Below are 999,417 nucleotides of genomic sequence, written 5' to 3'. Positions count from 1 at the left end.
TTCCAATCCAAGAATATGGTATATCTGTCCATCTGTTGGTATCATCTTTAATTTCTTTCATCGGTGTCTTATAGTTTTCTGCATATGGGTCTTTTGTCTCCTTAGGTAGATTTATTTCTATGTATTTTATTCTTTTTGTTGCAGTGGTAAATGGGAGTGTTTGCTTAATTTCTCTTTCCGATTTTTCATCATTAGTGTATAGGAATGCAAGAGATTTCTGTGCATTAATTTTGTATCCTGCAACTTTACCAAATTCATTGATCAGCTCCAGTAGTTTTCTGTTGGCATCTTTAGGATTCTTTGTGTATGGTATCATGTCATCTGCAAACGGTGACAGTTTTACTTCTTCTTTTCCAATCTGTATTCCTTTTATTTATTTTTCTTCTCTGATTGCCGTGCCTAGGACTTCCAAAACTATGTTGAATAATAGTGGTGAGAGTGGACATCCTTGTCTTGTTCCTGATCTTAGAGGAAATGCTTTCAGTTTTTCACCATTGAGAATGATGTTTGACATGGGTTTGTCATATATGGCCTTTATTATGTTGAGGTAGTTTCCCTCTATGCCCACTTTCTGGAGAGTTTTTTTTTTTTTTGCGGTACGCGGGCCTCTCACTGTTGTGGCCTCTCCCATTGCGGAGCACAGGCTCCGGACGCGCAGGCTCAGCAGCCATGGCTCACGAGCCCAGTAGCTCCGCGGCATGTGGGATCTTCCCAGACCGGGGCACGAACCCGTATCCCCTGCATCGGCAGGCAGACTCTCAACCACTGCACCACCAGGGAAGGCCTTCTGGAGAGTTTTTATCATAAATATGTGTTGAACTTTGTCCAAAGCTTTTTCTGATTCCTTGAGATGGTCATATGGTTTTTATTCTTCAATTTGTTAATATGGTGTATCACATTGATGGATTTGTGTATATTGAAGAATCCTTGCATCCCTGGGATAAATCCCACTTGATCATGGTGTATGATCCTTTTAATGTGTTGTTGGATTCTCTTTGCTAGTATTTTGTTGAGGATTTTTGCATCTATATTTATCAGTGATATTGGTCTGTAATTTTCTTTTTTTGTAGTATCTTTGTCTGGTTTTGGTATCAGGGTGATGGCGGCCTCGTAGAATGAGTTTGGGAGTGTTCCTTCCTCTGCAGTTTTTTGGAAGTGTTTGAGAAGGTTGGGTGTTAGCTCTTCTCTAAATGTTTGATAGAATTTACCTGTGGAGCCATCTGTTCCTGGACTTTTGTTTGTTGGAAGATTTTTAATCACAGTTTCAATTTTAGTGATTGTGATTGGTCTGTTTATATTTTTTATTTCTCCCTGGTTCAGTCATGGAAGGTTATACCCTTCTAAGAATTTGTCCATTTCTTCCAGGTTGCCATTTTATTGGCATAGACTTGCTTGTAGTAGTCTCTTAGGATGCTTTGTATTTCTGCAGTGTCTGTTGTAACTTCTCCTTTTTCATTTCTAATTTTATTGATTTGAGTCCCCTCCCTCTTTTTCTTGATGAGTCTGGCTAATGGTTTATCAATTTTGTTTATCTTCTCAGAGAACCAGCTTTTAGTTTTATTGATCTTTGTGATTGTTTTCTTTGTTTCTATTTCATTTATTTCTGCTCTGATCTTTATGATTTATTTCCTTCTGCTAACTTTGGGGTTTTTCTGTTCTTCTTTCTCTGATTGCTTTAGGTGTAAGGTTAGATTGTTTATTTGACATTTTTCTTGTTTCTTGAGGTAGGCTTGTATAGCTCTAAATTTCCCTCTTAGAACTGCTTTTGCTGCATCCCATAGGTTTTGGGTCATAGTGTTTTCATTGTCATTTGTCTCTAGATATTTTTTGATTTCCTCTTTGATTTCTTCAGTGATCTCTTGGTTATTTAGTAACGTATTGTTTAGCCTCCGTGTGTTTGTGTTTTTTACGTTTTTTTCACTGTAATTGATTTTTAATCTCATAGCATTGTGGTCAGAAATGATGCTTGATATGATTTCAATTTTTTTAAATTTACTGAGGCTTGATTTGTGACCCAAGGTGTGACCTATCCTGGAGAATGTTCTGTGCACACTTGAGAAGAAAGTGTAATCTGCTGTTTTTGGATGGAATGTCCCATAAATATCAATTAACTCTATCTGATCTATTGTATCATTTAAAGCTTGTGTTTCCTTATTAATTTTCTGTTTGGAAGATCTGTTCATTGGCATAAGTGAGGTGTTAAGGTCCCCTAGTATGATTGTGTTACTGTGGATTTCCTCTTTTATAGCTATTAGCAGTTGCCTTATATATTGAAGTGCTCCTATGTTGGGTGCATATATATTTATAATTGTTATATCTTCTTCTTGGATTGATCCCTTGATCATTATGTAGTGTCCTTCCTTGTCTCTTGTAACATTCTTTATTTTATTTTTTATTTATTTTTATTTTGTGGTACACGGGCCTCTCACTGTTGTGGCCTCTCCTGCTGTGGAGCACAGGCTCCGGACGCGCAGGCTCAGCAGCCATGGCTCACGGGCCCAGCCGCTCCGCGGCACGTGGGATCTTCCTGGACTGGGGCACGAACCCATGTCCCCTGCATCGGCAGGTGGACTCTCAACCACTGCGCCACCAGGGAAGCCCATTCTTTATTTTAAAGTCTATTTTATCTGATATGAGTATTGCTACTCCCGCTTTCTTTTGATTTCCATTTGCATTGAATATCTTTTTCCATCTCCTCACTTTCAGTCTGTATGTGTCTCTAGGTCTGAAGTGGTTCTCTTGGAGACAGCATAAAATGGGTCTTGTTTTTATATCCATTCAGCAAGCCTGTGTCTTTTGGTTGGAGCATTTAATCCATTCACGTTTAAGGTAATTATCGATATGCATGTTCCTATTCCCATTTTCTTAATTGTTATGGTTTTGTTTTTGTAGGTCCTTTTCTTCTCTTGTGTTTCCCACTTAGAGAAGTTCCTTTAGCATTTGTTATAGACCTGGTTTGGTGGTGCTGAATTCTCTTAGCTTTTGCTTGTCTGTAAAGCTTTTGATTTTTCTGTCAAATCTGAATGAGATCCTTGCTGGGTAGAGTAATCTTGGTTGTAGGTTCTTCCATTTCATCACTTTAAATATTTCATGCCACTCCCTTCTGGCTTGTAGCGTTCCTGCTGAGAAATCAGCTGTTAACCTTATGGGGGTTCCCCTGTATGTTATTTGTCATTTTTCCCTTGTTGCTTTCAGTAATTTTTCTTTGCCTTTAATTTTTGGCAGTTTGATTACTATTCGTCTCAGCGTGTTTCTCCTTGGGTTTAGCCTGCCTGGGACTCTGCTTCCTGGACTTGGGTGGCTATTTCCTTTCCCATGTTAGTGAAGTTTTCGAGTATAATCTCTTTAAATATTTTCTCGGGTCCTTGCTCTCTCTCTTCTCTTTCTGGGACCCCTATAATGTGAATGTTTTTGAGTTTAATGTTGTCCCAGAGGTCTCTTAGTCTGTCTTCATTTCTTTTCATTCTTTTTTCTTTATTCTGTTCTGAAGCAGTGAATTCCACCATTCTGTCTTCCTGCCTACTTCTCCATTCTTCTGCCTCAGTTATTCTGCTACTGATACTTTCTACTGTATTTTTCATTTCAGTTATTGTGTTGTTCATCTCTGTTTGTTTGTTCTTTAATTCTTATAGGTCTTTGTTAAACATTCCTTGCATCTTTTCGATGTTTGCCTCCATTCTTTTTCCGAGGTCCTGGATCATCTTCACTATCGTTAATCTGAATTCTTTTTCTGGAAGGTTGCCTATCTCCACTTCATTTAGTTGTTTTTCTGGGGTTTTATCTTGTTCCTTCATCTGGTACATAGCCCTCTGCCTTTTCATCTTGTCTATCTTTCTGTGAATGTGGTTTTTGTTCCACAGGCTGCAGGATTGTATTTCTTCTTCTGCTTTCTGCCCTCTGGTGGATGAGGCTATCTATAAGGCTTGAGCAAGTTTCCTGATGGGAGGGACTGGTGGTGGGTAGTGCTGGGTGTTGCTCTGGTGTGCAGAACTCAGTAAAACTTTAATCCACTCATCTGCTGATGGGTCGGGCTGGGTTCCCTTTCTGTTGGTTGTTTGGCCCGAGACGACCGAACACTGGAGCCTACCTGGGCTCTTTGGTGGGACTAATGGTGGACTCTGGGAGGGTTCAAAACAAGGAGTACTTCCGAGAACTTCTGTTGCCAGTCTCCTTGTCCTCATGGTGAGACACAGCCACACCCTGCCTCTGTAGGAAACCCTCCAACACTAGCAGGTAGGTCTGGTTCAGTCTCCCTTGGGGTCACTGCTCCTTCCTCTGGGTCCCAATGCACACACTACTTTGTGTGTGACCTCCAAGAGCGGAGTCTCTGTTTACCCCAGTTCTGTTGAAGTCCCGCAATCAAGGCCCACTAGCTTTCAAAGTCTGATTCTCTAGGAATTCCTCCTCCCGTTGCTGGACCCCTAGGTTGGGAAGCCTGCCTTGGGGCTCAGAGCCTTCACGCCAGTGGGTGGACTTCTGTGGTATAATTGTTCTCCAGTTTGTGAGTCACCCACCCAGCAGTCATGAGATTTGATTTTATTGTGATTGTGCCCCTCCTACCATCTCATTGTGGCTTCTCCTTTGTCTTTGGATGTGGGGTATCTTTTTTGATGAGTTCCAGTGTCTTCCTGTCGATGATTGTTCAGCAGTTAGTTGTGATTCCGGTGCGTTTGCAAGAGGGAATGAGAGCACGTCCTTCTGCTCTGCCATCTTGAATCAATCTCCTGTTTCATCTTGTTTTGATTTTGATAATTTGTGTCTTTCAAGGAGTTTGTGTATGTCATATAAGTTGTTAAATTATTGACTTAAAGTTTTTCAAAATATTCTTTTTACTGCCCTTAACATTACTAGGATCTAAACAAATATTCCTTATTTCATTCTAGATATTGGTAATTTAAATCTTCTCTCCTTGTTTTTCTTTATGAGCGTCTAGCTTGGAGTTTATCAATAAACTTTTATTGATATTTTCAAAGAACTAGCGTTTTGTTTTATTAATTTTTGTCTATTGTCAGTTTTTTATTTCATTCATTTCTGGTCTAATACTTAGTATTTTCTTCTACTTTGGGTTTGATTTCCTCTTATTTTTCTTCCTTTTATAGCTTCTTAATGTAGTTGATTTTAGCCCTTTCCTTTTTTAAAATACAGACTTATAGCTATGTATTTCTCTTTAAGCTCTGCTTTAAATGCTCCCCTACATTTTAATATGTTCTGTTTTCATTATTATTCAGTCTAATTAGTTTCTACTTTACTTTATGACTGTTTCTCTGACTCATGGGCTGTTTAGAATCATGTTTTTAAATTTCACAAACATCTAGGTGCTTTTTCAAGTATCTTTTTGTTACTAATTTTTAATTTAATTTTGTTAGCAAAGAACATGTTCTGTATACTTTGAATCATTCCAAAATGATTGAGATTTGTTTCATGGGCTGGAGTATAGACTGTCTTGATAGTTGTTCTATATACACTTGAAAATAATATATATTTTGCTTTTGTGGAGTGGAGTGTTGTGTAGCTGTCGATTAGGTGAAGTTAATTTGCTAAGTATTGTTCAACTCCTCTAAATTGTTACTGATTTTTTTTCTACTTGTTCTATGGATTACTGAGAGTGGATTTTCAAAACTCCAAATATGATTGTGGCTTTTTCTATTTATCCTTTCACTGTTGTCAGTTTTTGCTGCCTGTACTTTGAAGCTTTGAAATTAGTGCATAGACATTTAGGATTATATCTTCTTGATAAATTGACCCTCTTATTATTATAAAAGTCTTCTCTTTTTATTCCTGGTAATATTGATTATCTCAAAGCCTACTTTGCCTAATATTAATATAGTCACTCCAGCTTTATTATTATTAGTGCTTTTATAGTATAGTTTTTCACATCCTTTTACTTTTTTTTTTTTTTTTTTTTTTTTTGCTGTACGCGGGCCTCTCACTGCTGTGGCCTCTCCCGTTGCGGAGCACAGGCTCCGGACACACAGGCTCCGCGGCCATGGCTCGCGGGCCCAGCCGCTCCGCGGCATGTGGGATCCTCCGGGATCGGGGCACGAACCCGTGTCCCCTGCATCGGCAGGCGGACTCTCAACCACTGCGCCACCAGGGAGGCCCCACATCCTTTTACTTTTAAGCTATTGGTATCCTTATATTAAAATATACCCATTGTAGATAGAATATAGTTGGATGTTGCTTTTTTCCTTTGAAGTTCAGTATGGAGGGCAATCTTGCCCTTTTACTTGGAGGGATTAGATCAATTACATTTAAATCAGTTATGAATATTGTTTAGTTTAGCTCTGCCGTCTTTCTCTTTGTTTTCTATGTGTCTTATCTGTTCCTCTTTTCCCATATTCCTTTGTAATGAGTTTCTTTTTAGCTTTATTGAGGTATAATTGACAAATTGTAAGATATTTAAAGTGTATGACATGATTATTCCATATACGTATACATTGTGAAAGGATCCCCCCCATTGAGCTAATTAACATATCCATCACCTCACATATTTACCTTTACTTTGTGGAGGAGTGAGAACATTTAAGTTCTATTGTCAGCAAATTTCAATTACATAATACACTGTTATTAACTATAGTCATCATGTTATACTTAACTCCTCAGACCTTATTCCCTTTATAACTGAAAGTTTATACCCTTTTACTAACCTCTCCCTTTGTTGTTGTATTGTTTTCTGGTATATAATATTTCTGATTATGAGTCTGAAAATATTCTTATCTTTGTTCACCTGAATATAATTTGTCTTTTACTTTACAAAATTTGTCTTTAGAACTGATTTGGGGGATTTTATTATGATACTTTGGTGTGATTTTTTTTTTTAATGTTTATCCTGCTTGGGAGTCATTGAGATTTGGGGGTATATAGGCTTATAGTTTCCATAAAATTTGGGAAAAAAATTGACCATTATTATTTCAAAATTTTTTGTGCACTCTCTTTCTGGGATTTCTATTACTTTCATGTTGGACAGTTTGATAGTATCTTACAGGCATTGATTTCTCTATTAATTTTCAGTCTTTTTTTGTTTTGTGATTCTTTGAAATGGAGACTTTGGATAGTTTCTATTGCTATGTCTTAAAGATTCACTAATATTTCCTTGTGCAGTGTTTACTCTGTGGTTAACCCCCATTCAGTAAATTTTTTATTTCAGGTATTGTATTTTTCAGCTTTAGAAGTTTCATTTGGTTACTTTTGTATCTTCCATCTCTCTCCTCTTTATGTTCATGTATTCTTTATGTACATGAGCTGTTTTAGTTTTTACCATAGCTGTTTTGAAATACCTATCTACTAATTACATCATCTCTGTAATTTGTAGCTATTTCTACTGACTGAACGTTCTTCCGGTTTGGGTCACATTTTCCTGCATCTTTGCAAATCTGGTAATTATCTATTGGATGTTAGATATTGTGAGTATCACACTGTTGAGTATCTAGGTTTTGTTGTCTTCCTTTAATGAGTGTGCAGGTTTGTTTTGGTAGATAGTTAAATTCCTTGTGAATTACCTTAGAGTCTTATTCAAAAATTTTTAAAATTTAAACTCATTTTTAGACTTACAGAAAAGGTGCAAGAATAGTACAAAGAGTTCATTGATATGCTTCACCCAGATTAACCAACTGCTATCATTTTACTACATTGGCTTTATTCATTTATCTTTTATTTTCTGAACCCATTTAAGAGTAAATTGTAGGGTTGATGCTTCTTTACTCCTAAATGCTTCAGAGTGTATTTCCTAAAGACAAGGAACCCGGTTACATAACTCTAATAAAATCAACCTCAGAAAATTAGCACTGTATAATAGTATTTTCTAATCAGAGACTTTATTGAGATTTTACACCTTATCCCATTTATGTTCTTTATAGAAAATGAAAAACCAATACCATATCTTACATTCAGTTGTTGTGTATCTTTAGACCCTTTACATCTGGAATGGATCATGAGTCTTTCTTTGTATTTCATGGCATTGAAGGTTATTTTTTAAACTCAATTTGATTTTTTTCAGTGTTTTCTTGTGGTTACATTTAGGTCACAAAATTTTGGCAGAAATATCACAGAGATGATGCTGAGTTCTTCTCACTGCATCATACCAGGAGATAGATGGTCATTCCCCTTCTGATTATAAGTTTAATATTTTGCTTAAGGTGGTATGGCCATGTTTCTCCACTGTAAATTTATTCTCCAACCCACTGAAACTAATAACTACCTAGTAGGTAAATAATTTGAGACTATGTCAAAATTCTTTCCTCCTTAAACTTTACCCACTAGTTTTAGCACTAATGATGATTCTTTCCTGAGTCAACAGCAGTTATTATATTTTGCCAAGTGATGATTTTCTTATTCTATCATTCCTTCTCCATTTATTAACTGGCTTTTTACTGGAAGAAAGAATGTTTCCTCCCTCCCTCCCTCCTATTTTTCTCTCTTTCTTTCTTTTTGATATTTGTACAAACAATATAATTGTAATAAATATAACAATTTTAAAAATGAACAAAAAGCTGCCAGAACCTCAGCTCTTTGACAAAGTGACTATTTTCATTAAGATTTCTTGTTTAATGATACAATGACAATTGAAAGAATATTCAGTCAAAAGTATGTTTTGAGTTTCTACTGTATATAATTTCTTGTGCTAAGCACTTTAGAAAATGTAAAGGTGTCCTTGTAAATTTTAGAATTTTTGCATTTTTCTCCTTTTCACTTTCAAGTTCCTTTACATTTTTTTTTCCTGGCTACCCTTTCCCTCTTTTATTTTATCAAGCAAGGGAGCATGCCTCTACTTTTTCTCTAAGGCTAATTCCTCTACCTTTGCCCACAGTTCTCTTCCCTTTTATGGCTTATGGAATTTTGTAAGTAGACAGGATAGCGTAGTGGTTAAGAGAATACAGTTTTTGGGACCACATAGGCATTTTAATTTGAATCCATGCCCTCTCAGTTATAGCTGTTTGATCTCAGGCTAGTTAAGTAGCCTGTCCAGCCTTTGGACTCTCATTTGTAAATGGGGGAAATAACAGTACCCATCTCATAGAATTGTTATGAAGATTATAGGAGACAATATGTGATATTTGCACAATGCCTGGCACATAGTAAGTGCTCAATCAGTGTCAGCTTTAATTATTATTATCTAAAAATCATCTCCTTGCTCCTAATAATAGCTTGGAAATTTAAAAAATATTGTTCCAAGTGGTCAGTTGAATGGACAATAAACATCATGACAAATGCTTATGTATGAATGGATATAGTCAAGAATCCTCCTTGGACTGTGGAGCTTTCTATTTTGCTCTTTAAATAGGTGTTAGAAGATTGAACAAGCTATGAAAGTATATTGTACCAATTCTGTCTCTTTCACATAAGTGATTAGTTTTTCTTACAATTAATCTGAGACAAAATACCAGGAATTCTTTCCTCTAGTTTCAGAATAACTTTGTTTTTTTCTATTTAAATAAAGACAGTTCCTTTTCCTCCATCTCATTGTGAGGATGCAAGGGAAATTAATAAGTGAAATAATAACAGTAATAGCCATCATCAACAAAGGCTTTTAAAAACCCTAATGCCCAGGCCACACCCCAGAAACTTTGGGAGAGGAATCCACATTCTCAAACCTGGTTTTTATGGGAATCATTTGGGGAACTTTAAAAAATACGGATGTCTGGCCCCTCCCCTAGAGACTCTGATTTTATCTGCCCAGATATGATGTGGGCATTGGGATTTTTTAAAGCTCCCACGTGGTTCTGATGCATGGCCACACTTAAGAATGGCTGCTTTACACACAATACCTCCCCCTTGAGAGAAGCCTGTCTTCAGTCTCACATGGCCTCACTAGTGACAGAGGAGGCAGCCTCCTGGGTCCTGGTCCTGGAGCTTGATTTTCAGAGATAGGGCTTGTACTGATATATGCCTCTTTGTGTAATCCTGTCATGCCCTTCCTCATGACATTGAGGTTTTCCTCCACCTCTGATGCAAGCACAAGCTCCCAGCCATCTTATTCTCATATTATTCAAACTGACCCAACCATCTATCCCTCCTCACCCTCATGTGCCCTCTGAACTCTGACCTATGATCAGCAAACTTCCAATATCCTCAACCTTTTATTCTGAAGTCCCCTTTCTCCTCTCCTTGCCCTAAAGGAGACTTGGCTCACACCCTTGTATGTCTCTTGAGTGGAGACCTTTTTCTTCTTAAATTTCGCATACTCCATACTGCAGGTTGACTATATGGAGGAGGTGTCATCTTTGCTCTGCAGTTCTACTTTAATTTCTATTATTTTCTCCTTCAAACTGTTAGTGTGTTTGAAGTTGGGCCATCCTGCTGTATCTCCCACCAACCCTTTGAATTTCATTCATCTACACACCCACCTCCTAGGCACTCTCCTCATGCTTCTGCACATGCCTTAGCTAATGGCTCATTGTGTCTTTTTTTTTAATTTATTATTTTTTTTTGTGGTACGTGGGCCTCTCACTGTTGTGGCCTCTCCTGTTGTGGAGCACAGGCTCCGGATGCGCAGGCTCAGCGGCCATGGCTCACGGGCCCAGCCACTCCGCGGCATGTGGGATCGTCCTGGACGAACCCGCGTCCCCTGCATCGGCAGGTGGACTCTCAACCACTGCGCCACCAGGGAAGCCCCTCATCGTGTCTTTTGCAAGCCTACCTACTCCTCTCATTGCTTCTCATGATGTCAGCAACTGTGTGGATGACCCACACAATGTGCTGGGCTCTTGTTCCTTGAGATCCTCACTTCCCACAACTTTTTCTCCCTTCCACCAGTCACCATCCAATTATTCCACTTACAATTAATTATTCCAATTATTTATAGTCTTGAAATCTTGATTTTGAATATTCTGCTTCCTATCCTTCCAGATAATATGCTCTAGAGTAACCAATGCCACAGTTTTCCAACATCACTGAGCCCTTCAAAACTTAGACTCCGCTACTTTGTCACTGTTCATTGCTTTTCTTCCTTCCCCACCTTATGTGGCTTAGATTTCATGGCCTACAATTACTACTGTTTCCTTGCAAACACTCTCATCTCCCTTGAACCTTCCCTTTCTACTGTAATGGACTGGCAAGTCTCCTAGTGTGAGTATGCTCTCTTTTTACCAGCCTTTCTCACCCCTTGCCTTCTAATTTTAACTCATGGCTTGTTTCATAAATAGCTGAGAATGTAGAAGCCATAATCTCCCCACCAACAAATTCAGAAATCTACTTGGAGCTTTGCCTATCTTCACTTCCCTCCCATTAAGAGGTGAGAAGTGTCCCCACTTTTATAGAATGTCAGCCTCTCTTCTTGAGTTCTGGATCTCATCTCCTCACTTTCTCAAGGATGTGCTGTTTCAGCAAGTTTTATTAGATCTCTCCTGCATCATTGGTCTGTCCTACTCTATGGGATCGTCCTCATTAACGTATAGATATTTGCTAGTGTGGCCCATTAAAAACCAACAACAATCTTCCTGGATTTCACATCCTCCTTCCACTCATATCCCAGTATCTTTTCTTTCTTTTCCATAAAATTTTCTTGAACCTGTTATCTATCCTTGGTCGCACCCACTCTTCCAACTTCTCCAATCTAGCTTCAGTTTCCAGATGCCCCTCTGGAAACAAGTCGGTAGAAACTTCCCTGTCCTAATCTTATACAGCGTCTCAACAATATTTGACCCAACCAACTACTTCCTCCTCCTTGAAACAGTGTCATTTAGATATGCCTCTAATATGAATTTGTCTAACATTTTTCTCATGATGAGATTGAAGTTATGGATTGAAGTTATTTTGGGGAAGAATACCACAGAGGGGAAGTGCCCTTCTAATCCCTTCATATCAAGAAGAACATGACAGCCATGTAACATCACAGATGACGTTCACCTTTATCATTTTGTTAAGGTAGTGTTTGCTATTTTCTCCACTGTCAAATGAATATTTTTCCCTTTCCATACTCTGTTCTTTGGAAGTGAGTCACTAATTCTAGTCTAGTGCAACCTCAAGCCGTGAAGGGATGGTAGTAATTAAATTCCACCAGGGAAGATATTTTTTGTCCCAGTATTCAGATGTGGAAATTGAGGCTCAGGGAGTTTGAGTGAATTTCCTAAGACCACAGATGGTTGTACAGCTAATGATGTTGGCTAATTACCTAAGTAACTTATAGCCATCCCACTTGTATTAATGCAGGTAGCCTTGCATGAAGGATTAGTTTGGTTGAAATGATTTAAAAAAGAAAACCTCCAGGTAAATGCAAATATATGCTCTCAGCAAGACATTTAACCATTTCTGCAGGCCAGTGTGTAGGGTAATAAGAATACAAAGAGGGCTTCCCTGGTGGCGCAGTGGTTGAGAGTCCGCCTGCCGATGCAGGGGACGTGGGTTCGTGCCCCGGTCCGGGAAGATCCCACATGCCGCGGAGCGGCTGGGCCCGTGAGCCATGGCCGCTGAGCCTGCACGTCCGGAGCCTGTGCTCCGCAACGGGAGAGGCCACAACAGTGAGAGGCCCGCGTACCGCAAAAAAAAAAAAAAAAAAAAAAAAAAAAAAAGAATACAAAGAGAACCTAAACAGTGCTTGCCCTTGTCACCTAAACTACCATACCTCTAGTTCAGAGAAGAGAAGGTTTTAGAGAAGTGAATTACAGCTTGTGTTCTGTGGTTTGGATCTGGCTGGCAGAGGTGTTTCATTTGGCTTACATGATATTTAAAATTATTTTCTGATTTGGTTGTCAACTTTCAAAAACTGGAAAATTTCAAATACAAATCCAGATTTCATGCTTCACTTGGAAATTTGAGAGCTCTGGCAGCATTGGATCTTCATTCATCTATGACAAATTCGCATGGTGCCAAGTCATTGCTTGTCCCCTTGGATGAGCTGCTCTCTGGTTCCCCAGAGTCCCACATAGCCTACCTGCTGTGACTTTTGACAACTGTAGCTGTTTGAGCCTAACACTCTTGCTGGGAGGGATGAAATTGCTCTCTCTAGCTATTTGAGGGGATGCTAAGTTAGAAGGGGATTTGATGTATTCCAGGTTGTAAGGGATAACCTCCAGCAAATGGAAGGCAGAATGATCTACATGTTTGCAGTCTGTCAGTCCAACAGGTTGCCTCAAATATCGTGACTTTCTTTACATCTGAAGTGTTGAAGCAAAGTGGGGAAGATCATGTATTGGGCTATCAGAGAATGTGTGCACTGGAGAAAGCTCAGAGCAGACACATTGGAAGAAGCACTCCCAACTCAAATATTATGAGACCCTGTTTTCCTGAAGAATTAATAAACTTGATGGAATGGTAATTCTACTCAAAGAAGTAATCATACTTTATGGCTGATTACACAGAAAGACACATGAAAGCTCCAAATTAAAAAAAATATGGGAAGCAAAGACTACAGTGCCTGACCTCAAGTATGCAAGCTACTGGGGATGGTGAGAAGTGGACAGAGATGTAGGGAGAAAATTTGGTGATGGCAGAAGGTAACTGGACCACCAGCAGCTTGTGTTTTGTATTAGATGGAGAGAGAGAGGGGTAAGGGCAGTGGGAGAATGATCCAGGGAAAGGAGCAGCATGCTTATTACTAGACAAACGGCATGCCTGGGTTTTGTTTTCTGATTGAACAGCCTTGGCTTGAAATGAAAGCCAGGTGTAGTATAAATCATTTGTATAATCTCATCTAAACACAGCCTGTGAAAGATGGTGTCTCAACTTTTTTGTTGTGGCATCATATGTAGACTGAGGGCAGTGGGGTTTTTAGTTTAGGTGGTTAAATCCTCAAGTGCTAGCTGTCTAGTTTGTTACCATCAGAGATTGTTCCAGCTTTGCCCTGAGTTGCAGGGTCCACTTTGGCCGCCCTCCTGGTGTTACCCATATTTATGTTGTTACAGAAAATTAAGTGGTTTGGTCTAAGGCTGTTTATGATCACAGATGTGAAGATTTGCCTGAGGATGCCTTTGGCCTCTCTGACTCTTTTCATCCATGAGGAGGCCTGGGGAAATCATTCAGAAATTAATTTGGAACATTGTGTTACCAAATCAAGACAGGCAGAGCACACATATCCATAAGGTGGGCTATTACCCTACAGTGATGGAGACATTAATCTCCTTGGCATCAGTGATGTTTGCAATGAGAAAGGAATGCTTGTAGCACCTGATTAATCTCCCTGTATTAATTAACATGTCAAATGACAGTTTTGTTCACACCTTGTTGATTTTGCTAAGGAAGAAGGAAAAGAACAATTTTGTGCAGTTCTCTGAAGATTTGGAACAGGAATCTTGGCTCTTGTCCTTACCAGGTTTTAGGATCAAATAAGAAAAAGAGAGAACTATTCCACTTGTGCTTGGTGGCTTAATAGGAAAAAAAAGTTAATGACTTTTATCTTATTTTGGCTCAGATGCCTACCTGAGATATGATTTGAAATGAGTTTCCTATTCTCACCTCCCCTTGTTGAAGACCTGGAGATTTATCAATATCTCACAACAGCAGAGTACACTGCTCAGTACAATTTGACACCGGCACTGCTTTATTCTCCAAAGAGCCACCACACGTCTTTTTAACTTCTATAGATTTAAACAGGATTTATACTTCATAAACCCAAGCGTGTATCCAAAGCCTCTTGTTATTCTTCAGAACAACAACAAAAAAGCTGTATTCTCAATAAGCCAGTTTTGTTTTCTGTAAATCTCTAAAGAAAGATTTGTACTTTACTCAGTCTGGGCATTAGAAGAAATAAACGCGGTTTGGCCAGCGCCCCTCCCAGAAACAGCATCTGAGAACAGGCCCTGGGGCCCTGTCACTTTCCAAGCACTAACAGGAAGGACTGGCAAAGTAGCGAGAGTCAATTTGTCACTGCTTCTTCTTTTTTTTTTTTTTTTTTTTTTTTTTTTTTTTTTTTTTGCTGTACGCGGGCCTCTCACTGCTGTGGCCTCTCCCGCTGCGGAGCACAGGCTCCGGACACACAGGCCCCGCGGCCATGGCTCGCGGGCCCAGCCGCTCCGCGGCATGTGGGATCCTCCGGGATCGGGGCACGAACCCGCGTCCCCTGCATCGGCAGGCGGACTCTCAACCACTGCGCCACCAGGGAGGCCCATGCTTCTTCTTTTTTAAAGTAGGCAGCAACTTATGTTTATGTTTGTCTTTCTGGAACATTGGTGTGTCATGCTGTTATTTAGTCAAAGACATTTTTACTATTTCCTTATGGGATTTATAACCACAGGGTTTATTTCCCTACTGATGGTTAGGGTTACATTTTAGAATTATGCCTACCTGACGCTTCAGGAAATTTCCTCTGAAGAGGTTGTATTTAAGCCAGAAATGGCCAGGTTTGTCCAGAACCCACTGCTCAGCCACTACTTTCTATGCAGTAGAAGGATTCTTTTTTTTTTTTTTTCAGTAGAAGGATTCTTTAAGTTAAATTGATTTTACACTTTCGGAGGTAACTCTACCTTCTATTTTCCTTTTTCTCACTTGGCATTCCTTTCCATTGCCTGCATATTAATATAGTTGATGCAGAAAATGTGGCACCCGAGCATTGCACAAGCTTATCACACATGTGATGCCTACAAATGGGCATGCTACCTGCAGACATACTTGGGGCATTGCTGAGAAGGAGACGTAGGGGTCACGGAAGGAAGGATGGGATGGAGTCCAGATAGACTTGGGTTAAACTCTGGTTCTTCCAGTTACTAGTTTTATTAATAGATTTCCTACCTTCTAAAATGTGTAGGGTTGTTGTAAAAGGACTACTCGAAATAATATATATAAATCCTAGGCGATGAATAGGAAATGTTAGCTAATTTGTGATTGATAGCTGTTTTTCTTTGGAAATATATCAGATTCAGGGTCCATGTGAATATTATGAAGCTTGGTGTTCAATCATTTAACAGTTTGCCATCTGAGAAACACCAACATCCTCTAGAAATTGTATTCCTTATTTGATCAGTAATCCTACCTCCTCTAACATGAGTCTGGGTATAAAAGTTTAAAATACTTTTGACTAACAAATATGTGTATTTCCATATCTGTGTGACAAAGGACTCGATGAAAAGTACTGTACTATACCCAGGCACTTTGATCCTATTTGAAATATTATGGTCTAAGTTTAAGCTATTTCAAAGGTCTAATAATTTCCATTTTATTCCCAACATAGAAATAACTCTTTATGCAGCCCCCAGCCCCAGCTGGAACATTTCTGCTGCTGTTCCCAGGAAGGACACATCCCTTTCATACTCACTGTGGACAGTCACTGATGGTATCAGGAGACCACTCCCTCATGTGGATGATAGAATATGTACTGGCTTTTACTTAGCTGCTAATGCGTAATGGCCCTGTGGCTGGCACAAATGTGGGCAGCCATGACAGGGCTATCGTGAGAAGGCAGAAACACTTTTATCCTCCAGGGCCTTGGATGCCGCCTTCAGGTTCTGCTAAGAAGAAACTGGGTGTTGGGCCAGCATCTCACGAGCAGCCCAAGACTCAGGAAAGACGTGATAGGCTAGCGTGGTTGAGCAGCATTATTATTATTGAAAGACATAGCTATTGTCTTTCAACAGGATGGTCAACCTGTTCTCTCTTTAGTAGCAAAGTTGACTTGGGAAACCAGTTTAAGTCCCAAAAATGTTGCTTGGTATGTATAGACTCAGAGTAATGAGATTGAGAGGTTTTTATCATGTTTTTTTCCTTTTTAAAATTACACAAGCGATAACATTTTTATTACAGAAAGATTAGAAAACATGATATAAAGAAAAAAAGAGCCACACACACCATTTAGAGATAACCATTGTTAATATTTTGATGCATAACCTTCCATACTTTTTTTTTTTTTTTTGGCCACATTGGCTCTTCGTTGCTGCATTGGCTCTTAGTTGCGGTGAGTGGGGGCTACTCTTTGTTGCAGTGTTCAGGCTTCTCATTGTGGTGGCTTCTCTTGTTGTGGAGCATGGGCTCTAGGTGTGCAGGCTCTAAAGCGCAGGCTCAGTAGTTGTGGCGCACAGGCTTAGTTGCTCAGCGGCATGTGGGATCTTCCCAGACCAGGGCTTGAAACTGTGTCCCCTGCATTGGCAGGCGGATTCTTAACCACTGCACCACCAGGGAAGTCCCTTCCATAAATTTTTTTTTAACATCTTTATTGGAGTATAATTGCTTTACAATGGTGTGTCAGTTTCTGCTTTATAACAAAGTGAATCAGTTATACATATACGTATGTCCCCATATCTCTTACCTCTTGCGTCTCCCTCCCTCCCACCCTCTCTATCCCACCCCTCTAGGTGGTCACAAAGCATCAAGCTGATCTCCCTGTGCTATGCGGCTGCTTCCCACTAGCTATCTATTTTACGTTTGGTAGTGTATATATGTCCATGCCACTCTCTTACTTTGTCCCAGCTTACCCTTCCCCCTCCCCATATCCTCAAGTCAATTCTCTAGTAGGTCTGCATCTTTATTCCCGTCTTGCCCCTAGCTTCTTCATGACCTTTTTTTTTTAATTTTTTAGATTCCATACATATGTGTTAGCATACGGTATTTGTTTTTCTCTTTCTGACTTACTTCACTGTGTGTGACAGACTCTAGGTCCAGCCACCTCACTACAAATAACTCAATTTCATTCCTTTTTATGGCTGAGTAATATTCCATTGTATATATGTACCACATCTTCTTTATCCATTCATCTGCTGATGCCTTCCATACATTTTTATGCCTCCTTATTGAGACTTATAGACTCTAGGGCTTGATGATAATTCTTTTTTTTTTCTTTTTTTTTTATTAGCTTCTGCTTTATAACAAAGTGAATCAGTCATACATATACATCTGTTCCCACATCCCCTCCCTCATGCATCTCCCTCCCTCCCACCCTCCCCATCCCTCCCCTCCAGGCGGTCACAAAGCACCGAGCTGATCTCCCTGTGCTCTGTGGCTGCTTCCCACTATCTATCTACCCTACGTTTGGTAGTGTATATATGTCCATGCCCCTCTTTCGCTTTGTCACAGCTTACCCTTCCCCCTCCCCATATCCTCAAGTCCATTCTCAAGTAGGTCTGTGTCTTTATTCCCGTTTTACCCCTAGGTTCTTCATGACATTTTTTTTCTTATATTCCATATATATGTGTTAGCATACAGTATTTGTCTTTCTCTTTCTGAATTACTTCACTCTGTATGACAGACTCTAGGTCTATCCACCTCATTACAAATAGCTCAGTTTCGTTTCTTTTTATGGCTGAGTAATATTCCATTGTATATATGTGCCACATCTTCTTTATCCATTCATCCGATGATGGACACTTAGGTTGTTTCCAGCTCTGGGCTATTGTGAATAGAGCTGCAATGTACATTTTGGTACATGTCTCTTTTTGAATTATGGTTATCTCAGGGTATATGCCCAGTAGTGGGATTGCTGGGTCATATGGTAGTTCTATTTTTAGTTTTTTAAGGAACCTCCATACTGTTCTCCATAGTGGCTGTACCAATTCACATTCCCACCAGCAGTGCAAGAGTGTTCCCTTTTCTCCACACCCTCTCCAGCATTTATTGTTTCTAGATTTCTTGATGATGGCCATTCTGACTGGTGTGAGATGATATCTCATTGTAGTTTTGATCTGCATTTCTCTAATGATTAATGATGTTGAGCATTCTTTCATGTGTTTGTTGGCAGTCTGTATATCTTCTTTGGAGAAATGCCTATTTAAGTCTTCTGCCCATTTTTGGATTGGGTTGTTTGTTTTTTTGCTATTGAGCTGCATGAGCTGTTTATAAATTTTGGAGATTAATCCTTTGTCAGTTGCTTCATTTGCAAATATTTTCTCCCATTCTGAGGGTTGTCTTTTGGTCTTGTTTATGGTTTCCTTTGCTGTGCAAAAGCTTTGAAGTTTCATTAGGTCCCATTTGTTTATCTTTGTTTTTATTTCCATTTCTCTAGGAGGTGGGTCCAAAAGGATCTTGCTGTGATTTATGTCATAGAGTGTTCTACCTATGTTTTCCTCTAAGAGTTTGATAGTTTCTGGCCTTACATTTAAGTCTTTAATCCATTTTGAGCTTATTTTTGTGTATGGTGTTAGGGAATGATCTAATCTCATACTTTTACATGTCCCTGTCCAGTTTTCCCAGCACCACTTATTGAAGAGACTGTCCTTTCTCCACTGTACATTCCTGCCTCCTTTATCAAAGATAAGTTGGCCATATGTGCGTGGGTTTATCTCTGGGCTTTCTATCCTGATCCACTGATCTATCTTTCTGTTTTTATGCCAGTACCACACTGTCTTAATTACTGTAGCTTTGTAGTATAGTCTGAAGTCAGGGAGCCTGATTCCTCCAGCTCCTTTTTTCGTTCTCAAGATTGCTTTGGCTATTCGGGGTCTTTTGTTTTTCCAAACAAATTTTGAAATTTTTTGTTCTAGTTCTGTGAAAAATGCCAGTGGTAGTTTGATAGGGATTGCATTGAATCTGTAGATTGCTTTGGGTAGTAGAGTCATTTTCACAATATTGATTCTTCCAATCCAGGAGCATGGTATATCTCTCCATCTATTTGTATCATCTTTAATTTCTTTCATCAGTGTCTTATAATTTTCTGCATACAGGTCTTTTGTCTCCTTAGGTAGGTTTATTCCTAGATATTTTATTCTTTTTGTTGCAATGGTAAATGGGAGTGTTTTCTTGATTTCATTTTCAGATTTTTCATCATTAGTGTACAGGAATGCCAGAGATTTCTGTACATTAATTTTGTAACCTGCTACATTACCAAATTCATTGATTAGCTCTAGTAGTTTTTTGGTAGCATCTTTAGGATTCTCTATGTATAGTATCATGTCATCTGCAAACAGTGACAGCTTTACGTCTTCTTTTCCGATTTGGATTCCTTTTATTTCCTTTTCTTCTCTGATTGCTGTGGCTAAAACTTCCAAAACTAGGTTGAATAAGAGTGGTGAGAGTAGGCAGCCTTGTCTTGTTCCTGATCTTAGTGGAAATGGTTTCAGTTTTTCACCATTGAGGACAATGTTGGCTGTGGGTTTGTCATATATGGCCTTTATTATATTGAGGAAAGATCCCTCTATGCCTACTTTCTGCAGGGTTTTTATCATAAATGGGTGTTGAATTTTGTCAAAAGCTTTCTCTGCATCTATTGAGATGATCATATGGTTTTTCTCCTTCAACTTGTTAATATGGTGCATCACATTGATTGATTTGCGTATATTGAAGAATCCTTGCATTCCTGGAATAAACCCCACTTGATCATGGTGTATGATCCTTTTAATGTGCTGTTGGATTCTGTTTGCTAGTATTTTGTTGAGGATTTTTGCATCTATGTTCATCAGTGATATTGGCCTGTAGTTTTCTTTCTTTGTGACATCCTTGCCTGGTTTTGGTATCAAGGTGATGGTGGCCTCGTAGAATGAGTTTGGGAGTGTTCCTTCCTCTGAAATTGTTTGGAAGAGTTTGAGAAGGATGGGTGTTAGCTCTTCTCTAAATGTTTGATAGAATTCGCCTGTGAAGCCATCTGGTCCTGGGCTTTTGTTTGATGGAAGATTTTTAATCACAGTTTCAATTTCAGTGCTTGTGATTGGTCTATTCATATTTTCTATTTCTTCCTGAGTCAGTCTTGGCAGGTTGTGCATTTCTAAGAATTTGTCCATTTCTTCCAGGTTCTCCATTTTATTGGCATAGAGTTGCTTGTAGTAATCTCTCATGATCTTTTGTATTTCTGCAGTGTCAGTTGTTACTTCTCCTTTTTCATTTCTAATTCTGTTGATTTGAGTCTTCTCCCTTCTTTTCTTGATGAGTCTGGCTAATGGTTTGTCAATTTTGTTTATCTTCTCAAAGAACCAGCTTTTAGTTTGGTTGATCTTTGCTATCGTTTCCTTCATTTCTTTTTCATTTATTTCTGATCTGATCTTTATGATTTCTTTCCTTCTGCTAGCTTTGGGGGTTTTTTGTTCTTCTTTCTCTAATTGCTTTAGGTGCAGGGTCAGGTTGTTTACTCGAAATGTTTCCTGTTTCTTAAGGTGGGATTGTATTGCTATAAACTTCCCCCTTAGAACTGCTTTTGCTGCATCCCATAGGTTTTGGGTTGTCGTGTCTCCATTGTCATTTGTTTCTAGGTATTTTTAAATTTCCTCTTTGATTTCTTCAGTGATCACTTCGTTATTGAGTAGTGTATTGTTTAACCTCCATGTGTTTGTATTTTTTACAGATCTTTTCCTGTAATTGATGTCTAGTCTCATAGCATTGTGGTCGGAAAAGATACTTGATACAATTTCAATTTTCTTAAATTTACCAAGGCTTGATTTGTGACCCAAGATATGATCTATCCTGGAGAATGTTCCATGAGCACTTGAGAAAAATGTGTATTCTGTTGTTTTTGGATGAAATGTCCTATAAATATCAACTAAGTCCATCTTGTTTAATGTATCATTTAAAGCTTGTGTTTCCTTATTTATTTTCATTTTGGACGATCTGTCCATTGGTGAAAGTGGGGTGTTAAAGTCCCCTACTATGATTGTGTTACTGTCGATTTCCCCTTTTATGGCTGTTAGTATTTGCCTTATGTATTGAGGTGCTCCTATGTTTGGTGCATAAATATTTACAATTGTTATATCTTCTTCTTGGATCGATCCCTTGATCATTATGTAGTGTCCTTCTTTGTCTCTTCTAATAGTCTTTATTTTAAAGTCTATTTTGTCTGATATAAGAATTGCTACTCCAGCTTTCTTTTGATTTCCATTTGCATGGAATATCTTTTTCCATCCCCTTACTTTCAATCTGTATGTGTCTTTAGGTCTGAAGTGGGTCTCTTGTAGACAACATATATATGGGTCTTGTTTTTGTATCCATTCAGCCACTCTGTGTCTTTTGGTGGGAGCATTTAGTCCATTTACATTTAAGGTAATTATTGATATGTATGTTCCTATTCCCATTTCCTTAATTGCTTTGGGTTCGTTATTGTAGTTCTTTTCCTTCTGTTGTGTTTCTTGCCTAGAGAAGTTCCTTTAGCATTTGTTGTAAAGCTGGTTTGGTGGTGCTGAACTCTCTCAGCTTTTGCTTGTCTGTAAAGTTTTTAATTTCTCCATCAAATCTGAATGAGATCCTTGCTGGGTAGAGTAATCTTGGCTGCAGGTTTCTCTCCTTCATCACTTTAATTATGTCCTGCCACTCCCTTCTGGCTTGTAGAGTTTCTGCTGAGAGATCAGCTGTTATCCTGATGGGGATTCCCTTGGGTGTTATTTGTTGTTTTTGCCTTGCTGCTTTTAATATGATTTCTTTGTGTTTAATTTTTGATAGTTTGATTAATATGTGTCTTGGTGTATTTCTCCTTGGATTTATTCTGTATGGGACTCTCTGTGCCTCCTGGACTTGATTAACTATTTCCTTTCCCATATTGGGGAAGTTTTCAACTATAATCTCTTCAAATATTTTCTCAGTCCCTTTCTTTTTCTCTTCTTCTTCTGGAACCCCTATAATTCAAATGTTGGTGCGTTTAATGTTGTCCCAGAGGTCTCTGAGACTGTCCTCTGTTCTTTTCATTCTTTTTTCTTTATTTTGCTCTGCATCAGTTATTTCCACTATTTTATCTTCCACCTCACTTATCCGTTCTTCTGCCTCAGTTATTCTGCTATTGATCCCATCTAGAGTATTTTTCATTTCATTTATTGTGTTTTTAATCGATGCTTGATTCATCTTTAGTTCTTCTAGTTCCTTGTTAACTGTTTCTTGCATTTTGTCTATTCTATTTCCAAGATTATGGATCTTGGAAATAGAATCTTGGATCAGCTTTACTATCATTATTCTGAATTCTTTTTCAGGTAGACTGCCTATTACCTCTTCATTTGTTAGGTCTGGTAGGTTTTTATCTTGCTCCTTCACCTGCTGTGTGTTTTTCTGTCTTCTCATTTTGCTTATGTTACTGTGTTTGGGGTCTCCTTTTTGCAGGCTGCAGATTCGTAGTTCCCGTTGTTTTTCGTGTCTGACCCCAGTGGCTAAGGTTGTTTCAGTAGGTTGTGTAGGCTTCCTGGTGGGGGGGACTAATGCCTGTGTTCTGGTGGTTGAGGCTCGATCTTGTCTTTCTGGTGGACAGGTCCACGTCTGGTGGTGTGTTTTGGGGTGCCTATGGCCTTATTATGTTTTTAGGTAGCTTCTCTGCTAATGGGTGGGGTTGTGTTCCTGCCTTGCTAGTCGCTTGGCATAGGGTGTCCAGCACTATAGCTTGCTGGTCGTTGACTGAAGCTGGGTGCTGGTGTTGGGATGGAGATCTCTGGGAGATTTTCGCTGCTTGATATTATGTGGAGCTGGGAGGTCTCTTGTGGACCCGTGTCCTGAAGTTGGCTCTCCCACTTCAGAGGCACAGCACTGGCTCCTGGCTGCAGCACCAAGAGCCTTTCATCCACCCGGCTCAGAATAACAGGGAGAAAAAGCAGAAAGAAAGAATTAGTAGAAGAAAGAAAGAGAGAGGGAAAGAAAGGAAGAAGGGAAGAAAGGAAGGAAGGAAGGAAGAAAGAAAGAAAGGGAGGGAGTGAGGAAGGATGGAAAGAAAGAAGGAAAGAAAGGAGGGAGGGAGGGAGCAATGAAAGCAAAAGGAAGAGTGAATGGAAGAAGGGAGGGAGGGAGGGAGGAAGGAAAGAAAGAAAGACAGGAGGGAGGGAGGGAGGAAGGAAAGAAAAAGAAAGTGGAAAGAAGAAGGGTGGGAGGGAGGGAGGAAAGAAAAAGAAAGAAGGAAAGGAAGAGCGGAGGGAGGGAGGGAGGAAGGGAAGGTAGGAAAAAAAGAAAGAGCAGGTAAAGTAAAATAGAATAAAGTATGAAATATAGTAGTGTTATTAAAATTAGAAAGTAATTATTGAAAAAAAAACAAAAAACAAAAACGGACAGATAGAACCCTGGGACATATGGTGGAAGCAAAGCTATACAGAGAGAATCTTACACAGAAGATTACACATACACATTCACAAAAAGAGCAGGGGGAAAAATCAAAAATCTTGCTCTCCAAGTCCACCTCCTCAATTTGGGATAATTCGTTGTAAAAAGAGGAAAAGGGCAAGAAGTCTGAAATCTTGCTCTCTAAGTCCACCTCCTTACTTTGGAATAATTCGTTGTAAAAAGAGGAAAAGGGGGGAAAGTCTTAAATCTTGTCCTCAAAGTCCACTTCCTCAATTTGGGATGATTCGCTGTCCATTCATGCACTCCACAGACGCAGGGCACATCAAATGGACCGTGGAGCTTTAATCCGCTGCCTCCGAGGCTGCACAGAAAGATTTCCCTGACTCTGCTCTCACAGCTCCTGGGTCTCAGCCTTGGACCTGGCCCCGCCTCTGTGCGTAGGTCGCCGGAGGGAGGGCGTCCGTTCTTCGCTCAGACAGGACGGGTTTAAAGGAGCCGCTGATTCGGGGGCTCTGGCTCACTCAGGCAGAGGGGAGGGAGGGGCGCGCAGTGTGGGGCGGGCCTGCGGCGGCAGAGGCCGGCGTGACGTTGCAGCAGCCCGTGGCGCTCCATGCGCTTTCCCGGAAAAGCCGTCCCCGGGTCTCGGGACCCCGGCAGTGGCGGGGTGCACAGGTCCCCCGGAAGGCGGGGCGGACAGTGACCCGCGCTCGCATACAGGCCCCGCGGCTGCGGCGGCGGCGGGTGGCGGCGGGCGGCGGCGGGGGCGGGCCGCGGGGGCGGTGGCGGCGGCGGGCCGCGGCGGCGGATAATTCTTCTAAAGATAATTCTTTTAGAAACTTAAGGTCCTACAAGAGTAATTGTATTCAGATTTTATTTTGAGCAGGGGCAAGAAGGGGAAGATCCTGTTCCTGTAAAACCAACTCTTTGGCCAGATACATGGATGGATAGATAGATGCATGGGTGGATGAAAGGATGGATGTGTTGCAGGAAGGGGGACCCCTCCAGGGCCTGAGAGTGGGCTCTTGCTAGCACTCAGAAGTGAATTGTCCGAGGAGACACACATACTGACGAAGCAAGAGACTTTATTGGGAAGGGGCACTCAGGTGGAGAGCAGCAGGGTGAGGGAGCCCAGGAGAACGGCTCTGCCACGTGGCTCGCAGTCTCAGGTTTTATGGTTATGAGGTTAGTTTCCAGGTTGTCTCTGGTCAATCATCTTGCTTGGCCCGTATTTGGTCTGACTTGGGATCCTTCCTGGTGGCACACACATATCTCAGCCAAGATGGATGCCAGTGAGAAAGATTCTGGGAGGTTGGTAGGACATATGGACTGGCATCTCCTTCCTCCTTCTGGCCTGTCCCGAATTCTCCTGGTTAGTTTTCGGTGGCATCACCGTGTTCCTTATCGGAACCTCTTGTTGCGAGACAGCTTATGCAAGTGGCTATCATCATGCCTGGCCTAGGCGGGCGGTTTCTGTCAACGTTTCCCTAACAGGTGGATGGATGGATGGGTGGAAGAAAGAAGAGATGGTTAGATTAATGGATTATTTGGAATGAAGACACCTTAATTTAACCAACAGAGTGCATTTTGAATTTGGATAACTTTCTTTGGGTGGGCAGGATTTTGTTTGCCAGCATCCTGTCCTTGGGGGAACCCCCTACTCAATGTGATATGGTTAACTGTTAAAGATGCTGTATGTATGCCCTCTCTCTCCAGATATTATAGCCACATATGACCCAGTCTGAGCAAATCATATTCTTGCAACCCCTTAGTTACAGCGATTGGTCCAGGGGTGGGCATGTGATCCAAACTGTGGTAATCAGAGTTATTCCTGGAATTGATATATGAACACTAGGAGAAAACATCTCTTTATACTGAGGTAGCTCAATAGGGAAGATGGACAACAGGGGCAGCCTGATGTCTTCTTGCTGGCCATGTGGCAGAGAGCTTGTCTGAGAGCAGGGACCCACAGCTCAGAGATAGACGTGGGGAGAGAGGAAGAGGGAGGGGGAGAGGTTAAGGGAGAGGGAGAAGGACACAGACACACACACACACAGACACAGACACACACACACAGACACACAGACACACACATACACACAGGCACATACAAAGATAGGTGAGAACATCCTCTCACCAATGAGTTGACACTGTTTGAGCCCTTGGACCCAGACAACTTTAAAATTCCCAGTTGTGTTAGCCAACTAAACTTTTCACTTTTACTTAAGCTAGTTTAAGCTGGTTTTGGTCAAATATAACCAAAAGTCATAACTACTTCTCCAGCTCCTTGGGGACAGGGGCCCTGTCTCACCTAGTCTCTAAACACACAGCCTAACTTACTCTCTTCTTTTTTTATGCTCAGGGTGTAACTTCTCTTCATTTCATTCTGCCTCGAAGAGCTTCCAGCTCTGCATTCTCTGTGGCAAAGGGCCCGTATCCTCCTGGGAAAAGAGGAGTGCAAAGCACCCTTTAGGCAATCAACAGAAGGTGGAGCCAATGGGGTCAGATGCGTGGGGCAGGCCCGGCTTTGATTAATATGCCTATAAAATGGAATTCTGAGACTGACCTCCATTCAACTCAAGCAACACAAAGATAATTGACCTTTGGAAACTGCCTTTGGCAGTCTTTTACTATTTTTATAGGAAAGTCCTGCAAACTAATTACATCTCACAATGGGCCTTCTATGGTGCTATTAGTTTAGTGCAGATTTCAGAGAAATTAGTCCACGGGGAGCCTGAAATTCTAGGGAAAAAAAGCTCCCCATGGACTTATTTGACTTTTGGATTAGCAGGAAAGATGGATTGGTGGCCTGATATTCTCTATAGTAACTTCTGGCATTTTGAGCCGTCTGACCAAGGTACCACATTCCCATTTGGGCCCCTGGTGTCCACCCCAAGCAAAAGGAAAAATATAAATTTTAAAAAGGATAAGCTGGCTCTTTAAAGAATTCTGTCTACAAATCAAAGAGGGTTTATTCCTCCCTCAGTCTGAGGTTAAAGAAGAATGGGGTGAGAAAACTGAAACAGCACTTCTGTTTAAAGGTCTGGGTTTTCCCGAATATGAAATTACAGATGTCTGTCTCAGATTCTCATGTTGGCTTCTGCACCTGTCACCCTGACCATAATTATTTGTAGAGTGACAGTTCTGGGACCACTGTCACAGGGTCAGGCTGTAGGTCTGGGCTGCAAGAGAGGAGGTATCATCTCAGCAAAATCACCCTGCCCCCGAGCCAGGGGTCAAGTGCATGGTTACCCATGCCCTGCGGAGCAGAGTGGGGGAAGGAGAGAAGCTAGATGGTGACAAGGGGACCAAGGCTTGGCAGGGTGCCCTTGCATTTCCTGAGTTCTGGCTCCAGCTTACCCTTAGGACACGGAAGGGGCCACAGAGCAGATCCACGTGGGGCAGAGTGCCTGAGTGACTTGTACACCAGAGCTGCTTCCCCATCAGCCCAACCTGACCCTTGAAGCCCCCAGCCCTGCCTGCGCCTGTGTCAGGTGGTCGTCAGCCAGGCTGAACTGGGAGCTCACAGTGCTCTGTGCCCTTTCTGTCTTGAGGACTTGCACTGTGTCCTTACACGTCTTTCCTTTCAGTTACTGTTTGCTCTGGCTCTGACCTTGTTGGTGCCTGCTCATACGTCCCGGGCATACCTGGCCAGGGCTTTCTTCTGCAAGCACCTGTGACTGTCTGCTTGGGGGCTTCCTCTAGCTGTAGGAGGAGCGTGCTTAGCCTGAGCACGTGGGGTGGGCTGACATGCTTGGAGTTATCTCCTGTGGGACCAACCCTCAACTTTTCATGTGAAGGTGCTGATGGGCTAATACCCCAGTTCCCTCACCCCTAGGGTGGGACAGCTCTGAGGTTTGTTCCGCATTGTCTCCAGGAGTTCCCTGTGCAATTTGGCCCCAATTGCCCCCAGTGGTAAACTTCCTATTAACACGCCCTGGATTCACTTTCTTCCTCTTCTGCCTCAGTTTCCCAGCCCCTACTACTACTTCTGAGTCGCCTCCCAGAGACTTGTCTCAGAGCCTGCTTGGGGGCTGGCCACCTAAGCCAGATCTCTTTCCTGTCTTGGCCTGGAGTCTCTCATTGTAGGTCTAAGATCCGAGGTGGCTTGTCCTGTGCTGTCGTAGGCTCTTCTTGCTCTCTTCCTTACCTTAAACTCATAGGACTTCTCAGGGCGTATCTGTTTCGGGATCCTCTGAGCAATGACTTAGACCCTCCCCAGGCCCATGTGCCTGGTATTCCTCTGGCTTTGGCCCAGTCCTTGAGTGGAAGAAATGGAGTCTCATTTTGAAGGGAGAAGAAAGCAAGCAAGCAAGAAAGAAAGAAAGAAAGGAAGGAAGGAAGGAGGGAGGGAGGGAGAGAAAGCCTCCCCCTTGACGGGGGGCAGGAGAGGGTAGTGAAAGGACCACACCTCAGGCATGATACGTACGGACGTGTGTCTAGAGAAGCAGCAGAGTCCTGAGGAGCTGTGTCCACCACCCACGGGGGCTGCCCTGCGTTCTTTGGATGTTTCTGGTCCTTGAACCCGCCAATGGACCGGCTTTATTAGCAAGTGGGGCAGGGCCTCCTCTCTTCCGCCAATTAACTGCTCCCTTTGGAAACAGTGGCGTCTTGCTTACGAAGCAGAAAGCTCTGGCTGCAAGCACTGCTTGTGTGGCGTGGGCAAGTTGTTTAACCTCTCACCATAGCTCATTGTCTTCGTCTGAAAAACGAGGCTGATCATGGCCACCTCATAGTGTAGCTGGGAGCAGTAAATAAGAGGATGTGACGAAGTGCTTAGTGGAATGCGTGGCCCACAGTAAGAGCTCAGTATCACTAGCTGTTATTATTAACCTGGCATGGACTGCCTGGTTTCGTTCATGGTCTTTTTTTTTTTTTTTTTTTGCGGTACGCGGGCCTCTCACTGCTGTGGCCTCTCCCGTTGCGGAGCACAGGCTCCGGATGCGCAGGCTCAGCGGCCATGGCTCACGGGCCCAGCCGCTCCGCGGCATGTGGGATCCTCCCGGACCTGGGCACGGACCCGCGTCCCCTGCATCGGCAGGCGGGCTCTCAACCACTGCGCCACCGGGGAAGCCCTCGTTCATTGTCTTTTGATGTTTTATCTCCCTGAAGGCAGGAGGCACGTGGTGGCATCTTTCTTCCTCATGGAGTGTACAGTATGCGTGTAAAGGAGGTGTGTAAAAAGATACGTGGGTAGGGATCAGGTAGCTTAACATCCTGGCTGACACTTGCTCTTCTTGACCTTTCAGGCATGGGCACCTGGGGGTCAGGACGCACGTGAAGAGGCAGGTCTAGTTGTGGCTGGGGTTCAGTCTCATCCCTGCATTCCTAGGGATGCAGCCCCGCTATGATGAAGCCGTTTCATTGGTGGCCCTCCTTCGTCATGCTCAAAACCTAAAGACAGTGCGGGGGCTGGTGCCCCAGGAAAGGCCAGGGCAGCACTCTGAGGTGCAAAAATGTTGAAGCTGAACAAGTCACTTAAATAACGGCGTTATCTGCTGCTTCCCCTTGTGTTCCAGACAGATAAAGACAAAATAGCCGAGGTAATCGTGGAGATGGAGTGTCGCTGGCAAACGGTCTGAGCCCAAAGACCATTTCCAGAGACAGATAGAGTGGAGGCTCTGATAATTTTCCTTGAATCATGTTTCAGGTGGCACAAGAGTGCCACCAATTCAGCAGGAGTGCTGCTCGGAGGGTCCAGGGCCACCTGAACTGTGAAAACATGAAAGCCCAGTAAAGCTCATGGGTGACAAAGAAAGGAAACTTCCCCAAATAGCCCGGTGTAGGGGTGGACCGACGAGGGAGCTTGAGGATCACCCCTGGGGAAGTCCACCACACAGCGCTGGGTGCCAAGTGCCGATGGGCAATTACTGGTGAATCTGGCAAAGCTGCCGTCTGGGCTTGGCTTCATTCCAGGGCCTGGGGAAGCGAGTACCGCAGCTACGGGTGCGATCAGATGAGCCTGGGAGGCTTCCTCGCTCATAATTTGTTTTGTTCGGGGGTATCAAGGCACTGGCTTCCAGGAACTGGGCGCTGCGGCGTTTGAATGTGCTGGCAGTGTCCTTGGGCCCAGTGCCAGCTCCATGGTGGAGGAAGCCGTTGGGGGCTTCCCTTCACTCGCTTTCCACCTGCTAATGAAGGAAGTAATGGGCTCTGAAGGTAAAATGACAACAGCTTATGGAACACTTTGCAGCCATTAAAAACCATGTTGTAGAAAACTTTCTAATGACTTGGGGTAAGATTCATGATACATTGCTAAGGGGAAAAAGCAGACTACAAAACAGCATGTAAGTATGCCCCATGTTTGTTTTAAAAAATTACATATACGCACACATACGCCAAAAAAATGAATGAAGAGTCAGCTAAAATATGTCATTTATAAATTTTTTTCACCTTTAAATCTTTCTACAGTTTCCAAATTTTCTACAATGAGTGTGTCTTTCTTTTGCAATGAGCAAAAGAGATATTAAGATCATATCTTACGTTCAAGTAGTATTTATAGTTTTCAATGTTTTTTGTATCCATGCTTTAGTTTGATCCTCATAACAGTTCTGCAAATTAGGTAGAACAGAGATTCCCATTTTACAGATGAGGAAACTGAGGCCCTGAGTAAATCAGGGACTTGAGTAACATGTTGCCTGGCTTGTAAGTCCCTGAGCTGGGGCTAGAATCCAAGACTTGTGTAGTCTGGTTTTAGTGTTCTTTCCACTGTATATTAGGAGTTTGGGGATAAGCCAGTGGACAGTATCTGCCACCTCATAACTGAGATCCTAACTCGTGTCACTTACTTAGGACTCCTACTCTGATCCTGCCAGTGAGACCAGGTTCCTGTGTTATGTGCTTTCTGAACCGAGTCCATTCTTTTCTATGCTGTCCAATGCGGTAGCTACTAGTCACCTGCGGCTATTTAAATTTGCATTTAAGATAACAGAAATTAGATAAAATTAAACATTCGGTTCTCCAGTCACATTAGTCACATTCTAAGTGCATGGCAGCCATACGTGCCTGTGCCATGTGCACCTATATCCATCATCACGGAAAGATCTGGGCAGGCTGTTTCGGATTGCTCATGTCCCTTCATGATGATATGTTGATTTGTTCAGTTATTACTGGATTCATATCTGGTCCCTGCACAAAATTGTAAAGTCCATGAGGGCAAGCATCGCATCTGACTTGCTTCCCTCCATATCCCCAATGTCTCATCCAGTCTTGACACACAGAAGTTGCTTAGTAAATATCTGGGAAATGCTTTCCGCTGCTTTAGGACAAAGTCCACATGCCTTAGTGTGGCTTCAGGCTGCATAATCAGTCTGGCCCCCTCACCAAGCTCTTTGCAAACACTCTCTTCCTTGTCTCCAGCCATCCAGTTCCCCAGATCTCTTTCAATTCCTTGCATATCACATTTCCACTTGCCACTGAACTTTCACAGTGCTGCTCCCTCTGTCTGTAGCACCCTTCCCCTACCTCAGCTTCTCTTGGATGACTTTCTCATCTTTCAAGTCCAAGGGTTAAAGATTAAATGTCTCTTCCTCCAGGCAGCCTTCCCTGGTTCCCTGAGTCTGGTTTAGTGGCTCCTCCTCCATGCTCTCATAGCACCCTGTATTTCCACACCCCCTTGGCATACTGTAACGTAATGGCCTCTTAATATCTGTATCTCTCCAGCTAGATCATAAGCCCCATGGGGCAGAGGCTCTGTCTCTTTTACTCATCATCTTGTCCCCATGTGCCTAGATTAGTGCCTGGCAAAAAGTAGTCAATCAGTCAAGAAATGTTTACTGGGAACTCCCTATGTGTCAGGACCATGTTGGGCACTGGGAGTACATCAGTGGACAAGAGAGACAAGGTTCTGACCTTTAGGGGCTTCCCCAGTCTTTAGAGCTTCGCAGAATGTTTGTTGAATGAATAAAGGACTAAAGCTGTGTCTGATGAGATTGGTCTGTCTCAGGAGGTGGTGAGTTCTCTGACCCTGGAGCTATGGGAGCAAAGTCAGGGAAAATATAGGAGGGGCCTCTGCACTAACTGGACTGCAGTCACTAGGTCAGTGTTTTCCATGACGGCGTAAGGGGGAGACTGGGAGAGGCATCTCCCAGGGGATGTGTACTTAAATAACTTGGAGTCTTTTTGAGATTTTACCCTTACCCCCAGAATTACTGCTAGAGTGTTCCTGGTAATAATAGCATTGCTTATTGCACATTAGTACACATTAGTCGTTTAGAACACCACCTGTTCTAAAGGCTTTATACACATAAACTCATCTCATCTTCTTAAAAACTCTGCAAGGGTAGTAAAATTCGCACCCCCATTTCACAGAAGAGGACACAGAAATGTAAAGCAACTTGTCCAAGGCCACCCAGCTAATGAATGCTGGAGCCAGGATTGGAACCCAGGCAGTGCGTCTTCTGATATGGGCTCTTAATCACTGAGCTAAAGCCTGAAGAAAAAATTGAGAGCCACTCAGGTGGAGAGTTGGCTCTGAACTCAGAGAGTCCCTTCATCTCTGAGGCTCGTGCTGTTAGCTTACATTGGTTCGGAGACCCAATGGCTACCCATGAATCTATTCAAGAATGTTCCAAAGCAGGACACAACCCAGTGCTCCATTTGGTGGCTCAGACTGTGTGAGGCCACGTGGGATGGAGGAGCAAGGAGAGGGGTGGGTGCTCTGGGACAGGCAGGGCGAGGGCACATGAGGACCTGATGTAAAGTTGGTCCAGAGCTTGGGGCTGGACACAAAGTGAGTTTCCCTGAATTTTCTAGAAAGGACTTGAGCCTATCCTTGTTAATTCATCATGGAGTTATTGAGCACCTACTGTGTTCCAGGCACTGTGCTGGCTGCCTAGGGTATACTGTGAGCAGAACACACTCAGTTCTTGCCCTTGTGGAATCTGATGAGGCAAATCGACAGCAATCAGTTTATTAAACAAATGAGCAAATAACCACAAAGGGAGACAGATGATCTAAAGGAAAGAACATGTCTCTTTGGGAACATGTAATGGAAGAATCTCTCCCAGGCTGGCTGTGGGTGGGGGAGGAGGTCAGGGGAAGCCTCTCTTCCAAGTACTGTTTAAGCTGAGATATGGGTGATGAGCTGAAGTTACTCGGTTAAAGGGGATGGCCAAAGGGATTCCAGGTAGAGGGTTCAGCACATGCAAAGGTCCTGTGGTAGGAAAGGGCACGAGGGTTTCCGGGGAGTGAAAGAAGGCCAGCATGGCTAGAATGTAGAGCAAAGCAGGAAGGTAGCTCAGGCTGAGCTGGAGAGAGATTGGGGCCAGAACATGCAGGGCCTGTATGGATGGTGACCATACACCTCAGTTTGCTGGGGACAGTCCTGGTTTGCTTCTGTTTCTGTAGAAAATTAGGAATAGGGTCTCCCTTTCCTCCCAACACTGTCTTGGTTTGGGTGACAGAGTATACAGTCACCCCCTCAGGCCACATTAAGGATTTCATTCTTATTCTGAAATATGGGAAGTCGCTCAAGTGTTTTCAGCAGATAAGGTCCTCCCCTGATAGTATCAGGTTCAAGTTTCCCAGGTGAGAGTATGTGACTGCAGTGAGAACGGACCAGGGATGGGGGCCAAGTGTGCAGGGCAGAAAGCCAGTTAGGAGGCAATTTCTGTAGTGATGGGGGAAGAGTTGTCTTTTATTACCAATGGTGAGGACTACTCCCTTCAACTTCACCCCCACCCCAAGAAAGTTCCAGAATGCAAGTTTAAAGGAGTTAAACCTTTGGCTGGGTTTAGAATGCCCTGGCGTCTCGTCACCAGGTGACCTTGGGTCATGCAGCATCTGAGTGGGTGGGAGGGGCCTTTTGGATTTCCCGAAAGGCCAAGGACTTCATGCCTGTTCAGGAAAAAGCACACATAGGTCTCCCCACATGTCACCCATAGGCCAGGTAGCACAAGGCTGAGGGCTGTTCATCAGAGTCATCCATCTAAGGCGCCAGCTGTAGGGATAGTATCCCATGCCAGGGCTTGCTTGATGGATATTGTTGACAGAGGAGATTCTGGTTGCGGCCACTCATTTTCCTAGAGCCTGCCTTGGATTTCAGGTGAGGTACCAGAGTTTGAGAGGGATGCTCCAAAACCCACTCCTCTGTGGTTGCATTCTCTCACTCTCCATCTCTCTCTCTCTCTCTCTCTCTCTCTCTCTCTGTCATTTTCTCTGTCTCTCTGGAGCTTCTACTTTGTTTAAAATCTGTCTTAAAGTACTCTTATTATTCCTCCTGCCAGCCTATTAAAACTGCCTGGGCTTGACTGCTTTTTCAAAGCATCTCAAGTCTTTTCTCTTGGTCGGTGAAATGAAAACACAATTATTCTAGCGGAACATTTTACGTGAGATGCAATCTAAGAAAACGGCTTACAGAGCTGAGGGCTCATTTGGAAGCAGCCAGGGCTCAGGGGGGTGAGGAGGGGAAGGAGAGCTGGCAGACAGAGCACATTCTTGGAGGGTGGGGCTGCGGGTGGGGGGAAACCAGGGCTATACGTGCCTCAAGGGGCTGGGTGGCTCCAGAAAAGTCTACATGAGTTGATGACCCTCTTTAGCGCTCTCATCCCCCAGGATTTTATTATTTTTTTAGTCCAGAATTATACAGCTCTTTAACAAGGCGCCTCTCTCTCTTCTCCTTTTATTTTTCCCTATCCCTCCTGTTTTTAATGTTTTTTTTTTCTCTGCTTCAAGTTTTTACTGCTTTCCCAGCTCTAGCCAGGAACTCCCCTTTCTCTGACACCCACCCGCGGTGCATCTTTGGTCTGTGAGTGAACCGTGGCAACACGAAACAAAGGTGTCTGGCTCACCTCCCTCTAAGTGCTGGGGCTCCAGCAGCTGGGAGTATTCAGCTCAGCCTGTCTCTAACAGGACACGGAGGGCAGGACTAGCTCTGAACAAGGACTGAGGCCCTGGGGGTCATCATGCTGCGCTTTCCCCTGACAAACCGGATACTTGCTGACTCTGTGTGATGCCGAGTTAGTGCCAAAGGAAGCCTCTGCGTCCCTCTCCTCCGGTCTTCCCACGTCACAGGAGGAGAAACAGGAGTCCGTGGAGGTGACGTGGGGGAGAAGGAATTTACACACCCCTGGTGCCAGACTCCCAACCCAGTGCTCTTTTTCTTTTGGGGGGACAAACAGAGTCTGGAGGGCAAAACTGTCCTGGCCTCTTCTCAGGGCACCATTTTAAGGACTTCATGGAACCCCATGGGACCTATGTTCTTTGTCTTCTTACAGAATAAGGGACTGACGGAGGGTCAGGATTTGACTGGGAAAGTAGCTAAGTCTGTGGCTCTAGATCAGATGTTGCAGATGCCCATGGGCCAGGCAAGCAATGTAAGTGAAGATAAAGAAAAGGGAAAGGTGAGGACTGTGGCAAACTGAAGACTTCTCACCGCAACTGAAAGAGGCAGCTGCTACCGAGTGCCAGCCTGCTGCTGACACAGGCGAAGGAGGGTCCAGTGTGGCCTGATTTCTGGCTCTTCAAGAGGGACCAGAAACCTGAACTTCTTAAAATAGAAAATCTGATTTTTAAATATTGTCTGTATTAAAATATGAAATCCTGAATTGGTCGGACAAAAATTCTTGTGTGACCTGAATTTAGGCTCTTTTTATGCAGACTGAGTATAGCCTCTGCTCTAGCCACATCCACTAATCTGGGATTTGATAGGAGACAGGGCAGTAGAGGCAAAGGATGCTCAGTGCTGAGAGGAGCATCGGCTATTCCCTGGTGCTTCCTTTTCCACCACTCTCCTTGAACAACTTTCTTGTAAGGGAGAAGCAATTATTCCAGAATGCTGTAGCCTTTCTGTTTTAAGAGTGGAGGGCTAACCTACCTTCATCATGGACCATCCTGGATTATTTCACCAGTTTACCTGATGGTAATTTAGGAAACTAAATGTAGGACATTTTTGGTTGTGGACCAATGACCAGGGGACTTAAAAAATTAAAACTGCCTGACATTCTACTCTGTGTTTTTGCCCCCAAATCCATCTTTATCTTTTGCTTCATCTCTCTTCCAGAGTATGGGTCAGCCTTTAATCATCATTTAATAGTTTTGATTGCTTTCTCTAGGTAGAAGAAGGGTTAGTTTTATGTGCTCATAGTTTTCAAACCACTTTTAATATCTTCCTTGAAAATGAACTAGTTAAATCATTGAGTCACAGTGAGTTTTTGTTACTTTCTATTATTTTCAAGTCTATTTCTTCCTTTTTTTAAAAATTTGAAGTATAATTGATTTACAATGTTGTGATAGTTTCAGGTGTATCCAGGTCTGTTTCTTAACCATCTCAGTGTTGGCTTTGAAAATTAAATTTGTCATTGGAAAAGAAAAAGAGTGGAGGGCTAACTGTAATGCTTGTGGAACTTTCTATTCTATCCAGACAGCAAGGGATTAGGAGGGATCTTATTGTATAAGAACTGATAGGACCAAATCCAACCAAACTTAAAAAGAATATTTATTACTAATTGAGTGCTTACTATATACCAGGCATTATATATTAGCTCATTCAATCCTCACAATGACTGTGTGGCGTAGATATTACCTTTTAAAAATTTTATGGATGGGGCTTCCCTGGTGGCACAGTGGTTGAGAGTCTGCCTGCCGATGCAGGGGACACGGATTCATGCCCTGGTCCGGGAAGATCCCACATGCCGCGGAGTGGCTGGGCCCGTGAGCCATGGCTGCTGGGCCTGCGCATCCAGAGCCTGTGCTCTGCAATGGGAGAGCCCACAGCAGTGAGAGGCCCACGTACCACAAAAAAAAAAAAAAAAAAAAAAAAAAAAAAAAAAAATTTATGGATGAAGAAATTGAGGCTCAAAGAGGTTAAATAACTTACTCAAGGACACCCAGGAAGTGGCTTTCTCTGTCACTGTGCTTTTCTTTCCAGTTATTCTCCAAAAGCACATGCACACATGCACACACTCACTCTATATACAGATACATAAAACTTTTATAAGTTTTGATTCCTAAAGAAAAAGCTACTTTCATATCTTGTACAGTTTTTCATTAGTGATAATTTTCCTTGGATGAGCTCATGAACTGCAGTTTATTGGCTTGGCAAATGTGTCAGTGAGTTTGGCTGTAGCTTTATTCTCTTTCCCAGCTCTCAGAGAAGTGCTCAGCCTGGGAGACAACCCAGCCCGTCTTTGTGGCAGCCAGAGAGCTGGCAGCAAAAGGAGCAAACATGGAACAAAAGCCGCTCCATTTCCTTTCTTCTTGTTCCCTTTGGGCATAAGCCAGGCTCCCTGCTTCTCTCTCCTGTCCTCTCACCTCCGTGATGAATAGGATAAGCCTGCCACCCCTTGAGTCCTGTCCCTTCTTCACTCTAAGCCACAAGCTCTGGCACAGGGTCAAATGCATGGTGGGAGCTCCATACCCACCTGCCTGAGTGTTTGATTATAGTCAGTGTATGATCTGAAGCTCAGGAGAGAATATCTATCATATTTTCATGAAGGTGGTACATTTTATTTGTTTAGGCAAAATCAATTTATCTTTGAGGTCGTATATTTGCTAGGAATGGAAGTCCCCTGGAGTTAAGTAAGGGGAAGAATATTCTAAGGCTATGGGCCTGCTGGAATCCAACTAAAATCTGGACAATTAGGTCACAGGAAAGGTGGGAACCGGGCTACCCCCAGGACAAGAGCAGCAGCGGAATTCCCTGACCTTACGTTATTGCTTCGTCATTAGTGTGATTCAGCTAAACTCCACTTCTAATCTGCTCCCATTGGTGGCTGAATCTCAAAGTTTCCATTTCAAATTCCCAGAAGTGGCAGATCACTTGGGCAAGATGGTCATTACTGATTGAATCAGATGTGGACAGTGTGCCTCCAAATGTTTGGTGCCCCCTATGATTTTACTACAATATTATCATTACAGCTAAGATTATAACAGAATGCTCAGAAGGGGTGAAGTCATCCTTTTCAATGCTTGTCCCCAAATGCCTCTGCTCTAAATTTTTAAAATTAAAAAATTTAATTTAATTAAAAATCACAGTGTGTACTTACTAGTGCTGAAGACAAATGATTCCCCCTTCATGGGTCAAAAAGTGAACTTGGGAGGAAATCAGAGTGAAGAAAGCCAGGTTTCTAACTTGCCAAGAATAGGAGACATCAGGGTTTAGATCCCAACTCAGACCTTGGACTGTCCTAATTTCTTTTGGGAAAAACTATGGTAACAACGTAGAATAAGGGATATATTTGCAGCAAATCTCTGAAACTGGAATAGTAATGCCCCTGTCTTGAAGTAGTTAAGAACACCTAGGACAGTGAATGGCACATAATAAATGCTCAGTAATGGTGATTTTGATTATCAGCTCCTCAAGGCAGGGATCACAATGTACCTAGATCTAAGTGCAAAATAAAGTTGTTAACTGAATAACTGATAACCCAGCATGGCCCAATGAGAGCAGAAAGTGGCTTTCATGGAATAGACTTGGTGAAAGAAGAACAGAGAGACAACCTGAATTGGCAGAAAAAAAGTTGGCAAAAAATGACCATTGAAGGTTTTCAAAAACACAAGTGAGTATAACCAATTTGTTAATAAAAAGAGAAAATGGAATCATATAAAATTCTCGGTTCAAAACCACAAAATACAAAAAAAAAGAGCAGAAGACAAAAATAGGATCAAAGAAAAAGGGCAACAAATAGAAAACAGTAACAAATGTGATAGGTATTAATCCAACTATACAATAATCACTTTGAATAACAGTAGTCTAAATAGACCAATTAAAAGGCAGAGGTTGTCAGAGTGGATCAAAAAAACAAGGCAAACTGTATATTGTCTATAAGAAACCTATTTTCAATATAAAGACACATATATATTAAAAATAAATAGATGGAGAAAAATATACCATGCTAACACTAATCTGAAGAAAGCAGGAGTAGTTATTTTAATCTTAGAACAAATTTCAAACTAAGGAAACTTATCAGGGATAAAGGAAGGCATTACATATGATAAATAAATCATTTCTCTAAGAATATACAACACTCCTTAATAATTGCTTCATAACTTAACAGCAGAGCATCAAACCACATGAGGCAAAAACTCATAGCACTGCAAAGAGAAATAGATAAATCCACTATCATAGTTGGAGACTTCAACACTCCTCTATAAGAAATGGACAGATCCAGCAGGCAGAAAATTAGTAAAGACATAGTTGATTTCAACAAGACTTTCAAATCAGCTGGATAGTATATATATACTACTTCATCCAACAATAGCAGAATACAGATTCTTTTCAAACTCATACAGAACATTCACCAAGACAGACCACATTCTGGGCCATAAAACAAAACCTTGACACATTTAAAAGAATAGAAACTATACAATGTCTGCTCTCAGAACACATTGGCATTAAGCTAGAAATCAATAACAGAAAGAGAAACAGAAAATCCCAAAGTACATGGAGATTAAAAGTAACACATGGGTCATAGTAGAAATCTTAAGAGAAACTTAAAAATTTTTGAACCAGATGAAAACAAAAACACAACCTGAACAAAATTTGTGGAATTCAATGAGAGAAGTACTTAGAGGGAAACTTATAGAATTGAGTGCATATATTAGAAAAGAAGAAAGAGCAAAATCTATCATCTATGCTATTCTAGGAAATCTGAATTTCTAGGAAACTGGAAAAAGAAGAGAAAGTTAAATCCAAAGTAAGCAGAAGAAAGAATAAGAGTTAGAGTAGAAATCAATGGAATGGAAAACAGGAAGTCAATGCAGAAAATCAATGAAACCAAAAGCTGGTTCTTTGAAAAGTTCAATAAAATTGATAAGCCTCTAGTTGGGCTAACTAAGAAAAAAAGAGAGAGGGCACAAATTACTAATATCAGAAATGAAAGAGGGAATATCACTACAGATCCCATGGACATTAAAGGGCTAAAAAAGCAATGAACAATCTATGCCCCCAAATTTGATAACTTACATAAAATGGACCAATTCCAAGATAGGCACAATTTGCCAAAATTCACACCAGAAGAAACAGGCAATCTGAATAGGTGTATATCTATTAAAGAATTTGAACCAATAATTAATAACCTTCCAAAATAGAAGCACTGGGCTCAGGTGGGTTCACTAGTGAATTCCACTAAGGAAGGAATTATACCAATTCTCTACAATCTCTCTCAGAGGAGAAGCAGAGGTAATACTTTCCAACCCATTCTGTGAGGCAGGCATTACCCTAATACCAAAACTAGACAAAGACATTACAAGAAAAGAAAACTACAGACCGTTATTTCTCATGAACATAGATGCAAATATCTTCAACAAAATATTAGCCAATAGAATCCAGCAATGTATAAGAAGAATTATACATTGTGACCAAGTGGATTTATCCCAGGTATGCAAGGCTGGTTCAACATTCAAAAATCAATTAATGCAATCCATCATATCAAAAGACTAAAGAAGATCACATGATTATATCAATAGATGCAGAAAAAACATTTGGCAAAATACAATATCTATGTTTGATAAAAATTCTCAGTAAACTAGGAATAGAGGGCAACTTTCCTAACTTGATAAAGATTATCTAGAAGAAATCTACATCATACTTAATGGTGAGAAACTTGAAATGTTCCCACTAAGATCAGGTACAAGGCAAAGAATGTCCCTCCTCAACACTCCTTTTCAACATCATACTGGAAATACTAGCTAATATAGTAAGCTAAGAAAAGGAAATGAAAGTTATACAGATTGGGAAGGAAGAAATAAAACTGTCTTTGTTTGCCGATGACATGATTGTCTATGTAGAAAATCTGACCAAAAACTCCTGAAACTAACAAGTGATTATAGCAAGATCACAGGACATAAAGTTAACATACAAAAGTCAATTGATTTCCTATATGCCACATTGAACAATTGGAACTTGAAATTAAAAGCATGATGTCATTTACATTAGTACCCTGAAAAATGAAATATTTAGGCATAAATCTAATAAAATATGTACAAGATTTATATAAGGAAAACTCTGATGAACAAAATCAAAGAAGAACTAAAGAAATGGAGAACTATTTCACGTTCATGGATAGGAAGAGTCAATATTGTCAAGATGCCAGTTCTCCCCAACTTGATCTATAAATTCAATGCAATACCAGTCAAAATCCCAGCAAGTTATTTTGTGGATATTGACAAACTGATTTAAAGTTTATATGGAGAGGCAACACAATATTGAAGAAGAAGAACAAAGTTGGAGAACTGACACTACCTGACTTCAGTGCTTACTATAATGCTACAATAATCAAGGCAGTTGGTATTGGTGAGAGAATAGACAAATAGATCAGTAGAACAGAATGAAGACCCCAGAAATGGACTCACATATAGTCAATTGATCTTTGACAAAGGAGTAAAGGCAATACAGTGGAGTAAAGATAGTTTTTCAACAAATGGTGTTGAACAACTGGACTCCTATGGGCAAAAAAATGAATCTGATGCTTACCTTTCAGAAAAATTAACTCAAAATGGATTACAGACCTAAATGTAAAATGCAAAACTATAAACTCCTAGAAGATAAAATAGGAGAAAACTTAGATGACCTTGAGTATGCCTTCTTAGATACAACACCAAGGGCGTGATCCATGAAGGAAATAATTAATAAGCTAAATTTCATTAAAATTAAAAGCTTGTGCTCTGTGAAAGACAACGTCAAGAGGATAAGAATACAAGCCACAGGCTGGGAAAAAATATTTGCAAAAGACACATCTGACCAAGGACCTGTATCTAAAATATGCAAAGAACTCTTAAAACTCAACAATAAGAAAATAAACAGACTGATTTCAAAATGATCCAAAGACCTTGACACCTCACCAAAGAAGATATACAGATGGCAAATAAACATACGAAAAGATGTCGCACATTATATGTCATCAGAGGAATACAAAATAAAACAACAAAGAGGGGCTTACCTGGTGGCGCAGTGGGTGAGAGTCTGCCTGCCGATGCAGGGGACATGGGTTCGAGCCCTGGTCTGGCAGGATCCCACGTGCCGTGGAGCAACTGGGCCCGTGAGCCACAATTTCTGAGCCTGCACGTCTGGAGCCTGTGCTCCACAACAAGAGAGGCAACGATGGTGAGGGGCCTGTGCATCACGATGAAGAGCGGCCCCCCTTGCCACAGCTAGAGGAGGCCCTCGCACAGAAACGAAGACACAACACAGCCATAAATAAATAAATTAATTAATTTAAAAAAAAACCAACAAAGAAATACCACTGCATACCTATTAGCATGGCCCAAACCCGCACTGACAATACCAAATGCTGGCAAGGATGTAGAGCAAAAGGAATTCTCACTCATTGACGGTGGGAATGCAAAATGGTATAGCAACTCTGGGTAACAATTTGACAGTTTCTTATAGAAAACTAAACACACTCTTAGCATATTATCTAGCAATTGTTCTCTTTGGTGTTTACCCAAAGGAGTTGAAAACTTATGTCCACACAGAATTCCACACATGGATGTTTATAGCAGCTTTATTCCTAATTGCCAAAACTTAGAAGCAACCAAGATGACCTTCAGTAGGTAAATGGATAAATAAACTGTGGTGCCTCCAGAAATGAGCTATCACGTCATGAAAGGACATGGATGAAACTTGAATGCATATCACTGTGTGAGAGATGCCAGTCTGAAAAGGCTACAGACTGTGTGATTCCAAGTGTATGACATTCTGGAAAAGGCAAAACAGTGGAGACTATAAAAAGATCAGTGGCTGCCAGGAGGGATGGGGGGTGATGCATAGGTGGAGCACAGAGAAGTTTTAAGGCAGCGAAAATACCCTGTATGATATCATAATGCTGGAGACTTGTCATCATACATTTGTCCAAACCCATAGAATATACAACACCAAGAATGAACCATAGTGTAAACTATGGACTTTGGGCGATTATGATGTGTCAATATAGGTTCATCCTTTGTAACAAATGTACCTCTCTAGTGGGAGATGTTGATAATGGGAGGGGCTATGCGTGTGTGGGTTCAGAGGGTACGTGGGGAATCTCTGTACCTTCTCCTCAATTTTGCTGAAAAACTTAAACTGCTCTAAAAAAATTAATGTTTTAATACAAGAAATATTAGTGACACCATCATTGAGTAATTCTTAAGAATCTCAGGGATGAGGCTTGGGAAATTTGTCTTTTTTTTTTAAAATGCTCTTTGAGTGATTTTAAAATACAGTCAGGGATGAGAACCACACTGGTCTTAAAAAATAATCCTGAATTTGCTCTAATTTTCCTTGATTATATTGATTTCCTTGTGTAAATCAATGAACTTCTAGGGGTCTGAGATTTTCCTAAACCTTGAGGTATTGTAAGAAGCCTACCTAAATAGGGATTTACAAGTTGGTACCTTCTAATTGGTTTGTCTTACTGGTCAGAAATATGTTGGGGTTTCTAATTTCCAAGTGAGAAGGGAAAGTGAGATGAATGGTAGGAAGAGCCCTCACCATGGGCCAGTCTCGTGCTGAGTATCCAATGTCTGTGCCCTCAGTTAATTATCACAATAACCCTTTGAAGTGGGTCCTATTGTGCAGATGGAGATTAGTGATAGACAGGAAAACAAGTGGTTAAGTGTGTCTTGAAACATTGGCGGAAGCATCCTAGGAGAGATCTGGTTGGGGGCCAGCCTCCTGTGGTTCAGACAGAGCCTGGAGGGTGGCGAGGGCATCCAGTGGGTGTTTGCTCAGCCCTCCAGATTCCCATCCAGAATCCCATCCAGGTGTGAGGGGAGCACAATCGGCTAATTAAGCTGAAAGCAGCGTTAAGGAGCCCAGGGAGGAAATCAAGACATCTGTTCCCCTCAGCTCATCAACTGGCTCCTTTGTGTTGCTCCTTTGTAAGAATGGGTCCCCCTCCTCTCAGCTGAAGGCCAGCATGGAGGGAGGGTGAGGGCAGTTAGCGGGAGCTGCGGTGAGCACCTCTCTTCTCTTCCCTTCTCTCTGTGCTCTCCAGGGCTGAACCTTTTACTTAATATCCACCTCTGGTGGAGCCAGTCCCATTTCTGTCTGGGGACAGCGTGCAGATCCCCAATCCCCGCCCTTTCTACTTCATTTATTTGTTTAGTTTTATCCTGTAAGGAGAGCTACTTCTACTGCCCCATCCAAGTGGGGGGAATAAAGGCTATGATCTGGTTACTGAGGGTGATAAACAAAATGAAATGCTGATGAAACCCCTGCATTTGGCCTCATGTGCTTGGGGAACTCAGGTGCAAGGCACCATTTAGCTCTTCTCAGGGACAACGGGTACAAAAGCCAAAGGAAGTTCAAAATCATTGGTTTCTTCAGTTTGTAGTGAAGTCAGAGACTGGACGCACACGGTCATTAATATTCAGTGTGTTCTCAGCCCCCTCTGTCACCCGGCTGGGGACCAAGAGAGGAGGCCAGAGGAAAGGTAACTGACGTTCACATATTGAACATTTAGCAAAAACCATTCAGTGAACCATCAGTTCTATATCTTCTTATTTGTATTATTGTTGTTAATAAAAGCTAATATTTACAGAGTGCTTATATATTCCAGGCACTATTCTAAGTACCTTTTAATTCTCACCTATTTAAAAAAATTGAAGTATAGTTGATGTATAGTATTATATGTTACAGGTGTACAATATAGTGATTCCCAATTTTAAAGGTTATACTCCACTTATAGTTATTGTAAAATATTGGCTATATTCCCTGTGCTGTACAATATATCCTTGTAGCTTAGTTTACTCACCCAAGAGTCTGAATTTGCATCAGTTCTCTTACTCCAAACGAGGTTTGACTCTTCTGTTCATGGATGTGTTCCCAGTGCCTAGAACAGTCGCCTGGCATGATAACTGCCTGTTGGATGGGTGAATTCCAAAGCCCCTTACTTTCTGCTCCTCATCTTTTTTTTTTTTTTTTTTTTTTTTTGCGGTACGCGGGCCTCTCACTGCTGTGGCCTTTCCCGTTGCGAGCATAGGCTCCAGACGCGCAGGCTCAGTGGCCATGGCTCACAGGCCCAGCCGCTCCGCGGCATGTGGGATCTTCCCGTACCAGGGCACGAACCCGTATCCCCTGCATCGGCAGGCGGACTCTCAACCACTGCGCCACCAGGGAAGCCCCTGCTCCTCATCTTGACTATAGCCTTCAGAGCTGTCCCAGCAGGAAGGCGCCGGGTCCTCCAGGGAGCCGTCTATCACCCAGGCCTGCCCCAACACCCCTGTGAGACTCTCCCTACAGGCAGTTTCCAGACCTGACTTTCACTGCCTGCAGTATATCTTTCAATTTGGAAGATACGCAAGGAAATAAGTGAAATAAAGGTATGCCAATGAAATAAAAGCTCACCCAAGCTTTATGAATTCTAATCTTCAGAAATACTTGGAAACCACTATAATTTAATGTTTCCACCAAGGTCCAGAAAGTGTGCAAATATATCTGTTAAAACTAAATCAGTTTTTCACAACCGGTAGGCTTCTGTGATGTCCTAAGTCACTGACACATCAAAAGAAAGATATATTAAAGGAGATGAAAAAGAAACATTTTATTCTTTGTATAGCTCAGCGTACATCACACCTGATCACTAGGGGAAGGGACAGTTTTTGTTTGTTTCAGGGTTTCCTTATGCTCTGTTGGTGGCTGTTTAGATGATGGTATATTGTGCACATCCTGCAAAGCCCTGTGACATTTGCCATCAGCTGCCTGTCACCACCACCCACTCCTCTTCCAAAGCCATGGGTGTCTGGGGAAGCATGGGCACAGTGCCTGGTGCTTGGTAAGGCCTCGAAAACTATCTCTGGAATTCAGGTTGAAGAGGTCAGCAGGTAAAGGGCTCTTTGGAGAGCACCCATGTGCCCTTCTCCTGCCCCTGGACCTGCTACCCTTTGCTTTTACGTGAGGCCAGCCTCCCCTCTCCCCCCGCACTTTCCCCCGCCCTCTGGAGCCTAGCACTTGCTGCTTATTGAGTCTGTCAGCATTTCCCCCATGGAGCTCAGACTGACTAATTAGTCTTCGCAGCCTGATTGCTGAAGCCACAGAACACAACCAGGCCAGCATTTTTTCACATGGCATCTGCTGAGGAAAAGCAAGGCCAAGCCCTTAACCCAATCTTGTCAACTCTGCAGGTACAGGTGGGTCTATGTTGTATGGGCACCTATAGACGTGTGTGTAGGTGAATGTGGGTACATACTCCCATTGGCTTGAGGGATATGGGGTGTGAGTTCTTCTCATGGAGCCAGTAGATACTTCCCTGGATGGTCAGGGCTGGTTGGAACCCTTGGAAAAACTTAAGCCGACAATTCTCATCAATATGGAGGATAATTTAGGGTGAAGGTGGCATGGGGTAACTGAAACTATTGCCCTCATTTTGATGCAAATTTTATTAAAATTTTTTTTTGCCATCTAACTTGGCTTTTGGTTTGAAAGAAATCATGGTCAGTCAAAAAAAAAGTCATGACGGACATCAGATGGTTCTTTCTCTCTCTCACATGCATTTAATATATGTTTCCTCAGGCCATTGCAGCATGAGGTTTAAGGCGGGTCATGTCATCAGTAATCTCCTATCTTTCCTAGCTCGCACCCCCTCCTGCTAATGCAGGACCCTGATCCTTGCCAAAAACCCCCCAGGTGTTCCTGGTGTGCGCTGGGGTGTCCCGTGAGAGCTCACAAACGAGCTTGGTCAGCTGCTGCAGGTTTCTGCTGGGCACTGCTGCCCCTGGGCCAACTGTGTGTGTGTCTCTGCTGGACGTTGCCGTGTCCACAGGGCACTGCCCCTGCTTGCCACCTCTACCCCATCTCCCATGGGGCACCGCAGTCTCCCTGCATGAACACATGCCCTCCCACTGAGGCATGACTAATGCCCTGGGGAACTTAGGAGGTGCTCATGCATGGCGGTCTGGGGTACAGTTGGAGGGAATTGCTGTCTCCTCTCTGTGCACCCCCAAAGCCATCCTGTCGGCAGCTGCTGCCTTGAAGTGTAGTCCGGCATTGGGCTTTTCAATGTTTATTTAAGGTCCTCTCTCCCAAGGCGATCAGGGTAGTGTGAGGTTAGAATCTGGGCAATGGGTTCAAACTGACTGGAATTTAAAACCTAACTCTCCCGTTCAGTAGCCGTCTATGCTAGAGAAAGTTCTTTCCTTCTTTGGGCTTCAACACCTTCCTGTGTGAAACAGTAGTAAAACAGTCCCTGACTCAGGATTGTTTAAAGGCTAAATGAGCTAATGCATGCAAAACTCCGTGTATGTAGTAATGCTCTGTAATGTTAGCCGATATAAATTAGCTAATAGGCCCAAATGATACAGCATAAGGGCCAGGCAAGAACAGGGCCAAGTGACAGATTCTATATTATCAGCAGAATTAGGCCTCATCTCTCACCTTGAGGATTTGATATTGGGTCATGTTTCCTTATATCCCTCTTCCCTTAGGAAGTTCGCTGCCAAGAGGCTTTCTCAGTCTTTATAATGACCTCCTAAATTGAACCACCAATTCTTCAAACATTCCAAAATATGTTGAGTTCCAGTGTTGATACAGCCTAGCTTCAAGATGGGACCATGCTCTCTCCTGCTTCCTATTCATCTGATTGTATCTGTTTGTCTGTCTATCTATCTGTGCACCTAAGCAAATACGTATTTATAAGCTATTTGTTGTATACATACGTATGTAGAGCTATTTGCTATATATATATGTATATATACATATATATACACACATTTGTGTGTGTATTCTAGCACACATGTACACACGTACATACGCACACACATATAATTGCAGCTACTGAGGGCTTTGACTTTGTAGCTTAAAAATCTCCCCTGTGAACAGTTATGCAGTACACTCTATGAGAAGATGCTGATGAAGGACTTGGTTCCCCAGGCTCAAGAAGATTTATCTGAATAGGGCATCAGGGAACTTGGAAGATCTAGTCTGAGAACAAATGCATAATCTAGCATATCATGGAGGAGAGAGGTTTTCCAGAACAATCTGTGAGAGCCATTGTAAATACACTGATGTTCCCCGAAAGCAGAAGTCTCCAGCAGACCCAGTTTGCCTCCAACTTTCCTGTCAATGAGCAAGTTTTTATTCCCTTCCATTCCCCAGTTCCTCTGCCACATGATAGAACTTTCTACCATTTAAATGACCTGTGATGCTATTGAAGGAATTAACTGGCTCAGGTTAATAGTGAACCCAGACAGCATAGGACTTTGGTTTTGGGTGTGGGATTTGGGTATCTCCTGGGATTACTGATGTTTTGAAGTCTTCATCAGACTAAGGTATATGATGTAAACATGCCCTAGAATCTCTTCCTACATCTTTTTCTCAATCCTTGCCTGAAGCTCAGGTGCTGTCCTACTTGCAGAGGCTGACAGTTCTGACTGAGGTCTGGTCTGAGTCGAGAATGGTCCAGAGAAGTGACTGTGTCTTCTAAAACATGTTTCCATCCTTTTTCCCACCCCGGATTGACACTGTATGGCTGCTTGACACTCTCCCATTAGCATTCTAGATGAGACAGGCCATGGTATATGCAATTCCTTTGGTACCACATGCAATTCTATTCCTTCTGTCCTCCCCAAGGAAGCATATGGGTAGGTGTTCCGAAGGATCCTTGAGAAAATTCTACAAAGGATTTTAAATCCCTGGCAATGGGCATGTGATAGATTTTTCTTTTCTAAAGGTACTAATAAAGGATTCTAATAAGTTATGCCCATTGTTCTTAAGGTAGCCCGAGGCCACTGCATCCTATAAGTTATGTGCCTAAATGCTTTGAACGAGAGAGGAAAACTTCTACACATCTTGTGCTTGAGTCTCATGTTTAGGCAAAATTTTACATATACACACACATGGGTATGTGCACACATACACACACATCTTCTAATAGATAAAGAAAAAGTAGTCCCTTTGTATTTTTAAAACAAAGTAGAATGCTGTAATATAACTTCACCATGGGGTTTGCTCTCCTTTAGGGGCCCATAATTTTTTTTTAATAGATTTTATTTATTTATTTATTTTTGGCTGCATTAGGTCTTCGTTGCTCTGCGCGGGCTTTCTCTAGTTGTGGTGAGTGGGACTACTCTTCGTATCGGTGCGCAGGCTTCTCACTGCGGTGGCTTCTCTTGTTGCGGAGCACGGGCTCTAGGTGTGCGGGCTTCAGCAGTTGTGGCTCGCGGGCTCTAGAGCGCACGCTCAGTAGTTGTGGTGCACGGGCTTAGTTGCTCCGTGGCATGTGGGATCTTCCCGGACCAGAGCTTGAACCCTTGTCCCCTGCACTGGTAGGCAGATGCCCAAACACTGCACCACCAGGGAAGCCCTAGGGGCCCATAATCTTTTCCTGGGATCCCCAGATTGGATGTCTACAGGAGTTGGGCAGAGGACTGTGGTAAGATATTGGGGAATGGTACACATTCCACATCTAAAGACAGTCAAAGTCAAAACTTAAAAAAACTGCTGGCCAGGCATGGATGGGTTCTTCTGAGCAGGAACGCACCAGGCTCTCGGAACCCCACCTTGCCCTACTGCCGGGCACCTTGGACTCTCCTGCCTCTGATCTCTCCTTCCTCTGCGCCCCCACCCATGCTGGGTGTCTGCAGTATTCTGGTTCTTTCACCACATTATCTTGTACAGTTAGTTTGTTCAATTTGGCTTTGAGCTCTTCACATGCTGGGGCAGGCAGATGTGAACTTAAATTTGAACTCCACCAATTCCTGGCTATATGGCCTGGCTGTTAAAACTTTCCTGGTGTGTAAAACTGGAATCATGATATCTCGTTCATGAGTTGTTTAAGGACACGATAATATATGGCATTTAGCACAGTGCATATTCCATGGGTTTAATAAATGCTAGTTATTATTGTTGTTATTGATATTTACCATTCATTCCTTCATCAGACATTGTCCTCTGTCTGTGCATCCCTGTTCACTGACCCACAGTCAGAGCACAGCATGTGTTAGCTGAATGAATCAAGTCAAAGGGAACAAATTCCTCCTGAGGCCATGGGATACAGCATGAGTCAGCACTCATCTACTTGGGTCAAAAGCAGGATCTAGGCTTGGAGTATCCTAGTGGGAGCTGGGATTTGGGGAGCAGGCATCAGGTAGGGCTAGCTAGCTGGGGACTGGGCCCATCTGTATCCTTGACTTCCTTCTGAGTCCCACCTTGACTACTCTCCAGATCGCAGAGGACCCCTCACATCCATGCATGGTCAGGGTCACCTCTGCACACCTCTGTGCCTGCAGGGTGGACTGTCACATAACCCTGAGCCTAAGTATTGGAAGACAGAGGCCATGGCCATTTAAATGCCCTGAGCATTTCAATCTCTTGTCTATTCTCATGAAACCCTGGGTGGATGCATGGGACCGGACAGCTCTTGGGTCTTTTGTCATGCCTCTCAAATGCCTGCAGTGACCCCCAGAACCTGCTCAAGCAGCAGTGCCCACCTCTTTCAGAGCAGCCTTCTATTGGCAGCCAATACCTCTACCTTCAGCCCTCCCTTTTCTTTCTTTCTCTGCTAATGATTTTTGTAGTTAATGAGATTTTCCCCCCTCTTCTCTAATTACATGACTCAGGTGTCAATTTAGTAACCATCCAGCTCTCTGCTTATACACCACTGGGCTCCTCAGCTCTTCCTCCCAAAGTTCTTCCATGACCCTTTTATTTTTCACTGCTGCAGCAAACGAAGTATGTCTTGGAGAAGATGGTTATTTTCCTAATAAGGGTCTCAGTACTTGAAGAGACACTGCTGTCGAATGTGAATAATTAACAAAGACATTGTTGGGATCCTTGGCCTTAAGACCAAGTGTCTGGCAGCTCAGTTAATGCTCATCTGAAGTTGTCTAATATTCTGTGGGGTTTTTTCACTGTTAAAATGGAAACTAATAGTAATGATGGCTGCAAGGGATAGCCCCTGCTTGTCAGTCATACTGATCACCGAACTCTGCATCTCAGTCGATGTATTAAGTCTTTCCTGATCATTTGTTGAACTCAGTATTGTGCTGTTTGCTCTAGGGAAGTGGCTAGGGGAGCTTTAAAAGAATAGATACTTGCTCCATCCCAGGATCTCTGGGCATGTAAAGCTATGCAACAGACTCCAATATGCAGCCAGGGTTGAGAACCATGGCTTTGGGGGAAAGGGAAGAGACTGTGTTCCTCGCCTTCTGGAAGTGTAGTAGTGTTCAGAGAGTTTCTGTTATGTGCTACACAATGCTGGGCACTCTTGTAGCCATTATCTCACCTTCTTAGTTCTTTACCTGGACTGAGTATCTTAAATTCTAAGCACAGATGCAGATTCTGAGGCTCAGAATCAAAGTTAGACAGCCAGGGACTGGCAGGACTAGCTTCAAACCTAAATCTCTCTGGCTACAAAACCCACACCTTTTGCATCCTATCAAGCTATTTATGCCAGGACAAGACACAGTGCCATGTATAATTAAATGCCACATCCTTTTTTTTTTTTTAATTTTTAAATTTATTTATTTTATTTATTTATTGTTGGCTGTGTTGGGTCTTCGTTGCTGGGCACGGGCTCTCTCTAGTTGCGGCGAGCTGGGGCTACTCTTCATTGTGGTGTGCGTGCTTCTCATTGCTGTGGCTTCTCTTGTTGCGGAGCACGGGCTCTAGGTGCGTGGACTTCAGTAGTTGTGGCTTGTGGGCTCTAGAGCGCAGGCTCAGTAGTTGTGGCACACAGGCTTAGTTGCTCCGTGACATGTGGAATCTTCCCGTACCAGGGCTCGAACCTGTGTCCCCAGCGTTGGTAGGCGGATTCTTAACCATTGCGCCACCAGGGAAATCCCAAATGCCACATCCTTGATTCGGGTTCAGTATTCATTTAGAAGAGAGAGGGGGAGATGAGTAGGGTTTGAAGAATTCAGCCACGATTTTGCTGAGAAGGTGAGTTTAAAGTGGGACTTGACAGATCCCTGTGACAAACTTAGAAAGCATAAGCCGATAGTGCTTCTTTTGTTCCTGGGCAAAATGAGAGCAATTTCCCAGGTTTAGCTTATATTTTCATTATAAACAGGTGTGTGTTGGGGGGAGGACGATGGATGGAGTGGACAACTTACTACCCATTCTGGGCCTCCTGGAATTTGTGATCCTCTAGGGGGTCATTTGCATCCTCAGCTTTGCAGGTTTAGAACTTCACCTTTCTGTATTGGCCAAGCATTGAGGTTTGGGGATATGAATTTGCTGTGGCCAAACAGGACTCTGTTCCCAGGGGACCGAGGCCTGTAGTGGAGTGCTGATGTGGAACTTTACAGCAAAAGGCCTCTCCAGCCTCATGCACCTGCAGGGGACATTGCCTTCTGGGGTGAGTGGGGAGCAGTGCTTGAGAAAGCCCCAATCGTACATCAGAATATTGCCTGGGGACCCCAGAAAAGGAGCAAAGGGGGTTGGATATTCACCAGGAATATTGTCTCCTGTTTATCCTGAAGATACTTTCGCTGCATTCAGAAGTGTCTGTTATTAAAATCAGACCGGCCATTCACTTGGGCAGGGATACCTCAAAACATGATTTCTTTTGTCTTTCTGCTCTCCATCCAATACATTATGACAACTTTGTCAAGGTAATTTGTAATTAAACTTGTCTCATTGATTTTTTAAAATCTCCTTAATAGGTTTTTTTTTATTGTGGTACAATATACATAACAGCAAAACTTACCATTTTAACCATTTTTAAGTGTACAGTGCCGTGGCTTTAAATACATTCACGTTGCTCTGCAACCATTGCCATCACCCATCTCCAGAACTTTTTCATCTTCCCCAACTGAAACTCTGTCCCCATGAAATGCTAACTGCTGGCCTCCCCCTTCCCCCGCCTCTTGCATTTTTGATGGGACTTGAGACACCCTAGGAAATATCTCAAGTGTATATAAATCTGACCTGCGATCGTGTTTAAGTCGAGTCCTAGATCTCCCCTTCACAGATTCTGATTCTGCAGGTCTGGAGTGAGGTCTGGGGGCCTGAGTTTCTGTGATTCTGATGCAGGAGGCCCATGGATCTTAGAGTTTGGGAGGATGTTCTCTCCATCCTGGTCTATCCACCAACACTCCCCGAGCCCTAAGAGGCCACCTCCACCTAACACTCCTCCTTGACTGGTGAGTAATGGAGTGATGCTTCCTGGGCAAAGGATCCAGAGGTGTGATCCCTCTAGAAAAATATGAGCTCCTTGAGTCTATGCGTGTGGATACAGATGTTCATATTTATCTATCCACTCTGTTCAGCCAGTTGTTCTCAGAGTGGGATCCCTGGGCCAGCAGCATGAGTATCACCTGGGAAACTGCTACAAGTGAAAGTTCTTGGGTCTCATACCTGACCTACTGAAACTCTGGGATGAGACCCAGAAATCTGTGTTTGAGCAAGTCCTCCAAATGGTTCTGATGCACAGCAATGGGTGAGCACTGCTGCTTTAAATGCACTAATTTAACCCTCACAAGAGCGCAGAGAGAACCTCCATCAAAGAGAAGACAGGAACCTTAGCAAGGTTTAAAGATAAAGGGGTTGACTAGGTCCCCTCAAAAATCCCGTTGCCAACTGATTTGGGGGCTCTGGGGATCCTGGCAGATAGTACTCTTGTACACTTCTTTGCATTTCTAGCAACCAGCAGCTACATATAGAGAAGGGTCCCCAGGCCTTTGCAAACACAGAGGACAAAGAGGGCAGAGAAGCGTGCAAGTGGGAGTAAAGGGCTTGGTGTCAGGGGGGCTGTCTGCGCAAAAAGCAGCCAGGAAGCCTCTTTGCACACAGCTTCCCTTTGTCCCATATTTAGCCTGCTTGCCCTCCCCAGAGGGGATCCATGGCTTCCTTTGGCATTGGCAGCTGGCTGTGCTCTGCAGGAGGCGGCAGCTGAGGATCTGCTCGGGAAGTGTCCTCACTCGGGGCGGGCATGCTCTGTGTGCAGCGGCATGAGGGGGGCACAGAAGGCCAGCTGTTGGCTCCGGGACCCACAAAGATTGGCACCGGCTCCATTTGGTCTTGGCTGCTGCTTCCCGCAACCTCAGGGAACTGCTGTGCTTGCCGCTTGTACGCCAGCTGTTTAGGGCGCCTCCGAACAAGCATAAAATCCTCACTAGCTGTTTTCTTTTTCCTTTAAAGTTTGCTTTGATTCGTGTGAAGTTTGCTAATGGAAAATCAACTTGTCTTTCTGACTCTGGCTCTGGCAGAGAGGCTGCCGGGCATTGGATTATTGTCTTACATTTTCTCCTGGTCCAGCCTGAGGTTCAGATGAGCAATGGTGAACTCATCCATCAATACTAGGGGCTCCTGCTCTGTGCTGGGCAAGGCTCTAGGTGGTGGGGATACAATATGCAGGCAGACCCTGCCCTCATGGAGCTTACTTTTTTTTTTTTTTTTTTTTTTTTTGTGGTACACGGGCCTCTCACTGCTGTGGCCTCTCCCATTGCTGAGCACAGGCTCCGGACGCACAGGCTCAGCGGCCATGGCTCACGGGCCCAGCCGCTCCGCGGCATGTGGGATCTTCCCGGACCGGGGCACGAACCCATGTCGCCTGCATTGGCAGGCGGACTCTCAACCACTGCGCCACCAGGGAAGCCCGAGCTTACCTTTTAGAGGCAGACTTTCTTGTGTATTTGTGATAGATGGTATGAAGATAGTGAAACAGAGAGATTTGGTATCAGGTGTCTATTGCTGCATGATATGCCATCCTAAAACTCCACGGTTTAGAGCAAACATTATTCAGTTTGCTCACAGTTCTACCATCAGGGCTGAACTCGGCAGGGTGGTTCTTTTGCTAACCTTGCTGATGGTCCCTGTGTGGCTACATTCGTCCGGCAGGTTGGCAGTGTCTGGCATCAGCCAGATCAGATCCCCTCCCTCAACCCGCGTGTGGTCTCAGGGTATCTCCCTCTGCATGTGGCTTCTCCACCTAGGCTTTTAGGAGAAGAGCTGGACTTCTTACACAAGGGCTCCAGCCTTCAACAAGCACAAAAGTGGAAGTTGCCAGGCCTTCTTAAGGTGCAGCATCACCTCTGTCACATTCTTTGGCTGAAACAAGTCACAGGACCAGCCTAGGTTCAAGGGAATTTGACTGTGTAAGGTACAGATCGCTGGAGGCATGATGGATTGGGGACCGCCATTTTAAGGGCTGTCCCAGAGATGCTAGACTAGATGGTGGGTGGTTAGACGGATCAGGCAGGAGTGGGAATGGCAGGTGGGCTGGCAGGGGAAGGCATCTCTGAAGAAGTGACATTTTGGCTGAGGCCTCCCTGACTGTTCAGGTGAAGAACTGAAGGATGAGCATTCCAGTCAGGGCAGAATGACTTTCTCTACCATAAAAGTGCCCTCCTCATAAAGACATAGATGTAGAGAATGGACTTGAGGACCTGGGGAGGGGGAAGGGTAAGCTGGGACGAAGTGAGAGAGTGATATGGACATATATACACTACCAAATGTGAAATAGATAGCTAGTGGGAAGCAGCCACATAGCACAGGGAGATCAGCTCGGTGGTTTGTGACCACCTAGAGGGGTGGGATAGGGAGGGTGGGAGGGAGACGCAAGAGGGAGGAGATATGGGGATATAGGTATATGTATAGCTGATTCACTTTGTTATGCAGCAGAAACTAACACACCATTGTAAACCAATTATACTCCAATAAAGATGTTAAAAAAAAATAAAAGTGATGAAAGGGATGAAATTCATCCATCCATCCAAAGAAGTAAAAGTGCCCTCCTCACTTTCTGCTTCCCTGGCTGGAGCTAGATGAAGATCCCCTTTGTGACAGAGGTGGGAGAAACAGAAGGAAGAAACTGGAGGGAGGAAAACGAGGTGCCTCTGGGTCATAGAGCCAGTCATTAATCAGCGGAGAGGAATGAGGAGAACAGAATGGAAGGAACAGCCTGGGGACACCTTCCCAGCCTGCGTCTTAGGCGCCTCTAGAACAGACGCTGAGCCACTGGCCCTCTGCAGGGAATGAATGGAATATGGGGCTTCAGCTCTAAGGTTCTCTGTGTCCTCTTGGTGGCACCAGTGTTGTGGCAGCAGCTGTTGGTTTGCTTCTTGGGAGGGGACACCTATGTAGAAGTTTTGGGAACTGTTTTCAAATGTCAAGTGTCTGAAAACAGCCCTTTGGAGTTTTTGTTCCCTTTCCTTTTTTTTTTTCTTTTTTTTAAATAAGCTTATTTATTTATTTTTGGCATCGTTGGGTCTTCGTTGAGTTGTGCGGGCTTCTCCTTGCGGTGGCTTCTCTTGTTGTGGAGTACAGGCTCTAGGAGCGCGGGCTTCAGTAGTTGTGGCAGGCGGGCTCAGTAGTTGTGGCTCGTGGGCTCTAGAGCGCAGGCTCAGTAGTTGTGGTGCACGGGCTTAGGTGCTCTGTGGCATATGGGATCTTCCCAGACCAGGGATCGAATCCATGTCCCCTTCATTGGCAGGCGGATTCTTAACCACTGCACCACTAGGGAAGTCCTGCTTCCCTTTCATAATAGTACAGATAGAATCAAAAAGGATTAAACCAGTTCTTTCTTGGAATGTGGTCCATAGACCAACTGCCCCAGAATCCCTGTGAGCTTGTTAAAATGCAGATTCTCCATGCCAGTTTCAGATGGATTGAACAGAATCTGTGGGAGATGGACCCCAGAACTGCACATTTTATAAATACTCCCCAGTGATTCATGTGTTCATAAAAGCACAGAAGCACTGCCTTCAACCTTCTGTGACTGCGGATGGAGTCTCAAGTGAATTGCTTGGAACTGAAGTATAGAACCATTCTTTGAGGTCCAGCTCAAATGTTACCTCTTCCAAGGAGCCTTCCCAGTTTCCTTGAGATGAACCTGCTCACATGTTTACTGGGTTGCTTAGTGCATGTCTTTAAGGTGGTCTGATGACCCATTCTTTACTCTTGGCAAACTGAGAGCTCCTGGTGGTGGGGACAAGTTTTCTTTGGGCTCCTGTCCCTAGTGCTTGGCACAGTGCCTGGCACAGAGGAGGCAGAGTGAATGCTTGTAATGAATGAATAAACGAATGAAGGAATTCTAAAGAACACCTTGTGCAACCCAATCCTTTTTCAAATGAAGACTTGAGTGCCTAAGAGGCAAGGTGACTAACTCAAGGGCTCAAGGCTAGCTTGGACTGGTACCCAGGCTTCTGGACTCCTCGTCCAGTGCTCTTTTCTCTCACCCAGGCTGACTTCTTCCTTCAGGTGACAGACATTTCAGCTTCATTTAGAAATTAAATCCTGACCGTTTTCCTGCTCTCCTCCCATCCTCACTGTGCAGTGTGGAAGGAAGTTCACATCCAAAACAGATCCTCCTTTGCCATCCCCACTCAGGCCGAGCTGGGCACAGAGGCAGGACTTTTGCTGGAAGCGCTCTGAGGAGCACCTGGCCCCCAGCTCGGCAGGGACAGCCTTCCTCTGCTCCCCTCCACCCTCTTTCATTTTTCAGCCTGCAAACCCCATTCAGTGAGTATCCCCTTGGGCTCCTTGGAATGAATGTCAATGGCTGCTGAGGGTGCCTCTCACTTCATTGTGGGCAGCAAAGGGCTCTGGGTGGGATTTGCATATTGCTAATTACAGTTGCTTCCAACTTTGGAGAAAATCATTGATCCATTTATAACTTACAGTAATTTGCAAAGCAATTACCTCTGGCATCTTCTTTCTTGCTAAAAATGTGTTCTTTTTTTTTATGTTCTTTTTGAAAGAAAAATGATCTGGGCATTATCCATGAAGGACCAGCCTCTCTGTGTGCCTGGAAGAGGTACATATGTAAAATCCTGCACGGCTGGAACATAAGAATCTTTAAATCTTATTTGATGCCCACACATAGTAGGTGTGCAATCAGTCTTTGGCTAAAAGGAGAGATTATAGACACTGTGGGGATCTGCTGGATCTCGGACCTTCCTCTCTCCTCTGATGTGCAGTGCAACAGTGGTGGATACAGCCTCTGGAAGCAGGCTGTCCAGGTTGGAATCCTGTATCTTCCCTTTACTGCTTTTGTAACTCTGGGCAGACATACCTTTCTGTACTGGGCATTTCTCATTTGTGAAATGGAGAGGCTAGCAATACCTCCTTCCCCAGATTTGACATAAAGATGGAATGAGATGATGTGGGTAGAGTGCCCGGTCCGTGGTAAATTTCAAATTAATGTTACAGATGACCTTTCCTTGGTTCAAGGAATTGTTTGCTCTGATTCAATAGGTGAATTGCCATTTTTCAGCTGGACACCTAACAGACAAAAGAAAAGCTCTCTGGTGTGGACTGAGGATGTTGGCAGACAGAGGACAGCACAGTTTCCTGCATGCGTGGTGGTCTGGGGGACTGTCATGGGGGAGGCCAGGCTCTGCCAACCTGTTTGAAGGGGGTCACAGGAGGAGTGGGAAAACAGGGGTACCAGAGGGTGTTAATCTGGGGAACTGGGGTTTAGCAGAAAGAGTCATAGATTTGGGAGTCAAAAGTCCTGGGTTTGAGTCCTGGGTCTGCACTTACTGTGTGATCTTGGGCAAATCACTCCACATCTCTGAGCCTCAGATGGAAGATGGGGTTCCTGGCGCCAATCTTGCAAACAGAGCCAGGACTAGAGTAAGGAGAGTCAGGTACAAACCTCGGGTGCAAAATTTAAGCAAGGAGGCACCAAAACCTCAGTAATCAAGACAAATAATATTTTACTGTAATGTTAAAAAAATCCTTAACCAGTGCAAGCCATTCTGCTCATGTAGACACGGCCCTGAGTGGACAGTAGGGAACACGACCCTCGCTTGGGCTGCCCTGTGTGAAGCTTCTCTTTAGAGAAGTGTTTCTCACAGTGTGGCTTCCACCAGCAGCATCGGCAACACCTGAGAACTTATTGAAATGAAATTTCTTGGGCCGCATCCCAAGACCCACTGAATCAGGAGGTAGAGTCCAGGAAATTGCTCGGGAGCCCCACTTCTTGGGGAATGCAGCCTTTTCTCTCCAGGTTAGGACAACATCCCTGTAGCCTTCTGACACTTGTGGTTTGTAATGAAGGTGTCAACTTTCTAAGGGTTAGCAAGTAACCTCCCTCTTTATCCCTCTGGCCCCCTGGACACGTCCCTCCATTCCCACCCCAGTTAGAATGTAGATTTTTTTTTTTTTGGTAGCCAAAGGGGTAATAATTTAGTTTAGAGACACTTATTTATTAATGCGATATAGAAAATTATTTTACAGAGTCTTCTCCTTAATATTATATATATATTTTTTTAACATCTTTATTGGAGTATAATTGCTTTACAATGGTGTGTTAGTTTCTGCTGTATAGCAAAGTGAATCAACTATACATATACATATATCCCCATATCTCCTCCCTCTTGCGTCTCCGTCCCACCCTCCCTATTCCACCCAGAATGTAGATTTTGAATGAGCTGGAAATAGAGCTGTTTCCTTCTAGCTTGGAGCTGCAGCGAGAGAAGGTATAATGCAAAAGAACCATCCCTGTTTCTCCAGGCTTAATGCCATGCTCAATTGTCTTTAATTTTCTTGTCAGAGCAGACAGGTTAAATATCATATTTCCTTCCCTCTCTGCCAGCATTGCCTTCAGAGTCCTGGCCTGCTAAGCTTGTGCTGTAGTTAAATACGATTTGGCTGCTGCTCTTTTGTTTCTTTTCTTTTAAAAGAACGAAGTAAAGAGTAAACATGTTGTTTCTTTTCTTTCCCATTGAAGTAAATATCTTTCTTTCGTTTCTAAAAACTCCTTGCTCTGGTGGGTTTGCATACTTACACGAATCCCGTGAACTCTTATTGCAGGCATCTTTGGAAGAGGCGTTAGAAGATAATCTCTCTGCCTCTTCCGCTCTGCCTGAACCCTCAGCTAGTGTAGCTAAAAGCCATTTCTGCACAAAAGTGCCATCACCCTTGGTCAGACACAGAGCTGGGAGAGAGTTTGGTTGTTAACATGTAATTGGTTAATTTGTATTATGCACGTTCCATTTCTTTCTCTGTTGACAAAGACAGTTTTGTCTACCAACAGTGCTGCCCCATAGATGGAAATGTTCTACATCTGTGCTGTCCAATATGGCAGCCACGGGCCACAAGGTGAGCACTTGAAATACAGGCCTTGTGCAACCGAAGAACCTTTTTAAATTTTATTTAATTTTTATTAATTTAAATGAGAAAAAGCCATATGTGGCTATTGGCCACCATTGTGGACAACGCAGGTCTATGAACAAGATCACTCTTTTTTTTTTTTTTTTTTTTTTTTTTTGCGGTACGCGGACCTCTCACTGTTGTGGCCTCTCCCGTTGCGGAGCACAGGCTCCGGATGCGTAGGCTCAGCGGCCGTGGCTCACGGGCCCAGCCGCTCCGCGGCATGTGGGATCTTCCCGGACCGAGGCACGAACCCGTGTCCCCTGCATCGGCAGGCAGACTCTCAACCACTGCGCCACCAGGGAAGCCCAGATCACTCTTGATTAGAAGGGAATGACCCCGCCCCCCAATGCTGCTCTGCAGAACCCCTGAACACCTGACGAGGGTTTATATGTCTCCACTGCGGGGAGTGGGGAGGGGTGCTTGGCTTCCTGAACTGCTCCAGGCCCCTCTTCCACCAGGGGCACCACTGCTCTCAGGTCCTGGGCAGGTTCTCCTAACTCTCAGTGGTCCCTGAGCACATCTGGCCATTGCAGGGGATGGGTAGGTACCACAGCAGTGGAGAGCCTGAGCCACAGGTGGGGAGCTCTTGGATTGGCAGTTCAAGTCCCTGGGACCACAAGACCCTTGAGCTCCTTCCTTAGCCGCTTGGGGTCTGTAGGCTCCTCCTCTGGAGCACAGGCCCATTGATTAACTGCACAAACGGCAATGGACCAAAGATGCTTTGCCTTCCAGGCCTGAGATGCTGACATAACCAGAGAAGCTGGTGTTCAGGAGATAGGGTCCAACCAGGAAAACAGACAGTGTGAGTTTTTACAATGCTGGACATTTAGTGCAACGTGATGGAAAAGCCTCAAACTAAAAGGGATGATGAGGAAACCCAGAGATTAGCACCACAGGATGTAGTTGTCCCCGCTAGGCTGGGGTTCAAGGGGAAGAGGTGGTATTACCAGAGCCCAGGAGTGGGGGCAGGGTTATCACCTGGTAGAAACTGGAGCCATGGGACAGGGGTTTCTGATGGGAGTAGGAGCCAGTTAGGAAAGCACCTGTTGCCATAGACACTTTCTCCCATAGAGAAGGAAGGGAAGATACTCTGGCTTCTCCCTTCCTCCTGCCCTCCAGTCTCCTACTAATGCTTCTCATTCGGCTAACCCAGCAGGAAGCCAGCTGACACAACAGCCTGGGAAAGGCTCCTCCAAAGTCTTCTGTTACAAAGGACAGAGCAGGGGAGGGGCAAGGACTGGCCCAGAGTCTATGCGAGTGTGTTTAAAATGTGAGCCTCTGGGGAGGGGGAAGGGTAAGCTGGGACGAAATGAGAGAGTGGCATGGACATATATACACTACCAAATGTAAAATAGATAGCTAGTGGGAAGCAGCTGCATAGTACGGGGAGATCAGCTCGGTGCTTGGTGACCACCTAGAGGGGTGGGATAGGGAGGGTGGGAGGGAACCTCAAGAGGGAGGAGATATGGGGATATATGTATATGTATAGCTGATTCACTTTGTTATACAGCAGAAACTAACACAGCATTGTAAAGCAATTATACTCCAATAAAGATGTTAAAAAAAAAACCTGACAAACACATTACAAAAAAAAAAAAAAAAAGTGAGCCTCTACTGTTTCCCCAGCACACAGTTACAGAGGTCAAGAACCGTATCCTGTTTCCCCCCCCGCTTCCTGCCCAGTCTCTCTCTCCCCCAGGGCCCCCTCCCAGTGTACCCAGTTCACAGCACACCTAGGTGGGGTATCAGTGGTGTTTATGGAAAAGACCTTTTGGAAAGTGCTGTAGAGTGGGGTTAAACATTGGTGGTGGTGAGGGTTTGAACTGAATTTTTTTTTAATTGTAAATTATTTTTTAAATTAAAAAAATTTACCACAATTAAAAAAAACCCCACATAACATAAAATTTACCATTTTAGCCTTTTTTGTTTAAGTTCGGAGACATTAAGTTAACCCACATTGTTGTGCAACCAATCTCCAGAATTCTTTTCATCTTGCAAAACCCATCCCCCTCCCCCAGCTCCTGGCAGCCACCATTCTAAATACTTTCCGTCCCTATGAGTTTGACTGCTCTAGACACCGCTGAACTGAATTATTTCTGAAGTGACTGCCAACCTGGAGATTCTGTGATTCCATCTTAAAAGTCTGTGTATTACAATGTCCCTGCGATTTAAAACAAAACAAAAAAGAGCATCTGGGTGGGATTGCCATGGGTGGATTTTTCCCTCAGAAATAGAGGGAAAGAAGTTCAGAAAGGCCTGCTGCTGACAGGGTGGGCTCCTTCTGGGTGGAGGTCTCCTGGTGGGTGTCCCAAGGCTTCATTCCTGTGAGATCCAAGTCTATTAGATTGCTTTAGCCATTAATAATCCATTAACCAGGATTATTAGACGAAAGAGTACCAGAGGTACCTAGTGAGTCCCACTGTGGAGCAGCCACCCAGTTTCCCTTCGGATCAGTCCCCTCCCCAAGTCAATTGCCCCAGCCTGTGCTTGAACCCCCTTTTCTGCCTGTTGGTTCAGCAGCATGAGAAGTGGTTCAGCCCCATTCAGTGCGTCCATGACTGAGGGTTAGGACATGCAAGTGAATCTATCGCAGGTCGACCTGGTTTGGATGTATGTAAAATGATTAGTTTTGTTGTTGTTGTTTGTTTACACAATTTTCATAGCGGCTTTATTTGGAATAGTCAAAAACTCTGTGGTAGGAAGAATTCTAAGATCATCTCAAGATTCCTGGCCCCTAGGATACAGGTACCTTTTCCCAATTATTCAAACACTAATCTAGCTATGCCTGTGAAGTGGCTTTGCAAATGTTAGTAAGGTCTCAAATCAGTTGAGTTTAAGATAGGGAGATGATCGGGGTGCGTTGACCTAATCACACAAGCCCTTTAAATCTGGATCTAGAAGTCAGAGAGTGGGAAGGTCAGAGATATGAAACGTGAGGTCAGAGATTCAAGCATGAGAAGTTTTCTACTAGTGGCTTAAAGATGGAGGGAGCCACCTAGCAGGGAATGAAGTCAGCCTCTAGGAGCTGAGAACAGCCGCTAACTGACAGCCAGCAAGAAAGGAAGTATTTGACAGTGGATTTTTTTCCTCAGAGGCACCCAAAAGGAATGCATTCTGGTTGAAACCTTGATTTCAACCTATGATTCCCGGAGCAGAATTGCCAGGTGTGCCAGGTGTTGCACACCTGGCAACACTATGTTTGGACTTCTGAGCTGCAGTACTAAAAATGAACAAATGGATATTGTTTCCAGCAGCTCAGGTGGCAGCAATTTGTTATGCCTAAAATGCTTAGTTTTCGATGAAAGTAAAAGGCTTTATAGTTCAGGATCTGGCATGAAGTTAAGTTCTCCTTAAATAGAAAAGGCTGTTGTCTATTTTCTAACTGAATTCTTGTATCATCATTATAGGGTAAGCAGTTCAGGTATTAATACAATTAATTATATAATTAATTGTGGGATTAAAAATAATTAAATTTATGAGGAAATTGAGTCCCAGCCAAGATGACTGACAAGCCTAAAGCCCCACAGCTTGTTAGTTCTGAAGCTGGGACTAGAGCCCAGCTCTCTGGAACTCAAGCCTGATGCTCTAATTACATGGCTACATTCCTTTAAAGGTATTTTGAAATTTCAGGAGTACCTGGGAGGGGCAAGGTATGGATATCCCTTCCTGGGCTTCTTCTAGAGGCATTAGATGGAGCCAGAAGGCAAGCAGGGGCCTTGGGCTGTCTGGACGGCGAGCCTGGTTATCTTGACTCTGTTCCTTGCTGAGGAAGCCAACACCAGCTGCAGCTACAGGAGGTTCTGGACAGGTGTCTGCTGGGGTTGTTGAGAAGGGATTGGGGCTGCTCCGGCTGGCACCTGCTACCTGTATTTCTAATTGTAGCCTGACAATCAGTGCGCTCACTGGCGGGAATGGGTGGAGGTGCAAACAAGGGGTACTGGAGGGAGGTTCTTCAAGACATCCGTTCTCATCTGCTGTAATTCCTATACTAGAGGCCAGGACTATCCCTGCTCCAAGTGATTGTGTGGGACCTGAAATCAGCTCCAGGCATTGGTTGAGATCTGGGCCCTGGAGTCTCAGAGATGATGGAACTGGGCCTTTGAGGATTTAAGTTGGGATTATTTGGAGTGAAAAGACAAAAGCAGGGCCCTCTCCCCAGACACCAATCCATATGTACTCCCCCTGCAGGTTCTGACACAGGCAGTGCTGTCCCTTGGGGGCTCCATTTGTGTCTGGGAAGGACCTCCAGCTGGAAAGGACCTCAGAGATCAGCTAGTCCAACCCTCTCCTTGTGTAGGGGGGAAATGAGGGTGCTGTATGGGCTGTGGAGATGGAGCCCAGCCACCAGATGGCAGAGCCAGGACCAAAACCAAGAGCGTCATGGAAGATGGAAGACAGGCCACCTGCTGTGGAGAAGCTGCTCTTCTGGAAGCCTTGGGCAGCCCCTCTCTGTCAGTCTGGAGACAGACTTTTAGACATGCTTGTTTATTTTGACCTACTTATTGAGAATGTGAAGTCATTTGAACGTGGAACCCACAGACCTTGTTGAGAAACAGGTTGAAATGAGTAACACAGATTGGTGGGTAGTTAACACAAGGAGAATGCATTGGCTTAGGGTAAATTCAGAGTCAGACTGCTCTACCTGGATTAAAGTCTAACTCCACCAGTTACTAACATATGACCTTGACCTATAATCTTACTGAGCTCCAGTTTCCTCATCTATAAACTGGGGATTATAACAACTATAACTACCTACTACTTAGAATTGTTCTGGGGATTCAGTGAGATCGTTGAACAGCACCTGGTTTATTAGGAGCACTGCACTAAGTATTAAGTACTACGAATGACTTATTATCTGTGCAGGTCAACTAATTGTGAAGTTGCAGTGATCTACCTCATTTAACTCGTTAGAGTCATTTGATTTCTTTGTGGAAAATATATATTATAGTTAAATGCAAAATTGGGCAGCATTCACCATCCCCTCTCACCTCCCAAGCTTTCTGAGGTAGTGAGGTATTTTAAACAATCACCAGGCATTTATTAAGCACCTACTACATGCCTGGCTCTGGGTTACAAATCTATCCATGCAGTAAGAGAAAGAGAAGACTTGGTCCTTGCCTTTAAGGAACTGGAACTTGCTGGGGCACTGCATGGCAGGGTGAGGCAGTATCTGAACATGTTCTCTCCTGGTGAGTATATATACTATGGGTTCAGGGGGTGAGGTGGGGTTTGGGACCCAAATCTTTCCATTAGCTTTTTAAAAATAAACTTTTAAGTTTAGAACACTTTTAGATGTACATAAAAATCTCAAAGATAATAAGAGACTTCCTGAATACCCCACACCCAGTTTGCCCTATTATTAAAATCTTACATTATTATTGTATGTTTGCCCTATGCAATGAACTGATATTTATACTTGATTATTAACTAAAATCCACACTTTATTCAGATTCCCTTAGTTTTGGCTTACTGTCTTTTTTCTGATCCAGGATCCCATCCAAGATACCTCATTACATTTAGCCCTCATGTCTCCTTTGGCACCTCTTGCTTGTGACAGCTTCTCAGACTTGTGTTGTTTTGATGACCTTGACAGTTTTGAGGAAGATTGGTCAGGTGTTTTGTAGAATGTCCTTTGGGGAGAAACTAGTAAGAGATGCCTTTTTCTGATGGGCTGAGGTTGAAATATGAGGTTGAGGGGAAGAGACAGTTTCACCTTCCCCACAGAGTAAACAGAAGCTTGTAGAAGTCTGAGGAGGGAACCGACCAGTGAGGGCTGAGGAATCAGGGATGGGACTTGGGTGGGGCAGATTTAAGGTTTTGGAAGGAAACTCTAGAAGGACCGTCCTGGTGTTTCCACAAAGACGTAGCCTACTTTCCAACATGACGTTGATAACCATATTTTTGGGAATGTGATGGCACTGAATTGCCTCACACTGAACTTGTCATAAGTGTTTGTGCCTCCGGGTGGGCAAGAGGGGAAGTCACTGGCTGGGGCTCGATGCAGGCTGCACCAGGCCTGGCATGACCTGATGGGGGCTCAGAGTACTCTCAGAGGGCAGGCTGCTGAGGGCCTGCTGGGCAATGGTGTTAATTAGGAGGCTGACAGCATCAGCAGAACTGTTTGGGACCTGACATCGAGCTGTTTTTGTATTATTAACTTACATAATGTAAGCAAGCGAGAAAACTAATCAGTCTGCCCTTTCAGCCTTTGGGTGCAGCCTGGCTGGAATAACTAAGCCTGTGGAGGGGGGAAAAAATCAAAATTCAGAGTTAGTTTGAAGGGACCAAGGGGCCAGAGAAATCTCCTCAGGATTAGGTCATCTTATCCGTGTATTCATCCATCGAATCCATCCATCCATCCATCCATCCAACCCCTGTGTGTGGGGGCAATGCGCGGGCCACATCGTCAGTACACACTGAGCCAGTCTTTACCTGGCCAGTCCAGCAGACCGAGTTTTCTCACCCACAGGCCCTTTCTGCCTCTATGATCAGCTGGTTAAACACCTTTTGTTTGAGTTTCCAGCCTGTGCCTGTCCTGTGCCAGATCCCAGAGGGGATCAACAATAAGTATAAAGACAGTGCCTTCCTTAAACCATCCCTGTAATTGAGAAGAGAGCATGTCCACTCTGAAAATAGTATGTGCAGTCAGTATAGGAAAATATTTGGTGACCAGTCTCTAACACCCATCCTTTTCCAGCAAAGGAGGAAATGGGGGTGGAGTAGGGGTATTGGGGATATTATTATTTCTGTTGCCATCTGAGAATAAGCAGGGTATTTTAAAGTATAAGACTGTCCCTGACTACAGCTGAGTCCACTGTGGACTCCATGAAAGCTCTTCTATATCTGTCATGGCACAGGTGCCCTGGATTCATCGTTAGGTAAATTGAGGCTTCCCAGGATTATTTTACTGGTTGTTGCAAGAGCTCAGACTATCTCTTGATCTGGCACCACCTGGCCAAATCCCTTGTGAACTAGGGTCTCTAAAGGGTTTCTTGTGACCCCAGAGTGCTATAGCGGCCCTGCCAAACAATGCCTCCCTGGGCTTTTTCTGGTTCCCATTGCAGGCCCAGTTTGACCCCTTAAGGGAGCTCATGCTTTTGGCGTGTTTGTGACTTAAAATAATGAGGCAGTTGTTTGAGCAAGAGGAGACAAATAAATCACTACGAGGAGTTTTTCACAGGTCAGCAGGTTTGGGACTCGGATACATTAAGATGGAAAATTGCTTTTCCTTCTGAGAAGGGGACTAGACGTGGATGGGGCACGAGGCCTCGGGCTTCCCTAAATCACATTGTCCCATTTTCCAGAGCCCCTCGTTGGGACAAGTGGGGAGTCAAGGGCTCAGCCCCACCGTCGCTCTTGACCCTGAAGTCTGTCACACGTCAGCTCTGAGACATCCTGCCGCTCTTCACTGCCCACTGCAGGGGCTTCCTCCGGCTCGTCTCCCAGGGGGCCCTACTGGCCTTTCTGCTCTTCCCTCTGCTCCTTCCACACATGTCCCCATCTCTCTGCTTTTGCTTGGGTTGGTTCCCCTCTGCTCTGATGAGTCCCTCCTCTCAGCTCACCTCCTCCCAGAAGCCCTCAGGGATCTCTCGTCTCTAGGCGTCGACACGCTTGCCTCCATCCCTCACCATGGACCTTCTCCCAGTGCTCCCTAGCTGGCTTTGGTAGCTGTCCTGTCCCTCCAATGAGGCTGGACTTCCTTGAGGAGAGGGAATTTGTCTTAATGGCCAAGAGCCATTAGGTCTGGGGTTAGACAGACCTGCCTGGTGCCTTTATGACAGTTCTTTTCACTTTCTGCCTTGAGCGGGGAGCCACTGGGCACAGAGAATAGGATTTGGAGTCTGGATCTGGCCAGCGCTGGGTTCTGTCACTTTCCACTTTGGGAACTTGAAGAGGGCACTTAACCTCTCTGAGGCTCCTTTTCCATCCATACAATGGGAACAACTTCAGTATTTATCTCATCAGGTAGTGGTGAGGACGAAGACATAATGCGTGTAAAGTACTGAGGACAGCTCCTGGCACAGGGAACAGGCAGCTTCCTCCTGCACGCCCTCTGGGCTGGCACAGTGCCGCTTAAACTGATTGGTTAAACCAGCTAATATACCCGCGGGCCTGTGTGAAGGAATGCCCTCTGCTGGAAGAACTAAAGTCTGGGTCTCCCAAGGCTGTCTCTGGTGAAGCATCTCAGCGTGGGAATGGGACTGCTGGCCTCGCACACCCGCAGCTACCTTTCGACTTCCAAATTCTCCTTCTGGGTGTCTTCACAGGTGACGAAGGCTGGATTTCCAAGTAACACCTTTTCAAGTCCTCAGGGATACCAACAAGACAACAGAGAACCGAATGATGAGGAAGACCAGAGGGTTTGGGGTTCGAGGCCCACGGCACTTGTACGCCACCCACAGCTCTTTCCCTACTGGATGGAGAAGCCCGGGCCATCCTGGCCACGTGGAAGCTGTGTGTGCTCAGGCAGGAGGCTGTGACGCCATAGTCTCTTCACCTGCGCAGTGGGGACAGGATAGCGTGTGCCTCAGAGGGCGTGTGGGGCTGCGGTGAGTTCAGGCAGGCTTGGTGCTCGCTGAAGCACAGACAGTGCACTCAGTCCTGAATGAGTCCATTGTCATTCACAAACGCCATCTGGTTTCCTCACCTTCAGCTGTGGCTTCCTCCACTGGGACCTCTCAGCTCCTGCTTTCCCTCTTCAAGGAATCCTCTGCAAGACATCTCTGCCTCCAGAAGCTTGGAGTGAGGAAATCCAGGCTTCCTACCCTCAGATTGCCACCAAGGGATCCTCCCCAGCAACCCCGGGGGCCACTCACACCTCCCACCCCAGCTCAGGTTAAGCCCTTCCGAATGAATGCCACGTAGTAACCCCATATCCACGCGTTCCTTCAGAGGGAGGAGCTGGGGTAAGGAAGAGGGAGGAAGAAAGAGGGGTGCAAAATCATTCTGTTATGGGCTTCCCTGGTGGCGCAGTGGTTGAGAGTCCGCCTGCCGATGCAGGGGACACGGGTTCGTGCCCCGGTCCGGGAAGATCCCACGTGCTGCGGAGCGGCTGGGCCTGTGAGCCACGGCCGCTGAGTCTGCGCGTCCGGAGCCTGTGCTCCGCAACGGGAGAGGCCACAACAATGAGAGGCCCTCGCACCGCAAAAAAAAAAAAAAAAATCATTCTGTTATAATGTCAACAGCCTCTTCTGCCATCTGGCAGCCCGAGCAACACCCCTTATTGCAGAAATGCCTCCGTCTCTGGGCTCTCTGAAAGAAGGGAGGCACTCAGAACAACGTGCTGTGTGATGTAGCCATAGGGATGACAGGGCCCATTGACGGAGCATCCTCATGGCCACACCCACTTCTGAGTGAGGCAGTGTTTATCCTCCTTGTGGTGAGTGCTATCATCATTCCTGTTTTGTAGGTGAGGGAACTGAGGCATGAGAGGACCTGACCCTTAGCAACACTACTCCACTGCTTTACTTTCAGAATGGTTACCTCTCCCCTTGTTTTAAAGGAAGGGAAATCATAGTTCAGAGAGTCAAAGACACCTGCCCAAGGACACACAGTTAATAAGGAACAGAGCTGGATTAGGTTGCTGGTTGCCTCGTTCTAGCCTACGCTGGTTCTATTTCAGAATCAGAATGGTCTACTCAAGTCCCTGAGCCCCCAGGGAGATGGAGTCAGGTTGGTTCGGTAGACTCTGGGCTGGTCCTCCAGAAGGGTCTGCAGGGAGATGGTGATGCTGGTGGCCGAGGCTACTGCAGCTGAAGATGAAGAGGACGAGATGTGGGGCTGGCACTTAGCCCGAGCATCCTGCCAGAGCTGCCGATACTAAGCTGCATTTTGTCATCTCTTCCCTTTGCCTGATTTAATACAACCTTAAATAATAATGCGGCAGGAGGAAGGGGGAATGAGGGAGAAACAACCGAGCCAAGATTCTGTGTAACAATCTCATCAAGGCTGGCGTTTTTCCTTTGCTATTTGAGGAGCAGTTTATCCTCTGATGTAAACATTTTTTTTTTGATGATGATTCCAGGCTGAGCGGCCCCAGGAGCTGCTGCTTGGCACTTTCCTCCAGCTCCCTCGGGTCCTCTGATGGAGGCAGAATGGGGCCTGTAACCATGGCAATTCTCTAATGTTCTTCTTCCATAAGCCAGAGACATAGGAGGAGTCTTCATTATGGCTTCTTCAAGGAGAAAACAGAGCTTTCCCTGACTGGGACAGGGCAGGGTGGCAGGGGAGAGGGGAGGAGAGATCTTTGATTTTTTTTCTTTTTTTTTTTTTTTTGCCAAAGAGATGAATTGCCTCACATTGGTTCAGTCCAATGCATGGTTCCAGAAATTAAAAAAGATACAGCCCCACAGGACAGGAATAAAGACGCAGACGTAGAGAATGGACTTGAGGACACAGGGAGGGGAAAGGGTAAGCTGGGACGAAGTGAGAGAGTGGCATGGACATATATACACCACCAGATGTAAAAGAGATAGCTAGTGGGAAGCAGCCGCATAGCACAGGGAGATCAGCTCGGGGCTTTGTGACCACCTAGAGGGGTGGGATAGGGAGGGTGGGAAGGAGACACAAGAGGGAGGAGATATGGGGATATATGTATATGTATAGCTGATTCACGTTGTTATACAGCAGAAACTAACACAACATATTAAAGCAAGTATATTCCAATAAAGATGTTTAAAAAAAATAAAGTTAATCATCAAAAAAAAAAAAAAAAAGAAAAAGATACAGCCCCAGGGCCAGGCTCAGAGAAGGTGCTCCTTAAATATCTGTGGAAAGCTGGAAGGGAAGGAGACAGGGACGGAGTGGTGGGGGGGAGGGGAGAGTATGCGGGGAATCATGAGGAATAATGTTGGGCGACAAGATGGGCCCATGTTTTGAAAGGGTTTCAAGTTCTGCTGACCTGTCTAATAGGTTTCTTGGAAGAGCAAGATGATATATGGGGCTTCCCTGGTCGCGCAGCGGTTGAGAGTCCACCTGCCAATGCAGGGGACACGGGTTCGTGCCCCGGTCCAGGAGGATCCCACATGCCGTGGAGCGGCTGGGCCCGTGAGCCATGGCCGCTGAGCCTGCGCGTCCGGAGCCTGTGCTCCGCAACGGGAGAGGCCACAACAATGAGAGCTCGTGTAACGCAAAAAAAAAAAAAAGATGATATATGGGTTGTCCTACCTGAAGGCTGGTGTGGCGTCTTATCTTGCTTGTATTCCCAGGGCTGAATACCTGGTCTCTGAATTGTCAGCATCAGTATTTGTTGAATAAGTGAAGGAAGGAGTGGATCAAATATTTTTAACTTTTTGGAAGTGGTCATAGTTGTACTGAGAATATAGATTGATGAAAGCTACGAATTCTTACTCCAAGATTGTAGTCATGAAAACACACATTTTATATGTCATTTCAGGGTGCTTACAGACTTACTCATGATCATCCCTAGACTCCACAGTGAAAATTCCTGCTGCATTAACCTCTAGATGATCTCGAGCATTTGTTAGTTCAGATCATCAGCAAGAGAAGGCTACTAGGCAGCCTTGGTTTCCCCAATGTAACTGAGAACAGATGGGTCTGAAGAGGCAATCTTGTTCCTAATTTCCAAGTTCTGAGAAGATAATCAGAGTTCACCCAGACTCTTTGGAGCCTGGGGGCTTCACAAGAAATTCTACTCCAGATGCCCACAGAGAATTCAGATCCTCTTCCAGGGAAAGGTGCAAAGTGTGGACCTTGACCTGAAGCTTCTCAGCATTTCTGTTGTCCTGGAAGCTTCCACATTAATGCTGTCCTTGTTTCGTGTGGTTTTGGTGTTGCAAACTGGTTCTACTGATTTCCCACAATCATAAGCCACGCACCTGCATGCATGTGCAAACATCTCTCATCTATTCTGAGAGTTTTAAGGACTGCCTGATCTGAAGGCAGGAAACTGTGTCTTGTTCATCTTTGGGTCCCCAGGGCTTAGGAGAGTTTGGGGGTCCTGATACAGGCTTGGATTAGGTGACCTCTCAAATCCTCTTCAGCACTGTCATTCTGGGAACCCAGCCCCCCTGCACCCTTAGTATCCAGTACTACGAAAGCAGTTTACAATATAAAAGAACACAATATTAGGCATCATCTTTGATCTTGGATTTCTTGCTTTTGGCTGGACAGCTAAGGGTCCTTTCCCTTTTTACCCATCAAAATCATTCTTGTACCTAAGATGTTCCCTCTCCTTCAAAGTATTCCTTGACTTTTGCAGACAGGATATGTCGCTTCCTCCCCAGGCTCTTTGCTTCATATTCCAATGTTACCGCTTGTTTCTTTTATTGGGTTGTAAATTCCTGGAGGGCGAAGACCGGATGGAATTCAACTAGATATCCCATGGTGCCTTGCATGTAGTGGAAACTCAGCAAATGTGGGGCTTGGTGAATAGCAGATACTTCGCTTATTATGGGGATGGGGTTACCCCTCTTTATAGCCATGCCCCTTGCCTTATCACTTTGCAGTCCCTCTCAAAAAGATGGATTACACGCCCCTGCTTTTCGATGCTGGGTTTGGCCACTGGACTTGCTTTGGCCAATGGGGTGCTAGGGAACGTGGTGCAAGCAGAGGCTTGGGTTGCGCTGGTGCAGTCGACTTGCCTTCTTTTCCTGTGGCCATCACTTGACTCCCCCCTGACCCCGGGATGAGGATGAGAAACACGTGAAGCAGAGTTGCCCCAGCCAACCTGCTGAGTGAAACGAAAATGCCTATCGTTGGGATTTGTGGGGTGTTCATTCCTTAGCAACAGTTGTTTAATACAACTGTTCATCTAAAATATAGGCTGGGGCCTCCCTGGTGGCGCAAGTGGTTGAGAGTCCGCCTGCCGATGCAGGGGATACGGGTTCGTGCCCCGGTCTGGGAGGATCCCATATGCCGCGGAGCGGCTGGGCCCGTGAGCCATGGCCGCTGGGCCTGCGCGTCCGGAGCCTGTGCGTCCGGAGCCTGTGCTCCGCAACGGGGGAGGCCACAACAGTGAGAGGCCCGCATACCGCAAAAAATAAATAAATAAATAAATAAATAAATAAATAAATAAAATAAAATATAGGCTGAAAAACATAGGAGGCCTTGAGGCGTTAGTTGTTTTTAAGGGATGACATGGGAGTTTTAGAAAGAATGGAACATTGAGAAATGACTTGAAGTGGTTGGTTATCCCCCAAATGGAAGACTGAATGGAGGTGGAGGAGGTGTAAAAGTTTCCCAAACATCTTCTTCTCTGTACTAAGTCTGCTGCCGTTAAGACCTGAATGATGACAGCTTTTGTGGGAGGAAAAAGAAATTGAGCTTTTTTGAAGAGCAGCACATTTCCCCCGTAGTTACACAAGGTGTTGTTTCCACAGCTGAGCCTGCCTTCTGATGAGTGGGAAAACATACTTTACGTTGTCTGATCTGGACGATTAGTTTCTCTTCTTTCCGCCTTGCACAAATTGATATGGGGTAGTATGGGGGCCCTCTCAAAGCATCAAGGTACAGGAGTTGTCAGGTCTGCATGGTTTCCACAGTGATGCTTGCCCACCTGCTCACTGCTCATCTCGCTGGCACTCAAGGTGGAGGGGGGCAGAGACTCGTAGTGTTCTCAGGCTCTGGAGTCCAGTAGAGATCCTGACTGGGCCTTCACTTACTTAGCTCTTCCTACCAGGTGTGCCCTGTGTGTCTGCCATGTTCTCCATCTATGCCCTGCCCCAGCCGGCCATCCCAAGCCTTTGCAATGGGATCATTTCACCCCTGCCTCTGTGGGCCCTGCAGAAGGCCAAGTGATTCTTGACTTGGAGTCTATACCACATGTAAACTGAGAAAGGCTGAAGAAGGTAGCACACAGTGGCTTCCCTCAGTTTGGAAAGGATGAGCTCGCATTCTACAGGGCACCCTGCACAGAGCTCTCCTACCAGAGGCCCAAACACAGACTTACTCTGTGCTTAGCATCACTTTCAAGGTTCATAAGATCGTAAAGTCAAACTTGCAGTGGCCTTTGGACTTGGCTTCCTGCCTCTGATCTCCTCCCTCCTAATTCATGCTCACATTGCTGTTGCTTTCCTTATTAAGACAAAGCTCTGATCATGACACCTCCAGCTCAAAAACACTAAGTGGTTCCTCACCGCCTCCCAAATAAAGCCAAAACTCTTCAACACGGCAACTCATAAGGTTTTCATTCCTGGCCCCAACTTACCCCACCGACTTTGCTTCTTAGTTGATTGCCCTTGCATCGAGGGTGCTGTCTTCCCTGAGCCGCTGCTGGCCCCTAACACACCAGAGGCTTTCACACTGCCATACCTTTTCTCTCACTGTTTCCCTCCCCCGGAGTTCCCTGTCTCAGTGCTGGCTGTAGACATTCTTCTCATCTTTCATGGCTCAACTCAAATACCATCTTTACTGGGAAGACTTCCTTAAGTATCTCTGTGGGAATTAGCATGTTGTTTCTGTGTTATAGCCCATGTCGCTGCATTTATTTTCTTGGCTGTTTTTCTTTCTAGGTTGAAAATCTTGATTTCCTGAGATCTAGGAAAGAATCTTGGTCATCTTTGTTAATGTGCTTGGTGTCTTTCTACCACTGGTCCCCCATAAATACTTATTGCTGCCAAAACCATAAGCAAGAGAAGGTGTGGTCCTTGTACTGGAGGTACTGACCGTCTGGGTGAAGAAACAACATACAGGCACATAAAATGCTGTGAAAAGAATGATGATAAACAAGTCAGCCGTGGTAGAAATGTAAAACGGTAAAACCACAGTGGAAAAACCAGATGGTGGCTCCTCAAAAAATTAAACACAGAATTATTGTATGGCCCAGAATCCCACTTCTGGCTATAAATCCAAAATAATTGAAAGCAGGGAATCAAACAGATATTATACACCCATGTTCATAGCACATTATTCACAATAGCCAAAAGGTGGAAGCATCCCAAATGTCCATCTATGAATGAACACATAAAGAAAATGTGGTTATACATACAATGAAATATGTCTTAAAAAAGAAGGAAATTCTGATACAGGCTATAAGGTGTATGAACCTTGAAGACATTATGCTAAGTGAAATAAGCTAGTCACAAAAGGACAAATATTGAAGGATTCCACTTATGTGAGGTACCTAGAGTCATCAAACTCATGGAGGCAGAAGGTAGAATAGTGGTTGCCAGCTCCTAGAGGGAGGAGTTATTGTTAAATGGGTATAGAGTTTCAGTTAAAATGATGACAGAGTTCTAGAGATGGATAGTGGTGATGGTTGCACAACCTTGTCAACATACTTAATGTCCCTGAACTATGCACTTAAAACTAGTTAAAATGGTAAATTTTATGTAAGCTATATTTTATCACAATGAAAAAAAAGGAAACAACAACAAAAACAAAAAGAAATTAGCAAGTACAAGTAATGGTCTGTATACAAATTGGCTGCAGTCTCAAATGTTTTCGGCTGGGCATGCTGAGGTGGGTTTAAAGGGTGGGAGTTCTGGCAGGAATGTATGAGCTATTTGGATTCTGCCTAAGGGAGAAGTGGGTGCGGGGTCTTCTGGGGTCATGCCTGCCTTGGTTGGAGGTTCCCTACCTGAGCCCCAGAGGCTGACAACTAAGGACCAGTCAGCTCAAGTCCTCTGTCTTCCAGGTGGGTCTGGCCAGTGTGAAGAGCCAGCAGGTGGGAGGAGGGCAAGAGATGACTGAGGTCAGGGACTCTCCTGCTAGTTTGGCAGTAGCTCCGGTCCTTTACTGCCATCACATCTGAGTATGGGCAGAAAATGGGAAGAAGGGAAGGAAAAGGAAGACTTCCTAGGAGTTTCCCACACACTTTGGCTCCATTTCGTGTGGTCAGAACCCACCTGTCTAGGGAGGCCAGGACATGTAGGCTTTATTCCTGGAGACAGTGTGTAGGAATCAGTCTCAGGATTCTGTTTCTAAGGAAGAAAGGGGGATGGATACTGGGAGTCCACTGGTTGGCTCTGCCGTGGAGCTGATCAAAGCCCACTCATGACTGGGATGGACAGAGTCAATGTGCCTTCTTTATTCTCCCACTAGTGGGTGTCTAGGCTTCGTCTATTGGTGGGGCCTTGGCCAACTTGGGTCCCTTCTCCATGCTGAGTGTAGAGCAGGGACCATATGCCCAATCTCACAGGGAAAAGTTAGAGAACCAGAGCAGATCCATGTACAAATAACTTAGATCAGGAAGCTAAAAGTCCTGTTTACAAGCTTGCTCCTTCCATCTCTCCTCTTGGTGATGATGGGACATAAGTTGCTATGGTGATGGGAAGATGAGGGAGGGGATTGTGGGTACTGAGGCTGCTTTCATCTACACATAAAACTTTGTAAAAGTTTCCTCCAAGGAGCTGGAGTCGAGATAAGGCAAAGCCTGCCCCTAGATGCCAGAGGGCTCGAAAATGTTTCCCAGGTTTCTGTCCATCAAACAGATCTTGAAGGAAGCCAATGCTATAAACTGGGGAGTCCAGAAACTCCCCAGGAGGAGGAACAATTCAGTGCAAACCCTAAAGCACTGAAATGAGCTGAAAGAGCTCTCTCCTGCTTCAGAGTTGAGGGTGGGCACGAGGAGAGGAGTGGTCTGGACCTCTGCCTAGCAAGGCCCCACCCCTCTGTGTAGATGGCTGACAGCACTCAGCACTGGAGTGCTGGCAGAGGGCCCAGACTCTGGCATCTCCTGGACTCGAATCCTTCCTCCATCACTTTCTAGTTATATGGCCTTGGGATAATTTCTTTCAATTTCCGAGCTTCTTCTTCCTCATCTGTAAAAAGTAGATAATACAAGATCCTGAGGGAATGACATGAAGGAATGCACACAACATGCTTAGCCCAGTGTTGGGCTCATGGTGCGGGTTCTACATATACTGGCAGTTATTTTAACTGGCATTTCCAGGTGACCAAGTTTCTGGGTACTTCAGTGTGCAGAGAGTCACAGTCTTTTTGGGGGGAATTAAGAAGCACCTGGGAGTGAGGGAGGGGCGGGGGTGGAGGAGGGGTGCTGTGACCAAGCAGGTAAGGAGCCCTAGAGCATTTGCTCCTGAATTATTCATGGAAATAGGCTTTGGATAATTGGAGGCCATTTTTCATTACCATTATTTTCCAGAGAAATTACTCCACTGCTAAAATCTGAGGCGGGGAAGGATACTCGATTCAGCTTAGATCGCTTTCTTAAAAACTGCTTAGGGAGGGCCCCAAACCAGCACCTCGTTTGGGGCGGTGTGACTGCAAGGGCAGAGAGTCCTGCCTTGTTAATTACTTCCCAAAGTGAAAGGGGAGGGGAGAGAGGGAGGAGGATGAGGGGGGTGGGGAGGGGACGAGGGTGCTGAGGAAAGAGGGAGAAGGGCACTTAAAAGGGAGGCAGGGACAATCCTGTGGCTTGACACTCCCGGCAAAGGCCAGTCTGAAGATGCACACGTACGCACACACTCAAGCACATACATGCACATACACTCATGCATGCACACATTTGCCTCATCTGGGTGTCTTATGAAGCCTTCTTGAATCCCCTACCTCCACCCCACCCCTGCTCTAGCCCAGCTGACCCAGGTCAAGGCAGATGCATTCATATCTGGCGGATGAGATGTAAGCAGAGGCGTCACATGTCAGTATCTGGGAACCTTCCTTAAGACCACTGGCACCTGCCCTTGGTTGTAATTTACTTGCCATCTGGGAGGTTTGTGGGGATTGCGTCTGTCTGTCTAATGAGTTAGAAGCTCTCAGGGAAAGGAATCCTTCTTCTATGTCATGCCCCCTCTCTCCCACCCAGAGTCAAGCACAGGGCTCTGGATGTCATCAGCCTGCAATACTCCACAGGCCGTTGATGGAAGGATGGATGGATGGAAGCAGATACCACCCAGTGACATGTTTTGAACCTGGCTGAGAATTCATCCTGGGGACCATCTGAGTGAAGAGAGCCTAGTGCTGAGGTGAAGGAATGGACCAAATGGATCAAATTGGACAAAGGAAGATAAGCAGGCGACCCACCCTCATCCCACTGCCAGAAGGAACCCTATGCCCGGGGGTCAGCTTCCTTGTCTATGTCAATTCTCCCCATTCCACTGTGCGTGATAACTTCATTTCTGGGAAGAAGATGACGAAAGCGCCATATACGTAGTAACACTGGTCTCGATGTTGTTCCCAGAGAACAAAGCCTTAGCCCAGCAGGATGGACGCGAGGGAGGCACTAACCCCCTTAGGTCCTTTCTGGAGCCCCTGCTCTAGAAAATCACACGAGAGCTCCTGTGCTTGTCACTCGTCGGGTGTGGGGACAGAGGGCCAGCTCTGACCTGGCCAAGTGAGCACCAGCCCCGGCATCTGTGAGCTCCAGACCTGCAGTAAAGCTGCTTATTGGGGCAGGGGCATACCACCCACTCCAGTGACGCTCCCAGGTAACCCCGAGGAAGCCCTTGACAAGGCTCACCACTGCTGAGGGGCCCAACCCAGGTGGCCAGCTAAGATTGCTCATCAAACCAAGCAGTCATCTGAGCCTACTGGACCACTCCCCAGCAGGGTGGGCAAAGATCCTTAAGAATCCATTCTTTTCCCCTGCACAGAATTTTCCCCTATGATTTCCTTGCTTGCTTTGACCAGAAATTTCCAGATATGCCTCATTTAGGGACAGAGATAGAGATAGGGATAGAGATGATAGAGATAGAGAGAGGAGATGAGAGATGGAGAGGGAGAGGGAAAAGGAGAGGGAGAGAGGAGATTATGTGAATGTATTTGCTGTGTGGAGTGACTGCAGAAGAGGTCTGGAGAAGGCATGGCGGGGGCTGCTGAGAGCAGCTGAGAGAGAGCATATGAATTCTGTCATTGTAAGTAAAGATTAAACAGTGGAGAGAATGGGGTTTCGCTGCAGCCACTGGATTAACAGCTTGTAAATTTCAATAATCAGTTTAAAGTTCAGTTTATCACGCATGCCAAGAAACGTGGCTCTTTAAGATAAGCTACGCCTTTGTTGCTGGAAATGGTTGAAAGTCAGGGAGGCGATTTGCAGCCTGAAGATGCTGCCCCGCAGAGAAGAATCATCCACCCCTACAGCAGCAGCCTGTTGGGAAGAGAGATCCTGTCAATTCCTTAAAACCATGAATTTGAGTTGAGATGTCCCAAGATAAGGCAGATGCTATTTCTAAGGTGGCGACTAAGACAAACTGGCTCCAGAAGCCACTGCAGTGCCCCACAGCCAAAAGAGTAAAGCTCTAAACCCTTGGCCAGAAGCCTCAGCCTTCCCCCAGGGCCTCTGAACCCATTTATAGCCCCTTCCTAGGTGCCCCCTCTCCCAGACCTGTACTCTACCAGACCTACCACCCTAGCCCCCATCTTCCCGAGCAGCCTTTCTGCCTGAAGTGCTCCTTCTTTTCCACCTGTCTAAACTATTCCCACTCACCAACTCCAAACAGAATACAGACGCCTCCACTGAAAGGTCCTTGAAGCCCTCCTCCTTCCCCAAGTGGGAAGACATCCCCTTGCTCCTATAGGGCCCATCACATTTTCCTTGTTATAACATGTAGGTAGTTGTAACATGACTCCTAGCAGGTTGTAAGCTCCAGAAGGCAGACAACTCATCTGGGCTTCTCCATGTGTCCTGTGGCTTGTAGTCCAGTTGGCGGAGTACCTTGACCATGGCTACCACATCAGATACTATCTGTTCATTCTTGGCTTTCCCATCACATTCTTTCACCCACAGTAGCCAACTCACTGTCCCCCAGGGTACCATGAATTTTCACACCTCTGGGCCATTCATTGATTCATTCATTCATGCCTTCATGCATTCAACGTGGTTTTTGAATGCCTACTATATGCCAGACTACTCCACTTCCAAGACTCAGGGGTGAGCACATGACCTGGACCTGACAAGTCAGAGCATTCCATTCTCCTAGCCACAGGACTGGTTACAGATGGGCAAGGCACACAGGTCATACCACTGAAACTCAAATCTAAGACTCCTTTGGGAACTTGCATATATTGTACCTGCTTAATAACAAGTATCAGCCTGGAGCTGCTGGGGGCCACCCATGAATAATGAGAATCAAGTCTCACCAAGGAAAGCAGATCTGAGAGGCAGAGAGCTAGACATTCCTGGTGACATCCATTGAGCACCTAGATCCAGCCATGCCTGACTCATCCAGGGACTTCAGTTATATGAGTCCATCAGTCCCCTTTTCTGCTTAAGCCAGTTTAAACTTGACTTCTGTAACATTCAATCAGTGTTCTCACTAAACTAAAGGTAGAACATAGGCCTTTATGGATATGAAAACCTGTCCTTTGTTTTCCTGGCTGTTCTATACCTGGGTCTAGAACATCTTTGCTTTCTTGCTGCCAAGAAAGTGGGTGGGTGGGTGGTGGGTGATGGTGGAGGGGTTGTTTGCTTGTCTGTTGTCATCTATGCCTGACCTTCAGGCCCCACTTGGCTTTAACCTCCTGCTTTGTCTAGAAGTGGGCCTGAGATGGGTCCCCCTCACATCTCTTGGAGTTCATGGATTAATAGCACACACAGATTGAATGATGGGCTCTGGATGGTGGAAGGGCGCTGGTACAGAGGCCACAGCTCATCCTTGCTCAGCTTGATTAATAACTAGGTAGGTTAGTGGTAGGTCAAATTAGGATTTGAATATGAAGAGTTATTTTTGGTATCGGATATCTATATTTGTCATTATTGCTGTTGTTTTTATATTGAGTTTTACTTTAGCTGCCATTTCGCTTGTGCCCCTTGAGATCCTGAGGTCCCGTCATTGCCCCAGGCACTAAGAACGTTCCCGCACATTTAATGAAGTCTGCAATGGGTGTATTTTTAGATGGCTTGTTTGCATCTCTCTCCCTGTTCCTTGCCTGATAGACACCAGCTGGGTGAGAGGCCCAGGAGCATGACTTTGCCATGGGAGCTAGCGGACTGCTGCAGCTGACTCCACAGCACCCTCTGGTTGTATCTGGCCTGCGCGGGGACGTGGAGATTTCCATCTCTCTTAATTTGCTGATTCCTCTGTTCAAATGGCCGGCAAGGAGGCGAGCTGCCCTTGTGTACCACCTCTCCATGGCTAGTGGGTGAGAGACCCAGGCTGCACGTCTGTGCCTGTTACAGCTCCCCGGGTTCAGGCTGGACAGCCTGCCTGAGAGAGGTGTTTCCAGGCTGCTCCCATCTCTGGCTTGGAGAGGCTTCTCGCAGCATAGGCAGTGTTTGATACAGCCCTGGCTCTCTGCTGGAGCGCCTCAGAGCCCTTTGCCAGTGGCAGAGCCTGGGGAAGCTGCTCAGGGTCCTGGCAGGAAACAGATGGTACATTCATAGAGGGCATTGAAGAGAGCTTAATAAAGGGACTGTTCCCAAGTGTAGGCATGTTTGAGAGGATCAGGGATGTGAAATACCTCGGGATTAGTCACAATAAGAAACTATTACCACACTGGGCCCCCACCTGAGACGTGAAGCACTTACCACACCCCAAGAAGGCTGTGGAAGGGGTGCCCAGCAGCAACAGTGGTTTTCAGCAGAGGAACACAGCTTTTGCCCGCCTGGGGCTGGGCTGTGAGAGAGCTGGGGGAATGAAGAGCCTGACCTCTCTCTCCTCCCACCCTCTGGTCCCTTGATCCTCCTGTTGGCTGAACCCAACCCAGTAAGGGTATCTTTTTTCTTTCTTTCTTTCTTTTTTTTTTTTTTTTTTTTTTTTTTTTTGCGGTACGCGAGCCTCTCACTGTTATGGCCTCTCCCGTTGTGAAGCACAGGCTCCGGACGCGCAGGCTCAGTGGCCATGGGTCATGGGCCCAGCCGCTCCACGGCATGTGGGATCTTCCCAGACCAGGGCACGAACCTATGTCCCCTGCATCGGCAGGTGGACTCTCAACCACTGTGCCACCAGGGAAGCCTGCAGTAAGGGAATCTTATTGATGCTGTCCATGGATGCCAGCCTCCTAGGGACACTAAGATGGGGGTGGAGAGTGGACCTGGAAGGAGAAACAGACAGTATCTAGTTCTCAAGTGCTATCTGCTGTTTCAGGCAGGGCTCTCTGGGACAGAAGAAACAGAGAGCCACTCACGGTTACTTCAAGGAGAAGCGAGTGATGGGGCTGGAACCTCAGAGGTGAGCAGGCACAGGGGGGTGTGTTTAAGCTCCCTAGGGAGGCTGTGTGTGGATGCCACATGGGATGGCAGGAGGGACAGATGATGTGCCAGGCCCCTTCCTATGCTGAGCTTGGCGGTTAAGCCTCATGGGAAGGAGGTAGTGCAGTCTGAGTTAGAGCAAAGTCTGACATAGCTGGACTTTGCATTATTTGTAATGCTTACTGATCCACCCACCCCCAGAGTGAAAAGTAACGCATGCTTGTTTCAACAAGCCAAATGATATGGAGACCACAAAAGAAAAGCCAACTCCTTCCTCCATTCCCACCTCCATCCCCCCAAACAAACATTAACAGTTTGGGGTATATCTTTCCTTCCTTTTCTCTACATTCACTCAAAATGTATTTAGATATTTATAAAATATTAAAAAATTTTTTTTCTTCAACAACGAGATCACACAATTTGCATAACCCTACAATAATTTTTTTCCACTAACAGTGACATGGATATCTTCCTAGGTCAATCAATATATATGGCTCCAACTTATCCTTTTTAATTGCTTCCTAATATTTCATAGTATCCATATATAAAGATTTTGCTAGAAAATCACACTTCCCTTTCAATTAGCCAGCACAGAGTTCTTGGTGACCTAACAGGTCAAATTGCCATAAAGACTCCCTTTTAGTCTCCTGGCACTTCTGGTCCAGTTAGGGCTGTATGACTCGGGCATGGACAGGAGAACTTATATATCAAGATAACCCATGAGTGGCACCTAGGTGACTTAGACTCTGGATGCTTTAGGGAAAGTTGTTGGACTGAGAAGTCCTAGAAAGCCTCATGCAGGGGCAGGAGAGGGGTGATTTGAGCTGGACCTTGAAAGAAGGGGAGAGTTACTATTGCTATTTTAAGCACAGACAACAACACCTATTAGTGACTGAAGGAAGTGTTATGGGGCAGAGGGTCTGCTGGGCCTCTGTTGCAGGGAGACGGTTATCATTTATTTGGATGCAAAGAGAGAGGCGCTAATGTCTTTCCAAGTTCTTGAAATCAGCTGCTTTTCCCCAAGTAGGTTAATTATCCCTCTTGCCCATAATTCTCTCACACTCTTGATTTGTGGAACAAACTCTTTTCACTGAAAGCTCACCTGTCAGTTCAAGTCTTGTCTGTGTCCACTTGATCACGAATTTGAAATCAGGCATGTTTCTGTTAATGAGGTTTGACACGATACCCATTAGCCAGTGAGCACCATGGGGCCCCACAGGTCTGTGTCAAATCCCAAGGGCATCTCAGCTGCAATCAGTTTCCTGTGGAGGACAAAAAGAATCTTCCATCTCTGGGTAGTGTGAGAGGGCATCTCGGAAGAGCAGGCTTCTCTCCTTCTGGTCCCACAGCAGGGTCGTTTGCCTTTGCACCAGCCTCCCTCAAGTGCTGTTCCCTTATCTTGGCCACCACCTCATTTCTGCCCCTTCACCTGAATCTCTGAAGGCATCTCCTGTGCTTCAAGGTGGCCAAGCATTCTCTCTAGATCCCCAGTTGTACCCGTTTCCCAGGCACCCTGGGAGAGTCTTATCTATACTTTCTCTTAGGTTCCTGGCCATCTCATGGGAACATGGCCCCTGAAGGTCCTTGTCTAGGACAGCAACATTTTGATTCAGCCTCCATTTATTTCCCAGAGCTCACAACTTGAGGACACAAACTTTCTCTTCACACCCCTGCCCCCAGCTCTGAGCTCCTGGAACACTCTGGAATTCCTCATCTCTTTACCTCTTTGTTGCTGTAACTTTGGACTCTTCCAAGGTTTGGGGTACAAACATTCACCACTCATCTCCAGTGCCAAGTTACACCTTAAAACTCTTCATTCAGAAGATTTGAGGAATCATTCCAAACCCCAGTGAGGAATGAAAGAGACACAGAGCTTGATGTAGTCCCCTTTAAATGGGAAAAACTCCCAGTTATGGACCATATGGGGAAGGCAGATTCTCACCTTGAAGAAGTGGTGCTGGGAATTGGTTTTCCTCCATGGCCCCCTCTGAGCTGCTGAAATATCTCCCCTCATTACTGAGAATGTATATAAAATCTAGTAAACTTTTATTGCAGGCATGTTACAGCTTTACTTTAAAACATTCCCCCCACCCTCCCTGCACTTGGCAGCACTGAGGGGTGGATTTCATATGCAATTTGCAGCTGCCATCCAGGCCCTCTATGAGTGGGAAGGGCAGTGGAGGATAACTCTGGGAGCCCCCAAGTCCTCAGATAGCCTCCTCTGCCCCAGGTCCACTCCCCTCAGTGTCCACTTTTGCTGAGCCTTGCCCTGTCCAGGGGACTAATGAAGGTCAAGGGATCACCTGCATGTAAGGGAGAGAGAGGGTCTTCAGGGTGGGAGAGTGGTTCCCAGTCATTCCCAGTTTGGGTAGCTGCAGAGAGAAGCCTCTGGAGAGAGTTGGAGACTGGCCAGCGTGGTCCGGTTGAAATGGGAAGGGGTTGGAGAGGAGAGGTTCCATTCTCTGGACCTGAGCCTCATAGGAACAAACCCTCAGCTTCCCTAAGTGACTCAGGCTTTGGACTCCAAGGCAGACAGAGAGTGGGAGAGGGGAGCATGGGCTCTGATGTTAAATTGTTCTCTATCATCATCTTGGTGTCCCCACTCGTTAGCAGCATGTCCTTGAGCAAGCGACATCATTTCTCTGCCTCTGAGACCGCTCATGCTTTAGTAGAAGTAATAGTCTATTGGAGGGGGATGGTGGGGATGAAACACAGTAACATAGGCAAAACTCCCCGTGCTGGTCCTAGCATAAAGTCAATGCCTAATTGATATGGAGCATCTCCTTGTATTTAGCTAAGCCTGCTTCTGCTGCAATCATGGTTTCCCCCTGTCATTCAGTTCTCAGTGGTCCACTCTTATTCATTTTTATGGAAATATGTCTACCAGTTGAAGGACTATGTCTCTGGCAAGGCCAAGTCTAAGACTCCATATGCCCATAGTTCTCTATTAACCTTTCATAACCGTTAAACTTTTTTTTTTCTTTTTTGACTTTCTTGATCTTTTCTACATTCTCTGCTTGTTAGCTAGGACTACCTGAGCTCTCCCAAAAGGGATATCTGGAATAAAGGCCAAAGTTGAGGTTCAGGGTAATGAAAGGATGATTCACACAGTTTAAATATCTGTTATATACCAGCACATTGGGTGCATATTAGTAAAACATTACCCAGTTCTGCCTAAAATGATTTACAACTGGCCCTCTAGATCAGAGGTCAGTAAACCACAGCCTATGGGACAAATCCATCCCATCATCTTTTTTTGTAAATAAAGTTTTATTAGAACATGGTCATGCTCATTTGTTTAGAAATTGACTATCAATGCTTTTGCATTACAACAACAAAGTTAAGTCATAGCAACAGAAATTGTATGGCCTGCAAAGCCTAAAATATTTACTGTCTGGCTCTTACAGAAGAATTTTGCTGACCTCTGCTCTAGATCATCTTCTCCTGGTGTGTTCCAAGGTTCCTGCCTCAGCTCCAAGGACATTGAGGAATTAACTCTGTGCAATCCACTAGGTAAGCTCCCCAGCCTAGCTACTCATTTACTGGGAAAACATTGCATATATGCTGCATGACACATATGTTGAGTATGCATTTGAGGCAATTTGGGCCTATCCTGACAAATGAATTGTAAGGTTCATTTCAAGGTTAAGTCCCATCCTGGAAGACCTGGGAACTCAAGGAAGACCTGGAAGGCACTTAGCTCCACTGTCATATGTCCTTGATGCTGATCACAAGCACTGATTGGGTCCAATACCTTAATAAGTAGCATCTTATGTTTATGAGACATTTCATTGTTTTCAAAGGACTCTAAAATGTGTTTTTTCACTTGATTCTACTATCACTTCTGAGAGTTATACTCCTTTTTGTATACATTAAAGATAGGACCTGAAAGTATTTGGGGACTCTTTTCATACACCATGCCTTATCTGTATTTTCACAATTACAGCCTTACTTTCAACCTCTCATGAAGCCTCATCCTGCCTTGCCTGAAGATCTTGACAGATAGCCTTTGCTGGAATGACAAGGTCTTTGGCTTTATTCTGGCATTCGTATTGCCCATACCTACACTTGACTCCTTGAACTCCTGAAGTCTGGGGCCAGGCCTCCACCACGCTCTTTCCCTTCTCTGCCCTCTCCTTTAGAATTTGCTTTCTCATGCCTCCTGCTCATTTCTTATCATTCACTCAACATTGGGCAACTTGCCCACTAGGTAATACACTCTCTGGACACTAATTAAAGTCTCCAGGTAATTGGTAAACGTTCATCTTCTTTTATAATAGGTAGTCCTGAGGTGAAGGATATTTTAATAAGAAACAATGTGATCTTTAAGATCCCGTGGACCTCCAGCTCCTGACTTCCCATTTTGGAGGATCCTTCAGGGTCTTTGGACTAAGGTAGATATGTCACTTTTTGCTTCTTTCACCCTCTGGCCAAAGCCACAGCCTCACTCCCAGGACTGTTGGTTTATTCTCAGTTTGATAGTTGTATGTGACATTCTGCCACATGCAGGTGCCCAGGTGTGGAGCAAGGCAACACAGGATGATATTGCTTCATTTAATAGAAGCAGTTGTACCCTAGTGATGGGGATATACCTATCTCATAGAGTACCAACAAATAGTTATTCAGCATAATAGATTGGGGTAGGCATGGGGGAAAGACAGGAAAACCAATAATCAGATCCAGTAACCAGAGTCCTCCTTGAGTCATAGAAGTCAGAGGGTCATTAGTGATTACATACCGCAAGCTCTCCATTTTAACCATGAGAGAGCTGAGACTCAGAGAGCAGCAGTAACTTGTCAAAAGTCTCCCTGACGTAACAGATAGTTATGCCACTGTTACTGGCGTAACAGATAGTAGAATTCAAGTCTTCCAAATCATCCTGTACTGATAGTTTTCTAAGGGTTCAGAGGCAGTGTCTCAGGGGATCCTTCAGGAGAGAAGGGGATGATGGGGCCAATTTAATCTGTTTGATTTATTTTGAAGAGAATATTTTGCTCCCCAAAATTATTTGAAAGTCACTGCAGCAAAACATGTTCACTCTTGGTTGAAGGAGATTGAAAACCCTTAAAAGAAAATGATTGGGATTGACATATAAACACTAACATGCATAAAATAGATAACTAATAAGAACCTGCTGTATAGCACAGGGGACTCCACTTCACTGTACAGTAGAAACTAACACAACATTGTAAGACAACTATACCCCAATTAAAAAAAAAAAAAAGAAAACTGAAAAGTCATTATACAGTTGGCTTCCATTTACTGAGTGTCTGTTGTGTTCCAGGTACTTGACGCTCAGTGGCTCATTTAATCTTAATAATATTCCTAGGAGACAAATGCTGTAATTCTACTTTAAGTGGAAAGACTGAGTACCACACAGTTTAATAACTTTGTCCAAGGATTCATAGCAAGTAAGTGGAGGAACTGGAATTCAAACGTAGGTCTTTCTGATTTTTTGAAAAAAATTTTATTGGAGTCTAGTTGACTTACAATGTTGTGTTAGTTTCTGCTATACAGCAAAGTAAATCAGTTATACATATACATATCTCCACTTTTTTTTAGATTCTTTTCCCATATAGGTCATTACACAGTATTGAGAAGAGTTCCCTGTGCTGTACAGTAGTTACTTATCAGTTATCTATTTCATTTTCTGATTTTAAAATGCATTCTTTCTTTCCAGATTAAATTAGATTATCAAATACTTGAAAGTTTACTGAGAATATACCCTAAGAGTATGGTAGGTATAAAGAGTCAAGTGTCAGAGGGCACTGCTTTCTTTGAAACATGAGATCCTAGCTTAGACCAGGCCTGGGTGATATCCATGGGATAAACTGGGCATCCAGGGGCCACATTCACAGGCCTAGGGGAGACATGTGTAGTGAGATGGACCCTGGAAGGTAAGCTGGGCAGGAGCCAAAGGCAGAAACTAATTGCTAACTTTTACTGAATGTGTAGTATGTACGAAGAACTCACATATGCATTAGCTCTTTTAATCCCAAGAACACCCTTTTGATGTAGGTGTTATTACTATCTCCATTTTACTGATAAGGATCTCTAGATATAGAGAAGTTAAATACCTTGCTTTAGTTATTTAGTTAAATAACGAAAAGTGCCAGAGTCAGGATCCAAACACAGGCAGTGTCACCTCAGAGCCTGCACTCTCTTTTCTTGCAGGGTTCGCAAAGGCAAGACTGTGAAAGAATAAAGGTAGGGAAAATATCCATGACTCCAAGATTCTATTGGAGGTTTTCTCCTCATACAACTATGATAAGACTTTATACTACACATCTCTTTACTCTCTACAAAGTACTTCCACATACATTAACTTTGTGGGGTGGGCTGGAGGTAGACTGGCTGGCCAGGGCCTTTGAAGGCTGCTGTATAAGAGGGAACATCTTGACTAAGGAGAACCGACCCTGCAGAGTGACTGTTATCTCTGCTCCATAAAACTTCAGGCAGGGCTCCCACCCCCTCTCTTCAAGCCTTATTCTCTGCTTCTCTCCCTCTGTGGTTCAGCTTTGAACATTGGGACCACAGAGCCAGGAGAGGTTTTTTTCCAGAATAAAGGGACCCCAACTTATTAGCAGCCAAACCAGGCCTGGGTGAGGGTTGGGATTCTAGATTAAGTTTTCTAAAGTCATAGTTGGATAATTTGGGGCACCAACCTAGGACCCACTGGGTCAATTTGGGGAGGTCAATTTGGGGAGGTCCATCGACAGGGGCAGCATGGAGCTGGGCTCTCTGTTATTACAGACCTGGCTTTGGTCCTTTCTTGTTCGTTCAATCATTTATTCATTCAGAAAGGTTGGAGTGGTCCTTCTGAGCCTGGTCCTGTGTGGATGTGTGCAGGAGGTGGAGCAGGGGAAAGACCCCATCCCTGGCTTCAAGGAGCTCCCAAGCCTGTTGAGAAGGCTCCCACCAGAAACAATTGATCTACATCCGGAGCTATGGAAGGGGAGAAGGCAAGAGACAGAGGGCTCCCAGAGATGAGGGGAATGCTGCCAGAGAGTGACAGGGGCCCTTGCTGCCTATTTAAACTCCACCCATACTGTGTCACTCAACCCTAAGGCTCCCTCCTCTCTGCAGCCTTCTGTGTTTTTGTACTTAACGTGGATCTCTCCTCTTTGTGGGCTCAGCAGCATTTTTGTTCTCTTACAGTAGTTAGCATTGTTCTTTGCTTGACTCTTTTTTTTTTTTTTTGGTATTCTTCATATGGACTGTGGCAGAGCCACTGTTATTCCTTCCCATCTTCTCTCTACTCCCTAGCAGGACTTTTCAAAATTCATTGTGAAACTGAATCCCCAGGGAACTAGTTATAAAATGCAGGTTTGAATCCAGTTAGTCTTGTGTGGAGCCTGAGATTCTGCATTTCTAACCAGCTCCCAGCTTGTTAGACCATCCCAAACCCGATGGTCTACGGACCTTGATTTGAGTAGCAAGGTTCTACAGTATTAGACACAGACAAAACCTTTCAAGCAAACTTGCTGATTTATTGAACTGGTTAATGGGCATGTTACTTCCTTTCTCTGGGTCTCTTTTACCAAAGAGACCAAAGCCAGATAAGGAATTTTTTTTAGGCTTGACAGATGCTAAGGCTTCTGTACCCCCATTTCCCTCTCCTGCTTCCTTGGCTGATATTGATAGTTGAAGGTGGTATTCTTTCCCACTGAGCTTGGACATGTCCTCTTGAGAAGGGTTTTCTCAATATAGTACCCTAAAGATCCACTTCTGGTCCAATAGAGTTGGGTTGAGGTTGAATCCTATCTGCTACCCTGGGTAAGATATGCCTTAAGGTCTCTTCTAATGGAATGATTTTGGGTGTGTGGGGAAGCTGGGTGCTACACAGAGATGCTCCAAAACCTGGTGCCCACCCTGGGAGACAGAGGCATCACTGCCTCCAGAACCTCTCGTGCTAGAGAAGCCCCTCAGTCTGGGTCTGGGATGTGAGAGGAGGGGCAGGAAGATGGAGAACTGGTGATGGATGGGAATGATGAAGTCAGTGGTTCTCCCCTCCTACACTGTTGGTGGGAATATAAATTGCTGCAGCCTCTATGGAAAACAGTATGGAGGTTCCTTAAAAAACTAAAAATAGAGTTACCATATGATCCAGCAATCCTACTCCTGGGCATATATCCAGACAAACTCTGATTTGAAAAGATGCATGCACCCCAATGTTCATAGCAGCTCTATTTGCAATACCCAAGACATGGAAGCAACCTAAGTGTCCATCAACAGGTGAGTGGATAAAGAAGTTGTGGTACATATACACAGTGGGATATTACTTGGCCATAAGAAAGAATGAAATAATGCCATTTGCAGCAACTTGGATGGACCTAGAGATTATCATACTAAGTGAAGTAAGCCAGACAGAGAAAGACAAATATATGATTCCACATATAAGTGGAATCTAAAAAACATTGGTACAAATGAACTTATTTACAAAGCAGAGATAGACTCACAGACATAGAAAATAAATTTATGGTTACCAAAGGGGATGGGAGGGAGGGGAGAGAGACAAATTAGGAGTTTGGAATTAACATAGACACACGTTTGGAATTAATATAGACACACTACTATATATAAAATAGATAACCAACAAGGACCTACTGTATAGCACAGGGAACTATATTCAATATCTTGTAATAACCTATAGTGGGAAAGAATCTGAGAAAGAATATATATTGTATATATAACTGAATCGCTTTGCTATATACCTGAAACTAACACAACATTGTAAATTAACTATACTTCAATTTTAAAAAATAGTTATACAGAACAGACTCACAGACTTAGAGAACGAACTTATGGTTACCAGGGGGGAAGGGTGGGGGGAAGGGATAGAGAGTTTGGGATTGACATGTACACGCTGCTATATTTAAAACGGATAACCAACAAGGACCTACTGTATACCACAGGGAACTCTGCTCAATAATATGTAATGGCCTAGATGGGAAGAGAATTTGAAAAAGAATAGATACATGTATACATGAAACTGAGTCACTCTGCTGTACACCTGAAACTATCACAAGATTGTTAATCAACTCTGCTCTAATATAAAAAAAAGTCTAAAAAAATAAAAGAAAAGAAAAAAGAAATAAATAGTTATTTTAAAAAGTCAGTGGTTCTCAGCCATGACTGCATATTAGAATTATTGGAAATCTTTCACAAACAGTGATGCCTGGAGCCACTCCTTGATATTACATTTAACCAGTCTGGGATATGACTTGGGCATCAACGTTGAAAAATCTCCCAGGTGAATCTAATGTGCAATCAGGGCTGAGAACCACCGATTAAGCCCATGTGCTTGTGCTTAGCAAGGGACAAGGGATTGAGGAGTTGGGCTTACCTTCAGTCCTGGGCTCAGAGAAAAGCAGAGCCCTGACCTTCCTCCCCCAACTGGCCGCTCCAGGGCTGAGATAAGTAAGCTCTTGGAAGCAGCTCCTGTTCGGGGAGCTTTCTGGTTAGAACTGATTCCATCTCTAGAGGCCAAGCCAAAGGTAAAGGATTTGAGGGAAGATAGCAACTCCCAGCCACCTTTTTTTTTGCTTCTATCCTCAGGAAAATGAGGTAAGGTAATGCCTTCTCAATTGTGATACATTTTTGAGGGGATGTTATTGTTATTATTGGCTCTGTTGATCTTGACTGGCTTTTCTCGTTGTCTGAGTTTTGTGGTGGTACCTCTTCTCCTTCCTGGTCGAGGGCTTGGAGGTAGGAGGCAGCCCTACTCATCCTCCTTTTCCCTTGAACCCCACCTTTCAGTGTTGCCCTTCTCATTTTCCTCCCTAACATGCATGCCCCATCTCCTGCAGCTCCCAATCCTGTCGGCTCAACTATTGGTTCAAATGAAAGGACTGAATCGAACGGATAACCCACTAAGGTGTAGATGACTAAGCCCTGCTCTCTTGGATTTGAAAAGAGGCTGATTGCTGTCCTGGAACTTTTTTTTTTTTTTTTTTTGCGGTACGCGGGCCTCTCACTGCTGTGGCCTCTCCCGTTGCGGAGCACAGGCTCCGGACGCGCAGGCTCAGCGGTCATGGCTCACGGGACCAGCCGCTCCGCGGCATGTGGGATCCTCCCGGACTGGGGCACAAACCCGTGTCCCCTGCATCGGCAGGCGGACTCTCAACCACTGCGCCACCAGGGAAGCCCCTGGAATATTTTTAAGTTGTGGAATTCCAGGTCGTGAATGAAGATAATTGAAGCATTTTCACAGCTACTGTTGGGGGAGGTTGGTGGGGCTTTTCAGTGGTGGTGGGCAGGTGGCGTTCCTATATTCTTCTGTGTAGATGTCTCCTTCAATGCTGAGAACTAGGAATTGCTTGAGGACAAGCCAGATACCTGGAAGGGAGCAGTCCATACCTCTTCCCTCTTTAAAAAAAGACAAAGTTGCAGGGGGGTGGTCTGCCTTAGGCAGTTTCAGCATATTTCTAATTATAGTGCCCATTTGTAACCAAGACCTTGGCCTTCCAAGAAGACTTGATTACTATATTCATAATTCATTGGCAGACAGTCTATTCCCGATTCAATGATTTCTCCAGCCAGGGAGAGAATCTTGATCCTTTAAAAACTGATTTTTCACATTAGAATAGCAAAAGCGATTAGTTTTATTTTTAGCTCAGTTAAGCGAGAGCTCTAATGAAGCTGAAAGGAGGATTTTTTCCCTTCTCTCTTTCTCCTATTCTTTCCCCTGAAGTGCTTTGGGAGGATTCAACCTAGAAGTTTGCCCCCTGCTGCCACTGGGTCTTGGTGGGATGCCTCTGGCTGGTTTAGGAAACCTACAGAGTGAGGAGTTTGTGAAGCTGGAGGGTGGTTTTCAGAACTTTGTACTTAGCTGTGTATTTCCCAAGGCCGAGCCTCCTACCTTGACTCTTGTCATGAAGGTGGGGTGGAAGTGTGTGTAGGGTGAGCTTGGCAGCCTTAGCACCTAAACCCCACATTATATCTGGAGGTCTTGGCATGAAAGGCTGAGAAGAATATTACTTGGCATTCACGTCCTTTTGTTCCACATTATGGGCTCAACTTACCATTCCCAGACTAGTCCTCCCACCAGCTCCCCTGCACAGGCCCCCAGTCTGGCCAGAATGACTTACACATGGACACCAAGTAGGACCACACACATGTCTCCCTCCTTTCCTTGACCACCTCCCCTGCCCTTCCCAACATTCTAGAACTCCCTTTCCTCTGAATTCTTGGGGGTCAACTTGTGCCTATAAGTGTAAATTCCTAGGTGGTGCTGGGCTCGTGCTGTCTTGCACCACAGGTTAACCTGCTCAGGCTTATTACCCATTCAGATGCCTGCAGGGTCCAGGGGATGGCTTAAAACAGGAAAGCTGATTGCAGTGAGAACTGTGGTGACCTGCAGAGCACAGGCCCAGTCTAAAGGATGTAGCCATACTTCAACTACAAAAGACTGCTTTCATGCTGAGCTTCTGGTCTGGTGGTGTCAGATTTTCGATTTTTCAAGAGCAGCTGGAAATTCAGAGTTTAAAACGTAAAAACTTCTCCAAATTTTTCAATGTTGGAAACTCCATTTTCTTTAATACCTCATGGGGGCCAAACTGCTACATCTGGGTCCACCATTTTGTTTCCTCAGCTTTAGGCTTTGAGAGCAGAACCCACAGACCCAGCTAAGAGACCCCACATGAAAGCATCTTTGAGCCCCTTCTGCCTTGTATTCTGATAGATCAGGCAGAAGAGCTGGTCCTACATGGACCAGGCTCAGAGTGGTCCAGGGGGTTCCTAGTTACCTTAGGGACCTTCATGGGGACCTTAGGGCAGAGCCAGCATTAACTCGTGGCCTCCAGCCCAGAATTCTTTCTATCAGTATTACACAGAATGCATGGTGAAGGTGCCTGAGTGTGTGGTGTCAATTTTTGTTGTATCTTTACTGTCCAAGCTTAATGGAAAATGAGGAAAACACTCTTCCCCTGCAATGAATTAAATGAGAGAAAAGAATACAAGACTTGGGGCTTCCCTGGTGGCGCAGTGGTTGAGAGTCCACCTGCCGATGCAGGGGATACGGGTTCGTGCCCCGGTCCGAGAGGACCCCACGTGCCATGGAGCGGCTGGGCCCGTGAGCCATGGCTGCTGAGCCTGCGCGTCCGGAGCCTGTGCTCCGCAACGGGAGAGGCCACAACAGTGAGAGGCCTGCGTACTGCAAAAAAAAAAAAAAAAAAAAAAAGAATACAAGACTTTATTCTTGTTGGTTTCTGCATCATTCTTGTGGGGAAAATATTATTGAAATTTAGCCCTGAAGAGGCGCCATTGAGGATCTACTGTGTGTCGGGCACTGTGGAAGCCACAGGGCAGAGTGAGCCACCCCAAGACCTAGCTGCTGTCCTTGGCAGGCTTATACTCAGGGGGTCCAGACTGGGAGCTCCTGGAGCAGAGACTTGGCCACAGCTTTGCCTGTCTCCCAACCCCCAGCCCTCTGCCCAGCACATCATAGGTACTTCACAAATTTACTTAAAGACATGGCAACCCAAGTGAAAGACAAATAAGGCTTCCAACTAAAATAGTCAAACTGCTTCATCTTGATCTGAGGCTGTTACTTCTCGTATGAATCTGATCTTGGCCTGTCATGGCATTGTTTTCTCTTGGTGAGCAGCTGCTTATTGTCACAGACTAGTATCTTGAGCTGATACTGAATAATATACCATTATTCCAAGTGATATTCCCTGGAAAACCTGAGGTAGGGCTGGGGGAGGGAGGGCAGGTGATCTAAGGGTAAAAAGCTGTGGTGAATGCATTCCTTCTGAGTCCTTCTCTCCGTTTCCCCTCTTCTTAGTTTATCCTGACTCCAGCCCCTAAGATATTCCCCGGAAAAATGGACCATTGTTCCGTGTCCCCCCACCTCCCCCCGTTTCCGGGCCCTGAAAGATTGCCTACCATTCTCAGGGAGAGGTTATACAAATTAGACCCCAGTGGAGGCCAGCTCAGGGTGTTAGATGAGCCTCTGACAAAGGATATGAATCTTGGCCCCAGGTCCCGGAGAAGGATGGTGGGGCTGACAAGCCTACATCAAACACGCCTCTGTTCTGGGGGAGCCATCACTCACCCCTCTGTACTCTGGCGGCACATGCTAATGAGGGCCCAGCTCATATACCGACCCTGCTGGAGGCTGGGGGTGGGGGGGGAGGGGGGAGGGGGCTCAGCCTCTTGGCAGATTTTCTAACCAAGGGAGCCCTTGGTGGAATTGCGAAGGAGGCAGTATCTAGCCCTACCCCCTCCCTAGTTTCTAGTGATCCCCATTTGTAGGGGCCTTTCTCTTGTCTGCTCCTGCCTTACTCTCCTAGTCCAGCCTTCCCAGGGCATGGACTCCTTTCTCAAAGCACTAAGGATTGCATGTGTGATTCATTCCTCTTGGTGGCTCTCATGTTTACAGGAAGACCTAGGCATAGGACAGATTCTTAACCTAAGGAACAAACGACTGATTGTCCATTTCAGGCTGGGAAATGGTCTTGAGAGCCCTTGTGAAAACAGAGGTTCCCTTTTTATCAGTGGGTGGTCCCGTCAGCTGAAGGGGAACTGAGCACAGATGATGACAACGATGATGATAAAGATGACACAACGATGATGGCAAATTAACATCTATTAAGTGCTTGCCGTGTTCCAGAACTGTTAAGAGTTTTACAGGTATAAGCTCACTTACTCCTCCCAGGAGCTCTGTGGTGGGCACTATTATTATTCAGAAAATGAAGAAACGGGGGCTCAGAGATGTTACAGAGAACTTACCTATATAGCTAAGAAGCATTCCTGGGACATGCCCCAGAAATCCTGCCTCTCCATAATAAAAAAATGTGGAGGCTTAGTCTGCTCAGATGCTACTTCCTCTGTGAAGCATTCCCCAAATGCCCACCCAGTTCCCCAAAGATGCAGAGTTGAAGAGCAGTGACTTAAGACTTGACTTTGAATCCCATCTTTGACACATAGAAGCTGTGTGATCTAAGGTAAATTATGTAGCTTCTCTGAGATTGCTTCCCATTTTATAAAACGGGTTCGACCTCATTTGGGCAGCTGTGAGGGTCAAGCAGGAGAATGCCCGCCACGCCCTCGGCACAGCCCCCGGCACGTGGCACTACCTCTTACAGGGAGCCCACCTCCTCCAGCCCTCACACGTTTTAAGCATATGTTTGTCTTCCCCATAAGACTGAGTATCTGGGGGCAAATTCCACATTGTATTCATCTTTGAAAATACTTCCCTTGGAACTTTAAATACAGTCCGTTGACTTAGATGACTAGAATCGGAATAATAATAGCAACTAACATTTATGAAGTGCACACTTCATGCTACGCTCAGTTCTCAGTCCTTCCACCCTCCTTGCTGTGTGGGTCCTACTATGATGCTTGTTTTGTAGCTGGGGGAACTGTGGCCCAGATAAGTCAAATCACTGACTTGGGATCCCATTATTGGCAGGTGGTGGAGTCAGACATGGATCCAGGTGGTCTGAATCCCGAGTTGGAGCTCTTAATCACTAGCCCATGGGACCATCCCCTAAAGATCCTTTTCTCCAATTCCCATTCCTTTTTTTTTTTTTTTTTTTTTTTGCGGTGTGCGGGCCTCTCACAGCTGTGGCCTCTCCCGTTGTGGAGCACAGGCTCCGGACATGCAGGCTCAGCGGCCATGGCTCATGGGCCCAGCTGCTCCACGGCATGTGGGATCTTCCCGGACTGGGGCACGAACCCGTGTACCCTGCATCGGCATGCAGCCTCTCAACCACTGCACCACCAGGGAAGCCCCCCATTCCTTTTGAAAAGTTTCAAACAAGTAGGAACTCGAGGCTCCCGGAGGGTGAGCTGCTCACGCGGCTAATTTGGTAGCGGGGCTGGAGCTGGAGCGGGCTCTCCCCACTGCCAGCCCAGTGTTCCTCCTCGGAGGTGTGCCCTGTCATATGGTGCTGTGATTAATTGGGAGAAGCTGTAGGAGGTTGACATTTTCCCAGCCTCATCTGCGTTTCCTGCCCACACGCCAGGCCCTGAATGTCAAAGCCCCCCACGCTGCTTTGCTGGGGGGGGAGGAGGAGGGAAGCCCACTCACTACTATTAAGCAATTAAAAATATGGGCTGAGCAGATGTGGGACAGCCGCCTTTCCTGACGTGTTTCGCAACAAGTTAGTTGCCTGCATCTCACTCACGCTGAGAGACATTTAAGGGACTAAATGAAAAACAGCTACTGTGAACATTCAGGGAAGGCGGCTCTGAGTGTCGCTGACTCATCACCTTTCCATCACAGCTGCATAAACAGCCTGGTGGGGGGGCAGTGAGAGAAGCGGGGACCCAGGGCTGTGGTCAGTGGCCTCTGAAACACCATGGTTATCTCATTATACCTATAAAGAGAGGTGGGGTCTGAAAACTTTCCCTGGGTCCTTGGGTCTGTTCCCAAAGCGGATGTGTTCCTCATTCCATTCCCCTATAGCAGTCTGGAACCTCAGAAGTCAAGTTCATGTCAGGTTGGACCCAAATCATTCCTATTTTTCATTTCCACCTGTAAGGATGAGCCCAGGATTTAATTTACTGGAAGAGGAAATAGGGACTGAGGTTGGTCAGTGCTGTGGTCTGATTTTTCAAAATTCCTGTGTTGAAATCCTAACCCCAGGGTGATGGTATTAGGAGGTGGGGCCTTTAGGAGGTGATTAGGTCATAAGGGCAGAGCCCCAATGAGTGGGATTAGTGCCCTTATAAGAGAGGCCTGAGAAAGCTCCCCACCCCTTCCACCACATGAGGTTACATTGGGAAGTTGGCTGTTTATGGAAGCAGGCTCTCAGCAGACATAGAACCTGACCATGCCAGCACCCTGATGCCAGACTTCCAGCCTCCAAAACTGTGAGAAATACATTTCTGCTGTTTATAAGATACCCAGTCTCTGTTAGTTTTGTTAGAGCAGCCTGAATGGATTAAGACAGTTGGTGAAAAAGGCCTCCTTGACGTAAGACCTAAAGCTCTTGTTAGAATCTGGCCTTGGAACTTAGAAACAGGAACAGCGGATGAACTCCATGATTCCTTTTAGATACGTCCATACCCGATTAATTATCTTTTTCTCATTCCTTTAAAATGTCTCTCACATTGATCCTAACCTTTGCTTTCTGCATGTCCATGGCTGTATACTGTGGGTGGAAACTAAACTAGGCCACCCGATGAGTCATGGGATGGGGTCCAGGCTCATCAAAGAGAGTTCACTTACTCTGTGATGTAAAAGGAGGACTGGAAATGAGTCACTCCCCATCGCTCTGCAGTGCCTGATGCTCAGGTTTCCAATACATATTTACTGAATGAATGAGGTGTAGTAGACGGGGGTTTGTTGGAAGTCCTTTATTTTTTACCACCCACAATTGACAATGACTTGATTTCAACTTCACAAATACTACGGAAATATTGAGTAGGGCTTGATGGTGTGAATGTTATACGGTATAAGTAGAAAATCACTTGTTTTAGAGTGTGTGTGTGTGTGTGTGTGTGTGTATGTGTGCCTTGTATGACCTTGATACTTTCAAAGAGTATTGTGCTGAGGACACAGCTTCATTTCTGTGGAAAAATATCACTTTGGTATTTTTGCCAGAAATGCATAACCTCAGTCTGATCATGGGAAAACACCAGACAAACCCAAATTGAAAGCCATTCAACAAAATTGCCAATCAACCAGTACTTCTTGAAAAAACCTTGAGCCTCTGCTTTTGTACTCTGTTGGTCCCAAAATAGGTTTGGGGGGACATACTTGCTGTGGTAGAAAAATACGACACTGAATTAGGGTTTTTAAACACGACCTCATGAGGGAGAGGGGATGCTTCTTGCTGGCATCGACGACAGTCCTGAGCAGTTGGAGCTGTGGATTCTGACATCAGTTCCCTCACGTCACTCAGAAGCCTCCCAGATGTCTTTCTGTGACAGGGTGATACCTCATTCTCTGTCTCTCCCAAAGGTTGGACTAAAGACCCAGTGAGATTATGTAGAGGGGCTTATCAAGTCTCTTAGGATGATACACAGGGAGGGTCTGTGATCTCTAAACTTCACTGGGGACGCAGAGAGGTGAGAAACTGGTAGCTTTAGGCAAGCTAGAACCTTTTGAATTGGTCAACTTTCCACTCTCCCTTATTTCGCTGTAATCTTCCTGGGGAACCAGGAAGGAGAGGAGAGAAGAGGAAAAATTCCAGGTTTATACCCTTAACTTTTTCTAGAGGGAAGTGACCTTTACAAGAGCTCCTAAAAGGGGAGATCTTGTAGAATTTTTTATATATGAATATTCTTTTATGATATGTTCTTATATGATCACCTGTTATGTGCCAGGCAGTATTCTAGGTGCTGGGCATATGTCAATGAACAGAACAGACCAAAATCTCTGCCCTATAGAGGTAACATGCTAGTGGGGGGAGGGGCAGACAGTAAGCAAAATACGTAAATACAGTTGTCCCTCGATATCCATGGGGATTGGTTCCAGGACCCCAGCAGATACCAAAATCCATGGATGTTCAAATCCCTTGTATAAAGTGGTGTAGTGTTTGCATATAACCTATGCACATCCTCCGGTATACTTTAAACCATCTCTACTATAAGATTACTTATAATACCTAATACAATGTACATAGTTGCCGGCTTATGGAAAATTAAAGTTTGGCTTTTTGGAACTTTCTGGACTTTTTTTTCCCCCAAATACTTTACATCAGTGGTTAGTTGAATCAGCAGTTGCAAAACCTGTGGATAGAGATGGCTGACTGTAAATAAGTAAATATTAGGAGGTGATGGAATGCTACCTGTGAATTGAGAAAAGTCAGAAGAATCCTGGATAAGATCCATGTTGGGAGGCAGACGGTCTCTGCTGATAAGGGGGGATGGTTATAAAACAATGAATAGCATATATTAGGGTTGGGAGAATGGTTGTTGCCAAATGTCTTACCTACTTAAGCTTTCTCATTTAAAGTTTCAAATCAAACTCCCACTTTGCGTAACCAGACAATGCATGGAGCAGTTGAAATGTCATGCCTTTGACCTGAGAAGATGCCTCCTAATCATTTTCTCTTGGGCTGCATCATCTGGGGGAGGAGATGAAGGAATAAAAGCACACAGGAGTAATTCACTCTCTGAATACTAATACCAAGATTATAACTAAAAGATGAGTTGCATGCATCATTCGGGAGATATTTGAATAAGCATGAAGGGGACAGTATAAGATACACACAAGATTGTTTATCTGTTAATACCGGGAACCTGTGTTTGTGAGAGTACAGAGGCTGCAGGATTGGGGTGTGGGGTGAGCAGTTGGTGGAAATTCTTTGTTTACCTCTGTTGTTGGCTTGTAGCAACTAGGGAGTATTGCTTTGGTTGGAAAAAGAAAATCTAAGGAAACATTTAAACAAACAAATTAAAAGGATGGATGAAAGTAAGGAAGGTATTATGGAACTTCTAAGTCTCCAAAGTTTATATATAGCTTTTCTTCAGATTATTTATTCATCCGGGTAAATACCGTTCATTATCTTCACGTGCCAGGTTGTGCTAAAGATCAAGGGGGTGAGGGCACATAAAGATGAGTGAGACTTGATTTCTACCTTCAGGTAGCTTTGTCTTTTGAATAAATTTTAAAATTTTAAGAATTGGTTTATCTGGTTTACTTTTTCTTTTTAATTGAGGTGAAATGCATATAAGATAAAATTAACCATTTTAAAGTGAATAATTCAGTGGAATTTAGTACACTTACAGTGTTGTGCAACCACCATCTCTTTGTAGTTCTAAAATATTTTCATCACCCCCAAAAGAAAGCAGTTAACCTCCATCTCCCTGTCCCTCCCAGCCCCTGGCAACTACCAATCTGCCTTCTGTTTCTATGGATTTACTTATTCTGGATATTTCATATAAATGGAATCATACAAGATGCGATGTTTTGTCTGGCTTCTTTGGCTTCGCATATTGTTTCCTAGGTTCATCCTTGTTGTAGCAGGTGTCAGTACTTCATTCCTCTATATGGCTCAATAATATTTCATTGTCTACATATGTCACAATTTTTTATGCATTCATCCATTGAAGAACATTTGGGGTTCTACATTTTGTGTGTTGTGAACCAGGGCTGTTATGAACATGTGTGTACATATATTTGTTTCAGTATTTGTTTTCAATTATTTTGGATCTATACCAAACATATATATCCAAATTTGTAGTGGAATTGCTTGTTTATATTGTAACTCTAATTAACTTTTTGAGGAGCCACTAAATTGTTTTGGGTTCCAGTTTTTCCACACCTTCACCAACACTGATTTTCTGGGGGTTTTTTCTTTTAATAACCATCCTAGTGGGTGTGAAGTGGTATCTCATTGTGGTTTATATTTCCCTAACGACTAATGATGTTGAGCATCCTTTCATGTGTTTATTGCTGCTCATCTGTATATATTCTCTGGAGAATGTCTATTCAAGTCTATTGCCCACTTTTTAATTGAGTTGTTTGTCTTTTTGTTATTGAGCTCTTAAGAGTTCTTTATCTATTCTGGATACTAGACAGCTATCAGATACATAATTTGCAAGTATTTTTTCCTATTCTGTACGTTGTTTTTTCACTCTCTTGATAATGTACTTTGAGGCATAAAGTTTAAAAATTTTGACGAAGTCCAATCTATTTTTTCTCTTGTTGTTCATACTTTTGTTGTTATATATAGGAAATCATTTCTAAATTCAAGGTCTTTAAGATTTATCCCTAAATTTTCTTCTAAGAGTTTTTGGTTGTTGATACATTTTGAGTAATTTCTGTATATGATATGAGGCAAAGACCCAACTTCATTCTTCTGCATTTGGATATCTAGTTGTCCCAGCAGCATTTAAAAAATAATTTATTGAACTATAGTTGATTTACAATGTTGTGTTAATTTCTTCAGTACAGCAAAGTGATTCAGATATATATATATATATACATACATATATATATATATATTCTTTTCCATTATAGTTTATCACAGGAAGTTGAATATAGTTCCCTGTGCTACACAGTAGGACCTTGTTTATCCATACTATATATAATAGTTTGCATCTGTTAATCCCAAACTCCCAATCCTTCCCTCCCCCACCCCCCTTCCCCTTGGCAACCACAAATCTGTTCTCTATGTCTTTGAGTCTGTTTCATAGATATGTTCATTTGTGTTGTATTTTAGATTCCACATGTAAGTAATATCATATGGTATTTGTCTTTCTCTTTCTGACTTACTTAGCTTAGTATGATAATCTCTAGATCTATCCATGTTGCTACAAATGGCATTATTTCATTCTTTATTTATGGCTGAGTAGTATTCCAATGTGTATGTATGTATATGTGTGTGTGTATATGTGTGTGTGTATATATATGTGTGTGTGTGTGTGTATATATACATATATATACACCACATCTTTTTTCATTCATGTCTTGGCTATTGTAAATAGTGCTGCTATGAACATTGAGGTGCATGCATCTTTTTGAATTAGAGTTTTCCTCTTTTCCAGGTATATGTCCAGGAGTGAGATTGCTGGATCATATGATAACTCCATTTTTAGTTTTTTAAGGAACCTCTATACTGTTTTCCCTAGTGGCTGCACCAATTTACATTCCCAACAACAGTGTAGGAGGGTTCCCTTTTCTCCACACCCCCTCCAGCATTTATTATTTGTAGACTTTTTGATGATGGCCATTCTGACCAGTGTGAGGTGATACCTCATTGTAGTTTTGATTTGCATTTCTCTAGTAATTAGTAATGTTGAGCACCTTTTTATGTGCCTGTTGGTCATCTGTATTTCTTTGGAGAAATGTCTTTTTAGGTCTTCTGCCCATTTTTATGATTGAGTTTTATATATATATAAAAGTTATATATATATACACACACACACACACATATATATAGAGAGAGAAAGAGCTGTATGAGCTGTTTGTATATTTTGGAAATTAAGCTCTTGTTGGTCTAATCGTTTGCAAATATTTTCTCCCATTTTGTAGGTTGTCCTTTGTTTTGTTTATGGTTTCCTTTGCTGTGCAGAAGCTTATAAGTTTGATTAAGCCCCATTTGTTTCTTTTTGATTTCTTTTGCCTTGGGAGACTGACCATTGCTACAATTTATGTCAGAGAATGTTTTGCCTATGCTCTCTTCTAGGAGTTCTATGGTGTCATGTCTTATACTTGAGTCCTTAATCCATTTTGAGTTTATCTTTGTGTATGATATGAGGGTGTGTTCTAACTTCACTGATTTACATGATACTGTCCCCCTTTCCCAGCACCCGTTGCTGAAGAGACTGTCTTTTCTCCATTGGATATTCTTGACTCCTTTGCTGAAGACTGATTGACTGTAGGTGTGTGGGGTTATTTCTGGGCTCTCTAGTCTGTTCCATTGATCCATATATCTGTTATTGTGCCCAAAACATGCTGTTTTGATTGTGTATGTTGTTACACTTGTGTTTTCCACAGATCTGTTAGGCTCTGTTCATTGTTCTTCATTCTTTTTTCCCTACTCCTCAGACTGGAAAATTTCAATTGACGTATCTTCAAGTTCGATGATTTTTTTTTCTTTTGTTTGCTAAAATCTATTATTAAAACCCTCTAGTAAGTTTTTGGTTTCAGTTATATTTTCAGTTCCAGAATTTGCTTAGCACCTTTTAATAATGTCTGTCTCTTTATTGATATATTCTATGTGTTCATACATAATTCTCCTGATTTCCTTTAGCTCTTTGAACATTTTTAAGACAGTTGATTTAAAGTCTTTGTCTAGTAATTCCAATGTCTGTGCTTCCTCAGGAGCAGTTTCCATTATTTTTATTTATTTATTTTTGTGAATGGACCATACTTGCTTATTTCTTTTCATGCTTCCTAATTTTTGTGTTGGAAACTGGAACTTTCAGTATTGTAGGAACTCTGTAATCAAATTCATCCTCTTTTTACTGCTTGCTATAGACTCTAGTTTTTGGTTTAGCAATTTTTCTAAACTATATTTGCAGTCTGTATTTTTTGTTATGTGTGGTCTCTGAAATTTCTGTTCCTTTTGCTTGCATTCAGTTAGTTTTGAGAAAGATTTCCTTGAATACCAGGAGTCAGAGGGAGAGGAAGGAAGAAAGAGAGAGAGAGGGAAAGAGAGAGACAGAGAGAGAAGAAAAAGAAAAAAAACCCAGAAGGATCAAATTTTAAAATCTCTTCCAGTCTTTGGAGATTGGGCTCTCTACTGGAGAACTCCTTCAATTCTTAATCAAGTTGTTTAAATATTTTGCCTTAGCCTTCAACTCCTGCCTACAGGAAACTTAGAGATCATCCAGAGGGCAAAGCTTAGGGTCTTCACAGGTCTTTTCTGATCACACATTCTACCCTGGGCATTTGTGTGGCTTTCTTACATGGGTAAGTGGCCTCTATACATAGGAGCTTTTGACCTGAATTTCTCAAAGAAACTCTCTCCCTAACATTTCTTCCTGGGCTTTAGGCACTCTATTATATGCCTCAGGGATCTACAGGGTTTTCATTTACCTTACAATGTTTTTGAGGAATACCCACTGTGTTTTCTACCCTGAGTGGTTCCAAGATAGGCTAAACAAAGACATACATCTTGCATGAGTTTTCAGGTAGCTCCCAGATAGGTTGGAACCAACATGATTACTTGTGAATAAGGCCTATTCTCTTGCCTCAGAACCAGGGGTCAGGGTCCCATAACAGGAATACAGGTTAATGTCCTCAAGACCACTCACTGCCAAGCTGAAGAGGTCAGGGCAACCAACAAGTCACAAAGCTTTCCTACACTTTTAAAGTCTCCTTTTCTTGATTCAGAATTGACTTGTTTGCTATAAACTTTGGAGTGTTTTTGAGAGTTCTGACAAGTTGATTTAGACACCTTTTCTTAATTGTTTGATGTTTCTGTAGAGGGATGGGCTCTTAGAGCTACTTACTCCACCATTTTTGCTTCTTCACAAACTAATTCATAAGTATAAAGCTGGATGAAGTTTTGCATTTTCACAAGACATACACACCTCCAGATCTTTTGGTTTTAAAATATATTTATATCTCATCTCACTTTAAGAACTGCTTTTGGTGACTTATAAAAGTGCATATAGTGCCAAGGAGAGAAAAATAATTTTAAGTGAGGAAAGAGGGCAGAGGGGACAAGAATGAAAGAAGAAAGAAAACAAAACCAGGAGTAATATTATTATCCCCAATATATGGCTTAATGTCTTACACACTTTAACAGAGGTGGGATAGAAATTTGTCCCAGAGTTCCCTATTTGCAAATGCATAAAGGGAAATACCATTGCTTATATTTTTTTGTAATGCCTGAAGGTAAAAACAGACCTCAGTAGACATGCAGCTATATTAGGTACTAAGGCTGGAAGAAATTTCTCTTGGAGTTATTATTAAAGAAGACATTGTTGGAATTAATAAGAGATGAGACTTTTAGTATCTCCTGTAGTAAATGAATCCCACATCAGGGATCCCAGGCTTTTCTGTGTGTGCACATCAAGGGATGCCAATGCCACAGTGACCCAAGTGAAGACTAATGACAGTAAGTCTATGAGGGGTCCCAACAGTGCTGATTAAATGAGTGGGGAAGACAAATATGAAAATAAGGATGGGTTAATTAACTGCTCTAAAGCTCAGTTACCCTAGCTGTAAAATAAGAATAATAATAGTAAGTACCCAAGAATGTACCATAAAAGGAGAAATTATGTATGTGTCTGGAGTGTAGTAAATGCTTTCTAAATTTAGTGATGATTATTATAGTTCTAAAGACTTGTTTAGAGACTGGTGATGGCCTCTAGTCTGTTGGTTGAGTCACCCCATTTCTTTTCATCTGCCCCTCTATTTCTAAGCCTGGACCATGCCACCAAGACTTTCAAATGGTTAAAATGTACTCAGAGCATTTTGATCCTATGGGCCTAAGGTGGAGTGACAATGTATAAGATTTAGGATATTCCTAGTTCTGGAGTCCCCAGTCCTGAGGTGGATCACTCCCGGAACTCAGTGGAGATAATCTGCACTCCTGCTGGGGAAGAGGAGGAGGTGACTAGGTCTGCCCCACTCCACCCTGCCATCCCAAGACCAGCTTCTTGCAGTGTGCAACCCACCTTGTATACAAATTAGGGCCATTCTGTTCCTTTTGAAACCCATCTGTACTGACTGCTATGGATAGTAAGAATGCATACAGCTCATGGTTGCTTTTGAGTGTTGATAAATGCACATGGCATTTGTACTTTTTCTTGGAGGGTGACTACAGTCCAGATGGGTATGACTGCCATGGCCCTGGTGTGATACAGCCTGAAGGACAACAAGGTGCCCCCCGACCTCTGGTGGGATAAACATGCATCTAAAATTAAAGCCAAGGCTTCATTAGTTTCTTAGAAAGAAGCACCTCTTTATAGCTGGTCATAAGCCTTTAATATATTACCCTTAAATCATTTAAAACTGGACTAGCTTGAGCAGCAGTGAATATGCCAGTGGAGCTGGGGGCAATCTTGAGCAGGCCCAGCGAGATGGCCGAGATGATCTAATAGATCTTTCTTCATCTCCAAAAGTCCATCACCCTGCCTCTCTCCTCCTTGTGAAATGAAAGCTCCCCACTCACAGGAAATAAAACTGCTACCTGATATTTATATATCTTCAGAAAGTAGCGTAATTCAGAAACCAGGGAGAATGGTTTAAAACTTTATTGAAAAGGAGACTGTTTCTTGCATGAAATAATCTTATTGGAAAAGTTACCTTATTTCTTCTACTGCACTCGGAAAATCTAGATCATTTGTAAAGTGAAGGGCAAAAGACAAATTGATTTTTGTTGGCATGAGGTTGGTTTTTGTACTTTGATTAGTGGCTTGAAGCTGGTGAGTCATGTGATGGTTCTGGTATTTGGGAGGAGGGTATTCAGACTGAGATCATAGTAACTCTTTTTGACCTTGACTTTGAGCAGGATATTGCGGGAAGTCTTATGTCACCCACAAGTCTCTAGCTATTTGCAACCCTATGCTATCTTTTTGATTGTTCTCTTGCATTAAGCGGGACTCTCCCCTCCCTTACTGTGCCATTCCTAGACTCTAAAGTTTTGATTGGCTGTACAACATCTACAGGGTAAAGTCCATATTCATTGTTCTAGCGTTCTTGTTCCTCCAAGCTCTGACTTAAGCTGACTTCACTTCCAGCCCGCTAGCTCTCCTCACTCTCCTGCTTCCATGGTGTGAACCCTCTGCCACCTTCAGCCACTCTAGCTGCTCAGCACACATCTGGGCACATCTTGACCACTTCAGGATTCATGCTTCTCTTTGCCCTGTGCCCTCTGTTAAGATGTCTACTCCTTTCCCAGATGTCTGTCCAAAGGTGCTCTCAGAAGCACCCCGCTCCCTTCTTGCCTGCCAGTGGGATGTCTCAGCTCTCCATGAGCTCACTGTCCTCTGAGCTTGACATATTTACTGTACCTGCCATCTACTCAGCATAGATCTTGTGCTGAAACATCCCATGTTGATGGTGTGTGCATTGACCTTATGGAAACTCAACTCTACCTGCTGAAGAGAGAGAGAGAGACAGACAGAGAGACAGAGAGACAGAGAGAAAGAAAGAGAAAGAGGGAGAGGGAAGGGGAAAGGGGGGAAGAAAGATTTTACCTGCCCCCCCCCACCAATTCATATGTTGAAGCCCTAACCACCAGCATCTTAGAATGTGACTATATTTGGAGATAGGGTCTTTAAAGAAGTGATTAAGTTAAAATGATGCTTTTAGGGTGGGCTCTCGTCCAGTCTAACTGGTGTCCTTATAAGAAGAGGAAATTAGGCAGACACCTGCAAGCCAAAGGAGAGAGGCCTCAGGAGAAACCAAACCTGCCAACACCTTGATTTTGGACTTCCAGCCTCCAGAACTTTGAGAAAATAAATTTCTGTTATTTAAATCACTCAATCTGTGTAGCATTTTGTTACAGCAGCCTGAGCAGACTAATACACTCTGCCCTTGAGTGGGTGTGAGGTCAGAGGTGTGGATCTGCCATTCCCTGTTCAGGCTCAGTGTCTGTAGGCTTCCAGGAATGTGGGCATCTCTCCATTCTGGCTGTCAATCCCGTGGTTGAAGATTATCTGCCTGTCTATCTCTCTTTCTTTTTATCATCTATGTCTCTAGCTATTTCTTATCTAATCTACAATATTGTCCCTAAACACAGGTAACTGCATCATCTGGGGTCCCATCAAAGAATTGGTGACATATTCCAATACTGACTGGGTTGGATTTATTGGAAGATGTCACTCTACTGACTTTTAATGGTTAATAAGGGATTTTTGAGGATAATGTTAATTACATGTGATTTTCATCTTTAGTGATGACATAAGATCCCAATTCCCAGCTCTACTCTATGGTTATATAAATGGTTCCTTTGTCTGGGTCAGCCCACATCCTTGTGGCCCTTTCAATCCATTCTTCAAGGAGTATAGTAATCTTTTCTAAAAATAGGTCTGATTATGTCACCTTACCTTCCCACTTCTCCTCAATAAAACCCTAAAGGCCTCCAATTACTCTGAGAATAAAATCCCAAACTGCCTTTACAAGTCCTGCAAGGCCCTTCAGAGTCTGGATCTTGCTGACCTCACATGTCACGACTCGCCTCATCACGCCCCTGGCTCCAGCACTCTGGTCCATCATATGTCTCCTTGCTTCAGAGCATTGGTGCAAGTTGTTTTCACTGCCTGGAACACTGAGTCATCTCTTCATCAGCATCTCCATTCATTCCTCAGATCTTAATTCAACTGCCACGTTGTCTGAACTTCTGCTGACAAACTCACCAGGTTCCACCTCCCTGTTGTAGGAACTTTTTACCAGATACCTCTTATTACTTACCTCAGAAGCAACTTAACATTTGTCCATGTGATGATTTGGTTCTATCTCCCACTAGAGTAAATTTCATGTGGTCAGGGACCATGCCTATTTTTGTGCCTGGCAGACAGTGGACACTTAGTAGGTACTTTATTGAACAAATAAACATTTTTTCCTTTCTAAATTAGTTCTTACACAGCAGAAACCATCTCCTATCCATCTCTGTATCCCTGTTCCCCTGGAAGCTTGCCACATAGAAGCTGTCATTGGCTTCTGTGGTCATTGAGATGTGGTCATCTAGGGAAAGACGAAAGAACCATAAGAGAAGAGGGCTGGAGGAAGACCCTTGGTGGATCCTTGGTTTACGTGGAGGGATGAGGGGAGGAAAGCCCTAGAGGCTGACGAAGAACCAGGAGGAAGGTCTTAGAAACTAAGGAAAGAGTTTCAAGAACAATATGGAGCTCATCAACGCTAAGTGCTGCAAAAGATCAAGCGGGATGAGACATGAGAAAAGGCTCTGGGATGGGTAGTAGGATGGCATGTGGGTGAACCAAGGGAGGCAGTGCTGGACTGGTTACCAGAGATGAACAAGAGGGTGAATGGTGAGAAAATGTAGGAATGGCTATAGACCATGGATTCTCAGTCTTGACACTATTGGTATTTTGGACTGGGCAATTCTTAGTTGTAGAAGGCTGTCCTAGGTATGGTGGGGTGTTTATCCCTGGCTTCAGCTCATTGGATGCCATTAGTAACCCCTCCCCCCCCCACACACCTCCCGTTGTGACAACCCAAAATGTCTGCAGACACTGCTAAACGTTCCTTGGGGGCAACATTGCCCCTGGTTGAGAACCACCACTAGACCCTAGCATTTGCCCAACTAGTTGCCCTTGAGATGCTCCCAGAAAAAAAGGTTGCGTGGTCAAACACGGGTCGAGAATACTGAGTGAAATACATTCCTCTGCTGCAGGAATGCTCAGAGCCTTACGCCACCAAGATGCACTGTACTCTCTTTCACTGTGAAAGACCGGCGTGGAAGAAGCAGGGTTTCCCAGAGCACTTTTACAGGACAGCATTACACGGCCCACAGGGAGTGTTCTAGCGAGCATACTTTGGGAGACACTACTGCAGACTGTGTCTGTGGGAAGAAGTGATCTAACGTATCCACTGTCACACAGGTAGTCAGCACTGGAGGGCGGCGGGGGATAACCCCTGCCCACCCCCTCCAGCAGCCCATTCTTTCACGCCTCACTCAGCCTAGGCCAATCCTGAGATTGTTTCCCTTTGCTTCAATTGCCCAGAGTTGCCTCAGTTCCCCACAGGCAATGTTACATTCAGGTGTCTCCCCAGCTGACCGGAAACATTGCCTCATCAAGCCGGGATGGCACTTAGGAGTGGGCTCCAGTGGAAACCTGTAGGCTCAAAGGACCCAAGCATCTGAGTAGGAAGGCTGCTTCCCTGCAGGGTGCTAATATGGACAGGGCACTGGACGGAGAGCTCTTGGCATGTTCTGTGCAACAGAGCTGTTTGGTTATTCACCGAACCAACATTTATTGAAAGCCTTCTCTGTGTAGGTGTCTCTAATTCTCTGCCTCTCAATTCTCTCTTCTACCAAAGCATGGGATTCGTTTATGACTCTCAGACTCCTTCCAACAGCACCTTCTGTTTTCTTTTCTTCACCCTGGAGGGGGCAGGAAAAGCCCCATCAAGGCAGTGGTGTTTAGGAACAAGCACTTACAATGGACGGAAGAGTTCTGAACAAAAGTTCTGAAAAAAGAGGAGGATCTATCCTGGATTTTGTCCTCTTACCTTACGGGTTAGCTTTTTAATGGAGGCTTTCTTACTTGCTCTTTAGGAATTTCATTATAAATAGTTAGTGAGTGTTCTCTGTGTGGCAAGCCCTTGCTGAGGACAGAGGGGCAAGTGGTGAGGATGAGGGCTGAGGGTGAGGCAAGGGAAAATCAGGGCCTTTTGAATACATGGGCCATTTCGCAGGCAGCAGCTCCCAGGAATGAGCCCTTGGAAAGCCAGGCTTAGCTGCTGTAACTTCCCTTCCATTATGGACGGAAGTTCCTCTGAAGGCCTCCGCCCTGTGTGGGGCACCCCAGGGTGACCAGCTCGGAGCACCTGCTTGGATCTAGGTGATGCAGTCAAGGTGCATGTCACTCTGCCTTCTGTCTCTTTGAGTCGGCACCTCCAGTTTCCTGGCCTGCTGGTCAGAGCTGCCTGCAGGGAGCCCTCAAACATAGCCTTCTCCTCCCTGTTTCCATCAGATGCAGAAGGGCCAGCCTGGCGATGCTCCCATCCATCTGTGACAAGCGATTGGTACCCTGTGCCTGGGGTGGGACTTCTGATCTCAGCGTGGGGCTTACTGATGATCTGATGACTGCTGTTCTCACTGAGAGCCAGCAGAACGTGGTCAGATCACTGTTGGAACACGGCAAAGGGATGAACCGTGCTATGTTTATTCCATGGTTTCAAAGGCGGCCGTCTAATGTTTAAGAGCACAGAGGCATTAAATGAACAAATGGTCTAGTGGAGAACAGAAGAGATGGATACCACCATGATTTGCTACTTAGTAGACAGACTTTATTTTTTTATGGCTCAGGTGCATAGCTTTAAAAGACTCCTAAAGTGTAAGTGAGATTTGGAAAGTCTCAATTGTGCTCCAAATTTGGGAAGTAGTCCCTTAGGCTAAAGACATTTTTGTAAGAAGATGGTCTCCTTTTCATCACCAGGTTGTCCCTTATATTAGTTGAGGCCCAGAGGCCCTAAATAAAAAGCAAGAAATTACAATGCAGCAGATTGAACTGAGGTTCATGTGCTGTGTTTGAAATATGTGACTGGCTGTGGAAAACATGATTTTAAATGACTAGTGGGCTCCTCATGCAGCAACCCCTGAATGATGGGTTATTTGCATTGAAAGCCCAGTTTCCATCCAGTTAGTGCCATAAAAAGGAGACCTCCTCCTCCCCTCACCGTGACCATGGCTCTCTTTGCAGGCTACCCTAAACTGGCAGGGCCACACTGGAGCCTGTGCTGATGCCATCACACCTGCTGGAACCTACTCCTAAATTTCTAAGCTGGACAAAGCAGATCTAGTCCCTTGGGGTCCCATCCCCCTCTTGGCCATCAACAAGATTGGTGCCCGGGGAGGGGTGAGAACTGGACCTCTTCACCAGCCCTAGGCTCGGGTTCCTCCCTTTCTTCCTGGCCTGGGTCTCAGGGCGCTAGGAAGGCAACATTAAAGCCTGCCATTGCATTCTGCATCATTGGTGAGTCTGTGCTCTCTGGGCAAGGGCTGGCTCATTCATTGCAGTGATTCTTAACCCTGGATGCAAGTGGGGAGCTTTGGAAAAATACTGATGCCCAAGCTCTGACCCCTAGAGATTTCAAAATAATTGGTCTAGGATGGGGCCCAGGGATTGGTGTGTGTGTGTACACAAGCTTCTCAGCTTATTCTAATGTTCAGCCAGAGTTAAGAACTATTGGTTTGGAGGAAAAAAGTTATCCATTTTTACTGTTCTAATTAGGCAGATTTTCTTTACTCAAACTAAGACAATGTGACGGGAAGACAGTGCAAAATTAGCTATGCAGAGAGAGGGATTTAAAGACGTCACGCAATCATGACAAAATGAGCCATGCCCTTTTCCCACTTTACTCAAAATAAGAGAGATGAAAAGGCTCAGGCTTACAGGGGACAAGAACAGGGACTTCAGGGGCTCGGGTAGGGCTAGAAAATGAGCTTCAGAGCTAGAGGCTTATAGATGTTGCACACTTCTTAAGTACCTGTTTGGTGTCAAACACTTTAATAGGCTCCAGGGGTGCAAAGATGAATATTTTGAAGGTAGGGACTCTAAACGGGCTGGAAACACAGGAGATTAGTGTTACTTTTCTTAATCAGAGATACTTGGCTTTCCACCTGGGCTCCTGTTCCTTTGCAAATGTCAGAACCCAGCATCTGCCCTTGAATTTCCCCAGGACAACCACAACACACGCCCACCTTTCTGCTTCACCACTTGCAATGCCTTGTTACTGACATTTTCTCCAGGACTTTTTTGTATGACGATGAGTGGCATATGGGCACCTCTTTGTCAGACACACGTTATCTCAAATACATCCTCCACTCCATCCTGCCTGACTCATTTGGTGATTACAGAGAGCTTATATGAATAGGCAAGTGTGCTGGGGCAGGAGAAGCATTTTAGAATGTATCAAGATTGAGTACTGGAATATATAGACGTATCTATACACACACACATATATACACACCCCCTCCAAAAAAAGTGCAGGTGATTGATCTTGTGGTAGCTTCACTGCACACTTACTAGGATGGATGGGCAGGGATTATTACACCTATATTAGCAAACAGGAATCGGAGACTCAGAGAAGTTGGCTGGAAAGCATTTTGATCTGGATTCTTCCCCCTGTGGATGGTAGATGTATATCTCTAGGATTGGCGCCTGGAAATACTTCCCTCTCCAGCCTCAGGCTCTCCTTTGCAGAGTCCCCAAAGCAGCCTTCCCTACCTTCGAAAGCAGCAGAAAAGCCAGCATTCTTCTGGGCACATCTCAGCCGGCTAACTATCAGTGACCACAGGGGGGCACCAAAGAGTTTCCATTACTTCCGCGTGCCTTAACTTTTCTGCGTTTTCTGCTGGGTAGCGAATAGGGACACAATTAGAAAATAGTGTGAACTTAGAAAAAGGGATGATGTTGGAAGGTAAAGCTTAAGCCCCAGGTAGAACACTGTGACTGGACAGCGGAGGTGATGCCCCTAGTTTTTACTTTGTTTGGAGAGGTGGGCAAACGCTGCTGGGTGGCGTAGGTGATAGAACCACAGTGAGGCGCCCTGGGAATGTTTCAATTTTTCCTTAAGAAGCAAAGGAAGATGGGAGAGTAACGTATATGAAGCAGGCATTTGTTCAATCAGTCGTTCACCGAGTGTGTGGTAGGACGTTAAGTCTGAAAGGTGGGCTGAGGGTTAGCGGGACCACGTGGATCATGGGAGGGAGGCTGCCGTTGGAGTCGCGGGGGACATTCCAGCCAGGGAGGGAGTGGTGTGCCCTGTTCCACATCCGGCTGCTCTGCAGGAACAGACGCTGGAGCAGAGCGCGGACACATCAGAGTGGCTGTTGCCGATTTCAGAGACACTAGGGTGGGGAAGAAAGAGCATGTGGACTCAGGACCTCTTTTGGAGTCAGGACCAGGAGGACTCACTGGTGGAGAGTCACCATGGTGGGTGAGCGAGGGCCGGGAGTCGAGGATGACACTCGGGTCTGGGTCTGGACCCTGGGTGGGTGGGGGTAAGATGTATTGAGAAGAAGGGCCATGGGAGGGCTGAGTTGGGCGGGATCAGTGCTGTTTGCCGGCCCTGGGACGTGTGCAGTGATGCCACTGGGCATTTGTGGAGCTGCGCAGCTAGATTGGCTAGTGAGATCTGTGGGCGGGGCACTTGTTGAACAGAGTAATTGGCGCCTTCACAAACCAGGGTGGGAGCTAAATGCCCAGATCCAGGTGGGGATTTTCACCAGTAAGGAGAAAGCAGGGGGCGTATGGCTGGACCCTGGGATTCCAGTGAGGGCTGCCACGCCTCCTGATCAGAGGGTTCTGGGTGGTGGTGCAGGGAATGGGGGCTGGGGTGTTGGTAAAGGCAGGACAGACCTGGTCAGAGGGGCTCATTAGGGGCTACATCTCATCATGAGCTGATGATCAGGAGGCTGAGAGAGGGTTTTTTTTTTTTTTTTTTTTTTTGCGGTACGCGGGCCTCTCACTGTTGTGGCCTCTCCTGTTGCGGAGCACAGGCTCCGGCCGCGCAGACTCAGCGGCCGTGGCTCACGGGCCTAGCCGCTCCGCGGCATGTGGGATCTTCCTGGACCGGGGCACGAACCCGTGTCCCCTGCATCGGCAGGCGGACTCTCAACCACTGAGCCACCAGGGAAGCCCATAAGCGAGGGGTTTTATTAAGAGGAGAGGCCGGGTTGGAGAGAGGAGAGGGCTGCCAGACAGAGGTCTAAGCAGGTAGGTGTAGATTGATAGGGGAGTCCCCCAGGGAAGGAAAGTTTAGACAGAGAAAACTAGGGAAACCTTCCTGGGATCCTTTCTATGGGCAGCGTTAGCAAGGTCCTTTCTCTTCTCAGATTGACCCTTCTGGGGCAGAATAATCTAATGTGTAAGCATTTGATGAGGGGTAAGGAAGCTAAGCTTTGCATCTGCATCTGAGTCATTTTGGACGGCCAACAAAACAGCTTCTGATGGATGAGGGATCCTCTTGTGTGGTGGTGAATTCTAGCTCAGGTAGATGCTAAAAGCACTGGACCTGCATGTGCTTCAAAAGAGCAGGGTGTGAGAAGACCTGAGGCCTGAAAGGAAGAAGCCAGAAGTTCTTTCTGGGCCCTGAGATTTGCAGAGTGGCTTCAGAAAACCAAGGTACAGGATTGTTCTGTTCAGGCAGAAAAACCCTAAAAAGAAAATGGGATGGGAGATTATCTGGATACGGGCATGTTAAGGCATCCTTAAACCAGACCCCACCCAAACCTATCCAGTCAGCAGGTAGGACACATCCGTGGGCTGCTCGGGCTCACCTTCTGTGTCTGCTGTCCTGTCCTTGGTGGATTCTCTGTTGCTCTGCATTCTGCAGACGTCTGCTGGCCTTCGTTCCTTAACGTATGTGGGTAAGAGATAAAATCAAGGTCCCTGTGGGAGGCTGGGCCCTGAATGGCTCTCTGAGCACTTAACTATCTCGATCATCCACATCGATGGTGCTGGCCCAAAGCTGGCCCTACCGCAGCAAGGGTGATTCCAATCTGTCCATCTCAGCTCCTTTTCTGGGTTGTTTTTTTGTTTTTAATTAATTAATTATTTTGGTTTTTGGGTTTTTGTTGCTGCGCACTGGTTCTCTCTAGTTGCGGTGAGTCGGGGCTACTCTTCGTTGCGGTGCGCGGGCTTCTCATTGTGGTGGCTTCTCTTGTTGGGCTGTAGGAGTGCGGGCTTCAGTAGTTGTGGCTTGTGGGCTCTAGAGCGCAGGCTCAGTAGTTGTGGCACACAGGCTTAGTTGCTCCATGGCATGTGAGATCTTCCTGGACCAGGGATCGAACCCGTGTCCCCTGCATTGGCAGGCGGATTCTTAACCACTGCCCTACCAGGGAAGTCCCTCCTGGGGTGTTATGGGCATACTCCTTGTGTTTTTCCTTTGCCTTATGTTAAATCTGTTGGGAAAACCACAGTCAGAAATTGTACTTTGTTTATCCTGAGAACCCTTGGTAGGATGTGAACGAGGAGCAAAGCCCTGGGAAGTGGGAAGTGGAGTCCAAGGTGCAATTTCGTGCAGGGAACAGAGACTGGGGTAGGGGCTCCAGAGGAGAAAGGAGAGCCACTAGTAGCTTCTAAAGGGGTGAAGAAACTGGTCCTCTGCAGGCACCTGGGGGGGGGGCTGTCCTCTCCCTCCTTTTATGGTCATCTCGATGCGGGCTGCATCGTGCCCACCTCAGTGGGACAGAGATGGAGGATGAAGAGGGAGCACAGCGTTTTGCACCTGAAGGATGCCCTGGGGACTCTGAATAGCCATCCTGTAGCCCCGTCCAGAGGTCTGCCGCTCCCGAAATAACAGAGTGCACACATCACCACAAAAGACCTTTTTCAGGAGAATGTCATCTGCGTGAAAGCTGGTTAGGGCCCATTGTGTACCCAGAGAGGAAGCGAGATAGGTAAATATTTGGGGGAATGAGTGTGTAGGAGAGAGGAGCTGTCAGGGTGAGTGAACATTAGGTGGAATGGATTGTGTTTTCTTTCAGCCTTGCCCCAGCTCAGTAACAAGATCGCTCCTGGCTCTGGGTTTCCTGGTAAGCATCTCCCCAGTGCCATTCATATTCAGTGAGTTCCTTCCAATCAGTGTCACCTGGGGAAGGAAAGGTGGGCAGAGAGCCGGGTAGCACATTTCCTCTGGGGGGTGGGGGAGGAGGTGGGACTCCTGCCTCAAGGACTCACCATCAGCTGTCCCAACATTAGGCACAAAGCCGAGGGGTGAAGGGAGAGAAGTGTGCATGTCAGGTGGCCCCCTTTATTTAAAGGGCATGAGGAGTTGAGAATGTTTGAGTCCCATCATAACTCTCAAGATGTATGGGGATTTCAAACCATTTGTTAATCTTTGTCAGCTAACCTTTTGGAAACTTGCTAACTTTCCTGGCCTGGTTGTTTATTTTTTTATTTTTTTATTTTATTATTTTTTTTGCGGTACGCGGGCCTCTCACTGTTGTGGCCTCTCCCGTTGCGGGGCACAGGCTCTGGACGCGCAGGCCCAGCAGCCATGGCTCACGGGCCCAGCCGCTCTGCGGCATGTGGGATCCTCCCGGACCGGGGCACGAACCCGTGTCCCCTGCATTGGCAGGCGAACTCCCAACCACTGCGCCACCAGGGAAGCCCTGGTTGTTTATTTTTATTGACATTTAATTCACTACCATAAAACTCACTCACTGTGCATGTACAATTCAGCGAGTTTTAGTAACTGTAGACTGTTGTACAACCATCCCTGAAATCCCATTTTAGAACACTGGTTGTTTTAATTATCTTGTTTCTCTGAATGATTAGCTTGCAAGGTTATTGAAGGAGGTTGTAAGGTTTGAGACGAGGGTGCACAGCCAGTCTTGGGAGGAGAGTAAATGTAAGAAATGGAGGTGGTGGAGTAGCGTGGGCGGGCAGGTTCTTTTGGGAAGGAACGACGTGTGTGTACAGTGAGAAAGCCCTCTGTGGACCTTGTCACGTGAATCATCACATTTGCTTTTAACACAGTATCTCAATGAGGTGGGCAGCCTTCTTATTCCCATTTTACAGATGGAGAAACTGAAGCTCCTAGAGGTCAAGTCACTTGTATAAGGTTTCACTGCCAGGGAGTGGCTGAGCTGCAATTTGAACCCATACCTCTCTGCCTGCAGAGTTTGCGTGCTCAAACTCTTATCGTAGGGGGCACTTTGGTCTAGAGCATAGACTGTACTGTAAGATGACTTAAAATGCATCGGATACTGACTGCACACTCAAGACTTCTAATTTTGTGACTCTTCACCAAGTTGTGTCTATTAAAAAGGAAAATGAAGGCTTCTCTGGTGGCTCAGTGGTTGAGAGTCTGCCTGCCGATGCAGGGGACATGGGTTCGTGCCCCGGTCCGGGAAGATCCCACATGTCGCGGAGTGGCTGGGCCCGTGAGCCATGCCCGCTGAGCCTGCGTGTCCGGAGCCTGTGCTCTGCAACGGGAGAGGCCACAACAGTGAGAGGCCCGCATACCGCAAAAACAAAAGGAAAATGAGCCTCTGCCCCTCATTGATTCTAATTCTTACCCACCCCCGGGTTCACTGTCATTTTTGCTTTGGCTCCATCTGGAAAGATAAACACTAACCACTGGACTTTGTTTGCTCCTTTGTTTACTCTTTGAGGATCCTGCCCTGACCCTCAGACAGGAGAAAGCACCAAATGTCTGGTGCCTTCACCTGTGCTGAAGAATAAAGGAATCTGAAAATACACTGCCATTTCAAAAAGAGCCTGCCTGCCACAAAAGTAATAGTGTCCGATGATGCCACTGTATTTCCTTCTCCCTTTCAAAAAATCAATCTTTAGATTGTAGTCCTGAAAACCAGGAGCCACTATCTTCTAAAGGTATGCCAGGGGTTAGAAACGGAATGCTATACACCACTTACCATGTGAAATATGAGTTATCTGTGCAAGCCTATATGAAAAGAAAAAGAAAGAAAAACCTAACAACAACACTTCTGTTGAGTTTTGAAATGTAAATGTTTGCTAATGCTTTGCCAAGACAGCTTCACTTGGGCTGAGAGCTATGTGTAAAGAAACATTAAGATGCATCATTTGCTCAGGGCTAAAAGTCATCAGCTTGTGATATTAATGCCCTTTAAAAAATAATTTGTCAGCATGAAATCAGAGCATGCCTTGTGCAAAGGATTGGCTCTTGTCAATTTCCTCATGGATCTACTAAGTTATAATTGCATTTAGATCTTGCCCAGAATGAAAGAGTTCTTTTTTTTCCCCTCCACCTCTTTTTTTTTTTTTTTTTTTTGCTGGAAGAGAGCTAAGGGGGTTAACTTTGATTTCATTTAGGGCAAAGGACCCTTGCCCTACAGGCTGGGAACGTGCTGGTCAGCTACACGGTCGGTCGTGAGTTTTTATTGCTGCTGCTTCTCCATCCTAGGCCCACGGGCTGCCAGCAGGGCTCATGGGGGCGAATGTGAAAGTGTCCACACAGATCGCCTAACTTTATTAAGACTGCTTTGGCTGCAAGTGACAAAAACCTTCCTCAAACTGGCTGAAGCAGCAAAACAGGACACAGGGGTGTGGCTCACAGAGCCCAGGGATGGGAATGAGGTGGAGCTTTATCCCATCTGGAAGCAGGGGCTCAGAGCTGCCAAGACTCTTTTAACTCTCCTGGGCGTGTCCAGGCCGGGTAGTAGCCGATGACTGCTCCTGGGATGGGGGCTACATGGTGGTGGGATGGAGGGGGGCAGTAAAGGGGCAGATGAAGTGGTTGATTCCATGGAGCTCCGCCTCGTCTGAAGCAACCCCACTTCTCCTGTGGTGCATGGTGGAAAATGCCATTTGAAATAACGATTCTGTCATGAAGAAAGAAATTGAAAATGACTGGACTAGATAACTCCTTGGCCTCCTCACAGATGCTATGGTTTTGAGGAATCCGCCTCCAGGAGATGACCGTGAAAAGTGTTACAATGACAGGATATGCACAGCAGACACCTGGCATACCCGAATGTTACCTCTCCACTGTGTGGTCATTTATGCAACTACCCTGAACACCTGTGAGGTGGTGGACTCCTGTGAGGTGCTAGGGAAACACAGATGAGTCACAGAACCGGCCATCTAGGTGCTCCCTGTCTAGCTGTCATTCTGGAAAGCTGAGTGTTCCTAGGGAATGAGGTTTATCAACTAAAGCATCAAGGCTTTTCCGTTTCCTTTCTTCCTTAAAAAGATTTTTTAATAGGTTCCTTGAAATATATACACACATGCACTTATTTTATTCATTCATTCAATGCATATTTATTGAGTGCCTCCTGGGGGTTCTTCCATCTGGGGACAGAGCAGTGAGCAAAGCAGAGTCCACACCTGCCCTCATCGAATGGGGGGTGGTCGCAACTGCCCTGCTTTCAGTCCAACTGGTTTGCTGCCGCCTCTCCCACGCTTCGCACCAATGCCAGAGGGCCATGGTCATTTCCCTCACAAGGTCAAGTGCGGATCCTTAGTCAGCCAATCAATCCCATAAGAGAATCGGAAAGGCTTAGACGAGTGATTCTCAAAGTGTGCCCTGGGAACTCCCATGGGTTTCTGAGCCCCTTTTAGGGGGTATGTGAGCTCACATGTGTTTTTATAGTAACACTGAGGCATTTGTCTTTCTAAATCTCTGTCATGAATGGACAATGGAGTTATCCAAAGTCTACATGACATGCGATATCAAAACAGATTTGGGACTTCCCTGGTGGCGCAGTGGTTGAGAGTTCGCCTGCCGATGCAGGGGACACGGGTTCGAGCCCTGGTCCGGGAAGATCCCACATGCTGCGGAGCAACTAAGCCCGTGCGCCACAACTACTGAGCCTGTGCTTTAGAGCTCACGAGCCACAACTACTGAGCCCACGTGCCACAGCTACTGAAGCCTGTGCATCTGGAGCCTTGCTCCGCAACAAGAGAAGCCACTGCAGCGAGAAGCCCGCCCACCGCTACGAAGAGTAGCCCCAGCTCGCTGCAACTAGAGAAAAGCCCGCACACAGCAACAAAGGCTCAACACAGCCAAAAATAAATAAATGAATAAATAAATTTATAGAAAAAAAAAACAGATTGAAGGGAGAAGCAGATAGATGATTTCTGCTGTCTTCTATGAAGCCGGCCATTAATGAGACCTGCAAACACATGAAACAATGCCATTCATTTCACTAATTTTTTCTGAAAAATATTGTTAGTTTTTATAAAACACCTAATTTATATTAACATGTTATGAATTTATGTTAAGGTGAAATGACTTCATTATTATTTTAAAATAAAGTGATATATTTTTTAAAATGTCTCACTTTTAATTTCTAATACAGTAAATATCAGTAGATGTAACCAGCATACACAAAAGCTCTTGAGGGTCCTTAATTTTTAAAGTGTGAAGGGGTCTTGAGAACAAAAAGTCTGACAACTGCTAGTTTAGAGGCAATGGGTGTTGCACACACACACAGTGTATCAATCATGTAGTAGCAATGGAAGTTACTCCAAGGATATTAAGGGAGGAACTGTAGGAAGACTCCAGAATCAGCCTTGGAAAACCAGCGACTCCAGGAAAACTTGGAGGCCTGTTGTTTCCAGAGTCTTGGCCAGACGGGTGAGGACAGAGCCATCTGTGCTGGACACAAGAGGCCACGGGGTTTACCCTGCTGCTGGACACTGGATGTCCCAGTGCCATCCTGGAGTCCTCGTGGTCCCAGCTCCTGGGTGAGGTCTGGTATGGGTGCATCTCACAGTGGAGCTGGGGTCACCTATGCAAGATCCTGTAGCCCGGAGCTTGGTGGAGTGTGCATGACTGTTTGGGCTCCTGTAGAGGAGGTGACGTGCTCTCTCCAAGAACCCAGTATAGAAAGTGATAGGCAGTCAAAACATCTAGCAAATTCCCTTCAACACAGTGTGTTTCCAAGATTCTTTTCCCTTCCAGAGTGTATTCCTGGGGCTCTGGGCGCACTCTTTAAACCTTGAGCAATCAGGGGAGCAGGGCAGTCGTGTGTTACCAATTCTGGTTCCATCTCCCAGGCACTTCTGTCTCTTAAGCCTTGGAGGCTTAGGGATTTTTTTGTGCCTGGATGGCAAGCCTGGTGCAGAGAATAGAGAAAGAGGTGAGGAGAGTCTGTTACACTCCTGCGGCTGCCTTCTTTCCTAGGTGAGGGTGGGGAGGGAACTTAACAGTATAGTGCAGCAATTAGAAGCTGTTTCTAGAAAGAGCAGACTAGGGTCCCAAGCTTGGGTCTGTGCTCTGCTTCCCTGGAGGTGGCTATTTCTGACCAGGAGCCGGGTGGCCATGTTGGGGAGACCTGAGAAAGGCAGAAGGGAAACAGGCAGTGAGAGAAGAGCTTGCTGGACCAGGGCTCATACACTTAATAGAGTGGGCATGTTCTATGCAGCTCTCTCCACGATGCCCTCTCTTGTCTGCTTTTCCCTGACTCAGTGCAACAGGAAGGCTAATCGAGGGGTAGGAAGAATTTGCATGTGGCTTGAGACGTAGTGAGGTGGAAGACTCTCTCCCTTTACTGCCGTCTGCCAGAACTTTCTGGGGCCAGTGCTAAATTCCTTCTGGTGATCTGTGAGCTTGGGATGACCTGCTGGTTAGAGCTGGGGACCACTCTGTGTGGAAGGTAGGCAGGAATGTGCATCCTCCTCTCCTGCTAGGAAAAGGCAATTAGAAGCCACACAAGAAGGTCCCATGGGCACTGGGACTCAGGGGCAGGCAGCTCTTAACGGAAGTGGCAAGGCTGTGAGCTACTGAAGGGTGGGCACCTTACATGACTGTTTCTCTGGCACGCGGCAGAGTGCCTCACAGGATGAATGACAGATGGATGGATGGATGAATGGCCACAGCATACAGGGAGCCGAGTCAGGCTTCCGGCTCCTGCTTCCCCACTCAGCACCCTCTTCCTCACCCAGTGGACTCATGCTAATACCTGGTCTTCCAATCTGCAGGAAATTGCCTACTCTACCAGGACTCCCACAAAGATGTCCTGCTGAATGTACTTCCTTTTCTTAAGGGGGTTTGAGTTTTTAAAGATGACAATGAAGAGAGGGCAATGCTTTATCCAGATCAGTAATTCTCTAGTGCACTTTTCTCTACCTGTGTCCTCAAGATTTTAACTGGTGTTCTGTAAAACTTTTGATTAAATCTTTTGTCAAGTGAATTTGAAAAACCTTGGATATTTACATCTCTTTCTTGAAGATTTAAAATGCACATCAACACAATAAAAGCTCTGAAAAGTCTTTAAAAAAGACTTTAAAAAAAATTTTTAAAAAAGTTTACAAACAACCTGTTTAATTGAAAAAAATACTCTTCTTGAAGTATGGTTTACGTATAATAAAATTCACTCATTTTAAGAGTGTAGTTCAGTGAGTTTTGACGAATGTATATACTTAGTAACCAACAGTACAATCAAGATATAGGACATTTCCATCAACCCCTGAAGGTCTCTTATGACCCTTTATAGTCAATCTGTTTCCCCAACTCCCAACCCTTGGCAACCAGTGGTCTGTTTTTCTATAACTATAGTTTTGCCTTTTCTAGAAATTCATATACATAGAATCTACAGTAAGTAGTCTTTTGTGTCTTTGGTTTCCTCCCCTTAGCATAATGCTTTTTGAGGTTCAATCATGTTGTGTGCGTTGGCAGTTTGTTTATTGCCAGGTAGTGGTCCATGATATGGATGTATCATTGTTTGTTAATCCACCCACCAGCTGACGGGCATTTGGGTCATTTCCAGTTTTAGGTGGTTAAGAATAAAACTGCTATGGAGATTTGTGTACAAGGACTTCTGTGGACATAAATTTTTATTTCTCTTGGGTAAACACTTGGGGGTTGAATTGTTTCATTTTATTTGATCAAGGGGCACTTAAATTGAACATCTGTTAATGAACCTTCTGAAAAACATAGTTTGGGAAAAACAGCTCAAATGTTGGGCCTGTCAACCCCATGTAGGCTGCTGCCCTCAGGTCCACAGGCAAAGCTGAGGTTCCTCAGCCCTGGCCCTTGCTAGACAGACATTCAGAAAGGTGGATGGGGTGATCCTGGGTTTGTCAGGAAGAGCTCAGCTGGAGAGGGGCTCTTGGGCTGGAGTTGGTGAATTGGCCTCAGAACTGGGGTGTCTTCTCTCATCTGGACCCTCACCATCTCTGTCATCTCTGGTCTCCACGCAGTGGGGAAGCAGCGACTCTGGTCTGGAGCCAGGCTCTGCATCCCTTCTCATTGGTTCTGAGTAAGGAGTGGAAGAAGCCCGTGTGTCGCTGCTGTTGTGAACACCATAGTTCGCATCAGCAGATGGTGGAGGAGAGAGTCTAATTGAGAACCCCTGTAGCATATAAAACAAAAACCAGCCAAAGGAACCCGCAAGGTAAATGATATCATTATAAAGCAAGTAAAGGAAACAGCATCTGTCCCTGCATGGCGGAAACCAGAGCTGGGATGCTGGGGAGGTAGTGGCTTCCTGAGCTGAGCCCTGAGGGGAAGCATTTCTCACCCAGCAGCGGGGGAGCTGACAGCTCGTCACATCACCTGAAGAGAAGAACAGTTTGGCAGGGGCTGGGCCAGGGCTAGATTTTAAATGCTTCATGAGCATCCCGACCTCCTTTTACTTGTTGTTCTTGTCAGACAGTCTTGACAGACTCTCGTGATCAAGTTTGCTGATGGATTAGAGTTGGAAAAGGCACGTTCCTTATCCTGCCTCCTGCCTTTGTGTGCCATGGGACATATACCTGGCACTGCCTGGGATAAGCATATCGGGGTTGCCAGCTTCTCTGATGTGGGGACCTGAGGCTGCAGGAGGCACGTGCCATTTGCAGTCAGGACCAAGAATTTAAAGACTCCTTCCCTCCCATTGAGCGTCACTCAGCTCTCAGGCCAGTGAACACGGAGAACAGGGAAGAGACAGCTGTTTCCTGCAGCCGCATTTCATGGGCGTTCTGTGGTTTTGTGAAAAGAGCACGAGCTTCTGGAATCAGACAGACCCGGGTTCCCATCTTGGCTCTGTCACTGACCAGCTAAGGCCAGGCCCCTCTCCTGTGACTTAGTCTCCTTGTCTGTAAAATGGGAGGTATACCGGCTTCAGCGTTGTTCAGAGGAGTTTGTAAGACACCACGTTTCCTGTAGTGGGCCCGGGGCATAACAGGTGTATAATAAACAGGAGCTCATAACTCCGAGGTCCTGGACCCACCCCCGTACATTCCCCCAGCAACAGTGTGTCCCTGGCCAGGAGGCAGGAGGAGGAGGGCTGGGAGGAGAGTGTTTGGGGAAAAAGACACTGTGGTGAGACCTCCTCTACTGGAACACCACACTCAGAATCCTGGAATCCTAAAACTCCAGGCCCGGAAGTTTCCTCAAAGGCCTTTTATTCTACTGTCCACTCCATGCTGTAAGTGGTTTTTCAAAGTCCGTGCTGAATGGTCATCTGACCTTCCCTGGACCATCTTCAAAATAGCGCAGTGGGTGAGAGCAGGGTTTCCGTCACTTCCTATCCTCAACCTTGGGCTAGTTCCTTGCCCCCTCCCTGTCTTGGTTTCCTCATCTGTAAAACGGGAAAGGTGACAGTACTGACCCAGTGAGACTGTCGTGAGGACAAGGTGGTCCACATAAAGGGCCTAAAGTGGTCCTTGGCAAGAGAAGCCTCTCAATAAACACAACCTTTGAAGACTTCCTTTTCGGGGATGAGGATTTGCTATGGCCAGTGATACTCACACCCTCCCTGGCACCTGAAGGCAGCTTTGGGTCCAGGAAAGGAAGCTCTCCCTGTCTTCCTGAAATTCCCATTTCAGAGTCTACTTATTATCCTCCTTCTCAGACTTGAAAAAAATTTTTTTTCAGCTAGCTATCATCTCTTTTCTGGGTCTTTTCCTTGGTCACAATTAACACTTTTTTTTAGAGAATATTATCAAGTCAAACCAAATGAAATTGCTGTTTTGTACCTCAAGAGCTCCTGAATGTTGGAGATCTCACACAGTTACACGGAACATTAAGTTACACAAACAGCACCATCTGTGGACTGCCACGGTCACTTTGGGCACCTGATTCTGGGGCCCTGTCCCAGATCGGAGGTGGCACCCAGGAATCTGTATTCCTAACAAGGTCTCCACTGACACAGTGGAAAAGATACGGGCCTGGGAAACAGGACACCGAGGTTTGAGGAGCTGTCCTGTGTCTGGCTGGCCACACAACCCTGGGCAAGTCACTTCATGTCTCTTGGTCTCAGCTCTCTTACCTCCATACAGGAGTTTCCAGAAGGTGATCTCTAAGGTCACTTCCAACCCTGAACTTCTCTGGTTTATGAAATATTTATTGGGTGCCCACTAGGATCTGAAGGTCACAAAAAATAGAGTCCAAACCTGCAGGGAGTTTACTCTAGTTGGGGAGATCTAATCCAGGGCCATGGGGCAGAGCAATATCATATGGAAGATGATGCAACGTGGTGATGGAGGTGCTTTCATTCTGGAACGAAGGGTTAGCCATAAATGTAAATTACTGCTGTAGAAGCTCAGAGGATGATAGGGCAGGTTCCTAAGGGAACGGGGGATTTTGGCAAGGGATTAGAGTTGAGAGAAGGAAGATCACCTTACCTTCATTTCTCTTTGGTATTCCCAGCACACTGGCTCCTAAAATTTCAGCAGCCTTAAGGTACTTCATTTGTTCATTTACTCATTCATTCATCCATCTATCCAGTTATCATGTCCACAGATATATATTGGGTGCTTACATTTTTTTTTTTTTTTTTTGGCGGTACGCGGGCCTCTCACTGTTGTGGCCTCTCCCGCTGCGGAGCACAGGCTCCGGACGCGCAGGCTCAGTGGCCATGGCTCACGGGCCCAGCCGCTCCACGGCATGTGGGATCTTCCTTGACCAGGGCACAAACCCGCGTCCCCTGCATCGGCAGGCGGACTCTCAACCACTGCGCCACCAGGGAAGCCCTGGGTGCTTACATTTAGTGAACAAGATAAAATCAGTCCTGGCCCTTATGGAGCCTAACCATATAAAGGAAGGATCAGACAAGAAATGAACATACAACTCAAAACAGGAGATGTGGCATGAATGAAGATAATTAAAATAGGATGAAACAGTAGTGATTGGTTTCTTGGGTTGGGGATGGGGATCCGGAAATGTCTCTCTGAGGACATGACATTTAAGCTGAGACCTGAAAGTCAAGAAGGAGCCAGCCAGCATCTTTCAGTGCACAGAGTGCTCTAGGTAGAGGGAACTGCCAATGCAAAGAATCCGACGTGGGGATTAACCAGAACCAAAGAAAGGCAGGTGGTGCAGGAAGGATGAGGTGAGAGATGGGTGGGAGATACAGATGTATCTGGTGAAGTAGTCAGGGTCAGAATGTAAAGGGTTTTGTAAACCAGGATAAAGATTTTATGCTTGACTCTAAGTGCAACAGGGAACCATGTGAATGGCTTTAAGCAGAGGAACATAATTTGACTTATGTTTTTGAGAGATCTCTCCAGCTACAGAAGGAAGAATGATTGTATGGAGGCCAGAGTGAAAACAGGATGCCGGGTTATAGCAGCAGTCCAGATGAGCGATGGTGATTGTGTAGGCCAGAGCAATAGCTGGGGAGCAGGGCACAGGTGTTTAAATACTCAGGGCAGGGAGGATAGGGTAGAGAGATGCCAGGAGGTAGGGGAAGCTCTCAATATTTAAAGCAGTGCTTCTCAAACGTCTTCTTCCTGCCCTCATGGGGAATGTTGTGTACTTACATCAAGAAAAGGATGTCAGTTCAGCAGTGATTCTCGTGTGGGGTTCCCCTGGAAGGTGGAACAGCACATTGCTCCTGGGGGAATGTGGGGGACATGCCCTCCTCCACCAACAGGCACAGGATTTTGTGTCCTGATTATTCTATAAATCTTGACTGTGAAGGAGGGTGGCTGCTCAAGTGATGGGCACCATTTATAAAGACAGCCTAGTGTGACTGACTGAGAGCTTGTTCTTGCTATTTGGACCCCCTAAGGACATTTTGATTCCATGTTTATAAATAAGATAATTTTGATTGGAATTTAAAAAACATTAATTATTGTCGAAATATGACTTTATGGAGGAAAATCCATTAAATAAATTTAGCTTCTTGATCATCTTTTGCTATCTGATGGCATCTAAAAAATTGTTTGGCTTTCATTTCCATTTTATTGATATTATGAGAAATTCTATTCCATATATATTATATTATACAATAAATAAATATTTGATTTAGCATTCTGGTTTTTTTTTTTTTTTTTTGGACCATTTCAAATTTTGGTTCTCACCATAACAATTTTATTCTTTTCAGGTCCAGTTTTCTCAGGTTCATCTTTTGCAAATCTAAATTTTGTCAGGGAGATAAGATTCTTTAGTTGTATTTTAGTTATAATGAAATTTGTCATGTGCAGTTTTAGCTCCTGTCAGTCTTAGTTTCTGCTAGTTTCTCCCAGTAATAGTCATTATAAACTGAGAAAAGTTGATAGTTGTATTTATATTCTAGCTAGTCTACAAGGACCTTGTACGCTACTGTCTTGGGTATATCAGAATTGTTCTTGTACGTCGGCAGCCCAGGTGGGCCATGAGTATCTGGGCTCTGGAGACAGGCTGTCTGGTTTTGAGTTCTGGTTTCACCACCTTCAAGTTGGGTGGCCCTGGGCCTCAGTTTCTTCACCTAAAAATGAGAGTGATGGGTACTTCCCAGAAGTTCTGCTGACAGTGTCTGAGTCCCTGAGGTGAGCCACAGCCACCCCCCATCTCTACAGGAGACCATCCAGCACTAGCAGTTTGTTCCAGCTCTGGCCATTGGAAGCTCTTTCATGTTGGCTCCTGGGTCCAAGATCAGGAACTGGCTGTGCTAACAGCTCCTGCAGTGTCATTACTTCTAGGCCATCTCTGCCGACAAAGTGAGCGGTGTGGCTAACAGGGCCTTGGTGCTCTGGCCGGGTGTCAGGCCTGAGCCTCTGAGGTGGGAGAGCCAAGTTTAGGACATTGGACAACCAGAGACCTCCTGGCCCCATGTAGTATCAATCGGCGAGAGCTCTCCCAGAGATCTCCATCTCAACACTAAGGCCCAGCTCCACTAAATGACCAGCAAGCTCCAGTGCTGGACAGCCCATGCCAAACAACTAGCAAGACAGGAGCACAACCCCAACCATTAGAGAGGCAGCCTAAAATCATACTAAGTTTACAGACACCCCAAAACACATCACCGGATGTGGTCCTGCGCACAAGAAAGGCAAGATCCAGCCTCATCCACCAGAACACAGGCACCAGTCCCCTCCACCAGGGAGCCTACACAACCCACTGAACAAACCTTACCCACTGGGGGCAGACGCCAAAAACAACGGGAATTACTAACCTGCAGCCTGTGAAAAGGAGACCCCAAACACAGTAAGTTAAGCAAAATGAGAAGACAAAAGAAATACGCAGCAGATGAAGGAGCAAGGTAAAAACCCACCAGGACAAACAAATAAAGATGAAACGGGCAGTCTACCTGAAAAAGAATTCAGAGTAATGATAGTAAAGATGATCCAAAATCTTGGAAATAGAATAGAGAAAATATAAGAAACATTTAACAAGGACCTAGAAGAACTAAAGAGCAAACAATGATGAACAACAAAGTAAATGAAATTAAAAATTCTCTAGAAGGAATCAATAGCAGAATAACTGAGGCAGAAGAACAGATAAGTGACCTAGAAGATAAAAGACTGGAAATAACTACCATAGAGTGGAATAAAGATAAAAGAATGAAAAGAATTGAGGACAGTCTCAGAGACCTCTGGGACAACATTAAATGTACCAACATTTGAATTATAGGGGTCTCAGAAGAAGAAGAGAAAAAGAAAGGGACTGAGAAAATATTTGAAGAGATTATAGTTGAAAACTTCCCTAATATGGGAAAGGAAATAGTCAGTCAGGTCCAGGAAGCACAGAGAATCCCATACAGGATAAATCCAAGGAGAAACATGCCAAGACACATATTAATCAAACTATCAAAAATTAAATACAAATAAAACATATTAAAAGCAGCAAGGGAGGGACTTCCCTGGTTGTGCAGTGGTTAAGAATCAGCCTGCCAATGCAGGGGACACGGGTTTGAACCCTGGTCCAGGAAGATCCCACATGCTGCGGAGCAACTAAGCCCATGCCACACAACTACTGAGCCTACGCTCTAGAGCCTGCGAGCCACAACTACTGAGCCCGTGCCACACAACTACTGAGGCTGCACTCTAGAGCCTGTGAACCACAACTACTGAGCCCATGCACCACAACTACTGAAGCCTGCGGGCCTAGACCCTGTGCTGTGCAACAAGAGAAGCCACTGTGATGAGAAGCTCATGCACAACAGGGAAGAGTAGCCTCCGCTGTCTGCAACTAGAGAAAGCCCACCAGCACAAAGACCCAACACAGCCAAAAAGTAAATAAATTTATTTTAAAAACTGCAGCAAGGGAAAAACAACAAATAACATACAAGGGAATCCCCATAAGGTTAACAGCTGATCTTTCAGCAGAAACTCTGCAAGCCAGAAGGGAGTGACAGGCCATATTTAAAGTGATGAAAGGGAAAAACCTACAACCAAGATTACTCAGCAAGGATCTCATTCAGATTTGACAGAGACATTAAAACCTTTACAGACAAGCAAAAGCTAAGAGAATTCAGCACCACCAAATAATACACTACTAAATAACCAAGAGATCACTGAAGAAATCACTGAGGAAATCACTGAAGAAATCAAAGAGGAAATAAAAAAATACCTAGAAACAAAGGACAATGAAAACACGATGGCCCAAAACCTATGGGATGCAGCAAAAGCAGTTCTAAGAGGGAAGTTTATAGCAATAAAATCCTACCTCTGTTGAGAGTCCACCCGCCTATGCAGGGGACATGGGTTCGTGCCCCAGTCCGGGAGGATCCCACATGTGGCAGAGCAGCTGGGCCCGTGAGCCATGGCCGCTGAACATGTGCGTCCAGAGCCTGTGCTCCACAACGGGAGAGGCCACAACAGTGAGAGGCCTGCGTATCGCAAAAAAAAAAAAAAAAAAAAAAAAAAAAAGTCCTACCTCAAGAAACAAGAAACATCTCAAATAAACAAGCTAACCTTACACCTAAAGCAATTAGAGAAAGAAGAAAAAAAAAACCCAAAGTTAGCAGAAGGAAAGAAATTATAAAGATCAGAGGAGAAATAAATGAAAAAGAAACGAAGGAAACAATAGCAAAGATCAATAAAACTAAAAGCTGGTTCTTTGAGAAGATAACAAAATTGATAAACCATTAGCCAGACTCATCAAGAAAAAAAGGGAGAAGACTCAAATCAACAGAATTAGAAATGAAAAAGAGGAAGTAACAATCGACACAGCAGAAATACAAAGGATCATGAGAGATTACTACAAGCAACTATATGCCAATAAAATGGACAACCTGGAAGAAATGGACAAATTCTTAGAAAAGCACAACCTTCCAAAACTGAACCAGGAAGAAATAGAAAATATAAACAGACCAATCACAAGCACTGAAATTGAAACTGTGATTAAAAATCTTCCAACAGGAAAGCCCCAACAGGGCTTCCCTGGTGGCACAGTGGTAGAGAGTCCGCCTGCTGATGCAGGGGATGTGGGTTCGTGCCCCGGTCTAGGAAGATCCCACATGCCGCGGAGCGGCTGGGCCCGTGAGCCATGGCTGCTGAGCCTGCGCATCCAGAGCCTGTGCTCCGCAACAGGAGAACTCACAACAGTGAAAGGCCCGCGTACCGCAAAAAAAAAAAAAAAATCTTCCAACAAACAAAAGCCCAGCACCAAATGGCTTCACAGGCAAATTCTATCAAACATTTAGAGAAAAGCTAACACCTACACTTCTCAAACTTTTCCAAGATATAGCAGAGGGAGGAACACTCCCAAACTCATTCTACGAGGCCACCATCACCCTGATACCAAAACCAGACAAAGGTGTCACACACAAAAAGAAAACTACAGGCCAATATCACTGATGAACATACATGCAAAAATCCTCAACAAAATACTAGCAAACAGAATCCAGCAGCACATTAAAAGGATCATACACCATGTTCAAGTGGGGTTTATCCCAGGAATGCACGGATTCTTCAATATATGCCAGTCAATCAATGTGATATACCATAGTAACACAATGAAGGAGAAAAACCGTATGATCATCTCAGTAGATGCAGAAAAAGCTTTTGACAAAATTCAACACCCATTTATGATAAAAAACCCCTCCAGAAAGTAGGCATAGAGGGAACCTACCTCAACATAATAAAGTCCAAATATGACACATCCACAGCCAACATCATCCTCAATGGTGAAAAATTGAAACCATTTCCAGTAAGATCAGGAACAAGACAAGGTTGCCCAATCTCACCACTATTATTCAACATTGTTTTGGAAGTTTTAGCCACAGCAATCAGAGAAGAAAAAGAAATAAAAGGAATCCAAATTGGAAAAGAAGTAAAACTGTCACTCTTTGCAGATGACATGATACTATACATAGAGAATCCTAAAGATGCTACCAGAAAACTACTAGGACAAATCGATGAATTTGGTAAAGTAGCAGGATACAAAATTAATGCACAGAAATCTCTTGCATTCCTATAAAATAATGATGAAAAATCTGAAAAAGAAATTAAGGAAACACTCCCATTTACCACTGCAATGAAAAGAATAAAATACCTAGGAATAAACCTACCTAGGGAGACGAAAGACCTGTATGCAGAAAACTATAAGACACTGATGAAAGAAATTAAAGATGATACAAACAGATGAAGAAATATACCATGTTCTTGGATTGGAAGAATCAACATTGTGAAAATGACTCTACTACCCAAAGCAATCTACAGATTCAATGCAATCCCTATCAAACTACCAATGGCATTTTTCACAGAACTAGAACAAAAAATTTCACAATTTGTGCGGAAACACAAAAGACCCCGAATAGCCAAAGCAATCTTGAGAAAGAAAAACGGAGCTGGAGGAATCAGGTTCCATGACTTCAAACTATACTACAAAGCTACAGTAATCAAGACAGTATGGTACTGGCACAAAAACAGAAATATAGATCAATGGAACAGGATAGAAAGCCCAGAGATAAACCCACGCACCTATGGTCACCTTATCTTTGATAAAGGAGGCAAGAATATACAATGGAGAAAAGAGAGTGTCTCCAATAAGTGGTCTTGGGAAAACTGGACAGCTACATGTAAAAGAATGAAATTAGAGCATTTCCTAACACCATACACAAAAATAAACTCAAAATGGATTAGAGACCTAAATGTAAGACCAGACACTATAAAACTCTTAGAGGAAAATATAGAAAGAACATTCTTTGACATAAATCACAGCAAGATCTTTTTTTTTTTTTTTTTTTTTTTTTTTTTTTTTTTTTTTGCGGTATGCGGGCCTCTCACTGTTGTGGCCTCCCCCGTTGCGGAGCACAGGCTCCGGACGCGCAGGCTCAGCGGCCATGGCTCACGGGCCCAGCCGCTCCGCGGCATATGGGATCCTCCCAGACCGGGGCACGAACCCGTATCCCCTGCATCGGCAGGCGGACTCTCAACCACTTGCGCCACCAGGGAGGCCCGCAAGATCTTTTTTGATCCACGTCCTAGACTAGTGGAAATAAAAACAAAAATAAACAAATGGGACCTAATGGAACCTAAAAGCTATTGCACAGCAAAGGAAACCATAAACAAGACGAAAAGACAACCCTCAGAATGGGAGAAAATATTTGCAAAAGAAGGAACTAACAAAGGATTAATCTCCAGAATATACAAGCAGCTCATGCAGCTCAATATCAAAAAAACAAGCAACCAAATTCAAAAATGGGCAGAAGACCTAAAGAAACATTTCTCCAAAGAAGATATACAAATTGCCAACAAACACATGGAAGGATGCTCAACATCACTAATCATCAGAGAAATGCAAATCAAAACTACAGTGAGGGGCTTCCCTGGTTGCACAGTGGTTGAGAGTCCGCCTGCCAATGCAGGGGACACAGGTTCGTGCCCCGGTCCGGGAAGATCCCACATGCCGCGGAGCAGCTGGGCCCGTGAGCCATGGCCGCCGGGCCTGCGCGTCTGGAGCCTGTGCTCCACAGCAGAAGAGGCACAACAGTGAGAGGCCCGCGTACCACAAAAAAAACAAACTACAGTGAGGTATCACCTCACACCAGTCAGAATGGCCATCATCAAAAAATCTACAAACAATAAATGCTGGAGAGGGTGTGGCGAAAAGGGTACCCTCCTGCACTGTTGGTGGGAATATAAATTGATACAGCCACTATGGAGAACCGTATGGAGGTTCCTTAAAAAACTAAGAATACAACTACCAGATGACCCAGCAATCCCACTACTGGGCATATACCCTGAAAAAACCATAATTAAAAATGAGTCAAGGGGCTTCCCTGGTGGCGCAGTGGTTGAGGGTCCGCCTGCCGATGCAGGGGATGCGGGTTTGTGCCCCGGTCTGGGAAGATCCCACATGCCACGGAGCGGCTGGGCCCGTGAGCCATGGCCGCTGAGCCTGCGCGTCCAGAGCCTGTGCTCCGCAATGGGAGAGGCCACAACAGTGAGAGGCCCGCATACCGCAAAAAAAAAAAAAAAAAAAAAAAAAAAAAGTCAAGTACCACAGTGTTAATTGCAGCACTCTTCACAGTAGCCAGGACATGGAAGCAACCTCAGTGTCCATCGACAGATGAATGGATAAAGATGATGTGGCACATATATATAATGGAATACTACTTAGCCATAAAAATAAATGAAATTGAGTTATTTGTAGTGAGGTGGATGGACCTAGAGTGTGTCATACAGAGTGAAGTAACTCAGAAAGAGAAAAACAAATACCCTATGCTAACACATATGTATGGAATCTAAAAAAAAAAAAAAAAGGTTCTGAAGAACCTAGTGGCAAGACAGGAATAAAGACACAGATGTAGAGAATTGACTTGAGGACACAGGGACGGGGAAGGGTAAGCTGGGACAAAGTGAGAGAGTGGCATGGACATATATACACTACCAAATGTAAAATAGCTAGCTAGTGGGAAGCAGCCTCATGGCACAGGGAGATCAGCTCAGTGCTTTGTGACCACCTAGAGAGGTAGGATAGGGAGGGTGGGAGGGAGACACAAGAGGGAGGGGATATGGGGATATATGTATATGTATAGCTGATTCACTTTGTTATACAGCAGGAACTAATACAGGAACTAATACAATTTTAAGCAAGTATAGTCCAATAAAGATATTAAAATAAAATACAAAAAAAAGAAAATGAGAATGATGGTGTGAGTGCCCGCCATCTGGGTGTTAGCTGCCGTGCGTTTTGCAGCAGTGAATGTGCTGCAAGTACTTGTCACACTGCATCAATAAATGAGCCTCATTCATTATTCTGATGAAGGCAGGATCTGGCCACCCATCTGGAAGGCCAGAGTGGGTGGGGTTTATGTCGGCTGCCCCATGTCCCCTTTGCATTGTTTTCGTCCATTTTACTGTTGGTTTCCATCTCCCTCAGGAGGCTCTTGGGCTCTCATTCCCACTGACTAAGGTTTCTCTAAATGTGCTCCACAGCCTGCAACAGAATCAACTGGGAAAGTTGTTAAAATGCAGATCTCTGCTGAGCTAGAAACTTCTGTTTCTGGCCTATGAATCTGCATTTAAATACAGTCCCAGGTGTTTCTGATGCACACTGAGGTATGCAAGAGACTTAGACCCCTGTCCCCAGATGTCCTCCAAGGTTGGAGGGTAATCTGTTCTACCTGCCAGGCCAGGTGTTCCACATGCAACATAACCCTGGGTGGCCTTCTGCCTAAGATTTTTAGCAATAGCTTCCCATTAGGAAGCACCCAAGGAAGGCCAGGAGAACTTGACCACCTTTCCGGGGCTCCTATGGTCTGAAAGTCACCATCTGTGTCAGGCCGATAGTCTTGATCCTACCCATAATTTTAATTGCCACTGAGTAGAAGCAGTTCTATCATTTTTAGCTGTCTAAGGTAAATTCCAGCAAAATTACCAGTGAGTGTTCTGGTTTCACATTAACAGAAGTTTACTGACAATGGAAAACAAATCAATGCACCCACATCCAGTATGAATACATCTGAGGTTCACCCTCTCTGCATCCAGTCAAAATTCACGGTGCCTACAACACAGGAGTTTCTGGTCCCATGACCTACCAAGGACAATGTGGATTCTTTAGAAGGTAAAGTTTGCAGGCAGGGAGAGAAAATGCTTGACAAGCTGCTATGTTCTCCTTTGCCTCCATGTAAGGCTGACACTGCTAATCTATTGCTGCCCAGTTCCCATGAACCCAAGGGACAGCCAGAGCTGATACTCTACATGTAATGAGGTGGTCTAAACATCTTCTGCATCAGTTGGTAAATAGCTGCTGCTGGGATAACTCCCTTGGACCTCCCCACACTGACCCAGCAACTGAAGAGTTACCTTCCAAACCAGCAGGGGGCATGGAAGAGCTGATTGGTGGGTTGTTAAATATTTTGAATATCACCCTGGGGAGCAATTTAAGACTCTTTCTCAGTAGAGTGCCCCAGGCGGTCATTACCAATTGATCCAAGTTGGTAGTTTAGATAAAATTTATCTACCATCCAGGGATTAAGGTCTTATCTCCCCCAAGGGTATTTGGTTTTAAACAGTGTGCTCTGGAAGTTAAAGAACAAGGCTTCCAGGACTGGACCTCTAATGCTGTAACTTCAAGTGCTGGACTTGGATGGAATTGGGGGCTGAAGGCGTCAAGTCTCCTTCTCTGATCTAGACTGGCTCTGACCCTTGACATTAGAAGGGCGACAGAAACGTGCCTCAAACCCTCAGCCCTGTCAAGGCTTCCAGCAGAGCAGAGGCAGCTTGTCCAGGCCTGCATTCAGCCTCAGCATCCTCCAGTGTAGAAGCTTGGGGTGTCCACGGTTTCTCTGCAACACATTTTTATTGTGGAGATTAAGGTACCTGTGCTGCCTATGGATGGCAAATGTAGCTTAGCATCTAGACAGTGTGACTTGTGCTCTTAAAAATCCTAAGTGAAAAAGAATTCTGCCATATTAATATCATTTTCCTTTTCCATAAGTAGCAAAGTGACCCTGATTTTAAAATGAATATGGTCATGTTATCCCCAGTGACAACCTGGGCAAAAGTGGAGCTGCCGTGAAGAAGAGTACTTTTAGGGAAATGAGCAGAGAGAGGAAGCAAGATGGTGCCTTTGGCATAAACAACCATATATGAAGTGGATGGTCCAGAGGGAGAATGTGGCTGCCCCCCACAAGGGCTGTTGGTACTTTTGAAGTGGGATGGGTGGGAATAGTTTCTATCTCCAGGATCTCTTTGTTTGCAATGAAAGACTTAGAGTTCCCACAACTCTCATTTTGTCAGTGAGATGATTGAGGCCCAGAGGGGTTCACTGACTTTTTCAAGATCACACCACTAGCCTAAGACAGATGCAGAAACTATAGAGTTCTGACTGTGCATTCCATTCACTTAGACAGCATGGCAAGGTAATTTATCCATTTCTTAATAACCCAGAGGTATCATTAGGAACACTAATTACCAGGTAACATTGCAAAATAGGGCTGGCTGGAGTGTGTGGGTCTGGTTGCTTCATACTAAGTGGCCTCATTTAGTGCTATTTTGGGGTCTTCTCTTGGTACTTCTTAGGCCTGTCTTCATCATCATCAATCTCTGATAGTGGCTGCTTCAAGCAAATCATCTAAAATCTATTCCCCCACCCCTCACATTGTTGATTGAAAAAGTACAATAGCAATTTAATTTTACATAATAATGCTGCCAGCATGGCTGGTGGAGATCTGCCCAGCGCAGTCACATCTACTCCCTCTTTCTCCTCTGCGTTCTCTAAGCCCTTTGCACCTCTCTCGGGCAATGCACTGTTCTAGGAGGAAGGCTCCTAGCATCATGGAAAGAGCAGGGTCCAATCCTGCAACTAACAATGCAACTGTAGAAAAGTTTCTTAGCTTCTCTGAGCCTTGGATACCCCCTTGGTCTTTCAGGAAGAATGTGAGGCTCAAATGCCTGCACAGAGTTGTCTTTTAACAAAGTCTAGTTTCCTCCTTTCATTAGAGGCATGTTCCACCTTTGCCTTTTATTATGGTTGGTTATGGGCATGTCTGTCCTCTTTGGTAGGATTCAGGCTCTTAGAGGTTGGTGGCTTTGCTTCCTGATTCTGGGTCCCTTTGTGCTAAGCATAGACTTGCCGCAGGCTCACCATTAATGCTGGTAGAGCGGAGGATATTGTAGATCAGTAAGTTCTGGCTTGGAGCAGCTGTGAAATGGCTGTGTTCTCTCCTGCAGGCTCAGGGACATAGGCCCTGGGGAGGCCTTTTCCTCTTCTCTGTGTCCCGGGAGGCATAGCTCCTGGAGCTGTGACCTCCACATATGTGGGGAATCTCTGCAAGTTATTGATGCTGAAAACTTGGCCTCTGTGTACTGGTGCTGAATCAAATCTTAGAGACAGAGTTTTGAGTGAAGTAGAAAAGAATAGCTTTATTGCTTTGCCAGGCAAAGGGGGACACAGTGGGCTCGTGCCTTCAAAACTGTGTGTCCAACCCGGGAGGATTTGTTGAGGAGTTTTATAACAATGGTTCAAGGGTGGGGTTGCTGATAGGGATCAGGGCGTGTGCAGGGTCTGCATTCCTTTAATCTGGCCTCAGGTGGTCTCCTGAAGAGCTTCTGTGATTCTTGAGGTTATCAAACTGTGACCTTCTAACCGGAATGAGGAATGCTTCATCAAGTAGGTAACATCTTCCATTTGTTGGGGGTTTTAGTTCTGCCGAAGAGCTTAAAGATTTTGTTATGTGAATCCCTTGAGGTGGAACCAGGATTCTGTCCCAAGGCTTCACTATTGTCTCTTGACTGCTCCTCCCTTGTTTCTGTGTTCCCTCCCCTCCCTGATTAGAAACTGTTTGAACTTGCCCTTTGGAACACAGGGAAGGTCATGGAGACGGAAGCCTATTTCCTACAATCAAGAAAGGGGGGGGGGGCTTCCCTGGTGGCGCAGTGGTTGCGAGTCCGCCTGCTGATGCAGGGGACACGGGTTCGTGCTCTGGTCTGGGAAGATCCCACATGCCGCGGAGCGGCTGGGCCCGTGAGCCATGGCCGCTGAGCCTGCGCATCTGGAGCCTGTGCTCCGCAACCGGAGAGGCCACAACAGTGAGAGGCCCGCGTACCGCAAAAAAAAAAAAAAAAAAAAAAAAGAAATGGGGGACACAGAAAGGCTTCCATGCCCAGGAGCCCCACAGGGTCCTGCTCGGTTTCATTATGACCTCTCTTTGGAAAGTGGCCTCATTGCAGACAGTCGTTCTCCCAAGAGAGAATCAGATTCAGGGGACCAGCTTCAAAGTCCATGCAAAATAAGCCAGCCTCCTCCTTCCCTGGGGGTATAGCCAGTGGGGCAAGGAGTCCCCAAGGTGGCATGTCCTCCCCTTGGAAGCCATGACTTTGAGTGGCTCTGAGTGTTTCTTAGCCTTTGGGAAGTCTCTTCATTCCTTTGCAGCAGGTTTAGTTGCCTAATCAAGAGCCCTGCCCATTCTATACATGCCTGGCTGTGTGCATACAGAGGGGGCTGGTGGAGAGAGAAAGACGAGGGGAGAGAAGCCTCAAAAAGAGAGATGAGAGAGTGAGACCTGGGGTTCCAGAAAGAAGGAGAGATGGACAGGAGCCCAGCTCTGCTTCCCCAACCTGGGTTCCCCAAGATGCTGTTCTTCTTGACGACAAATCTCCTTTTCCCCTGAGTCATTTCCAGTGGGCTTTCATGTCCCGTTCACAAACAGATCCCAATGAATTTCTGCTTTGAATGATCCATGGGGGGTCACATGGTAAGTTTCTTGATAGCAGGAACCACATTTCCATTCTTATCTCCTGCCAATGCACACTACAGGGCAGGGCAAGGAAGAGATGCTGGAGGGATAGCAGGTGATGTTTAATGACCGAGGAGCCCGGGTGGCCCCAGGGGATAGTGTTTGCACTCAGAAATGTCAACAATTGCTGGGACATTTCGGGCATAAAGGCACAGCCTCTGTTCCCCTATGGTGTATGTGTATATTCATGAGTCTGGCCCTCTAAACGTATCATAAGCCTAATTTATGGTAGGCTTTGCAGTGGTTTGCAAACACAGGAAAATCCATTTGAATCCAATATTCTCAGATTGCCCTGTTCATTTAGTAATTAGGATATTTTACCCTCGTAGATGACTGGAGCCTTACACTTTCTGGGTTTTCAGCCCTCTCTGAACCTGCTCCAGACCACTGCCAGTGAGATGTTTGGGGAAGGTCATAAATGCCTTTGCTGTATCTTTCTACCTAAGTATTTGCAGCAGGTTTTATGGAGCTTGTAAATACGAACTGATTTTCTTTTACATATGTGAGTCAGCCTTATTTGGGTCTAAAGTGGACTTTATGAACCTGCATGGATTAGAATAAACACTGAACCCAGCAATCAGTTCTACATTTAGTTCTCAAGTAGCCAGGCTTTTGTACATGCGTGTATACATATATGTGTGCGTATGAGCACTGCATATTGAGAAAAAAATTAAGTGTGTGAAGCTGATTGATCTGAGGATGGGCCTGAGAGAATTCCTGGCCAGGTGGAGCTAGAGCCAACAGCTAAGGGATCTCTTTCTCTCGTGGAAGTCATTGTTTCTTTACCTATAAAATGAGTAGGATGGGTCCCTATAAAACCCCAGGATGGTTGTGCAGATCAAAGAAAGCAGGGGACACACAAGGACCTAGCACAGTGCTAGTGTTCAGTTAGGATTCGGTAAATACTTACTACTTACGGAATCTCAGCCTGGAATGGACTTGAAGGTTCTGGAGGGCAAAGGCACGTGTCTTCTGCTGTGTCCCTGACAGTTCCTAGGAAGCCCTGAGCCAAATAAATAATAATATAATACAGGTTTTTACATTGATTGAAAGTGTCTGCCTGGGTCTTTATTTTTTATTATTTTTATTATTTATTTATTTATTTATTTTTTTGCCATACGCGGGCCTCTCACTGCCGTGGTCTCTCCCGCCGCGGAGCACAGGCTCCGGACGCACAGGCCCAGCGGCCATGGCCCACGGGCCCAGCCGCTCCGTGGCACGCAGGATCCTCCCGGACCGGGGCATGAACCCGCGCCCCCTGCATCGGCAGGCGGACTCCCAACCACTGCGCCACCAGGGAAGCCCCTCGGTCTTTATTTTATCAAAGTCCTGCCAGAGAGAAGTTCCCACCAAAAATGTTGTCTTGGGTCATGATCAGTAATAGAGTAGCGAGGTGGGGGGACAGTAAGGGTGGTGGAGGACAGGGCCTCTCAAGCTGGACTGCTTGGGTTTGTGTCTCAGCTCAGGTACGTTAAGAGCTGTGTGACCTTGGACATGTCATTTAGCCTCTCTGTGCCTCATTCTCTTCACCTGCAGGATGGGCACAATAATACTAATGTCTAGCAATAATATATGCACATATATATATATATATATATATATATATATATATATATTTTTTTTTTTTTTTTTGGTGGTACGCGGTCCTGTCACTGCTGTGGCCTCTCCCATTGCGGAACACAGGCTCCGGATGCGCAAGCCCAGCGGCCATGGCTCACGGGCCCAGCCGCTCTACGGCATGTGGGATCTTCCCGGACCAGGGCACGAACCCATGTCCCCTGCATCGGCAGGCGGGCTCCCAACCACTGCGCCACCAGGGAAGCCCCACATATATTTTTATAGATGTAAAATGCTTAGTGTGCCTAGCACACAGTGTTTGTTATTATTATCATTATTTTTATTGTTTTTAATAGTGGTTAAAAGAGTGGATTTTGGTGGCAGAAAGACAGATTTGAGTCTTAGCACTGCCACTTACCACCTCGGTGACCTTGGATAATTATTCAACTTTTCTAAGCCTCTATTTCCTCATCTGTTATTGGGGACATCTCTTCTCCTGGGGTTATTAGGAGCATCAAATGAGATCAGATGTGTGAAGCATTTAGCTTTGTGCCTGTCAGAGAGAAAGCACTTAATCAATATTATCTATTTTATTATCTTGAGAACTACTCAAATTTAATACCATTCATCCAACAAATATTGGTGAAGCCTGTGTGGCCTGTGGGCTTGGTATGGAATGAGGTTTCTTCTCTAGGGAAGAAGCATGAACATCTTTTCTGTTTTGGATGAATATTTGCTTCTTCTACTGTAGTCAGAACATTGTATATTGCACGAAAAAATCTGGAGAAGAGACTACGGTGGGGCAACCTGAATTCCAAAGGGGATTTGGCTCTGAGAATTAGCGCTCTCATGGGGAGACCTCCAGCTACAAAGCAGTTGCACATGTGAGACCTGGGATTGAAGCTGGTGGGGACCTCCAGGGTGACCACCCATCCTAGTCTTTGCCCGCCTTCCTGGTGTTATTGGTAACTGTGCCCCCTTTCACTTGAAAACTGTTCTGGGATAGATATTAAATTATATGATTCTGCCATACCTGACCTACTTAAGAAAATATCCCCATGTAGCTCAAAAGGGTGTGCCTGGAAGTACCGTGAGGTCACATCTGGCCTTTGGGAAGTCAGCCTGGTATCTTGTTGGATCGAGGGGGTTAGGCGGCTTCTCTGGTGTGGTCAGGGAGGCCACAGGAGGGGAGACCATGGAGAACACATCTCTTTCCCTCTCCTGGAAACGTATGGATGTTTATTTTTTCCCTCTTTTTCCAGGTCACACACATTACGGGAACTTTGTCATCTTCCTAGATTCTGAAAGTGAGTGGTCACTTGCCAGAGGGAGAGCAGGGCAGAGAGGACAAATTAAAATGACCACCAAGCAACAAAAACTTATGTAAAATAAACAAGCCACCAGCTCCAAAGAAGAAACTTCTGACCTTAATTTGAATCCTGTTCTCTCTTGGTTGTTTGTTGCTGTGGTTGTCATCGAGATAGTGGAAAGTGGTTGGTGGAGGAGTGCTCTCTGGCCCCTGTGTTGGTACCTTTGTGTTCCAGCTCAGTGACTAGGACAGCCTGGACAGAGGGGGATGGGGCCATGGGAGGAGGCACTGGGTGAATATTTTGGAGCAGTGCTCACTAAGACTCTTATTAAAAAATAGTACATATAAATAGCAAGCTAGAGGTCCCCTAAGATTTCTGCAATGCTGATGTGTTACTTTTAGTTGCAGGACAAGAATATATTTTTTGAAGACTAGTAAGACTAAGAATAAAACTTATATAATGATTACAGTATGTCAGGTTTTCTTCAAAGTGCTTCACACGTATTTACTTCTTTCATCTTCACAGAAACCTCTGAGTTGGCGATATCATTATCCTCAGTTTCCAGATGTGGACACTGAGGCCCAGAAAGGTTAAGTAACTTACCCAAGGTCATATGTCTGGCCAGTGGCAGAAATTCTACCTGGGCAGTCAGCCTCCAGAGCTAAGCTCTTAAGCAAACTCCATTTCACCTCCTGGCCTGAAAGCCAGGCTGAGATCAGAAGACTGAGGCACAGAAAAGTTAAGTAACTTGCTGAAGTCACACAGCTAGGAAGTGAGAGAGCAGGATTCAAGCTCAGCTGCGCCGAGCTCCAGGGTGTTAACACTTAGCAGTTATTAATGCTTTTTCTTTTTCCTCATTGGCTTCCTCAAAGTATTGTTGTGATGATCAAGTGAGACGCAGTACGTGGGTGTGTTTAGTCAATTGTAAAGCACCAAACAAGCTGTCATTCAGACAGTAGATCTGAGGACTCGGGGAAACAGGGAGAAACTTACCTTGTGTTCAGGGGCGTCTTAGACAGAGGCTGGAGGAGAGACCCTCATATGTGCAGCAAGGGGGTCAAGCAGAAGAGACATGAGGTGTGAAGGAAAATCAGGTGGGGTCTTAAAACCAGATGGAGTGGGAGAGGGGAGCGTTCCTCCTCTAGTGCTAGATGATTAAGCCAAGAGACCCAGCTCTCTGTCATCTGTGCCCATGGCCTAGAGAGCCCAGGGATAATAAAGCCACATCATCATCAGGGACAATGACAGCAACTTTCTTTTAGCCCAAGACATTCTGTCTCCTTCCTCCCACCAGACTTTCCTTTCTTCAGGCTGCTTCCAAGCATCTTCCCAGGTTACTGGCTCTTCGCTGGCACCGCTGCAGAGGGGTCCTAATTGCATCACCATATGGAAATCTTTATCTTGAGCTATGTGGCTCCTCGGAGGTGTAATCTGCCTACAGAAATGCACTTACTGTTGAGCTGGAAAGTGGCACAGAGACTGAAGGCTCCTTCCCTCCCCCCATCCCCCTCCCCAGTTTTCCCAAATCCTGGCGCCTGTTAAAAGCCCAGTTGTTTCCCCAGGGGCGGGGGGGTGGGGGGCACATATGCCTGTCTGTCTCTTCAAGCTGACTTATTGTACAAGCCTTTCATCTGCTCAGAATCTGATTTTACATATGAATCCATAGAACGCAAACACCCAGCCCTCAGAAGAACTGTAACTTTGTTATATTTTATTTTGCCCAATCACCACAGTTTTCTTATTCTTCTCTGCTTGGTGACATCCTGCTGAAAGAGACTAAATCACAACCTTTGGAAAGACAGCAATATTAATCATGTGAGAGTGGTTTATTTTTAATCCATCATGCTGCTTCTGTCCCCTGTTTATTTGTGAATAAGTATCAAGCCCAAACTTTGAAATTTTGATAATTGGCTTCTTGTAGTTTCATTATTTCTCCTTTTCCTCTGTGTGTGAAAGTTTCCTAAGTATGTATCCAGTAAATGAATGCTAGACTCAAAGATAAGCACAGTAAAATACAGTGCAATACAATAAAGCCTCAGTTATTCATTTATTTAATGAATATTATTTGAATGTCTTCACTGTGTCAGGTACTGGATGAGGTGCTGGTGAAACAGTAATGAGCAAGGTCAGAGTCTCTGGCCTCACAAACTTGCTGCCTAATGGAGGAGAAGTCAGTGGAGGAGCAAATAAAGACATTTTACACATTGTGATAAACTCCTGGAGTGAAACAAGTGGAGATATTATACAAGAAAATCGTGGAAGGAAAAACTAAGGAAGGGAGTGTCCCCTGATTATCCAACCCGAAGACTGCCTTTTGCAGATGAGAAAAGTCAGGGTAAGTAATTTCTGCCAACTCTATACAGATGGTTCCTGGTAGACCTATAGCTAAAGTAGATGCTACCTCTTGGATGATATACTATTAGAGCTAGTGGTGAAATACACCATCATCTTGTGGTGAGTTTTCTGGGAGGATTTGTCTTAGAGATATGTGAGTATATACAGTTAATACATTTCTGGAGAAATGTTAGAAAACATTCTGGTATTCTTTTTTTTTTTTTGTAGTCAAACATCAAAGTTTATTGCTAATCACAAAAAACACATCTCAAGTTAATAATTTTAGTGCTTTTCTATGTATGGGAAAATGCAAGAATCTGGGCTCCTTGACATTATTCCTTTGATATGCATCTTAACTATTTTGGACCAGTATCCTGTCTTTCTCTATCCTGAATTCTCCTCAGGGTGCATGGTTGGGCAGCTGCAGTGGCTGATGGCTTGATGGAGAGCAATATTCATTGTTTACAAAATGGCAGGCAACAATTCTTTGTCCATAACCATGAAGTTTTACCTGTAGAAATAATCCTAGAGATACTGCATCAGCTAATGGTCGCTTGGTATCGCTCTGTGAAATGTTTTTGGTTTTGTTTCATTTTTTAATGAACGAAAAGAAGAAAGTAGAGATGTTATCTTAAGGAATCTTAAAGCATGGACTAACCAAGCTTAGTTTGATTGATTTATTCATAAAAGCTCAATATCAGTCTCAATTTGCTAACCTTTTTTTTAGTTATTTCTGAGATATACATTTTAAAGTAATAACTAGAATTATGACTTATAACATTATATCTGGTATTCTGCTTTTTTTTGGATTGCTAAGTCTGGGATGCTGTGGAGGAATGGATTCTTTTCACCCCTCCCAGGCATGAACTCAGAGTTCTTGTAGTGGAGTTCACTCCATGCATTGAGCAGAGGAGGTCCCTCAACTCTGAATCCGATATCCAGGAGACTCATGCCAAGAGGGAACTGGGGGGAAAAGCAGGGTCCAACAGAGAAGGGGGAAAGAGATGGAGAAAACAGCAACAAAGGTGGTACCAAGAGAAGCAGCAGAAAACCAGGATGGCCAGCTATTGGCAAAGTAGGGAGACGTTCCCCACCACTTTGCTCAGCTTATGCACTACCCAAGGGACTGTAATCTCAACTCACTAGTAAAGACCACCCCCTGCAGTGTTTGCATCCCCTGTTTCTGCTTATGATCCCCTGTCCATGTGGGAATCCCTGAGGATGGAGCCAACTTTTGTTATCGTTCTTGTTTGGTTTTTCCTTACAGGTAGAGTTCTCTAGCAGCTTATTACAAAGCTTTGAGCTGTCATCCTGAACTTGTCTCTGGTACTGCTCTCCCCTCCATCCTACCCTGTCTCATTAGAGTACTTGTCATAAAGGGCAATAATGTCTTCTCTTGCTCAAAACCCCTCCATAGTACCCTACTGAATGTTATATGAAGGTTAAGCTAGATGTAACAAGTGTTCCAATTTTTTATTGTTCTGTAACAAACTATCACCAAACACAGTAACTTAAAATAAAAATTTGTTAAAATTGGGGAGGAAGGAAAACTCCCAAACTCATTCTATGAGGCCACCATCACCCTGATACCAAAACCAGACAAGGATACTGCAAAAAAAGAAAATTACAGACCAATATCACTGATGAATATAGATGCAAAAATCCTCAACAAAATACTAGCAAACAGAATCCAACAACACATTAAAAGGATCATACACCATGATCAAGCTGGATTTATCCCAGGGATGCAAGGATTCTTCAATATATGCAAATCGATCAATGTGATACACCATATTAACAAACGGAAGGAGAAAAACCATATGATCATCTCAATAGATGCAGAAAAAGCTTTCAACAAAGTTCAACACCCACTTATGATAAAAACCCTCCAGAAAGTAGGCATAGAGGGAACCTACCTCAACGTAATAAAGGCCATATATGACAAACCCACAGCAAACATCATTCTCAATGGTGAAAAACTGAAAGCATTTCCTCTAAGATCAGGAACAAGACAAGGATGTCCACTCTTGCCACTCTTATACAACATAGTTTTGGAAGTCCTAGCCACGGGAATCAGAGAAGAAAAAGAAATAAAAGGAGTCCAAATTGGGAAAGAAGAAGTAAAGCTGTCACTGTTTGCAGATGACATGATACTATACACAGAGAATCCTAAAGACGCCACCAGGAAACTACTAGAGCTAATCAATGAATTTGGTAAAGTTGTAGGATACAAAATTAATGCACAGAAATCTCTTGTATTCATGTACTCTAATGATGAAAAATCTGAAGAGAAATTAAGGAAACACTCCCATTTACCACTGCAATGAAAAGAATAAAATACCTAGGAATAAACCTACCTAGGGAGACAAAAGACTTGTATTCAGAAAACTATAAGACACTGATGAAAGAAATTAAAGATGATACCAACAGATGGAGAGATATACCATGTTCTTGGATTGGAAGAATCAATATTGTGAAAATGACTATACTACCCAAAGCAATCTACAGATTCAATGCAATCCCTATCAAATTACCAATGGCATTTTTTTTTACAGAACTAGAACAAAAAATCTTAAAATTTATATGGAAACACAAAAGACCCCAAATAGCCAAAACAATCTTGAGGGAAAAAAACAGAGCTAGAGGAATCCGGCTCCCTGACTTCAGACTCTACTAGAAAGCTACAGTAATCAAGACAATATGGTACTGGCACAAAAGCAGAAACATAGATCAATGGAACAAGATAGAAAGCCCAGAGATAAACCCACGCACCTATGGTCAACTAATCTATGACAAAGGAGGCAAGGATATACAATGGAGAAAAGACAGTCTCTTCAATAAGTGGTGCTGGGAAAACTGGACCGCTACATGTAGAAGAATGAAATTAGAACACTCCCTAACACCATACACAAAAATAAACTCAAAATGGATTAGAGACCTAAATGTAAGACTGGACACTATAAAACGCTTTGAGGAAAGCATAGGAAGAACACTCTTTGACGTAAATCACAGCAAGATCTTTTTTGATCCACCTCCTAGAGTAATGGAAATAAAAACAAAGATAAACAAATGGGACCTAATGAAACTTAAAAGCTTTTGCACAGCAAAGGAAACCATAAACAAGATGAAAAGACAACCCTCAAAATGGGAGAAAATATTTGCAAATGAATCAATGGACAAAGGATTAATCTACAAAATATATAAACAGATCATGCAGCTCAATATTAAAGAAACAAACAACCGAATCCAAAATGGGCAGAAGACTCTAAATAGACATTTCTCCAAAGAAGACATACAGATGGCCAAGAAGCACATGAAAAGCTGCTCAACATCACTAATTATTAGAGAAATACAAATCAAAACTACAGTGAGGTATCACCTCACACCAGTTAGAATGGGCATCACCAGAAAATCTACAAACAATGAAAGCTGGAGAGGGTGTGGAGAAAAGGGAAACCTCTTGCACTGTTGGTGGGAATGTAAATTGATAAGCTGCTATGGAGAACAGTATGGAGGTTCCTTAAAAACTAAAAATAGAATTACCATATGACCCAGCAATCCCACTACTGGGCATATACCCAGAGAAAACCATAATTCAAAAAGACACATGCACCCCAGTGTTCATTGCAGCACTATTTACAATAGCCAAGTCATGGAAGCAACCTAAATGCCCATCGACAGATGAATGGATAAAGAAGTAGTGGTACACATATACAATGGAATATTACTCAGCCATAAAAAGTCATTTGATGAGACGTGGATGAATCTAGAGACTCTCTTACAGAGTGAAGTAAGTCAGAAAGAGAAATATTGTATATTAACACATATATGTGGAACCTAGAAAAATGGTACAGATGAACTGGTTTGCAGGGCAGAAATTGAGACACAGATGTAGAGAACAAATGTATGGACACCAAGGGGGGAAAGCACCGGGAGGCTGAGGGTGGTGGTGTGATGAATTGGGCAATTGGGATTGACATGTATACATTGATGTGCATAAAATTGATGACTAATAAGAACCTGCTGTATAAAAAAATTAAATTAAATTAAAAAATTTTAAAAAGAAACAATTTGTTATTATCTGTCATGATTCTGGGTTTCATGGGCCCGACTGGGCGGTTGCTGCTTGATATCCTGTGTACGGTCATAGCCAAAAGAAGCCCTCTGAAGACTTCTTGATTCACAGGGCTGGTGTCTGTGCTGGGATGAGTGGATCAGCTGGGGATGGGTTAGACATCTCTCTCTGTACATTGCCTCTCACATGGGTAGCTTGGGCTTCCTCACAGCATGGTGATCATGGTGTAGGCATGCTTCTTGCAAGACCACTGACTTCCCTAGAAGACAGGAAGTGGAAGCTGCCAGTCTGTTAAGTCCTGGGCCTGGAAACTGTCATAGTGTCACTTCCTCTATGTTCTGTTGATCAAAGCAGTCACAGAGATTATCCACCTTCAAAGGGAGGGGACATAGACTCCCATGTATCATTGGGATAAGTGTCAAAGTATTTGTGGTCACCTGTAATCCATCACAAATGTACTGTCCCTTCCATATGGGAACACTTAATATATAAAAGAAAACAAATGTGTTTCTATTTTTTTATTTTCAGGCCATAATTATCAATTTCTTTAATCGTCAGATCATGCACATCCTTCCTAACACTGATATACAGTCCAAATTGTCAGAATATCCCTAAGACATGGCACCATTATCCCAGATATGGCTGTCCCAGTACAGAGCATGGTGAATTGATCAGTGTCTCTTTTCTAGAAAATATAATGCTATGAATGCAGCCTAAAACTGCATTTGTGTTGTTTTTATCAGCCATGTCACACTTTTGATCTGTATTGAGATAAAATTAAATTTTTATTATAAAAAGTAATTGCAGCAAATGTGCAAAATAGAAACCACACAAAGAAGAAAATAAGGTTACCTGTATTATCACCACTGAGAGTTAACCACTGCTATCTTTTGAATCTTTTTTCTATTAATAACTGTGTTCACATGTGTGTCTTATAAATTGCTTTTCATCCACTTAAGAAAATGTTCCATGCATTTTCCCCATGTCAGGAAATATCCTTCTACATTATCATCCATAGTGATGACATCATATTTTACTGTGTGGTCAAGTGAAACATCTCAGCTTTTTTGAATGAGATGCAGTTAAGCCAGGTCTTCTCCTTTCTGTACTTGTGTAATTTTTTTTTTCCTAACCTAAATGTAGGACTTTACCTTTTTATTAAAAATCATCTTGTTGCTTTTAAGATAAATTATTATAGCCTGTAATGATCTTTTAAGTCCTGATTTCATCAACCTGTCTCTCCCAGATTTATATGATTTCAAAATCAATAAGTATCAAAATCACTGATAAATAATTTTAAGTAGGATAGATCCTTATAGCATTCCCTTGGAAACCACCCTCCAGGTTTCATTACTCCATTGATCAAACACTCTTTAGCTCTGATCAATTAATCATCTTAGCTGTACTATCCTGTGGCTTGTTTCTCCATTTGAAAATAAGAATTTTCAAAATCAAGAAAAAAGACTGCCAATCACTTTACCATTTGGATACATTCTGTCTGTCACATTCCCTTTTATGCTCACCTTATAATTTTATTAATGAAGGGAGATTGGAGTGGTTTGGTATACCTTGTTCTTTTTGAACTCATGCTGTTGTTCTGGAGGAAAAGAAATTGGTCAAATACTATCCAATTCAAATTCCTTATCATTCCTGAATGTATAGGTTGGACTTAAAGGTCTTAATCTTGACATATCCCTCAATTTGGAGATTAAAAAATTTTTTTTCAGACTAAGTTTTTTGTTATTGTTGTCTCTCTTTGTCATCTACAATTGCTGGGACTAAAAAAAAAAAGGACTAATTAGTTCCTTTAAAGAACATTTAATTTAAAAAATGAAAACATTTTTCTAATGTGTTCAAAAAACAACTGCTTAATTTCCCAAGGATTAAATACAACTCACTGGACTGTAAATAATAAAATACATTAAAAACAATCCAGACTATTTTTGTCTTTTTTTTTTTTTTTTTGTTATGCGGGCCTGTCACTATTGTGGCCTCTCCCCTTGCAGAGCACAGGCTCCGGACGCACAGGCTCAGCGGCCATGGCTCACAGGCCCAGCCGCTCCGCGGCATGTGGGATCCTCCCAGACCGGGGCACGAACCCGTGTCCCCTGCATCGGCAGGCGGACTCTCAACCACTGCGCCACCAGGGAAGCCCCAGACTATTTTTGAATTCCCCACAGTCCTTCAAAGAGTATCCCCTGTGGCTTGGCATTCTCATCTTTAAGTCCTGTAAGTACACTTCAGTGTGGCTCAGTTGGGACAAGCAATTTGGATTCATTCAAGGTAGTGAAGAGCTTTCTTCTTTCTCCTCATTTATGTCAGATTTCCAAGCCCTGAGAAAGCATTTGTTCTACACTCTTCATATGGTGATTATTTTTCCTGAAATGATGGAGGCAAAATAGAAGTAGAGTAGTTGTGCTTTCTCTCTCCTGTTCCCATTATATCATCGGCTTCAAGTAATGGAACCATCTCTTTCCTCTCTCAACTACCTGAGAGCTTGCTCATCTTGAGATCCTCCACAGTGCCCAACATAACGTCTTACTTGTTATAGGTCTATTAGTCAGAACTCTTTTGGTTACAAGGGATAGAAACCCAAAGCAAACCTTCTTAAACCAAACACACACACACACACACACACACACACACACGGGATGTTTTTGGTGAGATCTGAATGTTCTGTGTTTACAGCAATGCTCTATGTTTATGCTCTTGGAATACAGAAATGCTGTCATGGAGGTACTAAACACAGAGAGGAAGGTCTAGGACATGTTGGGAGTTATGAGCAAAAGAAATACTTAACAAAATGCACAAAGCATAAGTTGTAGCCATGTCTAGACACCATGTTGTATCTGAATAATTTTTGTGCCGATAAATGACATCAGAATTTTAAAAACAAAAACAGATTTTATATATATATATATATATATTTCAACAGCAGATGAACTTCAGATAGCTGTATAAAGAGATGTAAATTATGCCATCAGGACCTGAATTCTCTCTCTCCATTTCTCTTCAGTGCATTTCTCTCTGATTTTACTCAGGGGGAGTCTCCCTCCAAGTGGGAACTCCAGGCTTGCATCTTCACAGCTCTAAGCTGTAAGAAAGAGAAAATTCTTCTTTCTTGATTGCTCAAGTAAAAGTCCCAGGGTTAGCTCTGTTTGACCTTATTGGCTTGGATTAGGTCATGTGCCCATTCATGAGCCAATCAATCACCATGCCATGAGCATTGATGCCGATTGGCCTGATCAGTGTTGACTGGTGACTCCCCAAAGTACCTGGGGTATAATCAGCTCTACATAAAGGGCAGTGGGAGTGAGGTGCTGGCACTTCCTCCAGAGAAAGGCCTGAGTATCATTATCAGAAGAATTAGGGAAGGTTGATGGGTAGGTAAAAATAACACATAGTCATGACAAGTTTTTCAATTAGTTGCTTTTTGAAGTAGTTAATTAGTCACATTTTTTTTCTGCCAGTGATTGTATATGACAAAGAGAAATAACAACAAAAACTTAGTCTGAAAAAAAGATTAGTTTTAATCTCCAAGTGGAGGAATATCTCAGGATTAATACCTTTAGGTCAACCTATACATTCATGAATGATAAAGGATTTGAATTACATTTTAGTGTTTGACCAATTTTTTTTTTTTAGTATTTGACCATTTTTTCCCCCAGAATACATGGGTTCATTTTTCATTTTATGACTTTCCTGGAAACAAATGCAACACTTCCTATCACCTGCCATTTAAACAAAAGGAGATTTCTCACTTTTAACTAAAAGGAAATTTGTTACAACAGGACTACTATATACATTAGAAAAGATAGGCTCCCTAGCTTGTGGTGGCCTTGGTAGACAGTTGGGGTCTCATGGACAATATATTAATGCATTGCTGCCCAGTTCTCTGTGGTTTGATACTACCCTCTATGGTGCAACCAAGAATAGGAGTATAAAGTCTGGTGCTCTAATGATGAGGTGATCTGAGACAGCCAGTGCCCAGTTACAGAAACAGAGTACATACTAGGTAGTCCAATAGAAGGAATTTATTATGAAGAATTGATTACAAAGGTGTTGGGAGAGCTGAAGAGTCAAACGGGACCATGAGGCAACCCAGAGATTAACAGGGTTAATCAGGAAAGCAGGAAACCTCTACAAACTCTAAGGCTTAGGGAACAAATGGAGGACATAATGTGACCAGAGCCAGAGAACTGGAGTTAGAACTACTCAGTAGGATCTGAATCTACAGTAGACTGCCTGACATGACTTGGGACCACAGAGGAGATGCCAATCAAAGCAGAATGAAGGGGGAAGAAATACCCTGACTTCTCCCTCTCATCTGCCCACCAATCTCCCAACATTGTCTCTCATTGGCTAAACCAGAAGGCAGCGCACAAGGAAGTCTGGGAAATGTAGTTTTCAGGGCAAAGGAGAGAAATACATCTGAGACCAAAGGGACAAATGAGTGACACATGACCTGGAGCAAGATAGATATGAAGATTGAGGCTGTTTTCACGTGGAAAAGTAACAGCTTTATTCTTGATTCACTTCTTTGCCGTAGTAAGAGGATTTGAAGCCTTTCTGCTCAGAGGAAAGGGAAACTCATACTTTCTGATTCTGGACAGGGGACAACCATGGACAATGAGGACCGAAGAGTAGGAGGAAGTAGGGGTTTTGCAAAGGAAATTGCTAATAGAAAATGAGGTGATTCACCGGTGTAGACAGAATCTTAGAGAAGCAGTGGGGAAGGTGGAGATTCTCCTTCACACTGGAAATGTAGGGGGAGAAAGAGAAGAGAGTGTTGTCAATGGCCCCTGGGTCAGATGGGTCCTGCTTGCTGTTTCCTAGGACTGCTGCCTGCTGTGTGGTGTATCTGGACTGTTGAAATCACAGACTGCCTTACAAAAGGCTCCTGAGCCCCAGGCATGGCCTGAGACCAAAAGAAGACATATTTGGAGGGACCAGGAGTTGTCAACGTTCAGTAAACTCGAGGGCAGATCACAGCAGCTGACCCTTCCATCATTCTGTGGAAGATTTCATCGGTTGGCCCCTCACCTACCTAGGGCTCCCCTATGGGAGAGCTGCTCAATGGTATCACTAGACCCTGCATTCTTTTCCATCCACCGTGTGTGGGCATAGTCACCTTGTCTGTAAGCCCAAGAAAATGAGGCTGCGACTCTGAGTACTTAGTGTGGGTACCAAGTTAGGATAGTGTGAGTTTAGATACTGAGTTCAGATAATGAGGGAGTACTGAATTGTCTAAATCTTTTTGGCTTCTGGGACTCGGATAGCAAGAGTTTAGCCAGTGATAGAATCCTGTATTTCAGTATTTTAACAGCTGGCACAACCAAACTAGTGTGTCCTAACTGAATCTCAGCCCTGCCCATAGTCCTTCCTCCTTCAGGAAGCCTTGGGCCATTATGGCCCCCGTAGACACTCTTCCAGACCCCGGGCTACTCTGTAACACAGTTGTGGCAGGGTTCCTTATTGAGATTTCAGTTTGTGCTTTATATTGTAGTTATAACCCCCAACATAGCTTCCAAGAAACTACCCAAGAACATAAAACATAGACAAAAATCTGAGTTCCTTTGCCTCAGGAGCTTTTGTGCTGCGAGACTGCAGCAGACTTTTCCTTTGTTTTCGAAAGCTCAGGCTTTCTGAGACCAGTTGTGCCTCACACAATTGGCCCAGGGCTGAAGCCAGTGAAGAGGTGTGTCTGTTATGATCTGAGCAGTATCAATACAGAATTTTAAGTCTGTTGTTAAAATTTTTAAATGGAGAGGTTCTATCTACAAACCCAGATTTCAAGCTTTTCCCAGAAAATTGTGTGCCCACTCAATATTGGCTCTGCATTTTTGTGTGTGTGTGTGGTACGCGGGCCTCTCACTGTTGTGGCCTCTCCCGCTGCGGAGCACAGGCTCCGGACGCACAGTCTCAGCGGCCATGGCTCACGGGCCCAGCCACTCCGCGGCATGTGAGATCTTCCCGGACTGGGGCACGAACCTGCGTCCCCTGCATTGGCAGGCGGACTCTCAACCACTGCACCACCAGGGAAGCCCCTGGCTCTGCATTTTAAGGGCCAGCAATGACCCTGTCCCCTTTAGAAGGCAAGGGTTGTCAGCCACAGTCCCTACCACTCCCTCTTGTCTTCCTCACCCAGACTTGACAGTCCGTTGCCATATATCACCTTCCACCTGGCAGGTACCACTCATTTGCATCATCTGCTGGACCTCTTAGGTCTTTAAGTTTCTGACTCAGACTGGATCAGGGCTTCCGGAGAGGAGAGGCAGAGGCAGCTGGAGGGGAAGTAGAGTTGAGATTCTTCAAGCTTATGTGACAACTGGCTTTTGTGGGTCCTGTGAGGGGAGGAGACTAACTCCCCACTTTGGGACTGCCGTGAGGTGGCTTGCAGATGCTTGGGAGTTTGAACACTGTGCCCTTGCTCACTGTGTTGGGAGACTGCTGGGCTCTGCCTTGAATCTGCCACCTCAAATGACCGGACTTAAACCAGGATCACCTAGTTGTAACTGTGAGGATTGAAGACAAGGATTTTCCTTTGAAAGTTTAGGACGCACAAGAACCCTGGGACTTCTGAACAGCACTAAAAGGAAGTCCCATAGGATTACAGAAGTGAACATCCTCTGACGATGTGGGAGAGCGTTCAGAGCAGAGTAATGATTCAGAGACGAGACATCAACCATTTTGTATTAGCTTTGGGGAGGTCTGGCTGCACCCTCATGTGTTCCTGTGTTGAGAGCTGTGATGAATCCCATTCTCCTATCTGCAGGCCTGGATTTGTGTGATTTGCTTCCATGCTATCATCAGGGAGGGCTTTCTCTTTGTTTTGTCATTGTGTGAAGTTGCATGCCTGAAATGATCTGGTGATGATTTTTCAAAGAGCCCCAAGCACAGAGCTCCGTAGTTTTTTCTTTACAGCAGCTGTTCTAATAGTCTGTCTCCTGTTTCACGGAGTATAAAGGAGGTGACGGAGCCACCACATATTTCTGAGTATCGGCTGACATTCCTGTGGGACATTGTAGTAACTTCCTTAGCGCCCTCCTGTATTCTGCTTTCTCTCGTGCATTCCGTACACTAGCTTCAGAGTCCTTTTCCCAGCTCCTGGGGCTAATCTGGCTACCCCCACTCTTTCTCAGTCTATTTCTGCGTCCCTGCACCTTCATTTAATGTCTGGTCTCTTTAATATGGATTTCTAGACACCTCCTGTGTTGCCAGCTTCATCCCTCGATCATCAGCTTCATCCCTCGACCTTCCTGCTGTTCTCCAGGCCCCTTGCTTACCCTGGTCCTTTAGCCTGAGGTGCCTTTTTTTCAACTTTGCTTGTTGAACTCCTGTCAAACTCCTATCTTCAAAGCTCCCCTTAAATGCTGCCCCTTTTAAAAGGCATTTCTGGTATTTCCAGAGGCATCACAACATGTTGGATCTCTGTCCTAGCACAGTACCTACATTACAGTATGCATGACCTCTTCCCCACCTCTCTAATCCAGAACTCCTTAAGGGTGGAAGACCTATACCCTCCAAGAGAACTTGGACAGAAGGAAACTGAGGTAAATCTTCTGAGAGTTAAATTACAAAATCAACTTAACAGGCCAGAAAAGTCATATATAAAGACAACTTAAGTAGTCAGAATGATTCCTGGTACAGAATGTGATTTGATGGAAACTATCTTGAAAACAGCATTCAACAAACTGTGAGCTGGGGGTGGGGGAGATATGTGTGTGGGGGAGAATTCGTTGTCTTATTAGATCTTCCTCTGGGTGGTTTGCATCATGATTTGCAGAGTCAATGTTCTGAGAAGTCCTGTAGTAATGAACCCTTTTAAAATTTGCTGAATCTAGTATTTTTTGAACTTATATGACGATTTTACTTTTCATAGAACATTATGAAATGTAAGTTTTCCATAGAACACTATTAATATCTTCTGGACTAAAGAAATACCATACCAATCACAAGGGGAATTGTCTGTACTGAATATGGAAAAAAGAAAATCAGATGGACGAACGCCATCAGTGTCCATCCAAGGGCCACTTGAAGGAGATGATGTCTTGGCTCAAGGTCTGGGCTGTTGGGTTGTGGCAGCTAGTGGGTCCAGGGAGATGAACACAATGTGCTTCCCTTGACCTGATACCATCAAATCATTTGAGTCAGACTACTTTCCCTTATTCTCACTTTATGCTGGCTAGGCAACCTGATTATACTCTATTTTCCAAAGTAAATTTCTTACATGAAGGAAATAATCTGGTCTGAGGACAGAATGTTTAACCCCCGTGCAGTTCTGTTATGATAGTAAATTGGCATTCTGGGCCGGGTATCAGTCCTCTGTGACCTCGATTAGTGAGAGTCCATCCTTGAGACACTGATTCATTTTCAGTAGAATAAAAGAAAACCACATTTCAGAACCTGCGAGGCTGTGGATGACATCCTAGCAATGTCAAGACCTAGCATTTATGAAGCACCTTTTCAGTTACCTGTTGTAATAAATCACCACTTAGTGGCTTGAATCAAGAACAATCATTTTATGGTTTCCCACTTTTTCTGTGGATCAGGAATTTGGGAAGATTTAGCTGAACAGTTCTGGCTTGGGCTGTATTTGGACAATGACCAGAGCAATTGGGGGTTGACTGGAGCAATTGGGGGTTGACTGGCATCTCTCTCTTTTCATGTCGACTCTGGACCTCTCCACGTGTTCTCTCCTTGTGAGCTGCTCAGGGCTTTCTCACAATATGGCATTCCTAGTACTCCAAAAGCAGGGTTCTCAGTGAACCAGGTGGAAGCTCTATCAACTTTTTGAAAAAATTTATTTTATTTTGTTTACTGAAGAATAGTTGATCTGATCTAGCCTCGGAAGTCATGTCACTTCCAACTGCCTGCTATTTGTTACAAGAGAGTCACAAACTCACCCAGATTCTAAGGGAGAGGAAATAGACTCCCCCTTTGAGGAGAAAATGCCAAAGTTCTAAAGAGCGTGTGTGCAATGGGAAATAATATTGTGGCTTTCTTTGGAAAAATATATCCTGCCATAAGCACTTACTATATTCAGTAGCATTGCCCTCTCTCTCTCTCTCTCTCTCTCTCTTTCTCTCTCTCTCCCTCTCTCTCTCTCTCTCTCTCTCTCTCTCTCTCTCTCTCTCTCCCTCCCTCCCTCCACACACACACACACACACACACACACACACACATTTATTCCTCACAACAAATCCATGAGACAATTCTTATAATTCCCCATTTTACAGATGATGAAACTGAGTCTTACAGATGTTAAGTAATTTGTCCAGGGACTTGTAGTTGGTTAGCTATAGGGTCGGGTTCCAATGTGCATTCTTTTTTGTTGTTGTTGTTGGGGGTAGGAGTTTATTAATTTGTTTATTTATTTTTGCTGTGTTGGGTCTTCGTTTCTGTGTGAAGGCTTTCTCTAGTTGTGGCAAGCGGGGGCCACTCTTCATTGCAGTGCGTGGGCCTCTCACTATCGTGGCCTCTCTTGTTGCGGAGCACAGGCTCCAGATGCGCAGGCTCAGTAGTTGTGGCTCACAGGCCTAGTTGCTCTGCGGCATGTGGGATCCTCCCAGACCAGGGCTCGAACCCATGTCCCCTGCATTAGCAGGCAGATTCTCAACCACTGTGCCACCAGGCAAGCCCCCAATGTGCATTCTTAAATAGTATCCTCCACCATTCCCTGAGGCACCAAGGTAAATGCCACCTGGGGAAGCTTCTGGCAGTCCGTCAGCCAGCCTTCCTCGTGATTCCCACTTTGCTGTGTGTACTAAGTGTGGTGAGAGAATATTTCAAAGTGTTGAACAGGATGACTTCCCCCTTAAACCACCACATTCCTTTATTGTACTCTGAGGGTTTTTTCCCCACGGAAACCTTGTCTACTTCCTACCACCTCTGGTCACCCCTTTATGAAACCAGAAAACAAAGGCCACAGATACTTGTCTGTTAAGTTTCCAAGCTGCTTGTTGACTAGATAAAAATGTCCTAGCATTACTGACAACGTTGGTGCTTTGCTTTGATGGCTTCGATCCCCTTTTACCATTTATGTGCCCCCTTTAGTGTCCTTGAGCTCTTAGTAGTGCCTATGGCTCCTTTTTTAAAAAAATATTTATTTATTTATTTTTGGCTGTGTTGGGTCTTAGATGTGCCACGCGGGGCACTCGGGATCTTTCATGGCAGCTCTCGAGTTGTGGCGCGTGGGCTTAGTTGCCCCGAGGCATGGGGGATTCTAGTTCCCTGACCAGGGATCAAACCCGCATTCCCTGCATTGGAAGGCAGATTCTTAACCACTGGACCACCAGGGAAGTCCCTGTGGCTCCTTTTCAAAGACCTGCCCTTGGGCACCTGGAACTCACTCTGCCCAATCATACGAGAAGAAAGGAGGGCCTGGGAACTTATGTCCCCCCAGGGCGTCCTCAGCCAATGACTGCAGGTTGGGGCTATGAAGGCCCAGCCCCCTGTCCTTGGGTTGGCATAACTCCCAGGGGTGACTTAGACTCCTGAGCATCCCTCCAGGATCAGGGTGAATGTACCCTCTGTCGGATTTTTCATGAACTTGATCCCTTTCTTGGCTTCTTCCCTTTTCTTCTCCTGTTTTTCCCAGTTCTCTGGGATCATCACCTGTAAAAACTACTCAGAGTCTGCTTCTGGGGAACCTGAGCTAAGACATCTAGGGTGGGAAAGGAGAAGCGGGGTGGGGAGCTGGAGAAGCTTCTGCAATAGAAGCCCTGTCTCTTGCCATATCAGAGGGCTACAGGGAAGCTGGGCCAGCTTGGCCTTTCTTATTGTCCTTCAGAGAGTACCCCCCGCCCCCAGCCCAAATGACAGCGGCTGGCTATTCTGTCAGCCACAGCACACGTTCTGGACTGGAGCCTCTCCTTAGCTCTCCACTTAACCTGCCTTCTCCCACCCCATTCAATGGGACAAGCCCCCTGGGATGGAGCGTGAAGGATGGCGGTCTAAGGAAACTTCTCCCTAACACCCTCTCCCTCATACTTGACCAAGGTGATACTTGATCGGAATTCATCCACAACCTGCCACCAATCCAGTGCAGGGTCGGGACCACATTGAAGTACGAGTTAGAATTATTGAACTGTACTCCTAGCTCAGCCCCCAACCAGCTCTGTGACCTGTTTTCTCATCTGCAATATAGTCTCTGAGATCCTTCCAGCCCTAAATGTCTGTTCTTTCAATATGACACATTCGATGCCTCCCAAGAGCTTATAATCTTGTTAGGGAGACACGACACAATTAGAGGGCTGTATATGACAGACTGTGGTACGAAGCTGAAATCAGCCCAATTAAGGAGGAAAATGCCTGGTGCAGAAAACAAGTACAGTGGCTGATTAGAACGGGAGGATTTCTGTGGGACAGAGCGTTCAGGAGACGGCTGAAGGAACAGTTTGAGAAAGGCCTTGGAGGTTGACTGTTACTCGGATGGGGAGGGGGTGGGGGTGGGAGAGGCACCATAGTCTTATGCACGTAATTGTTACCTGGGCGTGAAATGAGGACAGAGGCAAGGGAGGGCAGAGAATTCAATCCTGGTTATCATGTAATTGCTATGCCAACTCTAAGTGACTACAACACACACACTGCTCCAGTTATAATATGCTAGTTATTTATGGGACTATATTTCTGTTCTCCCAGGCTTAACAAACATCACTGGAAATCTGACATTCAGAATTGGCTTTTCCAACCCCCTAAATTTTAATTCAAGTAACTACGTTACTAACAGAAGCTGTAATTTATCTTCTTGTGTTTACAAAGAGGAGAAAGGCAACTTCGGCCAAGCACATGTTCCCTGTATACTATATCTGGTTCGTGCCTTTTGGTGGTGGGGAAGGGAGTGTGTCTTTAGTCTGGGTGGTCTAGAGATTGTGTTGCTCATTGCCGTCTCCTCTCTGCAATGCAGAGGGCCCTGGTCAGGCTGTTTGGAGTAACTGTGCCACTGAGAACCTCAAAATGGGTTGAGCTGTGTCATTCAGAAGCAGCATCTGAGCTAAAGGACACATCTATCTTCTAACAAAACCCTTTTGGCACAGGACTGTGTGTGTGTGTGTGTGTGTGTTTCAGGCATTGTTGGGAGTAAGAAACTCAGTGATTTAGATGAGAACTTTCCATGCAATTAACTTCCTCCAGACTAAAGCAGGTGCTTTGTGTGTGTGTGTGTGTGTGTGTGTGTTTCAGGCATTGTTGGGAGTAAGAAACTCAGTGATTTAGATGAGAACTTTCCATGCAATTAACTTCCTCCAGACTAAAGCAGGTGCATTGTGTGTGTGTGTGTTTCAGGCATTGTTGGGAGTAAGAAACTCAGTGATTTAGATGAGAACTTTCCATGCAATTAACTTCCTCCAGACTAAAGCAGGTGCTGATGGGAACCACTGGGCAAGTCTGCTTAGTAAATACCCATCCACAGATGTAGAACAATTCAGTGGAAATAATTATACCAGGTCAATTAAGCAGAACTCAGACCTCCTCCTGTTAGCCTGTTAGAATTTTTGATTTCTATAAGTCAGGTGTGCTCAGGGTTTAAACTGCTTTCCCTCTGGAAAAGGGGCCCTCTGGGCAAACATCACTGATTTGTGTGGTGGGTGTGATTGCTAAAGAAGGTGGCCCTCACTTCTCAGGAAAGAGCCCCTGGGCTGGGCCTCATACAGGCCTGGGCTGGAATGCTGGCCCCAGCACCTAGGAGCTCTATAACCGTAGGCAAGTTACTTAACTCTCTAAACCTCAGATTTCTCATTTGAAAAGTGGGGGTGGCAAGAGGGCCTATATCTCTGTTCTTTCATGAGGATTAATTGAGAAAATTCTGGTAAAGCACTGAAAAAAAGGGACTGGATATAATAAATGCCCCATAAGCAGCAGCTACTGTTAATATGATGACGATTATCATCAACGGAAAAATGGGTATTATTGTAACTGTGCCACCTATAATGATCCAGTGGAAAAACTCTGTAAAGGGCAGCATGTGAATGTAAGAGCTAATTATGCTCAACTCCAAACATGCAGAATTTAAAGAAACCAATATGTGAGTCTATCAAATGGTACAATTAGGGGTGATGTAAGGGCTGGACAAAAGAAGGAACACCAGAATTCAATGAATTCTAAGGACACTTGGCTGCACTGACCATCAGTCCATTTGTAGATTACCAATGGCTTGTCACAAAGGCTGAGAGGGAGGCTGAGAAACTAAGCTTTGGGGACCACTGTCAGGTTGAAAATAAATCAGAACCAAAATGACATCACCTTTAAAATGATAAGGCACATCAGTGAGAAATGCAATCCAACGGATCCAAATTCAGGTTGTTTTTTGCACAGTAATAGTATTTATTGAGAGCTTATAATTTGACAGAGGCATTTGTTAGTGCTTTATGTGGATTCCTTATTTAATCCTTACCATAACCTGTTAGGTTGGTTCTATGATTATCTCAATTTTACAGATACATAACCCTTCAGGGACGCACTTGGTACAGAAAATGAAAGGGCACCTACTTCTCGGAGGCCCCTTTATAGCCTGGGAAAGTGTAGACCCACCGAAAAGTTCACATGTAGGATGAAGGGCTTACTTAAACACTGGAGAATTTGGATTTGGTTGTATACATGCATTCACTGAAGATATACTACTCTGTGCTAGGAACTGAGTTTGATGTTGAACATATAATGCTGAATAAAACTAGGTATGGTCAGCTTCTGGGAAGATGGAGTAGCTGTACTTTTCTTCCTGCTATGTACAACAAAAAAACCTGACATTGTATGTAAAACAAACGTCATAAGACTCTGAAACGTGGAAAGAAGGCAGATCAGCCAGGGACCTCTGGACCCAAGGAATGACACAGAGGTGAGATCCCTGGTTCTTCTTGCCTTATGAGTCCCAGACCTGGAGATGAAGAAACCAGCAACCTGGAAATGCCAATAGGCAAAGACAATAAAAAATCCTCCTCTTTCTAGCCAAGGGCCCAGGAAAGGGGAAGCCTGGCAAGACAGAGAACTTTTAGACAATGACAAAAAGTCACTGTCTAAAATGACTACTCTAGCCAAACACCACTGAAAAAACTGGCTTCACTTCCACCCAGACTGCAAAGGCTGACTGAGGAGCGTAGACTTGCACCCTCTTGTGGTTGTAACAAGGTACTCCAAGACCCTGCTGCAGCTGTGTTAGAGAAGGCCAAGTAGGAAGCTAAAACTTTCATCTGCTCCAGGTGGTAATGGGGCTCCCCTCATCCCTACCTGTATTGTCAGTAGAAACCACTTCTACCCCTACTCAGCAGGAATAAGGCACCCTTGCCCCTCCCTGCTGGAGTGGTGTCAGAGGAGGGCTAGTGGAAACTCAGGACTTTCACCTCTGGCCAGGAATAATGAAGCCACTTCCCACCTCTACCCTTTTGTGTCAGTGGAGGCCACAGTGCAGCAGGAATGAGTTACAGTCCTACCCCTCCTAGCCAGGGAGGTATCAGTGGAGGTTTGGTGGAGACAGGGAACTCAAAACTTTGCCCAGCCCCACAACCCCCAGATGTCAGTGGAGGCCAAGTAGGGAATGTAGACTCATACCCTCACCTGGCAGTAACAAAATGGCACCCCTTCCCCTTCTCCTGCCAGAGCTGTATTAGAAGAAGCCAGTTAAAACAGAGGTTCAAATAAGATTCAGAGTCTCATAACATAATGTTCATAACATCCAGATTTCAATTAAAAAAACCACTTGTCACACTAAGAACCAGGAAATCTCAAATTGAATGTAAGAAGATAATCAGTAGATGCCATCACCGAGATGACAGAGGTGTTGAAATTATCTGACAGAGATTGTAAAGCAGTCATTGTAAAAGTACTTCAACAAGCCATTGTAAACATGTTCAAAAGAAATAAAATACAGCAAGTTTCAGCAAGGAAACAGAAGACGTAATGAAGAAACAAATGGGAATTTTAGAACTGAAAAACATAATAACTGAAGAAACAAAAACAGAACACCTCAAAGGATAAATTCAACAGCAGAATAGAATGGACTGAGGAAAGAATCATTGAACTTAAAGCTAGAACAATAGAAATTACCCAATCTGAGAGCAGAGAGAAAGCAGACTGAAAGAAAAATGAACAAAGTCTCAGGGGCTTGTGGGACTATAACAAAAGATCTAATATTCATGTCCTGTGACTCACAGAAGGAGAGGAGAAAAAAAGACAGGGGTAGAAAAGTACTCACAGAGATAATGGCTGAAAACTTCTCAAATTTGGCAAAAGAAATACCTACATATTCAAGAAGCTGAGTGAACAATCAGAAATAAACACAAAGAAATCCACAGCAAAACACATATATATGGAATCTAAGAAAAAAAAAAAAGGTCATGAAGAACCTAGAGGCAAGATGGGAATAAAGACACAGACCTACTAGAAAATGGACTTGAGGATGTGGGGAGGGGGAAGGGTAAGCTGTGACAAAGTGAGAGAGTGGCATGGACTTAATATATACTACCAAATGTAAAATAGGTAGCTAGTGGGAAGCAGCCGCATAGCACAGGGAGATCAGCTCAGTGCTTTGTGACCACCTAGAAGGGTGGGATAGGGAGGGTGGGAGGGAGGGAGATGCAAGAGGGAAGAGATATGGGGACATATATATATATATGTATAACTGATTCACTTTGTTATGAAGCAGAAACTAACACACCATTGTAAAGCAATTATACTCCAATAAAGACATTAAAAAAAAAATCCACAGCAAGACACATCACAATCAAACGTCTGAAAATTGGAGACAAAGAAAAATCTTGAAAGCAGCAAATGAGAAATGACACATTACCTATAGGGGAAAAACAATTTAAATGACAATAGATTTCTCATCAGAAACCATGGAAGTCAGAAAGAAGTGACATGGCATTTTTTTTCAAGTGCTGGAAGTGAAGACATGTCAACCTAGAAACCCATAACCAGTGAAACTATCCTTCAAGAATGAAGGGGAAATTAAGTCATTCTCAGATGAAGAAAAACTAACAGCATTTGTTACCAGGAAACCTACTCTAAATGAATAACTATAGGAAGTACTCTAAAAAGAAAGAAAATGATAAAAGAAGGAACTCTGGAACACCAGGAATGAAGAAAGAATATGGTAGGAAAGAAAACTGCTGAAAAAATAGGTTTTCCTTCTCCTCTTGAGTTTTCTAAATTTTGTTTAATGGTTGAAGCAAAAATTATAACACTGGGCTTCCCTGGTGGCGCAGTGGTTGACAGTCCACCTGCCGATGTGGGGGACGCGGGTTCGTGCCCCGGTCCGGAAGGGTCCCGTATGCCACGGAGTGGCTGGGCCCGTGGGCCGTGGCTGCTGGGCCTGCGCGTCCGGAGCCTGTGCTCCGCGGTGGGAGGGGTCACAACAGTGAGAGGCCCGCGTACCGCAAAAAAAAAAAAAAAAAAAAAAAAAAAAAAATTATAACACTGCCTGATATGGTTCTAAATGTAAGTATAGAAAATATTTAAGACAATTTTAAGTGGGGAGGGTAAAGAGACATAAAGAGAAATAAGATTTCTATACCTTACTCAAACTGGTAAAATGAAAAGCTAGCCAGCTGTGATAAGTTATGTACATACCTAGAGCAACCACTAAAAAAGCCATACAGAGATACATTAAAGAATACTATAAATAAAATCAAACTGGAATTTAAAAAATGTTCAAGTAACCCACAGGCAGCAGGAAAAACCAAACAAGTAAATGAAAAACAGAGAGATCAAGCAGAAACAAAAATTAAAATGGCAGGCTTAAATTCTAACATATCACTAATTTCATTAACTGTAAATGGTCTAAATATATAAAATAAAAGACAGAGTTTAGCAGAATGGATTAACAGTCATGAGCCTACTATATGCTATCTACAAGAAACTCACTTCAAATATAACCATTAAAGGATAGAAAAAGATATATCATGAAAATATTAATCAAAAGAATGCAAGACTAGCTGTATTAATTGCAAATAAAGTAGACTTCAGAACAAAGAAAATTACCAGAGACAGGCATTATATAATGACAAAAGGGTCAATCAATCAAGAAGATATTGCAGTCTTAAATGTGTAAGTGTCAAACAACAGAGCTGCAAAATATGTGAAGCAAAACCTGATAGAACTAAAGGGAGAAATAGACAAATCCACAATTAGAGTTAGAGACTTCAGGACCCCTCTCCTGACAATTGATACACCAGCTAGATAGAAAATCAGTAAGGACATGTAATAACTCAACAACACCATCAGCCAACAGGATCTAGTAGTTATAGAACATGGTACAATATACTTTGTTTTCAAAGAACCACAGAATATAGATAAGACAGACAATATCCTGGACCATAAAACAGACCACAACATTTAAAAAAACTTGAAACCATACAGAATGACAGAATGTGTTCTCAGAGCACAATGGAATCACACTAGAAATCAATAATAGGAAATCTCCAGATACTTGATAATGAAGAACAAATAATCCATGGGTCAAAGAGGAAGTTTCAAGAAAAATTTAAAAATATTGAACTGAACAAAAATAAAACATATTTCACAATTTGTGGGATACAGTTAAACTAGTGCTGAGAGGGCAATTTATAGCACTAAATCCATATATTAGAGAAGAGGAAAAGATTCAAGTCAATAATTTAAGCTCCCACCTCAAGAACCTAGAAAAAAGAAGAGCAGGTAAACCCAAAGCAAGCAGAAGGAAGAAAATAATAAAGAAAATAGCAGAAATCAATGAAACTGAAAACAGAAAAAAAAAAATAGAGAAAATCGGTGAAACAAAGACTGGTTCCTTTGAAAAGAGCAATAAAATCGACAAACTTCTAGCAAGACTGACAAGGTGAAAAGAAGTTACCAATATTAGGAATGGGGGATATCACTACTGATTCTGCAGACATCAAAGGATAATATAGGGATACTACTAACAATTCTACCCACACAAATTTGACAATCTAGACAAAATAGACTGATGTTTTGAAAAACACCAACTACCACAACTTACCCAATATGAAATAGATAATTTTAATAGCTCTATAACTATTACAGAAATTAAATTCATAATTTCAAAAACTCCCCCAAAAGAAATTTCCAAGCACAGAAGATTTCACTGGAGAATTCTATCAAGTTTAAAGAAGAATTAAGACCAATTCTACATATTGTCTTCCAGAAAATAGAAGAAGAGGGAACATTTCCCAGTTCATTTTATTAAGTGAGTATTATCCTGATACCAAAACCAGGGAGTACTGGAAAAAAAAATAAATAAAGAAAACCACAGACCAATATCATTCATGATTATAGACACAAAAATCTTTAACAAAATATTAGCAAATATTGCAAAATATCCAATACACCAGCTGTACTTACAATATGTACCCACTAGCTGTAAGGTCATATAAATTAAATAGTTTTCTATTAATGTGTAAAAAAAAAACAAAAAAGCAAATACAATTCAGCAATATACAAAATGAATTATATACTATTACCAAGTGGGGTTTATTGCAGGCTTGTAAGACTGGCTTAATATGAGGATATCAATCGATATCAATAGGTTAAAGAGGAAAAATCAACTGATCGTATCAATGCAGAAAAAGCATTTAATAAAATTTAACACCTATTTGTGATTAAATACTCAGAATAACAGGAATAGAGGAGACCTTTCTCTATTTGATAAAGAGCACTACAAAAAACCAACAGGTAAAATTGTTCTTAATGGTGAAATTCTGAATGCTTTCCCCCTAAGATCAGAAACAAGGCAAGGATGTAAACTCTTACCATTTTTATTTAGCACAGTTCTGGAAGTTCAATCCTGTGCAATAAGGCAAGAAAAGAAAATAAAAGGCATTATGGACTAGAAAGGAAGAAATAAAACTGTCTGTATTTGCATACAACCTGATTACTTACATAGAAAATCCCAAGGTATCTACAAAAATAATCCTGGAATAAGTGAGTTCAGCAAGGACACAGGATTCAAGTAAAGATACAAAAATGAATTGTATTTCTATATGCTAGCAATGAACTTATGGGCACTAAAATGTGAAAATATAATACTGTTGAGGGAGTTCCTTGGCAGTCCAGTGGTTAGGACTTGGTGTCTTCATTGCCATGGCCTGGGCTCAATCCCTGTTCCAGGAACTAAGATCCTGCAAGCTGCATGGCACAGCCAAATACACACACACACACACACACACACACACACACACACACATATATAAAATACTGTTTATAATAACTCAGAAATATTTAGGTATAAGTCTAACAAAACGTACTGGAATTATATGCTAAGAACTACAAAATGCTGATAAAAGAAATCAAAGGAGATATAAATAATTGAAGAGACAAACTGTGTTCATGAACTGGAAGACTCAACATATTAAAGAAGTCAGTTCTCCCCAAACTGAGAACATTTGTATGTTCAATAAAAATTCTATCAAAATCCCAGCAAGATTTTTAAAAAATAAATATAGGTAAGATTATTCTAAAATTTATATCAAAAGACAAAAGTTTATATCAAAAGTATTAAAATAGTTAAAACAAATAGCTACAATAAGGAAGTCTGTGTGGTATTGGCAGAGGGATAGGCACATTTGATTGATCAATTGAATAGAACTGAGAACTCAGACATAGACCCACACAAATATGCCCAACTTATTTTTGATGGAGGTACAAAAGTAATTCAGTGGAGGAAAGGTAGCTTTTCAACAAATGATGCTGGAGCAATTGGATATCTTAGCCATAAAAGTGAACCTCAACTTGTCTCATACCTTATACAAAGATTAAATAAAAATGGATCATGACACTTATATGAGGAATCTAAAATATGACACAAATGAACTTATCTACAAAACAGACACACAGACATAGAGAACAGACTTGCAATTGTCAAGGGGGAGAGGAAGTGGGATAGGGATGGATCGGGAGTTTGGGATTAGCAGATGCAAACTAATATATAGAATGGATAAACAACAAGGTCCTACTGTATAGCACAGGGAACTATATTCAGTATCCTGGGATAAACCATAATGGAAAAGAACATGAAAAAGAATGTATATATACGTATAACTGAATCACTTTGTTGTACAGCAGAAACTAACACAACATTGTAAATCAACTATACTTGAATAAAATACATTTAAAAAATGGATCATGGGTTTAAATGTAAAATGTAAACTATAAAACTTTTAGAAAAAATCATAGGAGAAAATCTTTGAGATCCAAGGCTAGGCAAAAAGTGCTAATGACATCAAAAGTATGATCCATAAAAGAAAAATGGATAAATTGGACTTCTTCACAATTGAAAAATTCTGCTCTGTGAAAGATCTTGTTAAGAGGCTGAGAAGACAAGCCATAGGTTGGAAGAACATATTTTCAAACTACACATCCAACAAGGACTAGTATCTAGAATACATAAAGAACTCTCAAAACTCAACAGAAAAACAAACCAATCTAATTAGAAAATGGGCCAAAGACATGAAGAGACATTTCACCTGAGTGGATATATAGATGACAAATAGGACATGAAAAGATGTTCAACATTACCATTAGGGAAATGCAAATTAAGGCCACAATGTGATTACATTACACACCCACCAGAATGGCTAAAATAAAAACTAGTGAGAACACTAATTGCTGGAGAAGATTCAGAGAAACTGGATCACTCAGACATTGCGGAATGTAAAACAGTACATGTTGGAAAACAACATTTCCAATGTTGGAAAACAATCTGGCAGTTTGTTAAAAAAAACTAAACATGCAACTACCATAGGACTGAGAAATTGTACTTCTAGGCATTTATCCCAGAGAAAAGAAGATTTACATTCACAGAAAAACCTGTACATGAATGTTTACGGCAGCTTGGTCATTATACCTAAAACCTGGAGAAAACTCAGATGTCCCTCAATAGGTTAAACAAATTATGATACATCCATTCCATGGAATATAACTCAGCAATATAAAAGAATAAACTATTGATACAAATAACAACCTGGATGAATATCCACAGAATTAGGCTGAGAAAAGCCAATCCCAATCTGATTGCGTTTATATAACATTCTTGAAATGACAAAGCTATAGTAATCAAGAACAGATTAGTGGTTGCCAGGGGTTAAGGAGAGGTTGGGAGACAGGATGGAAGTGGGTGTGGCTATCAAATGGCGACTTGAGGATCCTTGTGGTGATGGAAATATTCTGCAGCTTGACTGTTTCAGTGTCAATATGCTGGTGATGTTGCATTGTGCTTCTGTAAGATGTTACCACTGGGAGGAACTGGGATCCCTTTGTGTTACTTCTTACAACTGCAAGGGAATCTACAATTATCTCAAAATTAAAAGTGTAACTAAAAAATAGGTCGGATCCCTTTGCTGATGGGGTTTACAGTATTCTGGAGGAGAGAGGCATTAATTGAATCTCTATACAAACACAATATAAATTCAACTGTAATAATGCTTTAAAGAAGAGGCGTATAGTCCTGGGAGAACATATAGTAGGTAGGGTGGGTGACTACATAATTTATTGCTCAAACTGGGACACTTCCGAGAGTGAACAGCGGTGCTATTAGTAATTAGGCTGGGAGAGTGTCCGGAACTGGGACCCATGGTCACCCTAATGATAGGGGAGGGGGCTAGAGATCAGGGGAGGCTCCCTGAAGCAGGTGAAGCTAGACCTAGGATCTGAAGGGGGATGGAGAGTGAATTAGGCAAGCAGGGAAGGGAGGCACAGCACAGGCAAAGATCCTGCGGTGGGAGGGAGCCTGGGCCCTGTGGAAGCAGGAGCAGTGCGGCTTCTCGGCTTCTTGCATTGGCGCCTGAATGCCCTGCGTGGATAACAGCAGGAGGCTCCGGTTCCTGGCTCCTGTGACCTCAGACGCAGTCTCTCTCAGGCCCGTGCTGGGTTGTAAACCACATGTTTGTTTCGAGGGTTGTAAACCACATGTTTGTTTCGAGGCTATATTTAGCTCCAGCTTTGCTCTCTCTGCCACCCTTGAACAATTTCCTAAGAACCGCCAGCTGCGCTGCTCCTGATTCTGACTAGGGGATGAGTGAAAGGGTCATGACCCCTGAGTATGGGGGCGGGAGGGCCACAGGCGCATCCACCATACAGTACCTTCTCTGGCAGCAGCTAAAGTGGCCTTGGGCCATCCTTGAGGGTTTCCCTCCCTTCTCCCAGGTGGGGTGCTTCCTCTGAGCAGCAGCCTCCTCTCTCTCTGGCTCTTCTCTGTTTTCTCTTTCTTCTCTGGTTTCTCCACCCAGACTTCTTAACTTGCTTCTCTTGTATCCAAAGTTGCTCTTAGAAAATCTCCCAACCCAACCCTATTCTTAGCTTTGGAGGGTGCGCTCTCTGAGCATCATTGTGTGGATCTGACCACCTCCCAGGACTCTGAAAAGATTAAGTGAGGGGTTGCATACCATTGTTCAGAGTCACACCACTGAGGTCAGCCACTGAGGCCTTTTCCATGAGATTATTTGCTCTTTAATTCTGCAGTCTCACCATGGGGGATAAAAGCTTTGACTTCTCACGAGGGAAATCCAGGCATCATCATCGGGCAGATGGAATATATGTTTGGGGGGGATGGAGGGAGGAATTAGAGAGAAGAGGTAAAGAGGGTCTAATAGTAATTTATTAAGTGCTTATTATATGTCAGGCACTATTCAGACATTATCTCATTGGATCCTCAAAAAACTCATTGAGATAGGATCTACTGATATCTCATTTTACAGATGGGCAAGCCAAAGCTCAGAGGGGTTGCACACTTTCCCCAAAGTCACACACGTAGTACGGCAGAGCTAGGATTTGAACTCTGCTCTGCTTGGATCCAGAATCATTGTTTGCCCACTGGCCTCTGCAGCCTCCCTGGAAATCATGTCCCATCTCCAGTACTTGAAAGCTTATCTGTCTTGTCTTTTTCTGTCTTCTCCCCAGTGTTCCCACTGCCACCACCCAGGTACCTTTTCTCTCTCTCCTTCTCTAACCCTTCCCTCATCTTCTCTTTGCTTTTCCATTTCCACCCCCCCCCCACACACACTCCTATTTTCTTCTCTGCTATCTGGGCCTTAACCCACCAATGGTACCCCTGGGGGACAGGTCAGCTCTGCTAGGATCTCATTGTCACTGCTGCCTGGAGTTTCCCATGGTTGTCTATTCCCCTTGTTAAACTTGGTAAGCATCTGGTGGTGTCTTTTTAAATGCAAATATTGTACTCCTGGGAAGGGTGCATTAAGACATCAACATTGAAGGATGAATTAGATGCTCCCTCTGTATAAACTTTGTTGGGGAAGCACAGAACTAGGAGTCATGGGAAAAGAAAAGGGAGGCTGGATGTAACAAAGACTCTCTAAGCGTGTCCTGGGTTCTAGAAATCAGAACTGGGGGTTGGCTTGGGTCCAGTCTAAAGAGATGAGATCTGTAATTATATCGATGTCAACTACAACAGCAGGCCATGCCTTTCCTTTTGCATCACCTTGTAAGTTTGCTTGGTGCTTCCTGGCACATTCTCTCCTTTAATCCTCAAACTCAGTGAAGTGGGTTTTCTTTCCTCTGTCATAATCATGAGACTTATTAAAATTTCTCAGTTAACCCTGGGAAAACCAAGACTGCATTTAAAATCCTCTCATGTCCTCATCTCCACCTCTCCTAGAAAATCCCCTGCTTTTCTACCATAAGATATTCTAATTAAATTGCTCAAATCTCCTTTCTGTCTTCCGTTCACTCATTCCATTACTCTTTTATTCATTTGACAAGCATTTAGGAAGGATCTGTTAGGTTCATCAGGCACTAGGTTAAGTTTTACATATATTATTCATTTACCTCTGAAAACCATCCTATGGGGATGATGTTAGAATACCTTTTAAAATGGAAAAACTGAATAGTGCCTAATTGACCAATGCCCCAGCAACGGCACTCTGAAATCCATCACCATGTTAGCACCCAGGCCATGCTTTCCACAGGCTGCTCCCAGCCACAACCAAGTGTGGCAGGGATACCATGGCAGGCCTGCTTCTGGGAGCTAGAGAACTACTTAGGGAGTGACTTTGAGTCAAGGACCCCCCTCTGTCTTGCCAGATTTTCTCAGAATGCACAGTAATCAAAGATTCGTTCACTCAACTTTCCTTCCTCCTTTCCCTCCTTCCTCCACAAGAGTCAGACATACATCTTGGGCTGATGGCTTTCCCAGCCACCACTCCTGGCTCCCTCTCATTCCCCCCTACAGGGCATTTACCTTCATACATTTCTTGTAGGTCTAATCCTGTTGTGGCATCTGCTTCTTGTAAGACCTGGATTAACACACTTGCCTTAAAAAAATACATTTCTGGTTTTTGTGGGTGAGGTCAGCACTTGGGCAAGGAGGCTGATGTGGAAGCAAGTGTCCTCCTCCTTGTCCTCTTGTCTGAGGATGGTATTTGAGATCCAGCAGGATGCAGCCTGTTCTGAGCCTGGGGACTTGTGAGCTGACCCAGGAGCATCTGGCAACACTACCCACTCCTCCTTTGTCAAACACTCATTTCCCTTGCTTCCGTGATGCCACACTCTATGGATTCCCCTCCAACCTCTCAAGCTGCCCTTTCTCAGGCTCATCTGTTTGTTCTCCTGGCTCATCCTCTCACCAAAGTCAAGGGTCTCAGTTGGAAGCTCTCGTTTTCCATGCTGTTTTGAAGAGACCACCTTTTCTTTAAGAAATGCAGCATTGCTTTTAGAGCAATAGGGAGAAGAATAAAACAAAATCCTGTTTTCCTCCAAACCTTATTTTCCAATTGCATTCACCTCATTAGATTTTTTGCCCTGCTTTTCTTTTGGAGACACAAGTTTGAGGAAAATGTTGACAAAGTTGCTGATGACTTTCAGTAGCTTAATGAGTATGTGCTTTCCTGGAGGTTGTTCATTTTCCACTGTTGACTTTACTTCTTCAAGCCTGAATTTGCTACCTGTATGCAGGCCTGGAATTCACTGACCACAGTTTTGTCTTCCTTACTAGGGGGTGCCATTTAAAGACAAGGATGCCACCAACCAAATCACCAATCTCTTCTCAAACTGCTAGGCATGTTGTGGGAGCCAGATGCCCAATGAGTACCGGCTACCAGCGTTAGTCCTCATGGTGTGTGCTCGGGTGGGAAGACACGTGATTCAGCAGAAAGAACACTGGCTTTAGAGCCAGATAGACCTGAATACAAATATTGTCTAGGACATGTTATGTGATCCAGGGCAGGAGGACAGTATAGACCACTGTGTGAGAGCTTAGCTCTAATGTCAGACACATCTGGATTCAAACCCCTGGTTCTGTCACTCACATGCTATGCAACCCAACCTCTCTGAATCAATGTTTCCTCATCTGTAAAATGGGCACAAAGTGCTGGCCTCCACAAGACTGTTAAGGAGAGTGAGAACATTTATAGCCAAACTCACATAGCAATTTATTGGTACCACACTTTGTTCAACTGCTTTATGTACATTAACTCATTTAACCTTCTCTATCACCCTATCAGTAAGGATTTTCACCATCCCTATTTACAGATGAGGAATAGAAGTGCAGAGAGGTTAAGTAATTTGTCCGAGATCACACAGTTGGTGGTTGGTATGGTTGGAATGTGAATATAGAAATTTAGTTCAATCATTCTGCCGGAATGCCAATGGGTCGTTACCACACATCTGGTCCAGAGTTATCGCTCAGTATATGTTAACACTCATCATTATCATCACCATGACCACCTCCTCATCACTGCTTCACCTGTATACATTTCTGCTTCTCAATGTATTGATTGGAACCAAGAAAACCTACTTTGTCAGAATTAAATGAAGCAGTGGGCATAGAAGACTTAGAGCCTGATGTAAAGAAAGCCCTTGCTAAATGTCAGTTTTCAGGTTGTTCTTTCTTGCCTTCTCTCCTCTGCTTTTCTTCTATCTCCCCCACTTTTCCTCATCATAAATTCTTTCGTGCCTTTTTGGGCAAGATTCTTAATGTTACTGCCTACACCTGTGACTGCTGGACAGGTGGTCACCTGTGGTAGGGAATAGCATCAATCAAATATTACAGCTTTTACTTCTTTAGAAAGTGTACGTATGTTAAAAAGAACAGATGATTAGCAGTTGCAGCAGAAGTATTATTATTTACATTCACCTGTTTCATCTTTTATTGCACATTTATTGAGGGTCAGTGCTGTGCCAGAGATTGGGCCAGGTGCTGAGGATACAGCATTCAGCAAATAGACACTTCTTGCTTTCATTAACACACAGTAGTAGGAAGTCCTGATTTCAGCGGTCTTCTAACTGCTTTCGTCTGCATTTCAGGTTTTGTTTTATAATCATTTGCCTCTGTAGAAATTCAGAGAGTTACAATGTGGACTGTTGTTTTGATGTTAATCAATTAATTAATTTCCTATTTAGTTCTAAAAAGGATATGAAGTGGTTTATCAACAATGCACAGACATAGTATGACCAAAGAGTATCAAACAATAAAAACAAACAGTATTTAGTAAAAGGCGAGCAGAGGGTAAAGATCTTCTGAAGACTGTTACAGCAAGTGAATGTGGTACTCAGCTTGACTGTCAAGACAAAGTGAGAAGACACAGCCATTTTAAGAAAGTCTTTAAGATAGGATGTCAGCTTCACAGGAGAAATCCAATTTTTTCCTGGCTCTAAGTTTTATGAGGAATTTGTCTTTAGAGCCTCATACGACTGCTGAGCATGTTATAAAATATGAGAAACAGGCATAATTGGAATGCTTCCCTATATGTGCCGGATATGGGTGCTGATGGCAAGAGATCTATTAGATTATTAACGGCTTGGAAGAGTGTGTGTGCGCACGTGCACACATGTGCGTTTGTGATATCAGGGAGAAAAAGTAAAGTTTCCCCAAGCATTATTTCACTGTGATGATTAAAAAAAAAAAACTGAAAGAAGCCATATTGAGGTGACATTTTTCTCCAGTTGTTTGTAACAGGCATAGAAACCCAGAGGGAAAATGCATTCTCAGTGAGGCCTTCTTTGCTCTCCCCACTGGGACTGGGTGAGGGCTAATCTTAGCTCTCAACCTGCCTTTCCCAGTTGAAGTAGGCATTATGCCAGCAAAGGAAATGGGAGCCCATTCTAACCCTAGCCCTCTCTTTTAAATTCTAAATCAATATTGGACAGCTCCCATCTTAGAGCAGGAAGACAAAGAATTTGGTGATGATGATAATGAAGATGATGATGACCATGGTGGTGATAATAATGGATACGGTGTCAGGTACTATGGGATAGCAGGGGCAGGATTCTTGGAAGAGCTGGCATTTAAATCAGACCAGAATGGAAATTGTGTCAGAGGACAGATTACAGGTTTAAGAAATACAGTAAGCAAGTTCATGGAGGTGAGAGTGCATGGAATCTTGGACACCATTCTAAAAAGTTTGGACTTCATGGACAATAGTTGGTAATGAAGAGTTTTGAGGAGGGCAATCCATGACATAATCTTCCTTGTGTTTAAAAGGCTATTTCTGCCAACAGTGTGGAGCTGTGCTGTCTAAAGTAATAGCCATTAGTCACCTTATTGAGCATTTGAAATATAGCTAGTCTGAATTGAGATGTGCTGTAGGTGTAAAATACACACTGGATTTTGAAGACTTAGTACAAAAATATGTAAAAATACTTCAAAAATTTTTATGTTGATTACAAGTTGAAATGAAAATATTTGGGATATATTCAGTTCTGTAAAGTATATTATGAACATTAATTTCATTAGTTTCTTTTTACTTTTTAAAATGAGGCTACTAGAAAATTTTAAATTACCTATGTGGCTCACATTATATTTCTACTGGACAGCACAGGTGGAAATATAGGGAGGTCGGCTTGGAGAAGCAAAGAACTGAAGATAGGCATCTATAGCAAAGCCTTAGACCAGAGATGATGAGGGTCAGTTGTAAGGCAGTGACGCTGGGAATAGACAGGAGAGGACAGGTAAAAACTTTTTTTAAATAGAACTTGACACTGATTTTCCTGGATGTGGGGGTTAAAAGAGGGAGGACTTAAGGTTGCATGTTAAATGTCTAGTCTGCATAACTGAGGTGTTGGAGGATGGTTTTTAGAACTTGATGCAGATGGCTTTCAACAGGGATATGCAATGGGGAATTCGGATGTGAAGCTCACAAGAGAGGACACAGTGGGGTTGTAGATTCAGGAGTCACCAGAAAGAGGTGATAGTTGAAGAAGCACAGAAACGGGTGAGAACATGGGGTTTACTCATGGAGAGAAGGTAGGATGAGACCCAGGCATAGAGGATTGCACAGAGGTTGGGGCTCCGAATTTAGGATGTGGAAGAAAGAAGAGAGGCTGGTGAACTTGACTAAGGATGGTCAGGGAGAACCCAGGAGACCCTGATGACATGTAGACCAAGGGAGATCTTTCCAAGTGGAACACGTTTACAAATGCAGGAAGCAGAAGCTGTTGGGCCCATTGTCTCAGGGAGCCACTGGCGGTGTTTGTTGGGATAGGCCTTTGATGAGTCACCTGCAGACAGATGTCAGATTGCAGGAAATCCAGCAGAGGGTGGTTGGTGAGGAAGGGGAGAGTTGCAGAGGTCTGGACACTAGAGAAGGTTGGTGGGGAATGGGAGGCTGCGGTGGGGGGGGGAGGGGCAGCACAGGGCTGAAGGCAAGGACTGTTAGGCAAAGGGCGAAGGAGGGCGAGACTGAAGATAGCAGGAGGATGTGCTAATGGATGGAAAAAGCTAAGAGGGGGAACTGGTGCAGGAAACTCTGTGAAAATGTTGCACCTAGAGTCTTTCATCCATTTTTTTCCCCCAGTATTTTAGAGCCACATATCCATAAGTCCATCTCTAGGATCCGACCTTTCCGTGAGCTCTGTCTGGGTAGGGCTTCCTGCAAGTGGGAGAGAGGGGAGACCCCGCCTTGCTCTTGCAGACAACTGCCCTCTGGGGGTCTGCAGGGAGCTTGGACACCGTACCTCCTCTGTGGGCTTGGGGCTTAGGAGGCCGTACCTTCCCGGGCTGTATGAGCCTCCCGTCCGGGAGCCCTGCCTAAGGGTCCAGACACACACCTTATACTCTGGCATCTACCAGCTCTGCTCAGAGCCCAAGCAGAGCGGAGACTTCGCATGCCTCCCCAAGCCCTGAGCTTCGGCTTGGGCTGCAGCGCCGGGCCTTCCCCGGCAGGGGCGCTGGGAACCCGCGGATGGCCGGCTCCCGTCTAGCGTCTGATCCCGCGCCCACCTCAGCCTTCAGCGCTGGAACTTTTCTCCGGGCGGCCAGTCGCCACTGTCTTTGGAAAGCCCCAGACTCCAAGGACCCACCTCATTCTGAGTGGGACGTTGTCACCGGTGTGGTTCTCTGGTCCAGCCTCATCGGTTCTCAATTTTCCATTTTAGCTCCGGGTGGAAAAGCAAGTTCACGAGGGTGGGGCTCCTGGGAACCGCAGGTGGTCTACCTCCTTGGCAGGCTGATTCCCAGGCACCTCCTCTGCTTCCCGCATCCCTCTTGGCCCTCCCCTGGCGCTCGTTTGCCTCTTCTTTGCTCTCCCCTTTCTTTTTGCACCAGTATCTCGCCTTCTCTCCACCACTTCATTATCTCCCGGCTGGTGTCCCGCTCCCTTTTCTCTTTCTCTAGCTCCCCCTTTGTCCCCCCCACCCCCTTAAACCTTCGCTCCACCTTTCTTTTCTTCCCTCTCCTTGCATTTCCCTCCCTCTCACTCTGCTTTAACCATCTCCCACAAGGTAACTCTTCTGTCTAATCCAGAAGAGGAGGCCTTCACTCTCTCCAAGCTCCCTTGCTCCAACCTACTCCTTTCTTAGCAGTCCCTACTCCTGCTCCACGCGTCTAGGCCTTTTCAACCCCTAGAAATCCTGGGAGCTCCGCGGTGGCGGCGGCGGCAGCTGCACTACTTGCCTGTACTCCTTGCCGGGGGGCCTGTAAACGACATCTCGAGGCTGTCTTTGGGTTTAGCTTCCTCTCTCCAGCTCACCCAAAGTTTTCCTTTTCCTGTGGGCACGAACGGTCCCAGCCCAGGCTGAGTTCCACGCACTCTGGCTCCGCTTCTGCAGCAGGGCACAGTGCGAACTGTTCCTCAGGCCTGCGTGGCGCTGGGCGGGGGACCCTCAAATGGCAGCCTGACACTTTGAAAGAATTGAGCCCTTTCAGAAATTAATCTAAGGAGATGAGGGAGCGACCTCAAAATCGCAGGCGGAAAGATGGGGGCTGGATCCTCCTGGTGGGAGAGACCCCTCTCGACTACTCTCTTTCCCCAGCTCCGGGGCCGGCGCCTCCTCGTTCTCTCCTTTAGCCCCTCGGGAGGCTCCGGGAACAATCCGGTTACGTCCGCAAGCGCTAGGGGACTATGGGTGCGCGGGGCGCCAGGGGGAGCGGGCTGTGCAGAACCGCCTGCCTGGCCTCGCTCACAATATTGCCTTTCAGACGACTCGCAGGTTCCTGGAAATGCAAACACAGCCCGTGTGTGCCTGATCCATGCTCGCCCACAGCCCGAGCGCACCCCTCCCTGCCTCACATCCCATCGTTCACACTAACACGCACACATACGCGTGCAAACGCGCACTCACAGAGCCGCGCGCCCCCGCACACCCAGGCACCCTTGGCTCAGCCAGGTACCCCCACCCTGGGCGCCCGCTGGCCCGCCAGCCTCGGGCGCACCCCCCGCCCCCCCTCACGCACGCGCACGCATGCACTCCCCGAGCCCCCGCACCGGGCGGAGGCACGCGGTGGGAGGGGGGTGGCGGAAGGGACAGGCCAGGGACCTGGGAGCGGAGTCCCCCAGTCCATCCCGCGCTCGCCTTCAGCCAACTGCGTTCCTGCGCGAAGGCTCCAGGCTCCCCTTTGGGTCCCCAACCCGAAGAGTTGGCGCTGAAAACACTTTACCCTCCTCCTCCTCCCTCGAGGCCCCCCAACCCTCCCTGCGCGCCATCTCCCACCCCCACAAAAGGCCCGGACGGTAACCCCCTAAACGCGGCCAGAAGCGGCTCCTAACTCTTCGCTGTGAGCAGGCTGGAGGCTGGGTTTTAGAGAGACCCTGGATTGGGGTCCGTCGCCAGCCACTCCTCCTGGATTGGGCTTCATTTTCATATTTTAAAAGAGGATTTTCGTATTCCCTTTGAGTACTCCTTCTGAAAAAATTTCTGGAAGACCTCGGTGGGAAAGATTTTGCGGGAATCTTGTTTTAAGGAAAAAAAAAAAAAAAGCACCGAAGGGGCATTTATTAATTTTTCTCGGGTTTTGGAATCGCCCCGTGGAGGAGAGAGCAAGCCATCAAGAGCCGGGAGGGAAGAGTGGAGAGGACCAGCAAGGCGACCAGGCCGAGCCACCTCCTTCCCGGCCGCCCCCTCCGCTCTCCCCCGACACACACTCGCTCGCTTACCGGCGCCTGCACACCCCCCGCGCCGACCCGCACCTCGGGCGGGCGCCACACGCTCGGCAGCCCGAGCCGCGGCAGCCGCAGCGGGATGGAGGCGGCGCGCACGGAGCGCCCCGCAGGCTGGCCCCGGGCGCCCCTCGCCCGTACCGGGCTCCTGCTCCTGTCGACGTGGGTCCTGGCCGGCGCCGAGATCACTTGGGACGCAACGGGCGGTCCTGGGCGCCTCGCGGCTCTGGCTTCGCGGTCCCCGGCGCTGCCTCCTCTCTCGCTGCGGGCAGTGGCAAGCCAGTGGCCGGAGGAGCTGGCGAGTGTACGGAGAGGCGCCGCACTGGGGCGCCGGCCGGGGCCGGAGCCACTGCCCCAGCCAGGCGGAGGCAGCGGCAGAAAGAAGCAGGGAGAAGCCGGAGGGCTGTTGCCGGCAGGCGCGCAGTGGGGACGGGGCATCTCGGCTCCTGGCAAGCCTGGCGGTACAAGGAGTCGTCGCCGGGCGCAGTCCCCCAGTGCCCTGGAACGCGGAGACACCCAGGCTACTGTCTTAGCCGATGGTTCCAAAGGAAGCCGCTCTCTGGCCAAGGGTCTCCGGGAGGAGGTGAAGGCACCACGGGCTGGGGGGTCGGCGGCCGAAGAGCTCCGGCTACCCAGCACCTCGTTCGCGCTGACCGGGGACTCGGCCCACAACCAAGCCATGGTGCACTGGTCGGGACACAACAGCAGCGTGAGTACCCACCCGGCGGCGGATCTCTCTGCCGACAGCGAGGGAAAATGGGGGGGCGGGAACGATGGGCAGATTAGTTGCTCTGGGTCTAGGTGGAGGCAGGGGCAGGGGGACTCCTCGACTTTCAGACGGACTGGTTCATCCCTCTTTCCCCACACCCCCAACAGGTTAGTGGAGTTTGTTGTAAGACAGCCTGTGCTTTTGTTTACCGGAGACCCTAGGATTGGGGCCGCCCGGAGGGGAGAAGAAGAAGAGGTCCTTAAAGGGATCAGTGACCACTTTCTCTGGTACTTGGCTGGGAGAGTCAGTTTTCCTGTCGTGGGTGTGTGTGATTTCTTGGAGGAGGACACAGATTGATTTGGGGAAAGAACCGCTGGATAGACTGACGGGTTTCTGCGACTGCCCGGGCTTCCCCCCTTTCCCCTCCAATAACGCGAAGGACTCTGGTACTCCTGCCCGCCGGGCTTAGGATGCTGCCTCGGGCTCCAGGCGCACTTTCTCCCAGCCTTAGGGGAGGCTGGGCCTTCAGGCAACACTGATTCCCCCTTCAAAACCCAGGCAGCATACAGCTGATTCACTTTGTTAGTTATACAGCGGAAACTAGCACAACACTGTAAAGCAATTATAGTCCAATAAATATGTTAAAAATAAAATAGAACAAACAACCCAGGCAGCTGCCCCGAAAATCTATAGGAGGGGCAGAAAAAAAAAAGTTTAAAGTGTGAAGTGAAATTCAGCACCCATCTTGCACCCCTCGTTCTCACGCAAGCACAAGCACACGTAAGTCACTGAGCAAAATACTCGCTCCGGCCGCTGAGTCCTGCAACGACAAACCCGCCAAGTGGAGTTGGGTCCCGATGCTTTCTGTGCACCTTTCCACGCCTCTCTCTCCGCTGCCAGGTTAACCTGGAAGCTGCTGTACGAGAGGTGGCGCCCTGGAGTCCACGCCGCGGCTCCGGCGCCCGCGGCCAGGCACCAGGCGCAGAGCTCGGGCCGGAGGAGCTCCCCACCCTACCCACCCCAGCTGGCAGCCAGCGCGTGCAGTCCAGCCCAGGATCCGCGGGGGATGGCCCTCGGGGAAGAGAGGGGATGGCCTCCGACGATTTACTCCACTCCCCTGCCTTCCTCGGCCCCCACTTCAGCCAGTCCTGCAAAAATCCTTTCCTCATCTCTGAGGATCAGATCCGAGCCCGGCACTGGGCAGAGTCTGGAGGATGACAGATGTCTGTACTGGCAGCTTTGGGGAACTCATTTGATGGGAAAGCACAGCCCCCGCTCCCTTTATATTTCTTTTCATGAGTGACATTAAAGATTTCCCTGGGAAATTTTCGCCTGGGGGGTGTCACGGGGGTGAGTTGGTGAATAACAGGAAAGCCAGAAGTCCGCAGAGAGCAGCACATCAGCAATACCGAGCACAGATTTCCTGGTTCTTACTGACGCACAGCACCACGCAGGCAGCCCAGCCTGGGTTGGAAGCATTTGGGCAGTCCAGCTTACCAGCAGCGTGGTGGCTGACTCTACCTGCCTCCAGTGAAGGCCCCCCATAGCTTCGCAGTGGACAGCTCTGGACTTGGGCGGTGGGCAACGTGTGCATTTGGAGGGCTGGGTGATTGAGGACTTACAAGTCCCGGAAGGAGTGAGTGTGTGTGTGTGTGTGTGTGTGTGTGTGTGTGTGTGTGTAGAGAGAGGTAATTCTCTGACCGCAGGGATTGTGACTGTCAACTTCCTTTTAGTCTGATAGTGAGGAATTGTGTGTATGTGTATTATTTTGTTCGTGTTCTTACTCCATGAGGAGATGGACAGGATGTGTGGAAGTAAATGTACCCCTAGGAGAAGGAGGAGGCGATGTCTTCACAGATCTGTGATTTTAACACTGCCACATTTGGACAATATAAATTCACTCTGCCTAAAGAGTTTTTTTATGTTTCTGCTTTTATTTTAAGGATCATTTTCATGTGTTGACAAATTCCCTGAAGATGGGTCGTTAAAGAGGGCTTTCTGCAAGTAGTAATTAAATGTGCATGGCCTTCTCTGCCCATCCTCAAGGCAGTTATACAGCAGAGGAAGTGAGGGGGCCAGTTTAGCCCTATACCCCCCAGGGAAATGGCTCTTCAGTTCAAAGGGGCTGCAGAGGGCCTGAGGAGTGGATCCGTTGGCCTCGGCATCCTTAGGGACAGTGATGCGATTTGGGCCGTTCATTAAAAGCTCCTCAGGGGTTCATTGGTTGTGCTCATGGCCAGTCTTACCGTCCAAGCGAAGGACAAGGCAGCACAGGTGAGTGCAGGGACCCCATGGTGTCTACTCTCTCTGGTCCAGAGAGCTACCGCCTCTTTAGCTCTTGGGCTGGACCTGCCTCTTTTGATGATGCTTCACAGGCAATTCCAGCGAGAAGGGCTTCTTTGAGTGTAGGTCTGTGCTGCTCTGAGGAAGATGAGGAAACAGGTTAACATGGCCCTGCCTTTGAGAGACTTTAAGGAAACAACCCTGGGGGAGGAGCTAGGAAACCAGTTTCTGCAACATTACCCAGTTGGTTTCTTTCTCCCCTCCTCCTTTCCTGAGGACAGCAAAAGAAGGCGCTGTTAAAATAAAGCCAGGGGGCTTACCTGGTGGCGCAGTGGTTGGGAGTCCGCCTGCCGATGCAGGGGACACAGGTTCGTGCCCGTTCCGGGAGGATCCCACATGCTGCGGAGCGGCTGGGCCCGTGAGCCATGGCTGCTGAGCCTGCGCGTCCGGAGCCTGTGCTGTGCAATGGGAGAGGCCACAGCAGTGAGCGGCCCGCATACCACAAAATAAAAAAAAAAAAAAAAAAAAATAAAGCCAGGGTGAGGAGTGATGCAGATGATGTCCCTTCTGGAACTTCCCTTTATCATTGGTTTCAAAGTGGTTGGAGATGTCCCCAAGGCAGAGAACATGGGTCCTTGCACCAAGCTCTTTTGACATGAAAAGAGAATTCCATGTTCCCTTCCGACATAAAGGGTGTTAAACATGTCCTTCTCTGGGAAGGCCACCAGTTTAATTGTTAACACATTGTGAGGCTTCCTGCTCTCCCTCCAAGTGCTTCTGGTAGACCTTATTCCTGGCGTGAGGTCCTTTCTGGGGAGAGTTTCCAGTTACCCCGTATAATGGAAAATTGAACTCCACTCTGGCCGTTTCCGTTCAGGCATAAGGAAGTGGACGTGCAAGGGAAGCACCTCCACCCCGCACTATGTGCCCAGCATGTGCCCAGGGGCTGAGACTCTCATTCTAGGCTTCAGTCACATATTCACTTTGGTCCCCGGAGTGGGGTGGGATAGCTTGGAGGGCAATGGGGGAGGCGCCCAGCAGGCTTGAGCCAGGAGGGGATGGAATCTGGGTCCCCCTCTGACCTTTCTTGCCCTGCCAGGTGTTTTGGGGGAGAGGTGACTGGGCTTGAGTTTGGAGCCTGTACTCTGCCTTATCCATTGGGCCACCAGGGCTGATTGGAGCCTATAGTCTGGAAGAGCGATTTGCCTTTCTCTCTGGTTGTCTCCAGCTGAGATCCTGGTGATTAATGGGCTAGAGAGTGTTTCACAAACACCCAAAGAGAGTCCAGACCCTGTGGCTGACAGGGATACAGAAAAACACATCATTCTGCTCTTCTCCTTCAAAAGAAGAAAGGCGCCTCCTTGCTTGGTCAGTGAGTTGGCAAATGGCTCTGGAGAGTGGAAAGCTGTGAAGACAACAGCCCACTTTCCGGGCTCCCTCGGCATTGTAAGCCTTGATGGGGATCCCCTATTCTGGTGCTGAGGTGAGAATGCTGCACCCTCCTGTAGATTGATCCCCATGCCTTTCCTGCAGCTCACTCCCAGAGAGAGCGATTTGCAGGCTGCTACCCCTGCAGTGTGTCTGGTTGGAAGGGCTTGCCAGATAATATTCAATTCATGTGCCCAACTCTGCACCTTGGTGAAGAGAAACAGGGAGATGCTGATAACCTGGCGTCCTTACCCTGCTAGCAGGGGGAACACACAGACTCTCCCAGGCATGATTTCATACCCTTAACTAATTCAGCTGGACGGTGTTCTAAAATATTTACTCTTAATGTGCAAAATAGTGACAGATTTGATCAGATTAATTGTGTTTCACTCACTGGAGCATCTAATTGTGGCTCCCAAACAGATTTTTCAAATAGCTTTTGGCTGGGTTGTCTAACCTTCTCGTCCCCGCGTCATGATATCTTAATGTATTTTGCCTTCTCAGAGGCTTAATAAAGAAGCTTGCCACAAGCTCAATATCAAAAAAGCAAACAACTGAATCCAAAAATGGGCAGAAGACCTAAATAGACATTTCTCCAAAGAAGATATACAGCTTGCCAACAAACACATGAAAGGATGCTCAACATCACTAATCATCAGAGAAATGCAAATGAAAACTACAATGAGGTATCACGTCACACCAGTCAGAATGGCCATCATCAAAAAACCTACAAATAATAAACGCTGAAGAGGGTGTGGAGAAAAGGGAACACTCTTGCACTGTTGGTGGGAATGTAAATTGATACAGCCACTATGGAGAACAGTATGGAGGTTCCTTTAAAAACTAAAAATAGAATTACCATATGACCCAGCAATCCCACTACTGGATATATACCCAGAAAAAACCATAATTCAAAGAGAGTCATGTACCACAGTGTTCATTGCAGCTCTATTTACAATAGCCAGGACATGGAAGCAACCTAAGTGTACATTGACAGATGAATGGATAAAGAAGATGTGGCATATATATACAATGGAATATTACTCAGCCATAAAAAGAAACGAAATTGAGTTCTTTGTAGTGAGGTGGATGGACCTAGAGTCTGTCATACAGAGTGAAGTAAGTCAGAAAGAGAAAAACAAATACCGTATGCTAACACATATATATGGAATCTAAAAAACAAAAACAAAAAAAACGTTCTGAAGAACCTGGGGCAGGACAGGAATAACAACACAGACGTATAGAATGGACTCGAGGACGCAGGGAGGGGGAAGGGACGAAGCTGGGATGAAGTGAGAGAGTGGCATGGACTTACAGATACTGCCAACTGTAAAATAGAGAGCTAGTGGGAAGCGGCCACTTAGCACAGGAGATTAGCTTGGTGCTTTGTGACCACCTAAAGGGGAGGGATAGGGAGGGTGGGAGGGAGATGAAAGAGGGAGGAAAAATGGGGATATATGTATATGTATAGCTGATTCACTTTGTTATACAGCAGAAACTAACACAACATTGTAAAGCAATTCTACTCCAATAAAGATGTTAAAAAAAAAAAAAAAAGCCTGCCACAGAAGCTGTTCTTCAGGGGTTTGCCAAAAAGAATCTGTTTTTAATTAATATTACAAGGGGAGCCATCTCAGTTGAGATGTAGCTGGGAGATGCTGGGGGACATAACAGCACTTACTGCTCCTGGTCACCGTAGGCCCTGGGGTGGTGAGTGGAGGGGCCGCGCACCGGCTGTTTGCCTGCTCTGCGTTTTCTCTGATGGCCCGGTTACAGGGAATGATTTGCTTCTCAGATCCTGCAGTGATTTCCGAGGTAAGCAGAAGTTGCAAACTCCTTAATTGGGAGGCCCAATTTAATGAGGGCAGAAATGCAGCGGTTGGAACTCGCTTTGTAGTTGGCAGAGAAGGAACGCGGGAAGTGGCTTCTCAGATTGTGTTGGATTTAAGGGAAGGGAGTTGTGTGGCAGGGAGGCTGAGGAGGGAGCGGGGGCAGAAGGGAGAACTGCTCTTTCCTGGGCTGTGTAAATCCTACTGTAACTGGGGGCACTTTGGAACCCGGTGATCATCCTCTAGGGAGCAGAGAGGTGTGACAGAGCTGGATGGCTGAAATAGGAGGGTGTGTCTGGAGGGTTTATCCAAGGCCAGGTACACCAAGGCCTGGGGGCTGGACTCGCCTGTTGATTTCCTGCTTCCTTTGGCCTCTTGGCTGGCTTGAGACACTTCCCTATAAGGAGAAAATGTCAAAGGATGAATTTTCAGCAAGTTTGGGGGAAAAGAGGTCTTGTGAAGTTGGAGGTGGAAAGTGTAGCATGCCAGTGCCTGGTGGGCCACTTTGGGTAAGCAGCAGTGGCACTATGGGATGGATGGCCTTCAGCTAACCACGGTCATCCCCCTGTTGTGGTGGGTTACTGAGAGAAGGGTCTGGATGCTGCTCTGACTTTGTTGGCAGAGAGTGGAGACGAGAGAGCTCTGCTTTACACGCAGTAGAGAAACTCAACTGTGTTTGACCAAGTTGGTGAATGAGTGAGTCCCAAGTCTCATTGAGCAGAGGCTATGAAGGGATTGAAAACCCTTGCCCCTTGGGATAGTGATGATTCCTTTCTCAGGTTGTTCATAACTTGACAGGTCCTATAATCAGGAGCATTTCACCCAGGACGTCTCCATTCTCGCTTGAGAACCTTTAGCCTCTTGAATTAAACTCCAGAGTCCTTTAGCCGGCCATTCAAGGCTCTTCACTGCGTATGTCCTGGATCTGCTTCTGCAACTCTGCATCTGACTGTTCCCTGATGGGCCCCTTCACTCTAGCCAAGGCAGCCCCTTCATTGTCCCAGACCCCTTCTTGACTCAAGCCTTTGCTCTTAAGGTCTCCTCCACTCAGGATACCCCTCTATCTCTATTGAGATGCACCCATTACTCATGGCTCTGTTTAAGATTCAAACATGCTTCTCTATAGAACCTTTCTTAGAAGCATTTATTTTTCTTCCTCCTAACTGTTTATAGAATTTACAGCCTGTACCACACATTTGATTATGTTTAGTTTGCACTTGGTTATTTTATGAGTGTTTTGAAGGTGAGGGATGAGGGATAAAATGCTTACACCAGCACCTCACCCCCACACCTACTGTGAGTTCTGCTTTTCTCGTGTGTGCCTTGTGACCTGTGGCCCGGTGCTTGGCACGTAGCTCAGTACATACTTGCTGAGCTGACCCTGGGAACTGGACAGTGCCCTAGCCGCCCGGGGAGGATGGCTGACACTGTCTCTTCATAGCACTGAGTTTGAACACCTGGCTTATTATTTTGTATACAACTTTTAACATAAGATATAGAGGCATCTCTACCCCACTTAGTAAGAGTATGGAAATAGGGATGAGTCAACAATCCTGGCTTCTTCCTCATGTGCTTCAGAGATCACATGGACTCACATAAGATATTCAGCCATTTGCCAAGTGTTCACTCTGTGTGTGGCAGTGTTTTGGGGACTGTGGGGTTGGTAGGGCTGTGATGGAGGGCGAGACAAAGAAGGATAAGACAGCATTTGCCTCAAGGTCCTTCTAATATGCTTTGGGTATAGGCTGCTCTTCTGTAAAGTTAAATAACACATGACAACAAGACAGATATCATGGGGTGATGTGTGGTTAATTGTCAAGTGGTCGTTTCAGGCTATGAGCTCAGAGGAGAGGAGATCACTATGGGAGATGCTACAGGCATCTTAGACCGACAGAATGTCAAGGCTGGAAGTGCACTTGGGAATTGTTTTCATCACATCATTCAGCATAGAGATGAAGGGTATGAGGCTCAGACAGAAACACAGTACCCTATAGCGTGGACTCTCTCCTGGTCTTTCTCTCTGTAGCCATCCCCTATGCACTCCTGGTTTTCTCCTTTCTCCTTGCTTTTACAGACCATTTTCCTTCTAAGAGGACTCATTTTCATTCAAGTGAGGTAGGGTGCTGCCCATTTTATAGGTAGGATAGAGTGAGGCCTAGGATGAGTATACACAAGGCTAGCCAGAGAGGCTTAGGAATAGATTCCTCCCTCCTGTTTCCTGGCTGTGTCCTATGGCCATCCTGCCTACCTACCCAGTGGCTGCAGACAGTAAGTACCAGCTGCTTATATATACAATCTGTATCTTACTAACTGTTGTTAATGGGGGCCTTTTGTGGGTCACCTTGTTGAGTCAGTGAGTGAACCAAGCCTGGTTGCATCATCAGGAACATTTTCGCTCATTTATTTTGATCAGTGTAGTTTGGCTTTATTTATGGAAATGCTGTTCTTTATAGTATGCTAATAAACATACCATAGTAAATTTCCAAAAAGTAATGGAGTCTAAGAACTTCAGGATTGCACAGGTAGCTTTCTGCTATTAACTCCTTGCTGGAGAGCAGAGGAAACCATTCCTACTGGGTTGGGGTGAGAGGACCCGGAGCTAGCCGTTTAGGGCTGTTGGTGAGCAAATCTGTGCCCATTGCTACGCAGGGGCCTGGTACTTGGCCTGTGCTGGAAGAGAACCTAGTTTAGGGGAAAAGCTGGACATAGTTATATAGGGTCATCAAGGGTCTTGTTAGGTTGTAGGTTACTTACCCTGGGTATGATTGTATGACTTGTGTGAATTCATACTTGTGGAGGGTTTTCATCATGAATGCCATCCTCTTCAGGATATATTAGGATCAGAGGTAGACTGGGAACAAGAAACAAAGCCATATAGTAAACAGGAGCAAGGGTTCTGGAGCTGGATGCCTGGGTTTGAATCCTGCCTCTGTCTCTCTCTCCTCTCTCTCTCTCTTTTTTTTTTTTGATTAAGTTGAATTTAGTCTTTAAAAAATTGAAATATAGTTGCTGTACAGTATTATATAGGTTACAGGTATACAATATTGTGATTCACGGTTTTTAAAGGTTATCCTCCATTAATAGTTATTATAAAATATTGGCTATCTTCCCTGTGTTGTACAGTATATCCTTGTAGCTTATTTTATACCTAATAGTTTATACCTCTTACTCCCCCACCCCTATATTGCCCCTTCCCGCTTCCCTCTACCCACTGGGAGCCACTAGTTTGTTCTCTATATCTGTGAGTCTGCTTCTTTTTTGTCATATTTACTAATTTGTTATATATTTTTAGATTCCACATATAAGTGATGTCATACACCATTTGTCTTTCTCTGACTTACTTCACCTAGCATAATGCCCTCTAAGTCCATCCATGTTGCTGCAAATGGCAACATTTCATTCTTCTTTATGGCTGAGTAGTATTTCATTGTGTATGTATATATGTATATATACCACATCTTCTTTATCCACTCATCTGTTGATAGACACTTAGGTTGCTTCCATGTCTTAGCAATTATAAATAATGCTGCTGTGAACATTGGGGTGCATGTATCTTTTTGAATTAGTGTTTTGGGGTTTTTTTTTTGGATATATACCCAGGAGTGAGATTTCTGGGTCATATGATAGTTCTATTTTTAGTTTTTTGAGGAAGCTCCCTATTGTTTTCCATGGTGGCTGCACTAATTTACATTCCCACCAACAGTGTAGCAGGGTTCCCTTTTCTCCACATCCTTGCCAGCATTTATTTGTTGTCTTTTTGATGACAGCCACTCTGACAGGTGTGAGGTGATACCTCATTGTGGTTTTGATTTGCATTTCCCTAATGATTAATGATGTTGAACACCTTCTCGTGTGCCCATTGGCCATCTGCCTGTCTTCTTTGGAGAAATGTCTATTCAGTTCTCCCGCCCATATTTTTTTCCTGCCCATTTTTAAATTGGGTTGTCTGCCTCTGTCTCTTAATAGCTGTGTGACATTGGGCAAGTTGTCACCCTCTCTTGTCTATTTTTTCATCTGCAAAAGGGAGTGATAATAATAGTACCTCTCACATTGGGCTATTTTAAGGTTTAAATAAGATATTGTACATAGCAAAGTGTTTAAAAGAAATGCCTGGAAGATGGCGGAAGAGTAAGACGCGGAGATCACCTTCCTCCCCACAGATACACCAGAAATACAGCTACACGTGCAACAACTCCTACAGAACAACTACTGAACGCTGGCAGAAGACCCCAGACCTCCCAAAAGGCAAGAAACTCCCCACATACCTGGGTAGGGCAAAGCAGAGAGATTCCCGCAGAGAGGAGCGGTGCCGAGCGGCACTCACCAGCCCGAGAGGCTTGTCTGCTCCCCCGCCGGGGCGGGCGGCGCTGGAGCTGAGGCTCGGGCTTCGGTCAGAGCGCAGGGAGAGGACTGGGACTGGCGGCGAGAACTCAGCCTGAAGGGGGCTAATGTGCCACAGCTAGCCGGGAGGGAGTCCGGGAAAACTCTGGAGCTGCCGAAGAGGCAGGAGACTTTTTCTTCCCTCTTGGTTTCCTGGTGCGCGAGGAGAGGGGATTAAGAGCGCCGCGTAAAGGAGCTCCAGAGACGGGCGCGAGTCGCGGCTGAAAGCGCGGAGCCCAGAGACGGGCGTGGGACGCTGGGGCTGCTGCTGCCGCCGCCAAGAAGCCTGTGTGCGAGCGCAGGACACTGTCCACACCGCCCTTCCGGGAGCCTGTGCAGCCTGCCACTGCCGGGGTCCCGGGATCCAGGGGCGGCTTCCCTGGGAGAACGCACGGCCCGCCCCGGGCTGGTGCAACGTCACGCCGACCTCTGCCGCTGCAGGCACGCCCCGCACTCCGTGCCCCTCCCTCCCGCCCGGCCTGAGTGAGCCAGAGTCCCCGAAGAGGCTGCTCCTTTAACCCTGTCCTGTCTGAGCGAAGAACAGACGCCCTCCGGTGACCTACACGCAGAGGCGGGGCCAAATCCAAAGCTGAGACCCAGGAGCTGTGAGAACAAAGAAGAGAAAGGGAAACCTCTCCCAGCAGCCTCAGAAGCAGCGGATTAAAGCTCCACAATCAACTTGATGTACCCTGCATCTGTGGAATACATGAATAGACAACAAATCATCCCAAATTGAGGAGCCAGGAGTCAGTGCTGTGCCTCTGAGGTGGGAGAGCCAACTTCAGGACACTGGTCCACAAGAGACCTCCCAGCTCCACATAATATCAAACGGCGAAAATCTTCCAGAGATCTCCATCTCAACACCAGCACCCAGCTTCACTCAACGACCAGCAAGCTACAGTGCTGGACACCCTATGCCAAACAACTAGCAAGACAGGAACACAACACCACCCATTAGCAGAGAGGCTGCCTCAAATCATAAAAAGTCCGCAAACACCCCAAAACACACCACCAGACGTGGACCTGCCCACCAGAAAGACAAGATCCAGCCTCATCCACCAGAACACAGGCAGTAGTCCCCTCCACCAAGAAGCCTACACAACCCACTAAACCAACCTTAGCCACTGGGGACAGACACCAAAAACAACGGGAACTACGAACCTGCAGCCTGCAAAGAGGAGACCCCAAACACAGTAACATAAGCAAAATGAGAAGACAGAAAAACACACAGCAGGAGAAGGAGCAAGAAAAAAACCCACCAGACCTAACAAATGAAGAGGTAATAGGCAGTCTATCTGAAAAAGAATTCAGAATAATGATGGTAAAGATGATCCAAAATCTTGGAAATAGAATAGACAAAATGCAAGAAACAGTTAACAAGGACCTAGAAGAACTAAAGACGAATCAAGCATCGATTAAAAACACAATAAATGAAATAAAAAATACTCTAGATGGGATCAATAGCAGAATAACTGAGGCAGAAGAACGGATAAGTGAGGTGGAAGATAAAATAGTGGAAATAACTGCTGCACAGCAAAATAAAGAAAAAAGAATGAAAAGAACAGAGGACAGTCTCAGAGACCTCTGGGACAACATTAAACGCACCAACATTTGAATTATAGGGGTTCCAGAAGAAGAAGAGAAAAAGAAAGGGACTGAGAAAATATTTGAAGAGATTATAGTTGAAAACTTCCCTAATATGGGAAAGGAAATAGTTAATCAAGTCCAGGAGGCACAGAGAGTCCCTTACAGAATAAATCCAAGGAGAAATACACCAAGACACATATTAATCAAACTGTCAAAAATTAAACACAAAGAAATCATATTAAAAGCAGCAAGGCAAAAACAACAAATAACACACAAGGGAATCCCCATCAGGATAACAGCTGATCTCTCAGCAGAAACTCTACAAGCCAGAAGGGAGTGGCAGGACATACTTAAAGTGATGAAGGAGAAAAACCTGCAACCAAGATTACTCTACCCAGCAAGGATCTCATTCAGATTTGATGGAGAAATTAAAACCTTTACAGACAAGCAAAAGCTGAGAGAGTTCAGCACCACCAAACCAGCTTTACAACAAATGCTAAAGGAACTTCTCTAGGCAAGAAACACAACAGAAGGAAAAGAACTACAATAACGAACCCAAAACAATTAAGAAAATGGGAATAGGAACATACATATCAATAATTACCTTAAATGTAAATGGACTAAATGCTCCCACCAAAAGACACAGACTGGCTGAATGGATACAAAAACAAGACCCATATATATGCTGTCTACAAGAGACCCACTTCAGACCTAGAGATACATACAGACTGAAAGTAAGGGGATGGAAAAAGATATTCCATGCAAATGGAAACCAAAAGAAAGCTGGAGTAGCAATTCTCATATCAGACAAAATAGACTTTAAAATAAAGACTACTAGAAGAGACAAAGAAGGACACTACATAATGATCAAGGGATCAATCCAAGAAGAAGATATAACAATTGTAAATATTTATGCACCAAACATAGGAGCACCTCAATACATAAGGGAAATATTAACAGCCATAAAAGGAGAAATCGACAGTAACACAATCATAGTAGGGGACTTTAACACCCCACTTTCACCACTGGACAGGTCATCCAAAATGAAAATAAACAAGGAAACACAAGCTTTAAATGATACATTAAACAAGATGGACTTAATTGATATTTATAGGACATTCCATCCAAAAACAACAGAATACACATTTTTCTCAAGTGCTCATGGAACATTCTCCAGGATAGATCATATCTTGGGTCACAAATCAAGCCTTGGTAAATTTAAGAAAATTGAAATTGTATCAAGTATCTTTTCCGACCACAATGCTATGAGACTAGATATCAATTACAGGAAAAGAGCTGTAAAACATACAAACACATGGAGGCTAAACAATACACTACTTAATAACGAAGTGATCACTGAAGAAATCAAAGAGGAAATTAAAAAATACCTAGAAACAAATGACAATGGAGACACGACGACCCAAAACCTATGGGACGCAGCAAAAGCAGTTCTAAGAGGGAAGTTTATGGCAATACAATCCCACCTTAAGAAACAGGAAATATCTCGAATAAACAACCTAACCTTGCACCTAAAGCAATTAGAGAAAGAAGAACAAAAACATCCCAAAGTTAGCAGAAGGAAAGAAATCATAAAAATCAGATCAGAAATAAATGAAAAAGAAATGAAGGAAACGATAGCAAAGATCAATAAAACTAAAAGCTGGTTCTTTGAGAAGATAAACAAAATTGATAAACCATTAGCCAGACTCATCAAGAAAAAAAGGGAGAAGACTCAAATCAATAGAATTAGAAATGAAAAAGGAGAAGTAACAACTGACACTGCAGAAATACAAAAGATCATGAGAGATTACTACAAGCAACTCTATGCCAATAAAATGGACAACCTGGAAGAAATGGACAAATTCTTAGAAATGCACAACCTGCCAAGACTGACTCAGGAAGAAATAGAAAATATGAATAGACCAATCACAAGCACTGAAATTGAAACTGTGATTAAAAATCTTCCAACAAACAAAAGCCCAGGACCAGATGGCTTCACAGGCGAATTCTATCAAGCATTTAGAGAAGAGCTAACACCTATCCTTCTCAAACTCTTCCAAACAATTTCAGAGGAAGGAACACTCCCAAACTCATTCTACGAGGCCACCATCACCTTGATACCAAAACCAGACAAGGATGTCACAAAGAAAGAAAACTACAGGCCAATATCACTGATGAACATAGATGCAAAAATCCTCAACAAAATACTAGCAAACAGAATCCAACAGCACATTAAAAGGATCATACACCATGATCAAGTGGGGTTTATTCCAGGAATGCAAGGATTCTTCAATATACGCAAATCAATCAATGTGATACACCATATTAACAAGTTGAAGGAGAAAAACCATATGATCATCTCAATAGATGCAGAGAAAGCTTTTGACAAAATTCAACACCCATTTATGATAAAAACCCTGCAGAAAGTAGGCATAGAGGGAACTTTCCTCAACATAATAAAGGCCATATATGACAAACCCACAGCCAGCATCGTCCTCAATGGTGAAAAACTGAAACCATTTCCACTAAGATCAGGAACAAGACAAGGTTGCCCACTCTCACCACTCTTATTCAACCTAGTTTTGGAAGTTTTAGCCACAGCAATCAGAGAAGAAAAGGAAATAAAAGGAATCCAAATGGGAAAAGAAGAAGTAAAGCTGTCACTGTTTGCAGATGACATGATACTATACATAGAGAATCCTAAAGATGCTACCAGAAAACTACTAGAGCTAATCAATGAATTTGGTAAAGTTGCAGGATACAAAATTAATGCACAGAAATCTCTGGCATTCCTATATACTAATGATGAAAAATCTGAAAGTGAAATCAAGGAAACACTCCCATTTACCATTGCAACAAAAAGAATAAAATATCTAGGAATAAACCTACCTAAGGAGACAAAAGACCTGTATGCAGAAAATTATAAGACACTGATGAAAGAAATTAAAGATGATACAAACAGATGGAGAGATGTACCATGTTCTTGGATTGGAAGAATCAACATTGTGAAAATGACTCTACTACCCAAAGCAATCTACAGATTCAATGCAATACCTATCAAACTACCAATGGCATTTTTCACAGAACTAGAACAAAAAATTTCACAATTTGTATGGAAACACAAAAGACCCCGAATAGCCAAAGCAATCTTGAGAACGAAAAATGGAGCTGGAGGAATCAGGCTCCCTGACTTCAGACTATACTACAAAGCTACAGTAATCAAGACAGTATGGTACTGGCACAAAAACAGAAAGATAGATCAATGGAACAGGATAGAAAGCCCAGAGATAAACCCACGGACATATGGTCACCTTATCTTTGATAAAGGAGGCAGGAATGTACAGTGGAGAAAGGACAGTCTCTTCAATAAGTGGTGCTGGGAAAACTGGACAGGGACATGTAAAAGTATGAGATTAGATCACTCCCTAACACCATACACAAAAATTAGCTCAAAATGGATTAAAGACCTAAATGTAAGGCCAGACACTATCAAACTCCTAGAGGAAAACATAGGCAGAACACTCTATGACATAAATCACAGCAAGATCCTTTTTGACCCATCTCCTAGAGAAATGGAAATAAAGACAAAAATAAACACATGGGACCTAATGAAACTTCAAAGCTTTTGCACAGCAAAGGAAACCATAAACAAGACGAAAAGACAACCCTCAGAATGGGAGAAAATATTTGCAAATGAAGCAACTGACAAAGGATTAATCTCCAAAATTTATAAGCAGCTCATGCAGCTCAATAGCAAAAAAACAAACAACCCAATCCAAAAATGGGCAGAAGACCTAAATAGACATTTCTCCACAGAAGATATACAGACAGCCAACAAACACATGAAAGGATGCTCAACATCTTTACTCATTAGAGAAATGCAAATCAAAACTACAATGAGATATCATCTCACACCAGTCAGAATGGCCATCATCAAAAAATCTAGAAACAATAAATGCTGGAGAGGGTGTGGAAAAAAGGGAACACTCTTGCACTGCTGGTGGGAATGTGAATTGGTACAGCCACTATGGAGAACAGTATGGAGGTTCCTTAAAAAACTACAAATAGAACTACCATATGACCCAGCAATCCCACTACTGGGCATATACCCTGAGAAAACCATAATTCAAAAAGAGACATGTACCAAAATGTTCATAGCAGCCCTATTTACAATAGCCCGGAGATGGAAACAACCTAAGTGTCCATCATCGGATGAATGGATAAAGAAGATGTGGCACATATATACAATGGAATATTACTCAGCCATAAAAAGAAATGAAATTGAGCTATTTGTAATGAGGTGGATGGACCTAGAGTCTGTCATACAGAGTGAAGTAAGTCAGAAAGAGAAAGACAAATACTGTATGCTGACACATATATATGGAATTTAAGAAAAAAATGTCATCAAGAACATAGGGGTAAGACAGGAATAAAGACACAGACCTACTAGAGCATGGACTTGAGGATATGGGGAGGGGGAAGGGTAAGCTGTGAAAGAGCGGCATGGACATATATACACTACCAGATGTAAGGTAGAGAGCTAGTGGGAAGCAGCCGCATAGCACAGGGAGATCAGCTCGGTTCTTTGTGACTGCCTGGAGGGGTGGGATAGGGAGGGTGGGAGGGAGATGCAAAAGGGAGGGGATATGGGAACATATGTATATGTATAACTGATTAAATTTGTAAAATAAAAAAAAAAAAAAAAAAAAAAAAAAAAAAAAAGAAATGCCTGACCTGTAGTTAGTCCTCCAGATATTTTAGTTAGTTTAGTTGTTATTCTTTTTTTTTTTTTTTTTTTTCTTTTTGCGGTATGTGGGCCTCTGACTGTTGTGGCCTCTCCCGTTGCGGAGCACAGGCTCCGGATGCGCAGGCCCAGCGGCCATGGCTCACGGGCCCAGCCGCTCCGCGGCATATGGGATCCTCCCAGACCGGGGCACGAACCCGTATCCCCTGCATCGGCAGGCGGACTCTTAACCACTTGCGCCACCAGGGAGGCCCTAGTTGTTATTCTTATATTAGAAGGGGTTTTCTCTTCATTTGCAGATGGAAACACGGAAGCAGAGGAAGGAGGTACTTGCCCCAAGTTTCCCAATGAGCTGATCGCAAAGCCCGTGGCTACAACCCAGTTCTCAGTGAGATGCTCATTTCAGCCGCCTCCCATAGTGCACGTCCTGACTCAGACGAGTCTTTGTGTGTCTGCCTTCTGTGTCACGCTAAGGGAAACAGTGAAAGAGAGAAGTGTGAGTGGCTGGGGACCTGGCTGCTTGAAACTCATACTCAGAATTTGTAATAGAAATGGTTAGAAGCAGGTGCTTATAGTCAGGTTAACGATTATACTAACAGACAGCTAATAAGTGGAACATTTTTTTTAGGGCTTTTATTGAGTTGGAGTTTTGAGAAAGGCATCCAGAAAGATGAAGAGTAGCTTCTCTTGGCTTGGGCACCCATGATTATACCTCACAGCTAATCATGGAAGACTTCTTGAAGGAAGTGAGTGAAATGTGCAGCTTTCATAGAAAATAGGAGAACACAGGGCTGCTGGGACTGGTGGACAAGAAAAGCCTGGAGTGCCAAAGATTCATTTCATCCAAGTCATGGGATGGACCTTGGTGTTCAAGGTTCATTTCTCCTTTCCATCTCCTACCTTTGCTTTGTGCCTAGCATGAAATGGGGATATCCGTGGCTGGAACTCTCTGCATAATATCTACAGCCTCTTTCCCAGAATTATCATATTGGCCAAACCCATGAATATTTTGTAATAATCCACATCCATCGAGGTACAGGTTTGTACCTGCCTGTACCCTTTTTGCCTGCACCCTGTGCACTTCGAGTGGAACCTGAGATCCCTACACAGACACTAGAGGGAGTGTTGCCCTGGGAAAGAAGTGAAAATAAATAGGGTGAAATAATAAAACAAATACCGCATGAGGAATTGTTCCAAGGCAGTGAAGAAGAGCGGTAGTAGCCTGCAGGTTCATTGTGTGAGGGCTGGTCTGGTGACCCATAGATGAACAATTGATTAGCAACTGAGCAGTTGAGTCCTGGGGGACTGATCATTCAGCCCCTTCCCGCAGAAAAAAGGAAATGGATGTTTTGTACAAATACAGCTGTTCTGCTGTCCATTCAACCCATAAATGACTCAACTAAGACTCCAGATGTAAATGCAGCCAGAAGTGATGCTCAGGCTTGGGTGTTCCATCTCTTCTGCATTTTCTGCCTTTGTGCTCCCTCACTTTCTTGGGCATCATGGTCAGTTAATATAAGCTTATTGAGTTGAATGACATAAATACATTCTTAAATACTTAAAACTGCCTGGGTAAAGAATGCGTGTCTTGGGAATGGGGAAAAATCTGGCTGCTTCTTGCTGCCTCCAGGCCTAGGGTCTGCATCCCTGGGACATCACAATGGCCTCTCACCTGTTCCCAGGTCCCGTGTACCAGACTCAGTCATCTCTAAGCCTTTTTGGCATCTATGTGAGGTAAGCAGTTTCTCTTCCAGATGGGTAGAATCAGGTTAAAGAGTACACTGCTGCGTAAGAAATGAACTTTTTCCTTTTAAAATCTGTTCTCAGTGGGAGACGGAGAACAATTACGGAGTCGAACATTTTTTTCAGTTGCTCAAGCTGCCATATCTGAATGTGATTACACGTACTGGGGGAACTTGTTACATTAAGAGTTTTGAGGCCATGGTACTGGAGATGCAGAGAAGCTTGTTTACCAGGGTGGAGGCAGGTAGAGGAAAGAATCTTTAGAGGCAAAAGAGTTGCTCATATAACTGTGTTGCTTTCAGTGTTATCTGTGCTTGAAAGCAAACTTTTCACTGGAAGATTTCTCAAAACTCAGACTTTTTTTTTCTATTATGGGAAGGCCCCCAAGCAACAGTGATTTCAAACAAGTCTCTGAGCCTTAGTTTCACTGGCTGTAAAATGAGACTAATACTGGGATGTTGTGAATCTTATAGATAATACTCTGAAGGGGTTAGCATAGTAGGCTATTACACTGGTAAAAAAATGTTAGTTCTCATTATTGCCTAGGCAGGAAATGGGGTAGGTTGAGTGTCTGTCCTTTTGTAGTGGATATGTTGGTACCCTGCCCATATGACCTCTGCACTTGCCACCTGTCTGCAATCTGGCCTGACTTCTAACCACCAGCACCAGGGACTGTGTGCCCACTGGGGCTTTCTTCGATTACACAGGTGCAGGCTGGAAGCATCAGGGAATTGATTTCCATCAAGGAGTAGGGAGCAACCACTTGACAATGACTGTTGGAAACTGGTGGATAAATACCCCAGCTCCCTTGCCCTTTGGGGTGGGGTAACTCTGAAGCTTGTTTTCTACACCATCTCCCACAGCCACCAGTGGGATTAAGCCCCAGTTGCCTAAGGTGGTAACTTGCTTGCTTTATTGGCTACCTTCCCATCCCTATCTCCTTTCTCCACCCCACAGTCAGTATCACTTGGGATCACCTACCAACTAAACTACACTTGACCCTTCAACAGTGTGGGGTTAGGGACATGGCCCTCCACACAGTCAAAAATCTGTGTATGACTTTACAGTTGGCCCTCCAGTATGTGAAGTTCATGTCCGGGGATTCAACCAACGAACTTAAAGACAGGCAGAGAGAAAGAATAACTTCTTACTCTTCCTTTGTGTTCTATTCAGGCCTTCAGCGGGTTGAAGGAGGCCCACCCACATTGGGAGGACAATCTGCTCTACTTAAGTCTACCAATTCGTATCTTAAACTCATCCAGAAACACCTTCACAGACACACTTAGTATAATGTTTGACCAAATTTCTGGACACTCCGTGGCACAGTCAAGTTAACACATAAAATTATCCATCACACCAAATCAGGAATTTCCCTCATCTCTTTTAAAATTCTGCATCAGGCCTTACCATGGTACATACTGGGTATAGAGAGGGAAATGGAGTCACTGACCCCAGTTGTGAGAGGGTCTTCCTTTTGGCTTGGCACGTTCCAGAAGGAAGGAGCTCAGGTTATACTGAGTGGCAGGAATATGGCATTGGGGCTTTGAGGAGGGGATACACACCCAAATTAGTTTTCACTGTCATTTCTCAGAGCTAAAGAGCTGCTCCCCATCCCAGGGCATGTGCTTGGTCTTCACAATACATCATCTCCCCCAAATTTGGACCTCTACCTGCTGACGCACAGTCTCTCACCTAAGAATAAGGTGTGATTCTTTTTTTCTTAGACTTTGTCAAGATTTTGGCAGGAAGCAGCTGAGCTTACAGTTGGTACCTTCCCTTCTGAGATATCCTTAGTGAGGGGCATCACGAGAGGTTGGAAAGAATATTGGCCTGGGAGTTGGGATGTCTAGATGGCCTCCTGATTTACATTACTCTCATCAGCAAGTCACATGATTCTTAGGTGTAAGAGAAAGAAGACCCTTCCAGGTATAGTCGCTTATTATGTCTGTGAGTAAAAAAATTTTAATGTGCTCATTAGTAAGGAAAGGGTCTAGAACTATGATTAAAAAATACTGGAGAATGCTTTTTTCAAGCACATATAAATTTGGTCTTATCCAATGCAGATGTACTTACTTTCATTCATTCATTCATTCATTTGTTTGCTTAGTGTGATGCTAATTAAGTTATTTGGATTTTCTGGGGTTCTGTTTCCTTAGCTATAAAATGAAAGAGTCACTTATGCAACTCTTGATTCAGGCCCATCTCACCACAAGCTAGATATGGTATTAGGTCAGTCATTTCTTTACGTGTGAAATGGGGACAATTCTATTTGCTCCCCTTATGTCACAGTTAAATAATGAGCTACTGCACCTGTCAGCCTTTTGAAAAGAGTGCTTTTCAAAGCGCTGTGAACAAGAGTGATATAAGCAGGAGGCGATATGAACTCACGGTATTAGTTCACGTTACTTCTCCTTTATTCCTTGAGTAGCTGGAGGTCCTTCCATAGCAGATTTGAGACCACGTGTTTCTTTTGCCTTCTCCCAGCACAAATGAAACACTATCATTAGCACCCAAACCGTGGTGTTAAAAAACTCGAGATTCTTATACCAGGCATGATGTACAATTTATTTCAAGTCACATCTGATATAATAAAAGTCTCAGATGGGAGTGTAATTTGATGTTTAAAAAAAACAACAACATTTGTTCCAGGACTTGACCTGTATTGATTGCTCTGGAGAGCATCTACTATACGCCTAGTGATGCAGAATGTGCAAAAGAGTGCACCATAGCTTTGTTCCTATTGGTGAAGCCTATGATGCCGACTGGATACCCAAAAAGCTCATAGTCTTGTGTGTGGAAATCACATTATTAGACTAATATTGCAAAGAACAATGTGAGATCATGTAAAATATGTGCTAAATTTGAGCATTCTTAGGAAACACATTGAATGTAATCAAGACCACAGTAAATGGAAACTAATAAAATGTTTAAAATATTATGGTTGTTTTATTATCTACAAAAAAATCCAGTAGCATGATTAGAAATAGATGTAATCCTCATGACTGAATCTGTCACTTGATGAGAAGTGTTCTGAGCTTTGAGGTCAAATAGATTATTTTATGCTATGACCGTTGCTCAGAATTCTGCCATATTAGTTTGGACTATTTTTCTTGGTCTGCTTTTGTTTTTCCTTGAGTTTCTAATTATTTTATCTTCCTCACAGGAAGGCAAACATCTGTTTTTTTCATCATAGCACTAAGATAGTCCAGCTTCTTAATTGTATTTTTAGTGGATATTCTAATTTGTACTGATTTCCTTCTAGGCCTGCTTCCCTATTGTCATCTTGATATTTCTATTTATTTTACTCCTGGATTAGTGCCTCTGTTTTGGGGATTCCATTCCTCTCTTTTGAGCTGAGTTTCATCTTTCTGTGGTAGATCCTCAAGTATTCTTTTTCAGAGAGTGCAGGGGAATGTCCTGGCTTATTCCTGTGTCCTGACATAAATATTACTAGGTTCCTTTTAACTCTCAAAAGATCCTGCCTTAGGTGGTACATTATACAGTCACCCAGTGCTTGAGTGATAGTTTTTATTTTCATTGTTGACATGTCTAAAATTTATTTTGGTCTCACACGGGTTTGATGGTTCATGTGGACATAGAAATCTAAGGTCAAAAAAATTACCCTTGGGTCTTTGAAGTTCTTAGAGTACTTGCTGGTTTTGCATCATATGCTGTTTTGGGATGATGTGTATCTTCCCCCTCAGGGGACTGATGAGGGTGGGGAAAGGATATGCCTAGCATGGGACACCGTGGCTTTGTTCCTGTAGGTGAGGCCTAACCCTCTAAGGGAACCTCATTCATTAAAAACAGATTTATACAAAATCAGCAGTACAGTGTGGGAGATTAAATAAATGCTCTCTGGAGCAATTTGCCGTAGACACTTTACCTGAATACCTTTAATATATAACTCAACCAGATGAGGTAGTCTTGGCTACCTTTTTTTTTTTGCGGTATGCAGGCCTCTCACTGTTGTGGCCTCTCCTGTTGTGGAGCACAGGCTCTGGATGCGCAGGCTCAGCAGCCATGGCTCACGGGCCCAACCACTCCGCGACATGTGGGATCTTCCCGGACCGGGGCATGAACCCGTGTCCCCTGCATCAGCAGGTGGACTCTCAACCACTGCGCCACCAGGGAAGCCCTTGGCTACCTTTTATTTAAAAAATTTAAAATAGCTTTTAAAAATGTCATCGGATATTCAACAGGTATTTGTTGGGTGCTGTCTACGTGCCAGGTGCTGCTGGGCTCAGAGCACATAATGGTGTGCTCTGAAGGAGAGGTTCACCATACTATCAGAGGTTACACCAGCGACATTAACTTGGAGAGGGCAGAGAGGCAGAGGCAGATGAGCCAGGTCAACTAGGTGAAGAGGAACGGGCAGAGTGTTCAGGGCACACAGCTTCTGTGGCATGAGGGAGCAAGGCTTCTGAAAGGGACAGAAAGAAGGACAGAGCGGCTGGAGCAGAGGGTTTGCGGCTGGGGGCTGGTGAGAGATGAAGCTAGACAGGCAGGCATGGGTTAGACCAAGCAGGGCCATAGGGGCCCCTGGGAAGGAGTTTATTCTTTGTCCTATGAGCAAAGGGGTAAGCCTCGGGAAAGTTTAAAGTCAGAGAGTCATATAATTCAATTTGACCAGCCTGTGGTCTGGAGGGAGAAAAGGCTGGGTTCTAGGAGACCAGAGTGTCGCCATGGCTAAAGAGGATGGTGGCTTGGGTGGTGGCAGTGTAGGCGGTGAGAAGGAGCCCACTGAAGAGCTATTCAGCGGGCGTGCTTGGTTGTGTTATTGCCTCCTCTGTATAGTCCTTCACTCCCCTCTCTAACTCCCTTATATTGGGCTTTTGTAGTGCCCTTTCTCTCTGGGTGGGGCACTCTTGCCCATCTCCTACCTTGGGTTGGGCCTTGTGACTTGTTTTGCCCAATAGCAGGAGTGCCAGTTCTAAGCTTAGTTATCAGAAGGCATTGTGTATCCACATGCTGGCTTGCAGCTCTGCAGTAGCCACGAGAAAAACACGCCCAGGCTAGCCCACCGGTCCTGGGTAGAGAACTAGAGACAAGTCGTATGTAGCCACTCCCAGCCAAGCCCAGCCTAGATCAGCCCAGCCCAGCCCAGCCATGGACAGCAGAACTGCCCAACCGAACCCAGCTGTGATCAGCCAACCCACAGCTGCCCTGTATACTTATGAGAACAAATGATTGTTGTGACAGTAAATGATTGAGATTCTAGTGGTTTGTTCTGCAGCACTTTTGCAGCAAAAGCTGATACAACAGATAGAAGCAACAGAATTTGATAGACTGGATGTAGCAAATTTGTGGGACCATGACTACAGTGTAAAGGGAGGCTCACTTATATTTCAAGATCATTAACCTCATACATGCTCAGGGCTATACTTAAGTGTCTCTTTTTGGTGGTTTCCTGCCACTCACCTCTCTTTACAATTCATGGCTTCTTTTCCTGGAGCAGAATGAAGTAGGTCAGATTCATGGTCCAAAAGAATTAATCTTCCACTCTTTTTCCTTTTCCCTTCTCCTTCTCTTTCCAACAGCCTGATCAGATTCCAGCAGAGTGTTCGAGCTGAGTGGTCCTCAGATCCTTCCATGAGGGCCTTCAAGCCCTAACACTCAGTGTATTCTTGGTAGAGTTGAAGTCAATTTCTGCTCTAGTGGGGAAGATGGGATTTCAGTTAAAGGGGGGAGAAATGTGGGGTAAGGGATTTTCTTGGTCTTGGCTGAGTATTTAAAATACATTAGTGCTGATAAAATATTTAGCTTTTAAACAACAAATTTAATATAGGGAATTGTGTTTTATTTATTAATGGCAGTTTCAGGGAGGTTGGTAGGAGTTGTGCGAAAGTGCACTGCTGTGATTTTGCAAAGTATAGTAATTACTGTAATGTTTTGTTGAATTATTAATACCTACTATGCCTGCAGGAACATGCTCTTCTGCAGTCGAATAGATTTCAAGATTGCTTTTTCCCTCTTCTGGTTTTGTTTTGTGTTTTCTTTTCTTTTGTGCATACTTATGAATTTTTAAAGAAATGGAGTTAGGAGGCAGAGTTGATAACATTGTGTGAAACACCGTTGTCACACCCTGTAACTGAACATAGGCAGGCAGTAGAGAAGCACTGTAGTTCCTTGACAATCCCCTGCCTTAGCCAAGCCTCTTTGTAATCCAGACTGAGGAATGCTGAAAGAATTGTCTGGGAAAAAAGGACTCATCAGTGGGCCTTTTTCATGAGCTGAGATGAGGAGAGTAAATAGTAGGGTGGTCATGCGTGTGCACACGTGAGTATTATGTGCACACACCTCTAAGCAGAGCTGATTTGACCTGTTGATGGAGTTGGCAGGTTTTCAGGTGTATGTGTTGAAACAGTACTAGCATCCTTTATTAGATATTTCAACAGCTATTACTTAATGTCTATTATGGCCTCAAAAGAAATTATTGGGGATGATGATGATGATAGCTTAGTGGTCGTATGAACGGGCTCATGCTGCAAGAGGACTCTGAATCCAAGAGCGAGGTACACATAGGAGCATCCCTTTTGGTTGTGACTAAACTGAAACTGGAAGGCCAGCCTCCACATCCTCATCTATCAGCTTTATGAAGTGGCCCAAATCAGTCAACATCTGAGATTCATGTTTTCTCATCTGTGTATTAGTTGCAAGGATCAAAATGAAATCATATATTTGAAAGGGCATTATAAACTATACATTTCCAGACATGCGTAAGGGAATGCTATTGTTACCAAATCATAGGAAAAATTGCTCATTCTTGTGCTGTGATTTTGAGGGGCAGCAGAGAGGATTCTGTGCTCAATTTTTTTTTGAGGGGGGGAGGAGAAACTTCACAATTCAAGAGTCATTCCTTTGGGTTAAACATTGTTCTCTCCAAGATCCTCTTAAAATATAAATAATTCAGAGACAGTATTTTTAGAGCTGGAAAGAACACATAATAATCTAACCACATCCTTCTCCAAATTTGAAAAATATCGCCAAGAGAGACTGTGGAAGGTTTAAATTCACCAAGATAGTGGAAGGGCCCACACCAATGTCCATCTCTCTGACTTCTAGTCCAGTGTTCTTTTGTAACACCTTGATGTTCTTTAGTTTTCCATTAAGTTCTTAATGCAGTCTAGAGCTTTTTCTCCTAGTAGGGAGCCTTGGGCAGAATGAATAAATTAGGTGACTTGTGGAGAGATAGAAGCTGGGGTGCTTTAGGTGGTAGGGTAGTGCTTGGGTAGATGGACCAGGCTTCTTAGCTCCACCACTGACCAGCTCTTCCTTGGGCAAGTTACTTTTCTGGAACCCAGTTTTCTCTTTTATAAAACCAGGATTATAATCCTTATTTTGCACAGCTATTGTGAGGATTTGGGGAATTTGAAATGCTTGGCATGGTGTGTGCTTGAAAAATGGGGAATAATTATCAGGTGATAAGAGGTCCTGAAGATTAGCTTGGTCTACCTCCTAGTAGGTCTACTTCCTGAGAGCTGTTTTCCCCACTGCAAAGATGTGTGTTTTAAGGGGAGGAAGAAGCTGCCATTTCCCTTCCCCAGGGTTAGGGGTGGAGGGACTCATGAAACGCTCCAGCAGAGAAAAGCCCTGCACAGTGGGAAAGGATCCTGTAATGGCCAGAGGTGTAAGCTAAGACTTACCAATAGCCTTCCCTTTCTCTTTAATCTCAGATCCAGCCCTATTTAAATTTCCCCTGAAGGGGGTGGAGATGGTGAGAAGGTAAGATGAGCATCTTTAAAGAACAGCAGGTAACTCTGAAGATGGAACAAACGAAAGCACTTGTGTCCATTTGCTGCATGGCTCTGTCTCATGGGGCTCCTCTTCTTGTTTTAAATTACTAAGGTGGTTTCCTAAAAACAGGTTTCAGTTCTCCTAGAGAGAGTTTATCCTGCTTCCAGCAAGTCTATCCTGAATTCCTTGTGAGCTGGGTAAGGTCCATTGTTCCTTGTGAATTTTAGCAATTAAAGCAGGGCCACCCATGGGTTAACACTTGGGTAGAGGATGAAATTTCCAGGGGCCGTAGGAGGCTGTGTCGGCTCTCAGCCATGGGGACTGGGCCAGTGTTTGCTAAAGCGAAATAAGAAAAGGAAGGGATGCAGGGAAGAGCATCCTGGCTCTTATCCTCCCCTCTGCCCAGTGCCCTCCACTTTTCTCACTCTTCCTGGTCTGGGAAAACGTTCTGATAGCAGTCCTTTACTTCTTCAGTTCCTTTTCCTGAGGTCCTTGCATTTCATTTGATTTTTTCCAGCTTCATGGAGGTATAATTGACAAATAAAGTTGGTACATATTTAAGGTACACAGTGTGATATTTTGATATATGTATACATAGTGAAGTGATTTCTACAGTCATGCTAATTAACTTCACATAGTTACTGTTTTTATGAGAACATTTAAGATCTATTCTACTAGCAAATTTCAAGTATACACTGTAGTATTATTAACTGTCCTCACCATGCTGTACATTAGATCTCCAGAGTTTACTCTTCCTACATAACCGAAACTTCGTACCCTTTGGCCAATATCTCCCCATTTCTCCCACCTCCTAGCCCCCAGCAACCACCATTCTACCCTCTGTCTATGAGTTTGACTTTTTAAGTCAACTCACATATAAGTGAGATTCCACATATGAGTGAGAGCATATGGTCTTTCTTTCTGTGCCTGCCTTATTTTACTTAGCATAATGTCCTGCAGGTTGCAAATGACAGGATTTATTTTCTTTAAGGCTGAGTAATATTTCGTTCTATATAAATGCCACATTTTCTTTATCCATTCATCCACTGATAGGCATTTACATTGATTCTGTATCTTAGCTTTTGCAAGTCACGCTGCACTGAACATGCAGATATCTGAGATCCTGATTTTATTTCTTTACGATATATACCCAGAAGTGGGATTGCTGGATCATACCGTAGTTCTATTTTTATGTTTGTGAGGAAATTCCATACTATTTTCCGTAATGGTAGTACCATTTTACATTCCCAGCAATAGTTTGCAAGCCTTCTCTTTTCTTAACATCCTTGCCAACAACCTGTTATTTCTTGTCTTTATATGTCTAATAGGCATTCTAACAGGTGATACCTCATGGTGGTTCTGATTTACATTTCCCTGATGATTAGCCATGTTGAGCATTTCTTCATATATCCGTTTGGCCATTTGTATGTCTTCTTTTGAGAAATGCATTTTATTTTTTATTTTATTTTTTTTAGATGTTGGGGGTAGGAGTTTATTTATTTATTTATTTTTGCTGTGTTGGGTCTTCGTTTCTGTGCGAGGGCTTTCTCTAGTTGTGGCAAGCGGGGGCCACTCTTCATCGCGGTGCGCGGGCCTCTCACTATCGTGGCCTCTCTTGTTGCGGAGCACAGGCTCCAGACGTGCAGGCTCAGTAATTGTGGCTCACGGGCCTAGTTGCTCCGTGGCATGTGGGATCTTCCCAGACCAGGGCTTGAACCCGTGTCCCCTGCATTAGCAGGAAGATTCTCAACCACTGCGCCACCAGGGAAGCCCGAGAAATGCATTTTATTTTTTTTATTTTTATTTTATTTTTTTTGCGGTATGCGGGCCTCTCGCTGTTGTGGCCTCTCCCGTTGCAGAGCACAGGCTCCGGACGCGCAGGCTCAGCGGCCATGGCTCACGGGCCCAGCCGCTCCGCGGCACGTGGGATCTTCCCAGACCGGGGCACGAACCCGTGTCCCCTGCATCGGCAGGCGGACTCTCAACCACTGCGCCACCAGGGAAGCCCTGAGAAATGCATTTTAAATTTGACCTCCTAATGGTGAATGAAAATCTTCCACCTCTATTGGCAATGGTTTGGAAAAGGTGTTTTAGGGATGGAGACCCTGGAAATCATAGCCTGTACTATTCGTCTAACTTTTCCACCTTCAGGGCCGGCATTTGGGGGAGGGAGGCTGGCACCATTCCTGGCCAGAGATGCTTGTTTTCTTTCTCACCCATACCTGAGCCTCAGAAAACTCCTGTGAGGTGAGAGCAAAGGGCTCTTACTGAAGGGTAGCTTATATCTCTGTGTTGGTCAAATGCTTCTCATAGTGGATTTTCCTTGGTTAAGGAGATGGGGAATTGGGGAGAGCTCTATTCTGTTTTTTCACCTTAAATTTTATCTATCTATTTATTTAAAAATATGTATAACAGAGCATTTGCCCTTTAAAACATTTTATTTTTATTTTTATTTTTTTTGCAGTACGCGGGCTTCTCACTGTTGTGTCCTCTCCCGTTGCGGAGCACAGGCTCTGGATGTGCAGGCTCAGCGGCCATGGCTCACGGGCCCAGCCACTCCGCAGCACGTGGGATCTTCCCAGACCGGGGCACGAACCCGTGTCCCCTGCATCGGCAGGTGGACTCTCAACCACTGCACCACCGGGGAAACCCTAAAACATTTTTAAGTGACTTTGGTTACATTCCGTGCTGTTGTGCAACCATCACCACTGTTCCCAAAGATTTTTCTTTGTCCAAGCAGAAATTCTGTAACCATTAAACAACGCATTGCCCTGTTCCTCAGACAGCTGAATTCTCTTCTTCAGTATCTGAGCAAGCGTTGAGACTTGCAGTTTGTTGCTCTCGTCTGTTTTTGCCAACCCCATGCCTAACCGTTTTCTCACCTCTGCTCTCACTGCAGGGGCCCGTGGAGCTGGGGAGGAGGAGAGGGGCTGGTGAATATTCAGGGCTGAGAGATGGGCTCAGGCAGCTGCTGGCTACCCTCCCTTCTTGCCCTGGGTCTGTTCCCTTTCCACCACTGGTGCCTCTCACCCGCGCCCTCCTCTCTACCATGAGCTCTGTGCAGGAGCGGGCCTCTCCATCATTAGAGCAACCAGTGGGGTTCTGCTGTAATTAAAGGAAGCCATCAGGAGGAAGCAAGGCGGAGCAAGGGAAAAAGCAACCCTCAACAAAACATCTCATTTCTCACACAAACTCCCTAACTACTGCATCTATCGGCTTTCATGGGAACCTGCTTCCTTTAAACACAGCAAAGGGAAACCCCACAGGATGGTGTGGGAAAGCAGGTTATTAAGTTACCCTCAGACTGCTAGAGTGGAGATTTACTCCTTTTTTTTCCCCCTCCCTACCCTGCAGAGCAAAACTGATCACATATTAGAGTCGAAAGAGACCTCAAAGGCCATTTAGTTCAACTTCTCTCCCAAGACTGGGGTTCCCTCCATCACTGGCCCCTCTGACACATTGTTACCTGGTTCCCACCCTCCCCAGCTCCCTAAATTTGAAGACTCTTTACTAGCAGAAAACTGGCCACCGAAACCTGTTGTCATTTATGGCACCGACTCTGGAAATGTCTAATTAATTCATTTATCCAATTAGCCCCTTGCTCTTTGAAATACTTTTTCTTGGTTGCTGAGCAACTGGGATAGACTTTCAACACATGCATGCTGCTGGTGAATGAACCACCAGTTTTTTCCTTCACCCTGGCACCCCCAGCTCCTCTTTTCTCCTTTTATTTTTCTGATGCACAGTAATGAAGAACATCTCCACCAGTCTCCAGCTTTCTCACCTTCCTCAGGCCTCTGGATATGCTTGCTGCCTGCCTTAACGCATTTCTGAAGGTAATTTTTATGCCAGACATTTGTCATGGACAAGGAGAGTGACAGAATATACAGGTACACAGGGATGTGTTTGCAAAATAATGGAATTAGCCCCGCTCAGGCAGGACTTGGGGAGAACTTAGCTGGTGCCGGGGGCCTGGCCAAGGTTAGGCTCAGAGGTGTTCAGGAAGTGGGGGGGCGACTCTCTTCCGGTGACGTGGCATTAACAGGGGCAGTGGTTCCATTTGTCTTTATGGTCTGCCCTTCCTGGGGAATTGTCATGGGTCCCCAGCCTGCAGTGCATTGTGAGCACTAACCAGGAGAGAGGACTTTAAGGGAGAGTGAAAAGGACAACATTCACCCAGGAGGGCAGCAAAGTGCCTTGAGGAATCATCCTTGAAATATAACACTCTCCTGTTACAGGATGTGGAAATGCCACACGCTGCTTCAATGAGTTAGAACGTTAGAACTGGACTTTGAGCCCAGGCTTCCATCCTTCTCTGTCTTTATAGATGAGAAGATTGGAGCTCTCAGAGGATAAAACCGTTTGCTCAGTGTCTCACAGCCAGAGTTTAGGGCTCCAGAGTCCCAGGCCTTCTCACTGGACCACACTGCTCCTCTCTGATCTTATTAAGGGAGCTTTGTCCATAAAATTAGTCACTTGAGTCACCAAAACTCAATTTTTAAAATTGACTTTTATTTTGCAACAGTTGAAGTTGGCAGGGAAGATTTGCAGAGTCCAAGGATCTTGGCTTCTTCTTTTTTTTTTGGCTGTGATGCATGGTATGTGGGATCTTAGTTTCCCGACCAGGGATCGAACCCGCGCCCCCTGCATTGGAAGTGCGGAGTCTTAACGGCTGGACCGCCAGGGAAGTCCCCCCACGGATCTTGGCTTCTGTTCCATCATTCACCTTGGCATACGTCTATTGCAGAGGCCGGGGCATGTGCTCCAATCCAGTATTTGGTAATAATAAGGAATGATCCCTGCCCTCAAAGAGCCCACCACTGTAGTGGAGGAGATGGACACTGAAGGAGGGAGGGACTCCTTCTTGGAAGGAAGCATTCAGAGAGGAGGATCTGGGCCATTTGACCAGAACCCAGATCTTATGGTTGAAGGGGATGTGAGGGTAGGAAGGGGGTGGGGGGCATTCTTGGGCAAGAGAACAGCATGGCCAAGCTCAGGAGGCATGAGAGATTATGTTCGGGGACTGGAGAGTGGCCTGGGAATGGGGCCTTCAGGCCGTTTGACTTTCTCTGAGGCAAGGTAGCTGGCTCGGTGCTGCCCATAGTGACATCTGGAAAACATTGCCTGCTGCTCTCCAGAATAATAAGAAAGCACAGTTATATCATCTATATGCATGTGTGGATATAGAAAAACATATGTCAAGTTTCCTGGATGGAAGTGACTGCCCTTTGAAGTTGGTTCATAAATAATGATGAAGGCCGTAAAAGTACATGCACACTGCACACGTATTTAGCTACTGCTGTGGACCAAACTTGCCAGCTGCCTAGACAAAGAAAAACGGACTCTGCAGTGTCTAAAGCACTGGCTCCCAGAGCCTCCTGTGGGACCAAGGGAAACCTTTTATTGAGAAGGACCTGATCCTTGGCACTCACAATTGTGTCAGTCACTCAATCTGCAGTTTTGAGGGACAGACAGGGAAGGAACTGGCCTTGACGGTGAGCACCCTGACCAGGCCTGTCCAGTGCAACAGGTGCTTCTGTACTTCCAAGCATTGCTCATCTGGGTAAAGCTCTCATTTCTCCACCTGTGCAGACAAGGCCGGGCTTAACTTTTTCAGAACCTAGAGATGGCAGACAGCATTATGGGATTCTCCTTAGTGTAAAATATCTGAGAATTTTCTTAACAAGGTGGTTTGAGTTCCTCTAGGAATTAAGCTGGGGGTGGCTGCTATTATTCTGGGAAGACTTGTTTCTATACAATATAACAAGTAACAATGCTGGGCCCACAATCACAGTGGTCTGTCTTTGGAGCAATCAGACGCACATGGCAATCTAAGGCTCTGGTAAGGAAGAGTCTGTGGCTTTTTATTTAATAAATAGTTCGTACATTGGACTTTGGTGGATGAAGCCAATGTCTGCTTGGGTCTTCCTAGACTAGAAGGTGGAATCTCCTGTAGTCACTGCCTCTTGTTCCTTCCTTTGATTTCCTTTGACGAAAAATGATTCTTGTCCTGGTGAGGTCTGTTAAATCCATTCTTTTCCAAATGGGGCTGCTAATGTGTGGAAGGGATTGGAACTTTCTCTCCCTCTGGTCATCCCTTGCCATCCCTTGGGTGATTTGGTTTCCCATTTTCTGAGATTATCCCACAGAGCTTGTCTCCTACCTCCCCTATATAAGGAGGCAGGGTGCATCTGGTGCCAGATTTCATTCAACCCTCTAACAATCGCCCCTTTATGACATCACTGCTCATCACCATGGAAACAGTCCCAGAGTCACAGAGACTGGATTGTGGCATCATAGCATCAGGCAGGACAGGGGGAGAGGAGAGAAGAGAATTGAGACTGCCCGGAGGGATGAAATTCCAATAAAATACCATGTGATGGCAGGATGTGGGATTTTTCTGTCTGGATTCTTGAATGGAGAGTCTGACCATGGGTTGCCAGAATAAACCTCATCTGGGATAAAGAGGAAGAGCTGTTGTGGCATGTGGACTCTGGACTCCGTTCTTGCTTGGTAATAGTTAGGTGAACGTGATTAAATTTAATGAGTGTTCTGCTGTATTTTATATGTATTGCTCACTCGATCCTCACAAAATCTCCGTCAACTATTGGATCAGAGAGGTTCAGTAACATGACTCAGATTACACCGTTGGAAAAGGCAGAGCTGAGAATTAGAGGCAGAAGTTGTAGCCTGTGCTCTCATGAGGCTTACAGTTGTGTGTGTGTGTGTGTGTGTGTGTGTGTGTGTGTGTGTGTTGGAGACAGTTATTAAGTAAATAAAATAGAAATCGTTAAAGCTGTGGTAGGGCTTCCCTGGTGGCGCAGTGGTTGAGAGTCCGCCTGCCGATGCAGGGGACACAGGTTCGTGCCCCGGTCCGGGAAGATCCCACATGCCACGGAGCGGCTAGGTCCGTGAGCCATGGCTGCTGAGCCTGCGCGTCCGGAGCCTGTGCTCTGCAACGGGAGAGGCCACAACAGTGAGAGGCCCGCGTACCGCAAAAGAAAAGAAAAAAAAAAGCTGTGGTAGATGTAAAGTGAATACATGGTGCTTCAGTGAGGAGGTGTTGGAGTGTGAGTGGAAACTGACTTACGTTCGTGTATTAACTTTGGGACATGGCTCTGCATGTAGTAGGTGTGCACTGAAATACACAAGGCCCTGGGCTCCTAAATTCTCCCACCTGCCTCAGCTCACCTGCTGGGCTGCTTTCCTCTGCCGTGTCCCCATCTTCCTGCACCCGCACTTCCGCATTTGTCTGCTCCCTTCTTCTGAGATCTTCCTGCCAGCCCTCCTTCCTTGATCCTGATTCTTCCTACCAAGTCCCCCCTACCCTCTTCTCTGTCTCTAGACAGTAATCTCAAGAGAGAGAAGACATTCTCCTCTGATGTAAAAAAATCCTTGCTTTGCCCAAGGATCAGGCTCAAATATCTGCTGCAAAAATAAAGGAGCAGTGGCCCTTTTTTGAATAGGAAAAACAAATTATGGCTAGATTTTGCACAATGAAAAAATATTCTCTTTTAGACTTCTGTTATTAAACTCTGGCTGATAAATGAATGGACAAGTAACAAATGAACCTTAAAAGGAGACACCCCCAAGGAAGTGGCCAATCATGCTTAGTTCAGCAGCTTGTTTTCTGTTGTGGTTTGCATGGCTCATATTGATTGTGATTGCAAGTTGTAGTCACATGATCTGGCCACATATTCTCAGTAAAATTGGTCCAAGTCTGTAGGACTAATTAGCTTAGTTCTTCGCAGGGTTCCAAGAGCAGTCGGTGCTTTGCTATGGACCAGTTCTGGGTGCTGCTGTCCTGGTGCCCCACCTGGGAGATGGATGGGTCTAAGGAAGCCCACTTCTCTCCATTTGTGCCACCTTGCTGAGCTGTCAGGAGTGTTTGGTGCCTGAGTCAAGGCCCTTTCATTGTACCCCTGGGACTTAGAGTAGACAGCTCTCTATTTGGTCTCCTAAGTTGAGGTTGCCCATCTCGGCTGAGGACCTTATTGGTTGGAGCTCTGCTATTATACTTCTACTGTGACAGGCCTGTGTGTGTGTACGCACGCACATGCACAATGTGTACAGTGTTAGTAAGCCATATGAAGTGCATTTACAATCCAAGCTTGTTCTTTCTAGGACCTACTGTATGTCAATCTAGCTGCTAATGTGGCCCTTCTGGATCTGTGCTATTGATTCTCTCAGAACCATTTATGACCGGCACATACAGAACTCCTAAGTGGCTTTTTTAAAGGTCATGCATGAAGAGTCATGTAATGAATTATTTTATAGTTAAGATCACAGACTTGGGAGCGACATAGACATGGGTTCAGCCTCATCTCAGTTGGGCCTCTTACTAGCTAGGTGATCTTGGGCGATTTACTTATATTCTCTATGTGTAATGTCTTCATTTACAATCTTGGCATGAGACTTAGTACCTACTTCATAGTGTTGGGGTTCGGAGTCAGTGAGATACATCTCGAACATCTTATTATGATGTCATTCTTGTCAAAGTTAACTCTAAGTAAGTGGGCCAAATGTATCTTTATGTTTTTCCCCAATAACTTGTTAAATAAATACTTTTTGAGCTCAGTGCAAAACTTTGGCTGTAACCCAGATCACATCTATAATAGATTTTCTCAAATTTTGAATTTGAAGGATCAGAATAATTGGCATTTTTATTGCTCATCATTTGCAGGTGCCATAGGTGAAGGGGACACAGGAAGTGTAACTCCTGATATGGAACTGCTTTCTGAGAACTTTGTCACAGAACAAAGATATTTTCCCAAGTGTTACCCTGACCTCAGTGCTGTAACAGCAAATTAAACAGGTGTAGCCTTGCCTCCGAGAGCAAACAGTTCTCTTCGCATGGTACTGCCAGAGGGAAAATTCAGCCAGAGGGATGTGTGAGTTGACATGCACACACTGACTGGATGGGAGAGGCTAGCCAGGATTGTCCCTCAGAACTAGCTCTCTGAACGTCAGGAACTCAGTTCATCTTTTTATATCCTCAGATATAGAAAGGGAGAAGATAGGGGCTACTAGGATCTTTTAAACATATTATATATATATATATATATATATATATATATATATATATATATATATATGCACCAGAGTGCACAGATTTGAATAGTATCTCAATGAATTTTTTTACATGTGATTACACTGATGTTATCCCACCACCTAAATGAGATGAAGATACAGAACTTTTTTTTTTTTTTTTGCGGTACGCGGGCCTCTCACTGTTGTGGCCTCTCCTGTTGCGGAGCACAGGCTCCGGACGCACAGGCTCAGCGGCCATGGCTCACGGGCCTAGCCGCTCCGTGGCATGTGGGATCCTTCCGGACTGGGGCACGAACCTGTGTCCCCTGCATCGGCAGGCGGACCCCCAACCACTGCGCCACCAGGGAAGCCCAGATACAGAACATTTATAGCATCCCAGACAGCTCCTTCATTCTCCCTTCTCATCAATAGCCTCTCCCCCGGAAGTAACCGATAATTTTGTTTTCTATCAAGGTATGTCTGTTCTTGAAATTCACATAAGTGGAATAATGTGTGGTAGGCAGCCTGTAAGTCGGCTTCCAATCATCTCTGCCTCCTGATAATCATGCCTTTGTGTAATATCCTCCCCTTGAGTGTGGACTGGACCCTGAAACCTGCTTCTGATGAATAGGATATGGCAGCATTGATGGGATAGCACTTCTAAGATTAGTTTACTCAAGGCTGTGACTTGCATTTAGCTTGCACTCTCTCTGGCTCTTCTTTGCTCTGATGAAGGCAGCTGCCATGTTGTGAGCTGCCCGCTGGGCAACAGCCAGTGAAGAACTGAGGCTCTCTGCCCAACAGCCCATATAAGTGAGCCTGGAAGCAGATATTCTCCCAGCTGAGGCTTGACATCACCATAGTCTGACTGAGAGCTTGATTAGAGTCTTGTGAGCAACCCTGAGCTGGAGGACTCAGCTAAGCTACACCTGGATTCCTGACCCACAGAGCTGAGACAATAAATGTCTGTTATTTTAAGCCACTAGGTTTTAGCATAATCCATTACACAGCAATATATAACTGATATGTATAGTATGTTCTTTTTTTTCACTTAACTTTATGTCTGTGAAATCTATCCCTATTGACATATATAACATTATTATTTAAAAAAAATTGCATGTAGTATTACAATGTAGCAATACACCCACATTATTTATCCATTCTAGAATTGATGGATATCTGGTTGTTTCCATTTTTTGACTATATGAACATTCTTGTACATTTTTTTTTTGGTGGATATGTGCACTCATTTCTCTTGAGCATATACCCAAGACCAGAATAACTGGATCATAGAATAGACTTTAGTAGATATTACTGAACAACTTCCCAAAGTGGTTATACCAGTTATACTCCTTCCAGCAATATTTGATTTGCATTTGTGCCACTTCTTTGCTGAGGCCTATGTAGTGGTATATAGCTCTTGTGGTTTTAAAGTTGATGAGTGACAGATGTTGACCAGTTTTTATATGCTTAATGGCCATTTGGATTTCCTCTTCAGTGAAATGCCTGTTCAAATATTTTGTCCATTTTATGTTAAATTGTCTTTTTAAAATGGGTTTGTAGGAGTTCTTCATATCCTGGATTTAAGTTCTTTGTTGGATATATTTATTTTAGAATATCTTCTAGTTCATGGCATGCTTTGTTATTCTGTTAATGGTATGTTTTTTTATAAAGGGATGCTCTTAATTTTAATGAAGTACAATTTGTCAGTTTTTTTAAGGTTATAAAACCTTTGCCTGTTCCTGTGTCAGGAAGATATTAGCCTATGTTTTCTTTCACAAGTTTTACTGTTTTAACTTTCACCTTTAGGCCCATAATCCATCTGGAATTTCTTTTCTTTTTTTTTTTTTTTAATGTGCTGAGTAATGTAAGAAGGGGGTCAAATTCATTTCCTTATCTCATATAGAACTCCAAGTGACCTAACACCATTTATGGAAAATATATCTTTGTTGCAAATCAGGTGTCTTTATTTGTGTATGTCTGTTTGTCAATTCTCTATTTGGTTCTCTTGGCCTCTTTTTCTATCCTAACACCATTGCCACATTGTCTTAATACTGTAGCTTTATAGTCCATCTTATTATTTGGTAATTTAAGTTTGTCAGTGTTTTTTGTTTTCTTCTTGGCTCTTGGCCCTTTGCATTCCCAAATACATTTTAGAATCAACTTGCCAATTTCCACCAAAAAAGCCTGCTACGGGCTTCCCTGGTGGTGCAGTGGTTGGGAGTCTGCCTGCTGATGCAGGAGACATGGGTTCATGCCCCGGTCCGGGAGGATCCCATGTGCCGCGGGGCGGCTGGGCCTGTGAGCCATGGCCGCTGAGCCTGCACGTCTGGAGCCTGTGCTCCGCGACGGGAGGGGCCGCGGTAGTGAGAGGCCTGTGTACCGCAAAAAAAAAAAAAAAAAGCCTGCTAGGATTTTTGGTTAGGATTACCTTATATCAGTTGGTCATTTGGGGGAAAATTGACATTATTTGGTTTTCCTTAATTTCTTTCAGCAGTGTTCCACAGTTTTCTGGTACTGGAAATCTTGGAAATCTTCAAATAGATTTATTCACAGGAATTTGATGCTTTTTGATGCTATTTTAAGTGGGAATTTTAAAAAATTTCATTTTTTAATTGCTGGTTGCTAGTATTATCTTTAGATTCTTTCAGATTTTTGTTTCATACCATTATATCAACTGTGAATAATGGGAGGGTGTTTTTTTTCTTTTATTTACATCCTCTAATTCACTTTCTTGTCTTATTGCATGAGTTATAACCTCTGCAAAGTGTTGAATAGAAACGGTGATAGCTGACATCTTTCTCTTATTTCTGAGTTTAAGGGGAAAGCATTCAATATTTCATGATGAATCACTGTGTTTGCTGTAGGTAGTTATAGATACCTTTTATCAGATTAGGGATAAAAAAATCTCTTTTTCAAGTCTAACATTTGATGATTGTCTCTGAGTGTATGTAAAAAGTAAAAACTAATATATAGAAGGGAGTAATAATGATGATAACATGAGTAAGAATAAGAGAGACAAGAGAGAAAGACATGAAGAAGGATGCTACAAAGGAGAGTACAAGAATTTCTTGGATGCCTCCTATGTTCCAGGCCCTGTGAGAACTGAGGGAAGTTATGATCAATAGGTCACATGGCTAATGAAGGCTAGAGGCTGGGTGAGAATCCAGGTCTTCTGGGAACCAGGAGGGACAGCAAACAAAAAGGAAGACCTGTAAGGAAGAGAACAGCTATTGCACAGTCTTCCTATGGGCCTGGGGCATTGTGTCTTTCCTGTGTCTCTCCATATCTGATTCTTTCTTTCTGTCTCTTTTATCTCAGTCTTGGACTCCAACTTAATCTCATTCTCTTTCTAGTAGAGAATGGTGGTGTGTACCACCTTTTCTCCTCCATCCAGATCATATGTGGCCCCTTGCTCTGGGCTACCTCTTATTTTAATTCAGCTTTTGAGATGTCCATTACATAATGCCAGTTGACCTGGGTCACTCAGATCACAGTGGCTGGGGCATGAGATGAAGGGACATGGCTGGTGCCTCCTTGGTGTCTTAGTGTCAGCTCTCTGCAAATAATGGCCACTCAACAGTCAGTGGTACACACAGAGTCAGAGGGATGAGCAAGCTTCAGGCTGGAGTGAAGGCTGCAGCCACCCGCCTCACTCCAGACAAGTCCATCTTTTGTGGCCACAAGCCAAGCTCATCTCCTGGGGTCCGAGGTCTCTGTCACGGGCCAGACCTAGGGGTGTTTGCACACCATGCAGCTGCTGTGCTGCCTGAGCACTCTGCAGCTGGCTGGATTCTCCTGTGGGTTTTGCTTTCTCTTTTGCCGAGTCTATCCTGAGGCTATTGTTTGGTTTTCTAGTCCTGACTGAATTAAGATGGTCCCATTTAAGGTGAAAACAACATAAAACAACCACAAAAAAGCACTGAAGAAGAAACAGAATAAAGAAGGGATTTTTTTACTCTTTGAAAGACTAAAGCAAACATGTTTTGCAGTGTTTTTTTTTCTTTTTGCGGTATGCGGGCCTCTCACTGTTGTGGCCTCTCCCGTTGCGGAGCACAGGCTCCGGATGCGCAGGCCCAGCGGCCATGGCTCACGGGCCCAGCCGCTCCGCGGCATATGGGATCCTCCCAGACCGGGGCACGGACCCGTATCCCCTGCATCGGCAGGCGGACTCTTAACCACTGCGCCACCAGGGAGGCCCTGCAGTGTTTTAATATATTCGAGACGTTCCTCTCCTGTTAGCCAACCTGTCACTGCTTCCCCGGGGACCTGGCATGTTTGTTACACGGCAGGAAAGTTTGTTGAGCAAGAGGCTGAGGTTTGGGCTGAGAAGTTGCCTGCGTAAGGGCTCCTGGGCCATCATCACTACTGAAACATGAAATAACCCTGGTCCCCAGGGATGGCCACGATGGGTTGGCACAATGGGTGAATGTGGTGGGAATGAGGCCATTGTCATCATCTTGATTGGTAAAGGCGACCCCAGGGCTACAGCCAGGTTCCTAAGAGCAGCCAGTTGTCTCTGAGTGTGACCTTCTGGAGAAAGTGTGGATGATTCCGCACCATCCACCCCCTGTTCCTAGAAACAAACAATTCAGTGTGTGCGTGTGTGCTCGTGCGTGCTTAGTGAAGAGGACCACTGAAATTACTGATGCTCCTACCATGGAGATTTTCTACATTTTTCTCTCTCATGCAACATTTTCAAGTAAGAGGGATGGTGCACAACCAGACATTTGTTTAAAGCAATAGGCACTCTCACTTCCTAGGAACATTCTAGGAGCAATAGAATTGATGTCAACGGTAGACACACACGTGCATGATCTTAAAATAGAAAATTGTGAAGATGCCAAAATTGAATCTCTTAACTGGGCATAGACCCCTTGAGAATAAGTACTTTGAGAATCAGCAAGGAAGGACCTCAGCATTTCCCGTCTTCCTACATTCTACCCTTAGGTGGTAATGTGTGACTGTGGCATGAAGCTTTAGTAATGGTAAGGCTTGTCAAAGTGAGGTGACTCCCCTTATTTGTGGTTGACTGGCTGGGTGGACTAGACCTAGTGCACACAAGTGACTTCCAGCCGCAGAGTTCAGAGCTGCCAAGGCAGCTAGTGAATGAGCTCATACGAGTAAAGGTCTTGCACGTACCTGGTGCATAGTAAGTACTCTATCAGTGTTAGTGTGTGTGATTGTTATAGCTGGGCCTTGTCTACAGTGCTGCCTTCAGGTCTAGGCAACCAAGATAAATGAGAACATCATTTGCTGAGAGACCAGGACGGGGAAGGGCACTGGAATCTCCTTGTAAAATAAACTCTTAAAAATATTAGGTTTAATGGATAAAGAAGATGTGGCACATATATACAATGGAATATTACTCAGCCATAAAAAGAAACGAAATTGAGCTATTTGTAATGAGATGGATGGACCTAGAGTCTGTGATACAGAGTGAAGTAAGTCAGAAAGAGAAAGACAAATACCATATGCTAACACATATATATGGAATTTAAGAAAAGAAAAAATGTCATGAAGAACCTAGGGGTAAGACAGGAATAAAGACAGAGAACTACTAGAGAATGGACTTGAGGATATGGGGAGGGGGAAGGGTAAGCTGTGACAAAGCAAGAGAATAGCATGGACATATATACACTACCAAATGTAAAATAGATAGCTAGTGGGAAGCGGCCGCATAGCACAGGGAGATCAGCTCAGTGTTTTGTGACCATCTAGAGGGGTGGGATAGGTAGGGTGGGAGGGAGGGAGGGAGATGCAAGAGGGAAGAGATATGGGAACATATGTATATGTATAACTGATTCACTTTGTTATAAAGCAGAAACTAACACACCATTGTAAAGCAATTATACTCCAATAAAGATGTAAAAAAATATATATATATATATATATATATATTAAGTTTGTTTAACCTGGGGAAGAGAAAACTTGGGGGATGGGAGCACTAAATATTTGAAGGCCTTCTATGCAGAAAAGGAAAAAATTGTTCTTAAGAGCCTTAGTGGGTAGAAGTTAGACTGGAGATGAGAAATTGCAAGGAGGCTATTTTCTGGCTCCATAAGGAGGAACTTTGCCTGGGGGAAGAAGTGGGTAGCAGAGTCTTGGGGCTCTTACCGGGCAGCTGTGGAGGGGTGTGTGCAGGACTTTGGACTATATCCTTCAATTTCCTTCTAAGGCAGAAATTAAATGAGATGAGAGCTGCGTTCTCTTGTTTGTGGAGAGGGAAGGGAAAGCTGCTGGGGTGGCCTATTTGGGGCAACTATGGTTGGTGAGTACCTCACCCATCTTGAAAGAGAAAGGAAGGATCTACCATTTATTTAGTACTTACTGTGCATCAGGAGCATTGCCAGCTGCTTTCTTTTTCCTCCCTCCCTCCCTCCCTTCCTCCCTCCCTCCCTTCCTTCCTTCCTTCCTTCCTTTTCCAGATTATGTTCCTTATAGGTTATTGTAAGATACTGGGTACAATTCCCTGTGCTATGCAGTAACTGCTTGTCGCTTATCTATTTTATGTATAGTAGTTTGTATCTGTTAATCCCATACCCCTGATTTGTCCCTCCTCCTCCTTCCTCTCCCGTTTGGTAACCATAAGTTCATTTTCTAGGTCTGTTTCTGTTTTGTATATACATCTATCTGTATTAGTTTTTAGATTCCACTTATAAATGATATAGTATTCGTCTGTCTTTGTCTGTCTTAGTTCACTAAGTATAATATTTTCTAGGTCCATCCACATTGCTGCAAATGGCAATATTTCACTTTTTTATGGCTGAATAATATTCCATTGTGTTTGTGTGTACATATGTATATATATGTGTGTATATATATCACATCTTAATCTAGTCATCTGTTGATGGGCACTTGGGTTACTTTCATGTCTTGGCTATTGTAAATAGCACTGCTGTGAACATTGGGGTGCATGTATTTTTTTGAGTTAGGTTTTTGTTTTTTCCAGATATATACCCAGGAGTGGAATTTCTGGATCATAGGGTAGTTCTGATTTTAGCTTTTAAAGGAATATCCATACTGTTTCCCATAGTGGCTGCACTCATTTACATTCCCATCAACAGTGTAGGAGGGTGCCCTTTTGCCAGGTGCGTTCTTTACATGACTAACTTGTGTCAGAACACCTTCAGATGAATAGTAGAGAAGGAACCATACTCAGGCAGGTAGAGTGGGCCCAGGCTCACATTTTTCTTTCCTAATCATCTCCTGGAACGCTGTGCTGTCAGTTGGATCCTTTCACACCAAGTCCACTCTTTCCTCATCTAAATAAATGACTTATGGGTAGAACAGTCCTGTTTCAAACCCTTCTGGAACTTTCTCTGGGGGCTGGGATGGCCCTCTAAGCGCAGGCTTTTGCCTTGTCAGCTAAGACCTTCTTCCCTTTCCTGCAGAGTCCTCCCCAGGGCTCTCGAGCGCAGCGTCCCATTTCTCCCCCTTCCCTTTGTGGAGAGTTCCAGAAAGCCTTCTGGAAAAGGGAAAATAGCCAACGTTCCTGGAACATCCCAACCTCGGATGGATCCCCCCTCTCTCGAGGGAGGAAGCCGGCTCACATGTGGATGTGACACATGCTGCACCCCGCGGAGTGTGAGGTGGATGGACCTGGAGTCTGTCATACAGAGTGAAGTCAGTCAGAAAGAGAAAAACAAATACCATAGGCTAACACATATATACGGAATCTTAAAAAAAAAAAAAAGGTTCTGAAGAACCTATGGGCAGGACAGGAATAAAGAGGCAGATGTAGAGAATGGACTTGGGGACACGGGGAGGGGGAAGGGTAAGCTGGGACTAAGTGAGAGAGTGGCATGGACATATATACACTACCAAACGTAAAATAGATAGCTAGTGGGAAGCAGCCGCATAGCACAGGGAGATCAGCTTGGTGGTTTGTGACCACCTAGAGGGGTGGAATAGGGAGGCTGGGAGGGAGGGAGACGCAAGAGGGAGGAGATACGGGAACATATGTATATGTATAGCTGATTCACTTTGTTATACGGCAGAAACTAACACACCATTGTAAAGCAATTATACTCCAGTAAAGATGTTAAAAAAAAAAAAAAGAACCACACACAAGTTAAAAAATAAATAAATAAAAATAAAATGAAATAAGATGGGAAACAGGAGTTGGCTCTTTGCAGCACAGGCATGGCAAGAGGCTCCTGAACCAGCGGGTGGATTTTCTCCAACAAACTCCCTTTCTGGAGAAGTGGTTTCTTTTTACAGCCCAAGGAGACAGAAAGCTCACCTCGCCAGAGGGTTCCTATCACCTGGCTCCCTATCCCTTTCCTGTATCTCTGGGGATCCCCCTGCCTGCAGGGTGGGGCTGGTGAGGGAGCCCCAGTTCCCAGCCCTCCCATCAAACACCACCAAGCTTGCCTTTTTGCATCAATTTACTGTAGGTGTTTGAAACCAGAAAGGGATGGGGTTAGCAGGTTGAAGAGGCCGTGGCAGGAGGAGAAGGCCCTGGGGTCTCTGCTCAGTGGGAGGAACCATTAGGGTTGATTTTGTGTCAGGGCCTTGGATTGAGCTCTAGCTCTATGTGGCTTTTAACAAATCACCAGCTTTCTCTGAGCCTAGTTTTCTCGTGCATCATGCAGGGTTCGGTCAGAGACAAGGCCACATGGCTGGTCCTTGTCACAGCCCTCACCTTACGTCTGGTTTACTCTCCCCTGGCTCGCTTGGGAGCTGGGTTCTCTGTTCCCCAACACATCAGCAAAGCTCTTGCCTCAGGGGCCTTTGCACTGACCATTCTGCTCTCTGGAATGCTCTGTCCCCAGCTAGCTACACGGGTCATTCTCTTGCCTCCTTCTGGTTTTTGCTTAAAAGTACTTCTCAGTGAGGCCTGCCCTTGCCACGCAGTCTAAAATTGTGCACCTCTCCCATTCACCTTCCTTCCCTGCTCTAGTTTTCCTCTTGGTAACTGTCTTGCATATTATGTTTTACTAATTTATCTTATGTTTCGTCTCCCTCCTCATGAGAATGCAAGCTCCATGAAAATAGATGTGCCTATTGTGTTTCCAGCCCCCATGAAGTGCAGTGGAGGAGGCTGGTGGAGGCGGGGGGGCTTAGCGGGGCAAGGTGGCAGAAGCACTTTGTGATCGCCAGCTCGCTGCCCCTGTTATCTCCTGAGCTGTGAAAAGAAATGGCCTCTCCAGGAAGCAGTTTATTTACTTGGAAAAAATTCTATTTGGTGCCTAATATGTATTTGCTGAATGAATGAATCCGAGGCCAGGCCCTGGGGCTGTGTGGCCTGGACTCCTCCACGTAGCAGCTCTGTGAACTTGGGCCCATTCCTTAGCCTCCCTGCCTTTGGTTTCCTTTCCCGGAAAAAGGAGCTAACGGTGTAACTACTTTGCAGGGTTGTTGTGAGGTGTCCATGCGAGTCTGAAGAATACCTGAATCTTGTGTGTGTTCAGCAGGCCAGCTGTTATTTGAGAGGTGCTTTCAGGTCTAACATTTTAATTCCAGGCATAGGGACCCCTCCTCCATGGAACTTGGGTCCAGCCCTCAAGAAAGGCTGCCTACGGGGGCTGATACGGTGAATGCATCCTGCCCGCAGGCTGCCCTGGGAAGGAGGGTAAGGGCTCCTGGACAAGTTGCACGAAGGAAACTTTATTTACTCCTTTATGGTTCTTTAGCCTCCTGCCTCCCGTACCCCTGAGCCCTTACAGAAACCTCTACACACCTGGAAATTAGGTGCGGCTCTAAGCAGTATTCTTAAAATAGGGGGCACATTGCCCTTTGGGGTACCAGACTGTGTGCATGGCCAGACTTAGCGTCCCTGCTTCCAGCCCACCAAGTCAATGTCAGTAGTGTTCTCCTCTCCCTCTTCCGCACGTCCTCTAAGAGGTGGCACCGCCCCCCGTGGGACCCACTGGAGTTGAGGTGGGGTTGGTTTTGCTTCTCCTCTGGTGGGTTTCTCTGCTGACTTTTCGGCCTCTTTGGGATTGGCCGACACCCCTCTTGCCTGACCCTTTGCTCCCTATCGCCTGGGGGCAGTGAGGTCCTGCTGCCCTGGGGTAGGGGGAGGAAGTGTCAGGGAGAAGCAAGCTCTGGTGGGAAGGGAATGCCTGTGGGGTGAAAGGAGGGGAGGACAAGCAGGGCAGTAGCACAGGACATCTCCTGAGGGACCCTGGGCTCTGAGTTCTCTTGTAGACCCACTTCGTCCGCTTCTCTGTAGTGAATGGAGTCAGGGAGGGGGCACCACTCTCTCTCTGGAAGGAAAGCTCTGAGCAAGGGTCTGGTTTCCCTGGAGGTGAGCAGGGACTCTGTAGGCATGCTCTCCAGGTCTCAGCTTCTTCAGGGAGCAAGAGTAGCAGTAGTGACTCCCTTGGGGCCGGGAGGGGGCGTGCAGGAGATGGTGAAAGAGCTGCGAACTGCTGCAGACTCAGACGGCGGCGGAGACGCCAGCCTTACCCACCCCCTGCTCCAGGCTCCTGGGTAAATACAGTGACGAATACCCAAGCGTCGTGAGCTCTAGAACACCCACACTCAGTAAATTGCAGAGGTGAAAAGCTGCGGTCCCCACAGGGCCATCTGTACCCTGGTATAATAGCCTGGAAGGTTCAGGAACCTTGGGAAGGAGCCAGATGAATTCAGAATGCCACCCAGCTCTCCCTTCTCCCCTTTGTTTTCATGCCTTGCTTCCTGCCTCCTTACCCCTGCCTAGTTATCCCGTTTTCACCCCTTTCTCCTCTCCCCTTGTGTTTAAACCTTTCACTGTACATGATGGAAAAAACCCAGCCTCCCAGGAGGAGCCCCATGTGGTCAGTGGTCTCTCTGAGAATCACAAACCAACCCCCGTCAGGTTCTCCATCCGTCCAAACATCCATGCATCTACTCATCCATCCACCCACCCATCCACCCACCCATCCATCCATTCATCCATCCATTCTCCATATAGCCACTCACCCATCCACGTGTCCATCCACCTACCCATTCCTCCATTCATCCATTCTCCATCCGTCCTCCGCCTTCCCACCTACCCACTCATTCATCCATCCAGCCCTGCCTAAAATCCTCCCTCCACCAAGATGGTCTCTCCTCCCCAGCTGGACAGTAAGCTCCCTCAATCAGAACACGTGACTTAGCCTTTTCAAAAATCATCCAGCCAGTCTGGGCTGGGGATTGAGGTACTACCTGTGACACTTGGAAGGTCTCTGGGTCCCTTACCTCTTCCTGCTGCCTCCAGATAGGGACTGGCTGGGTGAATGGGAAACCCCTTTCCCGATCCCAAATGCTCACCAGTGACTGAGCTTCCTTTAATGGGGAAGATCTTTATTACTTAGTATGAGACAACTCCAAGTTCAAATGTCTGGTAGAAGTCACACCAAACATAAATACACATTAAGGGGTAAACGACTGATGTGAAGTTCTCCCCTGAGTGTGGCTATGCCCTGCGAGCGAGGGCCAGGAGAGGGCCCTGGGATGGAGTGAGTGGGTACCACACGGGAGTAGGACCTGGGAGGAGAAGCCTCTCGGGATTCTGTGGGCCAGTGGTTTCAAATTGAGACGTAATAATTCGAACATAAGAACTCTTTGGCTCACTGATAGCCCCTGATCCACTGTGTGTCTCGAGAGGGTGGTGGGGAGCTTAGGGCACAGGCTCTGAAGTCTGATTCTGGTGGGTCCAATCTTAGCTCCCACTTCCTAACTGTGTGCCCTCAGACAAGCTCTAAGCCTCAGCTTCTTCACCTGAAAAATGGGGATAATAAAATACTGATCTCATAGGGTTGTTGTGAGGATTTGATGCAATAAGTCACGTGCTTCTTTTGAACAGTGCCTGGTACATAACAGCTCAAAAATGTTAGCTATCATCATCATCATCTTCATCATCTGTAGTCTCGGAGAGGAATTTGGAGCAAAAGCAAGAGGGTTTGCATACCTGAACCGTCAGTCATAGCATTGCCAGATTTAGCAAATAAAAGTACAAATCAATTTGTTGTTTATCTGAAATTCATATTTAACTAGTGTATTTTGTCTGGGAATCTTAACCAATTGAGCCCTTTAGAAGCAGGGTCTGGATCCCCTAGGACAGTCCCAGAAATGGTCAGAGAGGCCTTGGAAGAAATGGGGGCCTATGGAGGCTGGGTCAGGAGGGGCAAGGGGAGCTGCCCAGGCAGAGGCTGTGTGTGTGTGTGTGTGTGTGTGTGTGTGTGTGTGTGTGTGTGTGTGTGTGTGTGTGTGTGTGTGTGTGTGTGTGTGTAGGGGGGAAGTTGGGGGAGGACTTGGCTGTGGCACAGAAGCTGCGTGCTTGGCGGATGCAGAGGGCGTTGTGAATCAGAGCGCGTAGACTCGGGCGCCTGCCAGCAGGCCGTGGGCAGGGAGAGTAGCAGTGTGTGTGGAGAGACCACACCGCAGTTCCCAGTGGCAGGAACACAGCGGTGGGGACCGCTTCTGTTTTCTTCTTGAAAGGATCAGCCAGCAGTGCCTGGAGCTTTCCCAGCCTAGGGCGTGTGTAGGGCAGCCTCAGCTCCAGTCCTCCTGTTCCTGCTCTTCTCTCCTCCTCTCTCCCCTCTTTCCTTCCTCTCTCCTTCCCTCTCCTCTCTTGTTCTCCGTCTCTCTTGAATTCCCCCCCATACCAGCCTTTTTGAGAGAGCTGGTGTGGGTGGGGTTCTGACTCATCCTTGGGGACCTGCTGTTCCACACCCACGGGCTTCTGCCCCTCTGCGTGCTGACCCCCGCCACCTCCCCGGCAAGGCCGGCCCTTGGCAGCAGGGCCCTGGGTCCCCTGCAACGAGGAAACGCACCAGGGCAGGTGCTGTGTGACCCTTGGGAGATGAGCCCCCTCCCCTCCAGGTAGGCAGGCGTGCCGGGGAAGCGAGGACGTGTCCTGCAGAGGGGCCGTGCGTTCTGAGCATAGCTGGGAGTGACCTGTTACCCAGTTAACATTCTGTTGCTCCACCCATTTAGGGACTCAAGTTCTGGTTCCCCTCTTCCTTCTTCTTGCCTTTGCACACAAGGCCCTTCATGATTTGAACCCTTTATCTGTTTCTTGCTTCACCTTCTGTCACTCCTTTCCTCCCACCTGAGGCTCCAGGTAAATGGAACTGCTTGTGGTTCAGGAAAGCTCTGCGTCCCTCACACCTCGAGCCCTTTGTACATTCTGTGTTTCTCCTGCCTTGGCAAAATCCACTCATCCTTCAAGATTCAGCTCAGATACCTCCTCCTCCGAGAAGCCTTCCTGATCAGCCAGCTCCTGGCCAACTTGGCTTTCAGCAACTCTTCCTCTGCTCACTTTGGTTCTGCTCACTTTGTTCTCTGTTACCTTTTGAAATTGTGGCTCTTTGTTTGCATATCTGTCTCTTCATCCAGATTGGAAGTTCCTTGAATTATGTCTTTAACCATTCATGCCTCAGGGCCTTTGCACGTGCTGTTGGTTCTTCATGAACCCTCCCATCTTCTCACTGTTCATGAGACTGGCCCCATATCATTCTTCATATCTCAGCTTAAATGTCACCCCATCAGAGAGACCTGTCCTAACTCTCCTTTCCCCTAGAGAATTATTTTGTTTATCATAACACCCTGTTTCCTCTCACAAGGGTTGATTATGACTTGGAATTTAATTTCTTTCTCTTTTGTTAGTCTTCCCCACTGGATGATAACACCTGTAAGGCAAGGGCCTTGGTAGCTGGTTCACCATTGTACCCACGCTCCCCAGCCCAGTGTCATTTGTGGATGGGCTGCAGCGTGAGGCATGTGCAGTCACTGAAGACCTGGAGAAGAGGAATTCCAGGTCAGGACTCCCTAGATGTGTTGAACAGAGAAGAAAGGATGTGGGGACTGATTCCTCTGCAAACAGTATCTTCCCACCTTGCCTGTGGCTGCATTAGTTAAATTTGGAGCAGATACTTCCACTGTGTGGCATCATCATGTTCTCTCCTTCTGCATGTTTTAGTTTTCAGGTACGTTTCTTTGGACTTCTTCAGTTTGGTTGCTGTCTAGCCAATGGAAAGGATCTTTGGAAAGTCTGTAGGATGTTTGATGAGGAGTAGCTACAGTGCCTGGGTCAGCTCTGAGTTCTGGCACTTCGAGAAGGGGCTGGAGTATCTTTTATCCTTTGCCTGCAGGTGGGAGATTCCCTTATAAATATATCTACTCCCGGGGTGGCAGTACCCACAAGGGCCTGTTCTTGGTGATGAAGCCCCCTTCTCTGGACCCTGGGAGTCCTTGGGGCAGGGCGTGGGGTGTGGATTTGAGGATCCAGTCCTCGGTAGCCTGATTTCTGCTGCTTTGCTCCCCTGAGGAAGGCAGGCTCAGAAGTCCCATCCCCGGAGCCCCCACCAATAGTGAAGTCTGGCTACTTGGGTGTGGCCCGGGGTGATGATCTGCTTAGGGCCCCATGCTTTTTGGATGAGGAGGGAGATTCACGAAGAAGAAATTCTTTACCCAAATCACAGGGTTGAGGCAGGATTAGAACCCAGGTCTCGTGTTACCTTGTCTGGGGTGCTTTGCCCTCATCAGAGCTGGACAGATCCTCATGTAACCCCGGATGTTAATGCAGAGCTGTGTGCGTCTGTGCCACAGGAAGCTTTAGTTATTCTCACTGTACAGAGATAAGCATTTTCTTCTTTCATGTCCCTCCTCTGCCCCTGTTCATCATCCTGAGAACGCTGAGCGAAGGCAAGGTCTTGGGTTCCAGGGTAGTGGGTGGGCAATGGGTGTTTCCCAGTGATCCGTGCTCCAAACAGGTACTGCTGGCCCCTGACTGTGCCTCTCAGGGCCAGGCAAGATTGTGCTAAGGGTACCCCTCTGTTACCAATGACTCCATGGTTCCTTCGTGAAAGACAGCACCACATGTGTTCCGAGCACTTTGTTTTTCAGATACAGATCTTAAAAGGCTGTTTCTACGCAGTTAATCTTTTGAGGGGATCTGCTGAAAAACTCTTCTGCAGACTGCCTTGGTTCAGCTATGTGACTGCAGCTGGCTTTGACCACTGTGTCCTTTAGGACAGTGTCCAGGGGAATGGTCTTGGCCAGCAGCCTGTGGGCAGCTTATCCTGCAGTGCTGTGCCCTCCTGACATGCGGTAAAGGATGGAGAAGGAAGGATTCCATGGTAACAAGGCTGGAGAGTCCTGCTCCATTGTGTCATAGCAACCAAATGGAGGAATTCCATCCACAGTGACAGGGGGACCCCTGGACCCGTCAGACTAGGGCTGACCCACTGTAGTAGCAGCCAGGCTATGATGGAGTGGTAGTGGGAGGAGTGAAAACGACCAGGGTGGGAGGGTTGGAAAAAGTTGTTTTGTGTGGGTTTGGAAAACTCAAAAAAAATATTATTAAAAGAAACAGAAATAGAGAAGGCTCTGCGAGATCAGTACCAATAAAAGAGAAAAAAAGCAGGACTGGCTTTACATCCCATCCTCTAGGAAGTGTTTCCTGATTCATCCCCCTCCCCACTTAGGCCATTTAGTTTTCCTCTTCCTTGTCTGGTCTGGAGCCTTTGACCTTGGTTTTGGGACAACACTCACCCATGGTTTTCCTCCTCTCTTGTAACATCTCTGTTCCTTTCGCTTACTTAAGACACGGAGTAGACGCTACAGTGACAATAGTTGGCTGCTCCAATGTATGTCTGCCCTGCATGGCTTAGGATGTTTCCATGTGTGTCCATTTTGGGGAATTAAATGGTCTATGGTGTGTGTTGAACTTCTGCTTTATACTTGACCTCCCACTTGGGACAAGTGTCTGACTTCTCACCGTGCGGTGTGGACACATGAAGACATTTCTGAATTGATCAGGACTTGATTTAAGGGCAGGTGATTGGGTACTGGCTTTTGCGGCTGGTGTCTTTGAGCAACCTGGCAGTCTTTCTGAGATGGGACCATCTCAACATGGATCTGGAGAAGGAACTGAGCCTTCATCTGCCTTTCTCATCATTTGAGGAAGAGCGGGGGAGTAGAGGGCATGGGAGGCCTTGGGGAGAAAGAACAGAGGGAAAGACGAATGGCAGGGGGTAGGTCTGCATCCATAGCAGCAGAGAAAAGAAACCTGGACATTGGCCTTCAGCCCCAGGTCTGGATTACAGGTGCTTCAGGGGTCAAGGGTAGCTTTTTTTTTTTTTTTTTTTGCGGTACACGGGCCTCTCACTGTTGTGGCCTCTTCCGTTGTGAAGCACAGGCTCCGGACGTGCAGGCTCAGCGGCCATGGCTCACGGGCCTAGCTGCTCTGCGGCACGTGGCATCTTCCCAGACCGGGGCACGAACCCGTGTCCCCTGCATCGGCAGGCGGACTCTCAACCACTGCGCCGCCAGGGAAGACCTCAAGGGTAGCTTTTGATGCAAAGTGTCTCTGAGGCCTTAGGGCACACCATGGATGGATTTTTATGTGTATACACAATGGACTCCTGAAAGGTTGGCCCATGGCTAGACTTTTTTCTACCTTATGGCACCTGTAGAGGGATGGGCACCCATATTTGGATGCCCCATTTTTTTTTTTTGTTTTTTGGATGCCCCATATTTGTTGAATGAGTCATCATTCTTGTTCTTGTCAAGCTTACACTTTACCTGAGAAAATAGAACCTCTCTCCATGGATCAGGAAACCCCAGGGACATTAATAGACTGCACATTTTCAAGTGTAAAATAAGGATTTGCTGACCGCTGAGTAAATATTTGGGACATACAGAGGCAGGGATTAGAGAAGTTAAAAACAATCATGATGACCAAGTATGGTGATGTAGGCTGTAAAGAAAAGCATGACTGTATTCTAGGGGCCTTCAAACTGTAGGTGAATCAGAATCATCTTGAAATCTGTTTAAATATGTAGCTTCCCACCTCCACCCTAAAGATTCTGACTCAGTCCTGGAAATCTGCATTTTAAACAAGCTACCAGGGTGATTTAGATGGAGATCACCTGGGGACCACCCACTTAGAAACACTGGTCTACCCCAGGGTATTCCTCATGCAATGAACCCTCTCTGAGCCACCTAGGCTTCAAGGCTTGCTGTTCTTAGGGGATTCACAAATAGTTTTAACAAGCATAAGCTAGTCTCTGTGGGGCTGGCAGATCCAGGACCCTTGCTTTTTCCATCAGAAGAGAAAACACCAATTCATTCCTGCCTTATCCTTAACTCATGAAGCCAGGAAGTGAAGGCAGGTCGGCTGAGCTCCAGTGCACAGGTGGGGAGTGACTATGCCCTCGCTGAGTGTGTGAGGTTTACGCACAGGCTGTGAGGGTGAGTTTCTGTTGTTTCAGCCGGCCACACCATGAGCTGTGAAACGCAAGAGAGGGTGGAAAATTTTGAGAAGGACTTGCCATTTTGTGGGGGGGGGGGCATCTTTAAAGATAAGAAAGCAAAGTCATTTTAAGGCAACATACTTCCCAGAAAGTTCAGAAACACCGAACTTATATACTGCACTTTGGTTCATTCTGACTTTTCCTGCTACAGTTGGCTATTGGGAGAGTGCTGATGATTATGGTAACAGACCTGACGGTAATAACCAAGAACTGACGCTTAGTAAGTGCTCATGCTGTGTATTCCCAGCGCCAAGCACGGAATGTTCACAATCTCGTTGAATCTTCACACTGACCCCCTGAGGCTTGCGTATCATTGTTCTCCATTTAACAACAGGGGAAACTGAGCCTTTAAGAGTAACTAAATCGATTCATCTGAGATTTGATGCCTTATGCACAGAGGAGAGTCTTTTAGTCACCTTTCTTCTCTCCTCCCTCTTTTTCTTTTCTTCCATGTGCCAAAATGTGCACTCCTCTCTCATCCAATTTATCATATATGGCTTCTAGTTTTGATAGTTTATTATGGGACCTGGAGAGTAGAAATGGAATAGAATAAATGGATTTTTTTTTTTTTTTTTTTGCGGTACGCGGGCCTCTCACTGTTGTGGCCTCTCCCGTTGCGGGGCACAGGCTCCGGACGCGCAGGCTCCGGATGCGCAGGCTCAGCGGCCATGGCTCACGGGCCCAGCTGCTCTGCTGCATGTGGGATCCTCCCGGACCGGGACACGAACCCGTGTCCCCTGCATCGGCAGGCGGACTCTCAACCACTGCGCCACCAGGGAAGCCCGAATAAATGGATTTTTAAGCATCCATTTGAAAGCAAACCTCTTTCAGTAAGACCCACAGTATAAGTAGGATGAGCAGAGTTTCTGTGCCAGGCACAAGATAGCCAAAGTGACTACAAAGCAACAGAGCCTTAGTTACCTGTGTGTTTGTTCTCATAGCCCCTCTCCTGTGTTTGTGACAGATGTCTTCTGCTTGATAGATTCCTTTTACCATCAGATTCAAGAATTCTTTTCTCCCCTTCCTCTTGGTGGGCAAATGGATATGCTTATCAGCCTAAAAGTCCAAATTTGAAGGGTGAGATGTAGACCAGAAACTACCCTTCTCTGAGGCAGATGCCCCAAGTGGGTAGGTACTCCGTTTGAGGTGGCAGTGTGGCATTAGGGAAGGAGTTTGAGAGGAAGGAGTCCTGCCTCTCAGCTTACCTTTGGCTAGTGACTTAATTTCTCTGTTGCTGTGCCCTCATTTCTGGAACATGGATTTTATCATCGCACATGCATTAGGTGCTGTGCTGCATCGTGAAGATCTACCCTTTCAGGATGAGCCTTCATCCCCGCAGCTGCTGGGAGTGTGGGCGGCTGAGTCCTTCTTAGGAATTGCCCTCAGCCTAAGAGAGCTACCTAGCTCAAGGTCATGCCCACTCCCTGGAGGCAGCCTGTGTCCATGTCAAAGGTGTAATGGCCTGGCTATCTTGATGTAAGGCCGGATAATTCCAGAGCTCCCATGGATGGGCTGAGGCCTCTGTTGTGGCTGCATCATCCCTCTGGCTTCATGGAGAGGGAGACTTCATTTCCCTCTGCCTGGTCCTACAGCCTTCACTTCCCCACGAGTGTTTATCTTGAGCCTCCCCCCTACTCCCCCACAAAAATCCTCCTGCATGCAAGTCTCAGTTTTCAGAGACCTAGGTTCGGCACCTAAGACACCTCTGTCTTGTGATAAGTAAATGAGGTCATTGATATAAGTGCCTAGTGTAATGCTTGAAAAACAGTAGGTCCTCTGTAAATGTAGCTTTTGTTTTACTAGCTTTAAAGTTTTATAAAATACATAGCTATAAAAGTTCAAGGAACTTTTCTGTATTTTGGGAAAGTACTGAACATGCAGTCATCATCAGAGCTCAATACATTTCAGTGAAAGTAGGAATGCTTTGAAGCTATGAAGGAAGCCCTCCTGGTGAGTCACGTCAAACTTCGTTATAAGAAGTGGTCTGGGACATTCAGATCAGCTTTGTTTAATGGAATTTTATCATTGTGGTTCTTTTTAAAGTTTTTCTAGAAATCATATGCTCTCTGCAGGACCTTCCCAAAGATATTTTTACTTTTAGGAAGAGCTTGAACAAATTCAATCTTTTAGTGAGGAATTAACGAGGAAAAGAAGTGTTGGAAACCCAGTAGGGGGAAGAGGGAAGGCATTATCATTCACCCCTGCCCTTTCAGTCTTCCAAATGTGTGCTTGTGTGTATTTGTGATTTCTTATTTGCTGGAGCGTTAGGGAGCTTAGGTGATGGTTACCAGTGGGAATGGTTATGATACTAAAGGGAAGAGGGTCTAGTACACCATTTTCAAAAATTGAGATATAATTGACATAACGTTACACTGACCCTTGAACAATGAGGGTTTGAACTTCCCCCGGTCCACTTATCTGCAGATACTGTTCAGTGCTACAGTACTACACAGTCTGTGATTGGTTGAATCCGAGGATGAAGAGGAACCATGGACAGAGAGGACTGACTGAACCCAGATTTAACCCCCTTATTGTTCAAAGGTCAACTGTATATTAGTTTCGGGTGTACAACATAATGCTTTGATATTTGTATATATTGTGAAATGATTACCACAATAAATGTAGTTAATACCCATCACTATACATAGTGATATGTATTTAGGACATGTCGCCCTCAGCTTTCTTCTATACATGTATGATCATATGCATACAGAGTTATAGTGATATGTGTGTCCACATGCATGTATATATGTGTGTGTGTATATATATATATAGAATAAGATCCTATTGTACATTCTACTGTGTACTGCCTTTGTTCACTTCTAATTGAATATCTTTGCAGATCCTTACATACAAATCTACTTCATTCTTTTTTTTTAAAATAAATTTATTTATTTTTGGCTGCGTTGGATCTTCGCTGCTGTGCATGGGCTTTCTCTAGTTGCAGTGGGCGGGGGCTACTCTTCATTGCAGTGCACAGGCTTCTCACTGTGGTGGCTTCTCTTGTTGCAGAGCACAGGCTCTAGGCGCACGGGCTTCAGTAGTTGTGGTGTGTAGGCTCAGTAGTTATGGCTCACCGGCTTAGTTGCTCCGTGGCCTCTGGGATCTTCCTGGATCAGGGCTTGAACCCGTGACCCCTGTATTGGCAGGGGGATTCTTAACCACTGCGCCACCAGGGAAGTCCTATTTCATTCTTTTTTGTTTGTGCATAATACTCCATTGAATGGCTGCACTAAAATTTATTTAAGAAGATATCCATTAGTGGATATCCATGTTTCCAGATTTTAATTACAGTAAACAGAGCTTCAGTGAATATCCTTGTTCAGACACCCGTTATACCATTTAAACACATGACCCTAGACTCACACGGGTTTGACCGCACAATAGGGGCTGAGCCATCAGTTGTTGAATCGAATCGAAGGCGAGGTGCAGCTTGATGAGAGATTACAGGAGCATCCCTCTCCTTAGCACACAACCAAACACTGATTTCTCAGGAGAGATTGACTATCATATATAGATTTGGACAAGGAAAGAGTCTGGTGCACTGATGTCCTTCTTGGTAAAAGTTTGTTTTGGCCAGATTGCCTAGGTCTTATTGGCCATTTGTTTTTATGTCACAGAGAACTTTTCCTGGTGGTGGGCTTTGCCTATGTGCTGATGCCAGGATAAGCCATGTTTTCTTCCTTCGTAGTTTTAGGATATGGGCTTTGATCTGAGCATGTTTGCAGATGATCACAGGGCTGCTACCCAAGTCAGTTAAAATGTTCACAGGTGTTTCAGGCTTTACACGACAAGGGGGCTATTCAAAGAGAACAGGTGCATCGCCGGGTGCTAAGCCGCCAACATGTAAATAAGCATCAAAAAGGATCCTCTATGAATAGTTAATTTTAAAATGCATCCAGAACACTCTCTGTGACATAGTAGTTGATCTATAGCCCCATTAGTGCATCTAAGTGAAGGGTCTAGTTAAATGATGCCATTCAGCATATTCATGATCCTGCCTGTAGTTTAATTCCATCACCCACAATTAAAGCCCAGTACACCTGATGCTGCCTGCTGCCTGCCTCCATTGTGCTTTAATGGAGGGCAACTTTTAAAGGGTTTTGTGCACGGTTACCTCGATTTCGGGGGAGGAGGTTTTCATGAGGACCATTAATTGGAGCATCCCATGACCATGCAAGTCCATTATGTAGCACTTTTGTTTTCTCAAGGCACTTCCTCCTTTCCTTTGCACAACGCTCTTCTGGAGCAGGGCAGGCATTAGTAGCCCCATTTTAAAGATGAAGATCTGAGGGTCAGAGTTTCCTGGCTTATGCAAAGTCATACTGGACCAGTGATCAGACTGGGATCTAAGACCTAGGTTTCCTGCTTTGTAGGAAATTTCCTTTTAGTCTCTTTCTACAAATAACAACGCACAGGACATCTCTAAGTTGTGTCCACACAGCCTATGTATGCTTCCATACATCACTTTGAGCACAAAACAAATTCCGTTTGTGCAAATTCCTGGGTGATAATTTTTAGGGTTTTGTTTTGCTTTTGATAGTCAACAACCTTTCACTGTCACTCCCATGGTTCAGCCTATTGCTGGTCATTCTGTTTAGCACAGGTACACATACACACACCTGTGTATCAGCTCTCACAAATTAAATACAAGCCTTTTAGGAAGAAAGAGGAGTGATTTCACTATAAGGGAATCTAATTAGACTCCTCATCGAACAAATGCCTATTGAATGCTTACCCTGTGTGACTCTGGACTGGACAAAGGGAAGGATACCAAGCTGTGCAAAGAATTGTCCCTGCCCTGGGGAACCTGCAGTCTAGTTGAGGCAATGAGAAGACAGTGAAATAACACAGGGAAGCATGTAATCGGTTATCCATGCTGAGCCGTGAAAGCTTTCCCTTTAGTATGATTTTGGAGAAAGTTGGCTCACTGTGGGATGGAGGGGTCAAGGAAGCAGTGTAGGTCCCTGTATTCTCACAACAGAAGGGTCTAGAGACTAGGTAGCCCTTGGATGAAGGGAATGGGAAAAGGAAGAGTATTCTAGGATGCTATGAACTCCAAGTGTTTGAGGTCCAGTGAGAAAACGTTGGGTCATTGTAAGCAGATGTGATCCATCTTGCTCCTTAGAATCAATTTGCTTCTTGAGTGCCTGAATCACTGGCTCCTGGGACCCCTTTGCATAGAAAAGGCCCAAGGGTATAGGTATAAAAGGATAAAAGCCTGGACCACCAGCTTCTCACAGACTGAATACTTTGGGCTTTAGCTTTAGTCTCTGATTGCCTGGTCATCATCACTATGTCATCACCATCATCATTATCACCACTGGACATGTGTGCAGAGCTCCTGAAGGAAGATCATGGTGGTGTATAGGGAAATCTTTCACTCAGGAGCCTCCTCAAGGCTGTAGAACCAATCCTGAATATGGATCAGTATTCTACCAAGTATATATCAAATAGCAAACAGGTACAAACTCAGAGAGGAGAGAGTTAACCGAGCTAGGATGTCTAGTACTGTTTCAAAGATGAGATGGGACCTGACTGACCGTTGAAGAGAAGCTAGTATTGAGATCTCTAGATGAGTGAATGGAAGATGAGTGGGTCAAGAGAATTGCCTGTTCAGATTCGAAGAAACAGGAATGTGATAGTCTGGGATGAAGTGGACCAGTTTTTCTGGAAGGCAGGTGCTTGTGGATATCGGTAGGAGGAGGAGAAGAGGTCTTTAGTATGGGAGTCTTTCACATCAGTTTAAAGGTTTTAAGAATTTGAGTACAAAGCATTAAAAAGTTATAATCAGGAAAAATAGATAACAAAGATAATCAGGAAATTCTTGATTGTCAGAAAATAATAAGAGCTAATAGATTTAAAAAAATACACATGATTTTAAAGAATGGATGATTTACTGTTACTCATTAGGGTAATTGCTTCTGGATGCAAAGTGAGCTTTATTCTAGAAGTAATATATTCTGAAATACTTATGAATTATTTTCTCACCCAGTTCTAAGTAAAAGTGTATTAGATACCCATTCAAGAGGCTGTTGAAAAATTGCAAACATAACTTGCCACAGAACAGAACAAAGTCAAAGCACTGCTTCAGATGCATTAGTGGTTGGGCAGGTGTTGAGCTGTGATTTCGCGGTGGGATGGTTTGCCCTGAGCCATCTACATTCTATCCCTTGATCACTTTGTGAAGGTAAATGGGATGGCCTGAGATAGGCATTCACTGTACTGGTCAGGAAGCTTTGGGTGCAAGTGACAGAAAGGAAAATCAAATTAGTTTAAGCCAAAACATTTAACCAAACAAAACATTTAACTAAACCTTAACTGAGGGGTCCTGCATAGATGTGGCCTTCAGTTGTGGCTGGATCTAGAGGCTCAGTGTGATTGAATCTGTCTTTTTCTCTCTCCACTTCCAAGTCTGCTTTCCTCATTGTCAGCTTCGTTTTCCAGGAGGCACTCTCCATGTGGTGGTAAAGATGGAAGTTTAGAACTTGCATTGACCAAAGGAGAGTCAGTCTCTTTTCTCCTTCCCCTCTTTGTCCTCCTCTCCTTTCTTATTTTTGTTTATGAAAAAGTTGCCCCTGCTTGGTTCATGTGTCCACCCCACTTCTGGACCAAGTTATCGGTCAGCTTGAGGAGTCAGACTCTCTGATGGACAGCTTTATCAGAATAAAATGGAGTGAAAGGAACAGTTTCCAAAAGGAAGGGGTATTGGCCAGACCAGAGAGAGAGAGAGAGAGAGAGAGAGACACACACACACACACACACACAACACACACACAGACAGCGATGGGGGAGAGAGGGAGAGAGAGGGAGAGGTTCAGATCAAGGTGATACCAGCTAATGCTGGCTGTCTTGAGGTAGGACTCTGTGGTCCTGTGGCCTTAGGAGCTCTCTGTTCCACACTATCAGCCCCATGCCTAGAATAACAGCAGGGACTTCGTCTTATCCTGGACTGCAGCAAAGGATGTGGCTATCAGAGACAAGGACCTATTGGATCTCACAGCCAACCACAACTCAAGCTCTTTAAGGCTGGAGAAAGTGATTTAACTCTTTGACTTTCTATCCCAATTTCCAGAAAAAGTTATTCATCCTAATAGAAAGCAACAGTTGCTTGGCCTTTGGAGGATGAAGATGTTGAAGTTCCTCTCTTAGAATTTACCAGAATTTAATCCACAGAGAGTTTTCATCTTCCGTTGCCATACGTGAATAAGGTGGGAGACGAATTAATAGGTCATTTGCCCTTGAATCCCTGGCTTTTGTTCTACTGTGCCATGCTCATATTTGCTGAGTTCCACGTCCCTTGAAAACAACCTGGGCTTGGAGAGCATACATGTAACAGTGTTTAGGATTTACCTGCAAAGGTCTTTTAAAAAGCTCACAGTGAATGAATGAAAGGACGCTGTCTTATACATCCTTCCAAATCCCTGGTTAGGAGGAGGCAGATAAGGGGTAGGAGATGGACATGATTTTCTCCATTTGGTACTTGTAAGAAAGTAAGACATAGTGAGGGTTAAGAGATTTGCAAGGAAGTATCAGTGTCAAAACCTAAAGATAGAAAATGGCGCTCTTAATTTGAAATCAGTTTTCCTAATAACTGTCTTCATCTTTTCTGATTCCAATATGCTATTTCCTTTCAAAAGAGTAACGTCTTAAACATTCCACTTTCACTGGAGAGTCCATTCAGATCCGTTGGTGAGCCCAAAGGATAATAGCCAAGACATCATTTAATGAGATCTAGACCATTTTACAAGGCATGCTGAGTTCCCATTTATTGTAGCACTGCATTCAGTGTGCACTTTTCTTTTAAAATACAGTCAAAAACGTTTGTTTTCTATAGCTTTTCCACTGATTTCTAATCCTAAATATAGTATGGTATGAAGGGAGTAGGTGTCTCATTCAGAAGTTCAGGGAAGAGTAGATGTTATTGACAAGAGGCTTCTAAGTATCCAGGTATCAAGTGCTGAGGTAAATGGTTTTGTGGATATTTTTTGGTATTGGTTATAAAAAAGATCCTTCCAGCTCTTTGAACATCAGTAGTACTTTATTTCATTTCTGCTGCTGCTCTTGATTCTCATGTTGTCACTTCATGAGTCTACACCAGGAGTTGGCAAACTTTTTCTGTAAAAAGGCAGAGAGTAAAGATTTTTGGTTTTGGAGGCTATAGGGTGAACTACTTGACTTTGCTGTTGTAGTGTGAAAGCCGCCGTATACAATATTTACATGAATGGGTGAGCCTTTGCTCCCATAAAACTTTATTTACAAAAACAGATGAAGGGTCAGATTTGGCCCCTGGACAGTTGTTTGCAGATACTTCGTGTACACAGTCTTCTGGAGTCTACGTGGACTCCTCTTCCTGGGCAGAGCAGAAACACACTGTGTTTTCACAATGTTTCCGCAGCCTCCATCACGCTCCCTTCCCTTTTCCTGCAGAGCTCTGTTACAGGATTCAGTTTTAAGTGGCGTTTCCGTGAACACCACTTTTCCACTGTCTGCATTTCCATCTTAAGAGCAGTGGACCTTGGACTGGACGTGGGGGCCTGATTTTAGCTCTACAGAAGCAAAGCCTTCCTGTCCTATTGCTGCCACATGCTGGTTCATGCTGGTACATGGTCTAGTAAAATGGCACTAGACAAATGTTGATGGAGACCCAAGTGACCCTAAGCAAACTACTTAACCTTAATGAGTCTATCCTCAACTGGAAGAACATCCACCTTGCGCACCCTGCCAGGCTGTTGGGAGGATTACCATTCATCCAGTTTCTCTTTACTGAGCCCCTACTTCTCGCCGTATCTTTTGCTCGGCATTGGGGATGTACTGGTAAACAAAATGCTTACCAAGCTTACCTTCAAGTGATCCAGTTCATTAATGTTAAAGGAGAGAAAACCTCATGTTGATTGATTTTACATGCGTTTAGAGTTTCCTGACCTTTTAAAACAAAGGTCATCCCAAAGACCAAGGGAAATTTTGGTCTCTTTATTTAGAAGCTGAACTCTCGAGAAAGCCAATGGAATAGTAGCTTAGATTAAATAAGGGTTGGGGGCCAGGGCAGGCAGAGAGTGAAAACAAACTGTTTAAGAGTAGCCGGATGGAGCTACTTTCTACCAAAGCTCACTTCTGAAAGAAATTAAAGAGATTTTCAACTCCATCTGGGATCTGAACCTATACCATTAAAGTCAGCTAGTTGAGGGTAAAAATAAGAGTGTAGGAGGATTCATTTTGAAACGTTGTCAGCAACCAGCTGGACAAAATAGCAGCCACTGTGATTACTAGGAAATTTGTTGGAGGGTGTAGAGGTGTATCAGATAATCTAATCTACCACCGATTTCAGTGGCATTTGGGTGGTTGGATAAGCACTTCAGTTTAGAAAGAAATAGCACCAACAGGAAGGAAAATAACATGGTTATTTTCAACTCCGGGTCCTTTTGGCTAGTGTGAATTTGTTGTTGATCAGATCTGATAGCCTGTCCCAGTTCACTTTCATTATACTTCCTGAGAAATAACTTTGTGCCCTGCATTGGGTTGGAAGCTAGAGGTAGGGTAGAGATGGTGGTGGGGATACCAAAGCAGAGGCGGACCCAGTTCCAACCTTCGGAGGATCGGCTTTCTGGAGAGTGTGTATGAAAAAGCTTTGTACAGTGTTATGAACCCACTTCTCCATAGAGCAGCAAGACAGTAAGTATGTCCTATGAGTGCAGATCCTAGTATGGTGCCTGGCAAACAACAAGTGTGCAAATCATCGTGGAAGGAATCACCTTCACTACCATTTTTTTTTTTTTTTGCGGTACGCGGGCCTCTCACTGTTGTGGCCCCTCCCATTGCGGAGCATAGGCTCCTGACGCACAGGCATGGCTCACGGGCCCAGCCACTCCGCGGCATGTGGGATCTTCCCGGACCGGGGCACGAACCCGCGTCCACTGCATCGGCAGGCAGACTCTCAATCATTGCACCACCAGGGAAGCCCTTCACCACCATTTGTTCAGGGTTCCAGCCGTACCAACTCATTTGGAGACCCACAAATGCACCACGTGCCTTTATAGATGCTGCGCTGTGTGCTCGGAATTTCCCTTTGCTCCTACTTTGCCTTCCTACCTCTTTCTTCTTCTTCAAGACTATACACATATATTCCTTCTCCCTGAAGGTTTTTTTCCTTTTCCTCTTTGCCTCCTCCTCACTGCAAGCCTGGCTGAGATGCTCCGCCTTCCCCCTCTCCCTCCCAACTCCTCATGCCTCTATAACAGCCCGTGACTCACTGGATTGTGGTTGTTTGTATCTTACAATGCAGACCAGTTGCCGGTAACTGAAAAATTTGCCTGGCATTTGGGGGAATCACAAAAAATAATGTACATACATATTCTGAATATATTATTTGAACTGAAAACTGAGAGATGTATGTTCATTGACCCATTTTTTGATATAGGTAGGCTCTGTCTTTTCTTTCCATATTCTGCTGATTAGAGCTCTAGATCATCTTTCTCTTTAAAATAATACCTATAATACATTATTTATAATTTCCAGTTTCTGATTTTTGTTTTTCATGAAGTAAGAAGACATTGGGGAAGCCATTCAAAGACTGTAGATTCTTCCTCACACCCAGTATTTTATTCTTTTCCTGCTCACAAGTAATTAAACTGTATATATATATATTTTTTTTTGCGGTACACAGGCCCCACAATGTTGTGGCCTCTCCCATTGCGGAGCACAGGCTCTGGACACGCAGGCTTAGCTGCCATGGCTCACGGGCCCAGCCGCTCCGCGGCATGTGGGATCTTCCCAGACCGGGGCACGAACCCATGTTCCCTGCATCGGCAGGTGGACTCTCAACCACTGCGCCACCAGGGAAGCCCTAAACTGTATTTTTTTTTTTTAGTGATTCATGGTTATCAAGTCTAGCAAAACATTCAGGTAAGTATTTATGGAAACATGGATTTTTTGTACTATTTTCTATTGTTTTACATACTATTTAAATAATATACTTATAATAACAAGTATGACAACTATACATAGGTTTGAGAACAAAACACCTCTTGCGAACACATACCTCGGCTGGTGGGAGAAGCAATGCTTAGGTGGAATAACATGTGACTCAGTTGGTAAGAGTTGCACGAGGTGGGCAGCAGAAACAATGGAGAGCATCAGTTAATCCAGCAGGTTGGTTAAGCTAAACTCTGTTTAGGGAGCGTATAGTTGTTTGAGCTGGTCCAGTGTCTAGTCGAGCAGGTGTTGAATAATTTGTTAAATGGATGCATGAATAATCCAGTAAGTGAAGGAGAGAACTTTTGGGAATATGACTTTTTCAGGACCACTGGTATTTGAACTCATAATTGGCCATCTCCTCTATCTGTAGGGGTGCTGGGCCCAAATCAAAAGGCTGGAACTTTCCCTACCATCTGCAAAATAAGACCATGAAGGCAAATCTCCCTCCAATGAACAGGGCACAGATTTCTGGATGAGACTGCCAGCTGGCTCCCCAAACCCCTGCCCTACCTTCTGACACAGCTGCTGTCTTGCTCATGAGTGAAGTATAAAGTGTCTCCTTCGCTCCCTGGATACCCTCCCTGCCATTACTTCTTGCTTCAGCTTCTTCTGCTTTCGCTCTGAAACTTGTGAAATGTTCAGGGACTAGAATTTCTAGAGAGATAGACCACTGAAGGATGCCACTTGTATTAAAATTCTGTACGTGTAAATCCCTTTAATGATTCTGGTTCCACTGCAGCAATGTGGTATGTCAGCTGGCGAAGAGTATAGCATATACATCAGGGCCCCATTTCTGGGGTAGTCCCATTTCCCTACAGATAATTGTACCTTACCTGTGTGGAGACACTGACAAGAAACTGACACACATACATACGTATATGCATTTTATTTTTATATATACGTATGTGTATATATATATATATATATATATATATATATATATATCTACTATATATCTCTTACATAAAATGATTATTTTCCCTGAACATGAGAGAGATTAGTGTGGGCACATGGAAAATTGCTGTGGATGTAGGGTCAGCTATTGTAAATGAGGAATTATGGAGAGAGAGACTAAAGCTCTGTGTGTGTCTGTATGCGTGCATGTGTGTGTGTGTGCAGCGGTGAAAGTAATGAGTTAATAGAAGGAAGATCTGTCTGAGCCATGGCATAAGGACAGGCCGCTCAGGGGCTTATCCACAAAAAGGAGCAGTGTGAGGTTGGATCTAAGAAGCAGAAAAATTGCATGATGCAGTGGCTAAGAGCATATATCCTAGTCTTAGATAGCTCTGGGTTCAAGTCCTGGCCCTGGTACTTACTTGCTGTGTGTCTAGGCGATGTACCTTATTGCTTCCTGTTTTAGGGTTTAAAAGAAGAGTAATAGGACTGCCTCACGTAGCTGGTGGGATGATTAGATTTTTGTTTGGAAAGTAATTCACACAGTGCCTGCCACATGCTAAAACACTTAAAAATGTGATATTCTTATAAATATTAATTGCATGTGGGGACAGCACAATGACATTCTGCTATAGGGGTGTTTCTTTGGGCTGTTTGGGTTCAGAAGACCTTCACTGAACCAGACTCTCTGATTAACACAGGGCGGTACAAAGTGTAGTGCTGGGTACTTTGGGGGTGGGAGGGTCAAAGAAGTAGATTTCAAGATTGCCACGATGAAGGTTTGTAGTATAATAGGAGAGAGGGGCCTAATAGTCACAGAGGAGGACAGTCACATTAAAAAAAAAGGTATAAATGAGTGTCACTGATGAGCTCCCATCCCGAGCAGGGGTCGAGATGCCTTGGCCAGTTTGTTTCCTCTGCTTTTAATCATTGAGATTCTTAACACCCCCCGGGCTGAGGGCTGGTGAGGATGTATCTGCTTCATGTCTATTTCAGAGACCAGAACAGAATGCCTGTTGCTTCCCCTCCCCCTGCCCAGCGCAATCCAAACCTGTTCTGCTTTATCCCTTATATTAGGAAGGATTCACCTATGACAGTCTTGAGGCCTAACGCCAGATACACTCAGGAGGCTGTTCTTTTATTGCTGAGAAGGTTGAGACTTTCCACGTGAGAGGGGTTGAGATGAATGAGTTTCCATTGTATTTATAGAAACTCGGTGTAATATCTCCCAAGGTATAAATAGAACAATGGGGTGTTGACAAAAGGGCTGGTTTTTCTGTAACTGTGGAAACCCTGCAATTTTTCCTGGAACTATACTCATTGTTTATCTGCATCTAAATTTTAATAAACAGGGCTCTTGCTGCTTATTCATGAATTTTCCAATGGAAATATATTTCCCATTATTATCCCCTTCTTGTGAGTCAGGCCCCATCTTGCAAATTTGCAGCTGAGTACATAGACGGAACATTAGCAGCAATTAGATAATTGGTGCCCTGGATAAACCCGCCCGCAGCTGTGAATGAATATGGACTGTGCCAGTGTCACCTGGTGCAGTCTTCCTGATGGCATTGCGTGCCACCATAGCCTTGCACTTAAGCATAGAAGTTTACCAGCCCACGTCCTGGTCCCCTTCTTCCCAGGAGACTCAAGGTAGCAAAGTAAGGGAGGTTCCCTATTGTCCATGTGAATCACTGTGCAGTGAAAGATGTTAGGCTGAAGAATTTAGTTAAAAAGGAAGAGTAAGTCCATTTATCTTTGCTTGACTGTTTGCTAAATTGCTCATGATAACTTGTTTGGTGCATACAGCCAGCAAAAATTCATGCTTGGATTCTGGGCTAGGGAGAAAGGGGGCTTGATTCTGACTTCTGCTTTTCTGTAAATCCGTCCAAACTTGCTAGCTTTGGACTGACCAGTTGTTTTTAAAACTCCATCATCAATTATTTTGCCTCTGACATGACTTGGGTTTCCTTTAGTAGCCATATTTTGATCTCTCTTTCCTTGGGATTTTATTTCTCCCGGATGGAATAGGATGCCTTTTCCAGCTCATTCTTTACTCTTGTCCCTCAGGCAATCATGAAGCCCTTTAATTGCTAGTGATTCCAGGGAAACAGTAATATTACAGAATGGAAAGTGGCAGGAGGACTTGCCCGTCCCATCGCATCACCATGATGGAGGCTCATTAGAGTGCAGTGGGCTCACCCCACCCATTGTCCTTCTCTGTCCCATCTTGTCTGGCCTGGTTCCTCACTTTCGCTTTGGATTTGAGAGCAATTCTGTCTAGACCTTCAGTCTCTCACTCTTGTCTCCCTGGCTGCTTTCCTAAGTCACTTCCTTCCTTTTTTTTTTTTTTTTTTTTTTTTTTGCGGTACGTGGGCCTCTCACTGCTGTGGCCTCTCCCGTTGCAGAGCACAGGCTCCGGACGCACAGGCTCAGCGGCCATGGCTCACGGGCCCAGCCGCTCTGCGGCATGTGGGATCTTCCCGGACCGGGGCACGAACCCGTGTCCCCTGCATCGGCAGGCGGACTCTCAACCACTGCACCACCAGGGAAGCCCACTTCCTTCCTTTTTTACTTCATACACTTTCTGTGTGTTTGGAGGGAGGTGGATGGAGTGGGAGTTGAGTATAACAGTAGAGGGGAGATTTGGATTGGGTGTTTGGGTCACTGAATGTGTCACATGGAATTCATTCATCTCTTAGGGATCATTCTAGGCCATCTCACTGTGTCCCCTTAGAACAGGAATGTCATACTGGGTCTTGAACGGAAGGGCTCTGAGGAAAGTTCCAGGAGAAGTAGAGGTCCTGATGAGATTTCTTGCCAGACCTACTCTGTGTTTCCCTTTATAAACGCAAGATAATTATCTTTTATGTTTGTTACTGACATTGTTATTTTTAACATTCCTGATATTTAATGGTATTAATATAATAATAAAAGTATATTTCATGTATTGAGCACCTACTCTGCTTTAGGTACAATTATACGTTATTTTAACAATCCAGGAGATTAAGTTTATTATCCCTGCTTAACAGGTGAGGGACTCAAGGGTCAGAGAAGTTAGTATATATCTAGGTCACACAGTTAGTAAGTGGCTTGTCTAATTGCAAAGCCCATAGTCTCAAACACTGTGCTAAATGGCAGAAGTCAAGTCGTTTGGGGATACAATTAAGTCTGAATTCTGGTCTTGAGAATAAGATGTTAACTGGATAGCCTGCATTTTAGTTCCTTAAGTCATAAGCATTTGCCCATTTTGGAGAAGACATTACAAACACAGACTCAGGCAGCAGTGGTTGCTGTTGTTATTGGTGGTAGTGTATTTTTTGTTTTTGTTTTTAAAAATTTTTTTTACCTTTGCTGAATCTTCCCTTCCAGCTAGAAACTAGTTTTCCCAGCACTCTCCTCTTTGTTCTCGCTGCTGCCAACACATCAGATGTATCAACCACCTGAAACTGGGCTGCGGGGGTAGAATTTATTTGCAGACATATTAATTTCCCTGGTGATAAGCAGATTAATTTTGTTGCAACTCTTTAACTTTCTAACTGAATGATGGAATGTCACTGAGTGTGTTTTCCAGATGAAAGGCAGTCAGAGTCTTACCATCCATCAGAAAGAACTGGGTTGGGACCTGGGTTTGCAGGTTCCCTTTGCCCTACAGCCCAGCCCAGCCCAGCCCATCCTCCTGGGCTTGAAAAAAGTCCTTTGGTAGAAGGGTGTCAATTCTGCAATCTGCCCAGCCTGCTGGCGGTCACCTCTGCCAGGGGAGGACCTTTGCTTCATTCACTCACTGATCAAATATTTCTTGGGCACTTCCTATGTATGTGTCAGGCACTGTTCTAGGCTCAGTAGAGAACAAAATAGGCAAGTCTCCCTGCCTTTCCCTTGGGAAGGAGGCAGATGATAAACTAATGAGCAAATGTTGCATAAAATTCTATGAAGAGAAGCAAAGCAGGATAGCGGATGCAGAATGTTAGGGGAGATGTTTCAGAGGGCGTGTTTTGGGAGGTGATAACTGAGAAAATCCTGAATGAAGAGAGGAAGAGCATTGAGCTGGAGCAAACAGCAGATCCATGAGGTTTATGCTCATCTTCAGACCAAGTAACATCACCCACCCCAGTCAGAGCAATGAATTGACGTGAACTGGATCAGCTGTGGCTGCCCTTTCTTGTGCTCATAGCAGCTTCCTCTAGACCACCTCCTTTGGAGAATGCCTATGACAGCTGAGTCTCCCTTTCATAAGAAGTCTATGAAGAAGTCAATGACATCACCACAAAAAGGCAGCATGTGAAGCACAAGGACAAGGTGACGGTGACATGGGTTCATACTTTCTGCCTCTCTTGGCCAAGAAACAGAATTTATGAGTAGATGGAACACAACAATGTGGGGAGATTAGATGGAGGTTTCCAGGATCATTCCCTGAAAATGTTTATTAATTTCCCATTATGTGCTAGAGGTACGGGCTGAGGCAGGACTGCTTTGAGAACGAGATGTTAACTGGATAGCCTGCATTTTCAGGCCCCTTCAGCAGTATTACTATTATTATTATTTACTTTTATTAAACAAATGTTAGCTATCACTATTGGGCACTTACAATATGCTGGGCACTGTTCTAAGCACTTTTCATGGATTAACTGCTTTAATCCTCACAACATGCCTAAAAAATAAGTTCTTTCATCCACATTTGATAATTGAGAAAACAGAAGCACAGAGAAATGGCTAACGTGCCCAGTGTCATATATCCACTAAGTATTCTGTCTGGGTTTTGAACCTGGGCAGCCTGTGAGTGAACGTGCATAGCTTACCATGGGCCAGGCACCATGGGAAGAGCTAAGTGCTCTTTACCATCTTCACAGGGGAAACTGAGGCTCAGAGAGTCAAGCCTGTAACTCAAAGTGACATAGTTGGGTAGCTGTGCAGAGGCCAGAATTTAACACGGGCTTTTCTCACCTGAAGTCTGTGGGGTTGTTTTTTTTTTTTTTTTTTTTTTTGCGGTACGCGGGCCTCTCACTGTTGTGGCCTCTCCTGTTGCGGACCACAGGCTCCAGATGCGCAGGCTCAGCAGCCATGGCTCACGGGCCCAGCCGCTCCGCGGCGTGTGGGATCTTCCCAGACCAGGGCACGAACCTGTGTCCCCTCCATCGGCAGGCGGACTCTCAACCACTGCGCCCCCAGGGAAACCCTAAAGTCTGTTTTTAATGGCTCTGGTAAGCTGCCCCTCACATGGCCGTCCATCTCGGGCCACGCTCACTTTGTAGGGTGCGACATGACCCAGGCTAGTGACAGCCTTGGGCAGTTCCCCAGCACCAAGCTGTACCTCCTGCTCACCCCGGCGTTTTCCAGGAATGGGGATCCAAGGTGAGGACCAGCCCCAGGGATGGTGTGGGTTTTTGGAAGCATCGTGGGCTACTGAGCTCAGAGAATCTCTGTCAAGGCTGGGCCTCCACATCTGGCTCTGGGACACTGGACAGTTCAGAGACTGGGGTGTTTGAGCTCAGGTGCCGCCCTGTGAGTTCTGTGCTTAGAGGAGATGTGAAGGGAATCCTTTTCGGCTTTCCCATGCTTCTCGTGATGGGCCTGTGATGTGGTTCAAATAGCTACGTGGCCATTCATGGTTAGCTTTTTGTTCTCCCTGTACTGCATCTCCAACAACTAAGTTCCCCCTCATTCCTACTCTTGTGGTTCTTTCAATAATAACAATCATAAAATAGTAGAAACAAACAGATTTTGGAAGTACTTCCCACTTCACGAAGCACGTTTCGTATGCATTGTCTCCTTAAAGCCAGATAACAGCCTTGTGAGATACCATTATTTTCCCCTCTATTAAAGACGAGGAAGTGGAGCTTCAGAGAGGTTACTTGTCCTGCCAGACGTCACGCAGCAAGTACTACGTAACTATGCCAGGATCCAGTCCTAGTCGCTTAACTCTCCCCCACTCTGCCGCACCACCTCTGCACATGACTTCCTAATTAGTCTGTTTAACGGCCCTCTGTCAAGCTGGCTTTGGTTGCCCTTGCAAAGATAAGCTTGAGTGGAATCAACTGATTTTGCTGCTGAATGAAAACATTTGCATAGTGCAGTTTTCTAGGCCATCCTCACATATGGTTCTTTTGGCTCAGTAAGCCACTCCAGGTTTGGGGAGCGCTACAGAGGCTGAGGAGAGATGTGATGTCCTCCTTGTCCCAGGTGAGCCAGGTAGCAATCCCAGACCTTGGCGAGTGGGTCTAGGGGTGCAGGAAGCGGAGAAAGCTTCTATGGCATAGTAGTAAGCATTCCTGTCTCTGAGAAGATGCCCACAGCTGAAGGGTGTCTTTTGCCCTGCTGTTCCCAGCCCAACACTTTCGCAGTGTTCTTGGTACCTGAGTAACCTAAAATACCTGAAGGCCCAAACTGGTTCATTCATTTCAATGAAAATAAACAAACACCATATGATGACAATATAGCAGTTATTAAAACAGCAAAAACCCTGGCCCCACGGAGTTTACTTCTGAGTGGATGATAGTCAACTAGAAAGTAAACAAGTTGTACAGCATGTTAGAAAGGGGTAAGTGCTGTGGAGATAAAAACAGAGGAAGGGTGTGGGATGTGTGATGGGAGGGTGTCCAGGGAAGTGTTATGTCACCTTTTCTCATCTTAGCCCCCTCCCAGCACTGTGCGTCAATTGCATGCAGGGTGCTGGTATCCAGGAAGGAGCCCCAACCTCCTCAGCCTCTGCAGGCTTCCCCAAACCTGAGAAAAAACATCCACTTTCACTCTTTGTCCTTTTCCCTGGGATACTTCTCTCTCTGTTTTTTAGCTTGTGTCTCAAGTTAGCTGTAGGTTTTGGGGGTAGATTTTTTTTTCATCAAAAATGGAGGAAAGTCCTCTTGTTTCTAGTTTGCTGAGAGTTTTTATCATGAATGGGTGCTGGATTTTGTGGATTGCTTTTTCTGCATTGATTGACTGATATGGTCATGTGATTTTTCTTCTTTAGTCTGTTCATGCAATGGCTTATACTGATTGCTTTTTTTAAAAAATTATTTTATTTATTTTATTTTTGGCTGCGTTGGGTCTTTGTTGCTGCATGCGGGCTTTCTCTAGTTGCGGCGAGTGAGGGCTACTCTTCGTTGCAGCCCGTGGGCTTCTCGTTGTGGTGGTTTCTCTTGTTGTGGAGCTTGGGCTCTAGACACACGGGATTCAGTAGTTGTGGCACCTGCGTTCAGTAGTTGTGGCTCACGGGCTTCAGTAGTGTGGCTCACAGGCTCTAGAGCACAGGCTCAGTAGCTGTGGCACACAGGCTTAGTTGCTCCACAGCATGTGGGATCTTCCTGGACCAGGGCACAAACCCATGTTCCCTGCACTGGCAGGTGGATTCTTAACCACTGCACCACCAGGGAAGTCCCTTATACTGATTGATTTTTGAATGTTGAACCAGTTGCACATACCTGAAATAAATCGCATTGAATTGTGCTGTATAATTCTTTTTATACATTGTTAGATTTGATTTGCTAATATTTGTTGAGGATTTTATATCTATGTTTAGGAGAGATATTAGTCTGTAGTTTTCCTTTTCTTGTAGTGTCTTTTTCTCATTTTGGTTTTAGGGTAATTCTGGCCTCATAGAATGAGTTAGGAAAGTTCTTTCTGCTTCTGTTTTCTGGAAGGGATTGTAGAGAATTGGTAAACTTGCTTCCTTTAAGTAATCAGTAGTATTCACAAGCAAACCCATCTGAAATTGGTGATTCCTTTTTTTGAAAGATTATTAATTACTGATTCAGTTTCTTTAATAGATGTAGGGCTCTTCAGGTTATCTATTTCTCCTTGTGTAAGTTTTGGTAGTTTGTGCCTTTCAAGGAATTGGTCCATTTTATCTAAAGTATCAAACTTATGGGTATTTATTATCCCTTTAATATCAGTGAGATGAGTAGTGATGACTACTCTTTCATTTCTGACATTGGTAATTTGTGTCTTTTCTCTTTTTTTCTTAGTTATCCTCACTAGAAATTCCTCTATTTTATTACTCTCTTCTAAGAACAAGCATTAGGTTTACTTAATTTTCTCTATTTTCTGTTTTCAAGTTCTTTGATGTCTAATTGTTCTTATATTTTTATGCTTGCTTTAAGCTTAAATTGATCTTTTTTCTCTAATTTCCTAAAGTAGAAGCTAAAGTTATTGATTTTACATCTTCCTTGTTTTCTAACATATGCATTTTAGTGCCATAAATTTACCTCTAAGCACTGCTTTTGCTGCATCTGACAAATTTTGATTGGTTATATTTTCATTTTAATTTGGTTCAAAATATTTAAAACTTTCTCTTGAGACTTCAGTTTTACCCAGTGTTATTTAGAAATGTGTTGTTTAATTTCCAAATAATTGGATATTTTACAGCTATCTTTCTGTTATTGATTTCTAGTCTGTCATATTCTGAGAACATACTTGTGTGATTTCTATTTCTATTATTTTAAGCTTGATAAGGTGTGCTTTATTGCTCAGGATGTGTTCCATCTTAGTGAAATTTCATTCCAGCTTGAGAAGAATGTGTGTTTTGCTATTGCTGGGTGGAGTACAATGTCAATTAAGACTAAGACCCAAACCACAGGATTCCCCTTCTTTTCCTCGCAGCCCAGAAGATGGTGCCTTTCCAGTAGGGAAGCTTTTGGGGTAACTGAGACTTACACTAGTGTAACCTTTCAATCAGGCAAGCGACCAGGTCATAGGCAGCATCAGGAGGGCCAGAGGCAGGAGGACAGTTGGGCAACTAGTCATCAGCAAAGTTACATGGGGTGGGGGGGGTGGGAGGAACCAATATAATTAAGATTGTCCTGTGTTCTCACACCTATATTTGATACTTTTTACACATTATTTGTATAATCTATACCAGTGCTCTCCAAATTGGGGTATATCCAGGGGTGGTGGGGGGACAAAGTATTCTCTTAGGTGGTTGGACCAAAATATTTGACCTTCTGAATTTTTGAATATCATTCTTTTACTATTCCTATTTTGGGGTATATAATTAAGGGTATGTAACGCATTAGGGCAGAATTACAAAACAGATACAGACTTGTTCTTACTACCTCCAGTGCTGAAACACTTGTCTGAGCCACCGTGACAAGTGGCTTCTTGTCTCCCTGCTTCTGCCGTTCTCACTGTGTAATCACACCTGGTGATCCTGTGACACACAGGTCAGGCCATGTCACCCCTTCCTTTGGCTTCTTGTCTTACTCTACACAAAGCCAGCAGTCTTGCCACTTGCCTTCTCTCCTGCTACCCTCATCTCACTAGAAGCACCTGGTTACAAGGCCCCTTGCTGCCCCTGCCTTAGAGCTTTTGCAGTGCTGTGCCCTCTGCCGGAATGCTCTTCCCCAAGTCTCCTTGACTTTCTTCCTTGATTTCTTCAAGTCTTTTAAATTTACAGCCACTGCATTTCCTGTTCCTCCTTCCTGCTTTATTTTTTTCCTCAAAACTTTTCCATATAATTTAGTTATTCACTTTGTTTAAGGATTATCTTCCTTCAACTGGAATATAAGATGCACAAGGAGAAGGTTTTGGTCTTTATTGGTACTGCTCTCTCTCTCTCATCCAACACATACATAGAAAATCCTCAATCCTCTGTTGAATACATGAAAGCATAAATGTTGAAGAGAGTGTTAAATTTTGTTGACTGGTGGGCTGCATAAGGAAAACAGTATTCAGCCTCAGAGAAGGGAGATGAGGTCATGACGCTAGAACGAAACAAAGCTGAGGTTAAAATTCAGGGCTTTCTGATGCCAAAGCCTACACGACCCCGAGCTGCTTCTCAGGAAGAGAGGGAGCGAGAAAGAGAGGGAAGAGGGGAGAGAAGGAAGAATGGAGAGAGGGAGAGAGGAAAGGAGAGAGGGAGAGAGAGGAAGAGAATGAGAATTGAACCGAAACAAGAGAAAGGATCAGGGGACCAGGAAGAGCAAACCATAGCCATGTCCGGGCAGTCCTTTGGGAGACAAGAAATCATCTTCCTTCCTCCTGGGCCTTTGATATTTGGTGACTCTGCAATATTTTGGGAGGCAGAAAGGTTTCCGAATCTCACCTGAGTCCTCTGAGGGTGAGTCTCAGGTCAGTGGAACCAGATTCCCTAGGTCCCCCCTCCATGGTGGACCATTGCCATCTTATTTAGAGGGTCATCCTTATACTTTAGATGTCAGTTGGCCTTGCATTTCTGGTGACTACAGGAAGAGGAAAAGTGCTTGAAGGGTTATCCTGCTATTGGAAGAGGAATCATCATTCTAATCCCCTTCCCCACCAAAAAGGAAGTATGCTCTAGCCTTAAAAGTGGCATCACCCAGTGCAACAAAAGGAAAGAGAGGTTCTGTGTCGACCTTGCTCAGGTTCCTCTCTATTCTCCTGTCCCTTTCCCTTGCCCAGAGCATCTTTCTCCCTTTCCAGTCTGTCACTGACACTGCCTTGTTGCCTGCTCTCTGTGATCTGATCCCCTCCACTGGGTGTTGGTGAAGGAGCTCCAGGTGTCTTTCTCTTCCTGCCTTTCAGTTGCTGCCTTTGCTTATGAGCATCTTCTATCTGATGATCAAATACCAAACCCAGGGACAGTGACAATTAGGAGGCCCTTGTGGACACCACCTGCATATTGTGCTTGTGGGATAGTCACACCATCAGCTGAAAGTGATTTCAGCAGGAAAAAAGGCCAGAGCCGGGCAGTCTGATAAAATTCAAGACTCACAAAGCCTTGGGACATTGAATTTTGTTACCGTGGAAGAAGGAGTTTGGGAAGTGCCTCTGGAGTATAATTAGAGTCTGACACATCTGATTGTGCTCTGCCCCTGCCCCAGTGACTTCTACTCTAGGGAAGAAATACGGAGCACACCAAGGGAGGGGCACTTTATGAATGGACTCCTGCTTTGAGGTATTGCATGTGGCAGTTTCAGCAAAGACCGTGACAAAAGGAAACTCAGATGATTTCTGAGAAGAAGGTCACCATGATGGACAAAGTAGGCCAGAGGAGCTGGGAGAGGTCCAGTAAAGTGGGGACAATGTCAGGAATGTGCCATCGGGAAACATCTGTTTACATGCGCTTAGGAATTGGAAAGGCAGGAAATTCCGGTTTTGTTCCATAAAAATAAAGAAGAAAACTGTCTGCCACAGCACTGTCCAGTAGAAATATAATGTGAGCCACATATATAATTTAAAATTTTCTAATAGCCAGGTTAAAAAAGTAAAAAAAGAAAAACAGGTGAAATTAATTTTAGTTATTAATTTTACCCAACATATCCAAAATAGTATCATTTCAACATATAATCAAAAAAAATATTAATGATTTTTATATTGGTTTTTCCACACTAAATCTTTGAAATCTGGTGTGTTTTGACACCTGCAGCCCATCTCAGTGCTGACTAGACACATTTCTCGTGCTCAGGTATTACACATGGCTAATGGCTACCGTACTTAACAGCTCAGGTCTAGAAGAGTATCTTTCTCTAAATCCCTATTCTTTTATTTCTTCATCATTATAAGTATTCCTTGGTTTTGCGTGCCCTTTGTACCTGAGTGTCTAGTGTATGTGTGCTCACATGTGGGTTGGGTTAATTTAGGTCTTTAGGTTTTGTCAGTGTAACTGAATGTAAGTAATTAGAGGCTGGACTTACATCCCTTTACTTCCTTATTCCTTGGCTCAGGCCCTTTCCACAACGGGGGAGGTTGTGGAGAATGATGGTGGATGCAACACAGGGAAAGACATTATTATGCATCACTGTCTGATCTTAGGCTAAATCGCTTCACCTCTCCGTTTCTCTGTGTCCTTCTCCATTAAATGGAGACAGTGGGATCATTTATACCTGCCTCCAGCATTGCTGTGAGGATAAAGGACACTGGATGTAAAGGGCAGGGGAAAAGGTAAAGACACTACACACAGATAAAACAGGGTGTTTTTATTTAAAGATGATTGAAATCAGTTGGGTCCTCTCCCTGTCTTTGCATGAAGGTAACCTTGTTGGCAACAAGGAACCATGGGAATTATACTCATACTGAGATTGGAGGAGTGTGTTTGTATGTGTGTTGGGCTGAGGGAAACAAATGACACTGGATCTTCATGTTTTAGGGCTGGGGAAGCCATGTCTGACAGAAGATCTCTCTTTCCCCGTCTTGTGTGTAAGACCGTGTCAGAAAGGTAATCAACCAGCTGCGCTCTCTGCTCAGAGAGGTCTTTATTTTATTTTTTATTTTTTATTTTTATTTTATTTTTTTATTAGTTTCTGCTTTATAACAAAGTGAATCAGTCATACATATACATCTGTTCCCACATCCCTTCCCTCATGCATCTCCCTCCCTCCCACCCTCCCCATCCCACCCCTCCAGGCGGTCACAAAGCACCGAGCTGATCTCCCTGTGCTCTGCGGCTGCTTCCCACTATCTATCTACCTTACGTTTGGTAGTGTATATATGTCCATGCCTCTCAGAGAGGTCTTTAAAGTAAACAAGCCTGGCAGTTAAAGCCGGCAGAGGCAAATTTACTTCCCTCGGTGTTCAGTGGCCCCCAGTTCCAAGAACTCCTGCATTGGGTTACTGTCCTGTGCTCAGGAGAGCCACTCCCTCTTGGGGACTGAGGAACACATAGTCTGGTCTTCTCCTGAGCACTTGTGCCTGGTGTTTCTTCATGACTCTGAAGACACTTGCTGGCAGGCGGTGTTTTACTTTGTGAGACAGTCTGTTCTTGCAGGGAATTAAAACCATGCTTACTCACCTGGACTCTTGCTTTTGGCAAGTGTGGTGAGGTGGTGGGTGAGGATGACAGCCTACGTGTGCATTAAGAGTTGTGGAATCTGATGTGAACTTTAGAACTTTAGGAGCAATACGGAGCTTTTCTCCTCTCAACTATTTTGCATGTTTGCATGTAAATGGCATTAGCGCCATCCTGCCACACACTTCCCCCAAGAGGGACTCTCCCTTGGGCACCTCTCTGGGATCTCACCTTGATTCCTTCTCTCCTCTAGTTTGCCAGGTAGATTACTGCCCGATTATTATTCCAAAATTGCTCTTCCTCTAAAATCTTCGATAGCTGTGTGTTGCCACTTGGTTAAATTCCTCCCCTCTGGCTAGACTTTGGAGCCATCCACAGCTTGGTTCCTATTCACATTTCCTCTAGGTGGACTGCCTTCCCTCTGCTGAGCAAGCTTTGCCTGATCCCTTTCTCCTCCAGAGAGCACCCCCCAGTGCGGGTGACCAGTTGTCCCAGTTCACCTGGGGCTCGGGACTCCTGGGATGCGGGACTTTCAGTGCTCAAACTGGTAAAGTCCTGGGTGAACCAGGATGGGTTGGTCATCCCCCTCCCACACCATCTCCACCTATTGAAATTCCACCCATTTTAAGGGTTCTGTTCAATTCCCTGCTGGCCCTCTGAGCTCCAGTACTCATCGTCCACATATTCATGTGGCACCGGCTGTTTATAATCTTTTGTCATAGGTGTTTGTGTTCACTATTGTCTCTCCATCGAAAGTGTAAATAATTCAAGGACGAGGGTCATGTCTCATTCTTTTGATCCTTTGGAGCATGGGGCACAGAGCCTTTCACGTGTAGGTGTTTGGATCTTACTTGCTACATGAATGAATGGAGAATGGATTATATCCTTGAAGTGAGAGGATGTATCATAACTACACTGATTGATTTTTATTAATTTTTATTGATTTCAAAATAAATGTCCATTGTGTTTTTGCAGAAAATGTGGAAAAAATAGAAAAGCACACATATATTGCTTGAAAACCCACTATCAGAAATAACCACCATTAATATCATTTTGTCTATCCCTACAATATCTTCCTTCCCCCCCTTTCCATCTGTCTATCCAATCATCATCTACCTGTCTGTTTCTATATCTTTTTAAAACTACTTGGATCTTATGTACCTATTGTTTTGTAACCTATTATTTCCCTTCACAGTATATCATGAACTTTTTTTCATGCAATTAAATATGCTTTTATCATAATCCTTAGAGCATATGTATATCCTTATATATCATGTATTTATCCTTATCTATCTATTTATCTATCTATCATCTGTCTATCTCATTCCATTTGTGGTTGTACTGGTACTTTTTTCTTTTTTACTTAGTCCCCCATTTTTGGACATTTGTTTCACAAATTTTGTTCATGTGGCTCTATCTTTTCACCATCCTTAATTATTTCCTTAAGATAAAATTCTTAGGGATAGAATTTCTGAGTCAAAGGCTTCTGGGTGATTTTAAAAGTCAGGGTGCAGCTTTTAGTTTTCATTTTACCTCCGAAAGAGGAAGCAAACTCTAGAGTTTAAACCTTGCTTAGATCTCAACTTCGGCCATGACCTTGCACTTGTAGTGCTGTTCTAAGACTTGAGCAGTGAAAGTTTGAGGGCTCTGAGTTCTATGACAGGGCTGAGAAAACCTAGGTGAGGCTGAGAATTCACTCTGTTTATGGTGGATCTGGATTCAGCGAGTCTGTGTATGCCTGAGATGATGATAGGAGGACGGTTGAAGCCAGGAAAGGATTTGGGAACCAGGTTAGAGCAGTATGAGGGGTCAGACTAGGTCAAATCAGGTAAAAGACGCTTGAATTTGGGGATATATTACACTGCACGTGAGGGCCTTCATATGGTGATAAATCCTACCTAAGGCAGGAAGCCTCTTATAACTGTCCTACCAGAAATCAAGGACTGATTTTTGTGGTGGGGCTCTTTTGAGGCCTGTAGTCTCAAAGAACATCTCAGTATAAGCCCTGGAAAATCCTAGCATCTGGCTGATCTTTCCTAGCTCCAGCTTGTCTGAGCTTAGCAAGTAACAGCGGAAGTCCAGCCTTAATGGGAGGTGAGTCCTGCAGGTCACAAGCTGGGGGTAGATCAGGACTGTTAAGAGTGGACCACCAAGCCCTGGTGACCTGGTTAGAATAGAACTCCATCTGCTTTAAATGAGCTCAACTCTCTCGATCTCGAGAGATCCCATCCCAGGTTAGATGTCAAACTTTGGTGTAATATAGTATTGTTGGTGATGTTTGAGGAAATCATTGCAGAGTGCGAGTGTTCCAGAAGGTTGGAGACAAGCAATTATTCCTATTTTCAAAATAGTCTGTATGAGGTAGTTTATAAATTCATGTGCTAGTTTAAACTCCTGGGCAAGACTATAAAATTGAGTATTGAAAAGATGGTTTGTGGGACTTCCCTGGTGGTGCAGTGGTTAAGAATCCGCCTGCCAATGCAGGAGACACAGATTTGAGCCCTGGTCCAGGAAGATCCCACATGCCGCAGAACAACTAAGCCCGTGAGCCGCAACTACTGAGCCCACGTGCTGCAACTACTGTAGCCCGTGCGCCTAGAGCCTGTGCTCCACAAGAAGAGAAGCCACCGCGATGAGAAGCCCACACACCTCAACAAAGAGTAGGCCCCACTCGCCGCAACTAGAGAAAGCCCATGCACAACAACGAAAACCCAATGCAGCCACAAATAAATTAAAAACAAAAAAAAAGCTGGTCTATGTAACCTTGGAAAGCAAATAGTAATCACTAGGAATCACCACGTGCTAAGAAAGGAGCAAGGCTTTTTCCGCTAACTGCTTTCCTTCTTTGCAGTAGGCATGGTGTGTCCTGATTTCAGCAAGGCGTTGGAAAGCTCCTCAGGGTAAACCTGGGCTCAAGGCAGAGGGCTTTGGGCTGGATCAGTTATTCATGGAATGATATGCTCAGAGTACTTTTTTAAAAATTTTATTAGTTTTAATTGAAGTATAGTTGATTTACAATGTTGTGCTAATTTCTGCTGTACAGCTAAGTGACTCAGTTATACACATATATACATTCTTTACATTACGGTTATATGTGGAGTCTAAAATATGGACCAGTTGAACCTATCTACAAAGCAGAAACAGACTCATAGACATAGAGAACAGACTTGTGGTTGCCAAGGGGGAGGGAGAGGGATGGACTGGGAGTTTGGGGTTAGCAGATGCAAACTATTACATTTAGAATAAACAAGAAGGTCCTACTGTATAGCACAAGGAACTATATCCAGTCTCCAGAGTACTTTTTAATGAAGCATTCTTAAGCCAGAGACAGGTTTCTAGAGCCAGAAGGTTCTATTGTTGATCCTGTGTTGTTAACATTTCCTTTAATCAATGACAAAGAAAGATGGGAGAGAAAATGGATATGCTGGATAAAAAGATTCGGATCCAAAATGATTAGTTCATACTTGGAAAATGAACTTATGAACTTAATTTAACTTAAAGTTATGGTTAGTAGGGTCATATGCTGGGTTTTAACCTTTCATTAAAAAAGTGAAACAATTGCACAAGGGCAGGAGGAGGAGGTTTGACTACTCATATTTCAGAAGATATTGTGTCGAGTTCTGTACGTGTTAAGTTGCATGAATGGAACTATAGAGCCTGTGATGAAGCTGGAGAAAGTCCTTCACTGGCGCTGGTTCTGTCATACCTGGAATGAGGTGACTCATTCTGGGCACAGCACTTTGAGAGAGAGAAAACAAAGGCAAAGAACATGGTGACTTCCCAATCCACCAGTGACAGGCTATGTGGACCTTGGGGAATATGTTACACTCACTGAACCTCAGTTTCCTCGTCAGTAAAATGGAGCAATAAATAGCTACTGTGTCACATTTTGTGAAGACTGTATAACTCATGAACATCACTTAAACTGGTCCTTGTTCAGACTTGGTGCTCGGCAAATCTTGGATTTCGTTTTGTTGTCCCTGCTAACAGGAGAGTGAAAAGATTCTAAGAGTTGAAATTCATGTCAGGTGAAGATTGGCAGTCTGGAGAAGACTAGATTTGGAGGCATGTGAGATGGACCTGTCCTATTTGCCAGACGTCGTTCTGAGGGCTTTCCTTGGATTATCTCTTTTGCCCTTCTGGATAGCCCTGTGAAGGAGGTCCTGTTTTTGTTGACATTTTACAGATCGGGAAACTCAGGCTCAGGGAAGATGTGTTTAGGCCAAGGCTCCATAGCTAGGAAGAGACAGAGCTGAGCTAGAACCTGACCTTCTGCGTCCCTTCTAGATGGCCATGTTGCATCTCTTGCATTCTGGAGTATTGACCTTTGGTAGGTTGTCAGGGGGAAGTGTTTTGTGGTAAATGGAGAAATCCAGATGGATTGGGTGCCAGGAGAGTCTGAGTCCAAGACCAGCTGATGACAAGCTGGGTCATAACTCTACAGGTCCCCACACCCCTCTGCCTCCCACTTTACTATGTTTTTCTCTATGTTTACTGTGTTTACTATGTCCAGGCATTTTGCTGGACAGTCGCTAATATCCCTTCCAGACTGAAAAACGTGGTGAGTCCAGGCTTTCCATTCTACCCAGTGGATGACCCCAGGACCAAGGGGCCAAGGTTGAGTTGGACAAGGAGTGCATTTATCATGATTAAGATGGCAGGGACTGGGTGGGGTTTGAGTGAGTGAATGTGTTCCCAAGGCAGCTGGGAGCCATCTGTATCTGGCGTGTCACACCACTTTGTCCCCCTCATCCCCCTGACTCCTGCTCAGCTGACTGCATGGTGAAGAGGCCTGGGGGGGCTTGGGAAAACACCATCACACTCCATATATTCACATCTGCCACAGATAGCATCTCCTCTGGGATGCAGCATAATAAATGGTCCATGGGAGTATCATGGTGACCTTTTCAAAGGGTTTTCTTGGGTCCCAGCTAGAGGCAGAGATGCAAATGGATGTGTCTTCTTAGTCTGCATCTTCATTTGCTGAATCATGGTTTTTTGGGGAGAAAGAGCAGGGCTTGGGGTCTAAATCTTCTCCTTCCCAGGAGTCACTGCTCAGAATTTTTCCAGAAAAGTCTGCCTAATCCCTGACTCTTCTTCCACCCTGATGTTGGGAGCCTCAGTTTTCCTGTCATCTTTCATCCACGTTCCAGGCTCTAGGACTTGGCTCCCTCTGTTTCTCCCACTGTGATCCCTTACACCTTTGTATTTTTCCAAGCCTTACCCTGGAGTCTGCCCCCTTCCACAGGCCTGCCCAGGTCCCTAAGCCCATAAAGATTGGCTGAACTATGAATAACTGAAGGGCAGGGGCACTGATTCCTCTATCTAGAATGTACCTGGCACTCTGAAGATGCTCAGTAGATACTGTAAAAAAGAATGAATGAGAACAAATGAAGGGAAAAACACCAGCCAAAACTATTTAGCCCTTCAGAATTTCCTGGTTGTTTCATGTTGGTTATTTATTGATGCTGAGTTCAGGATATGGGCTCAGAAGTCAGAGGCCTGAATTCAAATCTCAGCCCTTCCACTAACTTGGGCACATGAGTTAAATTCTCTAAAATTGTTTCTTCAACATTGGGGAATATCTCACAGGGTTTTAAGGAGGTTTAAATGAGATTATAAACATAATACTCTTAAGTAGTTACAACAAGTGCTCAAGAAATCCTAGCTTGCCCTAGTGTATGTACCAGGAGGTCAGGACACCGACTTATATTACTCCTGCTGAGTTGGTGTTTAATTGTCCCTCAGTAAACCCATCTTGAGTGCTTATTGGATAAGGACCCCACCATATAAAAAGAGAGCAAAAAGGGACTCCACATAAGGGTCTGACACATTTGTAATAAAACAGGATATTGTTTTGCTTTATCAGAATTGTGCTAGCTCAGAGGCTTAATAGCAGACGTTATGGGTACAAAGAGAGGCACAGAGAAACACGAGGTCAAGTCCATTGTTACATCAGTGTTCTCTGTTGTCTCTGGCCACGATGTTCCTAAACTGTGGCGCTTGTATTTGAAAGGCGAATCAGTCCAGGACGACACCGCTTTTAAAGATGATGATAGATGCCTATGAGACAGGAACACACAGAACCGGGCTCCGCTGCAGGAAGTTAAACATGCCAAGTGCCAAGTGCCTCTGCTGGCCTCCAAAGGGAAGCGGGGGTATCCAATTACTCGAAAGATGAACTCCAATCTCAGTCTCCTTAACTTGGATCAACCTCTGCTTTTACATACATGCTGCTGTTGGCCACTGTTTAGAAGCCTTTATCTTGGGCTAAAATGTGCATATTGTAGAGCAGAGATATCTCACCACTTCCCTGAAAATAAATAGCTATGCTAATGGGCAGGACTGGCAAGGAAGGAGGGTCACAGCAGTCCTCTGACATCCAGAAGGGCTGTCTAGCTGGGGAGCTTTGTGTAGGCATTCTGGGTACAGCCTGGTGTATCCAGAATGGAGGTGGGTACAGGGGTAGGGGTGATGGACCCCATGCAGGCGGAGGCTGCAGGGGAGAAGGAGAGCCTCCTCCAGGCCCTGTTTCTGGCTCTAGTGTCTGAAGGTTGAGGGGCTGAGCAGCAAACAGTGGGGGAGGGAGCCCCAGAGCCAGAGTAAGGGCAAGTCAGGCTACAATCAGCCTGCAGTAAACAGGCTGATTAATCAGGGATGAATTCAATTTCCCTACAAGAACGGCTGCGACTGTCATGGGCATCTGCAAAAGAATAATAACAACCCTTGAACCTGCAGAATGCTTTATGCTTCTGAAAATGCTCTGGAGTCCATGAGCTCCTCTGATGCTCCCAGGAGCCTTAAGAGGTGGGGAGGGCTGGCTCTCCCCTCAGCAGAGATGCAGAGGGCTGTGTGGCCTGTATAAGGCCACCCAGCTCAACACCAAGGAACTGGATCTGATGCCTCCCTAATTTCTATAACTCATTCATTCATTCAGCAAATCTCTTGCACATTTTTTGTGTCAGGCATTAATTTAGGTTTAATAAATATGGAGATCTGAGACTGCCTTCAAATAATCCCAACAGTCTATGCATTTCAATAAAGCAGCTTTGAAGTGTTTCCCTGTCAGTTTCTCTTGGGAAGCACCAGATTTGGTGCTTTGCTGTAAGGTTCAAAGGTTTCAATTTTTTTTCCTCAATCCCCGTTTTGTGGTGGGGGAGGAAGAGGGGAGCCCCCGCTCTTTTTTTTTTTTTTTTTTTTTGCGGTACGTGGGCCTCTCACTGTTGTGGCCTCTCCCATTGCAGAGCATAGGCTCCGGACGCGCAGGCTCAGCGGCCATGGCTCACGGGCCCAGCCGCTCTGCGGCATGTGGGATCTTCCCGGACCGGGGCATGAACCCGTGTCCCCTGCATCGGCCGGCGGACCCTCAACCACTGCGCCACCAGGGAAGCCTGAGCCCCCGCTCTTTTGAGCGAGTTTGCAAACCTAACCTCCTTTACATGGGGCTGCTCTCTCTCTTTCTCTCTCTCTCTCTCTCTTTTTTTTTGTAGCATCTCCTCAAAACCAAAGGACTGGTGCTATGATGTTCCCTCGATTATGTCTTTAGATGCATGTCTGTCCCCAGACAGATTATAAGCTTCTTAAGGGTCCTAGTGTCTTGCTTATCTTGGCGACCTGCTCTTATCATAATGGTAGGCTCTCAGCATATAATAATTGGATTGAGTTGGAGTAGAGACATTACTGTGTTTAATTTCATGTCTCTGCGTGTGTCTGTGCATGTGTGAATATCTGTGTGAATATGTATGTGTTGGGTTGGCTTAATCTGAAGTGTGGAAAAAATATTATTTACTTCTGTGGTTTGTTTTTAGGGATGCTAGAAAGATCTCTTCCCTAGAAATATATCTTATTTCCTAGTCCAGCATGCAAGGATAATTTTTATCATTAGAAATCTACTTGTTTATTGTAAGGATGAACATCTGTAGTTCTGTACACTTAGTATGAATTAGTCAGTGGTCTTTTCTTTTAGCTCTAGGAGCACTTACAGTAGTGAGTGTAGCCTGCAGCCTGTGGAGGTGAAGAGGAGACAAAAGAAGGCAAAGGGTAGAGAAAGCGGAGAAAGCTGAGGCACTAAAGACAAACTGCTCCTTTGTAATTCAGTTGAGAGCTGACACTGGTCCTATCTTACCAAGTAGATTGACAGATCAGGGGCAGAATATGCATTTCTCCCTAAGAAGCAATTATTAAGTAGACAGAACCCAGAAGACCCTGTGCTCTTCTGTGCTCGCCTGCACATAGTACCCCAGGGAGATCCATTGCTGAGTGTGTGGGTTGCAGCCTCATGCAGGCGATGATGGCTTTGGTGACCATCACTGTGAGAATGACACATGAGGGTCCACGTGTGGGCAGAAGGGTTCACCTCTGATATCCCTCTCCATCGCCTCTACTGACACTGCTCGGGACCCCTTGACAGGAGAGACCACATTCTTCAGTGAAAAGTGCATCTGCAGGCTTTGGATGGAGCTAGCTGGGTTTAATTCCAGCTCAGGTACTTTTGAGCTTTATAACCTTGACTAGAATGACTTAACCTCTCCAACCACCAGAGATAAAAAACAACACTGACCTTGTACATGTGATGGGAGTGTTAAATGAGATAACATGTATGCAGGGCCTGTTACTAACTTATTATTAATATGCCTGGCGAGTTAGATTTCTCTTTCTTAAACATATTTTTATAGTTCATAAAGGAATCTCCCCTTTAAAGTAGTCAGTTTAAAAAGTCTTTCCCCAGAAAGTGTAGTGTACAAATTTAAGAGTCAGTGAAGAACATCAGGAAAGAGAAGAGCTCCCAGAGGGGGCCATCCCCCTGCAGCTCGCCTTTCACAGGGCTCTCCTGCCTGGTGAATGTCGGTGGTGGGCAGGGGGCCCGGCTGCTCCATAGAAGCTGTGCCACTGCATTGTTCTTGGCACTTATGCCAGCCATTCAGGACTCTCAAAAAATTGGCTTAGGAGATAGTTTGAAAGTTATTACTTGGGATTCAGGAAACTCCAGGTGGCTTTTGAGAGCTGCCCCCAAATGCAGCCGGAGATGCATCCTCAGCTGTTCACTTTCGGGCCTTTCATTATTTTTCATGTTTATTTCTGGCTGGAGCCGGAGGTGGGGTATTCATGGGCTCTCACCATCTGATTTTTCTTTTTCTTTTTTTTACCAATCCCTTTGTTTTTTTGGGAGAGAAGGAAGCTTGCTCCCCAAGCCGCCCTGCCCCACTGTGGGGTTCAAGGAAACTGGCCCTTGTAATTGAAAATTACCTATGAAAAAGACAAAGCCCTCCGCTCCCTTCCTGGCTAAAGCTTCAAGATCAGAGGTGATGGTGGAAATTAATGAAAGCTGCAGCTGAGCTTCTGGCCTGTTGGTGGCTGCTGAGATGAAAAGGCAGCAATTGAAGTTGGCTTTGGGGATGAGCATCCCGATAAAGGTTTCTGTTTGGGACACAGTTATTACACATGCCACGGACTCCAGCCAGGCCCCGGATTTCTTGAAACCAGTTCTGATTTGTTCACCAATAACTCGTTTTCTTTTCTTTCAAAGTGCAACCTCTTTCCCTCTAATCTGGCCACCCCCTCCCCCAAGGAAAAATACAGTCCTCCAAACACAAAACAGTAGTAGCTCAAAGTGAAGTCAAATGCATGTCTCTCTCTCTCTCTGCTGCTTCTTTGTAGTAGCAGAATGAGGCTTGGTTGAGCTCTTTTTCTTTTTCATCTGGGCTCATCCCCTTGGGCTGGTGTTAAACAGCTGTCATACTTGGGCTGCCCAGGAATCTACTTATGAAACAAACCAGCCAACCTTCTTAATTGTCCTCCTGTGACAGGACTAAATTTGTCAACCTAATTTTTGAATGCTTGGGTTCCTGGGCCTCGGGCCTCTGAGGGTCATTGCTGAATATGGCCAGTCATTTGCCCTCAGCCAGACCCTCTTGTGAATTGATTGGGTGGAGCTCAGGAAGCCTGGTGGTTGGGGTCTGACTTCAAACATAGAAGGAGGAAAAGGAATAAGGCCATGGGAGTGGCATGAACTTGTGAAAAACAAAGCTATCTCTTGTTTGTGTGGAAGAGTTGTTTTCTTCATAATGTGCCAGTGTCTTTCTGAGAGAAGTAAACACCCAGGTGTAAAGAACATGCTCTAAGTGGGGCATGCCTGTACCCGGGCTGGCAGGGATATCCTGGCACACATACATGTACATGTACACACGTGTTTGGTTGCATGTGAGGGCTGTGTTCTAGAGAGTGCAGTGATGCTTTGTTATTCTGTCAAGATTTAGAAATATATTTTAAATTGACATGGATGAATTCAACGTTCATGTTTTTGCATTTTATTGTTGGCATCTCAAAAGAGCTATGCCGTTATAGTAACTTTTTATGACCTTGATGATTTTGCGGTTTATTCAATTAAATAGTTGTGATATTCTCTCTTGAGGAATGAGTCTTTCTGAAGACTATTTTGTACAACAAAAAGTTGTACTCTTTGCAAGTGAACTTTTTCTTTTTCTTTCAAAATGTTCCCACCTCTGAGTCCTCTCTTTTGACTTTTTCAATTGGAAACTTTCTTCATGTATTTGTCATCTTTCTTGCTTGGTGTTCAGGCTTTTAATGTGATGACTTTTTCTTTGTTCACAACTCACCCACACATTTATGACATTTGACACTGATCCAGCCCAGACACTCTCCAGAAACAGGTTCATCAGGAACTGTTCTTGAAGCAGCAGTTCATGGACGTATCCTCTTGTAAATACCTGTTCATATCTGAGAACTTGGGAATATCTGAGGCAGTGGTTTTCTCCCACTTGCTCTTTCTTTCTGGTCAGACTTTACATGTCTTCTTGAGGAGACTGTGCCCAAATTGCAGTATTTGTAGCTTCTTTGTGACAGATCTTCACGGGTTCTGCATTTTCATTGTCTCTTGGGACCCCAGGGCAGAAGAGTGGATGCAAAGGCTCTGAGACAGACACATTTGTGTGTATATAGATGGAAACCATCAGAGGCATTGAAAAGTGAAATGGCTTTCATGTCACAGTCCAGGAAATTTCTTACTTTCTGCAAATTTGGGTTTATATGGAGTAAAGTCCATGGTTCAGCACTGACATTAACTTCACTTCTTTCCCTAAGACTCACAACCCAAAACCCAAGGGCTGAAGATAACAGGGGAAGTTTCTTGACACTATTCATATTCCTGTAGAGACTCACAGCCTATTCAGCTGACTCTCCTATTTCTCCCTCCCAGTGGCGGTGGCCAGAGCAGAGCGAGGGGAACCCAATATACACACCACAGAGATGCGTGTCTCAGAGTTGTCTGGTGGACTCTGCTGGCCATTCACACATCTGACACTCTGCAAGTCATTAGAAATATGAGGAAGCTATTGGCCATGGCTGGATCCAGACTTGTAAACACACAGAATGTCCACATCCAGTAGTTCATGCTCAGTGCAGGCATAAACACTTTAATTTCAGCCACCAGCTGTCATGGGACCATGTTGACTGGGACCCTTTGTATCTGAGAGATATCAAGACACTGGGGATAAGTGAAAAGACCATCTTGATTTTTTTTCTCCAAAGTCCTGATTCAGGTGAAGCAGAAGCTGTGTTTGCAGAGAGTCAGCAGGGAATTTCAAACCAGTTCAGGCAAATGGATTGCATTTTTCTGAGTTTTTCTGCCATGGTCACATAGAAGCTTACCATGCCAGGGCAAATTCTTAGGCCTGTTTGTATTACTGGCTTCAACTCTCTGATGCCTCTGACCAAATTGCTCAGTTCCATGTTTTCCTGTTTGGGAAAACTAGTTTTGGGAGAACTAGAAGCACTCTGGGCAGATGAAAAGCCTTTTATCTGTCTCCATCACCAAAGAGGCGAGACACCTTAGACAGGTGCTGTGTCCATACCTCGTGGAGTAGGGCTCCCAGAGTGATTCCTGCATCAGGGGAAGGACGGTGCTTCCTGGAGTTCAGCCATAGGTGCTCTGCAGTTGAGGCCCTCTCCTCAGGCATCCGATTCTGAAGGCTCCCAGTGCCTCTGGAGGCATCTTGAGTTACTGCTGCCATTTTATTGGGATAAGTGAGATCATACCTTTCCCCCACATTCTGCCACACCCATTTCTCTCCTTTGACTGTATTTCCATTAAAAAGCCAATCAAGGACTTCCCTGGTGGTGCAGTGGTTGAGAGTCCGCCTGCCGATGCAGGGGACACGGGTTTGTGCCCCGGTCCAGGAAGATCCCACATACCGCAGAGCAGCTGGGCCCGTGAGCCATGGCTGCTGGGCCTGCATGTCCGGAGCCTGTGCTCTGCAACAGGAGAGGCCACGGCAGTGAGAGGCCCACATGCCGCAAAAAAAAAAAAAAAAAAAAAAGCCAATCAAAATAAGACAGGGAATTCACCCACCTATACAGGACTCCAGGATTTCTAGATGGTAATTTGCAGGTTCTGTGTTTACTCAGCTATCAAAGAACATTTTACTTGGTACCTCCTTTCTGTAGGAAGTATGTGAGGAGATACAGAGTGTTTAATGGTGAAGAGGAAAGGGTTGGACCAGTAAATAGTAGTCAGTATTGCTTTGTATAAGATGGAAAGTATTTGTTTTAATTTGTGTATAGAATTTCTTTCTTAGCATGATCAAAAAATACAAAAAAGGTATGTCTTTAAAAATTTTGCAACACATAATAACAAAAGCAAATTGGCAATATTTGCATGACATAAAACTGAAAGGGTCAACATTAATTATAACAAATTCCTTCCAAAAATCTGCCTATAGAATGTAGTCCTAGAAATTGGTGGGACTCTTTCTCCTCACTCATATATCACTGAATCAAATAATGAAGGCTTCTTGAGTGGAAATTATCTGGATCAGATGGTGATCAAAATATACTGAAGCCAAGGGAGATGGAGTTTCCAGTGTTTGCTGCCTCTCCTTCTCCCTCTGTATTTCATGGAGGAAAAGTGGAGCCTCAGTCACATTATAGGAGGCCTCTTTATATGGCAAGGTCAGCCTTTGGGATTCCAAAAAGAAGGAGGAGGGAGAGTAAGGGCTAACTGGAAGGGAAGAGATGCCCCTTTACCACATAACTTCTTTTCTTTTTCTTAGAAAATTTGGAATTCCAGGGCTTCCCTGGTGGCGCAGTGGTTGAGAGTCTGCCTGCTGATGCAGGGGACACAGGTTCATGCCCCAGTTCAGGAAGATCCCACATGCCGTGGAGTGGCTGGGCCCGTGAGCCATGTCCGCTGAGCCTGCGCGTCCGGAGCCTGTGCTCTGCAGCAGGAGAGGCCACAACAGTGAGAGGCCCGCGTACCGCAAAAAAAAAAAAAAAAAAATTGGAATTCCATGAAGAGTACAGTTGTTCATGCTGAAAGTGTCCTCTTCATAGTCAGTAAGAAGAAACAGTGGGGGCCAGGATGAAAGCAGCCTATGCCTCAGGGACTGACTTTGTATTGGGGTGTTCAGCAGATAGGGCCAGGAGTATTGTTGGATATAAGGATAGGAAACAAGTAGCTGGATATAGCAATCCCACTCCTGGGCATATATCTGGAGAAAACTATAATTTGAAAAGATACATGCAACCCCTATGTTCATAGCAGCACTATTTACAACAGCCAAGACATAGAAACGACCTAAATGTCCATGGACAGAGGAATGGATAAAGCTGATGTGGTACATATATACAGTGGAATATTACTCAGCCATAAAAAAGAGTGAAATAATGCCATTTGCAACAACATGGATGGACCTAGATATTATCATACTAAGTGAAGTAAGTCAGAAAAAGACAGACAAATACCATACAAATCATATGTCTAATATATGACACAGATGAACTTATCTATGAAATGTAAACAGACTCACAGACATAGAGAACAGACTTTTGGTTGCCAAGGGGGAAGGAGAGTGGGGGAGGGATGGAGTGGGAGGTTGGGATTAGAAGATGCAAGCTATGTTTTATGTATATACACACACACACACACACACACATATTTATATATACACCCACACATATATATGTATAACTGAATTACTTTGCTGTATACCAGAAACTAACACAACACTGTAAATCAAATATACTTCAGTAAAATAAATTTGAAAAAAAAAGAAGTAGCTGGACGTGCTCATCATTTAACAAATTCCTGGAGCCCAGGTGGGCAGGGCGAGAGCATTTTTGGAGCATTTAAAAGATGAGAGTCTGTTGAATGGGGAAAAACAGTGTATTTTGTAGGAATAGAGGAAACAGAAGGGCCACTTGCATTGACAGTCATCCTAGTATGTACTGATTTCATCGTGCATTTCTGGTGTGCAAGCTATGCAGTACCAATGTGATCGCCTTTCTCCTGTGCTCCATTCTGGTGTTCTGTTTTCCTTCCTTATTTTCCAGGGTTCCTTCTTTGATCTTTTTTTTTTTTTTTTTTTTCTGTTTCAAGAGCTTCCTTTAGCCATTCTTTTGGAATAGGTCTGCTGGTAAAAAGATTTTCTTAGTTTTCTTTCATTTGAGAATGTTTTGATTTACCCTTTCATTCCTGAAGGAAATTTTTGTTGGATAGAGAATTTGGGGTTGACAGTGGTTTTTTTTTTTGTTTTTTTTTTTTTCAGTTCTTAGAAAATATCATGCCACTTCTTCCTGGTATCACTCACTTCTCATGAGAAATTCACTGTCTTTCAAATTGTTTTTTCCCTTGTCTGTAAGGTATTGTTTCTCTTTTGCAGCTTGATAGATTTTTTTCTTTGTCTTTAGGTTTCAGAAGTTTGTGATAAGTCTTGGTATGGGTTTCTTTGGGATTATCCTGCTTAGGGTTCACTAAGTTTTTTGAATCTTTAGGTTTGTGTCTTTTGCCAAATTTGGGAAAATTTTAGTCATTATCATTTCTGTGGTTAAAATATATTTTCAATTAAAAATTTAAAGGGTTATAAAGAGAATGTTAATAACCCCCCCCATATATACTCTTTTTTAACATCTTTATTGGAGTATAATTGCTCTACAATGGTGTGTTAGTTTCTGCTTTATAACAAAGTGAATCAGTTATACATATACATATGTTCCCATATCTCTTCCCTCTTGCATCTCCCTCCCTCCCACCTTCCCTATCCCACCCCTCTAGGTGGTCACAAAACACTGAGCTGATCTCCCTGTGCTATGCAACTGCTTCCCACTAGCTATCTATTTTACGTTTGGTAGTGTATATAGGTCCATTCCACTATCTCACTTTGTCCCAGCTTACCCTTCCCCCTGCCTGTAACCTCAAGTCAATTCTCTAGTAGGTCTGCATCTTTATTCCTATCTTGCCCCAAGGTTCTTCATGACCATTTTTTTTTTGTTTTTTTAGATTCCATATATATGTGTTAGCATCGGTATTTGTTTTTCTCTTTCTGGCTTACTTCACTCTGTATGACAGTCTCTAGGTCCATCCACCTCACTACAAATAACTCAGTTTCATTCCTTTTTATGGCTGAGTAATATTCCATTGTATATATGTGCCACATCTTCTTTATCCATTCATCTGTCAATGGACACTTAGGTTGCTTCCATGTACTGACTATTGTAAATAGAGCTGCAATGAATATTTTGGTACATGACTCTTTTTGAATTATGGTTTTCTAAGGGTATATGCCCAGTAGTGGGATTGCTGGGTCGTATGATAGTTCTATTTTTAGTTTTTTAGGAACCTCCATACTGTTCTCCATAGTGGCTGTATCAATTTACATTCCCACCAACAGTGCAAGAGTGTTCCCTTTTCCCCACACCCTCTCCAGCATTTATTATTTGTAGATTTTTTGATTATGGCCATTCTGACTGGTGTGAGATGATATCTCATTGTAGTTTTGATTTGCATTTCTCTAATGATTAATGATGTTGAGCATTCTTTCATGTGTTTGTTGGCAGTCTGTATATCTTCTTTGTAGAAATATCTATTTAGGTCTTCTGCCCATTTTTGGATTGGGTTGTTTGTTTTTTTAACATTGAGCTGCATGAGCTGCTTGTAAATTTTGGAGATTAATCCTTTGTCAGTTGCTTCATTTGCAAATATTTTCTCCCATTCTGAGGGTTGTCTTTTCGTCTTGTTTATGGTTTCCTTTGCTGTGCAAAAGCTTTTAAGTTTCATTAGGTCCCATTTGTTTATTTTTGTTTTTATTTCCCTTTCTCTAGGAGGTGGGTCTAAAAGGATCTTGCTGTGATTTATGTCATAGAGTGTTCTGCCTATGTTTTCCTCTAAGAGTTTGATAGTGTCTGGCCTTACATTTAGGTCTTTGATCCATTTTGAGTTTATTTTTGTGTATGATGTTAGGGAGTGTTCTAATTTCATTCTTTTACACGTAGCTGTCCAGTTTTCCCAACACCACTTATTGAAGAGGCTGTCTTTTCTCCACTGTATATTCTTGCCTCCTTTATCAAGGATAAGGTGACCATATATGCATGGGTTTATCTCTGGGCTTTCGATCCTGTTCCATTGATCTATATTTCTGTTTCTGTGCCAGTACCATACTGTCTTGATTACTATAGCTTTGTAGTATAGTCTGGAGTCAGGGAGCCTGATTCCTCCAGCTCCATTTTTTGTTCTCAAGATTGCTTTGGCTATTCGGGGTCTTTTGTGTTTCCATACAAATTGTGAAATTTTTTGTTCTAGTTCTGTGAAAAATGCCATTGGTAGTTTCATAGGGACTGCACTGAATCTGTAGATTACTTTGGGTAGTAGAGTCATTTTCACAATGTTGATTCTTCTAATCAAAGAACATGATATATCTCTCCATCTATTTGTATCATCTTTAATTTCTTTCATCAGTGTCTTATAGTTTTCTGCATACAGTTCTTTTGTCTCCTTAGGTAGGTGTGTTCCTAGATATTTTATTCTTTTTCTTGCAATGGTAAATGGGAGTGTTTTCTTAATTTCACTTTCAGATTTTTCATCATAGTGTATAGGAATGCCAGAGATTTCTGTGCCTTAATTTTGTATCCTGCTACTTTACCAAATTCATCGATCAATCCTAGGAGTTTTCTGGTAGCCTCTTTAGGATTCTCTATGTATAGTATCATGTCATCTGCAAACAGTGACAGCTTTACTTCTTCTTTTCTGATTTGGATTCCTTTTATTTCTTTTTCTTCTCTTATTTCTGTGCCTAAAACTTCCAAAACTATGTTGAATAATAGTGGTGAGGGTGGGCAGCCTTGTGTTGTTCCTGATCTTAGTGGAAATGGTTTCAGTTTTTCACCACTGTGGATGATTTTGGCTGTGGGTTTGTTATATATGGCCTTTATTATGTTGAGGAAAGTTCCCTCTATGCCTACTTTCTGGAAGGTTTTTATCATAAATGGGTGTTGAATTTTGTTGAAAGCTTTTTCTGCATCTATTGAGATGATTATGTGGTTTTTCTCCTTAAATTTGTTAATATGGTGTATCACGTTGATTGATTTGCGTCTATTGAAGAATCCTTGCATTCCTGGGATAAACCTCACTTGATCATGGTGTATGATCCTTTTAATGTGCTGTTGGATTCTGCTTGCCAGTATTTTGTTGGGGATTTTTGCATCTATGTTCATCAGTGACATTGGCCTGTAGTTTTCTTTCTTTGTGACATGTTTGTCTGGTTTTTGTATCAGAGTGATGGTGGCCTTGTAGAATGAGTTTGGGAGTGTTCCCCCCTCTGCTATATTTTGAAGAGTTTGAGAAGGATAGGTGTTAGCTCTTCTCTAAATGTTTGATGGAATTTGCCTGTGTAGCCATCTGGTCCTGGGCTTTTGTTTGTTGGAAGATTTTTAATCAAAGTTTCAATTTCAGTGCTTGTGATTGGTCTGTTCATATTTTGTATTTCTTCCTGTTTCAGTCTCAGAAGGTTGTGCCTTTCTAAGAATTTGTCCATTTCTTCCAGGTTGTCCATTTTATTGGCATAGAGTTGCTTGTAGTAATCTCTCATGATCCTTTGTATTTCTGCAGTGTCAGTTGTTACTTCTCCTTTTTCATTTCTAATTCTGTTGATTTGAGACTTCTTTTTTTTCTTGATAAGTCTGGCTAATGGTTTATCAATTTTTAATTTTCTTTATTTTCTTTTATTTAGTTTTATTGATCTTTGCTATTGTTTCCTTCATTTCTTTTTCATTTATTTCTGATCTGATCTTTATGATTTCTTTCCTTCTTCTAACTTTGGGTTTTTTTGGTTCTTCTTTCTCTAATTGCTTTAGGTGTAAGGTTAGGTTGTTTATTTGGGACATTTCTTGTTTCTTAAGGTTGGATTGTATTGCTATAAACTTCCCTCTTAGAACTGTTTTTGCTTCATCCCATAGGTTTTGGGCCGTCATGTTTTCATTGTCATTTGTTTCTAGGTATTGTTTGATTTCCTCTTTGATTTCTTCAGTGATCTCTTGGTTATTAAGTAGTGTGTTGTTTAGCCTCCACCACATATATACTCTTATCCAATCCCACCTTCCTTTGGTAACCAATAGTAGCATTTTGGTGTGTTTCTTTTTCCTCCCAGCTTTATTGAGGTATATGTAATTGGTATACAATGTACTGCACATAATTAGTTTATACAATTTGGTGAGTTTGGACATATGTATATGCTCATGGCACACCATGACAATCCAGGAAATAAAGATATTCATCACCTCCAAAGGTTTTCTTGCATCTGTTTGGGGTTTGTTTTGTTTTGTGAGAACACAACATGAGATCTGCTCTCTTACATTTTTCAGTGCAGGGTATCATATTTTTAAGTACAGGTACTATGTTGCACAGCAGAACTCTGGAACTTACTCCTCTTGTGGAACTGTAACTTTAAACTCATTAAAATACAGCTCCCCATATATTCTTCCCCCATCCCCTGGTAACCCCCATTCAATTGTCTACTTCTGTATGTTTGACTGTTTGAGGTGCCTCAGTTAAGAGGAATCATGCAATATTTATCCTCTGTGACTGACTTATTTCACTTAGCCTAATGTCTTCCAGGTCCATTCTAAGGGCCTAATAACATTCCACTATATGTATATACCGCATTGTCTTTATCATTTCATCTGCCATTGGATATTTGGGTGGTTTCCATATCTTGGCTATTGTGAATAATGCTGTAATGAATATGGGAGTGCACATACTGGTTTTTGAGATCCTGATTTTAATTCTTTTGGATATAAACCCAGAAGTGGGATTGCTGAGTCATATGGTAGTTTTATTTTAATTTTTTGAGGAATCTCCTTACTGTTTTCCACATAGGCTGTACAACTTTATTTTATTTTATTTATTATTATTATTATTATTTTTGTACCACTTTACATTCCCGTTAACAGTGTACAGGTGTTACAGATATGGGGATATATGTATATGTATAGCTGATTCACTTTGCTATAAAGCAGAAACTAACACACCATTGTAAAGCAATCATACTCCAATAAACATGTTAAAAAACAACAACAGGGCTTCCCTGGTGGCGCAGTGGTTGAGAGTCTGCCTGCCGATGCAGGGGACACGGGTTTGTGCCCCGGTCCAGGAAGATCCCACGTGCCGCAGAGCGGCTGGGCCCGTGAGCCATGGCCGCTGAGCCTGCGCGTCCGGAGCCTGTGCTCTGCAAAGGGAGAGGCCACAACAGTGAGAGGCCCGTGTACCACAAAAAAAAAAAAAAAAAAAGGAAACAACAACAAAACAACAGTGTACAAGTGTTCCAATTCCTCCACAACCTCGCCAGTCCTTGTTATCTTTTGATTGTTTTTTAATTTTTAAAATTAAATAATCAGGGGCTTCCCTGATGGCACAGTGGTTGGGAGTCCGCTTGCCGATGCAGGGGACATGGGTTCGTGCCCCGGTCTGGGAGAATCCCACATGCCGTGGAGCGGCTGGGCTCATGAGCCATGGCCGCTGAGCCTGCGCATCCGGAGCCTGTGCTCTGCAATGGGAGAGGCCACAACAGTGAGAGGCCCACGTACTGCAAAAAAAAAAAAAAAAAAATTAAATAATCAGTGTTGGGAATGGAAAAGCCTTTTTCTTCAAATGATCTCTCTCCTCAAGGGACTACTGGTCCGGGGGAGGGGAGGTTAAGTTTAATGCTTGAATGATGTAGTAGGAGGACAGGTAGCAGATGTGCTGTGAGAGGCATTCACCTTGTGCTGGGGTTCCTTGACCAGATGCATCACCATGGGGATGGGGGAGGCCAACAGGGGGTGGGTGCCTTATTACTGTGCCCATGACGTTTTTTTCAATAAGTCTGTGTTACTGAGAGTGGGCTCTCAGGACAGCAGTGGATTGAGTTCTACTTCCCTGGGAGGGGATGAGTTTGTTCTGAGCCATCCCCGTGCTGTCCTAAGCCCCTTTGCACACATGAGCATGCTTTGGTGAGGTAGCGGGCTGGGGCTGGGAAACACAGGAAGTCTGCCTGGTCTGTACAGATGCAGATGTGGAGGCTTGGAAGAGAGGTTAGGAACAGGACAATGAAAAGCATCCTTTATTCAGGCCTAAGATTAAAGGCTAGCGCTCCAAGGAAAGGAGTTCAGAATGGGTGTCCCTAAACCTTTGTTCATTCATGGTGATGATGGTAATCAATCATGATGATAATGATGCCAATAATAATAGTTATAAACTCTGATCACGATGCTTTCAGCATGTCCCATTTCATCACCTCATTTGATCCTCACACCACTGTGAGACGGATATTTTCGTCTCCATATTACAAATGAAGAAGTCAACTCTTAGAAGCTTGATGGGCTTGTGCATGGTGACTGGCAAGAGAGTGATGGGGCAGCTTTCTCATGCCAGGGTTCTCCCCTTTACCCATCACCACTCTGCGCTGTAAACTCAAACCTCTAAAACAGTCTTATTAAAAAAAAAATCCAAAACAAAAACTGAATACAAACAGTCATATCTTTGCCTTCCCTCCCCTATCTCACTCTTGGATCCCTGACATGCTGGGCCTGCTTGGGGGATATTTATTTATGCCAGTGCATCCTGTTGAATGAGATTCTTAGCTTGTAATAGCAAATATTCTATTATAATAATGATGATCATTATCAGTTATAATAATGTTATTTTTTAAATTAAAACACAAACCATTTGCCGAGAATTCTGAAATATTTGCTTTTTCTTATTAATCCTCACAACAGTCCTATGAGAAGCATGTTATCTCCACTGCTACAGATGAAGGACCTGAAGGTTAGAGACACTGAGTGACTTGCCTAAAACAATGTACTAGCGAATAAGGGGCAAAGCCAGGATATGAATCCAGATCAGATTCCAAGCCCAGGCTTTAACCCCCAAACTTAATTTTCTCTCACACTAATGTGTTCTAATGCTAGGTTTGCAGAATCTGGACTCTGTTTGCACCCCCAGAATGCATCATGAACATAGAGAAGGGAAAGACCCTCAGAGTCATCTTCCTGCAATGTCCCCCTTGCCTTTTGCCTTCTGTAGGCTGCTGCTTTGGTGTTGCATGCCTGGGACCATTTTTAAGGCTGTGCTGCTCAGGATGTGAGTGGTGTATTAAAACTGAAGACTCGTTGTTCACTTCACAGGCGTTAATCAGTGGTAAATTTGAATGGAATTGGTATATGCATATGACATGCACATTAATTCCAAATGTGTTTATCGTAATTAGTGCTATTACAATGAATACCAAAGGAATCGGGGAATGATTAGCTATACTTAGTATTTGTTATGGTTTGTTTAAAAAAGTTAAACATAAAATTAGTTGTGGTTTGCAGAGTGGTGTTTCATTTGCACAATGAAGATGACTGCAAGCCTTTGATTTTTGTGAGTTGGGAGGTTTCAAGGAGGTTTCCCATGCAAAATGTTACAGCAAACTGAGTTAATGGGTCTCTCATCCTCAATTAATGATGTGGTTTTCCTTTTTTAATCATTTGTGTCTCCCAGCTGGTTCCCTATTGTCACAACTATATGGAAAAGTCTACCAACTCAGAAAGATGAAGATGGAGGAGATAGAAAAGTAGACTGTAAAAATCTAAAAGGATCAGTGTATATTTTTAAAAGACATATGCTGAATTAACAAGGGATGGGCTATTCATATTTATTGATCTCTACTGTGTTCTGGTGCCTTCATTTGTATGATCCCCATTTAATCCTCAAGATGATTCTGTGAGGCAAGTATTAAAGTGAGAAGACCAAGGCTCAGAGAAGTTTGCTTGTTCAAAGTTACCCAACTGCTGGGTGGAGATGCAGGGATTCAACTCTAGGTCTTTGTGGATTCAAATCCATGCTTACTCTACTGAGTGGGGCACTTCCCCCTAAGTGGCTGAAGACCTAAACTAGTGAAGCCAGTGCCATGGGTGTGATTTGCAGGGAATGTTGCTCCATGGTCCTGTGGCTCAGCTGCACCCGTCCTCTGGCTGGCCACCTCCCAGTGGGGAGAGTTGGTCAGAAAGAAGACAGGAGAAAAGAGAACAACTAGTTTAGGACAAACCCAACTCTGCCAATGGATCAGCTGCTCAGTGTTTGTCCTGCCGTGACTTTTGTTTTCAAAGGATGGGCTTCTGAAGAGGTAATAGGTCATACTGAGGAGTCCATTCATACAACAAACATTTGCTGAGCACTTCCGTATGCTGGGAATTCTTCCCAGCCCTAGTGAGGCAGATGAATAGCACAGTCACATATGCAAGTAGGTTATATTATAGGGGTCTAAATAGACACACAGATACTTCCAAAGCACTGTGGGAAGTCTGTGATAGAGACACGAGGTTCTTGGAGAATCAGTGAGGGGTGTTAACCTAACCTGGAGATTGTAAGGGGGTGAGAAATGCTTCCCATATGTGGAGTGTAGGTTGTTTCTTAAAGATTATTGAATGCCTATTCAGTATAGGATACTGTGCTATACCCTGTGCATACATCCTGTAACCCTGGGACCATGTTCTACAAGGGAGTTGCCACTGGGACTGGTTTCAGCACCTACTACAGTGCCTGGCACGTAGGAGGCATCAATAAACATCTGCTGAATGAATGAACAAGTACACATGGAAAATGTCAGACAACTCCTGTGAGCCAGTTTCCTCTCTCCGCCTTCACATTTCCGCACTGAATATGCCGGCACCTGGAGGGACACAGTCAGCTTACATGATGCCCCGCGGTCCATTGTTAAGAGCACTGGGATTGAAGTCTCGATCTGCCACATTTTAGCCATGAAACCTTGGGAACATACTTTGCCTCTCAGTCCCTGAATTTCCTCATCTTTAGTAGCTCCATGTCACAGGGCTGTCATAGGGGCTAAGTAAGTTTATGCATGTAAAATGCCTTAGAGCAGTAGTTAGCACGTAGTAAGCACTGAGCCAGTGTTGGCCCTTATTTTTGCCATGTAATTTTGATTAATCTTCTCAGAAAGTATCTCTCTTGGAAAATTCTGGCTTTTCTCTGATTTTATGTGATCTGATTCTAAAGTCTGTAATCTCTTATGGATCTTGATGGTACATTTTGCTGACGTGATTCCATAATCTCTTTCCTAACAAGCTTTACTGAGTTCCATTCAGTGTGTTCTAGCAAATAGTAAACTATTAGATCTTGTTTTGGTTGTTTGTATCAGTCAAAAGCATGTGTAGCCATAGGCAAGGCCAGGCTGATGATGAAACTGGTATTCTTTCTCTTTATTTTCCTCAGTGTATTCGTTCAGTTTTCGTTTTTAAACTAAAGGCAACAGAAACCATCTGGAATTCACTTAGGCAAGAAAATGAAATTCATTGGAAAGATGCTGTAGTATCGTAGGCATTTCAGGGAATGATCAGACTTGAAGAAAGGGTGGGGATTAAGTAAATCCAAGACCTCAGGGGCAGGAGTTTGTAGACCCTCCTTCCAGATCTCCACCAAGAGTGTAACTAAATTCCTAACAGATGCTCAGGAGAGAAAATCCAGTTTTCCCAGCTGTCCACCAATGGTGCTTAGGTGTCCATCATTAAACCAGTCTGCTGTGACCAAAGGGGCAGGGTCATGAAGCAAAAACATGAGTGCAAGGAGGCCACCACATTATGTGGGCCAGGCAATTCCCAGAAGGGGGACCTGGGTATACAGCGTATCTACTGCAGTTGATTTTTATGTTGCCTGGAGAGTTGTGAATTTACTTCTTGTTTTCCAACTCTGAGGAGATCACTGCTCAGTCAAGCATGGTTATTTAGCACTTACCATGTACTTCACTCTGTGCAAGGTATGGGAGTGCGAGTGTGTGTGTGCACATGTGTGTGTGTGTGTGCGTGCGTGCACTGTGGTCACAAAGAAGTGTATTTCAGGGACCTTGTCCTTTAGGAGGTTACAGTGCAAGGCCAGAACCAGACAGAGATATGGCTTTATCAATTTGAACATGATTGTGACTTCTGTGTCAGCCGTTTTCCTAGTTTCTTTTCTCCTAAGTTATTTATATCTACCTCATATTTCATGCTCCTTAAAAATTGGGGCATCTTTCACCCAAGTATTCAATATTAAAAGTGGATTTTAAATGGGAACATATAAAATACTGTGGGGTTTAGTGAGTTCTTATTGTGTGTCAGTAACTGAACAAATACGTTATTTCCTCTTTTTCATTGAATCCTCTTTGCCCCCTAAGCAGTAGGCACTAGCATTATCCATATCTCACAAATGAGGGAGATGGAGCCTTGGAAAGAAGAGGTAGGTTATCTCAAGATTACACACTTAGTGTGAGCTGAACAAAAGCATTTAAATTCAACTTTGCTAACCCCAAAGCCAGTGCTCTTCAGTACTATGCTATCCTAGCTTTCATTTTAAATAGGATTTAGTAAATTATACATTATTTTGCTTATTTTTACATATTTGATGTTGTCTATTTTCTTTCTTTGATTTCCACATGGAAAGGTTTTTCTTTTTTTTAAAACATAACCTCATGGGTATTTCCTGAGCCTGAAATAATTATAGATCCTTGCAAAGCAATGAGAATGAGCATTGTTCTTTGAAAATCAACACGTGATAAAATTAAATTCTTACATGACTGTATAACTTTATTTTGCCTTGATCAGCATCAGACACAATGTTTTAGCAATATGTTTGAAAAAGTGTTCGAAGTCAAGGTGTGTGTAATATAAACGAGTCGGTGGCGCTGACCTAAAAGAACAGTTTGGAAGGCAAAATTTTAGAATACGGTTAAACAAAAACAAGGGCAAGACTTCCGGGTAAGATGGCGGAAGAGTAAGACGCGGAGATCACCTTCCTCCCCACAGATACACCAGAAATACAGCTACACGTGGAACAACTCCTACAGAACACCTACTGAACGCTGGCAGAAGACCCCAGACCTCCCAAAAAGCAAGAAACTCCCCACATACCTGGGTAGGGCAAAGCGGAGAGATTCCCGCACAGAGGAGCGGTGCCGAGCGGCACTCACCAGCCCGAGAGGCTTGTCTGCTCCCCCGCCGTGGAGGGCGGCGCTGGAGCTGAGGCTCGGGCTTCGGTCAGAGCGCAGGGAGAGGACTGGGGCTGGCGGCGAGAACTCAGCCTGAAGGGGGCTAATGTGCCACAGCTAGCCGGGAGGGAGTCCGGGAAAACTCTGGAGCTGCCGAAGAGGCAGGAGACTTTTTCTTCCCTCTTGGTTTCCTGGTGCGCGAGGAGAGGGGATTAAGAGCGCCGCGTAAAGGAGCTCCAGAGATGGGCGCGAGTCGCGGCTGAAAGCGCCGAGCCCAGAGACGGGCGTGGGACGCTGGGGCTGCTGCTGCCGCCGCCAAGAAGCCTGTGTGCGAGCGCAGGTCACTGTCCACACCGCCCTTCCGGGAGCCTGTGCAGCCTGCCACTGCCGGGGTCCCGGGATCCAGGGGCAGCTTCCCTGAGAAAATGCACGGCGCGCCTCGGGCTGGTGCAACGTCACGCCGACCTCTGCCGCTGCAGGCTCGCCCCGCACTCCGTGCCCCTCCCTCCCGCCCGGCCTGAGTGAGCCAGAGCCCCCGAAGAGGCTGCTCCTTTAACCCTGTCCTGTCTGAACGAAGAACAGACGCCCTCCGGCGACCTACACGCAGAGGCGGGGCCAAATCCAAAGCTGAGACCCAGGAGCTGTGAGAACAAAGAAGAGAAAGGGAAACCTCTCCCAGCAGCCTCAGAAGCAGCGGATTAAAGCTCCACAATCAACTTGATGTACCCTGCATCTGTGGAATACATGAATAGACAACAAATCATCCCAAATTGAGGAGCCAGGAGTCAGTGCTGTGCCTCTGAGGTGGGAGAGCCAACTTCAGGACACTGGTCCACAAGAGACCTCCCAGCTCCACATAATATCAAACGGCAAAAATCTTCCAGAGATCTCCATCTCAACACCAGCACCCAGCTTCACTCAACGACCAGCAAGCTACAGTGCTGGACACCCTATGCCAAACAACTAGCAAGACAGGAACACAACGCCACCCATTAGCAGAGAGGTGGCCTAAAATCATAAAAAGTCCGCAGACACCCCAAAACACACCACCAGACGTGGACCTGCCCACCAGAAAGACAAGATCCAGCCTCATCCACCAGAACACAGGCAGTAGTCCCCTCCACCAAGAAGCCTACACAACCCACTAAACCAACCTTAGCCACTGGGGACAGACACCAAAAACAACGGGAACTACGAACCTGCAGCCTGCACAAAGGAGACCCCAAACACAGTAACATAAGCAAAATGAGAAGACAGAAAAACACACAGCAGGAGAAGGAGCAAGATAAAAACCCACCAGACCTAACAAATGAAGAGGTAATAGGCAGTCTACCTGAAAAAGAATTCAGAATAATGATGGTAAAGATGATCCAAAATCTTGGAAATAGAATAGACAAAATGCAAGAAACAGTTAACAAGGACCTAGAAGAACTAAAGATGAATCAAGCATCGATTAAAAACACAATAAATGAAATGAAAAATACTCTACGTGGGATCAATAGCAGAATAACTGAGGCAGAAGAACGGATAAGTGAGGTGGAAGATAAAATAGTGGAAATAACTGCTGCAGAGCAAAATAAAGAAAAAAGAATGAAAAGAACAGAGGACAGTCTCAGAGACCTCTGGGACAACATTAAACGCACCAACATTTGAATTATAGGGGTTCCAGAAGAAGAAGAGAAAAAGAAAGGGACTGAGAAAATATTTGAAGAGATTATAGTTGAAAACTTCCCTAATATGGGAAAGGAAATAGTTAATCAAGTCCAGGAGGCACAGAGAGTCCCATACAGAATAAATCCAAGGAGAAATACACCAAGACACATATTAATCAAACTGTCAAAACTTAAACACAAAGAAATCATATTAAAAGCAGCAAGGCAAAAACAACAAATAACACACAAGGGAATCCCCATCAGGATAACAGCTGATCTCTCAGCAGAAACTCTACAAGCCAGAAGGGAGTGGCAGGACATAATTAAAGTGATGAAGGAGAAAAACCTGCAACCAAGATTACTCTACCCAGCAAGGATCTCATTCAGATTTGATGGAGAAATTAAAACGTTTACAGACAAGCAAAAGCTGAGAGAGTTCAGCACCACCAAACCAGCTTTACAACAAATGCTAAAGGAACTTCTCTAGGCAAGAAACACAACAGAAGGAAAAGAACTACAATAACGAACCCAAAACAATTAAGAAAATGGGAATAGGAACATACATATCAATAATTACCTTAAATGTAAATGGACTAAATGCTCCCACCAAAAGACACAGACTGGCTGAATGGATACAAAACCAAGACCCATATATATGCTGTCTACAAGAGACCCACTTCAGACCTAGAGACACATACAGACTGAAAGTAAGGGGATGGAAAAAGATATTCCATGCAAATGGAAACCAAAAGAAAGCTGGAGTAGCAATTCTCATATCAGACAAAATAGACTTTAAAATAAAGACTACTAGAAGAGACAAAGAAGGACACTACATAATGATCAAGGGAGCAATCCAAGATGAAGATATAACAATTGTAAATATTTATGCACCAAACATAGGAGCACCCCAATACATAAGGGAAATATTAACAGCCATAAAAGGAGAAATCGACAGTAACACAATCATAGTAGGGGACTTTAACACCCCACTTTCACCAATGGACAGGTCATCCAAAATGAAAATAAATAAGGAAACACAAGCTTTAAATGATACATTAAACAAGATGGGCTTAATTGATATTTATAGGACATTCCATCCAAAAACAACAGAATACACATTTTTCTCAAGTGCTCATGGAACATTCTCCAGGATAGATCGTATCTTGGGTCACAAATCAAGCCTTGGTAAATTTAAGAAAATTGAAATTGTGTCAAGTATCTTTTCCGACCACAATGCTATGAGACTAGATATCAATTACAGGAAGAGAGCTGTAAAACATACAAACACATGGAGGCTAAACAATACACTACTTAATAACGAAGTGATCACTGAAGAAATCAAAGAGGAAATTAAAAAATACCTAGAAACAAATGACAATGGAGACACGACGACCCAAAACCTATGGGATGCAGCAAAAGCAGTTCTAAGAGGGAAGTTTATGGCAATACAATCCCACCTTAAGAAACAGGAAACATCTCGAATAAACAACCTAACCTTGCACCTAAAGCAATTAGAGAAAGAAGAACAAAAACATCCCAAAGTTAGCAGAAGGAAAGAAATCATAAAAATCAGATCAGAAATAAATGAAAAAGAAATGAAGGAAACGATAGCAAAGATCAATAAAACGAAAAGCTGGTTCTTTGAGAAGATAAACAAAATTGATAAACCATTAGCCAGACTCATCAAGAAAAAAAGGTAGAAGACTCAAATCAATAGAATTAGAAATGAAAAAGGAGAAGTAACAACTGACACTGCAGAAATACAAAAGATCATGAGAGATTACTATAAGCAACTCTATGCCAATAAAATGGACAACCTGGAAGAAATGGACAAATTCTTAGAAATGCACAACCTGCCAAGACTGAATCAGGCATAAATAGAAAATATGAACAGACCAATCACAAGCACTGAAATTGAAACTGTGATCAAAAATCTTCCAACAAACAAAAGCCCAGGACCAGATGGCTTCACAGGCGAATTCTATCAAGCATTTAGAGAAGAGCTAACACCTATCCTTCTGAAACTCTTCCAAAATATAGCAGAGGGAGGAACACTCCCAAACTCATTCTATGAGGCCACCTTCACCTTGATACCAAAACCAGACAAGGATGTCACAAAGAAAGAAAACTACAGGCCAATATCACTGATGAACATAGATGCAAAAATCCTCAACAAAATACTAGCAAACAGAATCCAACAGCACATTAAAAGGATCATACACCATGATCAAGTGGGGTTTATTCCAGGAGTGCAAGGATTCTTCAATATACGCAAATCAATCAACGTGATACACCATATTAACAAACTGAAGGAGAAAAACCATATGATCATCTCAATAGATGCAGAGGAAGCTTTTGACAAAATTCAACACCCATTTATGATAAAAACCCTGCAGAAAGTAGGCATAGAGGGAACTTTCCTCAACATAATAAAGGCCATATATGACAAACCCACAGCCAGCATCGTCCTCAATGGTGAAAAACTGAAACCATTTCCACTAAGATCAGGAACAAGACAAGGTTGCCCACTCTCACCACTCTTATTCAACCTAGTTTTGGAAGTTTTAGCCACAGCAATCAGAGAAGAAAAGGAAATAAAAGGAATCCAAATGGGAAAAGAAGAAGTAAAGCTGTCACTGTTTGCAGATGACATGATACTATACATAGAGAATCCTAAAGATGCTACCAGAAAACTACTAGAGCTAATCAATGAATTTGGTAAAGTTGCAGGATACAAAATTAATGCACAGAAATCTCTGGCATTCCTATATACTAATGATGAAAAATCTGAAAGTGAAATCAAGGAAACACTCCCATTTACCATTGCAACAAAAAGAATAAAATATCTAGGAATAAACCTACCTAAGGAGACAAAAGACCTGTATGCAGAAAATTATAAGACACTGATGAAAGAAATTAAAGATGATACAAATAGATGGAGAGATGTACCATGTTCTTGGATTGGAAGAATCAACATTGTGAAAATGACTCTACTACCCAAAGCAATCTACAGATTCAATGCAATACCTATCAAACTACCAATGGCATTTTTCACAGAACTAGAACAAAAAATTTCACAATTTGTATGGAAACACAAAAGACCCCGAATAGCCAAAGCAATATTGAGAACGAAAAATGGAGCTGGAGGAATCAGGCTCCCTGACTTCAGACTATACTACAAAGCTACAGTAATCAAGACAGTATGGTACTGGCACAAAAACAGAAATATAGATCAATGGAACAGGATAGAAAGCCCAGAGATAAACCCACGGACATATGGTCAACTTATCTTTGATAAGGGAGGCAGGAATGTACAGTGGAGAAAGGACAGTCTCTTCAATAAGTGGTGCTGGGAAAACTGGACAGGGACATGTAAAAGTATGAGATTAGATCACTCCCTAACACCATACACAAAAATAAGCTCAAAATGGATTAAAGACCTAAATGTAAGGCCATACACTATCAAACTCCTAGAGGAAAACATAGGCAGAACACTCTATGACATAAATCACAGCAAGATCTTTTTTGACCCACCTCCTAGAGAAATGGAAATAAAGACAAAAATAAACACATGGGACCTAATGAAACTTCAAAGCTTTTGCACAGCAAAGGAAACCATAAACAAGACGAAAAGACAACCCTCAGAATGGGAGAAAATATTTGCAAATGAAGCAACTGACAAAGGATTAATCTCCAAAATTTATAAGCAGCTCGTGCAGCTCAATATCAAAAAAACAAACAACCCAATCCAAAAATGGGCAGAAGACCTAAATAGACATTTCTCCACAGAAGATATACAGACTGCCAACAAATACATGAAAGGATGCTCAACATCTTTACTCATTAGAGAAATGCAAACCAAAACTACAATGAGATATCATCTCACACCAGTCAGAATGGCCATCATCAAAAAATCTAGAAACAATAAATGCTGGAGAGGGTGTGGAAAAAAGGGAACACTCTTGCACTGCTGGTGGGAATGTGAATTGGTACAGCCAGTATGGAGAACGGTATGGAGGTTCCTTAAAAAACTACAAATAGAACTACCATATGACCCAGCAATCCCACTACTGGGTATATACCCTGAGAAAACCATAATTCAAAAAGAGACATGTACCAAAATGTTCATAGCAGCCCTATTTACAATAGCCCGGAGATGGAAACAACCTAAGTGTCCATCATCGGATGAATGGGTAAAGAAGATGTGGCACATATATACAATGGGATATTACTCAGCCATAAAAAGAAATGAAATTGAGCTATTTTTAATGAGGTGGATGGACCTAGAGTCTGTCATACAGAGTGAAGTAAGTCAGAAAGAGAAAGACAAATACTGTATGCTGACACATATATATGGAATTTAAGAAAAAAAAATGTCATGAAGAACATAGGGGTAGGGGATATGGGAACATATGTATATGTATAACTGATTAAATTTGTAAAATTAAAAAAAAAAAAAGAACATAGGGGTAAGACAGGAATAAAGACACAGACCTACTAGAGCATGGACTTGAGGATATGGGGAGGGGGAAGGGTAAGCTGTGACAAAGTGAAAGAGCGGCATGGACATATATACACTACCAAACGTAAGGTAGATAGCTAGTGGGAAGCAGCCGCATAGCACAGGGAGATCAGCTCGGTTCTTTGTGACCGCTTGGAGGGGTGGGATAGGGAGGGTGGGAGGGAGACGCAAAAGGGAGGGGATATGGGAACATATGTATATGTATAACTGATTAAATTTGTAAAATAAAATTTAAAAAAAAAAAAAAACAAGGGCAAGAGCGAGATTTTTGTCAGTATTAAGGCAAAGATATCAAGGAAGTGATGGATGACGGGGAGAAAGCAGAGCACGTCAGTTTCCACTTTACTTTTGCCTTTGGGGTTAAGGTAAACTGGTCTTTGGACTCAATGGCGTAGAAGGAACATGTGTAAATGAACATGCATAAATGAGAAAAGCCAGGTGAGGGGCATGTAGAGACTGATAGAATATGATATTGATCTAAATAAATTTAAGTCTTCTATCACGGAGCAGTTTTATGGTAGGGCTCTGAAAAACATTACCTAGGAGATCACTGTTAAAGACTGGCTAATTTCAAGAATGAGATAGACACATATCAGATGATGGATGTCCCGACTCTGGAGCAGTGAGCTTGAAGATGACCATGGGCAAGATTTTAGAAGGGATATTGAAATGATGAGGAGGTGGTGATGGTCACTAGGGCGCTGTGAGGGTTTGATGCAAGCAATCCATGCTAGCATCAATTTTGCTTCTTTTTTAAGGGTCACTAATCTATTAGGTGAGAAAAAAATAACACAAGCAGAAAAGATCTCAGCAACATATCTGAACAACTTTCTTGTGATATTTTTGTAATTAATATGGATTTATGTTTGTAGGCAAGGGAAAATGGATTAATAACTGGTGAAACAACCATTCTCAAAGGATATTGACCATGGTTGTAAGTTAACCTGGAGATCACCCAGTCATGGGCTGTAAGCTGCTGTCCTTGGCCTTGCCCTCTACTCTGCCTAAGAGAGGCATCATTTCCCTCAGGCTGGAGAAGATATTGATGGGAAATTCATCCAATGTGCACATAATATAAAGACAGGAGAGACTGAATACTAAGACAGAAACAGGATATAAAATAATATTTATAGACCAGAGATCTGGGCCAACTCGAACAGAACAAAATGTAGCAGGGATAAATGTAAAGTTCTACAGATCCCAAAATTAAACTGTACAAAATCAGATGAGGGAGATGTTTCAGAGAATTAGTAGCATGAGTACAATATTATTAAGTGGCTTGAAAAACAAGCCACTATTCACTATGCTCACGGTTCACGGATAGTTGTGTAATCTAGAATGAGAATGGGGGTGATTTCTTTGTATTATGCACATTTAAGTTTGGAATATTGTGTTTGTAATATTTTAATTTAGAATAATTCTCCTGTTTTGGTGGCTACATAGTAGGACATGGACAAATTGGAGGACATGTAGGAGAAGAAGAACCCTATGACCAGACTTCAAACCATGTCATGTAGGAGATGTTTGAAGAAACAGGGGATGATTAATATGGAAAAGAGAAAGAGAAGGCAGAGAAGAGACATGATAGCAGCCTTCAGATGAAGTCAGAGTGTCAAAAAGAAGAAATATTAGGATTGCTTAATATGGTATCAAATCTCAGAACTCATGATAATCTGTGGCAGCCATAGAGAGACAGATGTGGGTTTAAAATAATAAAGTCCTAATAGGAATACCTGGTAATGACATGAGTTTTCTTTGGAGGTTATGAAATTTCTGTTATGGGAAATTAACAATCCTGGCTTGGAAGCCCACACAGGGTGACTCTCAAGAGACATTCCTGTAGATTACTGGTGTCTTCTGCAACGTGGAGACTCTAAACATTTGAGTGACAAGGGCTCTCAACACCCTGTAAGACTTATGCTACCATGCAATCAGGGAGACTAGTTAGGAGGCTATTTCTATTTTCCAGGTGAAACAAAACCTGGCAACTGAATGGATGTAAAGGTTAAGTAGATGCAGAAGTAGGGTGTATCCATTTCTCCAAACCCTTGTAAAGCACAGAGAGTGAATAAGATGTGACTGTAGCTTGCTGTGTGATCTAGGGCAGATCATTAACTGGCTGTGGTCTTTCGCTTCCTCAACTGTGAAATGAGAGGCTAGAATCAGGATCCCTTTCATCCATGATGTCCTGGGGTGAGAACAAGCTCCAAGAATCCCATTTTAGGGAAAGTGCATTTACAGCTATTTGGCTTCCCTCTTAAATAGTGTGATATGAGGACGGATGTGAAGGTGGCTCCTTCCCTAGGATATTCTCACATATTCTCCTGCAGTGACTTTATATAGAGACTGGAATTTCACCTTTCAGATTTTATTCAATTGAATTAAGTCCTCATCCTCTCTCTTAAAAAATGTAAAAATGCTAATGGAAGGACCAAGGGAGTTAGGTTTTTGGTTAGTTTCCTCTAAAAGCTCCAGCTAAACACAGGATTTTAAGAAATTTTCAGTGTTTAGGAAAGATCATGGGAACAGTGTTTGGGTTGCAAAGTTGAGTAAGGTTCAATAGTTGTCAAACTTAGGGAGATGGAGAATCACCACTCAGGGTAAGCCTTGTTTGAAAAAAAGTGGAAGGACCTCCAGGACACATATAAATTATTTCAGTTGAGCTGTGGACTGGGCCTGCTCCCTGGCTGGATCACAGATTCATTTAGCATCCCTTTTCCATTTCTTTGAGAATAAGATCTCAAGGATATGAGGTGTGTTCCATTGTGATTGTTCTTATATCTGCTCAGTGATTGAAATATAACTTCCTTTCACCAGCACTTGATTCCCTTAAATGGAATTAATTACTCTCCTCTGAATATTTCATATTAAAAATAAAAGATCATAGCGTGAAATGGGGCAGTATATAATAATGAAGTTACTCTTGGGTTTCTGTTAGTTACTATGGACTTAAAATAGAGAGGTTATGTATTTTCCATTTATCTTGAATACCTACAGACAGCTGTTTGTCTTTGGGTATTTAACAAGCTTGGAAAGAATTTGCTGGTGGAATTCAGTGAGGATTTTAAGAAAAAAAAAGAAAAAAAAAAACCTTCATGGAAACTGGGAGTTTGGCTCCAAAAATAATTTATTAAACTCTTTGTAGCAATTAACTGATCAAGCAGGAGTATGTCCACTCTATTGACTGACCTTCTTTTAATTAAATGCTGTACCTGGCTAGGTATCTTATAAGAATTTGGCATTGACTGTAGACAACCATGGGGAATCTATCCAAATAAGATTTGCTTGGGTCTCCCTGCAAGAAAAGGTTTAGGGCACCGTCTAATATTTTAAATTAAGAGTGAGGAATCTATTTGATGGATGGAACCAGGGTCACCTTCACTGTTTGAGAAAGGTTAAATGATATTTACCAGTAAATTTTCTTGCCAAGAAATAGAAAAGTGATCTACATTCATGTAGAGTGATTGGGCTGAATTATGTCAAGAGAACTTAAGTGCTGAAGTCCCACATGCCTTTCTGTTAAGGCTAACTTCTCAAAGATACAGTGAATACAGAATGTGTGTAAAAAGCGAGAACAGAAAGAATGCAAGTGTTTGCTGATAGCAACACTTAGCTTTAATCAAGAACCCATTTCCTAATACTATATGAATGATTAACCTTTATAATAAAAGTATAAGAACGATCATAATGTGTAACTTTGTTGATGGCTTTTCGCTCTGTTGCTTCTAAATGTGGCTTTAAAGATACTAACTTTTATTACTATATAGTAGACTTTCCAAAGGACTTCCTTGTCCATCTTATTTTCTAGTATGACATTGTCCTTGGGGTTTATGTTGTAGCACCATGTTATGAATGAGGCAACATTACCATGACATTCTTCAGAGATCAGTGACCTAAAAGTCCAAGGCTGTAGCAATGGAATTCTGTGCTATCATTATGGTAACTATATTTTCAGAAACCGCAAGTACACTTTATTCTAATTGAGAATTTATGTATATGAAATGATTAAATCATACTTATGTCCTGATACAGAGCTTTAATTTGATAGACCTAATATGATTTAGTGAAATTTGAACTGGGCCAGACCGTCTGGCTCTCTTTGTGGGCAGTTTTTATTTATAAAAATTCTGCTGTGTGCCAGGCCCTACACTACTAGTTTTGTGAGTGTTATGTGCTTAAAGCCCTACAACAACTTTCTGAAGAAGCTGCTCTTAACCCAGAGGTTAAATAACCTGCCCTAGTTTGCAGTATATAGTAGAGCTGATATTTCCACCTAGACCTGCCTGACTCAAAAGCATGTTATACAGTGTTTCCATTTGTTTATCAGTCTGTCTTATGGGTTGGTTACATCAGAATCATCTGGGGCTCATGTTAAACATCAGATTGTCAGATTCCACCCAAGACATACTGAGTCAGAATCTCTCCAGCTGTTGTTAGCCAGCTCTCCAGGTGATTTGGATGTGTGGCCAGGTGGCAGGTTTGGGTCCTCTATGCATTATTGCCTGCCTTAGACTGTAACCCTGTAGAGGGAAGGACTTTTGCTGTGTACTTACACCTATGAGTATATTTTAGAGATAGAGTCCAAAATAGTGGATGGCGGGACCATTTCCCCTGGCATTTCTGGTTTTAGGTGCTGTAAAGGGAGAAGTCAAGAGAGACATAGTAAGGTAGATAAGCTTCCCTGGGCTTGGTGGTTGAGATCAGTGTTTGGGCTCATGGCCTTTCTTCCTGTACTAGGACATGGACATTTACCCAGGAAATGGTTCCCATCCAGACTGCTTGTAGCTTGGGATATTCATAGGGGAATGAAAACTGATTACAGAAATCAGTATCTGCTGGGGCCCTACCAGGCTAGGTCCTGACCTCCATGCCCATGTATCGGCATCTTGTTTGTTAACATCAATAAAAATTTATTCCACTCATTAAAGGATGGCAATTTGAACCACGGAATTATACCTCTTTCCTGCCAGCTCATTTATTCATTTTCTCCAAGCACTAAAAAAGTCCAGATGGAGTCAGGGCAGGTTGGAGGGGGATGCCAAAGAAAAAATTAAATTAGAAAAGGTACTATTGAAACAACCTGGCTAATCTTTTTTTTTTTTTTTTTTTGAGAGTTTAACCACTTGAAAACTGTATTTCTGGTTCTTTTTTCTAAATTCATGCTTTTTCTTTTTTTTTGAATTTTATTTTATTTTATTTTTTTATACAGCAGGTTCATATTAGTTATCTATTTTATACATATTGGTATATGTATGTCAATCCCAATCTCCCAGTTCATCCCACCACCACCAGCACCCCCTCCCCTGCTTTCCCCCCTTGGTGTCCATATGCTTGTTCTCTACATCTGTGTCTCTGTTTCTGTCTTGCAAACCAGTTCATCTGTACCATTTTTCTAGATTCCACATATATGCATTAATATACGATATTTGGAAAACTGTATTTCTAATCATATAAACAAATGACAAAGTATTTAGCAAATTCAATTACCTCAGAATTAAAATATAGTTCCCAGATTGAGAAGGTAAGAAACTGATGAAAAATTGGCACCATGCAATTTTTTTTTAACATCTTTATTGGAGTATAATTGCTTTACAATGGTGTGTTAGTTTCTGCTTTATAACAAAGTGAATCAGTTATACATATACATATACCCCCATATCTCTTCCCTCTTGCGTCTCACTCCCTCCCACCCTCCCTATCCCACCCCTCGAGGTGGACACAAAGCATGGAGCTGATCTCCCTGTGCTATGTGGCTGCTTCCCACTAGCTATCTGTTTTACATTTGGTAGTATATATATGTCCATGCCACTCTCTCACTTTGTCCTGGCTTACCTTTCCCCCTCCCCGTATCCTCAAGTTCATTCTCTAGTAGGTCGGCAGCATGCAATTTAAATGGTAAAGATTCTAAAAATACTTTAGGGAATTTTATCTGGAATAGTAAATATTGTTATACAGCTCACACATATAACTAAATAAATGAGTTCATTTTAGTACTAGAAGATAACTGGAAATAACATTTCAGAAATCTAGCAACTCAGAAGTTTGTGGAATTGCCTTAAAGTAAATACATATTTCTAAAAGGTTATAATCAAATAAGGCATGTGTCATGGGAAATAACCTGGCTAATCTTAGCAGAGGTCTGTGGCTAATGCATTCCAGGTGAACTCATTCTGGTTGACCCAAAATAGTATCATGTCTCTCTGTGTTAGTGTGTAATAGGGAAGAGAGAAGATAGCGAGAGGGTCGATTTATTTGGAATTATTGATAAACAATTGAAACCTGACTAGTTATATGACACATTCATTCATTCATTCATTCATGCATTCATTCTGTAAGGAGACATACTGACCACTTGCTGTGTATCTGAGACTTGCCCATATGTGAATTTTCTAGGGGAGAGAACTTGAGACCCACCATTAAGGAATTTAAAATTTAGATCAATAATAAGATTGCATGAGAGTTAAGTAAGGACATAAGAATTGAACCAGAAATAGTATAAGAGACAAAATAAGCGCTGCAGAAAGGAAGTGGTAAGGTAGTTAAGGAGAGCCTGGATGAACTCTAAAGTTTAGGATTCAACCTGAAGCTTGAGTTTCAGAGATGAGTTAGATTTACAGGGGGAAGTGAGGACATTTGGGGTGAGGAGAATGGTGTGGAAGAAGACCTAGAGGCGGAGGTATGCTGCAGGCTTTGGCAAAGAGTCAAGCCCGTCACTTTGTGTTCATGGGGAACATGTTGGGGAGTTGAGAGACATGTGGAGCTTCATTTAACGATCTAGAATGATACTCCTTTGCCTTTTCTGTCATCACACTTGTCGCATGGAGTCATAATGATCTGTGCTCCTGTCTGTCTTCTCCCTTGGATTGAAAGTCAAGAGCAAGGACTGTGTATTTTTTTTCTTTTTTTTTTTTTTGCGGTACGTGGGCCTCTCACTGTTGTGGCCTCTCCCGTTGTGGAGCACAGGCACCGGACGCACAGGCTCAGCGGCCATGGCTCACAGGCCCAGCCGCTCCGCGGCATGCGGGATCTTCCCGGACCGGGACACGAACCCGCGTCCGCTGCATCGGCAGGCAGACTCTCAACCACTGCGCCACCAGGGAAGCCCCCAGGACTATGTATTTTTCGACTTTCAAGTATTGTTACTTACACAAAGCTGGCAAATAACGTGCACCCTGTTAGTATATGTGGACTGGATGGTGATCTCTCTGCATGGAGATTAGGGACCAATCCCTCTTCCCTTCCTTGTTGCCTGCTATGTGTAGGATAACAGCCAAAGTGGTTTGCTCTTCTATAAAGTTATTAGGTTGTTATATGGCTCCTCATCAGTGTGGTTAGAAGAAGTCGAGGTCACTCCGAGCCCCACAATACTATTATTGGAGTTAAGTCATCAGTGGACCACAGAGGAGAGGAACCAGCGATTAGCAGATATTTATGAAGGATCTACTTCCGTGTACTCTTATGTTAAATACTATGCGGTTGGGCTTCCCTGGTGGCGCAGTGGTTGAGGGTCCGCCTGCCGATGCAGGGGACACGGGTTTGTGCCCCGGTCTGGGAAGATCCCACATGCCGCAGAGCAGCTGGGCCCGTGAGCCACGGCCGCTGAGCCTGCGTGTCCGGAGCCTGTGCTCCACAACGGGAGAGGCCACAGCAGTGAGAGGCCCGTGTACCACTAAAAAAAAAAAAAATAATAATAATAATAAATAAATAAAATAAAATAAATAAAATAAAAAATAATAAAATACTATGTGGTTATAGAAAAGACTAACATAAGGAATAATATAAGAGCTTTGTCTTTCAGAAACATAACAAATATTAGACAAATGAGATTCCCATACATGAAACTGAAATTAACAAAGGAATGTCTGGACTATCCAGATAACCTGCTTGGGCTTTGTTTTATTTATTTAGATTTATTTATTTCTTTTTAAAAATTGAGATATAGTTGGTGTACAAGGCTTTGGTCTATTTTTATCTATAAAGCTGGACTGGATGATTTCTAAGTACCCTTTGAGCTTGGAATTGATCGAAGGCTCAACATATTCAGCAGGGGTAAATCACTGTGAAGGGCAGGTGATGCTTATTCAGCACCTTCTTCATAAACAGGGTTTCCTGGTGGATAAGGGTGGAGTAAGGTGGAACTTGGGATGTACCAGGTGGGGTGTGACTGGAACAGGAATAAGCATCCCGAGAGTGGAGAAAGCCAGAGTGAAGAGTTGGAGGCTGGAGTGAGCATACAGAATGGGGGCTTCTGTGAGTCAGAGTGGGCCTCACATGGCACCAGCCCTCTGAGAGCTGGCAGAGTGATACTTTCAAGACAAATCCCTTAGGAGCTTAAGTACCTCACTTCCCAAGCTGCTGGCAGTGCATTGGCTGAGTCTGGATGTTCATGTCCTGTGCTGGTGCCTGGGGAAACCTTCCTGACTTTCAGATTTGTGATTTCTGGGACTCAGTGCTAAGGACTTGACCTCCTTACAGTTCCACCTGCTTTCAGGATCCCCCCCGCTGAGATAGTCCCTTGTCTTCTCCTAAATCAGGAAGGTCTGTATCCATGTTCAGGATCAACTCTTACCTTCAGACCTCTCACTCCAGCACTAAACAGTTCCTGTTATCCAAGTTAAGGTGTTTTAGCCCAATGACCGCTCACAAAAGTTTGTGCCTGCTCTGTCCAGGTGGGTCTGCCAGAGGTCCCCTGACCCAAATGGTTTGTCCCCACATCCTGTGGCAGCACAGCCCAATTACAAGTGACCAGGGGAGCAGCACACTTAGTTTTATGCAGTTAACATCTAACCCTTGGTTTTCTTGGCAAAGCAAGGGCATTGGCCTTTTGGCCTCTGCTGGTCTGGTCAGCAATTACCCAGTTGTTAAAACTAAATAATTGCCATTAGCTCTTGTCCTCCAAGCCTCCTGAGTCCCACTGCAGGCTGCTTTTCATCTCATTGGCCAAGTTCTCCAACGCAGGGCTGGGAATGCTTGTCCTTCAGACACCAGGCAGGTGCAGTGGCAGAGCTGGTTCCCTGGGGCCACTTTCTCTGGCTGCTTTTGCTCTTGAAGTTGGTGCCTCTTTTTTGCCCTTCAGCTCCGGCTCCACTACCCGTGCATCTGGGTTCCTGTGTGTTTGCAAGGCTGCAGTTTATTGTCAGGGTAATAGGTTTTCTTCTTGCTTTTCCTGAGCTGGCTCTTGCTTTGTGGTGGTGGTTTGAAATTCAGTTTGGGGGACGTGAACTTTCTCTCCCCGTTTCTTTCTCTTTCCTTTTGTTTCTCTTGAGTTCTCATTTTTGAAGAGATGTCTCCTCTTAAACTCTGGCAGTAAAAGGGAGACACTTTCATTTGCTGTGGGCAAGGTCTCCCTGCACAGGTGTCCGTGTGATTGCTGCACTGGCAATTGTTTTTCTTCCTGTCGCCTTGATGCTGATGGCGGTTGTCTGAAGTACAAAGGGCAAGTTAAGATTACAGGTTGTCCTTCTCTTTGATTGTATTCTTGGCTGTAGCTTCTCAGTCCTTTGCGGGAACAACTCACATTAGGCTGGGACGTGGAAACTGAATTCTTGGCCCCAGAAATAATTGCTTCTTGGACTGAATTGTTTGGGAGCCTGAACACTAAGGAATGGATTTAGACTGAGCCCCGGCAGCTGATAGGTCCTGATTGGGGAGAAAGGGTCTGAGATCTGTGTTTTGAGGCAAAGAAAATTCTGGCTAGACCTGTGTGCATATGTATTCGGAAGTCTAATTAGGCCCTGGGTGTGTTTGCACTGCTCTGTTTCAGTGGGTACGATATTATTCTATTTTAACTACTTCCAGAGGGCAATGATCTTTACCCCAGATTCATTCCTGGTCTTTTTTTTTTTTTCGATCGGAGTTAACCACAGTGAGGGTTATTCATCTTATCCTTATCCTTACGGCTTTGGATTCATTCATTTATTTGTTCCTTCATTCAGCTATCTGATAAATGTTCATCAAGGGGCTGTCAGGTATAAAGTATGCCACAGCCTGGAACCAGAGACCAGGACAGCAAGAAGGGTCCAACCTTTCACTTTGCAGATGAGGAAACTTAGTTTCCATTTCCTCAGCTGTACAGCCTGTGTCCAAGGTCCAGGCTCTGGGATCTCTTGTTTCCTGAGTGCCCTGGGCCTCATCACTTTAAAATGACAGCTAGGACCTCACGGGGCTTTTGAGCTGTTAAGGTGATCTAGCCGGTACTTGGGGGACTGTGGTTGCTCCATGGGTGAGAATGGGGCTCACATCCCTCTTCCAGACCTTCTTCCAGGATGCCTCTCAAAGCCAAGGGCCTGTTGTTTTTGTGCTCCCCGCTTAGTGGCCTGACAAGGCTAATCTGCCTCTACAGGGCCCCTGGGTGGACCCCAGACACGTCTTTACCCTGTAGAAGCAGACCCTGCTAGGGAAGCTGGTTTCTAATCTCAGGTTCTGCCATGGGTTGAATTGTATCCTAAAATACATATGTTAAAACCCAAACCCCCAGCACCTTAGAATGTGACCTTATTTGGAAATAGGGTCATTGCCGATGTGCTTAGTTAATGTGAGGTTGTACTAGAGTAGGGTGGGCCCCTAGTCCAGTATGACTGGTGTCCTTATTAAAAGGGAACTTTGGACAGAGACAGACAGAGAGGACTCCATGTGAAGTTAAAGGAGAGATCAGAGTGATGAAGCCAAGGAACACCAAAGATTGCCAGCAAACCACCAGAAGCAAGGCATGGAACACATTCCCCCTCACTGCCCTCAGAAGGAATCAATCTTGTCCACACCTTGATCTTGGTCTTCTAACCTCCCGAACTCTGAGACAATACATTTCTGTTGTTTAAGCCACACAGTCTGTGGGACTTTGTTCTGGCAGCCCAAGCTGACTGCTCCAGGCTCCACGTGCAAAGTATTTGTGTGCTTGCTCCACTTTTCAGAGGGAAACTCAACACCTGTGGGGAGATGGCAGCAGAGGGGCTCCATCTTTCCTATTGCCAGTCCAGCAGTGCAGAGGATTCTTGGACGATATTTAAATCACTAGCCTGAGATTTTGTGGAGAGGTTATCTTAAAATATATTTTCGGTATGTTACTTAAATGTGTCTTTTTGTCTGGAATACCCTTGGACCTTTCTTGCTCACGTGCTGAGGCCAACTCCGATCTTCCCTCCTTGAGATCTCTTTCTCCTCCCAGGCTTGGGTAGGTATTCTCCACTCTCCTTTCTCAAAACTTACCCTGGTATTCTAACCATCTGTGCTGCTTTGCTGATTCAGCAGGTGCTCCGTGGAGGGCCTGGTGCTGTCCCGGGGGTGCTGGGCTGCTGGCTGACACCGAGGAGGCCTTTGAGCTCAGGAAGCTTATACAGAAGTGGGACAAGTCGACACAAAGGCTGTTAGTGGACAGGATCATGTCATATCATGGAGCGTTCTATGAAGAAAACAAAACACAGTAATGTACCAGAAGGGGGCAGGAGGCAGCTGGAGGTGGGGCGGCCAGGGATGCGATCACTAAGTGAGACCTGCAAGCACAGAAGGAATCAACCGTGCAAAGATCCTCGGGAAGAGAGTCCCAGGGGAGGAAAGAGCAAAGTGCAAAGGCCCAGAGGAGGGAATGGTCCTGGCGTGCTCAGGCTACAGTGGTTGGTGAACAGCTGCTGAGCAGGAGACTCGGGTGGGTTGACAAGGTAACCCGCCGCAGGGCTACGTAGGCTGCGTCTCCCTGCCAGACTGAGCTCACGGTGGAGAGGATTCTGTACTTTTGTCAACACAGCACTTAGCACACAGTCAGTGCTCAATATATATAAATATGCTGAAGGAAAAACCGCAAACACCTGTATGTACACATGTTAATGAAAAATCACTAAACAATAACACATTTATCTGAGGACTGCTTCTCAGGCAAACCCTACTATCCAGGGTGCCTCAGGAAGGAATAAATACATAAACATGGTTCACAGATGCCAAGGCAAGGTGGCTCAAGGTCATACAATTTATGTAGTCCACACTGCCTTTGGCCCTTGTTCAGAGCCTATTAACTCTCTTTTTACATACTATTATAATGATGTTGGTTATGAAGTTTCCCGATTCCTAGAAAATTTAGAGCAATGAATTATAATTGGGAAGTAAGTGGGGGTGGGGAATTGGCACTAGACGCAAACAAAGCTCATCAGTGTGAGGCTATTAATTTGGGGTCAAGCAGCCCAAAGTGGGAGAATAAGCTGGGACATCATGTATTAGAGCACGCTAAAAATACAGGCTGTTTACAATGAGGATTCTGAAGTACATTTTGCTTCATGTATTTTATCTAAGAAAACAGGGAAATAGGTACCGTACCATTCTGGAATTATTTGCCTTTGAAATGGTTAAAATTCAAAAACAAATCTAATGCTTCAGGATAAGCCTCATTTATCTGAAAAATGTACGTCTGTGGAATTCTGCCAACTTGAATGGTGCCAAATAAATGAAAATGTGATTGTTCAGCCCTTTGATCTTCAAAAACCTCAGTACCAGTGGTAGATGATTTCCTATGACCTCCCAATCAGAGCCAGGAATTATTATTTCTGTTTTTTTCCTCCCTAAGAGCCAGGTAGAAAATGATGAGCAAACAATGACATTATTACAGTGGCACTTTAATGGGTGTTCAGGGAACTAAAAAGTCAGCAGAGGCACTGCATGAAATATTCATGGTTATTTTTCTTTTTCTTGCCTCTTCCTTCTCTAGTCGCAAGAGTGAAAGCATCCAGGACAAAAGTTCTGGGCAGAGGAAGCACGTAGAAATGGCTCCTGTAGGCCTGTCTTTGACCTTTTGGGGGAGGGAGGTATAGACAAGACTCTCTCCCTCCAGTTCCAACTTTCTTTTTCCTCATATGACATCTTGGTTTTCCAGTAAACTAAGATACTGCCGCTTCTTACTGCATCTCCAGGATCTTGGATGGATATTGATGGTGCCATCTCCCCTTGGGAATGAGAGCAGGATTTTGAAGATGCAAATTCTCCCCCTAACCGCTTCTGGGAGAAGCTGGATGAGATCAAACAGATTGGTATCATCCAATGGAAAAATGGGGCCTGATGGGCTTGTCCAGCTTGCCTCTTAGGCACAGTGACTGTGGACTTGTTACAAAGCCAGACAGTCTCTGGGAAGTACTGGTAGGGTTGGGTGGTTATGCTATGGCCAGCTTCTGTCTTTAGGATCCTTACAGAAAGTTTAGCCACTATATGGTCCTATACTGCATGTATGCACTTTTCTATGGGAACCCATCATATGAAATTCTAAACTTCTGAAGTCAAATTTTCAGAGAAACACTCTTCTACAACAATAATTTTTCTCCTGAGCATGTTCAGTCCCCTCACTGTACCCAGAGGTACCTTGCCCTGTCCCATCTCCAAACATCGGCTCCTATTTTTCTCCCAGGCATATGGCTTTCTTTCTATACAGATCCCATCCATCCCTTATGGCCCATCTCGGATACCTCACCAGCTCCATGAAGTCCTCTATGTCCACTCCCGCCCAGTGGGATTTCTTCCTCTTCTCCTCTGCTACTTCTTGTCTGAATGTTTATTTGGTACCTGTCACATCTGCCTTCTATTCAGTGGTTTGCTGGTAGAAGTTTAATAACTGGTTCTCTGGGGATGGGCGGGGGTGCATTGATTTGTAGCACTTGCCAGTTTTTGTGGTGTAAATACTCTTGCAGTGGCTGATTTCAAGCTTGAGGACTGATGGCCCTGAATGCAGTGTTGGGAAGAGATCCTCACATCTGGCTTTCTCCGCCTGGTCCTGGCAGGTTGTGGCACACCACTGCGTGTGCTGCCCTGGAATTCTTCTTTCATATCTGTCTTACCTCTTGCTCCCCAACTTAGCTCTAAGGCTCAGTGGAGCTAAATTCTGACTTCACATTAGAAATACCTGGGGAACGTGCGAAAAATGCCGGTACCCAGCCTCTACCCCAGAGATTCTGATTCAACTGGTCATTGGAGGGAACCAGTCATCAGTATTTTTAAAAGCTTCCCAGGTGACTCAAAAGTACCGCCAAGGTGAGAACCACTGGCCTTAGATGCAGGCAGGATACTGTATGTCAGCTCTTCTCCGTGTGTGATCCCTGGACTGGCTGCATCAACGTCATCCTGGCACTCATTAGAGATGCTAAATTTTGGTCCACACTCCAGACTGACTAGATGAGAAACGTGGGGGGATGAGGGTTAGCCCAGCGATCTGTGGTTTAATAAGCCCTCCAGGTGATTCTGATGCATGTTAAATGTGAGAACCACTGTCTTATGTCTCCTGAATCCTTATTAGACCCATAGACAGTTACAGGCACACAGCTGTACCCAATCAACACTTGTTGATTAAAATCTATCGGAGTACATTTTCATGAAGGAAGCTATTTTTTTCCTCTTTGTGAGAGGATTTAGTGCAGAGTACCTTAAAATAGAGTTTCTTCTTGCACACTGAGTCATGTGGTTCACAAATATTCAAGGATCTAAGACTTACTGTTCATTCAGCTATGCAGAAACACACCTATTATATGAAAGAAAGCACAATGACATTCATTCATTTGTTCATTCAACAAATATGTATTGATGGACAGAACCTCATGCTAGGTGTGGATAATTTGTTATCCGTCCATCTTTCCCTGTGACGGGGGTCAGCACTGGGACAGCACAAGTATGGACTTTTGTGCTTGATCTGTTACTTACAAGCTGGGTCATCTTGTGACAGATACTTCTCTAGGCCTTAATTTTTTCATAGTTATTAATATTTACATAGAGCTTTCTGATGTAACTGATACAGGATATCTATCAAAAACTTCTAATGAGCATCATCATAAGTTATGATGAAAATAGAGACATTCTCATTACAATCAGAGCAAAAATAAGGAGAGCTTTGGGCTTCCCTGGTGGCGGAGTGGTTGAGAGTCCGCCTGCTGATGCAGGGGACACGGGTTCGTGCCCCGGTCCGGGAAGATCCCACATGCTGCGGAGTGGCTGGGCCCGTGAGCCATGGCTGCTGAGCCTGAGCATCCGGAGCCTGCGCGTCTGGAGCCTGTGCTCTGCAACGGCAGAGGCCACAACAGTGAGAGGCCCGCGTACCGCAAAAAAAAAAAAAAAAAAAAAAAAGGAGAGCTTTAAATATTTCTGTTTTTCAGTAGGTAGTAGAGCAATGTTTCTCACATTTTACTGTGCATATGAATCACTTGAGGATCATGTTAAAATGCAGATTTGGAGAAGTTTGAGATGGAGCCTAAGATTCTGCTTTTTAAGCTAGCTTCCAGGGGAGGCCAGTGCTGCTGGTTCATAGACCATACACTGAGTAGCAAGGCTCTGAGGTTCTGGCTGGTGCAATAAAATAGGAAAAAGGAAGGAGGGGCATGAGAACTGTAAAGGACATTACTTGCAGAAATGATTTCCTACTTGAAAATTTTATGAACCACTAAAACTACTAAGAATTTAATGCTTTACACATTTACAAGGTGCCCACCTGTCTGGTGAGGTAGTTTTGAGGGTAAAATGATGATACTTTGTAAATCATAAAGCATCTAGAAATTTAAGCTGAGAAAGCAATGAATTATTAGTTTCTCAAAGCACAGCTAATTGCACTGCATTGCCTGGCCCACTGTAGTGGGGTCATCTTTTTTTTCTTTTTTTTTTCGGTCCAGAATTTTAAACCAGGATTCACCTAGCAGTTTCTAGGAGTATATATTTTCACTTGTTTCCTCTGTCCTAGTCAGTTCTCTAAGTAGATTACCCACACTTTAAAGACAGGGGGCTTCTTAAACTCCTTTTGGCAGCATGGTGAATAGAAGGGATGGCAAATAGATTTTATCTAGTAGTCAACTCTGATTGATTGGCAGGGCTTCCTGGCTGAGACTCTTTCCAGGCCTGAAGGCATGAGTGCTGTGATTGATTATTTACGTCTGCCTTTGACAGAGGACCGGAAAAAGTGGTGGGCTGGTCTCTAGAGCCAGATTGAGTTAGGTTTGAATCTCTACCAAGAATCAGAGACCCTGCCAGAAATTCCTCTCATGAAGCTCTGGGACTTCTTCCTAGGCTTCCTAGCTTCACCTTTATTTCCTTCTGGCCCCATGGCACCTAGTCTTTTCTCTCTACCTCAGTCACACTTCCTCTGTCCCCTGCGATTTCTCTCTTCATAGATCCGAAAAGAGAGGACGGCAGTCTCCCCAGCTCCACTCTTCCTCATAAACCCCATTCTCTTATGGACCCAACTCCTAATCTTTCTGTGTAAATAGAGGAACACCAATATGAAGAAGTTAAGAGGCTTATGGACCCTTCCAAAACTGTATACTCAATGGAGCTAGTCTCTAGTTCCTAAATAGGTCCGAGGAATTTCTGAACCTCTGTCTCCTGATCTGTAAAACTGGGACAATGATTTTGACATCTCAGAGCTGTTGAGAGATTAAGTGATATATAATGTATGTGGGAATACCCACCCCAGTGGCTGGTGCCCAATAGGCCTTCAGTCAGTGCTGGTTCCTTCTTCTAGCTGACCCTCTGCACACACTGTGTACTTCTTCTTTTTTTTTTTTTAAACAACATGGACATGGGGTGGGAGTTGTGACCTGACTTGACATAGAGTCTTGATGACTTTCATACATGCTGTTGTTGGTTGGGGAGAAAGAAGGACCATTATTTTATTTAACAAAAACTTCCGTTCATCTGTCGATGGACATTTAGGTTGCTTCCATGTCCTGGCTATTGTAAGTAGTGCTGCAATGAACATTGGGGGTGCATGTGTTGTCTTTTTGAATTGTGGTTTTCTCAGGGCCTGTCATACAGAGTGAAGTAAGTCAGAAAGAGAAAAACAAATATCGTATATTAACGCATATATGTGGAATCTAGAAAAATGGTACAGGTGAACCTATTTGCAGGACAGGAATAGAGACACAGACGTAGAGAATGGGAGTGTGGACATGGGGAGTGGGGAACGAGGGGTAGGATGAATTGGGAGATTGGGATTGACATATATACACTATCATGTGTAAAACAAATAGCTAGTGGGAACCTGCTGTGTAGCGCAGGGAGCTCAGCTCGGTGCCCTGTGGTGACCTAGATGGGTGGGATTGGGGTGGTGGTGGGAGGGAGATCCAAGAGGGAGGGGATGTATGTATACATATGGCTGATTTACTTCCTTGTACAGCAGAAACTAACACAACATTGTAAAGCAACTATACCCCAATTAAAAAAGAATGTCCAAGACTTTTGCTCTGTGCCAGCTGTAATTCGAAGTGCACTATAGATATCAATTCATTTAATTTTCACAATAACATTGTGAATTAAGTACTGTTTCCACTGAGAAATTAAATATGTTGCTCAAGATCTCCCAGCTAGTGAGTGTCAGAGCTGGGATTCCCGTTTAGGGATTATAGCTGTAGAGTCTGTGCTTTCAGCCACCATGCCATGCTGGTTCATCTAGGCCTGGGGTGGAGGACATCCTGGTATCCACAGCCACTAACTTCCCTTTTGAGGCCAGAGATGTTAGAGATTTGCTTTGTTTCCTGGAGAACTCCTTATCTTCTGGAATTTCTGGAATTATCCTGCTGCTTTCAGGAGAAATGGCCCAGGAAAAAGTCAAGATGGGAGAGAGGGGGGTGAGGCTAAGTCTGGGACAGGACCCCTACAGCTGTAAAATCAAACTGGAGAGAATGAAGAGGGTGAGGCTGTTGTCTGACTGCTGTGGCATCCATGAGAAGAGCTGAGTCTGGGTCAGGAGAGTGCTGGTGGAATGGATGCTTTCACTAGATCTGGTCAACATTTGCCTTCTTGACCCAGTGTTGGAGCCACAGCCTGACTCCCACGTGAGGAGCTGTGAGAGGAGCTTTGTGGGAAGCGAGGAAAATGGCATCCTTACATACCTCTGTCCTAGTACATTGCATTCACTGTGTTTGTTTAGCTGTCTGTGTCCCATCTGAGCTGTGTGGGAGGAGCTGGGGCTGTGTCCTCTTGCCCACTCTTGTATGTCAATCACTAGCACAGGGCTGGGCACGCAGTTGGTAAATGCACCGTGAATGAATGAATGATTATAGGAAGGGCCCTTCATACAGCTGACAGTTGGAGGAGGCTCTCTTCCTTCATGGTGATGAGTTGCACGTTCATCTTAGCTTTCTCTCGCTGTGCTGTAGGGACCATGATGGGACAAGATTTGGGGAGGTCATAGGTAGAGGAAGAGCAGATGCTACACACTGGGCTCAAGAAGATGTGGGGCCATAGTACATAAAGAACATGACTCTCTATTGTAACTTGAATTATTTGCCCGAAAGTGGCTACCTCCTTTATGTACCCACCCCAAAGATCCATCTTGTCTTTCCGTGACATGTTCTCTCATTATGTCATTTACCGTGACTGCCTGTGCATTTTTTTTTTTTTTTTTTTTTTTGGCGGTACGCAGGCCTCTCACTGCTGTGGCCTCTCCCGTTGCGGAGCACAGGCTCCGGATGCGCAGGCTCAGTGGCCATGGCTCACGGGCCCAGCCGCTCCACGGCATGTGGGATCCTCCCGGACCGGGGCACGAACCCGTGTCCCCTGCATCGGCAGGCAGACTCTCAACCACTGCGCCACCAGGGAAGCCCCCCAGTTGATTCTTATGTGCATTAAAGTTTGCGAATCATTTAGGGTAGGCTCTCTTCCTTCTTCTGGGGGAGCTAAGTAGGCACATCCGATTGGAGTTCAGTAGTGAGGAGGTGGAGAACAGTCAGTTTTTGAGAAAATCTGAGAGTGTTATAGTAAAAAGCCCAGAACCCTACTTTTTCTATTTGTAAATCCTATTTTATAATGCAAAGAATATTTAAAGAGGAGTTGTGCTTGAGATGGGGCCAGGGGAGGTGAGAGGAGGAGGGGAGCTCTTGATACACAGGAAGGAAAAAACAATCTTTTTGCTTGTCTAATTTTTTGTTTTCTTCGACAGTGTGGTATCCATGGCCTCCAAACGGAGCACCTACATAATAAGCCATCAGGGCACTTGAAGGTGACGGTGCTTAGTTCTCTTGTGGTGCTTATTATCATTCAGTGCTTGTTGAGCTTCCGCCGATGGGGAATTTGCTATTCAGGAGCTTCACAAGTCAGGGGTCAGCGCTTGCTCCCTCCAATCCAATTTTCCATGCAAGAAGCATCTTCTTCTCTGCCTAATTGGAGGCCCTCCTGTTCCTGAGTGACACTGGAGTGACCTGGCGTGGAGGCAAAATGCGAGTGCACAGAGTGTGTGAACACGTGTGTAAGAACCTGGGCACACAGGAGCTGAGGGCCGAGGGCAGCTCGTGGAGTCCTACTGACTGTGCAGACAGAATCACACGGCCTGAGAGAGTGTCTCAGCCCGAGGACCCTGCAAAACCTTGACACTGGGCTTCACTTTGTCACCTCCTTGCTGCTGCGTCTCCTCCTTCCCTCCCCTCCATCTTCCAAGCCTCCCACCTCTCCTGTTTTCCTGAGTGACAGGAGAGAGGGTCAAAGAAGCGCCAATTTGGGCTTCCCTGGTGGCGCAGTGGTTGAGAGTCCGCCTGCCGATGCAGGGGACACGGGTTCGTGCCCCGGTCCAGGAGGATCCCACATGCCACGGAGCGGCTGGGCCCGTGAGCCTGCACGTCCGGAGCCTGTGCTCCACAATGGGAGAGGCCGCAACAGTGAGAGGCCCGCATACCGCAAAAAAAAAAAAAAAAAAAAAAAGAACCGCCAACTTACTTGCACTTAAGGAAATGGCTCTCTCAGGGTGGTGTGAGAAAAGTTGTGGCTTCACCAGGAATGAGGGAGTCACTGGCTGCGGGCTCTTTACAACGCCGCTGGGGAGAACACAGACAGTGGGAGCAATGACGCCACCCTGGGGCCCTCCACTGCTGCTGGTGCATAGCCAGAGGGAGAGCCGGGGTGAGGCCAGTTCACAGGGCTGGCTCTGAAGGCCGCCCCGGGCACCGTGCCCACAAGGGTGCTGCCGGCTGTTTCTATTTCTGGAAACAGTTTTAGAACATAAGTGTCCGGTGAGATATTTGGAGTGCTCCTGTGGACATTCCTACCCCTAGGAGTGAGGCTAGCTGTGGTCCTTGTGCTGGGGAGTGTGCCCAGGTGTGGTGAGATGCCTGCTGAGGAGCTGGGGCTGGGTGTAAGATTCAGCAACTGATGGAAGAGGCTGGGAGGCATTACCAGGGTTCCAATCTGATGCCTAAAGGAAGTGCGGGGAGTCTCCAAGACACCTTGTTGGAGCTAAGGGAAGTCCACCAGGCATTGGTGCCCAGCCTCCAGAAGGTCTGGGATGTCTGGTCAGAGCCATAGGGGTATTTAGCTGCTGGGGTCTGAGGCAGGGCTGTCAGCAGTGAGCACTGACTTGGAGTCTGATGTCTGCTTCTGCCTGTGTGTGTGACCTAGGATAGGACTTGCCCTTCTGGTGTCTCAGCTCCTTATCTGTAAAATGAAGCATTTCAGCTTGGTGAGCCCTCGGTCCTGTCTTGACCTTAAGAGTTACAAGCTTTGGTCAGATGGCTCTTCTTTTGGGGGCCATTTGCATTCATGATAATGGTGGTAATAATATCACCAAATGTGTAATGATTGTTACAAGAGTATTAGCTGCCCAGTAGTGAAACAGGCTGCCTTATGAGGTGATGAGCTCCTTGTCACTAGGAGCATTCAAGCAGCAGTCAAAGAATACTTTCCGGTGATTCCAATATAATGTCATCAGAATCATCTGATTATTAAAAAAATGATTCCTGGACCCCATTCCCAGAAACTCTAATTTGACAGAGTTGGGATGGGACCTGGGAATTTGTCTGAAAAACAAGTCTGAAGCCATGTGCTTCTATAGAGGGACCAAGTAAGTCTGGGAAACCCTGCACACTATTTGTTGGAAGTTCACAGAGCACAGGAACCAGAAAAAGTTTCTGGGGAATCTGATAGAGAAGGATAGAGTGAATTTTGATTAACTTAGTGTTTCCAGAGTGGAGTGTGGGACTCTATTGGATATGGGAGGAGAGGGGGACTCCTCGGATGAGGTTACAGAAGCAGTTCCATGGGTGCTGCCTTCGTGGGGTTTACTGCGTTCGCTGGGAGGACCTGTGACAGCACCGTCCCATAGAAATTCAGTGTGAGCACCATATGAAATGCACAGTTCTCTGGTAATCACATCAAGAATAGTTAAAACAGGGGCTTCCCTGGTGGCACAGTGGTTGAGAGTCCGCCTGCCGATGCAGGGGACACGGGTTTGTGCCCCGGTCCGGGAAGATCCCACATGCCGCGGAGCGGCTGGGCCCGTGAGCCATGGCCGCTGAGCCTGCGTGTCCGGAGCCTGTGCTCCGCAGCGGGAGAGGCCACAACAGTGAGAGGCCCGCATACTGCAAAAAAAAAAAAAAAAAAAAAGTTAAAACAGGTGGAATTACTTTTAATAATTTGTTTTACTTAACCTAATATATCCAAAATGTTATTTCAACATGTAATCAACATAAAATTATTGAGATATTTTTCATTCTTTTTTTTTCCTGCTAAGTCCTTGAACTCTGGTGCAGATTTTGGGACTGGCCATAGTCCAAGTGTGGCTGGCGGGAACCCTACTGGTCAGTGCAGATCTGTGAGATCTTTGTAACTCCACGTGTGGTCCAAAAATCAGCCGCATCAGTGGCACCTGGGAGCTTGATAAAAACGCAAAATCTCCCACCTTATCTGTGAATTGGGATTTGCATTTAGCACTATCTCAGGGATTTCTGTGCACCTTAAAGCTTGAGAGAGTGTGTTAGATGACTTCCCTTCCAATTCCAAGATTTCCTGTCCCTCCAATTCTGTGTGGGTGCAGTTACCTGATAAGCACCACTGATGTGAGAAACGGGGACCCCCGTGTGCAAAAGTGGATGTGGTTTGGCTCAGGGAGTGACCTCTTGGCCCCTGACCTTGTAAAGGGGTCCTGGGATCCCTGGGCAGAGGACGGACACATCACATTATAATGAACTGTTGTAATTTGAATCTTGGGGCTGTTGGAGGGTTTTACAGGGACACCTAACGTCAGGGAATGCTTTCCTGAAGCAGCGACGTTTAGGATGAGAATTGAAAGGGCAGGTAGCTAAGCAGTAGAACGCTTACAGTAGAAAATAATTACCTAGTACTCTTCAGACTTCACTGGAAGAATGTTGAGGGGAGCATGATGCTAAATAATAGAAGAGAGACATATAAAAAAGAAAAAAATGGGGCTTCCCTGGTGGCGCAGTGGTTGAGAGTCTGCCCGCCGATGCAGGGGACACGGGTTCATGCCCCGGTCCGGGAAGATCCCGCATGCCGCAGAGAGGCTGGGCCCGTGAGCCATGGCCACTGAGCCTGCGCGTCTGGAGCCTGTGCTCCGCAACGGGAGAGGCCACAACAGTGAGAGGCCCGCGTACCGCAAAAAAAAAAAAAAAAAAAAAAAGACAGCATGAATTCTGAGAACAGCAGTGAAGAAAAGTCAGAGGAGCACGTGGATGTGAGGCTAAAGCATTGATTGGCCCATGTTCTCCATACATCAGGTGCTACGGGGATACCTAAGGTTGTCAGAGTCCCTTATGCATGTATAGTGCCAAACATCCAACACTTTCGAGAACTACATGGGCTTCCCTGGTGGCGCAGTGGTTAAGAATCCACCTGCCAACGCAGGGGACACAGGTTTGAGCCCTGGTCCGGGAAGATCCCACATGCCGCGGAGCAACTAAGCCCGTGCGCCATGACTACTGAGCCTGCGCTCTAGAGCCCGCAAGCCACAGCTACTGAGCCTGCGCTCTAGAGCCCACGAGCCACAGCTACTGAGCCTGCGCTCTAGAGCCCACAAGCCAGACAGCTGCTGAAGCCTGCGCGCCTAGAGCCCGTGCTCCACAACAAGAGAAGCCACCGCAATGAGAAGCCCGCGCACCGCTGCAAGGAGTATAAGTGTGAGCCTGGAGGCTTCTGGAAGGAGGTGAGGCTGGAGAGGTGGCAGGGGTCAAGTCCCGCCAGGCCACGGAGGCATAGCTTTTCTTCCCAGCATGCCATTCTCCTGCATAGCATTATGTCTGTGTCTGTCCACATTCTCCTAATCAGGCTGTGGGCTCCTTGAAGCAGGGGCTGCTCCTAGAAACCTCCAGTTGCTCCCCAGCAGCAGTGATGTGCTGCTGCTGAGTGACTGAGAGCTGGTGGTTACATTTTGGGGAATTTTGTAAGCTGGTTAATGCACACGGGTTGTTTGAAGTTGGCCACGATGACAATATTTACGCTATGGAAATTGGTGAATGCTATCAATCAGGGCTCTCATTTTCCTTTCAGTGAGCCTGTGTTTAAACATTTAGCAGCACACCCCTGCCAGCTGACAGAGTGATGGGCATACAGAGCAGGAAGCAGCAGCGGGGAGAAGCAGGGACCCAGAATTGGGAGGCGACACCAGCTGTGTGTTGCTGGTCAAGTAATTTAGCCTCTCTGAGCTCAGTTTCCTCATTTATCAAATGGGCAGATTGAGACAGATTTGAGAGGACGGCTACGGGGAAGAAGTGTCAAGAGAGCTGCCCAACCGAGTCCTCACTTCATGGCAGGCAAACCAAACCGTGCTGGTTTCTGCTGTTTCTCAAGAACTGGAAATATCTATTCTCTGTTCCTTCTGCATTGCTTTTGATTACACTTTAAATTTTTACTTTATAAAATATGATATTGTCTGTGGTGTTTAATTTCACAAACCATCTCCCACCCTTTTGGAAGAAGGTGGGATATATACCTTCCTGTAAAGTGTGAACTCCTACATCACCTCACCCTTCTGCTACCCCCTCTCTCCGCCCTGGCTCTCACTGCGCTCAGTGGGAGACGAGCCTTTGTTTTTGACTAAACAGACTGTCTCAGCCCTTCCCTGTGACAGCAGGACAAGGGCTCTCCTCCCCTCCTCCCCCCCTCCCCCTCCTCCCCTCCTCCCCTCCCCTCCTCCCCCTCCTCCTCCCCTCCCCTCCTCCCCTCCTCCTCCTCCCCTCCCCCCTCCTCCCCCTCCTCCCCTCCTCCTCCCCTCCCCTCCTCCCCCTCCTCCCCCTCCTCCCCTCCCCCTCCTCCCCTCCTCCTCCCCTCCCCTCCTCCTCCCCTCCCCCTCCTCCCCTCCCCCCTCCCTCTCCTCCTCCTCCTCCTCCTCTTCCTCTTCCTGAAATTGATGGCTGGACCCTGTAGGCTGTGCTGTTAACCCCCAGGCTTCCGAGGGGGTGGGGCTGAGCAGCAGCCCCTTCTTTCTCTGCAACCTCTGCTGATATCACTGTATCCCTGGGAAAAGGGAAGACAGTCTTGTCCCTTGAAGGGTGTCTGCTGTGTGTTGATTATTTAAGGATAATATTTCTGGCCATTGAGCTGACGAGGCGGGAAATGGCTTTTGTGGGTGACTAAATGCTGAGATGATGTGGCAGCTTCTCTCTGTGGCCATGCGTCCTGGTCACCCGACAACAAAGAGAGAGCTGACCAAGAGCCATCTGCGAGCCTGGGTTCTGAGGGCCGTGGGCAGTGAGGAATCACACCCAGGATATTTAGAACTGGGATCCCAGAGCACAGAGGGAACCAGGAGGGACTCTTCTGGATTTTGGTCCTGTCATTGCCACATCTTGATGTGCTTATGACCTTGAGCAAGTCATTTTCCATCTGTGCCTCCGTATACCCTTCTGTAAAAGGATGGGCTTGAACTAGGTGATTTCCAAGGTCCCCCCTCAGCCCTGAGATTCTGTGGTTTTATGAACTTCACCAACAAGCAGAGACATTCCTATTTAGGCTTGTTTTATGTTCTAATTCCCAAGGACGTAGTTCTAATGGACTGTACTCCTGAGACTATTTATTTCTTGTTAGCTAAGAATAATTTTAACAAGCAGCAGTAAGTTGTGAGGAGCCTGGTCTGCGTGTGTGTTCCATTTGAGTGTTCTGGGAATTCAGCTGAACTCAGCAAGCATTTATGGAATGTCCACTCTTGGGATGAAGTATGTACACTGGAAGCTACATAGGAATTTGAATTGGAAACCTGGGTTTCAATCTCTGATTTGCTATTTGTAAGCTGTGGCCTTGGGCATGTACTTAAACTCTTTGAGTCTCAGTTTCTCCACCTATAAAATGGGGACAGAGAGAGTCCCTTCCTCTTTGAGGAGTGCATGAGAGAATAGGTCTAGACCACATAGCATATCATGCTTGAGGCATGGAAATGCCGATAAATGTGACTCCTTTCCCTATTAGGCTCCAGGCTTCGATTAGGTGTTAGGAACACAAAGATACATGCAAGTCAGGGGGTTCTTGCTTGCAAGACACCCTCTGAGCTACAGGCGTACAGACACCCAGTCCGTGATGAGGCATCCATCAGCACTTGAGGTAAGTATGCAGTGATCAGGGCCACAGAGAAAAGACGTCCATCTCCTAGAGTCATGAACTAGAAAGCCAGTGGCCAGTGTGCTCCTGGTGACAGTCAGGAAATGCAGACACAATGCAGCTGGGACCAGTTCTGTGAAGGCAGAATGACAGACTTCAGCGCTACATCAGGCTTGGATGTGGCATTTAGACTATCTCCCTCCTGGCAGCACTGTACTTGAGGTCTTCCAAGAGAGAACAGCATCAGTGTTTACGTTTCCAGTGCTGGGCTAGCACCATGGTGGGAGTGGCGTGGTGGGATTCTACAGATGAGAAGAAACAGCCCCTGAAGCCAGGAGTTGCTACTTAGCTGGGAGACAAGGTGTGCTCACTTGAACAGCAAGAAGCTAGAGGCAGAGATGCGTCATGGCTTCTGACCCCGGCAAGTGCATGGTCATGCAGTGCTTTCCCTCCTGGCCATCTTTCTTCCCTTTTCTTTCATTAAGTAAGTAGATATTAAACACTTGCTGGTGTTGTGTGCTAAGGGTTTTGGAGTGACTGAACCTGGTACTTGCCTCTGGAAGATTCTAGTCTGAAGGGGAGGCGGACATATAAGCTACTATGCTTGGCAAATTATTATAGGTGCTAAGGATGCTGAGACAGAGTATGGGAGCCAGGGTGGGCTGTACGAGGTGACAGTTTGCCTGGATGGGAGGGTCATGGGGTTGCACCAAGGCATAGAAAGAAGAGGTTCATGGGAGTCCGAGGTGGTTGGGGGGAGATTTTCTGGAGGAAGTGAGCTCTGTGCTGTTTCCTCAAGTCTTCCTTCAGGACATAGAGTGCCAACATTCCCCAAGGTTGGGGAATACTCCTGTCTATTTTGAATTCTTTCTGCTCAGCCTGCTTGAATGTCACCAGACAATGCAAGGATAGTTGGTGTTGGCATGAAGCCCTCATCTAAAAGTCAATTGCATTAGCCTTTTGAAAATGGGACAAGATATTTATGCTTAATATTTGGGTATTTTTGTTGTTGGCTGCTTTTTTTTTATACCTCTTTATTGGAGTATAATTGCTTCACAATGTTGTGTTAGTTTCTGCCGTACAACAAAGTGAATCAGCTATATGCACACAGATATCCCCATATCCCCTCCCTCTTTAGCATCCCTCCCACCCTCCCTATACCACCCCTCTAGGTGGTCACAAAACACCAAGCTGATCTCCCTGTGCTATGCAGCAGCTTTTTTTCCCCAGGTCATACTCTGCTCGTGAAATAAGATTAATTTGAAATGAAATTGTGTGTTCCATGTAGGACACCCTTGCCAAATAATTACATCAAATATAGTTTGCAAGGAGAGTTGTCTTTTTATCTTTTCTTAAAGGGCAGTCCAGAATCCATATGCCTCTGAGAACCAGCCTGTTCTTGGGTCTCTCTCCAAGATCACTGTCTCAGCTCATCCCTGAGATCCTGGGTCAGGCAAAATTGTAATAATCTTTTATCTCAGGACTCAGAGAACTTTTCTGTACTGTCTTCACTGAAGGTATCAGCTTTAATAAAAATAAAAGTACCTGGGCTTATTCAGCAGGAAGGGAAAAAAATAAGTAAAGCCTCACAAAGCCCTGCATATTTCCCCTTTTTATATGGCAATAGAGACAGAGAGGCAGAGAGAAAGAAAAACCTACAAGGAGGGAGAGAAATGGGGGTGGTGGGGAGTAGGGGCTGTTTCTGGTTCATTGCACATGCCCAGGTCACAGTGGTGCTGTGGCGCTGCAGATATCTGAGGCTGTGCCCTCCTCCTGGGAGCCAGGGTCAAGTTCCCCTCCAGCCCCGCCTTCTCACAGTTAGGAAAATTGGTTGAACATGGGCCCACCTTTGAAGAATTCAGAACTCAAGGTGACCGAAGAAATATTCTTGCTCAACTTGTTCATTTTGAAAATAAGAAACTGAAACCCAGACTAGGAAATTTGACATGGGGTGTGTGAGTCTGTGGCTGCCCTCAAGGATGGCTACATGATGAGTGCTGGGCAGGTCAGTGGGACAAGAACTCTACATTCTTGATTCTCAGGTGCTGCACTTCCCACTGCCCCGTCCTCACTTGCTTTAGCTCAGCGAGGGGTGTGAGCTGACCAGAGACCGCAAGTCTCCACAGGCAATGGCTTTGCTTTCATAAGCATATTTTCTGCCACCCCCCACTCTCCAGGCTCAGTGGTTTCCAACCAGGGGCAATTTTGCCTCCCAGAGGTCTTCCAGAAATGTCTGGAGACATTTGTCATAACTGGGGAGAGAGTGCTACTGCTGTCTAGTGGGTAGAGGCTAAGGATGCTGTTACACACCCTGCAACGCGCAGGACAAGCCCCCAGAACAAAGAATTATCCGGCCCCAAACGTCAGTCACGCTGCTATTGAGAAACTCTGCATATCTGATTTTGTGTGTAAGTGTGTGTGTGTGGCAGGGAGTTGTATCTGAAAGAGATGAGAGGGTACTGATATCATTTTGGGGGTAGATCAGGCTCCCGTTTTACAAGTTTGCCCAAGCATCCACATTATACATCTAGCTTGTTAAAAGGTGTATTCCCAGACCCCACCTCATATATACTGAGCTGGAATCCCCAGGGGTGGGTCCAGGAATCTGTATTGCTACTCTGCTTCAAAGGTGATTCTGACCGAGAGCCTGTTTTGGTACATAATGGATTAGGTAACAGTGTTGGTTGAACATTTATTATTTGCCCATTCAGATAAATCTGGATCTTAACCTCAGCTCTGCCATTTGTCAGCTGTGTGACCTTGGACAAGTCATTTATTTATTCTCTGAGCCTGTATTATCTCATCCTCTGAAGAGGGAGGACCACATACATGTCAGGGTTTGCAGTGAGCATGCAATGAGATAACCTGCGTCAAAGCTCCTGGTGGACAGTAGGTGTTCAGACCTGTTAGATGAGTTGACTGTGTTAGATAATAAGGAGACCTAACAGTCGTCAGCCGCTTACATTCCAAGCACGTGTTAGATACTCTTATAGTATCTTTTCTACTTAGCTTCACAGCATCCTTCTTTTATAGCTGGGACACATTCTAGGTACTCTTGAGTATGGCAAGCTGAATAACAGCCTCCCAAGATGTTCATTTCCACATCTCTGGAACCTCTTAATGTTACCCTACATGGTGAAAGGGATTTTTGTTGGTGTAATTGAGCTAAGAGGGGAGATGGAGAGATGGGGAGATTATTCTGGATTGTCTGGGGAAGCCTGATATCATCACAGGGAGGCAAGAGATCAGAGGAAGTAGGAGATAGGACACTGGAAGCCAGAGTCTGGAGTGATTTGAGGAAGGGGTCACGAGCCAGGTAGTGGTGCTGGCCTCCAGAAGCTGAAATAGGCAGGGAAGTGGCTTCTCCTCTGGAGCCCCCAGGAGGAACCAGCCCCGTAAGACCCACGTCAGACTTCTGGCTTTCAGGACTATAAGGGAATACATCTGTGTGGTTTTTAAACCACAAACTTGTGGTCATTTGTTAGAGCAGCCATGGGAAACTTATACACTTACCATGGTTTCCTATCCAGAAATTCTTAAAAAAAAATTTTTATTAAAATAAATTTTTATTGAATTATAGTTGATTTACAATGTTATATTAGTTTCAGGTGTGCAACATAGTGATTCAACATTTTTATAGATTATACTCCATTTAAAGTTATTACAGATAAGGACTGTATTTCTCTGTGCTCTACAATATATCCTTGTTGCTTATTTATTTATTTATTTATATTTATTTATTTTTTTGCGGTACGCGGGCCTCTCACTGCTGTGGCCTCTCCCGTCGCGGAGCACAGGCTCCGGACGCGCAGGCTCAGCGGCCATGGCTCACGGGCCCAGACGCTCCGCGGCATGTGGGATCCTCCTGGACTGGGGCACGAACCCGTGTCCCCTGCATCGGCAGGCGGACTCTCAACCACTGCGCCACCAGGGAAGCCCTGCTTATTTATTTTATACATAGTAGTTTGCATCTCTTAATCCCATATCCCTGTCTTGCCCCTCCCCCTTCCCTCTCCCTGCTGGTAACCATCAGTTTGTTCTCTCTGTGAGTCTGTTTCTTATATACATTCATTTGTTTTATTTTTTAGATTCCATATGTAAGTGATAACATAGAGTGTTTGTCTTTCTCTGCATGACTTATTTCACTAAGCATTCCTCTCTAGGTCCATCCAACGCCGTTGCAAATGTAGAAATTGAGTGGTAAAGAGGAGTTTAGACATCTGATGTCTAACCAGTTAGAGGAGACACATACACAACCGAAAAAGGGGAGGGGCGGAATTTGCATCAAGGAGCAAATGAAAATATATGAGAGAAATAGTTGAGAATAAGAGGATCCTTCCCATCTGGTACTGTTGATCCAGGGGAACACCCTGGAGGAAGTGGGAAGGTGGCCAGCCCCCGAGGTGTGCATTTGATGCCTTGTAAAGACATTGTGGCATCTTGGAAAAAACTTCTCTCTTACTCAGTGATCCTCTGACCCTTAGATGCTGAGCCTTCCATCTGGTCTCCTGCCCTCTCCTTTCCCAGATGGCACAATGGTTCCTGCTGTTGGCTTAACATGTTTGGAAGCTGCTTCTGTCTCCCCTGTGACTCTGATTAGAGAGGATGGCAGGCGAGGTCCCTCTTCATTTCCCGTCTTTGCCACGTGAGTCTCCACTCTCCCCAGCCTCCGCCTGCACTACCCCGCGTCAATTGATGGGCGGTGTTAAGTGCTGACTAACGTGGTTATTAGAAGTATGAATTATTTAAGGAGACGTGCGCATCATTAACCTGTTGTTCATGGGGGAAGTCTTGACAGGCATATTAACCTTAAGCACGGTGCAGTTTTGCCTGTGGGAGGGAGGACGGAGGTGGGGTGGGGTTGAGGGCTGAGCGGGTGGGCATGGTGCAAAGGATCGGCTGCGTCGCGCAGAATTGGAAAGAGGTGCCCCGAGAAAAGAGGCAGATTAGAAGAAAAGCTGAGCGTCGTTTGATAGGGCAGTATTTTTGGCTGCGGGACACTGTGAACTGGAAATGCAGGAGAATTAGCACCTCACACCTTCAGAGGCATCTGTGAGCGTTATGTACCAATATGATCCCTGTCATTATAATAATAATCAATGCTCTGTCATGGTGTGACTTGTGGAGGTCACCCTGAGATGAGAGGGAGAAGAGGAAGAGGGGTGGAGAGGGACGTTATTAATAAACCTTAGGCCCAACCCTCGGAGTCCTCACCCCTTCCCCTGCACTGAACCCTTCTCTGCGAAGCCTCCTCGTCCAGACTTTGGTGACATAATGAGCCTGCTTGGTCTGGAGGCATGAGACCTGGGTAGCTGCTCTTCTTTCCAAAGGAGCTGTTTTGGGCTTCCCTGGTGGCGCAGTGGTTGAGAGTCCGCCTGCCGATGCAGGGGACGCGGGTTCGTGCCCTGGTCCGGGAGGATCCCACGTGCCGCGGAGCGGCTGGGCCCGTGAGCCATGGCCGCTGGGCCTGCACGTCCGGAGCCTGTGCTCCGCAACGGGAGAGGCCACAACAGTGAGAGGCCCGCGTATCGCAAAACAAACAAACAAACAAACAAACAAAGGAGCTGTTTTGTTAGATGAGGAGCCCACTTCTTGTTCTTGTCCCTGTTTGGATCTGGAGGGGCGTCTGATCCAAAAGCACATTTTCCTTTTTGGGGGGTAATGAGGTTTGCAACTGGATCTCTAGGTGCGATGGGAGATGAGAACGATCTCTGCTAGACTGTGCTGCACTAAGGCTCTGAAACGGTCACGTGTAGAGGGAGGCCAGGCCAGTGGCCAGCTGAGATGGCATCAACCAGGGGTCACCTGCAGCTTTTGTCAATCATCAAACGTTTGCTGAGTGTCTGCTGGGTGATCCTCATCTTATGGGGACACAGAAGTATCACATAAGATCTTAGGAGCTCACTGCCTTCTTAGGGAGAGAAGAGTAACACACTATAGAATATAGAATATTCTAGTTATAGACTAGTATTACTATTACTGGTACCAGTGCTGCTAGGAAATAATATAATTATTAGGAGATACATTATGTTAGCTATGCATACCGCTATTAGTAGCAATAAATGGAGAGCACTGTTGTACCAGTCTAGATGTGTTTTGGACAGAAAATGAGTATCAATGGGGATTACAGAGGGTAGAGAGCTCTGTAGGCAGGTGTAGTGGTAATGCTGATATCTAACATCTGCAGGATGTTTTATATAGCTCGTACCTATCTTTGTATCTCATGTGATCTGCACAACAGTCAATCTGCACAACGATCTGCACAACTCTGCATCCCAGAGAAGTTAAGTAGCTTGCTTATATCACGCAGCTGGTAAGTGGAAGAGCTAGGGTTCGAACCCCTTGTGACGCTGAGGCCAGGACTAGCTCCAGCCCACCACAGCTGCCTGCCCCACAGAATGGTGTGCGTTCCTGTGCGGTATGTGTGTCACAGGGCATAATGCTTCAGAGTCCTTGCACTTCAGTCACCTCCTTTGATCCTCGCAGAGAGGCAGCATATGAGGAGGGGTTGGGCTTCTTCTGGGCCTTTCAGAGGCATGAGATTGTTGGATGACATGGCTTTAAGCCACCTGCCAGCCTTTGTGAGAGGAGGGCACCATGACTCCTGGAGAAAACACAAAAGTCACACGCACGTGCGCGCGCACACACACACACACACACCCAAGGAAAAAAAGAAGAAAAACGCACAGAGCAAACAAAACAATAATAGAAAGCTGCAACCAAGAAGAACTTTTAGCTATGTCACTGTGCCTCACTCACTGCCAAATATCCAATGTCCTTTCCTACTTTCTGGAAAGGCAATAGCAAATGACGCGTGGGGTCCATTGGGTGCCCCCATTTCCTCCTGCTGATCGTCAGGCCCAGTCTGGGCATTTATAGCTGTGTGGGGTTTTGGCATCCATCAGGGCAGATCTTCCTGCCCCTCTTTCCTGGGTTCTCTGGGTCTGTCCCGTTTCTCTGCCATCATTTTTGTAGCAGAGTCTGCTTCAGAAAAAGGAAATGAGATGGAATGAGGATACAGTTGTTGAGTTTTGCAGACACGGTGCCAGTTTTGTTTCTACCTGTAGAGTAGGGTGCGGGTGTATGTGTGCATGGGGACCCACACATGCACTCACAGACATGCCTCCACACTCAGTAATCTGGAGCAGAATCTGCTATCCTGTATGTGGATCATTTGTATTACCAGTTCCGAGACAGCTTTATTAGCTTAAACCTCCCTTATGATATTTCCTGTGACTGACAGTTACTGTCATATTTCTGCCTGATACGCACTGAGCCTGGACTTAGCTTCGGGATGTGTCACCTCGCCGTCTACCGTCGCTCACCCACGCTGAGCCCCACGCTGTTCATTTCAGCTGGCCTGCTTCCATCAAGAGGAGGCAGAAGCTCGGGAACCAGACAGGATGTGCAGTGGCTGTGGTGGCTGTTTGTCTGGGGCTGGGTCACTTCTCTAGAACAGGCTTCCCTTGAGCATCCTGTCGCTAATGACAGGGAGGACGTCTCAGTGCTAGTGAGAGTTTAATAAGAGACTGCAAAGATATCTAGTTTATCTTTCTCATCAGTGCAGTGACCTTACAAATGGTCATCAGCCTATTCTTGGATACCTGCAAAGACGAGGAGATCACGCCATTCCAAGGCAGCTCTCTCTCTTGCAGATTAGCACACACTCAGCACGCGGGGAGATGGGAGGGGCGCCGAGCTAAGAGCCTGGTGTGAGCCTGGGTTCTCCTCCTGACTCTCTTACCCATAAGCTAGGACCTCAGGCAAGTCTGGTCATCTGTCTGCGTCTGTTTCCTCTGCCTATGAAATGGGGGAACTGGGTTTCAGATGGTGCTCTGAGCAGCTTGGGGTTTCTGGAAGGTTCTTCAGGGGCTGCAAAGAAGGTTGAGGTGGGGGTTAAGTGTTGGCAGGGACACCAGTCATACTAAAAGAGAATCCTTATGATTTTGTGTTTTATGTTTTGGGCTTTGAATAAATGACTTTTGTAGATAAACAAGTTTAAAAAACAATAGGAGGAGAGGATTCAAGGTCCTCTCTCGCTCTAATTTTGTACGATCTTTGAAATCTGTGACAATTACCATGAGGTCTATTTAGTAGAATAATACTACTTTAAATCCATTTTACAGAGAACAGTTCTAACCCCTCTTACAAGACAACCTTCTTACTGTCTCCCACCTTTTTAAAGTCCACAAGGGCAGGTTGTGAATGTTACGTCAGAGGCAGCCCTGGCCAGAATAGTGAATTAAGAGAGGTTTGTTTTGATGCCCTGTTTCCTTACTTTCTTTCCTGTGTTGCTCTCTTTTCTACTCCAGGTGCCTCTGTGGTTTCCCATTCTCCCCAGACCATTGGACCCAGCCAGCTGTCACTATGGGGAAATTCTCTGATAACCTTACCCTGGTTATAAAGTATTAGCTGAGGATGTTTTAATAGCTTCCAAAATATTTGGGACTTTGGAAGCCTGAGAATCTAAACCTGTTCTCCAAAAAAAGGAATGTCTAATGATTAAGTCTGGGCTTCTAAGATAAATTGTGTCCCAGGAAGTTGTGGTGTGTGCATAGGCTGCTTCCGGCATCCTCAGCTTCTTCATCCCTTCCTTTGGATGTGTTTGCCTTAGAGGTGTGTTTCCAATTTTGCCTTGCAGAAGTGTTTCTAAAAGTAAATCTCCCGGAATACTAATCCTAAAGGCTCTGAGAAAAGGATTCCTCTGCCAAATGCCTTTGGGAAAATGCTGGGTATTATGGTTCCCTCTTAGAGACTCACAACGCACCCTGATCTATTTCAGACTCTGAGAAAGCCATCAGGGAGAAGTCCTGGTTTATCTTTGTTTAATCCAGTGTTTCCCAAAGTGTTTGACCAGAGTAGCCTATCTTACTCTAAGTAATGGCTGTTAACTCCCTCAGCACTGGTGGTGTTCCCCAGGACACACTGGGAGCATTAGTTCTCACTGGGGGTGGTTTTGCTCTCCAGGGGGCTTTTGATAAAATCTGGAGACATTTTGGGTTGTTACAACTAGCGGGGAGAGTGCTGCTGGCATCCGCTGAATAAATGCCAGGGATGCTGCTACACATCCTAAATGCACAGGACAGCCACCTGCAACAAAGAATTATCCGGACTCAAATGTCAGTAGGGCCGAGGATGAGAAACTGTGTTCTAGAGTTAGGCAGGAACCAGGTCTGTTTAAATGCAGTGCAAAGTCCTGTAAAATCAGGTACTCAGCTGGGCCTTTTATGATGAGGGGTGTTTTCTGGACAATGTGGAAGGACATGCACCAGATGATATTTCCCTAACACTACCGAACGAATCCAGAGCCCAGCTCTCCTTTGTGCTCCGAGAGAGGCAGTGCTCAGCTTCCTCGAGCCCCGGATCCCACTGTGTGGGCAGGGATGAAAGGGGCCTTCTCCCTGCAGAGCTTCTGGGATCAGGGCTGACGGGGCACATCACCTGTTCTTGTCCTCCCTTCCAGAATCAAGTGGTTTAGCATCATTATAGGATGAGCTTGTTTTCCCAGCTTGCAGATTGTGCTTTATTTATTTTTTTGAATCTTGCTGCAAACCTCTTTTCTTTTTCTTGGATCGACAGGGCTTGGCTGCTCCTTCTGGAGATGTTGACTTGGTGGAAAAAATTTTGCTCGCTGTCAAGCACAAGAGCATCCCTGGGACTGAGATTCTTTAAGTCCCAGTGATTTATCTGTTTCCATAAAGCAGATCAATGATGCTTGTTAGTCCGCAGAACTCACACCTGCAGCCTCCCCACACACACCCCCAGCCCCCCGCCCCGCTCTATCCTGTTCCACATCAGGGCAGAAGAGCCTGCTCCAGTTTGCAGGCTTTCTGATTCTCCAAGTCAGTGAACAGTGGGCTCTTTGGGGCTATAGATCCCTTCAAGAATCTGATGGAAGCAAAAGAACTTCTTGCAGAAAATTGCACACAGATGCATATACACGATATTGCATGTGATTCAATGTGGTGCATGGTGGTCTGTGTTTGTGAACTCAGAATTTGACATACCTAATTTTCAGGATACTCCTTGGAGACAGTGGCTGCTTTTGTGGCTCTGCATTGAGCATCCTCATTGGGGCATACAAGGGAAGGACCACCTCAGTTCCTTGCCTCAAAGAACTGTTGTTCTTGGGGAATCATAATTTAACAGAGTGAGTTAGTAGCTCATGCATTCATTCATTCATTTATTCAGCACAAGTTTATTTTGTTCCCGGGGAGCAAAATACCAACTACTGGGGAGTCAAAGATGAAAAACCACTCTTCTTTCTCTCAACAGTAGAGGATATAGGAAAGGGCACTGGTCTAAGGTCCACCTGCTGGGATTGAAGAAGTGTGTAGGGTCCAGCAGGGTCTGCTAGGTGCCTGGCACTTGATCCTGGACTCAAGTTTGACCTGAGAAACACTTTAAGAAATCACCCAGAACCTTCCAGGGTCCCAAGGCAGCACTGTCCATTTCCCCTTTACAGTGCCCTCTGCAGAGCTGAAGCCACTTGGGTGACTTCCCATAGTTGTTATAGGCAAAGAACGGAGGACACAGGGCCCCCACCTTGGGGTTTTAGGAATCGGCTCACCTGTTGTGGTCCACAGCACCTATCAATTAACTTAGTAGGGGATAAGGCTGTCTCTTCTGATCACATAGCCTTATTGATGGAGCTTACCGATGTGGGAGTCTCTGTAGAGGGAGAACTTTGCAGAATGATGAACACCTTTGCAGTGAATCATGTTTATGCCAGTTACATGTTTTCTTCATTGTTTGGGCTCCGTAATGCATGCAATAAAACAACTAGCCTCTTTCTTTGGCTAGTCGTTTGGCTAGTATGGCTAGGACACATACTCTAGACATCCTGGGAGGAAGACGAGCTGGTCTGTTTGTTTGAGCTGGTGAGTACTTTGAGCTCAGCTACAATCCAGCCTAGCCATCTGATGCTCTTACAGGATGGGCAGGTGGGATTTCTTTTTCCAGAAACAATCTTTTCCTGCACATGGTTGTGATGGTCTCACCTGAAGAGGGACAGTGAAGTCCATAGCAGTTGGATTCAAAAGAAGAAATCACTTTTCCATAATTGGTACCTTTTCATTCTCCTTTTCAAAATGCCCAGCACCACTACCACAGCTCTGAATCCCCAGCAAACTGCAGGGTAGGGAAAAAGACCACACAGAAATTACAGTCGTAAGCAGGTAATGAGCACCAGCTACAAGCAGGCAGCTCTCTGTGTGTGAGAATGGGGGTTACAATTACAGATTTATATGGCTCCATTTTCTGCTTTCAGTATAGCTGTCGACATCTCAAACTGAGAAGCCCATCGCTGTGGCCTGGGCAGCCTCCTCCCAGCTCCCGTGTCAAGAGAGATTTATTATTCTTACAGATTCTACTCATAGCAACTCCCTCCAGATGGCCCTAGGGAGGGAGGATTTTATTTTATTTCATTTTGCTGAGAACCACAGCTCCGCAGAGACTGTGTTCTGTCTCTCAGGCTAGGTTCCTGAATCTGGGTGAAGAAGGCCGGGAAATTGAATTGGGCAGTAGCTGTGTTGAAAGAAAATGAAAATGGAGCCAAAAGACCATTTATTGCTGCATTGTGGGAACAGAAGACTGGAACAATAACCATAATGTCCATCAGTTGGGAACTGGTTAATTATGGTCCATCCATAAAATAGAATACTATGCAGCTGTTAAAAGGAGTGAGGAAGATTTATGTACACTGATAAGGACTGATCTCCATGGTATAATTAAAGAAAAAAGTGCAGTGCATTTTATATAGCATGCTTCCATTTGTATAAAAGAAAGAGTGATTTCCAAATATGTACCTTACGTCAACAAGGGTGATTTCTGAGATGACTCACAAGAAATTTGTAGTAATATTTGCCACTAGGGAAGGACTTGATTGAGAGACAGGGGATGCAGGAAAGCTGTTTGTAGAAAATCCTTTTGTGCTTCTGGATTTTTTTCCCCTATATGCTTGTATTACTTTCTCAAAAATGACTTAAGGCTAAAAAAAATGATTTTCAAATCTAATAATGCCTAGCAAGGTTTGCTTTCAGAAGGATGAGCAAATTGTGGTTTGAGTGTGACTAACCAAAGCTACCCAGAAATGAAGAGTCTCAAGGAACTCCCATTATTGTGTGGGATTTATCACTTCTAATGATAAGTAAGAACTAGAACCTGTCAGGTGAGGTACGATATTACCTTCATTTATGCGGATGCGTTGAGTACATTATGGTCCACATAAATTGCATTCATACCACACTAATTTGTTATGTGCCGTTTATTAGAAGCTCAAACATCCCTGCTAATGACATCATTGTTTACACCAGCTGGGCTCACTGCCTCTTCTTTCCTGCTGTTCTTCTGCAGGGGTGGGGTGGATGGTGTGTTTCTTGGGGGCTCTCAGAATTTCTTTCCTGTGAATCAGGGGTCAAAGAAGTAATATAAATGTTTAGAATGGCCAAGTGGGAGGCAGTCAAAGTGGTGAGGCCTTTGGCAACCAGAATGGCATGCCCCTTTTAGATCAAACTCAGCTTGAAAAAAATCTGCAGGTCATATCTTGTTCAAGACCTGGGAAATTCTATAGTCCCTTTCCTAAACCTTTCTCTGATGTCTCAGCTTCCTCTTTCAGGCATGCCTGGCCCTACAGATTCAATAGAAGCCTCTCTAGTCAGAAAGCATCCTCCAGGGTTTTGGTGTTGAGTCGATAGAGGAAGGTTGACCAGATAGCCGGGAAGCAACCTGACTCTGCCTGTCTGTGAATTCTGCCCCAAGTGATTGAAAAGGCATCTTGTCTCTTGTATTGGACACCAGATTCCTGGAGGGCGAGGACTTATTCATCTTTTTTCCTCAGGGCAGAGATGAACACATCTTGCCCTGGGCTGTTCTTCAAAAACCTAGATCATGCGGTATGTTACTGGGTTATAACATCACAACGGGGAGGCTCTCTTCCCAGGGCGTATTTCTCTGATAGGAAAAGTGAAAACTAGAACAGAATGGCTGAGAATATGTAATTAACAAATGCAATCATTCTTAGCACAAGATGTATTCAGAATAAGAACCTGATAAGCATTAAGGGGGTAATGGTTGCCCTTTGAAAGTGTAGCTATAAGTGGAGGTGAGTACTTTAGACTGTCCTGCTCTGAGCCCTCTTCTGCCACCTCCATGTAAAGAACATCTGGCTGCGTGACTCTGGGGACGATGTTTCCTCTGTCTGTCTTCCTCTGGCTAGTAGGAATCTTGGCTGTCCCAGGGGCCAACTTTGTCAGATAATTCAGGACTTTCTCCCTTATACTGTCTCTTCTTAATGGTTTGGCATGACTCAGGGGATTCTGTGCCAACGCCGCCATAACTCTCCTCGGCAACTCACCCGTACAGGAGCTTTTCCCCCAGAATAGGAGTGCGAGAGCCCGTCCAGGTTCCATATAACACTGCTTCTCTCTCCTGCAGAAGACCAGTGTGCAGACTATATCCGAGAACCGTACGCAGTACTAATAACAATGCAGCAGACAGCAGTTCCTATAAATTACTGAAAACAGCACTGAAAAGACAGTGTACGGTGCATAAAGTCAAGTGTTTAGCCAGAAGCCCATTAACTTAAGGTGGACAAAAAGAAAGGAAGGATATTAACAAATGACTTCTCGGTAGGAGTTTGCAGTGGATGGGGAAGTAGGAAATGGTAACAGAAAATAAGCTATACTGGAAAGAAGTCCAGAGAAAAGGAAAAGAAAAAAGAACAGAGATCCTTTCCAAGACGGAGGGAGAGAAAAATCTATGGTCTTGAGTTGTAATCTCCAGGTAGACTGATTACCATTGGAAGATCCACCTTGTTCCCTTGTTGGCACAGCCCTCCCTATCTCTGAAGTCTAATGGTTTACCCATTTAGTGGCTTATAGGCCACTTCCTACCTGAAGCCTTCCCTGATGTTCCAGATGAAAACAACTTTACCTCTTAGGACGTAACTCTGTTTCACTACTTCTCTCTCTCTTAGTGCTGACTTTCTACCTTTTATGGTGGTTATTTGTGTCCATGTTTATATAACATCTCTGAAGGCAGAGATTATGACTTGGTGATCAACACTTTAGCAACTATTTTACTGAATGCTTATTATATTCCACTCCCAGTGCTAATGGGGGAATACTTACACAAGCAAAATGCAGTCTTAGCACTAAGGCATTTAGGAGAATCAAGTATGGTTCTTTGCACAGTCTATGTGCAATCTCTATTGAGTGAATGAGACTCAACCCTCTCTGCCCTGTTTTAAGGATGAGGAAATTGAGGTCCATGACTACTTGACCTTCATAAGATGACATTCCTAGTTTGCATAAAAATGGAAACTCAGGAGACTCTTTTCTTGCTTGATTTTATAGTCTACAAACAGCATCATTCTCTTGGCCAGTCATCTCATAGATGAATAAGTAGGGCTGGGAGAGCCTGGAGGTAGCCCTAACCTTCCAAAGTTGGGAATACAACTCAGGGTGTACGGAGAGCTAAAGAAAGAACATGCATGAGCTATTCAAAGCAAGGCCAGTGGAATGGTAGGTATGTCTGAAAAAGGCTAAGAAAGGATTTTGTGAACCAAGGAGGAAGCTGGTGGTGGAGTGAGAAGGCTGAGCCTTGGGGCAGGTAGATCCTCTTTAACTGGTCACTCTGCATATGTCTGTAGACTCCTGGAAGCAATGTGGACTCAGAGCCTTGCAAACAAACCTATGTCTGTCCAAATGTAGCTTTAATCCGTCCCTTGTCAAACTCCAGCCTTCCCTTTTCCTGGTAGCTATGCAGGTGAGTTGGAACTAGAAGATACCTCAGGAAGCCATCTGATTCAGCCCCTTGCCTTTATGCCAGGAAGATATTGTCTCCATTTAACAGGTGACTTAAAAGAGGCTCAGAGGAGTTTAAGGGTCAAAACCATTCAGGAGAGATCTCCCCCAGTGGTGAGCCACGGTATACAGAGTGGCCATTTTGTGAACATTCTTTTTGATTAAGGCACCTCATTCAGTTGAAACTCAGGCTCCTCAGGGACTGACTCTAAAGCCACCCCTTTGGCCTTCAACTTGGAGCATGAGAGTGTTGGTGTCTAAGACTTTGAACTATGGCTGCTGTGCTTGGGTGACACAGCAAGACTTAGAGGGGTGCCCATGCCGCTCTGAGAGGGTCTGGAGCTGGAGCAGCCACAGGCACACAGGCTCCAGAGCATCTCCTGAGTCCCTCTCTTCATTCATAAACAGATAAGCTCTTCCACTGATACCTAGTGGATCATCTGGAGTTCTCTGAAACTCTGGGAAAACTGAAGATCTTTCCAAATTGGGAGTCTTTTGGTGGCTGTGGTCACAACAGATATTTATATTTTCCACACCTCTTTCCATAACAAAGCCAGTAATTAAAATCTTTTGCTGAGACTAGAGTTGTTATATTTCTGTTTGGGAATCAAATCAGAAAGAAGGTGGGGGGAATAGATTGGAGTGATAAGTGTAGAGAGAAGCCTGGACAAGTGTCTACATTTTCTGCAAAGAGAAGCTCATGTTCTGGGGATGGTTCTGGTCTGAATTAAAAACTCAGGGACCAAGAAAGTCAGAGTTATCCTAAAACATCATGGGTCTATCCTGTTAGGGTTATCTGGGCAATGGAGCTTGGTGGGAAAAAGATGGAGAACATACGATGGGACCTCCAAGCTCACGCTCCTGGGCTGCCTGTTTATCCAGTGCAGCTTGACGCTACCTATAGTCTCATCCTCCTGTGGCATGTGGTTGGTTCCTCTTTTTGACTGCATCCCATTCTGTTTTGCTTCACTAGTTAAGCATGTTAATGACTACCGAAGACCATTTGGTCCTTGAAGGCAATGAGTATTTTATTCCCCTTGGATTGCTCATAGCATTAGTGCTGTTCCTGGCAGTTAGAAGAAATGCAGTGGACGTTTAATGCTATGGTCTTTGCAACATTTCCTGCTTTGGAAAGTGAACTTCTAAATATTCTTGGTTCCAAGATGGCTACAGTTCTTCTTCACACTTATTACTTCCTTCCAAAGAAGATTATTCAGAAGCAGCCTTCTTCATGAAACTTTTAATGACTCTGATTTACATGACCCTACCTTCTCTAAACTCCTACATTTCCGTAGATTGTGCATTATCATTTTTTTTCAATTCTTCTACCTTCAGGTAGACTGTGGGCTCCTTGAGTCTTCCACAATATCTATGTCCCTACTTTGGGACTGAATGATTTTTGGATCATTGATTTCCCAAGTTTTATCTCTTAATAAGGAGTGTCATTGTATCAGTATCATGTTGGGACAAATGAGGAAAGGAGTCCTGGAACTTGTGCTGGAATATATTTATATATAAAATGTATATACATATGTGTATATATGATGTATTTATAAATATATTTATATAGAAATGCATATGTGTATATATGTAACATGTATATATATAAACACGTATTATGTAATATATATGTACATCAACTTATATTTTTTCTCATTTTAATCCTCACAACAAACTTGTGATAAACATTGTTATTATCTCCATTTTTGAGGAAAAAGAGACTCCTATCACTGTAGAAGTGAGCTACCTTGAATGTCAGATACCATAACCCCATCTCATATGGGTGAATTTTTTTTTACCTACAGTGGCTGAATAGGGAGTTGAACTCTATGTACAATAAACACAGACTCTACAATTAAGGTAATTAAAATAATGAGTCTGCACTCTCATTCCTTGCCCAAGATCACAGAGCCAGTAATCTGTGAACCTGTTATTCAGTCTCAGGTCTGCCTTACTCAAGTGCTTCTAGTCCTTGCCGATTGAAAGGGAACAGTAATGGAGGGCTGTATTTAGGAATTTGGATTCTGCACCACAGGTGACCTTTGAATGCGTGATGAGGAGCTAAGTATGAGATTTGACAATAGATTTTATTAGGACATCCTTGTTAGAAGGTTGGGTGATGGGTGGGAGGCTGTGAGAAGGAAGAGGAATCAGTTAAAGGCCATGGTATTACAGTATTCCAGGTAAAAGATGGTAAAAATCTGGTCGGAAATTGTGGGAACACAGAGGATGTGATAGCAAGTTATCATTGCAAAGGTAGCGTTAGGACTTAGCAATGATTGAATGCGTTTAGGGAAGAATTAGATCAGTAATATGGCTTTTAGGTTCCTGCTGACACCATTAACTCAGACAGGAATACAGACAGGAACAGGGATTTTCTTTAGCAGAGGGGAGGGAAGGAGGACGTGTATGATTTTGACATATTAGGATTGAAGTACCAGTAGTTCAAAAGGTTGGAGTTTTCTAGGAGGCAGTTGGATTTACAGGACTGAAGATCAGGAAGGAGTTCTGGATGGGAGAGGGAATTTTTGGATCCATTGGCAGTTAGGTGGTAATGAAGCTGTAAGAGTGGACTAAATTTCCCAGGAATAGAACGTGGAGAGAGAGGGAGGGTTGAAGGTGGAACTCTGGCAGTGACCAAAATTTAAGGGGTGCAGTGAGGCAGGTCAGCGATGACAAAGCTGGAGAAGATGCCCACAGAGTGTTAGAAATGCAAGGACTGGGCCTTTGTCTCGCCTCAGTTTCCAGGCCATAGGAAAGTAATATGCAGCTCCGTCTGGAGACTTCTAAGACCTCCCTATCAGGATCATTCATCCCTGAATTTCTGGAACAGTCACGATTCCAGATACTTTGTTCTGTTGTCAGACTTCATACCCATATTTCTGTCAGATTTTGTGTGCAGGTTTTTGGTTTGGGAAACGCTGTACAGGTATTGCTCATCAGCTCTCTGGAGCGTAGCGTGCGATATTCCCGAGTACGCCGGTTTTCCTCCAAGGGTTGATGGTTGGGACGTTTTCTATCATGAAGCCAAAGTGATAAAGAGCCAAGTGGCTGCTGTAGATGGGAAGATAAATAGTGATAAAGGGAGCTCTGGGGCTCAGAACAGATGCCTGTGGTATGGGGTGGAGAGTCCTTCAGGAGCCCAGAGGAGAAAAAGCTACAGGAATCCAGGGAAAGTTGACCAAAAGAGCCCCCATCAGAAAGATTTAAACAAAAGTTCAAGGAGGGGTGTCAAGGCAGATTGTGTGTGTGTGTGTGTGTGTGTGTGTGTGTGTGTGAGAGAGAGAGAGAGAGAGAGAGATAGAGAGAGAGAGAGAGAGAAAGAGCGAGAGAGAGGAGGCTGTTGGGGGCTGGTCATTGATTATTATCCAGCACAGTTGAAGAGGCAAAGATTTGGAAAGTTACTTCAGCAGACAATACATACCTACGTATCTTATTCAGGTTTTGCTGTCAGGACAAGGAGACTGCTGTGGTAACAGGGCCTTGCTGGAGTTGAATTCCCTGGCAAATCCACTGTCCTTCTGGATGTCATAGCCCAACACCCACAAAAGGCTTAGAGAGGATTAGGAGCCTGCTTTTCTCTACCCTAAGGAAGGCCCTCGATGGACTCAGTGGGGGATATGGAGATGATTATGACACACCACAGTGGGCCTGATGTCTGAGAACAACATTCTCAGGCATATCAGACCTAGTTTCCCCTTTTGTAACAAATATTTTGAAATCCTCACTTTACAGTACTGAAATGAAAATCAGAGAAAATGTAACCTGCCTACAAACACAATTAAAATCAACATAATGCCCTAACTCTAATATAAAGGAGAAATAAATGGAGAGTAATTTATAACAAAACAGCGTGTATTTCACTGAATGCTAAGGTGTGACTATGCTGGAAGGTATAATGAAGTCGTCAGATGCTTACTCCTGTACAGAGAATTACCCTGAGTGAGATAGTTACAAACACAGACTGACACAGGTGTGTGGTATTGGAAATTCAAACACTGTAAATGGTGTTTCCATTTATTATGTGATATTTTTAAAAAAATGGTGAATAATGTAGTAAAGTTCTTTATAAAACAAAAAGCAATCTTCCCTCAACCTATATGGTAGCTGTATACCTAGAAAATTCAGTCTATTAGTACTGTGCAAAAATATTTTCTGCTTATAGATAAAATGAATTTAGGCTCTAGGCTTGGTTAATGACAAACAGGTTCTTCCCCAAAAGAATGTCTGGTGGTGGTTTTTCTACCCAGGGATGTGAGATGATTTTCCATGGTACAACACAGTATGGAATGATTAGCATTCCTGCCTCTGTCCACTAAATCCAGGATTGCCCTGTCCCACCAAATTTTCAAAATGCCCCCTAAGGGCCAGTAGCTCTCCTGTTGGAACCACTATTTTAGACTTGGTGGGAGTCAGAAAAGACCAATTCTACTGGGAACTGAATAACTCCAGTTATCCTGTATTATCAGTGAGGGAGCTGTCCATGGTGCTGCTTAGTCTTTGGTGCAAACTAATTGGATTACTATGGATTTGACTCATTCCAAGTCCTAGCTGCACTGTGACCCCTCCTTGATCATGGCTTCCTGATTCAAGACTCTAGTTATCAACTTTGGTTTTATCTGTAATGAGAATTATGTGCCCAATAGCCAGGCCAACAGCCAGACCTGGCCCTGCTTTGGACTGGGAACCATCCTGAGCAGTGGCATGGTTTTGGCTGAACCTTCTTTGTGGGATCAAAAGGAGGACCAGATCTTCACTTCTAAGATGTTTCATTGAAAAGTCCTTGAAGAGGGATTCCATTAGTTGTCTACCTTTTACCAGGGTGGAACACAGTTGTTTTCTCAGATTTGGATTTAGTAGGGCCTGCGATTTCCATAGTTTGTTGTGTATTTGTGAAAAGCCTGACAGTGCTATACTTTCTGCAGCCAAAGCTCTTAACAGTATTTCCCAAAGTGTGAGACTTGTAAGAGTTCATCTAGTACATGGATGTGGCAGTAAGTAACATTGGTTCATTTGGTGAGATAATTAATCCTTTCTCAGTTTGCTTTTAATCCCTTTAGGATATCAAGAAGAAAATCTCAGTTTGGGGCTAGTGTGTCTTTAACACCTTTCTAACACTTGATAATCTCCTATTTTAACAAAGAAAGAGCAGGCTTCAGGCTCAGAGCCCACAGCAGGGGACGGTATTGACTAGACTTTAATGGACATGTTTTCTCTGCTTTGTAATTATTTTCATGATTACTCTGCATTTATAGCAGGTGATACTGATTTTCCATTTTGGTAGTAATACCAAGTTTTATTTCAAAATCAATTAATTTTAGTAAAAAGAAGAGCCAATCTAAAGAAATACATTTAGCACAGGTGTTACACAGACGTAGCTTGCAAAGAAGGTGGTGCCTGTAGAATTGAAGTTTAGGAAATATTGCCATTTTGTATCATTCAAGGGGCAGGTGCCTGGGTGTAAAACAAATTCAGGGGCAGAGGCAGGCCATCCTCTCAGGGTATTGGCTGGTTGTCAGTTCATTAAATTATTGGTTTCTTGCGCAGATCCACTCCAGACTGTTTACTATTCTTGTTGCTGTCTTTGTCCCTGGATAAGGAAGCAGCATGTTAATGCCTCATATAATCGGTGATGGATGGCCCCAGCCTGTCAGTCTCTGACACTTTGAGTGTTCAGTAATTTCATTATCTGCCCATTTCTCTACTCTTTGCAGCCTAGCACTTATGACAAGGTGGCATCCATCCCTAATGACATGGGCTGGGCTGAGATTCCCAAGAATCATTCTGCTTTTAGAAGAGGTAAAATTCCTTGAAAGGAGGCATTTCCCATTTTTTCTCTCCCCAGTCTAGAACAAAGCAAGAAGCTGGGCCAAGAATATTTGCTGCTGCAAAAAATAGAAAGAGAAGGATAAATAGCCTAGGTAAGAGGTCTATAAAATGAAACCTTTAGTGACTAATGACAATGATTGAGGTAAATGTTTTCTAACTCAAAATGGAGTTAAAAGTGCTTTTTTCCCTCAGTTTTTTTTTAAACAACAAATATTCGTGTAGATTGGATGCCCACCAAATAAATAAGATCAAAGGAGCCACATTTGCCATTGGTTTGATGGAACCGAGTGGTTTGCTAAGCCAACCTTGGCCAATTTTGCTTCTCTGAAAAAGCTCTGAATCAAGCCTTATTTTCTGAAAAAATAGAGAGTCTGTAAATGTGTTGCATATCTACATTATTGGCTGTAATCATTTGACTAATTCCTATGTGCCACATGCATTTATTTCACCTAGTCTTTATATCACACTGTAGCTTCAGAGAGGTTAAAGTTAATTGCCCAAAGTCACACAGCAAGCAAGGTGGGACAAGGATTTGAATTTCATATCTCCAGCTAATGTCTCTACATCCAAGGACCATGCATTTTGGACTTAGTTGCCTTTTTCTAGCCTGGGTGGAACTATGCCCCTCCCCACGTTTTTTTTTACAGTACACGGGCCTCTCACTGTTGTGGCCTCTCCTGCTGCGGAGCACAGGCTCTGGACGCGCAGGCCCAGTGGCCATGGTTCACGGGCCCAGACGCTCTGCGGCATGTGGGATCTTCCCGGACCGGGGCATGAACCCACGTCCCCTGCATCAGCAGGTGGACTCCCAACCACTGTGCCAGCAGGGAAGCCCCCTTCCTACTTTTAATTGTAAAACTCTCCCAAAAGATAAGAATCACCTTGGGAGATTGCAAAAAAGAAATCATCTTGGGTGTTTTTAAGAAAGAAAAACAAAAAACCCACATACACAGGTAGGTTCCTGGGCCTCAACTCAGATCTATTGAATAAGCATTTCTGAGGGCCAGGCCTTATCATCTCTCTAACAAGCTCAGCTGGTATAGTCATCAGGAAAGTTTGGGAAACAGTACGTAATCTCATGGGGCAATCCCATGGTTGATATTCAAAATATTTAATAACCAGGGAAGGACTGGACTCTGCCCAATCAGAAAGGACCCTCGCTGTAGCTGAAGTGGGATCTTAGAGGTCCTCTCATGCCAAACCTTAGTTACTTAGGTATAGGATGTGAGAAAAGCTGGAAGGTCTAAGCAGCATGTCTGGATGGTGGGACAAATGGGAAGCTTGGAGCAATAGCTTTTTAACTAAGGGACCTGAAAGTATATTAGTATTTAACTGGTGTGGCTGTACCAGTGAGTACCAGTTGAGTATCAGCCCTGGTAACCTTCATATAAGAAACTGCAAGCAGATGGTAAGGGTTTCTTTTTCTATAAATTCCATGTTTCTCAAAACCTTGAGCCATCTGCCTGTGAATCACAGGGAAGCTCTTTTTAAAAATGCACCTTTGAGGGCTTCCCTGGTGGCGCAGTGGTTGACAGTCCGCCTGCTGATGCAGGGGACACGGGCTCGTGCCCCAGTCTGGGAGGATCCCACATGCCGCGGAGCGGCTGGTCCCCTGAGCCATGGCCGCTGAGCCTGCACATCCGGAGCCTGTACTCTGCAACGGGAGAGGCCACAACAATGAGAGGCTCGCGTACCGCAAAAAAAAAAAAAAAAAAAAAATGCACCTTTGATACCACTACACACCTATGAGAATGGCGGAAATCCAAAACACTGACAAGACCAAATGCTGGCGAGGATGTGGAGCAACTGGAACTCTCATTCATTGCTGGTGGGGGTGCAAAGTGGTACAGCCACTTCGGAAAACAGTTTGGCAGTTTCTTACAAAACTAAACGTACTCTCACCATACGATCCAGCAATCATGCTTCTTGGTATTTAACCAAATGAGTTCAAAACATATGTCCACACTAAACCCTGCATATGGATGTTTATAGCAGCTTTGTTCGTAATTGCCAAAACTTGGAAGCAACCAAGATGTCCTTTAGGAGGTAAATGGAGAAACAAACTGTGGTACATCCATACAATGGAATATTATTTGGCATTAAGAAGAAATGAACTACCAAGCTATGAAAAGACATAGAGGAAACTAAAATGCATATTACTAAGTGAAAAAAGCCAGTCTGAAAAGACTACATACTGTATGATTCCAACTATATGGCGGTTTGGAAAAGGCAAAACTAGAGACAATAAAAAGATCGGTAGTTGCCCGGAGTTAAAGAGGAGGGAAGAACAAAAGATTTTTAGGGCAGTGAAAGAATTCTGTATGACACTACAATGGCGGATGCAGGTCATTACACATTTGTCTAAACCCAATGAATGTACAAAACCAAGAGGGACTGTAAACTATGGTCTTTGGGGTTAGACCGAGTTACTCACTGAAAGAACTGGAGCATATACATTTCCTTCCTCAGTCCTGGTTTCCCTCATGACTAGGCTAATCATCCCCTTATGCCTGTAGTTTCAAAAAGCACCTTTTCTGTGAAGCATTCCCTGATTCAGCTAGCCAGGACTGATTTCTCCTTCCCCTAATTTTAGAACTTAGTGACTATTTTATTGCCTCTTTCTGCCCCCCCCAACCCCGTTCGTGTCTTTTTCACTTCCTTTAGCATATCAAGGCAGCTTTAATGTAGTGGTGAGGGGCACAGCCAGATGGCCTGGGTTCAAATTCCATTTTGGCCACTTGTTGGTGTCACCTTGGGACGTCCCTTAACCTGTCTTCCCAGACTTCCTCATCTATAACCATGGGGGAATTAAGAGGGCCTATCTCATCTGAAGCTTCAGTTAGGGTGCAGCAAGTTGTGTTATTCTTTTTCCACTTTCCCTACTCCCGTGGAGGGAGACAGTGTAGGGCAGTGGACAAGCTCTGCAACCTGACAGATCTTTGATTTTGACCTTGGAAAAATTAACCTTTTCAAACCATAATTTCCTCATTCGTAAAATGAAAGTAAAAATGCCTACCTTTTAATGTAATTCTGAGGGTGAAAAATATCACCCCTGACTCTGTCGGCACGAATATCCCTTTTATGCTGTCACTCACGCTGCCGTAAACACGAGTGTGTGAATGAATGAATTATGTATTGTCTTGCAGCACAGAGGGAATCTTTGAGGGTAAGATACAAATCTGTTGCGAACCTAATTTTTACATCTTAGAACTTCCATCTGGTCCTGTCTATTTTGAAGCAGAGCCTGAAAGGAGGAACTAAAGCATTGAGGGATTCAGTTCGTTCTAATACCAAAATTGTACATGAATTTACAGATATGTAGAAGCTTACAGAGTCATTGTGGTACATGGCAAGGGTGAGCTTCAGATCCCCTTAAAAAATTCAAAAGTTTTACCACTTCTGATGGTCTTAAGTTTAAACACTGTTAAGAATAGAACTTACAATGATTTTGAAAGATCCTGGCTTCTTTGATGCTAAAATGGGAATTGTATTCCCTGAGATCTACTTCCCATTGCCAGCTCACTAAGCAATTGCTCACATTCTCTCTTTTCACTTTATTATATTTAAAGACATTTTAAATATTTGGGTGAATCATTCTTCTTGGTAATTAGATGTAGTGATTACTCTTATATTCCAAGGTATTACATTTCTTTTATACACCTCAACATCATCATTTTCAGTAATGACCTAGTATTTAACAATGGTTTCACAAAGATTCTGGATCCCTGAAGCCAAGAGATGGTGAGCCTGTCAGGTGATGGGGATGGAGGACCTAAAATCTCCTTATTCTGCCTCTATTTTAAAATTGAATCATCCAAGATGAGAAAATAGAAAAGAAGAAAAACTGAAAAACAGCCTCAACAGAGAGAAAACTGTATAGGGTTTCTCAACATCTTGTAATAGTTCTTTGAATTGAAATAGCAGTTTTCAGTCTGAGCTGATAGATCCTTTGGGATTTAAAGAACTAGATACTAGGCTGTGGTTTCCCCCAGGAGGCAATGGCTCATCCTGGGAATAGCTCGGAAGAAGCAGTGTCAGGAAGTGGAGAGTGAGCAGGACTGTGAAATCCCAGTTCCAGCTCTGAGGCCCTGAGCAAAAGCAAAGAGAGGAAAGGAACTCTGTGCTGTCATAGTCTGGTCTAAGGATCCTGTCGGGATCTACTGAGCATCTACAGAATCCTTTTCCCTGAAAAACGGAGCATAAACAGAATCTGCTACCGTTCAAAGCTGCTGACAACTTCTGAAGGTCAAAGAGGTCACCATTCTGGTGTTAGGGCTGGGAGTCATGTGCTCAGAGAAGATCTTGGAGGGGCTTAGGAGGCACCAAGCTGAATTTTTCCTACTCTTTCTCTTTCCCTCCTGCCGATCTGGTTAGTTAGGTTGTAGGCATCTGTTACTATGATAGCCAGAGTGCTGAGGCTCAAACGAGAGATTTCTGTCTCCCATGTCTAGGTGTTGGTTGTTGGTCCACGGAGGGGAGGTGACTGTGCTCCACAAGATCATCTAGGGACCCAGGATCCTTCCATCTTGTTGCTCTACTGGCTCTCAGTTTGTCATTTCCACGTGGTTGAAGCTAGTTACTGTCATGTCCATATGGTGGTGAGGAAGAGAACAGTCAATTTCTTTTTAAGGAAGTGACCCAGAAATCGCACACATCACTTCCACTCTCGTTCCCTCGGCAAAAAAAAAAAAAAAAAAAAAAAAAAAAAATCTTAGTCTCATGATCACCTCTAGCTGCAAGGCAAGCAGGGAAATGAAGTTTCTAGCAGGATAAAGGCTAAAATGTGGCAGGAGGGGTTCCAGTTCTAAAAGGAAGAAAGGGGAACACGTTGGCAGTCTTAGTTACAGATCTCGTTCCTTATTCAGGCAATGGCCTTCTAATTCTGCTGTCACATCCCTTAGGGGGCCTCCGATTCCTCTCAGAAGCTACATAAAGGGGAACAGAGAAGCTGTGGGGTTGAACATTCAGGCTCCAAACCTCTCCTCAACGACTTCACCTTGAATTTACTTGTTTTATGCAAGTAAAATGCATGTGGATTTTCACATCAATTTCTTTTAAAGAAAGATTTCCTGGGCTACATTATCTTTGAAAACCTCTGCAGTAAGCACTTTTTATAATCCTCTGCATTACCCATTACTGGCACTGTTCTCCCTCTACCTTATCACCTCTCTCCCTTCCTGGGTGTCTCTGGGTCGCTGTGTATAAGGAATGCATTTATGTGCCTGTGTGAGCCCCCAGGCTCATTCACTCACTCAAGCTCTACGGCAGGTGAGCGACCTCATTTTTGCTTCTGGATTTCTTGAAAGGCAGTATTTTTTTTCCTCATCCTCTTCTCCTCCAGCTCTACTTTGGAGGGGCCTCTGCCTCCTCCAGGGCTCAAGGTCTCCCTCCTCGACTAAAATTACTTCTGTCACAGAGATCTTCTCTAACTCCCAGCTAAAGCCTGTTTTAAACTCTACAGAAAGAACCATTATGTCATTGTTTACCATCCAACGCTATGACCCAAATCAATGCCAAGCAATGGCTTTGGGATGTCAGTTCCCAAGTTGGTGGGTATACATCACCCACTTACCTCCAGTTATCTGGTTACCTTGTTAGGGTAAAGGGTTCTGCTATTTTAGTAATGATTCCTTGAAATTGCTTAGTGCTTTACAGTTTCCACGGCTTACCCCCTGCCCCCACATGGAGCATCTCATTTGATTCTAACAAGCACCTGGAAGGTAGGAATTTTCATCGTTCTCAGTTTAAAGATGAGGATACAGGTGATAAAAGGTCAAGGGACCTAGCCCAAGACCACACAACTGCTAAGTGGCAGAATCAGGATTTGAACTCAGTTCTTTCAGAATCGCCCTTCATGTACATAAACTCTTGGTAATATGGACTGTAGAGAGGATGAAACATGCTGTTGAACGTTTCTTTCATGGTCCTCGCTTCATAGGAAGGGCTCAAAGTACATGTTAGTTTTCCTTCCTCCAGTTTCATACCTGATACCTTTGTAAGGTGGCCTCACTTACATCATTTTGTACACTCTTATAGCTCTGGAAGTGGGCAGGGTGGGCATGCTTATGTGCATTATACAGATGTCAATACAGAGGTGAAAACAGAGGAAGTGACTCTACCGTTGTCACATAATTAACAACATAATCTGCAGCTTAGTGTACTCCCTTTCCATGAGCTGCATCATGGAAAGCGGGATAGTAATGCATTTATTTTAAAAGTTGATACTCAATCTTCAGATGTTAACAAAGTCCTGGTAGAGACAGGATAAGATTTGAACAACTGATATCATTTCCTGAAACCAGAATAGTGGCCAAATCATATGAACTGGGCAAACTTACTTGATTTCTACCAGAAATGGACTGACTGGTAGGTGTGAGCTTCTCGTGTCCTTTAGGAAAGGCCTGACTCTAGACACTCTGAAGTTTCATTCATTCATTTGTGCACTGATTTATTCATACACTCAGATAAGCAGTGTTTAGATAAGTAGACAAAGAGGGGGAGACAAATGCTGAGTGTCACCCTTAGCTGGTTCTCAGGTGCTGCGTGGGACTAATTCAGTTTTCCGATAAGCCCACCCAATGAGTACCTCCTCTGTGTGAGTCACCAGGGGGCTACAAACCTTGGTCCCCACACTTCAGTTTCTTACCCTTGATTACAAGGAAAAAGACACGTACACACAGACCTAATACAACCAGAATGTGACTTGATCATAGAAGAGAGAGAAATAAAATTGTCCTGAGAGCACAGAGGACGATGAGAGTAATTCCAATGAGAATATCTGGGGAAAGCTTCATGGAAGAGGAGCCATATTAAGAAGGAACATGAGGGACTCCCCTGGTGGTGCAGTGGTTAAGAATCTGCCTGCCAATGCAGAAGACACGGATTCAAGCCCTGGTCCGGGAAGATCTCACATGCCGCGGAGCAGCTAAGCCCATGCGCCACAACTACTAAGCCTGCTCTCTAGAGCCCGCGAGCCACAACTACTGGGCCCGTGTACCACAACTACTGAAGCCTGAGTGCCTAGAGCCTGTGCTCTGCAACAAGAGAAGCCACTGCAATGAGAAGCCCACACACCGTAGCGAAGCCCCTGCTGGCCGCAACTAGAGAAAGCCCACATGCAGCAACGAAGACCCAAAGCAGCCATAAATTAAAAAAAAAAAAAAAAAAAAAAAAAGGAACACGAGCAAAGGCTCAGAAGGGAAAATGCAAGGCATAGTCAGAAAATCTCAATGTTCCACGTTGTTTCAAAGTATTGGATTGGCCAAAAATTTCGTTTGGATTTTTTGGTAAGATCTTATGAGAGAACCCAAACGACCTTTTTTTTTTTTGCGGTACGTGGGCCTCTCACTGTTGTGGCCTCTCCCGTTGCGGAGCACAGGCTCCGGACGCGCAGGCTCAGCAGCCATGGCTCACGGGCCCAGCTGCTCCGTGGCATGTGGGATCTTCCCAGACCGGGGCACAAACCCGTGTCCCCTGCATCGGCAGGCGGACTCTCAACCACTGCGCCACCAGGGAAGCCCCCGAACAAACTTTTTGACCAACCCCATAGTTTTGGCTAGAGGACATTAATACAGAAGGTGAGTTGTGGTCCATTTCAGGAATTTTGACGTGGGGCTAACAAGTCACCCTAGGGGGATAGGACTTCTCTTGGAGGCAGCAGGGAGTAGGGAGTGATAGGAGCTGAGAAGGCTCTAAGACAGAGACCAGTCACAATCACTTCCTTCCGTAGGGTGGAATCGGGGGCAGGGAGTGACGAGGAGGGACCTGATACAATGAATGAGCACAGCGCCCCTTCTTCCATCCCCTTCCCTGTTTGCTGATGCTCCAATCCCGTCGCTCTCCAACCTCCTCATGGCCTTCATTCTTCGCTCTGCAGCCCTCTTCACACCCTCTACAGCCTTTTGCACGGACTTCTTTCTCTTCCTCCTGGTCCTTCGTCCTTGTCACCATTTATTCTTTCCTTCCTTTTTTCGCTTCTCTCTTTTCCATGAGTACATTTCAGACCTTTTTAAAAAACCTCTATCTCAGATACCCTGCTTGTCTTGCTACAGATGACCTCAGCCTGTATTATAAAGGGCATGGAATGGGAGTGGCGGTTGGGAAAGATGTTGTGAACATTTTTGCCACTTTTAAACTTCCTGTAAAGTAGGTCGAGTTACCCTTAGCTTCCAGATGAGGGAACTGAGGCACAGAGGGGCCAAGTAGCCTTCCTAAGCTAGTCTTTAGCAGCGTCAGGAATCTAAACAAGGTATTTATGACTTAGTCTCATACTAGGTCTTTCTACCATTTTAGACTGTTTCCTCTGAGTTAATTTTCTACGTGCCCAGAAAGTAAGTCTAGGCATAGAGGGGTGGGAAGCTTAGTTACAAGCAAAACAGTAGGATTATGAATAGTAGCCTCAAGTAATAGCTGCATGATGCCTCTAAATGTGGCTAATGGTGCTGCAAGCTCTAGAAGGCTCTTCAGTGGCAGTGAAACTGGAGGAATCTTGCTGGTGGCATTGTAAATCAGAGCAACTATTTTGGAGAGCAGTATGGTAGGATGTACCCAAAGCTACAACATTGATCATGGCTTTTGACTAAGTAATACCACACCTTGGAATTTATCCTAAGGACTTGTCTGAAAATGAAAAGATGCTAAATGCATAAAAAATCACATTTTTAAAAAAGGAAACATAATAAGGTATGTTCCCTGATAACAATAATGATCATTATGAAGATTTTAGGGCAAAGTGGGAATAGATTTACGATAGGTTAGGCGTAAATGAAAAAGTAGCTCACATGTTATATGTACTTGATCACAAGTCTCTACAAAGGTGTACATTTCATCCAATCAGAAAAGAACATAAGGATAGAAATAGTAAGAGGCTAGTGTGCTTATGGATGACTTTTTTTCTTCCCCAAATTGTCTTTGGTGTGCTGTGGTTTTCATAATGAAAGCATATGGAAGAGAACTAAGGGATTAAGGTTTGCTCGGAGCTGTTGAGACCAGCTTAGTTTTCCCTTTCCACATTGGATGTTGACAAACTCTAGAAAATGCCCTAGACCTTGGGAGCTTTTAGGGCAGAGCCAGGTTCCACAGAGCCTATATCCCACACCTTTTATTCTTCTTGTATTCTGAATGCCTCTGGGAAAATCTCCTATGATGTGCATCCACAGGCAGCATTTTCAGACACTCTGGACTGTTGCTTTTAAGAAACTACCTCCCGCTCATAATCTTTTCACTAGGTTTCCTGCACAAAGTGTATGTGTGTGTGTGTGTGAGAGAGAGAGAGAGAGAGAGAGAGATGTGTGTGTGTATGTGTGTTGTGTGTCGCTCTGTTTTGTGTTTGGAGACTTCAACTTACCACTGTTTATTCTTTCAGTCTCAGCTGAGGGATAATGTAGAACAAATTCTTTTTTGGGATTTCTTGGTCCATGGAGAGGCTTCAGGGAATCCATGAATGCCTTACTACTGAGTAGAAAATTTTATGTGAAATATATGTTTCTGTGGAGAAAGTATCTGTCATTTAATAGTTTTCTCTAAGAGCTCTTTGAGCCTTTAAGTTTAAGAGAACGGACCTGGAGTCATCATGGCAAGGACAAAAAGAGCTGCCTAGTCTGGAAGAGGAAGGAGATGGAAGTTTAAGAACCACATATCTGGAGCATCTCTGGTTGCTGGTGGTGGGGAAGCAGCATCTGTGCTCCATGTGCTTTCTCCAACTCTTCTCTCATTTTCTTCTTAAACTTGAGGTTGATTTTTATAGCTGAACTTTCTGAATATGAGGGTGACAGCCCAGAAGTTCAAATCATTCTGTGGCTCCCAACACTTTCTGCTCTCTCAGCTTGTAACAGAATGTAACAGAAGGATTTATAGCTATTACTCCATAGAATATGGTGCATGATGAGGTCATCCTCACATGAGAAAAAAAATCCTTCATAATTTACCTTCAAATCTGGGTTTGAGTAAGTGCTGGGAGGCCTGACTCTGCCATGGTGTGAAATGGATTCCCAGGAAGGGGTATGGCTCAGTTGTCTGACCTTTATGGAATATTTAAATACATATTACGGTGTTCATGGTAGTAAATAATATAGCTAAGGTTATGCACAGAGGAGAGCTGAGGGAAACATTCTCAGCAAAGCTGTGGGCTGCCCTGGCAGGGAGACAGGCACTTGGCTTTGAACTGGAATTTGGAGTCTGGGTGGGAGAGTGACAGCAAATATTTTCCACATGGGTGCCAGTTACTTTGGCACTGAAAAAACTAAGACACCCAAGGCAGAAGAAGTTGGTTCTATTAATTCAGGGTATGTTCTGCTTTTGTGAGGTGGTGGAGGATGTGAGAGTGGATGTTCATTTATTTATTTATCCATTTGTCAAGCATTTACTTAGCACACACTGTGTGCTGGGCACTATTTTAGGTGATGAGGTTGTAAAGATATGGCCTCTGCCTTCAACTAGCTAACAGTAAAGATGGGTGTAAATGAATAATGATAATGATATGATAATGTGCAATTCAGTAGAAGCATGTGTCGAATGCAGAGATAGCATATAAGAGGGACTGATTGGAGGGAGTGACTGACTCTGTACAGGGGGCTCAGGGAGAGCTGGAAAGTATGGAGGTAAAATATGACTTGGTTCGTTTTTTCATTTCAGAAGAAGTTATTCTTAAGAAATGTGTGGAATCTCATGAGATAAATGGGAATTTACATATATTTCACATAAGGTTTTCTTTTTTTATTGGGGTATAGTTGTTTTATACTGTTGTGTTAGTTTATACGGTACAGCGAAGTGGAGCTCCCTGTGCTATACAGTAGGTTCTCATTAGTTATATGTTTTATACACAGTAGTGTATATGTGTCAATCCCAATCTCCCAATTCATCCCACTTCTCCTTTCCACCCTTGGTGTCCATACGTTTGTTCTCTACATCTGTGTCTCTATTTCTGCCTTGCAAACAGGTTCATTTTTCTAGATTCCACATATATGTGGTAATATATTTGTTTTTCTCTTTCTGACTTACTTCACTCTGTATGACAGTCTCTAGGTCCATCCATGTCTCTACAAATAACCCCATTTCATACCTTTTTATGGCTGAGTAATATTCCTTTGTATATATGTACTGCATCTTCTTTATCCATTCGTCCGTCCATGGGCATTTAGGTTTCTTCCATGACCTGGCTATTGTAAATAGTGCCACAGTGAACATTGGGGTGCATGTGTCTTTTTGAGTTATGTTTTTTTCTGGGTATATGTCCAGTAGTGGGATTGCTGGGTAATATGGTAATTCTTTTCAGTTTTTTAAGGAACCTCCATACTGTTCTCCATAGTGGCTGCATCTATTTACATTCCCACCAACAGTGCAAGAGGGTTTCCTTTTCTCCACACCCTTTCCAGCATTTATTGTTTGTAGATTTTTTGATGATGGACATTCTGACTGGTGTGAGGTGATACCTCATTGTAGTTTTGATTTACATTTCTCTAATAATTAGTGATGTTGAGCATCTTTTCATTGTCCTTCTTGGCCATCTGTATGTCTTCTCAGAGAAATGTCTATTTAGGTCTTCTGCCCATTTTTTGATTTTTTTTTATATTGAGCTGCATGAGCTGTTTGTATATTTTGGAGATTGATCCTTTGTCCATTGATTCATTTGCAAATATTTTCTCCCATTCCAAGGGTTGTCTTTTCATCTTGTTTAATGGTTTCCTTTGCTGTGCAAAAACTTTGAAGTTTCATTAGGTCCCATTTGTTTAGTTTTGTTTTTCTATTACTATAGAAGGTGGGTCAAAAAAGATCTTGCTGTGATCTATGTATGACTTGGGTTTTGAAGGATGAATAGGAGTCCACCTGTAATAGATGGTGGGATAGAACATTCCAGTTGGAGGAAAAAGCATTTGTAAGGCCTGGAGGCAAGAGAGAGAATTAGGCATGGGTGAAGATGGTTTGCTGTTGCCTTCATATAAGCAAAATGGTGGGAACACTCAGTAGATGAAAAGACTGAGGCCCAGCATAAATGGGCACCACGTGGTGTATTATTAAAGAAAATAAACATTTACTGAACACTTACTTTACACCAGATCTTCTATTAAGCACCTAGATACATTATCTCATTTAATCTACACAGCAACTCTCTGAAGCAGGTACTAGCATTATCTTCATTTTACAGTCAAGGAAACAGAGGCTCAGAGAAGTAAAGTGACTTGTCAAAGGTCATACAGCAGAAATGGATTGATGGTAACTTGGAAAAGTGTTTGTGATAAAGACTGAGAGAAATAAATGGATTTGAGAAGTATTTAGGTGGCAAAATCAGCAGAACTTAATGGTGCATTGGATATAGAAGAGTGTGGGGAGGGCAAGGAAGGATTTGAGGATGACTTCTAGATTTTTGTCACATGTAATGGGAAGGATAGTCATGACAATCACAGCATCCTAAAGGTTCTGGGAGAGAGAGTGTGAGTTGAGTTTTAAGTGTGCTGAGTTTTCAATATCTTTAAGATATACAAATAGAGATTTAAAAGCTGAAATGAAAGTCCATTTGTCATTCATCTCCCAATACTTAGTGGCTTAAGAGAACATTTAATTGGTTTAGGATTCTGTGAGTTGGCAGGTTGGGCTGGTCAGCTGTTCTGGTCTTGGCTGGGCTTCCTCATGCATCTGCTGTCATGCCTGTGTCAGCTGGGTGGCTCTGCTCCTGGGCAGGTGGCTGGCCACGAGTCTCATGCTGCGACAGGTAACCCAGGGTGTTCTCATGGGGGTTAGCCAAGCTTCTAGAGGAGCAAGTAGAAACATGTGATGCCTCTGGAGGCCTGGGCCCAGGACTGGAGTGCCTTTCTTCTGCCATGTTCTTGTTGGGCAAGACAAGTCACAAGCCACCCCAGATGCAGAGGCTGGAGCAGCGGACCCTGACTCTTGATGGGAGAAGCTGCAAGTTTCAACTGGAAATGAACCTGGGTACAGGGAGGTGTGACATTTGGGGCCATTGCTGCAGGCAGTTGGCCACACGTGTGTTCTCCAAGAAAGCAGGGCTCCTTTACAGTTTCAGAGCACATCCTCACTCCTCCACCTTCTAGCTCTCACTCATGTCTTGCCCATTCTGATGTAATAAGGGTTATCTGGGTATCTGTTGCGGGGCTGCTAGTCTGCTGGCTGCTGGGATACAGAAGTGAATAAAGCACAGTCCCAGCACTTGAGGTTGAGGAAAGTGGTGGTCCCGTTAGTGGTGAAGGCGAAGTTACTCTGTGCGTCCCACAGTCTCCCCGGTGTCCTTTATCTGACGTCCTCCTGATGTAACCACCGTTGAAGCCTCAGCCCTCTGGGACAGGGGCTGCTTCCCGTAGGTGTGCAGGAAATGTGTCACCCACCAGTGGGATGGGCTATTTCTGAACACGCTTCAGACAGAAAGCATGTTCTCCTATAAGCAGAGCCATATGCCACATCTTGAATGTTAAAATTTAGCCACCACTGAATCATCTAGAGATGAAATAAAGGTTTGAGTTTTTTAAAGCAGAAATAAAAGCCTTTCATCTCTATTTTTATAACTGTCTTCTGATTACAAAAGAAATAGGAGTATCTATCATAAGAAATTTGAAAGTCTGAAAACATATGAAGGAAATAAAAATCACCTATCGCACACGGATGATTATATCAACATACATGCGACTGGCAGGACCGCCTAGGTCCGGGGAAGGAATTTGCTGACGTACTCAACGTACTTGTAACTGTTTCCAAGGTTTTCTTGGGCTCGGGTAGTGTCGCGGCTGCTGGTCCTGGGAGCCAAGGCAACGGTGATCTTCCCAGCTCGCGAGAGCGCCCCCTTCTCCCACGGCTTCGGGGACCCAGCAACAGCTATGGCTCCGGTGTCTGGCTCCCGCAGCTCGGAGTGGGAGGCCTCGGGCTCCGGGGTGAAGCGTCGCAGTTCGTCGAAGAGCCATAAGCCCAGCAGATCCTCTCGCTTCCCGCGGAGCCGCGGCTCTCGCTCGCACTCTTGCTCTCGGTCCGGGGACCGGAATGGCCTTAGCCATCAACTGAGTGGCCCCAGCCATGGCTCCCGAAACCAGTCCTACCGCTCCCGCTCGCGGGCACGCTCTCGAGAGCGGCCCTCCGCACCGCGGGGTGCCCCTTTCGCTTCTGCCTCCTCGTCCGCCTATTATGGCGGCTACTCACGCCCCTATGGGAGCGACAAGCCATGGCCTAACCTCCTGGACAAGGAGAGGGAAGAGAGCCTGCGGCAGAAGAGATTAAGTGAGAGACAGAGGATTGGAGAATTGGGAGCTCCTGAAGTATGGGGACTTTCTCCAAAGAATCCAGAACCAGACTCTGATGAACATACACCAGTAGAGAAAGAAGAGCCAAAGAAAAGCACCACTTCAGCTTCTACTTCAGAAGAAGAAAAGAAGAAGAAGAAGTCATCTAGTCATTCAAAAGAAAGGTCCAAGAAAAGGAGGAAGAAAAAATCATCTAAAAGAAAACACAAGAAGTATTCTGATGATAGTGACAGTGACTCTGATTCTGAAACAGACTCCAGTGATGAAGATACAAAAAGGAGAGCAAAGAAAGCCAAGAAAAAGGAAAAGAAGAAGAAACGCAGATCGAAGAAATATAAGAAAAAGAAGTCTAAGAAGAGCAGAAAAGATTCCAGTGATTCAAGTTCTAAAGAGTCCCAAGAAGAGTTTCTGGAGAATCTCTGGAAGGATCAATCAAAGCCTGAAGAACCCTCAGATTTGATTGGCCCAGAGGATCCCAAAACACTTGCCTCTCAAGATGATAAACCTTTGAACTATGGCCATGCTTTGTTACCTGGTGAAGGTGCAGCTATGGCTGAATATGTAAAAGCTGGAAAACGTATCCCACGAAGAGGTGAAATTGGCTTGACAAGTGAAGAAATTGCATCATTTGAATGCTTGGGTTACATAATGAGTGGTAGCAGGCATCGCCGAATGGAGGCTGTGCGACTGCGAAAAGAGAACCAGATCTATAGTGCTGATGAGAAGAGAGCCCTTGCATACTTTAACCAAGAAGAGAGACGAAAGAGAGAAAACAAGATTCTGGCCAGTTTTCGAGAGATGGTATACAGAAAAACGAAAGGGAAAGAAGACAAATAAGGATTTTCGGATTGTTCATCAGACTTTTTTTTTTTTTAATTTTTATTGTTTTGCGGTACACGGGCCTCTCACCCCTGTGGCCTCTCCCGCTGCGGAGCACTGCATTGGCAGGCGGACTCCAAACCACTGCGCCACTAGGGAAGCCCTCATCAGACATTTTTAACAACAAAAAAGAAAGTTTGGGTTCCATATATACACACAAAAAGATTATCATAATCTGAAAAAGCTTTACAGTGCTACTGTGCCTTCTATTTAATTCTTTCAGTCCTGCTATAAAAAGCTGCTTATTGATGTAACTTTAGCAAGCTCTTTGGGTTATTTTGGATTGACCAAAACAACCTTCTGGTTTAAAAATCCAAATTATGAATGAAACTCTACTGTGTTGAGGGAGGTGGCATTGAGAGAAGGTGCTGGTGAGGTGAGAAACTGTGCTCTCACACCACGGGACAGTGCTCCCATTAGCTCTACATGGTGCCCACTCCCCAACCCGTACCAACTGAACTTGGGAGAAATTATCATTCCTCTATGTTGAAGGTGTTATAAATGGACTTGATAGAAACACACAGGAGGCCACTTTTGTTAACAAAATGAAGGGATGGCTGAAAAAAGCAAATCTGGAGTTTGAAGGTTTATTTGTATATTACAGTATTATTGTCAGCTCTGGAAGTAATGTGTTTTGATTTTAGTCCCTACCTCCACCCCAAAACCAACAAACAAACCAAAAAGCAAACTAACCCACAGACTTGTTGAATTGAAAACGTGAACATTAGTTTTAAAATTCTTAATAGGCTAATTAAAAATGGTTATTTCAAATATAAAATATTGGGACGTCTCCTGTTGTGCCAATGTAAGTACATTATTTCCATCTGAGCTGTGTTTAGATCATTATTTGAATACTAGAAATGCATGGGAGTCAACAATGATCAGGAGTTTAATAAGGAAAAATATGAGTCATTGTTTTCATTGTTTTAACTTGGTTGCTTCATTAGGATGAAGCTAAAATGATGTTAAACGTTTTTAAAGTCTGTCCTTTGTAATAAGCGGATTTCATTTTAAGCATTGTTAAACTTTTCAGTTTATTTTTTACATCTGTCATTCAGTTTAATCTGTAACTTCATATAGAACCCCTCACTTTCTCACGTTTTTATGGCTACTGTTGGCTTTTAAGTTTGGGGGAAATGGAAAACTCTGGAACTGTGAGATCATGATCTTTTTCCTTCCCTCCTTTTGTTAAAGTTTAGTTGTTAGGACATACTAGCAAAGGGGGAGGGGATAGTAGAAGTTTTGGCTGTTTTTGTTAAGGTTGTTTTGAGCTGCATTATTATGTGCCTAGGATAAATTTAAATTATCTGAGTGATGGGGAATTTCTGACTTTGCTGTTATAAAATGCCCTCTCTCCTTATAATAAAGCTTTAAAAAAAACATACATGCACATTAATTTTGTAAAATTAGGTAAGTACTTTGTATAAAAATTTTAATTTAACATTGTCATTATGCAGAATATACATATATACATATATATTTTCAAAATGTTTGTTAGTATTACGTATACTGTTTTTTAGATTGTATTTTACACTTGACACTATACAATGACGCATTGTATTCAGTATTATAAAATAAGGATGTGGAGATATGATTTTATCTTATCATATGGAAGTATCACCATTTAATTAACCATTTCTCTATTGTGGGGTATATATGTTGTTTTGGAGGGTTTGCTACTATAAATAATGCTGTTATGTCCTTGCTGGTGCCCAAATCACTGTGGGCATATGATTATTTACTCTGGATATAATCTTAGAAGTGGAAATACTGGGCTGGAGGGTATAAGCATTTTTTTTTAAGATTTCCAGTAGATACTGAGAAATTGCTTTGCAGAAAAATGCTATAGCAGTTATAATCTCATTCTTTGAATTTTCTTTGACTCAAAACCTATCTGGGTGGCTATTGTGGAAACTTTCCCAGCAAGCATTTGTTCATTGTTTCCATCATTCAGTGATTCATTCATTTATTCAGTAAACATTTATAGAGAGATAAAGTACCCAGAGGGAATAAACATGTCTAAGGTATTTACACAACTTTATGCATTTGTCAAAACTCATAGAACTGAATACCAAAATAAGTTAATTGTCCTGTATGTAAATTTAAAAAGTAAATTTATTTATTTATTTTATTTATTTTTTTTTTTTACATCTTTATTGGAGTATAATTGCTTTACAATGGTGTGTTAGTTTCTGCTTTATAACAAAGTGAATCAGTTATACATATACATATATCCCCATATCTCCTCCCTCTTGCGTCTCCCTCCCTCTCACCCTCCCTATCCCACCCCTCTAGGTGGTCACCAAGCACCGAGCTGATCTCCCTGTGCTATGCAGCTGCTTCCCACTAGCTATCTATTTTACGTTTGGTAGTGTATATATGTCCATGCCACTCTCTCACTTTGTCCCAGCTTACCCTTCCCCCTCCCTGTGTCCTCAAGTCCATTCTCTAGTAGGTCTGCGTCTTAAAAAGTAAATTTAAAAGTGACTAAGGGGCCTCCCTGGTGGCGCAGTGGTTGGGAGTCCGCCTGCCGATGCGGGGGATACGGGTTCGTGCCCCGGTCTGGGAGGATCCCATATGCCGCGGAGCGGCTGGGCCCGTGAGCCATGGCCGCTGAGCCTGCGCGTCCGGAGCCTGTGCTCCGCAACGGGAGAGGCCACAGCAGTGAGAGGCCCGCATACCGCAAAAAGAAAAAAAAAAAAAAAAAAAAAAAAAAGTGACTAAGGCATGCCCGTAGCTCCAAGGAACTTAAAATCCAGTGAAAAAGATAAGACATGCATACAATAATTACAACACAAGACAACATATTAAGATACCATATAGGAGGGGAAAATATGCATTGGTATATTTTGTGCCCTAGGAACTTGGCCAGGTGATTTACACATTCATTCATTTGTTCATTTCCTGGGAATACAAAGATGAAGAGCCAGAATGCCTGTTCTCAGAGACCCCAGCAGCACGGGAGTCAGACCTGCAGTTACTACCAACATGATAATCGTAATAATAGATGCATATGTAAGAGGAAAGAGTCTGCCTGGGGGAGTGAGATGTTTTGATATAAGGCATGAAGGAAAAATAGTGCTTTGCCTCATTTACTCCTCACAAGTGCCTGGAAAGGCAGGGGCCTCGTGCTTGGTCTACAGAGGAAGAAACTGAGGCTTACGGGGGTTCAGTAACTGGCCCGAGGTCACCCAGCTCAAAAGCGGAGTCACAGCATCCACCTAGATCTGTGCTTGCTGTCCTAGTCACTGGATCCCTGAAGAGGGACTGCGAGTTAGGCTGAGCCTTATGGAATAGGGAGGAGGGAGACCTGGCATGACCGAAGCGCAGCATCTCCTGGGAAGAGCCTTGGAAGTAGGGAGTTAGGTGGGAGACCAGAGGTTCATTTGGGGAGTGGTGCAGGGAGGTGATGGGGAGCTGGATATCAGAGGGCCTTGCATTCTAAACTAAGGGCTCTGGACCTTAGTTGGTTGGTAGAGAAGCCATTGATATCTTGAGAACAAGGGAGTTGCCCGCCGAGAGGTGTGCATCAGAAAGGATTAATCTGAGAGTGACACCTTCAAGGATTGGGTGAGGGGTAGATGGAGACTCCCAGTTTCCCTTGGAGAGTTATCCTGCTTCCAAAGATACCATTTACCTGTTAAAGAAAGGAAACCGGTGCAGAGAGCCCAGTGCTCAGTTCCTGACTAGTTAGGCCCGTCCATAGTTATTCCAGGATTTCATTTGCTCTAGCAGTTCTTTTACTGATTCAGTCAAAACAGTAGAAAAAGCTCTGACCTAGATTTTGTTATATTATTTCAGTTAAAATAGCAAATAAACAAAACCTCACTGACTCAAATATTATTTCCTTTCTACTTTCTGTCTGCACTCCCAGCTTGCAATTCCAAACATAAAAGCTTTGTTTTCTTAAATAATAACAACATCCAACGTTGAAATACTCCAGTGAATGATGAGGTGGTACTACTACAGTGGGATGGGAACGATGGGCCCCGAGAGACCCAGCCCCCAACAAAGTCTGTTCTGGTTGGAACCACGTTTCTCTCTTTGATGGTCCAGCTGAAGCTCAGGCCAGTGGGTGGTCTGTGGCAGGGGCTGGGTGAGGGGGTAGCAGGCAACGCTGTGGTGCTCCCCGGGAATCAGCTGGAAAAGGGGAGCAGGCAGAGCCTCCGAGGGGATAAGCAGAGTAGTACTTGGAGGAAGTGTGGGCCATTTCCACCTCCATTTCCTTGATGAGGGTGTAATAGGTGGGTGGTGGGTATCTGAATTTTATGTATGTAGGTATCTATCTACAGAAAGAAGAACCCGTCTCTTTCTTTTCTATAGAACCATGGTTTCCTCCACCTCTAACTCCAAGACACCAATCCTTGGTCTTTAGCTCCAAAATCATCCTTGGGATAGTTTTCTTTTTCTGGGTCCTACAAGGCCCCTGCCTGCTTCACCACCTTCCCAACTCCATCTCATTTATCTGCCACCCTCCAGCCTCACTGACTTTCTTTTGGGTTCCTATTCCAAGGTATTTTCAGCCTCAGGGTCTTCACCACTGTTCCCTGTGAGTGCAGTGATTTTCCTTCTTTTCTTCTTCAGATGGCCAGCTACTTCTCATGATTCATTCACCATTTAGAAAGAACATTTCTGATCCCCCAGTGTGAAAGATATCCTCTTTACTGTTCTCTGATTCAGAGAACATCTTTACAATTTGTAGTTATATATTCATTTCTTTGACAGGGACAACGTATTTTATGTACTAATATATATATATATGTATATTTTATATACATATGCTATATATTATATGTGTATATATTGTACACACCTGGCTCAGTGGCTGGAGCATAGAAGAGGCTTCATTAATATTTATCAAATGATTGAACCTGAGGCATCCCATTTCTATGGCCTTATCAGCTCATTTCCAGGATAAATTGGGTGTGAGCACATCACACATCCCAGGAGTATGGAGGCTTTCCTCTCTTTGGGGTTGGGTACATTGGTCCTTTCTGTACCCCTTGGTCTCTCTCCATGGGTGGAGCTGATGGCTGTAAATGAGAATATTCCACTGAAGATGCTCTAGGTTGGGAGAAATTTCATTAAAGATGAATAATTCATCTCTGAAGCAAAATTAGTAACCAGGACAACAGCATTTTGATGGGTTTGTTGAGAAGGTATTTTTCTTCTATCGTTGTCATGAACATTTTGGAAATTCTAAAAGCTGTTTCTTCCAGCAGGAAAACAGTTGTCTCACTATCAAGGTATATTTGGGGGAGTCAGTTTTTTTTTCTTTCTTGGTTTCTGTAAGTAGTTTAGGAAAACTCAAGATGTTTTTTTTCACTCTATTCCAGAGTAACTAACTTTGCAACTTTACCAGGTAGGAATTGGTATGTGTTCTCTGCCATCTTAATCATGTAACACTCCACTAGAATCTCTCTTGTCTGAATAGCTTCCAAGTTGCTGGTTCCTCACTGCAGTGGGAGTGGTGGTGTTTTGAGTTTTGTGGTGTCTTGGGGAAGTGGATTCTGCTTTCCTTTTATGTTGGAGATGGTATTCAGAAAGTTACCTCTCTCCCTAGCTGCAGTGAGATGGGTCACTTGCCCTTGCTGTATTCCTTCCCGCTCATCTTCCTGCCCTCCTTTCTCATTCTAAGGATATACACTACCCAAAATAACCGACTGAGACCCTCCTCAAAAACCAGGCTTTTGGGATGACCCAGCCTCAGCTGCCTCTAACTCAAACCCTGTGTTTGAGATCTATTTGTTCTTGATCATCATGCCTCTGCCTTTGCAGGTATTCTTCCCTTTGCGTGGAATTCTGCCCTCATCCTATTCCTCTGCCAACCCCTCTCTCCATATCTTCCTCTCCTTAATCATCCTCTGAGACTCAACCCAGGTATTACTCCTCCTCCTGGAAGCCTGACCTGACTGTCCTCCTCTGTTCACTGACAGCATCTCCTGCTAAATAACCTCCATCAAAGGCACTCTCTTTCGATTACTGTTGTGTGTTCATGTATGTAACTCACTAAATGTGAAACACTCTGGAGGAGGGCAGGATCGGCTCTAATTTATCTATCACTAGGGCATATACTAGATGCTACTTATTAATTAATGGATATGGAGAACATTTTATTTGCTTCAAGATGTGCCAAAATACAGCACAGCAAGTTGATTATTTGTACTTAGCTCCTAGTTTTAAGTCTCCCAGCATTATTATAGCTGTAAATACAGTTGATAATTATGATCCTTCCTTTTCTCTTTCTCTTCATCATCAAATCCTAATTGAGCTCCAGTCTGTGAATGAAAACTTGTAAGATGCTCTCTGTGGGTATACTTGGAAGAAGAGGGAAGACCCAGTCCTTATTCACAAAAAGCTTGCAGTCTGAAAGAGGAGGCAGGACAGACAAACAGTACTAATAGAAGAAGGATAAGTGTACCTGATTATTGCTAGTGTGTCAGCTAAGCCACAGGGATTAATAATAGCTAACCATAGTAGCAAAGAACAATTGGGAAGTCGGTCACTGGGGATCCTGGAGCATAACATTCTTGGACACACTTAACTATAAATAAATAAAGATTTGAAATTGAGATTCAGAGTAGATTCATCTTGATCCTAATTATCTGTTTAAAAATGTTATTCTGTCTGATTGTCACTTCTGGCCATATATAAAAGAGAATATGTTGGCATTTCCACAATTACATATTAGACACACATTTTTTTAGGTAGGTCTCAGGCTAAGTCAATACATAAGACAAAAATAACTCTTCATTACGCATATACCTTCATAGGATATAATGTCATTAATACCAAACACCAGCTTATCAGTGGATATACATATTTACATATAGCTATAATCATGAACACACTTTTTGGTCTAATTTATAACTTAAGTATGTTTCTACATTTTCCCCCTGTATTAAAATAGACCATGTAGTTTCAGTTTTTTTAAAATTAATTAATTAATTAATTAACTTATTTTTGGCTGCATTAGGTCTCTTTGTTGCTGCGTGCGGGCTTTCTCTAGTTGTGTCGAGCGGGGGCTGCTCTTCGTTGTGGTGCGCGGGCTTCTCATTGCGGTGGCCTCTCTTGTTGCGGAGCACGGGTTCTAGGTGCACTGGCTTCAGTAGTTGTGGCACGCAGGCTCAGTAGTTGTGGCCCGTGGGTTCTAGAGCGTAGGCTCAGTAGCTGTGACGCATGGGCTTCGTTGCTCTGAGGCATGTGGGATCTTCCTGAACCAGGGCTCGAACCCGTGTCCCCTGCATTGGCAGGCGGATTCCCAACCACTGTGCCACCAGGGAAGTCCTCAGTTTTTAATTTGTAGTAACAATGTGGAATCCATCATAGAATATGCTACTTATTGCTTGCATATGTCTGTGCTATTGGGTATTTAGGTTGATTGCTTTTTGTTTTTTGTCTTCCTGTGACGGAGAGCAGTGTTATGAACATTTCCATACAAGTAGCTTTTTTCTTTTTGCTTTTTGAATGAGTTCCTCGGAATATAAGAATATATTACCCGAAGTGGAATTAGCAGGTTTATGGGCATAAATAGCTTTGTCATTTGGCAAGAATGCTCTCTGGCAGGCCTGGGCCAGCGTACAGTATTCCCAGGAGGATATGAGGATATCCATTTCTTTAGAATATTCTTACACTTCATAACTTCAGAATTAATTTTCACTAATTCAGATGGTATCCCAGCATTTCAGAAACGAGTTAATGTGCTTCTCTAGAATTCTGCTGAAGATGGTCTGCTGGGCACTTGATCTTCTTCCCTTATACACCACCTGTTCTTTGCTTTCCGGCATCTCTATTTCTCTCTGGTGCCTGTAAGCACGGCTTCTGGTCTTGGACCACCAGTGGCTATCCTTTGCAATATAAGGAAAAACAACCAAGCTTCATTACTTTGCTAGTAGTTTTTCTTGTTCTTGTATTTGCTCTTTCCCTGACAGCGTGTTTTCACATTACAGAAATGACAGCTACCCCAGGTCCACTCAAGCGCAGGGAGTTTGTGAGCTTAGTGGATTCTCAGCTGTGCCCATGGAGCTAGGCAGGACCTGGCTTCTGTTCAGGTCACCTTCCGGAGCCACCAGAGAATTTTAAACACCACGCTGAGTTGAGGAGAGAGCAACAGCCTTGAGGTCCTGCATGGACTTGAATCTTGGCTCTGCGCTGGGTGAGCTGGGGAGGTTTCTTAGCCTATCTGAGCCTGAGCTTCCTCCGCTGGATGACAGGGAGAACAGCACTGAACTTGGAGGGTTTCTCTGGAATAGCTTCTCTCCTCTGCGTTTTTAGAGAACTGGGGCTTTCTGGAGTTCCTTCTAATGCCAACTAACACCGCCCAACTTCTTTCTATATGGTAGATGCTGGGTTCTGGGTTGAGAGTTTTCTTCTTTGTTCTGCCTGGCAGCCCTATGGGGTCCGCATGCCTTTGTGCAGAGGCAGACAAGGAGGCTCTGGGGACTAAATAACATGCCCAAGGGCATGCAGGAAGTGGTGGTGCTGGGATTGGAACCCAGGACTATTTGCTTTCTGTGATTTAGGCTTTGACTACTGTACATTTAGTCTCTGGGATAATTTGTTCTCCGTTAAATAGAATCTATCCCAGGAGCTCACTAACCACCTGTGGCTTTGCTCCTGCCTTCGTTCAGCCAACACATGTTTGTTGAATGCCTCTTTCGTGCCAGCCTCCGATTTAGGAGCTGGGGTACAGCTATGTGGTGCTGACGGGCTTACCTCCTCCAGACTGGCTGAGGGAGAGCCTAGGACTTAATCCTGAGAACTCCATCCTCCTCAGCATCCAGGGGCGCCTGTGCAGGCATTGGCTGCCTGGTGGAGGTGAGCTCTGCTCAGGGGGGTCCACACTGCAGCACAGGAATGTATTGTCAGTGATGGCTTGTAGACCTCCCGTGGCTGCATCCTGCCATACTGGGTATCTGGTGTGACACATCTGTCCCACCCTTGGGTGGGGCCTTATTTGTGCTGCACCTCACACTGCTCAGAGCTGCATTAATTAGAGGCTACTGGAGAATTTGAGCTCATATGTAAAAAGGGAGGCTCCTGGCTGAACCATAGATCTCAAATGCGTAAAGGCCGTTAAGGTGGGAGATTCATCCTCCTTGTTCTGGGTTGGCTGGGAATAAACGTTGCGAGTCATTACAAGAGGCGGTGTAGCGCCCGTCACCTTGGCCCTACTCTGGTATTTCCCATGGCCCCGACACCCAGTATCTTCTGGAAGGACTGCTCATGTAGTTCTTGATTGTCTTGAGTTACTGGGGTTCTAGGAACAAATCCAGTTTCCCCAGAGGCAGTCGTGCCCTCTGGCCTCCTCTGGAGGCTCCCGCAGATAATTCAGGTCTGTGTGGGAACAGAGCCCTTGTAACAGCCTACAGCTCCCAGGCAGTTGCCCAGGGAAGGCCACCTCTGGGCACAGGTCAACCCTAGAGGGCACCCAGCTGTCAGAGCTGCAGGGCAGCCGTCAGCCCAGGAACCAAGATTTCACATTGCTCAGATTCCGGTGAGCACTTCTGCACCCACCTTTGTGGACCCAGCTCCCTGTCTTCGGGGGCAGTGTATGTCCTTTGCTCCCAAGCCTGGAGGAGGTTTGTTATTTCTGAAAGACTCAGCCCAGTGCGGCCTTGGCCATGGGCATGGCCTGTAAAATGCAGATGGCCAGTCCCAGCTCCCAGAGTTCTCACTCTCAGTGTATAAAGAGTGGGCTCCAGAATCTGTGTTTTTGTAAGTTCTTCAGATGAGTCTGATTCACGTGGTCCGTGCGCCACATTTAGAGAGGTCCTTACGTGTTATATGTTGTACACAGGCACTCACACACACACCTGCATCTGCCTCTCTCTTTCTCTCTGACCCACTCCCATACATTCTCCTGCTCCCAGCCTCCTACTCACTTACCTGTCTCAGTGGACTCCCTCCCCCACATGCCTACAATGCCTGAGAAGCACATGACACATTTTAGATATTGGACACATGCCAGCTGGTTGAATGACCCCTCTGCTATGATTCTGGGTTAACTTCTCCTTGGAGTGGAGCCACATACTCTCCACTTGGACCCTTCAGTGTCCTGGACAGTGATAGCAGGCATGTCCCTTCCCTTTCCCCAGTTCACCTCCTACTCACACAGAACCTACTCTCTTGAGTCAAAGTTCCAATTTTAGAAGAAAAACCAGAGCCTGAGCCCTGCCAGGCAGGTGGCCAGGAATAAGAAACTGAGGGAGGAGTGTGATGCAAAGCGTGGGTGTGGGCCCGGGTTTCAGGGCAGCGGGGGGCGGACAGGGACTGTGGAAGGGGTGTCAGGGCCTCACCCCCAAAGAGCTGAGCTTGCTTGAGCAGCTATGGAACCAGACCTGCCGGTTCCTGTGTCTTCCTTGACCACTGAGCTTGGAACAAAGAGTGGCTTGAGGGGCTTCCCTGGTGGCGCAGTGGTTGAGAGTCCGCCTGCCGATGCAGGGGACACGGGTTCGTGCCCCGGTCTGGGAGGATCCCACGTGCTGCAGAGCGGCTGGGCCCGTGAGCCGTGGCCGCTGGGCCTGCACGTCCCGAGCCTGCGCTCCACAACGGGAGAGGCCACGGCAGGGAGAGGCCCGCGGACCGCACAAAAAATAAAGAGTGGCTTGAGGTTGACTCTGTGGTTCTCTCTTGAGGATTTTGTTGGGTTTACTTTTAATTTAGCCTTGAGGAGATTCCAGCAGAGGTTCTGGTACATGCCAAGCTGCCTTGGGAACTTGAGTGATGTTGATACTGCTGAGTTAATTGACACCCTTAATCGGGAAGGAGGTGGAATATAAAACTTGGGGAGGGATAGCCAAATTTTTCAGAGGAAGGAATATACCGGGCGCTGCCATTTATGTGTTGTGGGACTTTGATTAGTGATTTAATCTTGGTAAGACTCTGGTTCATCCCTGTAAGAAGTGACAATCATGGCAGTTACATTTCATAGGATTGTTGTGAGGATGAGCGGCGTTAATGGATGTGAATGTTGAGTAATGTTCCTCCTGCCGTTATTATTAACTGAAAGTTATCAATAGACCTCTATTTATCCCATAAATATTGACTTATTAACAGATATTTTAAGCATCTATTATGTATCAGATAGGGTTATGTTAGGGTTTAATCAACTAGTTATTTTAGTTAGTTTGTTTATTTATGACACAGATCAAGAGGCTCAAAACTTGCTTTCAAATATTTCATAGTGTAGAAAGAAGACAAAATATCAGTATTACAATTCAGTAAAACACTGATGTAATGTTAGGGTGCATGGAGGGACATATAAAAGAAGGAGTGATAGAGTCTGTCTGGAAGAGTCTTGGTAGGCCTTATGGAGGAGATAACTTTGATGTGAGGCTTACAAGATGGGAGTAGTATTTCAAGTTTAACAGTTAAGCACAGGTATGGGCTGAAACAAAAGGATGTATTGGCTGATCTAATGTAAAAGGTTAATAGCCTCATCAGATCAGGCTTGATCCAGCCGCTCAAATGATATTATCCAGGACTTAGGTTCCCTTAGTATTTCTACTGGCTTGTGCGATGTTGGCTGCATCCTCGGTCCCACTTTGTCTTCCTTCAGCAACTTCAGGAACTCCCTTCAAGATAGCAAAATGGCTATAGCCATTCTATAACTCATCTCTTTATTCTATACTATTAAAAGAACTGGGTTTGTTATGACGTTTCCTGAGGGAGGAAGAGGTCCTCTTTCCCAGAAGCCCTAGCAAGACTCATGTTGGATTTCATTGGCTCCAGTTAGGTAACATGTTTTTTTTCCCTTAACCAGTCACTGTGCCATAGGGGTGGGATGGAGGATTGGCTTAGGCCAAATAGAGCCTACTCCTTAAACTAAGAGGATGGGTCAATGCATGGTCCATGCCACCTGAACCACATGGCTCATTATGGGGAGAACTGCTTCCCCAAAGGGACATTGTTCCCAGGGGGAGAGGGCATGGATTCTGGGAAGCATGGAGAATCTGGCTCTCCACCATACCAGTAATTTGGGTGAGGAAAAAGCAGGGGGCAAGTGAGAACAGAGTACGTTTGAAGAACAACTCTTAGCTGAGAATCTCTAGACCAGCACTGTTTACTAGAACTATGGGCAATGATGGAGGTGTTATATAATCTACTCTTTGCAGTATGGTAGCCACTGGCCACCTGTGACTGTTGAGTGCTTGAAATGTGGCTAGCATGACTGAAGAACTGAACTATTTTTTTTTTTTTTTTTTTTTGCGGTATGCGGGCCTCTCACTGTTGTGACCTCTCCCATTGCAGAGCACAGGCTCTGGACACGCAGGCTCAGTGGCCATGGCTCACGGGCCCAGCCGCTCCGCGGCATGTGGGATCTTCCCAGACCGGGGCACGAACCCGTGTCCCCTGCATCGGCAGGCGGACTCTCAACCACTGCGCCACCAGGGAAGCCCGAACTGAACTATTAATACTAATTGTACTTAATTTTTATTTTTTAAATTTAAGTAATCCTGCATAGCTAAGGCTATAGTGGTAATTGGGAAGCACAGGTCTAGACCCTAGACAGGGTTCTGAAAGAGGACTGAGAGAAAGAGGGAGAGAGAGAGAAATTAAGCCAGAATGCCCTGGTTATGTATCATTTGGGGAGAGAATTGAAAAAAGTCCCTGAAATCATTGTCTCGGTTCTGGGGTTCATATGAATCGTACAGAAAGTAGAGCACAAAGTGAAGAGCTAGTGACAGGAGATGAGGATAGAGACCTAGAGACTTAGGCTGGGGCCAGGTTGAAAGCCCCTGTGCTTTGCCACTCACTTCAGATTCTACCCTGGAGGCAATAGGGGGTCACTGAGGATTTGGAGGAATGACATGATCGTATGTGCGTGTGAGGAAGGCAACCTGGCCCCTTGTGGAAGATGGACTTGTGAGACTAGAGGCAGGGAGACCAGTAAGGAGGTAGATGCAATAGAGCTCATGAGAAAGGATGAGAATTTGAACTTGGGAAGGAGTGGTAGCCATGCATGGAAGGGTGAGATACGGACATTAGGGGCAGAGTAACGGGGTGGGTTTGCATGTGGTGTGGGGAGGAATATAGCAGCATATAGTAGGTTGGCTTGGACAGCCGAATGGATGATCGTGCCCTCTTTGAGATGTGGCGTTCCAAAAGGAGGGGGGCAGGTCTGAGTGGTTTCTTGATAAACACTCTTTAGGGCAGGTGGTATTTAGTCTACCTGTAGGAAGATGTCTGATAGGTTCTTAATCTCTTCTCTCAAGGAGTTTACAATCATCTGTCTATGGAAATTAGATCTACATAAATTAAGTCATTAGAAAAATAATTCCACGTGCATAAAGACTGTAAGCCTTAAATGCTGCACGTGCTTTATGAGTGGTGTCCTGGGTGCTTTTTCTGCATAACAAACCACCCCAAAATTTAGCAGTGCAAAAGGAAAACATTTTATTATGTTCATGATTCTGTGTGTTGAGGATTTTGGCTGGGCACTATATATACCATGTCTGAAACCTCAGCTGGAAAGATTCAGAGCTGAGGCTGACTCAACAACTGGGGCTGCAAGGCATCTGAAGCTGTCTTCCCTCGTAGCTGGTGACCGATGCTCACTCTTCACTGGGTCCTCAATTGGGCTGTGAGCTGAAACACTATGGCCCCTGCATGTGGTCTTCCCTACTGTGGTCCAGTTTGGGCATCCTCACACATGGCACTGGCACCTAGAGAGCAACTATCCTAAGAGTGCACAGCTAACCATGGAGGTCACTTGGCACTACTTCCCCTATGCACTGTTGGTCAATATAACAAAGATAAGCCTGCTTTCAAAGGGAGGGACATGAACTCCATCTACCACTCAATAGGAGGAGTGTCAAGGTCAAACTGTAAGATAAGCATGTGGGATGGGAGATACTGGGAAATAAGTTGGCCATAAATGGAGAGATGAGTTTGGACTGGGGTAAGGAGTGATGACTCTCTGCTGGGGATGGGGCTTGAGCTGGTGCTTGAAGGGTGGGTCGGTGGATGCTGGGAGGAAGAAAGGGACACATGCATGTTGTTGGGGACGAAGGGTAGGATTTGTGTTTCTTTTGGGCTATCTAGTCAACCTCATTGATGCTGAGGACAACTAAATAGGCTAAGGAAGGAATCCTACAAAGGGATACAGCAATTTAAAGCAAATGGCTTCCTTCTAGGCATCCATTCAACACATTCAACATCAAGTTTAAAGTTCCTTGTCAGGCTTCCCTGGTGGCACAGTGGTTGAGAGTCCGCCTGCCGATGCAGGGGACACGGGTTCGTGCCCCGGTCCGGGAAGATCCCACATGCCGCGGAGCAGCTGGGCCCGTGAGCCATGGCCGCTGAGCCTGCGCGTCCAGAGCCTGTGCTCCACAATGGGAGAGGCCACAACAGTGAGAGGCCTGCGTACGGCAAAAAAAAAAAAAAAAAAAAAAAAAAAAATTTCCTTGTGCCCACCCAAGTTGATCAGCCTTGTTAAAATGGAAAGCCATTTCTCTTTATTTTTCCTATGATTTTCTGCTTTATTCTGGAGTGAGAGGAGCTACTACACCATGGAATTATGAGTCACAAAATTTTTGAGTTAGTGCAGTAAGTACACTAGAAATCACATTAAATAAAATACTTGCTTACTTGCCTTTTCCCCCTTCCATTAGACTGAGAGTCTCTGGAGAAAAAAATCTATGTGTAACCTTTTCCAGCTTCTCCAGCAGAACCAGATACATAGTAGATGCTCAGCACAAGGTTATTTGGATGAATAACCTTCATTCAAGGTTAAGTGAAAGCAGTGCTGACACCTGGGCACTTTTATGCTGTGTGTCTGCTCCTTATTTTGTACTCCTTCTCTTTGTCTCAGAATCCAACCAGCTCCTCTGTGCTCCTTATTCCTCTAGCACAAGAATCCGATCTGTCCCTAATTTCTGTTTCTGTATCTGACAGTCCCTGTCCCAGAACTGAAGCTTTAATGTCCAAGCACACCTTGTCTGTGGGAGGGAGATTGTTTAGACCAGGGTCAGCACACGAGGAGGCTGCAGACTCCCTTTCCCCTTTTCCTTGGCAAGTCTCCCTGACCTGACTCTTTTGCAGAAGCTAAGATACGTGAGGAACTTATTTTTTACGGAGATATTTTGTGAAAGATAAATTTCTCAGGGCCATGGCCATGGATTCTTAGCCAAAGGAAGGACAAGTAGATATGATCAAATGTGTGCTAGTGAATCAATACAAATAAATTATGTGTTCTTTGTTATTATATCCTAAGCTACACGAGAGAGGGCTCTTAAATCATCCACCATCAGCCACTGGAGATTCTCCTTTCCAAGGAGTTACGTGGAGACAAAGTCCAGGCTTACGTTAATTTAGGCAATCTAGATACCTTTCTAGTGGGGATATTGGTTTGGCTGCTAGAGTAATGCTAGCGACTGCAAAAGACCAGAGGGGAGCCATTCTTCTCTGGGTGTGGCATGGCCCTGAACATACCCTAAATATTTTCTACCTCTAATGTCTGGGATTTATGAGTACTCTCTTGCTTGAGTAGATGATCCTTTTACTCTATGATTCAGAACTCTGGGTTTTGATCAAGTGCTTGTCCATGAGCTTGTGCTTGAGACTAAAATGGACACCCCCTCCCCACTTCCCACCTCATGAATGGAATGGCCCTTCACCTGTTTGGTATTGGGATGCGGCTGCCATGGTCAAATTCTCTGGGCAACCCGCAGGTGAGATCCAAGCAAGCAGTGTGCTAAAGAGGCTCAAGAGGTAACCGGAAATGTGAATGAGGTGAGGCCAGGAAGTGTTAATTGAGGGAAGAAGATTCTCAGAAGTTCAGGCAGTTGGGCAGGAAGTAACAAACAGACCCTTCGGTCCCCTAGGCAAATGGGCAAGAACAAGATAGGACAGAAGGAGCAATTTGGCCATGAGCATGTTTCCAGCAATGGGAGGATGCATAGATGCAGGGAAGTAACGTGAAAACCCATTCCACCAAGCTGGGGCGCAAAATGAGGGTTAGACTGTGGGAACATAAGAGATGGTCTTCCCGCGAGTGTTGGAGCTGGATTTCAAGCCCAAGCCTTCGAATTAAAATGAAGCACATTAACTTCCTTGGAAACCTCAGAGGCATCTTGGACTCCATGCTTTTCTGTTATACACTATTTGCAATTTTTAGCAACAGTTTTCGTAGGGCTCCCCACCCCGCTTTCTTTCTTCCCTTCTCTACGGCCATTATCTTAGTTCAGATCTCTTATCTCTTATATTGGGACTGTTGTAATATCCTTCTCACCAGACTCCCTGTTTTTCATCTTCACTGATTCACCCTTCATACCCCTGACAGTTTTGTTTCCAAAATGAAGGTGCCAACTGATTATTCACCTGCTCAAGCACAGTAGACATTTCTATGCTATTTACTGAGTAGAGTTGAAACTCTTTAACCTGATGTGCTAGACAGAATAGTGTCCTCCCAAAAGATGTCCATGTCCTAATCCCTGGAACCTGTGAATATGTTAGATTACATAGAAAAGGGGAGATAAGAGAGTAGATGGAAATAAGGTGGTAATCAGTTGAGTGTAAGATAAAGTGATTATCCTGGGTTACCTGGCTGGGTCCAGTGTAATCAGAAGGATCCTTAAATGGGAAAAAGGGAGGAAGAAGAGTCAGAGTGATGCAGTATGAGGCTCAACCAATCATTGCTGCCTTTGAAGATGGAAGGGGACCAGGAGCCAAGGAATGCATGCAGCCTCTAGAAGCTGGAAAAGGCAAGAAACGGATCCTCCCCTAGAGCCTCCAGGAGGAATGTAGGAATACAGCCCTGATGACACCTTGATTTTAGCCTTTGAAACCCATTTTGGACTTCTGATCTCCAAAGCTGTAAGATAATACGTTTGTGTTAAGCCACTTTATTTGTAGTAATCCGTTACATCAGCAATAGAAACTTACATACCTAGTAGTTAAAATCATCATTGTCTTACCCCAGCCTGGGTCTCCATCTCCTTCTCTCTGTACCTGAAGCTCTAACCTCTGCAGACCCCAGCACCCCCCGCCCCAGGCCTGGAACATGACAGGCAATTTCAACCTAATTGTGTCTTCTCATGCTGCATCCTTAACCTGAAAAGGCCGTTGCCTTCTTCACCTACTAAAAATAAGCCAGTTCAAATAGTACCTCTTATAAAAATTTTCATGGAGAGTAATCCTCTACTTATCCCTGTTAGGGAATCACTCATTTCTATCATATGTCAACCTTGCTGGGTTACTGTGAGATTCCCATGAGACAATAGGTGAAATGACTTACAACCTGGTGTAAGTCAGAGCGATTCCAGCTTTCACTGAAGATAGTCATATGAATGTGTATCTCTCTGGTTGCACTGAAAGTGTCAGGAACATTGTGTCCTTCATCCCTCCATCCTCCACAGCATTGAGCATGGTGCATCGACCATAAGAGACACTGTGTAGTAATTTGTAGCGTCGAATAGGAGACAGGTTGTGAGAAATGCCAGATCACGGGATTAGATGATAGGTCATTCACTCCACCCTTGTATACAGAGAATCTGGGACATGCTGGGTACTGTCCCAGGTGCTGAAGATATAGTAGTGAAAAATAGGACAGACCGTTGTGTGGCCCTGAGGCATCTTACCATCTAGTCAAATCCCTGCTCTTGGTCTCTTGCACTGGTAGCTAGTTGCAATCTGGGGATATCTGCTTATCCCTCGAAAATCCACTTGGTTCAGCAGCTACAGTGGTTTGGCTGAGAGCTCTTTCAGCTCCTGAGACCTAAGAGGGAATGATGCCCCTTGACAGGAGTGGCGGAAGGAAAGGGAGTATGCGTGCCTACAGGCAGGTCCAGTGGAGACAGACCCTGAAATGAAAAGTGACGGGTGGGTAGGATCACACACCAGGCAAAATGGACTTGATGAGCCTGTGATCTTCCCGTTGCTGAGGCTGTCAATGCACATCCACACACAGCAAGCACCAGCACTCAGGGAGTGCTCCAGGCTTTCATCTCTACATCAGTGAGAGGCCTTGTGAGGCTGCTCTTTATTTTCTGAGCTGCAAGTTGTCATCACTAAAGAAGTGACGTGCTCCCTCTTGGGACATGGCATTTTCCTACTTGGGTGGGCAAATGACCTGGTTTGCTCAGAGACAAACCAGGATGGCAGGAACCTAATATATGACGAGGCCTGAGAATGTGCCTGGCACATAATCCTAATCCTCACAACAATGCAGTGAAGGGAATGATACTGGTTTCATTTTCCGGATAAGGACACTGAGGCTCCATAGGGTTGGCCACTTGCCTCAGGTTACACAGAGAGTAAGTGGCAGAGCCTGGATTCCACACCAAGACTGTCTGGGTTAGAGCTTTTGATCTATTACCAAGGTAACAGGTAGCTTATATTTTCCTCTGTGTTGCTGAGTATCTCTGGAAGCTTCACACTAGTGGCTTTGGAGCCATGGTTTCATCTCTCATCTGCTCACACCTGTTTCTGCCCTTGGCCTCCTCATGAGGGTGATGCTGGTGGTGGTTGGATTGAAGGAATGATGGACATATAGAAGGGTATGAGCTCAGACTCCTAGTTAATGGTATACTTTGAGCTAATTAACTCTGGTTCTGCTGAGCTCTCATCGTGTAGTACAGACACTGGCAGGGAATTCTGGCCTAATTTGACCCCCCCACCCCTTACTGGGCTGCATGCTACCTAAATCATTTCCAAGAGATGGCTGTCTCTTTCATTTTCAGAGTCCCTTAGGGAATGAGAGGGAATGGATTTTTAATTCATTTTTAATGGCTCGTTACACAAAACCAGAACAACCTCCCACTATTCAACAGCCATTTTTCACAAGCTCCTTGTTTCAACAACACTGCGTTTTCATTTCCTTGGTCTGCCACTTGCCTTGTTCAGCTACCACATTCTGCAAAGTACTTTCTTCACAATGGCCCCATTTTAAATAGAGCTGACTCATACCTGTTAAATTCCGTATCTCTGATCCCTTCCTTGGATCATGGGGGAACAGACATGTTTGTGTTTGGGTTCTGACTCCTACCTCTCCCTAGCTGCCTGGCCTGGACGGTTTGCTCATCTGCACAATGTGGGTAATGATATCTACCCTTCACTGTGGTTATGCCCATTGCCTATGTAATGCACATAGAGCACCAAGCACAGTGCTGGACACTTTGTAGGTGCTCAGCATCTATTAGCATCCCCACCTCTGCCCTTTCTAGGTTTGTTCTTCTCTTGTCTAGATTACTTAATCAAGTCGTGCTTTTGTCTGCAGGTGTAATGTTTTCTTTAGTCCACATCCCATCAGGTACAGGTATATATCTTTGTCCTCTCTAGGCGTCCCTAGAGAATACCAACTCTTGAAAACTTAATGCAGTCATACAAGAAGGTTGCTTTCACCATCTTCCTTCCCTGCCCGTGTGTTCCCTTTTTTTTTTTTTTTTTTTTTTTTTGTGGTAGGCGGGCCTCTCACTGTTGTGGCCTCTCCCGTTGGGAGCACAGGCTCCAGATGCTCAGACTCAGCGGCCATGGCTCACGGGCCCAGCCGCTCCGCGGCATGTGGGATCCTCCCGGACCGGGGCACGAACCCGCGTACCCTGCATCAGCAAGCAGACTCTCAACCACTGCGCCACCAGGGAAGCCCCGTGTGTTCCCTTTATCTTACCCTCTTGTGGACATTCTTGAAGTTCTTTCATACCCATTTTGAATTCTTTCTTCCTAATTTACCTAAAAAAAAAAAAAGATACCCTTGAAAAACTGTGTAAGATGTTCCAGAAAGAAGAGGTCTGGGAATTTCCATTCCCCACCCATCTCTCATGACCTTACTTATGCCTCTCATCCTTTAGGAGGACATCTCGATCACCCCAGCCCAGACCCATCTTCTCCTTTGAACGTCTATGGCAACACTTTCAGTTCATCGAATGTGTCATATCTCTGTTAGTTAATAGGCAGCATGTTAATGAAGAGTGTGATAATACTCTTAGATAATAATGAGAAAAACGAGGTCTGTCCTGAAGGAGCACATCCCTGCATGGTGGAGATGCATATACAAATAGAAAATTATAGTATAATCTAGTGAGTAGCATACTTGGAAGTATGGGCAACAAGGTAGGGGAGCATGGGTGACAGGGGATCCATTCTGTCCTGGAGGACAGGTAGGACACCAGAGTGTTGATGGTATTTGAGCTGGGCCCTAAAGAATGAGCTCCTCAGGTGGAGAGTGGGAGAAGGGCTTCCAGAGGAGAGAAAAGAGCTTGTGTGAAAGTGTGGGAGCGTGGAACAAGGAGAAACGTGGGTATTCTGGTGTGGCTAGATGTTAGATGTTATTTTGTGAAAGTGGCTCTAGAAGAGGGTTAAAATGTCAACTGGGGCCAGGTTGAGAAAGATCTTTTATGCTATGCTGAGGAATTTGATCTTAAAGGCGGCCTGAAGCCACTAGAGATTATTTGGCAGTAGGCAACAGGATTCAGCCTCTGCTTTAGAAAGGTCACTCTGGTGTAAGGATGGAAGAGGGGTGAACGTCAGAAATTAAGTCAACTAGTTATTTTGAAGGTCTCTGCAGTCATCTAGTAGCTAAATCCAATGGTCCATTCTTCATCTTTTTTGTCCATGAACTGCCAGCAGCATTTCACACAGCCAATCACTCCTTCCTCCTTGAAGCCCATACTTTTCTTGGCTTCCAGAACACATGCTCTCCTGAATTTCCTCTAACTTCACAGATCATTCTGTGTCAGTGAGGGTCCCTGACTCTAGGTATTTCTCAAGAAAAGACGTTGAATGCAGGAACTGATTTACAAGAGTGCCAGCAAGGCTGGAGGAACAAGAAGGAGAAAATATAGTTGCTTAAATTTGGTAACTGCAGAAACTGTTACCTCCTTGTGCAGGAGGAGGACGGGCAGTACAAGAGGCTGAGGGTCTCTCCCACCGAGATTCCTGGGGCTGTGCTGAGCTGCACGAGCCCTTCATGTCACTGAGACCCAGCACCGCTGCTGTTGGTACCACTGGCTCTGTTGCTGCTGTTGTCTTGTCACCCCAAAACAAAGTGTGAGGAGAGGAGCTTTTCCCTTGTCCACATGTCCCCAGAGTGACCCCACCCCCACTGGCAGAATTGGAAGCCAGATGACAGGAGAGTCTTAGGAATACACTTCTCAGGGTCCTGGTTTCCTATGATACTTAGGCAGGAAAGCGGGCCGAGAGTAAACAGACAGCACAGTCCACCCTTTTAGCTACTCTGAGTGTCCATTTCCATCCCCTATTCATAAGTAGCCTCCTCTCTTCCTGTTGGTTCAGTGGTAGCATGTGAAGCTCAAAATAGCTGGGTATTAGTTTCAGCTTCCAGTTCAATGGAGCAGGTGTTTTTTCTCCTTAGGAACCAAGATTTATCAACAGAGCCAAAAGTTGTGTGGATGTGAAGAAATACTCTGTGATGACTTATTGCGAGGAATAATGAGAGGAGCACTCCCACTCTTGCCCCTTGATTCCCAGACCTTTGTATTTTGGCCATTTACTAGTCGAATCCACATCCTAGAAGACAGCACCACAACCTCAGGCAGTGCTGGCTTCTAGCTAGTTGTGTCATTGAATCTTTGAAAGTCTGTTCAATCATTGTACCAGGTCATCTGCTTCTGGCAGATGTAGTTTGTGGGAAGACCAGTGAATTCCATGGACATGCCCATGACAACACTTCATTTGCTGTGAAATGAGTTTCTTTGTTAGAAGCAATTGTGTGGGATGTCATGACGGTGAATAAGGCACTCTGAAATGGAAAGATTTTGATTCTAGCATATTTACCGCAGGCAAGGAAAGCAAGTCCAAGGAGAAGGAATTGCTTCCTCTATGTGATGGGAGGGGGACAGTGCAATCAACTTGCCACCAGGTGCCATGTTGAGGCTCAGCACTGGTTTCTGAGCTTGGCAGGTTGGGAACTGCAGTGACGATGCCCATGTCAGCCTTGGCAAGGGGAAATCCATGGCAAACATAGGCAAAGCCTCCATCTCTGCCACAGTAGCCACTGTACACAGGAGCCCACAGAGCAAACAGGGGGATCTGGGGAGAAAGGCATACCGACCTCGACAGAAGGCCATCATGTTCATCTGCTTATTGAGAGACTCCTCCGTAGTAAAGTACCATTTGGTGAGTGTTCACACAGGACACAGACATTCAGTGTGCCAATTCTGAGAGGTTGAAGCACATACTGGTTTCCCTCCTCATTCCCCGATCTCTCAGTGCTGAAACTCCCCAGGTTTTGTTTTGTTTTTTTTTGTTTGTTTTTATTTTTGCAGTATGCAGGCCTCTCACTGTTGTGGCCTCTCCCGTTGCAGAGCACAGGCTCCGGACGCGCAGGCTCAGCGGCCATGGCTCACGGGCCCAGCCACTCTGCGGCATGTGGGATCTTCCCGGACCAGGGCACGAACCCACGTCCCCTGCATCGGCAGGTGGACTCTCAACCCCTGCGCCACCAGGGAAGCCCCAAACGCCCCAGCTTCTGATCCTTATCTCTCTACTCTATCCACACTCTATCTCCTGGTGACCTAACCTAGTCTCATGTCTTTAAATACCATCTAATCACTGACAACTCCCAAATTGATATTTTTTAGCCCAGACTCTCTGCCCTGAACTCCAGACTCATTTATCCAGCTACTTGACTTCTCCACTTGAATTCTCTTAGGTATCTCAAACTTAATGTCCAAAGCTAAACTTCTCAGCTTTCCTCCCAACCTCCTTCTCCTACAGTCTCCATCTCATAAAATGGCAACTCTATGCTTCTAATTACTTAGTCCCAAACCCTGAGGGTCATTTTGGACTGTTCTCTTTCCTTCACGCCCTATATCCAATTTGTCAGCAAATCTTCTTGACTCTACCTTCAAAATATCTTCCGATCATGTTTCTTTTCCTGTCCACGGCTGTTGCTCTGGTCTACCCCATACTGTGTTTCACCTGGCTGATTACAACAGGATCCTAATTCACTTTTGTCTCCTCGATGCCTCTCTCAACACAGTAACCAGAAGCACCCTGTGAAAACTTAAGTCCTCTAGTAAAATCCTCCAGTAGCTTCTCATCTCACTCAGTAAGAGCCAGTCCTTCACAAGTCCCAGCAAGGTCTAAGCCTCCCCAAATTTCCTGGACCTCATCTCCTACTGCTCTCCCTGTCTCTCAGCTCCATCCTCATTGGCCTCCTTGCTGTTTCTTGAATATGTCAGGCACATTCCTGCCTCAGGATCTTTGCATTTGCCTTTTTCTCTGCCTGTAATGTTTATTACCCAGATAGCCACATGGCTTCATCCCTTACCTCATTCAGGGTTTTGCTTGAGTGTCAGTTTTTCACAGAGAACTTTCCTGGGCTCCTTTTATACTGCTTCAGCCTGCATAGCCCTGGACCACGCCTGCATATGAGCACTTGCTCTAATATGTCCATCATCTGACCCACCCTCATCTGACTACTATGTCACTTACCTACTTATGTGTTTGTTTATCTCCCTTGCCAGAATATAAACTCTATGAGGGCAGAGAAGCTGGTTTGTTGTCTTCACTGCTGAATCCATAGCACTTGGCCACGAGGAAGCATTCCATACATATTTGCTTAGTGAATGAATGAAAAAATTATGAGGACCGGAAATTGGATGATCCAGTGGACTGCAACACATTTCAGAGGACTTGATGTTTGTCTTGCTAAGTGTGGGATGAGGGTGGACTCAGGGGTCATGCTGAGGTTCTATCTTGAACCACAGAGTTAATGATCTGCCCTTTAAAAAAAGTAGGGAACGGGATAACCGTTTTGTGAAATTGCGTGCAATGGAACAAGATGACAAAGTTGATATTTCTCGTACAATTCCTTGTCCTATTCCTTGTCCTCTCAGCTAGATTGTAAACTCATGGTGGGCAGGGAGCACCATTTATGTTATTCTGAACTTGGCATATACCTAGCACAGTTCTGGATACCCAGTTGGTGCCCAGACATTGTTAGACTGGGGCTCAGTTGGGCTGTGGAGTGTAAATATTCAGTTTCTGTTCCCTGGGGGATATGCCTCATGAAGTGGGAGGAGGGCTCGAGAATTCAGACTCTGCTGAGACTGAAGAATGCACTCTTGTGTACACTCCCCGGGGAGTATGTTTTAGCATCCTTACTATGTTACCACTGTCAATCACTTTCAGTAAAGAAGGCCACCGTCCATATTCCAATTGGCTGGAAACAAAGAACTATCAGGTAGGGTCAGGAATGAAGTGGTGAGAGGGGAGGGGGACCTGGAGGGGACATGCCCAGAACCCCACGGATTGAAAGGTACCAAGGTTTCAGGAAGGTTTCATGAACTAAAGTAATTTTCCTTTAGAGTAAAATTTTACAGGCACTAAAAGTCCTCACTTCACTGAATGTGCTCACGGGCGAGAGCATCCCAGTGATTTATGAATTTTCAGTTTATGCGTTATCCTTTCAGAGGACAGGAATCCCCCGGGGCTTTCTGCTTTGCTTCTAAAGCTGAAGCTGAGTGCAGGAGCCCAGTGAACATACCGGGTCTGATTTGCAGCCTGCTGTGTTGCAGCTGGGGTCTAGAATGGGTGGGTATTTTTCAGAAGGAGCTTAGCAACGCTAGGATCTGAATCCCCCTCACCCCATCAAATAAGGATGACTTGCAACCCTTGTCTCCTGAAGGATAATTATCATACTAATCACTCACATTTGCATAGTACAGCTTCTAAAGCAGGTCAGCTTTCCTTATTTGATTCAAATCAAAAATCCTGTGAGGCTGGCAGGGGAAGGAGAATCATTATCCCCATTTTAGGAAACTGGAACAGATACTGAAAATGTAAGTAAGTTGATCAGGCTCACCCAGTAGCATATGGTGAGACTGGGTTTTGAGTGCAGCCCTCTAGTTGCAAGTGGTCCGTTCTTCCCATGGTGCCAGGCGAGCTCCATCCAGGAGGCAGACGGCTGGACCCAATGGGTCCTGTCTTCATGAAATGTGAAATCTTCCTAAAGAAGATTATACATTAAGGGAGAGTATACATTTCATGAAGACGGGAGCCATTTCTCTTTTATCACTTTATCATCAAGGATCCCGTGCTGTGTTTGGCATAAGGCAGGAATAGAAGAATGAACGGGAGAGGGGATGTGACACATGAAGACATTAGTTACTGGCATTGTGTGTGTCTAAAGATCGGACAGTTAGCCGAGGGCTGGCCTGAGCATCTGGGGGCAGCAGAAGACCTTAGATGCCTGGGGACAAGAAGATTGGAGGTGGATGGTCAGCAAGGGCAGCACCAATGGATTTTGTAAGAGGCCAGCCATGTCCCTTATTGTCACCTAATTATATGAGTCCCTTATTACAGTATAGTCCCTTAATATATATATATATATATATATAAAACACATATAATAAGTGTGTGTGTGTATATATATATATATATATATATATATATATATGAACACACAGTAAGCCTTTTGTTATAATATAGTCATCTAATATACAATATATTGATATTATATATGTAATATATATTAAATGTTTATACATAGTAGGTCTCTTGTTTTAATATTGTCCCTCATTAGCACCCTCTTCACTCTTATAAAACTGTTTGTCATCCATAGTTGACCACAGGCTGGGCTTCCTCTGTCCCTCCTGCACGATTCCATTGTCCTCAGTGCCTTCTTTCTCACCTTGGCACAGCCTGACTGTGTCTCCAAGTGGTTGGCGTCCCCATGACACTGCACTCAACACAGGACTGTTCTAGCCCCTAATGGCCCATTCGGCTCGACCTCTGTGCTGTTTCTTGTAACTGAAATGGCACCCTTCTGCCCTGCTCTTTTTCTATCTATTTTTGTCCAACTAAAATATGAAGGAAAGAAAGAAAGACAGGGAGGGAGGGAGGGATAAAGAGAGAGGCCAGACAGGCAAGGGAGTAAGCTCCATTTCTCTATCTCCAAATTCTTCATACTTCAAGTTTTGGCTCATATAATCTTGCCTTCCTGAAGACTTTGCTGACCATGTTTTCTGGACTTACTTGCTTCCTCCTTTCAACTCTTATCTCACGTTATCTGCACCTCTCAGGTACACTTATCATCTCATCCCTTCTTTTACTGTCATTCATTTATAATTCATTCAGTGGACCTTGTATAGCACCTGCTGTGTGTCAGGTGTTGTGCTAGGCATTGGGGATGCAGAGTTGAATGAGACCTGATTTTTGACCTCAAAGAGGTCACAATCTAACAGACAAGACAGACATATGGAGAAGTCACATTAATCCAGTTTGATAAAAGCTATAAGAGTTGTAGGAACAAATGCTCTTCCAGAGAATATGTCTGATGCCAATTTACGGTTGTATGTGCCTATACATAGGAGCTTTTATATATGTGGCTTTACTACTCTGTGTGTGGCCCTGTATGTGCATAGCTTATATTAAGAGAGAAGTGCTATTTACTCATGAATAATTCCAATTTATTTTCATTTCTCCTGCTGTCTAAATCCCCCTAGGATTTGTAGCCTGTTGGTCAAAAAGGAACTTTTTGACAAAGCTTATTTGACAAACCTGGATCTCCCAACAGTTTGTCTAGTTATTTCCTCATTACACATCTCTGTTTCCTATTTCTTTCTCCAAGAACAAAGAAAACAAAAGTTACCTTCACCCCTGGGCCTTGAGCTCTGGATCTTTCTCCGATTCCCAGAGTTTAGCAGGTGTCTTTCTAATTCACATAAGAGGAGCTCAGTAAATATTTGTGGAATTCATGATTGAGTGATAAACTCCTTGAGAGCAAGGATGTGCCCTCCTCTCAGTTTGCCTGCTCATTGCCTTGCACACAAAAAGCTCACATAAACATTTGCCGAATGGAGGAGCATTGCATTGGAGCGGAACACGCATGGTGGAGTCTCATAACCCTGGGTGGGAATGCTGGCTCTGTCTCTTGCTAGTTGTGTGCTTTGGGGAGCAAATTGCTTAACTCTTAGGACTCACTTTCCTCATCTGTAAAATGCAGATGCTATATTACATCTGCTCAGTCTCAAAAGTGTGTTGTGAGGACTGAGAAGCACCCAGTGTAGTATTTAGCACATAGTAAGGGTTCAATTAATGTTTGGTCCCTGCTTTTCCTTCTTTGAATTTGACCGCCAGCTCTCATCTGGGGGTATCTGCTGGAGAGGAGTCAAGTCAGGCTTTGCTGTGGCTCCCAGGGTAGCTCCTCCATCCTTCCTGCATGCTTCCTCTATCCACTGGTGATTCTTTGGTCACACTCACATCTTCTCATTTTGATCTCAGTCCTTGCCCAGCAGCCTGGGGCTTGTTAGTGGGTTTACTGCATCTGCTTTCAGTTTTCTGCCCTGGTAATCCCTTCTTTCTGGTGGCCTTTGGAAGGCTCTGAATGGTGAGAGAAGCCAGAGGTTGACAGGCTTTCTTTCAATCTTGGTTTTCTTTGCTAGGCACAGAATATCTGAAGGCTAAAGGTTACATGATCATGTCTTCATAACTTTATTATTGTCCTTCTATGCTGGCTCCAGGGGAAAGGTAGCTTCCAGCCCCAATTCTCGGTGTTTGGACCTTTCCTCTGGGGAATGTTGGGGTGATTTTGTGGAGACATCTTCCTTATGCACCTCCTATGGCCTGCTTTCTTTGTAAAGTCCACTCAGTTTAAAGGCAAAGATGCTTTTAGAGATCAGGATTCCACCACAGTGGAAGGGTGGTGTCACTGCTGCGTGGAGCTGGGAGAGGAATCATGGTGTGGTGGAGTCTTTCTCAAAGCGTGGTCCTCTAATAGCCACAGGAAGGTTTATGGACCCTCCCCAGGATCCACCAAGTCAAACTTGCTGGGAATGGGAGCAGGGAATCTGCATTTAGCAGGCTCCTCAGTGACTGTTAGTCTCCAACTTTGCTCATAGAATGGGAAGAATTGTACCCTGGACACTTGGTCAAGGCCACACATTGTTGGGACTTGAACTTGAGTCATTTCCTCTCTCTGTGTCTCAGGTTCCTCATCTGTAAAATGAAGGTAATAGACTAGACTAACACCATCCCCTTCTGAAGACTATGCTTTACTGATGAAACACCATTATCTTTCATTGACTCAAAAATGATGATTTGATTTGAGAAGATGGAAGGAAGGAGAGTGATCCAAGCCCTGGGTAAGGAGACACAGACACATGAGAAGGGCTCTGCATTTCTGAGGGGTTTTCCAGACCCAGCTGTTTGTTAGGCAATCAGTTAAGTGACCTCTAACCCCCAACATCTCTTGCTTCTTTCTTTGTGGGCTTTGCACTTTTTTGAGATTGTTTGATGTCCCTGAAGGCTTGATGTTGGGAGACAGTGAAGTAGTCTTACTTGCTTCTGCAGATTCTAGATGGGTGTTCAGATCTGTTTCTAGAAGAGCATAGCTTTGAGTTTCTTTGTCTAGATTTTGGGATGGTCTGCACATAGGCACCCATGTTTTTACATAGGGACTGTGAAAGAATGACTTCATCATGAAAGAAGTAAAATGAAGAGAAGTCTAGTGTGTATGTATGTGTATGTGTTTGTATTAATTTAACAAATAGGAATTATCGGCACATTGCTAACTATTTGGTTGGAGAAGGTTTGGATAAGTCTTGTCTTCATTAGCCCCTGAATTTTACAAATGAGGAAACTCGCTATTAATGGGAGAGGCATGGACCACTGAGTGACCATGGAGAACAATGCTTTGCAGAGGATACACGCTCCTTGCAGTTGTGCTATGCTAATAAGGACAGGTAGCTTGGTACCTTGGTACCTATTCTCCTGTTCTACAAATAGCCATGTCATTGATGTTCTTCTTGGCTTGGCTGTTTCTTGCCAACCTACTACTCCCCATCACAGGACACAATCTGAGAGAAGACATAAAAATCCTCCAGTCATGGCCCTGCAGAGAAGTTGAATGTTGCAAGTCAACTTTTCCAGGGATTCTCTTTGACCCATAATGGATCATATCCTGGCCTCTCATTTTTTCTTAGTTTACATAAAAGAGGTAGAAATGGTACTGACTGACCCCATGGGGTGCTGGATGAGAATAAATCTCAAAGTGAGTGTTTTGTCGTTGGTTAAATGCCATAAAAACGTTCAATATAATGGCTGATTATTTTTCTTTAATCTTAAATGGCTACCTAGAATGGAAAAGTCCCATCTTGGTAGCAGAAATTCATTATCTCAGAAAGAGTTTAATGGGTGCTGTGCAAATGAACTGAAGGAAGTTAAATTGTGTAAGGCGAAGGAGCTGAGAAAAGTGAAATGAGTTGTGCATTAAATTTAGATAAACACAATTATGTGTAACTGGATTATCATGCGTGCAGGCAGACACTGTATATTAGGCACCTGTGTTTTGATTAAAATCGATTCAGGTGCACGCGCTTAGCATCCTGGAAGATATGGGGTTGTACCTAAGCCACTGTCTGGGTGCACGAGGCGTAAGTAGGGAAACGTCTGAGGTCCAGGTTCCCAGCTGGAGAAGTTAAAAGGGCCTGGGACCAGCCTGGCCAATGGAAGATCATTTCAGAAACCTGCTAACCCTATTACAGGCTGTCCAGCTCTTTGACACATACACCTTCCTTCTGGGTTTCTTAGTTTCAACTGGAGTCACGAAAGTGGTCCTGGAGTCCAGTGGAGGCTAATGACCTGCTTACTCCATGGGTGGGACATGGTAGAAGGCAGATGGCATCAGAGACTGTTGGGGGCTGGGCTTGCCTGTCATTCAAGTTTTTATGGCTTTGAGGCCCTGTGATGGGAACACAAAATCTCTTTGAACCTCTCTGTAGACACAGAATCAGGCCCAGTTCTTTCTTAGCCTCTTAGGTCTACATCTGTAAGTCAAAGTCATCTCCAGATCAAAGGCAAGCCCATCCTCTGATCTCTGGGTGGCCATACGTGTCAACAGAGCCAGCCGGCCTGTGCCTGACCTTGAAGGGGGACAGATGTGGAGAAACAACTGTCAGTACCCAGTTGATTCCTGTTGACGTGTTTTATTTCAAATGCAAAGCGTTGTCGGGATTAAAATAAATGCTACCAGTTACGGGGGAGCATTAAATTAATAATTCTTTTCCCCTTGCTTGATCCTATAATACCCCTCAACTCCACAGATAAATTCTAAGCCCTCCACTGGGTGATTTGAGATGAACTGTATATTGTTACACAAACTAAAGCCGGCTTCCTTTTTTCCCTCCCCTTTTTGTTCTCCTCCTCTGCCCTCCTCCTTACCCCCTCTCAGGTTATACTTATCCTGACGAAGCTGTATGACTTCAACCTGGGAAGCGTGACAGAGAGCTCCCTTTGGAGGTAAGTGAGTTAGAGATTCTTACCTGGCTACTCGGGTTCGGCTCACGTGAGGAATGCCAGCTAAGCAGCAGTTGGGGAGCGTGTTTTGAAAGGAGCAGAAGATGGTCCTCCTCCCGGAGGCCCTCTTTAATGCCCTGGGTGGCACTGATGGCCTCCATCTGCAGGTTCCTTAGCACTCGGCTGTCTCCTGTGGGGTCTGTCACATATTCTCCCCAGCACTGTGCTTGCTTCTGCGTCCCTGCAGTGTCTCCTTTGACTGGATAAACACAAATGTGGGTAGAGAGATGACAGCCTGCCTGGGACAAGGGGAGGCCGTGGATAAGGGAGCGTGCTGTAGGAGGGATGCTGGCCTTGGCATGAGTCTCGGCCCAAGGACTGTTTCTTGTCCTCTGTGCCTGTAAGATGCTGTGATTCTTGAGAAGCCCATGATTCTGGGAATAGACACATGTGGGACTCAGGCCCGTGTGATGACGTTTGTGGTGCCGAGCCTTCGTGGGCTTCTTCATCCATAAAATAATATTAAAAAATATATATTTGCAGCTGTACTGGTGTAAGGACAAATATATTAATATTGTATATTAAAACTTGTTTTCAGCCTAAAATATTCATTTTTTTGTTTGTGGCTTTAAAAGAAATGACAGCATTTTTGTGAACCCTAGGCTCTGTGTCCATGTGCCTGCAGGATATATCAGCCCCGATGGGAGGCTGGGACAGGGAGAAGGATGTGGGTGGATTAAGTCAGAGAGGGCTTTCACGAAGCCGGGAAGCCCGCAGTTTCTCTGGCTAGGGGACGCCGCACACTCACTCTTCCATACACCTCCTCACATGCAAGTTCACAGTCACCGCCACGCTGCTGGCAGTCACACAGGGCACCAGCAGGTTTCATCAGCCACTCTGAGTCAGCGCTTCATGCTCTGTGCTTATTACCTCCGTGGGCCTCAAGAGGGCTGTGTATCCATTCCATTTGCTCTGCTACTTGTAAAGACTGGGGAGAACTCTTGTCACAAAAGGCCATTCACTTGGCTGTGTCTTCATCCCAGCGCCAGTCCTGAGGGTCTGCTGGGGTTTTGGAGCAGGGGCGTCTGGGGCGTGAGTATCAGCATGCCTGGCTGCTTCTTCATCTGACCTGTTTGCGGAGACTCAGCCAGAGCCTCTCTGCCAGTCACAGCATCTCTTAAATATTTAGGGTTAATTGCTCATATCGATGGAGGCCTGCCTCCATATGCACAGGATGTCCAAAACCTAATTTTGCTGCTCAGTGAAAACTGGCCGAGGTATAAGTAACCAGGTGCCTCCCGTAGATGGAAGCGTGCCTGTTTCCACTCACGTGGGACTCCTGGGGACTTAGAGCTTCAGAAACCATCCTCTGAGGCCCTGTCACAGGGATATGGTGGTGAGCCTTTATCACAGTGATTTGGTGGTGATCCTTTAAGCCTGGCTCCAGTGCTGTCTGCTTGGTGCAAATAATGAAACCAGAAAAGCCCATGCGTACAATGGGAAACAGCTGCACAGCCCACGTTATAGGAAAGGTTTGCTAGTTTTAAAGGTGGACCAGGCAAAACCATGGGGCTGAAGCCAGGTGCTTAATGCCTGGAGGTGACAGAGTGTGTGCCCCACAGTCATAAGAGCCAGTGTATTCACTAGTGTGTGTCAAGGACAGCACGTGGCCCAGTGGCCCTAAGGGCACCCTGATGTCCCATTGCCGGGATTCAAATCCCAGCTTGTCCACCCAAAGAGCTCTGTGGCTTTGGGCACTTTACCTAACCTCTCTGGATCAGCTTCCCAGGGCTGCCGTAATCAAGGACCACAGGCTGGGTGGCTTCAAACAGCAGAAATGTATTCTCTCCCAGTCTGGAGGCCAGAAGTCTGAAATCAAGGCATCTTTAGGGCCACGCTCCTTCTGGGGGCTCTAAGGAGAACCCTCCGTTGCCTCTTCCTGCCTCTGGTGTCTGTCGGTGTTCCTTGCGGCTGCATTACTCCACTCTCTGCCTTTATCATCTTCTCTGTGTCTGTGTCTTCTCCCCTTCCGTCCCTTAGAAGAACACTTGCCATTGGAGTTAGGGCCCAGCCGGATAATCCAGGATGCTCTCATTCCCAGATCCTTACATCTGCAAAGACACTTTTTCGAAGGTGGTCCCACTGCAGGTTTTGGGGGTTAGGACATATTTGGAACGGGGGCTGCCATTCAACCTACTTCACTCTCTTAAGTCTCAATTTCCCTGAATGTAAATTGGAGATAGTACAGATCCTACCTTTGCTCCAGACACAGTGTCCTTGCTGTTACTTGAACCAGCCAGCCTCTTCCCCGGAGCCCTTACACTCAGCTCTTTCCTGGGTCTGAGCTCTCTTCTTGCAGGGAGCAGGGCACACCCTCACTTCCCTCCTCTCTGCTCACCTCATCAGTGAGGCCTTTGCCTGAGGACTTGGCATTCCGTCACTTGGCTGCATTTTCTTCCTCAGTACCTGTCACCCTCTAGCTGCTAAATATTTACTTATTGATTTATTTATATTCTACTTACACCCAGTAACATCTAAGCTTGTAGTGAGAGATAATTTTTCCATTTTAATTCAGTGCTGTATCCTCAACACCTAGGACAGCATCTGGCACACAGGAGGTACTTGATAAGTGTTTGCTTGATGAATAAATTCATGGATGGGTTGCAAGGATTAAATGAAATATTAAATGTACAAACATTTAGGACAGTTACCCACATATGGGAAGTGCTCAGTTAATTATAATAATTAATGATTATTATAACCCTGCGTGTTTGTATAGTTTTGTTTGTAAGGATCCACTAATGCAGGGATCCATGGGATGGAAATTGTAGGGCACCAAAGGGATGTATTCTGCGCCATCTGGGAATTAGCACAGATCTTTGGGGAGGATGGCAGGGGATAGGGAGGGGAGAAGAGTGATTTATAATGTTGTTCCTTCTCCTGATTGGGGGGAATTGGAATAGCAATGGCTACCTAGTCAAAGACATTCTTTTGTAGAAAAAATTCTCTGAGCTGGGTGCTGGAATTATGGGCAGGATGCAATTTGGCCAACGGAAAGTGGAAAAGTGCCCCTTGCACAGGGCAAAGTCCAGGCAGGGCTGGGCTGCAGGAGATAAGGCGGCCGGAAGGAGGCAGGGAGAGCAGCTGGGTGTTGGACCAGGTAGGGAGGGTGGGGGGAATGTTCGAGTTCACAGAAGGGGTCAAATCAAAGGCAGTTACTCAGAGCATAGGTTATCGATAACAGAGTATATATGGCGTGACCTTTCAGGGATTTGAAAAAAACTGGTGGCTATTATAGGCTTTCCCTCTGGATAAATGTTATGTGGATGTATTTTTGTGTTGTGATTCAGAGGGTTCACAGGTCTGATAAAGCTCAGCTTAGGAACCCCTGCAGAGGGTGTGATTGAGGAAAGGGACTGCTCCTAAACTTTGTGGGAATTATCCAACTTGCTGGGGCCTCACAGGGTGACTTCTTACTTTTTATTGTCTTCCCTACTCATGCCCTAAAGATCTGTGCCCTTGTCCTCTTTTCTATATTGCTAATGATGTATTTTACAGTTAGAGCCTAGAGCACTATGACCTTCCTTACCAATAAGTGAGCAGAGAAAAGAAACTAAATTAAACACACACCCTTTCATTTTTGTGATTCAGTCCAACATGCCTAGCCAAGTTGAAATTGAATTTGGTGATTCGTCTTCAATTTTCTGTACAGCAGAGGCGCCTGGAGCAACAGCTGTCATGACAGGATGATGCTCCCTGCCAGGTTACAGTATGACATAATTATTTGTCTCACTGAATTAAGAATTGAAAAGCCATCTACTTCTAAATAGACAAAAGACTGTTTAAAGGCATTCTATAGTGTAGCAGTAGCTTGTGCCCTTGTGACCCTCTTTCTGGAACTCCTAGGTGCCAGTATACTGGGGGTGATCAAGGATGTTGCGTAAACTGGTCACTTAACACAACAGTTGTCATCCCTTAGTCAAAGGACATTTTACATACAGGATGTCAAGCTTGTAGAATTAATGGGGTTGGGGACTGCCTTTTTTTTTTTTTTTTTTTTTGCGGTATGCAGGCCTCTCACTGTCGTGGCCTCTCCCGTTGCGGAGCACAGGCTCCAGATGTGCAGGCTCAGTGGCCATGGCTCACGGGCCCAGCCGCTCCGCGGCACGTGGGATCTTCCCAGAACGGGGCACGAACCCGTGTCCCCTGCATCGGCAGGTGGACTCTCAACCGCTGCGCCACCAGGGAAGCCCATGGGACTGACTTTTTAAAAACACCCAGGGCTTCACTTTCAGGGTGTTTTCAGTCCGTAGTGTGTCAAGCCTGGAGGCTGTCCATCCATCAACAGTGATACTGGAGACCAACTCTATTAGATTTTATAGAAGCCTGACCCAAGGAGGAGAGAGGAGTCAAGGTTGGGAGGCTCAGCATCAATCAGTTTCCTCCTATTCAGAGTATTTAAAGGTGAAAGCTCTGGGACTGATGTCCTGGGTTCAAGTCCACACTCCTCCACTGAGCCACTAAGTGACCTTGAACATGTTTCTTCACCTCTCTGTGCCTCCATTTCCTTATCTGTACAATGAGGGTTATACTCACACCTACCACGTAAAGTTGTGAGTCTTCATTGAAATAAAATATGTAAACTGCCTAGAAAAGTACCTGACATGCAGCGCCCATGTGGGAAATGCTCAAGGAGAGTTAGTTGTCATCATATGATCCATGAGTAATTGAGCCGCTTCTCTCTGCTAGTTCCTTTACCTGAGCTGTCTTGTTCTATCTTTTGCAAGAAACTTGAGAGTTGGATATCACTGGCCCCAATTTACAGATGGGAACATTGAGCATTACAGAGGTTAAACATCTTGCCCTGGATCATGGAGCTAACAAGTAGGGGGATCCTACTGACTCCTGAGTCTGTGCTCATTCTACCCTGTGTGCTGTGTCTGATGTTGGGTGAGAGTGGATTTATGGACGCCTTCAGAATAAGAGATCTTTTTTTTTTTTTTTTTTTTTAATGGGTAGGAGAATAGGATGACATGGAAAGTGGGAGAGGGAGAAATTCCCAGAGTGGGAAAATTGCTCTCGAGTGGTTGGGCTGGGATTTCAACTTCTAGGCTAAAACATTCCTTCTGCAATTGAGATGGATGCTCTGTGGAAATCTGTCCACAGAAATAGAAGAGGCACCACAAGAGGCTTCTACCAGCCTCCTGAGGACAGTTGTGCTGATATCTTTAGGAGGGTGGGGTGCAGAACATACCTAGAGTCCTAAGCACGTGGTGCCTGGAAGTGATACATTTCTATTGAGAGAATGTTCCAGAGTCTTCTTTTTTTTTTAAATTAATTTTTATTGGAGTATAGTTGCCTTACAATGTTGTGTTAGTTTCTTCTGTACAGCAAAGTGAATCAGCTATATGTAAACATATATCCTCTCTTTTGTTGATTTCTTCTAGTCCAGCACTGTCTGATTAGAAATATATGGGAGCCACATAATATTCCAGCAGTCAATAATGTGAAAAGAAACAGTGGAGATTAATTTTATTAATATATTTTCTTTAACTGAGTTAAATAGAACTATCATTTCAATAGACAATCGGTAAAAATAATTAATGGGCTATTTTGCCTTAGTTTTTTTTTTTTTTTTTTTTTTTGTAGTAAGTCTTTGAAATCCAATGTGTATTTCACACTTAGGGGCATATCTCAATTTGGACCAGCCACATTTTGAGTGTTTAATGTTAGTTAAATATGGCTAGTGGATACCACAGTGCCCAGTGGAGGTCTAGTAACCTGTCTCTCACATATTTTCAGTTCATTTGGGGGGGACGGTAACTTTTTTCACCATTGAAATGCATATCTGCTTTATCAAAGGATAATAGGTAAAAAATTCCACCTGTTCTGGAAGGCAATTATTTTATAATGTTATGGTACTGGGAATATGTGCAGTGTCAAAGGCTGACCTGATCCATGTTAAAACTCTGATAATCTAACAGGAAAGGAGGACCGTGGAAATCTGTCCACAGAAATAGAAGAGGCACCACAAGGGCTTTTAGGTCTTTGAACTGTGATTCTTGGTAATTCTGAAATAATCATGGCTGTTGACCCTAGAGTCAAAGAGACTTAGGGTGAGAAAGGATCGTAGCAAACGTTCTCTTTGAGCCCCAGAACCTTATTGTTTCAGAGATAAGGATGTGAGTTCAGGGAGAGGAAGACACTTTGCCTGAGTTTCCTGGATCAGAAGTCTGAGATTAAGAATGCACCCTGGCTCCTGCTGGCTCCTGAGCTCCTGCCGTAAACTCACACATCCCCTAAATGGGAACCCTGGAACTGGATAGAGACAGCCCTCTTCTTTTTTAAAATTGAATTATAGTTGATTTATGATGTTGTGTTAAATTCTAATGTACAGCAAAGTGACTCAGTTATACATATATATGCATCCTTTTTCATATTCTTTTCTATTATGGTTAATCACAGGATATTGAATATAGTTCCCTGTGCTATATGGTAGGTCCTTGTTGTTTATCCGTTCTATATGTAATAGTTTGCATCTGCTAACCCCAAATCCCACTCCACCCCTCTCCCACTTCCTCTCCCCCTTGGTGGCCACAAGTCTGTTCTCTAAGTCTGTGAGTCTGTTTAGAGATAGCCTTCTTCTTCACGTCTTCTCCATTCCCAGCTGCAAATAGGCCATTGCTATATGGTGTACAGGCACCCTGGGGCTCAATGGCTGGGTCACACTCTCTCTCATTTCTGTGACAACAGCATGTGGCACATGCTTTGATGCCATCTTCATGTCCCTTTGCACATATGGGTGTGTCCATCTCTGCCGAGTTTGGTGGCATTCGTGGTCCTTAATTTGGGAGCAAGGGTGCCACTTTTCTTTAAACGTGGTACCTATGAAAAGGTTGATTAATCCACTGCTTGAGGTTTTTGAGTCTTTAGTTTAGAACATAAGTCACGGTGGGGACTGGCAGATCGCTTCTTGGACTCAGTTCTATATGTCTTAAACATTAGCACTTAGACTGATAAACAAACACATTGCCCTCCCCTCAAAAAAATTGTTCTTGGGCTTCCCTGGTGGTGCAGTGGTTGAGGATCTACCTGCTAATGCAGGGGACATGGGTTCGAGCCCTGGTCTGGGAAGATCCCACATGCCGCAGAGCAACTAGGCCCATGAACCACAACTACTGAGCCTGCGCGTCTGGAGCCCGTGCTCCGCAACAAGAGAGGCCGCGATAGTGAGAGGCCCGCGCACCGCGATGAAGAGTGGCCCCCGCTTGCTGCAACTAGAGAAGGCTCTCGCACAGAAACGAAGACCCAATGCAGCAAAAATAAATAAATAAATTGATAAACTCCTACCCACAGCATCTTCTTTAAAAAAAAAAAATTGTTTTTAAGGTCTCATTTTCTGGAGGTAGATGACCTGGCAAGCAATCCCCAGCTTCCATCTGTCCATCTCAAGCACTAGTCTTTAGTAAAGGTCCATGAGAGGCCAGCTTCTGATCGGGTGCAATGTCTCCACATGAGCTTTCCCCTGGAACTTCTATTGGATTGGGGTCCTCACAGAGCTAAATGAATTTGCAGTTGTCTTGGTGTAAGAGGAACCAGGAATCCTTTACAGTGGATGGTACCCCTGCATTGCTACGTTACCTCAGTTCCCTCCCCAACCTCTTACTCCATTTCACCCACCCCCAGCCTGGCAGTGTGGGAGACATTCTGCTCTTGGAAAAGCAGCGAGGCTTCTCAGACACTGCTCCTGTATGCCTGGCCTCAGGACCTGCAGCGCAAGGGGGCTTCAGATCGAGGGATTCCCGGTTAGGGTGTTTATGTGCCCCTTCCTGGTCACATCCTCCTGGATACCTTCCCCGACCCTCCTCCCTGGATTGGGTGCCTCTCCTCTGCTTACCACTGCTGTCTTATCCTTACACTGTGTTGTTCACTTGTTCCCAGCCTGGGAGCCTCTCGAGAGCAGGGACCACATGCTCTTCCTGTTTCTGGATCTACACTGCCCGGCACTCGGGCTGCACTAAATAAAGGCTAAAAGAACTGAACTGAAGTACCAATAGCCCTGAACCAGTCCCAGCCCCAGCCCTGTCTTGTCCTGTTGCTTTCCATGTATTGAGTTGTCTATCCCCCTGCCACTGGGGAATCCTGTAACTTTTCATCTGGTTTGCAAGCTGTTGTCTGGACCATTTATTTCCTCCTCTAATTGTTCTGTCAGTGACCTTTCTGGGAGACCTTTGGATTTATTAATTTTTTTGTTTGCCAAGAAAACCCTGATAATAATTGCTAAGACTTCCCAGGAGTTATTAGTTTACAAATTTTAATGACATTCATGATTTATTTATGTGCTTCCCTCCCTCTACAGCTGTTCACCCCAATTCCTTAGTGGAATTCCTGCTGAATCTGAGTGAATTAATGGAAACAAAACTGCAGATTGGAATGACATTTTTTTTTTCTAAGCTGTTAATTAAAAGCTTTCCATCCTATTCGCTAGGCTCTTCATATGTGAGGTCCCGAAGGCTGGGCAGGTACAGGCTGTGAAATCCTCCCTCTAGAGCTGGGGCCTTTGTCTGTTTGCTTTCAGTGATAATAAATCTGGTGAAAACTCCTGAATTGGTCACAGAGCATTCAGTTGAACAGATATTAACTGAGCATTCATTATGTAAGCAGTCCTGTGCTCATTGCTGGGTGATGCCGAATAAGTATGTCATGATTGCTATCCTCGAGGAATGTTTAGTTCAGTTGAAAAGTAAGATTAATGCATATAGGAAACAATGTCAGGCATATGCAAGTATATATATATATGTATATGCAAAACACATTGCATTCTGTGATGAGTGGCCCTACTGTAGAAATACTCATATTTTTATTATTATCACACCTCATTCCGTGAGGATGCAGAGCAATTCTAGGAATGAGTTAGAGAAATGATCAATGTGTCTCATGTATTTTGTTTTGCTGTTTAATATAAAACATCTTATTTCTCCATTAGGGTGTGAAACTTTTCAGAGGAAAGACTGTTTCGTATGAGAACTAGTAGTTTCCATAATTCTCAGAAACACCTGGTAACAGATGGGATTGAGTATGTGTAGTGGTTAAAGAAGTGGGTCCTGAATTCAAATTGCCTGGATGTGACTCCCAGATCTACTGCTTGCTAACTGTACCACCTTAAGCAGTGTTTTCATTTCTGTAAGCTTTGGTTTACTTATCCATATAGTGGGATGATAGTAAGACTTATCTCATGGAAGCTTGTGAGGATTCAGTGAGATAATGCATGGAATGCAAAATGCCTACTATCTAGTTAGTACTTAATGTAATAATTATTATTTGTTCATAGGCTCATATCCTCCTAGCCCAGCAGTCTACCAGCCTCCTAAGGACAGTTGTGCTGATATCTTTAGGAGTGTGGGGTGCAGAACATACCTAGAGTCCTAAGCATGTGGTGCCTGGAAATGATACATTTCTATTGAGAGAATGTTCCGGAGTCTTCTCCTTTTTTTTTTAAAATTAATTTTTATTGGAGTATAGTTGCTTTACAATGTTGTGTTAGTTTCTACTGTACATCAAAGTGAATCAGCTATACGTATACATATATCCTCTCTTTTTTGGATTTCTTTCCCATTTAGGTCACCACAGAGCATTGAATAGAGTTCCCTGTGCTATACAGTAGGTTCTTATTAGTTATTTTATACATAGTATCAATAGTGTATATATGTCAATCCCAATCTCCCAATTCATCCCACCCGCCCCTTCCTCCTGGTATCCATATGTTTGTTCTCTATGTCTGTGTCTCTATTTCTGCTTAGCAAATAAAATGATCTACACCATTTTTCTAGATTCCACGTATATGCGTTAACATACGATATTTGTTTTTCTCTTTCTGACTTACTTCACTCTGTATGACAGACTCTCGGTCCATCCACATCTGTACAGGTGACTCAATATTATTCCTTTTTATGGCTGAGTAATATTCCATTGTATGTATGTACCACATCTTCTTTATCCATTCCTCTGTTGATGGACATTTAGGTTGATTCCATGTCCTGGCTATTGTAAATAGTGCTGCATTGAACATAGGGGTGCATGTGTCTTTTGGAATTATGGTTTTCTCTGGGTATATGCCCAGTAGTGGGATTGCTGGGTCATATGGTAATTCTATTTTTAGCTTTTTAAGGAACTTCCATACTGTTCTCCATAGTGGCTATATCAATTTACATTCCTGCCCACAGTGCAAGAGGGTTCCCTTTTCTCCATACCCTCTCCAACATTTATTGTTTTTGATGATGGCCATTCTGACCAGTGTGAGGTGATATGTCATTGTAGTTTTGATTTGCATTTCTCTAATACTTGGTGACGTTGAACATCTTTTCATGTGTTTGTTGGCCATCTGTTTGTCTTCTCCTTTAGATACTCATCTGTGCTTGGCAAAAGGGAAAGGTTAATATATTTCTTGGTTTTTCTATATCAGCTGCAGCTGCTGCTGATTTTGGGTATAGGATGCCAAGCACCATCTGATTTAAGTTCCCCTAACACAGTGTTGAGTTAACTCATCCATTGCGGGAGATTTTCTTTTTAATGCAAGTATTGGGGGAGGCAAGCCCATTGAAGAACTTTGTACTTCCCAAGTAATTAACATGGAAGGCAGGGTGGGGTCATCCATGTTTCTCAGATTTGGTGTAGCCTCAGAATTACTTGTGGATTTTGTTAAAAATCTAGATTCCTGGCCCCTAACCAAGTGATTCCAATTTGGTAAGGCTGGGTGTTACTCAGGATGTATAATTTTAAAAGCTCTGTGGTTGGTTCTGATTTTCAGGTAAGATAGGGGCCACTGAGCTCAGAGGAAGCTTGGGTTCTAGGCCCATCTCAGTTGCTAATTAATCGAATTACTCATGCCATCCTTCTGTTTCCTCATAAAGGTTTTTGATGAAGTAATCTGAAACCCCTTTCAACTCCAAGTCCACAAAGCTACCAACCTGGGAAATCAAACGGGGAACACACACAGGATTTATGGTGCCCAACAGATACCTTTTATGAGCTAACAGCCCCACTTGTGAGAATATCCACCCTCCTTAAGGAAAACTAACGTGCTGTTTGTTCATGGATGGATAGTAGCCAGTGGGCAGGTGTCAGCCAGAACACCTGTCCTAACTACTTAATTCCAATTCATTAAACATAAAGAGCAGCATTCAATCTATGAAACCCTTTGCTCCCCCCAAAAAATAGAATGAGAAAGGAGTTTGCCCTAAATATCGAGACCTCAGACGTCTTACTTTGCTGGAGAATAGAGCAATGTGAACACTGGAGAAACAGATCTGGTTTACAGATTTAATGTTTTCCTATTTATTATGGGAAAGAGGTTTCTTTTTTATGGCCTAGTCTTTTTTCTTCCACCCTGACATGTATAAATCTTGATTTTTGTCCAGTGGCTGAGAGAGCATAATCCTTTCGTATGGATTGTGTCTGTTGATTGTTATTTTATATTGCTTTCCCTTCCTTCCAAATGCTGTGCCATTTTATCACAATCACAAATAACCCCACCATTTGGAGAAGGGGTGTGAATTCTGCCCATCCCTCTCCACACCCTGAGTTGCCTCTCATTTTCTCAGTAGTAGATTCATTAGCCTTCTAATGAAGTTAATAAGAAAACAGGATCAGACAGTTCCTTCTAAAATAACATTTATAAATGGATGCATTTCCTGACTCTCTAAGGTAAAGCCTTAATTTATTTCCCTTCCAGATGTCCACGTGTGTAAAACTATGATAGGTGGGCCCCTGGACTGTGGCTTGAAGCCAAAAATAGGGAAAAATTTCAACTCACACAGAGCCTATCTATTTCCAAGTTTATAGGAGAGTGGATTTTTACATACTCCATTCCTGCTTATATATATAATGACTATAAAGATTAGGTAGTCAAGCTTTCATAGTTACTTTATCATCCTTTGGTGGCTAATTACTTTATTGGACATAGACTGTAAATGTCATTAGAAGACCCCATGAAGACCACTATCTAGACTTTATTTGGGGAGCCATAAACTGGTAAAAAGCCCTCTTCTTAATGTTACATGTCTGTGACATTTCTTTTCAGAAATCGCTGAACTTATAAAGGAAATATTTCACAGCTTACTTTTGCTTCCAAACGGTTTGTGCCCAAGTTAAAGCTAAAGTCAAATATTAAAAGGCAATACATAGAGTTTATCTTTTAAAAGATTTTCCTTTCAGTGGCACTAATGTCTTAAATTGGTATAATATTTGTAGTCATTGCCCACATGAAGTATGGCATGTCTCATATTTCTAGGAGGAATGGGAGGCCTGTGTAAACATTCCATTTTACAGATGGATAAACTGATTTCTTGAGTAAGTTGGTGGTTGGTGATTTCAGATCTGGTGCACAGATCTAGGTATCCCAATTCTCAGCAGTTTCATGCTCTTGCTCTTACATTAGTAATCAGTCTTTCCTGACCTTTCCAGCTCAGCACCCATTTATATTTCATAAGAGATCTATGGCCAAGGGACTACTTTGGGGACCAGGAATGGTTTTCCTTGGATATTTATCTAAGTGATTTTCAATTGTGGTGGATCATGAGACTCATCAGGGAAATATAAGAAAAGTGAGTTTCCTGGGCCTTATTCCAAACCTACTGAATCAATTTCTGGGATCAAGATCTAGGAACTTATGGTTTTAAAGAGCTCCCCACTTGATTTTGATATAACCACTGACCTAAGAGACTTCATGGCCACTTTAATTCTGAAAGGTCCATGAAAACTTATTTTGGGGAATCTTCCCCTCAGTATAGCACCTGGCCCTCTTACCCATTTTCCCTATGGCTGGCTCAGAATGACAAGCACAGTCATTCATGAAAAAATACATAGTTGCACCCTCGTCTTCATAAATGACAACCATAAATGTTAGGAATTGGAATGAGCTCTGGCACTTATTAATTAACTCACATTCTGTCAGCATCAGGGTTGGTAATTGGGCAGTTAACATTGATTTTAGATAATGGGGCCACAGGAGAATGGTCATAAGGTTCTGGTCTCCATGGAGTTGTGTTGAGATAAACTCTATGAAGTTGAGTTTTTAGCTGGAAAGCTAGGCTTCCTGAAGATCGAAGAGCACAACAAATGGGGAATGGTTTTCAGGTGACTTTGGAAGGCTTTCTGTTCATAATTTTTGGTTGCAAGCAACAGAAATCATCACTGACTTGGGCACCATATAGGATTCATTGGAAGGATACTGGTATAACTGAACATTTGGAGGAAGAGATAATAAAAAAAACTTCCCTCTTACTGCTGCTTTTGCTTCATTCCATAAGTTTTGATATGTTTTGTTTTCATTTGTCTTGAGACATGTTCTAATCTCTCTTTTGCTTTATTCATTGACCCATTGGTTGTTTAAATGTGTATTATTTAATTTTCATGTATTTGCAAATTTTTCAGCTTTCCTTTTGTTATTGATTTCTTGTTTCATTCCATTGTTGTAGGGTAGAATGTTCTGTGTATGTCTGTTGGGTTCATTTGGTCTATAGTGTAGTTCAAGTATGCTGTTTCATTATTGATTTTGTCTGGATAATCTATCATCAGTTATTGAAAGTGGGTTTTTGAAATTGTGTCCTATTTTTGCATTACTACCTAGTTATCCCTTCAGACCTGTTCATGTGGCTTTATATATTTAGGCACTCTGATGTTGAGAGCATATATATTTATAATTTTTATACCTTCCTATTGAATTGATTCTTTTATGTAATTATGTAATGATCTTCTTTTTCTCTTGTGACAGTTTTGACTGATATAAATTTAGCCACCCCTGCTCTGTTTCTGTTATTATTTGCATGGAATATCTTTTTCCATACCTTCACATTCACCTTATATGTGTCCTTAAATCTAAAGTCAATCTCTTGTAGATAGCATATACTTAGATCTTGTTTCTTTACTTTAAAAAAAATTTATTTAGCTACTGCATATCTTTTTGTTGGTGAGTTTAATCCATTTAAATTTAAAGTTAACTATTGATAAGTAAAGAGTCACTTTTGCCATTTTGTTAATGGTTTTCTGTCTGTTTTGTAGCTCTTTTGTTCTTCTCTTACTCTCTTGCTGTCTTCTTTTCTCATTTGATAATTATTTGTAGTGATATATTTTGTCTTTATCTTTTTGTTTCCATTCTAGGTTTTTTCCTTTGTGGTTACCATGACGTCTGCATTAAACTTTTTATAGTTATAACAGCCTATTTTAAGCTGATAACAACTTAACCATCACATACAAAAACTCTATACTTTTACTTTCTTCCCCAACACTTTGTCTTTGATGTCAGAATTTACTTGTTTGTATATCATGTAGCCATTACCAAATTTTGGGGTTATAGCTGTGTTTTGGAAAGATGTGTTTAGAAAGGGTGATTTAGTGTGGGAAAAAAAATTGTAGGCAGGGAGGATCAGTTCTGAGACTGTTGTGACATTCTTATTGCTTTTTACCTCTATCTCTTTATCTATCCATCCATCTATCCATATGTGTCTTTGCTTCTATGTTTATTTGCCCACCTTTGTAGAATGTCCAATGATCTAATGTTATTTAATGGGTCAGGAATGAGGAAGGCAGGAAGCTGAAATTCAAACTTGCTTGAGGGAAACCAGAAACTTCCTTGCCATCCCCCTGAATCTCTGACTGGCTCTCAGGTATATAAACATGAATTCTATACCACTGAAGTTAAGGTGTGATGACTAGTTCATCAAGTCGGACCTGGTGAAGGGCCATCAGGAACCAGGCATGCTTCACTGGCTTACTATACTCAAAGGTCAACCTTCAGCATTCTGGAGGCGTGGGGCAGAGTACAAAGGAAGTGATTGACTTCCTAAGATTATTCCATTTCATTCCTTGCTGTGAGGATATGGCAGACAGGATTGTAACAATGCAAACTGGAAAGAATTTGGAATTGGAGCAAATTCTGATTTACTCTGATACTATGATACCTTCTGTTGGCATTCCCTTTAAACACACCTGCCTGAATTCTCTAGGACATCAGAATTGAGATGTTGTATAGGATTTTGTCTGGCCAGCAAGGAAGAAACAATAAGTTTCCTAAGCTTCTAAGTTTTGTTCTTTTTTGCATATTTAAATTTTTATGCAATAATTTCACTAATAAAAAATGAAGAGTACTATAAAAAAGTAGCCACCGTCTTAATCCTGTTTAAAACCATTGTTAAGTTTCAATATATATATGCCTATACATTTTTTTACCTATACAATTTTACATAATTGTGACTCTCGTATAGACAATTTTGTTTCTTATTTTCATATAATATTTAACTAAGCATTTTTCTATGTTATTCAAAATATTTTACAAACATAATTTTAATGTTTGCATAATAGTGTATCGTATTGCTGTTCTGTAATTTACTTAACTATATTCATTCCTCTATTTTTAGAGATTTAGATTGTCTTACCGTTTTTCACTATTTAAAAATGTTGCCATGAATATCTAGATACATAAAGCTTTGTTTTTGTCTGAATTTTAGATTACTTTCTTAGGATAGACTTCTAGAGGAGAAATTTTAAGACTCAGCATACTTGTTCAGTTGGTTATGAAAAGGTGCGTTTCTGCAACTCTTATACTGGGAAAGAAATCTCTGAAATGTAAAGAGAAAAGTTATCACAGTTTCCACTGTGTATATATGTGTGTGGTATATGAATACTGCACATATGCGTTTATATGCTTTAGGGTCATTAGTATACCTAAAATTATCATAAAATTATTGGAATAAGACTTGGGTAATGAGATTCTGGAAAATGATGTATCCCCAGTCTCCAAGAAGAACATACATGTCCCCTGCTGAGTGGGCATACTCAGGCCCATCTGAACTGAAAAAATGAAAACAATAGCAATCACATCAATAATAGTAGCTAACACCATTGTAAAGCAATTATACTCCAATAAAGAAGTTAAAAAATAATAATAGTAGCTGCTCACACTTACTGAGCACTAACTATGTGTCAGGCACTGATTGAAGTGCTTTACATATGTTTTTACTCAGCCTTATGAAAAATCAGTTAGGTAAAGACTGCTGTCGTCCCCATTTTACAGCTGAGGAACCTCAGGGCCAGAGAGTTTAAATGACTTTCCCAAGGCCATGCCCTTAGTAGGTAGTACAGCTGGAATTTGGATCCAGACGCTTGGATCCTAGAGCCTGTGCACTTAATCCTACTCTAGACAGTCACTGAGGAAGACCTGACTGAGGTTGGAAGTTGTTATCGGAGTTTCAACCGGTCTAAGATTTATAATGCTCTTTGTGCAAGACCTTGGTGCAAGACTCATGTGGAGGAGGGAGACTACAGGAAATTCCTACTGGATGATACCCATGGCTCCTCCAACCCAGGGCATGATCTGTGATGGAAGCTTCGAGAGTAGGAACATGGGAGGGTCTAGTCTCTTCCTTTCAGTAAAGGTTTGGAATAGGGCTCATTTCCTCCACAATTCTCTTAATAACCCCCAAGAGACTTGTCGATCAGAAGCTTACCTGTTCTGTACCTGTCTTACCTGTTACCTGTACCTGCTTGCCTATAGGTTCTTGAGAATCGCTGTACAGAGAGGTTAAAAGCACAGACTCTAGTGTATACGGCCTGGGTTCGAATTTCAGCTCTGCCACTTCCCAGCTGTGAGCTTTGGGCAGGCACTTCTGTGGGCCCCACTTCATCATTTCTGGAGTAGGACTGATGACAGTACCTACCTCACTGGGAGGCTGAGAGACGCCCTGAGTTACTAGTGGTAATGTGTTTGGAAGAGTGCTGGCACACAGCACATGTGCTTTGTGAGTGTTTGCTTCAGTTTCTGGACTGCTCTGCCTTTTGCCCTCATCCCTCGAGGCTCCGGTCCAGTCTCCTGCCTGCCAGGACTTATTCCTATGTTTCCCAGACACAGCCAGCCCATACTTGTGGAGCGCTCCCACATGCTAGATCCCACGGGTGAAGGGGGAGCAAGCAGCCTGCTGCCTGCTCCTTTCCTGCTTCCCTCCAGTGTGGAGGCTCAGGGACCCAGGACTCTCCACAGTGGGTGAGAGAAAGTGTGGGCTTCACGAGGCAGTGAGAGGGCAGGAGCTCCCCCAGCAGGAGGATTGTGGAGGGCTTTCCTGGGTGTATTCGTTTCCTAGGGCCTCTGTAATAAATACCACAGACCAGGTGGTTTAAACCACAGAACTTTATTGCCTCACAGTTCTGGAGGCTGGAGGTCTAAGATCAAGGTGTTGGCAGGGTTGGTTCCTTCTGAGGGCTGTGAGGGAGAATCTGTTCCATGCCTCTCCCCTAGTTTCTGTGATTGACTGGCAATCTTTGGTGCTCCTTGGCTTGTGGAAGCATCACCCCATCCCTGCCTTCCTGCCCACAGGGCCTTCTGCCTGTGTGTGTATCTGCATCCAAATTTCCCTTTTTATAAGATTATAAATTGGATTATTTTATTTTATAAATTGGGTTATATTGGATTAGCTCACCCCACCCCATTCACGTATGACCTCATCTTAACTAATTACATCTGCGACAAACTTGTTTCCAGATAAGGTCGCGTTCTGAGGACTTGAAGGTACGAATCTTTGTGGGAGATGCGAGGCGATCCATACCAGCTGGGAAGCGCCCATAGCGGGGGCTGAAGGATGAGGCCGAATTAACCAGGAGCTGAGGGGCTGGAGAGGAGAGAGGGGCAACTATTCCAGGCAGCGCTGTGCAAAGGTCCTGTGGTGGGTGGGAGCTTCCCTTTTCAAGGAGCCAGAGTAAGCCAGGGGGTGAGGGGGAGCGGTCTGTGAGATGTGGGAGATGGCACGAGGCACGCCTGTGGGGTCTGGTCAGCCATTTAAAAGACGTTGGGTTTTACTTTGGGCACATGGGATACACCTAAAAGGCTTTAAGCAGGAGTGTGCCATCATTTAATGAATGCTTTAAAGATCTATTATCATTGAAATTTTGTTTAATTTTTTATTACTGGTTTTGTATTATTGTGAATGGAACATTTTTTTTCTTTGTTTTGTTGCCTACTTGTAATTCCTTACGTGTAATTTTCTTTTCATGTGTTCTGTATGTTTATATGTTGGTGGCTTGTTTTCCTTATCATTTATACATTTTTTAGTATAATATATAAACTGAAAGCATTGTTGAATCTGATACCAATATTTCCCCCATTCTGTTTTTTCCTGTTATCATAGTTTGGCTTTTCATAAAGTAGGAGTTTTACATTTTGTAAATAAGCAAATCTGCTAATCTTTATTTTTAAAAAACCACATTCCTTCTTAGTTTTATTTAAGATCGAAGCGCTCTCACCTTTTTAATCTATTCTTACAAAGCAGCACATCATCCCTTAGATGGGAAACATGTGCTAAAAATTGTTGAATAAGCTGTGACATTCATTTTGGGGAAACATCTGCTTGTTTTCTGCTCAATTATCTCATCCAGTCCTCCCCCAAAACTAATGAAGTAGATACTATTATGCTTTTCTTATTTGAAGATGGGGAAACTGAGTTTTTTAATAAAATGAGTAATCTGCTAAAGTTCACACAGGTAGATTTGGGCTCTTAACCCAGATGAACAGCTCATGACTTATTCATAATCAAGGAATTTCTCCACTGGAAGCTTTGAGTGGTTTCTTGGGTGGCCTCCACCCTGTCTCTTCAGAGTTTCGTACCCATTTCACAGATGAAAACTAGGAGATTCCCAGCAGAGCAAATGATTCCATGGATTTTTGTTCTAGCCAGGCCACTGCCTCACTTCCCAACAGCCTTTACTTATGCCACGTGCCATTCTGGAATTCCCTCTTCTCTCCTAACCACTTTCAGGACATATGTTCTATTTTCTTCTGGAGACTTTCTTGAGCACCCTAGCCCAGAATTTTCTCTCTTCTTTCTTTTGAGTCTCTTAGAATCTCCTTTTCTACCCACTTAACTGCTACTTGGTCATACCATGTGTGGCTTCTTGAGATCGCCCACAGCACGTGGCTGTGTGCTCTGAGTGTCATATGTGCTGTCTTTTGGGTAGCCAGATCCACCTGGGTTTCCTTGGTCTTGATACGGGGAGTCTACTGAAAGCCTGGCTGGGTCCAGCAGCCTCAGGTCCTGAAGGGACTCCGAGTGCCAGGCAGCCCCCAACAGACACTTAGTTCTTGGTGCCCCTTCTGCTCCTGTCACCAGCTTTGCAGTAGCAGTGTTTTCTCTCTGTAGCCTGTCCTCTGTCACAGTTAGATGGTGTAGGATGGGATAAATGGATACTGTGGAGTGACAGCAATGTGTTGAAAGCCAGCCAGCTGAAAACTGAGAAGGCACACACAGAATGCCACAGTTATCAAAATCCACTGGCCATTGTGAGGCAGTTGCCAGATGGTTTCATCAGGGTTGACAAAATGAAAATTTCCAAGAGATTGGGGGATAAGTGGGGGTGGTACGTACTTGGGGGCAGTTTTCATACTCGTTAGTGTATACTGAATGGCTGCTGTGCGCCAGGAGTAGGTACTTTCTCATATTATCTCTAATGTAAACAGGCTGATGGCAAGATGTGTAGAGAAGTGCTGGGTATAGTATGAGCTGAGCAAGACGCTACATGTGTATGGAAATGTTACGTGGAGTTCTGGCTTTGCTATCTTGCTCAGAGATGTCAGAAATTATTACATGTCTAAAAAAGATTAAGATTAAAAAAATTAAGATGAAAAATATATTTTTTTAAAGATTTTCCTCTGCTAGAGATCTGTAGGAGTTGGGGAGAGCTTAGTGTTACTGCACCCACAGCCCCAGAGCCCTAGCGAGCATGGCCTCCCTGGAATCACGGGATGAGTGCAGCCACAGAGGGACCTGTCCAGCCTTGGGCATCTAAATAAATCACGTTGATCTTTTCATACAGACTGGCATCAAAGCCAAAGTCGGTCCTTTCAGGGTCCAGCTAAGGATCTCACTGGGTGGTACTGTCTTTCTTTCATGGCCCTTTGGTGTGTGCTGTGATGGACGGCATCAGCCAGTGAGGGCTGGACCAGGGTGCTCCCAACATCTTTGCATCAGAAATATCACTGGACCCATCAGTTTGCTCCTCATCGTCCACTATTAAAGCATCAGTGATGAGGTGAATGCACCAAGTTTATCTAGACCCCTAAGAGCACATGGTGGAGTGATAGTGTGTGCCGCCCCAAATCACCAAAGGCAATCTGGTGTTCTCTCAGTCTCTTTAGAACAAAGCAAGCTTTTTCCTGCCTGGGGACTTCACATCTGTCTGGAATACTCTCATTCTCCTCCTGCCCCTAGTCACATGTTTCACAAGCCTAGTTCTTCTTTACCTTTTATTTCTTCAATCTAAACATCTCTTCTCCAGAGAGGTGTTACCCAGTCATCCTCTCTAAGAGAGGTTTCCAAGGTGGTCCCTTTCTCATTGTCTGAGGGCACTAATTATCATACAGCTTAACGTCATTTCATTTTATGGCTTATGTAAGGGTTAGTTAGTTAGTTCACTTCTGTGCCACCTTCCCCACTAAACAGAGATCCACTGAGAGCAGGGGTGTGTTTGTCTTATACAACATTCTTTCTCACCACCAAGCACTGTGCTTGGCACCCGATAGGAGCCATGTGACGAGAGGGAAGCAGGAAGTGGGCAGCGGGAATCCACAGGCAGAAGCCAGGGCAGGCAGGTAGACATGAGATTCCCAACTCCCCGGATAGCAGTTCTCGACTGAACCCCTTGTAGATCTCTTCCTTCGCACATTCTCTCAAGTAGATTGCTGACATTGCATGTAGGAGAAACGTGTATCATCAAGCCTTCCCTCCAGATTGTAAGGCTGAGGAAAGTGAGATTCAGAGAAGGGAAGTGACTTTCTTCATGTCACTTGGCTGGGGCAAGATACTGGACCAAAACTGAAACCATCACACTTTCAGATGGAAGGCAGGCAGCCCTGAAAGGTCTTGGGAGTCCCATCCTTAGGGGCTTGTGACTAAACCCTTTGCCTTTGAACCAGAGAAGAAGTGGGAAACTGAAGACATGGAGGTGAGCAAATGCCAGGCTCTCACCCGGGAGAAATCTGGCTGAGTCTGAAAAGCCTCTCTCCAAGAGGCCCTTGAAAGAACACAGCTTTTTTCTTTTCCCTAAAGTGAAGCTACAAGCTGAACACAATGCACCTGACAGCAGAAGTCGGGCTCTGTTTCAGAACACACCAGGGATGGAAGGCTCATGCATCTTTCACCTTCTCTGCACGGCTGGGCTTCACACACACAGGCTGACTGCAGTGCTTCTGTCCTTGGTCATGAGCCTTCATGGGAGGCAGACGTGTGGGGATCAGACCGTAGTTCTCTGTTCACGTCCCACAGTCATCAGCTTGTGGTTGACACCTCACATGCATTATCCCTGAAATTTGAAAAGGAAGGGAGCAAGGAAGTACATTTAAAATACAGCCAAAACAGTGAACAGTGCGTTGAAAAAGAGGTCTGAGAGGGAAAAGGGACACAGTTTTGGTGGTTTCTTTTGAGGAAGCGACCTAACGTTTGACTTAATGTTCAAGGTCAGGTACTTGAGGCAGAGAGGTCTGATCAAGAAGAAAAGACACAGATTAAGTAACGTAAGGGAGCTATTAGGTGTTTACGTAACAGAAGTTAGTAAGTCTACGTCACCTCACTGTACAGTAGAAACTAACACAATATTGTAAAACAACTGTACCCCAATTAAAAAAAACACCTCAAAAAAACTATTATGGTGGGAAAGTAACAGGATGGATATTTAAAATATGTAAAAAGATATATATTTCCAAAAAACAAATTATTTAATTGTGTTGACTACTCTGACTTACTGGATTTATTGATCCAGGAATTCTTTAGAGTAATCAGAGTTGGGAAGAGTCATGACCATCAGTAATTGTTATGTTTATAACCTTGAGTCCTTGAAGTTAAATCAGTCTAGATGCTTTGTTAGGCCACGTGAAAGAGTAGTTTTGGTGTTTGCGGAGAGCTGAATTTGAACACTGGATAACTCAGTTATTCTCTGTAAAGTCATGGACAGATTATGTAACCTCTTTAATCTTCATATGAATGTCCTCTTCTGGAAAGTGCAAACAGGGTTTATTTCAGAGTGTTAATGTGAGCATTAATTGAAATAATCTAGAAGTGCCTATTATAAGCTGCTGTTCATGCATTATTTCCCTTTTTTTCTCTCAACAGTTTGGGAAAATGTGGCTCTAATGCTTGTGGAGTTCACATTTTTTGAATATCTCTTTACTAACTCAGGTGCTTCCCCCCCGACCCCAAGTCTCATTTGGAGTTTTTCAGTTTTTTGGGTTTTTTTTTGCGGTACGCAGGCCTCTCACTGTTGTGGCCTCTCCCGTTGCGGAGCACAGGCTCCGGACGCGCAGGCTCAGCGGCCATGGCTCACGGGCCCAGCCGCTCTGCGGCATGTGGGATCTTCCCGGACCGAGGCACGAACCTGTGTCCCCTGCATCGGCAGGCGGACTCTCAACCACTGCGCCACCAGGGAAGCCCTAGGGAGCACTTTCCTTAGAATGGTCAGGGGTCATCTCACCTCCGAGCAGGGCTGGGACTAGGGTGGGACAGAGGAGGCAGGGGAGGTGCCCAGGGTGCGTTATTTAAGGGGGCACCCCTCCTTAGGGCCCTGCATGGGCCTCCTTACATTTCGTGCCTTAGACACTCTGCTTGCCTATCTCCTGCTGGTCCCAGCCCTGCCTAGGAGTTGACCTTTGAGCTGAGACCTGAAACATAATGAGGACGCAAGCCTTCAAAGAGCTGCATGGTCGTCAGCTAAGCAAGTGAGTGAAGATCACTGTTGCCGTGGCTCCTTTCAATGTGGTGCAAAGGTAGCCGCATAAATCCTGTAATTGCCAAAATTAACCCATCAATGTTAAAGACCCTTTTTAAGTGGATCATTTTGTTCCGTTTACACAGCCATCAAATGCAGCACTAATGAGGGGTGGTATTCCGTGGTTTTACAACCCGAGCTTCTCTGCGTTCATTAGCACCCAGGGCTCTGGCTCCATGTGATTCTTAGAAACACGCCCCCCCACCCACCCCATCCTTGCCTCATCTTTTCATATAGGGTTGTTTTTAATCTCTGAGGAGCCCTGTGGCTCAGCCCAGGTGATTCCATCCATTTCTTCCTTTACTCTGACTTCAGAGTGCTTTAGGGGTTTGTTCTCTGACTGAGGGAAAATGTCTTGGCTGCTTTCTTGGGGAAATGTCTCTTTATAAATAAGATGTGCAGCTAGAGACCATTAATCAAAAGCATACCAGTGATATTAACACATCATTGAGAAATGCCACATCACAAAGTTCCAAAATTATGAGCAAAGTTCTAATTCCTGAGCCATGTCTGATATCTTACTCTTTCTAATGTGGACTCTGTAGAAGCAGAATCTCATGCTGTTGCAAAGCCGTGTTCTCATGGGACCTCCCCATCTCCCGTGCTTCGTGTAGTTTGCCAGAGATGCTCACTTGTGTCTTTCACTTCAGATATAGGCCCCTTTAATCTAGCTAGTCCATGTCCATGGCTTCTAGGACAGGCTTTCCCCATCCAGTCCAGCCATCTTTCCCCCTGGCTCTGATGTCCTGATGGCATCTCTCAGATGGACCCCTCTAGGCCATGCCACCAGACATCTCTTCCCAAACTCGAAGAAGAACACACCATGAGTCATGTTTGAATGTGTTAGATTAACTGTTTGAACTCAGGACTAGGAATTTCAGGAAGCATGATCACTGCACATATTGTGTAGTGCTGACTGCCTTGGTTCTCTTGCTGGCCTCATCATTATTAGCTGCAAAACATTTCCCGTTGTTGTACCTTGGTGTCCTCATCTGCAGAATGGGCATAATGATGATGGCAACCACTACATAGCGTTGTTTCCTGGAGTAAAGAGGAAGTTCTTGGAATAATGCCTGGCATATCACAAGAGCTCTAGTAATGCTTTAGATGACTGCCATTACTATTGTTATTGTTAGTATTTCTGTTATTATTATGGTTGATGCACAGTAGATGCATGTTCTAAGTCTCAACAGATCTCCAAGGGTGGTGCATATTTTACCCTATTTTTGTCTTTCAAATAAAACATATGTAAACAAAAGCACTCGATTCAGTTAATATTTATTTTTTCCATACTGATCCTATCATCTGGAACTGTCCTTCTTGGCCAATCTAAATCCTTGGGAAAGGGAAGCATCGAGCCACCTTTAGTAAGTGGCAATGAGTGGGAGCCATGTATGCATTCATTCATTTGTGCACACATTTATTCAACACGTATTTGTTAAGGTCCACCATGTGCCAGCCCCTTGATGAAACTGATGGATCATTATTATATTTAATAAATATTTTTGTTCTCATTAAAAACTGTATTTCAAACAAAAGTAATACCTACAACTGCTGACATCTCCTGGCACCTCAGCGTGAGGGAAAGTTTTGAGAGAGACTTTGATGGGGTACTGGGGAAAGCATGAGGGTTTAGGTTGCCTGGGTTCTGGGGACAGCAAAGGGTATAGGGCGGCTGGCCAAGAGGGCAGCCCTCAGAGTGACCGGAGGAGTGGAGAGAGGGAGGGAGAAACGAGTTCAACGTGAAGGAGAGGCTGGCCGTAGTGAAGACGGCATCTGCCATGTTGAGAGTGACCCCGTGGGCTCTGCCCAGCTTGATTTACATGAGGCAGGCCTGTCCCACACCCGTCTCCTCTAACCACTGCCCCTCTCACCTCCCCTGGATGTCTGTCTTGGAAGGGCTCTTGCAATGAGCCCACCTCTAAGACATCATTCTGACTCTGTTGCCGGCCTGTCTTCTGAGCATCTTTTATAGTGAGAGGCCAAAGGATTTAAGGCTGCCGGCCCTCAAGGAACCTAGAGACTGACACAAAGCACAGGAGTGAGCAGAGGTCACAGTGGGAGAAACAGCACTACGTGCGCACGGGGACCCTGTGTGGTTGAGGAAAGGAGCAACTGGAGAGGAAACAGGCCGTTGTTGGCCAGAGGGGCCAGAGGATAAAGCAACAGTCATATCTACTGAGAGATTACTGGGTGCCATGCACTGTTTGAAAATTAATACACTTACTTTACACATAGTATCAATAGTGTATATATGTCAATCCCAATCTCCCAATTCATCCCACCCACCTCTTTCCCCCTTGCTATCCATACGTTTGTCCTCTACGTCTGTGACTCTGTTTCTGCTAATGAGAACCTACTGTAGAGCACAGGGAACTCTACTCAATGTTCTGTGGTGACCTAAATGGGAAGGAAATCCGTAAAAGAGGAGATATATGTATTCACATAGCTGATTCACTTTGCTGTAGAGTAGAAACTAACACAACATTGTAAAGCAACTATACTCCAATAAAAAATTTGAAAAAAATAAAAGAAAATGACTTGTAGATTAAAATTCTCACAACAATTGGAGGAGGTGACTACTCTCATGATCTCCATTTTGAAGATGAAGAAGTGAAGGCACAGAGACCTCAGGTCCGTTGTGGATTTGGCCTTGCAGCATGGCTAGGAGTTAATTAGGCAAAGAGACAGGGGAGAGCTTTCCAGCAAGGGAGGAGGAAAGGCATGTGGTCAATGTATGGGGTCCCCTTAAATAGGGGGTGCAAGCTGATGTTTAGAGCTGGGACCCATCGGAAGTGCCTCATTAGAGTCCGGCCACTTTAGAAATGTGAGGCCCCTGCTCTTGACCCTACTCTGCACGTTGGCTCTGGGCTTCTGGCAATCCAGGTGGACCCTCAAATGCAAATCGCCAGAAAGATGAATGAGAACTGGCAGCTGTATTTAATTATGCAGGCTTCTGCAATGTGTCTACAACAGACATTTTTCTTACAGAGGGTAATTATTCTTAGCGTGCCCATCTGAGTGAGATTATACTTTGGTTAATTGGTTTTGAATCCTCGATCCATTTTTATTTGAGCCGTCTTGTTGGAATCCTTTCTATCAGTGTTTGTGAGCTGGGGCCCAGGTGCTTCTGCCCCTAAGACACAGCTTTACGGTGATCTTGTTTCTGCTCTTCCTGGAAACCTGAATGGGGAGGGCAGGGAGTCCCCAGGGGGATGCACAGAGTCTGGATTGTGGGATCTGCTTGCTTGGTGCTCTCAGACCCTGCTGAGGGGTCTTTATTTTATTCCTTTGCCTCATATTTCTGATTAGAGTCTTAGCCGATTGGAACACAGTCGTACTTCAGGCGAGGAGGTGACTTCTGCTCTGTCCCGCACTGACGGCTCTGCTCACTCTGAACATTTGATTCAAAGTAAAATCATTCACATGTAGCCAGACACTGGTCTACGTGGCTGAAGAAAGCACACAAAGTTTACACCCTAGTCAACCACATCCTACTCCAAGTCTCTATACCCACGTCTGTCATAGGAATATAACTGCCACGTGAAACTCATAAGATGCTGTGAACAGTGCATGCGATGATAATTGGCAAAGTGCTCTTAAATTATATGTTAAATGATAAATGGCAGGCATTGTCACCAGCCTGGCCTGAATTCCAGCAGTGACTCCCGTGTGACCTTTGGCAGGTTGGTTTTCCTTCCTGGACTTCAGCTTCACTGTCTGGAAAATGAGGGGATTGTGTCTGATGATACTCCTGATTAAGTATTTTTGAGAATCTATCTGCCTTTTGGGGTCTTTGGCTTGGACAAGAAAATAGAGGACTGGTTCTCAAATTGAGTGTCCATCAGCATCACCTGGCCATGACAGGCCACAATCCTGCTAGATGCCAGCCTCCAGCTCCCATCCTCCAGGGACCCTGTTCCAGTAAGTGTGAAATTGGACCTAGGGATCCTCATACTTTTGCAGATGTCCCAAGGGATTAGTCTGCAAGTCATCGTTTGGGAACCCCTGCAATAGGAGAAGAATAACAAAGGAGATGCAGGTAAAAGCTTCTTGCATTGACATCTCCTTTTGGGTTTCTGATGAGCTTCCTTTCTTTAGCTCCATTTCCTTGTGTGGGTCTCATGTGCTCGCCCATATGTGCAGACACACGCCCATTCCCATGCACCGTTACAAACAATATGGGTTGAAAAGTTTGTTTTCTGAAAAGCACAATATGCTGGAGTCTTGGCAGAAGGAAAATTGTGTTATGTGCTGGAAGCATCATCATTTGCCATGACTGAGACCTTATGTCTCGAATGGCTCAAAGGATTGATATTCTGTTTACAGAATGTGATTATAATCACACGTGCACACACACAGACACATACTTGAGTATCCTCCCACACGATAAATGTGGTAAGAAAAGAGCAAAGAAAGATCTGAAGAGCCCGTGCCCTCTTCAGCAGAGAGCAGGGGATGCCAACGTGTCAGTCATTTTCTCAAGAAGGGCTTTTGCTTCCTGTTTTCAAAACTAGAAGAAAATGGAAACATAGCGAGGGCTCCTGAGGCAGAAATGCAGTAATGTGGAATGCAGGATGTCTTTGTCCCCTGGACTACTTTCCCTCAGTGATAGAAGACCCCTGGTTTTCTGCTCTTCCTTAGTTGCTGGGAATCTGTTCATTCCTAAGTGAACTTGACAGCCTTCATTCACGCCAGAGTGCTCTCCACTGAAATGTGTAGGTTCTGAGCACAGAGCAGAGGCGGTCAACAGCCCCATGTGACTTTTACCTGACTGTCTTTAGAAGAAGTACTGTTCTGCCTTTTCAGAAGGAGGGTGTGCGTGAAAGGTAATTTCCTCCTTTTTTTTTTTTTTTTTAATAGCAGAAACAATTGCCTTTTGGAGGTAGGGCCCCAGCGCTCTCCTTTGGATGCAGTAGTCATACAATCACCTTTTGCAGATGCACAGTCTCTCATTTTTATTATAATTGTGGCATGTCTTTAATTTGCGTGGTTTAATGCACTTAATCCATAATTATAAAATATGCGACTAGCCCTTGGCCTCATCCTGCTCTCCCACCACAGAGGCAGCTCGGTGTTTTTATTAATTTAACTTTATACAAGCTAACAGATTGCCATAAAGGAAAACAGAATTTCTCAATCAGTTCGGCTAATAGCTGTGCTCTGGCAAAGGGCCCTATGGTACGTGCTGAACAATAACCACCTCTCTCCAGATCTACTTGCAGCTTCTAATTGAATTTCTATCCTGTGGATGGATATTGCGTTGCAGCTATTCATCTATCTGTTCCACTAAGTCTTCCGATATTAAACGAGTTCTTGCAGGTTATTATTGTAAGACAAATACTGTTAGACAGTTGATTTGCATTAAAAATTCACTGCCGGGCTTCCCTGGTGGCGCAGTGGTTGAGAGTCTGCCTGCCGATGCAGGGGACACGGGTTCATGCCCCGGTCCGGGAGGATCCCGCATGCCGCGGAGCGGCTGGGCCCGTGAGCCATGGCCGCTGAGGCTGCGTGTCTGGAGCCTGTGCTCTGCAACAGGAGAGGCCACAACAGTGAGAGGCCCGTGTACTGCAAAAAAAAAAATTCACTGCCGTGACATGAACACAGTGATGGGAGTTTGTCCTGAACAAGGCCATGCAAAGAAATCACATTAATACGGGTGAGAATGCTGTGTAATTATCTTGTTTGCTTCCTTCACACCCTCCTTTGTTGTTTGAGAGAGAGGATTTGGTCATGCTGACAAATTACGATAAATGACAAAATACCAGGCATTTTCATATAGTCCTTGGTTTGGCCGTAGGTAGCTGCCACCGAGAGGCACGTACATTCTGCTGAGTTTCTCTTTACCTCCATTTCCCTTTGCTATCTCGTTTCTAGCACACATTGCTGTTTTGGTCAGCATTGGGAATATCTGCCACTGAGGGCTATTCTGTTATGAGAAACATGTTAAAGGTCTTATTGCCCCCTGGATTGTGTATACTGGTCCCTTTCGAATACTCGTCACCTATAATTTTTGATTTTTGTAGACTGGCTAGTTCGCCAAAGTTTGGAGCATCAAAACTGTGGAGACCTTCTGAAAACTCCCAAGAGGTAGTTTTCTTAATAAATGAAAGCCAACCTTATATGTAATTGGGATGGGTGAAATTAGGAGTGGCTACATCTATGCCAGCTCTGAAGGTGTCATAACGGAGGGCAACTACTGTCCTGCCTACTGTTCCTTTAGGTTGTAAGCTAACCTCAAGTCTACCTAGCCGTGTTCCTTCCCACGTCCCTGGCTTACAACCCTCCTCCTCCTCATGTCCTTTAATAACCTCTGTGGTGATGTCTCCATTCATATCAGAAGATGCCTTCAGTACTCTGACTTCATCGTCTGAGCTCTCTTTTTCAGCCACCCAGCAGCGTTACCAAATCTTGGTCCTCATCATCGTTTGGAACTGCCTTACTTAAAATAATATGAACCTTGAAATTCCCCTCTCTGACCACATTCTCTTCCTTCTCCAATTTCCTCACACTCTTATGTCTGCTGAATTTGAGTTTTTGTTTGAGTACATGATGTCTTCCATTTTCTTGATTCCTCCTTAACCTTAAGCCCTCAAGTCACATGTCTTATCATCCTTAAAAGACTGTTTTCTTCAAAGGCAAGAATCAAGCTTTCTACATACACAGTGCTTTGCTTGGAATAGATGTTCAATGAATGTTTGCCAATAGGTAGATTTTTTTTCACGTCAAGAGTGTTTGACCAATCAAGAAAATTATACCCTGTCTTCTATTTTGGTATGTGCATTGGGTCAAGGATGCCATCTTGGCAGATAAACCATTGTTTGCGCTTTGCTCTCACAATAGTGGTTTACGTGAACAGTCAATCTTGAATTTAAGTCCTGGCTCTGCCACTAAATGTCAGTGTGACCTTGGGCAAGTTACTCCTCTTATCTTAAACTTTCCCGTCTTCAAAACGGGGCATGATGATAGGGTCCACCTTATAAATTAATTGTGATAATTACATTAATAAATGTTTGGAAAGTGGTTAGCATAGTTCCTGGAACTTAGTAAACTCTTTAAAAAGTGATAATTATTATTAATTAGAAGTCATTGACCTGCTAAAGTTTCAAATCAGTGTTTGCCTCCCGTGAACCTCTGAAATTTCAGGTTCAGCTCTGAAGTGTTGAAGACATTTGAGTCTATAAATTGTGGCTGAGACCCAGCTGCTCTAATGCAATTCCTAGTTAGTTATTGTCACTGGCCTGCCCATGTCCATGAAAAAATAGATGATCTCATGAGCTCAATGGTGCATATTAGAAATGTTTCTAAATTGTAAAACCTGCATGCCTGTCTGATTAAGTTCCAGGCTGATGGTCAATGCAGAGCTTCAGAATGGACACAATTATTAGTGTTTTTGAATCTCTAGACACCATATCACTGATGGGAAAGCTTTAGAATGGCTAAGTAGACTCACGTGGCAAAAGGAAACTGGCTGTTTTTCACCTAACACTGCCAAACATAAGCCCACAGGCTCCTCAAGTTTATTTGGGAGTTTTCGAACCATGTCTTTTCTTTCTAATTAGTGTTACTCCACGCATCAAGGTCAAATGCCAGTAAGTAGCAAATCATATTTCTCACCTTGGTGTGGTTGTTAAACCTGACATTTCTCTTTTTTTTTAATTTTTGAATTTTATTTATGTTTTTATAGGGAAGGTTCTTATTAGTTATCCATTTTATACATATTAGTGTATATATGTCACTCTCAATCTCCCAGTTCATCACACCACCACCTCTGCACCTCACCACTTCCCCCCTTGGTGTCCACACATTTGTTCTCTACATCTGTGTCTCATTTTCTGCCCTGCAAAGTGGTTCATCTGTACCATTTTTCTAGGTTCCACATATATGCATTAATATACAATATTTGTTTTTCTCTTTCTGACTACTTCACTCTGTATGACAGTCTCTAGATTCATCCACATCTCTACAAATGACCCAGTTTCATTCCTTTTTATGGCTGAGTAATATTCCACTGTATATATGTACCACATCTTCTTTATCCATTCGTCTGTCGATGGGCATTTAGGTTGCTTCCATAACCTGGCTATTGTAAATAGTGCTGCAGTGAACATTAGGGTGCATGTGTCTTTTTGAATTATGGTTTTCTCTGGGTATATGCCCAGTAGTGGGATTGCTGGATCATATGGTAATTCAATTTTTAGTTTTTTAAGGAACCTCCATACTGTTCTCCATAGTGGCAGTGTCAATTTACATACCCACCAACAGTGCAAGAGTGTTCCCTTTTCTCCACACCCTCTCCAGCATTTGTTGTTTGTAGACTTTCTCATGATGCCCATTCTAACTGGTGTGAGGTGATACCTCATTGTAGTTTTGATTTGAATTTCTCTAATAATTAGTGATGTTGAACAGCTTTTCATGTGCTTCTTGGCCATCTGTATGTCTTCTTTGGAGAAATGTCTATTTAGGTCTGCCCATTTTTGGATTGGATTGTTTGTTTTTTTAATATTGAGCTGCATGAGCTGTTTATATATTTTGGAAATTAATCCTTTGTCCATTGATTCGTTTGCAAATATTTTCTCCCATTCTGAGGGTTTTCTTTTCATCCTGTTTGTAGTTTCCTTTGCTTTGCAAAAGCTTTTAAGTTTCATTAGGTGCCATTTGTTTATTTTTGTTTTTATTTCCATTACTCTAAGAGGTAATGATCTTGCATAAAAGATCTTGCTGTGATTTATGTCAAAGAGTGTTATTCCTATGTTCTCCCCTAAGAGTTTCATAGTGTCCGGTCTTACATTTAGGTCCCGAATCCATTTTGAGTTTATTTTTGTGTATGGTGTTAGGGAGTGTTCTAATTTCATTCTTTTACATGTAGCTGTCCGGTTTTCCGGGCACCACTTATTGAAGAGACTGTCTTTTCTCCATTGTATATCCTTGCCTCCTTTGTCATAGATTAGTTGACCATAGGTGCGTGGGTTTATCTCTGGGCTTTCCATCCTGTTCCTTTGATCTATATTTCTGTTTTTGTGCCAGTACCATATTGTCCTGATTACTGTAGCTTTATAGTATAGTCTGAAGTCAGGGAGTCTGATTCCTCCAGCTCCGATTTTTTTCCTCAAGACTGCTTTGGCTATTCGGGGTCTTTTGTGTCCCCATACAAATTTTAAGATTTTTTTTGTTCTAGTTCTATAAATAACGCCATTGGTAATTTGATAGGGATTGCATTGAATCTGTAGGTTACTTTGGGTAGTATAGTCATTTTCACAACATTGATTCTTCCAATCCAAGAACATGGTATATCTCTCCATCTGTTTGTATCATCTTTAATTTCTTTCATCAGTGTCTTATAGTTTTGTGCATACAAGTCTTTTGTCTCTCTAGGTAGGTTTATTCCTAGGTATTTTATTCTTTTTGTTGCATTGGTAAATGGGAGTGTTTGCTTAATTTCTCTTTCAGATTTTTCATCATTAGTGTATAGGAATACAAGAGATTTCTGTGTATTAATTTTGTATCCTTCAACTTTATGAAATTCATTGATTCTCTGTAGAATCATAGAGAAGACAATACAGAAATGTCTGTTTAGGTCTTCTGCCCATTTTTGGATTGGGTTGTTTGTTTATTTAATATTGAACTGCATGAGCTGTTTATATATTTTGGAGATTAATCCTGTGTCCGTTGATTTGTTTGCAAATATTTTCTCCCACTCTGAGGGTTGTCTTGTCGTCCTGTTTGTAGTTTCCTTTGCTTTGCAAAAGCTTTTAAGTTTCATTAGGTCCCATTTGTTTATTTTAGTTTTCATTTCAGTTATTGTATTGTTCATCTCTGTTTGTTTGTTCTTTAATTCTTCTAGGTCTTTGTTAAACATTTCTTGCAAATCTCGGTATTTGCCTCCATTCTTTTTCCGAGGTCCTGGATCATCTTCACTGTCATTATTCTGAATTCTTTTTCTGGAAGGTTACCTATCTCCACTTGATTTAGTTGTTTTTCTGGGGTTTTATCTTGTTCCTTCATCTGGTACATAGCCCTCTGCCTTTTCATCTTGTCTATCTTTCTGTGAATGTGGCTTTTGTTCCACAGGCTGCAGGATTGTAGTTCTTGATTCTGCTGTCTGCCCTCTTGTTGGATGAGGCTATCTAAGAAGCTTGTACAAATTTCCTGATGGGAGGGACTGGTGGTGGGTAGAGCTGGCTGTTGCTCTGGTGGGCAGAGCTCAGTGAAACTTTAATCCACTTGTCTGCTGATGGTTGGGGCTGGGCTCCCTCCATGTTGGTTGTTTGGCCTGAGGCTACCTAACACTGGAGCCTACCTGGGCTCTTTGGTGGGGCTAATAGCAGACTTTGGGAGGGCTCACTCCAAAGAGTACTTCCCAGAACTTCTGCTGCCAGTGTCCTTGTCCTCATGGTGAGACACAGCCACCACCCCCACCACCACCTCCCTTTGCAGATGACCTTCCAACACTAGCAGGTAAGACCTGACATTTCTTAAGAAAAACAGCAAAGCCTGCTGACCAAGGGGGACTGGATTTCAACTGCCGTAAGTCACTAATGGCAGGAAGCATTCCCGGAAGGCATTGGATTCTGAGGATTGTAGTCATCTCCTATTGTAACCAGTTTGTTCTGGATAACATTATCAGATGTTAATTACTTGCTTTGATTTTTCTGGCTGTTGGAGAGTGGTGCTTGTTTTCATAAGGTTATCCTTTCTCTTTGGGTTTCTGCATTTTCTTGCAGCTAACTAACAAAGCATGTCAGGTTTCAAAATACTTTATAGTTATGCACCCTTCAAATTCATCTGTAGAGGCATAGAAATTGTATGTCAATTAAACATCTGTTTTTTATGAGCACGATACCAGAGACCCCAAAAGACCATCAGATCCTTTTACAAAATAATAATATCTCAGTTTGATATAAAAGAAAGTGCCTGAGTTGGAGGTTAGGAGGCTTGGATAGAGCTTTTCATGGCTCTGATCCTCATTGACTGTAGAATGAAAAGGATACCTTCTCCACATGCCACACAACTCTGCATGGTGGTTGAATGCTGGCATATAACATGCACACCACACCCTGGTCCAGGTCTAGCTGTTCTAATCATAACATCTACTATTTCTCAGTAACTCTAACTTTTGCTTCAGCTAGTCCACTCCCCAACTCTCCAGCATGCCCTGTAGTTTCCCACATTATTATTGACCCTAAAATGTCTCTCTCCTCATTCCTTTCTTTGTCTTTTTCACTTTCTCCATCTTTCAATGCCCACCCACACTTCTTCCAAACCACAGTGATCTATGTGACCTTGGACAATCTTATTGATCCCTCAGAACCTATTTCCTCATCTGTAAAATGGAAGCAATCTTATCATACCTTTCATGAGGATTAAGTAAGTCAGTAGTCAGTGCACAGGCATTTGACCCATAAAGATGTTCAATATTTATAATTTCCCACCACTATTAATTTAGCTTATTGTCATTTATTCCTTCAAGCCTTGTGTGTAGGGACCTGGGCTGGGCACTGGGGATAAATAAGTTAGAAGCTGGCCACAGTTTCCAGGGGCTCAGGATCAGATAAAGAAAGGTATATACAAATAATTTCAAGTCAAGGCCTTATAAAGGAATGCCACATGAGGGACAGAAAACAGGCTAAGAGAGGAAAGGAAGGCTAATTATACAGGGAGATAGGAAGAAAATCTCCTGGGAAGGAATCAGATACCACACAGGATGTCCTTGCTCTATCGTTATCTACAATTTTCCAGTTTCAAAACGTAATTGTGTCATTCACATTATGACTTCGAGAGTCTTCTATAGCCTCTGTGTTACAAAGTTAGTTTTCTTAAAAAGAGGTCTCTTTGGCAATAACATTTATATTTAAAAAATGTTTACTTGTGTATGCATATATAATTACCATTTTTCAGAAAGGACTTCAGGTGACTTGACAGTATCTTGGAAAAATTTCTCCCTTCCACTGAACAGGCTCACAGCCTGCCTAGCAGAGTGCAGACTGGGTCCACTCTCTCCCTTGACACAATGTCCTGAATCTGCCCAGCACTCTACAGAGACCCTGGGCAAGGTCAAGGGTGGAAACATCTAGAAAAGAGTGTTTTTACCTGCCACCTCTTTCTGGGGATGGTAATGGCTGTGGTGGTAAATCTGGGCAATGCCAGGTCACTTGGGGCAGGTGCGGGGTCCACAGCTCAAATCCTTCTCCCCAGGGCCCAAGCCACCCTGGATTCACTGCCTCATACTTTCATCTCTACTTTTAAATAATTATATATCACCTCCCCAGCCAGGCTGTAAGTTCCTGGAAGGACAGCAAGCCTGCATTCTCTTCTCCTTACATTCTTTGTAGTCCAACCTCATTATTAGATACTTAATGACACGTGTGGCCTAAGTGAACCAATGGCTGAGATAAAATGTGGTGGGAATTGTAAAAGATCTTTGAGACTTACCAGCACGTGCTGTCATTATCTTTTTCTTACAGCCACCCAGAGCACAAGTATCAGACAGCAAAATTTATCTTCCTTCCCTGAGCACTCCTTTTCTCTGTGGGACCTCTTGTCCTCCCCTTTGGCTGCTGTGTGCTCTCTGCCTTTCCCTTCCTCTGTCAAAATCTGCTAGCGGGTATTGAGTTTATCACTGTAGTCTGCCTTTCAGGGATACATGCCTTTGATGCCTAATTACAGGATTAAAGCCTTTGCTTTGTGTTAAAAGGATTGTCAGAGCATGTGGGAAAAGCACTTTGGAGTCAGGGGCTTCCTCATACCGGGGACGCCTATCCCATTGGTTGTCGCCTCTTCCACCCAATGCCTCTAGCAGCCTTCCCCCTTCTACCGCCGCCCCCCACCCACTGTGGGGAGAAGGCCTTGCTCCAAAACATTTAAGCACATTCTCCAACCCCCTTATTAGAAATCCTGCTTTCCCCCAGCCTGGCCTCCCTGCTTTGCTCTGTAATATTATAGTGCAGATAAGCAGGGAGGTGGCTCGTATTGACGGGGTCATTACTAAGCGGATCTCCCATTACATGCTATCCATCTTGCAGTGGGAATGTCAGGATGTGAGCCACAGTTGGATTTCAAAACCACGTGTTTGTCACTCTCCATACAGGGGAGAAAGAGATTAGTATTCTAAAATTCCTGACATGGTTCTGTGTATCTGACTTGTTAAAATATATAATCTCTGTAGTCTGAGGGATAATGCCTTGAAGTTGAAACTGTGACTATTTATTTGCTCCAACTTCAGCATCATTTATGCAGCAAAGAATTGAAAAAGAGTTACACTTCTTAATCACATCACTAAAACCATTTTTAATGCAGATTTAAAAGGATAGCTGCTAGTTTACTGGTCCTCCCTGATCATTACAGACACACAGAGGTTTAGCACCTGTGCCGTAGCTGTGTGCAGAGTACAAAAGTGATTTGAATGTGGGTGGGTGCATATAGATTGTAGTTTAATCTGCAGAAATATTTCTACTCATCAGTTACTGTAGCATTGTGGTATGTAAATTGTCCCCTTCTAAACCAAAATGACCTGCCTATTTGTGAACTCCAGCTCTCTGCTTTGCTGGGGGAAAAGAAGTGGGAAGAAAAATGTTAAAAATGCAGGGCCTCCCTGGTGGCGCAAGTGGTTGAGAGTCCGCCTGCCGATGCAGGGGATACGGGTTCGTGCCCCGGTCTGGGAGGATCCCATATGCCGCGGAGCGGCTGGGCCCGTGGGCCCGTGGGCCGTGGCCGCTGAGCCTGCGCATCCGGAGCCTGCGCGTCCGGAGCCTGTGCTCCGCGATGGGGGAGGCCACGACAGTGAGAGGCCCGCATACCGCAAAAAAAAAAAAAAAAAAAAAAAAATGTTAAAAATGCAGAGAGCAGTACTTTGTAATCAGAATATTAACATTTTGATTGAATTGATGGAGCATTTAAATGGAAATATTCAGTTGCAAAGACCAAGCTTGGGAGGGAACCTACAACATGCAGACAGAGTCTGAGCCTTTTTGCTTGATTAGAGAGTTCTTTTAATAGAAAAAAAACTAACAAACTAAAGAACTTCATATTAAGAATGGAAGGGTGGGCAGTGTTCACTTTTTCAATTGCTTATATTTAAATATAGCTGAGTACACACATTGATAGCTATAAAGGCAGGAACTTTGCTCTACTGAAGAAGAGTGTAGTAGTTTTTTATTAATTTTTTTTATTGTGGTAAAAGTCACATAATATAAAACATACTATTTTAACCATATTTAACTGTACAGTTCAGTGGCACTAAGTACATTCACATTGTTGTGCAACTCTCACCATCATCCATCTCCCAAATTTCTCACCTTCCTAAACTGAAACTCTGTCCCCATTAAACACTAAGTCCCTAGTCCCCCTCCCCCCCCCAGCCCACCCCCCCCCCGACCCCTGGCATCTACCAATGTACTTCCTGACTCTATGAATTTGACTATTCTAGGTACCTCGTATAAGTGGAATCAAACAGTGTTTGTCTACACCTAATGTATATTGGAATGTATTTTTTAAGGTTAACTTAATATATGTCCTGCAAATAGATTGTACCTTCTTTTTTTTTCCTCCCTGTGCTATACAATAGGGCCTCACCAGCCATCTACTTCATAGTAGTGTGCATACATCAATCCCAATCTCCAGTCCATCCCACTCCCCCCGACCCTTGGTGTCCATATGTTTGTTCTCTATGCCTGTGTCTCTATTTCTGCTTTGCAGGTGGGTTCATCTGTACCATTTTTCTAAATTCAACATGTATGTGTTAATGTACTATACTTGTTTTTCTCTTTCTGACTTCAAAAACCTAGCATAGTAGCATAGCAGAAAGGCCATGGAATGCAGTATGTCAGCAGGCTTGGGTGCCAGATCCACCTCCATCCCTAACTTACCACATGACCTTGGCCAAGCCACCTCACTGTCTGGGCTCAGTTTTTCTCACTGGTAAAATGGGAGCATCAATACTTAGCTTAAGGAATTCATATGGTTTTCATGTATATTGAATGGGATAAAAGCTCTTTACATCTTCAGCAGTTAGCAGGCATCTCTCTTTCCCACTGGGAAAAGAGTAAATTTCCAAATGGGATCTGAAGGCAGAGGAGATGCACAGCAGATGCATGGTGAAATTTGGAAGGTAGATTCCCCTTTAAAAATTGTAGATTCTCCTTTGAAGAGTTTTAGCAGATCACTGTCACTGATCAGAACTCTAGTTTGGAGAGTTGAGGAAAAAGTATGAATTTTCTTTCACAACAAACTGTGGATAGAGATCCACCTAATTCACTTTCTACCTCTGCATATAGCAGAGATTTATTGAGAGATTTATTCTCAATCTGACTGCATGTGAAATGCCAAGATTTATTATAAATGTGGCTCCCAAGTCACTTTTTTTGATTTGGCTTTGATGCACGATTGAAAGGGTGACTATGTCCTTTGTCCAAAGAAACCTCCTGGCTTCAGACATTCTTGGAGCAGAACTTAGTATTTGGAATGAGAAAGGAGAAGTGACCATCAGAGCATCAGTTTATGAAGCAAGTATCCTCAGAATGCTAGTTTTGAAGGGAAATCCTGATAAATACCGCCTCACTGTTTGTGAGGCCTCCTAGAGCTGTAGAATTCTACAGAACCATTTTACAAATCAATACACGGAAGCCTGAAGAGAGAAAGCCCACTGGGAAATGTGTTCATGGATTTGACCCAACCCACCTGTCTAGGGAAGAAGCATCCAGATGGCCACTCCCTTGTCTGTAACGTATTGATACATTGTGATTTGTATATTTCCTTGGACAATTTTCGAATTTGGTGCTGCCCAGTCCCATACTATAGCTGCCTGGAATAGCTGCCTATTCCAATCTCCGCATCCACTGCCCCCTCCCAGCCACAGCCTGGGATGAGAGAAGCTTTGCAGATAACACAAAGGCTGGTGAACATTTGGACTAGAAAAAGAAAGCAAATTCACCATTTCATTGTCACACAGTGTTTCCCCTCTTGACCCCCCTCTTCCACTTCACAGAGAATGCCACTGATGTACAGTGAAGGGTAGAAGAAAGCACCCTGGTCCTCAGAAGAGCAACATCACAGAATCACAGGGAGGAAGGGTGCACATTTTAAGGTTACAGGTTGCTGCACCATCTGCTTGGTTCATTCTCAGTAGACAAAGTAGGAGCTTCATTTTTCTACTCCAGAGCAGAGCAGTGGGTGTGAGGAAGTTTCCTGCACCTCATGTAAGCTGGTTGCCACAGGGTCTGGGGAGCCCAGGAGTCTCCGCCTTGGGGTGAGCGGGTTTGACAGCAGAGGCAGGGAGGGAGTCTATGGGAAAGAGAGGCCTAATTAATCACAGTCTATCAGAGCCCATCGCAGACAGAGTGTCTGAGGTTTTAATGACACCTCTCAGTAATGTTAAAAACGAGCTTGGTGTGACTTCACTTTCTTAGAGACACATGATTGATCTGGCTATTGGTGAATGGAGACACAGTGGCTTCTCTCTGTAGACAGTGTCATTAGATGAGAAGATTAAGTGCCTTTGCACAAAGGCTACGAGAGATTCATCGTAAATGAAGGGAAGATAAAGAAAACTCTGAAATACGTATTTTAAAAGGCAAAACCTTAGATTTTACCTCATTTGTTAGCATCATAAAAAGCTTGGTGGAGAGGCTGAGCTAAGAAAAATGGTTCTTTGGGTCAAGTCGTGCCAGGATGTTGCACAAAACAGCCAACTGGGGCTGGAATCTATGGGGAACATCTTATTTCTTACTGGTGATCCTACTAAGCATTTCAAGGCTCTGAAAGGAGCTGGGCATCTTTCTCTTGGAGCTTCTTAAGTACTAGGGAGCCAGACTGGGGCAACTCAACTTTTTTTCCTCTGAGGAAGGTGGGAGGTGGGTTTGTTAGCATGGCCCCTGAGACCAATGCTCCACCTTTACCAAGCTTTCCAGAACTTCTTAAAGAAGGCATGGAGTCTCCTTTGGGCAGCCAGTAACTACACCTTTAGTTCCTGCTGTGTGTGAACCACGGAGGGGACCAGCCTCTCTACTTCTGTAGATCCAACTGTGCAGTTGGGGATAATGCTAACACCACTGAACTTTAAATGCATAACACCAGGCCCTTAGTGTTGACTATCAGATTGTGTAAAATTCAGTAGTATGTGAAAAGTCCCTAGAACAAGTTCTGGCACAAGTGAATACACAATAAAATTCAGTTATTGTCATGATTCATTTGTGTATAAACGTGAAGTCAAGGATTGCAGAATCAAAAATTCAGAGGAGAACAAATGGGTAAATCAGGACAGGTAATAGAGAGGGGCGGGGCCTGTGGTCAACAGGAATATTTGTATTCCCTCTGAAGTTACTCAAGTTCAGATTTTTAAATACTTCTTGGCAGGCCAAATCAAACATGTTCAGGAGGGCTTAGCCCACAAGCTTCCAGTTTGCAATTCTACAAGTGATACAGATCTTTAGAAAAGAGAAGAGATATTTAGCACAAGTGTGCTTTGATCACTTAATTATTTACTTCATTCCTCAAAAATGGAGGGACTACCACCTGCTAGGTTACCCTGGAGGGGATGAAAAGATAAATAAGATGTAACAAGTGATATAAAGCAATCCAACATCTGGGATCTGTGATGTAAAAAACAATATGTTCTATCAGGGACCTTTAAATAAAATACTGTAAAGTTCAGGGAGGAGTAGGATAGTGGACTTTGGATAGCAGGTTAAGGAAGCAGTCAGCAGATTCTGGGGAGCTGTTAAAGGTTTGAGCTGGGTGTGGGCAGATTAGAAATAGAAGTTAGGAAGAATAATCAGGTGAATAATCAGGTGTATGAGATGTATGTGACAGGTTGGTCATAGAAAAGAAAGACCAGGTTCTATTGGTATAGACAGGAGGTGACCTTTCTGAGAAGTAGCATGGATACAAAGTCCATCACACTTAATGGACAATTTGGGTGTAAGGAAAATAAGACATTTCCAAAAAGAAGTATTGAACTCCTATAGGTGGCAATTTGGGGGAAAAAGAAGGTGCTCATCAGCAAAGCTCTCCAGAACCTGGTTCCATATACCTTTCTAGCTTTTCTTTCTTCCATATCCCTTCACGATGCTTGCTACTAATCATAGTAGACCTGCACTAGTTACTTTGCCCAGAGCATCCCTTGCATTTCCTGTTTGTAGATGGCTTTCTCATTCCATTTCTTCTGCTTCATCGAAGTTGGTAGGAAGTCAGGAAATTGTGGGTGGACTAGTAGTAAATTTCCAAGTCAGTATTTTAACACAGAGTTTCCGAGAATCCACCAAGTGCTAGGAACCATGCCAGGGGCTGGGAATACAGTGAACATGCTAATCTTTCTAAAGCCAGGACGGTGAAAGGCGCCTGAACTGCTGCTCATCCATGCAGGAAGGATCGTCTCCATGTCCCCTTATGGATGCTCATAGGCACAGCCAAGTGCACTGCTGCTTCCTGTCAACAATGTCTCTTTACTGGATGTTCTGGAACCAAAAATGTTACCTTTATTAGGGTCAGGTAAACAAAGACCTCAAGGATAGCAGATTTCAGTTTACACTACCAGGGAGACTTAGATTTCTGAGGGCACACACACTTGTGTTTCCAGTGCCCAAGAAGCACTTTTAAACTGTTCAATAGACATTCCTTTCTATTCCAGAGACACTGCTGTGTAGGTGGTCCTGGTGGTAATATGGTCTTCAGTACTCTGCAGGACTTTTAAAGTATACCTTAATGCATTTTAATTTTGTTAGACTTAGAAAAAAAGTTAACGGTCAATATCTTTTAAAATGCTTGCAGGGTATTAAGGCTTAGGAGAAAAAGGTTCTCCCTCAAATATAAAATGCATAACCAAGAAATTATTTTTTAGTTTGTTTGTTTCTACTTCTCTTCCACTCCCATGTCAGCCTACTTACATGAAGTGTATGATGTAAAGCAGATACTGCATCAAACTAGACAGAACATACATAGGATGGATATCCCAGTATCCTGGGCAAGTTTTGAGTGCACCTTAGTGCAAAATAACTTCAATTTTTAGGATTTCTACTTTTCTCTTAATATTTCCAAGAATTTCTCTTAATTCACGTGATCTGAAGTGGAACAGCAAAGGCTGCAATGTCAACAGAATAGTTAGAAAAGAGAAAAAAGAGAAAACATAGTTATATCTAGTCTCAGTGACAGGTGAGTTGGTAATGTTCAAAGTAAAGCAAGAACCTCTGAGTCAGAAAAGACATCATAGCCATTCCTCCTGTTTAACAGACTGGCAAACTGAGAGTCCAGAAATATTAGGTGATGATCTCACAGATTCCCAGCTAGATATTGGATTGGCCAAAAAGTTTGTTTGGGTTTTTAATGACATTGCCTTAAAACCCGAACGAACTTTTTGGCCAACCCAATAGTAGTTGTGTGAGGACATTTACGTCTCTTGACTCCCTGTTCCATAGTCTTTAAATACATGTTTATTTTTTTCTAGTAAGAGTTACTTGATCCAGGGTTTTATATAATGGAGTGGGGGTGGAGGCTTTTATTTTGGGAATTATGATGCATAATGATTGGTCATCCCTGTATGGAGGCAGCAAAATCTATTTGGATCCCCTTATTCACATCAGCGGTCCCAAAATTCTTATTCAAGTGCTGCTTCTCTACTTTCAGTATTCTTGGAAATTGAATTTGAATATCTTTGTCACAAGGATAAATGATGAATTCATTCCATTTACTTTATGGACTTAATTTTATATATATTTCTGTTTGTTCAGAATAGGCACCTACACAGAATGTGCCCTGATGCCATATAAGTAATAAATTACATGTACTTATGTATATGTATAGCATACATTATATACAATAATGTATAAAATACACAAATACTACATATATATGTATGTATGTGTGTATATATATATATATATTTTTTTTTTTTCCCCCTAGACATAGATTTGGAATTATAATCTTTCTTTAGGTGAGAACCCGGGACAGTAACTAAGTATCAGCAGGAAATGGCATGTGAAATAGAACCTGTTTACCGTTGTGCTATATGTTTAAATTAATATGTAAAATTCGTAAGATAGTGGAGAAAATATTTCTCTTTAGATTACCTGAATTAAAAATTAAAATGTTTACTCTTTTATCTATGGTGACAGCTTTCAGTTTTTTGTTTTTTTTTTTCCTTCCCAGTTTTCCCCATCATCTTCTTGGTCCAACTTTTTGAGTAATCTGATGGGAATTTCTAATATATGGCTTCCTTTTACTTTCTTGTCTGTGAGCTCAGTTGCAGTGCAGGTTGACAGCAGAGTTTTCCAAAAGGAATATTTAGGTGGGAACATGTGGGTAATCCTAGAGATTAAAATTTCTTCATCAGCAAGTAATTTAATGAATACCTCCCTAAGCATAGTAGGGAAAAGAGTTTATTTTAGAGTGTCTGTTTTATAGGAACTTATGATTTAGTTGGGGAGATAAAAGATTCACGTAAGTGGTAATTATATAAAAGTTTAAAACCCTCTATGAACAAATGTCATAGATATTTTTCTGTTTGTAAATGCTAAAGTACTCCAGAATAAGAAGCAATCATTATGGACTGGAGTGGTTGGGAAAGGGAATTTGGGTGGGATCAGCTTGAGCTAAGGCTGAAAGGATGAACAGGAAAGAGCTGGGCAGAGAGGAGTCATGGAGGATATTCTAGAAGGAGGTTTGGCATGAGCAAAAGCTTGGGTCAGAAATGAACGTGGCTTTGTGGGACATGTGGACTCATCCATTCCTGCTGGTGTGGAGAGAGAGTGCAGAGGAATAATCAGAGACGTAGTTACACTGGGAGGTGGGAAGATATAGATGCCAGAGGGCTTTAAAAGCTCCACTGAGGAGTTTAACTTGCTCCTGTGGGCTTGTGACATAGAATGCAGCTCTTAGACAAGAGTCCAGTGACAGGAAGGACTAGACTTGCCACTCCTGGTCAGGTGATTGGGTGCTTACCCCAGCATCCTCTCTGCCCCAAGATTTCCAAGTGGTGATGTTGATGGCATGCAGCTCTCATCCATAAAGTTACCTAGATCCTGTGTGAACTGGATTGTTTTCAAATGGTGCCACTTTTGAGAGTCGTGCTTACGTCTTCTGAATCTCTGTTACTTTGTTTTACTCATGCTTCTGTAGATGTTTTAAGCTTTACTGCATCTGTCATGGTGTACAGTGGCCAGATCTGCAAGGCGTGTGCAGGTACAGATGCTTGCACATTTAGTACAAGCCAGGTGACCTCTCTTATCTCCTGTACCTTCCCAGCAACACGGGGAGAGGCAAGTCCATGGAGACAGCCTGAGACCAATGACAGTTCTAGTAAGAGTTTGGGGTTTATGGTCTTCTTTTCAAAGGTGGCTTGGAAGCTGTGCTTTCCCCCAGGATGTCTTTTCCTCTTGCTTGCAACATTGAGACATCATAGATTTATTTTAGAGAGCATTGTAAAACCGTTCCCCTTCCTTTCACTTTTTAGAGTCTCATACAATTGTAACACTTAACCTCTTTTAAATGATTTTACTCTTTTATTCCCCTGCTACTGAGAATAAAACTGAGAATTAAATGTTGAAATCAGATCCATAAATCCCTAGCTACCGCCAGAGCAAAGTGACAGGCAGAATGGTTGGGCCAAGAGACTGATGTGCTGGTTGATCCCAAGGGTTGAACTGAATTGTATTTTCCTGCAGAGCATCAGACCTTGTGGTGTTCAGTGAGAAATGTGAAATGGAAGAGGCCCTTGTTTCCATGTTTCTACAAACACGTGTTCTACACATACCACCAATGCAAAAGAAGGCCACTGTCCATTCTTTCTTTGCTCTAACCACCCCTCCAGCCCTCAGTCTTTTCTCTGTGTTGAGTCAACTTAAATACATGAAACGGTAAAACCTTAGGCATGGCAGAAAATTTGGATATTACCTTCATCTAGGCTCAGAGGTTATATTTAAAATACTAAGTAGTAGGTATCAATCAATCAGAGTAGACTGAGGCAACAGGGCTGGAGCAGGGTAACGAAACTCCATGCTGTACAGATGTTACTCTTTTATTTTCTGAATTGTGGGAAGATCCTGAGGGAGAAGCAGGGGTGGTTGGGGGATATTTAGGGGCCTTGGGGAAATAGCAATTCACCACATTCTATTATTTTAACATTATTATGTTTGAATATTAGCCTTGCTTGTGCTTTATTATGCTTCATGTATTTTGAAATTCCATTAGGAAGTGCATAAACATTAGGATTGTTATGTCTTCTGGACAGATTGACTACTTTTTCATGACGTAATTGTCCTCTTAATCCACAGTAATATTCTTTACTCTGAAACCTACTTTTCCTGATAATAGTAGAGCCACTCCAGCTTTCTTTTGACTGGTACATCTTTTCCCATCATTTTCCCCATCATTTGCTTTTAACCTATTTGTGTCTTTATATTTAAAGTACTGTAGGTGCTATATACTTGGGTCTTGCTTTTTTTTAATCCAATCTGACAATCTTTACCTTTGACCACTTACATTGAATGTGGTTATTGATGTGTTTGGATTTAAGTCTGTCATCTTACTCTTTGTTTTCTATTTGTCCCATTTTTCCTCTTTTTCTTCCTCCTTTGGATTGACTTTTTTTAATTCCATTTTACCTTCTTTTTTTGGCTTATTAGATATGACTCCTTACTTGTGTAATTTTAGTTGCTGCTTTTGCATTTATAGCACACATCTTAAAATTATCACAGACTAGATTCAAAGTGACATTTTACGACCTCACATATGGTGTAAGAACCTTACACCAGTGCACTTCCATTTCCCCCTCCCAACCCTTGGGCCACTGTAGCCATGCATTTCATTTCTACATATGTTGTAAACCTTACAATACATTGCTATTGTTTTTGCTTTAAACAATCAGTGATCTATTAAAGATATTTAAATAAGAAGGACATATTTATCCATGTAGTTACCTCTTCCATGCTCTTCATTCCTTTGTGTAGATCCAGATTTCCATGTGGTATTAATTGTTGTTATTTTTCTATGCAGTATTTTTTAAATGTTGCTTCACTTTCTTGTCATTTATGTTGTTTCTAACAAAAAATCTGCTGACATCCGTATCTTTGTTCCACTCTATGTGCCATACCCTTTTTCTTTCTTTCCTTATGTCTTTATTACTGGTGTTAAGCAATTTGATTATGATGTATTTGATGTTGTTTTATTCATGACTCTTGGGTTTTTTTGTGCTTCTTGGATGTCGCTTTATAGTTTTCATCAAATTTTGAAAATATTCAGCCATTGTTCCTTCAAATATGTTTTCTCCCCTCCCTCTTCAGGAACTCTTAATTGCACATGATGTCCTGCAGCACACTGATGTTCTATTCCTTTTTCCCATTTTTTTCTTGTGTTTCATGTGTACAGTTTCTGTTATTATGGCTTTAATTTCACTTGCCTTTTCTTCTGCAGTGTCTAATTTGCCATGAATCCCATTCAGTGTACTTTTTAGCTCAGCCATTATAGTTTTTCTCTCTGAAAGTTTGGTTTGTATCCCCTTTTTATTTTTCTCATGTATAGAATTAACATATACACTTTTCCCTCTAGCTTCTTGAACACACAGAATACAGTTTATTTATTTATTTATTTATTTGTGGTACGCGGGCCTCTCACTGTTGTGCCCTCTCCCGTTGTGGAGCACAGGCTCCAGACGCACAGGCTCAGCGACCATGGCTCACGGGCCCAGCCACTCTGCGGCATGTGGGATCTTCCTGGACTGGGGCACGAGCCTGCGTCCCCTGCATCGGCAGGCGGACTCTCAACCACTGCGCCACTAGGGAAGCCCAGAATACAGTTTTGTTAACTGTTTTAATGTCCTTGTTTATTAATTCTATCACTTGTATCATTTCTGAGATGGTTTTGAATATGATTTCCAACGGTGATAATAATGACATCTTAGATTGGCTAATGTTTTGCTGCAGGGAGGATTTCCTGTGTATTGTAGCATAATCCTTGTCCTCCCCCCACTAGATGCCAGTAACATCTTCAGTCTTGACAATTAGAAATTCCTCTCAGTCATTGACTAATGTTCCCAGATTGCCAGATTGGAGAGGGTGAAAAATCACCCGTAGTTAAGAACTAGTAGTTAAATTGGTTAATTTTTCTCCTCATTATGGGCGTGATTTTTCTGCTTCCGTCAATGCCAAATAATTTTTTATTTGATGCCAGATACTAAGATTTTTATCTTATTGGCTGCTAGATATTTTTAAATTCCTATGAGTATTGTTGAGCCTTGTTCTGGGACATACTTAAGTTACTTGGGAATGTTTGAATTCTTTCAAGTGTTAATTTTAAGCTTTATAAGGTAGGACCAGAAGAGCATTTTGTTTAGGATTGATGTTGCCCCACTACTGAGGCAGAGCTTTTCTGACGTATTCTACCAGATATCCCATGATTTATGAGGGTTGCCACTCTGGCTGATGGGCACAGTGATGATTATTGACCTTGTGTGAGCCTCTGGGATTGCTCCCTCTAATCCTTTCAGGTGATTCTTTCTCCAGCCTTGGGTAGTTTCTTCACTTGCATGAACGGATGAACACTCAGCTGAAGACTTGAGGGGGACCCTCTGCATTTCTCTAGAGTTCTCTCTGTTTCTGCAGCTTCTCCAGTACTGTTTCTTGCAAATTCTAGGCACCTTTGCCTGCCCAGATTCCCCATTCTATCACCTCAACTCAGGGAGATCACTGGGCTCTATATAAATATCTTACCCTGTGTGTAGCCTGGAGACTCTCTCCATGCAGTGATCTGGGGCAATTGTAATGCTTATCTCATTTGTTCCCTATCTCTCAGGGATTCCTGTTTTTTGTTACCTGTTGTCCCATGACTTGAAATTGAAATGGAAATTGTTTGATTTAATTAATTAATTAATTAATTAGTCATTTCATGTGAAAGGTTAGATTCAGTCCTGGTTACTCCATCATGTCCAGAATCAGAAGTACCTATTCCTTATTTTATACCTGATAAACTGAGGTCCAAAGAGGTGAATGTTTACCTAAGGGTTATTCAACTGGTCTAGAGGCAAAGCTGACATTAGATCCAGATTTCTTTCTTCCATGTTTGTGCTCTTTTAGTCATTTTACACACTACAACCGTCACCCCCAAAGGTAATGATTTGCCTACTGGATCTTCTAGGACAAGACTTAAATCCCAGACACACAGAAGCTCATGGAATTCCTGCATCTTCTTTGATTCTTATTTGTCAAACACGTGCTTCTGTAGACAGGGTTGTGACCCCTGGGAAGAAGATGCAGACTGTGTGTCAGCATGAATATATTGTGAAGATTCTTGATTTAAGTTTTACAACTTTATATTGTTTGATGTTGTAAAAATATGTACTGGGTTGTTGATGTGTCCCTTTAAAAAATTCCCTTTTGATGTTTAAGATAGCCATTCAGGTTTCTGTCCATCACTGTTGCTAAGAAAGCTAGATTTTAAGTATACAAAAAAAGCTTAGTAATAATGCACCAGCTCAGTGCTGTGTTTAGGAAGAGGCATCAGACTAGTTGCGATTGTTATTTTGGCTGAAGGTGCAAAATGAGATTGTCTTACCCACAATTTCTTACCAAACCAAGACCAGTAAAAACGCCTCCAGCATGACTGACTGTATTCTCTCTGTAAGCTTCTACAGGTTGAAAAATACCTCTCCCATATAGAAGACATAGAAGGGAGTCAAGATATGTTCGTTACTTTCTCCCATTTTGCGTCATCCCAGTGTGAAACACGAGGCTGGGCCACAAGTGTATTCCCATTGCGTGCCTCTCTCTCCCTTGCTCACCATACCCTAGCCTTACTGCCTCTTTAATTCCTTAAGCTGGTCGGCCTCTTTCCTGCCACAGGACCTTTACAAAGCACTGTAGTGCTTTTTATTTCACATTTTGCATATGCTTTTATACTTCAGGTCCAGCCTAAGGGGCATCTCCTCTTAGAATACATTCCCCCTGCCTGTCTCTATCCTAGTCCCTCTTTATTTCCTTCAGCATGCTTCATAATTTCAGTTTTTGAATTTACTTATTACACTGGTTCATTGTTTATCTCCTACTTTAGATAGTGAGATTGATGAGAGCTGGGATTTTATTTGCTTTTTCACCCCTGCAGTGGTTGATTTGGGCAATGGGACAATGGTTCACACTTGTTGGATTTGTGTTTATACAACAGCATCATAGTGCAGGGCACTCAGTAGGCACTTGTGGAGTAGAATCTCCAAAAGCAACGAGTCAGTTTTCTGGGCATCACTGTGTACAAAGCATAACCTCATTCTGGGTATAGAGGGACGGATGGCAAGGACCTCTTCCATCTGATCCCCACACTGTCTGCCTTGTCGGCCTTGGCAGTCAGAACATGGTAGGGCACAGTTCACTCCAGTTTGATGTCACTCATAGTGTGATTTCCTGGCTTTGGAACTCTATCAGTGATACGTACTGGTTGTTTTCAATGCCTCTGACATGTGACAAACCTTTTGTCCCTGTTGTTAGGTTTTGTGCCTTGTCCCATTTTGGCTGCCCCGTCTCCTGGTGTGAGACCTTTAACGGGTGCTTCTGTAGATTCTGTTTGTTTGAATTAGGGCTCGTTTCCTTCCAGGTATTCATGACTCCTTGCCGTACCTGCTCTGCATGTTGAGAGGAAGCTGGCGGTCTCCATGCCAGGATGAATGGCTCTGTGCTTCTCCAGTTAATTCCTTCTCAGGCAAACCCTGTCACACTTAGTAGTCTGGTCAGCCTTCTTCTCTTCTGAGATGCTCCTTCACCCATTCTGATATGGACCTGGGGTTTTTCTCCTGTGGCAAATGTATGCCTCTCTCCAGTGCCTGTTCCCTCCCCCGTTCCTGAAACACTCCTCCCCCACGAATTCATTTCCTTGTTTAGCTGTATCTACTCCTCATCAATAAATTACTTCTCCCTCGCTCGCCCAGGCCCTTCAGTTTTATTCCCAGACCTTTCCGGGCCTTGCTCTTAATTATTTGGGCTGCTTACCGACTAGGCTTCCTCCCTGTTATTTGTCATGAAGTCTGGTGTAATCGCCTTTCTTCTTTCCTCCCTTTGCTTTCTTATCATTGTTTTACACACTTGTAACTGTCAAATCCGTTCAGTTTTATAAGCCCACAGGTCCGCTCGCCAGCAGCATTTCTCCCAAGTAGCCATAGAGGCAAAGAGAAAAAGCATCGCTCTCCTCCATATTCTTCATTCATCAGCCATTTCATCATCAGGCAATTACTGAGATTCAACTGTGTACTGCCCCCGGCGTTGGGGTGAGCAGTGGTGATAGAAGGTGCAGACGGGTATTGAACCAGAATTATATTTTGTGGTAAACATGGAACCGTGAAGGTTCTTGAGCCGGAAAAGGACTGCTTATAGCTATGCCTTAGGAAGGTAGATCTGACACCACTGTGAACCCTGGGCTGAGGAGAAGGATGTCCAGAGGTGGGGGCAGCAAGCTAGGGGAGTACTACAGCAGCCCAGGCAGCCCGTCATGTTAAACTTGGGCTGTTCAGAAGGAGAGAGAGAAGGGTCAATGCAAAAGCGATTGCTGAGGCACAGTTAACATGACTTGATGGTGATCAGAGGTGAGGGACGAGGAGAAATAGTCCTGATGATTATAAGATTTCAGACCTGGGAGGGTGGGAGGGTTTGGTTCCGTTACAGAGTGAGGGAATGGAAGAGGAGAAGGAGGCAGGAAGTGGGGAGGAGAAGCATTGTTATGGTGGAGGGTTGATGAGCTCGGTTTTAACATCCTGGAATTGCAGTGCCGATGGCTCACTGCACAACATTTGGAAATGTGGGACTGGAGCTCACAGGAGAGGCTGGAGCAGGATAAATTTGGGGAGTCATCCAATTAGAAGTGGGAGATGTACCAGAGGAGCAGTTGTATGCATATTAAAAGGTAGCTGATGCTGCAGGCAGCGGGTGTGGAACCCTAGTGTGGTGTGGGCAGGTCCTCTGGGCTGTGGACACTCAGTGGATGGAGCCCCACGGACAGAAGTGTCAGGGGTGATTTTCTCGAAGAGGGGGACTTCCCTTTGCCCCATTGTGTCATTTGTATTTTTTTCTTCACGCTTTTCATTCCCTTTTCATATCTGGACACTATTTTCATTTGCATTAATTGTCTTTAACTTCAGTGTTTTCCTTTCTTTCTGTTTGTCATCAGTCTGAAAGTGGAGAATAGATCACAGAGGAAATAAAAGCAACCAGTACAAACTGTGAGTGATTGCCTTTCTGTAAAGCACGCTGGGCAGCAGAGATGGAATCAGAAATTCCTGCTTATTTCCCACTAACGCCAAGGAGGAAAATGATGAAACAAAAGTGTTGTAGAGACCTGTGTGCACTTTACCTTCCTGAGAACCCCCGTGCGCTGTGCATCCTCTTTACTTGTCCAGAAGACTGGTTGCTCCCATGTCTTTTAGCCCTCACTCTCCTTTACAGCCTGCTTCTCGGTTTCTGTGTCTCTGTCCTGTGCTAGAATAGAGAAATGAGTCCAGCTTCATCAGTTGGGCTCATCAGCTGCTCTCATTCCCACTACACTGCGCTATGGCTTTGCTGGCAAGGAAAGGGCTCGCTCTGCTCTCTGCATGCACGCCGCCACGCCTATACACGCTTACGCATGTGTCAGAGGAAGAGTTTGGGAAGCTCTCTCTGCCTGCTAGCTTTGCCAAGACCATTGAATTAAGCAGGCAATTTCCTCTCGCTTTGCCTTTCTGTAAATTTCCCAACCATATGGTATGAGGGGAGTTTTTGGATTATAAATAAACAACTGCTCATAAATCTCAGGGTTTTTGTTTTTCCCTCCAATGGGAATAAATAGAAACCATTGACTTGTAACTTCAGAAAAATGTGTTGGAGAAGAAGATAATGTCTCTCTCTCTGGATATAAATATTTCCCCCCCCCCCCATTTCTCCTTATGCAGTGTGTCTTTTTTGCTGAGAATCATCTCTCTGGCTGGGTTCCATTGATTTTTTATTGCTGCCATTTTCCAACCTGGATGTAGACTGTTGCTTTAGGCAACATGAGTTTAGCCACATGGGCCTGGCCAGATTGCACTGGCCAGATGGGTTTGGTGCACAATTTCCCCTGCTGGAGTTGTCAGTTCCCCCCATTTACAGGACACATGCTTCCTCACTGGGCTTGTGGCAAAGAAAGTGAAGTGGTGGATGCTTCTTTTTTTGGAAGAAGCCCAGCTTGGGCATCATGCATGTTGGTCCATGGGGTAAGCTGCAGCTTGGCCTCCCTTAAAGTGCAGATCTTTTGAAGGCATGAAGAAGCACAACATTTGGCAGCCCTTTTGTTTGCTTTCCCACTGCTAAATCTACTGTGAATCAGATGAGCATGTCAGCCGCCAAGGACAAAGGCCAGGATGGCATCCTGGGACTGGGGTGGTTCAGGCAAGGCACAGCTCAAAGAAGGCATAAGTCATAGTGTGAATGCAGATTTTGGTCTAGGAAGTAAGCTCAGTGTTGGTGCTGCTAGGTCAGCATGGGGTAAGGGAGCTCATAGTGGGGAGGGGGCAAGAAGACAGGGGCCAAGGGCAGAGGTCAGCAGACGGTGGCCCATGGGCCAAATCCAGCCTACCTCCTGTTTTTGTATAGCCTGTGTGCTAAGGACAGCTTTCACATTGTTTTTTTTTTTTTTTTTTTTTTTTGCCATACGCGGGCCTCTCACTGTTGTGGCCTCTCCCATTGCAGAGCACAGGCTCTGGACGCGCAGCCTCAGCGGCCATGGCTCACGGGCCCAGCCAGTCCGCGGCATGTGGGATCTTCCCGGACCAGGGCACGAACCCGTGTCCCCTGCATCGGCAGGCGGACTCTCAACCACTGCACCACCAGGGAAGCCCATCTTTCACATTTTTAAATGGTTGAAAAACAAATCAGAAGGACACCACATTTTGAGTGGGGCAGTTCAACTCATGCTTGCTAGCCAGCCTTTGGGGACACACATCCAGATATCTGCAGTCCATCCTGACTTCTCACACTCAGTCCAGCCTGTTTATTCTCATGGAGGTAGAAAATAGAGGGCTAAATCTCCCTGGTTAAACATCTGTTCCTTAGCACCATTGAGAAGCTGATTTTAGGATTGGGTTGCGATGGCCTCTCTTTAAGGCATCTGCCAGTTTCTTTGGCTCAGAGAAGTATGACTTGCATTCTGAAGTCAAGCAGACATGATTTCAGACACCCACTGTGCTCCTTAGCAGATGTGAACTTGAGCAAGCCACTTGGTCTCTTTGAGAGTAGTTTCTTCCTTCCTCCCTCCCTCCCTCCCTTCCTTCCTTCCTCCCTCCCCCCTCCCCCCTTCCTTCTCTCTCTCCCTTGCTCCCTCCTTCCCTCCTTCCTTCTTTCCTTCCTTCCTTCAACATTAAGGTCTTTCAGTCTTGGAACTGAAAATGTGTGTCCTTTTGCAAGCCTCTCCCTATTTTCTCCACCACACAGCCCCTGGCAACCACTATTCTACTCTCTATTTCTATGAGTTTGAGTCTTTTTAATTTTTTAGATTCCACATATGAGCGATAGCATGCAATATTTATCATTCTCTGACTGGTTTATTTCATTTAGCATGATACCCTTCAGCTTCATCCATGTTGTCACAATTGGCAGGATTTCTTTCTTATTTAAAGCTAAATAATATTTCATTGTATATATGTAAATATATGTATAAATGTATATATATATACACACATACATATATATGTATGTATGTATATATGTATGTATGTCACATTTTCTTTATTCATTCATCCATTGACAGACACTTAGGTTGTTTCTATACCTTGGCTATTGTGAATCTTGCTGCACTGAACATGGGAGTACAGATATCTCTTTGAGATCCTCTCTTTATTACCTTTGGATATATACCTAGAAGTGGAATTGCTGGATATGGTATTTCTAGTTTTAATTTTTAAAGGAAACTTTGTACTGTTTTCCCTAATGGCTGTTGCAGTTTACATTTCAACCAGCAGTGTACAGGGGTTCCCCTTTATCCATATCCTCATCAGCAATTTTTTTTTTTTTTTTTTTTACAATGAATGTTCTTGAGCCATAATCCTTCTGAGCTCTAGGGATTTTCTTTTCTTTTTTTTAAATTTTTTGCTTTATAACAAATTTAATCAATTATACATATACATATGTTCCCATATCCCCTCCCTTTTGCATCTCCCTCCCACCCTCCCTATCCCCCCACGCCAGGCAGTCACAAAGCACCGAGCTGATCTCCCTGTGCTATGCGGCTGCTTCCCACTAGCTATCTACCTTACGTTTGGTAGTGTATATATGTCCATGCCGCTCTTTCACTTTGTCACAGCTTACCCTTCCCCCTCCCCATATCCTCAAGTCCATTCTCTAGTAGGTCTGTGTCTTTATTCCTCTCTTACCCCTAGGTTCTTCATGACATTTTTTTTTCTTAAATTCCATATATATGTGTCAGCATACAGTATTTGTCTTTCTCTTTCTGACTTACTTCACTCTGTATGACAGACTCTAGGTCCATCCACCTCATTACAAATAGCTCAATTTCATTTCTTTTTATGGCTGAGTAATATTCCATTGTATATATGTGCCACATCTTCTTTACCCATTCATCCGATGATGGACACTTAGGTTGTTTCCATCTCCAGGCTATTGTAAATAGGGCTGCTATGAACATTTTGGTACATGTCTCTTTTTGAATTATGGTTTTCTCAGGGTATATGCCCAGTAGTGGGATTGCTGGGTCATATGGTAGTTCTATTTGTAGTTTTTTAAGGAACCTCCATACTGTTCTCCATAGTGGCTGTACCAATTCACATTCCCACCAGCAGTGCAAGAGTGTTCCCTTTTTTCCACACCCTCTCCAGCATTTATTGTTTCTAGATTTTTTGATGATGGCCATTCTGACTGGTGTGAGATGATATCTCATTGTAGTTTTGATTTGCATTTCTCTAATGAGTAAAGATGTTGAGCATCCTTTCATATGTTTGTTGACAGTCTGTATATCTTCTTTGGAGAAATGTCTCTTTAGGTCTTCTGCCCATTTTTGGATTGGGTTGTTTGTTTTTTTGTTATTGAGCTGCATGAGCTGCTTATATATTTTGGAGATTAATCCTTTGTCAGTTGCTTCATTTGCAAATATTTTCTCCCATTCTGAGGGTTGTCTTTTGGTCTTGTTTATGGTTTCCTTTGCTATGCAAAAGCTTTTAAGTTTCATTAGGTCCCATGTGTTTATTTTTGTCTTTATTTCCATTTCTCTAGGAGGTGGGTCAAAAAGGATCTTGCTGTGATTTATGTCACAGAGTGTTCTGCCTATGTTTTCCTCTAAGAGTTTGATAGTGTCTGGCCTTACATTTAGGTTTTTAATCCATTTTGAGCTTATTTTTGTGTATGGTGTTAGGGAGTGATCTAATCTCATACTTTTACATGTCTCTATCCAGTTTTCCCAGCACCACTTATTGAAGAGACTGTCCTTTCTCCACTGTACATTCCTGCCTCCTTTATCAAAGATAAGGTGACCATATGTCTGTGGGTTTATCTCTGGGCTTTCTATCCTGTTCCATTGATCTATCTTTCTGTTTTTGTGCCAGTACCATACTGTCTTGATTACTGTAGCTTTGTAGTATAGTCTGAAGTCAGGGAGCCTGATTCCTCCAGCTCCATTTTTTGTTCTCAAGATTGCTTTGGCTATTCGGGGTCTTTTGTGTTTCCATAAAAATTGTGAAATTTTTTGTTCTAGTTCTGTGAAAAATGCCAGTGGTAGCTTGATAAGGATTGCATTGAATCTGTAGATTGCTTTGGGTAGTAGAGTCATTTTCACAATGTTGATTCTTCCAATCCAAGAACATGGTACATCTCTCCATCTATTTATATCATCTTTAATTTCTTTCATCAGTGTGTTATAATTTTCTGCATACAGGTCTTTTTTCTCCTTAGGTAGGTTTATTCCTAGATATTTTATTCTTTTTGTTGCAATGGTAAATGGGAGTGTTTCCTTGATTTCACTTTCAGATTTTTCATCATTAGTGTATAGGAATGCCAGAGATTTCTGTGCATTAATTTTGTATCCTGCAACTTTACCAAATTCATTGATTAGCTCTAGTAGTTTTCTGGTAGCATCTTTAGGATTCTCTATGTATAGTATCATGTCATCTGCAAACAGTGACAGCTTTACTTCTTCTTTTCCCATTTGGATTCCTTTTATTTCCTTTTCTTCTCTGATTGCTGTGGCTAAAACTTCCAAAACTATGTTGAATAAGAGTGGTGAGAGTGGGCAACCTTGTCTTGTTCCTGATCTTAGTGGAAATGGTTTCAGTTTTTCACCATTGAGGATGATGTTGTCTGTGGGTTTGTCATATATGGCCTTTATTATGTTGAGGAAAGTTCCCTCTGTGCCTACTTTCTGCAGGGTTTTTTTCATAAATAGGTGTTGAATTTTGTCGAAAGCTTTCTCTGCATCTATTGAGATGATCATATGGTTTTTCTCCTTCAATTTGTTAATATGGTGTATCACGTTGATTGATTTGCGTATATTGAAGAATCCTTGCATTCCTGGAATAAACCCCACTTGATCATGGTGTATGATCCTTTTAATGTGCTATTGGATTCTGTTTGCTAGTATTTTGTTGAGGATTTTTGCATCTATGTTCATCAGTGATATTGGCCTGTAGTTTTCTTTCTTTGTGACATCCTTGTGTGGTTTTGGTATCAAGGTGATGGTGGCCTCGTAGAATGAGTTTGGGAGTGTTCCTCCCTCTGCTATATTTTGTAAGAGTTTGAGAAGGATAGGTGTTAGCTCTTCTCTAAATGCTTGATAGAATTCGCCTGTGAAGCCATCTGGTCCTGGGCTTTTGTTTGATGGAAGATTTTTAATCACAGTTTCAATTTCAGTGCTTGTGATTGGTCTATTCATATTTTCTATTTCTTCCTGAGTCAGTCTTGGCAGGTTGTGCATTTCTAAGAATTTGTCCATTTCTTCCAGGTTGTCCATTTTATTGGCATAGAGTTGCTTATAGTAATCTCTCATGATCATTTGTATTTCTGCAGTGCCAGTTGTTACTTCTCCTTTTTCATTTCTAATTCTATTGACTTGAGTCTTCTCCCTTTTTTTCTTGATGAGTCTGGCTAATGGTTTATCAATTTTGTTTATCTTCTCAAAGAACCAGCTTTTAGTTTTATTGATCTTTGCTATCGTTTCCTTCATTTCTTTTTCATTTATTTCTGATCTGATTTTTATGATTTCTTTCCTTCTGCTAACTTTGGGATGTTTTTGTTCTTCTTTCTCTAATTGCTTTAGGTGCAAGGTTAGGTTGTTTATTCGAGATGTTTCCTGTTTCTTAAGGTAGGATTGTATTGCTATAAACTTCCCTCTTAGAACTGCTTTTGCTGCATCCCATAGGTTTTGGGTCATCGTGTCTCCATTGTCATTTGTTTCTAGGTATTTTTTAATTTCCTCTTTGATTTCTTCAGTGATCACTTTGTTATTAAGTAGTGTATTGTTTAGCCTCCATGTGTTTGTATTTTTTACAGCTCTTTTCCTGTAATTGATATCTAGTCTCATAGCATTGTGGTCGGAAAAGATACTTGATACAATTTCAATTTTCTTAAATTTACCAAGGCTTGATTTGTGACCCAAGATATGATCTATCCTGGAGAATGTTCCATGAGCACTTGAGAAAAATGTGTATTCTGTTGTTTTTGGATGGAATGTCCTATAAATATCAATTAAGTCCATCTTGTTTAATGTATCATTTAAAGCTTGTGTTTCCTTGTTTATTTTCATTTTGGATGATCTGTCCATTGGTGAAAGTGGGGTGTTAAAGTCCCCTACTATGATTGTGTTACTGTCGATTTCTCCTTTTATGGCTGTTAGTATTTGCCTTATGTATTGAGGTGCTCCTATGTTGGGTGCATAAATATTTACAATTGTTATATCTTCTTCTTGGATCGATCCCTTGATCATTATGTAGTGTCCTTCTTTGTCTCTTCTAGTAGTCTTTATTTTAAAGTCTATTTTGTCTAATATGAGAATTGCTACTCCAGCTTTCTTTTGGTTTCCATTTGCATGGAATATCTTTTTCCATCCCGTTACTTTCAGTCTGTATGTGTCTCTAGGTCTGAAGTGGGTCTCTTGTAGACAGCATATATATGGGTCTTGTTTTTGTATCCATTCAGCCAATCTGTGTCTTTTGGTGGGAGCATTTAGTCCATTTACATTTAAGGTAATTATTGAAATGTATGTTCCTATTCTCATTTTCTTAATTGTTTTGGGTTCGTTATTGTAGGTCTGTTCTTTTGTTGTGTTTCTTGCCTAGAGAAGTTCCTTTAGCATTTGTTGTAAAGCTGGTTTGGTGGTGCTGAACTCTCTCAGCTTTTGCTTGTCTGTAAACGTTTTAATTTCTCCATCAAATCTGAATGAGATCCTTGCTGGGTAGAGTAATCTTGGTTGCAGGTTTTTCTCCTTCATCACTTTAATTATGTCCTGCCACTCCCTTCTGGCTTGTAGAGTTTCTGCTGAGAGATCAGCTGTTATCCTGATGGGGATTCCCTTGGGTGTTATTTGTTGTTTTTGCCTTGCTGCTTTTAATATGATTTCTTTGTGTTTAATTTTTGACAGTTTGATTAATATGTGTCTTGGCATATTTCTCCTTGGATTTATTCTGTATGGGACTCTCTGTGCCTCCTGGACTTGATTAACTATTTCCTTTCCCATATTGGGGAAGTTTTCAACTATAATCTCTTCAAATATTTTCTCAGTCCCTTTCTTTTTCTCTTCTTCTTCTGGAACCCCTATAATTCGAATGTTGGTGTGTTTAATGTTGTCCCAGAGGTCTCTGAGACTGTCCTCTGTTCTTTTCATTCCTTTTTCTTTATTTTGCTCTGCATCAGTTATTTCCACTATTTTATCTTCCACCTCACTTATCCGTTCTTCTGCCTCAGTTATTCTGCTATTGATCCCATCTAGAATATTTTTTATTTCATTTATCGTGTTTTTAATTGATCCTTGATTCATCTTTAGTTCTTCTAGGTCCTTGTTAACTGTTTCTTGCATTTTGTCTATTCTATTTCCAAGGTTTTGGATCTTGGAAATAGAATCTTGGATCATCTTTACCATCATTATTCTGAATTCTTTTTCAGGTAGACTGCCTATTACCTCTTCATTTGTTAGGTCTGGTGGGTTTTTATCTTGCTCCTTCTCCTGCTGTGTGTTTTTCTATCTTCTCATTTTGCTTATGTTACTGTGTTTGGGGTCTCCTTTTTGCAGGCTGCAGGTTCGTAGTTCCCGTTGTTTTTGGTGTCTGTCCCCAGTGGCTAAGGTTGGTTTAGTGGGTTGTGTAGGCTTCCTGGTGGAGGGGACTAGTGCCTGTGTTCTGGTGGATGAGGCTGGATCTTGTCTTTCTGGTGGGCAGGTCCACGTCTGGTGGTGTGTTTTGGGGTGTCTGCAGACTTTTTATGATTTTAGGCCACCTCTCTGCTAATGGGTGGCGTTGTGTTCCTGTCTTGCTCGTTGTTTGGCATAGGGTGTCCAGCACTGTAGCTTGCTGGTCGTTGAGTGAAGCTGGGTGCTGGTGTTGAGATGGAGATCAATGGAAGATTTTCGCCGTTTGATATTATGTGGAGCTGGGAGGTCTCTTGTGGACCAGTGTCCTGAAGTTGGCTCTCCCACCTCAGAGGCACAGCACTGACTCCTGGCTCCTCAATTTGGGATGATTTGTTGTCTATTCATGTATTCCACAGATGCAGGGTACATCAAGTTGATTGTGGAGCTTTAATCCACTGCTTCTGAGGCTGCTGGGAGAGGTTTCCCTTTCTCTTCTTTGTTCTCACAGCTCCTGGGTCTCAGCTTTGGATTTGGCCCCGCCTCTGTGTGTAGGTCGCCAGAGGGCCTCTGTTCTTCGCTCAGACAGGACAAGGTTAAAGGAGCAGCCTCTTCGGGGACTCTGGTTCACTCAGGCCGGGCGGGAGGGAGGGGCACGGAGTGCGGGGGGAGCCTGCAGCGGCAGAGGTCGGCGTGACGTTGCACCAGCCCGAGGCGCGCCGTGCGTTCTCCCAGGGAAGCCGCCCCTGGATCCCGGGACCCCGGCAGTGGCGGGCTGCACAGGCTCCCGGAAGGGCGGTGTGGACAGTGACCTGCGCTCGCACACAGGCTTCTTGGAGGCGGCAGCAGCAGCCCCAGCGTCCCAGGCCTGTCACTGGGCTCCGAGCTTTCAGTCGCGACTCGCGCCCGTCTGTGGAGCCCCTTTAAGCAGCGCTCTTAATCCCCTCTCCTCGCGCACCAGGAAACCAAGAGGGAAGATAAAGTCTCTTGCCTCTTCGGCAGCTCCAGAGTTTTCCCGGACTCCCTCCCGGCTAGCTGTGGCACATTAGCCCCCTTCAGGCTGAGTTCTCGCCGCCAGCCCCAGTCCTCTCCCTGCGCTCTGACCGAAGCCCGAGCCTCAGCTTCCAGCACTGCCCGCCCCGGCGGGCGAGCATACAAGCCTCTCGGGCTGGTGAGTGCCACTTGGCACCGATCCTCTGTGCGGGAATCTCTCCGCTTTGCCCTACCCAGGTATGTGGGGAGTTTCTTGCCTTTTGGGAGGTTTGGGGTCTTCTCCAGCATTCAGTAGGTGTTCTGTAGGAGTTGTTCCACGTGTAGCTGTATTTCTGGTGTATCCGTGGGGAGGAAGGTGATCTCCGTGTCTTACTCTTCCGCCATCTTACCCGGAAGTCTCAAGCATTTTTTTTATTTCTTATTTTTGTTTAGATAATAGACATCCTAACAGGTGTGAGGTGATACCTCATTGTGGTTCTGATTTGTGTTTCCTTGATGACTAGTGATGCTGAGCACCTTTTCATAAATCTGCTGGCCATTTGTATGTCTTGTTTGGAAAAATGTCTTTTCAGATTCTTTGCCCACTTTTTTTTTTTTTTTTTTTTTTTTTTTTTGCGGTACGCGGGCCTCTCACTGTTGTGGCCTCTCCTGTTGCGGAGCACAGGCTCTGGACGTGCAGGCTCAGCGGCCATTGCTCACGAGCCCAGCCACTCCACGGCATGTGGGATCATCCCAGACTGGGGCACGAACCCGTGTCCCCTGCATTGGCAGGCGGATTCTCAACCACTGCACCACCAAGAAAGCCCTCTTTGCCCACTTTTAAGTGGGTCATTTGTTTTTTTGCTATTGAGTTGTATGGGTTCATCATATATTTTGGATATTAACCTCTTATTGAATATGTGGTTTGCATACATTTTCTTCCATTCCATAGATTGCCTTTTCATTTGAGGATATGAAAAAAAATTGTTTCTTTTTCTATGCAAAAGTTTTTTTCGTTGAGGCAGTCCTATTTGTTTATTTTTGCTTTTGTTGCCTTTTCTTTTGGTGTCAAATTAAAAAACAAAAATCATTGCTAAGACCAGTGTCAAGGAGCTTACCTCCTATGCTTTCTTCTAGGAATTTTATGGTTTCAGATCTTACATTCAAGCCTTTAATCCATTTTGAGTTGATTTTTGTGTATGGTGTAAGATAATGGTCCAGTTTCATTCTTTTGCATGTAGATATCCAATTTTACCAGAACTATCCTTTTACTGAAGATTCTCTCTTTTTCCCCATTGTATCTTCTTGGTTCCTTTGTCAAAAATTAATTGACCATATATGCATATATTTGCTTCTGGACTCTCTTATTATGTTCATTGATATATGTGTCTGTTTTTATGCCAATGCCATATTGTTTTAATTACTATAACTTTATAATATAGTTTGAAAACAGGACCTGTGATGCCTCCAGCTTTGTTTTTCTTTCCTTTTTCTTTTTGTTAACATCTTTATTGGAGTATAATTGCTTAACAATGGTGTGTTAGTTTCTGCTTTATAACAAAGTGAATCAGCTATACATATACATATATCCCCATATCTCCTCCCTTTTGCGTCTCCCTCCCACCCTCCCTATCCCACCCCTCTAGGTGGTCGCAAAGTACTATGCTCATCTCCCTGTGCAATGTGCCTGCTTCCCACTAGCTATCTACTTTATATTTGGTAGTGTATATATGTACATACCACTCTCTCACTTCGTCCCAGCTTACCCTTCCTCCTCCCCGTTCCCTCAAGTCCATTCTCTATGTCTGTGTCTTTATTTCTGTCCTGTCCCTAGGTTCTTCAGAACCACTTTTTTTTTTTAGATTCCATATATATGTGTTAACATACGGTATTTATTTTTCTCTTTCTGACTTACTTCACTCTGTATGACAGTCTCTGTGTCCAACCACCTCACTACAAATAACTCAATTTCATTTCTTTTTATGGCTGAGTAATATTCCATTGTATATATGCACCACATCTTCTTTATCCATTCATCTGTTGATGGACACTTAGGTTGCTTCCATATCCTGGCTATTGTAAATAGAGCTGCAATGAATATTGTGGTACATGACTCTTTTAGAATTATGGTTTTCTAAGGGTGTATGCCCCGTAGTGGGATTGCTGGGTTGTATGGTAGTTCTCTTTTTAGTTTTTTAAGGAACCTTCATACTGTTCTCCATAGTGGCTGTATCAATTTACATTCCCACCAAGAATGCAAGAGGGTTCCCTTTTCTCCACACCCTCTCCAGAATTTATTGTTTGTAGATTTTTTTGATGATAGCCATCCTGACCGGTGTGAGGTGATACCTCACTGTAGTTTTGATTTGCATTTCTCTAATGATTAGTGATGTTGAGCATCCTTTCATGTGTTTATTGGCAATCTGTATATCTTCTTTGGAGAAATGTCTATTTAGGTCTTCTGCCCATTTTTGGATTGGTTTTTTTGTTTTTTTGCTATTGAGCTGCATGAGCTGCTTGTAAATTTTGGAGATTAATCCTTTCTCAAGATTGCTTTGGCTATTACGGGTCTTTTGTAGCTCTGTACAAATTAGAGGTTTGTTTTTTCCTGTGTAGCCAGTATCAGAAATGTTCTAGGAATTTTGATAGGGATTACACTGAATCTATAGATCACTTTGTGTAATATGGACATTTAAACAATATTAATTCTTCCAATCCATGAACGTGTTATATCCTTTCATTTATTTGTATCTTCTTTAATGTCTTTTATCAGTTTCTTGCAGGTTTCAGTGTATAGATCTTTCACTTCCATTTTTTTCTTTTTAAATTTTTTTAATTTTAATTTTTGAAAATTTTATTGCCGTATAGTTGATTTACAATGTTATGTTAATTTCTGCTGTATAGCAAAGTGATTCAGTTATACACATATATACATTCTTTTTTATATTCTTTTCCATTATGGTTTATCACAGGATATTGAATATAGTTCCTTGTGCTACACAGTAGGACCTTGTTGTATGTCCATCTTATATATACTAGTTTGCATCTGCTAATCCCAAACTCCCAGTCCTTTCCTCCCCCACCCTCCCTCTGCCTTGGCAACCATCAGTCTGTCCTCTAAGTCTGTGAGTCTGTTTCTGTTTTGTAGATAAATTCAATTGTGTGGTATTTTTTTTTTTTTTTTCTTTTTGCGGTATGCGGGCCTCTCACTGTTGTGGCCTCTCCCGTTGCGGAGCACAGGCTCCGGATGCGCAGGCCCAGCGGCCATGGCTCACGGGCCCAGCCGCTCCGCGGCATATGGGATCCTCCCAGACCGGGGCACGAACCCGTATCCCCTGCATCGGCAGGCAGACTCTCAACCACTGCGCCACCAGGGAGGCCCGATTGTGTGGTATTTTATTTTATTTTATTTTATTTATTTTTCCTATCTATCTATCTATCTATTTATTTATTTATTTCCCTAATTCTCTGGCTTACAATTAACCTATAATTTCAACATGAGGAACACATTTTAAACTTAGGAATCCGTAAGTGTGTTTAATCACTCTTCAAAATTTTACAGGCATTCTCTATCTTCAAATTACCTATAAACTCCTCAATATAAATCAAAGTGAGTCCATTTATTATCTTGCTTGATTCACCTGCTTACATCACAGTTCATATCCATGCATTTTATCCTTTTGCAATATCCTTTGCCTTTTTCTACCAGACATCATCATTGTTGTTAAGTGCACAAACTCTGGCACTGTACTACCTGGATTCAAATCCTAGCTTAGCCATTTATTAGTTGTGTGACTTTGGACAATTTGCTTAATGTCTCCATGCTATAGTTTCCCTGGGTGGAACAGGAATAATAATAATCACTTCAAGGTTGTTAGACATAAGTGAGTCAATGTACACACTGTATTTGGAGTAGTGCCTGACATGTAGCAAGGATGATACATGAGTTAATCATCATTACCTTTCTCTTTTTATTCTATTGTCTTTTTTGTACATGTGTGTGTGTCTTTTATTTTATTTTACTTATTTTTTATTAGTCATCAATTTTATACACATCAGTGTATATGTGTCAATCCCAATTACCCAATTCATCACACCACCCGCCCCCACCATTTTCCCCCCTTGGTGTCCATACGTTTGTTCTCTACATCTGTGTCTCAATTTCTGCCCTGCAAAGTGGTTCCTCTGTACCATTTTTCTAGGTTCCACATATATGCGTTAATATACAATATTTATTTTGCTCTCTCTGACTTACTTCACTCTGTATGACAGTCTCTAGATCCATCCACGTCTCTACAAATGACCCAATTTTGTTCCTTTTTATGACTGAGTAATATTCCATTGTATATATGTACCACATTTTCTTTATCCATTCGTCTGTCGATGGGCATTTAGGTTGCTTCCATGACTTGGCTACTGTAAATAATGCTGCAGTGAACATTGGGGCACATGTGTCTTTTTGAATTATGGTTTTCTCTGGGTATATGCCCAGTAGTGGGATTGCTGGATCATATGGTAATTCAATTTTTAGTTTTTTAAGCAACCTCCATACTGTTCTCCATAGTGGCTGTATCAATTTACATTCCCATCAACAGTGCAAGAGGTTTCCCTTTTCTCCACACCCTCTCCAGCTTTCGTTGTTTGTAGATTTTCTGGTGATGCCCATTCTAACTGGTGTGAGGTGATACCTCATTGTAGTTTTGATTTGCATTTCTCTAATAATTAGTGATGTTGAGCAGCTTTTCATGTGCTTCTTGGCCATCTGTATGTCTTCTTTGGAGAAATGTCTCTTTAGGTCTTCTGCCCATTTTTGGATTGGGTTGTTTGTTTTTTTAATATTGAGCTGCATGAGCTGTTTATATATTTTGGAGATTAATCCTTTGTCCGTTGATTGGTTTGCAAATATTTTCTCCCATTCTGTGGGTTGTCTTTTTGTCTTGTTTATGGTTTCCTTTGCTTTACAAAAGCTTTGAAGTTTCATTAGGTGCCATTTGTTTATTTTTCTTTTTATTTCCATTACTCTAGGAGATGGATCAAAAAACATCTTGCTGTGATTTATCTCAAAGAATGTTCTTCCTATGTTTTGCTCTAAGAGTTTTATAGTGCCCGGTCTTACATCTTAAATCCATTTTGAGTTTATTTTTGTGTATGGTGTTAGGGAGTGTTCTAATTTCATCCTTTTACATGTAGCGGTCCAGTTTTCCCAGCACCACTTATTGAAGAGACTGTCTTTTCTCCATTGTATATCCTTGCCTCCTTGGTCATAGATTAGTTGACCATAGGTGTGTGGGTTTATCTCTGGGCTTTCTATCTTGTTCCATTGATCTATGTTTCTGTTTTTGTGCCAGTACCATATTGCCTTGATTACTGTAGCTTTATAGTATAGTGTGAAATCAGGGAGTCTGATTCCTCCAGCTCCGTTTTTTTCCCTCTAGACTGCTTTGGCTATTCGGGGTCTTTTGTATCTCCGTACAAATTTTAAGATTTTTTTGTTCTAGTTCTGTAAAAAATGCCATTGCTAATTTGATAGGGATTGTATTGAATCTGTAGATTGCTTTGGGTGGTATAGTCATTTTCACAATATTGATTGTTCCAATCCAAGAACATGGTATATCTCTCTCTCTGTTTGTATCATCTTTAATTTCTTTCATCAGTGTCTTATAGTTTTCTGAATACAGGTCTTTTGTCTCCCTAGGTAGGTTTATTCCTAGGTATTTTATTCTTTTCATTGCAGTGGTAAATGGGAGTGTTTCCTTAATTTCTCTTCAGATTTTTCATGATTAGTGTACAGGAATGCAAGAGAATTCTGTGCATTAATTTTGTATCCTGCAACTTTACCAAATTCATTGATTAGCTCCAGTAGTTTTCTGGTGGCATCTTTAGGATTCTCTATGTATAGTATCATGTCATCTGCAAACAGTGACAGTTTTACTTCTTTTCCAATTTGTATTCCTTTTATTTCTTTTTCTTCTCTGATTGCCATGGCTAGGACTTCCAAAGCTATGTTGAATCATAGTGGTGAGAGTGGACATCCTTGTCTTGTTCCTGATCTTAGAGGAAATGCTTTCAGTTTTTCACAAGTGACAGTGATGATTGCTGTAGGTTTGTCGTATATGGCCTTTATTATGTTGAGGTAGGTTCCCTCTATGCCCACTTTCTGGAGAGTTTTTATCATAAATGGGTGTTGAATTTTGTCAAAAGCTTTTTCTGCATCTATTGAGATGATCATATGGTTTTTATCCTTCAATTTTTTAATATGGCTTATCACATTGATGGATTTACGTATCTTGAAGAATCCTTGCATCTCTGGGATAAATCCGACTTGATCATGGTGTATGATCCTTTCAATGTGTTGTTGGATTCTGTTTGCTAGTACTTTGTTGTGGATTTTTGCATCAATATTCATCAATGATATTGGTCTGTAATTATCTTTTTTTGTAGTATCTTTGTCTGGTTTTGGGGTTAGGGTGATGGTGACCCCATAGAATGAGTTTGGGAGTGTTCCTTCCTCCTCAGTTTTTTGGAAGAATTTGAGAAGGATGGTTGTTAGCTCTTCTCTAAATGTTTGATGGAATTCACCTGTGAAGCCATCTGGTCCTGGACTTCTGTTTGTTGGAAGATTTTTAATCACAGTTTCAGTTTCATTACTTATGATTGGTCTGTTCATATTTCCTATTTCTTCCTCCTTCAGTCTTTGAAGGTTATACCTTTCTAAGAATTTGTCCATTTCTTCCAGATTGTCCATTTTATCAGCATAGAGTTGCTTGTAGTAGTCTCTTAGCATACTTTGTATTTCTGTGGTGTCTGTTGTAAGTTCTCCTTTTTCATTTCTAATTTTGTTGATTTGCGCCCTCTCCCTCTTTTTCTTGATGAGTCTGGCTAATGGTTTATCAATTTTGTTTATCTTCTTAAAGAACCAGCTTTTAGTTTTATTGATCCTTCCTATTGTTTTCTTTTTTTTCTGTTTCATTTATTTTTGTTCTGATCTTTATGTCTTTCCTTCTGCTAACTTTGGGTTTTGTTTGTTCTTCTTTCTCTAGTTCCTTTAGGTGTAAGGTTAGATTGTTTATTTGAGATTTTTCTTGTTTCTTGAGGTAGGCTTGTACAGCTATAAACTTCCCTCTTAGAACTGCTTTTGCTGCATCCCATAGGTTTTGGATCATGGTGTTTTCATTGTCATTTGTCTCTAGGTATTTTTTGATTTCCTTTTTATGTCTTCAGTGATCTCTTGGTTATTTAGTAGCGTATTGCTTAACCTCCATGTGTTTGTATTTTTTATGGTTTTTTCCCTGTAATTCATTTCTAATCTCATAGCATTGTGGACAGAAACGATACTTGATATGATTTTAGTTTTCTTAAATTTACTGAGGCTTGATTGTTTTACCCAAATTGTGATCTATCCTGGAGAATGTTCCGTGCGCATTTGAGAAGAAAGTGTAATCTCCTGTGTTTGGATGGAATGTCTTATAAATATCAGTTAAATTTATCTGGTCTATTGTGTCATTTAAAGCTTGTGTTTCCTTATTTATTTTCATTTTGGATGATCTGTCCATTGGTGTAAATGAGGCGTTAAAGTCCCCCACTATTATTGTGTTACTGTCGATTTCCTCTTTTAGAGCTGTTAGCAGTTGCCTTATGTATTGGGGTGCTCCTATGTTGGGTGCATATATATTTATAATTGTTATATCTTCTTCTTGGACTGATCCCTTGATCATTATGTAGTGTCTTTCCTTGTCTCTTGTAACATCCTCTATTTTAAAGTCTATTTTATCTGATATGAGTATTGCTACTCCAACTTTTTTTGATTTTCATTTGCATGGAATATCTTTTTCCATCCCCTCACTTTCAGTCTGTATGTGTCCCTAGGTCTGAAGTGGGTCTCTTTTAGAGAGCATATATATGGGTCTTGTTTTTGTATCCATTCAGCAAACCTGTGTCTTATGGTTGGAGCATTTAATCCATTCACGATTAAGGTAATTATTGATATGTATGTTCCTATGACCATTTTCTTAATTGTTTTGAGTTTGTTTTTGTAGGTTCTTTTCTTCTCTTGTGTTTCCCACTTAGCATTTGTTGTAGAGCTGGTTTGGTGGTGCTGAATTCTCTTAGCTTTTGCTTGTCTGTAAAGCTTTTGATTTCTCCATGGAATCTGAATGAGATTCTTGCCGGTTAGAGTAATCTTGGTTATAGTTTCCTCCCTTTCATCACTTTAAGTATATCATGCCACTCCCTTCTGGCTTGTAGAGTTTCTGCTGAGAAATCAGCTGTTAACCTTATGGGAGTTCCCTTGTATGTTATTTGTCGTTTTTCCCTTGCTGCTTTCAATAATTTTTCTTTGTTTTTAATTTTTGCCAGTTTGATTACTATGTGTCTCTGTGTGTTTCTCCTTGGGTTTATCCTGTATGGGACTCTCTGCACTTCCTAGACTTGCATGGCTATTTCCTTTCCCATGTTAGAGAAGTTTCGACTATAATCTCTTCACATATTTTCTCAGGTCCTTTCTCTCTCTGTTCTCCTTCTGGGACCCCTATAATGTGAATGTTGTTGCGTTTAATGTTGTCTCAGAGGTCTCTTAGGCTGTCTTCATTTCTTTTCATTCTTTTTTCTTTATTTTCTGCAGCAGTGAATTCCACCATTCTGTCTTCCAGGTCACTTATCCATTCTTCTGCCTCAGTTATTCTGCTATTGATTCCTTCTAGTGTATTTTTCATTTCAGTTATTGTATTGTTCATCTCTTTTTGTTTGTTCTTTAATTCTTCTAGGTCTTTGTTAAACATTTCTTACATCTTCTCGATCTTTGCCTCCATTCTTTTTCCGAGGTCCTGGATCATCTTCACTATCATTATTCTGAATTCTTTTTCTGGAAGGTTACCTATCTCCACTTCATTTAGTTGTTTTTCTGGGGTTTTATCTTGTTCTTTCATCTGGTACGTAGCCCTCTGCCTTTTCATCTTGTCTATCTTTCTGTGAATGTGGTTTTTGTTCCACAGGCTGCAGGATTGTAGTTCTTCTTGCTTCTGCTGTCTGCTTCTCTGGTGGATGAGGCTATCGAAGAGGCTTGTGCAAGTTCCCTAATGGGAGGTACTTGTGGTGGGTAGAGCTGACTCTTGCTCTTGTGGGCAGATCCTGGTAAAACTTTAATATGCTTGACTGCTGATGGGTGGGGCTGTTTGGCCTGAGGCTACCCAACACTGGAGCCTACCTGGGCTCTTTGGTAGGGCTAATGGTGGACTCAGGGGGTCTCATGCCAAGGACTACTTCCCAGAACTTCTGCTGCCAGTGTCCTTGTCCTCACAGTGAGCCACAGCCACCACCCACCTCTGCGGAGACCCTCCAACACTAGTAGGTAGGTCTGGTTCTGTGTCCCCTGGGGTCACTGCTCCTTGCCCTGTGTCCCGATGTGCACAGTACTTTGTGTGTGCCCTCCAAGAGTGGAGTCTCTGTTTCCCCCAGTCCTGTTGAAGTCCTGCAATCAAATTCCACTAGCCTTCAAAGTCTGATTTTCTAGGAATGCCTTCTCCTGTTGCCGGACCCCCAGGTTGTGAACCTGATGTGGGGCTCAGAACCTTCACTCCAGTGGGTGTACTTCCATGGTATAAGTGTTCTCCAGTCTGTGAGTCACCCACCCATCAGTTATGGGATTTGATTTTACTGTGATTGCGCCCCTCCTACTGTCTCTTTGTGGCTTCTTCTTTGTCTTTGGATGTGGGGTGTCTTTTTTGGTGAGTTCCAGTGTCTTCCTGTCGATGATTGTCCAGCAGCTAGTTGTTATTCTGGTGTTCTTGCAAGAGGGAGTTAGAGCACGTCCTTATACCCTGCCATCTTGATTCCTAGTCCTCACTTCCTTGATTAAATTTATTCTTAAGTATTTTATTCTTTTTGATGCAACTCTGATGGGATCGTTTTCTTAATTTCTCATTCTAATAGTTCATTGTTGTTATATAGAAACACAACGGATTTTTGTATGGTGATTTTGTATTCTGCAACTTTACTGCTGCTTATTAGTTCTAGCAGTTTTTTTGTTTTTTGGGTGTTTTTGATGGAGTCTTTAGTGTTTCCTATATATAAGATTATGTCATCTGCAAACAGAGACAGTTTTGCTTCTTTTTTTCCCCAATTTGTATGCCTGTTGTCTCCTTCTTTGCATTATTGCTCTGCCTGGGACTTCAAAGGTTATGTTGAATAAGAGTGGTGAGAGTGGACATCCTTATCTTGTTTCTGATCTTAGAGGAAAAGATTTCAACTTTTTACCACTGAGTAATAATTAATAATATCATTAGCTGTGAGCTTGTCATGTGGGCTTGCCTTTGTTATGTAGAGGTGAACTCCTTCTAAACCCAATTTGTTGAGAGTTTTTTTTTAATAAATTTTTTATTATGAAAGGATGTTGAAAGATCCTGGTTGCTTTATTTGAAATACTGGGATAAAAGTAAAAATATCTATCTTAATGAAAGTGCCTGGCACATGGTTTGTTTGTTCGTTTTCCGATTAACATGGTGTTTTGGGTATTTAGAATAGTGTCAAACAAGTCTTGCATAAATAATTTGCAAATGAATAGGTAATCAACAAAGTATATTCCTGTTTTTTTGGTGAGTAGAATGTGTCTAAAGTGAGCTCGGAATATTTTTGGAAGCAAGAAGGCATTAGGTCATCAGTCTTTTATGTATAAGACAAAATCCTAACTTCAAAATTCTGAAATCTCACCTCATGTTCATGTAGCAGAGACTGAATAGAAACAGGCATACCGGCAAGATATTATGGGTTTGATTCCAGACCACTGCAGTAAAATGAATATGGCAATAAAATGAGTTATCCAAATTTTTTGATTTCCTAGTGCATGTAAAAGTTATGTTTACACTATACTGTAGTATATTAAGTGTGCAGTAGCATTATGATGAAAAAAACCAAGGTACATACCTTAATTAAAAATACCTTATTGCTAAAAAATGCTATCATCTGAGCCTTCAGCTAGTCAGAATTTTTTTGCAATAGTAACATGAAAGATCACTGATCACAGATCATCATAACAAATAAAATGATAATGAAAAAGTTTGAAATATTGTGAGAATTACCAAAATGTGGCACAGAAACACGAAGTGAGCAAATGCTGTTGGAAAAATGGCACCGATAAACTTGCTCGATGCAGGGTTGCCATGACCCTCCAGTTTGTAAAAACACAGTATCTGCATAGCACAATAAAGCAAAGCACAATAAAATGAGATATGCCTGTATTCACTAAGCCTGTTTCATCTTCTTCCAGGACAAACAATTAGACTACATTCTTTCACTTACATATAGTCATATGACTGAACTCTGGCCCACAGAAGGAGGCTAGGAGTGATGGGTGCCACTTCCATACATGGTAAAAACAATTCTCACTCATTTCTCCTTCCACTGGTTCAACTGAGAATTCCTAAGATTTGGAGGATAGCAGAACCCTGATATGAGAGGAGCTCAGTTCTTTGAGTCATGGTACGGAACCAGAGCCCCTTCCTGCCCCTCACCTCCCTGCTAGTCCATATTGGACTATGGTGTGAGAAGTACACTAACATAGTGTTAACTCACTGATGTGTTGGTGATGTTTGCTACTGCAGTTAGCTCCTCAGTGCATACGGTCTCTGGAATTCATATCCAGCCCTCCTACTCCTACATTCACTTTGTTCTCCAGACAGAATGTCTTTTTACTATTCCCAAGATATGCTGTATTTTTCCAGCATCTAACATAGCACCCTTTACACCATAGGCGCTCAATAAACGTCTGTTGATTGATTTCTGGGTCTAAGAATGAAACAGCAGCTTCCTATAAAGTGCAAGCGTGTTTTATGTTAGACCGATCTGATATTTCAGAGGAAATATACATTTGGGGGTGATTCTCTGCTACAGGATTTAGTATACAGCTCTTAAACAGAGAGTTCAGCTTACCTGGAACATTAAATCTAATGTTAAATTTACACAGCCTTTCAGGGAGTTTCCTACCATATACAAGGAAAATCCAGCCATATATAATTCTAGATGTGTTAGAGCAGCTTTGCAGATGGGCTGCATCCAGGAGAGATGGTTCTAGGCCAGGATAAATGATCTTGCAGTAAATTTTAGGGGCCCAGAGGTCTTCCCATCCATATTGAAGTGCTTAGACTAGAAACAGCCTATCTTTCCTCCACTTTTAGAAAGACTCACCTAGCTGCTCTTGCACCTCTGATTAATTGTATGACTGATGTTGAAAATCCAGAGTATGACACCTACTTAGCTTTCTGCTACTTACACAAAGTAGGTCAGAAAATGGAGGGGAAATGAATTATACTCTCGGTCAGAGGTTGTACAGAGAACTGTAGTTGCCCAGTGTTGTTTTCTTTCATCCATCAAGTATGTTGGACACCTTTCCATCCTCTCAATGCTAACCATCACAGTAATAATAGAAGGCATTTGCTGAGTGTTATGTGCTATAAGTCTTAGGTTAACTTGAGGTTAACATTCCCTTTACCCCCCCCATCAGCTGCTGCGAGAAATGTGATGACTTCCTCCAGAGGTCACCCCTTCCCACATCTGGGATGGCCAATGACTGGCTGGTGTGGGGCACAAAAGCCTGGCCCTTCGCCTCAGAATGGCTGACGTCTGTGGTGAGAGTTCTGCACCAGAGTCCCCCTGTGGATCAAGCTTTACCTGGAACCACAAGCTTGCTGGTCTGCTGCCCCCTCCCTATCTTGCCTCCCTCTCTTCCATTAGGTTTGGCCTAAGAGCACTCCCTCAATCATTCTTAAGCTTCCAAATCCCAGACTCAAGCTTTGATTTTAGGCAACTCAGTCTAGGATGTTTTTTCTTTTTTCTCAAGGTCACTTTATACTCTGCTCCAGAGATGTCAGTTCTACTCTTGTTTCTGTCCATGGTAACGGTATTCTCTTAGGTGCTCAGGCTTAGAATCTTGATGTTGTCTTTACCTGCTCCTTCTCTGTCCCTGTCCAGTAAACTCAGTGTGCTTCTTCTGTGCTCCTCTTTCATTTCTTACAACACAACGTCATCAGGTTAGTGGATGGATTCCTAGTAAGTCTTTCTACCTCCAGAAGGACAGGCTTCACCAACCCATCATATCCATCAGCAACCGATTAGTCTTTCCAGATGGGCTTCTATCATGTCCCTACCCTATTCCAAAAACTTGGGGGCCCCAATTGCTTGTAAGATTAAGTTCAAGCTCTTTAGCAGATATTCAAGACCCTCCACAAAGTCTTATTCTACTTATCTAAACTTACGCCCTTTTATGCCTGCGTATGAACATTTCTTTCAGGCTGGTCCCATCTCCTAATTTTCTTCTGAAAATACTTGCATGTTTCAGGTTCCAAGCCTTTGGACATGGTCTTGGTATTCCTTTGGGCTCCTAATACTCCACCTTTTCCTCAAAGTTCACCTCTTCAATGAAATCTCCCTTCCTCTTCTCTGAGCTCCTCTAGCACTAATGAGTATCATTATCTCCATCATTTTCATCATCATCATCATCATCATCGCCATCATATTAAGAACGTATATATAATATGCCTGAAATTGTGATAAATGTTTTATGTGCATTTCCTCATTGAGTTCTTATTGAGTTCTTCACTGAGTTCTGAAACAACCCTGTGAGGTACTTAGTTTAGGTAGTTTTGCCTATTTTATAGATCAGAAAACCTAAGTTCAAAGAGGTGAAGCGACCTGCCCCAAATCACATAGTAAGGGGTGTGGAGCCAGGTTTTGAAACCGCCATGACTCCAAGATGTGTGTACTTAACCACACTGCTATCCTATTGAATTTGGTCTACCTTCTTCCTACTCATTTATCCTTTATTCATTTATTCATTGAAAATAGTAATTGAGTGCCAGGGACTGGACACTAGGGACTTAGTAGGGCCCTTGTCCTCACAGAGTTTTATCTAATTGTTCTCTTGAGCCCCATTCCTAATTGCTCTCCCTCTCCCTAAGCTTCTCCCTCTCCACTGATCTCTCCAGGAGAGGACTCTATCAAAATTTCACCTGTGTGCTGTGTCATTTTGCCTATCATTTCCTGATGGTTCAGGTGCTGTGTTTAAAATGACATGTCCCTTGGCCTTCAGGACTGACTCATGCCATGCTTTTTAGTTATTTAGTGAGAAATGGTCTTGTCTCCCCAAGACCCTATGATACTTTCTGAGAACATTCTCATAGGTGCCTAGATTAGGTGATCCATAGGCTGGTAGACCTTTGGGAAGCTGAACACTTGTTCCAGAGACATGCCCAAGCCCAGGCAGTTTTTTTTGCAGGACCTCAGTAGCCCTTGGTGGTGACAGATTTGCATCCCTAGAGCATAGATCTGCATTTTGAAAGCAACCAGAAGCCATTTGGAGCTTGGTCAGATGCACAGAAGGTTGGAGATGGCAGGGACTTTTGAGATCACTGATTACAACCCTCTCGTTTTACAAAAGAAGAGAGTAATCAAACTGTGAAGCATTGTTTTGGGTTGGAAACAAGGAGTGTCTGTAACGACAAGATTCTGGAAGCCCAATAGACCAGAACTTGTGGGCCTCTCTGAATGCTGAAGTTTGAGCCCCTGGGGACAGTCAACACATTGTGTTGCTGCCAGTCCTGGTGTTTGTTAGTGGGCTGGGAGGTACTTACTGCTCCCAGCCAGGCTTCTGGCTCTTCTCAGCATCTTGACCTGCGTACTTGAGCACTGCCTTTCCCCAGGGGAGCAGCCTGTGTCAGGAAAGGCACTGAGTTCCAGGGACTCTGAGAGGACGGGAGCCTGAGGAGGGTCTGTGTTATGTTGAGGGGGGTGGGCTGTGTGGGGCTGGCTTCCAGAGCCAAGACTTCTACAGGCTCTCACATGAATTGGCAGTGAATGTCTTTTAGTATAAAGACACCGTCCTTTCTTTCCAGTGATACTTTTGGCCTGGGGTTCTGTAGCCTCTCTGGGGCTCCAAAGACCCCAGACCCAGGTGTCTGGGATAAAATATTTTCCTGTTCAGTAGATTGTTCAGGCTATAGGAAGTGCCTGTCATCATTTCATGCAGTCCTTCTCATTTTTCAGAGGGGAAATAAAGGATGGCGGTAAGATGGCTTTAGGAGGAAATGAAAGTGTATCCAAGAACTAAGCTGATTCTTGCACTGTGCTTTATGTAGATTTTCTCATTGGGTCCTCCCAACAACCCTGCCTGGTAGCAATTATTATGCCTATATTACAGGTGGGAAAGCTGAGACCCAGAAAGCTAAGGCAATGTGCACAGGGTTATATGTCTAGTAGGTGGGAGAGCAGGAATTCTAGCCTAATTTTGACTTCAAATGCTCTCCTTTTTAATACCTGTAATACGTCCTAGTAGGAAATATCTTCAGAGATCCCCTGAAAGGATGAGTGAGTGAAATCTCTACTATGTGATACTTTGAGAAACAGATGCTTGGTTACCACTGCTTCCAATAAACAGCCAAGAATTGAAGTAGAGTGCACGGGATTTGGAATTCGTTGACCTGGGTTCAAGTTCCAGCATTGTCATTTACTTAGTCACTTAACCTTTCTGAGTCTCTATTTCCTCATTTTTCTGACAAAGATAAAATACCTTTGTCAAAGGGTCATTGCGGGAATTAAATGAAATATCTCAAGAGAAAGTGTTTTGTATAAAGCACTACGCAAGTGTTAGTTCCTTAAATGCCACAACGACTTAGGGTGGCACTCTCCCGAGAAATCAGTTATTGAGCCCAAGTGTTTGCCAAAGGCTTGATCCCCGACCTCAAGAAGCTTATAGTTTTGGCGGGGACAAGAGGCAATGAAAATCAGATGGTATAGGCCAAATTGTGCTGCAGTGATATAAAAGTAGTAAAGAATCAGAGAAAGGAAATATCACTGTAGGGCAAGGTAGATGAGAAGGCTTTACGTAGGAGGCTGGATTTTAACTTTACAGGGTCTGGCGAAGAAGACTGTTTGAGGTGAGAGGAGATTTGCAAGAAGTCCATAGTTTTCATTACAATTTGAAAAGGTCTCTTTGTAAGTTGCAGTCCTCTGGGACCCAGTTGTTTGGCATAGAGCAGCAGTTCTCAAAGTGTGGTCCTGGGAACCCTGGGGAATGCCCACAACCCTATCAGGGGGTTAATGAATATATTTTCTGATAATAATAAGTGTTATTTGCCCTTTTTTATTCTCATTCTCTCACAAGTGTACAGTAGAGTTCTCTAGAAGCTACATGACATATGTGATGTCATAACAATTAAATGCAGACTTTGATATGAGAATCCAACTGTCTTCCATTAATGCGGATATTAAGGAGCTTTGCAAAAAATGTAAAAAAAAAAGTCACAATTTCTCACTAAATTGTTTTTGATTGGGAAACTGTAGTTGTTTCTCATAAAATTATGGTATTTATGTTTTATTATTATTATTTTAAAATAAATGAATAAATATTGTAAAATTTTATCAGATGCAATTTCTAATACAGTACAGACTGATGGATATAACATATGAATTAAATCTCTTAGGGTCCACAATAATATTTAAAAGTATCAAGGGGGTCCTGTGTTAAAGACATGGTATTCCAGTGTGAGGACACAGTTAGGGTCTCATATTTTTATAATGTGTTGGTGCCAACACACCTATGTTTGGAGATTTTAAAATACTAATGTCCAGTGTTGGCCAGTATGCAGTGAAACTGGTGCTCCCATGTACTGTTAGTGGAAGTGCAGATTGACCAGAATATTTATGTCATACAGAATATTTTGTAACAATTACCATATTAATGATAATTTTTACCCTTTGAACTAATAATTACATTAACATGGATGTACCTTAAGGAAACAAAGACGCATACAAAATTTATGTAGAAGAATACACACTACAGTTATTTACTATAAAAATTTGGCCAGAAACCAACCATCTGACCGAAAAGGCAGTTAAAGTAAATTATGATACATTTATACCCTGAGATGCTGTAAGGCTTTTAAAATGATTTTGGAAGAATATTAAACAACCTGGTGAGATGCTTAAAATATTATGTTAAGTGAAAAAGTAGGACACCAAACTGTATGCAGAGAACAACCCCCAATTTTGTAAACATACACATGCACACAGATTAGGGGAAAAAAAAGTACCAAAATGTTAAGTGGATTTTTCTCTGTATAGCGTGGCTATAATTGATGTCTATGTTGCACTTTTCTATACTTTATGATATTTCTACCATAAGTTTTCAGTCCTTTTATTTTATTTTTTTGCAATATGCGGGCCTCTCACTGTTGTGGCCTCTCCCGTTGCAGAGCACAGGCTCTGGACGCGCAGGCTCAGCAGCCGTGGCTCACGGGCCCAGCCGCTCCGCAGCATGTGGGATCCTCCCGGACCAGGGCATGAACCCGTGTCCCCTGCATCGGCAGGTGAACTCTCAACCACTGCGCCACCAGGGAAGCCCCAGTCCTTTTATTTTTTAAAAAGACCCCAGAGTGTGGCATTTATTTTCTCTAAGGCCATGGGCACCAGTCTCCTGAGCCAGTCCATGAGTGCTGCCTCAGGTCTCAGAGGGGCATTTCTCTCAGGGCAAATGATGGTTTAAGAAATACGCTGTGACTTGAGAACAAACCCAACTTCCAGCTAATTGCTGCTTCTTCTTACTTAGCCTTTCAAAGGAAAGCTTTAAAAAACTAGGATTGGTTTTCATGCCCTATAGCTCTGGTCTGTTGTCAAGAGTGTTTGGCGTGTAGAATGTAGTGTCCAAGAGGGCAATTGTTTAAATAATGTTGTGTAGCTGTCATGGTGCAGGGAGCGTAGCAATCAACATATAATTCTTTTATAGGAAGAGGTAAATGAGATTTCAGATTTCTGGGCCCATAAGGAGATGGAGTGGCTGTGGTATAAGAGCTTCAAATGGGAGACCTGCAGTTCACTCCTGGGTATCTGGGAATTTCCAATTTTTTCTTGGGCTGGGAGGTATCAGGTGTTGGAATACTTTAGTCTTCTTTCTTCCCCGAATGACCAGTAAGATAACTGATAGAACCAGCTCTGCCTGAAGGACATCTGCTTTGTTGTTAGTCTCTCCCAGGAGAACGTTTCCCAAGCAGAAGGGAATCTGAATGTGACTATTTAGTCCCTGGGACACGTTTGCTCAGCCTGAGTATTCAAACTGCATGGCATTATGCAGCATGCATTAGGGCCTAAGAGAGATACACAGGTAGTTCCTTGACCTCAGAGGACTTACTCTGTCTGGAAAAAGAAGCCTCATGCACAAAAAGTTAAATAATGACATAAAACAACAGCAGAAGAGAAGAGATGTATGTCCCCAGAGAGCAGGTACAATTCTCCCTGAGAGTGATGCAGATGCTGAGTGCTAGGAAACCAGAGGCAGAAAAGATGAGAGGCTTCTTGGAGGAGGATAGAAGCTGGAGAAGCCACTCTCTTTTCTACAGGGCTGGCTGCTCAGGGGAGAAATAGACTTGCTTTAACTGATTAATTAATTAATGCTTTGAGTGCCTACCACATGCAAGGTATTATGTTTATCCCAGAGAAGAGAAAGATTTACAAATAAGTGGGGCACAGAGTTTAGCTTCTCTAGGGTAGCGGGATGGTCTGAAGGCTCTCCATCAGTTTACATCTCTCCATTAGGCAGCTACGCACTTTATCCTGGGGGTTTCTGGATGTGCACAGATATAATTCCGGCATGTCATAGGGACCCAACTGGCTGCATGTAATTTTGAAGGGAAATGGTAAACATCTACTCCCCAGATAGAGATGCCTTGCTAAAACTGTCCAGAACCTTCTAGTTGGTGCCTCATTATTTTTTTCCCCAGGAAAACTTACTGAACAAAGTGAAGTCTGTTTTCCGTAGACTTGAATTTGTTAGTATTGGCCACCTGCTGGAGGCTGTCTCTGGTTATGCGTGGCAACTTCTCCATCTCCCCATGTACCTTCTGGTAGCTGACTGCTGATCTGGTGGGGATGGGATGGCTTTGGCCTGCCCACCGCTGGTTATGTAACTATAACTCTCCTCCTGTTTGCCCAGAGATGCATGGGACAATTTCTCCTCCAGTGATTACATGATTGTTCTACCATGGGGTCTCCCAACAACTGGCAGTGAAGTGAACTGTGTGGCGTTAGGGCCATGTAAGCTTCACAGTAATCCTAGGAAGGCGATATTTATGTTTCCATTGAGCAGATATGAAACAGGAGACTTATGTAATTAGCCTAAGGTTACACAGGCTGGAGTTTAAACCAAATCTGCTTGACTCTGAAACAAATCCTCTTATGGTTATGTTGGGCTGTCTTTTCAAATGCAAATGCTTATCTATTATAGAGTTCCTCTACAGATGTGTTAATTTACTGATCTGCCTCATAACTAACTGCACAGTAACAAATCACTTTATTGTGATTATTTTTAACTGCATGAGTGATACATGGCTATATTTTGGAAAACATCGCAACATTACAAGTAAACTCAAGTTCTTATAGCCAACCCACCCCACCCCGGGCCCCTACTCAGAGGTAACTTCTATTGACATGTATTTGCGTTTTCCTCTAGAAATTTTAAAATGCACTGGTGTACACACTTACAAACCTAATGGGAATATATTGTTTTGTTTTGTTTGGGTATACTGTTTGTATCTTTAATGCATTGTTACTCAGTAGTCTTTTTCATTTAGTAATGTCTTAGAGACTTTTCTAGGTCAATAATCTTGATATCTACCAGATTCTTTAATGCTGTTGTATAGTGTGTATGTATGTGTGTGTGCATGTTGTGTAAAATACACTATATTCATGTGAACAGAGGTGCAGTGAATTATAGGATGTCACATCCTCTCAGGGTCTGCTCATGCTCTTTCCTCTCTCTGGAGGACTTCTTTCCTCCCTTCCCCAGTATGACACAAACAGGCCTCTTGGCTGATAGGGTTGAGATCTTTTGTCATTTTAAGTCCTCAACATAACAACCCAGCAACCCTGTTATCTTAACTGAGATTCTTCAGTGAGAAATGAAGTGTTCACACTTCAATGGGAAAGAAAGACCAAGGATCTGAATGTTTTGGCCAACCCCACACGTGCCAACCTTCCCTCCTAGATCTGAGCTGGAATGGTGCTGCTGGTGGGTCTACATTTTATTTGATATAAACCATGAATTCTGCATGATCTGGTCTCCAGAGTCAGGTTACCTTCAATTTTCTGCACTTGGACCCCATGATGGCTCTCATTCAGATAGCTGGGGCAGGAGAACGTTAATTATTCTGTATCACTGTGTCTCTCTTTGTGAGACTAGATAATGCAGCCCTGGAGTCAGATGACACAAAGAGGTCACAGAGAGCTGTGTGAGCTTCTGCCTGGGCATCAGCTTGCCTGTGGTTTTTCTGAAGCAGAGGGTGGGGCCACTATCCACTTGGAGAGTGAAGCTATTTGAGTCACTCGTTTTTGGCTTGGAGTCTGAAATTAGTTTTCTGTCTGGCTATTTGCGGTCAGGTTGGGCTTCTGCCATTGCAGAGATACAAATTAACGTGGCCTTAGGTGCTGGCCTTAAGACGGGGAGTGGAACAGGCCAGAGGGGAGCATCAGTGGTTTCCCCATTTGGATCATAAAGACTGTCTGGGCAGCCGTGGGTCTGGAGCTATGCTGTGGAAACTCCTGACCTGCCCTTGGAGGGGGCTGTGGTCCACCACATACTGGAGCCCCTTGTTGCCTCTGGTCTTTGATTGTTGACTATTCTTGGTGTAGCTCAGGGGAACACACTCAGGGGGAAAGGCTGGTGGGGGCTTTCCAGGGCCTGGCACTTGGAAGCTTGGTTCTGCCTTTTGATTCCCCAGGCAGCTGGGCCATATTGTACTATCATGGCAGCAACTGGAAACTGTGGCCAAAGATTCCTTAATGATTAATTGGGCGTCCATGTGCCTCACCCGCTAAGCGTAAGGAGTTTATAAATCAAGGAAAAAACCCAACGTGATCGTCCTTGAGAAAAATACAATCTGGAGTAGTCATAAACATGACAACCACACACATTTATGGCACAGGGGGTTTATCCGATGCGGGACTATGTTTCTCACTATTCTCTATGGAGTCCTCCCACCATCAGCCCTATTGTTCAGAGACGTGAAGGGCTCACACGGCTAGTTCGTCCAGCACTGGGTAGAGTTGTGTTTGCCCTGCTCGCATCTTCCTTGTTTTCTCTACTCAGCGCTCTGCACTTTCAGCAATTCAAAAGAGATTTCATTCGTTGTTTTTCTTTTAAGGAGCTTTTAGTCATTGCAGGAAAGAAAAAAGGCACATATGCGTATTCAGAGAATAAATAGGGAACTCCTAACGCTGTTGATACAAATGCAGAGGAGGGTGTGGGCTGAAGTTGTAGGAACAGTCTCTAAGATGTAATTAGTACTAGAGCTGGGAGTCAAAAAGGAGGAAATCTGGACAACTTGCCAGCCATAAGCTCATTGGGAGAGTGGAAGATGGGAGGTAAAGGGGGCAAAGGCCTGAGAAGGACTGAGTGCCAGGCTTAGGCAGACACTTGGACCTGATGGCAGCCAGGCAGGGAAGCGTGAGTTAAGGTATCAGAGACCTTGGCCAGAATCTTGGGAAGTTGTCTTAGAGACCAAAGCGGGATGGGAGCCTGGCTGGTGGTGGGGGTGGTAGGGGTTGATATTGTAGTCTGCTAGAGTGGCGGTGGCCACCCAATTATGCACTGCCTGCTTTTGTAAATACGGTTTTACTGTAACACAGCACACCCATTCATTAGTGTATCCTGCTTGGCTTTTTTTGTGCTACAAGGGCAGAGTTGAGTAGTTGTGATAGAGATTGGCAAAACCTAAACTATTTACTCTGTGGCCCTTTTACAGAAAGCAGTTTGCTTGCCTGAGCTTTGTAGCTCCTCGTAAGTGTCCCTTACTGGGGAGGGAGGAGGGGTAAGCCCAGTCCCTGGCACATGGTAGATGCCATAACAGAGAACAGATAGAGATGTGTTATGAAATGAGCAAAACAAAAATAAAAATTGCTAACAGGAAAAGGAACTGTGAGGACTGAGGTTGTTTGCTAATTTAAATAATGTCACAGAGAAGGGAGTCCACTGAGAAGAAGAAAGACTGATAAGAGAATCAAAGAGTAAAAGACTTGGGCTTCCCTGGTGGCGCAGTGGTTGAGAGTCCGCCTGCCGATGCAGGGGACACGGGTTCGTGCCCCGGTCCAGGAGGATCCCACACGCCGCGGAGTGGCTGGGCCCGTGAGCCATGGCCACTGAGCCTGTGCGTCCGGAGCCTGTGCTCCACAACGAGAGAGGCCACAACAGTGAGAGGCCCGCGTACTGCAAAAAAAAAAAAAAAAGAGTAAAACGCTTGAAATTTCCCAGTTCCTTCCCAGGGGCAAGGCTTGGACAGGGAAGGAGGAGGGGGGCTGAGAGCACAGGTGGCAAACAAGGGGAGGCAGCTGGTGGGACTAGGAGAGCAGTGTGCCCGCCCTGATCCTGCACATCTGGTGGCTGGTGAGAACTGGCAGAGTGCCCTCTGGAGCCCTCTCACCTCTGGCAGGAATGTGGCTTTGGGGATGCAGCGATGGGGGGTGGTTTTGAGCCCCAGCTCAGCTCTACCAGGAAGCTGACTTGGCTGCGTTGGCTAAAAGTTTTTCTTTTCTGTTCTTTTACTTTTAAAATAGCAAGCCATATGCTTGTTGCCACCATCCGCTCCCGCAGGAGCTCACTAGAGGAGTGAGAGCTTGCTGGGTGGATGGAAGTGTAGTGTATTCACAACTCAACCCTGGAAATTGTCATTGAGAGACTGGCTTTGGGTAACTACCAGGGTTATGGGAAGTTAGGCTGAGGGGGTCCTCCTGGAATATACTGGCCCACACGGAAGTCTTCTGGAGGCCTATCAGGATGGGACAGGAGCTCTAAATAGTTGAAGGGCTCAGACTAGGAGTGCTGGGAGGCTGAAGAGGATGGACATCTGGTCTACCAGTCATTATCGGGCACCTGGGGAGGAGTGTGAGCGCTTGGCAGCTGGGAGGCCCAGCCCGACAGCAAGCGGGTCCTTGGGCAGGCGGTGGAGCCATGGAGCAGGTGACCTACAGTGATGTGAATGGGAAAACCAGACACGTCACTCCTGAAGCCAGGACTCAGGGCCCCAGCTGCTATCTGGGTTCAGATGCTCTGGAATTCAGGATTCCAGAGACAGAGATAGCTGGGATGAGACAGGTCAGGAGCTATGGACTCAGGCCCTGGCAATAAAGAAGGACCCAATTGCTGGAGCTGGGGACTAAGGGAGTGTCTCTTTGAAGGCCTCCTTAGACAAAAATGTGTTAAATACCAGCAAAGAATTTATGCATGGAGTATGAGTGGTAATTGCACATCAAGATGTCTCTAGAAAAAACTTTTCTTTACAGATGCACAAGAAGCCACGTGTAAAAATGGCGATTGAAACATTTATCATAGCAAATTTTAAAGGAAAAAGACAAAAATATTTATCAGGGGTTGAAAGGATAGACAGTAGTTTATTGGTAAGCCGCAATGCTCTACAGCAGTTAAAATGAATGAATTATGGCTAGGTGTGTCAACATGGATAAAACCCCCCAAACTGAATGTTGGACAAAATAATCATGCTGCAGAATGTATATCCTGTATGATAACATTTATGTGAATCTAAAAGCACTCCAAAAGATGATCAAGCATTTGTGTTCATAAACAACATATAAATCCAGTAGTGGGTATATGATTGGCATCTTGTATTTTTCTGTGTTCTGGAAATAATTCGTAACGAAAGACAAAGAGCAAGAGAGAGGGAGATACAAACATGTGCACGCGTGCGTGCGCGCACGCGCACACACACACACACACACAGCAGTGGAATAACCTTCTGGAACTGGAGGAATCTGAGCCCAGAACAGAAGCTGGGAGCCCTGTGGCTGGGCACTTCTCACATGCTGCCTGCCAGGTTAGCTGTGTGTTCTGAGCCATTCCAAATGGTAACTGGCATAGTGCCCGGCCTCTGGCAGGTGTCCCATGCATGTGTGTGATGTCTCCAGCTTTCAGGACGTTTCAGCGTTAGGAGCTTAGTGTCAAGATGTCAAGATTTGGGAAACTGGCTTTAAGTTAGGGGAAATGAGCCTGCTTCCTCTAAGAGACCCCGCCGGCAGATGGCTGGAGTCACAAGGTGGAGGATGGTCTGCTTTCCTGTCAAAGCGACTTCTCCAGGCACAGCTGGCTCTGGCCGTGGTGCTGAGGCCTCTCTTCCAGCTGCCCCTCACCCCAGGTGAATGGGGCCAGCCCACAGAACTCTGTGGTCAACGCGGTGTGTGGCCTCCATGCTGGAAAGGGCAGAGACCAGGCCTCCTTTGGTCCCAGGGCTCAGTGGCTCCTTCAGGTGTCCTCACCGAGTGAGACTTGTTTCTGTTCGCCTGAATGAGCAGCAGCTGCCCGAGGAACAGAGGAAGCTGAGCCGTGGCATATCCTTTGTTGGGAAGCCCCTACCCTGTGCAGCCACTTTTGGAAAACAGCAAAGTCAGTGGGAATCGGTTGTGCAGCTTGCAGAAAGAGAGACTATGCATCATGCTAAGTACACTGCCTTTGATGAGGGTTATTTGGATGCTGGAAGGAAGTTTGTTGTGACACCAGTCATGCAGGGAGCCCTGAGAATTTAGCTCTTATAAGTAAGATGTTTGCTATATATAGCATGAGAAAAAGTTGCTATTTGGAAACAGCTTAGCGCTGTGCTGGTGGGATAATAAGATTTCAAGTGCAGAAGGGGGCTTATGATTATCTGAGTTAAACCTGTTGTGTGGATGATAGAATGGGGCTTGACAAAGATTCTCTTCTTGACCAAGCTCTAGTCAGGATCCTCCGACCTCTTTTTCAACTAGTCCCTGTCCTCGGATATGTCCTCAAGAGCCCATTTTTAGCAACAATCCCGCTAAGTGAGTTTAGCCAGGATCCCCCCAACCCCTTGCAGTATCTCATCATACTCAATATCTGATCCATCCTCCACCATCCCCCAGGTGATGTCTGATCACCCTGACCTGCTTTCAGTGAGAATCCTGTTGGGTCGGCTTAGCAAAGAATTTCCCTACCTTCTTAGTAATGTTCTACCCACTGACTCCCACCCTCTCTTTGGCTATAAATTCCCTTTTTCCTTGTTGTATTTGGAGTGGAGTCCAATCTCCCTCCTCTACTTCAGAACCCCACTGCTGTGGTCCTTGTACCTATTGCAATAGTCCTGAATGAAGTCTGCCTTTCCATTTGAACAAGCGTCAGAATAATTCTTTCTTTAGCAGGCTTAGAGAATTGACCTTTCCAGGGTAACACTTTGAGTACATTTCAGAATCACTCTAGACTCTAGATTTCCAGATTCCAAGTTCAATTTTCTTTTCCCACCTGGTGCCATCTTTATGCCTTCAAGAGGGTAGAATCAAGAAGCAATTTGTTCTATAAAATATTTTATTTGTATTAAGAAAAATATACTGCTGACAGTCTGTAGAGATTATGGTGTGTCTTCTCCCCTGCCCTGGGTAGGATAGGAGGTCAGAGTGATTGGTCATTTCTCCTTAATTCTAGTGTCATTTAACTTAATTCTAGATCTTTCCCTGGCACCAGATGGCACTAAAAGACCTTACCATTCTGCAAGTTGTATCTGAAGTATCAGGTGTGTTTTCTAGGTGTGGCTCTCTGTTGAGCTGCCACGAAACGTTAGCAGTTGGTCAGGAACTTGTGAGTGGGTTTGGACAGGTTCAATCATTCATTCATTCTCGCAAATAAAGACAAAGCAAAACAATACAAACATCAATACATTCAGTACTTGCTTTGTACCAGGCATGGTGCAAGGCACTGGGTTGTTATCAGAAATGGCTTTTGCCCTTAGGAAGGTATAGTCAAGGACGAAGTCTCAGGATAAAAATAGCATGATCACAACAATAGGATAAATGCTAAAATAGAAATATGTACAAGGTGGTATGAGAACACAAAGGAAATGGTGTTTAATTTCCCAGTGAGAAAGTTGGAAGGAGAGTGATATTGGAGTTGAGTGTGAAGATTGCAGAGAAATTTACCAAGTAGAGGAAACAGAGGCTGGACATAGTTCAGACAGAAGGGAATGATGTGCCAGAAATGGAGGCCACAAAATTGTAGGACATTCAGGGAAGTTGAATGAGGCTGGATAGCAAGTGGCTGGAAATAGGTCTAGTAAGGGAAGTTATAACCAGATTTTCCAAGAAAGAACTTTACTGTGTGCAGGCAGTGGGTAATTACTACCACAGAGTGAGGTGGACAGATCTGTGTGGTTGACATATAACATAATGACAGCATGGAGATTGGTGGGAGGGGGAGAAGGTGGAAGAAGAGCATCCAACTGGGGAATCGTTTCAAAAACGATGATGTGTGAGCCACAGCGTTGGAATGAGAATGGGAAGATTGGGGGTCTAAGTTATTTAGGAGATAGAATCATTAAGACTTGGGGACTGAGCTGGGTTCGAGAGATAAAGGCAAGGATTTCTCCGATTGGCATTGAGTCCTAGTGCCCAAGGTAAACAGGAGACAGAAGATAAGAAGTCAGTTTGTAGAGCGGGGAGGTGCTGAGTATTAAAGTTAGCATAACTGATGACCGTGTGGGGCCTGTAGCCTAGGGAAGGATTAGAAATAGTGATTTTTTTTTTCAATAAACGGGCCAAGCGTGCATGATGTGTAAGACCTGGTTCTGTACAGTTTGGGGAAAGGAGAAGTGAACATCCTTTGTATTTTCATTTATTTTTTTGACATTTCAGAATGCCTACATCCTGTTAGGAGGTTTCCCATGTGTTGTATTTTCGCATCCTCAGAAACGCCTTGTGAGGTTAAATTGTCCCCATTTTTCCAAATAAGAAATTTGAGGCTCCAGCAGGTGAAGTAACCTGCACACGGTCATGTGACCAGGGAGCTGCCCATCTAGGAATTAACCAGAGATTTTGCTGTGCCCCAAGTTCATGTTCTTTCCTCTCCCCATAGCGTTCTCTGAAGTTCCGTGTCCTTGAGGAGCTTACACTGTGGTTGGAGAAACAGAACATAAGGAAACTAATCATGACAATATGGGGAAATGAAAGGGGCATGTACAGTGTGTGCCTTGGGTGTACAACAGATGGGGAACTTTGTTCTGGTGCAGAGGAAAAATGAGTGGCAACCAGGGAGAGGGCCAGTGAAGCCTTAACCAGAGGTAAGGGTAGGTATTTAAGCCGGAACTGGGACATGGAATTTGCCAGGTTGGATTGGGGTGGAGACAGTTCTTAAAGGTCATCACAGAGCTTGGCTGCTAGACTTATAAAGCTAAGCTGTGGGTCAAGGCAGAAGCAGATTAGAGTTAGAAGGTGGGTAAAGGACCAAGGAAAGATAGGGGCAGGTAGTTACTAGGGGGACACAGGGCTGGCGTTGGAATGCAGGCACCCATGAGGTCACTTCACTGTAGAGAGAATGAATGGGCCTCTGTGGCCTTCTGAAGCTCCAGTGGGAGAGGTTTCCTGAGTCTAGCCAAGGAAGGCGATGGCAGAAAGGGGGTGAGAACCTGAAGATACTGGTGGTCTGAAAAGGGAGGGAGGTGTCTGGGATGGGAGTGGGGAAGCAAGGCGGGAGCAGCAGGGGTTTCGGCTACTTGAATCCATTGTCGGGTACTTGTTCTCCCTCCTCCTCTGTGGAAAGGCGGGATGCAGAGGAAGGAGCCTGTGGCTTGGTTGGCCCACCATTGTTCTCTGAGCCCTGACTCGTGGTGTTGGTACAAGGTCAGAGCCCTGGAAATTAGGCCCAAAGGAGGGGCGGGTGGCCAGCAGGATCGTTGGAATCATGAACTATCGGCAGCAGTTCAGTGTCGCTGGCTCTGCCCCCTGACACACCATCGCTCCCATGTAAAGCCTCAGACTCCGCCGGGTGTGGCCAGGTTTGGCCATTGGACCCCACAGCTCGTGGATACAGTGCTTCCTGCCCTTCTGAGGGACCCTTGGCTTCAGGCTCAGTGGAGGAGCGTGAAGTGGGTTGTACCCAGTGACCTCAGGAGAAGGTCCCTGCAATGCCCCGCGGGGACAGAGGGCTGATTGTGGCAGGTGGCCGGGCTCCCCGGCAGCTCCTGTCACTCGCAGCCACCCAGAGGGCAGGAAAATAGGTCTCTGAGAAAGGCCGGGAGCAAAGGACAGCGAGCTTAGGTAGTAGGCAGAGGCATCTGTCTAATTGCTCTTCTAAAATGAATGGGGCCTTTTATCTCTGAAGAACACCTTTAAGCACTCGTGTGATTTGGGAACAAAGATGCAGGTCGGGGGAGAGCTGGGCTCCCCTTGAAACACAGTCCCCCATTTGGTAAAACAATCTCTCCCTTTCTTTCTTTCTCTCCTACCTGCAGATCAACAGATTACGGCACCACCTATGAAAAGCTCAATGACAAAGTGGGCTTGAAGACTGTCCTCAGTTACCTCTACGTCAATCCCACCAACAAAAGGAAGGTGAGAGGGGGTGGTCAATGGGTCCTGGGCATTCCCTGTGGAGTGGCAGGGCTGCCAAGGCCTAGGAGTTAAGGAAAAAAACCAGTAGCCGTGGAGTCACTTACAGAATGCCTATTTTATATGCCAAGAGCACCACAGACATTGTAATTCTAACAACTGTCTTGACATAGCAGTAGCAATAATAATAACAATAACAATAAGAATAATAAAACTATATAACTATGTAAGGGGTTCCTCTCTGCCAAGGATGGTGGTGTGTGCTTTACATACTTTATCTCATTTATCCTCACAGTGAATCTCTGGGGTAGAAATGACTACTGTCCCCATTTTACAGATGAAGAAACTGAAGCTCAGAGAGATTAAGTAACTTTCTAGCCTAATGCCAGACAGTAACAGATAACATGGTGAGCAACAGATCTGGGATTTGAAAATGGGTCTGCTTGACTCCAGAGCTGAGTCCTCCTATAGCCTCCTTTTTGCTGCTCTGTTTTCAGAGAGCTCCTTGTAAAGAGGGAGTCGGTTTCCTCCAAGGGAAGGATAGGCAGCCCCTGGATTCTTCCACTTGCTCCAGAGCTCCTTCTGAGGCCCAGGGGAGCACACTGGCTCTGCTGGCCTCTTCTTTTCTGTCTTTCCTCTTCACTTAACAGCCAGGACATGGGTGAAATCATATAAGGTCAGACTTTGGTCACGGAGACCTCCTGGGAGGAGGGGGCCTGGGACGATGGATGGTTTTAGAAAATAAATGCTGTTTAATATATTGGCTTTAGGGAGAGATGATCTTTCCCCAGCTAGGAAGGCACTCCTGTTTAGAAACTTAGGCAGGCCTGGCCTCAGTAAACACACCACGAATATCAAAGCCCATTTCAAGGTTTCTAAAGGGCTGAAAATGGCATTCCCCAGCTCTCCCCAGTGGTTTTGCAAACCCTTTCTTTAGCAAGGTAGGTGCAGGGGTGATCTTCAACCCATTGTGCAGCTGTCCCTGATCTCTGGTTCCAACCTGGTGGGGCCCAAGCTGTGGCTTAGAACAACTGTTGGTGCTACTCAAAGCAGAGCAATTTGGACTCACACCCTTAGCACCGTAACTCACAGCCACCCCTTCTCCTCATTCCCACCTGACTCTTCCCCGCAAGGGAGGAAGCAGAATTGGTGACTCCTGGTTCAGTATATTGGCGCCTGATGCTCAAAGATCCGGCAGCTGCAGGGGTTCCCACACCTGGGACTGTGCCCGCCAGCCAGGTACCAAAACTCTGATAATCAGGATGGCCGTTTAGGTGCCTGTTCCTGGTTTTAGCTGAGTAGTTTCTCTTTTCTTTGTCCCAAAGGGTTGTCATTTTCCCATTTTTCAATATTGTTATTTGAATTACTGAATGTTAGAGCTGGAAGGGATCATAGATTTCATCTATACGAGCAGTTATTCATAGTTTTTGAACTGCAGTCTTCTGCCAATGTGATTAAAGCTGTAGAGCTCCCCTCTGGACACATGCCCCCAAACGTAAAATTTTGCGAACAATTTTTAGGGGTTTAGGAACACCTTGAATCCCCCCTCTGGACCCAAGATGTCCACGGAGTCTTGGTTGAGAATCTTTCATCTATACCAATAGTCTCAATTCCCAGATGAGGAAACTGAAGCCAGAAAAGGCTCCAAAGCCAGGTACGAAATGGAGCCAGTTAGAGCTCAGCACTCCTGATGCTCAGTGTAGGTTTCTTGGCTTCAGCCCACGCTCTGATCCTTTTCCTCCCATATAGTCCCAGGCCCGTGCTGCAAAACTGATGGTCTAGTCCTGACCGGGGAGGTTGAGGCAGTTGCTTCATGGCCTTGAATTGAAGCCATGTCCATGATGGACACATGATAAAACTTGACTGAATCAGGTCAGCCATGATCTATCTCCACTCTTCCTCTGCCTTCTCTCTTCATAAGGAAAGAAGCTGAAGCCCACAGAGGACAGATGTCCCACCCATGTCACTCAGCAGGTCAGAGGGAGGATGGGCAGTTGGTTTTTAACTCCCAGTGACTTGGGGTCAGGTGGAATCATAGCAGGTGTCTGCACTCTGGGAGAAGCAAGAAGCGGGTATTTGACACATGGCAGATGTCCTTTAGCACTGATCTCTGACCTATGTCTGGACCACAGCAGAATTAATCACATCTTCATGTGGACGATAGATCAGCTGTCTTCATGAGGATTTAACCAAAGGGCACATGAAGGGTTACACCTCTTTGCATCCATTCTGGTAGTCCTCCGTCCTGTATGTTTCCCATTGGACTCCTATTCATAACATCTCTTTCAGTCTTTTTTTCCATTTTTCTCCACTCCTGACTGTTTTATCTCTTCTTAGTATGACCTAGAGGTGCTCAGTAGTGTGGGAGACAAAGGGCAGGGTAAGGCAGATACTCAGGGTTAGAAGGAACATGAAGCTGGGATTTGGAGCCACTGGTGCAGAAGTGCACCTCCATTTCTCCTTCCCAGAGGTGAGGTTCAGACCATGGGCTCTCTGGAGCCCTTCCTCACAGGAATTATTGCCCAGTTGACAAAAGTTAGGCTGTTTTGCATGTCTCTTCAGAGAAACACCACCAAAACACAGTTAAATCCCACCTTAAGAGGCACTGCTGCCCAGAAAGTTAAAAGTGTAGACATTTTCTTCACTCAGATAGGGGAAAGACAAAAGACAGACTAATGCCATGGATTTATTTACTTGGGAAATACCAATAGAAATTAATTTCATAAGGAGACTGTGTGCTCCTGAAGGACTTTCTGAGTCATCCAAGGAAAGATGAAATTAGATTCTGTTTCATTTTGTTGTTAGGTGTTTTTGATTGTATTCTGAGCCTTGGGGTGCTGATGATGCACAAATATTCTACATGGTGACTTTCTCTTAACTAGAATATTCAAGTTCGCTAGACTAGGCTTCTCAAGCCGCTCAGGCAAATTGACAGTTAGATGTAAATGAAAATACTCTTATTTGTTTCTTTATTGGTCTGGTGCTTTGGGTCATTATGACCTTGTAATGAAACTGTTTTATTTTTAAGTGTCCTGCTTATATGTCTTGGAGTTTAAACCTTTGGTCACCTGGATTCTCATCTGAGTTTGAATTAAGCAGGATTCTTTTGATTCTCAAAGCATTCAAATTATCGATAGCTGCCCACGTTCATCAACCAGCTAATGGAAGTAGTCTCCAGCAGATTTTTTAGTTAATCTTGTCGAAACACTTGCTTTTCACCTAATGAGTTACTTATGTAACAGATGGCTACTTCTTTCCTTGGAGGCTATGAGTACATCAGAGTTTTGTCACCCCTAGCAAAACAGTAGAGTGTGCTTGTATTTATATAGTTGTTCCCAAAGCTAATTGTTGATGTCTTAACACTTTTTTGACAACATAAATTCTCCAAATGTAGATAGCTAATAAGCTATTAGGTTGGAAGTAGAAGCGGTTAACATGTGTATAGTCTCCTACTGGTAATAATCTTAGTTAGCATTAACTATGCTCTGATTCCTTTTAGGAGCTTTATCTGTATAATTGCCAGTCCTCCCAGGCACTTTAGAAGGCAGGCAAGATAAGGAAATAGCCGCTATGTAAATCACACCAAGCTTGTCTTACTTAAAAATGGTGAGTCTGCAACAATCTTTCCAAGAGGTTTATTTGGGGGACAAATTAGGATACATCTGACAATGCTGGACTCCCTCAAGGAAGTTGAGATTTAGGTTAGTGGTATCTACTAGTTTTTTTTTTCCAAATGAGCGTATTGATATGAAATGCTGGGTGCTACTTGAGTTGAAGTGTTCTAGACCATCCTGTGGTGTGGGGCATCAGCGTTATTTTAATGACGTTGACCTGCCCCACTTGTATTTGATGTGATGTGATTCTGCATCCCTTGCTGTTTGCTTTTCTCTGGCCACTGGCCCGTTAGCCCATTGCCTGGGTGATGTCTGAGTCTGGCACCTTGAACACGAAGAGCACGGCCTTAGTTCCCCATGTGGATGTGAGGCTCGCCTCTGGACGAGGGCTCTGCTCACAGCCTCCCCTTCCCTTTGCAGGAGATAAACGTCCCTGGGTTCCTAGAACTCATGACCGTCAGCTTTGTCCCTAGGCCCATGGAGAATGGCATGTGCCGAGGTCAAGCCTGCATTTACCAGCACTGCGCTATGTACAAACAGGCTGAAGTCTTTGTGCCTCAACAAGGGAGGGGCTTAGCTACCACAGGTGTGTGTTTAAGAGCAAATCTTTGAGTGCATGGAGAAATGCAGGCCTGTTATGGTCTAATTGCTCTGGCTGGAAAGCGGCTGACACCTGCAGATTTGGAAACAGTGTTTTGGAAATGACAGAGAGCAGACAAAAGTCCTGACTGCCAGGGAATGTGATCAGATTACTGCAAGGTAGAGGTGTGTGTGCCTGTGTGGGGATGGAGGAAGGCGGGAGGACCATCAGGGCTGACGTCAGAAGAGGATAAAGACTTTTTTTTTTTTTTTTTTTTTTTTGCGGTATGCGGGCCTCTCCCTGTTGTGGCCTCTCCCGTTGCGGAGCACAGTCTCCAGACGCGCAGGCTCAGTGGCCATGGCTCACGGGCCCAGCCGCTCCGCGGCATGTGGGATCTTCCCGGACCGGGGCACGAACCCGTGTCCCCTGCATCGGCAGGCGGACTCCCAACCACTGCGCCACCAGGGAAGCCCGAGGATAAAGACTTTTTAAAATTGAGCACCTAATAAGTTCTGGGCACTAGGCTAAGTTCACTTCTATATTCTGAGTTTCACTCTTAATCCCCTGAGCCTGGTAGTTTTGTTCCCATTTGGCAGGTGAAGAAATTGAGGCTCAGGCAGATGAGCCATTTGCTTTCTCTAAAGTAGCTAGACCACCTCTGTCTGACCACCTCTGTCTGAGGTGGTCCATCCACCTCTGTCAGACCACACAGGGCATGCTCTCTACTCTGACCTGCCTCAGCTCGGCTGCCCCTGCCACAGGTAAAAAGACCAGGTGAGTGCATTCATCTCTCTGTTAGTAGTAACTCTTGTTGCCTGGGGTTTTCTGCCCATTACTGTTAGAAGATTAGCAGTTTTTTGGAGGAGTGTTAGATCCTCCTTTCCTGACTGACTGACCCGTGAGAAGGATAATTACTTCCAGGCTATCCTGCAGAAATACAGTGGGAATTACCAGTCAGATTCCTCCGATGATCAGACTGCCTTTGTCAAGCTGTTAAGAGGCATTGTGTGTGTGGTCAGGTGTTGGTTATTCCCGAGTCAGCCTCTCAATACAGCAGCATAACCCTGAGCAATCTTTGACACAATGGAAAACCTCTAAACAAAACAAAACACAGACTCTTAAAATCTTGGACCCCTGCTTTCCTTGACCATGTCTCCTGAGATTGTTGGAGGGTCAGGGAAAGTCAGCTCTAAGGTAGTACACTTTCAATTCACAGATATTAAAATCTCTTACACTAAAGCAAAGCAAAAAAAGAATGTGGAAAGATAATTTTAGGCTATAAACTATCTGTGAAGTGTCTAGCTCTGAGCAAAGTATTTTGTTTTTTGTTTGTTTATTTATTTATTTACTTACTTTTGGCTGTGTTGGGTCTCTGTTTCTGTGCGAGGGCTTTCTCTAGTTGCGGCGAGCGGGGGCCACTTTTCATCGTGGTGCGCGGGGCCTCTCACTGTCGCGGCCTCTCTTGTTGCGGAGCACAGGCTCCTGACGCGCAGGCTCAGTAGTTGTGGCTCACGGGCCTAGTTGCCCCACGGCACGTGGGATCCTCCCAGACCAGGGCTCGAACCCGTGTCCCCTGCATTAGCAGGTGGACTCTCAACCACTGCGCCACCAGGGAAGGCCCTGAGCAAAGTATTTTGGATGGGAGTTTCCGGCTTTCAGAAATGTGCAGTCTACTTGGTCAGACGAGATACGCACAGAAAACAACTGCGTGCATAGACCTAGGGACTCAATTGCAAATGCAGACAAGGGCCAGTCAGGTAATGTCCATGAGAGATGTTGGCCAGGTGGGGACTGCAGCAGCCGCGCTGTAATCTAAGCTCCAGAAGACTGTCGTCCTGCAAAAACAAGGGCTCATTACAGCCACACCATCATTGTCATCAGTTCCTGATTTTCTTAACAGATTTTTCTCTGCATATTTTCACAGGAAACTTATGTATTTTGAAATGTTTTAGACAGGCTAGGGTGTGGAGTTCAGGGTGTGGGGCCTGGCAGGCTGTCCCAAATCTACTTTAATCCTTGTATCCAATTGGTGTCATGTGCCATGACCTGAGTAGTAAGTAAGTCTCCAGGTGAAAAGTTGGTATTTGCAACGTGGTCTTCGGGGCAACAGAATAAGGATAACGCTTAGAAGTTGCTCTTGCTGGGGGCCTGCAGTGATGCTTTTATGATCTGAGTGAGATAAATTAAGCTGAGCATGGCTTGCAAAGATCTCCCTTTGACTCAGAGGAATCACATAGAAGGTTCTGCAATTCAGAGGGACCTTTTGTCAGTTCAAAGTAAGACCATTAGAGTAAGAGAAGGCGGCAGACATCTTTCTGGTCCTGGTTTTCTGCCCCTGGGTCACGGAGTGTGCTTGAGTAAGACATCTCCCTTGCAGAGCCTCCATTTCCCTATTTGTACAGTGGCAAGGGTAGGTCCAGTACTTTTTGAGGCTCCTTCCAGCTTAGATGGTCTGGATGACCACCATTTGGACTGTGCCTCTCAGAGGGCTACATGGTGATATGTGTGCAGCTGTGGACTTTGGGCTCAATGGATAGCCAGTTGGCTAGTCCTTGGAAGGGGTGGTCCCCAAAGCTCCTGGTTCTATGGCCACACATTGGCCACAGATAAGCCCTCCCATTCAGGCTAGCTCTTCTCAAGTCCCAGTTCCTTGTTCAGAAGGTGGGTGGTTCCCTGGAAGCTGCTGTCTCTGCTGCTGGAACTCAGAACTGCAGCATCCTCCATGGCACAATTGAGGCGTTCCATCAGCATGAGCTGATGCAACTTCCCAAGAGCATCACTGTGCTCACCCAGGCATGCACAGCCCTCCTCCAGCAGGAAAGGGAGCTAGAGATGCTATCTGCATCTGTTCTGGCAACCCAGGGGTGAGGACACCAAGTATCACAATAGCAGGCAAGGGACCAGCTCTGCTGCATCACACTTCTTCCTTCATGGCCACCTACTTCCTCCAGCCTCAACCAGGCACCTCATCTCTATGGACCCTGCTTTCTTCCTTCAGAAAATGTGCACAATAAGCTATATTTAAAGAGCAAGTAAGAGAAATCCCTCTTAGCGCTAATATTCATTTCTGTTTCCAAAGGTAACACGTGTTTATGAAAATAATAAGAATGGCAATAATAATGGTGGGTGGGGGAAGGATGAGGGGAGGGGGAGGGGCAGCAGCTAGCAGTTTTTGAGAATTTTTACTATGTGCCAAAAATTATTCTAAATGCTTTATGTGAATTAACTCATTGAATACTTCACCAGCAACTCTATGATGTTGGTACTATCATTAGTCCATTTACAAATGATGAAAGATTGGCACTGAGAGGTCCGTTTGACCTGCGCAAATTTGGTTGCTGATGGTCACTTAACCTTGGTCTAACGTGCTCATGTAACTCACTTTCACTCCTATTTAATTCTTAGACTCACCACGTGTTGGGGATAAAAGGGCCCTCAGAGACTGTCTAGGCAGGCCCTCATTTAACAGAAGAGACCACCTGTGGGCTTGCCCGAGGTCATGACGTCATTTGCAGCAGAGCCAGTGCTGGAACTGGGTCTGCTGACTCCTAGTCCAGTGTTCTCTGTTCCGCCCATGGGCTGTTGACAGTTGGAGCACACAGATCTGGTGGAGAACCCAGACTGGGGACCGGGGTGGATGCAGGTAGGGAACAGTTGGGACTATGTACTCCCTGCCCATCTCAGTGAGTGTGTGTTATAAGCTGTAGGCTTCATACACACATCCATAGCTTCTCATCTCTCTGGTCTCAAAGCCCGAGCAATATTGCAGCTGGAATCCCATTTCAGATGAACCTGGGTGAGAAATCAAGGGTCTGGAATCCAAACTGCCTTGAGCATATTGGAAGCACAGAATGGTTGAGTAGTGTGCCCAAGGCAAACGGCTATCAAAGAAGTGAGACTAGGTCCCCTGGGGCAGAGTGTCAGGGAAGGAATCAGGATTTCTGGTTTAGACCTTTCTCTTCATTAGCTGTTGGGCTTTGGAAAAGTCATTGAACTTGTCTGAGCCTCTGTTTCTCAAGCTGTAAAGTGGGGATAAGAGACCATTTACGTATCCCCTCTTTCTGGGACCATAATTAGGATAAAATGAGGAACGTCATATTTTTTTGCAGCTACAGAAAGGGACCCCTCATATGGAGCTGCCCTCAGGACCACACCCTGGAATCCAGGGACCCTGAAGGCCATCCACAAGGCTGCTGGGCCTCCCCTGCTGGGCTGCCTGCTTCTTGGCTTCCTTGAGGAGGATGTAGACCCCAGAACCCTGGGTTTTTAAGAGTCTCACATCCTGCCCTGTCTAGGAGGCATGCTGCCACCTGCGTTTTTCCAATTGTGTTCCCTGTCTTTTAAAACCAAACCTGCTGAATGCCTGAGAGAGATTGATTATTCTGCTGATGGAGAGAAATGGTCCCACTCTTGTTGATTCACAACCACCTCGTTTTTCTTGCCTCATAAATTAACAGTTACCGAGAGGCTAGAGCCGTCTTCCGCAAGTTGAGTTTAGGGGAAAATGTGTGAGAGGAAGGAGTGAAAAAAAGGAAAAGAACAGAACTTGGACCAAACCGTCTTCATTTACTGATTCCAAGTTCAAACCTTTTTCTTCTTGGTATGTTCAGAAAAAGAACCAGAAAGTAAACCCCCTGAAAGTGAAAGTATCTGACTTCATCAGGGCCTGAGAAATCAGAACAAAGGAAAGTTAAGAAGTCAGAAGAGAGGTGGAACCAGACACTGGTTTACAAGTTTCCGTTTGCCTTTGCAAGTGTGACCCAGTGATGGAGTGGATATGAAGTGTGGTTCAATTCAAACGAATCACTTAAAGGAAGGGAATCTAGAGTAATTCTTGGAAATTCACTCTTTAGTCACCAAGTCCCTTTCTCGGCAAATATATGCATGTGGTCCCCTGTATAAGTTGCTGCAGTGTGCTCTAGCCAAGAAATTATTTAAAGGCTCATTAAAATGATCACTAGTTTTTTTCTTTTGCATTTTATTTGAAAATGGGAAGAACATAAACCTATAGCCTGGCTTCTCTCCAACGTGCCCTTTGGGGTTTGCATTGAGTATATCATATTTTTTTTAAATAATGATATGATTTGCAGTAAGATTATCCAGGCATTTAAGAGAAATAATAAGAATTAGCTCTTTACTGTGCTTCTTCATGATTTATGTTTGCCTAACCTCTTTTTTTAAATTTTACTTTTCTCGGTTTTGGGTTTTACATACACACACACACATGCATCTGTGTGTGTCTAGAAGATGTTCAACAAAGAGCATTATGCAAACGTTAAAAATAACTGAAAGAGTTAATACTGCACCAAGCTTGAAGAAGAATGCTGTCCTGTGGCATAATCAGAGCCAGTGAAAGACAGAGGCAAAAATCGGGCAGACTTTGGAAGAAATCTTGCGATTCAGAGAAGGTGGGGATAGAAATGACAATCTCAATAGGAGAATGAGGGTTTGGAGGTCTTAATAGGCATATTGCGTTTAGCAGCAGCAAGTCGAGAGAGAGATGGGTGGGGCTATATACTGTAGGACCCATCGAAGCTCAGGGCTGGAGTTACGACTCAGTGCAGAGGGCATGGGGAGCCATAGCAGGCTTCTGAGCTAGGGGCTGATAGCGTGAGAGCTGCGTATGAGAAAGGCTGACGGACGAGAGCCCCTTGGACCAATGAGGTGCCTGGGTCAGGCATCCTGTTCCATCTCTTCTTCCTGCCCTGCCCTCACCAGACCTTCTGGGTGTGTTTTCTGAGCATCACAGGCAAGAGCAATTTTTGCAAAGAGCCTGGGAAGCCAGAGCAATACGTTCTTCCTAATATTCTGACACACAGTTATATAGCACATGGGTCTCACTGCCCCTGGAGTAGAGATATTTGTGACAAAATCCACCACCACCAGTGAAAGAAACAACTGTTTTTTTCTTCCTTGGTGAGCTCAGCCAAGCAGAGAGATTGCTACTGCCACGCATGCCTCCCCCGCAGCCGGTCCCCCCATTACCAGCCCAAGGTCAGAATGACAGACGTCAGCACTCAGCACACGCTCTGCTGGTGAACATGTCCGGGTAATGAGGGGCGAGCCTCCCGGGATCCTCGGGCTGCCAAATGGCTCGAGGGCAGGTTTGGAGCAAGCAAGTCCCGGTCCCCGCACGTTGGCGTCAGAACCAGCAATACAGAGTGAGACACTGACCTCAGTGTGACAAATGGGGGCCCAGCTTGGTGCTGGCAGCCCCATGCAGAGGGTCCCCGGGGACAGGAGCAGACAGACAGCCCTGTCCCTCTGCAGCCCAAATCTCACCCTGAGCAATGGCCGGGCTGTCTTATGATGACCAAACGGAGGAAAGAAATGAACCAGAGAAGAGGGAGGTACAAGAAATGTATGTGAATATCTCTCAGCTGCCAGAGATGGGAAAGAGTGCGGTTCAGTTTAGGAAGTTTCCCGCTGTTCCTGGTTCCTCGGTGGTGCCCGGCGAGGAGGGATGATGTGGAGGGAAGGGCTTCACAGCGCACCCCGTGCCTGGCTGTGTGACCTTGGATGTACAGTTGACATTCTCTAAGCCTTAGCTTTCTCATCTTTAAGTGGGGCTCACAATGGGATTTAAAAAAGCAAATTTCAGAATGAAATAACAGGGCTTCCTTGGTGGTGCAGTGGTTGAGAGTCCGCCTGCCGATGCAGGGGACATGGGTTCGTGCCCCGGTCCGGGAAGATCCCACATGCCGCGGAGCAGCTGGGCCTGTGAGCCATGGCCACTGAGCCTGCATGTCCGGAACCTGTGCTCCGCTGCAACGGGAGAGGCCACAACAGTGAGAGGCCCACGTACTGAAGAAAAAAAAAAAAAAAAAGAATGAAATAACATAATGTATATGGAGTGCACAGGGTAGGGCTTCAACAGTGTGACGCCAGTTCCGTGGACCTCTCTTTGGCTTCCCCTCTGCTCAGCAGTGCCTCCCAGTTCCCAGGTAGCCCATTTCTAATAGCCGACTTTTTCATCCTGGGAAAAGGAATCTACCCCTGCCTCAAACCAGCATTAGGCAAAGTCTGTTCAGCTTCCAAAACAACAAAAGAATTGTCCTCTCTCTATCCCTTCCTTTCCTCCCTCTATCCAGCCACCTGCCTTGTGTGCCTTCTCACCGACCCATTGATGGCTTCTATCTCACTTAATGGAGAAAAAATTAAAAGTGATGGTTGCCAGCCTTGGGTAGTATGTGCAGAGCCAGTTTCCTCCCATTATCACCCAAGCCCCATTAGGCACATAGAGCTGCTGGATCAGGGCTTCGCTTCTGGGTCTGCCTGGCTCCAGAGCCCCAGGGAGCCCTCCGGCATTGTAACCCCACGAAACGCCACCTCCGTCTGTGCAGATGCACACCCGGATTCATTTCTCCCTCTTGGTGGTGTACAGGTGATCTGTCTCGAAAGCGCACGTCTGGGGAGCTCGTTGCTGTTGGGTGGGTGCTCTGTGCCAGGCCCAGGAAACACTCAGGCGCTTCAGGCTTGGACCCCGCACTGGCAGAGGTGGTATTTAAGTGGGACTTTCATCTGGGGCTGAGAGCTGGGAGAGAAGCAGGTTCCCCAAGACCTCAGAGACTGTAGTTATGACAGCAACTGCTAGACGAGACATCAGGACCAGGTTCTAGGTCCAGCACGGGTGTTAGAAAGAAAGAAGTTTGTTGAGCACTTACTGTGTGCCATGCTCACGGTTTTACATGAACACTTTCCTTACAAAAATATATAAAGTTAGGGACTTCCCTGGCGGTCCAGTGGTTAATAAGACTTCGCCTTCCAATGCAGGGGGTGTGGGTTCGGTCCTTGGTCAGGGAGCTAGGATCCCACATGCCTCGGGGCCAAAAAACCAAAACATAAAACAGAAGTCATATTGTAACAAATTCAATAAAGGCTTTAAAATATACATATATATAAAGTAAATACTGTTATTATCCCCATGTTATGAGAACGTTAGGGAGACGAGAGAGTGAGAGTGATTGCGGGCCCTCATTGGGGGAGAAAAAGAGAACGCATCAAAGCAAAAAGACAGAGGTCTCCGAGCTACGGGGATGCCAGGCCAGGCTGCAGACTCGGATTGCCCAAACTGGAAACATAAGCTTTTAGTATGGTGTCATATTGGCCTCCCTCGGCTTAGATGGACATTGTGACCTTCTGGAAACCTCTCTTTACATATCTAAAAAAGGAGTGTAGATATGCAGAGGGATGTGTTTCCTTCAGTCCAACAGTGCCGTGGTCCTGTGCTGAGAAGGTGTGGAAAATATTCCCTGCGGACAGGAAAAGTCAGAGGAACACAGGGGTGCCGAGTTTCCTTCAATATCGGACAGACAGTAGTCTAGGGAAGATGGGGTGGTTTGTCGCCCGTGGAAAATGGCTGAGCATTCAGTAATTCTCTGGGGCGAGCAATAAGCCTCGACTCTGGCATTCCTACTCTGGAGCCCCATAGGGTGGGGCTGGCCGGGTCCCCAGGGCTCTCTTTCCAGTTGGGCAAGAAGCCACTTTGTGCAAATCCTGGCTCTACCTCTTAGCAGCTGGTGGCTTGGGAACATTATTAACTATTTCTAAGCCTCTGTTTCCTCGTCTGTGTGATCAGGATAATGCTAGTACCTGTCTCATAGGCTGATAGGAGGATTAAATGAAAAATGCTTGCAAATGGTTGGCCAGTGACTGAGTCCGGGTGTCCAGTTAGTAAATACCATTACTATTACTCTTATCATTGCCCTGATGTCAGGACAACCAGTGCCTACAAACAAGGGGTAATCCCATGTTGAAGCTGCCCATGTATGAATGGCCCTCAGCCTGGCTGGGCACTCAGGCCCTCTCTCGGGCATCAAGTGATTGGTTTGGAGAGGTGTGGCTCTGGTAGGTGACTTGAAGGTTGTCTGGTTCAAGCCTCTCATTAAACTGATGAAGAAACTGAGTCCCTAGGGGGGGACTCTCACTTACTCAAGGTTGCCCGGCCACTTTATGGCAGAACTATGGTTTTGGATATCAAATTTCTGGCTTCAAGCCCAGCGCTCTTCCTGTGACGTGGCACAGAAAGATGCTGCACAGTGCAGACAGACCTAGGCAGACGGGTGGCCAAGGAGGACACTGACAGCTGCGAGCTTTGAGGCTCTTGTTGTCTGTCCAGTAAACCTAGAGTCTCCAGGGCACTGGGATCAGAAGAGGCCAGGTCAATCCTTCAGACCAGGGTGACTCAGGTAGGGAACTGCCCAAGGGCACATGGCCATGGATAAGGTCCCCAAGGCCATCTTGGACCCAGAGCAGGCAAGGGCAGCAAACTCAGAGGAGAGTCTGAGAAGAGGTTGAATAAAGAGGGAAAAGGTCCAAGTTGGAGAAAGAAGGTGTGCTAAAGTCCAAAGGGTGAGAAAAGGCCCCAAACAGCAAGACCAGCCGGAAGGGAAGAGAGCAGGACGCCAGGCCACGGAGTGCATGGCAGGCCTGGACACGGGGTTCCTGACTGGGACTGTCAGGTTATGGGCAGCCCGTTTTCATAGGGTACCTTTCCCTTGTTGGGGGATGGTAACAGGAGAGGCACTTGACTGATTAAAACAGTCAGGCCAGGCCAGACAAGAAGGACAGACACAGAAGAAGAGTAGCAGAGAGATAGGATGCAGTTATCCAAAGTGGTCGTTGGCCTGAACCTCCAAACTTTAATCATCCCTGGGGGGATAGTGGCAGCAGATATATGCATGGAAGATTTCCTGACGCCGCTCTGGACCTTTGGAGAGGAGTGAGTTTATGTCAGAGCAGAATCTTAGCATGCAGCTTAGCTCTGGAAAGTCGGCTTGGAATAATGAAGTGCTGGCTTCCTGGTCTCAGCCTCCCTGCCTCGATCCCAAATCACAGAGCACCAGCATTCAATAGCTCAGAGGAGACCAGCCTCATAGACGCAAGGTTGTAAAAAGTTATCTCTCAGAGAAGATTTCCTCAACACTAACAGCTTCGTAACGTGGCTGTCCGGAGAGCCTGTCTTGCCGCAGCTGGACCTCAGACAACTGTAAATGCTTAAAAGTACTCCAAGTCATCCTCTCCTCTCGAGCAGCTATAAAGATGCTTTCTCTTTAGTTCTCCAGCTGCTTGCATATGAACTCATGCATGCTGAGTTTACCCTGAAGTTTTTGGGCGGGTACTTGGGGTCTGGACCATCAGCCTTTGGAAGCGAGGGAGGGAGGGGAAGTGGTGAGGAAGCAGACCCTTACCCCAGCCATCCTCTCAAAAAACGACAGCAGTCAGAATGGATCATTTAGTTTTAGGAATCACCACTTTGATCATGGCACTCCTTACTCAGAAACTTTCACGATCTGCCCAGCGTCCCTGGGAGAAGTCTATACGTGTTTGTGGTTTAGCACATGGTTCCAAGCTTACCTGTCCAAGCTGCTCTTTGTCCTTCTCAGCAGTATCAGTACTTTGACCTTGGACACATTTTAAATGCATCAAGAACCACTGGTCTAGTTGGAGGAAAGCTAAATTCATTTATCTAACGAATATGTTACAGTGTGTCTTGCGTCCTGGACTTTGGCTTTCATGGAGGCATGTCCAGGAGGTTGATAAATGCTCTGGGTCACGGAGGAAGGAGGTGCTGATTCTAGCAGGCAGGGCCAGGAGGGCTCACAGGGAACCTAATATTGAAGCCAAGTCAGTGCATCAGGAGGAGTTTACTGAGGACTCTTGGCAGGGGTGGGTTGGGGAGGGTTTTCTGGGCAGAGGAAATAACATGTGTGAAGGCTTAGACATGTGAGAGAGTGAGGTATGTTCAGGAAGCCCCAAGAGCTTTGCAGGGCGTGGGGTGAGAGCACACGTGAGGAGGTGGCAGAGGAGGAAAGAGAGGTGGTAAAGGGCCATGTGAGTAAGGGTCTCCTGTTCTGGACTAGGGTGTTGAGTGTTTTTTGTTTGTTTGTTTGTTTTGTTCTTAGCAGAATATGGAGTAGGGAGTCATTGCACCTTCCTTAGAAAGGTCACTCAGGGAACAGGGTGAAGGATGGTGAGACTGACATCAGAGTCCAGTATGACATTGTCTTATTATAAAAATTATTATTTTTTTAAAATGATTATTTAAAAGATTAAAAGTCACATGAATGCCCAACCATGAGAGGTTTATTAGTCAATTAAAATACATTAGTGTGGTGGAATACTATGTAGTGATTGAAGATTAGGTTTGTGGATATTAAAAGCTGTTCATTACATATAAGAAAAAATAAAAACCAGGTTATAGAACTGTATATTTGAAATAAAGCAAGCAGAAAACTAGTGGCTGACATGATGCTCTGGGCAAGGGATGCTGAGGACATGGACTCCTGCAGTGGTGGAAGGATGGCAAGGAGGGGTAGGCTTTGAGAAGGGATAGAGAGGTGGAATGAACTCAACTTAGTGCTTGCTTGCATGTTGGGATACAAAAGATTTAAGGGTGGTTTTCGGGATTTCAGTTGAGTGGCTGGGTAAATGAGTAGAGGCTGGGGATGTTTGTAAGACATAGATGAACTACAGAGAAAGAACAGGTTTGGGGCAAAAGATAATCAGTTTAGTAGGGACATGTTGAGTTTGACAACATCCAGGTATGAAGGCTTTTAGGGAGTTGGATTTATAGGTCTAGATCCTAGGAGACAGGCTTAGGCTTAAGAGTACATTTAAGTCTTGGCAAACAAAGGTAAATTCCACAATACACTATGTTCGCGACTCTTGTTGTTGAACCTAGGATTAAGAGCAAATAAACCCTGTTCGACATCAATTCAGCAAACATTTATTAAAAATTTACTCTGTGGTTAGCACAGTGCCAGGCACAGGGGTCATCAAGATGAACAAGACTTGGTCTCTGACCAGAGAAGCATATTATAATAGAGGTATGTGTCAAATGCTTTGGTACACAGAGGAGGGAGTGGTTAAGTTTGCCATAAGTGGTTAGTAGGAAGATTTGGAACAGAGGTCACATTTGACTAAGCCTTAAAGATGAGTTAGAGTTTGCAAAGTGGATCGGTGGTTTACACATCGCTGTTGCAGCTGAATTTCACTTTAGAAATTAAGCATATTCTAGAAAAAGTGGGTATTAATTTGAATGCCAGGAAGCTGAATATTAAATTTATTACAGGCATTCACTCTAAAATTCAAGTTCCATTCTAAGAGATTGCTAACACTGAACATGTGTTTTGTAAGCCAGTTTAAGTTCTCTCTGTTTGGCTGAAAGCTCATGTCACCTTCACTTACTACGAGGCAAAGCAACATTGACTATCTGAATATGGATGGTGCCTGTGATATGTTTTCCTCCAGTTCATCCCAGCCAGGTCAAGCTTAGGTTTTGGGTGGACAACCCTCCACTAAGCTCCAGGCAGATGCCCCAGTCTCCATGCCTGCTTCAATAGGAATGGGCAAATCTGTCTCTTCCCACCTCCAGGGGGTGTATTGAAGGTCACTCAGCAAAGCACTGGCAGAATCCCACTGCTGCATGCACCTTGCCACACCACTGGGCACTTCCAAATGATGCTTCCCACGTGTTTGACCCCTCTCCTTTGGCAGTGCTTGTGTGTACTTTCCCCTTTAATTACAAGGCACAGCAGTGAGGACCGGTTCACATTAGAGCACCAGTGGGGATGGAAGCCAGCCAAATGGTAGACGCTTGACCTGGTGGAGGATGACTGATGGGCAGAGTGTGGACTCCAGTCTTACCCTTTGATTTTGCTGCTGCTTAATGTATTCTCTGTACCTCCAGGGCCTCCTTTTGGTGCTTTGGGAACCCATTTAACCTCAGCTTGCCTCTTTCTCTACTGTTGTTAGTGCCTTAAATTTTTTTTTTTTTTTTTTTTTTTTTTTTTTTGTGGTACGCGGGCCTCTCACTGTTATGGCCTCTCCCGTTGTGGAGCACAGGCTCCGGATGCGCAGGCTCAGCAACCATGGCTCACGGGCCTAGCCGTTCCGCGGCATGTGGGATCTTCCCAGACCGGGGCACGAACCCGTGTCCCCTGCATCGGCAGGTGGACTCTCAACCACTGTGCCACCAGGGAAGCCCCTAAATTTTTGACTGGGAAATAAATTTGGTGCAGAGACCAAACCTTCTTAAGCTGATATGGCTCTCAGTAGTTGGGAGGTAAGTTTATAATCTGAGACTAGGCTGTGCTTTGACATCTTCCAATTGAGTGGCCTTTATTGGTCAGGGAGGGATGTTTTTCAGGGAGAAATGTTATGTGAGATAATTTGCTTTTATGCAGTCCCTACCCCACTCAAAATCTGCTAGCACAGCTTCCCTGCTGGCACAGTGGTTGAGAGTCCACCTGCCGATGCAGGGGACACGGGTTCGTGCCCCGGTCCGGGAAGATCCCACATGCCGCGGAGCGGCTGGGCCTGTGAGCCATGGTTGCTGAGCCTGCGCATCCGGAGCCTGTGCTCCTCAACGGGAGAGGCCACAGCAGTGAGAGGCCCGCGTACCCCCCCCCAAAAAAAAAATCTGCTAGCGACTGCCCATCGCCTTCAGGACTCAGGCCAAACTCATGGGATTAAAGCTACCCCCTCCCCTGCACCAGATGTTTCCTCCTGCCCCATCTAACTTGTACTCTGCTACTCTTGTAGGATTCAGACACTCCACGTTCCCTTTCACCTGTCCTGGCAGCTCCTGTGCTTGGGCTCATAGTGTCTTCTTGGAATGCTTCTCCCTGTTCTCTTTCTACTTACTTGAATTCTAACCATCTTCAGGGCCCTGTGCAGAGTCATCTCCTGCTAGAGACCTTTACCTGTCAACTCACCCAGTGTTTCCTCCCACGGTGACTGACGTTTTTCACTTTGTGTACCATCTTTTAATGTTTCTGCCTGTAGAAATTCGGTTAGATCTTTCAGGGTCTGGACTGAGTTTTCTCATTCTTGTACCCATCACAGTGCCTGGTGCAAGGTCTTGCATGCTCTCAGAGCACAGCATTCTCGTTGCTGCCTTGGAGGGAGACAATAGTGCAGGTGTTGGAGGCATTTCCAGGTTTGCTGGATCCCAGCCATCTGTCGATGGTTCTCAGCCTTTCCCTGGGCACGGCCTGTGGAGGGCTAACTAAGCAAGAGGGCTTTTGCTTCAGGTTTTATCCCAGCTTCCCGGGTCTGCTTTCCTGGTCCAGATGGCACCTGAGCTTGGCTGCTTCATCCTGGACTCACCTTCTGTGTTCAGCCTTCTGCTGGCTTCTCCTGTCATTGCAGCGGGACTAATGGCTTCTAGCTGTGATAGCTTATAATCTTTCCCCAGCATCCTCTGCCAGAATCCAGAGCCTAGCACCTTCTGCTGGGTGGTGAGAGATGAGGAAGGGGAGGGGGACATTTGTGGTGGAATTGATCACTCCCTCCCTGGTGCTTTTACAGCATTCTGTTTATCTCCTCTCCTAGTATAAATCTCCCTGCAGCTCAGCCATTCATGTCTCTGTCTCCCCTGCTAAACACTGAATCCCTCAGGGCCAGAACCATGCATTATCTGTCCAGGCTTCCTGGTGCCTAACACAGTGGATGGCACTGGGTGGACATTCATTTCAACTAAGCTGAAATTAATAAGCCATTACTGAGTGAAAATAACCCAAGAAAGTGCCCAAAGCAGGTGAACCATCTGAACTCCATATCACGTTCCTGCTGTTACTCTTCCGAACTTCCTTAAGGCTCTCCCATTGGGCCCACACACTGGATGTTTAGAGGACATTTTCTGTCCTCTGGGTGGAAGTACCACTGGGAAACAAGGAGGTCAAGGCAGGCCAAACTGTTTCTGAAGCTCTATGAAGTGACTACCCTCACCAAAACCTACTTAGAAAATTAATTTCCTGGTCGGTTGCCACACTGACCCTGTTCCAAAAAGTGCAGAGAGATGCGAGCATAGTTCCACAACACTTGGAGATTAAAAGATAGACCACATTTAAAATTCTTAAATTTGTTTTTATTTTTTATTTTTTTATTTTTTTGCGGTACGCGGGCCTCCCACTGTTGTGGCCTCTCCCGTTGCGGAGCACAGGCTCCGGATGCGCAGGCTCAGCGGCCATGACTCATGGGCCCAGCCGCTCCGCGGCATGTGGGATCCTCCCAGACCGGGGCACGAACCCATGTCCCCTGCATCGGCAGGCGGACTCTCAACCACTGCGCCACCAGGGAAGACCTTAAATTTGTTTTTATTGCAAAATGAAAGAAGAAATTGGGAGCTGGAGTCCTTAATTGCTAGACTTATTGATCTATCTCATACCATTCATTCTTTCTGGCTCTCTCCCTGGTGGGTCATGTAAAAACGCTGGGCTTTACACAACCCAGGGAAGAGTGGGAACATCTTTAACTTCATTTGGTGACGGTCTTCACTACACTTGGCCCTTGACAAGTGTCCTTCTGGTCCATTCAGCCATGGCTCCCTCCGGAGCCATCTCTACTCCCTCTGTTTTGGATTGAACTGTGCATATCTTCCTGAGGGCTCTCAAGGCTACTGACGTCATTCACAGGCTATATATATATAGTCGGTACTCACAGGCACCCCCGTTTGAGTTTCTGCCCCTCCGAATGCTGCTGGTCAGGCTAAGAGAGCAACAGCTCTTCTTACTGTTATTGAATAAGACTTTAAGGATTTGGACTTTTCTCTTTTCAACCAGAGAACCAAAACTTAGACAATCTGGCTAACTTCCCTGGACTGGTCTAGGCCTTGGAGAAACAAACAAAGATGATTTTAGCATTGGCTTCCAAGTACAAGCCTCTTTCTCTTCTTGCTCAGGCTCTGAAACACAGTAACAAAAAAGCTGTGATGTCCCCTTTGGAGGAAAAGAGAGTCCAGTGCTTGGAAACCAAGCCCTGGCTGCTTGTCTAGGAAGGTGTATGTGGGGAAATGGGACTTAGCTTTTGTTACAGCCTGATGAATCTGGAGCACTGAGAAAGAAGACACAATGTTATGTCTTAATAGGTTATCCTGCTGTGTTAAATTCTCCATAAATAACCCTGCTGCAAGGACAGGGGTTGTCTTTTCTTTTTTAATGATGAAAACATCTTGTATTCATCAGAGAGGCAGTGCCGGGATAGGATGAGAATCAAGGAGATCCAACTAAAAGATCAGGACTGTGAAGGAGAGTCTGACCAATGTAGAGGGAATCTGACCAGTGGAACAGGTTGGAGCATTTCCTGAGGACTTCTAGGAGTCAAACACTATAGTTTTCTAGAGAAACTGTTGAAATATTCTGGAATACTAGAAAATTTCAGGAGTCCAGTGTCTATTGGAGAAACTGAATCTGTGATGAAAAGTCTTCCCACCAGGAAGTCACCAGGCCCAAAGGCCTCACCAGTGAATTCTTCCAAATGTTTGGGAAAAAATAACAGGAATCTTAAAGAAATTCTTCAGAGAATAGAAAGAGGCAGAAGTTTTTCCAGCTCATTATGAGGGCAGCGTAACCTGGATACCAAGACCTGAGAACGACATTAAAAGAAATAAAAATTACAGATTAATTCCCCTCATGAACATAGACACAAACATCTTTAATAAAGCGTTAGCTAATTTGAACCAGCAAAATATAAAAAGGATAATATATCATACCCAAGTTGGGCTTATTTCAGGAATGCAAGGTGACTTTAATATTAAAAATGAAATGTAATTCACCACAATCACATAATAAAGGAGAAAATCATATGATAATCTCAGTTGATGCAGAACAAATATTTGATAACACTCAGTACTCATTCATATCAATAACTCTTAGCCAACTGGAAAAGAGAATTTCCTTAATGTGGTGAAATAAATATATTATTTTATTTTATTTTATTTTATTTTATTTTTTTACAGGTAAGGTAAATTACAGGATAATGTATTGAGGTAATTTTGTTTTTTTAAATAAAAAAGCCTTAAAATGGTCAAAAATTGAGAGTGGGCATGACAAATATACATTTCAGACTTTCATCACCAATGAAAAAATAAAGCATTTTTATAGACTTAAAGCTGTCATTAGTGCATTTAGATTTTGGTGAAGGAAAATTTAAAATACCTCTATAATAATACAATGGGAAAAGAAAGTGGCCATGTACTGAGGTCATTTTAGTGAGCTACCATCATTTAAATATAAGAAAAGTAATTTCTTGGTCCAGATTAGTGAAACCTTAAAAAAGATTGTCTCTAGAGAACCTTATCTGAGAACAATGCTTTTTCAGACACATTCTGATACTCAAATTCACTTTATAACACAATTATAGATTAACCTTTTAATTACATCTTTCTTATTAAAAAGCTGTCAGATTTCCATTTCTTCGGGAGATGTTTTCAGCCGTGTGTTGTTCAGTTCCACAGGTGAAGCTCTCTTCATCATTATTAAGAACTTCATACATATTACAGAGACCGCCATTCGTTGCTTTTTCATCTTTCCGAAAAGACACAGGCAGACTTGCGAGACTAAAGCTGACGTCTTTAAAGGCGTGCAACAAGAATATTCCCACAATGATTGTAAAGAGGCCACTCAGAGCACCAATGACATCATCAACAGGCATGTCTTGCCACTCCTTAAAAAGAATAGCTGAGGGGCTTCCCTGGTGGCTCAGTGGTTGAGAGTCTGCCTGCCGATGCAGGGGACATGGGTTCGTACCCCGGTCCGGGAAGATCCCACATGCCGCGGAGCGGCTGGGCCCGTGAGCCATGGCCGCTGAGCCTGCGCGTCCGGAGCCTGTGCTCCACAACGGGAGAGGCCACAACAGTGAGAGGCCTGCGTAACGCAAAAAAAAAAAAAAAAAAAAAAAGAATAGCTGAGCAAGTTAAAACTGATGTTGTAAAGAATACGGAATATATTGGAGTCATGATGGAAGTGCTGAATATGTCCAGGGCCCTGTTCAGGTAATTAATCTGTGTGCTCACACAGACTGTAAGGCTCTCAGCAGCAGAATCCCAGCCAGGGGACGTCGCAGCACACACTTTCCAGCAAACAGCTCTTTGATAGCAATGCCCAGGCCCTTAACACAGGAGACTGAAAACGCTCCGATTACAGAGCAGATTGTGATATACACCAGAATGTTTGTCCATGGCGAGGTCCCACCACAAAGATTAATATCAAGGACACAATGATCACAAGTGTTGCAAAGACCACAAAACCTGGATCTCCTAGCTTGTGAGACATTTCATTTAAAGTCTCAATCTCCTCTTCTTTTGGAGCATGAATAACCATAACTGTAGATCCCAGAATACTTAGCAAGCATCCAGTTTTTTCACGAAGGTTAAGTCTTTCATTTAGAAAGTATGAAGAAAGAATGGCACTCACTAGGACACTGAGTGCCCCTAACAGAGTCACTAGGGTGGCTGGTGCAAAGGCATACACAGCAAAGTTGGCCACTTTGCCAGCTCCCATTGACAGCAGACCAGCCCACCACAACCATTCTTTAAGATATGCATGGCCACCTTGACCTGCTCTCATGGAGCCTTTTCTGGCAAGTCGCAGAAGGCCTTTTTTTTTCAAAATGAAACCTCCCTCCAAGGAAAATGCTGGAGCTCATAGCCAATCCCAGACCAATATAAAAATCATATTTTCCACAGCCCTGGCTCATTTCGTTTGTTACTTTAAAAGTTCCTGAGAATCACATTGATCAAGAACAGAGAAACTGCTGGTGCTGGAGGCAGGATGATGGAGTCTTCAAATAGCTTGGAAACAGGATATCCGTGGACACAGCAGCAGATCGGAATCTGCTTGGAAGTGCAGAGAAGTTCCTCCGCGCTATGTGGGGACAACAGTGGACACCCAGGGGACGTTCAACCCCCAAAGCAGCAGCCAATGATATATTTCGCCTCTGGCCGGCTCGCCGCATGCGCGACCACTGCCTTCGTCGCTGTCCAGTGGGAAGTGCGAGCATCCGGGGCTGCAGCTGTGCGCGCCTCTTCCTCCATGGGGATATGGGGGAGCGCCCAGGGGAACCTGTCCCGGACGACCTCCGGCCCCCACCGCCACCACCAGGACCAAGGGGCACGGCCAATATATATATTTTAAAAACCCACAGCAAACATAACACTTAATTTTGAAATTTTGAATGTTTTTCCCCTAAGATTGAGAATTGAATAGGATGCCCACTATCATCTCTTTTATTCAGCATTATAATGGCGGTTCTATCCAGTGGAAAAGGCAAGAAAGAAATCAAATGTGTAAGGATTGAAGAGAAGGAAATGATAAAGCAGTTGTCTATGTGGAAATGTAAACAAACCACTAGAATTAATAAGTGAATATGGCAAGGTCACTGGATACAATATGTATGTGCATATATATATACACACACCATATATCTATATTTTGTATATTTATATAAAATTTTATGTGATGATAAGCTAATAGAAAATAAAAAATATAAAAAAGATTCTGGGTATAATAGCATCAAATAATATCTGATAAATAGATAGGTAATATAATAAGGTAATGAATAGAGTAGTACACAACGAGCAAGGCCTTGATACAGAAGACTACGAAACATTGCTGAGAGAAATTAAAGAAGGCCTAAATACATTGAAAATAAAACCATGTTTATGTGGTTAATTCTCTCCCAAACTCATCGACGAATTCAAAACAGGCCCAATAAAAATTCTAGTGTACTTTTTCTGTGGAATTTGATAAGCTGATTCTGAAACTTATAGAAAAATGTGATGGACCAAAAGTATAAAAGACAATCTTGAAAAAAATAAAATAAGCTGGAGTAATTACACTACCAGATATCGACTTATTTAAAGCTGCAGTAATTAAGACAGTATGGTATTAGCACAAAGATAGAAAAATAGACCAGTGGAATGGAGCCCAGAAGTAGACAGATATATATATATATATATATATATATATTGTTGCTTGATTTATAACAAAAGTAACATTGAAATGGTGTGATACAGAGGGTGTGCTTTTAAAAAAATGTAACTTGGTCTATTGAATATCCTATTATTTTTTTAAAAGAAGTTTAACTCCTATCTTACTTCTACACAAAACCATTCCTGAAGAATTACAGATATAAATGTGAAAGTTAAAATCATGAAGCTCCCAAACAAAAACATAAGAGATTATCTTCATGGCTTCTGGATAGGCAAATATTTCTTACTAGGCCACACAAAGTTGTTTTTTTTTTTTTTTCGCGCAAAGTTTTGACCATAAAGGAAAATATTGATAAATTGAACTTTAAGTAACTAAATAACTTCTGTTCAACAAAATCATTATAAGAGTAAAAAGATAAGTCACTTAATAAGAAAAGATGTTCGTAAGATATATGTTACAGAGGACTCATATCTGGAATATATAAAGAATGCCTATAAATCATTAAAACAAACTGATAACTTAATAGAAAAGTGGGCAAAGGACCTGAACTGACATTTCGTCAAAGAAAATATCTAAATTTCCAATAAACATACGAAAACTTGATCAACTTTATTAGTCATCAGGAAATGCAGGATGAAACCACTCTGAGGTGCTTCATATAGCCAACATATTAGCTAAAATGAGAAATAGACAATACCAAATGTTGGCAAGGATGTAAAGTAACTAGAACTTTTGTACACTGCTGAGAGGGATGGAAACTGTTATAACCACCTTGAAAAACTGGCAACAGCTACTAAACCTGACCATATACGTAGCTTATGACCCATCGATTCTACTCTTAGGTATATATCATACAGAAATGCATGCATATGTGCACCACAGGGCACGTAAAGGAATGTTCATAGCAATAAAAGCCGCCATATGGAAGCAACTCAAATGTCCATTAATAGAAAAATGGGCCAATAAGTTATGGAATATTTATACCATGGAGAACTATACAGCAAAGAGATTTTGCTGCTATAAGCAAGCAACAAGATGGATTAATCTCATAGATTGTGGAGCCATACAAGCAAGTGTACCTCTGTTGATATAACGTTTAAAAATGGTCAAAAGAAATGAATGTTAATAGAAGAGAGGATAATGGTTACTTTTGGAAGAGAGTGGACACATGGTGGGTTTCTGAGTGGCTGCTAAATGTTCTTTCTGTTTATGTCAAAAGTAAATACAGAGACACACTCCCCCGTGAACTCTGTGTATGTTGACTTCAATATATTGTCTACATTAAATTATTTTGTAACGTTAAGGAGGCACCTTGATTTAAGAGGGGATTCATGGCTGCTCTATTCAGCAGCACACAATTTTTTCAAAAAATTAACCACACATACATACACCCACCCAAAAGAAAAGTGTGTTTGCTCCATGCTGTGCTTTTTCTTCAGGCCAGTGAATCCTCATTCATGTTGGGGGATGTTGAGTAGCTTTGGCGACCCTTTTGGGGGCTATGGGAATAGGCTTTGACTTAGGCAGTTGCTGTTTTGCAGCTGTCTGGTGTGGTTTTTAAGAGCCCTCATGCTGGGCTTCCCTAGTGGCGCAGTGGTTGAGAGTCTGCCTGCCGATGCAGGGGATGCGGGTTCGTGCCCCGGTCCGGGAAGATCCCACATGCTGCGGAGCGGCTGGGCTCGTGAGCCATGGCCGCTGAGCCTGTGCGTCCGGAGCCTGTGCTCCGCAACGGGAGAGGCCACAACAGTGAGAGGCCTGCGTACCGCAAAAAACAAAACAAAACAAAAAAAGAGCCCCCATGCTGGTTTCAGGCAGACCTGAATTCTAGGCTCTACTACTTATTAACAGTGTTATTTTGAGTGAGTAGTTTGAGTCCTGAAAGCTTCAGTATCCTTATATGTGAAATGGGAATAATATTAATGCTTGTCCTCTAGGGTGTTGTTATCAAATGAGGTAGCCCATGAAAGTGCTTCGCACAATGGCTGGCATATAGCACGTGCTCAGGAAGTGACAGGTTTGACGGTGGGGACAACAGTTTCTTGACATACTACTGGCTATGGAGGGGGCGGGGGGCTGTGTAAGATGCCCACAGGGGATTGAGAATGAAGAATCACAAACACAGGACTGCCAGGCTGGTTTCTTCTGCTCTCCTGTTCAGTCTCTCATCTCTTCCTTTGGGGCCCCCTCTTTGTGCTCCCCCTCCTCTCCTGTTTCACAGCAGCGCAGTGACTTCTAGCCACGTTGCTCCCTGCCTGGGTCCCGTGGTCCCTCCCTTTCTGTCTGAATGGTATGTATGGTTGCAGTGGAACCAGTCTGGTTCTATTTTTATCAGCAGAAACCAAAATCATTCGATAAGTGCTTTGTTGTGGTCAGACCATCCCAGGGGCTTTGACGCGGAGACAGGGCACTCAGAACGCTTTGTAAACGCTGGGGCCGTCTCCTGCTCAGAGGGAGGTGAGGTTGGCTGCAGGTCGGTAGCCTTACGGACTCCACTGTTTCTCAGTTTCCCCTGGCAGGGAGTGCGCCCACGTCCCGGAATCACACAGCCCATTATCCTTCCCCCTCTCCTTCTGCGGGAGAGCCAATCGCGTGTGGCCCAAGGGAGCAAAGGCATCAGAGCAGCTTCTCTTTATTTGGAGTTAATAGTTTTATGCCTCCTTGGTGGGATTTCTACGTCCTAGAGAAATAGGAGCCCTCACTCCCTCTGAGCTTTCAGCCTGTCCCTTCGGTGTGGGGATAGGGAAGGCAGATGTAGAAGGAACAGGGATTGCGGGGATCAGGAGTCTGCACTAAAGCCAAACTCACCTCTGGGGGTGGCAAGTTGGGGTTGTTTGCAGTGCCCGGCATGGGTGATGGAGAGAGGTGATGGCAGCTCATGTTCCAGAAAATGCCATGGTGTGGCCTATTAAGATTAGCATTGATACCTAGTCTAATCTGCTACCCCCATCCTCATAGCCACATCACTTTTTTTTTTGAACATCTTTATTGGAGTATAATTGCTTTACAATGGTGTGTTAGTTTCTGTTTTTATAACAAAGTGGATCAGCTATACATATAGATATATCCCCATATCCCCTCCCTCATGCATCTCCCTCCCACCCTCCCTATCCCACCCCTCTAGGTGGTCACAAAGCACTGAGATGATCTCCCAGTGCTATGTGGCTGCTTCCCACTAGCTGTCTGTTTTACACTTGGTAGTGTATATATGTCCATGCCACTCTCTCACTTCATCCCAGCTTACCCTTCCCCCTCCCCATATCCTCAAGTCCATTCTCTACATCTGAGTCTGTATTCCTGCCCTGCCCCTAGGTTCTTCAGAATCTTTTTTTTTTTTTTTTTTTTTTTAGATTCCATATATATGTGTTAGCATACGGTATTTGTTTTTCTCTTTACATCACTTTTTCTTTTGCTCACATATAAAGAGTTCCTCTGTTTCCCCTGCCCGGAGGGAGAATGTGGTTGACCAAGGAAGGGCTGTTGGAGAGAGGTGCACTTTGAAAAATAAAGGTTCTCTGGCACAGACCAGCAGTGCCTGCTGTAGTTTATGCAGATTAGGGAAATTTTTCCCTTCTCTATGGGTGTTAGAAAGAAGGACTGCTACCATTTAGAATCCCATACTCTACTGGGACTGAGGAAGGCTCAGAAAATGCTGGAATTTAGAGAGAAGAGCTTCATTCTCTCTCCTCCTGAGGGAGGCTCAGTGATTCCAGAAGCCCAGAGGATCTCCTAGAAGAGAGGTGCTGCTGTCCTTTTAGGGACAGTGAGGCTGACCTGTGCAGTAACACATCAATCCCATCAACTCAGAGAGTTGTCTTCTCCATTTGCTTGCTTACCAAGACCCGTTTCCTGATCCAGCACTGCATTTTACGGTCTTTAAAGACCTTGGGCATAAGCATTCAAAAAACAAAACTGCTTTTGTCTGGACACCAGAGCTATTTTTGTCATTGTAAAAATGAGTGAGAATGTTTAAAGGACTCCTTATAGAGAACTCCCAGCAGGACTGAGAATGGGCTTGGCCTTAAGGAACAAATAACACATATATAAGCTGCGTGCTTTTCCCAAGTGTACATTGTCCACCGCTCTGACCAATTCAGGATACTGACCTCTGCCTGGCCCTGTCTTTTTTTTTTTTTTTTTTTTTTTTTTTTGCGGTATGCGGGCCTCTCACTGCTGTGGCCTCTCCCGTTGCGGAGCACAGGCTCCGGACGCGCAGGCTCAATGGCCATGGCTCACGGGCCCAGCCGCTCCGCGGCATGTGGGATCCTCCCAGACCGGGGCACGAACCCATGTCCCCTGCATCGGCAGGCGGACTCTCAACCACTGCGCCACCAGGGAAGCCCATGCCTGGCCCTGTCTTGAGTGCCTCTGGGTCCTGCTTACCTCCCCAGGGTTTAGCTGTGTTCCTCTTCAGCCTTTTAAGTCCATCCCCAGGGTTCTGCTGTGCTGGTAGAGGTCATAAAGGACAGCCTGCAAAACCCAGAAATCAGGGCTTTACCAAATCAGTGGGTCACTACCAATAAATTGTTATGTGGGTGCATCATACAAGATAAAGAAATCAACATCATCTGGGAAGCCAGACTCAGATATCACATGGCATCCAGTTGTGCATGAAAAGTGTAGAGGCTGGAGGTGATTATAGAGAACTGGGCAAGGGCAGCAGTGTGGAGGTCAGTGGAGTGGAATGAGGAAGTTCTCATGAGAGAAGTGGTACAGCTGGGAACCGAGTTGACATATGGATTCATTCACTTCACAGCATCTTCAGGGTGTCAGGCTGGGGGGACACAGTAGTTAAAACCCTAAATATAGCCCCGCCCTCATGTTATTGACTTTGCACTTGGAGATCTATCAGTGTCTTCCTTTTCTTTGATCCTTACATGCCTCATGGGTCCAAAGGAAGGATCTTTAATGACAGAAACCTCAGTTGGAAGAGCACACAGGAAGTGAATGAAGATCAGATTTGCCTCTTAGGAGTTAACAAATGGGATAGACAACTCCAGTATCCTAGCGTTGATTATTCATAGTTGTGTCTCTGTGCAAAGTATTTAATTATAGGCCACTCTTCTCCCTGTCCCATTTGCTACCACCCTCATTCCTCCCAGCCACCCACTAAATATTACTTACTTTGTCAAGGAAGGCAAATCCATGCTAACAGTAGCCGAAGCTCATTCAAGCTAATTTGTTGCAGAAAACACCACCATCCAGGATATAAAGAAAAAATAAAATGCTTTGATTAGTTACCATTTGGGATTATACACCCTTCCAGGTCTTCTCCTGGTCCCACCAGAAAGATTAATATCAAGGACACAGTGACCACAAGTGTTGCAAAGACCACAAAACCTGGATCTCCTAGCTTGTGAGACATTTCATTTAAAGTCTCAATCTCCTCTTCTTTTGGAGCATGAATAACCATAACTGTAGATCCCAGAATACTTAGCAAACATCCAGTTTTTCCACGAATCATTTAGAAAGTATGAAGAAAGAATGGCACTCACTAGGACACTGAGTGCCCCTAATGGAGTCACTAGGGTGACCCTCTTCTCCGTTTATGACAGGTATGAATAACCAAGCTTTGACAGTAAAAGCCAAGTTTTCTTTTTTTCTTCCATGTTTAAAATATCAATAGGTTCCTTGAACATACATGATCCCTGCCCCACTCCAGAGGCAGAAAATTGAGAGTTGGCTTTATTAAAAATTGCAGTGTTCGCTGTGCCTTTAAATTGCCGTGTTTTCCACAGACACTATGTTTGTGTTTGGGTGTCAGTGGGGAGACACGGGTGGTAGAAGGAGCTTTTTTGCTTACATGCCAGAGAAAAAGCAAAATAGTTTGGAAGGTAGTTCAAGCCTGGGAAGTCAGGCTTTTAGTTGGAATTGGCAGTTCAGGAAAATGATAGATGAGCTGAATTACTTTTCCCAGTAAGAAAGTGAAACACTTTAACAGAGTAGGCATCCTCTTAGGGGTTCAAAGTATAGAGTATTAAGAAACGAAGTTAAGTGTGACTTACACCTTCCACTTCTCAGGAAATGTGATGCTGTCCCTTGGAACGTCTTGCTACCTTTCATTAATATATTCTATGTTCCTTCCACATACATATATAATAAAGAGAACCGTAAAGTAGTCATCTGGTCTGGTCTAGGTTTTGGGTCTTTGTTCATTGTGGCTTTTTGAGTAGAAACAACTGCATGCTTAAATTCGTGTTCCCTTTAAGAAAACCCACAGTATAAATATTTCTAATTGTAAAATAGGTGGGCTTTGAGATCCTGTGTATGGAGGAGGGAGGGGTGGAGCAAATAGTGAACTTATTGGTCAGTGCCTTGGTGTATTTCACTGTTCATTCACAGATCATTAGCTACTTGGTGGAGAACTTAAAAGAGAGAAACTTTAAATTGCACATTGAATTATCAATTTGAAATGAAATGGTAAAGAGTCAGTGGAGGAAAAAGATTTGATTTACATGTTTAATTTGTTTTTTTTGGTTTTTTAAAAATTTTTATTTTATATTGGACTATAGTTGATTTATCATGTTGTGTTAATTTCAGGCATACATCAAAGTGATTCAATTATACATATATCTATTCTTTTTCAAATTCTTTTCCCATTTAGGTTATTACAGAATATTGAGCGGAGTTCCCTGTACTGTACAATAGATCCTTGTTGGTTATCTATTTTATATATAGTAGTGTGTATATGTCAATTCCAAACTCCCAATTTATACACAAGTTTAGTTTGTGTTCCGTTTCTGTTGAAGCTGCATGAGTCCACCTGTACAGGTGTCAGGTTAAGTCACAGAAAGCATCAATCTAAGATGCAGAGGTTGAAGCCAGGGCAATAAGAGAGAAGGTGAAGGTGGAGCAAATAAAGTGTAACAGTAAGCAGAGTAGAGAAACCAGGACTCCTCTGAGTTTCCCCACCTTTACACCTTTGTGCCCCTCTTTGCAACACTCTTCTGCTCTATTTCCTATTAACCTACCCCGTTCAAGGTCATTTTCAACATGTCACCTTCTGAAATGAAGCCATGTGTGATCACTACCCACAGCCAATGAGATACTGCCTATTGCCTTTTTTGACCACCCCCCAGCCAAAATGCTAATTTTAGCGTAGTACACAATAGTAAGTTTGGGGGTTAGAAATATCAGATTTTTGTTTCTGCAACAGTACCTCCTAGCTGTATGATCTTGTATGCTTCTTTACCTTGCTGGACCTTTCTCTGAAAACTGGTTAATAGAGTGTTAACTCATAGAGTCCTTGTGCGGGTTAAATGAAGGACCCTTGAAAAATATTCTTAGCATACAGCTTGGCAAATAGCAAGAGCAAGGATTATTAGCTATTATGATTCTGATTATGATTTTAAAGCTGTTTTTATAGATCTGGTTTAGTTACAAAAATGTTTTATAAATTGGTTTTGGAGAAAACCTGCTGGAAACTTCCATTTGGAATAGAAAGGCTAGTTTCAGTGCTTGGGGAAAAGCAATATTTTCCTTCAGCTCAGACTGGAGAAGTGCTGTCTTGGAAGAAAAGGGGGCTTGGGAGGTTTATGTTCTTACTTCAGAACTCCAGAATCAGCATCTCCAGAGCATGTAGCATGGGGTGTGAATGGTCTACCAAGATTTCCAGGTGATTCTTATATAAAGTTGAAATCCACAGACTTATATGTAAATACTGTTCTCTCAGTGGTCTCATAACTAAAAGGCTGGGTCTTAAAATATAAATGATTTCAGCAAAGTGACTGTGTAACAGGAGTATCTGAAGTCGAATGTGTTTTTGAAGAAAGCCTACTTTTTTTGACCTCCTAGTCTATAGAGGAATAGTTATTCCTATACAGAGCCCTTTGGGCATCTATAGTGGGCACTAGCAGTATTTCCATTTTCTGGTTATCTTTACTATTTACAGATAATTTCCTTCTTAGTCTTCACTAATGCTATTTACTGTATTTATATTCTGTCTTACATATTCCCTATGAAATGTCTTGCGTATAACAGGCCAAGTTCACACTACTTAGGACTGAATGTCTTCTACAAGATTATAAATTTCTTGACAGTAGAAACCATATTGCTCAATTCCCAGTCTCAGAGGCACCTTTCACACTGCCTTGCATGGTGTGAGGCTCAATTAAATAAATAACTGATCAATCAGTTTTACCTAGCAGTCTACATGTCAGAGGTGGAAGATCAGACATGGGCAAATCAAAGCAGACACAATACACAGATTCATGATTATCTTGACTTCTGGGCAAAGCTGGCTTTTGATGGGATGCCTTATATCGTGAAGTCACATCCCAGGATATACTTATAATTCAGCCATTCTTCCTTCTGGCTAATCTTGACAATAGGAAGGAAGTTCACAATTGTCCATTGTCGAGGGCCTAACAAACTATGCTAAATATTTTATGTATGTCATTTCATATAACTCCCACCCAAACCAATGAACCAACCCATAGATATTAGTTATTATCTGCTTTTACCACCAGGTTCAGAGAGCAGAACAGGTTAGTCCCACAGTGAGGTTTGAAGTCATTTCTGCTTGATTCCATGTCCAGTGTTCTACTACCCCAGTGGTTCTCAAGTGTGGTTCCTGAACCATATCATCAGCATCACTTGAGAACTTGTTAGAGATGCAAATTCCCAGACCCACTCCAGAATTCCTGGGTCACACACTGTGGTGGTAGAGGGGGCAGCAATCTATGGTTCCACAGCCCTTCAGGTAACAGCACTACATCAGCTGTTTCTCAGAATACTTAACTTCCTCTAAGTCTTTGCTAGTCAAGGTGTGGGCTGCAGACCCAGAAGCATTGGCTTAATTTAGGAGCCTGTTAGAAGTGCAGAATCTCACACCCTCACCACACCTATTAGACCAGAGTCTGTTTTTTTTTTTTTTTTTTTTTTTGTGGTACGCGGGCCTCTCACCGTTGTGGTCTCTCCCGTTGCGGAGCACAGGCTCCGGACATGCAGGCCCAGCGGCCACGGCCCACGGACCCAGCCGCTCCGCGGCACATGGGATCCTTCCGGACCGGGACACAAACCCGCGTCCCCCACATCGTCAGGCGGACCCTCAACCACTGCACCACCAGGGAAGCCCCAGAATCTGTATTTTAATAAGGTCTTTGGTGATCCATGAGCATATTCAAGTTTGAAATGCACTGCTCTGAGCTATACTTTTTCTCCCCTTAGTCTTAAATTGGCCTAGTCTAGATGTCCATGATCCTTGGCGTCTGCGTTAAACCGTGAGGCAGGAACAAAGAGTGAATGTCCTCTCGTGTTTTACCTTGGGACTAAGTTGAGAGCTGTGCTTACTCCATTCTGATCAGATTCAAGTTTCCGTCCCCACATGCTTGCCTCTGTAGCCTAAATGCATACACACAGTGACACCACATACTTACTTGTTTCCCTTTGACGTCACCTTAAGCTAGGCACGATGACCATGGAGTAGCTCGGGTTGTGCTAACATGTTGTAAACTAGTAGGGATGGCAACTCTTGCCTGTTAATGAGGAGAGAGGATGGCTAATTCCTGCTCATTCTACTCCAGAAACTAAATGTACACCCTGAAAGCAGCAGCTCGTTGCTCCACAGTTGATGCTAATTTCTTTCCAACTCTGTAAATAGGTGGTGTTTAGAAAGCCTAAAATGTAGACTCTTTAGGGGGAAAGACACACACCTTTTGGGAGCTTAGTGTGAAGTTAGCGAAGTTACGAAATGGATATTTGGGGACCTCACCTCTGACAGAGTAGTGGGGATTAAAGGCTCTTCAGAGAAGGATATTAACAAATGTTATCCTGATTCCCTTGCTATGATCTGTCCCTGGGGCCACATCCTTCTCTCCTGCAGCCCTTGATTTCCCATTGAGTACAGGGACACTGACCCGTCGTGTGAAGGCTGCACCTGCATTTCACGCTCCATTTTACTTCACACGAGTTCTTCAGACTCACCATGGCCACCTCCTTGATGGAGGGCTACCAGGCACTAGCAGTTTACTTCTGTTCTGCAAGGAACTGGAGAAAAATAGTTTTTCTTGCTGTAAACACTCTAAAGGTGAGGTGCTGACCCATGTGTGCACATTAGAATAATCTCGGTGCTTGTCCTAAGGCCGATTCAGGGCTCTGCTCTCTGAGTCAGACATCCCAATTCTGTATGTCTGCGGTGGGACCTAGGAAGATGCAGAGTTTAACAGGCATTTCAGAGGATTCAGATGGTCTTATCCAAGGTGCCACTCTTGGCTAACAATTATATCATTGATAACTGTGGGATTTTAAGAAGATGGCTGAATCTCTCATGTGCCCTCAACTGTATATTGAGAGAGTTGTGATGGATGATTCTGCTCTATAATAGTTTTCTCGGAGTTAGTTAACTCTTATTTCACGCAGACACATCTATTAACATCTGCAATGTACCAGATACTGTGCTGAATGCCGGGGAAAAGAAAGAGAAGTCAGATACAGTCACTGTTCTCAGAGATGTCACAGTCTGCTGAGGACACAAGCATACAGAGCAATAGATGACAATAAGCCTACTAGCTGGTATAATAGCAATAGGACGTAGGACCCAAGAGGGTCCAGAGTTGCGAAAGGTGACATGGAGTGAATTCCCGCTGTATTCGGATAGCTCTTTATATTAGGTTCTGGAGGGGTATCTACAACAAGGCGAGACCAAGAGTCATAGGGAACTCTTGGTCATATGGGAAGGGTAAGATGGTCCTAAAAACGTCCAGTCTGATGGAAAAGGCAGATCCCAATATTTAACTAACTGAGTTTCCTCTGACGGATACGGGATTTGGTCTCTACGAAACAAAAAACAAACACAAAAAACTGTCAAGAACATTCATGCTGCCAAGAGGGAATCTCGAAAGGGACTCTGGGGATTTGTGTCATTTCCAGGAAGTATGGTGATCCTATTATTAAAAGCTTAGAAGAGACGTGGTTCAGTCCATTGCCTGGAGGTTTGAAAGCTATCCGTCCCATTTTTCATTACCCAATAATAAATATCATAGTGAAAGTCACCTTTAACACTTAAATATTGCTAGGGTTTTATGGGATTGAATTGAACGGACTGCCGTGGTGTATGAAAGCCGTATAGGTGAGGCGGTTTTATAACACACGCTTCGTGAAGCTGTATGAAGCGCCTGTACACCGCCCTTTAAAATGAGAGCGTTCAAGCATGGTGCTTGGGCATGAAGGGGCCTCTGCTTGTTCATTAAACCTGTTGGTAATGTTAATTTTTAAGGAATAGGAAGAGGAGGCTTGAGGCAGTTCGAATGGGATTTGTTCCTGGGAGGGGTCATCTGCCGGGAACTGTCACTTACATCAGCAGGTCATGTGGGTTCTTTATGTAGATTCTCTAGCCTGAGATGGAGTTGGACATCACTGGGAAGAAAACAGACCAGTGCCAAGACTCATGAGCCAATAGGGGGCTGTTAGGTTAGTAGAGCTGTTCAGGCTTCCCTGATGGTAGTGGTCTGTGGGACCTGTTTAGACCAACTATATAGTTATTAATTTTCATGAAGCAGAGGCGTTAATTAGACTGGTCACTTTACAAGCCAGGTGGGAGTCAGTTTTGCCCTTACTAGTATCTTCCGCTTAGTATTGTCATCCTAGTTTTTCTTGGCATGGCCGGGGGAGGCTGGAGCCAACCAGTGCTGGCCATAGCTCTTTTATTTTACTCTTAGTGAGGTGAAATTCACATAACATAAAAGTAACCATTTTAAAGTGAATCATTCAGGGACATTGAAGACATTTACCATATTATACAGCCACCACCTCATTCTAGTTCTGACACATTTCATCACCCCCCAAAACCCTGTAACCATTAAATTGTCACTTCCTGTTCCTCCCTACCCAGACCCTGGAAACCACCAACTTGCCTATCTCTATGGACTGGCCTGTTCTGGATATTTCATATAAATGGAGTTATGCAATATGTGACCTTTTGTGACCAGCTTCTTTCACTTAGCATAATGTCTTTGAGGTTCATCCATATTGTGCCATATTATCAGTACTTCGTTCCTTTTTGTGGCTGTGTAATGTTCCATGTATATGTCCCAGAATTTGCTTATCCATTCAGTTGTGGATGAATGTTTGGACTGTTGCCACATGTTTTGGCTACATTCTGTGAATAGTGCCGCTGCGGACATGAATGTACATGTATCTGTTTGAGTGTTTGTTTTTGATTTGTTTGAGCATATACCTGCGAGTGGAATTCAGGTGTATTATTTGTACAAGACATTCCTTGCCCCCCACCCTGCCCCTGGGGTTCTCCCCCTGGGGGGATTCTATACCTCACATTAGTGGGAGCAGGCGTGGCCATATGACTTGCTTTGGCCAATGAATGCAGTGAGAGCAGAGGTGACCAGTGACCCTTGTGATCAGAAGCCTTAGGAACCATTTAGAGGCTCTGCCGTGACTCCTTTCCCACATCCAGTGGTCCTGCAGGGATGCAGAGGTTGCTCCTTCAGGCTGAGTTCACAAAGGCAGGTGGCATAGAGCAAGCAGTTGGTTGTTTTTTTTTTTTGTGTGGTACGCGGGCCTCTCATTGTTGTGGCCTCTCCCATTGCAGAGCACAGGCTCCAGACGCGCAGGCTCAGCGGCCATGGCTCACGGGCCCAGCCGCTCCGTGGCATGTAGGATCTTCCCGGACTGGGGCACGAACCCGTGTCCCCTGCATCGGCAGGCGGACTCTCAATCACTGTGCCACCAGGGAAGCCCAGCAGTTGGTCTTTGGAACTCCCTCTGAAAGACACTAACTCGGACTTTGGGGGTGTGGGGATAAAAAGATGGGGTAACTCTCCCTGCCATGAAAGAGCTTACAGTTTTACTGTAATTTAAGCAGGTAGTCATAGCTCTAAAAAGCACTACAGAGGGAAAAGGGAGGAATCCACGGAGCTTTCTTAGAGGATGTTGGGTTTGGCCTTAAAGGACAGATAGGGTTTAGGTGTATAGAGTGTAAAAAGAGCTTTCCAGGAAGAGGAATGGGATTAGCAGTGGCCTTGGAGGTGGCAAAGTAAGATGTTTGAGGAAGAGTGAATTTGGGGTGACTCTTTTCAAGTGTTTAGGCACCCTGGGGACATGGGGTTGGGAAGTTCTGTTGGAACCAGTGAGTGAGAGACTGTGACCTCCAGGCTAATGAGTCTGTTCTCTGTAATCTGACATTGTGTATCCCAAGCATGCATGATACTAGATGACTGACCCACTGATCCTTTCCTGTGCTTTAGGGACCAGACACATCCTTCTACAACAGTGGATATCAATCTTTACATGTTTTTTTCTTCCCACATCTCAGCTCTGCAATCTGAGTGGCTCGCCTCCTTCTTCAAACTGATCCTCTGTGTTTGTCACCATCTTAATTGAGAATAACTGTTCTCAGCCCTGTGGGGAGCAGAAGGGAAAGAACAGCCCCAACATTTGGGTTTGCCAACGTGCGTCAGAAGTTTCCAAACAATAGTTCTCTTTCTTACTTTCTCCTCTAATGGTGGTGGGGTGGTATGTTCCTTTTGGATTTCACAGTGGAGCAAAAACTGAAGCTTTGAAGTCAAGGAACTAATAAATGAGCTAATAAATGGAGTTGGGATTTGAATCTTGTCTTACCCTGTTTCTCCCATGCCCATCCTAGAATCTGGCACATAAGCGAATGTGAGCGAATGATTGGCCACATGACCAAGTGACTAAATGAAAAATCAAGGGATGTTTGATTCCAAGTCTAAATGTGATGGGATTCTGTAAGGGATCTCTCTACCACCACAAACACCGAAAGAAATACTCTGGAGCTGTGGCGAGGGTGGTCAGAGGGTAAGATGGCACAGCTCTGATAGGAGTGAGGGGAGCCAGTTTCGTGGGGCTCCTGGATGCAGGGGGCTCAGCTAAGAGAATATTCCCATTTATCTCGGGTCCTGAAACAGGAGGGAAAGGGGCCGGGCACAACCTTTAAAAGAATGACATAGCTATAGAACATGACAAAAACTAGTTAGAACCAACTATATCCAAGATGGTGGAAGATTTGATTTCCAGTGGACCTTGAGCATCATTATACGCTCATTGTAATACATCAGCATAAGCTAAGTAACACACCCACCAGCGCCATGACAGTTCCGAGGCTGACCATAAAAGGCCAAAAAGTGGGCAGTGGCCCAATTCCTGGAAATCTCCACCCCCTTCCCCCAAATAATTGGAATAATCATTAGCCTGTGAAATTACCCAGCCCATAAAAACTAACCACCGTATCAGGGCCTTTTGCCTTCTGAGATGGCCCACAAACTGTCTGTGGAGTGTGTTTCTCTCTAAATAAATCCACTTCTTACCTATCACTTTGTCCCTAACTGAATTCTTTCTGCAATGAAACATAAAGAACCTGAGATTCATTAAGTCCTGAGACCAGGTGTGTGACCTCAATTAAAAGACCGTGGGTTCAAGTGCCAACCTGAGTTCTGGCTGGGTTTGAGTCCTGGCACGTGGGTTCAAGTCCCATCTGAGGTGCACAGTTTCAGTCCCGCTTCTCTGGACAGACTGCTGGGTGCGGGGAAGTCCTTGGGCTGATACTATTCAAGTACACTGTCAAGGGCGTTTTCTGGCCCTTGGCTGTGGGCTTAGAGCTCTTTGAAAACCCTAGCTAGGAAAGGGGGGAAAAGTGAAGAAAGCAAGCTGAAATGTAATTTCCTCTTTAATACAGACTGTCATTTAATCTAATATCATAGAGAATGATTAGATCTTAAAAGCCTATAAATTACATTTGACGACTCTCTGCTATGCCTCTGCTCCCTCAGCAATCATACACCACAGCAGTGGGCTGTGGCTGAGGGGAGCTCTCTCACTGTAGTTTGTTTATTGGCTCTTAATGAGAAGCGATTAATCTAAATCACCATAGGGGTGGATCCTTCGCGAGCTTTGGAATCGGAGATGACAGTGGACCTTTATGACAAATGTGCTGCTCCATCCTTAACAACAACACCAAGTTTGTGAGAGTGTGTGTGGTGCTTTCTTCCTTTGAGCAATGGGGAGAGAAAACACACAGACACGCACACAGAGCAGCAGTCACTGGGGCAGGATATAAAACTGCAACCTTTGGGCACTTCTGTCTCTCGCCCTTTCAGTTTCCTCTCCTGCCTCTTCCCAGTCTCCCTGACTGCGGCAGCTGGGGCTCCTCATTACGTTGTTACCTGGAAGACCCTCTTCTCCGTTTATGACAGTTATTGTGGCTTTTTCTCCCCTGCCTGTCTGGGGACCGCCCAGTGCAGGATGATGGATCATTACAGAGTACCTCCCTGGCAAAATTGCCACCTCTCTGTCCCCTCCCATCCTGCATCACGTTGGGAAAGAGAAGGAGCACCACCAATCAACCCAACACCTTGAAAACCCAAAAAGAAAAAAAAAAAATACATTCTGCCAGGGGCTCTTTTGTTTGGGGAGAATGGGGTCAAATTTGCAACTGAAGGGATGGAAACCAAAGGGGGAGAGTGGTGGACAAAAGTCTCTCCTGCTCTCTGTTTGATTCTTTTCTGCTCTTGTGTTTGCACTCACTCTGTTGTTGCCTTGCTGTGCCCTCTTGCTGTCCTTCACCGTGTCACCAATACAGAGCACAGCAAGGATAGGGAACTCAACTTGGAAGGTCAAGTTCTGAGTTTAAGCTCCAGTTTTCATACTTGGTGACCAGCTGTGACCTCGGCAAGTCACCAGGTGCAGGCTTGGCATTTCCTTGCCTCTGGAATGGGGTGTGGTAGGCAGAATAAATGGCCTCCTGGAAACATCTTAATCCCTGGAGACTGTGAAGGGGGAATTCAAGTTCTAGATGGAATTAAGGCTGTTCATCCTCTGACATTAAAATATTTGACTCTTATTGTGGCTTTCTCTCCCCTGCCTGTCTGGAAACTGCTTGGCACAGGATGGCGATCATTACAGAGAGTACCTGCCTGGCACAATTGCCAGGGGAGCCCTCTGGATTCTCCAGGTGGGCCATTTTATTCACAAGCATCCTTAAAAGTGCTGTGGACAAAGACTGTTGCCTGCTGCATCAGTAAACAAAGGATGTTTTGGTCATCGAGCCACTGCAACCAATCCCAACTGTGTACCCTGAGGTGATTCAGGCTGGGGAAAAACAGGATACTGGCCCTAGGTAGTTCAGGTGCATCTCAAGTGAATGATTTTAATGAACCCAGACTCTTGTATCTTCCCATATATAGAAAAGTGTTAAATTCATTTACTTGAGATGTTTGTTTTTTCTTTTCTTTTCTATTCTTTTCTTTTCTTTTCTTTCTTTTCTTTTAAGTATCTTTATTAAAGTATAATTGCTCTACAATGGTGTGTTAGTTTCTGCTCTACAACAAAGTGAATCAGCTATACATAAACATGTATCCCCATATCTCCTCCCTCTTGCATCTCCCTCCCACCCTCCCTATCCCACCCCTCTAGGTGGTCACAAAGCACCCAGCTGATCTCCCTGTGCTATGGAGCTGCTTCCCACTAGCTATCTGTTTTACATTTGGTAGTGTGTATAAGTTCATGCTGCTCTCTCACTTCATCCCAGCTTACGCTTCCCCCTCCCCGTGTCCTCAAGTTCATTCTGTACGTCTGTGTCTTTATTCCTGTCCTGCCCCTAGGTTCTTCAGAACCTTTTTTTTTTTTTTTTTGAGTCCATATATATGTGTTAGCATACGGTATTTATTTTTCTCTTTCTGGCTTACTTCACTTTGTATTACAGTCTCTAGGTCCATCCACATCTCTAGAAATGACCCAATTTCATTCCTTTTTATGGCTGAGTAATATTCCATTGTATATATGTGCCACATCTTTATCCATTCATCTGTCGATGGACACTTAGGTTGCTTCCGTGTCCTGGCTATTGTAAATAGTGCTGCAATGAACATTGTGGTACATGACTCTTTTTTAATTATGGTTTTCTCAGGGTGTATGCCCAGTAGTGGGATTGCTGGGTCGTATGATAGTTGTATTTTTAGTTTTTAAGGAACCTCCATACTGTTCTCCAGAGTGGCTGTATCAATTTACATTCCCACCAAGAGTGCAAGAGTGTTCCCTTTTCTCCACACCCTCTCCAGCGTTTATTGTTTGTAGATTTTTTGATGATGGCCATTCTGACTGGTGTGAGGTGATACCTCACTGTAGTTTTGATTTGCATTTCTCTAATGATTAGTGATCTTGAGCATCCTTTCATGTTGCTTTTTCTTTAACTAACAGTAATCTCTTAATGTTTGGACTGCCTGGTTTTTGTTGTATAAACTCCTATACATCCTGGCTCCTCCCTGACCTTTTCACAGCAGTCCCTCTGAACTGAGAGGCTGCCTCCCAGGCTTAAGTCCTCAGCAAGTCTGTCAAATAGACATAAGTCTCAACTTTTAGGTTGTGCTTTTTTTTAGTCAACCGTTCGTAAGAGGGAAGAAGGGTCAGAGTGATGTGATGTGAGAAAGACTGGACTGGCCATTGCTGGCTTTGAAGATGGAAGGGGGCTTTGAACCAAGGAGTTGGGGGTAGCCTCTAGAAGCTGGCAAAGGCAAGGAAACAGATTCTCACCTCAAGCCTCCAGAAAAGAATAACACCCTGCTGACACCTTGACTTCAGCCCAGTGAGACCCATTTTGGGCCTCTGACATCCCGAACTGTAAAATAATAAAATTATGTTGTTTTAAGCCATTCAGCTTGTGCTAATTTGTTTCCAGCCACAGGGAACTAATACAGCAGGTAATAATGCCAGCCTTGCCTTCCTCGGGGAGCAGAGTGAGGCTGGAGGGGAAAATAGCTGAGGAAGGACTTGGCAAAATATAAAATGCAATGCCACGTGAAGGCCTGGATATTAACTTCAGCTGAGGGTGAAGGGATGCACAGCAGGTGTCTTGAGCTGGGGGTGGAGAGCACAGATCAAGGGTCTGCCCAGCTCCTTGCAGGGTCTGGTTCCTTTTCATTTTCACTCTTTCTGGGAGCTAAATGTCTCTGGTCTGGGCGAATGGGCTCGGTGCCACCATTTCCTTTCCTTAGGACGGTTTCTGCACTGGTGAGAGACTGTGAGGTACCACTGTTGAGGACAGCCTGGCTTTTAGGTGGTCCGTTGTCCCCAGGGGCTGCCGCCTCAGAAAGTTGCCTGACTCCCTGTTGATCACATCCAGCATTTAGCTGTATGTGAGCCCATCCCTGCCCCTCGGAAGTGTGGGCGGTGATGGGGATGAGGACTTGAGCTCTAACTCTAACTCATGTTCACATGCTCATCATTCTTATTGAGCCAGGAGGCGTTCCCGGAATGTAGTGACCTTGTTCCTTATGCTAATGAAGCTCTCCACTGCATAGTCTCTTCCAACCAGGCCAGGACACAGGACACTTCCAAGCATATTTACTCCCCTGATTGTTTTCCTTGGGATAACTTAATGCTTGTCTTGCCTCTCCTGACTAGAATAGTTGTTCCCAAATTGCTAATCCCAGTAGGGTTCAGTCCTTGAAAATTGCCTGGGTTGAAGGCTTGTCATATGAAGAATTCAAGATCCAATGGGAAAAATCAGATTAGCAGGTGAACTTATAAACGTCCTTGTCTCTTTTTTATAATGTTCACTGAATGAAATACTAAAGCTAGCACACTAAATAAATACTGTATCAGTGACAATCTGTGATTCTTAAATTAGCCATAATGGGTACAGTGCAGTTAATTTCCGTTTACCATCCCTTGTGCGCTAGAATCTTTTCAGGTTCTTCCTCCCCCGCAGCTTCAACAAGATGCTTATAAATTAAGTTTCTTTTGTTGTAGATAATATGCATACTGGTGAGCATTTTTTTCTTTATCTCTTCATGTAGTCATTGCCTTTCTGATTTTAGGATTCTGAGCAGCGATTCTTAACCCTGGGCTTCCACTGTGGTCCCACATGTGCACAGTAGGAAGTTGGATGCTTGAAACAGCAAATAATGTGGATGATCTTGATTCAGCTAGTTTGATATTTCTCAAAACCTTTCCCAGTACACCTGGTTACCAAATGCTATGCCTTCGTCCCATCTAACCTATGTCTCAGCACCCTCCATCTGATCTCAGGAGTACATGCATCTTTCTTTAGTGCTCCTAAGATGGACAGAGACCAAACAAATAAACCAGAGACCCTCAAATCAAACCATAACAAAACATTAAAAATAATTCAACAAAAGTAATGAAAATGACTTCCAACCCAATCCTACAGATTTCAGGTTTTTTAAAAAAAATTATGAGACTTCTTTTTCCTTCTCTCCTAGGGTTAGACTTGCTTTCTTAAAAATATTGGAGTTGAACATCTTGGAGAAAAATAACATGGCCATCAATTTATTAACTTATCTGTATTAGACTTTGACAAAGAGGAACTAGATTGACAGACTGCCCTAAGTGATAATTACCACAGGTAGGGCTGGTGATGCCTGGACTGCCAGTGGGCAGTGCTTGCTTCACATAAAGGTTTGCTGACTGCTCTTACTGAGGTGGAGCCGGCTTCTCTGGACAGGGCCCTGGTAAGCCACAGATCCAATGCAGTGAACATTTGGTCAAGCAAACTTTGAAACCCTTGAGCGACCTTCACTCAGCCACATATCAGATATTGATCGAGTATGTGCTTCACTGAGCACAGCAAAGACCAGGGGATGTGAGATCAGTGACACTCTCTGTCTTTAAGGCACTTAACATCTAGGTGGCAAAGTGAGATGAATACAAGTGAAACAAAATTTAACTAATATGTTAAAATATATAAAGTGTTTATAACTTTTCACATATTTTAAACATGAAGCCATAGTTCAGTGTGATCACGAATTTGCCAGTGGAGTTCGTGGCAAGTAGAGATCGTTCCCCTGGAGCAGTTGAGAGGCTTCATGGAAGGGAGGGAATTAAAAAGGGCCTGGAAGGAAGGCATGGACCAGGGGAAATGCTGGGCTTTCTAGGTAAGGAGGAACACTAGCAAAGATAGGAATGTTAGAGGAGTGCTTGGCTAGGGTATATGGTTGGGTTGTAGAGATCAAGCCTGAGAACAATATGGGGGCCCACTTATGAAGTGTCTGAGGTGCCAGACTTGGTTTTCATGACCTTTTGAGGGTACTGGAGTTCCTTACGGAGAGGAAATGCCATGATCATGATCAGAGCTGGGCCAGGGGAGAGCCATCATGCAGTGCAAGGCAGGCCAGATGGTTTACATCATGGGTGGGGCGGACAACCAGGATTCCTGCTAGAGAGGAGGTCAGGACTAGCACTCCTTGAGCTGGGAAGTACTCTTGCTGCTTTCCCAGTGAGGTACGCTCGGTAGCTACCCCACTTTCACCCATGCCTGTCCTGCACTCAGAGCAGTGCTCGCAGTGTGGACAGATACTTGTCCAGCTTCTCAGTTTTTCCACCGGCAGGCAATGGGCAGCATAATCCTGTTGGGATTCTCGAAAGGGCTAATGGGAAAGTGTGTGTAGGTGTGGTGAGAGAGAGAGAGAAACATTTCACTTTTATGAGCAGGTAATATCTGCTCATTGCAGAATAGCAGAATAATAGGGAAAAAATAGAAAAGTGTAAGAAAAAAATGAAAGTGACTCATGATCTTGCTTCACAGCAACGCCTACTGTTAACATGTAGTGAATTTTTCCTTCACGTTGTTCATTTGTGCATAAATATGGGCATGAGGTAGAAACAATTTTTAACAAATTTGAAATTACACCTCATGTGTTTTCAGCCAGCTTTTTATGCACGGCTTCCACATATGATTATTTTTCACGTGTCATAAAACTATTTAAATTCATACATAATAGCTGCATAATATTCCATTGAGTGGATTTAGCCTACTTTATTTAATTATTCTATCAGCTCTGTGGTTTGTTTCCAATATTTTAGTGTTATAAATAACGCTGAGATGAACACACAGGTGCATAAGTCTTTTATTGGGTCCCTGATGGTTTCCTTGGACAGATTCCTAGAAGAGAAGTTACAGGGTCAAAGGTATGAATATTTATGAATCTTGTTCCGTATTGCTACATTGCTTTCAGAACAGTCATGCCAGTGTATACTTGCATCAGCACTGACTGTCTGCCTGTTTCACTCCAGTGTCTTGGCCATGATCACCAATATCCTCCACATTGCTAGAGTCAGTTCTCCAGAACTCATCTTACTGAACTGTCAGCTGCATTTGACACAGTTGGACACGCTTTCCTGATACACCTTCTTTCCTTGGTTTCAAAGTTTTGAGGACATCACACTCTCTGGGTCTTCCTTCTCCTTCTCACACTTCATTTCTGGTCCCTCCTTAAATCCTTGACCCTTAAACAGTGTGCTAGAGCCCAGTTCTCAGACTCTTTTCTATCTATATTTGCTGTCTCTGTGATCTCCAGATTCATATCTAAATGCTGTTCAAACACTGAAGTCTCCTAAATTCTTATCTGCAGGCCAGCCCACTCTATCCGCTGTCTACTCATCAGCCCCTCTGGATGTCTATGAGGCACCTGAAACCTAGCCTTTTCAAAATCATATTCCTCATCTCCAAAGCCCCCAATCTGCTCCTCCCATAAGCTTTCCTGTCTCATAAACAAGCAATTCTGTTTTCCCACTTGTTCAGGCCAAAAACCTACCTGACCACTTGAGTTATTTCCAATTTTTGATCATGATAAACAGCACTGAAATGAACATACAGGTATAAAACTTTTTATGTTTTAATGAGACCCCTCGCTTTCTCTTACTCCCTACAGCTCATCTGTAAGCAGACCTTTTTGACTTTTCCTTTATCCCCACAGATGGACCACATCTCAGTAACTGAGACAGCACTCCATCATCAGCCTCTCCCACCTGGATCATTTCAGTGGCCTCTTACTGGTCTCTCTGATTCTTTACCTGCTATTCCCCACCTCCCACAATGCTCTGTTCAGCTGGAGTTAAAGGATCAAAATACAAGCCATAGCCTACATCGCCTTGCTCGAAGCCCGCCAATGCTTTCCACATCCCTTGGGATAAAGCCAGGGTGCTCATATCACCTACTGCCCCCATGCTCAACTCTCTACTTCCTTCGCTCTGTTCTAGCTCAGTGGACTCCTACATCCTTTCTGAAATGTCCCCTTCTCAGTGAGGCCTTTCCTGACCCTGCTACTCAAATTTCAGACCCTCCCCTTCAGTACTTCCTATCTCCTTTCCTGATTTATTTTGATCTAAAGGACTCATCACCATCTGATAAGCTACATACTTTACCTCTTTGTTTGTGTATTGTCTGTTCTCCCCTCACTAGGATGCAAGTTCTCTGAGGGCAGGGTTTTTCGTTTGGTTTGATTATTGCTCTTATCCTAGTCTTTATAGTACAGCCTGGCATAAAGTAAAGACTCTGTAAATAATGGTTGAATGAATAGTGTTCATATGTCTGAATAGTTTTCAAATTTCCTTAGCAAGTTGTTTTATCTCATCTCATATCTAATTTTATATTTTTCTTTCTGCGTTTTTTTTTATTTTTTATTTTATTTATTTATTTATTTATTTATTTGCGGTACACGGGCCTCCCACTGCTTTGGCCTCTCCTGTTGCGGAGCACAGGCTCTGGACACACAGGCTCAGCGGCCATGGCTCACGGGCCCAGCCGCTCCGCGCATGTGGGATCCTCCCAGACCGGGGCACGAACCCATGTCCCCTGCATCGGCCATCGGCAGGCGGACTCTCAACCACTGCACCACCAGGGAAGCCCTGTGGTTTTTTTTTAATTGTGGTAAAATACATGTAACATATAGTTTACCACCTTAACCATTTTTAGATGTACATTTCAGTAATGTGAAGTACATTCACATTGTTGTGCAACCAGACTCCAGAGCTCATTCCATCTGGTAAAACTATGCCCGTTAAACAACAACTCCTCATTCTCCGTTTTCCCCCAGCTTCTGGCAGCTGTTTTTCTACTTTCTGTCTTTATGAATTTGACTAGTCTAGGTACTCTAATAGAAATCATACCGTGTTTGTCTTTTGGCTTATTTCACTTAACATAATGCCTTTACATTTAATCCATGTTGTAGCATGTGTTAGAATTCCTTTCCTTTTTAAGACTGAATAATATTCCATTTTATATATATATATATATATATATATATATATACCACATTTTGTTTATTCTTCCATCAGAGGACACTGGGGTTGCTTCCACATTTTGGCTATTGTTAATAATGGTATTTTGAACATGAATGTACAAATATCTCTTTGAGATCCTGCTTTCAATTCTTTACAGCATATATCCAGAAGTGAAAAGGCTGGATCATATGTAATTCCATTTTTTTTTTTTTTTGAGGAACTACTATACTGTTTTCCATAGCAGCTGCACCATTTAGAATTCACATCAACGATGCACAAGGGTTCCAATTTCCCTAAATCCTCACCAGATATATATTATATATATTTTTTGAAAAATGTCTATTCAAGTCCTTTGATCATTTTTTAATTGAGTTGTTTTTTGTTGTTGTTGATTTGGGATTTTTATATATTTTTTTCCTGATTGGCCTCAATGATTGTTGCTTTACTGGTGATGCTTGAGTTAAATTCTGAGGGACAAGTAGAAATATGCTTAATAAAATGGGTTGGAGTGGAAAGGTGGGAAGTCTAATCTTGGTAAAGAGAATGGCATGTATAAATACTAATGGGTGAAAGAGACTTGCATGTAAACGTAAATATGAATTGATGTTCTACCTGAAAAATGCATATGTAGTTTACAATTTTTTCCCAAAATAAGATATATGTGTGTGTGTGTATACATATATATATACTTATAAATGCACAAATATTGTAACAAGGTTTCTCAGTAGCAGCACTGTCAACATTTTGGGCTAGATAATTATTTGTTGTCCAGTGCTGTCCTGTGCATTGTAATTATTATTATTATTATTTTTTGTGGTATGCGGGCCTCTCACCATTGTGGCCTCTCCCTTTGCGGAGCACAGGTTCCGGACGCACAGGCTCAGTGACCATGGCTCATGGGCCCAGCCACTCCGCGGCATGTGGGATCCTCCCAGACCGGGGCACGAACCCATGTCCCCTGCATCGGCAGGCGGACTCTCAACCACTTTGCCACCAGGGAAGCCCCCGTGCATTGTAATTATTTAACAGCATCCCTGGCCTCTACCCAGTAGATGCCGGTTACTCTCTTTCCTGACCCTAGTTGTGACCATTAAAATGTCTCCAGGGAGGGGGAATAGATGAAATAGGTGAAGGGCATCAGAGGTACAAAGTTCCAGCTATAAAATAAATGTCATGGGGGATGTAATGTACACACAGAGAATGTAGTCAACAATATTGTAACAACTTTGTTTGGTAACAGGATGGTATCTGGTCTTACTGCAGTGATCATGTCAAAATGTATAAAAATACAAATCACCATGTTGTACACCTGAAAGTAATATAATATTGTATGTTAATTATAACTCAATAGAAAAAAATGTTTCCATACATTGCTAAATGTCCCCTGAGGGCAACCCCCTTTCTTGCCAGCTATAGCTTCTGCTATAAGAGGAGATGTTAGGTGGAGAGATAAATAGATAGATGGGCAGTGGGGAGCGAATACTGGTATATTGTTATACTGTGATTAAGACCCTTATCTGTAATAGGCTTTATTTGTGTGTAAGTCAATATTCAACAACATATCGATTATGTCAGTAGGTTTAGGGGTCAGCCTAAAGAATATCTCTTATATTCTTTGTGAGCTTGTATTGATATTATTGTTATTTCTTACTGAGCACTAGCTGTGCTAAGAGTCTCCCATTAGGACTCAATTATACAGTAAATTATAGGATTTCTCCTTTTCTATTCAGAGGAAAGCTACTTATTCCTATTCAAAGACTGTTTTCAAAGCACTGAACTACAATTTGTTTCCTTTGCATTTCTGGGATTCTGGCAGAGTGAGAGGCTGAGAAACCTATAGCTTTCACCCCATTTTATAGATTGCACACAGGAGAAACAGAGCATGGCAACTGAATAAAGTAACATATTCATTAATTTTACAATTTGGATATTATAAGACTCACCCAGCAGCAGGAAAGTGGGCATTCTGGAAAGATTTCTGGGGAGGATTTTGACATCTTCAATACTAAGTTTGACTGGTTTAGACACAAATAAGCTTATAGGCTTTTGAAAATCTAAGTTGCTGAAGCAAAGCCTTGCCTGACTCCTGACTTACATCTGTGTCTTTTGTAATTTGCAACCCACCATTAAAATTAGGGCCACCATTATTCAAGTTTCCCAGGGATTTCCTACAAAAAGAATTATGGGTCCAAAAAAAGAAAGAAAGAAATAAAAGATATTGTACCATCTGTATGTTGATAAACTCTAAAACTTGTCCATCTCTAATCTGAGATACAGAAAATTCATGTACCATAAATGACCAAATTCATAGAGACAGGCTGTATGAGGTTCTTACCCCTAAGGCAGTGGTGTGTTTAATTCCTTCATGGGCCAGAGCCTCCCATTGAAGAGATGAGAGTGGGCATTCAAAGAGCAATGGTATTTTGTGAATTGACAATTACCTACTGATTGGTGTTCATTTTGGCAGTGTTGCTATTTGCTAATAGAGTGTGTTTTTCTTAAAATGTTACCAGGAATGTAAAATAAGTGTAAATTGTAGTTTTGTTCTCCCTCATCCTTTCACATTTTTTAAAAATTATGGTACTAAAATATATAACGTGAGAGCTACCCTCTTACCAAACTCTTCCAATTGCGCAGTGCAGTATTGTTAACTATAAGCACAAAGTTGTACGGCAGATCTCTAGAACTTGATCGTCTTGAGGGCCTGAAGCTTTATACCCATTGAACAGCAGCTCCCCTTTACCCCCACCACCCATCCCTTTGGTTTTTACCTACAAAGCTCAGGGAGCCAAGAGGGAGGCAAATAATCCCCAAATCTCCAGCCTGCTTGGCATCACTTCTGGCTTCAGTTGTGCTCTTATCCTGGGTGATTTATAGATCCAGGTTCATGTTTATTTAGCCATTAAGGCCCTGTGCTAAGCTCTTTAATCATTATCTCATTTAATCCTCATCTCATTTAATCCTCTCAAGAGCATTGTGAGTTAGAGATAATTATTATCTGTTTTTTCCATAGATGAGATAACTGATTGGAAAAACTGGGTAATATCCTCACGTTTGCACATAAAGTAGCAGACTGTAGATTTGAACTCAAGACACCTTCCCCCAGAGCCTATGGCATTAATAACTCTGCTCAACCCGAAATGAAAGACCCCTTCTCCTCTTCCAGCATGTGCATATACCCACTGCAGATCTTATGTTAGGACAAGCTAGATAAAGAATCAAAGCAAACTGAAGCAAAAGCAAAATAAAACAAAACAGAAAATCTCCAGTGGGAACTCTTCCCTGTTCATATTAGCAAAATCACATAAATGCAGAATTCACAGGTGTCTTAACAGGTATTTCCATAAGTTTTATATGTATATACCTGCAATTAAAGATTCAAAGGCAAGGGTTGTAAATTTCTTTGGGTCTGTAGGATCAAGGTGTCATAACTATGCCAAGAGTCACATTCCTATTTCATAAAGTCAGTCCACAGACCTATTGAATGTGAGTAAAAATTTTTTTGTAACAATCTCATTTTTTTGGTGGGGGGGTCTTTTTGCGGTACGTGGGCCTCTCACTGTTGTGGCCTCTCCCATTGCGGAGCACAGGCTCCGGACGCGCAGGCTCCGGACGTGCAGGCTCAGCGGCCATGGCTCACGGGCCTAGCCGTGACGCGGCACGTGGGATCTTCCTGGACTGGGGCACGAACCCGTGTCCCCTGCATCAGCAGGCAGACTCTCAACCACTGCGCCACCAGGGAAGCCCCTGTAACAATCTCATTTTAAACGTTTTAAGGAGAGGTGTGTACCTTCCATGTCGGCATAGTTCTTTTTTTTTTTTTTTTTTTTGCGGTACACAGGCCTCGGGCCTCTCACTGTTGTGGCCTCTCCCATTGCAGAGCACAGGCTCCGGATGTGCAGGCTCAGCGGCCATGGCTCATGGGCCCAGCTGCTCCGCGGCATGTGGGATCTTCCCGGACCGGGCACGAACCCGTGTCCCCTGCGTCGGCAGGTGGACTCTCAACCACTGTGCCACCAGGGAAGCCCCTTGGCATAGTTCTTACCACTCCTTGTTTTGCTTTATCTGCTTTGCTCACTTAGTTTACCTGCTTTGCCCTCTTAGGCATTTACCTTTGAAGTCCTTTCTTCCCAGTAACAATCTTGGTGGACATGGGATGATTTTCTTTATATATGTAGTTATAGAAGTAGTTACATAGATTCATACACAATATACATATTTTACCTTGAGGCTTAACTTCTGCTGAGGCTTTGCTTTCTGATTCTATTTATGTTAATATTATGGTTCCCTCTTTTTCTTTTTCTTTTTCTTTTTTTTTAGCACTAACATTCTGTTTCTCCTTTGGATTCCTATTCATTTAATTCTTCATGTCCTCTTGGCCAAAGGTGGATATGAGTCAGAGGAGGAAAGGGGCTTTCTTGAAACTTCTTTTGGTGTGTGGATTTCTTAGAGTTGCTTAAAAAAGAATAAAGAATAAAGAGCTGCTTCTCTGATGTTCCCTTGTCCCTTGGTAAAGCACAAAGTGCTAAGATTTCAAGGTCCAGAAAAGCATTAGTGTTAGTATGTGTGTGGCAGGAGGTGGTGGCATTTGAGTCCATCAGAGGAGGTAATAGGCAAGTTGCTTTCCTCCTCTGAGCCTCAGTTTCTTTACCTGTAAAATGCAAGTAATGATATGTCACATAATTTGTTTCAGGTTTCGATAAAATACCCTGTTAAGTGCCCAGCACAGGTTAGGAACCCAAAACATGTCAGTTTTTACATCCCTCCTTCCATTCTTCTCAGACACTAGGATTGAATACAGATACTGCCAGTGATATCAAAGTATATAAAAGGATTTTTTAACATCTTTATTGAGGTATAATTGCTTTACATTGTTGTGTTAGTTGCTGCTGTATAACAAAGTGAATCAGCTATACATATACATATGTCCCCATATCCCCTCCCTCTTTCGTCTCCCTCCCACCCTCCCTAGCCCACCCCTCTAGGTGGTCACAAAGCACTGAGCTGATCTCCCTGTGCTATGTGGCTGCTTCCCAGTAGCTAGCTATTTTACATTCGGTAGTGTATATATGTCCATGCCACTCTCTCACTTCGTCTCAGCTTACCCTTCCCCCTCCCCGTGTCCTCAAGTCCATTCTCTACGTCTGTGTCTTTATTCCTGTCCTGCCCCTAGGTTCTTCAGAATCATTTTTTTTTTTAGATTCCATATATATGTGTTAGCATATGGTATTTGTTTTTCTCTTTCTGACTTACTTCACTCTGTATGACAGACTCTAGGTCTATCCACCTCACTACAAATAACTCAATTTCATTTCTTTTTATGGCTGAGCAATATTCCATTGTATATATGCGCCATACTTTCTTTATCCATTCATCTGTGGATGGACACTTAGGTTGCTTTCATGTCCTGGCTATTGTAAATAGTGCTGCAATGAACATTGTGGTACATGACTCTTTTTGAATTATGGTTTTCTCAGGGTATATGCAAAAAAAAAAAGGATTTCTGATGAGAATGTCAGAGAAAGGTTGCAATAAAAATGTCCTCTTGCCAACAAAAGCACCCTAAAACCAACATACAATCTCAATACACTTTATATATAAGTGTATTTCTGTACATGTGCATGCATATATGTGCCACAGCGATATATGTGTAAGCGTATGTGTGCACACGTATATGCCTCATTTGTGTGTGGATTAATGTGTTTGTGTATGCAGGAAGAAACAGGGCTGGACGAAGAGAGTACATTGCACTAGGTATTTGATGGTAACCCTTATTCAGTATATTGTAACTCATGGTATATAAAATCAAGTTCATTTATGATGTTGGTCTTACCTTCCAATTAAAATCATAGGCATGAAGCTTCTTTATACCTACATAAAATAAGCAGTTTAATTTCTCTGCACCAGGGGAGAAATGATTTCATTGCCTGTTATGTAGCTCATCGGTACGTGCCGGGAAGCAAGAGAAGGTGGTTATGAAAGCTTCATTCTTTCCCTGTGTATTTGTCCTTGCAGACTCTGCAAGGAGCATGGGTGCATCCTCTTAGATTTTTTCAAGGGCAGCAGGGGTGCTTTTACCAGTAGTCCCTACCCTTCACAGTGCCAAGGGAGGAGAAAGTTATTGTCTATGAATAACCCATCTAAGAGCTTTTCCCCTAGATTATTCACACATGAATGAAAAAAAAAACTATACTGCATCCATTTCTCAGAAATTTGCTGATAACTAGTAATAACTTATTTCAATGAAGCCAAAGCAAGTATTTGAGAAAAAGAAAGTTGACTTGTCTTGGATGCTATAAAGGTATAAAAGAGGAAAATAACTATGAATCTTAGCAGTTAAAGGTATTGAATTTGTTTAAAGCTTACCTCATAATACTAATATATACTATGGGTAAATTTTAAAAATCCTAGTATTCAATAGTTTTATAAGGTATGGACATTTTTTTTTTTTTACTTTACTTGGTACTTTGGACCCCATGGTGCAGACTGTGTGTAGCAGTAGCCCTAATAACTGGTGGCGGTACAGCCCAAGACAGGACAAATTTTAAGAGGAAATAAACTCATTTGTTCATTCAGTCACTGGGCAAACACTGGAAATTCAAAGAAGTTGGGTTGAGCTGGGTGATAAAGGTCAAAAGGGCTTTGTTGCTGATGGAACCAAACACATACACAAAGGGCAGATCATACCAGGCTGTTTTAAGAATTTTAGAATATAGGAAGATCAAAGATAAGCCATTGAATGGTTTTAGATTATTCTGGCCACAGTGTGCAAAGTGAATTGGAGGGGATACTGGTTGAAGCTGTGAGAGTGACTAGGGGTGTCTTACAGGAATCCAATACAGAGATGGTCACATTTTGGACTAAGGCAATCACAATGGGCAGGGAGAGAATGGATCTGATTTTAGAGTTAATTAGTAGGTAAAATACGCAGAGCTTAGAGACTAATTAATTATAGGAGGTGAATGGAAAAACAGAGTTAGGGATGGTGTTGGGCATTTGGCTTCACGTGGGATGGGTGGTTGGTGGAAACACTCACTGAACCAGGAAGCACTGGGGAGGAGGAGGGCTTGGATGAGGTACATCCTGGGGCATGCTGAGTGTGAGGTGTTGTGAGACATCCAAATAGAAGAAGGCACCAGGCAGCTGAGTTTTCAAGTCTGAAACTCAGAGGAGACCTCAGATTGACATTTAATTTACGAGTTGTCCCCAGAAAGGTGGTAATGAAAAAAATAAATAAAAGTGAGGGTGGAAGTGGTCACCGAGGAACAGTGTGTCGAGTGAAAAGAGAAGAAAGTCAAAACTGAGGGTTGAGGAATGGCCATATTATAAGGGTAATCAGAGAAAGTTGAGTATTCAAAAGAGGTAGAAAGGAGAACCAGAGAAGTATGGTGTTACAGAAGCCCCTGGAAGAAAATGCTTCCAGAAGGATGGAATTGTCAGTGGTAACAAAGACTGCTAAGTTTTTAACTGAGGGACAGCTAGGTCTCAGTATCTCAGTGTTTATTGGATTTAAATACTAGGAAATCACTCACACCTTTAGTGAGACCAATGCCACTGAGGTCCTGTCAGTAGAAGTCAAATTGCACTGACTGGAAGGGCTTATAAATCCTGAGAGGTCGATAGTAACCATAGCTATCACTTGTCAAAAATATGCACTATGCCAAGCATTCAGAGCCAGTTCTTGTATTGTCAGACCCAATTATTGTTGAGGAAACCAAGGCCTCCAGAGGTTAAGTAGCTTTTCAAGGTGACAGTGTGACCGAGAAGTGTTGATACTTGAACGTGCTCTTTCAGGTGCCAAAGCCTTTTCACTACACCACTCTGTCCATTTGGCTTGGGGAGGACAAACTTTCCTGAGCATCAGTATCTGTCCCAAAGGCCTCTGGGGATATATGCTTTGGAAAACATCTAGAGCAAAGGGGTCATGAAACCACTTAAATCAATTAAATCACTAAAACAGTTTAGAAAGGACAAAACAGTGGGATCTCTTTCATGACTAAAGAGCAGTAAGAGCTGTAGCGTGATGAAGAGTGACATGGAGAATTGACTGAGGGAAGATGAGGAGGCAGATGTGTGATGGTCCTGAGGTCAGGGGACGGAGGACCACAGGAATAAACCTCCAGTACTTAAAAGTACAAGTAAAGGGCTTCCCTGGTGGCGCAGTGGTTGAGAGTCCGCCTGCCGATGTAGGGGACACGGGTTCGTGACCCGGTCTGGGAAGATCCCACATGCCATGGAGCAGCTGGGCCTGTGGGCCATGGCCGCTGAGCCTGCGCGTCCAGAGCCTGTGCTCCTCAATGGGAGAGGCCACAACAGTGAGAGACCTGCGTACGAAAAAAAAAAAAAAGTACAAGTACAAACATCAAAAATGAAGGTATTTAAAAGAAAGACCTCAAAAAACTGAATCCTTGTTTGTATGCAGACCTAACCTTGAACAGTATTTTAGCTCAATTCAGCAATGAGGGACTAAATTGGGAAAGAAAAATACCAATATTTCATCTAGAGGCCCAGATGCCCCTTTCTGTGCTGTGATATACAAGTACAGATGACTTTATATTTATGCTTTAATTTCTTGTATTTATTCTCTCCTACTGACTCTGTCTATATTTTCTCCTCTCCCCTTTCTTTAGATCATGCTTCTCAGTGATCCTGAGATAGAGAGCAGCATATTGATCAGCTCAGATGAAGGGGCAACCTATCAGAAATACCGGCTCACCTTCTATATCCAGAGTCTGCTCTTTCACCCCAAGCAAGAGGACTGGGTGCTGGCCTATAGTCTGGATCAAAAGGTGAACAAATACTGCTTTCATTCATGTCCTGTCACTCAGGTACCACCCGGTGAAAAGCACTTGCTTATTAATCAATGCAAATGTTGGAGGGGATTCAGTGATATTGTATCCTTCCAACTAAGTTGATTGTGTCTGCAGCTAACTAACTTTCCTTTCTAGTCTTTCATATCAACATATGCAGGCAGATATATTTCATTTATTGACAACATTATTTGTCATTTCACAGGTTTGAGATAGTTTTCTCTATGATTTTACTCATTTGACCTTTAAAACAGCCTTGTGCTGTAAGTAGGAAATGTATATCCATAGTAATTTTATGGAGACTATAGTAAACAAAGGTGCAGAAAAGCTAAGGTGCTTGTTCAAAAGCGCTCAGCTAGTAGCTGGAGGAGCCAGGGCTTGGATGCTTGTTGTCAGACTCCAAGTCTAGGAATATCCCATCACACCTGCTGCTTTGAATTGGAATATAACCATTGTTCTCAACTTAGCAAAGGGAGGGAAGCCTCAAACATGTCCATTTCATTGTTTTCTAAAAGTACATCCAAGATAGAGTAGCCCAATGAGCCCTTCCCTTTGAGCTTCAGATCCATACATCCAGCTGTGTACTTGACCTTGTCTCCTGTATATCTCAAAAGCTTCTCGATTCAACATATTTCAAAGAAGAACTCTTGACCTTCCCCCAGCATAGTTGGTTCTCTTCCAGTATTCCCTAATTGTACTCATTTAGTTGCAAACCTAGGAGGTATCCTAATTATTTCCTGTAGTATGTGTTCATACTATAATAATATAAGAATATATTTCCCAAATGTAGATCTTTTGATTTCATGCCTTTGCTTAAACTCCTTCAGCATTTACTCATTACTCACAGAAAAAAAGACCAAAGTCCTCTGTAGGCTCTATTAGCACCTACTTGGTCTGGTCCCTCCTTCTCTCTCCTGACTCACTGTTAGCACTTCCCTTTCAATGGCCATCTTTCAGTCCCCGCCCCGCCCCAGCTGTCCCCCTTGCTCCCTTTCCTGGGCCTGGGATCTTCTTCCCTAAAGTACACCTCCTCACTGTCAGATCTCAGATGTAACATCACTTCTGCAGGACATCTTCCCTAACTCCCCTGATAAAGTTAAATCCCCCTTGGTGTTCTTTCTTGTAAGGCTATGCACCCTTCCCTTCAAGGGTACCTGTCACGGTTGAGATTTTCCATTGACTGATGTGAATTTGGCATCATCTGCATTTCTCACTAGATTGCAAGCTCTAGGAAGGCAGGACGGTGTCTGGTTTCACTCACAGTTATAACAAATACTGATCATCAGTATTTGTCAGGCAAATGAATTAGTGGAAGAATGCATTGGTGCTATGGTAATGAGCCCTTTATAGCTGATCAGCTTATACCTAAGAGACTTAATTCTTCTTTGTATTTCCTGCTTTCTCCAGAACCTTAGTACAGTGTTTGAAGCCAAACTATTATGTAACAATGTTTCAATCAGTGAAAGGAAATGGATAATTATGAACACTATATTCCATAAAGATATCTACAGAATAACCTTGGTTGAAATAGTTTCTTCTCTCTGTTCTCTTTTAAGTCCTGAAACAGTTGCTCCTCAGTATATATTTGAATATATAATTTGTAAATGAGTGTGTGTGCGTGTGTGTGTGTGTGTGTGAGATGTCAGCACCTTTAAACAATAATTTCAACATAACCTTTATATCTCTCATTAATAGAGCCTCATGGTAGGCGCCAGGTGCTAAATGTAATTCCCTAAGGACACCCACATGACATTTGCAGAGCAAAAACCATTGCAAATACATTTCTTTCATGACATCAGGTGGATATTGTATGAAAGACTTAGCCAAATGTCAGATAGTCTGTGAGTTTAGATGCTTAGTATAGCCAGGAATTTTGAAGATGCATTGAAAAAAATCATTTGGATGTTAAATGGTATGGTAATTTATTTAGATGAAACTCAGAACCCTTAACCCATGTTTTTACTTATGCAGAGACAAGCTAGGTTAGAGGAAACAGACGTCTCATGCCAAGAGGTTAATAAACCAAATGCAATATACCTTGTGTGTCTATAGAAGAACTCTTCTTTTTCTCCAACTCCACAGCACTGAGAATATCTACGGCATTGCTTGTGAAGTTCCCTTGTGGATATAATGCATTCAAGATACTTTCTGACTCGGTGGTTGCTTTTTCACTTGGTAAAAATATTTGGAAATGTGGCAGTGGGAGCCGATGGATTTTTCTAATCACACTGCGCATTTCCGGATGTATTCTTCCTTCTTCCTTAAGTTCTCTTTCTTGTTGACATCTTTTGGCTGAGTGTTCTTTAGGTCCATAAAGTTTCTAACCAGTGCCCTGCCACTCTTTTAAATAAATGCTGTGAAGAGGCTGATGATGCCCCTGGCAACATTTGTAGAGATGCCATAAAACAGCATCCAGGCATCCAGTTTACAGCAGAGTTTTTCTTTATTTCAGGGTAATTTATTGGTTTAGAGTCAAGGAGAGGGATGCTACGGAGCAGCAAATGAAGATGCAAGGGTGGTTGAGATTGATATACAAATGTCTTACTTCAGACTGCTGCCTTCTCTGATGTGCATGTATTGAGGTGCTGGTTTCTTCTAGAGAAAATGAAAAGTGCTAGTATTAAGGTAACTGCAGCATCAAAGGGAGATGTTTGTGGCCAGGAGTGAATCAATGTTTCCATTATTGTGCCTTTGATGAAATGCACTAGCCATTTCTTTAGAATTGGTAAGACTGTCTCTTTAGTTGTATGTATTACAAAAGACCTAATTGAATAATATTTTAAAAGGACAATATCCAATTGCTCTACTTTCCAAATTACTACCCCAAAGCTGCAGGAGACTTGCTAGGAGTTCTTACTCGGTAAAGGCACTGCTGGAGAATTAAGGAAATACCTTCTGGATAGAACAAAATTGTGTCTAGAAGTTGAGAGCTGCACATGATGTTGTGTTCCTTGAGCTGCTGTATGGCAGGTTGTGAATCACCTGGGAAACATGGCTCACTTGTACTGGTCAGGGCCTGGTGGGGGGTGAAAGTGATCCAAGCCTTCCAACTTCCAAAGCTATGAAGGGGTATGGAGGTAGGGGCACATGCACCTTGCACTTGACCCTGTTGAAGGATCATGCCTCTCCAATTCTGCTGTGTCTCGATCTAGCCAAGTCCTTTCTGTGTCCTGCTCAGTGTGACTTGGGCCTTTGACCAAGTCCTTCTATTCTGGCCATCCAGTGAGTCCTGCCACAGGACTATGCCAGCTCCCCTCTGCCTTACAGATTCTCCTGCCATCTTGCATTTTAATATTCACTGACTCAGTTCTTAGTAAAAACAAGAGATTCTTTCTTGGGTATAAGAAGTTTGGAGATGTTTTATAAAAAATATTTTTCTTTTTTATTTTATTTTTTGCGTTACATGGGCCTCTCACTGTTGGGGCCTCTCCCGTTGCAGAGCACAGGCTCCGGATGGCAGGCTCAGCAGCCATGGCTCACGGGCCCAGCCGCTCCGCGGGGATCTTCCTGGACTGGGGCACGAACCCGTGTCCCCTTCATCGGCAGGCGGACTCTCAACCACTGTGCCACCAGGGAAGCCCTTATAAAAAATCTTTGAGATTAAAAAAAATAGCAGAAATAATAGGTTATGGTTGACCAGATGGAAATAATAAAAGTTACTCCTCTCCTCTCCTCTCTGAACCAAAGCTCTAGAACATCTTAGGAGAGCTGTATATTTACCCATTATTTAAGAAGCAGAATTCTCTTTTGCTTCAATCAGGCTACTTCCTTGCTGGTGACCGAAACAGCTCACATTGTGATGTTTTGGATTAGCTGGATGGTTCAATAATCTTATTGAAACTGAGAACTTTTGAAAGATTTTGAGATACGTTTTGAGGACATTGCAGTCCTCTTAAGAGATAGGTGCTGTTCTCATAGCTATAGAAAGCTGGGTGTTTAAACATCCCTCATTTTGACAAAAGACTCAGTATAGTTTTTTTTAAAAAAATGGGTACATGCTCATGTATTTACAGATGCATACATCCTGGACAGGGGGCCTTCCACGGAGATGGAGAGTTGAAAATAGCTGTTTTTCTGCATGAGAGGTGGGATTGCAGAGCTCTCTGTTATCATTTATCTTCTTGACAAAATGAAACTTTAACAAATCTAGCTGCTCTAGTCATCAGAGATGAGGATCTCAATGGGATTTCAGACTCTATTATTTTTCATATGCTTCTGGGCTAGACTGGTCTAGAATTGCCCATCATTTCAACGTAAAAAACACTTTCTGAAACACTAGCACACATAATGAAGGGTTGCTGTTATGGTAGTTGGGAGGGAGGTGGGTATGCAACTGTGGGGTTTTTTTGGTGGTTGTTTTTGTTTTTCTTTTATGTCTGGCTACCCGCCAAGCTCAATAGTAGCTGACAGAGTGACAAGCTGGTTAGGAAGCTGATGCAATTTTAGTCGGGTCCCTGGCAAAATAGGGTCTGCAGCAGAGGAGATGGCAGTGGTTCCAGGTAGGTTTTCCCGATTGGACCCTACCTGGTGCTGCCACACACGAGCAGGCCACTGGTGAATTAGGGTGTGTCTGATGTGTGGAGGGCCTGAAAATTCAAAGGGAAGTTTAAACTTGTCTTTCTAGAATGCTGGATACAAATGAAGCTGTTCCTTTCATTTATATTCTCATGTAAACCCTCAGATTAGAAATTTAATTGCACTCAGAGCCTCCAGGATTAGCAGGTGATGGTAGTTTTCCTCAGCAGCCATTGACAGGAGCAGGTTTCGTGGCTCCCCACCTGGTGAGGACAAAACTGTGGGGGATTAACTAGGGATGCTCATGGTTTTGAAGCTTATTTCCCATGGAATAAGACTAGAACTGAGGGTGCCTTTTTTTTTTTAAAAAGAAAAACATTGCATTTTCCTTAGGTCCTCTTCTGTGCCTGTAAAATCATATGTGCATAATTTAAGAGAAAGAAAAATCCATAGGCCTACTCACCTAGGGGGAGCCCACACAGATCTTACAGATGTCTCATCAGTACAATAGAAATGCGTTATCTCCATCACCATAGAAACACCAGTTTCCATGAGGCCACTTTCCTGAAGATGAAAACAAAAACAGTGGGCCAAGCAAGAATGGCCCTATGTTGTATTAAAAAGGTGGCACAGCCACTGTGTTATTCAGATGTTAGAATTAACCTATTTGAGCTGAGTTCTGAATGACAAAACTGGTTTAATGTACAGCATTAACTCGCAGTCAGTGATGGTGGTGCAGTAAGAATCTCCAGGCTTTGCAACGTTGCTTGCGAGAAAGCTAGCTCAAAGGAACAACCTTCAGCAAAATATGGATCTGGTGGCCTTTGTCCTCCTAAGCCTGCTTTTTCTATGTCATGTCCCAGACTTCAGTTTCCTGCCTCTACCTCCTATGTGTTCCTTTTGGTAACCTGTCACAGTTCTGTCAGGGAAAAGAACATTTGCTAAAATAATTAATGGAAGATGCAGCGTATATATGTATTAAGAAGGGTACGCAGGTACCTCTTCCCAGCAACACTTTTCCCAAAGCAGTTATGCTCTCAGGGTGGAAATTCAGGCGTGGCAATACTTTGGTGAAAGAAGTGACTACAGCTACAGGTGGGCAAGAGGTGACGCAATGCAGCCTCCTCTGGTTGAACGCAACCTTTTTTTGTATGGAGTGACCTTGTCTTGACACATGCACTGGTCCTTAGTGCTCACACTGCTGCCCAGGGTCCCTAACTCTGATCCCTTTGCCTAATTCTGACCCTAGGTTTCCAGTGTTCCAGTTGGAACTAGGAGTTCTTCTGATTATTGCTTCCTTTGCAAGCCTCTCTGGACTTACGACCCAGTCACGTGACCTCGCCACACCTTCTATCCTCCCTCCGTTCTCTGCCTCCACCTTGACCACTCCCCCTGGTATGATAGCACCTGGCTTTTTAAAGTCAGGTCAGTCTTTAAACATTTTAAGTCAAAGTGTACTATACATACAGAAAAGTGCACCTATCATGAGCTCAGTGAATTTTCATAAACTGAATACACCTGTGGAAACAGCAGCCCGATCAAGATACACAGCATGACCCGAATCCCAGAATCCCCCTTGTGCACTTTTTCAGTCATTACCTTCCACCCACAGTGGGACTGCTATCAGTTGGGTCATTTTTAATTTCATGCAGATGATTTATGGCTGGCTAAACTGGTGAAGAAATAGACACAAGATGAACTCTTTGGAAGAAAGGTTGGAAGATATCAAGTGAGGTAAATGACAGAGAAGGAGACTTCTAAAAATATTAACATTAGAGAATTAGTCTAAGCCGAAGGCAAGAATTATTGATGTTCAGTAAGTCTAACTAATCCAGAGAATTCATAAGGAAGCTTTCAGAAGATGCTCATTTAAAATTAATAGGTTGTATTTTTAAATATGTGTTCCTTTCTGTGCCATAAGAAAAATACCCAATGTTGGCAAAGTTATGGTGAAACTCATATTATGAAACTGTATTGATGGTCATGCAAATGGGTTTTCCTTCCTGGTGAACATCTTGGCCACATGTATCAGAAGATATGCACATATTCATACATTTGATCCAATGATTCAGTTACTTCACTTCTGAGACTGCACCAATAGCATAATAATAAAATAATAAAAAAAGATTATAATAATAATAAAAATAATAATAAAAAGATTTAAGCATAATAATGTTTATCAGAGTCACTCATAATGGGAAAATCTGGACAGAAATTTACTAAAGGCCCAATATTAAGGGACTTTAAATCAGGATATATACATTGGCCAGAATATTATTCAGCCATTAAAATGGTGGTCATGATGACCATGTAGCAACATGGATACATATTAATATCTATTTAATACATGTATATCTCATATTGCATACATTATATGTATATATAAATTCATACATGATTCATATTAAATAAGTGAGTGCTCCTTGAATACAAGTATGTAACAAATAAAATAAGATGAAGGAAGGAGGGAAGCAAAGAGGGAAGGAAGGAGAAAAATTTTTAAATGTTAGGAAATATTCCCAAACATTACCTGAGTTATCTTAAGATGATGGAATTATGTTTGTTTTTTGCTTTTTAATAACATTTGTTTTTTAAATTTTGTATTATTTCATTATAGATGAATTTTATGATTAAAGAATTCTGAAAAGTAATCTACCTTGAACAGCTTATTGAACATAGCTTATGTTCAATTATAAGGAAGTGATCTTAAAAAAGGTTTTAGGGGTGAATAAGGTCAATTTAGGTAAAATCATTTCAAGTTACTATTAAACTACATTTTCAAGAGGCAATGTGGCGTAGAGGAAAATTTCCCTAACTAGGAATATAACAAGTCTGACGTTTCTCTTTTCTTTAGCTTTGCTTTTCACTGTGGTCCCTTGTGAACTGTGAAACTCTAGGAACTATTTTTTCTCCTAACAGGAAGTATTCTTGTTGGAAAAAACCTCAATCCTTACTATTTACAACTCAGTGATAGATAGAGGTTTTATTATTTAGAAGAACACACTAGAGATGGATGTTAAGGAAGTGCTTTATTCTGGTTATTTTTCAGATGAAATTTGTGGCTATATCCTAAAATTGAATTAGCATTTGGTTATTTGATTTGACAGCTGTAATGGAAACATACTCTGGAGCCAAGAGGTGCAGACATACGCAATGAATTGGAGTTTGCGCCTAGTGACTCTTACGCTCCCCATGTTTCGTTACTCGGTGTTGAACATATAGGCGCTTCTCAGAAATGGAGATATATGTCATTAAGTATCTCCTGTCTATGGGCACTGATGGGTGCTTTTCCATACATGGTTACATTGAATCTGCATCGGTATCTGCAAAGTGGGTATTATTATTTCCAAGTTACAGGTGAGCATATGATTCTTGAAGGCAATATCCACCTGGTCAAGGTCACCCAGAAAGTGAGGGGCCTGGCCTGCTCCTCTAAGCCTGGCTGAGACACCCCCACTATGACCACCACACCTTGCTCTGGCTAGTAGATGGACAGACTTTCCACCACCTCAGGGCAGAATTCCATAGGGGCCACTTTACATTGAACCTTAACCCCAGAGAACATGGTACTCGTGAGACGACAAAGTCAGCTGGGCAGAGACCAGACCTTCAGATGAATCTAGTTCCTTCTAGCACGTCCCTCAGCCGATGGCACTTGCCGAGGTGGAACCTTGAGTAGGAAAGCCATCAAATTGCTTCCTGATGATAGGTCATAGGACTAGGTAATTCTGCCTCTGGAAGAAAATAAACAACAAAGCAGTTGTTTTTTTTTTTTTTTCGGGTTTCATCCAGTTTTGCACACTTTTCCCATCCATTTGTTCCAGTGTTTGGGTTAACATGTAGATTAAACAAGTCTTTGCAATTCATATAGGTAATATTATAATCTGGGTTTTTTAAGGAAGTTTATGGAGACATCTTTAACATGGTAATCATTTAACTTCATTTACAAACCATGAATATGTATTATGCTTTAAATGAAAAGAAGGGCTAAAACAGATATAGTGTTTGTTCAATTTGCTAAAGAGAAGACAATTTGTCAAGATTTTTCCCCCCAAAACTCAAGCTGTATGCAAATGTAGGAAAATCAGACCCCCATGTTAATTCCATGGCATGATGAATATTTTTATAATCCTAATTAGTACCAGTCATTTAGTCTAGCAATTTCCCCCAATCTAGCCAATTTGAAATTAAAATAGATGCCTTGATTACAAAACTCATTAGCAAAGAAGCACCCTTCTCACTAACCAGTTCATTTAAAATGCACAAACTGAATGAAGTGTGGAACACTTGTGTTGTCAATTGGCATAAGTGAAGTGAGTCTTAATTGGAAGCATTGTGAAGTATTTGTATCGCTGCATGTTTCATTGCAGTGTAATATATCATTCATTAAATGTAACAAAAGCAACTTTTAAATGGTTTAATTAAGCGAAGTTGGTGTGCTTGGTAATTTTTATAAAGTCGAATGTCACAATTGTTTGCATTTGGAGTACTGATAGGTATTAAAGTCAGGAAGATGAAGTCTGACTCTGCATTTATCACTCCAATTATGTGAAGAATGGCAGGTTTAATGTGAGAGGAGAAAATTAAATTATAGAACATTGATTTCTTACTTAAAAGTACCCACATGCATATTGTCCTTGTGCATTTGGACATGGAAACTCCAGAAATGCCTGATTTATGGCTGAGAATGAAGGGGAAGGGCTGAGGACTTGGAGTGAAATGAAAGGAGAAAATAACAGTTGGGGATTTTATTTTTGTAATTTCTTTTTTAATTTTCTTTTTTTAATCAAGGGAGGAAGTTGTAGGTGGAGGGAAGCTCTATCCAATATATTTTTGTCTACTCAAAAGAGCAGTAGAGATGTGCAGCACTGTCGATTGATGTTCTGTCTAAGCCAAATGCGGTGGGAATGGGAGAGGAGGGGGAAATTAACTTTGGACCAGGGAAATACTGGAAACGGGACGCTATGGAAGTCCTGAATGGGGGCCAGAAAACAAGGAGTTCAGGGCTGGTTTTTCAGTGGAAGAGACTGTAGAATGGGTTGCAGTAGTGACCGGTTTATAGGCATAAAGTGTAAGACAAGCACAGAAGTCGCTTTCTGTTGGTGCTTATTCTCTGCGCAATCCAGATGTCAGCTGTTACCTCATATTTATGGACTATTTCAGCCCCACATCAATGAGGATGCAAAACTCAGCCATGTCACTGATTTCCATGAGAAATCTAATTTTAGCAGACACTGATGATGTCCTGCCCATGTCCATTTGGTATTTCCATTGTAATAGAAATTCTCCCACTGACTTCTGATTGCAAGATTTGCATTTCTTTGCTGGCGGGCTTTCTCCAAAGCTTCTAGAGCAGCGGTCCCCAGCCTTTTTGGAACCAGGGACAGGTTTCATGGAAGACAGTTTTTCCACGGGGGGTGGGGTAGGATGGGGGGGATGGTTCAGGCCATAATGTGAACGATGGGGAGCGATGGGGAACAGCCCATGAAGCTTCACTCGCTCGATCACCTGCCGCTCACCACGTGCTGTGTGACCCGGGGTGGGGGGTTCGGGGCCGTTTGGGACCCTTGCTCTAGCGGCTACTCTACCCATTTCTATAGAAGTACCAGGGAATTAACATGTGGGAGCAGCCCTCAGCCAATGACCAACAAAATTTGGTGTAGCGACACCATGGTTTCCTCGTTTCTCATGTGGAACATCTCCCAAGAGTTTTACACTTTTTTCCAGAATTTTCCAATGGGATTAAACTCTAGTTGCCCAGAGAGTTAGCTGGCTTTATAACGTACTATATATTAACTGCCCTCCATTGGCTGTAATCTCTTTACTGCTCTACTATCTCCCAAATAAACTACTGAGTTCTTGTCTCAGTGTCTGCTCCTGGGGGAACTCTAACCAACTATGACAAGCATTTTGTGATTGGTGGTGGTAGCAGAAGATTTCTGAGGTCAAGGACAGGGGCCACAGCATATAAATTTTCACCTCCTTTGACATTTCTGTGTTCCTAAGTTCCTCCTGGACTGTGCCACCCTCTAGTTTTCCTCACTGTTATAATCTGAATAAATGCTCCCTCCCCCAAAGATGTCCACCTCTGAATCCTCAGACCTGTGAATACATTTCCCTAAAGGGCAAGAGGGGCTTGGCAGATGTGATGAAGGCAAGGATCTTGAGATGCGAAGGGTATCCTGCATTACCAGGTGTGCCCAGTGTAATCACAAGGGTTCTTATAAGAGGGAGGCAGAAGAGTTTAAAAAGGAGATGTGACAATAGAAGCAGACATTGGAATGATGTTCTTTGCAGATGGGGCCACGGGGCAAGGAATGCAGGAAGCCTCTAGAAGCTGGAAAAGGCAAGGAAATGGGTTCTCCTCCAAAGCCTCCAGAAGGAAGAAAGCCCTGTCGTTACCAAGTCCAAGCTCATTCTGCTCGCCACACAACAGGCCAATAAATTGGAGACAAGGTGTTGAGGCAAGGAAGGCAACTTTATTCGGAAAGCTGGCAGACTGAGAAGATGGGAGACTAATGTCTCTAAATAACCATCTTATCAGGGTTTGGATGCCAGTTTCTTTTATAGCACAGAGAGGGGGAGGAGATGAGGAAGTAAAGTAAAAAGGCCACAAGTTTTGCAAATGTCCCCTGGAATGGCCAGCTTCAGGGAGGGGATGTATTAATTTCTTCTTTCTTGCAGCCATCCACAGGTGGACAGGGTCCGGATGTTTCCCTGAACAAAGGCACTTTGGTTTAGCATTCAGGCAGAGGGGCAGGGTTCCCCGAGGCAGGCCATTATGTAGAGACAGTAGCCTTTTAGTGAACAAAAGCAACGGGAAGCAGAGATTAAAGTAAAAGAAACAGATCCAACATCTAGTCATATTTGGCTCTTCCCTGTTACACTGTTGACACCTTGATTTTAACCCCACGAGACTCATTTGAATTTCTGACTTCCAGAACTATAAAATAATAAACTCCTGTTGTCTTAAGCCACTGTTTGTGGTAATTTGTTACAGCAGCGAGAGGAAACTAACACACTCACTGACCTTCCCCTGGCTTCAGTGGGTCTTCTGTCTCACAGCAGACAAAATCCTCTGCTTATCTGCACCTACTTCTTGGAAGCCCAGGCATCCACAGATCCAAATACAGGCCATCTAGGTCATACTGATGACTCCTCTTTACATAGATCCATGCAGTCGTGAAATAAGAAGAGTTCCCCCAAAGAGGAATTATGGTGAAAAAAAACACAAACCTGTTCCCCATCTTGTCACATATTGTATTAGTTTGCTAGGTCTGCTGTAAGAATGGATGGCTTAAACAGAAGAAATGTAAGATCTCACAGTTTTGGAAGCTTGAAGTCTGAGATCAAGGTGTCAGCAGGGTTGGTCTCTTCTGAGGCTTCTCTCCTTGGCTTCTAGATGGCTGTTCTCTTTGTACTTCACAAAGTCTTCCCTCTGTGTGTTTCTGTGTCCTAATTTCCTCTTCTTATATGTAACATATTGCTTTAGGGCCCACCCTAATAACCTCATTTTAACTTAACTCTTTAAAACCTTATCTCCATATATAGTCACATTCTGAAGCACTGGGGATTAGCATTCCACATATGGATTTGGAGGCGATACAATTTAGCCGATAACATAAATGCATGTCCAGGTTGCTAAGTGATGAAAGTCTTACTGTCCTTTGGGTCTGTAATGCCCTGTGTAAGGAGAGGGTAAGAGTCTCCTCTGTGTAGCATGACTGCTTCTGAGGCAAGTGGAATGGAACCAGCCTCCAGGAAGGATGTGCTATGAAGCTGGGTGGGGGGTTAAGGAAGTGAGGGTGAGGCTTATCCCTGGGATGGAAACCTCATGAGAGTCCCTGAGACTGGTCAGGAAGGTCTCAAGGGCTTTGACCCTGGGTTAAGTTAGGGAATCATGGAGGGCACAGGAGAAAAGATGGTGCCCAGGCCATGGAGAACACTGGGGAACAGTTTGAAAGAAATCTCTTCTAGAAACTTATTTTTGAGAATAATGGCAGTTTGCTTGTATAAGCTAGATTTGTTGTGGGGTTTTGTTTGTTTGTTTGTTTGTTTTGTGGTACACGGGCTTCTCACTGTTGTGGCCTCTCCCGTTACGGAGCACAGGTTCTGGACGCGCAGGCTCAGCAGCCATGGCTCACGGGCCCAGCTGCTCCACGGCATGTGGGATCTTCCTGTACTGGGGCACAAACCCGTGTCCCCTGCATCGGCAGGCGGACTCTCAACCACTGCGCCACCAGGGAAGCCCGATTTGTTGTGTTTGATTTTGTTTTTGGTGCTTGATTTTTGTTCTCTCTTTGCATTTGAAAATGTCAGTAGATCTCACAGAAAGAGGTTTGAATGACCTGAAGGTGTTATACATATTCTTACAATTAGTCATTGGCTTCCCCATAGCTTGGAAGATAAAGTCAGCTCAGCACATGGACCATCGTAGTTTGGATGCTGTCTTACTTTCAAGCCCTTTTCCCAAGACCTTTGTTCACTCATGCAACATGGAAATGTATCCTCTTGGTTCAGCCCAGAATACCTTGACATAGACACTTCCCTCTGGGAGTCCTTTTCTCCTTCTGTATCTAGTTATCCCTTTATCTTTTACAACTCAGTGCAAATCTGACTTTCTAGAGAAAGCTTTCTCAACTTTTAAGAAAAATCTAGAAAAAAGCTATTTTCACATCAGTGTACTGGAAAACTTTTTATTTTATTGTTTTATAGGTTTTAAGTACATGAGGGGTAGAGAGACCAAAAGGTACCTCAGTGTTTAGGACATCCAAAGATCTTAAATTGTCCCTGGACAAGAGATAAGGAAGACCTAAATTAAGATAATAATTTTGGAGTTGAAAAGAAAGGGGAGAAAATTATAGAGGGATTTGAAAATAGAAGCAGACTTGCTGACTGCATAGAAGTCACAGGAAGAAGGGGAGCCTGATAATCCCCACGTGGCAAAAGCCAAAAGGACACCATTGATCCGATAGTCTGATTGCCTGCAAAAATATCTAAGGCTGTGAGCTGTGCCCATGGCACATTTCTTTCCTGACACAGGAGGTGTTTGTTTCTCAAGCACACTGAAGGGGAGAGGGGAGGCCCTAGTAGGCATTGCCACCAGGATGTAACATGGAGGGGATGACGACCTTCTTTTGTGGTGGTTTTTCCCTTCGGCTGCTTTTCTGACATTTTGCCCCATGCCTCCCTTGGCTGCTCTTGAGTGCCAGAAGCAGCAGCCAGCAGTGTCTGTCTGAGAAAGTTATTGAAACAGGCTTTTTAAAACGGAGACTTCTTAACTTGAAGCGCTTGGTAGAGATACCAGGGATTGTAATCTAGAAGCTTTATAATAGGTAGCTGGGGAATGAGTGAGGAAGAAAAGATATATTAACTTTTCTCTATTCAAATATTATTTTACTAATATTGGACTTGAATGTTTCATAATTAAGATTCTGAAAGGTGGCTGAGGAATCTACTCTCTCCTGTGTTTATCTGAGGTATAGATGGTCTCTGGAACCTTCTAGCCCAGAGGCTCCAGCCCTGGAAGGGAGCGTTCAGGTCTGACTAGCAGATCATTACGCTTGATATAATCTGTCTACCCTTAGGTTTATATAGTCTCTTTCCCTTTTTGATGCTGAAAAATGCCACTTTAATAACCAGGTAAAAAGCTGATATTATTCATTTAATCACCATTACAGGTATCACAACTTAATCATTAAAAATAACTGAAAAGTATGCCGTGATGTTTGTCTTTTTTCTCCCAAGTAAGTTACTAACAGATACCAGACAAATTCTAACAAATTCTAACAGAGATTCATGTTTTAGAATCTTGAAAAAAATTTTTCTAAAATGAATATTGACAAAATAAATGGGAAAATGAAGAAAAGCTTAGAGAGCAGAAACCATCTCTTAGTTTTTAGTGTATTTAATTTCAAGTATCAACAACCTGCTCTTTATCACCCAGACACCAGGTCAAAATACTATATCCAACAAGTATTTATTGAGCACTTACTGTGTACCAGGACCTAGAGATGCAGGAATGAAAGATACTGATACTATCTCTGCTGTCATGGAAAGAGAAGCATTGATCAAATGAGTAATTGATGGCAATAGTGATAAGTCTACAAAATAGGGTTCTAGGTATTGAATCTTTGCCACAGCAGTTTCATTGCAAGCAGTTTCACTGCATAACTAACTGGCCAGAGGAAAATTTTGCTGTAAAATATAAAATAATGAAAATAAAAGAGGGGCATTAAAAAGGACACCATGAGACATGAAAAGTAATAACATTTAAAAAAAGATTTCATTGTGAAAAATGAAAATACAAAAAAAATTTGAATACATTTAAAATGTGTGTAGATTGATAGTTATCGTCATATTCGGGTATATCTTAGAGAAACCTATGATAATTTCTTTCTCAAAGGCGATCATTAAGGATTCAGGATCTAATGTTGGACATAGATTCTTCACGATATAGAAAGATCTGCTGTAAATCTCTTTAGATTTCCCTGGAAGGAAAACAAACAGAGGAAGGATGCTGCTATTTCTTATCAATATAGGTAATGTATATAACTGGTAGAACATATCTGGACTTCATTTAAATGTTCCATCACATGCCCAATTCTTATATTACACCAAATCATCAAAGCAAGATTCGTGCCAACTACCAAAATTCTGTCTACATCATGTTCTATACTATCAAATAGCAAAAATTTTTTACCGTTTTCAAGAAACTTAAACTCATCAGGAATCATGTAATTATTTCTTTTCGGGGGCGTAGGAGGAGCTTGATTCTTCTTCTTTTGCCTCCAACTTATGTTGTGTGATAAATTTGGTAAAGATGACATGAGCGAACGAGCTGTTTTATCTAAATCAGCCAAAAACTGGCTAATTAAAGCTCCCAAAGCCTGGTGTGAATTACAAGCCGCCTCTTTTTTATTTGCCATAGCTCGGTAAACTTTTGGTTTTGACTGGTGGGAGGGTGACTGGGCTTACTGAAAAATTTGCAAACTGCTTTGTTATCATTTTCTAGTATAGTGTGCAGTCTGGCTTTACACTCTCTTGCCTCACACTTCCAGTAAGTTTTCTTATCACCATATTTTCTAACAGAGTTGTTATCATCCACTATTTTCAGACCACCATGTCCACTCATCACGGTATAGACCATTATGAGACCTAAGATTTAAACAATATAAAAATGGGAGTAGTGTGTCAATGATGAAATGAAGCCAAATTGTCAACCAGTTATTTTATCTTTTATGGCAAAATTGCTTTACGGCTAATTATTTGTACTGTGGAATTGCTTGACCCAAAGGTGTTTATGGTGAAAATGCCAGACATGACAAAATAAGACTGTAGATTGTTATGAGAGCATATTTTAGGGAGAAGGTCTGACCTAGCTTCAAAAATGTTTTCTATAGCATTTGAAGAGTTATATCTTGAAGATATATGTATTGAAGAGTTAAGGTATTCTCTTGGCATTAAGTGCTCATAAACATTGTTTAAAATAAAACTAAGGTCACTCTATGAGTTGCCTGCAGATGTTTATAAACAACTTTATTGAGGTATAGTTGATATTCAATAACTGCACACAGTAAAGTGTACTAATTTGATACGTTTTGATGCTAATGCACCCATGCATTCATAACTAGGGTCAAGAAAATCAGTGTATCCATCACCCCCTTGTTCTCCTTTGTAATTCCTTCCTCTCACCCTTCTTCATCCCCTCACAGTATTCACAGTTGGGGATTTGTTCACAGTAACTATAGATCAGTTTACATTCTCTAGAATTTTATATAAAAGGAACTAAACATTATGTACTCTGTTTTTGCATAGCTTTTTTCTCTTATCATAATATTTTGAGATCCATCCATGTTGTTGTGTGTATCAATAGTTTATGATTATTTTTTTCCTGGGGAGTAGTCCATTGTATGGGTATACCAAAATTGGTTTATCCATTCACCTATTAATGGATTAATCTAGGTTTTGGCTATTACGCATAAAGCTGCTATGACCATTCCTGTACAAGTTTTTGTATAGATATACGCTTTTATGTCTCTTGGACAAATACTTAATAGTGCAATGATTGGATCATACGGTGGCTGTAGCTTCAGATTTTTGAGAACATGCCAAACTGTCTTCCAGGGTGGTTGTGCCATTTTACATTTCCAGCAGCAGCAGCACATGAGAGTTATAGTTGTTCCCCTCCTCATCCACACTTGTTATAATTGGTTTTTAATTAATTAATTAATTAAACTGAAATATATTGACATACAATATTCTGTTCGTTTTAGGTATACTACATAATGATTTAATGAGTTGAGGTTTGCATATGTTATGACATGATCACCATGATAAGTTTAGAAACCACCTGTTCCCATGCAGTTATTATATTATTATTGACCATATTCCTTATGCTGTATATTACATCCCTGTGACTTATTTATTATATAACCAGAGGTTTGTACCTCTTAATCCCCTTCAGTTATTTTGCCCACCTCCAACCCCCTCACCCCCTCTCTTTGGCAACTAATTCATTTGTTGTCTGTATCTATGAGTCTGTTTTCATTTTGTTTGTTTCTTTGTTTTGTTTTTTAGATTTTACATATAAGTGGAGAACGTGCAGTGTTTGTCTTTCTCTGACTTATTTCACTTAGCATAATACCTTCTAGATCCATCCATGTTGTTGCAAATGGCAATATTTCATTTTTTAATGGCTGAGAAATATTCTATTGTATATATGTACATATATGTACCACATCTTCATTATCCATTCATCTATCAGTGGACACTTAGGTTGCTTACATAGCTTGGCTTTTGTACATAATACTGTAATGGACATCAGAGTGCATATATCTTTTAAATTGGTGGTTTTGTTTTCTTTGGGTAAATACTCAGAAGTGGAATAGCTAGGTCATATGGCAGTTCTATTTTTAACATTTTAAGAAACCTCCATACTGTTTTCCATAGTGGCTGCATGAATTTACAGTCCTACCAACAGTGTGTGAAGGTTTCCTTTTCTCCACATCCTTGCCAACACGTTTTGTTTGTTGTCTTTTTGATAATAAGCATTCTGAAAAGTGAGGTGGTATCTCGTGATTTTGATTTGCAATCCCCTAATGTTTAGTGATGTTGAACATCTTTTTATGTGTCTGTTGGCCATTTGTATGTCTTCTTTGGGGCAGTGCATATTCAGATCCTCTGCCCACTTTTAAATCAGGTTGTTTTTTGTTTGTTTGTTTGTTTTTGCGGTACGCGGGCCTTTCACTGTTGTGGCCTCTCCCGTTGTGGAGCACAGGCTCCAGACGCGCAGGCTCAGCGGCCATGGCTCACGGGCCCAGCCACTCCGTGGCATGTGGGATCCTCCCAGACTGGGGCACGAACCCATGTCCCCTGCATCGCCAGGCGGACTCTCAACCACTGCGCCACCAGAGAAGCCCCAGTTTGTTTGTTTTATTGATGTTGAGTTGTAGGAGTTCTTTGTATATTGTGGATATTAACCCCTCATCGGATATATCATTTGCAAATATCTTCTCCCATTCAGTAGGCTGCCTTTTCATTTTGTTGATAGTTTCTTTGCTTTCCAACAACTTTTTAGTTTGATGTACTCCCATCTGTTATAGTTATTTTTAAAAATGTTAACCCTTCTAATAGGTGTATAGTGATATTTCATTGTGATTTTAATTTTCATTCTCTTAGTGGTGAAGGATGTTTTGAGCATCTTTTCATATGCTTATTTGCTATCTAGATTATTTATTTGTTGATGTCTCTGAGCAAATATTTTGCCTACTTAAAAATTGGGTTGTTTTTTTCCTATTATTGAGGGTTAAGAGTCCTTCTTAAAAACTGGGTTGTTTTTGTCTTATTATTGAGGGTTAAGAGTCCTTCTATACTCTGGATAAAAGTCCTTTATCAGATATATGTTTTGCAGATATTTTTCTTCCATTCCATAGCATGTCTTCTAATCCTCCTTACAGTGTCTTTCAATGAAGAGACTCTTGTAATTTTGATGAAGAGTAGTTTTTCAGTTATTTACTTTTGGATCATGCTTTTGGTGTCATGCCTAGGAAATCGTTTCCTGTCAAGTTTATAAAGATTTTCTCCTCTGCTCTTTTCTAGAGGTTTTATAGTTTTAAGTTTTCTATTTAGGCCTTAGTATCTATTCTGAGTTAATTTGCATATGGTGTGAGGTATGAGTTAAAGTTTATTATTATTGCATGTGGATGCCAAATTAGTCCAATGCCACTTATTGAAAAGACTGTTTCTCCATTGAACTGCCTTTGCACTTTTGTCAAGAATCAATTGTCCATATAGATACAGGTGTATTTCTGGACTCTATTCCATTTCAACCATCTATTTGTCTATCTTGATTATTGTAGCTTTATAATGTCTTGGGAGTAGGTCTCTTGAAGTTGTTCTTACTTATCAAACTTGTCCTGGTCATTCTAGGTACTTTGTATTTCCATATGAATTTGAAAGTCAACTTGTCAATTTCTACCCTCCAAAAAAGGGTTCTGGAATTTTTATTAAGATTACATAAAGTTTATAGATCAATTTGAGGAGACTTGGCATTTTAGAAATATTGAGTCTTCTGATTCATGAACCCATTATTTCTATTTATTTGGATTTTCTTTAACTCAGCAATGTTTTATATAAATATTTTATAGATCTTGAACCTCTTTTGCCAGATTTATCCCTAAGCATTTCATAAATACGACTTTTAAATGGTATTTTAAAAATTCAATTTTTGATTCTTTGTTGGTAGTTTATAGTACTGGTAGAAAGAAAAATCAGTAAGGTAGAATTGAACAACACAGTCAACTAACTTGATCTAACTGATATTGGTAGAACACTTCACCCAATGAACCAGAATACACATTCTTCTCAAATGCATATAGACGGCTTACCAGGATTGACCATACTCTGCTCCTGAGTACACTTATTGTAACTCTTCACCTGTAAAATGGAACTATTTTAACTAGTTTCAGAAGAGTATGAAAATTACCTAGTGTAAGAGAAGATGTTTTGAAGCCATAGAGGGACTTTGAGAGACAAGAATTAATAATAGAAAAAAATTCTTACTACTAAAATGTCACTTTAAAATGTCAAGTAAGTACAAACTTCTGCCCTCACATCCCACTAGAGAGGTAGAAGTACTTCAGGATTTTAGTGAAGGAAGATCCAGCCAGGGTGTGTGGAAGATGAAAAACATGGCTTTTTTGGGTGGATGGTTCCTGAAAAAAAATGTCAGATTAGCACACAGAGAAGATACTATAGGCAATGCAAAAAGTCTAAGTAAACTTGTGAAGGTGGAGAAAGGGGAGGTATAGTTAAGTTTAGCAAGGGGTTTAGTTTGGCTGAAGCACAGGGTGCATGATGGAAAGTAGCCAAGAAGTTAGCCTGAGGTCAGCCAATGGGGGACCTTTGGGTGTTAGTCTACATAATTTGTGCTTTTTTATGCAAAGATTGGAAATTATTTCTTTTCTTGTTAGCATAGTTCGTCTGGAGGTTGGGAACTGTCTGTGTTAAAATAACAAAGGCTATTTGAGTAAGTTATTTCTTTACCATAAACTATTCAAAACCTAAAGATGATCTTTAGCTTTGCCTTTCATCAACTTCATGTGGACTTCCAATTTGTTTCAGAATTTAGGATGTGAACTTTTCTCTCCAATTCTGTTTCTCTTGGTCTGAGACTTGGGCTTTCCATCCATAATCTTATCCCAATTAAGAAATCCAGTCTTGATCAGGCAGTGACCTGTCTTTACAGTCATAGGGAACAGCCCTTTGTGGATGCTTCCAATCTCTGGGAGAAGGAGAAAGCACATTGGGGATTGAAGATAGGAGAGATGTGTATGTATGCTTATTGTTTTCTGGGGAGTGTCCCTTAGGGACTATCTCTACAGTAATTAAAATCTGGGACACACAGTGCAGCATGTGATAATCTTTTCTTCAGTGTCTGTTTCACATGTATGCCTTGGCTCTGTAGCAAGACCCCAGTTTCCTCATGCTGGAGCTTACATTTCCATTCTATACACCTTTACTGAGGACTTGAAAGGTTTAAATAGTTGTGTACAGTGCTTGTGTGGATATAGTGACGAATCAGACTCAGACCTTCCCTGAGGTAGCTCAGTCTGATGAGAGAGAAAAAGTAATGAACTCTTGTTAATCACATATGTGGACATTGGAACCTTAGAAACTAATGACTTTCTGAGACCACCAGTGAGGAAAGGTCTTTGGAGACTACAGAATTTGGAGGAGAGAGTTAGCTGGACTTTGAAGGATGAGGAAGGTTCGACCAAGGAAAGAAACCCACTGGGGTACTTGTTAGTTGCTTGTTACATACTTGGTGACAGTGGGTTATGGAGAAAGGCTCAGTTAAGGAAACACTTTAGAGCAGGAGACCCCAGTCCCCACCACAGAACAGTACTGGTCCATGGCCTGTTAGAAACCAGGCCGCACAGCAGGAGGTGAGCAGCAGGCAAGTGAGTGAAGCTTCATCTACTGCTCCCCATCGCTCGTATTACCACCTGAACCATCGTATAACCACCAACCCCCCACCCCTGTCCATGGAAAAATTGTCTTCCATGAAACCAGTCCCTGGTGCCAAAAAGGTTGGGGACTGCTGCTTTAGAGGACAATTCATAGTTAATTAATATGCAGCAGAAAGTTGACCCTCTTGAGGGACATAGTATTAGGCTCTGGAGAGAATTGGACTTGGACTCCAAAGGCCTGGATTTATAATTCCATGCTTCCCTTTTTCCCAGATGTGTGACCTGGAGTGGATGGCTTAACACCTCTGAACTTGCTTCATTTTAGGTAGAGTGAGAATCATGACGGAAACTCACCGGTGTGTTATAAGAATTCTGTGGGTGAAGGATTCTTAGCTGTGCTAAGTCCCTTTTCAGTGTGAGCTCTCTGCTTGGCCTAAACCAGCTTTACCCCATCAGGCCTCACAGCTGAGCAGATGACACAGATCTTCATATTCTTTGGCCTCTGACTGGATGAGCTAACTCAGATTTCCTTCTCCTTCTTGGCAGGTTTTTTTTTTTTTTTTTTTTTTTTCTGTTTTCTTTTTTTGTGTGTTTTTAAAAATTTCTTCTTTTGCTACCATGAATTTTAACTTTTCTAGGACTTCAGGGGATATTTTCTCTTGGGTGAAGTTACCTCCCAAGATTCTTTGAGCCTTCAGTCTCCTTAATGTCTACTTGTCCAAACTCAAAATTAGAAAGGCCAGAGGACTTAGGCCGACTGGGTAATAGTTGGCTAATAAGACCATATATCAGTGAGGACAGTTTCTCAGCAGAAAATCATCAGCCCTTGATTAACATGGAGTGAGGACAGCTGTGACTGGGCTATCTTTCCTCATTAAGTCACAAGCAGGGATTCTCACTCCATTCGCAACGCATCAGGGCCCATGTTCTACAATTACAGAGTTGAAGACAGCAGTGCTTAGGCGATCCAGCTCTTTCTCGTGGAAATATACACAGAAGAGAAAAGTGATGACAATGTGGGAACTATGACATTTTTAGCATTTCAGTTGTGCCAGTGTCACTTGGTGGTGTTCCTTTGGATTGCTTATGTGTGTGAGTACTCACCCTCTGTTATGAAAATGGAAAAAGGGAAAGAGGAAAAATACTTATTATCATTTATTTAATTAAATTCTTTTTGTTTCTATTAATACTTCCAGGTATGGAGTTCATTTTATATATTCTCATTGGTAAATAGTTTTGTAGTGTGTTTGCTGCTGCCTTTTTTTATATAACATCTTTATGGGAGTATAATTGCTTTACAATGGTGTGTTAGTTTCTGCTGTGTAACAAAGTGAACCAGCTGTATGTATACATATATCCCCATATCTCCTCACCCTTGCGTCTCCCTCCCACCCTCCCTAGCCCACCCCTCTAGGTGGTCACAAAGCACCGAGCTGATCTCCCTGTGCTATGTGGCTGCTTCCCACTAGCTAGCTATTTTACATTTGGTAGTGTGTATATGTCCACGCCACTCTCTCACTTCGTCCCAGCTTACCCTTCCCACTCCCCATGTCCTCAAGTCCATTCTCTATGTCTGCGTCTTTAACCTTCTCTCTTTACGTTTTATCTTCTTAGGCTATTCTTACAGAATCCATGAGCTGGATGGGTCTTTAGTCCAACTCCCAAATCCTTTGTATATTAGCTCTGACAGCAACCACACAGTTTCTGTCTACACACTTCCAGTTTCAGGCAGCTTATTTCCTCAAACAGCCAGTTCTGGTTTTGGAGAATTCTAATTATTAGCTAAGGCCATGTCACAATAAAATGAAATCTATCCTCCTTAGTCTTCTATCTATTGGAAATAGTTTCTCTTTTGGCACCACCTCATTCAGACATTCTTTTCTGAAGCCTACAAGTCCTCTTTCTCTCTGTATGAAAACCCTTCAAATAGGTGGCATAGCTTTAGTATTTGCCCTATTACTCTTGTCCCCTCCAGGGTGAACATCTCTTGCTCCAGGAGATAACTTCTGAAAACCCTGAACTACAGCCCTGTTATATATAGGGGAGGCAGGAGGGTTCATGTTCCAGTGGTCCAACTCTTGGCCTTTAAAGCACACACACAAAGTTTAGAAGGATGCTTTATGCTCCTAAGCTTTGGTTTCAAGTCATGGACCCAGCCCATTAGAGTCCACAAGTGGAGCTGGAGATTCCTCAGTGGCTCCCTTTTCTATACTGCTAGCTCCTTCTCTCACACTTTTTAAAAATTGTTTTAACTATATGGCTACTCTGTTGTGGTAGGCAGATAGATTGCCTTTCCCTTGAACTGCCTGCCTCTAGCTTGGCCCTTGGTTCTCCATTATTGCCTTGGATTCTTTTATTCCTTTTTTTTGCAATGGTGTATGAATCAATATGGTGGTAGCACAAAGGACTGTCTTCCTAAAGCTCAGTGCTGGTCATGGGCTCCTCTGCTAAGTGAATGAATGAATAAAATACAACAAAACCAAAAATCAATGTTCCACACAGAGACAAGGGCAGAATTTTGGAACCATTATTTAAGGTATAGCAGAAAAGAGAGTGGGAAATAGGAACTGTTGAATAACCAATGTATACTAAGCCTTATGCTGTTTTACTTATGCTAATTTTAATATTCTAGGTTCTTTCTGACTCACTTATCAATTTCATTTGTTTCAAATCTCATAGTGGTGTGTGTATTTGTTGGGGGGGTTATATATGTGTTTTAAGTATTAGCTCATCTTCACATGGAGTTCTCTGTTCTGCATTCTTATAGGGTTCCCTGTATGGTAAAATGTCCCCTGTAGGTAGTTTTGCATTTGCTTCTGTTTGAGCCTTAGGAGTATCAGTGGATGTGCCATATGTATATATATATATATATATATATATATATACACACACACACACACATATATACATCATGCAGGTCATGTGAATTCAAACTCCATATCCATAGCAATAGCTAGCCTGGGATTTTGTTTTCTTTTGGTGGCTATTCCCACAGCACCCTAATCCAAGACTCTGATCAGAAGGCAATTTGTTGTTGCTTGTGCAGACACCAGCTAACATATTTCAAGGCTCTGTGTCATGTCTGATAGCACTGCAAATTTTTTATATGGGCTTTTTCCAGCTATTTACCTTGTAGGGCATAAAAACTTCTCTTTTCCTTGGATAGATCTTAGAATCCACCCCTCAATTCCCAGAGCCTATACTTAGTTCACAAAACACCATGGATCATGATTGAGTCAGCCCCTGATTACCACTTTGGTTTTGAGTTTTCAGTTTGATTTTGACATGCTGGAATTTCCTTCCAAGGTGGGAAACTATTTAAGATTCTGAGGTTTATTTTATTTATCATGTCAAAACATGTGTTAGGAGATGGAGTACCATCTAATTGCAGCCTATTTCTCCTATATAATCTTCAAACTAATCTTATGAGGTAGGTATCATTACCTTGATCTTATGAATAATGATATCAAGGTTCAGGATGGTTAGGTAAGTTTTCAGAGGTTGCACAGCCAGTAAGTGGAAGTAGAGAGATAAACAGCCACCAGCCAAGGAGACAAAGGAGGAATGTTTCTGAAGCAGGAAGAAGACCATAAATGAGCAATACCATAAGAAGAAGAGAGGTTCAAGGTTTCAATGAGAATCAAATGCTGTTAGAGAGGTAAGGGCTGAGAAAACCATTAGGTTTGGCAATTTTCTGAAAAGAACAGATTGTGTCTGTGTGATTCTTCGAATTGTGCCTGGTGGGCAGGACTGTGTAGTCTTGTTCTCTTCCTTCAGCTCCACTTGTGAAGAGGCACTTAAGTGACTTTTTATGGTGATGGTGATTATCCAAAAACTTCCTTGAAATTGCACTTTGCATTTGAAAAGTTTATGCAAAAATATGGGATCAGTTCCAGCTTTATGCTCACCCTTTGAATACACTTTTTCTTTGAAAAGTTGCCTGTAGAAACCCCCTCAGGGGAAAAACATTGAAAGGAAGGATGGGTGAGTGACAGGCCGATTCGAGGAGGCAGTTGCGGTAACTCCAGCCGTGCAGGGAGAAGCAGAACATTGTTTCCTGAACAAGTCCAACACGTTGGGCATTGCACTAAGCTCTTCATACTCAGTGTCTCTTTCAACCCTTTGGAGAAGGGCCCTGTTGTTCCCATTTTAAAGATCAGGCAACTAAAGTTTTAGAGTATTGATACGGCCCAGTGTACTGGAGCTAGAAATGACAGAACTGGGATTCAAACAGAGGCTGGTCAGACTCCATGCTGAGGCATCTTAATTTTTCAGGTCCCAGAGTGGGGTGTGTTTTAAGTGGTTTTTGAAACTTCCCTGGGCACATGGGGGGATGTGTCCGCCAGAATCAAAATGAGAGCTCAGTGCATTCCAAATTCTCCTCCAGACACTCAACTGTATGCCCAGGTGGGAACCAGTTGACAGGATTCAGGATCTTTATGGCCTCTGAGTTTGGCCCACTTGTCTTTCCTTAAGAGCAGACGAGAGCTGAAAGGCTGCAGGCTGAGGAAGGGATGTCTGCATCATGACAGAGGAGGGGAGACCAGGAGACCAGCCCTGCTTCACATGGAGCTGTTTTCTACCTAGGTGAGGTGGCAGTTCATTTATTTATTCATCCATTTTACAGATATTATGAGTTCATCTTAGCTGTATAACCCTAGTTAGAGGACAGGCTTGTGAAGACACTAATGTCAGAAAGATGAGAATAAGGGTTTGTATCCTAGAGGGTGACTGGAGTGCCTACCATACATAGGTCAGGTACTGAGCTAGGGTATAAAGACTCCAAAATGAATAAGGGAGTGAAGAGGTGAGCTGTCCGATACAGTAGCCACTAGTCACGTGGGGCTATAAATTAAATTAATTACAAATAAATAAGATAAAAACCCCATTCCCCAGCTGCCCTAGTCACATTTCATGTGCTCAGTAGCTACATGCAGCTGGCATCATCATATTGGTTAGTATGCCTGTAACCCACTTCCACCATCATGGAACGTTCTACTGGACAGCATCAGTGAAAGGGTATGTTGGCGCCAGAATCAGAAAGCCTGGGCTGGAACCTGGCTCTGTCCTTTAGCAGCTGTGAGTCTGTGTGTGCTCTTGAGCATGTTTAAAAAATCTCTCTCTGCCTTTCTTCCTTTATCTACAAAATATGGAATATAATTAACAAGAAAATAGGGAACATCTTATAGTGTGCTCAGTATGTTTTAAGCACCATGGTAACTGCTTTATTTGATTATTACTTAATCTTACAATCACCCTAGGAGATAAATGCTATTATCATCCCCATTTCATAGATGTAGAAGCAGGGGCAGAGAAGCCCCACAGCCCTTTCATGGAGCTGGATGTGAACCCAGGATCAGGAATCTTGCTCTCAGTCTTTATTATAATTCCTAACAAGGGCATCAATCTCATAGTGATGTTGCGGGATTTAGTCATTTACTCCACGAAGATCTTAGCATCTGCCTGGCATAGAGTGAAAGCTGACAAAATGTTAGTTATTATTATTCTGGCCTTCAAGGAAGTTAGAAAAAGTCGAATTTTTATTCTCTTTAAGAATCTGGGAGAGGTGGGTACCTTGTCTCCCTTGTGAGTGGAAAATAGCAAAATATAGCAGGAAAAGGACTTAGTGGAGAAAGGAGCTCTTACCCCTTGCTTTTCCCCACCATGGCTATATCACTCCCCTTCTCTGCTTTAGTTTCCTCACCTACAACATGTGGAGGTTGGACGAGAATGTCCTTGGACTGTTTCCTTCTCCAAATTCTCTGCTTCTGTGATAAATGGGCCCTAATTTGCATTGCACGAGTGCAAGTTGTGTATAAATATTAGCTTATGCAACTGGTTAATCACTTAATGTCAGACAAATGTGCAGAGAGAGGTGTTAATATGTTTACAGAAACTGTACAAACCACTTGTCATTAATTTTGCTTACCTGGCATCGTAGCACAAGTGTGTGGAGACAGGAGCTCAGGGTGGGCGCCAGTCCCACCTCACTGATTCTTCTGACCAGGCTTTGATTGATGCTGTGGGCTCCCTCCCGAGCACTTGGGAGCTGGGGTTTGGAAAATGTTTATGCAAACAGTGCAGCCCTCAGAACAGGGGGCGCACTAGGTGTTATCTCTGTCCTCAGACAGCCTGAGCTCCTCCTGGACACTTCATTTCTCATCCAGTCACAGAAAAGACGGGAATTACCACTTGTTTACACCTGGATGTCAAACCCTCTTCTTTCTTCTTTTTTTTTTTTCCCATCTCTTTAAGTTTTACCACAGGAAATCCAGGATAATTTCAGGGCAGTTATGGGAAATTTCTCAGGTGTGCTAAAGATTCTCTGGGTTTTTGTTCCATTGATTTTTATGAGACTGTGGATGGCTGTAAAATCAGAGCGGGCACAGTGCAGCGGGCTGCCTGACAGCCTGGGCTGTGCAGGAAGATGGGAGGGGCTGGGGCCAGAGCAGGATGGTGCCGAGAAGGGATGCAATTTGACCTTGTACCAGGCAGCATCCAGGCCTGGAGGAGAGGGTTGGCCTTAGCTAGAATTCCATGCGAACTGAGTGAAGGGACTCTTTTCAGAGGGGTGTGCAGGGTTGAGGGGAGCAGCACAGCATGACAAGCCCCTGAGAGCCAGCAGTATTAGGAAGCTGCAGTCGGAAGATGTTAAACCCCTGAGCCTGAAGGAGCAAGCACACCATGAATTCCCGGAGGAAAGCTGAAGTGGTCCAGGGGCAGCATCCAACAGCTGAAGTCACAGGAGAGGGAGCCCCTGCTGCACATGTGGAGCCAGTCAGGCAGGAAGGGAGTTGGAAAGACACATCCTCACCTCTCCATTTTCTCCCCTGCTTTTTAACCAGTTGGTTAATTAATATTTATTAGGAATTACTTTCTGTACAGGCCTGTGTTGGGTGTTATGAGAGATACAAAGAAATATGTGATATAATTTCTATTCTCCAGAGTCTTGGTCATCTATCGGAGGTGAAACACACACACACACACACACACACACACACACACCAGTAATTAACAGTACTAAGCGATGCCAGTAGTATTAATAGTTGTGTTCCAGACACTGTATCAAAATTTTACATTGGGAATCTCGTTTAATTTTTATAACACTGTTAGAAAAGTACCATTGTTATACCTACCCCTTACACCCCTCCGAAGAAAGAAAGAAACAGATATGAGGCAATGGAGGCCTAGAGAGTATCAGTAACTTTTCCGAGGTGAGCATCTGAATGGGAGTTTGTGAGGATGGGGGCAGTGAGTGAAGTAGCAGAAGCTGGATTCAAAACCACCTGCCTGACTCTCAGTGCCATAATTGCAGACCATGTTTGCTGAGCCCCCAGAATCAGGACATAAGATCCGTTCATGACATGAACAATTGTCGGGATGATTGTTCACTGCTTGTCTATTTATAGAGGGCTTACTAGGTACCAGGCAGGGTTTTTAGTGCTGGATATAAAATGCTGAGCTACCCCAGGCACGGGCCTTGCACTCAAAGAGCTCAGGATGTAGAAGGACATAAATTTGAGATCAAGTTAGCAGGTGAAAATCCGGGCAAATGGAGATCTTCCAGGGAAGAAATCTCTTTGGGCTGGGATGATTGGCTATGTCACTGGGAAGAAGAAACTTAAGGTTGGCCTAAAAGATGGGAAAAAGAAATGGTGCTGCTGGAGAGGAATGGGGAAGAAAGAACAGAAAAATCACTGGCGAAGAATGATTCTGGTTACGCGGCTTGGTTTCTGTTTGGCAAGTTCTCACTCAGCTCAGGTACCTCTGACAAGCCTTTTTCATCTCTACTAGGCAGTCTCAGGTTCCTTCCTGTTTTTGCACAGACACATCTTCATCTTAGCATCTACCACTTTGTATTATAACCACCCTTTTTTTGTACAGACTGTGAGTACAGTGGAGAAGACACCTTGTCTTTTCTTTTGTGAATCCCTAGTGCCCAGCACATAGTAAATACCGAATAATCAGTTCTTGAACAAAGGTCTGCATTTCCCTGATGTCTAGTAGAAATTCCCCATGAAGGGATTTTTTTTTCCCCATCATCAGTCCTGTTCAAGGAAATATATTCTAACCTGACTAAACTTGAAGGCTGTATTATCATTATGGGTGCATCTATCCCTCTGATGTGGCTTTGAACTGTCCTTCGGTATCTGAATTATGGTTTTTGTTGTATTTGAGTCATCAGAAGAGGCTGGTGGTGAGCACTTCATAGCCAGCGTGTTTTTAGAGGATGCTCTCCATCTTATTGTAAGTTACTGACAGAGCAATGGTGAGTAGTCTTGAGAAGGTAGGATTGAGTCAAGTTCTGCATAGTTTTTTCTTCTTCTTTTTTTCCCTTGAACTCTAAGGGGAAGCATGAGCATAGACACATGTTGTTTTATATTCTCATGTCTAACACATATTTATTGAGCCCCTGCTGTATACCAGATATTGTGCTAAGTGCTTCAGTGTGCTTTTTGCTGCACAATTTTCTGGTGAGTTGGTAATTATTATTGTTTTTATTAATTTGGAAATTGAAGAATTAAAAACAGGTCATAGAGAAGTATGTGATTTGCCTCTATACTGAGAACTAGTGAAGGCCAGAGCCAAAATGAGAAATTGATTTTATTAAGAGAATCTGGAAAAGAAAGCAGAGCTTTAATTGTGGAAGGACAAATTCAAGAAGCAGAGGAACATAAATATAAATGTCTATTAAGGCTTTTAATGCTACTAGCAGTAAACAATATGTGCTGAGGCACATCCAAAGATGTGTTATTTAGGGTCTCTGCCCTCAAGAAGCTCATAATAAAGGTGGAGAGAAAAAGTATTCTGGAGGTACAATATTTGCTCAGAAGAAGAACAAAAGGATAGACCTTCTTCCTTGTGAAAATGGCAGTGGGATGATATAGCAGCATGGAAATGTATAGATGTATGTTGAAAAAGACCTGGCAGAGATCATGAGGAAATGCAAACAGTTGATCTGTTGGGGTTATTAACTAATAATTGATCTTTAAAAATCTGATATGTTATGATGACATTTTTTTCTCAGTACGTTTGAGAAAAAAACAGGAGTGATACGGAAGGAAATGCTACTTTTTTTTTCATGGTATTTATTACAGGGCCCTCGCTAGGAAGAAAACTAACCATCCTTCCCAATGATCATGAAATAAAACCCCTTTTTCTCTGGTTTCCCATTTCTCAGCTTATGAAAGCATATTTAAGAGGCTATTGGAATTTAAGAATTCAAGCGATGTTGAAATATCCCCTCTGTTGACAGATGAAGAGACTAAAACCCAGAGAGGTTCCAGGATTTGTTCTAAAGTCGGTCATAACTCATGGCAAAATCAGAGCAGAGACCTTATTGCCAGCTCTGTGGTGGTGGAAGGAGCACTGGCCTTGGAGCCACAGGTTTGGGTCTGGCACATCTCTGCTGTTTTCTGTGCAACTTGGGTACCTCATTTGTCCTTTACCTCTTAGGTTCCTAAGTCAGCATGGGAAGTAATAACACTTCACAAGCCACTTAGGAGGAGTTCTCTGTAAACCATAAAGTAACATGAAATGGCAGAGAGTGTTAATAATTCTACTTCCCTATACTATCTTTTGAAGATGGTGGAAAGTTTCTAGCATCTGCCCTTCCTTTGCCTGCTTCTGTGTTTCTTCTAGAGGTGAAAGATGCAATCTGCGTGAGACAACAAGACAAGCCAAACAAGGTTTTTGGAAAAAAACATTGTTTTTTTATACGAGACCTCTGTAAATTTATTGAGGGCATCTCATCACACTGGGCCGCTAACCCTGAAGATTATCTGCCTCTTAGAAGCTCAAAAGATCAGGGAACTATAGCTTTAAGCTGTACTCTAGCTAATGTGTGAGTTTCCACTGCATTGCCCCAGCTACTCTTGCATTCAATAAGCATGAGGAACTGCACTGTAATACCAGCCAATGCACCCAGACACACACTTTAATTAAAGGGATACATCACACAATAAAGTGCATTTAAATGAAAAATCTTTCTATTGGAAGTACACTTTCTATTTTTTTCTTCCTGTGGTACTTTTCTGATGTTTAAACACTTCTAAGAGAACAGCAAGGGGAGGCTAGGGTCAGGGTGAGTCTCCAGGGAGATGCTGGGGGTTATGGCTGCCTTGGCCCAGACAGAGTGTTGGCTAAAGTTTTTGTGGTGACAAATGAAACAAACAACATCTAGGGTGGCCACACAGGTACTGAGATGGATGAGCAGAACTGGTACATGCATGAGAGGCTGTTAGAGGATTTCTTCATTTCAGGAGGAGGAGTGGTAGCTGGAAAAGGGGGGAAGGGCAAGTGAGAGAAAATAAACCTGCTTTAGAGTTGACACTGTACATTGTGGACATCTGGCCTGATGACTATACCACAGTCTGATTGCTGTTGTTCTTTGGATCCCTCCGTTCCAGTTTCCTTTCATCTTTCCATCAATATTCATGACACACTGACTATGTCCCAGGCACTGCTCTAGGCACCTAGGTACATTAAGGAATAAACAGACAAACAAAAAACAGGCAAAAATTTCTCCCATCATGAAACTTGCCATGTGTGTCAAATTAAAAATAAAGTGTTATGACATTTATTATTATAGTTGGTTTATATAGTTGGTCAACTCTTGATATACAGTTGACCCTTGAACAACGTGGGGGTTAATCCATCTATAATTTATAGCCAGCCCTCTGTATCCTTGGTTCCTCTGTATCCATGGATTCAACCAACCACTGACCATGGAGCCCTGTAGTATTTACTACTGAAAAATATCTGCATGTAAGTGGACCTGGGCATTTCAAACCTGCATTGTTCAAGGGCCAATTGTAGTTGGCTAACTATTGTCAGAGTTGGTCTAATAATAATGTATGTTGTTAATTATTGCCATAAGTGCTATAAGGAAAATAACACAAGAAAGGACAGGGAGAGCCAGGATGGGAGAGTTACAACTTAGAGTGATCAGGAGAGGTCTCATCCACACAGTGATATTTGAGAGAAGCAAAGGTCCAGAGCAGAGGCTCCAGCCAGTACTGTGGGTCTCCAACATACCATTAGTATCTAGAATGTGATCTCTTGAATGTGGGCAGGCTTTTAACAGCACAGAAGGGATGGAGCCACATTACACCCATTCTTGAGTTTCCCAAAACTTTTGCCTCCCTAGGCCTAGGTTCTCCCCTGTTCATTTGAGTTCTCTGTGATGTTTGGTTCTAGTGACTGAATTTAGAAAAGGATGTGGAGAAACTGGAGTAAGTTGAGAAAAACATCCATGTTCAAAGTGAAGGAAAACCATGCTTAAGGGGAAGTCTGAATGAACTTTTGGACATTGGATGGTTTGGTGAGAGCTTGCCAATTTTTTCCCAGTTAATATCTTTTCAGTCTAAAGTTAAATATTGAATGGTTGACAATGGTAAAGGTTCTGATGAGAAAGTGTGAAATATGTGGAGGTGGACTTGGGTAAATAGATTTGATAGATTCATAAATCTAGATGGAAAGGAGGTGAGGAGGTCCCTCCCCTCCCATTAAGATGGTAACCTGATAAACTTCAAGTCACTCCCTCTAATAGACCTAAGAGACATTTTAGTCTGCATTTACACTCTTTCCCTCTGGTCTTGGAGCGTGTCAGTGCCAACAGTTCAATCATCTTTTCCTCTCTTTATACTCACACATCTAAAACATTGACTTTCAAGGTCTACCAGTCAAGTTTAACTAAATTAGCCTATTGAGGGCTTCCCTCATGGCACAGTGGTTGAGAATTTGCCTGCCAATGCAGGGGACATGAATTCGAGCCCTGGTCTGGGAAGATCCCACATGCTGCGGAGCAACTGGGCCCGTGAGCCACAATTACTGAGCCTGCACATCTGGAGCCTGTGCTCCGCAACAAGAGAGGCCGCGATAGTGAGAGGCCCATGCAGGACGATGAAGAGTGGCCCCCGCTTGCCACAACTAGAGAAAGCCCTCAAACAGAAATGAAGACCCAACACAGCCATAAATAAATAAATAAATTAATTAAAAAAATTTAGCCTGTTGGATCTTACTGTCTCAAGAGCAAAAAACTAGACTAGTGGACACTATACAAATGTATGTCAAGGCACTCTCATGAGTTTTTGACTTCAAAACATCCAGAGAGCTATGGCAGATGGTTAAAATCTTGGAGTTTGGGGTCAGACAGGCCTGAGGTCAAGTTCTACCTTTATCCTTGGTCACATCACTACTAAATGACTCTGTAAGGAGATTGCAAAGCAACTGCTTCATAATGTGAAGATTCAATGAGATAAACTGAATCCAGCAGTGTATGCAAAAGGGAATATGTTACGATAAAGTTTCATTTATTTCTAGGATGCAAGATCATTAAATGTTAAAAATGTAAAAATGAAATTCACTATATTAAAAGTTTAAGGAGAAAAATGACATTAACATCTCAATTGACTCATGAAAATTCTTGAATAGAATTCAACATCTATTCGTGATTTCAGAGCAAAAACAAGAAACAAAATGAACAAATAAACAAAAATCCTTAGCAAATGAGTGGAAGATGAGTGCTTCCTCAACATGATAAGGATTATCAATGAGATAATACAATGGATATTATTTTAAATTGTTAAATATTAAAAACATTTAAAATCAGGAGTAAGACAAAGATACCTACTACTATAGCTTTGAATCAGTGTTGCACTGGGAATCTTAACCATCATAATAAGATAAGAAAAAGAAAAAAAGTCATCCTCTGTTGATATGATTCTCTACATATAAGACTCAAAAGAAACTACAGACAACTTATTAAACTTAATAAAGCTTAGCAATATCAAATGGATTTTTATTCCTCAGCAATAATCAGTTTGGAAACATAATTAAAAACATAATTTACGGGCTTCCCTGGTGGCTCAGTGGTTGGGAGTCCGCCTGCTGATGCAGGGGACGCGGGTTTGTGCCCCGGTCTGGGAGGATCCCACATGCCGCAGAGCGGCTGGGTCCGTGAGCCATGGCTGCTGAGTCTGCGTGTCCGGAGCCTGTGCTCCGCAACGGGAGAGGCCACAGCAGTGAGAGGCCCGTGTAACGCAAAAAAAAAAAAACACAAAAAAACAAAAAAACATAATTTACATTGCGTAATGTGGGTTTTTTTTTTGCGGTACATGGGTCTTTCACTGTTGTGGCCTCTCCCGTTGCAGAGCACAGGCTCCGGACATGCAGGCTCAGCAGCCATGGCTCAGGGGTTTAGCTGCTCTGCGGCATGTGGGATTTTCCCAGACCGGGGCACGAACCCATGTCCCCTGCATCAGCAGGCGGACTCTCAACCACTGCGCCACCAGGGAAGCCCACGTAATGTGTTTTACTTTCCAACAGGAATAAAGTTGTGCAAGACCTTTATGGAGAAAGCTTCAAAACATTTTAAAAAATTTTTTAATTTAACTTTGTTCATTTTTTTTATACAGCAGGTCCTTATTAGTTATCAATTTTATACACATCAGTGTATACATGTCAATCCCAATTGCCCAATTCATCACACCCCCACCCCTACCCCCCTGAAACTTCAAAACTTTAAAAAAATACATTAAAGGAAACCAAACTAAATGGAAAAATACACCATGCATACTTACGAGAAGCCTCAGTAGAGTAAAAATGTCAATTCTCTGTAAGTTGCTTTGTTTTAATACAATTTGATCAAAGTAACAACAGATGCTTGTAGGAACTTATCAAGTTGATTTTCTAATAGATGAAAGACAGGAAAGGCCCAAGAATAAGCCACATTCACCTGAAGTGGAATAAAGTGTGTGTTGTTGGGCTGGAGTGGAGCATTTATCAGATATCGAAAATTATAGTTTTATTCTGTACCCCTGTTCAGTTTGTACACACACACACACACACACACACACACGTGTACATACATACACACACAAACATGGGCACATTGACAAGTTGGTAGAGAATAGAGAGCTCAGAAAAGAGTCATACAAAACATATAGCAAGTTAATAATACCAGAGTTGGTGTAACAGAACAGTGGGCATAGAATGAACTATTCTGGGATAATTGCCTATGCAGAGGAAAGAAATATATTTGGGTCTGAACTTCTTAACATACACAAAAATAAAATGCCAGATGAATTTAAGAATTAAGTGTGAAAGAAAATATTAACCTTTAAGAAGAACATTCTAGAAGCTATATTTTACACCTTATGATAAGAAAGGGTTTCTTAATTAAGACCCCAAAAATGCTAACCATAAAATGAATATATTCAACTTATATTAATTAAAGTTCATAATAATGAGGGATAGTTTTTCATTAGAGATACCAAAAATGTGAAAATATAAGCCACAAACTTGGAGAAGATATTAACAACACATATCTCTATCAAAGGATAAGGATCTGTTTTACATAAAGAAATATTACAAATGTGTAAGTGAACCAGAGGCAAATTAACAAAATAATTGCCAGAATACATGACAAGGCATAACATTTAAGGGGATACACTAATGGAAAATAAGCATGAAAAAAATGTTTGGCCTCATTAGTAATTGGTGCAATGCTAATTAATATGACAATAAGATACCATTTAATACCCACAAGACTGGCAATATTAAGACGCCTAGTCATTTCAAGTATGAGGATGGTTGAGGTTCAGTGGGAATCCTAGTACATCCCCATAGCAGTTTAAATTTGAACAACCACTTTGGAAAACAGGCTGGCAGTACCTTTGACACCAACTAAATGCAAATCCTACAAATGAACAATCAACTCCTGGTGTAAACCCTGGGGAAATGCTTGCCAGGAGACACATGCATGAATATATGAACATAATTTCCTGTTATAGGATAAAAGCTGGAAGTAACTCAAGTATCCATTGATAGGCAAATGGATAACTAAACTGTGTTATACTGACACAATGGAATATTATTCAGCCATGAAAATTAACAAACTAAAACTGCATTGAACAACATGCATGGATGGATCTTGGAAAAGTATCCTGGCTGGAAAAAAATCCCATCAAAATAGGCTTCATACAGTATGACTCCATTTTTAAATTTCAGAAAGAAATACTGCCTAACAATATTGTGTTTAGAGTTACATACTTATGGGGTAGAATTATTTTTAATATCAAGGGGACATTAAAACTCCAGTTCTGGTGAGTGTTACCTTTGGGGTTCGGGGGGGCACACAGATAGTTCAATGCAATAGATAAGGTCTACTTTTAAAATTTTGGTGGTAGGATCACAGGTATTTGTGTTGTTGTGCTTCATAACTTACATTTATTTTATATATTACATATTATAAATATTACATACATATTTTATAAGAAGAAAATATTACAGGATTTTTTAAAAAACTAAAACATAGCACTGAAGAAACTGTAAAGCTAAATCAGCTTAGCACCGTGTCTATAGTCGAATTGCTGAATAACAAAAAATAGCTGTATTATTTAAACTATTTTTGCAAATAGTCATACTTTTTTTGTGCTCCCTCATATATATTATTATCGTAAAAGATTAAAGCTGCTGAGGGCTCTATCATGTTGTCTGGCATGTGGACCATGACCGCAGGCAGTGGTGTTCCTGTCTGCCACTCCAATTTCATGCTGTCCCTGGCAAAAGTTGCTTTTCCTCTCCACTCAGTGTGTCTGTGGGGAATGGATGGATGGCCTGCTGAAAGCTCACAAAATAAATGTCATTTTGAGTTGCAGGGGGAAAAAAAGTTTCCCAAAACAACACATACACTATTAATAATCTTGAAAATTGTCTCAGGGGAGAGATGTGTTTGAACTGATTTGACTCTTGGAATCAGGAGAGTGGTGTTCTCATTTGGAGGACAATATTTTTAACAATGACTTTGATGCAGTGCTAGAAACTCCATTACCTCTCATTTAAAGATTAAGTCTTGCTTCTTCTCTTGTGCTAGTGATATTTTTTCTGCCACTTCTGGGTAATTATCAAGGTTATTTGTTGTAATGAAGGGAATTTTTTTGAGAGAGCCATCTGCTCTTCTTCTGGTCTCTGCATGAAATGGTTGTACCTTTGGGGTGTGGGTAGCTAGAGGCAGGGTGGGGGGTGGGCACCACAAAGGCAGTCATGGTGGCAGTGGCAGAAAGGCCCTCACTTGGATGAGCACAAGGCTCCAAAAGGCAATCAAACAGTAAGAAGGTAGTTTCCTGCTTCTGACTGGTATCAGGCAAATAAAGAGTCTTTGCAGATTCAGGGGTAGGAAAGAGAATAAATTAACCAGAAAGGCTGGTTGGATCAACCAGGCAATAAGAGGTTTCTAGTAGTCTAGTTTACTGGTTAAAGCATGAACTTTTAGATGGCACAGTCCAGTCTAAAAAAAATGGAGGAAGCAGTCATGGGCTTTATGGCTTTTATTATTATTATTATTACTGTTGCTCTTGAGAACAGAACTACAGAGATAGTAAATGTGAGAAGTTCTAGCACATAGAATATTGCTCAGTAAATGCTTCATTTGAAAAAAACCACAGTCCTCCTTAATTTCGCTTGTCTCACAAGGATGGATCCTTCTCTGTTAGGCTCCACTCTTCATCTCCTTAAACTTTGTTCACTCTTCTGTTGAGTTGGGCATGCAGCTGTTTCCTACATGAAATCAAGAGGTCCCTGATTAGCAGGTGCTGCACTGAGATCACTTTTTATACTCCCTGCAGTGCCCTACAAAATGCCATTAGCCAAAGCACGGTAAACCAGCCTCCAAGAAGTATTCCCTGGCTAACATAGCCTACAGAACACAAGCCTCTCTCTGGACTTAGTTTCTGTATGATTCAGTGTTATGTGATTCAGTGTTACCCATGGTTATATGTTGTGTACAGTAAGGGATGTTTTGGTTGGAGGTTATGAAAATCCCTTCTCAAACTGGTGTAAGCAAAAGGGAATTTGTGGGTTATTAGGTGTGACATTCAAGAGAAGACCTGACTTCAAGCGTGATTGAGTCTAAGAGCTCACAACATGCTGGCAGTGCTCTCTTTTCCTACATCTTTCAGCTCTTCTTTTTTTCTCTGACTTATCTTTGTTCTTGAGAAGGAAACTTTCCCCTCAGCGTGGCAAGATGGCTGCTAGCAACTGCACGCCCCTGTCCTAATCTCTCATGACCCTGGTGGAAAGAGGGCTCCTTTAACAAAAAGTCTTTGGGTGAGCTCCAGTTGCTTCTGACTGTGCTACACGCCCACCCCCTAAACTAATCACCAAGGCCACTGCAGTTGGCTTAGGTCTAGATCACATGCTGACCCTGATGTCAAGGTAAGAGTGGGGAATAGTCGCACCAAATCTCATGAACTAGTTGGAGGATGAGTGGTCACAGGGAATTTCAGGGTTACTGAAAAACGTACAAATAAGCAAAGAGTAGGAAAGCAACAGACACATATGTTATGTTGACTTATGTAGAACACAGATTTGGCATTTTTCTCAACTACATTTTAAGATTATTACATGTGAGGCTGTATTTTCCTCTTTTATCTGTTCTAATTTTAAAGCAGAATATACAGTTATTATCTAATACAGACTCAACACAGTTGAGTTGAATTGCTTCCCCTGGTAGACTGTAGAAGAAGCCATAGCTCTTCATACAAATTCTCCCTTGACTAATTGTAGTTCTATACTCTAAACTTAGTTTCTCTCTCTCTATCTTAAACTTATGTTCATGAGGGCATTGAGGAACTATTAAAATCTTCCACCTCGTCTGCTAAGCTCCAACCTAATTTTTTTCTTGTCTTTGCTAGTTCTACCAATGACCCATCCATTCTTCTTGTCACTTAAGCTTGGGACTTCCCCTCTCCCCTGTCACCCTTGCTGAAATCATTGTGTCTTGCTGTCCTGTCATTGCCTTCCCCTTCCCTTCCTTCTCAGTTCCACTGTTACCACCTCAGTTTTTGTCTTTATTTTACAACACCTGTAGTGGCTTCCTAATTCTTCAGATGTCCCTCTGTGTCTCTGCCTTCTAAGCTTCCTGTGCACTGACACCAAGTTAAAATTCCTACAGAATGACGTATTTGATCATTCTTCAGACATCATCTCTACCCTTTTGCCATTTTACAGATAATAAAACTGAAGAGAGATTAAGATAACTGTTGAGTGTCATGAAGTCTGTTTGTGGTATTCTACAGGAAGTGGTATGTCATTCCCACATGAAAGAATAATCAGTTGTTCTCCATTGCTCATACTTCTAGTTAGTATTTGTGTCTTCCTTTCTAGACTGTACCTGCCATTTCTACTTCTCCTCTTCATATCCTTCATGTTCTAGACACATGTGGGTTCTGTTCATCTCTGTAAACATTTGTTGTTCTGCCACTTTCCCTCCCTTCTCTTACCTCTCCAACCCACATGCTGATGTACTTCCGTGATCAGATGCCACTTTTCCAAGTGCTTCCTTTAGTCATCTAACAAAAAGTGGCCACACTCCTTCGGAGGCTTGACATTCCTTCTTCCTTTCATCTAATACTAAGGGTAGCTATTTATCAGGTGTGTACTTTGTGCCATATCCTGTGTCAAGCACTTATTCTACCTTGCTCAAAGACGCCCAGTCCTGTATTGTATATAATAACCATGCTGGAATTAATCTGTCTTATCAACTTTGTTACTTTTGCATCACCCAGAACAATATTCAGCATGCAGAAGACCATCAATAGGCATTGTGGAATGGGTGAAAGAGCAAATAAATGAAGGAATGCAATTATTTCTAAAGTAAAGATCAACTTGATGCAGGAGCCCATTATCCCTGATGAAAGTGACAGATGATCTTTCTGTTCTATATCAGAAGGGGACTGGTTACCATAGAAATGCATTTCTTTCTCTTTCTTTCTCTTCCCTGAATTTTGCAGAAGCACCAACAACTTATATTTGAATGTCAAGGCCCAAGAGCTCTAATACTTTATGACTTTACTTAACTCAAGTGACGTAACCAGAGCCCAAACCTGCTCCCTTGGAAAATCCAGTGTTTTGTTTCAAACACCTTGTATCCATGGTCTTGCTGCTACATCAGGAAGCTTCTTGGATCTGTTATTGTCATCCATGGGGTTGCCCATACTTATCTGTCATTGGATGTCCGGGATATGGGATTAACTCTTTATGGAATGAGAATCTTTTAAGTCAAGGGCCTCATAAATATTGACCATATAAGACAGTGTCTTCCAAATGAAGTTACCTAAACATTATGGCTCTCCCTTGCTGTCAGGGGGAAGTTCAAGTATTTAAACACAGAATTCAACCTTTACACAGTTTGTATCATAGGCGTATCACCCTCTGATTCTCTCTGCATACCCTATACCCCAGGTTTATCTCAGATGCACATTAAGTATGGGCAGATGATAAAAATAGCTATAGTAAATTGGTGTGGACATACCCTGCCTAAAGCTATTCAAACTCATTAAAAAGCTATTTTAACAAACAAATAAATAAATAAACCAGAGTAGCTCCCCCTTTCCCCCCAAAAACCCCACACACAAAGTAACAGAAGCTGGACTCGATTACAAGGTTGAGACTCCTGCACCAAAAAAAGGGGAGGCACCTGATTGTCACCTTTGCCCTCTTCCTCCTTATGCTGTCCTGTTACTGTACCCTTGCTTATGTATGACTTTCTGCCCTTCCTGAAGAGCTACCAGCTCACATATCAGCCAGTCAGAAAGCACCTCCCTTGTCTGAGCCCCTATGACACTCATCCTCTGTACCTCCATTGCCCCAGCATATAATGTCTAATATTGGACTTAATTATTGCAAGCAGCACACTCCCCCGGGAGATCATATGTGACTAGTGTTCAGGGCATGTGTCCAAGACATTCACATGTCCAAAGTGCGTTGCACAAAGCCTTGTCGTTGCTACATTCTCAGATAACACCCATTGGCTGGTGCTTGATCCATTAACATGTGTGTACACTAAAATAGAATTAACCAACCAATTGAATGAATAGCTTTCTGTGCTGTTTCACAGAGCTCAAGCACTCTTTTATTTTTCCACCTGAACTCTGACACATTCTCATTTTAATAATGAATAATTGTAATAATATTCCCTGAGATGGGATAATTTCAGCTGACTCACTTGACATATCTATAAACATGTACTGGATAATATAAAATATGTCTTTGTGGATTTACCCTTATCAATATTAGGAAGCACCAGGCTTTTGCTTGATTCGTTTTTCATGGTGTCTCTGATCTGCTTTAAAGCTTACAGTTAAGAGAAAGTTGGGAGCCATTTTAAAATTTCCAAGCTATTAGTCCCAGCTCTGTGTTTACAGGCTACTAGTTCCAACAAACAAACAAACAAACAGACAAATGAAAAACAATTCTTCTACGAAAAGACCTGGACGAAGCTTATGCTAAGTGAAAGAAGACAATTTGTATAAGTTATGTAATGTGTGATTCCAACTATATGAAGTTCTGGAAAAGCCAAAACTATTGAGACAGTAAAAAGATCAGTGGTTTCCAGGGACTAGTGAGAAAGGAGGGATGGATAGGTGGAGCACAAAGGATTTCTAAGGGCAGTGAAACTGTTGTGTGTCGATGGTGGATACATATCCTTCCTTCTACATTTGTCAAGACTCATAGAATGTACACAAAGAGTAAAAACAGTGGACTTTAGTTAATAATAATGTATCAATATAAGCTTATTGAGTCTAACAAATGTACCAGCTACTGCAAGTACTGGGGAAGAGAGAGGCTATCTGGGAATTCTGTACCTGTAGTTTCCACCCATTTTTCTGTAACCTAAAACTGCTCCAAAAAATAAAGTCTATTAATTATAAAATTCTTAATTTAAATAATTAAGACACTAAAACATATTCCAGTTGTCAAGAGATGACCTCTTAGATATTTTACGCAGAATACCACTTTGGACATCCTGGGAGGTTGGAGAAAGGCCATTGCAAGGATGACTGTGGTGAAGTGGATGGCAAGTAGAATGGACAAGCCAAAATGACAGTTAATTCCCTTGAGAACTTTCTCTAAACAGAGCTTTTAAAACAATTATTTCTAAGATGCCATGAAGATCATTAAGTCTGTAATAAAAAGACTTTAGAAAGACAAGATTTAAAAGAAAAAAAGATTAGAGCGTCTGTGGGAAGGTAGTCCAAAAGTGACCTTGTATTTAATATGCTCGTTGTTTTACCAACCAGTGACACTTATCAAAGTCCTCTCCTCCCCACCGCCCCATCCCAGGCTCACTCCTGGTAAGAAGAGCCCTGGGATAAGCTGTTTCCACAAACTCTCCTGTTGGGTGAAACACTATTTTGGAGTTCTCACCAATTTCAAATCGACAGAATAAAAGTGAAACCAGAGCCAGTAGATAAATGGGTCTAGTTGTTTTTATTTCAGTTACTGGTTTAATTTTTTTATTATTATTACTGTGAGTAAACAAGGGCTAGAAATAGAAGCATATATGCAGATTTATTTTTTTAATCTGATTCCTGTCTGCTGGCTGCTACTCCTGAAATTGCTTGGCCCCTATCAGTGGCTGCCTCTAAGCTCGCAGCCAGAAGAAAGAGCAGAGAGTTCCCAGTGTTGTTTGGAGAGAGGAGATTGGTGGTGGGGCCACTTTTCTGACTGAGGAAAACAGCCTCCGGTCTTCCCATCATTGGCACTGATGGATTGAGTCTTTGTTTTTGGTGCTGCAGCTTTTTGTGTGTGTGTGTGCTTGGGGCTGTCGGCAGAAAGCTGTTTCAGTTGGAGGCTGTGTACCGTGCCATCTTGGCAATTCTGTATTTTCAACATTTCATCAATGCAGAGAGTAAGGGAAGTCATAATTGAGGCTGCCTTTCTATAAATCATGCCACCGAGAGTGAGCACATCCAAATGATGGATCCAAGAGGAACTTTTGTCGCTTGCCTGGGGACAGTGGCAGTAGGGGTGTTGGAAAATCAGTCCGAAGCATCTCTGTAGCTGCTGAGAAAAGCAGCGAGGAAGAAATAGAAAATAAATTCTAAGTTTCCTGGCCAAATTATGAATGCTGGACAGGGATAGGACTGGGAGGGTTGGGGACAAATAGCAAGAAATTAGCAAACTGTAAAATCTAGTTGGAAATGGGGGGAGGAGCTCACAGGCAGAGTGATTTCCATGCACTTGCCTGGGCAGATAAGGAGCTGGGAAGTCTTCACTTCAAGGAGAAGCCAGCCTCCCTTTCCCCTAATTATTTTGGCTTGTGTAGTTTGACTTTGTCATGGGGACACTGCTGGAATTTAGTGTTCTTGGTGCAATAACGTTAAATCAAAAAGAAAACAAAATGGCAGAAGGGGGCATCTGTATGTGTACGTGATTCACACTCCTTATGTGATAGGTAATAGCACAGAACTGACCTCTGGGTGAGAGCGCACTGAATAGCCCCTCATGTGACTTTGTGGGTGGTCTTCCTGATTTTCCTCAAGGGATTGCGCACACTTTCTCATTCTCCTATCTACTGATGTAGCTGAGAATGCATTTGACTGTTGGTTGTCATTCACTGTTCTCTGAGTATGAAATGCCACCATTGGAGGGTTGAGGGGCCACTTTCCTGTCAGACAAAGATGTAATAAGCCCATCTCATGGTTACTGGCTTCAAAGGGGACTCCAGCATCGATCCCTTGGGACCCTGCCAGCCCTGAAATGCAACGTTTCCATGAAATAGGTTGGAATAAGGGCAGGGGAAATGGAGAATAGGGGGATCAGGTCTTTACCCAACCCGTGTCTTGGCTGTTATATGCTGGAAGGAATCTGAGTTTTGCCTTGTTCGCCTAAGGGAGCTTCAAAAGTCCTGATATCTATACATTTTCCCCCAGACTAGAGTAGAAACTCCAGGCATATATCTAGAAAAGAGGCGGCCAAGGAGTGTGTATAAATGTATGTGTGTGTATGAGCTGCCTGCTTAAGCATTAAACAGAGCCTTTTTCTGAATGCAGAACTTTCAGACAGAATGTGTAACACACGGCCTGTGTGCCTGGTAATTATCTATCGTGAGGTCAGGAAGCTCTGCTGTGTGAGTACAACCATTTCATAGTTTTATATTTTCTTTGTTTATTTCCCTCTTGGATTTCTACAGTAAGTTCTTTCTGAAAATGCTGGTCTCTACCAGCTATACTGTGGAGTCTTAAGGGAAAGGATTGTGTCTTATTTTTCAGTGTGGTCTCTGTCAATGCTGGGACCAGAGAGAAAGGTAGAAACACACTCAGAGGGAAAAGTATCTTGCCTTCAGCAGGGCTTTTCCTCAAGAGCGCTATTTTGTCCTTGCTCAAACCTTGGAGGAAGTTGTGTTTCATTTGTCTGCGGAGGTTTTTCCCTTGCTTGAGTTTTGTGGGTGTCTCTCTCCCCCCGCGTTGCTCTTGGTTACACATTCAAAGCAGCAAGCACATCTACAGACAAGCTCAGCAGGTGGATGAATGAACATGGGGACGCCGGTCCTGGGAGCTGAGGGCTACCCTTTGAGCGAGGAGACATTCGTGTGCCACTTGATATCATGGCGGCTGTTGGCCTGCCCAGCCTTCTCAGAAGCCTTTTCCCAAGGAGAACCTAGTAGTGATTTATTCAACAGCTGTCCTGAAAACTCTTGACTGTATTTATGAGACCAGCAAAATCATTCTTTCTCAGGTCTTTCCTTGGAGAAATTGGAGTTTCTGCAGATTAGGACGCTTGGATCTCACTCCAGTGTTCTTTCTGTGTTGCACTGGGCATTGCTTGACATTCTCTGGCTTCAGAACCTGCATTGAAAAAAATAAAATAATCACTTGCTTACTTGTCTGTTTCCTCCATTCGATTTCAGGCTCCTCCATGGCGGCTGTGTTTTGTTTCTGCCTATCCCTAGTACTTAGCAGAGCATACACGATAGGTAATTTATACACATTTGATGAGTACCTATTACTTAATTATAATTTTCTCTTTTCTCTTTCTCTCTCTCTCTCTCTCTCTCACACACACAGATACACACAGACACACACATAAAAATCCAAAGAGGAATAAATTAATGCCTGTACCTCTTGAAACCCTCACACACTCTTAATTTTCCCAGATTTGAATTATAGTAAATGACACCCCTTTCTAAAGGCTCAACATCTTGGAATTGTCTCCTTCTCTCAAACATGACTAGAGTACAGCAGCAAATCTTGTCATGTCTACCTGCAAAACATATCCTGAATATAATCATTTCTCTCATCTTCCTCTACTACACAGTTGGTAGAGTCCAAGATCTTTGAGTTGTCTGTGATGCCTCTTTTACTCTCAGATCTCACAGCCCTTCCATCACCAAATCTTACTGGCATTACCTCCAGAACATTTTGCTAATCCCTCCACCTTCCCAACTCCACCATTCATAGGCTAGTGCAGGCCACCACCCCTTTTCCCTGGACCACCCCAATCATTCATTCTCTGTGGACCCCTTACTTTTTGCAGGTGATCTTTAAAACTTAAATTAGATTGTGGCAGACTTATCTTCAGATGCCTCCATACACTTCCATCATGCATAGAAGACCCCAGATCCTATCAAGGACAGATATGCCTTCTACATGAAGTCCTCCCTGATTTCTCTCTAACTTCATCTCCCAAAGCTTCTCTCGCTGTGCACTGCTCCAGCTACACTAGCCTGTACTATTCCTCCAAGATGCCACTACACTCCCACTTCGGGGTCTTTGCCCTTGCTCTTCTTCCCTCCTAGGTCACTGTTCAGATGTTCACATCACCTGCTCTTTCATTTCATTCAGGTTTCTGCTCACATGTTAGCTATTCAAAGAGGTCTTCACTGACCGCCTACACAAAAATAGTACCACTTTCTTGCTTTATCCCCTTATCCTGCTTTGATCTTCTTCTTAGTAGTTATCTTTGCATGACATTATACAGTTGATCCTCATTATTTGCGGATTCCGTATTTGCGAATTTACCTACTCGCTAAAGTTCACTTATAACCCCCAAATCAGTACTCAGAAAGTTTTTGTGGACATTTGCAAACATGTGCTGAGTGGCAAAAGATTTGAGTCACCTGATGTGCATGTTCCCAGCAGAGATTGAACGAGGCGATGCTCTGCCTTCTTGTTTGAGTTCTCAGGGTACAAAGAACTGTCTTTTTCATGGTCGGTTTTGTGCCATGTTTTTTTGTATTTTTGTGCTTTTCTTTGGTGGTTTCACTATTTACAGTGGCCCCCAAGCATTGTGCTGGGATCTGTCTACTGTTCCCAAGCACAAAAGGCTGCTGACCCCTCAGTTCATGGAGTGTACATGGTAGTGGGAGAAATGGGCAGTAAGTGAATGAAATATATTTTAAAATATATATACATATTTTTTGACAACTGTGTTTTCTAGCACCTGTTCTTTGCTGTATCCTTAGAATATAGAACCATGCCTGGTTCAGGTAAGGTGTTCACTAAATTACTGAGTGATTAAATGGATGAAAATAATTAGTGAAATATTGTCAAGAATGTCTCCAGAAGAAAAATCTGACAAAAAAATAGTTTGTCTGCCAGACGGTTTCATTTTAGTAGGCATCGTGCTACCCCTAATCTTACCACAGCTCTGTATGGTAGATATTCTTAGAACTCCCTACCCCTGCCCCTGGAAACAGCCTGCCCAAGCTCACATTGCTGTCTGGCTCAGAAGCTCCATGTTTCCATGTTGTGAATCTTGGCTTGTGTGGTTATTGAGCACATAGGCCATGGAATCAGACAGCCTGATTTAAATCTGATCTCTACACTTACTCTGTGTTTTCAGACAAGTGACTTAGTCCTCTCCAAAGCTCAGTTTTCCATTCTGTAAGATGATGATAACCAGATTTCCTCTCAGGGTGGTTGTAGGGTTTAAAGGCGAAGATGCAAACCACTTAATCTAGTACCTGACGTATAATAAGTACTTGTTAGACATTAGTTATTATTATTATCATGTACTTGTGGGCTCTTGGTGTTGGAGAAATAGGTAAAAAGGGTGTGTAACCAAGCTAGGAGGAATTCAGGATAAAATTCCTCTGTTGGGACCTCTTAACTGATGCTAAAGACCAGTACCTAAGGGCAGTGCTTGGCAAACTTTCTGTAAAGGACTGAATAGTATTTTAGGCTTTGCTAGCCATATGATCTCTGTTGCAACACTCAACACTAAACGAATGAGTATGGCTAGGTTCCAGTCAAACTTTCTTTATGAAGAAAGGTGGATCGTAGTCTGCCAATCTCTGTTTTAGACCAGTAGTACTCAACCCTGTCTGCACATTAGAGTTACCTGGAGACCTTTAAAAATACCTATGCCCAAGTAGTCTATTCCTTAAAATCCTGATTTAAGTTTTCTAAGATGGGGCCCAGGTATCAGTATTGTTTAAAACTTTTAGGTAACTCTGATGCAGAGTTGAGAACCACTGACTTGGGTCACTAAAGCCAAGAACAGAAGAACATCAGAGAAGTTGCTGTCTTCCTGGCTTCACCCCAGCTCCCTCCTCACCCCATTTTAGAACCCAGAGATCAGCATTTTCTGTGTGCTTTGGGCAAGGGTTGGCTAGGCTGTGGTAAGTCCCCTTTGCTTAATGCACAGACCATATGACTTTTGGATCTAGAGGGAAGTCTAATTATCTGTGTAATAAATGCATTGTACTTTCAGGGAACACATTCCAGCTGTTACTGTGCATTTTAGCTGAGGCTATGCTGTTTGCTATTTAATCGTGTTCCAGCATTGGCAGTTGGACAGAATCTTTTTGAGTGGAAGCAGTCTGCCTATCTTCTTTTCCCAGGTTCTGGTTTCTGGGATTGAGCTAGGAGCGGGTTTCCCAGGAGCCAAAAGCTGTCTGACTAAAGAGCCAAAAGCTGTCTGACTTAAGGGCAAGTCACTCTTCTCTACTTAGAGAATCTGTGACACCCCCATCTCTAAGAAGCTCCAGATATGCAGCTGGGCATCCTCTACCTGTGATGAAGGTAGAGATTGACTGAAAACAGGTTGATGATCTTAGTTATAAATATCCAAGCTTCCATAAGAATGATTTAGAACAGAGTTTCTCCATGTGTTGTTCCTCTGCATTTACACTAGAATCGTCTGATATCTTGTCAAAATGCATATTTCTGGGCTCCACTCTTGACCCTCCAAATCAGAATTTCTAGAGGAGGGCCTGAAATATACATTTTTAACAAGACATCTGAATAACTTTGACATTTAAGAGCCACTATTGTGGAGCAAGCCCTTCATCATACTTAGATAAGAAGACTGAGATTGAAGAACTTAAAGTCTTCCCAAAACAGCTCAGTTAGGCCAGTGATAGAGCCAAGACTTGTATCTAAGATCTGTGTAGCAGCTAGCTAATGCTGTGTAACCAACTCTCCCTAAACTTAGAAGCTTACAACAATAAACCTGAATTATTACTCACAACTCTGTGGATTAGTTGGGTGATTTTTCTGGTCTTGGCTAGATTCATTCATGTGTCTGTGGTCAGCTGTGGCTGGGTTGGCAGCTGTGTTGATCTTGTCTAGGCTCGCTTTTCTAGTTAGAGCTCAGCTGGCTGTATGATGGTCTGAGGTGGCTGTAGGCTGGGTTCTCTTCCATGTGGTCCTTCATCCTCCAGCAGGCTAGCCCAGGTTTGTTCACCCTGGGTGACAGCATTCTGAAAGATTGGAAGTGTCCAAGGCTTCTGAGGGACTACACTCAGAACTGGGATTCCTCTCCTGCATTCTGATGCCCAAACAAGGGGTGAAGAAATAAATTCTAGCTCTTGAAGGGAGGAGCTGAAAATCGTTTTGCAAAGGTCTTAGATACAGGGAGGCTGAATGAATCCATCAAAGCTGCCACAGAGTCCTGGCCTTTCCAACAACATTTGAGTGCCTTTGAAAAAAATTCCTCTGCCAGCTTTTACAAATGTTTAGGGAGCATGATTAATGAATATTCTCTTGGCTTCTCTTCCTAGGATTATTGCTCTTGGATTAAGAATCAAAAATCATGTATCTAAAGGGACCTAAGAGCTCATTGGCTTAAACCCTATCTGATGCTTTAATTTCCTGATGGTATCACCTTAATCAAAGTGCTCATCCATTTTCTACTTAAGCACATCCAGTAACTCCCTGGAGAACTTGTTGCCATGCAAGGAAGCTTCTTCCAGCCTTGGGGAGTTCTTTCCATTAGAATATTATTTCTTATGTCAAGACAACATTTACTTCTGTCTAGATCACCTTTTGGTCCTGCTCTGCCTTTTGATGCAGCAGGAGAAAGTCTCATTGTCCTTCCAGAGAACAGCCTTTTCCCATGTTTGAAAACAGTTATAAACCTCTTTGCTCCTTGGTCAGTTTTCTGTGCCGCAACCTCAAGATTTGACAACCTTTCTAGGATATTAGAGTTTGAGCTCCCTTACAATTCAGGTTTTTTTCCTTGATAACACTCATTTTTCAATGGCAGCAGATATTTTGGAATGAACACTGGTTTTGGAATCAGATGTCTTGGAGTTTGCTTTGGGATCTTGAGCAAGCCCTCAGTGTTCCTCTCCAAGAAGTGTGGACAGAAATAACCATTAAAAAGTGTTTATTTTGAGTCAGTTAAACTATATACAGAAATACCTGTCAGGGGCAGATCCTCCATAAATGTAAGTTTCTTTTTGTCTTTATTTTTATTTTTCCGAAAGAATAGACTTTGAAGTATACACTATTTTTTCCCCTTTAATGTCTTGAGTTTGAATGAATTCTTAGAGTTCCTGGTCACATATTAATACTAAACTCATGAGCATGTTTAAATAGTCCACCTGGAGATATATTTCAAATGGTGTTTCATATGGTAGGTATAGTAAAGTCTTCATTTCTTCCAAATTAAAGGCAGGTATTATTGTTTTGATACTTAAAGATAGTAATTTACATTAAATAAATGACTTAAAACTAAAAAAAAATTAGGGTCTTTCCATCTCTTTTAGATTCAGGTTTTGGGGGAAAGAAAAACAAATTTCAACTTGGAAAAGAGTTAAAGACAAATTGCATGCAGTGAAAAGCCAGTAAAGTAGGTGATAAAGTGGATATTAATAGAAGGAGGTGATGTGAAACCAAAACCATGAAGGAGAGAGAACACAGGTACAGGGGGAGAGGTGTGGGTAAGAACAAATAAAATCAGCTTATGGAAGAATACCAACATTTGTGTTCAAAGGGTACTGCTTAAAATGAGATGCTTCTGAATCATAATGAATAAAAATGAATAGAATCTGATTGCAAAGGAAAATGGCCAAGAGAATAGGACTGTGGAGACAAAAGAATGGATTCTGGTAAATACTGTGTGAATTGTTTGTAAGATTGTCTCGTGTCTGTTAGCTCAGAAAATACTCTTCAGCAAGAAAGAGGATAAAATGAATTGTGAAAATGATTTGTAAATAAAAGTGCTGAAGAGATTCAAGGCACGGTGTTATTCATGTATGGTATACCCAAATGAGCCATTATTCCTGTGAGGTTATATTAACTTGTTTTGCTTTTAGAATCAAGCAATTAACAAAAAATGACAATACAGCAGAGTTATAAGAGCATTGAGGTGGGAATCAAGATGCTGGGTTTGAATTCTAGCTCCACCATTAACTAGCTCTGTGATACTAGGCAAGTCACTTAGGTTCTCTGAGCCTTAGATTCCCCACGTGTCAAAAGAATTTTCCAGGTTACCTCTAAGGACACTCTCAGCTATAAAAGTTTATGATTCTCTGATTCTGTGTTGTCAGCAGCTCAGTGGAAGTTTCTTTGAAGGGATCAAGATTTCAGATGGGATTCTCTCAACCAGGGGCCCCTAATCTATCTGAAGAGATTACCTGAAGTTTTGATGCATAAGTGAATTAAATGACCAGATTAATGGTTGGATGAATTAAATTAAAGCAATTTGAGAGCTTATAAGAGAAACCTGTTACTGGAGTCTGGTTGGACACTTGGTGTTAATTATGAGAAAAGAGATGCTATTCATAGGATACTCTTCCTTTCTCTCCAGCTTCTTTTGTGAATTTGCTTTTAAAAGTAGGCCTTTAGTTTTCCTTTTATAATCTTGTCTCTTTTGACCAAGTGTGGCTTCATGGACAGGAGACAATTTGAACTAATATTGAAAGAAGGGTAGAATTTAGACAAGTTTGGGAAGGGAAGGGAGGCCTTTCAGGTGGAAAGAATAGAACTTTGAAAGGCTTGAAATAGAAAAATCGTGTATTCATTCAGGACATATTTATTGAGCATCTATTCTTCCAGACCCGGCACTGTGTTAAACACCTGGGACTATTTAAGTGGCAATTCCTACTATCTAGAAAGGACAGACGTCAATCATATAATTACACAAATATATAATTTCATATTTTGGTGAATATTATGAAATAAGGGGCTAGAGAGCCATGAGAGCAGATGGCAGGTGGACCTGGTGCTGTCTGGGGGCAGGAGGTGACCAAAGAGCTTCCCTTAGGAAGGGTTATTTCTGCTGAGACCTGACACAGGAGCAGCAGTTGAGTACATGCATGGAAAGAGGGAGAAGTGCAGAGTGGAGGAAAGGCATTTTAGGCAGACAGGATAGCGTGTGCAAAAGCCCTTGGACTTGTGAGTCCATGGCATGTTTGAGAAGCTAAAGAAGGCTAGTGTGGCTGCAACTTGGAAAATAAGGCAGATGGAGAGAATCCTGGAGGAAAAGGCAGGTGGGGAATGAGCACGGTGTCCCCCCTTTGACAGAGTGTAGACACTAGCATCCTTATGAGCCAGTTTCTGTGTGCCCAATTGGAAGAAAGCATCTTTACTCTGGGGTGGGCATTGGGGCATCTGGGCGCAAGCATCGTCTATGCTTTGTGTTCTCAAATGGGCCTTTAGAGTCACCAGCACCTCTAGCAAGGAGTAGAACAGCGACTTGGGAAATAAAAGGCTTTGCTTATTCAGATGTACATATGACCTCTGAATTGGAGGTACAGTTGGGTGGATAAGCCTGAGGAATCCTACAAAAGCCATGACAGAAATAAGGCTTGCTATGTTAGCAAACAGGGTCTAATGGAATTGCATTCTTGCAAGTATGGTATCACCAGAACTACATGTTTTCCTCTCCCTTGGTCATAAAATTAAATGAAAACCCTGCCCAAGGGTGTCTCCTCATATCAAGTCCAGTATTCCAATTGTTATAGGAACCAAGAAATGATCACAACCCCTGCTTGTAGTCACCCTACAGAAAACACAGTTGAGACAGTTAAATGAGTCGCCCCCATCAGTAGCACCTGGTCCCTAATTATGCATCAGCCATTTTGGGTGTCACTCCCCCCTCTTCAAATTGGAACTCAAAAATGCACCCCTCAGGGACAGTGGTGTAAAGAGAGTATGATAGATATAGAGTGTCTTTCTGGAGGGTCCATTTCACTTGAAGATTTGTGAAGAATTTTATTTTTTTATTCTAAGCACAGATATAGAGTAGACTATAAAATATCCATGGAATTTTCTGGTGAAAATTAGAGACTTGAAAAGTTTGCCCTTATGTCAGACTGCTTAAGGTCAAACCTCCAGATTCCTGGTGGGATGCTTTATTCCCTTTGGCTGTTAGAGATGTTTTGATGAAAAACTTTGAGAAGCATTGAGTCTTAAACTGTTATAGGATAGCCTGTGCTTTTCTCACTGACTTCTTAGAGTAATGAATTTTATGAACTTGCTTTTAAAAGTAGTCGTTCGGGCTTCCCTGGTGACGCAGTGGTTGAGAGTGCGCCTGCCGATGCAGGGGACACGGGTTTGTGCCCCGGTCCAGGAAGATCCTGCGTGCCATGGAGCGGCTAGGCCCGTGAGCCATGGCTGCTGAGCCTGCGTGTCTGGAGCCTGTGCTCCGCAATGAAAGAGGCCACAACAGTGAGAGGCCCGCGTACCGCAAAAAAAAAAAAAAAAAAAGTAGTCGTTCACTTTTGCTGTTGTAATCTTGCCTCTTTTAGGTTTCAAGGGAGGATGTTTTGTAACTTGATAAACAGGAGTGTATCTGCTTACCCCTGTCTGCTTTCATAGTCTTCACTCTCATGGCTCATCTTTAAGTCTTCATTTTATCCTCACACCTATGCTTTTGCAGAGTTGTTTTCCCCTGTTCCTCTTGAACCCTTTACATGACCTTATTCAGACCCCTTTCCATCTCTGCTCTTTCTCCTTTGAGATGTGACAGTTAGACCAATGTACACTGATCCACGGCCAAATGAGTTGTACTTTTGTAGGAGGATGAGATAATGTTTGTTTTATTTCCAACATCTTTTCTAATGTCTAGAGATCTTCACCTTTGTTCGCTGCAGTGTTTGGGGGGGAACTTACCCTTCAGGCCAGCTCCTCCTCATCCATTCTGACTCAGTCCCTGGCCCAGTGCCAAGCCCAGCAGACCTGACCACTCCTTCCTTTGAATTCTCCTAGCCCTCCTCTGCCTCTGTTGACAGGCGCTTCCTTGTGTCGTGTTGCGCTTACCTGTTGACACATCTGTCTTCTCATCTAGAGATCAGGGAACCTTGTGTTCTTCACCTTTGTATCATCATACATGGTACTGAGCTTCGCACATGCTAGTGCTCAATTAACATTAAATAGATTGAGTGAAATTGTTTGACTTAATTGATTACAGGGAGTATTTACAGTAATTTTGAGATTCTTTTATTCACTTGGTGGCATCCAATGTCAAAGAGTAAAGAAGCCCAATATAAGGGGCTGCATCTTATGATTCAGACTTTTAGAGATGGAATGGGAGGGACTTCAAGGTAAGGTTGCCAGATAAAATTTAGGGCATGTAGTTAAATCTGAATTTCAGGTAAATAACAATGCTTTAAAAATAATAGGCATATCCTTACTGTTACACAGGATGCACTTACACACAAAAAATGTTTATTTTTTTTACAATAGCCCGGAGATGGAAACAACCTAAGTGTCCATCATCGGATGAATGGGTAAAGAAGATGTGGCACATATATACAATGGAATATTACTCAGCCATAAAAAGAAATGAAATTGAGCTATTTGTAATGAGGTGGATAGACCTAGAGTCTGTCATACAGAGTGAAGTAAGTCAGAAAGAGAAAGACAAATACTGTATGCTAACACATATATATGGAATTTAAGAAAAAAAAATGTCATGAAGAACATAGGGGTAAGACAGGAATAAAGACACAGACCTACTAGAGAATGGACTTGAGGATATGGGGAGGGGGAAGGGTAAGCTGTGACAAAGTGAAAGAGCGGCATGGACATATATACACTACCAAACGTAAGGTAGATAGCTAGTGGGAAGCAGCCGCATAGCACAGGGAGATCAGCTCGGTGCTTTGTGACCGCCTGGAGGGGTGGGATAGGGAGGGTGGGAGGGAGACGCAAAAGGGAGGGGATATGGAAACATATGTATATGTATAACTGATTAAATTTGTTATAAACCAAAAAAATAAAAAAGTTTATTTTTTATCTGAAATTCAAATTCCCTGAGCATTCTGTATTGTTATTTGCTAAATCTGGCAATCTTACTTCAAGGTCAGATAGTCCCACTGTCTCCTGCAGGCAGTTGTAGGTCTGTGCTAGGATTCAGATCGCCAATTGGTGGTCTTCAGGCAGCACTTGGCCATCTGTATTAAGACACATCTTATTTGCCCTGCAGTATGTTTTAAATTTTTCAATTTTTGCCAAAATTGAAAAATATGGAGATTTCCCATAAAAAATCAGAATTTTCAGGTTATCTTCAGAGTTCTAAAGCCTGACCACACTGGCTCAGCACTCCTGTCCAGCTAGGGAACAGCTAAGCCCATTTTTTGATGGAGCATGAGCTCTCTGGACTCCTTGCTTCTCCCCAGCATTGTGGGGAAATTTCATCTGCCAAACATTATCAGACTTGTATGGTGTTTTTCTTAGAGTTAAGAGGAAAGTGAAACATTTTTTGAATTCATGTCTCTATTAAAAGCAGGAAAATAAAAGATAGCCTTTTATCAAGTGTTTCAATAAAAATGGGAAAAATCTTCTTCTTGGATAAGCAAAGAAATTTCCTTAGTGCATTAAGTGCCAGCAAAATGAGCCTGTATCTAAAGAATACAAATAGTGGTACTGTTTTTCTTATCCCTCCCTCACGTATTCACACAATGAACTTTAGGGCATTTGAGTTCTTGATCTCCGCTAGAATGTAAAATCCCTGACAGCAGAGACTTTCTGTCTTTTTGGTTTACTGATGTATCCTAAACCCACAGAACAGTGCTTGGTTCTTAATAGACATTTGATCAATATTTGTTAAATGAAGGAATGGATGATGTAAACCATCTGAGAGAGAGAAAATCTTTGTGGCTAGAAATCTTCAAGAAGGGAAGAAAAATGTTGCCATCTCCAATAGGATGGCATAACTAGGTGACTGTCTATGTCTTTTTATAAATATCTTTATGGTGTAGATGCCTTATAACTCCTAAGGGCGAAGGAAAATGGTTACTGAGGACAGAAGTTCTTGTCTACATCTCCAGAGCTTAGAGGGACCTTGGATGCAATTGTTTCCCCTCGTTATCAAGAAAGAAGTTCTTTGGAGAACATCTGAGGAAGGAACCAGAGGCACAGGTTGGAAAGGGCTCTTTGTTACTATGTGACCTGGTTTCTCTCCTGCCTACAACTAACATTGCCACAACCCAGGGGATTCTTCCTGCAGCCTTGCAGAAGCCAACCAAGCCCTCCCACTTGCTCTGTGGCTACCAAGGAAAAAGGTGCAGAGACCTTATTTTGAGCAGAAACCAGTCTCATTTTTTTTTTGGAAGACCAAGATCGTCATGGCCATAGTTCAGTGGAATGCTACCTAAACTCCATGGGTTTTGAGCAAAAATCAGGACAGTTACACACTAAGTTTGAATTTGCCTACAGGGGAGAGCTTTTATATAAATGTATTCCAAACCATCCTTCCCTCTACATGGGGGATCTGCTGGCTCTAGGGAATCTGGCTGGAATACCAAAAGCTGCTATAAAATGTATAGTTTGTTGCCCCTTCTCATTTTGTCTGGCTACTGCCATATGGTCTTTATGAATTCACAGTTATTCTTAGAAAATATCCTTAGACGTGTGGTAAAAATGCACAAGACAGAGAAATATAGGCAAATGAGAGTTTGGTTTTCAACCACAGATTCAACAATCTGGCCCTAAATAAGACTTCTGGCCTTACAACTAAATGCCTAGGAGTGGAGACAAGAAAACAACAGAAAAATGTAGCCAGATCTGTCATTATTACTCCTGGTAGCAAGCGTAAGATGCCTATATTAGTTTCGTAGGGCCGCTATAACGAAGTGTCACAAACTGGATGACTTGAAACAATAGAATTCCATTGTCCCACCATTCTGGAGGCTAGAAGTCTAAAATGAAGGTGTTAGCAGGACCATGCTCCCTCTAAAACCTATAGGGGAGGCTTCGATTCTTCTTAGCTTTTGGTGATTTGCCAGAAGTCTTTGGCATCTCTTGGCTTGTAGATACATCACTAAAATTCTTTGTCTTCACATGGCCTTCTCTCTGGGTGTCTTCCCTCTGTGTCTGTCTATGTGTCCAAATTTCTCCTTATGATGATATCAGTCATATTGGATTAAGGCCCATCCTGACCTTATTTTAACTGGATCATCTGTAAAGACCTTATTTCCAAATAAGGTCACATTCTGAGATACTGGGGGTTAGGACTTTGACAGATCTTTTTCTGGGGGGTGGGGCATAATTCAACCCATAACCTCCTAATGCAGTCATATTATTCTTTGAACTTAAGCTTTCCAGATACAACTTGTTGTTCTTCCTGTGGAATATTACATTGATTAAATTGCCTCTTTAGTTTTTCAGCTATCAGATGCTTTTCCCTGGCAGGCTGATATAATTAAGGAATGAATAACTGAATCAATAAGGAAAAGAGCGTGCTCTTTCATATTTTCCAGCTGTTCCGATGATTCATTTAGGGCGCTGCGTGTGCATGTCACTACTGAATATGTGCTTGTTAAGAGAGATGAGACCATGACATATAGTGGAAGAAGGGAGAGAAGGGGATCTGGATTGTTCTTTGGTAAAAGTCCAAGAATGACCTCCTTGAAGGGAGGGGACATCATAAGGCAGTATATGGAGGAGAACACCGTCTCATGTGTAACTTTGTGTAAACAAGAAATGTTTTAAACATGTTTATTGTTTGGAAAATACATTTTATTTTAATGTTGCATGAAACACTTTGGGTTGAAGCCATGCAGGACTATATAAACACTGCGTGAGCTAATACATTTTCTGTCCAAGGAAGGATTCACCACTATCCATGATTATAACCTCTGTGAAATACCATTTTATGGAAAGTCCCATGTTGCTTTGTCTAATTCCAGTTCCCCAATGGAAAAATTGCAAGTTTAATTCTTGGTCTTTTAAAAGATAGATAAATATAACATGTACATTATAAAAAGAAAATTATTGTTACATAAATATAAATAGAATAAACCATAGGCTACTATTACTATTGAAGTATAATATATATCTATTGTAAAGAAATCTAAAAATAATGGGAAGCTTTAAAAAGCATATAAATTACCCATCATTCCACAATTCAGAGATAACCACTACTAATATTTTGACATATTCTCTTATAATATATTTCAAGTTATGCAATCCTTTAAATAAAATTAGCATCAATATATGCATGGTTTGTAACATATTTTTAAATAAATAATATATAATGAGCATTTTCATACCATTAAACAATCTTCTAGCACTTTCTATTGAGTGATTGCCTATGTGCTTTGTTTCTATTTCAGTGTCAGAGCTTTCATTTTTTAAATTACTAAAGTAATACATGTTCACAATAATTTTTTAAAAATCCCAAAACCGAAAGAAGAAAATATCAATTGCCCACAATCTTACCATTGCAGAGATAATAAACAGTAGTAATATTATGACATATAATGCATGGCAGTGTAATTGTCTGGATTTCTATCTTTTACTATCCATGGTATTTTTTTTTTTTTTTTTGCGGTACACGGGCCTCCCACTGTTGTGGCCTCTCCCGTTGCGGAGCACAGGCTCAGGACGCACAGGCCCAGCGACCATGGCTCACAGGCCCAGCCGCTCCGCAGCATGTGGGATCTTCCCGGACCGGAGCACGAACCCGTGTCCCCTGCATCGGCAGGCAGACTCTCAACCACTGCGCCACCAGGGAAGCCCTATCCATGGTATTTTTAACCGTTGTAATCCCAGCACTTAGTTCAGTGCTTAAAGCATAGTAGTTGTTTGATACACTTTTAGTGAATGCATGAATGAATGAATGGATGGATGGAGAGGCTGCAAAGATTCAGCTTGTGGGAGAATACAATTCATTTCAGACTCAGCAACCTACTGTAGATTGAGAGACAAGGTAGCTAACCCAAGGCCCTTAATGAATAGTAGCCTGCTCTTTCTGTTCATCTGAATCAGCCTCCAGGCAAAGAATTCAATTTGATTTTTCTCTCATCAGTCAAACTGAAAAGCTGAAAAAGCAAAACCAGAGACAGGGAGGCAGGAAGTGGAACAGGCTTGGATGAGTAGGTCGGCACTGAGCTCTAGTTGTTTCTGTTGGGAAGAGCATGGGATGAGAGGAGCCATGCTTCTCCCAGCAGTAGGCCCGAGCAGGAGCTGTGGTGGGTGGCATTCTGCCACGACAAGCATCCTCCATGATGGAGAGTCTGATGATTTCCCTGGGGGATTCAGGGGTCAGTGTGACCCTCAAGGTTTTTGCCTGACCTGTTGCTAGAGTTTGCAGCAGAGGAAGACACAATCGTGCTGGGTTTTATTTGGGTTTCTGTTTGCTCAGATTGGAAGCAGGGCCGACAGAGAGTCTGATCGATATCTTTGGGTTATAGAAGGCACCAACCAAAGTCTCTTCTATATTTAATTGAGAAACATCTGTCTTAAGTCTCAGCATATGCCATGGGAAAGAAAGTGATCTATTTCTTAAAACCCTGCATGGAATACTCAGTTCTTGCAATAAATTATGTGGATATATTCTTCCCATATGGGATGGTCTGGTCCTCACAAACCCTCTCCCTCCTCCCAAGCCCCTCTCCAATGTAAATATACATACAGAGAGATATAAAAACATCCGCAAATAGATAGATGGATGGATGAATAGGGAGACAGACAGACAGACAACCTCCACCTGCTTTTGGCCCTCCTTTCTCTTAAAAGCTCCCCCAGAGCCAAGCTCAAGACCTTAGCCATATTGACACCTTTCTCCACATTGTCTCTTCCACCCAGGAAAATCTCGATCCACCTTCTCTCTGGTCCACACCACCTATTTCCAAAGGCCTAGCTCAAAATATATTTCTTCAGGAAGCCTCATTGTTCCATTTTTACCCCAGTTTATCTTTCCCATCTCTCACCTTCTAGAGCCTTAGCCTTTGCCCCATATTCCCATTTGATGTGGTAGACCTGTATGTATATTTGAGGGTCAGAGTAGTTTTGCCTATTTTTCCTATGTGCAGAGTTGGACACACGTAGTAGTTGGTACTTACTCATGGAGTAAGAGCCTAGTCTGAATAAATACTGTGAGAGTTGGTGGAGTTGGTGTGGTGTAGTATAAACCTGGCATCTGCTAAATCAGCATAGATGTCCTGGTTTTCCATACGGCTGCTATAGTCACTTTGTAGAACTGAGCATTTATGCCTTCATCTATAAAATAGAAATGCTAATATATCTCTTTAACTACCTTTTAGACTATTTTGAGTTATATGATGTATGTGTGTGTGTATATATATATATATATACGACCACACACAAACATATCTGTTATTTACTGGACAAAAAAGAGACTTTAAAAAACGTAGTTCATTCATGGTACCAATGTTCAGTAATATTTCCTGAATGAAACTGAAATGGGACCAAACTTCTCCAAGCCCCCCAAAGCTTTCTTGAGATTACCGTAAGTTCATACAAAAATTATTTCTGTGTGCAATGTAAGATTATGAACTCAAAACTTACAGATGGAAACATTACCTGGGTGTGGTGCACTGGAGAGCACTGTGGGTAAACAGTTATTGGGGGTGTGATTACAGGGATATCCTTCACCTGCCCCCATTTCTATAAACCAGAGGACCACCTACTTCTGCCTTGCTCAGTTTTCCCAGTTGTAAACATTTGTGGAAAAATATAAACATGATGGAATTCTCATTATAAACTAGGCACCGTGATTCCATAGAAGGAGATGGTGGTTAGGGCCTCAGAAAACCTAAATCCTAGTTCATTTGGCGACACTGTAACTTCTTCAAGACTGAGTCTCATTAAATGTGAAATAGGAGGTTTGTGTGCTCCTCTGTTATATGCCAGGCGTTGTATAACCACGGACGCACAAAGGTGAATAAGGCATGATCTCTGCCCCTCTTACGACTCTCAGTCTAGGGGGGCGGAGAGGTGTGCCAACCAGTAATGGCTAACTATGAGCCCCTTCTTGCAGGCTGATGGTAAACACAGTGATGCCAGCAGGGAGGGAGTGGTTAACTGTCTGGGTGGATGAGGGAATGCTTGAGAGCAGGGGTTTCCATTAGTAATAGCTGTCTTGCCTTCTCTTCAGTGTCCTCGTAAGGCTGAAATGTATGTGAAAGAGCAACACAGTCAAACATGAATAATCATAATGATGATGATAATATTTATTATTACTAATTTTTACTAATTATGTTATTATAATCATCAGTCTGATTCACATATTGTACTTCTAGGCATTCAATTCAAAATAAACCCCACACTCCTGGCTAGTCTCTTAAAGGGATGCTGGGTTTTCCCGTATGTGTTACAAAGGGTTCAGACTCTGCATTCGTAAAATAAGAGAATGTGGAATCTGTGTCGTTTGGCCTCTCAGAGGGTTCTTTTTTTTATTTTTCCAAAGTCCTGGGGCTCTTCTGGGTTTTTTTCTCATTCCATGAGCTTCTGTCCATCTTTATTGCCTGTTTTAATTACTGATTTAGGCGACAGATATTTAGTGAACACTATGTATTCAGGGAGTATAAATACAACTAAATAATACAGACAAATCTGAAACACACAAACATATTTTATCCCATGATAAGTGCTCAGTGGAAACAAATGATGAGTGAATTGAGAAGGAAGAACAGTGAGTGGACCAGAGGTCAGAAAAGGCTTTGTGGAGGAAGCCGCACTTGTGGTGGCCCTGCACGGATAGGTGATTTTCACTTAGGCACAAGAGTGGTCTTATCCTTGCCATCTTACAAAGACATGAGAGTGTGAATGAGTCTGGTATCTTAGTGGCATCGAAGAGACCATTTCATTTAGATTATATTATATTTAACACTAAGAGATAACACTGAAGGAGCACAATATTTTGATTTAATATTGGCTCAGATATCAGCTGCTGAGCATTTTTACCTATGAGTGTTACTTTTCCTATGAGCACAGAATGTACCTCTTCTTTATCTTCATATCCACCAGAGTGCCTTTCATGTAAGAGCAGTTCAATAAATATTTTAAAATATTCAGTGTTGCTGAACTGTTTTAGATGTAGCTAAAGACTTCTTGGAATTTGAAGAAAAAAGGAAGATATAATTTACTAAAGGCTTTACCCCTAAAGGAGAGACATGGATGGCATCAGAAATGATTTTACGCTCAGCTCAAAAGCGTCAGTTGTTTGGATGTATATTGAGTTAGAAGACCCCATGATGAGCATAGTGCAGTCATATTCATATATTTGGATAGAATGGATGCCTACTTGAGTGTGTTAGGCACTCTGATGGATTGGATGTTCATCTCCAGAAGGGTGACACGTGCATTCCTGTTAAACAGTGTCCCTTGATGCTTATGCTCTCCTCACTTCCTTGTTTTGCAGCTCTACAGCTCCATGGACTTTGGGAGACGGTGGCAACTCATGCATGAACGCATCACACCCAACAGGTTTTACTGGTAAGCCCCATCCTCAGTCTCACCACCCTCTTAGATAAGGAATCATCAGACAACATAGCACTCGGGAGAATTCCTGGACACCTTCAGCACTTGAAGTCATGTGTGTCCTAGCCCTTTGCTACTCAGAGTTTGGTTCATGGACCAGCAGTATCGGCATCACCTGGGAACTTGTTAGAAGCGCACAATCTCAGGTCCCACTAAGACTTCCTGAGCAAGGCTCTGCATGTAGCATAATCCCTGATGATTTAATGTGCATATTAAAGTGAGAAGCCCTGGGCTGGAGAGCTCCATGAGAAGGTCATGATGGGGTGCTCTTAGCTATGTACTAGTCTCCCTTCTTTTTGGAAAAAGTAGATATTTTATGAACCTATTCTAAAAGCAGTATTCCGAAAACATAGTCTGAAGAACACTAGTTCCACACGGTGCTTCTCCTTCCAAAGGCATTTCTGTGGTCACATAATTTTAGGTAACGGTTATCTAACTCTGCCCTCCTGGAGACTCAGGATTCACGTTAGGATACTGAAGACTCTGGAGAAGCCCAGAGGGAGGGAAGCTGCCAAACACAAAGTCACTGATTCCCAAACTCATTTCACTCCAGAGTCCCTTTCTCACGACACACCTGAATCCTACAGAGCCACTTCTGTGGAGCACATTTTGAAAAACTTTTTTAAGAGTGAATATGTGTTTAAGATGAAGAATTAGCCCTTCCCCCAATCAGAAAATGTCATTCATTTTTTAATTGAAAAATACTTCATTAACTATATATTATGTCATAAATTTTAGATGGTATTATCAGGGAGAACAGATTTACTCTTGTACAAGGGGCAAGTGTTGTTATTAACTGGTATTTTTTAATACATGCATACTGTTGTTACCTTGGTTGTAGCAAAGTAAACTTGGTTTGGTATAATTTTACCTTTTACTCTTCCTTGCTCTATGAAATGCTTCTTAGTTGTATCTCGCTTTCATTTCGGCAGAAATCATGGCCAAATATATGTAGGAAGCATACACCAAAGTGTATAATATTCTTAATTATGTGCTTAATTAAAAACAGAAGAAAATTAACAGTATTTGAAAGTAGTACCTCTTCCATGTCTCATTTTAAATACCTTAGTCAGTTCCCTTAGGAAGTCACGAGATGGCCATTTATGCCTTCCACAAGGCGGGGGTGGTGTGTGTGTGGATGGTGGTCATGTAGGTATATGTATCCCTGTATGTATATTACAACCATGCCAACATCTTTGGAAGCAGCGTTTTCACCCAGTCCCCTCTGCACCTATAGAACTTTGTCCAGAATTAAAATGATGATTGCTGAAGCACACTGTGAAAATCAACCGTGTCATATTATACACAAAGTACTGGGAGAAAAAAGGGAATTGGGATCACTGCTTTTGACTCAATACCTTGGCTATTCCCAGTTATTTTTCCCTTTTCAGACCAACTATTATTTGGTCTGTAACTATTATTACAATTATTATTTGGTCGTATTTAGAATTGTATTAAGATTTTTTTCAATAGACTAAGGCAGAAAAAGGAAATATTTGTTTTTCTGACATTCTAGCTATATAATTACTGCCTTTTTGCTCAGCTAAGGTGGACCCGTTTCTCAGTGTGCCAACATTCAGAAGTCCCTCAAAAAGAAAAGAGTAGCCCTCTGCTCTTTCTGGAACAAAGTCTTGAGATGGTAAGGCAGTTAGCCGACTAGGAAGTCAAGTTGACGGAGAAAGAAAGTACAGTCGACTGGATAAGACTCGTCATTGTTTCTGAAGGAAATTAAATTAAGTGGATGATGGGCAGCATTTTCCTTTGTTTTGCAAAGAGCAAGAAGAGAATGTTCCCATTGCTGTCTGCCTTCCCCCTTCCTTTGTGTAGCAGAAAGAATAAATTCCCAGGTCCTGGCAATTGTATTTCACCTCTTCGCCACTCTGTGCTTCTTTCATATATGCCCCCATGGGGAAATATAAAAGTTAGTTCCTGTGCTGGCTAGACAAGTGGTAGCTGAAAATTCCATTTTTGTATTATCACTTCTCTGTGTCTGATGTATAATTGCTGTGATTATTCTTTTAGGCGCCATAGCAGTTGCAGAGGAAGAGCTCATTTTACACAGACCTTTTTTTTTTTTTTTTCCCCAATGACAGAATTCATGGCTGTTGAAAGCACTTATGTTGGAGAGACATGGCTTGTATGGGTTAGGAGTGGAAATATCAACTAGGCACCTCCTTGAGGAAAGACAAAGTGTGCATTTCTCAGGGTATAAAGCACAGCTTTGGTTGAGAGAGCGCCTCTCCAAGCTCTGGTTTCCGCATCTATGCAATGGGAACAATATTCTTCTTGTCAGTTTCATATGATTTTTGAAAGGACCAGATATAATCCTTTCACAGTTGGACTCTTGGCAATTTCGTTTCACCATTTCCGATTTATAATTTGTAAGTTATGTCTTTAAATACTATGTTTACCTGTAGTTCTGAAGACTGTGACACATAAGCGATTTGTCATTTTTCTGGGACTCAAATTTGAATCCCATTCCCAGTGAGACTGTTTACTTGTGGACATCTGATAACAATCGAATGGGTCTAATGTACTGCCAGGAATCCACATCTCAACCTAACTTTATTGTCCTCGCTCTTTCTGGAGTCATAATTCTTCTGACATGGTAAAAACAAAACAAATCAACAACCCAAAGCCCTAGAGCTGCTTCTTTGGGAGGGTTGCTGCAGGGTGAAGGGGTATTAGGGATGGTGGGGACACACTGGGGACAGGGCAGTCATGCCAAAAACAAGACATTGAAATAAAAGACTTTTATCTTGTGGTATGTAGACAAATAGAGTGAACATGCTAACCAGACAAAATATTGTCCAAATATTGTTATCTATAATTTGGAGATTTTCAAATGTCTAGGGATAGATCCTTCACGAATGCTGGGTTTCTTCTCCCATGTCGCCTTCAGTTGGCGGAAAGTAGCAACCTAGAAGGGACTTGGGGGGAAGAACACTATGATTCAGAAAAGATTTCTGCCAAGTGTGCTGGAGAAGAATCGACCATCTAAGTGATGGTCAATGTAATGGCTGTGAAAATGCATTGGGAATCATAAGGGGCTATCGTGATTATCCATTTCCTCCTTAGGGCCCCACAGTGCCTGTGGGTTAGACAGGGCATGGGGCATAATATTCATTAGCATCAATCATAAAAGCTTCATCTAGAGATAAAATTTTCTTTATGAATTCCAGATGTTCTAATGCCATCAAGAGAGGTCATCTAGGAATCTTACACCGTGGAGTGACTGGGCCATCAAACTCATGCCCTGAGAATCAGACTGACGTGAAAACTCTTTTATATGTGACCTTTTCACTCATTTGATACCTGGTTAACAGGAAGATTATGCTCGCATCCATCACCCCAACTGCTTTAGCAATTTTAGTTTGCAGGGAGAGTACAAGAGTGGCTAAGTAGCCTAATGTAATCTTTCTCTAGTCTCTGCTTGGGCAGAGGTATTGTAGGGAAAAAGTGGGGTTTTTTGTTTTTGTTTTTTGTTTTAATAACCTACTGAGCTACAAATGAATAGTATTTCCACCCTTCCATTGGAAGGTATTTAACAGGAAGGCACATTCTGCTGTGGCAAGATTGTTTTTGCTGCACATCCAATATGAATACTTGTGACTGTTCACAGCTTTGCCTCTTCAGCCCCTCACCCTCCCTAGGTGTTCACCCTCTTCTGGCCTCTTTTTCATTGAGGAAACAGGCATCCTAGGCCTTGCTGAGTTCTCTGTGTAACTGGACTGGCCTCTAAGTGCCTCTGATCCCTGATGGCATTTGGTCGTACCTTATCTTGAAGGAGAGATAGAATGTGTCCTATGTCTACTAACTTCCCCTTAATTGTTCTCTCTCCTGAAAGATCAGGGTCCATTTCTTCTTCCTTGATGTCACTGCAGGAGAGTGTTCTGATAAAGTAATACACACTAAGGGCTTCCCTGGTGGCGCAGTGGTTGAGAGTGCACCTGCCGATGCAGGGGACACGGGTTTGTGCCCCGGTCGGGGAAGTTCCCACTTGCCGCGGAATGGCTGGGCCCATGAGCCATGGCTGCTGAGCCTGCGCGTCCGGAGCCTGTGCTCTGCAACGGGAGAGGCCACAACAGTGAGAGGCCCGCGTACTGCAAAAAAAAAAAAAAAAAAAAAAAAAAGTAATACACACTAAGGTGCCAGGGACTTAAACTCTTACCTCTTTTCCGGAGTATTTGGGTTGCAACATGGACTGGTCTTTAGATTCAAAAAACCCTATAAAAATCAACAGATGTAGAACAAGTTGTAGATCAGCCCATTTTAGGGGGCTTATGGAGAGAGTCCCTTGTGGACAGCTCTTTTGAGCTGTTGTGAAGCCTGGTTGCAGGCTGAAGAGTGGCTGGTGTGTAGGGACAGTCGGGATGGGCTCTATTGTCCTTTGATTAAGGTCGGCTTACTCACTGTAGATTTCTAGCGATGGCTCTGCCAGCAGCTTCTTTTCTCTTCTTTTAGAAAGGTCATGAGGGAGGGTAGGGAGAATGGAAAAGCAAAACGTGTCCTCCTTGGTGTGTATAGATAGGAGGTCCTAGGAAAATATCTTTTAAAGGAGAAAGGAAGGATATGGACTAAAAAACCCTTTCACTGTAATATATCCTTTCCAATCTTTCATCATTCTTGTTTTTCCCAGTCTCTTTTCGTGTGCCTATGCTCTTTAATGTGTAGCCTAAACATATTGCATGTGAATTTGTATAATCTCCCTTCTCCCCTCTTAATGTGCTATTATAACAATTTTTTAAAAAATATTTATTTGGTTGCACTGTGTCTTAGTTGTGGCAGGTGGGCTCCTTTAGTTACATCTTGCGGGCTCCTTAGCTGCAGCACGGGACTTCTTACTTGTGGCATGAAAACTCTTATTTGCAGCACACATGCGGGATCTAGTTCCCTGGCCAGGGATCGAACCCAGGCCCCCTGCATTGGGAGTACAGAGTCTTACCCACTACTCCACCAGGGAAGTCCCTATTATAACAATTTTTATGTTATTATAAAATCTTTATAACCATCATTTTAATTGTCTATGCAACTCTTCATTATGTAAAGATACATACTGTATTACTCTATTTTTTTTGGACATTGGAAATATTCATATTTTTCACTATCATAAATAACAGTTTGGTTAATATTTTATGTATATTTCCTTAATATCTAGGATTGTTTTCTTGGACCATTGTCCTAGGTAGCCCAAATAAAAATTTATGTTTTCCCCAGTCTCAACAGTGTCACATTCAAGTGGTATGACCCAAATTCAACACTGAAAGCATTTTAGAGCAATGTAGGTTTTTACTGAACATTTTCCTGAAGGGGGTTGCAAAGAAGCATTATATCACACACCACAGAGTGAGTCTTTCTAAAACTATCCTTTGTCAATATCTGTCTCTCCAAGATCTTGATCATCATGGTAGTTACCTTCTCAACTTTTCCTTCTCTTTCCATGGGTTCTAAAACTATTCTCAGTCACAGAGGTTTATTGTCCACAGAACATCCCCTTCCAGAGCACCCCTCTATCCCCACACACCTTCCTCCCCAAGTATCATAAGCTTTTTTTTTTTTTTTTTTTTTTTTGGGGTACATGGGCCTCTCACTGTTGTGGCCTCTCCAGTTGTGGAGCACAGGCTCCGGACGCGCAGGCTCAACGGCCATGGCTCACGGGCCCAGCCGCTCCGTGGCATGTGGGATCTTCCCAGACCGGGGCACGAACCTGTGTCCCCTGCATCGGCAGGCGGACTCTGAACCACTGCACCACCAGGGAAACCCATAAGCTTTTCTTACATACAATGACCTACCCTCTCTCCTCTACCTCTCTGTCTATCACTCTCACCCTACCCCCCCAGGAAATCAATCTTTGTTTGCTGTATATCCCTTAGAACATGAAGGAGGGGGAATTGGTGATAGTTAGGGTTTAATGACTTTGTTTTAATTACCACTGAAAGGAGAATAATTACCTCAGAATATATTCATTTGAGTATCTTTGACACCTGTCATTAAAGATATCAATTTCGTGCTATTGTATATTCACACCTGTGCAAGTATGAGTCTATTTATAGTTAATACTTACTTCATTCTTGTGGCAGGCAGCCTCCAAAATGGCCCCCAGTGACCTCTGTCTTCTGGAGACCATGCCATTGTATAGTCCCCTCCCTTTGAGTTTGGACTGCATTTAGCGACTAGCTTAATGTGGCACAGGTGGTAAGATGTCACTTCGGAGATTTGGCTACCAAAAGACAATGGTTTTTGTCTTAGGTGCATTCTTTTTTTTTTTTTTTTTTTTTTTTGTGGTGCGCGGGCCTCTCACTATTGTGGCCTCTCCCATTGTGGAGCATAGGCTCTGGACGTGCAGGCTCAGCAGCCATGGCTCATGGGCCCGTGGCATGTAGGATCTTCCCGGACCAGGGCACAAACCCGTGTCCCCTGCATCGGCAGGCGGACTCTCAACCACTGCACCACCAGGGAAGCCCTCTTAGGTGCATTCTTGTAATTGCTTTGTGAGCTGCCCAATGGAGAGACCCGTGTCACAAGAAACTGAGGAGGTTATAGTCAGTAGTCAGTGGGGAACTAAGGGCCTGAGGCCAACAGCTTGGTTCCAATGAGGAACAACCGAATCCTGCCAGCAATCAGGTGAGTGAGCTTGGAGGCAGATCCTTCTCTAGTCAAACCTTCAGATGAGTCTGCAGCCCTGGCCAACACATCTATTGAAGCCTTGTGAGAGACCCTGAGACAGAGGCACCCAGTTGAGTCATGCCCAGATTCCTGACACATAGGAAAGTGAGATGATAAATATTTGTTGTTTTTAGCTGCTAAGTTTTTTAGTGAGGTTTTCTGAACTTGTTTCATTCTATTCTATTCAGTTTTACATTTTGATGGCAGGATTTTGCTTTGTGAGAATACTGTTTATTGCCTCTGTGTGTGTGTGTGCGTGTGTGTGCACATGAGCCAAGTGTGCACATTCCTGTTCAGAGAAGTGCTAATTTCACTTACAAAAATCCCAAATATCTGAGTCCTAAACTTACCCAGCTTGGCCTAGGAGCAGCTGTGAGGGTGGAAAGTATAGGGCAGAGAAGCAGGAAGTGAAAATGGGGCATGATTACCTTGAGATAATGTGGCTGGGTGAACCCTCTTACACCTTTACTTCAGTTTAAACTCTATAGATCTCACCTGTTCTGGAATGCATTCTGTTTTGCTTCAAGGATGGGCTCCTAAACTATGGTTCCAGAAGAACTACATGGCGAGTCATCCTTTGGCTATTAATACATTATCCATGACAGAGACAGAGTTAAGGAACAGGCAGAATGATTTGAGATTGCTTCCTGGAAAATCAAGGTCTTTTCAAACAAAGTTAACATTACTGGGTGAATTTTTGAAGCTGTGTCTAAATGTCCATCTACAATTTTGCAAACACAGGCATTTGCAATCTCAAATAATGGGATTTAGGCATCGACCTCATGGAAGGAATCAGATTTAGAGGCCCTTTGCAAACCAGGGTATGCCACAAATAATATTTAATTCAACTTTCCCTTACATTTTTAAAATGGTGTAGCAATTTAAAAATACATTACATTTAAAATAATACATGCAGGGTCAGGAGGGGAGATGCTAAAGCTCAGCTTGCAAGCAGAAATCAGTTTCTACTTTGCTGAGGGGGGCCACCCCTATGCTGCATGTCTGGTTGCATCTTGGCCTTGGAAGGGCTGTCTTAATGCCGAAAGCAAATGCAGTGTTCGAAAGCTACACGTGGTCATCAATCCAGTGCACTGAGGAAAACAGAACACTCACCTCTTTGGTTGAAGTCAAGACCTGTTGGACTCACTTGTTGATCATGCTTAGCACAGACGAGTTCTACAAAGGAGGGGAAATAAGGGGACATATGTAGCTGTCGACTTAAGTGAATTCTTTACTGTGAAGGGAAGGCATCATATTTGACCCTGCCTTGGGAAATCTGAAAACATTTCTGTGTGTCAAAAAGAATTCAGAGATAGCCACATCCACTCACCTAATTCAGTGTAAGAAAAATTCCAAGATACAAATGGAAACACCATTTCTTCTTTCCCCAGCTTTTTGGCTGGTTTCTCTGGAATTAGAGACACATGGCTTCCAAATGCTTATTCCACCTTGATGATTATGTGGAGGACATGAGAAGTAGTCCTTCAGCTCAGAGACAGACAAATCTCACTAATAAACTTTCAGAGGGGAGCAAATTTGATTGTTCTCAGTGGGTGAGATTTCAGAGGTTATTGTCCTTTGAGGAGGGGTCAGGAGAGGCCCACGTGGAATAAAGCACTTTGACTGCTCTGGTCTTCCTGAAACTCAGATTGCCATTTAGGGCTTGTTCCCTACATAAAGAAGTGGGGACATTGAATACATTGATAGTAATGAGCTGTGCTTGGTAGCCTTGACTAGGGAATCTGAGAATTAGAGGGTCAGGGAGAGGCCTAGAGAGAGAAGAAAGAGAAGGATATTGAGCTGAGCAGCACAAGGAGAAAGCATCCAACTGAAGGCTCAGAGGCTGTTTAACACATAGATTGGATACAGGGTTTCAGGCATGTGGAATCACCCTTTTCCTTGTTGAGGAAATCTAAGAGTGCTCTCTCCAGGTTGGGTTAGGGGTGTATATTAATCTGCTTAGGCTGCCATAACAAACTGCCATAGACTGGATGGCATCAACAGTAGAAGTGTATTTTTTCCCACTTCTGGAGGCTGGAAGTATGAGATCAGGGTGCCAGCATGGTTGGTTTCTGGAGAGGACTCTCTTCTTGGCTTGTAGATGGCCACCTTCTTGCTGTGTCCTCACATGGTGGAGAGGAAAAGCTAGCTTTCTGGTGTTTCCTCTGATAAGGATGCTAATGTGATCATGAGGACTCCACAGTGATGACTTTATCTAAACCTACTTCCCAAAGGTCTCATCTCCAGATACCATTGCCTTGGGGGTTAAGGCTTCAACATATGAATGGCGGGGGGTGGGGGGGCGGACAGGCACAATTCAGTCCATAGCAGGGTGTAAAGCAGGGAAGACCTTAAGAAGAAATGCAGACTTTCCAGAGAACTTCTCATCAAGAAGAGTCCTGGAGCAGAAGTGTCTCAGGCTTGTAGGAAAAGATGGAGAGGCAGTGCCAAAACTACAAAAATAATTTTTAAAAGACACAAACACAATTTAACTACTTTTTTTCTGGTTGTAGAGTCGATACAAGCTTATTGTATACGTTCAAGGAAAGGCAGGAAAATAAAAAGAAAATAATTCCTTCTATTTCACTGCCCAGAAAACACCACTTAAAAAATCAAGTACTTCTTCATAGACTTTTCCCCCTATTATAATATAGTATAATTTTCAATATATTTAAGTTTTTATTACAATTGAGACCATACTGTTTATAAAACTTTGTATCTTTTTAGAACACACTTGAACATCTTCCTGTACCATCCTCTATACTCTCTAAACATAATTTAAAACTTGCATTATTTACATTGTATTTTAATGGGTGGCTATATAATAATTTAATCACTCTACTATTATTTTACATTGATCTTGCTTCTGCACTTTTACTATTAAGGAAGGCAGTGGAATGTTGTTTGAAAACCTTTAAGTAATTATCTTTTCAAGGTCTGATTATTATAATTTTTAAGGATAGACGACCAAAACAATATATATATAAATATTAGCATGTCAAATTGTTCTCTGGAAAGTTTATACCAGTTTGCACTCCAACTAGTGAAATACCATTTCACTGCACCTCATAAAAATTTAATTTAAAAAAGTAATCTAATTTAATATGCAAAAATGGATTTTCCTTGTTTTAATTTGCATTTCTTATCAGACTGGTGACTTTAGACATGTATTTATTAGCCATTGTATTTCTTTTATGTGACCATCTGTTTTTTCTTCTTCTTTATTATGGGCATTTTTATATGGTCTCATTTTGTTTCAATATTGTCTCCAGTTTGTTCTTTGGATTTTAATTGCCTTATGATATCAAACATACTTTTTACTTTAAAAAATGATCAAATCTTTTTATTTTTCCTGTTATAATATCTTCTATTACTTTATGTTTAAATTGTGCCCTCAACCTGTGGTCATGTAAATATTAGCTGAAGTTTTCTGATTCGTAATGCTTCTTTACTAAATAGTATATATAACATGTATATATTATATATTAGATTATATATATTAAAAGACTGTGCATTCTCCTATATTATGCTTCAGAAATCTCATATTGATAGTTGTCTATTTCCTCTTGTGACTATAATTTTTTTTTTTTGCAGTACACGGGCCTCTCACTGTTGTGGCCTCTCCCGTTGCGGAGCACAGGCTCCAGACGTGCAGGCTCAGCGGCCATGGCTCACGGGCCTAGCAGCTCCGTGGCATGTGGGATCTTCCCAGACTGGGGCACGAACCCGTGTCCCCTGCATCGGCAGGCGGACTCTCAACCACTGCGCCACGAGGGAAGCCCTTGTGACTATAATTTAATCATTTTTATAATTTAATAATTTTATCCATACTGCTGGATATTTTTAGGTTTTATAGGATTTTTATTTTTTTAAGTAATTAAAATCCAATGAAATCCTTCCCACTTAATTCTGTGCCCATATTTCTGTTTCCTCTGATGGTTTCCTGCAGGAGAAACTGTCGTCAGAAGTTAGGGACCATTGATGTTGGTAGCATTTGTCAGCAGCCTTTATTCTGCTGGATTGGTCAGTCCTGTATGCCCTGAGCCAGACCAGACTGTGTTTAGTTATTGTTTATAACACAACATAGTGTCTGGCTGGGCAAGTCTCCTCTCCTGCAAAACATAACAAAACAAAAAACCAAAAATAGAACCTTTTCTTCTTTTTCCAAATATTCTTGGCTTAGCTTACTCATTTATCCATCCAGATAAATTTGAAATAACTTTGTCATGTTTCAAAATCTCCCTCTTTCCCCCTCCCTATAAAGCAACTATTTAGATTCTTGATTAGAATTGCAGCAAAGCTATAAATTCATTTGGCAAGAACTGAATAGTTTTCAATATCCAGTTTTCATTTTTGGCTATATGGTTTGTCTCTCCTTTTTCACTATTTCTTTGTTCCTCAGTGAAAGTTGTATAGTTTTCTTTATACCAGTCTTACACATTTCTAGTTAATATTATTTCTAGGAATTGTTACTTTTGGTGCTATTGTAAGTAAAGGTAATTCGTACATAACATCTTTCTTCAGATTGGCATGACCGAATTGGATAGACATGAGGTGTATTTGTAATTTGCCTACATGCATATATAGCTGTTTCCCTAAGATTCTTTTGTTTTTCTTTTAAATGTTGATTTTTTTAAATTTTATTTATTTATTTATTTAGGCTGCGCTGGGTCTTAGTTGCGGCATACGGGATCTTTAGTTGCAGCATGTGGACTCTTAGTTGTGGCACACAAACTCTTATTTGCGGCATGCCCAGACCAGGGATCGAACCCTGGCCCCCTTGCATTGGGAGTGCAGAGTCTTACCCACTGGACCACCATGGAAATCCCAGTGCCCTAAGATTCTTTACAATATAAAGAAAATACATGTTTTAAGAAATTTTAAATGATTAGGAGAGTGTGATATGGCTAGAGATTCATTCCTGTCGGTGGGTGGGGGGTTGAGGATTTAAATAGGAGGAGAGCTTTACCCTTAATAGCTTTATGACATTGGGCAATTGTACCTAATCAGCTGGTGTCCTTTCTGACTGATGGGGTATCAGTATACCCTGCCACTGCCTCCTGGCTGAATGTCAGTCTTCTAGCCTGGCACATAGTAAGTGCTTAATAAATATTAGATATAAAATTAATAGTAAAACAACTTATAATATGAGAGGATAATTGGAAGAAATGACCATCCTCATTAATTTGGTGGCAAATAACACTTAGCATCTCTTTGAAAGTGAGCAAGGTTGAATGCATCTGCATATCCTTTTTTTCCTCTACATTCAAATCACATTTATTACCTAATAGTCAGTGTTTGTATTTCTGATCTGTTTTTCCAGGTATCAGCATATGTCTTATTATTATACATGTTAAAGCTATTTTTAGAGAAAAATATTTCTAGCTTGATATTAATAAAATTCGTAAAACCATAAACTAAAGATTGTGTTGAATCAGATCCTATGTGCTTTTACAGATGTGATGCAAATGTTGAGACAAATCCACGCAGATTGCCAAGGGAGTGTGGCCAGAAATGGCAAGCACCAAAAGAATATTAGAAGAAGTGTCATGATTGCTCAGAAGCTGAAGGGCCCAGGTTAGCCTGGTATGCCAAGTGAAGGCTTCTTGGAGGTGGGATTGAAGAACCTTGAAGAGTGGGTTGACTTGGCAAGTAAGAAAGGGAGACAGGTTTTCCTGGGAAGGGAAGCTGATTAGAACAAAGCCGAAGTCATAGTATGTTTGGAGAGCAGTTAGTAGATCTGCTAGAATAGGGTTTTTAAGCCTCAGCATTTTTGACATTTTTTTTCTGGATAATTATCCTCTGCATTGTAAGAGGTTTAGCTGGATTCCTGGCCTCTATTCCATAAATCTCACAGTACTCCTCTAGTTGTGAAGAACAGAAATGTGTCTAATATTCAGATACTGCCAAATGTTCTCTGAGGGGCACCCCCCTCCTCCCATTGAGAATCACTGTGCTAGGAAAATAGGATTTGCGTTGAGGGGCAATGAGAAATGAAGCTAGAGATGTAGACTAGATTCACACTGTGAAGGGCTTCAAATACCAGGTAAGTGGTTTAGACATGTCTCTCTGGGTAATGGAGGACATTCATATTTGTTCAGGGGAATGACGTGATATTCATGTTTTATGAAGATTTAGTAACATTAGGCACTTTCCTTGAGATGCTTAAGTGCACTGTGTGCAACTCTCTGTCAATAGGTAAGCTACTGACTTTCCTCAAGACAGATGCAAATCTTCTAAAGTATCTTGATCTCAAGTTTCATTCTCCAATGAAAAATTATGGAATTGTGGACTTTTAAAAATATATGCCTAAGGCTTCCCTGGTGGCGCAGTTGAGAGTCTGCCTGCCGATGCAGGGGACACAGGTTCGTGCCCCGGTCCGGGAGGATCCCGCATGCCGCAGAGTGGCTGGGCCCATGAGCCATGGCCGCTGAGCCTGCGCGTCCGGAGCCTGTGCTCCACAACGAGAGAGGCTGCAGCAGTTAGAGGCCCGCGTACCGCAAAAAAAAAAAAAAAAAAAAAAAAAAAAAAAATATATATATATATATATATGCCTAGTATATATTTTTAAATAATTCACTTCTGTTTATACTTTAATTGATATGACATTACAGATTTTTATTGAACTAATGATTTAATCATTTTAACACACACTTTATTCTTTCTTGTGCTCTTCTAATTTTTGTACACATAAAAGTAATTTTTCACCAAATTATAGTTGTAATATGTCCCTGCATTTATGTCTTTTTTTTTTCACTTTTAACCAACCTCAGTAATTTTCTGCATATGGGCCTAGTATTTATATTGATCATTTTCATGTGGCAGAATATTCCACTGAACTGATAAACTCTCTTTTATAGTAGAGAATTATGGAAAAGTTAGAGTGGAAAGGACCCTGAAAGATGATCTGGCCTAGTGATTTCTCCACTAGTGCTCTCAGAAGTTCTGTGGGACTTCTGATAAATTGCCCCAGGGACTTACCTGGTACACAGAGAAGCCTTAGGGATGCTAAGTGATCAGGTCCTTGGCCCCATCATTTTTGCTTCAGCCAGAACTACTCAGCTTCTTAATGTTTTATATAGCAGGCTTATGCATAAGATTTCTTTTGAAGATAGAAGACCATTCATTAAAGAAACAAACAAAAATGTTTATAAAATCATTGATTTAGACTGGTCTTTTCATTTTACACAAGCTGCATACTGGTATAAGAGTCTTCAGGCTATCCTTCCTTAGTGCTTGCACCACCCTGAAATGTCCAGTTCCATAGTGTAGACGCTTATTGAATGGCTAAAATCTTGCCAAAGAACCTAAGCTATTGTGCTAATGAGGACACTACCTGATGACCCTCTACTCTGTCAAGGGGCTCACTATGTTTTGGTGAGAAGATAAATGTTCTCACTCACGTGGAAATGATTTTGACAAGTTAAGTGATAATTATAGAGCCAGGTGTGAGAGAGGGTGAAAGACTATGGTGATTGGATTGGAGGAAATTAACACTTTCATTTACTTGGTGGCAAATGGCACTGAGCCCAGGTGTTGTGACTACACCCTAGCTTGTTTTGTTCTCAAAGGGATGCTTAAAACAGGAAATACCGTTAGGCAGTTAGGCTTTTTCTTTTTTTTTTTTTTTTTACATCTTTATTGGAGTATAATTGCTTTACAATAGTGTGTTAGTTTCTGCTTTATAACAAAGTGAATCAGCTATACATATGCATATGTTCCCATATCCCCTCCGTCTTGCATCTCCCTCCCACCCTCCCTAGCCCACCCCTCTAGGTGGTCACAAAGCCCCGAGCTGATCTCCCTGTGCTATGCGGCTGCTTCCCACTAACTATCTATTTTACGTTTGGTAGTGTATATATGTCCATGCCACTCTCTCGCTTTTTCATCTGTCAGCAAATTGCTTTTCAAAGGCAGCAGTTTTCCTTCCATGTACATGTTTGTGTATATCTGAATCTAGCACTTGACGTGTGTATTACTACCTTGATCTCCTTTCTTACAAATACAATGAGGGAGAAAACTGTCTTTCGAGAATCCTCAAACTCTCCCAAATTAGGACGCATCCCCCCGCTTCAGGCCTCTTACTCAAATCTGCTCTTTGGAAAGACAGCTTGAATGATGGATTAGGACCATGCCCCGCCCCTTTTCATCTCCCCACTGGCCAGCTGTGTCATATTCAGACATTCTCCAACCTTTTCCCGTAATGGTGTTGAAGAGAAACTGTCAAGTAATTTGGGCAGAACCATGCACAGTAGAGGCAGAGAGAGAGCCCGGGGTGGGGGGGGTACCTGCTCTGCCCACTCAGCATTTCAGATGGATACGAGGAGATTGAAGCATTGAAAAGGTCGGACCCTGGAACCCGTCTGATCTATAAAAGACACCAAAGTGTGCAGTAATTGCCAAGGAGCTGGGCCAGAAGCACTGGAGGGTTTAAAATGGGATGGCCATGCACTTGTCCGAGTGATGCTGGGAATGAGAGGTCCAGGAACCTGCGTCATACATTTCTTAGCCCTGTGCCCCGCCCCGCCCCCCCCCCATTTAACAAGTGTCGCTAAAAGAAGTGACAGTGAAATAGAACAAATAGAGTTGGGTTTTATGACCATTTTCTACTTCCGTGGAAGAAGAGATTTGAAACATGAGTGACATGATAGGGGGAGTGATGTTATGTCTCCTTTTGTTCTTTCTTTTCTTTCTTTCATTTTCTTTTTTATTATTTTAATGTGAGATTTGTTAGGATTTTCCAGAGCAAAGAGAAACTCAGCACGTTAGGAAGAGAAAATCCCTGACCTGTGAGGTGTAGTGAAAAGAGTCTGAGAAGGAGTCAGGGCTTTCAGGTGCTAATTGTGTTTCTGCCACTGGAATAGCAGTCAGGCCTTGGGGCACTCATAGGATTCCTGTGGCTTTCTGCATCTTCGTCTGTAGAATTTAAAGAGCTGACTAGAAGGTCTTGAAGGTTTGGTCCAATGCTTTCATCCCAGGAGTCAATGATCCACTTGCAGCCTGGGTGCTGATCTCCAACATTAAGTGGTGGCAGGAGAGAAAATCCTGTCCACTCCCCTGATAGAGAGAATTTTGTGTTTCAGATGATGGACAAGGGAGAACCTGCGGTGGATTGACCCAAGGTGCTCGTTAAAAATGCAGATTCTTGGGCCCCACCCTGAAACTCTTGATCTGAATCTGCAGACCCTGGCCTCAGGAATTTATTTCAGCGCTCTCTCTCAGTAATTTCTTTGCCCAGTAGGTTTTAGAAACCAGAGAAGGTGGCTAGGAAGTGGTTTTGAAAACCAGGGAGGCAAGAGAGTGGGGTCCTAGGTGTTGTGCTTTGAGTCATACCGACTGGGGCCCCTTACCAAAACCCCTCTCCTTTCTCCACAGTATTTGACATCCACCGTGAAAGAGTAGTTCCAACCAGGGAAGACATTGCCACCTCCAGGCATCTTTTAAAAATGCATACACTCCATGCTAAATGAGATAATACATCCAAGTGTGCTTTGAAAGCTGCAAGGCATTATTAAAATGCTTTGTAACTGTAAAATGCTGTATAGGTGTTAGTCATTATTAAAATAATACCTCTAGTTTTTATTAACCCTATGGCATAAATGAGGTTATGGATTTTATCTATGTCCATTTATTTAGATGTACTTACTAAGGATTTCTATTCAAGAGACTGTTTGGAGTCCCTACTCTGTGAATAGTGTATTCATACAAAGGGATATAAAGGACAGTAGGTGTGGGTTTTTGTTCCAATGCTTAATTATCTCTAAGTAACAAAATTGTACTTCCAAACCCATTGCAGTGGAACTTTGCGGTGCCTTTGGACTGTGTGGGGCAGGTATTTTCTCAGCCTGGCTGTGGGCTCATCCATTTGACTTGTGTTGACAAAGTTTAGCAGATGTGACACAGCAGAAACTTTTAAAGTGCCTGCCTGGTTGGGCTATGCGTCTTTTTCCCTCTGCCATCCCACGGTAGCTGTGACCCCCTCGTTCCAGGCTCCATAATGAAGAACATGAGGCACACGTGCACCTGTACCTCTGCACAGCCCAGCTCTGCCCCAATTCCTAGCTTGGAGCAGAGTCTTCCATGGAGCCCAGTCTAGACAAGCGAATTCCCTAGCTGGCCCTGGATGTATGAGCATAAATAACTGTTGTTGTAAGCCATTGCATTTTAGCATGGGTTATTATGCAGCAAAAGCTACTGATACAGTAGGGCAAAGAAAATTGTAACAAATGGACTAGTGTCTGGTACAAAGGACAGTGGTGAAGTGCCACAAGAGAGGTACCACCTGAGATGGAGGGGCCAGGGGAGGTGACATCAGTAAAGCCTTCATGGAGGAGGTGGCATTTGAGAGGAGCCTTGACAGATGGGTTCAGTTTCCATAGGCAGACCTCTGTTTGTGCTCATGGGCCTTCTGGTGTGACGTAATGGTAGCATATCAGGCAGAGGAAGGAGCAGGAGAAGAGCCTCAAAGTAGGAGAGCGTGCGGTGTGTTTAGAAAATGTTAATAGTTCAATCTATCGGGAAATTCAAGTTCTACGCTTATGAGAGAAGAGATGCCGGTAAGGCTGGAAAAGAAGATTAAAATGATAACTTAGAGGCTTTAAATGCCAGGTTGAAGATTTTGCAGTTAATACACTTGAAAGGCTCTGCTCGGTGAAGGCATACCTGGGACCAGCCATTAGGGAGGTCATTCTTGCAGTGGGATGAAGGGCAAATCATAGAAGGAAGAACTGGGGTCCAGGTGGCCCATTAAAAGGCTATTACTGGGCCTCCCTGGTGGCGCAAGTGGTTGAGAGTCCGCCTGCCGATGCAGGGGATACGGGTTCGTGCCCCGGTCTGGGAGGATCCCATATGCCGCGGAGCGGCTGGGCCCGTGAGCCATGGCCGCTGAGCCTGCGCGTCCGGAGCCTGCGCGTCCGGAGCCTGTGCTCCGCAACGGGGGAGGCCACAACAGTGAGAGGCCCGCATACCGCAAAAAAAAAAAAAAAAAAGGCTATTACTGGGCTTCCCTGGTGGCGCAGTGGTTGAGAGTCCGCCTGCCGATGCAGGGGACACGGGTTCGTGCCCCGGTCCGGGAAGATCCCACATGCCGCGGAGCGGCTGGGCCCGTGAGCCATGGCTGCTGAGCCTGCATGTCCGGAGCCTGTGCTCCGCAACAGGAGAGGCCACAACAGTGAGAGGCCCACGTACCACAAAAAAAAAAAAAAAAATAGGGTATTGCTGGGGACAGCAAGTACTGGAAAGAGTAGATGGACCTTCAGGAACTTCTAGAAAATGTGCTTCACAGTTGAAAAAGAAAAAGAACATCTTGAAGAATAGAAAATAAATCTAAATCCTTCTTCCATTCTAGAATGTTGTTTCCTGTCTTTATAATATCTAAAAACTCAAGTTCGACTTGGAACTAAATCAACAAGTTATAGTGACCACAGATTCAAAGACTTGACTAATACATTTTCTAGTGAGTGTTTAAATGCAGCATGATATTAACACACTTAATGGAAAACCATACTCTGGGCTTAGGTGTAATGTTCCCCAGTGTAAAAAGACACTAAAGCAATATTCCCTGTGCATTTTTGTATTTATTCGCTTGTTTTTTGTGTTTTTTGGGGGGATGGGTGGGTGTTGTAGGCAGTGCCCCCTTGGTAAGTAGACTTTGAGACAGGAATTTGTGTGCAGCAGGTTTACTGGAACTCAGGAATAACACCCCTTTGAGGGGTGAGGCGGGCAGTGTTGGGCAGGGAAGGAGTCAGCTGTGAGGCATTTGCAGTGACTGATCCCATGAGGGCTGTGTAGCTGGGATGGCCCTTCAGAGATGTCCAGCCTTGAGCCAAGGGACTGAGCCTTCCTACCTCCACGCTGACTGTCTGTAAGTTGTGGGCTACCACTGGGGAAGGGTGTGAACTTGGTGAGGTGCTCTCACCAGCTGTGGGAAAGTCTGGAGAGGGACCCAGCTGGGAATCATCAGCTATTCACACTTCCAACACTGGCAGTGAGTGCCTGGAAGAGAGTGGGGTCTGGATAGCACACCACTCTATCCACTACAGTGGGGGGGCAGAGAGCTTTGCTCCCAATCCTGTTCTTGTTCCTAAGAGGGAAATGAATGTTGATAATCACAATAAATAACAAGGCAATCATAAACAACGTTGTAAAATAAGTAACAATGATAATCATAAATTATCATTTATTGAGGGCTCATGCTGGGCCAAGTAATGTGCTTTGTCCATGGCACCTGTTATTGCAATTATCTTTTAACAAGCGTGCAAGCAGAACAATGCAGTGGCCCAAGGTCGAGGGGGTTGGCTGCAGACTGCCTAGGTTGGAATCATGGTTGTGCTGCATATTAGCCGTGTGTTCTTGGGTGCCCAGGGCCTCAGTTTCTTCATTTGTACAATGGGATCAGCACCAATAGTCTGTCCCATAAGGTTTGGGCGAGTTTTATGAATGAGGAAAGAGTGGGGCTGATATTTATGTGTTGAAAGCCCACACTGTTGAGTTTAATTTTTGGTGTTTGTGGGAGGAGAGGCCAGAGAAGGGTGCCATAGCAGGGGTCCTGCTCAGCAAGAGGGTGTTTGGTGTTTTGGCAGTGGGAGGGTCAGGGCTAAAAGTACAGTAAAGGAGGGCAGTGCAATGGGTAGGAGGATGCAGGAGAGAGTCCGCTCACAGGTTCTACATGCCTTTCTCACAAAAACCCTGCCGCAAAAAGAGCAAAACCTAGGGAGTCAACACTTTATTCTTTGGTTCCGAACCTCATCCTTGGTGGTTTGTCTGAGGGAGCTCCACGCTAACTTTCCCCCAGGCCATGGAATGTGTCTATTTAGATCCTTTCATTCAGCCCCACTGTGGTGCCAGGCTCCATCAGATACTTTTTGATGGAGGTAAAGGTCTTTTAGGCTCAGAAATCTACCCTGGTTATAGAAAGAGGCTTGTCACTCCAGGTGTGACTGCTGAGACCAGAGAGAAACAGCAGCAGCGGGGAGGTGACCGTGGAGAATCTTACTGTTGTATGTCGTTAATCACTAATTGCTGAATGATTTTATTATATGGCAGCTGTAAAATATCACTTGAGGTTTTATAGCCAGTTCTTGCTTTAAGAAAACAGTTTCTTATGTCAAAATGACTATTAAATTAAGTGATTCCATATTAAACATCCTATGGACTCCAGATGATTGATGGGGCTATGTAATGAATAAGAACCTTTCCTTCTGGCTGCTCAGAGGGAACCAGCAGCTGTTTCTGGAACAGCCATTGACCTTGGGAACCCAGGAGAGACATTACTGGCTTCTAAGAGACACCTGGACAATTAAAGTGGGAAGGGAGTAGACTCAGCTTACAGACAAGGAAACTGAGGCCCAGAGAGGTCAAGAGACTCACTGGGAATCATGGTGTAGACAGTGACGCGGCACTGTATATATCATGCTGCTGTTACCCTTAATTATATATTGTTCCCATTATTCCCAGCTGCCCTTACTATCCCCATTTTATAAATGACAAACCGAGTCTTGGAAAACTTTTTCATACATTACCTCAAGCACAGCCACTTCTGAGATAAGTTGTGATGTCTTCCAATGACACCTATTTGCATTTTGCCCTGAGTTTGCTTTTACGTATTCTAGGTGGTGGTAGATCCAGTAAAATCACCTAAAACTAGATTGTTTTGGCCTTGCTAGGTATTTCCATTGAAGCATTCACAGTTTCAGACTTGAAGTACTCTGGGGACAGTGACTATATACCAGCCACAGTTGCTTCCTTCAGAGATCAGCTGGGAGACCTGATCGTGAGGTGTCAAATGCCTGAGTGTTCACCTGTGTGATCCAGATAATTGTGCCACAGGAAACTGGAGGGTGGGGTAGGTCTCACAGGTGGCGGCACTTGAGCTACGTCGGCGAGGTGAGACCTAGCAAAGCCAAAAGAAGGAGAACGTTTCAGCCAGGGCCGCAGCAGGAGCTAGAGGGTCTGAGACAGAAATAAGTGTGATGTTTTGGAGGTGCTGAGGAAGTCGGGGTTTCTGATGTACACTGGGTACACCTTGGCCGGGTAGGATGGGATCTGACTGTGAAGGGTGTAAAATCCAGGCAGAGGAGTTGAAATTCCTGGAGCTCATGTTGTCATAATGTTTATCTTTGCTGATTTTTAGCAACGGATCATTTGCACTTCTCTCTTCCCCCATCTATATTGTAAACTTTTTCTAGGCAGAGATCCTGCCAGATAGTTTCTCTCTATATACATTGCCTCACACAGTGTTATATATAGAAATAATTACAGGGAAGAAAGAAGGAAGAAAGGAAATTAGGAGGCAAGAAGGGAGATCAGGAAGAAGGGAGGAGGGGAGAACAGACCTGCCTGCCGTATTGATAAAAGGCCCCTTGAAATAAGCCTGAAGAAGTTGCTAGGCAGAGGAGCTAAGCTGCCCTGGAGAAAACTTAGCCAGGCTTAGCTCTGCGGCAGTCCTGGCGTCCTCATGGTGGCAGCACTAGGCATCCTGCTAGCTCCCGTAGTGCCTGCAGGTGGCCCCAGAGTGCTACCCTAGCATTACTTCTCCACTCATTAATTAATTCTTTCAACAAAATTAATTCTTTCACTATTTGCTTGGAGCCAGGCACTGTGCTAGGCACCAGGCTATGATGGTAGACAAAACAGACATGATCTTTGCCCCCTTAGTCCTTATAGCCCAGCAGGGAAAACAGATGGTAGTGAAATAATCAGGTAAAGATGTAATGGCTATCTGTGGTGAAAGCAACAAAGGATGAGTAAATATTGTGATGTGAGGGTAAAACCGAGGGAGCCAGCTTAGTCTGGAGTCTGGAAGGCCTGCCTTAATAGTGTATATATAACAGGGAACCTGACCTTGTCAGATGCACAAATATACTTAAAATCAAACTATGTAGGGTGCAGGTATTGAGGAGTCTGTGCACAGGTCCATCTTTCTTAATCTCTGCATGAGTGAATATGAGGAGATTCAGTAGTTGTGGCTGGCATCAGGAATCCTAGTCCTAATCTAACTCTCCTGCTAAGAAATTATGTGTTTGTGGTTAATTGCCTTGTCCCCTTACACTTCAGCTTCCTTACCTGAATGAAGAATGAGAAGTTTGTACCAGCATCATAGCTACTCAAAGTATAGTCCAGGGACCAGTGCTGGTCCACAGACTGCTACTGATTTGTGATAAGTATAAATAAGTACATCCATTGAGAATCTTTAGAAACTTCTGTAGCAGTGTGACATTCTATGATATTTTTATTGAATTTACAAAAATGTCAGTCTGTAATAGTTTGGGAAAATATATTCATTCCCAATTGGTTTTAAAACCAACTGTAACACAGTGACCTCTGAGAACCCTTCCAGCACCAAGAGCCTTTGATTCTAATTGGATGGGGTAGAAACTTTTAGATCAGTGTTATAAAATACCCAAGGTGAGTTCTAGAGCCTGGATTTGAGTGATTATGAATGAGATGTTACTGTAGAAAGAACTATTCTTCATCCTGGATCTCTGAGACATTAGCCAGATCAACTGCAATGCCAAAGAACACAGAAGACATGATATCATTGGAGTTGGAAGTTGGTAGTCTAAGAGGACAGTCACAACATGTTCTTTTCTGGCAACATACCTGATCTCCAGGCCAAAGCTGAAGACACCAGACCTGGCTCAGAGTATCTTCATAGAAGCGGTTAGAAGTTAAAATAAAGAAAAAAATCCAATTAATTCAAGTGACCAAATATATATATATATATATTTATTCTTTCTTAATCCATTTCACTCCCATCAAATTCCTCAAAAGCTACTTTGATTTATAAATGGAATTTAGGATGTGAGTAGTGTACAATATAAACAATTTAAACTTTGAAAACTAGCTCCCATGAAGCAGAGTAAAAGTACTTAAAGGAATTCTGTTTCCCAAGACTCTAGAAACACAATGAGTTAGAGTGTTTAACTACTGTTACGAATGGTCCCCTGGGTAAACATTGTGCTTTATAAAAAGCTAATACCCAGAAAAGGTTTTTAAAAATTAATATTCATTCAGGGGCTCGTCTGGTGGAACAATACATGGCTGACATTTTATCACCATGTTGCACATAAGACCTGCATTAATACTAAGAAGCAGCTTCTCCCTCCTTCCTGTCCCCACTGAATTCTTTCCCTGTGAACATCAGTTCCTTGGCTGTCTCTTCTCCAATGTTCAGGGCTTGGAGGATCTATTCTAGATTTGTGGTCTTGCTAGGAAACAGTGGACTTGAGGAGATGGAGATAGATAAGAGAAGGCTCTGGGTTTAGAGGTTGAAAGAGCTGGTTTTGGAAGAGTTGGGGATAAATCAAGGACAGACTGGGGCTGCCATCTCATTGGCCGCAAAACGCTGCTTTTTCCTTGTCAGGAGCAGAGCTGGTGTGGGGCTGTGGATTTACCACATCACATTGGGATCCTTACACCTAGAGACCTAATTAGCTTTGTCATCATTGTCTGCCATTCATTTGGTAGGCACCACTGCGTGTCACTCCATTCTTTTTTTAACATCTTGATTGGAGTTTGATTGCTTTACAAGGGTGTGTTAGTTTCTGCTTTATAACAAAGTGAATCAGCTATACATATACATATGTCCCCATATCTCCTCCCTCTTGTGTCTCCCTCCCACCCTCCCTATCCCACCCCTCTAGGTGGTCACAAAGCACTGAGCTGATCTCCCTGTGCTATGTGGCTGCTTCCCACTAGCTATCTATTTTACATTCGGTAGTGTATATATGTCCATGCCACTCTCTCACTTCGTCCCAGCTTACCCTTCCCCTGCCCCGTGTCCTCAAGTCTATTCTCTATGTCTGCGTCTTTATTGCTGACCTGCCGCTAGGTTCTACAGAAGCATGTTTTTCTCTTTTCTTTTTTCAGATTCCATATATATGTGTTAGCATATGTTATTTATTTTTCTCTTTCTGACTTACTTCACTCTGTATGACAGACTCTAAGTCCATCCACCTCACTACAAAGAACTCAATTTCATTTCTTTTTATGGCTGAGTAGTATTCCATTGTGTATATGTGCCACATCTTCTTTATCCATTCATCTGCCGATAGACACTTAGGTTGCTTCCACATCCTGGCTATTGTAAACAGAGCTGCAATGAACATTGTGGTACATGACTCTTTTTGAATTATGGTTTTCTCAGGGTATATGCCCAGTAGTGGGATTGCTGGGTCATATGGTAGGTCTATTTTTAGTTTTTTAAGGAACCTCATACTGTTCTCCATAGTGGCTGTATCAATTTACATTCCCACCAACAGTGCAAGAGAGTTCCCTTTTCTCCACACCCTCTCCAGCATTTATTGTTTGTAGATTTTTTGATGATGCCCATTCTGACTGCTGTGAGGTGATACCTCATTGTAATTTTGATTTCCATTTCTCTAATGATTAGTGATGTTGAACATCCTTTCATGTGTTTGTTGGCAATCTGTATATCTTCTTTGGAGAAATGACTACTTCTGTCTTCTGCCCATTTTTGGATTGGGTTGTTTGTTTCTTTGATATTGAGCTGCATGAGCTCCTTGTAAATTTTGGAGATTAATCCTTTGTCAGTTGCTTCGTTTGCAAATATTTCCTCCCATTCTGAGAGTTGTCTTTTCATCTTGTTTATGTTTTCCTTTGCTGTGCAAAAGCTTTTAAGTTTCATTAGGTCCCATTTGTTTATTTTTGTTTTTATTTCCATTTCTCTAGGAGGTGAGTCAAAAAAGATCTTGCTGTGATTTATGTCATAGAGTGTTCTGCCTATGTTTTCCTCTAAGGGTTTGATAGTGTCTGGCCTTACATTTAGGTCTTTATCCATTTGGAGTTTATTTTTGTGTATGGTGTTAGGGAGTCTTCTAATTTCATTCTTTTACATGTAGCTATGCACTTTTCCCAGCAGCACTTATTGAAGAGGCTGTCTTTTCTCCATTGTATATTTTTGCCACCTTTATCAAAAATAAGGTGACCATATGTGCGTGGGTTTATGTCTGGGCTTTCTAACCTGTTCCATTGATCTGTATTTCTGTTTTTGTGCCAGTACCATACTGTCTTGATTACTGTAGCTTTGTAGTATAGTCTGCAGTCAGGGAGCCTGATTCCTCCAGCTCTGTTTTTCTTTCTCAAGATTGCTTTGGCTATTCAGGGTCTTTTGTGTTTCCATACAAATTGTGAAATTTTTGTTCTAGTTCTGTGAAAAATGCCATTGGTAGTTTGATAGGAATTGCATTGAATCTGTAGATTGCTTTGGGTAGTATAGTCATTTTCACAGTGTTGATTCTTCCAGTCCAAGAACGTGGTATATCTCTCCATCTGTTTGTATCATCTTTAATTACATCCATCAGTGTCTTATAGTTTTCTGCATACAGGTCTTTTGTCTCCTTAGGTAGGTTTATTCCTAGATATTTTATTCTTTTTGCTGCAGTGGTAAGTGGGAGTGTTTTCTTAATTTCACTTTCAGATTTTTCATCATTAGTGTATAGGAATGCCAGAGATTTCTGTGCATTAATTTTGTATCCTGCTACTTTACCAGATTCATTGATTAGCTCTAGTAGTTTTCTGGTGGCATCTTTAGGATTCTGTATGTATAGTATCATGTCAAATGCAAACAGTGACAGCTTTACTTCTTCTTTTCCAATTTGGATTCCTTTTATTTCTTTTTCTTCTCTGATTGCCGTGGCTAAAACTTCCAAAACTATGTTGGATAATAGTAGTGAGAGTGGACATCCTTGTTTTTTTCCTGATCTTAGAGGAAATGGTTTCAGTTTTTCACCATTGAGGACGATGTTGGCTGTGGGTTTGTCATATATGGCCTTTATCCTGTTGAGGTAAGTTCCCTCTGTGCCTACTTTCTGGAGGGTTTTTTGTCATAAATGGGTGTTGAATTTTGTCAGAAGCTTTTTCTGCATCTATTGAGATAATCATATGGTTTTTATTCTTCAGTTTGTTAATATGGTGTATCACATTTATTGATTTGCATATATTGAAGAATCCTTGCATTCCTGGGATAAACCCCACTTGATCATGGTGTATGATCCTTTTATTGTGCTGTTGGATTCTGTTTGCTAGTATTTTGTTGAGGATTTTTGCATCTATGTGCATCAGTGATATTGGCCTGTAGTTTTCTTACTTTGTGACATCTTTGTATGGTTTTGGTATCAGGGTGATGGTGGCCTTGTAGAATGAGTTTGGGAGTGTTCCTCCCTCAGCTATATTTTGGAAGAGTTTGAGAGGGATAGATTTTAGCTCTTCTCTAAATGTTTGATAGAATTCGCCTGTGGAGCCACCTGGTCCTGGGCTTTTGTTTGTTGGAAGATTTTTAATCACAGTTTCAATTTCAGTGCTTGTGATTGGTCTGTTTATATATTCTATTTCTTCCTGGTTCAGTCTCAGAAGGTTGTGCTTTTCTAAGAATTTTTCCATTTCTTCCAGGTTGTCCATTTTATTGGCATATACTTGCTTATAATAATCTCTCATGATCCTTTGTATTTCTGTAGTGTCAGTTGTCACTTCTCCATTTTCATTTCTAATTCTCTTGATTTGGTCATTCTTGAACAAATAGAATCATAATAGCTCAACACTAGCCACGACTTGCATCCTTCCACTCCTCTTATTTGATTAGCCAAACAGCCCTTGCTTTTGCCACATAGTGTGTTCTAATTGGCTGTCCTCCTCTTCCTGATGTGGGTTTGTCTAAACCTTTACCACACCTTCACCACTCACCTTAGCCCCCCACCCTTCCCTGTCCCTTACTTTGAGCAATCATTGAGCCTTCTGTCTCACCAAAAAATAGAGGCTACAACATATAAACGCATCCTACTTTCCTTTGCCCCTCTCCCCGCAACGTTTTCTCTTCTGTATTTCTCTGCTGTGTTGAAGAGTAGAAGTACCTTCTTAGTGAACTAAATTTCAGTTGCACCTTTAATCCTGTCTCTTCCAGGTTTTTAGGAGTTTTGTGTCATCAGTTACTACCTGGGTGCACTATCTTCAAACTGTTTACTCCCTTGCACCTAAAGACATCATTAATTCTTCTCCCTCCTGAAAAAAAAAAGGGAAAAGGGAACAAAACTGTTCTTCTTTCCACTCAAGTGATTTCTCTATTTGTCTCCTTTCTTCATTGCCATATTTTATGAAATTATGTGTAATGAATGTGCTTCCTCATCTTCAATCCACCTCTAAACCCACTCAGTCTCCTCTCTGCCTCACTACTCCTTGGACCATGATCCTCAGGGAACTCTTAATGTCGAATCTCTTTTCATTCCTCTTTCTACCTGACTTCAGCAATATTTGCACTGGTGTCTGCTTCCTTCCAGAGTTTCTGTCCTTCCTTGGCCCCTGTGATTTTCTTCTGTTTTTCTTTCTATCTTCCTGACCATTCCATTTTTGCATTTTCTTTGGCTCTTCTTGATTTGGGGACCCCATAAATGTCAGTGTTTCCAGGATGTTCTCACCATTTTCTTGTTTGCTTTTAAAATGATTCATTTTCCCAGAAAAACATACCCATTATCATCATGACTGTTAGTTCCTGTGAAGATCACCAAATCCTTCCCCTACTCTACTCTTTCCAGAATTTCACACTTCCCACACTCCATGCCCCACTAGACATCTCTACCCTGATATTGCTCAGATACTGCTGGATAGCTCTACTGGGATATTTCTCATAGACCTCAAAGCCAAACTCTTCATGACAGAGCATATTGCATTCCTCCTTCCCCCAAGTTGTTTAAATTATTCCTCTTGAGTTCTCAGATGATCTCATTGAACAATCTCACCATCCATCTACTTGTCCAACCTGGAAATCTCAAATCACCCTGGACTCCCTTCTTTGATTCTCTTAACCATCCCCACCCACTTGATTCCCATGCCAATTTATGATACCTGCAAGGTATTTTTTCAACTGCATCTTTCTCATCCCTACTGACTTTTTAAAAAATCATATCCTCATCATCTTTTGCCTGGATCAGCTTCCTTTCTGTCCTCTCTCCCTTCAGTTTTGCTACCCTTAAATTGATCCTTTATGTCACCTTGTAAGTTTCCTAAAATGCAGAGTAAATGATGTTATCCTTTGCTTAAAAACTTCTGTTGAAGTCAAGAGAGACCTATAAAAGAATCTTAAAAGTGTAATGACACTGGTGAGTCATGATTACATGTGAAGTGTGTCACAAAAATTTTGTGACCAATAATAAAGATTGATGTTGATGAGTTATCGCTCCTCCATTTTTTTTTGTTTGTTTTGTTTTTGGTAAATTTGAGGTAATTCATGGTTATCAGTAAAATTATGTCATTCTTATATACTTGCATTCCTAAATCAACAAAAATCAACTGAGTGACAGCTAATTTGTCCCCATCATTTTTTCTCTTACTGCTCTCTTAGTAATCTGCCTTTTTGGACAAACCATAAAGAGATGTAGTGAATACAGATCATTGCTGGGCAGGATTTCACTAAAGATTATTAGAGACAGTTTCAAAATTGTGGTATGCGCACCTGGTTGTGTCTTATGTGAACAGCATCACCATAGATTTTTCAGGGAATCAAGATTGAGAAAAACTAGCCTAGAGATCTTTTAAACTGAAGTATAGTTGAGTTGGTTTCAGTTGTACAGCAAAGTGATTCAGTAATACATACATACATATCTTTTTTTTAAGATTCCTTTCCCTTATAGGTTATTACAAAATATTGAGTAGAGTTCCCTGTGCTATAGAGTAAATACTTGTTGATTATCTATTTTATATATAGTATTGTATGTATGTTAATCCCAAACTCCTAATTTATCCCCCTCTTTCCCCTCTGGTAACCATAAGTTTGTTTTCTCTGTCTGTGGGTCTAATTCTGTTTTGTATATAAGTTCATTCATATCATTTTTTTTAAAGATTCCACATATAAGTAATATTGTATATTTGTCTTTGTCTGGCTTCCTTCACTTAGTATGATCATCTCCAAGTCCATCCATGTTGCTGCAAATGGCACTATTTCATTCTTTTTTATGACTGAGTAATATTCCATTGTATAAATATACCACATCTTCTTTATCCATTCATCTGTCGATGGACATTTGGATTGCTTCCATGTCTTGGCTAGCCTAGAGATTAAATCCCAAACCCTTTAGCATGGCATAGACTACCTTCTCACACCAAATACCTGAAACATCTTTCCAAACTCACACTCACCTACTGATCCTCAGTTCCCCACCCACACTCTACACCATCACTCCTTTGCATACATGCCATGAGATCGTTTACCTCTGGCTCTTCAATCATGCCTTCCCTTTGCCAGGACAATGGAAACAGAGCATTGCAGTTCCAGACAAACTACTTAATAATCTTCTAAAGTTCTGCTCAAAAGTTACCTTACTTTTTTTTTTACATCTTTATTGGAGTATAATTGCTTTATAACGTTGTTAGTTTCTGCTGCGTAACAAATTGAGTCAGCTATATGTATACATATAGCCCCATATCCCCTCCCTCTTGCGTCTCCTTCCCATCCTCCCTATCCCACCCCTCTAGGTGGTCACAGAGCACTGAGCTGATCTCCCTGTGCTATGCAGCTACTTCCCACTAGCTGTCTGTTTTACATTTGGTAGTGTGTATATGTCAATGCTACTCTCTTACTACGTCCCAGCTTCACCTTCCTCTTCCCCGTGTCCTCAAGTCCATTCTCTATGTCTGTGTCTTTATTCCTGTCCTGCCCCTAAGTCATCAGAACCATTTTTTTCTAGATTCCATATATATGTGTTACCATACGGTATTTATTGTTCTCTCTTTTTTTTGAATTTTACTTTTTTAATATACAGCACGTTCTTATTAGTTATCTATTTTATACATATTAGTGTATATATGTCAACCCCAATCTCCCAGTTCATCCCACTACCACCACCACCCCAAACTTTCCCCCCTTGGTGTCCATACATTTGTTCTCTACATCTGTGTCTCTATTTCTGCATTGCAAAATATATGCATTAATATATGATATTTCCTTTTCTCTTTCTGACTTACTTTACTCTGGATGACAGTCTCTAGCTCCATCCATGTCTCTACAAATGACCCAATTTCATTCCTTTTTATGGCTGAGGAATATTTCATTGTATATATGTGCCACATATTATTATTATTATTATTATTATTATTATCCATTCATCAGTCGATGGACACTTAGGTTGATTCCATGTCCTGGCTATTGTAAATTGTGCTGCAATGAACATTGTGGTACATGTCGCTTTTTGAATTATGGTCCTCAGGGTATATGCCTAGTAGTGGGATTGCTGGGTCATATGGTAATTCTATTTTTAGTTTTTTAAGGAACCTCCATACTGTTCTCCATAGTGGCTGTATCAATTTACATTCCCACAAACAGTGCAAGAGGGTTCCCTTATCTCCACACCCTCTCCAGCATTTACTGTTAGTAGATTTTCGGATGATGCCCATTCTGACTGCTGTGAGGTGATACCTAGTTGTAATTTTAATTTGCGTTTCTCTAATAATTAGTGATGTTGAGGAGCTTGTCATGTGCCTCTTGGGCATCTGTGTGTCTTCTTTGGAGAAATGTCTATTTAGGTCTTCTGCCCATTTTTGGATTGGGTTGTTTGTTTTTCAATATTGAGCTACATAAGCTGTTTATATATTTTGGAGATTAATGCTTTGTCCATTGATTTGTTTGCCAATATTTTCTCCCATTCTGAGGGTTGTCTTTTCATCTTCTTTATATTTTCCTTTGCTGTGCAAAAGCTTTTAAGTTTCATTAGGTTCCATTTGTTTATTCTTGTTTTTATTTCCATTACTCTAGGAAGTGGGTCAAAAAAGTTCTTGCTGTGATTTATGTCAAGGAGTGCTCTTCCTATGTTTTCCTCTAAGAGTTTTATAGTGTCTGCTCTTACATTTATGTCTTTAATCCATTTTGAGTTAATTTTTGTGTATGGTGTTAGGAAGTGTTCTAATTTCATTCTTTTACATGTAGCCGTCCAGTTTTCCCAGCACCACTTATTGAAGAGACTTTCTTTTCTCCATTGTATATCCTTGCCTCCTTCATCATAGATTAGGTGACCACAGGTGCAAGGGTTTATCTCTGGGCTTTCTCTCCGGTTCCATTTTTCTATATTTCTGTTTTTGTGCCAGTACCATACTGTCTTGATTACTGTAGCTTTGTAGTATAGTCTGAAATCAGGGACTCTGATTCCTCCAGCTCTGTTTTTTTCCCTCGAGATTACTTTGGCTCTTTGGGGTCTTTTTTGTCTCCATACACATCTTAAGATTTTCTGTTCTAGTTATATAAAAAATGCCATCAGTAATTTGATAGGGATTGCATTGAAGCTGTAGATTGCTTTGGATAGTATAGTCATTTTCACAATATTGATTCTTCCAATCCAAGAACATGGTATATCTCTCCATCTGTTTGTATTGTCTTTAATTTTTTCCATAGGTGTCTTATAGTTTTCTGAGTACAGGTCTTTGACCTCCCTAGGTAGGTTTATTCCTAGGTATTTTATTCTTTCTGTTGCAGTGGTGAATGGAATTGTTTCCTTAATTTCTCTTTCTGATCTTTCGTTGTTGGTGTATAGGAATGCAAGAGTTTTCTGTGCGTTAGTTTTGTATCCTGCAACTTTACCAAATGCATGGATTAGCTCTAGTAGTTTTCTGCTGGCCTCTTTAGGATTATCTGTGTCATCATGTATGTATCATGCACATACAGGTTCATGTACACATGTGTATCATATGCACACACATATGTGTCATGTACACACATCATCTATGTATCATGTCATCTGCAAACAGTGACAGTTTTACTTCTTTTCCAATTTGTGTTCCTTTTATTTCTTTTACTTCTCTGATTGCCATGGCTAGGACTTCCAAAACTATGTTGAATAATAGTGGTGAGAGTGGACATCCTTGTCTTGTTCCTGATCTTAGAGGAAATGGTTTCATTTTTTTACCATTTAGAACGATGCTGGCTGTGGGTTTGTCATATATGGTCTTTATCCTTTTGAGGTAAGTTCCCACTGTGCCCACTTTCTGGAGATTTTTTATCATAAATCGGTGTTGAATTTTGTCACAAGCTTTTTCTGCATCTATTGAGATGATCATATGGTTTTTATTCTTCAAGTTGTTAATATGGTATATTGCATTGATTAATTTGTGCATATTGAAGAACCCTTGCATCCCTGGGATAAATCCCACTTGATCATGGTGTATGATCCTTTTAATATGTTGTTGGATTCTGTTTGCTAGTATTTTGTTGAGGATTTTTGCATCTATATTCATCAGTGATATTTGTCTGTAGTTTTCTTTTTTTGTAGTATCTCTGTCTAGTTTTGGTATCAGTGTGATGGTGGCCTTATAGAATGTGTTTGGGAGTGTTCCTTCCTCTGCAGTTTTTTGGAAGAGCTTGAGAAGGATGGGTGTTAGCTCTTCTCTAAATGTTTGATAGAATTCACCTGTGAAGCCATCTGGTCCTGGACTTTTGTTTGTTGCAAGATTTTTAATCACAGTTTCAATTTCATTACTTGTGATTGGTTTGTTCATATTTTCTGTTTCTTCCTGGTTCAGTCTTGGAAGCTTATACCTTTCTAAGAATTTTTCCATTTCTTCCAGGTTGTCCATTTGATTGGCATAGATTTGCTTATAGCAGTCTCTTATGATGCTTTGTATTTCTGTGGTGTCCATTGTAACTTATTTTTCATTTCTAATTTTATGTATGTATGTATGTATGTATGTATTTATTTATTTATTTTTTGTGGTATGCGGGCCTCTCACTGTTGTGGCCTCTCCCGTTGCGGAGCACAGGCTCTGGACGCGCAGGCTCAGCGGCCATGGCTCACGGGCCCAGCCGCTCTGCGGCATGTGGGATCTTCCCAGACCAGGACATGAACCCGTGTCCCCTGCATCGGCAGGCGGACTCTCAACCTCTGCACCGCCAGGGAAGCCCTCTAATTTTATTGATTTGAGTTCTTTCCCTCTTTTTCTTGATGAGTCTGGCTAAAGGTTTATCAATTTTGTTTATCTTCTCAAAGAACCAGCTTTTAGGTTTGTTGATTTTTGCTATTGTTTTCTTTGTTTCTATTTCATTTATTTCTGATCTGATCTTTATGATTTCTTTCCTTCTGCTAACTTTGGGTTTTGTTTGTTCTTCTTTCTGTGGTTCCTTTAGGTGTAAGATTAGATTTTTTATTTGAGATTTTTCTTGTTTCTTGAGGTAGGTGTGTATTGCTATAAACTTCCCTCTTAGAACTTCTTTTGCTGCATCCCATAGGTTTTGGATTGTCATGTTTTTGTTGTCAATTGTGTCTAGGTATTTTTTGATTTCCTCTTTCATTTCTTCAGTGATCTCTTGGTTATTTAGTAATGTATTGTTTAGCCTCCATGTATTTGTGTTTTTTACATTTTTTCCCCTGTAATTTAATCTCACAGCATTGTGGGTGGAAAAGATGCTTGATAGGACTTCAGTTTTCTTCAATTTTCTGAGGCTTGATTTGTGACCCAAGATGCGATCTATCCTGAAGAATGTTCCATGTGCACTTGAGAAGAAAGTTTAATCTGTTGTTTTCAGATGGAATGTCCTGTAAATATCAGTGAAATCTATCTGGTCTGTTGTGTCATTTAAAGCTTGTGTTTCCTTATTAATTTTCTGTCTGGATGATCTGTCCATTGGTGTAAGTGAGGTGTTAAACTCCCCCACTATTACTGTGTTACTGTTGATTTCCTCTTTTATAGCTGTTAGCATTTGTCTTATGTATTGAGGTGCTCCTATGTTGGGTTCATATATATTTATAATTGTTATATCTTCTTCTTGGATTGATCCGTTGATCATTATGTAGTGTCCTTCCTTGTCTCTTGTAACATTCTTCATTTAAAGTCTATTTTATCTGCAATGAGTATTGTTACTCCAGCTTTCTTTTGATTTCCATTTGCATGGAATATCTTTTTCCATCCCCTCACTTTCAGTCTGTATGTGTCCCTACATCTGAAGTGGATTTCTTGTAGACAGCATATATATGGGTCTTATTTTTGTATCCATTCAGCGAGCCTGAGTCTTTTGGCTGGAGCATTTAATCCATTCACATTTAAGGTAATTAGTGATATGTATGTTCGTGTTACCATTTTCTTAATTGTTTTGTGTTTGTGTTTGTAGATCATTTTCTTGTCTTGTATTTCCCACTTAGAGAAGTTCCTTTAGCATTTGTTGTATAGCTGGTTTGGTGGTGCTGAATTCTCTTAGCTTTTGCTTCTCTGTAAAGCTTTTGATTTCTCCATCAATTAGAATTAGATCCTTGCCGGATAGAGTAGTCTTGGTTGTAGATTCTTCCCTTTCATGACTTTAAATATATCGTGCCACTGCCTTCTGGCTTGTAGAGTTTCTGTGGAGAAATCAGCTGTTAACCTTATGGGAGTTCCCTTGTATGTTATTTGTCTTTTTTCCCTTGTTGCTTTTAATAATTTTTCTTTGTCTTTAATTTTTGTCGATTTGATTGCTTTGTGTCTCAGCATGTTTCTCCTTGGGCTTATCCTGCCTGGGACTCTGCGCTCACTGCACTTGAGTGACTATTTTCTTTCCCATCTTAGGGAAGTTCTCAGCTATAATCTCGTCCAATATTTTCTCATGTCCTTTCTCTCTATTTTCTCCTTCTGAGACCCCTGTAATGTGAATGTTGGTGCATTTAATATTGTCCCAGAGGTCTCTTAGGCTGTCTTCATTTCTTGTTATTCTTTCTTCTTTATTCTCTTCCATGGCAGTGAATTCTACCATTCTGTCTTTCAGGTCACTTATCCGTTCTTCTGCCTTGGTTATTCTGCTATTGATTGCTTCTAGTGTGTTTTTCATTTCAATTATTGTATTGCTCATCTCTGTTTGTTTGTTCTTTAATTCTTCTAGTTGTTTGTTCTTTGATTCTTCTAGGTCTTTGTTAAACATTTCTTGCATCTTCTCCATCTTTGCCTACATTCTTTTTCCGAGGTCCTGGATCATCTTCACTGTCATTATTCTGAATTTGTTTTCTGGAAGGTTCCCTATCTCCACTTCATGTAATTGTTTTTCTGGGGTTTTATCTTGTTACTTTATCTGGTACATAGCCCTCTGCCTTTTCATCTTGTCTGTCTTTCTGTGAATGCAGTTTTCGTTCCACAGGCTGCAGGATTGTAGTTCTTCTTGCTTCTGCTGTCTGCCCTCTGGTGGATGAGGCTATCTAAGAGGCTTGTACAAGCTTCCTGATGGGAGGGACTGGTGGTGGGTAGAGCTGGGTGTTGCTCTGTTGGGCACAACTCAGTAAAACTTTAATCCACTTGTCTGCTGATGGGTGGGGCTGAGTTGCCTCCCTGTTGTTTGTTTGGCCTAAGCAACCCAGCACAGGAGCATACAGGCTCTTTGTTGGGGATAATGGCAGACTCTGGGAGGGTTCAAGCCAAGGAATATTTCCCAGAACTTCTGCTGCCAGTGTCCTTGTCCCCATGGTGAGCCACAGCCACCCCCTGCCTCTGCAGGAGACCCTCCAACTCTAGCAGGTACTTCTGGCTCCGTCTCCTGTGGGGTCACTGCTCCTTCCCCCTGGGTCCTGATGCACATGCTACTTTGTTTATGCCCTCCAAGAGTGGAGTCTCTGTTTACCCGAGTCCTGTCAAAGTCCTGCAATCAAATCCCACTAGCCTTCAAAGTCTGATTCTCTGGGAATTCCTCTGCCCATTGCCAGACTCCCAGGTTGGGAAGCCTGATGTGGGGCTCAAAACCTTCATTGTAGTGGGTATAATTGTTCTCTGTGGTATAATTGTTCTCCAGTTTATGAGTCACCCACCCAGCAGTTATGGGATTTGGTTTTACTGTGATTGTGCCCCTCCTACCATCTCACTGTGGCTTCTCATTTGTCTTTGGATGTGGGATATCTTTTCTGGTGAGTTCCAGTGTCTTCCTGTCGATGATTGTTCAGCAGTTAGTTGTGATTCCTGTGCTTTCACAAGAGGGAGTGAGTTCACGTCCTTCTACTCGGCCATCTTCTCAAGTTACCTTACTTTTGGGACTGCCTGAACTCTCTCTTCCATTTTCAGAGATGTTAAGAACATGTTTCCTGGGCCTCCCTGGTGGCGCAAGTGGTTGAGAGTCCGCCTGCCGATGCAGGGGATACGGGTTCGTGCCCCGGTCTGGGAGGATCCCATATGCCGCGGAGCGGCTGGGCCCGTGAGCCATGGCCGCTGGGCCTGCGCATCCGGAGCCTGTGCTCCGCAACGGGGGAGGCCACAACAGTGAGAGGCCCGCATACCGCAAAAAAAAAAAAAAAAAAAAAGAACATGTTTCCTGAAACAGACATCTTGGCTCCTCCATTAGAAGCTCTAATATTTGGGGCCAGTTTTCTAAGCCTCAGTTTCTTCATCAGCCTAATGATGATAATCATGCTGTTGTCTACCTTATAGAGTTGCTGTGGAGATGTGTCAGGTAATTAACCATGCCTGCGGTGGAGTGGGGGGATCTTCTGCAGCCCTCTCACAGGTTCAGGTCAGTTAATATCTGCAACTGATTCAGACAGTACATGGTAATGCCACGCTCAGCTGGGGTCAACTTCACTTTGCATCTCTACAAAGCACCTAAACTGCGGAGTAAATTAATTTTCAGCATGTTAGATGCTGTCTCAAGGTAATTCTCCGTGATACTTCTCAGCAGGGAGGCTCTGAAATGCCATTCCTCTTTTAATTAATACTTTGTACTGTGCTGCACTCATCAGCAGATGGATTTATCCTTGCACAGTTGGACTTGACAGAGGTCAACCATCGTCTCTCTGCATGTGGCCTTGTATGCTCCCGACAAGCTGGCTTCTTTCCTTTCCTTCTTTCCCAGCCATCCTCATCCTATCCTACCTCCTAGTCTAGCCAGATCCTTAGCTCATTGGCTGAAAGTTATTATGATATCAGGCTGGAGTTTTGAGACTTCGAAGAACTCCATTTTCTGTTTAGATTTCATTTCTGACCAGAGTCATCAAGCCATCACAGTATCAAAGATGCCACATTTACTCCTTCCAGACAATGGAGGACATGGAAATTGGGCCCTTCCCAACCTTTTCTCTGCTTCTTAGATTCATTCCTGGGTTCAGTTCCATTTAAAAATTTCTTGATTTTGTTCATATGGTGTATCATATTGATTCATTTGCGTATATTGAAGAATCCTTGCATTCCTGGGATAAACCCCACCTGATCATGGTGTATGATCCTTTCAATTTGCTGTTCGATTCCGTCTGCTAGTATTTTGTTGAGGATTTTTGAATCTATGTTCATCAGTGATATTCACCTGTAGTTTTCTTACTTTGTGACATCTTTGTCTGGTTTTGGTATCAGGGTGATGGTGGCCTTGTAGAATGAGTTTGGTAGTGTTCCTCCCTCTACTATATTTTGGAAGAGTCTGAGAAGGATAGATGTTAGCTCTGCTGTAAATGTTTGGTAGAATTCACATGGAATCTCAATAGACGCAGAAAAAGCTTTTGACAAATTTCAACACCCATCTATGATAAAACCTCTCCAGAAAGTAGGCATAGAGGGAACCTACCTCAACATAATAAAGGCCATATATGACAGACCCACAGCCAGCATCGTTCTCAATGGTGAAAAACTGAAACCATTTCCTCTAAGATCAGGAATGAGACAAGTTTGCCCACTTTCACCACTATTATTCAACATAGTATTGGAAGTTTTAGCCATGGCAATGAGAGAAGAAAAAGAAATAAAATGAATCCAAATTGGAAAAGAAGAAGTAAATCTGTCACTGTTTACAGATTACATGATACTATACTTGGAGAATCCTAAAAATGCCACCAGAAAACTACTAGAGCTAATCAATGAATTTTGTAAAGTAGCAGGATACAAAATTAATACACAGAAATCTCTTCCATTCCTAAACACTAACGATGAAAAATCTGAAAGAGAAATTAAGGAAATGCTCCCATTTACCATAGCAACAAAAAGAATAAAATACCTAGGAATAAACCTGCCTAAGGAAACAAATGACCTGTATGCAGAAAACTATAAGACACTGATGAAAGAAATTAAAGATGATACAAACAGATGGAGAGATGCACCATGTTCTTGGATTGGAAGCATCAACATTGTGAAAATGACTATGCTACACAAAGCAATCTATAGATTCAGTGCAATCCCTATCAAACTACCAATCGCATTTTTCACAGAACTAGAACAAAACATTTTACAATTTGTATGGAAACACAAAAGACACCAATTAGCCAAAGCAATCTTGAGAAAGAAAAATGGAGCTGGAGGAATCAGGCTCCCTGACTTCGGACTATACTACAAAGCTATAGTAATCAAGACAGTATGGTACTGGCACAAAAACAGAAATATAGAAAAATGGAAGAGGATAGAAAGCCCCAAGGTAAACCCATGCACATATGGTCACCTTATCTTTGATAAAGGAGGCAAGAATATACAATGGAGAAAAGATAGCCTCTTCAATAAGTGGTGCTGGGAAAACGGGACAGCTACATGTAAAAGAATGAAATTAAAACACTTCCTAACACCATACACAGAAATAAACTCCAAATGGATTAAAGACCTAAATGTAAGGCCAGACACTATCAAACTCTTAGAGGAAAACATTGGGAGAACACTCTATGACATAAATCACAGCAAGATCCTTTTTGACTCACCTCCTAGAGTAATGGAAATAAAAATAAAAATAAACAAATGGGACCTAATGAAACTTAAAAGCTTTTGCACAACAAAGGAAACCATAAACAAGATGAAAAGAGAACCCTCAGAATGGGAGAAAATATTTGCAAATGAAGCAACTGACAAATGATTAATCTCCAAAATATACAAGCAGTTCATACAGCTCAATATTAAACAAACAAACAATGCAATCCAAAAATGGGCAGAAGACCTAAATAGACATTTCTCCAAAGGAGATATACAGATTGCCTACCAACACATGAAAGAATGCTCAATATTATTAATCATTAGAGAAATGCAAATCAAAACCACAGTGAGGTTTCACCTCACACCAGTCAGAATGGCCATCATCAAAAAATCTACAAACAGTAAATGCTGGAGAGGGTGTGGAGAAAAGGGAACCCTCTTGCACTGTTGGTGGGAATGTAAATTGATACAGCCACTATGGAGAACAGTATGGAGTTTCCTTAAAAAACTAAGAATAGAATTACCATACCACCCAGCGATCCCACTACTAGGCATATACCCTGAGAAAACCATAATTCAAAAAGAGTCATGTATCACAATGTTCATTGCAGCTGTATTTACAATAGCCAGGAGATGGAAGCAACCTAAGTGTCCACTGACAGATGAATGGATAAAGAAGATGTTGCACATATATACAATGGAATATTACTCAGCCATGAAAAGAAATGAAATTGAGTTATTTGTAATGAGGTGGATAGACCTAGAGTCTGTCATACGGAGTGAAGTAAGTCAGAAAGAGAAAAACAAATACTGTATGCTAACACATATATATGGAATCTAAAAAAAAAAAAGTGGTCATGAAGAACCTAGGGTCAGGACGGGAATAAAGATGCAGACCTACTAGAGAATGGACTTGAGGACAGAGGGAGGGGCAAGGGCAATCTGGGACAAAGTGAGAGAGTGGCATGGACATATATACACTACCAAATGTAAAATAGATAGCTAGTGGGAAGCAGCCGCATAGCACAGGGAGATCAGTTCTGTGCCTTGTGACCACCTAGGGGGGTGGGATAGGGAGAGTGGGAGGGAGACGAAAGAGGGAGGGGATATGGGGATATATGTATATGTATAGCTGATTCACTTTGTTATAGGGCAGAAACTAACACAACATTGTAAAACAATTATACTCCAATAAAGATGTTAACAAAAAATACATAACTAATAAGAACCTGCTGTATAGCACTGGGAACTCTACTCAATTGTCTGTAATGACCTACATAGGAAAAGAACCTAAAAAAAGAGTGGATATATGTATATGTATAACTGATTCACTTTGCTGTACACCTGAAACTAACACAACACTGTAAATCAACTATTCTTCAATAAAAATTTTTAAAAAAGAAAATTAAAATTAAAAATAAAATTTAGACTTTGATAGATCTTAAAAAAAAGAAAAGGAGTTAATGTGACAACACTACCTTGACTTAATTGTTTCTATGACTATTTCCTTGACTAGTTGTGGAGGGCAGACCACTGTATTATTAAGCTTTTTGTATCCCTCACTCTCCTTACTATTCTCAATGGTGCCTTGTTCATTGACTTTAGTAGGTGTTTGATGAACATTTGTTGAATTAAAATGAATTCCCACTCCCCCCAAAAAAATTCTTGAAAATGTAACTGGGATCAATAGTATGAACATTTATTACTATCATCATCATCTTTGTCTTTCATGTTTTTAACAGACCTCTTTCATAGAAGAGGAAACTGAGGTTGGGAGTGATTAAGTAAGCAGCCCAAGTTCACACAATTCCTAAGTGGCAGCGCCAGAATCCAACATAGGCTTTCTCCAAAGCTGAGATTTTGTCTACAATTTTATACCACCTCTCTGTTTCAGATGGGTGTCTCCTTCAAGACTATTTTCAGATTCAGCATGAAGGAGATTTCTGGATCAAATAGACCTGAATCAGAAATACCTGACATTTTCACAGAAAGGGAGAAATCCCAGGACCTTTGTCTAAGAGCCGCTTCCCAGCCTGTGATCAAGGAGCTTCACGTTATCTCTTTCAATGGAACCACTGTCCACAGCCATTTGGAGAACCCTACATGGGAGTGAGGCAGCCCATATTTTCTCCACAAACCACAAGACCCTCCCTTGATAGTTAAACAGGATGATCTTGGCAAAGCTGACAAGATGTTTCCACGTTTGTTAAACAAGAACTTTTTGTTTAGTTCAGGAGCATCTGTTGAATAAACAAGATATCTGATGTGCCATTTGCTCAATGGAAATTAACAAACCCTTTAAAAATGGCAATTTGTCAGGAGTTATATGAGGCAGAATTCATTCTCAGCAAGTGCACAAATTGCGACTTCCTTCCGGGGCTTTCTGGAATCCCCCAGAGCTAGTTGTGCAGAAAATGTTCAGTTTAGTTCTGCCATAATTAAGGAGAATATGCAGACGTGATGGGGGAAGCGAGGCAAGTGTCCTGTTAAGGAAATGAAGGGTCCTGGAGGATGCATCCTCCAGAACAATTGGTATGAGCTAGTCCCCTTGTGTTTCCATTCAGAGAATGTATGTCCCCCGGATGGGAGGCATTTTTTTCTTCTTCCATGCTATTTCCAGGAATCATTTAGTAAAATTGTCATCAGCCAGCATTGTTCCTATATGTGGCTTCCTGTGGGGAGGGAATGGAGGAGAGGAGGTTTTAACTTATTATAGGAATAAAGGAGATAGGGAAAATAATAAAAGAAGTGAAAAGGCTGTCACTTCTCTTAGGGATGCAGCAGCTACTAGCACACTGGCTAAAATGAAGTCAGAGTATAGTCCTGTATTTCCTGTGAAATACGAGTGCTTCATAGTGTTGGTCCATTTTGACTTCATCCTTGAATGAGTACAGTGTGCTGGTACCAGGTGGCCCAAGAAGAATGGAGAATGAATGATAGCTAGCATTTATCAAGTGCAGGTGCCACACTAAGCACATTACTGGCGTTATTTAGTTATATGCCCACAAACCTCTACTGTTGCTCCCATTTACAGATGAGGAGGCCAAAGCTTTGAAAGAGGTAGAAATGGGATTTAGACTCACACAGCCTGAGAACTCATTGACTTGATCATGATATCGCATTGTCTCAGATAGTCTTTGAAGATGCACGGTCCCTGGGATGCTCAATACGAAGACTGAGAGGGACAGGCTCCGAGCTCAGGAGCCCTACACTGGGCTGAAGGATAAGTGTATCCAGCAAGATCTTCCTGAGATTCCTGGGAAGTGCTGGCTGGCTTGAGTTTGATATGCTTTTCTTGCTGGGTTGCAATTCAGATTCTTTATTTAGGGGGGGTTTGCAGTTGGGAGGGGCGATTGAGCCAGGCGAGTTCGCAGGCTTTATGTAAGTGAGTCCCTGTGGGCTCTGGTTAGAAGCTAAGGAATTAGCTGACTCTGGGCCCAGAGCAACTTGCTGCCTCATCTCCTCACATTAGCCCTCTTAGCAATTGATCTGGTAAACTTTCTGAATCAGAGAAATTAAAGATGAAAAAGGGCCTATTAAGTGGTGTTGCTCTAGCCCTGGACCAGGCGGAATGGCTCCCAGGAGAGGATTTCAGAGCATCTGGTTCAGTTTAATTGCAATCGTCCCAGAGGGCATGATGTCTTGCTCTTCCCCTGGGCAGCCCTTCTCTGGGCCGGCAGATGCAGGTGTGAGCAACGTCTTGGAAGATGCTGCTGCCCTGTGCCAGGGCTGTGCCTCCTCATCTTGCTCTCAGTTTTCCAGGGCCTGGGAGTCTTCACATTTTGCCTCTGCAATGTGCTCAGGTTTAGGAGGAATCCTCTTCTGGGGGTAGATGAAACAGCTCTACCTGTAGATAAAATCTGGTGATTGTTCATGTTTCTCCTCTTAGCCAGGAGATGTGCCTCCAGCAGTGTCTATGCAGGTAAAAGAGGGGTGTGGGGACTCAGGACAGTAGTGGGGGTCAAAGACTGATGATCCATGGGGAAGACCAGAAACACTAATAGGGCGTGTGTTGAGTATTCCTAAGCCTAGGAGTGTCCTACTGCTACCTACTTTAATTCTCACAATGCTTAGAAGTAAGTATTGTTATTATTCCCTTCTCAGAGAAGGAGATTCTGAGGCTCAGAGAGGTCAGATGAGTGTCAAGGTCACTTAGCTTGGTGGTGGGGCTGGGATCAGAGAGCCCAAGGTCTCTCTGACTGCAAAGTAGCCTTTCGTCACTGCCTCCTAGTGAAATGTACTGAACAAGATAGAAGTCAGGGAGAGGAAGAGGCAGGAAGGGACCAGTGCTGACTGTGAATTGAAATGGCTGATTCTCAGATCAACCAGGTTTAGTTTCCTAAACTGGGAAGCTTGGGTATGTGGCATGAGCTCTCATGCCAGGTCTCAGGTGCAGAGATCTTGGGATGTTTGCATATCTGTGAGCGCTTAGGCCATGCTTCCTTCCAGGCCTAGGAAAGGGGGTATTTCATTCATGTATCCTCTGCCTAGAGAATGAGGCGGCTGGGCAGAAGGTGCTCAGTGATTGGTTTATGCATAGTCAGGGTAACTGGCTAACATTCAGTGACTCTGCTGCCCCTCCCAAGATAGCCTTGCTTGTTACTGAAGGAGATCTTTTCATTCATTCATTTGCTTACTTTTCCTTGGCTGCTATTGGCTGAGGGCCTGGGCCTAGACATGAGCTGCTGGTGGTTGATTTTGAGCCCAGAATATTATCCAGGAAGGGCAGGCCTAAGTGGAGGACTGTCTTGGGTCCTGGCGCAGGTGTAGGGTGAGAAGCATGAGGCCACTGCATGTAGGAAACAGAGAGAGAAGTACAGAAAGGGGAGCTGGGATTGGGGATGGGCGTGGGGGTGATCATCAGAGAAAAATTACCTGTGCCACAGCTTGTCCCCAAGTTGTCCCTAAAAGATTTGTTTGAAGGACCAGGAGACCATACACTTTTATTTTCCTCTCCTCCATGCCTTGTGTTTTTAGGGTTAGTTTGATCTCTGCGGTGTCACTCTATGGGACGAATGAAGTAAAGAGAAGCTCTGTCAAGGTTAAGTTACGGAATCATTTCAATCTTCTCTCTTCTCCTTTGCCACCTGAGGAGCCTTGGGCAAGCCAGTTAAATTCTCAGGACCACCATTTCTGCATTTTCAATTTGTGGGCAATACTTCATAGGTTTCTTCCTAGGATTAAATGACCTAAAGAAATAAGGCGCCTGGCACATTGTAGCTGATGAACATGCGCTGGTCATTTTCTTGCCTCCCTCCCTGTTTCTCCAGGGGAGAAAGGATGCCTCCATGGTGCATCACAGAATGTGCTCCAGGGCCGAGTCCAACTGACCTGGGTTTGAATCCAAGAGCCGCCATTTATTAGCTGTGAAGTCTTAGACAAGCCACGCCCCTAGCTCCTCTGAGCCTGTAGTCCCTGGCTAGTGAAATGCAGACAAAAATCAGGAGTTTTGATCATTGGTTCAACTACATGATTAAGTGCCAGCTTTGTGCTAGGAAGTGGATTCACCATGGTGGGCAAAGCAGGCAAGACCCCCTCCCTTCAAGAAACTTACAGTCTAGAGGAGAGGCAGGCATTATTCAGATAACCACACCAATTATTATGAGACTTAAATAGGATCACACACACAATGCATTATATCCCAGGGGCCAAAAGATAGCACACACATACTAGCTATCGGTACATTATCATCAGGGATGTTGTGGTTACCTTCTTCTTTATGAGGGTCCCACGTGATTGCAGCTTATTTCCTCACGTGTATAAATGAGGAATCCATAAAGCAGATACCCATGGACCCATTTATACACATGGACCCATAAAGCAGATACCCTCTTTTCTAACTACTCCTTTCAACCCCAGTTAGGTCTGGGACAGCTGTGAGTAAGGTTTTCCTATGAAGTGGGCTGTCTTTGTAGACTCTGGGCAGGTATGTCCACGCTACTATAGTGTACCAGAATGTGTGCCCCTAACAGTCCTGAGGCAAAGACTAAGAAATTCTGTTTTTATTCTCTTCGGAGCTAAGATACAATTAAAAATGTTACCACAGTAATTGGCAACATCCATTAACTTGATGAGAATTGCCGGGCAGCACGCCCCCTTCTGCACATTTTTGGTCTATAAGTATACCTGGTTCCTTTCTCTTTCTTCTCTAGAATGTCTACAAAACATCCTCCCAAGCTGTCTCCCTAATGCCCTTTGTCTTTTTTTTTTTTTTCTTTTTTTTTTTTTCTTTTTTGCGGTATGCGGGCCTCTCACTGCTGTGGCCTCTCCCGTTGCGGAGCACAGGCTCCGGATGCGCAGGCCCAGCGGCCATGGCTCACGGGCCCAGCCGCTCCGCGGCATATGGGATCCTCCCAGACCGGGGCACGAACCCGTATCCCCTGCATCGGCAGGCGGACTCTTAACCACTGCGCCACCAGGGAGGCCCCGCCCTTTGTCTTTTTAATTAACTCTCTGAATTCCTCCAGCCCTTCCAGTCGGTACCACATAATCTTGCATCTGATTACACACGGCCTCGCGGCTGACGTGCAGGGCGGCCGGGAAAGCCCACAGCACTGAGAGCTCTGGGCTTGGAGTCAGCAGAACCTGAGGGGAGCACCAGCTCCACTTGGTGACCTTCAGCGACTTTGGCTTGGAGTTTGGTCATCTGTAGAATGGGAACAATGATGTCTTCCTCCCAGGACTAAGGCAGTGAGATTAGAGGCTGATGAGGGGAAGGAGCTCTGTAAACCGGTGAGTGTGGAGCCCTCCAGCTCGTTGGTCCCCAGCAGTGACTTTGTCTGCCTGCTCCCTGCTTGATCTTCTGGTCCCCATGGAGGTGCAGGGCAGGCAGGTTCTGGCGGCATGAGGATGTTCCGAAAAGCCCTCTCCAGCTGAGTGTGGGCCCTGCCGGTGGTGAGTGACACCTCAGGGACCTCCCCAGTAGGAGGTCCCTCTGCCTTCGGATGCACTTAGTTGATTAGAAAGGTGCCCTGCTCCGCCTCAGAGAAGTGGGCAGAGCAGGATGGAGCAGAAAGGGCCCTGACCATCAGGGGCATAAGAGCTGCCAGTGCAAAGAGGCAGCTCACGTGTCTCCATCTTTGTAGCTGTGGAGTCGCCCAGTGCCAGAGAGCAGTGGCAGAGAGGATCCCGGTGCTTCCACCTCACAGCCCTGGCAACCCCTGCAAATTGCAGAGAGAGGAACTGTGCCCAGAGACCTCAAGTGACATATTCAAAGCCACAGTGCTGGTCAGCGAACAGACTGTGACCAGAATTGAAGTCTTCGCCCCAGCCCAGGGCTCTTTCTCCTACACTCCAATGCAAATTTTCCTTAGACACTTTCTACACAGTCGGTAGGTATTCAAATGAGTGTACGTGTGTGTGCACCTCTGTGCACATGTCTGCCTGTGCAAGCTCCGTAAGATGCCTGGAACCCAGTGGGCACGTTCTCTAAGTGTGTGCACGTGCCAATTCATGTCATCCTCATCAAGACGAAATGGGGAAGTTTCGGCTGTTATAAGAGAATGCGAGTTTTAGAGAGGCTAAGTAACTTGCCCAAGGTCACACAGCTAATAGGTGTAAAGCCAGAATTAGAATCTAAGACTGAACTTTGGTTCCTCTCTTAACCACTGGACATAGAAGAGACAAGTTCTTGTCCTAATAACACATTACGAGTTAAAAATAATACCCAGTTGTTGGGCTTCCCTGGTGGTGCAGTGGTTGAGAGTCCGCCTGCCGATGCAGGGGACACGGGTTCGTGCCCTGGTCCGGGAGGATCCCACATGCCGTGGAGCAGCTGGGCCCGTGAGCCACGGCCGCTGAGCCTGCGCGTCCAGAGCCTGTGCTCCACAACGGGAGAGGCCACAACGGTGAGAGGCCCGCGTACCGCAAAAATAATAATAATAATAATAATATCCAGTGTGATCAGTGCAACCCCAAAAAGCATGAACTGTGTCATCCTGGGCTCCAACTTGGGAAATGTGGGGCACTGAGACTTTTCTTCCTTCTTAATTGCTTTTCTTTAACTGGTCTCTATACCTTTATTAACTTATTTCTCTCTCAAAGTATGTTCTACCCCACTTTTCAACCCCTTCACTGCCTCTGGCTCCTGACCCTCATTTTACTGCTGGGCTCCATGCCGGACACACAGGAAACGGTTGGGAAGTGCTTGCCTTGGGTGCCAGAGGGCTACACTGGTGGGCCAGCAGGAACCATCTGTGCCTCATCTAGGTACCCCTTCTTTCTACTCACTTAAAGACCCACTGCTTTGCAGACTGTCAGAATACTCTGTGCAGAATACTCCATTCTGAAAGCATGCGCCATATTTTCTTATAAACATCTGCCTCCCTCCGTTTCCTGTATCAGTCTGAGCTGCTGGAGGGAGAGCTGAAACCTCATCTTACTCCTCTTGGCATCTTCTCTCCCATATCATCTTTTTGTACCAGACTCCTAGCAGGTGCTCAGTGTGTGAATAAGTTGAATGAACTGTTTAGTTAGTGTGGTCATCTGCCCAGAAGAGACCTGCAGCATGATCCTGGGGATGACAGGAAGATGCTCCTTCTGCATCCAAGTGTTCATGAAAGTTCTTGCCAAACACCTGTCTCGTCTCTTCTCACATGGCAGAGTTGGGTGGTTTGGGACAGGTCAGTGGGAACTCCCTTTGTTCTGAGTTTGCATTTCACCCCTCCTGAGTGGCCATGGGTATTGGCTCAGGCCCTCAGTGAATGAGGTAGTGAGAGTATCTCCACAAAGCGCCGCCACTGGGGGGGTCACGCATGTTCCAACCCATGATATTTTAAGCACATCCTGTAGACCAAAAGTAAATAAATAAAGGTAAAGCAACATTTTAACAGTATAGATTCTTCTAAGTAAACAGTTTATAAAGGTTGCTTTAATACAAATTAAGTTCTAAAGAAATAAAGTGAATATACCTTCGGAAAGAGAAGCATTTGTCCCATGGTATAACCAATATGTAGGGAATGTTGCAGATTTTAGTTTGCGGGAACCAGTCCATAATTCCTGGCATAGCAGCTTGTCACTGCCTTCAAATTCTTTCTTATTCTGTCTCCAAAGTGGTCTCTTATGACTGCCGTTCAGTATTCTCCACAGCGTGCCTATTTGCACCATCATGCCATGGGCCATAGCATCCCTCTCTCCTTCCTGACTTTCTAATCCCACACATTCTTCAAGCCTGGTCCTTGTTTTCCCATCTCTATGAAACCCCATCTGATCCACTGCAAATTTCCAACAAGACCGCAAGTTCATTGAAGTTCCCTTTATGTGTTACCTTATAAATACCTATTAAAGGTACTCTCAGGAGATAGGTAGTAGGTTCTGAGAATGGACGTTCCAAAATCTAATGGCTGGGAACAAGGGCATTGCTGGTTCTCTGCAGCCACTCTACAAATGTGGCAATGTACTTGGTCTGTTTAATAGGATTATTAGGTCTTCTATGAGTAACCTTTTTTAAGATGTGTCATATGATATGGTCTTGTTCACTAGAACTACGCTAGGCTATAGCCCACATGTATACAGCAAACAAATGGGCCATGTGGTAGGCTGGCTGGCAGTCCCCTAAGTGCTGACACATAGTGGGTATTCAGTAAGTACTTGCCAAGGGATTACTGGCTGTATTCCTAGCAGACCAGTTATTCAGTTGTATTTAGGTAAAGCCTCATGGATTGTCGCTACATTAGCACAGTCACAAAACCCCAGTGACCAAAGCTCACCCTCAAATTGCTACTGCCAGCATGTTGTGTGGTGTTGGCTACGGTTCACTGAGATTCTTCAGTTGAGTTCAAACTCCTCATCAGTTTCAAGTGACCTCTTGATGTGTGTATGCCTTGTCTTGAAAATAGTTCATGTGACCGCTGAATTTCATTCTAGCCATCTAGGATTTAGAAAGATATTATATTAAATTAGACCATGTAGTTCCTTCCTTCCTCCCTTCCCCCCTTCCTTCCTTCATCCGTCCCTCCCTCTCTCCCTCCCTCCCTCCTTCCTTTCTTCCATCAGTACTGCTTCCCTGGTAGGAAATGCTATACTTATGACCCTGTATAAACCTGTCTTTTTATATATCTTAAAGTTCCATGAAAAATACTTAGTATACCACATGAGATGCTCTCTTATATCTTGTATTCCATTTCATTTTGTTTTATAAAAAAATAATAGGGGTTGTGATCCACTAGATGTATTTTATGACCCACTAGTGGGTCATAGACCATAGTTTGAGAAACACTGGTATAGTAGTCAGTAGCCCTTTTAATTTGCTGGGAGAACCAGAGTGCTGAAGGGATAGTAGCTAATCGAAGTGTCAGGAAATGGCCCTGCACATGCTGAGCAACTTTTAGGGGGCATGTTGGTAATGATTCTGTGGTACGAGAAACAGTAACTAACTTAAGCTAGAGTATTGAGAGAGAGAAACAATTATTAGAATCCCAGAAAAGGAATGCATTTAGAGCTCACAAAGGACCCTATTCCGGAATCTCACAGAGTGCTTTCTTTCTATCTGCCATCTCTGTTTCTCTCTTCTTTCTGGCAGAACAGGTAAAGGTGTCCAAGGCAAGTTGCTCCGTGTCTCATGCTGTAGTTTCTCAAAGCAATCCGAAAGCCCCGGAAACAAATATCTTAGACCCAGCTTGGCTTGTGGGTCTAACCCTGGTCTAATCAGCTTTAGACAAGGGACAGAGCCATATGGTACTGACACAGGCGTGGGGGTCTGCACGTAGAAATCTGTGGATTGGGAGGGCCCAGCAGTTGACAGAGGCGGGGATTACTGTGATTTAGGAGGAGAGCTCCCAAAATGCCCACTAGAGGAGCTGTGTTCATTTTTTTTTAACATCTTTATTGGAGTATAATTGCTTTACATTGTTGTGTTAGTTGATGCTGTATAACAAAGTGAATCAGCTCTACATATACATATATCCCCATATCTCTTCCCTCTTGCATCTTCCTCCCACCCTCACTATCCCACCCCTACAACTGGGCATATACCCTGAGAAAATCATAATTCAAAAAGAGTCATGTACCCCAGTGTTCATCGCAGCTCTATTTACAATAGCCAAGACACGGAAACCATGTTCATTTGAACTGGATAAGATCCCTGAGTTTTCACTGCCCTAGCATTTTCACAGGATGATCGTGCATTTGTCAAGAAAATCACAGATGACTGTATTTGGAAGATCTAATATTGCTTTGAGGATAAATGGTGAAAATAATGCATAATAATGGAAAATGAAGGCTTTATTTACTTAACTGCCTAGAGATTAATTGAATGAATGAAGTCTGTTTCACCATTTTATAGAGCTATTTTCAACATTTATCTTAAACATATTGCTGGGGTTATTACTGCTCTCATTTGTGTATTCATCTATTCAACAGATATTTAATAATACAGAGCAAGGCACAGTTCTAGACACTAGTGGAAAAATAATTTAATCAGATCTAGAATCTGTCTTTAAAGATAGTACAATAAAGAAGGAGAAAACAATTCAGGTACACAGATAATTGATGGTGGAGTAAAACAAACCATGTGTGAATCCAGGCTCCATCTCTGTCTCACTCTGTACCAATGATTAGGCAATTTGACATCTCAAAATTTTCATTTCCTCATCTGAAAAAAAAATTATACTACCAATTTCAAAAGTTTGTTTAAGGATTAAGTGAGATAACATATTAAATTAATAATAAAAGGGGAATTCCTGAGTGGTCCAATGGTTAGGACTCCACGCTTCTACTGCAGGGGGCTCAAGTTCAATCCCTGGTTGGGGAACTAAGATCCCAGATGCCACATGGCACAGCCAAAAAAAATTAAAAAAAATAAAATAAAATTTTTGGTACATTAGAGGCTCAGTAAATACTTGTTACACTTAAAAAGTATTAGTTGCACATAATGTGAGCACTATAATAGTAAGCATTATATAGAATTAAGTGTTGATATAAACCTCTCTCTATTAGAAATGTTTATATGCATTTAGTTCATTTAGTTCTCATAAAACAATGAGAAGGGTGCTATTATCATCTCCCCAGTGTGCAGATTAGAAAAATGCAGCAAGGAGAGGTTGAGTTAATTGCCTGTGATCCCACGGTGAGTAACTGCTGCAGCTGAGACTAACTCAGAGCGTCTGATTCCAGAATTCACGTTCTTAACTACCCCACTGATACATAAAAAGGAAAGGCTTTTCAGCTTCATTCGTGAAGGTTGCTTTTCGAGCTCTAGTGAGTGATTCTCAACTCTGACTGCACCTCCTTATCACCCAGGAGCATCTAAAAGCTATTGATCCCTGGATTATACTCAGGCTAGTGGTTCTCAGAGTGTGATTCCTGACCATTATCATAACCATTTACGCGTTTGCTAAGAATGCAAATTCTTGAGCCCCACCCCAGACCTCCTAAATCCAAAACTCTGAGGGTAGAGCCCAGCATCTGTGTTTTAACAAAAAGATTCTGATGCAACTAAAATGTGAGGGGATTATTGCTCCAGAGCAATGAAACCAGAATTTATGGAATTGGGATCTGTGAATTGGCATTCAGTATTTTTAGAAAGGTCCCCATGGAATTATAATGTCCAGCCAGGGTGAGGAAGCTTTCATGGAAAGTGGTATTGAGCTGGGCCATAAGCAGGGAATATGCAGAGTGGGATAGAAGGAATATTCCAGGTGGAGGGGCAGTTTGAGCCAAGACATCAAGGGGGAGAATGTTTGTGGTGTGAATTGGAGAAACATGTTGAGATAAAATTATTTTGAAATTTAACAGTCTAGCGAATCAGTTTGTCAAGCAATTGTCCTTTGGACTTCATCAGTGTTTTACCCTCAATACCTCTCTCATGCATACCCCAATGTCCAGTTTTCTTATTTCTGGGGAAGGTTTTGCTCCGGGATTCACATCCACAAGGAGAGAAAAGCATACAGCAGTTTAGGCCCACCACTTCCTCATGGCAGGCACGTGTGCTACGAAGAGGCTGGCCTGAAGTTCAGAATTGGCTTCTAGACACAAGCTAGCTGTGTGTCTTTGGACAGTTGTGTGAAACTCAATTTTCTGATCTACTAAGTGAAGGAGTAGAAAGAGATCACAGTGTTCCACAGTTGCTGCGTCCAGCTCTCTTGGGCACTGTTGTGTCTGAGTGAGCCGTTCCCGGTTTCTGATACGTTCCTGTTTGACCTGTTTCACGTGTTAGGACTTGGAGACTGTGTTTGAACAGAGGGTTCAGTTGCTGGAAAATAAATTTGAAAGCTGCTTGACCTTTTCCAGGTACTTCGTCGTAACATCTCTGTGCATGCTGTTCCAAGAGCCAATTTCAATTTCTTCCTTGGAGGGTTGGCCATGGCTCCTTATGTCCTGTTGTTCCCTGTGTCCTTGGTCCTTGCTCAGAACTCAGGAAGGCTCTCAGTTTTGGAGAATAATCCCTCTCCTTCCTCTCAGACTTTTCACATGATTCTTGTGTGCTGGTGCTGAGCTTGGTAATTGTTATGAAATGAAATATCCCCAGGAGGAAACCACTTCACACATTATTCAGGTCTGTATAGATTCCCCCCCCCCCGCCTTTTTCTCACCAGTTGAGCAATCTGCATGATAAAAATGATCTGGAACATAGACAGGAAAGTGAGATCTCTTTTGAGCAGCAGTCCCTAACCTTTTTTGGCACCAGGGACCAGTTTCGTGGAAGACAATTTTTCCACGGACGGGGGCGGTGCAGGCATAGTTCAGGCACAGGCTGCGGACCAGTATCGGTCCGAGGCCCAGGGGTTGGGGACCCTTGCTTTTGAACATAAAAATGTTTTCTTGGAGACCCAGACGTGAGCTGAAGGCTTACTCAGGACTTTAGGAAGTTTGTATGCCTGAATGAAAGTGTTGTAATCATTCATTTGACACATATTTATTGATGGTCTGTTATTCACTGTGAAAGAAATGTTGGTATAAGAACCAGCAAGAGGACCAGTGAGATGGCAACATACAAAGATCTCAGCCCAGTGTTGTTGGCTTTGAAGATGGAAAAATGAGGCCACGAGCCAAAGAGTGCTGGTAGTGTCTAGAAGCTGAAAAAGACAGGGGAATGGATTCTCCCCTGGGACCTCTAGAAAGCAACCCAGTCCTGTTGACACCTCAGCTTTAGCCCAGTGAGACTGATTTTGTGCTTCTGACTTCCAGAACCATAATAATAAACTAAAAATAATTAAAATTAAAAGATGATAAATCAAAAAAAATAGAACCAGCAAAACTGGTGAGGTTAAGGATTGTGTCCCATACACACACAAAAAAGCACTTGCAATCCAGTGTAATGATTTATCCACTGGAGAGGAGAATGGGGCCTTACAGGAGCCCTTATCAAGGGGGGGTTCCCAGGATTTGTGATATAAACCAGTCTGGAGAGTGACAAAGTTGCCTGAACTGAGCTCCTGGTAGCAGAACTTTTCTTATCCAGTGCATAGAACAATGCTGTGACTATATTAGCCACTTAACAAATGTAGAAGGAAGTTACGGGGAGGGAAGAAGGCAGGCAGGAAAGCAGACTAGTTCATACTGTCCCTTAAATGAAAATTAATAACAGCTAAAAGGTAAAAAATGCTTTCTGTGTGTCAGGCACTGTTCTAAGTATTTACTGCTTAGCTCATTTGACCCCCCAGACTCTATGAAGCAGGTATTATTATAGTCCCATTTTACAGATGTGGAAACTAAAAATCCTTATTGGCGTATGTGGGCAAAATGTGATGGGGAGTTTGCACAAAGTTTGATCCTAGTTCTCTTCTTTAGGAAGACTGGGAAGATCCACTGGAAAAGATTAGTTGTTTTCAGTCATGGGTGTTAGGTTTCAGAAGAAACTTGTGGTAGAAGAATTCACTATTGAGGAATTTAAAAATACTCATAAAGCCTTTCATAGATTCATATCTGTTCTTGATACTTTAACTCTGCTTTGTTCTATTAAATTTTGTTTTATAGTCACTTAATTAAAACCAGGAATACAACATTACCAAAGAAAGGCACTATCGATGACTTGTTTTCATTTTGCGTTAGTAATAACATGTACTGATACAATTGCTTTTTACCATCTGATACTTTCTAGAAACTTTCAGGGAGGTTCCTTTCCTGTGATTTCAGTGGGATGCTTGCAAATTCATTTTTCCTTTGTTGCAAACATAAGCACAGGGAGCTTGATCTGTGCCACGGCTGGTTCTGCACTAGATACTGTTTCTCATCCTCTGGTCCACCCTGGCCCCATTTTGGTCCTGGAAATGTGAAGGAACTTGGCTGCTAGAGATGGAAGAGGTGTCACGGGCACTTACTAACCTGCTTGGCATATCTGAGCAGGCGTGCCTCTCATCCCCTCCCATAGACTCGTGACAGTTTCACAGTCCCACTTATGCATGTCTCGGCTTGTTCCATCCTCAAAGACCTAAAAGGGAGTCAAGCCCAAGTCCCCAGTTTTCCTTTCCTCAACTGTATTTGTCTTAAGGTTTCTCTGCAAAAATTTCCATCTGCTACTCTTCTACTGTCAGCCCAACATCCTTTTTCTATTCCCAACATTTTCTTCTTTTGATTATCACCAGTATGAGTGACTCCCAGTTCATGTAAAATAGAACCAAAATGTTCTGAGATGTAGAATATGTATACACAACACATTTATATTTCCTACAATGCTGATGGACTTACATGTATGGAGAGAGCAGGCAATGGGGCACCATGGTTATGATCCTCAACTCTGGGAGAAATGACTGGGTTCAAAGCCTATCTCTCCTCTCAGCAGCTGAAAGAGTCAGCTTACAGGGGAGGTTAAGCTCCTGACTCAAGGCCACCTCTCTGGTTCAAGCCCTAGTTTTGCTGCTTCCTAGCTATGGACTTTCTCTGCAAGTTGCTTAAGCTTTCAATGCCTAGTTGGGCCCTTTTAAAATACGGAGAAAGAATGATTCCAGACTCATAGGATTGATATGTGGATTAAATGAGATCAGCATTTACATTTAAAATAGTGCCTGACATAAAGTACTCTCAATATCTGTGAATTGTTATGATCGTGTGACTTGAGGTATGTAACTTAATCTTTCTTATTATCCCCATTTTACTGAAGATGAAAATTAGATGAATGGTGGTACATTGAGGACTAATTCAGATAATGAATTACAACACCGAACACAATACCTGGCATGTGAATGGTCCCAGTATCCATTGACACTTATCATTATTACCACATGCGCTTTTCCAAACATTTCCACAAGTTTACGCCTTGCAGCTTCGCCCCCACAATAACAACAAACAAATCGCTAAATATCTGCATATGTATCGTATTTCTTTGCTTGCTGTATCTGTGTGCACGCTCCATTCATTAGGTGTTTAGAAGTGGGGACATCGTGGGGCTTTAAGATTAGGGACCTGACTGCTTCCACCTGGCAAGTGTCAGGTAGTTTTCTGGTGAGATGCTGTGGTCCAGAGTAGTTGGAGTTGGTGGGCATCTCAGCAGCGTTAGGGCTAGGTGAGGACGTGAAATCTCTGCCTGCTTATATTTGCTGCCTTGTTAGCAGGGAAGGCACAGAGTTCAGGTATCAGCTAAGTGTGTCCAGGTAAGGCAGTGGTTCTCAACTGGGGGCAGTTTTGGTTGTCAGAACGGCAGGGATGCTACTGCATCTAGTAGAGCCCAGGGCTGCTGCTGAATATCTCACAGTGCATAGGGCAGCCCCCCAAATAAAGAATTATCTGGTCCAAAATGTCAGCAGTGCCATTGTTGAGAAACTCTAGGCTAATGCCAGCAGTACCGCAGAAAGTGGGCAGTGGCGTTCCTCTGGGAGCTAGACAAGGGCAAGAGTATTCTCCTTACCCTCAGCACCCAACATCTTTTGCGCCACCTCTGGCCAGCTGAGCAACCTAATCTCTTTCCCCCTGGATCCAGGGACAGAGCAGCTTTGAAGCACAAATCTCTTATCCCTATCATTTAGTCTGAAGGTATGCCTAATCCTAAATTGTGTGTGGTAGAAAATATTGGAGAAAAATAATTAAAGTCTCTGTCCTTAGGAAGCTCACTGTCTGATGGGTTGTATATTAATAAGACCCATTCTTTTTGTAGTTGGTGGCCTAAGCAGATAAATATGCAGACACACTCACAAAGGTGCATTACGGGCTTACGTGGATAAACGGGCTGCAAAGTTGGAGCGGGACTAAGAAACAAGTTGTGTTAATCAAGGCTCTCCAGAGAAACAGAACCAATAGGATAAACAGCCGATACACTTACAACCATTCTGTACCCATTTAACCATTCTGTTTTACATTTTCAGTACAGTATTCAATAAATTAAATGAGATATTAAACACTTCATTATAAGATAGGCTTTGTGTTAGATGATTTTGACCACCTGTAGGCTAATGTAAGTGTTCTGGGCACTTTTAAGGTAGGCTAGGCTAAGCTGTGATATTCAGTAGCTTAAGTGTATTAAATGCATTTCAACTTGATATTTTCAACTTTCCATGGGTCCATCAGAGCATAAACCCATCGTGAGTTGAGGAAGATCTCTACTGTTGAATTCAGTTTGCTAAATCATTTGTTGAGGAGCTTTGCATCATCTGTAATTTTCTTGTAGTATCCTTTACTGGCTTTGGTATCAGGGTAATGCTGGCCTTGTAAAATGGGTTTGGAAGTATTGCTTCCTCTTCTAACTTTTTGGAAGAGTTTGTGAAAGACTGGTGTTAGTTCTTCTTTAAATGATTGTTAAAAGTCACTAGTGAAGCCATCTGGCCCTGAACTTTCCTTTGTTGGGAGGTTTTTGATTATCAATTCAATCTCCTTACTAGTAACTGGTCTGTTCAGATTTTCTGCTTCTTCATGATTCAGTCTTGGTAGATTGTATGTTTCTAGGAATTTATCCATTTTTTCTGTGTTGTCCAATAGGTTGTCTTATAACCGTTCATAGTAGTCTCTTATAAGCCTTTGCATTTTTGTGGTGTCAGTTATAATGTCTCTTCTTTCATTTATAATTTTATTTACTTGAGTCTTTTTTTTTTCTTGGTAAATCTAGCTAAAGGTTAGTCAATTTTGGTTAACTTAAAAACAGCTCTTAGTTTCACTGATCTTTTCTATTGTCTTTTTAGCCTCAGTTTCTTTCATTTCTGCTCTGATATTTGTTATTAACTTCCTTCTAATAATTTTAGGGTTAGTTTAGTCTTTTTTTGTTAGTTTCTCTAGGTGTAAAGTTAGGTTGTTTATTTTGAGGTCTTTTTTTCTTAATGTGGGCATTTATTGCCATGCATTTCCATCTTAGACTGTCTTTGATGCATCCTGTAAAATTTGCTATGTTGTGTTTCCATTTTCATTTGTCTCAAGATATTTTTTGGTTCCTCTTTTGATTTCTTCCTTGATTTATTGGCCGTTTAGGAGCATGTTGTTTCACCTCCATATATTCATGAATTTCCTCTTTTCTTCTTGTAATTGCTTTCTAGTTTCATACCATTGTGGCTAGAAAAAGATGCTTGATATGATTTCATCATTTTACATTTATTCAGACTTTTTTGAGTCCTAACTTATGATCTATCCTGTGGAATGTTCCATGTGCACTTGAGAAGAATGTGATTTTGCTGCAGTTGGATACAATGTTCTATATACAGTAGTTCCCCCTTTTCCATGGGGGATGCATTTTAAGACTCCTGGTAGATGCCTGAAACCAAGGATAGTACCGAACCCCCTCTATAATATGTTTGGGTTTTTTTTTTTTTTTTTTTTTTTTGGCGGTACGTGGGCCTCTCACTGTTGTGGTCTCTCCCGTTGTGGAGCACAGGCTCCGGATGCGCAGACTCAACGGCCATGGCTCATGGGCCCAGCTGCTCCACGGCATGTGGGATCTTCCTGGACTGGGGCACGAACCCAAGCCCCCTGCGTCGGCAGGCGGACTCTCAACCACTGCGCCACCAGGGAAGCCCTCTATAATATGTTTTGCTCCTATGCATACATACCTATGATAAAGTTTAATTTATAAATTATACACAGTAAGAGATTAACAACAATAACTGATAATAAAATAGAACAATTGTAACAAATACTGTAATAAAAGTTGTGTGAATGTGGTTTCTTTCTCTCAAAAGATCTTATTGTACAAAGTTAATGCCTCTCCCATCTTAACTAAGCATTTACCATGCTCTGTAGCCATAACTTTTGCAATTTGAAATGCAACAGCAAAACCAGCATGAATTTCTTTTTTCCTTCCTCAAAGTTTCATAAATAGAAAGTTCATTCTTCCTGTAGATCTTAGGAACCTCAGCATATCATTTTTTTTCTTTCCTTTATTAAATTGAAACCTTTCACCTTTTCACTTAAAGGAAGAATTTTATGGCTTTTCTTTGGCATATTTGAATTTCCAACATCACTACTCTTGCACTTTAGGGCCATTATTAACTAAAAAAAGGGTTATTTGAACACAAGTACTATGATACCTTGACAATCACTTTGGTAACCAAGACAGCTACTAAATGAGTAATGGGCGAGATGTGCTAGACAAAGGGATGATTCACTTCCAAGGTGGGATGGAGCGAGTGCAGTGTTTCATCATGGTATTCATACAGCATGCAATTTAAAACTTATGAATTGTTTAGTTCTGGAATTTTTCATTTAATATTTTTGGACCACATTGACCTCCAGTAACTCAAATCACAGAAAGTGAAACCTAGGATAAGAGGGGGGACTACTGTATGTCTGTTAGGTCCATATGGTCTAAAGTGTAGCTTAAATTCAATGTTTCCTTCTTGACTTTCTGTCTGAACAATCCATCCACTGGTAAAAGTGGGGTATTGAAGTCCCCTGACATTATTGTATTGCTATTTTTTCCTTCAGATCTTTTTTTTTTTAAGAAGATATTGGGGGTAGGGGTTTATTAATTAATTTATTTATTTTTGCTGTGTTGGGTCTTTGTTTCTGTGCAAGGGCTTTCTCTAGTTGTGGCAAGTGGGGGCCACTCTTCATCGCGGTGTGCAGGCCTCTCACTATTGCGGCCTCTCTTGTTGCGGAGCACAGGCTCCAGATGCGCAGGCTCAGTAGTTGTGGCTCACGGGCCTAGTTGATCTGTGGCGTGTGGGATCCTCCCAGACCAGGGCTCAAACCCATGTCCCCTGCATTAGCAAGCAGATTCTCAACCACTGTGCCACCAGGGAAGCCCCTCCTTCAGATCTTTTAATACTTGCTTTATATATTTAGGTTCTCCTGTATTGGCATAAATATTTCAAATAATATATCCTCTTGATGAATTGCCCCCTTTCTTACTATATAATGACCTTCTTTGTGTCTTACAGTTTCTGGCTTAAAGCTATTTCATCTGATATAAGAATAGCTTCTTCTGCTTTTCTTTCCATGTGCATGCAATATATTTTTCAATTTCTTCACTTTCAACCTATGTGTTTTTTTTTAATACTGAAGTGAATCTTTTGGAAGCACATGTAGTTAGGTCTTGTTTTCTTTATTCATTCAGCTATCCTTTGTGTTTTGTTTGGGGAATTTAGTCTTTTGACATTTGAAGTAATTATTGATAGTCAGACTTAACATTATGATTTTGTTAAATGTTCTCTTGTTCTGTAATTCCGTTTTTCCTTGCTTCATCTCTTGCTCTTTTCCTCTGTGATTTGATGATTTTCTGTAGTGGAAAGTTTGGATTCCTTTTTCTTTTTCTTTTGCGTACCTACTATATGCTTTTGGTTGGTGGTTAATGTGAGGCTTAGATAAAACATCTTCTATTTATAACAGTCTGTGCTAATAGCTTCAAACACATACAAAAGCACCCCCCCTTCTCATTTTATGTTTTGATGTCACAATTTGCATCATTTACATTGTGTATTCATTAACAAATTAATGTTGTTATAACTTTAATATTTTTGTCTTTTAACCTTCGTAGTAGACTTATCAATGATTTACCCACCACCATTAAAATAATAGCATATTCTGAAAGTAACTGTATTTTTACCTTTACCAGTGAATTTCATGCTTTTGTATATTTTTCTATTATTAATTAGTGTTATTTAATTTCAGCTGGAAAAACTCCGTTTAACATTTCTTGTAAAGCTGATCTAGTGGTAATGACCTCCTAGAGTGTTTGTTTGTCTAGCAAACTCTTTATCGTTCTATCAATTCTGAAAGACAACTTTGCTGGGTAGAATGTTCTTGGTTGGCAGGATTTTTCTTTTTTTTTTTTCCGGTATGTGGGCCTCTCACTGTTGTGGCCTCTCCCATTGCAGAGCACAGGCTCTGTATGCCCAGGCTCAATGGCCATGGCTCATGGGCCCAGCCGCTCCACGGCATGTGGGATCTTCCTGGACTGGGGCACGAACCCGTGTCCCCTGCATCGGCAGGCGGACTCTCAACCACTGCGCCACCAGGGAAGCCCCTTTTTTGTTTTTTTCTTTCAGTACTTTTAATATATCACCCCACTCCCCTCTGGCCTGCTAAGTTTTTGCTGAAGAGTATGCTGATAGTCTTATGGGAGTTCCCTTGTATGTAACAAATTGTTTTTCTCTTTCTGTTCTTGTGATTCTCTCTTCATATTTAGCTTTTGATCCTATACATTAATTATAATATTTGGTCATATACATTAATTATAATGTATCTGTGTAGTCCTCTTCAGATTCATCTTATTTGGAACTTTGTGTGTTTCCTGGTTCTGGCTGTCTCTTACCTTCCCCCAGTTAGGGAAGTTTTCAGCCATTATTTCCTCAAATAAGTTTTCTGTCCCTTTCTCTTTTCTCCTTCTTGGACCCCTATAATGAGAACGTTAGTCTACTTGATGTTGTCCCATAAGTCCCTTAAGCTATCTTCACTCTTTTTTTTCTTTTTTCATTTTTGCGCCTCTAATTGTATGAATTCCACTTCCCTGTCTTAGACTTCACTGATTCTTTCTTTCACTTCATCTAGTCTTTTTTTGACCCCCTGTATTGAATTTTCAGTTCAATTATTTTCTTCTTCCGTTCTATGATTTCTGTTTGGTACTTTTTAATAGTTCTGTCTCTTTGTTGAAATTCTCACTGTCTTCATGCATTGCTCTCCTGACCTTGGTAGGCATCTTTGTGACAGTTTCTTTGAACTCCCTGCCAGATAAATAACTTACCTCCATTTTATTAAGATATGTTTCTAGACATTTATCTTTTTCTTTCGTTTGTAACATATTTGTCTGTTCCTTCCTTTTTCTTGACTCTGTGTTGATCTCTGAGCATTAGATAGATCAGCACAAGATGTGTCTCCCAGTCTTGACAGAGTGATCTCCTGTAGGAGATGAACCTCATTGATCAGCTTGACAGAGCTCCCAGTTGTCTCTCAAACTTTTGTGATTGTCCAAGCCTCCTTCTTTGTCCTTAGTGGCTCCCAGTAGTTACGGGTGTGCCAAGACCTATCAGTGATCCAAGGGGAGGAGTGCAGTCAGCAGCTAGATGCAGGCTGATGAGAAGCTGGACCCTCAGGCAGCAGCTAAGAAAGTATGTAATTAAGCCCCTTCCAGGGAGAAACAAGGCAATGGCATTTTTGCCTGCTCCCTCTGTGCTTCCTGTTGGTATATAGCTGCAGGGGTGGGTGTGCTCCTGTGCCCATTAATAACTGTTTGTTTGTTGCAGTCCTTGTGCCTCATGAATGTAAGGCCCATTGGTTATTAGAGCCAGGTGTTTCAGGGGCTCATCCTTCATGAAATTGTCACAAGAGCTGGGGTGCCAGATATGTATACAACCTCCTTTCAGGGAGACACTGGTGACTTGGTTTTATTATTGGAGTGGCCTGGAAGGAGAAGATGGGAGGAGTGTCTGCATCCTTTTTCAGTCTTTGAGGAGGATCACAGCCCCGAGGTGCCTGCTAAATTAGAAGCCTCAGGTGGCAGCTTTGAAAGTATCCACATAAAAACCTTTATCAGGGAAAGACTGGGAGCTGGGCATTTTTTTTTTTTTTTTGTCTGCTCCTCTGTGCTCAACCTCAGGGAGATAGATTGTTAAGAACTGCTTCTTTGTTTGTTACAGTTCCATGGGACTCATGAATGGCAGCTCCACTGGCTGTCAAAGCCAGGAAATCTGGGGACCCATCTCATAGGTGGCAGCCCTAAAAGCTAGGGTGCAGTCATGTATGAGCTCCTTCCAGGGAGATACTGGCAACCTGGGGAGGACCGGAGGCAGAAGATGGGAGGGATATTTGTTGGCTTTCTCTGTCTCTGAGGAGATTCACATGCAGTCCCTAGAAGCCTGCTAAGTTAAAAGACGGGCCCTCAGGCAGCAGCTGTTATAGTATTCAGATAACACTTTCAGGGAAAGACGGGGAGATGGGTGATTTTGCCTGCTCCCTCTGCACTGAGCCCTGGGGCAACAGCTGCATCAGTGCTCCTGCACCCATTAAGAACTGCTTCTTTGTTTGCTATCGTCTTGGGGACACAAGCCCCACTGGCTTTTTTTTTTTTTTTTTTTTTTGCCGTACGCGGGCCTATCACTGTTGTGGCCTCTCCCGTTGCGGAGCACAGGCTCCGGACACACAGGCTCAGCGGCCATGGCTCACGGGCCCAGCCGCTCCGCGGCCTGTGGGATCTTCCTGGACCGGGGCACAAACCCGTGTCCCCTGCATCGGCAGGCGGACTCTCAACCACTGTGCCACCAGGGAAGCCCTGCACTGGCTTTTAGAGTCAGGTGTTTTGGGGGCCGTGCCTCTGTTGCAAGTCTTAAAATTTGGGATGCTAGACGTGGGCTCCAAACCCTTTGCTCCTCAGGGCGAATATGAGAGCTGATGGTTCACTTCCAATTGTGTGGTCGTGTGCCGGGGGCGGGGGTTTATGGTGAGGGTGTGTCTTAGCCTTTTCTACCCATAGCCTTTTCGGTGTGGGTATTTTTTTATTCATCTGATGTGTAGAAGTTACTCAACTAGTTTCTGGATCTCTTTCAGAGGGAATTTACATCCATGTGCACATTTGGTGTATCCATGGGAGGAAGGGAGCTCAGGGGTCTCCTATGTTGCCATTTTGGTCTACCCTCTCCGTTTCTTTCTGAATCTCTGTCTGTCTGTCTCTCTCTTTCCTGTGTGTCTATCTCATCTCTGTCTTGCCCACTATCTTCCTATCACCCTTTGTAGCCCCGTCTCTCTGTTAAACTCTCTGTCCCAATGTCAACTCTCTTTTCTTTTTCTATGTATATCTACATTGCTCCTTTAGACCTATTCATCCTGTCAGGCTGGGAACATTTCTCCCAAGAGTTCTGACTTGATGATCAGAGAGGAAAGGCAGTTTTTTCCTGCCAGCTCAGTTAGAGAAATCCTCAGGAAGTCCTCTAAACTGTCCTGGCATGTTCTGACCACCACAGCCAAGATGTCTCATGATCACGCTGGATCATGCACCATCCTGGGGCATCAGAGGGATGGGCTCCTGTGATTGACCACCCTGGACAAAGCACATGGCGTGAGTTGGGTAGAACAGTTCTGCAAATGGAAGGGTTGTAGGGGTGCTAAGCCAACCATGACCACAGGTGTCCACTCTCGGGAGCCAAGACCAACTCCAGAGAAACAAACACACAACTTAATAACAATACGAGTGCTGGAGGATGTTCAGTCTTGATTCTGAATTCTCTAGCAGTTCAAAGGTGGGAGAGCTAGAGTAATCAAGGAAGACTTCCAGGAGGACTTGATTCTTGGTTTTAACCTTAAAAGGTGTATAAGATTTAGATAGGTGGAAAAGAGTGAGCAATCCTGGATGAAGGAGCAGTTTCTGTGCTTGTTTTACTGGTATTGTTTGCCTTGTTTCAAGCTCCTAAGAGGCAAGGACTTTTCTTTTGTTAAAGAACATAGTGCTTGATGCCTGTAGTTAGACTGTCATTATGGTTCCAATTCTGACCATCCTACCCTGCCATTGTCCATATAGTCCCTTCTGTGTGTCTGACCTCAAGTCAGTTTCACATTGGAATTTTGTCATTGTCATGGGCAGATTGGATTGTTTATTAATTCAGTAAATACATCAGTAGCACCTAATATATACTAGGCACTTAGGTGCCAAGGATTCAAAGATAAATAGACAGAATCCTACTTCTTTAAAGTTTATATCCAAGTACAGAATTCACAGAAGTGCAATTACATGCGACGTGATTGAGTCATGCAAAGCAGTGGTTCTAAGACTTGGCTGTGCATGGAAATAACCTGGTAGCTTTCAAAAATACGGATGCCAGGGCTTCCCTGGTGGCGCGGTGGTTAAGAATCCGCCTGCCAATGCAGGGGACACGGGTTCGAGCCCTGGTCCAGGAAAATCCCACATGCCGCGGAGCAACTAAGCCCATGCACCACAACTACTGAAGCGTGCGCGCCTAGAGTCCATGCTCCACAACAAGAGAAGCCGCCGCAGTGAGAAGCCCAGGCACCGTAACAGAGTAGCTCCCGCTCGCCACAACTAGAGAAAGCCCGTGCACAGCAACAAAGACCCAATGCGGCCAAAATAATAAATAAATAAAATAAATTTGAATTTTAAAAAATGCGGATGCCTTGAGCTTATCCCAAAGGTTTTGATTTCATTGGTTTGGGGAGGGGCCCAGGCATCTGGATGTTTCACAGCTCACCCAGGGCTCTCGTGAGCAGCCAAGTTTGAGAACTACCAAGGTTAGGATGCTATGGAAGTAGATAAACGTTCTTCAGTGAGATGAGGGATGGATAGGCTGCTGGAGGGATGAGACCAACTGAGCATTGAAGGAAAGGGGAGAGGTAGCTGGAGAAGGCAAGGGGCAGGGAGAGAGTTGCATCTAAAGGACATTGCAAGCAGAGGGGAGAAGAGCCAAGAAGGCTGGGAGCTGCTCTCGATGGAGACGTCTCAGTCAGTCAGTCAGTCTCTCTAGTTCTGGCCTAGTCCCCGTGTCATCTTAGATACATATCCATTTCTCTGTGCCACAGTTTCCCATTCAGTCAAATATAACTAATGATACCTGTTCTCCTTACCTTAGGCATCAAATGAGGTGAGGAAAAATTAAAAGATAGTGTATCAATGATCACTGGGAAAAAATACAGCATTAGAGTAAAACTTCTTTTATTCAGTATTTTTTGGGGAAAGAAGTATTTTACATAAAGGAACTTCTAAAGTAACTGAAATTTTGCCATTCAAGACAATAATCATTAACAAATAAAAATCATTTCCTTTTTCCTAACATAGGTCATTTGCAACCCTACTTTCTTAGCGTAAACTGGTATCATTAGCCTCCTCCTTCCCGCTCTCTGCCTTCAGCCCCTCAGCAGAGATGTCAGATACGGAACCGTGCTGTAATACAGCTATGGCCTCAGGATCAGAAGAAGTGTAGTAGATTTAGGATGCAGAAGATTGGGTTTTGAGTTCTTCGGTCTGTTTTTCATAAGTTTTCAATTTGTCTTGCTCTCTGGGTACCTTGATTCTCATTGTTTTAAATCCTTTTCCTTTCTAACTTGCTGCCTCTTCCCTATTGAGGACTGTAAAACCAGAAAACCAATCTTAGAATGAAATTTAAAAGTAAAAAGACTGTGAGTCCAAGCTTGCTGGAGAGGGTGGATTATGTGATGTCTTTAGTGCATGAATGTTTTAATGTCTGTGTTGCCTTTTTTAGCTGACTTTCTGGGTCTTACTCTGGCCTGAGTATCTCATGCAGGAGGTAGATGATTGGACTTTATGTGTGGGAGGTTGGAGGCCCACAGGAATTAGTTTGTCAGGATTCTCAGCCTTCCTTTTTCTGACTGTTGACCATCAACCTTTAAGGTTTCCTACTCCTATCACCAGAATTGTGCCCCTGTTAGACCAGATTTTGAATGTTTGTCACCAAACATTTATTGTTCACAAGGCAGAGGTAAGAAAGGACAGATAGGTCCAAACTCAGGATGGTAGGAGTGTCTGGAAGCAGATAGCCAGAACGAAGGCTAAACCACTTTCCCCAGGGGCAGAACGTGGTAGGGAGTTGCACACCCCAAGTGGGAGGGCAGAGGGGAAGGAAGTGGGGGAAATAACCGGGTGTGACAAGACTGGGGAGGTGGAAGAGAAGGTGGGGAAGGGCTGAGGACAGAGGTTTAGACCAGCTTTACTAGGGAGTACATTACTCTGTGCTCCTTTATGTTTTTTTTGAGAGTTACTGACTCCCTGACACTGCTCCAAGACACATGAGTTGTGACCATTATAGGTGACAGCTGCTAGAGAGAGCCACCCTGCAGGGGCTGCAAGTCGCCATATTCTGTGGGTCCCCACAATGCAAGACAGGCCATCTTGAGAAAGTGGCTTTCTGAGTAATAACCCTGAATGGTTCCCCACTTTGTTGTCTGCCATCCTCACGGTCACTGAGCTTCTGACTCTCCTTTCCTTCCCCAGGTCGGTGGCCGGATTGGATAAGGAGGCGGACCTGGTGCACATGGAAGTGCGGACAGCTGATGGATGTGAGTGCTGAGGCCACCAGGCTGGGCCCCCGGGAGATCTGCCTGCAGGGCTCCCTACTCCCCCAATTTGCATTTTAATGGCTTGGGAAGATGAAAAGCCCTGAGCTCCGTTACTGCCATATGCATCTTATTTCCTAGAGTGGGGGAGAGGCCTCCAGTCCCAAGGGAGACATTTCATTGAAATAAACCCTCAGGAATGAATTTTCTGGGGATGGGAGTTAATGTGACCAATTTTGAGGCTCCTGTTAGTAATTTCCTGGCATCTTCAGTGTAATTCAAATAGGGATGGCCATAGCTCATCGTGGTATTTTGCATTCACATGGTGAATAAGATGATGCCAGCTTTAAAAAAATAAACTTTATATAGTCAAGATTACCAAAAAAAAAAGTAACTGGACAAACCCTTTCCAGAATTGTTTGTTCATTCATTCAGCAAATATTTAGGGGTGGCCTACTGTGTGCCAGGCAAGATTCTTAGCCCTGGAAATACAGTGGTGAGCAAGACCTCTATTGTCCCCGCAAATCAGCTACGGAATCCAGGATTTCAAACACGTGACCCCTTTGTACATTGTACACCTGTCTACATCTTGAACAGAATTTCACTGATAAAGTATCATTTTGCACCAACTTAAGTATCTATAGGGCTCTTCCCTGTCCAAGAAAGATAAAATCAACTTAAATATGTGAAAATATATGATAAATATGAAATCTGAAAAATATATGAAAATATAATTAGCATACTCTAGATCACAAATGAGCCAAATAATCCATGGAAATAATAGTGACCTAAGGGTGCAGCAGATCAAAGCACCGGACTGTGAGTTGAGGTCCTGGGTCCTGCCACCCACCAGCCACGAGACCATGAGACCCCCCTAACCTCTCTGTGCTCTGGCTTCCTACTCTCTGAGGATACTCATCCTTGCCCTGCCCACCTCATAGGGTTATGGGTTGAATGTACAAACATAAGGAGATTCTTTTTGACCTGGATGCAGGTATTGGATGTGCTTGTGCTTTGTCCGTGGGAAATCTACTGCTTTTGAGGCCAAACTCAGATGTATGCTAGAAACATGCACTTTGGGGAATATATTTTATTTGCTTTATTTTTATTTTTAAAAGAGTTAGAAGGCAAATGATACTTGTTACTATATGCCTGGCACTCTGCTGAGTTCCTTCCTCCCTCCTTCTTTCCTTCCTTCCTCCTTCCTTCCTTCCTCAATCCTTCTTCCTTCCTTCTTTTCTTTCTTTCTTTCTTTCTTTCTTTCTTTCTTTCTTTCTTTCTTTCTTTCTTTCTTTCTTTCTCTCTTTCTCTCTTTCTTTCCCTGATGCAGCCAGGGATGAGGGATGACCCACACTATTTTTACTTTTTTTTTTTAACAGAAGAATTATATAACATTTAGGGGGGTAATGCCACACATTCAAATTCACTGATCGTAAGCATGGTGAAGCCTAAATTCAAAATTACTCTTAGTGCTGAGAAAAAAAAAAAAACATGGAAAATTGGAGGACTAGTGGGATGGAGGGGTTTGAAGGAGCATAGCAGAAAAGCAGGAGGGGAGCAGACAGCAGCTCTCAGATGACCCACAGACAAGTTTTCAGGACAACCCCTGCCTTGGCTTTGCTTGTCATGTCAACATTTTTAAGCTTTATATGTGATCTGTGGTGGTTGTAATATTTTAGAGTTGGAGGAAACTTTATATGCCTGTCTGACCTCCTACCTAGGGTAGGAATCCCTTCCCCCAGAATCTCTTATAGTGTGTCCTCAGGTTTCATGAGCTCAGGCTTAAGACATATCCTTTTCTACTGCTGGACAGCTCCTTTTTTTTGTTTTTTTGTTTTTTTGAAGGTAATTTCTTACATAAAGCTCAAACTTACATTCTGAAAGTTCAAGAATTCTGGTCCACATTGGGATAAGGCCTGCGGTACAGAACTGCTGTGAAATTTTATGAGATTAAAAATGCAAAACACATAGAAAAGTTCCTAACCTATTGTCAAGAATTGAAAAAAGCAGACAGAAATATAACAAGGATAAATGTCATATGCCACACTTAGGTTAAAGTATAGTATATATTAATTCTGTGTCATTTTTTAGGTTTTTTAAAATGAGTTTTCAATACTTCAAAGTATCTTGTTTCAACCTAGTGAATTGGCTCTAACCCCCCTTTATTTAGAAAGTGCACATAACGAGACTGAACTAACCGGGGATGTTTTATTTTACATACCCTAATGAAATGTATGACTCCTTTCTTCTTTGGTATGTAGTGAATGCTTTCTTACACTCACACACTCACACATACACATACATCTCTATCTTTCTGATCATCACAAAAAGGCACAACATATCTTTTATTTCCTTTTTTTCCCCCTGATGTGGTAGCTTGGACTTGAATTTGCCCAAATTCACACAGATAGCCTAGTGATAGAATAAAAACTAGAACACAAATCTCTCAACACACTACAAATAGAGGAGAATTCTGATAAAGAACAAGTATAAAAGACCCACAACTAACATCATATTTAATGATGAGATACTGAACGCTTTACCCCTAAGGGCAGGAAAAAGGCAGGGATGTTTACTCTTTCTTTATTTTTTTTTGAATTTTTCAATTTTATTTAATTTATTTTTTTATAGAGCAGGTTCTTATTAGTTATCCATTTTATACATATTAGTGTATATATGGGATGTTTACTCATAACACACCTTTTCAACATGATGCTGAAAGTCCTCGTCAGTGCAATAAAGGAAGAAAAATGAAATGCAATTCATATAGATTACAAAGGAAAAAAATAAAACTGTCATTATTCTCATTGATGTGATTCTCTCTGTAGAATATCACAAGGAATCTACAAAAAAAAAGCTGCTAGAACAAATACGTAAGTAGAGCAGGGTTGTTGGATACAAAACATTCAGTGGAGAGAGGATGATTATTTTTAATGAATGGCGTTAGAAAAAATTGGGCAGCCATATGGGGAAAACGAACTTCAACCTATGATTTACAACTTATACAAAATCTAACTCAAAATGGATCACATTTCTAAATGTAAAATATAAAATTATAAAACTTTTGGAAGAAACTATAGGAGAAAATCTTTATGACCTTAAATTGACACCAAGAGCAAAATTGATAAAATAAAGAATCCATAAATTGGACTTCATCAAAATTTAAAAATTTTGTTCTTCAGAAGATACAATAATGACAGTGGGAGAAACTATTTGCAGATCATATAACTAACAGAGGACTTATAGCCAGAACACATAAAGAACCTTTAAAGCATAGGAATAAGAAGCAACCCCATTAAAAAAAAATAATAGGAAAAATTTGAACAGAACATTTACCAAGGAAAATATAAAGATGACAAGTAAACACAAGTATTTGCTATATTTGGAGTAAGTAATACGTAGATCCTTTGAGTCCTTTTGTTTTGTGACTCATATGTTTAAAAGAACAATAACAAAATTCTCTAAGAATCTTAAATCAGGAGAAATAATGGGTCTTAGATAATGATTTTTCCTTCCTCAGACTTTCCTTCATTATTCCACTTTTTCTGGCATGTTCAAGAGTCTATTCCTTAATCAGCCCATTTCAGACCCTTTATCCTGTGTTATAGATTTGCTAATTGCTATTTTGAAAATTATCATCAAAGGGGTCTTGAGCAGTAAAATTCCATTTCTCTACATCTTCCTGCATCACAGTTCTCATGGCCATTTTGCTCAACCAGTAGCATTCATGATCATCCTCTGGTGAGCTGATTCCACTACAGATTCCTGGGGTCCACCTCAGAGGTTTTGGTTTAGGTGGTCTGGTACAGGACCTGGGAGTCACCATATTGTTAAGCGCACTCCCAGCGTGATTTTGATCCAGGTGCTATTCAGAAACACTGCTGTGTGGATCCCTTACCTCATGTGGTGCTGGAGTCACAGCTCCGGGACAGTTATACCCTCAGTAAGCATGAACAAGGAGCCTTGGTATTGGAGTTGGGAATTACTCTGTTCCGTAGCACCTGGGCTATCACAGGAATGAAAGTGAAAAGAACGTATAAAGAGAGCAAATGGGTCTTTCTTTCCCTTCTAAAAAACAAAAATCAACAAGTGATAATTCATTATAAAGTGCTCTCCACATCAAGATAACTTTCAAATGTCTAAAATCATGGATGAGAGAACTTCATAAATGTTAGCAGGAATAGTATGAGCTTTGTAAAGATCTTCCGGGGATGGAAACAGGATATGCCTATGAAAAAACAATTAAATGTTGCTCTATGTACTTCCCAGAGTATGGCAGAAATATAGAAATGTGTGTTACCTTTATTTATTGACCCACTCATAATTCATTCCACTGTGATAGAGCCCTTTCCATGTGTAGAAGACAAGAGGTTCTCAAACCGTAGCTTTAGAAAAAAAAAAAAAGAAAAGAAAAAAAGAAGAAAAAAAACCCCTAGCATTAAAATTGCCATACACACACACACACACACACACACACACACACACACACACACTCACCTGGTCCCACCACAGATCAGTGAAAGAAGATTCTTCAAGGGAAGGTCATGGGCATTGCCCTGTATAAAATTGTCCTAATGATTTTGAAGTACATGTGGGGTTGAGAACCACTGCACTAGATCTGAGCTTCTCCAACATTAACATACAAATGAACCATCTGGAGAGCTTTGTAAAACACACCTTGGGTATTTCTGACAAGCTCCCAGGTGATGCTGCTGGCCAGTAGACCCCGCTTTGATCAGCACTGCCCTGCATGAAGCTGTGGAGGGTGTGTGGGTAAATAGGACACAATCAGCATTGAGTAGCAGAGGCAGATAAGTACACAGATTATTACTGCAATATAATGTGCTAAAGGCCATGGGGACTCTGTTTTGTCTCATGAAGAAAGTGCTATCTGTGCGAACCAAAAGGCAGGGTAGCCCACTCGCTGAGGAGCGACTGAAGGCTGCCCTGAAGAGCCCATGGTTAAGTTTCATCTTTAGAGATGAGTTGGATTTTCCCAAGGGGATGGTAGAAAAGGAGAGTGAGAAAGTTATACTAGACTTGTACTGTCCAATATGGTAGCCATTCAGTTACACCTGGTTATTGAACACTTGAACTGTTATGTCCAAATTGATGTGTGCCATATGTGTGGAATACACACCATATTTCAAAGACTTACTATGAATAAAATGATGGAAAATAGCCCATTAGTAATTTTTATATTAGTTACATGATGAAATCATAATATTTGGGGTTCAATCATATATGTTAAATGTACACTTTTCTGTTTACCTTTTAAGTATGGCTACTGGGAAATTTAAAAGGTCATTAGTAGCTCCCATTGTGTATCCATTGCACAGGACTGCCCTAGACTGAGGGGCTGCAGGTGCAGCAGCATGGAGTGTGGCTCTTCAGTGCGTGGTGTGGCATTGTCAGTCCTGTCTCTAAACCTGGCTCCCACACTCTGGAGCAAACCCAACATAAACAAGTCCCTTTTCTTGTTTTGATGTAAGAATCTCCACTCTTCCCCAGTCTTGGTCCTCCTCTTTGGGAGTCAGGCTTCCAGATTAAACTAAAGCCATTGAATTATCTCTTGCCTTGGCATGGTTTAAGCAGGGCAAAGCCAACCAATTTGGTTAATAACAGTGTGAAACCTGTTTCTGCCATGAGATTCAGGATTCAAATGGCTTTTTCTCCCATTCTCTTCTGGAAATCATCTCTCTCTGAATGTCTCAATGTCCCCTGTGAATATTCACATTTATATTCATATTCATGTTCTCTCTCTCTCTCTCTCTCTCTCTGTTTCACTCAGTTACTCAGTCACACACACACACCTTCTCCATCAAAGAGACCATTCAGTGTCAATAGAAAGAGTATTAACTTGGTGCCCTAAGAGTTAAGTTGGGGAATTAACTCTGTCAATTAGAGCCTGTTTGACCCTGGACAATTTTTTTAACTTTCTGTGAATCTTCTAGTGCTTCACATGTTTGAATACACAAATATAAGAGGTATTTTTATAATTTTTTTCATCAATTGGATAACAAAGATATTACTGTAGAGTAAACTTTACAATGAGGCAGATTTCAGTTCAATGAACAAAGGAGGAACAATTAAGAGGACCCCGAAATGATGCAGACTGCTTTGTTAAGTAGTTGATTCCTCTTTATTGGAAATTTTCAAGCATAAGCTATACGGGGGCCTTGTAGGACACTGTAATAAGTGAAACTTGACATGAGCTACAAGTTTTTAGACATCTAGACTTGAAATTTCTAGAATCAAAACCCACAACACATATACTACCATTCCTTGTCCTGATACTATTATCAACTCTCTTCATCAATTACTGCACTTTCTCACTAAGCCAAGATAAAGCTCAGTACATCTTAACAGAGCCTTCCAGGCAGTCATTAGTAATCAAATGGGCAGAACTATTAGCTCTGAAGTCTAAACTGTAGGTTCTAGACACATAGAATAATGGCTCTTAAAGAACTTTGGGTTACTGACTAGTTCAGTGGTTGTAAACTGTGTAACTCAGAGATCCAGCAGTATTCTAAGAACTCAGAGGCCAAGAAGAGGATAAGGGGGAGCTAAACCAATAGGATTGCAAGCCTTCTGTTCATTTAGACAACGCACACTAAAATCTACTTGATATATTGAGAATATAAGATTGTTTTTGATAAAGGATCTCAGAATTTTTAAAAATGGTTGGAATGGATTAGAAATTTTCAAATTGTATCACTCTCCAAAAAGCACCAAACTGTGTAACACTTTGCCCAAGGTTACATAGACAGTCAGTGACAGGGACTGAACCAGAATGTAGATTCTGGTCTGATTCTCAGCCTGATTTTCCTTCCATGGTTCAAATACATAACGATTAGGATCACTGGTTCTGTTGTCAAGTCGCCGGGTTCAAATCCCAGAACCCTGAGGAGTGTCAGGAATCCTAAGGTATTCAGGATCGCTGTGGTTTCTAAATGTCTATAACTCTGCCAGGTTCCCCTTCTTTTCTAGAAGGAAAAGACACTAGAATTCTCCTGTGAGCAAATCCATAAGCACAATAGGAAGGAATAGTAACTACCTTTTCTTGTTTTGCTGATTTTTATTACCTACCTTGTCTCAGGTGCTGTGTTAGGCATTTGGAACAATGTCAGTATCCTTTGTTTTGCCCTGTGCCTACAAATAGTTTAGCCTCACTCCCCAGTCAAGGAAAAGGAGGCTTTTGGAAGCTAAATAACTTTTCAGAGTTTCTTGGAATCTGCTGGATTTCACTTATTTGCATTTGACAGTCCATGTTGTTATTTAAAATAAATAGCTCCTGGGTATTTCTCTAAGAAAAGACCTGAAGAGGTGAATTTGCTTTTTGTTCAAAATTTTAATTCACTTTTTCAATTTTGACGATATTACCCAAAGGGATGGAAGTTGAGCGAATCATGGAAAGTGTTTTTCTCTCACATGGCAAGAGGCATGACGTTTAGGATCGTTTGAATATTTAATCATCTTAAAGGCAAAACATAATCACAGGTCAGAATATAGCACAAGTGTATCGGCTTTTAATGTAATTCATTTCAGCTTAACTTGCATTTACTGAAGCTTTATAAAGTCAGTGCAAGGAGAGAAACAAAGATGACTAAGGCTTTATCCAGGTTTCTAAGGAGGTGATCCTTTTGGAAAGGTTTGACAGAGTGACAAATGCTGGACTTCACAGTGAAACTCATTGATATAGATGCATGAGAAGCTTGCCTTACAAAACTGCTGGTGGAAAAGCAACCTCTTAGGAAGATAAGACTAAGATGTTGGGTTATCTGCTTTGTGCTCTTTCCACATTCCTCAGTTCTCTGATCCAGCACGGATCCCAAGGCATGTTCCCTTGTGAATATCCTGTCTCTATCACTGGCCTGGGATTCTTCTGAGGGCAAGAACCAGTCTTATGTTCTCTGCTTTCTGGAACCTCAGGGAGTGTCTGATGCATGCAGCTTCTCCATACACCTTGACCCAATACAAAAGAAATTAATCAGTCAGTCTAAGGTCACCCTTTCTCACCAAACGAGACCCTTGGTCCACCATCTGTAAGATGAGGAGGCATGAGGCTGGACACAGTGGTGCAATGGTACCGCCTTCCCTAAAGTCTTGCTAGCAATACAGCTAGTTGAAATAGGGCCTGGTCCTGATAAAGTTATGGAGCAGATCTCTCTATTCACAGGGAACAAAGCTTTTGACTTTTAGTTTTTGTAAGTGACCGCACCAGCTCTCAGAAATACATTAGAAAGACATTTGATATTTAGAAATATACTGGGCTTCCCTGGTGGCGCAGTGGTTGAGAGTCCGCCTGCTGATGCAGGGGACACGGGTTCCTGCCTTGGTCCAGGAAGATCCCACATGCCACGGAGCGGCTGGGCCCGTGAGCCATGGCTGCTGAGCCTGCACGTCAACGGGAGAGGCCACAACAGCAAGAGGCCCGCGTACCGCAAAAAAAAAAAAAAAAAAAAAAAAAGTAAAAGAAATATATTAATTATGAGGATGATGTGACTTAACCATTTGGGGAATCCCTCTCTTGTTTTCCCATAAGGGAAATCTTCATTCAGTTTGGTCTTTCTGGTTTTCCGTTTGAGCATGTTTTTTATTTTTTATTTTTTTGCGGTACGCAGGCCTCTCACTGTTGTGGCCTCTCCTGTTGCAGAGCACAGGCTCTGGACGCTCAGGCCCAGCGACCATGGCTCATGGGCTCAGCCGCTTCGCGGCATGTGGAATCTTCCCAGACCGGGGCACGAACCCGTGTCCCCTTCATCGGCAGGCGGACTCTCAACCACTGCGCCACCAGGGAAGCACCGTTTGAGCATGTTTTGAAGGAAAGGATGGGAAATAGCAGTTCTAGAATAAAGATTAATCTATGTCCACCCATTATCGTGTAATTATATAGTGCCTTCAGTGGGCTTTCCCTACCTAAATGTCCACATACAGTTTTCACTCCCTTTTTTAGAAATTCCCTTCTCCCACAGAACACTTCTCCATCCATGCTAAACACAAGCACTGTCTCCTTCAAGTCCTCCTTAATTATTCCAGCTCAGATGTGCTTTTTCTTGTCTGAACACCTGTAGCATTTAGAGAAAGTAAACAGTGATGTCAATCCAGAATACGACTTTACTAGTAGGACCTGTGCTATCATGATCTTTTGATTCTCCACAATAAAACAGAACATTACTTGTTAATTGTACGTAAGAAGGATGCTGAGTGTTAAATCTCCTTCCTTCTCTCTTCGTGATAAAGAAGAACTAGCATTTATTGATCCTTTAAAATGTATTCAACAATGTACTAACCTTCTTCATACATAATCTTATTTAATCCTGACGACAGTCCTGAGAGGCAAACACTTACTTTGTTTGTACCTCACAGATGAAAAGTGGAACTGCTGCTTAGCCCGGGGCAATCAGCAAGCAGCAAGCTCAGGATTTGAACTTAGCACTTTCTACCTTCAGAGACCTTTCTCTCACACACCACAATATGCTTGAGAAATCTGGACCGCTTTGCTTCCTTTTTATCAGGCATCTTATGTTATTAAAACAAACATACACACAAACAAGCAAGACCACAGTTGTTAGAAGCCTATTTGGGGATTTCATGTTATATGATAAATATCTGCTTTCAGTTTCATCATAGAATCCTATGACTGTATTCAGCCTCACTTGGAGATAATGTCCAAAGTCCAAATTTAAGACCTTTTGCAAGTTGGAGGCTTGAGCAAAGTGGTGATTCCTGTTCACCTTTGACACCCCCAGTCCCCTGTGACACCCTCGGTCACTTCCACCTGGTAGCCTGGCCTGCCTGACATGTTCCTCTCCCCAGACCCCCACTTGGGGTTCTCACCAGGCAGTGGGTATCTCTGTGTTTCGAAAAATAAAAGCATTGAGACTTCTGATATATGAGTCCGGCTAAAGACTGCAAGGCCCCTGAATTTTAAGTGGATTTCCCAAATGCATTTTAGTGCTGCTTTCCTGTTAAATTGGACCTTTTGTTCCATGCTGGGCAGTGACAAGCAGCAGGGGAGCCAAGAAGGAGGATGAGTGTGGCCCAATAGCTCATCTACCAGGGGCCATAGTTTAGGTAGGTTTCGGTTTTGTATGGGGTGGCCTCAAATACACTTGATTCTTTTTTCAAAGTGTCCAAGTATGGGAGTAAATAGTAAATAGACAGGGGGGAAATGAGCCCATGGCAGGGATAAGCAGATGTCCTCCTATGTACACCTTTGATTACCAGTACAAGGCGCTTTCCAAGACACTCGCTGGTGAGAAAGAAGCAGGTTGTCAAGTCAACCCTTGTGGTTTCTTTACATGTCTTCACTGCAGCGTTTCACTGGGTTTTAGTGCTTTATGCTAGGAGTAAATCACTCAGGCTGGGTGGGACCAATACTATGCCTGGTGCTCCAAAGCGCAGCCTGGGCTTCTTGCCTTCCCTTGGCCTCTCAGCCAGAAGTGGAAAGCCAGGCCATTCTCGGCTTTCTGTGGACAGAGACAAAGAGGAAGGGGTCCGCAGGCGGTACTCACAGAATGGTGAACAAGGTGGTCTTGCTAACAGGTCAGGGAATGTGGGGACAGGGCACAGTCTATTCTGTGGAGAGGTAGGTAGGGACCAAATTACGGAGTCGAGGTACAAAATGAATGGCTCCTGGTGGACTGTAGGCTTGTTTTGTTTGGCCTAATACTGTTTGGTCTGCACCATATTTTAAATTTAAATTAGCTGTCAATTTTTTAAACATTAGGAAATGTCACATTAAAAAAACTGGGACATTTAGCTTTATGTAGAAACTCAGAACATCTTATTCCTGCACCTCAGTGATGACTGATGCTGAGAAGCAGCTCCCTATAAAGATGCAAGTGTTGGCCATTTTCCTATAGTCCCAGCTGTTCCTCAGTGATCCCTGACACTGAGACCATGCGCCCGCTGCCATTCATCACCTTACTCCAGCTCAGTTTCCTCTTATACATTATTTGCCTGGCCCCTGAGACATTTGACTTCATTAGGCTAGTTGTAAAAGGCCTTCTATTTTACAGAAGAATATTTGGGCTTTGTCCCTGGGCACTCAGAACTGTGGGTGATTTTGAAGCTGAGAGGGATCAGCTGAGCTTAGGTTTGAGAGATGATGCTGGCCCCTTGCCTCGGGTCCACCCACTTCCAGTCCATCCTGCACCTGAGCACCAGTTGTGAAATGGACGCAGCAGCCAACACAGATGGGAAGGCCTTTTCCAGGCAAGTGGCAGAGGTCGTGGAGAGAAGGGAGATGCTGGAAGCACTTCAGAGGCAGAATTTTCAAGGCTGGGAACCAGCTGGATTGCATGGCATGTGGAGGAAAGAAAACTGAAGAGGCTTGAGCTACTGGGCAGATGATGAAACTGCTGATGGAGAGAATGAGATCAGTGTTTGACGTGTCTGGATGAAGGGCACCAAAGCCAATTGGCTTTGCCCAGATACAGACATTTGAAAAGAAGGGCTATACCACATAATGAATTAATTTCTTACCAAAATATGTTTCTTTGTTAAATTAGCATTTTGTTTATTAATAAATGTGTGTAATAACTAGCTATAAATTTTATGAGTGAACCTCTTCCTAGACAGCAGGGCCTTTCACAATAGAAAATCTGTCTCACTCACTGCCATATTCCTGGTGCTTAAATAATACCCAATACATTATATGCACACAAGAAATACTTTCTGAATCAATCAATCAATTAATTAAAGATCAATAATTAGGGAAAATTTAAAGTACCCTTGTTTTACACTCAGTTGTTATAAATTTTTGTTTATTTAAACTTTTGCCTTTATTTATCTCTGCTGCTTACCACCCCTTCCAGTGTAGCCTCCGAAACGTACTCACACCTGTGCACATATTTAAGTGGGCAAGCGCATTAGATGTATGTAGTGATGCATGTCATTTTAGATGATAACAAAGACTTCTCTGCTTTTAATCCTAAAATGACCTCTGTTTTTCACTTTTACCCATTTATTATTTTTAAACACCATTAAATAAACAATATGCATTTTTAAAGCAAGTGTATACAGAGGTTTCTTTATAGAGATTCACTTGTGTTTTTTTTTTTTTTTTTTTTTTGTGGTATGCGGGCCTCTCACTGTTGTGGCCTCTCCCATTGCGGAGCACAGGCTCCGGATGCGCAGGCTCAGCGGCCATGGCTCACGGGCCCAGCTGCTCCGCAGCATGTGGGATCTTCCCAGACCGGGGCACGAACCCATGTCCCCTGCATCGGCAGGCGGATTCTCAACCACTGCGCCACCAGGGAAGCCCTCACTTGTGGTTTTTCCTTGGGGAACAAATAACTGAATGGATTGTCTTCCTCGGATGACCCTGTCGTCATGATCAGAATGCTTAGACTCGAGGATTTCTCATTCAGCTACAGCTGCTGCCATAATTTTGGGGGGTTGGTTGAGGAAGGTTCAGCTGCTGAGATCTTTAGAAAATTTGACAAGTAATTATACAGGTTTTACTTATAATAAGTAAGTACATTCTTATTGTAAACACAAGAAAGACGTATATAATATAAAAAGCAAAGACCCCGCTTCTACTCTCCTTAAGTCCATTCCTTTCCCCCAAAATAGTCATAGCTAATTTTTTTTTTTTTTTTTTTTTTTGCCATATGCAGGCCTCTCACTGTTGTGGCCTCTCCCGTTGCGGAGCACAGGCTCCGGACGCGCAGGCTCAGCGGCCATGGCTCACAGGCCCAGCCGCTCCACGGCATGTGGGATCTTCCCGGACCGGGGCACGAACCCATGTCCCCTGCATCGTCAGGCGGACTCTCAACCACTGCGCCACCAGGGAAGCCCGTCATAGCTAATTTATATAGATGTCCTTTAAAACTTTTTTTCCTATGCAGTTATGGCACAAATATGTATTTATAAAGACATTGTTCTTTGTTTTTTTCATAAATTGAATTGTGCCATACATGTTGCTAAATAATTTTTTAAAAGGTCACAGAACAATGCACCTTGGGGAAATCAGCACATGATGCATATGTATCTACCTAATTCTTCTATTCACAACATGGTGCTTTGTTATATGTGTACGTTTGTTTATTTAAATGTTCTTTAATTCATGGACATTTAGCCAGTTTCTGGTTTTTCACTGCTATGAATAATGCCACAATGAACATTTTTGCCCTTGCCTCTTTGTGAAAATATATGAGTATTTCTCTAGAAAACGTCCCTTGAATTAGAATTGCTGGTAAAAAGATATGTACATTTAAAATTCTGATAGATATTTCAAATTTGTTCCTTCAAAATTCTGTACCAGGAATAAAGACGCAGACGTAGAGAATGGACTTGAGGACACGGGGAGGGGGAAGGGTAAGCTGAGACGAAGTGAGAGAGTGACATTGACATATATACACTACCAAATGTGAAATAGATAGCTAGTGGGAAGCAGCTGCATAGCACAGGGAGATCAGCTCAGTGCTTTGTGACCACCTAGAGGGGTAGGATAGGGAGGGTGGGAGGGAGACGCAAGAAGGAGGGGACATAGGGATATATGTATACATAAAGCTGATTCACTTTGTTATATAGCAGAAACTAACACAACATTGTAAAGCAATTGTACTCCAACAAAGATGTTAAAAAAAATAAAAAATAAAATTTAAAAAATCTGTGCCAGGCTTCCCTGGTGGCGCAGTGGTTTGGAGTCCGCCTGCCGATGCAGGGGACGCGGGTTCATGCCCCGGTCCGGGAGGATCCCACGTGCCGTGGAGCGGCTGGGCCCGTGGGCCATGGCCACTGGGCCTGCACGTCCGGAGCCTGTGCTCCACAACGGGAGAGGTCACAGCAGTGAGAGGCCCGCGTACCGCAGGAAAAAAAAAAAAATCTGTACCAATTTACTCTTTGGCTGGTCGGATATAAGATTAACTCTTTCCTCACTCCCTTTCCTGAACTAGATATTCCTTTTCTTAAAAAAATTATTACAAATTCTTTGGACAAGAAAATGCAGTCTCATGGTTGTTTTACATTGCATCACTGATCCCCAGGAAGTAGGGCTTTGTGTGCTGAGAGGTTTGGTGACCATTGCCCCTTGTGTCTAAGTGTCTCTCTGCCATCCCATTTCAGATGCTCACTACCTCACCTGCAGGATCCAGGAATGTGCTGAGACCACTCGGAGTGGGCCTTTCACCCGCTCCATTGACATCAGTTCCCTGGTCGTCCAGGATGAATATATCTTCATTCAGGTGAGTCCAGATGTGCAGTCAGTGGTAGAGGGAGGATGCGTGGGGGACGTCAACTGCGACTGGGAAGATGAGGACAGCTCTCCAGAGGCTGTGAAGATGCGGAGCTGGGGTGCTGTCCCTTTTGTGCTTTCAGTACACAGTCCGCTGGGGAGATCCCAGACTTCCGGTGAAAGATGAAGGTGTTATGGGTCCTTACTGTTTACCGGGAACTTCAGTGGCCCACTGAGTCCTTCAGTTGCATTGTTCTTTTATTATACCAAAGGGGTCTTAAAATGACCAGGACTTAGGCTGGAGTTTGAGATTACTTAGAATTAGATCTCATTAGAGATGAGTAATTAGAGATAAGTAATTTATCAAAGCCACATTCTATTTCTGTCCAAAGTGATTACCTAATGTGGGAATGAGAATCTCCAAGAAATTAAGCATCTCTGGGATCTTCTTGCTGTGAAAATTGAGGTCTCACTAAATCTTCCCCTCCCTTCCCAGTGCTGACCACCCCCTCGAATGTCCAAGCCCCAAATCCTTCACTCCAAGAACTCTGTGACTCCTAGAGAAAACTAGATGGGACTAATATTTTTATGCAGGCAATGGAAGCCTCGTTTTAGATTTTGAGTTTCACTGAAAGGAGGTGCAAAATAGATCAAAAATGAGGGAAAACGAAGATGCTCCATCCAGTGATGGACTTTGTGTGTGTGTGTGTGTGCGTGTGGGTGTGTGTGTATGTTACTGAGCTAAATCATACTTGCATTTGAAGGCAACCTTGATCCCCCTGTCCTCTGCCTTTCCACCCTTCTATGGTCTATTGTTTTCCAGACTGCTTCCTATAGGAACCTTGAACTTTAGATCTCCCTGAGTTTGCTCAGAGCTGAAAGCACCTAAAGGGCTTTCTCGGCCTCACTCCTGGTCTTTTAGTCAAGATCAGCCCCATCTCCTCTATAAGACCTTCTCTGAACTTCCAATCTGGGTACCACTCTTCCTCTGAATCTTTGGAGCTCTTACTACCTGCTGTTCCTCTAGCACATAGGCTATTAGGAATTGTTACTTAAGTCTTAGTGGATGTGTCTCCTTCTTTCCAAACTGTGTTTTACACTGTCTGAGAAGAGGGACAATATTTTATACACACATTTTACCCTGAACCTTGTCCTTTGCAAATCAAGGGCGCTCAATGTCTACTTGTTTTATTGATTGACTATGCATGTAGAGGTTACTATTTTTTACAAATCAGCTGCATGAATTTTTTTTATTATTATTGGAGTATAATTGCCTTACAATGTTATGTTAGTTTCTGCTGTAGAACAAAGTGAATCAGCCATATGTATACATATATGAAGCCTCATGGATTTTTGAGCTCTACTATGATATAGGAAAAGTAGCCAGCCATTCAAAAATGAGCTTGAAAGAGGGAGTGAAAGAGAGATTTTTGTGCTTATATAATCACTGTTTCTCAGCCAGAATTTCAGGAATTTTTTTCTAAATCTTGGCAGGTCATTGGTACTACCATTTTCTTATTCATAAGTATTTATTGAACACATACAATGCAAAATATACAGTACTAGGCACTACACTTGGTGTTCCCCAGCTTTCTGCCTTTGACCTTCTAATCTTTGCCCCGCCCCCTCACCCTCTGGGAGATCTTATGGTTTTGAGCATCTTCTCCATGTTCTGATGACTCTCAAGTCAATGTGCTTTGACCTCTATCATGTACAGTAGACCTACATATCTAACAGCCATCTCAATATCTTCACTTAGATATTCCACAGGTTAAATGTAATTGACATGTCCCCCTTGAACTTGACACATTGGTGGCACTGCCCTCTACCAGGTCATTCAAGGTAGAAACCTGGAAGACAGTCTATGTCATCAAATTAAATGAATCCACAGCCTCTGCTAATATCACCTTATTTCTCAAGTGTTTCCTATCATTCCATTCCCATTGTTATGGCCCCAGTTTAAGGCTTTATTGTTGCTTTCTCTCTATTTAATTTTTTTAAGGTAGAAGCACAGGGATGACTTATGAATTTACCAGTCTGATTGCCCTTTTCTTAATGCTAATACTGCATAAAATGATGAGCATGGCAGAATTGTTTCTGGGCAACATGACTTAGAATTTTAAATGTTCGATTTTCTTGTTTCCTTTTTCTTTGTATTGCATAAAGTTTTCTGTAACTGCAGGCAGAAATCCAGAATTTTTTTCTAACTGTTATGAAATACTCCTTTTTAAAAGAATTATTATGCTGGAAACCAATAGAATTTTTTCTCTTTAATCAGCATTAAGTTTTATTTTGTTTGAAAGAGATATGCATTCCCATTATTCAGTAAAGTTTTATTGATCCCCTACTACATTGCAGCCCCCTGTTTTAGGTGCTGGGGTTAAGATATTGAACACAACAAAGTTCTTGCTTTTGTGGCATTTACATGCTAGTGGGAGACAGGAAAATATGTAGGTGATATGTATACATCCATACATCCATAGATATGAAAGGTTGTGAAGGGTAGTGGTCAGTGACCTGTAGTTTGGAGCCTGATGGCCAGCATTTATTCCAACCTTGGTTTGCCACACTTAGCTGCATGACCTTGACCTGTGCCTCATTTGACTCATCTATAAAAAGAGGATAATTATAGTACCTACTTCATGGGTTGCTAGGAGGATTACATTTGTAATCCTGTAAAGCACCAAAACAATATTCTATAAATGTTGCTTTGTATCTTTTTATCTATCTTCTACTATCATCTGTTTATCTACAAAGTATAGCAGGTGATGGCAGTGCTATGGATAAAAATAAATGAGGGGCCTTGAATGTTGGGTGTCTGTGGATATTGCTATTTAGGATGACCTGGGAAGGCCTTGTTGGGTGATGACCAGGGAGAGAGTGACAGAAGTTCGTAGTCAGAGTGGGATGTGGAGCTAGGTCTGTGGTGCCTTGCACTTCCTTGTGTATGTTTTGTGGTCATTAATACTATGTTGATTCTTTCCCATGGAATATGTCTCATTCAATTGGTTCAATTTCTTCTTCCTTTTTAATTTCTCAAAAGTTTCTGTGATTTATATTTTGAAATATGTATTTTATTTATTATATACATTCATTTTATTGTTTTGGCTCTCTTCCTTCAAGGCACTTAGGATGTGTACAACGGGCAAGAAAGACAAAGGGGAGACATCTTTTTTTTCTTCTAGTATGTTTAACTCCCTGAGCAAAATGAAATTTAGAAAAACAGTTTTACTCATACTGTCCTTGAATGAGTATGTAGCCATGCCCAGGCTCCTCTTTGCCTTTTTTGCTGCTATTGTTTTTAACTTTTTTCATGAGCTTTGCCAGCTTATATTTTATCTCTTTTTGTTGTCTCAACATATCTCCCCTGAGCTCTTGTATGTCTGCTTGACCTCTTCTTTTATAGAGGTGATTGCATTATGTGGGTTATTTTTATTTCTGGCAGTGTGGTCACAATTTTTATTTGGTTCATGGAAACATTTTTTGTTCTATGTCTGCTCTTTGTTTTTCCTGTTCCTTTCTCTCTTTTATTTTGTTGTATTATTTTGTAACTCTTGTGCTGTTTTCTTCTCTTTTTATATTTTTCATCATTACTTATTTTTTAATGACATGAGCTCTTCTGGCTGAACTATTTGAGGAGGTTCATCTTGGGGATCAGGGCTCTGATCAAGGCTCTCTTTCAGCTTAACAAGAGTCCCCCTTTGTTCTCAGTGAGGTTCCATATAACTAAAGATTATTAGTCTGTTAGTGGATTCTTTTTATAAGGTAAAACTGCCTGAGCAGTTCTGTAGCCAGCCATGCCTCTCCAGCTTCTCCTGCTCCCACTGCCAATTCCTGAGCCACATTCCCTTGGTTCCAAATAACAGGTTGTTAGTTTTGCTCCTTAGGAAATATCATCTTTAGAGAACTCTGTATCTCTAGCTTGATCTAAGATTTGTAGCTGTAGGCATTTTGCTCTGGTGCCTGTCTGTACCCTGTTTGTCCTTTACTGCCTTTGGCTTCCTTTCCACATATAGTGTTTCAGGGTTATGTCTTCCTTAAGTATAGAATTTGCGTTTTTCTTTCATGTTTTTCTTGTTGCTCCAGGATGATTTATGAAAGGAAAAGGGGGGAAGCACCATTATTACTTGGCTATTTAAAACCATTTATAAACCCTTATCGTGTATTTTCTGAAATGTTGCAATAACTTGCTAACTGATTTTCTTGCTCCCAGATCAGCATACCTCCAATCTGTTCACAACACTACTTCCAAAGTAATTTATTTAACATAGAAATCAATGTCCTTGCCTTCAGTGGCTTCTCATCACCTATAGGTTAAAATCCAATTTCCTTAACATTGCCTACAAGCTCTTCTACTATCTGGATCCTACCTACTGCATCAGCCTCATGTGAATTCCTTTCCCACCACTGTTCCCCTTATACCTTCCTTTTTATATTTTACCCTTCAATAAAAATAAACTATTGTAGTCTCGACACATACACCATGTCGTTTTTGCACCATGTCATTTCTTGCCTAATATGCCTTTCTTGTATTCTTTTTTCCGGCTTGGAATGTCCCTTTATTAAATAAACTCATCCTTTAAGATTCAACTTAGACAATGCCGCCTATAGGAAGTCTTCCCTGACATCCTCAGTCAATCGGGATTAGACCAAGCTCCTTTGCTGATTACTTATCCATGTGTATTATGCTTCCCGAGCCAGGTCTGTAAACTTTAAGAGGACAGGACTATGTCTTATTCATCATAGTTTTTCCTGCACTTAGCGTAATGACTGGTACTCAATAAAAGTTTGTTGAACTGAACTGAACTGAGAAGATAAGACGCGTCCTTATTCTCAAGGAGTGTAGTTAGTTATCTTTTTAAAGCAAGGGAGTCTTGTTTCTCCAACTAACAATATAAGACAACTTAGGGTAATTGGCAATTGCTCACTGCATAAGAAATGACCGTATGTAGAATGTCTCTGCATTTTTATAGAACTGCTGTCCAGGAATTATCCATTATATTATTCAATGTCCTTTTTATATTCATTCATTTAAATGTATTCAAATACATTCAGCCTAGTGGGGAGCACAGACAACAAAGCAATTACAATGGAGTGTGATGAGAGCTGTATTTGCGGAAAACTTGCACCGCTCTTGGAGTGAGGAGGAAGAGCCCTTCACCCTGCCCTGGAAGGAGGGTCAGTACAAGCTTCCCGGCAGCAGGACTGTGAGTACCAGTTAGACAAGTGAAGGACAAAGGGCACTGCAGGCAGAGGGGAAGACATAGGTAAAGTGAGGTAAGTGAGAGACCATGGTATTGCATTGGCCAAAAAGTTCGTTCAGGTTTTCTATCTGTTATGGAAAAGCCCGAACAAACTTTTTGGCCAACCCAATATATCACGACCTCTATCTAAGGACAGCTGTAATTATGGGAGGGAGTGAAGTGGCTGGAAAGTAAATTAGAAAATTGTCCTGAAGAGGTAAACCTTTTCTATTTCCTTTAACTGAATACTGTTAATTTTGTGTTTCCCTCTTTGCAGTTACTAAAAAGCTCACAACTGATTTTTGTGTCAATTTTAGCAGTTTCCTTGCATTAAGCTTTATGCTATTCTTCTTCCTTTCTCCTATGCCACTGGTCGTTTCTGATGACTTGGCACCTTTCTTGTATTTTTTTATATTTTTGCTTGATAATTGCCTTTTTTTAAAAAAAATTATTGGATACCATCTCAAATACATTCCTGCAATCAGTGTGGGTCTTTATTTTACTTTATTTTTTTGGAGGGTATGAGTTTTGAAAATTGAAGTGGGGATTAGGAAGGGCTTTATGGAAAAGGTAAGATTTGCACTGCAGTGATGAATATCTACTTCTGAAGCAAGGAAAGAACAAATATTTTTCATTCTGTTCATTGAAATAAAGCTGCTTCAGAAGACTTTTGTAAGAGCAGAAAACCCTCAGACCAACAGTAGCTTCTCCTCCATTGTTTAAGCTCACAGATTTGTATCTGAGCAATATATTAGGGCATCAGGGTAGGTTGTTTTCTTCCTACCCTGGCTAGAAGTCTGCCAAAGAACGGTTTTGGGAAAAGCTATAGTGTACCTGGGCTTGGGTCCAGCCCAGCCTTTGTGGCTGACATCCCTGTGGAGAGTTGGACACTGAGGATTATGCTGCCACTAAAAGTCTTGCCATTTTTCCATAGTTTGACTTTTAAAGGGGAGACTTGCAAAAGCAGATTATTCACTTCTATGCCTACAATTTGAGTAGCTAAATAACAGCAGGACGGGCATAAGGGGCTTTGGTGGGTTTGGTTTTTCATAATTTTTTTTTTTTTGCATTACGCGGGCCTCTCACTGTTGTGGCCTCTCCCGTTGCGGAGCACAGGCTCCGGACACGCAGGCTCAGTGGCCATGGCTCATGGGCCCAGCCGCTCTGCGGCATGTGGGATCTTCCCGGACGAACCTGTGTCCCCTGCATCGGCAGGTGGACTCTCAACCACTGCGCAACCAGGGAAGACCCGGTTTTTCATAATTTTAAGGGATTTACCGCTTAAATTTTCTAACTTTTAAAAGTATTGATATCTTATATTTTGTTTTAGTGCTACCGGAGATAGAACTCTAAGGGAGAAAAAGACAAAACCTCGCAGAAAAGGAGACCATTCGATAGACTGGTCCTACCCTTTTGTGCCCAATGTTTTTTTTTTTTTTGTGGCTCTTACATTGGCTCTTAGGGAACTTGTCTCAGATGCTAACAAAAATGGAAGAGGGTGGGGCTCCAGGACCCTTAGCCCTCCCTAAAAGTGTAATTCTGCTTTTGTTTGCTCTGTATATCAGCGTTCTTAATGCTTTTATTTGACAAAAGGAATCTGCTGCTAAGAAAGGTTTGAAAACCACTGACATTTTTATAGCACTGCTGACTGCATAGGTCAAAGTCAGGCTTTTGTGTGTGTGGACAACTGAACCACTAGGAATTCGGGTGACATCTAGGCTTATATCCTCTCTCTGCATATTTATAAATGAGGTGCCTGTATTTAAGGCATAATTATTTACCCACAGTGAGTCATTATGTACAAACGTATATGCATTTGAGAGTGCAGTTTAAATAACCAAAAACCTAGCTAAGCTCTTCATAATGCACTTCCCATGATATTAATTTTGCATAAAATATTCACCCTCTCCCATTTGTTCCTCCAAAGGAAAGCTTCCCAGGCCCAGTCATAATTTCCTTTTTCTGGGCATGATGTTATTATTTTTTATCCTGTATCTTGTGTGGTAGGAGGGTCCATAGACTTATTCATGCAGCTCCTATAATTTAGACAGATCCCAAAGGTTCTGCTTTACCTTTTACTTTTTCATTGACAAAGAGGTAAAGGTAGCCATCTTGATGGTTTTGCTTAGCGAACCTAGTGTTTGATCTCCTGCTACTGGGGATGCTGAGCTGGAGATGTACAGAAAACTGTGAAATGTGTTAATCTGTCAGCGCCTTTTCTGTGCAGGAGGCCCAGGGCCTGGGGTTTTGTAGTAAAATCAAAAGGAGCTAATTCTTCCCAGAAGAGCCCTTGTTTTAATGGGAGAGTGTCTGCCTGAAATGCCTCCGTTCCACATGGATAAAAGAGAAATCGGCTTTCCTCTGTAGGGGCCGAGGGAGAGAGAGATAAGTTGGTTTCTGTGTTCTGAGCCAAGATGGTTGGAAATCTTGTCTTTTCTCCTTATGGAGTAGCTTTTCTAGTGATTATCCTGGAGAATAGGTAGTTCAGCAGTGGTTAGCAGTACAATCCCTTCAGTGATATGATTCATACCCTGGCTATTAGGGAGTGTGTTGAAGAAGTAGGAGCAGAGCCCTAATAAGTTATCACAAGAGATTTGTATGTCTTTACTGAGCTACATGAAGCCCGGTCCTTTCCTCTCTTCTGGCACAGGAGGTGGCCTTTAATGTGATATGGGTTCAGTTTCACTGTGCATGCAATTGAATTTTAAAAAAAAAAGCAAGTATGATACTGACCTATCTTCAGATATCTAAAGTATAAGAGAAAAAACAGATCCATAATTAAGATCCAGATAAAGTACTCTGGAGGGGTGGACAAAGCAGAAAATTTGAAGGAGGGAAGGCCATCCCAACCCTGCCAGATCCTTCTCCATATCCACAAGGAGACCAGTAACCGTGCAGAACCATCTGCTATGTAATGCCACTTTTGACCCCTGGTGAAGTTGTGTAGAGAAGCCCCCTCTATAGCAAGGAAATCTGAGGGTGGAGCAATGCCATACATAAGAGTGGTTCTCAGATGATTCCAGTAGTACAATGAATCCAGTGGGTAGTTTAGATACAAGTTGCTGTTCGTTATTAAGAGTTGTGTGTATAAACATAGAAAAATAGCACCATTGTACTATTTTTGTGTGTTGGGAGATGTTCTAGAAGTATTAGCAATTAGCAAATACAAGTAACCAATTAACAGATATTTGTTGAGCCACTAGAAATACTCCAGGTGCAATGGAGCATGTTAGAGATGGAAGACGTTGTCCCTGCTCTGAAGCAGTTTATGATTCGAGTAGCTAGTGGTCTGATGTGGGGAAGAGAACCCTGAACTCAGAGACCTGGGTTGTAATTAGGAATCTGCCACCTGCCAGCCAGGGAACACTGGGCAATTCACTTGGATTTTTAATTTCCTGATCTTTGTAGAATGGAATCACGCTACTTGCTCTGCCTAAATTGGAAGGTTGTTGTGAGGATCAAGGGAGATACTACTAATGGCTTTGGAACGCTTTGAAACTACTAATGGCTTTGGAATGCTTTGAAACTATGAATGGCTTTGGAATGCTTTGAAAACTAGGAGCCCTATAAAATGCAAGAATCAAGAGACTAATCCACGTGCAAAAATCAACCTCACCGTATTTTGTGTATGCACCTTCTCTTTGAAGGGTTTTTATAAGCCTATCACATAAAAGATTACTAAATCTTTCCCCCAAACTCATTCTTTAATTATTCATGGCTTCAAGTCATTTATCGACATATGTGCATAATAAAATCGTCCCACATGTCTTCCATAGTGTTGGTTATCAAAGAAACCAACTTTTAATGATACATATATCTGTGTATAGATAACTGTAGATATCTTTCAAGACCCTTGAGTGCCTTCTTGTAGCATCTTGGTCCCCAGATCCCTGGGTTTTGATACTTTAAGAGCCCGTTTTACGCACCTACATGAGAGGTAGAAGAGCCTCGATGATGTGGCTACTGTACCCCTAATAAATTGTTATCTTTCTGAAAGAAAAAAAAGCCCTGAGGCAGAAATTGAGTGTAATTATTCAAAGAAAAACTATTTGGCAATATTTTAAATGATGTTAATTTGGCCTTAATGGGAGAGATTTTGAATGTTAAATAAATAGCAATTTTATCATTAGGGACACATTTACAACACAGGAGTTTAAAGAAAAATGAAAGAGTTTCAGAGATGATCTTCAAAAGAAATCCAATAAAAACATCTTCAGGTGAATATCCTTGAAGCTCTTTCAAAATCTTAAGTGTTTTTAACAGGCAGCACTAATGGACGGTCTTTATTTTTTTTTTTTAATGTTTATTGGAGTATAGTTGATTTATAAGTTGTGTTAGTTTCAGGTGTACAGCAAAGTGAATCAGTTATACATATACATATATCCACTCCTTTTTAGATTCTTTTCCCAAATAGGCCATTACAGAGTACTGAGAAGAGTTCCCTTTGCTGTACAGCAGGTTCTTATTAGTTATGTATTTTATATATAGTAGTGTGTATATGTCAATCCCAATCTCCCAAGTTATCCCTCTCCCTCCTTATCCCCTGGTAACCATAGATTTGTTTTCTACATTCACAGCTCTACTTCTGTTTTGTAAATAAGTTCATTCGTACCCTTGTTTTTAGATTCCACATATAAGCAATATCATATATTTGTCTTTCTGTGTCTGACTTTACTCAGTATGACGATCTCGAGGTCTATCCATGTTACTGCAAATGGCATTATTTTGTTCTTTGTTATGGCTGAGTAATATTCCATTGTATATATGTACCACTTCTTCTTTATCCATTCCTCTGTCGTTGGACATTTAGGTTGCTTCCATGTCCTGACTATTGTAAATAAACACTAATTATTAGAGAAGTGCAAATCAAAACTACAATGAGGTATCACCTCACACTGGTCAGAATGGCCATCATCAAAAATGTACAAACAATAAATGCTGGAGAGGGTGTGGCTAAAAGGGAACCCTCCTACAGTGTTGGTAGGACTATAAATTGGTATAGCCACTATGGAGAACAGTATGGAGGTTCCTTAAAAAACTAAAAATAGAGCTACCATATGATCTGGCAATCCCACTGCTGGGCATATATCTGGAGAAAACCACAATTCGAAAAGATACATGCACCCCAATATTCATGGGAGGTATTTAAATTGCATGTAGCTGGGCTGTGTCTCTACACCTATAATGATTTTAGTGGCTTGATGTAAAAGTTGTTAGTATTTGAAATACTTCCATGAATAAACACAAAATAGTGATCTGATCATGAAGTAATAATATTTAGTTGACTTTTGTGTTGAACATCTGTGTCCCATTTCCCATGCTTCTGGTTCACATTTGCTTAGCAACTAGCTATGCACAGCGGTGGCCTGATATCACCTCACCTCACTGCTCTGCGGACCTCTTGCTTTTTGTTCTAGGGCTGATTTCTCCCCAAGTGGGAGGCTCACGATAGACCCCTCAGTCATTCCGGTGCAGATGCATACCTTGAATTTGAAGGGTGTTGAGATCCTCTGGGACAATTTGAGCAATAGGAGTCATGGGCCAGTGGATAAGGACTCCTCTCTTCCTGAGTCAGGAGGGCAATGCTGAGCCTCATCCTCTGAGTCTTCATAGGGTCCCCAGTAGAACTGAGCCCCAGTTGCTTATAATAATGCCCAGTTCAGGGGCTTCTCTGGTGGCGCAGTTGTTGAGAGTCCGCCTGCAGATGCAGGGGACACGGGTTCATGACCCGGTCCAGGAAGATCCCACTTGCCGCAGAGTGGCTGGGCCCGTGAGCCATGGCTGCTGAGCCTGTGCGTCCAGAGCCTGTGCTCTGCAATGGGAGATACCACAACAGTGAGAGGCCTGCGTACCACAAAAAATAATAATAATAATAATAATAATGCCCAGTTCAGTAATGCACCTTGGGATGGCTTTCCCTTCCTCCTTGTTTCCTGCTTCCTAGTTCCACCATTCCTGTTCTCTAGAAACATTTCTCAAAAATAAACAAACAAAACCCAAACAACCCCTCCGAAAAAATTAACTACCTGCACAAAAGCCCTTGTCCCAGGCCTTAATTCTGGGGGGAACCCAACTCAAGACAAATTGGAAAGACTCTCTCTTTGAGTCCCTGCTATGCATCCAGGATTGTAGATAGGGTGAACTATACACGACATATAGGAAGAATCACTCGCATCCCTGTATAAAATTCCTCAATCCAAACACCCATTCCCATGCCTTCTAACTTTTCAGGGACCAGGCTTTATTGCTTATCCTCCTATCCCCTCTGCCTTTAGCTTATTCATCCCTCTTTCCGACTTTCCATCAGTGTTTAAATATTTTAAAAGATCTACCATCCTTAAATTAAAACAAACCCACAAAACTTTCTTTGAACCCCATACTCCTCTCTAGAAATGACCCATCTTTCATTCACGACCAAATTTCTTGAGCGCACTCTACCCTCGTTATCCCATTTTCTCATTTCCTTCTCTCGTTAGCCCCCTTGAGACTGACTTCTGCCTCCGCCACTTCCTTGAAATTACCTCTGCCAAGTTCATCAAAGATATCTGTGAATGGTATCTCGACACCACCACTCAGTAATGGTATTAGTGGACTCTGCAGCTTTGGAATCTCCTGACTGCGCCTTCCTCCTTGAAGCAGACTCTCTCCTTCGCTTCTCTGATAATGAGCAGTCCAGCTCCTCTCCCTACCTCTTCAGTCTCTTTTTCTTTTTTTTTTTAAATTAGTTTCTGCTTTATAACAAAGTGAATCAGTTATACATAAACATCTGTTCCCTTATCCCTTCCCTCTTGCGTCTCCCTCCCTCCCACCCTCCCTATCCCACCCCTCTAGTTGGACACAAAGCACTGAGCTGATCTCCCTGTGCTATGCGGCTGCTTCCCACTAGCTATCTACCTTATGTTTGGTAGTGTGTATGTCCATGCCTCTCTCTCACTTTGTCCCAGTTTACCCTTCCCCCTCCCCGTGTCCTCAGGTCCATACTCAAGTAGGTCTGGGTCTTTATTCCTGTTTTACCCCTAGGTTCTTCATGTCAGTCTCTTCTTCTTCCTCTTCTACAGAGGTGTCTCTTCCTCTGCCCACCTTTTAAGTATTTTCTCTGAGAATTTAAAATATTTTCGCAGAGCCCTCACCCGATTCCTTTTCTCTGCTCACGTCCTGCCCTCTCTCTGATCAATCCCTCCTGTCTGTTCCTACAGCAGAACATCAATTACAAACCAGATGCTGATGATTCCCCAGGGTCTCCTGCTGAGACAAAGTGACTCCTGGGAGGGGCTCTGTATTTACAGGATGCCCATCAATCCCTTCAGCATAGCGATCTCTTCACTCTATTCAAAGCTTTGCTGTGTCTAGCTCTAATAAATGATTCCTGTTTGCTTCCTCCCAAGAGATCTGCTGAGGCTCCATGGAAGTTATAATGCTTGTTGCTTACGAGGCCAAAATAGCAAGGAGTGTTTTCCCGGAATCTCAGAGAATTGTTCTGTAATTAGCTATGTATTGGAACCTAAGTATTTGCCTTTCTGGTAGTACATGGATGGGTATGTCTGGTTTAGGGGTGTCAGTTTTGTTTTTTGTTTTTTTCTCATTTTGTGTATCACCTCTGAGTAATTGGTAATAGCTGCATAGAAGACCGTGTTATCATGGTTCAGTAGGAAAGGCTGCTTTTGTTAATTAAGTATCTCCATGGGCATGATGGGCAGTAGTGGCATGTCTACTGGGCAGTGCATCTTACAGGAAGAGTGGCACTCATCGTGTTTCGTTATCCAGGGGCCTCATATTGTTAGCTGCAGCCTGGGCGTTCTGGTCTGGAAGGTGGGTATGCTTTCCAGGGACCACAAACATTTCTGTATTCAGCTCAAAGGCATGAGATCAACGTTCAAATCTCTTCCGCTGTTTGGAAATCTGCAAGTTCCTATTTCCAAAGCAGTGACTCTTCAGAATGTTCTTTCCACATAGCCACCCCACCAATTTTTACCCACCAATCAGCAAATTGGAAGAATTGTTGTCTTTGTTGGAAAAGGACCTCACATTTATTTAGTGTCAAATTTATATCTGGCCTGTGTGCATTTTACTATTTTTTTTATTCTGCTTTATCTTCATAGGATCTCAGTGTGGTACATAGCATCATCTTTATTTTTCAAAGGGGGAAACTGAATTTCAGGAAATTTTAGAGAATCACCCTTTGTTGTATAGCTCAATAAATGTCAGCATGAGGAGGATCTGACCTCAGGGCTGCCTGGGTTTATAAAGGTTGACAGAAGAGGACAGTGATCCATTTCTCATTCATTTCCCCAAGCTGAAGATCGTCACATTAGCGCCGAATAGCTGGTGTTCCCAGAACTTTTCCAGATGACTGTAAAAGTGAAATAGGCAGGGCTTCCCTGGTGGCGCAGTGGTTGAGAGTCCGCCTGCCGATGCAGGGGACACAGGTTCGTGCCCTGGTCCGGGAAGATCCCACAGGCCGCGGAGCGGCTGGGCCCGTGAGCCATGGCCGCTGAGCCTGCGCATCCGAAACCTGTGCTCCCAACGGGAGAGGCCACAACAGTGAGAGGCCTGCCTGCCGCAAAAAAAAAAAAAAAAAAAAAAAAAGTGAAATAGGCAGATGCTCTCCCTGTCTTGGTAGACAGTCGGGGCAAGAAAGCCTCATTCCACTCCTTGCTCAGTGAACTGTTTGTCAGGATCTGTTTCAGTTTTGTTTCAGATCAGAAACGTTTGCTCAGTCATTAACCAAAGAAAGGCTTAATGGAATTCGGTACAATGTAATCACGCCCGCACCTCTGAGAGTTGTCCCTCAGATACACGAAGAGGATTATTCAAACCCTCAACACTAAGGTGCCAAGGGGGGTGAGTGGCAGCATGGCTGATCATCGTTACCATCCCCAGCCCCACTCTTCTCGAGTCTTCCGCACTTGCCTTGCACCTCTCTGTACTTGATCCAATTTCCATGATGTATTTCGGGGCATGGCGTCTCTTGTGTCCCATTCCAGGATACAGAAGAGCTGTTGCATCATGACCTGATCAGGTCTCCCTGTTATCATTCTCTTCCAAGTTCCAGCAAGTCCCCAACACCCACTCTGCTAAGCACAGCTCCCAGGAGGATCCCTTTTCTGGGACCTTCTATTAGAGATAATTGTATTGTTGTAAAAACAACAGTGCTGATGATGAAGGCAGTTGGGCTGTTGACTGAGAAGCAGACTATTAAGTCCAGTTCTCTCCCCGTTACCATTGTAACTAGAATATACTTTTCAGAGGTTCAGCTTTTAAAACTTTTACTTGTTCTTCCTTTAACTGCATCACTAGCTAATGGGGTAAACAGACATTTTGGATTTCTGCGAGAAGCTTTGGAGACTAGGATTCTGAAAGCCTTCATGGTCAGCCAGAATAAGGTCTTCTTGGAGTTTAATAGTGGCAGAGCCGTGGCTAATCAATCAAGTTGATTTGATTGAACACCTACTATATACCCTGGGCTGTCTGAGACAGAATTGTTGATTGGTTGATTCATTCATTCAGTCATTCATTCAACAATCATTTATTGAGCATTTAATATGCTCCTATTACTGTTCTTAATGAAAGGGATATAATGGTAGACAATACTGACAAAGTGGCTGTCCTCATTTTTTGTTCAGTTTAGATGTAGAGGTAGGACTGGATGGCCTGACAAGCCTCTATGAGTGATGCTCAAAGCACTTAAGGTATGGGAGGCTTCTTTCCAGAGCGAGGGAGACCCCTGAGGCATGATATGATCAGGACATTTCCTGGAGAAGGCAGGGCTCAAGCCAGTTCCCAAAGAAGGGAATTAACTTGAGGAGTCCGACTTCAGGACCAGTCAGTGCTCCAAAGAAGAGAGACCTTTAATGGCAGGATACAGTGTCCATGGTATGGAGTAGGCAGGTGGGGGAGGGGTGGCAAGTATTCCTACGTTTAAGCCTGGTAGCACCTTAACTCACTCTGTGACCTTTCCTCCCTGGAACTCAGTTTTCTTATCACAAAAGGAAAGGATGGCATCCAAGTAGAGCTTTCAAACTTTTTGTTGTTACTGCTCTTAACAGTGGGAAACACTTTTCAGATATCGTTGTTCAAGGAATTCCAATATGTAAAACAGATGCAGGTGGAATGGATCTAGTTTAAGAAGGGTGAGGGACTGTATCAGCTCCCCCCCACCCAGCCTCCTCTTCACCTTTTTTTTTGGGGGGGGGTGCGCGTGCCTCTCACTGTTGTGGCCTCTCCCGTTGCGGAGCACAGGCTCCGGATGTGCAGGCTCAGTGGCCATGGCTCATGGGCCCAGCCGCTCTGCAGCATGTGGGATCTTCCCGGACCGGGGCACGAACCCGTGTCCCCTGCATCGGCAGGCGGACTCTCAACCACTGCACCACCAGGGAAGCCCATCCTCTTCACCTTTTTATGGACACTCTAAAAGCATTGCTGTAGAATTCTAGAATAGAATCCAGTTTGGAAGGCAGTGGGCCATAGAATCCAGTTTGGAAGGCAGTGGGCTGTATGACTCCAGAAATTCCCTTCTCACGCTAAAATTCCATAAGTCTGCTCACTCTGTGGGGCAGTGCATTGAGTCAGACATGTAGAGGGGACTGTTATTTGGAAGTATTTCCCAACTCATTTCTCCAATGTCAGAATTTAAAAAAAAAAAAAAGATATTTGGGATGTAGCTAATTGCTCAAGAGAGTTGCTGAATCATTCTTCCCTTATTTCCTTTCACATCCATTTACTGAGGGTTCAATATGGAGATAATGCAATAGATCAAAAATTAAAAAGCAAAAACTAAAAGTTCCTGCCATGGGAGGGTTTATAGTCTAGTGAGAGAGAGAGAGAGATAATACATAAGCTAAGCAATAAAGAAGAAAAATAATTACATACTGTGAGAAATCTATGCAGACATAAGCGTAACTGAAAAAGCCAATAATAGCAAGGAGGGGACTTCATTCATTCATTGATTCCATCAGTCCCTCAAATTTTTCTGGAGTTACTACTATTCACAAAGCATAGGGCCCCACTTTGGAGATTTCATAGTGAACCCAAGACAGACCCAGTCCTCTTCTCATGGGAGCTTATGATTTAGATGGATTCTCATCTCTGATAGTTATTGGGAGGCAAAAATAAAATAATATACAAGCATAAATTAAGATAAAATTGTGTGTGTGTGTGTGTGTGTGTGTGTAAGTAATATACCCAGATTTTGCTTTTGAGCCTGGGACATGTGCAGTATTTTCATGACAGGCAGAATCACGCACCCTCTTCCTAAACTGGGAGTCAGAAGGTCTGAACAGAAATCAATTCCTGCAATTTGTTTTTAACTTCTTTCTCCTTAGCTGGGATTGATTTTTGTCTTTGTGATCAATGGCAAAGAGAATAGCTCCATGGCCCGAGCAGCTGTTCAAGTGCTTGGTCTGCTTAGCCCCACATCCAACAAACAGAACTTTAGAAGCTGATTATGAAAGGAATAGGATGAAGATGCTTAAGGGATGGGCCTGATTACCCCTGCCTTCCTGGTGAAAAAATGCCTGCAGGTGTGGGATAAGGCAGAGGGACACCCTGCTGTCCCCAGTGGGTAGAACAGAGCATGGTGATGCTGGGAAGGAGGAAAGCATTGGGATTAGCTTCCTGTTTGCCAACCTGACTCTCTCCTTCCCTGACTCCCTTCCCTTTAAGCTCTTTCTTTTTCTTCCTCCTCCTATTTCATCCTTCCTACATTTGGAACTGCAAGCAAAACATCTGTTGCAAAAAAAAAAAAGCAATTGATTGGTTCTCTCTATATGTTTCTTGGACTTTAAAATTGTCTGACTTTAAAATTGTCTGATACTTTGATCACCATTCTCTCCTCCTCCTCCCTTGTTTTCTTCTAATCCAGCTTGTGTGTAATGGGAGCGTGAAATTAGACACGTCCCCTCTCTCCCTCTAGCCTTGGAACGTCTCCAGGCTGGGCAAGATCGCTTCCACTTTCTCCTCTGAAAAATGTTTTCGGAAGGAATGCACACCTTGTGATAGTGTGTGGTGGTGATTCCACTGAATGCAACTAGGGTGGAGAGGGGGCCATACCCAAGGCCTTCTGTCTTGTTCTCCAGAATAAATGCTTGCCGTTTTACTGCCTGCCCCAGGTGGCGACCGCTTCCAGATTGCAGTATGGAGAAATCATCCAAGCGCTCTTAATACGATTGTGTTAATTATTTCAGGGCGCCATGTAACTGCTTCTTAGGTGTTCTGTGTGTGTGTGGGAGGGAGGGCGTAGAAATAGTGGCTTTCTTACTTCCTCTGAAACATCTGATATGAGTCCTTATGAAGTGTATTGAACATACCTCTTCTGTGTAAGCAACAGAAGTTTCTCAGCATTTTCTTGGTTAAAGAGTTGTCCTCAGCCTTCCTCCACAATTTTCACCGCCTAGCTAATCTTCTGTCTTATTGAATAACCTGTAGTTCTTGGAGAATCAGTTATACGTAAAGAATCAGCCGACATGAGTTGAGTGGCTTATGAGCTAGGGATATTATTAATGCCTTTAATTGTTATGACAGCCTATGAGGCAAGTCCAACTCTTACCACCATTTCACAGAAGAGGCACAGAGCGGTGAAGTCATTTTCCAAAGATCACACAGCCTGTAGAGAGTGGAGCAGAAATTTGACCTAGGCAGCCTGACACCAGAGCCTTCTTTCTCAATCTCTGCTCTTGTGCTGCTCTTTAAATGAGAAAGTGTCATGACTTAAACTTTCTTGTTTGCCTGAGTCAAACTGGGTCAAGAACTGTGTAAGGGACAGTGAGTGGAAAACTTAAAGTAAGTGCTTACAACATTTTTGTGGAGTCATCGAATGACCACCAAAGAAACTGGCCGCATAGACTCTTAGGAGATAGGAGTTGAAGAAGACATTCACGTGGAGGAGACTAGGACCCAGCAAGTGAAGGGATGAGGAACACAGGGATGTGACATTTTTGAGTCCCTACTTTGTGTCAGGTGCATGTTGGGCCTTATGATATGAGGGTGCTTATCTGTTTTTAGATGAAACTGAGGTGCAAGAGCAGTTAAGTGCTTTTCCTACAGAGTCGTAATTGCCAGTAGAGGTGGTGGTGGGGGTTGGGATCCATGGCTGGGTTTCTGTTCTGATGTTCTTTTTAAGTTTTCACAACAAAGAACTAAGTCAGTAACCCCAAAAGGTACAGAAAGATAAAATTTCTCATAAGCCAGCTGTAACTCTTGGCTGTTTTCTTGAAGCAAAACTACGTTCCTGATGTGAACCACCTCTGCAGAGATAAACAAACAAATAAAATTTTAATAAGATTATTGAGCAGCATAGTATTGCTTTTTTATTGCAAATGTCAAGTGAAAATGAAGCAGAGTGTCTGAGTCAGATACTGAATGGCAAAGACTCTTAATAAAACCTACACACGCCCAGTATTTCTTGCCCTTCCCCCAAAGTGCCTCTTCTGGAACCAAGCAACCCCCCGTGATCCACTCAGTTGGATCTCCCATCCTGCTACCTTTCCATCTCTGCTGGTGATCTTTTTCTTCTTTCAAGCTCCATCCCCACCTTTTCTCTCCACGTGTCCCTTTGGTGTGTAGGATAGTTCAGCCGTGACCTGGAGTCTCCAGGTCTTCTATCCTCAAATCCATCATCCCATTCGGCAAAGAGTATGTCCTTCGGTATGAGAATTCCCTCTCCTCCTAAGGCAGTGGGAGTGTAAATAACACCTGTTTATACACTACTTATTACCAGGTGTGTGTGCAGTTCTGTGAGTGTGTGTGTGGCGTTAGGCAAACGTGAGCTGAAATCCCAGGCCAGCCCTTTGCCAGCTGTGTCTCTCTGCCATCTCTGTGTCTCAGACGTCTCATCTGTAAAATGAGGTAGGACGAGTGTGGATTTCACAGTACCAAGCACTGATTTTATTGTAGTCTAGAAAGATCATAAGTTGTGTGAACTATTGTGGTTCTGGGGTGGGGCAATTCTCTGTTTTATAGCTCTTATCCTTTGCCCTGCTCAGGGTACCATAGCACTGGCATTCATTTTGTATTGTCATTTGTACATCCTACATGTTTGGCTTGTTTTTACAAGGAAATGGTGAACTCCATGAGGTCACAGCCCCATGACTCCTGTGATACCTGACACAGCCTGGGCACAAAAGTGCTGAATAAGTATTTGCTGATTGATTGATAAATGTAACACATAGTAGAATTGGGGCCAGTATCCCTAATGAGATGTCTAAATGTGATGAATGTTCAAGGGACACTGTGAATTCGGCCAGACCTTTCATTAATACGTGGATTCGGCAGTGGGTGGGGAAGAACATCTTGTAATGTGCTTCTTTGTTTCCCACAGGAAAGCATGGCCTGGTTTTCCATGTTGTGGTGTTGCCAGCCACTCAAAGGAGTATTTGATGTAAAATCACGACCCGCTTGTAAAAATCCATGCAATTATCTCCACTTTGTGTTTTTCTGATCTTTTTTTTTTTTTTTTTTTTTTTTTTTTTTTGCGGTATGCGGGCCTCTCACTTTTGTGGCCTCCCCCGTTGCGGAGCACAGGCTCCGGACGCGCAGGCTCCGGACGCGCAGGCTCAGCGGCCATGGCTCACGGGCCCAGCCGCTCCGCGGCATATGGGATCCTCCCAGACCGGGGCACGAACCCGTATCCCCTGCATCGGCAGGCGGACTCTCAACCACTTGCGCCACCAGGGAGGCCCTGTTTTTCTGATCTTGACTTTGTGAACACAGACCGAAGCAGCCTGGCAATTTGAAAAGAGCCTTGGGCTTCAAGTCAGAAGTTCTGAGGTTGGCTTCGAGCCTTACCTTTTAGTAGCAAGGTGACATAATGTGGCCTGTCTGGGCCTCTGGCCCCTGAATTCTAACATGGGGATATAATTAGACCTCCTTTGCATGCTTGTGCTCCAAGCAAATGAGATTCAGTCCAATAATGAAAACTAATGGCATGAAGTAGAATACAAATATGAGTTATGACATGGGTGCCAGATACTAAGAGATGGTTAAATGGGAACAGGACACACTGTCTACCCTCGAAGATAATACAGTACAAGAGACCTAAGATGTACCCTCTTCCAGTAATTCAGGACAGCAGCTGATAAGTGCAAGGAGAGAGCTACAAACAAAGAACCCTGAGAATCAGAGGATGAAAAGCTGAATTCCAGCTGGGAAATTGGGATGGGGGAGGACTCTTTAAAGAGGTAGCTTTTGGTGTAAGCCGGTGTGAAATTTATTAATGCTGGAATTTGTGTCAGGATGAATCCCTCCAGGTAACTGGTCTTAATAACTAGCTATTCTTTGGAAAGGCTCTGCAGTAGACACTTTAGATTTGTTCAGGGTTGCAAAGTGTAGTGGACATTGTCAAAATTTAAAGACCCAAGTTCAAATCCAGGCTCTGCTACTTCGGAGCTGAGTGACCTTATCCATGTGAATTAACTCATCAATAAAGTGGGGCTGCATAGTATCTCTCCTCCAAGATCATTGTGCATGAGGGCAGACAGTGCATACAAAGTGGTGAGCACAGAGTTTGGCTCTCCACCAGTGACGCTTCTACTGGTGGAGGATAGGACAGGCATGACGCAGAGAGTACAGTGGGGAAGCCCCGAGAAGTAGCAGAGTAGCAGTTGGCATTTTACAAATATTCATGGCTCTCTTGGGGAGGGGGCAGTGTTTTCTGAGAAACAGCTTGACAGATGGTTTAAATCCGTCCACTGCTGTCCCCAAATGAGGCATGCAAGTCCCATGTTGGCAAAGTTTTCCTGTTATATCTAGCAGCCCAGGTATCTCCAAGTCTGTCTGGAAATCCCATGTCCCAAAGAAGCATCCCTGCTTCTCTAGAAAATTAATGGCTTTGTTTTCCTTGCCCTTTTAGGATCTTTAAAATATCTTACACATATCAATAAAACTAGTCATTCTCGAAGCAGCTATGTGCACCTGCCATTCATCCCATGTGGCTGAAGACACATCTGATCTATAGCTCTGCCCATCCATTTCTTGCTTTTCTTCTCATATTCTGTATTGCCTCCAACCTTTCAGTGTGTAGATAGCTATAGCCCTACAGACTATATATAGCTACTGGCCCAATGGCAAATGTCAATGCCCCAAACAATCAATAGAGTGGGCCTATGTGGATCATCAGCTTGATTTCTGTACTATGGCTGCTATAAAAACCATAGACTGAGTGGTTTATAAAAGCAGAAGCTTATTTCTCACAGGTTTGGAGGCTGGCAAGTCCAAGATTAAGGCACTGGAAGATTTGGTATCTGGTAAGGGTCCACTTCCTGGTTCATAGACGGCTGTCTTGTTGCCATGTCCTTACACGTTAGAAAAAGAGAGCTCTCTGGGGTCTCTTTTATAAGAACACTAGTCTCTCCCAAAAGCCCCACCTCCAAATACCATCATATTGGGGATTACATTTCAACATACGAATTTTGCGGGGGACACAAACATTCATTCTACAGCAATTTGTTAGTGAGACTACTTCTAAAATCTTTGGGTTCTTGGGTACATATACAGGTCAATCATAACACCCTACTCATTGTATTTGTAAAACAATTTATAGTTAACATGAAAGCATTTTATTATCTTATCTCATTTACTTTTCTGTAAGAGAAGGATAATGATTATTTGTTCCGTTTTCATAGAAAAATAACCTTGGAACTCCAAGAGACTAGTTACCATGCCTAAAATTGGATGTCTGATACATGATCAAGCTGAAACTAGAATCACAGATGTTACAGATACTGGGATCTTTTACCTTTCTTACTTCTTCTCCTTTCCCACTCTTTAGTTTTTGGTTTCTGAAATTCTGGGATGTTATAGAAAAGACAGAGCCTGGCTTGGGAAGATTTCAGCCAATTAATTGACCTCATAATGTCTACCTGTATAAAGGAAATAGGCTATGTGATATCTCAAAGAGAAAAACTTACGTAAGTGTAGGAAGGCTATATAAGCTTGATTCCTTGCAATATCTTTTCTAGCCCTTTCTCAGTTCATCTTTTACAAAACCATATTAAACTCACAGTCCACAAGAAACAGGGGCTTTTGTGAAAGAGGAAGCAGGGGAGGTGTTTTGATTGTAAGTTTTAACATTTGTCTTTAAGGTTTCCATGGGTAGTGTTTCCTTTTTCTGTGAAGCTCTGGCATCCTGATCTAGAACTCAACATAAACTCTCTGTTTTAGCTTTTTATCTGTTATTATATTAACTGGGAGTATTCGAACGCTCCCAAATTTTATACTCCAGGATGACAATTCAAATCCATATCAGTTCTTTTTTTATTGCTGCACTTATTATCTTTGCCTTTTTATCCCCCAACAAAACTAGGAGAGGAAAGACAATGAACTTCCATTTTGCAGGGTCAAGTGGGCATCCCAAGAACTTCTTCCCTTCCTTTTAAATTGTAAAAGCTAAAACATGAAGATAAGACTTGCAGCTGCTTAATGGTCAAATCTCTGGCACAAAACACATTGACTTTGTGGTCTCCATAGGTGGTCTTCTCTACAGAGTCATCCTTGGTGAGGGCAACAAGAAGAATTTCAGTGTTCTATCCATGGTCGATTCTGACCAGGTAGCCCATGTGGCAACCCTGACACTTCCTGAACAGCCTCCAGTTTACATATAAACTGTTGCCATGGTCAGTCACCCTAAGTCCTCTAAGATATTAGACTGATACAGGCATCTGTGCCTCTAGTTCAGCAGGGACAGGTAATATGCATTGAGTACTTAGGACGTGCCAGGTATAGGGCTAAAACTCTTTACATGCCATGGTAGATTCATTCCTCATGATAACGTGTCATTAGATAGCATTAATGTCTCCATTTTCCAGAAGAAAAAATTAGGAAGGCTCAATTACCTGTTCAAGGTCACCAAACAAGCAAATGGCAGAAGCAGAATTCAAACACAACAAGTCTGGGATCCCAACCAACGTGCTATAATGCTTAAAAATAAGAAGAAGAGTCTTCTTTGAAAATGTGTAATTGGAAACTTATCAAGCCCAGCTCCTTTATTATATTTGAAAAAACAGTCTCAGAGAGTCAGACCTACTGATTCTTCTTGTTTGTGTGGTCTAGATCTAGACATGGTCTTTGTCCCATGCTTTTCTAACGCATCACCTTTTCTCTACCTTACTAGCATTCCCCATAGGCAGTGAAGGCCCCAAGAAGTCTCTTGGCAGGACTGGTGAAAGTGGCAGTTGATTTGTCAGTATTTTTTGGCCAATAGTGTGCTGGCAACATGTCTTCCCTCCAACACTGGCCCTACAAGCACATGTGTGCACACACACACACACATCCCTCATACAAAGAGAGAGAGAGCAATACTGGTTTCACATCAACTATCTTATCCCAAGTCTATTCTTGGTAAAGCTATTTTGGGGCTATGTTAGGGGCCCAATAAAAAATTTTATGGGCAAATCTGTTTCAAAGAGATTCAGTCTCAGCAGGAGTGTTGTGTTAGGCATTAGACCCACTCTTTCTAGAAACAGGCAGATAAAACTGCATATTGCATTAATATCCCAGAGCCTCTAGGACATAAAATGAGCAAACACCAGTTTGACAAACACTAAATTCAACATCAAACAGTCTAGCAGAGGAGATGGCTTGCTGATAGGTGTCTTGTTCTAAATGCTGAACACAGGTTTGATTCAGACACATAGTGTAGTGCCTTAGCAGAGCGCTTTCAGAAAACGAACTCAAGATGACAGAGACGACATAACCTGCCATGTAGAAGCCATCCTGACACTTAAAGCTTCATCCTAATGAGACCCATGGCTATATATTGACTCTTATGGCCTGGCAGTCGGAAGCCTGTTTCTTTGTTCTTAAAGAAGAAATATGATCTTTCAAGGAATTATGTAGGTGGAGAGGAAGAGAAAGGCCTAACAACGTCAAGACTTATTTTAAATAATCTGAATAGAATTAATGAGCAAAGAAATTGGAAAAGTTAATTGTGCATCATAACACTCAGCTGTTCCCTCTCATTTTTTAAAGAGGAGGAAACAATGCAAGGGCTGCGTACGAAATAACTAACGGATGCCTATAAAGATGGTCATTTCTCTTGGCTTGGACAGATTCTTCACATCGAACTGGACCCAGCAAGGTCCTCTAGCTGGAAAAGCTTCTACTTTCTTTTTTTTTTTCTTTTTTATTTTTTTTGCAGCACGCGGGCTTCTCACTGTTGTGACCTCTCCCGTTGCGGAGCACAGGCTCCGGATGCGCAGGCTCAGCGGCCATGGCTCATGGGCCTAGACGCTCCATGACGTGTGGGATCTTCCCGGACCGGGGCACAAACCCATGTCCCCTGCATTGGCGGGCGGACTCTCAACCACTGCGCCACCAGGGAAGCCCTGGAAAAGCTTCTAAATGTCACTTCCTATGAGGGCAGCAGCTCTCATGTAAGCTGAATTTATTTCCATTATAGTCCCTCTTATTCACCAATTTCAGTAACAGCACTATTCATTCCTGTGCAGCAATAGAGCATTGATTTCTCAGGGCTGGGAAATGACATGAACCCTACCAGAGAAAGATCTGCCTTGTTGGTGGGCATCTCATCCAGGAAATTGAGAACTGAATGACCTGGGATCCATTCCCTTCCATAGAGAGGTTTGGAAACCTCACAGTCTGAGGGACCAGCATAAACTTTGCAGTCGGATAAACTGGGGTTCACATTCCAGCTCCACCATTTACTTGCTGTGTGTCTTTGAGTATGTCGTGTAAGTTCCCTATGCCTCAATTTCTCCTCTGACCATAAAACAGAAAGCTGGTACATACAGAAGAATAGTGCTTGGTATTTAATAAATGCTCAAAAAACGTTAGATTATCAGTACTTTTACCTTGTAGGGTACTAATGATAGTTTTAACAATAATAACGGTAATAATTATTGTGGATATTGAATAGTATTGTGGGTCTAAAGCACTCATCACATGATAGATATTCAAAAATATTAGTTTCTGCTTCTCTTCTCAGATCACCTATGCCCACTTATGAATTCTAGAGACATTAGAAGTTTTCTTCTATCTATGGAAGAAGCAGGCTCAATATGACTCAAGGCCCTCTGGTTCCATTTTGGGGGGCAAATTTCTCTCTCTCTTACAGGGCAAGTCATCATCCAGAAGCAAGGAGAAGTGAAAAAAATATAGGATATGTCAGTTTAGACTTGGTTACGGCAGGCATGGGAACAAGTCAGAAGAGACAGATGTGTTTAACAGCCAATGTATTCGTCCAAAGGACTCATTTTCACTGGCCAGGAGCCCAGTTAAACCTGTAAAATAGAAATCCAGAAAATCAGATTAACGAGCCAGTCATTGGTGAGGAAGAGGCCCAGCTCATTCTGTGTTTAGCAGGACTGATGGTCCCAGAGCAAATAATTGGATGACATCCATCAAGTGTAAAATAAAAGGTGTCACTGAAAGGGAAAGTAGTAATAACCTCGGGGATTTACAGTGCCAGCAAATTTGCTTGTAAGGACGAGAAAAGTTCATCAAAATAGATTAATAGTCGCTAAACTTTATTCCTTCCTTGTGTGATTGCCAGAGAACCACACAGATAATAGCGGAGAGGCAGCAAAGGGACTAGGCTGGTATCATTCCAGCACTGGGAGGACTCTGCTCCTAAGGGGGAATATGCTAGAACTTCTATTTGGAGATACGTCCCTGTGACCAGCCGGGCCCGGGCAGGGATGGAGTTCTTCTCTACAGCCACCGTGTAGTCACTAAACAATGGAGAAAATTGAATTCAGAGGCTCTCTGTTTAAGCGAATGAATCACAATTCATTGGTCAGTCAGTAAGTATTGACTTCCTGCCCTATGCCTGCCATTTTGGAGATGTGCTCATTCCTAGTTAAATTTTTAAGCATAGGCTGGAGTTGTACACTGGCTGGGACAATGAAAGGTTGTATGATGTTGGGCAAATTAGTGACCTCTCTCAGCCTCAATGTCCTGACCTGTAGTGTATATATGGTTTATAAACTGCTTACTGTAGCATCTTCCACGTAATATGTTTTCTCACTGCATGGTAATTACTATTCCTCTTGTTTTTATTACCTCACTTCTCTTCTAAGAAGACATCATTTTTAAGATGCAGTGTCAATGTCATGGCTGATTCTATGGGAATATGAAGAAACACAAACATATACATATAAGTCAATTACAGAGATTTAAAAAAATTTTCTTAAAGATGTTGGAACTAAGGAAATGTTACAATTGTTGACATGAGTAAAATGAACAGAGGATTTGTCTCAGTCACAGGAGGAGGAGAACAGGTTTAGAGCCCATCTTTACTAGGTTCATATTTGTCTTATCTTGGGCAAGTCATTCCATATCTTATAGACTCTGCAGGGTTGTCAGTGGGATTAAACTAGATAATTTATGTAAGGGAGGTTCTGGAGCGTGGTAGATGAACCCAATTGATGACAGTTTTATCATTTTTTTTATCATCATGCATCCACTAATTGCCTGCCATGAGACCAGCATTACTTAGTAATCAAGAAGTTACACCCTTATAATAAGACATGAGGGATCACTATAGGTATATGTACACCACAAGAGTAAATGTTGAAAGTGCTATAGAAATGGAAATAACAAAATTCAGGAGATGAGAGGAGGCAGAAGTTATAATGAATTGGTGGCATCCACAACCCTTCCATGAACTCCGGGGCCTTACACTGAGGTTTAAAGTATCAGCTGGATTTCTGCAGTACAGAGAGTGGACAGCCAGGACAGCGGCAGAGCTGCAGGAGCCAGCTTGATGTCGCTGGGGGACGCTATGGCATCAGAGGTACTGGGGCACCTCTGGCCTCCTTGGGCTTCGTGCAGCCCTTTAATATTTTAGATTATTCCATGGTAGTTCTGAAGTGTAATTCCATCTTCATGCTTTATTTAAGCAGAAACTCTCCCAGGTTGTGTGTGTGAGCTTCTGTGTGTGTGTGTGTGTGTGTGTGTGTGTGTGTGAGAGAGAGAGAGAGAATCTGTGCTTGCACAGGGCCATACAGGCATGGCTGGGCTGAGTTCCAGAGTCAGGTCAGCGGGACCCTATCAAGGGGACCACTCTGTTCTCCTTTGGCCCTTGGTAAGTTAGAAACCCCAGGGGGCCCTGCCTTGCTCTGTGGTGCTGATAAGAAGCCTGGTGGTGCTGTCATCTTGTTCCCTGTGGAGGCGACTGGGTCTTCGGGGGAAATGCTGCTTTTAATTGCTGACCTCTGGCCAGCATTAGTACCGGGATTCTGACACTGGTCTAATTCACTAAGGGTGAGGTTGGTGAACTTCAGGATGTTCTGTGGAGAACTGATTTTCAAGTACATGATGGGTGACCAGAGGATATATTTGGGGGTTTAAAAACTTTATCACTGGGTAAAGGGTCTTCTTGGGGGGGGATGATGCAAATGATTTAGAACTATGTCAGAGGTGGTGGTCATACAGCATTGTGAAGGTTCTAAATGCCACCGAATTGTACACTTTAAAATGGTTAATTTGATGTTGTATGAATTTCACCTTAATTTTAAAAAGACTTTATTATCACTGTAAACACAAAATTCAGGAAAGTAGCTACATCTCAGAGGGAGGCAGGGGTCAGGACAGGTGAGGGGCACAGAGGCATAGAGGTGTATGTCAGTTGGCACTGAAGTTCTTGTTCTGTGCTGCTCCAAGTGTGGTCCCCAGACCAGCAGCATCAGCATCATCTAGAACTTATTAGAAAAGACAATTCTTGGACCTCATCCCAGACTGATTGAATCAGAGGCTCTGTGGGTGGGGCCCAGCAGTCTGAGTTTTAACAAGCTTTCTGGGTGATTCTGATGCATGCTGAAGTTTAAAAACTACTGATCTAGTTCTTGGGTTTGCAGCTACATTTATATGTGTTGGTTTTATAATTAAAAATAAAACCAAATTAAAGAAGCAAATAAATAGGATCATGCCAGGACTCATGGTGACTGTGCTTAGAACCAAGGGTTATATTTTAATCTGATTCTATGTAGTTGAGACGTATTTATAAAAGAAAAACAAAAGACTTCTCAGCAACTCATTAGCCTTAATCTGTCAACACCCCACCTCTAAGCCAACAGGGAACAATATAGATCCAGAACAGATGTCTTACAAAAAAAAAAAGTCTTGGAATACAAGATAAGAATGATTCTAATTAGAAAATAGAGATGTAAGGATAGCAGTGACCATCGGGGGAAACCAGTCTCTCCTCTTGGTTCAAAGCCGAAGACTTTGCACCAAGTTTTTTCCAAGGTTCTGCCTTCACGCTGACTTGAACATCTCTTCTACCTGGCAGCTTGTGGTGCCTGCTTTGTGGGCTTGCAATCTGCGCAGGTCAAGAGAGAGCCATGGGAAATGCCATCTCTTAGAGTGAGGAACGATGGGTGGCTTTCAGTAGAGATGTTATACCCCCTCTGCTCCCAGCAGCCGCTGTGGGTGGGCACTAGGGTTGGACCCAGGTCAGGGGACTGGCCTATCTTCAGCAGGAGGCTGGGCTTCCAGTGATTGCTTCCTCAGCACAGCAGCCTGGTTGCTACTGTCCCCCTGTTATTTTCTCTGAGCAGGCTATGTTGTCTTCTCCTGTGAATATTAATTTCCCCTGAGTTAGGATAATTGGGCCAAGAGCAGCCATCTGCAGAGCTATGCCATGTTGGTAAGACCTTCCAGCAAGCCCAGGCCAGGGGACCATTTCCTGGAGTGGTTTCCAGGTTCCTCTAAGAATCCATCTGTTGCCAAGTGAGGTTTCAGATGTTGACTCCCCCTGCCATGAGCTAGTAGAACTGAGACCCAGACCTAAGATTTCTGACTTTCAAATCCAGAGTTCTTTCTCTGACTTTTGATGCCTTTAATGAACTAACACATGGAAAGAATCAGTAAATATCTGCTCAAGGCATGGATTTGTAAATAGGAAGGAAAAAAATTGTACTCAGAGAGGAAGTGAAATTAATTTCAAAGTAATAAGGCTTTGAGCAATAGTAATTGTTCAGATACGAAACAAATTTTCTTTGACACTCATGTCATCATCGCAGTGGATTAAAAGCTGTTGAAAAAAAAGAATATATAGATCATGGGTACAGCAGACATCAGTAGCTTCTCTGTTTTCAGTTGAAAATATTTATTAAGTGTGTATGTATTCAGAGCACTGTGACAGAGTACAGAGCCCCTGCTCTCACAGACATTGGGAAAAGACTGTTGGGATTGCCACAGGGAAAGACTGTTGGAATTGCTCACTTATTGTCTAAGTGCTGTGCCACAGGAGCAACTCAGGGCACTGTGGGGTCGGAGGATCAAAGCCAAAAGGGAGTATTCCCTAAAAGGTTGTCACAAACCTACTGTGGCTGTTGATGGAGAGGCTACTGCTTTCCACCTTGTGCCGTGATCTGTAGCCCCATCTGACCTTTTGTGTTTTCCCCACGATACAGGTAACAACTGGTGGAAGAGCCAGCTACTACGTGTCTTACCGAAGAGAAGCCTTCACTCAGATAAAGCTGCCCAAGTACTCGCTGCCCAAGGTATGCACCACCTGCTCCCCGGGTCCTGCCAGATAAAGTGGTGGGAAGAGGCTGCCTTGTTGGGCTTCAGAAGGTTTGATCCCTGCCTGGGAGATAGCTGGCATTCAGCCTGACTTACCACTGTGGGGTTTAGCCTCTGCTGATGTCGCTGAATCTGGGTTCTGTGTTCCCCTCTCAGCAGGGTACACAGACAAGAGCTTTGATTTCCTATGATTCAAATATCCAATATAATCTTGGGTCATTTTCCAGGACTGGTAGTGAAAGGAACACTAGCTTTGCAGTCTCTTCTGAGGACCCCTCTCTTTCACAAGGGCCTTATTGACAAGTAGAGGGCCAGGCTTAGAATGGTCCAGGCAGAAACCATAGGTAGATAGATAGATAGATAGATAGATAGATAAATAGATAGATAGATAGATGAGGAGGTTAGTCTCATGGCTTTCTTGCTTCTCTCTACCCTTCAATGCTAAATATAAATGCACTGCCTGTGCTTCCACTCCCTTCTGCCACTATGAGTAATTAAAAAGGAATAATTTACTATAAAATTAATATCAAATCATGGCATTTTAACTCCTGTATTGGAAAATCATAAAACTTACTCTGTGGACCTCATCCCCTGTGAACAATGGCTTCTGGAAGGAGACAAATCTTAGAACCTTGGTATGAATGTGGCAGGGCTTTAGTTGCATCACCTATTAAGGCTGCAAAGAAGCAAAGTCTCAGGTTGGACATGTATCAAATGTAATGGTACAAAGACTTGGATCTCTAAGTTGGTGCTGGGAAACGTATCATGAAAGGCGAAATGAGTACAGAGGTAGTAGGGATTATGGGATAAGAAGGTGGATAACCATCTACCCCTAGTTGCTTTTATACATTCACCTATTCATATAAGCATGCACATACCTATTCATTCATTTGTTCCTTCATTTATTCACCCATCGATCTATTCTTTCTTCCATTTAAGTTTTTACTCTGTGCCAGGCACTGAACTGAGCTCTGTGGTTAGAGTGGTAAATAAGATACAAACGTTCCCTGCCTTAATGGAGCTTGTATTATGGTAGAGAAGAGACACTGAACAAGCAACTGTGGGTGTAGGGAGTATTATAGGTACAGAAGTTCAAGGGCCATTGTGACATGATAGTTGGCGCTCACCAAATATGGGTAGAGAAGACGAGTTTCCTAAAGAAAGTGATGCTTAAGATGATTCAAGACAGATAAGGAGTTAACCCTGCAAGCAAGTGTTCAGGAAGCTGGTAGAAAATACATATACTGGCCCGATTTTAAGAGAGAGTATGGTTCATTTAACAAACTGGAAAACTATATTGAGAGACTGGGTTGCACAGAGAGAGGTGGAGAGGCTGATGAGATTCGCAGGGCCCATGGGAAGTAGCCTCAGGGGCTATGGACATTAATTTCTCATTTTCTCTAATATCTCTGTGATTGGCTTTATAGGCCCATTGCATAGGACTACGCTTGCATCAGATATTCTAAACCCAAGCAGGAAAGAGGTATCCCTGCTTCAGAAGATGAGGAAGAGGAAGTTCATGGTCATGTTCTTTCTATTTTTTTTTTTTTTTTTTTTTTTTTGCGGTACGCAGACCTCTCACCGCTGTGGCCTCTCCCGTTGTGGAGCACAGGCTCCGGACACGCAGGCTCAGCGGCCATGGCTCACGGGCCCAGCCGCTCCGCGGCATGTGGGATCCTCCCGGACCGGGGCACGAACCCATGTGCCCTGCATCGGCAGGCGGACTCTCAACCACTGTGCCACCAGGGAAGCCCGATCATGTTCTTTCTAAAGGAGAATGACCCTTAGCAGCAACCTGGTGATTTCCATGTACTGGCCCAGGAAACAAGTTTCAGGAACTTTCCAAATTCTTTCCACATTCTCCATGTAGGGCCTATTTTGCCTCTTATATGTATGCCTGTTTTATGTATTTTTTAACTTCTCAGAAAAGCAAACAGTTTGCTCCCCTGGGCAGTGTGGCTGCAGGTGGGGATAAATGAAGCCTGGCATCAATCACAACCCTCGAACACTCCATCAATGATTAGCAACCCCATGGCAATTTACTGTGGTAGACTACCGTCCGTGCAGCCCCTCTGATAGAACTTCATCCAGAACAGCTTCTCATGAACATGAGGGCTGTTGTGAAGATAGCTGGATGGTTATCGATCCCCTTTATTCGTCGGCCTTGGCCGGGTTTTCATAGCCTGGGCCGAGGAGGTGAGGACTGAGTGGGTGGAGGGAGGTTGGTTCTTTCCATTGTTTAGAAACGGAAATTTCTTTTAAGCAAGTTGTTGCTGTTCCACGTTGTGCTGCAGTTGCTGCTGGGCATCTTGCTTAGAAACAGAAACACGGCAAATCTGCCCATCGTCATGGCCCTCCCACCTCTACTCCCAGCTGACTGTGCAGAATACACTCTCCTGGGGCATTCCATGGCTTCAGAGTGTTTTGCAGGGAAGGAGATGAAGGCCATTAATAAAGAGTGACATTATTAAGAGCAGCAGCCTTGTGCTGAGTCCTCAATAACCCAGCCCCTGGGCATTGGGCTGGCTCTGAGTCTCAGGCCGATGGCCGTGTAAAGCACGCACCTGCGGAGGGCTTGGAGAAAGATGACAGAAGCCGTGGCAGCCTCGGGGAAAAAGAGATGGAGCTCAAAAGCAGAAACCCAGGGCTTTCATTCCAGCTCTGCCTGCTGCTCATCTATGAGCCCAGGTCTTCTCATCTGTAGAATGGGCATCATAATACCATTCCATCTGGCAAAGTTGTAAGGATGCAGCAAATGGCTCGTTGTTGGTAAAGTGTAAAGTGCTGGGCAAGTGTAAGCAGCGATTGTGTTCCAGGGGAAATACTACTGACGCTCTTAACCTGTCAGGCGAGTTCCTCGTGGGGTCGTGTCCCAGGCTGCCTGCCTCACTGGACCCCTCTGAGTCCGATAGACCTCCTCTTGCCTCTTAGACTCTGGACTTGTTCTTAACTCGCTACTCTGTCATTTCCGCAGGAGAAAAAATTGTTTCCTTTTGGTTTGTTTGTTTCTGTACGGAACTCAGTTTGGCTGTAACAATGTTGAGCTTGACTTGAGCCCCAAGCTCCTGGAAACAGCAACATTTAAGAAATCTCCCCACCCTTTTGTGTTCCTGGATATGGCTTACTGCAAAGAACTCCTCTTCTCTTAAATGTGCCCCGTATTTACCTCTGGCAAGACCAGATTCCTGTTCTTTGTCTCATAAATGATTCACTGAACTGTTTGTCCCCACTGACCCATCTGGACAAAATGCCTGCTAATTTGACTGGACCAGACTTAAGTCTGGCTTTTCTCCTTAAGAGAATTGCTTGACCCTAAGGAAAACAATTTCCTGTTTAACTACTCATCACCCCACTCCCCGCAGTTCGTTCTTGCTTTACTTCTCCCAGTACGAGTAATTCTTTTCTGCCTTCACTCTGAGGTGCTTGCAGATCCTATGATCAGAGTGTTCCCCCTATTCCAATAGTCTTTGCCAATCAACTCTCTCCTTACCTGAGTCTGGGTTTGTTTTTGACAGTAGAATACAGTTAACCCCACTTTGAATAATGAAAGAGAACAGGGGGAAATATGTTTTAGATAATTTATTATAATGATAATGACAATGGTGTTAACCTTTCCTTAATTTCCTTAGGAAAATTGTCCTTAATTTTTACATTTCCCCGAATACTGATTTATCCTTCCTTGCTGTGCCATGGCCTCACTTCTTAAAGAGTTATCTGTAGTTTTAACCTCTTTTCTCATTTTCTACTCATCCTTGAACCCACTGCTAGTCGCCCTCAGCTCTCCCACATCCATCACTCCACTGTCCCGTTAAGAGTCTGCTAGCAGGCTTCCCTGGTGGCGCAGTGGTTGAGAGTCCACCTGCCGATGCAGGGGACATGGGTTCGTGCCCCGGTCCAGGAAGATCCCACATGCCGTGGAGCGGCTGAGCCCATGAGCTATGGCCGCTGAGCCTGCGCGTCCGGAGCCTGTGCTCCTCAACGGGAGAGGCCACAACCGTGAGTGGCCCGCGTACCGAAAAAAAAAAAAATTTGCTAGCCATTGTAACCAGTGGCTACCTGCATGCCAAATCCAATTAGACGTCTCTACATCTTTATCTTTCGTTTTTTTTTTTTTAACTCTCTGGAGCATCTGACACTGTTGGGGGAAAAAATCCACCCTTGATACTCTTCCCTTTGGCAGTGTTTTTCTCCTGATTTCCTTTTCTGGATCCCCTTCCCTTGCTATCCTTAAAGTGGTGATGTTCCTAAATGCCCGTTGCATTCTTCATGGTTCCTGAGTGACCTCATCCCTTCTCTTCACACTGATGACTCCTGTATCCACAGCCCCAGCAGATATCTCTCCATTAAACTCTGAACTATATCGTTAACTGCCTATTCGAGGTACATTCCCTTCAAGAACCCGTTTAACAACTGAGCTCAGAGTCTCTACCTTTTGGCCCTTCTGTCTCCTCCTTTTATTTACTTACTCCATTTATGTACTCAATAAACTATTGTTGGATGTCTGCCATGTGCTAGCTACTCTGGTAAGCACTAAAACTAAACTGACAAATAAGAGAGACATAGTGTCTGCCATCTGAGAACTCATTATAGTCTAATGAGAGAGGCAGATATCACACAAATAATTATAGAAGTGATTGTTAATTTTGACTGTAATGAATACTCTAAATAAAAAGCAGAAAATTTTGTTATTCAGGTATCTGAGATATTCAAGATATGTCCTTCTCCCTTCTGTAGATTCTACCTCCTTAATATCTCACAAGTTCATTTCATAGAGTTCTCATAGAGAATCTACTTCTTCAGTTCAGGCCCTTGTGCATTACTGCCTAGATGGTTGCGATGACCTTTTAAGCCTTCTCCCTTCCTTCTAGCATTGCCCCATTTAAATCCACACTTCACAATGCTTCCACATTGGATATTATCATGTAACGAACTGGATCATCTTCAACAAAATCTATGCATTAATTAACCAACTCTAATCCTCCCTTTCTCCTGCTTCAAATCTTGTGTCAGCTTTGTACTTCCTTCAGGGTAGAACTTCGGTGTGCCATACAGAACCCCTTATGATGTGGCCACTGTCTATCCTCACCTCCCTCAGAGGAAAATTGCCTTCAGGTTATTCCAAGTTCCATACATTCCCTTGAATACTCCACCTGTCTCGCACCTGTAAGCCTTTGTTCACCGTTTTCAGTACGTCTATTGTAGTCCTTAGTCAAGTTCACGAAAGGCCACCTGAGTTTGTGATGTCTCTACCACCAGATGGGCATATTCTTGAGGTCAGGTTCTACGTTTTGTTCCTGTCTGTATTTATATATAGTGTTTGGCACATGGCAAATGCTTAAAAACATAGGTGTTTCTGTAATGAATGAAGTTACATTAGGCCCGAATTACAAGAAAATGTTTCAATAACATGGAAGTATTTTTACTGTTGTTCACCTAGGAAGTCATAGGTTTAGATTTTCAGAAAGCAACCATGATTCTCCCTAGTGACTGTATTGGGAGGATGTAGGGGCAGTGTTATTTATAATTGTTTTAATAAGTAAGTGACACATGCTTTGGAGTTAAATTAGGGTAGCAAGATGAAAGAAATAAGCTTTATTGTCATTCAGATTCCTATAGGACCATTTTTAACTAATGATGCTTTTCTTTGTTCTGGAAGACTTAATATTTTCATTATTGGTTGACCCCTATTCAACTCTAAGACCTATTAGGAGAGAGGGCACATAGTTCAGAGTTTTTCAAAAAGTGATTCCCTAGATTGCATGCACTAGAATCATCTGGAGGGCTTGCTCAGGTGGTAGAATCTAAGGCTCCACAACCAGACATAATGAATCAGAATCTCAGGCATTGGGACCCATGAGTCTGCATGCTATTAGAATCTCCAGGTCATTTTGATACACACTGAATTATACCCCCACTGGTAAGGAGTTTAGCCTTTTTATTCAGATAGTCTTAGGTTCAAATCTTAGTAATATAATGTATTAGCTAAGTGACTTTGATAAATTAAGGATTTCTCAAGTGGACATCCCATAATTCTGTATACTAGAGAGTAGTCTCTCATCCTAGAGCCTGGAATACCTGCTCACCAGGTAACATAGTCCCAGTGCAGGTCTAAACTAAGATGCACTCGCAGCAAATCTGGCTGCCTCTAATCCTGAACGTGCCCCAGTGTTTTAAGTTGTTTTTTTCCCCTCACTTCTTTTACGTTAGTTTAGTCTAAAATAACTTAGCTCATTCATTTTTATGACCAAAACATCTGGGGAAAGCCAGGCATTTCTGTTGCATTTTTAACAGGTTAAGTGAATTTAATCCATATTTCCTGCAGCTGCTATTTCCCCTCCTACTGGGTTCTTGGGCTTTCATTCCACACCACAAAACATGACTTCATCCCATGGTTTTTAAGAGTAAGCCTTATTTCCATTTTCAAGCACCTCAGCAGGAACCTGTAATTCTACAAGGTGTGAAAGCGCAAATGAGCAAATGAGGTCTTAGTCAAGGTGACCTAGGGAGTCCAAGGCTAGAGGCTGAGATCTGACAGAGAATCTCCAATAAAAGATCCAGAACTCACTTTCTCACTTTTGCCCCCTCCCAGCTGTCCAGATGAGTTTGCTTCTTTGTACAATTGGCTTGGAGGAGCTCTGCATGGTTCTGACGGTAGAGACCTTGCTGCCTCCTTTTTTTGTTGAAACCATTTCTGGGAAAGGTTGTCAAATAAGGTGAAGGCTAGATCCACCCTAGTTATTTACTTACTGTCACTCCACTTGCCTGTGTCCCTATTACCAGTGCTTTTTGCCACAGTGACAAGGGTGCCTCTCTTTTTGCTTTCCTGGGATGATATTACTCTTTGGCATATACACCTGTATAGTTATGCATTTTTAAAATTGCTCTTATTTAGTCCGATATCTATCCAGGCTAACATTTCTTCCTGACAGTGTAAGTTCCTTAGGTAATGACTTGAGTTTGTGGTAATCTTTGTACAGTGCCTAGCCACATATGCAAACTGGCTTTTCAAAACGATTTGGAATTCTGAACTATTAGATTTAATTTTAGAAATGACCCAGTCCAGGAATACAAACTAAAGTGGCTTCAGGGACCAAGAAGTTAACAGTAATATATAAGGGCAGATCGTAGGTATGTAGGGCTAAGACTCCAATGAGTGCTGACTCTACCTAAAATACTACATTTTCAGGTATTTGATAGAGGTTATGGTCAAACCAAACAATTGTGATTCATATTCATTTCATGAGTCATTGGTTTGGAACTTCTGATTTAGAGGCTGTATATACAAATAATTAGAAGCTAACAATTAGGTTAGAGTCATATCACAGAGGTTCAAAACATGGTTTGGCTACTTAACGAGTTACATAATCTGAAGCAAGTTGGTAAACCTCTGCGTGCCTTAGTTTACTCTTCAGTAAAACAGGAATAATCATACTACCTCCACTGTAGAATTATTGGATTTTTTAAATTGAAATAATACATTTAGATGACTTAGAATGTGCCCACATGTTAGCTATTTTTATTGGTAGCCCAACCAACCTCTTCACTCTTTCAGTGAGAAAATGGAAGCTCAGGGAAACTGACACATCCAGTATCATACAGCTGATTTATAACAGAGCTTATATTATGACCCAGAACACTAAATTCTAGAGTGAGTATCCTTACCTGTATATCTATGGTTTTCAAACATTACTGTATTAGCAGCAGAACCCCCCTCACCTTTTACTCCTAAAATATTACACAGAATTCCAGGACATAACAGATCTCAGTAGTGCTGCTCTGTTTACAGCAGAGTTGGAAGCCCAGTGTCCCACCCATCGGCTATGCCTCTGTGCCACCCTTCTTGCAATCCCCATCTGAAGATTCCAAAGAAAGGCGTGAAAGCCGTTACCCTAAAAAGTTTGAAATCATAAATGGAGATCTAATGAAGGGATAGGACCTGCCAGTTTTGCACGTGTGGGTTTCCTCTTGCAAGGTTGTATGTCTCCGTTAGCTAAGACCAACTTTCAGTTATAAAAATAAAAAATGAAAATGGGGGCTTCCCTGGTGGTGCAGTGGTTGAGAATCTGCCTGCTAATGCAGGGGACATGGGTTCGAGCCCTGGTCTGGGAGGATCCCACATGCCACGGAGCAACTAGGCCCGTGAGCCACAACTACTGAGCCTGCGCGTCTGGAGCCTGTGCTCCGCAATGGGAGAGGCCACGACCATGAGAGGCTCGTGCACCGCGATGAAGAGTGGACCCCGCTTGCCACAACTAGAGAAAGCCCTCACACAGAAACGAAGACCAACACAGCAAAAATAAATAAATCAATTAATAACCTCCTACCCCCAACATCTAAAAAAAAAATGAAAGTGGATAAATCCCTTGAAGCCATGGAAAATCATACCCACCAAAGCCCCTTACACCCATCTTACTGTCACTTAGCAAGTAACAGAAATCATGAAGCTCATAATTTATAGCCTTGGCCTGACACAGAATTGTTTAACATTGCCTATAACTCAAGCTTTTTCTCAACCATTTCATAAGTCATGGTAATTACTCTGGGTCTCAGTGAGCAAGGAGATATGAAGATTTGCTGCCTTACAGGCTTTCCATCTTCTTATAGGACATGCACATCATTAGTACCAATGAGAACCAAGTGTTCGCAGCTGTCCAGGAATGGAACCAGAATGACACATACAACCTCTACATCTCAGACACACGTGGGATCTACTTCACCCTGGCCATGGAGAACATCAAGAGCAGCAGAGGTCTGATGGGAAACATCATTATTGAATTGTATGAGGTATGTAGCCAAGATTTCATGAGTTTTAACAGTATGAACACAAGCATTGGAGTCAGATAGTCCTGAATTCAGATCTCAGCTGTATACTTAGCAGTTGTAACTTTGGGCAAGGGACTTACCTTCTCAATTCCCTCACCTGTAAAATGGGGATAAAATATTGATCTAATGAGATTGTGGTGAGAATGAGGGATAATGTTTGTAAAGCATCTAGTGTGGTGATTGACTCAATAAGCCTTCAACAAATGGGAGCTAAAGTCAATGTCTTATGTGTATGAGCAGGATTACAACCCAGAAGTAAAGGTACTTGACTTCAGTGATCTCTTAAGTACTTGTTTCAAGTCTGTGCTTCTTTTTATGAGATCTGGGTGGAGGGATTAGTGCTATTTATATACCTTAAATTATTTGGAAAATCATGTTTTATGAACAACGTTATAGGAGAGGAAGGCAAATATCACTGGTAGGAGTGAGGGTTTCCCTGAAATGCTGCCAGATGCCAACACCTGTGCATAGAGAAAAACTGACCATGACTTACATCGTTTTTTTTTTTTTTTGCGGTACGCGGCCTTTCACTGTTGTGGCCTCTCCCATTGCGGAGCACAGGCTCCGGACGTGCAGGCTCAGTGGCCATGGCTCACAGGCCTAGCCGCTCCACGGCATATGGGATCCTCCCGGACCGGGGCACGAACCCATGTCCCCTGCATCGGCAGGCGGACTCTCAACCACTGTGCCACCAGGGAAGCCCACATCTTTTTTTAAATATGATCACCTTTATTGAGTTTCCACTTATATTGAATTTTTTTAGTGTGACCACCAGTTAAAGAATAATTTATCTAGGAAACTAAGTGATTCCATTTAGGGACTAGATTTAAAAAAAAACAAACAAAACTAATTGTTTCAGTGACCCTAATGATACACTGCTTGTTTATATCTCTAGTGTGTGATCTTTCGCAGTGAAAGAACTTGACTCACCACTTCAACTAGATGGACTGATTTGAGCAAAGGAGGCATGTCTCATTATCCAGCATTTACTAGTGACTTGTGGTCAGACCCACACAGGCTGTGCTGGTGGAGGTCATTCATTCACAGCAGGACAAGTTGCCTGTTGTGGGCGGTAGCCTCAGATGGTATGGCTGAGCTACTCCATCATGAGTTTTCTTCTTAGAGGAGCGGGAGTGGCTGTCAGAGCAGAGAGATCAGCACATGGGCTTCTGCTTGACAGTGGTCTCTTCTGAGCAGTGCATGTCAAAGTTCCAGCATCCCTACTCTGGTATCTAAGTTGGCTGCTCAGTTACTAAGAGTGGTGGAAACATTTAAGATTCCAGTTATTTTATTAGGTAGAAGGCATTGGGTGAATGCAAGTACATTAAAAAGAAGGAGAGAAGTGAATGTCAGGGTAGAAATACTCTGATTTTCTAGGACGTAGACAAGTGCTGAAATAATTCCCTTAGCAACAAGGTCCCAGCTTCGGAAATGACCTAGATTTCTTCCTAAAGTTGTGAAAAATAGTCAGTAGAGATGACTAGGAGTGTAAATGGCTTTGGGAAGCTTACATTTTCATGCCTCTAATCACACCAGGAGGCAGAAATATACCTTTGTTATTGGGCAGTAGATCACATCTGTGGGAAGGTTTAGATGAATGTTCCCAGGACTGAGGCCATTCCTGTTTGTACAAGTAAGCCTGTAGAGGTAAGAGGATTATTCATGCTCCTGTGGTCAGAGTCCAGTAGGAGAGGTGGACATTGCTGCAGATGACCTTTCAGCTGAGAAATTCCTGTTTCTCTGACTCTATTGATATAGTGGGTGAGTTTGCCACTGTGCAGTTCCTTTCCTAAAACAGGGTGCCTGAAACTCCTTGGTCATTTAGAACAGTGAGACATTCTGATCTGAAGTGACACATGAATCAAAATGAAGAATGTGCCAAGATACATATAAAATTTTTTTTGTCTTTCTGAAGTCAGTCTTTTTTTGGGAAAAAAATACATGGTGTCATCGCACCTACAGAGAAGCAAGATACACCAGGCAAGGCAACTTCCCTAAAACCAATTCAGTTGACCTTGTTCTCCAATCATTTTTATCAAGGTTGATCATGCCCCTGCATTGTATTCCAGACCATGAGAAAAGCAGGAAAGATAAGGGTTCTTACCCTCAGGGAACTTGCAGTCTAGTTTGTTGGGCTTTGAAGGGGTCAATAAACAAATTTCCTCTTTTACCTGCAGAAGAATGAAACCATTTGAGACAGAAACAAAGTGTGAGACAAAAGGAGATCAAGTGTCAGCTTTATTGCTTTGAAAAGCATGTAGGAGGAAATGGTCTTGCTAATACTGCTCCCCAGAATTGAACTCATCCATCCAGTCACAGGCAGAAATAGTGAATCAAAAGCCCTCCCATGGGACATGGGGAGGGGGAAGAGTAAGCTGGGACAAAATAAGAGAGTGGCATGGATATATATACACTACCAAATGTAAAATCGATAGCTAGTGGGAAGTGGCTGCGTAGCACAGGGAGCTCAGCTCGGTGCTTTGTGACCAACTAGAGGGGTGGGATAGGGAGGGTGGGAGGGAGACGCAAGAGGGAGGAGATATGGGGATATATGTATATGTATAGCTGATCCACTTCATTATAAAAACAGAAACTAACACACCATTGTAAAGCAATTATACTCCAATAAAGATGTTAAAAAAAATAAAAAGCCCTCCCATGGACGCCTGTCTCTGTAACACCACAGCATTGTGGTGCAGAGGCTGTGATCTTTGCAGGCAGATCCCCAAAATAGTTGAGTTAGGGATGTGCTGTAAAAGACCAGTTCTTTTTCTCAATGTTACTAATCCGATTATCAGTACTTTTGCCCTGGGGAGGAAGAGGTGAAGAAGTGGAAGGTGTAAGGCCAGCTGGCCGGAGGCAGAGGAACACAATCAGATGCACAGGTTGCATCAGACTGAAACTCTCCAGACCACCCAGTTCCAGAAACTGACCTGGAGACTTTCCGGACCACCCAGTTCCAGGAACTGACCTGGGGACCTTCCACCCGGCCCAGCCTTCCCGCCTTTCGAGGGGTGGGACTAACGGTCCCAAGACTGATGCAACCGGCACCAGATATCGCCATAATACCCGAAGAGACCACCAAATAAGGAATACCCTGCACCCTCCCAGATTCACCACACCCCTTTCCCTTCTTCCCCTATAAAATCTTGCCCAACCCTCGCCCGGGTGCGACTTCTCTGGCCCCTTTCTCTCGGACCAGTGAACCTCGCCCGGGAGTGCCCCCTAATAAAGCTCACTGGAAGCTTTCCTCTGTTTTGCGGTGCCATTTGTTAAGATCCGACCTTACAGAAGGCATTCCAAATGTCAAGAATGGCATAAGCCAAGAGTTGGACAGACAGTGTAGATTTGTAAGTCCGTGAGCTAGCCAGTCTAATTGCGTAGAATAGATGGTTGTCAGGTACAAGAATGAGTGCTGCATTAGTTGGGGTTCAGATTCTAGAAGGCATTTAATACCAAGGGAATAAATTATATCCTGTCACTATCTAGACCATGACTATGTTGAAGGTTTTTAGAGGGTGATGCTGCTTTGCACCTGGGTATACATTCTGTGATTTGGAGATTAAGCCCAGTTTAATTGGTCTCTAGGGGTCATTAGACTTCAACCTTCTTCACTGGAGGTTCTCACAGAAGCTGAGATTGTGTACCACATGGCCAGTTAGCAAAGAGACTATAGTTTTTGTGGACTCTGAATGCCCTTGAGTAATACAGCTGGAAAAAACAGTGAGCTTTTGTGTTCAATTCAGCTAAAGTAACACACTTTCATGAAATGTATTTTGCTTGATGAGGCTGGTACGTTGAGACTCCAAATCTCCCGGAAAGACGTAAGTGACTCTAGTAGGGTAGTGATCACAGTCTAACTTGTATTAGAGGTGCAATTCCTGCATGTTATGGGATCACTAAGAGGAAACTTAATTCTAACTTGATGAATTTGGGGAGACTTGCAGATGAGTAGGTTTAAAGGATGAACTGCTAGAGCGTGGGAGAAAGGCATGCCTGGTAAAGTCCAGCATAAGAAGAGAACCAGAGTCTGATGAGTAGAGGTCCATTTTCCTAGAATGTCAAATGACCTTGGAGAATAGTGGGGGTAAAGACTATGAAGATGCTAGTAAAGAGCTTGACTGAAGAGTCGGGCATTTATTCTCTGGGCTGGTATTTCTCTATGTTTTCCCTTACATCTAGCAAATGATAATTGTATGCATGAGGTACTCCCTATGCCAAGTTAATGTAAAGCTTTCTATTGCAGTGGGACAGGGTGTTACATCTGTTTTCCCTTGTCTGAAATGTCTGAGATGCCTTTAGTTAACACAGATATGAGGTGGCTCGAGCTGACCACTGGTGTGTCATTCTGTCTTCCACATGGACCTCTCAAGCCTCTTCTTGACATTGGAAAGGGGACAAAGAAAGTGAGAATTTATTTGAGAAGTACACCTTGTAGGTCTTGGCACTGAGAGACCTTGGAGACCAAGGGGATCAACCCCACTCAACTCCCTAAACTCTAAGGCGAGGCATTGTTCATTTCCTGGTCTGTTGGACAGTTTCCTGCTGAAGAGGGAGTCTGCTGTGCTCTGTCCAATCCCTTCATCAGAGTGCAGTCTCGTCATGGCTGTAATTACATAATCAGGAGAGAAAATAATTCTTGAAATAATGATCTCTTCTTTAAGGTAACAGAGCCATTCCATCAAAACGAGGCTGGTGTTGACAACGAATGCAGTTCATTATGTGTGTTCACCATTATTCTTATGACACTCTTTTCATATAGAGCTCTGTTGTGGTTTTTTCACATCTCTATAAACTGCATTTTTTCCTAGATGTTCTCCACTGGTAAATCGGGTAACAAATGTTCTTTGCAACACTTTCAGTTATATTGTAGAAACATTCTCTGAGCTGCTGCATTTTCTTCAATATTTTCCTGGATTAAGCATCCAACTTGTAACTCTGTATAATAATAACAACAGCACACCAGGTAATGCCTTAAACTGACATTGTCGAGTAAATATATAACAAGCTACACGCGCACTTTAAAATCAAGAGAAGGGCTTCCCTGGTGGCACAGTGGTTGAGAGTCTGCCTGCTAATGCAGGGGACACGGGTTCGAGCCCTGGGCTGGGAGGATCCCACATGCCGCGGAGCAACTAGGCCTGTGAGCCACAACGACTGAGCCTGCGCATCTGGAGCCTGTGCTCCGCAACAGGGGAGGCCGCGATAGTGAGAGGCCCGCGCACTGCGATGAAGAGTGGCCCCCGCTTGCCACAACTAGAGAAGGCCCTAGCACAGAAACAAAGACCCAACACAGCAAAAATAAATAAATAAATTAATTTAAAAAAAAATCAAGAGAAGAAAGTAAAAAGAAACAGATGAAATTAATTGTAATATTATATTTTATTTAACCAAAATATCCAAAATACTGTCATTTAAGTATATGCTCAGTATGAAAAATTACTAATGAGATATTTTATATTTTTTGTCATACTAAGTCTACAGTGTACTGGGTATATTTTATGCTTCTCAAGCATCTCAATTCATATGCTAAATTTTCACCAGAAATACTTGATCAGCATTTATATTTCATAAAATTTACAGTAGAAAAGGTAGATTCACATACCCAAGTTATTCCAAGCATACTTAAAAGTTTGCCAATAACTGGATCAGGTCTCAATTTTTTTTTAAATTTCAGTTTAAATTGGTTAAAATTAAATAAAATTAAAAGTCAGTTTCTTAGTTCCACTGACCCCATTTCAAGTTCTCAGTAGCCCTATGTGGCTAGTGGCTATGGTATTGGACAGCACAACCCTTAATGATATATATACTCTTTCTTATTTATCTATTACAATAACTCCTTGTGGGAGATACCATTCCCTATTGAGCCTATGAGAGTATAGAGATGCATAGAGTTTGGTAACTTGGCTCAGATCACACAGCTAGTAAAGGGTGACGCTGTGTTTGAACCAACCCATGTCAGTTTGACCAAAAAGCCCAGGCTCTTCCTATTATACATTTTTTTCACATTCATTTTTTTTTATTGAGGTATAATTTATGTACAGTAAAATTTACGCTTTTTGGTTATGCTCTTTTCGGTTCTATGAGTTTTGACAGAGGTATGTGCATCTACCACCATAATCAAGATATAGAACATTGGACATATAAGGTATTGTCTCACGACATTCCCTCTTATGGCCCTTTTGTAGTCATCTTCCTCCCACCAAAAGTCACTAGTAAACCAATCTGATTTCGCTCTGTGCCTCCAGTTTTATTTTTTCTACATTTTCATATGAATGCAAAAAAGGGAGTCTTTTGAGTCTAGCTTCTTTCACATAGTACGTTGAGACTCACACATGTTGTTGAATATCAAGAGATGTTCCTTTCTTTCTACTGCTGAGTAATACTGCATTGCCTGGGTGTATCCTTGCTTGTTTATTCATTCACCAGTTGAAGGTCATTCAAGGTGTTTCCAGTTCTGTGTGATCATGAATAAAATTTCTATAAACATTTATATGAACATAAGTGTTTCTTTCTTGTGGGTAAATACATAGGAGTAGAATTGCTAGATTGAATCTCAGTGTATGTTTATAAAAAGCCACCAAACCATTTCTTACGTGGCAGTATCATTTTGTATCCCCACCAGAGATGTATGTGAGTTCTAGTTGCTTCACATCTTTAACAATGGTTGGGGGCCTCCCTGGTGGCGCAGTGGTTGAGAGTCCGCCTGCCGATGCAGGGGATACGGGTTCGTGCCCCGGTCTGGGAGGATCCCATATGCCGCGGAGCGGCTGGGCCCGTGAGCTGTGGCCGCTGGGCCTGCGCGTCCGGAGCCCATGCTCCTCAACGGGAGAGGCCACAACAGTGAGAGGCCCGCATACCGAAAAAAAAAAAAAAAAAAAAACAATGGTTGGTATTATCAGTTTTGTGTGTGTGTGAGTGTGTGTGCACACACGTGTGTTTAGACATTCTTTTAGTGTCCTAGTGGCACCTCGTTAGTTTTGTTTAAATTTCCTAAAGACTAATTATCATGAGCTCACTATACTTGGATGGATAAAAGGAAACTCTGAGCCATCCTTAGTGTTCTGGCCTCTTTGCTCATCTTGTTGATGTTTTATTGCTTTCTGTGTCTCTAGTGCCTACCCTCCACCCACTGCTTTATCATGACCTTATATTACCCTTCTTTGGACAGATGGGCGGCTACTTATAGACCCCGTGGGGACATTTTCCCCAACTGACCTTCATCGGCCCCTCACCACAGGTCCAACTCTAGGGACAGCCCAAGGCAAACCATGGTAATTGCTTTTCTCAGCAGAGCCCTGGCTTCCTTGTCCTGAGGGCATGGGGGTGAGTGACAGATGATTATGCCACCTGGACTCAGTGCTCTGCCAAGGGACTGCTGTCAGTGTCCCTTTGCACCTCAAATTGATTCCCAGAGGGAAAGTGGGCCATGCAGGCCTGAGGCCTTGTACTACCCTCTTCTTTGGGGACCACCTTACAAGCTGGTACCTTTCTCCTTGAACTCTTGGGGCTAACAGCAGCAGCTATGCTGCTGATTTCAAACCACAATGGGAAGAAGCATGTTTAAGTTGATCAGATTCCAAATACCTCCTTGGATGGAGAAGAGTTAAAATGTGTGTCTCATTCCCCAGTTCCTTTACATTGCATGTAGTGAAGGTAAGTAGTGTTTCATGGAACTTCTGTGTCAGATATATATGTAGCTATGTGTGTACACATACGTGCATATATGGGTATGAGTCTACTAGGCGCCAACAGAAATGTATTTCATACTTGGGTTGCAATCGAAAAGTTTGAAAGCTATTGGCCTAGGATATAGAAAACAAAGTGCCCTCCAAACTTATAGTCCATTTACACAAGAGATGAAGCCAAGAAACAATTCAGCAATAACATAAGGGCTTTGAACAATCCAAATACAAATGGGAAATGTTTTATCTTTTGGTTTTTTTCTTTTTTTTCAGACAGGCAGACAGGACTGAGATTGCTTTGGCATTATGTGCAACTGCAGGAGAAACACCTTCAGGGGTGCAGATGGGTTCCTTCAAAATCTCTCCTTCTATATATTTTCAGTCTCCATTCTCCTGATTTTACTCTCAGACTATGTGAGGCACACAGAAAGTAGCCATCTGAGTGGTGGAGTTCTTAGTGGGAATATGGTAACATAATATTGGCATATTATATTTTCCAAACATGCCCATCCAGAAGAACACAAGAAGCAGCTAAGTGGCTAGTAATTCAGGCTAGAATGTATCGAGCTAGGAGGCAGGGGATGATGGTGACAGACAGAAGTCTGATTCTGACCTGTGTATGTCCGAGAAATTCGACATCAAGGCCCTGGGTACATGTTGGGGGCAGGTGGCTGGCTTACGGGAAAGAGTTCTATGGAATCATTATCTGGTGATCCATCAGAAAAGACACCAGCTCTATGTCTAAAGGGAATAGCACAGGGCCTCCATCAGGCCGAAGGTTCTAAGGAAACACAGATTCCATTTTCTGTGAGGAATTATTGGTAATTGGGTTTGAGAGAAACAACTTTGCAGTTGGTTTTAAAGACCGAGGTGATCTGAGGGCCTCACAGCCCTTGGCTGAGTGTATAAGGTGCCGGTCTTCCTGAAATGGCACTGAGTTTAAGCAGCTAGGGCAGGGAGGGTACCTCTGGGGAAGGACATAACTCTGACAACACTGCCCCTCTCCCCACCTTGGCTTCTGTCCTTACCCACCCTCTGTTCACATTAGGAATCTAATCAGCTCCATCACTGGCCTTTTGTCAAATTCCCCTGGTGGTGTCCTTCCTAGATAACACTGTTCTCCTCCTGACAGCCTCTGTCCATTTTTGTTGTTGTTTGTTGTTTTGTATTTGGGTTGGCATTCTCTATTCTCTTTCAAGGCCAGTCGGGTTACTAAAAAAAAAAGAAAAGCACTTCTCATTTCATCAGGTAAATTATGTCATTAAAACAAAAGAACTGACTTCTGTGAAATTCCTTCCCTTTGTTCCCACTGGCATCGTCTCAGAACTGCAGTAAACCTCAATTCATGATGACCCTCAAATAATGGGCATAAGTACAGTTAAAGTTTTGAGATATCTGAGTGTAATCCAGAAAACCTGCCATTCTACCTCTTATTTATACATATTTAAACAATTTGAATGACCTTTCCTTTGGAAAATCCTGGAACTTGAGCCAGAAGTCAAAGGAATGTTTCTTTGACATAGATTGCTGTCATTCTAAATATCTCTTCTTATTGCCCAGATGGAGGCATAGAAGAAATAAAAGTGAGTCAAATCTGTACTTACTCTCAAACGCTTCTGGATCATAAATGTCCTCATTCTCTAGCTACTTGTTTTGTGGTGATAGTCTTCTTCCTTCAGAATGTCAAGGGTATGCAAATCCCAATACATCGGAACTCTGGCAAGCGTGCTGTCCATTATCTGTTGTATCCTTTGCCAGCTGACTGAGGGAAAAAAGGAAGGGAAGGGCTCTTTCAAAGTGACCATTGGCTGAGACCCAAGCTAATATGGGAATTATCCAAAGTCACACGGTGAGCTGGTGGCACAGCCAGTGATAGGGGCCAGGTCTCCAAGCTGGGTCACCTGCCCCAAAATATCTACCTCACTATTAATCAGGACACCTGGACTTCTACAATTACAGATTATACCTTGATGCCTTGAAAACCTGTCAACAAGCCCCTCCTGAGCAAAATCCCACGTTCTCTGTTTTTATTTATTTATTTTAAATGTTTATTGAAGTATAGTTGATTTACAATGTTTTAAGTATACAGCAAAGTGATTCAGTTATACATATATATGTATGTATATATACATATATATATTCTTTTTCAGATTCTTTTCCATTATATGTTATTACAAGGTACCGAATATAGTTCCCTGTGCTACACACCAGCTCTTTGTTGTTTATCTATTTTATATATAGTAGCCTGTATCTGTTAATCCTAAATGTTCTCTAGAAGGAGTAACTCCTTCAGTTGTTATCCACCACTCCCACCCCAGAGGGAATGCTGATAGTTAATTAAGGATAAAGCCCTCTGAACAAAGTGCAGAGACCTGTAGAGTAGGGCAAAACAGATGAACAATAGGGGAATGGGACATCTGGTTTGCGGGGGTGGAGGGAGCAGAGATGAACTTAAACTTCTTTTGGAGACCACATGGCACGTGCCATTTCTCACCATGTTCCTCCTCTTTTCCTCTGTTGCACCCCCAACATGCTGTGGAAAATGCTGGGGCTTCTCCCAGGGCCTCTCCCAAACTACAGGCATTTTGGCCCAACATTGTTCTCCATCTCTCGCCCTTTTTCCTAGGTAGCAGGTATCAAAGGGATATTCCTGGCAAACAAGAAGGTGGATGATCAAGTGAAGACATACATCACTTACAACAAGGGCAGGGATTGGCGCCTCCTGCAAGCTCCAGACGTGGACCTGAGAGGAAGCCCAATACACTGCCTGCTGGTCAGTCCCCCAGTCTCATGTGAGACCACAGGGCAGGCTGGTTACCTGGGGATGCTCCAACAGGGGCTTTCTTCCATCAAGGAGAGCTTAGGATCTTGGCTGGTGCTGAGCAGGGATTTCCTACAGGTCCCAGGGCATTGACCTGTGGACTCAGACTGCCATATCACTTGGATGGAAAGTTCAGTTGAATTCCACAAACCTTTACTGAGAATATACTATGTGCTCCAACTCCTAGGAAGATAAAGGAACATAAGAGAAAGAACCTGTGCCCAAGGGTCCCAGACAGAGCTCAGTAGTGGTAAATACCTATTAGCTGATGCTGGTATGATACAGTGCTTGATGATAAGTGCTTGATGGTGGGCAAGGTAAGCAAAATTTGCCTTGGAAGCCCAAGGAATGTCAGGCTGGTATGTCCACATGGGACAGAGTTAATCTCTCAGCATTCCCAGGGTTCCAGCTGTATGGAATATTGGGGTAGGCACCGTGGAGGTGCAACTCCATGTGAGGAGGGAAGACAGATAATTAACAGTGAAATTCACAACTCTCAGTGCCCTCTTAAAGAGGACCTATTTGAGAAAATTTTCTAAGGTCCCAGAAATGGTTATGTTTCCCCTTTGCAAAAAAAGTTGCCTTTTGCCACTTACTGAATATTCTAGACATTATGTTAAAAACTGGGAATATAGTGATAAATAGGATTAACAGGGCCTTTCCCCTTTTGTAGTTTTCAGTCCAGCTCCATGCTTCTGATTTGGGGTACTAGGAAAGTCAGAGACAGATGCCTGCCTACATGCAAGAACTGGTCACAGCAAGAATTTTTTTTTCCCCCAAACCTTACCCATGGATTCATCTTATTAACCTAATTTTCTCCTTTCCCCGATTTCACAATTTGTTTATTTTTGTTTATTATATGGTGTCTATAAATCCCTAATCCTTTTAAAGAAACTCAAAAAGGGATAAATAAGTAAATGAATAAAGAACACAAACTTATATGAGTTTCAAATAATGGCTTCAAATATTCTAAGTAAAATTCAAAGTAAAATTATAAACAGGAACCAAATACATAAAGCAGAAACAAGGACCATCTGGTTGAAGAAGAGGGTAGAAGGTCTGAGACTGTCTCACTTAACCTTCCCCACTTCACTGCTCCCAGTGGCCCATTAGGGCTCCAAGAAGCAGAGCATGATGGCCAAGGTCAGTGATGGGAGAAGATCAATGTCATCCTGTGGGAAGGCATGGTCTGGGAGGCTTCCTAAGGCTGACCATGAACTGGACCTTGATGGATGGGGTAGGGGTGAGGAAGAGAGGGGAAGCCTACAATTGTGACGGGAACAGGGACAGGATGGGGCCTATGAATGGTGCTCAGAGCAGCTTCTGATGTGAACATATCAGCTGTTCAGGGAGACATGACTTGTGCCCCAAACTAAGTGAGTGGCTCACATCTAGTCCTTGCTGTTTCTGGAAGCTGAACACCTGGGAGCCCCATATCTGGTGGGGCAGGGGTGCATGTCAGGAGCTTCCTGGAATGAAGCCACTTTCTCCTCCTCTCTTTTAGCCCTTCTGCTCCGTACATCTCCACTTGCAGATCTCTGAAAATCCGTATTCCTCAGGGAGAATCTCCAGCAAGGAGACGGCTCCAGGGCTCGTGGTGGCCACAGGTAAGGAAAGACATTCCCTGGGCTTCCTCCTCACTGAGGGCTTCTGGAATATGTTATGACCTCTGTGGAATCATTTGAACATTAGATAAAGGCTATGGGTGCTCTTCCCAGAAAATAGGCAAGATCTGTGGGACTCCAAAGCCAATCTGATAACCCAGTAAAAGAGCTCCAGACACTTGCAACTTTTGGTAAATGCAACATCTCACATGGTCACAGGACGGTACCCTGTGCTTAGCAAGAGGCCAGAGTTCCTCTCCAGGTAACTGATAGATCAGAAAGGTTGTCTGTAATAGGGAATTCTCACTTTAAGAAAACGTGATATATGAACTTCCTAGCTCACCAAGTATAAGTTGGGGTCGTTTTCTTTTTACGCAGAGGACTCTTTACAAAGGGTTTCATCCCAGAGCTGTTTTTAATCAGGAGGTCTCTGGTGCATGTAAAGGTTTGTTTACACATGAGTAACCACTTGGCTGAGAGCCTGGGGGAAAGGGCAGAAAAACTCCAGTTTGTATTGTTGGAACCACTGTCCACTGAACATCTATCAGAAATGAAGATAAAACAACTCCGAGATGAAAATGAAAGTCTCTGGGGGAAAGTGCTCTGATTAGCATGCATTTGATTTCCACACACCTTTGCAGGAATACATTGATGGCATAAAGCAAGGCAGGCCTCTAATCTTCGAAGTTAGAGCTCTGCTATGAGGCAGCTGTTTTTCTAATGAAAGCGGATACATTCACAGCAACTTGCTGAGATGGTTTAGTCTGTTTTCTCTCATCAACATGAAGCTCCAGCCGCTGGTGTTACTGCTCTCGTAGACGTGACTTCCTTCTCCAAGCCTCCAACTGTATGAACTTTTTAACATCACCAGTGACCATCCACTCGAATCGGGTTGACAGCTAGCATAGCCTTCTGACACCTCAGACTACTCCCCTCCACCTGGTAGGAACTGGAGCCACCATGTTTAACACCACTGGCTTCAGGGAACCCAGGACAGTGAGAGATGAGGGCAGTCTCTACTGGTGTTCTCCTGGCTTGGGGAGTGAACCCCACACACCATCATCCATGCTGATTGGACCTCCCAGCTCTGGGACTGCTGTGCTCTCTGCCTCTCCTCAAGGCCTATAGGAGACCCTGGACTGGAGTGGAAGGAACACTGGAAAATAGTAATCAATAATAAAATATAAATGCTAACTATGTAGTCAGGCATTGTTCTATGTGCCTTAACCACTCTGAACGTTGGTGTTTTCATTGGCAAAGTGGGAATAATAATACCAACATAATGGAATTGGAGTATTAAATGAAGCAATGGATTTCAGGTGTTCAGAACAGTGCCTAGGACATATCGAATACTCAATACATGTCACCTATAATCATTGTTAATGTTACAGAAATTTAAAACTGCTCTTCTTACACCAGGAGAATATGGTTTGCATGTCTCCTTCAAGAGAATCCATAAATAATATGCATTCACTCTGCATCCACGAAATGAATGAATGCACTCAGGAACCCTGTAGTCCTGCTTTCCAAGCTGACCTCTGACACTTACGAGCCTTATGAATTTGGCTTAGTTCTTTAACCTCAGAGCTTCATTTTCCTCATCTGCAAATGACATTTTTTTTTTCTTTTTCCTGCCTTGTGAGTGTGTTGTAAGAATTAGAGATGGAAGATCCCACTGAGGGCTCAGAGCATAGTCAGGTAGGTTAGTTGTGGTTGTTATCACCTGAGACCGTCACGTGCCTCTAAATGACTCTAGTGCTAAGTCTTTGTAAACTAACAGACACATAGACATTAAGGATTGGATTTTGAAACTTTTTTGTCCATATACATGAGAATTTACTAATTCCTTTTCTCTCCCTTTGTCACTCTTGTAACTTTGTATGGTGCTTTGCATTGAGAGGGACATAACACAGCTGACGAGATCCTGATGAAAAGCCAGTGCTAGGTCACCAGCACATGCCTTCTCATTCCCAGCTTCTCCTTACACTGCTTGCCAGCTCTCCCTGGAAGGCTACTTGCTATTGGGAGAATAATTACGGAGTTATCCTAGGATGGCTTCATTGGCCTGAATGGAGCCTGTGTCTCCAGGATCCTTTTCCACATGCATGCATTTCACCTGCCTTCATGTGTCAGTGACCCTGGCCTCTCTCCTCTCCACTCCTCACTGCGTCCTTCCACCTCTCACTGAGATGAGGGCTCCCGGAAGCTGTGGGGGTGACAGGACACCTGGGGATTCATCTCAAACTCCTGTTGAGGCCATGTCACAAGGCAGATGGAATTCCAGTCTGGAGAGTCTGGCAGTTGCTTTTAGCCATCAGAAGCACTAGGGCTCTTACTGTCCTTACCACTGTGGTTTCAAGCTAGTAGTCGAGGCCTCACATCCTCCCAGGGCCTTAAGGTGTGCAAAGCACTTTCCTTGCTTTGATTGCACAATGGCCCTATGATGTAGAGAAGACGATTACTCTTGTCCTCGATTTACAGATGAAGGATGGAGGGCAGGGGGACAGGTGTTGTGCCCTCACTTACACTCCCTCTGGCTCCAAGTCTAGTGTATCCAGTAGCCATTCAGCCAGACCTAGCCCTGAGCCTCTTCACATGCCCGCTCCACAGCTACCCCAGGCTCCCTGCCATGCTTCCTATACATTCTGAATGTTGGTACCCTTGTGTTGTCCCCTCCATGGAGGTGCTTTCCTTTCCTGCAGTGGCTTGTGCACTGTCTGCTTCCCCCTGCACTTAATCACCCTGAGTGGGCATCAGTGGTGGTGAGAGAAGCATCTCTAACCCCAGAGGATGTTAAAAGTTTCTCTCTCTCTCTCTCTCTCTCTCTCTCTTGGTCTCTCTCTCAGTCTCTCTCTCTCTTTCTTTCTTTCCTTTACACGTGTCTAACTAAGGAACAGAGAAGGCTAGCCCTGGGAGGACATAGGGCTTAAAAGTGTGTTGTTTACACATGCCCAAAAGGGCAGTGGCACCTCTGTGATTTCCAAGCTAAGCTGTTGCTGAGAGGAGCCCCCCATTTTCCATCCCTCTCCCCAGCTCTCCCTCCTATCACATCACTGCAGCAGGGACCAGGTACCTCTTCCTCCAATCTGGCTAGAGGCCACCTTGGGAAGCCCCCCTCCCATTCTGCTTTAGCCAGTGAGGCACATTATTCAGATCTTTCTTCTCTGATGCCATAACCCTGACTCTCCCTATCAGAGATTTCCTTCCCACAGGTCCGCTTAGGGACTGAACATGTTCAAAGATCAAATCATCCTGGACTCCTCTTCTCTGTCCTTTCCTCTGGGAACTAACTTTCTCGTCCCTGTGATCAGTAGCATTTGTTGCAGGGATCCTTTCAATTGACCCAAGATACTTGCAAAACAGTCTTCTCTGGGAGCCTTGGATTCTCACCACCACCACACCTCCAAAATCAATCTGGGTCAAGCTTTGAAAGAGAGGCTTAAGACGTAGGCAGAACCAGCTCCTGAACAGGGTAAGAGGTGATGAGACAGAGCCTAAGAAGCCATGACAGGGCTGGCAGATTCCAGCTCTAGGGGGACTTTATACCTGCCTCCCCCTCTCTCTACCACCCTTGCTAGACGTTACTAATAGATCACCGTACTCTATTCTGTTGAAACCAGATATGACTTCAGGATCCTTCTTAGCACAATGTCGCAGGCAGCCATCATTAAAAGACTCAAGTGGACATTTTCTGCCCCGTCCTTCTTTTCTTCCTTCATCTGTGTCTTCTAAAACCTGGATCTGAAGAGTTGAATTCCAAATGCCAGACACATCTCCTTAGAGCCACTCACCATGCCTGTCCCCACCCCACTGATACTGACTGCCTGAGCCCTGAGCCCCAGGGGTATTTTTGGAAGCCTGAGTGTCAAAACAAGTTGGCTAGCTGTGTGCTCCCTGATGCTGATGGGAGCTTGACAAGCTGTAGCCTGCCTTTAAATTCTCATTTTGAAGCCTTAAATGTCAGCAGCTCAATTAACATTTTCATTATTGCATTTTTATTGTGCTCTTATTTAGGCTACTGATGTGAAGGGAGCTAACATTCCCTTCATGCTATTTTTAAAGAAAAAATATCAGCCTCAGTGGTAAATTCTTACGTGTTTAGGGTACTTTTCCTGCTTCTCAAGACCTCCCCAAATGCACATTGACATCAGAACATGATTCATTCATTTTTTTACTCATTCATTTGTTGCACATTTATTGAGCAACTCACTTCTAAGTTTGGGGCACTGTTCTGGGCTCAGGGGCCGTGTGGGCAAACTTGGGCAATATAGATAGACTAGGAAATCTTAACCACTTTCTTTTTTTTAATAAACATAACCACAAGGTGATGAAGTATTAATACAAGGGGAAGAAAAAGAAGAGGAGAGGAAACAACGGTGTGAAGGGATAAAGGCAGTAAGTGTAGTCAGGCTGGGCATAAACCGGGTGACTTCTCCTGCCATGCTGGATGGCCATGGTCTGCTGAAGATTGTCCTATGCTTTTGGGCACTGTATAATTTTGGTTACATAGTCTATACTAATGGATTACTCAACTGCCTATACTAATGGATTACTCAACTGCCTGGCACTCAAGAAACATATTGGCAAGTTTAACTTGGAAACACACACACACACACACACACACACACACACTCATACACACACCAGTTTTTCATAGGCTAAAGTTATACATGAGGAGGAAGGTGTTCCTAGAGGCAGCATGATAGTTTACTCTTCTCTTTGCCACCATCAAGATTAATTTTCAAGAGATTAATGGTATGAATGAGTAGTTCAAGAGGTCCAAGCTTATCAATATTTGGTCTTTGAGTGTTACCATTTAAAGATGCATCCCTGTCATATTATTTATTTATTCATTTTTTTCCCATGTTAGGTTATCTTCCTGCTGAGTTTTTGATATAGCATCAAAGACAGACTGTATGAATCTATTCTAAAAATAACTTGGAAAATCTTTACTCTCTGCTACCCCCTCACCCAACCCCAAGCACATGTAATCTGTAAACTGCCTGACAGTTTCAAATGATCTGCTTCTGTTTCAGGCAACATTGGTACAGAGCTCTCATATACTGATATCAGCGTGTTCATCTCTTCCGATGGGGGCAACACATGGAGACAGGTAACTGGGAGATTCGAGGGCAGGGAGGAGCCATTTAGGGCAAGTTCTGCCAACATCTTTCTTATAGATTCTCAGGCTTGTTGTGACTTTTTGGGTGCAAAAAAACTGAAGCAGCTCTTCTATTTGGTCAATGTAGCTGGCAGATTAGATGGGCAATGGGGTAAAATGGGAAGAGCTGGGCAGGGAATAAGAAAAACTGGGATTTTCCCAACTTGTTCATTCTTTCATTCAGCAACATGTATGGAACAGTCACCAGATGCGAATTACCATGCCGGTGTCAGTAGATGCAGCCAGTAAAACAGTTTCTATCATTAATGTGCCATGGGGTCTTAGCAAGTAGGTCTCTTTACCTTTCTGGGTCTGTTTCTTTATCTACAAGAGGAAGGCGGTAGAATGCTAAGATCAGCAAAGCCATGGAAGTCTGTGATGGCTTCAGTATTATGAAGGCCCATCTTTTATTAAGTATGAGACAGCTTAATAGTTACATGACCACATGAAAAATTAATTCAATTTTACAAACTTTTTCTTGCAGCGCTATCCAGTAGAACTTTGAACAATGATGGAAATGTTCTGCATCTATACCATCCCATGTGGCTCTTGAACACTTGCAATGTGGCTAGTGTGACAGAGGAACTGAATGTTTTATTTTATTTATTTTAATCAATTTAAATTTAAATTGTCTCATGTGGCTACTATATTGGGCAACACAGATTTATACAATGTCAACTGGGTGTCAAGTATAAACCTGAGGCAGTTGAATACTTTGGAATCCCTTTCCTCATGGAGCTCAGAATTAAGCAGAGGAAACAGGTTCATAAATAACTAACTGTAGTTTAGAGTGATTGTTATTTTAGTGGCATTATTTGCTTGTAGAGAAGAGGGAGGAAGTGATTCTACTTGGGGAAACTGGGAAAGGCTTCACAAGAAGAGGTGACATTTTACTAAGTCTTAAAGGTGAGAAGGTTTCTATCTGAGGAAGACAGAGGAAGAGCACTAAATGTCTTAGCGATGAAGGTGAAGCCACCATCTGCAATCTACGTGCACAAGCTTCTGTTTGGGTCCCTTAGGGAAGATTATCATCACCATCACCAACATTATCATTGCCACCCCCATTGCCACCACTGTCACTACACCACTGGTTAAAAAAAAAATTACCCAGGACCTACTAGACACAAGTCCTATATTAACTACTGTAAGGCCTACAACAAAGAATAAGTTAAGATTCCTGCCCACAAGGGAATCAAGTGGATGAGGAACAGACACATAAAATATGAACATACCTTAAAAATACAAGATACTCTCTTACAAGTGCCGAATGGGGTAGCAACTGGAATGTAAACGCTTCCGGTCTAGAAACTCCCAACAGACAAACTGTTGTCCCTCCAACACAAGAAATAGCTCATCTGGCCAGGTGGCCACTGTTACATTCTTTCCTTATGTTGTCAAAACTTCGGTTTTCTTTTTGCTTTTCCCAAACAGCTAAGAATTCCAGCTTCCACTACATTGCTGGACAGGGCAAGAGTTAGCTGTGGCCAAAATGATACAACAGAGAGGAAAGTGGGAAGAAAATAACTTCTCTCTCCTCCTCAGTGCCAAGAATCTTCTTGTAGTCCTTACCCTCAGACTTCAGTCCAGTGTTTCTGTTATGTGGCTTTGAGCTCTGGAGAGAAAAGCTAGCATTACAGGCTCAGAGTCTATGTTTATATCTGACATATAAATGAATATCCCTTAAGTCTTTTGTGCATTAGGGCTCACCATTAGTGTGGGCATTTAAAGGTAAATATGAGAAATAAAACCAATTGAAAGGTTTAGGCCTGAGAGTCCATTTACTTTCCTCTGTGGTGTTCCCTAGGGCATGTTTATAGGAGACACCACTCCTATTCTCTCCCTTTTAAGTCTACTTATACTTTCTTACCCCTTCTAGTACTTCTCACTTAACCCACCACCCCAACCTCTCCATCCAGGCTGTAAGAGCCACCAGTAGTGGTTAAGAGCTAGAGGAAGTCTCCAATTCCACTTTCCTCTAGATAATCTAGAGGAGACAACTGGTTCTCTGGTGGAGAAATATTTTTCCTGTCTTAGGTTGGAGACTTAAAAGTCATAAATTGTAGAAGTGTTGCTATATGTGGGGTTAGGTCTAAACTAAGGCTCTGAGACTTGCATCATGGTAGGTGCCTAGTAAATGCCTGTGTAGATGGATGGATGGATCACTGAATGAGTGAGTGGATGGATGAATAGGTAATGGACAAATAAATCAAAGAATCAGTAACTCTGGGTCCAAGGAAGCATGGTGTCCCAGTGAGCATTTAGAGTGAGGATCCCCTAGCACTAAACTTAGGTCTTCATCCAACTTGCATGGGAACTTAGGAGGTGGTGGCTAAGTCTGAGAACTCAGTCATCACGTAGATCATAATGTCTACAGGTCTAAAAGGAATTGTCCTTTAAATTCATAGATAATTTATAAACATTATAAATGTTTATAAGACACCATTTATTAATTAGCAAACGTCTCATTTGAAAAGATGAGAAAGACACAGACCATTTATAAATTAGCAAATGTCTCATTTGAAAAGATGAGAAAGAGAAAGCTGAGTAGTAAGTTACTCAGATGAAAAGAGGGGAAGTTTTTGAAGTCATATTTTCCATTGAGTTATCGAGTTGAGCATATGTCTTGTTGCCTGAACTTCTTGTGGCACACTGGCTCACAGTACTAGGGGAAAGAGCCCTGCAAATGCCATTTGAGTAGCCGAGGGACAATTATTTGTTCTCTACAAGCCCATTTCCTCATCTATTAAATGGGGATGACATTACTTGCCAAACTTCCTGATAGGGTTGTTGGAAGGGGCGGAATCTAGATGAAACAATATATGTGAAAAACTTTGTAAACTGTCAAGCACTATGCAAATGTAAGGCGTTGCTATGATTGTTATTGTTGTTGTTGTTCCAGATCTTTGACGAAGAGTACAATGTCTGGTTCCTAGACTGGGGTGGCGCCCTCGTGGCCATGAAACACACACCTCTGCCAGTCAGGCATTTGTGGTAAGGACAGCTCCCTACCCTATTAATGAGCAACTTTGTAGTGGAAAAGGTTGGGACAAGTTATTCTGCATGATTTTCTACCCATTTTACCCATTTCTTCATCCATTTCTTTATCCATCCATCCATTTGATGTACATTACATCATCCAACTCTTTGATAACTGTAGCAGACCAGATGATTTAGATGGGGAAGTATAACAAATACAGTGGGGTGGTAGGAATGGGTGCTCAGATGAGCCAGAAATGAGCAGGAAGGACCTTCAAGTTCAAGCAGCCAAGATTAAGAATCCAAAATATAGGAGCTGGACATTGCTGTAAGAAGAGGGTTAGGTGCATGTAGCAAATACTAAGTTCAGTTCTAGACCAGTTGACGTTGAGATATCTAGGAATATTTAAGCAGACATGAAGGTTAGTCGTCAGATACATTCATCTGAAGGTCAGGAGAGAGGTCTGGGTTGACACTTTAGATTTGGAGTCACTAGCCATTAGGTGGTAGTTAAAGCCATGTCAGTAGACTGCATGCCTCATGAAAGTGGGTACAAAAAGGAGAAAACAGGGACTCCTGTGGAATACTGTTGAATACCAACATGCAGAGCAGAGGAAGAAATTATAGGAGAGGCTAAGCAGAAATAGCCAAAAAAGATAAAAACACAGGAGAAATGTTTTCATGGATGCTGAAGGAAGGGGTGATCAATAGCACCAAATTCTATAATCAGAATAGATTTTATGGAGTGAAAAACAATCTAGAATTAAGCAACATAAGAGGTCATTGGTGATCTTTGTTAGGGTAGATTCACAAGAGAGGTGGGGTTGAAAGGTAGAGTATAATATATGAATGAATGGATGAATGAATGATAAAGAATGAAGTAAAGTAGAGACAATGTAGATAATTCTTCCCAAGAAAGTAGATTATGGAATGCAGTTGAGTGTATATATGTAAGACCCTCCAAGGAAGATAAAGAGTTGAGTGAGAATATATTATTATGATGATGATTATAACAATTATGATGATGTTTTTGTTTTTGGCAGAGGATGGATAAGTATCATGTATGTTTATATCCTGAAGGGAAAGAATTTCAGGCTTCAAATTCAGCAGAATGAATATTTGAAAGAGTGAATGTTTGGTGGTAGAGGGAATGCTATGTAGAATACAGTTGTTGGGATTCACCATGGGCTGGAAGACGGATGCTGGCATAACTCCAGGCCCTTGATTTTGGGAGACTAACTCTTTTAGAGTAAGAGTTTTACTTAGAAGCATCAGTTTTTAATCAGGAAAAGAAGAAATCAGCTTAGGATCCCCAGGTACCAAATTCAAGCTTCAGCCACCTTGGCAAGGAGTTAAAGTTTCTCTTAGTTTGGCCAATTATTAAGTTAAAGCCATTTGTAGAAAAAAATACAAAAACAAAACACACACACACAGAAAAACAATACTCTGCCAACTTAAGCATGAGCTTGAAAAAGTTCCTAACGTAATTGTTTATCATCCTTTTACTACTGGTTTTATAATTTTGGGGTAGTATCAGAAGAGTGGAATTACTTGATAGTAATGATAGTTAGCATTTACTCAGGGATTATTAAATTCCAGGCACTGTTCTAGGCCCTTTCCATGAATTACCTAAGTTACTTCTTGAAACCACCCTATGCATTTTCCTGTGGGTACTCTTTTTGTCATAGCATTAAAATGCAGACATGCTAAATACTTTGCTCAGAGCTACACAGCTAGTACCTTGCAGCACCAAGCTGGGTTTCTATCATGGATGCTCTTCTCTTTTACTTGCCAATTTTCCAGATACTTTATTGAGTACACAGAGGCTTATCACATGGTCTCTGTCCTCTGGGAGATCGTAGTCAAGATAAGGAGCTTAGACAGTCCACATATTACCGGAAATCTAAGCAATGTCTACGAAAGGATGCTGACTGTGTGCATTGCTGGAATCCTGGGGCCGGATAGAGCCCCCCGCCGGTGTGTGAGGGGGTCTTTGTGCAGCAGGTGATGTGAGGGCTGATCCTTGATAAAAGGATTCCAGGAATAGGAGAAGTGATGGGAGGAAATCCCAGGGAAGGGAAAACTCTGACCAAGCCTGGAATTCAGGAGATGTAGGGAGTACTCAGAAGACTGTATGTGGTTGGAATCAAGCATGTGAGTAAGTAATGGTGGGTAGGCCTCAGAAGAACTTAAACGCCAGTTTAAGGGGTTCAGGTTGAATCTGTAGGTAATTCCTTCTACTACCGAGACCCCTCTCTCTGTGGTGAGAAGAGTTCTCTCTATTGAGCGCTGAGTAGGACTTACACTCTCAGGGAGGGCAGCTAGACTCTTAAGACAAGTTTGTTGTTTTTTAACCAAGAAAAGTAACATTCCTTAGTCATTATCATTGTGTTCTAAGCACCTCTGTCTAAATCTCAATGACATAATTGATAAATGCCCTGCAGACATACAGCTGGCAGATCTCTTCCCCTTAAGTCCTGGGAGAAGAGGGTGGCAATCCCATCTTACCCTTGATTGTCACCCTCCTGATCTCTCTCCTTCATGTGGTAGGGACTTAGCGCTCACTTCATGGTTGAATTTTAGAGACTTTTACACAAAAGTTGCCTTGTCCTAAGGAAAACAGGAGTTTGCTATTGTTGTTATTTCTTTTTGGTGACAGGAGAGGAGAGTACATTTGGCATAGAGCAGAGGAATAGAGAAAGTTTTGGCTTTGGCGAATCTTAGCATACTGACATCTGACCATTCAGTCTGTTCTGCAGTGGTTTCTCTCCAGAGGCCCGATCACTTCTAGAAGGAGTACTTGTCTAGGAATTTCTGGAGGGAAACCATCCAAGTTGGGAAAATCAATATTCACTCAGGGGTATGTAAGTAGAATCAAATCCTGCCTCTCAAAGGCATTAATACAAAGTTTGAGTTTCCCCTTATTCCATGAAATATCTCTTTTGTTGGTAAAAAATATTTATTGAGCTCAGAAAACTAGCTACATCCCATTGAATTTCCTCTTATAATAGTAACAATAATACTACCCTCCATTTGTTTACCTACTTCAATTTACAAAGGCTTAGAGATGATTTTTCACACTAAGCTTTGGAAATAGAATTTTCTCCATTTAAAGGATGTTGATGCTGTCATTTATCATAAATGCTACAAATGCTTCCCTGAACTTAGATACCACCCATGACTTCTGCTTACTTGCCTGTCTATGAATGCCCTTCTCCGAAATAGTCCCTGCAACGGTTAAGTGCCAGCTACTGAGTGTGTGTGCTAGCAAACAACAGTGGCACTTAACTCATTCAGGAATTCTTTTTTTTAAATTTTATTATTTTTTAAACATCTTTATTGGAGTATAATTGCTTTACATTGTTGTGTTAGTTGCTGCTGTATAACAAAGTGAATCAGCTATACGTATACATATATCCCCATATCCCCTCCCTCTTGCATCTCCCTCCCACCCTCCCTATCCCACCCCTCTAGGTGGTCACAAAGCACCGAGCTGATCTCCCTGTGCATTTTGTACTTATCTTTCGAGGCTAAGTTAAGTGCACTGTAAGGGCCTGACCTTATCATTATCATCAATGTTTCCTTATAAACTTCTTGACTGATTTTGTCTCTGGCTGGCTTATGAATTGCAAGCTTGTGAAACTCAAATGCAGTTTCTTCATCACCAGTAGCTTCTAATTAAGTTACAACCTTCAGGGTAAACACAGAGCTCATTTGAAGTGGAAGAAAGGTTAAGTGATCAGTTCATTGTTCTTTTCTGTAGTAGGTCTCAGACTCACTGACGTTATTTTGTCAGCATATACTGCCAAATTATGTATATATATTTGCATAGGAAAAAGATACTGGCCTACCCACTCTCCCACAAGGGTATAGTGGCTCTCGAATTTAAATAATAGCTACATCGCCTTTCAGAGAAAATGAGAATCATAATTGAAAAGCTGGGAAAACGTTAGCTAGGCTAACAAGGCATGCTGTTTCCTATACATTGAAATAATAGGTAGCTAGATATGCGTGAAGACAAAACAGCCTACAAATGAACCCATCCATTTGTGACCCTGTACATTTAGATGCATTGAGATTAGAACCTAAGTGCTATTTCAGGTAAGCCCTCATCCAGTATTACCAGTATTACCTTTGTACCTTAGAAGCATTAGAGTGAAATGAACAATGGCGCCCCGTGGAATGCAGTGCTGTAATGAAAACACAATAGACAGAGCTACTCATGGGAGGGTAAACTGGGGTCCTACTGTTTGCTTAGCCCTGACAAGCTGTCAGTGTCTCTTTTCAAAGGGAGGTTCTTGGAAACTAAAACCAACATCACCTGGCCGTTTTTGTTCCTTTGCTCTTCTGTAAATGGTGGTGAACACTGGCGTTTTGTTCATAGAAACATTCACATGAAAACAATAGTTCCAGCCAATATGTGCCTCTGAGAGGCGAAAGTGCATGTGCTACTCTGAAGGACTTCTGTGTGGCTACAATGCCATCACCTCATGCGGTTGGGATAATAAAAAATAGAGCAATGAACCTCATCAAAGGGAGGAACATTGATCCTCAATGGCCATTATAACTATTTCTGTGCTAGAGTGTTCCAGAGAGGACTCTGATTGTTCTTGGAATATTCTATTCCTTTTAGTGGCTGTTACCTCAATATTATAAAGTCATCAATTCAGGGAGTAAGGAAGGGTCTTGGAGGGCAAGTAGTCTAGTTTCACACATACTACAGCAGATACCTCTGTGACACCCCACTTCACCAGGATGGCACAGAGCTGACCAATTTGAATGAGTTTCCTTCCACCCTGTATATTGGCTTTAGCTGTTAGGAAGATTGTTTTGTGCTGAGCAATAATGAATCTACTTGTAATCTCTCTCCATCAGTCCTTGTTCTGCTGCCCAGACCTATGCAGAGTAAGTCAGCTCCAGAAATGCATGCGATTTTTAGAGTCCTACACCTATAAAGGACCTCAAGAGATGGCTCTGTCTAGGCTTTCTAAGTTCTGGGAAATGATCAGATACACAATTCAAGACAGATTGCATGCATTTGTTCATTTATTTCTCACATATTCATTGAGCCTATACTATTTATCCAGCACTAGTAGAGGGGCTGGGATATACCAAAGGACATGACAAAATACTTGGGAACTTACATTGTTCAAATATTTGACTTTCCTTTTTAGAACAATGATGAGAATAGAAATCTTTTTTTACCTTATTCTATCTGTATTGTTTAATTGATGTTTTCATGCATCTATCCACATTCTCTCTGATTTCATTCACAGATGTTACCCCTTTTCAGTAGGCAACAATAGAATTATTTTTGTGTGTTGAACTATTTGGAAGCTTTCTTACTAAAAAAGTTAAAAGGTGATGGTAAATTATTCAGCTCTTATTCTTCTTTCCCCTAAGCTATCTTCAAATCATATAACCTGTTTCTAGAACAACTTGTTTCTTACTTTTAATCACATTGATTGTCAGTTTTCTACAATGATTGAAACTGAACATAGTATTGAGGACCTGGTGGAAGGATAATTTCTTTTATTATTCACGCTACCTGTCTGTGCACACACGCCTTTGATTATCACAATAGGGACATTGCTGGAAAATATTTACCTTGTGATTGACAATCACCTCAGTTTTTGTTTTTGTTTTTTTCCCCAGCTTGAGCTTCTCATTAGTTACTCTTTTTCCTTTCTCTGGCTGTGAGGCTCTTTGTTTTTTCATTTTAATGAAACATTCTGCTTTAAGTTGGTTCTCTCCTATAAGTGACTGCCAAATCTACATTCCTGGCTTTGATCTTTCTCCAGAAATCCAGCTCCATCCATCCAAAGGTCCTCTTGACAGTGTTACAACATGGAAATCCAAAAAGCATCTCAACCTTGATGTGGACCAAACAGAAACAAACAAAAAGCATTGCTTCTCCTGTTCTTTACATTTCCCTTTCCCAGTTGCTTAACCCCCCAAAACCACGTTGTCTGTGACTTCTCTCTTTTGTTCAAGCAAAATCCTATTGACTTCATCTGTAAAAATAGTCTAAAAATCCTATTAACTTTACGTGTAAAAATATCCTCAACCTTTCATCCCTTTCTATGTCCACTATTAAAACCATTATCCAAGCCCCTTCTCTTACTTGGTCTCTTATAATTGCCATGCATCCCCCACCAATTCATCTCCTTGCATCAACTTTGGGGCCTGACAAATCCATTCACCACAAAGAAACCATCTTGTAAAGGTTAAATCAAATCATCTTTCTCCCATTTCAGCTGGGAACAAGGTCCTTTGTAATCTGGCTCAGCCTTATTTTCTTGACTCCATTTCCTCCTATTAATCCCTTTCCCACTAATCTACAACCACCAACCATCTTTCTGTTCTTCCCATACAGCAACTTCATTTCACACCAGATCTGCCCTCCAGAATGGCTCTCACCTTGATCTTTGCATAGCGAATTCCTTACTATCATTCAGATCTCAGTTTAAATGTCACCTCCTCAGGGAGAACTTTCTTAAATTTTCAATACAAAGTAGCTTCACTCATTCTCTATCATATCCCTCTATTTGAACTGTCTTCATGGCACTTACTTTTAACATATTTTTTTGTATCCATTTATCTACATATTGTTTGTCTCCTCAAACTAGAATGTAAGTTCCACTGAAGCTAGGACCTTCCCTTTCTTGTACATTGCTATATCCCCAGAACAGTGGCCACTGCCAACCAGGCACATGGTAGATGTCAATAAATATTTGCTATGTGAATTCTATTTTCTTTTGTTTCTATAGTCCTGTCTTGTCACTATTTAAAGGTCAATTGTAACTTTACCCCTGTCTCCCTGAGTACTGGCAGTCTTATCAATTTCAATTTCACCTGTCGGCCTAATAAGGGATTCCCAATTCCTTTGTCTTGGCCATTAATGAGCTATTGAATAGAGGAGGAGAAGGTGGGTCCCATGAGGTTACCATTCAATAGTTACTTCAGAACATCTAAAAACTCCTAGTCATCTGAAAGAATAGCTCTCACAAATGACAGACCCAAGTTTCTGATGCTCAAGAGATTAAATTTTATAATGTATTTTTTTGGAATTTCTTTAGGAGTTTTGTTTTGGTTTCAATAATTATCTAGCATGAAATATTCGGGTGTTAGAAATTACTGTTCTCAGAAAGTCACCTGAATAGCACGAACCTGGGCTTCCTAGTGGTACGTTGACCGTAAGTTATAGTCACAGCATTCATTCCTCACCCTGTCTCTGGAGAACTGTCTGCTGGCCTATGCTAATTTTATGTCATCCTTAAACTTTGGTTATTGTATATGCTAGCCTTTCCACCTGGAGGTTGGCATTTCCTAGTGTTTTTGCTGATCCCATTTTTCCACCTAATCCATGCTTTTGCTTCTTCCATATGGATTCAGTTCATACAGCATGCTTTTATCTTCCACACCCTATCTCTCCACCTTGGGCTTAGTTTTTCTTTGGAGCTTACATCTTAGAACTCAGAGCTCAGAAGGCTGTGATGGCCCCTCTGTTTCTATTACCTTGTAGTGTCTTATCTTCATGTATAAAGTAAAGATAACTGTCCTCTGCCCTGTTAATGGCAGTGGTATGAAGGCTCCTCCTTCCCTGGGATGTGGTGGCACTCACTGCAAGTTTTTCTGCTAATGTTAATAACTGACCTTCATCAGTAAGGAAACTCTGAGAATGAGATAAGGACGGAGGCCTTCAACCACTTTGGCTTCTTCCTATCAAGACAATAATCAATCCAAAGTCATCAAAATAAACAAACCAAAAACTAAACAAATATCTTTTTATACCTTCTGGACTTATCAGACAGACTTAACTAGTTAGTGGCCATGACATCCTTTGAAATACCTACAGTTATTTTAGGAACCAGGAGGGTACATAGCCTGAAAGGTAAGTCCATTCCCAATTATGCTCTTGTTTTCACTTTTGAATGAGAAACTCATTTCCAAGAGAAGCAGTTCAGATCTGCTCAACTTCCTCTGGTTCAGCTTCAGTGATTATTTAGCCTTCAGCCTATTAAAAAAAAAAAAAAGGCTGAAATGGCCAAGTCCTTAAAAGTCAAGACAATATTGACTTGTCTATACATTAGATCATCAGGCTATGCATTAGATCTCCAAGAACTCATTCATCTTGCATAACTGAAGCTTTGTACCCTTTGACCAACATCTCCTCATTTCTTCCTCCTGCCCACCCTCCACTCCCACCCCCTCAGAAACCAGCTTCATTGTGGCCAATGTTTCACTATATCACTATCTATCTATCTATCTATATCAAAGCATCAAGTTATACACTTTAAATATATACAGTTTTTGTATGTCAAAGATGTCTTGGTAAAGTTGTTCATAAAAAGTCAAAATAGATACTGATCATTTAGGAACTCATAAAAACTTTTATAACCTCTGCCTGCTTTTTGTTTGTAGAAGTAGGCCTCAGTATACCAGAAATACAAAACTTCTTATTGCATGAGACTAGTTTTTCTAGCTGGGCAAAGAGATTGACTTTCTAATTTTTAAGATCGGTTTATTTGGGAAGAGAGGATAAGATAGAGAGACAAATAATATCCAGAGAATGGACTGAGTAGATTGACTAGTAATGGGGACAGGGATTCACATCCAATTCATGGATGCTAGTGTAAGTAATGCTTGAAAAATTATTGGATGGATTAAAAGAGTTTCCTTAATCACTTCTTATTTTTTTATTCATATATTCATTTAACATTTATATAGTACCATGTGCCAGTGTTTCTGCTAATTTTAGGAATGCAAAAGTGAACAGTATGGTCTTTGACCTCAAAAAGATGACAGTTCAGTGGGAGAGTCAGACATATCTTTTGAAGCTATGTATGTAGTATCAGGTAAGAAGCATTGTAATAAAGATATGTAGGTGATATCTGGGGGGGGGATGGTCAGACAATGCACAAGACATATGTGACCCCTGAATTCCCAAGATTATAATACTGAGTGGAGGGATTCAAGATGAGTTAAGAAGTCATCACTCAGCACTATGACAGGGGAAGGCCTGGCTGTTGTAGGAAAATAGAGTTTCTACAGGTGAACTCAGAATCCTGTGTTGTGGAGTCAGAGAAAACTTAAGAATTAACCAGGCCAACAGAATCACAGGGCTTCCCTGGTGGCACGGTGGTTGAGAGTCCGCCTGCCGATGCAGGGGACACGGGTTCGTGCTCCGGTCCGGGAAGATCCCACATGCCGCGGAGCGGCTGGGCCCGTGAGCCACGGCCGCTGAGCCTGCGCGTCCAGAGCCTGTGCTCCGCAACGGGAGAGGCCACAACAGTGAGAGGCCCGTGAACCACAAAAAATAAAAAAAAAAAAAAGAATCACAGAAAATGAAGCAAATAAAGCTGCCTTGGGGAAGGAGGAGTGTTGGGAAAAGCTTCTCAGAGGAGATAGTCTTTGGGCTTTGTCCTGTGGTTAAATCAAGGGGCAGTAGGGAACTCGATAATATCAAGAAAGGGAAGGAAGCAACTGCTCAAGATTGCTCAAATCCTCTCCACTAGCAGCATCCCTTTAAAGAGTTTCAGATGCTGTGTCCACAAAGGGCCAGACCTTCCTCTTACCCTTGGTCGAAAGATGGAACAGTGTTGACCAGAACATCAGACACTCAATACTCCTCCCTAAAAGCCCCTTAAAGTGGCATCGGGGAGGGAAAATGATACTTCATCCATCCTGAACAAATAGGAAATTGCTATTTGTAAGGTTTGATCTGAAAGACACACACCTCCCCTCCCATAGGGTAAATGCTGCACTGCTGAATTTGTCTGTGTCAGAGACTCCAGAGGCTGAATTGATTGTGCTGTAAATTGAACCTCAGGTTCCATTCTGAGTACTTGAAACATGACACTCCATCCACTAAGCCCTCCCGCCTGGGTGGGTTTTTCCTTCAATTCTGAGATGTTGAACTATTTCTGCAGCTCTTGGTGCTGTCTGTGCCTGGGCCAGGAAATGCAGTTTTGATCAAATCTCATAATAATATAGGGAGATGTTGAAGATTAATACCTATTGATAATCCAAACTGCCAGAAAGGGAGATACAGAGGAGAATTTAATCACCTGAAAACTGGTTGCCAAATAGTGTGGTTTTATTTTCAGCTGTCTCTTCCATCTACTTGTTTCCAACCCAGGGTGAGTTTTGACGAGGGCCACTCCTGGAACAAGTACGGTTTCACTTCAGTTCCTCTTTTTGTGGACGGAGCTCTGGTGGAGGCAGGCGTGGAGACCCAAATTATGACGTGAGTACTTCTTTGTCTTTGGTCAAAAGGAGCCTGGAGACCTGGGTTCTACTTCCGCGGAGGCCATGGACTTTCCCCCAGGAGGCTTACACGAAAACATTTCAGTCTCTGGACCAAAGTTTCCTCATCTGTAAGATGGACATATTTATGCAACACCCACCAATTCAAGAGGCTACTGACAGGATTAGAGAAGCTGGGCTTCTAATTGAAAAGTTAAGGTTTCTCATAAAATTAAAGTATTGTAACAAATTTCCATTTATCCAAAACCCAAGCAAACAGAAAGCTTAAGTCTTTCGATGTGTTTTCTCTCTTTCCAAAACAGCCTAGTAAGGAACTAGGGATGGGGACAGAGGGAACAAAACAGCCAACTTATTGAAAACAGGGAATGTTTTAAGGGAACCTCCTAGAGTCTGTGATATACACACACACACAGAGTTGCTCTTGTTCCACTTCAGATTAATTTGCTGTGAAAATTTTTCTACACTCCTTTACGATGAGAATAGATGGTAGAGACATAGATCTTAAAGGTGTAAAAAGCTCCAAAGTACTTTCTGAATATTAAAGAAGATAATAATAATTTGATATTTTCTAAAATTATATCATAGTTTAATTCTTTAAAAAGTTGATTATGCGTGTTTGTTTGCACTGCTGTAGGTAGGGGGGTGTGGAGGAATAGTTGTGGGAACACTTCACCAGCAATACGAAGCCCTACCGCTCTCCACCTCCCCTACTTCCAAGAGACTGGAATACCTTACACTTTAATTATTTGCTGGACAGAATGAAGGGAGTCTGCTGGACAAGATTAAGGGGAATTTGCTATATTGTGGACTTGTCACAGAAAGGCTCATAGAATGCTCCTGGGCTAGTTTGGGGGAACGCTATCATCTTCTTACTCTAGGGGACACTGCTCTTCTTTTAACCTTTGCGTTCATTAATTTCTTTATAGTTTGAATCAATCTTTCCCTGATATGAGACTGATGAGCTTTGCGGAGGAGGCAAATACAAGGGCAAATGGCTAATTCCTATGCTTTACTTTTTTTCCCAGAGTGATCAGTTGAAAAATCTTTTATAACTGCAGCTACGCAGTTTTGATCAAATGTTGTAATCTAGCCCCAGACGGGACCACTTTGCCATGCTCCTTCTTTGCAATTCCATCCTCATAACCAGAGGGCTGACCAGCCACTCCTCTGAGCTTTCAGAATGACAGAAAGAACCCAGCCATGATGGAAAATGGTGCACTAATTGGAGAAAACAAACAGAACAAATGGACAAAAGTCCAGTCCTAGGAAATTCAGCAGAAACACTACAAAGGGGTTCCATGTATATAGGATATGTCTATAAAAAGAGTCTATAGGATTCCCAGTGTCCTCATTATTTAAAAAAATGTTCATAACAGAAAATTTGGGTGGCTTCACAAAATGTCTTTAAAATTATTTGGAACAAGTGAACGGAAAAGTGATTTTAAATTATCTTCTTTAATTCTTTCTGAATTTTCCAAATTGCCTGTACAACCTTCTCTCTAACTTCAAGGGTGTGAACTGTGTCTTTTAAAGACTTAACGCTCATTTTTTAGCATGATCCATGTGTTAGGCACGTAGGCTCTATTGTTGGAAATTTAAAGACATGATGTCAAACCCTATGAGGCGCTGCTACAGTCTTCCCAAGGGGTATATTGTATTCGTAACTGATGTCTTTAGAGGCCAACTTGTGCCATGATAGAACTTCTCTGGACAATTCTGTTGTACAGTGTAAACAAGGATTTCTTGTAGAATTTGTTACTCAGGAAGTACAGCTTTAATTTGAGTGTTTTCAGCAATTTCTTTTTGTTCTCCTAAAATATTCTCCAAAACAGAATTGTCTCACCATCTAAATTTCTAATTAAATTTCCTGTGATAACAAATGGACTCTGTTGTTGCTGTCAACTCACTTTATTAAGAGTTAACACTATTGTATGCAAGGTTAGCTGTTTGAGCCATAGACAGTATTTAAGATATAGTATGTTAGTAATGCTTAGAGTCTAAAGCCTCATCGTTTGGTAGATACACAGCAACAATATGTTGTATAAATACAAATTCTGGATGTTCAAAGGCAATATCATAACATAAACTTCATTTCTAAAATACAAATGATTTGATAAGTATGTAGATATATATGCATAGTGAATATCTATGCAAGTATTTGTATGTATAGACATATGTACACGTATATATGTACACATAGATATACATGTATATATGGAGAGATTTAGACAACAGAGATACAATGAGAGAGAAATCCCAAGTCTCTAGGGTCCCAGCAAGACCTTCGAAAAATTATATTATTAAAAAAAAAAACCAGGGCCTCCCTGGTGGCGCAGTGGTTAAGAGTCCGCCTGCCGATGCAGGGGATACTGGTTCGTGCCCCGGTCTGGGAGGATCCCATATGCCGCGGAGCGGCTGGGCCCGTGAGCCATGGCCGCTGGGCCTGTGCATCCGGAGCCTGTGCTCCGCAACGGGAGAGGCCACAACAGTGAGAGGCCCACATACCGCAAAAAGAAAAAAAAAAAAAAAAAAAAAAAAAAAAAAACCAGTGGTACCTATGTGCCAGATACTATTCTAGATGAACAAATCAAGAAGAAACCCCTGTCCTCGTGGACTGCATACATTAAATAAATGTGACATACAAATGACTCTGTCATGTTACCCAGAATACTCTGCCAAGGGATTAAAATATTTTCTTAGGAATTCCAGGAAGCGAACCCCAGAATACTAGGAATACTGCCATCTTTTTTCATAAGGATCTCTGACCATGAGCTGACTTTTCCAAATGATTTCCCATCCTTCGCTTAATCACTAGATATGAAAAGAAAACCTTCCTCCTTTCTGGGACTTCCTCCAATACAGCCACTAGGAAGTCTCAAGTATTGAGTTCTAAGTTCTGTAAGGCGAAGGTTCACACATTCAAGAAGATTGTGCAATCAATCTACTTGAATGGATCAAGCCAAATGTGGCTGCTCATCACAATCAAATCTGACATGGCCCTAGAAGGTTGGGCAGTGAAGATATGTATGGTACTAAAGTCAGGTCTTCCCTGTTTTTTTTTTAGCAAAGAGACATACTGGTCCTCCTTTTATTCTGTGTTCTCCTTATCTCATACTGTGATTTATCCTGCGTTCTCTTGTATGAGGCCTCTCTGAACTCATTGCATGCTTCTCTTGGGCATTACTTTGAACAATAGTGCATGTACATCAATCTCTGCAGAACCTGGCGTTCCCCAGCAAATTTAAAGAGACAGTTTAAATTCTGTATTCATCTAATCGTAAATGGAAATATATATATATATATATATATTTTTTTTTTTTTTTTTTTTTTCTCAGCTTTGGATGGGGTTTAGCTGGTCACATGGATATGAGGGAGATTGACCTCAGGGCTAAACCATTTACTGAGAAGATGAGCTAGTGCTCCTGTTTTTCTTTCCTCCCCAGTAAGACTCCAAGGAGTGTGGCAGAGTTTTTGTCTCCCTTCTACCTTGCTTATCAAGATTCTTTAAATGCTAGTAAGTAGAACAGGAACTAGAACAGTGCAAAATTTTCTTATATGGGATTTGAGGCAGACAGGTAGTTGTCTTTCATGGAATTAAGATGAGTTGGGAAGCAATCATCCAACCAAGTATAAACAATTCAAGCTCCCTATCTTTAACTTTTTATTAATTCAAAGTTTCTCTAGTATGAAAATGATCCAGGGCTCCTTAGACAGCCAGAAGTGTAGGCCCTGGAATGATTGCCGGAGGCAATTTCTGGCTCTGTCTTAGGTTTAAAAAGGACTTTAAAACCAAGTGGCCCACTAAGGATGACCACTACTTTTCTCGCATGGAATAGCAATGACAAAGACTAAAGCAGGAGTCCAAATAATTTTATATATGCTTTAGGAACTTCGAGGACAGGAGGTCCATTTGGGGACAAGATTGCTTAACCTTGCCATTTAGCCAAAAACTTATTTATGATGTAGGCTATTTGAATTCTGTATCCTGCCTCTTTCTGTTAACCCTGACTCGGTAGTTCAACTGAAGTCAGGGAGAAAGAAGGCCTAGCTCATTCACACTAAGGTTTTATTGCCTTGTTACCTTCATTTGGAGGATATAATATATATTAGTTTGTGATGGTTAATGTTATGGGTCAACTTGACTGGGTCATGGCGTGCCTAGATATTTGGTCAAATGTTATTCTGGATGCTTCTGTGAAGGTGTTTTTCGACAAGATTAGCATTTAAATCAGTAGACCCAGTAAAGCAGATTGTTCTCCCTAATGTGGGTGGAACTCATCCAATCAGTTGAAGGCCTGGTTAGAACTAAAAGGCTAACTCTTCCCTGAGCAAGAGAGAATGCTTCTTGCCTGGCTGCATTTGAACTGGGACATGGCTTTTTCTTGCCTTTGACTCCAACTGAAACTTCCACTTTTCCTGGGTCTCAAGCTTGGAACTATACCATTGGCCCTCCTGTGTCTCCAGCTTGCTGACTCACTCTGCAGGTCTTGGGACACGTCAGCCCCCATAATTGTGTGAGCCAATTCCATATAGTCAATCTCTCTCTCTTTGTCTCTATCTCCTATTCATTCTGTTTCTCTAGAGAGCCCTGACTACTACACATTCATTCAGAAATGATTCATGAACTTCTGATATGTTTTAGACCCTCTTAAGGAATATCAAAGAGGTAAATACAATTATATCTACCTTTAAGGAGCTCTCAGTCTGGTGTGTTGGGGGGTGCATGGAATGAGATACACACTCATCAAGAATCCCTAGTTATATAACCAGGATACAAGTAGAGGGAAGTGAAAAGTTCACATGTATGAAATGTGACAACTGAGTCAATCTGGAAGTTTCAATAGCAGTTCACCAATGGACAACCAATTAATAGGTAATAGAATGTAAGCTCAAAGAAAGCACACATTTTAAACAGTTTTGTTGAGCACTATAACCTCAGTGCCAAAAAGAGGGTTGGCATGTAGTTGGAAATCACTTCTTATTAGTTGAAAGAATGAATGACTTCAAAGCAAAGGAAAGAACCATGAGAGAGCATGACTGGGGTTAAGGGGTTGAGCCTATGAAGGGTCTTAGGTTATGTGTAGGAATTTGACTTACATCCAGAGTGAGTTTCTTGAAATTGGAAATATGGAAACACCACTCCTCTTCTCAAAATGCGTGGAGGGCTTTCCATTGACTTAGGATGAAGTCCAAACTCATTGAATGGTCTATATATATCTACACTGAGTCCATGTCTGGGACCTCATTTCTGGCCCCCATGCTCTGACCACCCTTCTCTGATCTACTGGTGCCTTTCTGCCCCGGGTCTTTGTCTGTGTATCCATCTGGAATGTGCTTGCCCTCCCCACTTGAACAACCAAGCTTCTAATTAAGTATCTTTCAAGTGTCAGCCTAAGTATCAGTTTTCTGACACACCCTCCTTTAGCCCACCAGACCAGGTTGCGGCCCCACTCTATATATGCCTTAGCCCTATGTATTTTTTCCTTCACAACACTTTAGGCAATAAATATTCATGAAAATAGCAGTTGGTTTAGTAGGTTCCCCTCCCCCTTCATCTAACCTTAAGACGCAGACACACGTGTTTGCACATAAACAACACACATGCACACACGCACACACACACACACACACTGACTTTAAGTTCCCATGAGGGAGGATCTTTGTGTATTTTGTTTTTTGACTGCCATGTGCATCAGTTTTGTGCTAGCACCGAGGATTTAACCATATATATGTATTAAGTGATTGAATGAAGAAATGAATGAATTAACACAATAATCTTACCACCATTGTGAGTATAGTGACTTCTCTGGCCCATGGCTCTAGCATTTTAGGGAGTTGCTTACAGATCCCCAGAGATTCTGAAGTGCTCTGATCAGAATCCAATAGTTGCAAGTTACGGGAGCCTGGAGTTGGGTAGGAATCAGAGCAGCCTGTGTCTGTGTGCAGACGTGTGTCTAGGGGATGATGAAGCAGGGGTGGAATGGCAGTGGGTGCAGAAGGGCAGCTAGAGAATGAGGACCATCCTGGGAATGATTTCTTATTTCTTCCACCTTCTACAGAATCTCTCCAGTGTGCAGTTCTCCCGGAGGCCAAAGCTCAGGAGCATGGAAACGTCTAACATCGTGGCTTTATAGGGGAATCTGTGTGGGAGAGACAGTTCCCAGCTTGCAGGCATGGGATTTGCTTGCTTTTATTCCTCTGTTTTCCACTGTCTTTTCAAATGTTATTATTTCAGCCTCTCCCTGGTAACCTTGACAGGAGCCATCTAGTCTAGTCTAATTCACAGTGAAATGTGACCGTTCTTATTACTTAAGGCTGAGAACAGGGCTGGATGATTGACAAGCCGGAGGGCTTATTGCTGTCTCAGGCAGTGGCCCTCCAGCTGACGAGGTGCCTGTGGCTGTTAGAGCACTTGGGACTCTTTGGTCCACTATTGGCCCCCAAATTAGCACTTTAAGGAGAGCTCTTTTTTGCTTGGCTCAGATGTGGCATCAGATGCAAAAACACTGCTTTCCTACAGCCTCAAAGCCACATTTGAAATTCTTTCTTGATATGAAGTGTTTTAACCAATTGGTTGTGATTTAGCTGATCTTTCACGGGGGCCAGGGAGAACCTGGCAGCCTCCCAGGGGGGAAACAAATCCCCAAAGGGAGGGGTGCAGCTTCTCTGGAAGAGAATAGATAAATTCTTACCAGGAGTGGGCAGCAGCCAACCTGTGTCTGCTCCATACCTTCCTTTGTGTCAGGTATCTTGCTGAGCTGTCTCTCAAACTTGATTTCATTGACATTTTGCAATAACCCCATCAGGTAGATCGGATTATTGTCCTTGGGCAGAGGAGAACACTGAGGCCCAGAGAAATTAAGCTCACACCCTCAGTAAGAGGAAAACTGAGAGCAAGGAATGTGAGTTTCAAATCTTAGGCTCAGAGCTGAAATTTGAAGAAAGATACTAGAATTCTCCAAGGTTTGTTCAATAAAGGATTGTGGCGTTTGGGACAAGAGGGGCGGGGATGTTATTCACTAAGTATTGATGGGTACCCGCTGTGCTACCAGACACGAAGTCACAGCAGACCCATTCAAACACAATCTATCTGATAAAATATGACCAACAGGGCTTCCCTGGTGGCGCAGTGGTTGAGAGTACGCCTGCCGATGCAGGGGATGCGGGTTCGTGCCCCGGTCTGGGAAGATCCCACATGCTGCGGAGTGGCTGGGCCCGTGAGCCATGGCTGCTGAGCCTGCATGTCCAGAGCCTGTGCTCCGCAACGGGAGAGGCCACAACAGTGAGAGGCCCGCGTACCGTGGAAAAAAATAATAATAAATGACCAACACATGAAAGAACTACAAAACAAGTAAATGGTAAGGGGGTAGGACAAATTGTAGTTGCCAATGGATATCAAAGAAGAGATTAAAAATAGAGTAGCTAGGTAGAGCTTTGTGTCTGTGCAGAGAGGGAAGAACAAAGGTATTCTAGGTGGGGGAACAGTGTGAGCAAACATGGAACAGTAGGAATATGAACTTTCCTGGCCTGTACAGGGGAGAGTGAGAGATGAGAAGGGCCAGAGACGCTCTCAGAAAATTGTCTAGGGCCAATTGCCTCACTGAGTCCCTGTATAAATCCAATTCTAATTGGCATAAATCTCTGATCCACTGTTCTGCCAGCAGAACTAATAGCCAAAGTGAAGGGGGAGAGAGAACATTTTGCCTAGAAAATTATACAAACCCCAAAGCTGCGGAGGTTTGAAAAAAGTGAACACCTTCTTTCTACTGAAGGGACCATGACCTCATGCTTAGCAGTGGACATGCTCTCAAATATAGCCCTGGAGCGACACAGAGACCTAGCCCTGAGCTTAAATACATTGTTTAGCCTCTAGTAACTACATCCGATAAAGTCATTGGAAATGAAGCAGTGCTGCTTCCATTGATCTGTTTTTCAATTCTCTGTTGCTTGCTAGAAGAGTCTGATTTTACTTTGCCCAAAGTAAGTCATTTGAGTAATCAGCAAATCCAGTGAAACTCCCAAATCATCGCCTCTCAGACCGGCTGCTGGATTCATGTCCTTCAGGTTGTCACTAGACTTGCCATCCATTCAGAGGCCCACTGAGTTGGGGCCAAGGAACACAAAAGCAGAGTGCATGCCTACATAGGGGGCTTGGATGATATTGGGAGGTACTGGCAGCTGGCAGTAGGCTGGGAAGAAAAGGCTTCTTTTGACCCATGGATTGCTGTGGGGAATGGGGGGATGGCTGAGAACATAGATCTTGGAGGTCCACACTCCAGGGACAGTGCTCAGACTGCCACTTAGTATATCCCTGTGACCTTAGAGGTCTTACCTTCCCTCTGAGCTTGGGGTTCCTCATGTGAATGTGAGAATTAAGTGAAATAACCTCCACTGAGTGACATTCGAGATGTTTGCAGTCTCCAGAGTCTAATGATCAAGAAACGGGCCACCTTCAGGGAAGAATTTTGGCCAACTAGGGCAGGGGTCAGCAGACTGTCTCTGTAAAGATTTTTAGACTTTGCTGGTCGCAGGGTCTTTGCTGCAGCTACTTGGCCCTCCTGATCTAGTGTGAAAGCAGCCATAGACAACATGTAATGAATGGACATCAGTGTGTTCCAATAAAACTTCACTTCTGGACACTGAAAAGTGAATTTCATACAATTTTCACATGGTATAAAAATATGTTCCTTCATTCACTTGCCCCCAACCATTTAAAACGTAAAAACCATCATTAGCTTGTAGGCCATCCAAAACGGGCCTTGGGCCAGATTTGTCCCACCGGCTATAGTTTGTTGACTCTGAACAAGAGGGTACATGGAGTTTAATCTTTTGTGGCTGTGTTATAAATATCATTTGAATTGTTGACACAATTTCTACAAACTTAGAAACTATCCACAAACTACTATCCGTACTACTTATCCATATCCATAAACTACTTCAGTTGCCCTGTCTTATACATGTCCCTTGGTATCCACTGGGGATTGGTTCCAGGAAACGCCCTGCTCCCCTGTGGATACCAAAATTCATGGATGCTCAAGTCCCTTATATAAAATTACATAGTATTTGTATATAAACTTTGAACATCCTTCCACATGCTTTAAATCATCTCTAGATTACTTATAATACTTAACAATGTAAAGGCTATGTAAATAGTTGCGGGCGTGTGCCAAATTCAAGTTTTGCTTTATGGAACTTTCTGGATTTTTTTTAATGTTTTTGTTCCATGGTTGATTGAATTTGTGGATGTGGAACTGGCAGATATGGAGTGCTGACTATATTGAATAGACAAATCATGTGAAATAGTTAAGAAGTTTCCTCATTTCTTTTTTTTTTTTTTTTGCGGTACGCGGGCCTCTCACTGTTGTGGCCTCTCCTGTTGTGGAGCACAGGCTCCGACGCGCAGGCTCAGTGGCCATGGCTCACGGGCCCAGCCACTCCACACCATGTGGGATCTTCCCAGACCGGGGCACGAACCCGTGTCCCCTGCATCGGCAGGCGGACTCTCAACCACTGCGCCACCAGGGAAGCCCCTCATTTCTTATTTTAACCATACAGACAAGTCTCACCTCTTTCAGGAAGCCCTCCACAATTCCTCCAGCTCTTACTTATTTTCTTTCATTAAATTCCTATCTTAAGCTTCAGCATTTGGATCACAGATATATTTAGTTTGGCCTTCACTTTTCTTAATGGAGCTAAAATTTGCAGGCAGAAACATCTTGCAGTACTGAGCCCAAATGCCCATAGTCCTACAGGCTGCTGGAGCTGCATGGCAGCTGCCCAGTTTCCACTGCATGTGCCGTTTCTTCCCCCACCTCTCATCTGATGTGCATGACTTCTCCAGCTGCGTCAGCTTACTCATTGTTCATTTAAGTTGCACTCCTGGTTCCTCTAAGATTTTGAATTTGTGATTCACAGTATAGATTCTACATCCATAATTTAATACCTATATTGTTTTCTTACAGTTCTTTTTAAAGTTTTAAAAATACAGTCAAGTACAAAAATCGTATTATGAGCACCCGCGTGCCAACAAACTGGAGTTAATAAATATTAACACGGGGCTTCCCTGGTGGTGCAGTGGTTGAGAGTCCACCTGCCGATGCAGGGGACACGGGTCCGTGCCCCGGTCCGGGAGGATCTCGCATGCTGCGGAGCGGCTGGGCCCGTGAGCCATGGCTGCTGAGCGTGTGCGTCCGGAGCCTGTGCTCCGCAACGGGAGAGGCCACAACAGTGAGAGGCCCGCGTACCACAAAAAAAAAAAAAAAAAAAAAAAAAAATCTTAACACGTCATCGTTTGGGTTTCAGATTTTTAAAATAAATAGCAGGGCATCCCAGGTAGAGTCGGTTTTCTTTGTATTGCCCATTTTCAGAACCTTTCCCCTCACTCCCTACACAGATCAACCACTGATGTGAATTTGATGTATATCCTTCTAGTATGTCTGTCGATACTTTTAATACATACTTAATTATCCATAGAAATATATGTGGTATTGCTTCGTGTGTTTTTAAACGTGTAATTATCTAAATGCTCTCATTCCTCTACATGCTTCTGTCACTCAGTATTATCTGTCTTGGGACAAATCCATCTGATCCAGACACATGATGCTGTGGCATTATGTCGTGACATGAATATGCACAATTTATTTCTCCATACTCCTGTCGATGGACATTTAGCCTGTTTCCAGTTTTGCACTATTACAGACAGTATTGTCCTATCTTTGTATATGCCTCCCAATGCATACACAGAAGTTCTCAGAGCTGCATACCTAAAAATGGAATTGCTGGGTCACGGTGAAATGGCATTGTCACCTTTATTTTTGCACTGTGTTCTAACTGTTTTACCTATTGGTCATTTCTGCAGTTGAGGTCTTTTTTAGTCTGAAAGATTCATGAGGTTGGCAACTGTCTTATTTGTCATCCTCCGCAGCCCTGAACATGGAGGCCTGTGCATAATTGGGGCTCAGCAGATACATCGAGAGTGAATAATACTATTGGCCTGAACTGAAAACTATTTAAAAGAAGGGGCTGAATTTTATCTTTTTCCTGATTCTTTTTATCTCTTGGTTCAGGATTTGACACAAAGTAGGAGACTGAGAAATATAACGACAGAGAAAAACTAGGCGCCTCTCCTTCCCCTGCTCTTTTACATCTCTTTTGACTCCCAGATATTTCCTCCTCTCTCAAATCCCATCTTAAACATCCATCTTCTCCCTCTTGTTTCCACCTCTTAGGTTCTCCTTCATCACCCAACTCCTGGCTCATCTTTCACAGGTTCACAGACCACACTCCCATTGTTGTGTACTTTAAACTTTGAAACCCGTTGAAGGAGCTTATTAAGTTTTGAGAAAAGAGTCAAAGTTGTTTGGACACTGAATGGTTTCTTTCAGTGCATTTAAAAATCAGCTTTCTTTCTTTTGCCTCTTCAGGTCCAATGCCTTTTAGTCTCTTTCTCAATCTTGCCTTCTTCTCTCCTGGTACTTATTTTCAAACCTTTTAATCCCTGCCTCTTTTCACCATCTCACCCAACACCATATCGTGTAACTAACCCAGGCTCTGCATGCAGGATTCCTGGCTGTTGCTTCCCTGCCTATTTCTATGAAGGTCTAGTTCATGTCTCACTTTCACTCAATGCAATTCCCCTGCAGCCGCTGACCTCCTTTACTACTAATCCCTTCTACACCCTAATGGGAAAACAGTCAGGTGGCATGGACGCACACCGAAAGCCAAGGATGTGGCCTGAATTTCTGGAGACCAGCAACTGCTGGCCTCGAAGCCTGGCCTTTCCAGGACACTGCTCTTTCTGCTTTGATATGAAATCGCTCCTCAGCAGCTTCCTCCTTGGATGCAGAGAGGAAGGGCCTATGGTGGCAAAGGAGGCGTAAGGGAGCCTAGGCCTTTCAGAGAGAGCTGAACTCCTTAGGAACACTTAAAGGAGGACTCAGGAATCCACATGTGTCAAGTTGCTATTACAAGAACATTGATCATTTCTTTATTCAACAATATGTATTGAGTGCCCACTACAACTTAGGCACTGTTCTAAGAGCTCCAGGAGCTGGGCTAAGACATAAACAGGATAGCCAAGGTCTCTGCTGATGGGAAGTTGCTATGTTCTGCAGCCTCTTCTGTACCCTACAGAAGAAAGGTCAGTTTTGTATGAGGTTTATTTCAGCTCTAATATTTATGGAATATTTTTCCATATCCAATTGAGTTTTAATGGTGGTGGTAGTGGTGGTGGTGGTGGTGGTGTGTGTGTGTGTGTTTGTGAGAGAGAGAGAGAGACAGGGCAAGAAAGATTTCAGGGTTACCTCTAACTTCCAAAATTTAAACTCTAGCTGTGGATTCTGATTACTGCTTACCTCTTAGTCTGAGAAAGAAGAACATTGTCAGGGAATGGAAGGGAATATCACAAAATATTAAAAGTTTTTACCTCAAGTGGGGTTTTTATTTTCTCAGCTATAGATATTTATAGTTTTTAGGGTTTTTATGAGAATACATTCTTTTTATAATGAGAAAAGGGAAATCATTTATCAAAATTTACTCATGAAATAAAAAGCAGCTTCCAGATAACAAAAGAGTAGAGGCTGCATTTAGGTATGTGTAGATGATTGTGTGGGTCACACTTACTCTACCTTTGAGGTCATGACCTAGAGGAAGGGAGAGTCATAACTACCCACCATCACTCCCCAGTGCTGACTAATGCTCTGAGTAAATTAATACTAAATCATTTCAAATAAGCAGGCTACTAGAATGCAATCAAAGACAAGAATGGAAAAAGACAAGTCCCACTAATAAAATAAAAATTCAGGAAATTGCTAGATAGTGGCTCCTGATGAAGCAGTGCTCTAAATAATCTTTTCAAGGTCATCTGGTTAATTTATGCTGCATTTGTAAGTTATTGTGTATTTTAAAAATTAATGAAAGATTTAATTATAGCAGGGTTGCCTGTGACCTTTTGTGAAATGACTTCATCATAAATCTGCAGGTATTTCAGAACCGTTTTCCAGGTTTCTAATAATTTGTTCTTAAATTAATGACATCCAGCCAGTGAAAGGAGTTGAGGCGGAGTAAAAGGATTGAGTTGGGATTTGCGGTTTCCTAGCAATGGCTAATTCTGAGTCCTGGACGGAGGTGGCAGAGAAGATGGTGTGTGACTCACCAGAATGGTTTAATTAACAGCTGGTTCAATTGTTTACTTAGAAGAATGAGAAATAAATCCAATGTGTCAATAGGGGAAATTGCAAGTAGCTAGTCTGGGTCATTGCAGAGCCTTTGATTTGGGGCACGTTTATTTACATGTCAGTGTGATGGCAACACCTAGACCAATGGGAGACTCCCTCTTCCCTGGTACCCAGAGGGATGCCCCCCTCATTTGTGAACTGAAGGTCTATGCCTGCCCTCCAGCCTGCTGGCCATCCATGAAGTCCAATTTAGATTCCGTCACCCTAGTATCTCTGACCTTCACCCACCTTAGGGGCTTGATGAGAGCAGCTAAGCTGTCTCTGGAGGGGAGCTCATTTCCCTAGAACCCAGAATACATCATTGTCTGTGTCATTCTGATGACTCATTCAGCCCATTAGACTGTGCAGAGGAATGACAGATCTCAGCACATCAAAGAAAATCCTCTCTTAGAAGAACCTAGTAGCACACATTTATAGTTCCAGAGTTGCAGGCTAGAGCTTGGAAAACCCAGAGCTCTCTTTAGACACAGGAGCCTTAAGGAAAAGCCAACAAAATGTGGAAAGTGGGTCTTGTCTGAAGCCTTCCCTGGTTAACCATAGCCCTGGATGTGATCACGTTCTTCCAGCAATTACTCCTGGTACTATTGTCACATGTGGCACACCATGACTCAACCTGCAAGCTGCAAAGGTATCCCTGTGAAAAGCAGTCAGTGTTGGTGAAAAAATTGTGGTTCGGGTGACTTGTGTTCTAGTCCTTTGTGTTCTTGAGCAGACCACTACTTTACTTTGGCTTGATTTCCCCAGCTAGCAGGTGAAGGGGTTGGGCCAAAGGTTTAGCCCTAAGGACCCTTGGTCTTGTGTACTAAGACGTAATAGTTCTGTTTGCTCTTTTCCATGGCCCAGGAACTCCCAACTAGAGGCCAAGCCAATGAAGATTGTCATAGTTCAGGTTCAAGTACCTCATTCTCCACATAGTAAGTGCTTTAGACCTTGAGACAAATTGGGCCATAATTGGAGCTCTCTAGGTAACATCTTCTGTGCCTGTTTCTCTTTTCTTACTTCCTCCATCTGTGCTTTCAGTTTTATATATTTCATGGTGTTTTCTGCCTTTTATGCAAGCAGCCTAAGGGACCCCCCCCCCCGCCTGTGCCCATACTTCCGTGCCAAACTGTGCAGTCAAATGATTGCTAATGAGTCACAAAATGCTTAAGAAGGGATATGAGAGCCTTGTTGAAAGCGGTGCTGAGAACTGCGTTATAACATTAGCAGCAGCCGCCTAAATGGGACTCCTGGCTCCAAGAACTGTTCACTGCGTAAACTTTCACTGTGCTAAGGGTGACACTCAAAACATAGGGAAAAAATGCTACAAAAATTCAGAGGAAAGAGATCATTTTTTTCTTCCTAAGAAGGAAAGGAGTGGAAAAGGAAGAAAGATCACAGAGAACATAATAGAAAAGTTAGCATTTAAATTAAAACCCAAAAGAATAATCCATCAGGAGGATAGAAAAATCTCAAAACCTGTATAGTGCAATGATTATATAATACAAAAACCTACAAAAACTCAAGGAGAAATGGAAGATTTGAAATATTGTAGGGGAATAGTTTAATAAACTTCACATAGAAACCAACAGACCAAGCAGTCCAAAAGTTAGTGTGGTTTTGGATATGAATGATACTATTGCAAGCTTGATTTAAGAGAACTATATGCAACCCTCCACACAACAAATAGAGAATATGTTTTCTAAAAAAACATTTAATATATTTTTTTCAATTGACTAAATACTGGGCTACATACAAAGGCTGCACTAATTCCAAAGAGCTGATCCATTGAGATTATATTCTCTCTGTTCAATCAAAATTTTTAAATGTATGAAAAATAAATTAAAAAACCCCCACCTCATCTGCTTAGTTTTGGTTTTTAAAAGAGAAAATGGTCACTACAAAATACTTAGATTTGAAAAGATTTCCTTCTCCTTTCCCCCCTTCCAAGAATTACTGCATACTATTTGACTTAAGACTTGCAGAATGGGTAGGAGTTGGACAAGATCAGATGTTGGGCAAGATCAGATCCCCAGCAGAGGAAAAGCAGGCGCTAGGAAATCATGCTTCTTTTAGTGGAACAAAAGGGAATTCTGTCTGAGCACAAGTAACACTGTGAAGTAGCAGGAGATAATGCTGCAAAGGTAGATAGGGAGGCTCTTGTATCAAATTCAAAGTTCTTAGTGTGATATTTGTGACTAAGTCTTATAAGAGGTTAGGAACAAGAGTAGGTACCTTGGGAGTTCTCTGCATAGAAATTAAAGTTGAAGAGATGAATGTCATAGAAGGACATTAGGGGACCTCTTGAGCCACATATGAAGAACCCATGTCAAGTGTAGGGACAGATAAGAAGAAGGCTTAAGTTACCAACAGAGGTGTGAAGAGGAGGAGTGGGGGGAGAAGTAAGGAAGACGGGAAGGATATGGTGTTACTGAAACAAAGGGTTAGAGAAACTGAGCAAGGCCTCTGCTCCGTGGGAGAAGATTACCATCTGCTCACACAGGAAGTCTAGAAGAGAGATCACTTGGACTTTGAATACCTCAGGAGCACTTCTAAGAGGAGATGGCATTTAAGTCGGGGCTTGGGTAGGTTTTAGGACAGGAGAGACTGAAGGAGGATGTTTCTAATGAAGAACATGGCAAAAATAAGGTGTGAAATCAGGAGTATGTGTGTGTGTGTGTGTGTGTGTGTGTGTGTATGCTAGGGACTCTGCTAAATGTTCCACAGCTATTATCATCAGCCCGTGTGTGTGTGCACACAAACACAAATATCTATGTAGAGTAGGCATTTGTAAAAAGGGAAATAGACCAGTTTGGCAAGAACAGATAGGGGAGAAGGAAGAAAAGTTTGGAAAGGGATATGATGGAATGCTAGTTCTAGGAACACGGTCCCTATTCTATAACCATAATTTCTGAGTGTGGATGTAGTGTCATTGGAATAATGCTTTAAGACAACTGTCTGGAAATGGGTGGAGGATAGGTTCCTTGAAGATGGATGTAGGGTGTAAATGAGTGAGGGGGCAAGAGGTACTGAGAGCCTGGAATACAGTCTTCAGCAGGAGGAAGAGCAGCCAGTAAGAGCTTTGGCCTCACACGAATGTCAACTTGAAGCCTAGCTCAATCTTGACTTTGAACACGGACCTAGGGCCTCAGTTTCCTCATCTGAAAAGGCTATACCTAAGATTCTCAGGCCTTGTGTGGAGGATTCGGGATAATAATCGCCGGGGAACATTCAGCAGAGTCTCTGGCACCTGATAAGCATGCTATCAATGGTGACCGTCAGTGGTGGCCATTATTAGTATCAGGGCATAGGAGTGGCATACATACAAGTGGAGTTGGTGAATGTGAGAGATTTTGTAGAAGTGTAAGAAAAGGATTGAGAGTCGGGCTAGAGGTTAAGAGAGAAGACATACTGAGGGCGGAGTCTCTGCTAATGCAGAGGTTTCTAGCCTGATGTCTGAGAATTCAGCTGAGGCAGTAACAGAAGGAGGGAAGTCAGGAAGAAATTGGCAGAGTCAGCTTTGGCCTTGTTCTCTTTCTTAAGGCAGTTCTCTTGTCTTCAGGCAGACAGAGATGGGAGAGGTGGGGGTTACAGGAGCTCAAGGTGCTGGTGCTGGAGTGACTGAGGAGGATAAGGGAAGGGGGAGGGCCTGGGGCAGCTCGATGACAACACGGTATTATCCTAGTGGAGTGCCACCAGCTGTTCCCTCAAAGGTCCATCTGCAGTGACATCCTGCTAATCTAAGTCCCCACGCACTATTGGTTATATCTTTTGCATACGTCCCGTGGCTTCCTAGTGATGAATTCTTGTTCTTTTCCTCTCGGAAAGATTGTGGTCAACCACTGTCTCCTTGAAACTTCTTTCAGCTTTTATAACTGTATATAAAAGTTGGTGTATTTGGAGATCAAACAAAGAACCAGGTTACTATGCAGGGGAGAATCAGGTAACCCAGAGTTGCTCTCCTGTAAAGACGAAAACATCCTTACATAGCCTGCTCCTCTAATTACATTTAGTGTGGCATTGTTTCCACCTAAATTATAGCAATTATATATGAAGATCTCCTTTGAAATCATTTAATTAATGAGTAGCTATCCCTCTGTGTGGATGGAATTCTAATGAAGTCTTTTATTTTTGTAAACCACCTCCCTCCCTCAAATTAATCACTTCCCTACCCACAAGGTTTACTCAGGTCTGGATGGCGGATTAGAGAAGGAGTGTTATTTAGGGTCCCAGCAAATCACAGTTGTTTGTGGAAATCCTAGCACAGACCGTGATAACAAGGGGTAGAGAAACTGCTGCTATTTTTCCTGAGATTGTTTTAGTCCTCCTAAACCTCAAAGGACACACAACTCAACCATGTTCTTTGGCCCAGAAATAAGGGTCGATAAAGCTATTACCCCAATTTTGGAAGAAGTGGATGGTTTTGATAGATTAATTCTACCCATTAATCAACCCAGAACTATTTATTGAGCATCTGTTATATGAAAGAAGTGCCAGTGGAGACAAAGATGAATGACTCTAATTGATAAATCCTTTGTGTATGGGGTCACCAGGAGACAGATAGCTTGTCTACCTGGAGGTAGACATAGGGATTGAAAGAACATAAACTCTTGGAAATCGTCTTTTAGGAGCCATGTTCCACCTAGACTGTTTTTGCATCCCATCCTTTCAGTATATGTGTCACTGCTCAAAAATTATCTTCTGTGAGGAAGCTGAAAGCTTGAGAGATGAAGTGATTTTCTCAAGGTCACCTAGCTAATTTAGTGGCAGACGAGGACTAGGAAAAGACAAGTCTTCTATTTCCTTGCCTACTACTTTTGCCACCATGCCCAGACCACCTGTATGTTCAAAGTTAAACCACCACACAAGAGGACACTTTGTGACCAGAGTCACATTAGCAGTGCAGGCAGATAGCAACAGAGGAGTTTAATAGAAAGAGAGAGATGGTCTCAGGTTTGTAAAGCCCAAGAAGAAAGTAAATCTTGAGTGGAGCCAAAAACTCTCATGAAAAAAAATTCCAGGTGACAAGGTAAAAAGAAAAAGAAAAACAGAAGTAATAAATTTTAATAGATTTTTCCTGAAAATCCATATTGTGAAAAATAGCTCTGAGAATTCATTTATTTTGTTCTGTGGTGGGGAGTAACTTTTTCAGGGGAACTAAAGGGTAAGCTACCTGTTTCCAGACAGTCATATGTATTTATATATGAGGTGTCTACTTTCTGAAAGGCTCTACAGAAGATGTCACACACACACACACAAAAGACAAAGCCTGTGCATTTTAGTTTAGTATTTACCTTGCAAAAGGAATTTTGAGCCAACCCTATCGAAATCTCTTGATGAGCAGGGCCTTGGGTATGAGTCTGTGGGGGTCCCAGCAATGAGAATGATGGCAATGGTAATGAATATTTATTGTCAATTGGGAGTTTTCAAGATTTTCACATACATTGTCTTGGGGTTTTGATTATGTTGATAAAAATATGCTTTGAGTTAAGAAGGGGGACTGGGGATACATTTCTGAAGAAGGAGGTCAAAATAGTTTATCTTGGTAATTGCAAGGAAGTGGGACTGTGGATGACAGTGAATTTGAACACGCTAGAAATTAGCTTTTTTGCCAAAGACTTGAAAATAAAGCCACCCTCTCAAATTGCCTTGTTCCATTGGTACCCAATAATCAGCCATTCTTTGTCGAGCAACTATTGTTGAAAAGCTTTATGTGGTCCAAAGAAGTATAAGAACATTCCCAGCCTTACAAAGCTTTCTAATTGGTTGCTACAAATTTGACCAAAAATACAAGAAAATTAAATTCTGGATAAGTGGTCTAGAGCAGTGTTTCTTAACAAGTGGTCCTGGAGACAACAACATCAGCATCACCTGGGGAGTTATTAGATATGCAATAATCAGGCACCCAACACTACTAATTAGAAAGTCTGGGTGTGGGACAGTCTATATTTAACAAGCTCTCTAGTTGATTCTGATGCAGACAGTGGAGATCCTCTAGTCTAGAGATAACGGGACCATTTGAGTTTCTGAGGAACGAGAGCTCAGTATTATTGGAACAGTCACAGAAGACTTTCTAAAAGAAGTAGTACCTGTTTTGGGAATTAGTAGTACCTAGTTTTGGGAATTACATTATCCTTTTGGAAATGTTCCACATCTTTGGCTCCTCCACCCTAGCCATCTCTTGAGTTTTTGTATTCAATTCATTTATGAATCACTTTGTTTCCCAAAAAGTTACCACAAGTGGGATGAATATGCTTCCCCTGCTTTACTGGTGATAAGCTTAAAGGAACATTTCCAGGAGATGAGAGGCTTTTATCTGGGAAGTTGATTTCTTGTATTATTATTTAGAAACAGTCTAGGTTTTCACTTTCTCCAATCCAGGACCAGGTGGATCTAGTCAGCGTTTATCACCTCAGAGTGATGGACGTGGTTTCTAATCCCTCTGACTTCTCTGCAGGGTTCTCACTTCTACAGATCCTGTTGTGAATTTTAACATCTGTTTAAGGGTAGGTATGAAAAGGGATGAGAAATGCTTGAAATTAAATTAGTCCTTATTTTATCTCTGACTTAGTTTGCTGTGTTTCTGTCATTTCTTCATCTTCCATGAGCTCCAATCAGAAGAGCAGTGAATGAATCCAGTATTGAACAGAATTAGGGAAGCCAGATCTTTGCAAAAGAGAGACCCTGCATCAGAGTCACTTATGCCCCATAGGAGGGGGCCCACCATGAACTGATAGTGGATGGAGAGACGGGAGTACATCAATGTCTGAAAGTTACTAAGAGGTTTTACCCTACTAATTTTAGTTGGGATCCAGTGAGAAAATGAACAGAGCTCATAATCCTAACATTAAATGTTTAAAAATTTGCATCTGGCACAGGAAAATGACCCTGCAGGAGAGCATACTAGCCAACCCCTGAGTGGAAATATCAGTGTATCAATTTACAGTTTGGGGAAGGACCTGGAAAACATGGTGTAAGGATATTTGGGTTAGAAGCCAAAGAAATACTGGTGAAAGGAATGCACCTGCGGGAACTGTAGAAGAGAAGAATCTAAGTTAGTCCACAAGTTCTGAATGAGCCTCTATTTTATGTTCAGTTCTGAAATGAGCCCTCAGATCAGAAACAGATATCCCTAAAAGCTGGGAAGGCCAACAACATGGACATCCTTAGAGGCTCAGGGTCAGTTAGGCCACACGTACTTGGATGATGCCAGCATCCTCCTCAACATCAGCCCTGGGAAATGGTTAAGCCTGAGCTTGAAGTTCTCTGCTTACTAACTCCTGAGCCATTCCTATCCTGTGTGGGCAACTTTGACTATTAGAAAGATTTCTCACTTTGTAAACTTTTACACTTTTATTTTTTGTTATTTTTTAATACTCAGGAGATCTCCCTAGAGTGCCCATTTATTGGGCTTCCCTCCACTGCCCCTTCCTAAGTCATCCCCAGGTTAACCAGCCATAGTTTTTTTTGGGGTTTTTTTTTTGTTTTTTTTGGTGGTACACGGGCCTCTCACTGTTGTGGCCTCTGCTGTCGTGGAGCACAGGCTCGGGACGCGCAGGCTCAGCAGCCATGGCTCACAGGCCCAGCTGCTCCGCGGCATTTGGGATCTTCCCGGACCGGGGCACGAACCCATTTCCCCTGCATCTGCAGGCAGACTCTCAACCACTGTGCCATCAGGGAAGCCCAGCCATAGTTTTCATACCACTCCTTGGATTGGTAGATGAAAAGTGGTCTCAAATCATATCACCATTTGTATTATTTCTTGTGCCTCCTGTAACAAATTACCACAAACTGGGTGGCTGAAAAAACGGAAATTTATTCTCTCATAGTTCTAGAGGCCAGAGTCCAAGGTCAAGGTGGCAGCAGGACCGTGCTCCCTCTAGTGCCCTAAAGGAGAATTGGTTCCATGCTTGTTCCATCTTCTGATGGCTCCAGGTGTTCCTTGGCTTGTATCTGCATAACTCGTCTTTGCCTCTGTCTTCACATAGCCTTCTCCTCTCTGTATGTCTCTCTTCTTTGTATCTCTTATAAGGATACTTTTCATTGGACTTAGGGCCAGGATGATTTTATCTTCAGATCCTTAAGTCACAACTGCAAAGACCTTTTTCCAAATAAGGTCACATTCACAGGTTACAGGGAATAGAACATGGTCATGTCTCTTTGGAGAGCCACTGTTTCATCCAGTACATCATCTGAATCCCTCTCTTTTCCAGTGGTCCTTAAACTTTGGGAACAGTGAACCCTTTTGAAAATCTGATAAAAAGATATGTAACGTCTCCATAGATAAATACACACAGGCCAGTAAATGCATATTTTATTTCAAATTTCAGGAGATTCAAACTCCACTACCACCACCAAAGCCCCAACATGTACTACTCACGTATATCCTTCTTGAGTGGTGACATCCAACACTAAGTACAATTCTCCTTTGTTATGTAGTTAATGTAAAACAGACCAGGATATTTCCTCTTTTGTTCTACAGAATATACAAAATTCTGCATTCATTAATGCATTCTAAGATTACCTTAAGTATTTCTGGTCTTTCTGAAGTGTTTACTTATATTAATTGTGTTGTATACAAAAATTCTTAAGCTGCATCATCATCATTATCATCATCATTATTATTATGTATCCTGAGCTGCACCAAGCCCCATTTCTTTTATCCAATACTTATGTAGTTGCCAGGGAGGGACCTGATATTTTTCCCTGTTATGTCATATATTATTAAATCCAGTCTATCTCTTCAGTCTGTCAAGACCTTTTTGGGTCCTGATTCTGCCATCAAGAATATTGACTGTTTCTTCCAGCTTTGTGTCATCAGAAAATGCAATTTCCAATGATGACCATTATTTTCATGTCATTAAGTCATTAATAAAAATGATGAACGAGAAAGAGCAGACAGCAGAACCTTGCAGCTGACTACTCACCCCCTCCCTCCTGGTTGATTTTAATGCCTTAATTAGGTACTGTTCAGCCACATAATTTTACTAGCACCTGGCTCATGTTTTTTCATCTTTTCTTCAAGACTGCTACAGCAGACCATCAGATGCCTTGTTGATATCTGGGTAAATCATGTGCCTCATATTTCCTTCTTCTGTATGCCTAGTAATCCTTCATAGAAAGGAATGGGATTCATCTGACATGATGTATTTTGTGATCTATAAAATAACTGTAAACTGTTTGGAATAGGTAGAGTGTTTTGTTTTTTGTTTAGCATCACTAATATCTTGCTACTCAGAGTACTCCAATCAGGGAAGACTTTCTAGAGGAGGTGGCATTCGAATGTGGGAGGATTTGGATAGGCTGGAGAGAGAGGGAAGAAGACATTTATCAAGGTTTCTCCCACTGTTTGTTTTTTCTTGATGAGCTTTTAACCTTATTCTCCTCTCTTAAAACAAATAGAAACTTTTTATGAGATAACTGTTTTGTTAAAGATTAAAAGTTGACTGACTCATGACCTTTCCGTGAACTGAATCAGAACTAAATGGTAGATATACCTTAGTGTAGACCTGGCATGGATGTATTGGATTTGGAGACCAATGAATATGGCAAGAATGCAATAGAACGGAGAGAACGTCAGGGCAGGTATCCCACGCAGTACTGGCCACACAGTCCAGGGTATTCTAGCCTCTTGGTTGTTCCTACTACTCAGGGCTGAGGTAAGATTCATGCAGAGATCATACGATTTTACTAAAGGAGAGACCCACAGTCACTCCCTCAAAGTCTGTTTAATCTTTTTTTTTTCAGTCAAAGCTCTAAAAAGCTTTATTTAACGAGTAAATCATAGGACATTAAAAATCATTTCCTAAGGTGTATTTTAAGTTGTGTGATCTACAAAACAATTCTTTCTCCATTTCACAATTTTAATTAGCTCCACCCCGCCCCCCAAAGCATCCTCATCTTTCAGATAGCAGAAGGAAATGTCCCTTGAGGAGAGTTAGTCTCTTAAGTGTCACTATGAGGATATTTGAACTTGGGAGGAGGAGAATTCAGGGCTGTGAGCATGATTAATTCTTGCTGGAATGGAAGCCATCCGATTCCTTGAGAGACTTCAGTGGGTTTTGGTTCCTGGCATGACTGGTCCCCCCTTTACATCACTCTGATAGATGCCTTGCATTGTAATTACAAGACATGCCACCTGAGTGGAGTATGGATGATCAGTCTTTTTTTCTATTTTTCTAGAAATGATTGATCATTCATGTTTATAGGGCTATCAACTGCTGGACTTTGAAAAGGTCAGTATTGATTATCTAAGTTGCACAGAAAGTGTGCTTCTTTGCTATACATAAATATGAGTTCCTTTTATGAGATGACTGCTTTTTCAGGACAGGGGGAAAGAGGGTGGTATTCACATGAATTAAGCAATGAGAATTTCAACTAAAACACACTTAGATTCAGTCAGAATATTGGAATTGGCAAGGTCATACTTTAGATTAGCTAATCCACACCCACCCCTCCCAACATACACATGCACAATTTACAGATGAGAAAACTGAGTCCCTGCCTGTGGACATCAGTAGCTATAACAGTAGTGCTTGCTTTGAGAAGAAGACTATATGTGAAAATACGAGGAGCAGGTCTACCTTTGGAGAGGATTGTAGATGATTGGGGAAGATTTTTCCTTCACCACACCTTTCTATATTTGAAATGCTTCCTGTAAAGCACATATATTACTTTTGCAAGAAAAAAAAAAGTTGGTTTTACACCCACAGTGAATACTGTGTCAATTGGCTGTAGTTGTGTGGTCAGTGGACTTCCCCTCAATAGCCTTCACAGACCTGGCTTTAGAAGAATCATTAAAGTCTAGGCTGCAATTCAGCCCTCTCTCCCTCCAGTCTTTGTGCACTAAACTAGATGCTATGACTGACTATGGGGCTTTATCTGCTTGCCTTTTTCATTTGTCCCCTAAACACTTAGAGTTTTTGGCCACTTCAGCCTCCACTCGGAATGGCAGTTGGTGAAGGTGGACTACAAATCTATCTTCAGCCGGCGCTGCAGCAAAGAGGATTATCAGACCTGGCACCTGCTCAATCAGGTACAGTGCAGGGTAGGGGGTCCTGTCTCCTAGGAAGAGGGGCCACTGCAAGCCCTGTTTGGTCTTATTGGGCCTTCCTATTTGGAGAAGGAAAGTAGTGGGCCATCTGGGGATAATGATGGGTTTCGGGGGAAGGATTGGAACCCACACACCCAGGTCTAGCAGGGGCAGGTGAGATTTTGGGACCATTTTGCACCCTGGAATCCTGATCTACTCGTTGAAATCACTGAGCAGCTGGGGAAGTAGTGATAATGGTAACCTGGGATTTTAGTACTACCCATGGGGAAATAAGCCCAGAAAACTAGGAGACCTCACCAATGATGTGACCATCTTACCTTTTACTGGGAAGCATGAGAGCATTTCTCAGACCAGCCTGAAGTCAGGACCCAGGAGCATTGTGGACAGGACCACAGAGAAGGGGTGAAAGGTGGAGGTGAGGGGCTCTAGCAAGGCAGATATTTAGTACTATGCAACATAGGCAGACTCCTTTTTTCTTCAGAACTATTGGGTCCTTATAATTTGTACCAACAAATTATTATCCTTCTCTTTGTGCCCTTGACTAGGAATAAGGACTGGGACACAGTGGTTTATCATAGAGAGGGAACTTATTGGGTCCACTTCAATTTTACTCTGAAGATGATGTGAAAATTATGCCAGAAGTGGATTCTTTTCCACTGGAATTTCTGCTGACGCCATTCGGGCAATTGCCGGGTGGTCTGTGAGGATGACCTGGAGTGTTTGCATTCTCTATGGAGGTGGAGAAGAAACAAGATGAAGTAGCCATGACTGGCTAGGTTGGGTGGAGGGACAGTGATAGGCCAGCCTCCCATAGTGTTCCTCTTGTTGGGTAGTAAAAGATCAGCCTTTTAATCTTGGAAACTCCTGAATGGTTCCTGGGAGGGAGAGTTCTACATAGAGTGACAAAAAGAGAATGAAGAGGCTAACGCTGGTTTATTTCACCATCTTTGTGTTTTTCTGCTTCTCTCACTATGGACTTTCTTCCTAAGGGGGAGCCTTGCGTCATGGGAGAAAGGAAAATATTCAAGAAACGCAAGCCAGGAGCTCAGTGTGCCCTGGGCCAAGACTCCTCAGGGACGGTGGTCTCCGAACCCTGTGTCTGTGCCGACTGGGACTTTGAATGGTGAGTCCCTGGGCATCTCATTGCCAATTCCAGCTAGACATTTACTGGTTGGGGGGATGAGGGTGAAGGTGAAGCTGGGGAGGAAGGCGTGACTAAGAGATAGGTGTGTCTGCTGGCCTATGGGCCTGGCTGCCCCAGTTCCTGGCCAGATGGGATGTCTGCATCCCTGGAAGGAGGACAGGAGGAGGCGATTTCACAGGGAAGATCACTGTTCTATCAGAGCAGCATGTCCAAGTGGACTTCCTCCCATCTTCAGTTAGCATCTGTCCTGGAAAGTCCCAGAGAGGTGGGGCTGGGCACAGAGAGCTCAGAGAGCTGCCACCTTGGACAGTTACCTCCAGAAACGTTAGCTAGAATTGTGCTCTTCCAAATGAGCTCTCTTAACATCAATTCTTTTTTTCTCCCTCTAATGACAACCACAAAGAATTACTTTGACTCTCACCTATTAGCTAATGACTCACAAATTTCCAAATATTTACCTCCATCTCTGGCCTGTCTCTCCTCTTGGATGGGGACATTTGTGTCCATCTATTTACTCAGCATCCATCTTCCCTTGAATTGCTAATAGGGATTTCAAACTTTGTGTGGCCAAGCAGTATTCTTCCTGAACACCCACTAGTGGAAGCAGTTTTTCAACTTTTCTTAAGCCACCACCCACCATCCCAGACCAGTTTTTCCAAATTCAATAAAACACACTGATATTCACTCAGTTGCTTGAGTCAAAATCCCAGGAGAGCTTGACTTTCCCCTTTACCCTCAGGTCCAGGCCATCCACAAGTCCTTGAAAGTCTCTATTTCCAAAATACATTCTAACTCAAAGCACCGCTACCCATGGCCACTGCAATCTGGATCACTCCAACGGTTTACTAACTCACTCTCTGCTTCCACTCTGGTCACCCTGAAATCTATCCAAAATTATATTTTAAACACCCAAGTCGGATCTTATCACTCCTATACTTGAAGCACTCCAATGGCTTCCCCTCTTCCTTAAAATCTAATCTAATCTTCTGTCTTTGCTCCACTGTAGATGATTGACCCATTGCCATTGTTCCTTAACTTCTTACTGTTCTCCCCTCATTCACCATTTTTCAGCCATACTACTATCTCCTACACTTTGATTAACCCAGACTCATTCCTAGCAAAGGAAACAGCAAGTACAAGGATTTCTTCCACATCTCAGCATGGCTGGCAACTTTGGATCACTCATGTCTCAGCAAAAATAGCAGCTCCTCAGAAATGCCTTCTGAGACCATCTACTCTCACCTACACCCTGGCACTCTCTGGCACATCACCCTGTTTAATTGTCATCTTAGTATTACTCACAAATAGAGAGATTGTGTTTTTTGATTTCTTTATTATTGCCCATCTTTCCCCAGTAGAATGGAAGTGTGTGAGTGCAGGAATTTTAGACATTCTTTATGGTTGCATCCTCCATGCCTAGCCCAAAGTAAGCATTAAACTGTCATACGATGTTTCTGAATGTTGTTTCTTTTAGGAGAGTCAAAAACCTTCCCAAACCTGGGAATGGGTGATCCCATTGGTGATCGCAGAGTCATCCCAGGCTGATTCCAGTTGGATGAATTCTTCCTCTGTGTCACAGTCAAAAACTGAAGCTCCTTTGAGATATTTTCATCACCCATTCCAGGTTAAAAGACAAAGCTAAGGGCTCAGGTGTCAGCCTATAGACATGAAAAGGGCAGGACAATGACAGAGCTGCATTAGGGCTTATCTGGTGTCTAATAACAGAAATAAGTCCAAATGGGTACAGAACAGCTGCCCTGCCCAGAAGCCTCACCCCCGCCATCCTCATTTCATCCAGCCTGTTTCTTGATTTGTTCTGTAAACCGTCTTCCACCTCCCACTTTCTACTAGGGCTGTAACTGGTAACAGCAAGCCTGCTAGTTTACCATGACTGCCCCCCTGCCTGCTCTTCATCCCTGAACTCAGGCCTTGAAAAGCTTGACTTCAGCAAGAATCATCCACATGGGATGTGCTAAATGGAATTTAATTTAAATGACAGGGTCCTATCTGTAGCCTTTTTGACCCTTTGGAAATAAAGGATATTTTCACAATTGGGAAGAATAATTTTTAATTATTAACCACAATCCAGAAAAATAGTCATAGCAGTGATACAGGAGGCCACTCAGAATTATGGTACATGACATATTGATGTCAACCTGAATATTGCAGAATCTGAATATCAGGCTTCCTTGTGTCCTTCTGCAGACTGACTCCATAGAGGTGCATTGTCTTTGCATATGTCATGCTACATTTTCTCCTGTGTCTCTCTGAACTGTACTAGACCCTCACCCATTGTTGGGAAGGAAGCCTTACAATTGAAACAGAATAGGAATTGTAACATAAATATTTTTTTCTTCAGCAATTACATTAACATTTACTAGTCTGGAAAAAAAACCCAGCTCTGATATTCAATTTTTGACCTTGGGAAATTTACTTAATCTCTATGACTTCACCTCCTAGGCTATTAAATACAAATATATAACATGTATCTCATTGGGTCCTAGGGAGGAATAAATGAATTCACATACATCATTAATGTGAATAAGGAATTTATCCTAATGGTATACACAGCTTTTGATGCTGCGGTTGTTGTTAATCTTGAACCCCAAGGTTAGGTGGTCCCCATGGTATTGTTAGCAAGTAAATCAGAGCTTATACATCCAAATAAGCACTGTCTTCAAAGCTGAACCTTTGGGTGTTATCCATTTATTTCAATGGTGATGGCTTTGCTTAAACTATTTCTGAACCTGTCTTTGGAAAACTGCTGTCAGAATGCATCTATAAGTAAAGAAGTGGAGGGAGAAGCCCTTGCAAAGTATTCTGTGGTTCTCACACTTGCATTGGTAGAGGTACCCCCTGGACCCAACACCCTGTAATGTCAGTATCATTACTATGACATTTTAGTGAGAAGAAAATTAGCATCTGGAATGTAAGTTACTTGACCGAAATCACATTAGCAGTGACAGAAAGAGGTGAGGATCAAATGTAAGTCTAGCTAAATTCCACATTCTCTTCTTCTCTATATCATGCCATTTCTCAAGAAATCAAACAAATCTTTGTTATTTTAGGTACACTTTATTTCTCAGAAGAAATAGGGTCCCCAAGTTTGCTTATTCTAAAATTAAATGATCTCATCCTCAAATGATCTAAGTTAACTGCTGGTGATGAGGTTTAAAATAGAATGTTCCATTAACTCTAAACCAATGCCAAATAAAGTAGTTTTGGCCATTGGTACTAGAATTGTCATAGGTGTATGGTGTTCAAGAAGACTCTGTACAATTTTGAGGGGAGATATATAAGTCATGGTGTGTCTGGCTCTCTGTAGCCAGTCATACCTCATATTAAAAAGAAGATAGAACCACTTGAGTCTGAGTTAGGACTAACAAACACACAGGACTTGAAGCTGGGTTGGTAGTCATAATCTGAGAACAAAAGCAAAAAAAATCATGTGACCTAAAAGTATTTTTGCACGACTTTTGAGTATGGCAGAGAGAGTTTGATTCTGAAATTTCTGGGATCTTTTGTTGTTGTTATGGTGGTTTTCATGGACAATGGGACTGAGTGTTTAAAATTTTTTTCTTTGTTTTATTTTTATTTTATTTTATTTTATTTTTTTTGTTTTTATTTTTTTTTTTGCGGTACGCGGGCCTCTCACTGTTGTGGCCTCTCCCATTGCGGAGCACAGGCTCCGGACGCGCAGGCTCAGCGGCCATGGCTCACGGGCCCAGCCGCTCCGCGGCATGTGGGATCTTCCCGGGCCGGGGCACGAACCCGTGTCCCCTGCATCGGCAGGCGGATTCTCAACCACTGTGCCACCAGGGAAGCCCCTGTTTTACTTTTTAAGTCAACTTCAATAAGCATAGGTATCAGTTAAAAATAGTTTTTCCCTCAAATATAGTTTGTCTGTTTGTCTTTAATACTCATGCTGCAAAATCCGTGTATGGCAACAGTTTCATAGCCCTGTCTCCTTCTCAATGTTCCTTCCTACCAGGAAGTGTTAGCTAAGGAATCTGAAGACCCCAGCTTGGTTAGTATAAGTGATTACCAAGCATATTCCACCTAGTTGTTTCCCTAAGCCAAATCAGGTCATGTTCATTGGATTGGTCCAGGCAACTTTTAAGTCTCAGAGACAGCAGGGAGTAGAGACTGGGGAGGATGGATTAAATGCGTTGATTCTGGTGGAAAAGTTAAGGAGTGCAGCCTGGGTTCACAGAGGAATTTTCTGCCCGTATCGTTCTGCTTAAGAAGGAAGGCTTTATAGAGTCTCAGATGCCTTTACTTGTAGAGCACCATTGACTTCCGCAACTTTCACCCTTCCATCCAGAGCGGGTGTCAGTAACAAGTATGAATTTTACATAAATATTGATGTTTCTACTTAATGGCCTCATAAATCTCCCAGCCTTATGTTTACTGTACAGAACCTCTCTGTAGCAACCTCCATCATGGCACTGGTGAGGGGCTAGGAGCAAACCCTCCGTGAGAAGTAAGTTTATCAGAAACTACTGAGTAATCAGAAAAGGGAGCTGCTCTGAAGTCCTATGAGGGCTCCTAGGAAGTACTTGCCCCCTGGGAGGTCCAAATGCATTTGTTCAGTGAGAAATCAAGTTGGACCAGAGATGATGCCAAATTGTTCTCTTTCTTACTCCTTCATCCAACCACTCCCACAGCAATAATTTTGCTGAGCACCTACTAGGTGCCAAGATTTTTAGATGGATTAACTTACTTAATCTTCCCAACCAGCTCTTGGAAGGAGAGTCTATCATAGGCATTTTATAAATGAAGAAATCGAGACAAGAGAGGTTAAGTGCAACTCATTCAAAATAATAATAGGCTACTCCAGAGTCTCAAGTCTCAGTATGTCTTTTTTTTTTTGCCCACACCTCGCAGCTTGTGGGATCTTAGTTCCCCAGCCAGGGATTGAACTCAGTCCCTTGGCAGTGAAAGCGTGGAGTCCCAACTACTGGACCACCAGGGAATTCCCAAAGTCTCAGTATGTCTTAGTGTTTACCTTGCATGTCCAGTATGGCTCCAGATCCACACAGCGAGTTTATCAAGTGGCAGTGTAGAACAATGAGGGGAAGAGATTTGGGGGCCATAGTACATAAACTCAGGCACGTCTGAAATCTAGTCAACCTTTAGTATTCTGCATATAGGGCCCAATCAAGCATATTTTTTCTATAGACTAGGCATTGTAGAAAAATCGAAGATGTATTAGCCAGAGTTATTGGATGCAAAGAAGGGATGACAGGAGATAATAGAGTATAATTGGGTACTGAATTTCATGATCCAGACCTAATGCTGTACAGTATAGTAGCCACTAGCCACATGTGGTTATTTGCATTAAAATTAAATACAATGAGCCCACCGACAGACGAATGGATAAAGAAGATGTGGTACATATATACAATGGAATATTCCTCAGCTATAAAAAGGAACGAAATTGGGTCATTTGTAGAGACATGGATGGATCTAGAGACTGTCATACAGAGTGAAGTAAGTCAGAAAGAGGAAAACAAATATTGTATGTTAGCGCATATATGTGGAACCTAGAAAAATGGTACAGATGAACCGGTTTGTAGGGCAGAAATTGAGACACAGATGTAGAGAACAAATGTATGGACACCAAGGGGGGAAAGCGGTGGGGGTAGGGGTGGGGGGGTGATGAATTGGGCGATTGGGATTGACATGTATACACTGATATATATAAAATGGATGACTCATAAGGACCTGCTGTATAAAAAATAAAATAAAATAAAATTCAAAAAAATTAAATACAATGAAACATTCCTTTCTTCAGTTCCACTAGCCACGTTTTGGGTGCTCAAAAGTCACATATGGCAAGTGACTACCATATTGGATAGCATAGATGTAAAACATTTCCATTATCACAGAAAGTTCTGTGGGACAGCAGTCGTCCTACCTGCAAGTGATGGGAATGGTCAGAGCAAAGAGATCCCTGAGGACTGGAGTCATGATGGAAGGCTTCCTACAGGAAGTGGTGATGGAGCTGTATAGACTTGCTGCTGAATAAGTATGAGGAAAATGGGCAGCACTTCCAAGAAAGCAGATACATGAAGGTTGTTGATGAATAGAGGGGTATGGCCAGATAGGTAGCATGGGGTTAGATTAGGAGAGACACTTGAGTGATGATTGTTTGATTTTTCAAACAATTTCTGAAATGGTTTGGATATAATTATCTTTCTATCTCTGTAGCTACATTGAGGCTATGCCTTAGCAAATGATGATGATGTTAATTGTTAGTCCATTGTTTTTGTTGTGGCTTTTGTTGTGGTTGCTTCTCTTTTCTGAGTGTTCATGCTGTGGCTGCCAAAAACGTCTCTCTGATCCTAAACCCAGCGTGCTCTACTGTCTCCTAAAATGAGACAGAGACACCTGTGGAACACTCATCCTAGAGCCTCAGCTCCCAAATGGAGAAATGGAGGAACTGGGGGTCGATGAGGCTATGCTGGGGTAGTGCATAGTCTGAGAGTGGGATACCCCCTACCACTGGGCCAGCAGAGACCATGACTTCTTGGATGGCTCCAAGAGGCTCAGAATGACATTAGGCCCTCCCTACTGATTAAATGGGTGTTTCATGGGCTTGTACTAATGCTGAACCAGGGATCAGGTGTCTCAGTTATCACCGTTGGTTAACATCATCAGGTGTGTACAATCTTTAACAAGTCATTTCTCCTCTTTTTCTTCTCCTTCCCAATCTCTCAACTGAGGGGATTGAACCCAAGGAATACAGGTGTCCCTTCCTATTCTGACGTGCAGAAGCTTTTTGATTTCTGAACCTTTTCTTGTCTGTTCCTTCTTTGGATTGTCTGAGGCTTCTCTCTGGATGGGACTTGGAGGACACATAGGTCCCTATGTGTCCTAAATGGACAAGTTTTCCCAAAAGCTTTTGGAAGTTCTAAACCATTTTATAGTCAAGAAAACCACAGAGGTGACTTATTTCTTAAAGGAAACTATCTGTGTGTTTGCAGAAGCTGTGGCAGCTTACTTCCCAGAGGCAAATCAAACTTTCTGGTACATTCTCTCCAAGTGTCACAATTCAACAGAAAACCACCTTTCCTCAAGAAGCTGGAGCGGCAGCTGGGACTGCTTATTTCCTGACATTGTAAAAACTCCAGAGCTGGGAGGGAGCTTGGGCAGGATGAAAGATTTTAATATACATTTAGCAGAAGTTAATGAAGAAGTCCACAGCTTGGGGGCAGCCAGTGATATTTCCATTAATGTTATTAAATATTAATGACGTGCTTTTTCTCTTTGGGGCAAAGCAGCATGGCTGATGCACCTTTTTAAATTACTACATCACTAACAGGTAGCAGAGCTGAACAGAACTGCTAAAGATGGTTACATTTAGCAAGGAGAAATAAGACATTTCTCTCCTTCCCAGAGCTGCTTAGGAGAACACCCTTCCTTCAGAGATTACTAATATTTCTCAGGATTCACAGGACATTCAATAGATTTACCTCATAAAGGAAGCAGGGAATTTTCTAGAAGTAGTGCAGACACACCACAGCCCAAATCTTTCTGCAGATAAACAATGCTTAGAAATCAGATATTCAGTGCTGTACTGGAAAATGTTTAAGCACCGGCTCTCTGGGAACAAAGAAACAAATAATTAAGCCCTGATTAGTAGTGTTTGCTGGTTGCTATAAATATTCCCACCATATCTGATTTCAAGTTACCAACATGGCATCATTGAATGCAGAATTAGGAAGCACAACATGTATCTATGTATTTACTGTATAGATACATAGACATAAATGACTTGAAGAGCATGAATAATAAAATGTACAATGACATTTTATATATAATATTTATTGCATATAATAATGCAGCAAAATAATGAGGAATTTCTGTGTTTTGGGTATTTATTATCCTTTGAATATAATTTATTTAATTGAAATTTTGTATAACTTAATTTTTGATAATAGTTGTGTTTAACAACCATTCACTAACTTGCAGAATTCCTGGAATTTTAAGTTGGCTCTCATGGGCAGTTACCAGCTGGCACAACATTGAGTCCATATGAACTCACAGGCTGGAAGATCTCCAGTCATTGATCAGGGGAGGCATGGCAAAAGATTACCTTGACAGACATGTCCCTTTCTCCTTTTCTTCCAGTTTCATTTAAACTTGCCGTATCAAAGCTGGTCTTGACCTTCACCTTTCCGTGTAGCGATTTGTAATGACTTAAGCTCACACTCACTCCACAGGCATCTGTTGAGCACCTGGGATTCTCTCTGTGGTCCACACTGGGAAGTCAACCATGGGCTCACAGTCTCCCTGCAGAAATAGACCAGATGCCATGGGATAATTTGTGCAATCATTTATAAATGTAATTAGAGTATCATTCACCCAGTGAATATTTATTCAACACCTTCAGTGTCCTATTCTAGACTCTTATATTGCCGAACAAAACCAACAGAAGGGTTTGCTCTTTTGTAGCCTTGATGTTTCTAAAATGCTAGGACCACAAAGGTTTGGTCCAGGGAAGCAAGAATGGCTTCATCAGACCTAGATATTGAAGAAGGATACATAGGAAACTACCTGAAACAGAAAAGGGTAGAGTGCTTCAGACCTAGATATTGAAGAAGGATACATAGGAAACCACCTGAAACAGAAAAGGGTAGAGTGCTTCAAAAGCCCTGGGCAGGACTTCCCTGGTGGTGCAGTGGTTAAGAATCCACCTGCCAATGCAGGGGACATGGGTTTGAGCCCTGGACTGGGAAGATCCCACATGCCACGGAGCAACTGAGCCTGTGCACCACAACTACTGAGCCTGTGCTCTAGAGCCCACGTGCCACAACTACTGAAGCCCGTGTGCCTAAAGCCCGTGCTCCACAACAAGAGAAACTACTGCAATGAGAAGCCCGCACACCGCAGCGAAGAATAGCCCCCGCTCGCCGCAACTAGAGAAAGCCCGCGCACAGCAACAAAGACCCAACACAGCCAAAATAAATAAATTTATATTAAAAAAACACACACACACACACAAAAGCCCCGGGCATCACACAGACAAAGACAAAGAGGGTTAAATGTTGGCCTGAGTTTGGTTTGGAGGAAGATGGTGACAAGGTAGGGTAGGATCAAACCGAGAGGATAATTTATATAATCTCATCAGTCAGTTGGTATTTCTTAACTGTACTGCTTCATCCTGTATCACACTGTGTTCTGCTTGATACTGTATTACTCTGTTCTTTTGTTGGATTTAAGGCATGTTGTCTTCCTCTCTCCAAAAGGCTGAAAACCCCTTGAGGATAAGGATTATGGCACTTCCTTCACAGGACAAGGCACATACTGAGTAATAAATAAATGTGGAATTAAACTTTTCTTTCTGCCTCCCTTTCATTGCTATCCTAGTTACCCACATAGACAATTTGCGTCTATTTTCATTGGACTTTAATTAAATCTTGGCTCAAAGAATAGGAGAGCAGAAAACGAAAGGAGGGGTGGGTGTGGAGAGAGCGATTTTCCTGTTGTTTTATGTTTTATTAACACTCAGTGGATAAGTATTCAAATGTCCAGATTGTTCTGCCCTGTCTGTGGGTTTCAGGACATCTTTGGATACTTGACTTGGAGGCATGACTCCTCCCGCCAATTTAAGCCACCTTCAATGACCTGGGGTTGGTTACAAGAGGAATCATGCCTACTTTGTTGCTCTTTTTCTACCCTGGAATTTACATTTCTGGGAGCTTTATAAAAGTCCAAGAAGTAAGGCAACACCATTTACATTTCAGATGGGAGAGCTCCTCTCCTACACTGGTCTATGACTTCCTCATTCTGGAATGTAGAGGAAAGGAGCAGAAAATCATACCAGGCTTTGTTTCTTCATTTTACTATGGCTAGGCTTTTACAAAAACATGGAGAAGAGCTACAGTATAGTTTTTGTGGGGTTTTTTTTTTGTGTGTGTGTGTGTTTTGTTTTTTCCTAAAGGAAACAAGGGACCTGTGTTATAAATAGTTGGGAAAAGTTTGAATGACTCTGTATATGTGAATGCAAATGTGTATATTTGTTTGAGAGAGAATTTCAGAAAAAATGAAAATAAGATCAGTGAATTCCATTTTGGAGTAAAATGTGGAATATGAACACAGAAATAAATCTTGACCGTTAAAGTCATCTTCTTGGTTGTCATCTACTTATTTCAGTAAATCCACTGTGATCCAAAATATACTTTTAAGCTTACAGCATCCCTCACACCCACCCCAGGCCAGTGTACCTGCCACATTATGTACATCCATACTTTTATAAGCCTGGACCCTCCATCTGATAATCTATTATGTCTTCTATACACTGAACTCCGAATGACTTTGGGACTATTTCCAAATCTGAAAATCCATTTTCAAAGTATGAATATTTGTCCCCACTGGGAATATTTAAAGAACGTGTTGCAGCTTTGGGGATGGTTAAAGGGGTGTGTTTGTGTGTGCCTCTGGGTATTTTCACATTGGTGCATCTACACCAGTATGCAATATTTATTTTCTCGACAGTGACTATGGCTATGAGAGACATGGAGAAAGCCAGTGTGTCCCAGCTTTCTGGTACAATCCAGCATCCCTGTCAAAGGACTGCAGCCTTGGTCAAAGCTACCTTAACAGCACTGGGTAAGTAAAACACCTGAAGGAAGTCCAATCACTGTTTCCCTATTTCCCTAAGTTGGGATCAAAGGAGGATTCCTACTGATGCAAGGTGGAGTGTAGATAGAGTTTGATTGTAACAGGTGGCTTCTGAGGAAAGCTGAAGGGTTCTTTAGCTGAAGCTAGCTTTTTTGTAGCATCAAAAGAGATTTCTAGAGGGGTGGGATAGGGAGGGTGAGAGGGAGATGCAAGAGGGAGGAGATGTGGGGATATATGTATACATATAGCTGATTCACTTTGTTATAAAGCAGAAACTAACACACCATTGTAAAGCAATTATACTCCAATAAAGGTGTTAAAAAAAAAGAGAGAGATTTCTGATTACCCAGATTTCAGTACCTTTTGCTATTTGCCTCTGAAATACCATAGCTATTATTTGATCAGACCTTCTCTTTTGGAAAGCGATGCCACCTTATTTTCCAGACCCTGATGGAAATAAATGAACACTAGTGGTGTGCAGATACTACAGTGCTTTCTAGTGATAGATGAACCAAAGCTCTCGTAGACCGATAATGAAAAGTCAAAAGTCCCATCCTAGGAACTCCTGGAATAAGAAGGTCAAGGCACACTCTCTGTACTTGTCAAGTTATGTATGTTTCCCTCTTTGTTCACTTATTGCTTACTCACTCAGATGCTTGAAAAATTTTTCCTTGGAGATCTGTTGTCTTCCCGTTTCCTTTGCCACTCCTATGACCTAGAACAGATTTGGAAAGTGGATTGGTGGTCTGAGACAGTGCTTTTTAAAATTTAATGTGCTGTGAATCACCTGGGGATCTTGTTAAAATACAGCTTCTGATTTAGGAGATCTAGAGTGACATTGAGATTCTTCATTTCAACAAGCTCCCACGCGATGTCAGCATTGCTGGTCCTAGCACTAATCTTTGAGTGGCAAGGGACTAAAGTGTTCTGGAATTCAGTCTCAGCTCTTCCAATGGATCTTCTAACATCTCACACAAGTTCCTCACCAGCTCAGTATTTTTACCTTACTTGGTTGTAAAATAGTGGTCGGGGTACTATCTACCCAACTGATGTCTACAGAGGAAGAAAAAACATGATGGAAGAGGTATATTGAGTGTCTGAGATACTCTGAGAAACATACATTTTTTAGCCAAAAATTTGGTTCTTAGGGAGCTATTCCTGGGATCTGAGCTGAGGTTTAAGCACTGTTGATGTCATTTTATTGTACATGAATGGTCTTAGGGATTTAAGCCACTCAAACTACAGATCCAGCAGCATGAAACTTAAAGACATGTGGTGTCAGAGACTAAAGTGCTAGGAAGCTTGAGGAAGAGGAATATAATGGGCACAGAAGATCAGCTACGCCACCAAATTCCCAGCCAGAACATACCTGGCCATAGCTGGAAGATAATTGCATTAGGGCTTCTCATATGATCCTGTGACATGTGTAGGTAGACCCAAGTTTAAGCAGGTTAGGTGAACCAAAACCCCAAGTAGCCATCAAATAAATCAAGAAGATGAAAGGGAAAAACTCTTCATTTTTTTCAAAAGATTCACTACAAGTGAATCTCCAGGTTGATTAAATGTTGGCTTATAGTACAAATTGTCAACCAGCTGGCCAGTTGAGGCTGAAGAGTTGGGTGATATCAAGTGTGCATTAGGACATTATACCCACCAAAATATCTATCATAGGTAAAACTCAATATCTTCTAAATGACTAAAGCTCAGCAAGAAAGTATAGGTTAGAAAAGTTTGATTATATAGACCAGTGCTGACCAAAAGAACTATAATACGAGACACATATGTAATTTAACATTTTAAAATGGCCACACTGAAAAAGTTTTTTTAAAAAGGTGAAATTAATTTTGATAATATATTTTATTTAACTCAGTATGTCCAAAATATTATCATTTCAACACATACCACTAACCAAGTTCTCAGTAACCACAGGTGGAAAGTGGCTAGCTTATTGGACAGAAGAGCTCTAGAACCATTATGAATTCGGTTGACAATTAAAAATAATATATTGAGGGGCTTCCCTGGTGGCGCAGTGGTTGAGAGTCTGCCTGCCGATGCAAGGGACATGGGTTCGTGCCCCGGTCCGGGAAGATCCCACATGCTGTGGAGTGGCTGGGCCCGTGAGCCATGGCTGCTGAGCCTGCATGTCCGGAGCCTGTGCTCCACAACGGGAGAGGCCACAACAGTGAGAGGCCCATGTACCACACACACACACACACACACACACACACACACAAAATATATATATATATATATATATATATATATAAGAGGATATATTATAATTGCATATGAGGCAGTAACTACATATAACATTTGCTTGACATCCTCCTGAGATCTCTGGATGGAGATGTGGAGCTGGTAATTCAGCAGTATGTGAGGGGCAGGGGGAGAGGAAATATCAGGGATAGTGGAGGACTAGTATCACTCATAAGGAATTTGCTTTCACCTGCTTTCAAGGCCACCAGAAAAAGGCAACATGGATGGACTGGTTGATTACTCCTGACACACAGGATGAAAGATGTGATGTGATGATGGTGATGATGGTGGTGGTGGTGGTGGTGTCTGTGGCGCATTTATTTTATGTGGTTTTACCAGAGTATTGATTTTATGCAGCCTTACAGACAGTGATGTGCCTGTAAATAAAGTCTGTCGTGCAGGTCAGGGCTGTGGGCAAGCTCTCGATTTCACGTGCTGGGGTCAGTGGTCAAGCGAGATGTCATGTCATCACTGTGCGCAAAGATGTCCTTAACCTAGAAGGTCCCAGTGTTTACGGGGAGGTTTTCCCATGCAAGCTTCTTCTTTGAGGCAGTTTTACCACAGCAGGATCGAATAGGAGTTTCGAACTTGTGCTTCTAGTCTGGCATTGGTGATGAGTGAGAAATGAAATATTAACAAGGAGAGAAAATGTGCTGTAAAAGAGCCCAGTGGCTCCACAGTGAGGGCTATTAGGTATTAGGGGATGGGATGATGTCCTGGGGGTAGAGGGAAGACCGGAAGAGACTTCCTGAGTAGTCACAGTTAGAAGAAGGCTGATCTTCTAGCTGCTTTCTGGCCTCAGGGAGGTAGGCACAAGTCTCTCCATTGCAGAGAAGCACCTGCTTTCCTTGCTTCCCTAGTCCAGTGGGTCTGTCTCCTCCTGTATCATATGTGAGTCAGACGTTGATTTTTCTTGCCTGGTTTAGACACTGATCCGATCTGCGTTTCACCAGGTAGGATCAATAGTAATGTTTAAGGAGCTGCTCTTCCTGAGATGGAGGGATAGCGGTTACTCAGCATTTACTTAGCATCCTAAATGGCTGTTGCCTTTGGGACTCAGCCTTTAGATGCAGCTGTGTGGAATCTCTGTCTCACTCTTGTTCTCCTGCACGCTCTGCCGTACGTGCTCATGCGAGGGTGCACACACTGGCACAAACCCTTCCACTGACGATGCTCAATACCTCTCAGGTACCGGCGGATCGTGTCCAACAACTGCACAGACGGACTGAGGGAGAAGTACACCGCCAAGGCCCAGATATGCCCCGGAAAAGCCCCTCACGGCCTCCACGTGGTGACGACCGATGGGCGCCTGGTGGCAGAGCAGGGGCGCAATGCGACCTTCATCATCCTCATGGAGGAGGTAGGGGAGACCCTCTTGCATCTGTGAGGTCAGAACTCACAAGCAGGTCATTGCCCACTTCCAGATGGGAAGAGAAGAAAGATCACATTTTCCCACCAGTCCTTGTAACAAAGTCAATGGTGAGAAGTGAAGGCTCCTGGGAGAAGATGGAAGGGGTGAAAGAGGTCTTGGGATATTTAGGGACCCTGTTCCCTTCATCCCACAGTACAGAAGTGGGGCCCCCTTGTCTCTGGGCAGGTACAAATTTGAATATATTCTTTAAGGTATCCCTTTAGGGTCTGCATCTTTGGAGGAATGTTTATTATCATTAGACTGTATACTGTAAACTTTGCCAGAAGAAGGGAATTCACATTTTTTTCCTTTTTTTTTTTTAACCCTTAATCCCACTGATTAGAAAAGCCCACAAGGCTTTCAAAGGGTCTTGAAAGTATGAGTGTGAGGGTGGGGGAAAGTGATTCTAACCCTTTCAACTTATTTTTATAAAGAATGTCATATGAGTTGATTTTCCATCAGCTACCTGCTCCATTAGTTCACTTTTTAGGTCTTCTGCGATCTGGGCAGTAAAATCAGACTGCGTTCATTAATTCAGGGTAGAAATAGCTCTGCTGTATGCTTCTTGCTTCCTATATGAGTTGTTTCATCTGTTTCCAAACCAGGGAATTTTTCAGGCACTCCTTTCTGAGGTGCTGGGACAAGAAATCTTACCTGATTTACAAAGCCATCTAAATTTAAATGCAAATTACTGTATGCTCTTGAGAGCTTGGAAGGAGACCAAAGCAGGCCAGGAGTTTTTTCCCTAACTCTGAATACTTCAGAGACCTTTAAAGTCTGGCCCACACTGGACAGGACGGTGAGGGTTCCTTATGCTGGGCTGACAGATTCTTTAGGCTTCATCCACACTGGGTGCTTGAATTAAAGCAATTTAATATTCAGAGGAGGTCATTATCACATTCCCACTAGGGAGTCTCCAGGACCAGCTCTATAAAAAACTTCTCTTGAATAAATGTGAAGAGCCATGATCGTATCCATTTGAATTGCCTTCAGTTCATTTCCACTTTAATTTATATTCATAAACTCAAGGATAGTTGACATTGTGTGAGGGGCGAGGTAGCATCTATCAATATTTTGATACCAACCAACTCACATCTGGGTTGCTGCGGGGGAAGAGACAGAAAGTCAAACTGTGATGAATGCACATTCACTGGGCAGATAATTCCAAAATGATGTATTTCTCTTTTTATTCCATCAACCATGTTTGTTAATAAGTAGAGAGACCCGACTCTTCTTTTTCACCCAGGATCCTTATCTTATGGTCAGGTTCAATTGAATTTATCCAGAGTGTTGGCCCAATATAGGGGGGAGAAGGATAAGAAAGGATGGGCTTCAATATCAGCCCTTATTAAGCTAAGGATCAACTTGGGATGGTAAGATGCACTCAACTGAACCACTGACATCACCTCCGCAGCCAGCACCTGGGGGCTCTTAGCGTCCCAAGAGGCAGAAATATCTGTGAGCTGAGATGGTCAAAAAAGGCTTTAGGGAAGAGGGAGCTTAGGCAAGTTTAGGGAAACCCAAGGTCAACAGAGCACAGGTCTAGTTTCAGCTGGTATGCAGTATTCATCTGTAGAATGGAAATAATCACCCTATCTCACAGAGTTACTTTAAAGATGGTATTATATAATATGTGATTAGCATAATGCTTGGAACCTAATAATAAATTCTAAAAAATGGGACAATTATAGTTATAGCATGGTGGTTGAGAGTATTGACACCAGACTGCCTGGGTTCAAAACTTGGCTCTTCCAGCATTGGCTGCAAAGACTTTGATCTAATTACTTAATTTATTTTTGTCCCCATTTTAGAAATGGGTCCAGTAATACTCTCTACATTATAGAGTTGTGAGGGGATTAATTGCTTAGAAGTGGAAAGAAACTTTATCAGTATTAGCTGTTACTACTACTACGATGAGGAGGAGGAGGAAGATGACAATGATGATGACACAGGAGAGAAATTATTAAACAATGTGTATGAGGGAGCCAGGGAAGCCCTTGGCTTCCCCAGTTCATAGCTTCACAGAGGCTCTACCTTATCCACCATTGCCGGTGTCAACCAAATCAGGCTGCCCCAAGCTTGGGCATACAGGGGCACTAGGTCCATAGTACCTGTTCATAGTGCCCAGTAGAGTCTGGTGATTGTGTCGAGGGTGTTTCAGCCCTCTGGGAGAGATTAGGGCCTCAGAGGGTGATGCTGAAGGCACAGGACCAAGTATCAAATAGGAATCAGGATGGACCATGTGAATGGGCCCAGGCCAACTGCTATTCCACCTTGCAGGGTGATCTTCAAAGGACAAACATCCAGCTTGACTTTGGGGATGGGATTGCAGTGTCCTATGCTAACTTCAGTCCCATCGAGGACGGCATCAAGCACGTGTACAAGAGTGCGGGGATTTTCCAGGTGACGGCCTATGCAGAGAACAACCTGGGCTCAGACACAGCTGTCCTCTTCCTGCACGTGGTTTGTAAGTAGCATGAGCCATCCATCGCCTCTCTTACTTTCTTCCCAGTTGACAGCTCCCTTTGTTCAGACTTCCCGGGATTCCAAACTGAGCAAGATTTGGTGTGACTACTGCCCCCAATGCTGACCCCAATCAAAAGATTGAGATGTGACCTCATCTGTGTTTGAGTTTCATAATACTAAAGTAGACTGATTATTATGAAAGTTTGGATAACATTACCACTTGGCCTCTCTTTTCAGCTCCACTCTGTTCTGACGTAAGCAAGTGTGCGCATGCAAACACATTCAAGTAAAAGTCCCTTCCCTTTGCTTTGGAGACTCCTAAAATAGAGAAAGAGGGAACTCATCTGATTCGCAGCCACAGGTTCATTTTCAAGCTACTCTGAGCGCAGGGAGCAGAAATCAAAGCAAATTGTTCTCTCCATTGGAAGAGCTGAAGAAGGATGAAAGAAACCCATGCCCAGATTGTTTTAAATGTAGAACTGAACACACAAAATAACTTAATTCTTACATCCGAGGTTACTTCAAGTTTATCCCAGGTGTGGGATAAACATATTTTTGTTGTCCTAGAATGTATTTCATGGCTATTGGCTGTTGCTTGGCACAAACCAAAACAACAGTTGAAGTTCCAGAATTGTGTGTTAGTCCTGGAAGTATTTTGTGCCTTTGCTATCCTGGGAATTGACTCATATAAACTGAAACTTAATATGATTTTAGAATGTTGGGTCAAGGAAATGTTGTTAGGGGCTGTTATTGGTTTCCTATATGTTGTAATGATACACATGGGTCTAAGGACTTCTATGGTTCTTACTTATATACTCCACAATAGTTTGGGTAATAATATGCTACATATGATGAAAATTAAATGCTTTAAAAGAATCTAGGTGAAAGCAAGGGGCACCTTTTTAATTAACAACTCAGTAAAGATATAAACACTACTATATAAACAACCTATACTTAAAACGTCCCTGGCAAACAGTGACCTATTTGGTCTCCTAGCATTCTGGTCACAATAGTAGCATAAGGACCAGCAGTGATGAGGGAAATGCATGGAGAAAGACCTGGATTATATGTGTTATATCCTTAAAGGCGCCACAGTACATGACCATGAGATAAATGATTTCTCCTCTGGGTCTTCTGAACTTCAGTTTCAAAATGCCTGAATTCTAACTGGCACCTTGCTTCATAGGGATCTTGTAACAATAAATAGGAAACATAAATAGCACACCCAATCATTCACTAATTTATTCAGTGACTATTTGTTGAGTTCTTAATATATGCAAGGCCTTCTGCTAGACACTGGGAGGCAATACAGAGATGGCCCTGCCCTTGCAGAGTTTACATTCTGGTGAGGGAGGGAAGGTACTGTGAGAAACGGGCCACCAATAGCCCCAGGGGTGATAAGCACACCACACCAACAATAATAATTCTGTGTCAGAAGCAACAGGTCAGAAACCCAGGTGGGTGGTGTGCAAGGTGTTTATGCACCAAGTTTAGAGCAAGAGAGACCTGTGTTTGAATTCTGATCATATCCGTTTGTGAAATGTCTACTCTCAGTCAACTTTCTTAGTCTTTACAAACCCCTGATTCCTCACCTTTAATACTTAGATTATAGCAAGGCTATGAGAATCAAATTGGATTATGTGTATGTGTCAGGGGTCCCCAAGACATCCCCTCCCAGGTTTAGTGATTTGCTGGAAGGACTCATAAGACTCAGCATATAGTCATACTTCAGACTATAATTTATTACACTGAAAGGAGACACATCGAGATCAGCAGAGGGAAAGGGCCAGGGGGACAGAGTCTGGAGGATACTAGGTGCAAACTTCCAAGAGTCCTCTCCCCATGGAGTCACATGAAACATGCATGATTCCTCCAGCAATGAGTTGTGGCAACACATATGAAGGGCTGTTTACCAGAGAAGTTCATTGGAGACTCAGTGCCCGTGGCTTTTACTGGGGACTGGTCAAGTAGCCATCCTCTGCCTAGGGTATACCAAAATTCCAGACTCCCCGAGGAAAGCATTTTTTCAGAATAAACCCTATCACTGGTAAAACAAAACAAAACAAAAGTCTGGGCAGAGTGAACCAATCTTATCAGCTCACTGTTGACTGGAAACACTCCCAGAGCCAAGTTCCCAGATGCCAGCAAAGGGCCAATCTTGCCCACAGGTCTTTCTAAAGATGATGATCTCAGGTCAACATCAATGTTTTTCTGCACGGTGTGCAAAATGCCACTTAGCACCCAGCCTAGAACATGATGAATGTTACCTGCTCTAGTAACTACTAAGTACTTCCTATTCACTTTCTACCTGACACTTCTGCTGCATTTAAAAATGAAGACAAGGGCTTCCCTGGTGGCGCAGTGGTTGAGAGTCCGCTTGCCGATGCAGGGGACACGGGTTGGTGCCCTGGTGTGGGAAGATGCCACATGCCGCGGAGCAGCTAGGCCCGTGAGCCATGGCCGCTGAGCCTGTGCATCCGGAGCCTGTGCTCTGCAACGGGAGAGGCCACAGCGGTGAGAGGCCCGCATACCGCAAAAAAAAAAAAAAACAAACCTGAAGACAAAGAAAAAACATTTTCTTTCCTCTATTCCAACGACCAGCCCCACCCATGTTCCTAATTCTGCCAAGAGTGGGCCTTGCCTGCCAGGCACAGTGACCAATATATTTAAGTGGCAAAAAAACACAACAGCAGGGAACAGGTTTATACTGTGGGTTACGTGTGTGAAGAAGGAAATGTCCCTTGAAACTTTTATCGTGCTCGTAATTCCCTCCAAATCAATCATGGCTGCATTTACCAGACAGTTATTATAGTGGAAACTGCTCTTGGCCTCATCTTGGGCCATTAGCTAACAAAGGTAGTTGTTAGCCGCCCATAATAACCAATCTCGCACAGATTATTAGATTTTTATCAAAAAGAGCACTCCTTGACAGTGAGGATTTTAGGAGTTTGCTGTGTTCCCTCCTGAATCCCTCAGCTCTCTTCTCCCCGATCCATGATTTATCTGTAGATTGAAGTCTGGAGCTTCTGGCTCAGGTTCTTTGCCCTGAAAAGCTGTTTGATGTTGTTCCTTGAGATTATATTTACCCAAATGTACTTGTCCTGAAGCTGGCATATATATGGCCGTGCTTGATGGTGTTCTAATTCGTGGAAGCCCCACCCCTTTTGTGTTTGGCGTGAATTTAGGGAGAAGGAGGTCTCATTTTATATTTTGGGGTGTCAAAGTACCCAACAATGTAAGCCCTGGTTGAGCTGAAGCCTCTGAGTGACCGAAAGCTGAGAAGCCTGTCCAGGGCCACGAGTCATAGTGACATCACTGAACTGTGGAAAAGCCCAGGGTTCCTATGAGCTGGCCAGGGGAATGGGCTCCATGCGTTTTGAGGGAGAGAGATAAGACAGCAGCGTTATCTAAAAAATAGTACAAATGAGCTTATTTACAGAACGGAAACAGACTCACAGACATAGAAAACAGACTTACGGTTACCGGTTACCGACGGGGAAGAGGGTGAGGGATAGATTAGGAGCATGGGATTAACAGATACACACTCTACTGTACGTAAAACAAATAAGCAGCAAGGACTTATTGTGTAGCACAGGGAACTATATTCAATATCTTGTAATAACCTAAAACAGAAAAGAATGGAAAAAAAGAATATCTATATATATGTATATGTGTATAACCGAATCACTTTGCTGTACACCTGGAACTAGCACAATATTGTAAATCAGCTATACCTCAATTAAAAAAAAAAAAAAAGAAGCATTGACTTTGAGCCTAAAAGGGGCCCCTTTCCCAGCAGGAGAGGAATGAGGGATGTGAATCTGGGCAGGAAGAACAACTCTGAGGTGTTAAAATAAGACCCAGATTCCTTATCTCCCTCTTAGGACATGACCTGGCCAGGGCCCCCTTCCCATTACCTCATTCTCTTCCACAATGATCAGTAACACACAAACAACAAAGAGAGATAAACCAGAAAAACTCCTAAAAATGAGTAAAGAAGGCAATGAAAAGTAGGTGGTATTTTCTCACATGTGTGTGTGTGTGTGTGTGTGTGTGTGTGTGTGTGTTTATTCTTAGCAACAGTCAAACCATACAAAAATAATTAAACAGATTTACTCATTGAAAATAATTAAACCTTCAGCCAAATGTGTATCTGAAGTGACAGGTTTGAAATTATTTGTTGAAAGAAATCTTGAGGGGCCGTATGTCTGAGGTCAGGTGAGAGAGCAGTAGGCAAAGAATATTTTCACGCTGTAGATACACAGATTCACTTGTTGATTGTTCAGGAAAATATCATCTGGGAGGTGGCAAGCCAGTCTGGCTAATCTCCTCACCCAAACATCAGTCTCTGTCCAAACAGCTTTTATCCCAATATAAATTTACTTACAACATAGGAGGTACCGGTGAGACTCAGAAAGCTCGCTCTCCCAAGAGGGACTTCTACACAATGATACACAGGAACAGCGATGATGTGGTGGTAGTGGTAGTGGTGGTGGTGGAAACAGTGTCAGCACATAATTAATTATATGATACCTTTAACATCCACACATCACGTTCATATGTTCTTATTACTGTATGGAAGGCAGGGGACAGCATAACAGTCTGTGTAGAGTCAAGGTTCTGTAAGATAGAGGAAAAGGTCATACGTCTAAAATTAAACAGGAGCAGAAGTGAAAAGTATCCATCTGTTTTCTTCCCTTTAAACTGAGCTGTCTCCAAAATAACCCAAGACATCAGTAGTGAAGGCTGAGTGGCCTGGAAAATGTCCCACCCATGAGAAGAACTCAAGGCCCCCAGGCTAAAGAGCTGTCCATGCTATAGTTGTGACCTTTAGTCACTTTAGCTCATCAACACTATCATGGTGGAAACCAGGAAAATGTGCTCTGACTTAGTGTGGACAGATAATTAGAAGATTTGAATTGGATTTGGCTAAGTAGGAAGGATATAAGGAAGGGAAGAAAGGGAGGAAAGGAAGTAGGCAGGAAAAAAGAAAGCAAAAAGGAAAAAGAAAGGGGTAAGGGTGGGGGAGAAAATCCCACAGAGTTAAAAAATAACCGATCTAACCCACAAAGGCAATGCTGATACACTAACATTTTCCAACAGCGTTTTCCTCTTCTCACGTTATTTTGGAAATGAATTAAATTAAAATCCTCACTTAGTATGCATAGGGTGGGCTCCAATCTATTCTCTTACTTGCTAGTTTAGAACCTGAGACTGCTTACATCAGTTTTCTGAGGAAGAAAAAAAAATAGAAGCTTGGTCACCTTTTGGCAAGCAGCTTTTTAAATTATTATTTGGGAACCTGGCACTTATTTCTCCTTCAATTTAGGGAGATGGGCTTTTTCCTTTCTATAAAACAGCCTTGCGAGCTTCTGAATGATACCCACTGAGTGTTGCAGATGACAGGCACAATGGCCGATTGTTGAACAAGATGGGAGCAATTAACAATTGAGGATAATGGCGGAGACCTCCATACAATGAACTGACCCCCAATCACAATACAGGCTAATTGGCAGAAATGCAAGAGACCACTCTTTATCTTCCTATCTATTGACTAAGTGTCCAGTAAACTAGCTTTGTCCTTGGGCTGGAGGTTCATAAGCATTTGAGGTTGGGCTCATCGGATGGAAATTAAATTCAGATGTCACTGAAAAAACCTGAAGCCTGATTTGAGTTCCCTATTATACACGGTACTTCGTTTCAAGTACACACACACACACACACACACACACACACACACACACACTTCTCAACATCTGTGAGTTTGCAATCCTTGTTTTATTATAGGTGATGGTAATAGAGGTTAAGATTTAGAATCTGGGAGTGTCATTGTTTGTTTGTTCCAGGAATAGAAACATTGACATTGTTCTCCTCGTTCCCTTAGGTCCCGTGGAGCATGTTCATCTCCGAGTTCCATTTGTTGCCATAAGAAATAAGGAGGTCAACATCAGTGCAGTTGTGTGGCCCAGCCAACTGGGGACCCTTACCTATTTCTGGTGGTTCGGCAATAGTACAAAGGTTTGGTCCTTTCTGATTGGTGTGTGCTTAGGTCTATACTGAATGTTCCCATGTTCCAACTTCTGTGTTGATGTTGGGGGGGGGCAGAGGGGGGGTGGGCAATAGGGGATACTTAATGAAGCTATGAATCCACGTAATTGAATATGACATACCCTCCTACAGCAAGTTCATTGTTATAATAGGGAAAGTTCAAATAATCCTAAGGAAGAAAGGGTACTTGGAGAATCTGTACAAACCTGGTTGTTCTTGCTCCTCTAACCAATATTTCTAATATTGGTGTTGCTCCATTTTGTTCTAATCCCAGCCTTTCTACTCACCTGCTGTATAATATCAAGAAAGTCATTTAGCATCTCTGAAATTAAGTGACACCATCTGTGAAACGTGAATTAGATATCTAAATGCAGGGCAGTGAAAGTCAAATGGGGTAATAATGCACGTAAAGCATCTTTAGCAAGACCTACTAGGTGTTCTATTAGGGCCAGGTACTGATGTTCTTCTTCTTAGGCATGGTGCTGATGTTGCCAAGTCTCAAAGAAAGGGACTTAAGGGCCAAACTCTGAACTTTGCAGATACTCCCTACTCCTGGCAACTGGTGATGATGAAGCTTTTTCAAGAATAACCACACTTGTACAACAGAAGCTGAGGGCAGTTTGGCTGAGGGTTCCTCAGCTTAAGGGCTTCATGTTTTTCGCTCTTCCTGTTTTTGTCTTTGCATTTTCTTTAGACATTCTTGATGTGATTGGTATTGCTCATCTTAGACATTTACTTTAAAAAAAATTTATGAAAGATATATCAGACTCAGAAATGCTGGATATCTAAAGAAAGGGGAAATAAATATTCATTTGCCAGTGTAGTAATTCCTTTTAAAAAGGAATGGAACAATGCCAGTTTTGTTTGTTTGTTACGAGATGACCAAAGAGAACTTCAGCTCTTGTATGGTAAGAGTGGGAGATGATTCATCCCTGCTCTTATTTTAAATTAAAAAAAAATATTGAAGTATAGTTGATTTACAATGTTGTAAATTCTGCTCTTTTCCAGGGTGGTAGCATGATTTGATCGAAAGAATATGGACCTTGGGGTCAAAGAGACAAGGGTTAGGTTTCTAGCACTGCTACATGTTTATTATGTGAGCTTCATCAAATGATTTGACCTAAACTTTAATTCACTCAACAGCAAACTGGAGAGAATAATGCCTGCATCATCTCGATTTTTGTGAAAACTAAGTAAGATACTATGTATCTCCCTGGCACAGACTAGTTTACTCACTAAATGGATGCTTTCTATTTTGGTATAAAAACTGACAGTTAGGATGGTTTGATAAAAGACTGAATTAGATTTATGGACCCAAGGGACAATTTTCTGTTTGCATCATTTGTGCTGTAGACTTTCAAGTTCTTAGTATAGACTATGATGCTTTTGCATTTCTGGTGTTATTATTCACCAAGATAATAGATAAGATTAGTTAATGAGATTCCCCATTTAGTGTATTAGAGAAGTGAAGCTCCCTGTGTGAGATGAGCATCCTAAGGTCAAACAGCTGGTTAGCTGTCGAGCCAGACCTAAACCCAGGTCTCCTAATTCCCATCTACCATTTACCCCCCAGCCCCAGGATGCTTTCTCTGCATCACTCTGTTTGGAGATCACAGACTCTAAAATTCTGCTTTAAACACCAGCAGACATACATGGTGAAAGAAAAAGAGAAAATCTTCTGGGAGGAGAACATCAGAAAGAGAAGGATTTTAAGTTCATTTCACCTCTGAGGATGTGAGGTTTGGGCTGTCCAGCCAGGGAGTTCTTTTCTGTTAGTGTTTGTTCACCTGTTGATCTTTATTGGGAAACAACTGTGTGTAGGGAGGGCAGTTCTTGGCCGTCATGAACCCAGTGATTTACTCAACAGCCCACAAGGAACTGAAGACAGTGTTTCTCTATAGCACCATTTTTTTCTTTGGGTGTTTATTCTAAGGCCTGAAATACCAGACAGTGTCTAATAAATATTTGATCAACAGAGAAGTGGACAAAGTGATTGGAGAGTCTAGTTTCTGTTTCTCTAACAATTATCTGTTAGTTTGAACAATCACCTGATCTGAAGCTCAGTGTTGTTTTCTCTAAATCAAGGATACTAATATCTAATCCACGAACATCATTGAGTTATTATTTGAAATATCTTTCTATCTATCTATCTCTCTATCTATCTATCTAATCTGTATTATGAGAGGGAAATTTTAAAATTGCGGAATGGCATTATAGTTTTATTTTTTTAATTGAGGATGACCTGAAGTACTTCTTAGGTTAGGAATTTCCATCTATAAACTTGAGCATAAAGTGCTGTACAAATAAATACCCAAGATCTCAAAGGTCTTACTAGTTGGTTTTTTCTTCCCAAAGAACCAAGAGAATGATAGTACATTAGAGGCATTGGAACAGAGTGGTTTTGAAATGAGACAAACCTGGGTTGGGGTCCAGACTCAGATTCTCCTTGCTGTATGCCTTTTGTTAAATCAGGTAATTTCTCTGTGCCTTAGTTTTGTTCATTGTGATGTCAGAATAAAACTGGTAGCTACTACACTCTAATATTGCTTTGAGGATTAAGTAAAGAATGGCATTTAAGTGCTTAGAACACATCCAGTCACTGCTGTGCTCATCCTTTGCATCAGTGACATCTACATCTCAGTGGCAAATCTGACATGGTTCTAGAGATTTCTCTCCCACCTTCAAGCATGGTTATTCCATCCATTTAAAAGAGGTACATTTTCAATGCTTTTGCTAGCACCATGACAGAAACACATCAATGTGGGCACAGTGCCCAGAAATTGATCTAGTGAGCATTGTATTTTCCTGGCAAATGAATGAGTGTCTTTGGGTGTCTTGGTGAGTGCTCTGAGTGTCGAGCTACGCGGTTACCTTTGATGAACAAACCGATCTGTAAAAGGAGCTAAACTAAATTTGAGCATTTCTTTCTAGCATCGGCCTTGCACAAGGCTCTTCATATATATATATATATATATATATTTTTTTTTTTTTTTGCGGTATGTGGGCCTCTCACTGTTGTGGCCTCTCCTGTTGCGGAGCACAGGCTCCGGACACGCAGGCTCAGCGGCCATGGCTCACGGGCCCAGCCGCTCCGTGGCATGTGGGATCTTCCCGGACCGGGGCACGGAACCATGTGCCCTGCATCGGCAGGTGGACTCTCAACCACTGCGCCACCAGGGAAGCCCCATATATATTATTTGATCATCAGAACATCACTGATGAAGGAGAAATTATCCCCTGTGTATGCATATGTGTGTGTCTGTTTCTATGTGTTGTGACCAGGTGAATTGGATTGGACAGGTTTGCCCAGGTGGTTGAATTAAATCAACCTCCCAATAAGAATCAGTTGACTCCCCACAAACCTTTATAGCCAGCCCTCTGCTTGGTGCCCTTAGGGATAGAAGAGCACTTACAATCTTGTCTCTATCTTCAAGGAGATTACAATCCTGATGAGAAGGCAAGATGAACACACACACACACAATGATCAGTGAGCAAGTGTGATGATGTACGAATAAAGAGAAGGGAGCAAGCATTCCTGAAATCCAACTATAGGCCCATCTACCTACAAGTCTATCAGCAGGAGATGCTAAATTGTATCAGTAGCTCTGTGGATCTTTCTCAAGAACCTGTATTTTGTGCTAGATCTTATGAGGAACACAAAGCAGTATAAATTCCATTTGTTGCCCTTAAGAAACAATCTATTCAAGAAGATGAGGTTAACATCCCAGAATAGATGCTGTAAGGAATGGTAATAGGAATGTAACATTACTGGCCCAGCCAGGAAGCCTAGGGGGTGATGGATGCAGGGCTTCTTGGTCTTGGAGCAAGTTGTGTATGAAGCTGGTCCTAAGCTGGCATTGAAGGAGTGGTAGAATTGAGGCCAGAGAGGAGGGGAAGGGATTTGTGCCCACTGGTAAGGCTTTGGGCCTGTTTGTGTTCTGTGTAGACAGACACTATGAAAGAGGGATTCATTTGGGGAGAAATTGCCTAAAGAACTAAAACTGGGGAGGATAGATGACAAATGGCTTTGAATGACATAACCGGATGTGTTTTAGTTTGTCATAGAAACTTAGATTTAGGATAGGATAGTGGAAGATAGAACCAGATTCATGGACAGTGATATTTTCAACAATGAGATACTTTTGAAGAGTTTTTACAGGGGTGTATGTGTGTGTGTGTGGGGGGGGGGTTGAGGGAATTTTTTTCCCCCAAAACTATAAATTTTCAAAATACTCCCATAGTTGTAACACATATTTAGGTCTATTTACTTTATTTATTTTTGGTCTTTTTATGTATTTTAGACTTTTCTCTCATGTAGTTCTCATCATAGCATATCCACAATTATATAGCTTGCCTTCTCCACTTCATAAAGTAAAGCACTTTCCACATATGTAATCTTCTGAAGGTTTTAAGTGAGGCAAGTGTAGTGATTACACAGTCTGTCCAATTTAGGAATGGAAGGTTTTATCAAGGTATACATTTAAATTGTGGGGATTTTATAATATTCGATATTAACTTGACTTACTGTGTATTGGAAATCTGGTGTAGGCTGCATCCAAACATTTCCCTGAAGCTCCCTGATCCATTAGTCACGTGGGAATCTCCTAACTAGTTACTCAGAGCTTCATTGATGGCTTGCTGGGCTTAGTGGATAATACATGATAATACATGTTGCACATGAGGGATCCTCTGTGGACAGGGATGCAGCCTGCAGCCTAGGCAGGACATGAGCCTTGCTGTGGGCTGGCCCTGCAGCTTGGACAAAACACGGAGAAGTCAACTGGCCGCCTGTTGGATTTGTGGGGATTTTGCTGGGATTAACAGAGCTCTGGCTTAATAAATGTGTCTGCTTGCCTAGCAGAGTTAGTAAATGAACCTTAAAATACTTGATTTAATTTAGTGTTGTGCGCTAGACATGGGTGGCCAGTGAAGAACTCAAGAATACCGTGGAATGTTCCTGCTTCGCAAGGAAGGTGAAATCAGCCATGATGTCACAACAGCTGATGAAAAACAAAAGCAATTTGGAAAACAAAATTAGCTTCTGCCAGTTCCCTAGGGTGGAAGCCTGGGGCCTGTTACCTGGGGGCCAAGTGTTCACATTCAACACAGTTTGTTTGCTGTGGCTCAGAGCCCTGACTGGCTGGTGGGATGGCATGCTCCCTCCCACCTCAGATGGCATTCCCTTGTCCTGCAGACTTGCATCCTTGTTTGGTTCCTGGATCTGCTAGGAAAGCAGCCAGATAAAGAGGAGACCAAATCTGCTGGGACAGGAGGAATTCCACTCCTCTCAGAAAGAGATGTCATTGCTGGGCACAGCACCATCACCCAAGCCTAAGATAAGACGAGTGTGCAGAGAAAGGAGAGCGGGGGCCATGTAGACCCCTGAAAGCTGAAGAAGATGACACAGTAGTTGTACAGATTCCCTGAAGAGACAACCATTAGTGGAGAAAAGTATTCTGGGGCTGAGAGCTGGGGAGAGATTAGAGATAGCTGAGGGCAGTAACCAAAATGGAAGGACAATGTGATATAGTTATGGTCAGAGCAATTCATGGGATCATAAAAACAAACAAACAAAAAAACACCACATCAATTATTCCTTTTTTGTTTTGTTTCTCTCCCAACATTTTATTATTAAAAACTTCAAACACAAACTAAAGTTGAAGTGAACATTCACATACCCACCATCTGTATTCTATCATTAACATCTACTGTGCTTGTTTTATCATGTCTGTTTATCTGTCCATCCCTCTCTTCAGCCATCAACCGATCTTAAATTTTGATTTATTTCAGGCACTTACATGCTTTGTCCTAAATGCTTTAGGTGGCAAATCATTAGCTAGAGTCCTTTATTTGTTTATACTTTTTCCCCCAGGTGGGTATGAAATGTATCAACAATGAAATGTACAGATCTGAAGTGTGTAGCTCCTGAGTTCTAACAAAGGCATATACCTGTAACCCAAACTCCTATCAAGATATTAGCATCACTCCCAAAAGTTCTCTCATGCCCCTCGTCAATTCCCACCACAACCCCCAGAACCAGTCACTATTTTTTTCATCATGAATTAGATTTGCCTTTTCTAGAACTTCTTTTAATGTAATCGTACCATGTGAATTCTTTCATATAAGGCTTCTTTCATTTCTTATGGTTTTGGGACTTATCCATACTGTTGTGTATATCAATATTTGTTCTTTTCTGTTCATTATATGCATATACTATGACTTGTTTATTCATTTTCCTATTGATAAATTCTCCTAGGTTCTTTTCAGTTTTGGGCTAGTATGAATGTACTGTTATAAACATTTTCTTTTGTTTGTGGATATTTTCTTTTATCTTGACTAAATCCCCAGGACTTCAATTGCTAAGTCATAAATATGAAATGTTACAACTACTTTGGAAAAAATTATCGCAATTTCTTGTAAAACTGAACTTTTCCTACATCGTTGCACCATTGTACATCCCACCAAAAATGTATGAGGGTTCCAGTTGCTCCACATCCACAATAATATTTGATATTATTATCTTTAAAGAAAATTTAGCCATTGTGTTTGGTATATAGAGGTATCTCATTTTCCTTCCAAAGAATATGACCTAGGTACTGAAGCAGTTGAAGGTATTCTGACAGGTAAGTCATAATGAGTTGACTAGTAGGAACTAGAAACTTTGCCAAAAGCCGTTCATCAATCCTATGTGTTCTGATTTCTGAATGAGTCCTCACAACTTCTAACCCAAACCTTTAATTTAAAAGATAAAGACCTAAGGCACACAGTGGGGACAAATTTTGCCCAAGGCAATTCATTAAAATAGTAACAGAGCCAGAGTATCAAGTCTCTGTTCTTGTTATACTAAAGATGGCAACTCAGTGGCACACATTCTTCCTTTATTCCATGTCAGTGGCTGACATTGCCATGCTGAGCCCAACTTGACTTCAGCTTCCTTCTCAACACAGGACACTAACCAGCCACTGTTGGCCCATGGGAGTTGATTTTCATCACAGAACCTACTTGTACCTCATTTGTTGTTTAATAAGGCCACACCCTTGTGCGTATCATCACAGAGCCATAAGTATGGCGAAGCATGTTTGGGCTCTGGGGTTTACCCTTAGTTAAAATAAAGAGTGTAACTCTTTCAGCACTCACTTCTTTCTTTCATTTAGCAAGCAGAGAAGAAAGGGTGTCAGAAAGCTTAGGGCAATATCTCTAATCCTGTCCAACTCCAGCCATCAGCCTGGTCATAAAATAGAGCAATAGAATATTAAAGTCAAGAAATCAAATTATTGTTTCAGAGGCCCTGTTGAAAATTCTGAGCTAGAAAGGAATTTCAGTCTTGCAGGAGGGACGCTGTCTGAAAGCTGCCTCTCTGAGCCTCTGCAGGGTCCAGGTGCACGGGTGTGCTGTGTGAACACTGGCCGATACCCGCATTTTAAAAGGGAAACTCTACACATCCCCAACTGGCTACATCATTACTCTATCCTATTGTTGTCCTAACACACAGAGAGGAGAGGGGTCTGCTCATCTGCACTTGTGACATCTCTTCATGAGCTGCCTTAGAGAAGCCTCCTACTAATATGTCTTACCTTGCAAACACCAGATAACTCGCGAGGGCACTGGCTTCAAGATAATCACTGAATAATGACTCTTCAGTTGCAGAGTCTGCATTCTCTTCTCTCCAGTAAGCACCTGCTTCTATCAAGATCCTAATTCCCAAGAAAAAAAAATATGCTTATTCTCTTTCTTTATCCTTGACAAGTACCTGTCTGTTATGATCAAGGAAAGAAAACAGAAAAGGGAAAAAGATTAAAAAGTGAGCACAGATATGCATGTTTATATGTTTTCCAACTTATTTAAATTGTTAGAAACGCCTTGCAATGGAAAGCACAGATATGGCCAAACAAAATGTCAATAATATGACCATACATCCAAGTTATATACGGATTCTGCTAGATGTAAGACAATTTGCCAAGGGTGGTTGATACAAAAATAAATAAAATGTGGTCACTTCTCTGAAAAATCTTACAGCCCGATGGAATACAGGATGAAAATATAAGTGACATGGAATATTAGAGGAAAAGAGAAAAGTGATCGCCTATTCCCAGAGTCATTAGGAATAGATTACAAAAGATGCTTCTACTTTGCCCCAGGAGAAGGAATAGAATGACATGCAAAATCCAGGGTGCCCAGTCTTAGCTTCATCTCTCAGAATTAACATTTTACAGTGCATTTCAAGTATATTAATGCTCTTCCTGGATATACAATCACAGTTTTAGAAAGCTGTGCATTTTTTTTTCCTTTTTCAAGCTAGGATCCCTTGGGGATATGCAAATGCTATGCAGATTGGTGACAGTCTGAGATTTACAGGAAAGGAGGGAATCTGATATGCCATAAAGGACTAAATAAGTGTTCCTGCTTCTCTCTTTTAGCCTCTCATCACCTTGGACAGCAGCATTTCCTTCACATTCCTAGCAGAGGGAACCAATACCATCACTGTCCAGGTGGCTGCTGGGAATGCCCTCATCCAGGACACAAAAGATATCGCAGTTCACGGTAAGCCCCGTGATGCCCCCTCCTGCCCAACCAATCCCCTCCATACACCATAGCAGCAATCGCTGACTGCTTTGGAAATGCCCCAGGGCATAGGAAAATTAGGTAGGTCCACAAAAGGTATCCAAACCTACTTCTTACCTTGTTCTTGAATACATACGGAGGTTGTTAGAGAAGCAGATCATGGACAGGCATTTCTTGTCTTCTGTGATGTGTCTGCCTCAAAACCTGACCGTCTCATTAGACAGAGATGTATCATAAGTTGAAGGAATGTTGAGCTAGAAAGACTATCATAGAAGCATCTAGATCTGATGACCTGCCAAGGTATCTCTCACACACATGTGGCATCCATTCTTTGTTAGGATGGGGACCAGTGATTTCAAAAGCTAGAGGAGTCATGGTCCCTGCTCTTGAAGAACTCACAGCTTAGGTACTGAGATGAACTACACATAACTGATGTGTTTTCTTTGTTGTTAGAGATTCTGATCTTTGGCTGCAAAGGCTGAGACTAAGGCTGAGAATAGAAAGACAGAGCAAGGCAGGAGAGTGGTAAATAGGGCCACCATTCTGTTCTCAATCCTGGAGAACCACTCTTAATTATTAAATTTCTTTTAAATCAAATTGTGCTCCTACCACCATCCCACAAACCTCCCACATACCCTAAAAACAGCCACTATACCAGGGTTTTCCAGAAAGTTGTACTGAGTGAGGTATGTGATTCTCTGACTCAGTCTATATTTCTTCCACCTCACCCCAGGTGAGTGCCTTTTCCTACAACTCTGCAAACTTGAGGCTCAGCCTCTCTCATTGGGCACCTGGAAGACTTTAAGTAAATATTTTTATTGGAATGTAACTGGAAGTTTGGGGTTATTAGATGCAAACTATTACATTTAGAATGGATAAACAACAGGGTCCTACTGTATAACACAGGGAACTATATCCAACCTCCAAGGATAAACCATAATGGGAAAGAATATTAAAAAGTATGTATATAACTGAGTTATTTTGCTGTACAGCAGAAATTAACACAACATTGTACATCAACTATACTTCAATTTTAAAAAATGCTTTTAAATACAGAGAAGTGCACAGATCATAAGTGTTTTAACTTCATGAATGATCACAAAGTGGACAGACCTGTGTACCTACCAATCAGATTGAGAAACTGAATGTTACCCACACCCTAGATACAGGGTTTTGACCTGTTTTCTAACCCCCTGAGGCAGTTTTTCTAGCCGGATCCATGGAACTAAGGGAAGGATAAGAAAAAGCTTAATTCTAATCTAGCCCGTTTATTAATGCTTTATTGTTGCCTCTGCATGATACCACCTGCAGCAGCAAAAGTCCCCTTCTTCTGGAGTTTCACAATTTTCTTGCATTTCAGATAATGTTCATTTACAAGAAGAAGTCCTTAAGATTTTAAAAACAAACAAAAATGGTAGGAGCACAAATTTACTTCCAGTCACCAAATGCCACTTTGTTTTAGAAGCCAAGAGACAGGCTGAAAGGAAGGAATTTGAGATGAGGCCACATGAAAGACTGTGCCCTTTCCCTAAAGCACAAAGATCATGGAGTCCCCTTGCCGATCGCACCCTCTCTCAGCCTCACTCACACACGCTCTCTCCTTGCAGAATACTTTCAGTCCCAACTCTTATCATTCTCTCCTAATCTGGATTACCACAATCCTGACATTCCGGAGTGGAGGCAAGATATTGCCAATGTGATCAAGCGGGCTCTGGTGAAAGTAAGTTGGCTTTTTCTTTGCTTAAATGTTTATGAATAAAGAACAAGATGCTCTGGTCCAGAATACATTTTCATGGATGCAAGCCACCATTCCGCAGTTAAGTAAAGATTATTTCTCTGTAAAAAGAGAGAGAGAAAAGAAGAATGGGGGAAGTGAAGGATGGGAAGGAAAGATGGAGAGATTAGGCAGAGAGAGACAGAGACAAAGAATCAATCCAGTGTTCAAGGATGGGAAATTGGCCCCATCTTAATCCTAAATTTTTCTAAGATAGCAAATTGACCCCCTTAATGAAATGATGGCTGGGCCACTCATTGAGTCCTCACTAATATCATTCATTTGGTTGGCTGTTTGCCCACCAAGGTTTGGGTTTCTTTTGTTTGTTTGTTTGCTTTTGTTGTTGTTTTTTTAACCACTCAGTCTTCAAGACTCCCACTGACCATATGTGACCATCAGAAGGCTGCAGGTCAGGAAACAGAGCATGGCAGCAGACTCTGGGGTTATAGAGTTTGCCCAAGGTCATATTTTCCTTAGACAAAGTTGAAAGTTGAAAGGGCTTTGTTAACCCTTTGTTCAGACCTAGGCACTGGACTATAATAGTGAATAAAACATGGTCAATTCAAATGTAGAGATAAGTCTAATATGCAGCTAGTTTTGTGGTAGAGGCATGGCCAGCATTTCAAAAGAGCACAGAGAAAAGTGCAGTTCACTCTGTCCAGGCAAGCTCTGGCTTCGCACACATTTGTGATTCAGTAAATACTTGTGAACTATTAGAATAGTCTTTGGAGGGGATACTTAAACACTGTTTTAAAGGATAAATAGTAGTTAACAAAGAGAGGATGATGTCTTTCAGGTAGAATGAACAGCGTGTGCAAAGCCAGGCTCAGTGGAAAGCACAGCCTATTTGGGACATGGCAGTTTAGTGTAACCAATCTATAGGTTATAAGGGCAGGTGTGGATGATGTTGAGCAGGGATGGATTGGTCAGTTTGTAAAGGGTCTGAGAAGCCAAAAGGGGTTGGACATACATCCTGTAGGCTCTGGTAAGTGTTCTTTCTTTATTATATTGGGTTGGCTAAAAAGTTCGTTTGGGTTTTTCCGTCAGATGTTACAGGAAAACCCGCACGAACTTTTTGGCCAACCCAATATAAGTAAAAATTTCTGATGATAGATTTATGTTTCATACACCCATTCTGGTGGCAATACAGAGGATGGGCTCCAGAGGTGGGACAGTGAATAGTGTAGGGGGAGATTTCACAAAAGGTGACCAGTTAAAAGACTACTGTGATCCTGAAGAGGGATGATTCAAAGGCTACTTAGGCGGTTGAGCAATAGAATTGGTGACTAATAAAATACAGTGTGGATGAGAGGGAGGGAGAAACTTTCAGATTTTAAGAGTAGGAAGGAGAGGGTTTTCCTTGCCATTGATCAAGATGGTGACTGTGTAGGAGAAACATGCTTGGGGAACAGGAATCATTTGGTCTTTTGTATGAATTTGGAGCACGTGAGAAACAACTGGATGAAGATAAGCAAGAGAGTTGAAGATATGGATTGGGGATCAAGTGAGGTTTCCATGGGAGGTAGCAATGTGGGAACTGAGGCTGTGGAGCTCTTTAGATGCCCCCACCCCACCCTGAGAGGGAGAGGGGCCAGGGCAGAGATGGATGCTGATGCTTCCCCAGGCAGAAGAGAAAGATCCAGGGAAGGACACGGAGAAGGAGCTGCCAGGAAGGAAGAAGCACAAATCAAAGAGAATGATATGAGAGCATTCCTGTGGGGAGCTGTCCACAAGAAGAACTTCACCTCACATCTTTTTATAAAGAGATTGTTCCTAGAGAGGGATGAAGATGACATTGGTCTTGTATGTCTTCGACTGTGAAACATCCAGGATTGTGTGGGATTTTGTACGACTGGAGTTAGGTCCCTCCAAGGTCCCTAAGCAAGTGATGCACCCTGAGACCCCTCTTCCCTGGGACACAAGGTCACACCAGCCACAACACTCATAGGCTCATCCCCTTCTCTCAACTGGGTGATTGTCTGACTTCAGTCTGGTCTCTGGGACTTACTTCCCCTGGCTGGTTAGGATAAGGCCATCTTGCCTCCCAGTAGGAAACTGAGGCATCTGGCAAAGCCTCTTTAGGCTGCATGGGGATGCCTCCCCACTTTGGAGGGCTTTTCAGCCTTCTGACTGCCACTTGCTAGTTCTCTGCAGGTTGGCACTCTCTCTTTCCTGCATCACATTCCTGAGCGTTAACTCCAATCTCTAGTTCCAAATAAGAATCAGAGCTGAGCTAATGGGAGACAACCCCTCCACTTCTATTCAATCCAGTGTCTATTCTTTCCTCCGGGTCAGGCATCATTTGAAACAATGAGGTAGCCACAGAGTTCGCCCCCCGCCCCCCTGGAATGTCTGGGCAAACATATAATAAGAAGTTATCAGAGAAAAGAATGTAGCAGACAGACATACTCATATGTTACCATGGACATGATCTAAGTTCCTTTCATGGTAATCTGGAGGTGCTGGGGATGAGAGACTGACACGGAACAGGTTACTGCAGGCGAGATAGTCAGGGTAGACTTCTTGGAGGAGGCAGGTGTTTCAGACAAGTCAAAAACTATATGTCGTATTTGGATTGACAGAAGAAGAAGTTTTGTTCTGGATATAAAGACCTTCCAGAGACACACAGGAAAGAACAGGCCTACTCTTTACACAGGAGAACTCAGAGTTTGTTTTCTTAAGGAAGTTGCCTTCAGACGGAAGCTTACGTTTAGTTTTTATCCAAAAACAATATAATCCTTTTCCTAAACACTCAGGAATAGAAAAATTCTTTCACTACTTCAACATCTTAACAGAACGTTTAGTGCTTTGTTTTATTTTTTATGTTCATTTTTTATTGAGTTGTAACCAAAGAAATGTGAGGTAATAGATCAGAATACAGCTGTCATTAAGTCTTCTTCCACGTTGCCGCACTGTAGTAATTATCATCTTAATGGTAGTATAACCATTATTTACTTAACTTTTTTGAATATTTGAGTCTTTCCCATTTATCTGACATAAATAACGTTCTGAGTGTTTCTTCCTCCATATGGCTTTTCCTATATTTTGGATCATTTCTTTAGGACAAACACTCCAAGTTACAGTTACTGAATGAAGGGTCTGAATATTTTTATGACTTTCCAGTAAGTCTTTTGAAAACGAAATTGGCAATATGTATCAATTGTTAGTGCTGCCAGCAACAGTTGAGGAAACCTCTTAATTGAAGCCTCACCAGTATTAGTTACTGTAAGGTAACAAAAAATCCTGCTTTAGTAAGTGAAAACAAGAGCTGCTTTGCTCTTTTTTTTTAAATTTGCGTTTTCTCATGTTTGTTTATAACTTCTTATTCTTCACTTGCAGCCAGTCTGTTCATGTTTTAGCCAAAAGCTCTAGTCCTCTTAGTGTAGAAAAATGGAAAATATGGGAGGAGCTTTTGCCAATACTGCCAGCAAACAGTAGTTTGAAAATCATTTGTAGTAGTATTTTAGTTTCAGTACAAAGGTATATAAGAGCAGAGGAGGAAGTAAAACGAATAATTCTCTACCTAGCAGTTCGAGGGGAAAACAGAAAAGAAGCCTGGATATATATATGGAAACGGTGCCTTAAATGCTGCATTTAAAAAAATTTATAGTCCATATCCTTGTTATTGACTTGGGGAAGGCTGGCTCCTCCAGGACCCCATTCTTTGGTCTAAACATCTTTGCAGGTAACCAGCATCCCAGAAGAGCAGATCCTAGTTGCCGTGTTCCCTGGCCTCCCCACTTCCGCAGAGCTCTTCATCCTTCCCCCCAAGAACTTGACAGAGAGGAGGAAAGGCAATGAAGGGGACCTGGAACAAGTAAGTGAAAGAAAACTAACTTGGTAGGAGACTTGCCTCCACCTCATGATCTAAGGGGACACAAAGTATTTCCAGCCCAAAAGTGAGATGAGCCCTTTCCTATGGGTCCATCAGACTGTCACTCTTTGTCCAGCACCCAGGGCTTTGGAGAGCCATCATCCTTACCCAGAATAAACACAAATGCATAAACACTGGAGCATTCAGCTACACAGGAAAGAAGAGTACCCTCGAAGTCATTCATTCCAACAGTTGCCATTCCTGCAACTTGCTCATGTCTCCCACCCAGTGACTTGTTCTGGAGAAAAGAGATGGGGGAGATGAAGAGAGGAATTTGAGTTTCCCTATCTATTTCTGGGAAAATGTGCTTCCTGTCTTTAAAGATCCTAGTCAATAGAAGTTCTGCTTCTAGGAAGAAAATGAACTGGTTTTAAACATGTGTCTTTGGAAAGAGATGGATTGCCTCATCTTGCTTTGACGAAGGAAGCAGCATTCCCAAAAGGGATCGTGATTTACTGTCCTTATCAAATGGCATATAGTTCTTGTGATCTGCATACTAGCCTAGAAATGAAGTCAGTGGTGGTCCCATGGTTCTCCTTCTCTTCCTGCTCTTGCTGGGGTCTTAATTGGCCGTGCTTTGCTTTACCCTTCCATGTTCCTGTGATGCTAAGTTAGAAGTAGAAATAAGTGAGAAGGAGGCTGCTAAAAATCAGTGTGAATCAAACACATTTGCTCCCATACGAGTTAATCATTGTACAGATGTCTTCCGCATCCCTCTGCTACTCACCTGGCTGTCACCCCATCCCCACATCCATCCACAGTCCTCTGCGAGCTGCACAGGTGCCATCATGGTCAGTTTCTCTGGAAAATGAAGCGGATCCTTTCATTGCAGGGCTGCATATTGAAATTGGCCAGATATAAATTCAGCTTCTCAATGCATACATCACTTTTACAAGACCCCTTTACTCTGAAATAGCAATGGCATGTGTGAACTATATTTGGAAGCTACAATATCCATCCATTTAGATAAATAGGTAATTACGGTGATGAATAGCAGCTGTGATATTAAGGCGCGTACAGCGAGATAAGAGTTAGGGACAACAGCCTCAGTCTGCCTCAGCTTTCATGTGGGAATTACACAGTGATGAAATCGATGTTACGTGTTCTGAGACTTGCTGGGGAAAAGTAAAGAGGAAGAATTATCCCTAAAAAGGAGGCAGCTTCTCCTTTAATGTTTGCCTCCCATTGTCTCTAAAAGAGAAACAGCAGAGGAGTGGGCTGGGGTGCATGTGCCTGCTTTAATCCTGGCAGGGGCTTCTCTACCCTGTGCATATTGCTTGTTCAGATTAAAGAACTAACGGTTGGTCAGTTGACTTTCTTTCATTGGGACCCACAACAGGTCTCTCTATGGAAAGTTATACAGGCTTAAAAGGCACTGAACTGGGAGTTGAATGGAACCTCTATGTCTGTTGTCAACTCGAATTCACTAGGTGACTGTGGACACGCCTCTCTCTGTTTCACTCTCCTCTCCAGTATAAGCGAATAATATCAGCTGTGTGCTTAGCTTCACAAGGCTCTAGGGGCTGGGAGAACCAAATGGATAAAAATGTTCCAAAATCCTGTCCTCTGAGTGAACATAGTCATTTTTTGCCTATTGACCCTGGTTTCTTATTCCATGAGGGAGCACCGTCACATGACATTTCTTCCCATGCAGCCTCTCTCTCTCTTTCTCTCTCTCTTTTTTTCCTCCCCAGATTGTAGAGACGCTGTTTAATGCTCTAAACCAAAATTTGGTCCAGTTTGAGCTGAAGCCAGGGATTCAAGTCATTGTGTATGTCACACAGCTGACTTTAGGTGAGTGCCTGTTGGGATTCGTGGGGTGGGGATGGGGGGATGAGTATGGTGCTCTGATATCCTGGAGAGAAAAGGGAGGAGATAGTTACCAAACACTTTTCCATAAATGCCCGTAAATGGCTTTGTGTGGTGATGGCAAAGAAAGATCAATCACATCTTTCTGGAGGCTTCCTGTTAAGGTGGCAAGAAGACTTCCTTAGAAGCGGCTTTGCTATTGAATTCCTGGATGATCTTGGGGAAAAACCTACAATTTCTTTGGGCTTTGGACTTTATTATGTTTTTTATCTATAACAGTTGGGGTTATATGAGGTAGTCCTCAGGCTTTCTTAATTTCTATGATTCTCTGATTCAGTGAATCTTGGTTGGAAGACTAGATCAAATAACCTTAAAACTGTCTTTGATTTATAATGTGTAACTCTTAAATAGAAAAAGTGACCAGCTCTAGGTGGTTGATTTGTGAAAGGAATAAAAAAAGGCATGTCCCATTGGGCATCCACCTCTGGCTCTCTGGAAAAGCCTATGTGCTAAACGTTTCTAATTAATAAAAACTTTTCAGATGAGGAGATTCCAAATGTACCCATCCAGCAGTGTTTTACCACAACCGTATAGAGGAAGAGATTGAAACACTCCATCAGTGTTTAATCCAGAGTTCCCCATGGGCCACCTATAATCATGTTGACAGGCAATTGGGCTGTCTAAGAGAAAGAACATTCAAGCCCTATTCCTACTCCCCTTAGCTGCGTACAGTTTACACAAGGAGCAGCAAGTTTCCCCAGGCAGAGCAGATCCCTAAGAAGCTGTAGATCAGGGGTACCATTCTCATCATTGAAGCCAAGCTCCCTCTGCCCAGATAGCATGCAGGACAATTGGAGGCTGGATATAAGGATGGAGACCAGCTGGCTTCCTTTCTCCAATGGATACTCCCTCCAGCTAATAGCTTCCAAGTGAGCAAGTCTGTTCTTTCTTCCTAGCTCCACTGGTGGACTCCAGTGCTGGGCACAGCAGCTCGGCCATGCTTATGCTCTTGTCAGTGGTGTTTGTCGGCCTGGCTGTGTTTTTGATCTACAAATTTAAAAGGTATGTACTACCATCACTCAGTTTTAATTGTGGGGCTAGATGCATGGGAGCTGATTCCTCCTGTAACCGACATTCCTAAACTCATCCTAAATAGGTGATGTTAACTGTCCCTGAAGCTCTGCTTGACATTGGTGGAGAACGGGAATGGTTTAGGGTCAGGGAATAAAGGAGCTTAAGAATCTGAACTCTCTCCAGTTTATAATTATGTTGAGTTAGGAAAATGAGGGGTAGCCTATGAAATCAGTTAATTCTCTTCAAGAGAAGTTTGAGGGGTTTTCAAACCTCACCTAAGTTTCTAAAGTAAGGTCTCAAATATTTAAGAGATCTTTTTCTACAGTTTACTACCCATTCAGGGTGGTTAAGTGGAGAAAATGCAGCTGAAATATGGTTATGCATATATGCACACACACATATTTTCTTATCTTGTATTACTGATATCCAACATCTCTGTTTAAATTTGCATGCCAAAATATACAATTTTATACTCCTCCCTATTTTTCCTGTTTCTAGAGGGAAATTGATCAGGAAAACCAAACCCCACATGTATTCAAAAGTTACTTTTGAAGGCCAGAGGCAGGGTGATGTAATAGGATACTTATTAAAAACAAGAAATTGAAATCAATAACTCTGTACCATTATTTGAATAATGTAATACATCTACCAAGAGATATGCTGGTTAAGAGTATGAACTCGAAAATCAGACCCAATTTTAACTTTCAGCACTTGCAACCTTAGGCAATTGAATTTGCCTCTCTAAGCCCTCATTTCCTAATGTGTAAAATGGAAAAACAATAATACTTTGTAGGTTTGCTATATGTTTTCAAGGTAATAATATCTATATCTAGTACATAATAAAAAATCACAAAAGCTAAGCTGCTATAAATAACATGCCTCCCAAAGGCTTCTCCTGTATTACAAATTGGCACATAGTAGGGCTCAGATGTATCAGTGGCATAGAAATGTGCTTCATAGGAAGCCTGGGTAAAGTAAAAATATCATTAATTATTGTCAGATGAGTTTTGAAAGTATAACTTGGTCCTGGGAGTTTTTCTAGACGCTAAAGGTAATGCTTTTAGATTTTGGAAGGTATCAGTGGTAAAGGTGCTTCACTCTACCTCCCCCACCCCCAGCCCCCATCAGCTCTCCTCTAGTGGATTTCTCAGGCTTAAAAACACCAGTTTTACTCAATAGACATCTCAGCATTAGCCAGAACAGCAGGAATTCTTAAACACTCTCCACTAGAAGGACAGAGTGGGGTTTACCTTTCTATTCAATTTATAGACCAGTTATGTGAGTTCACATCCTCTTGGATCAAGATGGGTCAACCCACCTGCCATGTTCCCTTTGAAGAAGGGGAAAAGCCTTCATATCCAATGAGCAAGCAAAGATTCAGTATAGAAACAGTCTGGTCCAAGCAACACACATTTATGGGTATACTTCAGTTACACACAAAGCACACTTTTGTTCATTCAAGGATTTGGTTGTGGGGAAGCCTGGTGGTTGCTGGGACTTGAAGATCAATGAACCCAAATGTATCACCTTCTGGCTCCTAGACCTGCATGCTCACTGAGGGCCAGGGCCAATAGAAGTCCTGCAAAGAGGTATTTGTGTCAGGTGTCTCCAAATTAAGTCAGATCTGCCCTGTGACTTAGAAAGTTTTCTGCTCTCTTGTAAATGTTGCTAAACTCCATAGATAGTCAACTTACTAATGTCATCATCTCTTAATGTGCAGACTTTAATACTTGAATCTGTGCCAGTTAATGGCATCTCTGAATTATTCTACCTCTATTGTCTCCAAATATCAGCCAACCCTTTCTATGTCCCTAACAGGGAATCAGGATACAGGAAACAAATACTAGTCAAACTGGATAAACGGTTTGAGTCAAGAGTAACCAATCAGGCTTCCCTGGTGGTGCAGTGGTTGAGAGTCTGCCTGCCGATGCAGGGGACACAGGTTCATGCCCCAGTCCGGGAAGATCCCACATGCCACGGAGCAGCTAGGCCTGTGAGCCATGGCCGCTGAGCCTGCACGTCTGGAGCCTGTGCTCCGCAACGGGAGAGGCCACAACAGTGGGAGGCCCGTGTACCACAAAAAAAGAAAAAGAAAAAAGAAAAAGAGTAACCAATCATCAGTTACCTCTTCTCTTCCAGTCATCTTTTCTGGACGTTTTCCTCCCGGTGCCCAAGCCCTTTGGCTGAGGTCCTTTTGGATCTCCCTTTGTTTCTTTGGTCTCCTTTCCCTCCTCACCACCTGGAACTCCAGTGATGGCTGTATGGAGGGTGCATAGCTTGCTGACAAGTAAAGGTCAGGTTCTTATCCATGATTCCTAGAGTCTCCTCTGCTTCTTTCATTTCTGTCCAATAGAACTTTCTGCAAAGATGAAAACACTCCATAATCTATACTGTCCAATACAGTAGCCACTGGTATGGTGGAAAAACTGAATTTTTAATTTTATTTAACTTCAATTAATTCAAATCTAAATAGCTACAGCTGACTAGTAAACACTTTGATGGCACAGGCTAGGGAAAGGGTAATTCTGTTTCTGTTTCCAGATCACTGGCTGTGCTGTTTTCAAACCCCAAAACTTTCTCTCTACCATCTCCAGCATTAATTCATTAAGCCATTAATTTATTCAGTGAACATTTATTGAGCACCTGCTGTGTGCCAGGCACTGAAAACAATCTCAGTGTCCCAAGTAGTCACTTAATAGAGGACGAATAGAATTATTTAAAGGAATCTTGGGGATCATGGTAACTCTATTCTCCTTCCTCTGTTAAGTGACCACATTTGATCTTATTCTTGGATAGTGACTGCTATTTTGTGATGTCTTAGGCAATATAATTAAAAATCATTTTGAGATGGCTTTTATTTTCTGAAAACTCTTCCTAACAAGACCTTCTTTCTGTACTATAGATTTGTTTTTTCTTATTATCCAAGAAAACTTTTGAAATTTTATATTTCTTCCAGTCTTTTTTCAGTAAGGCTTTCATCACAGTGCGAAGCCTACTTTGCTTTCTCTAAATTCCTCCCACGGACTTCTAATACTTAATCATAGTTGGAACAAACAAATAAAAACTGAAATTTATATAGGTGACTTGGATTGATCCATCTTACTCCTCTTATTAAAATTTACATGAGGGCTTCCCTGGTGGCACAGTGGTTGAGAGTCCGCCTGCCGATGCAGGGGACGCGGGTTCGCCCCTGTCTGGGAAGATCCCACATGCCGCGGAGTGGCTGGGCCCATGAGCCATGGCCGCTGAGCCTGCATGTCCGGAGCCTGTGCTCCGCAATGGGAGAGGCCACAGCAGTGAGAGGCCCACGTACCACAAAAAAAAAAAAAAAAAAATTTACATGAATGTATAGCCCAAGACATGCCTCTAAATCTCATTTCCCACCTTTCTTATCTGCAAAAGCAGGGTTTAGTCTTGACTTTTTGTCTCAACGGTCCTACAAGTGGATGCGTTAAGAAATAAAAAGCAATTTGAAAAAAATTTTAAATGCTGCAAGTTGTGACATAAAATTCGTTCCCTTCCAACCATCTATTAAAAATATTGAAAAAATATGCCCGTTTTCAGAGATTAAAATAAAGTGAACAGTCTTTATAAGGGCAAATTTATCCAAATCCTCACAGGTATCAATCATTAAAAAAGCAGGAAAGGGGAGGCAGTGACCTCTGGCTACAGCTCTGAAGTACCCAGACTTGTGTGATCAGGAATGGTTTGACTGCCCCCAGCACCTAATAAATATTACAGTTGATCCCAATGTTCATGAGTAATATGTACTTTTATGACTAGAAGAAATCTAAGTCGTTTGGCTGCCTTTCTGTTTAGATAAGAAGAAAGTAAGGGCCAGCATGAAATTTTAATTACACACATTTAGAGAGCCTGTGGTTTGCTGCCTCACATAGAATCTCTTCACTTAAGGTTCTTGTAAATTATAGTAAGCTGGTTTAGACCAGTAGGAGTCAGGAGGATACCTCCCTTAATGTATGGAACAAACCATTAAAAACATGAAAACTGGACATAAATGAAAAGTAGAAACTGTCCATGTTTTAAACATCTTTTGGGATCTTTCCTTCCAAATTAGCTATGGAAGACCTTATTAAATGCCTCACATTCTACCTCATTGTGGGGTTAGAGTAGGGAAGGGAATGTAGATGCTTGAAAATACCACTGGTTGGCACTAGGGCAACAGAGTGATTCTGCACAGAATGTTCTGGTTTGGGGTAGGTGTCAGATGTCTCAGGTCTTAATAACATCTATGCCAGTAATCAGCTTCATGAAATGTCTGGACTTCAGACCAATTTCCCCCTCATTTAATGAGGTAAGAGAGGGCTCTTCTACCTGTAAAATTCTAAGATAAAAGTGTGGTCTTTTTGTTTGAGAACATAATATATGAAAATAAAAAGAGCATAGGCTTTGAGGTCATTTATTCATTTATTTGACAAATACTGAACGTAAACCACACGCCAAGCACTGTGCTAAGTTAAGCGTAGAGCAGTGAAAATGGAAAATGTAGACCTTGCAGACATGGGGCTTTTTGTGGGAGAGAAAGACAGACAGAAAACAAGTCCACACACATAGCCTATTCCATCACCCTAAACCAACACCCTATTCGTTTCTTTCATAGACACCATCCCATAATTACATATTTATGATGGGAGAGAGTGGGTGGTCAGGAGAGGCCTCTCAGAAGTGACATGTAAGCCAAATTCTGAAGGACAAGAAAGACACCGTCACGAGAAGAGTAGAAGGAGGTATATTACAGAGGGAACAGTTGATTCAAACCTCGTCCCCAAGGTGGGGACGAGTCTGATGTATCAGAATCTTGAAACTCAAAAGTTTGGGTTTCAGACCAGCAGCATCAGTACCACCTGGGTACTAGGCAGAAATGCAGAATTTCAACCCATCCAGTTCAGGCCTATAGAGTAACAAATGCATTTTAACAAGAACCTGGTGAGGCATAAGCATATTGAAGTTTGAGAAGCGCAGGATTAGAAGAAGTCAAAGGAGGCTACAGAAGCTGGAACACAGTGGGTCAGGAGATAATGGAGATGGGTCAGGAGATGAATACTCCAGGCAGATTTTAGTTTGAACCTACCTGCTCCTCCAACCTCAAGTCTGTCTGCCTTGTTTCCAAACCTCCTACCTTTGTGTCTTTGAAGGAAGTTATTTAGCTTCTCTTAATCCTTGCCTTAATCCTCTCCACACTCCTAAAAGAAAGCTGTTGTTATTCCTATTGAACAGATGAGGAAACTGACTATGGAAGTATTTAAGACACTTGGCCCATGGATGGTGTTCTAAAAATGGTAGCAATGGCTATAAGTCTTTTATTTCTTGGCTATTCATAAAGATAACCAGTGTGAATTGATGAAACTGATACAAACTTAGAAAAAGCTGTCTTTTCACTATGATACAACCTTATGAGTCTCAAAGTCCAGCTCCTTTGTAAACGTAATAACTGGTAAATGTTTTAAGGGTTTTAGTGCACACTTGGTTGATAGCATTGCCCTTCTGTTTACACCTGCTGGTTTTGTGCCTCAGAAGAAGGTGCATGCCTCTGAGAGTTCTGTGGGTTACATCTCCCCTGGGCACCCGGGCCCCTCCTTGTGTTCATTGGCCTCATGGGGACAGTATCTGGGTGGCCAGCCCCTTTCCCTGACATTGGTCCTGTAAATAGCTTCTTCCTCCACTGTATCACCCAGGATTTCCCAGTTGCCCCAGTCGGACATGCCCCGTGATCGTAATCTGATTTTGCTCTGCCCGTGTAGGAAAATCCCCTGGATTAACATCTATGCTCAAGTCCAACACGACAAGGAACAGGAGATGATTGGGTCAGTGAGCCAAAGTGAAAACGCCCCCAAAATCACACTCAGTGACTTCACCGAGCCCGAGGAACTGCTGGACAAAGAGCTGGACACCCGGGTCATAGGTATGTGTGCTGGTGTCACCAGGCTCCTGAGTCCTGTCCTCCAGACCCTGAGTCAGCCAGCCCATGTGGCCTGTCCTTCAGGTAGGACTAGTCTGGAGGGTGGGGGAGAAAACAGTTGGCTATGGCGACATAATCATGTTTTAAAGTGTCCGCCACCTCTGACCACATGAAATTGGTGGAACTTTTTTCTCTTAGAAGTAGATCAAGATCAAAAGTGCTGGAGTCTGAGTGGGAGAGGGATGAGGCCAACTATTACTGTTGGACTTTATTTTTTCTATAAAGCAAAAGCATTATATGTCCCAATAATCACGTGAATAGGCACTCTGCCATCAGATAGCCCTGGATTCATTTTTTTGCTCTACCAATCTTCTAGCTCTGGTACCTCTCTGTGTCTCATATTCCTCATCTGTGAAATGGGAATAATAGTATCTGCCTTCTAAAATTGTTGTGATCATGAAATGATATATATCATTAGCACAGTGTCTGCCACGTAATACGTGTTCAATACCTGTTGGCTATCAGTATTGTGATCAGCAGAGTATAAGATGGTAAGGTATTGCTCCTACCTTGTGTGCTGGGGTGGGAGATGGCAAACGTTAAACATAGGTAAGATAAGCCAGTGAACTGATAGCATAGACTACCCAGGTGCCCTATTTCATAAGCACACATTAAGGTGGCTTGGTATTTAGCAATAAATAAAGCACAGACCCACGCCCTAGTGACAGGTACATCCTTACCTCCCTCTGTCTTCTCTCCCCTGCAGGAGGCATTGCCACCATTGCAAACAGCGAAAGCACAAAGGAGATCCCCAACTGCACTAGTGTTTAATACCAACAAGCCACGTGGTCAACCATCTTTCTGACTTTTTATTTTTGATGGTTCCTATTACTCTTATTATGGAACAATGAAAATGTCTTTTTTACCTTTTGTTTACCAAGGGCCCCTTCATATATAGCAGGCAGATGCTTAGTTCTGGGAGGCGAAGGCATTCATAACTGATTAAAATGAGACACAAAGAATAAATGGCTGTATTTGTGCTAAGGGCAAAGGATGCATCTTCCCATGGCTTTCTTGCTTCATTCTGCCATTGATGGTGCAAGGAATCTTGTTTTCCTTGCAGTCTTTCTTTCTTTTTATTTTTTAAGTTGGGTTGGCTTTCCACTAACCTCCCATCCTCCCCCACGCCACAAGCCCAAATCACCAGTACCCGCCTCCTCCCTCCCAGCACGCACCTAAAACGTAAACCATTTCCCAGTTAGGTCTGCAGGAGGAAGGTTGGTGGGGAGTGAGTGTAGCTGCAGGAGGCGTGCACACCTATCGGAAGAGGCCCTGCCCCGTGCATGTCCATTGCAAGCTGCAGATGGCTTATTGTATATAGTTACAATGTAAGTAGCTCTTTATTTCCTGAGAAATAATTTAATGTTTAGTAAAAAAGAAAACAGAAAAAAGAAAGATGCGTCTGTTGGCTTATGCACCCACCTTCAGAGCTGACCCACCCCCAGGCCTGCTTGACGCTGGTTTCTGGATGCTCTCCAGTTGTCTGTCACACTTATCTCTTGCATCTCTGTGTCCCTGCCATCGCTGGTTTCTATTTCTGTATATAAAGGAGGGAGGGGGAGGGCTTCTTTGAAACACCTAGCAAAGGAAGGACGAGAGTGACATCATAGAACCTGGGTTTTTTTTTTTTGTCCCATCCGTGATGTGAAAGAAGTTGCCAGATGAAGCCCACTACAGACTTCAAACTGAAACCCAGATGGGGAAACAAGGCTTCCCCTCCAAAAGGATGAGGTTGAGGATAGCTATCAGCCTGAGGTTTTCTCCAAAAAACCCAGGCAGTGGATCTAAAAAGATGACATTCTGTTTTCTGGTTGGATTCCTTGGAATTGAATAATGCTTATGGGGAATTCTCTGGCTATTCTTACCCCAGAAAAATCCCTTGGGCACTAGGTCAAGCCCAGTGAGTGCCTCAGCCTGGGAGAAGTTAGAGGTGGGAGGGAGCTGGCCTTCGTAGAATCCTGTGACCGTGCAAACCCTGCAGACCCCAGAGGGGTGTAGCCTTTAATGATCTTAGTCAAAGTTGATTCTCGCAAAGCTGTGCCGCTTGCTTGTCAGACGTACACAAGTACACAACTTCCTTAAAGTCAAATGTCTACCTTCAGTTCCCTGAAGGCAGTTCTTGCATCTGGGGCGAGTGACTTTCAAAGCCAGTGTTCTCTTTTCCTGCACCCCAGCCCCTTCACACGGTTCATGTGTCAGTTTTTTTTAGGAGGGTCATTTTAAGCCATGCTGTAAGCATTGTTTTCTTTTCAGGATCAGCCTGAGCGTACTTGTTTTATAAAACTGATATACTGTATATATATATATATGGGAGAAAAGGCTGAATTTTTTACCTGTTCATTTTTGTGGGATATTGTTCACATCCTTCTCTCTGAGACCCTGAGAGAATATGACCTTGAGAAATCGGACTGGCTACATCATAGATCAGAATTAGGAATATTTCTAAAGATCTTGCTTTTTCGTTTCAAGGGTTAAATGGGGCAGACAATTGCAATACTTGTACTAAACACTGGAATACAAATGCATGAGTCATATCTATATATACAGTATATGTACATATACTGTTCTTGGTTTTATCGTTCCATTTGAATATTTCTACTGTAAAAAAAAAGACAGTGGTTTTGAAATTGTTGAAAATAAATGTATTTTTGTACATCAAAGCTATATACCTGGCTGAGAGTTCTCTCTTTGGGCAGTTGACTTGATCTGTTGTATTATTTGACTATTGCTGCAATAATGCTCCATGGGAGAAAAAAAAAAGACGACTAGCTTATGACAACATATATTGATGTTTTGCTTGTGAGTCTTCAGGTTGGCTGTGATTTGGATGAGCTCGGTTGGGACTGACCAGGTTCTCCTGGGCTAGTTTGGATGCAGGCTTCAGTTGTTTTAAGTCTGCTCCATGAGTTGTCATCATTCTGAGACCAGCAGCTACCCAGGGCATGTTATTTTCATGGTGGATTACAGAATTCCAAGTGAGGCCAGCACCATACTCTATCCTCCAAGGCCTTGGATCAAAATGGCCCCTCTGTTTACTGTCACTGATGTTCCATTAACTAAAGAAAACCATATGGCCACGTTCAACATCAGTGAGCTAGGGAAATAGACTCCGGTGTAAAACATTACTAAATTACATGGCAAAAGGTGTGGATATATAATTCCAGTCTATGGAGGGTAAGAAGAATTGAGGACAATAGTTCAACCTCTTCTACCTACTCAGTTTCTGTGACCCCCATGGGGAACTTACATTAGATGGCCCATTTGAATCAGTATCCAAGTTTCCCATCTCAAATGAGCAGAAGTCTTGGTAACCCCAAGGCCTTTGAGTCCAACACAAGCTCCCAGTGGGTGGTAGAGGTGGGACTCCAACTCAGTCTTAAAGATTTCAACAGGAGACATGAAAAGAGGAGAGGAAACCAACATGACATATATCCTTTTTTTAAACCTTTTTTATGCTGTTTGATGCATCAAACCAGCAACAAATCTCTTTCCTACACCAAGTAAAGAATTTGGAAGGAGGTGTAACTGGCTGTCTTGTACCTTAGCTAATAATGGAATGTGAACTAAGTGCCTAGAATGAGGGCTGCAAGTTAGAGTTTTAATTATTTATTGTTCAAAATATGTGATACATTTCCATGGATCCCAGAAACCCAAGAAACCAGAAGTTTTGGTCAATAATTTGCTCCCATATTTTGGATACTGACCGACTACTCTGGAATCATATTTTCTGAACTCAGTTGAAGATATAGGATTAAACAAAGGTGGTTTTCTTTCAATTTGTGAATATGTTTAAAAATTGTATATTATTCTTGGTATAACTTTTCTTGTGTTATACTCACCTTTTAAAAAAATTTACATTCTGTAAGTACCTTCCTCAAATATTGAGAATGTCATGTGGTACCTCTAAAAGAAGCAGTCAGTTTTTGGGTCTAACTCCAGTGGTTTATAACATAAAGTGCCTAGACATCTTTAAGGGATTTTTAATGGTTTTGAACTTCCCCAATAATATGAAGTGTCTAACAGTCCTATCCCAAGTCAAAGGAGAATTAGTTTTTGCTTTCCATGAGATCTGAGTTCTCCTCATGTTAATTTTATGTCCCGGTTGATAAAATTGCTCCACCAGAGTAAAGAGGAAGAAAGTGAAATAAAGTCATAAACCAGTGTGAGTCAGTTGTTTCATTTGGCCAAAGTCATGCTATGAATATAGCCTCTGTATCCACCACCAGCATAGGCCTGTCAGATTTCTCGGTAGAAGGCAGGCAAAGGCACATGGCAGAGGGTGTGATTGGCTTTGTAGCTAGTTCTCTGAAGGGTCTCTCACCAGTGGTGAGGACACTCTGCATCAGAACTGTCTTCTCTAAGGCAATTCTAGACCAGAGAAGTAAGCTTGCAGAAGTATTCTGGGGCTAGAGTCCAGCTATCAGCATCATAAGCAGATTCTCTGAGGATTCTCATGTGCACTAAAGTTCAAGAATAACTGCTCTATCTGCCACTAAAATAGTTCAGGCAGAGTTACAGGTAAAAGTCACCTCCCCAGCTCCTGTTACCGTGATACAAGGCACGTTAATCTACAGAAGTGAGAACAGCTTCCAGATTTGCTCATTTCCTCCTGGGCAACAGCTGCAACTGTGGGAGAGTCACCCGATTGAGTTATCTAAAACAAATCACACTATGAGTCAAGGTGGTGATGGACTGTGCCTTGGAACAAACATTAAGCCAGGAATTAGGAGATCTCTGACTTTTAGCAAGTCATTCTAGACCACAGTTTCCTTATTTGTAAAAGGAAAATGCTTTATGGCCTGCCTTACCGGCTAGTTTTGATTTCCAGAGATGTGAAAAGCATACTGCCAATTCCAAAATTATAGAGAGATGACTAGTAGTTAAGAGAACTCTCTTCTTCTGTAGAGGGATAAACTGAGACGCAGAGAGGAAAGTGATTTCCCTACGGCTACACAGCAAGTTAGTGCAGAGCTGAAGATAGAATCCATGTCCTCTTTACTGTAGGGCAGTATTCTTTCTACCACGCGCCTCCCCAGCAAATGCAAAACTGATGGGACTGCCCATCATTGAGAGTCAGTCGAGAACCTGATGGATATGGCAATATGGCCCCCGTATTTACAATGTCCAGAATGCTTTAGAATCTAACTTCCCGAGTGGGCTCATCATTCAGTGGATCACGACCCTCCACGTGCCATTGCCCTGCTGATGCACTGGTCTAGTTGCCCATGGCCTGATGCCTATGCTTCCCTCACTGGACTGAAAGAAGGCTGCTCAACAGACAGCTGCCAGACCCCAGCTTCACACACTGCGCTGCTCTCCTTTCAAGACATTTGGCCTTATTCAGAGGGAAGAAGGCCAGAGAGCAGACATAAGCAATGGGAATGCCTCATCCTGACTCACACCACAGATCCTGCTGAATTCTCTTGTCTGGTCCAGTGGTACTGCCAAAGGGGCCATGTAGTCCAACGATTACCTCCCAAAGTACTGCTGCATCTCGATGTCCCTTAAACTTAATTACTGCTAACTTTACAGTAGCAGAGTTAAATTGCTCTTTGTCTCTGTGTTTTCAGGCTGTATATCATTATGAGATACAGGTTCATTCAGAGAGGAACCAGTGGGACATTATATATGAAAAACAAAAGAGAGCCTCTGCTAGTGTTCAATTTCTTTGGAGACTCAGATTCTCAATAAAACTTGAATGCCCTGCTTTTTTAATTATCTGAGGCCCAGAGGGGTAAAATGACATCATCAGCGTCCAGTTTCCCTATCTATAAATTGAATATAATGACATCAACCTCACAGTGTTGGAACCAAGATCAAATACGATAACTTGGATAAACCCAAAATAACTAGACCTTGACAAATAATGAATTGAATCTGAGAAGCTCTGGTATTGTGCTAGATCCTTTTCCTCTGTCCTTCCCGGCCTCAAGTTATAAAAATGATCTTACCAGTCTTTTACCAAGGGCTGTACTGCTAGAGAAAGAATTCAGAATTACTTGACATTACATCTCCCCCATATGGAAGAGATTTGGGGTTAAAATCCACTGTTTACACCTCGTTCCCAAAAGTCACTGCTTACTTTATTGCTTTTTGTTGTTGTTGTTAATATAACTGATCTAATTTTCCTTGGATCGTATGGAGGGGGCAAGAAATGGACACTTGTAATCAGGGCTACCAGAAACGCCTCATAAAATTAAAGACTGGAGGCTCTCAGGTCCTGAACCATGCTCAGCCTTGCTGGATGTGTCGATGCCCCGGAGAGAGCCATGCTACTGGACAGAAACAGTTTGGCCTTGCTTGTTTATGGTTTTGACTCCTTTATAACATAACTTGCTTCTTATATACACTCTCTTCTCATACAAAGTTTTTGTGATGTACATTTCCAGGTCCTGGGGTCCCTCAAAGCCTCTCTGAGGGTCACTGACTTGAGTTCCTTTATCTTCATACATTGAAAATCAGATAAAACAATGATTTGTAAAAATATACCTCTTATATAGATGGAGGTACCAAGGAGACGGTTTCTTGCCTTCAACTCTTGTCACAGCTCAAGGAGAGCTCTTTCAGAGAGTGAGCACAAGACACATTCTTTCCAAAATGTCAGCAAAGACCGAAGAAAATAGATCATGACAGGCACACATGCCATCTGTCATTATGGCTTAGTCTCTGGGGAACGGAGCTGTTTGCAGCCATTGGAAATTAACTAGATAAAGTGGGGCCTTCAGTGGTTTGCTCCTGAGAAAGTATGTGGTCTGCTGCCTGAAGAACAGAGACTTCTTCTGCTGAGATGTCTGTGCCGAAGCATCCCAGGTGCTAAAGGCTGCCGGGCCCCAGGGGTTTCTCCCCACGAAGAAGACCCTACTTCTCCTTCCTGGAGCCTGCTCCAGAAGCTTCTTCCTACAAGGCAGGCTCTTTTGTTGCTTATTCTCCCTTGCAAAGGGTTATCGCTGCCCATGTTCAGGAACTGGCTGCAGTTAAAAATGTGTCCAAGCATGGTAGAGGGGAAGAGAAAGGAGGCCATGCAGAAGCAACAGAGACGGAACAGAATTGCTTTTCTTGTCACTAATCTGTCTTTCTCAGTTTCTAGGTAGAATCACCTGGGAAGCACATAATTGTCTCCATAAACAACACACCTGGTCCTTGGAAAGCCAGGATGGATTTCTTTTGCTGACCTTCCAAAATCTTATGGTTCAATTAGAGAATTGCTGGACTTCTTCCATTGGCAGCTGGGACATTCTGAGGGTGAGGTGTCAAGGGGAAGAAGAGGAGAGAGATGAGGCTAGAGAAATAAAGTTAATCTTTGTCAATTACAGAGCTCCCCTCGACACATTCTTATTTCAACCTGTCAATTTCAGATTCTCCTCTGTGAGGGGAAAATACAGATGCTCCCCAGATTTCTAATCTATTTATAATGGTAACAAGACAACTCTAGCCAGTATGTGCTCATCATGAGCTAATCATCCTCTGCTATGCCTTGTGCCTCCTAATTAGTGGCATGTTGGTTGCCTACTGATCAAGTTGGAGCCTCATCCAGGCGATAGGGAGGGCAGGTAGCGGGAGGGAAAGCTCCGAGTCCAGTCGAGCTCAGATCTTGGCAGGCTTTCTAACAACAGGTGGGCTTCACACCTTGCCTTGAAATGTATCCCTTTTAAAGAGGCAGCCACCCCTTCCATGGGTGCTAACAGGAACATGGCAGGTCTCCAAACATGGGTCTCCTTTCTGTCTAGGAGATTTCCATAGCAAGATGCTGTCCTTCCAAAACCTGTTGGCTCAATTATATAGACCCAGCAAGTGACATCAAGTAGAAGAAAAACAAATAACTAAATAGGCACCTGTAGCTGAGAATGGGGCAAGATCCTTTTCATTCATTAATTCAAGAAATATTTACTGAAACCCTGCTCTCTACCAGGCTTTTTACTAGACAATAGAACTATATCAATGATCAAAACACACAATTTAGTGTGACCACATCTTTTTTTAACCCAAACTGGGACACAGTTGGGGGTAAATGGAGCACTATTAATAATTACTCTGGGAAAACAAGCATGACACAGGACTGTTTCAAGCAAACCAGGAGGTAGGGTCACCTTAACATAAAATTCAGAGGGAACATAAAATCAGAGATGTGTCCATGTTACATTTACCTTTGAATTGTTTTTTCCCTTTCAATCCCCTACCCATAGATGGAAATCCAATTCTCTGAGCCTAAAAATTCTTTATGGATATCGCCTATCAGCTTTGGAGGATTTGAAGGCCTCTCATTGGGGTGGTGAACTTTTTCCTAGTCAGAGGTCAGTGAGCATAGCTTTGGATGGTTTTTAAAAAGATATTTAAAATATTATATCAGTTAGGATTTTGGTTGCAGAAAACAGACACTGATCTTGGCTAATTCCAGCAAAATGGAATTTCCAAGAAGGCTATCAGGAGCCCACAGAATCAACTCAAGTTTGGAGACCATAACTTGGAAAGAAGCAGGAGCTAAGACAGATCTAGAGGGATCCGGAAGCACAGAAGTGTTTTCCGGGCAGATAGCATCTAACCAGGGGACTCTTCTCGAATGAAAGAATGTCAATCATTTCTTCTATCCTCATGTTACTGAAGATGCAAAATTCCAGATAAATTTCCTAACTGGTAAAGTTTAGGGCACATGCTCACTGCATGGTACAGTGAGTATTATGGGCTGAATCCTGTCCCCTCAAAAGTCATGTGTTGAAGCCCTAACCTCTAGTACCTCAGAATGTCATTGTATTAGGAAATAGGGCCTTTAAAGGGGTAATTAAGTTAAAATGAGGTGTTTAGGGTGGGTGCTAATCCAATATGACTGATATCCTTATAAGAAGAAAGTAGGGCACAGACACCCACAGAGGGAAGACCATGTGAAGACATAAGGAGAAGACGGTCCTCTAGAAGCCAAGGAGAGAATCCTCAGAAGAAACCAACCCTGCTGACACTTTGATCTCTGACTTCTAGCCTCCAGGATGGTGACAGAATACATTTCTGTTGTTTAAGCCACCCAATCTGTGGTACTTGTTATAACAGCCTTAGAAAACTAAATGGTGAGGATAACTCTCTGGGGGAATAAAGCTGTATTTCTCTGGCTTTTCAGGTGGGGGTAGAGGCATTTGGATTTACTGTTCCGCTTAGATGACGTATACTAGGAGAAATATGAGCCCTCCACCACCACCACAGGAAATAAGTGGTTGGCTATGAAGGCACAATGGATTCTGGACAGAGAATGAATGTCCACTTCAATAACCTTTCAAAGAAGTTTTGAAATCACTATTCTTTCAATCTTTATTGAGCACAAACTAAGAAACTGAGTGCCTGGTAGTATGTTAGGTGGTTGGAATTTCAGATATGAATATACGACCCCTTTCCTGGCCTGGTGGAACATTCTGCAGTACTCAATTTTCTATCACACTTTTTTGGGGGACAAAGTGCTTTGATAATTTAGAAACAGTTAACAGAGATGTATAGGGATGATCCTTCCACCCAGAGGAAGGATGGTGGTAAAACTTAAGGAAGAATTTGCAAAGGAAATGACATTTACACTAGGCATTAAAAATGTTGGAATTGCGGGCTTCCCTGGTGGTGCAGTGGTTGAGAGTCCGCCTGCCAATGCAGGGGACACAGGTTCGTGCCCTGGTCCAGGAAGATCCCACATGCCGTGGAGCGGCTGGGCCCGTGAGCCATGGCCACTGAGCCTGCGCGTCCGGAGCCTGTGCTCCGCAACGGGAGAGGCCACAACAGTGAGATGCCCGCGTACCGCAAAAAAAAAAAAAAAAAAAAAAAAAAATTTGGGATTTGCTCACACTTTTTTTTCATCTAGCATCTTCCTTTCCCTTCTTTCTCTGGCAAAGTGATAGAGCTCTAAACGTTGAAGCAGTGGCAGAATTGGAGGATGAATGGAAATGGGGCAATGGTGGGAAATGGGCTGGAAAGACAACTATGAAATCACAAAACATCAGAGATTTAGAGTTAGAAAAATGTTGACCTTATTTGCACAGGATAGTTTGTATTTTCTGTATGACTCCAAATGTTTATGATGAGCTTGTGTTCATTTCATGGTTTAAAAGAAGAAAGTAAAAGTCACATCAAATGTTTATAATGGTTTTCCAGATCTAGTGGATTTCAGGGTATTTCATTAGAGTCCTTTTTAATAAACTTAAAAAAAAAGTAAGAGATTGTTCTGCAATACTGATTATTAAGCATAGTTAAAATAAGAACATTCATAGGTCAGAGATGGACAATAATTTCAAGAGACTTGTAGCATAATGTCTGCTAGACAATGGTTTATTGGTCTTTATAAATGGAAAAAGAAACTATTTACTTAGGTCTTCCACAATGAGTATTAAAGGTACAGGAAATCATTACTCAAGATTCTTGGCAAAAGAAATTGCTCTTATGTTGCTCTCTACTACTCTTTTGTCTTATTCCTTTCGCAAAAGCAGAGAAACTTTTTTGTGGAGCAATTTTGCTGGCAACATCCCATCTGTAAGTAATTTGCCATTGTTAACAAATGTTGGAACCGAACAACACCAATTAAGGTTTTAAGTGATTATCAAACATGGTGAGAGATTCTGCATGAACTAACTGTCAGGTGAAGAACTCAGCTTGAGGAAGGCATTGCCTGGTGCTGGAAAATATTTTAAACAGAAGGGAAACTTGGACCAAATTTCTCCCCTGAGCCTTAGCACCAACCTGACCCTCTGATACAAAGGGTGATGGCTAGAGGTTCAGAATTGGAACTAGAGAAGTCATGGACCTGGACGCGATCACCCACAGGAGACATCAAACAGAAGGTGAGCACGTTCAAACCAGCCCTGCCAGCTTTGGAAGGTAGGCTGCTCTTTAAACAATTTTTCATTTATAGTATTTTTTATGAGTGTTTATCAATGTATCATGCAACTTTCCTTCCTTCAAGTGAAGGCTCTCCCACTCTGAGCTCTCAGAACTCAGGGACCATGTCCCACCCCGGATTCAGCTAGGGCGTTGCCTCCACCTCTGGGGGCAGAATCATGATGTTATCAGAAGGATTTAGCCTTTGCAGGGCTTACATCTTGGTTCAGTTCCAACTTCTGCATTTACTCCCTGTGTGGTCTCGGGTGAGTCTCTCATCTCCCCAAGCCTCAATTTCCTCCTTGATCTTATGGAGAAAATAAGATAGAAAGCATGGAGTGTATGATAGGTTTGGCATAAGTGAGCATTCCCTTTGCCCCCCACCCTTCTTCTGTGCTTTCCTAGGACACCTGTATGACAGGGCACAGAACTCCTTGCTAAGGAAGAGGCAGCCCAGGAAGGCTCAGACCCCCCCAGAGGTGTTCCTCGGCCCCCTCGGTGTTCATCCACCCAGAGCTACCTCCCCTCCCTTATGTAGGAAACAATGAAAAACAATTAGAAAAGACAGCCACTAAACCAATCCCCGCCCCGTGCAAGTTTACACCTATTCTTTTGTGGGGTCGCAGAAAAGAGCCAAGGTATCAGTAATTTTGTAGAGGCAAACTGAGGGCTGGGACAGTGAAGGAGACTAGTGGCCTGACCGGTGACGTTGCTGGGGGGCTGTTGGAGGATGAATGCTGCATTGCTAAACGAAGCCATGCCTGCCAGCTGAACGGCTCCTTTGCTTGATAACAAATCCGAGACCAAGCAAGGTCCTTCCGGGAGCCTATCATTAACTTTGTTATCATGGTTTTTATCAACAGTGTGCCAATTTTCCTGCATCTTTTAAGATCTTTCAATTATGGCCTGCTGAGGTTTTCTTCCCTCCTCTTCTATCTCCTGGCCTCTCACCTCCCCTCCAGCCTTCTTCCCCAAATACCAAGGTTTCTTTTCTTTCCTACTCCCAAGTTGTTCTCCTTAGAAAAGAATGGCCGGGACAGGGCTGAGAACGCAGCAGGATTTGGCATCTCTCTGAGGAGAAAGAAATATTTGTATATTATTCAGCGTCCTCCAAGTTATTCATCAGAAGTTTCATTTTTCACTAAAGTCTTTTCCTTATCTTGAAGCCATTGACATGAATATATATCATGAAGTTAAAAAGACTGAGTTACACTTCACTGGCTACTGCTAAGATTCATGGAAGCTCAAAGCCCCAGCTAGTCCCTGGTGTACCAAGCCACTGCGTCTCACGTCTGCTTTCTTTTTCTTACTCAGCAAACACACTTACAGGTTTTGTCCCTTCACTGTGATATGAGAATGATTGAAAATACACTCGGTGTTACCTGATAAAAGACCTTTGCCAAAAAGGAGAACAGCTCTGTCATTTGAGCATATTTCCCAAGGGCCTTGAGATGTGCTTGAGCTGGGTTTAATGGGATGTTTTTGAGCCGGGATGCTGCCTGATGGGCCAAAGGCAGAATCTTCTGTGCAGGGTTGCTGGCCCCAGGAGACTATGGAAGTGCCCACGTTTCAGTGCAGGTTAGAATGCTGGTTGGTAGGCTTGTTCCCTGATGGCTGAGGTACCTGGGCAGGGAGCAGCCTGGTGGTTCATCTATCCAACCACACTGCTGTTACTAAGGGTGTTCCCAAGGAATAGCACCTAACAGGCTGTATTCGTCTCCTGGCGCTGCTCTGACAGATTATCATAAACCAGGTGGCTTAGAACAGTAGAAACGTATTCCCTCACAGTTCTAGGGCCAGAAGTCCAAAATCAGGGTGTGGCAGAGTTTTAGCTCTTTCTGGAAGCCCCGAAGTAGAATCCATCCCCTGTCTCTCTCTCCTAGACTCTGGTGGCAGCTGGCAATTCTTGGCGTTCCTTGCCATGTACCTGCATCACTCCAATCTCTCCCTCCGTCTTCACATGGCTTCTCTGTGTGTTCTCCCTTCTCTCTTATAAGGACACTTGTCGTTGGATTTAGGGTCCATCAGATTAATCCAGGATGATCTCATCCAAAGATCCTTAACTTAATTATATCTGCAAAGATCCCTTTTCCAACTAAGAAACTTTCACCACGTTCACAGGTTCTGGGTGGATATATCTTTTGGAGGGTCCTCATTTCAACTCACAAAGGTGTAAACAAAGATGCAGGTAGAAGGATAGACGTGGGGATAAGCAGAATATCTGTGCAGGAGCTCTCAGCATCCAATGCCAGCCCCCATGATCCATTTCTTTCCCCCAACTCTTTCTTCCCCATCAAAACTTACCAGGCCAGGGACCCTTTGGCTCTCTAATATGAATCTGGGCTGTCTGCTTTGGGTTTGTTCTTCTGGTCTGCATGCTATGAATTTTATTATTATCATGTGTCTTAAGTTAGCCAAGTGGTCTATCATTGACCAGAAATGTCCCATTATACCCCTGTCCCTACTTCTCTTCAAAGAAGAAAAGTGATCTGATTGCTCAGATTTTAGGACACAGATTGAGCTTCCTTGGTTGGTCGTTGGCATCACTATGCTGCTATGATGTGGCCGCCCCTCAGCAAAAAAAAAGGAGTTTTCTTTTCTATGCATTCTTGTAGTTGTCTACGTTTGCATGAAGTAGACTGAGCCATTATATCCTGTGATTTCACTGCAGCTTGCAGGACAGGGGAAGGCTGGTGTAGAGGCTTGGTAAATATCTAGGCTGGGCCACATGTATCCCTCAGGTTTCTCAAAATATTCTGCCTTTAGGGTTTGTGGCCCAGGTCTTAGGAACAAGAAGGTAGCAAGTTGTTTCTCTTTGTCTTTTCCCATGAGACCCTTGGGCACCCCTCGGGTAGGAGTGTTTGAGACAAGAGTGGGACATTTTTTAATACATTGCCCTCTTCTAAACCATCTTAATCCTATAAAATCCTACCATTACTTCATAGGAACTGCATCTTGAGTTTAAAGGGCTTTATTCCTCTTCATCTGGTGGAGGAAGGCGATTTCATGCAACCCTCTACCATGAAGGACCAGTCATTCCGGAGTTAACACAACCAGAAACAACCAAATTGAGAAGATAGAGAAGGGTGTGGTGTGGGTATGTGGAGAGAAGACCCCGTGGGGGATGGGTGAGAGGAAGGACAAGCTCCAGTGACTGAGCTGTCTCTTCCCAACACATACCTACTGCTGAACAGTGTTTCTACAAATCTAGCCCCTTTACAGAATGATCCACCTGCCATACCCCAGATGCACCCAGGACCGTTCTAGCCTCTGGACTACCTGAGTCTGAGAAGCTCTTGGACTCTGTCCATCTAAATCCTAACCATGGAATACACCCAGCACAAGTGTGTCTCCCTCAGCAAGTCTTCCTGGTGAGTCCAGCTCAATACTCCTCCCATTTCCCTGCTTCCCATGTGTTTGCTATATAACCTATAACCTTGCCAGCACCATTTTCCTTTTCTCCTCTTTTACCGTAAGAGGGGCAAGAGACAGAGAGATGTAGCATAAAGGATGCAGAACTGGAAGTCAGATGTCCTAGATTCTAGTTCTAGCTCTTCTCGTATTATCCGGTTGACTTTGGCTGGGGATTCAGTCTATCTGGGCACATTTCCTCCTCTATAAAATAGGAGTCGGTGCTGAACAGAAATGATGTCTGCCCTGCCTGTCTTATCAGGCCATTATGTGTATCAAATGAGATGCCCCATCCTGTAATGAATTTAATATACTGGCTCAGAGCTGCTACAACAATAAGCTGAGTGTGAAAGCAATTTCCTGGCTTCTCCCTATGCCTGTATTTGCACTTTGTTGACTGCAGCAGGTCGCCCAGCACCAGCCTCTGTTGAGTGCTGGCTGCTAATGTCTCACAGCTGCTCCTGCCCCAGAGGGGTCCCCATCTCTCCTGGCAGTAACACCCCAATCCCACTCCTGGATGGGGCAAGTCTGTGGTATAATTTATGCTTCAGAACTCCCTGCAGATCAAGTCAAAATTAAACTCCACAAGGCCACATCCTTGCTCGACTTTTCCTCCCTTTCCACCCTTCTTCCTGCTTTCCCTTCGTGCACACTCTTAATAAATTGCATGCTCCAAATCCCTGTCTCCGGCTCTGCTTCTAGAAAACCCAACCCAAGACACCATCCCATGGTGGTCAGATCACAAAACAAGACATCCCCATGCCTGTGTTCAAAGGGTTCTTACAGATATAAGACAGCTTCGCCTTCCTCAATATAAGATCTCAAGGAGCAGAAAAATCAGATCCCATGAATAGCTAGGTGTCCCAGCCCAGTCTGCAGCTGTGAGCCAGAGCAGAGGATTTCTGGGAGATGGGAGGGCAACGGGGCTTGCTTGTAGCCAATGAGATATACAGCAGGGTGGAACCTCCAACCCTAAGGCTAGAGTACCATGGCCTATTGCCGCAACGGGCCTTAGATAGTAGCCCTCCCTCTACCAGGAATTTTCTTCTGTAGCTTCTGAGCCCTCAATCTCAAGAATGATTATCATCCACACAAGCTGAGCTTTCTTGAAAGTGATTGTTTAGTGGGAACATCTGGTGTGTGAATAGAAAGTTTATATATTTTTTCTCTTCCCTCCCTCCAGTTGACACTAAGTGAATACTTTGAAAGGCGGCCCTGCTTCTCTCCCAAGGACTAGAGAACTGCTTCCTTATTTTACTCTGGGTTTTCATCACTGCACAAACTGTTTTTTTGGAGCCCTTGCCTGGTGAGAGGAGGTATGACCCACAACTTGGGATATTTTCTTGCTAATTAAAAGTTTCCAATATTCTCTATTTGCCAAAGAAAACTGCCATCTTACCTTGTTCAATTATTGCTAATTAAGTAGGACCAACTCACCGTTCCCGACAATAATTGTTATAAGACCTGTGGATTTCTATATTTTTGCTTCAATAGGTCTGAATATATATTCACACATACATACACACACAGACAAACATTTTTATGTGTGCACATGGAAGATATCATCTGGGACCCTAACGTTATAAAGAGGTTGAGTATCTACTCATACATTATGTTTATTTAGTTAAATCCAGCCTTTTCTAGGTTCTTCTTTGCAGCTGTCCTCCCCAAAGCCCATAACTACTATGAGTATGATTGGCAAATGCATAACTTAAACTATTGGTTGGCTTGCTCTTGCCAGCAGTCTGGGTTAATTTGGGTAGGAGTTCTTCTGCATGATCTCTCCTTGTAATGATGAAGGCCACAGAAATAGACCTGGATCTTATCTGTCACCTCTGGCTGGTGACTTTGGCAAGTGAATTCACATCACTAAGCCTTAGTGCTTTCCATCTCAAAGTGCAAATAATAATTATAGTAGGTGCTTCATGTACTATTTGAGGATTATATGAGATAATTCTTGCCTCCCACTTAGCTCCCATTTATCAAATGCTAATCTGGGTGCCTCCGGTCTGTGCGTTATTCTTGTGACTTGGTTTGGGGCTCTCGATGAAGAAAAATATGTTCGCATTTTATAGGAATTAGCCAAGCCAAATCAATATATCCCTCTTGGTAAAACTCAGAGGTAGTGGATAGACGATGGCTCTGTAGCAGATAGAAACCAGTCAGTCTGTCAAGTGGGCTAAAACGTGTACACTGTCTGAAGTGATGAACCAAGGATTATAAACACAGATAAACCGCAAGTACTCTGTGGTCAGACACGGGAGTCCGAGCTGCCCTTGGTTCGCTGATAGAAAATCAAGCTGCCCTTTAATTATTGTAGAAATGTTCTACCCCCAAACTGCGTGACTTTAGCTGCTGTTTCTAATTCTCCTTTTCTCCCTTTTGCAGTGAACCCTTAACACAGGGTTTTCTTTTCTTTTTCCCACTCTGAGAACTATTTGAGGATGGTGAAGATAGAGTCTTAGTTTCTATGTCTGCTATAGAGTGGGTGTTTGATAAATGTTTGTTGAGGACATCAAGTTGCAATCATGAAGATATAGTGTTTTGGATAAAATCCATGTGTATGCTCATTAGGGTTCTTTCGTTGTCATGAACTGAGGTCTTGAGTATATTATCTTTGGATTGACTTTGTTCTTGGTGTCTGACTTTTTTGTTCTAAGTTCCAGTTCTTATGAGGCCCGGTGGTAACATTACTCTGTCTCTCAGGAAACATATGGTCTTTCATCTCTGATTTCCTCTGCCTACACTTAGTCCTCTCTATTTTTACTTGCTTTTCCAGCCCATGCTCCTGCAACTGCAAGGATTCAAGCTAAGGGTCCTAGAGGGAAGTTTCAGGTAGAGGGAATCTGATTACTGTAGCTTGTCTTTTTGAGCCAGCAAGACACTGTTTCTGTGCAGATTTTGAGTGGTGGTCCATCTCCACCCCCATCCAGCTGAGACCTGGCTAGTAGAATATCGTGGTACAGAGCTGACCATCCCTCCCAGTGTACATGTAGATGAGGCAGCTCCTCTGAGATGGCAATGGGAAGGCTACTGCCAAACAGACAATGTAAGTGTCACACTCTTCTTCCTCCCCGGCCCCAAGCCTGCTGCATCTTTTATGAGTTAAAAATGAGCAGAGAAATTATTCCCTCTTGAAGCATATGTTCATGGGTAAAAGCAAGGCACTCCCTAAGCATGAAATTTAGATTACCTTCCAAGCAGAGAGCTGGGAAAAATTCAACGTGCGGGAAATGAAATTAGCATCTGTAGAAAAACCTACCCTAAATGATAAACAGTTGAACTTCCAGGTTCAATGATTTGAGCCTCATCAATCTCGGGAGAGTATGGTTGCTTAGCAGAGCTAAAGCTGTTGCTTTCTTCATCCTCCATGTAAAGAAGGAATGTGCTAACAGAGAGTATTTTCTGCATGAAGAAAAGAAAATGAGGGTCCAAGAGGTGAGTCTTGGAAAAAGAATATCCAACTCTCCCCTTCCCAGAAGGGAGGGGCTTCCCATCACCAGTCATGAGTTCTCTGGTATATCATCCTTGTTATTTGCATTTCCATCCCCATCTACTTTGTACTTTTATGCATCTAATAACTTCATTCCCCATTACTCTTTGAAAGTGCTTTGTGCAAGGGTATCAATGATTCACCTCACCCCAGCCACCAAAATTCCTGGACACTTTCTAAACTTTAGACTATAATTTGAAAATATTAACATAGCAAAGTGAAACACTTCCTTCTGGAAATGTCTTATTACACTTTCCCTTGTGAAGTTCCTTCCTGATACTTCAAACCTGATGCATTCAAATCTCTTTGGGGCCTTTTTGTTTTTTTCTTTGCTTCTCCCCTAACCATTCCTTGTTGTTGTTGTGTGTGTGTTTTAAGATCTTTTTTTCAATCTTCTACTTTTATCCCTTTCCCCAAGGCTAGTGTATTTATCCCAAGACTTTTACTACCACCTGTATTCTAATAACCCTCCAACTTCACTACAGGCTCTAGAATCCAGAGAAGTCACCGTCTCTCTCTGGTCTATGTATCCAGTCTTTTGCTCCTCCACTCAATAATGTGCCAGTAAATCTTTAACAACCAGCTCTGATGGAGAGAGGAAGAGGCGCTCTGATTTGAAGTTTGCCAATTTCCATGACATAAATATACCGATCGTGGCTGATTTTTAGCTACCAACTTGACATCAACCAGCTCACAAAATAACTGAAAATTCAACAGGTGGCTCTCAATTGTTAGACACCTGAAACTCTGCCTACTCAAAGCTGAATGGCCCGTGGCTTGTGTAACTGTTTTCCTCCCAACTAGCAATCTGAATCATCAGGACTGACACTGTAATCACTGTGACAGCAGGGACTTTTATGCTCATACTTACTGTCTTATCCCCACCATCTAGAACCACACTGGCACCTAGTATGTATACAATAGATATTTGTGGAATGGATGAGTCATTATAGTCAATATTCCTCTCTGTTTTCTGGCCCTACTTAGCCTTTTAAATAATGAATTAGAATTCTTATTCATACATCAGGTTCCTGTGCATTTAGAAAGCTAGTTTCTGATGAAGGAGAAAATCGAGTTCTGAACCTAAAAGCCGAGAACCTAAAACTGGACCATGGGAATCCTCCAAGGGCCTGTGTAGCCAGATGTCACCTTCCTGTTATAATGCTCCAGTAAGTGTTCTAGGGAAAAAAATGTGAACATGTTTGCAGAAATGCTATAAATAAGGAAACATCACCGTATTAAAACCACTTGAAACAGGCTGAGTAACCAACGGAGATGCCTGGTAGAGTGGAAGGTGCATGGGTTTGAGATATTTCTAAATTTGCATTGAAATGATTAAGCTGATAGCTTGGATGAATTCCTTAACCTTTGTTTTTCCAACTGTAAAATGCTTACTATAATATCTAACTTGCATTGTGAGGGAGGAAATCATGTCTGTAACACAGAGAGACGGTGCATGAGAGTGGTTCAAAAATGACAGTTTATAATTTTAATGACATAAAGAAATCATTGTTCTCATTTCTAGCAGTTCTAGATTTTAGTCTTGATACCTACCAATCATACCTGAGTGACCTATACAAAGCAGATACCCATTAACCATTTATTGAATAAATGAATGAGCAAATAACAGGAAAATGAGGACCTGAGAGGTTAAATGACTTATCCTACTCAAGATGCAGTGAGATGCTTTTTCTGGAGAATAAGGATTATGAGGAGGATGTCTTGAGGCAAACAGGAATGATGTCACATGAGGACCCTTATCTGAGGTACCTGCTGATCTGGTTCCAGTGACAGAGAAGAGATTAAGTCCTCTTGTGTTTTCCCAGCTGACACTGATCCTGTGTTAGTGGAGGAAGGGTCAAAGCCTCTGCAGCTGGCTGCTATCTGCATCAGGCCTGAAGCATACTGCAGGAGGGATGGAGGTCGGTCTGCTTGCTCTTCTGTGGTGCTTCTATCAGGAGGGGCAGATACTCCCTGGCACTGGCAGTTCCTAGGTTTCCGCTCAGCAATCAGCTATGCCTTCATGAGAGTCCTGAGCTGGGAAACTAGCCCTGCCAGGCAGAAACAGCAGATACAAAGGCCTCTAAGTAGGCTCTGGCATAAAAAATTCAAAAGACATGATTAGAGCAATTTTCTTTCTTTCCCAGATGTGATAGAGTCCTCTTGCTACTCTGGGCTGGCTAGAAAATTCCTCAGGGAATTTCCTTTATCTTTTAAACCAACGGAGTCCCTGAGATGTGGCTCTAGTTAATTCTATCAGCCACCACTAACAAACTCAAAGGCAGTGCTTGATAACAGCAGGGGCCCAGATATAGTCTTCTAGAAGCCTAAGGACTGAGTCCTGTACTTGAGAAATCCCCATGGCTTTGCAGCGCCCAGTGCTGGTGAGTTGATTAAGGCTCAGTGGCTCAGGACAACGTGGGTAGAGAGAATCGGCCACAGCACAACAGTTCTTTAGGAGGCTAATTTCCCTCAAATTATCCATACAGGCAGAGAAGGAGAGGTACCCCTTTCCCCACCTGCTTCTCAGAGGTACTCCAGCTTGGATCCTTCTGTGACAAAATCCTGATTATCTCAGTGTCCTTCTGACTTTTATCATATTCTGAGAATTCAAACTGCTGGACCACAGCCAGGCCTCTCTGGCTGCAAGATGTGCTTTGTGGGCCATATAATTGTTTAAACTGCTTTATGGAGACATAATTGAAGTACAATAATTGCAAATGTTTAAAGTGTACAATTATGATAAAGTCTGATATATGTATATACCTATGAAGCCATCATCACAATTAAGATAATAAATATTTCCATCAGCCTAAAGCTCCTCATGCAGCTTTATCACCCTTCTCTTCTGCCATTCCCATACTCAGGAAACTACTGACCTGCCTCTGTCACTATAGATTTGTTAGCATGTCATAGAATTTCATGTAAATACAATCTTACATGACATACTCCTTTTTTTTTTTTCTGGCTTTCTTCACTTAGTATCACCCTTTTGAGACTAAACCATTTTGCTGTATGTATCAGTAGTCCATTACTTTTTAATTGCTGAGTAGTATTCCACTGTATAGATATACCATGATTTCAAAATTAAAATCTGTTCACCCGTCAATGGGCATTCAGGTTTTCTTCCCTAGTTTTGACTATTATCAATAACTCTGCCATGTATATTTGCATACAAGTTTTTGTACGGCCATATGTTTTCAGTTGTCTTTGATGAATATCTGAGAATGGAATAGCAGGATCACATGGTAAGTGTCTGTTTACCTTTTTAAGAAACTGCCAAGCCATTTTCCAAAGTGTACTTTTTCACTTTCCTACAAGTAATGTATACCTATTCCACTTGTATCATGATCTCCAACTCTTGGTATGGCTAGTCTTTTAAATTGTAGACATTCTAATGGGTAAACATGTGTTTAATATGAATCTTAATGAGTCATGATGTTGAACATGTTTTCATGGTTTTATTGGGCATTTACGTATTATCTTTCATGAACTCTATAAAATAGTCTGTTCAAATTTTAAATTGGGTTGCTTGTTTTCTTATTATGTAATTGCAGGAGTTCTTTATGTATTCTTGATACAAGTCCTTTGTTTAATATATGCATTGCAAGTATTTTCTCCCTGTCTGTGGCTTGCCTTTTCATTTTCTTAATGGTGTCTGTGTTAATTTTCTATTTCTGTGTAACAAATGACCATAAATAGAATGACTTAAAACATCACCCATTTATTATCTCACAGATTTGTAGGTTGTAAGTCTGGCACTCTGTGGTTGGATTCTCTGCTGAGGATCTTATAACATCAAAGTGTTGACAGGGCTGTGTAGCTTTCCAGAAGCTCTGGGGAAGAATCTGCTTCTAAGTTCACTAAGGTTGTCAAAATTCAGTTTCTTGTGGTTGTAGGACTGAGGTCCCTGTTTCCTTGACACATGGCCCCAGCCATCTTCTGGCCAGCAACATTAAATCATTCTTGCTCTTCAAATTTCTCTGATTTTCCCTCTGCCTTGCTCTTCAGCTTTTAAGAGCGCTCATGGGACTACAATTTGTCTATGCAGAAATTCAGGATAATCTGCCTATTTTAAGATCTGTTGATTGTTAACCTAATTTAGGAATTGCAAAGTTCCCTTTGTCATGTAAGGTAGTGTATTCACAATCATCCTGAGGATTTAGGCATGGGATTTTTTGTTGGAGGTTGGGACATAATTCTCTCTGGCATAGTGTCTTACAAAGAGCAAAGGATATTAATTTTGATGAAGTCCAATCTGCTAAAATTGTTTTGTTTGTTCTTTTATATGTTTAGAAATCTTTGCCTACTTCTAGGTTGCAAAGATTTTCCCTTATGTTTTCTTCTAGAAGCTTTTTATAGATTTAGGTTTTACATTTAGGTCTATGACTCATTTCAAGTTAATTTTTCCCCCTGGTAAAATATAACAATTTCCTCTCCTCCCCAATATGGATATGCAGTTGATTTGGCACCACTTTTTGAAAATACTCCCCTTTCCCACTTGAATTGAATTGGATTATTTGTTTACTATTGAGTTGTGATAGTTATTTACATGTATCAGTACTTGATACAGGTGTGCTTTTTCAAATATTTTTTGCCCAGTCCGTGGCTTATCTTTTAACCTTCTTCATAGCGACTTTCAAAGAGCTTTAATTTTAATTTTTATGATGTATAATATATCCATTTTTTTCTCTTATGGCTTATGCTCTTTGTGTCTTATCTTAGAAATCTTTTGTCTAACACAAAGTAACAAACATTGTCCCCTATGCTATTGTGAAAAGTTTTATATTTAAAATTAATTCACTTTGAGTTAAATTTTATATTAGTGTGAGCTGTGGACTCAGTTTCTTTTCTTTCTTATTTTTTTTAATATGGATATCAAATTGTTCCAAAGTCATTTCTAAATTGAATTGTCTTAGCTCCTTTGTCAAAAATCAATTGAGCATACATGTATGTGTCTGTTTCTGGACTCTTGTGTTCATTTAATCTATATCTTGACTACTGTAGCTTTATAATAATCTTGAAACTAGATAATGTGAAACTTCCAACTTTGTCCTTCTTTATGAAAATTGTTTGGCCTATTTTAGTTCCTTTGCTTTTCCATATAGATTTTAGCATGTTCACTACTACATGATTGGAATTGCTTTGAATCTATTTATCAATTATGAAAGAATTAACATCTTAACAAAATTAACCTTCCAATCCATTATTGTGGTATATCTTTGTTTTTTAGGGTATTCTTTGATTTGTTTCAATAATGTTTTGTGGTTTTTAGAATAAAAACATTGTACATATTTGACATATTTACACCTAAGTATTTCATAGTTTTTATGCTTTTGTAAATAGTACTGGTTTTCATTTCAATTCCCAGTTGTTCTTTGCCTGTATAAATGTATATGTAGCTTTTGTGTAGATTCTTTGGAGCCCTCTCTGAGCATAGCTCCCTCTTCATCTCTGACACCCCATGCTGTAGATTTCAGTCATCTCACCTTCTCCAAATTCTGATCTCTGCTTCTGCAACTCAGAAGGACTTCCACGAGCTGCTTTGACTCCAACTCTCTGTACATAGTCAGGAAATTATCCCCAGGGAGAAGGCTGGACAATTTGCACCTCACCTTTTTAGTTTCCCTGCAATCAGGAATCCCAAACTTATACAGTCCATTATCCAGTGCTGAAAAATGTTGCCTCATATATTTTGTCTAGCCTTTTAGTATTTATGGCTGGAGAGCTAGCTCATACCAGTTACTCCATCATGGCTAGAAGTAGATGTTCCTCCCATAGTTTATTTAACCAGTTACTATTAATGAATATATATGTTGTTTCCTACCTTAACTTTACCTATAATGCTGCAATGAAGGTCTTATTAGTATGTCATGTTGCACATATGTGAATTTGTCTGTGAGATACATACTTAAGAGTGGAATTGTTGAGAATTAGCCCTTAAAATTTTTACTAGATATTGACAAATCACTGTTTGCATTTATAATTCCATAATCATCATAAGTGGGATCCCATTTCATAGCTCCCCACAGACGTTTGTGGATCTTTGCTTAATGGGACAAACAGATAGTTCATGGAAAAGGAAATGCAAATGGTTCTCCAACATTTGAAAGATTATTTATCTCACTTATACATTCACATACTCTAAAGATACTGTTTCTCACTTATATAAGATTAGTAATATCCTGTGAAGCTTTCTTCTGAAAGAGAGTCTTCATATAGATGCAGAAAGAATAAGCCAAGAAAAAAATGGAAGCCAAGTCTGGGCAGACTGGGGGAATGGCAGTTCCATTTTCCCCTGCCACTTGCTGCTGAGTTATCTGAGAGGAACACTAACCATAGCCAAGGCATCCCTCAAACCTCTATAGGTTGCTGCCAAACCTTGGCTACCCACTTGTTACCGTTGTCCCTTACTGTATTCCAAGAACTGACTTGTGTCACTGGCACTGCCAAGCACAAATGGTGGATTGCCTGAAGGCTTCCACCAACACAAAGTCTGCAGAGCAAAAACAGAACCAAGTCCCAGGCCAAAATCTCAGCACACTTCTTAATTACCCCATTAAATCTTGTGCAGGGCTGTGGTGAACTCGCTCTGTTCCTGGGAGCCAGCTGCTAGGAGGGAGAAAACCTGTTGGGGATTTAGAAATTCTGTCTTATTTTGGATAAGGGAATTTGGATTATTTCCATCTACTGGTTTTCAAGGTCCCTTTGTGCCATTAGACATGTTAAGCTTAGTAGAATACAACGAAGTTTAAACTCATGATTTGCAAGGTAGATGGTCCTTAAATTATATCCTAAACATAGATATGCATCACCAAATATCTCTATTTAGATTAGAGTTTCCAAAAATATTTTTTACAACAATATAGCTTCTCTTCCTTCAGCCCTTAGTGAAAGATCTCTTATTTCATAGAAACTCAGGAGCCAAGACTAGACAATCTATTGATAGATTTGGGAGGTTGGTGATTAAGTACACACAGGCTCTAGAGTCATCGTGCCTACATTTGAATCCCAGCTCTATCCCTAATGGATATATAAGCCTGGATAATTATGTAACCTTCTCTGCCCCAGTTTCTTTATGTATAAACTATGGATAATAATATATATCTTATATTATTGGGCTTAAAATGCTTGATTCATGCTGAATATTAATAATAACTTACTTGAAATTATTATCATTATTTTTGTGATTATTAGTTATGCTTTGATAACCGTGAGTGGAAGCACCATGGAGAATGGCTCCAAGAACAGAGGGAGAATAGCTGCTTATAGATTAGTTAGTAAGTTAGCCAAACATTTTGAATGGCAACTATGTCCTCAGCATATTGCTAGTCTATGATCCTCAGCTCTGTGTGGTCAGTGGTCTATTTAGAATACAACGGAAAATATATGCGAAGGTCCAATGAAAGGAGGAAAATATCACAGAAATGTCACTTACTATTGTTATTATTATTGTTATTATTAATACTTAACATTTCTAGAATTGCATTCTTGCCAAGATTAGGTTTATAATGAAGTCAGACTACTATTACTTTGCTTTATTTGGACTGTTGCAATAGACTCATAATTGCCTTTGGAAGGAACTAAAAGAGCAAGGCTTAACTCATATTACCCACAGGGTCCTACTCCAATCCATCTGCTACCCAGGCTGACAGATCAGTCCTCTAAAAGTTCACATCTGATCTTGTCAACCCACATTAAACACCTTTAAAAACTTAGCAGTGACTATCTGACTACATTTAAACTTCTTAGCATATTTTCTTTGTCCTGCTGTACTCTTACACATCACGCTCACCTACACTTTTCTCATGTTAAACCAAACTACTCACTATTCCCCTGGTAAGGCCTGTGTCAAGTGCCAGGATTCTTACCTCAGATGAAGTTATTTTGCTCCTATCTAAAACCTCACAGCTCCTGGTCTGTGTCTTGCTTTTGCTGCACATGACATTTGAAAGATAAATGTCACCATACATTTCCCTGCCTCACTATATACACACACATATACACGAACATGGAAGTGCATACATATAATGCGATTGTCCAAAGATGTTATAGCCTAATGATCAAGGCCTTGTTTTTGGAGTTAGTTCTGGGCTTACGATCTGTTTCTGTCACTTACTAGTAATGTCACCTTTAATGAGTGAAAGAATGAATATTATTGATTTCTGATAACACATGCTCCAGACGGTGAAGTTCTTTGTGTTCAAGGGAAAGAGCAAAATGTGGACTGAAAGAGTGGGAGAAGTCTTTTCAGAGCAGTTGGGAGACCTGAGTTGACTCCTCAAGACTGAGAAGGATAAGCAGAATTAGACAAAAGGGCAAGAATAATGCAGACAATGCGTTTTGCTTATGAAGAGAAAACCCAGGGGACTGGAATGGTCTTGCATCTTTGGCTGTGATATGGCCAAACGAAGCAAACAATACATTCTTCAATCATACAAGACTCCCATACTCCACACTTAGAAAAGCAAATAAAGTAGGCACAGCAGCAGCTGTTTGTTCCAATTTAGATGTTTCTCAATGAAAATGGGAATCTTAACTTGAGAACGTCTTTGCTCTCTTGCAAAAACATTTCCACTGTAGTGAAGTCAGAAACCTTGAACCTCATCAAGGATTTTTAGGTTACAAGTCAAATAGAGATACAAGTCAGATAGAGTCCTGGACTCAGTGGCCCATTACTCATTACCTGGAGACTTTTCAGCAAATCGCCTCCCTCTCTCTCTATTTCAAGTTCCTCAGCAGCAAAATAGAAAGCATAATGTCTGACCTATTTCCACTGCAAGTTTTTTTGTGTGTTTGTGTGTGTGTGTGTGTGTGTGTGGTTTGTTTTTATTTTTAGTAGTCTGTGTAAATACACTTGAAACAATTAAAACTATTTGCAAGTTTATTTGACGTGATGGTTTGGGGGAGTGGTACTGCATTCTTTAGAGAGCAGAAACAGGAGGTATTGTGGTTAGCACCTCTTACAGATGCTGATGCTGAGGAAATGCCTGCTTTGGCTATGTTTCCAGAGGTCCTTTAGGCCATTGTTAAAGCCAAGAGGTTGATACCGAGTCTATCTTTATGTCTGAATGTCTGGGTGTTTAATTGTAGAGGTGTCCTTGGGGAAAACGCAGGTCTCTTTGAAACTACCATGGGTAAGAGCACTATTAATACAATGGTCAGTGTGGTAGATTAAAGAGGCTCATACTTCGTTTATATTCTTCTCATTAAGAGGTGGACTTATTTTCCCTTCCCCTGAATCTGGCTTGGCCTCTGACAGCTTTGTCCAAGAAAGTAAAATTAAAGTGATACTGTGCCTTTTCTAGGTCCAGCCTTTAAGAGAACTGGCAACTTCTGTCTCAGGCTCATCAAGTCCTAGGTCTTCATGAGATAGTTGGACTCCCTGATGGAGAGACCAATGATGAGACCAGAGACTAACTGGAGAGGGACTCAGCTGAACCCAACCTTGTCAGAGTTAGAGAACTCTGACCAAGTACTGAGCATGTAAACAAAGCTATCTTAGACTTCCAGAGCAGTCCGACCACCAGGTGACCCTAGTCGACATCACATGGAGCAGAAGAATTTCCCAGTTGAGTTATTACCAAATTCCTGATCAATGAAATCATAAGATATAATAAAGTGATGGTTGTTAAAGCCACTAAATTTGGGGATAGTTTATTTTTGATGCAGCGTATTTTCATGAGCAAGGTGCATGCAAAGAAAGTCATATGGAAAAATTGGGGAAATGATGGACAAAATAGATTGATACCTTTGCAGTGTGTGCAGTTAGTAATGTGGAACATCAATGAAAAGTTCGTTGTTGCAGTTTTAAGTGAGACGTTTGCCTTGTTAGTACTACAGATCATTTACAGTGATAAAAAGAGGTAACATATTGTATAATTCAATCAATGCCAGTTTCTGACAATAATTTTCTTATTAAATTTATACCAGATATATCATAGTATAAGGAACATATCATGTCCAGATTCTACTTTGAGGTGAAGGCAGGTGCAGAACTCTTTAAAAATTCTTAGTAATGAACGTCTACCATCTTTGCTCTAACTTGCACCTCGGAAGCTGTACACATCTCAATTAAGCCTCAGAATGCCTCTGTGATGCAGAAAAGGAATAACAAGGAATCATTTTACCCACCACTGAAATGTAGTCACCTCTTGGGTTGAACACAACAGCTGTTTAGCAGCTGTAAGGGAATCCTGAACTATCATTCTGGGCAGCCATGCTACGGAGGATAACAGATCTGATTGAAATTGCAAAGGAAATTTGAGCAGACAGGATGCAATTACCTGAATTGGAGCCCAGCCAGCTCACCGGGGCTAAGTGGCAAATGGCTGGAGCTGAAGAGCATGCCTTTTGCATATTTCACATATTACTGGGGCTGTTCAGCACCCTGTATGGACAATAATCAGAGGCTGTGTAAGCCTGTGATCCTGAACCTGCATTACAGCTCCCCGAAACACATTTCTTTCTAGGGCGAGATGGCCATTCTGTTAAATCTATTGGGGAACAAAGGTCCATATGTGCCCCAAACATAAACATGGACAACCAAGATGAAGATGTTACACCTTTAAGCTGCTCATCCTAACACAGTTCAAAGCACATATTTTAAGGATCTGAAAAATAGCAAAGTGGTTTCTATACTGTTACACTTACAAATATCTGATGACTATTTTAATAAGCATAAGTACACAAGATAAACAACATTTGAGTTTAAATTCAAGGGGCACTGAGGCTCACGTTTTCCTTTAAAAATTCAAAGAAAGACTAAAGATAAAGGAACTAAACCTTCCTGTGAGTTATAACCAGCATCTCTATTTCCTTATAGGAAAAACAGGGTTTTGGATGATACACATTCTAATAACCTGCTCAACCGAAAATTCTATAAGTCTGTGAGTCTCAAGAGCAATTGCTGGCTTTACTCTTTATTTTTTCTTTTTTATTTATTGTTTATATTGGAGTTTATTTGATTTACAATGTTGTGTTAGTTTCAGGTGTATAACAAAGTTATTTAGTTATACATATATCTATTATTTTTCAGATTCTTTTCCCATATAGGTTATTACAGAGTATTAAGTAGAGTTCCCAGTGCTATACAGTAGGTCCTTGTTGATTATCTATTTTATGTATAGTAGTGTGTATATGTCAATCCCAACCTCCTAATTTAACCCTCCTCTCCCATTTCCCCCCGTAGCCATATGTTTGTTTTCTAAGTCTGCATCAGTTTCTGTTTTGTAAATAAGTTCTTTTGTATCATTATTTTAGATTCCACATATAAGTGATATCATATGATATTGGTCTTTCTCTGTCTGACTTACTTCACTTAGTATGATGATCTCTAGGTCCACCCATGTTGCTGCTGATGGCATTATTTCATTCTTTTTTATGGCTGAGTAATATGCCATTGTATATATGTACCACATCTTCTTTATCCATTCTTCTGTCAATGGACATTTAGGTTGCTTCCATGTCTTGGCTACTCTAAATAGTGCTGCAGTGAACATTGGGGTGCACGTATCTTTTCAAAGTATGGTTTTCTCTAGATACGTGCCCAGGAGTGGGATTGCTGGATCATATGGTAGCTCTATTTTTAGTTTTTTAAGGAATCTCCATACTGTCCTCCATAGTGGCTGGCTTTACTCGTAAGTGAAACAACACATTTTCTGAAAGCACGTTTAAACAAGGTCACTGATTAAACAACATTAGTGAATTGAAATAAATTTACCGAAAGAAAATACACTATTCAAAAAAAGTTTTTAAGCCAGGCAATTACAGGACCCCTATGCCAACATCCAAGAATTTAGGTTATAGAATTCCATACTTGACTTCCCTATGTAATGTACTTAATACTCTCTAATGAAAGGCCCCCTACCAAGTGCTTAGAGGAAGTGAGATGAGAAAATAAACAAGAGGCTGGAATTAAAGGATCATCCTACTTAGTAAAGGTAAATCATATGTACAAAAATGTGCAATAAAATGATCTTTGAACTTTTCTCCCTCTTCCCATAAAAGATATGCAGAATCAAAAATGTTCCACTATATCTATTCAACTTTCTCACACAAAGTCTGAATGCACTAAAGAACTTTTTTACTCCAAGTGTGGTCCACAGACCTGCAGTACTGGTATCGCATGGAAAATTCAGAATCCCAGGTCCCACCCCAGACCTATGGAATCAGAATCTGGGTTTTAACATGATCCCCAAGCAATTCATAAGCACATTAAAGTTTGAGATGCTCTGCTTTAGTGTATTACATTTTTTAAGAGTCCTGCACCCGTATACATCATTTGACCTTGTTTAACTCAGACCTTGTTTTTGAGTATCATCAAGGACCTAGACCTATATATACGGTGGTACTTTACCCCTCACCATTTTTCAACTGAGATTTTCAACAATTCTGTACTGTTCATTTGTTTCAAGTATATATTGAAATAATTATTTTATTGTTGATTCCTCAGGGTCTTATATTTAAGGAAAAATTAAAACTACAAGTAGTAGCTTTGAAAACTAAGGACTCAATAAACTAAAGACCCTTTTTGCTCTGCTTTCAATTTTTCAACCACAGCAATTATTTCTCTTATGCTAAAGGATTTACATGTTTGTGATACATCACCACATTATGTAGGCCTATTGTGAGCCATAATTTTACATAAACTTATTCCATTTAGCTTAATAATATAGCTCAGTTTATAAAACACTCTCTACTCGAGCGTAATAAAATTGCATTTTGTTAACAAAACGCCTGTACTTTAGTTTTGTTACTGAGTCATATTAGCATCATTATTCAAAATTAGTGAGGCTTTACCACATATGTCATGATGTTAGCCAGAATGGTGTGAATAATACCAACACTGATTCTGAGATGTGGAATTTGTTTAGATGTGGCACTTTCTAGGAGTGCACAAAGCATGCTTCTGTAAGCCCAGAGGACCCAGTAAGCTCTCTTGGAGCCTCTGGGTCCAGAGTATGGAGTAAATCTGATTTAGACTCTTCTTTGGATTGGGCCTTTGCATCAACTTTCACTTGAAGAAAGGGTTCTACAGAGAAGAAGTTTGACACACATTCATTTTTGTCCAGTTTCTCACCCACCAAGAGTATGCCTTGGAGAGGAGAGATGGTGAATAATGTAGCATGTGCTGCCATCACCCCCAGGGCCTTATTTATTTATTTTTAATTTAATTTTTATGTTACACTGGAGTATAGTCGATTTACAATGTTGTGTTAGTTTCAGGTGTGCAGCACAGTGATTCAGTTATACACATACACACATATCCACTCTTTTTTTTTAAAATATGGATATATGTCGTGAATTTTTAAATTTATTTAGTTATTTATTTATGGCTGTGTTGGGTCTTCGTTTCTGTGCAAGGGCTTTCTCTAGTTGTGGCAAGCGGGGGCCACTCTTCATCGCGGTGTGTGGGCCTCTCCCTATCGTGGCCTCTCTTGTTGCGGAGCACAGGCTACAGACGCTCAGGCCCAGCGGCCATGGCTCACGGGCCCAGCCGCTCCGCGGCATGTGGGATCCTCCCAGACCAGGGCTCGAACCCGTGTCCCCTGCATTGGCAGGCAGACTCCCAACAACTGTGCCACCAGGGAAGCCCCACACATATCCACTCTTTTTCAAATTCTTTTACAGTTCAGACAATCCTCAGTCTCAGCCCCCATGTCCCTTCTCTGTGCTGCCTGAAGCATCACAGCCACCAAAGAGAGCAGACCTCAAGGGCACTCAGCTCGCTCTTTGCTTGCCATGCCCCTGAGCATCAGGAAATAGTAGATGTCCAGCTTGACCTGACTACTACCTTCTCCTAAGAAATTTCTGGGGTTAATCCAATCATGCCTTATATCCCTATCCTCCTAGGCCCTCACAACACCTAAACTATTCACTGATGGGACTCCCATCTTCATACTCCTTTTTTTTTTTTTTTTTTTTGCGGTATGCGGGCCTCTCACTGTTGTGGCCTCCCCCGTTGCAGACACAGGCTCCGGACGCGCAGGCTCCGGACGCGCAGGCTCAGCGGCCATGGCTCACGGGCCCAGCCGCTCCGCGGCATATGGGATCCTCCCAGACCGGGGCACGAACCCGTATCCCCTGCATCGGCAGGCGGACTCTCAACCACTTGCGCCACCAGGGAGGCCCCCATACTCCTTTTTATTGTTACTAGTTAGTTCTGATTTCCCATAGAACGTTCCATTGTGCCTCTGGACTTACGATCTATTAGCTGTAAGCTACCCTATACCGTGCCCTTCCTCTATACTTTTCCTTCCCCTTCCAGCCCTAACAGAAATCTGGATATTCCTTTACAAATGGTCTCCTTTAGAGAGAGCAGCATGGGAGGCATTGCTGTTACCCCAAGAACCTCAGAGCATGAAGACAGCCACTTATAAACCACTTCATTAATCCTCCTTCAAAACCACTGCTTCTGTGAAATGCGCGCCATCAGATGTTGCGGCACATCGTGCTGCGTTCACCTTGCTCCTTCATTCACTGATAACTTCTTAGTGCCTGCCTCGTTGTCTTCTCTTTCATCTCTGCTCCTGAAGCTGAGCTTAATGATGTCAATGTACCTTTAAAGGATTTCCTCTTGGCTCCTTGACCTCCAGTAGCTTACCTCCCTCATCCCACGCCTTCTCTCCAGGGAACCTTTTAAACTAAGTCGTATCACATCACTCTCATGCTTAAAACCCTCCAATGACATTTTGTTGCATTTAGAATAAAAGGAAATTCTTACAACCTTGAAATGGAAAGGCTTATAGACTGATAAGTCCCTCTTCAATCTGGCTTCTGCTTAACTCTCTCCCTTCCTTCCCGTGCAACCCATGAATCTCAACCACACTGGCCTTCTTTCTTTTTTTTCGATGACATCAAGCTTATTTCTGCCTTTAGGACCCAAAAAGTTATGTCTTCAAGTCTTTGCAGACCTGGCCCCTCTGGCCAATATCTCAGTTTAAATGTCACCTCCTCAGTGCCCCCTGCCTTTATGCTTGATCTAAAAGAGAAGCCCAGTCACTCTCTATCACATCATCCTGTTTTAACTGTCTACATAGTTAATATTACTGTTTATTTGCGGGGTTATTTGTTATTTGTTTGTCTTTCATCATTAGAATGTCAGTGTCATGTTGTGTCTTCTTTGTCTTACCACTAATACCCATCACCCAGGGTAGGGCCCAGCACATAGTAGTTGCTCAATGAACATTCATTGAAAAAACTTAATAAATGGTAGGTTTCTCCAGCAGTATCACAACAAAGCCAGAGTATGCCAATCCTTGTCCTATATTTTTTCAGATCTGTTCAATCCAGTGAGCATTTTCTCTTAGTTGTCATACAGGCAATATCTGCTTTGAATCATTAACTTTAGAATTAAACTTATTCCAGCACCTGGGATAGAATAACACCCTCCTTAAAAGATTAACAAAATTTAAAGACTTTTCTGATGACATCAGTGGTGATATTAATGAATGTCATTTGTTTGATATTTTTCATGAAATGTATCAATATTTAGAATATGTGCATAACCCAGTGATCCAGTATTTTCCATTCAAAGGTATGAAAGAAGCCACAAAAATGCAAAATAGACTAGTTGATTTTAATAGAGTAGTAAAAGTTCACTAATATAGCATCAGATTCCACATTGTAAGTAATTTTTAATAAACTACCACTTTTCTAGTTTTGGTGTAGAGTCAGAGAAGAATATCCACAATTATCCAAAAAGCTATTAAAATAATTCTTCCTTTTCTAAATACATATCAGTATGAGGCCATTTTTTTCTTATGTTTCAACCTAACAACATATCACAGCAGAAAAAAATGCAGAAGCGGATATGAGAATCTAGCTGTCTTCTGTTTAGCCAAACATTAAAGTGATTTGCAAAACTGTAGAAATGTCACTCTTCTTACTGCTTTTTGTTGTTTTTGGAAACATATAATAAAAGACAAAGGAAGGAAAAAACAGAACAAAACAAAAAAAGCAAGTGTTGTTAGGTATCCTGGAAATGTCAGCTGCCACCCAGTCTGTGTTGCCATCTTTGGCTGAGATCCTAAATGTCGTCAGTGATGCAGACTTCTCCGGGGAGGGGCTGGCTCCTACATTTCCAAACAGTCAGAAGTACTAGGAGATGGAAATAGCTTTCCTGAGAGGTAGTGTGTTTTCTGTCACTGAAGGTGTCCAGGGGTTGACGGGATGCCTTGGACCCATGCTTCTCAAATATTATGACCATAAGAATCAACTGGGGGTCATCTTAAAATGCAGATTCTGATTCAGTAGGTCTGAGCTGGGACCTGAGATTCTGAATTTCTAACAAGTCCCCAGATGCTGCTGCTGCTTCTGGTGGGTGGAACACACCTGAGGGCTTTCAAGTAATTAGGAAAGATGAAGCTAGAACAGGGTTTCCAGTTTTGTTTGGTTCTAAGAATCACCTGGTATTCTTATTAATCCAGCTTTTTAGGTTCCTCCCCTGGAGACTGTGACTTAGTCGATCTTACTGGAAGTCCAGAAACTGTGTATTTAAAAAGGAAATTCCTATGATCAGGCCAATTTGGAAAACACTAACTAGATGATCTTCATGATCTTTCCACAATGTAATTTCTCTATTTCCCACAGGGCTATCTATTGATTTTATATCTACTTTTTTTTGTTGTTAGTTTTTGCCTTTTTCTTTTGCCTTTTTTTTTTGTCTCAGAGTCAAAAAATAAGATTTCTACTAGAAGGAATCACCCCCTTGTATTATACAGGTGCATTATAGCCCCATTAATATTGCTAAAAACTCCCCATGTCATTCTTTCTTCTACTGAATCACTCTCCGAAAAACACAACCCTTCTGCCTTTTCACTTAATTTTTCACCGCAAATATTCCAAGGATTGATCTGGCACCTCAGAGCTCTCTTTCATATGGTAAAATTAGAAAAATGAAGACCAAGCAGACCAAACTACCTAATTCAAGACAGGAAGAAGGCTGGGATCATTACAGATTATATTTGATTTTTTTTTTTTTTTTTTTTTTGCCCATCACAAGTATAATTCAAGGCTTACTGAGCTTATGTTGGGCATTGAAGGCTGATAGTGCACAGCTCTGCCTGACAGACTTCACTGATTCAGTGTGTTGCACAAAGCTCTGGATAAGAACTGGGGAGAGCAAAGGAAACCCACTTAAATTCAAGTTCAAAAACATCTACAAATTATGACAATGAAGATCCTTCTCAAAATTTTGTAGCATTTGAGGCATCTTTCTTTTTCCTTCATCTTTTTTTTTTTAACAAATTTATTTATTTTATTTATTTATTTTTGGCTCCGTCGGGTCTTCGTTGCTGCGCACGGGCTTTCTCTAGTTGCAGCGAGCAGGGGCCACTCTTCATTGCGGTGTGCGGGCCTGTCATTGCCATGGTTTCTCTTGTTGCGGAGCATGGGCTCTAGGCATGTGGGCTCAGTAGTTGTGGCTCTCGGGCTCTAGAGCACAGGCTCAGTAACTGTGGTGCACGGGCCTAGTTGCTCTGCCGCTTGTGGGATCTTCCCGGACCAGGGCTCAAACCCGTGTACCCTACATTGGCAGGTGGATTCTTAACCACTGTGCCACCAGGGAAGCCCTTTCCTTCATTCTTCACTCATTAATTCCCCAAGAATGGATTGCACATTACAGTAGCCTAAGTTCCTTACAAGATGCTACAGTGGGTGTCTTCAGTAACTATGTCTACTCCTTGATGTCACTGGCCCCAGTCGGTAGAGGGTCTGAGATCCTCTGTATTTCCCACCTGGTCTTCTGGTGGCCCCTTCGCTAATCCACGCTCACTAGATTGACATGTGCTTTGAGAAGCAGTCTCTTGCAGGAATTCAGTGCTTTATGAATTACAAGTAGTTAGATCATCTGTTCTCTGTTTTGTTTTTAAGCTGCCTCTTAGTTTTTGTTTCTGACCTTGTGACCACTTTTTATTAGCATACGCTTATCAGAATTCCCAGAGGCAAATGCAGATTACTGCTTAGAAATGCAGCTGTTTAAATACCAAAGGATGCAATTACGCACCAGGCAAGAAGCTAAGCACAGGGCTCTTGTCTGCTCTGAAGCCTGTATATCTCTGTAAATCATCTAATGTGACTGACCATCCTGGTTTGCCTTGGACTGGGCAGGGCAGGATGGGACTGGGGAGGAGGTTTGTTGCAGGTTGAGGGACTTGCTGTGATAGAACCAGGACAACCCCAGGCAAACTGGTATGATTAGGCAAAATATAATTGGCCGCGCTTATCACGAAGGGCCTTAGGTTAAATTTGCCCCTGCATAGCCTTCAGTTTTCTGGGAAGAGGAGGCTCCTGTTTAAAAATATCCTGGCTCTGCTTCCTCTTCTGGCATAGTCACTGCAGACCAGAGGGGATCTGCTCTTTAAACTCTTGTGCCTGTAATAGGGAGGTCTCTGCTCTTTGCTTATTGGTCCTGTGAAATTTACCATGTAGATTATTATTTACGCAGAGAAACCCATAAGAGAAAAACGCAGGTCAGCTCCTGCACCAACTAGTCCAGGAAACCACAGTCCCCTCTGTGAATGCAGACCAGTGCAGGGACCTTGCTGAAAGTCTCAGGGAGAGGTGAGCTTAGCAGATCATAAGGCACATTTTGTTCACCTTTTTGGACATGAGATTGGGTCTGTGCCCTCTCTTCTGTAGACACGTTACAGATTTAAATCTCTAGCAACTAGACAGAAGAGCTGAGTTTTAGTCTTGACGCTTTCACTCTGTATAACTTGGGGCAAGTCACTTCTCTGTTGGGGCCTCTGTGTCCTCATTTGCCAAATGAGATTGTTGAAGTAGGTCATTCTCGGTTCACGTCAACTCTGGATTTATAGATGAGCTTATCATGGGATCAGGATCAATCTCAGTATTTTACGTGTTTTAATTCACATGATCCTTACAGCTGCTCTCAGGGGTAGGTACTGTTATCATACCCATTCAACAGATGTGTATTTGTTTTTAGATTCACTTTCTATTATTCTCTGTCCTACTGGAGTATTTGAGAGGCCAACTTCTGTGAATGCTATTACTTCTTTCTGGCTTCTGTTTCCATTTTGCCAACAGGGATCAGGAAATTGTAAGAAAGGGCGAGAGTGAGGTTGCCATATTTATTCTCCAGCTCCCTCGTTGTGGGGTCCCTTTTGGATGGATGTGTCTCTTGACTGAAGCCTATATCTTCTGCCAGCCAGCCCTTCCCACACAGCTCTCCTCTCTCTGTGGACTCCTCCTCTTTCCTCTTCAGTCTTGGGAAGGGAGCAGATCCTGGCATTGTTAATTGCTGGAAATACCAAGTCTTTCTTTGTGGTTCCCAGGAAATTTCACACACCTTTGTGAAAAACCCCATTATTAAACTCTCAGATTCCCCAGTCTTTATCCTAAGTGGTTGAAGTAGGATTCAAAATCCAGGGATGGATTTCAGAGCCCATGCTGGTAACTCCTATGTTATGTTACCCTATAATTTCAGTGATTACCTGATCTGGAACTAGGTTTAACTCATCCCTTAGTCTATAAGACTGCTCTGACAGACTTTATAAAAAATAATTTTAACACTTCTGGGGATTGTATTAGACCCCACCAATACATAAATCTTGTACCATTAAACAATTCATACAGAAAGTGAAAACTATTGGGCTTTGGAATCAGACAAACCTATATTCCAACCCCAGACCCACCTACTGGAGGTGAGATCTCGGTAAGTTACTTAATGTGATTAAACTTTTCTGCATCAAAACATATGCAGAGTTTAAATCCTCAACAAAATACTAGCAAACAGAATCCAACAGCACATTAAAAGGATCATACACCATGATCAAGTGGGGTTTATGCCAGGAATTCAAGAATTCTTCAATATACGCAAATCAATCAACGTGATACACCATATTAACAAATTGAAGGAGAAAAACCATGTGATCATCTCAATAGATGCAGAGAAAGCTTTCAACAAAATTCAACACCCATTTATGATAAAAACCCTGCAGAAAGTAGGCATAGAGGGAACTTTCCTCAACATAATAAAGGCCATATATGACAAACCCACAGCCAACATCGTCCTCAATGGTGAAATACTGAAACCATTTCCACTAAGATCAGGAACAAGACAAGGCTGCCCACTCTCACCACTATTATTCAACGTAGTTTTGGAAGCTTTAGCCACAGCAATCAGAGAAGAAAAAGAAATAAAAGGAATCCAAATCAGAAGAGAAGAAGTAAAGCTGTCACTGTTAGCAGATGACATGATACTATACATAGAGAATCCTGAAGATGCCACCAGAAAACTACTAGACCTAATCAATGAATTTGGTAAAGTAGCAGGATACAAAATTAATGCATAGAAACATCTTACATTCCTATACACTAATGATGAAAAATCTGAAAGTGAAATTAGAAAAACACTCCCATTTACCATTATAACAAAAAGAATAAAATATCTAGGAATAAACCTACCTAAGGAGACAAAAGACCTGTATGCAGAAAATTATAAGACACTGATGAAAGAAATTAAAGATGATACCAACAGATGGAGAGATATACCATGTTCTTGGATTGGAAGAATCAACATTGTAAAAATGACTCTACTACCCAAAGCAATCTACAGATTCAATGCAATCCCTATCAAACTACCACTGACATTTTTCACAGAACTAGAACAAAAAATTTCACAATTTGTATGGAAACACAAAAGACCCTGAATAGCCAAAGCAATCTTGAGAAAGAAAAATGGAGCTGGAGGAATCAGGCTCCCTGACTTCAGACTATACTACAAAGCTACAGTAATCAAGACAGTGTGGTACTGGCACAGAAACAGAAAGATAGATCAATGGAACAGGATAGAAAGCCCAGAGATGAACCCATGCACATGTGGTCACCTTATCTTTGATAAAGGAGGCAAGAATATACAGTGGAGAAAAGACAGCCTCTTCAATAAGTAGTGCTGGGAAAACTGGACAGCTACATGTAAAAGAATGAAATTAGAACACTCCCTAACACCATACACAAAAATAAACTCAAAATGGATTAAAGACATAAATATAAGGCCAGACACTATCAAACTCTTAGAGGAAAACATAGGCAGAACACTCTATGACATAAATCACAGCAAGATCCTTTTTGAACCACCTCCTAGAGAAATGGAAATACAAACAAAAATAAACAAATGGGACCTAATGAAACTTAAAAGCTTTTGCACAGCAAAGGAAACCATAAATAAGACCAAAAGACAACCCTCAGAATGGGAGGAAATATTTTCAAATGAAGCAACTGACAAAGGATTAATCTCCAAAATTTACAAGCAGCACATGCAGCTCAATATCAAAAGAATAAACAACACAATCCAAAAATGGGCAGAAGACCTAAATAGACATTTCTCCAAAGAAGATATACAGATTGCCAACAAACACATGAAAGAATGCTCAACATCATTAATCATTAGAGAAATGCAAATCAAGACTAGAATGAGATATCATCTCACATTGGTCGGAATGGCCATCATCAAAAAATCTACCAACAATAAATGCTGGAGAGGGTGTCGAGAAAAGGGAACCCTCTTGTACTGTTGGTGGGAATGTAAATTGATACAGCCACCATGGAGAACAGTATGGAGGTTCTTTAAAAAACTAAAAATAGAATTACCGTACGACCCAGGATTCCCACTACTGGGCATATACCCTGATAAAACCATAGTTCAAAAAGAGTCATGTACCACAATGTTCATTGCAGCTCTATTTAAAATAGCCCAGAACATGAAAGCAACCTAAGTGTCCATCAACAGATGAATGGTTAAAGAAGATGTGGCATATATATACAATGGAATATTATTCAGCCATAACAAGAAATGAAATTGAGTTATTTGTAGTGAGGTGGATGGACCTAGAATCTGTCATACAGAATGAAGTAAGTCAGAAAGAGAAAAACAAATACCGCTAACACATATATATGGAATCTAAAAAAAAAAAAATTGTCATGACAAACCTAGTGGCAGGATGGGAGTAAAGACACAGACCTACTAGAGAATGAATTTGAGGATACGGGGAGAGGGAAGAGTAAGCTGGGACAAAGTGAGAGGTTGGCATGGACATATATACACTACCAAACGTAAAATAGATAGCTAGTGGGAAGGAGCTGCATAGCACAGGGAGATCAGTTTGGTGCTTTGTGACCACCTAGAGGGGTGGGATAGGGAGGGTGGGAGGGAGGGAGATGCAAGAGGGAAGAGATATGGGGACATATGTATATGTATAACTGATTTACTTTGTTATAAAGCAGAAAGTAACATACCATTGTAAAGCAATTATACTCCAATAAAGATGTTAAAAAAAAGATATGCAGAATTTAAACTCTTTTTTTTAAATAAATTTATTTTGTTAATTTATTTATTTTTGGCTTCATTGGGTCTTTGTTGCCGTGCGTGGGCTTTCTGTAGTTGCAGTGAGCGAGGGCTACTCTTTGTTGTGGTGCACACTTCTCATTTTGGTGGCTTCTCTTGTTGCAGAGCATGGGCTCTAGTTGCGCAGGCTTCAGTGGTTGTGGCTCATGGGCTCTAGAGTGCAGTCTTAGTAGTTGTGGCTCACGGACTTAGTTGCTCCGCAGCATGTGGGATCTTCCCAGACCAGGGCTCGAACCCATATCCCCTGCATTGGCAGGTGGATTCTTAACCACTGTGCCACTAGGGAAGCCCTAAACTCCTTTCTTAAATGAAAATATTACAATGTTAAAGCACCCAGTTCAACACCTTGAACAGAGTAGGGGCTCAGCAGATGTTCATTGCTCTTCTTTTCTCCTAGACTTTTTTCTTGAATTTCTTAGTAGGCCATCATTGTGCCCCATTTGAGTTTTCACTACTATTCTCATTGGGTTTCTGCATTTTCCCATCTGAAAGCAAAGACTGAGACATTTACTATGTCTCTCAAACTGATTGCTGAATAAATACATAAGTGAATTTTTGGACAAGGTTTCTGACCAGGATATAGATCTCAAAGTTTCCTAGGTGTTCTTCTATTCAAGAAGGGACTTTTTTCTTTTCTTCTTCTTTTTTTTTTTTTTTTTTTTTTTTTTTTCGGTAAGCGGGCCTCTCACTGTTGTGGCCTCTCCCGTTGCAGAGCACAGGCTCCGGACATGCAGGCTCAGCGGCCATGGCTCACAGGCCCAGCTGCTCCGTGGCACGTGGGATCCTCCCGGACTGGGGCACGAACCCATGTCCCCTGCATCAGCAGGCGGACTCTCAACCACTGTGCCACCAGGGAAGCCCCAGAAGGGACTTTTTTCAAACAAAGTTCACTGATATGCTCCCCAGCTTATTCGACTCACCCTTCTGGATATCCCCACTACTATCATAGCTAGAGGGAGAAACTAAAGCATTATATTCTTTCATATACAAAATAGTCATGTGAAATACAAACTTATTTGCCTGCTAATAAAAGTTTCTACAAACCACTATTTCATACCCAAACTGAGGCTAAGGATTGATAATAAAGAATGAGACAGACAGATAGAGGAATTTCAAGTCATATCACCTGGCGTGGCTGCCATTTTTCTCTCAATCTTCTTGCCTGGGAAAGGCCTATAGAAAGTTACAATTCTGTGCATAATTTTCTCATCTCATATTTTGGTGATGCTGATGATAAACGCTTCAAAATCCTTGGCCTTTCCCCAGCTATTGTCATAAATGGGGATTGTACATCTTGTTTTGCACTTAAACAGATTAAATTATTGATATTTCAAGAACCAGAGATCGCTTACTCCTGATTTACTTTGTTCATAAATTCCCCAAATTTAGGGTGTTATAAAGGCAAACTGAATTAAAGAAGATATAAAATGGAAAAACACAACAAAACAAAAAAGTAACCTGTGGGTGAATCAGTGCATCACTCTTCTCTTTATGGTGACTGTGGGATTTATAGGCAATAAAAGTATAAGGAAAATCTCTCCCAATTTACTTACAGTATGATAATGTGTGAGCTGAATTACCCTCTCTGAGTATCAGTTTCCCTCTTTATAAAATGGTCTACAGCATTGTCCCCAACTCCCATCTGGAGAGTGTATGATTCTTCAAGATGCTGCCCTGAGAGAATTGTTAGAGTACCATTAAATAAGCAAAATGCAGGGCCCCCTACCAACTGGCTCTGAAGATGAAAAGAGCCTCAACAGTAAAGTTCCTTAAAAAACGTTGAACATTTAAAAATAACCACCCTTGTGAGGAGAGTTATGTGGCTCTGTGATTAGAGTCTGGAGGTAAGAAATCAGACCCCTTACAAACATGAAACTGCTGTCTGCGAGAGAAAACCACTGGTGGTTACCATCGCTGTGATCCCCTCTCTGAAGGCACTCCCTGACGATGGTTATTTAAAGAAACCTCTCCTTGCTCTTTTTATGCTCCTTCACTCCCCCTTCTCCACGTCTAAGGATCTCATACTCCAGTACCTAATGAGGAAGTTAATGTTGCAAGCTGGTGACATCTGACCTGTAAAAGGTCCACTGGGGATGTATTTCCAAACCCTTTATGACCTTAGCGGGTGGTGTGTAATTGTTGCTATAAAGTAAGGCGCGGCAGTAACCTTGGAAATTTGAAATCACTACAGGAAATTGAAAAGTAAATTCCTCTTAATTAGGCAGAGCACAGCAAGATGCCGAGAAGCAAGAAATTAACTCATACAGAAGCTGTTGCTTAGGCAAGAGAGATCTCCACTTCCAGGAACCATCACGGGAGGCTCTGGATGTTTTTCCCACCAACAGTCCCCCGCCCCATTTCAGAAGTGGCCTTATGACATTCTGGATGAAGAGTTTTGAAAGCAGAATGACTCCTCTGGCTTAAGTAGCAGAGGCAGAGAGCTGGGGTGGCGAGGGGTGGCGCAGGGGAGATAAAGGCTTTGAGAAGCAGAGTCTAGTCTAGGGCTTTCCTCTGTGACTTGGTATTTGATGTTGAGGACTCAGATCATATCCCACCAGCCTCAATATCCCCGTCAATTGCCATCTAGGCAAAAGAAGGTGAAAACACCACTCAAGCCGAGTGATATTGCCCTGAAAGGACATGGCTGTGGATGCATTTGCTGAAGGATTTGATGTGGTGAAAGACCCAACCCCAGGGAAGGTTGATATTAGTTGGAGTTTGTTGTAGCCATTGCTTTCCAGGGACTGTCACATTCTTGATTTTTCTACTGACTTGTGATTACTCATATTATCACTCCCCATCCAGACCACTCTGTCTTCAGCCCAGTACCTTACTAAAGTCTGCCAGTTTCCCCTGTTGAGCCAACACCTCTCTTTTCCTAGCCCTGATGTCCCTTGCCCTCCTATCCTAACCCCTTAGTTTTCTCCTGTTCTACACCATCTTAGAAGCAACAGAAGGTTGGCTCTTAGTATAGGCTCTGGAGTCTGACCGGATATGGCTGAGTCTCAGTTCTGTTTTGTATAAGCAAGTTACTTCATTTCCTCCAGCCTCAGTCTTCTCATCTTTAAAATGGAAGAAGGATTGCTAGCAGTATTAAATGAGTCCAGGTATAGAAAGCATTTAACAGAGTGGTTGGTGTAAAATCAAAGCAATACACTTTTACCTGTAATTGTTTTTGTTCCCGAGTACCTATTTGTACTGACTTCTGAATTGCTTTTGGAAGTTCTCCCTAAAAATGTTCACCTACCCTACTTTCTGTCTCTCCTAATTTATCCAACAAGCCCTTGACTCAGACTAAAGTTACTGAAACTATCTAGACCTCTGTTTTCTCATCTGTAAAATGGAGACTAATAACAGTTATTCTCTCATGGTTTTCTCTTTCTGTGCCCAGTGGTCTCATCAATAACCCCCACCACAAGCCCCAACCTGACCTCATGCCACCTCTTCCAGGAGATTCCAAATACTGCAGACAGCTTGTCAATGTCCCTGAGTCTTATCCACCCTAGAGTAAACAACCTAGTTTTATTTATTCATTTAAGTTGTAACTCCTCTTCATATGAAATTATTTCCAAGCTTTTACCATCCTGGCTTCTCTCTTTTAAATGATCTGATTGGTTCATTTGTAACCTCACTATAAGGTGACAAAAGCATGTGGAATAATTTTTCCATAAACGGTCAGCTCAGATAAAGCAATGATATCTCTTATCTCCTTTGTTTTTTACGTTTCCCAAATTGTACACATCTCAGAGTGAAGCCCAGATCTCATTAAGGTTTTTACATGTCACCTTCTACTGTTGCCTCATCTTGAGTTTCCTATCCACAAAATTCCTTGCATCAAAATACTGAGTGTCATCTCCCCAATTCTGTTTGTATACAGTTGATATCCCTAACTCAAAAGGTAAGGCTCCACTTACATTTGCATTACATTTCACATTATTAGATGCAGACCTTCATTTCAGTGGGTGGGAATTTTTGTGAATATTGATTATGTCAATCAACATATTAACTCCTCTCAGCAGCTTTCATCCGCAAATACGATGAACCCTCCCTTTTCATATGTTCACCTAGATCCAGTGGCAAAATATTTCAGACAGGGCCAAGCTATTACAAACCTTCTTCCTGTTTGTGAACCACCAAAAAATCCGCTTTGGGTCTATTTATTCAACCAATGATAAGTCTACCTAATTGTTCTTACATCTTGCCACCATCTCTCCATCCTGGGCCCAATTACTAGTGCGTGACACAACTTGTGACTATTCCTATTGATTCTTAATACACCACACCCACCATGTTTTGCTAAGGCAATAAGTCATCCATAGCTGTTATAAACTTGAGCACTGGAGTCAGACAGACTTGTGTGGAATTCATTACCCATTACTCACTAGCTGTATGACCATGGGCAGGTTACATAAGCATTCTTTCCAAAAGTCACAAAGGAAAAAACTGAAGTGGGATGGGAATACCTATTTTATAGGGCTCATATGGTATCTGTGTAGATATTACATGTTAAAGCATATCAAGTGCTAATAAGAAACCACTTGCACACAATAAGGACTCTATAAATGTTAGCTCTTTTTTCGTCTATAAACATTACAACTCCACTAAAGAGGATAAAAGGAAAAATGAGATTAACCTGACCAGATCTTTGCTGATTTCTACCACATGTTTGTGACTTTATTTTAACGTCTATGTTCCTTTCCTTAACAACCCTGGTCTCTCTTTGTAATCACACATGGAATGTTGTGATTATTTATTTACAATTATCTCCCTCATTGAATGAGAAGCTCCATGAGGACACCATCCATGTCAACTTGTGCTCAGCCCTGCAACTCCAAGTACCCTGTACAGTGTCAGGCAGGTGTTCAATGCATATCTCTTGAATGATCACAATGTAATTTGTACTAATGACGATTGAGGTAAAGAGACAAAAAAGTCAGCAAAAGTCATTATTAACCACCTATAAGGGCTAATTTCCCCACCCACCAAGCCCACCCCATGGCTCTGTGCAGAAGAGCTGGTTCTGGTTGAAAACTAGCTCAGGGAATACATTTTACTGCTGTTCTGAGGAGCCTGTCATCAGGAACCTCACTGCATCGCAGTTTGGCTCTCTGTCCAGCCCCAGATGAAGGTGGTTGTTTATAAGGCCAGAGAGAGATTAGGAAGAGTGACTCTGACCCCAGTGCTGGTCAGAAGCAGGGCTGTGTTCATTCAGGGCTGGAAGACCTGGGGAGAGCAGAGACAAAGGTAAGAGCACAAAGTCCTGAGCAGGAGACATAAAGCCGAGGTAAATGGAGACATTAAGTTAATGAGAGAAAAGCAGAGGATGGGAACAGGGTGCAGGCGATATACCTACCAGGCACACAGTGGGAGATGGCATCGCGTGTGATCTGGTGTCCGGTGTCTAAGTGACCAGGGTTTGAACTGAGCTGACAGTGAAATCCTGGCCCCACAACTTCCTGCATTTGTGACCTTGAGCAAGTCACTTGGCTTCTATCAACGTCAGCTTTTTAATACACACAAGGGAAATAATATGAACCTCACAGAGTTGTTATGTAAATAAAATTATATCACTGAATGAAATCACTTAACCATCAAATGGTGAAAGTGGGTTCACATATTGGGTGCTTATTCTTGGTTGTTAAAAATAAAAGGGGGGTGATCCTTCTAGTAGAAATTTGAATGTCCCTGGGATGAAACAGCACACCAAGAGAAAGCTGGAGATAGGTATCCACTGAAAACCTAGTCAATAGCTACCCTTATGAGAAATACAGAGAAGCAGGATCAGGGAAAGTCACTACTGAAAACCACCTTAAGGATCATTTAGTTAGTATTTCCCCCAATTCACTAATTATAACAATCATGAGGTTAAAACAAAAATTCCAGACTTCTAGTAAAGAACAACTAAGGCATCATCCCCAGGGCGGGAGCCTAGATATTGATATTAACAAGAGTACCAGGTGATTCTTATGATTAGATGAAATTGGTAAATCCTGCATAGTTAGTTCAACCTTTGATAATTATTTGAATTTCTTTAAGCTTTCACTGCTCAAAGCGTGGTCCTTAAGCCAGCAGCCTCAATATCACCTGGGAGGGTATAGAATCTTGTAGAAGCTCAGATCCCACCCAGACCTACTGCATAGAAATCTGCAGTTTAACAAGCCTCCAGGTGAGTCGTACATGTGTTAAATTGTGGCAGTGCAGGCCTAAGACATCTTCACCTCCTCTTGGAAACAGTCAGTAGCAGAGAAGTCTCTTCACCAGGAAACCGTTTTCTACCTCTTGGCACTTCTGACTGCTTAAAATGTAGGAGCCACAGCCTTCCTTACAGAGTCAACATCATTGAGAGTATTTTGGGATCTGAGCCACCTTTGCAACACAGGCTGATAAGAGCTGACGGTCCCAGATGCCAAATAAAGGTAGGTACTAACTCTCTTCTACAATATTAATCCTCAAAATCTAAAGGTGTTTGTGTTTCCGGTTTTGGGGAGATTTTAAAAAAATATGGTAGGGGCTTCCCTGGTGGCACAGTGGTTGAGAGTCCGCCTGCCGATGCAGGGGACACGGGTTCGTGCCCCGGTCTGGGAAGATCCCACATGCCGCGGAGCAGCTGGGCCCGTGAGCCACGGCCGCTGAGTCTGCGCGTCCGGAGCCTGTGCTCCGCAGCGGGAGAGGCCACAACAGTGAGAGGCCCGCGTACCGCAAAAAAAAAAAAAAAAAAAAAAAAAAAAAAGGTAAAAACATATGCAAATTCACCATCTTAATCAATTTTTTTTTTCTGTATGCGGGCCTCTCAACCACTGCGCCACCAGGGAAGCCCTCATCTTAATCAATTTTAAGTGTACAGTTGAGTAGCGTTAACTATATGCACATTGTCGTGCAACAGATCTCTAGAACTTTTTCATCTTGCAAAACTGAAAGCAAAACCCATTGAACAGCAGCTCCCCATTCCCCTCCCCGCCCAGTCCTTTGCTGTCTTTGAAGAAATAAGCTGCCCTGTTGTGAGAGGGTCTGTGAAAGGTCACCTGACAATGAATTGCAGGTAGCTTCCAAAGGAATGCAGCCCAGCTGACACCTTGATTGCAGTCTTAGGCGACCCTATGTTGTATATTGGGTGTCATTTTAAGATACTAATTTTGTGGGAATTCCGTGGTGGTCTGGTGGTTAGAACTTGGCTCTTTCACTGCCAAGGGCCTGGGTTCAATCCTTGGTTGGGGAACTAAGATCCTGCAAGCCGTGCCTTGCAGCCAAAAAATAAAATACTAAGTTTGTGGTAATTTGTTATGCAACCACAGAAATCAAATACATCTGTGGAGTATTTGATTTCTGGAGTAGTACTTAGAAACTGCCAAAATGTCCCATTCTCTAACTTTTTATCTAATAATTTTATTATCTTGTTCCCTTTACATGAATGTTGAAAAAATTATTCTACATTCTTCTTGTTTTTGGTTAAGTATAGTTGATTTACAGTATTATGTTAGCTTCAGATGTATGGCGAAGTGATTTAGTTATAAATATATATTTTTTTCAGAATATTTTCCATTATAGGTTTTATAAGATATTGACTATAGTTTCCTGTGCTGTACAGTAGGTCCTTGTTGTTTATCGTATATACAGTAGTTTATCCTAGACTTGTAATTTATCCCTCCCCCTCCCTTTCCCCTATGGTAACCATATTTGTTTTCTATGTCTGTGAGTCTCTTTCTGTTTTGAATATAGATTTAATTGTATTATTTTTTTAGATTCCAAATGTAAATGATAACAAAATATTTATCTTTCTGTGAGTTACTTCACTAAGTATAATATTCTCTAGGTTCATTCATATTGCTGCAAATGGCAATATTTCATTCTTTTTTAAGGTTGAGTAATATTCCATAGTGTGTGTGTATGTGTGTATCACATCTTCTTAAGCCAATTGTCTATTGATGGGCACTTGGGTTGTTTCCATGTCTTGGCTATTGTAAATAGTGCTGCTATGAATATTGGGGTGCCTCTATCCTTTTGAATTAGAGTTTTCATCTTTTCCAAATATATGCCCAGGAGTGGTATTACTGGATCATATTGGTAGCTCTATTTTTGGTTTTTTAAAAAAACCTCCATACTCTTTTCCATAGTGGCTGCACCAATTTACATTCCCACCAACAGTATATGAGGGTTTCCTTTTCTCCACAGCCTCTCCAGCACTTTTATTTGTAGACTTTTTGGTGACAGCCATTTTGATCGGTGTGAGGTGATACCTCATTGTGGTTTAATTTGCATTTCTCTCATAATTGGAGACGTTGAGCATCTTTTCATGTGCCTGTTGGCCATCTGTATGTCTTTGGAGAAATGTCTATGTAGGTCTTCTGCCCATTTTTTGTTTGGGTTGTTTGTTTTCTCAATATTGAGTCATATGAGCTGTTTGTGTATTTTTTTTTTTTTTTTTTTTTTGCGGTATGCGGGCCTCTCACTGTTGTGGCCTCCCCCGTTGCGGAGCACAGGTTCCGGACGCGCAGGCTCCGGACGCGCAGGCTCAGCGGCCATGGCTCACGGGCCCAGCCGCTCCGCGGCATATGGGATCCTCCCAGACCGGGGCACGAACCCGTATCCCCTGCATCGGCAGGCGGACTCTCAACCACTTGCGCCACCAGGGAGGCCCTGTTTGTGTATTTTTGATATTAACCCCTTGTCAGTTGCATCCCTTGCAAACATTTTCTACCATTCTGTAGGTTGTTTTTTCATTTTGTTGATGATTTACTTTGCTGTGCAAAAGCTTATAAGTTTGATTAGGTCCATTTTTAAATTTTTGCCTTATTTCTATTTCCTTGGGAGACTGACCTAAGAAAATATTGGTGTGATTTATGTCAGAGAATGTTCTGCCTATGTTCTCTTCTAGGAGTTTTATGGTGTCATGTCTTATATTTAAGCCTTTAAGCCATTTTGAATTTATTTTTGTGTATGGTGTGAGGGAGTGTTTCCCAACACCACTTGCTGAAGAGACTGCCTTTTCTCCATTGTATATTCTTCACTTCTTTGTTGAATATTAACTGACCATAGGTGTGTGGGCTTATTTCTGGGCTCTCTATTCTGTTTCACTGGTCTGTTTTTGTGCCAGTATCACTGTTTTGATTACTGTAGCTTTGGAGTATAGTGTGAAGTCTTGGAGGGTTATGCCTCCAATTTTATTCTTTTTCCTCAGGTTTACTTTGGCAATTCTGGGTCTTTTGTGGTTCCATACAAATGTTAAGATTATTTGTTCTTGTTCTCTGAAAAATGTCATGGGTATTTTGATAAGAAATCAGCTGATAGCCTAATGGGGTTTCCCTTGTAACTGACTCTTTTTCTCTTGCTGCCTTTAGAACCTTCTCTTTAAATTTTGTCATTTTAATTTTGACATGTCTTGATGTGGAACTATCTGGGTTCATCTTGTTTGGGACCCTCTTTGTTTCCTGTACCTGGATATCTTTCCTTTCTTTGGCGGGAAGTTTTTTGTTGTTTAAATTTTTTAACATATGTATTTTTTAAATTAATTAAGTTATTTATTTATGGTTGCATTGGGTCTTTGTTTCTGTGTGTGGGCTTTCTCTAGTTGCGGCGAGTGAGGGCTACTCTTTGTTGCAGTGTTTGGGCTTCTCATTGCAGTGGCTTCTCTTGTTGTGGAGCGCGGGCTCTAGGCACACAGGCTTCAGTAGTTGTGGCATGCGGGGTCTAGAGTGCAGGCTCAGTAGTTGTGGCGCAAGGGCTTAGTTGCTCCATGGCATGTGGTATCCTCCTGGACCAGGGCTCAAACCCGCATCCCCTGCATTGGCAGGCAGATTCTTAACCACTGCACCACCAGGGAAGCCCTTTGGTGGGAAATTTTAGGACTTCAAGCCCAGCAGGCAGCATCTCAAGTAACCCTGAGAGAACTGCTCCAAGGAGGTGAGGAGGTGAGGAGGGGGCTAGGATATATAGGGGTTTTGTAACAATGGGTAGGTAGTCAGAACATCAACAGATTACTGTTAATTACAGAAAACTAGATTGGATATCTGTTTCTTTCTTTAGGTTTTCAGCCATAGTTTTATTAAATATATTTTTGATCCCCTTTCTTCTCTTCTCTTTCTGGAACCCCTATTATATGTAGGTTGACACACTTTATATTATCCCATGTATCTTGTATACTGCTTTCATTTTGTTTTTTCATTTATCTTTCTGTCTACTGTTCAGATCACTTATTTGTTCCTCTGTGTCATTTAGCCTGCTATCTATTGTTGCTAGATTGGTTTTCATCTTGGCAATTGAATTGTCTAATTTTGATTGGTTCATCTTTATAGTTTCTATTTCCCTGTTACAGTGATCTGCATTTCTATTGATAATCTTTCTGAATTCCTTTAGCATTTTTTTTTTTTTTTTTTTTTTTTTGCGGTATGCGGGCCTCTCACTGTTGTGGCCTCTCCCGTTGCGGAGCACAGGCTCCGGACGTGCAGGCTCAGCGGCCATGGCTCACGGGCCCAGCCACTCCACGGCATGTGGGATCTTCCCGAACCGGGGCACAAACCCGTGTCCCCTGCATCGGCAGGCGGACTCTCAACCACTGCGCCACCAGGGAAGCCCTCCTTTAGTATTTTTATTACCTCCTCTTTGAACTCGGGATCTTGTAGACTGGTGGGCTCTGTTTCATTATTTGTTCTTTCAGGGGATTTCTCTTGTTCTTTTAATTGGGAGTAGTTCCTCTGCTTTTCTTTTTTTTTTTAAACTTAATTTTCTCTGTCTCTATGAATTTAGAAGAAACAGTTATCTACTGTGGTCTTGAAGGGGTGTTTTTATGTAGGAGCATCCCTGTGTACACTGTGTGTGTGTCCAGTATTTTTGGTGCAAGGGCTGTTTTTGGTATGGATGCCTGCCATATCTTTCCTGTGTGCTGGCGGTTATCCCTTTGATAGAGGGTGTAATTGGTATTGTAGTGTTTAGTGCCTCTGCTGTATGGGGGGGGCGGCTTCCTCTTTACTCTGTGGTTGTCACTGCTCTGTGGCGGGTGGGGTCTGCTCCCAGTTGTTGGAGTAGAAGCCCTGAGGGTCGGGTTCAATCAGGCTTTGTTGCTTTTGAGTGTGTGCCCTGCTGCAAAGGAGGTGATTGCTGAAGCTAGTGAGGCCCTTGCCATCACAGTGAACCTATGTACCGCCTGTATAGGTGTCTGCAGTTCCACCTAGAAGCAGCCCAAGATTGCTTCCCTTTCTCTGTTGTGTTCATCCCAGATCTATCACTAAGCTGTGGGGTGGATTTGTGGTGCTCTCACTGGGAAAGGAATTGCTGAGTACTGCCTGGGACCTGTCTGCACAAGATTCAGCACTAAGCTGCTGCTGCACATTCTTGTGGTGCCTCCTGTTGTGCACGTTGACAGTGTCTCCCACGGCTGGACCCACTGCCACCTGCCTGCACGCACTGACGATGGGCTCTGGATCACACCCCAGGCCCTGCAGGTTGTCTCTGAGGAGCTAGACTCAGTCCTCTCCCAGGGCCTGTCTGCTCGTGATTCAGTGCTTAGCCACTCCGGGTTCTGGTGGTGCTGCCTGCCTGTTGTGTGCACTGATGGCATCTGTCCAGCTCAATCCGCTGCCCCTGTGTGTGTGCTGACAGTGGTCTCCACGCTTCTGCCTGGATCACACCCCAGGTGTCCCTGTCTCTCTCTGCGCAGCTAGACCAAATCTTTTCCCTGATCACATGCCAGGCTGTGGTGTGGAGTGAGTGGGGCTGGAGCATTTGCCCCTTAGGATTGGGAAGTGTGGTGAAGAGGCAGCGGCCAGTGCATGGCTCTTTCTGTCCCGATTCTTAGCAACCCAGCATGTGGGCACTCCTAGGCTGCTCCAGGTCTTCCGTTGGTCTCAGCAGATTTCCCAGCAAGCAAGGGGGCTTGTCTCCTCTGTGCAGGATCCCCGGACAGGGATCCCCAGATTGTGAGTCGATCCGTCCCCTCCCCAAGGGGAGGGTCCACATGTGTGGACCTTCTGTTTCTTACAGTTCCCTCCCAAGGGTGCCAGACCTGACCTGATGCCTTCTTTTCCATCCTACCTGATTATCTGAAGATCTTTCTTGCACCTTTGGCTGCCTAAGAGATCTGCCAGATTCCAGTTAGTTTTCTGTGAGAATTGCTCCACATATAGATGTATTTTTGATGTGTTTGTGGGGGGAGGTGAGCTCCACACCCTGCTACTCCACCATCTTGATCCTCCTCTCCTAGTTCTACATTCTTAACTGCCAATTTTCCGAGTGTGGAATTGGGAGAAGTGTCACCCCCAGTGATAGTAACTGGCTGTTTCCTTTTATTGTTACTACGGGTTTTTATCTACTAAATATATTGCATATAATTAGAGTCATTCTTTTTGTTCCATGTAGCTTTTGAAGCATCAATATCAGTCACTTAATTTAGATGATATGGTTATTTTAAAAAAACCCAGAAATTGTCCACTTGATTTGTAATTGAAGTCATAGTTCTTGTACTACTTTCTCTTCCTAGAAGAGAATAATGTACATTTTCTATTATTTAGGAACTCCAAGATTCTGGGCTCCATTTGACCTTGCTAACTTCCTCTAAATGCAGGCAGACTTTTAGCAGATTTAGATATGAATCTAGCTATTTTGCATTTGTTAATATAATTCTTAGTGTTGTATTTTGAGGAAGGCGAATAACTGTGATCACCTCATCTAGAGCATAGCTATGGGTCAGGATTTCTTTAAACAAGTGTTTCTCACAGCATAAACGCTCCTACCTAGTTTCACAGAGCATAACTTCACTTTAAAGCACACAATAAGAAGTGGAGGATTGATTCCTATAGCACTAAACTTTGCATTGTTTTCCTTTTATAAAGGAGCCCCAGGGCTTCCTTGGTGGTGCAGTGGTTGAGAGTCCGCCTGCCAATGCAGGGGACATGGGTTCGTGCCCCGGTCCGGGAGGATCCCACATGCCGCGGAGCGGCTGGGCCCGTGAGCCATGGCCGCTGAGCCTGTGCGTCCGGAGCCTGTGCTCTGCAACGGGAGAGGCCACGGCAGTGAGAGGCCCGCGTACCACAAAAAAAAAAAAAAAAAAAAAGGAGCCCCATTCGGAGCCTTAGTTCTGCCCTGTGTGGGTGCATGTTTTCTGAAGGGTATTCCTTAGACTCCTTGAAACACTGCCCTCCTTAAAGTTACCCTCCTCTGCTCTTTCTAGCCCTTGTGTATTCTGCCCAAGGGAGTTCTCCATGCTGGAAAAGTGAGAAACTGGAAAACAGAAAACTCAGCATTTTCAAGTAGACTAGAAAACTTCACGAATCATTAATGGTCAAAATGCAGTAGGCAATTTTGCACCAAACACAATTACTATGTGTCTTGGGAAGCAAGCCTATCCTATTGTTAAACTAAGAAAATATTCACTTGTAGTTTCTGTGACAGTAGAAAGTAAACACTCTATCAGCTCAGAAGAGAGAAGTTTCCAAAGAGATCTGAGAAATGCTCATAGAAGAGAGAAAAATATATATACACTACCTTCACAAAATGTAAAGTCATTGAGAAAATGGAAAAGGAGATTCTTGTGATGTTTAAGAGATTTGTACTTTTTTTTTCCTTAAGTGAAAAGAGGCTTGGAGACCCAAAGAGCTCAGTAATGCCCCTACTGTTGATTAATGTGTCTAAGAAAGAATAGAAATGGTAGAAATAGTAGTAGAAATTGTCCTGGACTGCGATCTAGGAAATCTTAGTTCAAGCCTTGGGTTCCTATCTCTAGTTTAGTATTCCTCTCTTTATAGAACAATATTATCTTTTCTTCCACTGTTCATTTTCATAAGCCCACATAGAAATTATTTTGCAACATCTGTCAAAATAGTAAAACAAACAGAATTTACTGTGGAATAATAGAGCATTTGAAATAGAAAAGATCTAATAAATCCATGAGTCAAATATGTGGTCCCTATTGGTGTTTAATTTTTGAAAAGTTGGTGAAGCAACTGCGTTTATTTTACAGTGGTTACTTAAATTATATTACTTCATTGCCTACATATATATAAATATGGAAGAGTGTTCTTTATTTCCACAGACATGCTGTATCTAACTTTTCTTGAAATATATGGTCACTCAGACCTTCTTTGATGTTCTTTCTTTGAATAGAGTCCTGGGAAAAGAGCCAAAATACCTTGCCTTGTATTAAATGACCTTGGTGTGCAGCCTCAGAATCCAGGAGACAATTGAGGCTCAAGACTATGATAAACCTAGAACATAGGAAAAGTAAAGGAAGCAGCAGCCTCTCCTCAGCTCAGCAAAATGTTGTGTAAAATTAGACATCTCTTGAAATTTTAAGATAAAGCCAGAAATTCAAATACTAATATAGAAAGGCTAGATCTTTAAAATGTTGACAATTAATTTCACTTTTTAAAGACACTGGGTAGGCCAATATTGCACAAACTGGATCCTATCCAAGGGCAATTAACTAGAAATCTGATTTAATTTGCAGGTCATTGTCCCATTTCTGAAATGGAAATGTCTTCAAAGAGTTAACTACAAAACCTAGAGCAAAACTTACTTCCCCAAACTCTCTCTGCAGGAAAGCATATGAATACAAATGCCAGCTCAAAAGAAACAATGTAAAACGCGTCCCCCCTGGACTCTGAATCTTGCTGTATGATTTGTTCTTCCACTTTCTGTTTTGTTCTGAGAGATAATCTGGTAGATCATGGAGCAGAGGTTTTTATTCAGTTTTTAAACTTTAATGTTGGTTAAAAAATAATAATGCAACTTTAAGGCATATGTTATGGTGATAAGCATTTAAAGTCTCATACATCCACCACGACGGAGATTCCCAAGTCAATAAAAATGTATAGCAACACTGAAATGTGCATATTCCCTTTGGAAGGGTGATCTAAGAAAGAACAGCCCTCTCTCCAAATCCTTCTTTCTCTTTTGCCTTAGGTCAGAATTCCTCATTTTTCTAGGTAGAAGCAATCTTGAATGTTCATAAGAAAGCTTCCAGCCGTCTTAAATGCTCCCCCATCTATGGATTTTTCATGATAAAACACAGTAGGTGAGGCTTCTCAAATATAGTCCATAGGAAAGACTGATAGTCATTGTGTTTTCCCTTATCCTTTTCATCTGGCCCAAAGGACACTTACATTGACATTTCTGCCTCTTTCCAACATACTGATCTGTGTATAATTCATGGTTTACTTCCATTCAGAGCTTGGCTTAAGTTAAAATTAATATTATATGAACATACACGATATGATTTACATATAATTTTTGTATATTTCATATATATACATATGAAATATTTAATATATATTTATATTTTTGCTCTGGTTTTCCTGTATATAGTGCATGTCAGTGTGTCTTTCCAAATATTTCTCAAGTACCAATGTGAACTGTGGTGACTGTGGGGTACCTTAAGGAAAGGATATTCCTTTATGGCTTATTGACCATCATACATGGTTCTGTACAAACTTAGAATCTTCCTGATAGGTAAAGTGATTAGAAAATATGATAGAAGAAAATGTAATTGTTCCAGGCAACTTTTGAGGTATCTGTGCAACTTATAGAAACCATCTTCTTTGGAAAACAGTTCCACCACATCCTGAGCCCACCCCATCTACCAATAGGGATGAACAGGTGCAGCCATAGACATGGGCCGTAAGTGGAAATTTAACCAAGTGGAAATAGAAGTTCTCGCTTTGGAATTTTGAAGTGTGTTTGCTTCAACAGCAGTTGTATATATCTGGGAGCTCTGAGGCATTATTCTCCACCATGGTCATGGAGAAGCAGACACACAGAGAGAAGCAGAGACCAGAGTTCTGAATGTGAAGCTGAGAGGCCTCTCCAGCTTCGTTTATGAAATCTTTTTGACTCCTTGTTTTAGTCTTTTGCTAAGGCCGGCAATATGCCTTGCCCTTGGGCTTTGTGAGATAGTCATTTGATCTTAAACATCTAAGTGCACAAATCTATTTATTTGCTTAAACTTCCTTGAAATCACTTCTTTGTTTGCAACAAAAAATACATTAGGCTGAAATTACATATTATGTTTTATTTTTTAGGCCATGAAGACTATAGAATATCATTGTAGGGGTTCATAACAGAATTTGAAAAGTCTTCAGGACCTTGCCTTTTCAAAAAAGATATGTTTGTCAAAATGAAGTGAAAATAAGGTGGGAAAGAACATGATACAAATTTAACTTTTATATAGCAATGTGTGACTTAAAAAAAAAACTCTCCCTAAGTCTCCATTCTAACCCTAAGTGTTCAAAATAGTCATTCCCATTATATAGAGGAGAATATTATGGCTCAAGGATGTCACATGAAACCCACTGCATCGTAGCTGCCCCTATGTAGAGTCTAATACAGAGAGAAGGTCAACATACACTAAGCAAATGTACAGCAAGCCCTCTGTATAATTATGTACTTTATTGCTTTTTCTTGGGTGGGGCTGTCAGAGGTAAGATGATGATACTCAATGGTTTTATTGGCAGGAAGCCAGGCAGATGCAAGTAATATACAAAGCAGCAAAGAAAGATTTTTTTAAAATTCTGTAATGCATATCTATTTGTAAATCAATAACTAATCAAATAGTAAATAGTAATAAAATGGAAAATGTAGAAACTCATTTTTTAAATTACTTGGTACAAGGTGTTGTGTGCAAAAACCAACTTCTATCATTACAAATGATAGCAAAACATACAAGGCATCATAGATTAAGCACTGGAGTTGGAGACAGAAGTACAATGTTGTCCTACTTCAGACACACATGTCCTTCAGTGTACACAGGTAGAAGTATAAATTCAGGTCTGCCTAAACAAAACTTTTCAAAATAGTGGAAGCCTGTCCATTGCATATGCTTAGATCTCTCCTTATGCAGAGTTGGCCAGTGAATGTTTGCATTTTCTGGGAAATCAAATGTTCACTTAACTTCTTTATTGTAAGGAACAAAGTAACATTTGTGTGCATGTGAATGAGGATGGGCCTTTTCTGGCAATGTGGCTTTGGCTCTGAGAATCCATGTAAGCTTTGTGGAAGTTTCCTTTTTGATGCATGGACTCTGTGTGCTTCCACCAGCCATCCATTCATTTATCTGAAAATAAGAAAAGAATATGGAAAGTTCCTGGTTAGGTTTGAACAGTGTAGAGCATAACATGGGTATCTGAGAATTCAGTGAGAGTGGGTGTAATCCAAACGTAACAGGAAAAACAGAAACAAAGAAAAACAAAAACCATTTTTAAAAAAGCCCAAAACACAAGAAGGAATGAGTGAGAGAATATTACATAATCTACGTTGTCTTCCAAGTAGTAGACATCAACTGAGAGTCCAGGAGTTTGAATTAATGATCTCTGCCCACCCCCCCTGCCCCCCACCCAAAAAAACCCAAACAACAAAAACCCCAAAACGTAACTAAGAACTCAGTGTGTGTGTGTGTGTGTGTGTGTGTGTGTTCGTTCTTTGAAGCATGACTAACCTATAAATTGCAGAGGCTTTGATTGTGGGAGATGCATGGTAAGCCTTAGGAATAATGCCCAAGGATCCCATCAGGTTGACGATATGGCTTAGAAAGGGAATGAGGTAGAGGATGATACAAAAGGCAGAGTGAGAAAAACTCCATTTCCTGGGCAAACATAGATTCTCTGACATGGTGGAGAGTCTGAATTGGAAACTAGTTTCTTTGAAGACATTTTTTCTAAAACCAAACCCTCTACATATTTGAAGTTGAGAGATTAGTGGACTCTAGAAAATAAAGTTAAGTGAGATTTTTTAAAAAGTGTAATATATGAGTCCTATTGGATGTAATGATACAGCTTGACCATACGACATCTCTTAGTCAGAATTAATCTCTTCCCCATAGGCTTTTGTGGTACTTTGCACTTATGTTATGAAACTCATCATAATCTGCAGTATATTATGGACAAAAAGAGAACTGTTATTTGTTTGAGAGATCATGATATGCCCTGCACTTTCTTATATTGTCTCATTTTAAGTTACTCATAAAACAGAATATCTGGGATATTAGACTTAAATTTCCTATTTTACAGAGAAAGCAATTGAGGTGTGAGAGGTTAAAAAAATGTCTTAACTAGTAAGTTTCACTGCCAAAACTTAAACTCATATTTCTCTGTTCCCATTGTTCTTCATGGTTCTGCATATGCATAAGCATCTAGAGGGAGACAACTCATATCTTTTTCAGCTTAAATAACCTACTGTGCTAAGGAGATGCTCAACAAGTCTTAGGAAATTGACTCTAGTGAACACATGGCAACTAGATGTGTCATTTTTCAAGCTGAAGACTCAAATAATAACCTTTAGAAGCTTTATTCAAATTGCAATGCAGCAATGAACTTCAAATTAGGATCAGCTCACTATTTTTTTGGATAGAAAAAATTCTGAAGTTCACAAGAGAAATAATTATTCAGAACTTCTCAACATTTAAATCAAGAATGAACTTGCCCTACAGATAAGTAGAAGAGGCATTATCTGTTTCCCACTTATTCTGATGAGTTTTGAAATGTTTATCTGTCTCAAATTCCTTCGTCTATGATCTTAACAGCAATGGAATGCCTAACATTTCCACTGTTGGAGCTAATGCCTTATGCAAAATTATAGTCCAAAGACTTCAGTTAAACTGTTCATCTGCACTAGGAATAAATAAAACATAAACCTCCATTTTATGGTAACACACACATACACACAAATCAAAAGATTAATTTACCCTAAAGAAGATCCAAGGATGATGGGACTTCTACATGCAGGTTTGGAGGGGAGAGGAGTGAAAGAGTTAGACAAGAAAGAGAAACCTACCAAGTTCACATGTTGCCCAAGGCAACATTCTGAATTAGAAGCACATTTACCATGTCTGAGTGATGTAACTAAGTAGAATCCAAATCAGTGTGACTTTAATATAAATGGTGTTCTGTGCCTCCTATGTAATACTATCAGAGTGCTAGGCCAGGCAAGTCTCCAGGGCCAGAAGACCTGCTGGGTTCCTGACTCATCTTTGGGCTGGGGGTCCATTGGGAAATAAAGCTTTGGAGGTTAATAAAGACTGGAACCCTGAATGTTTCAGTGTTCAGCAAGTCTGCTTAGCAACCAATGTCCTAGCAAAAGTCATAAGCAAAGAAAAATTGTGAAAGCTGTGGGAGAGAAAAAAGGAAGAGACAAGAATTGCCCTGAATTTGAGACATAATCTAATTAGGTACAGACTGAGAGAGAGAGAGAATGAGAGGTATGAAAAATATTGGGACAGTGCCTTAAAATTACAAAATTATTTTATGTTTCTTCATTGGATCTTCATAGGAACTTCAAGAGAAAAATATTGTTATGGCAGAAAACTAGACCCAGAGAAGTTAAGTTGACCCAAGACAAACAGCTAGAACATGGCAGCCTGAAATACACTTTCCTCTCCTGGGTCCACATCTCATGTTTTCTGGTGACTTATGCTTTCTGCTGCATAGGGATGAAGAATATAGAACATTCTGTAATGTAGGTGCTACATTCTGTCATGTGGGATATAGAAAGGACTAACGTAGTCAAGACTGTCTTCCAGGGGAAAGTGAGAATTGAGTTGACCTGTGTGGGAATTGGGGGGCAAATGGTTGAGAGTGGGGTTTTGAACTAGATTGCCTGAGTTGAACTTCACCACTACCACTTTTCAGCCATGTGAACTTGGCAAATTAATTACCTTCTTTGTACCTCAGATTTCTGATCTGTAAAGCATGGATGACTTTTTTGTATCATAAATGGGTTAAGATTTGTAAAGTGTCTAGAATAGTTCTTGACGATTGTACACCCTCAACAAATGATAGCATCATTGTTAATCTCTAAAGGGAGAGTCAACTCCTGTATGAAAGTGTTTGTTTATGCACCCACCCAAGTTGTTTAGTATTTATTGAGAGTCCCTGGAAATGCTAGACAAGTATCCTTGACCTTGATGGGAGCTAGCAACTTATATCTGTGACCTCATTTTATTTGAGAATCTTAGAATGCTTTCCCTACAGAAAGGAGCTTATCTCAATGTAGGAGCCAGAAGAAAGATAAAGAAAATGAAAGAAAGACTGGAAGGTGGCAGGAGGAATGGGAAACACTGAATGGAGAAGTGAGGAGACACACACACACACAAACACACACACACACACACAATATGGAGCAAGGTGGGAGGAATGAGGGAGGTATATAGGGGAACAAGAGGATGACAGATAGAAGTTAAAATAAAGGTGAAGGCAGAGAACGAGAGCTCCAGAATTCAGATTCCTAACACTTACTATTTGCCAAGCAAAGAGAAGCAGAGTTTACTAAGGAGGAGGAAAGAGCATGAGCAAAAGGTCAAGAAGAAGATCACAGGCAGGGGGCAGGCACTTTTCTAGGTGCTTTATTTATTTAACACAACAATGCCATAGAGTGTATATTATTCTCACAGTTTGGAAACTGAAGAACAGAATAATTTGAAAACTTGCCTAAGGTCAAAGAGCTAATACGTGGAAGTCAAGGACTCAAACACAGGTGGTCTTGTTCCAGAAGCTGCACTCCCCATTGCTGGATTGCCACTGCCAAAGGGTCTCTAGGACATGGTAGCTCCTAATCAGACTATGTAATGTAGTGTGGTTTAAGTGTTGCAAGATTAGATTTGCTTTTCTAACTACACCGCTCCCCATCCCTGCCATTCCACCCTATCTAGGACAAGGCGAGCGTGGGTGCACAATGTCATAATGGATAAGCCAAGTTTAGTTTCTTTCATAGTCTGAGAGAAGACACACCTACCACAAGTATAGAACCATAGAGTGCCAGTGCTAAAATGTAGTCAGATAATATATAGTCCAACTTATTTTTAACACAGAAACCAAGATCCAAAAAGGTAAAGGGACTTATTCAAAATTATGTGGCAAATTAATGATACAAATTTGGTGAGAGCCTATGTTTTCTGACTTGGAGTACCAAGACATTTCCCCACAGGGCAGAGTCAGATATCCTAGGTACATCCTAAGTTTCACTGTTAAAGAAAAAAGAACCATATGATCCAGCAATTTCACTTCTGGGTGTATATTCAAAAGAATTGAAAGCAAGGTCTCAAAGAGATATTTGTTATACCCATTATTTATTTATGTATGTATGTGTGTATATCTGCATTGGGTCTTTGTTGCTGTGCACAGGCTTTCTCTAGTTGCGGCAAGTGAGGGCTACTCTTCATTGCGGGGCACGGGCTTCTCATTGCGGTGGCTTCTCTTGTTGTGGAGCATGGGCTTTTGGTGCATGGGCTTCAGTAGTTACAGTGCACAGGCTCAGTAGTTGTGGCTCGCAGGTTCTAGAGCACAGGCTCTGAGACATGTTGGATCTTCCCGGACCAGGGATCCAAACTGTGTCTCCTGCATTGGCAGACGGAGTCCCAACCACTCTGCCACCAGAGAAGTCCCTGTTATACCTATTTTTATAGCTGCATTATTTTCAACAGCAAAGAGGTAAAAGCAGTGCAAGTATCCATGGCTGGGTGATGGAAAAACAAAATATGGTGTGTACATACAATGGAAGGAAATTCTGACATGTGCTACAACATGGACATTGAGGGTATTATGCTAAGTGAAAGGAGTCAGTCACAAAAGAACAAATATTGCAGGATTCCAATTATATGAGGTACTTAGAGTTGTCAAGTTCATAGAGACAGAAAGTAGAATTGAATTATGGTTGCCAGGGACTTGAATGAGGTGGTAATGGGGAGTTATTGTTTAATAGGTAGAGTTTAAGTTCTGCAAGATGAAAAGGGTTCAGTGGATGGTGGTGATAGTAGCACAACAATTTAGATATACTTAATGCCACTGAACTGTGCATTTAAAAAGGGTTAGGATGGTAAATTTTATGTTATATATATTTTGCCACAATTTAAAAAAATATAGCCAGACTAGGAATTCCAAAAAGGTTAAGGCACTTTAAAAAGTTAATACATTTCAAGAGTCAAACCAAAGCCAACTACAAGAATTCCAGCTTTGTCCTGTTATGTTACCTTGATTGCATTCAGTTGCATCACAGAAACAAAGGTTCTATGTTGAAAGAACTATGGAAAGTAATTCAACATCTGTAGACTACATATGCCTTTGGTCATTCCTCCCATAAAAGGTAAAATGTTACCTTTTAACAAATATCTACAGGCTTTTGAAGGTATATTTTCCTCTAACTGGAAGCCATACCTTCTCTTCTGAAATGTGCCCTTGGGAAAACATACAAACAAACATAGAAAACCATATTGTCTGTTCCAAACTCCTATCTATCCCTCAAAAGCCTACTTAAAGCCTTCTAAATCTTTCTGAGAAACCAGAAACCTTCATTATTACTTGCCTCAGATCAGGACAATCTCAACCTGCCCTGTGCCTGCATTAATGCTCTTATCTCAGTAAATTTCAACTTATTATTGATATGTTTGCTTCAGTAATTACACTGTGAGCTCTTTTGAAGTAGATACTGGCCTTTGTCTCTAAATCTCTAATATTTAGAAAATTATACCTCATAGGATTAGTTGTAGCAAATTAATTGAGTGGATAAATGAAGGAAAATAAATTCTGAGACTGGGCATTGCATGTCGCCTTAGTGTCTGGCAATCACAGCCCTTAAAATGCTCTTGTCCTTTGAATCAATGCATTGGTGTCAGTTGAAATTGTCTGTGACATCTAGTAAACCCAACATCCTGCCCTGTGCTCACTCAGTGCTGCCTTCAAATATGTAAAAATGTCATGAAAGATCGCTTGCCCTTCTGGAAGAGGATGATTAAGTGTGTAATTAAAAATTGCTGCAATTTTCTTTGATGCAACAGTATTTTGCTGTTTCTCTTCCTGTAGCATATAAATGGAGCTGAACACAGAAAATGGATTGGTTCCCAGTTGCTGGCGCCCTCTGCCCTCCTTTCCTATGCTGGAGGGAACAGAGACCTTGACTTCTCTCTCTCTCCACTTTTGGAAAGAACCATTCAGTTATTGGTTTGCAGGATCTCTGCTGAAATACAGCCTTATTCTGTACATGTGTCATGAGATGTGAGGTTTCTAGACAAGCATTATGCTATTTGCAAGCCACAGAGAGATGGGCAAGCTTTGTAATGGGCAAGGTAGAAAAAGCACAGCGTTTCTGTCCAGGTAGCCTTAATTGTTTGCAACATAGGTGTTTTTATAATTTGAAACTGGTAAATAAAATGTTGGGAATCCCAACCATATAAAAATATAATAAAGGAGGAATTATTTAGGCGTAGACATTGTTGTTGTCCCATTCCTTCTATTACCACCTATGTTTTCCTTTTCAATTCCAGGTTTTTATCTACCAGATTCCTTTACGGAAGAGAATATTTTTCACTCTTGGAATGCTATAATCTGGGTAATAAAGAGGCAGAGATGTGGAAAACAAGGGTTAGGATAAAGAAATCATTAAAATGAAAAAGTAATATCAGAATCAGAGAGGTTTGGTCTTCATCCATAGGATTCTGCCAGTGAGTGGTTCATTCATTGTCAGGATGGGGTTTCCCTCCCTCCTTCCTTCTGATGCTGAAAGCTCGGCCTCTGTGCACCAGTGCTGAACTGAATCTCAGAGACAAGAGTTTTGGGTGAAGTAGAAAAGAATAGCTTTATTTCTTTGCCAGGCAAAGGGGATATGCTGGGCTCCTGCCCCCAAAAGCTGTATGTCCCAACCCCGGAGGATTTAGTGAGGAGTTTTATAGCAATAGTTCAGGGTTGGGATTGCTGACAAGATTAGGGTGTGTGCAGGGCCTGCACCCCTCTCTTCCGGTCTCAGGTAATCTTCTTGATGAGCTTCTCTGGTTCCTTTAATCTGTCCTCAGGTGGTCTTCTCTGGTATGAAGAATGCTGACAACTTTCATTTGTTAGGTTTTAATTCTATAAAGAGCTTAAAGACATTGTTATGTGTATCCCTTGAGGTGGAACCAGGACCCTGTCCCAAGGCTGCACTATTGTTTCTTGACTGCTCCTCCCTCATTTCTGCATCCCCTCCCTTCCCTGATTAGCAACTGTTTGAATCTGCCCTTTGGAACTCAGGGGAGGTCATGGAGGCTGGAGTCTGTTCCCTACAAGAAAGGTGGGACACAGAAAGGCTGCTGTGCCCAGGAGCACCACAGGGTCCTGCTCATTTCCTCCCTCCCTTCCTTCCTTCTTCCTTCCTCCCTCCCTTCCTCCCTCTCTCTCTCCCCGTCTCTCTCTTTCTCTTTCTCTCTTTCTTTCTTTCCTTTCTTTTTCTTTCCATCTCTCTCCTCCTTCCTTCCCCTTTTGCCTCCCTCCCTCTTTCTTTCTTCCTTCCTTTCCCTTTCTTTCTTCCTTCCTTTCCCTTTCTTTCTTCCTTCCTTTCCCTTTCTTTCTTCCTCCCTCCCTTTCTTTCTTCAATCTCTCCCTCCCTCTCTCCCTCCCTTCCTTCCTTCCCCTTTCTTCTTTTCCTTTTCTTTCTTTCTTTCTCTCTCTCTCTCTCTCTCTTTTTTAAAATTAAAAAAAATTTTAGGTATAGCTAAGGTATGGGCTATCCTAGTAGCCTATACTTCAGTTCATCTCATGTTGTTTGTATAAGAAACTAAATGAAGTACATAAAATGGTAGAAAAATACAGTTGAAATTAGACCTTAAGACTAACTTCTAACTCCAAATCTTGTGATATTTTGTATGCATATAATCCCTTTGGGCCTCACTTTCCTTGCCCATCAACTGTTGAATAACATGTTTGTCACACACATGAGTTTTGGTGATAGTCTTGATCTGAGAACACAGATACTGAGGAAGCTGTGATAAGGTGGCTGTGGCAGAGGAAGGGGCATGACTTGTAGGTGGGACCTCAGGAAGTGCTTCACAGGGAGGCCAGCAGGGAAATTGGGCTTCCCTAGCTGGATCAGCTTAACAGAGGTGAAGAGGAGATAGGAGATGGGGGAGCACATTTCAAGGGCAGGAAGAGTAACTTAGGATACCATTGAAAATAGGCAACCTAGGAGTATGTTTGAGAATAAATTAGTTTAAAATAATTAAGAAAATGATTCTATACATATTTGCATGCCAGTTTTTCTTCTCATCTATTAAAAAAAATAACTCACTGTAGCTAAAACGAAAGAAATCACGCAGCTCTGTTATTAGTTCAACATATAAGGAGGAAAAGATGAAAAAGAGTATCATCTGGAAGCTGTTTCTAGTACAACATACGAGGAGGAAAGAATGAATGCAGTTAAATTGTCAAGAGAGCCCTCCTCCCCGCATTTGGCCTTTCAGTACATCCCTCCCAGCCCTGCCTCTCTCTGCAGCATTGATTGGGTATAGTTAACCTTTATCTACCTCTTGTTTACATTTCTCTTAGAGCTAAACATCAAAAGGAAGCTTTTAGAAAGGACAGCAGCAACCAACAAAGAGACATTGGGAAAAGGTCAAAATCTCAGAGATGAGGTGGGCTGTTCTCAGCCACGCCTGGGGAAACACGCTTGGGCTAAGAGTGCAAGGTCAGGGCTCAGCAGCCGGCAGCCCTAGTGCCGGCCTTTTGGGAAGTACCACGGCAGTACTTAGCAGTAATTATCAGGCAGGAATTATCAGGGCCTCCTCTGTCAGGGCAGCTGTCAGAAGCAAACGCCCAGCCTAAAGAAGAGGGAAAAGCAAAGAGGGTTCGTTGTCTTGAATGGGTGTGAAGGCAGTGAGAGCCCTGGATGGGGACTCAGGATGGGGGGAGGGACAGCACGTGAACCAAGCCTACCACCGCCTGGCCCTTCACCTCTGTCCCCTTCGTCCCACCCCTGCTCTGTTCTGCAAATGCTGGAGTGCACGTTTTCATTTCGAATGGGAGGAAACTGAGGCCATGAGAGGTTAGGTGACTCGTGCAGGTCCCACGGCAGCAATGCTACACTTGGGTTTCTCAGTTTTGAGAACCCACATCTGCACCTGAGAAACACAGAAAACACCTCCCATTCTGCACAATCTGGTCTGTGCAATGTCTCCCCAGAAACCATGAACATTTGGCAGAATTGTTCTTCTTTCATGTATTAAAAGATACAGTATTGGGCTTCCCAGGTGGCGCAGTGGTTGAGAGTCCACCTGCAGATTCAGGGGACACGGGTTCGTGCCCCGGTCTGGGAAGATCCCACATGCCGTGGAGCGGCTGGGCCCGTGAGCCATGGCCGCTGAGCCTGCGCGTCCAGAGCCTGTGCTCCGCAACGGGAGAGGCCACAACAGTGAGAGGCCCGCGTACCGCAAAAAAAACAAACAAAATACAAAAAACAAAACAAAAAAAACACCCAGTATTTAGCTATAAATACTAAGTTATAATCTAGTAATAATTATAATAGTGAAGGTGCTGTCTTCCATCCTCCCATTACCCCTACATTAGGGCTCACTGTTCTGTGGTCCTAGTATGTCAAGCTCAGCCCTGGCCAGGTGGGAGGAGCAGTTCATCTTCCTAGGTCTTCATTTTTGAATACTCATCCTAATTTTACTCTAATATTACTACTTACAGGCCACTTAACGGAGATTTTAGTGAACCTTGGATCCCCTGTGTGTCTCATTCGAGAATCCATATCCTAAATTATTTTGCTAAAGCACTGTAAGTTTGGTCAATAGAGTTTGTGCTGCTTTCTTGACAGGATGCCTGTGAGCATCAGATGCAAAAGTAAAGGTAACAGTATTAGGTAGCCAGAACTGTGATGGTGATGGCCGACTTTCTTCCTCTCCACTGAAAATGGAGAAGAAGAAACAGGCCTCAAAGCAACTAGAGGACTGTGAACAGATCTGTGTATGATTTTGCTGCTTGGGCATTGCCTGGCAATAAGTATGAACAAAGCTTGTGGCAGTTCTTTAGAGGAGGTGGGAAAGTTTCTTAGCAACCACACTGTGTACCCCCTACCACCTGCCCCTGTGTTTAAGATGGGGACTCCAAGGCCCAGAGCAACATCTGGAATGCCCAAGCAGAGGAGGACATGCTCTGATGACTCAGTTCATGACTCATGCGCATCCACTGAACTTCCTTCAAAAAGGAAGAGTAGGGGCTTCCCTGGTGGTGCAGTGGTTGAGAGTCTGCCTGCCGATGCAGGGGACATGGTTTCATGCCCCGGTCCGGGAAGATCCCACATGCCGCGGAGTGGCTGGGCCCGTGAGCAGTGGCTGCTGAGCCTGCGTGTCTGGAGCCTGTGCTCTGCAACGGGAGAGGCCACAACAGTGAGAGGCCCGCGTACCGCAAAAAAAAAAAAAAGGAAGAGTATATTTTGCATGAAATCAGACCCCCAAACAAACAAATAACCAACCAAATACAGAAAATACAAAAAGCCCACTTACGTCTGAGTTAGGGTTACTGAGTTCTTGTTCTGCGTCCACCAGAAGATTCTGTGTGAGCAAGCCACTCTGATCCTCATTTTCTTATCTATATAATGGAAGTGATAGCTTTGCCCTGCTTACCACATTAATTTGTTGTAATCAAATATATTTTTAAAAAGCATTTAAAATGCTCTGTCTCCACAAGATGCGTGACCTTGGGCAAATCATTTTACTGACTATAAAAATAAAACTACACTAGAAGATTTTAAAATTATCTTTTCCCTATTCAACATTATTGGGGGCAAAAACATCCCTTTGTTACATGGCCTTTGCTGAGATGTTTGCTGACATGGGACCATGCCTTTGTATCCTAAGCCTCCCTGTAGGGCTGGTAGCACACAGCCAGACTTGTCTATCCAGGGGCTAATCTGGTCAAGTAAAGACAGCTTCTTTACCTATACATAAGTACAGGAGAATCCCATGTCCAAGCTTTTCCAGGAAAGTCTAGATTTCAATTGTCCTATGCTTAGGTCACATAAATCTGCTACTTGTCAGATGATGTGGTCTGGTTCTGAGTCTGGCTATATTTATATTCCTGGTTGTAGTGATGGCACTGTCTGGTAGCTCCCCTGGTCATGGGAGGGCCATGTGTTGATTGAAGAAAAAAATGACCAGGAAGAGCTCTTCCTCTGGCCCTCACCTTATACGGACAGATGTCCAAATATGTCTCATAGGTATATATTTCAAGTTGGCAGGGGTGTGCTACAGCTTGGTAACAGGTTTCTTCTTTTTTTAATTTTATTTAAAAAGTTTTATTGGAGTATAGTTGCTTTACAGTGATGTGTTAGTTTCTGCTGTACGGCACAGTGAATCAACTATACATATACATATATCCCCTCCTTTTTGGATGTCCTCCCTATTTAGGTCATCATAGAGTATTGAGTGCAGTTCCCTGTGCTATACAGTAGGTCCTCATTAGTAATCTATTTTATACACAGCAGTGTATATATGTTAATCCCAATCTACCAGTTTATCCCACCACCCCCTTCCGCTCTGGGTGTCCATATGTTTGTTCTCTGTGCCTGTGTCTCTATTTCTGTCCTGCAAATAAGTTCATCTGTACCAGTTTTCTAGATTCCACATATATGCCTTAATATACAATATTTGTTTTTCTCTTTCTGACTTCACTCTGTGTGACAGTCTCTAGGTGCATTCATGTCTCTGCAAATGGCACAATTTCGTTCCTTTTTATGGCTGAGTAGTTAACAGGTTTCTTCTTGATCAAAGAAGGAAGAGAAGAGACTGCTTACAGACTTCTTATGGGTGTTCTGGCTTATAAATAATGTTAAACTTAAATGTTTTGGGGTAGGGCTTCCCTGGTGGCGCAGTGGTTGAGAGTCTGCCTGCCGTTGCAGGGGACACGGGTTAGTGCCCCGGTCAGGGAAGATCCCACATGCCATGGAGCGGCTGGGCCTGTGAGCCATGGCCGCTGAGCCTGCGCGTCTGGAGCCCGTGCTCCGCAGTGGGAGAGGCCACAACAGTGAAAGGCCTGCGTACCACAAAAAAAAAAAAAAAATGTCTTGGGGATAGGTGGGTAGGTGATGGTTATGACTGCTTCATAATATAGAAAGGTACAGCTTATAAATGCTGAGCCCTGAAAAGCCACCTTCACACACCTATCCTTTGGTTAAGGCACTGATTAAAATGCAAATATCTCTAAACGGGAAAATATAATAAACTGTGCTATTCATTAGCAATTTAGTGCTAATGTGGCTGTGAAACTGCTTTTTCCTTTCCTTACCTAAACAGCCAGCTGCCATTAGCTTTCTATTAGGAATAAGACATATATCAGGTCTGATGACTATGGGAAAGGGAAAGTGAGAGACCACAAATTCAGCCCTGTCTGAGAAGCTCTGTCATGAGCATATTGATAGAGTATCCTGGGGCAACAGTAGAAGGAGGGACATTAATGTTTTTATTCAGATTGTATCAGTGCCGAAAAATGTACTGGTCCCTCTCCATTCCATGGATACCTTCAATATGTATTTTTGAGTACTTGTTACTTGCTATGTTGGTCCCTGAGAGTCCAGTCTGAAAAGTATAAATTTCCCTGCTGCTATAGATGTAATGGCTTTCCCCTGAAATTCATATGTTAAAGCCCTAACCAACAATGTGGTGGTATTTGAAGGTGGAGAGTTTGGGAGGTAATTAGGGTTAGATTAGGTCATGAGGATGGAGCCTCCATAATGGGATTAGTATCCTTATCAGGAGACTAAGGGACCAGAGCTTTTTCTGTCTGCCAGGAAATGTCCATCTGCAAACTAGGAAGTGGGCACCAGACACTGGTTCCGCTGGTGCCTTGATCTTGGGTTTTCCAGCCTCCAGAACTGAGAAATAAATGTTTTGCTGTTTAAGCCACCCAGTTGTGTGCTGGTCTCAGCCTGTTGATTACCAGTATGGCTGGTCCAGCCCTTATGGTTCTTATTATGATTGCAAATGCCCTCAGCAATAACCATCAAGAAACTGGGCAGGGGAAAAATGTTTACTACTTACTAGTCCTGGAATTTATAATGCACATCTGGGAGCACACACCAAGGTAACAGGTGGAGAAAGAGAGTATGAGGGCCTGAGGTTCTGCTTTTATTAGGATTGAGGGTGGGGTGCCTAGGGTTTCACAGGCTCACTCTTTTTGGTGTGTTTGAAACCTAAGGGCGAGACTTTAAAGCTTGGGAAGAGAAAAACAAGTGGCCCAAGTAGTCAATTATTGAGATCAATCAAGATGTCTGAAACAAAGGAGTCTGGGGTGCCCAAGAAGGGGTTGGGGGGCTCTTTATCTAGTGGAGACTGGCAATGTGTTTATTCAGATAGACTTCTTTGACGTGGATGCCTCTTTGAAGTGGATGTCTCAGCAATCAAAGCTTAAGTTGGGTACTTGCATTACCAACAGAAAAGCCAGCTAAACCAGTCTATGGTATTTTTGTTATAGAAGCCTGTGCCCTCAGGGAGCTTAGTGTCATGGTTGTGATCATAAGTACACAACAACTGTGATAAAAACCAGAAAAGTTCTCGTTGGGGTAGAGGGTTCCATGAAGGGCCATGGGATGGGTACCTCGCCATGCAGCTGTAGGGAAGTTGCAGAGTCATAATGCATTATTTCATTTAACCTTTACACTAGTTCTATATGGTAAAATTTTAACCTCGGTTTTACAAATGAGGAAATCCAGGCGCAGGTAGCATCCCTAGTTATAACAGCAAAAACAGAGAGTCACCATTCTTTAATGACCAGACCCACGCCATGTGTCAATGCGACGCCTAAAATTACAAAGGCAATAAGGTAGAAAGTCTAGATTTGAATTAATGGTGTACCTGACTCTAAATGATAAATGAATACTTGATCCCCTCAGTCTCTACTTTGAAGAGGAGAGTGAAAGGGAATAGGCAGGGGGAGGAGGCTGAACCAGAGAGCAGAGGGGTCATCGAAGGTCATCATCATTCTTTAGCCCTAATGATAGTCTTAATGAAAAATATGGACAAAGAGGACTTATCACCGGTCAACTTTTGTGCAGTGTCTTTTAAACAAAGAGCACACGGCAAGACCACATTTTCAAAATGTCACAGATTCCCTCACCACCCTCCCTCTGGCAAGAGCTTTGCTATTTTCCTTCATTCGCAAAGCCAAGTGCCTGATTGGAGCTGCTTCCCCTGCTCCTTCATCTTCGCAGCTAAAGAGGCCAGGGGAACTGCCCTTTTAAAGTCCTTGAGATAAGGATTGGAAGGAGATATAATTTTTATCCTTTACACAGAAGACATGGATTCATTAAAGGGTTTGAGAGTGTTTACCTGCCCCATGGACCACCCCAAGCCAGGCACAGGAAGCTCTACATTAAAGAGGTTTTGCTGAGACTTTTTCCCAGACTTCTTAGGGATAGAATTTCTCTCTAGGCTGTCGAGAATCAAGTCTCAGGAGGACAAAGAACACAGAATTATTCTAAGAGGATTTGTGGACCTTAAGAAAACCTGACCTCCCTCCTCTCTGGACTCAGAGGAGGCCCTATCCTTGTAAATAGCCCTATCCTGATTGCTACTGATGAAGGAAGTGGAATCATTAAGTCAGTTCCTGCTGACAGAGGCAGGATGGCTATTCTACTGGTCTTTATGTGACTTAACTGGCTGGTTTCTGCTGTGTGCTTGCTCCCCAAAGCCAGCAGTTTTCCAAGGGTGGAATTTTATAACTCACGAATAAGTAAATGCAACACTTTCACCCAGGAGGCTGAACAAGTGGAGCTGTAGTTTTAGGGAGGTGACACAAGTGACTGCAGGTTTGCCGAGCTCGGTCCCACCCTCATCATTATAGGCATAGATCATGCTCAAGGCAGGTATATCGAGGAAGCTCATCTCTCATTCCCCCTGCACCCCTACCTCACTGCTGCTCCATTTTCCTGTATGGCTCAGCATTGAAGACTAAAGAGTCAAGAAACAGGGCCATAAGGCTCATTTGGGTCTTCCTTGAGCCTGACAAAATAACCTTGGTTGCGGACCCATCTAATAATCATTTTAAATCATGGGAGGCAGGTCTGAGGACTGCAAAAGCAGTTAAATATCAGGGTTGAGGCATCTCATTAAATTATGGGAAGCAGCCTTCTGCTACCCTGGACTGCCTGACATACTTAGGCAGAATGTCACTCTCAGCCTGGCACTTTTATCAAAGGTAACATAACAGACAACATCAAATACAATACAGGAGCCTACAAAAAGGGATCAGTGTATAAGGTCTTGAGACAAATGGCTGGAAAGGTATTGTTCTCTTTGATTTTTTTGGTACCATCCTTCCCTCTTAATTCCCAAATACAAAATCCAATTAACAGAGGGGCAGAGCCAGCTGTTGGGTGGAAACCATGAAGAGTAAATAGCAAGGACTAAGGGATACACAGTCACTTTATGTAGTCATCTAGAGGTGGGGCCGTGTCCACTTGAGATAAGAGAAAAAATGCAAAGACTGTCAATTTGGTAAAAGAGAAACGGATTGACTGTTGAGAAGAAAAACCATGAAAGAAGGCTGGCTGCCCCTGGTTTCTCCTGATTGAACAAAAACATCTTGCTAGTGGGGTTAATACTGGACTCCTCTCCTAGTGAAGAATTAGAAAACAAGAAGCTTCTGGGGCTGAGTCAGTGTTTGCAAAAATCATGAATACAAACACAATCAGATTCATAATGCATTGAATATATATAGCCCTTTTATTTTGAGGAGCTATAGAAAGTCACAGAGGGTATCTCTTTAATCCTTACTTCTCTCTTTTGGAAGATGAGGTGATTAGCAGAAACGGAGCAAAGAATTGAAGTTCAAGCCAGTGGAAGTGTCTGAGGAGTCATCACTGTCCCCACCTTCATGGCAGAAACACCTAGAAAAGAGGCTATTCTGGGTTTTACACTTGTGCCCAACGTAGGAAACTCTTGTATTCATGTCTCGAAGTAAATGCATTTGCAGACATCTTTCTCCTGTCCTATCATATTTTCATCAAACTGTAGCAAATGGAATAAACATATTGCTTTATAAACTGTAAAATTCTAGCATTTCATGAATAGGTTATTAAATATATGCAGTGTTTCTACAATAACCAAGGAAAGTATCCCATAAGTGCATCTTGCCATAGGAAAATGACAAAAACACACCTGTCAAAGCTTTGGGGCTTTCCCCCCACCACCCCCTAAAAGAATGTTTTTAAACAACTGTTTAAAGAATTTGAAGTGGTATATCCTGAGAGTCAAGATACACAGAAATAGGATTACTTGACCCAAGGGAAAGAAAGACAGGAGAAACTTTATACTGTAGATCTTATGTGGAGAAAGATTTTACAGAATTAATAGCAATCAGGAATCCTTTATCCTTACTGAGCAAGGGACAAGGGATCAGAAGATAGACTTTTCCATGGCTGTGAAAAGTATTCAAATGGCAATGAGCTTATGGTTATTAATATTAAGATTGCCCATTTTTTTTCCATCACCATTATGGCACCCTGAGGTTCAAACGACCACCATTGGTCTCCTGGATTGCACTAACCTGATAAATGGCCACTAGGCTTCCACTCTTTTCCTTTTCCAATGTATTCTCTAAATAGCAGTTGGAGTTGTCTTTTGAAAACACAATTCTGATCATTTTATTTCTTTCTTAAACTCCTTTAAGCATTCAATTATTTTCAGTGCTTGGGCCAACATGTTGAGTGACAAATGGCCTATTAGGTCCGACCTATGCCAGCATCCTCTCCATCCAAACCTAGCACGTTTCTCCACCCTTCTTCTCTGTGCTCTAGTCATATTGGAAGTGTTTCAGTTCCTCAAGTATATCATGTACCTTCCTTTTTCAACTGCTTTGCATACGCTGTTCCCTCTTCATGTAATACTCTTTTATTTTTCAACTGACCCACTGCTACTCACCCTTCATACTCCAGATAGATTTGATATCCCTATCATATGCTCCCATGATATACTTCCACGATATCCTTCCTTTATCTTATCTAACATTTATCATACTTGTAATTACCTGTCCAATGAAAAAGAAGCTCCTTGAGGACATATTTGTCTTATTTGCCCCTGTATCACCTTAGAATCTGGTTGGTGTCATGTCTCATAATATGATTCTAATAATTATTTAGTGAATCAAGATGTGAATCTAGTTGATGCTCAATATTTGTGAAATAAGTGAATGGATTAGAGAGTGGGATTAGCAGAGAATCACAAAAAATCAGGTCAGTTGGATGTCCTCCAAATATATGAACTTGAGGTTGTTCTATCCAGTTCTCAGTCATTTATTTCTATCCCAAATTCTGTACATGGGATTCAAAGTAGACTGGTTAATGTATATAATTAATAATTGACAAATAAATATGTAGTAAATGTACATTAATTTCAAATTTGCTAGTTCAACTTTTATGATGATCCCAACCCTTTCACCATTTGTAAAAGGAAAGTTTCCTGGAGGGTTTCATTAATCGGGCCCTTTAATATACTGCCGCTGGGAGTTTGGATTGGTACCATCTCCTTGAAAAGTAGGTTGGGAATATCAATAGCATTGAAGAAGTGGGATCTGATAACCTTATTTTGAGGAAGCTTTCCTAGTAAATATTTTAATCAAAAATGTAGATAAAGATTTTCACATTATCGTGTTCAGTGCAACCATTTTTACAATGACTGAGAAGTTGAAACCACTGAAATGTCAAACAATAGTAAGCTGTTTTAGTGAATTATGGCACATCCACATTGTGACTGTCAATAAAATAATGTGTTTAAATAATTTTCAAAGATGGGGAAAGCTTATGATACAAATATTAGGTGAAATAAGAAGAATGCAGTATTATACATCAGAAAGACTTTGATGTTGCAAAAGTTATACAATCATAGAAAATATTTGGAAAGAAATATACCAAAATGCTTATATTTGTTTGGGAGAGTTTATGAGTAGCTTTGACTTCTTGCTTTCAGATTTTTCAGTCTCCACTTTGTCAACTTCCACACCAGCCATTCCCTGACAACTAAAATTTAAAAAACGAATACTGTGTGCCTGGCACTGGTGGAAAACCATATGTGTTAATTCACCTTATCTTGACCACACTCAGCCTGACACATGCTAAATGCTCAAAACAGGAGTATTGATCAACATGTTAGAGAATGTATCATTACTGTCCTTCCTTTGAAAAATGAGGAAACTGAGGCAGAGTTTAGGTTAATGATATACAGCAAATAAGTGATGAACTTGGGATTCATAGCCAAGCAGTCCTGTCCAAGAGCCCACACTTGGAAAAATGTGGTGGTCAAAGAAGTTACACAGAGGTTACCAGATTGGGTCATATGTGAGTATCATTTGGAGAGCTTGTTACTACTGCAGATGTTGGAGTCTGCCACAGAACTTCTGATGAATGGGTCTAGAATGGATTGTGATAATGTGTATATTAACTAGTCCCTTCAAGTGGTTGGGAATCAGGCAATCTGTAGGACTAACATCTGAAACCAAGAGCACTGGTTTGGGACTCGGACAGATGCAGGTTTGAGCCCTGGACAGTTACTGTGTGATGGGGCAGATTGCATAAATTTTCTAACTTGGGATTTCTCACCTGTAAAATGGTGATAATAATAAACTCTCCTAGAGAAAGTATGAGGATTCAATGAAGAAATTATATTGCTTACTTAGCACAGTGCTTTGCAAGTAGTAGTAGTTAATAAATGAATTATCATAGAAACAGATGTCCCATTTATTTATATTATTTATTGTTAAAACAAAAATATTTATTGTTAATGATATTTTTTTATTGAGGTATAGTTAATGTACAATATTATATAAGTTAAAGGTATACAACATAGTGATTCACAATTTTTAAAGCTTATACTCCATTTATAGTTATTATAAATATTGGCTATATTCCTTGGGTTGTATAATATATCTTTGTAGCTTATTTATTTTATACATAATAATTTGTACCTCTTAATCCCCTACCCCTATCCTGCCCCTCCCCACTTCCCTCTCCCCACTGGTAACCACTAGTTTGTTCTCTATATCTGTGAATCTGTTTCTTTTTTGTTATATTCATTAGTTTGTTTTATTTTTTAGATTCCACATATAAGTGATATCATACAGTATTTGTCTTTCTCTGACTTATTCCACTTAGCATAATATCCTTCAAGTCCATCCATGTTGTTGCAAATGGCAAAATTTCATTCCTTTTTATGGCTGAGTAATATTCTATTGTGTATGTTGAGGGACACTTAGGTTGCCTTCATATCCTGGCAACTGTAAACAATGACACCATGAACATTGGGATGCATATATTTTTTCAAATTAGTGTTTTTGTTTTTTTCAAATATATACCCAGGTGTGGAATTGCTTGATCATATGGAAATTCTATTCTTAGTTTTTTGAGAATCCTCCATACTGCCTTCCATGGTGGCCATACCAATCTACATTCCCACCAACAGTAAATACAAGTTCTCTTTTCTTCACATCCTCACTAACACCTGATGATTAATGATATCGAAGATCTTTTCATGTGTCTGTCAGCCATCCATCTGTTCCCCCTGGAAAAATGTCCATCCAGGTCCTCTGACCATTCCTTAATCAGGCTGTCTTTTTGCCCTTTAATTGTATGAGCTGTCTATTTATATATTTTGGATAGTAACCCCTTCTCAGTCATATCATTTGCAAATATTTTCTCCCATTCATTAGGTTGTCTTTTCATTTTGTCCCTGGTTTCCTTTGCTGTGCAAAAGCTTTTAAGTTTAACTAGGTCCCATTTGTTTATTTTTGCTTTTGTTTCCTTTGCTTTAGGAGATAGATCCAAAATAATATTGCTATGATTTATGACTAGTGTTCCACCTATGTTTTCTTCTAGGAATTTTATGGTTTCTGGCCTTACATTTAGATCTTCAATCCATTTTGAATTTATTTTTGTATATGATGTTAGAGAATGTTTAACATTCTTTTACATGTAGTTGTCCAGTTTTCCCAGCACCACTTATTGAAGAGACTGTCTTTTCTCCATTGTGTATTCTCTCCTTCTTTGTGGTAGATTAATTGACCATAAGTGTGTGGTTTCATTTCTGGGCTCTCTATTCTGTTCCATTGATCTATGTGTCTGTTTTTGTGCCAGTACCATACTGTTTTGATTACTGTAGCTTTGCAATATAGTCTGAAGTCAGGGAGCATCATTCCTCCAGCTCTGTTCATTCTTAAGTTTGTTTTGGCTATTTGAAGTCTTTTGTGTTTCCATACCAATTTTAAAATTATTTGTTCTAGTTCTGTGAAAAATGCCCTTGGTATTTTGACAGGGATTGCATTGAATCTGTAGATTGCCTTAGGTAGTATGGTCATTTTAACAATATTAACTCTTGCAATCCATGAACATGGTATATCTTTCCATCTGTTTGTGTCATCTTCAATTTTTTTCATCAGTGTCTTATAATTTTCCAAGTACAGGTCTTTTACCTACTTAGGTAGGTTTATTATTAATCAATACTAATTAACATTATTAGTAATAAAATATTGTTCATTTACTATAGACATACCTCATTTTATTGCTCTTCACTTAATTGCACTTCTCAGATACTGCAATTCTTTTTATGAATTGAAAGTTGTGGCAGCCCTATGTCTAGCATATCTATCCCGGTCATTTTTCCAATAGCATTTGCTCACTTCATGTCTTTGTGTCACATTTTGGTAATTCTCATGATATTTCAAACTTGTTTGTTATTATTATATTTGTTATGGTGATCTGTGATCAGTGATCTTTGATGTTACTATTTTAATTGTTCTGGCATTTTTTAGAAATAATTTTTTTATTAAAGTATGTATTCTCTTTAGACAAAAAGCTATTGCACACTTAATAGACTACAGTATGGTGTAAACATAACTTTTATGTGCACTGGGAAACCAAAAAATGTATGTGACTTGCTTTATTGCAATATTTGCTTTACCATGGTGGTCTAGAACAGACCCCACAATCTCCGAGGTCTGCCTATATATTAATTTATCATTATTGTCATTATGACTAGTGTTATTTTTACCATTGTGAAAGTCAGATATTGGCTCCAAATTGTCTGTGGAGCAGAATTCCTATAACAGTGACCTGACCTAGCTTAGCTCCCAGGGAGCACCCCAGAAAACTCGGGCTGCAGCAGAAATAACAGAGAAGGCTACCACTTGTTTACTTACAGCCCATGTAGCAGGCAGCCATCACAGCCTCAGCATTATCAATATGGGTTTTGAAATCACCCAAGGCTAATAGCCCAAATTAATAGCCTCGGGGTGGCTCCAGAGCAATTGAGAAAGAAAATCCATAATGTCACTAAAGATGCCAGCAGCTGTTCAGGGAGAGAGGTCTATATTAATTAAGATCCGTGAACACTGTAAAAAATGGTGCATTCAGGAGAAAGAGAGAGAGGTATAATTAACCAAACACAAGAATCCCACAAGGCAATCCAGGTTAGGAAGCAAAGGGAGCCGCCGCTGGAGAGACTGGGCAGGAAGCAGCCCTGCCACACATGGCACCACCTCCAGGGAGTCAGATGTGTTCTCCTACCAGTCCTGCATCCCGTTGCTCACAGCAGCCTCTAGGGTAAGCCTGGCCTTTTAGCATCAGCTATAAACTTTAGGGAGGTTCAGGTTTGGGATGTGCGTAAAACTCTTTGGTCATTTCTTTCTGCAACAAAATCATTCAGCTCCAGTGGCCTCCTTTCTCGTGGTCCCTCCTGGGTACTTTGCAAGGCAGGGGACTCAGTGTGAAAGGAGATGGGCTGAGGATGTTAGAGCAATGGTTCTTATCCTTCAGCAGCCCCTCAAATGCTTTGTGCATAAGGGGGTTGGTGCCTAAGAACACTTCCCAACTCAGGTGAGAAAAGAACATGTACTTAGGAGAAGCTGTGGTGTCCAGAGCACACAATGATCAATGCATTTACACTGAAGGAGTGTGGTTTGAAACCAGGGGTCTTGGATTTGAGATCCACTTTGTCATTTCCTACTTGAATTAATTTAGGTAAGTCACTCAACCTTGCTGCGTCTCTCATTTGTAAAATGAGATGAATACCACATACTTTGCAGAGATAATGTAAGATTCCTTCAGCTAATGTATATTACACATATTATTCACATTTTAATTATATTTTCTTTCTAAGTACATTTAGTGACTTTAAATACTATCACTATTCTAAAGACGAGACATTTTTATTTCTTGCCAGGACCTCTCTTCTAAACCACAGACTATAAATAACCTTGTCTACGCAACACCTCCTTTTTGATATCTGATAGGCATCTCAAAGTTAACACATCCAAAACTGAGCTCTCACATTCCATTCCCCATCACTGATGGCTCAGGCCAGAAATCTTGGATGATCTTTTCTTCTCCTACTTTTCACAGCCAGTCCGTCGGCAAATCCTATTGGTTCTGTCTTCAAAATACATCTAGAGCTGACTCCTTTTTATCACCTCCATCATCACCAGTCTGGGCCAAGACACCTTCATTTCTCATGTGGATCATCACCATCACTTCTTAACCGGGAAACCCTGTTTCTGCCTGGTAACACCTCCCAGCTTGGTAAAGTCTCTTCCCAGAATAGGAGCCAGGAGGAGGCTGTTAAAATGTTAGATCATGTGACCAGCCTGTTCAAAACCTTCAGGCCGTTTCCCATATGCAAGTAAAGGCAAAGTCCTTGCTTTGCCCTACAAAGCATCAGGTGATCTCCCCGCTTCCCCTGCCATCACTTCTCTGGCATCATCCTCTTCTCCCATCTGTTCACTCTGCCTCCTTTATCTTCCTTGCATATGATAAACAAACTTCAGCCCTCAGGGCTTTTGCACTTGCTGAAATAATTCCTGGAATGTTCTTTCCTCGGGTAAGTATGTAGGTTAGCCCTTCACTACTTCCAAATTTCTGCCCAAATATATCAGAGAGATAGGCTTTTCCTGACCCCTTGTTAAAATAGCACCTTACCTGGCTCTCCTGCATTTCTTTTTGCACTACCTGCTTGCTTTTCTCCATGGCATTTATCACTGTTAGACATATATTTAATTATCATATCACCTCCCAACTAGAATATGAGGTCCATGAAAGAGTTACATTTTCTTCCCCACTGTAATCCTGTTTTGTTCCCCACTGTAATCCCCAACACCCAGAGCAGGCTCTAGTTGATAATCAATATATAAAGCAAAATCAATGAGTGCAGGAATGAATGATTCTTACCAGTTGAGTTGTTTTATCCATGAAGTCTTTTGGGAAGTTACTACAAATCCAGAAGCACTAGGATGTATATATTGTGTGTTTGTTTTATATGTTGGCTTGTTTTATGTTTATTCTTGCTTGTTTACCTAGTCCCATGGAGGGAGGTCAAGATGAGGGCAGAGAAGTACAAGGCTCTTTGTCAGTGTACTGGCGTGGGGAGCCTTAGCACAGCTCTTGAAAGGAAAGTCGTATCACGCTCATCCAGAGTAAGGAGGAAAACCGCAATTTTTTGGCCAGGGCCGTGCCTGGAGAGGACTGGAGAACCCGCCTGTACCACTCACCAGGGGACTTGCTCTGGACCCAGAGGACTCTCTGAGCAGTGCCACACTCAGATGCCCTCATTCCTCCAAAGGTGACCTGGGAAGAGGGACTCCACCTCATACCCCTGCAAACTGTGCACACAGACTTCATTTCTGCAAGTGAAGCTGTGTTATCTCCAGAAAATTGCCTCTTTAGGACTTGAACATTTATCTGTCAAGTGAAGGTAACAATAAATTCTAATAAAGTTAGTCTTAGATGGAGATAATGCATGTAAAGGGCCTAGATTTAGGTCAGTCACATAATACATGCTCAATGTGTTTATTATTTATCTGATCATTTCCATTAAAAAGATCCCCCAATTCCTTGACATCTGAATTGGCTCCCAGAATTTCCTTGTGAGACATAATTTAGATTTATGACTCAATCAAATGCCCTTTTTTTGAAATTCTGACCTATAAAAAAGATGATAGAGTTACAATTCTAAATTATCTCACAAGAAAAATTTGAAATATATATGTATATATGCAAATATATACACAAAAATATACTCACACATACGTGCACACACACACACACACACACATACACATACATCTCTCTGCCTTCTCAACATCTCCACTAGTTGCCTCAATAGCACCCTAAATAAATATATCCAAAACTACGTCCTGTCTAAAAAGGGAGCTGTACACGGTGATTAAGATCCTGAGCTCTGAGGGCTTAAACAACTTGCCCCGTGTCACATGGCTGGCCACACAGAATTTAATTTCCATATCTGGAAAATGTGCGAGACTGGCTACATAATTTGTGTAACTTAGTGCAAAATGAAGTTCAAGGACCAATGTTCAAAGAGCAGGATAAAGCCATTAAAGGTACTAAGATATAAAGCTTTCTTCTGCAGTCTGTCTCTTAAATTGTCATGGCATTTTTTTGTGTGTTTTTGTTTTTTTGGTTTTGCTATTTCTTGTCATGCTCCCTCAGGGGTGGAAATCCTCATGCAGACTCCACAGGTGGCCTAGGGTCCCACCCTGTGAGGGCAGGTGGCCGCAGGTCAGTCAGCTGCCAGACCAAGGCAACATGTCCCAGTCAGTCTCCTGTCTGTGGGCCTGCTCACCCAGCCCCGGGCCAGTGGTGACCTCCAAGAGTTTTCATTCTCTGTGCTAGGATGCGCTTGGTGCCTGGACTGGGGTAGGTGAAGGGCTCATCCCTGAAAAGTCACCCGCGAAACACCCCGTGGTGCTGCCAGCTCTGGGAAGCATGCAGGGATGGCCAACACGTGTCTGAGCTCCATCCTATACTCTTGTGGAGGGGAGGGCCCTGCTGGGGGCACAGGATGATGGTGGAAAGCAGGCCTTCTCAGGCCGACATGAATCCATCATTCCCCGGGGAAAAGAGTGGCTGTGGTCACGGGGCAGGGATGGAGGGGGGAGGTCTGGTAGGACCCAGGGTGCCAGGGGACTGGGAGCTGGCAGCTGAGAACCCATCTGAGAGAGGCAGAGAGGGCAAAGGAGGCAGGACTAAGCCCCGGGCCGTCTCCATTTTTCCAGCCACATCTCCAATCATGCAATGATCAAATTATTAGGAATCTCAAAACAGACACCACAGAGCCTTAAAACCCCAGTGCAGGGCTCTTCTGGGTGCCAGGCACTTGCTGACTGAGCTGGTCCTTTGCAACATGCCCACAAAACCAGCCCTGAATCCCAGCCACATAGTGAGGCAAAGGGAGTTCGCATACATCAAGTGCAATGCCTGCCAAATAGAGCGTTCTCAGTACAAACCAGTCACTGAAGTTATCTTCCGATAGCCCCTGTTCCTGCTCTTCTACCTGTGACCTGTTCTCATAAGAGGGTATCTTTTAAAAATGCAAATCCAGTTGTGTTGTTCCTTCATTTGAAATGCTGAAGTTGCTTCTCTTTGCTCTGATAAGAAAGTTCAAATTCTTCATGTGGTCTCTGAATCCCTGGCACAATCTTCCTAAGACACCCCCGAGCCCCTCACCTCAGGCCCTTTCCTCCCCCCTCACTGTCCTCTAAGCATGCTACTCTTCATTCTGAGGATCAGGCTTTTTCTCACTTAGGCTCTTGGCCACAAGGGAAGGGAGGAGTTCTAGGCAGAGGGAACAGCCTGTGTGAAGCCTTACTCATTTTTAGGTTTGAAAATAGCACTTCCTCAGGGAGGTTTGCTTTGAGCTTTCTGACTAGCTAAAACAACCCCCACCCCATGATGTGCTCTCATAATACCCTGTATTTTTTTTAGAACTTCTAACACTTCTAAGCAGAATACACTATCAAAAGATTATTTATTGAATGTCTCTTTCTAATTGAACTGTGAGCATCCTGCAGGCAAGTTCCATAATTCTCTTGTTCACTGCTACATTCCAGTGCCTAGTTGAGGACCAGACATGTGGTAGATTCTCTGTAAATATTTGTTGAAGTACTTAACATCTAGTGCTTAACTAAGATGGCCTGAGGTTATTATTTGGTAAAGAATGCTCTTTATATAGATGAATCCTGGTTAGGTTTTAGAAGGAGGATAATCTTAGGTTTCTTTTGATTCTTGCTTGCTCTCCTGGACCTTCTGGATATCACCTTTTTTGGTCTAAAAACCTTGTCTTCAGCTATTTCCCAGTACCCTTTCCCGCTGTTCCCCTGTATTATCTTTCCTCAGCAAAACATATGTGTGTGTTTCTTCTCCATAGTCATTGATTCTCAACTTCCTCCCCCTGTCATTTTCCAGTCCCTGACCCCTCCTTATTTATTCAGTTGTTAGTGTCTTTACATCAACATTTTCTATAATTTTCCTGTAAGCTGTCTCATATTATTTCAAGGTAGGAAGGGTACTGTGATGCAGCTTGCAGAAGAATCTCTGCAGAAGGAAATGGTCTCATAAATAAATATACTGTTTTTTAAATAACCTTGTCGTATAAGCAATGATGAATTAACTTGTGAGTTTCAGCTGTCTATATTACACAGCTTGATAATCACAGAACAGGTGCAGAAAGCAGGGCCCAGGGTACATAGCCACTGAGTTTCAGGAGTATTTTGAGATGGTGCAGAATATATTTGTCATTGTCTACATCCTAATAAGGCTGTGCTTCCTTTTCAACTCTCATTTTATCACTGCCTATAATAAAGGGGTGGATTAATTTCATCCATAAACACAGATATGATAGTTTTATCCTGTGGCTATGAATGGTGCTTTAGAGTCAAAATGATAAACCAGTGTAGTAATTTACCATAATTACAGCCATGAAATATTACTTAGAATTAGTCATGGCAGTAATACATGGCTCAGGAAGTTCTAGTGAAATCTGGGAAGTGAGAGAGAACAAAAGGGAGGAAACAAGATATGAGGACAGGTAAAGTTTGTAGCCACTAATCCAGACAGTTGGGGAAAATAAATGCAAGCTGAGGACTCCGGGAAAGATCTGTCCTGGGAGGAGATGCCCTTGTTTTCTCTGGAAAGCCCGCCAAGTTTAGGAGACTTGCCACAGTTTAATTAAAGTCTGCAGCTGGTGTGAAAACAATGGAGAAAAGAAATTAGGGCAGTGCAAAAACTAATGAAAGTCTCATTTTAAACTTTTCTATTATGAAAGAAATGTGACTTGTCAGCTGTGGCCCCATTCACCGTGACAAAGCCCCCAGGGAAGGAACGTTCTGGACAACAAAGAGAAAAGACCTGTAGTCAGGTCTCTTTGGACTTGATTGCCACTGCCTTTTTCAGTAAGAATTCATCAAAATCCTTGTTTGTTTTTTTAAAAAACAAATTGGTAAAAGAGAGCAGTACAGATTGAACAGCTTTTAACGACAGGAAAGTCCATTGGAACTTTGAAATGAAGAACTGACCTTTGCAATCAGAGTTGGATTCACATTCAGACTTTATCAACTGTATTAGTCAGAGTCTTCAGAGAAACAGTACCAATAGGATACATCCTATTATGGGGGCTTATGAGTCCAAAACCCATATGGTAAGTCAGCAGGCTGGAAATTCAGGTAAGAGGTGACCTAGTCTTGAGTCCAAATTCCACAGGGCAGGCCAGGCAAGCTGGAAACTCAAGCAGGTTTTTTCTTTTCCCCTTAAATTGCTTTATTTTTAAAAATTTTTATTTCATATTGGAGTATAGTTGATTTACAATGTTGTGTTAGTTTCAGGTGTACAGCAAAGTGATTCAGCTATACATATACATCTATCCATTCTTTTTCAAATTCTTTTCCCATTTTGCTGATTACAGAATATTGAGCAGAGTTCCCTGTGCTATATAGTAGGTCCTTATTGGTTATCTATTTTAAATATAATAGTGTGTATATGTCAATCCCAAACTTACAGTTACCAAAGGGGAAAGGTGGGGGAGAGAGAGAAATTGGGAGTTTGGGATTGACATCAAGCAGAGTTTCTATGTTACTGTCTTGTGGCTGAAACCCTTCTCCTTTAGGAAACCTCCATCTTTGCCTTAGCCTTCAACTGATTGGATAAGGCCCAGCCACATTACAGAGAGTAAAGTGCTTCATTGAAAACCTACTGATGTGGATGGTAATACCTCCACAGCAACATCTAAAAATTAACTCCACAGCAACAGCTAGACTGACGTTATACCAAACAAGTGGGCACCATGACCTAGCCAAGTTGACACATGAAATTAACTATCAAACCAACTAATATTAAGAATAATATGTTGGGCTTCCCTGGTGGTGCAGTGGTTGAGAGTCCGCCTGCCGATGCAGGGGACACGGGTTCGTGCCCCAGTCCGGGAAGATCCCACATGCCGCGGAGCGGCTGGGCCCGTGAGCCATGGCCGCTGAGCCTGCGCGTCCAGAGCCCGTGCTCCGCAACGGGAGAGGCCACAACAGTGAGAGGCCCGCATACCGCAAAAAAAAAAAAAAAAAAAAAAGAATAATATGTTAATTAATGTTTCTGTAACACTTCCTTTTGGTCAGGCACGATGAACTCATTTAATTCTCACAACAACCCTATGATCTGGGTAATATTATTATTCTCATCTTATGGATGAGATAACTAAGATAAAGGGAAAGTTAAGTAACTTCCCAAGTTCACAGATGATAAGAGGCAGAGCTGGGATTTGAACTCACGTAACCTAACTCCAGAATTTGGGTTCTTAGGCACCACAATATGATGAATTTTGGCAATTGAATGAACTTCCCTGACCTTTGTTCCTTTATGGGAAAACACATATAATAGCAGATAATGTGTGGTTTGAGGGGAAGATTAAATTAGAAAATGCATATAAAGATCTAACCATAATACCTAATAGATAGTAGGTTCTCAATAAGATTTAGCTCTCTTCCCCTGACCTTAAAATTGATTGCTTTTATATTGTGTCTTAAGTTTAGAAATCCCTTCATTCTAGAAAGTCTCACTAAAACATTGAGGTCTTAATTTTTGTAATTATTTGCTTACCATTAATTTCTCTGGGTAATCCCCAAGATTCATTTGGGCTAGAACCTGTGTTATCGCATGCGGATCTTCAGCATGAAACTCGACCCTTGGCATATAGTAAGGTCTTCAATTCATGCACTAAATCATTAAACAGATTTAGAAATTAATGCCTTTTATTGTCAGCTGATAGACAAGAAACTGAGGCACAAAGTGGTTAAATGACTTGCTCAAGGTATACGCGATTTATAGACTGGTATATCCAGGTCTCCAGAATTTCATTGTTTTTGTTTATTTGTTTGTTTCCTTCCAAAAGGCAGTGTTGGATGTAAGCAGAGGCATAGGCAATCTTAAGGTTCATCACCTCCCGGCCCAGTTGGAGTGTGAGAAACTTTAAATAACCTCCATGCCTGCTTTGGGTCGCGATCAGTATCTGAGAGTTGTTGACTCCAAGAGCCCTCATTTGGAGTGGACTTCTGCTGATCAGGCAGATGGATAGCTTTAGAACTCAGTAATTAAGGGGTCAATGATTCATGCAAAGCGTTCCACATTTTTTTTTTTTTGCGGCCTCTAATAAGTTTATTGTGTCTTCGAGACACTACAATGTAGACTCCTCTCCCAAAGAGTCTTTCAGAGACAAGGGACCATTATCCAGATGAGTTGTTCATTTGTCATTTTCATAGGCAGCTGGATTCTTCCTCCTGGATTTCTCAAACTCCTGTGTTCCCCATGTGTAGACAAAACACTACAAATAGCGGCACGACGCGAAGGCTGCACGCCTGAGTGCGTTGCAGCGTGTTGAGCGTGCCCTTGCTGAACTAGTGCGGGAAGGTGCGCTGCTCCAAGGGCGACAAGCTGTAGGTGATCACAGGCCGCACCCGCATCGATGCCCAAACTCGCAGCCCATGGTCGCTGCGGCACCGTGGTCACCTCTCCTTCTGCAGCACAGAATCCACTGGCCTCCCATTCCACATTTAGACACAGATAACATGCACTTCAAAAAAGAGAGAAAAAACCCTCACCTTTAACCAACTTTTATTCCTCTTGCTCTCTCACTTTCCTGGAAACTGATGAGAAGTGCCTCTGTAATTTAAGCCTAATGACAAAGTGCAAAGTCATTACCTACTTTTATTGAATTGTCTTCTGCTTTCTGGACTAATTGAAGGAATGACGCACTGCTACACAAATCCATGTGCTCATCCCCATTCAGCCCAGCTTCCTCCTGCCTGGGATTCGCTGTCTTTGCTGTAGGAGACTGATCTTGGACTTGAAACACAACCACGGGACCAGTTCTGCCTTGGCCATTTATACTCCGAGTGGCCTCAGGTAAATGACTGAACCTCTCTCTGCCTGGCTTTCTTGACATAGAAAATGTGGGTGATAATTTCTACCCTAACTTCTTCATGGATAAGTGAGATTTCAATTAGGTAATTTATTTAAGAGTCCTTTGAATAAAATAATAAAACATATAAATAAAAAACAAAGTGTATAGGGCTTCCCTGGTGGCGCAGTGGTTGAGAATCTGCCTGCTAATGCAGGGGACACGGGTTTGAGCCCTGGTCTGGGAGGATCCCACATGCCACGGAGCAACTGGGCCCGTGAGCCACAACTACTGAGCCTGCGTGTCTGGAGCCTGTGCTCCGCAACAAGAGAGGCCGCGACAGTGAGAGGCCCGCGCACCGTGATGAAGAGTGACCCCCGCTTGCCACAACTAGAGAAAGCCCTTGCACAAAAACGAAGACCCGGCACAGCCAAAAATAAATAAATTAATTAATAAACTCCTACCCCCAACATCTAAAAAAAAAAAAAAACAAAAACAAAGTGTATAAACATAAGCTATTATTATTGTCACCAAGGGTTTTTTGAAAGGAAAATGCATCCTACTTGGTACTGTTTCCTTTACACTATAACTTCAAAGTCCAGATTTTAAGTAGGGGTAAATAGATGACCAGCTCACATTCGTCCAGGCGTTATCACCTTCTCATCATTCTGAATTTCCTCAGAATGCCAACATTTCAGTCACCCTGTGTTTCCTGATCTCCTATAGATTCTTGGTTCCTAGTATTTATACTTTCTTTTCAACACCTCAAATCAAAATTTTATTGTTTTCCAAGAGGTCTTCCTGTTTCCAGTCTCTCCTAGACTGATCTTCATAATGGCTTTCCACTGCCTGAAGAAAATTCCAAATCCCTTAGAACTCTGCAATTTGGAACTGTCGAGACATCACTGCTTTATGTTTCCAGGTTCCATAAGGAACCCCTCTGCCCCGCCCCCATCCACAAATTTGCTCGTTTTACTATTCCTTTGGAACTTCAGTGAGGCTTATTAGAGTCCTTCACAAAATCCTTCCTTCCTTAGCCTACAAACCATTCAGTACACTGGGGTCTTACACATTTTATGAAAACTCTAGGATTATCATTTCCCTCCCTCGCCTGAAAACTTCTGTCCTTAGACCAATATCCCTGGGAGGATTGTTAAGGTCCTTTATAACGTTCTTAGCTTATGAACTTCACCCCACACTTCTTCCCCAAACAAATAATTTCTTATCAAACTTCAACACCCCCTTGTTTTCTGATACTGCTCCCTGATCAATCTCTTTTCCTGGTTCAATTTCTCTTCCTGCCCCTTCTCGGCTTATCAAACTCTCAGCAGTCTTTATAAAAACAGCTCATGTAAAAATCTCCTCACAAAGCTTGCTCAGTTGCTGCATGTTTTCCTTCACTGACCTCCAAGAATACAGAGGAGGTAGGATGGTGTAGGAGAGGCAATAAGGTATTGTAGAAATAGAATTGCATTTGGGGTCACACAGAGCTGTGGTTGGAATCCCAGTTTGGCTTTTAATATTGGTGAGTCCTTGGGAAAATTTCATAACTCCTTGAGCTTCCTTTTCCTTATTTGTAAAATAGAAATATTAATTATAACCTTACTTTGATTGTAGTGATAGAATGAGGCAATTTATATAAAACATCTGCCACGGGCTTCCCTGGTGGTGCAGTGGTTGAGAGTCCACCTGCCGATGCAGGGAACACGGGTTCGTGCCCCAGTCCGGGAAGATCCCACATGCCGTGGAGCGGCTGGGCCCGTGAGCCATGGCCGCTGATCCTGCGTGTCCGGAGCCTGTGCTCCGCAACGGGAGAGGCCGTGGCAGTGAGAGGCCCGTGTACCACACACACACACAAAATAAATAATAATAATAAAACATCTACCACATAATAGTTATTCAATAAGTGGTAGCTACTTTCATTATGAGTACTGCCTCTGTCGCCCATTTGGCATCTACTATATGCCACCTTGTGTTATTGTTCAACTACTTTATGAGTTTATATGTCTCCTCTAAATGTGGTTTTCATAAATGTGCTGTGTATTACACTTATTTTGAACGTCCCAGAGGGGTAAGCCCAGTGATGGTATCCTCACATTTATTAGAAACCTAAGAAGCCCATCTCTTGAAAAATTCATTTCAATCATATGTCTTTCAAGTTTAAGCAACACTTATAAAACGTTGCTAAGTAGAAATCCTTTAGGATTAGTTTGGCATGTTCATTGAGCATCACTTTATAGTCCTATCCTGTTGTCTGTATGTCATCAATTGAAACTTAGGAAGGGACTCAGACCATCTCTGAGGGTGATGATAGATTATTGAGTCCCCTCACCTCAACCACACTGAAGCAGAATATTTTATAATTTACATATGTACTGAGCACATTGAGTGATTCATAATCACTCTGAAGTTCAAGGGCCCTTGATACAGGGGAAGCTGAGCAGCTTTGAGCCACACTATACCTCTCTGAACCATAATTTATTTTTAAAATATAAATGATCATAGTTCTTTCTCATAGAGCTTGTAAAAAAGAAGCTCTTAATCCATTGTCTGGTATGTGGTAGTTGCCTAAATGCCATAGCTGTTATTATCCTTGTTAGATTGGAGGCTGTGATGATTGTGACCCAAGGAAGATGACTCAAAGACTTTACCAGCTAGATCCTTCTCAAAAACTAGTCTTGGACCAGAACCATGGGTGTCCTCTGAGAGCTTATTAGAAATGCAGAGTCTTAGGCTCTGTGACTTAACAACTGAATTCAAACCTGCGTTTTGACAAGAGATCCAATGTTACTGGAAGGTGCATTAAAGTTTGGGAAGCAGTGGTCTAGATCAGATTCTGAATCAGTAGGTCTAGGAAGGGACCCAGCCTTCGGCATTTCTGACAAGCTCCCAGCTAGAAACTTTTTTTTCATGCATTAATCAAAAGCAGCATTTCAACCAAGATATTGCATAAATCAAAAAAAATTTTTAATCCATCCCTGAGATTTTACTAGGAATATTTCTGACAGAAAAAATAGTAAACATATATATGTACAAAGACATATAGATCAATTTAAATCCTTTTAACTCCTGTCTTGATTCTTGCGTGACAATAACAAAACAAAGTTGAAAGCCTGTGAGAGATTGTTCCAAGGTAGAGTTAGGGTGTGGTTTGAGTTGAAGGGTTTTGGAAGGAAGCATCACAGAACACTTGAAACGTTAGGGAATTTGTTCACTGAGTTTCTGCCAGATTTTTACTTGTCAGTACATCAGAATTAAGGTTGAGCCAGATAAATTGTTAACAACGTCAAATTTGATTGTTTCAATATGTTCTAAATCGTGGCTGCCAGGGCGGATCTTGCTGGCTTTTGCATCTTCCTCCCCAAACTTCAAAAGAATGATAGATGGACATATTCTTTTCAAAGCGTAAATGATACCTTTATTTAGAAACAAGTGATACTTTAGTGGGTGGGCTTGTGTGAAAATATTCCACCTACTGGTAAGACCCGTGAAAAATCTTATCGGAAGTTTCGTCTTTAAAAAAGATTGTAACATCTCATTAGGGTGGATGTTTTTCCAATTTTAAGCAAATGCGATATATTTTAAATAAATTTGTTAGATCATACATCATTACTCTAAAAAATGCAGTGGTTGACAATACTCCAGATATGCCCCTTGTGTTAAAAACAAACAAACCCTGAAGTTAAAAATAAATCCCCAAATTTTGGTTATTTACATTAATTAATAATATACCAAAAGGCAACTTGGAATATACCTAGTATGTTTTCACTTTTTAATAACTTCACTGATGCTCAACTCTACAGGGAAAAAACATTACCAAATACGTTGTACCCATTCATTCAAAAATATTCATTGAATGTCTACTACATGCTGGACATTTTTTAAAGACCTTAAAATAACACTTTCTTCTATGCACTTAAACTTCCTCATGCAAAATGATTTCATTAAGGGTAAAAGGTGATATTAATAATGATGAAGATTTGTTGAGACCTGAAATGTGCCAGGCACTGTGCTTGGTCCTTTACAGCCATCATCTCTTCAGTGGTCATGGCAACCGTGTGGGGATGGAACTAATATTATCCAAGCCTTAGGATGAGACAACTAAACTTAGGGAGATTCAGGGACTAGAAAAACAGGAAGCAGTGGGGCCAGAGTTTGAAATCTGACAGTGTGAATCTGAACCCAACTTCTTTTTTTTTTTTTTTTTACATCTTTATTGGAGTATAATTGCTTTACAATTGTGTGTTAGTTTCTGCTTTATAACAAAGTGAATCAGTTATACATATACATATATCCCCATATCTCCTCCCTCTTGCGTCTGCCTCCCTCCCACCCTCCTGAACCCAACTTCTTAATCATGATGGACGAAGCAAGTATATCTTAATTGTACTGGACATGGTGTTCAAGCTGAAGGACTCCTCATCCAAGTCATACTCTACTTATTGTAAAATAAAAGTGACTCTTGTTCACATGGAGAATTGTCTCTACTCAGTCTAGAAAGAACTCCATAGTATCAATGCCCTCCAGCTAGAGCCCATCCTGAACACAATGGTAGTTGAAAAAGTCTTGTTTATGACTCATTGCCATGAGCAAAAACATACACCATGGGACCAGTGGGGTTTCTCAGTAAGACAGTGTTATAAAGAACCTATTAAAGAATTTGGGCTTTGGTTGGGTAACAATAAATGAATGCCTATTGTTTATTAATATAATACAGTAACAACAACAAAAAAGCTCCCCAATCAAAAACATCGTGGCCTTTGGACATCTGTTTGAGCAATAAAATGTATTGACTCCAAGAGCTTTGTGGAGCTTGTATCACCAGAATGCCAAGTTAGCTTTGAAAGCTGACCAGAGTGAATGACCCACTAGTGTTTTCCACATTTAGTACAATGAAATTATCATGCAGTCTTACAAGCATGAGGCTGGATTTCTCAGACTTCTGGGCATGGCTGAGTTTTGATGGTGGTGTGCAGGAAAGTGAGAAACAGAATGAAAAATCCTCATCATCCTGTTCTGATCTGCCACAGTGCCTCTGGATTTCTCCGATATTGATAGCCCTCTCTGTACAAGTGAATTCTGAAAGCTGGCTCATTAATGCAGTGAATGGATAGTGGTGTTTAACTGATGCTGTTCTCCTGGTCTCTCTTATCAACGTGTAATAATCCATCATGGAAGTCAATTTGATTCCTAGGCGTTTCTCACGGCAGAACGTTTCTTCTAGAAACCAAAGCTTCCCTTCCACTTCCCTTTATCATCACCCTTTCCCTCTTTCACAGAGGAGTTGCTCCTGCTCTGTCTCTCTTCCTCTCTCCCTCTCTCTGAATTAACGCACTCTGGGCTCATCTTTATACTGCTTATGACGTGTTTGACAATCACTGATGGCTCCCTGGGCTTCAGCTCATGGGGTAAGCAATGGAAGCATGAGCTTTCCTGACAGTTTAGAAGGTGCTTTGTAACAAGGGGAAAATCAAATCAAATGCTTGTCATAGGGTATTCCAAGCTATGTTAGAAGACAGAAAGGGCATGAGAGAAAAGGAGTAGCTGGGAGAAAGTGAAAATGCAGTCTAACATATGAGAAGAAAACTCCTGAACAACAGCATCAATTGGTGAAACAATAGAGACACTGCTCTATTGCGTAGCAAGAAAGCTATGCAAATTTAGAAAGTACAAGGTAGAGAAGTGCTTAACAAATGACAGTATCACCAATCAAAGGAATTTATGCAGCCATTAAAAATGTTGGCTATGAAAAAAGTATAATAGTATGAAAAAATGTTTATTAGGTTATGATAAGTGGGAGAGTGATATAAAATTACAAAAGCAGGGCTTCCCTGGTGGCGTAGTGGTTGAGAGTCCGTCTGCCGATGCAGGGCACATGGGTTCGTGCCCGGTCTGGGAAGATCCCACATGCCACGGAGCGGCTGGGCCCGTGAGCCATGGCCACTGAGCCTGCGTGTCCGGAGCCTGTGCTCCACAACGGGAGAGGCCACAACAGTGAGAGGCCCGCGTACCACAAAAAAAAAAAAAAAAAAAAAAAAAAAAAATTAAAAATTACAAAAGCAGTGTGACTACAACTAGGTAAAACTTCTGTATAGAGAAAAGGATGCATCTATACCAACAAAGTCAGTCTAGCATAGTTAACTGGTGGAAAGTCATATATATTTCCTTTTTAAAATTTTCTATTGTTTCCACTGTTCTTTAAAGTACGGGCCACCCTAATTCTTTTGGGGAAAAAAGCCATGTCTATTTTCATGCACCAGCCCTTAACATTTCCACACAGGGGGTCTCTCACATCTGTTTCCTTGTATTTTATTGGCTGAAGCAAGTGACACAGTCAAACCTGAATTCAAGGTGTCAGGAAAGTAAAATCTTCCTGCAAAAAGAGGAACTAGATCATGGTAAGTGGTAATACAGTCTACCAGGTAGTTAAATGGAAGTTTGGAATCCTTACTGGGGCTTGATTTGTGAAACTACACATATATACATACACACACACATATGTAGAGTGAGTTAGTGTGTGTGTGTGTGTGTATCCAAGTATGGAAATAATTCACATTCCCATGGCCCAGTGAACAATCTTGGTGCTATGTATTTTTTTCTTTTTGTATATCCATTTTGTTTGTTTGTTTGTTTTGTTTTGCATTATGCGGGCCTCTCACTGTTGTGGCCTCTCCCCTTGTGGAGCACAGGCTCCGGATGCGCAGGCTCAGCGGCCATGGCTCACGGGCCCAGCCGCTCCACGGCATGTGGGATCCTCCCGGACCGGGGCACGAACTCGCATCCCCTGCATCGGCAGGCGGACTCTCAACCACTGCGCCACCAGGGAAGCCCTGTATATCCATATTTTAAGCATTTTCTGTAGTGAAGTTTTATTGTTGTTTCAAGTCTTAAAAAAAATCGATTTTGTTGTTGTTTCAAAACAACTGGTTAAATAGTTGATCCCAAAGTCTGAGCTTAGGTTCAGTCATCCCCATAACTGAAACTGATGGACCATGCGGTTGCTGGGATACGGCCACCCAGATGAATCAGATCAGCTCCTCACATGGTCAGCCATCTTTGAAATAGACACCTTTCCCACACAGGGCAAGAGGTACTTGCACGAGCTTGGTATGAACCAGATCTCTCAGCACAGTTTAAGCCGTGTGTTCTGGGGGGCTGCTACTACTGGTTGCTCAAGTTTTCACACTCTCATAACACACCTGAACAACCGGACAAGTGTAGCAAGGAGGAGTAAATAGGACAACTGCAAAGTGCTCTCTGGGAAGAAATGCTCACGTAAATGGAAGGTGGCCATCACATTACTCACTCTCATAGCAATCTCTAGACTGCCGTCTCAAGGTCCTTCCTGAGCCATGCTAAGTGGAATGAATTTTGGAAATGCAGTTTACATTAACTACCTTTTACTTACCTGTCGATGACAAACTGGGCTCCTGACAAATATTCTCCCCTGCAATGCACTGTATGCTAATAGCCAGCTAGGTTTAGAGCTCTCTAGTAAAGAAGGTACGTTTATGACTGGAACTCACTTCTGGCTCATTTTCATCATGATATTGTATGATGATGCAGCTGGAGAAAAAAGTCTGTGGCAGATAGGGAATGTATAGGAAGTGCCAGAGGTGCAATATGTTTTTACCATGCTACTTTATATTTGTATAACATACGCACAGCATACCAATACAAAAAAAATTAAGACCAATGAGACACAAAATGAGGCAAAATGAGGCAAAAGGAAAATAAGTAAAAATGTCAGATGGAGCCACTATAAGGTTGGTCTACCACATGCATGCCTTCTTCACATCTGCTGAGCCAGGCTTTGGGCTGGAGCTGTTTGAGCATCAATGGGAAGAGGAAAACAAAACCATTTCACACAACATAGTGAATAAAGTATTAAAACAAAAACAAAAGTGTTTAGGAGTCAAGTTATTTCTAGTAAAGAAACACTAAGAATTATCCATCATGGGTTATTTTAGACATCGCATTCATAGGATGGTTACAAATGTGAGCCCAGGAGCCAAGCTGCTTGGGTTTGAAACCAACCTCTGACATTCCCTCACTATGTTATCTTGGGCCAGACTCTTCAAACCCCATCAGGCTCTTCTCCTCATCACTAATTTGTAACAACAGCGCTAGCCTCATAGGATTGTTTTGAGGATTATGTTGGATAGTCCATGAAAGGAATTCAGCATTAGGCTTATTCATAATAGTAGCTAAAACTTAGTGAGTTTATTTATTATTATTATTTTTTTTTTGCGGTACGCGGGCCTCTCACTGTTGTGGCCTCTCCCGTTGCGGAGCACAGGCTCCGGACGTGCAGGCTCAGCGGCCATAGCTCACGGGCCCAGCCGCTCCCCGGCATGTGGGATCTTCCCAGACCAGGGCACGAACCCATGTCCCTTACATCGGCAGGCGGACTCTCAACCACCGTGCCACCAGGGAAGCCCGAAAATGTGATTTCTTATTGAAAGGAATGACAAAGAATAGAGACGGTGGTCTCCAAGAGACAAATAAGTTCCACTCAAATTCTTGGAACACCATCCCAGGAGCCTTTCTTCCAGGAGCACTTTCTCCAGCTCTCTTGGCTCCTTCTCAGGCTGCATGTCTAAATTCCAAAGCACTCCTCACCATCTCCACCCTGTCTAATGCCCCTGTCTTATCCTCTGTGGCAGAGGATGTGTCCCAATATTTATTTTCTTTATTAATTGTTCTAATTGCATGTGATCTGTTTCCTCCACTAGAATGCAAGCTCCCTAAGGGGACAGGGAATTTGCCTATATTGTTCACCACTGATTGATCAGGGCCGAGCCTGTGGTAGGTGCTCAATTAATATTTAAGTGAAGTGGAAGAAAGGGACAAAGGAAGGAAGGACAGGAGGGTAAAAAAGAGGGTGAGAGGAAGGAAGGAAAGAAAGAAAGAAGATGGGGAGGAAAAGGGGAGATAGGAAGGAGGAGAAATTAACATTTGCATTTTTGCTTTATGGCCTGGTGTGTAAGTCAAGGTTTTTCAGAGAAACGGAACCAGTAGGATATATCGATACATAGAAATATGTGAGATTTATTGTAAGAATTGGCTCACTTGATTATAGAGGCCAAGAAGTCCCACAATCTGTCATGTGTGAACTGGAGAATCAGAAAAAAACAGTAGTATAATTCAGTCCAAGTCCAAAGACCTGAGACCAGGAGAGCTGGTAGTATAAGTCCCAGTCCAAACCTGAAGGTCCAAGAACGAGGAGTGCCAAAGTCTGAGGGCCGAAAAAAGATGGATGTCCCAGTCCAAGCAACAAGAGCAAATGTGTCCTTCCTCTGCCTTGTTATTCTCTTCAGTCCCTCAATGAATTGGATGATCCCACCATCCAATTCATTGATGGATGCTGGTGATGTGCATCTTCTTTTCTCAGTCTACTGATCCGTATGCTAATCTCTTCCTGAAACACCCTCTCAGACGCACCCAGAAAAAATGTTTTACCACCTCCCTGGGCATCACTTAGTCCAGGAGAAGCTGACACATGAAATTAGCCATCATACCTGATGTTAATGGCAGCTCAGGACCACCTCTCCTTCTGATGCGGGCAGGCCTCTCTGCTGTCATTGGCCTGGAGGCCCTACCTTAATCTGGTTTTGGATGATGAGATTAGCTGCAGCTGTTCATGCTGTTAGGCTTCTGAGTGGAAAATGGCCAAGCTTCCTTTTTATTGCTCATGCATTTGTCATAAGTTTTATATAACAGAAAAAAAATGTCAGCTGTGGGACTCAGGGATGAGGCATCCAACAAGGAAGGTCTTGGCAGCTAGTCCTGTGTATGTTGAGTGGTGGAGGAGGGGGCGGTAGAAAAACAGGCCAGCTCCTCCTGAGCAGCTGATTCTAACTTTTGTTCTAATTTCACCACTGACGCCCAGCTTGCCACATGGCTTCCTGTGTCAGGTTGGCTGCCAACTTCAAACACCAGCTTAATTAATTTAGTTGGAGATTTACAAGAAGAAAAATGAAAGAGAACTAAGCCAAGTGCTTAACTTTAATTCAAAACGAATTACCTGATTTCTTTTAAGGAAGAGCTCCTTAAGCTTTTCAGAAGTATTGACAGCTTTTTTTCAAAGATACATCTTAATACGTGGTTATTTCCACATGACTTTTAGAAGCTGCAGTTCCTTCAGTGTGAGCCTAAAAAGCTTGCATGAGGACCTTTTGTTTTGTTTTTTAACTGCTGTGGAGATAGGAAGTGCTTCTTGGAAATACCAGAAACCCCTGTTCTGACAAAATATTGCTTTAGGGCTGATGCCGCATATTATGAATTCTGTGTTTGAGATGCTGGAATGCATTCAGATTAGAACCCATCGGGGCAACCCAAAGGTTTGGTCCGAAAGGTACAGACCCAGTTTTCTCTGAGATGCTCTGGAGATACTTTGCTATTTGTGGCACATAAGACTCACTTGAGAAACTTGTTAAACTGTAGATTACTGGGTCCCACTCCAGGGATTCTGATCTAGTATGTAAGGAAGGAAGCCCAGGAATTTTTACTTTTCAATATGCCAGATCATCATGGTATGATGTATTTTAGAAACACTGCTCTGGGGGATTAAAAGAAAACAATATAATATAATCCTTGTGTGAATAATGTAATAAGTGTATTCCTGAAACTGCCTTCTAAACAGCCCTCAAACAGGCAACTTCTTCTCAACAAGAGGGGCTTGTCCTTCTTCTACTTAAGACCCTTCAATGGCTCCCTGAATCTTTCAAGGTCCCTTTCAAATGTCTTTGCTTAGCATTTGCTCCTCATGCTTTGTAAAAAGAGTTTATTAAACATGTAGATTACTGGGCCTCACTGAATCAGGTTTCCTGGATCTGGCCAGAAATCTCTTCCTTTGTAAATTCCCTAGATGATTTGGATGTATATCAAAATTTGAGACCTTCTATTTGAGATTTTCTCTGGCCTGTTTCCCACCACTGTTTGCATGCGTTTTCTGCACAAACATACTAACCTGCTTAAAATGTCTCTAATACCTCAGACTCTTTCAAGTCTTCTGGGAAGTCCCACCATATCTCCCAAGCAGGTAATTCTTCATGTTGCTCACAAACTTAGCTGAGGCCCCATATCCTCCAGGAAAGCCTCTCTTGCCTCCGCAGTCTGAAACCCATGCATCTCTTCTGTGTTCTCACAGTGTCCTCTAAATATCTCCAGCTAGAACTTCTCCTGCTGGATCAACATTGTCAGTTTATTCAGATTCCTTGAGATCTGGAAGCATATATCATTTACATGTATCTGTAATCAACACAGAGCTTGTATGCATATGCAAGTGTTTAGTTTAATGGCTGTGGAATGAATGAACTAGAACTATAAGGCAGAACAGTAGACAAATAGCTGTACATAGAAAGATATGGTTTTACATATAAAATCTCAAAGTATATTTGCTGGAGAAGTTTTTTTTATAGGATGGAATGGATTGGAAATCATTGCTTGAAGGGGGTGAACACTGAGCCTGGCCTTGACCAAAGAATATGGTGAGAAGAAAGGAACCAGTTGACATAATCAATGGGAGGCAGTTTGAGGAACCTAGCATGTGGATACCCCAAGAAGAGCTAAGTATAAATGAAGTAGCAAGGTCAGAATCTGATGCAGAGAGTCAGAAGTCTAGAGGAAGACTTTATTTAGACCATGAGTGCTGAGGATGCTGGTTTGCCTTAGGGGTCTTAGTTTTCACTCTGAGAATGTCATCTGAAGATTAGCCTTATCTGTGCAGCCTTAGCTCACGTGGTACCTTCCGTGAACTGTGTGATTCCTGGGCAGAAATCAGTGACAATGATCTATTATCTTATAAATCTTTCCTTTTCTTCTTGCTTACCTTGAGGTAACTCAGCTCCATAATATACAACCTGTTTTTTTCTGTAGAATATCAAGGAAAGATGTCAGAATATGAGGATTTCAGTTTGTTTATTCTGTAAAGAAAGCCAATATCTTGATCTAGAAGAATGAGAGAGGGATTGAGAGAGAGGAGTACAGGAGAGGCAGGGATAAAAACAATGAGAGAAAGAAAAGTTTAACAAACTCTTGGCATTATTTATTTCAAGCATCTTTATTTCTTAAAGAAAATTAGAAGTTCATGTCTTTCACTTTTCATTGAGAAACCCAAAACTTTGAGAGGAGAAGTTTTTAGAAAGAAAGAAGCATTTTCAAAGAAAGCAAAGAGAAATGTATATTAAATGTGGTCAAGTGAATTAACAAGTGAATCCATAATTTAAAGGTGAATTGTTTCATATTTTTCTAATTTCTTTTGTAAATCAATGGTGCCGTTCTGTATCTTTGGCTGTGAGCCAACTTAAACTGCATGGTCTCTCCTGCCAGTGCCTCAAGTTTGCTTCTGTCTTGTCTGCAGGAACGTTTTTGTCAGGATCTCTCCATCAAACCTCTCCATCAGACCCAAGATTAAAATCAGACCACTTAACGGATCACACCATTTTAGGTGGCACTGATTTTTTTGGACCTAACCTTACTTTTAGCTTAGGTCTTCGTTTTAGATTAGGTCTAGTGAAACTGAGATTTTTGAGGGTCATAATACCGAATTTCATAATAATCAGAAGATTAAGGAAAAAATGAGATATCAATTACCTTCAGCAAATAATCCTTGAAGTTCTGTAATGCTGGAAGACCAGCTCGTTTGTAGAGTAGACTTACAATAAATAATGGATTAATATTCCTCCCCCAGCCTTCTATATCTTGATTCTAATCTGTCATTCCTCTATTCATCCAGATAAGAAAACTTGAAATCAATTTAGGTATTCTATCAACCTATCCAGTTTGTCACTCAGTTTTGTCCCTTTGAGCTCCTCCAAAGCTCTTCAGTTCAGGTCCCCTCCCCACTGCTGCTCCTCCTCCCTTTAGACTTTCACTGAGGTCAGTGCAGATGCCTTTTGACAATTCTCCATGCCCTCCATTCCCTTACCTCCACATTCATTCTTCCTACTGTTCCTAGACTTATATTTATTAATATATAAATATGATTATGTTATAGCTTTTAATGTTTTCCTATAACAGGCCATTTTTATGGTCTTACATTTTAGTCTTGAGGATTTAGCCTTTGTACCTCCCCATCCTCAAGTTTCTCTGTCCTCCCTCTCATGCACCTTCCTCTTTGTCACCAGAACTACTTACAGATCGTAGACTGCAGCAGGCTCTCTTGTCTAACGTTGTCCTCATGCTTGTACAATTATTTGCAACATGCACATAAGTCTTCTTCATTTGCCAACCCCTAAGCATCCTGTAAGATTTAGCTCCTCCAGGAATCCTTTAGGTAACCCTCCTCTGATTGGCCTTCGTCTGTGCTCCAAGAACACCCTGAGCATAAGGATAGTCAGTAATTATCACATCAAACTAGAATTGTCTTGTCTCTGCTTCCTTCACTAGCTACAAGTTCCTTATAGGCATGTCTTTGACCTCTGTATGCCCAGTGTCTAATATAATGACTTGTCCATTTGTGTAGTGTGTTGCCTAGAATAGAACCCTTTCTTTCAGAAATCACGTAGGTATCATTTTATATGATTCTGGTGTGTCTGATCTAGGGCTCTTTAAATTTAGTGATGGACATAAGCCCAGGCCAGGATAATCAGTAACCTCCCCAAGACTGTTATGAGAGAGCTTTGGGAAAGATGTTTTCCTCTTTTAGAGTCCAAAGCTCTAAGGACATCCAAGCTGAACATCTGATGGCTATCTACCCCTTCTGAATGGAGAAAATCATCTTTAAGAAGACACTGAGGCCAATACTCCAAAAGAAATGGAACCTACAATCACAGGAGTTGAGAGAGAGAGAGAGAAAGAGAGGGAGAGAGAGAGAGAGGGAAGGCCATTTGAGCTTTTTCTTCAATACCCTGTATGTAGCCATAGATGAGATTGTTCCATACTTCTATATTTCTCATTTATATGAGTGAATAAACACTTCAAATACTGTAATTAGAAAACAAAACAAATGAGGAGATCTATTAATGCTTATAGAATGGACGAATTTAAAAAGACATCTTTCATAAGGTGAAGTGAGGGGAAAGACAGGGAGGGTTAAGAAGGATTACGGCATCAGAAGGCATATGGCAGTCAGGATAGAATCCATATCCTAGAAGAGCTTCTAATACAGAAAGAAAGACGGTGCACACACAGAAGGGAAGGACATGTATAAATTCGTGGCTTATGGACTAAGGAGTTGTAGTTGAAGAAACCTAGAGCAATCTGAGCGGCATGAGGTTTGGGGCATAGACACACTGCTTACAGACTGACAAGTCAACGATTCTTCTGAAAGGGAGAAAATTAGGATTTAACATCATAAAATGCATTTAGTTAATTTATCTCATAATTCTATTTCTAGCATGTACCAAATTTAGGGTTAAATTTGTAGCATCTCTGTAGAAGTGTATCCTGACAGATATATATTCAGAGTTACACTTTCGGTCAAAGAACAAAGTGATGAAAACCACCAGGAATGGGTTCAGAATACAGTGAGCATGACTGGGTCCCATTTGTCATGGTGAGTGAACAGTGGTAAAAGAGGCACAGACATTACACTCAGAAGCTAACTTCAGCTTCTGACCCTTTGTGACCACAAACCGCCAAAGGAAGGGCACAGCCAGGACGAAGGGGCCAGCATCAGCCATGGGAACTGTGTCCTCTCTCTGCCCTCCACATGGCAATTCTGGGAATTCATATCCATTTCCTGACTCTGTCAGCTTATAATTTGCACACACAGAGGATAGGAAAACCCTCTTCCGCCTTTAATAAGGCTATTTATGGGTAATGGAAATGAGTTGATTCTAGCAGATACTTACTTTGCATGAGGAAGTCAGCTTCTGTCTTAAGACTAGGATATGAAATGTGCTTACAAATCACATGGGGGTACTAATTCTAACCATGGTTCATCTGGTTAAGGAGCTAGTTACAAGACTAGCAGAAATACATATCTTTTCCACTAAGAACTAACCATGCAAGGAGAGGGTATCTGTGGGGAACAGCAACAACAAAAAGGGTAGTTCCACAGGTAAATAGCCAATTAATTCACTTTTGAAAATCATAACATCTTCCATCATCAGTTCTAAAAACATAGTAAGGAATATAAACATTCATTTATTAAAAAGAAAAGCAGTGGGCTTCCCTGGTGGTGCAGTGGTTGAGAGTCCGCCTGCCAAGGCAGGGGACACGGGTTCGTGCCCCTGTCCGGGAAGATCCCACATGCCACGGAGCAGCTGGGCCCGTGAGCCATGGCTACTGAGCCTGCGTGTCCACAACGTGGACGCCTGTGCTCCACAATGGGAGAGACCACAACAGTGAGAGGCCCGCGTACTGCAAAAACAAACAAACAAACAAAAACAAAAAAAAGAAAAGCAGTAAATATATTTTTCTAACATATGATCAGTTGAGGAAGAAGAGGGTCCTGAAACAACATAAAATTCTGAAATTTGTCAAAGTTTTAAGTGACAGAGGTAAGACAGTATCACATGTCTAATACTTGCCTAATATTGCCCATTTCCTGGGGGAGAAAAGCAAAGAGCAGCAACCACTACTCCAACCATAAAGTAAAAATAAATAAAATTTTGGCACACAAAGTGAACAAGTATTGTCAAAATTTATTTTTAAACATATTTTAACTTTTCCTTGAATTTAAAATCTGTAAATATTTATTATTTTCATAATTTTAAAGGAGAAAAACAAAATGTTTTCCCATTTTCTAAAATGTTCTCCCATTTTCTAAAATGTTCTATAATGTACACAGTCATGAAGATAAAGTTCTTTTCTCATGGGGAAGTCATCTCATCTTTTAGAATTTTTAGGATCTTAGTACTAAAGACTCATTTTATTATCAGCGTCCATGGGTGTAAATGGTTTCACACAATTGGTCATCACCCAAATGACAGAATTTTGAGAATTGCAATGTTGATATTTGGCTTATAAAGTGAAGGCAGTGGTGGTGGTATCATGTGATGGTGAAAGCTCCCTACCATTTTCCAAGCAGCACCAATCCAGATCTTTTCAAATTCTTTCTCTAGTGATGTACAAACCATATTCATCTGCAATTAGTTCTTCGTAAAAATATCTTTATTTTGCAGAAGTTTGGAGAGCTCCATGTCATCCTCCTTCAGGGAAATCAGGTTTAGAAATTTACTCTGAAGCTTAGATGAAAAATTCTTGGAGATTTTACCTTAGGATATACCAGTGCTTGGAAGACTGAGTCTGTCTTGGCAGTGGCTTGCTTTTAGTAAAGCTTTATTTCTTCCAGAAAGTGACTGTGCTCTGAATGAGACATTAGACAAAATATTTTTATAATATCACAGTATGCATATTATTCCTCATGCATTGGTGCCTTCCTATCTGCCACCCAAGTAACTCAAGGTCGGAACCCCACCCATCTGATCTTATTATCTGTTACTCCTCCATATGGAGATTTCTTTCTGTTCACTGTCTCATTAAAATGTGGACGTCACCTCCAACCCTCCTATCATTTCCAAGCCATGGAGATCTCCCTTGTTTTCTGAAGGGTTAAGTATGTGTTAGACAAATACTAAAACAATCAGGAAATATTTAGAGGCTTTGTGTGTATAGTATATGTGTATGGAATGTGTGTGTGTGGAGGGGTGCTTAAATTCTCTCTGCCATTTAAGTTACTGTAACCTTTGAGTGACACCTAGAAGTATAGCAGAGAACACTTGCCAGGAGTTAGAGCTGAATTACATAACTTTGTGGGTATAGTTATGAGGCACAGGATAATCATTAGAAATCACTGCAATGTGTAATTTTTTATGTGTGTACCATAAGTATACATTGTTTAACACTGCAGCTAGTTCGTATTGTGGGTTTGTTCCATTTGTATGTATATTTTGCTCTGTAGGAAACCTGGAGGACAAAACGTTACCACTAATTTGCTAACATTACTGTGATTTATGTTGCAATACATAAAGTGAGAGCAACCTTCAAAGTGTTGAGAAAAGTCATCATTTGTACAACAGGTGTTTTAATAACAAGAGGTGCTCTAGTTTAAATGACCAGAGCCATAACCTGAAGGCAACGCCATATCTCTGATATGGACAGAGCCTCTCCCTCACCACATAAATGGCCACTTACTGTATCCGAGACTTCTTCTCAATTCATGGTTACTTCAACCCAATGAGGGACTGTGTTGCTGGGTTACCTTCAAAAGTTCCTAACTGTCATTTTAAGATGTTTTCTGTATGAATAATCACAAAAATATGCCTTAATAATTAATTTTAAGCCATTTAACATAAAATGATGCCATCAAAACTAAATTAAATGTCTAGCCCCAGATCTTAAGAGAGCTTATTACCCCCCAAATGCAAAATCCCCTATCAGTTAGAACTCTTTGCAGCAATAAATGTAATAATGATTGCACCAACCCACTTACATTTCTCTCCTATCATCCTGAACGTGTCTCTCATCTTGGCACTGTAGGAAATCTTTGTGTTGGCAGGATGTTAGTGAAGCGTGTTGTAGTTAACACTAATTAATTCATGTTGGTCTCTTCACAATCTAATGGAACAAAATTAAACCCGTACTTTGTTCATCTGGTTCATAGTTTCCAAATGAGACACCGAATGTAGACTTTGTAAAGGGCATATAAACTCTGCATAGTTAGTCTCTTTGGGTTTCTTGAAGCTTTCCAAAGGGAAAACCCTGAATACCATGCCAATACTAGTGATAATGATTATATAACAAATATGGAATGAATTATCATAGAGTGGCTGAAGATTTTTCAGTACCAATTTCTAGCTGTGAATTTATAACTAGGCAGCAGTTTCTCCTTAGAATTGATATTTAAGGAATGAAATTAAAGCACTAAAATTGTTCAAGGCTTCCTTCCTTATATAATATAGGAAGGCTTAGATCTATACTGCCAAAATCATTTTGAAAGTGGAATAATTATTCAGGTAATTTAAAAATTTTGGCTTTTATTAGAATTTACAAAATTAATATCCATTTAGACATAATGAAGGTGAAATTTTCCATTTTTATTTACTTGATTTTTCATTTTTATTTGGTTAAGGAAGAACTTCCTTGAAAATAGCAAAAATTAAGTTGGTTATAATCTCAGAGATTTACATACACATTAGATCCTGCAAAATATAGTCAAAAGACAGCTTAAAGAAGATTTTTTTTTCCTGGTTTATTTTCACCAAGCATAATTGTATATATACTTTGGAAACTACTCTGTAATATTTGCCAAGTCACTTTCTGGCCATGTTTTTCTAATTTTTTTCTTTAAAAATGAGCTTGTTGATCCATGTGATCTCTTAAGACTAAAATTCAAACTTATATGATTCAAAATGCAGCCAAATGATAAGCAGCCAAATGAAAAGCAGTCAAAATTTTATTCGGAGGAAAATTCATAGTCCTGTACATTTAGTATTTGTTACTAAAAAGTATAAAAATTGCTACTAAAAAGTATAAAAATTGTTACTAAAAAGTATAAAAGTATAAAATAATGTTTATTTATATCAATAAATAGTGTTTACTGATATAAATCTTTTGACCCTATAGACAGAAACTCCTTTAGATAAGGAGACTAGGCTGCTTTCTTGTCTAAACCAGAGGCCCAAGCACAATGACCAGACAGTGAATCAAGAAGAAAGAAAGATAAAGTGGACTAGCATCTGAGGTGATAGGAAATAGCCAGATTCAAGCAAATATTGCAGATTTTGAGGGATTGTCCCTGGACAACTGCCAAAAATTTTTATATAAGATAGTTTCTGTCATCAGAAGGCTTTACAATGCAACGAAAGTAGTGTATAAACATTGGCTGTTTGCTAGGAATGAAGATGTGTAAGATTTCTATTGTGTAAAGTTCAGAATATTACTTGGGTATTCCCTGTCACCTCCAGCCCAGCAAATCCTCTCTATTCTCTATAATGAGTCTGCTGTCTTGTTCTGTGTAATGACATTACTCCCCTCTCATGACTAAAGTAGGAAATCACAAAGTTATTTTTACTTCCTCTCTTTCTCTAGTCTCTTACATGCCATCACTAACCAAGAACTTTTGTTTGTACAGAAACTTTTTTTCAAATCATTTTTATGACAACTTCTACCCTGTTTTTGTCTCAAATCTTTCCTGTTATATAGGAGGTCAGTATTGGTATTGTTATTTAATTGCTGATTAAAAAATAAGACTCTAAAATGTGAAATGATTTGTATGATATCACATTTGATAGTATCAGTTAGGAAGTTTGGATCCAGGCTGCAAAATCCTTATGTGTGGCCTGAACAGGTTTTTATGCCTCTCATTACTCCCATCTGCTAACCTACAATTCCTAGTTTGCCCAGGACTCTATTCAGTACTTCAGGCATAAGGCCATAAGTAATTCAAAACAAAAATAAAACTAAACCATAAAATAAGATGAAAGGCCAATGTAGACCTAAGCTTCTCCAGGACAATTTTGATGCTTAAAAATATTAAATATCATATTGTTTCCATCTTTTCCTCATTTATTTCATATTCCTGTTTTACTTGTACTCTGAGTACAAGGTTAATCTTCCTATCAATTAACCTATTAATCATACCAATACATTTGCATACTGTCCCTTTGGACTTGAAGAAAGAGTTATATATATTATATATATAATGCATATGTAAATATATAATTATTTTATATATTATATGTCTGTGTGTGTATGTATAAGAAGTGTTCACACATGTGAACTCCTCTGTTACCTTGTCTCTATCTTTCTCTCTGAGTCTCTCTCTCCCCCTTCTCACATGCAAACACAAAAGCAGCATGCAATTTACCCAGTATGTTTTATTAAATTCTCAGATGGCATTTTTGAAGCCACAGAATTCCTTTATCATCATCTGCCATATATGTTAAGAAAGAGTCTTAAATTCCTAGAGAAAGAAGCCTTAGGCAACTGGATTTTCCTAAATGGAAAAGCTCCCTTGGAGGCTGGTCCAATTCAGTATTAGTACCATACACTCTAAAGGCTTTAATTTTAACTTAAAGATAGAAAATGTTTGGAGATTCCAGTCTCAGTTGCTTCATCAAGTAGTTGCTGTTAATTTCCAGAAGGAAGGTTATAACTCATTTTTAAATTCCAGCAGCTCTTCACTGAATGCCTTGGGTGTCCAACACTGCGCTGAGTGCATTAATAGATGGTAAGACAGGCAAGGGCTCTTTTATTCACTCAAAGGAGTTACAGTACAGTCATGGAAATCAGGTTTCAACAAAATGAAAAGAGTAGAAAGCAGTGAGAAATTAAAAATGGTAATCAAATGGCAAATTTTAATTATTTTGACTATTTTAGTAATATGAATTTAGAGAAAGAAGATGCTAAGGATTATAGTTAGTAATCAAGGAAGCCCTCCAGAAGGACTTTTGCAAAGGCAGCCATGCTTGCTCTTGTTCCTGCACAGTATATTGCCATTGCAGTCAACCAGACATGTTTAACTATCTATCTGTGCAAGTTACCGTGCACACCTGATCATTACAGAGTCAGTATTACCTAGCCCCATAAAGCAAACACCGAAAGAAAAGTATACACTCAAGCCATCAAATAAGACCCTGGGGGCTTCCCTGGTGGCACAGTGGTTGAGAGTCCGCCTGCCGATGCAAGGGACATGGGTTTGTGCCCCGGTCCAGGAAGATCCCACATGCCATGGAGCGGCTGGGCCCCAGAGCCATGGCCGCTGAGCCTGCGCATACGGAGCCTGTGCTCCACAATGGGAGAGCCCACAATAGTGAGAGGCCTGCGTACCGCAAAAAAAAAAAAAAAAAAAAAAAAAAAAAAAAAAAATATATATATATATATATATATATATATATATATATATATATAACCTGGAAAAATATGGCCTGTAAGCCAAGTGATGTTCCTTGAACCCTCAGACTAGATGGTTTTCATGACCCATATAAAGGTCCTCATGTATGACCAACAGGTGTGCCTGCTTCCCTGATAGAGAACCAGCTTTTTGCCACTGATCAGTTTTCCATTTATTCTCTGAAACAGAAGTGAGGAAGGTCAGGCTGGCTACACCTCATAGAGTAAATTCAGTCTCTCCCTACATCTCTGGCAGTCTGATGAACTAAGTAGATGCTGGAATAGGAGTCTGGGAAACCCACTATACCAAGAAACTAATTCAATATTCTATTTTCCCAGTGGCACTGACTTTACGTATCTATGGGACTCATTTCAGGCATGGAAGTAGGAAGTGAATCTTCAAATAGAGGTAAAGTTATTTCACGGAACCAAAGTAAAAGAGAGTAGAGGATTGCGGTGATGGCCAAATCTTCCAGGACCTGGATTCCTAGCTGCCAAGAACTTCTGGTTTTTACTGTGTTGTTAATCTAACTAGATGGACAGTTCATCACCTGAGAGCTTATTAGAAATACAGAATCTTAGATCCCACCTTACCTCTACTGAAACAGAATCTGCGCTTAACAATATCCTCAAGGGATTTGTATGCATGCTAAGTTTTCAGCAGCCCTGCAATAGTGAACATCTAAACCGATGCCTTCATCAACTTACTATCTATGAGGAATATGAACAAGAAAATGAGTTATAAGACTAGTCATATCAATGGTAGGCATTTCTTGAGCAATGATTAATTATCGGACATTTTCCTAAGGGTTAAATTTGCGCTCATTGTGTTACCTTGTTTAGCCCTTATTTTGAACTAACGTTATAGTACTGTTGACCTCATTTTACAGGTAAACAAACTGAGGCGCAGCAATTTTATTTTAGCCAAAGTCGCAGTTAATTGTAAATGATGATACTGAGATTAAAACTGAGGATTAGGGGCTTCCCTGGTGGTGCAGTGGTTGAGAGTCCGCCTGCCGATGCAGGGGACACGGGTTCATGCCCCGGTCCGGGAGGATCCCACATGCCATGGAGCGGCTGGACCCGTGAGCCATGGCCACTGAGCTTGCGTGTCTGGAGCCTGTGCTCCACAACGGGAGAGGCCACAACAGTGAGAGGCCTGCGTACAGCAAAAAAAACAAAAAAAACAAAAACAAAAACAAAAAATGAGGATTATCGGGTACCACGGCCACCCCCTTAACTACTACATTCTACTGATAATTTCTAAGAGAACAAAGTCAGGCTTCTGACTGAAGAAACAAATACCTCAGGCTTTCCAGAGAGGTAACGAGTAAGTTGAGAAACAAGAATGAGGAAAAATTAGCCAAAGCCGTGTTGTCCATTCACCAGGAACCGGGCCTTCCTTTTGTTGACCAGTCCCATTGTCTGTCCCTTAGCTACTCAAATGTCATTTCTCTTGCATCTTCTCTTTGATATTCTCTGCTTGCTCTACATTTGTGAATAGGACTGTGCTTCTCTGGACCTCTCCCTCTTTTCTTCTGGCTCCTCAAGGATGCTTGTTTCCACCATTAGGATAATGATTTAAATCGCTTAAATAGGTGGAGTCTATATCTGCGAGGTTTCAATCTTACCCTGGCAATTTTTTTTTTTTTTTACTACAAGGAAAATAGCACATATATTTTACAATAGCTACTAAATATCTCAGTTTAGTCAGTCCTCACTACCCCCCCCATTTTTTTATACTCCATCTTTACTGGAGTATAATTGCTTTACATTGTTGCATTAGTTTCTGCTATATAACAAAGTGAATCAGCTATACATATACATATATCCCCATATCCCCTACCTCTTGTGTCTCCCTCCCACCCTCCCTATCCCACCCCTCTAGGTGGTCACAGAGCACGAAGCTAGTCTCCCTGTGCTATGTGGTTGCTTCCACTAGATAGCTGTTTTACATTTGGTGGTGTATATATGTCAATGCCACTCACTCACTTCGTCCCAGCTTACCATTCCCCCTCCCCATATCCTCAAGTCCATTCTCTACATCTACGTCTTTATTCTTGTCCTGCCCTAGGTTCTTCAGAACCTTCTTTTTTCTTTTCTTTCAGATTCCGTATATATATGTTAGCATGCGGTATTTGTTTTTCTAACTTACTTCACTCTATATGACAGACTCTAGTTCCATCCACCTCACTACAAATAACTCAGTATCATTTCTTTTGATGGCTGAGTAATATTCCATTGTATATATGTGCCACATCTTCTTTAACCATTCATCTTTCAATGGACATTTAGGTTGGTTCCATGTCCTGGCTATTGTAAATAGTGCTGCAATGAACATTATGGTACATGACTCTTTTTGAATTATGGTTTTATCAGGGTATATGCCCAATAGTAGGATTGCTGGGTCGTATGATAGTTCTATTTTAGTTTTACAAGGAAACTCCATACTGTTCTCCGTAGTGGCTGTATCAATTTACATTCCCACCAACAGTGCAAGAGGGTTCCCTTTTCTCGACACCCTCTCCAACATTTATTGTATGTAGATTTTTTAAGATGGCCATTGTGACCGATGTGAGGTGATACCTCATTGTAGTTTTGATTTGCATTTCTCTAATGATTACTGATGTTGAGCATCCTTTCATGTGTTTGTTGGCAATCTGTATATCTTCTTTGGAGAAATGTCTATTTAGGTCTTCTGCCCATTTTTGGATTGTGTTGTTTGTTTTTTTGTTATTGAGCTGCATGAGCTGCTTGTATATTTTGGAGATTAATCTTTTGTCAGTTGCTTCATTTGCAAATATTTTCTCCCATTCTGAGGGCTGTCTTTTGGTCTTGTTTATGGTTTCCTTTGCTGTGCAAAAGCTTTTAAGTTTCATTAGGTCCCATTTGTTTATTTTTGTTTTCATTTCCATTTCTCTAGCAGGTGGGTCAAAAAAGATCTTGCTGTGATTTATGTCAAAGAGTGTTCTGCCTAGGTTATCCTCTAAGAGTTTTATGGTGTCTGGCTTTACATTTATGTCTTTAATCCATTTTGAGTTTATTTTTGTGTATGGTGCTAGGGATTGTTCTAATTTCATTCTTTTATATGTAGCTGTCCAGTTTTCCCAGCACCACTTTTTGAAGAACCTGTCTTTCTCCATTGTATATTCTTGCCTCCTTTATCATAGATAAGGTGCCCATATGTGTGTTGGTTTATCTCTGGGCTTTCTATCCTGTTCCATTGATCTATATTTCTGTTTTTGTGCCAGTACTGCGCTGCCTTGATTACTGTAGCTTTGTAGTATAGTCTGAAGTCAGGGAGCTCGATTCCTCCAGCTCCTTTTTTATTTCTCAAGATTGTTTTGGCTATTCAGGGTCTTTTGTGTTTCCATACAAATTGTGAAATTTGTTGTTCTAGTTCTGTGAAAAATGCCATTTGTAGTTTGATAGGGATTGCATTGAATCTGTAGATTGCTTTGGATAGTATAGTCATTTTCACAATGTTGATTCTTCCAATCTAAGAACATGGTATATCTCTCCATCTGTTTGTATCATCTTTAACTTCTTTCATCAGTGTCTTATAGTTTTCTTCATACAGGTTGTTTGTCTTCTTAGGTAAGTGTATTCCTAGGTATTTTATTCTTTTTGTTGCAGTGGTAAATGGGAGTCTTTCCTTAATTTCTCTTTCAGATATTTCATCATTAGTGCATAGGAATGCAAGAGATTTCTGTGCATTAATTTTGTATCCTGCTACTTTACCAAATTCATTGATTAGCTCTAGTAGTTTTCTGGTGGCATCTTTAGGATTCTCTATGTAGAGTAACATGTCATCTGCAAACAGTGACAGCTACTTCTTCTTTTCCAATTTGGATTCCTTTTTTTTCTTTTTTGCCTCTGATTACTGTGGCTAAAACTTCCAAAACTATGTTGAATAATAGTAGTGAGAGTGGACAACCTTGTCTTGTTCCTGATCTTAGTAGAAACGGTTTCAGTTTTTCACCATTGAGGACGATGCTGGCTTTGGATATGTCATATATGGCCTTCATTATATTGAGGTAAGTTCCCTCTATGCCTACCTTCTGGAGAGTTTTTATCATAGATTGGTGTAGAATTTTGTCTAAAGCTTTTTCTGCATCTGTTTAGATTATCATATGGTTTTTCTCCTTCAATTTGTTAATATGTTGTATCACACTGATTGATTTACGTATATTGAAGAATTCTTGCATTCCTGGTATAAACCCCACTTGATTACAGTGTAAGATCCTTTTAATGTGCTGCTGGATACTGTTTGCTAGTATTTTATTGAGGATTTTCTCATCTATGTTCATCAGTGATATTGGCCTGTAGTTTTCTTTTTTTGTGACTTTTTTTCTGGTTTTGGTATCATGGTGATGGTGGCCTCGTAGAATGAGTTTGGGTGTGTTCCTCCCTCTGTTATACTTTGGAAGAGTTTGAGGAGGATTGGTGTTAGCTCTTCTCTAAATATTTGGTAGAATTCACCTGTGGAGCCATCTGGTGGTGGGCTTTTGTTTGTTGGAAGATTTTTAATCACAGTTTCAATTTCAGTGCTTGTGATTGGTCTGTTTATATTTTCTATTTCTTCCTGGTTCAGTCTTGGAAGGTTGTGCTTTTCTAAGTATTTGTCCATTTCTTCCAGGTTGTCCATTTTATTGGCATAGAGTTGCTTGTAGTAATCTCTCATGATCCTTTGTATTTCTGCAGTGTCAGTTGTTACTTCTCCTTTTTCATTTCTAATTCTGTTGAGTCTTCTCCCTTTTTTCCTTGATGAGTCTGGCTAATGGATTGTCAATTTTGTTTATCTTCTCAAAGAACCAGGTTTTAATTTTATTGATCTTTGCTATCATTTCCTTCATTTCTTTTTCATTTTTTTCTGGTCTGATCTTTATGATTTCTTTCCTTCTGCTAACTTTGGGGCTTTTGTTGTTGTTGTTGTTCTTCCTTCTCTGATTGCTTTAGGTGTAAGTTTAGATTGTTTATTTGAGGCTTTTCTTGTTTCTTGAGGTAGGATTGTATTGCTATAAACTTCCCTCTTAGAAATGCTTTTGCTGTATCCCATACTTTTAGGGTTGTCATGTTTTCATTGTCATTTGTTTCTAGGTATTTTTTGATTTCCTCTTTGATTTCTTCAGTGATCTCTTGTTTATTTAGTAGCATATTGTTTAGTCTCCATGTGTTTGTACTTCTTTACAGATTTTTTCCTGTAATTGATATGTAGTCTCACAGCGTTGTTGTCAGAAAAGATACTTGATAAAGTTTCAGTTTTCTTATATTTACCAAGGCTTGATTTGTGATCCACAATATGATCTATCCTGGAGAATGTTCTATGAACACTTGAGAAGAAAGTGTATTCTGTTATTTTTGGATGGAATTCCTATAAATATCAATTAAGTCCATCTTGTTTAATGTGTCATTTAAAGCTTGTGTTTCCTTATTTATTTTCATTTTGGTTGACCTGTCCATTGGTGAAAGTGGGGTATTAAAGTTACCTACTATTATTGTGTTAGTGTCAGTTTCCCCTTTTATGGCTGTTAGCACTTGCCTTATATACTGAAGTGCTCCTATGTTGGGTGCATAAATATTTACAATTGTTATATCTTCTTCTTGGATTGATCCCTTGATCATTCTGTAGTGTCCTTCTTTGTCTCTTGTAATAATCTTTATTTTAAAGTCTATTTTGTCAGATACGAGAATTGCTACTCCAAATTTCTTTTGATTTCCATTTGCACGGTCTGTCTTTTTCCATCCCCTCACTTTTGGTCTGTATGTGTCCCTAGGTCTGACGTGGGTCTGTTATAGACAGCATTTATATGGGCCTTGTTTTTGTATCCATTCAGCCAGTCTATGTCTTCTGGTTGGAGCATTTAATCCATTTACATTTAAAGTAATTATCCACTTGTGTGTCCCTACTACCATCTTCTTGATTGTTTTGGGTTTATTATTGTAGGTCTTTTCTTCTCTTGTGTTTCCTGCCTAGAGAAGTTCCTTTAGCATTTGTTATAAAAGTGGTTTGGTGGTGCTGAATTCTCTGAGCTTTTGCTTGTCTGTAAAGGTTTTAATTTCTCTGTTGAATCTGAATGAGATCCTTGCTGGTTAGGGTAATCTTGGTTGTAGGTTTTTCCCTTTCATCACTTTAAAAATGTCCCACCACTCCCTTTTGGCCTGCAGAGTTTCTGCTGAAAGATCAGCTGTTAACCTTCTTGGGATCCCCTTGTATGTTATTTGTTGCTTTTCCCTTGCTGCCTTTAATTTTTTTTCTTTGTATTTAATTTGTGATAGTTTGATTAATATGTGTCTTGGAGTGTTTCTCCTTCGATTTATCCTGTAAGGGACTCTCTATACTTCCTGGACTTGACTGACTATTTCCTTTCCCATATTAGGGAAGTTTTCAACTATAATCTCTTCAAATATTTCATCAGTCCCTTTCTTTTTCTCTTCTTGTTCTGGGACCCCTATATTTCGAATGTTGTTGCATTTAATGTTGTCCCAGATGCCTCTGAGACAGTCCTCAATTCTTTTCATTTTTTTTCTTTATTTTGCTCTGTGGTAGTTATTTCCATTCTTTTATCTTCCAGGTCACTTATCCGTTCTTCTGCCTCAGTTATTCTGCTATTGATTCCTTCTAGAGAATTTTAAATTTCATTTATTGTGTTGTTCATCATTGCTTGCTTGCTCTTTAGTTCTTCTAGGTCCTTGTTCAACATTTCTTGTATTTTCTTGATTCTGTTTCCAAGATTTGGGATCATCTTTACTATCATTACTCTGAATTCTTTTTCAGATAGACTGCCTATTTCCTCTTCATTTGTTTCGTCTAGTGGGTTTTTACCTTGCTCCTTCATCTGCTATGTGTTACTCTGTCTTCTCATTTTGCTTAACTTACTGTGTTTGGGCTCTCCTTTTTGCAGGCTGCCAGTTCATAGTTTGCGTTGTTTTTCTTGTCTGCCCCTAGTGGGTAAGGTTTGTTCAGTGGGTTGTGTAGGCTTCCTGGTGGAGGGGATGGTTGCCTGTGTTCTGGAGGATGAGGCTGGATCTTGTCTTTCTGGTGGGCAGAACTGAGTCCAGTGGTGTGTTTTTGGGTGTCTTTGAACTTATTATAATTTTAGGCAGCCTCTCTGCTAATGGGTGGGGTTGTGTTCCTGTCTTGCTTGTTTTTTGGTATGAGGTGTCCAGCACTGGAGATTGTTGGTCATTGAGTGTAGCTGGGTGTTAGCGTTGAGACAGAGATCTCTGCGAGATCCTTTGCTGATTGATATTATGTGGGGCTGGGAGGTCTCTGTTTGTCCAGTGTCCTGAACTCAGCTCTCCTACCTCCGAGGCTCAGGCCTGACACCCAGCTGGAGCACAAGGACCCTGTCAGCCACATGGCTGCTAGTGTTGGAGGGTCTCCTTTAGAGGCAGGGAGTGGTTGTGGATTCAACAGAATCCTTTCCTTTAATTGTGTCTGTCTATAGATTAATATTTTACTTTCCCTTGAATATGTTGAAATCTGCTTTTACCAAATGTTGAAACATAGATCTGTCTCCTTCTTTAGTTTCTTTCATGGCTTTTTAAGGTACTTTCTCAAAATATCATACCTACCTCTGAATCACCAGCTTTTTCTTTCTTGTTCAGCAAAATTATGAGGGAAGTGGAAGCTAACTCATTTATGTAACAGATAATTTATTCACCAAATACACCCAGTTTATCCTGGCATTATGCAGCTGGGTAAGAGATGAAGCTAGGTGTTATGACTGATATATAGGTTAAAATATATATATTTAGTACTTATTAGCATATAGGTGGTAATTAAATATAAATTTTGTACAATTACAGAAAAGGATGCCTAAGGAAACACAACACCAGAAAAATTAAAAGCTCAGAAATATGCATTTTTCTATACCAGTTGTTCATTCTTCCAATTTTAGTATATGTGCTGCTGAAGCGAGCACCAGTTGTTCATTCTTAATCACAGAGATCAGAATTGGAAGAAATATCTTTTCCAATTTTCCCCTTTGAACAAGTGATATGGGATTGTGTCTCTTTTTATTTTGTTTTGTTTTTTTAAAACTTTAAAAATATTTGTGTGTTTCTTTCTCTACTTTATCATGGGTACTTCCAGGACAAAGTCTTGTGATTTATTGTAATTTCGACAATTTTCAATATGGTACTGTACCTATAACAGGCACCCATAAAATAGTTGATGGTTGATTAAATAGGTCAATTCCATATTATATGCCAAGATTCCTAGAAAATCTGGAACACTATTCTTAACCAAATTTGTCTTTACCATATCTTACGCCTATATGAACTATGTGGATGGATCTTTCCTTGTACTTTTTTAAACCAGACTCTAAAAGTGAGTTATCTACACAAATACCTTCCAATGCCTCTACCTCTAAGGTAAATGATACTTGTGGGAGTAGTTGAATATTATTACTGGAGATAAATAAATACGTTAGGAGGATCTTATGTGAAGAATCTGAACAGGTTACACCTTCCTTGATTGTTGGTCAGAAATCCAAAATGAGAATATCATAATTGTAATAGTCCAGTAATCAATAAATGGGAGGCACTTAGAACAGATGGACTAAAAGATTCCAAGTGAAGCAGAGAATTTAAAACAATAAATGAATTTTTAACAAATAAGCAAGTTAAAAAGTCAAAAACTATGTCTTTTTTCTTAGACTAACACCCTATTATACATTTACCAAAAAAAAAAGTCTGGGGCACAGTACCCTAAAGCATTTAGTTTTACATGTAGTCAAGTAGTCAAGTAGCGCTAATTAATGTCCTTTGGCATCTTCAGATGTAGTGGAATTGTTTTAATGTCTTCAGTGTTCTATAAAGAGAAGAGCATTTAGTTTGATTCAATGCCCTGAAAATAAGCGGTAACATATATTTAAATGAGGTGGGTTTGAGCTAGCCCTCTCAAAGGAGCTGTGCTATTTACAGTTTCATCTCTCTTCATTTTTATTATTAATAATATTTTCTGCTTATGTCTTTTTTCTAAGCTCCTTAAAATATTCTTAAAAATAATATTTTTAATAAAAAATATTAAATTTCTATCTTCCAACATCCTTGCAAGGTACTATTATATTTATTTTATATGCACTAACCTGAAACTGCTGGAAATGAAGGGAACAAACATTATAATACCTCAGTGTGGCACGGAGAAGAACCAGATGTAAGAGCCTGGTGTCCTTATCACTGCTGCAGGATTTGACACCACCTTGTTCAGGCTCATTCAGAACAGAGAAACTCCAGACAAAGGTTTAAGCCCAAACTAGGCATGGAAGAATGTTTGGGTAGCTGCACAGGCTGACTCTGAACCGATTGGGAAAATAATTCCTGACATGATACCATAATTCTTGTGTTTGCAAGGAAGGTCTTCAGAGATAACAGAAGAGTTCTGAGGCAAGCAGAAGTCTTGGGTTACTGGATTATTTTATCAAATGGCTAAGAGTAGCTGTGAGCCTCTGAGAATAAGAATGTGTAGATTCATAGAGTTCTGATGCTGTCATCAGAAATCCATAGGATTGTGAGATGTCTTGGAATAAGGCATTTTTTCCTGATCCATGTGTTTGAGGCAGACAAACTCAGGGAGTCAGGGGATCTTTGGCAGCCAGTACATTTATGGCTGCCTCAGTTAGTGCTGTGTCCATTGTGTCTATTGGCTTGGACAAATAGAAAAATCAGGACACTCAATTAGATAGCATATCCAAAATAAATGCCACCTATTCTGGAGCTTAATTTTATGTACCTTGATTCTTTTGTTCCATAATCCTCCTTGCATAAAAGAACCCATGTACATGCCCAAAATTTGTTTGGAATTGTCTTGAGTTCTCAGTTGACTTGAGTACTCAGTGGTATTTAATCATTTCACATGTTTTCACTTGCCTTTCTTGATAGAGTGCTGCTGTCAGTGTTCATGCTTATGATGAACTTCCTTGACTTCTTATTAATCATAAATAATAGGAGGTGAAATAGCCTTCTACCAGCTGCATCAGTATTTCCATTTGGTAAGTGTCTTGGAGTGACCTTAGGTACTCTTTCAACTACTAAATAAAAGAAAGTCTTCACTTTAGGCTGTTGATCATCTTCTTGAAGTCATCAACTGCTGTTCCATCTATCTGAAACATTTTCTCACTATTTTCTCTTAAGCTAAAAAATTCCTGCTTATCTTTTAGAACTGAGTTCTAAAGCTTCCTCTAGGAACCCCTTTTCGATACTTTCTGGAATAAGTAGCATGCTTCTTTCATCCATATCTAGCCCCTATCATGGTTTACTGTTACTGATAATTTAATTGATTTATTTCTCTTCTAGCCTTTAAGCTCCTGAAGGCAGTCATATATCTCCATTATCATCCCCTAGGTCTCTGGTACCTAGTTCCTATCCCTTGGTATATATTCAGCAAAAACTTATTCAAAAAATGAATGGGTGGTTGGATGCATGGATGAATACTAGTTGACCCAAGATAATTTCACTCAGCAGACAGTATGAACAAAACTAGAAATAATACCTTGGTTGTACATTAATTAATGTACATGAATTAGCTTGCTAACTATGACTTTCTGGATATTGGGAACTTCTGAAGAGTTGGCCTTGCTTGTCTTGGATATTTATCTTGGACTCAACTTTCTGGATCTACCAGATTGTATTGGTTAGTGGAAATCTCAGTTATGATTATTCTTGGATTTTCCTGATTAGCCTGGTCCTATTATCTGTATATCTTAATGGAATAATAAGTGCATTTTCCCCCAAACCTCAGACATCCTCTCTGTTCTGCTTTCAAAAATCAAAATACCTGTGGCTTTCACTTTTTTCTGTAGTGTTTTTCCAGCATATATTTACCAATTATCTATAATATTCTAGTCAAAATATTAAGAATATATGGTCCTGACCCCAGTGAAAATTATGTAATGACCAAGATAAAGCAGACATAGATAATATAACTACTAATAAGTTATTTTTAAGTTCTTTTTTTAAAAGTTGTGTATAATACCATTCTGAAGCTTCTTGACTTAGCATGATCCAAGCTAGAAGGAAAGAGAAATCCTTTATTTCCACAAACCTAAGAAATAAGTAAATGATTTTAATGCAATGTGCAGAATTCTAGATTTTATATTATAAAATAATAACCTAAGTTGAACCAATCACTTCATCAATATTATTTAAACTAATTCAGGGGTTATATGCTTTTTTTTTTTTAATGAAGTCTCTGGAACTTATTTAAAGTTTTTAGTACAGATTTGGGTGAGAAATTTTTCTCCCCAAGTATAAGCTTTGACTCAATCCAGCCATCTATCTATCTTCATGCCCCTTTCTCTGTGCTCACACATTCCACAGAAGTTTGTTGGGAGCAAATATTTGTTAGGCACAAATCATAAATTTATTTATTAATTCACAAACATTTTTATGTACCATTTATGGTACATAAATGTGCTCTTTCTGTGTGCTTTCTCTGTGCTCACACATTCCACAGAAGTTTGTTGGGAGCAAATATTTGTTAGGCACAAATCATAAATTTATTTATTAATTCACAAACATTTTTATGTACCATTTATGTTTCAGGCACTGTGTTAAGCACTATGAATATAGCAATAAACAAGTCAGACACAATTTGTATTCTTATGGAACTGGTAGAAAAGCCCTAAGTAGTTACCCTTATGATGTTTGAAGCACTCAACTTGCCTGAGAAAATAACTCTATGAGTAAATCATTGGAATATGTTTAGCTATTGGGATTTGAACAAAGTGCAACGGGAGTATGAATTCAAGTTTAGCTAACTTTGCCTGGGAGCATAGGGAAAGAGAAATGGCTAGGGATGTGGCTCCAAAACAAGAAGATTGAAGATCAGGATTAGGAAATATTTTAATTGGTGAATTTCCTAGAAGATAAAGGTACAACACTTTGTTAGTGAAAATAAGAACCTTCCAGAACTCTCCCAACTTCCCTTCCTGGTATCTTCTTTCATACTTCACTTTCCCACTTGTACCTAATAAATCACACAAACTATTTCAAATTAAGGTGGCTGATATTTTAACAATAAAAAGTCTAGTATTTAATCAGAATTTGCCATGGTATAGAAACTGTGATGAGCTTTTTGCTTGTGTTGACCTAGTACACTCATTCTAAGATGAGAGCTAAATTTAAACAATTCCTATGTTACATATATAAAAATGAAGTAGTAAAGAGGTTATGTTATATATAATTAGTGAGTATTGAATCCAGGACATGAATATAGAAAATTTATTTCTAAAGCTTGTGCCAGCATGTTTCTCCTCACATAGACTAATCATTCTTAGCATTGGTGTTTGAAATCACTGGACTCTCATCTTCAATTGGAAAAGAGGTCACAAGTAATTTATTACTCAGTGTAAATTCTGAAGCTTTTAATCATTTATTTTTTATTAATTAGAGTGGATTTAATATTATTCATTTAATAACACTTGTGTTCTGATACACTTTCATAAGTAACTTATAGGAGTGGAGTTCCAGTAAGTGCTATGGGGACATACAGTACATGTGAACATCATTGGTCCTGGAGATTTCATGAAAGATATGATTAAGTTCTAATGTACAAAGCTACTGAGCGTCCATGGAAACTATTGGATTCAAAAGTGAAATTTTATACTAATGTACATAGAAAGTACTGTGGCTATTTTGTAATGAGATTGAGATTACAAACTATGAGAAAAAGCAAGTTTTATTGTTTAATGATCACAGATTGTATAGATAGACAGACAGATGATGAATATATATATACAGGTATTAACCATTTGTCTTCTATCTGCATCTATTTTTATTGAAGTATAGTTGATTTACAGTACTGTACTAGTTTCAGGTGTACAGCAAAGCAATTCAGTTATATATATATATATATATATATATATATATATATATATATATATATATATATATATTTCAGATTACTAACCATCATAGGTTATTACAAGATATTGACTATATTTCAAGGGCTATACAGTAAATCCTTGTAACTTATTTATTTTATATATAGTGTTGTGTATCTGCTAATTCCATACTCCTAATTTATCCCCCGCAAACATTTTTACTAGAGTTTTACTATGTTGAGCCCAAGCTGACAAAACACCCTGAAGATAATCAGATACATGAAAATGAAAATTAAAAATGTGAATTGTATCATTTCAGATAATAACCAGTGATATATACATGGGTATAAACAGGTACATATACAAGCTTTAGCTCAATACAGATGTTAATAATTCCAAGTCAAGATACTCTCTTTACCGATTTGGAAACTAATATCCTGAGAGACCACAAGCCTTGCTACAGATAACACTGTGTCTTTTGCTGCTTTCCTTGTAATAATCATGATAATGATGATGATGATAATAATAATAAGAAACATTTTAAGTATATTCTAGATGCCAGACATTGTAAAAAGCACATTACATATGTTATCTCAAATTTTCCTGACTACTCTATAAAGTAATAGTTTTTAAAGGAGGTAGTAGAGGTAGAGAGAAGTTATGTCACAAGTCTATATGGGGATTTGTATTCAGATGAAAGAAAGTCTTAGAAGGTTATTTTAATACCATTTACACCATGCTGTTACTGTTCCATTATTAGAGGGAGAAAGCAGTACCAGGAAAATAAGCATAGGCATCTATCAAAGGCATAGGAGCAACTGCAAAGCACTTTACAACTTAAGTATATTGGTATTGCATATACTCCTCCTTCAGGTGTGGGAAGTAAGTTGTCATTCAATCCTCATAAAACTCCAAAACACTTAATATACACAACCACTTTGCCCAGTGCCAGGTATTTTGTGGGATCTCAAAAAATGTCAGCTCTCTTCCTCATCTTCCTTATGCCAGGTCTATAAATTTAATTTTCTTTCTATTTCAACACTTTGTACTCAGTTCAAATCTTTAATGAATGCTTTCTTGGGACAAAACTTGTACTTGGCCTTAGGGATAAATGAGAAATTGTTAACAAATATGAATAAACTTGTTTACTGTTTCAGTATTTCTGTCCGTATATTAGGAGCCATAAAACATTATAACAAATGCCTGGAGTTCTAAGCAAAATATGCCAAAAAGACAGAATGGGTATAAAGTTTCAGTTATGCAAATGAGTAAGTTCTAGAGACCTGCTGCTCAGCACAATGCCTGTAGTTAACGTATTGAATACTTAAACTTTTGTTAAAAGGGCAGAGTTCATGTTAAGTGTTCTTACAACACCGAACTAAACCAAACCAAACCAACAAAACAAAAAACCCAAAGAACTACAAGAAAACTTTTGAGGTGATGGATATGTTCATTAGTTTGATTTGGAGATGGTTTCATGCATGTTTGTCTATGTTCAAAGTCATCAAATTGTATATATTAATTATGTGCAGCCTTTTTTTGGTATATCATTGTACCTCAATAGTTGTTTTAAAAAAATAAAATTTTTCATTTCATCTGAGTTGTCAAATTTATTGGCATAATATTCTTAATATAATTTTATTTTCCTTTAAATAGCTGGGTAGTGATGTTGTATCTTTTATTCTTGATTCTAACTCATGTTTTCTCATTTTTGTTGAACAGTGTAGCTACAGGGTATCAATTTTATTCATCCTTAAAAAAAAGGCTTGGCTTTTTAATTTTATCTGGTATTTGTCTCCCTTTCATCTCATTGATTTCTGCTCTAAAATGTATTTGCTTTCATTTATTTAAGTTTATCTTTGTTCTCCTTCCTTATGGTCGAAGTTTGGATCGTTGAGTGTAGTTCTTTCCTATTTCTGATAAAATCATTAAAACTATATTTTTTCTCTAAGAACTGTTTCAAATACATCTCACAAATTTTGATATGTTGTGTTTTTATTACTCAATTCAAAATATTTTCTAATTTTCTTTTTTATTTCTTCTTTCATTGATGAATCATTTATAATTGTGTCGCTTTGTTGCAGTATTGGAGATACTCCAGAGTTCTTTCTGTTATTGTTTTCTAATTTAGCTTCACTGTAATTAAAGAATATCCAGTATAAAGGTTCAATTCTTTGAAAAAATTTAAGACTTGTTTTATGGCTCCTTTGTTTCTTTTTTTTAAATCTATTTTTATTTATTTATTATTTTTTTTGTGGTATGCGGGCCTCTCACTGTTGTGGCCTCTCCCGTTGCGGAGCACAGGCTCTGGACGCAAAGACTCAGCGGCCATGGCTCACGGGCCCAGCCTCTCCGCAGCATGTGGGATCTTCCCGGACCGGGGCACGAACCCGTGTCCCCTGCATCGGCAGGCGGACTCTCAACCACTGCGCCACCAGGGAAGCCCCCTTTGCTTCTTTTTACATGGTGTTTATTGGTGAATATTTCATGTGTATGCAAAAAGTATGTTTATTCTTTAGCAGTTAGGTGTAGTGATGTATGAATGTCAGTTAGTTCATTTTAGTTGATAGTTTTGTTCAAAACTTCAATATTCTTATTGAGTTATTGTTCTATCAGTTACAAGGGAAAATATATTACAGATCTATTTATAATTATAAATTTGTCTGTTTCTCTCACTGGTTTTTCCAACTTTTACTTTTCGTATTTTAAGCTCTGTTACTTGGTGTATACACATTTAGATTGGTTATGCCTTCTTGAGCAATTGACACTTCTATATTTATGAAATATCCATTTTATCTCTGGTAATACTTCTTGTCTTGAAATATACCTGATTTCTTATACTTAGTACTGTTATGGTTTATCTTTCTCTTTCAGTCACTTTCAACTTCTGTCATATTTTATGTGTATCTGCTTTTTTGTTCAGTCTGAGAATTTTACCCATGTAGCTGGTTTTTCCTCTGGTCTGATAATCTGCCTTTTATATGAATTGTTTAATCTATTTGCATTTAACATAATTATTGATATAATTGTGTTTAAATTTACCATTTTGCTATTAGTTTTCTATTTATCCTGTATATATTTGTTCTAAGTATATCTCTTTTTGCATCAGTCCAGCTCTCAACTTGCATTGCCATAGGCTGATAATTTATAAACAGTTTTAAAAGTAGTTGAATTTGAAGGAGGTTTGTTTACAGTTTGGGTAAGACTAATTTCATCTCTGGCTTCAAATACTTTGAATGTGTTTCAGACTTCTCCCTCTAGTAGAGCCTTCTAGACCACAAAACTGTGAGCCTTCAAGTATGGTAGATTTAAAAACTGTAAAGCTCCTAGAGTTTTAGATTTCTAGAACTTGAGTCTTTATGAAACTGTGAGACTTTTAGATTTGGATACCATGAATTTGCAAAGTTTAGAGATCATGAGACCATAGACTGATTCCTGGAACCTTTAATATTGCAATACCATGGAATGTGAGACTGCCAAACCGTGAGATTCTGAGTTCATGTGTTTGATTAAAATTCTACAGTTGAATATATGTGTTCATCAACAGTTCAGTTGGGTACAGACTTTCCCTTCCCCTGCACCTCCACAAGATTAGTAACTCACCCCAAGAATGAAAATGTCCTTTGTCTTGCTCACCTAGGAAGAGTTTATCATTCTAGATTTCAGTGTTTTAGATCCTTTTTGCCCTCTGATCTTCAATGGCTCTAAAGAAAGGTGTGATTTTTTTTTCTGTTGATTTCTTAACAGTTTGGTGAGAGTAAATGTCCTTAATCTTCTACTTCCTAATCAGAAGTTGAACTTTCATTGAGTTCTTAATTTCAGTTATTATGCTTTTTTAGCTTCCATTTCATTTGGTTTTATAGTTGCCAGTTATTTACAAAAATGCTCTCCATTTTTCCATTTAAATTCTTGAGCAGTAATTTTAAAATTTAAAAATCACAGTTATTTTAAAGTAAGTGTTTGACAGCTCCAGTATCTGGATCCCCTCTGTTTCTATACTATTGTCTGCTTTTTCACTTGCTCTTGGTCAATCATGTTTTTTACACACTTGTTATAGCAGTTATTGGGCTATAATTTCTCAGCCTTAAGTCCACCATTCTGTATTCTGCTCTGAGGAGGGAATCTGCAGAAAACATTGCTGATTTGCCCACTGACTTCCCATTAAGCTCTGCCTATACAGAACCCTAGAGGGAGATAGTAAGGTTGGAGGGAGAAGAAGGGACTTTTTCCTGCAGATTTGTTTCCTGTTTCTATCAGTATCATCATAGCTAAATTTCTTCACTTCAGAGCAGGTGTTTGTTTAAGTAGCAGAAATTAGTTCCAGTTTCTAATTCCTCAGAAAAAGAACCAGCCTTAACATTACTGCTCAGGGACTCCAGCTCTGGCCAGGCATCATTACCTCCTAAGAAGTCTGGGTCTTGGTCCCATAAGAATCCTCCTCCAAGCTCAGAGAGGTTACTAGCCAAGAAGCAACCCCTCTCTTAATGTCTTGGTTTTTATCTTTGAGGGACCTCTCTTCTAAGATTTGTTGAAATATTTCTAACTTCTTTCTCCTGTTCAGTTGTAAATGAGATGGCTGTTTCCATATTTGCTACCTTTGTGACATTTTGATATCCTCCCTTCTGCCTTCCAGTTCTTCAATTTCCATTGAAAAACTCTTTATTTCAAATTATTTCTACTGAAATACATTGTATGGTTTCTGCTTCCTGAGTGGACTCTTATTGATATTCTTTGTTGTTGTTTTTTTAATGGATACTAGATATTTTGCATTGCATAGTTTAGAGATAAAAGACCAAGGAGGACTTTTGCTAGAGGAGCTACTTTAATCAGGATTTGAGCTGATTCAAAGCTGAATTTCACTCCTATAGCAGCGGGTCTATATCTGGTTCACACTTAAGTTTACAAGGCAGCTTTTCAAGTTCCCAATTAAAGTCTCATTTGTAAGTAAGAGCCCCTCCTTTTTGATGGCTCCTGGACTCCAATTTTTCCCCCAGACCTGTGAGACTGCCAATCATTTTAGGTTTTACTTTATGCTCAGATTTTTAGCTTCTCAGCTGTTGCTTTTTAAATCAGCAAATGCCTCAAAGAAAAGAGGTACTGAATGTTGGACCCACCATTCTGGGCTTCCCTGCTTTCTGAAATGTTGACGCTAAACTTTTGACTTCTTGATAGCTCCCCTATAACTTCAAAAAGTTAAAAAAATTGTCCAAGCTATATATATTTTTCTCATTGGAAAGTTTAGACTAAAACAAGCTGATATTCCTCTCCCATTTTTAATGCCAAAGGAAAATTTCAGCAGTCCTCTACTTTCTTTCAACTGCCCCGGACCTTCTGTATTAACATTATTTTTCTAATAGTGCTATAAGGTGAAATTTAGAGATTCATCCCCTAGCCCTGCCATGATTTCCTGATGTTTCATTTTAAATTATGTTCTCTTTAGAGAAAGCAATCAAAAAATCCACCTAAATATCAACTGTAATTTGAACTGAAATGCTAGAATATAGGTTAAGAATTCAAATTGTCTTTATTTTTGGACTAGGGGAGATATCAGGCAGTGATACGAGGGACAAAAATCTTCTTTGTTTTTACATATAGTATAATAAATTATCTATTTCAGGGATTTATAATCATCACCACAACTTCAAATTATAAATCCCAAAGTGACATTGAAATTAAGAAGTCTGCATTTATCTATACAATGTGACAAATTAAGTTACTTTTTAAAATGATGTTTGAAGAAAATGTTCAAATTATACCAGCTTAAAATTGAAACATATTTTGGGTAAAGTGTAGGAAATGTAATATACCATAAAATCTCAAATATGTTTTAAAATTATAGAACAGACTAATTGACTCTGAATAAAGAAGAGTGTATAAAATTTTATCTTTGATATTGTTGTACTTGTCTACAGTTTCCCGATGCCTATAATAAACATGTACAATTGTGATAACCAAAAAATAGTTTTAAAAGAGAATAAAAGAGTAGTAGAAAGTGGAATGGGTGATTGCTAAGGGTTGGAGGATGGGGAAATAGGAGATGCTATTCAATGGATATGAAGTTTCAGTCATGCAAGATGAAAAGTTCCAGAGATCTGCTGTACAACATTTGTGTTTATAGTTAACAATAGTATACTGTACATTTAACAGTTGGTTAAGAGGGTAGATCTCATGCTAAGTGTTTCCTTACCACAATAATGAAAAATGAAAAGTACTATGTAAAGACAAATGTGTATAGAACAAACAAAACAACTTTTCCAATTTTTTTTCTTTTTTAATGTCATCATAAAAGTGTTTTTCAATAATCATTTGAGACATTTGCAATAAATTTATTTTTAATGTGGAAAAAGAAAAGAGAAAGTAAGAGAATGAGGCCCTCTTCATAGTGTTAACTAACCATCTATTTAGCTTATCTGATTTTCATCAGCCTCATTAATAATTATAATATCCTCTCTGCATCCACACATCTTACAGCTGTCTCTGCTCCAGTTTCTTCACACTGATCTCTGAGACTATGTAAAGCCCATTTGCATTAAGTAGATTCAGTCTTTTGCGTGTCCCCTTGAGGCAGTCAAGGAAAGCTAGTTGTAAAGGTAATATTTGTTGGTAAAAGTAGGGAGCCCATAATTCACTGGGGTGAGAATGTAGAACACTGTGGCCATTCTGGAGAGCATCATGGCAGTACTTCATGAAATTAAATGTACAGATATCCTGTGACACAACAATCCATGTTTTATACAGATTCATATGGAGATATGAATCAGTATATTTAGAGTTGGAAGCAATCCATTATTTAAAGAGAGAACAATCGTAATGTGGTGAATGCAAACTGTGGAATATTCTGTGGCAAGTAGAAGCAAAAAATCATATACACAGCCATTCATACACAATAAAGATGAATTATCTTAAAAACAGGGCTGAAAGTGAAAAACTAATAAATAGAAATAATTCTATTATATGATAAACATTAAAAATACATATAAAATGAAAAATATAGAAATTAAGTATATAAATATAAAAATAAAATATTTTTAAATAAAAATAAAGTTTAAAAATATCCCCTAAATGCATGCATTTTACAAAGATATATACAAATTTACAGATATATTTAAAACCCATTAAAATAGTGGCCTGTAGCTGGGAGAAAAATGCTATTTAGAATGAGGACACATGGGGGAAAAAAACAAGTAAAAAATGGAGGATCCAAAGATGGGAGTGTTCTGGCATAAAGAATATGAGTAGTTTTTCATTTGTCCTGTTTAAAAAGAAAAAGAAAATAGAAAACTCTTTCAAATGAACAAACCAAAGAAAAAATAAATTAAGGGAATTTGGTCCCATCGCAATTCTCATTAGGCTGAAGGCAAGCTAATTTTTTTTCATGATTTTGTCACCTCATTTCATATTTGGTTCCAGAGTTTGGTTGTCTTAACTGAAACATATTCCTGCTATTTTGAATATTTTAGGTAAAGATATGGGGCTTAAATTATAGTTTAATTTTTTTAGGTGCCTAGTTTCTCTCAATCATTATGAGCAATAGCTTCTTTTCCAAATTGCCCTTGGATATGATTTTAAAACAATTTTTCCAAGCAACAGTCTAAGTCACTGAGCACAGTGTCCAATAGTGTGGAAGTTTGATGGTAATTTTCTTTGGCCTCTCATTTTCATGACACAGCTGGCACAGAGCAAATACAAGTTGAGACCAGACCCATTCTCCAGTATTTATTAAGCTATAGCCAAACCAACCCTGTTCTCCCTGCAGTGTCAGGACCACAGCCCAGAGTTGTTTGGTGTTGTAGGTTGTTTATTGTTCAAATGTGCACAGCCAAGAGAGTAATAAGGACTGAAATCCAGCCTGCACCCTGCTAACCTGGCTGAGTGCACACAGGCTACATCCTCCCAGAGTGGAAATCCTTTCTCCGGTTCTTGGAAGGAGCCATATGAGCAGCATCTGTCTTAGTGCTTCCTGTCACCCCATCTCTTTGCATCCTTGTTCCTTCCCATCATTTTTTAATGCATACCTGTCCCCTACCTGGGGAAAGGAAAGAGCATCTAATATACTTTTCTTCCCCATGGAGAAGGTGAGAGAGGGCTCCAAACTCTACAAATGAGTAGAATGTCTACATGAGAACATGCTGGTATCTCACTCCCATACTGGTAGATTGTTCAGTTGTAGAATCTGAAGACACTGGAAAGGAATAGAAATGAGTTTTAAATTTTTGGTAGAGCCTGACACTTTCTCCCTGGAGTTGGGGACAATTCCCAAAGAGACGAGGGATTGCTTCTCATCTGGAGATGTTTGAAGGTAGAGTCACCCAGAGTAATAGAGCAATTGGCATCATTGGATAGTGTGCTTAGTATGAAGTGGATGAGGACTCACACCCAGCTTAATTCTCATGGAAAAGAGTTAAATAAAGGTTAATTAACTTAAAACAATCACAGTTCAGTTCTAAGGCAGAGAGAGCAAATCCTACCCAAACTCAAAGCTACACAATGATGTGGGAGGAATTGATTCCCAAAGGAAAACCTGGGTGATATCAGCAAGTGGATCTGGGTAGAAATGAATTCCAGGGAGAGTGCCAGAGTCTTACACCTGTAGGGTTTGGAACGACATCTCTGAGGCCCCTTGTGCCTTCAAGGGAAGTGAAAAAATCTCGAATAGAGCAAAGGCAAGGAATGTGAGGAGGCTTACTTTGTTTCCAAGGCAGGGGGAACTGACCTAGAAAGAAGAGTGAGTGTGTGGAAATCTCAGAGCTAAAAAAAGATACAGCTGTTCCTATCTGCACCCTCAGTATTGAAGGAGCCAGAGTGAAATGTAACTTCTGCCTCAAGGAAACCACTCGCATGTTTGTAGATGTCACTGCATTGGTGGATATTACATCAGCAACAAATGGAATTAGCTGAGTCATGGTAAGACCATGGATACCTTCCTGCCACTGACACCCTTCCTTCTTTCCTGCTCCTTCCTGACCCCTCCCCCTGCAAGGAGGGGCTGGACACAGAGGTGGGAGGAGAGAGGAGGTATTCCAGAACCAGACCAGGTAACCCCTATCCTTCTAAAGTGTTGGAATGTGAGGGTCCAAAATCAAACCACATGTTCCACTCACAGTGAGGCCCATTGCAGGGGAGGCAGGAATTGCCATTGAATTGTGTTTGAGACAGGAGTCTTACATCCTTCTTGGCTGAGTGATTTTTCTAATAACCTAAAGTGATTGTAAAGCTATGGTATCTGCCTAACATATTGTTAACGGATCAAAAACAGTGGTTTGACAGACTGTGGTTAAACACAGGGAACAAAAAAAGAGTAATTAAACCATTTTATTTTTACACTTAAAGTTCAAAATGTTCAGTAAAATGGGAAATATCCAGTATCAGGTAAACCTATAAATACTTCCCCTTGAGCCTTAAGAAAAGATATAGAAAAATGGAGGTGATGTAAATTTAAAGGCTATGTATTACATTGGAGGGTTGTTCTGGCCTTTAAAAGCCTTCCCATCAGCTGTTTCCCTGGAGAAGGCCCTTTATAGGATTGACGTTAGGAGAGCGTGGGCCACTTTTCAATCCATCTGCCATTTGTTTATCCAACAAGGATTTTTCATCACTCTCTGTGTGGGCCCTGGCTCTGCATGTTGAAGTGAGGAGGAAGAGATTCCGTATAGGAGAATAAGCCTCTCACATGGAAAGATTAGAGTTCAAAGATTCAAAACTGAACCAAAGCCAACACTCAGTCAGTGACCAATAAACAAGTTCCAAATGGCGTGAGTGGATCATGCCACTCTTTTATTAAAGCTGTCAATAACATCCAAAAGCTTTTAGAATAAATGCAAGTTACCTCCACTCCACCCATAGTGTAATGATCTTGCATGATCTGGCCCTTCTAGCCAGTCATCTAATTAGGCTACTCTCTTTTCTCTCTCCTGTGCTCCTTCTACAGTGTTCTTATGGCACTTCTTAGGAAATGTTTGATTTTTTCTGCTCTAGAGCTTTGTCCTTGAAGTTCACTCTCCCCCAAACACTCTTTGCTGGCTTCCCCAGATGATCAATTCAGCTCAACTTTTATGTAGAGTGATCAACTCATTCTCGTTTGCCTGGGACAGTACCAGTTTTAGCACTCAATATCCCCCCTCCCTAGAAACACCTTAGTCCTGAGTAAACCCGGGTGATTGGTCACCCTACATTCAGGTGTGTCAGACTTAATGTCACTTCCCCAGAGAGATATTCCCTCAGCACCTTATTTAAAATAGCTTCTAAATAAATAAATGCAAATTTGATTTCATCATAATGAAAAATATCTCCAAGAAAAATTCATATAATCAAAGCAAAAAAACAGATGACGTAGTGAAAAAAACCAAACATTGGCAACTTTTGTCATAGATAAGGGTTAATATTTAAAGAACTTCTAAAAAGACAAAAGAAAAAGTTTACCCCATAGGATGATGAGCTAAAGAAATGAAGAGTTCAGGGCTTCCCTGGTGGCACAGTTGTTGAGAGTCTGCCTGCCGATGCAGGGGACACGGGTTCGTGCCCGTCATTTATTGGCCAGAATTCTAAAGTTTTCCAGAATACTCTATTTTTGAGGTTATGCTGATGATGATGCAAAATGGTACACTACTTATTATGGTCAGAAATTTGACAATATCTAGCAATATAACATATCTATTTCCTCTTTGACCTGTTGATGCCACTTTTAGGAATCAATTCCTAAGACAGATGGATAAAAATATAAATCCTAATTATTAAAGAATTATTAGTAATAGCAAAAGTTTAGATACAGAGTTGGACATGGTGATTAAATTGTTAATCCAAGAGTTTTTGAAAGTGAATAATTCCTGAAGCAGTTTTCAATTAAAAAAGCAGCCATTGTTTAGGTTAGGCTACCAAATGTTATGGCAAAAACTAAACTGAGGCTTAGATAGGAAAGTGGAAATGTATTGGTATGTAATCTTTTGCCTGCTACCAGCTGGAAGGAGGAAAACAGGATCAATTTCAAAGGACAAGGAATCTTTTAATTTCTCCCGACTGGAGCAAGTCCGTTTAATGTACGATAAAATGAGAAATAGAGGTTTCAAGCCCAACTCTTCCTCCATTTCTCCCTCATACATGCAGAATTAAATATAATGTTCAAGCTAAATGAATCCATCTCTAGAGCAGGGGAATTATTGGAATATTAAAACTGGAAGGGACCTTCGATATTATGAAGTGTTTTATGTCTAATTTTATAAAACCATTAATCATATAGAAGAGAAAATGGAAGCCCAGAGAAGTCAAATACTTTTTATAAGATCACACAGCTGGGGTTGCAGCTAGATGGATTTAGATTGGATCAATTGTCAGTGAGCATTTTAACTACCACTTCTATCTAATATTAGGAGAAAGCCGAGACACAAAAATGGAGCAAAATGAGAAAGTGGGTGTAGGTAGAACATGAAAGATCATCAAAGATGAGACCACTGGCCTCATTGATTTATTGCAGACTACTACTTGCCTGGATTCCCATTCTCCATCCCATTTCAAATCTCAAGTTTATATGAGAACTAATGTACATTTACAACCCTCTTAATCCCCAACTGTAGACTGTATCTTCCATGTTCTCGATCTATGTATAGCAGCCTCTAGGCTCTGCTCATTTTTGTTCAATGACTGGCACATTTGGAGGTAGAATAGACATTCATTTGTGACCTTACCAGCTCATAGTTCCACCCACCTCCATTTTCAATACCACTCAGATTTTCCTTTGAGGAATGATCTCCCCACATCATTGTTTAGCACTTATGTGGTTTGCGTTTGGGTAGGATTTACGCTATGCTGACTTCAGAACTGGACTCTGATTGTTCTAATGCAATCAACAATAGTTTATTTGCCCTGGTGATTGGTAAAAAATGGACATCAACACTAGTTGAAACTAATCAGTACATGGTATTGTGTTAGTCATAGCACTTGAGTATAGAAAGTGCATTTAAATTACATTGGCCCATCAGAACTAAGTCCAGGACTTGTGTTTGTGACTTTCTCTCTATACTGTTTTTTCTTTCCTCTTTTCTTGTGGCTATCTTTCTCTCCCAGAAGCTGTTAATAGTTATGCTGTGACATAGTGTGAGCCGTTCTTAAGACAAAAAAAAGTTACAGAAAGAGAGTGAAGAGATAGAAAAAAATCAGTTAATATTTCTGAACTACTGGATCACACCAACCAACCAACCATCATACCTACCTATCTACGTTTGAACTTACTATGTACATAAACTGATAAATTCTGTTATTGTTCAAGTCCATTTGAATTCAAGTTTCAGTTATGTGAAACTAAAAGCATTGAAACTGATAGTGGAAGCAATATGATTTAGGGGCAAGAATTCACATCAGACCCAGATTCCGCTCTAGCAACTGACTGTGTGACCTTAGGGTAATCATTATGTCTTTCTATAATACATTCTCCTTTGCTGTAAATTTGTAATGGCATATTTCCTTTGCCTGACATTATGTGGCATCATGAACACCACATGAAATATTGATTTTGAGTGGGAAACCTGAAACCCTGTGCAATTGAATTGTAGGTGATATTATTACCATTAGAAGATCTCACAACCATCAACATGCTTATTATAGAACATTGCTTCTTTTTTCTGCACTGCTGGAGACAGGAATAATTTATCAAGATTTGCACTTCTACAAAGCACTTGACGAAAACAAGAGTGGAAGTTTCTAAAGCAAAGCAGATTTCATTAGGCTGCTTAATATGAGTATTTATAGCCAAATTTTTTCCCAGTTGACTCTGCAATCCTCAATTGCGATTCATAATTCTTGGTGAATAATTGCAATTATCATCTGTTTAATGAGACAATTGTTCCCTTTCTCCCCCATCTTTATTTTTCTTTTGGTAAAACCTTGCATTCAATGCTGTGTATGTCATAGAAAGTCAGTCCATTAGGAAGCTGAATCTCTGCCAAATACCCAGAACACCAGGCCCAGAGACAGAAGAAAAGTTCCAAGTGTGAACAAGGAAAATGCATATAAACTAATCTATAAATGTTGTTTCTTCTTTCAGATACATTCACAAACAAAAATTTTTATGACTGAACTGGGTTCAGGGGTGTCTGCATTTATTCATGCAGTGGATTGAATATTTGTGTCCCACTGCCCCCACCAAATTCATGCTGAAGCCCTAATGACAATGTGATGGGTTTTGGAGGTGAGGCCTTTAGGAGGTAATTGGATCGTGAGGGGGAGCCTACATGAGTGGGATTAGTATCTTTCTAAGAAGAGGCCAGAAATCTAGTTAGCTCTCTTTCTACCATGTGAGGATGCAATAAGTCAGCTATTTGCTACCCGGAAGAGAGCCTTTACAACCTGATCATGATGGTACCATGATTTTGGACTCCAGCCTCCAGAACTGTCAGAAATAAAGTTAGGTTATTTATAAGCCACCAAGTCTATGGTACTTTGTTACAGCAGCCCAAACAAAGACATTGCATATGTTATATACATATAAAGCACCTTTGAAGAAAACTCTAAATAATACAAGAAAATAGGCTCAACTCACACTATTATCAGGAGAAGTTGTGTTTACCTTGACTTTCTTAGCAGCAGTCCCTATAATCCAGACCCAGTTCCCACGGTGATTGCGTGAGATAGGAACCATATATCAGTCTGTCCTGGTGGTCCCCATATCTGATAGCTGAGTTATCGTCAGGCAGCATACACTCATTCATAGAGCTTGGGAAGTGGGATGTACGGAGACTCAGTTTCCAGTTTGGATCCTAACTTTGCCCAATGTTGAAGAGCAAGCAGGTATTAAGCATTTCACCTCTCCAAGGAACAATTTCTTCAAATTTAAATTGGCAGTAATTCAACCATCCTCTTTGTAGGTTGTTTGGAGGATTAAATGAAATGAGTGCCGTAAAACACTTTGCCCACCCCCAACACATAGAAACCACTAATGTAGCTGGTGAACATCATGTATCATCTCACTGCACATCCCTTCAGCTCCTTATATTTCCAAAGAGGAGACAAAATATCTGTTTCTCAGCCTCTTTTACCGACCCAGGAAGGAGCACGGTAGGTATTGGAGACATCACTTTCTGGTCGCTCTTTTCATAGCTCCCTTCTCTTTCCCTGGGAAGGTGAGCTGTCACCCAATAAAGCAGTAGGTGCCTTAAATGTTAAAAGACTCTACCTTGTCTCTTTCTTTCAGTCTCCTAGTCTTGTGCCTGAAGCCCAAGGAGCTTGACAATAGGCAGACCCAGTATTTTCCTTCAGCATTTCGGTCTACAACTGAGGGTTAAGTTCGATTGGCTCCACTCTGCAAGTCTGGCTTTTTTGAATCTAGGAGGAAGGGATAAGAAGCCTCTTTTAGCCTCAGCACAAAGCCACATTCTCCAAATCCAATATCACTTTTATTAAAATTGGTATTTTAATCCCTATTTCACTCAGTTCCATGTGTATATACTCTGTTAGCCAGAACCCTGGAAAGGAATAGGGATAAGAGTCTCTGAACTTCTTTGAACTTCACCTTGAACTCTCGAAAAACTTTGAGGTGTGGTAAAAATTAGAGGTCATATATATAAGCACTTAGTCTATAACAGGTTCTGAATAAATGGTCTCTTATTATTCAATCATGAGCCAATGAGCAGCCACTGTTTTTGTTTTTGTTTATTTTATTTTTTATTTTTAATTTTTTTTACTGTTTTTAAATACATGGCCAAGGAAAAGGAGGTGGTAGAGCTGATCCACATTTCAGTTCAGGGACTGATCAAACTCATAACTCATTCAGCTAAGATGATTCAGCATCATTATCATACACACACCTTAAACAAGGTGTTTATGGGGTTGTTTGTTGTTTTGGTTTATTTTGTTTTGTCATTGAACAGAAGAATGTCCAAGGCCAGAGAAATAATCTACCAAGGAAAATGGCCGACCGCCTTGAAATAGCTAGTGATGTGTCCCTTTACTTTGGCTATTGATGGAATAGAGACATACAGTCATAGACGATAGAGCTGGATTTTCAGCCTCCTTGGTACATTTGATAAGTTGTATTTATTCTTTAGCACCATAGAATTGCTTGAGCTTTACACTACCCATGGACTTTAGGAAGAGCAGCTACCACAAACTCCATTTCATAGGTAAGGAAACTGAGGCTCAGACAAAAAAAATGATTGGGTCAGCCTCCCAGAGCTGGAATCTTCACTCCTTTTCTCTTAGCTCTACACGATGCTGTCTTCTTGGAAAAAAATCACATTCATGTGGTTATGCCTAGAATAGCCAGAAATGATTCTGGTTAATAAAATGAAACTATATTAGTGGCATATGGGATAAAATGGCAAACACACACACACACACACACACACACACACACACACAAAACCCATATTTCTTTTGTGAGCAAGAGAAAAAGAGAATGATTGTAGATTTTGATTGTGAGAAATATTTAAAATAACATTTATAGGGAAATTGCTATGTGGCAAATATATTAACTTTTTTTGATATTGTTACCTCAATACATTCATACCGCTCTGTAAAAAAGGAATCCATTACAATTTCTTTACACTTGGTCACAAAGAGGTAAAAGAAGTTGTCCTAAGTCATAGGGCTGGTCACTGGCAGAGTGCAGATTTTAACCTGAACTACCCATCTCAAGAGCCTTCATTCTCAATACATCACAATACTGCTCTATTTTTAAGATGTTAAAAATAACATTTCATTTTTTCTGAAAAAAGTGTCGTACATAATCATCATCATGTTGTTTTTGTGATTTTCCCCTATATTTTCTATAACCACACCACCCAGAAAGAGAGAGCAGCAGTTCTCCATTTGGGCTGTAGACGACGCTAACATATTGCCCTCGGTATCCACTTATGAGAAGAAAGAGCCTTTAATTAAGCAGCACACACTTCTGTCTGTACAGATGATAATGATTAAGCAACTTTGGAATATGAGGTCATCAAAAATGTGCATGGAACATACACAGACTCACCTATATGAGCCTAGTAATGAAGGAGCCAGGGCAAGCATTAAGAGAAAATTCAAACTGTGAGCAACTTTGCCTACTAGTGTACTCAACACTCACCATTCAGTTATGGCCCAGATTGCATATGATTTTGTGAATGTGAATCTGCTCTCAGTGTCCATTCCCATGGACTTTTGATAGAGTGAAGATCCCTCTACCCTATCTATTATTCCACTATTTCAAAAGAAACACTTTATTCATACAAACTAGCATAAAATTAAACTAACTACTCTACTTGTTCTCAAACAGTTTCAATTCCAATGTCAGAGGATAAACCCAGCACTGTTTTGAGTTCTAAAAACTCTTTATTTGAAATAATTATAGATTCACAGGAAGTTGAAAAATAGTAAGAAAGCCCCCACCTATCCTTCACCCAGTTCCTCCCCATGGTTACATCTTAGCTAATTATAGCACAATATCCAAACCATGAAAGTGACATTGGTATAATGCAAGTGCTGTTTTATCACGTGCAGTCTTGTGCAATCACCACTGCAATGAAGATACAGAACTATTCCAGGGCCACAGTGACCTCCCTCACTCTGCTCCTTTATAATCAGGTTTTATAGTTGGGTTGCCCTAACCCCTGGCAACCACTAATCTTTTTTCCATGTCTGTAATTTTGTCATTTTGAGAATGGTAAGTAGATGTATTCATATAGTACATGACCTTTGAGATTGACTTTTTTCTCTCAATAGTGCCTTTAAAATCCATATAAGTTTTTGCATGTATGAAGAGTTCATTCTTTTTTTATTGATGAGTAATATTACATGCTAACTTTAATCATGTAGTGTTACATACTACATGAGCCACAGGTTAACCATTCACCTAAGGGATTTTTTTGGTTATTTTCAGTTTTATACTGTTATAAATAAAAGTTCTATGAACAGTGGTGTACAGGTTTTTGTACAGAAATAAGTTTTCATCTCTAGGACAAATGCCCAGGAGTGTGATTTCTGGGTTATCTTGTAAGTGTATACTTAGTTTAGTTTAGCTAGTTTTATTAGTATTATTATTATTTAGAAACTACCGAAATATTTTCTAGAGTAGGGGTACCATAAATTCTCACCAACAGTTTATAAGAGGTTAAATTTCTCCTCCTTAGCATTAGCATTTGTATTGTCACTACGTTTTATATGTTTTGTTTCTTTTATATGTGTTGTTCTAAAATGTATGTAGCAATATTTCAACATATTCTTACTTGCATCTGCCTAATAGTGACATTGAATAATTTTTCATGTACCTATTTGCCCTCCATATATCTTCATATTTTTTGCCCCATTTCTAATAGAATTATTTATATTTTTATGTTGAATTTTGAGAGTTCATTATATATTTTAGGTATAAATCTGTTGTCAGAGATATGGTTTGCAAATATTTTTTCCAAGTCTGTAACCTGTCCTTTCATTCTCTTAACATGGTTTTTATAAGAACAAAAGTTTTAACTTTTGATGAAGTATAAATTAGCTTTTTTTGCTTTTATACATTGGGCTTTTGGTGCTTTGTCTAAGAACTCTAGCAAATCCTAATTCCCAAAGATTTTCTCCTATGTGATCTTCTAAAAGCTGTATAATTCTATGTCCTACATTTTTTTTTTTTTTTTTCTTTTTGCGGTATGTGGGCCTCTCACTGTTGTGGCCTCTCCCATCGCGGAGCACAGGCTCTGGACGCGCAGGCCCAGCGGCCATGGCTCACGGGCCCAGCCGCTCCGCGGCACATGGGATCCTCCCAGACCGGGGCACGAACCCGTATCCCCTGCATCGGCAGGCGGACTCTCAACCACCGCGCCACCAGGGAGGCCCTATGTCCTACATTTAAATCTATGATCCATTTTGAGTTAATCTTTGTGTAAAGTGTAAGGTTTAAGTTAGGATTTATTATTATTATTATTACTATTAGCATATCATTGAATTTCCAATTGCTCTAATACCTTTTGCCAAAAGACTATCGTTCTTTCAATGAATTGTTTTGCAACTTTGTCGAAGATCAGGTGACCATACCTGTGTGGCACTATTTGTTAGTTCTCTATTCTGTCTATTGATGTCTGTGTCTCTGTTCACCAATTCTACAGTCTTGATTACTGTAGCTATATAAGAAGTCCTGAAACTGGGTAGAGTGAGTCCTCCCATTTTATTTACTTTTTTCTCCAGAATTGTTTTAGCTGTTGTAGCTCCTTTGTCTTTCCATAAATATTTTAGAATGATCTTATGTCCATAAAAATATCGCTTATATTTTTATGGGAATTGCATTAAACCTACATATCAATTTGGGGGAGAATTTAACATCTTTTCTAGGTTGAGTCTTCCAATCCATAAATATAATGTCTCTCCATAAATATAATATGTCTTTCCAAGCTATCTTTGGTAGCTTTTGTCAATATTTTTTAGTTTTCACCATGTAAGTACTATACATGTTTTATTAGATTTATACCCAAGTAGTTCGTATGTTGAGTGATTGTGAATGGTAATATGTTTTAAATTACAGTTTTCACATGTTCGTTGTTAGTTATAGAAATAAATGATTTTTGTATGTTGAGTTCATATCCTGTGAACTTATTAATTTTAGTTTTATTTTTGTAGATTTCTGGGAAATCTATGCCACTTTCATACTACAAGAGTGCTGCTTGGCCCGCCTAGTCTTATGATTTGGTTGGTCTGAAAGAATTCAGTTCATAATGGGCAGCTGTGGCCATATCATCATTTGATGTCTCATGTTCAAAAACTCAATGTCTATCAGGGTCTAGTAGCATGCCTTGTGCATTTTGAATAGTGTGTAGTTCTCTGCTGCAGATGGATTTGTTGACAACCACAGAAAGCTATGCTGTGATGCACCAGGTCAGTGGCCACATTCCACACGCAGGTGGCAATGATCAATCTCACCTGGAGTTACTACTTGCTTAATTCTACAGTTACATTCTTCCCCATCCTATGATCCGTATGGTATTTTGGGGGCCATAGTGGTGAAGTAAATGAAAATATGACAGGGACTAACTTCCTTCTTTATGTGTTTGAGGGTGGCACTGTATGTGTCATTTCACCTCTTGAAACTGTGCATAATGATTAGACAAATCCACTTCACCAGCTTCACTAATAAGGTTGTTTTAAGATTTGCATGTTCTCCAAGTAGCACGTAGTCTAAACAATAAGATGTTTGCCTGAGTTATTATCTAGGAACTTGGAGTCAGCTGCGTCTGGTTCAAGCTAAGGGGTTAATACTGAATAGGACCACTGACCCTTCAACTGGGCATGTGCCAGTGTCCTCTGTGTGAACTTTTGAATGTGCAGAGCCTTGTAGCTTAGTTAGGCCTGCGCAGAACAATTACCACACCTTTTCCCAATCACCTTTCCCCATGCCCCCCACGTTCCCCACGCTTCAGACCACCCTGTTTCTTTATTCATTAGCCCATAAATACTCCAAGCCACTTTCCGTCTGGGAAGCAGATTTGAGGTTGTTCTCCCCTCTCTACGCTTGGCTGCCTTGCCAATTAACCTTTTTTTTTTTGCTGCTAACCTCAGCGTCTCAGCGTCTCAGCTTGTGCATACAGCAAGATGAACCTGGTTTGGTAACACTATTGTTTTTTAATTATTATCTTTTTTTGGTGGGTGAGTGGATGGCGACGTATCTCCAAAGTATCCATTTACTCTACCCCCAATACAATAGTTCTTACCCTATGTCTAGGAACCAATGTTAGGATTCTGACTACAAGTATGTCCATTCCAAAAATACTTTTAGAGACCAAGAAAAACCAAGTGTGTGTGTGGACACAGGGGATCCATTGTGAATCAGGCCTGGGCCAGCACTTCATTTATTACCTGCATCCCATATGCTCCCACTCTGACTGGAGGTCATGGGTATCCATGTCAATTCAGATCATGTGTCTAAAAATCCGTATGTCTAATACTCATAATCCTGAATATTTCTCTTTATCTATGTTCACCTAAGTGACCAAAAAGGTCTCTGAGAAATTATTACTGAATTAACTTGTAGCACTGTTTCAGAAACCTTTAAAAAGATCCTATATCTTCTTTATTCTGTGGGTTCTGGGTATGAAAAATGGCTCAGGTCTGGACACTGGTTAAGGGGTCATATTATTTTATTGGTGTGTCCATCCTCAACCTTAAGTTCATCCATTCTTGATTTCATTGGATTGTATAAATTAAGCAGTATCCTCATTGGATGGCCATCTATGTTGCCTCTAGGGATACCGTGTTCTCTAACCATCTCCATAGCTCTTTGTAGGTTGGGCCTCTGTGCCACTGATCTTGGTGATTATTGAGATCATTGTACCCACTTGATTTAGATGGTAAGGCACTGCTACCTAGCCTCTGTTATTTGGGGACTTTGTCATGTTCTACTGCTATCAGGGTGCCCAGTTCTGTAACAGAATCATACCAGCAGCTTTGCCACCAGTAAGATTCTCAGTGATGCTGGCATCCCTCTCATCAGCACATTCCTTATTACTTTGGTAAAGAATGCATCTGCTGAACTTTCCTACAGAATATCATCTACTGGTGTAGTATACAATTGGCCTTCTGTATCCACAGGTTCCATACCTTCAGAGTCAACCAACCACAGATCAAAAATAGTAGGAAAAAAAAATTCCAGAAAGTTCCAAAAAGCAAAACTTAAATTTGACACATGCTTGGAACCATTTACATAGCAGGTACATTGTATTAACAATTATTTACATCCTATTAGGTATTATAAGTAACATAGAGATGATTTAAAATATAGAGGAGGATGTGCTTAGGTTATATGCAAATGCTATGCCATTTTATATAAGGGGCTTTTGGTATCTGCAGGGGTCCTAGAACCAATCCCCCACGGATACCCAGGGATGACTGCATTCAACCTAGAATGGCCACTTCTCTGACACTTTTGCTGTCTTCTACCATCAGTGATGGATTATAAAGCACCTTGTCCAAATAAAGGTTCTCCTTATTCTTCAAGGAAAGTGAGTCTACTGTCTTTTAACAAAAGTGAGAGAACTGCTTCAGAAGACCCTGCAGAATGAGGGTAATCCTGGAGTCAGAGGCTCTGAACTTCATCTCCTGTTGCTATTAGAGTCTTGATATTGGTATCAGAGACTTTATAGGATTGAGAATTCAGCCTTCTCTGAAGCTCTATTACTCTTAATTTCTTGACTTGTTTTTGATCATGCAGGAAAACATTGTCTTTAAATGTTATAATGTTAGCTGTAGAGTTTTTGGAGATGTATTCTATCAAGTTGAGATAGATCCTTTTTATTCCTAGTTTTCTGAGAAGATTTATCAGAATGAATGTTGGAGTTTGCCAAACACTTTTTTTCTGAATCTGTTGAGCTGATCTTATGGCATTTCTTCTTTATCTTGGTGATAAAGGTGAATTGTATATTAAACCAAACTTGCCTTCTCAGGATAGCCTCCTGCTTAGTCACAGTGTATTGTAATTTTTATATATTGTTGGAATTGATTTGCTAGATTTTAAAAGAGAATTATTGTGTCTAAGTTCATGAGGGGCATTTGTATACAGCTTTCTTATATCTTTGTAGTATCAGGATAATTCTGGTCTCATTAAATGAGTTGGAAAGTGTTTTAAACTCTAATTTGGAGAATAATTTATCTAGATTGTCATTATTTCTCCTTAAATATTTGTTATAATTCAAGAGTGACACCATCTGTGCCCAACGTTTTCATTGTGGAAAGGTTTTTAACTATTAATTCAATTTATTTACTAGATATAGGGCTATTAGTTTATTTCTTCTTGACTGAGTTTTGGTAGTTTGTATCTTTCAGTGAATTTGTCCATTTCATCTAAGTTGGTCATTTTATTGTCATAGGTTATTTATAATATTGTTTTATTATCCTTTCAATGTCCTAAGACTCTTTAGTAATATCCCTCCCCTCTCATCTTTATGTTGATATTGATAATTTGTATTGTCGGTCTTTTTTTTTTAAATTCTTCATCAGTCTGGCTCTAAGTTTATCCATTGTATTGATCTTTCTCAAAGACATACTTTTGGTTTCTTTCATTTGTCTCTGTTTTCATTTATTTCCCCTCTTACCTTTAATTTAATTTATTTAATTTTTTATTTATCTTTGTGTTCCTTACTTTGGGATTACTTTTCTCTAATTTCTTAAAGTGGAAGATTAGGTCATTGCTTTGCAGTCCTACTTTATACAATAGGCAATTAGTGTTATAAAATTTTCTCTAATTACTGCTTTACTTGCATCTCACAAATTTTGACATGTTGTGTTTTCAATTTCATTTAGTTCAAAATATCATCTATTTTAATTTCCTTTTTGACTCAATGGATATATAGAGGTATTTGATTTAGTTTCCACATTTGATGGATTTTTCAGACAGTATTGTTATTGATTTCTAATTTATTTCCATTACAGTCAGAATATACTTTTCTCATTTACGTCTGGTTATGATGAATGATTTTTCAATTGAATCCTGGACATTTTGGATTTTATGTTAGGAGATTCTAAATCCTGTTTAAATCTTCTGTTTTAGCAAGAAGCAATCCCATTTAGCTTTAGCAGGTATGCTGTCCCACTTTTGTGATCTATTGTTTCAATGACAATTTGGTTTTGAAAACTTGCAATGCTATCATGGTCTGCTTTGTTCACCTGGTGCCACTGGGGCTTCTGCTCGATCCCAGCTGATGCTACCTGCAGAGGTGAAGTGCACTTCCCTGTGCCTAGTGCTGCCAGGTGAGGGATAGGAGGTGCCTCACCTATGGTTCAATGACTGTTTTCTTGGGTCAGTCCTCCAGGCTGCCTAGTGCTGATGAGATTTGCACTGGATCTCTGCTCTTGTCAACTGCTGGAACAGAAGGTGCTTACTTGAGTCTCTTTCTGTTGGGGGTGGGAATGTCAGAAGATGTTGGTCCTGGGTCATATTCTGCTCTTAGGTGGATGGCAAGGAGATGTCAATCTTCTGTCTCCTTCTGACACAATGTGTAAGGATGGGAAACACTGGGCATCTGCTGTTTCCAGTGCAGGTGGAGCAGGCCTACCTACTCCCACTTTAGCAGGAATTTGGGGAATGGAGTTCCTTTTTGGTAAGTTCTTGCTCTGCTGGTGCAGGTGGAGTGGGCCACTTGAAGTGGCTGGGCAGAGGACAGGATCTGGGACAGGGAAAAATGAGTCTATGTCATTTTCTCTGAGACCAGATGTCTAGGTTTCGTTTACTTTTTTATTTATTATAAAACGAACAATGCATTGTCACAATTTTTGCTTTAGACATTTAATGATATTGTGTAAAAATAAGAGAGAAATGATATAGTTAAAAATTTACCATTTCTGGTGCTCTTTCAATTTTCTTTTGCCTTAAGGAGTTCCTTTAATATTTCTCGTAGTAAAATCTATTAAATTCTTTAAGCTTTTGCATGTCTGAAAATGTATTCACCTTGGTATAGAACTCTTAGAATTCTAGGTTCAGAGGGTTTTTTTGTTTCTTTTCCTGCAGAACTTTAAAATTGTTCTCTACTGTCTTCTGGCTTGCGTTGTTTCCAATGAGAAGTCTGTTGTCATTTGCATCTTTGTTCTTTAGTACATATGTGTCATTTTTCTCTGGATCTGATTAAGATTTTCTCTTCATTACTGGTTTAAAGCAAATAGATTATGATGTTCCCTGGTATAGTTCCCTGGTGTAGTTTTCTTCATGTTTCTTTTGCTTGGAGTTCCTTAAGCTTCTTGATTCTGTGAGTTTATATTTTCTATCAGTTTTGGGAAAACTTTGGAATTAAATTTTCTTTTCTAATCCTTTTCTGGTCTCCCTCGTGGATGTCAATTATACATTATGGGATGCTTGAAATTGCCCCACACTTTATTGATGTCCTGTCCATTTTTAAGTGTCATTTTATTCTGTGTGTTTTATTTTGGATAGTTCCTATTGTTATGTATTCAAGTTCATTCATCTTTTCTTCTTCAGTGCTTCTCTTCTTTGCTTTTCACTTATTCCAATGTACTTGTCATTTCTCACATTGTATTTTCATCTGAAGAAGTTCAGTTTGGACATTGTGTTTTATATTCATGTATGTCCTTAACATGTTTACATAGTCCTTTACCTTCTTTTTTTTTTTGGTTTGTGAGCAGCAGTTTATCCATTTTTTTACAACTTTATTGGAGTATAATTGCTTCACAATGGTGTGTTAGTTTCTGCTTTATAACAAAGTGAATCACTTATACATATACATCTGTTCCCATATCCCTTCCCTCTTCCATCTCCCTCCCTCCCACCCTCCCTGTCCCACACCTCTAGGTGGTCACAAACCACTGAGCTGATCTCCCTGTGCTATGTGGCTGCTTCCCACTAGCTATCTGCCTTACGTTTGGTAGTGTATATATGCCCATGCCACTCTCTCACTTTGTCACAGCTTACCCTTCTCCCTCTCCATATCCTCAAGTCCATTCTCAAGTAGGTCTGTGTCTTTATTACTGTATTACCCCTAGGTTCTTTGTGACTTTTTTTTCCCCTTAAATTCCATATATATGTGTTAGTATACGGTATTTGTCTTTCTCTTTCTGAAATACTTCACTCTGTATGACAGACTCTAGGAATATCCACCTCATTACGAATAGCTCAATTTCGTTTCTTTTTATGGCTGAGTAATATTCCATTGTACATATGTGCCACATCTTTCTCCATTCATCTGTTGATGGACACTTAGGTTGTTTCCATCTGTGGGCTATTGTAAATAGAGCTGCAATGAACATTTTTGTACATGGCTCTTTTTGAATTATGGTTTTCTCAGGGTATATGCCCAGTAGTCGGATTGCTGGGTCATATGGTAGTTCTATTTTTAGTTTTTTAAGGAACCACCATACTGTTCTGCATAGTGGCTGTACCAATTCACATTCCCACCAGCAGTGCAAGAGTGTTCCCTTTTCTCCACACCCTCTCCAGAATTTATTGTTTCTAGATTTTTTGATGATGGCCATTCTGACTGGTGTGAGATGATATCTCATTGTAGTTTCGATTTGTATTTCTCTAATGATTAATGATGTTGAGAATTCTTTCATGTGTTGGTTGGCAGTCTCTATATCTTCTTTGGAGAAATGTCTATTTAGGTCTTTGGCCCATTTTTGGATTCGGCTGTTTGTTTTTTTTTGTTATTGAGCTGCGTGAGCTGCTTATAAATTTTGGAGATTAATCCTTTGTCAGTTGCTTCATTTGCAAATATCTTCTCCCATTCTGAGAGTTGTCTTTTGGTCATGTTTATGGTTTCCTTTGCTGTGCAAAATCTTTGAATTTCATTAGGTCCCATTTGTTTATTTTTGTTTTTATTTCAATTTCTCTAGGAGGTGGGTCAAAAAGGATCTTGCTGTGATTTATGTCATAGAGTGTTCTGCCTATGTTTTCCTCTAAGAGTTTGATAGTGTCTGGCCTTACATTTAGGTCTTTAATCCATTTTGAGCTTATTTTTCTGTATGGTGTTAGGGAGTGATCTAATCTCATACTTTTACATGTCCCTGTCCAGTTTTCCCAGCACCACTTATTGAAGAGGCTGTCCTTTCTCCACTGTACATTCCTGCCTCTTTTATCAAAGATAAGGTGCCCATGTGTGCATGGGTTTATCTCTGGGCTTTCTATCCTGTTCCATTGATCTATCTTTCTGTTTTTGTGCCAGTACCATACTGTCTTGATTACTGTAGCTTTGTAGTATAGTCTGAGGTCAGGGAGCCTGATTCCTCCAGCTCCGGTTTTCTTTCTCAAGATTGCTTTGGCTATTCAGGGTCTTTTGTGTTTCCATACAAATTGTGAAATGTTTTGTTCTAGTTCTGTGAAAAATGCCAGTGGTAGTTTGATAGGGATTGCATTGAATCTGTTGATTGCTTTGGATAGTAGAGTCATTTTCACAATGTTGATTCTTCCAATCCCAGAACATGGTATATCTCTCCATCTGTTTGTATCATCTTTAATTTCTTTCCTCAGTGTCTTATAATTTTCTGCATACAGGTCTTTTGTCTCCTTAGGTAGGTTTATTCCTAGATATTTTATTCTTTTTGTTGCAATGGTAAATGGGAGGGTTTTCTTGATTTCACTTTCAGATTTTTCATCATTAGTGTATAGAAATGCCAGAGATTTCTGCGCATTAATTTTGTATCCTGCTACTTTACCAAATTCACTGATTAGCTCTAGTAGTTTTCTGGTAGCATCTTTAGGATTCTCTATGTATAGTATCATGTCATCTGCAAACAGTGACAGCTTTACTTCTTCTTTTCTGATTTGGATTCCTTTTATTTCTTTTTCTTCTCTGATTGTTGTGGCTAAAACTTCCAAAACTATGTTGAATAAGAATGGTGAGAGTGGGAAAAATTGTCTTGTTCCTGATCTTCATGGAAATGGTTTCAGTTTTTCACCATTGAGGACGATGTTGGCTGTGGGTTTGTCATATATGGCCTTTATTATGTTGAGGAAAGTTCCCTCTATGCCTACTTTCTGCAGGGTTTTTATCATAAATGGGTGATGAATTTTGTTGAAATCTTTATCTGCATCTATTGAGATGATCATATGGTTTTTCTCCTTCAATTTGTTAATATGGTGTATCACGTTGATTGATTTGCATATATTGAAGAATTGTTGCATTCCTGGAATAAACCCCACTTGATCATGGTGTATGATCCTTTCAATGTGCTGTTGGATTCTGTTTGCTAGTATTTTGTTGAGGATTTTTGCATCTATGTTCATCAGTGATATTGGCCTGTAGTTTTCTTTCTTTGTGACATCCTTGTCTAGTTTTGGTATCAAGGTGATGGTGACCTTGTAGAATGAGATTGGGAGTGTTCCTCCCTGTGCTATATTTTGGAACAGTTTGAGAAGGATAGGTGTTAGCTCTTCTCTAAATGTTTGATAGAATACGCCTGTGAAGCCATCTGGTCCTGGGCTTTTTTTTGTTGGAAGATTTTTAATCACAGTTTCAATTTCAGTGCTTGTGATTGGTCTGCTCATATCTTCTATTTCTTCCTGATTCAGTCTTGGCAGGTTGTGCATTTCTAAGAATTTGTCCATTTCTTCCATGTTGTTCACTTTATTGGCATAGAGTTGCCTGTAGTAATCTCTCATGACCTTTTGTATTTCTGCAGTGTCAATGGTTTCATCTCCTTTTTCATTTCTAATTGTATTGATTTGAGTCTTCTCCCTTTTTTTCTTGATGAGTCTGGCTAATGGTTTATCAATTTTGTTTATCTTCTCAAAGAACCAGCTTTTAGTTTTATTGAACTTTGCTATCGTTTCCTTCATTTCTTTTTCATTTATTTCTGATCTGATTTTAATGATTTCTTTCCTTCTGCTAACTTTGATTTTTTTTTGTTCTTCTTTCTCTAATTGCTTTAGGTGCAATGCCAGGTTGTTTACTCGAGATGTTTCTTAAGGTGGGGTTGTATTGCTATAAACTTCCCTCTTAGAACTGCTTTTGCTGCATCCCATAGATTTTGGGTCATTGTGTCTCCATTGTCATTTGTTTCTAGGTATTTTTAAATTTCCTTTTTGATTTCTTCAGTGATCACTTCGTTATTAAGTAGTGTATTGTTTAGCCTCCATGTGTTTGTATTTTTTTACAGATCTTTTCTTGTAATTGATGTCTAGTCTCATAGCATTGTGGTCAGAAAAGATACTTGACACAATTTCAATTTTCTTAAATTTACTGAGGTTTGATTTGTGACCCAAGATATGATCTATCCTGGAGAATGTTCCATGAGCACTTGAGAAAAATGTGTATTCTGTTGTTTTTGGATGGAATGTCCTAGAAATATCAAAAAAGTCCATCTTTTTTAATGTATCATTTAAAGCTTGTGTTTCCTTATTTATTTTCATTTTCAATGAAATGTCCATTGGTGAATGTAGGGTGTTAAAGTCCCCTACTATGAATGTGTTACTGTTGACTTCCCCTTTTATGGCTGTTAGTATTTGCATTATGTATTGAGGTGCTCCTATGTTGGGTGCATAAATATTTACAATTGTTATATCTTCTTCTTGGATCGATCCCTTGATCATTATGTAGTGTCCTTCTTTGTCTCTTCTAGTAGTCTTTATTTTAAAGTCTATTTTGTCTGATATGAGGATTGCTACTCCAGCTTTCTTTTGGTTTCCATTTGCATGGAATATCTTTTTCCATCCCCTTACTTTCAGTCTGTATGTTTCTCTAGGTCTGAAGTGGGTCTCTTGTAGACAACATATATATGGGTCTTGTTTTTGTATCCATTCAGCCAATCTGTGTCTTTTGGTGGGAGCATTTAGTCCATTTACATCCAAGGTAATTGTCGATATGTATATTCCTCTTCCATTTCCTTAATTGTTTTGGGTTCGTTATTGTAGGTTTTTTACTTCTGTTGTGTGTCTTGCCTAGAGAAGTCCCTTTAGCATTTGTTGTAAAGCTGGTTTGGTGGTGCTGAACTCTCTCAGCTTTTGCTTGTCTGTAAAGGTTTTAATTTCTCCATCAAATCTGAATGAGATCCTTGCTGGGTAGAGTAATCTTGGTTGCAGGTTTTTCTCCTTCATCACTTTAAATATGTCCTGCCAGTTCCTTCTGGCTTGCAGAGTTTCTGCTGAAAGATCAGCTGTTAACCTTATGGGGATTCCCTTATGTGTTATTTGTTGTTTTTCCCTTGCTGCTTTTAATATGTTTTCTTTGTACTTAATGTTTGACATTTGATTAATAGTGTCTTGGCGTATTTCTCTTTGGATTTATTCTGTATGGGACTCTCTGTGCCTCCTGGACTTGATTAACTATTTCCTTTCACATATTAGGGAAGTTTTCAACTATAATCTCTTCAAATATTTTTTCAGTCCCTTTCTTTTTCTCTTCTTCTTCTGGAACCCCTATAATTCGAATGTTGGTGCACTTAATGTTGCCCCAGAGGTCTCTGAGACTGTCCTCTGTTCTTTTCATTCTTTTTTCTTTATTCGGCTCTGCAGTAGTTATTTCCACTATTTTATGTTCCACGTCACTTATCCGTTCTTCTGCCTCAGTTATTCTGCTATCGATCCCTTCTAGAGTATTTTTAATTTCATTTATTGTGTTGTTCATCATTGCTTGTTTCATCTTTAGTTCTTCTAGGTCCTTGTTAAATGTTTCTCGCATTTTCTCTATTCTATTTCCAAGATTTTGGATCATCTTTACTATCATTATTCTAAATTCTTTTTCAGGTAGACTGTTAATTTTCTCTTCATTTGTTAGGTCTGGTGGGTTTTTATCTTGCTCCTTCATCTGCTTTGTGTTTCTCTGTCTTCTCATTTTGCTTATCTTACTGTGTTTTGGGTCTCCTTTTTGCAGGCTCCAGGTTCATAGTTCCTGTTGATTTTGGTGTCTGTCCCCAGTGGCTAAGGTTGGTTCAGTGGGTTGTGTAGGCTTCCTGGTGGAGGGGACTATTGCCTGTGTTCTAGTGGATGAGGCTGGATCTTGTCTTTCTGGTGTGCAGGTCCATGTCTGGTGGTGTGTTTTGGGGTGTCTGTGGACTTATGATTTTAGGCAGCCTCTCTGCTAATGGGTGGGGTTGTGTTCCTGTCTTCCTAGTTGTTTGGCATAGGGTGTCCAGCACTGTAGCTTGCTGGTCGTTGAGTGAAGCTGGGTGCTGGTGTTGAGATGGAGATCTCTGGAAGATTTTCGCCGTTTGATATTATGTGGAGCTGGGAGGTCTCTTGTGGACCAGTGTCCTGAAGTTGGCTCTCCCACCTCAGAGGCACAGCACTGACTCCTGGCTGCAGCACCAAGAGCCTTTCATCCACACGGCTTAGAATAAAAGGGAGAAAAAGTAGAAAGAAAGAAATAGTAGAAGTAGAAAGAAAGAAATGATGGAGGGAGGGAGGGAAGAAGGAGGGAATGAAGGAGGGAAGGAAGGAAAATAGAAAGAATGAAGATAAATCAAAATAAAGTATGATAAAATATAATAAAGTTATTAAAATAAAAAATAATTATTAAGAAAAAAAATGGACAGATAGAACCCTGGGACAAATGGTGGAAGCAAAGCTATACAGACAAAATCTCACACAGAAGCATACACATATACAGTCACAAGAAGAAGAAAAGGGGAAAAAATCATAAATCTTGCTCTCAAAGTCCACCTCCTCAGTTTGGGATGATTCGTTGTCTATTCATGTATTCCACAGATGCAGGGTACATCAAGTTGATTGTGGAGCTTTAATCCGCTGCTTCTGAGGCTGCTGGGAGAGATTTCCCTTTCTCTTCTTTGTTCGCACAGCTTCTGGGGCTCAGCTTTGGATTTGGCCCCACCTGTGCGTGTAGGTCGCCAGAGGGAGTCTGTTCTTCACTCAGACAGGATGGGGTTAAAGAAGCAGCTGATTCGGGGGCTCTGGCTCACTCAGGCCAAGGGGAGGGAGGGGTATGGAGTGTGGGGCGAGCTTGCAGCGGCAGCAGCGGGTGTGACATTGCACCAGCCCGAGGCGCACCGTGCGCTCTCCTGGGGAAGCCGTCCCTGGATCCTGGGAACCCGGCAGTGGCGGGCTGCACAGTCTCCCCAGAAGGGGGGTGTGGACAGTGACCTGCACTCGCACACAGGCCTCTTGGCAGCGGCAGCAGCAGCCCCAGCGTCCCACGCCCATCTCTGGGGTCCACTCTTTTAGCTGCGGCTTGCGTCCGTCTCTGGAGTTCCTTTAAGCAGTGCTCTTAATCCCCTCTCCTCACGCACCAGGAAACAAAGAGGGAAGAAAAAGTCTCTTGCCTCTTCGGCAGGTCCAGGCTTTTTCCTGGACTCCCTCCTGGCCAGCTGTGGCACACTAACCCCCTGCAGGCTATGTTCACACCACCAGGCCCAGTCCTCTCCCTGTACTCCGACCAAAGGCCGAGCCTCAGCTCCCAGCACCGCCCGCCCCAGTGGGCGAGCAGACAAGCCTCTTGGGCTGGTGAATGCCGGTCCGCCCTGATCCTCTGTGCGGGAATCTCTCCGCTTTGTCCTCCACACCCCTGTGGCTATGCTCTCCTCCGTGGCTCCGAAGCTTCCCCCCTCCGCCACCCACAGTCTCCGCCCGTGAAGGGGCTTCTAGTGTGTAGAAACCTTTCCTCCTCATGGCTCCCTCCCACTGGTGCAGGTCCCGTCCCTATTCCTTTTGTCTCTGTTTATTCTTTTTTCTTTTGCCCTACCCAGGTATGTGGGTGAGTTTCTTGCCTTTTGGGAGGTCTGAGGTCTTCTGCCTGTGTTCAGTAGGTGTTCTGTAGGAGTTGTTCCACACGTAGGTGTATTTCTGGTGTACCCGTGGGGAGGAAGGTGATCTCTGCGTCTTACTCTTCTGCCATCTTCCCCGGAACACTACCTTCTTTTATATACAGTATATAGTTATGTTACTATTTTAATGTGCTTCTGCATTAATTTTATCATATATGTTATTTCTAGGTCAGTTTTGATTGGTATATTTTTCTCCTGTTTATGGCTTGTATTCTCCTGCATCTTTTCATGCCTGGTAATTTTTTATGGATGGTAAAATGAATTTTACATTGTTGGGTCCTGGCTATTTTTGCACTTATTCAAATATTTTTGAGGTTTATTCTGGAATGTAGTCAAGCTATTTGGAGAATGACTTATGAGGTTTGCTTTTAAGCTTTTTATAGTGGCATCACAGCAACCTATAGTCTTGAACTAATTATATCTTCATAGGGCAGGAGTATTCTTCTGAGTATTCTACATAATGTCCAATGTGTTTTGAGAATTTGATAATATGGCTGGTTGGAACACAAATTATTCCTCTCCCTTTGTGAGTGCTGTAGATTTCTTTGCCTGCTTTTTACTGATTGTACTTTCCCAAGCCTTGAGCAGTTGCTTCATATACATGCTCTGATTGGTACTCACCTGAAGACTTGGAAGTGGGTGGTGAGGGATCTGTATATATCAGAATGTGGTTCTCTCTCTCTTTCTCTGCATCTCTCTCCACCATGGTACTCTTTCTTATGATTAATCTTATTGTATTGGCCTCTTTGGAATACCAACATCAGTGCTGAACTCAAGGAGACCAACAGTCTTCACTGAGGTTCCTCTTTCCTGCACCTCAGCCTAGAAACACTCTCTAGGTGTAAGCTGAGAGGCAACTATAGGCCTTACCTCATTTGCTGTTCTTCTCCTGGGGATCCTGCACTGCCTGTTTTCCAATACTTGAAAACCTTTGTCCAATTTGTTTTTTCCAGTTTTTATTATCTGGCTAAGGCAATTGGGTAAATCCAGTTCCAGTTAACCTTATCTTGGCTAGAAACCAGAATTACAATTTATTCTTTTGAATACCTTGAATATTTCTTTGGCTGATGTCTAGTTCTTTTATATCTCTTGTTTTATTGTGAATAAGAACTCATTTTTTCCATTATGCTCCCTGATTTATTATTATTGGCATAAAGGAAAGACTATTCATTTTCATGTGTTACCTTTATATCTGGGTAGCTTACCAAAGAAAATTTTCATTATTCACAGAATTTCTCAAGTGATCTGCTTAAATTTTCTAGGGTGATAGTTAATATTACTTGCAGAATACACATATTGTTACTTAATTTCCAAAAATAATATCTCACCTTTCCTTTTGTTTCATTGACAAGATTGTTATTGTTGAATAATAATAGTTTTGGGCAATGAAAATATTGTCCTTGATTTTAAAGTCCAATGATTTTAACATTTCACTGTTAAATATGATGTTTGCTCTAGATTTAAGGAAGAAATTATTAAGTTAATAGTGTTTTTTTCTGTTCCTAGTTTACTAAAAATGGGTGAATTTCATCAAAATAGTTTTAATATTATTTGGATTGTCTTGTGTTCCCTCTCTTTTAATCACTAGTGCTGTGAATTGTACTAATAGATTTGCTAATGGTAAGCTATGTTTACCTTCCTAGTAAAAAATCCTTATTAATTGTAATATGTCACTTCTTTAAAGTAGAGTTGGACTCAATTTTTATATTAATTGTCTAGAATATTTGCATATGTATTTATATGTTATATTGGTTTCTAACTATATTTCTCAAACTGAAACCCAAAGACACACGTATTCTGTACATTTAGTCTCATCATAAGATACTTCCATACTGTGTTCTATTTTGATGATCTTCTAAAATTATACACATCTAAGCATAATCTTGAAATTGTTGGTCACCACCCTACAACTGAGGACTTATATCAAGTCCAATGTCCTACTTTGCCTTTGTGCTTAAGACGGCATTCTCACCAAGGTTAGATCAGAAAATGACAAGGTGTACAGACAACAAGGGATAGAAAAAAGTGAGAATTGGGTCATTCTTAAAAAACACAGTAGTATGGGCATACCAAGCCTAGAAGAATTTAATCACGGCAGTTAATAATGTCTTAAAGTTACATGTATATACATTGTGTGGCTCAGAAGTCCCCAGCACTTCTTATACAGTCTTGGGCCTAACTCTAGATTAAATAAATCAGAATCCATAAAGTTGGGGCTTGGACATCAGTAACTTTTAAAAAAAATCTTTACAAATATTTCTAAAGTGCAGCCAGAAATGAGAAGCACAGACATAGACTTTGCCTCAGTATATTAATTTGTAAAAATAAATGACGTTATAAATAAGTAATGAAGATTTTATCTACTCCTATTCCAGCAATAAAAGTAAAATATCCATTTAATGCCTGCTTTCAAAGTACCACAATGCTAATTTATTTTCAAGTGAATTGGCATATCTGCAGATTTGTTGTATGGCACCTGATTAAAATTGGTGTTTGAAGAGTGCAAGATTGCTCATTAGCAGGATTTTTGAAAAATTGAGTTCTGATGATTTGTAACTAGTAAACCAAACCTTGAACTTACTAGTAATTCTTTTAAAAAATATGTATATGACCAGGCATACTCATTATCGGTTTTATTAAGCTTAGACACTTAAAAATAGAAAAATAAGCCTTTCCTCTATCAAATCCTATACCACTTATTTAACTTAATGTAATGGTTGACATTGGGTGGCTAGAAATATATTCTATATTCTATCATTTTTTATAAGTATGCATCTAATTTGTGTGCATTAGTTTTAGGGTTTATAGTACAGCTATAACTAATGTGGAATTTTAACCTACTTTTAGCTTGTACATATATAAGTAATATGTAAATCAAAATATGGGTCTGCAAGACTTACTTTTCTTAAAAGAGATTCATATGTTACTATGTTCATATGTTTGCTTTCAGGCTTATTTTTGACTGAAATGCTTTATGAATTTTACTCAGTTACTATTGATATAATTTTAAATAATACAAAAATCAGGTTATCCTTACGGTGGGTATTGCAAATCTCTAGTAAAACAAACTGGGCCTAATTCTTTTTGATGGAGGGTGCTAAAATTATAACTATCTCTATGATATCTCTACGTATGTCCATTCAGGTTTCTACTATTGCAATATATTCTCTAGATTTTCTAGACTATAAAATATCATTCAGTATTTACTTATAATTTTTCAAATAGCTTATGTATCTGCAGTCATATTTTCTTTATTATTTATAATGTTATTATTTCATGTTCTCTTTCCCTTTTTTTTCCTCTCAAACCATTTTTGGGGGTTGGATCTGATGTCCCAGTTTTATTTTGAAATATATAATCCATATCACTAATTTTTGCTTTATTTTTAAATGATTTTTGTCTTTTAATGAACATTTTTGTATGTACATGTTCTACTATACATGTCTACTAAACAAACATAAAATGGTATTTATTTTCTATTGTTCTAAGCTAAGCTCTCTTATCATTAGATTTGTAATGTCACTTAATTTTATGAGATTTACAATAGTTACCCTGCTATCTATATTTAAAGGAGAGGGAGGATGAAGGGGGCAGACACAGATGGAGATATAGCATTATGACTGTTCAGGCATGCCTGGTTCAGAGTTGTGGAAAGAGAACCCACAGGAACATAAAGCAATGTAAAAATGGAATAAAGCGTTAGGAATAATAATGTGCTTATTCTTTATTTGTTCAAGGGGGTCTTCTTAAATGCCAGTTAAGTCTAAACCCCTTGGTGGAAAGTTGTATCAAAATGCCTTTAAACCAATCTCCATGACGCTAAGAAATTTATAAATAGGAATTATTTTTTTTATTTGCCAAAATACACCAAAATTGGAAGAGTAGGAGGATAAGAGTTTTGGAATACAGAAACAGAAAGTCAGATTGAAAAAAAATCACTATAATTTTCATGATTATAAAACGTTTTGGAAATAATAGGTGTTATAGGTATATATATTTATACATATTTAAAGGAAATACCAGGGTTCAATATAATTTGAATACCAAAATATCCATCTGTGTTTTTCTTCAACAAGTTAATTATTATGAAGTGATTTACAAATCCTATGTGCCACATGGATACTAAGTGATTAAACTCAAAATTGGAAGTAGAAATATCTTATTTATGGGGTTATATAACTTAGAATATTTATATGGTTGGAGAAGAAGAAATCAAAAGTGCCAAAATGATAATCAGTAGGAAGTTTCTAAATATTCCTTTGATCTGAAAACAGTAGAAAGTTTGGGTGCTGTACTTTTTAAAAATCATTTTGTTTGTTGGCTTCAAGTATCCTGGGAATTTAAGTAACATTTTTGTTCCCCCAGTGGTCCCACAAGAGAAACTGAAAAGCACAAATATATGATTACTCCTGAGGAGGCAAAAACTGATCCAGCTTATAATTATCTTCACAAATACTTGCACCTGCAAGTAATTCTCTACTAAGTACTAAACGAGCATTGTTAATTGGATTATTAATCATGGAGGGAGCAGAGGTCAGACTACCAGCAGGGTCATCTGTGTTTTTAATTGTTCCCCTACAGAGAGAAACCAGCAAGGATTCCTAGGAGTCCCTAACCTTAGTTTGAATAAATTGATCAGATTGGGTCCCTTTAGGCTAGGAAAGCCAACTCCTAAAATTATGCTTGCATAAAATAGGCACATGGTGTATATTTACTAATGGATGAGTTCATTGATGCAGACAGTAGGAGAAGTCTAAGAGGATAGCCATCGAAAGGGCAGCAGAGAATACAACGGCAGAAATTTTACTCTCTATGTGTATCCCACAATTGAAGTTTGCTTAGAAAATAAGTTGAGATTTGACTTTAGAGTTATTTTCCACAAGAATAAGCCCAAAATCCTGAGAGTCTGTCTCCAGTTTTCCACCAATGCCTGTGTGCTTAAACTTATGTTTTATAAAAATCATAGCAGAGCTTCATGGACCCTTCATATGGTTCCTCCTCTTACAGATGAGGAAACTGTGGCCCAGAACTGATAATTGGACTATAGGTCACATAGATCCCGGATCTAACTGTGCTGTTCTTTCCACTGCACCTAGAAATACACTCTAGGTTGGAGTTTTCACGTAGATAGAGATCAATGACCCAATCTCAGCCTAAAATGTTAATGATTTTAATACAAGAAAAACATAAGCATTCAAGGCATAAAATGACCTTAAAATTGCCCAGTTAACCCTTCCCTTCCTTATTGCACAGATGAGGAAACCAAGGACTGGAGAAGAGTAGCAATTTCCTCATGGATATACAAGAATGTATGTGGGGAATGATGCAATCATCAATGAAAAGTGAAATTATGATCCATTTAAACTCTTAACTAAGGCAGGGACATTTTATACATTTTAAATTATTGTTCTCATGGGTCAGCTATAGATTTAAAGGTTTTTACTTTTCTATGATGTAAAGACTTAACTATTCAGATCATGCTACCCTAAGAGACATGCAACAAATAATAGATTGCTGACCTATTCACTGAGGAAATAACTAAACACATAAAATTGTTTCTCAACAGGTCTACAGCTTAAAATTGCCAGTAAGATAGCCTTAAAAAGCTGAATTTCCCGTTTTTTATCAAAAGTATTAAACAGTGTACGCTTCGGACACATTTCTTCTTCTCTAGATATCAACAAGTTTTTCCTGGAACCTTTCAAATAACAATAGCAAAATTAGCTCATTGTACAATTTTGTTCATTTTTTTCTGCAGCTTTATGTCAGTCTCCAGGAATCACTCTTTGACTCAGAGTCATCAACATCCATATTTTTTTCTCCACAATATCTTCTTTGTGCCATTAAATGTGTTAATCAACAGTGCTACATTATTGTCTTCCAGATTTTTCTTTGCTGCTAATACCTAATCAGTAAATTCTGGCACTGGTGCATTACAAGAAAGTGACAATGGAGGGTTTTTAGACAATAACCGTTTGTTGGAAAGCCAACAACAGTATATTCCTTCTCAAAAGATCCTTAAACAGCTTGTTGACTGAAATGTCAAGGGGTCTAGTCATGTCATAAGGAATTACAACCAAGTTTGTCCGTGCCCAGGCAATGACAGCCACTACTTTGTGACCTTCCATAGCTTATAGAAAATATAAGGTATCACCCTGAATTTTTAAGATGTTCAAATTTGAAACAGGAGCAAATGACCATCTCTGAATTGAGGAAACACTGCATTATCTCAGACATCAAGCCATCCCCCTTCTGTTCTCTAGTAAGGAGAAAAACAAATACAATGAGAACAAAACACTCTCCTTTCCACCCCCCACCCCTTATACCCCTGGCTCTTGCTGAGTCTGACATGTGCCCCCTGCTTTTATTTCCCCGAATTCAGGGACGAGTTCTTTGTGTGATATTAAAGTGGCCCTACATTAGACTTTTCATTTGAATCCAATTTGATGAACTACATCAAGACTTTTACTCCAAATTTTCAGTCATCTCAAGGTCAGCACAGTTCCTAAAGAAGCCCCCTGTCCTATTAACAGTGTAAAGTACTCTCATCGGCAGTTCACCAGAGCTGAGGTCCTAAGCAAGTCTAGTGAGACTGGCATGATTTTTTAAACTTGCATGCTCACGAGGCAATATCCTCCCCATCCCCCTACCCCCAGAAAATTACAGAATGGTCCTTCAAACCCAAGGTTACTCTCTGCAGTAATCCAAATTCATTCTCATTTAGCCCTTGGAATGGCAGTTCTAGAACCCCCCAGACTCTTTCAGATAAGCTGTTGATTGGCTACAGCAGGTTCCCTGAGCTGGGGTTGGAACAGGCTAAGTGGTGAGAGGACACATATTGACTGGCTGTGTGTACACTGTCTGTGCATTGCACATGGGACATAGGCAGACAAAATTTGTACGTCCTGTTCTAACTATATGTATTCCAAAAAGGGTCTCTCCTCTCTGCCTTCCTGGTTCATTCATTTGGAAACTTTTCTGGCATCCTGCAGACTCTATTTTACTCTTTTAATTTCCAGAATATGGGGGATGCGATTAGACAACATGATTCTGTGTAACTAGTAGGTACTTCGTACATATTTTTTTCATTGAATCATTGAGTAATATACTGATAAATGATTCCATCATCCTTCAATCAGTGGAACATGATTGTTGAATCTCCACTAGTTAAAGTGGCTTTCCAGGAAATAGATCCTAAGCACAACACTCAACTTATATACATTTAGAATAAAAAACAAATGAACACGGGTGAAGGAGCCTGGAACTTAAAAAGGGACATGCTTTTGGGGGAATGAATTTTATTCATCCTCATGGATGTTTTTGTTCTCTGTCCCGTTGAAATGCTTACAGCTTTGGCAAACTTGCCACAATTCCTCCCTGTGTGGCTACCGTACCGTTTTGAAGGTCTGTACAACTTTAATTCCCAAATTTATTCCTCCCTGTGGCTTGCTCTTTTGAAAAGTACCATGCGCCTCCCCGACCACTGTTCTTCCATGACTCTCCTACTTACACTACAGACTTACCTACATGTCTCAATTCTCTACTTTGACTCTTTAATCATTTTCAGATAGAGGTCTCTTCTCTACTCACCATCTCCAACCCCCTAGCAATAGGCAAAGTGCTTCAGATCGAAAAGGTTTAGAAGGCACCTTCCTGTCCTCAAATAACTGAAAAGATAGATAGTTAAGTATAAAATATATCATAAAGCACAACAGAGTAAGCAAGTTTATGCCAAGTTGTAATTTCTCAGTTAGCACTACTGAGTTCTAGGTATTACCAAGAGACGTTCTATTTTAAAAAGTTTAATGGTTAAATGTATTTTGGAAATACTACATTATTATATTTCACTTTTTCACATTCACGGGGTACATTAGTGTATTAAAAGACCTAAGAAACTCTTTCTTATAATACCTAATTAACTTGTGTTAATGTTGCCGCAGATTATCTGACTTCAGGGTCTTTTTTAACGTATAACAATTGGTAATATTTGAGAGAACAGTCATATAAGAGAGCTTTCCAGAAATACTGTGTGCCATGTATATCTTGTACTTTTTCCAGAGTGATCAAAATCTAGGGTGCCTATTTTTCATAATAGTCAGGTTGCCCCCTTCTGTTTTCTTGCTGCAAACTACCTTTCCAGGCTCATCTTTAACTCCACCCTTCTCTTCATCTGTGCTGCAATTCGCTCTCATCCCTCCACATCTCCATCTTGTCTATCCTGCTCCGGAACTCAGGAGGTTCATCTCCACAGAGGATCCTAGCTGGGCTTCCCACTGGGTTTGGCCAATGGGAGACAGCAGAGAAATACCAGAGTCAGAGTACTGGAGTTTGGGGTCATTATTCCCTGAGCTGTCTCTCTTTGCCAGGCTGTGCTGGCAATGGGATCATTTCTCTATGAAAGGCCAAAACTCCTGTCAGGTGGCCTTCTTCTACAGCTATACATTTCTCTAGGTTTTGTTCCCCTTGCCTCTTCCTGTCTTAACTGCTTCCTACTATTGCTGCCATGGCGTGTTCCACAATTTCATGTAACCCTTCCAGATACATTGCAAAAGTCCCCATTAGACTCTCTTTAGTCATTCTTCTTAGCCTGTTAAAAGAAACAATAGGCCCCAAATGAAGACACTTGTGCTGAGCCCCACATCGGCAAACCAATACTTAATACCTAACCTAATTGCATATTTCAACTTCTACCAGGAATGTAGTCTTACCTAGTCAGTCTGGAATTTCCTGGTCAGCAGTATTGAGGTAACCTACCTGAGACACCCGTTCCACCCCCCAAAGAAAGATGAAGTAATCTCCTTATTCCTTAGCTCTACCCTCTTCTGTCTATAAAAGCCTTTGATCTTGCATAACTCCTTAGAGATCGTTTCAAGTTGCTGGATTGGATCCTGCCCGATTCTTGAATCGTTGAATAAAGTCAATTAAATATTAAGTTTACTTGGTTGAATTTTGCTTTTTAACAAGCCTATCATTTGTTTCCTGCTAGGACCATGCCTATTGACTCCATACCTCATCATCCCAGCGACCACACAAACTTTCACTTCTTTCTTTATGCTGGTCTCTGAGGTTGGAATGCCATTTCATTTATTTTCTAACTATAGGCATCCTCATAATCATTCCAGGCCCATTCTGATTGCTGCTTTTTCCTTTCAATTTTTCCTGCTTTTGAAAATCAGAACTACTCCTGGTTCCAGGTTCCCACTTAGACTAAGCAGATTGTTCCCATACTCTGTCCCACTGGCTTGCATCCTCCTCAGCATTTCTATATGGGTTTGTTGAATTGAATTGGAGGGGAGACACTGCATAGAGCTGATAGAAGGAAATAAAAGATTAGGTCTAATTCTTAGGTTTTCACAGCTTTCTCTACTCCCAACCATGTGGGTTCACTTTCTTAGTAAAGTGATGACAACAGAAGTAAAAAGCCAAATTGCCACTTAAGCACTTGAGAGAAGCAAATGTGACTCCTCTCGACAGCAGTTATTATAGCAAGATGACTACATGTCAGCAAGAGATGAGTCTCCGAAGCTGTCAACATCCCACTGTATAAATACAGTGTACTTTGGAGAACCATTCCTCCATCATTCCCTAGTGGTCATTTTCAGTCCAGATGATGATGTTGGGTATATTCTGCTCCTTTCTTCTCCATCTAGGTTATAGGTCATGACATAGGATAGGACTAGCCAGTTAGGTTAATCACAGTGGGCACAGTGATAGTTCAGGAATGGTCATTTGACTCAAATGGGACTATAAGAATCCTATCCAACATCAGTGGACACTGAACTCCAAGCTGTAAAAGCCACTTTCTGTCATAAGGGCATAAGAATTTGTTTTTCCTCTGGATAAAGCCAATTAGCTAACATAGATGGTCACCTCAACTACCAGGAAAATTTAGGGTGAACTATGTGACAGATGGTGCTATCAAGTCCTCTGACCTGAGGATTAGTTACTGTTTACCTTGAAAACATGTATGTAATGGGTTGTATCTGCTTGACTTTATAAAAGGGGGAGCTTTCTTTCTGTCTTTGCGATCTCTTAGTAGATTGCCTGTGATGTGTATCACACTCTGGTTTAATACCCATTCTGTAATAAAACTGTATTCTTTCTCTACTAAAAAAAAAAAAGAATCCCATCCAAGCCATTGCCAAAACTATTGGGAGAAACCTTCTCTTGCTCCAGGATTTGTAAACTATAAGGCTGATATTCTTCATTTTAGTTAAGAGAGGATAGGTTTATGTCATGGCAACAGAATCCCCCAAATCACTGGGTAAACATATCAAAGATTTATTTCTGTATTTATCTTGCACACCAAGTCCACCGTAGTTGCAAGCAGCTCTCCATGTGGTGACTCAAGTATCCAGTTGGATTAAACATTCCATCTAGGAGCGGCACCATCCAGGACTTATGGCCTCTTTTGTCAATGTTGCAGGTATAACAATGCTGCGAAGATTTGAATATGAGCTTCCATTGGGTCAGCCTGGTAGTGATACATATCACCTCCTCTTTCGGCACACCGTCCAGAAATAGTGACAGAACCTGCCTAGCTGGAAGAATAATGTCGGTGAGTGTTACCACCTCTGCCTGCACTTCTGACCTTTTGTAACCATCTCATATCTATGTAGAGACAGACAGACAAGGAAGCCAAGCATCACCTAGCGAAGTCCAGAGTTGTAGATTAAAATTTCTGATGAAAACAGTTGAAGCTGGACCCAGCTAGGTTGAATTCTGGTCATACTCTGGCTCTCACACAGCATCCAAATAGGCAAAAGCCATGCTTATGTATTTGTGTGTGTGAATTTGTGTCCTATACGCACTAAGCATAGAAACTTGACATGTACCCTATGACAGAAAAGCCATGAAAAAAAGAAAAATAAAAAAGAAAAGAATGAGAAACCCAGTTTAAAAAATTGTCATGGAATTCATGCTGCTGCTGTAGAAAATTATCTACTTGTAGCTTTCTGTTCTCTGCTACGTGGGTGAATGAGCAAGGCAGGCAACAGGAAAAGTAGACCTTTATAGTTAATTAGAAACTAGGAAAGCAAAGCCAGACTCACCCTTTACTTAAACTTACAAATCTTCTAGGGAGACAATTTGGCTGTGGTTCACTGAGATGTACGATAAGCCATCAAAAGGAATTTTATCAACAAGCTGCTTTCTAGCTTTGAAACCAACTTATAGAGTGAGTCTATGTAGAGTCCATTGTAAAAGGAGTTTCTAGTCTGTAAACTCTAATGATAACAACAATTGACTTTTACTGAGTACCTACTATATTCCAGGCACTGTGCTTTACTTAAATTATATCTGTAAACATTTATAATAACCCAATGAGTTTGATAATGTTATTATACAAATCAGAATATGGAGGCATAAAGAGGTTATATAATTTGTAGAAGACTGATGAGAAATTCTGACTTTGCTAATATAAATTAAGAATTTATAAGTAAAACTAAATTATACCTAAGTATTTATATTTCAAAAGTCTCACTTGATGTTTATCATGTGTTATACAGGGCACCTGAAAAGATAATTTTGAAAAAGACTATGCTTGAGGTTTTAAATGAAGAGTTCTAATTTTTTGAAATAAGAAAGGCCATGAGTGGAAACTGCTAATTTCTTCCCCAGATCCAACCTAATGCTGAAGTCTCATAGTATATCCTAATAGTGAGCAAAATACCAAAATAGGAAATAAGTAATTCTGCCCACTAAACCCTGCAAACCTAAGAGACAATGCTAAGGTTTCACCAGTATTAAGCTCACACTGATAGAATTTCCTTGGCCTGAGGTTAAACATAAGGTCTTTTGTGTTTAATAGCCTGAATTTGAAATCTGGCCTGCCCATGGATTAGCTACAAGATCTTTGGCAAATTAGTTAACAATTTAAACCTCAGCTTTCTCACCTGTAAGATAGAAATGATAATAATACTAATAGTATCTCTCCTTTGGGCTTCTCATAATAATGAGATAAAATGATCTATGTAAAAAGACTTATCAACCCGCCTGGTATACTATAGGAGTTTACAAAATATGGATTCTCCTTGTCATTAATGTCATCACCATCCTTGTCATCATCGGAATTTGCATTATTAGCCATAACCTCTTTTTCAATTAAGCACACTGAAGTAACTAACTTGGGTCAATGATCATCTTTTTGATGATGATCTTTAACTTCTGGAGGTTGCCTGAATTCGAATTCATTTTGTTGTCGGCTTTGTGTTACGTGTTTTATTTTTTCCTTCAATTTTATAATTAGGGACTGAAAAAACAGTGATTCAAAGTTAAGACACTTATGCTGATAGGATATAATTGCAATTTAACAGGTAGGAGTTAGTACTTTGTGAGATGCAAGGACAGGATAATTGGAACATGTGGTTCAGAGTTTGGACAGTGCTGTTGTGTTGAGTAAAGCAACAAAAAATACAAAAAATGTGAGGAGGAAAAGTTTGTGTTATTTTCTGTAAACAGAAAGGCATTTAATGTTGTTTACAGGTATGCTTGAAATTTCAACTTTATTCAACTGCAAATCTACTTACTTGTTTGGAGTAAAGAAGTCAGTAGGCAATTAGACACAGGAAGGAAACAAAAAGTAAAACATGGACATGATAAAGTAGACCAAACAGCAGTGAATTTCCAAGCATAAAACTCATTTAGATACCAATAAGTTATTTCTCTGGAGATATTCTGTGCTGAGAAGTTGTAACAGCATCCTTCCCTTCATCTATTCGTGAGGTCAAATTAGGTTTCTTCTACCATTTCCCTTTCTTCCTTCCCTCTTTCCCTCCATCACTGAACAGGAACCAATGACAGTGCTGGGGACACATATATGAATATGATTGATACAGGTCCTCTTTGCCTGTTGGTCATGCATAATCATATAGTGAAGAACACAAAGTCATCAATTACAATTTCGATGAATCTCTCATGGGACAAGGCAGTGAACACATAGGAGAGTTACCATATCCAAACTTGGATGTATGGGTTAGGTTTTCTGGAGGAAGCAACTTCTGCGCCAAACCTTACAGAATGAGAAATTAGTTATGTTGTGTGTGAAAGTGAGGAAAAGGAGATTTTTAAAGAAGAGCACATAGCATGTATGGAAACAGGAGATCCTAGATGTATGCTGGGATCTTGACATCATTGTTATGGCGAGAGCATGGAGGTTGGTTGGAGATAGATCAAAATTAGAGAGGTAGGGCAAGTATTGAAAGGTCTTAAGTGTTGCTGTCATGATCACACTTAAATTCTAGGAAGATCACCTTAGCTATACTATGGAGAATGAATTTGAAGGATGCAGAACAAGTTTAGCAATAGCAGGACAAATAAAGAAGCTATTACAGTAATTCAAGTAAGTGATATGGTGGCCCAAACTAGGATAATAGAAATAGGGAAAAGAAATGTATATGGAGTCAAGAAATGATAAGACTGTAAAATCAATGGAACTTAAGTGTTTTTTTGGAGGGGGGAGCGGTCATTTTTGATTAAGAAGAATAAGACTTTAAGGATGCAGTCCAGATTACTGGCTTAAGGAAATGGGTGGACCTATTCATGGAGACCAGGAACCCTGGAGGAGGTGTACATTCATGAAGAAAAAAGTAGAACTTTGAGGGTCTCTCATAAGGATGAGAAAGAGGAGGTCACAAAAGAGACTGAGAAGGAACCGCCAAAGAGGCAGGAGCTAAAGCAGAAGAACATATTGCCACAGCTTCCAGGAAAGAGGGTATTTGAGAAAAGAGGATTCTATGTGGGTGCGCACATTGGGAGTGAGGGTTATAAGACATTTGCTTGTTGAGGAGCAAACAGAAGATGAGCGACTGAATGAGTACACATGTCTCTTTTCTCTCTAAGTGGTATGTAACAAGCAAGAGGCGCCTACCACAGGGCTGTAGTCAGAGTCGGGGGTCTGTTCTTGCCAACACGACTCAGTTAGGGAGAGAAATTAAACACTCTTGGAAGGAAAGATAAATGGGGATTGTGCAAACCTGGGATCAAAGTTCCTATTATTAATAATGAATACCTATGTACCCAATGAGTGAGAGAGAGAGACAGAGGAAGGGAGGAAGGAGAACAAGTCAAGACTGAGAAGCACAGTTATGAACTTCCATGAAAATATTCTTCTCAGCCACATGGCTGACCACTCTGCTGACACAGTGGCATGTTTTTCCCAGTGGTAAAATAATGTCACCTGATCTGTTACTTTAGGAGCTCAGCATTGGGATTGGCTGAAACCACTTGGATAGTTAAGGAAAGCCAGACAAAGATGCTCCAGAGAAGTCTCTTCTTGTTCCAAAAGCATATAATTGACTGATAATAACAATAGCAATGATAATAATACTCCTATTCCTATTAATAAATTTTAATGATAATATTTATTAAGGGCGTTACTGTAGTCAGACTCTGTGCTAAGGGTTTTACTTGCATTAGTACTTAATGCTTACAACTGTGCAACAAAGTAGTTATTATTATTAGCCTAGTTTTAGAGATGAGAAGATGAGAAGCTGAGATAGTAGCAAACTTGCCTGAGCCCACACGTCTGTTATGCAGTAAAATGAGGACTTGAATCCAGTCCATTCTGCCTTTTCACTTTGACATACTGGTGGGAAAAACTTGATTATTATAATGGGGGGGAAAGAGGAGGGTGGGGCGAAATGGAAGATTAGGACTGACATATATACACTACCATGTGTGAAATAGATAGCTAGCGGGAACCTTCTATAAAGCATAGGAAGCTCAACTCAGTCCTCTGTGATGATCTAGATGGGTGGGATGGAGGTGGTGGTGGGAGGGAGGTCCAAGAGGGAGGGGATATATGTATACATATAGTTGATTCACTTCATTGTACAGCAGAAACTAACACAACATTGTAAAGCAATTATACTCCAATAAAAAAAAAGAACACTATGAGACAACTCAAACTTATATAAAAAGTATTATGCTAAATGCTTTATTGTCATCATTGCTTTTATTTATTTATTTTTGTCTTGGTGAGGGCCATCTTTTGCTTTTTTTAAAAACATTTTTATTAGAGTATAATTGCTTTACAATAGTGTGTCAGTTTCTGCTTTATAACAAAGTGAATCAGTTATACATATACATATGTCCCCATATCTCTTCCCTCTTGCATCTCCCTCCCTCCCACCCTCCCTATCCACCCCTCCAGGTGGTCACAAAGCACCGAGCTGATCTCCTTGTGCTATGTGGCTGCTTCCCACTAGCTATCTATTTTACATTTGGTAGTGTATATATGTCCATGCCACTCTCTCACTTTGTCCCAGCTTACCCTTCCCCCTCCCCCTCCCTATATCCTCAAGTCCATTCTCTAGTAGGTCTGCGTCTTTATTCCCGTCTTGCCCCTAGGTTCTTCTAACCATTTTCTTTTCTTTTCTTTTTTTTTTAGATTCCACATATATGTATTAGCATGCGGTATTTGTTTTTCTCTTTCTGACTTACTTCACTCTGTATGACAGTCTCAAGGTCCACCCACCTCACTACAAGTAACTCAGTTTCATTCCTTTTTATGGCTGAGTAATATTTCATTGTACATATGTGCCACATCTTTATCCATTCATCTGTTGATGGACACTTAGGTTGTTTCCATGTCCTAACTATTGTAAATAGAGTTGCGATGAATATTTTTGGTACATAACTCTTTTTGAATTATGGTTTTCTCTGGGTATATGCCCAGTAGTGAGATTGCTGGGTTGTATGGTAGTTCTATTTTTAGTTTTTTAAGGAACCTCCATACTATTCTACATAGTGGCTGTATCAATTTACATTCCCACCAACAGTGCAAGAGGGTTCCCTTTTCTCCACACCTTCTCCAGCATTTATTGTTTGTAGATTGTTTTATGATGGCCATTCTGACTGGTGTGAGATGATATCTCATTGTAGTTTTGATTTGCATTTCTCTAATGATTAATGATGTTGAGAATTCTTTCATGTGTTTGTTGGCAATCTGTATATCTTCTTTGGCATCATTGCTTTTAATCCCCACAGCCACTGCATGAGGCAGGCACTATTGTGTACCCATTTTATAAAACTAGACTCAGGTCAGGAAACTGTCTAATGTTATCAAGTTACTGCATTGCAGAGCTAGGACTTTATCCAAGCTGTTTTACCTTAGATACTGTGCACTAAAAGATCTCCCTGTTGCTTATTAGCCTGGGATACATAGGAGTCAAGGATGCGTGGGTCCTGAATTGGACAGAGGCAGAGTGAGTAGCAATAAAAAATTGATTTTGCCTCCATTTTGCTTCTCTGGAAGGTGACACACATTCGGTGCATTGTTTACCTGTTTAAGAGAAATAAAGTGTGGTCACGACTCATCTGAAAACCTACAATGTGCTAAGCATATGGTTATACTTTTTAAGAGAGATGAGTCAGAGAACTCCTGGTGGAAGTGGGGCCATTATACTTTTAGAAAATGATTCAGAACAATTTTCCAGCTGAGGATGTTGTGGAATAAACTTAGCATCCAGCCAAGAGGCTGCCAAATGGTGTCTGCCTCAGGGTTTGATCTTAGAAAGTGAATGCCTATTTGGATTGGCAGTTGGGACCAAGGAAAGGCTTGAGACATCCTTTCAAGATTATTTTCCTTCACTGAGTTTTGAAGAAGGGCACCACTCTCTTGATCCTGGATCAGGATGTGTTTCCATCATGAAAAATGTATCTGTCTAGTCCTTACCACTAAAGAAAAAGAAAGGGAGGCTAAAATTCCTCTAAAATCCCTACAGCTTGCTGAGAGCTACTAGAGGCAGGGATGAAATGCTTTTTATCTCAGAGCTGAAGCCAGGGGAGAGAAAGCTAAAAAAAAAAATCACCTTACAATTTATACCAAATAATAAATGTGCAGGGGATTCTGTTAAGGATGCACATTAGAAATTTCATTGACTTTGTTATCTGGGAGTTCTATGGATATAGCCGATAGATATTTGGTGGGTTTTTTCCTCTATAAAATGATAGCAATGGCTTCCTGTATGCACTTCTGCTCTGTTTGCCACCTCCACACCATTCACAGGAGGCAAAATCATAGGCATTCAACGTGAATTTAGGCTGACATTTTCCTTGAACTTCACACACACACACACACACACCAGGTAAAAGTGGAAAAATATAAGCAAAAATAACTCTCAGGACATTTTTGTCACACTTCTCTTTATTTGTTTTCTATAATTTGAATAAAATTTATTAAGCATATTCTTTTCATCAGGCACTCACCAGGTGCTACGGGTGATAAAATGATGAATAAGTTATGACACTTAAACTCAAAGAGTTCATAATTTATTGAGGCTGACTGTGGAGTATACACTTTACCATAGTACAGAGTAGAGTGTGCAAGTTTTTATTTTAATAAAAATACAAACAACATGCTTACAGGGGCACAGAGGAGGAATAAATAAAATTTGAATGGATTAGCTGGTTGCATTAAGCATTTTGACCCCATGTTTCTAACCACTTATTAGTTGTGTAACTTCGAATGAGTCTTTGACTACTCTAAACCTTGATTTCCTCATTTGTAACTTGGAGATAAGAGAACGGTTTTCTGGAAGATGATCTGAGGAACAAGTAGTCAGTTGATATTAGGTGTTACGCTTAGGAAGCGAGGTTGGGGAAGGCATTTCAGGGTGGTGACATTTTAGTTGACCTTTGAAAAAGGGTAGTGTGTTTAATAGGGAGGCAGGTGTGGGAAAGATTTCCCAGCTGAGGGTACAGCATGAGGAGAATGCCAGTTGTGATCAGCTGCAGGTGAACTCAAAGTCAGTACCGTCTCTTATTTCCCCTGCCCTGTCTGGCGTTTCTCACTATTAGGATCACCCCTTTGGATTTGTGCAAAGGAACTACTTCCAATGACCAGAATCAAAACTGACATCTAATGTCTAAATGTGTGGGAGGTCTAACACTCACTTGTTTTTCTTATTGTTGTTTCTTTAAACTTTCTTTTATTTTTTTCTAATTTTTATTGGAGTATAGGGTTTTTCAGTTGTTGTTTTGTTTTGTTTTGTTTTTGGTAGAGCCGCGAGGCATGTGGGATCTTAGTTCCCTGACCAGGGATAGGACCCAGGCCCCCTGCAGTGGAAGCGTGGAGTCTTATCCACTGGACCACAAGGGAAGTCCCCTGGAGCAGCAGTCCCCAACATTTTTGGCACCAGGGACCGGTTTCATGGAAGACAATTATTCCATGGACCGCAGGGGAGGGGAGGGGGATTCTTCAGGAGGTAATGCGAGCGATGGAGAGCAGCAGATGAAGCTTTGCTCGCTGGCCTGCTGCTCACCTCCTGCTGTGAGGCCCAGTTCCCAACAGGCTGCAGATCGGTAGTGGTCCACAGCCCACGTGTTGGGGACCCCCGCCCTGGAGTATAGTTGATTTATAACTTTGTGTTAGTTTCAGGTGTACAGCAAAGTGAATCAGTTATACATATACCCACTGTTTTTCAGATTCTTTTCCCATATAGGCTATTACAGAGTATTGAGTAAGATTCCCTGTGCTATACAGTAGGTCCTTATTAGTTATCTATTCTATATATAGTAGTGTATATATGTCAATCGCAATCTCCAAATATTTCCCTCCCCTCCCTTACCCCCTGGTAGCCATAAGTTTGTTTTCTACATTTGTAACTCTATTTCTGTGGTGTAGATAAGTTCATTTGTACCTTTTTTTTTAGATTCCACATGTAAGCAATATCATATGATATTTGTATTTCCTATCTGACTTACTTCACTCAATATGACAATCTCTAGGTTCATCCATGTTGCTGCAAATGGCATTATTTTGTTCTTTTTTATGGCTGAGTAATATTCCATTGTATATATGTACCACATCTTCTTTATCCATTCCTCTGTTAATGGACATTTAGGTTGCTTCCATGTCTTGGCTATAGTAAATAGTGCTGCAATGAACACTGGGGTGCATGCATCTTTATGAATTATTATTTTCTCTGGATATATGCCCAGGAGTGGGATTGCTGGATCATATGGTAGCTCTGTTTTTAGTTCTATAAGGAACCTCCATACTGTTCCCCATTTTCTCCACACCCTCTCCAGCATTTATTGTTTGTAGATTGTCTGACTGGTGTGAGGTGATACCTCACCGTAGTTTGGATTTACATTTCTCTAATAATTAGTGATGTGAGCATCTTTTCATGTGCTTTTTAGCCATCTGTATGTCTTCTTTGGAGAAATGTCTATTTGATCTTCCATGCTTTTTTTTTTTTTTTTTTGCGATACACGGGCCTCTCACTGTTGTGGCCTCTCCCGTTGCGGAGCACAGGCTCCGGACGCGCAGGCTCAGCGTCCATGGCTCACGGGCCCAGCCGCTCTGCAGCATGTGGGATCTTCCCAGACCGGAGCACGAACCCGGGTCCCCTGCATCGGCAGGCGGACTCTCAACCACTGCGCCAGCAGGGAAGCCTTCCACCCATTTTTTGATTGGGTTATTTCTTTTTTTTGATATTGAGTTGCATGAGGTCTTTGTATGTTTTGGAGATTAATCCCTTGTTGGTTTCTTTGTTTGCAAATATTTTCTCCCATTCTGAGGGTTATCTTTTCATCTTGTTTATGGTTTCCCTTGCTGTACAGAAGCTTTTAAGTTTCATTAGGTCCCATTTGTTTATTTTTGGTTTTGCTGTCATTACTCTAGAAGGTGGGTCAAAAAAGATCTTGCTGTGATTTATGTCAAAGAGTGTTCTGTCTATGTTTTCCTCTAAGAGTTTTATAGTATCCAGCCTTACATTTAGGTCTTTAGTCCATTTTGGGTTTATTTTTGGGTATGGTGTTAGGGACTGTTCTAATTTCATTTTCTTACATGTAGTTGTTCAGTTTTCCCAGCACCACTTATTGAAGAGACTCTCTTTTCTCCATTGTATATCCTTGCCTCCTTTGTCATAGATTAGGTGACCATAGGTGTGTGGGTTTATCTCTGGGCTTTCTATCCTGATCCATTAATCTGTATTTCTGTTTTTGTGCCAGTACCACACTGCTTGATGACTGTAGCTTCATATAATCTGAAGTCGGGAAGCCTGATTCCTCCAACTCCATTCTTCTTTCTCAAGATTGCTTTGGCTAGTTGTGGTCTTTTGTCTTTCCATACAAATTGTAAATTTTTTTGTTCTAATTCTGCAAAAAAGGCCATTGGTAATTTGATAGGGATTTCATTGAATCTGTAGATTGCTTTGGGTAGTATAGTCATTTTCACAATATTGATTCTTCTAATCCAAGAACATGGTATATCTCTCCATCTGTTTATGTCATCTTTGATTTCTTTCATCAGTATTTTATAGTTTTCTGAGTATAGGTCTTTTGCTTCTGTAGTAGGTTTTTTCCTAGGTATTTTATTGTTTTTGGTGAGATGGTAAATGGGATTATTTCCTTGATTTCACTTTTGAATTCATTACTAGCCATTAACTGAATCATTTTATCAATCTAACTAACTAGAGTCTTAGGAAGGCAAATTTGAGGCCAAGTGGAAGCTTCAGGACAGATGAATTTGGTTGGAGTTCAACTGGTGAGAAAGCACAGGGGTGTGGGCAGTGCCCAGAGGGGTTCCTGGGCAGTATAAGGCCACTACAAACCTGGTGGACTTGGTAGAAGGGCCAGCAGTAAGTGACCTACCTTCACATTGTCTTAAAGGCAGGCTCTGGCCATGTTTATCAGCCTCGTGTAGGTGGAAGTGGAGAGCAAAGGGGAGGGTGGGTTGGGGAGAGTTGGTGCTGAAGGCCATGTCATTGTTTGCTTCCTACTCAGGGCTAATCCCACCTTAGCCACAACCATAAATAACTCTCATTGACTTTGAGTTGAATTTCTCTTAATCTGATGTTGAAAATCATCCCCAAGGTGACTAATAACCATGTTTTCATCTCATTGTCTACTATTTCATAACAAGAGCTTTCCAATCCAGCCGTGGTAATCTAATTGTGCCCTTTGGCTTAGCTTGCAAAGTAGAATCCCTGTCCTCATCTACTGACAAGCTGAATCATCCCTACTTTCCTCCAGGGCTGTGCTTCACTAAGACTCTTTCTTCCCCTTGTCACCCCATGTCTTGACACTGAACTCAATGTCCCTGTCACTTGCTGGATTTGAGGATACAGTGCCTAATGAAGGATATTACTTGTTTACCTTGGCAGCTCTGTTACATTTCTCAAGCTAGAATCTGAGTCCCTTGAAGAGAGAAAGGGGCAGAGATCTGTTTTCCTGCTTATAATACCTAGCCCAGAGCCCTAGCTTTGTCCCTTGAAGGTTTACCAATTAATTACAGATGAAATCAAAACAGCACTATCAGCAAAATCCCCAGTTCTCTTCAAATCCTCATTATCCCCAACATTTAAAAGATTTTCATACCAAGCTATACGTATCTCCATTTATTTATAGCTCCTTCCCTTCTTTCTCACCAAAATGAGACCAAAACCAGAAAATGAGAGAAAAATCAATTAACAAGCAAATGTTAATGTAAATATGTGTCTAGGTCCTGCCTGTCCTCTACATGTAGAAAGTTGTCCACCTATGAACATCCTGATTTGTTGTCGTACTCCATACGCTTTTCCACTAACATGGATCAAGTATGTTCCAATACACATTTCCTCCATTTAGGAAGGGAGAAAACAAAGCCCAGAGATGCTAATTAAATTACTCAAACCAATTAAATCACCAGAGCTGAGCCTGGAACCCAGGCCTTTTCAACTCCCATTTCAGTGTTCAACCCATTATGCCTTTAGTAAGAAATGACGACACAGGGCACAATGGCAATGTCACACTTGGCAGAATGATTCACCTGTTCCGTGAAAATATACTTCTCCTTTCAGCAGGGTGGACAGGAACTGTAACACATGGTCTACCACCAGATTCTCAGAGAAAGTTCTCTCTGATCCCAGTGTCTGAGCCTTGGTGTCCACATGCAGCCCATTCATTCATTCCTAAATGACCTTACACACATTAATTGCCAATTAAGGCTCTTGTTGCCAATAGAGTAGTCAAGACCTAAAATTAGCCCCTTGGTGCTTATGACTCCAGGGCACCCAGCCAAAGTGATATTTATGACTGTTACAGACCTGTGAACTAAAGACAGCCACAACACAGAATGAATCAAAACTGCTCTTTGTTCTGGAGACACCAAAATGAGATGAATGCTCTTGAAATAGGTGACAAGGCTTTTCACTCTGTTCTTACCTCTACACATTCAGAGGTAGTTAGGAAGGACAAAAAATAAGGAATGAAGATAATAATTATTGATTGTATACCATACATCAAAACTTCCATATATGGTCCTATAATTCTTAAACATAGTAACTGGCATGTTTTCGACATTTTATCAAGTATAAGGTACTTACCAAAACAAAATGTGAAAAGATATGTGTTGTTATTTCTATTTTTCTAATTAAACCCCCCCCCCCAACGTTAAGTGGTTGAATAACTGATGAAGGTCATATAAATTGTCAGTAGAGGGGCTGAGCCCAAACCCACTTCGGTCTCCAAATGTCATGCTTTCCCTGCTCCTATCTATTGCAGGGACTGACAGATTGTCACTCTCTTCTATGAGCTCCCATAAAACATTGTCAAATTCTATATTAGAAAGCTTATTGCACTGTATTTTAACATTCTCTTTGCATAACTGTCTGCTTCCCTCAAAAGTCTCGTAGCTCTAAGTCCGGGCTATATCACTTGAGCTTTATTAAGGTGGCCAAATCATTGAGATAATTCTGTACCCCACTTTTCTCATCTACAGAACAGAGATGTAATAGTTGCCACATCATAACATTTTTGTGAATAATTAAATGAGGTGAATAGTGGGCTTGCTATTCAGTAAGTGCTCAAACATTTATTATTTTCCAAGGGCCTAAGAGTGCTAGCAAATAATGGCAGATCTTGGATGTTCACTATGGGCAGAGAGAGTGTCTATGTTGTGCATCACTAGAAGCTTATCCTAGTGATAAGCAAAGAGTAAATATACACATGTATGTTGGTTCAATGAAGAGGTTAACAAATCATTTGAAGTCTGGGTAAAGTAGGTATAACATTGGTGGTTCTCAACCCATTGATCATGGACCTTGAGGACTAGCAGATATACTGTTAGAGATCTGTGAAACAGTGTCTGCTAACAAATAAGTCTCATACTTAGATGCTCTATTATTTTCTAACTGTATATAGTTATTCTTGTGATTTCTGAAATACAAAATTGTTTGAAATGTTACTTTAGTCTTAATAGTTCCTTGTCATTTATTTTTCCATTCAATGGCTAACACAATTATGACTATACCATGGTGGTGGTATCCATGAAGTTTTGAAAATTAAAGGAGAAGGGACACACACATAAAAGGTTGAAAAACATTCTCTCAAGACATTGAAAATTGGTTGCTAGTAATAAATATTGTTCCTTCAGACTGTAAGCACACAGGGTGTGTCTACACAGAATTTGATTTTTTCTCATAACACAGAACAGAGTGTTCTACTCATTTAAACAAGGCCAGAGCAATGAGAACCATCTTACTTTTCTGTTAAACTTGTCCTTATTTGCTGCTTATCTTTATATTGTAACAAAAGAGTATAAATGTGAGCTTTGAAAATACCTTGAAATCTAAGAAATAAACCCTCCCCCACATCCTTAACAGTGAAACCCTGGTGGCCCTGTTTTGCCTTATGTGACCCCTTTCCTTTGGTTGTGATTAATTGCCCATGAGAGGTTGGGAGCACCTTATGCCTATGTTGGCCAATCTCAAATTCTCTCCTCCAGAAATTTGGAGGTCCAGAGAATCTAGTAGAGTTCTTTGCTGGAACTAAGATAATGACGGCTCAATGATCACACACTGGATCAGTGCAAATGAGGCTGCAGAGATGGTGAGATAACTGACACAGAAAGAGGAAAAGAAGATCATGTAAGAGAACCTATGAATCCATAAAGGGAAGCTTTCAAAGTTCCTGAGAGCTTCCTAGTCCTTTGTGACTCACAGATTAACCTCTTGCTTTTAAGTTCCATGGAACTTGATTTTAACTTGATTCTTTATTTCAGTAATTACTTACTGAGCATCTTCTGTGTCCTAGGTACTATTTTAGACACTGTGGATGCAGCTGTGAAACAAATTAATGAAAATCCCTGCCCTTCTGAAGCTTATATTGCAAATGTGGGAAATACAAAATAAACAAGGTAAAGGGTTAAAATCTACAGGATGGTAGATAATGATAAATTCTAAGAGAAAATTAAGTGTGGTAGGAAGTGTCATGGGTGGAGGTTCAATTTTGGTTAGGTGGCTAGTTAAGGCCTCAGTGAGAAGGTGATATTTGAGTGACATGAAGGGAATGAACTTCAAGCTAGGACAAGTTCAGGAGCCCACCTTCAAGGATGGGGTGGAGTAAAGGAGGAAGTAGGTAAGTAAAAGAAACAAGGTAACTAAAAGAAAGAATAAGTAAACCCTAAATCAAATCAGCTTCTAATCCTGGTAGGTCTCATAGGTGATGAGATCAGAGAGATGGATGGTATGCTAGATGATGTACAATTTTACAATGTACATCAAAATTGTACAATGTACATCAAAATTGTACAATGATGTACAATTTTACAATCATAATAAACTCTCCTATTTTACTCTGAAAGTATTAGAAAGGCGTTGGATCATTTTGAGCAAAGGAATGACATGAACTGTTTAAGTTTTAACAGGGTTGCTTGTTCTAAAGGAGCCGATATTTTCCATTTCTTTGATTAGATTAACATGAGCTTGTGCCTTCTACTTAGAGTACATCAAAAATTCTTAACTGAGACACCCTTTGTATGGTTTTTGAACCAAAATCAAATCATTGGTAAAGAGAGCTTGCCTCCATATCTTTGACAAACTTTTTCTTTTTTCTTTAATAGAATAATGAATAATGAATTCATCTACTTTATTATTTATTTATTTATTTATTTATTTATTTTTGTGGTACGTGGGCCTCTCACTGTTTTGGCCTCTCCGTTGCGGAGCACGGGCTCTGGATGCGCAGGCTCAGCGGCCATGGCTCATGGGCCCAGCCACTCCGGGGTATGTGGGATCTTTCCAGACTGGGGCATGAACCCGTGTCCCTTGAATCAGCAGGCGGACTCTCAACCACTGTGCCATCAGGGAAACCCACTTTTTCTTTCTTTAATTGGTGTGTTGCAGGGTAGTTTGTCTTGTGCCCCTGACTGTACTCAGCAGCACAGACTTTCGGTCCTGGGATTTGAAAGAGATTGAGGAGCAGATGGGAAATACCATATTTGTAGTCACCCTCAAAGTCCACTGGGCTCATAGGAAAAGATTATGTAGGAAGGAAATACATTTAAAGGTGTGCAAACCTTTTGGCAGAACAAAACTCCAACATGTAGCCATAAAATTGCATTATAGAGCACTAGGTAAGTCATAAGAAAAAATTACAGTTGACCCTTGAACAGCATGGGGGTTAGGGGTGTCTACACTCTGCCCAGTCAAAAATCTAGGTGTAACTTCACAGTTGGTCTTTGGTATCCAAGGTTCCTCCATAACCTCAGTTCTGCATCCCTGGATTCAGCCAATTGCCAACTGTGTAGTTCTGTGACACTCATTTTTTGAAAAAAATCCTTGGATAAATGGACCTGTGCAGTTCAAACCCATATTGTTCAAGGGTCAACTGTATATCTTGCTAGGGAAAGATCACAATACTTATGGAAACTCATACCTTCAATTATCTATTAAAAACAAATTCCAGGGCTTCCCTGGTGGCACAGTGGTTGAGAGTCTGCCTGCCAATGCAGGGGACACGGGTTCGTGCCCTGGTCTGGGAAGATCCCTCATGCCGCAGAGCGACTGGGCCCGTGAGCCATGGCCGCTGAGCCTGCGCGTCCGGAGCCTGTGCTCTGCAACGGGAGAGGCCACAGCAGTGAGAAGCCCGTGTAACGCAAAAAAAACAAAACAAAAAAACCCCAAAAAAACAAATTCCAGAGTCAAATTTAAATATCTCCATGGAGTAATAACTCATTTTAGGTTGGATAAGATTTTAAACTGGGTAAATCTTTAATATGATAAATTTGGAATATTGCAAAGGGATTAACTGTGAGAACAAAATATTCTGTCTTTTCTTAACAAATTCCTTTGAATCACCAGTGCATGAACACAAATAACTTATCCATACAGCTCTAACTCATTGACTTTGGGATTAGAAGGCTGAAATAACCTCCCTATAAAAAGATATGATAGCTTTTTTGACATTATGAATAATTAGTAAAGTGTGACATGCATGTTAAATTGGAAATGGTTTAGGGAGCATCAGATGATTTTGCTTTACAGACAGAAAACTAAGTGAATATTGCAGGAAGGTAGCTGGGGAGAAGAGAGGCTGTGACTCTAGTTGCTTTATTATTTTATCCGATTTGATGCCTGCTTCTTTTCTTCTCACCTGGGACCCTCCTTTGTGATGTGTGCAATTTTAAAGAAAACTGAAGGGTAAAATGAATCAAAAGAGGCTTTTGCTCCCAGTACCCCGATCTCCTCCAACTGAGAAGTCACAAAGGGAACTTAGTCTTATTAAAGGGCAGTGGGTCAGACCACAGAATCCACAAAGCTGCTCTTAAGGCTCAGTGTTCTTGCTGGGTATCATTACCATTGAAACCAAATAACTGTGCAGCATATCTGTTGCCAGAAAAAGGTAGCAAATTGGTTTGCTGGGATGTAGAAAGCCTAAAGCATCCAAATAGAGACAGTGCTATTGTCAGAAGCAGGTCTTTTTGCCCTTTTTATCATCTTCACCTTCTACTTTGTTTAGTCTTTTCTTCCCATGAGTTTTACTACCCCAAACTGAGCCAGCATATGGGATGATTAAAATTTATACCATTTCTTTAAAGCCATGCTCAGGTAGTGACCTGGCTCTAGAGCATAGTTTCTCAACCATGGCACAATTGATATTTTGGACAGCATAATTATTTGCTGTCAGGGCTGTTCTGCACATGTAGAATGGTTAATAGCAACCCTGAGCTCTACGCAGTAGATACCAGTAGCATCCCTGAGCTGTGATAACCAAACATGTCTCCAGATACTGGTAAATGTCTCCAGGTGGGGGAAAACCACCCAGGGTAAAGAACTTTGGAGGTTGAAACTGGTGGAACCAACAATGCCCTCTGCAAGACAGCTCAAGCTAGCCACTGCTTCAGAACTTTTCTTCAGCAACAGAAGAGGAAGCATAGAATAACTTGCCCAATATCCCAGGCTGAGAGAAACTCAATTAGTGTAGAAAGTTGAAATTGACATGATGGGTATACCTGCTTGGGAAGCATGTGGTTTAGAAGTTAGGACCTGATGTGCCAGACTCTCAATCCTTAGTATGGAGTGGGGGGCCTTGACCTAAAAGTCTTGAGTCTGGTTTGTCTGTTCCTCTGATTCATTGGGTGACTTGCGACAATGTCTCAGAGTTGTCTGTGTCAGTGTCTGTAAGGTGCCTAATGCCATGTAATGATGCAAGACAATATCCATAAAAGGGTAAGTGCTGGGAATGCGAGTCTTATATCACAGTAAGGTGTCACAAATGTATTCACGGCTATAGCCACCTTCCCAAACACCTCAACTTGTCAGCAGAATTCCAAGGATAGTGATGAAGGGAAGAAGAATCTATTCAACTTTACTACTAGTAAAACTATCAGTAAATAATTATTGAACACTTGTAATGCACCAGACTCTCCTTTACACTTCACTTGTATTAACTCATTTTATCCAAATATCAATACTAGCAGCATTTATTATTTAAAAATAATATCTGAAATGTATTAGAAAATTGTTTTCTCCCATTTCACTGATGAGGAAACTGAGACACAGAAAGATTAAAGAACTTTAGTAATGTCACACTGATATCAAGTTGTACTCAGGACACAAACTGGTCACTTTGGCTGTTAACTACTACAGTGTAAATGTTAAATGAGCAAACATGCATTGTACACTTTCTACACGCCAGGTGGTCTGCTAAGTGTTCAAAGATGAATCAAAGATGAATGTCATGTTTTCTGCTACCAAGTCGATCACAATCTAGTGTGGATTCAGTTATATAAATAAATCATTCCCTACAACAGAGATTAGCATGATGCTTTTAGCATAGCAGCAATTGCAAACTAAGCAGAGGAACAAAGGAGGGATGATGAGCTTAGCCCTGAGGGGAGCAAGGAGACTTCATAGGGTCAGTGGAGCCAGAGCAAGGCTTTAAAGGATAAACAAGAATTCACCCAAAGGACCTGATGTGTGAAAGGCCCTTGGGAAGAGGGAAACAGCATGAATGGTTATCATCAGTCTGTCTGCTTTGGGGCCCTAAGTGCGTGTTGTAAACTAGCCCATTCTTCAAAGTTCAACTCATCTGCTATCTCCTTCATATGAGGTCCTTTAGAATGCACTTATGCTTATTCCTGTTCTAGATTTTGATTTTAATTTATTACCTTCTGTCTTGTGTTAATTGAATTCATATCATTCTCCCTGACTCCAAGCTCCCTGAGGGAAATGAATCTGTTTTTATTCTTTGCTATGTAGTCATGTATGCTAGATGGTGCTTTATGCACAACAAATCAAATGGTGAGATGAATAAAACATGTCTGGACATAATGTAAATGTCACATCAAAGAATTCATTGAATGTATCCTATTTAAAAGAAAAAAGAAAGATATTCCTTAGGTTAAGTCAAAGATTCATTGGAGTATATAGTTTGATGTCTGGGGCCAATGATCCACCGCAAGGTAACTAAAAGAAAGAATAAGTAAACCCTAAATCAAATCAGCTTCTAATCCTGGTAGGTCTGGATCTTGGCTTTGCCCAATACAATGAGTAGTTCTCAAACTTGAGTGTGTGTTAGTGTGTCATAAGAATTTTTTTTTCTTAAGAATTTGTTAAAATGCAGATTTCTACAGGTTCTAATGTAGAACTTTGGAATAGGGTACAGGAATAAGCATCCTCATACTGAATGATTTTTTTGGAACAAATTTTAAAAAATTGGTTGAGTTGTAGAAGTAGGCAAAAGATTTAGACTTAGAGAAAGAACCATGAATTTAAGGGCACTGTGTTGGCCAGCTGAACCTCAATCAATCAACCAGTCCCTCATTATTTTGTTACAGATTCCTAAAATTCCAATAAGAGCCAATTCTTAGGTCAGATTCCACCCTATATGTTATACGAGAAACTCTGACATGGGTTCCAGGCATTTTAGAAAGGCTTCTGAAATGCTGATAATGGGCAGTTTGTGCTGAGAATTACAAAATGTAAATATCCTCGGGTGATGAACACCAATTTTCGATTTTAAGTCGTTGTTAACACCCGAGGGCAAATTCATTCATTAATTAACAGGCTAGTGAAGCTGGTTTCCTATGGGAATGAAAAACAGAAAAAAGGAAATTTGAATGGGAGAACTTAAGGTGGACAATCTGGTAATGCCTAGGGTAACACTGGTCATCCGCAGAGCCATAAGAATTTGTTAAAATGTAGATTTCTACAGAAAGGAAAGTCCAGGTAAGGAGGTGTTTAAATGGGAAAGAGAAAGTAAGGAAAAAGGGTGAAGATATCAGAGGCTAACAGTGGGGCTAGGTCACTGTCTGACCTGAGACCCTCAGGTTCCTTCTTGGAGGAAAGTAATATGAATGAGAAATGCATTGGAGGTTGATGCAGCTAATGGGGGAATTTGGGAAACAGAATCATCTGGGCCCCGAGATTTCCCAGCTTTGGGCAAAAAGTTAAAATTCTTCCTTGATGGTTTTCAGTTCTTCACAAATGGGGTGAATGTGAGTGGGGCCACTAATTTCACTCTGGTTGAGAGGAAAAAAAAAAAGCTGATATCTGAGAGGGAGGTAGTGTTGAAGGCAGGGTATGAGCTATTGGGTTGGCCAAAAAGTTCATTCGGGTTTTTCGTAATATTTTATGGACAAACCTGAACGAACTTTTTGGCAGTCCAATATTTTCAAGTGAGGAAGGCGTGTCTGAAGGCAGAGGCTCTGGGGAGGTAATTACAGCTGTGGCTGAAACTACAAAACTGGCTGGTTCTTAACTGTTATTTGTGGCTAATCACTTCCAAATAACAAATGAACAGCACAGTAAATGTTAGCAGGATAATTTTCTGTTAATCAAGAATAACGAGTGAGTAGACGAATTCCATCTCCAAACATCTGTAATTTTAATGCTGTTGCCTGTTGCTGCTTCAGATTGATTACTTGGTGATTTAGAGGGAGCGAGAAGGTAGGAATACTCAAAATAAAAGGCAGGTTAAGGTTATTATTATTTCCTGCTACATTTATGCAGAATATCACCTCTCCCACGTGAATCCTTATAGAAGATGAACACTGCCTTTCCAAAAATGATCTTAACCCAGAGACATGATGCCCAAATTTAAGCCTGTGTGTATGTGTGTGTGTGTGTAAGAGAGAGGGAGAAAAGAGAGAGAGAGAAGGAGAGGGAGGGAGGAAGGAAGGAAGGTGTTCTAATTGCAAACTGAAGCAACAAAATCTAAATGCATAAAATCTGGAATAAATCTAAGTGTTTTCTCAACTTCATTCACTGTGAAACTTTAGGCAATTTGCTGAAGTCCATTGACATTTCATTTATACACTCGAGGTAAAGAAATATACGGAGTTTGGTTATTTCACGTTCCATTAGACTGACCAAGAGATTAGATGTAGCCCCAGCCCTTCCAGGAATGTCTAATCTAATGGGAAAATCAGCCACATATGAAACAAACACAATGGGTTAGAATATGTATGATCGTTCTGCAATAGAGTGGGGAGAAATATCTTTCTTGTTGCAGTAGTTCAAGGAAAGAGGGACTAGAAATGTTCCATGGTGTATGTGGGCCTGCTGGATATAATTTGAAGGCCAGGTGTGGGTGAATATTGTATTTGCCCCTCCAGATTCACTCTTCTTCCTCTACTTCTCTACTGCAAGGGACTGATCTGTTTGGATCACATTAATGAGCTCCTTTGCCTTCCAGCCTCCTATGGCCTTTGTCCAATGAGGAGCTCCACAAGGAGATCAGGGGGAAGGAGTGTGAAGTTGGGTACTTGTGTTCCCTCTCCTTTTAAAATTGCACTTGGTAGCTTTCTTCCCAGAGATCCCAGCTTCTTTTATAGACTTCCTCTCCACTCCGTCTCTCCTGTTGGCTTTCAGGACCACTTCCTCCCTTCTTCCTTTTCACCTAGAAGTGGTGACAGAGGTGGGGCAGATTATTACTGCCTCCTGTGATTTCCTTAAACGTTGCCCACATATTTGTAAATAGTCTCTTTAGTCAATTCTCCTTGAATTATTCCATTGTGAGAGTGTCATCTCTTTCCTTCTGAGTTACTAGCTAAGACACACAGACTGAGAGATGGGGAGGTGGATATATCAGGCAGTAGGAATAACTGTGAAGGCACTCTTAATTACAGCCAGTTTACCTAGTAGAGGGTCTAGCTCATTCCTATGCAGAAAGTCAACAGCTAACTTGAAGGCAAATATGATGTAAAGATCACCTCATATGTGGTCACAAAGATGTTACAGATGCACAAGTTTGCTAGATTTGAACCTACGTCCACTCTTTATTTTCAAAACAAGAAGAAGAGCAGAGATGAGATATCCCTACCCAGAGCTTTTGGCTTGTAAAGAGATGAAGGCAGCAAGAGGGTTAGAAGAGACCATGAGACCGCCCCCAAAAGAGCCATGTCTGTTAAAAATTTCTGTTCACCTATAAAGATTCCTACTTGAGCCCGAGGTGTAGGATATCAGACCACCCCTCCCTGCAACCCTAGAGGATATGAGAATCAAGCAGAAGTTTCCATAGATGAAAGTCATTCCACGACTTTCCTTTCAGCGATGCCTATTTGGGGATGAAAACAAAGGAAATATTCTGAGGTTCTGATGATTTATTTACTTATTTGTTTATTTATTCCTGTGTTTATGCATTCATTTATATATCAAGGAACCCAATCTAAATGAAGTTGCATGTGACAATGATACCTATTCCCTCAAAGGTCAGGAGGGTGATAAGGACGTGTGTAGAGTAGACAAGTCCATTGTTTTCCTCCAGCAGTCCTAATCAATTCTCTAGCTTGATGGACAGAAGCAGGGTGATAACTCCCTGTCATATTTCTCAATAGAAGACGGGAAACCTTGACAAACTGACGAATGGAAAAGGATAGCCCTTGTGGGATGCTAAGCAATAGGAAAATGTGTAAAACTAATGGCAGGCAGGAAAACCAGCAAGGCCAGGTTCAGCAGCCCCGTCATCCTCTAAGCTAACTGGTATAAGATATTATTTTGAGTCACGCAGATTCCTCACATGGAAAGGATTATTTTTTTCTACTGTAAAATTTTTTCCCAAGTGTGTTAAGATCTTTGACATCTTGATCCAAGTGTTGGACCTGCATCTGAATAAAAGAGATCCAGATTAGAATCCCAGCTTTAAAATGTCCTCCCTGTGTGTTTCATTTCCTCTCTTAATTAATTTTCCTCACCTGAAAAATGGGACAATAAAACAACCTTTCAGGAAAATGTTAAGGACTAAGTGTGGTCAGGTTTATAAAATACTGAGCAAGCCACCAATGAGGAAGAATAGAGGCAACTGCTGGTGTTGGTGTTTGAAACAGATGCATGTGACCTAACCCACAACAGCAGTAGCAAGAAAGGAGACGAACATGGGACACAGATATGAAAGCTTCCAGAGAAGTTCAACCTCCTCCCACTGGGGACTTCTCTTCAAGCACTGCTCCTGCAGGCTCTGAGCACCTATTTCTGGTGATCAAGAGCTTTTCACCCATTCACTCACTGATTGAATTTTTCAGCAGCTCTCAGTGTGAAATTGTTCTTGGAGCTTACAGAGATAGAATGGTAGGAAGAGAAGAGTGTACGTTTTAGAGTCAATCATAGACTGACATTAATGTCAGTTACACCGTTCACTAGCTGAGTGGCCACAGCAAACCCCATAAATACTTTTTTTTTCCTTAAGTGTAAAATGGCAACTTTTAAGGGCACGTGAATGAGATAAAATATCAAAATTTTAAATACAGCTCTTCACACATAATGGGTACTTAATATTATGGGGTTTTTTTTCCCCCTTTCTTCTGTTGAGGCAAAAGCTGCCTTCTTGTACCTCAATCATTTGTCCTCCATCCAGCTCTGGATCCATATGGATTAAGTTGGGTTCCTCTTTCATGATCAGACAGTCATTCTCTTTTATTTCTCTCTTAATGGTTAATAGCTCTTGAGTTCTATTCCATTCCTGTAGGACATGATTGTGAAAGTGCTAAGGGAAAGAGATGCAGTGTTTGTGTATGATTCAGGAATATAGCTGGACTTTATATAATATTCAGCTATCAAGGTTTGGGAGGCAATGAACCTTCCAAAGAGTACACTTTTAGTAATACAGCTCTGTGACTTGTATTCCCAGACCAACAGATATCACATTAAGATGGAATATATTTCTAATTCTTTCAATAAATCTTTCTTATGTAACTAAAGCTCCTTGGAGCACAGGCTCTAAATGACAACACACTGGATTATTATTATCTGCCTCACAAACAGTGCAGGCTAATTTTAGTGACCCATTTTTTCTGTTTTCATCTTTCATTTGTATACTTGGCTTTGCAAATAGAGTAGTTTGAATAAACATTATAGCCTTATTTATGAGTGTTCTTGCTAAGTGCTTCTCTTGGTGATGCATTATCAAGCATTCAACATAAACCACAGAGATAGAGTCATTTATCCTTGTTAGCCAGGCAAACAGAGGGAAGTTGTTTTTACCCACTATCCTGGGCCTGCAAGAGCCTTTATCTAAATCTAAGGCAACACAGAGAGGAGAGTCCCCAGCTGATGAACTAAGAAGTTATGGGGAAAAATAATTTAAAAACCCATATGATGGCTCTTAATAGCAAGGTTGAGAAGAAAGTTTTGGCTGCTAAGATGCTGATATTTACTGGGTGCCTACAGTATGCCACAATCTGTGATTAGACAATTCCTATGTATAATATTCTATAACATATAGATCTGTAATGTGCTGTTCAGTTGAAAGATAGGTGTTATTACCCTTGTTTTGTAGATGAGTAGGTGGAGATTCAGAATGAAGAACTTTGTCTAAGGACAGGAAATTTATGGCAGAGTTGGGATTTAACCCAGATTTGCATGAAACAAAGTCCATCTTTGCTACATTCACTGCCTCTGCAGTGCCAGGCAGGCAGAAAGAGCAGCACTGGATATAGGTGAAGACATCTTCTGTGTCTGTAGGAAGGACTTTCTAAAGTCAGAAAAGACCTAGTTTGTGGGCTTTGAGGGAATTTTATCCAAACAAGGGAGAAAATATCTCCTGCTAGCTCACTGGGAGTTTATGGGAAGAAATAGAAACTGCCTAGGTGTACCACTGGAACCACAACAAGAACAAAGAATGGGAGGAGAAATACTATGTTAGGGACGAGTAGAGGAAGGAAAGGGAGGATAGAAGATGAGAGTGAGAGAGGAAGATGATATTGAGCGGAACTGGCTGGGGTGGGAATATCCTTTTTTATTTTTCCCATTGCTTCTGTGCCTTGTCCTCTTGTCCTAGAATGATATGAATGATGATTTTTAAGCAATCCTATGTGATTTATTTTTTTAAATTTTATATTGGAGTATAGTTGATTAACAATGTTGTGATAGTTTCAGGTGTATAGCTAAGTGATTCAGTTATATATATACATGTATCTATTCTTTGTCAAATTCTTTCCTATTTAGGTTGTTACATAATATTGAACAGAGTTCCCTGTGCTATACAGTAGGTTCTTGTTGGTTATCTATTTTAAATATAGTGGTGTGTATATGTCAATCCCAAACTCCCTGACTATTCCTTGTGCCCCCGCTTCCCCGCTGGTGACCTTGAGTTATCTTTGCAAAACAAAAAGTGTTCACAGTGCCTCTGGTCATTTGAAGTATTTTTAAGATCAACTGTAATGTAGGCCACATCTATTAAGAAAGAAGGAAGGAATAGAGGGAGGGAGAGAGAGACTCAACAGTACACTAAAAGATTGCCGTGATATCAGAATAATATCTTATTAGCTGAGCTATCTTGTCAGGGCAAGCAGAGACCATACATACAGCCCTAGTCCCTGTGTCATGACAAAATCAGGCTTTGTTGAATACCTATGGGAACTAGAGTCATAGGTCTCTGTTTCTTCTCTCTTGTGACTTTGGGGCCATTTGTTACCCACTGTCTATTGTTCATGTCTGTACGCAGCACCTCATCATGTCTGAATAGAAAGGAAAAATCCAATTCTGTCTGATCACAATACATCACCAGCAAAATTGAATATAACTCTAAACTTCAAAGAAAAGTAGTCAATAAATCTATGCAGAACTCCTGCTTAAAAAAATAGCTTCTGGTTGTTACTTTTTCCTTCTTAAAAAAGTACAGTTTGATGTCCATAATGATGCTAATCCTAACGTATTTCATGTCTTAATTCTGTCTGTGATTAGTCATCCTGGGACATAATCACTAGACAAGTAGCTTGGGATTAGGTTTTTCATTAGGATATTAATGCATGTTGTGAACTCTGAGAGGCTAATGCTTCCTTCTCCAGGTAACCCGCTTCAGTCGTTCAGCTCTTTTTGTGGTCCTGCGAGTCTGGTCACTGGTGTTTGTGTTGTCACCGACACACTGACCTGCAGCACTATTTCACTTATACTTGGCATTTGGATAGCTAGTTTGAGACTGACACTGCCTCGTTAGTAATTTTCCTATTCAGACATATTCTATAGCAACTGCCACTTAACACTGCAGTGACTTCCCCCCTCCCCGCCTTTTTTTCCTCATGTTCAGACTCCATTATACTTGCTATAAATTGGCAGGGATAAGGGTCAATTCCTGTTTTTTCTGCCATTGGTGATTTCCCCTCATTCTTAATTCATTTGAATCATTGTAATTCATTACATGGTTGCAGAAAGAATTTAATTAAAGTTTGGGGTATCTGTGTGTGTGTTTGTGCATACACTATTGACAGATCAAATTTATATATCTGTCTTGGTTCAGGAAGATCCCTATTCTATGTGTTTGTACAGTGAAGTAATATTAAAGTTACTTCGATTTTCATTCTGCGGCTAAAACTAAACCACTTTGACTTGATTAACCCACCACATAATGGCTTATTTACTGTATACTCTTGAACAATTTAGTAATATTTGAGAGACTCTTCCAAAAAGCTATTGCTATTGTTATTTTTCTGGATTATTGGGAAGTGTATGGGTCAGGATTAGTAATACTACCTGCTTCAATAACAAGTAAACCTGAAATTTCATGGCTGAAGCAAATTAGAGTTAATTAATTCTGGCTCCCATAAAGTCCAATGTGAATGTTCTAGATTGGGCAGTTTCCTTGGCAGCCTTGTAAAGCAGGGTCTATGGGATCTGGGATCCTTTCATCTACTCTAGGAATTCTGGGCTCCCCTATATCTTGGGAGTTCTTCCCTGGATCCCTTCAGCTGTCTAGCCAAATTGGAGGAGGGAAGGGGAGGAGAGGAGAAGAGAGCAGAGGAATTCTGTAAGAGAGAGAGAGATTCTGTAAGAGATTTTAGAGGCCATTATTGGAGGAATCATGTCATTATACTGACATATCTTAACCCACACCTGAGTCACATTGCCTTACCTCCTGTAAGGCAAATTACAAAGGTAGTTTATCCACGTGCCCAAGAGGAAATGAAAAGGTATGGACGGTACAGAGCAGTGTCTCACCTGCTTTTCCCATGCATGGAACATATTTAGCACCACCCAAAGGAGACACCCCAGAGTTCCCTCTAGACACTGCATCCAGCAGGATCTCTGGGTAATGAGCTACTTTCTCCATCTCACTAGATGTGGCTCTTCTTGGTCTAATACCTATGACTTAAAGAGACAAGCTATAAGCTATTTCCTTCCTCCCCACACACTTAATATACAATGGTAGAGCAGGGGCAGGCTAAGCACAATGAGGCTGCCATTTGGAGAACTAGAGAAGGAAAGCACAGAGAATTCACAGATTCACTTTGCCGTCTTCTCCCTGTGTCTTCACATGGTCTTCCTTCTGTACCAGTCTGTGACAAAGTGTCCTCTTCCTATAAGAACACCCGTCATATTGGATTAGAACTCACCCTAAGGACCTTAGTTTAACTTGATTACCTCTGTATATACCCTATATCAAATAAGGTCACATTCTGAGGTAGTAGAAGTTAGGACACCAACAAATGAATTTAGGGAGACACAATTCAGCCCATAGCACTGTGTATGATCTTTTGATTATAGTTATTTCCTTATGCCAACATCCCCATTCAAAGTTCTAAATTTAATTTCACATCTGCCGTATTTTGTTGTTTCCTCAACCTTATGCTTTCCTCTCTCAAGATAATGACAGCTGTCAGTCTTGAATGAGAAGCCACATTTGACAGTTTAATTTGATTGTTGTCTTTAGACATTTTACTCATCTAAGTTTTGTTAGGTCACTGACCCTTAAAACCTTTTTAAAATTCCATGTTTTATTGTTTGTGTCAAGAGCAAATGGCTTTTCTAGAAATAAAGCCCTACCTTCCTGACTTTCTCTATTTGCTTTCATTGGTACTTGCAAACTAGCCAGTTTTTCCTGAGTTCATCTCTTTCTTGCAATGCCTTGTCAAAGCAGCCAACAGTATCCAACATACACTAACAGTTTGATGCTTCTAATTCTTGCCAGTGAAGCTGCTGGCTCAGAAGGTGTGTGGTTGGCTGTCTACGCTATTGTGGGTGAGGGTATTCCAAATACGTTGCCACTGAATGACATGAGTTCCCATCTTTTGAGCCTCTATTATCAGACTCCTTACCACCTATCACCAGACTTTTAAGGCAAATACTGCGTCTTTAAATTTTATATTACAGCAGCACCCTTTTTCTAGTTAACGACTGCTGTATAAGGCAGGTTAAATAATACTAGCTTCTGCAGTAACCTCAATGAAATCTGAGTCCCTTAACATTGTTCAACTTTATGTATTCCTCATGAAAATTTATCAGTTAATATAGTCACCATCAGCCTTCCTGAGTGGCTTTCCTCCATGGAATCCAGGCTCTCTTCATCCACTGGTTCTCCTAAGCCAAAAAACCCTCCTCTGCATCCTCTCCCTCCAGCTAACCAATGAGAAAAGAATGAGAGTGAGAGTGCACATGCAAAGGAGCATGTGAGAGTTTTCAAGAGTAAGCTCTGAAAATGACATGCATTACTCCGGGCCACATTTTTTTGACCATAACTTAGTCCCATGATCCGATCTAGCTTCAGGGGTGCTGGAAAATACATTTCTCTTAAAAGGAATGATTTGGTGAACACATAATTTGAAGACACTGGAGAAGTAAATAAAATAACATGTGTAGAACACTTGGCAGAGTGTCTGATACACATAGGAGGCATTTAGTAAATCTTGGTTACCAGTAGAGAAGGCATTTTATGTACTGACCGGTCTCAATAAGCTCCTGAAGAATGTCTATTACATATCCGCATGGTTTAATCAAATATATCATTAGAAGTAGGATGACATTTTCACTTACTGAAATTCTGACAGCTCATAAATCCTGAAATTCAGGACCCACCGTGAAGAGCAAAAACAGTGAGATGCATTCTTTTTTTGTGTGCGTACAGACTTGCATGCAATCGCTCGCATATGCACATATGCTAAGAAACCAGGTAAGAAATTACTCTAATTTTCTTTCCTTGTGCTGTAATGAACCTTTCTAGACACAATTTTTAGCTAACTGTGTGATGCTGCTTTCCATTTAGCCTAGAGTAGGGTAGACGTGCTACCCAAGAATCTCTCTTTATTGTCCTCAGAATGAGGAACACTTAGGGTACAGAGATGAAAGCATTTCCTCTTTTTCCCCTGTTCTGGAACATTTGTGAGGAGTATAGATTATCACGGGAAATACTTCCCTCTGCCTGGGTTTTGGGAGAACACACTCTCTTGGTGTCTACTTGACCTATAGTAGGCTGTGTTCACATGTTCCTGTGGGCTTCTTGTGTGGTGAATGCATGTATGAGAAAGAGAATTTTATATATGGAACAAAATGTTATCTGATCTTTACAGGATGATGTAGAGAGCAGAGTGCCAACCAGAAGCAATAATAATGTTAATGAAACCAATGGCTAAGGAGAAATTTCTGGTGAATGTCAATCATGAGGGAAAATGTCAGAAAAAGGTGTTATGTTCCCCATAGAAGAAGCCTCAGATGGCATTGGCATTTGAAACAACTGGCAAAGGGCAGATTTTCCTATAATAATGTTCCATTCAAATCAGATCCAATATAGGCATACAAGGTATCCTAAAATGTTTGATTAAGTTCCCTACTGATTTCCAAACTGAAGAGTCTAAGCTAAGTAAACTTCAAGCCTGCAGCAATTTGTTCTCAATCCTAGGAAAGAAAGAGATGCCAAAGTCAGTTGTGTGTGTCAAGAGCTTCTTCTTCGTGTGAATACAAGAGCATGCTTCTTCTGCTTTCTTAGAAGCAAGGCATTTGATTCTACTTCTTTTGCTTTCATCTGATTCACTTCATCTCCTTCAAGCCAAGTATTAGTAATCTAAGGGCTATTTCAGTAATTTTAGCAGTGAAGACTATAGTTGGCATGAAGGCAGTACCTTGAGAAGCACAGAGGGGCCATCCAATATTCAGAAACTTGGTTGCACACTAAAAATGCTCTGACTAGTTTTTTTCCATGTAATTCACCATGATGAATACTGTTTGAGAGCAGTAAATCTCAGGGCATCAGAAAAGGAGTCAAACTAAAGAAAGAGAAAAAGTTATAACCAGGATCAGAAGGTCATTACCCCACAAGTCAAAACACCAATCCATTAGGGGTCAAAAGAACTAAAGCAAAGAAAAGAGCAGAAAATAATTAAAGTGGGAACATTTTAAAAGACATCAGATGTGGATTAAGGTTGAGTCGAGCTTTATCTTAAGGCTCCAAGGATCAGGTCGGTGGGAGCAAATGGGTCTCAAGGCCATCACGTAAGGGACTGGAAAAAACCTGTACAACTTTCACTTAGGTCATGGGAAGCAGAATCGGTCATGGTAAATTGCCTCAAGAAAAGAAGAACTTGTTAGTTATGTTTAAAGCAGTGATTCTAGACTGAAAAGTTGACCCTATCTTTGTTTAATGTAGGGATTCTCAATCATAGCACTATTAACATTTCAGGTCAGATAACTCTGTGTTGTAGGGGCCTGTCCTTGCATTGCATACCTGACTTCTATCCATCATATGCCAATAGGACCTCCCCAATTGCAATAACCAAAAACATCTCCAGACTTTGCTAAATGCCCCTTGAGGAACAAAATTGCCCCTGTTTGAGAAACACTAGTTTAAAGGAATTTTATTCTCCCAAAATGGGAATGGTTGGACAACTCCTTCCATTTTTCTCAATGCTTTCATGAATTCTTTTTTGGTCAAACAGATTTTCTTTATTCAGTTTGCTGCCACAAGCCACCATGAACTTATTGATAATTTTCTTCTCCATTTTCTAATGCCATTTTCATGATTTTTTTTCAAAATTATCCCACATTCTTTCTCGCAATCATCATTTAAGATTATAATTTCCTTGTAGCCATATTCCTCCTATAGCTTTTCTTGTTTTTTTTGGTTACAACTTACTAGCCTTTTGGTCCTTCTCTACACAATGGTAGCCAAATCAATATTATGTTTGATGGAACCTTTCAGCTGTGTCTGGTCCAACACAGAAACTGTAACACATCTTCATAGAAACACAGGTCATCTGAGACTGATCAGTTCCCACTTACAGATTCTTCTCTGACTGAACTCAAAGTACATGAGCAGTCTTCTGAGGAATGCAGTACCACGTTCTATGTTTCTAGCCCCATGTTCTTTGTCTTGACTCAGGTCGGCCTTACGCATCATCTTGAAGTTCTAATCGCACATGTTGCCTTATCTGTGTGTATTTTGTCCTTGAACCACCTCTCTACATAGTCTCAACCTTTCCCTACAGAGGGTTACCTCAGCCCACATTCAGACCTGCTCTTGGTAAAGTCTTCCAAGTACTATAGTTTTTCTTTATGTATTTAGAATTTTACCAGTATTTTCATTAGCATTGTTACTTATTCTTATAGTTCTCTGGTTACAAAGTTACATAGGTTATGAGTGAACCACCTGACTCCAAGTTTCCACTGTTCGTGCTTGATCCTGCAGAATGTAAGGAATTCTTTTCAGAAATGTACTTATCACTTTGTAACAGAAACATCTGAACCCAGAGAAGACCTAAAAAGTGATTTAATCTAACTCTCATTTCCCACCCATTTTGTAAATAACAAAACTGAGACCCATTGATTATAATAGTGGCACAACTTGTTTCCTGCTTTACTCTGTAGCCACAGAACTCCTAGCAGCATTTTGTGCTCCATTACAGTGTATTCCCTTAGCTTGGATTTGTGGCTATAACTATCTTTTTAATCTCGGGTTATTACCTCGTAAAAGAGTTCTGATACATTAGTGGTTTTTATTGAAAGCCACCTCCAATCTGTTTTGGAAATAGGCAAGGTATAAATAGTAAATAAATAATTAACCTAGGAGCAGAGAGGTTTTTACACATTGTTGGCAGCAGAGCTGACACTGGAACTTCATTTCCGGAACTTCATTTCCAAGTCCCAGACCAGTCCACTCTCCCTAACATCCTGTCTCCCCATGCATTTGTGAGTCTCCCATTTTATATCATTGTGGCCTTGCAGACTCAATAAATAATCACCAAGGCATTGCCAGGTTTACTCCCAAATGTTTCACTTACATGCCCAGTTAGGCCAAAGTTTAAAATCAGAGATATCTGTGTTGCCATCTTATGGTAAACATTATTAGCTAACCAATTAACCTAAGGTAACCATCTTAGGTTAATTTTGTCAAAAGTATACATTATACATGGTGATTCACAATCTTTTCAGTTCTGGTTAGAAAGACATATTGTTTATTCTTTGAAAATTCATTATAAAAGTGAAACTTTTAAGCTGGGTTTTATTAGCACCAGACTCTAATCTGCCCAAGAAAAGGAACCTCTTATAGATTAGTCCACAGTTTCTCCCCACCAACTCTTTCCCCA

The 999,417-nt window shown here is 42.5% G+C and overlaps 3 protein-coding genes and 1 pseudogene across 3 annotated transcripts; 2 read left to right on the top strand and 2 right to left on the bottom strand.

Moving 5' to 3' along the window:
- The first annotated feature begins 179,839 nt into the window (after positions 1-179,839).
- On the top strand, positions 179,840-806,388 carry SORCS3 (sortilin related VPS10 domain containing receptor 3). The gene is made up of 27 exons (XM_060103648.1): positions 179,840-180,466; positions 379,629-379,696; positions 467,983-468,082; positions 523,608-523,766; positions 585,401-585,474; positions 651,017-651,081; positions 665,155-665,273; positions 694,875-694,964; positions 703,591-703,770; positions 714,121-714,267; positions 715,820-715,922; positions 720,956-721,032; positions 723,980-724,071; positions 734,198-734,305; positions 758,457-758,574; positions 759,582-759,715; positions 770,240-770,353; positions 773,810-773,981; positions 776,313-776,499; positions 782,383-782,516; positions 790,965-791,088; positions 792,717-792,829; positions 796,569-796,700; positions 798,452-798,551; positions 799,523-799,628; positions 805,400-805,560; positions 806,324-806,388. The coding sequence occupies exons 1-27, from the start codon at positions 179,840-179,842 to the stop codon at positions 806,386-806,388; spliced, it is 3,669 nt and encodes a 1,222-aa protein (XP_059959631.1).
- Positions 348,197-349,450, top strand: LOC132493196 (NF-kappa-B-activating protein-like). Its single transcript, XM_060103544.1, has one exon. The coding sequence runs from the start codon at positions 348,197-348,199 to the stop codon at positions 349,448-349,450; it is 1,254 nt and encodes a 417-aa protein (XP_059959527.1).
- LOC132493147 (magnesium transporter NIPA2-like) lies at positions 489,012-490,753 on the bottom strand. The gene is given in 5 exon segments (XM_060103423.1): positions 489,012-489,748; positions 489,963-490,085; positions 490,088-490,230; positions 490,233-490,677; positions 490,679-490,753. Coding segments are annotated over 5 exon segments (1,089 nt in total). The 3' UTR covers positions 489,012-489,445.
- Positions 806,389-891,996: 85,608 nt separating the features above from the next.
- LOC132493091 (cytochrome b-c1 complex subunit 8-like) lies at positions 891,997-892,239 on the bottom strand (annotated as a pseudogene).
- Positions 892,240-999,417: the final 107,178 nt, after the last annotated feature.

The sequence above is a fragment of the Mesoplodon densirostris genome, chromosome 1 (assembly GCF_025265405.1).
Source record: "Mesoplodon densirostris isolate mMesDen1 chromosome 1, mMesDen1 primary haplotype, whole genome shotgun sequence".
Taxonomy (NCBI): domain Eukaryota; kingdom Metazoa; phylum Chordata; class Mammalia; order Artiodactyla; family Ziphiidae; genus Mesoplodon; species Mesoplodon densirostris.
Note: the sequence above shows the minus strand (reverse complement) of the source record. Positions and strands in the feature narration are given on the sequence as shown.

Excerpts from the sequence above, each read along its gene's own strand:
- LOC132493196 (XM_060103544.1), top strand. The coding sequence starts at position 348,197 with ATGGCTCCGGTGTCTGGCTCCCGCAGCTCGGAGTGGGAGGCCTCGGGC.
- SORCS3 (XM_060103648.1), top strand. The coding sequence starts at position 179,840 with ATGGAGGCGGCGCGCACGGAGCGCCCCGCAGGCTGGCCCCGGGCGCCC. Across the intron at positions 694,965-703,590 it reads CCAAGTACTCGCTGCCCAAG|GACATGCACATCATTAGTAC; the intron begins GTATGCACCACC and ends ATCTTCTTATAG. Across the intron at positions 703,771-714,120 it reads TCATTATTGAATTGTATGAG|GTAGCAGGTATCAAAGGGAT; the intron begins GTATGTAGCCAA and ends CCTTTTTCCTAG.